Below are 1153433 nucleotides of genomic sequence, written 5' to 3' on the forward strand. Positions count from 1 at the left end.
TATCTTAATTAATTGCATGTGAACCACTTCAAAAATACAGCAGTCACCATCACTCATAGGAGAGAAAATTCAATTAATCAATCATCAAAGACATTCTTCGAACATTTGCAATGACTTATGCTCAGAAAGGAGAGGACAGAGAGAAAAGGACATCTGCAAATGCACAAAATTATATTTACCAAGAATGGTGTGAAACCAACCCCCTGGCCAACGGGCTGGTAAGGGTGCCCCGGTATAGTTCAGGAGACAAAAGATTCAGGACAGGATAGATGACCTCTCTAACACCGACGATCGCGTCGCACCCCTCTCTGACACTCTCTTCCTCCTCGAGATTCCTCCGCAATCTTCTTTCTAATTCAATTAAGTTAAGATAGTAGGTTCTGCATTCGGTTCTTCTTCAGCATCTCACAGCATCTCTCTCAGCATCAGCACCTCCCACAGCGACAGCATCCCAAATCGTGCTGCATTCAGCAAATCTTCATCTGACTAACTAACTAAAACTATCTCAGTTATATCTTTCGTTCATCATGTACCACCCACTAAAGTTTCAATATCGTAAAAATACTAAATCTGATTGGTCAGGCAAGGGGGGGGAAGATCATCACACCATGCTTACATATCACTTTTTCAGTTGGCCCATTGTTAACAAACCCATCCCCTTAATTTTTATGCATGTTTTATTTTCCCACCCGCATTCATCTGCAACAAATGTTTTAAATTGAACATGTAGACTCATTCATTTAGATTTTTCACTGCTGGTTCCCAGGCTCGAGCACTCTTCGACCTTGTCCTCTTCCTGAACCCCCATGTCATTCTTCCAGGTTGACTTTCAGTTGTCATGAGCTAATATCACGTGACTCAGCTCACTTCAGCCATAAACGAGAGGCCCAAATGCGCACTAGTGATAAAGTCAGAAAGACAGATGTTACTTTAAAAAATAAATGGTTTCACTGTATACCACCCATCTCTACTCTATTCCCTTTTATTTATTAATACTTTCCCCGCATTAGCATAAGTTAAATAGCTCGATTTCGTGTCTGTTAAGCAGGTGCCATGCATGCGAGTTTCCAAGACTCCATTTTAGTGCCTTTTGCTCATGCGCAAGAATTTCCCTCCAAGCGTTAGTACGTCATATTACGTAGATGCAGTTGATGCATGCGCATTAAAGATTTCCCTGTTAAAGTGGTTTTAGTGATTTGTTCGAGTTGGTTAACGTTAGCAAACACATATGCAAGCCTCACTAATTCATGTGTTTATGTGGTAGGCGTTAGTTTTACACAATACGTAGTTAATAACATGTTAGTGAGTCAAACGAGTGGATTGCTTCCGAACAAGTCTCTTTTCTACGAGTCCCTGCTCCATCAATCCCCTCTCTGATGGCATTTTAAGCGATCACAAAATGACCCATCCCTAATCAGATGCCAACTTTCAGTTTCTCTCACTTTCATTCTCCTCTTTTGCTTTCTCATCTTCATCTTTATTTGCGAAATCTCTCATCTTCTTATAAATTCTCCCTTTCATTTCTTCCATCTGTATTTCATCATATTCTCTTTCTTTTCTTTCCTTTCCCATTAACTTCATATTTACTTACCATTCCTTTGTTTCTGCAACACTTACACCAAATCATTATCGTTAAAACTATTATTGTTATTCCAACTACTGGAAGAATTATTTGACCTAAAACACTTTTCCCTAAATCAGTAAACCAAGTCCCTAATGAAGAAATACTTTTTGTTAGTCTTTCCCATACACTGTCAACTTCCAGTGGTTTCAACTCTTTATGAAGTTATGTAATATTTCTAATATACCCCCTGATTTCCTTACTTTTATCAGGTGTGTAAGTGCAACAATGTTGCACTTTCAGCATTTTACAGACTCTGCCCTCTTTTGACAATAAGATATCAAGCGCAAGTCGGTTTTGTAAAACCATAGACCTAATCGCAACCATCTCCGTATTAATCATTAAGAAATCCCCAGCAGTATCAGTCGAGAGACGATTAACTACTGTTGACAATTGGCAAATTCTATGTGAATTTAGAATGACTCCCACTGAAGGTATCAATGCACCAAATATGTCACCTACTATTTCTGAAAAAAACTAGCTCTCTTTCTTCGTGTTAGTTCATTAGTGTTTTCATTGCTTCCAGTGATTCTTTTTACAGTATACATTTTTGGAAATGCTATCCCAAAGTAGCAGCTTCCGTAACACCGTGCAGGTAACTTATAGTATAAACACAAGATGGGGGGACAGGGAGCGTTTAGGAAAAAACGAGCGGGTCAGTACCAGTGCTCCCAAGAGTCGCTATGTATCAACAAATTGAACAGTTCCTAGCGTTGTGAAGTCTGCAACCGTAGTTTGGTTGCGGGTCAAGGCCTGAGTAGGCGAAGAGTAAAGAGAGAAGAGGAAGAGGGAGTAGAAATGTCTCTAAGTGATCAGTTTGAGATCAGATAAAGCCGGGGGAATTTCTCCTTTAGGTATTAGTGCCCTCACACACTCTTGCGAGTGTCATGCTTCATCATTGTGCAATGCTCCTCGTGGGGGTGGCGCTGCAGTCCTCCACGGGCCCAGCGAGAGGGCTCTTTATCAGAGAACTTTTAGGAGACGCCGCAGTTGTGCATGTGGGTTTGTGGGCCTATAAAAGATGTGGAAGTGGTTTTTAAAATTACCCTACTGGTACCTAACAAACACTTTTATTCAAGGGTCCAGGAGGTAAAGATTGGTGTATGTATACCACGCTGGATGAGAAGCACCTCCAAGAAACAAATATAATGGAGGGGAGGGTATTGCTCTGCTGCTTTCATTAAAATTCCATGCGTGTGTGTGGAGGTGAAAGTGTGGTCAGTGTGGTCGACATGTTTCGAGCAGTATTGGTCCCTAGTGGATCCTGGTGCGCTTCTTCAGGACCGTGTGAAAGTGAGAGAAGACAATAAAAATAGGGTTCAGGGACGACAACACCCTGTAGCCCTACGGTACCTATAATAAGGTGGTGTTGCGTCTGAGTAACGCAGTGGAACATCAACTGTGGAAATAGAGACATTTCAATCAACAAAAAAAACAACAAAAAAACCCACAAAAAAAAAAACATCATAGACATCTGTTGCACCAGTGGGTACAACTTCATTTCTGTACCGTGTCCAATTTGAACAATAGGTTGAATAGGCAGGATGCATCAAGTAATGCCCCTACCATCTCAATCAAAGCACATGCATCCGCGTCATAATCGCTGCCGAATTGTGTGATCAATGCGTAGTATAAGAAGTGCAGTTCACATCCAATATCGTGACGCGTTCAACACACATACAGAATCAAGGCATTGCTGCCGTGGTGGAAGTGGCAGTCCATTATCCTATAAAAACACAGAAATACAATGACGTATAAGAACAGTGATGGTAACATGTGGTGTGGTCACTGACTATAGGTGCACGTAAAACCCCACTAAAACTTTTGGTGATACATGGTAGCTTATAGTAGGCATTATTCCCACACACGTAGTAAACCCCAGGAAATACTGGATCAGTTCCCCCTTTTAGTCCCCAACCTCCCAAAATCAGGAAGTTATGCTCACATTAACTGGAACCAATAAATATGTTATTATAATCTGTCTTTAATCTATGGAGGCATGTTTTCTCTTTCTTCACAAAGTCTAGGGACATCGCAGTACGAGCTTTTCCAGCTGTATAAATTCCTTCTTTCTCAGCCCATGGAGGTACATGGGTTTTCTGTTCAGCAGCGTTCTTTCTAAAATCCTGTCTCCTTTCTTTAACTAAATTCAAAAACACTTTCTCTTCTTCACATAATGTGCATGTTAAGTTATTCTGGTGTGCCTTTACTATATCTATTGGCTTCATTGTTAGGAAAAATTCACCCATAAACTGTGCATCCGGATTACTAAGCACTGGATTCATATTCTTTCGAATAGGAAGTTCTGAAAATACTACATCTAAGTTTGAATAATAATACTGAAGTTTTCCTGTTCTATAGAACAAACTTGTTAATACACTAAATGAAATACCATATGTTAAAGGTAAATGGTGATATGTAACTCCTTCTGACACTGAAGCTGGTAATTTCATACAAACATAACAATCACTAATCTCCATTATATCTACATATTGAAATAACAACTTTGTGAAGACATTTTAAGACGTGTCATTATCTGATACTGTGTGATGTAAATCTATCTCACCTGCTGCTTCTAATTCTACTCTATCTCCTTTCCTGGTAGCTGTTTTTTCATTAGTATCTCTATCATTCTTCTTGTCTATTATAATTAAATAAGGAACTGCTACTGTTAGAAATAGCCATACTGAGATCACTAATAGAATGCTACATGTGCAAGCTCTACAGCATCTTCATTTAAAACTGTTTTGGTCGCTCAGTAACTTCGTTTTTCGACATTTTAGTCTAAGAAGATTTTTCTTCTTTTCCTTTCTTTACTTGTAAGTTCAAATTTTTGTTTTTCAAGGTGGCCTCACTTTTCCTTGATCAATCTATGCAGCATCCACTTCTTCTGCCTCTTCACTTAAATCTAAATTCTCAAATTCTTCCAATATTACATAGGTCCGCTCAGGACCCTTAAAATTATTGTTCAGAATTCTCAGTCTTGGACTTCTTCGAGTGTTTTCCACAGTCGACTGTTTAGACTGAGTTTGACTAGTGACCTCATTCACATGCTCAGGTCTTTCATTTGTTTTTCTTAGATAGTATCTCAATCTTTTGACTCCACCTGGCCAGTTGACACTCTTTCTGACCCTTTTAATTTGAACTGAACTTTCACCCTCTCCGTCTTTTTCTAAAGTTCTTTTATTCTCAGGGGGTCTAGGCTACAATCCGTTCTTCTTCTTCTTCTGAATCACTCTTTACCTGTTCCTATTCAGGTATTATTATTGTTGCTTCATTTGCCTGAACTTGTTCTTCTTCCTCTATCTGTTCTTGTTCGGGTCTTATTTCAAAATGATCTTCTTCTGCCCAAACTTGTTCTTCTTCTCCTAACTGGTCCTGTTCAGGTCTTACTTCAATTTGGTCTTCTGCTGCCTGAACATGTTCTTCTATTACTGTCTGTCTCTCCTCAGGTCTTTTGGTTGGTCTGTTTGCCTGAGTATGTTCTTCTTTCCCTGTCTGGTCCTGCTCAGAGTCTCGAGTAACTTTATTCACTTCTTCCTGAGCTTGATCTTCTGCACCTATCTGATCCTCACTAATTTCCTGTCTTTCTAATCCGGTTCTTCTTCATGTTTGAATAGCAACTTCAGGTATGTCAACCGCTGGTATCCAACCTTCCTGACATCTGCTCGGATGTTCCTCGTTTATCACTTCATAATCTATCACTCTAGATTCTTTGACTTCACAACCTTCAGCTGTTTCAACTGGTTCACATGTATCCAATTTGGTAAACCTGCACACTTCACTGCTCTGGTAGTGACCAGTATGACGTGACGTGATTTATCCCATCTGGGTGGTAAGCACGACTTTCTGGCATATTTCTTCACTACCACCCAGTCTCCAGGATTCAAATCATGCGCCTGTGCTGGCTGCCTGGCAACTGCATCTTCTCCAACCTGGTGAGAGACAGAACGCACTAGGTCAGCCAATTCTTTGCAATAATCCAACACCAGATCATCAGTTATATTCATCAATTTGTGTCTAGGAATAAATGCTTGTCTCAATGCCCTTACCATGAGTATCTCATGTGGACTCAATCCTGATTTTATGTCAGGAATACTTCGGAGTCCCATTAACACAGGAGGCAATGCATCTGGCCATTTCAGTGATGTGGCTGCACACACTTTACTTAACCTTGATTTGATTGTGCCATTTAATTGCTCAACCACTCCAGAAGCCTCTGGGCAGTATGCACAGTGCAGTTTTTGTTCAATTTGGAATGCTTCACAGATTAAACAAATTATTTCATTATTAAAATGAGGTCCTCTATCTGATTCCAAAGTGACTGGAAAACCAAAACGAGGTATCAACTCCCTCAACAGTAGTTTGGCAACTGTAAGGCTATCATTTCTTCTTGTGGGGTATGCTTCCACCCATCGTGAAAACAAGCACACTATGACAAGGACATACTTCATTCCGTTGCTTGGAGGCAACTCTATGAAGTCAAGCTGCAATCTCGTGAATGGTCCTTCTGCCTTTATTTATTTATTTATTTATTTATGGGCTTGTAACGCGCCGGCATCACACCCGAAGGTGTATCTCCGCGCGGTGCTGTGAAGAACAGGTAGGGCAGCGCTCCAACTAGAACAGGGTAGTCTTTAAGTGTTTCCTGAAGGCTAGATGGCTAGGACAATCTCTGAGGGAAAGAGGAAGACTGTTCCACAGACGTGGGCCCATGATGGAGAGGGCGCGACCTCCCTGTCTGGTCTTGTTATGTCTAGGAACCTGAAGTAATAGCTGATTGCTGGACCTAAGAATGCGGGAAGGGCGGTGGTATACAAATTTCTCGGCCAGGTAGTGTGGACCGAGGTTGTGAAGACTCTTGTGCACCACACAGCAAATCTTAAATTCCACCGTTTCCGGATGGGAAGCCAATGGAGGGCCTTGAGGAGGGGCAAGGATGGGGTTCTAGGGGGGGCATTGGTCACCAGGCGGGCCGCAGTGTTTTGAACCACCTGAAGTTTATTAAGCACTCCTTCATTGGCTGCTAAGAATAGGCCATTGCAATAGTCCAGGCGGCTCAAAACGAGGGCCTGGACCAAGGTCTTTCTTGTATGGTCTGGTAGAAGGGGGAACACCTTCCGAAGGAGGCTAATAATGTGAAAGCAGGAACCCGCCGTGGTGCTGGCATGATGAGCAAGGGTGAGATCATGATCTAGACGGACCCCCAGATTTTTCACCACCTGTTTAGGGGATGGGGCCTGACCCAGACTGGAGGGCCACCAGTCAGGGGTCCACAGGGTTTTTGCCCCTCCGAATAGCATGACCTCAGACTTCCCCACATTACACTGGAGAAAGTTCTGGGCCATCCAGCTGGCGATCGCAGTCATGCCGTTGGAGAAAGCTTGTCTTATCTCCGGGGTAAAGTTTTTAAAAGTGAACGTAGCGTAGGAGATAGGCATAAACCCGAAAGACCTCACAATGTTGGCCAAAGAGGAGACATATACGTTAAACAACGTAGGGCTGAGACAAGAGCCCTGCGGGACTCCTCTGGTGATGCTGGCCGAGGGGGAGCTGAAGGAACCCATATTCACCTTCTGGGTACATTCAGAGAGAAAGCTGGTGAACCACGCCAAGGCGGATCTATCAATACCAATCTCCTTTAATCTGGTAAGGAGAATTGCGTGGGATATGGTGTCGAATGCTGCGGACAAGTCCAGCAGCACCAACACCACTGACATCCCTCTGTCCAGGGACAAGCGTATAGCATCCGTGACGGAAAGAAGAGCCGTCTCGGTGCTATACCTGGGCCTGAACCCCGACTGAGAGTGGTCCAGACAGCCGGACTGCTCAATGAAGCTGGAAAGATGGTGATTCACATGCTTCTCCATCAATTTGCTGATGAACGGCAAGAGGGAGATAGGCCTCAGATTAGTCATATCAGACCAGGGGATGGAGGTGTTTTTCCTGATAGGCTTGACCATGGCCTCCTTCCACTCCCGGGGGACCAGTCCCTCAGAGAGGGAGCGATTGATCACCGTCTGAATAGAAGGACTGAGGACACTCCCAATGAGGTGCATGACACGGGCAGGTACAGGGTCCACTGGGCTGCCTGATTTAATAGTCCCGATCAGGGAGTTGACTTGGTCCAAGCTAATCTCGGGAATAGAGGACAGCGCAGCGGAAACAGCACCGACTGTTCCGGGCTGGGGGCTAAAAGAGGGGACCATCTCCTCAATAGGTGGGCTTATTTGGGAGATGTTACGATAAATGGAATCGATTTTATTGGCAAAAAACCCAGCGGTATCCTCACACAGTTTTTGGGTCAGCGTTTCAGGACTGTCACAGGCGACGGGCTTGGTAAATGTGCAAAGAACCTGGTACAGTAGTTTAGGGTCGTTGCCAGCCTCAGACAGTTGGAAGACAATGTGGGATTTACGGGCAGCTCTGATGTTTTTATGATAGAGTCTCATGGCTGAGCCATAGCGATCTTTATCGGTCATACTGCGTGAGATTCTCCAGGCCTTCTCCAACTTCCTGCAGGCCTTTTTCTCCGCACGCAGTAGGTCCGAGTACCATGGTTCCTGCCTGCGGTCAGAGCGCCGATTACAGCGTCTTAAAGGGGCAATTAAGTTGACCGCCGTGATCAAGGCATCATTGTATTTAGACAGAGCCGAACTGGTGGAGTCAGAGGGGAGAAAAACGGGAGGTACGAAAGTAGATTTAAAAGTGTCAGCGGACACCTTATACCACTGCCTGCGCCATAACGGGAGGGGAGCAGGTTGGGAGCGTTCTGTGAAGAGGGCGGGGAGGGAAAAATTAATTACAAAGTGATCGGTCCATTCCACCTGCGTAGAAGGATAACACGTCAGGAGGTGCGAGTTGGACAGGATTAAGTCGAGGGTGTGACCGGCCCGATGGGTCGGACCTTGGTTGCACTGTTTAAGACCAAGGGCAGATAGATCAGCCAGCAGGTTGCGCGCATCTGCATTGTCAACCAATTCACTGTGGACATTGAAGTCTCCAAGGAGTACAAAATTAGTCCCTACGCTGATATGAGGAGCTAATGTCTCCAGAAGGAGGGTCGAAGCCTCCCCACAAGGGCCAGGGGGACGGTACACCAGTGCTCCCTTCCAGCAAGCTTGTGACAAGGAACCAATTCTGAAAACAAGGATTTCAATGTCCCTAGTACAGCATTGGTCGAGAAAGGTGACAGTGAGAGTGTCTTTATAGATTACTGCGACCCCGCCGCCGGTTTTGACAGGGCGGTCGAGCCTAAGAATCTTGTACCCCAAAGGGATCCCCAGGGTGATGGCCGGGACCAGATGGGGTTTGAGCCAGGTCTCCGTACAGAAGCAGAAATCAGGGCGGGTCGAGTGGATTAAGTCCCAAACCTCCGAGTGATGCTTCGGGAGGGATCTTATATTACATAATATGCTATTGCCCCTAGGAGACCTGGGACACAAGTCCTCAGGGGTCAATGTGTCTGAAAGAGGAGGGCATGGGTATGACTGGTAGCGGCAATGCCTACATGAGAAAGGGCCCTCTGGACATAAGTCAGGGTCCTGAGCGCAACCTTTCGGCGGCGGGTGCCACAAATTACGTAGGTCATTGGAAGAGTACCTGAGTCTGTCAGAACCGCCAGCGGAAGGAGCCTCGATAACAGGGGTCATGGCCCCTGGCCCCGTGCGGTCACGGACGGGCACAGACGGGCTCCTCTCTGGCTCGTCTCAGGCGCGACTAAGGCGCCCCCTGCGCGCAATCGCTGCGCGCTAGGGCGACGAGAGGGCTTAAATGCCCTGCCTGATGCAGTCAGCTAGAGCGCTAGCAGCGCGATAGTGTGGGTGGGGTCACTGGCTCTTCCTGTCCCGCCCTCCGCTCAATCGGCACTGGTTGCCGTGTCGGACCGGGGCGGGGCAGGGGAAGAATCGAGCACAAGCCCTCAAAGAGTCAGAGCGTCAGCACAATCTCACAGTAATGGCAGTAAGTATGACAAAAGGTTTTATAAAATATCGTAGTGACAAATTAAAAGCTAGACTGTGCAAACACACACAAACAGGTACCGGCTAGTGGGGAGCGCAGAGCGCTGTTGCGATCACAGCAGATAGTAAAGCGGGTCGGGGAGACTCTGCCACCGTCCTCCCTTCCGCAAGCTCCCGCTGCTCCTCGCCGCCTTAAATGCCCTGCCTGATGCAGTCAGCTAGAGCGCTAGCAGCGCGATAGTGTGGGTGGGGTCACTGGCTCTTCCTGTCCCGCCCTCCGCTCAATCGGCACTGGTTGCCGTGTCGGACCGGGGCGGGGCAGGGGAAGAATCGAGCACAAGCCCTCAAAGAGTCAGAGCGTCAGCACAATCTCACAGTAATGGCAGTAAGTATGACAAAAGGTTTTATAAAATATCGTAGTGACAAATTAAAAGCTAGACTGTGCAAACACACACAAACAGGTACCGGCTAGTGGGGAGCGCAGAGCGCTGTTGCGATCACAGCAGATAGTAAAGCGGGTCGGGGAGACTCTGCCACCGTCCTCCCTTCCGCAAGCTCCCGCTGCTCCTCGCCGCCTTAAATGCCCTGCCTGATGCAGTCAGCTAGAGCGCTAGCAGCGCGATAGTGTGGGTGGGGTCACTGGCTCTTCCTGTCCCGCCCTCCGCTCAATCAGCACTGGTTGCCGTGTCGGACCGGGGCGGGGCAGGGGAAGAATCGAGCACAAGCCCTCAAAGAGTCAGAGCGTCAGCACAATCTCACAGTAATGGCAGTAAGTATGACAAAAGGTTTTATAAAATATCGTAGTGACAAATTAAAAGCTAGACTGTGCAAACACACACAAACAGGTACCGGCTAGTGGGGAGCGCAGAGCGCTGTTGCGATCACAGCAGATAGTAAAGCGGGTCGGGGAGACTCTGCCACCGTCCTCCCTTCCGCAAGCTCCCGCTGCTCCTCGCCGCCTTAAATGCCCTGCCTGATGCAGTCAGCTAGAGCGCTAGCAGCGCGATAGTGTGGGTGGGGTCACTGGCTCTTCCTGTCCCGCCCTCCGCTCAATCGGCACTGGTTGCCGTGTCGGACCGGGGCGGGGCAGGGGAAGAATCGAGCACAAGCCCTCAAAGAGTCAGAGCGTCAGCACAATCTCACAGTAATGGCAGTAAGTATGACAAAAGGTTTTATAAAATATCGTAGTGACAAATTAAAAGCTAGACTGTGCAAACACACACAAACAGGTACCGGCTAGTGGGGAGCGCAGAGCGCTGTTGCGATCACAGCAGATAGTAAAGCGGGTCGGGGAGACTCTGCCACCGTCCTCCCTCCCTTTCCAATTTTTCCCCAATTTACCACTGTTTTCCTGCCTAGATTTTGCTGCTGACAAATTAAGCATCTTTGGCAAAGGCTCTCTGCGACTACCCTAAACTTTGGATTGACCCAATTCTGTCTGAATAGTCTGATAATGGCATCCCTACCAACATATGTGTCCCCATGATACATTCTTGCCATTTGAGAGAGTAAGCAGTCTGGAATGATTGGTCTGCCATCAATGTACACCCATACATCATCCTCTGTTCTTCTTTCACAACCTTTATCCAGTTTTCCTTTTCGCTTACCTCAACTTCATCCTGCAACTGTCTCATCTCATCCCATGTTTATAACACTGAGAAGAACATGAGTTGGCAGCTGAAGTCACTTGTTTACATTTTTCTGTTTAAGGCCATATTATTTCTCGCACAATATTGAGCAATTTGGTCAGCGTATGTGTTACCTGCCGCCACATAGTCATTTCCTGATTAGTGAGCAGCACACTTGACCACTGCTTTTTCTTTTGGCAATTGTATTGCTTCCAACAATTCTTTCACATTTTTACCATTTCTGATAGGGGATCCTGAAGAAGTCAGAAATCCCCTTTGCATCCAGAGCCGGCCAAAGTCGTGCACAACCCCGAAACCATATTGACTGTCAGTGAATATGGTTATTTTTCTGTTTTTCCCAATTCTGCATGCCTTTGTTAAGGCCACCAATTCAGCTACCTGTGCAGACTTGACTCCAGGTAATCAGGATGCTTCAACAACCCCAGACACCTTGCATACAGCATACGCTGCACTGAGTCCTCCTCCCTCTATTATCAGGCATGAGCCATCTACAAATAGTTCATGATCTGGCTCTTTCAGGGGCTCTTCTTTTATGTCATGACGGGCCTTGGTACACATCTCAGTCACATCCAAGCAATCATGATCCACTTCATCTTTCACTTCTTCACAACGTGGATCTGGCAATAATGTGGCAGGATTTATCATTGTACACCTAATCACTGTCACATTTTCTGCTCCAAGAATCACTCTTTCATACTTAGTCATCCGACTATGGGTAAGGTGCTGTGTTCAAGTTCTTGTTAAAAGAATCTTGACGGAATGTGGGACATAAACCTTGACTGGATGTCCCATTACAATTGACTCTCTTTGCTCCAGACTCATACAAGTAGCAGCTACTGCTTTTAAGCAGCCAAGTAAAGCTGAAGCCACAGGATCCAAAGTAGCAGAAAAATATGCCACTGGACGTCAGCTTAATCCATGCCTTTGCGTCAAAACTGAAAGCTCATAACTCTCTCTTTCGCAACAGAACAGTGCAAATTCTTTCGTATAATCAGGATGCCTAAAGCAGGGGCCTCACACAAACAATTACGCAATTTCACAAATGCTTCCACACATTCATCATTCCAGACAATTGGGTCCTTCTCTCTTTTTCGTGTTAATTGAATCAATGGCTTTGCCAGCAGGGAAAACCCAACAATCCACTGCCGACAGTAAACCAACCACTCAGAGAAACATTCTTATCTCCCTTTGTGTCTGTGGTAACTGCATTTGCTTTATTATCTTAATTCTCTCTGGGGTCAGTTTTCTCACTCCTCTTTCAATTCTGTGGCCTAGATATTTAACTTCTTGTCGACAAAAATGCAACTTTTCTGGAGACACTTTGTGTCCTCCATCAGCCAAATGGTTCAGTAACACAGTCTTCTCGTGATTTGGATGCTACTAGTAAGTTATCGATATATTGTACCAGAACTGAAATTCTGGGCATGACTAATTTCTCTAGACACTTTTTCAGAATTTGATTAAAAATTGAGGGACTCTCTGTATACCCTTGAGGAACTTGGCACCATGCCAAGATATGGTTTTCAAACTTAAATGCAAAAAGATACTGGCTGTCTGGGAGCAAAGGAATAGAGAAAAAGGCTTGGCATTAATCAATTACTGTAAACCAGCTTGCATTCCAGGGTATCTGATAAAGAATCACTGCTGGATTTGGCACTACGGGACAACAAGGCACTACAATTTTATTGATATTTCTCAGATCCTGCACTATCCTGTATTTTCCACTAGGCTTTTTAAGTCCCATTATAGGCGAATTACATGGACTACTCATTATTTCCTTTAAAATGCCTTGTCCAATCATTCATTCAATTTCTGAAGCAACTCCTGCTTTCGCCTCTGGACTCATTTTGTATTGTCGGGTGTTGGGATAAACTGCACCTTCTTTCACTGTCACCTTCACTGGATCTACGTTTGACATTAGCCCAATTTATTTTCCTGTGAAATCCCACACTTCTGGGTTCACTGTTGTTTTCAGTTCTTCTGGTAAATCATTTACTGTCATCAAAGAATACATTTCATCTACTTCCATGCCTTGTTTAGCAAGTATTATTTTATATACAACATCTTCATCAGGGGTTTGAAAAGCAACACCATCCGGTGTGCAGTAGAGTGTGCAATTCATTTTGCACAACAGATCCCTTCCTAACAGATTTACTGGACTAGAATCCCAAACTACGAATCTATACATGTTTTTAAAATTTCCAATGTGCACTTCCATTGGTTCTGTGATTGGGGTTCTAATCTGTTGATTTGAAACTCCTACAACTTGGATGGAATCTCCAGAGATGGGTAGGTTTGGTATGTCTGCTGTTCTCACAGTAGAACGGGTAGCACCAGTATCCAATAGTAAAGTGATATCATTACCTTCCACTTTCCCATCAATAAATGGACCTGACTGATCTAACGGCAAGGATAAGCCAAGTACGCACTCCTCTTACTCCCCCCTCAGGCACCGTCATTGCAAGTAATTAATCTCGTCATCATTATTCTGTAAAAGATATTGTGAAACCACAGAATTTTTCTTACCACTTCCTCCTTGAAATCTGGCGTCCGCACTGTACTTTTGCTGGTTCACAAAATTTGGCATAGGAGCTGGTTGCACCAGACACTGTGGATTAACTACCTGCGGCGGCTGATTCATAAGCACTTAATTCTGCGTCTGTGGATTAAAATTTGGGTGTGTCCCATTATTATTCTGAATACTCTTACACTTGTTCTTCCAATGTCCAAGCTTTCTGCACGCATGACAAGGAAACTTCTTCTTTGCTTCCTCTCTATTCATTCGTCCTCTTGATTTAACACCATTCGCCGCATGATCATTCTGATTCAGCTCTTGCACCTGATTATCAGTCTGACTATTTAATTTACTCTCCTGTTGTTCTGCCAATTTTACTTGTGCCCACATCATTTTCTCTTTTAATTTTCTACGCCTCTCCTCAATATCATCCCCACAGTATTTTGCGTATTTCAAAATGTCATCGATCGGCTTGCTCTGCCAGCACAACATGTTGTGCTGCTGAATCATCTGACTAATCTCCGGTTTCAGAACATACACAAACCGATACACAAAATGTCCCATATCCTTATCTCCAATGTTCTCAAAGCCACTATACCGATTAAAAACCTGTAGCAACCGCTCATAATATGCATGTACAGACTCATTCGGCTCTTGCGTTGTTCTATCTATCTTTACTCAATCTGTTTCTTTGGGAGGGATTTTCCCTTTCAGAAAAGTAATTACTTGATGATATTTCTTCATCACCTCATTTGAGGGTGCTCCTGTTTTCGAGTCTCTGGGATACTCCTCGCTTGGCCAATCAACTGTAATCTTACACTCCGTCCATAAATCAGTAGGTACCACTATGTCAAACAAACCATCCAGATCCTTTAACAGAACCTTCGAAACTTTCACAAATATTTCAACTTGTTTGTACCATTCAACTGGTTTCTCTCCTAATCTAGGGAAATCGTTCATAATTGACAAAATATCCTGTCGACTCCATGGAACATGAACATATCCACCACCGGGTACCCCCCTCATGGGACACAAAACGCTTCCTTCACCTGAGCTTCCTCCTTCTTTCTTGTCCACCTAGTTCTCCACTTATCAATTTCTCTCAATTTTTGCAAAATATTCATTAACTCCTTTACCTGTAGTTTCTTACCAGACACATTCATAGTCTCCAAATCCTTATCAGTAAACTCCACTCGATATGGTTTCTGTAACAATTTTGAACTCCCTATTTCTACTCCAATCTCTGAAGCAAGCTCTGTCAATCTCTCATGAAACAATCTTGCATTTCTGATTATGCTCCTACATATAAACAACAACTCTTCTTCATTGTAATGGTTAAATCTTTCTATTCCCACATTTCCAGCTATCATCTCTTCCAATTCTAGTTTCAATTTGTAAATATCTAAAATATTTGGAGGTGAGCTTTGTTTTTCTATTCCCTGTGCCCATCTTTCCAAATCTTCTGGAGTTACTGTTGTTGAGCTTCTAGTTCCTAAGGGTATCATAGACTTTCTTTCTTTTGAACTACTGGGTGTGACTCTTTTTGGGGTTTCACTTACGGGTTCTCTTATCGGAAGGTCCATTAATGATATGACTGAATCGCACTCACTGGCTTGATCATCAGATATCACTACCTCCTTTCTAGGATTACTCAAAGGAGTTGTTACAGCTTAGGGTTTTGGACAACTTAATTTATCTCCATATAATGGAATAACAGGACCTATAGACACTGATGCTGTCAATGCTTCAGGGTTTAAACTCAATTGGCCTATTTTCTGTATTAGTTCCTCTCTATTTCTACTTAATGCTTCTCTCTCTCTATCTTGAAGCACTGGGTTAACTGATGTGTCATGTAAAATTTGTGGAATTAAGGGTGTTCCCATTACTGGTGCACTTGGGGTTACTCTACTGGGTCCTTCTTGATACGGTGGAGGGTTTTTAGTTAAAATGTCCTCCAACAATTCATCACCTGACTCACCATATCCTGTCACATTCATATGTTTTGTTTTCTCTTTACACTTGCTCCCTGACTGTTCCTCAGCCATCAACACTGGGTATAAACCTTCTGATACCATTGCTCTTCTCCTTTGCTTCATCTGACCTTCACGTGACACACGCAAATTCCGGGGAAAAAAATCCTTTATATTTCCCACCTCGATTTTTCTCTCGCTCATATGACTCAGTCTCCCATTCTTACTCTTCATACTGAGTTAACCTAGGTCTTGGGTCCAAATCATTCATCCTCATCCTAAAATTCTGAAGAATTCTCCCATTAAACGTACGATTTTCAGGAAAGGGTAGAACACCATCACCTTTCGTATATTCTATCCAATTTTCAACCATACACATGTATGATATCCTCTTTCCATCATCAGAAATGAAGCAGGCGTATTTGGTGGCGGAATAGGAATTCCCTCTCTAGTCAACACAGGCTTATCTTTCTTAAAGAAATACTTAATTTTCTGATGCTCGATGTAAGAAACAATAATCCGCAACCCCTTGAGCTTTTCTATCCGGACGACTCACACCAATAGTCAAATCAGAGTTCAACATACAAAATTTTGTCAACCAATCCTAAAGCAGCTTCTATTCAATCACCCAATCAGGCTCAGGCTCACGCTCGTGGTCTGACCAATGCTAGCGTGGCCTTTTGTGACGTCAGTTTTACTCCTTACTACTGACCCCTCCTTTACAATCTGCTTCTGTCACATGCCCGCTGTTTCAACCTATCCCAGCGCGGCTCTCTGTGACATCAGTGCACTCCGGCGACTGACCCTCCCTTCACAAGGTAATACGAAAACTTGTTTCTTTACTTCTCATAAAATTCTTTGTTAATAACAACATAAAAACATTCGCTACTTTGCCTGTTCCGCTAAACAAAGGATAGATTTCCAACTTATTTTGGAGTCTCAGAATTGCTCCTCTTCTACTGCGAGTATAAACCTCTGTTTACCCTTCATTCAAGCTCAAGAGAACCTGTTACTCCTTCAGTGTTACCCTTACTAGGAGATATAAGACCAAAGTTTCACCAGCAAACCTTTTGCTACCACTCACTCTCTACTTTTATACAAAATAGTCCCTAATTTAACACTGCCAGCCCTGCGTAGCTTCTCAGTGCTATTCCAACTGACGAGTAACCTCACTGCAGAGTGGCTTCTGTCACCACCCGCTATTCATTCCCCGGGAATTTTCCAGACAACATAAAACAATAGGCAAACTCTTTTTGTTAAACATAAATCAATCCCCGTAAATACTATAAGATCTGGAGGCGCTGGGTGGATTATCGGGGTCTTGAGCTGGAGCCGCCGCAGGGGGGCCGGGGCCGAGACCCAGAGTAGCCTATTGGCCTCTCCCGTACCTTACATTATTTCCCTGTGCTGTTCGCGGTTCCTTGGTGGGAAATGGTATTGTGAACGATAAGCTCTTGTGTAGATCAATGGCATTCCAGGTCTGTGATATATTGTTCTGGAATAAGGAGACAGTCCATGGATGGACCATTAGTTGAACTAATTGATGGTGATAATTGATGGTGATAATGAACATAATTCTAAATTTCTCTATACCTTGAAGTAAATAACCACAGACTCGGGTAACTTTTAAGTCTTTATCTAAATTAATTGCATGTGAACCACTTCAAAAATACAGTACAGTCACCATCACTCATAGGAATGAAAATTCAATTAATCAATCATCAAACACATACTTCGAACTTTTGCCATAACTTATGCTCAGAAAGGAGAGGGCAGAGAGAAAAGGACATCTGCAAATGCACAAAATTATATTTAAAAAGATTGATTTGAAGACCAACCCCCTGGTCAAAGGGCTGGTAAGGGTCACCCGGGATAGTTCAGGAGACAAAGACTTCAGGACAGGGTTCAGGACAGGATAGATGACCTCTCTAACACGTCGCACCCCTCCCTGACACTCTCTTTCTCCTCGAGATTCTTCTGCAATCTTCTTTCTAATTCAATTAAGTTAAGATAGTAGGTTCTGCATTCGGTTCTTCTTCAGCCTCTCACAGCGTCTCTCTCAGCGCCAGCACCTCCCGCAGCAACAGCATCCCAAATCGCGCTGCATTCAGCAAATCTTCATCTAACTAACTAACTAAAACTATCTCAATTATACCTTTCATTCATCATGTACCACCCACTAAAGTTTCAATATCGTAAGAATACTAAATCTGATTGGTCAGGCAAGGGGGGCAAGATCATAACACCATGCTTACATATCACTTTTTCAGTTAGCCCATTGTTAACAAACCCATCCCCTTAATTTGTATTCATGTTTTATTTTCCCAACAGCATTCACATTTCATCTGCAACAAATGTTTTAAATTGAACATGTAGACTCATTCATTTAGATTTTTCACTGCCAGTTCCCAGGCTAGAGCACTCTTCGACCTTGTCCTCTTCCCGAACCCCCATGTCATTCTTCCGGGTTGACTTTCAGTTGTCATGCGCTAATATCACGTGACTCAGCACACTTGAGCCATACACGAGAGACCCAAATGCGCACTAGTGATAAAGTCAGAAAGACAAATGTTACTTTAAAAAATAAATGGTTTCACTGTATACCACCCATCTCTACTCTAATCCCTTTTATTTATTAATACTTTCCCCGCATTAGCATTGTTTAAATAGCTCAATTTCGTTTCAGCTAAGCAGGCCCCATGCATGTGAGTCTCCAAGACTCCATTTTAGTGCCTTTTGCTCATGCGCAAGAATTTCCCTCCAAGCCTTAGTACGTCATATTACGTAAATCCAGTAGACGCATGCGCAGTAAAGATTTCCCTGTTAAAGTGGTTTTAGTGATTCGTTCGAGTTGGTTAACGTTAGCAAACACATATGCAAGCTTCACTAATTCATGTTTTTAGTTACCTTACTAGTTTTATATAGCGCGAACGTGACCCAAATCGGGTATCAGAGCGCTTTACATAGCACCAGTTGCATTACATGAGGATACATTCATTTTATTTTGTTAGGCACCGGCAGATTAAGTGATTTGCCCAGAATCACAGGATGTTCATCGTCATTGCCAAGACTCAAACCCAGTTCCCCAGATTCGAGGTCGACCACCCTAGCCGTTAGGCCAACTCCTCTCCCCAATCCAATCACTCATCCAAGTGTTAATCCAAACATCCATCCTTCCAATAATCTATTTACCCAACCACTCTCATGTGTTTATGTGGTGTGCGTTCGTTTTACACAATACGTAATTAATAACATGTTAGTGAGTTAAACGAGTGGATTGCTTCCAAGCAAGTCTCTTTTCTACGAGTCCTTGCTCCATCACTTGCCCTCTGATTATGGTAAGGAATTCTTCTTTTTCTGCCATGAGAAGAGTGGGTGCTCATTACCTATACTTACCCAGAAACATGGAAAGATCAAGAGACCTGTTGTATACTTCTCATCTGTGTTAGATCTTTCTAGTTACCTGAAAGCAGTTGCATCTGTTTGCATTGCAATTTAACAAAGTGAAGACACTGTAATGGGACATATGCTATTGGAAATGGCCCATTTGCAGGGTTATCCCAATTTCTCTGACATTGTTTTTGTTGGCTTTAGGGCTCTGAGCACTTTACCAGTGCTAAAGTACATGTACTCTCTCCTCTAAACATGGTATAATTTGTTAACACCTGTTTGGCATATTAGTTTACCTTTACGTCCCTTGTACAGTGGTATAACATATACCCAGGGCCTGTAATCTAAATGCTACTAGTAGGCCCGCAGCAATGATTGTGCCACCCACACAAGTAGCCTTCCAAACCTTTCTCAGGCCTGCCATTGCAGAGCCTGTGTGTGCCGTTTACTGCCCCTTCGACTTGGCATTTAAAAATACTTGCCAAGCCATAAACTCCCCTTTTATCACACATAAGTCACACCTAAGGTTGGCACTGTGTGACCCTAAGGGCAGGGTGCTGTGTAACTAAAAGGCGGGACATGTACTTTTAAGTTTTACATGTACTGGTAGTGACAAACATCTACATTCGTTTTTCGCTGCTGTGGGGCCAACTCCATAGGCTAACACTGGGGACTCCTTAAAACATCTTTTAAGCTGTAATTCCTGATTGGAGAGGAGTAGCTACTTCATGTTTAATATCTTTGGAATGTGGTGATAAATCGTCCTGATGGTAAAGCTGGATTCAACATTACCATTTTAGAAATTCTACTTTTAGAAAGTGAACATTTCTCTGCTCTTACTGCTCTGTGTGCCTTGCAGCCTGTCTTAGAAACACGTCTGGGCTGGGTGACAGCTACACTTTGTGCATTCCCTCTAGACAGTCCCAGCACAGGAAGGACTAGGTGTGACAGGAGGTTCATCTGCATACTGATAGAACTTCCTGGGCAGGAAGGGGGAGAGGTGGCTCACACTTACATCTGAATTGGTTGTGTCTTGCCCTCACACAAAGGGATGATTTATCCTTCCTGGTAGTCTGGAGCCAGATTTGGCTGAAAGGGATCCTTGTGCACTTCAGAGATCTCCTTTGAAGTCACCTATATCAAAGGCACTTTTGGTATAAGTACTAGGGCTCTGGCCCTACCAAATCAGTACACTACTGGACCTGCGAAGAACTCTGCTGTGAATGACTGTTCTGAGAAACTGTTTCTCAGATTTGCTGAGCTGCCCTGCTGCCTGCTGATTCCTACCCTGCTGAGGACAAGGACTGAACTCAGGGTGACTCCAAGGGTTGATGGCTTGCCTCCTGTTTTCTGAAGTCTCCGGGACACAAAAGACTTTCTACAAAATTGCTAGAACTGCTGGACCCTGCCTTCTGTGAGTCCTACACTTGCCAGAAGTGGGTTATGCAGCTGCTTTCATTATCTACAGCTCCTGGGCCCTTTAAATCATGTATCTGGGCTTTTCGTGGACGGGCATGTTCTCTCCAGAACCACGTCGCTCGCAAGAAGGATGAACGTGAGAGGGTGCAAGTTCGTCTCTTCGCACAGCAGCATCGCTGCTTGCAACCGTGAGGCCCCAGCCCATCTGTCCACAACGCACAGCGCCCCTTACTGTGCCATGGACCACTGCCAGTGACGATTACTGCTATCCCAGAGAACTCTTTCCCCGCGATCCGGACTCTTGGCTCAACTTGAGATGGTAAAACTTCAGTGGGACCTGTTTGGAACTGTATCCGACCCACGCTCCATCGCGGTGAGCTTGACTTTTCAGATTTACCGTGGTCTAGCGCGACCTCAAGTAACCTTTAGCGCTATTGACTTTTAAGCACTGTTTTGCATTTATTCTTTAAAAATTTATATCTCGACTTCTACTAATTGGATTTTTGTCGTTTTGGTAAATATTCTCTTTTTATAATCCTTTTTGTGGTGTTTTCATTGAGTTACTGTATCTCAAGTGTTGCACAAATACTTTACACATTGTCTCTCAAGTAATTGAATCAGAGAATAGTAAGAGTAAATCGCCTGTTGCTTAAAGACCAACAAGAAAGAGAATCCTGAACAGAAAGTAAGCCTCACTTGAATGGGCATATCTGGCATCGTAAGCTAGGAAGTAGTGGAACCAGATACAGAAATCTACAATTCAATAAACTGTTGCCATTTAATCTTGGAACGTGTGAACTCAACAGCCAATAAAGCACTGAATTGTTTGGAAGCGCACTTGGATTGGTCAAATTACCGCCTGTGCTCCAATCGTAGATCACTTTTTACACAAGTCCCTCCGAAACAAAACACTTAAGTTATGTGTTTAACCATGGGATTGGCTGTTTGCCACCTGGAAGTACTAAAACACCACGGACAAAAACATGCCAGTTCCCAATATATGTGTAATCAACACGGGACGCAAAACTTGTTGAAGTGACTAGAGAGAAGTAGCCAGATCGAGATCTGTGCAAGTTTTATCTTCAATTCCCTCATCCCCAATAATACGGTGGCCCTAACAGGTACAAAGAAAGAATTTTATTTTTTATTGAAAGGCTCCATCCCTGTGGCCCTTGCTGTGCTGAGAGTTTATCCTCCACAAATTATGCAATTGGAACATAATCCATTTTATGAGAAGATCTGATGAAAACTTTGTTGTAGTCCTGAAGAATGTGAAAATATCAATGTGTCACTGAAACGCTGCGTCGACAGTTTTTTAAAGTTTTTATCTACATGTATAAAGAAATTAGATTGTAACCCTTTCTGGGAGGAATGTGTATAGATTCATTGAATGAGCATGTGACAAATCATTTTTAATAAAATATTTTTAAATATATTTTGTATTCCAAGTAGAGAAATGTGTGTGCGGTACTTTGGTCATATTACATTGTTTATGGGTGTAAATGCAAATGTGATTCTGAGTAAGGCACTGTCCATTATAGGAAAATAGCTTGATCTAGTTTAGAATAGATATATATCAAAATAAGACACTTGGTCTAGGAGGAGGCATTGCCCTATTGTGCATTAGAATATAGGGACTTCTGTGTCTTTGGCTTGTGTATGTACCCCATCCCTTAGCAAAGCATAGGGGTAAAGCATAGGGGTAACTCCCTCCTTTATTAAACCTTAGACTAAATTTGGCCTTACTTAGACCTCAAATCCATCTTTAAAATATGGCTGACTTTCAAAATGTTTGTTGTGTGTTCACATTTCTCGCTTGGGACCACACACCGCAAAATGTGCACTGTTAGTTTGGTAATTTATTTGCTGTTTTCAAAGAAACTACAGAGGAAGCCTATTTGTTACTTTCATGGCTCTTCCTGCTAGTTCGCTGAAGACTGTACAACTATGAGCCTTTCCATTGTTTATTTATTGTTCTTAAGCCACCTCCAATGACATTATGTTAAAAAGAGTTTAATACATTCAAATAGGGGATAGTGCTAACATGGTAAGTTTATATGGTGTTTTAAAATACTCTACAGTCATTTGTCAAAGAATAGATAGATTTGCTCATACCATGCTTACATTGCAGCAGCCATCATTTTCTATGGTGAAATTGGCTATATAAACCCCAGAATTTGGTGGTGAGCGACAGACTTTTAGGTTTCCACTAGGGATGCTTCCTGATACTCTATTGATTTGCTGAACATATGAGACATGGGGCCTGATTTAGAGTTAGGCGGACGGTTACTCCGTCACAAACATGGCGAATATCCCATCCACCGTGTTGCCAGCACATTTGATATAATGCACTTGTAATATAGCGGACGCGATAGCCATCACATTTGTGACAGAATAACCCATCTGCAGAACTCAGACCCTCGGAGTATTTTCCTGATTTTGTTTATAATTGCATTGTTCCTGCCTTATGATTGATTATTTGAACTAACTGAGCCTCATTTATCTTCAGTATTGTACTTAAAATAAACCTCCATGGCTTTTCTACATTTCTGTTCACAAAATCCCTTTCTGAGTCAGATTTTTCTTATTAACTGTAGTTTTTTTGATCGATTTTGAATCTTGTTTCTAGGGAAATATAATCTTATAGCTCTTGATGTCAACACTCTCCCCTCCAATTTGAGCACCACTATCATGCAGATTATTGAAAAGAGAGTGTAGGAAGGTGGATATCTGACTATGGTTACCCCCAACTTTTTGCCTAGTGACTAGCTGGTTTTTCGACTTAGTTGGCCTGAGATCCTGCCATTCAGGGTCTCAGGCTGTCTGCTCTCTCTTTAAAATGGACTCCATGTACCCTAGGTACATAACCAATTGGTAAGGATCACCTTATTGGACCCTGTACAGTGTACCCTAGGCACCCAGGGCATAGGTGTACCCTAGGCCTCCCAGGGGCTGCAGCATGTATTATGCCACCCCATGTCTGGCCTTCCAATCAGACACAACTGGCTGATCACTCAGCTGGGGCAAGGTTGTGTAATCACCCCTTGCTTAGATATAGTATGCCTATATCTACCCTTTTATATAGACACATGTGTACCTATCAGTCACTCCTATGGCAGGCCTTAACAATCCTGGAGGCAGAGTGCTTGGTAACATGTGAGATGGTGCTCTAGCATGAGCTGAGCCTGTCTGCAGCTTTCGGAACCATGTCCTTATAGCTGTTCTATGATATAGCCTACCATATACTCTTAAAGTGCCTTATAATCTTAAACGGTTATGGTAACTATGGTTTGGCTTTATCAAAACATGTCGTGTAAGGTGTCTAACACTTTGGAATAATACCCCCATACCATTTCTGGTGATGAGGATATTATTCCTCCCTTCTAGAGGGAGAGACATGCTAAAATCCTACTTTGCTGTTTAACTCTAACCAAAGCCTCAGCATCACAAAATGGATGCTGCTGCCACAGACACAAGTCTGACCTCCTGCTGCTGGGAGTGATCCCGGAAAGGGAGGCTTAGACAATAGGTTTCCTGCTTGGGGAGGTGCTAGCACCTCCCCAGACAGACTTTAGTGTATTGGGGCAGGGAGGGCTGAAAGGAATGAGACATGCCTGGGGTGTTCAAACCGGTGCTGGGGCACTCCAGCCCCAGTCCTGGCGCGAAACTGGACAAAGGGAAGGGGGTGTAACCACCCCCCTCCCAGGTCCCACCCATAAGGCGTGACCTAGCAGGTAACCCAGCCCCCCAGATTAGTATATGAGTGGTAGCTGGGCCCCAGGAGATTAGATTATCCTGAACCTGCAACTTGAACAGAAACTCTGGACCTTCGACATTCGACGAAAGAAGAAGACTGAAGAATCTCCCTTGTGGCCAAGGAGTGGCTACCCTGTGCAAACAGGCACCATCAAGAGACTACCCTTTGCTTTGCTGAAGTTCTACGAGGGACCGACTGCAGAGCCCGACCAGAGCCTTGACTTCCAGACTTCTCCGACCCTGATCCACATCCCCAGCCGAGCTGAGATCCGTGGAGAGACGTGGGACCGGCTACCTGGGAAAAGTGGCTAGTATCTTCCAGCGCAGCTTCTGAGGCACCCTCGAAGTTGTGCACCGGGGATTGAGAAGCCCCAACCCCAAGCACCATCTGCACCGAAGATCAGCCCCCCACACTCCACGAGTCCTGCGTGGGGCCCTTCTGCATTTTCCTGCTTGCCGCGTCTGTCTGGTTGCTTGCCCGTTGGCTAGTGGCCTTTGTGACGACGCATCCAGAAATCTGGTTTGGCTCCTCCAGACTGGCTCCCGCTTCCTTGCAAAAGAGAAGCACCCCAGACCTTCCTGGTCTGCACCAGAAGCAAGTCCTCCGCTCTTCGTGGGTTCCGCTTGCCAAGGCTTGGTGAGTCCTAGTCCAACTTCGACGCCGCCGACAGCAAGAGCCTTCGTGGGACAGCTCGCCTCCTGGTCCTGGTCATCCTCGACATTCCCTGGTCCTCGTGGCTGCAGCGACAAGCTTCACCTTCACCTGCAATCTTCACGACATCGCCTGGTTCCTTCCTGGTTCCACGTGGTCACTGGCTAGTGACCTTGACTCTGTCCCTTCTGCTTGCAGGTCTCCTCTCTTCTTGATCCCAGCCTTGGGATCCACCGGACACTCTTCACTGACTGCCTGTCAGCATCTTTCCTTCAGGCATCCATAGAAGTCCACGACGAAACCCGACGCAAGTTCACACCTATGCACCCGCAGCCTGTGGGCTAGGTAACTTGGGTACTTCGGTGCTCACAAGGGTAGTGACTATCCTAAGGTCTAGTTTCCGAGTCTCGACTCTCTAGCTGCTTTAGAAGTGTCCTTAAACTGTTAATTGCTAACAACTACTATTTCTATCGACTTTTACGCATTACGCGTGAGTGTTTCCACTCTGCACCTGAATCCCGTGGGCCTCCCACTTCCTAACTGTTGCTAGTGTAGTGTAGCCCCAGCGATTCCCTAGGCCTAGGCCTATCCTATTTCTGTGACAGTGGTCCTTATACCACTTACTTAGTATATGGTTTGCGTGGCCCCTAGGGCCTAACTGTATTACTTACCTGTGTGACTTAATGTATGCTTAAATAAGACTGTGTTGTACTTACCTCTAATCTCATAAAGAGTGCTGAGGGTCTGACTAGAATAAATACACTTTATTTTATATATATATCTGTTGTGGTGTCCTTTCATTTGGTATTCAAGGGATTATATATGGTATCACAGCTGGCTTCACATGCCATTCAGAGTTTAGCCTAAGACTGCTCTTGTCCATGCTACCACTAGGATAGCTGGTCTATAAGGTTGACTTTACAACCAATCACCATAAGGGTATTTGGACTGATATAAGGTGTACACTAGAACTAGTGACATCATACATCAGGCCAACTTCTCACATTGGTGGCAGCGGTTGGGATCTGAGCTTGCTGTTGTAATACCATTGTAATCTTGAGATACTAAATTGAAAGATCACACAGATATTGTTTAGGTACATATAACATAGATTATAATACTTAAGTCCTACTGGACTTAGTGGTTGTAGGGAGTAACACACCCTGACTACAACTACTAGAGAGGTTTAGTAGATACAACTAGTGTAGGTAGGTGCACACACCACACCCTCACTAGAATCATGTCCCTGAATGGAGATCACACTGATACTCCCTAAGAGAGGAGAATCCTAGACAGATTCCCTCTAGATATGATGCATTCACTTTCCAGGAGATGAGACAACTGTGTACCTCCAAGAGATTAAAACAGGGTTCCAACCCTACCCTTAGACAGCTAGTGGAGCTTCTGGAGGCCTATGATGCTGAAAGAGCTGCCAAGTATGGTGCCATAGCTGTAGATAAGGGTCTACCCACCACAGAGGAGTCAGATGGGGCTTCAGAGGAAGAGGTAGACGGCCAGAGCCAAGTAGGAAGACTTAGCCAGGCTAACCTAAGCTTACATGGGAGTTTGCATGGGGTCCCCCCATACAGACCCCCAAGTGGGCTTACACAGAGAAGCAGGAGGGACAGATCCCCTTCAAGGGAATCCATCCACTCCCATATCTCTAGCATCTCTAGTGCTTCCTCTCACAGGGGAATGACTTCCCCTGAGAGAAAGGAGCATGAAGCCAGAATGAGGGAAGCTAATCTAAGGATTCAGAGGGAAGAACTTGCCCTTGCCAAGGAGAAGCTTGCTCTGGCTAGAGAACAAAAATTGTGTGGGTCAGAACCCACTGGTGGCAGCAACATTCCTAGAGATAGGGATAGGTCTTGTGACCATAGAAACCTAAGCAAGATAGTCCCCCCATATCAGAAAGGGGATGACATCCACAAGTGGATGACTGCTTTGGAGAGGGCCTGCAAAGTACAGCAGGTACCCCAGAGTCAGTGGGCAGCTATCTTGTGGCTCTCCTTTTCTGACAAAGGTAGAGACAAGCTCCTCACAGTCAGTGATGAGGATGCTAACAATTACAAAGTCCTGAAGAGTGCTCTGATAGATGGGTTTGGCTTAACCACTGAACAATATAGGTTGTTGTTCAGAGACACCCAGAAGACACAGACACAGGACTGGTCTGATTTTGTGGATTGTGCCACTAAGGCTTTGAAAGGTTGGTTAACTGGCAGCAAGGTGCAGGACTATAAAGGATTGTACAACTTGATTATGAGGGAGCAGATCCTTAGTAATTGTCAGAACCAGCTTCTCCATCAACACCTGGTAGACTCAGATTTGACCTCTCCCCAAGAATTGGGAAAGAGGGCAGATAAATGGGTCAGGACCAGGATTAGGCCTAAAAATCAGGGTGGTGACCAAAAGAAAGATACCACCAAGCCTCAAGAGAAGGGTGGGGATAAAGCAAAAGAGAAATCTTCCTCAGGGCCCCAAAACTCCACACAGGGTGGTGGGTCCCAAGCTCCCTCCTCTACCACAGTTAAAAAGCCTTACTGCCATGAGTGTAAAACTCCTGGGCATTGGAAAACTGACAGCAGTTGCCCAAAGGCTAAAAACAAAACTGTTCCTCCAACTACTCCTGTCACACCACCTATTACTGTCAGCAGTAAACCCCCAGGTGGTGGGAGTGCCCCCAAAAATTTGGTTGGGTTTTCTTGGGGAACACAGGGGGACTCTGGCTTAGCCAATTCCCCTACAGCAGCTACTCTTGTCTGTGATGGTGGCATGGGGTTTGCCAACTTCACTGCCTGTCCCAACACTTTGGGTAGGTACAGACAGGAGCCCTACATCAATGGTAGAAAAGCTGAGGCCTACAGAGACACTGGAGCTAGCATCACTATGGTGGCCCATAGGCTAGTTCCCTCTGAGCAGCTTTTGCCTGGTTTCTCATACCAGGTAACTAACATTGATGGCAAACAGAACAGTCATCCCATGGCAGAGGTATGTCTCAGCTGGGGAGGTGTCACTGGCCCTAAAAGGGTGGCAGTGTCTCCAACCTTGCCTGTGGACTGCTTACTGGGGAATGACTTAGAACTCTCAGCTTGGGCTGGAGTTGAACAAGACACCCATTCGAAAATGGTAGGCCTTTCAAAAAAGGGTAGTGGGGGTGTGCCAGTCACAACCCCTGTCCAAGTAGATTTCCTCCCTGAAAAGGTTGGGAGGGCAGTGGTAGCCACAGCCCAGGCAAAGACAGACTTCCCTGTAGTGATTGGCAGAGCTGTGACAGTCACGGCTCAAACCCAAACTGAGTGCCTCCCTGAGAAGGTTGGCAAGGCTGTAATGGTCTCAGCCCATACTCAGACTGACATAGGTGTAGTGAAGCCTGAAACTATGGATCACTCCACACAAACAGAGAGTAGTGGGGAGGAAGAAAAGTCTCCCTCTCCCCAGACATTAGGAAAAGTTCAGCCTCCTCAGGGATCTGACCTCACCCCTTGTGAAGGAACTGCCCCAGAGGTAGCCAGGCCTGGCCTGGCAGAGCCTCTGATGTCAGTGGCCCCTTCCAAGGTGGGACCCAGTCTGGTGCAGGTAGCCTGCCTCTCTCTACCCTGCCTCAGCCAGCCCAGGGCGCAGAGGTCAGGGATGCCAGTGGACCCCAAGAGGGCCCCTGTCCACAAGAACCCCCCGTCAAAAGAATGAGGATTGCCTGGCTAGTAGCCCTAGCCAGGTGATGGGTAAAAACATTCCTGAGGGATCCCCTTTACAGGTAGTTAGGGACCTCCCCCAGAGGGATTCTGTTGGGCACAGGCAAACATGGGACCTTAGGGCCCCAAACCTGACCTGTCCCTCCAGTAAGCCCACAAAAGGGACCCAGCCTCCAGCTTTAGGTAGCCAGAGGCTGACCCTGAGAGCACAGTGCAACTCAGTGAAAGAAAGAAAGGCATCCATGGTGGAGGATGATTGGAGGAAGCTGAGGCCTCACTTTGAGGACACTCACTTCAGTACTCCATCTCAACCCCAGCCTTTTACTTTGCAAAGACACACCCAAGGTAGAGATTCCCTATGGTGGAGACCCTATGATACCTTTAGGATGAGGGATTGCTTAGTGGACCATGAGACAGGGGGTAACCATGCCAGTGCTGGTTCTTCCTTATATGGCCACTTAGGCAATAGAGGCTTACCTTGTCATTGTCAAGGCCAGCCTTATCTCCTTTCGTTGGGGGGGGGGGGGGGTTGTGTAGGAAGGTGGATATCTGACTATGGTTACCCCCAACTTTTTGCCTAGTGTCTAGCTGGTTTTTCGACTTAGTTGGCCTGAGATCCTGCCATTCAGGGTCTCAGGCTGTCTGCTCTCTCTTTAAAATGGACTCCATGTACCCTAGGTACATAACCAATTGGTAAGGATCACCATATTGGACCCTGTACAGTGTACCCTAGGTACCCAGGGCATAGGTGTACCCTAGGCCTCCCAGGGGCTGCAGCATGTATTATGCCACCCCTGGTCTGGCCTTCCAATCAGACACAACTGGCTGATCACTCAGCTGGGGCAAGGTCGTGTAATCACCCCTTGCTTAGATATAGTATGCCTATATCTACCCTTATATATAGACACATGTGTACCTATCAGTCACTCCTATGGCAGGCCTTAACAATCCTGGAGGCAGAGTGCTTGGTAACATGTGAGATGGTGCTCTAGCATGAGCTGAGCCTGTCTGCAGCTTTCGGAACCATGTCCTTATAGCTGTTCTATGATATAGCCTACCATATACTCTTAAAGTGCCTTATAATCTTAAACGGTTATGGTAACTATGGTTTGGCTTTATCAAAACATGTCGTGTAAGGTGCCTAACACTTTGGAATAATACCCCCATACCATTTCTGGTGATGAGGATATTATTCCTCCCTTCTAGAGGGAGAGACATGCTAAAATCCTACTTTGCTGTTTAACTCTAACCAAAGCCTCAGCATCACAAAATGGATGCTGCTGGCACAGACACAAGTCTGACCTCCTGCTGCTGGGAGTGATCCCGGCAAGGGAGGCTTGGACAATAGGTTTCCTGCTTGGGGAGGTGCTAGCACCTCCCCAGACAGACTTTAGTGTATTGGGGTAGGGAGGGCTGAAAGGAATGAGACATGCCTGGGGCACACAAGGTGTCCCATGCATAGTCCAGTTCAAACCGGTGCTGAGGCACTCCAGCCCTAGTCCTGGCGCGAAACTGGACAAAGGGAAGGGGGTGTAACCACCCCCCTCCCAGGTCCCACCCATAAGGCGTGACCTAGCAGGTAACCCAGCCCCCCAGATTAGTATAAGAGTGGTAGCTGGGCCCCAGGAGATTAGATTATCCTGAACCTGCAACTTGAACAGAAACTCTGGACCTTCGACATTCGACGAAAGAAGAAGACTGAAGAATCTCCCTTGTGGCCAAGGAGTGGCTACCCTGTGCAAACAGGCACCATCAAGAGACTACCCTTTGCTTTGCTGAAGTTCTACGAGGGACCGACTGCAGAGCCCGACCAGAGCCTTGACTTCCAGACTTCTCCGACCCTGATCCACATCCCCAGCCGAGCTGAGATCCGTGGAGGCGACGAGAGACGTGGGACCGGCTACCTGGGAAAAGTGGCTAGTATCTTCCAGCGCAGCTTCTGAGGCACCCTCGAAGTTGTGCACCGGGGATTGAGAAGCCCCAACCCCAAGCACCATCTGCACCGAAGATCAGCCCCCCACACTCCACGAGTCCTGCGTGGGGCCCTTCTGCATTTTCCTGCTTGCCGCGTCTGTCAGGGTTCCTTGCCCGTTGGCTAGTGGCCTTTGTGACGACGCATCCAGAAATCTTCACCGCTGGTTTGGCTCCTCCAGACTGGCTCCCGCTTCCTTGCAAAAGAGAAGCACCCCAGACCTTCCTGGTCTGCACCAGAAGCAAGTCCTCCGCTCTTCGTGGGTTCCGCTTGCCAAGGCTTGGTGAGTCCTAGTCCAACTTCGACGCCGCCGACAGCAAGAGCCTTCGTGGGACAGCTCGCCTCCTGGTCCTGGTCGTCCTCGACGTTCCCTGGTCCTCGTGGCTGCAGCGACAAGCTTCACCTTCACCTGCAATCTTCACGACATCGCCTGGTTCCTTCCTGGTTCCACGTGGTCACTGGCTAGTGACCTTGACTCTGTCCCTTCTGCTTGCAGGTCTCCTCTCTTCTTGATCCCAGCCTTGGGATCCACCGGACACTCTTCACTGACTGCCTGTCAGCATCTTTCCTTCAGGCATCCATAGAAGTCCACGACGAAACCAGACGCAAGTTCACACCTATGCAACCACAGCCTGTGGGCTAGGTAACTTGGGTACTTCGGTGCTCACAAGGGTAGTGACTATCCTAGGGTCTAGTTTCTGAGTCTCGACTCTCTAGCTGCTTTAGAAGTGTCCTTAAACTGTTAATTGCTAACAACTACTATTTCTATCGACTTTTACGCATTACGTGTGAGTGTTTCCACTCTGCACCTGAATCCCGTGGGCCTCCCACTTCCTAACTGTTGCTAGTGAGGTGTAGCCCCAGCGATTCCCTAGGCCTAGGCCTATCCTATTTCCGTGACAGTGGTCCTTATACCACTTACTTAGTATATGGTTTGCGTGGCCCCTAGGGCCTAACAGTATTACTTACCTGTGTGACTTAATGTATGCTTAAATAAGACTGTGTTTTACTTACCTCTAATCTCATAAAGAGTGCTGAGGGTCTGACTAGAATAAATACACTTTATTTTATATATATATCTGTTGTGGTGTCCTTTCATTTGGTATTCAAGGGATTATATATGGTATCACAGCTGGCTTCACATGCCATTCAGAGTTTAGCCTAAGACTGCTCTTGTCCATGCTACCACTAGGATAGCTGGTCTATAAGGTTGACTTTACAACCAATCACCATAAGGGTATTTGGACTGATATAAGGTGTACACTAGAACTAGTGACATCATACATCAGGCCAACTTCTCACATTGGTGGCAGCGGTTGGGATCTGAGCTTGCTGTTGTAATACCATTGTAATCTTGAGATACTAAATTGAAAGATCACACAGATATTGTTTAGGTACATATAACATAGATTATAATACTTAAGTCCTACTGGACTTAGTGGTTGTAGGGAGTAACACACCCTGACTACAACTACTAGAGAGGTTTAGTAGATACAACTAGTGTAGGTAGGTGCACACACCACACCCTCACTAGAATCATGTCCCTGAATGGAGATCACACTGATACTCCCTAAGAGAGGAGAATCCTAGACAGATTCCCTCTAGATATGATGCATTCACTTTCCAGGAGATGAGACAACTGTGTACCTCCAAGAGATTAAAACAGGGTTCCAACCCTACCCTTAGACAGCTAGTGGAGCTTCTGGAGGCCTATGATGCTGAAAGAGCTGCCAAGTATGGTGCCATAGCTGTAGATAAGGGTCTACCCACCACAGAGGAGTCAGATGGGGCTTCAGAGGAAGAGGTAGACGGCCAGAGCCAAGTAGGAAGACTTAGCCAGGCTAACCTAAGCTTACATGGGAGTTTGCATGGGGTCCCCCCATACAGACCCCCAAGTGGGCTTACACAGAGAAGCAGGAGGGACAGATCCCCTTCAAGGGAATCCATCCACTCCCATATCTCTAGCATCTCTAGTGCTTCCTCTCACAGGGGAATGACTTCCCCTGAGAGAAAGGAGCATGAAGCCAGAATGAGGGAAGCTAATCTAAGGATTCAGAGGGAAGAACTTGCCCTTGCCAAGGAGAAGCTTGCTCTGGCTAGAGAACAAGAATTGTGTGGGTCAGAACCCACTGGTGGCAGCAACATTCCTAGAGATAGGGATAGGTCTTATGACCATAGAAACCTAAGCAAGATAGTCCCCCCATATCAGAAAGGGGATGACATCCACAAGTGGATGACTGCTTTGGAGAGGGCCTGCAAAGTACAGCAGGTACCCCAGAGTCAGTGGGCAGCTATCTTGTGGCTCTCCTTTTCTGACAAAGGTAGAGACAAGCTCCTCACAGTCAGTGATGAGGATGCTAACAATTACAAAGTCCTGAAGAGTGCTCTGATAGATGGGTTTGGCTTAACCACTGAGCAATATAGGTTGTTGTTCAGAGACACCCAGAAGACACAGACACAGGACTGGTCTGATTTTGTGGATTGTGCCACTAAGGCTTTGAAAGGTTGGTTAACTGGCAGCAAGGTGCAGGACTATAAAGGATTGTACAACTTGATTATGAGGGAGCAGATCCTTAGTAATTGTCAGAACCAGCTTCTCCATCAACACCTGGTAGACTCAGATTTGACCTCTCCCCAAGAATTGGGAAAGAGGGCAGATAAATGGGTCAGGACCAGGATTAGGCCTAAAAATCAGGGTGGTGACCAAAAGAAAGATACCACCAAGCCTCAAGAGAAGGGTGGGGATAAAGCAAAAGAGAAATCTTCCTCAGGGCCCCAAAACTCCACACAGGGTGGTGGGTCCCAAGCTCCCTCCTCTACCACAGTTAAAAAGCCTTACTGCCATGAGTGTAAAACTCCTGGGCATTGGAAAACTGACAGCAGTTGCCCAAAGGCTAAAAACAAAACTGTTCCTCCAACTACTCCTGTCACACCACCTATTACTGTCAGCAGTAATCCCCCAGGTGGTGGGAGTGCCCCCAAAAATTTGGTTGGGTTTTCTTGGGGAACACAGGGGGACTCTGGCTTAGCCAATTCCCCTACAGCAGCTACTCTTGTCTGTGATGGTGGCATGGGGTTTGCCAACTTCACTGCCTGTCCCAACACTTTGGGTAGGTACAGACAGGAGCCCTACATCAATGGTAGAAAAGCTGAGGCCTACAGAGACACTGGAGCTAGCATCACTATGGTGGCCCATAGGCTAGTTCCCTCTGAGCAGCTTTTGCCTGGTTTCTCATACCAGGTAACTAACATTGATGGCAAACAGAACAGTCATCCCATGGCAGAGGTATGTCTCAGCTGGGGAGGTGTCACTGGCCCTAAAAGGGTGGCAGTGTCTCCAACCTTGCCTGTGGACTGCTTACTGGGGAATGAGTTAGAACTCTCAGCTTGGGCTGGAGTTGAACAAGACACCCATTCGAAAATGGTAGGCCTTTCAAAAAAGGGTAGTGGGGGTGTGCCAGTCACAACCCCTGTCCAAGTAGATTTCCTCCCTGAAAAGGTTGGGAGGGCAGTGGTAGCCACAGCCCAGGCAAAGACAGACTTCCCTGTAGTGATTGGCAGAGCTGTGACAGTCACGGCTCAAACCCAAACTGAGTGCCTCCCTGAGAAGGTTGGCAAGGCTGTAATGGTCTCAGCCCATACTCAGACTGACATAGGTGTAGTGAAGCCTGAAACTATGGATCACTCCACACAAACAGAGAGTAGTGGGGAGGAAGAAAAGTCTCCCTCTCCCCAGACATTAGGAAAAGTTCAGCCTCCTCAGGGATCTGACCTCACCCCTTGTGAAGGAACTGCCCCAGAGGTAGCCAGGCCTGGCCTGGCAGAGCCTCTGATGTCAGTGGCCCCTTCCAAGGTGGGACCCAGTCTGGTGCAGGTAGCCTGCCTCTCTCTACCCTGCCTCAGCCAGCCCAGGGCTGCAGAGGTCAGGGATGCCAGTGGACCCCAAGAGGGCCCCTGTCCACAAGAACCCCCCCATCAAAAGAATGAGGATTGCCTGGCTAGTAGCCCTAGCCAGGTGATGGGTAAAAACATTCCTGAGGGATCCCCTTTACAGGTAGTTAGGGACCTCCCCCAGAGGGATTCTGTTGGGCACAGGCAAACATGGGACCTTAGGGCCCCAAACCTGACCTGTCCCTCCAGTAAGCCCACAAAAGGGACCCAGCCTCCAGCTTTAGGTAGCCAGAGGCTGACCCTGAGAGCACAGTGCAACTCAGTGAAAGAAAGAAAGGCATCCATGGTGGAGGATGATTGGAGGAAGCTGAGGCCTCACTTTGAGGACACTCACTTCAGTACTCCATCTCAACCCCAGCCTTTTACTTTGCAAAGACACACCCAAGGTAGAGATTCCCTATGGTGGAGACCCTATGATACCTTTAGGATGAGGGATTGCTTAGTGGACCATGAGACAGGGGGTAACCATGCCAGTGCTGGTTCTTCCTTATATGGCCACTTAGGCAATAGAGGCTTACCTTGTCATTGTCAAGGCCAGCCTTATCTCCTTTCGTTTGGGGGGGGGGGGGGGGTTGTGTAGGAAGGTGGATATCTGACTATGGTTACCCCCAACTTTTTGCCTAGTGTCTAGCTGGTTTTTCGACTTAGTTGGCCTGAGATCCTGCCATTCAGGGTCTCAGGCTGTCTGCTCTCTCTTTAAAATGGACTCCATGTACCCTAGGTACATAACCAATTGGTAAGGATCACCATATTGGACCCTGTACAGTGTACCCTAGGTACCCAGGGCATAGGTGTACCCTAGGCCTCCCAGGGGCTGCAGCATGTATTATGCCACCCCTGGTCTGGCCTTCCAATCAGACACAACTGGCTGATCACTCAGCTGGGGCAAGGTCGTGTAATCACCCCTTGCTTAGATATAGTATGCCTATATCTACCCTTATATATAGACACATGTGTACCTATCAGTCACTCCTATGGCAGGCCTTAACAATCCTGGAGGCAGAGTGCTTGGTAACATGTGAGATGGTGCTCTAGCATGAGCTGAGCCTGTCTGCAGCTTTCGGAACCATGTCCTTATAGCTGTTCTATGATATAGCCTACCATATACTCTTAAAGTGCCTTATAATCTTAAACGGTTATGGTAACTATGGTTTGGCTTTATCAAAACATGTCGTGTAAGGTGCCTAACACTTTGGAATAATACCCCCATACCATTTCTGGTGATGAGGATATTATTCCTCCCTTCTAGAGGGAGAGACATGCTAAAATCCTACTTTGCTGTTTAACTCTAACCAAAGCCTCAGCATCACAAAATGGATGCTGCTGGCACAGACACAAGTCTGACCTCCTGCTGCTGGGAGTGATCCCGGCAAGGGAGGCTTGGACAATAGGTTTCCTGCTTGGGGAGGTGCTAGCACCTCCCCAGACAGACTTTAGTGTATTGGGGCAGGGAGGGCTGAAAGGAATGAGACATGCCTGGGGCACACAAGGTGTCCCATGCATAGTCCAGTTCAAACCGGTGCTGAGGCACTCCAGCCCTAGTCCTGGCGCGAAACTGGACAAAGGGAAGGGGGTGTAACCACCCCCCTCCCAGGTCCCACCCATAAGGCGTGACCTAGCAGGTAACCCAGCCCCCCAGATTAGTATAAGAGTGGTAGCTGGGCCCCAGGAGATTAGATTATCCTGAACCTGCAACTTGAACAGAAACTCTGGACCTTCGACATTCGACGAAAGAAGAAGACTGAAGAATCTCCCTTGTGGCCAAGGAGTGGCTACCCTGTGCAAACAGGCACCATCAAGAGACTACCCTTTGCTTTGCTGAAGTTCTACGAGGGACCGACTGCAGAGCCCGACCAGAGCCTTGACTTCCAGACTTCTCCGACCCTGATCCACATCCCCAGCCGAGCTGAGATCCGTGGAGGCGACGAGAGACGTGGGACCGGCTACCTGGGAAAAGTGGCTAGTATCTTCCAGCGCAGCTTCTGAGGCACCCTCGAAGTTGTGCACCGGGGATTGAGAAGCCCCAACCCCAAGCACCATCTGCACCGAAGATCAGCCCCCCACACTCCACGAGTCCTGCGTGGGGCCCTTCTGCATTTTCCTGCTTGCCGCGTCTGTCAGGGTTCCTTGCCCGTTGGCTAGTGGCCTTTGTGACGACGCATCCAGAAATCTTCACCGCTGGTTTGGCTCCTCCAGACTTGCTCCCGCTTCCTTGCAAAAGAGAAGCACCCCAGACCTTCCTGGTCTGCACCAGAAGCAAGTCCTCCGCTCTTCGTGGGTTCCGCTTGCCAAGGCTTGGTGAGTCCTAGTCCAACTTCGACGCCGCCGACAGCAAGAGCCTTCGTGGGACAGCTCGCCTCCTGGTCCTGGTCGTCCTCGACGTTCCCTGGTCCTCGTGGCTGCAGCGACAAGCTTCACCTTCACCTGCAATCTTCACGACATCGCCTGGTTCCTTCCTGGTTCCACGTGGTCACTGGCTAGTGACCTTGACTCTGTCCCTTCTGCTTGCAGGTCTCCTCTCTTCTTGATCCCAGCCTTGGGATCCACCGGACACTCTTCACTGACTGCCTGTCAGCATCTTTCCTTCAGGCATCCATAGAAGTCCACGACGAAACCAGACGCAAGTTCACACCTATGCAACCGCAGCCTGTGGGCTAGGTAACTTGGGTACTTCGGTGCTCACAAGGGTAGTGACTATCCTAGGGTCTAGTTTCTGAGTCTCGACTCTCTAGCTGCTTTAGAAGTGTCCTTAAACTGTTAATTGCTAACAACTACTATTTCTATCGACTTTTACGCATTACGTGTGAGTGTTTCCACTCTGCACCTGAATCCCGTGGGCCTCCCACTTCCTAACTGTTGCTAGTGAGGTGTAGCCCCAGCGATTCCCTAGGCCTAGGCCTATCCTATTTCCGTGACAGTGGTCCTTATACCACTTACTTAGTATATGGTTTGCGTGGCCCCTAGGGCCTAACAGTATTACTTACCTGTGTGACTTAATGTATGCTTAAATAAGACTGTGTTTTACTTACCTCTAATCTCATAAAGAGTGCTGAGGGTCTGACTAGAATAAATACACTTTATTTTATATATATATCTGTTGTGGTGTCCTTTCATTTGGTATTCAAGGGATTATATATGGTATCACAGCTGGCTTCACATGCCATTCAGAGTTTAGCCTAAGACTGCTCTTGTCCATGCTACCACTAGGATAGCTGGTCTATAAGGTTGACTTTACAACCAATCACCATAAGGGTATTTGGACTGATATAAGGTGTACACTAGAACTAGTGACATCATACATCAGGCCAACTTCTCACATTGGTGGCAGCGGTTGGGATCTGAGCTTGCTGTTGTAATACCATTGTAATCTTGAGATACTAAATTGAAAGATCACACAGATATTGTTTAGGTACATATAACATAGATTATAATACTTAAGTCCTACTGGACTTAGTGGTTGTAGGGAGTAACACACCCTGACTACAACTACTAGAGAGGTTTAGTAGATACAACTAGTGTAGGTAGGTGCACACACCACACCCTCACTAGAATCATGTCCCTGAATGGAGATCACACTGATACTCCCTAAGAGAGGAGAATCCTAGACAGATTCCCTCTAGATATGATGCATTCACTTTCCAGGAGATGAGACAACTGTGTACCTCCAAGAGATTAAAACAGGGTTCCAACCCTACCCTTAGACAGCTAGTGGAGCTTCTGGAGGCCTATGATGCTGAAAGAGCTGCCAAGTATGGTGCCATAGCTGTAGATAAGGGTCTACCCACCACAGAGGAGTCAGATGGGGCTTCAGAGGAAGAGGTAGACGGCCAGAGCCAAGTAGGAAGACTTAGCCAGGCTAACCTAAGCTTACATGGGAGTTTGCATGGGGTCCCCCCATACAGACCCCCAAGTGGGCTTACACAGAGAAGCAGGAGGGACAGATCCCCTTCAAGGGAATCCATCCACTCCCATATCTCTAGCATCTCTAGTGCTTCCTCTCACAGGGGAATGACTTCCCCTGAGAGAAAGGAGCATGAAGCCAGAATGAGGGAAGCTAATCTAAGGATTCAGAGGGAAGAACTTGCCCTTGCCAAGGAGAAGCTTGCTCTGGCTAGAGAACAAAAATTGTGTGGGTCAGAACCCACTGGTGGCAGCAACATTCCTAGAGATAGGGATAGGTCTTATGACCATAGAAACCTAAGCAAGATAGTCCCCCCATATCAGAAAGGGGATGACATCCACAAGTGGATGACTGCTTTGGAGAGGGCCTGCAAAGTACAGCAGGTACCCCAGAGTCAGTGGGCAGCTATCTTGTGGCTCTCCTTTTCTGACAAAGGTAGAGACAAGCTCCTCACAGTCAGTGATGAGGATGCTAACAATTACAAAGTCCTGAAGAGTGCTCTGATAGATGGGTTTGGCTTAACCACTGAGCAATATAGGTTGTTGTTCAGAGACACCCAGAAGACACAGACACAGGACTGGTCTGATTTTGTGGATTGTGCCACTAAGGCTTTGAAAGGTTGGTTAACTGGCAGCAAGGTGCAGGACTATAAAGGATTGTACAACTTGATTATGAGGGAGCAGATCCTTAGTAATTGTCAGAACCAGCTTCTCCATCAACACCTGGTAGACTCAGATTTGACCTCTCCCCAAGAATTGGGAAAGAGGGCAGATAAATGGGTCAGGACCAGGATTAGGCCTAAAAATCAGGGTGGTGACCAAAAGAAAGATACCACCAAGCCTCAAGAGAAGGGTGGGGATAAAGCAAAAGAGAAATCTTCCTCAGGGCCCCAAAACTCCACACAGGGTGGTGGGTCCCAAGCTCCCTCCTCTACCACAGTTAAAAAGTCTTACTGCCATGAGTGTAAAACTCCTGGGCATTGGAAAACTGACAGCAGTTGCCCAAAGGCTAAAAACAAAACTGTTCCTCCAACTACTCCTGTCACACCACCTATTACTGTCAGCAGTAATCCCCCAGGTGGTGGGAGTGCCCCCAAAAATTTGGTTGGGTTTTCTTGGGGAACACAGGGGGACTCTGGCTTAGCCAATTCCCCTACAGCAGCTACTCTTGTCTGTGATGGTGGCATGGGGTTTGCCAACTTCACTGCCTGTCCCAACACTTTGGGTAGGTACAGACAGGAGCCCTACATCAATGGTAGAAAAGCTGAGGCCTACAGAGACACTGGAGCTAGCATCACTATGGTGGCCCATAGGCTAGTTCCCTCTGAGCAGCTTTTGCCTGGTTTCTCATACCAGGTAACTAACATTGATGGCAAACAGAACAGTCATCCCATGGCAGAGGTATGTCTCAGCTGGGGAGGTGTCACTGGCCCTAAAAGGGTGGCAGTGTCTCCAACCTTGCCTGTGGACTGCTTACTGGGGAATGACTTAGAACTCTCAGCTTGGGCTGGAGTTGAACAAGACACCCATTCGAAAATGGTAGGCCTTTCAAAAAAGGGTAGTGGGGGTGTGCCAGTCACAACCCCTGTCCAAGTAGATTTCCTCCCTGAAAAGGTTGGGAGGGCAGTGGTAGCCACAGCCCAGGCAAAGACAGACTTCCCTGTAGTGATTGGCAGAGCTGTGACAGTCACGGCTCAAACCCAAACTGAGTGCCTCCCTGAGAAGGTTGGCAAGGCTGTAATGGTCTCAGCCCATACTCAGACTGACATAGGTGTAGTGAAGCCTGAAACTATGGATCACTCCACACAAACAGAGAGTAGTGGGGAGGAAGAAAAGTCTCCCTCTCCCCAGACATTAGGAAAAGTTCAGCCTCCTCAGGGATCTGACCTCACCCCTTGTGAAGGAACTGCCCCAGAGGTAGCCAGGCCTGGCCTGGCAGAGCCTCTGATGTCAGTGGCCCCTTCCAAGGTGGGACCCAGTCTGGTGCAGGTAGCCTGCCTCTCTCTACCCTGCCTCAGCCAGCCCAGGGCTGCAGAGGTCAGGGATGCCAGTGGACCCCAAGAGGGCCCCTGTCCACAAGAACCCCCCCATCAAAAGAATGAGGATTGCCTGGCTAGTAGCCCTAGCCAGGTGATGGGTAAAAACATTCCTGAGGGATCCCCTTTACAGGTAGTTAGGGACCTCCCCCAGAGGGATTCTGTTGGGCACAGGCAAACATGGGACCTTAGGGCCCCAAACCTGACCTGTCCCTCCAGTAAGCCCACAAAAGGGACCCAGCCTCCAGCTTTAGGTAGCCAGAGGCTGACCCTGAGAGCACAGTGCAACTCAGTGAAAGAAAGAAAGGCATCCATGGTGGAGGATGATTGGAGGAAGCTGAGGCCTCACTTTGAGGACACTCACTTCAGTACTCCATCTCAACCCCAGCCTTTTACTTTGCAAAGACACACCCAAGGTAGAGATTCCCTATGGTGGAGACCCTATGATACCTTTAGGATGAGGGATTGCTTAGTGGACCATGAGACAGGGGGTAACCATGCCAGTGCTGGTTCTTCCTTATATGGCCACTTAGGCAATAGAGGCTTACCTTGTCATTGTCAAGGCCAGCCTTATCTCCTTTCGTTTGGGGGGGGGGGGGGGTTGTGTAGGAAGGTGGATATCTGACTATGGTTACCCCCAACTTTTTGCCTAGTGTCTAGCTGGTTTTTCGACTTAGTTGGCCTGAGATCCTGCCATTCAGGGTCTCAGGCTGTCTGCTCTCTCTTTAAAATGGACTCCATGTACCCTAGGTACATAACCAATTGGTAAGGATCACCATATTGGACCCTGTACAGTGTACCCTAGGTACCCAGGGCATAGGTGTACCCTAGGCCTCCCAGGGGCTGCAGCATGTATTATGCCACCCCTGGTCTGGCCTTCCAATCAGACACAACTGGCTGATCACTCAGCTGGGGCAAGGTCGTGTAATCACCCCTTGCTTAGATATAGTATGCCTATATCTACCCTTATATATAGACACATGTGTACCTATCAGTCACTCCTATGGCAGGCCTTAACAATCCTGGAGGCAGAGTGCTTGGTAACATGTGAGATGGTGCTCTAGCATGAGCTGAGCCTGTCTGCAGCTTTCGGAACCATGTCCTTATAGCTGTTCTATGATATAGCCTACCATATACTCTTAAAGTGCCTTATAATCTTAAACGGTTATGGTAACTATGGTTTGGCTTTATCAAAACATGTCGTGTAAGGTGCCTAACACTTTGGAATAATACCCCCATACCATTTCTGGTGATGAGGATATTATTCCTCCCTTCTAGAGGGAGAGACATGCTAAAATCCTACTTTGCTGTTTAACTCTAACCAAAGCCTCAGCATCACAAAATGGATGCTGCTGGCACAGACACAAGTCTGACCTCCTGCTGCTGGGAGTGATCCCGGCAAGGGAGGCTTGGACAATAGGTTTCCTGCTTGGGGAGGTGCTAGCACCTCCCCAGACAGACTTTAGTGTATTGGGGCAGGGAGGGCTGAAAGGAATGAGACATGCCTGGGGCACACAAGGTGTCCCATGCATAGTCCAGTTCAAACCGGTGCTGAGGCACTCCAGCCCTAGTCCTGGCGCGAAACTGGACAAAGGGAAGGGGGTGTAACCACCCCCCTCCCAGGTCCCACCCATAAGGCGTGACCTAGCAGGTAACCCAGCCCCCCAGATTAGTATAAGAGTGGTAGCTGGGCCCCAGGAGATTAGATTATCCTGAACCTGCAACTTGAACAGAAACTCTGGACCTTCGACATTCGACGAAAGAAGAAGACTGAAGAATCTCCCTTGTGGCCAAGGAGTGGCTACCCTGTGCAAACAGGCACCATCAAGAGACTACCCTTTGCTTTGCTGAAGTTCTACGAGGGACCGACTGCAGAGCCCGACCAGAGCCTTGACTTCCAGACTTCTCCGACCCTGATCCACATCCCCAGCCGAGCTGAGATCCGTGGAGGCGACGAGAGACGTGGGACCGGCTACCTGGGAAAAGTGGCTAGTATCTTCCAGCGCAGCTTCTGAGGCACCCTCGAAGTTGTGCACCGGGGATTGAGAAGCCCCAACCCCAAGCACCATCTGCACCGAAGATCAGCCCCCCACACTCCACGAGTCCTGCGTGGGGCCCTTCTGCATTTTCCTGCTTGCCGCGTCTGTCAGGGTTCCTTGCCCGTTGGCTAGTGGCCTTTGTGACGACGCATCCAGAAATCTTCACCGCTGGTTTGGCTCCTCCAGACTGGCTCCCGCTTCCTTGCAAAAGAGAAGCACCCCAGACCTTCCTGGTCTGCACCAGAAGCAAGTCCTCCGCTCTTCGTGGGTTCCGCTTGCCAAGGCTTGGTGAGTCCTAGTCCAACTTCGACGCCGCCGACAGCAAGAGCCTTCGTGGGACAGCTCGCCTCCTGGTCCTGGTCGTCCTCGACGTTCCCTGGTCCTCGTGGCTGCAGCGACAAGCTTCACTTTCACCTGCAATCTTCACGACATCGCCTGGTTCCTTCCTGGTTCCACGTGGTCACTGGCTAGTGACCTTGACTCTGTCCCTTCTGCTTGCAGGTCTCCTCTCTTCTTGATCCCAGCCTTGGGATCCACCGGACACTCTTCACTGACTGCCTGTCAGCATCTTTCCTTCAGGCATCCATAGAAGTCCACGACGAAACCAGACGCAAGTTCACACCTATGCAACCGCAGCCTGTGGGCTAGGTAACTTGGGTACTTCGGTGCTCACAAGGGTAGTGACTATCCTAGGGTCTAGTTTCTGAGTCTCGACTCTCTAGCTGCTTTAGAAGTGTCCTTAAACTGTTAATTGCTAACAACTACTATTTCTATCGACTTTTACGCATTACGTGTGAGTGTTTCCACTCTGCACCTGAATCCCGTGGGCCTCCCACTTCCTAACTGTTGCTAGTGAGGTGTAGCCCCAGCGATTCCCTAGGCCTAGGCCTATCCTATTTCCGTGACAGTGGTCCTTATACCACTTACTTAGTATATGGTTTGCGTGGCCCCTAGGGCCTAAGAGTATTACTTACCTGTGTGACTTAATGTATGCTTAAATAAGACTGTGTTTTACTTACCTCTAATCTCATAAAGAGTGCTGAGGGTCTGACTAGAATAAATACACTTTATTTTATATATATATCTGTTGTGGTGTCCTTTCATTTGGTATTCAAGGGATTATATATGGTATCACAGCTGGCTTCACATGCCATTCAGAGTTTAGCCTAAGACTGCTCTTGTCCATGCTACCACTAGGATAGCTGGTCTATAAGGTTGACTTTACAACCAATCACCATAAGGGTATTTGGACTGATATAAGGTGTACACTAGAACTAGTGACATCATACATCAGGCCAACTTCTCACATTGGTGGCAGCGGTTGGGATCTGAGCTTGCTGTTGTAATACCATTGTAATCTTGAGATACTAAATTGAAAGATCACACAGATATTGTTTAGGTACATATAACATAGATTATAATACTTAAGTCCTACTGGACTTAGTGGTTGTAGGGAGTAACACACCCTGACTACAACTACTAGAGAGGTTTAGTAGATACAACTAGTGTAGGTAGGTGCACACACCACACCCTCACTAGAATCATGTCCCTGAATGGAGATCACACTGATACTCCCTAAGAGAGGAGAATCCTAGACAGATTCCCTCTAGATATGATGCATTCACTTTCCAGGAGATGAGACAACTGTGTACCTCCAGGAGATTAAAACAGGGTTCCAACCCTACCCTTAGACAGCTAGTGGAGCTTCTGGAGGCCTATGATGCTGAAAGAGCTGCCAAGTATGGTGCCATAGCTGTAGATAAGGGTCTACCCACCACAGAGGAGTCAGATGGGGCTTCAGAGGAAGAGGTAGACGGCCAGAGCCAAGTAGGAAGACTTAGCCAGGCTAACCTAAGCTTACATGGGAGTTTGCATGGGGTCCCCCCATACAGACCCCCAAGTGGGCTTACACAGAGAAGCAGGAGGGACAGATCCCCTTCAAGGGAATCCATCCACTCCCATATCTCTAGCATCTCTAGTGCTTCCTCTCACAGGGGAATGACTTCCCCTGAGAGAAAGGAGCAGGAAGCCAGAATGAGGGAAGCTAATCTAAGGATTCAGAGGGAAGAACTTGCCCTTGCCAAGGAGAAGCTTGCTCTGGCTAGAGAACAAAAATTGTGTGGGTCAGAACCCACTGGTGGCAGCAACATTCCTAGAGATAGGGATAGGTCTTATGACCATAGAAACCTAAGCAAGATAGTCCCCCCATATCAGAAAGGGGATGACATCCACAAGTGGATGACTGCTTTGGAGAGGGCCTGCAAAGTACAGCAGGTACCCCAGAGTCAGTGGGCAGCTATCTTGTGGCTCTCCTTTTCTGACAAAGGTAGAGACAAGCTCCTCACAGTCAGTGATGAGGATGCTAACAATTACAAAGTCCTGAAGAGTGCTCTGATAGATGGGTTTGGCTTAACCACTGAGCAATATAGGTTGTTGTTCAGAGACACCCAGAAGACACAGACACAGGACTGGTCTGATTTTGTGGATTGTGCCACTAAGGCTTTGAAAGGTTGGTTAACTGGCAGCAAGGTGCAGGACTATAAAGGATTGTACAACTTGATTATGAGGGAGCAGATCCTTAGTAATTGTCAGAACCAGCTTCTCCATCAACACCTGGTAGACTCAGATTTGACCTCTCCCCAAGAATTGGGAAAGAGGGCAGATAAATGGGTCAGGACCAGGATTAGGCCTAAAAATCAGGGTGGTGACCAAAAGAAAGATACCACCAAGCCTCAAGAGAAGGGTGGGGATAAAGCAAAAGAGAAATCTTCCTCAGGGCCCCAAAACTCCACACAGGGTGGTGGGTCCCAAGCTCCCTCCTCTACCACAGTTAAAAAGCCTTACTGCCATGAGTGTAAAACTCCTGGGCATTGGAAAACTGACAGCAGTTGCCCAAAGGCTAAAAACAAAACTGTTCCTCCAACTACTCCTGTCACACCACCTATTACTGTCAGCAGTAATCCCCCAGGTGGTGGGAGTGCCCCCAAAAATTTGGTTGGGTTTTCTTGGGGAACACAGGGGGACTCTGGCTTAGCCAATTCCCCTACAGCAGCTACTCTTGTCTGTGATGGTGGCATGGGGTTTGCCAACTTCACTGCCTGTCCCAACACTTTGGGTAGGTACAGACAGGAGCCCTACATCAATGGTAGAAAAGCTGAGGCCTACAGAGACACTGGAGCTAGCATCACTATGGTGGCCCATAGGCTAGTTCCCTCTGAGCAGCTTTTGCCTGGTTTCTCATACCAGGTAACTAACATTGATGGCAAACAGAACAGTCATCCCATGGCAGAGGTATGTCTCAGCTGGGGAGGTGTCACTGGCCCTAAAAGGGTGGCAGTGTCTCCAACCTTGCCTGTGGACTGCTTACTGGGGAATGACTTAGAACTCTCAGCTTGGGCTGGAGTTGAACAAGACACCCATTCGAAAATGGTAGGCCTTTCAAAAAAGGGTAGTGGGGGTGTGCCAGTCACAACCCCTGTCCAAGTAGATTTCCTCCCTGAAAAGGTTGGAAGGGCAGTGGTAGCCACAGCCCAGGCAAAGACAGACTTCCCTGTAGTGATTGGCAGAGCTGTGACAGTCACAGCTCAAACCCAAACTGAGTGCCTCCCTGAGAAGGTTGGCAAGGCTGTAATGGTCTCAGCCCATACTCAGACTGACATAGGTGTAGTGAAGCCTGAAACTATGGATCACTCCACACAAACAGAGAGGAAGAAAAGTCTCCCTCTCCCCAGACATTAGGAAAAGGTCAGCCTCCTCAGGGATCTGACCTCACCCCTTGTGAAGGAACTGCCCCAGAGGTAGCCAGGCCTGGCCTGGCAGAGCCTCTGATGTCAGTGGCCCCTTCCAAGGTGGGACCCAGTCTGGTGCAGGTAGCCTGCCTCTCTCTACCCTGCCTCAGTCAGCCCAGGGCTGCAGAGGTCAGGGAGGCCAGTGGACCCCAAGAGGGCCCCTGTCCACAAGAACCCCCCCATCAAAAGAATGAGGATTGCCTGGCTAGTAGCCCTAGCCAGGTGATGGGTAAAAACATTCCTGAGGGATCCCCTTTACAGGTAGTTAGGGACCTCCCCAGAGGGATTCTGTTGGGCACAGGCAAACATGGGACCTTAGGGCCCCAAACCTGACCTGTCCCTCCAGTAAGCCCACAAAAGGGACCCAGCCTCCAGCTTTAGGTAGCCAGAGGCTGACCCTGAGAGCACAGTGCAACTCAGTGAAAGAAAGAAAGGCATCCATGGTGGAGGATGATTGGAGGAAGCTGAGGCCTCACTTTGAGGACACTCACTTCAGTACTCCATCTCAACCCCAGCCTTTTACTTTGCAAAGACACACCCAAGGTAGAGATTCCCTATGGTGGAGACCCTATGATACCTTTAGAATGAGGGATTGCTTAGTGGACCATGAGACGGGGGTAACCATGCAAGTGCTGGTTCTTCCTTATATGGCCACTTAGGCAATAGAGGCTTACCTTGTCAAGGCCAGCCTTATCTCCTTTCGTTTGGGGGGGGGTTGTGTAGGAAGGTGGATATCTGACTATGGTTACCCCCAACTTTTTGCCTAGTGTCTAGCTGGTTTTTCGACTTAGTTGGCCTGAGATCCTGCCATTCAGGGTCTCAGGCTGTCTGCTCTCTCTTTAAAATGGACTCCATGTACCCTAGGTACATAACCAATTGGTAAGGATCACCTTATTGGACCCTGTACAGTGTACCCTAGGTACCCAGGGCATAGGTGTACCCTAGGCCTCCCAGGGGCTGCAGCATGTATTATGCCACCCCTGGTCTGGCCTTCCAATCAGACACAACTGGCTGATCACTCAGCTGGGGCAAGGTCGTGTAATCACCCCTTGCTTAGATATAGTATGCCTATATCTACCCTTATATATAGACACATGTGTACCTATCAGTCACTCCTATGGCAGGCCTTAACAATCCTGGAGGCAGAGTGCTTGGTAACATGTGAGATGGTGCTCTAGCATGAGCTGAGCCTGTCTGCAGCTTTCGGAACCATGTCCTTATAGCTGTTCTATGATATAGCCTACCATATACTCTTAAAGTGCCTTATAATCTTAAACGGTTATGGTAACTATGGTTTGGCTTTATCAAAACATGTCATGTAAGGTGCCTAACACTTTGGAATAATACCCCCATACCATTTCTGGTGATGAGGATATTATTCCTCCCTTCTAGAGGGAGAGACATGCTAAAATCCTACTTTGCTGTTTAACTCTAACCAAAGCCTCAGCATCACAAAATGGATGCTGCTGCCACAGACACAAGTCTGACCTCCTGCTGCTGGGAGTGATCCCGGCAAGGGAGGCTTGGACAATAGGTTTCCTACTTGGGGAGGTGCTAGCACCTCCCCAGACAGACTTTAGTGTATTGGGGCAGGGAGGGCTGAAAGGAATGAGACATGCCTGGGGCACACAAGGTGTCCCATGCATAGTCCAGTTCAAACCGGTGCTGGGGCCCTCCAGCCCCAGTCCTGGCGCGAAACTGGACAAAGGGAAGGGGGTGTAACCACCCCCCTCCCAGGTCCCACCCCTAAGGCGTGACCTAGCAGGTAACCCAGCCCCCCAGATTAGTATAAGAGTGGTAGCTGGGCCCCAGGAGATTAGATTATCCTGAACCTGCAACTTGAACAGAAACTCTGGACCTTCGACATTCGACGAAAGAAGAAGACTGAAGAATCTCCCTTGTGGCCAAGGAGTGGCTACCCTGTGCAAACAGGCACCATCAAGAGACTACCCTTTGCTTTGCTGAAGTTCTACGAGGGACCGACTGCAGAGCCCGACCAGAGCCTTGACTTCCAGACTTCTCCGACCCTGATCCACATCCCCAGCCGAGCTGAGATCCGTGGAGGCGACGAGAGACGTGGGACCGGCTACCTGGGAAAAGTGGCTAGTATCTTCCAGCGCAGCTTCTGAGGCTCCCTCGAAGTTGTGCACCGGGGATTGAGAAGCCCCAACCCCAAGCACCATCTGCACCGAAGATCAGCCCCCCACACTCCATGAGTCCTGCGTGGGGCCCTTCTGCATTTTCCTGCTTGCCGCGTCTGTCCGGTTGCTTGCCCGTTGGCTAGTGGCCTTTGTGACGACGCATCCAGAAATCTTCACCGCTGGTTTGGCTCCTCCAGACTGGCTCCCGCTTCCTTGCAAAAGAGAAGCACCCCAGACCTTCCTGGTCTGCACCAGAAGCAAGTCCTCCGCTCTTCGTGGGTTCCGCTTGCCAAGGCTTGGTGAGTCCTAGTCCAACTTCGACGCCGCCGACAGCAAGAGCCTTCGTGGGACAGCTCGCCTCCTGGTCCTGGTCGTCCTCGACGTTCCCTGGTCCTCGTGGCTGCAGCGACAAGCTTCACCTTCACCTGCAATCTTCACGACATCGCCTGGTTCCTTCCTGGTTCCACGTGGTCACTGGCTAGTGACCTTGACTCTGTCCCTTCTGCTTGCAGGTCTCCTCTCTTCTTGATCCCAGCCTTGGGATCCACCGGACACTCTTCACTGACTGCCTGTCAGCATCTTTCCTTCAGGCATCCATAGAAGTCCACGACGAAACCCGACGCAAGTTCACACCTATGCACCCGCAGCCTGTGGGCTAGGTAACTTGGGTACTTCGGTGCTCACAAGGGTAGTGACTATCCTAGGGTCTAGTTTCCGAGTCTCGACTCTCTAGCTGCTTTAGAAGTGTCCTTAAACTGTTAATTGCTAACAACTACTATTTCTATCGACTTTTACGCATTACGTGTGAGTGTTTCCACTCTGCACCTGAATCCCGTGGGCCTCCCACTTCCTAACTGTTGCTAGTGAGGTGTAGCCCCAGCGATTCCCTAGGCCTAGGCCTATCCTATTTCCGTGACAGTGGTCCTTATACCACTTACTTAGTATATGGTTTGCGTGGCCCCTAGGGCCTAACTGTATTACTTACCTGTGTGACTTAATGTATGCTTAAATAAGACTGTGTTGTACTTACCTCTAATCTCATAAAGAGTGCTGAGGGTTTGACTAGAATAAATACACTTTATTTTATATATATATCTGTTGTGGTGTCCTTTCATTTGGTATTCAAGGGAGTATATATGGTTTCACAGCTGGCTTCACATGCCATTCAGAGTTTAGCCTAAGACTGCTCTTGTCCATGCTACCACTAGGATAGCTGGTCTATAAGGTTGACTTTACAACCAATCACCATAAGGGTATTTGGACTGATATAAGGTGTACACTTGAACTAGTGACATCATACATCAGGCCAACTTCTCACAGAGAGCACATCAACACCTACCACTGGCATTTTCAGCACCCCCCATTCAGCACGATGCTGAAAGTGGAATGGGAACTGGAGAGCCTTGAACAGATGGGAGTAATCAAGAAAGTAACAGTGCCCACACTTAGGGTAACCCCCATTGTGATAACCAAGAATGACAACCAACTGGAAGCCATAAGACTATTCATCAACATGAGGTTACCCAACATGGATATACTCAGAGAACGACACATCATACCGACCCATGATGATATCCTGGCAGACCTAAATGGGGCAAAGTAGTTCTCCAAGCTGGACCTAAATGCCAGATACCACAAGCTCATACTGAAAAAAGGCTGTCGATACATAATGCCATTCTCCAACCACATTGGGCAGAGGTGGTATAAAAGAGTGAATTTTGGTGTCTCATCAGCCGCCGAAGTCTTCCAAAATGCATTGGAAAGACCTTGAACAGATTCATGGGCATCATAAATCTTAGTGATGACATCCTCATCTATGCTCAGCGCTGGTAAGACACCCTCCAAGAGGCAGGGTTAACTCTCCACAAAGACAAATGTGAGTTCCTAAAAAGAAGCATCAAGTTCTTCAGCTATGTATTCTCTGGAAAAGGTCTCAGCGTAGACCCTTAAAGTCAAAGACATCAGACAGGCATCAGCGGCCAAGTCAGCCACAGCCGTCAGGAGTTTCCTTGCCATGGTTAACTACTGTGGATGCATTATTTCAAACTTAGCCACCAAGTCTCAACCCCTCAGCAGCATCACCAAATCGACAACAGCATGGGCCTCACAACAAGAACATAAAACCGCATTCAAAGACATCACATATGCTAATCTAAAAAACACCATGATGCACTACTTTGACAACAAAGTAGTCATAGAAGCTAGTCCTGTCAGGCGTGGAGCTCTTCTTTTTCCGAAGCACGGGTTGGAACACTGGAAACCCGTTGCATCTTCCAGCAGGATGCTCGTTAACATAGAAATAAGATACTCCCAACTCAAATGTGAGGCTCTGGTGATCTGCTGGGGATGCACTTGTTTTCTCCTCTATATCTTCGGGAGAAATGTCACAGTCGTAATGGACCACAAGCAGCTTGTGCACCTGTTTAAGGAAACTTTGCAAGTTCCCCACCACACATCGAAAAGGGGGCCAAGCAACTCTAATGCTATCGTTTTGATCTCAAATACAGACCAGGGGCTGACAACCCTGCAGCATACCTCGCTAGACACCCCCACAGAATGCACGGCGATAGACATCTGCACAACAGCTGACACAGAACATTTAGTGCACCTCTTCTCACAAAGTGCCTGCCCCAGAGGGATCTCAGTAGAATAGATTGATTGGACCTCAAGCATGGACTTTTGCATGCAGCTGGCAAAATGGCACTGAAGAAGGACAAGTGGAGTACGCACCTCCAAAGTCATGAGGCGAGAGATGATGAGATTTGCCAGACTCTTGCGGACTTATGGAAGATCAGGAATAAACTAGGCCTGAAGGGCGATGGTACTCTTCTGAGAGGAGACAAGAGCATCAATCCCAAAAGTACCATCTCGTAGGCTGTCCAAGGGCACCAAGGCATTGCAAACACAAACGCTCGGCTGAAAGAGAAGACCTGTACTGGCGATGCTACTGTTCTGAGAGGAGACTTGATAGTCATTTGTGAAAGTACCATCTCATTGTTACTCTCAGGGCATCAAGTCATTGCAAAAACAAGTTGTGGGTCCCACTGTTTTATTAGAGAAAATAATAATCAAAAACATAATGTTAAACCTGCAGGTTCTGGAGTGTTCAGAAGGAATTCTAAAATAGGGGAAATGGGCATTAGAAGTAGTTGCTCTTCCATGGTGTAGTAATGTTAGTTGTGTTAGGTTTTTATCCAAACTATACATTTTGTGGAGTTGCTTTTAGTATGTGTTTAAAAATGAAGTGCTGAAGCAAGAAGAAGACGACGAGAAGAGTAACAAAAGAAGAAACTGAACTGGATCGGAGAAAAGCTGATGACTATGGTACACTGAAACTTTTGATTCTGAAAGAGTTTTAAAGGGTCAGATATGACGACAACGATGTTGTGATAGTGGGATCATTTTCAATTATTAGAGGGAGGAATATGAGAAATTTAATAAACAAATGAAAATGTATACATCATAGGATAGTTGCAAACACTACTGTAGGCCTTAAAACATACACAACAAATTAATATTTATGTTTGTTTCTCTGTGAAAAAGAAAAAATATTGTGAATTTGTTTGAATCTGCCTGGCTTGCTGGTCCATTGTGTCTTTCCATGAACAACAGATGTAACACTACAAGGGCATAATCAGCAATGTGTTTTGGTAGAAGTTTGAATGTTTTCATACTTTATATTTATGTAATGCTTCTTTCCAGCATTGGGTATGTGCAAGAAAATATTGTGCAAAGAAACAAATTAATGCAATATATTTCAAAGTTGTTATTTTACTTCTGGTAGAAAGATTACATGAACCTAATGAATGTGTGCACAGAAAATCATAATGTATTTCTATTTTCTTTTTTTATTAATCTTTTTATTGAACAGTTGTGATGGTACATTAATAAATCGTAGAACCATACAGCAATGACATTAGAGAGGCATGATACATTTAGCAAATCAGAGGTTAGGTCACTCGCGCATAGGACATTAGACAGGCAAAGAAACACCGTCCAAAACATTATCTTGCAGTTCATTCGAGGGAGAGATACATATATTCCTACGGGACTTATTCCAGTTAGCCCACTTGTGGTCCCATTTCGTGGAACATCCTCTGTGTTTCAATGCGTCCTTTTCGGCAACCATTGCATTATCCATATCCCTGGCCCACTTTGCATACCTAGGAAGATCCCCAGATACTCATCCCTGAGCAATGTTTCATTTAGCAAGTGCACACCCTAGCGACACCCATGAACGCTCAGTATGAGTCAGATCCGTGGCCTCCCATACATTTAACAGACACAGTCGCGGGGATTGAGCAATGGACTTCACACATATCCCGGCCATTGTTGAGACAATTTTCCCCCACAAAGGCTGTAGTTTTGGGCACTCCCAAATTACGCGAAAGAAGGTGCCTTCGGCCATACATCCTCTGAGGCAGCAGTGTATTTCTATTTTAAAAATACATGTGTCTGGATAGAAATCAAGAGAAAATGTTTCTATTTTCGTGTAACATCTTGGGTCCATTCCTGTTGCTGACGGAATGTTATGCACTAAAGTGTCACAGTTTGTTGTGTATACATGAATTGTTTGTATTATTCAAAGCACTGTTAGAAGACCCAAAATTATTGTCAAGTAGCTCATTTTAGCAGGCACAATTGACATGGGCATATTTTAGAACACAAGCTCTCTTAGCTCATTTTTAAAAAGCTAATTTTCTAGCAAGCATCCTACCATAGCAGAGCACATTTGAGCTCCTTTTGAGAACGCTTACTTTTCAGGCACCGTTTTTGATGGAAGCACAAATACTGGCACTGAGGACACTTTGGTCTTGTCGTGCAGTACACTCTGTTGTGCCGTATAATAATTTGGCTATTTAATTATGCTTTTTAATTTGGCTTGCATATTGTTCCATCAGACAGTTTATGTGACACAAAGCCGCCAACAAGACTTACCAGAAGCGGGCCAATTGACCGGGGTGCCTACGCTGTGTGTCTCCCTCGCCGCCGGATAACGCTGCCGGCCGCAGTGAGTGGAGACTACAGCTCCCGTGAGCCCCTGCGCCCCAGTCGACTTCCGCCCACCAGCGCGCCCGGAGGCGCTTTAAAAGCAGTAGCTCCCTCGGTGGAGCGGGGGACATTCTTGCCACTTAAAACCGCCAACAAGACTTACCAGAAGCGGGCCAATTGACCGGGGTGCCTACGCTGTGTGTCTCCCTCGCCGCCGGATAACGCTGCCGGCTGCAGTGAGGGGAGACTACAGCTCCCGTGAGCCCCTGCGCCCCAGTCGACTTCCGCCCACCAGCACGCCCGGAGGCGCTTTAAAAGCAGCAGCTCCATCAGCGTCGCGGGACGCGCGCGGGCGGCGCCGGGCTGAGCCCGGGCAGAGGGCGGGCCGTCTGTGGCCGTCCGGGGCTGGTAGGGGCTGTGCTGGGCCATCCCCCGTGTGTTGAGGTAAGCCGAGGTTGGCGTGCCTGGATGCTATCTTTCAAGAGTGCTATTCTGTGTGGAGCTGGACCGTTTGTCATAGATGCTGGGTCTCTGAGGCAAGACTGATTCCTACTGTGTGACGTGTGGACAGTGGCCGGTTGCTACTGGAGGAGCTGTCGCGGACAATCTTATTGCTTTCTTGCTTAAGTTCATTGTGAAGTATATATTGATAAGCTCGCAGGCTTTTACACATTTTATTGGTATACTGCTCACTCAGGCATGCTAGGTGATCCATCTGCTTTTTTTTGTTTGGGGAGCTCGACCTTTCCTTGCCTCTTTATCATATAAGTGTGTTGGCTGCGGAGCATAGATAGTTGTTGTGTATCCAGTGATTACTTCTCACTTCTACAAAGTGCTTGCAAGACTCGAGTATTTTGTGTAGTATTTGAGTTGTTTTTAGCCTACTAATGTCTAAAGGTAAATTGACTATGGATAATTATTTATTAAAGGTGGTGAGTAAGATTAATCATGAAAGAAGGAAATCACTGGGCCGGGAGTGTTTCCCGCTTCCCCTTCTCCCACTTCCAACGATATTAGTAGTGAAAATGTTGCAGCCCCCGTAAATGACATTTTGCTGGGAGAGACCCCTGTATTAACGGTTGTAGACCAGGATGTATTACAACAGAATTTACTAGATGCTTCCACGGTAGCTCCAATTACTTACTCTCCTGTTAAGAGAGTCGTAAGGAAATGCAGGAAGACGCAACTCAAGCGGGGAGCTTTACTACACAAGTCCTTACCTGCCCCGATTCAGAGTAATGGGTCCGCCCATAAGGGAACTATGACTAGTAATTATGGTACTAGCATAGACACAAATACAGACCTTCTGGCCCAAATGACAAAAATATTTGAAGCAAAACTCGAAGCGGTTGTGCAACCACTTGTAGATAAGATTGATTTATTGTCGGTTGAAGTGAATAGACTAGGTGGCCTCTTATCAAAAATATCTAATGACCATAGTACACTACTGAGGGAGTCGGGGAAACAACATGAAAAAGCTGCACAATTGACGTTGACGGAGAGAGTAAAGAGTCCTGAACCCAATAAGCCACCCAATAAGCCAAGTCAGTTGAGAGTTAATAATCCCCCAGTTGAAGTGGCTCCAACTAGTCCAGTTATCCCTTTAGGCTCATTAAGGAAAATTCACTCAATTAACTTACCGCCAGAGTGTGAGCCATATGTTGTTGTTCCTACAAATGTTCCTCCCCTGGACTCCCCACTACCCAACTCACGAAACGAGTCCCATGATTCACTAAAGCGCAAGACAGTCTCTTGGCTGAATAAAAATTGTGGGTTCCCAACAAATTTTGCGGACCAGATACTACTAACTAGACGGGTTCCTTGGATTGGTAATGCTAGAAAAACCTGCAGAGGTGACTGTATAATTATAAATTTTAGACACCCTCAACACGTTGCGACTGTACTGCTTAGAGCAGCGTCACTGGTACTGGGGGAAAACAGTGTGGGTGTGCACCCTTTGGGGTATTTTTATAGTCATCTAGCTAGGGTCCCCCATATTCCAGGCATATTCCAAAATTCTAACAGATGTCCAATCTTTCAGATCCCTACTAATAACAGATATCTGGCATTGAGCTCCCTGGACCAGAATGATTGACTCTTGTTGGGTGGCACTTCTGATTTAGAGATATCTGTTGATACACAGGCAGGGGAGTTGAGTTTGAGAGCTAGAGAGTATGAACAACTACAGTTGGAGGTGTCCCCACTACCTAATGATGTTGGATTCATACCTTTCTTGACTCCTAAATCTGTGATACCAGATGAGCCCTCAAATACTATGGAAACTAGCAATCCTAATTCGAGTGAGGGCGGACAGTGTAGTTTTGGGACCACTGAGATTGTGGTTGACAACACTACAAAAACCACAACAGATACAATAAACACTCTAGCTAGCCCTGCACCCAGTGTAGATGGGCATGGTAGATCGGTGAAGGTACACTCACCCTGCCTAGAAGGAAATTCATCTGTTAGATTAATATCATGGAATATAGCAGGTATAACTAGGAACCTACAGGATACAGCTTGGTGCTCCTATATTGAGAAGTTTGACATTATCCTACTCCAGGAGACTTGGGCTGTTGAAATTCCGCACAGACTAGGATATAAAACATTTTGTTGTGACGCGATCCCATCAGTAAGAGGGAGAGCATCAGGGGGACTGGTGATTTGGGTAAGGGTCACTTTAGAAATAGAGGTTACTCAATTATCGATTTCTTCTCCTGATTTACTGATATTAAAACTGGATACAAGGGGCAAAGGTACCATACATTTAATAAATATATATAACAGACCCCATTCATCTAACAAGGAATCCAAGGTGATAGAGGTTTTGGACTCCGTCTTGGACAAATTAAGTCCAGATGCACAGGTAGTGGTTGGAGGGGACTTTAATCGTAAATACAAACCAGTGTTGGGCTTGGACAATTTATTTAACGATCAGGATTCTGCAAATAATGTCCTGGCACTGGATTCTACTGGATCGGTCAAGAGTTCTATAGCTGCTATTCAGATCTTACAGCTGTCTGTAACTCATGATTTAAGGGCATGTAATGGCCGTTTTCAGCCCCTACATTTTGTAAAGGCAATTGTAGATCACACTTGGATTTTGTATTGGTGTCCCTCAACCTATGACATTTATTAATTGATTTTAATATTGATCACAAATCAGAGAGTGATCATTTTCCGCTACAATTATGGCTGGATCCTGAGCCCTTTATATCTAATGTAGCTGGGGAAACCATATTAAGTAGCTCAATTGGGGAACCCCAAATAACAAATAATAGGCGTGCTTTAAAATGGCCATACATTTTGGCTAAAGACGAGACGCTGCTACAAATTTATAGTGCATTCGCTGACACCATGGAAGTATGCCAGATGCCCCCAATAGGCACTCAGGGTGTTTTAGATATGCATTATAAATTAGTAGACGCTCTAACCCCTCACCTAAGTAAAATCTATAAAAAGGATGACAATTATAAAGATAATCATGTAGTATCAGTTAACCAATGGTATAATAAGGACTGTCGCACAGCTAAGTCACTTTTGATCCAGGCTGTTAAATTAATGAACCCTAAGGATATAAGAGATAAAAGACAGGCATACAATAAAACCTTGACCCAAGCAAAAAAAGATTGGGATGATGCCTTATGGGCTGATCTCTTAAACGCGGCCAAATTGAGAGATCAGAGTACCTTTTGGAATTTAATTTCAAAAGGGAATAAAAAGGGTAGATCCCCTAGGGACATTTACTTAGATGAAAAAACATGGTGCGACCACTTTTCGAAACTGTATGCTACTAATGATGAGGGGCTACCAAAGGGGGATCAAGAGATTATTTCAGTATCAAATACTGCTCCCTTGTGGTTTAGCCTAAAAGAGACTACTGAGATAATACAGGCCGTTAAAATGGGCAAAGCCCCCGGTCCTGATAAGATTCCTGGCGACTTATTTAGGCACGATGAGGAAGTTTGGGGACCCTATATAAATTTTTTATGTAATTCTATAGTGGCAGGAACACCAATTCCTGAAACCTGGAAAGGGGCTGAAATTGTAACAATTTTTAAGAAAGGGGATCGTTATGACCCCAGCAACTACCGCCCGATATGTTTAATAGATCTTTTACAAAAACTTTTTGCCAGACATATTTTAAACCGTCTTTTAGAGTGGATAGAGGAGACCTCGATATTAACTAAATACCAGGCAGGGTTTAGATCCAAGACTAGTACGGTCGATCAAGTATCCAGATTCACGTGCATCTGCTGGAAGTATATTAATATAAGGAGGGGCAGCTTGTACGTGGCATTCATTGATTTGAGGGCCGCTTTTGACCTCGTCCCACGTAAATTGCTGTGGACTAACCTTAATAACATGGCAGTCCCTGGTGAGCTACTTAAAGAACTTATTAGACTACACACAGGGAACTATGCCAAAGTTAGATGGAGGAAGGGTGGAGAAGTCTCAAAGGCTATACCTATAGGTCGGGGTGTGCGCCAAGGCTGTGTGCTGGCGCCCACACTTTTTTCACTATATGTTAACGATATACCCACCTATTTAAGTAGTTGTGATCATGACTCCCCGAAGCTAGGTGGTGAGGCGATCACATCATTACTTTTTGCCGATGACACAATTCTCATCTCACAAACACCTAAGGGTCTACAAAATTTAGTGAATTCCTTTAGTAATTATTGTGCAGGAAAGGGGCTAGAAATAAACTCATCCAAGACAAAATATATGTCCATAAACCCACATAAGTCCTTTAGGAAAAACCTGGTATTAAATGACCACAAATTGGAGTACGTGGAGAGTTTTAATTACCTAGGAATTAGATTGGATTGTACGCTCTCTTGGAAGGGCCAGCTGGAAAAAAGTAAATTATCCTTAAAACAAAACTCAATTCCTATTTTGAAAATGCATGGTAGCAGTTATTCTAAAGCTATCACTCCGGCATTGGAAGTATTTAAAGCAAAGGCCCAATCAGCTGCACTTTACGGAGCGGAACTATGGGGGCATTCCTGTAAAAACAACTTTGAGAAAGAAGAAAACTGCTTTATACGCAGGTTGCTTAAGATTCCAATGAGAACTCCACTAGTACCAGTGTTTTTGGACATTAATCTCAAAAGGACAGATTATTATGCAATATTAAGGCCATTATTGTACTGGGTTAGATTATGGACAACCCCGGAGTTGAGTGACTATAAGTGTGGACTGATAGAAGTAACCCAGAATGCTGGGTGCAAGAAAATTGCATGGCTAAAGCACATCTTTGAGTGGTTTAATAAGCTGGGACTCTCCCAGTTTTGGGAAGAACCCCAGAATATGACACCCTCTCTAAAAAAGCTTGTAAAGTCTACCTTTTGGACATATGTTAACGATGAAACAACTCATAACTCAACAATTGGCACATTGTCCCAGAAATTCTTGCTTCTAAAGGATAATCCTGAATTTGAACAATTTATGGATGAGATAGAACCACCCTTAGCAAAAACTTTATACTTGCAATTCAGATACGGGGTGTTACAAACAATTGCAAATAACCTGTAGGTGGGGGAGTAAAAACGATAGCGGCCTGTGAACTCTCTGCCTTCAAAAAGCTAAAGAAGACGATGGCCATTTATTGTTTTTCTGCCCAGTTTTAAAAAAACCAAGAGACCATTGGATCAAACCCTTATGTAAAAACATGGGGGTTAGGTCTTATAAAGAGGCAGAACACATACTCAAGTCAGATACCACTCAATTGGTGGTGTTTTGCTTGAGTAGGTTTTTATTTAAAGTGTATCTTATTAGAAAACAGAGCGGCTGTAAATTGGAAAGAATTGTCCTATTCGCCTGTCCTGATAGTTAACAAAATAAGTACTGTGTTCCTCTTTTTAATACGTTTTAGAAGAAGTTTTATATCTGGCTTTTTAATTAAATTATATGCCCTATTTATTTTTATATACGCGGTAACTGCATAATCACTGATATAGATTAATTGTTTGTTCGCCCCATTCTATGTTGTACTTGAATACTGGTCTGTGAATATGTATTTAATTGTACTAACTGTTAGAAATGTTTTTGTATATATTGCTTTTATGGCTTTTTGCCGAAATAAAGTTGATGATGATGATGATGACAAGCATACTATTTTTCTGATTATGGGTACTATTGTTGCTGGTTACATTACTACAGGAATGTTAAATATTTTTACTGAATACATATAATACAGTCAAAAGACCAAATGAGTGCCTTTGGTGGAATTCTTTGCAGCAGATTTTCTGAATCCAATGTTGCTTCCATTGATCCTGCAGACTGACCCTTCTTGGTAGAACAGAAGCATTAACACGCTTATTTATTTTGTGTGCCAGTTATATGGTCAGTAAGAAATGTAGGGTGCCACCCTGCAATAAATGAAGTGTGTATGCATAGGCATGGCTGTGTGTGTGTGTGTGTGTGTGTGTGTGTGTGTATGTTAGCAGGTTAATAATAGGATTCTCGTAGAGTGACCACCTCTCATGGAGGCAAATTCTGGGCAGTAACCGTTAAAATTCAGGACAACTGGTCAAAATGAAGGACAAAAAGGCCAATTTTACAGACACATCTGAGTAGCTTAAACAATAAAATAGAAATACATAAATAGGGGGTGTAGGAGGGTGCCCCTGTTTGATATGGTCACCCCCACTTTTTGCCTAGTAATTGATGTAACTTTGACAGGATTGTACTGGGTTCCTGCTATCTAGGTCCCCAGTGCAAGATCTCTTTCCCTGAAACTGTACAATTGTTCTCCCAATTTGCAACACCTTTAGCACCCCTGTGATTCCCTACTAAATGGTACCCCTCGTGCATAGGGCAGGGATGCTAAAGAGGGTCCCTAAGGGCTGCAGTATGTACTGTGCCACCCTAAGGGACCCCTCACCACACTCATGCCAACTGCCATTGTAGGCTGCGTTACATGGTGTAGACAAAACTGTAGACACAAAATCGCACACTTCCTGTGTGCCATGCCTGTAGACACTGAATGTAATATATGTAATTCACCCCTACAGTAGGCCTCACAGCCCTAAAGAAGGATGCATTATATTACATGTGAGGACATATCTGCATAAGCATATATGCCCTTGTGATGTCCAAGTAGATTCTTAGACACTTCCAGTGAACAGGGAAGCCTTCTTGAGTATATGTACTGGGCACTGGTGATTATGATTTCACCAGCTTCACTGAAAGAAAATCTCGTGTTAATAAACCCACACTGATTCCAGTCATGGATTTATTGATATATGCACCCAGAGGGTACCTTAGAGGTATCCCCTGAAACCTACTAGTCCACTAGTGTGCTGGCTGACTGGTCCAGATGCATTTTTGACCACCTAAAAGGTGAGTGCCCCGCTCTCAGAGGTTGGGAACAATGCCTGCTCTGGCAGGAGGTGTTTACTCCTCCTCCCAACAGGATGGCTAGCATTCAGCATATCAAGGCCGGAGGCCTCAAAGCCATGCTGCCTTTGATCTGTGACCCCGCCATTCCCCAGACCTGGTATATGCCACGCCATGCCCTGAGGCCCATTTGGCACCAAGACAGGCGGGAAATTAGTATGCGTAGTCGGTGTGGAGCACACCCAGGACAGTCACACCCCTAAGGTGAGCTGACTGATGTGCCCCACTCTAGGCAAATTCCACTATCTTGGTGTGGGCAGAGGTTAGAAAATTGGGACAGGTTTATGTCCACTTCCCACAGGAAGTGGTCATATAGGGGGCGTAGTGACCTTAAGGGTATGTAGCTTATTGACTACTACTCTCCACTCTCCCTAATACCCCTAGATTTAGTATTTAGTAGGCTCTCTAAATCCAGAACTTCAGATTCCACTGACTACAAAGAAGAGGACACTGAAGAGCCGAACCTGCAAGAACTGAAGACTACTGTGCACTTTTGGCGCCAAACCCTGCCTGCCACACAAAGACTCAACAATTGCAAAGATCCGACTCATCCTGCAGCTGTGCATCCTTCACAAGTCTCCGAGGGTTGCCAGCACTTAGCCCAGCAGCCAGCATCCCACTTTGAGTAGAGAAGCTACTCTCCTGCAGCCTATAGGCACCCACCGTGATGTCCGGTTTAAAGAAGCTGCTATCCACCAGGTCCACCAAGCAGTAGCCACCCAGGAGAAGGTTAGCGCACTCAAGGAGGTTAGATCTGTCTTCCTGCCAAGCCTGAAGACTCCAGGACCTCAACGAGCTCTCCTGCACCAATCCCCGGGGTACCGAACCCTTGCCGCGACCAATGATTGATTAAAGTTCAGCCTAGACTCCAACGATATCACAAGCCACAGAGGGACGTCAGCACCACAGAGGCCAGCATAGAGAGTGGCCCAGCTGTCCCTTTGCTGGTCCTGACCGACAACCGTGATCGCCTTGACGCATGAGAGCCAGTCGACCACAAACACTCTGCACCCGAGCCGCCTGGGCCTAAAGCAATCGACTGCTCCCCTCTGCTCCCAGGACCCTCACAACCCTAGTCACCCTTTGGGATCTCACGGATATGTCACCAAGTCCCCCCTTCCAGCCTATTTCTAGGTGTCCCCCATTTGTTCCTACTGCGTAGCGTGCAAGGCTACCAACCCGTTCAGCACCTCCACATGCGGACTCACCAGGGCAGATATGACCAATCTGCTGGTGGAACTTTGGTCCTGGTCCCCCTACCACCTGACGACTGAAACGGGTCCCACGGAAACGCACTGAAAGTATATGTATGCAGTAAATGTTCTTTCTCCCATAGGAAAGCATTACGCATAAAAACGCACTGTTAGTTAACTGTACTAAAACTGTAAAAAGTCAATTACGAAAAAAAGCACTTACCTGATAAAGTTCTTGGGTTTCAATTATATATAAAGATACCTGTTATTTTTCCAAATTGGTGTGGATATCCTTTTTGAATGTGTGTATCATTTATTGACTCTGTGTGTGCTGCAAATCTCTAACACTCCTCTCTGATAAGCCCAAGGCTGCTCCACCACACTACCCTACATAAAGCACCTTGGCATTGCTAGAGCAAGCCCCTGCCACTCATAAGGGATACCTGGACTCTTTACACAGCATACCTCTTTTTAGTATACTATATCCAGATCTAGCTCCCTACAGGTGGACAACACAAGTAAAAGTCGAAGTAGGTTTATTTTCGTTAGTTTGTATATTACATAACAGTATTGAGAAAATAATATTATCTAACTGGACTTATTTAAAGATTACAAACTAGCCAATATAAGCATACTAAGCAACATTTGACAGCCAACATAAGGGAAAGTTGTCACACGATTCTGCCTCCTTACCATGAATGATAAGACCAAAAGATCTGTTGACGAACGTAGATTTACAGCTCATAGGCTTTAGACTACTACTAGTAGACACAGAGATGGAGTGAAAATGTAGAGTAAGTGGTTAGAGAAAATATGAGAGAAATATTATAGTTAGTGTGTATGTGTGAATTTCACTGATTGTTTCTAATGCAAATAGGGAAGTTTCAGCAAATCCGGGGGCGTGGCTATGGCACTAGATGGAATGGTTGCCTGCTAAGTGAGCTCCGTAGGCCAGGCTGCACAATCCGGCAAATACCACTGTTTAAGAGCGCCTGCACCGATAAAACATTAATATACCGGCTGATGACTGCCCCAGGCACAATCGGCGGAACTCTGGAGAGATTTGGCTGGCGTGAACTCACTGGACGGAGAGGTGACGCAGCGGCCGGACCTGCCCGAAAATGGCAGCCGGGCCGTGAGTGCAGCTGGGGTGCCGGGTCTTGAGGGTCTGAACTGACGGTGCGCTGACCCTTGACACGCTGATTTGCGGCTCCCTCGGGCTGCAGGCCGGGCTGTGACTGCCGTGGCTGCCCTGGAATACATCCTTTACTGGCGGAGCTTGGGGGCATCGTGAGCCGGGGTGGCGACCGGCGAGAGGGCGCTCCGGAGACCTGAGGCTGGCGAGGTGGAGCGGTGCCCTGGAGGACACGGCGGAGCGGTGGAACTGCCTGGCACTGTACCTGCTTCGAGATCATGCAGTGTTGCGGTGAGTGGAGCGGGGGTGGCTCGCTGCACTGGGTGCGGGCAGGCTCGCGTGGACGAGTCGGGGCGCCCTCGGGCGTTGGGGCCCAGGCACACCGGGCTGGGCGGGGCATTGAGGCTGCTTCTGCTCCCATGCCGGTGGGGCGTGCGGCCTACCTGTGCTGCCGAGGGCGTGGTGGTGCTGACGGTCTGGCTCTGGGGACAGTCTGGTCTGCCTCGGTGGGCCGGAGTGCCTGGGACACTGTTGGTGCCTCTGCCCTGGGCGGAGAGTTGGTGCTGGGCCCTGTATACTGGGACTTTGCGGATCACCAAGCCTGCATACCACTGGGGCTGATCTTTGGGCCTTCGTCTTGGTGACTGACCTAGGTGCTTGGAGGGTGCATTGCGGTGAACTGAGGGCCCGAGCTGGCTGGCGAGTGGCGCTGGGTACAGGAAAGTGCAACTAACTGAAACGAGAGGGCTATCTGGGCGCCCTGTGGAGCCCATACTGGTATGACCTGAACTTGTGGCGACCTGATATGTCTTTTGGTTGTGTGGTCTCCGCAGTGACTCCCGTGGGGATCGTCAGTGCATCATTCCCCTGCGCCTTGCCCGATAGTGGACACTGTGTGCTGGTGATCGCTGTTGCTCTACCGGGGGAGTTCTGAAGCACCATTTGATCACATATAGCTGCAGTACTGTTGGCAGGGCCTAAGGCGCCCGCGGAGGACACGTAGAGTGACTGGTGCCCGGGCGAAGGTTGGACTGTGACACTATGGGAAAGCCTGACCCCAAGCAGCCGAAAATCAAAGCAAGTGTGCTACGCGCGCAGCGAAGACCATGGCGGAGCTTGCTGCGACTCAGAGTATGTTGGATGTTGCTGAGATCCCCGAGGACGATACGAGAACCATCCTGTTGGAATTGCGCTCGGGCCTGAAAACCATAGACAGCAAGATCGACGCGCTTGCCTCTAGCTTAGATGTGGTGAAAAAGAAGGTGGACACACATGAGCATCGGCTGGACGTCATGGAAAACAGGCTCTTGGATACACAGGACTCGCAGGCAGAGTCGCGCACACAGATCCTACATATGGAAAAAGTGTTGGAGATCATAAAAGCTAAGAACGAAGATTTGGAAGCGCGATCCCGCCGGAACAACCTGCGCATAATTGGCCTACCAGAGTCAACGGCAATATAAAAAATGGAGCCTTTCATTGACAATTTGTTGCGGGAACTGTTTGCCCCTGTACTATCTACAGTTATGATTGTGGAGAGGGCGCATCGGTCGCTGGGCCCACAGCCCAAGCTGGGCGCGCCGCCGCGCCCGATTATTGCACGACTTCTCAATTATGCGGACAGGGATGCTATCCTGAGGGAGGCCAGGGCCAAGAGTCCCATAAAACTCAAGGGAAACAATTTATCCTTCTTCCCGGATTACACTCCGGTGGTGCAGGCGGTCCGGAGGGAATTCGTGCCGGCAAAAAAGATTCTGCAATCTGCCTCCGTCCCGTACGCTATGTTGTACCCCGCTAAATTGAAAATAACTCATGATGGTCAGGCGCATTTTTTCACAGACACTAAGTCTGCCTTGAAATTCACAAAACACATCTGCAGCAACAGGTCTCACCAGGGGAGTTCACGAAGCCCGACCACATTGCTGGATCCTGAAGATGCGGACAACTAATTGGTGTTCTAACATATGTAGAGCTATGTTGAGCAATGTGAATGTCTCTCACGATGAGGTTGATGCGAGCTCCGCTAATGGGCCGATACTGTTGTGCTACGTGTTTCTGAATAATGTTATGCTGTTTGTGGACTGCCGGGGATCCCGGATGTGGAAGCTATTTGTGACTTGAGGTGCATTGGTGTGACGTATTGTTACAGTCTGGCCTCCTCACCGCAAAGTGGATGTGTGCCGCCGTTCCCTCTCCCCCAGCGGGTGTTCCCCCTTTTTGCATAGTTCCTCTATAGAGGATTGGGTGTTTGGTAGGGTGGGGGGGGGGGGGGGACAGACTCGACCTAATTGGGAGGTTGGAGTGGGAGGGGACGGGTAGGGGGATGGGGTGTATGTTGCTTTTTGTTTTGTTTCATGAGATCTTGATGTCTACACTGGGAGATGGAGCTGACTGTGTGTCTGGGCTGGGCGGTTTTGCTACACAGGTCCTGTATAGGCCCACTCTCACTATTGGGTCAACTGACACTGCTGGTATCGACTATAGGTGAAGGTAACAGACTTCTGACTTGGAACGTAAGGGGACTGAACTCCCCACAGAAAAATCGTCAGGTGTTTGCATGCTTGTCCCGGCATGGCACACACATTGCTTTACTTCAGGAAACGCATTTAACCAAATATACGGAGCGTGGCATTGCACTTAAATGGGCCGGATATAGGCTTGCTTCTTCATACTCCTCATATGCTCGGGGTGTGCTCATTTTGATTAGATGAGGTACTGCATTCACTCCACTGCGCACACACACACACAGACGATGAGGGGCGTTGTGCAATGGTGCAGGGTAAATTGGGTGGCTCCATTGGAACCATAGTAAACCTGTATGGCCCTATTGCAGGCGACCCAGAGTGCTTCTTTAGGATGTATTCCAAATTAAGGGAATGGCCTGATGCACCCCTGATATGGGGAGAGGATCTCAACATATACCTGGACCCTGACCTAGATAAATCTAATCCTGCCAAACTGTACCCCCAGAGTGGCTCAGTGTGTTCGTAATGCCATGTTGGAATTTGGAGTGATTGATGTATGGAGAGTGCGCAATTGCTCTCTTAGAGAGGGTACTCATGCAACACCGAAGCAGACTTTCTACACCTTGCATGGGAGTGTGAAAGGGTGGCTTGCTATTGGTCAGCTGTTGTGCGGGATATAACGGAAATGTCAGGGGTGGAAATACAATGCAACACCCTTGTATGTTTGCTGTGTTGTGTTACACATGTGACAGGGGTGATGGGCCGATTCGTACGCTTGGCTTTGCTTATGGCTAAACGGAGAGTGGCCATTACGTGGGGAGGGAAACGAACACCCAAAACTGAACATTGGATCAAGGACCTTGTGTACTGTGAAGACAATCTGGAGTTATATGCAGAGGAATTACCGACATCATCAAGGCCGAATGAAATATGGGTACCATTGAGACAATTCTTGCACCAGAGGGCAACAGCGGATGCACGGAGCGACGAAGGTTAGACAGGTCATATCTAAGGGTTAATCATACTACTATCGCAGCACATCTGTAAGTACGTTATGATGTTTCCATCTCTCAGTTGGACACCACAACACCAATTGCTCAAGATCTGAATTTCATTTCCTGATTTGTTTGTATTAGTTGATTATGTTTTCATTTGGGGGGGATTATGCTTTGGATCATCTTGTATGATGGCGTTGTGAAGTATGTCTTTGTTTTGTTCATTTTTGAAATGCAATAAAAAGAAACAAATTTTAAAAAAAAGTTTCAGCAAATCCCCCCTTAGCACTATTTGCTCTACCGCTGCTGCCCCCAACATGGGAAGGACTCAGTCTCAACTGGCAGCTTCAAGGTCTTGTACTATAAAAAAACATCCAGCTTTTTCTGGGTGTTCCTTAGTCCCTTGGACATGCTGGGATTGTCTGCCTGGACAGTCTTTTCTGCATGTCAGGTAGATTCTTTCTCTATCTCAGCAGGCAGGCAGTCTTCTAGGCATGCAAGCAGCCCCTCAGCTCCACCTTAAAGTGCAGAATTCAGATGAAGTGCCCTCACCTCTGGTAGACTGCGTGGCAAGCAAATACCAGCCCTGATCACACACACCAGTCCTTTCAGTACTCTGCAGAACACTCCTTTTCGTTGTTCATTCAGGACTAGGGATTGCAACAAATTGGGTGATTTGGGTCTCACTTTTATACACATTTTCTAGACAGGGGATGTGTATCCATTGTCTCAAACTTCAGACCTGGTTTGGGTGGTTCTCCTTTCAAATATCCTTCTCAGGCTGCTCTCCAGAAACAGCTTTGTATAGAGTAGCACTCGGACGGTCTCCTAATTAGAACATCCACAACAGAGGCACAATGAGGCGTGAGGTTTCTGCACCTTGCTGTAAGCAACTTCTCTGAAGCAGTAATACGGGATAGACATGGAAGCTTCCTCACCCATCACAAAAGAAACAGTAGCCCATATCCCTCTCTCTACAATCAACAAAATGACAACATTCAGGAAGGACTAATCAGCAGCCCCTTGCAAACAAAATTAATTGTGAAATTTCTAAGTGTATCTCTGTCTTCATCCTCCTCACTCCAGGATCTCCAGATACCAGAATGCAGACAGTACACTTTCACTCTTTGGGGAAGCTGCCTATATCCTCCATCTTGTGCCATGCCAACCCAGGGGCATCTAAAATGGGTCCCACTTGCTTTGGTTCTCAGGCTCGCTTATACACAGACCTCTACTGCTGCACATGTATTGCACATGCACTCGACATACACACAGGATTTCAGCACAAGGTTCTGAGCATACACAGAACACTGGAACTTTACACCGGAGGGTCTGGAAACCACACTCTCAGTGACACCAATAAAAAGGCTTGGTCACACGATCAGCCTCAATACCATTCATCTATCTATCCATCGACGCCCCCCTAGATCTCATCTTCCTCCCAGATCCATCCATCCATTCACCCATCGCCACCTTCTTCATTCATCCCCATACTCTCCATCCATCCATCCGTCCACCTATATTCCCCTGACAACAGTAACAGAAACATCAAAATTATTTGACAACATATTCAGAATAAAAGAAAACAGTTGGGGGAAGGGGTTTGTTTAAAAAGACCAATATGGACTCTTAAAAGAATATTTTAACATTTCTCGCCTCCCCAAGACTTAAAGAAGCCTCCATAATAAATACTTATTATAAGTCCCTTTACCGAACCTTAAACATGTTGTCTATTTCAGCAGAACGCTCCTATTCTCACTTCTATTGAATTAATACATTGTCATGAATTTTATAGCAACCTTTTCTGGACTTCTCTCCATTTTATGTTCCGATTCCTGCATCTCGCAATCTTTCTTGCAGAGTTTTTTTTAAAAGTATCTTTATTAAGCAGCTTGTAAGAGCAACTAACATGCATCGCCCCCAAATTAAGGGCTGAACAGAGTTTCTGTGCCAATATATCATATACAAGCCATTTTACATTTCAAGAGAGAAAACACCCATTGCAAACAAACCCTCACCCCCCATCCTTTCCCCCAACCCGGCACTAGTACGTACATCTGTGACATCTGGCAGAAATACAGTGTGGCACCTATTAGCATTGCAGAACAGTCTCACTCCTCCCGGCCCATAGACAGCAGACACCTGCACAGGAGATTATGCCAAATCTGGATTTGTAAGGAGATACCCAGATAGGGGAGCCCATAATTCTTTAGGTCAGGACGCTTCAGGCAGCTCCTCAGCGTATATTTCCAATTGGTCCCTACAATAGAGTAGATCATGGATCCACCTCTTAACCGTTGGCACAGTCTTCACCCCCCAGCATTGTGCTACCGCCCTCTTAGCAAACCAGGTAGATATGGCTGCTAGCCACCTATAACAGGGCTTGAGCTTCTGCACCCATCCCAACAGACCTACCTCAGGCACACACCCAAAAGTCTCCGTAGTAATATCAGTTAATACTTGTTTGACACCCAACCAAAATTTGGAAATACCAGCGCAAGACCAAGCTAAGTGCATAAAATCCGCATCAGCCTGGCCATAACGCACACAGCACGCACTTTCACGCAAGCCAAACCTACATAATTGAATCGGCGTGTAGTAAAGCTGGTGCAAGTATTTAACATGGATGATGCGGAGGTTGCAATTTGCCATCAGGCACCCAGTTAAGGCGCAGCAAAACTTCCAGGCATCCAATGTCAGCGTAGAGCTCAGGATGTTATTCCACTTATTGTAAGAGGGAGATGCACTTATTTCTTGCTCCCGAACAGACGCATTGTACAATTTGGTGATCAGGCCGTTTCGGTCCTCACCCCCCAGCACCGCCCGCAAGGCTAGTAGTGTTCGCGGTTCGTCCGGGAATGCAGGATAAATGTCCCGAATCGCCTGCCGCACACGCACATTGGTAAACCCCAGCACCAGACCAGCTTCTTGACCCGCCTGCAGGACCAACAGAGTCCGGAATCGACCCTGTTTATATAAGTCGCCAATATGAGTAATCCCCACCGCACTCAATGTCTTCAAGGCTGCCGGTTCTCGAGCGGCAGAGATACCAGGGTGCGCAGCAAGCGGCACTCTTGGTGCATACAAATAATCCAACTGTGCTCTACTAGCAAGAGTTTTCCATGCCCAGGCCGTACAGTGAACTGGACTAATTTCAGCGCATGGGCCCCCTCCACCGCCCATCAATGCCGCCGCCATCAGAGGCATCGGCAGTACGGAGTCTGCCTCAATCGCAGTGTGCGGCTGGAACCTCTGTGGGTAATACCGAAAATGCGTAAACTGCGCCTGGGCGCATAAGTAATACAAGCACATATCAGGGGCCTCAAAGCCACTGCGATCAAATGGCAGAGCCAGTACACTCCAGCTGCAACTGGGCATTCCACCCCCCCAGACGAATGTTAAGAGTCGCCTGCAGCGCAGTGAACAGTGCTTTATTCAGTCGGATAGGAATGTTTTTTGTTTGTTTTTTTTGTTTTTTTTTAAACCGTTTATTACAGAATCCAAAAGAGATACAAAGATGGGCCTACAACCTTCGGGCCGGCCGCTAGCAAACAGTAAGAGCATAGAATACAGTCAGTAAACACACGCTGCAGCGTGAGAGAAGTCACAGGAGTTGAAATAAGCGTTGGCGGCCACACCGTCCGGACCCCCCACATGGCGGTTCCATTTTTATATAAGAAACGACAAACAAATCCACAAGACAACCAAAAGTCAAAGCAGCAGTATGAGCTCCCCTGGGGAGGACCCTACCGATCCACAGGAATAGCGGGGGGGGATAGGCCGGGGCGGAGGCAAAGTGGACTCAATGCCCAGAACCAAGGCGACAAGCAGACTAAGGAGACGGGGCCAGTGCCAGATCAGGCGTCAGCGGCGGGGTACAAATTCCGCCACGGTAGGTGTTCCAGGGGCCCCACACTTTCACCCATTTCCCAGGCTTACCTCTCGCAACATACACTACCTTTTCCTGAAACATACACCAATCCATGTTGTCCTTCCACGCCGAGACCGTTGGCAACCTCTGGGAGCCCCACAATTGCGCAATGTCACGCTTGGCCACCATATATCCCAGAGTCACCCACCACGTCTGCGGCACTGAGTAGTCAGTCGGCTCCCACACATTTAGCAAACATCTCCTCGCCTCGGGAAGCAGCGTCACATACGTGACCGCCTGCAACACCGCATGCACACCACACCAGAATCGCGCCACCTCCGGGCATTCCCACAAAATATGGAGGAAGGTCCCTAAAGAACCACACCCACGCTTACACAACCCGTCCACGGCATATCCCATACGCATCAGACCCGGCCCCGTAACATAGACCCTATGGAGTATCTTGAGCTGGACGAAGCGAAGGCGAGCCGGTATGGCCACCTCTTTCGGGGAGGCCACCGCAGACACCCAGTCCTCGTCATCCAGCTCCAATCCATCGGCCACCCAAGCCTCACGAAGGCTAGTCAGCAGTCCCGAGCGATCGTTGATGAGCTTTTTGTAAATCAATGAAATCGTGACGTCCGGTACATGCCCATCTAGCACTCTATCTTCCAGAGGGGAGTACTCCGGGACGGAGGCAACATCCGGGAATACGGAGCACAGCGCGTGACGGACCTGGATATATCGAAAGTACTCCCTGTCCTGCAACTGGAATTCAGTCTGCAGCACATCGAACGTTTTGAATCCCCCCCTCGTCCAGAGATCGCCCACCTTGCTGATGCCTATCATGTCCCACTTCTCAAAGCCCTTCGAGGTCCACAGGGAGCCCAGCCGCTCAGATGCATACAGCGGCGTCGCCCGGGTCAACCGATCCTTCCACCCTATCGCCGAGTTTGCCGCGTGCCACACCCGTATCGCGACCCGCGTAGGGCCCGTCAGACGTGCGTCGAGCGATCTAGAATAAAGCGCCCGATTATAGTCGCCACCCGGCAGTAATAGTTTATCCATTTCAAAGGCCGGGTTAAGAGCGGGCCCATAAAGGCCGTGGTTTATAGCAGCCAGCTGGGAGGCCCAGTAATACCGTTTGATGTCTGGGAGGGCGACCCCCCCGTCGTACCACGGGAGCGTCAGCTTCGCAAGGGCGATACGCGGCCTACCCTCCCAGAACAGGCGCCGCTGCAGACTCTCCACCTCGCGAAAGTAGCGCGCCGGGACAACGTCCATCGTGTTCTGTAAAGCGTATAGGAAACGTGGCAGCGACATCATCTTAAACAATGCCGCACGGCCAAGCGGTGAGAGCGGCAAGCGCCTCCAACGCGCCACGTCCTCCTTCAGGCGCTGGAGGGGGGGGAGCAAGTTCTGTTTATATCGGGCCTCAGCGTCCAGGGTAATGAAGATACCCAGGTACTTAAATCCCTGCGGAGCGATCTGGATAGGACAACCCCGCGGAAGGATAGGAGCCTCCCCGGAAAGGACATATACACAGGATTTAGCCCAGTTGATGACTAAGCCGGAGTTGCGGCCAAATGAATGCAAAACATCCACTAGTACAATCAGCGATTTACGCGGGGAAGCAAGGTATAAAAGAATATCGTCAGCGTAAAGGGATACGCGATCCTCATACTCGGGGGTCCATCGGAGACCACGGATAGAAGGGTGCCACCGCAGCCACTCCGCCAGGGGCTCCAAGGCAAGCGCGAAGAGGAGCGGCGATAGCGGGCAGCCCTGCCGCATGCCCCTGCCCAGCTCAAACGGAGCCGACACTCTACCGTTCACCGCCACCTGCGCCAGCGGTCCGGAGTATAACAGTTTCACCCAACCAATGAATCCCGGGCCAAAACCAAACTTAGCCAGCGTCGCCCAAATATATGGCCACTGAAGCGTGTCGAACGCCATAGTGGCGTCCAGGGACGCCAAAATGGCCGGCTCTCGTATGAACGGGACCCGCGCGAGCACCCCATGCAAACGCCGCAGGTTGAGCGCGGTGTTGCGATGAGGGATAAAGCCGGACTGGTCCTGGTGAATCAGATCGCACACCACGCCAACCAGCCGATTAGCCAGCACCTTGGCGAGAATTTTGGGTTCCGCATTCAACAGCGAAATGGGCCTGTTAGACGTGACCCGATCCCGCGGCCTCCCCTCCTTATGAATAACCACGATAGTGGCCAGACGCTGGTCCAGCGGGAGGGAACCCGCCGAGTGGGCCGCAAGAAACATAGCACGGAGATGCGGCGCCAGAGTATCCGGTGGCAGTTTATACAATTCGATGGGAAGGCCATTAGGACCCATGGCCTTGCCGGAGGCGACCGAACGTATGGCGAGGGCAATCTCCTCAGATGTTGGGGTCGCGTCCAACAACACTTTATCCTCCTCCGAAAGGGAGGGCAGCGCAATGTCTTTAAGTAGGGCATGGGAGTCCTCTTCCGAGCGGGAAGATACCGGGGAGTACACCCCACGGAAATATTCTGCAAAGCAATCAACAATTTCTCCTGGTTCAGTGACACACACACCATCCAATTTCTCAATCGACGGGACAACTCGACTCGCTCTCTCCTTTTTATCCAGCCACGCAATCAGTTTACCAGCCTTATCACCCACATCATACAGTCTCCCCTGTTGCTCTCTACTGAGGCCCCTGGCTGCCTCCGTGACGAGGGCCTTGTAGTCCGCCTGCTTGAGTCGGAGAGCATACAATTTGTCATCCGTCACCCCACACTCCAATTCACCCTCCAACTCAGTTATCTCAGTTTCAATACGGGTCACCTCCTCCCGCTCGCGCCTCCGGGAATGGGAAATAAGGGACAGGGCCTCCCCCCGGAGTACCGTCTTAAATGCCTCCCACAGAGAAACCGCAGACGATACAGACCCCACATTGTCTTCAAAATATCGCTTACGAAATTTAACCAAATCTGCGCGAATTGTGGGGTCACGCAGGTACCAGGGATTAATCGGGACCACCCTCCCCTCCCCCCTCGGGACAATGTCGAAGTGCAACAGGAGCGGGGAGTGGTCTGAAATACCCCGCGCCAAATATCGTACCTCCCCAACCCTCCCCGCCTGTGCCGCTGGCATTAGGACATAATCAAGCCTCGAAAGACTGCCATGAGCCCCGGAATGAAAGGTGTACTGTATCTGCGTAGGGTGTTTCAACCGCCAACAATCCACCAGCCCCAAGGTGTCCAAGAGGCCGGACAACCACGCTTGGGCACGGGGGAGATCCCTAGGAGGGTGACGATCCTCAGTTCCAGAAACCACAGCGTTAAAATCCCCCCCAACCACTAGAATCCCCTCCGGAAGGCCAAGGAGGAGGCGCCCCAGATCCGCAAAAGTAGTCGTTTGCAACCCTGGCGGGACATAAACAGAGACAAAAACAATCACTCTACCCTCCAATCTACCCACCAGAACCGTGTATCGTCCCCTGTCATCATGGAGCACCTCATCAACTTCCAACGGGAGCGAGGTCTTAGCCATAATGCCCACACCCCTCGAACCAGACGTGAAGCCCGAGTGGGCCATAAGGCGATAGCCCTGTCTGTTCATGGCACGAAAGGAGTTTCCAATGAGGTGTGTTTCCTGCAGAAAGACTATATCGGGTGAAATTCGTTTTAGGAACTGCAGGACCACCCCCCGTTTTATCCTGTCCCCCAGTCCATTAACATTCCAGGACAAAAGACTCAGTCCCCTACCCCCCATCATAGCCGAAATCGATCAATCGCCCCCCAGGGAGAACTTTAGGAATAGCACAACAATACTCTTGCCTTGTGGTACAAATGAACAATACCCAACCCCCACCCAACAGCCCCAACAAAACTCCCCCCTCCCTGCACCCCTGCATGAGCCCAAACAGCCCCCCCAACTTGCAGTGTGCCTGTCGCCCCTATGTAAGTTAAACTACTAAGACCCCCTAGAGGAGGAAGGAGAACCCCCTCGAGACCCAGCACCACCTCCAATGGAGGGGAGACAAAACACAACAGACAAAAGACCCTAAGCTTGGCCAGAAGTGGCATCATCCGGAGTGAGCCCCCGTATCAGTACCTCAAACCCGGTCCGGTGGGCACTCTCCTCCCGTCGCCCCCCCCCCATCCCGACCATGACCCCCAGACAAAGTGTCCAGCCAGTCCCCGGCCGTTTCAGGACGGTCAAAAAAATGAGTGCGACCATCCGCCTCCACCCGCAGCCTGGCCGGGAAGAGCATGGCGTATTTTAAGTTCATGCCTCGAAGCCGCCGCTTGACGCCCAGGAAACTCAGTCTCTGCTTCTGGACCGCCTGCGTGAAATCAGGATAAAAGTTCACCTCCATGTTCTCCAGCTTAATCGGCCCTTGCAGTCTGGAAGCTTGCATAATCGCATCCCTGTCCCGAAAGTTGAAAATACGGGCAATAAGAGGCCGCGGAGGGGCTCCGACCTTCGGCCTGCCTCCGGGAACTCTATGGGCCCTCTCCACAGCACAGAATTTACTCAGTCCTCGAGGCTGGAGATGGGTAGTGATCAGATCCTCCACAAAGAGATCCGCCGCCGACTCCTCCCGTCCCTCGGGTACTCCGATGATACGGATATTATTCCTCCGGGCCCGGCTCTCGGAGTCCTCCAGGCGCCGATCCATGAGCGCACTTGCCTGACGGAGCCGGTGCACCTCCGTTTGAAGGGCCGCTACCTCAGTCGTGAGGCTCGTCGCGGTGTGGGCCAAGGAGTCGACCCGGTCATTCGTCTTAGAGAGATCAGCTCTCACAAGGTTGACATCAATGAGGACCGCGTCGAGTTTATGTGCCAAAGTGTCGAATTGCTGGCCCACTGAGGCCTTCATCTCAGCAATGGCGCCCATGACGTCTTGCAAAGTCAGATTCGTAGGCAAGTCCAGGGCATCCGGGGGGCACTCGGAGGACTTGTGCGATCCGCCGGGAGACCCCTTCGGGAGGGTGTAGCGGTCCATGATGTTGGCCTGATGTGCGGTGCCACGCCGGGTCGACTTGGCCTTCAACCGATCCCCATCCTGCTTCGTGGCCATCGTCGTGTGTCTCGCACCCGCACCAGCCACGCAGTGGAGAGCAGGCAATCAAGGCCGAGAGCCCCGGGGGCCACCCCAGGACGGCGGAGCGGGCCACCGCAGGCAGGCAGGCAGGGTCTCCCGGCGAGGCCACCCCAACACAAAGAAGCGCCGTGATCCCACTTGCGTTAATGGCAAGGGGATGCAAAAGCGAAAGCGAAAGTGTGGGGTACGCTGCTCGCCAGGCCCAGCCCGCCGTTGTTGTTCACTTCGCCACTGGGTCGCCCCCAAACTCGAATCCGGGGTCAGGAGAGAGGTAGGCCGCAAACTTCAGTCGGTGCTCACTCCGCCACCCGGGGTCCGATTCGAAAACGGAAAACGGGTACCACCTCGGCTCAGGCTCACCGACACAGTCCCCTCAACCGATTCAGGATAAACGTAGGAGGTTGCGGAGGTCCTCGGGAGCCTCGCACCTACGCGGTCATCTTGGTTGCGTGCTAGGCTCCTCCTCCACGGATAGGAATGTTAACAAATAAATAAAGGAGTTTGGGAAAAAAAAGTAATTTTTATGACCGCAATGCGATCCGCAAGTGAAAGAGGAAGTTTAGCACAACGCGCAGCTTGGTCTGTAATCGTGTCAACGACCCGGCCGTAATTAGCCGTGATCACCACCTCAGGGTCCCTATGGAGCCATATACCAAGATATTTCACTGGGTCAACCGACCACTGCAAAGGATAGTCTAATTCTATCTCTTTAGCACCTGCCGTTAACGGAAATACGGTGGACTTAGCCCAGTTGATGCCCAAATACGAATATCTCTCAAATTTGACATACTCACGTAATAGTGCCAATAAATTTGTGACGGGTTCGCGGACATAGAGCAGCTTGTCGTCGGCATACAACGACACCACCAAGGGTCTTTGTCGAAACCGCAACGCCGCCTGGGCATGCAGCTGATGCAGCTTACACGCCAGAGGCTCCAGCGCCAACGCAAATAATATGGGCAACAGGGGGCATACCTGCTGCGTGCCCCGTTTAATAGAAAAGGGATAGGAGACCCATCCATTCACACGAATCCGTGCTACTGGTGCAGTGTACAGGAGTTGAATCCATTTTAAAAAGAACGGTGGAAGGCCCATCCGCAAAAGGACGGTAAACATAAATTCCCACTGGAGGGAATAAAAGGCATTGGCCGCGTCCAGGAGCACGACAACTGCCTGGAAATCCTGCTCAAAATAATGTAGGGCGCATCGATATTTATGATAGAGAGGGGCCTGCAGGAGTCACATACATTCGCCTCCTTATCAGGTTTCAAAAGCATTACTAGTAGGGCCTCTTTAAGGGAGGGAGGCAGTGTTCCCGAATCATACGCCCTCAGCAAATACTTCTAGCAGGCGTGGCGCGAGAACATCCACATAGGCCTTATAAAATTCATTAGGGAGCCCATCTAGCCCTGCTGCTTTGCAAGTCGGGCGAGACATAATGGCCTGCTTCACATCCTCGACGCAAACGGTTGCGTGAGGTAGTCTCGATAGTGTGGCGGCAGCCAACCCAGCGCCACATCATCCAAGTAAGCATGAATATCCTCCGCAACTGCCCGTTTCCTTTACCCATATAGGTCCGAATAAAAGTCCAGCACCACTTTGCTAATCTCAGTAGTGCCAAAATGCGCCACTCCCTCCCTGTCCAGCAGTTCGGTGATGTGGGCCTGGCTGCGCGGGGCAGCCAACATCTGCGCCAACGAGCGGCTAGGGCGTCCCCCCTCCCCATAATAACGGGCAGTGCACAGTCGGGATCTGTGCTCCATTTCTTGATCCACTATCTCGTTATGTTGAGTTACTAGATCGCGTATTGCAGACAGAGTCTCGGGGACCGGATCGCGAGCATAGGCCCATTCCAGGGCAGCTATATCCCCAGCCAGCTTATGTATTCTGCAGTGTAGATCCCTAAGGACTCACGCCTGTGCACCAATACAGACCCCCCAAATTGTAACTTTGAATGCTTCTCAAAGAACCCCAATTGTCGACCGTCCCTTCATTTTCCCTGAAATAATTATGAATAGCTTCACCCACTGTATGCTTGAAAACCTGATCAGTCAGGGATGATGGTTGCAGTCGCCATGAGAACGGGAGGCGTTCACAACTAGGAACTCTCAGCTCAAGGAGTACAGGAGAATGATCTCGAGAGTTTTGCCCAGATGTTGAACATCCACCACCCAGGTACAAGCTGCCTCCGACAGCAACCAATAGTCCAACCGGGACCACGTACCACGTACCGTAGAAATAAACGTGCTCTCTCTGACCCCAGGGTGCCTTACACGCCAAATGTCCTGCAAGTTCCCAGCTTCTAGTATTCCCAGGAGTGCATCAGTGGATAGCCTATGTCGTGCTGTCCCTGTTCCCACCCTGTCAGCGTTAACATCCAAACATGTATTAAAATCCCCGCCACAAAGAATCTCAGCAGCGGAAAAAGCAGAGATGCGACGCCACACACCCGCGAAGAAGGGGTGATCATCCACATTCGGACCATAGACATTCACTAAAAGCACATTCGTACCCCCAAGCGTTCCATACACAATAGCCAGCCGGCCCTGATCATCTGTCTCTGTGCTGTGAACCTGAAATGGGACTCCCTTCTTAACCAGGATCATTACCCCTTGGGAGTACGAGGAATAAGATGAGGCAATCTGCACCCCAGCCCACTGCAGTCCCACAGTCCGTTGAGAGGGATTAGTGAGATGGGTCTCCTGTAACATGGCCACTTGAATATTCAGCCTGTCAAGGCTCGCTATCATGGTGCGTATCTTCTTAGGACTGTTAAGGCCACGTACATTCCAAGTTAGGAATCTAAAAGTACCACTCATAAGTCTTGATAGACCTTAGATGCATGTATGTACGAAGAACGTTATTCAGAACATTGCGCCAGAAGTCAGACATATGCCAATCAGACAGTGCCAGCTGTGCCCCACACACCACCCCCCTCTAACCCCCACCCACTTCGGCCTCCACAACTTGCCAAAGCCATCCCATTTTTGGTAAATCAAACCCCAACAAGAGTAGCCTACGCAACTCAATCCTACCCAACCCAACCAACAAAATAATGCAAACAAGCACAGATGGGGTACTCCCATGAGGGGGCATCAGAGCGCTTCTAGTCTCTCAGCTAGTAAGAGGTGGCTGAGCATTCCTGGTAGCTATGCCTATCAAACAATAGCACAGCCACCTGTCGGAGAGAGGCATGTATAGGCAGTAAGTAACAACCTGAGAAGAAAAGGAATGGTTAGAAGCAACATTGCTGCATTGTACTGAGACAGTCAACAAAGCTACAGCACAAAGGACGGGCTGTCGGGCCACTACTGTTCCTCATTGTCTGAAGGCACCTGTGACTCTCGCCGTGCCCGTTTCAAATGTTTAGCTTGTTCAAGGGCAGCCTTGGGGTTGGTAAATATTTTGGAGTCTCCCTCAGGACCAATAATCAGGCGTAGTGGACCCCTACAGAATGTAGGAACTTTTTAACGGCACCAAACTCCCTCCTTGCGGCCTGCACCGCGACTGTAAAATCGGGAAAGAATGAAAGAGAGTTGCCCTGATTCACAATGATCCCTTTGTCGCGGGCCATACGTAAAATCACATCTCGATCCCTATAATTTAACAGGCGCGCTATAATTGGGCGAGGTGGAGCGCCCGGAACAGGCTGCACCGCGAGGGATCTATGTGCCCGTTCGACGATGAACATGGGGGACAGCTGTTCGGTACCAAAGATATCCTTGATCAAGTTCTCAACAAACAGCTCCATCTTGCCAACATTCGTGGATTCTGGGAGACCCGTTATACGAATATTATTGCGCCGGGAACGGGCCTCCAAATCCTCATTCTTAGCTTGAATTAGAGATAGAACCTTCTCCATGTTCAGGGTCTTCCCGGTGACCTCACTCAGTCCATCCTCCGTCGCAGACACACGCTGTTCTACTTCCCCCATACAAGCATTGTGTTTCTCAAGTTGCGCTGAAATATGATCCAAGCGATGGTTCACGGCTGCCATCGTCCCCTCTATGGACTGCAAACTGTGCTGCATGGCCAGCAGCGTTGTCTCAAGGGTGGGAGGCCCAGCAGTCGGGGCGTCATCCTCAGAGTCCAAGGCCGCCCTCTGTGAAGTCTTAGAGGATTTGCGCGCCTCAAAGGTAAGGCGAGATTGAGTTTTATCAGTCCTTCCCGTGACACAATGTGACATGAGACCACAGGCCCAATTAGCACAACTGTAGCGATTCTTGCAGACAAAGGGCCCAGGGAGACTCCGGCCACAACAAGTAAGCCCCTTGTGTCACAAATATGTGAAGTGCAACCCACCACAGCAAGGGGGGTACACCACAATCACGCTAGGGCATGATGGCGCCAGATGCAGAGGTCCCCCCAAAGAGGAACAGTTCACCACCCAAAAGATGCCGGCACTGCACAGTCACAACAGGGGTCGAGGGGCATGGAGGAGCGCAGCCTTTCAAAAGTAAGTCTCAAGCCAAGACAATGAAGCGGAGGGAGGCCACCACCCAATGCAAATGCAAAAATTCACTACAGCGTCCAGTAATCTCTCGATGGGCCTCAGTAGAACAACATCTGCACTGTTCCCCGGACTTCAGCAGCTATCCCAGTGCAATACAATACGAGTGCCTCGCATGATCACAGTCAGCCAGTTAGCTCCATAAGCCGCCTCGTCGTCAAGCTGCCATCCAGCGCAGTCCGCCATACTCCCACGCGCTTCCACGCCCAGCTACAGCTCGCAGGCCGCGACTCGACCCCCACCGCCGCTACCTCCACAGTCACCGGCCAGGGGGTAGGCCACACCCCACTCACCGCAGCCAGCGCCGAGCACACAGGGTTCCGCACAGCTCCTCCACGCAGCTCCAGGTGGTCCAAGCAGGATTCGTGGGCCCCGAAGCAGAAGGGGCGCCCCTCCGCTAGCTCCTCCGGCGACAAGGGCACAGCTCACTGCACAGGGTGGCAGCCCGAGGGGCAGGCCGCCAGTGAGCACCGAGTGTGCGCGGCGGTCAGGGTCAGCCCCGCAGGCAGTGACAATGTCTACTGCAGGCGCAGAGAGCCTCAGCACAGTCGCGGTGCGCCGACATCAGGGCCGCGCGGAAGCCGCCATTTTATGTAGAGGCCGCTGAGATCAGGCTCCCCTCGCCAGCAAGCGCATCGGCGATTTCAAACGGCGAAAGTCGCTCCAACCCGGGCAGGACACTCCAGAGGTAAGAAGCGCTAGTTTTTCAGCGCTAAAATGTCGTGTGAAAGGCGGATATTAGGCGGATTGAAGACTCAGCCGGGCAGAGCCTCTCTAGTGAGCGGCCATCTTGCCGTGCGCTCAAACCACGCCCCCCTTTCTTGCAGAGTTAACCTTTTGAGTTGGCCAGCAATCTATATAGGTGTCAGAATTGTATTTAATTCCATTGGACTCATGAATACCAGAACTGAGTTTTAAATGTATCATGGACATGAATGTACACCAAGATCTGCACCAACTACTGTAAGCAAGGATGAAAATATCAAGGAGCATCAGAGTTTTCCCAGTGGAACACTTCATATCCTCTTCAGAGAATATAAGAAATAGTTGATTATGTAAGAACAGGCTGCTCAAAATCCCAAAACATTTTGCAGCTGTCATCTAGGCAATTAGTACCCACTCTAATGGCTTAAACCTGGGCTATCTTCTTAGGTCCTTCCATGTAGAGGCTGGTGGCACCCTACTATGTACAGTGTACAATACAGTCCTTAATTTACAAAAAAAAGTAATTTCAAGGCCCTTCTCGGAAAGTCACTGCAGCCTGCACCACCCATTGCCCTGCCAGTGCTGGCAATGATAGTACCAACACCACTACTAATCATCAAACTATTCCAGGCCACCCGCCGCTAATGGCGAGAGCGGCAGGTATTATTAATTTTTAATGTACATTAAGTTAATAAACATAGTTGTTTTGCTAATCTCAAAATTAGACAGACAGCGCTACCATGTGGTGGACTGCCACTAGAGCCGGTGCGGACAATTAAGTGCTGGTGCTGAGCACCGGAAACCACCAGTTCAAATTAAGCACTGGTACAATGAAGTAAAAGCAAGCCTGACCCTTGCTCAAAAATGAAAAAGAGTTTTCAATGCCCTCATTAACTATAAGGCCTATCTTTCGCACTTGCCAAATTAAAGTATGCGCTCTGCCACACAGAGTAATGGTGTGTGAGTTAGGGTGAGATTCTGGATTGGGGTCTAAAAGAGGAACAAATACAAACAACCATTTGCAATACAGTCGGTCTCGCTTTTGGGAACTTATATGTATTTAGCTATGCAGCACATTAGCCTGGGTGCTGAAACATCTACTGTTCTTTAACATTGAGGGAAAGTAAGCACCAAACTGCATGACATGCCAGGTATGGGAACACATGGAGAGAAATATTGCCTTTCAGCGGGAAATGGTATAGTCTAAAGCTCTGTTTTTGGTGGTCATATCACTGAAAATATAAGATTTGAAAAAAATATTATTGTCTACGGGTGCTCGGTGAAGACAATTTCTATGGACTGGAATCTAGAGAATGCTAAAGTGATTCTGATATTTTACTGACGTCTGCTGGTCGTTTTCTATCAATAAAGTTAAATGCAGGCAGTTGCCAGAAACATTTTTAAAAAAGAAAGTCATTCAGCAGGAAGCAACTCTGGTATTTTACTGACCTCTGCTGGTCGTTTTTTATCAAGACAGTTAAAGGCAGTTGAAAAGAAAAAAATGTCCCTAAGCAGAAGCAGACAAGTCCTAGGGCTGATCTCCAGAGCCTACAAAGTACATACACCTACAAGTATATACTAAGGTATATACAAGATGTCTTGAATGCTCGACCTAAAAAGCAGAGGAACCATGCCTCTTGAAAATGGCAGAGGGACCAAAAGTCCCCACTCTGTTCGACTTCTATATACACCCAATTCTCATTATATTCATGCTGTTAGGGAGCCTGCATAGAGGTGAGAGGTTCACAGCATGAGTGGGTAATTATGTGACCTCTGCAAAGGTTCAAACTGTGAGTGTAATTCAAAGGACTCATGCCAGTGTCTGTGTAATGTACTTAGCAAATGTGGCTATAGATGCAACTTCAGTGATGGGTAAGACTGGCAGTTTCCTTTTACCAGAGGTTGAAGTGGGCAGGATCTATTGGGAACAACATTCTCAAGCTTTTTGATTTTTTACAAAAATAGTTCCCATACTTTTTGTTAAAAAATAATCGTCCCTACTGACCTGGAGTTGCTTCTGGCTAAAAGAGATGGGTGGAGGTCTCCTGTATTGTGAGGCAGAGGGAGGGACACTGAGCTAAAGAAGAAGCAAGTCTTCTTGCAGGGGTACCTGAAAGAAATACATATGTGTGCAATTGGTTAATCAGTAAACTTATGGGCTACTTGCTGGGCCAGTATCAAAGGTGGGTGACCAACTTAAGGCTAAAACCAGGCTCAAGCATGATACCTCTCTCTAACTCAATTTGAGGTCCTTTTGAACCCTCAAGCCCAAAGCGAGCTGAGCTTTCATTATTTTTTTTTAATATCTTTATTGCATTTTATCTTTTTCTTGTTCCATACAAACCAAACATTGGTGCAGGTCACACTTAAAACAAGATCAGTGTTACAATGCCACCGTTTACACAGTTCAAAATATATATATATATATCTTACAATTATATTGTGGTGTACATCGGCATGGTGGTAAGAGACATGCAATTGTAAACTATATATATGCAGGTATATCATTAGAAACAGAGGTGTACAGCCCATACGTGGCTCAACTGTAAAATCACAAAACACAAAATTGCTTGAGCGGTACAAAGTGAATATCATAACCGCCTGCAAGATATACATATTTTAAACATTTTAACCACAACTAACGAAAACAAAATAAAATCAAAAGAAAGGGGAGATATCCAATACTGAGAGGAATATGTATCTAGTATATTAGGTGCCTTTCGAGTTCAATCATGTCTAGGCTTGTGTGTTGGTAGTGGATGTGAGCTGCTTTTCCTGTACTGTGTATAGTCGCATGGACACCAGGGCATCTTGTTTCTGAAGTCGTGCCTATGAAGTGCTATGATGGAATGTGGGGTCATTGCTTCTCCCGACAGCGATGGCCGAGTTGCTTTGTAAATACAGCGTGTCTGTTGCACCCAGATGACATGCTAGACTTTATCCCCTGTTTGTTGCGTGGGGGATGCATGTGATGTAGCATTTGAGTGTGTAAGGGCTTTTAGGATATCATCCCAGGCCTGTGCGATGGGATACTTATGTAACCCTGCTGTTTCTCCCCTGTGCAAAATAGTGCTCTCCGCCTGTGCCCAGATCTCTAGGTATTTTAGCCAGTGGGGTTCCTTCGGGGGGTCCTTGTGTTTCCACCTCTTGGTTATCAATCGTTTCGCAGTTATGAGGCCTAGGTCACGAAATCTAGAGCTCACTTTGTTAGCTTTCATTCATTTGTAAAACCCCAGAATGCAGACCTCCCATGTGCTGGGTGCCTCGGTGTTAGCGCGGTTTGTAAGTATCTCTGTTACCGCGCGCCAGTAGGATAAAAGCGAGGGGCAAAACCACAGCATGTGTAGGAGGTCAGCGCCTAATAGACGGCATCTCGGACAATCGGAGGTATTGATGTTAAAGTATTTATTAATCTTATCTGGTGAGAGGTACGCTATATGTAATTTATATGTTTGTATAAGTGTAAATCGTGAATTGCGTGGTATATGTGTGGCACTGGCTAAGACACATTCCCATTCCTTATCAGTCCAGGGTCGTCCTCTGTCTTCAGTCCAACGTGCACGGAGTCTCTGTGTTGGTTTCAATACTTGAGTAAGTAAGGCCTGCACTAGCCAGTGGATCACGTGTGACCCCTCCCCCATCACATGCAGATACTGCAATAGCTGATGTGTCAGTGGCTCATCTGTCAAGTCTCCCCATGCCGAAGTCAACGTCCGTATGATGGCTGTATGTACGAGGAACTGGCCTACCGGTAAACCGCTGTCTGCCGTCAAGGTTACAAAAGACATAAGGGCACCATCCGCATAGAGGACTCCTAGCGTCTCCACTCCTGCTGCAGTCCAGGGTGTCATCGCTACGTCTGTCACAGAATCTCTGCCTCTGGGTGTCCCGATAAGCGGCAGTATTGGGGCATAACGGATCATATCTTTTATGAGCTGAAGACTCCTTCAGTAGCATCTATGGGCTAATTCTATATGTATCTGTGTCGGGCGGGGAAGTTTTGCCAGTGGGTGAAACAGACTATAGATTTGAGTCTGCGTCCATGATGATGACTCGGTCACTGTGTCCGCCAGGTTCTTGCCACTCAGCCACTTTGCGACCCATTGTAGCTGCGCAGCTAAGTAATATAGTTCCAAATGTCGGACTGCCTAGCCTCTGCTCTCCGGTGGTGCATACAATTCCTGTAGTACTATCCTGGGTCGCCCCGCACTCCAGATTAAACCTCTGATTAATCCCTCCAGCTCCCGAAACAGTCGTACCGGAACATATACCGGAAGGTTTGCAAAATAATACAACAGTCTCTGCAGTACTATCATCTTCGCTAAGGTGATACGGCTCATCACATTGAGCGGTAGAGTCTTCCAGAATTTTTTCTGCGCCCTTACGGAGGAAATGGCACGTACTAGGTTACCCTCCAAGATATCTGCTGGGGATCCATAGATATAGATGCCTAAGTATCTGAATTTGGGCGGATACCAAGCAAGCGCAGTCCCGTTAATAATTATATCAGTTGCGGCCACGTCTTCATGGAAAGAATAAACGCCCGATTTAGCCCAATTTACCTTAAGGCCCGACACTTCCTCGAAGCCACTAAATAGCGCGGATATGGCCAGCGACACGGCATGAAGGTCTCTTATGTACAACAGTAGGTCATCTGCATATAGGGACACTGTGTGGAGACCATCATCCAAGGGAATACCCCAGTCCATGCCGCTCTCACGGAGCAGAGCCGCTAGAGGTTCCATGGCAAGGGAGAAGAGCAATGGGGACAAAGGGCATCCCTGCCTGGTTCCACGTCTGACTCTAATCGTGTCAGAGATGAGCCTGCCCGTACTGTGGGGTGTTGGTACAATAATTGCACCAGCTGTAAGTACCCGTCTCCCAGCTCGTACTTGCGTAGGACCGCTGTGAGATAGGGCCACTCCAACGAATCAAAGGCCTTCTCTAGGTCCAACACCAAACATCCAGATCGTGGCCAGCCCTTTGTTGCGTACTTCTGGACCCTAAATAGTCGACGTATATTAAGGGAGGTACTCCTGGCTGGGACAAATCCATTTTGATCTGTATGTACCAGAGCCAGCACAAACGGGGCTAATCGTTTAGCTAGAGCAGAGGCGAGTAGTTTATAGTCCGTGTTCAACAAAGCCAGTGGACGATAGGAACCAAGGAGTTCGGGGTCTCTGCCCGGCTTTAAGAGGGAGATCATCGTCGCCTCATTTTGCATGGGTGTGAGGGCTGAGTCATCCAGAGCTGCTGTATAGACCCGCAACAGCTCCGGTATCAATATGTCCGAGTAGGCTTTGTAAAATTCAACGGACAGTCCATCCGGACCCGGAGATTTACCATTCGAGAGGGAGAAAATACTATCCCTTATTTTCTCTGGCAGCAGAGGAGCACCCAGCTCATCTTGCTGGTGCTCTGTCAGTTGTGGCAGCGTCAGGGCAGAAATAAACTCCTGCATGACCGTGTCTGTTGCTAGTAGGCAGGACCTGCACAATGTAGAATAGTGTTCTACAAAGGCTTAGTGTATAGCACTCTGGGTATGCACCGCGTCGCCTTGTGCGTTCCGTATGGACGTCACCGGCATGGTGACTGCATCCTGCCGTATCAGCCACGTCTGCAACTTGCCAGGCTTGTTTCCAATATGGTGGGTGCGCGCCGAGTGTGCTGCATAGTTCAAGTTGTAGAGCCAGTCTAGCAATCTGGAATGTTCTTCTCTGTCTCGTGCCAAGGACCCATCATTGTTACCCTCTAGTGCTTCACCCTCCCTGCGGAGCAGGTCATTTTCAAGGTGTGTAAGTTCAGCCTCTAGCTGCCTCCGCATACCCGCTTGCGCACAGAGGCAATCGCCTCTGACCACAACTTTAAACGCGTCCCATTCTACTTCAGGCATCAAAGCGGTGTCAGTATTTTCTTCAAAGTATTGTGAGATATTAGTGGCTAACAGGCTTCGGAAGGGTGCATCGAGGAGCATATCCGGTTGCAACCGCCAGGTTGGGATTGGCGGCCGGGTGTGCTCCCACAACAGCTCCAATATATGTGGATTGTGATCTGAGTATCGAGCTGAGCTTTCATGTGGCTTCTGCCTGCCACCAAGCTAGACAGATAGCCTCATGCACCAAGAATTAAAGACAAAGCATTAACCTTTGATGTAAAATAGGACAGAGAAAGAGATACCGATTTAATGGCTGAATTGCACAATTGCACAAAACAGAAAGCCTAAGATCAATTCCTGCTTGACCAAACTGTTTGATTTTAGGTGAATATATTTCACCAAGCCTCCTTTTTCTTCATCATGACGTATGAGAGCACCTTCAAATATACACAGAAAAGGTGATGGGAGGCTGCTTGCAATACGTCTAACCACTGGCACTAACTAGGGTGAATCCAGTCCTGTATTGCTTGTTTCTGGTTCAGGGAGAATCTGGGCTGGACTGTTTCCATGAGGAGCAGGTTCAAGACAGATTTGCACATGACTGGGTTCAAACTGAGTTGGAATAGTGAACAAAAGAACGATGGGTTGGAATGCTACCCCGAGCGATTGCCGGCGGTTTGACAAATTGCAAGCATTCCTCCCATCACCTTTTGTGTGTTTCATAGTAAGAATCTAGGTCGCATATAGGGTGCATGACAACTGAATTGCCTTTTAGTTCACTAATCGAATTGCTGTCATATGAATGTTTCAAAATTAATGTTTAAAACAAAGAACATTGACTTTTAATAAATGCCTCTCAATGCAGTGATATAATCTGATCTTCTAAGGTGAAAAGCATGCATGCATTAAAGACATACACTTTTTTGAATTTTGAAAAAGACTTTATCATACTTTTACTTGATGTTTATTTCACAATACACAGGCTAAATATTTCCATTGCTTGGTTCATGCATGGGCTCTTAGAGGGAAGCCAGAGACGTGGCTCAGCTCTCCTTGTTAATTTGTAGGCTCACCCACCTCTAACCAGTATGGTCTTATGGAGTCATTTCAAGCATTGTGGTGACAGAGATTTATAAAAAAAAATTAAAGTACTGTAAGAGTGTCACCAGTTTTGTACTGGGTAAAGTTTGAGTGCAAATTACTAAACATATATATTTGAAAGCACTAGTTTTTCTTAAACACTAAGGCCTGGATCTGGTGACTCAGTGGACTAATACATCCACTGAAGGAGCCTGTGTTCGACCTCATGGTCACAGGTTCAAATCCCAGCGGGTCCACTCAGCCTTTCATCCATCTGTGGTCGATAAAATGAGTACCATTGAGTTGGGTAACAATAAACATCTGTTATTCAGTGCCAAGATGCCTCCGGGTGCATGTGTGCTTTACAAATACTTATGATCTTGGCAGATGGGATACTCTGTCACAAACAAGACGGATATTCCGTCAGCCGTATAACAAGTTCCATAGGATATAATGGAATTGTAATTTGGCAAATGGGATATCCGTCACGTTTGTGACGGAGTAACCCGGTTCGCCAAGATCGTAATAAGGCCCTAAATCTGTTTGCATGTTTTGAGGAAGATATCTTATACTATGTGTAACTGTAATGTGCCCAGAATTTTCCTGAAATATGCCTCTTTCAGAAAAGACTGGGCTCAAATAGTTTATACAGCACCAGAAACTGGTTAATTCTTATTATAAAGACAGTCAAATGCTTATCGAAGGCAATGCTGGTAGAGATCTAAATCTCAGAAATACATTTCAAAACCACGATAACATAGAAGAAAGAATTGGAGAAAATAAACAAACAGATAACAGAATATAAAGATTTGACGCAGACCAAAATGCTATTTTTTTTTTTTTAAACTGAAACGGTTCCCATTCCTAAAAACCTATTCATACTCAGCATCTGACTACTGATGCTGTACTGAGAAAAACTATGAATCTACTGACACTAACTCTTCTGTGGGTAGATAATCTGACTCAGACAGTTGGAAAAGCGAGGAAGAGAATAGAGGCAAACAAAGAGAGAAAACATGAATAGATCATGGGCACATACATGGTAGATCTTTACCCCTTTTCAGATCCCAGTGGGATTAACCCCATCACTTCTACCTCCCTCCACAAACCCTGTCATTTTACGGGTGGGAAAATCTGTTCCAACTAGGACCACCACCACGATCCAACCCGATCCAAAGATTTCCTTTTTTAAGAAGAGGAGGAAGGGGAATGAAAAGGAAAGACACACAGGTACACTGGAAAGACCACCCAACAAGGGTACACACAAGAAGCATGTTGACAGACCCACAACTAAACACCAGCAGGAACATAACATAGTAACAAACTTGTCCTCAGTGGTACTCATGGACACACAACTCAAGGTCCTAAATAAAGGGCTAGAGATTGTACCCACAGCCTATTTTGACAACTTTTGCCTACATTGCGAACAAGTGGAGTTCTTCAGAAAACTTATGCTCAAAGTATTTTTTGAGAAAACTGATGCTCCCAATGACACAGAGTATAGGGGGGACACTGGGTTAAAAAATAAATCCACTTTCTGTCCCCATGCAACAGCTATTCCTAATAAAGTGCTTACATGTAAACAAGCTGTTTTCAATGAAGTAGAGGCACTACATGAGGGAGACAAGAGAATCTTCCATAATATGACCAAGGAAGAGACAAAAGCACTAAAAGATCTTAAAGCAGAGAATAAAATCATTATAAAACTTAAAGATAAAGGGGAAGGAATTGTAATTCAAAGACATGAAGAACTACAAGATTTAATGTAATTGTCTTCTAGAAGACCGAAAGAATTACAAAATCCTTCCCTCAGCCCCAACACCCCAGCTAAAATCTGAGATCAAAGAACTGATAGAGGAAGCAGAATCTAACAAGGCGACATTAAAAAAGAGGCAGAATGTCTATTTACTAACAACTGATATCGCCCTACTTCTACGCTCTCCTAAAGATACATAAGAATAGGACTTCCCCTCCAGGATTCCCTATTGTATCTGGTATAAGCTTACTGCAGGAGCCCTTGTCTCGCTTCTGCGATTTCTTCGTCAAACCATGCATACAAAGCACCACTACATACCTCAAAGACAATAAGGATCTTCTGATTTGATTGAATGAAATACAATACGACCCAGACAGAAACATACCAATAAGTCTGGATATCGAGAGCCTGTATACCAGTCTTCAACAGAAAGAGACTCTCACAGTCATCTGAGAAACCTTAGAACAAGTTGAATTGGAACATACTACCCTGATATCCTTTGTTCTCGACTGTGCCTGCCTTGCACTTACTAGGAACTGCTTTAAATTTGAAGGCTCGTTTGGACTTCATGGCTTGATGTTCCCTGCTGTATTGAAGCCTGCTGCATTTTCCCAGCGCCTTACCCGCCTTTGCTGATCCATTTTGGCACTCTGTCTACGGGCCTGCGCAATGAGTTATCAGAATGTGGGTGTTGCTCCGCTACGGCTGGTGGTCGGGACTGCCTCCTCTATGTGTCTTGCTTGTTACACACCCCGTAGGAGGAGCCCTGCAATCTCTTCTTCATGGAACAAGTACCGGCATTTCAAGCCTCGTTTTAGTTTGAGCAGCATTTATGACCGCCTATTAAATCCTATGGGCACCTGCGTTCCAACTCCATTGGCATCCATTTTACACTGTTCGAGGACAAATATTTTACCTCAGTGAATGGTGATTCACACTGTTCTTCCTTGTGATATTGTGGGATATTTTTTTTATTCTCTAGGGCTGAGGTTAATTTTTTTTTTTTAACTTAAGGCTGGTTAAGTGCAAACATGCAGTTGGATCCTCCATTAAAATGTTTACAAATAAAAGGTGAACCATCTATACCCTGGAAGTGATGGAAGGAGGAGTTTTTTACTTATTTGATGGCAATTGATGGAGGTAGTATGTCAGCGGGAAGAAAAAAAAGCATCCTATTACATTCACTAGGTTCAGAAGGTTTTCAGGTCTTTGCCCAAAATTGAAAATGTAAGCGAGATTGAGGCACTGAGTGAATTTGAGAAAGCACTTTTGAGACTTGATGCTCGTTTTAAACCCACTGTCAGTACCACACTTGAGAAATATCACTTCTAAACTAGGAGACAAAAGGAAGGGGAATCTACAGATGAATTTTAAACTGCGCTGAGAAGTTTATCTAACACATGTAATTTTGGTAACACCACCAATGAAATGATCCATGATCAGTTCATGGTGAATACTAACAACAAACGCATCCAGGAACGTTTATGGATCATGGGTGATCCCACATGGATGAAATGGTGACTGCGGCCAAAGCCATAGAACAGTCCATGAACCGGGTCAAGGAAGTGAATGAAACACAACTTGGCAAGAAGGAAAAGTAGGTTTGTGCAGTTTTAGGAAAATTCATAAGAAATTAGTCATAAAGGTGTATGCAAGGACAGTAAGACATACTGTTATCAGGTGTAGTGATCCTAATAATTTTGCGTCTTCCAGAAATTGTCTAGAACTTAGTAGAGTGTGCAAAAATTGTAATAGAAAAGGTAATTTTTCTAAGATATGCAGGGACATTAAAAGACAACCCAAGCCTCGGGTTACGCAGGTATTTGAAGGAGCAACATTAAAAAATCTGGAATTGGACAATGATGATGTGGTGGAGAAAAGCATAGTACTAATGGTGTATGGGGAAAGCAAGGTAGATGATGAAGAGCCCATTAGTGCTCCTATGTACAATTTGCAAGTGTTGGGTATGGAACTGTCACTCACTGCAGACTCTGGTTCGCAATTTACCATAATATTACAAACATATTTTGAACATAAGTTTGAAAACAGGAAGCCATTTTTGTTAAAACCTGACATTATAGCTGTCACATTTGATGGTCGACGCATTGATTTTTCAGGTTATTTTGAAGTCATGATAATGTTTAAAAGAAGGAAAGCCCAGTTGAAACTGTATGTGGCAAAGAACGGTGCAAATGTACTTGGTTGGTGGGATAAAAGTTGACTGGGCATTAAACTAGATCCTAACGTGGCAGCTCCTGTACTGGTGGTACAGGATTTGCAGGCTAGAGAAAAGATTATTTCCTCTTTCCCTAAAGTATTTAATGAAAAATTGGGGAAACTGCAGGGGTACGAACATAACACTAAATTGAAGAAGTGAGAATTGTGTCATTTAGCGTGAGAAAGGAATTGCAAGTGCTGTTGGATCAATGTAGGAAGATGTCATCGAGGAGATTGAAACGTCAGACTGGATTTCTCCCGAAGTTTTGGCCAAGAAAAGCAATGGTAAACTCCGACTATGCATAGACTTGAGGATGCTTAATGAGAATGTCATTGTGGACAAGCACCCCCTGCCTAAGATAATGATCTGCTAACCATGTTTGATGGTGCCACAGTATTTTCCACATTAGATTTACGTAGTGTTTACCATCAAATAAATTTGGTGGAGAAATCAAGACATTTGACCAACTTTATCACACCTTGTGGGGAATATCAGTTTAAAAGAATGCCTTTTTGGCTGGCTTAGCGTCTTCTGTCTTTCAGAGAGCCATGCAGCACATGTTCAAAGACAAAGACAGGGACAGTCAAGTTAGATGTTTCCAGAATAATATTTTGGTGTTTGCCAAATCAGAGGAGGAACACTTTGGTGTGTTGCAAGAGGTTTGCAGAAGACTGTCCGAGAGGACTTGTATTATGCATTGAAAAATGTAAATTATTTGAGTCCCCGGTGGATTACTTGGGACATACTATATCTGCCATTGGTGGGGTACCTAAGGAGAGTCTTGTGGATGCCGTCAAACATGCACCTGCACCAGATGACAAACAAAAATGTATGTTTTTTTGGGGGGGCTGTGTGAATATTATAGTTGGTTTGTAAAAGATTTTGCCACTGTGATGGAACCACTTAGGAAACTATTACGCAAGAATTGTGAGTATGTGTGGGACAAGGATCAGCAGAATGCTTTTGAGTATATCAAACGAGAACTAATTAATGCCCCTGCACTGCAGTCTTTCATGGAAGGAAAGAAGTGTGTGATAACAGTTGATGCTAGTGCTTTTGGGCTTGGTGCAGTGTTGTCGCAAAGAGCAGGTGGGTCGGAATTGGCGGTAGCGTATACTTCCAAGACCTTAAATGAAGCGGAACGAAAATAATCCGTTATTGAGCGCAAGTTGTTAGCTTGTGTATGGGCTACCAACCATTTTAGACATTTTGTGTGGGGAAACCGTTTCGCCATTGTGTCAGAACACAAGCCCCTTATACCTATTCTGTCTCCCGGTGGAGGAAGAAATGCTACTGCCCTCATTGCCAGGTTGTCCTCCAAACTCCAAAAGTACAGTTTTGATATTAGTTACCTGGCCGTTTAAACCAAGCGGCAGATTTTCTCTCCAGGTTAGCCCGGGATGATGAAAAGAAGGAAATGTATCTAGAAGACAATTTGGATGTGGTGGCCAGTGTGACTGATGTGACTGGAGGTAAATCCAGAAGTTGACGACGATACCCTGTGGATCACTGAATTCTCTAAGGTTGTAATACTCAATCAGGTCAAAAATTATATTGTTGAAGGGTGGCCTAGTATTAAAAGCCTTGTGGGTCCCCTGCATTCCTTTGTCCAGGTGGCCCCTAAATTATCTGTGAACGGGGAATTTGTATTTTGGAATGACAAATGTATTCCCTCTGTGAATATACAACATTGACTTCTTGAATGGAGTCACTGAGGCACATGTTTATGATTGCATTAAAAAATCTAATGCAGGAACATTACTGGTGGCCTGGAATGAATACGGATGCTGATCGATTTGTAAGAAAGTGTGAGGTGTGTAAAGTGACAGACAAAAATTGCAAGACTCAAGTTCCTCCCATGCAAGCGACTCCATGGCCAAAACATGCTTGGCAAAAAGTGTGATTAAATCTTGTGGGATCATTAGTGAATTTACATATTGGAATGAGGTTTGCCATTGTCGTTATAGACTGTCATTCCAAGTGGCCAGAGGTTACGTTTGTGGAAAGCATAAGCACCAGTTGCGTTATTGAATTTCTCATGGAGGTGTTTGGTAGGGGAGGATATCCTGAAAAACTGGTCACGGACAATGGTGTGCAATTTGTTTCAAATGAAATGATGCAGTTTCGCTATACCCATAAGATAAAACATATACGCACATCTTTATATGAGCCACAATGCAACGGTTCAGTTGAACGATTTCATTGTTATCTAAAAGAAAGTATACACTTTGCTGTGTTAGGAAAGATTCCTTTTATGATATATGTTTGTGAAAGATCGTGGTTGTATAGAATCATGCCCCATGCTGTCACAGGAGGGTCACCTTTTGTGCTTCTGAGAGGAAGACAACGCACTTCGTTAATCTGTCCTTGGTGGTTCAAACATACATTTTCAAAGCATAAGATCATGAATAAACACAACATGTTTGTTGTCAAGAAGAAGGTCAGTGACATGCAGGATAAATCTAAAAGACAATATGACATGGCACATAGGGTTGCACCTTGTAAAATCGCTGTAGGTGATTTCGTGAGAATTAAGTGGGGCAGAAGGATGAGTAAAGGCTTGAGCAAGTTCTCTGAACCCATCCGAGTAATCAAAACTAATACGAGAAGTGTTATAACGCAAGATGGCAAATGTTGGAGCATGCAGACATTGTCCAAGTGTATAATTGATGAAAGTGAGAGGATGTCTGGGGAATACAAAGGTGGTAAGGTACATGATTTTGTGGATGTTCCCAGTGACATGGGCAATGGTGTGTTGCTTGAAGAGAATCCTCAAGTACATGACAAATGTTCTGAACTGAATAAAACTACTACTGAGGAACCTTTGGCAGTAGATGATTCAGTTTTCTCTGACAGTCCAGTAGTAAGTAATGAGGACACTATAGCCCGTCGTGTGAGATTTGCCCCAGGTCAAGAATTCCATCAAGGAAAATATTGTTTGAGGATTAAGTCTCCCTTATTCATTGTTTTTCGAAGTGAGATGTGTTATGTTTGTATGCTTACTATATTATGTATTTACCCATGTTTTCTTTCCTGCACCTTCCCCACTCCCTGTCCTTCCTCCCCCACTTACCTATTGGTCACAGGGCTCGCGCCTAGAATATTGGTGCTGAGGGTTCGGGTGGGTGACGGTTGGGAATGGGACAGAGTGCCAATATTGTAGGAGTTGGCACAGCGTGAGTTGATAAATAAATATGCTGCTGAAACTTATCTGCAGCCTCCTCGTTCTTCTTCCGTGCTTTACCACATGTAGCTCTGCGCATTGAGAGCAATTTTTATAATAAAGGTCAAAATGCGCCTGTAAGGGATAATATAGCTATTAAGATGGATCCTTGTTTCTAGAACCTTCCCTACCCTGCCGGCACCCATACCCTCTTGTGCACTCACCTTCAATATGATGTATCAGATGACGTTCTAGAACGTCAGCTGAGCAGTTGCCATTTCTGAAGAAGTCGTTGGGGAGTTGACTCGTCTGTGGCCACTGCGGTGTCCTCCCCTTGGTGTGCTGAAGTACTTCAATAAATTCTACTTCAAATTATTCTGACTCTAGTCTTAATAATTTGGCAACGAGAAATAGAGATACTCCGCAAGGCGGACTCAGGTAACATCATTAGGTTCCTTGACCAAGTTTTCACAAGAGAAGGGTTACCCAAGTACATAGTAAGCGATAATGGTCCACAGTTCACCTATGACATCTTTGAAAAGTACCTTGCTAGGAACGGTATCACACACAAAACCACCGCTGTGTACCATCCTGCAGGTAATGGAGCTGTGGAACGTTTTAATCGCGTCATCAATGGTATCATACAACTGGCCAACAACAACGGGTTGCATTTGATTAACGAATTGTCCAAAATGATATGGGCATACAAAATACCCCTGGTGAGTGGACTACATCCAGTCCATTCGAACTCATGAGCGGGAGAACCCCCATATCCAAAGACAATATTGAGTGGATGGTTTCAGCCAAACGTGTTGATTGATCTCCATAAATGGTAAAGGAGAAGTTGTCACAAGCACAGACTAGGTGCAAAGATCAATAAGACCTGAAGCACAAATCTAAGCCGGTCACCCTTAAAGCGGGTGATTCTGTAAGAGTCATACGCAGTGGTTTCATTGAAAAGGGGCAAAGCCGCTACACTCAGCCTTGATTGTTAAGAGAATGTTTTGCAATTCGTCCCTCCTCAGCAATGGCAAAGTAAGGCATGCGTCTGCCCTTTAAGTGTGTAAGAAAAGGGATGGTGAATTCATTGATGAGGATGAAACAGATAAATTGCAGGAACAAAGTCGTGCTCCCACAGAGAATGTTGTATATGGTAGAATATGTACAGAAGGGTGGTACGATGAATCTGATTCCGATGAAGACTATGGGAGTAGCCAACCTCAGGATCTCAACATAACTTTTCCCCCCAGTCTCGAGGAGGAATCAACCAACCAGTCTAATGTACAGGTAACAACACCTGTTGAAGGGTCTCTAAATAAGACAGTCTGACAAGAAGGTCCATCTCGAGGTTGTGAAATAGAGGAACCCAGTACTAGCAGTAGAGGTAGAGTTATTGGTAAACCATGTTGGTATAAGGATTTTGAATGCTACTAATGTGTTATCATGCACTTCCTTATGTTTGCCTACTCTCTTTCCTCCTCCCTTGTTTGCCCTGCCCTTCCACTCCTCCCCCCCCCCCCTCCATTCCTGTCCTCCTATTGGGAGGAGATGTGTTAAGATGGATCCTTGTTTCTAGAACCTTCCCTACCCTGCGGGCACCCGTACCCTCTTGTGCACTCACCTTCAACGTCAGCTGAGAAGTTGCCATTTCTGAAGAAGTCGTTGGGGAGTTGACTCGTCTGTGGTCACTGCGGTGTCCTCCCTTTGGTGTGCTGAAATACTTCAATATATTCGACTTCAAATTATTGACTCTCGTCTTAATGATAGCGACCTTAACTATGAAATACCGGACGGGTGGCCACCCTATATCCGAGACCACTCATATTGTTCCCGATCCTGGGTGGATAGATTGAAAACACCTGTGTTGCGCTACTTGTTAACCCCTGCATGTTCTTCCCTTCCTTTCCCCCTCCTCCGCGCGCCATCCTTCCCTTGCGCGAGACTGCTTACGCCAGCTGGAATGTTGTCAGCTGGACGTTCCATGATTACAGTTATATGACAGTTGCCTATGACAGTTGGTTACCATTGTGTTGTTCGCACTGAGCACTCCGGTTATGGTGTGCCGTCTTTGCAATTAATAAATACTTTACTTATTGAAGATGTTCCCTGGCGTTATATCTTTACATTTATGGCGACGAGGATGGGATAAAAAGGTAAAAATTTGTGGAAGATGAGGAGGAGGTTGAGCAAAACTCCTCGGATGACTCGGACTACAACTTATGTGTACTAAACATGACGGAAGTAACAGAAAGTGAGGAAAATGAAAAATGCAAAAAGAAGAAACCCATGTGCTTAGTGGACATAGGAGGTGTAAATATTGAGATTGTTGCAGACTCTGGTTCACCCTGCACGATAATAAATTGTGATGTGTGGAGAGAAAAATGTAAAGCAAAGTTAGGGAAGCATTTGGAAAAACCAGATATCACACTTAAAACGTTCACAGGCGAACCTGTAGAGCTAATGGGTTTCAAGGAACTTATGTTTACATTTAAGGAGAGAAAAACTAGCAGCAAGTTGTATGTCGCTGCCACTGGCCCTTCGGTGCTTGGATGGAAGGACCAGGGTGAACTAGGGATCACACTTAACCCGAACAGCGCTGAACCTGTGCTAGTCACGCAACAAGAAGTGTTAAATGGTAGTAATTTAGTTAACAGGTTCCCAAAAAATGTTAGCGGGAAAATTGGTAAACTAAAGGGGTTCCGACACAAGATAAAACTTAAAGAGGATGCTGTGCCATGCTTGCACAAGGTTAGACACATTCCTATGACATTAAGGGCCTCATGTAGGTAGCCCAATACCGGTCGGTAACGGCCGATTTTCGGTAAATATACCGTTACCGGCCGGTATTTAGGCTTTTGCTATGTAGGGGGATAATTTCTGTATTCGGTAATTTACCGAATCGGTAAAATTACCGAATCGGTAATTTTACCGATTCGGTAAATACCGAATACAGAAATGAGATGTAGGGGGACTGTGTGGTGGGTGTGGGGATTCGTTATTTACCACCAACTAATAGTTGGTGGTAAATGAAGAATAGGTGTGAAAATGCATTTTTGTGCACTGTGAAGTGTGCAATGTGGCAGACATACATGCCCTTAGGGCATGCATGTGCGCCACATGTGCACACATGGACGAATCAGGGGTGCAACAGGGTGTCAATGTGACACCCTGCCACCCTTGAATGTGCTCCCCCCATTACCGAATCGGTATTTACCGATTCGGTAATGAGGCATACCTTCCCATTGATTCAATCAATGGGAAGGTATGCCTCATTACCGAATCGGTAAATACCGATTCGGTAATTACCGACTTACTCCGATTCGGTAACATTTACCGAATTTTTACCTACATACACTTTACCGATTCTTAAATACCGAATCGGTAAAATTCGGTATTTAAGAATCGGTAAAGTGTATGCCACCTACATATGGCCTTAAGGGAGGAGGTGAGAAGTGAAATTGATAAGCTACTGGAAGCGGACATAATCGAACCTACAGAGTCTTCTGAATGGGTCGCACCCCTGGTGGTCGCAAGGAGATCCAATGGAAAATTGAGGTTGTGCATAGATTTGCGTGACCTCAATAAAAACATACTTATAGACCAGAATTAATTAGATGTTATCGCTCACAAAGAATATGACAGTATTTTCGACTATCGACCTAGCTGCTGCTTACCACCAGGTAGCTTTGCATCCTGAAAGCAGACACCTCACCACCTTTGTTTCGCCGTTCGGTTGTTTCAGGTCCAAAAGAGAACCTTTCGGATTGGCGTCGGCAGCAGCGTTATTCCAGAGGCTCATGCATGAAATGTTCAAAGGGGTCAAAAAGTTGCTCATCTTCCAGGATGACATTCTTATTATGGGTAAAGATCAGTTTTACTACGACAACAGGTTGGTGCAGGTACTTAAAATCTTGGAAAAAAATGGCATGACAGCTGAATATAAGAAATGCAAGTTCAGTAATAAAACTGTCACCTACTTAGGTCATGAAATTATACAAGAAGGAATAAAACCTAAGAAAGAATTACTCAAAGCGATCAAGGATGCTCCAGTTCCACAAAATAAGGAAGAACTCAGAGCATTTTTGGGACTGGTGGAGTACTACTCCAAATTTGTAAGGAACTTTTCAACATAAACGTATAGCATAAGGACACTTTTGAAAAACAAAAACAAATTTGAATGGTCTCAGGACTGCGAAGACAGTTTTAAATGCCTTAAAAAAGAGATTTGTGACGCACCACCCCTTAAAGGGTTTGACACTAATCTTGAATGTGTAGTCACTACAGATGCAAGCGGAAAGGGATTTGGTGCGGTCCTCACACAAATTGAAAGCAATGGTAAGGAAGTCACCATCGCTTTTGCATCCCGCTCTTTAACTTCCACAGAGGAGAGATACTCAGTTATCGAGCGGGAAGCCTTGGCTTGTGTGTGGGGGCTGGAACATTTTCGGCAGTACATTTGGGGTAAAAGGATTATTTTGCGATGTGACCACAAGCCATTGATGAAAGTGCTTACAGTGAAAGGGTTGTATAATGCCTCACCTAGGTTAGCACGATTATCTATAAGACTATTAGATTATAATTATGAGGTACAGTATTTGCCGGGAACCAAGAATGTAGTCGCGGATATCCTGAGCAGGTTACCCTTGCATAATGAGGAGAAAGGGGTGAAGGAAGAACTCTGCGTAGCTAGTATCAACGAAGAATTCCCTAGCATATTAGAAGAGGAATGGAAAAAAGAGTATTCTAAGGATGTAACACTAAATGAGGTTACTAAACTCATTGTGGTTGGATGGCCTAAGAAGAAATATCTGGAAAATGAGTTAAGGCCTTTCTGGGAATTGAGAAGTGAGTTATCTGTAGAGAACAACCTTGTTTTAAGACAGGGTAAAGTGATACCTCCCGTCACATTAATAGAAAGAATTGTCAACATTTGCCATGAGGGTCACCTAGGCGTAAACAAAACTAAACAGAGAATTAAGAATTGGTATTGGTGGCCTGGGTGCGATATCGAAATAGAGAGAGCAGTCAGGAACTGTATATACTGTGAGAATTCTGATAAGACTCAAACTACTCTCAGACCTCCTCTGCAACCGTTGAAGTGCCCGAACATGCCTTGGGAGCGAGTAGGAATTGATATAATGGGTCCTGTAAAATGGCAAGAAGAGCAAGTGCACATACTGGTCTTAGTAGATCACTTTTCAAAGTGGCCAGAAATAAAAGTCTGCAGGAGGGTGGACGCTTTTGACATTATCACATTCATGGACGGTATATTCACGAGAGAGAGTATACCGAAAACTATTGTAAGTGACAACGGAAGTCAGTTCACTTCAGAGGTTTTAAAAAAAATTGTTGTGAGGAATGGTATTACCCACAAAACTACTTCTGTTTACCACCCTGCCGGCAATGGGACCGTGGAAAGATTTAATAGGATTATAAAAGGCATTATCCAATTAGTAAACAACAATCGCAAATGTTGGAGAAAGGAAGTTAACAAAATGATTTGGGGGTACAGGATCACTCCAAGTGAAAAAAAACTATGATAAGCCTGTTTGAGATTATGAGAGGCAGGACACCCATCTCAAAAGACAATATTGGATGGCTCAAGGAAGCGAGGAAATCTGAGTGGTCAGTGGAAACCGTCAGGAAAAGAATCCAAGAGGCAAAAGATCTGAGTAAAGAGAAGTATGACATCAAGCATAACTGCAAACAAATAAAGCTCAAAGAGGGTGATAGAGTGAGAGTAAAAAGAGGTGGACACATTGTCAAAGGACAGAATAGGTTTTCAGCGCCGTTAATTGTAGAAAAAGTGTTCTGTAACTCTGCGCTCCTCAGCGATGGCAAGGTGTGGCATGCCTCTGCGTTGTCCGTTTGTTCTAGAATTGAGGTTGTCCAAACGGAAAACAATGTACAGAAGATCAAGGATGCAGAGGATGAGATGGGTGTACTGGACAAGTACGGATGGTTGCGCCAAGAAACATCCGAATCGGATGGAGAAGGAGATAGCACAGCGTCACCATCTTTTGAGCATAGTACCAGGGATGTTCAGGAACGTGATCATTGAATCCATTGGTGTATTCAGAGACCTCAATACTAGTGCCTCAGTGGTATCCCTTTGTGCTAGTAGCATTACCACACCTGTGGAAGATCAGGATGCTTTGGAGCTTAGCGATGAGAAGAGTGATCTCGCCACAGGTGATACGAGTAGCTCTTTAGGTTCAAGAGGCAGCCCTGCATCTGGACAAGAAATTGTGTTGGAAAGAGACGCTTTGGAAGAGGTGGCCAGCACCAGTAGATGTGGTCGTGTTTTGGTGAAACCCAGCAAATACAAAGACTTTGTATGCGAATAGTTACATGTCTTGCTTTTATTCCATCTGTCTTTTCTCCCCCCCCTCTTATCCTAAAATCTATAAGGAAAGGAGATGTGTTGCGCTACTTGTTAACCCCATGCATGTTCTTCCCTTCCTTTCCCCCTTCTCTGCGCGCCATCCTTCCCTTGCGCAAGACTGCTTACGCCAGCTGGAATGTTGTCAGCTGGACGTTCCATGATTACAGTTATATGACAGTTGCCTATGACAGTTGGTTACCATTGTGTTGTTCGCACTGAGCACTCCGGTTATGGTGTGCCGTCTTTGCAATTAATAAATACTTTACTTCCTGAAGATGTTCCCTGGCGTTATATCTTTACAACCTGTTGTCTTGTTTTCTTTTTTTAAACTTCTTAAATTGCAATCTGGGATGCAATTGCTGCAGGTGTGCCGAGAACTAGGAGAGATGGTGAGCTTGTCAGCAAAAAAAGCGGTGATATTAGTATGTACAGAGACATCATATAAACACTGACTCAACATTCTAAACATGACATAACAGAATTACCAAGATAAATATAGTGGACACAATTATCGACCAAAGAGTTTATAATACAATGAATATATGTACAAATACAGCTCCCCGAAGTACTGCCTACCAAAGGCGGTGAGTCACCAGCCCGCATCGTTTTCCTCTCTCAAACATACAAATACTACCGACTGAAGTAGGGTAGTTGAGTAACTTGACAATATCTGCCGTCCCATAACCTACACAGAAGTAAGCGATCATACAATACAACAGCTGCCATTTTCAAAATTGGCATGTTTGTTTCGATATGAAGAGCGAACCTAAATCGCCTTTCCAAAATGACCACTACATGTAAAGCTACGGGGAAAGCATCACAACACCCATCGTTATTTAACGCATACGTCGCGCTATTCCTTTCTCTGAAACATTATTTTCATCCTAGCTGGCGAACAGTCCAAAAGAACAATCCGAATGTGTGATTACATTCATTTACAAAAGCAACTTGTTGTAATGCTATAGAATGTTTTTAATTTAAAATATTAAAGTGTTATCAGTTACCAAACTACGATCGATATACTTTTGAAACTAGGAACTAACCGAATGGTTTCTGTTTATTTTCTTTAAGTACTCTATAACCACGTGATTGTTACTTCCCCACCTTTGGGAACATATATTTATGTATTTAAAGATGGAGGCCATATCTGACTCTTGTGGTAACGAATACGTATGTCCCTCGTTAATGCTTATGATTATCTTCGCCGGCCTCTAATTCGCCTTTTTTAAGTCTTTTAACAAAATAAAATAATAATTAAAACCTTCTTTCTCGGTCTTATCGGATCAACCGCAACGTCTCATTGGATGTCTTGAAAATGAATTGGCTAGACTTGAAAGTTCGGCCATGTTAGGTGAGGAAGCACTCCTTCGCGTGGATTTACAACAACCATCATGGCTCCCCCGATAATCATTCGCGGTCTAGTGCCTAATCACCCATGAACCGCTCTGTGTTTCCCCCAGTGCACGGCCCCGCCAGTCGCATCTCCCCATACGTCACTTCCCGGTCTTTCCCCCAACCCCCTCTGTCGCTGAGTACCCTGGTCTCCAGGAGCTCGCGCTATCAGTTTAATGTCTTGATTAATAAGGGACGCGCAGACGCCGTTTTTATTTTTATATATATTTTTTAAAAATCTCCTGGCGGCCTGTCTTTGAAGCCCCGGGGGGGGGGGCTCCTCGTACCAGGGAGGGAACTGCAGAAGACTTTTACCTCCACCTTGTTCCCTACCCCAGGGCTGCGCGCCCCCCAACGCACAGTTCAGCAGACATGTATTCTGGAGCCAGCCCGGGTGAGTCCTCACTTTACTCTTATGTCCGCGCGCCCGTGTGGGAGGCTCGTGCCGCTCCCTCGGACTGCAGCTTAGAACACTGGGTTCGAGGACGGCCTCGCGCCGCCCGCGATGTGTGTATGTTGTTTGTGGCAGGGACTGGCCGCCGGCTGCCTGCAGTGCTAGGTGTGGAAGAGAGGCTGTGGGTGGTTTATCAGAGACCGGCACAAGTGGGGGGCCTGTGAGTCATGGCTTCCAGTGGCCGTCTCCACGGGTTTGCGAGTGTGTCACCGACAAGGTGCACTTGAGACTGGCCCTTGTACTCAAAGAAAGATCAATGCCTGCTGCTTTTCTGAATCACAACAGTCTATCTTGTGGAGCAGTGATCTGTGTTGTTGTGTTTGTGGCTGGCTGTGCTCGCTGTTAGGCGTACAATCCCACCCTGTATATAGATGGTGTTGCCACCGTGGTTACGTTCTATATGTTTATGGTGGTCGAATCCTACTGTGGCTATATAATGTCTGGGAGCACCTCACAGTATGTGCTGAAGTGACGGGCACCCCAGTCTGGCATGACGTTGCAGGGTTGTGTCGTTAGGAACGATCTGTAGTGTGCAGACCACTCCTACCGTGTTATTTTGCCCCACAACCTAGGAGGGACAAGGGCGCAGCTTATTGTACTCCTGCCAGTAAATCTTACTTTTGTGCGATGCAGCTCTGTGCCTTCCTCCCGTATTGTGTCTACACCTATGTTTTTTATAAGCTTTCCTTCCCTGGCTACAAGATGTCAATTTTCATGTTGATCCACCATGTGCCTGCAAAATGTCGATTACTAGGGATCGAGCATCCTCTTCTAGAGTTGGAGAACGGTCTTGGAAATTATACAGCTTCAATAGGGGCCATAGTGTTTAAACAGAGATGCACAAATTGTGTTTCTGAAGTGGTTTGCAATTATACTGCTTTAAAAGGGTTCCATTGAGACCATGGGTGCTTAAGATAATGTACACTGTTACCCTGATTAGAGCAACAGTACTAGGAGTATCAGGTCTGTGCCGTATTACAGCGTGAAGTATGCGTACAGCCTGCATCATAAACAGAACGAAAATATTGTTTTCGTCGAAGTTAGCATTTTATCTTTTCATTCTTAATTTACGCATCGAACATCTTTTTTGCGGTTGCGTTGTTCACCCTATCTTTTACCCAAGGCATAATTAGATAATTATGCGTTGTTGATGTTTAGTTGCCGTCTTAAGCTACATTGTGGCCTGCTACTTCTCTTAAAGGAAACCACAATTTAAATAGTTTGAGGTTCGTACAGTTGTATCAAAAGATCTACATTCCTTCATATTTGCTCAATCGAAGCAGTGATTAAGCATTCGAGTCAAGATATACACACTATTATGTTTTATTCAATCAATTCTTTTTTACTGCTGTCTTAGCAACTAGGCAACTGATCATTTCATATGACACTTGCTGACAAAGTGAGAGTTCTGTTGATTTTTAAATGATACTCTGAAATGTAAGCTTCATTGACAGTAGCGCCTATCTAAAAGTAGTGATGTCAGGTCATATTGTGACTGTCTTCCATGTGTCCCCGAGTGATAGGAGTGTGATTGACAATTTGTGTAGCTGCAAAAACATTGCCAGCTACAGACTTGATATCCAGGCATTTGCCAAACTCCAAGTCAAAATATTTTGATTCTGACCCAGCCATGGTACTTTTCAATACCCGTTAAGCCCAGTGTCGTCATCTAAGCTGTTAAATGAAGAGTGATTGAGCATTATGCAGCGTATGTGGAGCAGTGGGTTTAAACATAATATACGGTTGGTCAACAAATTATCCACTTTATGTATCCCTGTATCTATTTTGAAACAGATCTACATGAATAAAGGGACCAATTAATAAATGACTTGGCGTAGACGTGTGATAGAGTTAAGGACCCCAGGTAGTAGTATAATGCTTATATGACTAGCAGAAGCAATGGAAAGTTCTTGGTTAATATGCGCGTGGCAGGAGTATGGGGATAGGAGACATTTGGGGATGGTGAAAGGACACAGTATGGCATATCAAGTGGAGTGTAGAAAGGTCTCTGTATACCTTGCATACTTCAGAGATACCTTGGATTTGCAAATCAACATCTGTTATCTCTTTCCTACTTAAAGAAAACTAGATTGCATGGGCGGAAGTGGGGGAGATAATGTTCCCCAATAACTCGGAGCCAAAAAAGAAATCACAATTCTTAGAAAATAAGGGAGTCTACATCATCAATGAAATCATTGGTTGTGGATACACATACTTTCAGCAGTTTCTCTGGAATAAGAACCTCCAATATTAGTAAAATCTGTGCTACACTATCTAACAGTGCGGAGAAAAGGAAAGGGAGTCCAGGGTTTGAATGATGCATGACGACCAAAACTGAGCTTGATCGAAGTGTGGGTTAAAGTACCAGGGTCTTCACTTCTTGCTAGCTACAAATCAGTGTTTAAGTGGGACACTGTCATTATAGTTGTGTCAGTCGTATGCAAATCAAGAAAAACGATTCTGTTGATGCTAATGTTTTTCACTGAATGTAATTGAACATCAGTTATATCAACACAACATTTTAAAGTAGAACGTGCGTGGTTGGAGATTGGTCTGAGAGTGGCAGGACCTGAGGGATCATTTTTTTTTTTTTTATAATGAAAATTGACAAGTAGTCTTAATGCAAGATAAACATTGTCCTGCAGTCACACCTAATGTGGGTTCTACTACCTTGACCAGTTTGGCACGGGTGCACGTTGTAAGATACTAGAGCTTCTTTTCGTGTAATGGAATTGAATTTGAGTTTAGCGGACTGGTGAGTAGCTGCTCGTTAAACAAAATATATGCACTGCTTTCGCCCATCAAAAACTTGTTGTACCTGAAATTATTGGCCCAATGACTGCATACACAACTCTTGACACTTTTTGGGCTTATTGAGGTTAACATAACAATTTGTAAACTGTTGATGTTCCAATTTGAGTGTTGGATGCAGTAGAGACCATTTTGTTCCATCTGGTAACAGTGGTGATGGGTACCTTTGTAAATTAGTGATAGTAGAGACTGCATTGCTACTTTCTTTGCACAAGCCCTTTCCAGTTTGCTGTTGAAAAAACACTGTATTTGTGGTGCAGACCTCTGTATCTTGTATTTAATGTTAAGAATTACTAGTAGATCTGACAATAATGAGCTAAGATTTAAAGATTGAGTATCAAGTTGTGGGTCAAAGATTGATTGTGAGCAGAACGGAGGTGGACCAAAAGATGATACATTGATTTGCCAAGGGCTTTTTGTAAATTCTACTAAGTATCTTGGGTTGTAGAAGTTGTCATAGCAGTCTGCTGTTTGGTAATGAAAGGTACAGCAACGTTATCGGTTCATTTTGGCGATGACGTGGACCCATAGTGGATAATGCTCTCTTGTTTGGAATTAATATTCAAGCATTTTGCCCATGAGCTTAGAGTAGCTCACTTGTTGAGGAAAATCCCCATGTGTTCTAACTTGCATGCATGCTTTGAAAATTGACTTTAGATTAAGAAAGTTGACCATGAAATGTTGTATTTGACTGGTGCTCCGTGGAATATCAGTGAAAAGAATGGCTGAGCAGACGGAGAGCACTTAAAATCGGAGATAATAAGGAGACCGCGAGTTGTTGTATTTTCCTTCTGTGTACTTAAAAGCATGTCTGCTTTGTCTTCATGTTCAAATGTAATAAACAAGTTGTAGCTTTATCAGTTCACACATTTGTGTTTACTGTATGCTCTGTTGTGGCCTGGTGTAAACGTAAGCCTGTGTAGGGGAACTTGCGTTATCAGCAACACCTTACTGTATATCTTCTTGTCTGTATCGCATGCTCTCTGTGCTTGACATTTTTATACAACTGCTAGGTGTGAGTGGTGTATGCAAGGCTGTCTGAAGTAATGTTTGGAAACGTTCTAGGCATTACAGAGAGGCCTACGAGAGCTTCTCACTTGAAACTCTTCTTAATTGCTAGAGTAGAAATCTAAACTGGCATTTGTTGTGGACGCAAAATGATTATAAAAGTTAACCTGGCTTGTGTACAGGTGAACAAAACTAACAAAAGGCAACAGCAATGGTGGATTTGAACCTAAACTTGATCACACCTGAGGTGCAGATTATAAGAAAATTATGCACATACAATTTTAGTAGAAAACCTCTTATCAAGACATAATGATGTTTTGAGGGTTGTCTCAGTCATAGTTGTTGCTTTCTTACCATGTTGCCTGAAATTGGCAACTTGCAGATGCTAGTGCCATCTACCAGAGACAATGCTACGCAACATAGTTCTCCAGCACTTGAAATCTGGGGGCTTCAGACTTGGTTCTGAAACATAACTTTGTGCATTTGTGAGATATTGGTGCAGCTTGGGTGAGTACAAAGGTCTGTTTATGGTTTTTCAGCAGCAGTTGAATGCACAATTCCACTAGCCTTGACTGTAGCAGACAGCAGGATGCTTTTAGAATATGTAGGCCTCAAAGGTAAAACTGTTGTCAGAATCCTCAAATGATAGTGACTGGTTTGGTAAATTGTTTCTAATTAGTGAGAAAATAATGGATTGTCATTGATTAGTACACCCACTTTTCTACTGACTGGCAAAGACCTACGTCTTAGACTTTTTGGCCTGTTAACTTTATAATCAATAGTTTTACCTAGCGCAAGGACTTCCACTTTGTCCCATCCAGGTGAATAAAACCATGTGTTTTTTGTTGCTTAGCTCCTTGAAGGCAGGACACATGGACAGGCAATGTTAAAGAATTTGTAACTTTACTCAGGAAGAGGATTTGTGTCCTCGGAGTATGTAGTAGCCTAAAAGAAAAACCCGTAATAGTGGCATTTTAGGTCACTTTGTGTGATTCTGAGGAGAAACTAGGCAATGATTTATTTGAATCCATACCCAGTGGTTAACAAGAGACCATGGTTTACACTTTACAGTATCAAACACTGCTGATAGATATACCAGGAAAATTGTTAAAACGCAGAGACTCGAGAACCCTGTTCCTTCTGTACCTCTTCACTTTCCATCAACTAGGGCCAATTTTCACAGTTGAAGTAAAAAGTCATGGTTGGAACCAACCCTTTCTTCAGAAGACATCCTAATTCATATCCTGGACATAACTGCCAAATAAAAGACTGGGTTGAAACATGCTTTGACTGCCCGTTAAGCAACAAGGGCCTCTGAATACATTAAACAGCTTGAATCTTACCATGAAGAAGACAACAGTGTGTTAATTAACAAGAAAACTGGAACCATGTATTGATTTATATGAAATGTGTGCTGTGTACATGTATGTAATTTGGTCCTAGACCAGATTTAACATAATAGATAGCTTTTGATGAAAGCACTATTATAAAGTAAACTCCACCAAATAAGGTCCAATATGAGCATTAATGGTAACTGGAACAACAGGGTAAAGGTACAGAAGAACAGCTTCAACCTCCTCTGCGAGCTCCTCCAGTAACTGCTCTATGCAAAACTAGCCTTGAATTCCCCAGTTACTGAGGAGCTAGGCACGAGCATTGCAAAGTTAAAACATAACAATCACAGGTTGCAGAATGAATTAAATAACATATCATGACACCTTTCTCCTTCACAAGTAATTAAACAATAATAAAACAAATACAATCTTAAAATAACTGATACAAAATGAAATTTATACCTTAAATCACTTACTATGTCCCGCACAAAATCTGATAACCATGTTGGTCTACTTCTCACACGTTTTTGCTTTTCCTACACAAAATCACCATTCACACTTCCACCAACAACAACCAACTTTCTCTCATTTTCCTCATCTTGTCTATCCTGCGTCTCTGTGGTAATACCTCCCAACTCCTCTGGGTCTTCCACACACATCTCCTTTTTCTGCCGCAGTTTCTCCTGCTTCCATCTGACTCATGTTCCTCCCTTTTTCTCCCAACATCTGCTGCTAATCCACCATCTTCCCATTCTAGGCTTACACTCTTATCAGTAGCACCTTCATTCCATAATTTCTCCCTGTTGAGTACAGCAGTTCTTTTCAAATTCCAAATCTTGCCATCACTCAACATGTGAGCACTATGCAATACTTAAATATCCTTCAAAGGTTCAGTGCACTGACCAGCATTACACTACCAACCCTCTCACTGTCACCCACAATCATTACTGGTTCTGAACTATTTGGCTTCAATATCATGTTATATTTACCCTGGTCGTGCCACCCCCAACACAGATGGCCTCTTTCTTGCAATATACAATTTTCCTGGGCTCTTTTCTGTTCTTGAATTTGAAAAATAATGGTCTGAAACCCAGGATTTAAATTTTCTCGCCAGAGAATCCTTCTGGCCTAACGTTTGTGGAATGGAACCTCTCTCAATTGTTATTAACACATTTTTCTTTCCATACATTCTCATTTATGATAGGGTAATCCCGAATCTGCATACATTTGAATATTCACCCCACCAACCCTCATTAGGCGAATAGGTTTCTTCCTTAATTTGTCATTATCACTATTAACATTCAACTTAAATTAACCCCTTGTGCTAAAAATTCAGTTGACTTTCTCCTACTCATCAGAATCTCCTTCCTCCTCAACACTCTTTACCTTAAAATGTTAAATTTTTTTACGAACTTTAGCAAAATGCCCAATCTTACCACAAATGGAACATTTTACTTTGGATTCACGGCATGACTTTATCTACGCAATATGGAAATCACTGTCTGACTATACTTGATGGTCTATTACGATGGTGGGCGGACAAAGTCTGCCCGCCACCGTAACGGTATGCGGGACCGTCCACCAGAGGTGCTGCGGTCCCGCTGTGGCCATTAGGATGCCACTGCGGCATCCCCATCTACAACATTGTGGCGGGCAGTGCTCACAGCACCGCCCGCCACAATGCTTTGGATGCACGTTGTGCATTGGTATGCACAAGGTGACAGGCACCTTCTGCCACCTTTTGTCCATGGCAATGTTACCCCCCATGGGCACCACCCCAACACCCTGGGGGCCTGCTAAGGGCCCCCAACAGCAAAGACCACAAGCCTTCACCGCCGCCATGGAAAGGCGAGTCACCGCCTGCATGTTAATATGGATGGCGGTGTCTTGCAGACACCCCCACCATATTATGGCCTTTTTCCGCCCGGTCGACTATAAGCGGCGGACGGTGTTCCCGTCCGCCGCGGACCACCCCAGCCATACTAATATGGCGGTGGGTCAATCATGCAAGGATGGCGGACGGATCGCCGCCAGCAGTGGCTACTGCCGGCCCGGCGGGGCGATCTGCCAGCCATCCTAATTAGACCCCTTAGTGTTGATCTCTGCATAACCGTTTATCTTTACCTTTAATTATACTTATCACTTCATCTTGAGTTTTGTCAAACTCACCCGTAACAGCTTTTACACAATGGCTAGACATTTTAGCCTTTCTTATAATTGCTAACATTTCTTGTAATTCTGGATCTCCATTAACCCATAATCTTTCCTGGTTCGTAGGGTCTTTAATATGCATAACTACTTGATCACGTATAAGCTGTTCTTGTAATCAAATATGCAATCAAGAGATAATTTGCAAAAAGCAGCCATACTCATCCACACTCTCATTCCCTTCTTGCTTGCTATTAAATAACTTACATAAAACAATGCCTATGCATAGATTATGTGCAAAATACTCATCAAGCACTGCAATATATTTTTCAAAAACGTTACCACCCCCAGAAGCCTGCGGCAATTGTTCAAACACTTTTAACCCTATGGGTCCCACAGAATTCAGGAATATGTCTTTTGTTGTTGTTCAGGTTCCATTTTACTGTCAATGTAAATAGTGTTTAAATGATTCTAAAAGTAGGATTTGCAATCAGGAAATGTAATGCATGGTTCGCCCCCAGCTGTCCAAAACGCTTGCAGAGAAGTTGGAGGAATTCTGAGTTCTCATTGCTGGTGCTGCACTTAACCTTCAGACACGTCACAGCCTAAATGAGGAAAGTGATAAGTGTCCCTTCACCCCAGGAGGGACTATTTCACTGTATACCTGGAACGTACTGTACTCAAAGGATTAATAAAAGAGAAAAAAACAGGTATCCAGGGTGACAGAGCTCTTCAAACATCTGCCCAGATAACAATTGTGAGTAACAGTACGCCAACGATGTGGACCAAAACGCGTCAATTTCCAAGAGCGCGCATAGCATGCAAAACGGCCTCGGGCAATTGAAAGCTGCGCGGTGGGGAGCTTGCCTAACAAAAGAAAAACGAGACAGCTGCTGGCAATGCAACATTGGTCCTTCTTTACTGTTTCCTCACAACGTACAATACAACGAATAAAGTCCTGCATGCCAAGATACATTGGGTTACCAAGATATACCGGGTTAACCAGAGACACTCAGCACAGGCACGCACCCTTGCACATACACGTGGTGTTTCAAACAGTGCAGTACAGCCCAGCAGGTAGAAAAGCGGTAAGAGGCATTTTGAAACCCCTCACCAGTACAACAAGAGTCAGCTGCAGCAGGAGGTTCAACGACACCTTAAATCGTCATTATTTGCTGTTCCTTAGAAAGTTCTTCAAAAGGATCCTCCAGGAATCTAACATAATTCTTACACGTAGTTCTGCGATGTTCCAGGTGCTCGTGCCACTTTGGCAAGTAAGCTCCACCAAATAAGGTCCAATATGAGCTTTAGTGGTAAGTGGTACACCAGAGTAAAGATACAGGAGAATACCTGCACCCTCCTCCTTGCTCTGCCAGCTCCTCCAGCAAATACCTATACAAAATCTAGAATTCCCCAGTTTCTCAGGAGCTAGACACGAGCATTACAAAGTTAAAACATAACCATCACAGGTTTCAGAATGCATTACATAACATACCCTGACATAACCGCTATCTACTAAGGAAACTTGTTAATGACGTGGACATTGACTGCCTAGTGCAGTTGCACATGATGCTAAAACCCTGACACGCCGCACTCGGTTTGCGTATCACCACTAAGTTCCTGCGCAATCCTGGTCTTGGTATGTAACACACTTCAACAGGTGTGCGTATCACAGGTAACTGACAGCATGCAACACTACCTGTTGATACACGTGGTGTGCGAATTACTATTAATTTACTGAGGCACGTTGTACAGTGAAATAAAAGTTGGCAGTGGAGTGAAATTTGGCGACGCTGCAAGAGTTGTGTGTTGTCACCACTGACTACACCGCTAACCGGAGTGAAGCAACTGTCGACCCGCTGCTAACTGTCTTGGGCTTCAAAGATGGCTACCTCACGCAGTGTACGGGCTTGTGTATAGCTTGTAGAACTTCACACACATTGGTGGCCGCTGTGTCGCGAAGCACCCAGTCATTCATTGCGCGATGCATTCTTGCAGTGACGAATGGAAATGCTCACCCTGAGCTCCCGTCTTGCAATGGCTTGTTAGACCCAAAACTGGCAATCACTCCGATTGCTCTCCCCCATCACCTTAAAGCCATAGGAGGTCGCCTGGTAGGCACAGGCAGTCCAAAGTAGAACGCTGTCTCAATGACCAGAAGACCCTGCTCAAAAGATGGGACAGCCGCCGAGAATCTTCGTTAGCTGCAACAAATCTTCAATACAAGACTGCAGGTAGAGACTGCGTGGTCCTCAACATGTCACCAATTTGTAGTGACAATGCCACACAAATTGTAGAGTTTAAAGCTGGTTTATTGGGAATGCAAAGGGATTGCAGGCATACACGTCTTCCGTGACCGAAGTCCGAAGCAATTGTCACCACCCTCATGGTTCCTTGGTCCGAACCGTAACCATATTATTAGCTGTGACATCCACCCCAAAATCTGGAAACATCATATCCTAGCAACACCACAGTAGGTCAGTCTGAGAGTAAAGTAGTAACAACGTAAATTTTGATCAGACTGTTAATAGACGTGCACGTGCACCCACTCCAAAATACTGCTGTTGTTTTTATGAAATTGTTCATCCATTTGTGTCGCCTTCGATTTAAGTACCAACAACAAACTGATTAGTAAAATGTAACCGAATAGAGCTGATAAAGCGGGGAGCTCTAGGTCTTCCTGCACGTGCTGCCTTCAGTGTACAGCTTCCCTTGTTAAAGATCACCCTTTATGCCAGAAAAGCTGTTCACAGTCTAGCCATTTTAGGGCCGTTGTTGTTTGAGAGAAGTTGCAAATATATGTAGGGTTTAGATGGGTATTATCTGTGCTCCTTAGGACCGTTTCAGCTAGTCCAGCCTATATTGTGTTCTAGCCTAGCTGGGAGCTAAAGACCATAGTGATTGGAACATTGACAGCCTTGCGCTAAAGGAAGAAAGGTTAAATAATTGCATGTTAAGCTTACTGTATCAATATTTACTTTATTTCCTTATTCAGTTTTTCCTCGCCAAAATAAAATGAAGAGTACTACCCTCCTTCTCCCATCGCATTGGCTTCCAAGAGTGCAAATTGCGTAGTGGTGACAGAATGTTAAGCTGCAAGGGTTGCACTTGAAACATGTCATCATCATTGCAGCAGCAACCGTAGACGAAGTGAATGGGGCCTGCAGTGCGTAAATGATCACTTGATGAGCGTTCAGTGTGAAGGAGAGCCAGCAAGCCATAAAAAAAAACCATACGAAGGCACAAATTTAAAGTGTTGATATTTATTTTTTGAATTACATTTTTGAAAATACATGCACCATGGTGCAACTGTGGTAGTATGTGGCAGAATTTAAAGCAACAATTGCAAATTGAAGATGCAAGAGGGCAGAACTCTTGGATAGGGACAATATTTGAATGTAAACACGCAGTCCATTGTGTATAGAACCTGCATGGACCTTTGGGAAGGGTTTACAAGATGATGCAAAAAAGCCGTATGCTGGAAGTCTCCTTGCTTTTTGAAAATGATTGGTGCTGCACGTGCTTCTGCACCTTCCTGACATATGAATTGATATTTCTACGTCATTCAGGTGGAGTTTGAATGGCTGATAGAACTTCTATTTGAATATATGTGTTGATTAAAGTGTCCAGGTGGTGTGTATAGCTTTATTTTGTTACTGTAATATATAGAGGATTACGCAGGCGTAGATAATAAACGTACCTAGCCAAACCACCTTCAGACAATATCCGCTGTAGTAAAATAGGCTCATATCTTCCTGCCCTGTAGGAGAAAAGCCCTGTTACCCTTTTGCCCTGTGTTTGAGTTCCTTTACGTATCCTGCCCTGTTGTTCCTGGCACTATCTTTTTTCAGGATACTCTTTTTGCCCTCCCTTCGTTTGCTTACTCCTCCTTAAAATCTTTTAGTGTACCCACTAAATTCTTTTTGGCTCACGCTCCCCATTTATCTTTTCTCAGACCACACTGGCGTCATATATTTTTTTTAGGTCTGGCTTGACATAGCAGTTGTTTCTTGACCTTTTGTAGTCAACCTAAAAAAGAGCATTCAGGAATACTACAGGGAATGGCTGTGGCTCAACCCACATGTTGGTTGCCAGTAGTACAGAATTTAATTGGCCAATAGTTGTAGTCTTCTCAAAAATAGTTTTATTGCAGTTTGTTCAGTACAGTGTTCATGAAATGCTTTGGAGGTGCATTATTATCCCCCATTGCCCTGCACCATGGCTGTAACCTGGCACCTCAAACTATAATCACCATAGTCGACGTGGAAAAAAAACCCAATAGCCCAGCATGCTATTTGTGCCAGCAGTGACAGATCCGGTACAACATGGCCGGAAAGCTCAACAATTTCCTACTCCTAAGATGGACGTCGCCTCGAAACGTAATCACTCAGTGGCGTTGGAGTGGACTGGTTTCCATCTGTTGGAAATTCATTATTCAATGTATTCGCTGTCTGTGCATGCCACTCTTGTTCCTGGTTTATCTGTAAACAGAGGAGCACCTGAGGTGGGTGTCCCCAGGCACAAGTCTGCAGAGAGGCGTACCGGAGCCGCCTTCCAGGGATGGGTCTCCTGGTCCATGGAGCTGCCATCCTCAGACTCCCAGGCACACACAGGATGATGCAATGTGAAACCTGCACATAAAGTCCACAGCTCAGGAGGGACTGGAAACCTCTTATGGAGCTGCTATAGGAATACGTGTGATTCCTAACACTGCACGGTGGTGAGTGGACACCATGGTGGGATAAATACTCTCTGGAGTCTTGAGGAGATTATACGTCTGGCAGTCTTTCCTAGCACCCCATCAGGTTGCTCGGGTGTGTGACTCTGAGCATTTGAGACCCCAGCAATGATAACATAAAATCTGAAATCAGATGCTGTTATTTCCTGCAGTGGCTGAGGTCCACATGCATTGGCTAGACGTTTTAAAAGATGAAGTTGAGGACTGGCATGTGCTACCAAACAAATCAACAACCTGGAATTTTATGAGGGGGTCAATGGTGTGTTTTGGAAGTGGTGTTGAAACATTCATGTTTTGAACCAGCAGTATTTAAACCAATTGTAGCAAAATGTAAGCCATCTGTAGCACCCTTGAAGTACCGAAATATGAGACTGTTGTTAGAGTTTCAGCACCCTTGAAAATAATAACGGAAATGTACAGCTAGAACAGTATGGCTCCTGGAGATGGCCGCCAATGTTCTTTTCAACAAGTAGCCACCCGATTGTATACAGTCTCTTCGTACTCTTTAAAAAAAAAAAAAAAAAAAAAAAAAAAAAAGTCTTGGGAAATCTGCTTAATGGCATTAGGCACAACAGTGAAAGTGCACTTTATTCTTGATATGTGTTTGTCCATGCTTCTATCCTTTGTATCCAGAGTGTGCTTGTATAATTCTGAACCACCATGTTTCTCCCATCCATTTAATGTTCGCATTTAAGAAGAAATGGTGTAGTTTGGGATGAATGGGTGAGTGGTTGGGTAAATAGATTATTGGAAGGATGGATGTTTGGATTAACACTTGGATGAGTGATTGGATTGGGGAGAGGAGTTGGCCTAATGTCTAGGGTGGTTGACCTCGAATCTCGGGAACTGGGTTCGAGTCTGCAATGACGCTGAACATCCTGTGATTCTGGGCAAATCACTTAATCTGCCCGTGCCTAACAAAGAAAAATGAATGTGTCCTCATGTAACGCAACTGGTGCTATGTAAAGCGCTCTGATACCCGATTCGGGTCAAGTTCGCGCTATATAAAACTCTGTGTAAAATAAAAAATAAATAAAAAAATACCTGGATGAGTACATGGATGTCTAGACGAGTGCTTGTATGGAAGAGTATTTCGATGATTGGGTAGGTGCTGCATGTATAGGTTAATGCTTGGGTGGTGTGTGATACAAAGGGGAAATATATACATAAACAACATTTTAGTGCCTTCATGGATGTTAGGTTAGAACTGGATGAATTTTTTGTGGTACAAATGTGAAGACCAAACTGCATATTTAACCTTATCAATAATTTTGCTATTGAAACTGTGTGTAGTGCTTTTGGTAAAACAGCAGACAGACTCAGTAATGAAAGATAGCAATGGACATGATGGTCGGTGGTATTCACACAGTTGGGTATGAGGACACAAGCAGTCTGAGCCAGTAAAAAACAGAGCTGGGGCAGTAATGCAGTGCTCACATTTTTGGATAGTTGAGGTGAGGGGCTAGCAAGTCCCATCCATAACCCCTATATGGGAACCAAGATATCAAAAATGCTCTTCTCTGTCTTTTATAGAATAGGAGGCAGCCATTTGCAACTGTAATTGAAGCGAATGTGGTGCTCCTAGCCTGTACACCAATAATACTGTGTTTTTTCTTTTAGAGAGTTTCCAGTTTTGCAGACAGGACGAAAGTGGGTTCTGGAAAAGAGGAGGGTGGGGTTGTCTTCATTATCACTCAGTGTGGAAGGAGGGCAGTCAGAATAGAACTAGGAGCAGAGACTGCTGAGATCGGTGCACTCCTGACCAAATGCTGATCGTGCAATAGCGACATGTACTACACACCACATCTACAGAAACTATGCCTACAAAGTACATGGATTACACTTATTCACGTTTATAATATACACTCAACTGAGCACCACACACTTGTATACATTTATGAAATATAAAATATATACCTATTCTTCAATCTGTTCATCTAACTCTTGGATCTGTTGAGTTTCTGTTAATCTGTCCCTCTGTCTATATATGTATGGCTCTCATGTATTTGTATGTATGTTATGTCTGTCCTTGCATACCAGTCTGTATTTGTATGTCTTTGTCTGCTTCTCTGTAAATGTCTGTCTCTCAATGTACCTGTTTCTTTATGTATCACTTGTCAGTCTGTGTGAACGTATGTCCGTTTCAATGTTGCACGTGTATCTGTCAATCTGTGTATGTATGTGTCAGTTTGTGTGTATATGTATATATTTATATATCTTGGTATGTATGTGTCTGCCTCTGCTTGCCTACCTAAGTAATGTACTTCTCTGCATAGTTCTGTGTATCCGCATCTTTTGAATCTGCAATAAATCCTATCTTCTGCTGAATAATCTATTCTCCTGCCTGTTATGCATGGGTATCCATCATGATTCTGTTGTATTAATCTAAGGAATTGTCATCTGCTGTTGTTGTATTGCACCCCTCCAATCATCTAGGTGCGGTAAGGCCAGTCTGTATTCTTGCCCCTCTTTTTCAATGCCAAGTAACTTTTTAGGTTTGAAGTAGAAGGCCCGCCTGTCAAGTCTGGTTTTGTGTATACGTGGGATATGTGCGAGTAGGGGTCCAGCAGAGCGGAGTTGTCTAATTAGTTTGTGAAAGGAGATGCGGTTATTTGGGTAGGCTGGGCCAGTGTTGTGTAGTGATTTGAAGGTGTGAATGAGGCGTTTGGACTGAGCATGCTTGTGTATCGGAAACCACTAGAGCTCCTTGACTTTCGGTGTACTGTGTGGGAGGTTAAGAGTGATATTATACTGGATGTCAAGTTTTGAATGGTTTGCAGTCGTCTGGTGATTTGTTTGGGGTTTGAATCTTGGCGTAGAGGGGGTACCTGTAGTCCAGTTTGCCTGTGATGATGGCGTGTGTGGCTGTTTTGTGGGTGCTGCTTGGGAGCCATTTGAAGAATTTCCTCAGAATCTTGAGGGCATGGAAGCAGGACCCTGTAACTGTGTTGATTAGGGTGGTCGTGTTGATTTTGCTGTTGATGACTATCTCGAGGTTCTTGGTGTGGGTGCTGGAGGTGGGCGTGGGTCCTAGTTAATAGTCCCATGGTTAGGTGTTCTTCCGAGAAATCAAGACTTCAGTCTTGTAGTTGAGTTTGAGACAGTTGGTCTTCATCCAATCAACAGCTTTGGTCATGCAGGTGGTGAACTTGTTCCAGGTTTTGGGAGTCTTGTGCGAGGGGCACAGCCTGAGTTGCAGGTCATCAGCGTAGACGAGGACGTTCATATCGTGGTTGAGAGTGATTCTATCAAGAGGGATTATGTTCGCGTTGGAGAGGGTCGGGCAGAGTGAAGATCCTTTCGTCACTCCAAAGATGAGTTTGTGGGCGACTGAAGAGTAGGGGGCATATCTGAATGCGTCAGTCAAGAAGAAGCAAATCCAGCAGAGAACGAGTCCTTGGATTTACGTTTTGTTTAGGCATCGGATGAGGATACAGTGAGAAACAGTGTTTGGGCTGCCATGTCTCCTCTGTCCATGATCATGTAAATGTCCCCTAAGGCTGTGATGAGAGCTGTTTCTATGCTGTTATTGGGTCTGAAGCTGAACTGTGTGGATTCAATTAGTTAGTGGTCGCTGAGATGGTTGGTGACTTGCTTGCTGATGAGTTTATGGTGGCTTAGTGCACCATTCCGCCTCCTATGGAGTGCTGAGCAAAACCAAAGGGGATGATGGACGGAGTGTTGAACATTGCAAGCACTCACCCCCAGGCAACTGATCTGGGTTTAATCCGTCATCATTCTTTAGCTCACTCCGCCACCCCAATTCAGACATGGCCATATGCAAATCAGTCTGACCCTGCGCCTCATGGGAACTGTCCATCCCAAACTGCCAAGCCATGTCTTCCCTGGACCGGAAACAAGCATCCTGGGACCGGTTTCTGGCTAATCAGCCGTCATCAGCCAGGCTAGCTTGAATCCAGTGGCAAATCCCCTTTGGTATCTTATGGAGTGCTTGCATTACAGTTCACGAAGGACTATTTTACATCTCAACAATACACTGAATCCTCACACATTACATGTTTTATCTCGTGCATGCATTGTATACAGAAACAAATAGATTTAGTTTTTCACTGCTTCAGGCCTTTTTGGAAATATTTTATTCAGCAAGTAAAGTGCAAACCAGACCTATTTGACTTTGCCAGTGCTTGGCACACCACCAGAATCTCCCCCACTACTGTTTGTATTTTTGGAACCTCATATTTTTTGTCTTGTCAGTCTCCTCTTTTGTTTATTGTACTTCCTTATTTTTCTTTTAGCACCCTATTTTTTTCTCTTCTTTTTGCACCCTTTTTAGGTCTCGTCTGGCGTTGGAGCGCAGATGCGCTACTCGCCTGCGAGAGCTATAGTAAATAAGTCAGTTTCCAGAAGGGGACATGAGCCCCGCCCCTTTTTTGTTGCCTCCCTTTGGCTTTTTGCCGGACTGGCTCGCCTGATTCATGGCTATCGTGAAGACTTTTCTTATCTGCTGGTTTATTTAACAAGCAGATAAGAAAAGTCTTCACGACGGCCGTGAAGCCGACGAGACCCCGTGTCAAGCAGACAAGACCGCACGCATGCTGTGATGACGTTACCCCCCCTCCCCCCCCCGTGGTCTCAATGATGCTCCTCGCAACGTCTGGTGACTAGGGCCGAGCCTCGCAACCTCCTGGCCAAGACCCTGTTGAGACACTCCCACTCTCCTTAATTAATAAATACAACGTGACTTGGTGACATTCCCGATTTTGGGCACACGCCCTTCTCGTGTTTTGCAGTGGGAATGTATAATACGGGACACTGCCCTTAAAATCCCCATCGGCAAGCAGCCGCAGATGGTCCGCGGGGTCTTGACCAGTCGGCCTCTGCTTTCTGGGAAGGGAGGGTTCGACATAGGGTTCGAAGTCGGGACACCCCTAAGGGTGACATTCTAGCATATGGTACCTCTCCACATCCCTCCTCTTACCACGCACACCCCTACTTTCTCTCCCTCCTTCCTCCCATCTTCTACCCCCTCCCATTTTCCTCATCTCTTCCTTCCCCTCCTCCTCCTATCCCCCTCATCCCTTTCCGCTGTGTGGGATCCGGTGCTTCTGCTCTGGGTCTCACTGCCTGTCCCAGGCGGAGGATGGCGGGTCCCGGCAGGCGAAGGTTGCAGAGTCCCGGCACTGCTGCAGTTGCCTTGTGCCTCCTGCTGCTGATCGCATTGGTGCTCCCGAGTTGCGGCCAGAGCGTGGAGGATCCCGGGGGGAGACCAGAGCAGGAGGGTGGGGAGCCTGAGACATTATGTATGGGGGCCTTCGACCTCTACTTTGTCCTGGACAAGTGAGTGCGTGTGAGACTGTGTGAGGAAACTACGCGAGGAGAGCCTAGGAGAAGGAGATGGGTCAGAGGGGAAGCCGGGACTGGGCTGGGAGGCGAGACAAGAGTGTTATGCACGGTAGCTGTGTCAGGGAGACCTAAGTGAGTCAATAATGGGAAAAGTAACCGGGCAAAACATGGTTGATAAAGGACTAGCAGATCTGACAGTGCCAGGCCCAACTCTACCACTCATCTTCCCCCAGCTCTTCCTTTGACTATGTGCTTCCCCCTACCATTCCACTAAGGCTCCATTGCACCTGGGAGTCCCTCCTCCTACCAGTTCCAAGGTCTGGCCAGTGACCACCCTCCCAGCTCCAGGTCTGCCCCTCTGCCTCATCACATTGCTTCCGGTAACCCAACCTGTCCCCGCTCTGACCTCTTGGGCACTACTCTTAGCTAGTCCCGCCCATTCCCCTCTTCTTCCGGTGTCCCTGCGCCCCAGCCCCTCCACACCCGGTGTCTGAAGGCAGATAGTGTCGGAGTGGGCGAGCTGCTGCTGAGATCTTGTCTGTGATTAAGTGCAGTATGGCTGGTGGTGACAATCAATCATTACACTTATAAAGCGCGCTACTTACCCGTGAGGGTCTCAAGGTGCTGTGGGGAGGGGGTGCTGCTCCTGCTCGAAGAGCCAGCTCTTGAGGAGTCTTCTGAAGGTGAGCAGGTCCTGGGTCTGCCGTAGGTGGGTAGGGAGGGTGTTCCAGGTCTTGGCGGCGAGGAAGGAGAAGGATCTGCCGCTGGAGGTCGTTCGTTGGATGCGGGGAACAGCGGCGAGTGCGAGTCTGGCGTAGCGGAGCCATTTAAGGGCAGGGCCATTTAAGCTCCTGCAGGAGGCTGCAGCGGGTGGCAGGGCAAGCAAAAACATCCTTGAAGATGCAAAACCCCAGGCAAATGCCCTGTTTTGCATTTCTAACCTGTGTGAATGAAGGGGGCAAGTGTGCGCTGCTTCCTGTTATACAAGCAAGCCCCCTTCTCCCACCTCCCAGCCGCTGTGCAGGGCTCACCCCCCACACTTTGATGGAGCGGTCCTTTCACACTGCCACAATCAAGAGATCATCGATTGGTGGCGCCTGGTGAGCTCGGGCACATTGGCGTGCCCTCTGCAGGCCTTAAAGTACAGGGCCAGTTCATCTCTCTGCTGAATCCACCCTTTGAACCTCCCCGTCCCCTCCATCTGCGCCTTATTAGCATGCCAGTTTGCATAGAAGAGAAGTACTGTTGTTAGCCGAGTGTGTTAATGCTGCTGCTGTGTAGAACCTTCTGTAACCTGCAGGTCACCTGTTACTTGTAGCCTGCTTTCCGTAACAATGCAGATGGCCAGTCTTGCATTGGTCCTTGTGGCGTACAGAAGGCCGCGTGCTTTCCCACGCTGGGATCTGCTGGGAGACCATTCGAGTCTTGGCATCCTCCTGCCAAGGCTTATTGTTTCTTGTGTGGAAAGTATTTTACATGGTGTTGATGTCATAAGCTTTCGCCTTTGGGTGTAGGTTTGGTCTTTGTTTTATTTTTAAGAGGTAGGTTGGTTGATGTCCATACTGTTTTTTCGTCTGCATATTCATCTTTAAGGCCTTCTAGGCGCTGCTCCTCTTCTACATGTATCTGATCCTCTTTGCTTCCGTGGATCCACTTTTCCTTGACTTCTCCCAAGAGGCCGCCTCAAGTGGTGAACGATTGATCGTCCAATGCAGCCAGTCCCGGTGCCCATTAAAGTCTCCGCATTTCCCAAGTGTTGCACTATCTTTAGGATATCTGTTTTCTTTCTGCTGCAACACTGAGATATTGACCTAGGTGCTACATCTGCCTTATTCTTTCTCTTCTAGGAAATGTCATTCACTTCTTTATTTCCCTTGTGCTTCAGCCCGTCTCTCTCTTTCCCTTGTGCTTCAGCCCGTCTCTCTTTCCCTTGTGCTTCAGCCCGTCTCTCTCTTTACCTTGTGCTTCAGCCCGTCTCTCTCTTTACCTTGTGCTTCAGCCCGTCTCTCTCTTTTCCTTGTGCTTCAGCCCGTCTCTCTCTTTTCCTTGTGCTTCAGCCCGTCTCTCTCTTTTCCTTGTGCTTCAGCCCGTGTCTCTCTTTTCCTTGTGCTTCAGCCTGTGTCTCTCTTTTCCTTGTGCTTCAGCCTGTGTCTCTCTTTGCCTTGTGCTTCAGCCTGTGTTTTTTTTTTTACTTTATTAAGCCTAGCGCCGTCTTCACGGACACCGCGCTATGCAAAGTTAAGTTAAAGCCATTTGCTTTGCTAATGGTATTGTATAGCAAAGCAAATGGCTTTAACTTAATAAAAGGCGAGACCTATTGCATTTGTAATGCTTGTTCTTTGTGTCACCTCCTATTCTTTTTATATATATTATTTGTCCTTTGTTAATTTTTGTACCCCCGCTGTGCTTTTTTCTTTTTTGATTTGGATTGCGCTCACCTTTTCCTTTCAGATAATTTTTCATTCTGGTCTCCCTTTTGGCCCATGTGAGGACCTGTACTTTTTAGGTCTTGCCTACGCAGCGCGCATGCGTTGCATAGGAGGGGACCTTTTGGAATCAATCAGCATTTTGGCAAAAAGCGTGCACGTTTTGCAGTGCTTTCTATTGCAACGCGTGCACGTTTGGCGCTTCCCTTGCGGGAGCGAGCTTTGGCACCATCTGTTTGTAATTATCTTGAAAACAGATGGGGCTCCTGCTCGCTCCCGCAAGGGAAACACTGTGCGAGTCTCGCTCGTTTAACTTTGAAACTGAGAGTGGCGCCGCATCACGGACACCACGCCCTGTTTATTTATATATTTCTTAACTTTAGCACTGAGCGCAGCACCCGCTTCAAGAACACCACGCTCAGTGTTGAAGTTAAGAAATATATAAAGAACCGGAGCGTGGTGTCCGTGAAGCGGCGCCACGCTCAGTTTTAAACTTAAGCATTTGCAATGCAATCGGACCGATTACATTGCAAATGTTGTTTTTAATACCAGAGATTTCTCAAGGACATCACAAGTGCTGTGCAGGCAAACCCTATGCCATAGAGCGCTCAAAACGGAGTGGTGCACCCTTCTAGGCCGCTCAGTTGTTCTAGACGAGCCCTTCGTATGTTTGTCCTAATTATAGCAAAGTGTCTGATTTTTGGAGTTACCCACCTGTGCTAGATGGATCTGAGTAAAGACCGGCTCTGCTCTACAAATCTCCGAAATACATTACTGCGATGTTCTAAAAGGCAGAGCCAGGGCTGCTTTCAGCATGTAAGAGGTTTGAACTGGTTCACCAGTGGGACGGCAGCGCCACCTGGTGGAACTTCATCAGTTCTATGTATAAATACGGGAGCGTTCTGGGTGCGAGTTCTGCTGACACTGGAAAGCAGGAGCTATTAATGAGCCGACCCATAAGCCGATGGCTGCCTTACATGTGGCTTTGTAGTGAATATCACTTCTCTTTTTGTGAAGTTTGATTTTGGCGTGCTACCTAGCGGACAACAGTTTAACCGCCAGCTGCTAGCACAGGTGAATGCATGCAAAAGTAATTATTTTGAAAGCTGACTTTAGAGACTTTCCATTAAATTGCTTGTCAAAAGTCAAAATTCCTCGAATCCATACACAAAACATGTTTTTAGGTCTCGCCTGAGCCAGCGCTTTAGTGCTGCTCTGGCGAGAGCTATAGAAAGCGGGATTTGGAAGTGCAAACGAGTGCTTTTCAGGCCACCAACTACAGTGCATGTGCGCCGGGCGCGCGCACCATTTGGCAGCCTGCTGATCACTTTCACGGCCGCTTTGATGTTCTCAGTGAACCGCGCGGCCACTGAGAACATCAAAGCGGCCGCGAAAGTGCTCACCATATGCCAGCCTTCCCTGTGTTGCTTTAGCACTCACCGCCCCCCACCCTCCCTTCCATTTCTTCGTTGTAAGCATTGGTTGTAGTATTTACACTGAACCAACCAGCGTCTAGGAAACGGTGATGACAGCGTTTCAAGCACTTCGGCAGTTTCATCTGCACCGCTGAGGTATGGTGGCCATGCATGCTAAATTATTTCCATTTGTGCACATCTGCCCCAGCAATGACTGAGAGCAAATACCCAGACAGTAAGAATCTGTTAGATTCTAATATTTTCCCCCTGAGCAAGAATGCAGTGTTAGCGCGTTTGCCTTCCTTTGTAATTTCCAGGAAAGAAGCTTCGCTCCTTTCTCAGGGGGACCCCTCCTTCCAGTTGTCTTCCTCTTAAGATTAATCCCGACCCCAACCCGGTGCTCAGAGCAAAAACAAACACGGCTATATGTAAATGTATCCAGCGTTGCCCGGCCAACACCGCCACTCTGTTCTACGCCATACATTTTTGTTGCGGGCCCATTCCTTTCCTAGTCTTGTAAGTTAATAACAGTGACCTCGGCAGTGGCGTTGTTCTCATTGCTATGCCGCTTGTTCGCGTCTAAAGTACCCACTTAGGAACTTCATTCACACTAATGGAAGCCTTTTCTCAATGCCTACTTAACAGTTTGCATACTTACCATTATTTACAGCCGCGCACTCTGGCAGCACGAGATGGGGGTGACTTGAGCGGTGTGAGGTTCACTCTGTCACAGCATCATACGTCTAAGTGCCCTTATGTGCTGAACATGTTTGAAGGATGATGAAGACAAGCTCATGAAAACAATGTTGAAGACAGCCCACAGGCTGAGCAAACAGTGGATGGTCTAATTATGATATGCAAATCACAAATGACGACACAGGAAGTGAGGTCACAAGAAGTGACGCCTTGCCTTTTTAATAATCCTTACTTACTAGGTCAAGGGCCCATTTTCCAGAAACCGCAAACTAACAAGCAAAAAGAAATATGAAAATAGCACTTTTTTGATTTTCCTTTTTTTAAGTTACATTTATTTTCCATATATCAAAGGTGTTACTGAGCTCTGATTTGACTAAAAGGAAAATATATTTAAAGCAGCCATTTGAAGCATGTGCACTTCATTCTTAAACTGCTTCTAGGGAGTAATCAAAACGTGCTAGGTATATTTTTAACATTAAACTTGCTGTTAAAGTATGTCTGTTTCTTGCTGGTGTTCTTTATCTACCTCAAAAAGCACTTAACTTCACATTTGCAGTTCCTTAAACAATAGAAGCGTTAATGGTAGCAAGTTCTTTGTTCTTGAAATAAGGGATTAAAACATAACTCCTTATTGAGCCATTCCCTCAAATAAAAGGTATTTGTTGCGTGCTTGCAATGAGATGTCGTACAAAATTTGTTGCATCCCCTTGCCAGTCCCTGGGGTAAGAGCTTGAGGGGTAGGCATAGCATTTTTACAGCTAGTGGAAACACTTGGCAGAAATTTGTGGCCTGGTAAGACAAGCATAGCCAATAGGTCTCGCCTTTGGGACATTATAAGTGTTTAGCCATGAAACAGTTGATGTTACACCAAGGATATTGTGCTGCATAATTAAATACTTGTACGGTCCCAAAGGCGAGACCTATTGGCTATGTCAATGCTTGTTTAAACATTTTATTTGTAGGGGAGTTAATGTAATTATGGCCAGACCCAATACAGAACTGAAAGAGCTTTAAAATAAGCATTCATGAGAAGGGGGGGATTGCAAGCTTTTAATCTGACAAAGTGTGTGCTTCCTTTTAAAGGTGCGCGTATAGCACCTTTTTTGCCCTATGGGAAACGCTTAATATGATAGGCCCAAGATAGGGAGGGTGACAAGCAAATGGCCAAGACTACAGTCCTGTTTCGTTCCTTGAGAAAAGTTACACCTCAGGCTTTGGGTCCAAATTGTTTATTATCGAAAGTTACTATAATGGAAGGAGGCCAGACTTAATGTGACAACTATTTGTTAAAGCCAAAAAGGTCTCAGTGTGGATTCGCCATCATAGATTTTTTTGTTACATGGAATCCTACAGATCACCGTAGTAAGCAGAGGTTTTCATTTTGGTTCCTATCTCTGACATACCCTGAGTGTGGAATATTGTGCATACGGCAATGGGACAGACCCACTTCCACCATGTAGATGGCAGCATTTTGCTGAATGTCCTACATGCGGAAGTCAGTAGCACTCAGTGTAAACTATACAGCTCTGTAAACTGTTTTACAACAAACATTTTAGAAAACGCCTGGGTGCAAAGGTTTAGTGCCCTAGCACTCAGCAATTTATAGATCAAATTTTGTGGCCAACTGACCCCAGAAAACATCCTGCACTCAATGAACAGCATGAATTTCAAGACTGCTTAAGGGTACTGTATGTCTCTCATAAATACTCCACAAGCACTTTCTGCACTTTAGGTTTGGTGATCACATTTGTAGATCCTTTAGATTATACTAAAATATATTGAACCTTTCAGACATTCATTCATTGTTCTAGTGCATAATTCACCTTTTCTTCCGCCTACTACAATATATACTAATCAATCAATCAATCAAAATAGCTTTAATTCGACACAAATCCATAAAAACAGAATAAAACAATTGATAAAATACATAAAACATCTTCAGCGAGGCATACAATAAAAGAGGCAGTCCATTAGCCTAAATACTACTTCCACTAAATCCTGAATTAAAATAGTCTCTCTCTCTCTCTCGCATAGAAACACTTTTCTTAAATAAATAGTACAAAATGATGAATACACATCACCACTTGAAGTGACTAGTGAAAAGTCAACTATTACTACCCATCTCTAGCGTATATAATTGTATATAGTTTATCAAGGATACGTTACTAAATATAATTATGGTAAATTTCCCCCTAAATCACCCATCACTTGTACATATACAGTGATAAAAATATAAAACAATACACTAGATGATTTACATGCCCCATTCTACCAAACCGGAACGCATCTTTTGTCTTAGTCTCCACATTCCCAACAGGAACCTACTAAAACAAAATAAATGACTCCTCATATTTGATCATCCGAATGGCCTCTGTGTATTTTATTATATATTACTCCCAGTCTTTGACACAGTCGAATAAACCATCTTTTCCTGAAGGTGCTGTAGAGGGGACAAAAAAACAAAACATGTTCAACGGTTTCTGTGGGAACATCACACATTGAGTACTGGGCAACATCAGTCTCTTGAGTCCCAATTAGCTATGATGAGCCAATAGGCAAAGGCCCATGCCGAAGCTGCAGATATAAACGCCTAGCTTGTGGCAGATGCATGTCATCCAGAAAGTTCTCCTTCCTGAAGATGTTTTTAACAGAGAGGAAAGTTTCTGTCAAAGCTCCTTGGTTCTGCCTAGAGAGCTGCGCAAAATCTTTGGCTTGCCAATACACTGATTTAAGCAATTCCTTAGGAGTAGCCCTAACTCATGGGGACTCCCAAAAACTCTCAAGACCCATTTCCATCAAGAAAGTCTTAATATACCTTATCTGTGGAATATTAAAGAAACCAGGATTTCTTCCAGGCCTTTGCGATAGAGGAGTAGTGGTGTAAACCAGATTCTCCATCAATAGAGCAGTGGGTGTAAGCCTATTTTATGAGAGATTGTTCTCAACCTCAGGTCTCGCTTAAGTGACAGCAGAGGTGTACTAACAGGTAATCCTATAAGCTGCCTCATAAATCCGTTTTCCACAGCTTGAAAAAGGTGCACTTTAAGATAACCCCATAATTCGGCTGCATAACACGCAGACCCCAGTGCTTGAGAATTATATATTTCTAGGGCAGAGCTGATTGGTTGAAACTGAGACCTAAATATCATCCTAATTATTCCCTCCGCTACCTGTTCCAACATAAGTCTACGGCACATGAGGTGAGTGTGCCACCCCATCCGCTCTGTCAGGGTTGCACCCAGATAATCGAATGTTCTCACCCGCTGAAAGGAGATGCCTGCTAAATTATCTTGCATACGTTGATCTCAAAGCCCCTCTTATTACAGAGCTGGTGAAAGGATCTATAGGTGTCTTTTTTTTTTTTTTAAACAAGTGTTATTGTCAAATTGCACAGAAGACGCAGGGCTCTGTACCCCAGAGGCCACTGCCGTATCAATTTATACATTTGCAAGACAGCAACTGACCATTTTGTAAAACAAAGCATCCAAAATATTTGACATTGAGCATCTGTTAAGATATCGGACCGTCCATCCCCAACTTACCCCCCCCCCCCCCCCCCGCACCCTCCCCCGAGTTGCGCAACAACCCCTGAGACCAGTCCACCAGTTGATAACATAGGACTAAAGGAAATAATAGACGAGAAACCAGAACAGAAGTTGAAAAGTGCCAGTCTTAGCACACATACACCCCAGGCTACCCCCCACCCGTGCTGGGCCCAACCTCCCCATCCCTACCCTCATCTGCTGCGATCAGGCCCCTATAGTCCGCCCACCGCTTCCATATTTTGTAATGCTTACGTGAACATCCCCAGGCCACAAAAATTGGCTGTTCCAGCCCCATGCAAGAGTCAAGGCCATTTTTCCAGGCAGCCACAGAGGGGGCCTATGTACCCTTCCACCTCCTGGCTATATCACGTTTCGCCAATATGAGGCCCAGCTGCATTAGATGCTGTTTATAAACATTGCCCCCAATCCCTTCCATCACATGCAGCAGGGCGAACTGTGGTGTGCATGGGAGTGTCCACCCTAAAACCTCCGATAGGCAGGAGAATACCCCCTCCAGAAATGATCCAGTGATGAACAGTGCCAAACCGTGTGCAGGAATGTGCCCTCCACTCCGCCACACCAGAGGCACTCCAGAGAGGCAATGAAACTAGCCCGCCACAGTCGAACCCTAGTAAAATATACCCGGTGGAGGTACTTAAATTGAATGAGGCGGAGACGCATCGCTATGGCTGCTCCCCGAGGGGCGGCTAGGGCCTCCCTCCAGTCTTCTTCCTCCAGCGTACCCACATCCTCCTCCCACACCCCCCGTAACTTCTCAAGCGTAAGAGCACTGTGAGTGACCAGGGACTGGTATATCCGCGAGATCTTCTTGGTCTCCAGATCCCCCATGAAAACCTTCGCCTCCAACTGGCTAAACTCGGGGCTGGGGGAAAGCACATGGCGGAGCTGGAGGTACCGATAGAACTGAGACCTGGGCATGCAAAATTCTACCTGTAGATCCCAGAAGGACTTAAGGGACCCATCCCGCACGACATCCCCCAGGGTGGAGATACCTATGGCATCCCATCCCCGGAAGCCCTGCAAGGCCGCCAGATCAGGCAGGCTTCCATTGTGCCACAGAGGAGTTTCTCTAGTAAGGGTATTCCACTACCCCATTCGTCGTAGTGACTGCCGCCAAATTTGGAATACTACCTTTGTCACCAGTGGAAGCGAACCACGCAGTGGAGCAGCGTAGAGAATCGTGTGAAGAGTGTTAGGCCCCATAAGGTGTCGCTCCAATGCATAGGCCGGTTCCCCCCTGTCCCCATACCACCACTCATTAAGAACTAACAGATGCGAGGCCTAGTAGTACGATAGAATATCGGAGGTCACCAGATCTCCACAGTAAGTGGAGAGAAAGCACGTACGCAATGCCACAAGCACCCTCCCCCAGGAACTGCCCTAGCACCGAGTTCACCTGCCGGAACTATCTAGGTGCGATCGGGTATGGGTGATTCTGTAACTGGTATAACAGGCGGGGGAGCGCAACCATTTTGAAGATTGCCGACCTGCCATAAATTGTTAAGGGCATGCGTGACCAGGTCTTAATGTCTGTACGGACGCGCTCCCAGAACGGTGCCTAAGTTCCGCTCCCAAGATGTGGCCAGCACATCCGACAGGCAGACTCCCAGGTATTTGAGGCCTCCCACTGCCACCTGTAGCACAGACACCCATGTACACACTCTCACCCGAGCTCCCAAGACCCACAACGTGGACTTACGGGGGTTCATATACAGCCCGGTCGTGTCCCCGAAAATTTGCATGATCTCCAGGATTCGGGGCCCGACCTATCCAACGCAGTTGTAAAAAAGAGGACATCATCCGCAAACAATGCGATCCTGTCTGAGAGGCCCGGAGCCCACTCAAATCCCGTAAGCTGGGCGTCGATACGCACCCAGGCCGCCAATGGCTCCATGGCTAGGGTGAATAAATATGGTGACAAGGGGCACCCCTGTCTGGTGCCACGCCGGATAGGGAAGCTGGACAAGACCGCTCCTGCCACACGCACCGACGCTGTCAGATCGGTATACAGGAGCATAAGATATGATAAACTGGGGACAAAATTAAGTCTACGTAGAAGGGCGAACAGGTATACCCAGCTCAGGGAATCAAATGCCCTGTCCATGTCCGCCAGTAGGAGTGCAGCCGGCTCCCCAGTCCGTCGGACCGCTGCCAGCGCTACATGTGCCCGCCTTATGTTATGCCGCATCGCCCTCTGAGGTATGAACCCGGCTTGGTCTGGGTGTACCAAGGCCGAAATGTGGGGCAAGAGGCGGTTAGCCAGTGCTTTAGCCAGGACTTTGGCCTCCACATTTAAGAAGAGAGATGGGGCGGTAAGAGGTGTGCTGCTCTGGGGGCCGACCAGGCTTATGAAACACCACCACCTCTGCATGCATCCAGTCCGGGGGGAGCCGACCGGCCTCCCTAGCCTCCCTAGCCTCCTCCATCGCCACCCAGTAATAAGAGGCCAACTGTAAATTGTACCGGCGAAAGAACTCGCTGGGGAACCCATTGGGTCCAGGTGCCTTCCCCGAATTGAGCTCTCCCAGGGCCTTACCCAGCTTCTCCTCTGACAGGAAGAGTTCCAGTTGTTGACGCGTTTCATCGGACACCGCATTGGGCGGGAGGTCCGCAATTAACTTGTCGACAGTAGCCTCCGGCAAGCACTCCCGAGGGGCGTACAGATCTGCATAATAGGTGGCGAAGCGCTCCGCTATAGCCTTAGGGTCTATTATTGGCGCCCCACCCTCATCCAGCACACCCGGAAGGGCCTGGGGATAGAAACATCTTACTCGACTTGTCACCCCATTGACAGATTCTGCTACGCGTTGCCAGCCAGACTTGACGAGCCTCGTCCATTAGGAGAGAGGCATAGGACTGCTGTACCAGGAGTAGCTGTCGCACCACCGGCCCATCACCAGCCTCCCAGCTCAGACGCTCAAACGCTTCTGCCTCAGCCCGGACCAACTCCTCCCGCCGCTTCCTATGGGCCGCCACGCACCATGCTATGTCCACCCCACGTAGAGTGGGTTTCAGTGCTTCCCAGAGTGTCACGGCACAGGAGACCGACCCCACATTCGCGATAAAGTAGTTTGTGATTGCCTCCCTCATGTGCCTCTCGTATTCAGCATTCTGCAAGTTCCATACTGAAAGGCGCCAACGGAAGGGTTGCCTACCCCATACCAGCTGCAGCTCAATGAACACCGGAGAGTGGTCCGATAACCCAGAGAAAGGATCCCAGCGGCCACTACACTCGTTGCCGTCGCCCGGGGGACAAAAACATAGTCTATCCTAGAGAATGACTTGTGGACCCCGGGGAGGTACGTAAACTCCCTCCTGTCACCATGAGTGTGTCGCCAGGTGTCTACCCAATCAAGGCTTGTAACCAGAGAGTGCAATTTCGTGGGATGATTGCCACCCAGGCTCCCACCAGCCCTGCTTCTGTCCCTGCCCATATCCACCACATCATTCCAATCTCCACCCACCACCGAAGCTACGTCTGGCATGTCAGCCCACAGGGAGAGTAGCTGCTCCACCAAAGACCACTGCAAGGGGGGGGGGGGGGCGTACACACAGCCCAACACAATAGGGTCCTCCCCAATCGTGCCCCGGAGAAATGGGTACCGCCCCTGCGTATCCAACCATTGTTGCGCATGCAAGTATGGGACCCTGCGGTGTATTAGAATCGCCACTCCCCTGAACCCTGCATGCACCCAGCATGAAAAACCTGTTGGAAGCCATAGCGCTGCAGGCACAGGACCTTGAAGCCCAGCAAATGGGTTTCCTGCAAAAAGAGAATGTCAGCTCCGGCCCTCTTAGCCTGACGCAGGACAGCCCCTCGCTTAATTTTATCCAGGACCCCACGCACATTCCAGCTAACAATGCGGATGGTGCCCGGGGACACCCGAGCATCTACTACCCCACTAGCCATTGGGTAACAAGCAGTGGTGTAACACTGATAGGAGGTCCCGACGATGTGTGTGCGTGTCGTGGTGAACCCAGTGCGAAAGCGCAACTCGTACCCCTAACCAAACCCCTTCCCCTTAACAAACCCACCACCCCATACCTCAAAAACGCTGAAGTACCTGTCGCGACGGGGTTGGTGCCAAACCCCCAACAGGGGGGCACTGGCCACCCCCGCCAATGGATCCCCAACTTACCACCCATGCTGCACAGGCCCACCCCCCACAAGCACTAGACAGGTGGGGATTCAGCCCTCCTAAGGGTTCCCTCGATACAGCTTAAATCAAACAGTCACTTAGTCCAATTAGAGGAACATCTCGGCACAATCCGAAGAGTAGGGATCAAGTGGCCGATGTTGGGAAGGAGGGTCTCCCCGGGAGGAAGCTCCACAAGACAGAGCGCCTCTGGGACCGAGATCTTCTGTTCCCCCTCCGGCGCTGTCCTCTGGAATTTTTGGATGGCCCCTCACTCAAAGATGAATCGGATTGGATCCATAGGTGTTTTAAAGAAGAGCAGCGTATCATCCGCAAACATAAGTCCAGGGATCCTCAACTTGTCCAACCTGGGTGTATCATTATCACACAGCTCAAGGTAATCTATAAGGCCATTGATGTACAAAGAAAACTGTCTGGGAGCAAGGACACACACTTACCTTACTCCCCTGATCACTGGGAATGATCCTATCAATTCTCCAGCGCACCCACATCTCACTTGTGCGTAGGTATCGGTGTGTAACCTCACCAGGATGTTGAGCAAATAGGCCGGAATACTCATCTCATCAAGGACTTTCCACAAGACCCTCCTGTTATTTATGGCTCCCCCCGATAACAAAAAAACCCAAAAAACAATAACAAGCAACCATTGGGACATGCAGATAGAAGTTGCCAGCATTGAAAGGACAAAAACAAAAACTCAAGACATTATGTATTGTTAATACTTTTTTAATATGGTCGATCAGTTGTACATAATGCTTTCTTAGTCATATATAAGGTAACAAAAATGCTTCTGACACTTCTTTATTCTATCTTTTCAGCATGCTGCAGACTTCTGTCCAGCACAACTTAAAGACATAGGCAAAGTCAATATCTCTGGCTAAACACTCATAAGGTCCCAAAGGCGAGACCTATTGGCTATGCCAGTGCTTGTTGTATTTACTTTTGTTTGCTTTCATAGCAATATGCTTATTTTTGCTTTCTCTCTTATGATTTTGCAGTTTGTTTCAAGGCTTTCTATGGGATCCTCTTCCATGCAGTGCTTTTATTCTGGTCCTCCATGTTTGGGCAGTACATTTTGTGGGGCAAGAGCTGTAGGACAAGCCTGCTTTCTGCTGTGCTCTGGTTACTGTTCCTGAGGAGCTGGGTATACGTTTATGTAGCAGTTTTTTCCGTTAGTTGTCTAATTTCCATGCTTAACATTTTGTAATTCCTACCTTCTTGTTATTAATAGCTGCATTTTCTGTGAAAATTGAGCTGGTGGTCCAGAAGCACTGAACCTACTTTTTTGTTGTTATTGAATTTTCTGAATGCATACAGCAAAACAAGAAACAATACAGCGAGCAAGAGCATGGCCAGATCTATCAGCATACCTATAACATGATATCAAGTCAGACAGAACATGGAGGTGTTCATAGCTGAGCAAAGTAGCACATTTGCCTTCAGAGATCAGAAGCACATAGGGTTTCGCCAAATAAGTTTGCAGTACAAGTAGCCCAGCCATTACATCTTTACTTTGTGAACAGTAACATTTGTAGATAAAATAATCGCAAGATAAAAGAAAAAGCTTATTGTCTCTTCGCCCTTAAGGGCCACAGCCCCATCAACCCCCCCCCCCCCCCCCCCCAGCAAGCATCAGTCCGAATGCTCTCTTAAATATTCCATCAGGGGTTCCCAAATGTCTCTAGGACGAGATGCAGCAGGCAGTAGGGGTTCTGCGTAAACCGACAATTGTTTCTTACAATAGATAAAATCTGCCAGCCAGTCCTTAAATTTGGGGGCTCGTCCACTGCCCCATCTGCATGCCACTTTACGTTTGGCTAACAATAGGCCCGTCACAACTAGCTTTCTATGTGCGGATTGTAGTTCAGCCGTGTAGCCAAGGAATGCGAGCACGGGGGAAGTAGGAAGAGACGCACCACTCATGGTAGAGAGGGCGGCAATCACCCCCCGCCAGTAGCTATGGATCTCACTCCATTGCCATACAAGGTGCAAAAAACTGCCCCCTCCTGTTGACACCTCCCACAATGGTCATCATCACACAGGTTATAGTTATTTAGCCTCTTGGGTGTATAATAAACTCTCTGTAAGAATTTAAAGTGTATGATCCGCAAGCGTCTGCTTGTCGTGATGGCTTCTGTTTGTGAGCAGCAGTATACCCATTGCTTATCAGTCAGGGGCGAGTCAAGGTCCTGGTCTCATGCCTCCCTTGCCCCGTTGTTTGATTGCGGTTTTTCCAGCAATGCAGTGCGATAGATTCTGGACACTGCATGTGCCGGTCCTGCAATTTTCATCATAGTGAGCAAGGCATCTAGCATAGGGGGCGCCTGCGGGAAGTCAGGGATATTGGGTCTAATTTCATGCTTTAGTCTAAGAATACTTCCAGCGGAGTGACGTTCTCTCCCGCCAGATGCTCCTGTCTATCCTTAAAAGTGCCTTTCTGGTACAGATCTCCCCATGTATGGATATTTCTTTTACGAAACATTTCTCTGCATATAGCCTCATGGTTGACCGGAGCATGGGGAGGTACGGGACAGGACAGGCAGTAAAGGGGAGTATAGCACAGTCTTGAGGAAGGAGGCTGTGGGCGCCATGTATCCCTGTTCAACCGCCAGATCCGGCATGAATGCCGGTGGGTGGTGCCAGTATATGGCAATGTGAGCTTGGGCGCTAAGGAAATAAAGCTCCATATCTGCGGCCTCGAATCCTCCATTGGAGAATGGTTAAGTCATGGTCTGCCATTTAAACAGGGATTGTTTACCATTCCCATGCTAGTTTAATAAGCAACGATCTAAGGGTGTGAAAGAAGGGGCGTCCCGGATTATAGGGTATGTTAATAATTAGATATAATAGGTTTGGCAGGATAATCATCTTCATCAGTGTGACTGCCTACTAGTGAAAGTGGTAACATGATCCAGCGGGTCACCCAGTAGCTATCTTTTCGATGGCCGTGCCATAGTTGGTTCAAACAGTTTCTTCCCTAGCTAGCGTTATTACCACCCCTAAGTACTTTATTTCCGTCTCGCACCATCTTAAGGCAAAGTCTAGGGAGAATTTAGCAGTGTTAGGGGTAAGAGGAAAAATTTGCAATTTATCCCAGTTGATGTTTATTCCAGATAGGGCCCCAAACCAAATTAACTCTCGAAGGATAGGGTGAAGACTGATGTGTGGCTCCCGAAGGTATGGGGTGATATAGTCCGCGTATTGTATTGTAATTGCATTTATATAGCGCTTACTACCCCTGACGATGCATCAAAGCGCTTTTTCGGTGAGTAGCACGCTTCTCCTGAACCCATAAAGGATTAGTGTTGAATTAGTATAGTGAAATTTGAAAGTATTTTGAGTGGTGGATAGGTTAGTCAGTTATTTGGCTTCAGAAGGATAGCGGAGGGATAAAAGAGGGGAAAAATGTTTGCATTTATATAGCGCTAGTTATCTCCGATGGGTATAGTGACTCTAATATCTGTCTCGAAGGATATTGTTTAGCATACTCTATGGTGCTGCCGGATCTTGGCCGCGAGGGGCTCGATAGCCAAAGCAAAGAGTAACGGTGAAAAAGGGCACCCTTGTCGGGTGCCTCTCAAGACAGCGATCTGGGTAGAATATAGCCCATTAATCTGTATAGTGGCTTCCGGCTGAAAGTAGAGTAGCCTTATCCATGCTATGAAAGGGTGGGATAGACCCATTCTGTGTAGTATTGTGAACATGTAGTCCCACTCCAAAGAATCAAAAGCTTTTGTGGCATCCAAAAATATCCCGGCCGCAGAGCTGTCCGGATCAATATCTTGCAGTAGCGTGAATGTGGTCCGTAGATTGTGGGGTGTGGACCTGCCGGGTATGAAGCCTGCCTGGTCCGGCAGCACCAATCCCTCCATCAGTAAGGTCAGTCTATTTGGAAAGACTAGCTAATATCTTGGGGTCACAGTTAATGGGGAACAGGGGTCTATAGGACTCACGTGGTGGTGTCCATGCCCGGCTTGAGTAATGAGATAACCAAAACTTGCCGCATGGTCATGGGAAGGACCTGTGCTTCTCTAGCTTTTTCAAGCACTTGTTTGAGGATAGGGACCAGCATGTCATAACATTTATAGAAGTCCGCAGGCAGCCGTCTGGGCCCGGGGCCTTTCCAGAGGGTAGGCTCATTATTGCGGCTCGGATCTCGTCCTCCTCAATGTCGGCAGCGAGGAATTCCCTGTTGGAGTCACTAATCCTTCCGAGGGTGGTGTCTTCCAGGTAGGAAGCAATAATAGGTAAAGTCCTCCTGCGCGTGCTGTAGAGTTGCGTGTAGTATTTATTAAAGGTATTGAGGACTTCACATGAATCTGTATGCCTATTTCCATTTTCGCCGACTTTGTCTAATATTTGATTAGCAAAATGGGGAGTCTGAGTATTTCTGTTAAGCCTCTACATGGGCGTTTACCCACTCCATGTGTCCTAGCTGTGTGATATTTGGAACCAAACCGCGATTCTCTCTCTGCCTCAGCAGCATATTCGATAAGCTTCTCTTTGAGGTGTACCCTTTGTTGTGGGGTGAGGGCAGTGGTCAGACGCTCTTCTGCTTGTTTAAAGTCACCCTCCAGTCAATTTAGGGTCCCTCTAATGGCGCGCAGACTCACTTTGCCTTTGTGCTATAGAGACCCCGCATGGTAACGATAAACGGGGCCCAGAGCGAGGGTAGGACACCGGCGAAGTTGCTTGTCTACCGCTACTCCGGAGCAACTGTAGTGCTCTGTACCTCCCCGTCAGCCCGAATTAGGCCATTGGGGGTTTTGGTACATCCCAAGTACCAGTTCTCCATCAAACTCCTCCTGCCGTAATCAGCGACTCTTGCGATACGGCGGTGCACTCATTTCTCATTCAATCGGTCCTGACGAAGTGCCATTGACCCCTTCTGGGGCAGATGGGGCACGAAACATGTTGACCACACTCACTCAAGTTTAGCCCTTAGGGAACATTATTTCCTATACAGGGCTTCTTCACATTTTTAATAAGGTTGGAGCTACCTCATGAATTAAAACTGTAATTGGCAGGATTGCTCTTATAACCTTTTTTATCCACCTCACTCCTAGTGCACCAATCCGCCCTCACACCCACACGCACCCATACGGCTTCTTCAAAAGATCCCCGATAAAGAGCCCCGGTTTCGGGAGCCCGTCAGGCATTGCAGCGCCGGCCAGACGAGGGGCAAATGCCCATATGATGAAGCATGACATCCCTTGGGGTGTGTGAGGGCATTTCGAAGAAACACCTGTGCTTCCCCTTCCCCCCTTTCCCCTGTCCTAGACAGTACCCCTAGGAACTGCTCATTCCTTATCAACGATAAACCTTTCCCATACATAAGCCAGTGATGAGACGCTGTCTCTATTACGAGGGGCAAATTCCAGTATTTCCTGGCGAATTTCTTCGCAAAAGGTACTGTCTAGTAAAGTTGTGGGTTGGAGCCTCCAAGAGCGATACAGGGACTCACTGTCTGGTGGGGCCAGTTTAATCCGCACTGGGGAGTGGTTCGAGAGGGTGCGCGCCAAGTGCATCAGCTCACGAAGCCAGGTGCCCAGTCCCTTAGATAGCAGCCAAAATTATATACGGGACCAGCTGGCATGCACACTAGAGTAAAAGGTGCCTTCCCTGGGTGTGGGATGAAGGGTTCTCCGTGCATCAAAGAGCTGGTGATCTGTCATGATGCCTGAGACGTGTTTATTCGCTTGCGAATGTGAGGAGGGAGTGCGTGTTAACGATCAGTCAATGGGTCCAGAGCTAGATTAAAGTTGCCTCCCCGTATAATGAAGGTGGAACCTAGCTCTAGAAAATGGCCCCAGAGTCTTTCAAAGTAAGTGGCATTGTCGTTGTTGGGGGCATAACAGCTAACCAATGTTACTGAATGATCTGCTAGTCTGCCCCACATCACAGTAAACCTACCCTGTGGGTCCGGGAAGGTCCCCACCGGACGGTATTCAGGTTGCTTCATAAATCCACTTGTCCTGTAACAAAATCCACTTGTTCCTTTGATGCCATGTAGTGCGGTGACAAATTATGGCAGCATACTCATTATATAAGAGCTCTGATATAGTCTCTCTGATTATGCCAGGGCTCGTACCTTAGTAGTGTTTGAATACTTGCAATCCCCTTATGTTGCCACGTTTCCGCAGAGCTACATACTGGGGGTGAAGGTAGTGGTAAGCAATAGTTCCAGGGTTAAAATGGCCGTTTAAGTCTGTGCAAACCTACTGACTTGCATGTTTTAAGGGTTTTCAACAACTCTTCTCTAATCTTTTCTCATGCTGAGAAATGCTGGAAATTTACTCCTGACGAGGTCAGATGTAAACCTTTTTCCAGAGTTGGGGGAAAAAAGTGGTTGGAGGGAAAGTGTACTTGCAAACACTCAGATTTTCGCATGAGCAAATATACACATACATATTTGCTCATGCTAAAATGCAGTTCACAAATATTTTCTCGGAGTACTATTTCTTGTCCTACTTCTGTAAATTCTTGGGATTTCCCGAAAGCTATATAGCTGCACTCAATACAAGGACAGATACCATAAGTGCACTTTTGAGACTTTCTTTAATAACTGGGCCCCTAATTTGGTCTGGTGTTGACCATGACCTTTTCTGCAGCCCCACGTATGTTTAGTGAACACGAGGTGGGGGGGCCCAACATAACAGCTGCATTGTCCACCAAAGTCAGGCCGCTCGTTACCTCGTCAGCAGCCAGCCTCCCGCGGGGGATCCGTCACAGGGAGCCCCCCACTGAGCACCGGCATCCGTCCAGTGCTTTTCTAGGACGGGCCCGTCTTCCAACCGCAGCTCCAGGCTGTCCCCTCCAGGCGAGCGCTGCACAAGACTACCCCCACCCCTCAGCAGCATTGGCAGCTGGTGTTACCTCTCGTCGTCACAGCCGATTGGTGCTATCTGGTGCCTTGATGGCGCCTAGGCTGCCATTTGTCCTCCAGCACAGGCCTCATTCAGTTTCGAGCAACGGTGGGCAGCGTATCGGAGCCTCCGCCAAATTTCTTACACTTTAGCGACTTCCCGATGTCTCGACTAAACTGGGATTGTACTTTGGCATGATGTTTCCACCTTGTGACAGAGGATTCTGACAATGTTGTTCCCAGGCTGCTAGAGCCTCACAAGAGAACGACCATCGTGCTCGCCGAGTCTCTAGCACCCCCAAGCACTGAACCTACTTGCTTATAACTACACTCTATCCGGTTGCATCTCTTATACTTTATCTATAACGCACAATACCATAAACACTGCGTTGGTTGTTTGTAAACATCAATTGAATTACCACAAGATTATGTTTTGACATTGAGGTTATGTTGAGAACTTAAAATTCCCTGATATTTAAATGAATGGGTTTTTGAGGTGGCATGCTTATTGTTTAGCAGTTGTGTTGTGGTGGAGTCACGTGCATGAGGAAGAGCAGTGAAGAAATGCAGCGTAAAGCGGGAGAACTGATATTAAATAGAAAAGGAAATAGGGAATGATATACCATAATTTGACCTTCTGGTGCACAGACTCAGTACTGTCTATGCAGAAGATGCTTCAGAACAGGACAGCCGCTCGTGACTTTAGAGTTTTTCTTTTTTAATCAAAGTAAAGGTTATCCCTTCTAGCACAACAATGCTTAATATCTTGCGCAAAACGTAGTGGCTAATTTACTTGAGGGAGGTGGTTGCCACTGGTTCTGCAACCTTATCTTTGGAAACCAGAATTTTCGAAAGACTGACTTGTTGAATTAGCGGCTGCTCCCTGTTCTGCTGTCATGGAAGAGATAAGGGTAAGTCTTGCATGCCTTGATAGAGAAATAGCACTGGACACTTATTCCCTTTGGGACCGTATGCTACGTCCCTTCTATGTTTATTTATTGTTTTTATACAAGTTTGCTTAACCCCTTCGCTGCTAGCTTCCCTCACCCCCCCCCCCCTCCCCCCCCTCCCCCTCACCCCCCCCCCCTAAGCCTTTTATGGGCTATTTAGGGTAGTTTGCGCTTAGGCCCCTGTAACTTTTTGACCACATAGGTATCCACACCAAATTTGCGTCCTTGTCTTCCAACATCATGGAGATTCTAAAGGTACCCAGGGTGTGTGGATTTCTCTGGAGGGGACCCAGAAATTAGCCATAATACGGCTAAATTCATTTCTTTTGGGGGGGAGGGGGAGAATGTGGAAAAAAGTGATGCAAATGAAAGCGTCTGGTTTTTTCCCTGCAAATGGTATCAACAAAGGGTTTGTTGGGCGAAATCACCATTTTCCCAGTTTTTATGGAATGACAGACTTTTGTCAGAAAAACAACATTTTTTACCCAGTTTGGGCATTTTACTGGGACATAGCCTATTTTTGCTTTTTTGTGCTTTCAATCTTCTTCCAGTTAATGGTAGAAATTGGTATGAAAGCAATAATGGATCCTGGAAAACTATACATTTTAGAAAAGTAGACAAAATTCATTTTTCTAAGTGACTTCTTTTTTACACATTGTCTTTCATTTGGAAGGCAGAAATTCATTTAAAGTCAATAGGTAATAACAGTTACTCTACAATTCTGTGTTACCCTAAGTCTCCCGATAAAAATGGTACCTCACTTGTGTGGGTAGGCCTAGTGCCCGCAGCAGGAAACGGCTCAAAACGCAACGTGGACACACTTTATTTTTACAGTAAAACCTACCCTTTTTTTGCAAAGTGCCTAGCTGTAGATTTTGAACCCTGGCTCTGCTGGCACCTAGGGAAACGTAGCAAACCTATACATTTTTGAAAACTAGACACCCAGGAAGGTATGGCTTGCGTAGGTTCCCTATCATTTCCCTACCCAGAATCCCCTGCTAACCTCAAATTTTGTTGACAATATCATTTCTTTCTCGCTTTTCTGTGTGGGAACGTTGTAGGATCACCGGCCTGACACAAATTTCCTACCACCCAGCGTTTCCCCCCCCCAGGTCTTCCGATTAAAAATGGTACCTCACTTGTGTGGGTAGACATAGTGGCTGCAACAGGAAATGGCCCAAATCATACTGTGGAGACTTCAAAATTACCTATAACAAAACTACCTGGTTTTGGGGGGTGGGGGGCACCTGTTATTTTGTCCCAGGGCTCGCTGCCATCTAGGGAAACCTACCAAACACACACATTTCTGAAAAATAGACACCCTGGGGAGTTCAATGAGGTATGGCTTGCCTGGATTCCCCAACGTTTCCCAACCCAGAATCCCCTGCAAACCTCAAATGTAGCTGAAAAAACACATTTTCCACATATTTTTGTTCGGAATCACTGTGCCGGCACAGATGTCCTACCTCAGTGTTCTCCTTAGTGTCCCGAGTAAAATGGTACCTCACTTGTGTGGGTGTACAATGCAGAATTGGCTAAAAACGTATTTGTAAAAAAATGTAGCGCTTAGAATTCTCGGTGCTACACCCTTAATCCCTATGTTTTGGGCTCTTCCTAGTCACAGGCCCTAGCCCCACCCACACAAGTGAGGTTTCATTTTACTCGGGAGACTGAGGGGAACACTCTGTGCTGGATTCTAGGTAGGAAAACGTTGGGGGACCCACGAAACCCATACCTCCCTGGGCTCCCCTGGGTCTGTCTCTAGTTTTCAGAAATGTGTGGGTTTGATATTTGTCCCGAGATGACTGCCGACCCCTGGACCAAAAACGCAGATGCCACCTATGTATCCGAAAATGACCTGGTTTTGCAAGGGGGCTCACATGAGATTTTGGTCCCGGGCTTGGCGGCCATCTAGGGAAAAAAAAACACACATTTCTGAAAACTAGAGACCTGGGGTAGTGCTGGAAAGTGCGTGGATCCCCAACGTTTCTCTACCCAGAATCCCCAGCAAACCTCAAATTTCTGTGAGGGATAGTTCTGGAATCTACGTGGATACACAAATGTCCTACCACCCAGCATTCCCCTAGGTCTCCCGATAAAAATGGTACCTCGCTCGCGTGGGTGGGTCAAGTACCTGTGACAGGCAAGGGCCCAAAATGTATTGAGGAGACATCAAAATTACCAATCACAAAATAACCTGGTTTTGCAAGGGAGGTCACCTGGGTTTTTGGACATCCGACGCACAGAAGGGGTTAACAAACATGGTGTCTTACGAACTGAATACAAAAATAGAGATCAAGACAAAAAGTCATAACATTGCACATATTATGCACGTATTACAATCACATTTAATTGATATAAAACAAATATATAAATATCTATTAGAGAGTCCTATCCAATTTTCGAGTCAGGCCCTCCTTTTTGATAGTGGCAATTCAATAAAAAACTTTCTTGTGGGGTTTTAAAATGATCTAAAACTTGCAAGGACATAGCTTCCCTTCATTGTGATACTGCTTGCCCAAGTTTGCTGTAACTCTACTCCACTTTAACTGGCTAACCGTAAAGCAGTAAGTGACCATAATAGTCATATTTTTTTCAGAAAGCAGATACTTCTAGTTGGTGTCCCGGCAAGCCAGTAAATAATTGTAAGTGCCTAGCTTACTAATGCTTCAACTTTTTGAACAGAGATCTTTTTCAACTTTGATTTTACTCATATATTTTTTTTCAGCAGAGGTATTCAGGATCCCTTGGTCGATTGTGTTTATCCCATCAAGTTTGCTGGGAACACTGACTTTGTACCTTAGTACTCTACTTATCCCTGAATATTTTACCTTAATACAAAGTATTCCAGAAATGCCTTGTAAAAGGGCAATCTCGATTTAAGAATCATATTTTTACCACTATTGTTGCTGTTAATTTTACAGTCCTGTTTTTGAGAGACAAAAGTCCAAGCTTGCAATGAATTGCCCAGGCCTTTTTAATATTTACTGTTTTAGCAATATGTGTATCTAAGAACACACATCTTGATATCCCCTTTCCAGCATGTTTTTGTACCTGTGACACTCTGCACATACTTATGCTGATGTACCCATCTTTTATTGGGCAGAAACAAAGATGCAAACAGGTAGCGCTTATTGCATTAGATGCGGAGAAAGCATTTGACCGGGTTCACTTGGAATCCCTTTGTCAAGAACTGCTGAAACTCGAAGTACCCGAACAATTTGTGGACTGAATTAAAATGTTACAAAAACAGCCAAATGCTTGCCTCATGGTTAACAGCCAGATAAGTTCCATTACTCGCTGGGCAAGACCGTAATACTCATCTGTTTCTTGTTTCTGCAATTGTACTTAGTTACAATATACCACAATACAACGATTCCACAGAGGTGTGGGAACCTACTGCCTGAATTTCTAGCATATGCTGATGGCGTGCTGACTATTGCAACTAATCACACAGTGCTAATTAAACAATTAGAAAAATTAGCAAAGGATTTTGCTGAAGAATTAGATAAAGGGATGTACACTGTGTAAATGCAGTTGCTAAACTAGAATATCTTGAACATGTTTTGAGCCTATTTTGAGTGAAATCATAACATTTATTAAGAAATAGGAACATTTTCGTCTGACCTTGATAGGCCATATCAACTTAATCAAGGAGGTAATAATTTAAAAGCTAATCTACATAGTGCCTTTCCGGTTTTGCTTCATTAATAAACTGTTGTAGAAAGCTATCTCTCATATACTATACAAAGTAAGGTAAAGTATGCACAGAGTCCAGGGAGTCCCAAGAGGTACAGCAGAGGCTAAATTAGGTACATATTAACAGCTCTCTTTGTGGTAGTGTGGGCGAGCAGTTAGGCTTAGCCATAGGGTGTGTTAAGCATTTATTGTATTCACTCAATCAAGGACTGATACACAGACTCGGACAGAATTCAGACCAATGAGGCAAGTATAACAGATATATACTTATGTTTTATTTTAGAACCAAAGAGAGCTAATCAGGATTTGTCGAGCAAGGAGATCCATGAACTTCTCCCCTCTTATCAGTCCAAAGAGATTACTAACAGTTCCGATAAAAATCAAATACAAACCATCAAACTAATCCTTACAGAGAACCGAGCCTCAACCACAGCGGAATAAACCAGAATAACCTCAAGAGCGTCTCTTCATCACAGATGTTATGTTATGTTACTGGAATTTATAACGAGCTCAGCTACTCCTAGGAGTGTCCCGGCGCGAGCTATGAGAGCAGCAAACAAAACACAGATTTAAAACAGATGGGTTTTGAGGTGTTTCCTGAACAAGCGATCATCCTGAATAGCACGCAAAGATAGTGGCAATGCATTCCACATCCTGGAGGCCTTAAGCGTAAGCGATCTACCCCCCATGCGTTGAAGACTGAAAATGGGGATAGAGGCAAGCAGCTGCGAAGAAGATCTCAGAACCCTAGGAGGTTGATAGAAGGAAAAACGCTTCTTGAGGTATGAAGGGCCACCATCATAGAGGGCCCGATGAGCAAGGACCAACGCTTTAAATTCAAGGCGTTTCCTAACAGGGAGCCAGTGGAGTAAACGAAGCGAGGACGAAATAGAATCTCTGATGGGGAGGTTAACCACCAGCCGGGCTGCGGCATTCTGAATCACCTGCAGTTTACTCAGCAGGTAGTCTGGCAGACCAACGTAAAGACCATTGGCATAATCGAGGCGGGAAAGGATAAGAGCCCGAACCACTGTCTCCTTTGCTGATCTGGGTAACAGAGGAAGAAATTTTTTCAGAGATCTAAGAATACCAAAGCAGCAGCCTGTAAGCTTTTTTATTTGAGTCGTAAAAGACAGCTGCTCGTCAAACCAGATACCCAAGTTTTTAACAGGGATACCTGTACAGGAGGGAGAGGGGAAAGCTGAGGGCCAGAGAGAGGCCCTAAAATGAGGAGGAAATGTACCAAAAAGTAGAATTTCCGTCTTTTCCTCATTACATTTCAGTTGGGCGGCAGATAGCCAATGAAAGACGGCAGCTAGGCAGCTCTGTACTCTGGAGGTAGAAAAGTCAGTTCTATCCCAAGTAAACAGGAGCTGAGTGTCGTCAGCATATGCAACCACCTTGGCCCCACCTTCCTCTGCCAATTGAACTAGAGGCGTGACGTAAATATTAAAAAGCAGGGGGCTTAACGAAGAGCCTTGAGGAACTCCAGTGGAAACAGGCTGGGGAGGAGAAGAAAAAGGAGGAAGCCAGACCTGTTGAGACCGGAAGGTAAGAAAAGATTCCAGCCACTTCCAGGCCGAACCGGTAATGCCAATAGCAGCTAGCCGAGACAGAAGCAAAGCGTGGGGGACGGTGTCAAATGCCGCCGACAGATCTAAAAGGATAAGGGCTGCACTTCCCCCTGAATCCAAACAATCACGGATCGCCTCCGACACTTCGACTAAGGCAGACTCTGTACTATGAGAAGCTCTAAAGCCTGATTGAGCCGGATGAAGAAGCCTCTCATTCTCAACAAAAGCAGACAGTTGTTTATTAGCTACCTTTTCACATATTTTGGCCAAGCAGGGCAGTAGAGAGATCGGTCTATAATTGGCAGGATTACTGGCATCAAGAGTTGGTTTTTTTAGAAGCGGAATAACTTTAGCTTGTTTCCATTCCTGTGGAACAACAGCCTCAGTGAGGGACAAATTAACAAGAGTATTCACCTCAAGATTAACTGTCTCGGCAATAGAAGCCAAGAGCCTGGCCGGGCAGGGGTCAGACGGAGACCCTGACTTTAAGGACTGTAGTATTTTGAGGGAATCAAGAGGTGTCACAGGGGAAAACGCAGAAAATGATGCCTCCGGGGCGGAGCAGCCCACCGAAGGTCTCTCATTCGAAGTGAATGTCGCCTGAATAGTCCGAATTTTAGACATAAAGAAATCCGAGAGCTTATCGCACCAAGATGCAGAAACTGGAAGTTTCGTGGCCATTGCTTTGGGAGCCATAAAACTCTGAACAATGGAAAAGATTTCTTTAGAATTATTACTGGCGGACTCGATCCGCATAGAATAGTAACGGCTTTTTGCTTCACGAATAGCCTGGTAATAGATTTTCTGGGCATCTCTCAGCATCTTCTTGGCTATTGGGCAAAAGGCCGAACGCCAGATCCGTTCAAGCTTTTTACAATGCCGTTTGAGCAGCTTCAAATTGGGAGTAAACCAAGGATGTGAAGGAGACTCCCTATGGCGACGGCGGCAAGACAGGGGAGACAAACTGTCTACAGCTCGTCCAATCCAGCTCAGGAAGCATGCAAGGGCCCCTCTCAGGTCAGCCGGAAGAGTGACCCTAGAGTTGTCGAGACAGAGCCGAAAGGCTATGGGATCGATTTTAGCTGAGGGAGGGCAGGAATTGCCCTGTAGGTCAGAGGATCCAATGTTTACAGACCAAGTAAAACATGAGAGAAAATGGTCAGACCACGAAACAGGCTTAGGGTCGTCCAGAGAAATAGGAAAGTTAGAGCAAATTGGGTCCAGGATATGGCCACCACCATGGGTAGGAGAGTTAACCCATTGGGTAAGCTGCGCAAGATCAACCGCCTCAAGAAATGCTTTGGAGTTGCTAAGATCCTGTTGATCAAGGTGAATATTACAGTCACCAAGAAAGAGGTATTGTGAAAAGTGTAATGCATGAGAGACAAGCAGCTCTCCAAGACCATTGAGAAAAGGGCCAGCGTAGCCAGGCGGACTGTTAACTAAAGTGCCGGCTAGTGTGGAGTGCGACGAGAAAATGATGGTAAAGTCGAGGAGTTCGCACTGATCAAGCGAGTTATTATTGCTCCGTGTCACCTGCCAGACATTTCTATAGATAATAGCAACACCACCACCCCTGCCACACCGGCGGTCAGCACGGCAGATCGAATAGCCCGCTGGAATGGCCATTTGAACTATAGGGTTCGATGAGTCGTTCATCCAGGTCTCAGTGACGAACAGTAAATCAAGCTGGAAGTCCAAGATCAGGTCAAAAATATCCTGATGATGTTTGACTAAAGAGCGACTGTTAATCAGACCCGCTTTAATACTAGGGCGGGTAATCGGGCTAACCGTCCTTCTGATAGGAGGGTGTATACCTCTATAAACCTGGCTCAACTGAAAATGACATTTGGAGCATAAAAGAGGACGATTACCACTTACATCCCAAGTCATGCAAGGCGTGCAGATAGCGGGTCTGAGTGCAAAAAGATCGAAACGGCTATATATCGGCGGGGTTTCCACAGGCCAAGGGGGACGGACAGCATTGCTTGCGCTGGACGCTCCAGGGACGCGAACGGGCGCAGACGGGCTTGCCTTGTGCGCGCCTTCGGCGCGCCCGCGGCGCGCCCGCTGCGCGCGTCCGACTGGCGTTTATTAAATGGACGCCCCGTGTGCGCGAGGCTAGAACGCCTGAGACCCAAGATGGCGGCACTCGGCGGCACAGCGAGGGACCAGGAAGTAGGTAAACACACACAACAACTATTACACAGATTACAAAATACAGCTTGGGGGATAGCGTGTGATAAAACAGATTTGTTTTTTAAGATGCGGGTATGAGGGCAAAGTGCAAATCAGCAGTGCAAATAAGCAAAATTCAAGATTAAAATCTGCTATGAGCAGTTCACACAAAAAACGCCAGACCAACTGAAGCGTAATGCCATCTGAACTCGGAGCGCCCCGCGACCATCCGGTGCGCATTAAATGGACGCCCCGTGTGCGCGAGGCTAGAACGCCTGAGACCCAAGATGGCGGCACTCGGCGGCACAGCGAGGGACCAGGAAGTAGGTAAACACACACAACAACTATTACACAGATTACAAAATACAGCTTGGGGGATAGCGTGTGATAAAACAGATTTGTTTTTTAAGATGCGGGTATGAGGGCAAAGTGCAAATCAGCAGTGCAAATAAGCAAAATTCAAGATTAAAATCTGCTATGAGCAGTTCACACAAAAAACGCCAGACCAACTGAAGCGTAATGCCATCTGAACTCGGAGCCAGATGGTCTCGCCTCATAATAATAAGCAGCTGAAGTGCATGCTCCTCAATTGCAGATCAGCAAATAAGCACGCAGCAGATATCTACGACCTTATTCTCTCACACAAATTCGACATAGTTATCCTCACGGAAACATGATTAAACAACTCATCTCATCATATATCTACTAGTCCCACCTAGTCATGAGATCATTCGACTAGATGGACCTGAGAAAATAGGGGGTGGTATCGCATGCATCTACCACAATACACTATCAGTACGCCAATTGGAAACAATAGTGGTCACGACATGCGAATATCTTAGCATCAACATTTCATGGAACAGTAAACCCATTAGTAATATACATGCCATATATCACCCTCCTGGGTGATAACTCTTTTTTTCCTAGAACAAGTCATGGAAATCATGACAATGAATGACAATACTCAAGGACCCCAGATCTTCCTGGGCAACTGTACTCTTTCCTGGAATGACCTCAACGACCACTCATTGTAAAACCTAAAATCTTTTCTATTAAACCATGAGTTATCCCAAATTTGTGACGGGTCAACACACAACAATGCGGAGACCCTGGACCATATTAACTCAAAAACCAACACTATTTCCCTAGAATCTATTAGCCCCTGTGACTGGACAGACTGTTATCGCATCACCTTCCTCATCAATCGAAAGGCGATCCCTAAGCATGTACAACCAAAGAAAATAAAACAATGGAAAAGGGATCTTCATAATAAAGACCCCAATGATCTAGCTACCCTATGCAATAATACCTTGATCCCACAGACCAACATGGAGGATGTCAATGAGCTCACTGACTCTTCCATATTGAAAGTCATGGACTCCATCGCGCCTCTTCAACAGAAAAATATATCCAATAAAAACTCAAAGCCCTGGTTCAGCGACAACCTGAACACAGAAATAATCTATCTTAGAACAGCAGAAAGAGCTTGGAGATCCTCTCCATTCCTAGAATTGCTAAAACGCCTAAGAACAACAAGGAATACTTACAATAGAAGAATAAGACAAGAGAAAGCTAATTTCTTTAGAATACAGCTTGACCAAGCCAGAATTAGGCCCAAAAATGATCTGAAATAGTCAAACTGCAATCAAGTAATACATATAACTCTGTAGTCTCTGGAACCAGCCCCCTACCAAATTGCGAAGAAATGGCCACCTATTTCAAGGTAAAAACCTCAAAGATAGAGAAGGAACTTCAATTAGAAAAGGAACTACTACCCCATTCAATTTCTCATATACCTCCCTGATCACTGAAGAGGATGAAACACCCTGCCCCCTCCAAAAACAATGCCTCTTGGAACTCTTTCTCCCCAATCAACGAACATGACCTGTACAACATTCTCTCCTCCCTAAACCCATCGAACCGCTTCACGGACCCGCTACCTCCTCGCATATTAAAGGAAATTAAATCCTGTGTTCTCCCTCCATGGACCAAGATTGTAAATGGCTAACTAGGTCAAGGCATTATCCCGGACTGCCTAAACGTAGGAAAAATAACACCCATTTAAAAAAAAACCAAAAAAACGATGGCAGACTGCTCTGATCCTAACAACTACCGGTCCATCTCCAACATATCTACCCTGGCAAAGCTCTTAGAAAAATGTGCTTAGAGTCAACTATGCAACCACATAGTCACATATCAACTCCTCGACCAACACCAGTCCGGATTCCATCAAGATCACAGCGCCGAATCTGCACTTACTCATATAGTGGATGACATACTAAAAATGCTGGATCAGAATGAATCATGTCTTCTGATATTGCTTGATTAGTCGGCTGCCTTTGATACCGTCAAACATGAAAATCTATTGAACTTACTGGAACAGAGGATGGGCCTATCAGGGGTCGTACTACAATGATTCGCTTCCTTCCTCCAAAACAGATCCCTAAGAGTCAAAATGAATCAATCTCGAAGTCCCATGTGATTACGCTTGGCGTTCCTCAAGGTTCTCCTCCGTCTCCCATTCTATTTAACCTATTCCTTAAGCCACTGGCTTACCTCCTAAAATCATCTAATATCCAATACCACATGCACGCTGATGATACGCAGCTGTATCTCAAAATCGCCTCCCCAGAGGACATCATATCCCTCAATTCCATCTTACAGAGCACACACCTATGGCTCATGGTAACGATCTCAAACTCAACACTGCCAAAACCTAATTTCTTCTCATCTCCCCACCGAAACACAGCCCAAAAATTGATCTTTGGTTGAAATGTCATACAGCCCTCAATTGCTCTCCCCACATCATAGGCTCCGCTGGATCACTAGGCACCACATTAGACAAACGCCTACATTTGCAGGATCACATCAGCGCAGCCACTATAGGAGCGAATTACCAACTAAGCATTCTATGGAAACTTAAACCCTATCTACTACAAGAAGACCTAAAACAAACGGTCCAAGCACTAGTGTTACCCAGACTGGATTATGGTAGTGCCACACCACGTGGCTTACCTCGATACAAACTGGCCCATTGAAAAGCTTCCCTCAACCCAGCAGCCAGACTTGTCCTTGGAACAAAAAGAAACACACACATCTCACCAGATATAAAATCTTTAAACTGGCTACCGTACAAGGCAAGAATCCAGCTGAAAATTGCCTGCAAGACGCGTAAGGTGTTACACTTCAATACCCCCAGCTACCTGACTTAAAAGCTAGAACCCCAACGTACTCACAAAAAGAAAACGGGTGCCAGAGCATTCTTGGCTATTGCACCCAAGATATGAAACTCTTTACCAGCGGATGTCCGCCTCACCTCCTCTACTACCTCCTTCAAAAAAGAAGCTGAATCTTTTCTACTGACAAAGTTTTTTCCTTAAGACAATATATCGGTCATATTGAAAATGTATAGTCCGCAAACTACTATGGGGATTATCCCCTCCTATTATTACCATATACTCTATATGGCATTACTACACTTACAATGTCTAATAATGGACTTGGACATAGTAGGGGTACAAGGCTCATACCTCTGTCCCCTCACCTCAGGGCTTGTGCACCTTGCTAGAGTGGTGTCTTACCTAGTCCTCAGGCAGTAGATTGCAGACATGGCACACAGGGATGTGTGCCATGTCAACTCTTAACTTTTCCCTGCACCAAAACACGCAGCCTGTAGTGGCTGTGTGTGTGTTAAGGTGCAGGGTCTCTAAGGGTGGCACAATAGGTGCTTCAGCTCTTAAAGTCCTTCCCTGGTCACAGTGCCCTTGGTACCCATGTTACCTTTTACAGGGGGCTTACCTATTGCCATGGATGTGCCAATTGTGGATGCAAAAGTACAGTCTTGGGAAAGAATGCAGGCCCTGGGAACCTGATTGGCAGGGACCCAGGGCACACCACATCAGCTTGCATCAGATGTCAGGCAAAAAGTGTGGAGGGGGGGGGTTACACCATGCAAAAAGGGGCACTTTCTACAACTGTTTTCTGAAGTCAGTAAAGACCTAGGTGGATCTGAAACATTGCTTATTGTCATTTGTAGATTTAAAGATGAAGCTGCATCAGTCTTGGGTAAGGAAAAGGAGTTTTCAGTACTCCTTTTTACCTGGCCTGGGTGTCTGGGAGAGTGACTTGTATCTATTTTGGACATATTTTGAATAATTCAAGAGTTGGGATTTAAGTCTGGTGTTATTTGAGACACTTGAAGTCAGATCTTCAGACGAGACCTACGGTTGTTTGAGAGGGAAGGCTAATTATTTGGTTTCCTTTTTAGGTCGAGCCTAGAGCTAGCGCGCATGCGATGCTCTGCAAGGCTTATTGTAGAGGAGTTGGTGAATAGAAGCTCCGGCCACTGTCCGCCCATATTTGCGATTGGCTTGTTTCATTGTGTGTCTTAAATGCTGGCTTCTGATTCATCGATAGGCTTGTTAATCCCTCCTTAGTACCGCCTCCTCTTCATTTGTCACCTCCCGTGGCGACTGGCTCCTTTACTTCAAGTGTTACACAGTACGTGTTATTTAGACTGAGCACTATTTTCGTTAATGAGGTTCTTCTACTGCAGGCACTACATGCTATGGTGCCTTCTTCACCCCCCCCCCCCCTCGTCCTTGCCTCCCCCCCGCCCTCCCGTTGTCCGTGCCTTCAAAATATCCTCCTACCCTCCCCGTTGTCCGTGCCATCTCCCCTTCCTGCCTCCCGTTGTCCATGCCTTCTCCCACCCGCCCTCCCTCCCGTTGTGATGCCAATCTTTTTCAATGCAATAGGTCTCGCGTAAATGCAAGACCTATTGCATTGCAAATGCTTGTTATCGCCAATGGCGCCAATAAACGCTGATGCGACGTGTGAGCGTCAGCACCAGACTTTGTGTACCTGGTTGCCAAGAGATCAAAAATAAACGTGGTAAATTCGGCAACGCAGCTACTTCGCCTCCCGGAAGGCCCCCTGCCCCCATAGCTTAAGAAAAACTGAGGTTTAAGTGGAATTATCCACTCACTGCATGCTGTCAGGGCCCTGGGGGTTTTCAGTTACAAATCTGGCTATCAGTTGAGTAACTTAGAATTGGATTGAAGCAGGACTACAGCTCCCAGAATGCATTATTAGAGGATGAATTCACAGCGCAGGACTGGAAGTCGCTTTGTAGACCCCTCTGCCCGTTGCTCAATATGCCATATTTTCTACATGTGTACCTTCTTGTGCAGCGACCCGTGAAGTAACAGGGAGCCCGGGTGGGAAGGGATCACGCTCAAGAAAACATCTGTAAATAGTGAAATGACTTCAGTGACTAAAGCCACTGAGCAATGCATTTAGTGGGCATACGCTGCATTCACTTAGTCGTTTAAGATTGCGATGAGCACTGCACACACACCGACTCAGCGACCTATTGACAGGTTTACTTTTCACTGTTAATTAATCCACTCGTTCACTGATTCGTTTATCCGCGGATTCACTCACTCATTGAAGTTTTAACTGTGTGAAACATTCAACTATTTACTGAATCTCACTATTTCACACGTGCACGCGCCTCTCGTTTACTGCAGGGGCGGCCTTAGGCATGTGCAAGCTGTGCACCTGCACAGGGCCGCCAAACCCCAGGGGCCGCCACGAGGAATCGGATACAATACATATTCGTGGCGGCCCCTGGAAGGGATTTGGCGGCCTCCTGTTAAACCCGAGCGGCCTGTTTCTCGACGCTCCCTTGCCTCTGGGCTCTCTGCGGGTCTAACGGGGGTCTTTGGAGACGGTGCCCGAGGTTTCTGCTGAGGCTCGTAAATTGTGCGAGGGTGGGCCTGGCGCGCGCCGTGTGTGTGCGCGGGCGGGGGAGCAGGCGGAGGAGGCGCGCAATGGTATCAAGCATACTGAGTGATCGAGGCTATCCGGCGGGTACAGTGGCTTGTCCTGGGTCGGACTGGGATAGACAATAGGCCCAGGCACCAAAATTAAAGTGTCCCCCAATAGTGAACTAGACAGCTATAAAAGTGGCCCACATTCTGAGATTAGGGGCAGTTTCGAACTTGTAAAGACATGCTATAGAGGTGTTCTACGCGGTATGGGGACTGCATGGATCTGTGCTTGCTGCAGACGGGGTGCGTGGTAAGTCCGACACTGGACATGTTTCTCAACCCTAATGTCTGTAGGTAGAGTCGCATTGACGGGTTCTACGGTAGAGCAAGAAACATGTATCCGACTCGATTCACTTTATTGTGAAGCTGTCTCTATGATGTCAGTGATGTGTGCATTTGTTTATTTATTATAAAACGATAAATATGATTTTAAAAATAGAACATCTGCAAATACTCGAACGAACCGAAGCAGATTCACTGCTTGTTGGAAATCACCATTATTTCCAGCTGTGGAACAGCTGCAGGCCACCAGCTGAACTACGGGGCGTATTACGCGATTCTTATTTTACTAATGGGTAACTTTACATAGCTAGTCTTTAGCACTGCGGAAATTTGACCCAATGTAAAAAATCCACGTGTGTTTTTTCTTCATCTGAAAACATTTTACCCTGGTGGAAAGTGTTTTAAAGCAGAGTGAGTTAATGTCGTGTGGTGCAGGATAGCAGAAAACTGGACCTTTTATTTGAAGGGAAATGAAAGAGCTTTGTAGAATTGTGGCTTGTTTGGGAAATTAACGTGTGACAATCTTGTGCTGATTTTTTAATACATTAACTCATTTTATTGGGACATTCTTATATCGGGCCCAATGCTCTCTTTAGTTAATGACCTTTGTGCTAGAAGCAGTGACGGGACTTTGCAATTGAGATTTTGGGGTCAGGCTCTCCTGGTCTGTGACATTCATGTGTTTAATCTGCTACATAAATGTATGAAAGCAATCAGCTTCCTTAGTATAACTGAAATATAAAATGAATTGGGTCAGAAAATCAGACCCTGTTAATAGACCAAGGATAAAATATTAAAAAATTCTGGCTCAACATAAACGATTTGTCCAGTATCCCAGAACATTTTCCAGAATCCATGTATCCCTGTATATGTAGAACACCCTTTCACTGGTATACACAACGCCCAATATCCCAATTTTAATATATAAATGTACGTATATTTTTTGCCCCAAACAATATGTACAATTATGTATTTCCCCCCAATACAGTACTTTTCTCAACAGAGGCTTCATACCTCTGAATATAGAATTTTTATCTGTGGTCACTGAGAAGCCAAGGCAAAAAAAGTAGACAGATCATAGCACCAGGTGTACTCCTGTCCCAAGCTATTGTCTAGGCAATATCAATAAAGCACCAAGGAGAATGTCAGAGAAGTGAAAGTATCTGAGACTTTCTCAAGCTCCCATAGCTCTCGAAGGATAACATTGTCTATATCAATGTTCTTGTACTTTAGCGTGATACCACTAAAGGGAAGGGATTGTAGATGGGTCGGACCCTGGGCCCAGAATTGTTGTTGTTTTGTGTCTAGTTTCTGCAGCCCTACAGATGTATAGCTCGGTCAAGAGGCTCAGTTTGTGTGTCATTACATGTGTCATTACATGTGTCCTAGTGTACCACATACATGCAGGAGTTGGCCTTGGCTGCTCATGAAGTAGCTTAACGAAACTTGAGGGGGCCCCCTGCAAGGGACGTGGAGGGGCCTCCTCCAGGCTCAATCAGGAGATCTCTCTACCAGAGTACTATGCTTAGGGGGCCCCCGCAACGGGGGGACGGGGGCTTCAGAGGCCTGTGTGACACCCCTGTGGTCATGGTCTTTGGACAGCCATATGTATGAAGGGAGCAACTTCCTAATCCAACTGAGGTGGATTCATACCTGAGGCCCTGGAATGTCAGTGGAACAAAGAGATGATGGACGGAGCGCTGAAACTTTTCAGACACTCACTCCTAGTCACAGATCTGGGTTGAATCCATCATTGTTCTTTAGCTCACTTCACCACCCCAGTTCAGACCCAACCATATGCAAATCAGTCTTGACCCTGTTCTTCATGGTAACAGTCCAGCCCGAACCGCCATGCCAGGTCTTCCCTGGACCAGAAACAAGCATCCTGGGACTGGTTTAGGGCTAACACCCCTCATCAGCCAGGCTAGCTTGAATCCAGTGACAAAGTGAGCATAGGACCCATGTCTGGGCATACCATGCCAATGTAGGGCGAACACAAGGAGATGATGGGCGGAACGCTGAATCTTTTCAGACACTCAACCCTAGTCACAGATCTGGGTTGAATCCATCATCGTTCTTTAGCTCACTTCGCCACCCCAGTTCAGACACAGCCATATGCAAATTAGTCATGACCCTGTTCCTTATGGGAACAGTCCAGCCTGAACTGCCAAGCCAGGTCTTCCCTGGACGTTTTATTGAAACACCTTCCTGAGCTCCGCCCCACCCGGACCCCCTCTTCCGGGGCCCCCTACCTACGCTCCCTGCACAGGGCCACCATGAGCCTAGAGCCGCCCCTGCTTGTAGGTGCTGTAATAGAAACCCATTCCTTCTTGAAGCTTTGCAAAGTCAACAATGTTACAATCTCTTCTCCGCCCACCTGTCCTACGGTATCATTTATAAACATAGTTTATTTACAGTTTGTTACTGGCATTACCCGAACCACATTGTTATTTTCACAACACAGCCGCTATACATTTGCTTCAATTTCACAGATTTTAATAGCACATAATAACTTCACAAAGCTGCTTCCTTAAATTATCAGCAATAGATTATTGTTCAGGTTGCGCTGGTCGACAGAGAGGGTCCCAAAAGGTGCTCCACAATTTTATCAGTAGAACTAAGTTTTCTAAATAAGCACAGATTTTGGTGTGATTGAAAATTAATTTTGTATTTAATTTGTGTGTAACATTTTTACTTTCCCCCAAACTTTATCTTAGGGAGATCCCAACGATCTCCCCATGGTAAATGCAGATACAGTTTTAAAAAGTTGAATAAACTTTATAATAAATTAGTAAAAATATTTTTGTTAATTAAGAATGTAATTTAATTGTATGTATTTGTTTTAAATAAAGAACACAACAAAAACACTACAGCACTTATAACTTAATTTTAAAACACATCTTTAAATAATTTAACTATACTAATTTAGTAATTATTTTTCGGAAGTTTATGTAAAAAATACTTTTCCACCTTAACAAAAAAAAGATATATTGTTTATTATACATTAATAGTGATTAAGAAGGATGTATAAAATTAATTAAAAGTAGTAAATTACACTAGGAATTTTGGCTTCACCGTTATTGCAGGGGGTGGACACATGTATGTCTTCACTTTTGAGTAAGTTTACACTCTGATTTTGTGAATAGCCAAAGAAGTAAAGTTAATGAAAAGAGTAAATTAAACATATAAATGACTCAAAGTTTGTTATGTTTGCAAATAGCCTCCTTGGTGAATAAATATCTAAAGTGGAAGACATGACATTGAGGACTAGCAGCTACCCTAGCCGGAGAAGCTATTGCTGAATGAAAGTTCCACACTCCTTTAAAACGAATTATGGTCACACTTGAAAGGCAGAATCTGCCTTGGAGTTAACCAGAACAGCTAAATTTCAGCAAATGATGTTGCGCGGTTCTATATTTTGTATCTGCAGGAAATGAGTACATTTTGTAAACTCTCTGTTGCAAAGGAATGACTACAGCAGATTCTCGTTTCACATAATTTTGTAACGTTTAATGGGGGCGTCACGTTTGCAAATAATCATTTGAGGTAGCGCTGCTCCCCCATTTCGCGGGGGCTGCGGTGGCTGATGTTACTCCACTGTGTGGGAAGACACATGGTACCAGAGGTACAACACTAAGCCTGCTCTGAGTATTCTGAGTTTTACTCAGCAGAAATCTACGAAGTGCCGGAAAAACTCTGCCGTGCTCCGCTGAGTTCCGCCAGCAGCGCAGTCTGTTCAGTCATGATGCTGGTACTGTTTTTTTTGGCACCGGGAGTTTGTCCTGCGCTGTAAAATCAGCACAAACGGCAGTGGGCGCTGCTGCTTTCTGCTGCTCATGTAGACTTTCTACTCAAGCGGTAGCTTCCACAACACGAGCGACCGATTACTCAACCTGCCGCGGTCAAAAATCTCGCCGGGAGTAGTCTAGCGTTCTATTTTTTTCTCACGAGCACTCGCCAACTTAAAGTCGCCGAGCCTCTCGAGAGAAAAAGTTCCTCGTTACTTCAGAGTTTTTCTGAATTAGCATTGGAAGATGGTATCTACATCTTCCATCAGCAGAGATGTCTTCTCGAACGTTCTAATGAAGGTCGGATCTGGCTCGCCCGACGGACTGCTGCCCCCGCACATCTTAAGAGAAGCTTTCCTTACATGTCCTGACCCTCCTCTCTCGCGATTGAACAACTCCCTTATTCAGGGGGCAGTTCCCAAAGCATTTAGAGAAGCAGAAATTGTTCCCATCTTGAAGAAAGGAGAGGCAGATTCTCTAGCCCTTACAAACTATCGCCTCATTTCCTTACTTCTCTTCTTGGCCAAGGTCATGGAAGCTCACATTGCAAACTGCCTCTGCTATTTTATTGAACAGTCCCACTTTTTTGACCCTCACCAGACGGGCTTCCGACCTTCACATTCTACAGAGGCTTTTAATTTGAGGGTTCTAGATGAACTAATGAAAGGGGCAGACAAGGGCACCACGCAGGCCCTGGTACTTCTCGATCTCTCTGCAGCATTCGACACGGTCGATAATTAACTTTTGGTGGACTGTGTCAGTAACGCAGGGTTACAGGGCCTGGCCCTTAAGTGGCTTGCGTCTTTTCTAGAGCCTCGCTCCCAAGCTGTACCTCGCCCAATTCTCTACCCCCAAAGTCAAATTGACATGTGGGGTGCCACAGGGCTCCTCCATGTCGTTGCACCTTTTTAATTTGTACTCTTATCCTCTTATTCAATCCTTAGGCGAAAGGTAGGTATGCACTTTCAATTATAGTGACTATCTTCAATTGATCTTTGACATTGACAAGTCGGCTGCCTCCGTCACTAACTTTCAATCTACTGTGTGACATATAAGTAGCTGGATGAACAGTAACCACCTGAAATTAAATCCAGACAAAACAGAATTTGTCCTAATTGGTGGGCCCTCGAGCCCCTTTAATTCTAACTTCTGGCCGAATGAGTTGGGAAATCCCCCCCCCCCTCCCCCCCCTTTCCAGCTAGATCACCTAAAAGCCTTGGAATTACAATTGACCGTGATCTGTCTATGAAATCCCAGATTGGGAGGGTGGCCTCTACCTGCTTCTTTCTGCTCCGGAAGATCAGATTCCTCACTACAGAAGCCTTGACCCAAGTAGTTTTTACCTTAGTCATTTCTCATACTGACTACACTAATTCACTCTACTTTAGTACACCAGCATATCAATCTAAAAGACTGCAACTAGTGCAAAATCAGGCTGCTAGATTAATCTTGGTATACCGGCATATCGATATTAAAAGACTGCAACTGGTGCAAAATCAGGCTGCTAGAATAATCTGTCGCCAGCCTAGATGGAAGGAAGGAATGCGGTCCAATGCCTTTCGCATTCTGGAATGCATTGTGTGCAACTGGTGGCTCCGTGAGTACTCAGGATAGTGTGTGTCCATATAGTGTTGTGGATAAGGCACAGTAAATGGCAAATAGCCTTGTGGTAAAGGGTGAAGAAGAAGCGTTGAAAAAAATCACACCTCCTTTTTAGGTCGAGCCTAGAGCAGAGCGCATGTGTTGCACTGCAAGACTTTTTATAAGGGGCTTCAGAAAGCTCACCACACGCTTGTGTGTGTGTGTTTTTGTTTTTCTCACAGGCTATTGGGCTTTGCGTGCGTCTTTCTAAGAAAGACATCACACAATTGGGCAAAGGTGGGTGCATGTCCCGCCTTTGCTCTGCCCACGGCCTATTGCTTGTGGTTACCTGCACGGGCCATGTCTGTTTTCAATTATCGTGCACAGATGCGTGCGCGATAATGCAAAACAGATGTCTCGCTGTGGCGTGCTTGTTATTGAATGTTCTTGCGCTGCTGGTTTAGAGCTCTTCCCGTGTGTGCCTGACCTCATTTATATTTTCAGACGCTTCTGTTCCCATTGCTGTATCTTTGCGTGGTCTCTAAATAAAAGCTGAGACTGGCAGCTGTGAGGTACATTTTACACTGCACAAAACGCCAAAACAATCTGCGACGCAGTTTTTTTTTTGTTAAAATTTTTATTTGAAACCGTTGGTACACAATAAAATACAGACAAGGGCCTACAACCACCAGGGCCGGCCGCTATGGAGCCCGAGGGTCCGAAGTGCAACAACACACCTTCAACTGAACCAGAGGCAAAGCTCCCGGCAGTTCGTAAGCACATGTAACAGGCCGCGGCCATAGGCCAATAGCAATCGGAATAAACAGTTTCATTTTTTACTAAATATAAAACACACTCAAGGCAATGAGAGTCCGAAACAGTAGCGTGCTTTTCCCAGGACGGGGAACAATGTACAGTGTCCAAAGCAGTTCTTGTCTGGAAGCGGTAGAGGGGGGCAACGGGAGAGCAAAGCATGGAACACACCTCACACCATCCCGCAGAATGCGTGGCTAGGGGGACAAAGCAATATCGATCTCTAATGGCAGAGGCGGGGTGCAGATACGTCCTCGATATAAATTCCATGGACCCCATACCTTAGTCCACTTCCCTGGTTTGCCTCTCGCCACATACACCGTGTTTTCCCTGAACATACACCAGTCCATATTCTCCTTCCATACCTCGATCGTGGGCGGCCTCGGGAAGCCCCACAGCTGTGCAATGTTACGCTTAGCCACCATGTACCCCAAGGTCACCCACTGCGTCTGTGCCGCATTACAATCATTTGGTTCCCAGACATTCAACAAACACCTCCTAGCCTCTGGCAACAGAGCAACGTGCGTGACCTCCTCCATTATGGTGTGGATACCGTTCCAAAATCGTACAACCTCCGAACATTCCCATAAGATATGGAGAAAGGTACCCGACAGGCCACATCCCCGCTTACACAGTCCATCCATCGAGTAACCCATGCGCAGCAAACCAGGCCCAGTGACATACACTCTATGAAGGATCTTTAGCTGTACGAATCGTAAGCGGGCCGGGATCGCCACCTCTTTCGGGGAGGCCACCGCTGAGACCCAGTCCTCATCGTCCAGTTCCAAGCCATCGCCCGTCCATGCCTCCCGCAGACGGAGCAGCAAGTCCGCGCGGTCGTTAATGAGTTTCTTATAAATCAGAGAGATGGTGCTGTCGGGCACGTGGCCATCCAACACACTATCCTCCAGTGGGGAGTACTCAGGGATAGCAGCAACGTCTGGAAAAGCCGAACATAGCGCATGGTAGACTTGAGCATACCGGAAGTACTCTCTATCATTTAATTTATATTCAGTTTTAAGCATTTCAAACGTTTTGAATGACCCCTTCGCCCAAAGATCACCCACCTTACATATACCAATCATATCCCATTTCTCAAAGCCTTTCGATCTCCACAAACAGCCCAACCGCGCAGAGGCATACAACGGCGTCGCCCGAGTCAAACGATCCCTCCACCCCATCGCAGCATTCGCCGCGTGCCACACACGTACCGCAACCTGCGTGGGTCCTGTCAACCGCGTGTCCGGGGTCACCGAGTACAGCGCTCTATTATAGTCTCCGCCCAGGAGCAGAAATTTATCCATCTCGAAGGCCGGATTCAAGGCAGGACCGTATATCCCGTGATTCACCGACGCCAACTGAGACGCCCAATAGTATCGTTTAATATCGGGGAGGGCGACCCCCCCCCCATCGTACCAAGGGAGCGTCAACCTGGCGAGAGCAATCCACGGCCGCCCGTCCCAAAACAGTTGGCGCTGAAGACCCTCCACCTCCCGGAAATAACGGGCTGGCACAACATCTAGAGTATTTTGCAAAGCGTATAAAAAGCGAGGTAGCGACATCATTTTAAACAATGCCGCCCGTCCGAGTGGCGAGAGCGGAAGTCGGCGCCACCTCGCGACGTCGGCCTTCAATCGCTGGATTGGAGGGAGAAGGTTTCGCTCGTAGCGGACCGCGGGATCAAGGGAGATAAAGATTCCCAAATATTTGAACCCCAGGGTAGCAATCTGGATAGGGCAATCCCGTGGCAGGAGGGGGGCCTCACCCGAGAGGGCGTAAACACACGACTTGGCCCAGTTGATGACCAGGCCGGAGTTGCGACCAAAAGAATTCAGTACGTCCACCAATACAATTAGCGATTGTCGAGGAGAGGTGAGATACAGAAGGATGTCGTCCGCGTAGAGGGAGACACGGTCTTCAAACTCCGGCGTCCATCTAATGCCTCGCAACGACGGCTCCCAACGCAACCAGGCGGCGAGGCTCCAAAGAAAGCGCAAAGAGAAGGGGTGATAACGGACATCCCTGCCGCGTACCTCTCCCCAGTGCGAAGGGAGCCGATACCCTACCATTCACCACCACCTGAGCCAGAGGGTCAGCGTATAGTAATTTCACCCAACCAATGAACTCAGGGCCGAACCCAAATTTCGCCAACACGGCCCAAATATATGGCCACTCCAAAGTGTCGAACGCCATAGTAGCATCTAAAGATGCCAAGATGGCCGGCTCACGTATAAATTCCGCTCTCGCAAGCACGCCGTGCAACCGTCTCAAATTGAGAGCGGTATTCCGATGAGGTATGAAACCGGACTGATCCTGATGAATCAAGTCGCCCACGACCCGACCCAGCCGATTAGCCAATACCTTGGCCAGAATTTTGGGTTCCGCATTCAACAGCGAAATGGGCCTATAGGAGGCGCAGCGATCTCGCGGCTTACCCTCCTTGTGTATCACAACTATGTTGGCGAGGCGTTGGTCTGGGGGGAGGAAGCCCGCCGCACGTGCCGCGAGAAACATGTCCCGAAGATGCGGCGCTATCTTATCGGGACGCAACTTATATAGTTCGATGGGAAGACCATTAGGACCCACAGCTTTACCCGATGCGATCGAGCGGGTGGCCAGAGCGATCTCATCTGACGACAAATTCGCCTCCATCAATACTGCATCAGCCTCCGATAGGGTTGGCAATGTAATGTCTCTAAGCAAAAGATGAGAATCCTCCTCCGAACGCACAGAGACCGGAGAGTATACCCCGCGGAAATGGGCCGCAAAGCAGTCAACGATCTCCACCGGGTCAGTCACACGCACTCCATCCATTCTCTCCACAACGGGCACCACCCTGCTCGCTCTCTCCTTCTTATCCAACCAAGCAATCAACTTTCCGGCCTTATCCCCCACATCATACAGTCGTCCTTGCTGCTCTCTACTCATCCCTTTAGCGGCTTCCGTAACCAGCGCTCTATAATCTGATTGTTTGAGGCTGAGAACATGCACTTTCTCATCAGTAACTCCCCGCTCCAAGTCCTCCTCCATTTCAGCTATTTCAGTTTCCAGGCGAACCACCTCCGCTCTCTCGCACCTCTTAGCATGGGAGATAAGGGACTAGGCCTGCCCCCTGACCACCACCTTATAAGCCTCCCATAGGGAGACGGCCGACGGCACCGACCCCACATTATCATTAAAGTAGTGATCCGTGGACTTGACCAGTTCCGCGCGGATCTTAGGGTTACGTAGATACCAGGGGCTAATAGGCGCAACTCTCCCCTCCGCCCCAGGGACAACCCTCAGTTGCAACCATATAGGGGAATGATCAGAAATACCTCGGGCTAAATGACGCATCTCCCCAATCATCCCAGCCTGGATCGCCGGCATAAGCATGTAATCAAGTCTCGAGAGACTCCCATGGGCCCCCGAGTGAAAGGTGTATTGCGCCTGACCCGGGTGCATCAATCTCCAGCAATCTACAAGTCCCAACGTGTCCAAAAAGCCACTCAACCAGGCCTGAGCCCTAGGGAGATCCCTGGGGGGGTGACGGTCCTCCAACCCGGAGACAACGGCATTAAAGTCACCCCCCAACACCAGAACTTCCCCAGGGAGTCCCAGGACCAAACGCCCCAAATCAGCAAATGTAGCCGTCTGTAACCCCGGGGGTACATACACAGCAACAAGCGAGATAATCCTGCCCTCCCATCTCCCCACCAGTGCCACATAGCGCCCCCTATCATCGTGAAGCACCTCATCAACTTCCAATGGGGGAGAGGCCCTAACCAAAATGCCCACTCCCCTAGAGCCAGAAGTGAAACCAGAGTGAGCGGCAAGGCGATAACCCCTCCTATTTAGGGCATGGAAGGAGTTCCCGATCACGTGTGTCTCCTGCAGGAAAACAATGTCGGGCGAAATCCGTTTCAAAAACTGCAGCACCACCCCGCGCTTGATCCTGTCCCCAAGTCCATTCACATTCCACGAAAGGATTCTCAATCCCCTACCCCCCATCCCACTCCCGTGCATGATACCCACATCCCGGAAAGCACAACCCGACAGAGAACTTCACATTGCCTTGCGAAACAAACAAACAATCCCCAACAACCCCCCTCCCCCACAATCCCCAAACCATAACTCCCCCCTCCCTGCACCCCTGCTTGAGCCCGAACAGCCCCCCCAACTCGCAGTGTGCCTGTCGCCCTAACATATACCACAAAAAGAACCCCAGAAGGAGGAAAAGGCCCCAATAAGCTCCCTACAACCCCCAAACATTTGAAGGGCAGAATGTGTCAATCTAGGGTCCAGTTGAGCCAAGGTACAAAACATCACCAGTTCAGTCCATCACCAGGAACCAATTTCTTGTCCTGCGTCACCAAATCCCGTCCGCTCTCCGCTGTCCGACTGTCTCGATCCTGTCCCTGTGGCAGGGCATCCAACCAGTCTCCAGCCGCCTCCGGCCGGTCGAAAAAGTGGGAACGACCCTGAAACTCATCCCGCAGCCTCGCCGGGAATAGCATCGCATATTTCAGCTCCATGTCCCTCAAGCGCCGTTTGACACCCGAAAATCCCAGCCGTTGTTTCTGGACCGCTTGCGTGAAGTCCGGGTAAAAGCTGACATTGGAGTTCTCAAACTTCAGCGGCCCGGCAACCCTCGACGCCTGAAGGATAGCATCCCTATCCCGAAAGTTAAAGAGCCGGGCGATTATAGGCCGCGGGGGAGCACCCACCTTGGGCGCACCACCCGGAATCCTGTGGGCCCGCTCCACTGCAAAGAACTTACTCAGTCCCTTGGGCGTGAGATGATTGGTCACCAGATCCTCGACAAAAAGATCCGCAGCAGATTCCTCCGATCTTTCCGGCACTCCAATGATACGGACATTGTTCCGTCTAGCCCTGCTTTCGGAGTCCTCAAGTCGACGGTCCGTCAAATCACTGGCTAGCCGCAACCTACGGACCTCCGTCTGCAGGGCGGCCACGTCCACAGTTAGACTCGACGCCGCTTGACTCAAGGAGTCGACCCGCTCGTTAGTTTTGGACCGGTCTGCCCTGACCAAATTCACATCGATCAGGACCGCGTCCAGTTTATGAGCCAGGGTATCAAACTGCTGACCCACAGCGGTCTTCCTGGCGCCCATGACGTCCAGCAGGGTCAATTCCGACGATGGGCCGGAGACCTCCTTAGACCTCTCAGGCGATTTATGCGAGCCACCAGGGGATCCCTTTGCCAGCGCATAACGATCCATGTTATTGACCTGGGTATAGGCACCCCTTCGGGTTGACTTGGGTTTCGACTTGTCTCCGTCTAGTCTCGCCGCCATCATCCGGAGGCTACCAAGGCCGGCACCCGCCCGCACCAGGAAAAAGGGGACCAGGTAGCTAAGTCAGTTGAGCACAGCCGTCGCCGACAGTCAACCCATGTATAATCCGAGAGTCAGGCCAGACACTTCGCCATCCGCGCCCCTCGGAAACACCAGAGTTGCGCGGCCGATATCAAAGAGCAAGCTTGAAAACGAAAGCGAAAGTGCGGGGTCCGTGACAGGTCAAGCCCAGCCAGCCGCTGTTGTTCACTTCGTGCCCGGGCACATCACCAGCTCGAGATCGGGACCAAGGCAAGAGCAGGCCGCAAACTTCGGAGTCCAACCATTCCGGGTCCCGGCGTCCGATCTGAATTTAGAAAACGGGTGGCACCTCAGCGCAAGTTCATCTGCAAAAGCCCGTCAAGTAAACCAGGATTAAGTCAGGATAGACGTGGGAGGTTGCGGAGGCCCTCGAGAGCCGTAAGCCTACGCGGCCATCTTGGTTGCGCGCTAGGCTCCTCCCTCTGCGACGCGTTTTTGAAGTGACTTGGAGTTAAGGGTGGAGGTTTGCTCCCATGGCAGCGAGGGTTAGCGCGCTGTCAGGCCGTGTGCCGTTGAAGCACGTGCAGGAGATGTGCTCAGAGTCTGGGGTGCACGTGGTGAACATGGCCCGGTAGAATTTCACACTTTGGCTCCAGCACACCTACCACACAGCTATGGAGGTGGGTAAAGTCTTTAAACGCCGACCTGCTTAGGAAACGGGATGCCTTCAGTGGTTCTGTCCGAAACCTGCAATCGCCATAAAAATGCAAACTCTCTCCTCTGACTGCTCATGCTTCCATTACGTGGGTATAAAACAAATCTCTATCCCTTAAACTTCCAAACTTCTTGTCTGAATGTATCTTGTAACGTGAAGCCTGTCTGACAAAGTAATCTGGTGGCAGATTGAAGCCATGTGCGACTGGCCTGGTGCAGTCTCTGTACTTGTCTGGGAAGTCCCCTTGAATGATCTCCAAGCACTGACACTGTACAGTATTACTTTTTAAGATGGCAGTTCTAGTTTTTACTGTAATTAGGAGTATTACTGTCCGCACCTTGTACAGTGAGTTAATATCCCCAGGCCCATTAATATTTATGCTGGAGTAATTCTAGCTTTCTGGTGCTTCCGATGAAGTGTAGATTGGATGCCTGTGCCCCTCACCTGTTTGCCTGCGTCTTTGTGTCTTTATTCGTGTGTGACTGTGTGTGCCTTTAGTGCCTCTCTGACTGTGCGGTTGCCTATGTCTTTGCCGTAGTTATGCCTTGTATGTATATCTATGTGGGCCCTGTACTTCAATATATTTAGGTATACGACTTTCTAGTAGAACGTACGTGTGTGTGTTTGCGTGCACCCGTGTGCGGTAATGTCTTTGTGAGCGGTTTGGTTATTGTTGTCTGTTTCCGCTTTCTATACCAAGAAGTGAAATCAGTAGTGAACTCTGCGCTATTATTCTTTTTAGTAGGTGGGCAGAGGGTGTACCTTTTTTCAATTTCCAACTAATGCAGCTCCTCCCAATGACGAATATCAGCTCGAAGCACTTGCGGATAGTTTCCCGCACTAGTTTCTAGTGTCGGCAGAGCCTATTAATGGAGGTGTAACGGCTAGAGCGGCCGACTGTGAAGCTGAGAAACCGGTTCCGGTCTCAGCGGGAGGCTCAACATCCTGTAAATCTCGACAAATCTCTCTGTGCCTAAAATGAATGTGTCTGTCTGCAACGCAACTGGTGATCGCATAGAGCGCCCCGATATCTTCGGGTTGAGTTTGCGCTATATAAAAAAAACTGCAAAAAAAACAAAGTATTGTATTTATCAACCAGTATTGCAAATAAAGTTTGAGAGTTCTATAGAGGAAGGATGCTTTCCATGTTTGCAGAGTATTTTCATGTTTTTTAAACTGTGGTGTTCTGTAAGTTTCCCAGAAGGGTTCGAATTCCGGAAGGTTTGCGCAGCTACGCCAGGCTGTAAGTCACTGCGCACACGGGGTTCCCTGATAGCGCATACTTCTCACATCACTGTCCATTTCTCCTTGAAAAGCTCAAATGGTCTCCAAGTGCACTATCGCATCGCCCTATAATCCCCCCATTCCCCCCCGGCGCCTAACAAGGCTTCTGCCCGTTTTATTCATTTATTGGATACAGTTTTATATAGCGCAAACTTTACCCAAAGGTGTCAGAGCGTTTTACAATAGAACCAGGTAAGTTACAAAAGATACACATGATATAATTTTCATCCAGTAATGGGTTCCGATGCTTTGCAGAGCACTTCACAGACAACCTTTATTGCAGCGGGAGCTTCTAAAAGAAGAGGCGCTATAAATGGAGTAGTACATAGTATGCAGGTCAGTCCTTGGATGGATGTTCTGCTCTGCAGAATCACTGGCTGCGAAGTAGAAATAATTTTCTCCCATCACAGAAATTTCTTCAAAAAACATCATGGCGCTGCAGAAATAGTGCTCTGCAATAATGTGCGAAGATATACATTTTATTTTACTCCCCATGTCCCACAAAGTGCTGCCAGATATGCTTAAACAATGCACCCTTGTCCCAAAATATCCAATATACTCTGTCCAAGAAATAATGGTAAAGTATAATGTGCTAGCCACTAGTTATCCCAAAGTATTGTTTCTCGTAGATGAGATACAAAGCGTTCTCTTTCTGAAGAATTAGTCCCCCACAATTTCTGTGCCTTAAATGTTGTAAAAATACAGCTGCTGTGGAATAAAGCCTGCAATACAACGTAGCTAAGCCCAAATAAAACAAACATTGGCATACCCAATAGGTCTGGCCTTTGGGACCTTATGTGTTTAGTTATGCAGCACAATATCCTTGGTGCAAAAACATCAGCTGTTGCATTGCTAAACACTTATAAGGCCCCAAAGGCGAGACCTATTGGCTATGCCAATGCTTGTTATCTTAGAAACTAGCAAACACGTTGTGGTAATTTTGAAAAAATGAGGGGGGGGGGGGGGGGGGACCATTTTAACAGTAGATCAGAACCAGTTTTGTTTGGATGCACAAACGCACATTTAGTTTTCTGGGGCTGGACAGGTTGACATACATTGATTATTTAACACGATATAATCTGACACTTCTTGTTTTTTGTTTTTTTTGTAGGTGCGATAATTTTTGCTCATTACAGGTTTTGGCCTAGAAAATTGGGCATAACACACTGATTTTGGTGTTTTCCACATTACAATCCGTATGTCCCAGTAATTTCTAGAAGCCCCCCCCTTTTTAGGTCGCGCCTGACCCAGTGCATGCGCTGGTCTGGTGAGACTTATTGAGAGGGCTCCATAAAGTGCTACCAGGCCAGCCTAGAGCTAAAGTGCATGTGCGCGCGCGCGCAGTGCTTTACCGCGATTACTTTCACTTTCGCGGGCGCTTTAATGTTTGATCACGATCACTTTCGCGGCGGCTACACGGCCGCTTAGCATAGCCAATAGGTCTCGCTTTTGGGACCTTATAAGTATTTAGTTATGCAACTGTTGCATGGATAAACACTTATAAGTTCCCAAAGGCGAGACCTATTGGCTATGCCAATGCTTGTTTTAAATTCCTGCAGGTTTGACGTAGTTACTGGTTGTGATGAAGTGCACATAATGTATAATTCTGACTCCTGCGCGTAACGGGGCTTTGTGCATGGTTCGAAATCTTCCATTGGTAATGAAGGCAATAGTGGTAATTGTCACAAGTGAACCCCGTGGCAGTAAGTGCTATATTAAATCCATCGTGCTCTGCAGATCCAGTGCCACACAGTCTTAAAGGACAAGCATTAACCTTCCATGTAGGGAATGAATGGCATTTGCATCCTTCCAGGATTTCCACCGCTACTGGTGCCATGAAAATGTACCAGTGTCTTCTAGTCAAACAATGCACCTTTCTTGTTGACTCTTATTTCAGCTAAAAATGATATGTCAAGACAGAACGTTTCTTGGTCTTGAAATATAATTTTTAGCTGAAATAAGTGTCGATATTTCAGGATTAAATGAGGAGCTATACTCCAGAATGCCATAACAAGGTGTGTCAGCTGTGACAATTGGGCACCAGGCATTTTGGAGGACGTCCATGTGGCTCTGTGCAGTAACGAAAAGGAAGACTGAGCGAGGACGAAACGGAGAATTCGAGAACTCCCGCTGCAAGTGAAGCCAGCAAAAATCAGGTTCCCAGACCTTCTCTTCACTTGCTGTTATATTGTTGGGTGCAAGTGGTCAAAAACATATTATAACGGGTAAATGCCGTCATCTGGTACTTTGCTGTGACTGGAACATAGCAAAAGGAGTTGCACAAATCAAGTATCGTGATGCAAAAATACACCTTATTCATCCCGGTTTCATACCAGTGTAGACCACTCAGCACTTGAAAGATTACAAGTGAACCTTTGTAAAGGACATTGTGACTTTTTTTTGTAACATTTGCTCAGTTTGAGCTAGAATCAAATTTAATAGGCCTGGATCATGCCTACATGCTTATAGGGACTTTCATTCAGCCTTCTTCCTCAACTAGTCTGTTTTGCGTCATTCATATTTTACTTCCGCCCACCATAGCAAACAGCATGGGGCAATAGGTCAGCCACTTTATCTGTTGACTGTCTTGCACTATGATTGATGACACTTTGCCAGGTCACATGTACATACCCCCTGAAAGTGGGGAATTTTAGTAGTGGGCTGGTGTGCCTGGGCTGCTGGGCCTCTTCTTTATATTTTTGTCAAATCCTTTGCATATACTAGATAGGTTTGCAAATACAAATTTGCCACTCGCCAAGGTCTGGCCTATGGGCTTTGTCAAAGTTTGATTCTGTTGAAACCTGTAAATTATCCAGCATGTGTGATTATGTGGCAAACAGAGTAAATCCATAGGTATGCCAAGTACATAACCTGCAACATATAGCACAGGGTACATATTCAGTGAAACGTGTGCAGCACAGAACACTCACACTCAGTTTATTTACAGGTTTCAGTTCCAGCGGAGGTGGTCTGACTAATTTGTCATAATGAGTGCCACAGAATTGGATAATACAAACACCTCTTATATTATATACATAGGCCTTCCCAAAGGAAAGAATTAAAATCGTTCTCCCAAAAATGTATACAAATCTATAAGTAATGACGGCACAGTGCTCAAGTAATGTGAACCTAAATACTGCATGATACACAGAGTAGATAAACCTGGCAGCATAAATACTGTACACAGTGCTTTGGTGGAAACTTTCATGTTGTAAAATGCCTCATAAAAATAAGATCTCTGCGTTTGGTGTCGAAAAATTGTAAAATACAGTGCTGCAAAAATGCCGCAAAATTCCCACATTTGTGCCGCTACTTTTCCATATTTGTGCCGTAAAATTTGCTAATCCATGCCCCAATTTTCTGGGGGTGTCTGATTTTTAAAGCGCTTCATGGCAACTCCCCAGTGTTCGTATCTACTCGGGTCCAGAGATACACTCCCACTCTGGATGTTAGGTCTTTGCATCCTAATTTCCTAGCTACTCCGTCCTTTAAACGCAAGAAACTGGGGGGACTAAGATTTGCGGTCCTGGACCCTCAATTTTGGAATTCTCCTCCTCTGGATATCAGATCGATGACATCATATCCTCAATTTAGGAAACTTTTAAAGACCTGGCTCTTTCGCCAGGTATATGAATGAATCACTTAGAGGCAGAACTCCCTAGACCCCAGCTCCATGAAACCGTATGGTGTACACGCGCTTTAGAAGTATTTTTAACATAACATGTAAGGTATTGCATGTTTCAGGTACGCTGACTATTGATTAATTTGAACTTCAGCATTAAGAAGGAGCAACTCCTGGAATCATACTCTGGAGGACCACTGTCCTGTCATCCACATCAAAGAGAGAGAGATACTTATGCAATGAAGTTATCAGTCTAAAAGATTACAATATGAATGGAAACTCAGATTTTTCAGGCAAGGTGACCAAGGTTTTCTGCACGATGGAAATAACAAGCACTCTTGTGGTTCTGAGCTTTTATATCTTCAGGCCCTAGTGTATTTAAGCACAATAACGAATATTCACTGCCAGTGTACATAACCAAATTAATGAATAGTCACTGCCAAGCCAACTTAAGTCCATAAAAATTATTACAGTTTGACAAAGTACCAACTGTTCTTATAAGCACCCAGAGATCATTGGATTTGAGGTATCCATTGTCGAATAAAACAATAATTCAATTCCATATCTTTTTCTTAAAATTGAGACACATATTTAGGATGATGCAAGTCAAATTATATTTTAAACGAAAAACAGTCAACCCATTTTAAAGCAGCGGTACCAAAATCGCCAAAACTAAAGGGACAGATGTCACGTGTAAGTAATATAAAGAAAAAGTAGCCTTTGCAGAGACTTGAATTCTTAATGCTAATAATGTTCGCTGTCCTTCACTAACTAAAAAGAAAAAATGTGTTTTATAGCGGTACAGTGATTCACTGCAGTAGGTGGACAGTATAATTACAAATGCAGTGTGTGACAGGTAGTTGAACTGAGGCACAAGGAGACTAGAAACAACTGATCTCAGAAGGTAATTTGTTGATGTAAAGCATAAATGCAAATGTGGAATTTAAACCCAAAGGACTGTAAGAGAACCATGTTAACCAAACTTGTGATCTGTTCGCTCCGCTGAGATGTCCTTCACAGAAATTTACAAGTCATCAAGGGCTTGTGATGGGATTCTACTCCTGATAACTTGTTCAGGCTAGTACGCCAAGTTACCATTCCCCCCTACAAACTACTGGTGGACCTGAGAGTGCAGGCTCATTCATATCTTAAAAGAGCAAAGGGGAATAGATTTGGAACACGTGAACTATTACAAGTAGGAAGAACTCCTCTGTTAAAACACACACAGTACTGGGTGCATCAGAATCACAAAATCAGTATAAGTTTAGGCACTGATCATATATAGTAGAGTTCAACCAAAACGTTCAGAAGAAACTCTGCTTGACCATATGAGGCAATAGAGCATTATACATGTCGACCCTAGAAGAAGGACCGCAGAACACCTCTGGTTCAACTGGTCCCCTGTGTTTTTAATCTTACCACAGTTCCTATAAATAAAGGTCTAAATTCCTGTGTGGCTATATAGACCATTCTAATTCTCCGATCCATCAGACACTATACCCATTATTATCGCGGACACACAATCACTTAACACAGACCGTGAAAAGATCCTGCCAATAGAGCCCCCTTTGAGGTTCTCACTAGGCATTGCACCGCCCGCCTAGCATGGGACAAGAATCCTATGATGAGGCATGTCACCTTGGTGGGTGAGGTTTCTTACCCCTGAAAGAACGTATTTGTTGCTTTCTAGTAGGGCTTATCACACCGTAAATCACACTATATAAATTAGGAGTATCAAACTAAGTTAATCTCTGGAACGTCACATGTTAGGATTTCACATTCAGGTAGGGACTGTATCTGATGGACCATTAACACCTCCCAGGCCTTCACATTTTGCATATTATTGGAGTTAAGGTAACCATAAATGTTGAATGCTATAAATGACATACAGTACATTGATAGCTTAATAGAACAACCTTTCAAAACATTTGTTAATCTTACAATAATGTGGTCTGTAAAATATTCTGCGTGGAATTGAATACCTTTCACAATTGGATACTTTGCATGAGCTAGAGAGTAGATGGGAGACGGGGAATGGAATAAGGCAAAAGCGACAGAGGAAGTATTTGGAGGAAATGGAGAAAGTGCCCGAACAGGCAGGAAGAGTAAAACTGTCTAATTGGGCAGTAGGAGAGAGATACAACAATGAATGAGCTTGATTCAGAACTTTCTGTGAGACGGTGACAGGAAGGGTAAGTGACAGGGTACACAGGAAAAGGTTGGAGTATACTGTGGCAGAAACCATGAGTGAGAAGCAACATTGAGAAAGCAGGAAGGGGCACCAGAGAAAGTAAGTAGATATGAGAAGGGGAGACATGGACAGACGGCAATGGTACAAGTGTGCAGATGGGAGAAAGGAGCAGATTTGGCTGCCGATTCCTGATCCTAATTTGATTCCGCACTATTGCTCTTCAAAATTGAGCATCACGCTTAGAAATTTTAAAATAGAACTGCTCAACTGTTTTATTGAATTTGAATCTGAAGTTTTACTGAATTGTACTAAATCCGTATTTCTAAAAGTTAGCAAAACTAGAAAAGCTTGCTACACTTACTTGCACTGGAGGGAAATCGAAAAGGTGGGAAGCTGCCATACTGCAAATGAGGTATTGCGCAACAGGAAGTCACGGGAACCCGCGCAGTAGGAGGGGCAGCGCTCTAGCTTCTTGGTAATGGGTGACTACATAAATGGGGCCACGGCGCATAGAAAGTAAGTCTGACAATTCCTGATCCTAATTTGATTCCGCACTATTGCACTTTAAAATTGAGCATCCCGCTTAGAAATTTTTGAATAAACTGTTTTCTTGAATTTGAATCTGAAGGTTTTTTTGGGGGGGGGGAGGGGAAGAGCGCCAGGGTGAGAATGTGAAGTTTTTACTGAATTGTTCTGAATCCGTATTTTTAAAAGTTAGCAAAACTTGAAAGTTTTCTGCACTTACTTGCACTGGAGAGAAATTGGGAGGGTGGGAAGCCGCCATACCGGAAGCAGCGCAGTAGGAAGGGCAGCGCTCTAGCTTCTTGGTAATGGGTGACTACATAAACGGGGCTGCTGGTGTGCCAAAGGCAAGCCCGAATGGTACCAGGGGCCAGGAACCCTGCCCCTTTTACACCAGCTCCCAGTAACCGCCACCAATACTCTAGGGAGATGCTCCTTAAGCTGGCCAAACCCCGGCAGTATAACGATGTACCATGCGTGAAAACCTCACCAGAGAATACGGAGGGCCCTTTTTCATGCTTTCATTGTAAATGGGTTAGTCAAGCATTACTACATCAGCAAACTAGGAATATTTTCTAACTGGCTGCATCTATTTTAATTCTAGGTCTATGCCCAAACACTGCCTTGAGATCTGGGCCATTTTAAATGACTCAAAACCTGATCTAGCCTTCATTACTGAAACTGAAACGTGGATGGATGATAACTCCCCAGACATTGCTACCGCCCTACCAGCAGGCTGTAAACTCTTATAAAACGGGGTGGAAGGGGACGGAAGGGAGGGGGAATAGCTATTTTGTTCAAAGACTGCTTCACTTGTCTTCCTGAGTCAGTGGCTTCCATAGGCAAACATGAGCTACTTGCATTTCAAATGTCCATTCACAACCACAGACTTCTAGGAGGAGCAGCTATTTACAACCTCCCGGGATATAAAACCTGATTTAATTACTAAACTACTGTCTCAACTATTCCCATCTTGCTTAAAACAGTAATTTTCTAGTTATAGGCGACTTCAATGTTCATTTTTAAAACTCTGGTGACTCTGCGGCTAAGCATTTGGAAAATGACATGCAGATACTGCATTTAAAACAATTGATTAAAGGACCAACTCACATTGCAAGGCACACACTTGACCTGCTGTTCTCCAGTATTGAATCCATCAATGTCTCCAAGATTACACCCCTGCCCTGGGCTGACACCTCTCTGATCGCCTTTTCTTGCAACCTGCCACTCAAGCTAACTGGCTTGCTTACAGCCCCATTTGCAAAAAAAAGGGTATGGAATCATATTACCCCTGACTCGTTCGCCTCCCACTTCTTCCCAAATAACCTAAATACTGCTAGGACACTGTCTGCCCAGGCAGAGGTTGAATTACTACACTCTGAAATCACTCTTGCACTGGATCAGTGCGCTCCCAAGATAGGAAGTAAAACAACAGAAAAACACCATCGGAGAAATGGTATTCGCCTGAATTGAGACAAATGAAAAGGAAATACAAAGTATTAGAACATAAATGGAGACTGACTAAAGAAGCAAACGATAGACTGCTCTTCAAAGGGGAGCAGAAGATCCATCATAATGCTCTTGAAAGCGTTAAAAAACAATACTATGCAAAATGAATAAATGACAATCATAACTCACCTAAGGAGTTGTATAAAATTGTGTAAGAACAATGCAAACCTACCTGTGTGTCCCACACTATGACCCCATCAAGTGACAACTGCGAGACAATTAACAATTTCTTCATTAATAAAATCTCTAAAGTCGACTGCTCTTTCAAAAACCCAGGCCATCTCCGGCAAACTAGATTGGGAAACTTTAGCTCCACACACTGATGCACAGGTTCACTTAAGCACCTTAGCCCCTTTCACCGAAGAGCAGGTTGCAAAAGCCATGACCGAGGTAAAAGCAGGGTCCCCTGCTTGACCCATGTCCCCACTTCATATTTTCTCAACTTGCATCAGTCCTAAGCCCATTTGTCACACAGATTTTTGATAAATCTCTTGATACTGCAGTATTCCCAGACTTATGGGCGGAAACTATTATATTTCCACTACTAAAAAAAGCTGGTACGGCTATCCATAGCCCAGTAACGCACCGACCATTTTCCCAGCTGCCATACTTGTCAAAAGTATTGGAGAAACTGGTCAACAAACAATTGGTTAACTTTCTTGAAACCAATGATCTTTTGGATCCATCCCAGACTGGCTTGGGAGCCTCGAACATTACAGAAGCCACCCTACTTGCAGTATCCTTGGTGGATCAGGGCAAAGCTACCGCTCTGATCCTTTTGGACTTGTCGGCAGCTTTAGATACTATATCACATGATCTTCTGCTGAAAATCCTGCACGAAAAGGGTCTACACTCGAAAGCTCTTCAATGGTTAAACTCCTTCCTCCTCAATAGATCACAAAAAATTCAAATAGACCTTTTTTATTCCAGCTCTAAAAACACTGATTATGGTGTCCCGCAGGGAGCGTTTCTAAGCCAAACTCTCTAAAATGTCTAGGTCTCCTCATTCGCTAAGATCTGCAGGAAATGGGGCTTCAGCATCTGCTCCTATGCAGACGATACACAGCTACTAGTTGCCTTTGAAGGAAAACATGAGGACACCAGAGATAACCTAGTCAACTGCTTCGCAGAAATAGCAACCTGGATAACCGAGCACTGTCTGTAGCTGAATGCTGAGAAATCAAACATACAACACAAAAAGGGCTAGTTTGAAAGTGATATACGCATTTGTCTTTGAATCTGAAGTTTATATGCAGTCTGCCTATTTTGAGAAAATATTTGTTTCCTTGAGTTATATCTCCACAATTTATCTCCTAATATGCTGCACAGTTAAAGAAAATAAAAATAAACTTGCCTATTGTCAAAGCAGGAATGTTGGGAGGGAGTTGGGAATAACACCTTTGCTGTACATTCTGTGGCAGTGAGAGTTGAAAGCTACGGAGGGAAGGGTTGGAAAGGATGCGAAAGCAACACTGGTTTGGGGGAAAGCAATATGGAGGGCGCAGGTGGTGAAAGCATTGGGGAGAAGTACACAGGCACGCTCGAGGGAGGAGGGCAGGGAGGAGCAGTCAGGCAAGAGAGAGAAACACGGAGTGCAGCGGTAGAGATAATCACGAGGGAGATGAGACAAAAACAAATATACTCCTAATGGAGTGCTTCACACAAAATAAAAAAAAGTAGTCCTTAAATAGCAAGCGGTGTAAGCATCGATGCCAACCAGTCGAACCGAATGTAAAGAGGCAATGCTCTAGGGGAGGGACAAACACAAGATTGGATATGAATAAGGAGTAGTCAAATAAATAACAAGGAAAGGCAACCAACGATGAGCAGTGGGCGGGCCCTAAACTCCTCTTTGTTCTCGGTAAGCCACAATATGCCCGCAACAGACAGCGCTTGCTATGCCTTTTATTGTCTGTGCGCATATCTTTGATTTCAGTTTCTTCAAAATGTGCAGAGTCAAAAGACAAGTTTTTTTTAATAAACAAGAAAAGAAAACAAACACCATGGGCAGACAGTTTCTCAGATTGTGGTTGATTAAGTTGAGATTGTGGACTTTGTGGGCCTTTGATAATTTCATGTCTAATTAGCAATTTGTGATTGATAAAAGCGTGAGGATCAGATTTTAGGCAAAACTAATGGAAAAGGCAATTGCAGAGTCAAAAGGAATAATAGAAATCTTAGATATAAAGGGGCACAGGTAGAGTAGAGTGTGAACGGTCTTTGAATTTCTGCAGCTACTGATACTAGCGTCAATGCTCTTAGAAAGGATAACATTTTCCTAATAGGTAGATGCTGACTGAACCTTTATTGCTCTCCTAAACTGTAGTTTTCCCACAGACTAAAATCTTTTCTTTTTCTTACAGGGCTTGCCCCACCCGCACCTCCCCCACCACCACAGGGATATACTTTCAAACCTCCTCCTCGACCAGACTTTGGTACTTCAGGGAGGACAATCAAGCTTCAGGCAAACTTCTTTGAAATGGAAATCCCTAAAATTGATATCTACCATTATGAAATAGATATCAAGCCAGAAAAATGCCCTAGAAGAGTTAACAGGTAAGGCCATGATGTGATGCTCACAGCCATCTTATTGTAATCGCATATTTATTTTCATTTACCAAAACAGTGCACTTGTCCTTGTACTGTTGCTCCGAGTCTCCCAGAACATTTTTCACACAGTCCAAAGTTAACAAATCCTGACTACATCTATGAACGACGGTTTCCTTTTCTTTTAGATGGAAAGTGAAACTTTAATTTTGGAAGGTTTAAAAAACATAAAAAGGAAAAAAGCCAGTGTTGGTCAGTCATTTCTCTGCTCTTACCCTTTTGATCCAAGTTAATTAGATAAGAGCGTGGCCTTACAGTCATCCAGACCTCAAGTAGGCATGCAGAACTCTGCTTCTCAAACAGAATGACTTCTCTGGTCTTATTAGCATGGCTAGATTTGACATCTTGATCCCGATCTTCGTTTGTCTTTTTTTAAAATGTAGAAATGCTGGTTGCCACCTAGTTCATGTTTACTCCTGATGGTAGGTGTTTAGTGAAAAACATCAGATTTCATTTTAAGGGGTACGCTACTTAGTCATTCTCCCTCAAATTGCATAAAAAGGTTATTATATCACATGCAGGTATGTCACATTTTTCATGGGTCTATTTCTTTGGGTTTACCAAAGAAGTGTTTGAGCCATTTAGAACTGATTACCGGCGAGGCTGATTTGCACGCTAAGGCTGCCTGGCTAGTGCAAGTAGAAGAAATCTAGAAGAAATGCCCATCAACTGCTCTTCTTTCCATTTTTATGGTACCTAAATGGTGTAATACAGTGATTATTAACCTGTGGTCCGGGGAGCCATAGGTGTCCACAAAGCCTACTCGGCTTAACATATTAAAGAAGGCGGAGGAGGGTGGGATTGCTAGTGAATCCAGAAAGATTCACGCTGCAAAATGCATAGTTTCTTACCTGTCAGTGTAGATTTGCAGCTTGAAGACTTTCTGGATTCACTAGCAATCCCACCCTCCTCCGCCAGTAAGATGAGACCAGAGGAAGACTATTAAAACAGGAGGAAGACTATTAAAGGAGAAGAAGTAAAAAAAGAAAAAAAAAAGAACCCGAAGATGACGACCAAAGGCGGGAGCTTCCGTAGGAAGCGCGTCGACGTCCCGAAAGGGCACCAAATGGTGGTATGTCGACGCCCACATCGGCCGCGAAGAAAGAGAGAAGAAATACAACAATTCCGGACCCAACCACTAGATGGCGGAGGAATGCAGAGCATGGTGAATCCAGAAAGTCTTCAAGCTGCAAAACTACACCGACAGGTAAACTATACGTTATTTCTGGCAATACATCAGGAACATGAACTCCAGGGCCTGAGATTGGAACTACCATCTAGTCCCTGATCACTCCCAGACTGGTCTGTATGAAACTTTTCTTGTCAACCACAAATTGCACCCTTCTCCAGAAATCTCAAGGTCTCATAAGGATTGGCTAGAATGCCTGCAAATTCATATGAACCTGAACACTTTCTGCAGTTCCTCCACTGGTTCCTCCTCAAAGAAAAATGTGCTCTTTCTGGTTTGTGAAGCCATTGACAACAATCGCCAAACACATCAAAAATATGCACTCCTCCATCATTAACCATTCATTTGTCTTCTAAGTCTCCTAGGAACCAGATTTGCCGGTCATTAGTGCATTGTTCCGAATTAATTGCCCTAGCATCTTTAACGTAAAGCCATTCAAACATATGGTAGAAATATAACTGTTTGAGAGGTGTTGCGTAACTCCCGCCTTCCTTTTTCCATTTAGTCTTTTTTGCAGCTGGCTTGGTCTGTGTAGTCACACTTGGATTAAGGCTGCAGTACAATTGTCCAAAGGAAAGGAATTTTCTATGAAGGAAGCTTCCTTTTCAGGTTGTTTTCTTCAAGATGCATGTTCATAACTAGCCATAGAATTAAGAAGGAGGTTTTCCCTAAGCAATAAGAAATGCTTCAGCGTGGTAGCTTATTTTTTTTTTATTACTGTCAGTTATTTTATGGGCATTTATAAAGCACACATTTCTTAGTTGTGTTGGTTTGTAACATGGACTTCCTGGGATGTGGGTTTCCATGCTGTTCTAGATTTCCTCTCATACCTAGTGACAACCGTTGTGTGCTGTGTTTTGCCCATTGTGTGACGTGAAGTTATATAATTGTATTCAGGTGCAAGAAAGACTATGGGATTAAGTTGTGTAAGTATTCATGTCTTAGTCATAGAGCGGGAATGTCTGATTTAAGTGTGGGTTAGATGTGTTGTTAGAGCTTTGATTGTGGCTAACAAATGTCTTTTGCCCTGCTGTTCTCTGTGAGGTATTGAAGACTGTCGCTCGTTTCATTTTTTCGGCATGTGTGCCATTTTTGGACTGATGAGTACTGCTTACTTTTTTACGTAGATGTTTCCTTAGTTATGGCTTTGGAAGTAAGCAGATGACCTGCCAGCTAGCTTTACATATGCTGCATATGCTGATATAATAGGGCATGCCTCACAGAACACTTAGTTATGTTATGATTTTTGTTTTGTATGCCTGGGGATGTTCATGTCAGCAACCTGATAGACTAGCTTGCCTATCTGAGCTGTGTTGGATATGTGAGGATGTTTTGTCTGTACTCAGTAGGGTCTAGGTGGCAAGTGTTACTCCAGTATTGGAACTTTCATAGATTCCCATAGCTTGTATCATTCCCTGTCATCGGAATGGGAGCTTAGGTAAATAAAAAATACCATAGCAGTAGGTACAAAAGAGAAAGAAAGGCTTAGGCCTCATCTCATTTTGTAGCATATCCACCTCCTTTTGTAAAAGAGAACAAAATAGTACAACAACCAATCAGATTAGCCTCACCCCATAGAACCCTCCTGAGAGAACCTCAGAGCCTCTGATTTTCTACCGCACGTTGTGCAAGGGAGTCTCCACTGAGCTCTGCTCAGATTTCTCTTCAACTTCTGTATTTTCAACTGTTTCTCTTCAGCGTTCTTCAGGATGTCTGACAAGGAGAAAAACAGAAGCCATGTTGCTAGCATCTCAGGCTGTCCTACCTATCATCAAAAATCTCCTGAACGCTTCCATCGCTTCTGGCATCGTCCCTCCTGCCTGGAAACGGGCGATGGTCCGAGCGCTGATAAAGAAGCCAAACCTGGACCCATTGGACTTTGGCAATTATCGTCCTATTTCCCTGCTCCCCTGGGTGAGTAAAATCGTGGAGAAGTATGTCAATCTCCAGCTGGTTAGCTTTCTTGAAGATAACCAGCTGTTAGATACCACTCAGACAGGGTTCAGACCTAAGCACGGAACAGAGTCCGCCCTCCTAATGGTCATCGAGGAGTCCAGGAAAATTCTTGACCAGGGGGGATCAGTGGCAGTGATCCTCCTTGATCTCAGCGCGGCGTTCGACACGGTCAGTCATAACACTCTACTGAACCGTCTTTCGAATGTCGGCATTGTGGACAAGGCCTGGCTCTGGTTAAAATCTTTTCTGAGTAACAGGTCGTTCCAAGTGTTTGACGGACAGACAGTGTCTTCCAGCATGCCCCTGAAGTGTGGAGTCCCCCAGGGCTCCTCTTTAAGCCCCGCGCTTTTTAATATCTACTTGAGGCCACTGGCTGAGGTAGTTCGTCCGTATGGAGTCAAGATCTTATCCTATGCAGACGACACCCTCAACAGCCACTTTCAGGTGGACTAACAAAATGCTTGGAGGAGGTGAAGGCCTGGATGACTCTGTCATCGTTAAAGCTCAATGGTGACAAAACGGAGCTTATACTCCTGGGCCCGGCTGATCCCACCTTCTTCAACTCACTATGGCCCACCTGTCTAGGCCCCCCCCCCCCGGCTCCGAAGGATAACATCAAAAGCCTAGGGGTATGGCTGGACAGGAGTCTTTCACTTAACACCCAGGCCACAAAGCTCTCAGCCATCTGCTTTGGATTGCTCAGGACACTGAAGAAAGTTCTTCCTTTGCTCCCAATGGAGGCAAAGCAGATGGCCGTACAGGGCCTGATACAGTCACGATTAGACTCCAACAACGCCCTCTATTTGGGTGCACCAGAGTACACACTAAAGAGACTACAGCTGGTACAAAACTGCGCTGCCCGCACTCTGCTACAGATCCCAAGCAGACTGCCAGTTAGAGCGGCACTGATCAGCCTGCATTGGCTCCCAGTGCGTAAGAGAGTCACCTTTAAGGCAATGTGTATTGCTCACCAGGCCTTTTGGGACTCGGGACCCCTAATTACTCGTAGTCTAGTAAGCCAGTATCGTCCAGGCAGAGACCTGCGATCTAGCCAGGCTTTTATGGCAACAGTCCCTAGAATCAAAAGGACAAGATCGGGTGGAAGGATGTTTGCCTTCAACGCCGCCAAGATCTGGAACTCCCTCCCTTCTCATTTGAGATCCAACCCTGACCTCGCCTCTTTCCGCAAACAACTAAAAACACACCTGTTCAATTCTCCTCAATAAACTCAGTTCTCCTTCCCTACCGGTCTGCAACCGCACCCACCCTACCAACTGGTTCCTCTAGCGCTTGGACGCCTCAGGGCAGCAATTCGCGCTGTTATAAATTCACTTTCATTCACTTTCTTTCATTCAAAGCCAGTGCTACATGTTCAAAAAAGAGGCTTTATGTGGAGGACAAACATAAGGACTGTATTTATTGTTTGTACCCTGATCACCTTCTCTTCAAAGACCTTGAGAGACCGTGAGGGACGTTTGCTCACCTGGTTGCAAAAGTTAAAGTCACAGAAAGACCCGGTATCGAGTGACAGTGATGATGTCTCCTCTGCAACATCTTCGAGGAGATCTCAAAAAAGGGATAGGTCTTCAACTTCTTCTGACCCCCCCCCTGCCAAAGCCTTACAAAAGACCTCTGATAGGTCTGACAGGCGCAGTCCCATCAAATCTCCTCACCGAGGTGTAAAGGAGAGGGAAGGACTGGTTTCGGAGGCACATTTTATTAAAAAGGCCTTAGGTTTCACCTCCACCTTCTGAGAAGCCAAAACTGTTCAAAAAACCAGCTTCTGTCCTGCCTGAGGGGGAAGCAGACAAGAAAATCCGCCCGTTGACGTCAACAGCATCAGGTACGTCGACGATAAAGAATCAATCCACGTCGATTTCAGCTCCGTCGACGGGCTCGTCGACGAGAGCTTCGTCGTCTCCAGTACCTTCGTCGACGACTACTTCGTCGACGCTGCAACCTAAGATTCCAGTTTCCATGTAGTTGACGGTGATGACTACCTCGACGTCGATGAGTACGAGGATGGTGTCGACGACGTCATCTACAGCTTCAGCATAATACTGACGACGATTCTGTCCACGATCACTCCGTCGTCGACGGTTCCACCGTTGACGATTCAAAGTGTGGCAATTTCAGTAAAAAGATGCCAGATTACACCGAAGATGACTTCTCCTCGTAGAGTGACACCACTACCTCCGGCACTCCTTTTGAAGGAGGAGTTTTCAGATGAAGATGAGGGTCCTTAAGGGAATGCATATAGTCCATCCCAATTACATGTCAAATATCAGGACTCAGACTCTGAGGACTACTATATAGACCAAGGACAATATCGGTCGCAAACTAGGGAGGAACAGTCGCAGCAGAGCATGGTGGCTATGCCGTCTTCAATGATTGCGGATCTGCAATTCATGTTGCTGGATTATAGGAAAAGATTTCCATCTCAATCCTCTGGTCAACAGTCGGTGCAAGTACCTCCACCTCAATCTTCTGCTCCTGTTGCTCCTCTGCTTCCACAAGCTCCGGTTCCGGATCCAGTGGAACCTCAACAAAATGTAGTCACAGTTCATGATGACTCATCGGATGATGACCAGGGCACAATCTCAGTCCCAGATCCAGATAGGGAATGGGAGGACTATATAATTCTGGATCCCGCTTCTCCATCTCCGAATCCTGCGGATTCTCCTCCAGCAGATATAGGGGGCTTTCACAATTTAATGGAAAGAGCATCCAAACGTTTTGATCTTCCCATACCATCAGTACAGTCGGAATGTTTTCTTTACGATTTTAAAGAGCCTTATAAAAGTCTGTCTGTTCTAGCCAAATTGTAGACCATGTCTGGGATGAGGGAATAAAGGTAATGAAATCTCCAGCTACCGTCATGCCTGTTCTTCCTCGACTGGAGAAAATGTACAAAACCCTGAAGGATAGTCCTGCTTGTCTGGTTAGCCAACCGAACTCTGTAATTTCTCAAGCGGCCCAAAGGAAGTCAAAGAATCAGTTGGCGCCCCTTACCACAGCACCGGATAAGGAGGGTAGGCGTCTTGATAATGTGGGTAAGAGGTTCTCTTCTATGTCCAGCCTCCTGGTCAGGGCTGCTAATGCCTTGGCGATTCTGGGACGATATGATTGCCAGATGTGGTGCGACTTATCTCCGTATTTGGACCAGCTACCAGAGGGATCGAAGGCTGATGCAAAGAAAATCCTGGAGGAAGGAGCGCATTCTTCTTCGGAAATTGATTGCGCAATGGACATTGCTACCACTGCTTTTTCGCTCTTTGGCAGGTGCGGCAGTCCTTAGATGGCAAGGCTGGCTTCGGGCCTCCTGGTTTCGCCCGGAAGTCCAAAATAAAATCCTAGATCTGCCGTTCGATGGTGAGATGCTTTTTGGAAAGCATGTGGATGATGCGCTGCAGGAGATAAAAAAGGACACTGAAACAGCGAAGTCCCTTGGGACTTTGCAATACCGCAAAGTACCTTTCCGTGGTGCGAGAGGAAGAGGTTTTTCTTCATACAGAGGTGGATACCAGCAGCAGTGCTATTCCTCCTATTCGCAACAATCTCAGTCTTACAGGCCCCAGTATTCCCAAAAACAGGGCCAATCGTCGTCTTTCTCTCCCCAACCCTCTAGAGGACGACAAGGGCGCCAGGGGAGAGATTCCTCTAAGCACCAATAGCGGCTTCCCAGCTCTGTCTACTGTTCCTTCGCCCCCTGTGACACCAGTGGGGGGGCAGGATATCACAATACCTCCACAACTGGCATCTCATAACATCAGATCGGTGGGTCCTCAATATCATCCGATTAGGCCATACACAGAAGTTTCAACACCAGCCACCATCCAGAGCCCCTCGCACCACCAAATCCAAACATCTGCACCTTCTACGGCAAGAAGCTCACCAACTACTTCTCAAAGGAGCGATAGAGCCGGTACCTCTGTCCCAACGAGGCAAAGGATTCTATTCCGGTTCTTCCTTGTTCGCAAGACCGTAGACAAATGGCACCCAATTTTAGACCTGAGGTAACAACACCTCTCAAACTCTAGTTTCGGATGGTATCCCTACAGGACATTTTGCGGCTTCTCAATCCAGGGGATTACATGGCCACTCTGGATCTTGAGGACGCATACTTCCATGTTCCCATCCACCCGGCCCACAGGAGGTTTTTGCGCTTTACAGTACCCAAGAGCCACTTTTAATTCAAGGTCCTGGCTTTCGGACTCAGATCTGCGCTGCGGATATTTACAAAGGTCTTGGCCCCAGTCGCAGCGTCTCTCAGAAAACAATCGCTAGAGGTTTTTCCTTATCTAGACGACTGGTTTGTGAAAGCTCCTTCTTCTCAGGCAGCTTCAAAAGCAGTCGAAAGCTGTACTCAACTTTTCAGTCATCTGAGACTTCAACTCAACAAGGACAAGTCAGTTCTCTGTCCTTTCAGGTCGGCCAAGTTTCTGGGGGCTATTCTGGACACTGCTTGTTGCAAAGCTTTTCCATCAGAAGAAAGACAGCAAAGACTGATCACCTCTGCCCGTCATTTGCAACCAAGACGGTCTCTGTCTGTTCGCCTATACAAATCTCTTCTAGGATCAATCTCATCTTGCATTCCCTTAATTCTGCATTGCAGACTTCGTATGCTCCCGCTCCAAGAGCAATTGGATTTACAGTGGTGCCAAGCAGAAGGCTCTTTCAACGACAAAGTAATCATCACTCCTCTTATGAAACAGGCAGCCAGATGGTGGATGGTCAAAGACAATATCTCAAAGGGTCTCACCTTCACAGTCACTCCAGCTCCGTTCATACTTACCACAGACGCCTCTCTGGAAGGCTGGGGGGCGGTCTTGCAAGACCTTCAAGTGATCGTCTGCTGGCGGCCCAAACAACGTCTTCTCCCCATCAACCTACTGGAGCTAAAAGCGATTCGGCTAGCTTTACAGGCTTTCCTTCCGAGGATTCGGAAATCCACCATCCTGGTCCGTACAGACAACACGACGGCCATGCATTACGTGAACAAGCAGGGTGGAACAAGGTCTCCTCTGCTGTCCAAAGAAGCACAAGAGATTTGGGAGTGGATTATCCGTCACCAAATTTCACTTTCGGCGGAACATCTTCCGGGTGCCCTCAACAAAACAGCGGAAACGCTAAGTTGTCTCAAATCTGAGCCACGAGTGGGAATTGGATCAGCGCACTCTGGGGAGAGTTTTCAATCTTTGGGGCAGACCCTCCATAGACCTGTTTGCCACTCCAGAGAACAGGAAATGCCAGTTCTACACAAGCAGGGAACCCCATCAGGGATCATTGGATAATGCTCTTTCGATGGCCTGGTCAGGCGCCTTTGTTTATGCCTTTCCTCCAGTTCCGCTAATCCCACGACTACTCAGGAAGCTCAAAGCAGAACCCTGCAGAATGATTCTAGTGGCACCGGCGTGGCCCCGCCAGTTTTGGTTTACAGAGCTTCTCCTGCTCTCCCAGGATCATCCAATTCACCTGCGTCCAATTCCTTCTCTATTGACGATGTCCCAGGGCCAAGTGGTACATCCGGAGCCGAGCTCTCTGCAGTTGACTGCGTGGCTTCTGAGCACAGAGAATTTCAGGGCTTGAATATCGCTCAAGAACGTAGAGCGGTGCTAGCTCAGGCCCGCGCACCAAGTACGAATAAGACCTATCGTTCAAAATGGAAACGTTTCTGCCTATGGTGCTGCCAACAGAACATTCATCCTTTTTCTTCTGCTCCTCATCAGATTTTGCTATACATTTTGTCTCTGGCCAAGTCAGGTCTCGCGCATTCTTCTATCAAGGTTCACCTGGCTGCGATCTCTAGGTTCAGACGAACATCTTCAGGCCCTTCTCTTTGGTCTGCGAGAATCGTGAAACAATTTTTAAAAGGACTTTTTAGGGTTTTCCCTCCAGTTAGACCTCCCCCACCCATGTGGCAGCTCAACTTGGTCCTTGCTCAACTCATGAGGCCTCCGTTTGAGCCAATTCATAGGGCGGATCTTAAATTTCTCTCATGGAAGGTGGCTCTCCTCCTCGCTTTAACATCAGCCAGGAGGGTTGGTGAACTTCAGGCTCTCACTATTAAGGATCCGTTCTTGCAGTTCAAAAAAGACACTCCTGAGGACAAATCCAAAATTCATCCCGAAGGTTCCTTCGGATTTTCATTTGAATGAACCAGTCATTTTGAAGTCTTTTTTTCCCTAGACCGACAACTCCAGCGGAGAGGTCTCTTCATTCTCTGGATGTTCAAAGGTGTTTAAAATTTTATATCCAACGCACCAAGCACTTAAGGAAATCTACTCTTTGTCGCCTTCAGTGCGCCACGCAAAGGTTTTCCCCTTTCAAAACAAGGGGTTGCACGATGGATTGCCAGCGCGATCCACTACTGTCACCAAGCGGCTGGTAAGCCCCTAGAAGGGCGGGTCCGGGCGCACTTGACAAGATCACTTTCATCTTCAGCTGCTCTGTTCGCTGGAGTGTCAATCAAAGACATTTGCAGGGCAGCTACATGGAGCAGTGCCCATACCTTCACGACACATTACTGCTTGGAATCTTCCACGCGGAGGGATGCTGCTGTGGGACAGGCTGTTCTAAGGAATCTTTCAGTGAGCGGTGAGCTTTCCCTTCAAACCCTCCTTCCTGTTATTGATTCGCACATTTTGTATCTGATGATGTTTACTGACTGGTGCTTGGTAATGTTTATTTCTCATGCTGATATACATGCAAGGTGAAACAATGTATTATTACACAAAATGTGCCTCCTTATTTCCTAACTGCTAGCTATTCTGATACAAGCTATGGGAATCTATGAAAGTTCCAATACTGGAGTAAGAAAACAAGTTACTTACCTGTAACTTGGGTTCTCCAGTATTGGTAACTTTCATAGATTCCCATGCGCCCACCCTCCTCCCCTGGGAAAGCTCAGCCTAGCATATTCTGTTATATTGTTCCACAACGGCTACAAAAATCTGAGGCTCTGAGGTACTCTCAGGAGGGTTCTATGGGGTGAGGCTAATCTGATAGGTTGTTGTACTATTTTGGTCTATTTTACCAAAAGAGGTGGATATGCTACAAAATGAGATGAGGCCTAAGCCTTTCTTTCTCTTTTGTACCTACTGCTATGGTATTTTTTATTTACCCAGGCTCCCAAACCGACGACGGCGAATGATACAAGCTATGGGAATCTGTGAAAGTTACCAATACTGGAGAACCAAAGTTACAGGTAAGTAACTTGTTTTCTTCTTGGAAGTAATGCATAAGTCACTTATATGTGCTATTATGATGCGATTATGTTTTCGATAGTCTGCATCTGGCAAACAAGGGGGCTTCTTTCAGAATGGGTTGTTTTACCAACTCCGTGATCCTAATAGCTCAGATTGGGGAGCTCCAGCGGAAAAGGGCAAATTTACATATTCTCCCTATGTCACAGACTCGTCATCACAACCATCCATCCATACACTCATTCATTGGTGGGGCCCATAATATCAACACGCACTGGTCTCACTCGAATCTGTACACAGGAGGAAAAGCGCTGGACATGTGGGTACCTTATTACCTTGCAGGAGTACATTTCTTTACATTATATACATCTGCACCTATAGAATCCTGACCTTAACATCAAGGCACTCCACCACTTGGTCGATGGACCAATTAGTTGAACTGGTTGATGGTGATTTAGAACCAGCTAAAACACAATGAAAGCCTAGGAAAACATTTGATTTTAGGCACTACAGAATATAACATAATTAGGCTTAGTTCAAGAATAAAATTGAACCTTTGGAAAATAAGCATAGCCTTAGAAATACATTTTATAGTTGCCAAATATCAAACGTTGGCGACCCTCTGATCACACAGAGGATTATTCAAAGTCTCTGCTACAATCTCCGGGATAAAACTGTCCAACCCACAGCAATAATCAAACCATCAGATGAAATAACTTCCCAAAAATCAAAGAAACCAAAGGTAAACCATGGAAATCTTCATCAGCTCTACGTAGACCCAACACCTTGGAAGATCAGCCCAGTGAACCCCCCCCCCTCTTACTTCAGATCAACATGCAACAATTTAGGGGTAGAAACTGTTCCGATTGGCCAGTCCGGGTCAACTTGCAATTTCTCAAAAGTTTCCCATGATCAACTGGTTTTCCATGAGACTTGGCATAGCAAAGCGCAAAATGTATTTTATCCCTTCGGTTCACAGGTGAAAGTTCCGAAGTAATAACAAGCAAGCATCCTTGTACAGGTCTTCCATTGACCCCTTTGTGGTTCACACCGTTCATCACTTGGCAACCCTCCATGCTCCTATCCTTGACAAGGAACACGATGGTACAGGGGCTGAGGTCACTTGGAGATCTCTAGAGCCATCCAATTCTGCGCAGAAGTCACCACTCTCAGATGGCGGCTTCACAGGAGTTCCATCTTAAGTACTGCGGCCTTGCAGGCCCGAATGCCAACTTAAACAAAAACAGACATAACAGTAATTAAAAAATAGAAATGAAGATTCTAATGTTTAATCCCACTCTAATCCCAATGTATATTACTATTTTCCTAGCTTGTAGCAACATTTAAAGCAATAATACTCCCCATTCTGCACTACAGAACGCACAAACCATCACAAAGGCAACATAAATCATGCAATTCTCTATTTCACCACAATCTAAAGTTAGTTTGCGTACCACAGTTAATGATTTCTGCCATGCAATTAGCATTTTAGTCCCATGTGTTTCTTGTGTTTATCAAGGTGTAAGGGTTGGTTAATAATATCTCACTTCAAACTAATTAGTACGAGTTCATTTTTAGAATGATTACGTAATTAATTTCATGCAAAATAGAGGAGGTTTACAAAATGTTGTTTTACCTGCTCCATCAGGGGCTACGCCTCGGTTTTACCGGTGACCTTTAACCCATCTTGGACCTGATGTAAAGAAACCTATTAATGACGTACAGATGTGTACTATGTTCCTTAATTGTGCCTTGTGAAAATTATGTAATTGGAACCGTTAATTAGGCTCCTCCTATTTTGAAGGTCAGTCATAGCAACAATCTCGGATCCACTTCCCGGACAGAAATCTGAAGAACTGCTGAAAATTTGAAAGTGCGTGCGGTCCTTCGCTATGACCTACTCTAGTAGGACACCTGCTTCTCACCCTGAGCATCTTCTGATGAGTTTTTCTACACAATATATACATTCTCGATTGTGGTGTCTCTTTTTCCGAGCTCAAATGTAGAGAGGGCCACTCACTGCAGAAGGTAAAGTTACTTGCCTGTTAAAACGGGACTTCAGTGTAGACTGCGTCTTAAGACTAAGTCCGCATATTGTAGATACTGCCCCTGCTCGAGGTCGAACCCCACACGCGCCTGTTCAAATGTGATGAAGATGGTGTTCGTGTACAAATCTGCCAGGACGAGGCATCCGCCCTCCCTCCAAGCCTGGAAGGACAAATTCTCAACCATTTTACGCACTAGGGCCAATTGCCAGATGTCTGTTTGGATTGAAAGAATCACCTAGTATCAAGTGCCATTGATGCTCTGTCTAAATCAAGAATTCCGTCTAACCGCGCCTCATATAGGCTGTGGTGTAATGATCTGCTATTCATCTATGCCAATGAAAGTGTTCTGAGTCTCTGCATGTAGGCTGCAATATTCTGAGATTTATGACTTTAATGAAGGTGCCTTTAAAGCTTGTGTGTGGGCAGTGAAGTGTTAGTTCACAATGGCGTAGGGTATTGGGGTGAATGGGGAAGATTACTAACTTAGTCGCCTGTTCCAAGAAGAAATTGACAACGAAAATATGGATCTAGCTGAGGCAGGTGAGGATGAATAGGAGCTAGCTACAAGCGCACCATAAAATAATTGAGGCCAAAGTGAATATTGGTTAAGAGGCATAAACATTTTTAGGGCAAAGTTGCGTGGAGAAGGCAACTTATGTTAGTGTCTTCTTATAAGTTCAAATATTTTAGAAAAGAGATAACTAGAAACCAGGAAGGCCAGTACACACCCAATGCCAAATATATTAGAAACTACAGTGCAATAAATAAAGGTTCATTTTGGACAAGGCTGTAGATATAGTTTGGAGAATAGAAACCTGTCGATATATGTGAGGGTTAAATGTGAATAAAAAGAATCCAAAATGTTCCTAATATGCTGAAGTGAACTCGATTAATATTGGGGCCACGAAATAACGAGCACTGGCAAAGCTAATTGCGCTCACTTGTGTGAGAGCTATTGGTTTTATCAATGTCTCTAAAAGGTAGTTAAAAAAAAAGTCCTTTGCATTTTGGTTTATTAAAAAGGTGCTATAAAAGCTATTTTTAAAGATAGCATTATGACGCTGGAAGGTAATCACTGAGCCCCAATACCGTGATTCTGAGAAACCGTAAGAAACAAAGGAATACCAAGTTGATGTGACGGGGCTTTTGAGAGCAGAGAACACAGCCTTAGTAGAGGGAGGATGGCACAGAGGGTGATGAAATTGCTTTGCCAAAGAAAATGCGTGTTTTTTTAAAATTTAGAACTGCGAGGAGAGGCCATGTTATGTACAACTTACCCATTAGTACTCTGCCGTGACACACCAGTTAAAAGCACCCACAGATAATTATCAAGGTCATGCATAACATTATAGATGGAAAAGAAAGTGAATTACAGATGTTTTTCACCACTGGGTTCTGAGTAACATAATAGACCCCTCGAACTTTTGCTCTTGTCTATTCGGTGTCACCCAATAAATAATTGTGATACTTTTCGCCCTGGGGTTCTGTTTTCAGTCTAGATTTCTATTAGTTAATCCCAAGATGCCTGCAGGTACCGGGCAGAACTAACAATCTTCGACTGGTTCATGATACTTGATTAAATCAATGATTGCTATAGTGTTTTTTTTTTCTTTTCTCCATTTCAGTATGTTAGAATACATTGGGCTCTGTCAAATCGTAATAAAAAAAAAGTTGCAATAGTTGTCTGTCTGACATTCAATCATGCAAGACCAATATTATTTCAATCTATATGATTGTGTTGCATGGTAAATGGTCAGCCTGCCTATTTAGTCTGTTATGTATTAAGGAAATGCTTAAATGTTAATACTCTTGGTTCTGCATATAGCCTAAATCTATTATGTGTTTTTCAATACTTTAATTCTTTTTCTTTAGAGAGATAGTTGAGCACATGGTCCAGCACTTTAAGACTCAGATCTTTGGGGATCGTAAACCAGTATTTGATGGTCGGAAAAACCTGTATACAGCCATGCCGCTTCCAATTGGAAGGGACAAAGTAAGTTTTTAATAACGTTGTTTCTCTAATGGGCGTTATTGTCGTTTGCTATTATATTGTGCATTAATATTACATTGCATTATTTTATCCTAGGAGACCATGTATTATCACATATATTTTTGCTCTGTCATAAGAAAAATCAGTTGTATACTTGATGGGGCTAAAAGTAGAGGGATAGAACTGCCACACAAGCCAGCAGCTAAAAAGAGGGATGAGTGTGTTGAGAGAGTCCTTTTAGTGAGGTTTCTGAGCAGCATTATGTGCAGGTATTGCCTCCTAGACCTGGTGTCAAAGGGCCCCAGTACCGTAGCTTTTCCTTTGGTAATGCAAGTTCCTCCCTTTCGGCACCTCATTTCATAGGGTACTGAGGTCGTCCGGTAGAGGGATTTGAAAACACCAGTTAAGAATGACACAGTAACTAACACTCAGTAACTATAATTACTTTACTTTAGGGAAAGGGATGAACTTTGTTTAACACAATGAATGTTCAGTTAAAATGTAAGGCCAACACAATCTAGAAGGTGCTAGCACCTTTTGGCACTGACATATGATCAAACAAAATCGTACCCTCCCATGCAACTGGCCTAGGATGCTTTTTTGGTTCCTGGGCAGTTGCAGTTCTCAGAGTTGTCCTCCAGTCTTCATAGTTACCAGTTCACTTCTCTTGGCAGGCACATTCAAGCTGCTCGATAGACAGGTACATTTTACTTCTTTATCAGGTCACAAAAGGATGGAGACTATAGGTTGGCGAGAGGTTAACAGACCAGCAAAGACACTCCACCCCTGGTCCTGTTGTATTTTTCTCCTACACTTGTGTAGTTTCACAGGGGCCCACTGATAGTTATATTTTGGTGTCTAAGGCAAAGTGCCAGATCCAGTTTGGTCTAGCACATCCAATCCTAGCATTGTATGCTGGCCTTGTTGCTGACTTCTGAGCCCAGCCCTGTAGTCGAACCAATTGTAACTGGTCAAGGTGTTCCCGAGGATGGTTTGGGGGAGGCGGTGGAGCTGCAGGGCTATATGTGCAGACTGGGATGCCAGAGATTGTCCCTACCAGCTCTCCACATATGGTAGGAAACTGCCATTTGTTCTCTACTCACACACCCCAAACACACCCACTGCACTTAGAATATACACAGTACAAATAGTCACTTGAAATACACCTGCACAACATACACTCTGCATCCAGAGCTTTAAGGAGGAGGGGGCCTGCTATGTCTTCGACCTGGCAGACATTAAAAATTGACTTTGAAACAGTTTCTGAAGAGTGCCTAGATCCATGTCCATATCTTTACAGTCAAAACACTGATTGGATGACTGCAAAACCATATGGTAATCCATGTCCGCCATTCAGTCCCTATTTACATTTCACATTTTTTCTTTATTTGCTTTTTGCAGATGGTATATCTATAGTTTCCTAAATGCAATAGAAGACTTGTATTGTGTATACTGAGCCCTGAGTCATCTCAAGGTGTGTTTGTGAGTTCAGCTTGAGGCTGAGTGTTTATAATCGGGCACGATTGAGAGCTCTTGAGCTGAGAATAAAGTCAGTGCGAGTTTCTCACAGCGATGGTTATAAAGGTGTTGATGCTACATGCTCATCGAATCCTTCGCTCTGCACAGCGCACAGAGTGATAGACGTGTTGTTTATAATTGGCATTTTGTAGGAAAGCATGTTAAGAAGGTAAGCAGAGTTTAGATTGTGACACCATCAAAGAAAATGAGTGCTGTACTTTGAGAAGATAGAGAAAGTGTGTGTGAGAGAGGGGACATGGTCAAGTCGAAGTATCCCTAAAAAGTACCTGCAGACAGAGTACGTGTGAGATGTGCAGATGGAGGATTCCAGAAAGATAAGGAGAACAAGCATTGGCATAGCCAATAGGTCTCGCCTTTGGGACCTTATAAGTGTTTAGCCATGCAACAGTTGCATAACTAAATACTTATAAGGTCCCAAAAGCGAGACCTATTGGCTATGTAAAGCGGCCGTGCGGCCGCGAAAGTGATCGCGTTCGCGATCACACATCAAAGTGGCCGCGAAAGTGAAAGTAATTGCGGTAAAGCGCGGCGCGCGCGCACATGCACTGTAGCACTAGGCTGGCCTGGTAGCACTTTTTGGAGCCCTCTCAATAAGTCTCGCCAGACCAGCGCATGCGCTGGGTCAGGCGAGACCTAAAAAGGGCATAAGGGTCTAACTATGATAATACACAAGAATGTGGTATGACACTGAAAATGTGATTCTCTGAAGGCCACTCTACCCATATTTTAAAATAGTTTTTTCATTTTCACATCATATTGTTACTCGTGTCTCTAATAGTGCTTACAAGAATTGGCAAAGCAAATGTGTCTGGTTTTAGGCCACATGTTCATTGTTGTGAGATAGATTGGCTACAGAAACTGATCTCTCACAAAAAGGCACCCAAATACTGGTCATGGAGCACCCTGTTTGACGCAAGTGATTTTAGTTAATATATGTTAAGCCAATCTCTTCGTTACATTGACCAAAACTTTTGAAAATAAATCTTAGTTATGCTTTTGTAAACTTCCCGGTCCCTAAATTTTGTTTTCCCACTTTAAGTACTGTCTGTATTCATATCTGAATGATGGTGAAATTTGTGCTCCACAATTGGGTAAGGGAAGAAATGAACCAAAGTTTACGGGCGAGTGCTTTATAATCTCCTCAGGGGCTAATGGCAAAAAACAAATCTTCTACCCAAGGGTATGATTATGCTTTGAACATGGGTTCTGCATATCCTAAGTGAAGACCGCTGTAGCCATTCTCACGCAGAATGGAAGTATGTTTTTTTATGTCCCCACACTTCAGAGCACAGCTCTGGCGTTGACAAAAAAAAAAAAAGAAAAATATCATGTAATTTTGCTTTCATGATTGTCCAGTTCACTGGAGGAAAATAAATGGATTGGTCAGAAAAATATACATAAACAAGACAGCACAGCTTTCCGAATCAAGACCGAGAACATTTACCTTGACCAGGGAACAAAATTGAACCAGAATGCAGTAAAATAAAAATTACACGGCAAAATGTGTACCTAAACATAGAGAGCAAATTGGAGACTTGGAGTGATGGATAGACTGGCACAGTAGATGCCAGGTCTGCGCACGAAGTGGTGTGAGCGGGAGATTGTAAAAGTACTTCATACGAAGACCTTTGTATGTGTGAAAACCGAGTCGGATTTAGGCCAAAACGGGTCCAGGCACCCAAAAAAAAGTAGGTCTAAAGTTGCACATAGTTATGTTTTCTGATGGGTTGGTTGTTGTTATTAACGTTTTGGGACACGTTTGTGGTTAGTAAAGCAGTTTAAAGTTTATGTGGCTAATAATGTTCATCAAACTGAAAAGGTCATTATTTTACTTCAACTCTGTCAGGAGGTGTCCTGATGCTCATCTCCAGGTCTAAGAATCTCTTCACCCTAAAGTCGCCTGATTTCTTTAGTCTCTCTTAGATCTTGCTCATTTTCAGATCCCTCATTTGCATGCCTGCCATTAGGTGCTAAAGCTCCAGTGCACCCCAGGTGATCCCCGCGTCTCCCTCTTAGGATCTTTGCTGATATTCACAAACGCTTAAATATCTTTGCCGCTCTGTTAGATCCCAAAACACTTTTTAAAGAGAAAATAAGGTCTTTGGGAAAAACACTACTTAAACTAGCAAGCATGTGTAATTGAAAGTACTTTTTTTTATTTAGACAATATTTTTTATTAGAATCAGCAAATGGGAAAGCAGCCGGGTTATAGGAAACAGCACTACCTAGGTCAGTCACATGATATGTGGATACTGCCCACCTCAAATGATCAGCTGCTCTTTAATCATAAATAGAAACATGCACAGAAGGTAGATGGGAGGCAATATAAATTGAGTACAAGTAAAACAAAACAACGTATACAGATTGCAAAATAAAAGATAGTCGTAGGTTGATTTCTTTGTGTATCTTTATTTCAAATATGCTTGGTTTGCGTTTTTGGAAACAGCCAACACGTTTCGCCCAGACAAGGGCTTCTTAAGGGCAATTAATGATGTTGTATGTGTCTTGCCAGGGTAATGGGCATCGATAGAGTGCAGTCAGCGTGGTAGGTCCGTTGAGGGACGTAGGTAGAAAGTGAAGAGGCCTCCGGCCCAAGGGACTGCCTGTGTGTCCTAGTTTGTAAGGTCCCAGGCCGGTTAGCGGAGTCAAACGGCCAATATTTCTTCAGTTGATGCGTTAATTTGTGTAGAGATCACAGTGTAGTGTGATGCAACCCGTGTCTGGCTACTGTCCTATGCTCAACGCAATGAGAAACGCTACGACTATCTATTTGTTTTTCAACATGTATTTCAACATGTATACGCTGTTTCGTTTTACTTGTTATCAATTTATATTGCCTCTCATCTACCTTCTGTGCATACTTTTTTTATTAATCAGATTTGCTGACAACCTTCCAATAGAGGATAGGGGTGACTTAATTGATTGTGAATGAAAGGATGGTGGCTTGCAACCAGATATAAAGTGGGGCACTATATGTTTCTGATGTTGTAGCATTTAGGAACTGTGAGAAGTTGGCCTGGTATATGATGTTCACTAGTTAAAGTGACCACCTTGTACCATGCCAAGCAACCCTTATGGTGTGGTTGTAAGTCAACCTTTTCGGACTAGCTGCCCTAGCAGTCTTTGAGGCTAAACTCGTTAAAGCGTGTTAAGCAGGCTGTTTTACCAAATGTAACCCCCCTTTATACCAATGAAAGGGCACCACACAGATATATATTGAAAATATATATGTATTTATTTCTCAAAGTATCCCCTAGACTCTTTATGAGCACGGGAGCACAAATCGTTAAACAAGACAATGTTATAATATACAGAAGTTGCACTTTATATGGATGGGCCCTGGTGGCCACTCAAACCATATACTAAAATAGTGGTATAAGTACCACGAACAGGAAAGTGAAAAGGCCTAGGGCCTCTAGAATCGCTGGGCCTACAAGGAGCTAACTTCAGTTAGTGACCAGGAGGTCCACGGGTCGCGTGTGCAGTGAGGAAAGTTACACGCGGGCTCCCATAGGTTTTCAATGGGTGCGTAAAAGTTACAAAGTTACTGCAGAAAGGGTCTTCTGGATGGACTACGATCTTAAGATTCAAAACACAGACACTAGAGATGATTCTCTACACTTGGGCACCGGAGTGCCAGCTTTACCTCACCCACAGGAAGCGGGTGCATAGGTCTCGAAGTGCGTCTGGTTTCTTCTATCGATACAATGGAGCCTGATGACCAAGATGCTGCAGGCGGTTGGTCCAGAAGAGATGCGTTGGATCCCAGGGTGGATCGGAGTTGTAGAAGAGCTGAAAGCAGAGGGGACAGTGTTCACAGTCACTAGCCAGTGACCGGCGTGGCACCAGGTAGGTACCAGGCGATGTCGGGTGCAAACAGGCAAAGAGGTGTAGCTTGTCTCCGCAGCCACGTGGTCCCTGAAGGTCGACAACGTCCAGGAGTCGGTTCACGAGCTGTCCCACGCAGGCTCTCGCTGTCGGCGGTGTCGGCGACTCAAAAGAAGCAAACAAGCCTTGGCAAAGGCAGGAGTCGTGGAAAGAGAGGAAAGCTGATTGTTCTGACCAGCAAGGTCAGAGGGGCTGCTCTTTTGGAGAGCAGCTAGGGCCAGTCTGGAGCAACCAGACCAGCGTCGTTAGTTTCAAGTTTCGTCGCCAAAATGGCCACTAGCCAACGGGCCAGGGACCGGGCAGGCGCGTCGAGATGCAAAGTGCAGAGGGGCCCCACGCAGATCATGGAGATGCTGGAGGGCTCACCTTTGGTGCAGATGCTGCTCGGGTGTTGGGCTTCTCAGGACCCAAAGCACAACTCGGAAGGAGCCTCTGTTGTCGCGCTTGCAGCTTGTTGTCGGTCTTTCAAGATGGCTGGCTCCACGTGTCTCGGTGCCTCCACGGGTTCCTTCTTTTCAGGGACTGTGGATCGAACGGTGAGAGGTCTAGAGATCCAGGTCTTGTCGGGCTCTGGGCTCGGGCTCCGGCAGGAGGCGGCGGCAAAGCAGACGTTGGATAGCTGGTTGGTGCTTGCGTTAGCAAGATGTGTATATATAAGAAAAAAAGTATCACGGAAGAAATATATCTACAATCGTTCATGGAAAGAGCACATTTAATTACCCCTTCAAGAATATCAAATAATCAAATAGAATACATCTGGCATCATTTACAGTATATCACAAGAAAACAGGCGTTTATACAATGAAAGATACAAACACATATATCACATACCATCAATTAAATGTATAACACACAACAATTAACCCAAACGCAAACAATTTTCATCAGTGTCCCCTTCAAAGTATCAGGCGGACCACTTAGAGGTAGTCAAACTAAAAAGTGGGGGACACAAGCAATGAGGGCAACTATGACCCAAACGTTATTTCAGGTGTCCCAGCGACAGTCTGTGAATCACTGAAACTCAGGTGACTCCTCCATCCAATATCTGTCGACGTGACCACGTTTCAGCCAAAGAAAACTTGAGGCCTCTTCAGGACAGGGGTTAAATGACAACTATAACAATAAAGGGGAGGGGGGAAAACCATTAATCAAATCTACATGGACCCATGACTAGGGGTGATGATGACCAAGCCGTGCACACAAATCCACGTGCCCACAAAGGGACCAGATACACCTTACATCCCAAAGTGATTTATAAAGGAAGAAAGGAGATAGATATGTGCCATACAACGCAGGGTGCCTGGGGGTATCTAATATCATCCCTCACCCTAGTGTACAAAATAACTAATTAAAAGAAAGTGGCACCATCTAAAGATGTCTCTCACTGGACCACCGTCCTACTGTGCTATATACATGTCCCAAATAACGAGACCAGGAATAAAAACCTTATATCCCTACCAAAATGGCCACTAGCCAACGGGCCAGGGACCGGGCAGGCGCGTCGAGATGCAAAGTGCAGAGGGGCCCCACGCAGATCATGGAGATGCTGGAGGGCTCACCTTTGGTGCAGATGCTGCTCGGGTGTTGGGCTTCTCAGGACCCAAAGCACAACTCGGAAGGAGCCTCTGTTGTCGCGCTTGCAGCTTGTTGTCGGTCTTTCAAGGTGGCTGGCTCCACGTGTCTCGGTGCCTCCACGGGTTCCTTCTTTTCAGGGACTGTGGATCGAACGGTGAGAGGTCTAGAGATCCAGGTCTTGTCGGGCTCTGGGGTCGGGCTCCGGCAGGAGGCGGCGGCAAAGCAGACGTTGGATAGCTGGTTGGTGCTTGCGTTAGCAAGATGGTCACTCCCTGACCATAGGGGAGATTTCCTTCAGTCCTCTGTGCAGCAGAGCGTCGAAGTTCACGTCTTCTTCTTGTTGTTAAGTTGATTCCAGGATGTCTGAAGTCTTAGGACACAGCTCCTACCTTTAAGCGGATTCTAGGGGCCGGACTACCTGCTAGGTCCCTCCCTAAGGTTGGGACCAGGAAGGGGGGTGGTTACACCCCCAATCCTTTGTCCAGCTCGCCCCAGGTCCGGGGCTGGTGTGCCCCAGGACCGGTTTGAACTGGCATATGCACCGAGGCTCCTTGTGAGCCTCAGGCATGTCTGGTTTCTTTCAAGCCCTACCTGACCAATACACAAAATCCTGTCTGGGGTGGTGCACGCACCTCCCCTGGCAGGAAACCCTTTGTCCACACCTCCCAAGCTGGAAGGACTCCCAGCAGCAGGAGGGCAGACTTGTGTCTGTGGTGGCAGCATCCATTTTGTGGAGCTGAGGCTATGTCTGATTTTACCCGGGTTTCAGGTACTGTACATGTTGTGTCCCTCTAGAAGGGTGGAATGCTAACCCCGTCGCCAGAATTGTCGAGGGGTTAGTATTCCAATTCGTATGACACCTTACTCGACATGTTTTGATAAAGCCAAACCAAAGATAGCATTTAACCGCGAGGTTCATAATGCACTTAAGAGTATATGGTATGACGATATCTGGAAACAGTAGAAGGAAGTTGTTCTGACCACTGCAGACAGGCTCAGCTCATGCCAGAGCACCATCTCACATGGAACCAAGCACTCTGCCTTCAGGATTGTCAAGGCCTGCCATAGGAGTGACTTATAGGTTAACATGTGTCCCATGCGACCCCCTGTGCCTGCACAGACGGACGCTCCCTCCCACTGCTGCTACCTACCTGCCTCCGCTGCCTGACGCCTGTTTGCCGCTCCTCACCACCTACCTGACGCCGCTGCCTGCATCTCGCCTCCGCCGCCTCCCAGGTACCGCCTGCTGCTTCCTGGTCGCCACCCACGCCGCTACCTTCACTCCCCACGCCCACTGACCACCGCCACTTACCTGGTCACTCCTTGGGCTCCGTCGCTTCCCGCCGATTTTCACGCCGTTTTCTCGGCGCCGCTGCCCCAGGCGCACACTCCCACTCCCGCCTCCTCCTTCAGTCCCGCCCCCCCTCCCTGCCCATTGGCCACCCCGCTCCCGCCTCCCGCTGACCCTCCCTCCCGGCTCCTTATTTAAGGGGACCCCGCGGGCTGGTCAGTGCGACCCCCTGTGCCTGCACAGACGGACGCTCCCTCCCACTGCTGCTACCTACCTGCCTCCGCTGCCTGACGCCTGTTTGCCGCTCCTCACCACCTACCTGACGCCGCTGCCTGCATCCCGCCTCCGCCGCCTCCCAGGTACCGCCTGCTGCTTCCTGGTCGCCACCCACGCCGCTACCTTCACTCCCCACGCCCGCTGACCACCGCCACTTACCTGGTCACTCCTTGGGCTCCGTCGCTTCCCGCCGATTTTCCCGCCGTTTTCTCGGCGCCGCTGCCCCAGGCGCACACTCCCACTCCCGCCTCCTCCTTCAGTCCCGCCCCCCCTCCCTGCCCATTGGCCACCCCGCTCCCGCCTCCCGCTGACCCTCCCTCCCGGCTCCTTATTTAAGGGGACCCCGCGGGCTGGTCAGTGCGACCCCCTGTGCCTGCACAGACGGACGCTCCCTCCCACTGCTGCTACCTACCTGCCTCCGCTGCCTGACGCCTGTTTGCCGCTCCTCACCACCTACCTGACGCCGCTGCCTGCATCTCGCCTCCGCCGCCTCCCAGGTACCGCCTGCTGCTTCCTGGTCGCCACCCACGCCGCTACCTTCACTCCCCACGCCCGCTGACCACCGCCACTTACCTGGTCACTCCTTGGGCTCCGTCGCTTCCCGCCGATTTTCCCGCCGTTTTCTCGGCGCCGCTGCCCCAGGCGCACACTCCCACTCCCGCCTCCTCCTTCAGTCCCGCCCCCCCTCCCTGCCCATTGGCCACCCCGCTCCCGCCTCCCGCTGATCCTCCCTCCCGGCTCCTTATTTATGACGCCCCCTCAGCGACCGCGCAGCGGACGCGCGCAGCGGGAGCGCCGACTGAGCGCCGAAGGTGCGCCAAAGGTAAGCCCGTCTGCGCCCGTCCGCGCCTGGACCGCGCCCAGCGCCAGACCCCCTGGTCCCCGCGCCCGCCAGCCCCCCCGCAGGACCTACGACTTCGCTACGCTCATCGCACTCAAAACCGCCCGAGCCCCCGGTTGCTACCGAGCGTCCCCGCGACGCACCCATGGACCCTTCGCCTGCCGATCCTGCAACTTCTCTTGCCTCCAAACAAGCACCACGCCCACCAAGACGGACAACAGCAACCACCTCAAGTGCATCCTGCTCAACACCCGCTCCGTCCACAGACACGCCGTGGAACTCTGGAACCTCCTCGACACTGCATCTCCAGACGTCGCCTTCCTCACGGAAACCTGGATGAACGACTCTTCAGCCCCCGACATCGCCATTGCCATCCCGGACGGCTACAAGATCATCAGGAAGGATCGCGTCAACCAGACCGGAGGAGGCATCGCCATCGTACACAAGAGCACCATTCGCATCTCGACTGACTCCATCGACGTATTCAACGCCGCCGAATACCTGCACTTCCAGATCCACACCGACCCCAAGACTACCCTCAGAGGCACCCTCATCTACAGACCCCCGGGACCACGCGCACAGTTCTGCGAAGACATCGCCGACTTCATCAGCCCTCACGCCCTCCCCTCCGCCGACTACATCCTCCTCGGGGACCTCAACTTCCACCTGGAGAGCAACAATGACCGCAACACCACCGCCCTGCTGGATAACCTCGCCAACCTCGGACTTCAGCAACTGGTCAACACCCCCACCCACTTCGCCGGCCACACGCTCGACCCACTCTTCTCGTCCAGCAAGCACGTCACCTTCAGCCACTCCACCGGACTTCACTGGACCGACCACAGCTGCGTCCATTTCAGCTTCAGAAAGAACACGGTCCACCATCACCCGAAGCAGGCTCCCCACAGAAACTGGAGCAAGATCACCGCCGACCAGCTCGCCACCTCCCTCAGCCAGAGCCCACCTGTCAGGACCACGGACCCTAACACAGCTGCCCTCGACCTCACGCAGTGGCTGACCTCCTGTGCCGACGACCTCGCGCCACTGAAGAACCCCCTCACCAGGCCCAGAAGCAAGAAGGCACCCTGGTTCACCGACGAACTTAAGGACTCCAAGAAGGCCTGCCGCACCCTCGAGAAAGCCTGGCTCCTCAACAAGACCGCCGACAACAGAACAGCACTGAAACTCGCCACTCGCAGACATCACCAGCTCATCCGCACCACCAAGAAGAAATCTCTGCGGGAACGACTGGACAAGAACGCCCATGACAGCAAGGAGCTCTTCAACATCGTCAAGGAGTTCTCCAACCCCAGCACCGGCAACAACGACATCACTCCCTCACAGGACCTCTGCGACTCCCTCGCCTCGTACTTCCACCGCAAGATCGCCAACATCCACAACAGCTTCGACATTTCACCCCCGCACCCATCGGTCGTACCTTCGCACCCCGCCGCCACCCTCCAGACATGGACCGAGGTGACCCCCGAAGACACGTCACGCATGATGAACACCATCCACTCCGGATCTCCGACCGACCCGTGCCCCCATCATGTTTTCAACAAGGCAGCCTCTACCATCGCACCCCACCTCCGAGACATCATCAACACCTCCTTCAACACAGCAACTTTCCCGGAGAGCTGGAAGCACGCCGAACTCAGCGCTCTGCTGAAGAAACCAACAGCGGACCCGACCGACCTCCAGAACTTCCGCCCCATCTCGCTCCTTCCTTTCCCCGCCAAAGTCATCGAGAAGGTCGTCAACAAGCAACTGGCAGCCTTCCTCGAGACGAACGGATCCCTCGACCCATTACAGTCCTGATTCAGAGCCCACCACAGCACCGAGACCGCCCTCATCGCAGCCACCGACGACATCCGAGCCCTGCTCGACAACGGCGAAACAGCGGCACTCATCCTCCTAGACCTCTCCGCAGCATTTGACACTGTCTGCCACCGCACACTAGTCCAACGCCTCAACGACACCGGCATCCAAGGGAAGGCTCTGGAATGGATCATCTCATACCTCTCCGGCAGAACACAGAGAGTACGCCTCCCTCCGTTCCGCTCCGAGGCCACCGAAGTCATCTGCGGCGTCCCGCAAGGATCGTCGCTCAGCCCCACTCTCTTCAACATCTACATGAAACCCCTCGCTGCCATCGCACGCCAACACAACCTCAACATCATTTCCTACGCCGATGACACCCAGCTAATTCTCTCCCTCACCAGAGACCCCGACACCGCCAAAGCCAGCCTGCACAAAGGGATGACAGACGTCGCTGAATGGATGAACATCAGCCGCCTGAAACTGAACACGGACAAGACAGAAGTCCTCATCCTGGGACCATCACCCTCCGCATGGGACGACTCCTGGTGGCCCCCGGCACTAGGCACCGCACCTGAACCGACGGACCACGCACGCAACTTGGGCGTCATGCTGGACTCCTCCCTATCGATGACCAGACAAGTCAACGCCGTCTCCTCAGCTTGCTTCCACAACCTCCGCATGCTCCGAAAGATCTTCAGATGGATCCCAACCGAGACCAGGAAGACGGTCACCCACGCTCTCGTCACCAGCAGACTAGACTACGGAAACACCCTCTACGCCGGTACTACGGCCAAGCTTCAGAAAAGACTTCAGCGTATTCAGAACGCCTCCGCCCGACTCATCCTGGACGTCCCCCGACGCAGCCACATCTCGTGCCACCTGAGAGACCTGCACTGGCTCCCGGTCAACAAGAGGATCACGTTCAGACTCCTCACCCACGCACACAAGTCCCTCCACGACCTAGGCCCAGGGTACCTCAACAGCCGCCTCACCTTCTACACGCCCACCCGCCGGCTACGTTCCGCTAACCTCGCCCTCGCCGTCGTCCCTCGCATCCAGAGAGCCACCGCTGGAGGAAGGTCATTCTCCTACCTGGCAGCTAAGACTTGGAACTCCCTACCCGTCCACCTGCGGATGACCCAGGACCACCTGGCCTTCAGGAAACAGCTCAAGACCTGGCTGTTCGAGCAGTAGCAGACCCCCTTCCCCAAGCGCCTTGAGACCCTTACGGGTGAGTAGTGCGCGATATAAGTTCCATGATTGATTGATTGATTGATTGATTTAAGGTTAGGTATAGGTATACTACACCTAAGTAAGAGGTGGTTACATCAACTTACCCCAGCTGAGTGATCAGCCAGTTGTGTCAAATTTGTTAGGCCAGGCCAGGGGTGGCACAATACATGCTTCAGCCCCTGGTAGGCCTTAGATACACCAATGCCCTGAGTACCTAGTGTACACTGGTACAGGGGCTCACAGGGTGATCCACTTCCAATTGGTTATGCACCTAGGGTGCACAGTGTCAATTTAGTAGAGAGAACAGCAGGCTGGGGGTCTGATTAGCAGGCCCACAGCCTCAATATGTCAAAAACCAGTGAAGCAAAAAGCTAAAATTTGGGGTGACCATAGGATAGCAGACCCTACTCTCCTACAGGTACCTTCACAGGTTGTTATTGGGCATGCCTTTTGGGAAAATGTGTGGCATAAAACTAGACGCTCATCAGAAAGAAGTCTTCTATTCTCTTGATCAACTCTCTTTGGAAACCACTCCGATGCTGAGGTGCAGACAAGGGAAGAAGAGGCAGATACCTTGAAGGCAGAGAGGCTAGAGAGAGTTTTTTTTTATTGTCCTTATTACCTACATACAAACAGTAAGTACTCTAGTGGGTTCAGTATTGTGGCTGGCACTCCTAAAAGTCAGTGATTGCATCCATGCTCCCAGGATAGGCAGAGATGGTTGAGCATTAAAAATATTCAGCTTTTACCCTCAATCGTAAAGCTCCATCAAATACAAGTCCTTGACTTATCTTCTGCACTCTCGCTTCTAGCTAGTCAGGTGGGGCAAATGTAATCCTGCCACTTGGCAGAGTGACAAAGCATCACAAAAGACCCATGGGTGTTCTTTGTGGTGAAGAATGATTGCCCTATGAGACTCCGCATCTGTTTCCACCTTAATTTCTATGGTCTAGCTAGTTATGTTATTTTCACATTGTTCTATTCCTTAGTTGATCTTCTTAAAATCTGTCTTCAATAAGTTAAGATCAACTTTGACTGTCAAATTTTTGCTCTGAAAAGTTTTTGTGCACAAATTGCCAGTAGTATCTCTTTTTAATATAGGTTACGATGACGATGGTGTTTGGTCAGCCATTGTTTTTTGTTGTGACGGTCACTTGTATGTTCCTGAGGCTTGTTGTGGAAGAACATATATATTCATTTGAAGTTGTAGTGCCAACCTTGTGTTTTTTTCATGGGTCCTGGTGCTCCTGTCAGAGGGCCTGACAGGTGTGTTTTTTTTCTCCTAAGCACTTCCCCGATGGTCTGGAACACTTTGAGAGGGTAGAAGGGTTTGAAAGCTCCTGGTCCCTCTGTCACTTTCCCCATCTCCACGCAGTTAATTGTAGCAGGCACGGGGAGCCTTCGAAAGAGTGAGAGAACAAGGAGGAGGGAGGCGGAACGTAGAAAGCAATCAATCAGATAGTAAGAAGAGAGAGGGCAGAGAAGGACAGAGGATGGATGAGAGAAGGGCAGAGAATGGATGGATGGAAAGTGAGAACTAGTTCAAAGAGATAAAGGGAGTGGGCTGTTTTTTGTTTTTGCCAGTTGTCCCTCCAGTTGTTGCTGGGTCCTGCTTTATATTCCGTTGACTGCTCTATTTGTGGTAGCCTCGCAGTTGAGGTTGTCAGTATGGCGATCATCGCCACCTACCTGCAGAAACCTGGTGCCTGAAGTAGTAGCTAAAGTGTTCCATCAGACTGTACTGCGGTCTGCCCATTTCCCATCGCTGCCATCCATAATGAACAGTGTGTAGAGTACTCAGGACGTTTGACTCCTGATCTTCTACAAGTGGCTTCCCACTTTATATATCACTCCTCAGCACGCCAAGAGTTTTTATTCCTCACCCCTGTGAGGCCAGGATCCGACATCTCAGCAGCTCTATGGGCTTGCATTCCACTCTTCAGCTGCATGTGTCTGTTACTCTGCTCATTTGCATTGGGTACTACAGTCTCAATTCTTTTGCCAGTCACAAAGCAAGGGTCTAGTGGGCTGCACACCAAGGTGGGTGTAGGCAAGTGCCCCACCATCCTATTACTACTATTCTCGGGGATTCACCTTTTCAGTTCTCACCACAAATTCGCCCTAATAATTTGGTCCTGCCCAGGTCTTTTGTTGATTGATCCTGGCAGATCATAAAATCTCCCCACCAATTAAAAGCCTGTATGCTCACTCGATAAAACATGCTCCAACATGAGAGCCTCCTTCAAAACTAAAGCAAGTAAATCAAGTGGGTGCAGAAACCCTTTAAGTTGGGAAGAGAGGTTTTTGTTATCTAGTTCATCATAGATAGAAATAAAGAGTTTTGTAATATGCCTTTTAGGTTTTCCATTTGCTTAACATTTCAGATGCTGCTTATCTTTTTCTGTTCCCTAAATTGTTCACCATAGATTAGGGTTATGTCTTAATTTATTTTGTCATGGACATTCCTTTTCTTCATGCTTGAAGCGATACGGAAAGTTTCATTCCATAAAACGTTTAACATGTTATCTATCCTTTTGTTTGTTTCAAAGCAGAAAGAATCATCTTGTCTTGATTTCGCATTGTTGCAGGTGGAGTTGGAGGTCACATTGCCAGGAGAAGGGAAAGACAGGATTTTTAAGGTTGCTATAAAGTGGATGGCCTGTGTGAGTCTGCAGGCTTTACACGATGCTCTCTCTGGGCGGTTGCCTAGTGTCCCTTTTGAAACAATCCAGGCATTAGATGTAGTGATGAGACATTTACCCTCTATGAGGTAAGAAACCAACGAGCAAAGCAATTAAAGCAAAGGTAAAATGTTATGTTATATTTGGGAAAATGGGTGCAGATCCGTATTCATTGTCATTATTATTTCATTGAGGTGAACTGGTTTGTATAGATTTCTTAACTTTCCAGCTCGTAAAATAGCTTCAGACTAGTCCAGGATTGATGACTTGATCAGTGGATCTCCAATAATAGTGATTAGGTCTTTGATTGTATGACTCTATACAAAGAAAAAACCTGGCCTTACCACTGCTAGCAGTGGCACAAATTGGCAGGCTTTTTCTGAAAACAAGCGTTTTAAGTAGAACCAAAATAGCATTAAAATCAAGACACCTATCCGTAAAATATCCCAGTCTAATTCAGTAAATCTAAGCATGTAATTTTGTGCAATTCCTACTAATTCAGTAAGAAACTGGAAACCAAGGAGTGTATGAAAGATGGAAGCACTCCATTGACAGTCTGGATAGTACTAACAGACCCAGACCCAATTGTTAATGCTTTTTACTACTCCAGCAGTATTTAAAGCATTACATATGCAGTGCACAAGTTCTAACAGGACCTAAAGTGGAATGCTAAAATGGGCAGAGAAATAAATACAAGAATTATCTAATCGGCTGTTTACGTTTCTGCCACAGCAAATGGTAATTTCTCTAGATGTTCTATGTTTATTATTGTTTATGTTGTGCCTTTTTTTGTCATTATGTTCTGCTCTTGTGTTAAATTGTGTTGCAGAAATAATCACGTTCAAATGCTTCCAGGGCGCACGAGCATTCCTCAGAGTTTGTAAAGTCAAGCATAATAGCATGATAGAACTAAGCTGAGTTTGTCCGTATTGTAAGAGGAACATGTCACTCTGTATGATGTCAATAGCTGATGCCACAGTGTTACTCGGAGAATAAATTCTAGGGGATAATGTAGTCATACCAATGTCATCTACTGCCAGAGCCTGTTCTAAATTCACTCTGTCAACCGCACGTAGCAGCTCTGCAGCATCCTGCTGTGACACTTTCCACGACTAGTTGTATATGGCTTTCTAGGTCCTAACAAAAAATCATGTAAAACCATGTCATCTGAAAGGAGTGACAAGTGTTTTTTACCTCGTATAACGTGGAATGTCATAACCATTGAAGGCATAACTTTCCTATGCTGTACGTTGTTACCACCCCCAAGTGTTGTGTCTGCATGTAATGTGGGTCTGGCCTGTTTATTTTTAAACCCTTCATGTTGTTAAAATAAGTGCATGTCATCCATTAGTATCTAATGACCGCATAGTCGCCCCGCTGGACTGGAATGCGAAGTATGTACCATTCCTTAGCATACTGTTACGCTTTTCCTTTGTGAATTGTTGCCAATTTTGAAAACAAATGTGGAACTGTTTGGTGTATTCAAATGCTTTATCTTGGGCAAGCCGAGGCAGGATGTTTGTTGTACAATTTTGTTCAAGAAAATCATCTGTTTTGGTATTAGACATGGTCTAAACAAAGCTTCATTGCCTTGAAATTGCCAGTCTTTTGTTCCCAAAACAGATCAATATTGTCTTTCTGAAAGCTAAAACCTTGTATTGACAACTAGGAAATAAATGGGGCAGAATAAATTAATTTTGTCTCGATCAGCATATTCTTCTTGGCCGGGCAAGAGAGAAGTTTATAATAATAAGACTCTGGGTCCATGGAGTATTTGCTAGAAAAATGTGATGACTCTCTGTTTTCAAGTTACCCTAAGGTGTGGTGTAGGACAGTGTTCCCATTGTGTATAGTTAAATACTGCACGTTTAAGTACTAAGTCTGTATAAGTAATTGTGCGCATAGTGATGGTAACAAAACATTTCCTCATAATTAGATGTACCACTATACATATCCTCACTCTCAAATACAGTGTAATGTTCTAGCTCAGAGAGCATAGATCTTACAGTGATAATATCCCAATCATCAGAGTTGCTGTGAGGAGTGATAACGTCATTTTGTGATATTTTGAATACATGTAATGTTTGTAAAGTTTCTGTTGAACCAAAAATGTCAAATGGTACCTTATCCCAAACCATTCCATCAATTGCTGGAACCGCTGAAATGTTGACCAGGGACAGATCTCTCGCACTTTGTGTGATGAAGAATGAGGCTTCAAAACCTCAGCTACTAGTTCAACTGCAGAGCGTTCTAAATGAATAAATGAAAGAAGGGATCCTGGGTCGGTTACTGCAACAGAAGACCTTCGTCCCCGAGCGTGTTGTGTGTTTGCAAACCGGAAACTCCCCATTGAAAGTAACAGGGCATCCGATGGCAAACCTGCACCCGGCCGCCCTAGTGCCGCTGAGGGTGTACCTTTGGTGCTACCTTGATCGCCCATTTGCCCTGAGCTGAAGTCCAGGAGCTTTGCTCCCACAACCTTGTGGCCTGTTCGTGAGCAGCCACCAACCGGAGGTCCCCTATTCCCCATTGGATAACATTGGGCCTCAGCAAGAGTGCATCCTTGACCCGAGGGGACCCCTGAGTCTAACCCCAGAAACCCAACTCCCACAACAAAGTAGTTGCCTCTGAACCGATAATACTATTTTCTCCCATAGGATAACATTGACTGTTTTTCCATGAAAAGTGTGGAGTTGGAAAATCTATAAAAGTATCTAAAACTGTAACCAAATAACCAAAACGATTTTACTTACCTGTTTACAGGAAATGTCCCTGTATAGTATCCAGGTATACTACACTGTGTAAGAAAAGTAATCTGTAAAGTAATTTACTTGACAATCTGTTGAAAAGCAAATATAAGGTATATGTATATATACAATTGCAATTCAAACTGTATTATTAATGCAAATTATACAATTGCAATTCAAACTGTATTATTACTGCAAAGTATAAATAAATAAAATCCGTATTTGTAAATCGCGATCTACTCACCCTTACGGGTCTCAAGACGCTGGGGGACGACGTGGAAATTAAGTGAGCTATTGCCCAGAGTCACATGCTGCTGAGCTGCCACCGGAGCCGGGGATCGAACCGTGAACCCTGTGCTCCAAAGTCAGCTGCCCTGGCCGCTGCACAACACCTCTCCACTGTAAATCACTTACCTGTGCCAGGCTTGCTTGGTTCTAGGAAGTAAAATAACTAAAATAATATTTTTATACAAACAAAATTGGTCTGAGTTCAGTCTTTGAGTGTGTGACATTTATTTGCTGAGTGTGTACAACAAATGCTTAACACTACCCTCTGATAAAGCCTTACTGCTCGCCCACACTACCACAAATAGACAGTAAGCAGGAAAACAGTGATTTCTTCCTTGATTCTTGCAAAACTTGACATGCCTGAGAAGCAACTCAAGTTGCAAATGATTGAAAATGCGGCTGCTAGGCTTCTGTTGGGAATCCCTAGGCATCTTTCAGTTCGAAAACATTTGACTAAGCTGCATTGGCTCCCAGTTAAGAACCATATACTCTTTAAGGCCCTCTGAATTACTTGCAGAGCACTTCAGGATTTCGGCCCCAAGTCCCTGAGACGTCTACTATATTGGTATGTCCCAAAAAGGCATCTGCGCTCAGAAGGAGCTAAACTGCTAGCAATTCCGAGAGTTTTTAAATCCAACTGGGGTGGTAGAAGCTTTAGGGCGGCTGCCCCCAAGCTCTGGAATGCACTCCCTTTCTCCATTAGAACACTTCCAACTCTATTTGCGTTTAGGAAGGCCTTGAAAACTTGGCTGGTTGAGAAATAGAGACCCGTGCCTTACAGGAACCTGCTTACTTCAACCTTCAGCACCTAGACACCTTCGGGTATTTGTGCACCTAATAAATGTATTAACATAACATAACTCTCATTGAGAAGGCATTCAACTCCATAGAATGGCCTTTCATGATGAAGGCATTGTTGAAAAGGGGTATTGCTGCCTTTGACATAACTTTTCATAACAGATCAAACCTGTGGCAAATCATTTGGGTCTGTATCCTTTAAAATTAGCTTGTCGCCATATCCAACTCTATACATCTATATTGAGAATAAACATTCCCACATAGCAGCAATCATCCAACTGTGTAATACAATTATAAATATGTACATATGACAAAACATAATTTAACCATCTTGTAGTGGTCGACATGTGTTCTAACAGTGCAAGGAATTTATCCCCATGGCTTATCAAAGGGGGCAACCAACACTTTTAAGTAACAAGGCGATCTGTAACCTTCCATATAACAAATTACCAGACCATGACCTTTAACACAGTGTGATAACAATCCACCTTTAAAGGCCTGTTGGCTTTCAGAAATGCTGTTCACAGTAAATAAGTTGGGCCTAACATAACTTAACCCACTGAACCAGGTCAGGCCAATTGCGCTAATCTTTGGCTGGTCACCATCACCAGCTCAGGCCTATTGTATAGAGCATAGACTTTACCACAAGGCAGCCATTAGGCATACAATCATAAATTTCAAATATATGCAAAATTACTGTTGGTGTAGCAAAATACAACCCAGGTCAGAGGGTTTAATGAGAATTATCACAGTGCAAATCTTCTTAACCCCCAGGGTTTGTGAAACGGTTAACAAAAACCTTGCTTATTACAGCAATCAGTTAGATTCCATATAGCAACATCGCTCTACACGCTTTAACAAGTCACTTTAAATGCATACTGTCCTTAAAATTTGTTTTCACTATAAATACACCAGGCCTGCTGCCTTTATCAACAATTTAAAGAGTAAATGGCTCAAGGCTATACCCTTGATCATTGAATTAGCACCATAACAAACCTGTTCTGCTGTATTGAGCATAAGATTTCCCACTAGGCAAAAAGTGCAACACAGGCATTCTTTTTCAGTAGAAGGACATGTGCCCAATCACATGCTGCACTCAATGCGAATTAACATGTGGGTGGAGCTGAATCCCCTCTCTCCGAAGCGCTTCCAAATGCTCTTTTCCATTTATCACATTGAGTCTAGTGAAGTCAAGCCAGACATCAAAACAGGACCAGCCGTGTTCCCTGTAAAATATGAACTATTTAATAAAAGGACTTCCTAGTTGAGGTCCAAGCCGTGGTATTATCAGGTACTTGGCTACGGACACTCTTCAGTCACTGGGCTCCTGTGTATAAAACTTTGAGTAAGCAGTCAAAATCTCAGCTAGTAAAACAGACTTTGTTTTGGCAGCTTTGAAAAACATGTCCCATTTTTAATCATGTCGGTATTCTTATTAAATGTTCAGTTTATGCATTGTTGGGGATCCTTGTTCATTGATCAAATCCACTTATAAGATAATTTACATGCAGGACCCTGTTAAGAATATATTTTTAAGTCTGCTCACTAAGAGTGCTGTATTTTAATTGCTAATAATTACAAAACCATAATCTAATAATTACTCAACAATAACTGCAAAAAACATGTTAATATTAGGTTAAAAACCTTCAGTTCTGAGTAATGTGTGGATGTGATAATATCTTTAAACTGAGAATTATGTTGATCTGGGTTTTTTTGCAGGGTGACAAATTTTATGCAGGAACGTTTTTATTCTTATATTCGACTATTCCTGAAACTCGATGGCACCATTCAATATAAAAGGAGTCTGAATGGATATGGCATGAAAATATTGACCTTTGTCAATGAGGTGATTGACTATGGACGTGTCAAATATTGGCTGTTGTCTTCATTTAGTTGAAGCGGCTGTCCTCTGAAGGCTGGTACAGTTTAAAAAAAACAGCCTTATTTGGGCCCGGAGTTCAAAACAGAATTGTTGGCATGCATTTTGATGGAGAACTGCTTTTTCGAAAACACATATGACACACTCAAAAACAGCAAAACAAATACTGAACCTGCCAGATCACTGTGGACATTACATTGGTGTAGGAAGCTGGCTTTTTTTAAATTATTTTTTTATTTTGCTAAAAGAGAGAAAACATACATAACATCAATACACATGACCGGATAATGCATACAATGGCAGGGCACAGAAAAGAAAGAAAAAAATGAAAGAAAAAGGTGAGGAGGAATACGGGGATTTGGAAAGGAAAAGAGAGAGAGAGGAGAAAAAAAAAATATATTTTTTTCAATAACACTTAATCCCAGTGTAAACAAACCCAAGTTCGTTCTATTCTGATTCGAGAGGAGAGGCCCCTGACCTTAGCAACGGCCATCTCCATCTCATACACCGCTCTCAATAACTGCCAAAACTCCGCAAGCGTTGGAGGTTTTGGCTCAATCCAAACCCTAGCAATACATAAACGACAGCAAGCCATGATACTAGAAAATAAAGCAGCTGAAATTAAGCCGGGGTCCTCTATTAATCCCAACACTATCTCTTTCTCAGAAATAATAATGATGCTGCCTGACAAGTTACACAACTCCTTTGTGATCAGCGTCCAGAAAACAGAAAGTTCCGGACAGGTTACAAACATATGTCTGATATCAGCAGCAAAAAATAAACATTTAGGGCAGCGGGTTTTTAGTGTCACATTAGGCGTAGCCCACTTAGAGATAATTTCAGGCGTGTAATATAAAATAAATAACATACGATGTTGTTGAAGTTTTAAATTGATAGAAGCAACAGACGTATTACTAGTTAATAGTGACCTATGTAAATCTGCTGTATTAACACAAATTCCAAAATAACGATTTAGTTTTTCTACAGCCTGAACATCATCATCAACTGCACCTGTAAGTAAATGTTCATAAATTTTGCCTATACAACCCCTGCCTCTAAACTGTAGAAACGAGCTTGCAGGTTCCCCCAGTATGTTAGCAGTCATGAGACCTTCCCCATTGATGAAAAAGTCTCTGATTTGCAAACATTTAAAGAAAGAATGGTTCGGGACCCCAATTTTGTCTCTAAGGGAGGAAAATGATCTAAAACCGTCCTGATCATACAGTTGCCCTAACTGTAGTACACGGCACCGTTGCCAGATCTTCCAAGCAAAATCCCCAAATAAGACCCCCAAACGGGGATTCCCCCTTAGATAAGTATTTGCATGTAATTCAGAAATATTATACGACTTTACAATGTCCCGCCAAATCCAGGTAGCGTGTCTCAATATCTTAAAGCGGACACGTTTAAAGTAGTTCGGATCCGACATCCTAGAGAGTACGAACCTATACTCCGACCTGCATAGTAAGTGATATGCTAGCCACATTTGCGACATACCAAAACCTTCCAACAAGCTCTGTAAACGCGTAGCAAAAGAGGCCCAAAAGTATAACTTAAAATCCGGCAGTCCAAAACCCCCCCCTTTCATATGGCAGTTTAAGAAATTTAATAGCCCGCCTGGTCCTTTTATACCCCCAAATAAAACTGCCTATAATGCCATCCAGTCTTTTAAAAAATGAAAATGGAACCCGCAAAGGAATGCTCCTGAAAAGATACAAGAACTTTGGAAGGACATTCATCTTAATAATATTACAACGCCCCCAGATGGTTAAAGGCAATTGATGCCACTTGCGCAAGTCCATAGCAACTTTCTTTAATAATGGCTCATAATTAAGTTTCACTATTTCTTCCGTGTGACTGTTAAGACTCATCCCTAAATAAGTAACTTTTTGAATAACCCCCAAAATGGGTAGGTAGGGGATAGTTCCAATATTAGTTATTGTTTGGGAGGAAGCTGGCTTTTTATGTGGTGTACCAAAATGAGGTACACTTTGTACAAAGTCCAGACGACCCTTATTGGCTTACAGGGCTTAAATAAGTAAACCCAAATGCGCTTTCTTGTGGTAGTGTGGGTGAGCAGTTTATGCTTATCAGAGGATAGTGTTAAGCATTTGTTGTACACACAGTCAGTAAATGAGAGACACACTCAAGAAGAAACTAAAGACAAATTAAGGAAAAATAATTTTTTTATAGAACTTGAGACACCAAGAACTTCATAATCGGGTAAGTAGATGTGTTCAAATTTTACAGTAGAAGCAGTAGAAAATGACAGCTGTCAGATTTGAGGCATGAGCCTCGAACTCAGTAATGTTATCCATGGTAGAAACATTCACTGCATAGGGTCACTTGCAACCCACTTACAGGACTGTTATTTTGGACTTGCGGTGAGTAGGGGCCTAAGTCCTAGAAAGCACCAAGAGTTCAGTTTTACCTGCCCTGGGGTGTCCAGGTGCAGAGGTGCCTTCGGCGATGGTAGCCTTGGGCGCTACATTTTATCACCAATGAGAGAAGTATCTGTAGGAAAAAGACTGCAAGTGGGGACTGGGGGGCCACTCCTGTAGAACCCACAAGGGGCTCTAATCTTTAGGGGGTCTCAAGCCCACATAGACACAGTCTGTTTCAATGGACTTGGGCTGGGGGGCTCGAGTGCATAGCTGTTTTGTCCGGCGGGTCGTCGAGTTTGAAGCTCCATCGGTTCTCGTTGCACCTGTAGAAGAGGAGGAAAAACCCAGCAATACGACTTCCTGTGTGGAGCTGGCCTCTGGTGAAATCCCTCGATGTGCAGGTTGGGTTTGGCGGCGGTGGTGTTGAGATTGCAACAGGGTCCAGTACTGCAGGTATTGGTGCTGAGTGGCTCCTGGGCACTCTTGCGTCTCCAAACCTGGTGGGGAGACGGATCTGACCTCCTGGAGCACTGTGACCTCTTTCTGGGTGGCTGCTGCGCGGTGGACCTTGTGGTCAGCAGACCGTTTTTTCGGACATCGCTATCCGTGTCTGCAGGCTGCAGGGAAGTGGCTCCTCCACTTCAAGGAAGATGCTGGCTGGTTGACAAAGTGCTGGCAGCCTTCTGAGGCTTTTGGAAGATGCACAGCTGCAGAACAAGTCTGGTCTGGGCAATTGTGACAGGAGCAGGCAGGGTTTGGTGCCAAAGTCCACAGCTAGTGCTCTGTTCTTGCATTCTTTGGCTATTCTTTGCCCTTCTTTTGGAGTCAGTCGAATCTGAGTTCCTGGTGTCAGGGGGCCACCTAATTACTGCATTTATGGGTGTTAAGGAAAGTGAAGGGTAGTAGCCAATGGGCTACTTCCCTTGGGGACACTACACCCTTTTTTTTAACCTCATCCTGTGAGGATTGGGCCGAAATTTGTCCCAGAGTTCTTAATTCAACCAAAATCAAGATGGTGGAACCCTTCTTTCATGGAGCACATCACGCAGCCTACCTTAGGTGTGTGACTAGCCTGGTGGTGCAACACGCCTACACACTTTGCTGATTCCCCGCCTGTCCTGATGCCAAATGGGCCTCCGGGCATGGGGTGGCATCTCTCGGGTCTGGGGGAAGCTGGGGTCGCGTATCAAAGGCGGCAGGGGCTTTGAAGCCCCTGGCCTTTCTTTGCTAAATCACTAGCCGTCCTGCTGGAGGAGGTGTGAACACCTTCCTCTGGAGCAGGCATTGTTTCTGGCCTCAGAGAGCGTAGGGTCTCACCTGCAGGAGGTCAGACACATGTCTGTGGTGGCACGCTGGACGATACTGCTCAGCTAGTACACTAGATGGTGGTAGGAGTGTCAGGAGGCACCTCAAATGTGCCCTCTAGGTGCATGCTTTGGGTATCAAACATCATAGGTTTGAGTAAAGCCATCATGTAGCTTTGAGACTCGTAATAACCTGTGCCCATTACTTTTGTACTATCTTGTAATTGAACTAGACGGCACAGGAGCATCTCTACTCATGTAGATATGTTCTAATGTGATAAAATGCACCCTGCCTTAGGGCTATTAGGCCTGCTGTAGTGGAGACTTACATATATTCTATGCAGTGCCTGTGGCCATGGCACACAGAGCGTGTGCCATGTCGTGTTTTTACACTTGTTTTCATCATTTCACGCAGCCTGCAATGGCAGTCTGAATGAGTTTGGTGGTGGGTTCTTTAGAGTGGCACAATACATGTTGCAGTCGTTTAGGGGCCCTCTTTCGTACCTATGCCCTATATTACAGGGCTACGATTTACTAGGGACTTAAAGAGGTGCTAAAGGTCTTATCACTTGGGGTGCATTTGAATAGTTACCTTGTTTTAGGGAAAGAGCACTGGCATTGGGGACCTGGTTAGCAGGACCCAGTACACTATAGTCAAAATTGCATCAAATCCTAGGCAAAAAGTGGGGAGGACCATGTCAAAAAGGGTCACTTTCCTACAGTCGGCTGCATTCCTTTTGCAGCAGAGAAAGACAGTACTCCTACCGTGTGTCATACCCACCCATCTTACCAACCTATCATCTACATGATCCTTGACACCGAAGACTTGGCTGCCTTCATTCTCCTGGACCTCTTTGCAGCATTTGACACAGTCTCATTCCCCATCCTCCTCAGGTGCCTGCTTGAGATTGGCATCCAATTTCCAGCTCTTCTCTGGAATTGCTCCTCCTTAATGGATAGAACACAAATTGTCAGCCTGGCACCTTGCTTCCTGAAAGCCTGCAAACTCGTCTGCTGAGAGCCTCAAAGTTCATTACTCAGCCCCACCCTATTCAACCCTCTGGCCAATGTCATCTACGCACAAAACATCAACATCCTCTCCTATGTCGGCGACTCACAACTCATACTTTTCCTCTTGGGACCAGAACCTCCAATACAGGAAACACGTTTGCTGGGTGCTTGACCGAAATTAATGAGTCACCTGCCTGAAGGGTAGTACAGACAAGACAGAAGTAATGATCTTCGGCAAGAAAACCTAACCATGGGCCTCCCAACTGATGGCTGGCCAAAGTCGAACCCACACCCAGAACTCACACCAGGAACGTTGGAATAATCATCATGAGCAAACTGTACATGGCGCTCAATTCAACGCTGTCACTGTATCTTGCTACCACACCCTGAAGATGCTGAGGAATATCTTGAGATGGCTCGCAAGCGACACTAGAACACTGTCACTCAAGCCCTAGTAAACAACAAATTTTACTCTGAGACACACTACACACCGGGATCACCAAGCAACTCCCTAGAAGGCCATAAACCACCCAGAGTTCTGCATCTAGACTCATCCTCAACCTTCCACACAGAAGTCGCATCACACCACACCTCCAGGAACTCCACTGGTTCCCGATATATAAACTTGCTCAATTCATGCTCCTCACATACACATTCAATGCACTATGCAACTCAGGACCCACCTACCTGAACACTTGCATCTCCTTCCACCAACCAGTAAGACAGCTCCGCAGGACTTTCTCGCACACATCCCACACATACACAAACATATCAGGAGGACAGACATTCTGTTACATCACTCCTAAAGCGTGGAACATCCTCCCACTCCACATCAGAGCGTCTTCCCCTCTTCTTGAATTCTGAAGGAGCTGAATATCTGCCTTTTTATTAACCAATGTACCATAGGCAGGGCTGGGCACACATCTACTTAGCGTAATGACCAGTGATGGTGTGCATTGCAAATACACATAACATAACCGTATCAGCCGTACTATACCCTCTCAACAATAACCACCACCGTACAGTCTATCCCATACCCACGCCTGCAGTAGAACCTCATCCAGGCGTAGAGGCGAAAAACAAAATGGACAGGATACTAGAAGTCATTCACAACTTCAAGACACTGGCTTCTGTCTTCCAACCACCCAGGGTTTCAGGCCCTGTACGGGGCGCAATATCAGCATTCTATAAGTGGTGAAAAATCACCCTGGACAGATGAGGCCTAGATGTCACCCATAATTTTGACCATACGCTAGAATCCAACAAGCAGCACCTTCGCCAAAAGTCACATGGCTTTGTTGAAACAGATTTGCAACATGCCACAGAAGGAAGACATAGAACCGGTCCTAAAACACCAAAAAGTTGGGTCCTAGGCCAAGGACCTCAAAAGAAAGAGACCATTCTAGTTCTAAGACCGCTCAACCCATTTTGAAGGAAGGAATTGTTCAGAATGGTAATACATTTGGTCATGAAGAATCAATATATGGCATTGCTGGACCTCCATATACATGTTGACTGAAAACACTGCAAATTCCCGACAATTGAGGTAGCCAGTCACTATTACCAATTTTGCGCTGTACCTTTTGGCCTTTGCTCAGCATCCAGAAAATGTACAGAACACATGATCCCATGGCTGCTCATCATAGATGTCTAGGGCACTTCACCTATCCATACATAGACACCTGGATCATCAAAAGCTCGTCCATACCATCTACAAAATAATCCGTAACAGCCAATTTAGGAAAGAGTTGAAGGTACACCTCTTTAAAGATCACTATATACCAATGCTTTAACAGTCCACAAATCAGGTACCTCTCCTGTTACTTGTTGACTTTGTTCTTCTCTTTTACCCCGTGCAGTGCTCAGCTGCGTATTTGCTAGGATCGTGCTAAAGAAAAACCACATACATCATCTATGGATCTATGGATCTTTAAAAAAAAAAAGTGGCAAGTACAAAACTGAACCAAGTGATATAAATTGACTAATTGTCTCTGATTTAGTATATTGGAGTTAAATGCATGACAATTCATATTCCACAAATATCAATAGTCACATACAGAACCAATCACTAATAATGAAAATACAATAGAGTAATTTGGAATAGATAGAAGAATATCTCCATAAAGAAAACCAGCGACAGCCAGACAGATAATGCAACTCTGGTAACATTTTCAGATTAATATAATGGGTCTTATTCGACTAAAATTAAATGTCTTAACAACGGACTTTAGTACCATTGGTGTTTGTGTTTGAAATACATTCATACATTCCAACTAGGTATCTGTGTTCAGCCAGTGCACACATTACTCCAGAAAGTCAAATGCAATGAATGTAAGACAGAGCTGAATCCAACTGCATGTGGTTTAGGAAACACAAGTAAACCTAACTTTTTAAAGCCTTAAATAATAAAATCTCATGCGCTAAGTAGGTGCTGTTGCTGAATAACAGAGGACATGGATCCCAAACAGATTGATCAGACTTCAATATTCCCTCGCTTTGCTGCAAGGAGACATTTGTGCAATGGCTTGAAGTACTCTGAAGGAACATGTGCTTGTGAAGTGCTTAATAGATCTTCTGGATAAAAAACAATTGTTGCATAACTCCACGTACATGGTCCTCTGTTTTATTTGCTTTTAAAGAAAAATACTTTTGCTGGTGCCAATCCACTGGCAACATTTTCAGTACTGTCAGTAAACCTGCTCACCAACCGGGGACAGTACCAGACTAGCACATGGCTCATCGAGGTTTTGAATAATTATTTTAACACTACAATACAACTGCCTGCCTGTACTAAACGAAGTGTATATGGTATGGCAACAGCAAACATACCCAAAGCTTTACTAGACTATGCAAGTGACATACATGCTCATATATGCTCTTTACAAGAACCATTTATTGTAAGGCATCCAAGTTATTCCAGTGTCTCTTTCAGCAGTTCACTGTTGACAACTATGTACTCCATCCATTCATTTAAAAAAAAAAAATATTTTTTTATTTTGTTTAAAGTTGCATGAGAAACATATAACCTACAAAACAATAACAAAGGTCGCACATAGTTCAATCGTGAGAAATCTAGTCATCATAGCCTCAATGGTTACACACAGCGTCAGTGAACAGAAAAATATTACAGTAATAGTTAGCCCCCCCCCCCCCCCCCCCCCCCCCATGTATAAACGGTAACTCAGTTCCAATGTGGCACCATCATGGCAGTTCCCCATGGGTTGCAGGTTCTTCTGTTCTTTGTCATCTGAAATCTGTGAAGCCTCATTCTGTTGAACCAAACCGTAATGGTTTATCCAGCTACCCCATACCTTACTGAATTTTCTTGTGTACCCTCTTCTCTTTAATCTTTTTTTAGGTTTTGGGCTGCAAAGTTTGCTTTTTTTTTGGCTGCAAAGTTTGCCACTCAAAGCCGCAAAATCCTGGGGGGTCTGTTAAATGTGACTCTTTTAGCTGCCATGTATAAGTCCATCCCCTTTTTCCATTCCTGGAGTGTCAGAGTTTTTTGTGTTCTCCATTGTCTTGCCTCCTACTGCTTCGCTACCAATAGACCCAGGGCGCTAAAGAGCAGTTCAGGTCTGGCCACATCAACATCACCTGGGATGCCCAGAAGGATGAACTTTGGGTCCTCTGGGATAGATATCTTCAATACTACTTTTAGTTCTCTAATTATTGCATCTAAGTATGACTGTATGATGGGGCAGCCCCATAGTGTGTGAAAGAACTCTCCCACTGCGGCCTGGCAGCGCTGGCAGCTTAGGGTTTCAGTGCGACCCATTTTATGTAGACTGGCTCTATTGTAGTATAACCTGTGAAGGATTTTATACTGAATGATGCGCAGCCTAGCTTTGATTACGACCTCTCTAGGGTTCATCAGGGCCCCTCCCAAATTTACGTCCTCCATAGTACCTAACTCACCCTGCCATGTCGCCCTGAGTTCGCTAAGGTTATTGGGCATGTTGCTTGTTAAATGTCTTTTATGTAAGTGACACTGCTTTAGTCGTGAGCTCTTCTTGTAGTAATCGCCCTTCGAGTGGTGCGTATTCTGGTATGTCTGCCCCCACCAATCCTTCCGCCAGACATGCATGGTGCAGCTGGGCATATTTGAAGAATTGGTATCTATGAAGCTTGAATTCGGTCCAGAAGGTGGAGAAAGATTTGAATATGCCCTTGTCAATAATGTCCCCAGCATTAGTGATCCCCAGCATATCCGAAGTTCCAAAGCCCCGTAGCTTACCCAGTTCCTTGAGCCAGTTCCCTTTCCCCAGTTGCATTTCTCTGGTAGTCTTATAGACCCACTCCAGTGTTGTAGTTACTCTTTCCCACCTTTCTAGTATGACTTCTGTCGCTGGGAGCAACCCATGTGTTCCTGTCCCCCGTATAAAGTGAAATAACGTGTGGGGTGTTAGTGTCTCCTGTTCTAGTCTGTATGTGGGCTAAGTGCATCCAGTCATTGATGGGGTGGTCAGGTGCACTGCCGAGTAATAGGCCTCAATATCCGGCGTCCATTGAATGGATTATGTTGTAATGTCCCTAGGGCGATCCTTGGGTGCCTCCCTAGCCATAACAGTGATCGTAGTTCGGAGTCTATTTCCCTAAATATCGTTTTGGGGAGAGGATGGTAAGTATTCTGGAGGGCATAACGAAACTGAGGCAGAGTAGTCATTTTAAACATGGCCACCCGGCCCATTATGGTGAGGGGCAAGTCTCTTCATCTGTCTGCATCCTCCTTAAATCGCTGGATGTTGTGGCTACGGCAGACCTCGATAGGGGGTGTAAGAAATATACCAAGGTATTGAGAAAACCCCTGCTGCCACTTGTAGATCCCCTGGTAGGGAAGGCCACTCGACTATTAGTTCACGGCTATACGCTATTTATTTGTTCCAGTTCATTTTATAGCCTGAATACCGTGCACAGTCGTTCGATATTTTGAACAGGTTGGGAATCGTGCTGGGTTCTGTTACAAATAAGAGAATGTCGTCCGCATACAGGGATATCTTCTCCTCATGGTCGTCGAGAGTAGCCCTAAAGCCCTGCACCTCTGGGTGCTGTCTAATCTTGCATGCTAAGGATTCCATGTAAGAAAGTGGCCCTGTATATACTGCACTAAGGTATGGTACAGTGTGTACAGAGTCCAACAGTCCCCAAAGGTTTGGCAGAGGTTAAAGTTAGATATAACCTTACTCTCTAAAGTGGTATCTTGGTCGAGCAGTAAGGCAATATCAGAGGACAGTGTAAAGCATTTGTTGTACACACTCAGTCAGCAAATGGTCTCTCGCACTCAAGAACTGAACTCTAGGCCAATTGGTTTGTATATAAAAATATATAATTGTTTTATTTTAGAACCACAAGTAGGTATCAAAATACTTTCTCAGAATAAGATGCTCTAGTTGAATACTTTCAAATAGCAATAGACTTTTAAATGCAATAGTGATAGTTGTTGCAATAGGCAACACAAGTTAAACACGATTATAACATTGAGCTTAATGGGAATCTTTAAGTAAAGGCAATATCAATTACTTTGCATAGGTTTTTCTTACTCAGGGCTGGATCCTGGATTCAGCCCTGGTGCATCTCCTGTAAACAGTTGAAAGAAATCGTTCTCGTTACACAGGCGATTTTTAAGGAATATTTGAATGTTTCAAAAATCGACACTTAGAAGAATTTCTGGCAAAAACCAGGCAATGTTATCCTTATGGAGGAAAGTTTGGTTATCGGAAAATCGCAGTTATAATTACTTCTCAGGGTCAGTGCTGGGCACCAAGAACCAGCACTGGGATCTCTCTTGGTAACAGGTGAGTAATTTCATTTTTCGTTGATATGGTGATTTTTTTAGTGAATATTTTAAAGTTTCAAAACTCGACAGAAGAATTTCCAAGTGAAAACTAGTCAATGTTACCCTATGGAGAAAATGTAGGTTATCGCCTTTCCGGTAAGTACTTGACTGGCAGAGTTAAGGTTCTGGGCATAGACTCGGGGGGGGGGGGGGGGGTCTCCCAGGGTCGGGTAGGTACAGTTGTTACACCCTCAGCGGCACAGGGGCAGCTGGGTGCAGAGAGAGTATGCCCAATGTTAGCCTATGGCGGGCAGGGGGCCTTTGGTTGGTGGCTGCTAGCAGTCAGGCCATGTGGCTGTGGGAGCTGGTCTCCTGGTCACTTACACAGGGCAAGTGGGGAAGCAAAATAGAACAGAGGCTGCACTTCCAGGGGCACTCAGGTGGCTGGGTGCAGGGTGCTTTTGAGCCATCGGGCGCTCAATGTATTTCAATGGAGAAGCTCAAGATGAACAAAGGCTGCAAGCTCGGGGACGGAGATTCTTCAGGTGCGACCACCACTTCGAGAGGCAAGTTGGGAATCTGTAGATTAGGTAGGCACCCAGGAGCTGGGAACAGGGGGCCGTAGGGCGCCAGGTGCAGGGGTGTCTTTTGGCATCGGGAAATCTTACACTCAGCTGGGCGCGGTTGGGGGGGGTCCCTGGTATTGAGGCTGCAGGCGTCGTCAGGAGGGTCGAGGAGGGTCCTTGGAGGCTGGATTCTTGGTCAAAGTCGCCGGGGGACGTCCTTGTGGTCTTTTTTCACTCAGGCCGGGCTCGGTGGGTGCAGAGTGTGCTGGATTCGCGGTTCCTGGCTGGCACCAGGGGTTGTTGCTGTTTGAGCAGAACCACTGCTCGTGAGAGTCCCAGTCTTTAGATGAGCAAGGCAGTCCTGTCCTCCGGGGGTTTCGAGGTTGCTGAATACAGGAGATGCCGGGATTTAGCAGGAGCAGGTTCGAGAGTCGAGAGGCCTGTAGGGCTGGGGCAAAGTCAGTTGGTGTTGTCCTCTTGTTAGCACCTGCACAGTAGGTCTTCTTTCTTCTTGTTCTTCTTGTTTCGGAATCGGGATCTGAGGAAGGTTGGTTCAGGGTGCCCCTAAATACTAAATTTAGGGGCGTTGGAGGTAGGGAAAGGTCAGTGACCAATGGGTTCCTTCATTGGGGTGGGTACACCCCCTATCCTGCCACTCTCCAGTGGGAGGGGGCAGGAGCCTAGTCTTGATTGGGTAGGGCTCCCCATCCTCAAGATGTCGTGAGCCCGGATATGTGCTTCACCTCGCCTCCCCCACCTGAGGGGTGGGGTTGGCAGGGGCTGGCACACCCCCTTTACTCACTTGGTTTTTCCCGCCAATCTTCCCGCCAGAGTGGGGGTCAGAACCGGTGGGGACCAGTTGCTGAGTACAGCAAGTGGTCTGGGGAGGCTCACAAAGGCGGCATGCCTTTGAAGCTTCCCCTGCCCATCATGGGGGAGGAGGCTTGGCACCTCGCCCCAGGATGTGCATTGTCGCAGGCCCACGAGAGCGGATGGCTCTCTACCCAGGGGACCAGCAACTTGTCTGCTGGATGGCAGCCTAGGCAGCCTCTCAGTCAGGACACGGGTTGTGGGTCAGTTTCAGGGGGCAACTCTAAAGTTGCCCTCTGTCGTGCATTTTACATTAAATCCCACACTGGCATCAGTGTGGGTTTAATGTGCTGAGAAGTTGGATACCAAACTTCTCAGTCTTCAGTGTAGCCATCATGGTGCTGTGGAGTTCGCGATGATGACCTCCCAGAACCATATACTCTTAATGGCAGCACTGCACTTACAGTGCCCAGGAATGGACCTGGGTACTGTAGGGGTACAGGGCTCATGCACCTATACCCACACCACTGGCATAGTGCACCCAGCTAGAGGGGTGACTGAGGTATGACAGGGCAGTGTGTTTGTGGACATGGCACACAGGGATGTGTGCCATGTCGACTCTGATTTGTTCTGCACCAAGACACTCAGCCTGCAAAAGCTGTGTGTGTGTGTGTGTGTGTGTGTGTGTGTGTGTGGGTACAGGGCCTCTAAGGGTGGCACAATAAGTGCTGCAGCCCTTAGGGGCCTTCTCTGGTCACAGTGCCCTGGGTACCATTTACCATGGACTGACATGTGGCCAGAGATGTCAATTGGGTTTTGGTGTCAATACAGTTTTAGGGAAGGAACACAGGCCCTGGGTACCTGATTGGCAGGAGCCCAGGGCACACTCAGTCAAAGTACATCAGCAATTCAGCAAAAAGTGGGGGCATACCATGCAAGAAAGATGGCACTTTCGCACATTCCACTATCAAGACGAACTGGAGTGGGGATTGGGTGCACCACTGTCCAAGACCAGTGGAAACCCTGGGAGAGTCTGCCATTCCCCCGTACAGCCGATTGGGGGAATTGTATAATAATGTTACTCCATCCATTCTTGAGCAGATCTGCTTTTCCTCATATCTTATGATTAATTTTCACTTTAAAAGTATGCATTTCTATATCCACTCAGTTCTGTTGTTTGCTAATGATACCTTTCGTCCGATTTGAAGCATAACTAAAAATCACAGAGCAACGTTTGTTTTCTCTAATTGTAGGTATACTCCTGTTGGGCGGTCGTTCTTCACTGCCTCAGAAGGATGCGCCAACCCCCTGGGCGGTGGCAGGGAAGTTTGGTTTGGCTTTCATCAGTCAGTTAGACCCTCACTTTGGAAAATGATGCTTAATATAGATGGTAAGTAATTTGCTTCTTGGGCACCATTGAGTTAAGACACCACTCTCAAAAAGTGTTGCAACATTCAGAAAAGCAAGAAATGTTAAAACAAACATCTCATTTGTCTTTATATTTCTACATTTAATTATACCTTTGTGTTAAAAGGTGTGTTTTCTTTTTACAGTCTCAGCAACAGCATTTTATAAAGCACAACCAGTAATAGAATTCATGTGTGAAGTTCTAGACTTCAAAAGTATTGAAGAGCAACAGAAACCTCTGACAGATTCCCAAAGGGTTAAGTTTACCAAAGAAATAAAAGGTACAGTCATGCTTCTTACTTTTATCGTTTTAGGTATCTTGATGTTGTCTTTAAGTGAATCCTCTGATTGTCAAGCAAGGTGCCTAATCTTTTCTTTGTTGCTGTTGTATGCCACACTACAAGTTGACTGTAGCTTCTGACCGTTTTTGAGGCTCTTGATCTAATGTGTCTAGTGGAGGGGAAACTATCTTAAAGGGTCATGCAAATTGTAAGGAAAAGCTGATTTGAGCTAACTTATTGGCGTTAAATACTTGCTGAATAGATCTTCCTGCCAGATTCTGATTAGATTTAAATCCAAATGGATTGACTCTGGCTTTTATCATCAGGTTAATAAAACACGTGGTTTTGTTTTTATTTTGCTTATCTCTTTTTCACATGGTTTAGTCCTGTTTCCTAAGTCTGATGGTAGAATTAAGTTTATCACAAAGTTCTCCTCTTTGGCAAAGCCAGAAGCCTCTAAACTAACCTCAGCTGTGGGATATTCTATCCCCCCTTCCACTCCCACACCAATGACGGTAGCAAAGAATCTGGAAGTAAAAATAGGACTCCCAGTTTGGGTCAGTAGCTGTAACCTGCTTTGGTCTGTTACAATGTATAAAGACATTTTTGAATATCTTACCTGCTAAGGTCCGCAGACCAGCAGTCCATTCCTTAATAACATCTAGGCTGGACTACTCAAATGGCCTCTATTGTAGTAGCCGATTATAAGATCGGAAAACTGCAGGTAGTCAAACGCAGCTGTTCAGCTTATCTTGGGTGTTTCTAGGAGAGACTCTGTTTCGTCTTGGGTGAGGGAACTGCATTATCTACCCATCAAGAAGAAAATTCAGTTTAAAGCATTTCTTTGTCTATCGTGGCATTTACTACCATGGTCCTATATACTTGAATAAGCGAATCCTCCATTATAATCCTCCGACTTCTCTTTGCCCCAGCTTTGTGGGTAAACAGCCCTAGGTTGTGCATGGTGAGGGCTGGAAGGCGCTCTTTTTCAGTTTTGGCAGGCATAGCTTGGAACAAACTCCTGATTTCTTTTCGTTCAGTCCAGGATGAGGCTCGTTTTAGGAAAGTATTGAAAACACCCTTATTCTCTCTGTGTTGATTGTGAGCCGTGTACGGACTGAGGTAGAGTAGCGCTGGGGACACACTGTAGTAGTAACCGCGGGTTTTACAAATCTGGCTTAATTTGTTTAAGGCTGTGTACCTAGGTATACAGTTGGAATTAGTGAATTGGGGTGAAGTAGCAATACTCTGTTCTCTCATTTAGTATGGCCCAGGTCAGGTAATCCTTACTATCTAATGTCTCTATATTGATTTTGACACACTATTGGTGGATGGAATGCAGAACAAATCAAAACATTCACCCCCTGTCAAGAGATCTGGGTTAAATCCATCATTCTTTTGCTCACCATGCAACCTCAGTTTAGACCTGGCCATATGCGAATTAGTCTTGACCCTGTGCTTCATGGGAACAGTCCAGCCCGAACTGCCAAGCCATGTCCTCCCTGGACCGGAAACGAGCATCCTAGGACCTGTTTCAGGGTTTCACCCCATATCAGCCAGGATAGCTTGAATCCAGTGGCATATTGATTTTGGGCGCTTTTAATCTCGTTAGCATGAGTCTAGAATCCTACCTGCCAGATATTTTACCAAGATGTAACTTAAATTGTTACCTTGATATGTATGCAGGAGTCAGAAAAGATGCCAGGCCTGTTGGACCTGTGCCTAGGCCTTTTTTCCAATTCTGTTCCGATCACATAGACCTGGTCTCAATTAAGCATCAAGTCAGGATTGCTTCCAGTTATGTAATCTAATGTAACACACAGTGGCATTGACCACACAAAAACTCCAGGGTGTGGGCATCTGCCCTTCCTCCGTAAATTAGTATGATATAATGCAAGTTATGAAACTCATTGAATATTAGCATGAAAAGAAAATGTATAATTGACATTTTATACAGCATGTGGTTGCCCATTCGCACATTCTAATACCTTTTTTTTATTCTCTTCTTTAACCACTAGGTCTAAAAGTAGAGATAACACACTGTGGGCAAATGAAAAGAAAATATAGAGTGTGCAATGTCACGAGACGACCAGCAAGCCACCAAACGTAAGAGACTTTCTCAGTTTTCAAATGTAATGTTTTGGACTTAAATGTCTGCAGCTGATGTGTTTGATATAGTGCTTCTTTCAAAAGTGCCTATATACTGGTGCTTTCGCCTTTTGATATCTAGGTTTCTCCAGCTTTGGATTTTTCATAATTTCACATGCTTTAAATCATTCACTGCCATCGACCTGGGAATGGCACAGTAATTATGAGTAAAACAGTGATATAGAAATAAACATAAACAGTTTTGCTTCAGAAGCCCAAACAACTAATTTGAAAAGACACAGAGCCTATTCATTGAGCTGAGACAGTCTTGAACTTCACTATTGCTAGAGGCCGCCATAACTCAGACATTCTACCACATGTTGTGCAGAACGTCCCTCTCGTGGCACTGCTCATTAATGAATTAGACTAGATGAAGAAAGATTAGTTGCTCTTTCCACTTTCAGCAGAACCATCAAGACTTGCAGTGCCACTGCCTCAAGCCCCTTTTGCTAATCTGGCACTAGTTTCTTTGATTCTTCAATTTCTTACACACCAGTTCTTGGATGCTTCACTCTGTGCTGCCTACTCATTTTTTACTGGCACACATATTAGCCACTTATTAAACTGAGGACCAGGAGGAATGAGTGGAATGACTCTGTATCTCATTCAACCGCAGAACATCCACCCCCTCATGTGGATTCATTTGTGATATTGCGTGACAGGCAAGTAAAGTCAATCTTGGGTTTATCAATCTGTGGTTTCAAATTATCTGATATCATTGTTATTGTACTTAAAGGTGTATATCTAAATAATAGAAATATGATGAAAGGAATTTGGCTACTAAGGTGCAGCATATTCCAAATGGAAATGTCAGTGTGAAATTATCCTTTGATTTGTAAAGGCTTCCAGGATATGTAAGTTCTTGTCTTTGTTTTTGCTTCAGATTCCCACTTCAGCAAGAGAGTGGACAGACAGTAGAATGCACTGTAGCTCAGTACTTTAAGGACCGGCACAAGCTTGTCCTGCGTTACCCTCATCTTCCATGTTTACAAGTCGGACAGGAGCAGAAGCATACATACCTTCCTCTTGAGGCAAGTAGTGTTTATCGCTAATTTTCTATTTCTTTGTGTCACCTCAGTTGGCTAATTATTTATGTAGCTTGGCCAGTTTTTGAGAACTCATGCAGTCTTGAAAATGTTTGACTTTTCTTGTGTTGTAATATTTGTGCAGAGCTTCTTCTGTTCTGATGTAGGTATTGAGTTGCAGTGCTAATTCGATTTTGAGGCTTCAATCACTAGCACATTGCTGTGTTTTACCTGTGAAATTCTCATCAGTGATGTATGTGATTTGTTTTTTACACTTAGCTTGTCTTAATTAGTGATAAGTCAATCAGTTACAGTTTTTGATGGGTGTTTCCAAGGGTCTTACCAAATGGATTTGTTGTCATTTGGATTGGCATGTGAATTGCCAAGCATTTAGTAGGTGATTGAAGTGTTTTGTTGTTCTAGTCCAGTAGCTAGGCTGCTGACTTTAGACTATGGGGTGCTGAGTTTGAGACCCACCATGCAAACAAGTCACTTAATCTCTCCGTGAGCATTAAAAAAACCTCATAATATTGTAAATGTAATTGTGAAAAGGAGTAAATCGCCTTGTGGTGTAAATGATCGTGCTCCATCTCCCAACATAACCAAATAATGTACATTGTCCTTTGCTACCCAACTTGTTTGCTTGCTTACACATATAAATAGTTATCTTGTGGATGCTGTTGGAAACCATGGTAGCTTTCTATCTGCCTATCATGATGGTGTTGCATTGGTGTTAGGAGTTCTCTCATTTCTCTGTTTTAAATTTGAGTAAGGAGTTTAAAGGTGGACTGTTTTGAGCACAGTGATACCCAACTATATGGTTTACGTGCCCTGTTTTGGATGTTAGTGTATTGTCCTATTAACATTTTTGTGTTGAAAGTTGTGTATATTGTGTGCATATTGTATTTTAATAGTTAATGCTTTTGTGAGTTGTGTTGAAAGTATGTGGCCTGTTATTTGGCTGTTGAGTGTATTTGCTTTAGTGTGTACTGTTGTGAGAACTCTTTGCTTAACTGTATGAAGCATTTGTGGCGTATTGGATGAATTTGTAGTGCTCTGCCTAGTATGTTTTTTTGGGATTCTAGACATTTTTGTGGAAGCTTTGTTGGCAGTGTTGGCACATAAAGTAATTTACCAGACTGCAATAAGTATTGAACCTTAATTTAAAACTGGGCTCCCTCTACTCCATAAATCCTCCAATTATTAAAACAACCATCCAGTCGAGTTGAGCAGAGGCCCGTATTCTGACATATTTTATTCCGACCTTCCCAAATCATTCATTTCCAGACTACAGAAGCTACAAAAGTGAGCCACCAGAATGTGTGGTGGTCTTAATTAATACCTTGCCATACCTGTTCTGAATTGGCTACCAATCTAAGGCAGAATTCAATTCAAGCATCCACAAAGCCGCCTTTGGGGAAAAAGCAGAAAATAACTGTGAGAAACTGTAGGAAGCTGGCTCTGTAGCTACTATACCAAAGTGAGGTATAGTGTGTAAAGAGGCCAGTTGAACCCCAAAGGGTAAGCAGAGGTAAAGTTAGATAGCACCTCACTCTCTATTTGTGGTAGTGTGGTCGAGCAGTAAGGCAGAATCAGAGGACAGTGTTAATCATTTGTTGTACACGCTCAGTCTGCAAATGAATTCACACACTCAAAGATTGAACTTCAGACCAATTGATTTTTGTATGAAAATATTCTTTTAGTTATTTTATTTTCTAGAACCAAGCAAGCCTGGCACAGGTAAGCAATAAATACTTTACAGTAGTAATGCAGTTTGTAAACAGTTTGAATTGTAATTGTATATGCACTTTGGTTTGACTTGCAGTATGGTTTTCAGAGAAATGCAATACCTTGTAAATTCAGTACATAGACTTGAATGGGCTTTTCAGTAAAATTACAGATGTTACTTTTGAGATAACTTGTCTTACTCAGAGTAGTATACCTGGATACTACTCTGGGACGTTTCATTTAAACAGGTAAGTAAAATCGTATTTGTTAGTGCAATTTTAAAGAATTTCTTTAGGTTTTCAAACTCTACACTTTCCAAGGAAAACAGTCAGTGTTATCCTATGGAGGAAAATAGTATTATTAGTTTTGAGGTAAGTATTTGGTAGTGGGAGTTGAGGTTCTGGGGGTAGACTCTGGGTCTCCCAGTGTCAAGGATGCACTCTAGTTACACCATTGGCAGCATTAGGGCGGCTGGGTGCAGAGTGCTGAGGCCAAATGTTATCCAATGGGAGTAGGGGGCCTCCGGTTGGTGGCTGCTGACGAGCAGGCCACTTGGTTGTAGGAGCAAAGCTACTGTACTTTAGCTCAGGGCAAATGGGGAAACAAAGTAGCACCACATGGTGCACCCTCAGCGGCACTAGGACGGATGGGTGCAGGGTACTCTTTCGATGTCGGGCGCCCTCTTGTTTGCAATGAGTAACTTCCGGTTTGCAAAGGCACTGCAGGCTTGGGGACGAAGGTATTCTGGGTGCGATCACCACTCCGAGAGGTAAGTTGGGAAGTTAGGGGTTGGTTAGGCACCGTCAGTTTGGCCACCCAAGGCCGTGGGGCATTGGGTGCAGGGATGTCTTTTGGGTTTGGAACTTCTTACCAGCTCCTGTTCGCGGTTGGGTGGACCTTCTGGATTTAGGCTGCAGGCATCGGCTGGAGGCAGGTCAGGGGTCGCCCAATCTCTGGTCAGGAACGCCGGTTGACCTCCTCGTGGTGTTTGCGCGCTTGGGCCGGGGACGCCGGGTGCAGAGTGGGGCGGATCCGCAGTGTCCGACCAGAACCAGAGGTTCCAGATGAACAGATCTGGTGTTCACGGGACACGCAGTCTTTTGGGGTTGAAGGCAGGCAGGTCCTCCAGGGTTTTCGAGAGTGCTGGCTGCAGGATACACAGGGATTTCGCAGGTTCGAGGCGGGGACAGTCCGGTAGGGCTGGGGCCATGTCAGTGGGCGTCTTCCTCTTGTTAGTTACTGCACGGCTGTTCGGTCCTTCTTCTTCTTCTTGTAGTTTCTTCTTGTCTGAGGAAGCAAGGTTCGGGGGTGCCCCTAAACACTAGATTTAGGGGTGTTTCAGGAATGTTTAAGGCAGGGACCAATGGGTCCCTTGTTGGCTGAGTCCCCTCCACCTGCAAGATGGCGGGATTGAGAGTTGTGCTTCACCTCGCCTCCCCCACCTGAGGGGTGGAGTAGGCAGAGGTGAGCACACCTCTCTTTCTTACTTGTTTTTCCTGCCGGTTCTCCCGTCCAAGGTGTGGGTCAGAACCAGTGGGGACCAGTTGCTAAAAGAAGCAAGTGGCCTAGGGAAGCTCACAAAGGCGGCAAGCCTTTGAAGCTTCCCCGTCGTGAACCCTGCCCATCTTGGGGGAGGAGGCTTGGCACCTCGTCCCAGGATGTACATTGTTTCAGGCCCCAGAGAGCAGCAGGCTCTCGACCTAGGGGTCCAGAAATATGTCTGATGGTGGCAGCTGAAAGCAGCCACTCAGCCTAGACACTAGTGATAGGTTAGTTTTCAGGGGGCATCTTTAAGATGCCCTCTGTGTGTATTTTTTATTAAGTCCCACACTGGTATCAGTGTGGGTTTAATGTGCTGAGAAGTGCGATACCAAACTTCTCAGTTTTCAGTGTAGCCATTATGGTGCTGACCTGTGGCTAGAGATGCCACTTGGGTTTAGGCTTCAAAGCAGTTTTAGGGAGTGTGCCCTGGGTACCTGATTAGCAGGAGCCCAGGGAACACTCAGTCAAAGCACTTCTCACAGAAACTGCTACTCGTCCGCTTCAATGCGGATTCAACAAACATTACGCAACAGATGAAACCGGTGACAGATCCCTGTGGATACAAGGTCTAGAGCTGTAAAAATGCCACCAACTTCTCTTCGAGACCTTAACCGAGTGACTTTTTTTTACAAACATGCTGTGCAACAGTACTTATCAAGGCATGTTATCTTAGGATATTAGTTGAGGCACTCTTCCCTACATGACCTGATGCTTTCTCTTCTTCCTTTGCTGTTACTGAGAGGATTGCGTTCAGAACCTTGAAGCAGTAGTCCGTTTGAGGCCACAGAATCACATAAAAACCAAATTTCTCTTAAACGGAGATTCTCACCAGTCGGCCTTGGGACATTGGGCCAAGTAGGTTAAAAAAGACTACAGTTATGCAAAATCTTGCTATGAGGATGTGCGAACGTTCCAATGTGGGACCTAAACCAATACACTTTATACACAAGTGTTAGTCCCAATGTCAGAATTAAATTTTTTAAAACTGATTTTCCCCTGAAATTAACATATGTACCTTTTTAGGTCTCGCCTGACCCAGCGCATGCGCTGGTCTGGCAAGACATTTAGTAGGTGGGTTTAGAAAATGCTACCCACATTTTTGTGCTGGCGACAAGCTACAGTGCACGATTGCGTGCACGCGCACAGCTGCTCCCCGCATTCCCCCCTCCCTTCTCGCCAGCCATCTGCCTTTCCTGCGACAGCCTTCAGTCCCATCTCCTCCCCCCGCTGCTGCGCGCATCGCAATCACTTTCGTTTTGAGAGTGATCGCTATGACTACCTGTACATACATTCTGACCTAACTGCACATCACCTACGCGCCCGTCGGACCGGCCTCCTATGCTCCTTTCGCCCTCAGTCCTAAGCCAGCACGGTGTTCTGCTGTCGCCCGCCCTTCAAACGTACAGCTCGCCTCTGACACTCCTTACCTGTCTATTTTAGAAACGGACCTCCTGCGCCACTTTGAACCTCCAGCAGCCCTGGCCCCAGTACCCACCGGCCTTCTCCGTTTCGCTCCTCACACAGCCACCATTTTGTTCCTGTAATTTCACCCCCAGTGTTGCCAGGTCTGGATGCAAAAACAAGGGCAAACTGCGAGAGGGAAAAGGCCCGAAAGAAGCCCGCCCACGTGAAAGCAAGCCCATCCCTACATATCGACAGTAACTGTATACAAAAGACAACATGTGACTCATCGCTCCTATTGTTAGTGAACCAATGTGAATGTTCGTCCGCTCTAATCGATGCCTGTACTTTTCTACCTCATACAGCCTGTGATTTTTTTTCTTTGTTTCAGTGTCTTTCCATTCCCCGCCTGCATTCGACGTGCTCTTTCGGCTGTATTTGGCCTCCCGCTTCATTGCCACTTTCTGTATCAGTGTTCTACGACCTTTGGCCCGTTTTCGCTCTACGGTTGATATGTCATAAATGCCCATACTTGACCTCTTTGTTCTATCACCCCTGTGCGTTTTTCGAGCCCTCTATTTTTTGCTACCCCTGTTGGCCTGTGCGTTTTTCGAGCCCTCTATTTTTTGCTACCCCTGTTGGTTCTTTTCTGCTCTTCAATTTTTTTTACCTTGTTTTACAGTGCATACACAATCACATAGGATACATGGGTGACATGCAAGTTCGCAGAGACTGTGGACATTCATACCCAAGTGGCAGAGGTAGATAGCAAAAGTCCTAGCTAGTTGATGCAGATTGGTTAAGAATTGCTGGTATTTGAGGCCCTGAGTGAATTATTAGAGAGAAAGCAACAGTCATAGAACCCTAGAGAGCGTGTTCCAGAGTCTGTGTGCATATAGAAAGGATGCTTGCTTCCTGTTCTTACTTTGATTTCTATATTTCTGATTATGCCAGTGCGTGGCTCAGTATTCTGATCTAGAGACCATAGATGGTGTGATGGTAATATAGCTCACTTTCTGAGATTTCATCACCTTGACCATGATACATTATATTTTGAGAAGGCTATATGCTGCCAAACAATATAGCTCTCCTTGTGAGAGAAATAAGGTGCATTTCTTTTGAAACGTGATCGGATGAGACGAATGACTTCATGGCATAAGGTACTTAACTGCGCCAGGATGGCATCTGGTAGGCCGGTAAGTAGTAAGACAAGCATTGCCATAGCCAATATGTCTCGCTTTTGGAACCTTATAAGTGTTTAGCCACGCAACAGTTGATGTTGTTGCACCAAGGATATTGTGCTGCAGAACTAAATACTTATAAGGTCCCAAAAGCAAAACCTATTGGCTATGCCAATGCTTGTTTCTTCAGTTGCTACTGTTCCATGTTGTTTTGAAAGTGTGGTGTCTATTTTTCTTGTTGCTGGCAGTCCACATCCCAGATGTGAAAACTGGCTCCGTTTTTTATGTGATATTTAGGTGATGTGCATCGAACCCTCTTGCCCCCGAATTTCATTTTTTTAAATTCTGAAACATGGCTGCCCTTGTTACACTGCTGCTTCACTTCATGCCCTTACATTTTGAGACCTGCAACTGCCGCTTTGGTTATGTATATGATGCACTGCAAGTGGCGAATTAAATTACCCCTTTATAAGGCCGCATCCCTGCTGTGAGGGAAGATGTGAAGCAAAGCAGGTACAGGGGTTCTAGCCCAAAGCCCTTTGGGTCTAATAATGGGACTCATAATGGGAATTCAGATACTTCAGGTGCCCTTCATCTAAGGAAGCAAGGAAAATGGAATTCCCATTGGGACTGGAAGGAGGTGAAGTACACCTTTCAGTCCCCACTATCTTGAATATCAGGGCTAGGACTGTGCCCCCTCCCACACGAGGGTGGCATAATTGTGGGTGTAGACACCCCAGGAAAGGTGGCCATTGGTCCTACCTGTTACTCCCTGAAAACACCCCTAAATGGAGTTGATGTCCATGCACACTATCACCGAAAAGAGGAGTCACCTACCTTGTGACTGGAAAAGGCTTCTTCGAACAAAAACAAAGTGCAATTATCCGGACCCAACACTAGATGGCGGGCTATGCACAGCATGTGAATCTACAGCTCTACATGCCAAGAACAGATGCATACTGGGTAAGTAGCATTTTCCATTTATGTGGCTCCACCAGACCCTGAAACTAGTTCCTGTAGACCTAAGAAGAAAAAGGATGAAGGTGCAGAAGAAGACTTAAAGCACCTACTGACTTGGCCCCAGCCCTACCAGCCTGGTTGCAGCCCTCGAAGATCCTGCTAAGAAACAAATCCTGTCCAGCTGACAGCAACCTCCACAACTGCTGCCTTTGAAGAAGAAGCCCAGAACTCCCGAGGACAGCGGCTCTGTCCACACAAAAACAACACCAAGGACTCTGGTGCCCTTTGGATCTGCGATCCATGACCACTCAGCGCCTGTGTCCAGGTGGCCCACTAATCCAGAAAAGGTTCCTTGCGATCCTGAGTCCAAGTCCAGTGTTGGCTGACCCCTCCTGGACTCCACACTGCTGCAGTGTGTATACAAAGCCTCTCACCTACTGCGACCGCTTCTGGTAAGAAAACCCAACGTCAAAGGACACACCTGCACCTGAATCCCCTGGGCCTTGGGGAGCTCGACTGATGGTGTCCCTATGACCTACAGCATCTTCCCATACCTTTTGCCGTCTCTGCTCTCCTGCGTGTAGCCTTCAGCTCGTCACCTGCAGCCTGTATTCAAATCCAACTTCCTCCATTGGTTTGCATTGCGTGTGCAATGCTGTGTTTAAACCCTGCATCTGGCCGCCCCTGTGCCGCTGGTGGTGTATATTTGGGGTGCCTTGTGGCCCCCGTGCTTGTCTAAAACCCCAAAGCTTGAGGCCTGCAACCGTTTTACTTTCTTGCCAGCAGTGTTACTTCAAGCACCCCCAGTCTCCATTGGGTAACATTGGGCATGATCCTCAACTTTTACCTCTGCACCCGGCCACCCGTGTGCCGCTGGTGGTGCAGTGTTTGTGCTTACCTGAACCTGGTCCTAGGCTAACGCTGCAACCTGGATTTGTAAGTTGTTCACTTACCTCTAAAACTGCATTATTGTTTTCCTCTATAGGTTAACATTGCCAAGACTCAAAATTACTGTGTCCACTTTTGAACTAGTAAAGAATTCCTATTTAAAAGCGTACTTACCTTTTTGCACAGATCTTGTTCTGAAAATAAATCTTGAGCAAAGCTTATTTTCATAAAAGTGGCGTTGATCTCCTTTTTGAGTTGTGTGTCATTTATTGGTTATTGTGTGCACAACAAATGTCTTGCACTCCTCTGTGTTCGGCATGAGGCTGCTTGCCCACACTACCACAAATATAGTACTTTGGGTTTGCATTGAGCCCTGTAAACTATTGGAGGAATCTCTGCATGGTATAACCACCTAGTGGTATACCATATACAGAGCTAGCTTCCTACACAAAGGTTGCCAAATTATCTTGTTCAACAAGATCTGTACATTCTTTGCGTGGAAAAATAATTTCGAATCTCTGCTTGAATAAGACTAAGAATAGTAGACAAACTAGCCCTCTTTTTTGTCAATTATGAGCATATATCTGTAAGGGTTTGGTAACTTCAAAGTCTCTCTTGATGGATTTTTTGTTGTATTCTTCTATATCATTGCTAATAAAGCTTTCTGTTCTCCTGTTTTGCTCGGGGTAAAGCCGCTACTGAGGTATTACTAAGGACTACATCCTTTTTTAAAATGTGTGACAGCCACTTGTGTGTGCATGCATATTTGTATGCGACATTGTCTTCTTTCCGATTCCTAAGCTGATGCCCAAGTGTGCCACACTCTTTTGGGTTAGAGAATTCTTCTTTCTCCTTGTCTTTTATTTAAGAGATAGGCTTGCAACTCTACTCTGTGATTAAGACTATAGATGATCCCCTGGAGGAAAAGGTATGGTTTTGCAGCGTGAATCTTTTCGGATTCACTATGCTGTGCATTATTCTGCCACCTTGTGGTTGGGTCCGGAATCGTAGTATTTTCTCTTTTTTTTTTTTTTTTTTTTTCGTGGCCCAGGTGGGCTGCGACGTCCCACCATTTGGTGTCCTTCGTGACTTTGGCGCGCTTCCTGCGGAAGCTCCCACCTTTGGTTGCCAACTTCAGATTCTTTTTTCTGCCGTTGGGTCTGGATCATTCCTGAAGAGTTCCAGAGTTTTGGAAGAGGAATCAAGCAAATCGAAGAAAATCGGGGCAGAAACAAGTTTTCATCTATACCGGACTACAGGTCAGGTACCCGAAGCGACGAGGGATAAGTTTAACGAACAAAACCCCGATGTTCGGAGAATGCGCTCACAGGGGGGGCTCCCTGAGCGCGGGGATGGACGAAACACCATTCAAGTTTTGCACCAATTGCCACCACAAATACGCCCAGACGGATTAGCATCCAGTCTGCAACCTCTGCCTGCCGCTCGACCACAGAAGCGAAGACTGCAACACCTGCTCGGCATTCACACCCAAGACCCTTAAAGTAAGGGAGAGGCAGAGAAGGGCAAACCACAACATGCAGGGGCCACCTCCAACACTACGAGACTTGGGCCTCTCCAGTGGAGAAGAGGACATAATCGCCGAAGGACCGGAGGATTGCACGGTCGTCTAGGTCCATAAGAAGACGTTGAAGGATGTAAGAGAGTCGTCTACCCCTAAATACCCAAGCCATACTCGAAAGAGTGAAGCAAAAGCCCCGAGCGACACTCGTAGTGGTGAAGCTAAGTCCTCGAAAGGAGCTCTGCCGCCGAAACACTCGACGAAAGCAACAGCCTCCAGGGACAGTCAACCGAGCGGATCCTTCGGAAAGGTCTCCCAATCGGCGAAAAACCTCAAAGATGTCGAAGGCTGCCCTCGAGAAGGACACCTCGGTGCCAAAGAAAGAAGGACCGACATCGTCGTCGACTGCCTCGAAGAGAAGCGCTCCAACCTTTTACGCCGAGCTTGCTACTGAGATGGAGAGGAAGAAGAGAAGGCTCGAGGCTGGAATGGTGATCATCCTACAGCGGAAAAAGGACTTCGACGAGAAGATGAGTCAATACACCATCCCGCCGAAACCCGTGGTCGAAGTCGAAAGGGAGGACGCGGAACCGCCGAAAACGCCCGAACCAGTCGAGAAACAGGGGGAAGACAACTACTATTTCGAGGGAGAAGGCGACGAAGATATGCAATCCTACCGGGACTTGACGTCCTCGGAGGCACAAGACGTGGAATGGCAAGATCTCGACACCGAATCTCCAGAAGAAGGCGTAGACACTTACCCTTCGAGGCCCTCGCCGCCAGATGACATAGGGATCTAGAACATGGTCGTCCTGAAGGCTGCACAGACTTATGGAGTGAAAATGGAGGAGGAGAAGCACAAGGCATGTTTCCTCCTGGAAACTCTACTGCCTCTACAGACTAGGAGCCAATTCCTGCCCATGCTCCCTAGTGTGCTGGACCAGGGAATAGAGGCCTTTAAGGAGCCAGCAGTATGCAAAGCTGTGACACCTAGGACGGAGAAGAAGTACAAACATTCTTCAAAGGACCCAGCATACGTCCAAGGGTCTCACAGGGACAAAGGTGGAGAGGAATACGGCAATACATTGGCGCATCGTAAACGCCAGCGCCCTGATCAACAGGCATGCATACCAGCACTTGGATGAAGTGGGGCAGCTCCTAAAGCATCTACAAGACCAGTACCAACAAAGGGCTGCTCACCTGGTAGAAGAAGGAAAGAACATGGCGAACACATGCCTGAAATCGGCATTGGATGCTGCAGAAACATCGTGCAGGCTAATAATGATAGGAGTGACTGAGAGAAGACACGCATGGCTCAGAATTTCGGGATTCAAGCCAGAGGTACAAAGTAACATCTTAAATACACACTTTAATGGAGAGCAACTGTTCGGCACACCAGTGGACGACAAGTTGACGCAGCTCAAGAAGGACAACGAAACAGCAAGGTCCATGGGAGCATTGCAGTTCAGAGGACTGAGAAGAGACACACCCACGAGAAAGCCGGGTGGTAGAGGGGGCAACGTGCCTAGCACATCACACCAAACGTCCCAGCAGCAACCAAGGCCAGCAGCAGCAGGGTCAAAAGCAGCAGAGCTGGCAGTACCAGCAGCGGGGACAGACCTTTCGAGGGTGCGGCAACGGAATGAGGACAAACACGAAGAGGAGGCCAGCAGCCCTCCACCAAGTGACTCCACCATGGAACAGGCCCCCACCCTAGAAACACCTCGGGGTGGGCGGGAAGACATAAGAACTGCAGCCAAAGGTTCCATGACAAACAGTAGCTCAAACACTCAACAACGGTAGGGGGAAGAATAAGAGACTTCATCCAGGAATGGAGGAAGGTCACATCGGACAATTGGTTACTTAATATCATACAATACGGATACTGTATAAAGTTAGAAAGAAAGCCTCCGAACAGAAAACCAAGAAGCGAGACACACTCAGCAAAGGAGCTCTTGCAGCTAGAGGCGCAGGAACTGTTCAGCAAGGAGGCAATAGAGGTGGTACCAAAAAAACAAAGGGGTTTACTCAACTTTCTTCCTTGTGCCAAAGGTGGACGAAACACTAAGACCTACCCTAGATCTACGGTTCCTGAACAAATTCATAAGAACTCAAAGGTTCAAGATGACTAACCTACAAGAGGTAATACCACAAATACAAGAAGGGGATTTCATGGCTACTATAGATTCAAAGGACGCATACTTGCACATCCCCATCAACCACAAACACAAGCGCCTGCTAAGGTTTGTGATCAACCAAAGACTCTACCAGTTCACAGTACTGGCATTTGGCCTGAAATCCGCACCAAGGGTGTTAACAAAATGCCTAGCAGCGGTCGCAGCACACCTACGAAGGCAAGGAATACATGTATAACCCTATCTCGACGACTGGCTCATAAAGGCAAGTTCGTACAGCCAATGCAAACTCCACATCCAACAGGTCATACTAACACTGACTGACAAGACTGGGTTTCTCGATCCTTTGGGAGAAATCATTAACAGAACCAGAACAAATCAAGATATTCTTAGGGGCAGAGAAAGATACCATACAGGCCAAAGTGTTCCCCAGCAGGAAAAGAACGTTGGCGATACTGAAGGAAACACGTCGTTACCGCAAGGGGCACGTTCTGACAGTGAGGACGGCGAGCAAACTGATGGGAATGATGGCGTCATGCATCCACCTAGTCCTAAATATCCGACTACACATGAGACCATTACAGGAATGGATCCAGCAGCAATGGTCACAGGCCTCAGGGAGTTGGGAAGATATTGTGGTTGTCACGCACGCAGTGCACCAGGAAATAACGTGGTGGAAAAAGGAAAACATATCACAGGGGAAGCCATTCACACAACAAACTCCTACAGTGACCATCAAAACGGACGCCTCCCAGCTGGGGTGGGGCGCACACATGAAGAAGTTCAAGGTTAGGGGTCTGTGATCGCAGCAAGATGCGGTCAGACACATCAACTAACTAGAGCTAAAAACCATATTCCTAGCCTTGAAAGCCTTTCAGAAAGAGCTCTACGGGAACAGGGTGTTGGTTCAAACAGACAACACAACCACCATGTTCTAAATCAACAAAGAATGAGGAACACAATCAGTACCATTTATCGGGGCTAGCACAGGAAATTTGGAGATGGGCCATCCCACTGAAAATAGACCTACTAGCAATACATCTCCCAAGGAAGGACAATGTGGAAGCAGACTGGCTCAGTAGACAGACGTTGGCATCTCACGAATGGGAGCTCAACCAGCAGGAAATGGAGAAGCTTTTCCAGAAATGGGGGACTCCACAAATAAACCTATTTGCAACACACCAGAATGCAACATGCCAACACTTCGCATCCAGACAACCGGACCACCGGTCCCAAGGGAATGCACTATGGATACGTTGGTCAGAGCTTTGCATACGCTTTTCCCCCGATATCACTGATACACAGGGTACTCAGCAAATGCAGAATCCGCAACATGACGCTAATACTGATAGCACCTCAGTGGGCCAGGCAGTCCTGGTTCTCGCAGACAGTGGAAATGGCACAAGAACCAGCACACAGGTTCCCAAGAAGAAGGGACCTGTTAACAATGCAGAACGGAAGGGTGCTTCACCCAGAACCAGAGGGGTTCAGCCTAGCAGCATGGCTCCTGAAGAGCTAGAATTTGCACACCTAAAACTATCACCAAGTACTATGGCAGAACTCCGGGAAGCAAGGAGGCCTACCACAAGAAAGTGCTACATAGCAAAATGGAAGAGGTACTCCCTATGGTGCATCAAGGAGAAGCTGCAACGGAAGGTCACAATGGAATCAACAGTACTAAAGTACTTAACGCACCTGCTACAAAGCGGATTAAGCTACACATCCCTGAGGGTGCACTTGACTGCGGTGATGGCCTACACAAGAGGAGAAACAGGGAAATGTGTCTTCAAATCTCAAGTGGTGAAGAGATTCTTGGAAGGGGCCAAGAGAATGGCCCCCCCAAAGAGGATGCCAGCACCAGCATGGAACCTCAACGTAGTGCTAACTCAATTGATGAAGCCACCCTTTGAACCTATTCACAAGGCTACACTGCACATGCTCACACTAAAGAAGGCCTTCTTAGTGGCGATCACGTCACTACGAAGAGTAAGTGAGTTGCAAGAGCTCACACTCCAAGAGCCCTACTTACAAATACACGAGGACCCTACTTACAAATACTCAAGGACAGGATTGTAATGAGGACGGACCCACACTTCATGCCAAAGGTGGTGTCTCGGTTCCATATTAACCAAACAATGCAAATACCAAGTTTTTTCCAAAAACCGACCACAAAAACAGAAGGAGCTCTACACACACTAGACTCCAGAAGGGCTGTGTTGCTCTATATAGAAAGGACATAGGAGTGCATGAAAACAAAACAGTTTTGTCTCCTTCGCAAGCAGTTTTCTGGGACGACCAGTCACCAAGAATACCATTGCACGATGGATTGCGCAGACAATTCAACTCTGCCACAAGCAGGCAGGACAACAGTTACAAGGAGCAGCTCAGGCTCAATCAACAAGGAAGAAAGGAGCAACAATATCTAGCTAGCGAAAACACCTATCCGAGACATTTGCCAAGCAGCAACATGATCTTCAGTGCATACGTTCACTAAGCACTACTGTGTGGATATTCAAATGAACAAAGAAGCGCTAGTGGGACAGAAGGTCTTACAACACATTTTCAGGAACCAGTGCTCCTCTTTCATCCAACCACCACAGTAAGGACAAACAGCTACAAAGTCAATAATCAGCATAGTGAATCCAGAAAGATTCACGCTGCAAAACGTATAGTTTCTTACCTGTCGGTGTAGTTTTGCAGCATGAAGACTTTCTGGATTCACTAGCGAACCCACCCTCCTCCGCCAGAAAGATGAGGGGAGGTAAAGGGTTAATGATAAACCAGACTTACAAAATAACAGAGAAGACTGGTTTAACACAAGACAAGAAAAAAGAATCAGAAGATGGCGACCAAAGGTGGGAGCTTCCGCAGGAAGCGCGCCGACGTCACGAAGGACACCAAATGGTGGGACGTCGCCGCCCACCGGGCCCCAAAAAAATGAAAGAGAAAATACTACGATTCTGGACCCAACCACAAGATGGTGGAATAATGCACAGGCGAGGTGAAGCACAACTCCGGGCTCTCGCCATCTTGAGGATGGGGAGCCCTACGCAATCAGGACTAGACGCCTGCCCCCCTCTCACTGGAGAGTTGCAGGCTAGAGGGTGTACCCACCCCAGGGAAGGGACCCATTGGTCCCTGAACTCTACCTACCTGTAACGCCCCTAAATTTAGTTGTTAGGGGCACCCTGAACCTTCCTTCTACAGATCTCAAATCCGAAACAAGAAGGAAGAACAAGAAGAAAGAAGACCTGCGGTGCAGCTGCTAACAAGAGGGAGACACCAACTGACTTGGCCCCAGCCCGGTTGACCCTCGAACCTGCTCCTGCTAAATCTCAGCATCTCCAGTGGTCAGCAACCTCGAAAACCCCGGAGGACATGACTGCCTTGCTCATCTACCAAGAATGGGACTCCCACAAGCAGTGATCCTCCTCAAACACAAGCAACACCCCTGGTGCCAGCCAGGGACCGCGAATCCAGCACACTCTGCACCCGCTGAGCCCGGTCTGTGCCTGAGTGGACAAAGACCACGAGGACGTCCCCCCCCCCGGCAACTGTGACAAAGAATCCAGCACCCAAGGACCCTCCTCGACGCTCCCGACGACGCCTGCAGCCTCAATACCATGGACCCCCAACCGCGACTAGCTGAGGGTAAGATTTCCCGATGTCAAAAGACACCCCTGCACCCGGCGGCCCCCTGTGCCCAGCTCCTGGGTGCCTACCTAACCTACAGCTTCCCAACTTAACTCTCGAAGTGGTGGTCGCACCTGAAGAAGCTCCGTCCCCGAGCTTGCAGCCTTTGTTCATCTTGAAGCTTCTCTATTGAAATACATTGAGCGCCCGACTGCTCAAAAGCACCCTGCACCCAGCCACCCGAGTGCCCCTGGAAGTGCAGCATCTGTTCTATTATACTTCCCCACTTGCCCTGTGTAAGTGACCAGGATCCCATCTCCCACAGCCACGTGGCCTGCCTGCTAGCAGCCACCAACCAAAGGCCCCCTGCACGCCATAGGCTAACATTGGGCCTACTCTCTCTGCACCCGGCTGCCCCTGTGCCGCTGAGGGTGTAACAACTGTACCTACCTGATCCTGGGAGAGCCCTGAGTCTATGCCCAGAACCTTAACTCCACCAATCGAGTACTTACCTGAAAGCCGATAACCTACATTTTCTCCATAGGTTAACATTGACTGGTTTCACTTGGAAATTCTTCAAAGTGTTGAGTTTTGAAACGTTAAAATATTCACTAAAAATCGCCCGATCAATGAGAACAAAATTACTCAACTCTTATCAGGAGAGATCCAAGTGCTGGATCTTGGTGCCCAGCACTTACCCTGAAAAGTAATTACAACTGTACTTACCGATAACTTGATGTTCGAGGCATATGAGCTGCAGATCTACACACTTGTGCATAGATCGCCATCTGGTGTTGGGCCCAGATGTTTGCAGTTGTTTTTCCTCTTGGAAAGTCTTTGGAAGTCACGAGGTCGGTGACTCCTCCTTTGGATTGTATTGCGCATGGACTTCGGCTCCATCCTCAGATTGTTTTTTTCCGCCATTGGGCTCAGATGTGATCTTCGCGCTCCGGTTCCGAACAGTTCCAGTTTTTCTATCGACGCGCAATCCTCACCCTAATTCGCGGTATTGTTTCGATCGCGAGCCCCACACTCGACGCGGCGCTCATCGATCAAGAACCTTTGATTCCAGTCGTCGACGACGGCCTTCGGGCCTTCTCAAGCTCCGGTCCTGGCTAATGGAAAGGACTCCCTTCAAGAAGTGCCCTCGATGTGGGTCCAAATTCCCCCACAGCGATCTCCACAAAGTATTTAACCTCTGCCTCTCCCCTGAACACGAGGCTCGAGACTGTCAGGCATGCAAGTCCTTCCCTTCCAAGAAAACCATTCGGGACCGAAGGGCACCGAGAACTATGGCATACTCGCCGACGGCGATTCCAGATGACATCTTCAGGGAGGGCGTTATCGCTCCAGAAGAACACCACACCGACTAGAGCCTAGTCAGCGCCTCCGAAGCCAACAATTCAGATGTGGAGGACATCACTCCGGCACAGAGGGTCGTGAGTACCGAACTACTCCCACCCCACCCCCCCACCCCCCTCACAGGCACCGAAAAAGGCTTCAGTCACGCCTTCGCCTCCGGGCCTAGGTAAGACCAAAGACATTGCTTCCCACACCGCACCTTCGGGACCGGTAAAGAAGCCGATTAAGCCTTCCAGCGGCTCGGGCTCGAGCCAGCCCACCGTCGGTGCTGGGAAACACTACTCCGCACCGACGCCGAAAAAGAAAATGGCCTCCTCCTCGGCACCGCGCTCCATACCGAAACACTCTGCGCCGAAAACCAGCTCCACCTCCTCGGTACCGACACCATCCCCGGAACTGAGCAAAAAACACAAGGCCACCGACACCGATATCTCGAAGCAGAAAACCATCTCGGCACCGAATAAACAGACAGCCCTTTCCAGGCCGCATAGTTCCAAACAGCGGACTAGCACAGACTCTAAAACCAAACCACCGGCCCGATGCCTTCGGCGCTGACGAACAAACCACCCTCCGAAGAACTCTTTACACCTGATCCATTGCAAAAGACATTGATCAAAGACCCCAAAAACGTACATTTAATGCTGAGCATCAAAAAGAGACAGCTGGAAAAACCTGCCCCAGCTCCACCTCCATAGAGGAAGGACTCTGCTACCTCCCCTTTCAGAATGCCTTCACCACCTCCTCCACCCCGCCTCATCATTCCCCAACACCCTCTCCGGATGATGATGATAATGATAATGTCTATGATGACACAGGGGACGTGCCCCATGACCTACCTACAGGGGACCCCACTCCCACAGACTCCCCAGACCCATGGGACGCCTACAACATCCCTGACATTCCTAACGTCCCACAAGATGATCTCTACCCTTCGAGACTGTCCCCACCTGAAGACTCCTTAGGGTTCAACCACTTACTACAGAGGGCTGCACACTATCACAGAGTGGATCTCCATACCGACCCCGTGGAGGAGGAGTTCCTTCTCGATAGGTTTGACACTACGCATAGGGCCACCTCTATACTGCCCATGCTCAAAGGAGTTATTAAACACGCGCCAGAAATCTTTAAAGACCCAGTGAGAGCCAGGGTCATTAACCCGCGAATTGACAAAAAATATAAAGCCGCCCCTACAGATCCCTCCTACATCAGAGGGCCGGCACCACTAGATTCACTGGTAGTGTCTACAGCACGTAAGAGAGCCAATTCCCAAGCGTCAGGCGAAGCACCACCACCTGACAAAGAGTCAAAACTATTAGACGCATCCGGCAAGCGCAATGCATCACAAGCTGCCAACATATGGCGTATCGCTAATACACAAGCGCTACTAGCAAGATACGACAGGGCCCATTATGACTAACTAGAAGCCATAATGCAACACCTCCCTGACAAATATAAGAATAGGGCAAACGAGTTAATTCAGGATGGCAAAACTATCAACAATACCTCCATCCGTTGTGCCCTAGATGCAGCTGACACCGCCTCCAGAGCCATTGATACCAGCATCCTCCTCCTACTCAGTCGCCATGCCTGGCTAAGGATCTCAGGTTTTAAACCAGAAGTACAAGCTTCCATCCTGAACCACCCCTTTGACCAGGAACATCTGTTCGGCCCAAAAGTGGATGAGGCCCTAGAAAAGATGAAAAAAGACACCGACACTGCAAAGTCCATGGGAGCCTTACAATCACACCCTCCCAGGTGCTCCTTTTGCCGCTCTGCCTTTCGGAGCATATCCAGGGGCTACTCCTCTGACACTGCTTCCACTACATATAAGGCCCCTACCCAATCCACCTTTACCAGGGGTTACCAAAGAGGCGGATACAGAGGCAACAATAATAAAGGCAGAGGCAAGACAAACACCGCCCGCTCTGCCTCCGCACCTGCCCAATGACTCCCCTCCACTCCCCCCAGACCATCCCACTCCGGTCGGGGGCAGACTCCAAAATGTCTTTTCTGTCTGGACTACCATCACCTCAGACAAATGGATAACACAAATAATTTGGTCAGGCTACTGCCTAGAACTAATATCTAACCCCCCAAACATTCCGCCCAGACAACACCCAATGTCACAGGAACATCTAACACTACTATAGCAGGAGGTAATCTCCCTCCTACATAAAGGGGCGATAGAACAGGTTCCTACCAACCAACAAAATATGGGGGTCTACTCCCTATATTTCTCATACCAAAAAGGGATGAGACTCTACGGCCCATCCTAGACCTCAGGCCCCTAAACAAATACATACATTCAGACCATTTTCACATGGTAACACTTCAGCAGGTACTCCCACTGCTTTCCCACAACGATTTCCTGACCACTTTAGACCTAAAAGACGCCTATTTCCACTTTCCTGTACACAACGCTCACAGGAAGTTCCTCAGATTTGTAGTGGACGGCCAATTCAAAGTACTCCCATTTGGAGTCACAACAGCACCACGAGTATTCACCAAGTGCCTAGCAGTAGTGGCCGCACACCTGCAGAGACAACACATCCATGTCTTCCCATACCTAGACGACTGGCTGATAAAAGCCAGCTCATACAACCAGTGTGTACAACACATGCACGCCACTATCCAGCTCCTTCAAGAACTGGGCTTCACAATAAACCACTCGAAGTCCCACGTAAAACAATACCTCGGTGCCACCATTGACTCCTCAAGAGCGCTAGCCTACCCCAGTCAAGCCAGGATCACGAGCATACAGGCTCTACGCGCAAAATTTACGGCACAACACTCCCTTCCAGCTCGAGTGTTTATGCAACTAATCGGGATGATGGCCTCTTGCATATTCATAGTACCTCACGCAAGACTCCAGATGCGTCCTCTCCAAGAGTGCTTAGCTCGCCAATGGAACCAGGCCCAGGGTCAATTAACAGATCTGGTGTTGGTAGACGGTCGTACCCATCGCTCTCTGCAGTGGTGGACCACCAAAAACCTTTCCAAAGTGCGACCGTTCCTGGACCCGGTTCCTCAGATAGTACTGACGACGGAAGCATCGCTCTCCGGCTGGGGAGCTCACCTATTGCATCACACCATGCAGGGCAGGTGAACACCTCAACAAAAGTTACTCCACATCAACCATCTGGAGTTACTAACCATCTTCTTAGCCCTAAAATCTTTTCAAACACAGATTTCAGGCAAGGCAGTCCTAGTCCGCACAGACAACATCACAGCTATGTACTGTATACAAAAACAAGGCTGCACACACTCTCCACACCTCTCAGCTAGCACAGAGCATATGGAGATGGGCCATACCCCAGAAAATCTTTCTTCTAGCCCAACATGTCGCAGGAATCCTGAACACTGTGGCAGATCTGCTCAGCAGACGGACACAACAACTCCACGAGTGGGAACTCCACCCACAAGTTCTTCAACCGTACTTTTAAATGTGGGGGCATCCACAGATAGACCTCTTCACCACCCACGAAAACACCAAATGCCCAAGCTTCGCCGCCAGATATCCACACCCACTGTCCAAAGGCAATGCGATATGGATGAACTGGTCGGGCAGATGTGCATACGCTTTTCCGCCTCTCCCACTCATTCCATTAGTGGTGCGCAAACTACAACAACACTCCCTCACACTAATCCTAGTAGCTCCAACTTGGGCCAGACAACTGTGGTACACCACACTGCTAGAACTCTCTGTAGTACCACACCAAAAGTTACACCTCTCTCCACACCTCTTAACCCAGAACCATGGAGAGATCAGGCACCCGGACCCAGCTCAGCTCAACCTTGCGATCTGGCTCCTGAAATCCTAGAATTCGGTTACCTAAATCTTCCCCCTGACTGCATGAATGTCATCAAAGAAGCTAGGCGACCCACCACTAGAGCGTGCTACGTCGCCAAGTGGAAACGTTTTGTTGTCTATTGTCACAACAATACCATCAATCCCCTAGATGTGTCCATTCAACACATCATAGGCAATTTACTGCACCTACAAAGATGCAATCTAGCCTACACGTCCATTAGACTGCACCTTGCAGCCATAGCAGCTTATCTACAAAACAGGCAACATCTATCACTCTAAAAAGTACCTGCCATTAAAGCCTTCATGGAAGGCCTTAAAAGAATTGTTCCCCCCCAGAGTGCCACCCTCACCTGTGTGGAACCTAAATATTGTTCTCACCAGACTAATGGGGCCGCCCTCCGAACCACTACACAAGTGTGAATTTCAATTCCTACCATGGAAAACCGTTTTTCTTGTAGCCATCACTTCCCTCAGAAGGGTCAGTGAGATTCAAGCACTTACCATTCAAGAACCTTATCTACAAATGCACCATAACAAGGTTGTTCTACGTACCAACCCAAAATTCCTCCCTAAAGTCATTGCTCCCTTTCACCTAAACCAATCTGTAGAACTACCAGTATTCTTCTCGCAACCACAGACCGTTGCAGAAAGAGCTCTTCACACATTAGATGTCAAACGAGCCTTGCTCTACTACATAGTGAGAACACAACCCTTCCGTAAGACCAAACAACTGTTCGTGTCTTTCTCACCACCACACAAAGGCAACCGCATCTCCAAGTTGGGGATAGCCAGGTGGATTGTCAAATGCGTTCAGATTTGCTACCACAAAGCAAAACGAACGCTATCCGTTCCCCATAAAGCCAACTCTACACGTAAAATAGGGGCCTCAATGGCATTTTTAGGGAACATCCCATTAGATGATATCTGCAGAGCAGCTACATGGTCATCACCGCACACTTTCACCAAACACTATTGTGTAGATGTGCAAACTAAGCAACAGGCTAGTGTGGGCCAGGCTGTACTCAAAACATTATTTCAAACCACTGCAACAGATACGGGTGGTCGCCGCAAAGGATGGGTACTGCTATATAATCGATGCACAAGTGTGTAATCTGCAGCTCATATGCCTCGAACAGAATATGCTACTTACCAGTATGCATCTGTTCTTGGCATGTAGAGCTGCAGATCTACACACGTCCACCCGCCTCCCCGGCTACCTTTATCTGTTCCAGTTTATCTTATTTAGATACAACACACATGGGCATCTTCACTGTTATTACTAAGCTCCATCTTTCCCTGCTGGCAAAAAACAATCTGAGGATGGCGCCGAAGCCCATGCGCAATACGATCCAAAGGAGGAGTCACCGACCTCGTGACTTCCAAAGACTTTCCAAGAGGAAAAACAACTGCAAACATCCGGGCCCAACACCAGATGGCGATCTATGCACAAGTGTGTAGATCTACAGCTCTCCATGCCAAGAACAGATGCATACTGGTAAGTAGCATATTCCTTTCCTCCATTGGATAACATTGCCTGGTCTATTTTTGAAACATATAAATATTCTTTAAAAATCGCCTGTGTAACAACGATTTCTTTCAACTGTTTACAGGACATGCGCCAGGGCTGAATCCAGGATCCAGCCCTGAGTAAGAAAAACCTACGCAAAGTAATTGATATTGCCTTAACTTAGAAATTCCCAATGAGCTCAATGTTATAATTGTGTTTAACTTGTGTTGCCTATTGCAACAACTGTAACTATTGCATTTAAAAGTCTATTGCTATTTGAAAGTATTCAACTAGAGCATCTTATTCTAAGAAAGAATTTTGATACCTACTTGTGATTCTAAAAAAATATATATATATATTTTTATATACAAAACAATTGGCCTAGAGTTTGGTTCTTGAGTGTGCGAGACCATTTGCTGACTGAGTGTGTACAACAAATGCTTTACACTGTCCTCTGACACTACCTTACTGCTCGACCAAGGTACCACTTTAAAGAGTAAGGTTATATCTAACTTTAACCTCTGCCAAACCTCTGGGGACTGTGGACTCTGTACACACTGAACCTTACTTTGGTGCAGTATATACAGAGCCATTTTCTTACACTGTCACTTTTACACAAACTAATAAAGACATTCTTTAAAAGGGTGAAAATCTATTCAGCATAGGATAACATTCTTGATCAAAGCTGCAGTACATTCTACAGATTTGCTAAAGAATGTACTGATGGTAGAGATTTGTAAAGCAGTAATCGACCTGTATGTTTATACATTTGTAAAATATTATTGTTTAAACTCTAGCTCCAGGATGTGTGCCCAAGTAACCCAAGTCCCTTATTGTAACCTGTCTGCTTACACACAGGTCAATTCCTTTGCTATATGATCCTGTTGAATCTAACAGTATCACTTAAATAGAGACAGCTTGATATTCTTTTAAGTGTTTATGAATATCAACAAAGATCCTATGAAACGGATATAAAAGTTCATACCCTGAATTACCTGCTCTCCATCATAGCAATTGGTACTAAATTCACACAAAAAATGTTGTCTTCTCCTGTGCTGGAGAGCTTAGTTTATTTGTTAACAGCTGAAGAACTGTGAACATCAAGATGACTGAAATTCAACTGACTTGATTTGTGACTTATGCAATACAAACGCAGCCTTACTGATACAATGCAGGTTTTGCTCTGTATGTTCATCCTGGAGTTATGTATGTATTTGCAGGCATTTTGTAAAAAATAAAAATCTTTTACGTTTAAAAAGCGGATAGATTGAAAACGTGTTCTCATAAGTACAGAACATCTTAGTTTATATACATTTTTTCAAAATAGTTACAAAAAAGAAAGTCATATTTTGAAGCCAGTTTGGGTGTTTTTTTCGAAAGAATATTATTTTTCTCTATTAACGAGTTCCTAGCATAAAGCTAGAGTAAATTGCTAGCCTAGGTTTCGAAGATTCTTATGCTGGACAAGCCGTAACTTTTTTTGTCTTAATTAGTCGCAGTGATAGATCATTTGCTTTTCCTTAATAAATTCTATTAACCTGATGTTTGCATGGAGTTAAACGAAATTAGTTAAAATGTCTCTTTATGAAGCTTTCAATGTGAAAGTCAATATTTTTAAACATGTTCACCTATGTCCTCTGTCCCTCTCCAGCACCTTAGGCAGGAAAACATCTTGCCGCACGCTGTATGGTTTCCTCATCCTAGTTTTGTGATTGGACATTTTTATTAAGCACATACCGTTCACTGTAGATGATATACCGAATAACAAATTGTTTTTTCCTCCTAGGTATGTAATATAGTGGCAGGACAGAGATGTATAAAGAAACTTACTGACAATCAAACCTCCACTATGATACGGGCAACTGCCAGGTCAGCACCTGATCGTCAAGAAGAGATCAGTAAATTAGTGAGTATTTTTCACAGGATTCATTATGAACACCGTTTACAATAATATGCAGGTCTTGTGCAACAATGAGCATAGCTGCAGGTGTCTCTTTACTATTTTCTTTAAATTCTTTCACCAGCACATTTAGTTTTCTTTACATTCAGGTGTTAAGGTTCCACTATATTTGCTCTCTTTAAGTATCTTCCTTTGGAGAAATGATATAGCTGGCTGAACCGTCATCACTTCTTTATGGTTTCTGTTGTAAAGAACTTTAGGTAATTTTTTTATTACTTTCCTGAAAATATGGACATGCATCTTAATCTCTATGCTAAAGGTGAATTAACTATTGAAAGTGACTCTTTGAACTTGTGTGAATTTGTATCACTATAAAGATCACAAGATGGGATGCACATAAAACTGTTAGCTGGCATTGCAGATTGGAATATGCAATTCGGAGAGCCTTTTTATGGAGGGAGGAGTTGCACCTAATAAGACTCTTGACCCACATAATGTACACTTCATTAATGAATTTAGTACAAAGGCCAAACAGGGGAAGGTATCTAAGCTCTAAATGTTATACTTTTGTTTGCCACAGTTATATGTAGCACAGTTATACCAATTACTTTATCACTTATTTATTTTTGTAATTGTTTTCATAGTTTTGGTGTCATAAATATAACAATTTAACAGCACATTACATAGTCCATCTTTACAGGTGCCCTGTGTTGTACATTAATATTGCAAGAAACCTTACGTTGTATACCATAGTGTGATATGGTTAACATCTTGTGGTACTGGCAAATAGTTGTCCACTAATGGATTTTACAGACATCTTCATGGCCCTGTGTGGAAAGGTTTTATCCTCACTTTCCTCTCTTTTGCCTTACTGTGTCGTGTTATGATGAGGAAATTGGCCGTATTAACCTTGCAGTTTAATAGGAATGTTCAGAGTGGTCAGGGTCTCTTAACTCTGTATTTGGATTATTGTACATTTAAGGCGGCATGGCCCAGTGTTTATTGTGGAATACTTTGGCACTTTGTTTTAGAAGCCAACTTTAGTCTGTAGTTAAGGCGTTTCTCCAGTGGAAGGTCTCTGGGAGGGAGATTGTCTGACTGTCTTTTTGCCCAGGCGAATGTGACCAACGTGGCTTGAATAACAAGGGATATTTCCACAGTGGTGATCTATTTTTGGAGTACGGTGGGGTTCAGTAGGAAGGGACTTCTGACCTTTCACAGTAACCTCTGTATGTGTGACTTGGTTTGCAAGGGGGTTGGGTCTTCATGTCCTTAACCTAACCATACTAAAGTTTACAAAAAAGCGATGGAAGGAATGCTTGAATTAATCTCAGCCACTGGTAATTACTCGGGCACATCGTAATCCATTGTTATTTTGCACACCATGTCACCTCAGTTTGGACCCAGATATATGCAAATCAGTCTTGACCCTGCTACAGTCGGAACTGTCCAGCCCGAACTGCCAAGCCAAGTCCTCCCTGAACCGGAACACGAGCAACCCAGAACCGGGTTAATTATGGGCTCTTCAGCCAGGTACAGCTTGGTTCCAGTGACCGTATGCATGGGACGCCTGTCTGGGCATACCCATCCCACCTAGGGCAACACACTGAAGTATACAAAAAAGTGATGGGTGGAATGTTTCAATTGACCTCAGCCACTAGTAATTACTCTGGCCCACATCCCAATCAATTGTTATTTTACCAGTCCTATGTTGCTTGTGTTCCGGTACAGGGAGGACCTAGCCTGGAAGTTTGGGCTGGACTGTTGACATGAGGAGCAGGGTCAACACTGATTTGCATATGGCTGGGTTCAATCTGAGGTGGCATGGTGGGCGAAAAACGATGGATTGGGATGCCGCCCGAGTGATTAACGGTGACTGAGATTCATTCAAGCATTCCATCCATCACCTTGTTGTTTTTGCATCTGAACCAAAGTAGAATTGGTAGAGATGAAATTCTTTCTATTTTTCTGTACAACATATATGGTGCCCTTCTGTATACATTTGAAGTTGGTGAGTGAATGTATAGTGGTTTGAAGCTACAATTTCAAGTATGAAGTGTTTATTTGTGACCTAGAATTATTGGCAGTGTCTCTATTCAGGGGTGACCTCACCTTCAGTTTTTTTTGGTCAAGGTGTACATTGTTCCAGTGAGACTTGGGCACTCATTGAGGAAAGATTTTCCTCATTCCCATATTTTCTCATTGCATTTTTCATCCAATTGTACCCCAAAGTTCATCGTTGTTTGCCCTCTTTTCCCTTGATATTCTCTACTCCTAAAATATGTTTTCATTTTGTCATTTCTGTCCAAATTCCTAGTCTCAGAGACGTACTGAAATTCTTAGAAAAACAACCTTCATTAAATCTGCAGTTGCTCTGTTGTACAGTGTGTTGTGATCTCGTTCAATACGTCCTGATAAGATGTATCTACCAAGGGTTACACAGCATTCATATGTTGGTGAAACCCATATTTTATCGTTTAGCGCTTAAGAGCTGTGCAGAGTCTATCCCAATATGTGTGAATAGTGCAAATCCACAGATATTGGTACTTGAGAAGTTGTATTTTTTCTTTATAGTATTTTGAGATTATTTTATGGATTGTTTCATTTCTATAATAGTTTTAATTGACACAATAAATATCGGTATCGGTTGTACAGTACAGTGTCATCGGAGTTTAATTTTGGATGGTCTGAGATAGTGTGTGTGAAAACACAGATCCAACAGCAGATGAATAACACACCTGCACTCCACGTAGAATCCTTCAATGGTCATCCTTTAAATCCCTATCATTCTCGGATCCCGCAGACATCCTTAACTGTCTCAAACTTAGTTCCCATGAAGGTGTCTTACACCCTCGTCTCCTTCAACAGAGCGCTCTATGTAAGTTTTCTCACCCCTACACTGTATTATCAATGCCTCCCTAACTCAAGGCAGCCTCCCACTCCTGAAGAAATCTACACCTCACCCTGATAGCCTCCAACTATTGTCCCATCACTCACCTACCATCCATTGGTAAGATCATTGAATAAGAAACCTACGCTCAACTACAAGAGCACATCACAGCTAACCATGTCCTGTAAATTACCAATCTGAATTCAGACCATACTCCACGCCCTGACTACAGATAATGACCTCTGCATCTGATATTGCTGGACCTCTTACCTGCCTTTGACACAGTTACCATCCCACTGTCGACCTCACCTGTAGTCTCAAATGAGATTCACTGGCATTGTCCTTCACTGGTTCTCTTCCACTCCAACCAACATCCGGTTGTTCATTTGACCACCTCCAGGTCCCTAGATGTCTTTAACTCCTGGTACTTCGCCTAGAATACCATTCAGTCCCCTGTCATCTTTAGCCTTACATGGAGTCCCTTAATGCTCTATTGTCAGATAGCAATATCAGGATTCTCCAATATTCTGATAATCCCCGACTCTACTTCAAAGTGCCTTCTAATTCAGATATCTAGTGCCTCAAACACTGATTGCACCTTATCCAAACCTGTATGTGTAGCGCCTAGCTTTAGCTCAACTCCACCAAGACAGAATTCCCGTTATTTGCCAAGAACAACAAGCAACAAAGTACAAACTTGGCTCAGCGACATGACCCTTGATGGCTACGAATCCCAACTCTAAGCAAAAGGCAAGTCACTTGGATTCATTCTGGGCTCCACCTCACCTACAAACACTTGCCAAAAAACAACAGAGATGTAGCCTTAAGGCTAGAGCGATCGACCTCTATGCTGGGGAACCGGGTTCGAATCTCGGGAACAACTCTCAACATCCTGTGATTCTGGGCAAGCTACTTTATCTCCCCGTGCTTAACAAAAGTGAATGTGTCCTTGTGTAACGAAACTGGTGCTCGTGTAAAGCGCTTTGATACCCGATATCTTCGGGTCTAGTTCGCGCTATATAAAACTCTACCAAAAAAAAAAAAATAGACTGATAGAAATTGAAACAGTTTATTCCAAAAAGCGTCTTTAAAATTGATGTTCAAGCTCTTGCACTATTGCATATAGATGACGGTAACGACATGTCCCATGGCGTCTCATACATCACACGGGCACTCCTTAGGTGCATTCTATTTTTTTTTTTTTTTTTTTTTAAATCTTTATTCTATTTTTTTTAACAACAACCTTAATTTCCCCCAGCTCCCTCCCTTCCCGGACAGACAGGAGTACATACATATATACATTTATATATCGTACATTTTAATTGAGAAAGACGGAAAAGAAGAAAAAGATCTAAATATTAAGGTATCCAAAGCTGATTACCTTTTAAACCACCAATTCAGTCCAAAGAGCCGGAAGTCTGTTGCCATAAAATTAGAGGGGACCACATTTTTAACCCTTTTTTACGTCGCCTAACGCCTTTACGTTTATAAATTGCAATTTCGGTATTAGCGACAGCCAGAAAACGGGCCAACCATTGTTGGAAAGTGGGAGCAGAATTATCACGCCATGCTGAGGCAATACATAGCCCGAAAACAGCCATGGCGATAAAGATAAGTTCGTGACCAACCCTGGAATTTCCAGGGTCTATTGCCCCTAATAGAATAGTTTTGCAGCGTGAATCTTTCTGGATTCACTATGCTGTGCATTATTCCGCGATCTTGTGGTTGGGTCCGGATTCGTAGTCTTTTCTTTGTTTTTGTTTTTTTGTAGCCCAGGTGGGCGGCGACGACCTACCATTTGGTGCACCTCCCGTGACGTCGTCGTGCTTCCTGCGGAAGTCCCACCTTTGGGGCGCCATCTTCAGATTCTTTTTTCCGCCGTTGGGTCTGGATCGTCATCGGGAACCTCCAGAATTACAATCGAAGGAAGAAGAAAGAAAAGCGAGTTTCGTCGATAAATTCTACGAAGATATCACAGGAAAAGAAGAGATTTCATCAGGAGCGCGAAGAAAGGAGGTTCTGCGCCTTTTTCTTCGACCTTGGAGAATGCGCACTCAGAGGCCCTGAGCGCAATGGACAAGACGCCATTCAAGTTCTTCCCAAACTGCCACCACAAGTTCGCGCAGAAGGACCAGCATCCGGTCTGCAACCTCTGCCTACCGGTCGAACACCAGAGTAAGGACTGCAACGCCTGCTCAGCCTTCGCGCCGAAGACGCTCCGGGTGAGAGATCGGCAGAGAAGAGCCAACGCCAGCATGGATGGCAAGGGTAAGGCCCCGTCGCTCTACGATCTGGGCCTCTCCACGGACGATGAGGACAACGTCGCCGAGGCAGCCGAAAACTTAATGGTCGTAGAGACCGACAAGAAAAAAGAAGACGAGGTAAGAGAATCGTCGAGGGCAAAACAGAAAATACCTTAAACACGAGGGTGACTCGAGAAAATCAGAGTCAAAGTCCACGAAGGGAGCCCCGGCGCCGAAAACTTCGACGACCAAAGGGGGAACCATGGACAAGAGGCCGAGCGGATCCTTAGAAAAGGACTCCCTGGTGCCGAAAGACGCCGAAAAGCAAGGGTCGTCGAAGACAACCCAGGAAACGGGACGATCAACGCAGAAAGAACGGTCGACGTCGATGCAAGTTTCGTCAAAGACCCGCGGTCGACGCCGAAAGCATCTCCGAGATAGAGAAAAAGAAGAGGCGGCTCGAGGCCGAAATGGAGAACATCCTTCAAAGGAAGAAGGAGTTCGACGCCAAGATGAAGGAATTCAAGATTCCAACGGTTCCACCGACGGACGTCGTCGAGGTCGAGGACGAATTCGACACCGAGGGCCTGACGAGGGATCTCGAAGAGGAAGACGAGACCTATTATGACGGCGAAGCCGAGGAAGAAGACCAGCAGTCGTTCTACGGCTCGGCGCCATCTACCAGCCACGACATCGAATGGCAGGATCTCGACACCGAAAACCCGGAGGAGCCCGTGGACACGTACCCTTCGAGGCCTTCGCCACCCGACGACATCGGGGTGTACAATATGGTGGTCAGGAGCGCAGCGACAGCCTTCGGCGTCAAACTCGACGAAGAGAAGCCGAAAGCAGATTTTCTCCTCGAGACCCTGCTCCCCATCCAGACGAGGAGCCAATTCCTCCCCATGCTACAAAGTGTGATGAATCAGGGGAGAGAAGCCTTCAAGGAACCAGCGACCTGCCGTTCGATCACGCCCAGGACTGAGAAGAAGTATAAGCACTCTTCCCTGGACCCCCCTTACATCAAAGGTAGCGTCACCGCCGACTCCATCATAGCTTCCACGGCCAGGAGAAGGGCCAACGTACCAGCAACTTCGGGCCCACCACCTGATAAAGAGAGCAGGAGGATAGACCTCACAGGAAGAAAAGTCGAGAGGAACGCCGCAATGCACTGGCGCATGGCGAATTCCAATGCACTCCTCAATAGACACCAGCACTGGGACGAGATGGGGGAGCTAGTAAAGCACCTCCCCGAAGAATACCGCCAGAGAGCCTCGCACCTGGTAGACGAAGGCAAAAACATCGCCAACTCCTGTATAAAGACGGCGTTGGACGGGGCAGAGACTTCAGCAAGACTCACGGCCATAGGGGTCACCGAGAGACGGCATGCATGGCTAAGAATCTCGGGATTCAAACCGGAGGTGCAGAACAACATCCTTAGCACCCCCTTCAACGGAGAGACACTGTTAGGAGCAAGAGTAGACGAGAAACTCACCCAGCTGAAAAAAGAAAACGAAACGGCGAGGTCCATGGGGGCCCTACAGCTGAGGGGGAATGAGGAGAGGCAATCCCTCAAGGAGACCCTACGGTAGGGGAGGAAGCCAGCAGGGGGCGTCACACCAGACGTTCCAGCAGGGTCAGCAGGGTGAAAGTCACGGACAAGGTCAACAGAAGCAAAACTGGCAGTACCAACCTCGGGGCCAGTCCTTTAGCGGGAGAGGGAACGGACGTGGCCAGAGGAGGAGAGGGGGTGACCAGCCCTCATCAAAGTGACTCAGCACGCAAGAGGACGCCTACCCTCGACATGCCCCCAAGGGTGAGGCGCAAAACAGTAACATCGGGCGGGAGAGAAGAATCAAAAGCCTACGAGCATACAACACCAGTAGGCGGAAGACTGAGGTACTACCTTCAGGAGTGGCGGCGTATAACCACAGACAAGTGGATACTGAACGTCATGCAGTACGGATACTGCGTAGATTTGGAGAAAAAACCTCCAAACAGGAAACCAAAGGGAAGGCAGAGATCGGCTCAAGAACTGGCCCTACTCAGAGAAGAAACACGGAAACTTCTAGAAAAGAGAGCCATAGAGGCAGTGCCGTTCAGAGAACGCAACAAGGGGGTCTACTCAAACTACTTCGTGGTCCCGAAAGTAGACGGAAACCTCAGACTCAGCCTGGACCTGCGGTACCTAAACAAGTTCATCAGAACGCAAAGGTTGAAAATGACTTCGCTGCAGGAGGTACTGCCCCAAATAAGAGACGGGGACTTCATGGTCACCGTGGACCTCAAGGATGCCTACCTGCACATCCCAATAAACAGAAGACACAAGGGCCTTCTAAGGTTCAACATCGACCAGGAACACTACCAGTTCACAACCCTGGCCTTCGGATTAAAATCGGCGCCAAGGGTTTTTACAAAATGCCTGTCGGCGGTCGCGGCCCACCTACGAAGGCAGGGAATACACGTCTACCCCTACTTAGACGACTAGCTGGTCAAGGCAAACTCACGCGAGAAGTGCGAGAGGAACGCAAAACGCGTAACAGACACTCTCACGAATCTGGGGTTCTCGATTCACTGGGGGAAGTCATCGCTGGAACCGGAGCAGGTGGAGATTTTCCTGGGGGCAAAAATCAACTCCCTGAACAGTACAGTGGTGCCCATCGACAGGAGGACAGATGCCCTGCTGAAGGAGACGCGGCTCTACCAGAAGGGGCGAGCTCTGACAGTGAGGTCAGTGAGCAAGATGATGGGGATGATGGCGTCGTGTATCCAGCTGGTGCCGAATGTACGCCTGCACATGAGACCATTCCAGGAATGGCTACAACAGCAATGGTCACAAGCAAACGGAAGTTGGGAGGATCTAGTGGTTGTTACGCACGCAGTGCAGGAGGAGATAACTTGGTGGAACAGAGACAACATGACAGCAGGGAGAAGCCTGACACCACCAAACCCAACAATGACCATTACCACGGACGCATCGCAAAAGGGATGGGGAGCGCACATGGACAACCTCAGAGTGAGGGGTCTGTGGGCTCCAGCAGATGCGGTTCGCCATATCAATTACCTCGAGTTGAAAACAATCCTGCTAGCCCTGAAGGCATTCCAGAGGCACCTGTACAACCAGAGGGTGTTGGTTCAAACAGACAACACCACGGCAATGTTCTACATCAACAAACAGGGGGGGACACAGTCGTTCCCTCTCTCCTCTCTGGCTCAGGAGATTTGGAGATGGGCCATACCTCTCAGGATAGATCTACTGGCAATTCACCTACCGGGGAAGGACAATGTGGAGGCAGACTGGCTAAGCAGGCAGACCTCGGCATCGCACGAGTGGGAGCTCAATGGCCAGGAAACGGAGAAGCTTTTCCGGAGATGGGGAACTCCCACAATAGACCTATTTGCAACACGCCAAAATGCAAAATGCCAAAGCTTCGCGTCCAGGCAACCAGATCAGCAATCCCCGGGAAATGCCCTATGGATAAGCTGGTTGAGGACATTTGCCTACGCCTTTCCACCGATACCCCTGTTGCACAGAGTGCTCGACAAGTGCAGAACCAGCAACATGACTCTGATCCTAGTGGCTCCGCAGTGGGCAAGGCAGACATGGTTCTCACAAATTTAAGAAATGGCACAAGGCAACCCATACAGGTTCGAGAGGAGAAAGGACCTGCTCTCAATGCAAAACGGAGAGGAAGTTTCTTCACTTCGCAGGTGGTGAAGAGATTCATGGAAGGAGCCAAAAGAATGGCCCCTCCGAAAAGGTTGCCGCCGCCGGCATGGAATCTAAACGTGGTTCTGACGGAGCTCATGAAGGCACCGTTTGAACCCATTCACAAGGCCACACTGCAAATGTTGACGATGAAAACGGCCTTTCTAGTGGCCATCACCTCACTACGCAGAGTGAGCGAGCTTAAAGCACTAACACTACAGGAACCCTACATTCAGATTCACAAGGACAGGGTAGTCCTGAGGACGGACCCACACTTCATGCCCAAGGTGGTGTCGGCGTTCCACATGAATCCGAGTATTCAGATACCAAGTTTTTCCAAAACCCGACTTCAAACGCAGAAAAGGCCCTGCACACCCTCGACGCAAGAAGAGCGGTGATGCACTACATTGAGAGAACCAAGGATCTCAGGAAGTCGAAGCAGCTGTTTGTGTCCTTTGCTACTAGCTTCATGGGTAGGCCAGTGACTAAGGGCACCATCGCTAGATGGATTGCCCTCACTATTCAATTCTGCCACAAACAGGCTGGACAGGAGCTAGCGGAGGGGCCTCAGGCTCACTCCACAAGGAAGAAGGGGGCCACCGTTTCCTTCCTGGCGAACACACCCATCCAGGACATATGTCTCGCGGCAACTTGGGCATCTGTGCACACGTTCACGAAACACTACTGCGTGGACATTCAGATGAACAAGGAAGCACAGGTTGGACAGAAGGTGCTTCAGCACATTTTCAACGACCAACGCTCATCTACCACCCAGCCGCCACAAAATTAGGAAAACCGCTACAAAGTCTATGCACAGCATAGTGAATCCAGAAAGATTCACGCTGCAAAACGAATAGTTTCTTACCTGTCCGTGTAGTTTTGCAGCTTGAAGATCTTTCTGGATTCACTAGCAAACCCACCCACCTCCGCCAGGAAGATGAGGCTGGAGGAAGAGGGGGTAAAATGGAAAAGATCAAAAGGAATGAAAACGTACAGAAAAATGGACAAGAAGGATTAATCAATCGCCTAGGGTTAAAAAAAAAAAAAAGGAAAGGAAAAAAGAACCCGAAGATGGCGCCCCAAAGGTGGGACTTCCGCACGACGACGTCACGGGAGGTGCACCAAACAAAAAAAAAAAAAAAAGACTACGAATCCGGACCCAACCACAAGATCGCGGAATAATGCACAGCATAGTGAATCAATCAATCAAAGACATTTCTAGAGCGCACTACATACCCGTAGGGTCTCAAGGCGCTGGGGGTAGGGGGGGGGTGCCGCTACTGCTCGAACAGCCAGGTCTTCAGCTTCTTCCTGAAGGAGAGGTGGTCTTGGGTCAGGCGCAGGTCGGTCGGGAGGGAGTTCCAGGTCTTGGCGGCCAGGTAGGAGAAGGACCTTCCTCCTGTAGTCGCTCTTCGGATGCGGGGGACCGCGGCGAGGGCGTGGTTGGCTGAACGGAGGTGGCGTTTGGGAGCGTAGAAGTTGATTCGGCTGTTGAGGTAGCTCGGGCCTTGGTCGTGTAGGGCTTTGTGTGCGTGGGTGAGGAGGCGGAAGGTGATTCTTTTGTTGACGGGGAGCCAGTATAGGTCTCTCAGATGTCCGGAGATGTGGCTGGTTCGTGGGATGTCGAGGATGAGTCTGGCTGAGGCGTTCTGGATCCGCTGGAGTCTCTTCTGGAGCTTGGCGGTGGTACCGGCGTAGAGGGCGTTGCCGTAGTCCAGTCGGCTAGTGACGAGGGCCTGGGTGACGGTCTTCCTGGTCTCGGTGGGGATCCACCAGAAGATCTTCCGTAGCATGCGTAGGATGTTGAAGCACGTCGAAGAGACGTTGTTGACTTGTCTGGTCATGGAGAGGGAGGAGTCCAGGATGAAGCCCAGGTTGCGTGCATGGTCTGTCGGTTTGGGTGCGGTGCCCAGGGCGGGAGGCCACCAGGAGTCGTCCCAGGCGGGGGGTGAAGAGCCCAGGATGAGGACCTCCGTCTTGTCTGAGTTCAGTTTCAGGCGGCTGGTCGTCATCCACTCGGCTACCTCTTTCATCCCTTCGTGCAGGTTGGCTCTTGCGGCGGCGGGGTCGTTGGTCAGGGAGAGGATCAGCTGGGTGTCGTCGGCGTAGGAGATTATGCTGAGGTTGTGTTGGCGTGCGATGGCCGCGAGGGGGCTCATGTAGACGTTGAAGAGGGTGGGGCTCAGCGAGGATCCTTGGGGGACGCCGCAGATGACTTCGGTGGCCTCTGACTTGTACGGTGGTAGGCGGACTCTCTGTGTTCTTCCGTCGAGGAAGGAGATGATCCATTCCAGAGCCTTGTCCTGGATTCCGACGTTGCTGAGGCGCTGTACTAGGGTGCGGTGGCAGACAGTGTCGAATGCCGCGGAGAGGTCTAGGAGGATGAGGGCCGCTGTTTCTCCGTTGTCCATCAGGGCTCGGATGTCATCGGTGGCGGCGATGAGGGCGGTCTCGGTGCTGTGGTTGGCTCGGAAGCCAGACTGTGAGGGGTCGAGGGATCCATTCGTCTCGAGGAAGGCGGCCAGCTGCTTGTTGATGGTCTTCTCGATGACTTTGGCTGGAAACGGGAGGAGCGAGATGGGGCGGTAGTTCTTGAGTTCGGTGGGGTCCGCTGTGGGTTTCTTGAGTAGAGCGCTGAGTTCGGCGTGCTTCCAGCTCTCGGGGAAGGTGGCGGTGTCGAAGGATGTGTTGATGATGTCTCGCAGGTGGGGTGTGATGACAGCGTCGGCCTTGTTGAAGACGTGGTGAGGGCAGGGGTCGGTCGGTGATCCGGAGTGGATGGAGTTCATCGTGCGGATGGTGTCTTCGGTGCTGATCGGGGTCCAGGCGTGGAGGGTGGTGGTGGGGGGTGGTTGTTCTGTCGTGGTGTGCGTTGGTTGGTTGTTGAAGCTGTTGTGTATGTCCGCGATCTTGTTGTGGAAGTATGAGGCGAGGGAGTTGCAGAGGTCTTGCGATGGGGTGATGTTGTTGTTTCCTGCGCTGGGGTTGGATAGCTCTTTCACGATGTTGAAGAGTTCCTTGCAGTTGTGTGCGTTGTTGTCCAGCCGGTCCTTGAATGCTGTTTTCTTGGCGGCGCGGATCAGCTGGTGGTGCTTCCGGGTGGCAAGCTTGAAGGAGGTTCTGTTGTCCGGTGTAGGTTCCCTTCTCCAGAAAGATCTTCAAGCTGCAAAACTACACCGACAGGTAAGAAACTATTCGTTCCGTTGGATAGAGTAGTAGTGTTATGCAAAATGGTAGACAGAAATTTCCCTATCTCTTGTTTGACCAATTTTAGTCCTGCACAAGTAGAAAAAATATGTATACAGTCGGCCTTATAAAGCATACATCTAGGGCAGCAAGAACTCGGGCCATTGGCCCATTTTGCGATTCTATCCGGTGTGTAGTATAGAAAGAAGCAGGTTTTAAAAAATTGTGCTTGAAGTTTGGTTGACATAAAAATTATTTGAGACATTTCGTAAGCATAATTAAACTCTTCATTGGCGATTTCAGCCTTCTCTAACCATTTCTGTGCAATTTTCTCCATATCATCAGGAAATAAAGTATTAATGTGAGAATAAATGCCCCCAATTGTGTTATTTATATCAGATAGCAGTATGTCTACTAGCTTAATTTTATACTTAACCATCCCCACCGTCTGTCTTTAAGTATTTAAAAAAATCCCGCCAATCTAAGTTAAATTTGTTTTTTAATTCTTCAAACGAATATACCCCGGTAGAGGAGAAAAAGCAGCCTAAATGGGTAAATCCTTTATTATGCCATTTATGGATATATTTGTCATTAAAAATTTCTGGCAGATCTGGGTTGTTTTTCATAGGTGTATAGAATGACAGTCTTCCAATCCCGAGCAGTTTTCTAACGATTTTCCAGACCTTAAATCCACTAAGTAATGTTTTATGTTTAACTTTTTTGTGGTAACTGTCGTGAAGATGTTTCCACCAGTACCCTCTGCTCTCGCTACCTAGGAGTAGTTGGAAAGTAGAAGGCGTATAGGGTGTCTGATCCTCCCCCTCCTGACCTTCCGAATCACTATGCAACAGTTCCTTACTGTATAATAGCACGGTTGCCCAATAATACGCCTGTAAATTTGGCAAAGCTAGCCCACCCCGATCCTTCTGGAGAGTAAGGAATTTATAAGCCCGCCGTGGTTGTGAATAAGCCCATGAAAAGCTAGAAAATATCCCTTCCATCGATTTAAGCCAGGGTAAGGAAAATTCTAAACAAATCGCTCTGAACAGATAAAGAATTTTAGGGAAGAACACCATTTTAATCACATTAACTCTGCCAATGATAGAGAGATGTAGGTTATCCAAACGTTGTAGATCTTTCTTAATTACCGTTGTAAATGGTTTCAAATTTGTATTAACCAGGTTATCTAGATCAGATGTAATGCAAACTCCTAGATAAGTGGCTTCTTCCACCACCCGCGAGTCCCTCATCACACATTTCTTATTTAGCACGATCTGGGTTTTCCCTTGATTCAGTGTGTATCCCGATACATCTCCAAATTGTTTTGCCTCCTTTTCTATTGCGGAGATGGACGAATTTGGATCGGTGGTCACAATGGCAATGTCATCCGCATAGGCCAGAGTTTTAGTAGAATAGCCTTTTGAGATTATAGGAATGATCGCTCTATCCTCCTCTAATCATCTAATAAAAGAATCTATATAAATTGCAAAGAGCAACGGCGAGCAGGGGCAACCCTGCCGTGTTCCACGCCCAATTGTCAGCTCTTCTGATAAACTACCGTTTACCATCACCACAGCCTTAGGATTAACATATAATTTTTTAACTGCTTGAATGTAGCCTCCCTGAATCCCTATTTTGGACATAGCTGCCCATAGGAAGTGCCAGGAGACCCTATCAAAGGCTTTTTCTGCGTCTAGTAAAATAAGAGCCATAGGGTCGCCTGCCACTTCCATACCATCAAACAAGGTGATTACTCGATGGATGTGGTTGGTGGTAGACCTACCGGGGATAAAGCCATGTTGACTCTGGGCGATCACCTTGTGAATTAAGGGGGCTAGTCTGTTTGCTAGCACTTACGCATACATTTTGGAGTCAGTATTGATAAGAGTGATGGGGCCGATAAGACCCGAGCTGATCCGGCGTTTTTTTTTTTTTTTTAAGGAAAAATGATTATTTTAGCCCGAGACCAAGACTCTGGGGGATGCCCTCCGTTAAAAATATGAATAATCAGATTGACCAAGGTATTTTTAATTTGATTAAAAAAGAGTGCATAGAATTCCGATGGAATACAGTCTAACCCGGTAGCTTTCCCTCTTGGTAGATCTTTAATTATGCCGATAATTTCATCTTCTGTAGGGGGGACTTCTAATATATTTGCGTCTTCAGCTTCAAATTTAACTAGACTAGATTTATCTAGGTAATCCTCAATACTAGCCTGATCAGTTCCCCCCATTTCGGAGTATAAATCTCGATAATATTGCCAAAACGCCTTTCTTATAAGTTTAGGGTCCTCTAGTAGGGTTCCAAAGGAATCCTGAATTTCCCGAATTATGTTTATGGTAGCCTGTTGCCTCACAAGAACGGCTAATTGATGTCCAATTTGTTCGTTGACTTCATACACCCTCTCTTTTTGGGCAAGTGCCTTTTTTATTGCTTTTTCTGTAAAAATATTTCTAATTTGAGCTTTAGCGATTGCCACCTGATATTGCGCTTGTTCAATTGCTTCACTCCTAGCTAACCTATTGCCCAAGGTGATAGTTAATAAGCCTTCTTCAGTCTTCCTCAATTCATTTTGAAGACGCTGCATGGCTTCTTTAGATTGTTTATTAATCTGTAAAGAGTATTGCATAGTCTCCCCACGAATCCCGGCCTTTAGCGTATCACATATAGTACTAATTGAAGCACTCCCCTCATTATCGGATAACAAGTTAGGAATCCACTCCCTTATATGCTTACAATAATTTTCATCTAAGAGGAGAGATTTCTCAAAGGTCCATGAGTTAGGTGTGCGATTATGATTACTAATTTCTAGGGAGCAGATAAGGGGGTTATGATCCGATAGGATCCGGGGAAGTTTCATAGTCTGGCACTTGGATTTAATTGAATTAGAAATAAAAAAAATAGTCCAATCTAGCATGGGAGAGATGAGGATTGGAAAAATATGTGAACCCAGGGTCAGCAGGGTTTGAGGTCTGCCAGCCATCCACTAAGCCATGAATACTACACATTTGACTTAATGCTTTAAAAACTTTCGGTTTACGACCAGTATAATGCCAGTGTTCTTTTAGGGACCAGTTATTGGGGAGATTTATATTAAAATCCCCTCAAAGTATTAGAGGCAGGGGCCAGTGCATTAATTCATTTGAAATCTCTTCAAAAACTGAAGGCTCATCATAATTGCTACCATATATGGCACATAGCGAGAACTTTTGCCCGTCCCCATATTGGCATTCTGTGACCGCCCAACGACCAAATTTATCAGCTTTAGAATGGTTAAATGTAAACCCACTTCCTTTAGCTAAAATGGCAACCCCTCTTACCCTGGCCCCTTGTGATGTAGCGCATATCAATCGGTATCCTAGTGTGTTTAAGATATGCAACTGTGACCCTTCAATGTGCGTCTCTTGTAGACAGACAATGTTCGTACCCCAAGTTTGAAGACTCACCGCCACCAGGCCGGAGACATTCATCGATAGAATTCTTAGCAAACCCATCTTGTTATATTAAGGTAATCCAAATCCGCCTCTTTTTTCTTTCCGTTTGCTTTTTTTTTTTTTTTTGATTTTCGTATATTTGTCCTGTCTGTCCCACCCCCCCGCCACCTATTGAGGTTACCAGGAGGGTGGCATCCGACATGCAGAGCCCCGCGAGCCGCCAAGCCCTCCCCCAACACCGCTTGAACCATAATTTACAACAAGAATGAATATGAGATTTGGAGAAAAAGCCTTAACTCCAAGGAGCAGTAACCCTACGCCAAAAACAAGAGAAAAAGAAATAGAACCCCAAGAGGGTATATCGTTATTAAACATCAGCAGTGCACATCATATCAGAAGGGGAGTCAGCTGAGCCGTTGAGCCCAGCAAACCCAATGACAAGAAAAGCAGTGAATTAATATAACTATAATTAACACATGGTTGAAGAGCGTCCTCCTTGTAAAGAAAGGAGTTTTCATCAGTCACAACTCAAATTAGTTTTGTTTCGAAATCTGTTCAAGATATTTCTGCACCTGGATTTCAGATATAAAGCTGCGTACGACTCCCTTGAAAATTATTTTCAGCCTGGCAGGGTTCTGCAGGTATACTTCAGCCCCTAATTTTTGAAATGGGTCAAAGAGCTGTCGAAGCCTCCACCTGCACTCCACTGTGGCGTGAGCAAAATCTGGTCTAGTAAAGAATGTTATTCCCTCGAATGTTCGTTTCTTTGTTGGTCGAGCCAGATCAAAGAAAATTTGACGAAGGACGAAGTTCCCAAAGAACAAGAGCATGGCGTGAGGGTGTTGTATGTTTGCCAGGAAAGAGGAGGGAATCTATGAGCTCTTTGAATTTCCCTATCCAGATCCCAAGATTGTAGCTCTGGAAATGCCCCTCTCAATAAGCTGATCATAAACTTCCTGGGATCATCCTTCTCGGCCCCTTCAGGAATTCCCAAGAAGCGGAGATTGTTGCGTCTGTCGATTTTCTTGCTCCTCCATTTTCCACATCAGATCCTTTACCACTACCTCATGTTCCTCTTGATGCTTCTGGAGTGTAGACACCTCCTTTTCAAGCTGTTCCGTCCTTCCTTCCACCATAGCCATTCGATCCGCTATATCGGCACAGGTTTTACCAACCTTTCTAACCGCCCCTTGTAATTTTTTGGCTGCCATACGGGATCTTCCATTATCTGACTTAACTTCATCCTGGAAGCTTCTGATGGATTGTAGGATAACTGCTAGGGCAGGCTCGCCTTTTGGATCACCATTATCTCCCACTTGCTTGGTATCTTGGGGAATATTACTTGGCGGAGTTCCCTCCACCACAATGACAGCTGGGGTTAGGGTGAGAGGAGTGTTTTATAGTCCCATTTCAGTTCCCTAGCACTCTCGTTTCCATATATATCAACGCCTCTTAGCGCCTGGTCTCTACTTCTCCTTTTAAGTAGTTTCTTGATGCCTGTTTTTGTTCTCTGGGTATCCGTATTAGGACTGCTATACCACTTCTTGTCCTCCTCCCCACTTGATGAAGAAATACTAATATCAGACATATTATGGAGTCCTCTGTTAATGAGTAGAATTTATCCTGATTATCGGGGGTTTTTTGATTCCAACCTGTAAGTGTCTGATTGCCGTAAGATACGGGTGGGGGAAAAATGGCACAGGTAGTATCTTTAATATCACTAGGGGTGGGCATAGTAATTGTGCTATTGATGTCAATTGCTGCCGGAGCCACTGGTACTTTAGTAAGGGCTATAGCTGCTTGATTAATGCCATCAGAGATAGGAGTAGTAGGATTAATGGAGCCGGTTAAGGTGGTATGATCCTGCTTGTCGGTTAATACAGTGTTTGTAGGACCACTTGCCACCGCAAAGCTATTGGAGATCAGAGGTTGTGAACCCGTAACTTCCTTCAGTATTCTGCTTTTTTTCCCCCACAGAGCTAGAGGTTAGGTTTTTCTCTTGATGGTTCTTGCACCCAACATCAACATCACCATCACCGTCACCCTTCTCACCCTGATTTTTGGGTTTAGTACAGACATCATCAGTCCTCTTCCCTAGCCGAGTAGGTGCTAGTGAGGAGTTTGTCTGTGTTGATTGAGTAGGTACCAGGGCGGGCTTTCCTTTGCCTATTCTCCCCCCCTTGCCTGTCATCCTTACTTGTACAATTCGTCGAGAGGTGCGTTGGATGATCTGGATGTGTTGCCTGGACCCGATACACACCGTGCTGCTCCTGCGCCTCATTCCTGCTCTGTTCCCAGGATTAGTGTCACGCAGCTCCTGGGCAAGACTTCTCTGCTCCAAACCGCAATCGAACCGCCGGTGAAGCCGCCTTCCGCTCTCGCGCTGAACCAGGGTATCGCGCATGTCGTCTCTCATCCGTGATGCTCGAGCCGCTGCGTCCTCACGGTAGGGATAGACTACAACAATGAAGCGGAGCGCGGTTAGGTTCGAAGTAAGCCCGCTTGCTTGTCGCATTTTCTTTTTCTTATTCAAGACTTTTCTGTTTTGATCTGTAATATGTAGTTGCTGCTGCTACAGTTGCTGCTGCCTGATACGATCACTACGAGCGCCTCCGCATCTCAAAGAGCCGTCTCGTCAGGGGAGACTCGGCGGAGCCTCCTCGTGGCGATGTCAGTCAGTCGCCATCTTCCCTCCCATCTCCACTACCTGCCCCTTAGGTTCATTCTAAACTCCATAGCACGTTTCACACAGTGCCTGAAGAAATATGATCACATCACCTACAATCTGATGGAACCCCATTGGCTCCTCTGGCTAGCCGCACCATCTTCGAAACTAGGTGCATCATTTACAATGCCATCATGACCAGCAACACCGCTTATCTCGCAGACCAGCTTGCCATCTTTGGTGGCTATCTGCACAATAGCAGCCAGGACCCTATCAGGATGCCATCAGACTTTAGACTAAAAAGTGTTTAAAAGGAAAAACAAGGCAGTAAGCTTGTCCCATCTATGCAGCCAGGATGTTAAACTACAACCCAGTTTCCACCAGGAACATGGCAGCACTGCTCCAGTTTAGAAAAAGTTACACATCTCTTCAATGAGCAAAACCTCACAGTGCAGTAACTGTACAATTATACTCCCAGAAGCCAGCTGCCTTTCCTATCTGATACAGACATCTAGCTGCAGATTCTTTATTTAGAATATTCCCCAGGCATCAGACTGGATATGGAAAATCTTGAGCAGTACCTCTAGTTGCAGGTAGGTTGCGTCGTCCACGCTGGAAGTGACATTCTTGATGCCAATATAGGCATTAGCTCTGCATGCTGACACTACTTTTCTTTTTCTTTTTTTTCCGAAAGAAGCTACATCAGTCTGTTTTTGGACTGTGTTTTTCAACTTTTTGTCTATTCGTTTTGAGCTATGCTGACAGTGTGCAAAGGGATGGCCCTGAAAAATCTTGTGGGGTTAAAACCCTGTGGTTCCTGTCGCAGGCAAAAGTTTGTGACAGATCACCACCTGGTTTGCTTATGGTGCTTGGAGCCAGGCCACAACTTCAAAGCTTTCTCAGACCGTTGAGCGATGAATTCTAAGGTGGTATGGTAACGTGCTCTGAAGCTCCTGGTTGCCTGACACTGGATGACTCTGCACCGCTCCAGGTCCCGGTTGTTAGGTAGGTTCCCGGGCCTGCTCTCGGAGTTGTGCCTACCAATCTGTCACGCTAGTCAAAGAAATCCGAAGGGTCCACGCCACAAATCTTGGCCCCACTCCCACAGTCCGCTTTGGAGCTAGAGTCTTGGTCCACTCCATACCTCCCAGAGTTTCTTTGATTCGGAGTGACCCCTGCCCAGCTCATAAAATTTTACGAGGCCATGCACCTCCTTTTTGTGTGGGCCTACCCCTCGAGTGCCTTTGGGCCCCATGGGTTAAGCAGGTGCCACGTCTGTATTCCCGCCTGCGGCTTCACCTTCGATAATAGTTGGGCCCTATGGATCTGTTCCTCGCTCTGGTCGCAAGCTGGCGACCATCCCACGAGTCCTTTCCAATGGTACTGGTTCGGGTGCCACCGCTCTCGTCATATCTGACTCTGATATGAAGCTGAAACTCCGGGGCCAACTGGACCAAGACCATCCAGATTGGAGATCGCACCCCCTTTTTCTTACCGGCCTTGTGAGGAATAAGATTGGTGTGGATCTGAAGATCCTTATGGGTATCCCGACCCCGTGGAAGAGCCCTTGACTGAGGATAACTGGTATGAGGAACTGGTGGATGCTAGTGGTCCTGACACTGGCCTAGTCTCTCCTCCGAGTGGGACCACAGAGGAAGAGGATTTCTTTGCCTTGGTGATGAGGAAGGCAGCTGAGGACCTTATGCTGCCCTCTGTGGCAGTCAGACTGTCTTGACAGAGGTACTTCAACCCTCAGTAGACCCCACAGAACCTCTTTTACCCATTAATGAAGCCCTCTTTGATGTCTTGCTTGTGGCCTGGGCCAAGCCCTGCACAGGCGCGTCTGTGCACCGGACGATTGCCCGCTGCTATCTCCCTGCTCTCAGGGAATCCAGCTTTTCTCACCCAGCACCCCAACCTGTTGAGCGTATGGTCGTACAGGCCTCCACGTCCAAGGTTAACCCTGCAGGGGAAACAGCCACACACCGCGGCTGTTTCCACGAATACTCTTAACCACGCATGCATTACAACCCATGAGTGGTTACCACACATACCTTTACAGCGAATTGAGATGTAAAGGTATATATGGTAAAGGTTTGTGTGTGACGGCTAAACACCGTTACCTGCCACTAGCTACACTGGTGCCGACTTGGTGCTGCACTGGTGGTGCACTCATGAGGTGGTGCTGTGCTGATGCTGTGTTCTGGTTGTTCCCAGGTGGGGCTGTGCCAATGCTGAGGTGTTGGAGTCATGCTGAGGTGGTGGTGCTGCGCTGGTGCTGAAGTGGGGCTGCGCTGGTGCTGAAGTGGGGCTGCGCTGGTGCTGAAGTGGGGCTGCGCTGGTGCGGAGGTGGGCGCTGCACAGGTGGTGGTGCACTCAAGAGGTGGTGCTGGGATGGTGCTGAGGAGATGCTGCACTGGTGCCGAGATAGTGCTGTGGTGGCGCTGCACTGATGCTGTGATGGCGCTTTTAAGAAACTGGCACTGTATATACTATACCAAAATGAGGTATAGTGTGCACAGTTCAGTGGAACCCCAAAGGTAGGCAGATGTAAAAGTAGATGCTACCAACTCTCCATTTGTGGCGAGCAGTAAGGCTTTATTATTATATTTGGGTTTGTAAAGCGCACAGATACCCAGGGGTTTCCCGGCGCTGACAGAGGAAAAGAAGCAGGGAGACAAAGATGGAAGAAGGATTAAGCAGAGAAAAGCCAGGTTTTTAGGCTCTTCCTGAATTTCATGTAGCAAGTTTCAAAGCGCAAAGAAATGGGGAGTGTGTTCCAGAGTGATGGCGCCAGATAGGAAAAGGAGCGACCACCAACTCTGGTGCGTTTGAAACGAGGCACGGAGAAGGTGCCAAGAGAGGAGGATCTGAGGGTACGCACAGGACCAAAACGGAAAGGTAGGGGGGGGGGGGGGGGGGGAGTTGCCTGTTTTAATCCGGTGCATATAGCAGAGAGCTTTGAATTTTGCTCTTGATTCAATGCGCAGCCAGTGAAGGCTGCGCAGGGAAACGGTAGTAGAGGCAGTTCTGGGCAAATTGCAGAGCAGGCGAGCTGCCATGTTTTGCACCACCTGTAATTTACGTGTTACTTCCTTGTTAGCCCCAAGGAGGAGCACGTTACCGTAGTCTAACCTGGAGGTTACTAAAGCCTGGACCACAGTTCTTAGGGTATCTGGCGGCAGCATCCATGCTATTTTTCTCAGCCATCGCATGATATTAGTACAGGTGGCTGAGACTTTCACAACATGCTGCTTCATGGACAATTAGTTGTCAAATGTAACTCCCAGGTTACGAGCCTTGGTGGATGGAACCGGCAGGGGACCCATTTGCTGAGGCCAATACTTAGGGCCCCAGAGAGAGGTGTCAGGACCGAATAGAAGAAGTTCGGTTTTGTCGCCGTTTAGTTTTAGTTTATTGGTCTGCATCCAGTTGGCAATATTAATGAGCCCAGATCGGAGAGATGAAGTAGGGGCGTGTTTATTAGAAGAGAGAGAAAAAATGATTTGGGTGTCGTCCGCATATGAAAATATAGAGAGACCAGATTGTTCTGCCAGAGAGGCGAGAGGACTGACATAAATATTGAAAAAAAGGGGGCTCAAGATAGAGCCCTGGGGTACACCGTGTGGGGACGGGAGAACGGTGGAGGCAGAAGTGGGGAAAAAGACCTGAAAAGTGCGTGCGGACAGAAAACTGGCGATCCAGGCTAGAGCAATGCCATGGATACCAGCGGCCTTTAGGGTGGAGAGGAGGATGTCATGGGAGACGGTGTCGAACGCAGCGCTTAAGTCCAACAGGATAAGCGCCACCGTCTCTCCTCTGTCCACCTGTTGTCTGATAGCCTCTGTGACACCTAAGAGGGTGGATTCGGTGGAGAATCCAGCCCTAAAACCAGACTGGCATGGGTGTAGGAATTTGGTGACCTCAATGTGAGAGGAGAGGCAGAGGTTAATGTGTTTTTCTAATACCTTGGACAGACAAGGGAGTAGAGATATGGGTCGGAAATTGTAAGGGTTATTGGGATCGGCGTTGGTTTTTTTGAGAAGGGGGACCACCATGGCGTGTTTCCAAACTGCAGGAACGGTGGCTTCCGACAAAGATGCGTTCAGGAGGGCTAAGATGGGTAAAAGAGCGGGAATGTCAAGGGTGCTTAAAATTTGAGGAGGCATGGCATCAAGTGGGGAGCCAGATTTGATTTTAGCCATGAGTTTAAAAAAGAGTTCCAGAGAGATCGAATCCCATTTGTCAATAGAAGTGTGAGGTACAAGGGTAGTAGTATCCTGAGAGAAGGTGGTTTCAGGATCTGTACTGGGAGGGTTGTCTAATGCTCGTGGGGAGGTATCAAAACCGGCATAGATGCGGTCTATTTTCTCCATGAAAAATTCAGCAAGTGTATTGCATTGGACTGTGTCCAAACAGGGGGCTTTTGGCAAGTTTGATTGTCCAGAAAGTTCTTGGACTGCTCTAAAAAGAGCCTTTGGGCGGTTTTGGGCTGATAGAATAGAGGTGTTTACATAGTTTGCCCTGGCAGATTTGCACACGGCAGACGGTAGTGTTAAGCATTTGTTGTACACAATCAGCAAATGATGTCACACACTCAAAGACTGAACTCAGACCAATTGGATTTGTATAAAACTATTATTTAGTTGTATTTATTTCCTAGAACCAAGCAACCCTGGTACAATTAAGTTTATATGATACTTTTCGAGGCAGGTTGAATAATACAAGCAAGCTGAATGAAAATTAGTTTGTTACAGGATTTGTAAATGATTTCAATACAGTGGAAATTACTATTAGATTACTTTGAATTACTTTGCAGATTACTTTCTGGATTACTTTTTCTACTCCGTGTGATACACCTAGAAATGACACTGGGGCATGTCCTAGAGAAAAGGTAAGTAAGCAATTTTTAGTTCTTTGCAGTTTTTCAAAGTTCCTTACAAAACCAACTCCGCACTTAAAACATTTTTCAAGGAAAAACTGTCCATGTATTCCTATTGAGAGAAATGAAGTTATTGGTTAACAGGTAAGTACTTTGTTGTGGGAGTTGGTATTCTGGGGTTAGAATCAGGATACCCCTAGGGTCAAAGATGCACTTTCAAAACACCCTCATCGGCACTAGTGCGGCCGGGTGCAGAGTCCTGAGGCCCAATGTTATCCAATGGAGGATAGGGGGCCTCTGGGTGGTGGCTGCTCATAAGCAGGCCACATGGTTGTCGGAGCAAAGCTCATGGGGTTTAACTCTGGGCAAAGGGGGATCCGAAGTAGCACCCAAAGTACACCCGCAGGGGCGGGTGGGTGCAAGGTGCTGTTTGGCATCGGGTGCCCGGTTGTTTTCAATGGGGATTTGCCGGTTTGGGTTTTGAGCTCCAGGCTCTGTCCAGGAAGACTTCCGGCAGGAACCAACAGCTGGGCAAGTAAGTTGGAGGGCTCAGGGACGTAGGTGCACCTCAGGTTCTTTTCTCCAGGACGCAGGGCAGCTGGATGCTGGGGTGTCTTTTGAGGTCTGATTTCACCTTACCGGGCCACTCGCGGTTGGGGGGTGGGGGGTGGGGGGGGGGAGGGGGTCTCCGTGCAGTGGCTGCAGGCGATATCGGGGAGTCCTGGAGGAGTCAACCCACGATGGACTTGGACTCTGGAGCGCTGGGGGACCTCACTGGGACTGGTGGGCCACTCAGACTCGGCCCGTAGGCGTCGGGTGCAGTGGTGGTTCAAGGCGTCTGGTTTGTTTGTCCTCAGCAGACTGAGTCTTCCTTGGCTATTTCTTTTGAACAGAGCCGCTGTTTACAGGAGATCCAGTATTTGTTGAAGGCAGTCAGTCCTGCCAGGGGTTCTGGAGGTTGCTGGCTGCAGGACAAGGCGACATTTGGCGCAGGATCTCTGGAGACTACAAACGGGCCGTTAGGGCTGGGGCCACATCAGTTCTTCTCTGCAGACTCCTCTGCTGGGTGTCTTCTTTCGTCCTTCTTCTTAGGTTGCGGGAATCTGTCTACTTGGCTCAGGGCTGCCCTCTAAATACTGTATTTAGGGGCCTCGAGGTCAGTAGCCAATAGGCTACTGACCAGAGGGCTTTAATCTGTGGGGCGCGACCCCCAGTGGGGCCGTGGAGTCATGGAAGGGGGAGCGCATTCCCCAGCTTTGTCTGCACACACGGATATCCTGGCGTATGTGTCCTCTGTGACCATCAGCAGTGTCTTTGAATCTTGTCGTGTCAGCACGCATACGGGACAGGGAATCCGTTCTAACATTCTTTTACTGGACCTTTCTTATCCCTTCCTTAAAAATTATTTTTCTTCACGTCTTTCCTTCCTACAGCTGCCTGGGTCAGTGTGAAATATCTGTACACTGTCCATGCCTTGAGTACTAGGTTCCCCGGCCCTTGAGACGGAAGTGTAGATGTCCAACCAAGCGAGGGGGCGCTTTCAATGGTGTAGTGCCTGCAAGCTTGTTTATGAACGTGGGGGTTCACCCCTGACCCTCATGTTTACATGCATAAATTACTCACAGGTGACACCTCCACATCTGTAACTTAGGCATTTTGGCTTTGTGGACTCATATTTCGACGTGTGACCCGAGGCTTTTTTTTCACACTTATGGTACCTTGGGAGTCGAAACAACGTGGTGGTGTTGTCAGACTCCGGTATCCTCTGGCCTGGCAATGTCAAGTGTGGACTAATTTTGCAAGTGGTGTGGGTTGGGCAAGCTTGATGTCATGTTTATTTTTCGTTTATGAATATAGAGGACTGAACCTCACTACATCTTGGCTGTGGAATACAACAGCTGTGAAACAGGGCAAAGATGCCCTCTGAGTGCATTTTACATTAAATCCCACACTGCATCAATGTGAGTTTAATGTGCTGAGAAGTTTGATACCAAAATTCTCAGTTTTAAGTGTAGCCATTATGGTACTGTGGAGTTCGTAATGACAAACTCCCAGCTCCATATACTCCTAATGGCAGCACTGCACTTAAAATGTCTAAGAATGGACTTAGAATCTGTAGGGGTACAGGGTTCATGTTCCTGTACCCTCACCACTGGTATAGTGCACCCAGCTAGAGCGGTGACTGACCTATGCCAGGGCAATGGTTTGTAGGCATGGCACACAGAGATGTGTACCATGTCGACTTTTCACTTTGTTATGCACGAAAACACGCAGCCTGCAAAGGCAGTGTATAAGGACCTCTAAGGGTGGAACAATAAGTGCTGCAGACCTTAGAGGCCTTCTCTGGTCACGGTACCTGGGGTACCATATACCAGGGGCTGACCTGTGGCCAGAGATGCAAATTGGGTTTAGGCTTCAATGCAGTTTTAGGGAAAGCACACAGGCCCCGGGTATCTGATTAGCAGGAGCCCAGGTCGCACTCAGTCAAAGCACATCAGCAATTCAGCGAAATGTTGGGGCAACCATGCAGAAAGAGGGAACTTTTTTCACTCAAGCCAATTAATCATACACCATTTTAAGGGTCAGAGCACATGCGCTGGGTCCTGTTTAGCAGGTCTCAGGGTATTTGAGTCGTTGCACCAGCTCCTAGTAGTAAAAATGGGGGCAAAAAGTCATGGTAAACAGTTAAAAAGCCTGTTTCCTTACGGATATGTTTATCATTCGCGACCATGCGTAGGTGCCCTCTGCGTCTCCTGATGATCAAAGCAGTCGACGTGATGGCCATTGTATCAGCAGGGAGGGTTAGTGAACTACAGGCGCTTTCTGTACACCCTCCATACGCCAACTTCTTTCCAGATAAACTAGTTCTCTGCACCCGTGCCTCTTTTCTCCTGAAAGTGGTGACACCCTTCCATGTCAACCAAGGCATCACGCTGCCGACATTCTTCGCTCTGCCCCACCCTTCTAAAGAGGAGAGATTACATTGCCTGGACCCAAAAAGAGCGTTGGATTTCTACATTCACCAGAGAACACTGGGTGGCTGACCAACTTTGTTTGATTCGCCGGGGCAAAGAATGGAAAGCAGTCCCGAAACAGACCACCTCCAGATGGATTGTGCTCTTCATTAAGATCTGCCACGCTTTGCCAAGAAGCAGCTCCCTGAGGGTTTAGGAGCTCACTCCACTAGAGCCAAAGTGGAGAACCTGCACTGGACAACTGTCAGGCTGCTAAATGGGCATCTCTGCACATTTTTACCAACATTACTGTTTGGACAGTCCAGTCAATTGTCCTCCAAGACATTTTGGTCTAAACCTGTTTGCAGACCCTCCTCCTGGGAGGTATTTCTGGAGTATCTATTCTAAGGTAAGGAATCTGCTGTGCGAAGTCTCTATCAGATGAACAAGTTACTTGCTTTTGGTAGCGCCATATCTGGTAGAGACTCTATCTAGCTGCATGTTCCTTACCTATTCTCCCAACTTCCCAGCTTCTGCTGTGGCTCTGTGCCTCTAGCACAGAAATGTCAGGAAAAGAAACTGTCAGTGCGCTGGGATTGTGTCTATATCTGTACCATGTATGTCATATATAGCACAGTTGCAACCGCTGACGCAGAGCCGATTGACGTCTCTTACCTGCATTCAGACGTACTGCTCAAGATTTTCCGTATCCAGTCTGATACCTAGGGAATATTCTATGGTAAGGAATCTGTGGCTTAACAGTCTCTACCAGATTAGGCATGATCGAAGGAAAGTAACTTGTTCATCACTCATTAAATGTATACTTGCCTTTGACCCTGTACAGCAATCTGCTGCCTTTCGGCTAGGTTTGCACTGTACAACTACCACATGTATATATGCAGGTTAACAAACTGGTACAACAGTGGCCACTTGTTCAGGATTTTTATGCAGATGTGTTTCTGGTGCCCATTTGCCCCCCACAAGCTAGATCTTAAATGGAGTGTCCCTAGCTTCCTTTTAGTGTTGTATCTAGGTGAATGGTTAGAGGAGATAAGTAGGATAGGTGCCTTGTGTGATGGATGGTTAATGTAAGCTCTGGTGGCTCAATAAACTATCTGCAGCAGTGATCTATGTTTGCATCCTTGGCCCCATGTTTGAATTCTGGCTGGTCTGTCAGCCTTTCATCCTTCTGAGGTTGATATGAATATATTTGTTGGGTAACAGTAAACATCTGTTTCGAGGCATATGAGCTGTAGATCACACACTTGTGCATAGATCGCCATCTGGTGTTGGGCCCGGATGTTTGCACTTTGTTGTTGTCCTGGAAAGTCTTTGGACGTCACGGGATAGGTGGCTCCTCCTTTGGACAATAGTGCGCCTGGGAACCGACTCGATCGTCAGATTCTTTTTTTCCGCCATCGGGCTCGGATGCGTTTATTGTGCTCCAGTTCGGTGCGGTTACCGATCCAACTTTCGACGCGCAATGCTTCGCCCTTTTCTCTTATATTGTCTTGATCGCGTTTCCTACTTGACGCGCATCTCTACAATTTCGACGTCTTCCATTCCGGTCGTCGAAGAAGGCCTTCGGGTCTACCTACGCCATTAGACCTGGCTCATGGAAAGGACTCCTTTTAAAAAGTGTTCTCAATGTGGATACAAGTTTCCACACACAGATCTGCATGAGGTGTGTAACCTCTGCCTTTCACTGGAACACGAGGCCAGAGACTGCCCAGCTTGTGCCTCTTTCCACTCCAAGAAAACTTTCCAGGATCGCCGAGCTCGAAGAAGCATGGCTCGATCGTCGGCATCCATTCCCGACGACATCTTTCAGGAGGGCGTCTATGTACCAGAGCGGGAAGGCAAAAGCAAACCACCTCATACAAGAGGGTAAACTTATAACAAACACCTCCATTCGTTGCGCTCTAGATGTGGCAGACACCGCCTCCCGAGCCATCAACACAAGTGTCCTTTTACGTAGACATGCATGGCTACACATTTCAGGGGTTCAAAATACCATACTTAACCAACCATTTGATCAAGAACATCTAATTGTCCCCGCTGTGCATTCATCATTAGAAAAGATGAAAAAAGACACCGACACGGCTAAATCAATAGGAGCCTTGCAGTCTCAAGCTCCCAGACGTTCATCTCGTCGCTCCTCTTATAAGGGCACCTCCAGAGGATATTCCTCTGACAACTCCTCCACGTCCTACAAAAGTCCCACCCAAATAACCTTTACCAGAGGTTATCATAGAGGACGCTACAGAGGCAATAATAATAGACAGAGGCAAAACTAACAATACTCTCTCTGCCTCCACCCCCACCCCCACCCAGTGACTTCCCTCCACTTCCCCCGGTCCATTCCACTCCGGTCGGGGGAAGACTGCTACAATTCCTACCTGTCCGGAACAACATCACTTCCGACAGGTGGATGAGACAAATAATTCAAACCAGTTACTGTCTAGAACTCACCTCTACCTCCCAAACATACCTTCCAGACACCGCCCTATGTCAACAGAATATTTATCGCTTCTAAAACAAGAGGTGCTTTCCCTCCTACAAAAACATGCAATAGAACCAGTTCCCCTGCATCAGCAAAACACGGGCGTTTACTCCCTGTACTTCCTCATTCCAGAGAAGGACGGAACCCCGAGACCCATCCTGGACCTCAGACCCCTAAACCTTTACATACAATCAGACCATTTTCACATGGTCACACTTCAACAAGTCCTTCCTCTGTTCACACAAGGCGATTTCCTTCCCACCCTAGATCTCAAGGACGCCTACTTCCATATTCCCATTAACCCCGCTCACAAGAAATATCTCCGATTTGTAGTGGACGGCCAGCATTACCAATTTAATGATCTCCCATTCGGAGTCACCACAGCACCCAGAGTCTTCACAAAATGTCTAGCAGTAGTTGCAGCTCACCTAAGACAACAAATTCATGTCTTCCCATACTTAGACCACTGGCTCATAAATGCCATGTCATAGAGCCAGTGTGTAAATCACACACACTCCACAATCCAACTACTTCACGACTTAGGATTCACCATAAACCTCACAAAGTCTCACCTACAACCGTCCCACATCCAACAGTATCGCGGTGCCACAATAAACACCTCAAAAGGCCTTGCATATCCCAGTCCACCCAGGATAGCAAGCATATAGTCTTGTTACAAAATTCCAACCACAACACTCGCTTCCAGCTAGAGTGTTCATGCAGCTCATAGGGATGATGGCCTCTTGCATATTCATAGTACCTCATGCCAGACTCCACATGCGTCCCCTACAGGAATGCTTAGCACGTCAGTGGAACCAGACTCAAGGTCAGCTGACAGATCTGGTGTTGGTGGACGGCCGCACGCATTGCTCTCTGCAGTGGTGGAACACACACACACCTTTCCGAAGGGCGACCGTTGATCATGCCGGTTCCACAGATTGTACTAACAGCAGACGCATCGCTCACCGGCTGGGGAGCTCATCTATTACATCATACTATGCAAGGCAAATGGACACGTCAGCAAAAATTACTCCACATCAATCACCTGGAGTTACTAGCAATATTTCTGGCATTAAAATCATTCCAGAAACAAATATCAGACAAAGCTGTCCTTGTCCGCACCGACAATATAACCGCAATGTACAATATACAAAAACAAGGCGGGACACAGTCCCTACAGCTCTCTCAATTAGCGCAGAGCATATGGAGGTGGGGTATTCCTCAAAACATTTATCTCCAAGCCCAACACGTTCCAGGAGTCCAAAACAGCATAGCGGATCTGTTAAGTCGTCAGACACAACAGATTCACGAGTGGGAACTTCATCCACAAGTTCTTCAACCGTTTTTCCAAATGTGGGGGCAGGCAGAGAAAGATCTCTTTGCCACACATTACAACACAAAATGCCCAAGGTTTGCCGCCAGATATCCACACCGATTGTCCAAAGGCAATGCGATATGGATGAATTGGTCAGGCAGATTTGCCTACGCTTTTCCGCCTCTCCCACTCATTCCATTGGTGGTGCGCAAACTGCAGCAACACTCCCTGACACTTATTCTAGTTGCTCCAACATGGGTCCCACACCAAAAACTACACCTCTCCCCCACGCCTCTTAACACAGAACCGTGGAGAGATCAGACACCCGGACCAAGCACAGCTCAACCTAGCAATCTGGCTCCTGAAGTCTTAGAATTTGGTTACCGTAACCTACCCCCTGACTGTATGAATGTTATCAAAGAGGCTAGACCCCCCCTGCCCCCCCACCACTAGAGCCTGCTATGCAGCCAAGTCGAAAATATTTGTAATATACTGCAATAACAGCATCAATCCTTTAGATGTGTCTATTCAACACATCATATGTTACCCACTACATCTTCAAAGGTGTAATCTAGCATACACATCTAATAGGTTACACCTCGCTACCAAAGCAGCTTACTTACAAAATAGACAACACTTGTCATTATTCAGGGTACCTGCCATTAAAGCATTTATGGTAGGCCTTAATAGAATCATTCCTCCTAGGGTACCACCCTCACCAGTGTGGAATTTAAACATTGTCCTCAAGACTAATGGGCCCTCCATTAGAACCTCTGCATAAATGCGAGGTACAATTTCTTACATGGAAAGTCGCTTTCCTTGTGGCCATTACTTCTCTTAGAAGAGTCAGCGAGCTACAAGCACTAACTATTCAAGAACCATTTTTAAAACTCCATCATAACAAAGTGGTTCTCAGGACAAATCCCAAATTCCTTCCTAAAGTTCTCTCCTTTTCATCTTAATCAGTATGTTGAGTTGCCAATATTCTTCTCGCAACCACAAACAGTCGCAGAAAGAGCTCTTGAAAAGAGCACTCCTTTATTATATTGACTGAACAAAACCTTTTCGCAAAACAAAACAACTTTTTGTATCCTTCTCAAGTTCAAGTTCAAGTTCAAAAATGCTTTATTTGGCATGTTTAAACAGCCACATAGCAAACATGAAATAACATACAACATCATACAATAAAACTTTAAAATAACAAGATATAGGCCAGTTACATAGATAGGTACAAAATAGAAATAATTGATATATTGACCCCAAAAGTTGTTTAGGTTACCATCCACCGTATAAAGTGCCAGTGCATGATGGGATGAACAATATAAAACAGATAAAATTATTCCAGTAGACTTTAAATTTATATGACCAAAGAACAAACATGGCAGTAAGGGTACAGAAAAGAAATACCAAGTGAAGTGCAAATCACGATTCTGGACATGTGCAAAAAGTCGCTTGTATTGCTCACTCGCTAAAGTGACAATGCAACTTATGGAAGGCCAAGAGAATTACATGATAATAGATTTCCTGGCACACATACATTTCAAAATATAAGTAGCTGTATAAAAACATATATCTGCACTCTCCAGATTAAACAGTAACTGCATTGCACTCTTTGTAGTCCGGACATTGTATTTTAAAAAGATAGGTTTTAAAAAGTGACGTCTTAAAAATACATAAAATTTACAAAAAAGCATAAAATGGCAACAACTCTGTTTGGATGAATCATCACATGGGCATAAAATATTACTATGCTGCCTGGTGATAGGAAAGGACACAAGATGGTGTACTATTCCAAGCCTTAAGCGGGTAAGAACAAAGCGATGAGATCTTCTTGTGACTTCGGTCAGATATGGCTGAAAACCTTCGTTTAAATTATTTTCACCATAGAAGACATAAGTACACTGGTTAAGACGGACAGAATCTCTAGATTGTCTTGTATAACGTAAAAAAGACACTTTGAGATCTAATTTAGATATACTGGCAGCTTCCTCGGGAATTAAAAAGGGATCTTGATTAAAAAGGAGCTTAAACCAGTAATAGATATGTCTGAGCCAAGGTATATACAGACAATAGTCCAGCCTTAGACAATCTCTGATTACTCTTTGTGTTAATATGGTTTCGGTTTTAGACCAGATGGAACGCCATAAAGTCAGGGGGCGAAGGGCTGCAAGATCTTCGATATAGTCTAGCCCCACCTCTCTGTGAATTAATTCCGTGGAAGCTGATGCGGGGGTACACAGTAGACGTCTCAAAAATGAGTTCTCATCGAGTTGGATATGATTACCACAAAGGGTACGGTGCCCCCATACTCCAGCACCATATAAAGCGGAAGAAATACATCTGGCTTTATAAATCGAAATCATATCGTTAATTCTACTATTCCCAAGCTTGGAGGCAAATCTAACCACTCCATTAATGTTCTTTACCATTTTAAGGCGCACATTATCACATTCGTTATCCCATTTCCCATCACCAGAAAATGTGACACCGAGGTAGCAAAAACTGGTCACGGATTGAATTTTATTCTCGTCCAGGAAAAACGTCTTTTTAGCACCTTTCTTGCTCCCACAAGTCATTACATAAGTTTTTTCTTTGTTAATTAACAATTTCCTATCATCAATAAACCTACAGAAGCAGTTAATTAAACGTTGAAGGCCTATTTGAGTACGTGACAAGAGGACGGCGTCGTCCGCATATAACAATATTGGAATGGGGTCGCCATCTACTCGGGGGGCATCGGCAGGGACTTGCCTAAGAATTGAATCAATTTGATTGACAAATAAAGAAAAAAGCAATGGGGCCAGAACACAGCCCTGCCTGATGCCTCGAGTCACTCTAAAAAAGGGAGTAGATTCCCCGTCAGGTCCAAAACGAACTTTGCACGAGAGCCTTTCGTATAATCTGGCCAGAAAGTGCACAATATCTGCTGGGGCGCCCATTTCCAATAGTATTGGCCACAGAATAGAGTGTTCGACCAGATCGAAGGCACTACTGAGATCGGCAAAACATAAAAACAAATTCCCTTTTTTGACCGTGACATGTTTATTTATTATGAGGTCGAGGTTCAGACACTGCTCCATTGTACCCATTCCCCTCCTGAAGCCATACTGGACTGGTGATAAAATGGTATTTTCTTCTGCCCATATCTCCAGTCTATTAAGGAGTATCCTACTCAAAATTTTAATCGATGAGTCCAGGAGGGAGATAGGGCGATAATTTCGTGCCTCGGACCTAGAACCCTTCTTAAATAGGGGGACAATAATAGATTGTCCCCAGGTCAAAGGAAGTTTACCTTCAATAGCAGCATTAAAAATGCGAGTTAAAATGGGTGCCCAAAGATCCATCTCCTGTTTATATAGATCCACGGGGACAGCATCTGGACCCGGGGCTTTGCCCCCTTTACTTTTTGTCAGCCCCAGATAGACCTCGTCCAGACTAATGGATAAAGGTGACGATGGCCATACAGAGTTGTGATTATCTAACAAATCTAAAACCAACCTATCGGGATTAAAAATATTAGTAAAATGATCAATCCAATCATTGCAATTTACATGAGATGTTATTTCGGGAATGGTATCATTCTTAAGGAAAGGGCAATTGATTGTCTCCCAAAATAGAGCATTATTATTTGAGTTAGCAGCTAAATTTAATTTATCCCATAGCTCTTCCTGTATTTCTTTTTTACGGACTTTCAGGGAGGTCTTATAATTGAGTTGTTCAGCTTTAATAAGGGTATTATCCCTAGGTTTAATATCCAGAGCAGCTTTTAAACTCGACAAAGCCTGTATACAGTTATTGTCGAACCAGCCAACAGACCTGTTTTTTGGTGGCCTACTCCTCCCTGTCAATAGGCCAGCAATAACAGTATTAATTTGATGAAATTTGGAGAGCAATATGGCAGGTACTGTCTCATTACTTAGGCAGTAGTCAATTTCTGTTGCACATTTAATAATAACTTCTCCCAGAAGTTTAACAGGATTAATATTAGCCCACTTAATTCTTGGCCCATTTGGTCTCACTGCAACAATATCTCCAATAGAAGTGGTGGTATCTGGATGTACATTTCCCCACGTCAGTAAAGTTACAGAGATACTGTTATGGTCGCTTACTGCTTGCTCTGTTATCCATAAATCGGTATAAGCAGTATTGCAGGAGAGAAGTATGTGGTCAATGTTAGAGTGGGCGCCCCTGCCTGTAAAGGTTGGGCATTTAATATTGCCCTTTTTCAGGGAACAGTCAAGTAACTCTAGATCCAGTTTAGCTATCAAATTATTAAGGGAGTTTCCATAATCGTCATGAGGGAAATGGATATGTGGGGAGTCAGCATTATCACCTATTTCCCCCAGGAAGCCACAAATCCTTTGATCTACATATGGACAGGCCTGTATATTAAAATCTCCTGCCCACAGTAAAATCGATTGGTTCCTAGAACCGGCCAACAACTTATCTATTTCACAACCTATTTCATAGACAATGGGACCCCTACGTGCGTCGAAGGTGTTATTATAATAGTTAATAATAATTAGATCCTTGCCTACAACATGCTCCAGTCGTAAATACTGGGCATAAGAGGACACCTCGTGATAAGTATTAGGTTTGAACTGGGTTAATTTAGTTGAAACCATAATTAAGAGTCCAGCTTTAGCCCTTCCTGCTGTCGAGTTCACAGCTGATGCCCAATATGAAGTATAGCCTTCCACATGAATTGCCTCTTTATACCAAGTCTCTTGAAGGCATAGTATCCTTCTCACCGCCACATAAAGGCAATCCCATGTCAAAATCTGGCATTGCAAGGCGGATTGTAAAATGTATACAAATTTGCTATCACAAAGCAAAACGTACATTATCTATTCCCCCTAAAGCCCACTCTACCCGAAAGATAGGGGCTTCAATGGCTTTTTTAGGGAATATTCCCTTAGATGACATCCGCAGAGCAGCTACATGGTCTACACCGCACTCATTCACAAAACACTATTGTTTAGATGTGCAGGCAAAACACAAGCTAGTGTGGGCCAAGCTGTACTTAAAACACTATTTCAAACTACTGCAATAGACACTGATAATCGCCGCTAAGGAGGAGTACTGCTATGCAATCTATGCATAAGTGTGTGATCTACAGCTCATATGCCTCGAATGGAAAATGCTACTTACCAGTATGCAGCTGTTCTTGCCATGTAGAGCTGTAGATTCACACACGCCCACCCACCTCCCCGGCTACCTTTATCTGTTCCAGTATTATCTTATTTAGATACAACATACATGGGCATTTTTTCTGTTTCTTCCAAACTCCATCATTTCCCTTCTTGGCGAAAAAACTATCCGACGATGGAGTCGATGCCCATGCGCACTATTGTCCAAAGTAGGAGCCACCTATCCAGTGTCTTCCAGAGACTTTCCAGGACAACAACAAAGTGCAAACATCCGGGCCGAACACCAGATGGCGATCTACGCATAAGTGTGTGGATCTACAGCTCTACATGCCAAGAACAGATGCATACTGGTAAGTAGCATTTTCCTTCTCTGTCACTGGTGCCAAGAGACCACCTCTGGGTGAATGTGTGCTCTACAAGTACACATGTTAGTTATATTAGGGTATTTTAATCTAGTTTGGTCGGTAAAAGAGATGGGACATCAATATGAGGTACTCCCTTTTTTTTCACTACATCAGTCATTAGTGCTGTGGTAGAAGAGTGAAGAATGTTTTTTCTGATAAGGATTGCATTGCCATTCTCTAGCTAGGCTGCATAATAGTTGTGCAGTCTACTGTGAAGTAAGGCCGTAAATAATAAAACATTTAATGTTAATCCACCATAGCTGAACAAGCCACGTTTATAGTATCACTAAATAGAACGTGAATCTGAGCATTTTCTATCCTAGAGGTAAATTCTTGTGAATATGAGGGGGAATGTCTGAGTGAGACACTTAAAATAATCCAAGCCTGCAGTTGAGATATCAAGATGACATCTAATGATGAGCTTTTTGTGATGTTGAAGTAATTTCACACTTTGCCTTCCACTGTAGCTGAACGCATTGAACAATTTAGAATGCATATTGTCAGACTTCGTTCGAGGGTTGCCAGGGCACCCATGCTCCTGGTCAACAGCTGTGTTGATTGAGGTTGTTTGCCACTGGCTTCCTCTTGTCTATTCTAGTATGGTTCTGCAAAGTTCATCTTTTCTGCACTTCACTGTCAGGGTCGCATGAGCAAGCAGTCAGGGTCTTCTTACTATGGTAGTGTGGGGGACATAAGCTCAGAACTCTACAATCCATGAACAGACCCAATAACTTCACTGTCCTGTCAAGTGCTTGTTTTATTTTTTTTATTTATTTAAAGAAAACAAAGTATTTTACAAACTCAATACTAAACAGTTGTCAAGTAATTTTTCTTGAGCTCCTATTTTAATTGGTATGATGTTTGGTAATTTGAGTTCCAAGGGAGTTGCCTTGAAGTATTTACAAAACAATCTGTTTTAATAGATACCAGTGGAACCGCGATCAAAAGGTCTGCCAGCGAATAAAAAAGGATTCAACGTTAGGCAGTCTGTACACTCTCAAAAGCAAATGTTATATTTCTGTGCATGTGTAATTTGTTAGTGTTGTTTCTTGATAATTAACCCTTATCACAATGTTTTCACCTTTTTATTTCCATGTCTTTTGTTTTCTTTTCTTAGATGCGGAGTGCAAGTTTCAATACTGATCCTTATGTCAGAGAATTTGGAATATTGGTCAAAGATGATATGACTGATGTTACTGGTCGTGTCCTTCAACCTCCTTCAATCCTTTACGGAGGCAGGGTATGGGAAGAGCCAAATGCTCTATTGGTAGTGATCTTCAAGTTATTGCTTTCTACATGGTGTCTTGATATGCTTGCTGTGTGTGATTCATAGTTTTTGTATGTGGTAAATACTTCACAACTAATGGCACGTCTCCCCTACAGTACTAAACAGTGAGAGTAAAACATAGTTTGTTGGTAAAATTGTATAACTTGGTTCGATTTTATTAATGGGAAATTACAGATCTGTAGCATGTGTTGGCTGCAGTTACACATGATATGCAGTTACACATGAGTCCTGTCATCTAGTGTTGTGGCTGGACTTTACAATTTGTTTTTCTCAGAGAAGTCTTTTATGGTCTACATCGTATGTCCTCAAGGCAATAAGCATGTTCAACAGCTCCTTTGTTAGATAATTTTTTTCTGCCGTAGGGCTTGAACTGACTTAGTCGGAGCTCTGTGAAGTTTTGATGCCTGTGTGGCCCATGGATGTCTAATAGCTACAACATATCGTAAATCGACAATGGAAACATACACAAGGCTCCTGCGACCTTTGGAAGCATGTTGGTTTCGATCGGAAGGACAGATTAAGCTGACTTCGACACGATCACCTTCCACAATCCCATTGAGAATTTTTTTCTCTGGTTAATGGAAGCTAGAAGGGCAGTCTTTTTAGAAAGTGCCCTTGGTGCGGGGCGAAATACCGCTGGGCGGTTCCCAGAGAGGCTGGAAGGGTAGGGGCCGGTTTTTCAGGGATAGGAGCTTGTTTTGTTACTGGGGCTGGTTTTGCAGTGGTGCTGCAATATCGGCTTCTGGTAAACAAAGCAGCAGTGGTTCACACTTGAAATCCCATTCCCCTCCCAACCCCAGGGCTGGTCCGACAAACTTGCCAGGGCTGCTTCGAGTTCCCAGTCTGACCCTGGGTGGGGTATGTCAGCACCAGCCCTCACTACATCGCTTCCGACGAGTCCAACGAAGTAGAGGAATCGGATGTGCAGGTTAAGGACATTACGCACCAAACTCCGCTGCCAGTGTCCGGCCCAGGACACCACAGGCCATGCGTCCAATTGATCCATCCTATTTGAAAAGTCTACTACATAAACCTCCCCCTCAACACCAGGGTGCACTACAGTCCTTAGGCTCTGGTTAACACTGAGAGCGAACCTTGGAGCCGATACAGAATGAGATCATTCTCGATCGGGCAGCAAGGCCTAAAGAGAGGCTTGGAGCCGGCACAAGCTGACATCAATGCTAAAACACCCATCGACCTTGGCACACAAATCAGCCCGAGCAAAACCTCCACTTCATGCTTCAGCGCCGCACAAGAGATCAGTGTCTAGCCATATAGAATTGAAACACTTGTAGACTCTGACAAAGGTAAAAGACCATGGTCACTTTATAACGCCGAAGAAAACCTTGGCTCCTACGATGCCAAAGACAGACGCCTTCCTCGGCAGCCACAACCATTTATTTATTTAAAAGGTTTTATATAGCACTGGCTCAACCCGGGGGCATCAGAGCGCTTTACAGGAGTATGGATATAGTACAGGAGTGAACAATTGTTCAAAAAGGTACACTTCAAAACAGAATGGAAAACAAAGAACAAATAGTTTAGTACCATTTACAAATGTCAAAAGGGTGAACAATCTAAATAAATAATAAGGGTACAGGTAATCACTTATTAAAACAGTAGCAGGAGATGGAGCAAGGCTAGAAGGGAGAGAGAATGGAAGGAGGAGGGAAAGAAAAAGGCGAGGGACAGGGAGGGGAAAGAGGGGGAAGGAAGAGAGTGCAAAAGAAGAAATGAGAAGGGTTATGGACCCCAATATTTGTTGAGCAGGTGCAGTTTGAGGTCTTTTTTAAAGCTGATGTAAGAAGGGTTACAACGCAAGTCTTTAGGGATGGCATTCCAGATGTTCGGTGCGTTTCCGGGGAAAGAGTGAGAGTGTGTTTTTCTTTTTTAACAGAGGTGGAACAAGGAGGAGAGCGTTGGTGCTTCTCAGCGGTCGGGAGCAGCTCGCTTTGTTGAGTTAGTGAGATACAGCGGGGCTTTTTGATGAAGGGCTTTGTGCGTAATGCATGCAATCTTGTAGGAGGCTCTGCCTTCGATGGGTAACCATTTAAGGGCTTTGAGGGCTGGGGTGATGTGGTCAAAGCGTTTGCAGTCCGTGAGTAGTCTGGCAGCGAGGTGGGGCACAGATGTGAGTGGGGCAAGGTGAACTTTAGGAGTTCCAGCGAGGATAGCGTTGCCATAGTCAATTCTTGAGAGGACAAGAGATTGGACAACCGATTTAAAGTTGTTAGCTCGAATGAACGATTTAATTTTCTTTAGGTGACGGAGAGAGAAGAGAGCTCCTTTAGCCAAGATTTTTGTGGTTTTGAAGAGTTAGGTTATTGTCAATGGTGATGCCAAGTGATTTGACTGAGTTGGAAAGGGAGAGTTGACAGTTGAGGGCATTAAGGTCAGAGATCCATGTTTGGATAGGGAGAGGGTAGAAGGATTTCAGCTTTTTTAGGGTTGAGTTTGAGATGATTGGAGTGGAACCAGGTTTGGATATTAGTTAAGGTGTTGTTAAGGTGCAGAACATCAGAGTAGGATCTAATCTTGTAGTAAAGTTGGGCGTCGTCAGCGTAGAGGTGGTAGTTGCGTCCACATTGTTTTAGAATGAGGGTAAGGGGTTCCATAAAGAGGTTAAAGAGAGAGGGAGAGAGAATAGATCCTTGGGGGACACCAAGGGAGACAGATGTGGGGTTTGAGAGGCAGTTGTCAATTTTAATTTTTTGTGTTAGATGTTGGAGGAAGGAGGAGAACCATTTGAGGACAGGACCATTGAGGCCAAACCGACCTTTGGGTGTGCTAAGTAAGGCAGGGTGATTAACAGTATCAAATGCTGCAGAGAGGTCGAGGAGAAGAAGTAGGCAGGTCTCACCATTATCTAGAGATAGGTGGATGTCGTCAACAATATTAAGCATGGCCGTTTCAGTGCTGCAGCCTTTTCGGAAGCCGGATTGTAATGAGTCCAATAGGTTAAAAGTGTCAGTGTTTGTCCAATTGAAGCAGGGCACATTTTTCAAGGGCTTTGGAGAGCAGGGGAAGGTTGGAGATCGGGCGGCGATTATTTAGGTCGTTGGGGTTGGCATTGGGATTTTTAAAAATAGGAGTGATTTGTCTGAGTTGGAGGGAGGCAGGGACACATCCTGTGGTAAGGGAGGAGTTGATGATAGTGGTCCAGTAAGGGGAAAGATGTCCTTAAGCTCCTGGACAAGGTTGGAAGGGATAGGGTCTTTGGTGTGTGAGGGCGGTTTGAGTTTAGAGATGATGTTCGAGACTTCAAGCTCGGATACAGGGTGGAAGTTGTGCCAAGAGACATTGCTTTTAAGCTGTGGGTTAGAAAGATTGTTATCTGGGGGGGAAGTGGCAAGAAGGTTGGCGGAGGAATACGGGGGGGGAGAGTAACTAGGGGATAGAGGTTTAGTAGTAGGGTCGGCGGTAAATAGGGGAATAGGAGGGATCGGAGATACAAGGAAGGATTGGTCTATTTAGGCAATTATTTCAGCAAAGAAGTTGGCAATTTCTTTGCATCTATCAGTTGTGGCCATCAGTTTTAGAGGGGCAGTGGATGTTTTGGTTCGAACTATGTTGAACAGCTCTCTGGGTCTGTTTTTGGCACGATCAAGCTGTGTGTGGAAAAAGAAACCTTTTCAGAGAAAATGTGTTTCTTGTACGTAGTTCTGGCTGATCTGAGAAGGGCAAAATGGGCGGGAGAAGGATGTTGTCTCCATGTTCTTTCAGTTAGTCTAAGAGAACGTCTTTCGACGTTAAGATTAGAAGTGGACAAAGATTTGGATGGAATGTTTCTTTGGATTTTAGGTTTGGATGGGGCAATTTGGTCTAGGACATTGAACAGTTTTGTTCAAATGCTCGGTGAGAACATTGGCATTAAGGGAGAGTGGGGTAAGACGTAGATGTGCTTGAAGTTTAGACTCCAGTTCACCAGGGGGGATACGATTCAGATTTGTAGTCCATTTCATGGATTTGACGTTATGCCAGAGAAACAGGCAGACACCATGAAAACCTCTAATGCAAGAGGAAGAAGGCAATGTTTTTGGAAAACGTGGAGAATTTATGCAGAAACGGTGTCATTAAGAACCTTCCAAGGAACAGAGTCAAGACTTGGATGTTCTACAGCCACTGCCAAAAAGGGTGGCAACAGAGCATAGAGCCACAAGCCCCATGCCACATAGTTGCCCAATATCACCAGGCACAAGGTCACCTTAGCCCACTCAAAAAGTGGAGTGTGGAAACAGCCCTGCACATAAGGGATTTATACTTTAACTCACATGGAGACATGCAAAGCCCTGACCCATGGAATTAAGATGATGATGTCCATCCAGATATGGATACAGAACCAGCCAATTCAGCCAAGGCATCTCTACCAAATGATACCCCTGCGTATCATAGTGTAATACAAAGGGCAGCAGAGTATCACAAATTGTTAATGCAAAGTACAGAGTAGGAGACAGATTTCCTGGCAGACACACTTTCCAGAACAAAACGCACAGTTCAGTCCCTACCAATGATCCCTACCAATGATAAGCTGTATGATTAAAGTATCTAAGGAGATGTTTAAAGAACCAGTTAATTTAAGGGTACTTACAGCCAGAATTAAGAGAAAGTAAAGGCCTTAATCTTCAGACACTCTACATCAGAGGTCACTCTACTGCAGAGAACTTAGACATGACTACAGCACAAAACCGAGTAGCATCACAAAGCACTGGGGATTCTCCACCTCCCGAGAAGAAAAATAAGCGTGTTGACGCTGCAGGGAATATGGTTGCAAGAGGACATGTCAATCATTGGCAAAGTGATAGTTCTGTGGACCTCCTATAAGGCTACAATAGAGCTACATGGGATGAAATGGAAGAACTATTACAGCATCTCCCTGGGCAATACAAAAAGAAAGAGGAAGATTTGGTTGCAGAGGGAAGACCAATATATAATTCAACATTCTGGTGTGCTCTATATAGTGTAGTCACGGCTGCAAGAGGGATTCATTTCTCGTTGATGCTCCGTCGACATGCATGGCCTCGTATATATCAGGGTTTAAACCAGAAGTGTAACAGCACATTTTGAACATCCCATTTGACGGCAACCTCTTTGGTCTAGAAGTTCACAAGCAACTTGAAAAAATCAATGAGGACACTGAGCGCAAAATCAATGGGAGCCCTGCAGTCTGCTATGCAAACACCAGCCTTTTCAGAAATACCAAGGAAAAGGGGCATCAAAGAATAACACCACAGAGACCTGAAGTTACCATTGACAGCAGCAACAATACCTTCAGCAATTATGGGAAGAATATTACAGAGGTGGTTTTAAATCAAGAGTTAAAGGTAGAGGAACAACAGCAAAGGGAGCCTCTACCTCAAAATAGTGACTTACCAATCATTCTCCCCGATCGCACGTCACCTTTTGGGGGAAGGCTTCAACAATTCTATCAGTTGTGGCCAGAAGTAACATCAGACTAGTGGGTGTTGGATATCATCAGTCAGGAATATTGCCTAGAGCTGAAAACTCAACCACCAAATATCCCACCAAGAAAGCACCCCCTCAATCCTCCTCATCTGCACCTGCTAAAAGAATAGTTAAAAGCTCTACTAAAAAAAGTTGTCATAGAACCATTCCCATTCAAGCATCAAGGAAAGGGATTTTACTCCCTATACTTCTTTATACCCAAAAAGGATGGAACGCACTGTCCCATACTGGACCTATGGCCACACTCCCACTTGGTGACACTACAGGATGTGACATCACTACTTAAAGAAGATAACTTCCTGACAGAATTAGATCTGAACATGTGCCTTGCCTCGAGAAGGAGGCGACGTGACGAACGCCGCCGCCCATAAATTACTTCCTCAAGAAAAACAAATAGTAAAGTCCGAGCCCAACACTAGATGGCAGGAGTGTGCATAGCATTGGAATTATCAGCACTACACGCTACAAAATAGAGGCCTAAGTAAGTGCAAGTAACAGACTCCTTCCTAGTCCTATGAGTTCTTTTGGATTAATTCCATCAATATTTAACACAGAACTAAATTGTATGACAAATTATAGGATGGAAAAAAATAAACCAGTTCAGTTGTGAATCTGTTCACCCAAACGTTCATAATCTGGGAACAGAGCAGATTGGGTGTGGATATGCAGCACAAGGATAATTCATCATGAAATCTTATTTGATATTTTTGAAATGTTAGAATCGATCCAGACATTCAATAGGGTAATGGAAGATTTTTTAAAAACTTTTTTGTTTTGTGAACTACTAACACCTGACCAGTCATACATGCATAAACAGTACAACAAAGTATTAAAAAAGTGCAGGCTAGTCAGATTAGTTCACGTTTCTTCCCACAATTCTCTTTACATTACCACAGTACATTTAGTGGTTTTTTTAATGTTGGATATACATACTGAAAGTGATTCTACCAATTTTTTCAAATTATTTTCTGTTTTCTCAGGCATCCCCTACTTTTGAACACCGATTCTTCCACCAAGGCACAATAGTCCATTTACCATAACCATTCTCTCATTTTCGGCGCAGAGGTTGTGCTGCTATGTCTGACACTGCCTCTGTTTGCCACCAGTTACCCACTCTACAGTAGATTCTCATCTCCTCTGATGCAATCCCACTCTGGTGATATTCCCAATAAACGTTTTCTAAGATCCCATATGAAGGGAACTGCAATCACCGTCTGCTAGCTAGCATTATTCTGAAACCAGTGCTTCTGAATTATAGGACATTCCCAGATTATGCGATCATCCCAGACCTATGGAAATATTTCAATGGAATAAATCGGACTTAATCTAGCTGAAATTGCAGAGACTCTCAGCCATGTTTGCCTCCTGCCAATCAGCGTCTTCAAGGGGTGTCTAAATCTGCATCCCACCTCTCTCAGCTGCAAAATTTGGTCAGGTGTGTTAAGCAGCACCACCCGATATTTTCAGGAGACACCCATATTTTCATTTTTTTTAAAAATCCGCTTTGATTCCATCGTGCTGAAAAAGGGTAAAGAAATGGGTTTTTTTTTTAAATCAGTTTTCCAGAGCATGCCTTATCTGCATGAATTGTAAGAAAGGCGACCTATGAAAATCATGCTCTTTGCTAAAGTGTGTGAATGATTTGAGGTGCGTGGACATCTGTAAATCCCCCAGATGAGATTTGACTATTTTATCCTTAGAACCAAATCTCTCCAGTTTTGTCACTTTGGTAATCCAATCTCCTGTCCACAATGTTGTACCTATTTTAACTTCCTTTGTCAAATAATCTACTTTAGAACTTTTATACCATACTGAGTATCCTTGATACTGGTAGTATGGACTTGGAGAATCTCCTGCCATAAATCAAAGTCAATATATTTGTTAATTCTAGGCATTTGAGTTTGTCTGATCTTTGGGTCACATCTCTCCCCAAACAACCAGTCATTAATGGGAGCATCAGGGCTTCCCAGTAGTACTTTTGGACATCTGTGACACCCAAGCTTCCATCGTATGAGGACTGAACACATTTTGCAAAAGCCACTCTGTTGTCCATTTCCCCACAAGTTAGAATTGGCCTAGATTGTAGTGATTTGAAAAATGTTGGAGGAGAGGAATAGAAGTAATTTTGAAGGATATATAATATTTCTGATAGTGAAATTAGTTTGACAATCCCCTCTGCCCATGGTAGAGATCGAAAACCGCCATCTGTGTGATCATTTTATGCAGCAGCAGAGCTATGTCCTACTTCCAACTTTCCTCTTGGTGACGTGATTTATGAATTCCTAGGTATTTAAAGGGCTTCTTGTGACCTGCAGCTCCTGGATAGTGAGTGCAGATACCACCCTGTTAGGAACATCAACATTTATTTGTGTCAATTAACACTAAATTCTGAAGCGTCCCCATATATTTTGAGGAATTGCATACATCTGTGTATTCAAACCTGTGGATCCTGTAAGTAGAGCAAAATGTTGTCTGTGTGCAACACTGTGTGCCCTATCCCCCAACAAGGCCATTAGTCTGAGAATCTTGACGTATCCAGATAGCCAAAGGCTTTATTACAACATTGACGAGTAGAGGCAAAAGCAGGCATCCCTCTCTAGTGCTTCGCTGCATTGGGAAGGGTCTAAATAGTGCACCATTGACTCAAACCCTGTCCCACTGTGATGGGTAGAGAAGGCGTACATAAGAGATGAGTCTTGGATAAAGTTCAATCTTTTCCAAAACCTGGTAAAGAAAGGATCAATAAATCAGATCAAATAGAACACCGCTGACCAATTTATTTTATGGCGGTTCGCTAAAGCCAAATGTAGTCACCTGAGGCAGTGTATAGTCTTTCAGGAGCTAATAAATCCATTCCGATCAAGCCCTATATTGCTGTCCTTAATATATTCATGGGTCTGGTGGCCAGTTCTTAGGCCATAATTTGGGACTTTGTATTAATCAGAGGCACTTTCCATGATCTGTGACTATGGTGGCCCCACAAAGATCATAAGGCCAATTCTCAGTAGGTAGGGCCTCTTGGAACATGGCTTCTAGTAGACCCACCAGTCTGCTACCAAACCTTTTAAAGAATTCAGGCGGAAACCGTTGGGACCAGGTGTTTTCCCGGATAACGCCGATCTAATCACCTCTATTATTTCTGGGTCTGAAATTGGCATATCCTATGTTTCTCTGTCAATTCTCTGTAGGGCAAGGATTGGAATTTCTTGCTTAATTTGGTTATCTATTTCAGCTTGGGGCATGGGAACCTTATGGTATAACTGCTGTTAGTAGACTGGACAGGCCTCTGTAATGAGTACTGCGGACGTCACTAGTCTCTTGATAGGGTCTTGTATCTTTGGTATGACACGGAGCGCCATTTCCCGATTTACCAACCAGCAAAGCAGTCAGGCCATATGGTCCCCCAGTTCAGGGTAAGTCTTCAAAGAAATTAGAAACATTGAGATCCGGCGAGAATAGCCAATACATGCTTAAGTTAGATAAGATAATGAAGATTAGCTTGATGGGCTAGTAGTGTCCTACTCCTAGGACCAAGTGCGTCCCATTAGAGAGGACACTGAACCAATGGACATGGCGGGGAGGCGGAGGGAAGGGGGCAGAAGGTGGCAAAAGAGAGCAGAAGGAATTGGAAAAGGAAGGTTAATGGTGAGTAGGAGGGGGAAGGGAAAGGGGAGGGAAAAAGACTAAAGCAGGATGTACTGAGGTGCCTTATCACAAAAAAACATTAATTACAATCACCTGCAGATTGAAAACGGAGTACTGCATGGGAGGTAGGAAGGCTTTTGGCTTCCAAAAGAATCTTTTGTCCCAAGGCGGTGATTCAAAAGGGATACATACACTTGCTACCAGAATTAAGCTGGCAGCTGAAACAATTCATTGACAGGGGAATTAGTACTGCATAGAAATGCCAGTGGTGCAATATAAGCATATTAAAAGAATATGGTACTTACTCCAGACCCGTATGTTGCTGTCTGCTGGGATCTTCTTTAAATAAATTGTACACATAGGCAAGCGTGCATATCAAGGAGCGCTGTCATCAGGGATAGTGGAAGACTATGTAGGGAGAAAAGTGAGAAGGGGGCTACTGAACAGTTGTACACGCAAGTGGATAATGTGAGATTAGCCTAATGACGGTCCGACTTGGCCACAGCACTTTCATACACTTACTTGCTACCCAGTGACAGATTGCCTACTGGAAGACACCCGTTTGTGATGTTGACTAGAGTCTGCACACTTGTCGTCCGCTACAATGGCGAGGGCACGGCAGATGCCAAACTTCCAGTTGTCTAAAGGCATTTGTGTCTTAACTTTGAAGAGGCTGTCTTTCTGGTTTAGTTATTGAGGATTTGGAATCTGTTTCCTCTCTGCTCCTCTCTTTGTTAACCCACTATATATGAGGTCATATTTTGCCCCATATTGTAGCTTTTAGAACCTTCCACAAAGTAATGTGAGATGTAACTGAAGCTTTAATTCAGTTCAAAGTATTCATCCATTCTTTTCCTAATCCATTCTGTGAAGCGGACAGCTAGTTATGTCCATTAATTCAGACTAAACTATCTGCACCCCACCCTTGGTAATCGACTAGCCCCACTGCTGGTATGAAGAAGTAATCTAATCTCTAATATGAAAGGAGCACCCCACAGTAGAAGTTAGTCATGTTCATTGGGGTGTGTTTTTCGCCCACTAAAAGAGTGAAGTTCTTTGCCCTGTCTTTCCATAGTCAATGCCTGTAAAGTGCTTTCTACCATAGTCGGAGGGACATGTACACTAATTAATGTCCAGAGAGAACACTTCATGAGGCCAAAGATCAGGACATGTCCTAAAGGATCATGTTGCACATGGGTTAGAGACAAATTAAAGGTTCTGGGTACGAGAATGGTGGCTTTCCTGGAGCCCATAGTGAATCCAAAGTGATGCATTGTGGAGTCCCCATTACGGCCCAACAATCTGTACTCTGTGCCCAAAAATTAGGTCTCCTGGAAAAAGAGACCCTTTTTCAATACCTCCATTAAAACAGAGAAGTAACAATATTTGTACAATATATTTCAATTCCTCCAGATGATTTCATGCTGTGAATATTTGAATTGATGGTTAGCCTTGAACACATGATGTATTATCAGGGACACCTGATCCCAGAACATATTTTTAAAGTAAATTCTTGCTCATATTCACAGAAGCCTTATCGGAACCAGTTGTGTAATTTGCAATTTATAACTCTGCTTTGAGAAGAGTAATGTAGTTATTACATGGGGTATGCAACATTAAGTATGGATTGTGGCCCTGATGAACCGACTTTGTGTAGTGAAACACGTGTTGGCCTATGATGTTCACCGGATATGTGGGCATAGAAAATAAAATCTTTATTTGAATGTATTGATTACCCCATTGTGGAGGATTTTTGTTTAATACTAAATACCTCAGAACTCTGTCTCCTGTAGCTTCTTCCAAGCTGCTGTATAATTTTTTTTTTTTTTTTTTTTTTTTTGAACCAACTTTTATTGATTTTAACGGTCGTGCAAAAGTCCATACACAGCTTGTTCGCCTACAACCACAGTGGCCGGCAGCAAGTGACTAGACATTGGCAGGAATAAAGGCATATGCATTAGCACCAGTAACATTATCTATAGCCCAGAAACCGGCCCCACAGGGACATTTACTCTCAGAGGTTTTTTTGCCTTAGTGGCGTTAAGCCCTCAGTAAACCTCCCGCCCAGCAACCCTGCAGAGACAGTTCTTAAAGGCCAGAAACCATGGCTAACGAAACGTCACACTCATCCCTGGCCAGCCGGGCAGGTAGCGTTAGGGTAAGACAGTAGGGATGCCCCAGTTGTGCAATGTTAGAGTCACAGCATATGCTAGCCAATATCACCTAGAGGAGGCGCTGTACCAGTCAAGTAACTTTCATCAATGATGCACAGGGCAGTGAATATCGCCCCACTCCCCACATCAAAGATTGCCAATGTGACGACCAAACAACCATGGGGATAGAACAAGGGAAGAGGGAGGTGGTGTGGACCATCGCAAAGGGCGACAGTCATGGCGAGGGGGAAAAAGATGTGCGCTCAGTTATCACCAGCAGATGGGGGCCTTCCAGGGTGTAGTCCGCTAACAGCAGGGCCTCCTCCCCTCCTTCCGGGTCGGTTTTCACTAGTGGGTTGTTATATACCCCCTGCGGGGTTCCAGAACCCCCCCGGGTCCGTGGGATCTAGCACGTCATCGAAGAGCTTCAGGGCTCGAAGTCGTGGCGGCTGCAAGCGAGCATGCTCTAGCCGCCCCAGGTAGTCCACCAAGGGCTTCCAGAGTTTCTTATAGTTGGCGTCTCGAAGCTGTAGCCGCGCCGTGAGAGACTCCATCGCCACCACCTGCCACAGACGGGTAAACCACACATTTACGGAGGGCGACTCCGGCTTCTTCCAGTAAAGGGCTACTGTTTGTTTTGCAGCGCCCAGCATGTGGAGGCTAAGGTGCCGATCACGACCCGTCATGGCTCTCAGGGTTGTTGGTCTAATTCCCAGAAGGACCACCAGCGGATCCTCCGGAAGGGGGAACCCGAGTACCCTTTTTACATGGCTGAGGACCTCTTTCCAGAAGACTTTCAGAAGTGGGCATGTCCACCAAATATGTATGAAGTCTCCCTGCGCCTGAGTACATCGCCAGCACAGGGGAGAGGGATTGGGGAACATTTTGTGGAGTCTGGCGGGGGTGTAGTACCATTGGGTCATTACCTTGTACGCCGATTCTTGTTGAGGGATGCTACGTAGTATTTTAGGGATGTCGCCCCAAAGCCGGGCCCATTGGGCCGGGGTGACGCCCGAGCTATTAGAGGAATGCCATCTCGTCTGATATGGGTGGGGGTCTAGCCGGTGCGAGCGCTGCAGCACCTTATAGATGCGGGATATGAGCCCCTTATAGTTGCCGAAATCCCGCGCTAGCTGTTCGAACTGCGTGTAGGGTCGCGTGGCCGCCGGCGTCAGGGACGAGCCCTGTATCCAGTGCCGCAGTTGTAGATATTGGTATTTGTCACCGTCCAGGAGCCCAAATTCCTGCTCGCACTGTGCAAAAGTTTTGAGAGTGTCGCCGCAAAACAGGTCTCGTATCGTCCTGCAGCCCGACTCTGTCCAGTTCGCGAAGTAAGGTGTCCGACATGCCGGCGGGAACTGCGGATTTCGCGCAATCGGGGTGTGCGGGGATGGAAAGGTGGTCAAGCCCCTACTCACCGCCACTTTATCCCAGATCTCCAGGACCGTTTTGGTAGGGACGGCCATGTAGGCGCTGCGATGTCGGGCCGCCCGGGGAAGCCAGGCATGGTCCCATAGCGGGCGGCAGGTGACTGCCCTGTCCATGTGGAACCACACCTTTTCACTCTCCCACGCCCCCCACTCCAGGATACAGCGAAGGTGCGACGCCCAGTAGTATTCGAGGAGGTTAGGGCAGGCCAGGCCACCCCTGTCTCGGGGGAGACTCAAGATTTTATTCGAGAACCGTGGCTTTTTCCCCCCCCATACAAACGCGTTGAGCTCGCGTTGGAGCCCCTGGATTTGATGTTCCGGAATCGGAGTTGGCAGTGTTTGAAATAGATAGAGGACCTTTGGCAGTATCGACATCTTCACTGTGTTAAGGCGGCCCAACCAGGAGAGCGGCAAGGCCTTCCACGCCCGCAGGTCAGCCAGGGCAGAGGTTTTGTAGTCTTGCCAGTTGGCCTGCGTCCAAGTGGCCAGGTCTGGAGTCAAGTTAAGGCCCAAGTATCGCACTGACGCGTCCGCCCACTGATACGGGGCCGAAACTTGAATCGCTGGGAGCTCCTCGGCCGGGATCGAGATATTAAGGGCCCAGGACTTGGCATGGTTAATTTTGAGCCCAGAGGCGCGTTCGTAGGTGCGGAGTAGCGAGTGTACCGCCGGCAATGAGCGCAGGGGCTCGGAGAGGGTGAGAAGGAGGTCGTCTGCGAAGAGAGCAATCTTGTGCTGCACTCCGCGAAGGGTTATACCACAGTTATCAGGGGACCGCCGAATCATAATGGCCAGAGGCTCCACCACCAGGGCAAACAACAGGGGCGATAGGGGACAGCCCTGCCGAGTGCCTCTGCAGATGGGAAAAGGTTGCGTGAGCTGTCCGTTAACCCGCACCCTGGCAACCGGCGAGATATATGGGGCCATAATGCGCGCCACCATCTTAGGACCCAGGCCTATTTTCCGCAGCACTGCTCGGAGAAAGGTCCAGTCCACCCTGTCGAACGCTTTTTCCGCGTCGAGCGACAACAGGCAGGCCGGGATCCTCCAGTGCTTGGCCTTCCCGACGATATGCGCAATACGCCGTACATTATCCGCGCCCTGGCGTTGATGGATAAACCCCACCTGGTCGGGCTCAATGAGATTAGGGAGGTGAGGGCTAAGCCGCTTGGCTAGAATTTTAGTGTAGAGTTTTAAATCGGTGTTCAGCAGGGCAATGGGCCGGTAGGAGGAGCACAGCGTATGGTCCTTCCCGGGTTTCGGGATGAGCGTTATGTCGGCCATTGCCATATCTGCTGAAGGCCCTACCGACTCCTCAAAGGAGTTAAAGAGGCGCAAGAGGTACGGCTGCAATTGCGGTAAGAAGGCGCGGAAGAACGACACCGGGAGCCCGTCCGGGCCGGGCGCCTTGCCAAGCGGGAGGTCGCGTAGAGCGCCGACCAGCTCTGCCGGGGTGATAGAGTCCTCCAGAAGCCCGGAGTGATGCCCACTCAACGGGTCCCAGTGACAAGCGTCTAAGGCCTCCGCGACCAGCTCCGCCGCAGGGGGGTCGCCAGTATAAAGGGCTGAATAGTAGTCGTGAAACGTTTGGAGCTTCGCCGATTCCGCAACGGCCCAGGACCCGTCCGCCTTCTGTAGTTTCGCGACATGCGCCGTAGCTGCCCGCGTCCGCAAACGTCGCGCCAGAACAGCGCCCACCTTGTCGCCCCCCGCATAGTAGCGCTGCTTGAGTGCCAGCAGAGCGCGCTCAGCCTTGTTGACCCTATGTGCGCGGAGCTGCCCCGTAGGACGGCCAAACGGCGCTTGTGCGTCGCCAGCGGGCGCTCTTTGTCCATCTGCTCGAGCACCTGCAGCTCCCTCGTAATTTTTGTCTCATAGAGCTGGGCCTCACGCGCTCGAGCAGCCGCCAAGGCTGTGAGAGTGCCCCGTATAGTGGCCTTGAAGGCGTCCCAAAGGAGAGGGATAGGGGTCCCCGGCAGGTCGTTATCCTCGAAATATGCCAGGATAGCTGTTTGGAGCTCCTCTCTATCCACTGGGTCCCGGAGAACGTGGTCTGGGAAACGCCAGCGGCGCGGTCGCAGCGGGTGGGGAGGACCCTCCCGTAGAAGCAGCTCGACATGGGCGTGGTCCGAGACCGAGATGGTGGAGTGGGACACCGAGATGGAGTCCTTGAGTAGTGAGTGCGATACGAGGAGGAGGTCAATGCGGGAGTAAGTGCGGTGAACATGGGAGTAAAAGGTGTAGTCGCGCAACCCCGGGGAGCGGTACCTCCAAACATCCACTAAGGTTAAGGCGGTTAAGGAGCGTTTCACCGCCACAGACATGGCCCCCACCCCGTGAAAAGCGCCCCCACAACGGTCAAGCTCCGCGTCCCACACCCAGTTGAAGTCCCCCCCGACTATGAGGTCTGTGGTTACCGGCTCCAGGTGTTCCCTGAATATCCTACGCAAGAAGAGATCCTGACCCTGGTTGGGGACATATAAGTTACACAGTGTCAGAGCGCGGGAGCCCCGCCTGATCTCCACCCGCAGAAACCGCCCCTCCGCATCCCTATGTACCCTGGTATCACCCCGGGATATCCCTGCCCTGCACAAGATCGCGACCCCCGCCGTCTTCGAGGGAGCCGAGGACCAGAACTGAAGGGGGAAGCGCGGATGCGCCATCCGGCCCACGTCGGACTTGAGGAGGTGAGTCTCTTGAAGAAGAATGATGTCAGGGTTCTGCAGGAGCAGGTAGCGCCAGATGAGGCGTCGCTTGTTAGGAGAGTTGAGCCCTTTCACATTGAGAGAGAGAATCTTCCAGGGAGAGGTGGTAGTCATTGTCGTAGAATCCCCAGTAGGGCACTACCCGCTTGAGCATCCCACCCATACACAAGTCCCCCCCGCCAAGGGGAATGAAGGAAAGAGGTTACGGAGGGGAACAAATAAGAACAAATACAACCATGTAAACCTGTAGTCGGCCAACAGGGCCGGGAGAGCCTATTCCAGTCCAGAGAGTAGCCAGGCACCATGGCACAGGCTGTCTCGGAGATGTCACTCTCCCAGAAATAGGGTGGGGGGTTCGCCATCGTTGAACCGCAAAGTTATGGTGTCGAAGGTCTAGCCCGGGCCGCCGCCCAAGCCTGGGAGACAGTGCCCCGTAGAGGAGACGACGGTGCGCCTCCGAGTGAGGCGTCCAGGGCACTAGCAATGGGGGAGAGATGCAGTCCACAGCCGGCCACGCCTCCAGTCGTCTTAGCCATCTCAGTAATGTGAATGCAGTCAGGTGAGAAGATCCGCAGTGGGCGTCGGTCATTTAATGGCAGAGGCCTGGGAGCCCAGCGGCGAGGAGGAGCCCTCCAAGGATTTGATATGTTCGATAATGTCCTGCTTGTCCCGGGAGGCCCTGCTGCCCTCCGGCGACGGTGGGTGTCTAGGGTGTCGCACCGTGGACCATTGCGGCTTCACCGGGACTCTGAGTTTGGATGGGCGCCGCGCGGGGCTGGCCGGCGGTGAATCAGGAACCTGTAGGAGTTGGGCCGCTTCCCGGTATGAGCGCAGCACCCGCCGCTTGGACTCCCACTGAAACATGAGGGCGAAGGGATGGGCCCATTGGTAGCGGATGTTGAGCTCCCTCAATTTGTCAGTGATGGGCTTGAAGTCCCGACGTCGCCGGAGAGTGGTGGAGGCCAAGTCCTGAAACAGTTGAATGGGCTTCCCTCCGCAGAGGATTTCGGATTTGCCTCTAGCCGCCTTTAGAATGGCTTCCTTTTCAACAAAGAAATGAACCCGTGTCAAGATGTCAGGGACAAGGCCCGGCCTCCCCATCGGCCCTGAAACCCTATGAGCGCGGTCCAGGGTGGGCGGTGAAGTGTCGTCATCCCCTCGGATGTCATGGAGTAAGTCCGCCACGAAGGACATAATATCTGCCCCTTCTGCCCCAGGCGGCACCCCCCGGATGCGTATGTTGTTCCGGCGCCCCCTATTTTCCAAATCCTCCTGTTTGATCTGGAGCTCAACATGTTGTTCTTCCAAGGTCGCCAGCCTTTGCCATAGGTGTTCTTGGTCCTCCGTGCGTGCATCCAGGGTCTTTTCTAGGTCGTCCACTCGGCCACCCAGCTCTCCCACGTCCTTCCGAAGATCCTTCACGCATGCCTGGACTTCAGAGCGAAGGGACCCAATCTCCGATTTAAGTTCTTGCATGAATGCCGTCATGAAGGATTGCGTGACTGGGGCTGCCGAGGCCCCGGCCCCCGATGGCTCCACGCTCTGTGATGATGTAGCAGGCTTAGTCCACAAGTCCTTGACAGAGGCGTCTTTGGGGGTTGCCGGCGGCTCCTTCCCCTGTTTCGTACGGGTCATGGCGTGGCCGCGTTCAGGATCGGCCTCACAGTGAGTGGGGGTAGCAGCCCCCAGCAGCTCAGGGGCCCGCAGTCGTGTGGCGAGTGGTCAGCCCCACCTTTCCCGGCTCAGAACCACAGGGGCGCAGGGGTGAGCGCAGACGACAATGGCGTGGCGTAGAGCGCCGCAACGCAGGAGGTCCTCGAGGCCCAGCTCCACGTAGCGATGCGGCCGCTAAACTGTCCCAGGGTTGAGCTCCCACGCCGTCCAAGAGAGGCCCACCAGCGCTAGGAATGGCCGTCACGCCTGCAGCGAGCGCCACCAGCTCCCAGGTCAAGGCGCGTTAGCGGGCCTCACCCAGCCCAACGGTAGTCTATCGTCCGGTTTGCGGGCGCAGGCAGTAGGCCACAGACATCAGGGCGCCGGTCGTCCTCTGGGCGCGTTTCCTTCTAGAGCACCCCCCCGATCCAGGCCCAGGCCCCAGTCCAGTCGCCGTGTGGGCTAGGCCTCTCCCGCGAGGCGAGTCGAGGTGGCAGCCAGCTTCTCACAGCCCCCGGGGCCCGCTAGGACACAGCCACACGCACACCCTGCGTCGTTTCACCTTCACCTTCGGGCCCCCGCCTCCGCTCTGGCCCCCAGCCACTACCCAGGTCGTCCGGGAGGTCCCGGCCTACCAGCTCTGGTCGTTGTAGGTGTCGTCTGCCGTTCTGCTCGGTGGCTCTTCGCTGCTTCGCTCCACTGGTGGCCGGCGCCTCCAGGCTCAATGTCGTCACAGGCCGGCAGGACGACGCTGCGGTCAGGGCCCGGCCGGGCCAGTCCAGGGGCCCCAGCAACAGGGCCCGCAGCGCCGCCACGCGGCAGCAGCTCCGCACGTGCAGCGAGGCGTAGGCTATGGCCAGATGCCCCCCGGGCAGCCCCAGCAGACCGCTCCGCGTACCAATTTCTAGGCCGAGGCCTCAGCACAGTCCGCCTCTTCTTTGGCGCCACGAGGCAGGCAGCCTGCAGCTACGGGCCAGGGCCAGCCGCAGAACACAAGATGGCGGCCGCGCCCGTCCCCGAGCCCGATCTTCCTCGAATCGCCTCGCCGTCGGCCCCAGCCGCCTCAATGTCGCCGTCGCTCTGTCCCACGGCCGCACGGCTCTTCCAGCGGCACTCCTCCCGGTCAGCCAGGCACAGTCACCCCGCCTCGCGGCGAGCCCGGGCAGCCAAGATGGCGGTCGCAGTCTCTCTCGCCGGCTCCTCGCCTCGTATGTCGCCCCTGCTCGCCACAGCCTGTGCTAGGAGTTCCCAAGGCGCCTGGCAGCTGCCCGCTTTCAATATCCAGCCGGTCCCCCCCAGCTGACTCGTCTCCGCATCCACTGCCCAGCTTTAAAGGCTGTTTTCCACGGCGGCGGCCCGGAGCCTCAGCGATGTGCGACTCACATCGTCCGCGGCGAGACCACGCCCGCTGTATAATTTTTATGGGATTGGGGGTTGTTATTTCATAAACATCCCTGAGATCAGTGTGTCGGACCTTTTGAAAAGCCTGTGTTTTCCACCATCTCTCTTTTTGCAAATACATCTTACTGTATACACCTTGATCAACACTGGTCCCATTCCACACCTATCTTCATGCACCTGTCCCTGTCTACATCTCTGTCAGCCTACATGCATGCCACAGCTATATTTGGTGTCACCTCTTCCTGGTTGCACTTTTTTCTTCCTACTCCTCCCATAGCTTGGTCGTCTGCCATCCTGCACCACTCATTTCCCATAACTTTTCCTGTCTGTACTTCTTTCTGCTCACACTTCCCTCTGGGACTAGGGACTACATCTCTCTTGCCTCCCAGACCTCTGCCAGCCCTCTCCTCTCCATTGCACTGCCCTACTTGTACATTGCTATGCTTCCTTAAGCTTGTACCTCTTCCTGTCTTTACATCTACCTGCCTGAAACTCTCATTGCCTGTACCTTTGCTTGCATATACTTTTGTCTTCCAGCACATCTCACAGCCCTCAGCCAGTTTGTATCTATCTTTCTGCTCAGTACTTCAAACCACAGATTCCTCACCTTTAGACTAATCTCAATGGCCCGAGTGAATCTCGATTTTAAACAGGAATTGCTCCTCTATGTGAATCCTTGGGACCCCACTATAACCTCACATCGCAGAACCATATATAGACACCAACCATATCCTGATGTCTGTTTCTTTCTTACCGTGCCCTTTGACATGGAGCTGGAGCTCCGCTCTTAACTTTTCAGTTTTACCAATGGGTTAATTCCACATAAGACAGTATGCCAGGTAAAATGTCTACCACAGGTTTTAAACAGAAAGCCAGTGACTGACCTGCACAATGTTTGTTTGTGGTGCCTAGGATCTGGTCATGACTCGAAGCTGGGCGACAGTTGCTCCCTGATGCACTCAAAGGCTATCAGGGAGCGGGAAGTGAACAGACGATGAGGTTACGCTCGATAAACAATCCCGCTCTAGATTGTGCTGCCGTTACATGAAATCTTGGTCTCGGTCAAAGTCTTCAGGAAATTCCAAGTTGTGCCACAAGGATAAGACGCAGGTTCATTCCCCCTCTTGCTACTCCACAACAGGTAAAACATGATGTGCTGCCTTATAGGGTATTAAAGCACATCAAACCCTTTGTCGTTAGGATATTTTACTCCTCGAATTTGGGTCTGCATTGTGGGCTGTCTTCTAGGCTATTATGCACGTGGTCCCTGAGACATGACCAGCGAGAGCTATCTGCTGTGCCTGACAAAATCAGAACAGACTCTGCCCAAACACTCCAGGACGGACAAGACACAGCCAAATATGTGTTATGGAACTGTCTCCACAATGGATTGTGTGGGCCATGCCATGGTACCCAGTGTCATGATCGGGCGTCCCTATGTCCTTCGATGGATTGAGTTTTTGGAGAAAAGACAAACTCTGTGCTAAAACGCTTCAGATTACTTCTTCCTAGGCTTGCTCTCAATAGCCTGCCAGTTTCGTCACTAGTACAGAAAATTCCGAAGTTACTTGTGTAGTCTAGCCTGTCGCAGTGCTTACAACTAGTTTCGCAGCCGTTCCAGGTTTTTCCTGGAGTCAGAGGCTGTGGTGGTGCCAGAGGCCTCGAAAGCCACCAATGGCAGCTATCTTACTCCACCTCTTTTCCCGTAGCTTCTTCCAAACTGCTTCGATTTCACTTTGCAAAACCATTCACAGCCGGTAGGGTACAGAATTTGATTTTGCCTACCTTGTTGCAAATCTATCACTTCAGATCAGTGGGTGCTAGATCTTCGCTGCTTGAATATATTTTTATAGAAGGACAAATTCAAAATGTTCCTGCTGGCCCAAATTCTTTATGCGATGGACTAAAAGCATTAGATGGTATCTTTGGTGTTGCAGGAAACATGCATTCATGTGCCTGTCCTTCAGTCCCACAGTTGCAGCCTGGTACATGGTGGGGGCCCTTGATTTGCCAATTTTGCTGTTCTACCTTTCGGCTTCACCTCCTCTACTCAGGTGTTTACAAAGGTGAAGGCGGTTGGTGGGGCAAACTTTTGCAGTTAGAGGATAAATCTGTTTCTGTACCTTGATGACTGCTGGTCCAGGCTGGCTCGACGTAGTTAGTTGCCCTTCTCTCATCTCAGAGGTTTCATACCAGAATTCCCATCTGATGCCTACCCTTTGAAAGGGGTGATCCTGTGCATAATGGCATTCAAAGCAGCAAGCCTGGTACATTCAAAATATGATCCTGATGTTTCGTGCTCAGTCCTGAGGAGGTTTATTTTGAGGCTTCTTGTATAGCTGACTTCTCGTATTGTCCTGGTTCCCTGTGTTTACTGGCATGTGCAGGCCTCGTAGTGGAGCTGTTTCCAGTGGGCGCCCCACCGTAGCTTTCTATCAGACAATACCTACATCTTGGAAAAGGCAGTCCGAGATCTTTGGTGGTGGTTGGACACCAACTTGTATTACAGCAGGCCAATTTCCCTATCCCATCCAGACTGTATAGAAGTAACTGATGCATTATCTCTGGGTTTGGGCAGACACCTGGGAGAGGTGGAAATCGGAGGTCTGTGTTTCCCATTGAAATGATAGCTCCCCATCAATCTCCAGGAGCTTTGTGCCATTCAGCTGGCACTGGAAACCATTTTCATGTGAATTAAAGTGACAGCAAAGCAGGGCCTGAAAGACAACTTGACTGCCATGTGGTATTGCAACAAACATGGCACCGTGGAGTCTTGGACCTTGTGCCAGGAGACACTGCACCTTTGGAGGTGGCTGGACCAACAAGAGATTTTCCTGGTGGCTAATTACCTCACGATGTCGGTAAACACCAGAGCAGGCAAACTCACTAGATGTCCGTTGCAGACCACTAATGGTATCTTCATCCTGGGATGTCTCAGGACATCTTTGGCCAATGGGCATCCCTTCAGTTGATCTTTTCATCTATGCAGAAATAGCACAGTGAGGAGTGTGCTGCAGCTCTTTTCAAGAGGGTCATTTGGGGATGCATTCATCTTACAGTGCATCACTGGCTTTCTATCCATGTTTCCACCTCTCTTTCCTCGTGAGTGAGGTCAGCATGGAAAAACTGCCAAACCATCTTAATAGTTCTGGCCTGGGCCAGAAAGGTGTGATAGCTAGACCTGGGAAGTCTGAAAAATTGACCGCCAATCAGTTTTCCTCTGTTAGAGGACCTCTGTCTCGGCAACAAGGAAAGGTCCTGCATCCGAACCGCCACAATACACACCTCCTTGTTTGGTGGTAACTGAACACTTTTGCCTGCTGATTATAGCAGCAAGGTGTCCCTGAACTAAAACTTCCTATTCAGGCATTGTGAGAATTTTGTTAGCTGATGTAAGGACCAGTTTCATCCTCCTACAGGCCAAGTAGTCAGATGTTCTGTTTGTCTTATCTTTGGCCTGGTGAGTCTCTGCAGTAGGCACTGTTAAAGGTTAAATGTTGGCCTGCTCGGTCTTTTTAGGTTTGCCTGACCCATCTTCTTTATCCAAGTCACCTTTTGTGATGAGGTTCCTACAAGGTTTTGATACAGGCTTCTGCCAGAGCCCCTCATTATGTATTAATGGGACTTTAACTTGGTCCTCAGATTTTTTATGTGCATGCTGTTCAATGCAATGCGCAGTTATTCCCTACAGCTCCATAATATCAACACTTTTTTTTCCCCATCACAATCACCTTTGTGTGCCACATAAATGAGCTGTAGGTGTTGCAGTGCAATATCTATGCTCATTTTCTTGCCTGATAAATTGGTGCTAGTTTGCTTTCTGCCCCTAGGTGCCCTTAGTTTGTTTTGTGCCGAAAGCTGCATCATCCTTCCATGTAGGTCAGCCCATAATACTTTGTTTTGTTTCCTCTCTGCCAAATCCCCCGAAAGAGGAGAAGAGGTTCTTTTGACTTGATTCAAGGAGAGCCCTCAGTTTTTATTTTAAGTACCTGAGGGAATAATGTGTAGATAATCAGCTCTACAGGGTCTTTACTATGCCAAGAAGGAGAAGACTGCACATAAACTGACTTTATACAGTTAGATTTTCCTGTGCCTAAAGGCGTGCTTCGCCCATGCCAAGAACAGTTCCCCATGAGGGCCAACAAGCTCACTCTACCCAAGCGATGGCTGCCTCTACCGTGTTTGGTGTTCTGTCCTAGACATTTGTCAGGCTGCTTCAAGGATACAATGCATAAGTACGCGAAGCACTATTGCCTCAACATTCAAGTCAGCACAGGGAGCCATTTTGCTGCCTTGATTTGCCAGGACTTTCTGGTATGAGTCCACTTCTTAGACCCTCCATCTTTTGGAAGACACTACCTTGTATCTATTTTAAAGGTGGGAAATCTGCAGTTAGTGGCGCACATCAGAAGAACAAGTTACTTACTTTGGTAACAGTCTGTCTTTCCGCAGAATCCTCCCTACCCTCCCTTATCATCCTCCCTTGAAGTGTACTCCTGTATCTGTTGAAAAGTTCCAAAGTTAAGTTTGGCACACTATCTCCTCCAATTTGTCATGATTGATTCACATCTGAGGGCATGAAAACTTTTAAGACAAAGCTGAAAGTGCACAGGGGCAGTGCCTATCACCAGCTCCTTGTCGTTAGTATCAGAGCTCTGCCTAGTCCGTTATTGGGTGGCAAGGGGCCAGCGCAGAGTCCAGTGGCACCACCTGCCAGGACCGTCTTTTGAGAATGCAGAACCAGTCTTGCGCTTAGGATTATTCTAAAAGTGTGGAATCTGCAACCAGAATATCTACCAGATAAAAACATTCTAAATGTTAAGTAACTTGTTAGTCTGTACTTCTCAGCACACTCTTTTCTGAACTCGCACCTCTTACCCGTATAATTTTCCTGGACTGCATGTTTCACTTTACCTCTATCTGTATACTTGTTTCTCTGTCTGGATCTTGTTCTTGCTAGTTCCTCTCCCCATCCATAGCCTGCCTGCACATCTTCAAGTTTCCCCCATTCCTGTTGCCATACTAATCAAATTCCGCTGACCTTACTGTGCTTGCATCTCACCAAGCCTGAACACAGCGTCTCCATTTTCCTGGCTGTCATTTTTCCTGTACCTTTTGCAGCCCAGAGCTTTTCATCTCCTCGCTCTATCTCGCTACTCTCCATGACTGCACCAGGACCACACTTAACAGGCATCACTCTCAGTTCATACCTTCCCCAGTCGCAGATCTCCCTGCAAGTTATTGCACCTGGCTTTGCCTCTGCTAGGCTGTAACTCTCATTTGCACTAGTTCCTGCCTGCACCTCTTTCTCTTTGCACCTTTGTACTGAAAGTGTGGGCTTGGCAGTGGAATATAGGAACTTATGTGCGGTTTTGTGAGATGGGCTCAATAAGACTGGGGTGGCCTGGTTGAAGAACTCTCTTGGACACCTGGATAGTCTTCCAGTTTCTGAGAGAAGTGAGATTGCTGATGGCAAAATGAAAGAATTACTGGAAGGATCACAGGGAATAGTAATGAGCTAAATAAATGAGGAGACAATTGAAAAATTGTAATTTTCGTAGGACCGATTGTAGGAAGCTGGCTTTTTGTGTAGTGTACCAATGTAGGGGTACACCATGCAAAATGTTAAGACGACCCTTATTGGTTTACAGGGGCTTTCTTTAACAATCCCAAGTGCTCTAGTTGTGGTAGTGTGGACGAGCAGCTTAGGCTTGTCAGAGGGAAGTGTTGAGCATTGGTTGTACACACTCTCAAATGGAAATCTGAGACCAATTTAGAAAACAAACAGATTTTTATATAATTTTAGACACCAAGATCGGAGTTTTACAGTAAAACTGAAAATGCTCAAATAACTTTTTTTGAGGCATGAGCCTCAAACGCGGTAATGTTATCCTTGAGAGAAATATAAACATCATACATATGCTAATTCACAAGCCATCCTGCTGTAGGAGGTGTGATCACCTTCTGCAGTAGCAGTCATTGTTTCAAACTTCTGAGAGCATGGGCTTTCACCTGCAGGTGGTCAGAAACTAGTCTGTGGATGGCAGGCTACCAGGCAGCCAGCACACTTGAGGAATAGTAGCTTTTCAGGGGGCACTTTTCAGGGGGTACTTCTCAGGTGCCCTCTGGGTGCATGTCATAATAAATCTTGTACTGGCATTAGGACCGATTTATTAAGACGAGGTGCTAAATACCAAACACCATTGGTTTCAGTGTAGCAATCATGTATCCGGTTAACTCTTAATGACCAGTGCCCAGTCCATGTCCTTAAGATGGCTGCCTGATCATTGGCAATATCTTGCAATGGAACTAGACAACACAGTGGTCTATCTGCTCATGCATATGTGCCCTCGCATATAATGTAATGCACCCAGCCTTAGGGCTTTAAGGCCTGCTGTAGGGATGACTTACATTTAGTATATGCAGTATACCTTGGCATGGCACAAAGGGAGTGTGCCATGTTGTGTTTTCAAAATGGTTTGCACCATTTTACGCATCATGCAATTGCGGTCTGCATGCAATTTTTCTTTGGGTGGCACAATACATGCTGCAGCCCATAGGGACCCTCTTTAGTACCCATGCCCTCGGTACCAGGGCTACCATTTACTAGGGACTTATAGGAGTGCTAAAGTCCTTGCCAATTGTGCTACAATTAGACATTTACTTCCTTTTTTACGGGAAATAGCACTGGGGCCTGGTTAACTGGGACCCAGTGCACTTCCAGTCAATAATCATCAGTAATAGGTCAATAAGTGGCAGTGAACATGTCTAAAAGGGCACTTTCCTACACTGGCATGTTGTAGGCTTGGTTGAGTGACCGGATTGCCTTGTGCCATTGTTTTTAAAGACATAATACCACGTGCCAGATCTGTTATCTTGTCAGTATGCGGGGCGAAGAATGTAAGTGTGAATATTGATGGTGAAGATGGGTACACTAACCTAAATGAGATGTTTTCAAAAGTGAAAGTGCACTCTGAAGATGAGGAAAACAAAAGGGGCTCTCAGTGACATAGCATGTGAATGGATGTTGTGAAGACTGTGAATGACCAGGTTAACGGTCAACTTGTAGCATTATTTTGATGTGTGTGAGATATGAGCATGTGCTGTGCTCATGATGTTGAGGAGAGAAATTGTAGATAAGACTTTGGATTGATCAGCTGCAACAAAGGATGCAGGGAGGTTGAGTAGGATATGAATGGAGATCACGTAGATGCCGTATACATGGGTTAGGGATACTGTTGTAGAGTTTAGACAGCTGATTTTACTTTAGATGTGACTTAGGCTGTCACATATAGGCCAAGTTGAAGAACTGTATGGCAGGATACTTAGTCCGTCGTGGAAGTTTTGGACAAAGCAGTTTCGGATCAAGCATGCTGCTTGCTATGGCTGTGGGTGGTCTGTATATATTTTTTAGCAAAATCTTTAATATTGTTGGGTAGAATCTTAATGGTGAGACAATTTAATGTCATAATGCAAGGCGAGAGATTATGGATTCAGTCAGGGAGGTAAGAAGAATATCTTTGTCTGTATGGTTGATGTATGTAGCTTATCAGTTCCAGAGGAAATTTGCTCCAACTAGAGACGATAGCCAGATGCTCGGATTAGCTTGAAAGTTGCGTCTCTTAGAAGTACTGTTGTTATTTGGAATTCTGGAACAGTTATGTGGTCGATGTTTCAGATGCCTAGCAGTTTGTGTAAGCAGGGCATTAGAAGTGAAGATGTTGGGATAGTAGCATATTATATTTTTTGTGTTAAAACCTTTCTGGTCATATCTGGTGAAAATGAACACGTTTAGCTGAAGCGTATCATGGCCTGCTGCAATTTGCCCAGTAGCCAAATTCTTATCCGTAGATTGTTTGTCTTCTTACAGAAGTGTCTATTTTCAGTGTGCATCTAAAATTTATGACAGGATAACATTGGTTGCTACGCTTATTTGGGAATTTTGTCAGAGCTATGCTTGTAGTGTTGTTTAGTTAAATGTTGTCTTTATTTGCCCAACCCACGCAGGTACTTCTAAAGATGAGATTGTGTGCAGAGTTGATTACATGAAATTGGAGATCTAAATTTAAAACTGGCATATGATAACCTGCAGCATTTCTCCTTTGTTATAGCAGCTTGTAAAGCGCACTGGTTACTCCATTACGGAGTGTCCCTGCGCTGAATTCCAATGAAGGCTTAAAACATACCTATGGGGAAAGTGGGCGGTGAAAACTAGGGAAGAGGATTTCTCCTACACAGCCACGTTTTAAGCTGTTTCCTAAAGGTAGATTCTGATGTCTCCAGTCTTGGGTACAGAGGTAGAGAATTCCACCGCTTGGCTGCCAGGTATCTAAAGGAGATACCCCCAAAGCTTTTGGAATGCAGACCAAGCCAGTTCCGTCCGATCTCAGACAGCGTGTAGGGTCCTAGGAGTGGATCATGAGGCAAAGACATTTCGGGTCCTTGCCCTGCAATATTCTGTGGACATAGCACTAGACTTTCAAGGAGATCCTCTCCTCAATGGGGGGCCTGTGGAGAGTCTCCAGAGCGTTACCAGTTGGTGAAAATCTAGGGATATTTAACAGCATCTGAGCTGCCGCTTTTTGCACCCATTGAAGCATATATATGCTCCTCTTCGGTGCCCCCAGATATAGCAAGTGTTTCTCAGTATGCCTGTCGTAGTGACCTTGCTAGGTGCCATCGTTGGGAAATAAAGCAATGTTTTAATTTTTTGTGTTCATCTCAGTGTTCGAGGCATGTGGGCTGCTGAATTCATATCTGTAGATAGATCGCCGCCTAGTGTTGGGTCCGGATGTTTGCACGTTGTTGTCCTGGAAGAGTCTTCGAAGTATCCTGAGATAGGTGACTCCTCCCCTGGACCATAGTGCGCATGGGCATCCTCTCCATCCTCAGATTGTTTTTTTCCGCCATTGGGTTCGGATGTGCTTATCTTGACTCAAGTTAGGAAAAACTTTTTTCAGGCCAAAAGGCCTTTAGTTCGCGTCGGTACTGTTCCCGATCGGTATCGACAGTTACTTGTTAGTTTATTAACTTCTAAAACAACTTTTTCGCATCGACCATCGACACCATCGACGATGGAATCGAGGACACCATTCAAGCGGTGTCCTGTTTGCAATGCGAAATATCCCCATATCGACGTCCACCCGGTGTGCAACAAATGCCTTTCACCGGATCACGACGAATCCACATGTATGGCCTGTGCCCGATTCCGATCCAAGAAGACCCTTCGGAATCGACGAGCGGTGAGACTTGAAGCGCAGCAAGCGGCACCGGCCCCGACCAACATCTTCAGCGCCGAGGACGAAGATGTGGAAGGCGTGGAGAACCTACCCTCCAGCCCCGCTTCCGAACACGATTCCGGATCGGAAGACATCGAAGAACAACTCTTTCACAGAGATGAAGACGACACCGAGGTAGGAGACTACGATGAGGCCTTAGGGGCCGAAGAAAGTGGCTCCGGTGACGAGCAAGGCCTACCCGTACAGACGGAGGATATCCCAGTGCGTCAGTCTATGGCTCCGGTCGAGGGATCGCCTTCGGGCCTTACCCAAGACCTATCTCGCAGTTCTTCGGCCCCGCCCTCGGGCCCGGCCTCGGACATTCAGCGACAGCCATTAGGACCCAAACCAGCTGGTTTCCCTTCCTCGAAACCAAAAGTCGTGTCGGTTCCACAGAAACCGAAACTGAAAGTGGTACTGGTCGAATCGAAGCCCACTACACCTTCGACGCCAGCAAAACCCGTCGGCACCGACCGCACCAAACGGGACTTCGGTGCCGAACTCGCAGCAGCAGACGTCGGCGCCGACACACGGAAAAAGGCCATCGGCACCGACAAACCGCCTCGGCACCAGGCACCGAAACAATCGGCTCCGGCCACGAAGGTCAAAATGGCCGCTGCGTCGCACACCACTTTGAAAGCAGCACCTAAGGCCCAATCATCGACGCCGTCCGCGGCTACCGCCTCTCCTCGACTCGATGACCCCGTGGCCCCGAAGAAGCCCACGCCTGCCTCTACTGAACCGCTTGGCGCCAAACAACCGTCGGCGCTCCAGGTGCGACAAGTTGCAGAGTCCTTGCAACGCATCAAAGAAAAGGCAGCCCTCCAGGACACGTCGGGCCCCGAGCCGAAAAAAGCTCAAAAAGCTTCTCCAGCAACACCTCATATCACTTTTGGCCTGCCGCCATCCACGGCGCCAAAAATGTTTGAAATAAGAACTCGTGTCACCCAAACTAGGATCACACCTGCCGAACGCTCTCCTACGGAGACGTCACCATCTCACATCATCGATGCCGACACCGGCAGAATTATGCTCCACAAGCGGAGAATATCTTCCGAACGCGCTTTGGACTCCTACCGGATCCCGCTGAAGAAAAAGCTGCCAGCAGATTCGGAGCCAGTTCTTTACGAACGTCTCCATGCCTCCTACCCAGATCCACAGTCCTTCTCCCCGACACACTCCGAAACCGACGTTTTGGAGGACTATATGGGTGACGACGTCCCCTTCCCAAGAGAGATGGACCCTGAGGGCCAACAGGACCCTGACCAGGCTTGGGATGACCCTGTAGACACAGGTGCACCTATGGATACACAGGACACGCAGCTCTATGGCGCAAAAACGTCTCTCACAGAGGACACTGCCGCATTCAACGCCCTAATTGAACGTGCTGCGGAAAATCATGGTGTGCAACTCCACTCTGACACAATCGAGGACGATTTTCTAATGGATACTTTCGCATCCTCAGAAAGGAATATCAAAACTCTACCCATGTTGAAAGGTGTCCTCAAACCAGCAAAGGACATTTTCAAAGAACCCACCAGGGCAAGAGTGATAAACCCCAGGATCGACAAAAAATATAGGTCGGCGCCTGGGGACCCTATGTACATTAGAGGCCAGTTGCCTCTAGATTCCATCGTAGTCGCTAATGCTCGCAAGCGGGCGCACTCGCAAACAACTGGGGATGCTCCTCCCCCGGACAAAGAGTCCAAGGTGCTAGAGACCTCCGGCAAACGGGTTGCAAGCCCAGGCAGCTAACATATGGCGTATTGCCAATACACAGGCGCTCCTACCTCGCTACGATCGCGCACACTATGACACATTAGAAACCCTACTCCAACATCTCCCTGACCAATACAAAGAGGGAGCAGAGATCCTCATCAGGGAGGGACAACTCCTCACAAACGCATCCATTAAGTGTGCACTGGATGCCGCAGATACAGCTGCCAGAGCAATAAACACCAGCGTCCTGCTACGACGACACGCCTGGTTACGAATCTCCGGATTCAAACCTGAGGTTCAAAATAACATTCTCAATCAGCCGGTCAACCCCGACTACTTATTCGGGCCGGAAGTTGACGCCACCCTAGAGAAAATAAAAAAGGACACAGACACTGCAAAGTCCATGGGGGCTCTCCAAACACAGACCTTTCGGAGTGGCTCCTTTCGTCGCCCCGGGAATAGAGGAGCAGGCAGAGGACAGGGGTCACAGCAAACCTACAACAAGGGCAACACACAAAGTACCTATGATAAAAACACCCGGGGTGAGTATCGTGGTTCCAGCACAAAGGGCAGAGGACGCGGATACGGCAATACCAGGTCCTCCCCCAAGAACAAACAGTGACGCCCTCTCCCTTCCTCCCGACCACATAACACCTGTCGGGGGAAGGCTACAAAGGTTCCTGTCCACGTGGAACTCCATCACCACGGACAGGTGGGTCAAAGATATTATCAAACACGGTTACTGCCTAGAATTAACCTCCACTCCACCCACAATACCGCCAAAACACCGTCCTATGTCCTCAGAGCACTTAGCGCTCTTACAGCAGGAAGTGCTAAGTATGCTGGAAAAAGGCGCAATAGAGGTCGTACCCGTCCACGAGCAAGGCATGGGGATATACTCCCTGTACTTCTTAATACCAAAAAAGGACGAGTCACTCAGACCTATACTAGACCTGAGACCCCTCAACCGCTACATTCTGTCAGAGCATTTCCACATGCTCACCCTACAACAAGTCCTCCCGCTGCTCAAACAGGGAGACTTCCTAGCCACGCTAGATCTCAAAGACGCATATTTCCACATACCCATTCACCCCTCACACAGAAAATATCTCAGGTTCACTATTCAAGGGCAGCACTACCAATTCAAGGTTCTCCCCTTCGGCGTGACAACAGCACCCAGAGTTTTCACAAAGTGCCTAGCTACGGTGGCTGCACATCTACGGAGGCAACACATTCACGTCTACCCTTACCTGGACGACTGGCTTGTACAGGCAAAGTCAGCCCAGCAATGTGCCAGCCACATGTCCCACACCATTCACCTTCTTCACAGTCTGGGGTTCTCACTAAATTACCCAAAATCACATCTCCAACCCGCACACGTACAACAGTACCTAGGTGCGACCATAGACACTCTGGCAGCCACAGCTCAGCCAAATTTAGTGAGGATCAACAGCATACAAATGCTGATTTCCAAGTTCAAACCACAACACTCCCTTCCTGCGCGAGTGTTCATGCAGTTGATAGGCATGATGGCCCCCTGCATCTTCATAGTCCCTCACGCGAGACTACATATGCGCCCGCTTCAGGAGTGCTTAGCACGTCAATGGAATCAGGCTCACGGGCCACTGAAAGACCTAGTGTTAGTGAGCGGTCGGGCATACAACTCTCTGCATTGGTGGAACCCACAAAACCTTTGGAAGGGCCGACCGTTCCAAGAGCCTGTTCCACAAATAATACTGACAGCGGACGCGTCTCTCCAGGGATGGGGAGCTCATGTACTCAATTACACAGTGCAGGGACTATAGACAATACAACAGAAAAAGATGCACATCAACCTTCTGGAACTGATGGCGATCTTCCTAGCAATGAAAGCATTCAAAGTACACTTGTGCAACAAAGTCGTGTTGATCCGGACGGACAACATGACCGCCATGTACTACATACAAAAGCAGGGAGGAACACACTCTCCACAGTTCTCATCTGGCTCAGAGCATGTGGAAGTGGGCCATTCAAAGGAACATGTTCCTCATGGCGGAACACCTCCCCGGCAAGGTCAACCAGATGGCGGATCTGCTCAGCAGACACAGCCACCAGATGCACGAGTGGGAGTTACACCCATCAGTACTCCAACCGTACTTCCAGCAGTGGGGTCATCCAGACATAGACCTATTCGCCACAAGCGAAAACGCAAAATGCCAAAGCTTTGCCGCCAGGTTCCCACATCCGCAGTCGCAGGGCAATGCGATATGGATGAACTGGTCCGGCAGATTTGCGTACGCTTTTCCCCCAGCACCATTGATTCCGCTGGTGGCGTGCAAACTCAGACAACACTCACTGGCACTCGTCCTGGTTGCTCCAACGTGGGCACGCCAACCATGGTACACCACCTTTCTCGAACTTTCCGTGGTGCCGCATCAAAGGCTGCGGATCAAACCCGCGCATTTGACGCAGAACCATGGAGAGAATCAGCACCCAGATCCGCAACAGCTGAACCTGGCAATCTGGCTCCTGAAGTCCTAGAGTTTGGCTACCTGAATCTGCCACCTGACTGTATGGACATCATTAAGGAAGCTAGAAGACCCACTACCAGAGCTTGCTATGCAGCCAAATGGAAAAGGTTCGTCATTTATTGCAATAACAATGACATTAACCCGCTAGATGCATCCATCCAAAACATAATTTGTTACCTATTACACCTATACCGATGCAATCTGGCATACACCTCAATACGTGTCCATTTGACCGCAATATCAGCCTATCTCCAGAACAGGCAGCACCTCTCTCTATTCAGAGTGCCTGCCATCAAAGCATTCTTGGAAGGACTCAAACGAGTAATTCCTCCAAGCCACCCACCAGCTCCAATGTGGAACCTCAACTTGGTCCTCACACGCCTGATGGGTCCACCCTTCGAACCTCTACACTCATGCGAGATTCAGTTCCTCACCTGGAAAGTAGCTTTCCTAGTAGCGATCACTTCTTTGAGGAGAGTTAGTGAACTCCAGCCACTAACCATTCAAGAGCCATTCATACAGGTTCACGCAAACTGGGTCGTACTACGTACCAACCCAACATTCATGCCCAAAGTGATCTCGCAGTTCCACATGACTCAAACTATTGAACTGCCTGTTTTCTTTCAAAACCCACAAACTGTCGCAGAAACAGCACTCCATACACTGGATGTAAAGAGAGCCCTCATGTACTATATAGACAGGACTAAAGTCTTCAGGAAAACAAAACAACTTTTCGTTGCCTTTGCCCCACACCACAAAGGTAACGCCATCTCCAAAGCAGGTATAGCCAGATGGATCGTTAAATGTATTCAAATTTGCTATCAAAAGGCTAAACGCACATTAACGATTCCCCCACGAGCCCACTCAACACGTAAGTTAGGGGCCTCCATGGCTTTCCTGGGAAACATTCCTTTGCATGATATATGTAGAGCAGCCCCCTGGTCCACTATACATACATTTACCAAACACTATTGTGTAGATGTACACTCAAAACAGCAGGCAGCTGTAGGACAGGCTGTTCTCAAAACTCTTTTTCAGACCGCTGCAGCTGGCACTGGTGGCCGCCGCTAATAGAGGGTACTGCTATGTATTCTATGCACAGATATGAATTCAGCAGCCCACATGCCTCGAACTGAATATGCTACTTACCAGTATGCATCTGTTCTTGGCATGTAGGGCTGCTGACATTCATATCGCCCACCCTCCTCCCCAGCGCCTGTAGCAGCTGCAGCTCTCAGAATTACTGTAAGCATGGTCATCACTTTCTGTATCTACTCCATCACTGCCACAATGGCGAAAAACAATCTGAGGATGGAGAGGATGCCCATGCGCACTATGGTCCATTGGAGGAGTCACCTATCTCAGGATACTTCGAAGACTCTTCCAGGACAACAACGTGCAAACATCCGGACCCAACACTAGGCGGCGATCTATGCACAGATATGAATGTCAGCAGCCCTACATGCCAAGAACAGATGCATACTGGTAAGTAGCATATTCAATTCTCTTGATGGTGGTTGTAACCGGGCCATATAACGTCAATAAACTATTGTGCAGATAGCCGTTTCTCATGCATTGGGGTTTCCCCTTTTGCCTTCAAAAGTTGGAATTTCTCGGAATACCTGGTCAGCTCTACAGAAGGTCCCAACAGTGTTTTTTACAGAAATATTTTAAAATTATAAGCTTTGTGTTCGAGGCATATGAGCTGCGGAATTCATACTGTAGCATAGATAGCCATCTCGTGTTGGGCTTGGATGCTTGCACCTTGTTGTTGTCTTGGAAGAAGTCTTTTGCAGTCACAAAATAGGGGACGCCTCCCTTGGGCGATAGTGCGCATGGGCATCGACTCCATCCTCAGACTGGTTTTTTTCCGCCATTGGGTTCAAACGTAACTTCTGCGCTCTGGTTCGGCACCATATTCTCCAAACCTTTTCGATGTGCAAACCAACATAAACTCAACTGCATTGTTCTCGATCGCGTGATCTTCGACGCGCACCTCAAATATTCGATTCCGGTCATCGACGCGGGCTGCTGGGCCTATCGACACCGTTCGGGCCTACGGCTCATGGAAAGGACTCCATTTAAAAAATTCCCCCAGTGTGGAACTAAATTCCCACACAGTGACCACCACAAAGTCTGTAACCTGTGACTCTCGCCAGAGCACGACTAGAATAATTGCCAGGCCTGCGCCTCCTTTCGATCCAAAAAGACCATCCGTGATCGCCGGGCCCGACGACGCATCATGGCGCTGCGAGCAGCTCCGGCACCGGTAGACATCTTTGATGAAGGCCGCGATGTCCCGGAAGAGGATTCTGAGGATCTCAATCGTGTCTGAAGCAGACGACTCTGACTCAGACGACCACATCACTCCAGGTCAACGAGTGAGTACAACTGCCCCAACCCCAATCCCACCTCAAAAAAAGAAGGCCCTGGTCAAGACTTCGCCTGCTGGCCCCTGTTGCGACCCAAAGAAGCTTCAGAAGCCCCGCCCCAGGGCCGGGCTCCGAAGATAAAGGACAAGCCTTCCGGCAGCTTGAGACCAAGCAAGCCGCATATCCGTGTCCCGCAGGCGCCATCGGCACCGAAGACTGGAGCGCAGCCTACTCCCAAAAAGACGTCAACACCGACCCTCTCTGCGCCGAAGGAAAAGGCATCAGGTCTGAAACCGAGACATTCGGAACTTCAAAAGATTTCCGCCTCCACATCGAAGCCGAAGGACCCAAAACCATCTCCCAAGGCTTTGGAGCAAAAATCCAAACCTCGCTCGGACCTGAAAAAATCGGCGCTGAAAGAGACTATAGAAGAGGAAGAACTTTTTTGACCGGATCCTATCGATCGGAAACAAGACTCTCCACATAGACCCCAAAACAGGACATGTGGCTGCTGTTCCACACAAGAAGAGGAAATTGGACACCCCAGACATTCCTGCAGTGCCTGTAAAAAGGAAAGACTGTGCTACTTCACCGTTGCGACCCTCTTCTCCTGTTCTTCCTACTAAGCCTGTCTCTCCTCCACATTCTCCTATACTTCCACCAAACTCACCACCACCACAGGATGATGATGATTTAGGGGATGGGGAGGCAACAATGACCCTTTTACTGACCCTGATGACGACACAGACGTACCACAGGACGATTGGGACGATTATGATGACCCAGTAGATCCTCAAGATCTCCCTGATCCCCATGCATACCCAACAAAGCCATCTCCCCCAGATGACAATATTGGTTTTAGTCAGCTTGTACATAGGGCTGCTCAGTACCATGGGGTTCCAATGCATTCAAACCCCGCAGAGGAGGACGTTCTAATAGACACCTTTGAACAGTCACTAAAGACTCTACAAACTCTGCTGATGTTAAAAGATGTCATTAAACATGCCCCTGACATTTTCAAGGACCTTGTTAGGGCTAGAATTCTCAATCCCAGGATTGAAAAGAAATATAAACCTGCCCCTAATGATCCCACCTACATCAAGGGTCAACTCCTTTTAAACTCCCTAGTGGTAACTAACGCTAGAAAACGTGCCAATTCTCAGACCTCTGGTGATGCGCCACCTCCGGACAAGGAGTCTAAATTATTAGATGCTTCTGGCAAACGAGTTGCTGCCCAAGCAGCTAATCACTGGCGGATAGCCATTACTTGCTAGATACGATGGGGCTCACTATGACCAACTGGAAACCCTATTGCAACATTTACCTGATAAATATAAGACCAAGGCCAATGATTTAATTCAAGGGGGGAAATTAGTTACTAATGCATCAATTAAGTGTGCCCTTGATGCAGCAGACACCGCCTCTAGGTCCATTAACACTAGCGTGTTACTCAGACGACATGCCTGGTTGCGCATCTCTGGCTTCAAACAAGAGGTACAAACGACTATCCTCAATCAGCCGTTCATTCAGGAACAACTTTTTGGACCGGCTGTAGACACCACTCTAGAAAAAATGAAAAAGGACTATGACTGCTAAATCCATGGGAGCATTACAGTCTGCATCCACATGTGGCTCCTTTTGACGCTCCTTCTGTAGAGGAGCATCCAAGAACATCAGTGCAGACACTGCTTCTTCCTACAAAAACACCGCACAAACATCCTCCAACAAGGGATATTTTAGAGGAGAATACAGGAGAAATAACAATAAGGGAAGAGGCGGAGGTAACAACAACACTCGCACCTCCCCCACTAACAAGCAGTGACTTCCCTCCAGACCATTCCACTCCGGTCGGACGGAGACCATCACAGTTCCTACCTGTCTGAAATTCCATCACTACAGACAAGTGGGTAAGACAAATTATCCAGTATGGTTACTGCCTTGAACTTACAGCCACCCCACCCACCATACTACCCAAACAGCATCCAATGTCTACAGAACATCTCACGCTCTTAAATCAGGAAGTACTCTCACTGCTTCAAAAGCATGCAATAGCACTAGTTCCCTTAGAGCATCAGGGAACTGGGGTTTACTCGCTGTATGTCCTAATCCCCAAAAAGGACGCCACCCTAAGGCCAATCCTCGACCTCAGATCCTCAATCTCTACATACAGTCAGATCATTTCCGCATGATCACTCACACTCTTCAGCAGGTCCTCCCACTACTTCAACAAGGAGACTTCCTTGCCACACTAGATCTCAAGGACGCCTACTTCCATAGTCCCATACACCCTGCTCACAGGTAATACCTTAGATTCATGTTGGACGGACAAAACTATCAGTTCAAAGTCCTTCCATTCGGGGTGCCCCAGCACCCAGAGTGTTCACAAAGTGCCTTGCAGTAGTAGCAGCACACTTGAGGAGACAACAAATCCATGCCTTTCCATACCTCGACGACTGGCTGATAAAAGCCAAATCACACAACCAGTGTATCCATCACACTTACCAAACCATCCAGCAACTACACAACTTGGGGTTCACAGTAAACTACACCAAGTCACATCTTCAGCCCTCCCACATACATGAGTATTTAGGGGCCACAATAGATACCTCCAAAGCTCTGGCATATCCCAATCCAACCAGGATACAAACACTCATCACCAAATTTCAGCCACAGCACTCCATTCCAGCGAGGGTGTTCATGCAACTCACAGGAATGATGGCCTCTTGCATTTTCATTGTACCTCACGCAAGACTTCAAATGCGACCTTTACAGGAATGCTTAGCACGTCAGTGGAACCAGGCTCAAGGTCAACTTACAGATCTGGTGTTGGTAGACAGCCACACACATCGCTCTCTTCAGTGGTGGAACACACAAAACCTTTCCAGAGGGAGGCCGTTCCCACAGATAGTGCAAACAGCAGACTCATCACTCTCCGGCTGGGGAGCCCATCTCCTACACCACACAATTCAGGGCAAGTGGACCACCCAACAAAAATTGCTCCACATCAACCACCTAGAATTACTAGCAATATTTCTAGCGTTAAAATCATTCCAAACACATTTTCTCAACAAAACTGTCCTAGTCCGCACTGACAATGACAGCGATGTATTCTATACAAAAACAAGGAGGAACACATTCTCTGCAACTGCCTCATCTAGCGCAAAGCATATGGAGATGGGCCATTCCACAAAACATATATCTGTTAGCAGAACATCTTCCAGGGGTGAAGAATCAGATAGTGGATCTGTTAAGTCTGCAGACTCCACTGATACACGATGGGAACTTCATCCGCAAGTTCTTCAACCTTTCTTCCAAATGTGGGGACAACCAGACATAGATCTGTTCGCCACACACGCAGATGCAAATGCCCAACCTTTGCCGCCAGGTTCCCACACACGTTGACCAAGGGCAATGCGATATGGATGAACTGGTCAGGCAGATTTGCGCACTCTTTTTCGCCACTCCCACTCATTACGTTAGTAGGACGCAAACTCAAGCAACAGTCTCTCAAAATGATCCTAGTTGCTCCCACATGGGCCCGGCAACCGTGGTTCTCAACACTCCTCGAACTCTCAGTAGTTACACACCAGAAGCTACCTCTCTTCCCAAGAGTGCTCACACAGAACCATGGAGAGATAAGGCACCCAGATCCAGCGCAGCTGAACCTAGCAATCTGTCTCCTGAAGTCCTAGAGTTTGGTTACTTTAACCTCCCACCTGAATGTATGAATATTATTAAAGAAGCCAGACGCCCCACTACTAGAGCTTGCTATGCAGCTAAATGGAAAAGATTCATAATTTACTGCAATAACAACAATATAGATCCATTAGATGCTTCAATTCAGAACTTTATCTGCTATTTGCTACATCTACAAAGATGCAATCTGACATACTCATCAATCAAATTACAACTAGCTGCCCTTACAGCCTACCTGCAAAACAGACAACACTTGTCATTGTTTAGGGTACCCGCTATCAAAGCCTTTATAGAAGGCCTTAAAATAATAATTCCACCCAGACTACCACCCTCTCCAGTGTGGAACCTTAACATTGTTCTTACTAGACTTATGGGTCCCCCATTTGAGCCTTTACATAAATGTGAATTACAATTCCTTACATGGAAGGTAGCCTTCCTTATCGCAATCGCCTCTCTCAGAAGAGGGAGTGAGATCCAGGCTTACAAATACATCGTAACAAAGTGGTTCTCAGGACAAATCCAAAGTTCCTTCCAAAAGTCATTTCTGCTTTCCATCTTAACCAATCAGTAAAGTTACCAGTATTTTTCCAAAACCCTGATTCGGTAGCAGAAAGAGCTCTTCACACACTAGACGTCAAATGAGCTTTACTTTATTACATAGACAGGACTAAAGCCTTTAGAAAGTCAAAACAACCTTTTGTAGCTTTCTCATCCCCTCATAAAGGCAATCGCATCTCCCAAGCTGGAATTGCAAGGTGGATAGTAAAATGCATTCAAATATGTTACCAGAAAGCAAAACGTACGCTAAAAATTCCCCCAAGAGCGCATTTAACTCGCAAACTGGGGCTTCCATGGCATTCTCAGGGAATATTCCCCTAGAAGACTTTTGTAAGGCAGCAACATGGTCTACAACACAAACCTTCACTATACACTATTGTGTAGATGTGCAGGTGAAGTAACAGGCTTCTGTAGGCAAGGCTGTTCTTAAGACACTTTTTCAAACCACTGCAACTGATACAGGCGACCACCGCTAGGGGAGACACTGCTATACAGTCAATGCTACAGTATGAATTACGCAGCTCATATGTCTCGAAAGGAAAATGCTACTTACAAGTACACATCTGTTCTTGGCATGTAGAGCTGCGGAGATTCATATGCCCACCCGCCTTCCCGGAGCCTGTATCTGTTCCAGTGTTATCTTGATTATAGATACATTCACATGGACATCTCTTCTACTTCTTACTGACTCCATCATTTCCCATCATGGCGCAAAGAATCTGAGGATGGAGTCGATGCCCATGCGCACTATCGTCCAAGGGAGTAGTCACCTATCTCGTGACTGCAAAAGACTTCTTCCAAGACAACAAGGTGCAAGCATCTGAGCCCAACACCAGATGGCAATCTATGCTACAGTATGAATCTTTGCAGCTCTACATGCCAAGAACAGATGCATACTAGTAAGTAGCATTTTCCTTTCCCCCCTCATGGTTTGAATGATAATGCTAATACACTAGTCAACGGAACATAAGAAACGCAACGTATTCTGCTTTCAATGGTTTATATCATAATAAGATTTGCCTAAAACTCGCTAGATGGGGTATTACGGCTACCAAATCTTTGTATTGTAATTCGTGGATAAAGGTTAAATTGGCTCATAGGTGACCATGTCACAAAGAAGCTAATGATAAAAGCTTAAAACACTACTGGCTCCTCTACAACATACAGGTTAAAAAGCAAATTTACCAGATGCCATTAGGGTTGACTCGGTGTTCGAAGTCTGAAACATGAACCCCTCATCTAAGACTAACTTATAGTCTGGTTCAAATAATCCTTTCAGTTTTGTTTACTTTCTGCAATTGGTTGCAAAATGTATGTGTGAAAAGGGCAAAGGAAATGCAGGTTAAAAAGGCACTGTGGGAGACTATTGATTGAACATGTTTTTACTTTACAGATTGTAAATATTAATGTTAAACATTTCTTTTGTATAATTGTAATCCAGAGACTGCTGAGAGTAGTCAGTGTGAAGCTACCCTAGATTTAGAGCTTAGTTGGCTTAAAAAAACTACTCCAGTTCAGCACATATGCACCCACAAACGTGTACATGGTTGATAAGTGTTGTGTGTCTTTGTAGAAACATTTCACTTGTGGAGTTCATCACAAATGTGTTTTGTCATTGTCCCACAAATTTCACTAAATATTTCCCACTCATGTATAATAATGTTATCGGTTGAATGCCGAAGTTGAGTCACTCATTTTTTAATTGTCCGCTTTATTATTGATGGGGCCCCAGCTTCATGTTTGAAGTTATTTTTAAAACCGTCCTGATAACCCATTGAACTAATTTATTATACATGAAGTGGGATCCATCTGATTTGTTGTGATTGATGTGCATCATGGAAGAGTATTATCGCACCATAGGGTTGTAACCTTGTTTTTATTTCCAGAATAAAGCAATTGCTACTCCTGTACAAGGGGTGTGGGACATGAGAAATAAACAGTTTCACACAGGAATTGAGATAAAGGTCTGGGCAATTGCTTGTTTTGCACCACAGCGACAGTGCACTGAAGTTCATCTGAAGTAAGTGCATTTTTTTTTTCTTTCCTTTTGTATATCTTTGCTTATTGTTCTACTGTTCATTTCAAATCAAACAGTTGGGAAGTACAAGGTGCAGGCTACCTTAAAGTCACTAGGCTTCTCTAATTTTGCTTTCACTAAAGAATGGGGAAAGAGGAATGTTTAAAGAGGAAAATATCTCCTTCCTTGCAGACTTGTAAATGTACAAAATTGAACTACTTGTGACTTGAAAATTTTCTCAGGTGGATAACCATGAATGCAGGTGAAAAACAGAGCCCAAGCAGAGGATTCTACTCATTAACCGGGAAGAAGGCCGGTACCTAGCCTCATTCGGGGTGTAAAAAAACCACAGGAGCAACCCATAGACAGTTTAATGTCAGAATTTAGTAACAAGAATAATCTCTACATACAAGTTAAAGTTTATTTTTGTAGGAAAAATAGTGCTCAACAGTGTAGGTACAAAAAGAACAATTGATGGACGGAATGCTGAACAATGTCAAACATTCACCCCAATACAGAGATCTGGGCTAAATCCATTTTTTTCTCTCCTTACCATTCTAGTTTGAACCCAGCCATAAGCAAATCAGTCTTTACACTGCTTCCCATGGGAGCAATCGAGCCTGAACTGCCAGGCCAGGCCTTCCCTTGACCGGAAATAAGCATCCTGGGACCGATTTCGGAGTATCACCCCTTCGTCTGCCAGGATAGCCTGAATCTAGTGGCATGATGAGGGGTGGATCACTAAGTTGAGAGAAATGCTTGTTAAAATGATCTTCCATTTAAAGATCACCTTGCTCCAATTGGCATAGTTCACTTTTACGTAAGGTCACCGTTATGAGGAACAGGGTCAAGACTGATTTGCATATGAATGGCTCCAAACTAGCATGACGAGCATAAAAATAATGATGGATTTAGGTCTAGATCTCTGTACTGGTGTGATTGTTCACATTGTTTATTATTCCGTCCATCAATTGTTCTTTTTGCATTTGTGTAGCAAGCTGGGTTTATGTTGCAGTCCTCCCCACCCCCCCATTTGTTGCCAGACTACTCATGCACCTTGACTTGATGTGCCCTGGGTCCCATGCAATCCGGTTCCCAGGGCTTGTGTTCTTTCCGAAACCTATAACTTGTACTCCCAATTGGCACCTCGCTTGTAAAAGTTACTCTGGGTACCAAGGGCACTGTGGCCAGTGAAGGCCTCTAAGGGCTGCAGCACTTATTCTGCCACCACACACTCACTCAAGGCTGTGTGTTTTGGTGCAGAACAAAGTGAAGAGTCGACTTGGCACTTACAACCCACTGCCCTGACATAGGTCAGCCACGCCTCTAGCTGGGTGCACTATACAGGGGCATGAGCCCTGTACCCCTACAGTGTCTAGACCAATTCTTAGACATTGTAAGTGCAGTGCTGCCATTAAGAGTTTATGGTGCTGGGAGTTTGTCATTACGAACGCCACAGTTCCATAATGGCTTTACTGAAATCCGAGAAGTTTGGTATCAAACTTCTCAGCACCTTAAACCCACACTGATGCCAGTGTGGGATTTAATTAAAAAAATGCACTCAGCGGGCAACTTAGAGATGCCCCCTGAAAAACGACCAGTCTCTGGTGGGTTCCCTGAATGGGACACACCAGCCTGCCACCATGAGACATGTTTCTGGACCCCTGGGATGGGAGCCTTCGCTCCCTGAGCCCAAAAATGAATCCTTTCCTGGGCAGAGGTATTCACACCTCCCCCAGGTCAGGAAGAGCCATCTGTGGCAGGGAAGCTTCAAAGGTCTTGCCGCTTTTATATAATGCGACGCCCAGCACAATAAGGGTGTAGTCACCTTAAGGTCAGTAGCCCATTGGCTACTTACCTTCAGACCCCTAAAACACCCCCTAAATACAGTATTTATAAGGCAGCCCTGAACCAGGAAGACAGAGTCCCGCAACCTAAGAAGGACGCCCACAGAGGAGACTGCATAGAAACACTGACTTGACCTCAGACCTACTGGCCGTCTGCAGATTCCAGAGATAAAATGCCGCCTTGTCCTTCAGCCAGTGACCTCCAGAACCCTGGGAGGACTGATTGCCTTCAGCAAAGACCAGATCCCCTGTGAACAGCAGCTCTGTTAAAAAAAACTCCCAAGACAGACTCTGAGCCTGCTGAGGACAAAGAAACCTGACGCCTGGAACCACCACTGCACCTGACGCCTACGGTCTGAATCCAGGTGACCCAACGGTCCCAGCGGGGTCCCCCAGCGCTCCAGAGGCGTAGTCCACCGTGGGTTAACCCCTCTAGGACTCCCCGACTGCGAGTGGCCCGTTAAGGTGAAATCTGACCTCAAAAGACACCCCTGCATCCAGCCGTCCTGCGCCCTGGAGAAGAGAATCTGAGGTGTACCTATGTCCCCAAGCCCTCCAAATTACCTGCCCATCTGTTGGTTCCTCCAGGAAGTCTTCCTGGACTGAGCCTGCAGTCAAAATCTCCCATTGAAAACAACAGGGCACTCGATGCCAAAACAGCACCCTGCACCCAGTTGCCCCTGTGGGTGTATCTTGGATGCTAACTCTGATTCCACTTTGCCCTGAGCCTAACCCACATTGGATAACATTGGGCCTCAACACTCTGCACCCGGCCGCCCTGGTGCTGCTGAGGGTGTTCTGTGAGTGCATCCTCGACCCAAAATTCCAACCCCCACAAATAAGTACTTACCTGCAAACTGTTAATTTAATTGCCTTCCATAGGATTAGATTGACTGTTTTTCCTTGCAAATTCTAAGTGTGGAGTTGGTTTGTATGAAACACTGAAAAACTGCAACTGTACTTAAAGTGAACTACTTACCTTTTGTCTAGGAAATGTCTCGGTGTGATATTTAGGCATATCGCATTGATTAGCAAAAGTAAAAAGTGTTGTAAAAAGTATCGTGTACAGTAATCTGTAAAGTAATTTCGAACTATTGACTTGCCTGTAATTCAACCAACTGCATTTAAAACTGCATTCAACTGTAAGTCACTGTATAAGATTTTGCAAAGTATTATTTCACTTACCTGCACCAGGATTTGATTGGTTCTAGAAATAAAATAACTAAATAATATGATTGGTTCTAAAAATAAAATAACTAAATAATATTTTTTATACAAATTAGTCTGGGTTCAGTCTTTGAGTATGTGACATCATTAGCTGCCTGTGTGTGTACAACAAATGCTTAACACTACCCTCTGCCAAAGCCTTACTGCTCGCCCACACTACCACAAATGGAGAGTAAAGTGCTATCTACTTTTACCTCTGCCTACCTTTGGGGTTCTACGAAACTCTGTGCACACTATACCTCATTTTGGTATGGTATATGCAAAGCCAGCTTCCTACAATGCCTAGACTTGGGTCCTGTGTTCACCATGCTACTTGATTCAGACTATCCTGGCAGATATGTGGTGATAACCCGAAACCGGTCCTCGGATGCTTGTTTCCGGTCCAGGGAGGACCTGGCCTGGCAGTATGGGCTCTACTGTATCCATGGGGAGCAGGGTCAAGACTGATTTGCATATGTCTGCGTCCAAAATGGGGTGGCGTGATGAGCAAAAAAGCAATGGATTTAGGCCCAGAATTTTGTACTGTGGTTGAGGGTTTGGCATTTTTCAGCATTCCGTCCATCAATTGTTCTTTTTGCGACAGTGTAAGTAGTCACACGGTGGCAGAGTTAGGCAAATAACTGAAGAAAGCAAGAAAAAAGTGATGACATTTAAAATGTGGTGATAGAAATAAGGCAATAAGCTGTTTGCAGAGCATATTTCATTATTACACACAAATTAAAGTTCATTGCTCCTTAGTGTCTTTGTTTTAATAATAGTCGTTACACCTCATAATGTCAATGGCGTTTTGACCCTACAGTAGATTTAGTCATCAGGACAGAAAGGATTGTGGCGAGCACAAAATTGTTAAGACAAAATTCAGTGACAGATATTCTGAGTGAGGAACCTTGCCCATTGGGCATATGGTCTCGGTTTATAGTCTGCTACAGCGATAACAAGTAATGTTAACGGAAATGTCTATCCCTTCAAGTGCACGGGCGAAGTAGAGAACCACCAGCAAGGTTATTGTGGTATGTTCAATCTGTAGTAGACCTACAGCTGCATTCCGAGGAGGAAGCGTTCATGACAGATAAAGGGCAGTATGGCCCGATCGAGTCCTGTTGGAATCTTCTGCTCACGTGGTCAGGAGTAGATTGATGCCACGTTGATGGGCCAGGAAAACGGAATTAAAGAACTGTAGTGCTCTTGAAAATGTTTTTGTAAAATGGGCTGCATAATGGAGAAAAAAAAGACAAAACCCACGAGTGCTCGCAGAAAGCAGGTTGAAGCCAAATTGCAAGCCTAAGGTAGATTGAACAACCATCTACAGCTAGAATCCACATGTAATTGGGAGGTGAATTTGAAAAGATATCCGTTTCAGCTGTGGGCTGCAAAAAAATTAGAGGGTGTGTTAACAGGTGGGGAAAAAGCCATTCTCTGTTGGCTGGCCATGAAGAAATTAATTACGGCTATGTAGAGGCTGGTAACGCATAACTGGTCCTATCGGGAGGGAAAAATATGCGCTACTGTCATCCTGAGTCTGACTTTGAAAACTTCCTCCATACGGCCTTTGATTTAAAAAAAAAAACAAAAAGTAAATTATGGCCTGCCACCAGGGAGGTTTAATCACCAGTGAACATCTGACCAGAAGAGATGAGGTGAAGAGTGCTATATTCAGTGACTAGTCCGTAAAATTATGTTCTGCTATTTGCGCTCTTTGGAATGAGTAGTTCTTTGAATTTATCAATGTGCATTTCACCCCCTTCTCCAAACAGTTTTATCAGCGAGGCATGCTGTATTCAGCACTACTGGCTGTTTGGCATGGGGCTTTAATCGCCCGTCCACACCACATGCTTCCAGGAACCGTTGCCGCATGCACTCCCCGATTTGTTGTCCACGATATCCCATTGGACCGCTGGCCTCGCCTGTGAGAATGTGCTATCTTTCTTGCATGGTATGCCCCCACTTTTTGCTGAATGTACTTTGACTGAGTGTGCCCTGGACTCCTGCCAATCAGGTGCCCAGGGCCTATGTTCCTTCCCTAAACAAAAACCTCAAAGCCAAATTGGCAAACCCTGGCCACATGTCAGCCCCTTGTAAATGGTACCCTAGGTACCCAGGTCCTTGTGACCAGGGAAGGCCTCTAAGGGCTGCAGCACTCATTGAGCCACCCCTAGAGGCAATGTACCCTAACACACACACACACACACACACACACACACACACACACACACACACACACACACACACACACACACACACACACACACACACACACACACACACACACACACACACACACACACACACACACACACACACACACACACACACACACACACACACACACACACACACACACACACACACACACACACACACACACACACACACACACACACACACACACACACACACACACACACACACACACACAGACACACAGACACACAGACACACAGACACACACAGACACACACAGACAGACACAGACAGACACACAGACAGACACACAGACAGACACACAGACAGACACACAGACAGACACACAGACAGACACACAGACAGACACACAGACAGACACACAGACAGACACACACACAGACACACACAGACACACACAGACACACACAGACACACACACAGACACACACACAGACACACACACACACAGACACAGACACAGAGACACACAGAGACAGAGACACACAGAGACACACAGAGACACACAGAGACACACAGAGACACACAGAGACACACAGAGACACACAGAGACACACAGAGACACACAGAGACACACAGAGACACACAGAGACACACAGAGACACACAGAGACACCCCCCCCCCCCCCCCCCCCCCCCCCCCCCCCCCCCGGGCTGGCTGAGTGTCTCGGTACAAGACAAAACAGAGAGACGACATGGCACACATCCCTGTGTGCCATGCCCACAACCTACACTGCCCTGGCATACATCAGCCACCCCTCTAGCTGGCTGCCATATGCCAGTGGTGTGGGCACAGAGGCAGGAGCCCTGTGCCCCTACAGTACCCAGGTCCATTCATGGGCCTTTAAGAGCAGTGCTGCCATTTAAGAGTACATGGTTCTGAGAGCTCGTCAAACACGGTATCAAACTGCTCAGCACATTAAATCCACACTGATGCCAGTGTGGGATTTAATGTACCAAGCACCACAGAGGGCATCTTAGAGGGGCCCCCTGAAACCTAACCTTCAATCCACGTCTGTTCTGAGGCTGCCTAGGCTGCCACACAGCAGACATGTTGCTGGACCCCTGGGTAGGAGTGCCCCTGCTCTCCTGGGTCTGCAACAATGCACATCCTGGGCGAGGTGCTAAATCTCCTCCCCCAGGATGGGCAGGTGGAAGCTTCAAAGGCATGCCGCCTCTGTGAGCTTCCCCAGGCCAATACAACCCCCCACCCTGGCGGGAAGCTTGGCCGGAAACCCCAAATAAGGACATGGGATGTGCCAGCCTGCCAACCCCACCCCTCAGGTGGGGGAGGCGAGGTGAAGCACATCCCGGGCTCTCGCCATCTTGAAGATGGGGAGCCCTGCCCAATCAGGATTAGGCTACTGCCCCCCTCCCACAGGAGAGAGGCAGGATAGGGGATGTAGCCACCCCAGGACAGGGACCCATTGGTCCCTGCCCTTCACCTACCTGTAACGCCCCTAAATCTAGTATTTAGGGGCACCCTGAACCAACCTACCCCAGATTCCAGATTCCGAAATCCAAAGAAGAGCTAGAAGAAAGAAGACCTGCCTGTGAAAAGTTGGCCTGGTATATGATGCTCACTAGTTAAAGTGATCACCTTGTACCATGCCAAGCAACCCTTATGGTGTGGTTGTAAGTCAACCTTTTCGGACTAGCTGCCCTAGTGGTAGCGTAGGCTAAGCAGTCTTTGAGGCTAAACTCGTGAAGCGTGTTAAGCCAGCTGTTTTACCAAATGCAACCCCCTTTTATACCAATGAAAGGACACCACACAGATATATATTCAAAATATATATGTATTTATTTCTCAAAGTAACCCCTAGTCTCTTTATGAGCACAGGAGCACAAATCGTCAAACAAGATTATCACAGAATACACAGAAGTTGCACTTTATATGGATAGGCCCTGGTGGCCACTCGAACCATATACTAAAATAGTGGTATAAGTACCACGAACAGGAAAGGGAAAAGGCCTAGGGCCTCTAGAATCGCTGGGCCTACAAGGAGCTAACGTCAGTTAGTGACCAGGAGGTCCACGGGTGGCGTGTGCAGAGCAAATAGTCACACGCGTGCTCCCATAGGTTTCAATGGGTGCGTAAAAAGTACAAAGTTACTGCAAAAGGAATCTTCCGGATGACCTAGGAACTTAAGATTTGGAACACAGGCACTAGAGATGTAATACCACACTTGGGCACCTGAGTGCCAGCTTTACCTCACCCACAGGAAGCGGGTGCATAGGCCTCGAAGTGCGTCGGGTTTCTTCTATCTGTTCCGTGGGGCCTGTAGACAAAAGTGCTGCAGGCGGTCGGTCGGGAAGAGATGCAGTGGATCCAAGAGTGGATCGGAGATGTTGAAGACCTGTAAGCAGAGGGGACAGTGTTCACAGTCACTAGCCAGTGACCAGCGTGGCACCAGGTGGGTACCAGGCGATGTCGGGTGCAAACAGGAAGGAAGGTGTAGCTTGACTCTGCAGCCACGTGGTCCCTGAAGGTCGACGACGTCCAGGAGTCGAGTCACGAGCTGTCCCACGCAGGCTCTCGCTGTCGGCGGTGTCGGCGACTTGATCGAAGCAAACAAGCCTTGGCAAAAGCAATTGTTGTGGGCAAGGAGATAAGCTGATGGTTCTGACCAGCAAGGTCAGAGGAACGGCTCCTTTGGAGGGGAGCAAGGGCCAGTCTGGAGCAACCAGACCAGCGGTGTTTGTCGTAGATTTCGTCGCCAAGATGGCCACTAGCCAGCGGGCCAGCAACCGGTTAGGCGCGTCGAGTGGCAAAATGCAGAAGGGCCCCACGCAGATCGTGGAGATGCTGGAGGGCTCACCTTTGGTGCAGAGGCTGCTCGAGGGTTGGGCTTCTCAGGACCCAAAGCACAACTTGGAGGGAGCCTCGGTTGTTGCACTGGTCAGCTTGTCGTAGTCGTTCCAAGATGGCTGGCTCCACGTGTCTCGGTGCCTCCACGGGTCTCCTCTTTGCAGGGACTGTGGATCGGGCGGTGAGAGGTCTGGAGGTCCAGGTCTTGTCAGTCTCTGGGCTCGGGCTCCGGCGGGAGGCGGCGGCAAAGCAGACGTTGATTCGCTGGATGGTGCTTGCGTTAGCAAGGTGGTCACTCCCTGACCACAGGGGAGATTTTCTTCAGTCTTCTGTGCAGCAGAATGTCGAAGTTCCCGTCTTCTTCTTAGTTTCAAGTTGATTCCAGGATGTCTAAAGTCTTAGGACACAGCTCCTACCTTTATTCGGATTCTAGGGGCCGGACTACCTGCTAGGTCCCTCCCTATGGGTGGGACCAGGAAGGGGGGTGGTTACACCCCCAATCCTTTGTCCAGCTCGCCCCAGGCCCGGGACTGGTGTGCCCCAGGACCGGTTTGAACTGGCATATGCCCCGAGGCTCCTTGTGAGCCACAGGCATGTCTGGTTTCTTTCAAGCCCTACCTGACCAATACACAAAATCCTGTCTGGGGTGGTGCATGCACCTCCCCTGGCAGGAAACCCTTTGTCCACACCTCCCAAGCTGGAAGGACTCCCAGCAGCAGGAGGGCAGACTTGTGTCTGTGGTGGCAGCATCCATTTTGTGGAGCTGAGGCTATGTCTGATTTTACCCGGGTTTCAGGCACTGTACATGTCGTGTCCCTCTAGAAGGGTGGAATGCTAACCCCGTCGCCAGAATTGGCGAGGGGTTAGTATTCCAATTCGTATGACACCTTACTCGACATGTTTTGATAAAGCCAAACCAAAGATAGCATTTAACCGCGAGGTTCATAATGCACTTAAGAGTATATGGTATGACGATATCTGGAAACAGTAGAAGGAAGTTGTTCCGACCACTGCAGACAGGCTCAGCTCATGCCAGAGCACCATCTCACATGGAACCAAGCACTCTGCCTTCAGGATTGTTAAGGCCTGCCATAGGAGTGACTTATAGGTTACCAGGTGTCCCATTTAAGTTTAGGTATAGGTATACTACACCTAAGTAAGAGGTGATTACACCAACTTACCCCAGCTGAGTGATCAGCCAGTTGTGTCAGATTGTTAGGCCAAGCCTGGGGTGGCATAATACATGCTTCAGCCCCTGGCAGGCCTTGGATACACCAATGCCCTGGGTACCTAGTGTACACTGGTACAGGGGCTGACAGGGTGATCCAACCAATTGGGTATGTACCTAGGGTACATGGAGTCCATTTTACAGAGAGAGCAGATAGCCTGAGAGCCTGAATGGCAGGATCTCAGGCCAACTAAGTCGAAAAACCAGCTAGACACTAGGCAAAAATTTGGGGGTAACCATAGTCAGATATCCACCTTCCTACACAACCCCCCCCCAAACGAAGGGAGATAAGGCTGACCTTGACCAGGTAAGCCTATATTGCCCAAGTGGCCATATAAGGAGGAACCAGCACTGGCATGGTTACCCCCTGTCTCATGGTCCACTAAGCAATCCCTCACCCTAAGGGTATCAGAGGGTCTCCACCATAGGGAATCTCTACCTGTGGTGTGTCTTGGCAAAGTAAAAGGCTGGTGTTGAGATGGAGTACTGAAGTGAGTGTCCTCAAAGTGAGGCCTCAGCTTCCTCCAATCATCCTCCACCATGGATGCCTTTCTTTCTTTAACTGAGTTGCACTGTGCTCTCAGGGTCAGCCTCTGGCTACCTAAAGCTGGAGGCTGGGTCCCTTTTGTGGGCTTACTGGAGGGACAGGTCAGGTTTGGGGCCCTAAGGTCCCATGTTTGCCTGTGCCCAACAGAATCCCCCTGGGGGAGGTCCCTAACTACCTGTAAAGGAGATCCCTCAGGAATGTTTTTACCCATCACCTGACTAGGGCTACTAGCCAGGCAATCCTCATTCTTTTGATGGGGGGGTTCTTGTGGACAGGGGCCCTCTGGGGGTCCACTGGCCTCCCTGACCTCTGCAGCCCTGGGCTGACTGAGGCAGGGTAGAGAGAGGCAGGCTACCTGCACCAGACTGGATCCCACCTTGGAAGGGGCCACTGACATCAGAGGCTCTGCCAGGCCAGGCCTGGCTACCTCTGGGGCAGTTCCTTCACAAGGGGTGAGGTCAGATCCCTGAGGAGGCTGACCTTTTCCTAATGTCTGGGGAGAGGGAGACTTTTCTTCCTCCCCACTACTCTCAGTTTGTGTGGAGTGATCCATTGTTTCAGGCTTCACTACACCTATGTCAGTCTGAGTATAGGCTGAGACCATTACAGCCTTGCCAACCTTTTCAGGGGGGCACTCAGTTTGTGTTTGAGCTGTGACTGTCACAGCTCTGCCAGTCCCTACAGGGAAGTCTGTCTGTGCCTGGGCTGTGGCTACCACTGCCCTTCCAACCTTTTCAGGGAGGAAATCTATTTGGACAGGGGTTGTGAATGGCACAACCCCCCTACCCTTTTGTGAAAGGCCTACCATTTTAGAATGGGTGTCTTGTTCAACTCCAGCCCAAGCTGAGAGTTCTAAGTCATTCCCCAGTAAGCAGTCTACAGGCAAGGTTGGGGACACTGCTACCCTTTTAGGGCCAGTGACCCCTCCCCAGCTGAGACATACCTCTGCCATGGGATGACTGTTCTGTTTGCCATCAATGTTAGTCACCTGGTAGGAGAAACCGGGCAAAAGCTGCTCAGAGGGAACTAGCCAATGGGCCACCATTGTGATGCTAGCCCCAGTGTCTCTGTAGGCCTCAGCTTTTGTACCATTGATGTAGGGCTCCTGTCTGTACCTACCCAAAGTGTTGGGACAGGCAGTGAAGTTGGCAAACCCCATGCCACCATCACAGACAAGAGTGGTTGCTGTAGGGGAATTGGCTAAGCCAGGGTCCCCCTGTGTTCCCCAAGTAAACCCACCCAGATTTCTGGGGGCACTCCCACCACCTGGGGGATTACTGCTGACAGTAATAGGTGGTGTGACAGGAGTAATTGGAGGAACAGTTTTGTTTTTAGCCCTTGGGCAACCGCTGTCAGTTTTCCAATGCCCAGGAGTTTTACACTCATGGCAGTAGGGCTTTTTAGCTGTGGTAGAGGAGGGAGCTTGGGACCCACCACCCTGTGTGGAGTTTTGGGGCCCTGAGGAAGGTTTCTCTTTTTCTTTATCCCCACCCTTCTCTTGAGGCTTGGTGGTATCTTTCTTTTGGTCACCACCCTGGTTTTTAGGCCTGATCCTGGTCCTGACCCATTTATCTGCCCTCTTTCCCAATTCTTGGGGAGAGGTCAAATCTGAGTCTACCAGGTGTTGATGGAGAAGCTGGTTTTGACAATTACTTAAAATCTGCTCTCTCATCATCAAATTGTACAATCCTGTATAATCAGACACCTTACTTCCCAGCAACCAACCCTCCAAAGCCTTAGTGGCACATTCCACATATTCAGACCAGTCCTGAGTCTGTGTCTTCTGGGTGTCTCTGAACATTAACCTGTACTGTTCAGTGGTTAAGCCTAACCCATCAACTAGGACACTCTTCAGGACTCTGTAATTTCTGACATCCTCTTCTCTAACAGTGAGGAGTCTATCTCTGCCTCTCCCCTCAAAGGAGAGCCATAAGATTGCTGCCCACTGGTCTTCAGGAACCTGCTGCACTTTGCAGGCTCTCTCAAGAGCAGTCATCCATTTGTGGATGTCATCCCCACTTTTGTAGGGGGGCACAATCTTGGACAGGTTCCTATTGTCAAAGACCCTATCTTTGTCCCTAGGGACATTGCTGCCACCAGTGGGTATAGACCCACTCTCTCTATGCTGCCTAGCCTTGCTCAGTTTTTCTTCCATCAGGGCTACTTCTAGCTCCTGCTTCCTGATCCTCAGCTGGGCTTCCTGCATTCTGGCCTCATGTTCCCTCCTCTGAGGGGTGGTCAGTCTCCTTCTGGAGTGACCTTGAGAGCCTCTAGAGCCATGGGAAGCATTGGAGTCACCTGAGCGATTCCTTTGCCTTCCAAGCCCTGTGTTAAGTCCACTGGGGAGATCCAATGGGGTGAACCCACTGTCAGTCCCCAATAGCCTTAGTTTAGCTGGGCCAAGTATAACACTTGGCACTGGGCTAGTTCTCCCTTCATCCCCACTCACATCTGTATCCCCATCACTTTCTTCCTCTGTGGTAGGCATCCCATCTAAGGGGTGACTATTGGGAAGGGGTACTTCAGTGGCATCTTCAGAAGGGGGGCCTCCTGTTCCTGTCCCTAAGGGGGCTAACTGGGAAGCTTTCTTGAGTGCTCTCTGATTCTCATCATTCTGTAAGAGCTCTCTGAGCTCAGCAGAGTTTGGGTTCTTGGGCTGTTTAAGGCCTCTAAGAGTTGCCAAATGCCTGAGCTCATTCTGATTAAGGGTAGCAAAGCTGGTTGGTGCCCTCTGGGGGTCACTCTCGACAGAGATGGGTACAGTGGACCCCTCTGCCCCGGCCATTGCTCTTAAGTGTGGGTGGATGTGTTGCAATCTACCTACACTTGGGTTTACCTACTAAACCTATCTAGTAGTTGTAGTCAGGGTGTGCTACTCCCTTTGCTCTACAACAACTAAGTTCAGTAGAACTTAAGTATATCTAATCTTGTTTTATATGTACCTACAGGTACCTATGTGATCTTTCAATTGGTAACCAAGAGATTACAATGGTAAAACACAGCAAGCTCAAATCCAACCGCTGCTCACCAATGTGAAAAGTTGGCCTGGTATATGATGCTCACTAGTTAAAGTGATCACCTTGTACCATGCCAAGCAACCCTTATGGTGTGGTTGTAAGTCAACCTTTTCGGACTAGCTGCCCTAGTGGTAGCGTAGGCTAAGCAGTCTTTGAGGCTAAACTCGTGAAGCGTGTTAAGCCAGCTGTTTTACCAAATGCAACCCCCTTTTATACCAATGAAAGGACACCACACAGATATATATTCAAAATATATATGTATTTATTTCTCAAAGTAACCCCTAGTCTCTTTATGAGCACAGGAGCACAAATCGTCAAACAAGATTATCACAGAATACACAGAAGTTGCACTTTATATGGATAGGCCCTGGTGGCCACTCGAACCATATACTAAAATAGTGGTATAAGTACCACGAACAGGAAAGGGAAAAGGCCTAGGGCCTCTAGAATCGCTGGGCCTACAAGGAGCTAACGTCAGTTAGTGACCAGGAGGTCCACGGGTGGCGTGTGCAGAGCAAATAGTCACACGCGTGCTCCCATAGGTTTCAATGGGTGCGTAAAAAGTACAAAGTTACTGCAAAAGGAATCTTCCGGATGACCTAGGAACTTAAGATTTGGAACACAGGCACTAGAGATGTAATACCACACTTGGGCACCGGAGTGCCAGCTTTACCTCACCCACAGGAAGCGGGTGCATAGGCCTCGAAGTGCGTCGGGTTTCTTCTATCTGTTCCGTGGGGCCTGTAGACAAAAGTGCTGCAGGCGGTCGGTCGGGAAGAGATGCAGTGGATCCAAGAGTGGATCGGAGATGTTGAAGACCTGTAAGCAGAGGGGACAGTGTTCACAGTCACTAGCCAGTGACCAGCGTGGCACCAGGTGGGTACCAGGCGATGTCGGGTGCAAACAGGAAGGAAGGTGTAGCTTGACTCTGCAGCCACGTGGTCCCTGAAGGTCGACGACGTCCAGGAGTCGAGTCACGAGCTGTCCCACGCAGGCTCTCGCTGTCGGCGGTGTCGGCGACTTGATCGAAGCAAACAAGCCTTGGCAAAAGCAATTGTTGTGGGCAAGGAGATAAGCTGATGGTTCTGACCAGCAAGGTCAGAGGAACGGCTCCTTTGGAGGGGAGCAAGGGCCAGTCTGGAGCAACCAGACCAGCGGTGTTTGTCGTAGATTTCGTCGCCAAGATGGCCACTAGCCAGCGGGCCAGCAACCGGTTAGGCGCGTCGAGTGGCAAAATGCAGAAGGGCCCCACGCAGATCGTGGAGATGCTGGAGGGCTCACCTTTGGTGCAGAGGCTGCTCGAGGGTTGGGCTTCTCAGGACCCAAAGCACAACTTGGAGGGAGCCTCGGTTGTTGCACTGGTCAGCTTGTCGTAGTCGTTCCAAGATGGCTGGCTCCACGTGTCTCGGTGCCTCCACGGGTCTCCTCTTTGCAGGGACTGTGGATCGGGCGGTGAGAGGTCTGGAGGTCCAGGTCTTGTCAGTCTCTGGGCTCGGGCTCCGGCGGGAGGCGGCGGCAAAGCAGACGTTGATTCGCTGGATGGTGCTTGCGTTAGCAAGGTGGTCACTCCCTGACCACAGGGGAGATTTTCTTCAGTCTTCTGTGCAGCAGAATGTCGAAGTTCCCGTCTTCTTCTTAGTTTCAAGTTGATTCCAGGATGTCTAAAGTCTTAGGACACAGCTCCTACCTTTATTCGGATTCTAGGGGCCGGACTACCTGCTAGGTCCCTCCCTATGGGTGGGACCAGGAAGGGGGGTGGTTACACCCCCAATCCTTTGTCCAGCTCGCCCCAGGCCCGGGACTGGTGTGCCCCAGGACCGGTTTGAACTGGCATATGCCCCGAGGCTCCTTGTGAGCCACAGGCATGTCTGGTTTCTTTCAAGCCCTACCTGACCAATACACAAAATCCTGTCTGGGGTGGTGCATGCACCTCCCCTGGCAGGAAACCCTTTGTCCACACCTCCCAAGCTGGAAGGACTCCCAGCAGCAGGAGGGCAGACTTGTGTCTGTGGTGGCAGCATCCATTTTGTGGAGCTGAGGCTATGTCTGATTTTACCCGGGTTTCAGGCACTGTACATGTCGTGTCCCTCTAGAAGGGTGGAATGCTAACCCCGTCGCCAGAATTGGCGAGGGGTTAGTATTCCAATTCGTATGACACCTTACTCGACATGTTTTGATAAAGCCAAACCAAAGATAGCATTTAACCGCGAGGTTCATAATGCACTTAAGAGTATATGGTATGACGATATCTGGAAACAGTAGAAGGAAGTTGTTCCGACCACTGCAGACAGGCTCAGCTCATGCCAGAGCACCATCTCACATGGAACCAAGCACTCTGCCTTCAGGATTGTTAAGGCCTGCCATAGGAGTGACTTATAGGTTACCAGGTGTCCCATTTAAGTTTAGGTATAGGTATACTACACCTAAGTAAGAGGTGATTACACCAACTTACCCCAGCTGAGTGATCAGCCAGTTGTGTCAGATTGTTAGGCCAAGCCTGGGGTGGCATAATACATGCTTCAGCCCCTGGCAGGCCTTGGATACACCAATGCCCTGGGTACCTAGTGTACACTGGTACAGGGGCTGACAGGGTGATCCAACCAATTGGGTATGTACCTAGGGTACATGGAGTCCATTTTACAGAGAGAGCAGATAGCCTGAGAGCCTGAATGGCAGGATCTCAGGCCAACTAAGTCGAAAAACCAGCTAGACACTAGGCAAAAATTTGGGGGTAACCATAGTCAGATATCCACCTTCCTACACTGCCCTGCAGCTGCTAAGAAGAGGAAGACACCAACTGCTTTGGCCCCAGCCCTACCGGCCTGTCGACCCTCGAACCTGCTCCATAAAGATGCACTGTTGCATCTTTATGGGGCCTAACACATGGCCCCATAAAGATAAGAAACCAGTCATGCGAGCCAGTCCAATTGGGACGCTCTAAAAGAGAGTTGTTGCTGGCGCTATATATAAAAGAGACAAATACGCAGTGCGTCAAAAGATATAAAGATATCAGTTGGTGCTGCGAGTGTGTCTGAACCCTTGTTTGGCTGGGAATCGTAAGAATGTGCGCCCCCCTGGACGGGGAGCGGCGGTGGAGGGCTCTCTCCCTGCAGCTCGCAGAGCAGCCCGCCAGTTGCGCCCTCCCTGCCCGTCCTCCTCCCGTCCCAACCCCCATTTCCTCTCCCAGCAAGCTCGTTTTGCCAATGTTGCCATCAGCGAAACAGATTACATTTACCAATGCTTGTTTTTAATGTTGTGTTTCTATCAAAGCTTCATTTCATCTTTTGGACTCCGTTACCGAAGCCGATGCCCCCCTCTTGGTACTTGTATTGTGTGCCCAGTTGTTCCCAGTGGCCCTTCTGGAAGGATCTAATGTGACGTTCATTGCAAGTGCCTTCACCCTACAATAGCAAACCCTCCGATTAACAACGCCCTCGGTGTGTCCTGTGGAGAGATCTCCTGCCCGCCCCACTCTCATACCCAGGATCCCCATGCAGGCTTTGCAGAAAGACCCTCGGGTCCGACCACTGGTGCTCTATACACACTGCCACATCCGCCTCGCGAGGTGGAGGCTGCCCGGACTGGACCGGTCCAGAGCCCCACTGTGTGGGATGCTTCATGCCCCAGCCTCAGTTTGAGTCTACTCAAAGCCTGGGTTGTTCTGTCACCTGTGAGGGAAAAAAATCGAATTTCGTTAAGGTCATTGACGACCAACAGGATCATTGCACCCCAAGATAGCGACTAGCGCTTCCGAAGCCGGAGCCCCCCAGGCTTGCTTCTTGGAAGGGCGTTGCGTCTCTCATCCCGCCTATCAGCTGACAGTATTTGAGCAGGCTCCGTGTGAGCCCTGTCTTGCAAGGGGGGGATGGGTGAGCGGCTTCACTGTTGTCCTAGTGTCACACTGCTCTTTATTACAGACTCCTCCACGGTGTCTGGATGCCTTCTCTCCTCCCTCGCAGCAGTAATAGCCCTGTAGCTGCTACTCACCTTAGCCTGCCAAGCACGGTCTGCCTATGTAGTGTACTCACTACTACTGCCCCTTGACTGCTCTGTGTGTTTGTGTTCGCGTCTGTCTGAGGCTGTTTGTTGTCATTTGCCTGGCTGTTGGTGGTTTACACCGGGATAGGATGATGCTTTTAGTAATGGCTTGCTGCAGACCTCTCTCTTTACCCTGCTCCTGATGGGCTGAAATTCCAGCAGGGCTGAGTCAGCCTTTCATTTTTCAGAAGTTGGTAAAACTAGTCCCCTGGGGTAACAGGAGCACTTGTCATTAACCCTCAGAGCACGGTGTTCCCTGGGCAGATGTTTGCTGTTGTATAATATTTCACCCCTTAAATATTTATAGAGCGGGGTCACGTTACCTCCCTATGAAGCCTAGGTATTAATCTCTCGTTATCTCACAATGCCCGGCCTTTGAGTTGCCCCACCCCCCTCACCCTCTTTCTGGTTTGTCAGGGTCTACAAATGTACAAATGGGTCTTTACCTGTAGATCTAGCCTTTAAAAACCCTTTAATTGAAGAGGTGTTAGAGTGATGGCTTAACCTCAGATAAAAGGCCCCCGCAACTCCCCCCCGGCAACCATGGCTGATGAACCCCCCCCGCCCCTTGCCAGTGTCCGGTGTGTGCAGCTTGCGCACATATATCTCCTGTAGGGAGGGTGGCCTTAGCTGTGTGTCAAAGCGCACAAGTGGGGCTCCCTTGGAGCCAGCCTCTAACGTTGGCACTGGAAGCCCCTGGGTGCTCGTGCACCCGAGATGTGGGCCCTGCACAGCCTTTTGACTCCTTGGGAGTGTGTGTGTGTGGGGGGGGGCTACCCTGACGTCTCATGTGCTCTCATACTTATGTGAGGATTGAAAATGGAGCTTGGACTTTTGAAAAACAACCTTCAAAAAATGTTTTCGAAAGTCGCAATTTTAATCTTCTGCAATCTTTATATTCGATAGCTTTGTTCAGTCTGTACACTAGCCTGTCCCATTTTGTCAGTTTTATTCAAAATATCTACTGCGAAAGGCACAGGCCGGCATGTGATCTGAGCCCTTCCCCAAACAGTGTGGACTTTCGTTCATTATTTTTTTAACATTTTCTGCAGACTGAATGTACTCATGGGGGAACACGCTGGTTTCAGACTCGGCGGCAGAACTGCCCACTTCCTGGCCTGCTAATCTGCCCTCAGTTTGGCAAAACGATTTAATTGGAAAAATGTCGTTTAACAGGTTTGGTGCCCGTTGGTCATTGGGATGAGCAAATGTGGCATGACTCCCCCACCCACTATGCAATAAAAGAAGAAAAACCAGCATTGGCATAGCCAATAGGTCTCGCCTTTGGGACCTTATAAGTGTTTAGTTATCCAGCACAATATTCTTGGTGCAGCAACATCAACTGTTGCATGGCTAAACACTTATAAGTTCACAAAGGCGAGACCTCTTGGCTATGCCAATACTTGTTATAACATTGCATCTACCCAAGATGCTAAGTGGAAGCTTGTGCCACACCTTCAGTTGTTTAGCAACTGTAGTTAGTAAAGAGACATAATTTAGAGAATGTATAAGCTCAATTGTAGACTAAATCTGTACCCCTAGATATGTAACCCTCGGACAAACCACTTCAATCGGAACTTCTGACTGGAAATTAAGCAGAACTTGAGTTTTATTGCTATTTAGCTTGTAGCATCCAAACCGCTTAGCCTCTGTTGATATTTTCTATAGCCTCCTTTGGCTTCTCTGTAAAAATAGTTATATCATCTGCATATGCTGTAAATTTGAGGGGGCGCTGTGCGATATTCAACGGGCAAATCAGATTGTTAGCCAAGTGCTCGAATGAATGGCTCTATATAAAGAGCAAATAAAAGAGGAGAGAGGGGGCAACCCTGCCGTGTACCGCACCGAATAGAAAAGAGGGTAGTTTGAACATTTGAGTACTGTAGCTTAGCCATCGGATTATGATACATAGCCTCAACCAATTTCCGGAAGTTTGCCTTAACCCAAATGCAGTGAGTGTTGCCCAGAGATACTCCCAGGCCACCCGGTCGAATGCCTTTTCTGCATCCAATAAGACCATACCTAGTGCCGTTTTTAACTTCCCCCGCTGCATCAAAAGCTGCTATTGCCGTGTTAACATGGGCAGTAGTATCTCTCCCATGAATAAACCCATGCTGCTGGGAGGAAACCGGGCTGGCCATCATTGGAGCTAACCGTGTGGCCAATATCTTAGCAAACACCTTTGCATCTGCATTAAAGAAATTGGGCGGTACGAAACCCGTTCCTCTAGATCTTTAAAAAAAAAAAAAGAGAGATTGTTAACCATATTCCATGAATCTGGAACTCGTCCCGTGATCCCTACTTGAGAAATTACATCCCACAGCATAGGGGCCAGGAGACTTTTGCAACACTTCTGGCGGGAGGGAGTCCTCACTTGTCGCCTTCCCTGATGATAGCCCCCCTATCGCCTCCAGAACTTCCTCCTCTGTAATCTCCTGCTCTAATAGCAGAGAATCTTCTTCTGTCAGAGCCGGCAAATTACTCCCTTGTAAGTAGCACTGCATATCGGTTACGTCTTGTGCTGGATTTGGGGAATACAATTGCTGATAGAAAATAGAAAACTGATTAGCTATCTTCTGGGGACATCGAAAAGAAACGCCACCCTCACCCTTTATAGCCTTAATCTTGGTTTTAAGGCGGGTATCCACAAGTTGATGAGCTAAAACTTTCCCAATCCTATCCCCATATTCATATTGTAGTGTCTTATGTTTGATAAAAACAAGCTGCGACTTTTTACTTTAAAACCCTGTTAATCACTGCCTTCTGCTCCAGAAGAGAAACATACAGAAGATCCTGGTCTGGCTTTTGCAGACGAATGGCTTTGGCATGTTGAAGTTTGCAACTGATAAGCTTTTGATAAACATCTTTAAGTTGTCTCTCCTGTTCCCTATTCTGTTGGTGGACGAACTGCTGAGTGACTCCCCTAATAAATGCTTTCATAGCATCCCATACAACCCAGAGCGTGGCAGACCCTATATTATCTATAAGATATTCTGAAATTTTTTTCGAGATAAAATCCCAAAACTGCGAATCTATAACCAAGTACAGTGGAAAAGTGAATAAGCGAGCAACTTTAGGAGTGGAGTTAGCCCTAAAATTAAAAATTATGGGATTGTGGTCAGACATAATCCTAGGACATATCTCCATGTCTGCCCCTGTCAAAATAGCATCTGAAACAAACGGCCAGGTCAATCCTTGAATACTGCCCCTGTGGCGCAGAGAAATACGTGTATCCCGGCTTATTTGGATACAAAAAGCGCAATGCATCCTGCAGTGAATGTAGTCGCCCTAGTTCTAAAATAGAAGCTCTCACCTTCATCATTCTTAGGGCAAGTGGCTGGCTGGTAGAATCCATACCATAGTTAATAACACAATTAAAATCTCCCATCAAAACCACAACCCCCTGCCATCCCACTAATTCTAAACCGATATCATCAAATATAGTCGCATCATCGACATTGGGACCATATAAAACACACAAAACATATCTCACAGTATTAATTTCAATTTGAGCAATAGCCCATCTCCCTCTTTGATCTGCTAGGACTTTGTGAACTTGACAGTCTAATGTTTTAGACACTAAAATAGCCATCCCTCTAATTGACACATTTTGAGAGGTGCAGACTATATTCTGAAACCCCAATTGTTCAAGGAAACCCCGGTCCTTATATGCTAAGTGTGTTTCTGTTAAAAGTACTAAATGAGGTTTACATGCCCTAAGCTCTTCCTGCACTGTCTTTTAGGCCCCCTATTCAGTCCAGACACATTCCAAGATAAGCACCTGATCAATGCCATACCATTTTTAATTAAATTACAAAACCTAAAAGCAAAAATATTATTACCCACTGAGCTCCCAGCACCTAAAAAACTACAAACCTTCTTGACTATTTCCCTTTTTTTCCCCGCTCCCTCCCTAAAATTCCCCTCTGCCCATCCCCCCGTTTCCTAAAGAAGGAATCACCCGCCCCCAATAGCTGCCGCTGAAAATGGCAGCTTACGACGCAGCAGCCCACAAAGCCCAGCCCACAAAGCCCAACCCCAGCTGGCCCTTCTTAAGTTTAAGAAAAGAAAAAGGGATATGAGCCGGCTTACCCCATTGCTACCCCCTAAGCCATCTAGGCCCAGTCTACATATAATTCTAATTCTAGTCCGCTCTTCCCCAAACCCCCAACCCCCTTTCACCTTTCAGCAGACCCACAGCAGCAAAATAAGAAAAAGAAAAGGCATACAAGAGGCAAAAAAAAATGTATAAGATTCAGCATAATTCAAGCTGTCCATCAAGTGTTCATGTCATATATTCAAGTGTTCTGCCATTTTGTTAGTACCAGCTTGGCCTCCAAGTCCAAACCAAAGAATAATGGCTTTCCATCTTTAATAACTTTAAATCTTGCAGGTTCCTACAGAAACACTTGAACCCCTGTCGCTTTAAGTGGATCAATAAGTTGTCTCATTTTCCATCTTTTTTCCATAGTAGCACGGCTTAAGTCAGATATTGATAAAGAATCCACTGCTACTGGTGAATTGGGACTAGCCTTAAAGGACAATGCCTGTCTCAACAAAAAATTCCCCCAAAATATCAAAATGGGGCGGGGGTATCGGGCATTAGGCCTCTGTGTTGTTAGGGGGAGCCTATGTGTTCTTTGAACTTGGCAATCCCAGTCTGATAGATCCGAAATGCATTTTGAAGAAGTCGAACCACGAAGGCTCTGGTATCAGCTTCCTCCTTACCCTCAGGCACCCCAAACAATCTTAGGTTATTCCGCCTTTGCCTATTTTCCAGATCCTCAATTTTAGCTTGACAAGACTGGAGCTGTTGATCATGTGACTGGATAGTCTGCGCGATAGAAGTAACTGACTCCTTTGTCTCTGCTACCCTTCTCTGTAGCTCAGTCACATCCTTCGTAATGTTAGCCACCGTCCCCGTTACTTCATCCAGTGACTGCTTAATGCTGAGATAGTCTGCCCTAACCTGCGCATGGTGGTCCTGAGCTTCACGCCGTTATTCTTGCAGGGCCTGCAGTATTACTGCTAGTGAAGGCTCCTTCGCTATAAGCTGTTCCTCCTCAATCTCACACTCAGCCCTGAGGGAGGCGGTCTGTATTTTGCTAGCCAATCCCACGCTGGGTCAGGCACACTATCTGGACTGCTCTGAATAGGGTATCCTGCCAAATTAGTTGGGGGATTGGTCGGGGTTGTCTCTTGCTCCGCACCACCCTCATTATTGTCATACTGGCTGTACTCCCCGTACCTTGGCCCCTTGCTAAGCCAGAGCGGCGAGAGATCAATGCCCTGACCTCACCTTTTGTCCGTACCCACTTCCTGAGTGGACTATTCTCTAATCCACCACCTCGGCGGGCTCCAGAGCTATTGTACAGGCTAGCCCCTTGTGGGTCAAAAGATCTCCTATGGGGTTTAGTAATTTTAAGAGTTTTTCCCCTATTATCTTTTTTCCTTAAAGTGGCAGTCTCTGCCGCTGCTACGCCGAGCATATTTAAGCTTTTATTCTTTGATTTAGCAGTCGCCTCAGATTGACCGCTGGCATTAGCCTTGCTCATTTGGCCGATTTGAGTATCCTCTTTGGGCCCGTCGACCGCAGGACTAAACACTTCACAATTTTGGGAGGCGCTGCAGGGGCTTTCTCCATTTATCTCCCCAGTAATCTCCTAGTAATGTGCTGGCCATCCCTCTCAATGCCACAGCACCTCGTAGCAGGCATTTCTGAGATATCATCCTCTTGAATGGCTGATAACTCCCCCAAGTCTCCCTGGTCCGCACTCGCCCCCTGTTCCAACCTTACTGACAACTCGTCCCCAGCTTCAGGCTCCTCTTCTAAACTCCACGGAGTTCGACGATAGTTTACTCTCAGCATAATCAGTCTCTGGTATTTTTAGGAGTCGCACTAGAAAGTAGCGATGCAAATACAATAGCATCCGCTGTTTGAATGCGGAGCTCGCCCTCTGAAATCAGCTCAGTTGCCTTACCTGCTTCTAAGAGCCGTAATGCAGGTCTGCCCGTTCTTACTGGAGCACCTTTAGCTCCGCTCTTCGAGCTGTCCTCTCCCTGCAGGAGGGCTTGTAATTGTGTAGTACGGGCAGTTTTCGCCGCGTTCTTTGGCGTCGCCATACTGCACCTTAGCGTTTTCTTGTTCAGCAAGACTTGGCCAGTAGGCTCCTGATTCAAAGGAGCAGCGGGAGCTAGCTGACCAGCAGACTCGCCAGCATACCCTCTTCGATGTCTGCCAGTGCCGCCAGAGACTGCAGCCGGATCCAAGCATCTGCAGTATCAAAAGTAAAATCTGGGGAAGTCTGGCGAAGCTTAGCAGAACCTGCACCCCCGTCGGTAAATGATTCTTATGGGTAAGCCTATCCCTCACATCGACCACGCCATGTCAGGATAGCCAGCTGGGAGCTTTTGCGGAGCTGCTAGACACAGGCGGCTCTAGTCCGTCATCTTCCTTCTCTCACTGCTCTAATCTGTCGCACAGCGTTACTTTCTAGTGCCTCAGATTCTCAAATCAGCCTACGTTCCTCTTTGGAGGTTCGCAAATCTGTAATGTTTCCACCCAATGAAATGTTTTTAGTAATCTATAATTTCTTTAGATACTTTTTAAACATTTACTAGCGATCCAGGTTGAATTTCTGGTGGATCTGCGTTGTTGCTTCCCTCTCTTGTCATAACTGTTTTTTGGGCTAAAGCCCTGAAAAAGAGAATGTGGCATCTTTTTTTTTTTTTTTACATATTCAAGATACTAATTATGTAAGCTGTGTTTGTTAAGCATTTACAGAATGCATGTAGTCACTTTTTAACGCTTTGGTTTCCAAATATAACCTATGTATGCTTTGGAGACTCTTAAATCTGTAATGCAATCTTTCCGCTCAATGAAGTAAATTGTAGTAATGACTGATATTTTTATTTTTTTTGTTTCTAACATTTATTAGTCATTTCGTCCTGACTATGCACAGTGTCATTTTTTAAGGTTTGAAAATTAATGCATTGAATGAAGATTGGCTGAGTTTATGCATTATTTGTACATCTTATATTGCATTATGCACAAAGTCACTTTTTTAAAGTTCGTTAATGAATGAAGTTGGTAGGTTGAGCTTATAAAGTGCTATTTATTTATTGGCTTGGAGGAACTATATCTTGCACTGTTTTTATAATGTATTACTCCGTTGGAATTCCTTATCATAATAATAAAAATTGTAAGCTGTATTAGCCTGTGATGTAACTGACCTGCACTCTTCGCCTGTGGGTAACTGCTTTTATTTTTGGGTGGAAGAGTGGCCTCTGGCTGCTTTTGAGTAATTCGTAAAATGTACTTTGATGCTTAGCAGTGTTTGTGCCTCTTGGTTTAATAATTGATCTTTTCATTTCAGTTGATTGAACTTTAAGCATTTTTGTGTTTTACTAAATTTGCTTGGGGCGTTTACTTTGTATCCTTATTTTAATTATGCTTTGGTTCTGTTTAAATACTTATTCTGCATTTTCTGTGAAAAATTCGCCATATATGTTCCATAGTTTATGAAACCAGGATTTGTATTTCAATCAAGCATTTGTAGAGCGCACTAATCACCTGTGAGGGTCTAAAGGCGCTGAAGGGGGGAGGGTGTGTGTGCAGCTATTGCTTAAACAGCCAGGTCTTGAGACGTCTCCTGAAGGTCAGCAGGTCCTGAGTCTGTCGTAGGTGGGTGGGGAGGGTGTTCCATGTCTTGATGGCGAGGTAGGAGAACGATCTTCTGCTGGTGGTCGTCCTGTGGATTCGTGGAATGTGGGCGAGGTCAGCGGAGCGAAGCTGGCGGTTCGGGGTGTAAAAGGTGAGTCATTTGTTGAGGTATGCTGGTTCGGTGTTGTGGAGTGCTTTGTGAGCGTAGGTGAGGAGCTTGAAGGTGATCCTTTTGTTGACTGGGAGCCAGTATAGGTCTCTCAGGTGGGCTGTGATGTGGATGCGGCGGGGGATGTCTAGGATGATGCGTGCAGAGGGGTTCTGTATGCGTTGTAGTCTTTTCTGGAGTTTGGCCGTGGTTCCTGCGTAGAGGGTGTTGCCGTAGTCCAGTCTGCTGCTGACGAGGTCCTGGGTGACTGTCCTGTTTGCCGTGGGGATCCATCTGTAAATCTTGCGAAGCATGCGGGGGGTGTTGAAGCAGGAGGAGGAGGAGACAGCGTTGACTTGTTGGGTCATTGAGAGCGATGAGTCCAGGATGACCCCCAGGTTGCGTGCGTGATCGGTGGGTGTCGGTGCGGCTCCCAGTGCAGTCGGCCACCAGGAGTCGTCCCAGGTGGAGGGGGTGGAGCCGAGGATGAGGACCTCTGTCTTGTTCGAGTTCAGTTTCAGACGACTGTTCTTCATCCATTCGGCGACGGCCTTCATTCCTTCGTGGAGGTTTGTTTTGGCGGTGTCAGAGGCCTTGGTGAGGGAGAGGATCAGCTGGGTGTTTGTCGGCGTAAGAGACGATGTTGAGGTTGTATGATCAGACGATGGTGGCGAGCGGTGCCATGTAGACGTTGAAAAGGGTTGGGCTGAGGGATGATTGTTTGGGTACGCCGCAGGTGATCTTGGTGGCTTCAGATCGGAATGGAGGGAGGCGGACCCTGTGGGTTCTGTCTGTGAGGAAGGAGGTGATCCAGTCTAGGGCTTTGTCGCGGATCCATGCGTCGTGGAGTCGTGTACGTAGGGTGTGATGGCAGACCGTGTCAAAGGCGGCAGAGAGGTGCAGGAGGATGAGGGCTGCGGTTTCGCCACTATCCAGCAGGGTCCTGATGTCGTCGGTGGCAGCGATTAGGGCGGTTTCGGTGCTGTGGTTGCTGCGGAAACTGGATTTTGACAGGTCCAGGGTGGTGTTCTCTTCGAGGAAGTGGGTCAGTTGCCTGTTGATGATCTTCTCAATTACTTTCTCCGGGAACTGGAGCAGGGAGATGGCCCGGAAGTTCTTGAGGTCCTTTGGGTCCGCTTTCGGTTTCTTGAGTAGGGCGTTGATCTCGGCGTGCTTCCAGCTTTCCGGGAAGGTGGTGGTCTCGAAGGAGCTGTTGATGGTCTTCCGGAGTTGGGGTGCGATGATGGACCTCGCTTTGTTGAAGATATGATGAGGGCAGGGGTCGGATGGTGAGCCAGAGTGGATGCTGTTCATGATTTTGACGGTGTTGTTGTTGTTGACGTGGGTCCAGGAGAGCAGGAGGTTGGTGTGGCTGGGGGGCGGTGAGTCTGCGGTGTCAGTGGCTGTCGGGAGGGTCTGGGTGTTGAAGCTTTCGTGGATGTCTGCGATCTTGCCGGATGTCGTCGGAGCTGGGGTTGGAGAGTTCCTTCACGGTGTGGAAGAGCTTTTTGCTGTTGTGCGTGTTGTTGTCGATGCGTTCCTTGAAGGAGGTCTTTTTGGTGGCTCGAATGAGTTGGTGGTGCTTGTGGCTGGCGGTCTTGTAGGCTTCGTTGTTGTCCTGTCTCTGATCGTGGTGCCACTTTTTCTCGAGTCTGGCAAGTCCGCTTGAATTCCTGGAGGTTGGTGGTGAACCAGTTGGCCTTTCTGTCGGTGTGTCTGTTTGAGGGTTTCTTGATCGGGGCGAGAGTGTTGGCGCAGTCCTCGATCCATTGCCTGAGGTTGTGGGAGGCTGTGTCGGTTGGTGGGTCTTGGGCGAGGGTTGTGATCAACTGGTCTTCAGTGACCCTGTTCCAGCTGCGGTGTGGGATCCATTGCGGGTGGTGGTGTGTGGTGGGTTTCTTGAAGCTGAAGTGGATGCAACGGTGGTCGGTCCAGTGGAGTTCGGTGGTGTGGCTGAAGGTGACGTGGTTGCTGTCGGAAAAGATGGGGCCCAGGGTGTGTCCGGCGGAGTGGGTGGGAGTCGTGATGAGCTGTTTGAGTCAGAGGTTGGCGAGGTTTTCGAGCAGGGTGATGGAGTTGCTGTCGTTGGTGTTCTCCAGGTGGAAGTTCAGGTCTCCGAGGAGGATGTAGTCTGTGGAAGCAAGGGCGTGCGTGCTGACTATGTTGGAGATTGAGTCGCAGAGTTGTGGTTTGGCTCCGGGGCGGTCTGTAGACGAGGGTTCCTCAGGTGGTGGTGTTGGGGTCGGTGTGGATCTGGAAGTGCAGGTGTTTGGCGGCGCTGGAGGTGTCTTCGGAGCTGGTGGAGATTCTGAGGGTATACCTGTAGACGATGGCGATTCCTCCTCCTGGTCTGTTGGTGCGGTCCCTTCGGGTGATCTTGTAGATTCATCTGTGTATTTCCTAACAAGGCCCTGGGTATTTATTGATTGAATATAATTTAGACAAATGTATGAGAGATTAATGTTTTGGCCAGATGGAGAGGTCTGTGCTGAAGTAGCTGGCTAGTAATAAATAATTTCATGTAAACCATGGCTACTAATGGTTGAGTCGTTCTGGGAATGTCACATTGTGTGCTGTTACCTTGGTGTAATCTGATTGCCTAAGGCAGCCCTGCCAAGTTTTACAACATCAGGCGTAAGAGTAACGCATTTCAGTCTGGTGGTCTGCATCATTGTTCTGAAATAAAAAATCACGCATTATAGCGACTCTTAGCTATCAAGCCGGAAAGCTGCTATAATTAACTTAATACTGAAAACTGCAGTGACAGTGCACGCTGCTCCCGGCAGGCTTGGAGGTTGTTACTGTACTGTGCTACAAAGTAACACAACACCCGACACCACACAGCATAAGTCTGATGTCACTGGGAGTCGCTAACTCTCAGTGCCCAATGGCTACTATTGACAGTTTGTGAGTCTCAGTGAGTTTGTCAGACTCACTTTAATAGGCTATTGTCGGTTCGTTTTGACATGGCGCCTATTTCAATTAGTAATTGGCAGTATGGATCCAGTGGCTTGGCAGGATGTGATCCAACACCCGCCAGCGCCATTGTGAACCTGCTCAGCTGGCTACGGAATTCCTCCTGGCCAGTTTGTCCCACATTTCTGCAGCCCAAACAAAGATGACCGAAAGGAAGTATTGCCCTCACGGTCATGATCATTTTGGATTAGGTTGCGTGACCGATAGGCAAACAGTTGTGGGAACACAACCTTTTTCAGAGATGATGGAGGCGTGGCACATACAGCCCTTATCGTGATTGTCCATGGCGGCTCAGGAGAACGACACCCTGAGCCGGTCCCAGTCTCTGATAGTGTCCCGCTAACCGAGCCAGGACATGGCCTTCAGTTTCAGTGAGAGGCGAAAACACAGCACATGGCTCGTACTCTGGGCACAGCTGATGCGGGCGCAAGGGTAAATACCCAAATTAAAGGACTTGTTTGTGGGATCGGAAACATTGGCTGTGTGCTGTATCTAGGTGTTCATTAGTAAATCTGTTCAGTGCCCCCTGTTGCACCCGCTTACTTTGTAGCCAGCGGCATTTGGTAACTAATAGTTTCAGTCCCCAATGTCAACCATGGCGGCCTGGTCCACCAGAATGGTTCGGCATCCCAGAGCACCAGTGTCGCCAGAAGCAGTTGTGTGTTAGAATATGCGGCGGTGGCGTTATTTGCCCGGGGGCTGCCTCCATTCATAGCAGACCAGCGGGCCCGTCTGGCTCCATGGCGCTAGCTTTCCACGTAAAAGTGTAAGACATGATCTCCTACTGTTGCACTGACTTGCTATGATAATATGCTTTTGCTGGCGGTCACGTTGCTAAAATAGGTGTTATTTCTGATATTTCCCTCGCCTTCTTTATTTGATTTTTGCTCGTGAGAAAGTGTCATTCATAGTTGTAGAAATGTCACTCATAATTGCACTGACATGAAAATGTGGTAAATAGGAATCTGAAACCTTGGCAACTATGATAAGGAGGTTGGTTGGCAGAAGAAAGCTTTAGCTTTTAGAACTTTTGGAAATCAAAGGGCTGTATATTGGTTCGTTACTGGCACAATTTATGCTAATATTTGGATGTCTGGTTTCTTTCCCTGAGGCGTAAGTATTTAGTGTAAGAAATTTGGGGTGGTGGAGGGTATGAGACCCTAGCCGGGTCTGGTGGCTCAGTGGACTAATGCAGCCACTGCATGGGCCTGTGTTCAACCTCATGGTCACAGGTTCAAATCCCGGCGGGTCCACTCAGCCTTTTATCCATCTGAGGTCGATAAAATGAGTACCATTGAGTTGGGTAACAATAAACATCTGTTATTCAGCGCCAGGACACCTATGGGTAATCGTGCGCATTACAAATACACCTGTTATGTTATATGGTTGCATTCATTGGCGGTAGTAGCAGCTTTCAGGGCCTTGAGAGTATCAAAGAATATGGTAACGAAATGTGTATTGATGTCCAATTAATTCATCAGGACCTGTTCACTTTAAAAGTACTACAGACTGAAATTAAAGGGATTGACGTTTTGCCCCCCTCTGCCCCCCATGAGGTTGTTTACTGAGTGATCAGAATATATGCTATGCAGTTAAGTTGCTCTGTATCTGCTATTTGTATGTGGAGAAGTGTGGCTCAATGGTTATAGCGGCAGACCCTGATGCAGAGGTCTGGCCCGGGACCAAGGTTCAATTCCCGCCTCGGCGGGTCTTGGGCTCATAATTCCTCGGACTTGATTTCTCGCCTCAGTGCCTATTCTAATCATAGGTCCCACGCTGCAAATCAGGGCAATAGCTTGCTTAATCTCAACAATGGCCCCAACAGCGCTGGGATGCCTGGCTTCACCCTTGGGATGCCTGGCTTCACCCTGGGGATGCCCTGTGAAATGTCCACTCCTAGCGGTATGAGTACAGCGCCGAGAAACCCCGAAATGGGGTAGCTGTGCGCTATATAAGTACAAACACATTTACATTTTATGTCCTCTCTTATGGAAAGTAGTCTTACTGTTGTGGTTGTTTCTAGTGATGGGTTGCGGGTGAGGTGTATTTGGTAGTGTCCAGAAAATCCAGCCCAGCTGTCATCGGAGTTGAGAGTGGCTTAAGTTGTTAACATGAACGCTTCGTCCAGCATTTCCTTGTAAAATAAGTTTTTCTGTAAACATTTTTTGAATAATGGAATGAAGTGATGTCAGAGACAGACAGCTCAAACTGTCTGTGATGAGACTGTGAAAATGAAATTCACAGTCCCTCCCTAATCAATTTTTGATGATTGCAGAACGATCATATATATCTGTATATGATTAAGATAAACAGCTACCTAGACAAGGTCGGGCTCTGTTCAATACTGAGCATTAAAAAGTTGATACTGATGCTAAAGACGTCTGCAGCCTTAAGACGACTCTCCAGCTGAGGTTTAACTGCCACCTACTGCTAATTATGACTTGCATGCCTTAGGTTTTGCAATACATTTTTCTTTTGATAACCTTAAGCAACATTTCCATGAGGGATACGTTCACTCAAAACTGTCTCAGTACAGCTGGTTTGGCTCTTCCTTGTGGCACTTGAAACCAAAACCATTGTTTGCCCTTTCAATAGGGACTTTTGGCCTGCACTTAGTTTACTTGATCATTGCTATGAACATTGCAACTGTTAATGTTATTCAAGAGCCGAAGATATGGAATATAGTTCATTAGGCACACCTTGATAGTGTCATAGGGTTCGTTTGTCGTTAACACTGTGTTTCCATTTGCATTTTTAGGGTTAAGGCAGTTCCTGGTGTGCATAGAATTCTGATCTTTGCTAGCAGTGCTCCCTTTCATTTCAATCTTTTTTTTTTATTGAATCCCACAAGTTACAACAGAGTCCAATGTACGAGACTAAGAACAGCATTTTTCTCTTCTATACAAATACAGGCAAGGATAATCTAGGTTGGTGGGACTCTCTTTACCGAATATTAGAACAAATAAAAGAAACAAGAAAGAAAATCTACAGCACCCACTCTGTGCTAAGCAAGAGTACATCAAATTCTTACCGGTTAGGTTTATACCGATGGCCCGAACAGCTTACTTTGCAAAAATAATCCATTTAGATAAATAATAGCAGGAACATTTCATTCAATAGCACTAATGTATATAAGCCCCTAAGATGTCCTCAAATATTTGCAGCCAAGTATTAAGTTTGTTGTAGGATGTTCAGACCTTTTCCAATGCATTAGCCTGCTGGAGATGTGTCTAGCCGTTTATTTGTGATTAGTTATACCGGCAATGTGGCATTCATTAGGACAAGCTTGTGGGTGGGTTGTATTTGTAGTTCTATGGCGTCTTGAAGTGATTCCCAGATTGATACCCAATATGGCTGAATTGGTGGGCAGGCCTATAAAATATGTATGTTTCCTCTATGATGCTCACACCTCCAACACTTCTGGGATTAGTGGTGCTATAGACAGGGTGCAGGGTTTTGAAATAGCTAAATTGGAACTGCACTTCCCTGAGACTTTTGTTATGTGTAGATATGAAATAGTTCTAGTCACTTTAATCTGTTAAGCCCCTACAGATATATATGGCTTCCATTTCCTAAAGAGATTCATTGAGGTGGTTTTGGAGTATAGAATATCATCTCTGGTTTCATAAATGCTTGAGAGCAGTTTTTGGTAGGCCACTCACTTAGCCATGTATACGTGTTGTGTGGAATGTTTCAAGTCAGCAAGACAGCTTTTTAATTTCCACAGTCGAATATGTTTGAAATTCTGATAGCTCAGGAATTATGCAGGCTCCAGATGAGTCTTCCTGCAAACCTTGAAACGATTTAAATGTGCCATCTTGAGGAATCTGGTTAACGTAGAGGATACCCATCTGCGACCACCTGGGCCAATTAAGTGTTTCATTATTTAATTTAATTACTGTAATATTCTAAATGGGTGTGGCAATATATAGATCTCCGTTCTGCTGCAGTAGTTTATGGCTGTATTCCCACACTGTGCTGCTTTCTAAAATGATGGAGTTGTGTCTTGTAAGTTATGTTGCATATTTCCTGTATAGAAGCAAAGTGCCTCCGATGCCTCCTTAAGGATGATTCTCCAGTAGTACCCAGTCTAGGGCCTCCAGTTTGGTATGGAAATTGGAAGAAAGTTTTGTCAAATATACAGCCATATGATACAGTTCTAGACGTGGGAGACGTGGGCCTCCCACTGTTGTAGTTGTATACAGTTTAGCCTTTAATAGCTACAGTCGCTCCTTGGCAAATATATTTTTTTATATGTTACACAGAGGATATTGGCAATGATAGCAGTGTGAAAAACATAATTGAAGTTAGGATCCACTTCCATTTTGATTGTTTGCACCCATCCCCAAAGGGAATTATGTAGATGTTTACATTTGGCAAAGTTCTTCAGTATCTGTTCCTTGAGGATGTCTGTCCTTTATCATCATTGTAAGTTCCTGCTCATGAAAATATCCTGGTATTTAATTTTTGCCAGTTTCTAGGAGACCGGAAAGTGTTGGTATTTAATTTTTGCCAGTTTCTAGGAGACCGGCAAGTGTTTGCATTGTGGTGACTGGGGATATGGGCAATGCCTCACTCTGTGTCAAGTTAATCTTGTATCATTTGAAAGCAGAAAGCAGGGAAATTGTTTACATAAACCTCAGGCTTAGATATGCCAGGGGTGGACAGTGTCATCAAAATGTAATTGGCATATAACATCATTTTCAAATTGCCTGCCGACGTGCTAATGCCAGCTATTTCAGGTTTTCTGCTGATAGCAGTCACTAGCAGTTTTAAGGTGATTAAAAAGAGCAAGGCGGACAAAAGGCATCCTTGATTAGTTCCTAACTCATTTTGAGTGTTTTCGACAGGAATCCATTGCATTTAATTATGGATCTTTTGTATTAAAAACGGTCCATATCCCATTCATACCAGAGTGGAAACAGGTAGCTTCATTGTACACAATTGCAGGCTTTTGCCGCCTCTAGCGAAAGGGCTGCCTGCTCATTCGCATGCCCCAGTAGATGTGAAAGTGCTTGTATATGGTTACGAGAGGATCTTCTGGGAAGAGTCACACCTGATGTTTGTGGACCAGTGAGGGTATGAACCTTTTCAGGCGTGTGTACAGGATTTTGAACAATATCTTCATATTGAAGTTAATTAAAGAGATTGGTCTGTAAATTTCACATCTCAGTTGGTCTCATTCCGTATTAGAGATCAGTGATATGTATCCCTGATTAAATTCCGGTGGGAGGCCATCCTTGGATAGGGTGTCCTGAAACATTTTCCTTAGTAGTGGAATAGAGTATTTCTCAGTCAGGCTATAAAATCCTAGTTGGAAGCCATCCACCACTGGTTCCTTGCCTGCCGGCATTTCATGCCACTTCATCTGTGATCATACTGTCCAACTCTTATTTCCAGTATTAAACATAAAATAGGTACTTTGCTCGAGCAGGGTTCGAGTCAACTGTGGCCCCTCCTGGGCCTAGTCCGTTGGGCTTTCTCTTGGACTCAAGGTGCCGAATAGGGACAGACGCAACACCCTAAACCTAAACCTCTTCGGTATCGAGGATGTTGAGATGGAGCAACACACATAACCATTGGCTGTGGATGAATAGACTTTCTCCCCTGGAGAAAGTTCTGGCCTCGACCTTGAGATCAAGGACCTTCCACCAGCTCAGCAGTCTGCGAGTACAGCATCCTTTCCCACTCAACACTGCACTCATCCCAAGCAGCCTTCAGTCAAAGGGCACTCTGCCATTCTGGAACTCCAGAGACAGGCTTTTGCATCGCCACTGCCTAAGGGCCATGGGCGACACTGACAAACTGCTTCGGACGCCCCACCCAGCTTCGGCTCGGTGCCAAATAAGACTTCGAGACAGACTGCTTGGGCACCGGCCACACTGGCACTGAGCCAAGCTTCAGCACCGACTGGAATCTTGGTGCCGAAAGCACACTCTAGGTCGAACTCTTTGGCGTTGACCAGCAAATTCTACTCTGGTGCAGTCGAGTCGATTCTCCATAAGATGCAAGAGCATTGTGACTGAAATCAGAAATACCTGGTCATCCACCCCCACACAGGCCGCATCCTTGGCCGCCGTTGGGTGCATGCTGCTCCACCCTCAAAACATCAGCTGTCGTTCGAGTGGGCCTAGGACTTTCAAATTCCAGAAAATGTTTGCAAAAAAACAGAAAACGCTACCCGCCCCTTAGCCATGCACCACCTTGCCCTCTTTCTTAGCCTCAGCCTTCGCGCTCTCCGTCTTCTCCTCAAGGGACTTCCTTGACAAATATACCTCGGGGGGAGGGGTGTCTCCACACTGTGACCCAGGCGTTTTCCCGCCCCTCCCCTCCGGTTTATTCCACATCCTTTCAGGAACGCCTCCTTTCATAAGGTGGAACTCGTGCCCAGAGAAATCTTCTCGCCCACTTGCTATGGTAAGTCAGATTTTATCAGGGCGAGCTATTTTTAGGGCCTGCTCGACCGTCCCGGAAAGCAGTCAAATAACAGCCGTTCTGTTCGCTCACAAAGTGAATGAGCAATAAAGATGAATTTAAATCTTGTTTTTATCTTGTCACATTTGCTCTGCATTCAGAGACAGAGGGCAAAAGTCTTCCTACAAGTACCTTCTTTATCTCTGACTGTGAAGTTGGAAGATTTTGTAAAGTGAACTGTATGACAGTCTTGCTGTACAAAGAATGTGAAATGAAAGCCTGTAAGATATTTCAAAATATATTTCTGTAATTATCAAGGCACATTTTTGTATTTCTGTGTGGTGAAAAAAAGATTTTATAGGATAAAAACAAATCGGAACGCTTTACTTGGTGATGTGCAAATCATACATATTTTGCTGAAAACAAATTTCCAAACCGTGTTTGTATGCTATATAGATTTATCATTAATACAGCATCTTAGTGGGAACGTTTGTGGCCATTCCAATGGTGAATGTTCTGTCTATAGTAATCTATTTATTAAAAGTGAGTTTTTAAGCATGAACTGAGAAATATTCCTGCCCCGTCCTGATGACAATGCTATTAGTGAATTAAGAGGGAAGTCAGGGGTTATATGAACCCTGTAGGAAGCTGAATTTATATGCAGATGCCCCCCACGTTTTGCTCCCATTTGAACTGCTAGATGCTGTTTTTTCAACTCTTGTCAGTGCACTGAAGCCTGCTAAACAGTTTCCAGTGCCACTGTTCTTTCCCTCAACCAAACTACATGTAGTAGGACTTTATCAACCCTGTAAGTCCCTGGTAAATGGTACCCACGATACCTATGGCATTGGTACCAAAGAGGGTCTCCAAGGGCTGCAGCATGTACTGTGCCACCTAAGGGTCCCCTCACCACATTCATGCACACTGCCATCATATGCTGACAAAAATGATGACATGACCTGACTCACCACCTGTGTGCCATGCCTACAGACACTGCATGCATTAATTGTAAGTCACCACCACAGCAAGCTTTACAGCCCTAAGGCATGGTGCATTGTTACATGTGAGGACATATCTTCATAAGCAAATATGCCCCTGTGATGTGTAAGTCGATTCTTGAAGATTACCGGTGTACAGAGAAGCCATCTTAAGTATATGTACTGGGAACTGGTGATTTAGAGTTCCCCAGCTACATGATGGTCTCACTGAAACCAAAGATGTTTGGTATCAAGCATCTCGTATTAATAAACCCACATTGATTCCAGTGATGCATTTATTAGTACAACCTCCAGTGTACTGGCTGACTGGTGTAAACCAGCTGGCCACTACAGACAGGTTTCTGACCCTCTGCAGATGAGAGCCCATGCTCTCTGAGGGCAGAAACTGTGCCTGCTCCGGCCGGAGGTGTTGTTGCCTCCAAGCAGGATGGCTAAATTATCAGCATATCAAGGCAGGAGGCATTAAAGGCCTCTGCTGCCTTTGATATGCGACCCAGGCATTTCCACATACAGGGGAAATGCCACCCCCTGCCCGAGCCTGTTTGGACCAGAACAGGTGAGAAAATTAGCTCGTCAGGAGTAGTGTTTACTATCAGCCCAGTTCTACCCCTAAGGTGGGCTACCTAATGTGAACATGAAAACTCTTACCTGTCACTCCCCTTCGACGGATCCAGAAGAAGAGGACAAAGAATAGCTGTGAAAACGAGACCTGAAGACTTCCTGTGAACTTTTTGGCGCCAACCCCTACCTGCACCAGTCTTGACAGTCGTGAAGTAACAGACTCGTCCTCGAGCTGAGCCTCTACCAAGAACCCCGGTAGATTGCCAGCCCTTCGCAAATTGCCAGCAATCTCCCTTGAAGTAGAGGAGCTAGTCCCCTGCAGTCCGCATGCACCAAAGCAGCACAGTTTGGTTTACTGTGCTGCTGCTCCACGGTCATACCGAAGCAGCAGACGCCCAGGAAGAGGTCACCATGCCCCAGAAGTTCAGATCCGTCTCCCCAAGTGAGATAATGCCAGGACTGACGAGCCGCAGAGCACTAATACATGGGGCAACGGATCCCTTGCAGCAACCAAAGCATGTTTGATTCCAGTCAGGACTCCAACGACTCTGAGCAGCCGTCGAGGGACATCAGCACCGCTGAGACCCACTTCCATAGTGGCCCAGGTGTCCTGATTTTTGCACCCTTGTAAGAAACTAGTGTGAGAGTGTGGCTCTGTATATACTGTTCCCAAATAGGTACAGAGTCCACAGTCCCCAGAGGTTTGGCAGAGGCTAAAGTTAGATATAACCTTACTCTCTAAAGTGGTAGCTTGGTTGAGCAGTAAGGCAGTATCAGAGGACAGTGTAAAGCATTTGTTGTACACACTCAGTCAGCAAATGGTCTCACACACAAAATAACTGAACTCTAGGCCAATGGTTTATATAAAAATATGTCTGTTTTAGGTAAATACTTTTGCAATATTGCAATTGACTTTTGTAAATACTGGTTACAGGTTGTTGCAATAGGCAACACAATTTCAAACACAATAATGCATTGAGCTCAATGGAAGTTTTAAGTTATTTGCAATAGATTACTTTCAGGATTACTTTTGTAACTCCAGGACTGGATCCTAGATTCAGTCCTGGGACAGTTCTTAGAAACAAGTGATAAAAGTAGACTTAGTTACTGTTGTGATTTTTAGGAAATATTTCGCTATTTTAAAAGTTGACACTTAAAAGAAATTTCATAGAAAGACAGTCAATGATTCCCTATGGAAGAAAATTCTTGTTGCAGGTAAAGTAGGTTCTCGTTACTTTTGTAATACATTACTGGGCTCCTAGACGCAGTACTGGGATCTCTATCTAAAACAGGTAAATAATTGCGTTTTCACAGTTAGCACGATTTTTAATGAGTATTTAAAGTTTGCAAAAATCGTCACTTCACAGAAAAACAGTCAATGGTTTCCTATGGAAGAAAATTGGGTTACTGGTAAGTACGGTTGTGAATATTTTTCAGGGTCAGTGCTGGGCACCAAGATCCAGCACTGGAATCTCTCCTAAAAGCGGGTGAGTATTTTCGGTTTCGTTACTCGGCTGATTTTTGTGAATATTTTAAGTTTTAGAAACTCCACACTTAAAAGAAATTTCAGGAGAAACCAGTCAATGTTACCCTATGGAGAAAATTGAGTTATCTGCTGTTCGGTAAGTACTCGACTGGCAAAGTTAAGGTTCTGGGCACAGACTCAGGGGTCTCCCACGGTCAGGTAGGTACAGTTGTTACACCCTCAGCGGCGCAGGGGCAGCCGGGTGCATAGTGAGTTAGGCCCAATGTTATCCTATGGGAGGCAGGGGGGCCTTGGTTGGTGACTGGTGACTAGCAGGCCACGCGGCTGTGGGAACTGTGCTCCTGGTCACTTGCTCAGGGCAAATGGGGAAGTAGATAGGTGTAGAGGTTACACTGCCAGGGCCACTTGGGCGGCTGGGTGCAAGTTGCTTTTGAGCCTTTGGGTGCTCAGTTGATTTCAATGGCAAAGCTCCTGGTTGGAAAAAGGCTGCAAGCTCGGGGACGAAGATTCTTCAGGTGCCACCTCCACATCGAGAGGTAAATTGGGTAGTTGAAGTATAGGTAGGTACCCAGGAGTTGGGCACAGGGGGCCGCAGGGGTGCCTTTTGGTGTCGGGAAATCTTACCCTCTGTTGATCGCGGTTGGGGGGGTACCTGGTTCTGAGGCTGCAGGTGTCGTCAGGAGCGTCCTTGGGTGCTGGACTCGGGGGTCACAGTTGCCGGGGGGTCGTCCTCGTGGTCTTTGTTCACTCCGGCACAGGCCAGGCTTGGCGGGTGCAGAGTGTGCAGGGTTCGCAGTTCCAGGCTGATGCCAGGGATTAGAAGCTGATTATGAGCTGAGCCTCTGCTCATGGGAGTCCCAGGGGCTTAGAGCCAAAAGGTAGTCGGGTCCTCCGGGGTTTGTGAGGTTGCTAGCCACAAGAGGTGCCGGGATGGTGCAGGAGCAGGTTCGAGGGTCGACAGGCCGGTAGGGCTGGGGCCAAAGCAGTTGGTGTCTTCCTCTTCTTAGCAGCTGCATGGCAGGTCTTCTTTCTTCTTGCTCTTCTTAGCAGCTGCACGGCAGGTCTTCTTTCTTCTTGCTCTTCTTTGTATTTTGGAATCTGGAACCTGGGGAAGGAAGGTTCAGGGTGCCCCTAAATACTACATTTAGGGGTGTTACAGTTAGGTAAAGGGCAGGGACCAATGGGTCCCTGTCCTGGGGTGGGTACACACCCTATTCTGCCACTCTCCTGTGGGAGGGGGGCAGTAGCCTAATCCTGATTGGGTAGGGCCTCCCATCTTCAAGATGGTGAGCGCCTGGAGATGTGCTTCACCTCGCCTCCCCCACCTGCGGATTTAATGTGCTGAGATGTTTGATACCAAACTTCTCAGTCTTCTGTGTTGCCATTATGGTGCTGTGGAGTTTGTTTGACGAGCTCTCAGCACCATGTACTCTTAAATGGCAGCACTGCATTTCCAGGGCCCAGGAATGGACCTGGGTACTGTAGGGGCACTGGGCTCATGCTCCTGTGCCCACACCACTGGCATAGAGCACACAGCTAGAGGGGTGGCTGATTTATGCCAGGACAGTGTAGGTGGTGGGCATGGCACACAGTGATGTGTGCCATGTCGATTCTTTGTTTTGTCTTGTACCCAGACACTCAGCCTGCAAGGGCAGTGTGTGTGTTAGGGTACAGGGCCTCCAAGGGTGGCACAATGAGTGCTGCAGCCCTTAGAGGCCTTCACTGGTCACAAGGCCCTGGGTACCTAGGGTACCATTTACCAGGGGCTGACATGTGGCCAGGGTTTGCCAATTTGGGTTTGAGGTTTTTGTAGGGAAGGAACATAGGTTCTGGGCACCTGATTGGCAGGAGTCCAGGGCACACTCAGTCAAAATACATTCAGCAAAAAGTGGGGGCATACCATGCAAGAAAGATGGCACTTTCTCACAACTAGTTCTATATGTACTGGACCAAAGTGAGGTACAGTGTGTATAGAGTCCAAGAGTCCCCAAAAGTAGGCAGAGGTTAAAGTTAGATAGAAACTTACACTCTTGGTCGAGCATTAAGGCAGTATCAGAGGACAGTGTTAAGCATTTGGTGTCCCAGTAAGTCAGCAAATTAATTCACACACTCAAGAACTGAACTCTAGGCCAAATGTGTTTGTATAAAAATGTACTGTTTATTTTTAGAACCAAGCAAGCCTGGTACAGGTAAGCATTAAATACTTTTCAGTAATAAGTTACTGGATGTAGAACAGTTTGAAAATGCAATAGAAATTGTACTTTGTTTGATTTACAGGGGAGCAGTAGTATGCAACACTTCGTAAATGAAGTACATTGGAATGAATAGGCTTTTTCAGTAAATTTTTCTTACTCCGTGCTGGATACCTAGATTCAGCACTGGGACATTTCCTAGAAAGAGGTAAGTAATTCCGTTTTGGTTATTCGCATGATTTTTAAAGAATATTTTCAGTTTTCAAAACTCCACACTTAGAAACTTTTTGGAGCAGTTCATTGAAATGAATGGGCTTCTATAATAAATTGCAGGTAAGTTACTTTTTACGTTACTTTTCTATCTCAGTGCTGGATACCTAGATTCAGCACTGCGACATTTCCTGGAAACAGGTGAGTAAACACGATTTGGTTATTTGTGCGATTTTTAAGGAATATTTTTAGATTTCAAAACTCCACACTGGCGAAATGTTATCCTATGGAGGGAAAACAGGTTAACGGTTCTCAGGTAAGTAATCGGCTGTGGCAGTTAAGGTTCTGGGGTTGGACTCAGGGGTCTCCCAGGATCAGTGATGCACTGTTGTTGCACCCTCAGTGGCACTAGGGCTGCCAGGTGCAGAGTTTTGAGGCCCAATGTTATCCAATAGTGGGCCTCTGGTTAGTGGCTGCTGGCAAGCAGGCCACTGGATTGTGGGAGCAGAGCTCCTAGGGTTAAGCTCAGGGCAAGTTGGGGACCAAAGTAGCACTAGGGCGGCCGGGTGCAGTGTACTGTTTTGAGGTAGGGTGCCCTGTTTCTAATGGAGAACCTCTGGGACAAAGAAACACTGCAGGCTCCGGGACAAGGATCTTCTGGGTGTGACTACCACATCGAGGGATAAGTTGGGATGCTGTGGGTTTGTTAGGCACCGTTCGTTTGGGCACACAACGCCGTGGGGCGTCAGGTGCAGGGGTGCCTTGTGACGTCGGATTTTCTTACCCGCTCTGGTCGCGGTAGGGGGGGGTCCTCTGGATTGAGGCTGCAGACATGGTCTGGAGGCTTGAGGCAGGTCAGGGGTCGCTGGATCTCGGGTCAGGATCGCCGGGGGGACCTCCTCGTGGTGTTTTTCCGCTCGGGCCGGGCTCGGCGAGTGCAGAGTGGGCTGGATTTGCGGTCTCTGGCTTGCATCAGAAGCTGCAATTTAAACACGTCCGGTGTTCATGGGAGAAACAGTCTGGGAAGTGAAGGCAGGCAGGTCCTCCGGGGTTTGTGAGGTTGCTAGATGCTGGACACGCCGGGATTTCGCAGGAGCAGGTTCGAGGGGTGACGGGGCTGGATCCAAGTCAGTGGGCATAGTCCTCTTGTTAGCTCTGCACTGCTCTTAGTCCTGCTTCTTTTCATCTTGTAGATAGGCTGGATCTGACTTCTTGGTTCAGGGCTGCCCCGTAAATACTGTATTTAGGGGGCGTTTTAGGGGTCTTGAGGTCAGTAGCCAATGGGCTACTGTCCTTAGGGTGACTACACCCTTGGTGTGCTCACCCCACGTGGGGGAGTGAGCTCATTTCCTAGTCCTGATTGGGGAGTGCCTGCCATCTGCAAGATGGCGAGCACTGGAGAGTGGGCTTCACTTCGCCTCCCCCACCTGAGGGGTGGAGTTGGCAGAGGTGGGCACACCTCCTGTGCTGGCTAGTTTTTCCCACCCGTCTTCCCGCCGAAAGGGAGGGGAGACAGAAAGGGGGTCTGCTCCTGATAGCAGGAGAGGCTGTGGGGTCACATTACAAAGGCTGCCAGGCCTTTGAAGCTTCCCTGCCACATATGGCTCTTCTTGGAGGGAGGAGGTGGGGGGCTGGGGGGGGGGGGGGGTGGGAGTGTGAACACCTCAGCCCAGGAAAAGGTTTGTTTCTGGGCTCATGGAGCCTAGGCTCCCACCCTAGGGGTCCAGAAACATGTCTCGTGGTGGCAGGCTGGTATGTACCGGTCAAGGAACCCACCAGAGGCTGGTCGTTTTTCAGGGGGCATCTGTGAGATGCCCTCTGTGTGCATTTTTCATTAAATCCCACACTGGCATCAGTGTGGGTTTAATGGGCTGAGAAGTTTGATGCCAAACTTCTCCGTTTTCAGTGTAGCCATTATGGTGCTGTGGAGTTCGTATGACAAGCTCCCAGCACCATATATTCTTAATGGCAGCACTGCATTTACAATGCCTAAGAATGGACTTGGACACTGTTGGGGCACAGAGCTCATGCACCTGTATCCTCACCACTGGCATAGGGCACCCAGCTAGAAGGGTGACTGATCTATGCCAGGGCAGTGGGTTGTAGACATGGCACACAGGGATGTGTGCCATGTTGACTCTTTAGTTTGTTCTGCATCAAAACTCACAGCCTGCGAAGGCAGTGTGTGTGTGTAAAGGTACAGGGCCTCTAAGGGTGGCACAAAAAGTGCTGCAGCCCTTAGAGGTCTTCCCTGGTCACAGCGCCCTGGGTACCTGTGGTACCATTTACCAGGGGCTGACCTGTGGCCAGAGATGCCAATTGGGTTAGTTTGAGGGAAAGAACACTGGCCCTGGGAACTTGATTGGCAGGGACCCAGGGCACACCAAGAAAAAGTGCATCAGTAGTCTGGCAAAAAGTGTGGGGGGGTTCTGCAACAGAACCCCACTTTCCTACAACCCTCAACCAGCGAGACCGACAACTGCAAGGACCTGCGACACTCCAGCCCAGCTGACCAAACCCATCTGCACCCTAGTGCCCTGGCCTAGGTTTCCAAGAACCGACTGTGCTGCCTTGCTCCCAGGACCCTTGTGAACCGAGCCTCTCGTTGCGAGCTACTGGACTTGTCCCCAGTCCCCCTCTACAACCTGTTTTTAGGTGCCCCAATATCCCCCGGTGTAGCATATAAAGCTACCAACCCTACCAGCACCTTTGCACCAAGAGGCCCCATGGCAGGTAAACTCTAACTTCTGGTAGTACTGTGGATCTTACCCATCTACCACATTGTCCTGAAGGTGACCCCCAGAAACCTACTGCAAGTACCTGTATGCTGTATGGCTTTTTCTCCCATAGAAAAGCATTATGCGTAAAGGCACATTTATGTGAACATTTTACTTGCCTGTCAGATTTGATATTTAAAAAAGTACTTACTTGCTTACGAAGGTCTTGGTATCGAAATGTATATAATAATTATTTTTCTAAATTGGTCTCAGATTTATTCTCATAGTGTCTCATATATTGCCTCTGTGAGTACAACAAATGCTCAGCACTACCCTCTGATAAGCCTAAACTGCTCGCCCACACTACCACAAGAGAGAGCATTTAGTTGCATCATTTTTGCCTCTGTAAAGCAATAAATGTTTCCTGGACTCTGCACAGTGTACCTCATTTTGATGCTCTTTATAGCGCGCCGAATCAGAAGGCGAGTCACACTTACAGGCTGGTTACACCCCTAAGATGGGCCACCTGAAGTGGACATTCGAAGAAGGGTTTCTACATCTTGTACCCGACTCGTCCAGCAGCTGTGCATCCTCCTAAAGCTTCGGAGGGTTGCCAGGACTTCGCCAACCAGTCCTCATCTCCCTTGAAGTGGAGGAGCCACTTCAGGGGTGTATTGCAGGCACCGCCTGCATGTGCCTGGTACACTGTTTTGCTGACCCCTAGGACCACCGCAGAAACAGCATCCCAGGAGAAGGAATTTGTGGCTCCCAGAGGTCAGCCACGTTTCCCCAGCGAGTTTCCAGCTGCTAGACCCTCCAGGAGCCCTTGCAGCAGCTGGACACGAACCCAGCCAAGACCGACCTACCGATAAGGGTCATCTGCAGCTCCGAGAGTGGCCCTGCTGTTATGTTTGCCCCATCACCAGGTAGAGCCAAGTAAGTGAGATCCTCCAACGCAAGTGAGCCACCAGACAAAGCACCTCTGCTCCAGAGACCCTCAAAAGCCAACCCCCATTTGATTTCTAGAAGACAGTTTACGAACGGTCGTCTCATCCTTTGTTTTATCACGGCTGGATTATTGTAATGGGCTCTACTTGAATATCCAAGAGAGGCACTTATGTTAAATGGTAGCGGCAGTTTCAGTCGGTATCCTTTCAAGTATTTGCCCGGCGGTAATCGCCTCTCATACCACTCGATAATTTACCAATAAAAGAGGCAGGCGCCGGAGACTGGAAGGCAGGAAACAAGGTTTTATTCCGTCGGAGCAGAACACATCAGATCAGACAGCAAGGTATCGTCACGAGGTGCTCTAACTGCATCTCTGAGACCTGGTCTCTTATACACTGGTTTATTGCTTTATTATACATAGTACATTCTTGAGATTCCCTTGATGTGCGGGGAAATATCCCCTGAAGCCCCGGCTCAGATCCGATCCCACACATGGTTACAGTAGAGGTTCCCACCCTACCCGCAGTGGGAGATGGCTATCGCGCAGCAGGGAATTCCGCTAATTCCCGGGGGTGTGTGCAACCGGCCGGGTCTCAGGGGGTAGGGGCTTTGATTCTACTGTAATCCCTTTGATGTGGGGTGTTTCCCTTACAGTAGGGGCAATAAACTGCATCCGCAGGGCTAGGTGATGGCCTGGGACCAGTTCAGACAATGGGGCGCAGAGGAAGGGGGTTATCAAAGGAGAGGCATGACCATGTATGGGTTGTCGGTCGGAAGTGGTTCCGTAGCAGGGTCGCGCAGAAGGAGAGGGTTTATGGCCTGTATGAGAGAGCGGGGGTGGCCGGCGCGCGGGGGATGCTCGCAGCGCCGGGGGAAAGCGCTGGCGATCGAGAGTGAGCGGGGAGAGAGAGTGGGGTGCCTAAAACGGCGGCCGTGCATTTGCTATGCGTGGCGCTGGGGAGAGGCAAGATGGCGCAGATAATGTTCAGTTTGCACGCTAAATTTCCACAGTCCTCCCTTTTAACATGTCTCGCCAGCTTGCCTAGTTTGGATCTATCCCCATAATACCCCGTACCTCCACCTCATTCAGAGCTTTCATCCGCTCAGTTTCAAAGTCCAAAGTCTTAGGGCAGATGCAGTTCATAAAAAGCGAACATAAAGGTGGCAGACACTGAATCCCCAAGCAACATCCACATAGTATCATGATTGGTATGAGGATAAATGAAAACAGCCTCCATCCCCAACCTTTAATAGCGTCCCAAAACCAACTCCCCAGTGACCATTCTTCTTGTTCTTGATGGACCTCTGTGGACAGTCTGTGGAGGTGTTCAATTGCTTTGTAGACTGAGGGTGAGTTATCCGGTACGTAGGTACAACAGCTGGACCCAATGATGCGGCATGCTCCTCCGCGGTCAGCCAGAACCACATCTAGAACAAGGCGGTTCTGGAGAGCCACCAGGCGGACGGCCTGAAGCTCAGCGGTGTTGTTGGCGAGGGCGCCAGCTGTAATGTTCATTGCTGTTTCGACTGCCTGGGTTATGTGGCGGATGGCACGGCTGTTTGCCATCGGACCCCAGAGCGGAACAAGACCCTTTACTGCGTCCATGAACTGTGCTCTGGTGGAGTCGGTTTGTACAATGTCTTTGGCACGTTTCTGTCGGTGATGGTTTGCTGGAGCCACATACGTCGGAGGAAGGACAAAGGCGATGTAGCAGGTGCCTCCCCAACCTTTCGGGAGCCAGGTGTAGGCCTTAGTACCACACACGAAGTACATATTCGGGGAGGCAACAAAGGAAGGTGGGTCAACTGAGTCCAATGTTCGGGTGATGAGGCAGGAGCTGTGGCCCACCAGCTGTGCCCCCAGGCCTTCGAGGCATACAGATCCAGTGATGTTGATGACGGACAGGGCCACTGTTAGGGTGGCGGCTGTCCGTTTTCGGAGGTAAGAGAAGGTGGGTCTGGCTGGATTGTTGAACACTTGCATTTCAATTCGTTCTTTGGCGGGGATGTCCATGTGAAAGGAAGTGTTCGATCTCAGAGGGCAGAAGAGGGCGGAGGTTCTACCAGTTTTGTTCAGCCAGAACCCATGGTAGAAGTGTGACATGGTTCTGCCGGAAGTGGCATTGTCCTTGTAGCTCTCCTGCAGGAGGATCAGCCAAGTGAGGCAGGAACCATGGACGGAAAAAGGTGAAGGGATGAAGGGGATTGAGTGCCCAGTGGCATGGGGCAGCAATCCACAGATCCAGCAGTTAGTGGCGTTGGTGGCAAGATTGTGTTGGTGGAGTAACTGCACAAAAGAGTTATTCCAGAACTCCTTACGCCTTTCTCGGAGTTGGGGTGAAAGTGAGATCAGATGGTGTTCTTTCGTGGTGGTAGGTTGAACGGTAGTCAGCAATGTCTTATGAGCGGGTGTGCTCTCCTCCATGATCCAGAAGGTAACCACGAGGAGAAGGCAAAAGAGAAGGGAAATGAAAAGTGCTATTGTCTTAAAGCTGTGCATTCGGTCAGTCTTTGGGTTTTTTAAGTGGATCTTCGGACGTCCGGTTGCTTCCATCATCTTCATGTCGGGCGCTTCCATCACCTTCAAGAGACTCGGTAGCGGGCAGAACCACAGACTTTGTTTTAGTTTCTCTCCTGGTGGCCTTTGAGGTGACTAGGCTACCGTTCTGAGATTTCCACTTAGCCTGTGGTCTGCTTAGCCGAAGTTCTCTCCTTTCGTCGCAAGTTATACCCTTCTTTGGATGGCACAGTGGGATCGGGATATTCAATCAACTCAAGTGTCTCTGTATCCGGGCAGCGGCTCAGGGATGGTCGGTCTTTGTCCAGAAGTTCCTCTTGGGCGGTGATGTTGTCCGTGGTTGTCAGGGTCGGTGATACCTTCTTGCAGTGGTGTGCATGCAGCCAATTGCGTTTCCCCTCCACTCGAAGAGCTGTTCGGGTGGTGATCAGGACTTGCAGGGGGCCCGTGCACCGGGGCTCCAGACTCTTGGTGCGCTGGAAGTTACGCACTAAGACGAAGTCACCGGGTTGGATGTCGTGTCCCGGGCCCCTGGAAACATCGGGAATGGCGTGCAGCACCTGCTGATGGATAACAGACAACGTCTTAGTTAGGTTATACAAATAGACATGAGGACGTCCGGGACGTCGTGGATGGATGATGGTTTTGGTGCAGTCCAAAGGTTCATGGGCCGCCCAAAGACGACCTCGTAGGGGGTTAAGTGGTGTTTGGTGGGGGTGGAACGCATTGATAGCAATGCTAGTGGGAGAGCGTCTGGCCATCTTAGTCCTGTGGTGGCGACTATTTTTGCTATCTTAAGCTTCAATGTGGCATTGTGTCGCTCAACCAGGCCTGCAGATTGGGGATGGAAGACCGCATGGAACTTCTGTTTTACACCCAACCCTTTTAAGATGAGTTGGATAACTTCGGCTACGAAGTGGGGGCCATTGTCGCTCCACAAAATTCGACAAAGGCCGTATCGGGGGAAGAATTCCTTCAGCAGTACTTTTGCAGTAGTCATAGCGGTGTTGTCATGGGTCGGGTAGGCTTCCACCCACTTGCTGAAGGCACACACAACGACAAGCACATACTTTAAACCTTGGCACCTTTCTAGCTGGACATAGTCCATTTGTAGGACTTCAAAGGGGTGATTTGGGACCCCAAACCCTCCCCGGGGTACAGCAGTTCCTTTCCCAGGGTTGTGTTGGAGGCATACTAGGCATTGTTGGACCAGACGTTTGGCTGAGTCTGGTATTCTGTCGTTGTGCCAGACTTTGGAGATGAGTTCGATCATGGGGGCAGACCCTATGTGTGCGGGGGAGTGTGCCATGGTCAGCATGGGGATCAAGTATGAGTCGGGTAGCAACCATTTGTTCGAGTCTTTAGTTCGCCAACAACCGTCATCGTCCTTCAATCCCACCCGGGCCCATTCAGTTAATTCGTGTGGTGTGCTGGCTAGTTGGATATCCCTAATCGTTTCCCTAGCATCCTTCCATTTCTCAGTTTGTGACCTGGTCACGTACATGCGGGTCGTGGACCTATTCTCGGCTGTGGTTCGGGCAGTAATGTCAGCTAGTGCATTTCCCTGACCTATAATGTCTGTCACCTTCTTGTGTGCCTGGCATTTGATCACAGCTATCCGTGTGGGGAGGAGGACTGCTTCGGTCAGGGCAGAGACTAGATCTCCATGCAGGATGGGTGTGCCATGAGAAGTCAAGAATCCCCTCTCTTTCCATAAGAGCCCGAAGTGGTGAACTACCCCAAAGGCATACTGACTGTCTGTGTAAATGTTTGCGGTTGTCCCTGCTGCCAGGATGCAGGCTCGTGTGAGGGCAATTAGTTCAGCCGCCTGTGCGGATCGCTGTGTGATGCGGGCTGTCTCAACAACTGTTCGAGCTGTGGTGACTGCATAGGCAGCTGAGGTGGTGCCATCAGGGAGCTTGATGCATGAGCCATCCACCCACAGTTCTCCGTCAGGGTCCGGGAAGGCAGTATCCCGGAGGTCAACCCTACTCTTGGTTTGTTCGTCGGTGAGGGTCACGCAATCATGTATAGGGGATGCATTGGGGTCAGCGTCAGGGAGAGGTAGTAGAGTAGCTGGATTCAGAGTGGTGCATCGTTTCAATGTGATATGGGGTGCAAGCAGAGTCAGTTCATACCCAGTCAGTCGTGCGCTAGTCAGGTGTTGAGTCTTGGTTTGGTTCAGGAGGGTATCAACAGCATGGGGTACCAATACTGTGAGGGGGTTCGAGAGCACGATCCCCTCACTTTGCCGGATAGAGACAGCAGCGGCGGCTACTGCTCGAAGGCAGGCGGGCAAAGCTCTGGCTACGGGGTCAAGAGTGGCAGAGAAGTAGGCACAAGGGCGTTGCTTAGGGCCTATGGACTGGGTTAGGACAGACAACGCACATCCCTCCCTTTCGTGGGTGTAGAGGGAGAAAGGTTTAGTGTAGTCTGGGGTTCCTAGGACTGGGGCCGAGCAGAGGGCGTCTCGTAATTCTTTGAAGGAGGATTGGCATTCGGGTGTCCAGGGGAGGGGGAAGGGGACATCCTTAGCCAGCAGGGAAAGCAGAGGCTTTATGGTAAGACTGAAGTTTGGCAACCACTGTCGACAAAAGGAGGTGAGGCCCACTAGGGATCGTACTTGCTTCTGAGTTTTGGGAACAGGGGTTTCTAGGATGGTTTGAATTCGGTCAGGGGTAAGTTTCCTCCCGTCTTTGGATAGTAGGTGGCCTAGATAAGTTACCTGGGGCTGGCAGAATTGCAATTTCTTTCTGGAGACCTTGTGACCGTTCTCCGCAAGGAAGCGGAGGAGGTGAATGGTGGCTGTGACGGCGAGAGGAGTGGTGTCGGCCGCCAAAAGAATGTCATCAACGTACTGTATCAACACCACTCCATCGGGTAGTTGGACTGCATCCAGTTGCCTCTTGAGGGCTTGGCTGTAAATACTGGGACTCTCAGTGTAGCCTTGGGGTGCCCTGCAGAATCTGTACGAACGGGCTTTTAAAGTGAAGCCGAACAGGTAGCGGCTGTCTGGGTGGATGGGGATGGAAAAGAATGCGTTCTTGAGGTCAATAACAGTAAAGATGGTGGCAGTGGGTGGAATCAGGGTGAGGATGGTGGTGATGTCTGAGACTACGGGGTACTGGGGTATGACTACTTTGTTAACCTCTCGCAAGTCAACAATGAAATGGTAGGCTTTCTCATCCCCCTCGCCTTGCTTCTTTACAATGGGTAGGATAGGGCTGTTGCAAACATTACTGACTACTTCTTCCACCACTCCTGCCTCGACCAGGGACTCGATGATTTCCACCAATGCCTTCTCGCCTTCGGGTGATATCCGATACTGTGGAAGCTTCGGGAGCACTGCGTCCGGTCGGACGGTTATGTGTACCGGGTCGATCACCATGCGCCCTACATCTGAGTCGGTTTTAGCCCATAGATGTGAAGGTAATGTGTCGAGTAGGGACATATCAGCATCGGTTATAGAGAGCATACGCCGTGTGTGACAGGGTCTGGACAGATCTGGGTTATCGTGTAGGATGACTCGAACTCCGTCTGGGGAGCATCTGATAGTGGCTCGAAAATGCTTTAGCAAATCAAGTCCCATAATAGCATCGGGGGTGTTGGAGGAGAGCAGAAAGGTCGTGTCAGTGGTGTTATCTTCTAAGTCAAAGGAGATTGGTGTTGATAAGGGGTTAGTGGAGGGCGTTCCGTCAAAGCCTATTGAGGTTACGTGTGAGCCAGACAAGGGTGCCCTAGGAATCAGTCGTTTAGATAACGCACTACGTGTCGCCCCAGTATCTACCAGGAATGGAGATTTTGTGCCCAAGACCTTAGCGGTAACGTAAGGACCTTGCTGGTCAACACGGAGTTCGACTGGATCCCTCCCTTGTCCCTGGCGGTCCTATGCGAAGTCATGGGTGCTTTCGTAGTCGGACTGCTGATACTGGTTTTGTCGGGGGCGATCAAAGGTGTTTGGTCTGCCTGGCCTGTCGTTGATGGTGTTGTTCGTGTGCCCTCGTCCCTGTCCTCTGTTTCTGGGGTCATATGTTGTGTCTCTGGGGTCCCTATTCTTGTTCATTTCCAGAAGGACCGGGCACTGGGATTTCCAGTGTCCGAACCCTCTACAGAACGCGCATTGATTCCCATCCAAGTCTCTCCGTCCGTTGTAGGGTGCAGGTGTATGGTCTCTAGGGGGTAGCTTTCTAGGGGCGGTTGGTTGGTAATTCTCTTTCGGGGGTTCCCTTCCTATGGTCACCCCTTGCAACTGTGCTATCATTACTCTCTCCTTCAGTTCCTTTTTCTTCTTCTCTGATGCCCTATCGTTCTCGTTTTTCTGATTTTCGTAGTATTGGGCCATCTGGAGAATCGCTGCGGGTTTGGAGGCTGCCCAACTACTCTCGCTGGTCTGTAGCTTCTGGGAAACTTCCTGTGACCGACCCTTTACATAATTCTGGACAAAGAGGTGGTGTCCGGTTGCGGTGGTCATGTCTTGGCCACTGTAATCGGAAAACACAGTCTCGAATCGGGAGAAGTATTCAGACACATCTTCCTGGGGTTTCTGACGGCAAGCCGTCACTATCGACCAGTCTACCTTTCTTTCTGGGATTAGAGTCTTCAGCTTTTGTACAATCTTGTCTGGGAGCTCTAAGATGGCTTTCGGGGGTTTCTGTCCTGGCTCTCGCTGTTTATCTATGGTATCGAGTTGTACCCAGGTATATCCGAACGGCTCAGCGTGGTCAACTTTCCGGATTTGTTTCCACACATCAGCCGGCAGACATAGCCCAAAGAACAAGTCGATATCTGCTAACGTCATTATCGTTGAGCCTAAGGCTGTACCCAATTCCGTGTAGAAGGCAGTCGGGTTCTTTCTTAAGTCGGGTAGAGTCTTTCTAAAAGTCAAAATATCTTGCCGGTCCCACGGCTGATAGACCCAGTTATATACAACCCTTCCCTTCGCATCTGGGTTGTTGATGTCGTCGTGTGTTCCCTGACCCCGTGGGGGGACCCAGTAGGGGGCAGCTTCTTTAATGGGCATCATGGCATCGGCCCTTCCTTCCTGGGGATTAATTGCTATGGGGGTTTCTGTTTTGGTGGTCTGTCCATGTTCTTTAAGGTGTCGGTAGACCTCGAGTGTACGAGTGAAGAGGTTCGTTACATCGCCCTCTCTTTCTTCCCCAATGTCTACCTTCCTATATAGGGCCGCTAAGCCTTCGGGACCTTTATCGTGGTACCTATCCTCATATGCATTCAGGGCGTGATAACAGAGCCGTACGACGAAGTGTCGTCTGCGGCTGTCGGCATACGAGTTATACACGTCTGTTATATACTCCTCACTTTCTTTTCGTTCCACCAGCGTCCCTACTATCTTGTCAATTCCTGCTCGTTCATCCTTAGTTAGTCGATTCATTCTGGTGGACTCTTTCTTTCCTATCTCATGGTCGACTGGCGTTGTGGTTGACGTTGGGTTCGGCACAAGAGGCTCAGCCGGCGCGGAGGCCGTGAGAGCCGAGGCCCTTGTACTGCTTTCGCTCGTGTTCGGGGGTTGTGGGTGTTGTACTATTGATTGGGAGGGTGCATACGGAGGGGGCATGTAAATGATCGGAGGACCTAACAGTAACTCGTCATTCGTTCGCTGCTTGGAGGACAACTCAGGGTAGAGCAAAGAAGGGGTCCTAACAGCGTACTGGCCTGAGGTTTCGGGTTCCTATCTTAGTTTAGTTTCCCTTCTCTCCTTTATGTCCTCTTCTAACTTTCTAGCGGCAAGGTGAGCTGCCTTTCGTAATTCCTTTTCTGCTTTTACTTCTTCCCTCTTTTTCCGTTGCGTTGCTTCTTTGCGCCACATGCCGATACTGTCAAGCATAGTAGGCGTCGTCTTATTGCTACGCAGAGCTATTTCTAGCGCTTCTATCTTATGGTCGTCGAAGGATCCCATCAGTGGCCACTGACTTTCGGGGTCCTTCTTGGTATATTTATGCCACAGCTTGCTATAGGCTACGGCGACTAGTCCATATTTAGTGAACATGTCCTTATTAGGGGTGCCTTCCAGTGGAGCCGGATGGTTCACCTCTAATAAGCGGTCCGGGCAGAACCAACTACCAATCAGTGGGGAGAAGATAGGCATGACGGGTTTCAACGGGGACAAAAGTCAGCACTACCTATCTTTTCACTGCTTGCAAAGACTAGACAGAATATCTCTATTCTTCGTTATTTGTAAGCAGAGAATACCTCCAAAGAACCAATATCGAACAACTAGTGTTCGGACAATCAATCAATCAATCAATGGGGAGATAAAGATAGGCACGACGGGTTTCAACGGGGACAAAAGTCTGCGTTACCTACCCTTCACTATTTGCAAAGACTAGACAGAATATTCCTATTCTACGTTATTTGCAAACAGAGAATATCTCAAAAAGCACTATTCTTCAAAACAATCAATGTTCGGACAATCAATCAATGGGGAGATAAAGATAGGCACGACGGGTTTCAACGGGGACAAAAGTCTGCGTTACCTACCCTTCACTATCTGCAAAGGGAGAGAGAGAGAGTATTTCTACTCCTCCCCGTTTGTAGACAGCGAATATCTCAAAAAAGAACAATCAATGAGCAATACTAGAATTTCCAAAGCTTCAAACAATCAATCAATTATTTCTCAATTTGTCGTGTATCACGACCTTACCCGGACCGCGTGGACAGTTTCTCGTCTTCCGCCTCCAGCGCCCGATCGTCCTCTACTCTCCGTATTTGCCGCGGCACTCCTGATGGTTCCCAGTCAGGACCGTAGATCACTCGAGAGAGAGGTCTGCTCGGAACCAGTGAAGTTCGGATGATCGGCTGCCAGACGAGGGTCTATTGGGCAGGAGCTTTCCCGATCGTTGCAGTCGTTCACTCTGTCGTCGGGACCTCTCCCACTGGATCCACGTGTCGCTGATGGGCCCCACGTTTGGGACGCCAATTGTTAAATGGTAGCGGCAGTTTCAGTCGGTATCCTTTCAAGTATTTGCCCGGCGGTAATCGCCTCTCATACCACTCGATAATTTACCAATAAAAGAGGCAGGCGCCGGAGACTGGAAGGCAGGAAACAAGGTTTTATTCCGTCGGAGCAGAACACATCAGATCAGACAGCAAGGTATCGTCACGAGGTGCTCTAACTGCATCTCTGAGACCTGGTCTCTTATACACTGGTTTATTGCTTTATTATACATAGTACATTCTTGAGATTCCCTTGATGTGCGGGGAAATATCCCCTGAAGCCCCGGCTCAGATCCGATCCCACACATGGTTACAGTAGAGGTTCCCACCCTACCCGCAGTGGGAGATGGCTATCGCGCAGCAGGGAATTCCGCTAATTCCCGGGGGTGTGTGCAACCGGCCGGGTCTCAGGGGGTAGGGGCTTTGATTCTACTGTAATCCCTTTGATGTGGGGTGTTTCCCTTACAGTAGGGGCAATAAACTGCATCCGCAGGGCTAGGTGATGGCCTGGGACCAGTTCAGACAATGGGGCGCAGAGGAAGGGGGTTATCAAAGGAGAGGCATGACCATGTATGGGTTGTCAGTCGGAAGTGGTTCCGTAGCAGGGTCGCGCAGAAGGAGAGGGTTTATGGCCTGTATGAGAGAGCGGGGGTGGCCGGCGCGCGGGGGATGCTCGCAGCGCCGGGGGAAAGCGCTGGCGATCGAGAGTGAGCGGGGAGAGAGAGTGGGGTGCCTAAAACGGCGGCCGTGCATTTGCTATGCGTGGCGCTGGGGAGAGGCAAGATGGCGCAGATAATGTTCAGTTTGCACGCTAAATTTCCACACTTAAATAAATAGCAGATCCTGCAAAATGCGGCAGCAAGACTTGACAGGCACCCCCAAGTTTCATTACAGGTGCAGCCAAAGCATGGATTGCCCTCCCCTGGAGTTTGAGGCACTCCACTGACCACCTCGCATTCAGGAAGGAACTTAAAACTTGGCTTTTTAACTTATAGCTTCCTCCAGCTACATTTCCTGTGCTACCCTTTCTCGGTAGAGTTGAGCTATCAGCGCCAGGACGCCCCCGGGTAACTGCGCGCTCTATAAATATAATTAACATAACATTTCTGCCAGACTTGTCCCCACTTGCAGCCTTTTTCTTGTTACAGGTTTCTCCATTGACTTTACCATGTAGCGCTCGAGGCTACCATCTCGACTAAAACCTCTGCACCCGGACACACCAGGGCAGGGAAAACTCAACTGCTGGTGGTTCTATGAACCTTTGCCCCTATCCACCTTAAGTCTAAGAGATCAACCCGAACAACAGTTGGCAAGCATACCTATCCAGTGTATGTTTCTCCTGTAGGATAATATGACGGCGTTCAAGGCTCATGCCTCAAATCTGTCACCTTTTTCTATTGTACTGTTTTGCAGTAAAAACGATAACTCCAGAAGTACTTACCTGATTTCAATGATCTTGGTGTCTACTTCAATATAAAAATCCATTATTTTTCTAAATTGGTCTTTAATTTTATTTTGAATGTCTCATTTTCTAACTGTGTGGACAACAAATGCTCAACACTCCCGTCTGATGAGCCTCAAGCTGCTCGACCACACTACCACAAAATAGAGCACTTTGGGATTGTTAAAACAAGCCCCTGTAAACCAGTAAGGGTCGCCTTGACTTTCTGCACAGTGTACCTAATTTTGGTACACTACATAATAAAGCCGGCTTCCTACATACCATATATGTTGGCTCGATTCTGATTATACTTGGATCAAACGTTTAGTCTATTAAATAAAAAATGGGTTTTTGTATAGCAGAAATGTTGAACTCTGATATTTGAAGGTGCTCTTATACGTGGCAGCTGGTTTCCTTGTCCTTAGTGCCAGCCTGTCTGCTTAGACAATTGAGTAGCTCCTTTCCCAAATGTTGCCTTTTTGTCCTTTCATAGGCGGCTTCTCCTTTAAAGCTCACTGTTGGAAGCTGGCTCTTGATAATCATCACTAGTTGGTTATACCGTTAACAGAATCCAGGGATTCCTGAAAAGTGTACGGGGCTCAATGTAAAATCCAAAGTGCTCTTAGCGGTAGTGTGGGCAAGCAGCCATAGGCCTAACACAGAGGAGTGTAAGGCATTTAGTGCACAACAGTGATCAATAATGGGCACGCGACTCAAGAAGAAGATCCAGACCAATTTTAGAAAATTGTTTGTACTTTATTTTAAGTTAAAGATCTTCGAAATAAGGTAAGTCTGTTTTTTTTTTTTTTTGTTTGTTTTTTTAGTAAGACTTTTTAATTAAAAATACTTTTCACTTTGAAAAATCGACACTTATAAACTTTTCACCACAGTTCAATGTTATCTTATGGGGTAAACAATATTGTGGTTAAACAGGTAAGTAAGGCACTTACAATCCCAGTCTTCGGAACCAAATTCAGCAAGGGCCAAGGGTCAGGTGAGTACCAAAACTGCACCAGCAAAGGCACGGGCAGCCAGGTGCAGAGGTCAAAATCAGAGTTCGGCCTAATGCTTTTCAATAGAAATGTTGGCAGGGGGGTGGCTGGAGCCTCTCTGCTTGAGTTGAGTGAATCGGTTGCAGGGACCAGGCTTTGGGGGAGAGCACCAGCACGGGCGGTGGGAGAGCAGCACCAAACATATACCACTAGCGGCACAGAGGCGGGCGTGTGCAATTTCGACGTTGGGTGCCCAATGCTTTTAATGCGGATTCTTCTATCGGCAAAGAGGCTGAGGGTGTGGCACTGTATGGTTGCAATAAGAAGACCAACAACAGCAGAGGTACGTAGTTGTAGAAGGTCGAAGATGCACCTTTGGTTCAGTTCACCAAGGCCCAGGGGCTTCTGGTGCAGGGGTGCCTTTGGAGGTAGTAGTCTTCTTAACTGAGCCTGTCGCGGTCTGAGGAAACCACCTAAATGCTAGATTTAGGGGTGTTTTAGGGGAGTAGCAGGTAGGGTCATTGGGCACCTTACCTTGGATGACTACACCGTCTATTATGCCACTCTCCTGTGGGAAGGGGGGTGGGCATAGACCTAGCCCTAATTGTAGGAGTCTCCCTATCTTCAAGATGGTGGGGACTGAATGATGTGTTCATCTCGCCTCCAATTCTTCTAAGTTTTTCCGCTGGTTTTTCCGCCCAAAGTAGGGGTTTGAACCAGGGGCTGCCATCTGCTGCTAGCAGCATAGGCTGGAGGTCGCATTACAAAGGTGGCAGGCCTTTGAAGCCTCCCTCCTTTAGCCCATCTTGGGGGAGGAGGCATGACACCTCTGCCCAGGATGTCCATTTTTTCTGATCCTAGAGAGCAGGGGCTCTTTACCCTGGGGATCCAGAAACATGTCTGGTGGTGGTTGGCTGCCTACAGCCGGTCAGAGACCGCACTAGGGTTGGTAGTTTTAAGGGGGCACCTTTGAGGTGCCCTCTGGGCACATGGTACAATAAATCTCACACTGGCATCAGTGTGGATTTATTGAAAGGAATAGTTTGGTAACAAGCACTCCTGTGTTCAGTGAAGCCATAATGGTACTGTGAAACTCGAAAAGTTTCCAGCCCATGTACTCTTAATGGCTTCCCTGGCACTTACAATATTAAGGAATGGACCCTAATATTTTAGGAGCATATCTGCTCCTGCAGATATGCCTTCGCCTGTGGTATAGTGCTCCCTGCTTTGGGGCTGTGAGGCCTGCTAGAGGGGTGACTTACCCATGCCTTCAGGCAGTGCTGGTTGGCGTGACACCCATGCATTTGTCGTTTTCTCTCTCACAGAGAAACGCAAGCTGCAAGGGCAGTGGTATGGACCCAGTGAGGAGGGTCCCAGGGGACCCTCTTTAGCTCCCAGGCCCTAGGTACCCAGGGCACCATTTACTAGGGGCTTACAGGGAGTAGAAGTACCAATTGGGGATTTGTTGTTAGGGAAGAAGCACTTGTGGCACTACAATTGAAAGCACATCAAAACCAGGCAAAAGGTTGGGGCTAACCATGCAAATAGAGGCACTTTCTCACACTCACCTTTTGGATCAACGCTCAAGTGGCTTCATGCAGGAGGGAGATAACCTCTTTCCTGTGCAGGCTTTTATTGTCTCTTCCTGGAAGTCGTTAGCCTGTGTCCCCAGGAAAGAAGAAAGCTGTCTGGGGGCAGGCTCCTTGTGTAACCGTTAAGGACACAAGCCTAAAGCTAACAAAATGGAAACTTTGTTAAAGTTGCACACCACAATGTATTACACTACTTTCAACTAGACTATCTAGTTGGCCTCAGTGTAACAAGTTGTTTGATACCTTGGAGTATCAACTTTGTTTGCACTGATAAGGAGTTAGCGCAGCTGAGGAGTCAGCGTGTAACCCAATTCTCAATAATAGGGCGATCAAGTCTTCCCACAGTAAAAACAACAGTTTTGTGTTTTTACTGCCAGGACATGTAAAATGTATGTTCTGCCCATGAAATATGCTGCACTCTGCCTTAGAGCTCATTAGACCTATCTTAGGGGTGACTTAAACATATTGCCCGGGGAGGCTTGTCTTTGCCGTTTCTTTAAATGGCAAAGTCGAAATAGCAGTTCAAAATTGCTCTTGTAGTCTGTGGTGACGGACTGGGAGATAGGTTTTACCTTGGTCACATTCCTTGGTCACATTCAGGGTGGCACAATCTGTGCTGCAGTCCCTGGGGCGACTCTAACCTACATGCCCTTGGCACCCTAGTTACCATATAATAGGGGCTTACAAGTAGGTTAGCCTATTCTAATTTAGAATGAGCCAATTGACATGCACGTTTTGGGGTCAGGTCACTCGCACTTGAGTCAAAACCAGCAGCTTTAATCCAAAAACGTGGGGGTGACCATACAAAAAGAGGCATTTCCTTACAAACATGACCTTTGGGCCAGAGTAGGTGGCACTGCTCTGTGCTATTAGCAGTTCTACACACATTCAGCACTATCGACCCATCTCAGTTTTCCTTATATATGGTATTGCTTTTGATTAATAAGCAAAACATAAACAAAAATAGAAAGGAAGACACAACCCATCAGTATCAATACACACCAATACCAGACACCCAGCCCTCCCTACTTATCCAGATCCAAAGACATTTAGAGTATCCCCTTTGCATTTATCTATGTCTGTCAAAACCACCACCTCCCTTATCCTTCATCTCTTCCCTAGTGCAATGCATTTTGTCATATAAGTCCTTCTATATGTGTTCTATTTCAAGATTCAAGGCGATGTATTGTTTGGTGGATCTGTCAGTTTCATTAACATTTCAGCCCAATCCACTAGGTCCTCTGTCAGTTTATCATCTCCTCTAGTATTCTTGAAATGCGGTTCATCAGCTACATCCCATCCAAGTAGACCTTTCCTCCAGGTTTCCTAACTGCCTATCTCTTTAATTCATATTAACTTTGTTGTGTTTTGAAACCAACAAGAACATTGTACCAAGACCTATACGAGATGAAATACAAAATTATCCAATCAGGATGTCATATACATAAGTATGTAACTTGAAAATGATCCTGCATTCACTTATATTATCCCTATGCCCACAATTAAGGGGACAAGCCATGTTGCCTAAAACATCACTCTGAAGATGAATCTTGTAAGTTAAAAAATAATAAGCTGGTGTCTTTAATCATATTAGCTCAAGTCTGGTTGAACCAGCAATTTGATAATTTATACAATCTTGTAAACCAAGGTTTATTGAACACTTGGTATAATGCTTCGGAGGGGATCAAGTGAATGGAATATTGGATTTCAACACAGTCAAGTTCTGTGTATTGAGGTTCCGGGAGTTATGATGTGGTAACATCACCCGCATGGTTTGTGTGAAGGCCAATTTGAACCATTCATTTTCAATGCATTGAGATTGCGGTTAAATTTAGGATGCCACTGCTGAACTTAAGAAGGGGATATTCCAGGGAATCTGTATTAAACCTCAGATCATACAGCAACCACGCACTTCATGCAGTTGCCGAATGACACGCATCATGCTCAGTGAAGACAAAAAAGTTTCTTATTCAGATAGGGGACTCATTGGGTGGTTTTAAAAATGGTAATTTAGAGACTAGATTCAGTATTCACACAGTAGAGGTGAATACAAGGAAAGCAAGCTGATTTGGTAATATGCAGAGCCACTATCCCTCTTTGGGGATAGTTAAATGCCTCTAATGAGGTGATGGGACTGCAGAGTTGTTTAATTTTGTACTCAGTGGGTTTGAGATAATTAACTATTAAAGTGTCTTCTTTGTTTTTAATGTAACTTTATTACTGATTATATATTTCTAACATGTACATGATTGTCACTTGTCTTACAGTTTTGAGGCCCAGTTAACAGCTTAACAGTAGCACGCTTAGAGAGTATAATAACTGGTATGTGTTGGAATAATCTTAAAGATTAGAGCTGCAGATGAACAGCTCCGCCACACATGGTAGTCGAGTTCCTCAATTTAACCTATAGCCTCCTAAAGTTATGTAAAAAAAAATCCTGCTAGGTGTATACTGTACGTTACCAAAGCTGTGAAGAAGGTTGGGAAGTAACATTTTTACCATGGATATCCTGCTCTCCATAGAAAGTGGGAACCTTATTCACCTGTCTACCTTAACATTAAATGCTGCTTATACTCTAGGCAAATTATTTCTCAGATTAGCAGCTTCCGAATGAACCTTTTAAGTGCTGCTTAAGAATAGTCATGATTCTGAGTGAAAGCCTTCTCAGCATCAGTGGTTAACCCAACTGTTTAGGAGCCCCAGATATCTGAAGTTATAAAGTCATACTTTCTTCTCAAATTACCATGCATCTTTGTACCAAAAATAAACTGTGCCCCTCTGTTGCCCTTGTGAGCTTGGGAGTAAGTGTCTCTGCTTAGTACCTGCAAAACCCGGTGCCCTGACTATCCAGACACAGAACTCAAATCCACTGTAGCCACCTTGGTGGTCTCTATTAAAGAGGTGTGTATCCTTGTATTATCGACCCCAGTGTGGTGAAATTCACCATTTGTTTCAATATACATCGCGTTAGAATTGTCCTTATAAATGCTAAATTGATTTTCCAATTACCATCATTCAATAGGTTTTGTTACTTCTGTGTACCCAGGCTCTCTTCATTCCTTATAAATAATGCCAGACCCTTCCTCATCTGATTTCCTACTGCCTGCTTTCTGGCCATTGGGTTCTGCACTATCGCTATCATCTCAATTGTCCTCTGATTTACGCTATTGTTTGAAATAATGAGTCACTCACAGGACTCCTTATGATTACAAGTTCTTCTCAGGCATGAGATAGCTGCTTTCATGCACACAGTGATGCACATTTGCATCAGATATGCCTTAAATGTTTTCCTAATAATAATGTGCCGTGTTTCTAGTGAAACCGTTTTCCAAAGCAACACAATTTTGTTCCCATCATTCAGTTTGTGAAAACACGATGTTGAGATAGTGTTTCCAGTCTTATCCTACCTATGTGGAAGTACCTCTCTGCTAGACCATGATGCAGGAAGGAGTGCGGATGTTTAACTTCACTGTAGCTTAAACAAATCTTGCTACCAAAAAATGAGCTGTTCTTGTCAAGTCATGGACTCGAGTGTAAGATGCAGTTCATTTCTCATCAGGTTGACCCTGACTCCCTGCATCACGCCCCTTATAACGTTTCATACTTGCACAACCTGAGTCACCCCTTTGAATAGTTGTGTTCTCAAGGTGTCGTATGATATTATGATCACTCCAAATTGTTCACATGTTCTATTGAATCATGACCATACAGAAATACTAACTTGTAAATTTAAAAGTAATAGTTTGTATAAACTAGGGTAATCAAAGTTAGCTCTAAGTATTAATCAGAAATTGTATTATTGATTTGCCCTTTGACAGTACTGCATCCGCCCCCTGCTTCATTCATTGCACTTCAGCACCTTGAAGCACTGGGTTTCTATGTCATTGTCCTCACTGCTCTGGAGCCTGAGGTGGAAGCTGAAGCACATGGCCAAAATCCCTCATCTTATGATAGCAAAGGTTTTCTTTAATCCTGTTGACATATAGTTATCTTTTTGTGCTTCACAATATATACAGCCCATGTACTTTCAAGATGAAGCATCTAATCTGTTTTCATCCTTTAAAAGGGCTTATGTGTTGGTTTATTGATGGTGGAAAACCTGACACTCAAGTCCCCAAAGCTTCAGTGCTCTAGAATGTATGTAGTGTTAAGCAAAAATGTTGGTTGTGTCCTTTATGCTGACCCTTTCCAATTAATGCACATCTTTCAGGTCTTTTACAGAACAATTGAGAAAGATTTCGCGAGATGCTGGAATGCCCATCCAGGGCCAACCTTGTTTCTGTAAATATGCACAGGGAGCAGATAGCGTGGAACCCATGTTCAGACATCTAAAGAATACATATTCTGGTCTACAGCTGGTGGTTGTGATTCTTCCTGGGAAAACGCCTGTTTATGGTCAGTTTACATTGAAAATCTCTTGGTGTTACATGAGTGATATTTGTGTAGGAAGTGTTGTCAAATTATTGATTGCATCAATTTGAACCGTGATTGTTTAAGAAGATTTTATCAAACATCACACAATAGTTTGTGTAATCTCCAACGGGGCCAATGATCTAGAAACATGCTAATTTTTAAGCCAATTCGTTCCACTTGCATTCAGTCATTGTATCTTACACTATCTAATAAGATTTGTAATCCTCCTCTCCTAGAAGTAATCTGTTTCTCTTTCTTTTCTGAAGCCTTTAATTGAATGGTAAAGCTACTCATTCTAATTTTAAAAAGGTATGTCCGTTACATTGTGCACTGTATTTTTACTAGCTCTACTACAAGTACAGCTATTAACTTTTTGTTCCAATTCCTCTCTTCCTAAATGAACTATTTGAGATGCACTTATGTTCGAAAAACTTCCGAGTTTGTAGTGTGCCTATCCAATGTAACCTGCGTACACAGTCTTCACAGATGAGAAAGCCATCAGTCCGCTAGAGAGAAAGACACACTGCCATCTCTCAGTGTACACAATGGGCAGAAAGATTGCTGCTTGTAGGAGTCGGGCAACTGGAGCAAGTTGCCGCTACCGGTGATGGGATGCTTTAGTCATTTGATGAAATATTTTGTTTCACAAGACATACAGTCATCTCATGCAGTCCGATAGGCTGGAGGTAAAAAAGGTTTTTATGTTAGTTCCCCCACCTGCAACCCACGCCAGTCAGCGTGAAGTCTTGTAATGGCTTTAAAAGCCTTTCAATGGTAGTTTTGTAAGCCCAGTAGCATGCATGCAAGCACACATCCTGTTATTACGTCCTTAAGTATTCTTTCGTCTTTAATTTTTGTATATATACTTGGCAGTGGGGACTGACCTATTTTTCCTGAAAATCTTTTGCTCTTTTAGCACTTATTTCTCTTCTTTTTTGGGTAACTAATTCTTCAATGCTCCTGTTTTAAGCCATGTTATTGTGCCGCTAGCTCCAGCAGCTACCCCTCGCAAGCTCATAATTTCTGATTAATACTTCTACTTGCAGATTCCTCACCTGTTGAATATCCCTGGGCTGGATCCAGTCTGGTGCCTGGGGATATTCATTAGGTGAGGGATCTGCAGGTACATAGAGAACTGCATGTCCTTTAGTTAAGAGGTGAGTGCAATGGCTCAAACAGGACATTGTCCTGAGCAACCTTACTGTCCATTGAGGTCGTGAGGCACCCTGTTCCGCTCCTGTACTACCACGTGCATAACACTCATAGGCTGTATGGTAGGTGTGCAAATAACCTCAGGATGGTGAAGGTAACCCAGTTAAGCAGGCAGTTTTTAGGTCTCGCGCCTAGCGATGCAGTGCGCAGCAAGAGTCCTTTTGTCTGGGGTTCCGAAACGGTCCCTGGAATTGTACACGCTCGTGCATGTGTTTTTACTTTGGTGGCCTGCTATTGGCCTTTGCCTGCATGTTTGTTTTTAAGATAGCACACAATAGGCCAAAGGCGAGCGCATTGCTCCGCCCATGGCCTATTGGTGTCTATTACGCGCATTCCTGCCATATGGTTTCAATTATCGTGCCCAGACACGGGCGCGATAATTGAAACCATATGGCGTGCTGTGACGCGCGCACCATTCGCGGGCTTCTTTGTTTTTGAAGCGATAGTGAAAGCGATCGCTTTCCCTGCCGCTTGCTTCTGCCTTCTCGTTTGGTGTTAGTTATTAAACCCTACTGCTCCCCGATACCAGCTCAAGGTTTTAGTCTGTTACAAGATCCATAGACCCTGGTCGTATTTAGAGCTCCCGAGTTTCCCAGGTTCACGCAGTGAATGGCTCATTGTGTTTTTCTTTGCGTTCTGGAGCTTGTAGTCCAGTTTACGCAATTATTAAATCAGACCTACAAGTCCTGGAATGCAAAGCAAAAACATGACGAGTATGAACTAGGCACGTATTGCCCTGGAAACCTTGAGCGCGGTGGTAGCTGCATCCCTTTCATGGACCACCCAGGTGCAATTTGTCACTTTGGAGGAGGATTGTAAACCTTTGTCTGTTCAGAGGTCAGAGGTAGGTTACACTGTACACACTACTTCGAGTGCAACTCAAGTCAGACAAGGCTCTCGCTTTTGTGAAACTAGCTCACTCAGGATTTGGTTTTAATTTGTTATTTGCAGGCATGCGTTCAAATGGGGATAAACAGGAATGCGAGACCCAGAATGCAACGGAAAACATGGACTAACGGGCAACCTAAAAGAAAAATGGCGAACACATTTCGGGTTTTGTTTGTTTCAAGTGAGACTAAGTAACCCACCTCCTTCCATTCTGGTACTTGTAGTACGGGATTTGTAAAAGGAAATGCAGGCTATGTGACCAAAAAGCTGAGGTCACCAAGCACTAGTCTATTTTATCCCTTCTTCCAATTGAGTTCGATATGTCCCTTAATAGACATGGCACGATGTATTTTACATTGCAGTTTCTCTGGTCTAATTGGTCTGAGTTAAACACGATTAAAGATCACCATTTGACCACTCTGCAAAACCGGTTTCTAATTATTTTCTTTACGGGCTTATTTTTGCTTCATCTCGAGTACACAGACAGAGCACAACCCCCAGCAACAACATGCTGCTAAACGCTACAAACAGACACAACATTGTTTATCTCGAAGGCTTTTCAGAAGACAATTTTATGCAAACGTTTTATTTTTTCCCCTTATCCTGCATCTCACACACAAAAGCATCCATCCTTAACCTTAACAAATTCTTCTTAATGATTATATAAATCTGAAGGGAAAGCGCTATTGCTAATTCTCAAGGAAGACGGCGCTCTTGATAAGTTTCTTGGGCTATTGCTCTTCCCGTAGCTACTTCCACATTAGCAGAGAGTTGCAGCTGCAGAGTTTGGGCAGCTAATGTGTTCGTTTGGTCTGCTGAGGTGTTGGTTTCGGGGATTGGGAGCTCACATCAAAGCGGCAAGTTACAGGAGTGACGCCAACCCTCACCCCTCGGGGAGGGACGGACAATGCTGCCACCCGCCTTCAGCCGCCAGGTTCGACAATGGCCGATGGGCTGTCCGCATTTACATGTTAATCCAGACAAGTATCTGGCGGGCCGCTTTGAAATGCCCAATTTGTCTAGGACTGCCTGTGAAGTATGCCTCTTTTATCAGACGCAGGAGATTCATGGCTCTGTTTTTTCACGGCTATTAGCTGCGAGTTAGCTTTAATGCGGATACATTTTAATTGTATTAAGCTATTGGCATTGCTAAATAATGCAACACCAATAGCTCAAACTTTAATAATGCATTGTAAATGCTTGTTCTTCTGGTACCCAACACAGTGGCCTGTGGGAAGTAGCCCTTCAACTGTTTCAGTGTTGCTTTGTACTATATGATTGAGTCTCACTACACGTCTAGTTACTGATGGCCTGAGGTGGTATAGCACAATGGGAAAAAGCTAAGCGCTTTCTCTGTGTGATGCTACAGACTCCTTCCATTAAAATGGCTCTTTTCTGTCACCTTTAACACATCTAGTCGGTCTGCTCTGATTTGATCAAAGGGTTGCACCAGAGAGTAGAGGTTAACTTTTATTTTGACTCATTGCTTTCATGCATTCAATTCTAGCTGCTCTCTCGGATAAGCTTTGTGAAATTGAGGAGCAAAGAATTGGGTAATAGTACAACAATTGCAGTCTTAAGCTCAGGCAAGACTTTGCATGCGGAAAAAGATACATTTTATAGTATGTTTTTGTAAACGATTTAAGTATTTTTTCCAGGACGGAGGGGTTTGCTTTTTATCAGTACTTCCTTAGTTTCCAGTAATGTGAAAACTGCCTCTTGCAGTGTGCTACAAATCGGATTGATAACCCTGGAAACGAGTGGTAGCCTCATCTTCTGCCCACTTTGAAATAGCCCAGGACCACTAGTTCATCCTGTATAGAGTGACACAGTGAACCATAATTTTGTTAAGCCAATTAAAAAAAAACAAAAAAATAATAAATCGAACTGCATTTTTTGGGGTAGTGAAGGACAAAACCTAACATACGTTTTTTCAAATGGTGAAGTGAAAAAAAACAAAGGTATCAACTCTTTCGAAATTTCTGCATGTTGAGTTTTTATTGGTTAATCCTCCTTGTAGATCAGCATAACGACGCCACCCGTTTTTTCTCTTAAGTACCGTATAATAGCTTGGTCCCCGATATACTAATCCCATTTGCCAATACTGCTTCTTGTTGTCGAAAGAGTATATTGATATGGGGTCATGTTAACCTTATCTTTTTCCTATTAGCACCTAAATTCTCAGAAAACTCAGGCATTAAGTGACAGAAACTGATCCCTCATTCTTTCATCCCAGAATGACCCCAATACTCCGTTAGTTTTTTATATTATGGTGGTGGAGAAAAGGCTAGTTCTCATCCCTGTGCGTATTCTCAGAGGCTGTTCCTTAAGGGAAATCAGTTAATGCACTTATATACATCTTGTGCAAGAAAATAATATCTCCTAGCTTTCGTGACTGAAAGGTTTCGGTTTTATTAAGGGCACAGGGGCAAGCATTCTGCTTTTATTTTCTTTATTGAACTCATTTAAGCCTTCATTGTGAAACCCATACATTACAACAATACTTTTCAAAACCCATGAGGCTTCATGAAATATTACTGCAAGTCAGATGCCCTAACTGTCAGATACGAAATAGGCACTATCCTCGCCCTTGTGCTCCAAACCCAGTCACATTCCTGAAGTATTGTAATCTCTGCTCTTCCTTTGTAAATCATATTTCACATCAGCAATCTGACAATTTTCCATAACAGGCATATCTCAACAAGGAATGGGAATGAGAGCGAAATGTATTTCAACACCGCAAACAGAGCAGTGTACTTTAATGATAATTCCTCTTAACTTTTGAGTGGATAATCTTTACCAATATGTTATTAATGGAACATTCAGTTGTGAAATTGTACACTTACACAACTTGCTGTGAGTATTCTGATTGTTTGTAGTGTGTTCACACTCATCATAGCAGTAGCTCAAATTGGTTTATAATAAAATCTTTTGAAAACAAATTCACGTGGCCTTTATGCTGACTTAATGTCTATTCTAACTCGTGTAAAAATAGCCTGTGTTTAGCACCAAACCTCTCAGTATGTCTACCAGCTTCCTTCATAATCTTTCTGATCCAGTAGCCTAGAGTTGGAGCAAACACTGGAGCAAAAGGCTTCTTACAGAACCTTGGTAGACTGATTAGAGAAGTTGTAGCTGGTTCTAATAACACTGGAAACTATACTTAGGAATTTGAGTGGCATCACTGGGCTCAACTCCACATGCAGTCTGCGGATCTCTGCTGCCACCCTCCAAATTATAATGAATAGGGAGAATTGTGTGGTGGAGATTGCCTGTTGAAGTTCAAAGGGTTTCTGGATCTGGTTTCAAACTGAAAACCAGCATTGGCAAAGCAAATATGTCATGACTATGCAAGAGATATTGGCTTTGTGTGAGAAAGTGGCTCTGTATATACTGTTCCTTAATAGGTACCGGGTGTACAGAGTCCACAGTCCCCCAGGGTTTGACAGAGGTTAAAGTTAGATATATCTTTACTCTCTAAAGTGGTAGCTTGGTCGAGCAGTAAGGCAGTATCAGAGGACAGTGTTTATAATGCATTTGTTGTACACACTCAGTCAGCAAATGGGCTCACACACTCAATAACTGAACTCCAGGCCAATGGTTTATATATAAAAAATATATGCTTGTTTTATTTTAGAACCAACACTTTGATTTAAAATATACTTTCTCAGGATGAGATGTTTCATATAAATGCTTTTGCAATATGCAATAGACTTTTGTAAACAGTTACAAGTGGTTGCAGTAGGCAACTCTATTTTTAAACACAACAATGCATTGAGCTCAATGGTAAATTCAAGTTATTTGCAACAGATTACTTTTTAGATTACTTTTGGAATTCCAGGACTGGATCCTAGATTCAGTCCTGGGTCAGTACTCCGAATCAAGTGATGAAAGTCGACTTAATTACTGTAATGATTTTTAAACAATATTTAGCTATTTCAAAAGTTGACAGAAAATATTTCAAGGAAAACAGTCATGATTCCCTATGGAAGAAAATTCAGGTTACAGGTACAGTAGTATAAGTTTTATTCGATATAAAAATATCATAAAAGCAATACATTTCCAAATATACACATTATTTACATAAATAAAAATAATTAAAAAGTCATTAAATCGTCATCTGGCACAGCTTATATAATACATTATCCACAACAAGTTAAAATTCATAATTCGATTGTTGTTTTTAAAAGAACCTTAAAAAAAGAAACTAAATCTAGAATGTATAAACTAGAACCCTGTAAAAGGAAGGGACCCCAGCCTCAGGCCTTAGCTAAGTGGGTGCTGGTCGCCATCGGTGTCTGCACTAGTTAGGCAAAGAGGCTTCCTGGCCAGTAACTTGCTTCTAATTAGCCAGGCTGCTCCCAAAAATTTGGCCACCCCACATATCAGGGTAAGGGAAGAGGTATCAGTGCAAAGGATACGGAGAGCATTACGATGGCACATTGGGCCCAATAGTTTGCAGACCGGTTTAAGCCACCTCTTTCTAGGGAGCCTATATGCCGGGCAAGCAAACAAGAGGTGTGCCGTCGACTCATTGTGATAGGCACAGCCCGGGCAGGGTAAAGGTGTCATAGTTGGCCCTTTCCAACGTGTAACAAAGCTGTTAGTCGGCAGCATCCCGAATCTCAGCTTCATATATAATGCCCTGTGACTAGGGATCTGGATGAAGTCCAAATAGGGTTCCAATGAGCAAGTGTGTTTATGTTGGAAGAAGTCCTCCGCCAGTTTCCCCAGTCTAGGATTTTGAATGACCTGTGACTGAACCCATTCCCAATACAATTTTTTTATAACCTGTTTTGTAGGTGGGGTCTGGGAGCGCCAGGCCTCGTTTAGACCGATGGCGGTTAGAAGTTTTCGGAGGTCTGTTAGCCATTTTATCTTACTCCCCGAGTCCGCTGCAACAAGTTCGTCAAAAGCTGCAGCATAATGGGAGAGTTCGGCAGTCCTTTTTATACGGGCCCAAAACAAAAGGGGACGCAGCCGTACTATGTCTTGGAATGAGTGTCTCCCTAAGTCAAAAAATAGGGGCTTCAGGGGCGTCGAGGAAGGTAAGGAAAGCATATCTCTCATAAACTTGTTTTCCGCCAAAACAAGATCGCTCACGTTCTGAAAACCCCAGAGCTCAGACCCATACAGGGCTGAAGAGAGTGCTTTGCCGGCATAGACCGCAAGAACAGGGGCCACAGGCCTACACCCAGCAAGGCGCTGCTCTCTCAGGATAGCGCCGGATGACCTCTTGTGATTTAAGAGCATCTTGGCGAGGTGGGGGCCCCAATTCATGTCTTTAGCAAGAGAAATTCCCAAATAGTCAAAACCCTCCACATTGTCCAACGGGACAGCATCTAGGGTGAAATGGTTTCTGAAGCGTTTGGACGGATTAATGCACATGGTCTTGGTTTTGGAGGTATTAACTGTCAGGCCATGTGAATCACAAAAAGTGGCAAAGTTGTTCAGGAGTTTCTGTAGCCCCCCCTGGGGATTTTGAGATCAAGAGAGTATCGTCTGCGAACAGGAGAGTCGGGATCTTCTCCCCGGCCAGTGATGGCGCATCAGCCGGGTCCTGGCGTAAAAAATCAACCACCCCGTTGATGTAAAAAGAGAACAGGGTGGGTGCCAGAACGTATCCCTGTCGGACCCCCCTGTTAACAGGGATTCTCTCAGTCAGGTACAGTATGTTCTCGTTACTTTTGTAATTCAGTACTGGGACCTTTATCCAAAACAGGTAAGTAATTACGTTTTCAGATATTATACGATTTTTGAAGAATATTTAAAGATTGCAGAAATCGACACTTAGAAGAAATTTCACAGGAAAACAGTCAATGGTTTCCTATGGAAGAAAATTGAGTTAAGGGTAAGTACAGTTGTAAGTATTTTTCAGAGTCAGTGCTGGGCACCAAGATCCAGCACTGGGAGCTCACCTAAGAGCAGGTGAGTAATTTCGTTTTCGTTACTTGGCTGATTTTTGGTGAATATTTTAAGATTTGAAAAGTCCACACTTAGAAGAAATTTCAGGAAAAGCCAGTCAATGTTACCCTATGAGGAAAATAGAGTTTGCGGTTTAAGGGTAAGTACTCGACTGGCAGCGTTGAGGTTCTGGGCATAGACTCAGGGGTCCCCCAGGGTCAGGTAGGTACAGTTGGGCGGCTGGGTGCAGAGTGCTTTTGAGCCTTCGGGCGCTCAATTGATTTTAATGGGAAATCTTCGGTTTAGAAAAAGACTGCAAGCTCGGGGAAGAGGACTCTTCAGGTGCCACCACCACTTCGAGAGGTAAGTTTGAGGATATGTAGGTACCCTGGGTTTGCGGGTCGGGGGCCGTGGGGCGCCGCGTGCCGGGGTGCCTTTTGGTGTCGGGAAATCTTACCCTCTGTTGATCGCGGTTGGGGGGGCACCTTGTTCTGAGGCTGCAGGCTTCTTCAGGAGTGTCGAGGGAGGTCCTTGGGTGCCGGACTCGGGGTCACAGTCGCCGTGGGGTCGTCCTCAGGGTCTTTGTTCACTCCGGCACTGGCCAGGCTTGGCTGGTGCAGAGTGTGCTGGGTTCGCGGTTCCGGGCTGCTGCCAGGGATTAGAGATAGGTTGTGAGTAGAGCCTCTACTCATGGGAGTCCCAGGGGCTTAGAGCTAAAAGGTAGCCAGGTCCTCCGGGGTTAGTGGGGTTGCTGGCCACAAGAGATGCCGGGTAGGAGCAGGTTCGAGGGTCGACAGGCCGGTAGGGCTGGGGCCAAAGCAGTTGGTGTCTTCCTCTTTTCAGCAGCTGCAGAGCAGGTCTTCTTTCTTCTTTTTCTTTGTAGTTTTGAATCTGGAATCTGTGGAAGGAAGGTTCAGGGTGCCCCTAAATACTAGATTTAGGGGCGTTACAGGTAGGTGAAGGGCAGGGACCAATGGGTCCCTGTCCTGGGGTGGGTACACCCCCTATCCTGCCTCTCTCCTGTGGGAGGGGGACAGTAGCCTAGTCCTGATAGGGTAGGGCTCCCCAGCTTCAAGATGGCGAGAGCCCGGAGATGTGCTTCACCTCGCCTCCCCCACCTGAGGGGTGGGGTTGGCAGGCTGGCACATCCCCTGTCCTTATTTGGGGTTTCCGGCCAAAGCTTCCTGCCAGAGTGGGGGGTTGCAGGGGCCTGGGGAAACTCACAGAGGCGGCATGCCTTTGAAGCTTCCCCCTGCCCATCCTGGGGGAGGAGATTTAGCACCTCACCCAGGATGTGCATTGTTGCAGGCCCAGGAGAGCAGGGGCTCTCCTACCCAGGGGTCCAGCAACATGTCTGCTGGGTGGCAGCCTCAGAGCAGACGTGGATTGTAGGTTAGGTTTAAGGGGGCACCTCTAAGATGCCCTCTGGGGTGCTGGGTACATTAAATCCCACACTGGCATCAGTGTGGGTTTAATGTGCTGAGAAGTTTGATACCAAACTTCTCAGTCTTTAGTGTTGCCATTATGGTACTGTGGAGCTCGTGTTTGACGAGCTCTCAGCACCATGTACTCTTAAATGGCAGCACTGCACTTACAGTGCTCAGGAATGGACCTGGGCACTGTAGGGGCACAGGGCTCCTGCTCCTGTGCCCACACCATTGGCATAAGGCACCCAGCTAGAGAGGTGACTGATGTATGCCATGGCAGTGTAGGTGATGGGCATGGCACACAGGGAACCCTGCCCAATCAGGACTAGGCGAGTGGCAGGATAGGGGGTGTTCCTCATATCCCGAATCCGAAACAAGCAAGAAGATCAAGAAACAAGAAGACCTGCAGTGCAGCTGCTAACAAGAGGAAGACACCAACTGATTTGGCCCCAGCTCTCCTGGCCTGTCGACCCTCGAACCTGCTCCTGCTAAACCCCGGCATCTCCAGTGGTCAGCAACCTCAAAAACCCCGGAGGACCTGACTGCCTTGTAACTCTAAAAAGACTGGGACTCCCACGAGCAGTGGTCCTGCTCAACAACAAGCAACAACCCCTGGCACCAGCCAGGAACCGTGAACCCTGCACACTCTGCACCCGCCAAGCCTGGCCTGTGCCGGAGTGGACAAAGACCACGAGGACGTCCCCCCGGCGACTGTGACCCAGAATCCAGCACCCAAGGATCCTACTCGACGCTCCTAACGACGCTTGCAGCCTCAGAACCAGGGACTCCTCCAACCGCAACCAGCAGAGGGTAAGATTTCCCAATACCAAAAGGCACCCCAGCGCCCTGCAGCCCCCTGTGCCCAACTCCTGGGTGCCTACCTATCCTACAGCTTCCCATCTTACCTCTCGAAGTGGTGGTCGCACCTGAAGGATCTTCGTCCCCAAGCTTGCAGCCTTTGATTGTCTTGTAGCTTCTCCATGGAAATCCATTGAGCGCCCGACGGCTCAAAAGCACCCTGCACCCAGCCGCCCGAGTGGCCCTGGCAGTGAAACCTCTACACCTACCTACTTCCCCACTTGCCCCGAGTAAGTGACCAGGAGCCCAGCTCCCACAGCGGCGTGACCTGCCTGCTAGCAGCCACCAACCAAGGGCCCCCTGCCCACCATAGGCTGACATTGGGCCTAACTCTCTCTGCACCCGGCTGCCCCTGCGCCGCTGAGGGTGTAACAACTGTTCTTGCCTGACCCTGGGAGACCCCTGAGTCTATGTCCAGAACCTTAACTCTACCAGTCGAGTACTTACCCAAAAGCTGAAAATTCACTTTTCTTCCATAGGGTAACATTGACTGGTTTCACTTGGAAATTCTTCTAAGTTTAGAGTTTTTAAACTTTAAAATATTCACCTAAAATCAAACGAATAACGAAAACGAACTTACTCACCTGTTATCAGGAGAGATCCCAGTGCTGGATCTTGGTGCCCAGCACTAACCCTGAAAAGTAATTACAACTGTACTTACCGCTAACTTGATTTTCCTCCGTAGGATAACATTGCCTGGTTTTCACCAGAAATTCTTCTGTCGATTTTTGAAACTTGCAAATATTCCTTAAAAATCCCCTGTATAACAAAAACGATTTCTTTTAACTGTTTACAGGAGATGCCTCAGTGCTGGATCCAAGATCCAACACGGAGTAAGAAAAAGTAACGCTAACCCTACTTACCTGCTAAGTGAATTTCCTCCCATAGGATAACATTTGCGATTCTATGTGAAAGAGTGTCTGTCAACTTTTAAAATACAATAATATTCCTTAAAAATTATACCTGTAACCAAAACGTTTTTACTCAGCTGTTTACATGAGATGTCCCAGGACTGAATCTAGGATCCAGTCCTGTGGTAAGAAAAGTAATCCAAATAGTAATTAATTGCATTTGCTTAGAAATTCCCATTGAGCTCAATGTTATAATTGTGTTTGAAATTGTGTTGCCTATTGCAACAACTGTATCTATTGCATTCAAAAGTCTATTGCCTATTGAAAGTATTTAACTACAGCCTCTCATTCTGAGAAAGTATATTTTGATACCTATTATTGGTTCTAAAATAAAACAACCATATATTTTTATATACAAACCATTGGCCAAGAGTTCAGTTCTTGAGTGTGTGAGACCATTTGCTGACTGAGTGTGTACAACAAATGCTTTACACGGTCCTCTGATACTGCCTTACTGCTCGACCAAGCTACCACTTTAGAGATTAAGGTTATATCTATCTTTAGCCTCTGCCAAACCTCTGGGGACTGTGGACTCTGTGCACGCTGTACCTATTTGGGAACAGTATGTTCGAGGCATATGAGCTGCAGATTACACACTGTGCATAGATCGCCATCTGGTGTTGGGCCCGGATATTTGCACTTGTTTTTGTCCTGGAAAGTCTTTGGAAGTCACGAGGTATGTGACTCCGCCTTTGGATCATAGTGCGCATGGGCATCGGCTCCATCCTCAGATTGTTGCTTTTCCGCCATCGCGCTCGGATGTGTTCTCGCGTTCCAGTTCAGAACCGTTTCGGACACTGCTTCCCATGCCCCGCCTTCGGGCCCGGTAAAGAAGCCTAGTAAGCCTTTAAGCGACTCTGGCTCGAGTCAGCCTACCATCAGTACCGAAAAGCAACATCCGGCACCGAAGAAAAAGGCGTCATCGACCTCATTCACGCCGACCGCTGCTCCCACATTGAAGCACTCGGCGTCGAAGGCTAGCACCAGTTCCTCGGCACCGACAACACCCTCGGAGCGGACTAAAAAACGCCAGCCGAAAGGCCCCGATACTTCCAAGCCGAAGACCTCGGAACCGAAAAAACAGCAACCGGTTCCAACTGAAAAAGACACTTCAAAACTACACGGTTCCAAGCCTAGAACCACTACCGAGTCAATGCCCAAAAGACTTACTGCACCAAAGCCCTCGGCTCCGAAGGATCTCTCTCCCACAGATGAACCGTTTCGACCAGATCCTACCCAAAAGACTCTAATGAAGGATCCTAAGTCTGGTCATTTAATGCTCCGCATCAAAAAAAGACCACTGGACATGCCTGTGCCTGCACCGCCACCAAAGAAGAGGGACTTTGCGACCTCTCCATTAAGGATTCCTTCTCCTCTTCCTCCTCCTCCTCTTCCTCCTCCCCCACCCCGCCACACCATCACCTACCCCAATAGATGATGATGATGATGATACCTCAAATGATGCAGGGGGAGGTGCGGACGATCAACCCCTTGGGGACCCTACTCCCACTGGCTCCCCTGACCCCTGGGATGATTACAGTGTCCCAGATGTTCCTTACACCCCACAAGGAACATCCCCACAAGGAACAAGGGGCCTCCCCCCCCCCCCCCCACCTCCTCCCCAAGGACAATATCGGATTCAACCAGCTCCTTCAAAGAGCTGCCCAATACCACGGGGTGGCCCTGCATACAGACCCAGTAGAGGAGTTTCTTATGGATACATTTGATACCACACAAAGGTCCCCCTCAACACTACCCATGCTTAAAGGGGTCATTAAGCACGCACCAGAGATCTTTAAAGACCCCGTCAGGGCTCGGGTCATCAACCCAAGATTAGAAAAGAAATATAAAGCTGCCCCTACTGACCCAGTATACATTAAGGGCCCCGCACCACTAGACTCCCTAGTAGTCTCTAATGCCAGGAAGAGGGCAAATTCCCAGACGTCAGGTGACGCACCACCACCTGACAAGGAATCAAAACTCCTAGACGCCTCTGGCAAACACACAGCGTCACAGGCAGCAAGTATTTGGCGCATTGCTAACACCCAAGCGCTCCTCGCCAGGTATGACGGGGCTCATTATGACGAACTTGAGTCCATAATGCAGCATCTCCCTGACAAATTAGAAAACAGGGCCAGTGAACTAATCCAACAGGGTAAGACCATCACTAACACCTCCATTCACTGTGCCCTAGATACAGCAGATGCCGCCTCAAGGGCCATCAACACGAGTGTCCTTTTGCGCAGGCATACCTGGTTACGTATATCAGGTTTTAAACCCGAAGTACAGAGTTCTATACTCAATTAGCCTTTTGATGAGCAACACCTATTTGGACCCAATGTAGACGTATCCCTCGAAAAAATGAAGAAGGAAACAGACACTGCCAAATCTATGGGAGCCTTGCAATCGCAAGCTCCCAGACGGTCCTTTCGTCGCTCATCCTTTAGAAGCACCCATCGAGGCTACTCCTCTGATAGCCCCTCCACCTCGTACAAAGCTCCTGCACAATCCACCTTTACTAGAGGTTACCAAAGGGGTAGATACAGGGGGAATAACAGCAAAGGCAGAGGCATTAACAACTCCTCCCGCTCTGCCTCCACACCTACCCCATGACTTCCCTCCACTTTCCCCTGACTATTCCACTGCAGTCGGGGGAAGACTCCACCAATTTCTCCCTGGCTGGATAAACATCACTTCAGACAGGTGGGTCCACGAAATCATTCAATCAGGTTACTGTCTTGAACTAACATCTACCCCCTCCAAACATACCACCCAAACACCGTCCAATGTCACAAGAACATCTGGTTCGAGGCATGTGGGCTGCTGAATTCATATCTGTGCATAGATCGCCGCCTAGTGTTGGGTCCGGATGTTTGCACGTTGTTGTCCTGGAAGAGTCTTCGAAGTATCCTGAGATAGGTGACTCCTCCCCTGGACCACAGTGCGCATGGGCATCCTCTCCATCCTCAGATTGTTTTTTTCCGCCATTGGGTTCGGATGTGCTTATCTTGACTCAAGTTAGGAAAAACTTTTTTCAGGCCAAAAGGCCTTTAGTTCGCGTCGGTACTGTTCCCGATCGGTATCGACAGTTACTTGTTAGTTTACTGACTTCAAGAACAACTTTTTCGCATCATATCCGACCATCGACCCCAACATCGACGATGGAATCGAGGACACCATTCAAGCGGTGTCCTGTTTGCAATGCGAAATATCCCCATGTCGACGTCCACCGGATCATGACGAATCCACATGTATGGCCTGTGCCCGATTCCGATCCAAAAAGACTCTCCGGAATCGACGAGCAGCGAGACTCGAAGCGCAGCAAGCTGCACCGGCCCCGACCAACATCTTCAGCGCCGAGGACGAAGATGTGGAAGGCATGGAGAACCTACCCTCCAGCCCCGCTTCCGAACACGCTTCCGGATCGGAAGACATCAAAGACCAACTCTTTCACAGGGAAGAAGCCGACACCGAGGTAGGAGACTACGATGAGGCCTTAGGGGCCGAAGAAAGTGGCTCCGGTGACGAGCAAGGCCTACCCGTACAGGCTCCGGTCGAGGGATCGCCTTCGGGCCTTACCCAAGACCTATCCCGCAGTTCTTCGGCCCCGCCCTCTGGCCCGGCCTCGGACATTCAGCGAAAGCCATTAGTGCCCAAAACGACTGGTTTTCCTTCCTCGAAACCGAAACCAATAGTCGTATCGGTTCAGCAGAAACCGAAACTGAAATTGACACTGGTCGGATCGAAGCCCACTACACCTTCGACGCCAGCCAAACCCGTCGGCACCGACCGCACCAAACGGGACTTCGGTGCCGAACTCGCAGCAGCCGACGTCGGCGCCGACACACGGAAAAAGGCCATCGGAACCGCCAAACCGCCTCGGCACCCGGCACCGAAACAATCGGCTCCGGACACGAAGGTCAAAATGGCCGCTGCGTCGCACACCACTTCGAAAGCAGCACCTAAGGCCCAATCATCGATGCCGTCGACAGCTACTACCTCTCCTCGACTCGATGACCCCGTGGCCCCGAAGAAGTCCACGCCTGCCTCTACAGAACCGCTCGGCGCCAAAGAACCGTCGGCATTCCAGGTGCGTCAAGTTGCAGCGTCCTTGCAACGCATCAAAGAAAAGGCAGCCCTCCAGGACACGTTGGGCTCCGAGCCGAAAAAAGCTCAAAAAGCTTCTCCAGCATCACCCGACATCACTTTTGGCCTGCCGCCATCCACGGCGCCCAAAATGTTTGAAATCAGAACACGTGTCACCCAAACTAGGATCACACCTGCCGAACGCTCTCCCACGGAGATGTCACCATCCCACATCATCGATGCCGACACCGGCAGAATTATGCTCCACAAGCGGAGAATATCTTCCGAGCGAGCTTTGGACTCCTACCGGATTCCGCTAAAGAAAAAGCTGCCAGCGTATTCGGAACCAGTTCTTTACGAACGTCTCCATACCTCTTACCTAGATCCACAGCCCTTCTCTCCGACACCCTCCGAAACCGATGTTTTGGAGGACTACATGGGTGACGACGTCCCCTACCCTAGGGAGATGGACCCTGAAGGCCAACAGGACCCTGACCAGGCTTGGGATGACCCTGTAGACCCGGGTGCACCTATGGATACACAGGACACGCAGCTATATGTCGCGAAAACGTCTCCCACAGAGGACACTGCCGCATTCAACGCCCTCATTGAACGTAGAGGCCAGTTGCCTCTGGATTCCATCATAGTCGCTAATGCTCGCAAACGGGCGCACTCGCAGACAACTAGGGATGCTCCTCCCCCGGACAAAGAGTCCAAGGTGCTAGAGACCTCCGGCAAACGGGTTGCAGCCCAGGCAGCTAACATATGGCGTATTGCCAATACCCAGGCGCTCCTAGCTCGCTACGATCGCGCACACTATGACACATTAGAAACCCTACTCCAACATCTCCCTGACAAATACAAAGAGGGAGCAGAGATCCTCATCAGGGAGGGACAACTCCTCACGAACGCATCCATTAAGTGTGCACTGGATGCCGCAGATACAGCTGCCAGAGCAATAAACACCAGCGTCATGCTACGACGACACGCCTGGTTACGAATCTCCGGATTCAAACCTGAGGTTCAAAATAACATCCTCAATCAGCCGGTCAACCCCGACTACTTATTCGGACCAGAGGTTGACACCACCCTAGAAAAAATAAAAAAGGACACAGACACTGCAAATCCATGGGGGCTCTCCAAACGCAGACCTTTCGGAGTGGCTCCTTTCGTCGCCCCGGAAATAGAGGAGCAGGTAGAGGACAGGGGTCACAGCAAACCAACAACAAGGGCAACACACAAAGTACCTACGATAAAAACACCCGGGGTGGTTATCGTGGCTCCAGCACAAAGGGCAGAGGACGCGGATACGGCAGTACCAGGTCCTCCCCCAAGAACAAACAGTGACGCCCTCTCCCTTCCTCCCGACCACATAACACCTGTCGGGGGGAGGCTACAAAGGTTCCTGTCCACGTGGAACACCATCACCACAGACAGGTGGGTCAAAGATATTATCAAACACGGTTACTGCCTAGAATTAACCTCCACTCCACCCACAATACCGCCAAAACACCGTCCTATGTCCTCAGAGCACTTAGCGCTATTACAGCAGGAAGTGCTAAGTATGCTGGAAAAAGGCGCAATAGAGGTCGTACCCGCACACGAGCAAGGTACGGGGGTGTACTCCCTGTACTTCTTAATACCAAAAAAGGACGGGTCACTCAGACCTATACTAGACCTGAGACCCCTCAACCGCTACATTCTCTCAGAGCATTTCCACATGCTCACCCTACAACAAGTCCTCCCGCTGCTCAAACAGGGAGACTTCCTGGCCACGCTAGACCTCAAAGATGCGTATTTCCACATACCCATTCACCCCTCACACAGAAAAAATCTCAGGTTCACTATTCAAGGGCAGCACTACCAATTCAAGGTTCTTCCCTTCGGCGTGACAACAGCACCCAGAGTTTTCACAAAGTGCCTAGCTACTGTGGGTGCACATCTACGGAGGCAACACATTCACGTCTACCCTTACCTGGACAACTGGCTTGTTCAGGCAAAGTCAGCCCAGCAATGTGCCAGCCACATGTCCCGCACCATTCACCTTCTTCACAGTCTGGGGTTCTCACTAAATTACCCAAAATCACATCTCCAATCCGCACACGTACAACAGTACCTGGGTGCGACCATAGACACACTGGCAGCCACAGCTCAGCCAAATTTAGTGAGGATCAACAGCATGCAAATGCTGATTTCCAAGTTCAAACCCCAACACTCCCTTCCTGCGCGAGTGTTCATGCAGTTGATAGGCATGATGGCCTCCTGCATTTTCATAGTCCCACACGCGAGACTACATATGCGCCCGCTTCAGGAGTGCTTAGCACGTCAATGGAATCAGGCTCACGGGCAACTAAAAGACCTAGTGTTGGTGAGCGGTCGGGCATACAACTCTCTGCATTGGTGGAATCCACAAAACCTTTGCAAGGGCCGACCGTTCCAAGAGCCTGTTCCACAAATAATACTGACAGCGGACGAGTCTCTCCAGGGATGGGGAGCTCATGTACTCAACTACACAGTGCAGGGACTATGGACAATACAACAAAAGAAGATGCACATCAACCTTCTAGAACTGATGGCAATCTTCCTGGCAATGAAAGCATTCAAAGTACACTTGTGCAACAAAGTCGTGTTGATCCGGACGGACAACATGACCGCCATGTACTACATACAGAAGCAGGGAGGAACACACTCTCCACAGTTGTCTCATCTGGCTCAGAGCATGTGGAAGTGGGCCATTCAGAGGAACATGTTCCTCATGGCGGAACACCTCCCCGGCAAGGACAACCAGATGGCGGATCTGCTCAGCAGACACAGCCACCAGATGCACGAGTGGGAGTTACACCCATCAGTACTCCAACCGTACTTCCAGCAGTGGGGTCATCCAGAGATAGACCTATTCGCCACAAGCGAAAACGCAAAATGCCAAAGCTTTGCCGCCAGGTTCCCACATCCGCAGTCGCAGGGCAATGCGATATGGATGAACTGGTCCGGCAGATTTGCGTACTCTTTTCCCCCAGCACCATTGATACCGCTGGTGGCACGCAAACTCAGACAACACTCACTGACACTCGTCCTGGTTGCTCCAACATGGGCACGCCAACCATGGTACACCACCTTTCTCCAACTTTCCGTGGTGCCGCATCAAAGGCTGCGGATCAAACCCGCGCATTTGACGCAGAACCATGGAGAGATTCAGCACCCAGATCCGCAACAGCTGAACCTGGCAATCTGGCTCCTGAAGTCCTAGAGTTTGGCTACCTAAACCTGCCACCTGACTGTATGGACATCATTAAGGAAGCTAGAAGACCCACTACCAGAGCTTGCTATGCAGCCAAATGGAAAAGGTTCGTAATTTATTGCAATAACAATGACATTAACCCGCTAGACGCATCCATCCAAAACATAATTTGTTACCTCTTACACCTATACCGATGCAATCTGGCATACACCTCAATACGTGTCCATTTGACCGCAATATCAGCCTATCTCCAGAACAGGCAGCACCTCTCTTTATTCAGAGTGCCTGCCATCAAAGCATTCTTGGAAGGACTCAAACGAGTAATTCCTCCAAGCCACCCACCAGCTCCAATGTGGAACCTCAACTTGGTCCTCACACGCCTGATGGGTCCACCCTTCGAACCTCTACACTCATGCGAAATTCAATTCCTAACCTGGAAAGTAGCTTTCCTAATAGCGATCACTTCTTTGAGGAGAGTTAGTGAACTCCAGGCACTAACCGTTCAAGAGCCATTCATACAGGTTAACGCCAACAGGGTCGTACTACGTACCAACCCCAAATTCATGCCCAAGGTGATATCGCAGTTCCACATGAATGAAAATATTGAACTGCCTGTTTTCTTTCAAAACCCACAAACTGTCGCAGAAAGAGCACTCCATACACTGGATGTAAAGAGAGCCCTCATGTACTATATAGACAGGACTAAAGTCTTTAGGAAAACAAAACAACTTTTCGTTGCCTTTGCCCCACACCACAAAGGTAACGCCATCTCCAAAGCAGGTATAGCCAGATGGATCGTTAAATGTATTCAAATTTGCTATCAAAAAGCTAAACGCACATTAACGATTCCCCCCGAGCCCACTCAACACGTAAGTTAGGGGCCTCCATGGCTTTCCTGGGAAACATTCCTTTGCATGATATATGTAGAGCAGCCACCTGGTCCACTACACACACATTTACCAAACACTATTGTGTAGATGTGCAATCGAAACAGCAGGCAGCTGTAGGACAGGCTGTTCTCAAAACTCTTTTTCAGACCGCTGCAGCTGGCACTGGTAGCCGCCGCTAATAGAGGGTACTGCTATATATTCTATGCACAGATATGAATTCAGCAGCCCACATGCCTCGAACTGAATATGCTACTTACCAGTATGCATCTGTTCTTGGCATGTAGGGCTGCTGACATTCATATCGCCCACCCTCCTCCCCGGCGCCTGTAGCAGCTGCAGCTCTCAGAATTACTGTATAGCATGGTCATCACTTTCTGTATCTACTCCATCACTGCCACAATGGCGAAAAACAATCTGAGGATGGAGAGGATGCCCATGCGCACTGTAGTCCAGGGGAGGAGTCACCTATCTCAGGATACTTCGAAGACTCTTCCAGGACAACAACGTGCAAACATCCGGACCCAACACTAGGCGGCGATCTATGCACAGATATGAATGTCAGCAGTCCTACATGCCAAGAACAGATGCATACTGGTAAGTAGCATATTCATTACTGTTAAAGCAGGAGGCAATCTCCCTCCTACAAAAAAGTGCAATAGAACCAGTTCCCCTGCACCAACAAAACAAGGGAGTCTACTATCTCTATTTCCTCATACCAAAAAAGGAAGGATCTCTAAGGCCTATTTTAGACCTCAGACCCCTAAACCTATACATACATTCAGACCACTTCCACATGGTCACACTTCAGCAGGTCCTCCCTCTGCTTTCCCAGGGCGACTTCCTTGCTACTCTAGACCTCATGGACGCCTATTTCCACATTCCCATTCACAGCGCTCACAGAAAATATCTCAGATTCGTAGTGGACGGTCAGCACTATCAATTCAAAGTACTCCCATTCGGAGTCACCGCAGCACCAAGAGTGTTCACCAAGTGCCTAGCAGTAGTGGCAGCACATCTAAGAAGACAACACATACATGTCTTCCCATATCTAGACGACTGGTTTATAAAAGCCAAATCGTACTATCAGTGTGTACAACACACTCACGCCACTATTCAACAACTTAACAACCTGGGGTTCACAATAAATCACGCCAAGTCCCAGCTGCAACCGTCCTACACGCAGCAATACCTCGGTGCCACAATAGACACCTCAAAAGCGCTCGCCTATCCCAGTCGCGCCAAGATAGGGAGCATCCAAGCTCTTCTCACCAGTTTCCAACCGCAACACTCTTCCAGCTCGAGTGTTCATGCAACTCATAGGGATGATGGCCTCTTGCGTATTCATAGTGCCTCATGCAAGACTCCAGATGCGTCCACTCCAAGAGTGCTTAGCACGCCAATGGAACCAGGCTCAAGGTCAGCTAACAGATCTGGTGTTGGTAGACGGTCGTACCCATCGCTCTCTGCAGTGGTGGAACACCAAGAACCTTTCCAAAGGGCGACCGTTCCTCGAGCCAGTTCCTCAAATAGTCATGACAGCGGACGCATTGCTCTCCGGCTGGGGAGCTCACCTACTACATTACACTATGGAGGGCAGGTGAACGCCTCAACAAAAGTTACTCCACATCAACCACTTGGAGTTACTAGCCATATTCTTAGCCTTAAAAGCATTTCAAAAACAAATATCAGGCAAGACTGTCTTAGTCCGCACCGACAACATGACAGCCATGTATTATATCCAAAAACAAGGCGGGACACTCTCTGCAGCTCTCTCAACTTGCATGGAGGTGGGCTATACCTCAAAACATTTTTCTCCTAGCACAACATGTCCCAGGAGTCCAAAACACAATAGCCGATCTCTTGAGCCGTCTAACAGAACAAATCCACGACTGGGAACTTCATTCACATGTTCTTCAACCGTTTTTTAAAATTTGGGGGCAACCACAGATTGAAATCTTCGCCACCCAAGAAAACGCCAAATGCCCAAACTTCGCCGCCAGGTATCCTCACCCATTGTCCAAAGGCAATGCGATATGGATGAACTAGTCAGGCAGATTTGCGTACGCTTTTCCGCCTCTCCCACTCATTCCGCTAGTGGTGTGCAAACTACAGCAACACTCATTAACGCTTATCCTAGTTGCTCCAACTTGGGCCAGACAGCCATGGTACACCACACTGCTGGAACTCTCAGTAGTTCCGCACCAAAAACTACCTCTCTCTCCACGCCTCTTAACCCAGAACCATGGAGAGATCCAACACCCAGACCCGGCTCAGCTCAACCTAGCGATCTGTCTCCTGAAATCCTAGGATTTGGTTACCTTAACCTTCCTCCTGACTGTATGAACGTCATCAAAGAAGCTAGACAGCCTACCACTAGAGCATGCTATGCAGCCAAGTAGAAAAGATTCGTAGTATACTGCCATAACAAAGACACTTATCCCCTAGATGTGTCTATCCAACACATCATAGGCTACGTACTACACCTCCAAAGATGCAACCTAGCCTATACCTCTATCAGATTGCATCTTGCTGCCATAGCAGCATATCTACAAAATAGACCGCATCTCTCACTTTTCAGAGTACCTGCCATAAAGGCCTTTATGGAGGGACTCGAGAATAATCCCCCCCCCAGAGTACCACCTTCCCCTGTGTGGAATTTAAACATCGTTCTCACAAGACTAATGGGGCCTCCATTTGAACCTCTACATAAATGTGAGCTACAACTCTTAACATGGAAAACTGCTTTCCTCGTAGCCATGACTTCTCTACGAAGAGTTAGTGAACTACACGCACTAACCATTCAAGAACCCTTTCTCCAAATGCATCTTAATAAAGTTGTTCTCCGAACTAATCCTAAATTCCTCCCTAAAGTCATTTCTCCCTTCCACCTCAATCAATCTGTAGAGCTGCCTGTATTCTTCTCGCAGCCACAAACAGTCACCGAAAGAGCTCTTCACACCTTAGATGTCAAAAGAGCACTACTAGACTACATCGAGAGAACAAAACCCTTTCGTAAGACCAAACAACTATTCGTGTGTTTCTCACCACCACACAAAGGCAACACCATATCAAAATCTGGGATAGCTAGGTGGATTGTCAAATGCATACAGATTTGTTACCATAAAGCAAAACATACATTCTGTTCCTCCTAAAGCCCAGTCTACCCGAAAGATAGGGGCTTCAATGGCTTTTTTAGGGAACATTCCCTTAGATGACATCTGCAGAGCAGCTACATGGTCTACACCACACACATTCAGAAAACACTATTGTGTTGATGTGCAAACTAAACAGGCTAGTGTGGCCAAGGCTGTACTCAAAACACTATTTCAAACTACTGCAACAGATACTGGTGGTCACCGCTAGGAGTGGATACTGCTTTACAATCTATGCACAGTGTGTAATCTGCAGCTCATATGCCTCGAACGGAATATGCTACTTACCAATATGCATCTGTTCTTGGCATGTAGAGCTGCAGATCTACACACGCCCACCCGCCTCCCCGGCTACCTTTATCTGTTCCAGTATTATCTTACTTAGATACACCACACATGGGCATCTTTCCTGTTTCTTACTAAGCTCCATCATTTTCCTGCTGGCGAAAAACAATCTGAGGATGGAGCCGATGCCCATGCGCACTATGATCCAAAGGAGGAGTCACATACCTCGTGACTTCCAAAGACTTTCCAGGACAAAAACAAGTGCAAACATCCGGGCACAACACTAGATGGCGATCTATGCACAGTGTGTAATCTGCAGCTCTACATGCCAAGAACAGATGCATACTGGTAAGTAGCATATTCCATACAGAGCCACTTTCTTACAGGTGTTGGTTTCAATACAGTTTTAGGGAAGGAAAACAGGCCCTGGGCACCTGGTTGGCAGGAGCCCAAGGCACACTCAGTCAAAGTACATCAGCAATTCAGCAAAAAGTGGGGGCATACCATGCCAGAATGATGTCACTTTCTCACACTAAGGTGTTGATTGTAACGCCACCATGTCCCAGTATAGCCACTATCTTCAAATTCTGTTTTCTTCCGATTGGTTAAGATTGTAGGCTGCCTACCAAGTTGTAATTTTATGAATGTTGAAAACAAAAAAATTGTGTTAACACTGCGGTCCTTACTCTAGAATATTCCCCAGCCGTCAGACTGGATCTGGAAAATCTTGGTCAGTGCGTCTGTGTGAGAAAGTGCCATCTTTCTTTCATGGTATGCCCCCACTTTTTGCTGAATTGCTGATGTACTATGTGTGCGCCCTGGGCTCCTGCCAATCATGTGCCCAGGGCCTGTGTTCCTTCCCTAAAACTGCATTGAAGCCTAAAACCAATTGGCATCTCTGGCCACACGTCAGCCCCTGGTGAATGGTACCATAGGTACCCAGGGCACTGCGACCAGAGAAGGCACCTAAGGGCTGCAGCACTTATTGTGCCACGCTTAGAGGCCCTGTACATACATATATATATATATATTGGTATCAAACTTCTCAGCACATTAAACCCATACTGATGCCAGTGTGGGACTTAATGTAAGATGCACGACAGAAGGCATCTTAGAGATGCCCCCTGAACCTAACCAACAATCAGCGTCCTGACTGAGAGGTTGCCTAGGCTCCCACCCAGCAGACATGTTGTTGGACCCCTGGGTAGAGAGCCATCCGCTCTTGTGGGTCTGCAACAATGCACATCCTGGGCGAGGTGCTAGGTCTCCTCCCCCAGGATAGGCAGGGGAAGCTTCAAAGGGATGCTGCCTTTGTGAGCTTCTCCAGGCCACTTGCTGTACTCAGCAACTGGCCCTCACCGTATCTGACCCCCACTCTGGTGGGAAGACTGGCGGGAAAGCCCAAGTGAGGAAAGGGGGTGTGCCAGCCTCTGCCAACCCCACCAGTCAGGTGGGAGAGGCGAGGTGAAGCACAACTCCGGGCTCTCGCCATTTTGTGGATGGGGAGTCCTATCTAATCAGGACTAGACTCCTGCCCCCTCCCACTAGAGAGTGGCAGGCTAGGGGGTTTACCCACCCCAGGGAAGGGACCCATTGGTCCCTGACCTCTACCAACCTGTAACGCCCCTAAATTTAGTATTTAGGGGCACCCTGAACCTTCCTTCCTCAGATCCCGAATCCGAAGCAAGAAAGAACAAGAAGAAGAAAGACCTGCCGTGCAGCTGCTAACAAGAGGACGACACCAACTGACTTGGCCCCAGCCCTACAGGCCTGTCGACCCTAGAACCTGCTCCTGCTAAATCCCGGCATCTCCAGTGGACAGCAACCTCGAAAACCCCGAAGGACCTGACTGCCTTGCTCATCTACCAAGACTGGGACTCCCACGAGCAGTGGTTGAGAAAGTGCCATCTTTTTTTCATGGTATGCCCCCACTTTTTGCTGAATGTACTTTGACTGAGTGTGCCCTGGGCTCCTGCCAATCAGGTGCCCAGGGCCTATGTTCCTTCCCTAAACCAAAACCTCCAACCCAAATTGACAAACCCTGGCCACATGTCAGTCCCTGGTAAATGGTACCCTAGGTACCCAGGGCCTTGTCACCAGGGAAGGCCTCTAAGGGCTGCAGCACTCATTGTGCCACCCTTAGAGACCCTGTACCCTAACACACACACACTGCCCTTGCAGGCTGAGTGTCTGGATACAGGACAAAATAGAGTCGACATGGCACACATCCCTGTGTGCCATACCTACAACCTACACTGCCCTGGCATACATCAGCCACCCCTCTAGCTGGGTGCCATATGCCAGTGGTGTGGGCACAGGAGCAGGAGCTCTGTGCCCCTACAGTACCCAGGTCCATTCCTGGGCCCTGTAAGTGCAGTGCTGCCATGTAAGAGTACATGGTGCTGGGAGCTTGTCAAACACGAACTCCACAGCACCATTATGGCAACACTGAAGACTGAGAAGTTTGGTATCAAACTGCTCAGCACATTAAACCCACACTGATGCCAGTGTGGGATTTAATGTACCAAGCACCACAGAGGGCTTCTTAGAGAGGCCCCCTGAAACCTAACCTACAAACCACGTCTGGTCTGAGAGGCTGCCACACAGCAGACATGTTGCTGGACCCCTGGGTAGGAGAGCCCCTGCTCTCCTGGGCCTGCAACAATGCACATCCTGGGCGAGGTGCTAGATCCCCCCCCCCCAGGATGGGCAGGGGTTAGCTTCAAAGCCATGCCGCCTCTGTGAGCTTCGCCAGGCCACTTACAACCCCCACTCTGGCGGGAAGCTTGGCCGGAAACCCCAAATAAGGACAGGGGATGTGCCATCCTGCCAACCCCACCCCTCAGGTGGGGGAGGCGAGGTGAAGCACATCTCCCGGCGCTCACCATCTTGACGATGGGAGTCCCTACCCAATCAGGACTAGGCTACTGCCCCCTCCCACAGGAGAGGGGCAGAATAGGGGATGTCCCCACCCCAGGACAGGGACCCATTGGTCCCTGCCCTTTACCTACCTGTAACGCCCCTAAATATAGCATTTAGGGCCACCCTGAACCTTCCTTCCCCAGATTCCAGATTCCGTAATACAAAGAAGAAAGAAGACCTGCCCTGCAGCTGCTAAGAAGAGGAAGACACCAACTGCTTTGGCCCCAGCCATACCGGCCTGTCGACCCTCGAACCTGCTCCTGCTACAACCCGACACCTCTTGTGGCCAGCAACCTCACAAACCCCGGAGGACCTGGCTGCCTTTTGGCTCTAAGCACCTGGGACTCCCATGAGTAGAGGCTCTACTCAAAATCTGCTTCTAATCCCTGGCATCAGCCCTGAACCGCGATCCCTGCACACTCTGCACCCACCAAGCCTGGCCTGTGCCTGAGTGAACAAAGACCCCGAGGACGTCCCCCTGGTGACTGTGACCAAGAATCCAGCACCCAAGGACCCTCCTCGACGCTCCCGACGACGCCTGCCACCTCAGAACCAGGGACCCCTCCAACCTGAAGGGAAAAGACACCCCAGCGCCCTGTGGCCCCCTGTGCCCAGCTTCCCAACTTACCTCTCGAAGTGGTAGTCACACCTGAAGAATCTCCGTCCCCGAGCTTGCAGCCTTTGTTCATCTTGCAGCTTCTCCATTGAAATACATTGAGCGCCCGACGGCTCAAAAGCACCCTGCACCCAGCCGCCCGAGTGCCCCTGGAAGTGCAGCATCTATCCTATCTTACTTCCCCACTTGCCCTGTGTAAGTGACCAGGAGCCCAGCTCCCACAGCAGTGTGGCCTGCCTGCTAGCAGCCACCAGCCAAGGGCCTCCTGCCCGCCATAGGCTAACATTGGGCCTAACTCTCTCTGCACCCGGCTGCCCCTGTGCCGCTGAGCGTGTACCAACTGTACCTACCTGACCCTGGGAAACCTCTGAGTCTATGTCCAGAGCCTTAACTCTGCCAGTCGAGCACTTACCTGAAAGCCGATGACCTATATTTTCTCAATAGGGTAACTTTGACTGGTTTCACTTGGAAATTTTTCTGTGTCGAGTTTTGAAACTTTAAAATATTCACTAAAAATCGCCCGATCAACGAAAACGAAATTACTCATCTGTTATCAGGAGAAATCCCAGTGCTGGATCTTGGTGCCCAGCACTGACCCTGAAAAGTAATTACAACTGTCTTTACCGATAACTTTATTTTCCTCCATAGTATAACTTTGCTTGGTTTTTGCCAGAAATTCTTCTAAGTGTCGATTTTTGAAACATTCAAATATTCTTTAAAAATCGCCTGTGTAACAAAAACGATTTCTTTCAGTTATTTACAGGAAATGCACCAGGGCTCAATCCAGGATCCTACCCTGAGTAAGAATTGTGTTGCCCCTTGCAACAAATGTAACTATTGCATTTAAAAGACTATTGCTTATTGAAAGTAGTCAACTAGAGCATTTCATTCTGAGAAAGTATTTTGATACCTATTTGTGGTTCTAAAATAAAACAACTATGTATTTTAATATACAAAACAATTGGCCTAGAGTTCAGTTCTTGAGTGTGTGAGACCATTTGCTGACTGGGTGCGTACAACAAATGCTTTACACTGTCCTCTGATACTGCCTTACTGCTCGACCAAGCTACCACTTTAGAGAGTAAGGTTATATCTAACTTTAGCCTCTGCCAAACCTCTGGGGTCTGTGGACTCGGTGCACACTGAACCTTACTTTGGTTCAGTATATACAGAGCCACTTTCTTACAGTCTGCATGCCCGTTGATTGTACCGACTGCTCCAAGTCGACCATGCCTGATGTGACGTACACGGTGGCTCTCAGACTTCTTGCTTGGCTGTGATACACTGTTTTACAGGGGATGTCATATCGTACCTTACCCTTCGATGGCTTGCATCTGGCATTGGAGCTCTTTTTGACAGTGGGGTCACAACTCGCTCCTTAGGATTGGCTGCTCCCCCTTGCCAGCAGGATTCCCCCTTAAGTCCCTCCTGTGGCTACGGTTTAGGATTTCAGTCTTGCTAATACCATCCAAAATACCAGCAGGCTCCTCCACCTTTTTGTGGACAAGATTAATGGTTCCACAAGCCACATGGACAGCAAAGGCCCCACTCCCAGTACGGCCCCTGCCAAACCTCTTTAGTTCACCCTTCTTGGTGCACAGCCGGCATGATACAGCACTTCCTACCTGCATGACAAGCAGTCACCTCGGACAAGTGGGTGTTAAAGATTGTGCGGAGGGGTTACAGATGCCATTCCTCGAGACCCCACCCACCCAATGCTACCATCTGTACAGCTGTTGTCAGACGATCAGCTATCCTTGTAACACCAGGAGGTGTTATTTTATTTTGTACAAAGGAGCCATTTGGAGGGTTCGGACACCAGAAGTAGGTGGTGCTTATTATTGCTGAAAAAGGATGGAGGTCTCTGTTCTATTCTAGATCTCCACCCTCCCGCAAAAGGGACAGGTTCAAGATGCTCACCCTTGCCCAGGTTGTCTGCCCTGTAGACAGGATGGTTGCATTGGACCTGTAGGATGCTGATTTATATATATTAATACTACAGGCCCACAGGCGTTACCTGCGGTTAACGGTGAGCTCCGAGCACTTTGTTTGCCATGCTTCCTTTTGGCCTCACTAGTGTGCCTCGGGTGTTCATAAAAGTGATGGTTGTTGCGCACCCACATAAGTTGGGGATCCCAGTCTTTACCCACCTCGAAGTGTCAGCTAGAGGTGGGTTCGCCTCAGTCGTTACCCACCTCCAGACTATAGCAAACCTTCATTCGTTGGGGTTCACTATCAACATGCTGAAGTCACACCTGATTCCTTCCCAAACAATCCCTTTCATTGGAGCCCTCCTGGACATGGTGCAGTTTTGTGCCTACCCTTCAGTGTGGAGAGTCCAGAACTGTTGGGCTATGATCCTGATGTTTCAGCCTCAAGTCTGGATTTCGGTGAGACTGACTCTGAGGCTTCTGGGTCCGTTAGCCTCCATGTAAGAAAGTGCCTCATTTTGTATGATCAGCCTCCAGTTTGTGGATTGATGCTGCTGGTTCTTCGACTTAGAGTGCACTGAGGCCTGCTAACCCGATCACAGTGTCCTGACTCAAAAATGTTTGTTTTAATTTGATTTGATTTGATTTGTCTATTTCTAAAGCGCACGAATGCCCGGAGGTGTCTTGGCGCTATGAATTGTCCAGTTTCCGGTGCAGGTCTGAAGATAGTGTAGTTTATGCAGTGAAAAGCCAAGCCTTGATTTTCTTTCTAAATATCTCCAGAGTTGGGCTGTTTTTTACATCAAATGGTAGTAAGTTCCATGTCCGTGCTGCGTGAACGAGGAAACTTCTTCCTCCCCAGTTTGTTCGTTTAAACTTGGGTATTGCTATCAGTTTTGTTTTACCAGATCTGAGAAGTCTTGAAGGTTCGTAATGTTTCAGGTGTGTTTTCAGGAAGTGAGGGCCTTTGCCCTGCAGGGCCTTGTAGGTTAAATACAGTGATTTGAACTTGACTCTTTTGGCCACAGGTAGCCAATGGAGTGTCTCAAGTTTATGACTGATAGGCTGAAACTTTGGAATTTCCAGTATCAGTCGTGCCGCTGCATTCTGGAGTCGCTGCATTTTTTCCATGATTTTTACTCTGGCTCCAGCATATAATGCGTTACCGTAGTCCAATCGAGACAGTGCAAGGGCTGTCACTACCGTTCTGCGTGTGTCTTGAGGCAGATATGGGAGTATTTTTCTTATCATTTTTAATATCAGCCAGAAAGACGAGGCTAGTTTGTTTACTTGGGCTTCATATGTTAATTTGGTGTCAATCATGAATCCCAAGTTTTTAGCTTTCTCTGAGGGTTCTGGTCTGGTTCCCAGGTCAGGAGACCACCACTCTGAGGACCAGATATCAGCATTACCTCCCAGAATCATTACCTCACTCTTTTCTCCGTTGAGTTTGAGGCAATTTTGTTGCATCCATTGACTAACTTTTAGCATGCATAGTTGGAATTTCTTGGCTGTTACACAAATTGTCATTTCCATAGGCAAAGACAATAAAGTATCGTCGGCGTAGGATATTGGTGTAAAGCCATTTTCTCTTATTACTTCGGCAAGGGGGGCCACATATAAATTAAAAAGTGTTGGGCTCAATGAAGAGCCCTGTGGAACACCGCATGGTACTTTAAAGGAGTCTGACTTTGCTTCTCCTAATTCGACTGTGAATTTTCTGTCCTTGAGGTAGGATACGATGAGACTGCACGCGTGGTCGCTGGCTCCGGCTTCTCTAATGCGTTTTATTAGTATCTCATGGCTGACCGTGTCGAAGGCCGCCGAGAGATCCAATAGCACCAATGCGGCCTTTTCCCCCTTGTCTAGTATACTTCTAAGTTCCTCGGTGGCCGTGAGGAGGGCTGTTTCTGTTCCGTGCCCTTCCCGGAATCCGAATTGAGAGTGGTCAAGCCAGTTGTTGTCCAGTAGGTACCTTGAGAACTGTTTATTCAGCAGTTTCTCCAGCACTTTTGCGGCGAAAGGAATCCTAGCTATGGGTCTGTAATTGCTGTGGACTTCACTGTCCAGATGAGGTTTTTTCAGTAATGGCCTGATTGAAATGGTTTTCCAGTCATTTGGAAATATACTGGTGTTCAGAATTACTTCAAACAATTTTTGAAGTGCTGGTCCTATTTGTTCTGAACATATTTGCATTATCTTCGGTGGACATGGGTCTAAGGGACTGCCTGAGTTGGTTGTCGTTATTTCCTTAATTATTTGTTCCACTGTAGGTAAGGACCAGTAAAATGATGGGGTGCCGCTAGGTTGGTTGTCTAGTTTTGTGTTATTTGTGGGGTTTTGGGTTATATGGTCTATCTGATTGTTTTTAAATAGTTCATATACTGAAGACACTTTATTTACGAAGAAATGGCCTAAAGTATTGCAGAAGTCAGATGATATATCCTCTGGATTATTATTTTCAATTTTGGCAAGTTTTTTGACTACTGCGAACAGATCTTTACTCGAGTTCTTGGATTCATTTATTTTGTATACAAAGAATTTCCTTTTTTCTGCGATTATCATATTTTTATAGGTGGCCAGTTCATTTTTATAGTCTACCTTTAATTTGGGGTCATATTGCGATCTCCACTTTTTCTCTGCCCTTCTGCAGGTCTGTTTTTGTGTTTTTAAAGCTTCCGAGTACCAGGGTTGTGAAGGTGACTTCCTTTTGAAGGTCGCTCTTTTCTGTGGTACGGAACTCTGGGTGGCTGTTTTTACCCAATCATTGAATTGCTTGCAGGCTCTATTGCTGTCACTTTCTAGTGTTGGAAATGAGGAGTTCATTACCTCTATTAATATTTGAGGGTCTACTTTTGACCAATCAGGATAAGTGACTTTCTTGGGAATTTCAGTTGGTTTTCCCAGGTCCTCTATAGTCTCTAGCTGAAAGGATACTAATTTATGATCTGTCCATGCGATCGGGTGAACTTCTACCTTTGTTAATTTTTGGCAGGATGTAAAGATACCATCAAGTGTATGTCCTGCTACATGTGTATCTAAATGGACTTTTTGGTCTAGATCAAAATTAGCCATTGCTTATTTAAAGGTGTTGATTCTGGGGTCTGTGGTTTTCTCCAAATGTAAATTGAAGTCTCCCAATATTGTATAGTCCTGGTTCATTACACAAGATTCAAGGAAGGGACTTAATAATTCAATGAGCGGTTTTTTTGCATTTGGTGGTCTATAAATTAGTAGCCCATTGAAAGTATACTTGTTTGTAGCCAGAATTTGAAATGTCATGGTTTCACAGTCAGGGTGGCTACCTTTTTCAGAGCTCTTAATCCTGAGGCTTTCTTTAGCTATAATCGCTAACCCTCCTCCCCGTTTCATTTTTCTATCTACTCTATATAATGAGTATTTTTCGGGTATTGCTAATGAGAGGTCGGCGTCGGATGCTTCATCCGCCCATGTTTCCGTTACAAACAATACATCGACTTCTTGGTTTTCGATCAAATAGGCAATGTGGGTGTTGTGTTTTACCATTGATCTGGCGTTTATCAGCCCTGCCTTGATAGTATACTTTTTAGTATTCTCTATATTGTTATTTATAGAAATCTTATTTGTGTTATTTATTGTGGCGAAATCGAATTTAAGAGGGCAGCAAGGACATTGCTTACCTTCTTTCTGCAGATCTATTGGTGAGCATGTTGCGGAGCATCTTAACGACAAGATTTCTTGTGAGGTGAAGGGCACATTAATAAAGGGCGGAGAGGCGTGGCCTCACGAGTGGGCGTGTCTGCGGTATCGGGCGCGCGAAGGCGTCAGCGCGTTTCCTCCCTGCAGCAGCGCTTGGAACAGCTGAACTGAGCTTCCCGCCTTCCCAGCGGCTACCAGGTCAGTGGGTGCTCAGGGTGCGAGTGCTCGTTTAAAAAACACAACAATTGGCTTATACCTAATTAGCATGAGCTAACTCACCTATACGTCCCTAGGAAGAGGAGCTGTTCTATTGTCTAGGTAGACAGGCTGGCAGTAGGGAGAGGGAAACCAGTTGCCGGCCCTGATTTCCAGGGGCCTGTAGCCCCCTTGGTAGCTACACTTCTGGGTTGGGCTAGGGAGGTCCAGACACCAAGGGAAGGTTTCTGCCATGTTGGAAGTGGGTAGAATGGTTTATCTTGGAATAGCCAGATGCCACACTTCCCACAGGGGTGTGGAATTTAATAAAATATCTACTTGTCCATGGTGCAGGTTGCTTCATAAAGCTACTTGTCCTGTAACAAAATCCACATGTCCCTTTCGTGCCATGTAACGCGGTGACACATTATGGCAGCAATTTCATTATATAAGGGCTCTAATATAGCCTCTCTAATTATGCCAGGGCTCATACCATTGTAGGAATTGAAATTTAGCAATTTCCTTATTTTGCCATGTTTCCGCAGATCTACAATACTGGGGCTGACGGTAGTGGTAAGCAGTTATTCCAGGGTTGGAATTCCCTTTTGAGTCTATGCAACCTACTAACTTGCATGTTTTAAGGGTTTTCACCAACTCTTCTCTAATCTTTCCCCATACTGAGAAAGGTTGGAAATGTACTCCTGAAAATGGCAGACGTAAAACTTCTATCTGAAAGAGACAATTAGTTATAGATTCCTTACCTTAGAATTACCACCAGGCGTCACACTGGATCCGGAGAATTGTTTCGTCAGCAGTACCCCTGCGTGTCGATAGGTGGCGTCGGTCGACTCCGCGTTTGGTGTTGTGGTTGCCGCAATGACTTTGCGGTATCTACTTACACGCCGCCCTCGCGCGCTGAGGTCAGTTTTTTTTTCCCCGGCCACCCAGCGCAGATCCGGAGAGAGCGGTACCTCCGGTCACTTTTTGACTGACTTTTTTGCGACTTTTGACAACACCGTTTTTTGAGTCTTCGACTGCTGGTGCACGCAGGGATGTCCAGTCGTCCTCGGCTCGGCTTCAAGGCTTCCGACACCTTTCGCAAGCCAATGTCAGTTACAGACCCGCACTGCGTGTGCCTTGAGACCAACCATGATCCGAAGTCGTGTTCCGACTGCCGGGCCATGAATCCGAAGTCTTTGCGGGAGCGGTCCCGACAGCTTCTCGAGGCTCGGCAGTGTAAGAGGTTGAGGAGTCACCACCACTCATCATCGAAGTCTTCGCACTCCTCAGGTAAGTCGAAGCACAAGAAGTCTAAGAAGCATCGACGTTCATCGACTTGTCCCTGTCCATCGGATGACACGACGAGGGATACGGTCAGTGCCCATCCCGTGGCTCCGTGTGCGGAGCCTGAAGTTGTAGACTGTTTCCCTCCCTTTCCGGGAACCGGAGCGACCCCATCCCAGCTTCGGAGTTTCTACGAAGCGATGCATGCCATCTTTGGGCAGCCCGACTCTGCCAGTGCGCCTTCGGGCCCCACGGACTCGGCTGGGGGCCCTGTGCCTTTGGTGCCGGCGGCTCTGGCCCCGGCACCGCAGGGTCCCATTGGATCCAGGCCTGGATCCGGATCGGCGCCGGTCGACCTTATAACACCTCCCCCGGCACCAATTCCACCGGCACCACGTCCACACCAGACGCCAGTTGTGTCTCCAGCCAGCGTTGACCGGGGTCTCCACCCTGACTTGGAAACGGAGCTGGACTGACGTCAACCGATGCAGGATCCAGCGCCCAGCGGTACTTTGGTACCTCAGTTCTACCCTGGTGTTTCCTACAGGCCAGATTGGCAACCAGAGGAGGGTGAGGAGGACTGGGAGGGGTCTGTAGACCCGTTAGCTGACCAGTTGGATGAACCGTACTGGGGAGAGGAGACCTTTGCACACTGTCTCCTCCTACCGTGGCTACGGAGGAGGGTGCTTCATGCGCAGTGGTGTTGCATAGGGTGGCCGAGGCCCTCAACTTTGAGCGACCTACAGTGGTGGTCAGGACGAATCTCCTGACGGAGGTGCTTCAACCAGCTACGGCCTCTTCGGAGCCCCTGCTGCCTTTCAATGCAGCCATTACAAACATCATTTTGGGCACCTGGTCCAAGCCCAACACGGGCTCCGGTGGCTAGGATGATTGCCTGACGCCACCGCCCGGCTCCGGGCGACCCCTCTTTCCTCCCCCAACACCCCACCATTGAGAGCTTGGTGGTCCAAGCCTCTACGTCCAAAGGCGCATTCCCTAACGCACCACCTGAGAGGGAATCCAAGAAGCTGGACCGTTTTCGGAAGATGTTTTCTTCCTCCAGATTGGGATTGCGGTCGGTTAACACTGCATGTCTGTTGGGCTGTGCAGTCACCGAGGAGAGAGATGCAGCCAAGTTTACCATAAGATGTGGACTGGACACAGCCAACTCGTTAGGCAGGACGATTTCAACGTTGGTAGCCCTTCGACGCTATGCCTGGCTGAGGTAGACTGGTTTTTCCGGGGATGTCCAGGCTACCTTGCTGGACATGCCTTTTGATGGCTGTCGCGACTAAACAGATAACGCGCTAGAGCACTTCAAGGACTCCCGGGCTATGGCCAAGTCTTTGGACCTCTCTACCACCCATCCTGCTCAGTCTGTTTTTCGCATCTTTCGTGGCTACGGAAGGGGTGCCCTGCCATGTTCTACCCAGAGCCACAGGCCGGTGCAAGCTGTCCAGCCCCTGCACGGCCGGAGACGTGGGACCCACTATTTTTGTTTTTGTTTTTAAAACATTTAAAGAAACAGCAATGTTATTTACAATGTCAATAGCTTAATCACTCTCAAATGCGAGACATATTGCATTTGCACCCACACACAGAGCCACACACACAAAGCCACCCACACACACAGAGCTACTCACATAGCCACCTACACACACACACACAGTTACCCACACACAGACAGAGCCACCACGAATAGAGCCACCTACAAAAAAGCCACGCACACACAGCCACACACACACAGAGCCACCCACACACAGAGCCACCCACACACAGAGCCACCCACACACACACAGAGCCACCCACACACACACAGAGCCACCCACACACACACAGAGCCACCCACACACACAGAGCCACCCACACACACACACACAGAGCCACCCACACACAGCTTGCGGAAATGCTGTGTCCCAGCATGCTGGGAAAAGTTAAAAGTTGCTAGTAGTTGTATAAAAAAGTGGTGAATCCCTGCTTGTGTGAAGGTTATAACCAGTGCTACTGCTGCTTTCATCTCTACCATCTTTTCAACTTTGAATCCTTTTAGGTCATATAATTTAGAACATTGTATAGGTCACCTGCAGCTTGGAATACTGTGCATGATCTGTTCTACAGTTTAGAAATGAATTAGCGTCAGTTGATGCCAGGATGCCTTTGATGTTATTTGGTGATCTATAGTTTCTGAATACAATAAATACATACATTGTACTTGGAGCGCTCCTGTGTACCGAATAACTGAACACTGGTGAAAAGCCACTAAAGAGGAGGACAGGCGAAATTTCAGAGAATCAACAACGCTAAAGTCATATTTGTTGAAATAAACTACATAACGCTTTTATCTTATTCTCTGCCTTGACGTTCACTTTTTTTAAAAATGCGTGCTTTCTTCCCCCATCTTTTCCCGGCTGCTAACCTGCAGCAGGCGAAGCTTTAAATGTGAGAATGGGGCGGGTTCAAGCCCCATACTAAAAAACATTAAATCTCGCGAGCTTGTGGGTGGCTCTGTGTGTGTGTGTGTGTGTGTGTGTGTGTGTGTGTGTGTGTGTGTGTGTGTGTGTGTGTGTGTGTGTGTGTGGTAGGCTGTGTGTGTGTGTGGGTGGCTTTTTTTGTAGGTGGCTCTATGCGTGGTGGCTCTGTCTGTGTGTGGGTAACTCTGTGTGTGTGTGTAGGTGGCTATGTGAGTGGCTCTGTGTGTGTGGGTGGCTTTGTGTGTGTGGCTCTGTGTGTGGGTGCAAATGCAATATGTCTCGCATTTGAGAGTGATTAAGCTATTGACATTGTAAATAACAATGCAGTTTCTTTAACCCCTTCAGTGCCCATGACGAGATGGTCTCGTCATGGGCCGCGGTTGCGCTGTGCTCATGACGAGACCATCTCGTCATGAAATCCGCCCGCTAATAGAAAGCCCGGCACAGGGCGGGGAAAGGGCGGGGCACGCAAGAGGTTAAATGTTTTTTTAAAAAAACACAAACAAAAATGTCATGAGCAATGCCAATAGCTCCAACTTTAACAATGCCGAGACCACTACATAGTAAATGCTTGTTCCATCTGGAGACTGAGCTGCCTCATTGACTGCTGGGTTTATCGCATCTGCGCTCCCTCAGCTGGTTTGAGACCAAGCTCCCTCTATCTGCTGGCGCCCTTCGCTGTTGCACTGATGGAGGCCTCAGATGCTGCGTTAGCCTCGAGTCGGCACAATGTTGTCCCTGGACGACTGCGAGGGGAAACCCTAGACGCTACAATGTGCTGCCGGGGAATTAAATCTTTTCACTCTGCGCGAAATAAAGGTCTCATGTGGAAAGACTTTACACCAAGGGTGACTATGCCAACAAAGGCCCACTGTCCGTGGACTCTGTGCCTCCCATTCCCAACTTACAAACATATCACTGCACCAGCAGGAGCACAATTAAACAGAATAAACCAGCCCAAAGTAGCGATTGCACACCATGGCATTTTGGGTATGCAAATCAGCCCAGGACCGGCTGTTTCGTTCTCCACATTGCAGTATGCGACCTGTAAGAAGCGAAGCCAACATTACAAGTGTAGTGGGGAAAAAAGGACAATTTTGCAGTGAATCTCGCGTTTATTCAGACCGTTAAATAAGTCTCGGCACACTTTCTTTGAGATTTTCAGGGCAGGCGCAAAGTACAATTTAGTGTCAAAATTACATTCTGTTCGTTTTTCACAAGTAGACGTCCTCCACTGGTATTCATTCACCTTGACCCATCCCCGAGATGACTGAGCTGCCTTCAGTGACTGCTGGGTTCCAGCAGCTGCCAGGATTGCTGTGGGAATTTAACCCTGTTACCCGCCAGTAACTGGAAACCCTAGATTGAAATGCTTCTACTGACTTCTGGGTTCTAGCGGCTACTAGCAGCGATGGAAATGTCACCCAGTTTCCCCGGGTAACTCGAGAATCAGCTGCCTCCACCCACTGGAGGATTTTAGCAGCTACCAGCAGCTGTGGAGGTATCACTCAGTTACACGTGGGTATCCGGTAATGAGCTGTCTCCACCGAATGCAGAGTTCCAGCAGCTGTGGAAATATCACCCAGTTACCCCAATTTGCTGCTCCTCAGACTTCACTCACCCCGAGACTAGCGGCTACTGTGGCTGAATGGCTTCAATGCACTGCAGGCAGAATGGAAACAACAGGAGATCAAAGCACCGCCGTGCATAAACGCCTCATCTGGAAAGCCGCGGTAAATGAACCCCTCATCTAGAAAGACCTGAAAGTCAGAGTGACCTTAAGAATAAAGGCCCACTGCCCACCACTCTCTACTTGTCGACTCCCAGCACACAAACATATCACTGCTGCAGCAAACAGACGCTTAAAAAGAAGAAAGCAAACCAAAGCGGTAATTGTTGCCCATGGCATTATGGCTATGCAAATGAGGCCAGGATCAGGCTGCGTTCTCCACACGGCAGTCACCCACCAGCAAGAAATGAAGCCGATTATAAGACGGCAGTCAAACTATTTAGAAATATTGCAATCATTCCAGCTTTTATTCAATATCAGCGAATGAAGTATTTTTCACTCTTGCAGTCAGCACTTTCAGGACCGCATTACATTTCACAATTGAAAATAAAGTGCAGTTTTTTGAGAGAATGTACAAGTGCTCTTTGAGCGTTAAGGTCGATCCATCTGGGTGACAGAAGTTCTCCTGAAGGTGCTCGCCCGTCACCAAAGAGTTCGGCGTGATCTGTTCTGTGTTGCCGAGCAGCAGACCCCTCTGAAGCTCATTGTCACCCCCATCTGTAGATTTCAAAGAGTTGCCTGCCAACAGAGTCTGTGACAGAGCACAAGGTCTGCAGGGCTTGCGCCACATCTCTTATGACTTTAATCCTAGAACACAACATCTCCAGTTCCTGCAAGATGGTCTCCAGTGCACTCTGGGGGGCGCTGGGCATTATTTGGGTGTGGGGTTCATTTTCCCTCCTGAAGGGGAGGGGCTCTTTGTGAGGGCGGCTGCGCACCCTCCTGCCCGGTCTCTTCCGCATGGTTAGAAGTGTAGCTCCTCACAGGTTACACCGTACAACGCAGCTCTAGGCGGTACTTGGGCGGGGGGAGTTCTCTGCAGACTGCTGTTCCGATGACAGCCAGTTGAGGCCAGTGATTCACTCGGAGGCAGTTCTCGGTACTTCCCACAGCTACAACAGTAGTTGTGTGATTGTGTTAATGGCTGTTCTTTTCCTTAAGCAGGTCTAAGTGAAGTGCTTGGGACTCACTGGGTGCCTTCCTCAGTCATATGAGGTGCGGCCATTTTAAAGTCAGGTGTGGTGAGATTAATATCATAGGGGGTCAATCCTGTGTAGGTTTGCGCTTGGGTGGCAAGGGAAGTGTCCTTGCAGCTCTCTGGGGAGCTGTGAGGTAGCTTTCCCCGGTGTGCCCTCACCGTTCAAAAGCTGCTCGGATTCGGGGGCGTGTTTTTCTTTCTCTCCTCTTGCCATTGTCTGGAATGTTTACATTCCAGAGGAGAGAAAGAAAGTAAAAAACACGCCCCCGAATCCGAAAAAGACTGGGCTTAAATGGACAGACGCCCCTCTCCTCCAATGGCTGGCCTTCGTTTAGGAAGCCAGTCAATGGAGATGAGGGGCGGGTTCAAGCCCCATACCTAAAAACATTAAATCTCGCGAGCGAGACTGCGCAAGCGCAGCCTTCGCTAGCCGAGACCTAAAAAGCATTCCCCATTGTTCCGGGCTGCTTGTAAAGTGAAAGCGCGCATGGCGTGCTGAATGTTGCAGGAAATCATGTCGTGCCTGCTGTAGGAGAAACTTGTTAAAGAAAATAGTACTTACAGACTAAATAAGACATAACATGTAACAACTGTAGTAAAGGGGCCAGTCCCCATGGGAGGTTACAAATGAAGGCAAGGCGGTAGTAAGGAGGGACTAACAAGCCTATTAACGAATCGGAAGCCAGTTTTTACAATGGACAATGACGCAAGCCAATGAAAATGTCCCACACACTGATCTGTCAGACCAGCCCATCAGGCACTGCCTGATTGCACTATATACCCCAAGTCCAACCCTGATTGCAGCCCATTATCTTTTCAGCCTAAAGTATTTAGACTTCCAAGAAAAAAATAAAATGAGCTCCAGATTTTTAAGGCGCAGAATGTAAAACATCCTGTGGAAAATGTAAATGGAAACCCTGGAGCAGAAAAGCCGTCTGCAGATATTTTATTTTCCACCTGCCAATGTGTAAGTTGCTTGTTTCTGTACTTGGGTTATCATGGCAGGTAACGAACTGAGTTTAGTTGTCTCGCTTTTGCACCACAGGCCCACTCCTCTGTCCTCGGATTGTCTCAAATGTGTGTAAAAGCATCATGGTCACATAGGTTTCCCTCACAAGTCGTGCATTAGCTGCGAAACACAAGCGTAGGATCTGTAGTTCACTGTGAAGGGCACTTCTAAGTGATTATAAGGACTTTGGTAATTATGGTTTGTTTAAGAGTGTAATTGTTTTTTGTGGCACTCGCGGGGATAAGCAAAGCACACATTCCATAAAAAATGCTCATAAGTTACTAGCGTGACCCAGTTTCTGAAAAAACTGTGGCAAAAACCTAATAGTAATCACGCAATGCACGTGGAAATACCATGATTGGGAGTTACCATAGTGACAAGGTTTCAAACTACTGCAAGAAAAAAAAGGGAATGCACTTGCACACAAAATCTTAAACCACTGCCGTGAACGTACGCACGTGACCAAACTATGGAAGTTTGTTGGCACTGGAAAAGCAGGACACTGCAGCCTAAGGGACGCCAATAATTAGCAGTGGATACAGAGAGACTTGGCTTTCAACTATGTGGTTGATGTTTTGGTATCGGTGAAAAGAAACAGGACATATAACCGAGTGAAAGGAAATCACAATGGATTCAATTCCATGTCATTAAGGTTACAATGCTTCAGTTCTGGGATTTCCTCCAGCAAACCATGTTATCTGGTTTGTTGTGTCCAGTTGCTTTCATTAGGAGTGGTTAAAATTACAGCTACCAGAATGCATTAGGCTGTTAAATAAAAGATTTTGACTACAGGCATTGATATAGCGTAATATGGTAGCTGTAGTAAACATGGTTGCTCTCTAAGCTATCAGCGTTGCCTCGAATAGAAAACCCTTCTCCCTAGTGCATGTCAATAGGGACTGGAAATCCTATTTGTGTCAGGTGCTCGAGAACCCGTCTCATAGTGACAGGAACAGACCTATCCCCTCACGTGATCTCCCAAGTCACCAACCTCACCCTTTACACACTGGTCGTAACGTGAATATTAGGCTCTGGTATAGTTAATTTAAATGAGGAAGGGAGCGCCGTGGTCCGCCACACACTGCTTCCCTTATGAGCTAACTTGAGGATGTCTTAGGAGCCTAGTACCAAGAAGTATTCATTAACTCCCTTTGCTCAAAATAGTCACAGTTTGGCTAATGCATGTGGATGTTTTGCAGCGTTGGTGTACCCACTTTTGAAGCTGTCCCCCTTGTCCTGGGCTGCTTGAAAAGAGAAAGCGCCATGGCGCGCTGAATGTAAGCAAAGCACGTCCTACCCGCTAGTAAGAGAACCTCAGTAAAAAAAAATAGGGCTTACAAGACTAGATAACGCGTATCGTGTAAGAACCGAAGTAAAAGGTCCAGTCGCCATGGGAGGTTACAAATGTACTAAGGAGGGACTAACAAGCCTATTTACAAATTAGAAACCAGCATTTACGAAGGACAATGACACAAGCCAATGAAAAATATGGGCGGAGAGTGGACGGGGCTTCTATTCCATACTCCAGTGCAGCAAGTCTTGCAGAGCAGCACATAGCGCTGACTCTAGGCTCAACCTAAAAACCACGCAAAAACAAGACCCATTGGCATAACCAAAAGTCTAACCACCAATTTCAGACCCACTGGCTTTGCCAGTGCTTGTTTTTTTTTTGTTTCCCATAATCTTATTGAAACTGGAACTACTAGCATACATCAACACATTTTACTTAATGATGCTGCAAAGAAATGGTACCTAAATTTGACAGTAGTTTAGCTAAATGATTCTTTCCTATTTGCAATCTTTTGTGAACATTTTAATTTGTGCGCAAAGAATCATCAATTCTTGCTTCCAAGCCTCTGCAAATATTTACATCTAATCATAGAGCATTCTGGGAGCATTATACGTAGTCTCATATTTCAAAACTTTGAAAACATGTACACATTCCTATACTTGAACCACTGTCAGTAGTGGAGTCCGAGCTTACACTATTTACTTAGAGCACTCACCCTATTATAAAGGCTTTCTATTAATAAACCATAAATACAAGCTTGAACAGCATAATTGCATGAACTCAAATATTACCTTAAGTGCAGACAATGACCTTCCCTGATCCATAATGTGGTACTGTAAACTCGCAGCCAAAAGGTTTGTGCTGTAAGGGGGTTGGGCCTACTTGTCCCAAGGACAAAATACACATGAAAACTTGTTGCCATTGACTCCAAACAATATGTCCTGGCCGTCAGGCTATAGGAATTCCATGTCCCTGCTTCCCAGGAAGAGGTCATCCGGAGAGAGTGAGGGAAGCTGGTAGCCCATTGACTACTACCCGTATTCAACCCTGAGGGCATTTTGTGAACATTAAAGGGCATTCCTCGCACCCTGAACTCAGATCTTGACTGGATTGGAAGAACCAAAGGAGCACTGTCCTGCTGCCACGAGGAGCCTGCACCTGCTGATCCCAGTGGCTAGCAAAAGAGAAGGGTTTTCACCTGCTGTGTTCTGCTAGTGGAGATGTTACTCCGGAGCTCAGCCGAAGCAAGAGACTCCAAGGGTCAGTTGGCTGACCTTCTCGCAGCACATGGCCACAACAGCTGAAGAAGTCTGCTAGGTCGAGTTGGTAGCCCAAATCTTCAGACTTCCACCTCTCGTCGCCATGCAGCACCGCTCAAAGTTGCAGCTGAGTCTGCTGGACCCAAGAGAGACGTTCGAGTGTAGCTTGGTCGTCCAGAAGGCAAGTTATTTTCCATGTAATGATTTGACTGGGACCGCAATACCGGGCAACTGATAGCCTAGTGGCAACTGAAATTCTAACTGGAACGAGTGGATTTCGAGGGACGTTGACTCCTATGGCCAGGATCACCTCACTAATTTTGTGGGTCGTGGAGTAGCCACAGGAAGACCCTTCGACCGCATCAAAGAATCATGGAGCATCTTCAACATCCTATATCCATTGCATCAGGGCCACTTCCATATGAACTTATTATAAGGGAATAAAAGTGCCTGGAACTTCAAGCTGGATCCCATGACTGCCTCCCTGCCGGAGTTAGTCACTCAAAGTAACCGCATTGATACCTGCCCAAGTTTTCTTGAAAATAGTTTGGAAGTGTCAGATTTGTTGAAACTGCCAATGCTTGTTCAAGGTTAAGTTAAAAAGTGCATATGTACTATACCTTTTAATTGTTATATCTTCAGAATCTCATTTGGATCTTTTTCTTTGTGGTGTCTAAAAATACATAAAAATACAGTCTATATTTATAAATTGGTGTCGGATTTCTTAAGTTTCTCGTTGATGTCTTCAAATGTTTTTCTCCTGTTTAAATGCTTTACACTTGTTCCTTTGCTGCTCAGAGCCACAGCTACACAGGGTTGAGCTAGAGGACTTAGCAAACTGAATGCTTCTAAAGGGGTTGGTGAATGTATTACATGGAGGTCTCACCCCATTTCCCCAAATTCCTGCATCCTGGTGGTAAAACACTTCAGATGGTGTATGTGGGCTCGGCTGTGGGATCTGAAGTCCCAGTGGACGCAACATCAGGGGAATCTCTACGGCTGGGTCCAGTTTTCGGAAGATACTGTAAGAGATTGCAGTGGTTGCTATTGAACCACAATCTGGTAATTGGCAGACCTATCTCCCCTCTCCTCCCAGAGTTGGTAGAGGTGATCGATACATCACTTCTGAGGTGGGGTGGCCACCTGGCAGAGGTGTAGATCAGAAGACTTGTCGCCAGCTGAAATCTACCTCCACATCAACTTGCTGGAGTTGTAGGCCATCCACTTGGTGTTTAAAGTCTTCCTGCCATCCATCAAGGGAGGCTGGCTCAGGTGTTCACAAAGGTGAGGTTTTGAACCCTCTACCAGGAAGTTTTGTGCCTCTGGAAATGGCTGGAACATCTTCCTGGTCGTACAGCACCTGGTTGGATATTGAACGCCAGTCCCGACTAACTCCACCGTTGACACCTTGCGAACCACGAATGGCGTTAAACAACTGGCGGTCCAAGAACTCTTGGCTCTATCAGTACTTTTGTATGTTGGAGTTTGCAAAGAGTCTCTCACTAGGAGATGCGCTCCTCATGGTCTCCTAAATGCCATTCCTCTGATGCCACTCCTGCCCCAGGTCCTCTAGAAGATCCGGACCAACTAGGCCCAAGTCATCTTAGTGGCTCTGGTCTGGGCATGGAGACATTGGTTTTTAGAGCTCCTGGGCTTGAGCATGTCTCAGCCGTCAGGCTGCCCCTTTGGGAGGATCTCTTGTTACAGCAGCATAGTTGGGACCTATCCCCCAACCTGCACACACTCCCTCTTCATACGTGGAGATTGAGTGGTGACCGCTTTTGAGCACTTTTGACCTTGTTCCTGAGGTTTTAAATGTTATTCTGGCAGCCAGGCGTCCCTCAACAAAGTCTGTGTATGCCTGATGTTGTGACAGATTTGTGGCTTGGTGTTCAGAGCAGCACATTGACCCACTTCATGACCTTCTGTCTTGGGTGTTGCTCTTTGTGAACTTGGCCTGGCAGGTCCTCGTGCTGGGCACTGTTAATGGTTATTTGGCGGAGCTACCTGATTTTCTGAAGTTGTCAGATTAGTCTCCTTTGTTTAATTCACCTGTTCTGACTGTTTCTGAAAGATTTGCAGCGCATGTTTACGACTTTGCCTTTCATTATACCCAGTGGGACTTGAATCTGGGCCCCACCTTTCTGATGGGTTCCCCTTTTGAGTCCATGCATAACTGTCCCCTCAGGCTTCTTACTATCAAAACAAGTCATCTTGGTGGCCATCACATTGGCCCGAAGGGTGAGCAAGCTTCAGGCTCTCTGTCCACCCACAGGATACTACTACATTTCCATGGCAAACTGGTTTTCTGAACGCGTGCCTCTTTCCTACCGAAGGCAGTGGTTCCCTTCCGTGTTGATCAGGTGACCACCCTTACGGCGTTCTTTTCTCCACCTCACCTCTCTATGGAGGAGGAGAGGCTTCATCTTTTGGGCCCTAAGAGGGCCCTTAGTTTTTATATCGTTTATACCAAGGATCACCGACTGGATCATCAGCTTTTCGTTGGATTCTTCAGAGCAAAGAAGGGTAAAGCCGTGCATAAGAAGACCATCTCTCCATGGATTATATTCTTCATGAAAATCTGCTGCGCTGTGGCGGAGATGCTGCCTTCAGAAGGCTTGAGGGATTACTCTACCAGGGCCAAGGCTGCGATTACTGCGTTAGCATGCAGAGTCCCTTTCGTCGACATTTGACAGGCATCTATGTGTGCATCACTTCATATGTTGACAAAGCACTACTGCCTGGATGATCACGTCCTTCTAGATGGGCACTTTTCCTGCGCGGTCCTGCATGACTTGTTGGTTTAAGTTCGTTCACACCCCCTACGCTGGGGAGGTTGTTGCTGTGGTACATATTTTAATGTAAGGAATCTGCAGGTAGGAGTCTCTTCCAGAAGATCAAGTTACTTACCTTTTGTAATGCCTTTTCTGGTAGAGACACTATCAAACCGAAGATTCCGTACCAACCCTCCTTTCCTCCCTGCGCTGAGAACTGTGCTTCCTCATATGAAAGGTCCTCTTAGATCCAGGACACTGGAGATATCTATTCTGACGTGGCTCCTCTTCTGTAATTGTGGAATGTGTCCCGAAAGAAACTGATGTCAGCGCGCCAGGGTGGTGCTTATATATGCACCCTGCATGTCACATCTGCGGCTGATGATGTTGATGCGGAGCTGTCTGTGCCATCTACTGGCACAGAGGTGTACTGCTGAAGATTTTCCGGAACCAATGACACCTGGGGAGTGTCCTAAGCTAAGGAATATGCATTTAGACAGTCTGTACCAGAAAAGTAGTTACCAAAGGTAAGTAACCTGTTCTTCTTGATACTTGTCAGGCGCTACGTGGGTGTCGGCGCCATCTACTGGCGCGCAGAGGTGTACTGCTGAAGATTTTCTGGAACCAGTGATGCCTGGGGAATGTTTTAAGCTAAGGAATCTGCATCTAGATAGTCTCTACCAGAAAAGTTGTTATCAAAGGTAAGTAACTTGTTCTTGATACTTGTCAGGCGGCTACATGGGTGTCGGTGCAAACGTTTATGAAGCACTGCTGCCTCAACAGTCAGGTCTGTTAAGATGAGCATTTTGCATGCTCAGTCCTGCAGGACATTTTGGTATACGCCAGTTCACATACCCACCACCTGGGAAGGTACTGCTATGGCATCTATTAACAAGCTAAGGGTTCTGTGGTTAAAAGTATCCAGAAGAACAAGTTACTTACCTTCCGTAATGCTCTTTCTGGTCTAACTGCAGATTCCTCTTCCACTACTCCATTCTGTGAAATGTTGGACTCTGTGTCTGAGGGCACAGGCAACCTAAGAAAGCAACTCATCTCAGCGCGTTTGTATGCAGGTCCTCTCTTCACTTCTGGAGTGAAATGACGTCGGTACAGAGCCTCACTATGCCACCTACAGGTACTCAGAAGTATTGCTTTGAAGTTTCCGGATCCAGTCTGAAAGAAAGCCTGGGGAATATTCAAGATGTGAGTAATCTGCGGTTAGAATAGGAGTGTTAGCGAAGGTAAGTAACTTATTCTTCTGGGTCCTTGCTAGTCGCATGAAATTTGCTAAGCAACTGAATTTGAAATGAAATGGGATTGCTAGTAAACGTGTGTTCCTTTATAGTGCTGGGAGTTTCCTGAGAGTTTCTAAAAGTTGTAATCGAACCCTAAAATCTAGCACATGAACAATGGCAAAGAGTGAGAGTCTGAAAAACAAAAAGGGCCACGGAGTGTGTATGGAGAGAAGCATACTCAATTTAACAAGAACGCCATTGAATTAAGGAGAGGAAAGATAGTAGAAACATGTCAAATCCCAGTATAAGAAGAGTTGTATTGCAAGTCGAGGAGTGCGAGAGAAAGAGCAGGCTAAATGAAGACCGCCAAGGGCCTGTTATAGGCAGTTCTGTCATAGAGAGTGAAGAACCATGAATCATATAAGTGGGAAGGTAACGCGAAATACAATGTGGAAAACCAAACTGACTCAAAAATAAATTGTATAATAAAGTTTTACCCCTGAAGAAGTGTAGGTACCTAATACTGTATCTATTCTAAAACAGAGCTTTTTGACAAGTGTTAAGGTGTGAATAATGGAAGGAAATTTCACCTTGTTCATTTTTCTTTCTCCACAACAGCTGAAGTCAAGCGTGTGGGGGACACTGTGCTTGGCATGGCTACGCAGTGTGTGCAGATGAAAAACGTGCAACGAACAACACCTCAGACGCTATCCAACCTTTGCTTGAAGATCAATGTAAAACTGGGAGGAGTAAATAACATCTTATTGCCACAGGGCAGGTAAGCTATACATCAGCTGTATTGTGTAAAAAAGAAAAAGGTCTTTATAGCAGTTGATCTCAACTGCTTAATATCAGAAAGACAGGGGTGCGCCATCCCAGATCTCATCAGTGAGCGCCAGATTCAAATATGTTCTGCTGTAGTCCATCTACATCCCATCTTTTGTGCAGTGTGAATCCATACAAATATTTTTTTATGAGGAAGGTTCTACCGTTGCCAGCCTAATCTGTATAATTAATTATTGGTTTTATGCTTAAATATTACAAGCAAATGTTATCTCTTTCCTTCCTTCACTTTCCTGCCCTAAACTCTTTGCAAAGACTGCACTATCAGTAACATCACTTTTAAACTTTTGAGCACCATTGTCTATTCACCTGCTCTGGCTTTTTAGGTCTCGCCTGGCGAACGTAGCGCGAAGCGCTGCTGTCGCCAGCGAGATCTATTGTTGCTGACTTGCCTCGGAAGTTGGACAGGAGATGGGCACGCGCAGGCTTTTGGCGGATTGGAGCCTGTGTACGCGCTTACAGCCATGCGGCGTGCACATCTCCTGTGCCCCTTCCCTCGCAAGCCAGCATGCAGTTTCACTTTCGCTTGTTTTTTTTAACTCTCCTCTTGACACTGTGCCTTCATCGACACAACCACTGGACAAATAGAGAATCCCCCACTCACCCGGTGTGCGGGGGGAATCCTCCTGAACGGCGGCTGGCTGCGGTGCTTCCAGAGCACTCCAGCTCCACAACTGCCAGCACGACGCGGGGCTCTCTCCGTAGGCATAGGAGCCCCGCACTGCTATCTGCCGCTCTTCACCCGGGCCCCCTCCTGGGACCCGGGACTTCAGCTCCTGCACTTCATCTGTGGCGCCGGGGCTCCCTCTTCACCACGGGAGCCCCTGAAGGGGACAGGCGCTGTCTGCACTGGCTGCACGCGCTGCCACTGGGCACGCAAAAGTGACGGGTATCGTGCATGCGCGGGCAGCCCTCGCCCTCCCAGGTCTCCCCCACCCCCGGCGTGGAACTGCTTTCTGTTTTGCTTGCTATAACATATGTCTCTGACTTTGCACTCTTTACCAGTAAACAATGGCGTCCGCGCGTCTTGTTTTTTGTTCCTGCGTCTCATTCCACTTCCTGGCATGCCCATCCCTCCCCCCACCTCACTCCCCCCACCTCACTCCCCCCTGTACTCCCCCTCCCCGTTCTATTGTTAACAATCATTTGTTCCTTTGTCTTTCGTCGGACCTCTTTCTTCCTGTTCCCTCTCCCTGTCGCTCCAGTCCTCTTTCATGTCTCTCTGTTTCCCCCTCATTATTTGCATATGTTTACACATTTTTACGTGAATTTTATTTTACGGCCGGGGGGCAATGAGCGCCTTGAAGAGGGGGAGAGACGCCGAGTGAAGCGCGGGGAAGGCTGCTGGGAGACATCACCGTTTCCTCCCGGCTCTTCTGCGTTAATGTTTTGTGCATTTAGCTGTTTAATGTGTACCTAGAAAATCCACAAGAATTTTACCGTCGCATTCGTGTTCCCCTCTTCTGACTGACGAAGCAAAATTGATCTCTACCGATTTTCCAGCAAAAGCGCCGGATCACAGGCGCGTGCGTCTCGCTGCTCTGAAACCACTTGACGCTGAGCGAGCTCCCGGCCACTGAATTGCATTGTGATAATTGCAGTTTGTAGGAGTTTCAATAAGTTGCAAGCAAGGAATCGTCCCACCGGCTTGCTCGGCTGTGTACATTTTTGGACGTGTGCATCACGGTGACAAGAAGGACCAAGTATGAGCACGCCCATTCCAGCGCTTGGAGGAGTCGGCACTCCCGGAGGAGCTTTAACGAGGCATGGAGAATTCCAGTGAAAGGTACCATTCCAACCCGGTGAATGAAGTTCAAGATGGTTTCAGTAACTCATAATCAGGGCTTTAAGTGGGCCGGGTCCTGCCGGTGCACAGCACCAGCAATTCTAACAAGCATTTGCAATGCAATAGGTCTCGCATTATTAAAGTTTGAGCTATTGGTGTTGCATTATTTAGCAATGCCAATAGCTCAAACTTTAATAATGCGAGACCTATTGCATTGCAAATGCTTGTTGGTTTATCTTCTGCCCACCTCCTTATCCTTCACTTTGTGCAACTCATTTCATCAGTGATGATCTGCAACATTCTCAAATGTCAAGGCCAAGGGAGTTCTCCTAACCATCAGGAAAGCATTTCACTCTTCGTAATGCAGTCCCTTTTTCACCTTCTATTATCCAATCTATCTTTTCCATGGAAAAGAAGTGTCCTATGTGGTGTATTCAAGTATTTGTCTCTGGGAGCACCTCCCCCCAGAATAGACCAGTTGCCTTTTCCCTGCTAGAAGCATTGGCACTTTAAGATTTTCTTTCCAGGATTGTAGGATGATATTGGCCAAATTCCAGTGGCCCTACCAGAATGACATCTATCAATTTCAAAATGTTGTATACAGAGGTCAGCATTGTGAGAAAGTGGCTCTGTATATTCTGTTCCTTAATAGGTACAGGGTGTACAGAGTCCACAGTCCCCAGAGGTTTGGCAGAGGCTAAAGTTAGATATAACCTTACTCTCTAAAGTGGTAGCTTGGTCGAGCAGTAAGGCAGTATCAGAGGACAGTGTGAAGCATTTGTTGCACACACTCAGTCTGCAAATGGTCTCACACACTCAATAATGGTTTATATGTAAAAAAAATAAATATATATGCTCGTTTTATTTTAGAACCAACAATAGGTATTAAAATATACTTTCTCAGAATTAGATGCTTTATATAAACACTTTTGCAATATGCAATTGATTTTTGTAGAAAGTTACAAGTGGTTGCAATAGACAACACAATTTTAAACACAATCATGCATTGAGTTCAATGGAAGTTTCAAGTTATTTGCAATAGATTACTCTCAGGATTACTTTTGAGGTTCCAGGACTGGATCCTAGATTCAGTCCTGGGACAGTACTTAGAAACAAGTGATAATTCGACTTAGTTACTACTAGGATTTTTAGGTAATATTTTGCTATTTTAAAAGTTGACAGAAAAAATTTCATAGAAAACAGACAATGATTCCCTATGGAAGAAAATTCAAGTTGCAAGTATAGTATTTTCTCGTTACTTTTGTAATCCAGTACTGGGTGCCTAGACTCGGTACTGGGACCTTTATCCAAAACAGGTAAGTAATTCCGTTTTCAGAAATTATACGATTTTTAAAGAATATTTAAAGTTTGCAGAAATTGACACTTAGAAGAAATTTCACAGAAAAACAGTCAATGATTTCCTATGGGAGAACTCGGCTGATTTTTGGTGAATATTTTAAGTTTTGAAAACTCCACACTTAGAAGAAATTTCAGAAGAAATCAGTCAATGTTATCCTATGGGAGAAAATTGAGTTATCGGTTTAATGGTAAGTACTTGACTGGTAGAGTTAAGGTTCTGGGCATAGACTCAGGGGTCTCCCAGCGTCAGGTAGGTACAGTTGTTTCACCCTCAGCTGCACAGGGGCAGCCGGGTGCAGAGAGAGTTAGGCCCAATGTTATCCTATGAGAGGTAGGGGGACCTTGGTTGGTGGCTGCTGACTAGCAGGCCACGCGGCTGTGGGAGCTGGGCTCCTGGTCACTTGCTCAGGGCAAATGGGGAAGTAGATAGGTGTAGAGGTTACACTGCCAGGGCCACTCGGGCGGCTGGGTGCAGGGTGCTTTTGAGCCTTCGGCGCTCAATTGATTTCAATGGGAAAGCTCCGGTTTAGAAAAATACTGCAAGCTCGGGGACGAAGATTCTTCAGGTGCCACCACCACTTCGAGAGGTAAGTTGGGTAGTTGGAGGATAGGTAGGTACCCCGGAGCTGGGCACAGGGGGCCGCGGGGCGCCGGGTGCAGGGGTGCCTTTTGGTGTCGGGAAATCTTACCCTCTGTTGATCGCGGTTGGGGGGGGGGGGGGCACCTGGTTCTGAGGCTGCAGGCGTCGTCCGGATCTTCGAGGGAAGTCCTTGGGTGCCGGACTCGGGTCACAGTCGCCGTGGGGTCGTCCTCGTGGTCTTTGTTTACTCCAGCTCATGCCAGGCTTGGCGGGTGCAGAGTGTGAAAGGTTCGCGGTTCCGGGCTGATGCCAGGGATTAGAAGCAGATTTTGAGTAGAGCCTCTACTCATGGGAGTCCCAGGGGCTTAGAGCCAAAAGGTAGCCAGGTTCTCCGGGGTTTGTGATGTTGCTGGCCACAAGAGATGTCCCAGGGGTCCAGCAACATCTCTGCTGTGTGGCAGCCTAGGCAGCCTCTCAGACCAGACGTGGATTGCAGGTTAGTTGTAAGGGGGCATCTCTAAGATGCCCTCTGGGGTGCTTGGTACATTAAATCCCACACTGGCATGAGTGCGGGTTTAATGTGCTGAGAAGTTTAATACCAAACATCTCAGTCTTCAGTGCTGCCATTATGGTGCTGTGGAGTTCGTGTTTGACAAGCTCTCAGCACCATGTACTCTTAAATGGCAGCACTGCAATTACAGTGCCCAGGAATGGACCTGGGAACTGTAAGGGCACAGGGCTCCTGCTCCTGTGCCCACACCACTGGCATAGGGTACCCAGCTAGAGGGGTGGCTGATGTATGCCAGGGCAGTGTAGGGGATGGGCATGGCACTCAGGGATGGGTGCCATGTCGACTCTTTGTTTTGTCCTGTACCCAGACACTCAGCCTGCAAAGGGGGTGGGTGGGTGGGTGGGTGTGTGTGTGTGTGTGTGTGTGTGTACACAGGGCCTCTAAGGGTGGCACAATGAGTGCTGCAGCCCTTAGAGGCCTTCCCTGGTCACAAGGCCCTGGGTCCGTAGGATACCATTTACCAGGGGCTGACATGTGGCCAGGGTTTGCCAATTTGGGTGTTCGGTTTTTAGGGAAAGAACATAGGCCCTGGGCACCTGATTGGCAGGAGTCCAGGGCACACTCAGTCAAAGTACATTCAGCAAAAAGTGGGGGCATACCATGCAAGAAAGATGGCACTTTCTCACAGTTATTTTATTTTTATTTTTTTAGTATTAGGCTTAAGGATTCGGTCTTCTGCATAGATTGGAATCTGTGCTTTACTGGCCAGTTTTTTTCTAGTATGTACTCTCTTTTCTTCCTGTGAATTTGGCAGTCTGCAAGACCACTACAAGTGTTCTACACATTTACTGTTCTATTGGCCAGGAGAGATATGCTCTTCCACCCAAAGGAGAACACAAAACTGACTGAACATGGCTCCCACTACCTTATCCTAGGCTTGAGGACCAAAATGAAACCTTGGTGACAACAGTTCAATCAAAAGGGTATAGTTTTGTTTGCAGCATGTGCTGAGGTGGAGATAATTCTCTGCACAACCCTGCCATCTGGTGTTGGATGTGGCAGGTAGATTTGCTTTGAAGTAAAGTATCTGATAGAGACATATAGTTGTAGATTCCTTACCATTTAGAATTTCCCCCAGGAGTCAGTCTGGATCCAGAGATTTTTCATCGGAAGTACCCCTGCATGTCATTAGGCAGCGTCGGTCGGCTCCGTGTCCGTCGTCGTGCGTGCTGGAAATGACATCGCGAGACCTATATAGACGCTGTCCAGGCGTGCTTAAATCTGTTCTTAACACAACTTTCCACGCCAGAAGCGCAGAGCCATGAAAGACACTGACCACTGGTGTGTTCAAAACTAGGGCCCTTTAGGATATATCTACTAAATAAATCGTTACCGAAGATAAGTAACTTGATCATCTGATAGACTTCTACTTGTAGATTACTCACCTTTATTATAGATACCCCAGGAATACCAACCCCGAAGGAGGGTCTGCGAACCAAGATCACACAAGGAAGTCCTGGTTTCTCCAGTATTTAGGGTGTCTTTCATAGATTCACATGCCTGAATCGTTCCCCGTCGTCAGAGTGGGAGTCCCACGGGGCATAAAAAAGCAATAATTATGCATATAATAACTAACAAACCTTGGTAACCTAAAACCAGGAAGTAAAGTAGCCTAAGCTACAGGGAAAAAACTTCCACACCTATGACTATCAGTCATTATGTACCGTCCAAACTGTAGCCAATCAGGCGACAGCACCCACCAGAATGTTCTCCTCAGAGGCTCAGGCTCTCAGATTTTCTACCGCACGTCGTGTGAAGGGAGTCTCCCTGAGCTCTGCTCAGTACTTCAGTTTTTTCTGGTTTTTGCCTACTTCAGGATGTCAACTTCTAAGAGGTCTCTCTTTAGGCCTTGTGAATCTTGTGGAAATCTCCGGCTATTCTCTGAAGATCCTCACAAGAAGTGTATCTACTATCTCTATCCGGAACATGAGGTGAGGGTTTGTAAGATCTGCAGGACCTTCCCTCAGAAAACCCTCAGGGATAGGGAAGGACGCCTGCTTATGTGGCTACAGAAGATTAAGGACAAGGATATCCCTTTATCTGAGGTGGAAAGTGCAGCCTCTGGGTCGTCTGTATCCTCCAGAAAGAGGATGGCTGAGGAAGACTTATCTCCTGGGGCAAAGGTGTTGAGAAAGGTTCAGCCTGCTAAAGGCTCTGGCTTGCCGCCGCCTTCTTCTTCTTCAAAGAAGGCTTCTCCACCTTCCAATTCTAAGCATGAGGAGGATGAATCTGGAGAGGATGACACTGCAAGGAGTCCATCAGAACTATTTATTACATACCAGGATGACGACCAGGAGGAAGAACCAGATACTGAGCCTCAAGCGCAACCTCCTGTCACAGTTCCCTCAGCACAAATGCCTTTGGAATTACTGAACAATTTACAATATATGTTGCAGAACTATTACCGACACTTTCCTCCATCGGAATCGGCGGAGTCTCTTCCATCCACGCCCATGCCAAGGGTTCCCATAACCTCTTTCCAACCTCTCAGACCACCTTCTCCACTGCCATCTCGTTATTCCCATGATGCAAATAAAACAGATGACAGGGAAGAGGGAGAGGTGGATGACCAGTCAGTGCTGTCGGAGTGGGACGAATACCAAACCCAAACTCCGTCACCGTCCGCTCCGGCCCCTGTGGACTCTTCTCCGGTGGATATCGGAAGTTTTCATCTCCTTATGGAGAGTGCAACAAAGAGATTTCTCATCCCTATGGAGGCAAAGATGACTGATTTCTTTTCGATTTTAAGGACCAACCGCAAAAGCAGATCAGAACAATTCCAATAATAGATTTTATCTGGAAGGAAGGCTTAAAAATCATGGTGACACCAAATTCTCTTCCAGCAGTCTTGCCTCGGTTGGACAAAAAATATAAGGCGCCAAGCGATTCACCGGCATGCCTCATCGGCCAGCCCAAAGCTGACTGTCATCGCCTGAGCGGCGCTGAGACGGGCCAGGAACCCCTCTTCACCTATATCCGCTCCGCCTGACATGGATGGCAGACTGTTGGCAAAAAGGTCTCCACGATGGCTGCGACGATGGTTCGGGCTACAAATTCCCTAGCTGTATTAGGGAGATACGATCGGCAAATGTGGTCCGACATCTCCCCCTACATTAACATGCTGTCGGAGCCTTCCATGACCGAGGCTTTGAAGATTTTACAGGAGGGAGAATATACCTCAGCTGAAATAATCGACGCGGCCGTGGATGTGGCATCCACTGGATTTAGACAATTGACGGGTGCAGCAGTATTGAGGAGACAAGGTTGGCTGAAGTCAACATCTTTCCGTCAAGAGGTCCAGACAAAAATTATCGATATGCCGTTCGATGTAGAGTCTCTGTTCGGGCAACATGTTGATGAGGCCCTTAAGGCTATTAAAAAAGATACAGAGATGGCGAGGTCTCTTGGTAGCCTGCAGTTTCGTAAGTCGTCTTTTCGTGGTACCAAAAGACGTGGCTCCGTCTCCAACAGGGGAGGGTATAATCAACAACGTTCTTATCGAACATCCCAAACTAATCAAAGATTCCAAAACTACAGACAGCAATCTTATGGACAGCGAGGTAACTCTTATTTGCAGTCAAGAAGGAAGCGATGCTTTCGTGGACAGGAGTCCAATAAAAAAACAATGAGGTCAGCCAACTGCCACCATCTCTGCCGTCGCCCCATTCAAGAATTGGAGGAAGAATATCCCACTTTTACTCGAACTGGTCCAGAATTACTACAGACAAGTGGGTTTTGGATATAGTAGCCAGAGGCCATGCTCTGGAGTTCACAAAGATTCCCCCAAACTCTCCTTCCAGAGGACCACCTCCTGCTCATCTCAAGGAGCTTTTTTCCCCAAATAAATTTGATGATTCAGAAGGGAGCAATCGAAAAAGTCCCTCTGTTACAAAGAGGAACAGGATTTTATTCGTGATTTTTCAACATTCGAAAAAAGTCAGGAGAATGGCGCCCTATTCTCGACCTTCGCGCCCTCAACAAATACTTAAAGAAGCTTTCCTTCCGAATGCTAACACTTCAAGAAATTCTGCAATTGCTTTCGGCGGGAGATCACATGGCCACCCTCGAGCTTCAAGACGCTCATTTTCATGTGCCGATCCTACCAAGACACACAAAATTTCTACGGTTCAGAGTGGCTGGCAGAGACTTCCAATTCAGAGTCCTTCCATTTGGGCTCCTTTCAGCACTTTCAGTATTTACAAAGGTCATAGCGCCAGTGACAGCACACCTTCGCCTGCAGGGCATTCAAATTTTCCCGTACTTAAACGACTACCTTATCAAGGCGAATTCTTTCCAAATAACATCCGAACATGTTCAGAAGTGTCTGCTACTTTTCCTGTTTCTGGGTCTTTCCATAAATTTTGAAAAGTCTCATCTGACTCCATCACAGAGAAAGACCTTTCTAGGAGCAACACTGGACACAAAACTGACCCACGCCTTTGTCTCAAAAGAAAGACAAATCAAAATCTGCAATCTCGCGCGCTCTTTGCTGTCAAGAGTGCATTTCAGTCCGTTTGTACAAGTCCTTCCTAGGAATGATTTGTTCTTGCATTCCTCTGATTCCCAACTGCCGTTACAGAATGAGGCCACTGCAGGGGGAACTCAACCTTCAATGGCTCCAGATTTCGGGATCGTTCGAGGACATCGTTCGCATCACTCTTCGGATGCGGGAAACCTTTCATTGGTGGAGCAAGATGGAGAACTTAAGAGAAGGATGTAAATGCCGGATTTCACCATAACCACAGACGCTTCCCTCGAGGGATGGGGGCGCACCTTCAAGGGATGACAGTCAACGGCAGGTGGACTTTAGAACAAAAGAGGTGGCATATCAACCTTCTAGAGTTACGAGCCATTTTCTTGGCTCTAAAATCATTTCGAACCATCATCAAAGGAACCTCCGTACTAATGCGAACTGACAATACGACAAGTATGCATTACTTGAACAAACAAGGCAGGACAAAGTCAGCCCTATTATCTCAGCAAGCACAAGAGATTTGGGACTGGGCGATTCGTCACAAAATCAGCCTCACAGCCATTCATGTCCCAGGAGTCACCAATGTTCTGGCGGATTCCCTCAGCAGGTCCACAACATCAAACCACGAGTGGGAACTACATCAACCATCCCTGAACAGCGTGTTTCGAGAATGGGGGCACCCCGATCTAGACCTGTTTGCAACCAGCCAGAACCGCAAATGTCCATCCTTTGCAAGTTGGGTTCCCCACAAAGACTCACTCGGAAATGCGTTTTCGATTAATTGGTCTCAGATGTATGCCTATGCTTTTCCACCGATTCAGTTGGTTCCACGAGTTCTGCGCAAGATCAAGAAACAACCTTGCCGCATGATACTCATTGCTCCCAGGTGGCCTCGCCAGTACTGGTTTACGGAATTTCTCCTCTCGGAGTGCGAGCCCATCCAGTTTCGGCCAATTCCGAACCTTATCCAGAACGGACAAATCTGTCACCCGGACCCAACATCGCTGAGATTAGCGGCATGGCTCCTCAACACCTTGAATTCGCACACCTAACTATCCCTCCAGACTGTCAGGAGGTTTTGGCTAATGCTCGAGCACCTGCTACGATTAAAACTTACAAACTAAAATGGAAGAAGTTTTGCATGTTGTGTCAATCTGCCAATATCCACCCTATTCATGCAAAACCAGAACAAATTCTACCATTCTTTCTTCAATTAGCAAGATCTGGCCTCTCCCATTCTACTATAAAGGTGTTCTTGGCGGCAATTTCAAGATTTCGGCAGGATGGTGTTAACTTTCTTTATTCAAATAGTCATTCAACAATTCTTCAAGGGGTTGTTCCGGATGTTCCCCCCCCTATTCGACGTCCACCTCCTTCTTGGCACCTTTAATATAGTGCTTACACAACTAATGCGACACCCATTTGAACCTATTCACAAGGTGGACTTAAAGTTCCTTTCTTGGAAAGTTTCCTTGTTATTGGCTCTAACATCAACAAGGAGAGTTAGTGACCTCCAAGCGTTCACTATTGATCCACCTTTCCTGCAATTTACATAGAAATCTGTAGTGCTGCGCACTAACCCAAAGTTCATGCCAAAAGTCCCTGCGGATTTCCACCTTAATGAACCTATAATAAAAAAATAAAAAAAATCCCAAATCCGCTCACAGCTGTAGAAAGGACTTTGCATTCCCTTGACATCAAAATATGTCTCAAGTTCTACTTACAACGGACAGCAACAATATGCAAATCAGACCAACTGTTTGTGGCATATGGCAAACCGCACCAAGGACATTCGGTCCCAAAACCAACCATTGGTCGTTGGATCTCTGCTGCAATTTGCTTATGCCATGATCAAGCGGCAAGACCATTGCAGGCAACCCCACAAGCGCACACTACAAGAGCAATTTCTTTATCCACAGCTCTTTTTGCCGGTGTGCCTCTTCACCAGATCTGTAGAGCGGCAACATGGTCCAACAGACACACTTTTACCAGGCACTACTGTTTGGAAGCCCCAAGCTGTTTTCCGCAATCTTTTCAAATAAGGTGAGCCTCTGTTCTCCCTCCTCCCCTATGCTTTTCTCTAAGACGCTTATTTCATACTGTTTCTATATCTTGAAACTGTTTTGCATATGTTGAAAGACACACGTATTTATCTGTAATTATACCTTTTGATAATGTGTATTGACTATGATACAAAAACAACGTCTTATGAGCATTATGTTACGTACTGCTATCTACTTTGATTCAGGCATGTTAATCTATGAAAGACACCCTAAATACTGGAGAAGAACAATAGTTACCTGTAATCTGTGGTTCTCCAGTATTGGTGTCTTTCATAGATTCACATGCAACCTGCCCACCTCCACTCAGAGGCTTTTAGGCTATTATGTATTGGTTCACTCCTGTGCAAGAAAATCTGAGAGCCTGAGCCTCTGAGGAGAACATTCTGGTGGGTGCTGTCGCCTGATTGGCTAGAGTTTGGACTGTACATAATGACTGTGATAGTCATAGGTGTGGAAATTTTTTCCTTGTAGCCTAGGCTACTTTACTTCCTGGTTTTAGGTTACCAAGGTTTTTTAGTTATTATATGCATAATTATTGCTTTATGTAGCGTGGGACTCCCACTACGACAACGGGGAATGATTCAGGCATGTGAATCTATGAAAGACACCAATACTGGAGAACCACAGATTACAGGTAAGTAACTATTGTTCGTACCGAATGGGCATAATACCCATCACGCCGGACTTGGCTGTCCACGCAGTAGTGTCTGGTAAGCGTGTGCAGGGATGCCCACGTTGCTGCCTGACAGATACCCATGAGTGGGACTCCGCGTGCTAACGCAGTGGTTGCCGTTGTTGCTTTAGTAGAGTAAGCACGTAACCACACAGGAGGTTCCTTCTTTGACAATGCGTAGTTCAATTTAATGCAGAGGGCAACTCATCGGGAGATGGACCTTTTCTGTACTGCCCAACCTTTCTTGGCACCCACATAGCCAATGAGGAGTTGATCGTTCTCCCGTAAGTTTTTGGTACAATCAAGATAGAAAAACAACAAACGTTTTGGTTCCAGGCGGTGGAGTCTTTCCTCTTCCTTGGAGGGATGTGTGGGCGGGTAAATGGTGGGCAAATTATTGGATTGTCCCACATGAAAGGGAGAGACCACTTTAGAGAGGAGCAAAGCTTTTGTTCAAACCACCACTTTATCTGGATGGACAGAGATAGGGAAGCTTGGATGATAGAGCCTCAAGCTTGCTAACTCTGCAAGCAGAGGTGAAGGAAATGAGGATAGCAGTCTTAAGGATTAGAAGTTTGAGAAGGCAATTATGAAGAGGCTTGAAGGGAGCACACGTAAGAAAAGTCAAACCCAAATTTAAATCTCATTGTGGCATTATGAAAGGAAACGGAGAAAATAAGTAAGGTCCTTAACAGTGGGCGATTTGAACAAAGAGGGCTGATCTGGAAGTCTCAAAAGCATAGATAGCTGAAAGATTAACCTTAAGAGTGCCCAAAGACCACGTTGGCCGACGCAGTTCACTCTGCTGCTGACACGTTTGGGCTTAGCTTTTTAATAATCATATTGAGCTGCATGAATTCCACACTTGTTCAGTTGGAAAAATATATGTTCGAGGCATGTGTGCTGTAGATACACATGCTTTGCATACTCTTGCCATCTAGTGTTTGGTCCGGATGTTTGCAAGTTGTTTTTCTCCGAAGAAGTCTTTCCTAGTTACGAGGTAAGGTGACTTCTCCTTTCGGTTATAGTGCGCATGGGCATTGACTCCATTGTCAGATTGTTTTTTTTACGCTTTAGGGTTCGGACAGGTATTGCTGCGCTCCGTATTGAAACCGTTCTTCAGGATCCCCTCAGTGCGCAATCCTCTCTACCCTCGACGTTATTGTTTCGGACGCGTTTCCCAACTCTTCACGTATCGTTTCAGTCAATGGAATCTACTTTTCCATTGAAAAGCTTCATGGACGGCCTTCAGTCTTAACCGCGTCGGTCAGCTCTCCATTAATGGAATGGACGCCGTTCAAATTCTGTCCTCTGTGCCACGCAAAGTATCCACGTACTGACTCACACCAGGTGTGCAACTTGTGCTAGTCTCCGGAGCACAAAGAAGAAGTCTGCGACGCTTGTAGATTGTTTCGGTCGAAGAAAACCCTTCGTGATCGTCAGGCATGACGTGAAGAGATGCAGCATCGAAACAGTGAAGACGCGCCGAATATCTTCGGTGAAGAGTCTGGTCAAGAAGATATTGGGGTATCAGCGACGGAGGAGGAAGAGGCCTTCTCCATGCCGGAGTCAGATTCGTAGCTCAAGATAGATGTTGAAGAAATTCCACAGGGACAGGGTGACATAAGTACAGAAGAACCCTTGCCCCAACAACCCACTCACAAAAAATCTAAGGCTTCTTCACCACATTTGCCTTCTGGCCAAGGTCGGCACAGAGACAACATTTCAAATGCCCCACCTTCGAGCTCTGATCTGTAACACCCAGTCAAGCCTTCCAGCGCGGGTTTGAGTCGACACAAGCCCTCTTCGTAACCGAAGCCCTCTGGTTCCAAGTCAAAATCCAGTTCGAAGCCGAAAAATAAACCACCTTTGGAGCCGAAATCTTCCGCACCCAAAGGCCAGTCCATATCGGCACCGGAAATGCCGGCACCGAAACCGAAAGATGTCCCTTCGGATCCAGACATTGTTCTACCGAAAATGGCTCCCAAACAGAAGAGACTTTATATTAATCTAGAAACTGGTCATATTCATACCAAGCTGCCTCAGGAAACGCAAGCTTCCTGCTGAGGAGTCATTACAAAATCCCTTTAAAAAAGAAGACTGTTGGTACCAGCCCCTTTCATCCTCCACCAGCATCCCCTCATTCACCGTCTTCTCCGACTTTAAATCCTTTGCACATCACAGCTCAGGATTCTCCACAATCTCACCATGACGATATTGATGAGGAAGGCACGCATTCACCAGTTGAGCCATTGAATGATTATACAATTGACCCTCCATTAGACAATGATCCGGACCTTTACCCTGCCAAGCCATCTCCACCTAATGACAATGTATCTTATCAGGAACTCCTTGCCAGGGCTGCAGAATACCATGGGGTGGTACGACACAAAGAATCCTTAGAAGAGGATTTTTTTGTTTGAAACATTAGGATCCACACACAGGTCGACACAAAAACTCCCTATGCTTAAAGGTATGATGAGGCCCGCTGACTAGCTTTTTAAAGACCCCGTGCCAGTTGCCACTAGACTCACTGGTATTATCCAATGCACGCAAACAAGCTAATTCCCAATCATCAGGAGACACTCTCCCCTCTTCCACCCCACCCCCCCTCCCAGCCCACCCCCAACAAAGAATCTAAGCTAACAGATACTTCTGGCAAACGCATAGCTGATAAAGCTGCCAATCACTGGTGCATCGCAAACACGCAAGGCCTTTTAGCCAGATATGACAGGGCACATTGGGGTGTAATGGAGAAATTGCTCCAACATCTCCCAGAGGAGCATAAAGCGCAAGATTTGGTAAATGAAGGAAAACTAATTTCCAGTTCTTCAATATAGATGTGCTCTAGATGCTGCTGATACCGCAGCTAGGGACGTCAACAGTAGCATCTTACTCAGGAGACATGCTTGGTTAAGGATTTCCGGGTTAAAGCTCGAAGTCCAACAATTTATTTCAAATACACCATTTGACAAAAAACATCTCTTTGGTCCTGAGGTCCATCAGGCGCTTGAGAAAATGAAAAAGGACACTGAAATGGCTGAGTCTATGGGAGCGCTCCATTCTCCTTCGGGCGGATACTTCTTTTACCGAGCAGGGTCCAAAACCACACCCTCCGACTAGAATACCTCCTCTTATAAAGGTAATAACCAGTACTCTTCCTCAGAGGATTTTTTAGAGGCAGATATAGAGGAAATAACTCTAAAGGTAAGGGGTAGAGGCGCCACACCCCGTAACTCCCCATCCCCTTATGAGCAGTGACTTCCCCATGCTTCCCTCTTACCATACCACACCTGTTGGGGGAAGCTTTCAACAGTTTCTCCCCATTTGGCAATCTAGAACAACCGACAAATTGGTGATCGGAATTATCCAACATGGTTATTGCCTGGAGCTTACCACCAATCCTCCAAACATTCTGCCTCGCTCACAAATTGTCTCCAGACCACTTGCAGTTGCTCGAACAGGAAGTGCAATCTCACTTATTAAAAGGAGCCGTAGAACCACTTCCAGTACAATACCAAGGTTCAGGGGTTTACTCTCTCTATTTTCTGATCTCAAAAAAGGACAGATCCGCAAGACCTATTCTGGATCTCAGAGAGTTAAACCAATATATACTGTCAGAGCACTTTCACATGGTAACACTTCAACAGGTACTTCCACTTTTACAGAAGTGGGATTTTATGTCTACTCTAGACTTAAAAGGTGCATATTTTCATGTTCCAATTTATCCAGCTCATCACTAATACCTCAGATTTGTGATAGCAGGCAAACATTACCAATTCAAAGTACTCCTGTTTGGAGTGACTACTGCTCTGAGTATTTACCAAATGCCTGGCGGTAGTCGCAGCTCATCTCAGAAGACAACATATTCACGTTTTCCCCTACCTAGACGACTGGCTTATCAAAGCCAGCACTTAGCAAAACTGTTTACAACACAATTAGACCGCAATACACCTCCTTCATCAACTGGGCTTTACGGTCAATACACAGAAATATCACCTGCATCCTTCATAATGCAATCTTACCTAGGGGCCAGTCTAGACACTATCAAAGCTCTAGCCTCTCCCAATGTAGCAAGAATTCACAACATTCCGTCTATGATACTATAATTTCATTCCAACCAATTATTACCAGTCAGAGTGTTCATGCAACTGCTGGGAATGATGGCGTCTTGCATCGCAATTATACCCCATGCAAGACTCCACATGCGTCCCTCACAAGAGTGCTTAGCACGTCAGTGGAATCAATCGAAGGGTTAATTAACTGATCTAGTGTTGGTAGACAGCCGCACCCATCGCAGTTGTGGAACCCACAAAATTTATCAAAAGGACGGCCTTTTCTCGATCCATTCCACAGATTGTGCTTACAGCAGACGCATTACTGACCGGATGGGGTGCCTATCTCCAAGGTTACACAATACAAGGCTTGTGGAGCAACAAGCGCAAAAACCTCCACATCAACTATCTAGAGCTTCCAGCAGTCTTTCTAGCGCTCAAAGCTTTTCAGACTCACCAAATAGGCAAAGCTGTTCTAGTCCGGACAAAGAACATGACAGCAATGTACTATGTACAAAAACAGGGACACACACACACACTCCAGCTGTCACGCCTCTCTCAGGCCATGTGGAAGTGGGCAATCCATCACAGAATTTATCTTCTGGCTGAACACCTTTCAGGGGTAAACAATCAAATTGCTGAACTCCTCAGCAGAAAGAGCCAGCAAATTCACGAGTGGGAACTTCATCCCCAAGTTCTCCTTCCATGTTTCCAACAATGGGGATTCCCACAAATAGACCTGTTCGCCACAGTTGGCAACGTGAAATGACCAAACTTTGCCTCCAGGTTCGCACACCCACACTCCAAAGGCAATGCCCTTTGGATGAACTGATCAGAGATATTTGCCTATGCTTTTCCGCCTCTCCCACTCATTCCATTTCTGGTTCGGAGGCTCAGGCAAACATCCCTCACACTGATTCTAGTAGCTCCCACATGGGCCCGTCAACCATGGTGTACACCACCCTGTTGGAGCGGTCATTATTTCCACATCAAAAGCTGCATCTCACCTCCAGGCTCCTCACTCGGAACCATGGAGAAATAAGGCATCCAAATCCCAAAGAACTAAACCTAGTGATCTGGCTCCTGAAGTCATAGAGTTTGGTTATTTAAATCTACCACCTGTTTTTATGACTATTCTGAAAGAAGCAAGAAAGCCTACTACCAGAGCATGTTATGCAGCAAAGTGGAAAAGATATGTTGTCTATTGCAATAACAATAAAATCAAGTTCGAGGCATATGAGCTGCAGATTACACACTGTTCATAGATCGCCATCTGGTGTTTGCAGTTGTTTTTCCTCTTGGAAAGTCTTTGGAAGTCACGAGGTATGAGACTCCTCCTTTGGATCGTATTGCGCATGGGCTTCGGCTCCATCCTCAGATTGTTTTTTTCCGCCATCGGGCTTGGATGTGATCTTCGCGCTCCGGTTCCGAACTGTTTTCAGTTCTTCTGATGGGCGCGCAATCCTTACCTTTCCACGGTATTGTTTCGATCGTTATCTCCACACTCGACACAACTCATCGTGCGAAGTCTTCGTTTCCGGTCGTCGACGAAGGCCTTCAGGCCTACCTGAGCTCCGGTCCTGGCTTATGGAAAGGACTCCATTTAAGAAGTGTCCTCGATGTGGGTCAAAGTTTCCCCACACCGATCTCCATGAGGTGTGCAACCTATGCCTCACCCCAGAACACGAGACACGAGACTGTCCTGCTTGCAAATCCTTCTGGTCGAAAAAGACGATTCGGGCCAGAAGGGCGAGGAGAACCATCGCACACTCGTCGACTGCAATCCCCGACGACCTCTTTGGAGAAGGTGTCGATGTTCCCGAAGACCAGCACACCGAAGAGGGCCTCGTCAGTGCCTCCGAAGCCGATGACTAAGATGTAGAGGACATCAATCCGGCACAGGGGTGTGGGTACTAACATCGATCACCACCCTCGGCGCCATCGAAAAAGGCTTCGGTCACGCCTTCGCCCTCGGGCCTAGGCACGACCAAAGACACTGCTTCACATACCTCGCTTTCGGGCCCGGTTAAGAAGCTCATCAAGCCTTCTGGCAGCTCGGGCTCAAGCCAGCCTGCCGTCTGTGCCGAGATACACTCCTCCGCACCGGCACCGAAAAAGAAAATGGGCTCCTCTTCCTCCTCCGCACCGAGCTCCACACCAAAGCACTCTACGCCGAAGACAAGCACTAGCTCCTCGGTACCGACACCATCCCCGGAACCGAGCAAGAAATCCAAAGCCCTCGACTCCCACACCTCGAAGCTGAAAGTCATCTCGGAACCGAGGAAACAACCGGACATTTTCTAAGCCACACAGTTCAAAACTAACCGATGCCGACTCCAAGACTAAAAAACCTACGGCTCCGACACCTTCGGCGCTGACGGATCGGACCCTCCCAGAGGAAATATTTCGGCCCGATCCACTACAAAAAACACTTATCAAAGACCCTAAAACTGGACATTTGATGCTCAGCATCAAAAAGAGACCGCTGGACAAGCCTGCCCCACCTCCAAAGAGAAGAGACTTTGCTACCTCCCCTTTGAGACTAACCTCCCCCCCCCTCCTCCTCCGCCTCCCCCACCTCATCATTCGCCCACACCCTCTCCGGATGAGGATGATGACGATGTCTACGTCGACACAGGAGGCGGACCCCATGACCAACCCACAGGGGACCCCACTTCTACAGGCTTCCCAGACCCATGGGGCGACTACAACATCCCAGACATCCCTAACATCCCGCAGGACGACCTTTACCCTTTAAGGCCGTCCCCACCCAGAAGACACTATGGGGTTTAACCAACTGCTCCATAGGGCTGCACACTACCACGGAGTTGATCTCCATACAGACCCAGTGGAGGAGGACTTCCTCCTATATACCTTTGACACTACACACAGGGCCACTTCCATTCTGCCCATGCTTAAAGGGGTCATTAAACACACGCCAGAGGTCTTTAAAGACCCGGCCAGGGTCATCAACCCTCGCATCGAGAAGAAGTATAAGGCTGCCCCTACAGCCCCCACCTACATCAGAGGGCCCGCACCACTAGACTCCCTAGTAGTCTCCACTGCAAGGAAACGTGCAAACTCCCAGGCATCAGGCAAGGCACCACCACCTGATAAGGAGTCCAAACTCCTAGATGCCTCTGGCAAGCTAACTGCATCCCAGGCTGCCAACATATGGCGCATTGCAAACACCCAAGCGCTTTTGGCATGATATGACAGGGCACATTATGATGAACTAGAAGCCATAATGCAACACCTCCCTGACAAATACAAGAATAGAGCCAACGAGCTAATCCAGGAGGGTAAAACCATCACCAACACCTCCATTCGCTGCGCCCTCGATGTCGCTGACACCGCCTCTAAGGCAATTAACACCAGCGTCCTCCTCAGTAGGCATGCCTGGCTACGAATTTCAGGTTTCAAACCAGAGGTGCAGGCTTCCATCCTCAACCACCCCTTTGACCAGGAACATCTGTTTGGCCCAAACGTTGACGTTGCCCTTGAAAAAATGAAAATGGACACCAATATGGCAAAGTCTATGGGAGCCTTACAGTCACACCCTCCCAGGCGCTCCTTTCGCCGCTCTTCTTTTCGAAGCACCTCCAGAGGCTACTCCTCAGACAGTGCCTCCACTTCCTATTAAGCCCCAACATAATCCACCTTCACTAGGGGTTACCAGAGAGGCGGCTACAGGGGTAACAACAATAAAGGCAGAGACAAAACTAACACCTCCCGCTCTGCCTCCACCCTTGCCCAATGACTTCCCTTCACTCCCCCCAAAGACCATCCCACTCCAGTCGGGGGCAGACTCCACAATTTCCTTCCTGTCTGGACTACTATCACCTCAGACAAATGGGTAACACAAATAATTCGATCAGGCTACTGCCTCGAACTAACATCTACCCCCCCCCCAAACATTCCACCCAAACAATGCCCAATGTCACAGGAACATTTGTCACTTCTAAAGCAGGAGGTAATCTCCCTCCTACAAAAGAGTGCGATAGAACTAGTCCCTGCCCACCAACAAAATATGGGAGTTTACTCCCTATATTTTCTCATACCAAAAAGGGACGACACCCTAAGACCCATCCTGGACCGCAGACCCCTAAATCACTATATACACTCGTACCATTTCCACATGGTCACACTCCAGCAGGTACTTCCCCTGCTCTCCCAAAACGACTTCCTTGCCACCCTAGACCTCAAGGACGCATATTTCCACATTCCCGTTCACAAAGCTCACAGAAGGTTTCTCCAGCTTGTAGTGGACGGTCAACACTATCAATACAAAGTGCTCCCATTCGGAGTCACCACAGCACCGCGAGTGTTTACCAAGTGCCTAGCGGTAGTGGCAGCACACCTGCGAAGACAACACATCCACGTCTTCCCATACCTAGACGACTGGCTAATAAAAGCCAGCTCATACAACCAGTGTGTACAACACACTCACGCCACTATCCAGCTACTTCACAAATTGGGCTTCACAGTAAACAGTAAACCACACAAAGTCCCAACTGCAACCGTCCCACGTAAAACAATACCTCGGTGCCACCATAGACACCTCAAAAGTGCTAGCCTACTCCAGTCCTGCCAGGATAGCAAGCATTCAGGCTCTACGTGCCAAATTTCAACCGGAACACTCTCTTCCAGCTCGAGTGTTCATGCAACTAATAGGAATGATGGCCTCTTGCATATTCATAGTACCTCACGCAAGACTCCAGATGCGTCCTCTCCAAGAGTGCTTAGCGCGCCAATGGAACCAGGCCCAGGGTCAATTGACAGATCTGGTGTTGGTAGACGGTTGTGCCCATCGCTCTCTGCAGTGGTGGACCACCAAAAACCTGTTCCTCAGATAGTACTGACAGCGGACGCATCGCTCTCCGGCTGGGGAGCTCGCCTACTACATCACAACATGCAGGGCAGGTGGACACCTCAACAAAAGTTACTCCACATCAACCATCTGGATTTACTAGCCATATTCTTAGCCCTAAAGGCCTTTCAAACACAGATATCAGGCAAGGCCGTTTTAGTCCGCACGGACAACATGACAGCCATGTACTATATACAAAAACAAGGGGGCACACACTCTCCACAGCTCTCTCAGCTAGCACAGAGCATATGGAGATGGGCCATACCCCAAAAAATCTTTCTCCTAGCCCAACATGTCCCAGGAGTCCAAAATACTATGGCCAAACAGATCCACGAGTGGGAACTCCATCCACAAATTATTCACCCGTACTTTCAAATGTGGGGTCATCCACAGATAGACCTCTTCGCCACCCATGAAAACGCCAAATGCCCAAGCTCCGCCGCCAGGTATCCACACCCATTGTCCAAAGGCAATGCGATATGGATGAACTGGTCAGGCAATTTTGCGTACGCTTTTCCGCCTCTCCCACTCATTCCATTAGTGGTGCGCAAACTACAACAACACTCCCTCACTCTCATCCTAGTAGCTCCAACTTGGGCCAGACAACCGTGGTACACCACACTACTGGAACTATCTGTAGTACCGCACCAAAAGTTACACCTCTCTCCATGCCTCTTAACCCAGAACCATGGAGAGATCAGGCACCCGGAACCAGCTCAGCTCAACCTTGCGATCTGGCTCCTGAAATCCTAGAATTTGGTTATCTAAATCTTCCCCCAGACTGTATGAACGTCATTAGAAAAGCTAGACGACCTACCACTAGAGCTTGCTACGCAGCCAAGTGGAAACGTTTTGTGGTCTATTGTCACAACAATAACTTAAATCCCCTAGATGTGTCCATTCAACACATCATAGGCTATTTACTACACCTACAAAGATGCAATCTAGCCTACACGTCCATTAGACTGCATCTTGCAGCCATAGCAGCTTATCTACAAAACAGGCAACATCTATCACTCTTTAGAGTACCTGCCATTAAAGCCTTCATGGAAGGCCTCAAAAGAATAATTCCCCCCAGAGTGCCACCCTCACCTGTGTGGAACCTAAACATCGTTCTCACAAGACTAATGGGGCCTCCCTTCGAACCTCTGCACAAATGTGAACTTCAATTCCTAACATGGAAAACTGCTTTTCTTGTAGCCATCACTTCCCTCAGAAGAGTCAGTGAGATACAAGCACTCACCATTCAAGAACCCTTTCTGCAAATGCACCATAACAAGGTTGTTCTCCGCACTAATCCAAAATTCCTCCCTAAAGTCATTTTTCCCTTTCACCTAAACCAATCTGTGGAACTACCCGTATTCTTCTCGCAGCCACAGACCATTGCAGAAAGAGCTCTCCACACATTAGATGTCAAACGAGCTTTACTCTACTACATCGAGAGAACACAACCCTTTCGTAAGACCAAACACCTGTTCGTGGCTTTCTCACCATCACACAAAGGCAACCCCATCTCCAAATCTGAGCTAGCTAGGTGGATTGTTAAATGCATACAGATTCTATTTAAAATTCCAGTAATCAAAGCTTTCATGCAAGACTTGAAAAGGGTAATGGCACCAAGAATTCCCCCTGCACCAGTGATGAATCTTAACATTGTCCTTACAAGGCTTATGGGTCCAGCTTTTGAACCTTTGCATAATTGTCCTTTGCAGTTTCTTTCATGGAAAGTTGCTTTCTTCATTGCAGTCACTTCATTGAGGAGAGTTGGTGAGCTACAGACATTAACCTTAGAGGAACCCTTCTTTCAACTCCATAAAGACAGGGTAGTACTTCGCACCAATCCCAAATTCCTTTCCAAAGTAGTTTCTGCTTTTCATATTAACCAATCAGTTAAGTTACCTGTGGGTTTTTCCTCAACCTAATTCAGTAGCAAAACGAGCTCTTCATATGTTTGATGTTAAAAGCACCTTATTTTCTTTTCTTCGAACGGAATGCGGCGCAGGCTGGACAGCTGGATTCGTTGTGGTCTGGTGAGAGGCACAAATTACAGACCTCAATTTAAGGCGGCGTGGCAATGCACTGTGAAAAAAGACAACTCTATTAACATGGTGCGTGAACCAATGTAAAAAGCCGTAACGAGGGGGAGTTAGTGCTTACCAGTGATCCGCCAGGTCCTGGAGTTAGCAGTGACTCGAGTGACAGGGTGCAGCGCGGGAAGTGTCCGTAAATACTGAAAAGGAGTATGGGAAGGCTAGAGCGGTGAAGAGCGGCGCCATCTTAGGTAGAGGCTTTTTGTGAAAAGAGAGAAGACAGACTAGAACGGGTTTCTAGCGGGAATACGGACCAGTGCAAATAATTCCGACAATTTTAAAAAGCCAAAAATACATTTACATTTCAATCAGATGAAACCTGTAATGGGTACAAAAAACATCAGATCGGTGTAGGGACAGCGAAGGAATAAAATTACGGAGGTGCCCGAAGGCTCAAAAGCACCCTGCACCCAGCCGCCCAAGTGGCCCTGGCAGTGCAACCTCTACACCTACCTACTTCCCCACTTGCCCTGAGTAAGTGACCAGGAGCCCAGCTCCCACAGCTAGTCAGCAGTCACCAACCAAGGCCCCCCTATCCCTCATAGGATAACATTGGGCCTAACTCTCTCTGCACCCGGCCGCCCAGAGTCGCTGAGGGTGAACCAACTCTACCTACCTGACCCTGGGGGACCCCTGAGTCTATGCCCAGAACCTCAACTCTGCCAGTCGAGTACTTACCTTTAAACCGATAACTCTATTTTCTTCATAGGGTAACATTGACTGGCTTTTTCCTGAAATTTCTTCTAAGTGTGGACTTTTCAAATCTTAAAATATTCACCAAAAATCAGCCGAGTAACAAAAACGAAAATACTCACCTGCCCTTAGGTGAGCTCCCAGTGCTGGATCTTGGTGCCCAGCACTGACTCTGAAAAATACTTACAACTGTACTTACCAATAACCCAATTTTCTCCCATAGGAAATCATTGACTGTTTTTCGGTAAAATTTCTTCTAAGTGTCAATTTCTGCAATCTTTAAATATTCTTTGAAAATCGTATAATATCTGAAAACGTAATTACTTACCTGTTTTGGATAAAGGTCCCAGTACTGAGTCTAGGCACCCAGTACTGGATTACAAAAGTAACGAGAACATACTGTACCTGCAACTTGAATTTTCTTCCATAGGGAATCATTGACTGTTTTCTTTGAAATATTTTCCAAGTGTCAATTTTTAAAATAGCTAAATATTGTTTAAAAATCACAGTAATTAAGTCGACTTTCATCACTTTATTCTAAGTACTGACCCAGGACTGAATCTAGGATCCAGTCCTGGAATTCCAAAAGTAATCCTAAAAGTAATCTGTTACAAATAACTTGAAATTTCCATTGAGCTCAATGCATTGTTGTGTTTAAAATGGAGTTGCCTATTGCAACCACTTGTAACTGTTTACAAAAGTCAATTGCTTATTGCAAAAGTATTTATATAACGCATCTCATTCTGAGAAAGTATATTTTAAATCCAATTGTTGGTTCTAAAATAAAACAAGCATATATTTTCTTTATATATACAGACCTCGTGGTGATCACTGTGGGGGAACTTTGCTCCACATTGGGGGCATTTTTAAAGGGTGTCCTTTCCATCAGCCGCGTCCGGAGTCGGTCCGATGGTATTTCGACGTCGAGTTGTAAATTTTAAAGAGTTGTTGTGATTGCTAGAAGTTTTCTGCTGGAGCGGAAAAAAGTTCATCCGAACCCAATGGCGGAAAAAAACAATCTGAGGATGGAGTGGATGCCCATGCACACTGTTGTCCAGAGGAGGAGTCACCTATCTCGTGACCAAAGACTTCTTACGAAGACAACAACAACCTGCAATCATCCGAGCCCAACACCAGATGGCGATCTTATCCTTAGTGTGTGGCTCTGCAGCTCTACATGCCAAGAACAGATGTATACTGGTAAGTAGCATATTCCTTCAAACAACTGCAACATCTACAGGTGAGCCACCGCTTTGGGAATATATTGCTTTGTAGTATATGCAAAGCATGTATTTCTACAGCACTCATGCCTCGAATGTATTATGTTACTTACCCAGTAAGCATCTGTTCTTGGCATGTAGAGCTGTAGATTCACATGCGCCCACCCACCTCCCTGGGCACCTATAGTTGTTGCAGTTCTTAAATATACATTCATACGCATGGGCATCTCTATACTACACTTACTCCATTCTCACCCTCTTGCGGGAAAACAATCTAACAATGGAGTCGATGCCCATGCGCACTATCACCGAAAGGAGTCGCCTTACCATGTGACTAGGAAAGACTTCTTCGAAGAAAAGCAACTTGCAAACATCCGGACCCAACACTACATGGCAGGAGTATGCAAAGTATGTGAATCTACAGCTCTACATGCCAAGAACAGATGCTTCCTGGGTAAGTAACATAATCCTTTTCAATGTGCAAACAGCCTTCAAATTCTGTACACTGTCTACTGTGAATCCTGACACAAGGTATATCTGGCCAAACACCTTTTATTTCAGTCTTTGTTTGGCGCCGTTGTACCGATTCTTTGTTTTATTCAACAACAAAAAAACAAACTGCTCATCATACATTTAGGGGCTACCATACTGGCCCTCCGCACTCGTGGGCCTCTCAGTGGCTACGAACACCCGCTTGCTTTCCTGCTCTGTTTTCCTTAATAGTCATTGTTGAAAGTGCCCCCTTTTGACATAGTCACCCCCACTTTTTGCCTGGTGTTGGAAGCTGGCTCCATTTATGGCATGCCACTGGGTAGTTATACCGTGCACAGAGTCTAGGGGTTTCCTAATAGTGTACTGTGCTCATTGTAAGACCCAAGGTGCTCTATTAGTTGTAGTATGGGCGAGCAGCCTTAGGTATAACACAGAGGAGTGTAAGACATTTATTGCACACAAATGACCAATAACTGACACACAACTCAAAAAGGGAATCTATATACGTTTTTATAAAAATCTGTGTACTTGATTTTAAGACCAAGATCTTAGCCATAAGTTAAGTATGTTTTAGCTAAAAATACTTTATACTTTAAAAAGAGTTAAATTTTATCTTATGGAGGAAAACAATAATGTGGTTTAACAGGTAATTATAACACATAAAATTCCAGTCTTTGGGACCAAAGGTCAGCAAGGGTCAGGTGACGGTGGAAGGTCAAAATCGAAGTTCGCCCAATGCGTTTCAATGGAGACTGGGGGTTGCTTGAAGCCACACTACTTGCAGGAAGTAGATCAGTTGCAGGGGCCAAGCTTTGGGTGTTAGGATCAGCACAGGGAGGGGGGGGGGGCGCACAAAGCATCACCAAACATACACCGCCAACGGCACAAGGGGTGGCCGGGTGCAGGGTGTAATTTCAATGTTGGGCGCCAAGTGCTTTTCAATGGAGATTCTTCTTTTGGGAAAGAGGCTGCAGGCGTTGAACCGGAGGGTGCAGGCAAAAAACCAGCGACGGCACAGGTAAGTTGGGGTCACGGGCACCACTGGTCAAGCTCACCAATGACAAGGGGCTACGCGTGAAGGGGTGCCTTTAGACGTCCTGTTCCTTCTTACAGGGCTTGTAAGGGTTCGGGGAGCCTCCAGATTCATACTGCAGGTGCTGTCGTGGAGGTCAGGAGAGGTCAGCCAACGCGGGATTCGAGGTCAGGATCTCTGGAGAGACTTCACTGGACAGGTGAGCCACTCTGGCCGTGGGCGTCAGGTGCAAAGTAAGCAGGACTCGCAGTTCCAGATGGTGCAGGAGTCCTTGGAGTTGATTTCTTCTGAGCAGATACGCTGTCCACTGGAGATTGGAGTCGTCTTCGAAGGCAGCAGCCCGCACATGTTTTTCAGAGGTCGCTGGCTGCAAGACAGGTCGCCTTATTGGTTGCAGGCTCGTCTAAGCTGGAAAAAGGCGGGTAGGGCTGGGGCCAAGGCAGTCGTCTTCAGGCTTCTCTGCAGGGTCTGCTTTCGGGATGTCTTCGTAGGTCGTTGCAGATCTAGTTTCAAGGTCTGAGGGAGGCCTCCTAGAACTAGATTTACAGGTTTTTTGGGGGAGTAGCCGGTAGGGCCAATGGGCATTTAAACTGGGATTACTGCACCCTCAACTATGCCACCCTCCTGTGGGAGGGGGCATACTCCTAGTCCCCACATCTTCAAGATGGAGGGCACTAAAAAGTGTGCTTAACTTAATCTCTTCCACTTGAGAGGTGGGGTTGGTTAAGGTGGGCACACCTCCTAGTGTCTTAAGTTTTCCTGCCGGTTTTCCCTCCCAAAGTGGGGGTTTAAACCAGGGGCTGCCATCTGCTGATAGCAGCAGAGGCCTTTGACGCTTCCCCTTCGAGCACTGGGCCCATCCTGGGTGACACCTCTGCCTTGGATGTGCATTGTTTCTGGTCCCACAGAGCCAAGACTCTCCACCCAGGAGTTAAGAAACGTGTGTTTGTGGCAGGCTGCCTAATGCCAGTCAGTGCCCACACCAGGGTCAGTAGGTTTTCAGGGGACACCTCTGAAGTACCCTCTGAGTACATGGTGTAATAAATCTCACTCTGGCATCAGTGTGGTTTTATTACAAGAAGTTGTTTGGTACCAAATACTCCTGGCTTCAGGGAAGCCATCATGGTGTTTGGGAACTTAATTTGTCGAGTCCCCCAGCCCATGTACTCCTCATGGCTTCCATGGCACTTAAAATATTTAAGAATTGACTTAAATATTGCAGGGGCATATCTACTCCTGCAGATATGCCTTCACCTGTGGTATAGTGCACCCAGCTTTAGGGCTGTGAGGCCTGTTAGAGGGGTGACTTACCTATACCTTCAAATGGTGCTGACTGGAATGGCACCCATGCAGGTTGCCTTGTCAACTTTGTTGTTTTTCCCCTCACAAGGGCATGCAAGCTGTAAGGGCAGTGGCATGGTCCTAGTGAGGGGGGGTCTGAGGGCAATCTCTTCAGCTCCCAGGCTCTAGGTACCCAGTATACCACTAACTAGGGACTTACAGGGTGGCAGAAGTACCAATTGTGGATATGTTTTAGGTAAAAAGCACTGGCACAGGGGACCTGGTTGGCAGGGTATCCTGTTCACTACAATCAAAAACAGTCAAAGTGTGGGATAACCATGTCAATAGAGGCACTTTCTCCCACCTGATAATTAGTGCAATGTTGACAGGAAGTGCACTGGGTTCCTTCTAACCAGATTCCCAGTGCCAGATCTCTTCCCCTAAACTGTACAATTGTTTCACCAATTGGCAATACAGTTAGCACTCCCTGTCCCTAGTAAATGTTACCCGTGGTACCTAGGGCAAGGAGACTAAAGAGGATCCCTAAGGGCTGCCTTATGTGCCACCCTAGGGGACCCCTCACCAACCTCATGCAGACTGCCACTGCAGGTTGGATGTCTAGGTGCAGACAAAAGTGAAAACATGACCTGGCACACAGCCCTGTGTGCCATGCCTACAGACACTGCATACCGGATAGGTAAGCCAGCCCTACAATAGGGCTTACAGCCTTAAGGCAGGGTGCACTATGCTACGTGTGGACATAACTGTATGAGCAAATATGCCCTTGTGCTGTCCAGTCCAATTACTGCCAGTAAAAGTAACCAGGGAAGCCATTTTAAGTACATGTGCTGGGTAAAGGTAATAAAAACGAGTTCCACAGCTACACGATGACTTCACTGAAACTAAAGATGTTTGGTATATATTCCAGTGATGTATTTATTAATTCATGGACCCAGAAGGTGCCTTAGAGGTGCCCCCTGTAAACCTACCAACTTCTAGTGTGATGGCTGACAGGTGTAGACCAGCTTGCCACCACAGATGTGTTCATCCTCAGGCTAGTTCCACCCCTAAAGTGAGCTACCTGATGCAGTTGCGAAATTTGGGAACTCTGGAACAGGGTTATGCCCACTTTCCGTAGAAAGTGGTCATACAGGGGGCGTAATTACCCCAGGGGTGAGTAGCCCATTGGCTACTACCCTACATGCCCCTAACACCCCTAATTCTAGTATTTAGGTGAGCCCCTGGCACCACAAAATCAGATCCTGCTGACCTGAAAGTAAAGACTTAACTTGAGGAGCCGCAAGAGCAGAGGAGCAGCTACTGACTTGGCCCCAAACCTGCCGGTCTGCCTGCTGTCCTCGACTATTGGGCCAAAGTTGACTCTTCCTGAAGCTGCTGTACCTCAACAAGCCTGGGAGAACTGGCAGCCTTCCTCCAATGACCCAGGAACTCCTGAGGAATAGTAGAGTTGCATCCTTGCACCCTGCAGGCGACCCTAAGAGACCTATAAGGACTCAAGGCGCTAAAACCAGACACCACTGCACCCGAGCCGCCTTGCTCGAGTCGAAGTGGGTCAATGGTGCCAGTGTGGTGCCTGGACCCTCCATAGAGGAAATCCACCTTGGGGTTAGAAACTGTTGACTTCCTGACGCCGCCTGCAGCCTCTTTGTGCAGGCCCCCTCTACAGCAAGTGTCTGGTGACAAAAACCTGACGCCTCAGAACACCTCTGTACCCAGCAGACCTGGCCCGTGGAGAAGAGAACCCAAGGTGTCCCCATGTCCCCGAGCATCATGAGACCTGAGCCCACTTGGTGATTCAGCCCGACTGGCCTCTGTGCCTGCAGTGGCGTTGTGACCGCACCGATCCCCATTGATTTACGCGGGCCACCTGACGCTGTTTTTCACCTCTGCATCCGGCCGTCCCTGTGCTGCCTGAGGTAACCTGTGGGTGCTGCTTTGGACCTTGCCCCCTAGTCACCCTAAGCACTAAAGATTGGTCCCATAAGTCGTTGTGAAGTAAGTAACTGTATGCAGTATACGTCTTTCCTCCATTGGATAACATTACCGCTTTGCAGTAACTGTCGCTTTTTTGAAAACTAAACATTTCTAAACCAAAATTTACATCTCTAATTGTGGTGATCTTGGTGCCAAATATTATATAAGGATAGGCATTATTTCATAAATTGGTGTGCATCTTTGATAAGCTTAAGGCTGTTCGACCACACTACCCTCTAAGAGATCACCTTGGGTTTGCTAAAGCAAGCCCTGTCCACTTGTAAGGGATGCCTAGACTCTTTGCACTGTATACCTCTATTTGGTATAGTTTATAAGGAACCAGCTTCCTACAGGCTTTTAATGGTATTAGCCGTGACGTTTCTCAAGTTCTCCATGGTAGCAGCTGTCCCAGATGTGCCAACATGTATTTATCACAACTGTTTTAGGTCTCCCCTAGATAGTGCATGCACCGTCTCTTGAAGACCTTTTGTTTTATAACCGTGTGGTTCATAGCCACTCATTTCGTGCTATTGGTTGGCTTCATTGAAATTCTCATTTGCTTGCTTCTTATTGGTCAACTGCTTTAGGCTTACTTCCTCTTCATGTGTTTGTCCCTCCCCTTTGCATTACTCATGTCTTTCGACTGCTCATTTATTGGGTGCTACTTTTTTGTGCTTAAGCCCTCTACCAGAGTGCATCTTTTTCAGCTGCTGCCCATGTGTACTACTCCCCTTCCACCCCCCCCCGTGCCTCCTGCCCTCCTTCGTTCATCTTGCTTGAACCTCATCCTCCCTTGTTCGTGTTGCTGCTTGCTCACTTCCTCGTCCGCTTCCTTAGCTGTCCCTCAGCATTGTATTTAGGGCACTGAGAGCCATGCTTTTCTTCTTGGTCCACCAAAAAGAAACTAAGATAACCCTCTAAGGCCTACTACTTGCCATTTGATTCTGTATGTGATAATTTGTATTAATGAAATTAAGTGTTTGTTTAAAAAGTGGGGGGGGTGGTTCTGGTATGCTCCTGCTCACATCTGGAGGACAGTTACACGATACAGATCTGTACATTGCATCCATACTGCAAAACCATGGATGTAAGCTTTATTACCAGAAGTGTGATGCACAATTAACAGAAGAGCAGTGTCAGATAAATTAATGGAATATCATCTGTCTGCAGACCTTTTACTTTTGTCACCATGTTTTTTGTATTAAGTGTAAACACTGTTTTTATTAACAAACGTATTAGTAATGCTAACTGTCTATCTCTCCTTCGAGCCAATACAGGACATTTTTGTCCTATACATTTTGACAAGCTTACTAGGGTACTGGTCTGTCGCTCTACATTTGTGCAATATCAGTGATGTTGTCACTCCAAATGCTTTGTCTCAGCTGTAAATGTTGTAGAAATTATACCAGTGTGTTTTTCCCCATTAGACCACCAGTGTTTCAGCAACCAGTTATATTTCTTGGGGCAGACGTAACACATCCACCAGCAGGAGATGGGAAAAAACCGTCAATTGCTGCAGTAAGTACATAAATAGTTTTTTTTATTCCCACCCACTTAGACATGTTTCATAGTAATTTAAATATTTTAAAGTATGGGTGTTCAGTTAATAATGCATCTGGATTCTCGTTTTACTTTTAGACTTAACAGCATACAGTTCTAATTATTCATTTTATGAAGTAATTAAGATGACCGAGTGGGCCAGGATATAATTTTTTTAAATTACACCTACTCATGAGTACATACCGAAACAACATTTGTTAGAGATCAGCGTGGCCAGGTCTTCCAGGAGATCTTTGTTTTTTTCTATTGCAGCTGGGGAGCGGGTAAAGAGATGGGCCCTCTGATAAAGGTTCTTCAGTAAAGCATACTCGTAGGTAGAAATGTGTTCTTTCTTGTAGTAGAATTAGATATTCTTAGATAAGAAAGTGGGCTTGGTTGTACACATGCTGTGAATAACATCCAGGTGAATCCGATGTGTAGTATAAAAATAGAGGAATATTTTTGGAGACTTGTAGCAGCTCGCTGAGCTTGTATCACTCTCCCATATTCTAAGTGAGCGATCCTTAGTACATAAAATAGACACAAATATGTAGGATCCAACATAAGAATAGTTTAATAATATTTAAAAGTAGATTGGCTTAAGACATAGCAAACACATGTTTTGCTCGGTTTATGCATTCAGGTTTTTGAAGAATTGTATTTCAGGCAGTTCCAGCCAGGATGTGAACTACAGTTTCTGGGAGAATGTTTGAGTGAAAAATGGTTCAAATCAAAGTATGTTTTTATGTGCATTATATAGGCCCAGATTGATTTCAGAGTGGCTACCTAAATTTAACATTTTACTATCCACCGTAGTCATGCCAGTCCTTTTTGAGACATGACTATTGTCTGATAAATGGTGCCAAGCAGGCACTCTGGTAGCTTGTTGTCCTGAAAAAGAATTGTGAAGCATGTGAATCTGCAAACCACTCGCTTCTGAAGATAATTTTTCCCTCCAGTTATATATTCCCCACAATGGTATGCTTTAGGTTCACTTGTGATCCACCCTGTAGCCAAAATGAAATTGATCTTAAGTGTTTAATATATTTCATCTAAACCAGCATTTTCTATATTCCTAGACTCAGCCCAAGCCTTTTGTTTCTCACATTTGCTGTAAGTTTCCTTGTTCATTACAGTTGTAACAATTGTTTTAGTATTGATTTTACAGTCTCCAATATTTTCATTTTTTCTGAAATAGGTTGTGGGCAGTATGGATGCACATCCGAATCGATACTGTGCTACAGTCAGAGTCCAGCAGCATCGCCAGGAAATTATACAAGATCTAGCTGCCATGGTCCGGGAGCTGCTGATTCAGTTCTACAAATCAACACGGTTCAAACCCACCCGGATCATTTTTTACCGAGATGGTGTATCAGAGGGACAGTTTCAACAGGTCAGACATACATGTGTTAAGCAATCACCTAAACTTGACTTAAAACAGTTTTATTAGCGCAGCTTGGGCTTGGACATCAGACACCATCCCCAATATATTTTTCTAAACTTGTAGCTCATTTATCCTAAGTAATTAAAAACACTGGTATTGATCTCCTGGCTGGTATATTGTTAGGACGTGTGTATCTGATAGCTGCCTGCAAAAGACATAAATGGTAAAACAGGTGGGATTAAAGCCTTTCTGAACTCTACTTTCAGAGATTTGCTGAAAGATTAGACAGCCCACGCTAGGAGATGATGATAGACTGCCATCTACTGTTCTTGGTTTTAATTATGCTCAAGAACAGGGGCTGTATCGTGAACAATGTGCAGAATTGGTCGTGCACCCTCGGTTACACAGATGGAGCCTTTTTTTTTTTAAACAAGCCTTTATTGACATCATAAAGATCTGACACAGCTGGGTGCCTACATCCCCAACGGACCGGCACTGCGGCGCATAACATTCTTTGCCGAGGACAGTGGGGAAGCAAACACAGCAAGCTGCCTACAACCCCAAAGGGCCGGCCGCGTCAGGTGGGCAAGCATAACGGGTGATAATCAACTCGGGTTCTTAAACAAGTACCCCCCAAAACATCAAGTTCAATAAGTCACAGTAGTAACACCGTCTTTCGCCTGTTATGCCAACGCATTATCGATTTAGTCTCCACTCATCATTCAGCCCCATAGTTCCGTTACCCCGCAATTCCTTCCCCGGCCCTGCGCCACAATAAAGTGATCACTGCACCTCCATGTCTGGGAGATTCACATCGCCACCCCGTCGCTCCCCACCGCTTCCCTCGATCTCCCCTCGGCCAGGGTCAGGGTCCCCAGTGTCAGTGTGTGCCAAGAGATAAGTTAGAAGAGGGGCCCAGATATCTCTTGGGCGTGAAGAGGGTGGCATAAGTTCAGCATGTGTGTGTAACTGGTCCTGGCAATGTGTGAGATCGTTTATCCAGTCCTTGAATTTGGGAACACGACCACGCCCCCATTGACAGGCTATTTGTCGCTTCGCCAGCAGGAGGGCAATGGAGACATATCTCCGTATCGTGATTGGGACTCGTTCCGTGTACCCCAAGAGCACAGTAAGAGGATCGTCAGGCACATGCGCCCCAGATATTTCGTCAAGCGCCTGCAGTACCTCCCTCCAATATTCCCGAAGCCGCAGGCAGCCCCAAGCCAGTGTCCGAAGTCAGCCTCCCCCGCCCCGCATCTATCACAGCAGTCAGTGTCACGCAATTGCAAACGGTGTAGCCTAGCCGGCGTGTAGTTTAGGCGATGAACATATTTATAATGTATAAGGCGTAATCTGCTATTGGCAGATATGGCGCCCGTTTGGCGACAGCAATAGGACCATTGGTCCTTCGTGATGGAAATTCCCAATTCCGCTTCCCATGTACCCTTGGTTAGGGCCGGATCTCTCTCCCACTCTTCTTGAGTTGAGCAATACAGACGCAACACTACATTTTCCCCGGAGGAGTGTGCTGTAGGAGGGTGTGTAAAAGAAGCATAATGCGGGGGTTCCAACGGGAAACACTGAGTAAGCGAACGCATGTCTTGCCTAAGCCTCACATAATAGAACCGCTCCAACGGAGTGGGGGCCAGGGTACCAAAGAAGTCCTCACTATTTTTAAACTTTCCATTTACATACAATTGGCCCCAAGTAAGACAGGACAGTTTCCGCAACATACAGCGGCATCCCCCTTCTGTCGTGACTGGTAGGTCATGCCTCCCCTGTAATGGCGCTAATGGCGAGTAAAGAATAGGGCATTTAAGTCTGTGCGCCAGTTCGTGCCAGGCACTGGTAGTGCATTGTACCTTTGTAGATGCTAGGTGTCTAGGGACTGCGGTAGTGCTTAGATATGCTGTACATGGCGTAGGGGCCTTGTAGCCATCTTCTATTGCTAGATGAGGCATGTATGGGGGAGGGTGCATCCAGTAAGCCGCAAAGTGCGCTTGGGCGCATATGAAATATAATTCCATATCCGGGACTTATAGTCCTCCAGACTCAAACGGCCGAGTGAGAACGTCCCATGCCAGTCTGGGCTGCCTTCCACCCCACGTCAATCGGATCAGCTGATCTTTGATACTTTTTTAAAAAATATGCCGGCTAGGAGCATGAGGGATGTTGGTAAAAAGGTAGAGTAGTTTGGACAACAGTACCATCTTGATCAACGATACTCTAGCTGCCATGGAAGGAGGCATCGCAATCCATCTGTAGATCTTATCCGTAATAAGATCGAGTGCGCGCCCGTAGTTGGAGCGCATCAGTTCGTCCCGGCATCGAGAGATCCGAATGCCAAGATAAGTGACAGTATCGGAACACCATGTAAGAGGGAAATCCGGAGCGAACTCCAATGTGGCATCTGTAAGTGGGAATATTTGAGATTTCCCCCAATTCACAGTTATCCCAGATAGTTGGCCGAAAAGGATGAGCAAGCGGAGAATGGGATTAAGACTGACCGCCGGGTCCCGCAGGTATAATGTCAGATAATCAGCATAGAGGGAAATCAGAATCTACCTCTCTGGGTATATCATCGCAAACTCCCGGGACTGTTGCCGGACTTTAGCCGCCAAAGGCTCGATGGCAATGGCAAAAAGCAGGGGCGACAGGGGACATCTCTGCCGGGTGCCCCGTGTGATCGCAAAAGGGGCCGATTGAACTCCATTAACTATCACTCTAGCTCGGACTCCGGAATATAATAAATTGATCCATGCCAGGAAGGGGGCGGGAAATCCTATACGTTGTAAAACAAAGGCGTGGTAGTCCCATTCCAGGGAGTCAAACGCCTTGGTGGCGTCGAGAAATATTGCCGCCACGGTTAGATCAGGGTCTATATCGTGTAGTATCGCGAATAATATGCGCAAGTTATGGGACGTGCCTCTAGTGGGCATAAAGCCCGATTGATCAGGGAGCCCCAAAGCTGTCATAAGAGGACTGATCCGATTAGCGATCAATTTGGCCAAAATTTTAGCGTCCACATTTATTAAGGATAGAGGCCTGTACGAATCACAGTAGGTAGAGGGCTTCCCCGGTTTAGGTAGGGATATGATACGCGCCTCTCTCATTAAAGGAGGAAGGATACCAGTCTCCCGAGCCTCCTCGTATATGTGGCGCTGCACCGGAATGAGTAGGTGATGTAAAGTTTTATAAAATTCGGCCGGTAGGCCATCCGGACCCGGAGCTTTTCCGGATTGTAATTGCATTATAGCCGATATAATTTCTTCATCCTCGTGATGTCTCAACAGAAATTCCCTCTGCCCATCCCCCAACCAGGCGATCGCTGTATCCTCAAAAAAGGGGGAGAAGTCGATTGGCTGATCTCTATGCGTCCTATAAAGACCTCTATAGAACCTACGGAACGTCTCCACTATCTCAGTCGTATTACTATGCCTTTGACCATCCTCGTCCTCCACTCTAAGAATAATGTTTGCAAATTGCAGAGGTCTGATCAAGGACGCCAGTGTTTTCCCAGGTCTATCCCCCTCCCCGTATTGTCGCGCCCTAAAGTATTTCCCATTGTATTTGCATTCGCGTTCCGCTGTTTCGTGGTAGTCATTAAGCACACCGCGCAATCTAGCTTGCAATTCTGGTGTGGGGCTACTTTGCAATTCCTCCTCAATGTTTTTAAGTTCCGTCTCCAATCTACGCAGAGTAGATCGGATGTCACTCAATACCCCCCCACTCTTTGCAATACACAAGCCACGTATGGTCACTTTGAAAGCTTTCCACACAGTGGAGTATTGCACCACCGACTCCTCAATACGAGGGAAAAAATCCGTGATCTCCTGCTCTAGTTCCTGCTTGAAGACTAGATCTAATAACGAGAGGAGATTAAAGCGCCAACATAGAAACGGAGAGTCCACGTGCGGGGGGGGGGGGGGGGGGGCTATAGCAACCAGTACTGGAGAATGGTCCGAGTATGCCCGAGGAAGATGGGAGGTGTGTGTCACCCAGTGGGCTAAACCCTTGGTAATGAGCCAAGCATCAATTCTGGACCAGGAAGCCCGGGCCGTAGTGTAACAAGTGCCCTCCCGTCGCGATGTGTTTTTATGACGCCATGCATCAACCAGCTCATAGTCTGTCATTATCATCTTTAGGGTGGCCTGTGACTGGGAGTAGTGATGTGGTTGCGGGTGTGACCGGTCTTGTGTGAGATTAACTGTGACATTGAAGTCTGCCCCCCCTTATGTGTGTAGAACCGATCTCTAGGATTTTTCCCCAGAGCATGCGGAAAAATTCTGGGTCGTCCGAGTTCGGCCCATAGCAAGAAACAAATGTAAAGGAGTAGGTGGCCATTCTCCCCCAGAGAATGGAGTATCGGCCCTGCTAGTCCGTGGCGGACCCTATTGGGGTATAAGGAAGGGATTTCCTCACTAGGATACATGTGCCTCGAGCATAAGATGAATATGAGGAAAATCATGTATATCTGGCCCATCGAGCGGCAAATGTGGAAGGGGTGGCGGGGTTAAAGTGCGTTTCCTGCAGCATCGCACAATGTACGTCATGGCGGTCTAGGTAAGATAATGTGTCTGCGCTTGCGAGGTTCCCCCAGTCCTCGTACATTCCATATGAGGAAGCGAAATGCGGTGTGTCTTGAATGTTCAGCCATGGCAGCGGCTGGGATAACACTTATTTAAGCGGCGAACTGACGCAAACTGGTAGAAATAGCTAGGCATTAAAATGGCAATCAAGGCAAAGACATGTAAAATATCACACATTTGTTTGTTTTTCACATGTTTAAACACAACATTCCCACCCCCCTCCCACATCAGCAGCCCAATCCTGCTGTGGTAGTATACCCCCCCCCCCCCGCCATTTCCCTCATGCCATGGTCCCAACAGGGGAGAATGACTCAGCCTGAAACAAAACTTGCAATGAAGCAACAAAACCATTCTGATAAGGGTTCACCTGTGAGGTGGAGTCCAGAGGGCGTCCATGAGTCTTCCTCGCCATAGCGAGGGTGTTCGGGCGATCAAATGTAAGGTCATCTCGTTGCGATTCCCAGTGCATCCTGCAAGCTCGCAGACAGCACCCAACACAGCATCATAAGGACAGGGTGTAGTAGTCGGCTCTGCTTCCGACAGTCAGGGGGCAAGGGGGCAACCCTCCCACCTCCAAAGCGCACCAGAAGCACCAGGGTCTCTGTAGGAGTGTCTAATCTCTCGTGCACTGAGGTCGGTGGACCGGTCTCCCGGGGGGGAAATTGTCCTTCCTCACTCCGGTCCCCGCCACACAACGGAGTCCAGACACCCCTATTCGAGCAAATCCTCTGTTCGAGGCATGTGGGCTGCTGAATTCATATCTGTGCATAGATCGCCGCCTAGTGTTGGGTCCGGATGTTTGCACGTTGTTGTCCTGGAAGAGTCTTCGAAGTATCCTGGGATAGGTGACTCCTCCCCTGGACTACAGTGCGCATGGGCATCCTCTCCATCCTCAGATTGTTTTTTTCCGCCATTGGGTTCGGATGTGCTTATCTTGACTCAAGTTAGGAAAAACTTTTTACAGGCCAAAAGGCCTTTAGTTCGCGTCGGTACTGTTCCCGATCGGTATCGATAGTTATTTGTTAGTTTACTAACTTCAAAAACAACTTTTTCGCATCTTACCCGACCATCGACCCGACATAGACGATGGAATCGAGGACACCATTCAAGCGGTGTCCTGTATGCAATGCGAAATATCCCCATGTCGACGTCCACCCGGTGTGCAACAAATGCCTTTCACCGGATCACGACGAGTCCACATGTATGGCCTGTGCCCGATTCCGATCCAAGAAGACTCTCCGGAATCGACGAGCAGCGAGACTTAAAGCGCAGCACGCGGCACCGGCCCCGACCAACATCTTCAGCGCCGAGGACGAAGAGGTCGAAGAAGTGGAGAACCTACCCTCCAGCCCCGCTTCCGAACACGACTCCGGATCGGAAGACATCGAAGAACGACTCTTTCACAGAGACGAAGCCGACACCGAGGTAGGAGACTACAATGAGGCCTTAGGGGCCGAAGAGAGTAGCTCCGGTGACGAGCAAGGCCTACCCGTACAGACTGAGGATATCCCAGTGCATCAGTCTATGGCTCCGGTCGAGGGATCGCCTTCGGGCCTTACCCAAGACCTATCCCGCAGTTCTTCGGCCCCGCCCTCTGGCCCGGCCTCGGACATTCAGCGGCAGCCATTACTACCCAAAACGACTGGTTTCCCTTCATCGAAACCGAAAGCCGTATTGGTCCATCAGAAACCGAAACTGAAAGTGACACTGGTCGGATCGAAGCCCACCACACCTTCGACGCCAGCCAAACCCGTCGGCACCGACCGCACCAAACGGGACTTCGGTGCCGAGCTTGCAGCAGCCGACGTCGGCGCCGACACACGGAAAAAGACCATCGGTACCGCCAAACCGCCTCGGCTCCCGGCACCGACACAATCGGCTCCGGCCACAAAGGTCAAAATGGCTGCTGCGTCTCACACCGCTTCGAAAGCAGCACCAAAGGCACAATCATCGACGCCGTCGACAGCTACTACCTCTCCTCGACTCGATGACCCGGTGGCGCCGAAGAAGTCCACGCCCGCCTCTACAGAACCGGTCGGCGCCAAAGAACCGTCGGCGCTCCAGGTGCAGCAAGTTGCAGCGTCCTTGCAACGCATCAAAGACAAGGCAGCCCTCCAGGACACGTCAGGCTCCGAGCCGAAAAAAGCTCAAAAAGCTTCTCCGGCACCGGGCAACATCACTTTTGGCCTACCACCATCCACGGCCCCAAAACGGTTCGAAATCAGAACACGTGTCACCCACACCAGGATCACACCTGCCGAACGCTCTCCTGTGGAGACGTCACCATCGCACATCATCGATGCCGACACCGGCAGAATGATGCTCCACAAGAGGAGAATAACTTCCGAGCCAGCTTTGGACTCCTACCGGATCCCGCTAAAGAAAAAGCTGCCAGTGGATTCGGAACCAGTTCTTTACGAACCTCTCCATACCTCTTACCAACATCCACTGTCCTTCTCTCCAACACACTCCGAAACCAACGTTTTGGAGGACTACATGGGTGACCACGTCCCCTACCCCGGGGAGATGGACCCTCCAGGCCAACAGGACCCTGACCAGGCTTGGGATGACCCTGTAGACCCGGGTGCACCTATGGATACACAGGACACGCAGCTATATGGCGCAAAAACGTCTCCCACAGAGGACACTGCCGCATTCAACGCCCTCATTGAACGCGCTGCGGCCAATCATGGTGTGCAACTCCACTCTGACACCATCGAGGACGATTTTCTCATGGATACTTTCGCATCCTCAGAAAGGAATATCAAAACTCTACCCATGTTGAAAGGTGTCCTCAAACCAGCAAAGGACATTTTCAAAGAACCCACCAGGGCAAGAGTAATAAACCCCAGGATCGACAAGAAATACAGGTCGGCGCCTGGGGACCCTACCTACATTAGAGGCCAGTTGCCTCTGGATTCCATAGTAGTCGCGAACGCTCGCAAACGGGCGCACTCGCAGACAACAGGGGATGCTCCTCCCCCGGACAAAGAGTCCAAGGTGCTAGAGACCTCCGGCAAACGGGTTGCAGCCCAAGCAGCTAACATATGGCGTATTGCCAATACTCAGGCGCTCCTAGCTCGCTACGATCGCGCACATTATGACACATTAGAAACATTACTCCAACATCTCCCTGACCAATACAAAGAGGGAGCAGAGATCCTCATCAGGGAGGGACAACTCCTCACGAACGCATCCATTAAGTGTGCACTGGATGCCGCAGATACAGCTGCCAGAGCCATAAACACTAGCGTCATGTTACGACGACACGCCTGGTTACGAATCTCCGGATTCAAACCTGAGGTACAAAATAACATCCTCAACCAGCCGGTCAACCCCGACTACTTATTCGGGCCAGAGGTTGACACCACCCTAGAAAAAATAAAAAAGGACACAGACACTGCAAAGTCCATGGGGGCTCTCCAAACGCAGACCTTTCGGAGCGGCTCCTTTCGTCGCCCCGGAAATAGAGGAGCAGGTAGAGGACAGGGGTCACAGCAAACCTACAACAAAGGAAACACACAAAGTTCCTACGATAAAAACACCCGGGGTGGATATCGTGGCTCAAGCACAAAGGGCAGAGGACGCGGATATGGCAACACCAGGTCCTCCCCCAAGAACAAACAGTGACGCCCTCTCCCTTCCTCCCGACCACATAACACCTGTCGGGGGAAGGCTACAAAGGTTCCTGTCCACGTGGAACTCCATCACCACGGACAGGTGGGTCAAAGATATTATCAAACACGGTTACTGCCTAGAATTAACCTCCACTCCACCCACAATACCGCCAAAACACCGTCCTATGTCCTCAGAGCACTTAACGCTATTACAGCAGGAAGTGCTAAGTATGCTACAAAAAGGCGCAATAGAGGTCGTACCCGTCCACGAGCAAGGTACGGGGGTGTACTCCCTGTATTTTTTAATACCGAAAAAGGATGGGTCACTCAGATCTATACTAGACCTGAGACCCCTCAACCGCTACATTCTCTCGGAGCATTTCCACATGCTCACCCTGCAACAAGTCCTACCACTGCTCAAACAGGGAGACTTCCTAGCCACGCTAGACCTCAAAGATGCGTATTTCCACATACCCATTCACCCATCACACAGGAAATATCTCAGGTTCACTATTCAAGGGCAGCACTACCAATTCAAGGTTCTTCCCTTCGGCGTGACAACAGCGCCCAGAGTTTTCACAAAGTGCCTGGCTACTGTGGCCGCACATCTACGAAGGCAACACATTCATGTCTACCCCTACCTGGACGACTGGCTTGTTCAAGCAAAGTCAGCCCAGCAATGTGCCAGCCACATGACCCGCACCATTCACCTTCTTCACAGTCTGGGGTTCTCACTAAATTACCCAAAATCCCATCTCCAACCCGCACACGTACAACAGTACCTAGGTGCGACCATAGACACTCTGGCGGCCACAGCTCAGCCAAATTTAGTGAGAATCAACAGCATGCAAATGCTGATTTCCAAGTTCAAACCCCAACACTCCCTTCCCGCGCGAGTTTTCATGCAGTTGATAGGCATGATGGCCTCCTGCATTTTCATAGTCCCACACGCGAGACTACATATGCGCCCACTTCAGGAGTGCTTAGCACGTCAATTGAATCAGGCTCAAGGGCAACTAAAAGACCTAGTGTTGGTGAGCGGTCGGGCATATAACTCTCTGCATTGGTGGAATCCACAAAACCTTTGCAAGGGCCGACCGTTCCAAGAGCCTGTTCCACAAATAATACTGACAGCGGACGCGTCTCTCCAGGGATGGGGAGCTCATGTACTCAATTACACAGTGCAGGGACTATGGACAACACAACAAAAGAAGATGCACATCAACCTTCTAGAACTGATGGCAATCTTCCTGGCTATGAAAGCATTCAAAGTACACTTGTGCAACAAAGTCGTGTTGATCCGGACGGACAACATGACCGCCATGTACTACATACAGAAGCAGGGAGGAACACACTCTCCACAGTTGTCTCATCTGGCTCAGAGCATGTGGAAGTGGGCCATTCAGAGGAACATGTTCCTCATGGCGGAACACCTCCCCGGCAAGGACAACCAGATGGCGGATCTGCTCAGCAGACACAGCCACCAGATGCACGAGTGGGAGTTACACCCATCAGTACTCCAGCCGTACTTCCAGTAGTGGGGTCATCCAGACATAGATCTATTAGCCACAAGCGAAAACGCAAAATGCCAAAGCTTTGCCGCCAGGTTCCCACATCCGCAGTCGCAGGGCAATGCGATATGGATGAACTGGTCCGGCAGATTTGCGTACGCTTTTCCCCCAGCACCACTGATACCGCTGGTGGCACGCAAACTCAGACAACACTCACTGACACTCGTCCTGGTTGCTCCAACGTGGGCACGCCAGCCATGGTACACCACCTTTCTCGAACTTTCCGTGGTGCCGCATCAAAGACTGCGGATCAAACCCGCGCATTTGACGCAGAACCATGGAGAGATTCAGCACCCAGATCCGCAACAGCTGAACCTGGCAATCTGGCTCCTGAAGTCCTAGAGTTTGGCTACCTAAACCTGCCACCTGACTGTATGGACATCATTAAGGAGGCCAGGAGACCCACTACCAGGGCTTGCTATGCAGCCAAATGGAAAAGATTCGTCATTTATTGCAATAATAATGACATTAACCCGCTAGACGCATCCATCCAAAACATAATTTGTTACCTCTTACACCTATACCGATGCAATCTGGCATACACCTCAATACGTGTCCATTTGACCACAATATCAGCCTATCTCCAGAACAGGCAGCACCTCTCTTTATTCAGAGTGCCAGCCATCAAAGCATTCTTGGAAGGACTCAAACGAGTAATTCCTCCAAGCCACCCACCAGCTCCAATGTGGAACCTCAACTTGGTCCTCACACGCCTGATGGGTCCACCCTTCGAACCTCTACACTCATGCGAGATTCAATTCCTCACCTGGAAAGTAGCTTTCCTCGTAGCAATCACTTCTTTGAGGAGAGTTAGTGAACTCCAGGCACTAACCGTTCAAGAGCCATTTATACAGGTTCACGCCAACAGGGGTCGTACTACGTACCAACTCCAAATTCATGCCCAAGGTGATATCGCAGTTCCACATGAATCAAACTATTGAACTGCCTGTTTTCTTTCAAAACCCACAAACTGTCGCAGAAAGAGCACTCCATACACTAGATGTAAAGAGAGCCCTCATGTACTATATCGACAGGACTAAGGTCTTTAGGAAGACTAAACAACTTTTCGTTGCCTTTGCCCCACACCACAAAGGTAACGCTATCTCCAAAGCAGGTATAGCCAGATGGATCGTTAAATGTATTCAAATTTGCTACCAAAAGGCTAAACGCACATTAATGATTCCCCCACGAGCCCACTCAACACGTAAGTTAGGGGCCTCCATGGCTTTCCTGGGAAACATTCCTTTGCATGATATATGTAGAGCAGCCACCTGGTCCACTACACACACATTTACCAAACACTATTGTGTTGATGTGCAATCAAAACAGCAGGCAGCTGTAGGACAGGCTGTTCTCAAAACTCTTTTTCAGACCGCTGCAGCTGGCACTGGTAGCCGCCGCTAATAGGAGGTACTGCTATGTATTCTATGCACAGATATGAATTCAGCAGCCCACATGCCTCGAACTGAATATGCTACTTACCAGTATGCATCTGTTCTTGGCATGTAGGGCTGCTGACATTCATATCGCCCTCCCTCCTCCCAGGCGCCTGTAGCAGCTGCAGCTCTCAGAATTACTGTAAGCATGGTCATCACTTTCTGTATCTACTCCATCACTGCCACAATGGCGAAAAACAATCTGAGGATGGAGAGGATGCCCATGCGCACTGTAGTCCAGGGGAGGAGTCACCTATCCCAGGATACTTCGAAGACTCTTCCAGGACAACAACGTGCAAACATCCGGACCCAACACTAGGCGGCGATGTATGCACAGATATGAATGTCAGCAGCCCTACATGCCAAGAACAGATGCATACTGGTAAGTAGCATATTCAATTTCAGTGGCCGCTTGAAGGGTTCACCGTGTGAAGAACACTGTGAAGCAGCATCTGATTATTCGACATCTGAGATGCCTCTTCTTCCCCCCCCCCCCCCCCCCGACGCCAGCCCCCCAAGCTCTCCAAGGAGGGGGCGGGCCAGGAATCGCAGCATATGGACCTTTGCAGCAGGGGCCCGTTGGGTCGCTCGATGGTCTCCGCAGCGCTGAGATTTGTTTGTGTCCACTACTTGGTAGCCTTCCCCGGCTTCCGGAATCGCACAGAATTAGTGTCCTTAAAGGACTCCAGTAGGACAGTCCTCTGCCCAGAGCTCAGCTTGTCCCAGCCTCCCTCCCCCTCACATGCTTCCTGCCCTGGTCTCAATGCTGTTGCCAATGGGGGGGTTGGGAGGGATGCTCAATTAGGATCAGAAAGACCGTCCTCTGCTTGGGCCCCTGCTCAGGCCTACGCTCTCGTTATGGCCTCACTGTCCGCTGCAGGGTGGGGGAGAGGGGAGTCCCGCCACCCCGCGCTCCTCACCTCCGCTCCAAAGCAGGCGCAGCCTTGACCGGCGGTTCGATCCCCGCCGCCCTCAGCACCGGAGGCCACCCATGACACAGGGCGCTCTTGCGCTCTAGGATCCTGCGGCCCGAGCCGCGCTCAGGCAGGTTACTTCGTCCGGTTTCCAGCGCCTGGCAAGCCAGACGCTCAGGTCCGACCGCGTCTCGCAGAGACCGCTCACCGCAAGTAGGTCTTCTCACCGGGTAGTCCCTCGGGACCGCAGCCCCCGCTTTCTCCAGCGGCCCAGCAGGTCGCAGCTGAGCTCCGAATCCTAGCGACCAGGGGGCAGGCAGCCCAAGTACCTCTCCGCACCCAGCAGTATTTAGGTAGAGACTTTTCCCTGGCGTAAGTGAGCGACGATCTCACCCGGGAATCTCCATACCTGCAAATACGGACGGGTCAACTCCGCCGATATAGTGTGCACGGCACTCCCCCAGGCTCAAGCTGCCACTGCCTCCATGTTGTGCACGCCAGGCGCCAGGGATGTCCCGCAGTTTCCAAAGAGCATTAGGCCTGTGGTACTGCTTTTTCAGGGAGTTTTTTCTTCTTTCACAGTCCGATGCACAATACTAATCATTACCCGTTACGGCATGTCCAGATGTCCAGGATATTGGACGGATCCGGGCCCGAACCGAGTGCGGCCATCTAGCTTGGCGCCCCCCGCAGATGTAGCCTTTTTTCTGTGATATATGCACCTGCTTATTAGCTTTCCTTCATAACTTCTACTGCGATTAGCAGACATACTTGTTTAACATTTATCGTTCATGACTGCAGAGTTCATGAACTGAGAATGAGACAAAAACATTTCTTGCTTTTCTTTTATCTTTATTTCATGTGGCCTACCTGATGAAAAATGTAATTGTGGATTTGTGCTGATCACAAGATAGGGTTGCTGATGAGATGTATAAATCTCCGCGTTAGAGCACATGTCCAAACAAAAGATGCACAGACCTGTTTTTGCACCAACTCTCATTGTTCATTATACAGTCCTAGAGCTTCTGATTAGCTGAGCACAGAAAAAATTGATGTCTTATGCTGCACTATCAGGTTATGGATGTAATGCCAGAGTGTGTGGGCCAGATTCAAAGATGAGGATGAAACCTAGTAAATGTTACTCTAGAGGACATTGGAAGCTTGCAAAATTTAAATTGTGGAGCGCAGTAATGGGGTTTCCTTCCCACAGGCCAAAGAGGATTGTTCATTCTGTTTGTCGATTGCCTAAGATAAAGTTAATTGGCATAATTTAGGCCAGAAATGATTGTGTTATTGTAGTGCCTCGTAGCTACTTCAGAGAACTTACCAGTCGGCGAGGGTAGTGCATTGGAGAGGATGATCCTTCAAGTAAAAGCATTAGATGAGGTGGACAGTTGCAGACTTTTGTGATAAATAGTTTGTGTTCCAATGATTTGTTTGAGAAGTTGTCCACGTTTTGTGAATAGAGTGCACAGGGGACAAGCTTGTGCATTGGATTCTACCTCAAATCATTAGTACCTCATCAGGTGCATTATGTTTGTCTTGGATGGTAATCACTGCTATCTCGTCAGTCACTATGACTGAATTACTTTAGTGAGCTAAAGCAGTATCAGATCATCGGAAGTCTTTTGAATTTAACCAAGTTTGTTCTATTGTGCCATGACGATATTCATGTACTTCTCTCAATTGATATTCTGAAATTATTCCACACTTGAGTCACTCGCTCGTGTTTCTTCTTCTTTCTCTCCTCTCTTGTTTTAGCTTCCCCCTTTTTTTCTCCAGCTTTCTCTGTATCCTTTCATGTTCTCCCATCCATTTATAAGTCTTGCTAATTCCTTTACAATCAGTCTAAAGCTCCCACGTCCCGTTTCTTGTATTTCTTTATCACTCTTTCATTTTACAATTTCTGCACAATCTCTTGTGCAAATCCACACCAAACTCATCCGCTGATACAAGATTCCCAAAGGTGTTAAGTGCACACTTTGCTCCTTCTTTACTCAAATATCTAATTTCTTTAATATAGTATTTTATCTTCATGAACAGTACCATTCACAATTTTTCCCTTATTGATTTAAGTCTGACAGTTTATTTTGGCCTTGTCGTTGCTGGTACTTAGGTTTAGCAAAATGGGACTCTGTTTTCTTGCTCCCCTCTCCTGTCAGGGCGGACTTTCCCCATCACTACACAGAGGTGGACCAAAATTCAGCAAGTCACTTAAAAATCCACCCTCCTCATCTGAACTACTAGAAAGCAATTTTTTTACTTTTTTTTTTTAATTCTTAGATTTTTTCATTAATTTTATTTTTATCCATTTCCATAACAATCACAATAAATTCTTGCACACCCTCTATCGTGCTCGTTTGCATTTGCCTTCTATCATCTGTCTAATGACTCACTGCTTTTCTAACCTGACCGGTCAACATTTTGTTACGTTCCTTCTCATTTGCCGCAAAAGCCCATTCAGTCAGTGCCTCGAAATGTGCATGTCTAGGGTGTGTTATTGCCTCGTACATAGTATGCCTAGATAGTCAATCTTATTTACTTTAAAAGTACCATTCAGAGGAACTTAAATAAGTTTATCATCAGTAGTAATCTTATCCCATTTACGGAGTCATAGACTGCTATGAAGACCTGAATTTATCAACATGTAATGAGCAGGTAATCAAACAGTTGTGACCTGTTTCCAAATGGTAACCTTTTTCAGTAAAATTAAGCTGAGAAACACAAGCAGCTAACCAATCGGAATTCGGTTTAAAAAATGAAACTTGAAGCGCAAAGTTACAGCATTTCAATAAGCACACTTCAAAACTATTTCAACAGTTTATGGAAAACATTACAGTGCAATGTAAATTTAAAATTCAACATGATTGTTGCACATTGACGACTAAGCAGCATTAAGACAGAAGCCACCACGCCGCTAAACAGTTATTCACTCAATCACATAACTCATGCCGCATAACAACCCACATTACAAACACCTTGCGCACAAGTCAAGCCGTAGTTATAGTCGCATAAGGGAACCTCGGCAACTGCTCCAACTAAACCGGTTCATCCGAGCGACTCTGGGATCTGAGAACCTATTTTGAAAACATCTTGTTTGTTCTATCTATCCTCTTCTAAGGAAACTATGTGTTCGAGGCATATGAGCTGCAGAATTCATACTGTTGCATAGATCGCCATCTGGTGTTGGGCTCAGATGCTTGCACCTTGTAGTCTTGGAAGAAGTCTTTTGTCGTCACGAGATAGGTGACTCCTCCCTTGGACGATAGTGCGCATGGTCATCGACTCCATCCTTAGATTGTTTTTTTCCGCCATCGGGTTTGGATGTAACTTCAGCGCTTCGTTTCAGTGACGTGTTTTCCTAACCTTTGCAACGCGCTGTGAGAAAGTGGCTCTGTATATACTGTCCCAAATAAGTACAGGGTGTACAGAGTCCACAGTCCCCAGAGGTTTGGCAGAGGCTAAAGTTAGATATAACCTTACTCTCTAAAGTGGTAGCTTGGTCGATCAGTAAGGCGGTATCAGAGGACAGTGTAAAGCATTTGTTGCACACACTCAGCCAGCAAATGGTCTCACACACTCAATAACTGAACTCTAGGCCAATGGTTTATATATAAAAATATATGCTTGTTTTATTTTAGAATCAACAATAGGTATTAAAATATACTTTCTCAGAATGAGATGCTTTATATAAATACTTTTGCAATATGCAATTGACTTTTGTAGAAAGTTACACGTGGTTGCAATAGGCAACACAATTTAAAACACAATAATGCATTCAGTTCAATGGAAGTTTCAAGTTATTTGCCACAGATTACTTTTAGGATTACTTTTGGAATTCCAGGACTGGATCCTAGATTCAGTCCTGGGTCAGTACTTGGAATCAAGTGATAAAAGTCGACTTAATTACTGTGATGATTTTGAGACAATATTTTGCTATTTTAAAAGTTGACACTTAGAAAATATTTCATAGAAAACAGTCAATGATTCCCTATGGCAGAAAATTCAAGTTGCAGGTATAGTATGTTCTTGTTACTTTTGTAATCCATTACAGAAAATTGGGTTACTGGTAAGTAAGTACAGTTGTAAGTATTTTTCAGAGTCAGTGCTGGGCACCAAGATCCAGCACTGGGAGCTCACCTAAGAGCAGGTGAGTATTTTCGTTTTCGTTGCTCGGCTGATTTTTGGTGAATATTTTAAGTTTTGAAAAGTCCACACTGAGAAGAAATTTCAGGAAAAGCCAGTCAATGTTACCCTATGGAGAAAATTGAGTTATCGGTTTAAAGGTAAGTACTCGACTGGCAGAGTTAAGGTTCTGGGCATAGACTCGGGGGTCTCCCAGGGTCGGGTAGGTACAGTTGGTTCACCCTCAGCGGCACAAGGGCGGCTGGGTGCAGAGAGAGTTAGGCCCAATGTTATCCTATGAGAGGTAGGGGGGCCTTGGTTGGTGGCTTCTGACTAGCAGGCCACGCGGCTATGGGAGCTGGGCTCCTGGTCACTTACTCAGGACAAGTGGGGAAGTAGATAGGTGTAGAGGTTGCACTGCCATGGCCACTCGGGCGGCTGGGTACAGGGTGCTTTTGAGCCTTCGGGCGCTCAATTGGTTTAAATGGAAATCTCCGGTTTAGAAAAAGACTGCAAGCTCGGGGACGAAGATTCTTCAGGTGCCACCACCACTTCGAGAGGTAAGTTGGGTAGTTGGAGGATAGGTAGATACCCCGGGATTGGGCACAGGGGGCCGCGGGGTGCAGGGGTGCCTTTTGGTGTCGGGAAATCTTACCCTCTGTTGATCGCGGTTGGGGGGGCACCTGGTTCTGAGGCTGCAGGCTTCTTCAGGAGTGTCGTGGGAGGTCCTTGGGTGCCGGACTCTGGGTCACAGTCGCCGTGGTGTCGTCCTCGTGGTCTTTGTTCACTCCGGCACAGGCCAGGCTTGGCGGGTGCAGTGTGTGAAGGGTTCGCGGTTCCGGGCTGCTGCCAGGGATTAGAAATAGATTTTGAGTAGAGCCTCTACTCATGGGAGTCAAGGGGTTTAGAATCAAAAGGTAGCCAGGTCCTCCGGGGGTTGTGAGGTTGCTGGCCACAAGTGATGCCAGGTTGGAGCAGGAGCAGGTTCGAGGGTCGACAGGCCGGTAGGGCTGGGGCCAAAGCAGTTGGTGTCTTCCTCTTCTTAGCAGCTGCTGGGAAGGTCTTCTTTCTTCTTGCTCTTCTTTGTATTTCGGAATCTGGAATCTGGGGAAGGAAGGTTCAGGGTTCCCCTAAATACTAGATTTAGAGGCATTAAAGGTAGGTGAAGGGCAGGGACCAATGGGTCCCTGTCCTGGGGTGGGTACACCCCCTATCCTGCCTCTCTCCTGTGGGAGGATGGCAGTAGCCTAGTCCTGATTGGGTAGGGCCTTCCATCTTCAAGATGGCGAGTGCCCAGAGATGTGCTTCACCTCGCCTCCCCCACCTGAGGGGTGGGGTTGGCAGGCTGGCACATCCCCTGTCCTTATTTGGGGTCTACGGCCAGCTTCCCGCCAGAGTGGGGGCTGCCAGTGGCCTGGGGAAGCTCACAGAGGCGGCATGCCTTTGAAGCTTCCCTCTGCCCATCCTGTGGGAGAAGATCTAGCACCTCGCCCAGGATGTGCATTGTTGCAGGCCCAGGAGAGCAGGGGCTTTCCTACCCAGGGGTCCAGCAACATGTCTGCTGTGTGGCAGCCTAGGCAGCCTCTCAGACTAGACGTGGATTGTAGGTTAGGTTTCAGGGGGCATCTCGAAGACTTCTCAGTCTTCAGTGTTGCCATTATGGTGCTGTGGAGTTCGTATTTGACGAACTCTCAGCACCATGTACTCTTAAATGTCAGCACTGCACTTACAGTGCCCAGGAATGGACCTGGGTACTGTAGGGGCACAGGGCGCATGCACCTGTGCCCACACCACTGGCATAGGGCACCCAGCTAGAGGGGTGGCTGTATGCCAGGGCAGTGTAGGTGGTGGGCATGGCACACAGCGTGCCATGTCGACTCTGTTTTGTCTGGTACCCAGACACTCGGCCTGCAAGGGCAGTGTGTGTGTTAGGGTACAGGGCCTCTAAGGGTGGCACAAGGAGTGCTGCAGCCCTTGGAGGCCTTCCCTGGTCACAAGGCCCTGGGTACCTAGGGTACCATTTACCAGGGGCTGACATGTGGCAAGGGTTTGCCAATTTGGGTTTTAGGGAATGAACATAGGCCCTGGGCACCTGATTGGCAGGAGTCCAGGGCACACTCAGTCAAAGTACATTCAGCAATTCTGCAAAAATTGGGGGCATACCATGCAAGAAAGATGGCACTTTCTCACAAATGCCACAGTGGGACTTGAACCTACTTCTCACATAGTTAATGTGCGGGCCCTTTGAGCCTCTTCACAACTGTCCTCTTCGTCTCTTAATTTTGAAGACTGCTTTCTTGGTTGCCATCACCTCTGCTAGGAGAGTGAGTGAGCTCCACAACAGTTCCGGGTGGATGACCAGCACTTTGTTGGCTACATAGGCGCCAAAAAAGGTCGGGCCGTACGCAAGCGGACTATCTCCCGATGGGTCTTCTTGTGTATTAAAGCCTGTTATTCTCTTCCAAAAAAGCAGCCTCCGGTGGTGCTGCGCGCCCATTCCACCAGGGTGACGGGTGCCACTACGGCATTGGGACGTGGTGTCCACTTACAAGACATCTGTCAGGCGGCTACGTGGGCCTCGTTGCACAATTTTACTAAGCACTATTGCCTGGACAGCCAAGTCCGGATGAGACGGCTTCTTTGGCCGTTCTGTTCTCCGGGACTTCCTGGTGTAATCTTGGTTTGCAGACCCACCACCGGGGTTGGTATTGCTGGGGTATCTATTCTAAGGTAAGGAATCCATCACTAATGTGTTTCGTTCAGATGAACAAGTTACTTAACCTTCGGTAACGATATATCTGTAAGAAACATTAGTTAGTGATAGGTTCGAGGCATGTGGGCTGCTGAATTCATATCTGTGCATAGATCGCCGCCTAGTGTTGGGTCCGGATGATTGCACATTGTTGTCCTGGAAGAGTCTTCGAAGTATCACGAGATAGGTGGCTCCTCCCCTGGACTACAGTGCGCATGGGCATCCTCTCCATCCTTAGATTGTTTTTTTCCGCCATTGGGTTCGGATGTGCTTATCTTAGCTCAAGTTAGGAAAATTCAGTTTAAGGCCAAAAGGCCTTTAGTTATCGTCTGTACTGTTCCCGTTCGGTATCGACCAGTTTCTTTAGTGCTTTAGCACCTTCTTCAAGCTTTTCGGATCCACTTGGTCCGAACATCGAACTTCGATCGACGATGGAATCGAGGACTCCCTTCAAAAGATGTCCTTTATGCGACGCGAAATACCCACACATCGACGTCCACCTGGTATGCAACAAATGTCTCTCACCGGATCACGATGAGTCGAAATGTATGGCCTGTGCCCGGTTCCGCTCGAAGAAGACTCTCCGGAATCGACGGGCAGCGAGATTGGAGGCGCAGCAATCGGCGCCTGCCCCGGCCAACATCTTTAGCACCGAAGACGAGGACGCCGAGAGCGTAGAAGACGTAGACTCCAGCCCCGCTTCCGAACACGACTCACGATCGGAAGACGACGATGAGGTGATCTTTCAGGGAGAAGAAGTCGTCGAAGAGGTAGGAGACTACGATGAGTCCCTTGGGGCCGAGGAAGATAGCTCCAGCGAAGAGCTAGGCCAACCCGTTGATACAGAGGCCGAAAAAATAAGTCGTCATAAGGCTCAGGTCGAGGGATCGCCTACGGGCCTTACCCAAGATCAATCTCACGGTTCTTTGGCCCCGCCTCCAGGCCCGGCCACGAACATTTCACAAGAGCCATTATTATCGAAGACGACTGGATTCCCTTCAGCGAAACCGAAACCGTCCATCGCACTGGTTCCATCGAAACCGAAAGTGAAACTGGTTGCAATCGGCTCGAAGGCCTCGAAACCTTCCACTCCGGCAAAGGTCATCGGCTCCGAACACACAAAAAGGGATTTCGGTGCCGAGCTCACCGCAGCGGATACGGGTGCTGAGCCGAAGAAGAAGGCCCTCTGTCCCCACAAGGCGCCTTGGCCTCTGGCACCGAAGATTACGGCCCAAACCACCAAAGTCAAGGTGGCCAACCCGTCTGCGTCGACGTCGAAGACGGCGGCGCCTGCCAAGTCATCGACTCCAACGAGCGTCGATACCTCCCTTCGGATCGACGACCCAATGACTGCAAAGAAGTCGGATGCCGCTTCGACGCCTACCTCCAAGGTGCCGATCGGTTCCAAGGCGCCGTCTGCGTTCACCGTGCAGCAGGTCTCAGCATCGTTGCAACGCATCAGAGAACGGGCAACCCTCCACTCTACGTCGGGTCCCGACACGCACAAGGCTGCGAAATCACACTCGGCGCCGGCGAACATCACGTTTGGGTTGCCGCCACCCACGGCGCAGAAACTGTTCGAGATTCGGACACGTGTCCGCCAAACACAGTCCCCATCCACTGGACAAACGGATATCGAGCCTTCACAGGCACAATTTATCGACCCCCAACACTGGTCGGTTGATGCTCCGCAAGCGGAAAATCACGCCAGAGAGAGGATTGGACTCCTACAAAATTCCTCTCAAACACACATTGCCGGCAGAATCAGAGCCAGTGCTTCATGAACACTTTCAACCCTTCCATCAGGATCCACCGTCCTTTTCTCCTACGCATTCAGAGGCAGACGCAGGAGAGGACTATGTAGGGGATGATACCACCTACCCTGGGGATATCGATCCTGATGATCACCTGCAAGACCCAGATCAGGCATGGGATGACCCCACCGACCAGGGTACCGCACCAGATACCCATGACACGCAGCTTTATAACATAAAGACATCTCCCACAGAGGACACTGCTGCCTTTAATGCCCTCATAGAACGGGCTGCTGCCAATCATGGAGTAGAACTCCATTCTGACACTGTCGAAGAAGACTTCTTGGTGGACACTTTCGCCTCTTCTGAAAAAACTGTCAAAACTCTGCCCATGTTAAAAGGAGTTCTAAAGCCTGCAAAAGACATTTTTAAAGAAACAACCAGGGCCCGGGTGCTGAACCCCAGAATCGAAAAGAAATACAAGCCTGCACCCGGAGACCCTATGTACATTAGGGGTCAGTTACCTTTAGACTCCATGGTTGTTGCTAATGCTCGCAAAAGAGCCCACTCACAAACAACGGGTGATGCTCCTCCCCCAGACAAGGAGTCCAAAGTGCTGGAGACATCAGGCAAACGGATTGCAGCGCAAGCAGCAAACATCTGGCGCATTGCCAACACACAGGCACTCCTGGCCCGTTATGATAGGTCCCACTACGACACACTAGAATCACTGCTACAACATTTGCCAGATGAATATAAAGAGGCAGCGGAGCTCCTTATCAGAGAGGGACAACTCCTTACCAATGCATCCATCAAGTGCGCACTGGATGCAGCCGACACTGCGGCGAGGGCAATCAACACAAGCGTCATGTTGAGGAGGCACGCATGGTTGAGAATCTCAGGCTTCAAGCCTGAGATTCAGAACAATATCTTAAATCAACCGGTCAACCCAGACTATTTATTTGGCCCTGAAGTTGACACTACCCTCGAAAAAATTAAGAAAGACACTGATACTGCGAAATCAATGGGGGCTCTGCAGACGCAGCAGTTTCGTAGTGGCTCCTTTCGTCGCCCCGGGAATAGAGGAGCAGCTAGAGGTCAGGGGTCACAGCAGCAGTACACTAAAGGGGGCACACAAAGTAACTATGATAAAACCACCAGAGGTGGATATCGTGGATCCAGCACCAAAGGCAGAGGACGTGGGTACGGCAACACCAGGTCCTCCCCCAAAAACAAACAGTGACGCCCTCTCCCTGCCCCCGACCACATAACACCTGTCGGGGGGAGACTCCAACAGTTCCTGTCAGTCTGGAAAACCATCACCACAGACAGGTGGGTCAGGGACATTATCCAGCACGGTTACTGTCTCGAATTAACGTCCACTCCACCCAACATACCGCCAAAGCACCGTCCTATGTCCGTAGAGCACTTGGCATTATTGCAGCAGGAAGTGCTAAGTATGCTGCAAAAAGGTGCAATAGAGGTCGTGCCTGTCAACCGACAGGGGTGTACTCTCTGTACTTCTTAATCCCAAAAAAGGACGGTTCGCTCAGACCTATACTAGACCTGAAACCCCTCAACCACTACATTCTTTCAGAGCATTTCCATATGCTCACCCTACAGCAAGTTCTACCGCTCCTCAGTCAGGGAGATTTCCTAGCCACACTGGACTTGAAAGATGCGTATTTCCACATACCCATACACCCATCACACAGGAAATATCTCAGGTTCACTATTCAGGGGCATCACTATCAGTTCAAAGTTCTCCCCTTCGGAGTAACAACAGCACCCAGGGTCTTTACCAAGTGCCTAGCAACAGTGGCTGCACATCTACGGAGACAACACATTCACGTCTTCCCTTACCTGGACGACTGGCTTGTTCAGGCAAAGTCAGCCCAGCAATGTGCCAGCCACATGTCCCTCACCATTCACCTTCTTCACAGTCTGGGATTCTCACTAAATTACCCAAAATCACATCTCCAACCCGCACACACACGTACGACAGTACCTGGGCGCGACCATAAACACTCTGGCAGCCACAGCTCAGCCAAATTTATTGAGGATCAACAGCATGCAACTGCTGATCTCAAAGTTCAAATCTCAACACTCCCTTCTTGCGCGAGTGTTCATGCAGTTGATAGGCATGATGGCCTCCTGTTTTTTCATAGTCCCGCACGCGAGACTACATATGCGCCCGCTTCAGGAGTTCTTAGCACATCAATGGAATCAGGCTCACGGACAATTAAAAGACCTAGTGTTGGTGAGCGGTCGGGCATACAACTCTCTGCATTGGTGGAATCCACAAAACCTTTGCAAGGGCCGACCGTTCCAAGAGCCTGTTCCACAAATAATACTGACAGCGGACGCCTCTCTCCAGGGATGGGGAGCTCATGTACTCAATTACACAGTGCAGGGACTATGGGCGACGCAACAAAAGAAGATGCACATCAACGTTCTGGAACTGATGGCAATCTTCCTAGCCATGAAGGCATTCAAAGTACACTTGTGCAACAAAGTCGTGTTGATCCGGACGGACAACATGACTGCCATGTACTACATACAGAAGCAGGGAGGAACACACTCTCCACAGTTGTCTCATCTGGCTCAGAGCATGTGGAAGTGGGCCATTCAGAGGAACATATTCCTCATGGCGGAACACCTCCCCGGCAAGGACAACCAGATGGCGGATCTGCTCAGCAGACACAGCCACCAGATGCACGAGTGGGAGCTACACCCGTCAGTACTCCAACCGTACTTCCAACAGTGGGGTCATCCAGAGATAGACCTATTCGCCACAAACGAAAACACAAAATGCCAAAGCTTTGCCTCCAGGTTCCCACATCCGCAGTCACAGGGCAATGCGATATGGATGAACTGGTCCGGCAGAGTTGCGTACGCTTTTCCCCCAGCGCCATTGATACCGCTAGTGGCACGCAATCTGCGACAACACTCACTGACACTCATCCTAGTTGCTCCCACATGGGCGCGCCAACCATGGTACACCACCTTTCTAGAACTTTCCGTGGTGCCGCATCAAAGGCTGCGGATCAAACCCGCACTTTTAACGCAGAACCATGGCGAAATTCAGCACCCATATCCGCAACAGCTGAACCTGGCAATCTGGCTCCTGAGGTCTTAGAGTTTGGCTACCTAAACCTGCCACCTGACTGTATGGATATCATCAAAGAGGCCAGGAGACCCACGACCAGAGCTTGCTATGCGGCTAAATGGAAGAGGTTTGTCATTTACTGCAACAACAATGACATTAACCCGCTGGACGCATCCATTCAAAACATCATCTGTTACCTCTTACACCTATACCGATGCAATCTGGCATACAACTCAATACGTATCCATTTAACCGCGATAGCAGCCTATCTTCAAAACAGGCAGCACCTCTCTTTATTCAGAGTGCCTGCCATCAAAGCCTTCTTGGAGGGACTCAAACGAGTAATTCCCCAAAGACACCCACCGGCACCGGTGTGGGACCTCAATTTGGTCCTCACCAGATTAATGGGTCCACCCTTTGAACCTCTCCATTCATGTGAGATTCAATTCCTCACCTGGAAAGTAGCTTTCTTAGTGGCAATCACTTCGTTAAGAAGAGTTAGTTAACTCCAGGCACTAACCATTCAAGAGCCATTCATACAGGTTCACGCAAACAGGGTTGTACTACGTACCAACCCCAAATTCATGCCCAAAGTGATATTGCAGTTCCACATGAATCAAACTATTGAACTGCCTGTTTTCTTTCAAAATCCACAGAATGTCGCAGAGAGAATGCTCCATACACTAGATGTAAAGAGGGCCCTCATGTACTATATAGACAGAACTAAGGACTTTAGGAAAACAAAACAACTTTTCGTTGCCTTTTCTCCACAACACAAGGGCAACGCCATTTCCAAAGCAGGGATAGCCAGATGGATCGTTAAATGTATTCAAATTTGCTATCAAAAAGCTAAACGCACATTAACGATTCCCCCACGAGCCCACTCAACACAAAAGTTAGGGGCGTCCATGGCTTTCCTAGGAAACATTCCTTTACAGGAAATATGTAGAGCAGCCACATGGTCCACTATACATACATGTTCGAGGCATGTGGGCTGCTGAATTCATATCTGTGCATAGATCGCCGCCTAGTGTTGGGTCCGGATGTTTGCACGTTGTTGTCCTGGAAGAGTCTTCGAAGTATCCTTGGATAGGTGACTCCTCCCCTGGACTACAGTGCGCATGGGCATCCTCTCCATCCTCAGATTGTTTTTTTCCGCCATTGGGTTCGGATGTGCTATCTTAGCTCAAGTTAGGAAAATATTTTTTCGAGGCCAAAAGGCCTTTAGTTCGCGTCGGTACTGTTTATCGATCGGGTTTCGATAGAATTTGTTAGTTTACTAACTTTCAGCACCGACTGCTTTCGCATTTACCTGTCCATCGACGACTTCGACGATGGAATCCAGGACGCCGTTCAAAAGGTGTCCGGTATGCAATGCGAAGTACCCACACATCGACGTCCATCCGGTGTGCAACAAATGCCTTTCGCCGGACCACGACGAATCAACATGCATGGCCTGTGCCCGGTTCCGCTCGAAGAAGACTCTGCGGAATCGACGAGCGGCGAGACTCGAGGCGCAGCACGCGGCACCGGCCCCGACAGACATCTTCGGCGAGGCCGAGGACGTCGAGGAATTGGTAGTCTTGCCCTCCAGTCCCGTTTCCGAACACGAACCCGGATCGGACGAGGAAGACGAGTCACTCTTCCACAGAGGTGAAGACGACACCGAGGTAGGAGACGACGAGGAGGCCTTCGGGGCCGAAGAAAGTAGCTCCAATGATGAACAAGGCCTACCTGTTCAAACCGTTCAAACACCAGTGCCACAGCCTATGGCTCCGGTCGAGGGATCGCCTTCGGGCCTTACCCGAGACCCATCCCGCAGTTCTTCGGCCCCGCCCTCGGGCCCGGCCTCGGACGTTCAGCGGCAGCCATTACTACATAAACAGGCTGGTTTCCCTATCACAAAACCGAAACCGAAAGCTGCTCAGGTTCCACCGAAACCGAAACTGAAAGTAGCGCTGGTCGGATCGAGGCCTTCGACGCCAGCGCACCGCGTCGGCACCGACCGCACCAAGAGGGACTTCGGTGCCGAACTTGAGGCGGGCGACGTTGGAGTCGACAAACGGAAAAAAGCCATCGGCACCGACAAACCTGCTCGGCTACCGGCACCGACGACACCAAGGGCCGTACCGCCTGCTGTGTCTCACATCGCTCCCTCGACGACACCTAAGCCTCAGGTATCGAAGACTTCGACGGTGATCTCTTCACCCCGACTCGATGACCCTCCGGCACCGAAAAAATCTACGGCCGCCTCTACGAGCCTGGCCGGTGCCAAAGCCTCGAAGGCGCCCCAAGTACGACCTGGTGTGACGCAAGGCAGCAAAACCACACCTGTCCTCCAGGACACGTCGGGCTCCGGTTCGGTCGGAGCTCCCGCAGCCTCTTCGGTGCCGACCAACATTACCTTCGGCTTGCCTCCGTCAACAATCCCAAAAATGTTCCAACTCAGGACACGGGTCACCCAACCTACGGTCACACCTGCTGAGACGTCTCCAGCACGTATCATCGACGCCGGCACTGGCAGAATGATTCTCCAGGACCGAAGGATAACTTCGGAGCCGCCATTGGACCCTTTCAGGATCCCACTAAAAAGGAAGTTGCCGGCAGAATCGGAACCTCTCCTTTATGAACCCTTCCATTCATCCTACCAGGATCCACACCGGTTCTCCCCCACACGCTCCGATACAGACGCATTGGAGGACTACATGGCTGACCAAGTCCCCTACCATGTAGACACGGACCCTGATGACCAGCAGGACCCTGATCAAACTTGGGGCGACCCTGCAGACCCCAGTGCACCTCTCGATGCACAGGATCCACAACTCTATGGGGCAAAGACATCTCCTACGGAGGATACTGCAGCGTTCAATGCTCTTATCGAACGTGCTGCCAATAACCATGGGGTGCAGCTTCACTCTGATACCATCGAAGATGACTTTCTAATGGACACCTTTGCATCCTCAGAAAGACATGTAAAGACTCTGCCAATGTTGAAGGGGGTCCTCAAACCAGCCAAGGACATTTTCAAAGAACCCACCAGGGCACGAGTGATAAACCCCAGGATTGATAAAAAATACAGATCAGCACCTGGGGATCCTACTTACATCAGAGGACAATTACCACTCGACTCCATCGTCGTAGCGAATGCACGCAAGAGGGCACACTCGCAAACAACAGGTGACGCTCCTCCCCCGGACAAAGAGTCCAAGGTGTTAGAAACCTCTGGCAAGCGAGTTGCCGCCCAAGCTGCCAACATATGGCGCATAGCCAACACTCAGGCGCTCCTTGCTCGCTATGATAGAGCGCACTATGACACACTTGAGCAAATATTCCAACATCTCCCTGACCGGTTCAAGGAAGGCGCAGAAATGCTCATCAGAGAAGGACAGCTACTAACGAACGCTTCCATCAAATGCGCACTAGATGTTGCAGACACGGCTGCCAGAGCCATAAACACAAGCGTCATGTTGCGACGACATGCCTGGCTACGGATCTCAGGATTCAAGCCTGAGGTACAAAACAATATACTGAACCAGCCCGTCAACCCCGACTATTTATTCGGGCCAGAGGTTGACACCACCCTCGAAAAGATAAAAAAGGATACGGACACTGCGAAGTCCATGGGCGCACTACAAACTCAGTCCTTTCGGAGCGGCTCCTTTCGTCGCCCCGGAAACAAGGGAGCAGGTAGAGGACAGGGGTCACAACAAACATATAACAAAGGCAATACGCAGACCACCTATGATAAAAACACCCGAGGTGGATATCGTGGCTCCAGCACAAAGGGCAGAGGACGCGGCTACGGCAACACCAGGTCCTCCCCCAAGAACAAGCAGTGACGCCCTCTCCCTTCCTCCCGACCACATAACACCTGTCGGGGGAAGGCTACAAAGGTTCCTGTCCACGTGGAATTCCATCACCACGGACAGGTGGGTCAAAGATATTATAAAATACGGTTACTGTCTGGAGTTAACCTCCACTCCACCCACAATACCACCAAGAAGCCGTCCTATGTCCTCAGAGCACTTAACGCTCTTACAGCAAGAAGTGCAAAGTATGCTTCTGAAAGGCGCTATAGAGGTCGTACCCATCCACGAGCAGGGCGCGGGAGTGTACTCCCTCTACTTCTTAATTCCAAAAAAGGACGGGTCGCTCAGACCTATATTGGACCTGAGACCCCTGAACCAGTACATTCTTTCAGAGCACTTTCATATGCTCACTCTACAGCAAGTCCTTCCGCTTCTCAAGCAGGGAGACTTCCTAGCCACACTGGACCTCAAGGATGCGTACTTTCACATACCCATCCACCCCTCACACAAAAAATACCTCAGGTTCACTGTTCAGGGGCAGCACTATCAGTTCAAAGTCCTTCCCTTCGGCGTGACAACAGCGCCCAGGGTTTTCACGAAGTGCCTCGCTACGGTGGCAGCACATCTACGGAGGCAGCATATACACGTCTACCCCTACCTAGACGACTGGCTCGTTCAAGCGAAGTCAGCCCAGCAATGTGCAAGCCACATGTCCCGCACCATTCACCTTCTTCACAGTCTGGGATTCTCACTGAATTATCCAAAGTCCCATCTCCAGCCCGCACACGTACAACAGTACCTAGGTGCGACTATAGACACTCTGGCGGCCACAGCTCAGCCAAATTTAGTGAGGATCGACAGCATACAACTGCTGATCTCCAAATTCAAACCCAATCACTCACTTCCAGCGCGAGTGTTCATGCAGTTGATAGGCATGATGGCCTCCTGCATCTTCATAGTCCCGCACGCGAGATTACATATGCGCCCACTTCAGGAGTGCCTAGCACGTCAGTGGAATCAGGCTCAAGGACAGTTAAAGGACCTAGTGTTGGTGAGCGGTCGGGCATACAACTCTCTGCATTGGTGGAATCCACAAAACCTTTGCAAGGGCCGACCGTTCCAAGAGCCTGTCCCACAAATAGTACTGACAGCGGACGCGTCTCTCCAGGGATGGGGAGCTCATGTACTCCACTACACAGTGCAAGGACTATGGACAACACAACAAAAGAAGTTGCACATCAACCTTCTGGAATTGATGGCAATCTTCCTAGCCATGAAGGCGTTCAAAGTACATCTATGCAACAAGGTCGTGTTGATCCGGACGGACAACATGACCGCAATGTACTACATACAGAAACAGGGAGGCACACACTCTCCACAGTTGTCTCATCTGGCTCAGGGCATGTGGAAGTGGGCCATTCAAAGGAACATGTTCCTCATGGCGGAACACCTCCCTGGCAAGGACAACCAGATGGCGGATCTGCTCAGCAGACACAGCCACCAAATGCACGAGTGGGAGTTACACCCATCAGTACTCCAACCGTACTTTCAGCAGTGGGGTCATCCAGAGATAGACCTATTCGCGACAAGCGAAAACGCAAAATGCCCAAGCTTCGCCGCCAGATTCCCACATCCGCAGTCGCAGGGCAATGCGATATGGATGAACTGGTCCGGCAGATTTGCGTACGCTTTTCCCCCAGCGCCATTGATACCGCTAGTGGCCCGCAAACTCCGACAACACTCCCTGACACTCGTCCTAGTTGCTCCCACGTGGGCACGCCAGCCGTGGTACACCACCTTCCTCGAACTTTCCGTGGTGCCGCATCAAAGGCTGCGGATCAAACCCGCGCATTTGACGCAGAACCATGGAGAGGTTCAGCACCCAGATCCGCAACAGCTGAATCTGGCGATCTGGCTCCTGAAGTCCTAGAGTTTGGCTATCTCAACCTGCCACCTGACTGTATGGACATCATCAAGGAGGCCAGGAGACCCACTACCAGAGCTTGCTATGCAGCCAAATGGAAAAGGTTCGTCATTTATTGCGGAAATAATGACATCAACCCGCTGGACGCATCCATCCAAAACATCATCTGTTATCTCTTACACCTATATCGATGCAATCTGGCGTACACCTCTATACGTGTCCATTTGACCGCAATATCAGCCTATCTGCAAACCAGGCAGCACCTCTCTCTATTCAGAGTGCCTGCCATCAAAGCATTCTTGGAAGGGCTCAAACGAGTCATTCCACCTAGTCACCCACCGGCTCCAATGTGGAACCTCAACTTGGTCCTCACACGCCTGATGGGTCCACCCTTTGAACCTCTACACTCATGCGAGATTCAATTCCTTACCTGGAAAGTGGCCTTCCTAGTAGCGATCACTTCCCTCAGAAGAGTTAGTGAACTCCAGGCACTAACCGTTCAAGAGCCATTTATTCAGGTTCACGCTAACAGGGTCGTACTACGTACCAACCCCAAGTTCATGCCCAAGGTAATATCACAGTTCCACATGAACCAGACTATTGAACTGCCCGTTTTCTTCCAAAACCCACAAACTGTTGCAGAAAGGGCACTACATACACTAGATGTACGGAGGGCCCTCATGTACTACATCGACAGGACTAAACCATTCAGGAAGACAAAACAACTGTTCGTTGCCTTTGCCCCACACCACAAAGGTAACGCCATCTCCAAAGCAGGGATAGCCAGATGGATAGTTAAGTGTATTCAAATCTGTTATCAAAAGGCAAAACGCACATTAACTATTCCACCACGAGCCCACTCAACACGTAAGTTGGGGGCTTCCATGGCCTTCCTAGGAAATATTCCCCTGCATGATATATGCAGAGCAGCCACATGGTCCACTACACACACATTTACAAAACACTATTGCGTAGATGTGCAGTCAAAACAGCAGGCAGCTGTAGGACAGGCTGTTCTCAAAACACTTTTTCAGACCGCTGCAGCTGGCACGGGTAGCCGCCGCTAATAGAGGGCACTGCTATGTATTCTATGCACAGATATGAATTCAGCAGCCCACATGCCTCGAACTGAATATGCTACTTACCAGTATGCATCTGTTCTTGGCATGTAGGGCTGCTGACATTCATATCGCCCTCCCTCCTCCCCGGCGCCTGTCGCAGCTGCAGCTCTCAGAATTACTGCAAGCATGGTCATCACTTTCTGTATCTACTCCATCACTGCCACAATGGCGAAAAACAATCTGAGGATGGAGAGGATGCCCATGCGCACTGTAGTCCAGGGGAGGAGTCACCTATCCAAGGATACTTCGAAGACTCTTCCAGGACAACAACGTGCAAACATCCGGACCCAACACTAGGCGGCGATCTATGCACAGATATGAATGTCAGCAGCCCTACATGCCAAGAACAGATGCATACTGGTAAGTAGCATATTCATTACCAAACACTACTGTGTAGATGTACACTCAAAACAGCAGGCAGCTGTAGGACAGGCTGTTCTCAAAACTCTTTTTCAGACTGCTGCAGCTGGCACGGGCAGCCGCCACTAATGGAGGGACTGCTATGTTCGAGGCATGTGGGCTGCTGAATTCATATCTGTGCATAGATCGCCGCCTAGTGTTGGGTCCGGATGTTTGCACGTTGTTGTCCTGGAAGAGTCTTCGAAGTATCCTTGGATAGGTGACTCCTCCCCTGGACTACAGTGCGCATGGGCATCCTCTCCATCCTCAGATTGTTTTTTTCCGCCATTGGGTTCGGATGTGCTATCTTAGCTCAAGTTAGGAAAATATTTGGTCGAGGCCAAAAGGCCTTTAGTTCGCGTCGGTACTGTTTATCGATCGGGTTTCGATAGAATTTTGTTAGTTTACTAACTTTCAGCACCGACTTCTTTCGCATTTACCTGTCCATCGACTACTTCGACGATGGAATCCAGGACGCCATTCAAAAGGTGTCCGGTATGCAATGCGAAGTACCCACACATCGACGTCCATCCGGTGTGCAACAAATGCCTTTCGCCGGACCACGACGAATCGACATGCCCATCAGGATTCGCTCAGAGCCCAAGATCCTACCATTTAGGAAACTTCTTAAGACCTACCTGTTTCCACAGTAGTGACTAGCTGAGTCTCCCCTTCTGGTCTGTTGCGCCGGGACGCCCCTGGGTAAGCTGAGCGCATTACAAATTTCATATTATTATTATTATTATGGCCTGTGCCCGGTTCCGTTCCAAGAAGACTCTAAGGAACCGAAGAGCGGCGAGACTCGAGGCGCAGCACGCGGCACCGGCCCCAACAGACATCTTCGACGAGGCCGACGTCGAGGAATTAGAAGTCATACCCCCCAGTCCCGTTTCCGAACACGACCCCGGATCGGACGAGGGCGACGAGTCATTCTTCCACAGAGGTGAAGACGACACCGAGGTAGGAGACGACGAGGAGGCCTTAGGGGCCGAAGAGAGTAGCTCCAATGATGAACAAGGCCTACCTGTTCAAACCGAGGAAACACCAGTGCCACAGCCTTTGGCTCCGGTCGAGGGATCGCCTTCGGGCCTTACCCGAGACCCATCCCGTAGTTCTTCGGCCCCGCCCTCGGGCCCGGCCTCGGACGTTCAGCGGCAGCCATTGCTGCATAAGCCAGCTGGTTTCCCTACCACGAAACCGAAAGCTGCTCCGGTTCATACGAAACCGAAACTGAAAGTGGCGCTGGTCGGATCGAGGCCTTCCACGCCTTCGACGCCAGCGCAACGCGTCGGCACCGACCGCACCAAGAGGGACTTCGGTGCCGAACTGGAATCGGGCGACATCGGAGTCGACAAACGGAAAAAGGCCATCGGCACCGAGAAACCTACTCGGCTACCGACGCCAACTACACCGAGGGCAATACCGCCTGCTTCGCCTCGCGTCGCTCCCTCGACGACGCCGAAGCCTCACGTATCGAGGACGTCGACGGTGATCTCCACACCTCGACTCGAGGACCCGCCGGCACCGAAAAAATCCACGCCCGGCTCTACTAATCTGCCCGGGGCCAAAGCCTCAAAGACGCCCCAAGTGCGGCCTGCTGCGACGCAAAGCAACAAAACCACGGCGGCCCTCAAAGACCCGTCGGGTTCCGGCCCGATCGGAGCTCCAGCAACCTCTACGGGGCCAGACAACATTACCTTCGGCTTGCCTCCGTCAACAATCCCGAAGATGTTCCAACTCAGGACACGGGTTACCCAGACTCCGGTTCCACCGGACGAGACGTCTCCGTCACGTGTCATCGACGCCGACACTGGCAGGATGATTCTCCACGACCGAAGAATAACTTCGGAACCGCCATTGGACCCTTTCAGGATCCCACTAAAAAGGAAGCTGCCTGTGGAATCAGAACCTCTCCTTTATGAACCGTTCCATTCCTCCTACCAGGATCCACACCGGTTCTCCCCCACACGCTCCGACACGGATGCATTGGAGGACTACATGGATGACCAAGCACCCTACCATGTAGACACAGACCCTGATGACCAGCAGGACCCTGATCAAACTTGGGGCGACCCTGCAGACCCCAGTGCACCTCTCGATACACAGGACCCACAACTCTATGGGGCAAAAACATCTCCCACGGAGGATACTGCGGCGTTCAACGCTCTTATTGAACGTGCTGCAAATAACCATGGGGTACAGCTTCACTCAGATACCATCGAGGATGACTTTCTAATGGACACTTTTGCATCCTCAGAAAGACATGTAAAAACTCTGCCAATGCTGAAGGGGGTCCTCAAGCCAGCTAAGGACATTTTCAAGGAACCCACCAGGGCACGAGTGATAAACCCCAGGATTGATAAAAAATACAGATCAGCACCTGGGGATCCTACTTACATCAAAGGACAATTGCCACTCGACTCCATCGTCGTAGCGAATGCTCGCAAGAGGGCACACTCGCAAACGACAGGTGACGCTCCTCCCCCGGACAAAGAGTCCAAGGTGCTAGAGACCTCCGGCAAGCGGGTTGCCGCCCAGGCTGCCAACATATGGCGCATAGCCAACACTCAAGCGCTCCTCGCTCGCTACGATAGAGCGCACTATGACACCTTGGAGCAACTACTCCAACATCTCCCTGACCAGTTCAAAGAAGGTGCAGAAATTCTTATCAGAGAGGGCCAGCTACTCACAAATGCTTCCATCAAATGTGCACTAGATGCTGCAGACACGGCTGCCAGGGCCATAAACACAAGCGTCCTGCTGCGACGACATGCCTGGCTACGAATCTCAGGATTCAAGCCTGAGGTACAAAACAACATACTGAACCAGCCCGTCAACCCCGACTATTTATTCGGCCCAGAGGTTGACACCACCCTCGAAAAGATAAAAAAGGACACGGACACTGCAAAGTCCATGGGCGCCCTCCAAACTCAGTCCTTTCGGAGCGGCTCCTTTCGTCGCCCCGGAAACAAGGGGGCAGGTAGAGGACAGGGGTCACAACAGACGTATAACAAAGGCAATACACAGACCACCTACGATAAAAACACCCGAGGTGGATATCGTGGCTCCAGTACAAAGGGCAGAGGACGTGGCTACGGCAACACCAGGTCCTCCCCCAAGAACAAGCAGTGACGCCCTCTCCCTTCCTCCCGACCACACAACACCTGTCGGGGGAAGACTACAAAGGTTCCTGTCCACGTGGAACTCCATCACCACGGACAGGTGGGTCAAAAATATTGTAAAATACGGTTACTGTCTGGAGTTAACCTCCACTCCACCCACAATACCACCAAGAAACCGTCCTATGTCCTCAGAGCACTTAACGCTCTTACAGCAAGAGGTGCAAAGTATGCTTCTAAAAGGCGCCATAGAGGTCGTACCCGTCCACGAGCAGGGTACGGGGGTTTACTCCCTCTACTTTTTAATTCCAAAGAAGGACGGGTCGCTCAGGCCTATATTAGACCTGAGACCCCTGAACCAGTACATTCTTTCAGAGCACTTTCACATGCTCACCCTACAGCAAGTCCTTCCGCTTCTCAAGCAGGGAGACTTCCTAGCCTCACTGGACCTCAAGGATGCGTACTTTCACATACCCATCCACCCCTCACACAAAAAATACCTCAGGTTCACTGTTCAGGGGCAGCACTATCAGTTCAAAGTCCTTCCCTTCGGCGTGACAACAGCGCCCAGGGTTTTCACGAAGTGCCTAGCTACTGTGGCGGCACATCTACGGAGGCAGCACATACACGTCTACCCCTACCTGGACGACTGGCTCGTTCAAGCGAAGTCAGCCCAGCAATGTGCAAGCCACATGTCCCGCACCATTCACCTTCTTCACAGTCTGGGATTCTCACTAAATTACCCAAAGTCCCATCTCCAGCCCGCACACGTACAACAGTACCTAGGTGCGACTATAGACACTCTGGCGGCCACAGCTCAGCCAAATTTAGTGAGGATCAACAGCATACAACTGCTGATCTCCAAGTTCAAACCCAATCACTCGCTTCCAGCGCGAGTGTTTATGCAGTTGATAGGCATGATGGCCTCCTGCATCTTCATAGTCCCGCACGCGAGGTTACATATGCGCCCACTTCAGGAGTGCCTAGCACGTCAGTGGAATCAGGCTCAAGGACAGTTGAAAGACCTAGTGTTGGTGAGCGGTCGGGCATACAACTCTCTGCATTGGTGGAATCCACAAAACCTTTGCAAGGGCCGACCGTTCCAAGAGCCTGTTCCACAAATAGTACTGACAGCGGACGCGTCTCTCCAGGGATGGGGAGCTCATGTACTCCACTACACAGTGCAGGGACTATGGACTACACAACAAAAGAAGATGCACATCAACCTTCTGGAACTGATGGCAATCTTCCTGGCCATGAAGGCATTCAAAGTACACATGTGCAACAAAGTCGTATTGATCCGGACGGACAACATGACTGCCATGTACTACATACAGAAGCAGGGAGGAACACACTCTCCACAGTTGTCTCATCTGGCTCAGAGCATGTGGAAGTGGGCCATTCAAAGGAACATGTTCCTCATGGCGGAACACCTCCCTGGCAAGGACAACCAGATGGCGGATCTGCTCAGCAGACACAGCCAACAGATGCACGAGTGGGAGTTACACCCATCAGTACTCCAACCGTACTTCCAGCAGTGGGGTCATCCAGAGATAGACCTGTTCGCGACAAGCGAAAACGCAAAATGCCAAAGCTTCGCCGCCAGATTCCCACATCCGCAGTCGCAGGGCAATGCGATATGGATGAACTGGTCCGGCAGATTTGCGTACGCTTTTCCCCCAGCGCCGTTGATACCGCTGGTAGCTCGCAAACTACGACAACACTCCCTGACACTCGTCCTAGTTGCTCCCACGTGGGCACGCCAGCCGTGGTACACCACCTTCCTCGAACTTTCCGTGGTGCCGCATCAAAGGCTGCAGATCAAACCCGCGCATTTGACGCAGAACCATGGAGAGGTTCAGCACCCAGATCCGCAACAGCTGAACCTGGCGATCTGGCTCCTGAAGTCCTAGAGTTTGGCTATCTCAACCTGCCACCTGACTGTATGGACATCAAGGAGGCCAGGAGACCCACTACCAGGGCTTGCTATGCAGCCAAATGGAAAAGGTTCGTCATTTATTGCGGTAATAATGACATCAACCCGCTGGACGCATCCCTCCACAACATCATCTGTTACCTCTTACACCTATACCGATGCAATCTGGCGTACACCTCTATACGTGTCCATTTGACCGCAATATCAGCCTATCTGCAAACCAGGCAGCACCTCTCTCTATTCAGAGTGCCTGCCATCAAAGCATTCTTGGAAGGGCTCAAACGAGTCATTCCACCTAGTCACCCACCGGCCCCAATGTGGAACCTCAACTTGGTCCTCACACGCCTGATGGGTCCACCCTTTGAACCTCTACACTCTTGCGAGATTCAATTCCTTACCTGGAAAGTGGCCTTCCTAGTAGCGATCACTTCCCTCAGAAGAGTTAGTGAACTCCAGGCACTAACCGTTCAAGAGCCATTTATTCAGGTTCACGCCAACAGGGTCGTACTACGTACCAACCCCAAATTCATGCCCAAGGTAATATCGCAGTTCCACATGAATCAGACTATTGAACTGCCCGTTTTCTTCCAAAACCCACAAACTGTTGCAGAAAGGGCACTACATACACTAGATGTACGGAGGGCCCTCATGTACTACATCGACAGGACTAAACCATTCAGGAAGACAAAACAACTGTTCGTTGCCTTTGCCCCACACCACAAAGGTAACGCCATCTCCAAAGCAGGGATAGCCAGATGGATAGTTAAGTGTATTCAAATCTGTTATCAAAAGGCAAAACGCACATTAACTATTCCACCACGAGCCCACTCAACACGTAAGTTGGGGGCTTCAATGGCCTTCCTAGGAAATATTCCCCTGCATGATATATGCAGAGCAGCCACATGGTCCACTACACACACATTTACAAAACACTATTGTGTAGATGTGCAATCAAAACAGCAGGCAGCTGTAGGACAGGCTGTTCTCAAGACGCTTTTTCAGACCGCTGCAGCTGGCACGGGTAGCCGCCGCTAATAGAGGGCACTGCTATGTATTCTATGCACAGATATGAATTCAGCAGCCCACATGCCTCGAACTGAATATGCTACTTACCAGTATGCATCTGTTCTTGGCATGTAGGGCTGCTGACATTCATATCGCCCTCCCTCCTCCCCGGCGCCTGTCGCAGCTGCAGCTCTCAGAATTACTGCAAGCATGGTCATCACTTTCTGTATCTACTCCATCACTGCCACAATGGCGAAAAACAATCTGAGGATGGAGAGGATGCCCATGCGCACTGTAGTCCAGGGGAGGAGTCACCTATCCAAGGATACTTCGAAGACTCTTCCAGGACAACAACGTGCAAACATCCGGACCCAACACTAGGCGGCGATCTATGCACAGATATGAATGTCAGCAGCCCTACATGCCAAGAACAGATGCATACTGGTAAGTAGCATATTCAATATTCTATGCACAGATATGAATTCAGCAGCCCACATGCCTCGAACTGAATATGCTACTTACCAGTATGCATCTGTTCTTGGCATGTAGGGCTGCTGACATTCATATCGCCCACCCTCCTCCCCGCCGCCTGTAGCGGCTGCAGCACTCAGAATTACTGTATAGCATGGTCATCACTTACTGTATCTACTCCATCACTGCCACAATGGCGAAAAACAATCCAAGGATGGAGAGGATGCCCATGCGCACTGTAGTCCAGGGGAGGAGCCACCTATCTCGTGATACTTCGAAGACTCTTCCAGGACAACAATGTGCAATCATCCGGACCCAACACTAGGCGGCGATCTATGCACAGATATGAATGTCAGCAGCCCTACATGCCAAGAACAGATGCATACTGGTAAGTAGCATATTCAATTCCTTACCGCCTCACCCATCCTTCCCGTTCTGTGAACTGGTTTCTAGGGTTAAGGTCATCCCTTTCAGGGCCCTAGTTTCAATGCACCGGTGGTCAGTATCTTGCATGGCTCTGTGTTCCTGGCGCAAAAAGTCATGTACAGAACTGACGTCAGCACGCGAGGGCAGCGTCTAGCTGCCGCAACGTCATCTCGGCGATCACGACGCCAACGGCGGACGCGGAGCTGCACGACGCCACCTTCCGACGTGCTGGGTACTGCTGATGAAAACTTTCCGGATCCAGTCTGACGCCTCGAGGTAATTCTAAGGTAAGGAATCCATCACTAACTAATGTTTCTTACAGATATATCATTACCAAAGGTAAGTAACTTGTTCATAGTAGACCAAAATGAGGTTCACTGTGTAAATAGTCCAAGCAAACCCCAATTGGTTTACAGAGGCACAAATGATAACCCAGATGCTCTCTTTTGTGGTAGTGTGGGCAAGCAGTTGGGCTAAGAGGCTACTGCTTAGCATTTATTGCCTGTACAAAGGCAGTAAGTGAGACATTCGGGCAATAAAGAAATCAGACACAAATTTATAAAAATAATACTTATTTTTAGATTGATTTAGATACCAAGATCATCTGAATCGTGTCCCTATATGCTAAAGCATCTCAAGGACCAACTGGTCCTCTTCTCATCAGGCTGTGGGCTCGGGTGCAGTGGTGAATTTAGGCGTTGGGTCCATGCTGCAGAGACACTCGCGGTTGAGGGGCCCTGCACAAAGGATGCAGGTGACTGGGCAAACCCAAAGGTGTGCTCAGCCTTTGAGGGTCTCCCGGCCCCGTTGGCATGGTCATCTCCTTCGGACTCAGACTGTGGGGCGCTTGTGCAGATGTGCTTTGAGGTGTTAGGTGGCGGTAGTCGGAGCCACACTCTGTCTTTAGTTGTGCAGAAAGGGGCAAACAGGACAGCTGGGCCACTCTCAATGGGGGTTGTCACTGTCCCTGAATCCCTCGATGTGCAGGCCGGTTTTCGTCGGAGTTAATGTCCGGGCTGGACACTAAACGATTGGTTGCTGCATGGGGTCTGGTATGCCAGGTATTGGTGTTGTGCGGCTCCGGTTGGCCATGGCATTCCCACATTTGGAAGGACGGACCCGACCTGTGGGAGCACGGTGACGTCTTTCTGGGTGGCTGCACTGTCGGTAGTCCCGGTAAGTGGAAGGACGGTGAACCATACTTTGCTTCTTTGGTGCCTGTGGCTGCAGGGAAGTAGCTTCTCTACTCCAAGGGAGTTATCTGTTGATTTGCGAAGTACTGGCAGTCCTCTGGGTTTCTTGGAGTCTGCACAGTGGCAGGACGAGTCCGTGTCTCCACAAGGGTCAGGTGCAGCAGACAGCCTGGGCTCCAAGTCAGTCCCGACACCCTGCCCCCCGAAGTCCAGCGGCCTTGGGTGGCCCAATCGACATTGTCCCAGCATCCGTAGGAATCGCAACTTACCTCTCAAACTGGTGGTCACCTCCAGAAGATCTTCGTCCTCAAGCCTGCCGTCTTTGTTGCAACTGGAGATTCCCCATTGAAAACAGGGGAACTGATGCCAAAACAGCACCCTGCACCCAGCCGCCGCTGCGGGTGTACTTTGGGTGCTAAGTTGGATCCCTCTTTGCCCTGAGCCTAACACCAGGAGCTTTGCTCCCACAACCTTGTGGCCTGCTCATGAGCGCCCACCAACCAGAGGCCGCTTATCCCCCATTGGATAACATTGGGCCTCAGCACTCTGCACCTGGCCGCCCTAGTGCCGCTGAGGGTGTTTCAAGGGTACTCTCTTAACCCTGGGAGAACCCTGTTTCTAACCCCAGAATACCAACTCCCACAAACTTGTTCTTACCTGTAAACCGATAATGCAATCTTATGGAAGGAAATTGAGTTGACTGTTTTTTTAAAATTTTGTGGAGTTGGTTTGTATGGAACATTGACACAACTGCAAATGTACTAAAAGTGATTTACTTACCTTTTGTCTAGGAAATGTCTCAGTCTGATATCTAGACCTATCACACTGATTGACAAAAGTAATCTGAAAAGTAATCCAATAAGTACAAAGTAATCTGAAAAGTAACTGAACAGTAATTTCAAAACATTGACTTGCCTGTAATTCAATCAACTGCATTTGAACCTGCATTCAATTGTAAAACATTGCATAAGATTTTGCTAAATATTTATTTCACTTACCTGTTCCAGGCTTGGCTTGGTTCGGGGAATATAATAACTAAATAATATGTTTATACAATTCAAATTTGTCTGAGTTCAGTCTTTGAGTGTGTGACACCATTTGCTGATTGAGTGTGTACAACAAATGCTTAAGACTGTCCTCTGATAAAGCCTTACTGTTCGCCAACACTACCACAAATAGAGATTAAGGTGTTAGCTACTTTTACCTCTGCCTACCTTTGGGGTTCCACTGGACTCTGTACACACTATACCTCATTTTGGTATAGTATATACTACATACAGAGCCAGCTTCCTACATATTGCAATTGCACTAAGGAATCCACAATTGACTTCAGTCGACAAAAATATTTTTCTATTTAATTGTTTTTCGATTTTTGCCAATTTGTGATTTGAACTGTTAGGACTGGGGAACTTAACCAAGGCCCTGTTGTATTAGATGTTTAAAAAGTATATTAGGTAGGCTTTAAAAGTGTTTACACATTTTTTGAATTTTAAAAAAAGGTCCAAAACTGCTTTAGAAATCATGTCTGAGACAGAAGGTAATAGCCAGGTGCTCAACTTGGCTCCTTACAGGAAACTTAAGTTCGCCCAACTTGAGACCTCTGCAAAGCATGGAACTTTGCCATGGTGTCTAAACCTAACAAGGCTCATTTACAAATGCTCCTTGCTAACCATCATAGAGCCATGGCAATGTAACAAACCCCAGATGACACAAGGGATGTCAGTGAAGGATGAGAATTCCTTAGCTACCCCTTCTGACAATACCCCTACTGGGAGTATGTTTGATAGTACCCCCAGAAGTAACAGAAGAGGAAGATCCTGATCTTCAAAAATTAGCTGGTATCTTTATATATGTTTTAGGCATCGGAAAAAAATCATTCAGGTAAGAAAGTTTTTAAATGTAATTTCTTTTCACTTTTTGGTACACTACATAAAAAGCCACCTTCCTAATATATATATATATAAGCGCACTCCAAACAAAGTTGAAGTTATTTTTTTAGCACAGCAAAAACACTTGTTACCGCGTCAGATGCGTTTTAGCTTCAAAAGCCTTTTTTCCCGTGAAAAAGGCTTTTGAAGCCGAAATGCGTTGAAGCTGTAACAAATGTTTTTTCAGTGCTAAATAAATAACTTTAACTTTGCTTGGAGTGCCGTTCTGTACCTAAGTCGTTACTGAAACTGCTTTATATTTAGACGCGTGGGCGTCCGACGAACACCCCTGGTGTTTTGGCTGCACGTCTTCTACACGCAGCAACTACCAGAGAGACAGCGAGATAAATGTGTATATATATATTTTTTTTTTTGTTGCAAAGTTTGGTAGTCCCGTTGAGCAGCACTCGATGAACAACCAAGGTTACCAGCCTTCCTCATAGGTATGGACACTCCTCGTACGGCTGGTACATTGCGCAGCCTGTCATCCGCCTGACGCGTTTCAATGAATATCTTTCTCAAAGGCATTGACAAACAGGAACGTGCTGCACTCACCCCCATGCCATATTTATACTATAGACACGCCCTTGATGGGGCTGCTTGAATAATATATATATATATATATATGTATATATATCGAGCGAGTGAGAGAGATAGACAGATATACACACACACACACACGTATAAATGTATAGATGGTTGTCATATGTTATAGTTTATAGGTGAAAGTGTGCAACAGCCCTTGCCTATTTAAATATTCATTCTAAAGAAACATCTGGTTTGAATGGATTATTCACTTCACATTTAATTGAGTTATAAGTGTGCAGTCAAACTTGGTCTTTCAGATGTTATTGTGAGAAAGTGCCATCTTTCTTGCATGGTATGCCCCCCACTTTTTGCTGAATTGCTGATGTACTTTGACTGAGTGTGCCCTGGGCTCCTGCCAACCAGGTGCCCAGGGCCTGTGTTTCTTCCCTAAAACTGCATGACAGCCTAAGCCCAATTGGCATCTCTGGCCACAGGTCAGCCCCTGGTAAATGGTACCATAGGTACCCAGGGCACTGTGACCAGAGAAGACCCTACGGGCTGCAGCACTTATTGTGCCACCCTTAGAGGCCCTGTACCCTTACACACACACACACACACACACACACACACACACACACACTGCCTTTGCAGGCTGAGTGTCTGGGTGCAGAACTAAACAGTCGACAAGGCACACATCCCTGTGTGCCATGCCCACAACACACACTGCCCTGGCATATATCAACCACCCCTATAGCTGGGTGACCTATGCCAGTGGTGTGGGCACAGGTGCATGAGCCCTGTGCCCCTACGGTCCCCAGGTCCATTCCTAGGCACTGTAAGTGCAGTGCTGCCATTTAAAGAGTATATGGTGCTGGGAGCTCGTCAACATGAACTCCACAGCACTATGATGGCTGCACTGAAGACTGAGAAGTTTGATATCAAACTTGGGGGCGCTAGGTGGCGCCGAAGCGGAATGGCCGCCACTGTGCGGCTCCCGCAGTCTGGCGCTGGCATCCTTTCATGATCCTGTCCCGGGGAGCAGATCCGACCACCCGCGCTCGGCTTTCACCCCACAAGCACTGGGGTAACTGTGTCTCGAGCCGCGGACGTGAGAATCGGCAAAAACGGCCTGAGGATGGCGTGACCGCGATGACCCCTGGTGCAGCGTGGAGCTCCGCCGCGGTGGCGGCTGGTACGCAAGCACCGCGGCTCCCACGATGCGTTTAGGCCGCGGTGCGGACATGGCGGCTGCCGGGAGGCGGTGAGTGCCGGTTACTTCTCTCGCGGGTCTGCTGAGCGTGGACCTACCTCGCTGACTGCCACTGAGCCACTGGAGCAAGAAGGGAGCGGATGATTAAGCATATTAACACCGGTTAGTGCCTCCAGCTTATCTTAAACGCCCGTTGGGCGCGGAGCTATATTACCGATCCCATCCATCGGGCGGACGGCGGATCGGCCGTCAGCGGCAGAGGGGCACTGAATATCGCTCGGGGTGGCTGGAGCATTACAGCGCTAAGATAGTGACGGTAACTCTGCCAAGCTGGGAGAGGCAGTCGTCTGACACCACAGAGCAGTCCCCCACTGGGAGGCAGGAGGGTAGGAGAGACGGGTGACTGGCGACACATTGAAGAGAGGTGGGGACTTGGTGGCTGGAGGGTGCCACAGAGGAGCATCGCACATAGCCAGTGTGGAAAGGTCTGTGAGGAGCGCATGTCCCCTGGCGTCATCTTGGTTGCGCTGGAGCTGCCTGCTGTGGAGCACTAGTAGCGCAGAGCTGCCTGGTGGCGCACCATACCGGCGCTAATAGCGGAATACCGCATTGGAGGCGAGACGGTCTGCTGAGATAACCACCCACTGCTCCTACCATCCCTGATGGGGCATCACAGCGTAGTCTATACAGTCAAGTGTGAAGATGGGGAAAACAGACGCGAAGCAATCACGGCTCACCTTTGAGGCGAAGAAGGGGACTCGCCAGCCGACGGCGATGGATGATGAAGGAGCAGACGGCATATCACACGCCCCACAACCCGCGCAGGGCGCAGACATGATGGTAATCCTACAGGAAATGCGACAGGGCTTCGCCAGTATCGCGGAAAAAGTGGACACACTGAGCACATGCATGGACACGATAGCCCATAAGATTGATGGGCATGAGATGCGTATAAAGGGCGTTGAAACGCGCATCTCGGAGGCTGAGGATAATATTGCCCACATCCAAGGCACAGTGACGCAAATGGAGAAGTTGCTGAAAATTATCGCTGCCAAGAATGAGGATATTGAAGCAAGGAGTAGAAGGAACAATATTCGCGTATTGGGGATACCGGAAAGCACCAACACGGGCAGGATGGAGGACTATATCGAAAAGTTGCTGAAGGCCGTGGTGGGGCCGGAGGCCCCCTCCCCTTATCTCGTCGTCGAACGGGCACACAGTGCCCGAGGCCGCCTCACGGAGGAGCGTCAAGGCCCATCATAGCGCGCCTGCTGAACTATAGGGATAGGGACGCTGCCCTGAAGGTGGCGAGAGACAAGAAACAGCTAAATTTTGAGGGGGTGCCATTCACTATATATCCGGATTTTACCCTACAAGTGCAGGAAGAACGGCGCAAATTCCTTCCGGTTAAGCAAAAACTGCGGCAGGCACAAATTGATTATGCTCTTCTCTACCCGGCGCGGCTCCGCATCACTCACCAGGGCAAACAAGTGTTTTATACAAAGCCCCAGCAGGTTGAGGATTTTCTGAAGCAACTTCAGAGGCGACGGGCAGCTGGCACTTCGCCGGACGCTACACCTTGATAATAACTGAGGAATGTGGATGGTTGCTCACTCAGCTGTGGGAAGGCCGGCGGAAGCTGCGAATTGAGAACCAAGCACGACATACCGAGCATTTGTGGTGAGGTGGATACCTGGTTGCACCAGGATTATATGCTGATGGAGGTAACACATAAGGACTGCTGGGACACGAACTTTTGAAGCAGCCAGACACCCTCGGTGTCTGTTTAGGGGCATGCCTGTTGGTATTGGTGCCCTGAATGACGGGAAGTACCCATGGGCCACCTAGTAAGACTTCCTCTTACGGGAGATCCCCATTGATGGTTAACTCTGGTCCTTGGCTAGAGCTGTTCAAAGGGAAGTTATGTTTGGGTGGGGAGGGGGGAGGGATTCACAAACCTGGCATGATTGGGATGCTTTAGTGGGTGGGGTAGGGAGGGATTGCGACCAGTACACGGTTAATTGGCTCGTAGGCACCACAACTCGCTGTTTACACACGGTTTTAGAATGATTGGAATTGCAACACGGGATCCATGCACTGGCAGGTGATACAGGGGGCATGGTAGATGGGACACAATTGAAGGTAATATCCTGGAATGTGAGGGGTCTGGGAGATGAGTGAAAACGCAGACAAATATTAGCATATCTGGATCGCCAACAGGTTAGCATAGCCCTACTTCAAGAAACACACATTAACCCACACTCCGCTAATACATTTGCTAGCAAATGGGCTGGCAGTAGAATATTCTCCTCTTATTCAGCTTATGCCCGTGGCACAGCGATCATAGTTAAAAAACAGACACCCTTTGTATTGGCAGGGGCGATTGCAGACCCACAGGGGAGATATGCTATAGCGTGGGGACATTTGGGCAGGGAATCGATCTCAATAGGTATGGTGGAAAATTGTGACTGTGGGGTCCACACACATAATCTGGGGAGGAGATTTTAACGTGGCCTTCAACCTGGTTTTAGATAGATCAAACACTGCAGCACATCACTACAATAACTCCCAGGCGGTGCTACAGGGGATTAAGGATGAGGGTAAACTGATTGATAGCTGGAGGCACCTGCATCCACAGGTCAGGGAGGATACACACTTTACAGCATATGCCGGGACATGGGCTCGCATAGACTATTGTTTGCTGTCTAGGGGTCTAGTGACGGCTTTGCGCAGCGCCTAGCACCCTGCACGCACGTTTTCAGATCACTGCCCAGTGCGGCTCACACTCACACCTCAGGGATATGACGCGCCCAGGCGGCGGTTACAACCTGCTGCCCTGACGGATGCAGTGTTTCAAAATGAACTAGGGGAAGAGATATTGACATTGGAGACGCGTATGGGGGAGGGTGAGACAGGCTAGGTGCAAAAAGAGTTTCGAGAGACTCTGTCTGAGTACGAGGTCACTGCGGCGCGGGAGGTGAAATACAGGGGATGACAGTGGGTGGCCCGCCGGTATGGGGAGGGAGAGCGCCCGGGACAGGCACTGGCTGAAACCACTAAGCAGCCCCGCTTCTCAACGCATATACTGGGGATTGAGATACCTGGGGAGCTGCCCCTACGGGACACTCCGGATATACTAGACGCATTCACCTCGTATTATACAGAACTGTACACTACGAAGCGTGCGGGGGGGCCCAAGATCTGGATGATTTCTAGAGGATGTGGCACTAGGGTGGCTGGGTGATACACAACGCGGATTTCTTAGCCTTCCTTTTGAGATTGATGAACTCAGGGAGGCGATAATGCAACTAAAGAGCGGAAAGGCGCCAGGACTTGATGGTATTCCTGTTGAGTTTTATAAATGCTACATCGATATCATGGCGCCGGTCCTTAAGGAAATATTCGAGGAATCACGAAGTGGGCACACTACCCCCATCGATGAGGGAGGCGCTGGTCATATCCCTTCTAAAGCCAGGTAAAGCACCGGAATCCTGCGACTCCTATAGACCGCTGTCACTTATAAACTGTGACACGAAAATATTGGCTAAGGTGTTGGCAAACCGATTGACTCTCCTGATGGATAAGCTTATTTTGCCGTATCAGGCGGGGTTCGTCCCTGGCCGCGCCACCACTCATAACTTACGCATCCTGTTCTCTCTGCTGCAGAACGTGGAGCCGGAATTCCCGTTAGCTGCAGTGTTGTTAGATGCCTCGAAGGCATTTGACTGTGGAGTGGGACTACCTATTCGGGGTGCTTCAACGCATGGGATTCCCACTCCAGTTCATATCATGGATCAGATTGTTATATGGGCAGCCCACTGCTAGAATACTGAATAACGGACACCTCTCTTCTCCATTTTCCATCACAAGAGGCACACGGCAGGGGTGTCCGCTGTCACCACTCTTATTCGCCATAGCTGTCGAACCATTAGCCTCTAAGCTCCGCCAACACCATCAAGATAAAGCATTTCGGTGTTGCTTGCGCCAAATTCTGATTTCATTATACGCAGATGATGTGACTCTCTATATTAGACACCCACAGCAGAATGTCAACCCATTGCTGAGGGAGTTTATTGTATTTGGCAGACTGTCTGGGATTGGCATTAATTGGGGGAAATCTCAGTTTTATCCATTGACGGCGGCGGTTCCTCGGTTTGATATTCATTTCCCGCTGGAGTGGTGCGATACTGATCTTCGGTACTTGGGTATACAGCTGGCTGGGGACAGGGACAGTGTACTGCGCCTCAATTACGGCACGGCTATCACACAATTATCTGATACTATTACGCGATGGATCGCTTTGCCTCTTTCTCTTGCGGGAAGAGCTTCTTTGATTAAGATGATGGTCCTCCCGCTGTTCTTATATCTTTTTATGAATATACCCTACCACCCGGGATCTTATGTTTTTTAAGACGCTTCGCACTGAGCTGATTAGGTTAATGTGGGGAGGCAAGCAACCGAGGCTCCAGTGGTCTATGCTCACTAGGCCATATGCTCAGGGTGGATTTGATGTTCCTGACATTGAGGTATACTTTCTGTGTGCACAAGCACATTATGCCTACTATTGGATAAACCCCCCCGCTACATGCCACAGGTGGCGGCGGAGGACTGGCTCGCCAAACCCATTCCTCTGAACGGGGTCATATACGCACCCGCTCGTACACGGACAGAGCCGCCCACAACAGTTACAGGAACGGTCGTTCTGTAGTAGGGGATCTCTGTGTATAGTCATAATCTATGAATAATCCCCGCCCATGTGCGGGGACCCCGGAGCAATCAAAAATATCTCTTAAGCTGTCCCGCATTTGCAAACCTGCAAAGACACTTAAGAGACAGACAAAATAATACAGCCTAGTCACAACAAGGCTGCACTGGCCAGCACTTCCTCTGAAGTGAACACAAAAGCCAAAATAAAGTTGAAATGTCATTTTTATTCACATCTGACATGTTCCTTTATTATCACACACTCCCTTCACCAAAATCCCTTTAAACAATAGAGAGGAAGGGGTGGACAGACAAGCCCTATAGGCTGTCATTATGTGTCTGCTAAAGGCATACCGTGCCTTTAAGAAACTCTCCAGAGACCCCCGGTATCCCAGGATGCACAGCCAACACAAGTTACTTTCAGTTCTTTTTTCCGGCTCCTGCTAGCAGGACCCTGGAGCTTGAGCTCTACCCTTTTGGGTGGTTTACTTGATTAAAATTGGATTTTTTGGATAAATAGTGTTTTCATTCGACGTCTAGAGCCTTTGTCTACTACTGCCTGCAATCTGGAGCAGTTTTGGCCCACTCTTAGCATGGCTTTGTTCGATAACTGCCCTGAGTGTGGGAGGAAAAAGGCCAAGACGGACCCACATGATGTGTGTATCCTCTGCTTGTCGCCCTCACATGTCCCAGGAAGATTCGCCTTCAGGGACAGGAGCAGCAGAGGACCGGTGGGACTTCGGGGCATGGAGGATCTCATTCTCCCTCCTCCGCCCATGCTTCAGCCCCTGGAGGGACCTCAGGGCAGAGCAGGGAGCAGAAACGGCACCTACCGGCTGGTAGGTCGCGTTCGACGTCGACGGCGAGAGAGAAGGCACCGGTATGTTCGCCGTCGATCCAGGGCTCTGGGTCGCGGCAGCCTCGGCGTTCGACATCGAGGGAGGGGCCGGCGAGACCCGGGACCGGGTCGCCGTCGCAGGTGTCACGGTCGACGTCGACAACCCATCGACGTCGTAGAGAGCCCCATGGAAGACTTCACTCGCCACCTTCGCCGTCGACCCACGGCTCGACGCTGACGGAGTCGACGCCGAGATCCCGACGATCGCCGTCGAGGCACAGATCGCCGTCGAGGCACAGGTCGCCGTCGAGGCACAGGTCGCCGTCGAGGCACAGGTCGCCGTCGAGGCACAGGACGTCGACGTCGAGACACCAGCGTTCGACGTCGAGGCAGAAGTTGACACCGCGGCGACGGAGGTCGAGGCGTGGTTCGACGTCACGGAGGCATGGTTCGACGTCGAGGAGGCATGGTTCGACGTCGAGAGGACGCTCGACTGCGAGACGGCGTTCGACGTCGAGGGCTAAGAGACGCCGGACGAGATCGACTTACAGTTCGACGTCACGGACATCGGGGAACACGTCCTCAGTGATTACGATCTCCAGTCGGGGATCGGGGAGACGCGGACGTTCCCCGTCGGTGGCCTCCACGCGGGACAGGCCCGCCAAGAAGAGGAGAGTGGCCGCGAGCCCGGACAGTTCTGGTGGGGGCTCGCCTGCTAGGAGTGATGGGGCTTCGGAACATCTGTCCCCGCTGCGTACCCAGCAGCCGCCTCTGCCTCCTGTGCCCGATCTTCCACCGGCTCCACCACCGGTGCCTGACCTTCCTCCTCCTCCTCCTCTTCCTCCGCCCCCTCCTCCGCTGCCTCTGCCCGTGCCTCAGCTGCCTACATCTCCACCGCAGCCACCGCCTCCGCCCCCGAGGGTTCCTAACAGGCAGAGATCTCGCTCTCGCCCTCGCAGGCGATCACGGAGTAGGCGCAGATCGTCCACTCGCTCTGGACATGGACGACGGAGGTATCGGTCTCGTTCCAGAGGCTCGAGGGGCACGAACTCTTCTGGGACTGGACGGTTTTCGCCCTCGCTGTCGGAGACGCCTCCTACCCGCGTCTCGCCGGTGGATGACATTGCCACGTTCCAGGATGTGCTGATGAGAGGGGCGGCGAAGTTGGGGATATCAGTCACTACCCCTATTCCCACTACTTCTGTGATCTTTGAAACTTTGCATAAGGCTCATCTGTCGCGCCCCCTCCTCCCGTTGGTTCCGGGGTTGGAGGAACCTGCAATTGAGGTGTTCTTGACGCCGGCCGTGGTGAAACCGGCGCCCTCGAGACTGCTAAAAAAGTACAGGGCTCCTGACTCGGACCCGGCGTTCCTCAGAGTGGATCCTCCACCGGATTCTGATATTGTGGCGGCGGCTCGTAAACAACACTCTACGACGCCTTCATCCACGGCTCCTCCGGATAAGGAGAGTCGCAAAATGGACTCCTTGGGGAGGAGGATGTGCTCCACGTCGGCCACTACGATGAAGGCCGCTAGCGCCTCCGCTCTGTTGGGGCGCTATGACAGGTCTCTTTGGGACTCCCTGCAACAGTTCGCTGCCTCCCTGCCTAGAGACAAGAGGGAGGACTTTCAGGAGGTGCTGAACGAGGGCATGATGGTCTCTAATCAGATCATCAGTGCGGCGGGGGATGTGTCGCTGCTGGCGGCCCATGGGTACTGCCACGGCATCCACATGAGGAGGCATTCCTGGCTGCGGCTGACCCCGCTCAAGCCTGAAGCACAGCAGAAGATCGCCAAATTACCATTCTCTGGCACGACGCTGTTCGGGTCGCATGCGGATGACGAGATGGCCCGCATGAAGGCTGAGGCGGAAACTCTGAAGGCGGTGGGGCTGGAGAGGCCCAAGGAGCAGAGGAGGTCCTTCCGATCCTCGGGCAGGCGCTACGCCAAGCAGAGAGGTCAAGGGCGTCAGTCGGGCCACCAACAACAGCCCCAGCAACAACAGCAGTTCCCGAGGCAGTCCTTTCAGAAGCGCCAGAGGGGCAGAGGACAGCATCAGTCCTCGTCGGGGAACAAAGGCCCGGCCGGGTCGAAGCCCTGAAAAGTTACTTCCCCCCTCATCCGTTACCCGCTCCGGTGGGGGGGAAGTATTCAACACTACCTGGCAGAGTGGAGGACAATAACGCAGGACAAGTGGGTGCTGAATATTGTTTGCAATGGGTACTGTCTTCGTTTCACCAGCCCGCCTCCACAGATTCCACCAGTGCGCTCCTCCTACATGGTAAGGGAGCTCCAGCGGGAGGCAGACGTTCTGTTAAAAAAGAGGGCGATAGAAGCGGTTCCTTTGCAGCAAAAAGGAAGAGGTCTCTACTCACGGTTCTTTCTCGTAAGAAAAAAGGACAAGAACGAGTTCAGGCCTATTCTAGATCTGCGTCAAGCCAACAAGTGGATCCGCAGAGAAAAGTTCCGTATGTTGTCCCTGCATCAGATTTACCCTCAGTTGCATCGAGGAGACTGGCTGTGCGCCATAGATCTGCAGGACGCTTACTTTCATGTGCCGATCGCACCAAAGCATCGCAAGTTCCTGAGGTTTCTGGTAGGCAACAACCATTACCAGTATTCAGTACTCCCGTTTGGCCTGAAGTCTGCACCACGGACGTTCTCCAAGTGCATGGCGGTGGTCGCGGCACACCTGCGGAAGACCAAGGTGTTTGTGTATCCTTACCTGGACGATTGGTTGATCAAAGCGTCCACTTACCAGGAATCCCAGTGCCATTTCAACAGGACAGCTGCCTTGCTGCATCGCCTGGGCCTGCACATCAACATGTCGAAGTCAGTGCCGATCCCTGTGCAGTGTCTCCAGTACTTGGGGGCCTCAGTCAATACCTTGACCGCAAGCGTGTGTCCTTCGGAGGAGAGACGCTTATCGATCCGTGGGAAGGCACGGCATCTCATCTCAGCCCGCTCTCCTACGGTGAGGACGGTGTCTTCCTTACTGGGGTCGATGGCTTCTTGCATCTTTCTCACCCCCAATGCACGTCTGCATATGAGGCCCCTACAGGAATGTCTGGAGGATCAATGGGACCAGAGGCGGGGGCGTTGGGAGGACAAGATCCAGCTGTCTCAACACGCTCGGCAGTCTCTGAAATGGTGGTGTGCCCCAGAGAATGTCTGCAAGGGGACTCCTTTTCACAAGGATATTCCGGTCCAGACCATAGTGACCGATGCGTCTCTCCAGGGCTGGGGAGCGCATTCGGGCCCTCTTCAGATTCAGGGGATATGGTCGCAGATGGAAACGACTTACCATATCAACTTTTTGGAACTCAGAGCGGTACACTTGGCCTTGAAGGCGTTCCATCCCTCCTTCAGGACGAACTCCCTGCTGGTTCAGACGGACAATACTACGACCATGTATTACCTCAACAAGCAGGGGGGCTCGCGTTCGCGCACCCTGTCTCGGGAGGCACAGGCGATCTGGAACTGGCTGGTGGCCAGGAACCTGACGATCACGGCGACCCATCTGCCGGGGGTGCAGAATGCCCAAGCAGACGCGCTCAGCAGGCTCGTTCAAGAGAACCACGAGTGGGTGCTAAACGACGACGTGCTAAGAGACGTCTTCGCAGAGTGGGGCACTCCGGATATAGATCTGTTCGCTACGGCAGAAAACAGCAAATGCCGCGACTTCGCGTCCAGGTACTACCAACCAGGGACGCTGGGGAATGCCCTATGGATCAGCTGGTCCAACAGCTTTCTCTACGCCTTTCCACCCATTCCCCTGATCCCGGCGGTGCTGATCAAGCTGTCGCAATCCAGAGCCAGAATGATCCTGATTGCTCCGGAGTGGCCGAGGCAATGGTGGTTCACCGACCTTCTTCACCGGTCTGTTCTGCCACACAGACGCCTGCCGTGTCGGCCGGACCTTCTCACGAAGTTCGGAGGACAGATGGTTCACCCCAATCTCTCGTCCTTGAGTTTGGCAGCATGGCTCCTGAGCTAGTACAGTATGGACACTTGAACCTACCTCAGGACTGTATGGAGATCTTGAAAGAGGCGAAGAGACCGTCTACGAGGACTTCTTACGCATATAAGTGGAAGAGATTCTGCTTATGGTGCAAGGCAAAGGACTTTGACCCTACAACCTGTAAAGATGTTATTTTGCCTTATCTGCTGCAGTTAGCTCAATCTGGGCTTAATTTTCAGTCTATTAAGGTTCATCTCGCAGCTCTGACTGCGTATAGGAAGGGCCCTTCTCAAACCTCATTTTTTCAAATCCCTGTGATTAAGGATTTTTTGGAGGGTTTGCGTAAGGTGTTTCCCCCTGTTAGAAGACCTTCTCCACCATGGGAATTGAATGTGGTGTTATCTAGATTGATGAGGGAGCCTTTTGAGCCTATCCATAAGGCTTCGTTGCAGCATTTGTCTTGGAAGGCTGCCTTCCTTGTGGCCATTACATCGGCCAGGAGGGTGAGTGAGATTCAGGCTCTGTGTTGTCAAGAGCCGTATACTGTTTTCCATGCTTCTAAAGTAGTGATGCGTACCCATCCTAAATTTTTGCCTAAGGTGATATCAGATTTCCATGTAAATCAAATGATAACTTTGCCTACGTTTTTTCAGCATCCTTCCTCTCCGGCGGAGAGGTCTCTGCATTCACTTGATGTACGTAGGGTGTTGAAATTCTACCTGGATAAGACAAAAGATATCCGCAGGTCGGATCAACTGTTTGTTAATTATGGTTCGGTAAGAACTGGTTTAGCTACCTCAAAGCAGTCCATTTCTAGATGGATTGTTTCCTGTATTCAGCTTTGTTACCAAAAAGCTAATAAAACATTGGGGGGTAAGCCTACGGCACATTCGACTAGAGGCAAGGCTGCTACTACCGCTTTGCTTAGGAATGTTCCCATTGCGGACATTTGTAAGGCTGCCACCTGGAAGTCAGTCCATACGTTTACAAAGCATTACTGCCTGGATTCTGATGCTAGGGCAGATGCGCAGGTTGGACAGGCTTCGCTGAGGAATTTGTTTGCACAGTGATTTGTTGGTGGTTGGACTTACTCCACCGCTGCTTGTTGGTTGGGATGGGCTTGCCATTCTATTCATAGATTATGACTATACACAGAGATCCCCTACTACAGAAGGAGTAGTTTCTTACCTGTAACTCCAGCTCTGTAGTAGGGGTATCTCTGTTATAGTCATAAGCGACCCTCCCTCCTCCCCGGTGGAGTAACCTGACAGTATCAGGCCTGTTGTTATACACCTTCAAAAAGAACTGAAAGTAACTTGTGTTGGCTGTGCATCCTGGGATACCGGGGGTCTCTGGAGAGTTTCTTAAAGGCACGGTATCCCTTTAGCAGACACATAATGACAGCCTATAGGGCTTGTCTGTCCACCCCATCCTCTCTATTGTTTAAAGGGATTTTGGTGAAGGGAGTGTGTGATAATAAAGGAACATGTCAGATGTGAATAAAAATTACATTTCAACTTTATTTTGGCTTTTGTGTTCACTTCAGAGGAAGTGCTGGCCAGTGCAGCCTTGTTGTGATTAGGCTGTATTATTTTGTCTGTCTCTTAAGTGTCTTTGCAGGTTTGCAAATGCGGGACAGCTCAAGAGATATTTTTGATTGCTCCGGGGTCCCCGCACATGGGCGGGGATTATCCATAGATTATGACTATAACAGAGATACCCCTACTACAGAACTGGAGTTACAGGTAAGAAACTACTCCATGCCTGGCATCGACTTACCGAACTTCTTGACTCCCCCTTTCTCTACTCGTCGCGGCTTCCGCTGTTATATCACCCCAGCATGCCGTTGCTACATGAAAAGGAATTTCATAAACTATGCGAGCGGACTAAGATAGCAAAATGGGGCGACCTCTTTCACAATGGTATATTTCGCTCCTCGGACCAGCTATTTCAGGGGACCCAGCCTTCATCGCTAGATCTTTTCCTTTATATACGGCTTAGACAGGGCATCAGAACTATTATACCAGACTTTCCACGGGAGCCAGCTAATTTTCTTCAGTTACACCAAATGCTGGGATCCACGGATGGGAAACACCTGGTCTCCAGGCTCTATAAAAGCGTCCGCGCGCAGCAACAGAGGGCAGGAACTCCAGCTAGAGCACACTGGACTGCAGAGTTAGGGAGGGAGGTGACTGATGATCACTGGGACTACTGCTGTCTCCAAACTTCACGCATTTCTGCTAGCTGTAGATTTCACGTAATACATTATAAATACCTACATCGCATGTATTACACACCTGCTAAAAAAAACTGGCATAAATTGGCAGATAATGATAACTGCGGGCGGTGTCGACGTCCGGAGGCTGGCTTCATACACCTAGCATGGGAGTGTCCCGGGGTGCAGGAGTTCTGGGGACAGGTCTTCGAGGCGCTTGAGAAGATGACGAATGTTACATTGGGGAGGGATCCATTGATAGCCCTGTTGGGGTATACTGCACAAATACCAAGGGCATATCTTAAATTTCTGGATGTGGCGTTACTGCTGGCCAAGCGTAGGGTGGCATGCAGGTGGGGGCGGGTACGTTCCCTGAAATTCAAGGATTGGCTGACAGACTTGCTGCACTGCCAGGAGCAATTAACTGCCTATGCTGAACTACTACCGAGCGCCTCTAGATCTAAGGATATATGGGGCCCGCTGCAAGGTTATCTACTCCTGCGAGCTTCAGAGGGGTTGGAACCAGTGCCACAGGGAACTACTTCAGATCTGCTCACCACGAATATTTAGGAAATGCGTGGGAGGTGGGTGAGTGGGACGGAGCTCAGATTTGTGAAGTGGTGAGGTTGATAATTTGTCAATGTGTTTTCTTGTACTACTCCAAATGTGATGGCCTCTCATGTACACACACAATCCTATGATGGATAAATACGGACTGGGCTGGATCATCTAGTGTACCCGCCGAGGTTGCAAAATGACAAGAGAGTATAGAGCGATCGATGGACTCAAGCTATAGGTGCTGTCCGAGTGTGCTGGTATTGTTATGAATATTTGAAAGTGTTTATGCGAAAAATCATAAATAAAGTAAAAAAAAAAGTTTGATATCAAACTTCTCAGCACATTAAACCCGCACTGATGCCAGTGTGGGATTTAATGTACAATGCTTGACAGAGGGCATCCTAGAGATGCCCCCTGAAACCTAACCTACAATCCACGGCTGGTCTGAGGGTTGCCTAGGCTGCCACACAGCAGACATGTTGCTGGACCCCTGGGTAGAGAGCCATCCGCTCTCCTGGGCCTGCAACAGTGCACATCCTGGGCGAGGTACTAGGTCTCCTCCCCCAGGATGGACAGGGGAAGCTTCAAAGGCATACCGCCTTTGTGAACTTCACCAGGCCACTTACTGTACTCCGCAACTGGCCCCTACCGGTTCTGCCCCCCACTCTGGCAGGAAGACTGGCCGGAAACCCCAAGGAATGAAATTGGGTGTGCCAGCCTCTGACAACCCAACCCCTCAGGTGGGGGAGGCGAGGTGAAGCACATCTCCGGGCTCTCGCTATCTTGAAGGGAAGCCCTGCCCAATCAGGACTAGGCTACTGTCCCCCTCCCACTGGATAGTGGCAGGATAGGGGGTGTACCCACCCCAGGGATGGGACGCATTGGTCCCTGCCCTTTAACTACCTGTAACGCCCCTAAATCTAGTATTTAGGAACACCCTGAACCTTCCTTCCTTAGATCCAGATTCCGAAACAGCAAAGAAGATCAAGAAGAAAGAAGACCTGCCGTGCAGCTGCTAACAAGAGGAAGACACCAACTGCTTTGGCCCCAGCCCTACCGGCCTGTCGACCCTCGAACCTGCTCTTGCTAAATCCCGGCATCTCCTGTGGCTAGCAACCTCACAAACCCCAGAGGACCTGGCTACCTTGTGACTCTGAGCATCTGGGACTCCCACAAGTAGTGGCACTGCTCAAAGCAAGTAACTGACCCCTGGCATCAGCCAGGAACCACCCGATCACCAGAGGGTAAGATTTCCCGACACCAAAAGGCACCCCGGCGCCCTGCGGGCCTTCGTGCCCAACTCCTGGGTACCTACCTATCCTCCAACTACCAAACTTACCTCTCAAAGTGGTGGTCGCACCTGAAGAATCTTCGTCCCCGAGCTTGCAGCCTTTGTTCGTTCTTAGCTTCTCCATTGGAATCCATTGAGCGCCCGACTCCTCAAAAGCACCCTGCACCCAGCCGCCCGAGTGGCCCTAGCAGTGCAACTTCTACTCCAACCTACTTCCCCATTTGCCTGAGCAAGTGACCAGGAGCCCAGCTCCCATAGCCGCGTGGCCTACTAGCCAGCAGCCACCAACCACGGGCCCCTTGCCTCCCATAGGATAACATTGGGCCAACCGCACTCTGCACCCGGCTGCCCCTGTGCCGCTGAGGGTGTAACAACTGTACTTACCTGACCCTGGGAGACCCCTGAGTCTATGCCCAGCACCTTAACTCTGCCAGTCGAGTACTTACCCAAAAGCCGATAACTCACTGTTCGAGGCATATGAGCTGCAGATTACACACTTTTGCATAGATCGCCATCTGGTGTTGGACTCGAATGTTTGCAGTTTGTTTTTCCTCTTGGAAAGCCTTTGGAAGTCACGAGGTCGGTGACTCCTCCTTTGGATGATATTGCGCATGGGCTTCGGCTCCATCCTCAGATTGTTTTTTTCCGCCATCGGGCTCGGATGTAATCTTCTCGCTCCGGTTCCGAACAGCTTCCAGTTCGACGATCGACGCGCAATCCTCACCCCAATTCGCTGTATTGTTCAATCACGATCTCTTCAATCAACGCGCCTTCTCATCGGCACAAACCTTCGGTTCCAGTCGTCGACGGCGGCCTTCGGGCCTACCCAAGCTCCGGTCCCGGCTCATGGAAAGAACTCCATTTAAAAAGTGCCCTCGATGAGGGTCCAACATTTCCCCACACCGATCTTCATGAGATATGCAACCTATGCAGCCTCTGCCTCTCCCCTGAACACGAGGCTCGAGACTGTCCGGCCTGTAAGTCTTTCCGATCCAAAAAGACTATTTGGGACCGAAGAGCCAGAAGGAACATGGCACACTCCTCGACGTCCATTCCAGTTGACATTTTCGGAGACGACATCGACGATCCGGGACTGCATCACACCGAAGAGGACCTCGTCAGCGCTATCGAGGCCGACGAGTCAGATGTGGAAGACATCACTCCGGCGCAGAGGGTCGTGAGTACCAATCTACCCCCCGACACCCAAAAAGGCTTCGGTCACGCCTTCGCCTCCAGAGACACTGCTTCACACACCCCACCTTCGGGCCCGGTGAAGAAGCCAAGTAAGCCTTCCGGCGGCTCGGGCTCGAGCCAGCCTACCAGCGGTGCCGAGAAACACACTTCGGCACCGAAAAAGAAACCTGTCGACACCGAGCTCCGCACCGAAGCCCTCGGGGTCTAAACCCAGCTCTTCGGTACCGACGCCATCTTCGGTACCGACCAAACCACACAAGGCCACCGGCACCGACACTTACAAGCCGAAGACCATCTCGGCGCCGACCAAGAGACCGGAGGGTCCCAAGCCAGGTTCTAAGCAACAAACCGGCACAGACAAACCTAAAAAGACATCGGCCCCGACGCCTTTGGCGCCGACTGACCAAATAACCTCACCAGAGCTTTTACACCGGATCCCTTGCAAAAAAACTCTCACCAAGGATCCAAAAACTGGACATTTGATACTCTCCACCCAAAAGAGACATTTGGAGAAGCCTGCTCCCCCTCCACCTCCAAAGAGGAAGGACTCTGCTACCTCTCAGTTCAGAATACCTTCCCCTCCACCTCCTTCCCCACCTCCACCCTCTCCACCTCCTTCCCCACCTCCACCCTCTCCACCTCCACCTCATCGTTCTCCGACCCCGTCTCCAGACGATGATGATCAGTGGGACCCATATCATGATATAGGGGATGTGCCACAGGACCCCACCGCTACCGGATCCCCAGATCTATGGGACGATTACAATATTCCAGATATCCCCAACGTCCCACAAGACGATCTTTACCCTTCTAGACCATCTCCACCAGAAGATTCATTAGGGTTCAACCATCTTCTGCAAAGGGCGGCACATTATCACGGGGTGGTCTTGCATACCGACCCTGTAGAGGAAGATTTCCTCCTAGACACATTTTGATACCTCACATAGGTCCACCTCCATACTGCCCATGCTCAAAGGGGTGGTAAAGCATGCGGCAGAAGTTTTTAAGGACCCAGTTAGAGCCAAGGTCATTAACCCACGTATTAAAAAAAATACAAACCTGCTCCCTCAGAACCCTCCTACATCGGAGGACCAGTGCCACTAGATTCTTTAGTAGTATCTACGGCACGTAAAAGGGCAAATTCACAAGCGTCGGGTGATGCACCACCACCTGACAAGGAATCAAAACTACTAGATGCATCAGGCAAACGCACAGCATCCCAGGCAGCCAACATATGGCGTATAGCAAACACTCAGGCACTACTGGCCAGATATGACAGGGCTCATTATGACGAGTTAGAAAGCATAATGCACCATCTCCCTGAAAAATATAAAGCTAGGGCCAACGAGTTGATTCAAGAGGGTAAAACAATCACAAATACCTCCATACGTTGTGCCCTAGATGCAGCAGAGACAGCCACCAGGGCCATCAACACCAGCGTCCTTCTCCGTCGCCATGCTTGGCTAAGGGTATCTGGTTTTAAACCAGAAGTACAAGCCTCCATCCTTAACCATCCCTTTGACCAGGAACATCTATTTGGGCCGAAGGTGGATGAGGCCTTAGAAAAGATGAAAAAAGACACGGACACCACAAAATCCATGGGGGTCTTACAGTCTCACCCGCCCAGACGCTCCTTTCGCCGCTCCTCCTTTCGGAGTACATCCAGAGGCTACTCCTCAGACACAGCGTCCACATCATACAAATCCCCTACTCAGACCACCTTTACAAAAGGTTACCAAAGAGGCGGCTACAGGGGTAACAACAACAAGGGTAGAGGCAAAACAAACAACGCCCGTTCTGCCACACCTCCTACCCAATGACTTCCCCCCGCTCCCCCCAGACCATTCCACTCCGTTCGGGGGCAGACTCCAAAATTTCCTTCATGTCTGGGAGACCATCACCTCAGACAAATGGGTGATCCAAATAATTCGGTCAGGCTACTGCCTAGAACTAACATCTACCCCCCTCCCCCCCCCCCCAAACATTCCACCCAGGCAACGCCCAAGGTCACAAGAACATTCAAAATTACTAAAGCAGGAGGTAATCTCCCTCCTACAAAAACAGGCAATAGAACACGTTCCTGTCAATCAACAAAATATGAGGGTCTACTCCCTATATTTTCTCATACCAAAAAGGGACGAGACTCTACGACCTATTCTAGATCTCCGGCCCCTAAACACATAGGTTCGAGGCATATGAGCTGCAGATCACACACTTAGGATAAGATCGCCATCTGGTGTTGGGCTCGGATGATTGCAGGTTGTTGTTGTCTTCGGAAGAAGCCTTTTGGTCACGAGATAGGTGACTCCTCCTCTGGACAACAGTGCGCATGGGCATCCACTCCATCCTCAGATTGTTTTTTTCCGCCATTGGGTTCGGATGAACTTTTCCACTCCGGCTGAAAACTTCAGAAAATCCAGTTTTCGAAGCGAAAAACCTTTACAACACGACGTCGAAATTCAATCTGACCGGTTCCGGACACGGCTCATGGAAAGGACACCTTTTAAAAAATGCCCCCAATGTGGAGCAAAGTTCCCCCACAGTGACCACCACGAGGTCTGCAACCTGTGCCTCTCGCCGTAACATAACGAATCCAGCTGTCCAGCCTGCGCCGCATTCTGATCCTAGAAAACCATCCGGGACCGAAGAGCTCAACGCTATATCATGGCCAGACCAGCTCCAGAACCAGAGGACATCTTTGCCCAGGATGTCCCGGAAGAAGATTCCGAAGACCTCCAAATCACATCCGAAGTGGACGATTCCGATGACCTCATCACTCCGGGGCAAGAGTGAGTACCAGTGCCCCTACCTCAACCCCCCCAAAAAAGGCATTGGTCAAGTCTCCGCCAGCTGGCCCCAGTCGCGACCGAAAACTGTCTTCAGAAGCCCCGCCCTTGGGCTCGGCTCCGAAGAAATATAAGCCTACAGGTGGCTCGGGCTCGAGCAAATCACGTTATAGTACCCACAGTACCTTCGGCACCGAAGACTCAAGACCTCTCGGCACCGAAGCAGGCTCCGAAACCATCGAGACCTATTGATAAACCGGCATCTAAAGCTATCAAGCTCAAAGATTCCCTCTCGGCACCGAAACGTTCTTCGGCACCTAAATCTCCGCCGGCACCGAAAAGTTCTGAGGCACCGAAATCATCATCGGCACCGAAACCATCATCGGTACCGAAACAACTGTCTAAAGTCCAAAAAGACTCTACCGATCACCCAAAACATCCGAAAAAATCGGCACCAAAGCCACTTTCGGACAATGAAGAACTTTTTCGCCCTGATCCCACGCAAAAAAGGATTTATATCAATCCAAAAACTGGACATGTCAACGCTGTGCCATACAAGAAAAGGAAGCTGGACACAACACCTTCTCCAGCTCCCATAAAGAAGGAGGACTCCGCCACCTCACCCATTCGTCCTTCCTCTCCTATATCACCTCTCACCCCACCCCCCCTGCCCCCACCTCCTTCTCCTCTACCATCTCCTTCACATACACCACCTCCAAAAGATGATGATGATGGCTTAGGGGGAGGGGGTGATCCGGATGACCTTAATGATCCTAATGATCCTTTCACACTCCCGGATACGGCACCCTTAGATGACTGGGCTTACCCTTTACCTGATATTCCTGATCCCACCACATACCCCTCCAAACCCTCCCCTCCAGATGACCACCTAGGGTTTGGGCAGCTGATAAACAGGGCGGCACTTTTCCATGACGTCACCATGCATTCAGATACACCCGAAGAAGACTTTCTTCTAGACACATTCGAACAGTCTCAAAAATCAGTTCAAATCTTGCCCATGATTAAGGGAGTCATAAAACACGCCACAGAGGTTTTTAAAGACCCTGTCAGAGCTGGGGTTCTTAACCCCCGAATTGAAAAAAAAATATATACACCTGCCCCACAAGATCCCGCTTACATTAAAGCACAGCTCCCTCTTGACTCTTTAGTAGTTTCAAACGCAAGAAAGCGGGCTAACTCCCAAACAACAGGAGACACGCCGCCCCCAGACAAAGAGTCCAAGCTATTAGAGGCCTCGGGCAAAAAAGTTGCAGCACAAGCTGCTAACCATTGGCGTATTACCAACACACAAGCCCTATTAGCCCGATATGATAGGGCTCATTATGATCAGTTAGAAGATCTTTTAAAACACCTACCAGATCAGTACAAATCCCAGGCCAATGACCTCATCCAAGAGGGGAAACTCATATCTAACGCATCAATCAAATGTGCACTAGACGCCGCGGACACTGCTTCTAGGGCGGTCAACACAAGCATACTTCTTAGACGCCCTGCATGGCTACGTATTTCAGGCTTTAAGCCGGAAGTACAAACCACAATACTTGGTCAACCATTCAACCAAGAGCAACTATTTGGGCCCGCAGTAGATACTGCACTTGAGAAGATGAAAAAAGATAACGAGACTGCTAAATCAATGGGAGCATTACAGTCTCCACAACCACGAGGCTCCTTTCGACGCTCCTTCTATAGGGGAGCCTCCAAAAATGTTGGGACAGACACCTCTTCCACTTTCAAAACCTCCGTGCAAACATCCCCCAACAGATGATATTTTAGAGGAGGATATAGGGGAAACAACACCAAGGGCCGAGGTCAGGGCAATACCAACACCCGCACCTCTCCAGCCGCTAAACAGTGACTTGCCTCCACTCCCCCCCCCAGACCATTCGACTCCGGTCGGGGGAAGACTCCAACAGTTCCTACCTGTCTGGAATTCCATTACAACAGACAAGTGGGTAAGACAAATTATCCAGTTTGGTTACTGCCTCGAACTCACAAACACCCCCCCCCACACATACCACCCAAACACCGTCCAATGTCACCACACCATCTTACACTCCTCAAACAGGAAATTCGGTCCTTGCTTCAAAAACACGCAATAGAACCAGTTCCACTCCAACATCAGGGTACAGGAGTATATTCTCTATACTTCCTAATCCCCAAAAAGGACGAGACGTTAAGACCCATACTCTACCTCAGACTCCTAAATCAGTACATACTCAGATCACTTCCATATGATCACTCTTCAACAAGTGCTCCCACTACTTCAACAAGACTACTTCCTTGCCACATTAGACCTCAAGGACGCATACTTTCACATCTCCATGCATCCTGCTCACAGGAAGTACCCAAGATTTGTGGTATACGGACAGCACTATCAGTTTACGGTCCTCCCATTCGGAGTAACAACTGCACCCAGGGTATTCACCAAATGCCTAGCAGTAGTGGCAGCGCACCTCAGGAGACAACAAATCCATGTCTCCCCGTATCTCGACGATTGGCTCATAAAAGCCAATACTTTCGACAAATGCGTTCTCCACACTCACCGCACTATTCAAACCTTACACAACTTGGGATTTACCATCAACTATCCCAAATCTCAACTGCAACCTTCCCACATACATCAATATCTGGGAGCCACCATAAATACTTCCAAGGCCATAGCTTATACCAGCACAGCCAGGATAGCCAACATACAAAACCTCATCTTAAAATTTCAAACTCAACACTCTCTTCCAGCAAGAGTGTTTATGCAACTATTAGGCATGATGGCGTCATGTATCTCCATTGTGCCTCACGCACGACTTCAAATGCGTCCCTTGCAAGAATGTCTAGCACAACAGTGGAACCAGGCTCACGGACAACTTACCGATCTGGTGTTGGTGGACAGTCGCTCACTTCGCTCACTGAAATGGTGGAACACCATCAACCTGTCCAAAGGGCGACCGTTCTTAGAGCCTCTTCCACAAATAGTGCTGACAACCGACGCATCTCTCACAGGGTGGGGAGCCCATCTCCTACAACACACCACTCAGGGCAAATGGACCACTCAACAAAAACTGCTCCATATCAATCACCTAGAACTTCTAGCGGTGTTCCTAGCACTGAAATCTTTTCAAGTACATCTAAGGAACAAAACTGTCCTCATCCGCACAGACAACATGACGACCATGTATTACATACAAAAACAGGGTGGGGGGGACATTCTCTCCAACTGTCCCAACTCGCACAGAACATTTGGAGATGGGCAATTCCCCAAAACATCTACCTGCTAGCGGAACACCTTCCAGGGGTTCACAACCAGATTGCCGATCTCCTAAGTCGACAGACACAACAAATCCACGAATTGGAATTACACCCCAAAGTCCTACTCCCATTCTTCCAAAAATGGGGCCAACCAGACATAGACCTGTTCGCCTCACACGAAAACGCAAAATGCCCAACCTTCGCGCCAGGTTTCCACACCCACAGTCGAAGGGCAATGCAATATGGATGAACTGGTCAGGCAGATTTGCGTACGCTTTTCCGCCTCTCCCACTCATTCCTTTTGTGGTACGCAAGCTCAAACTACAGTCTCTAAAACTTATTCTAGTAGCTCCCACTTGGGCACGTCAACCCTGGTTCACGACACTTCTGGAACTCTCGCTAGTTCCACATCAAAAACTGCGCCTTTCCCCGGCCTTATTAACCCAGAACCATGGAGAAATCAGACACCCAGATCCACAGCAACTGAACTTGGCGATCTGGCTCCTGAAGTCTTAGAGTTCGGTTACCTCAATCTCCCACCAGACTGTATGAATATCATAAAAGAAGCTAGAAGACCTACTACTAGGGCATGTTATGCTGCAAAATGGAAAAGATTTGCCATTTACTGCACTAACGATAATATACGCCCACTGGATGCTTCCATCCAAAACATTATTTGCTATTTACTACACTTGCAAAGATGCAATTTAGCGTATTCCTCCATACGTCTACACCTAGCAGCGTTAGCAGCCTACTTACAAAATCGACAACACTTGTCACTATTTAAGGTACCAGCCATCAAAGCCTTCATGGAAGGTCTTAAAAGAATTATACCTCCCAGATTACCACCTTCTCCAATGGGGAATCTAAATATTGTTCTAACAAGGCTCATGGGCCCTCCATTTGAACCTATGCATAAATGCGAACTGCAATTCCTTACATGGAAAGTGGCTTTTTTTATTGCAATCACATCCCTGCGAAGGGTAAGTGAGATACAGGCCTTAACTATTGAAGAACCATTCCTACAACTACATCGTGACAAAGTGGTTCTTAGGACAAACCCAAAATTCCTACCAAAAGTCATTTCCCCTTTCCATCTTAACCAATCAGTCGAGCTGCCAGTTTTCTTCCCTAATCCAGACTCAGTAGCTGAGAGAGCCCTTCATACCTTAGATGTTAAAAGAGCCTTGCTTTATTACATCGACAGAACCAAACCTTTTCGCAAAACCAAACAACTGTTTGTTGCTTTCTCTCCACCACATAAAGGCAACCCCATTTCAAAATCGGGTATAGCCAGGTGGATAGTTAAATGTATCCAAATATGTTACCAAAAACTAAACGCACTCTTACAGTTCCCCCTAGAGCGCACTCCACACGTAAAATAGGGGCTACCATGGCATTCTTAGGGAACATTCCCTTAGAAGATATTTGCAAAGCAGCCACATGATCTACCACACACACCTTCACTAAACATTACTGTGTTGATGTGGAATCCAAACAACAAGCTTCCGTAGGCCAAGCGGTCCTAAAAACTCTATTCCAAACTGCTGCAACAGATACAGGTGACCACCGCTAGGGGAGACACTGCTATATAGTCTATCCTAAGTGTGTGATCTGCAGCTCATATGCCTCGAACGGAATATGCTACTTACCAGTATGCATCTTTTCTTGGCATGTAGAGCTGCAGAGCCACACACGCCCACCCACCTCCCCGGGACCTGTATCTGTTCCAGCATTGTCTTAATTAGACATTACACATGGACATCCTTTCTCTTTATTCTTATACACTCCATCGTTTCCCATCATGGCGAAAAACAATCTGAGGATGGAGTGAATGCCCATGTGCACTGTTGTCCAGAGGAGGAGTCACCTATCTCGTGACCAAAAGTCTTCTTCCGAAGACAACAACAACCTGCAATCATCCGAGCCCAACACCAGATGGTGATCTTATCCTAAGTGTGTGGCTCTGCAGCTCTACATGCCAAGAACAGATGCATACTGGTAAGTAGCATATTCCATACACTCAGACCATTTTCATATGGCAACGCTTCAGCAGATATTTCCGCTCCTCTCCCAAAACGACTTCCTCACCACTCCGGACTTGAGAGACGCATACTTCCACATTCCAGTGCACCATGCTCACAGAAAGTACCTTAGATTTGTAGTGGACGGACAACACTACCAATTCAAAGTGCTCCCGTTCGGAGTCACAACAGCACCACGGGTATTCACCAAGTGCCTAGCAGTGGTGGCGGCACACTTGAGAAGACAGCACATTCACTTCTTCCCATACCTAGACGATTGGCTGATAAAAGCCACTTCATACAATCAGTGTGTACAACACACCTCCACCACAATCGAACTACTTCACCAACTAGGCTTCACAGTGAACCACCAAAAGTCACAGCTACAACCATCCCACATAAAACAATACCTCGGTGCCACCATAGACACCTCAAAAGCGATAGCCTACCCCAATCCGGCCAGGATTGCAAGCATGCAGGCTTTGCGACAAAAATTCATACCTCAACACTCCCTTCCAGCATGAGTGTTCATGCAACTAATAGGGATGATGGCCTCTTGCATTTTCATAGTGCCCCACGCAAGACTCCAGATGCGTCCCCTCCAAGAGTGCTTAGCGCACCAGTGGAACCAGGCCCCAGGTCAACTGACAGATCTGGTGTTGGTAGACGGTCGCACCCATCGCTCTCTGCAGTGGTGGAACACCACAAACCTTTCCAAAGGTCGACCGTTCCTGGACCCGGTGCCCCAGATAATACTAACAACGGACGAATCGCTCTCCGGCTGGGGAGCTCACCTATTACACCTCACCGTGCAGGGCACATGGACGCCTCAACAAAGGTTACTCCAAATCAACCATCTGGAGTTACTAGCAATCTTTTTAGCCCTCAAATCTTTTCAAATACAGATTCCAGGCAAGGCAGTCCTCATTCGCACAGACAACATGACGGCCATGTATTATATACAAAAACAAGGCGGCACACACTCTCCACAGCTCTCTCAATTAGCACAGAGCATATGGAGATGGGCAATTCCCCACAAAATCTTTCTCCTAGCTCAACATGTCCCAGGAGTCCAAAACACCGTGGCAGATCTGCTCAGCAGACAGACACAACAAATCCACGAGTGGGAACTTCACCCACAGGTTCTTCATCCCTTCTTTCAAATGTGGGGGCATCCACAGATAGACCTCTTTGCCACCCACGAAAACACAAAATACCCAAGCTTTGCCGCCAGATGCCCACACCCATTGTCCAAAGGAAATGCGATATGGATGAACTGGTCAGGCAAATTTGCGTACGCTTTTCCACCTCTCCCACTCATTCCATTAGTGGTGCGCAAACTTCAACACTCTCTCACACTAATTCTAGTAGCTCCAACGTGGGCCAGACAACCGTGGTACACCACGCTGCTGGAACTCTCTGTAGTACCACACATAAAACTACACCTCTCACCATGCCTCCTAACCCAGAACCATGGAGAGATCAGACACCCGGACCCAGCTCAGCTCAACCTTGCGATCTGGCTCCTGAAATCCTAGAATTTGGGTACCTGAATCTTCCCCCTGACTGTATGAACGTCATCAGAGAAGCTAGACGACCTACCACTAGAGCGTGCTACGCTGCCAAGTGGAAACGATTTGTTGTTTATTGCCATAACAACACCATCAATCCCCTGGACGTGTCCATTCAACACATCATAGGCTACTTACTCCACCTACAAAGGTGTAATCTAGCTTATACGTCCATTCAACTACACCTTGCAGCAATTGCAGCTTACTTACAAAACAGGCAACATCTTTCACTCTTTAGAGTGCCTGCCATTAAAGCCTTCATGGAAGGCCTAAAAAGAATAATTCCCCCCAGAGTACCACCCTCACCTGTGTGGAACTTAAATATTGTTCTCACAAGGCTAATGGGGCCTCCCTTCGACCCTTTGCACAAATGCGAACTACAATTCCTAACATGGAAAACAGCTTTCCTTGTAGCCATCACTTCCCTTAGAAGGGTCAGTGAGATACAAGCACTTACCATACAAGAACCTTTTCTTCAAATGCACCATAACAAGGTTGTTCTCCGTACCAACCCAAAATTCCTACCTAAAGTCATTTCCCCTTTTCACCTAAACCAATCGGTAGAACTACCAGTATTTTTCTCGCAACCACAGACCGTTGCAGAAAGGGCTCTGCACACACTAGATGTCAAACGAGCCTTACTCTACTACATCGAGAGAACACAACCTTTCCACAAGACCAAACAACGGTTTGTCTCTTTCTCTCTTTCTCTCCACCACACAAGGGCAACCCATCTCAAAATCAGGGATAGCTAGGTGGATTGTAAATTCAGATTTGCTACCACAAAGCAAAACGAACGCTATCCGTTCCCCCTGAAGCCCATTCTACACGAAAGATAGGGGCTTCTATGGCATTTTTAGGGAACATCACATTAGATGATATCTGCAAAGCAGCTACATGGTCAACACCGCACACTTTCACTAAACACTATTGTATAGATGTGCAAACTAAGCAACAAGCTAGTGTGGGCCAGGCTGTACTCAAAACATTATTTCAAACCACTGCAACAGATACTGGTGGTCGCCGCTAAGGTTGGGAACTGCTATATAGTCTATGCAAAAGTGTGTAATCTGCAGCTCATATGCCTCGAACGGAATATGCTACTTACCAGTATGCATCTGTTCTTGGCATGTAGAGCTGCAGATCTACACACGCCCACCCGCCTCCCCGGCTACCTGTATCTGTTCCAGTTTATCTTATTTAGATACACACATGGGTTTCTTCACTGTTATTACTACGCTCCATCTTTCTCTGCTGGCGAAAAACAATCTGAGGATGGAGCCGAAGCCCATGCGCAATACCATTCAAAGGAGGAGTCACCGACCTCGTGACTTCCAAAGACTTTCCAAGAGGAAAAACAAACTTCAAACATCCGGGCCCAACACCAGATGGCGATCTATGCAAGAGTGTGTAGATCTGCAGCTCTACATGCCAAGAACAGATGCATACTGGTAAGTAGCATATTCCTTTCTTCCATAGGGTAACATTGGCTGGTTTCACTTGAAAATTCTTCGAAGTGTGGAGTTTCTAAACTTTAAAATATTCACCTAAAATCAACCGAGTAACGAAAACGGAAATACTCACCTGCCATTAGGAGAAATCCCAGTTCTGGATCTTGATGCCCAGCACTGACCCTGAAAAGTAATTACAAATCATACTTACCGCTAACTCAATTTTCTTCCATAGGAAACCATTGACTGTTTTTCTGTGAATTTTTTTCAGTGTCGATTTTTGAAAACTACAAATATTCTTTAAAAAAAAGTACCAACTGTGAAAATGTAATTACTTACCTGTTTTAGATAGATGTCCCAGTACTGAGCCTAGGAGCCCAGCACTGGATTACAAAAGTAACGAGAACATACTTTCTGTAGTAGGGGATCTCTGTGTATAGTCATAATCTAGTGAATAGTCCCGCCCATGTGCGTGGACCCCGGAGCAATAAAAAATAATCTCTAAAGGTGACAAATCATGCAGACCTGCATACACCTTTAAGAGAGAATTTAATTTAAAGACAGATAATGCAGCCTATACCCACAGGCTACACTGTCCAGTACTTCAACTAGAATTCCACCAACATCCACAAACAGCACTGCCTGCCCAGCTTTAATCCACATAGGAAAAAACCCTGCCTCTACCAACAAAAGCCTCTGGAATGATAGAGAGGAAGGAGTGGACAGACAAGCGCCATAGGCTGCCATTATGTGGCTTAGAACAGGATACTGTGCCTTTAAGAAAACTTTCCAGATTTCCAGAACTTTCCCCAGTATCCCAGAATGCCCAGCAGGTCCCTTTTACTTCCAGTTCTTTTTTCCGGCTCCTGCCAGCAGGACCCTGGAGCATTGAGCTCTCCCCTTTCCAAGGGTTTATTGTAGTTTTTGTCACTTTTTCAAGTGCTTAGTGGCTGGTACTGTCAACATGCCTGGCTTGTTCGACAAGTGCCCGGAGTGTGGTAGAAAAAAGGCTAAAACAGATCCACACGAGGTGTGTATAGGTTGCCTTCCCCAGTCCCACGTGCCTGAAGACTGTGAAATCTGCCACTCGTTCTCAGCCAGGACCCTGAGGGACAGAATGAAGATCAGGCTTCAAGTCCTGGAGGAGAGAAGGCTGAAGGCACCAGGTGGGTCTGGAGGGGCTGATTTGGCCCATACTGAGGCCTCTGGGGGGCTCCCCAGGGGCAGGAAGACCAGTAAGCGTCCCCACTCCCCGTCGACGGCGGCGTTGAGGGGGATGACTACCATCTGTTTGCCGTCTCCCCAGGGCTCTGGGGAGAAGCGGGGTCGACGTCGAAGGACCTGAACAGGCCGCCGTCGACGACATCGGCATCTTCTGCAACGACGCCGTCGCCGTCCAGCAGTCGGCGTCGAGATCGGACCCGGCGTCGGCGCTCGCCGTCGAGGGGAGATCGCCGTTCGCCGTCGGTGAAGAGGAGACGGTCGACGTCGAAGAGAGGTTCGACGTCGAGACGATCGCCGTCGAGGCGCAGATAGCCGTCGAGGCGCAGATAGCCGTCGAGGCGCAGGTCGCCGTCGAGGCGAAGGTCGCCGTCGAGGCGAAGGTCGCCGTCGAGGAAGAGAGAGTCATCGGGATCGGTGTACTCTGTGGTGTATACGCCTCGGATGCCTACGCCACCGCCTCCTCCTCCACCACCTCCGACTCCGCCTCCACCGCCACCACCGCATCCGCAGCCAGCGCCACTGCCTCCGCCGCCCCCACCTCGTTCGCTACCACGCACTCCGTTGGGGCCGCCGGCAGTTCCTCTGCGGTCGGTTTCCCTTCCGAGGTACCCGACTCTGCCGCAGGGGACTCCGAGGCCGCGACATCCACGGTCGCCGGGACCGGCTAGACCAGCGGGCAGACCGAAGCCGAAGAGGTCGCGCTCCCGCTCTCTCAGGAGGAGAAGATCACGGAGCCATGGACGGTCATCGTCGGACTCAGGGCGACGCCGTAGTAGGCACAGGTCCAGGACGCGGTCCTCGACCAGAGATTTTTCACCGACGCTGTCGGACTCGCCGGTGACTAGGGTGTCTCCGGTGGACGATTTGGTCTCTTTCCAAGAGGTGCTGTTGAGAGGGGCAGCAAAGTTGGGTATCACGGTGACGGTTCCAACACCCACGACGTCCGTGATATTCGAGACACTTCATAAGAAACATCTGTCTCGCCCTCTACTGCCTCTTGTACCAGGACTGGTGGAGCCCGCGTTGGAGCTGTTCCTCACTCCCGCGGTGACAAAAGCCGCCCCCTCCAGGCTCATGAAAAAGTATAGGGCCCCGGAGTCGGACCCTACCTTTTTGAGGGTGGACCCGAAGCCGGATTCGGTCATCGTGACGGCGGCGAGGAAACAACATGCGACCGCTCCTTCATCGACGGTCCCGCCTGACAAAGAAAGCCGCTGGCTGGATTCTGCGGGCAGGAAGGTGTGTGGGACCGCCGCCACCACCATGAAGGCGGCGAGTGCAGGGGCTTTGTTGGGGCGTTACGACCGGGCCCTGTGGGAGTCCCTGCAGCAGTATGCGGACCTGCTGCCCCGGGACAGGAAGGAGGACTTCTTGGAAACAGTGTGTGAGGGCATGCTGGTTTCGAATCAGGTGATCGGCGCGGCGGCGGATGTCTCCTTGTTGGCCGCCCACGCCTACTGTCATGGCGTCCACCAGAGGCGGCATTCGTGGCTGCGCCTGACGTCCCTCAAACCAGAGGCGCAGCACAGAGTGGCCAACCTGCCCTTCTCGGGGGAAACCCTGTTTGGAAAACATGCGGATGATGAGATGGCCCGCATGAAGGTGGAGGCGGAAACCCTGACGGCCGTCGGGTTGGAGAAGGCCGAGAAGAAGCAGCGCCCGTTCCAGAGGCGGTTCGGGTCTACGGGCAGAGGGCGTGGGCAGGGTTCGGGACAGCAGCAGCACCAACAGCAGCAGTTCCGGAAGCCCTTCCAGAAACGCCAGAGGGGTAGAGGAGGCCAGCAGGCGGCTACCACTACCAAGGGCCCGGCCGGGTCTCGGCCCTGAGCGACTACTTCCCCCTCAAACGTTACCCACTCCAGTGGGGGGAAGCATTCAACTTTTTCCGGCAGAGTGGAGAAAAATTACTCAGGACAAGTGGGTGCTGAATATTGTTTGCAATGGATACAGTCTTCGGTTTATCAGCCCACCTCCAGCGATTCTGCCGGTAAGCTCTCAGTTCCAGCTGGGAGAGCTCCAGGCGGAGGCAGACATCTTGTTGAGAAAAAAGGCGGTAGAAGAGGTACCTCTGTCTCAAAGGGGAAGAGGTCTGTACTCTCGGTTCTTCCTCGTTCGCAAGAAGGACAAGAACGAGTTCAGGCCCATTCTGGATTTGCGAAAGGCAAACAAATGGATTCGCAGAGAGAAGTTTCGCATGCTATCGTTGCATCAGATTTACCCTCAGCTGCAACGGGGAGACAGGCTCTATGCCATAGATCTACAGGATGCGTACTTCCATGTGCCCATAGCACGGAAGCACAGGAAAGTCCTGTGATTCCAAGTCGGCGCCAATCACTATCAATACACAGTACTGCCATTCGGGCTAAAGTCTGCGCCCAGGACCTTCTCGAAGTGCATGGCGGTGGTGGCGGCACATCTGCGAAGGAACAAGGTGTTTGTCTACCCGTATCTGGACGATTGGCTGATCAAGGCATCATCCTACTCGGAAGCGCAAGAACACTTCCGGTGGACGTGCGCTCTCTTGCACAAGCTGGGGTTACACGTCAACAGGTCCAAATCGGTCCCGACTCCGGTCCAGTGCATACAGTACCTGGGAGCCTCCATCGATACGCGGTCAGCAAGCGTGTCTCCTTCGGAGGAGAGACGGTTATCACTCCTTCGGAAGGCTCAGGACCTCAGGACTGCTCCATCGACGACAGTGAGGAAGGTGTCTTCGCTACTGGGATCGATGGCCTCCTGTATCTTCCTCACGCCTCACGCACGGCTTCACATGAGAGCACTGCAGGAGTGCTTGGAGGATCAGTGGGATCAGAGGACAGGTTCTTGGGACGACAAGATACGACTGTCTCTACATGCTCTTCAGTCTCTGAAGTGGTGGTGTTCGGCGGAAAACCTCCTCAAGGGGGTTCCCTTCCACAAGGACATTCCCACGAAGAGTGTCGTGACGGATGCGTCTCTCCAAGGCTGGGGAGCGCATTCCGGGGACTTGCAGATTCAAGGAAAGTGGTCTCCTTTGGAATCGACGTACCACATCAATTTCCTGGAACTCAGATCTGTCTTCCTGGCACTGAAGGCCTTCCTTACGTCCTTCCAGACCAACTCGCTGCTGATACAGACGGACAATACAACCACGATGTATTACCTCAACAAGCAGGGGGGGGTCGAGGTCACGCACTCTGTCGCAGGAGGCGCAGGCGATCTGGCACTGGCTTCTGGCCCGAGGACTGACGATTACGGCCACGCATCTGCCAGGGGTGCAGAATGCTCAGGCGGACGCCTTGAGCAGGCTGATTCAGGAAAACCACGAATGGGTCATAAACGACGAAGTACTAGGAGAAGTCTTCGCAAGGTGGGGGACTCCAGACGTAGATCTGTTCGCCACCGCCGAAAACAGCAAATGCCGAGACTTCGCATCCAGGTACTACCAGCGAGGGACGCTGGGGAATGCGTTATGGATCGATTGGTCGAACAGCTTTCTGTACGCTTTTCCACCCATTCCCCTGATTCCGGCAGTGCTCATCAAGCTGTCCCAGTCCAGGGCACGGATGATCCTGATCGCCCCGGAATGGCCCAGGCAGTGGTGGTTCACGGACCTACTTCACCGGTCTCTCCTTCCTCACATACGGTTGCCGTGCAGGCCGGACCTTCTCACGAAGTTTGGCGGCATGGCTCCTGAAATAGTGCAATATGGCCATCTGAATCTACCAGACGATTGTATGGACATACTGAAGGAGTCTAAACGACCTTACACTAGGACATCCTATGCCTACAAGTGGAAGAGGTTCTGTATCTGGTGTAAGTCCAAGAACTTTGATCCGACGACATGTAAGGAAGATGTCATCCTTCCGTACCTTTTACATCTGGCGCAGTCTGGCCTTAATTTCCATTCCATTAAGGTTCATCTGGCTGCTTTGACTGCTTACAGGAAATGCCCTTCACAGACTTCCTTCTTTCAGATCCCTGTGGTCAAGGATTTTTTGGAAGGCTTGAAGAAAGTGTTTCCTCCTGTCAGACTTCCCTCGCCTTCCTGGGACTTGAATGTGGTGCTGTCCAGACTGATGAAGGAGCCTTTTGAACCCATTCACAAGGCTTCATTGCAGCACCTATCCTGGAAGGCGGCGTTCCTAGTGGCCATTACATCGGCCCGCAGGGTGAGTGAACTTCAGGCATTATGTTGTCAAGAACCTTATACTGTATTTCATGCTGCTACGGTTGTGATGCGTACTGTAGGAAGGTGGATATCTGACTATGGTTACCCCCAACTTTTTGCCTAGTGTCTAGCTGGTTTTTCGACTTAGTTGGCCTGAGATCCTGCCATTCAGGGTCTCAGGCTGTCTGCTCTCTCTTTAAAATGGACTCCATGTACCCTAGGTACATTCCCAATTGGTAAGGATCACCTTATTGGACCCTGTACAGTGTACCCTAGGTACCCAGGGCATAGGTGTACCCTAGGCCTCCCAGGGGCTGCAGCATGTATTATGCCACCCCTGGTCTGGCCTTCCAATCAGACACAACTGGCTGATCACTCAGCTGGGGCAAGGTTGTGTAATCACCCCTTGCTTAGATATAGTATGCCTATATCTACCCTTATATATAGACACATGTGTACCTATCAGTCACTCCTATGGCAGGCCTTAACAATCCTGGAGGCAGAGTGCTTGGTAACATGTGAGATGGTGCTCTAGCATGAGCTGAGCCTGTCTGCAGCTTTCGGAACCAAGTCCTTATAGCTGTTCTATGATATAGCCTACCATATACTCTTAAAGTGCCTTATAATCTTAAACGGTTATGGTAACTCTGGTTTGGCTTTATCAAAACATGTCGTGTAAGGTGTCTAACACTTTGGAATAATACCCCCATACCATTTCTGGTGATGAGGATATTATTCCTCCCTTCTAGAGGGAGAGACATGTTAAAATCCTACTTTGCTGTTTAACTCTAACCAAAGCCTCAGCATCACAAATGGATGCTGCTGCCACAGACACGAGTCTGACCCCCTGCTGCTGGGAGTGATCCTGGCAAGGGAGGCTTGGACAATAGGTTTCCTGCTTGGGGAGGTGCTAGCACCTCCCCAGACAGCCTTTAGTGTATTGGGGCAGGGTGGGCTGAAAGGAATGAGACATGCCTGGGGCACACAAGGTGTTCCTTGCATAGTCCAGTTCAAACCGGCGCTGGGGCACTCCAGCCCCAGCTCTGGCGCGAAACTGGACAAAGGGAAGTGGGTGTAACCACCCCCTCCCAGGTCCCACCCATAAGGCGTGACCTAGCAGGTATCCCAGTCCCCCAGATTAGTATAAGAGTGGGAGTTGGGCCTCAAGACTTTAGATTATCCTGAACCTGCAAAACTGAACAGAAACTCTGGACCTTCGACATTCGACGAAAGAAGAAGACTGAAGAATCTCCCTTGTAGCCAAGGAGTGGCTACCCTGTGCAAACAGGCACCATCAAGAGACTACCCTTTGCTTTGCCCACGTTCTACGAGGAACCGACTGCAGAGCCTGACCAGAGCCTTGACTCCCAGACTTCTCCGACCCTGATCCACATCTGCAGCAGAGCTGAGACCCGTGGAGGCGACGAGCGACGTGGGACCGGCTACCTGGAAAAAGTGGCTAGTAACTTAAAGCGCAGCTTCTGAGGTACCCTCGAAGTTGTGCACCGGGGATTGAGAAGCCCCAACCCCAAGCACCATCTGCACCGAAGATCAGCCCCCCACACTCCACGAGTCCTGCGTGGGGCCCTTCAGCATTTTCCTGCTTGCCGCGTCTGTCCGGTTGCTTGCCCGCTGGCTAGTGGCCTTTGTGACGACGCACCCTGAAATCTTCTGCGCTGGTTTGGCTCCTCCAGACTGGCTCCCGCTTCTCTGCAAAGAAGAAGCACCCCAGACCTTCCTGGTCTGCACCAGAAGCAAGTCCTTCGTGGGTTCAGCTTGCCAAGGCTTGGTGAGTCCTAGTCCAACTTCGACGCCGCCGACAGCAAGAGCCTTCGAGGGACAGCTCGCCTCCTGGTCCTGGTCGTCCTCGACGCTTCCTGGTCCTCCTGGCTGCAGCGACAAGCTTCACCTTCACCTGCAATCTTCACGACATCGCCTGGTTCCTTCCTGGTTCCACGTGGTCACTGGCTAGTGACCTTGACTCTGTCCCTTCTGCTTGCAGGTTTCTTCTCTTCTTGATCCCAGCCTTGGGATCCACCGGACACTCTTCACTGACTGCCTGTCAGCATCTTTCTTCAGGCATCCATAGGAGTCGACGACGAAAACGACGCATCTTCAGCCCTATGCACCCGCAGCCTGTGGGCTAGGTAACTTGGGTACTCCGGTGCTCATCAGGATAGTGACTATCCTAGTGTCTAGTTTTCAAGTCTCAACGTCCTAGGTACTCCGGAAGTGTCCTAAATCTACCGTTTTCTAAACTGTACTATCGCTATTGACTTTTACGCATTACGCGTGAGTGTTTCCACTCTGCACACGAATCCCGTGGGCCTCCCACTTCCTAACTAACGCTAGTGTAGTGTAGCCCCAGCGATTCCCTAGGCCTAGGCCTATTCTATTTCCGTGACAGTGGTTCTTATACCACTTACTTAGTATATGGTTGGCGTGGCCCCTAGGGCCTAACTGTATTACTTACCTGTGTGACTTAATGTATGCATAAATAAGACTGTGTTGTACTTACCTCTAATCTCATAAAGAGTGCTGAGGGTTTGCTTAGAATAAATACACTTTATTTTATATATATATCTGTTGTGGTGTCCTTTCATTTGGTATTCAAGGGATTATATATGGTATCACAGCTGGCTTCACATGCCATTCAGAGTTTAGCCTAAGACTGCTCTTGTCCATGCTACCACTAGGATAGCTGGTCTATAGGGTTGACTTTACAACCAATCACCATAAGGGTATTTGGACTGATATAAGGTGTACACTATAACTAGTGACATCATACATCAGGCCAACTTCTCACACGTACTCACCCTAAATTTCTTCCTAAGGTTATCTCTGATTTTCATGTCAACCAGACCATAACTTTACCTACGTTCTTTCAGAATCCCTCATCGCCAGCGGAAAGGTCTCTCCATTCCCTGGATGTTCGGAGGGTGTTGAAATTTTATCTGGATAAGACCAAGGATATTCGTAGGTCTGACCAATTGTTTGTTAATTATGGATCAGTCAGGACCGGTCTCGCGACCTCTAAGCAGTCCATTTCTCGGTGGATTGTGTCCTGCATACAATTGTGTTATCAAAAGGCTAATAAGACCTTAGGGGGTAAACCTAAGGCTCATTCCACCAGGGGCAAAGCTGCCACGACGGCTTTGCTGCGTAATGTTCCTATTGCGGAAATCTGCAAGGCGACCACTTGGAAGTCGGTCCATACCTTTGCTGCGCATTACTGTCTGGACTCGGATGCCAGGGCAGATGCTCAGGTTGGGCAGGCTTCGCTGCGACATTTGTTCGCACAGTAGTGGTTTTGTCTTGTTTGTTCTCCACCGCTGTTGTTGTGTGGGGATGGGCTTGCCATTCTATTCACTAGATTATGACTATACACAGATCCCCTACTACAGAAGGAGTAGTTTCTTTTCTGTAACTCCAGTTCTGTAGTAGGGGTATCTCTGTTATAGTCATAAGCGCCCGCCCTCCTCCCCGGTGGAGAGATAATTATTCATATGAAGAATGCTACAGGTCTGGCGTGCTACGCCTTCAAAAAGAACTGAAAGTAAAAGGGACCTGCTGGGCATTCTGGGATACTGGGGAAAGTTCTGGAAATCTGGAAAGTTTTCTTAAAGGCACAGTATCCTGTTCTAAGCTACATAATGGCAGCCTATGGGGCTTGTCTGTCCACTCCTTCCTCTCTATCATTCCAGAGGCTTTTACTGGTAGAGGCAGGGTTTTTTCCTATGTGGAGAAAAGCTGGACAGGCAGTGCTGTTTGTGGATGTTGGTGGAATTCTAGTTGAAGTACTGGACAGTGTAGCCTGAGGGTATAGGCTGCATTATCTGTCTTTAAATTAAATTCTCTCTTAAAGGTGTATGCAGGTCTGCATGATTTGTCACCTTTAGAGATTATTTTTTATTGCTTCGGGGTCCACGCACATGGGCGGGACTATTCACTAGATTATGACTATAACAGAGATACCCCTACTACAGAACTGGAGTTACAGAAAAGAAACTACTCCTTACCGGTAACTTGAACTTTCTCCCATAGGAAACCATTGACTGTTTTTCTGTGAAATTTCTTCTGGGTCGATTTTCCAACTTACAAATATTTGTTAAAAATCGCCTGTATAACCTAAACACATACTATCAACTGCTTACAGGTGGTATACTAGTGCTGGATCCAGGATCCAACACTGAACCCGAAAAAGTAACAATAACCCCACTTACCTGCTAAGTGAATTTCCCCCCCCATAGGATAACATTGGTGACTTGACTAGAAAAAGTTTCTAAGTGCCAACTTTTAAAATACCCAAATATTGCTTAAAAATCACAACATTAACTAAAACGCTTTTACTCACTTGTTTCCAAGAACTGTCCCAGGACTGACTCTAGGATCCAGTCCTGGAGTTAGAAAAGTAATCCTAAAAGTAATCAATTGCATTTAACTTAAAATTCCCATTGAGCTCAATGTAGTATTGTGTTTGAAATTGTGTTGCCTATTGCAACAAAACTAACTATTACATTCAAAAGTCAATTGCCTATTGCAAAGTATTTAACTAAAGCATCTCATTCTGAGAAAGTATATTTTGATACCTATTGTTGGTTCTAAAATAAAACCACATATTTTTACATACAAACCATTGGCCTAGAGTTCAGTTCTTGAGTGTGTGAGACCATTTACTTACTGAGTGTGTACAACAAATGATTTACACTGTCCTCTGATACTGCCTTACTGCTCGACCAAGCTACCACTTTAGAGAGTAGGGTTATATCCAACTTTAGCCTCTTCCAAACCTCTGGGGACTGTGGACTCTGTGCACACTGTACCTATTTGGGAGCAGTAAATACAGAGCCACTTTCCTACAGTTCTACGTATATGAATGCAGATTTATTCTTTCAGAGATCGCTTTCCTAATGTGCATTTGTAATGTTTCTTTATATTCTCCCTCAGGTACTGCATCATGAATTGTTGGCCATCAGGGAGGCTTGCATTAAACTAGAAAAGGACTATCAGCCAGGAATCACATTTATTGTTGTGCAGAAAAGGCATCACACCAGACTCTTCTGTACTGACAGAAATGAACGGGTATGTACCCTCTTTGATTGTATCTTTTTGAGACTTGGTTGCCCATCATGGCCTGGTCCTCAAGTGCCATGCGTAGAATGCTGAACCTCATTTTTCAATTGAGACAAACCTATTCTTAGAATTGTTAAAATCAGGTGGTCTATAAAAAAACATCAAAATGTTGGCAAGAGTTGGAGTTAAAAATATTTTCCCACTTGCTCTTTGTGTGAGATGTGTATGTATGTGTAACGGTGCCAAAGATATAGGCAAGTTAAAAAAATGTTTTTACTATGGTATATGTGTGTATAGCTTTGGCACCATTTGACGAATCTGTTAATTATTTAATTATTTTTACATTTATTGCAGGTACCATTGTACCCCCATGATATCACTCCAGATTCACCCTCATAGTACTACAGTACCGTAAAGTGGAGAAGGGGCTTTCAGTCATGTTTCTGTATTAGAGAGCAAAGTTTCCTGTGGGAAGTCGCACTTTTGGGGGCCATAGAACCCGTGCCGCCACAACACCTTCCTGATCCCACAAAAAAGACCGGTCCCTCAGGTCCTCAACAAGTACTTTCTGTCCGAATACTTCTGCATGGTGACGCTCTAGGATATAATTCCCCTACTACAGCAAGGCAACTTCATGACTGCCCTCTACCTGAAGGGTGCCTACTTTCACATACCCATTCTCCTGCATATCAAAGGTTCCCTCCGGTTTGTGGTAAGTGTTCAGCATTATGAATTCAAAGTGCTTCCCTTTGAAGTAACCACAGCTCCCAGGGTATTTACAGAGTGTTTTGCTGAGGTTGCTGCTCACCTTGGAAGGAGCGGCGTCCTAGTCTTTACTTACCTGGGGCTAAGGTGAGCCCCTCTCTTGAAAATTCTCCATCTTGAATTGGAGAATTAGGCCCAGTAGTAACAGGTGTGTGCCCCTCTTGCCAAAGAGAGGGGCACCTGTAGGGTGTAGTCACCCTAAGGAACAGTAGCCATTGGCTACTGCCCTCCAACCTCAGTAACGCCCTTAAATTTAGTATTTAAGGTCTCCCCTGAACCTTGTTCCTCAAATTCAACGACTTGTGAAGAAGGACCAAAAAGCCGTGCAGCAGTGGAGAAGAAGGCACTGACTGACTTGTTCCCAGCCCTACCGGCCTGTCCCCTCCTCCAGCAATCCTGCTCCAAGAAACCGACGTAGCCCGCAGCCAGCAACCTCCAAGAACCCAGGAGACTTGTGCGGTCTTCAACAATGACTCTTTTCTCCTGTGGACACCAGATTTGTCCAGCAAGAACCTAAACCCAGGACTCTGGACCCAGGTGGATCCGTGACCCCTGCACCACTCTGCACTGGTCGCCCACCACCCGAGTCCAGGTGGCCCACCGACCTACTGATGTCTTCCGGGTGATCCTGACCTAAAATCTAGCGTTGGACAACCTCTCCTGAGCTTCCCCATAATGCCTGCAGCCTCAACTTGAAGGGTCCCCCGACTGGTGAGAGAAATCAGATGCCTAAAGACACCCCTGCACCTGCAGCCCCCAGGTCTAGGTGTGCCCAACCGGCCGTGTCCCAGCATCCCCCCCACTATCCAACTTACTTCTCCATATATATTTATTTTTAATGAGACTTCTAGCTGCAGATTCCTTACCTCAAAATTTCCCAGGCGTCCGGCTGGAACCTGGAAACGTTTGCGTGAGCAGTACCCCTTGCGCACTCTGTCGCTGGTTCAATTAGGCTCTGTGTGACGTCGTTAACGTTGGTTATAACATATCGGTCACCTATATAGGCGCCACCCATGCGTCAGTTCTTTTCTTCCTGAGCCAGTTAAACGCTGATCTGGAACAGCTACCCCTGCTTTTTGAAAGGTTTTTAAAACTTTTTGTTGACTTCAATATTTTTTCCATTGTGTGTCGAGGGATTTCGTTGAGGAACACGGGGTTTAAACCTTGTGGCGCAGTCACGGTGCCATGTGGTTACCGCTTCCCACCTCGTCTGCCTTTGGTGTCTCGAGGGCGACCACTACTCAGTCATTCTTGGACTGTCAGGCCATGGCTCCAAAGGCCTTGCGGGAGCCGGCTATGAAGCTCATTGCGGCCCGGCAGTCGACACCATCCAGCGAGATTCCGCTGAGATCCCGGTCCCGATCAAAGGTGAGCAAGACGCAGAACCGCTCCCGGAGCCCCAAGTCCCCTTCCTCGCACTCAAGGTCCTCAGGACACTCTGGTAAGAGGCACCAGAAGAAGATGTCTAAGCAGACTTCATCTTCACCTCGACTGTCGCCTGTTGACAAACAAGGTAAGGAGCGCAGACGCTCTACGCATGGTTCTCTGGAGCCAGGGTCGACTTCGTACCTCTCTCCTTTTCCGGGAACCAGGGTGACCCCCGCTCAAATTAAAGAATATTACGAGGCCATGCGCTGCGTTTTTTAGCGGGCCCACCCCTCTGTTGAGTGTTCAGGCCCAGTGGGGTCGAGAGGGAGACAATTGGATTCGCCGACTGGTATTTGCCTGCCGGTGGACCAAGTTTGTATTATATTGTACAGAAAAAGTCAATTTACCCTCTTTCTGCTTCCCTTTCTGATGTTCTTCTTTTTATTCTTACTCTTGCCCAGCAGGGCTCTTCTCTGGGCACTTGAAATGGTTACCTTTCTGCTCTGTCTGCCTTTTTGTGGCTGCCTGACCAACCCTCTTTATTTAAGTCCCCTAATATGTTGCTTAAAGGTCTTGTAAATATGTTTTTCCCTCTCTGCTTTCATTATTCCTAAGTGGGACCTTAATTTGGTTCTCACTTAATGTGTGCTCCTTTCGAGCCTCTTCAAAATTGTCCCTTCCTGCTGCTTATAATCAAGATAGCTTTCCTAGTGGCAATAACATCTGCCGGAGGGTGAGTGAGCTGCAGGCTTTATCATCCAAACCTCCATTCCTCTATGTTTTTCCAGACAAATTGTTGCTTTACACTAGGGTCTCTTTCCTGCCAAAGGTGGTAGCACCATTCCATGTGGCCCAGTCAGTCACCTTGACCTCGTTTTACGCTCCTCCACATCCCACTAAAGAAGAGGAGAGACTCCACCACTTGGATCCTAAAAGAGCGTTATTGTTCTACCTTGATCGCACATGAGAGTTCCGGGTGGATGACCAACTCTTCGTGGGGTATGTTGGAGCGAAGAAGGGTCAAGCGGTACAGAAATACACTGTTTTGTGCTGGGTCATTATCTGTATTAAAATTAAAATCTGCTATGCACTGGCCAAGAAGCAGCTCCCTGGGGGCTCATTCTACCAGGGCTAAAGCTGCTACCACTGCATTAGCACGTGGAGTCCCAGTCCTGTACATCTGCCAGGCAGCAACGTGGGCATCCCCGCACACTTTTACCAAACGCTTCTACCTGGACAGTCCGGTTCGCAGGGATGGGCACTTCGCCTGTTCGGTCCTGCAGGAATTTTTAGTTTAGAATTTGTCCACAGCCCACAACCGAGGTTGGTACTTTTTTGGTATCTATTGAGAGGTAAGGAATGTGCGGCTAAATGTCTCTCTCAGATCAACAAGTTTATTAGCTTCGGTAAGACATTATCTGATAGTCAGGATCTAGCCGCAGATTTCTTACCAACCCACCCATCCTCTCCGCTGACATGTTTCTAGGGTCAGGGCTGATCCCTTTCAGAGCCCTAGTTTGGACACACCTGTCAGTGCACATCATGGCTCCGCGCTCCTGGCGTGGAAATTCATGAAATGTAACTGATGTCAGCGCATCGAGGCGGCGCTTATATAGGTGATACGGATGTCACTTCCAGTGCAGTCGATGCGGCATGGAGCTGATCTACGCCACTGTAAGAAACTGGCTCTATATATACACTACACCAAAATGAGGTTTAGTGTATATAGAGTCCAAGTGTCCCCAGAGGTAGGCAGAGGTTAAAGTTAGATAGAACCTTACTCTCTTTTTGTTGTATAGTGGTCGAGCAGTAAGGCAGTATCAGAGGACAGTATTAAGCATTTGATGTACACACTCAGTCAGCAAATTAATTCACACACTCAAGAACTGAACTCTAGGCCAATTGTTTTTGTATACAAATATACTGTTTATTTTTAGAACGAAGCAAGCCTGGCACAGGTAAGCATTAAATACTTTTCAGTAATAAGTTACTGGATATAGAACAGTTTGAAAATGCAATAGAAATTGTTCTTAGTTTGATTTACAGGGGAGAAGTAGTATGCAACACTTGGCAAACGCAGTACATTGAAATGATTAGGCTTTTTCAGTAAATTACAGGTACTTTACTTTTTACGTTACTTTTCTAACTCCATGCTGGATACCTAGATTCAGCACTGGGACATTTCCTGCAAACAGGTAAGTAAATACGTTTTGGTTATTCGTGCGATTTTGAAAGAATATTTTCATTATTCAAAACTCCACACTTAGAAACTTTTTGGAGCCGTTCATTGAAATGAACGAATAGTTTCTTACCTGTCGGTGTAGTTTTGCAGCTTGAAGATCTTTCTGGATTCACTATGCTGTGCATTATTCCGCGATCTTGTGGTTGGGTCCGGATTCGTAGTCTTTTCTTTGTTTTTTTTTTTTTGTTTTTTTGTAGCCCAGGTGGGCGGCGACGACCACCATTTGGTGCACCTTCCGTGACGTCGTCGTGCTTCCTGCAGAAGTCCCACCTTTGGGGCGCCATCTTCGGGTTCTTTTTTCCCTTTCTCCTTTTTTTTTTTTTCTTTTTTTTTTTTTAAACCCTAGGCGATTGCTTAATCCTTCTTGCCCATTTTTCTGTACGTTTTCATTTCTTTGATCTTTTCCATTTCACCCCCTCTTCCTCCAGCCTCATCTTCCTGGCGGAGGTGGGTGGGTTCGCTAGTGAATCCAGAAAGATCTTCAAGCTGCAAAACTACACCGACAGGTAAGAAACTATTCGTTTTGCAGCGTGAATCTTTCTGGATTCACTATGCTGTGCATAGACTTTGTAGCGGTTTCCTAATTTTTTGGTGGCTGGGTGGAAGATGAGCGTTGGTCGTTAAAAATGTGTTGAAGCACCTTCTGTCCGACCTGTGCTTTCTTATTCATCTGAATGTCCACGCAGTAGTGTTTCGTGAACGTGTGCACAGATGCCCAAGTTGCCGCGAGACAAATGTCCTGGATGGGCGTGTTCGCCAGGAAGGCAACGGTGGCCCCCTTCTTCCTTGTGGAGTGAGCCTGGGGCCCCTCCGCTAGCTCCTGTCCAGCCTGTTTGTGGCAGAATTGTATAGTGAGGGCAATCCACCTAGCGATAGTGCCCTTACTCACTGGCCTACCCATGAAGCTAGTAGCAAAGGACACAAACAGCTGCTTCGACTTCCTGAGTTCCTTGGTTCTCTCAATTTAGTGCAACACCGCTCTTCTGGCATCGAGGGTGTGCAAGGCCTTTTCTGCGTTTGTAGTCGGGTTTTGGAAGAAACTTGGTATCTGAATACTCTGATTCATGTGGAACGCCGACACCACCTTGGGCATGAAGTGTGGGTCCGTCCTCAGGACTACCCTGTCTTTGTGAATCTGAATGTAGGGTTCCTGTAGCGTTAGCGCTTGAAGCCCGCTCACCCTGCGTAGTGAGGTTATGGCCACTAGAAAGGCCGTTTTCATCGTCCACATTTGCAGAGTGGCCTTGTGAATGGGTTCAAACGGCGCCTTCATGAGCTCCGTCAGAACCACGTTTAGATTCCATGCCGGCGGCGGCAACCTTTTCGGAGGGGCCATTCTTTTGGCTCCCTCCATGAATCTCTTCTCCACCTGCGAGGTGAAGAAACTTCCACCTTTTTCACCTCTGGTGTATGCAACGATCGCCGCTAGGTGTACCCTTAGGGAGCTCGAGCAGAGGTTACTCTTTAGAAGGTGTGTGAGGTACCTCAGCACTGTTGAGTCTCTTGTCATTCTGTTTTGCAGGCCTTTTTTCCTGCACCACACCGTGAATCTCTTCCATTTTGCGCTGTAGCATTTTCGTGTAGTTGGTTTCCTTGCCTCCCGTAGCACTCGCATAGTGCTTGAGGCAATCTTAGGTGTGCGAACTCTAGGTCTTCAGGAGCCATGCCGCCAGGTTGAGGGTCTCTGGCTCTGGGTGCAGGACCTCTCCGTTTTGCATTGAGAGCAGGTCTTTTCTCCTCTCGAACCTGTACGGATTGCCTTGTGCCATTTCTTGAATTTGTGAGAACCATGTCTGCCTCGCCCACTGCGGAGCCACTAGGATCAGAGTCATGTTGCTGGTTCTGCACTTGTCGAGCACTCTGTGCAACAGGGGTATCGGTGGAAAGGCGTAGGCAAATGTCCTCGACCAGCTTATCCATAGGGCATTTCCTTGGGATTGCTGATCTGGTTGCCTGGACGCGAAGCTTTGGCATTTTGCATTTTGGCGTGTTGCAAATAGGTCTATTGTGGGAGTTCCCCATCTCCGGAAAAGCTTCTCCGTTTCCTTGCCATTGAGCTCCCACTCGTGCGATGCCGAGGTCTGCCTGCTTAGCCAGTCTGCCTCCACATTGTCCTTCCCCGGTAGGTGAATTGCTAGTAGATCTATCCTGAGAGGTATGGCCCATCTCCAAATCTCCTGAGCCAGAGAGGAGAGAGGGAACAACTGTGTCCCCCCCTGTTTGTTGATGTAGAACATTGCCGTGGTGTTGTCTGTTTGAACCAACACCCTCTGGTTGTACAGGTGCCTCTGGAATGCCTTCAGGGCTAGCAGGATTGTCTTCAACTCGAGGTAATTGATATGGCGAACCGCATCTGCTGGAGCCCACAGACCCCTCACTCTGAGGTTGTCCATGTGCGCTCCCCATCCCTTTTGCGATGCGTCCGTGGTAATGGTCATTGTTGGGTTTGGTGGTGTCAGGCTTCTCCCTGCTGTCATGTTGTCCCTGTTCCACCAAGTTATCTCCTCCTGCACTGCGTGCGTAACAACCACTAGATCCTCCCAGCTTCCGTTTGCTTGTGACCATTGCTGTTGTAGCCTTTCCTGGAATGGTCTCATGTGCAGGCGTACATTCGGCACCAGCTGGATACACGACGCCATCATCCCCATCATCTTGCTCACTGACCTCACTGTCAGAGCTCGCCCCTTCTGGTAGAGCCGCGTCTCCTTCAGTAGGGCATCTGTCCTCCTGTCGCTGGGCACCACTGTACTGTTCAGGGAGTTGATTTTTGCCCCTAGGAAAATCTTCACCTGCTCTGGTTCCATCGACGACTTCCCCCAGTGAATCGACAACCCCAGGTTCGTGAGAGTGTCTGTTACGCGTTTTGCGTGCCTCTCGCACTTTTCGCGTGAGTTTGCCTTGACCAGCCAGTCGTCTAAGTAGGGGTAGACGTGTATCCCCTGCTTTCGTAGGTGGGCCGCGACCGCCGACAGGCATTTTGTAAAAACCCTTGGCGCCGATTTTAATCCGAATGCCAGGGTTGTGAACTGGTAGTGTTCCTGGTCGATGTTGAGCCTTAGAAGTCCCTTGTGTCTTCTGTTTATTGGGATGTGCAGGTAGGCATCCTTGAGGTCCACGGTGACCATGAAGTCTCCGTGTCTTATTTGGGGCAGAACCCCCTGCAGCGAAGTCATCTTGAACCTTTGCGTTCTGATGAACTTGTTAAGGTATCGCAGGTCCAGGATGGGTCTGAGGCTCCCGTCTACCTTCGGGACCACGAAGTAGTTTGAGTAGACCCCCTTGTTGCGTTCTCTGAACGGCACTGGCTCTATGGCTCTCTTTTCTAGAAGCTTCCGTGTTTCTTCTCTGTGTAGGGTCAGTTCTTGAGCCGATCTTTGCCTTCCCTTTGGCTTCCTGTTTGGCGGTTTCTTTTCCAAATCTACGCAGTATCCGTACTGCATGATGTTCAGTATCCACTTGTCTGTGGTTATACGCCGCCACTCGTGAAGGTGGAACCTCAGCCTTCCGCCTACTGGTGTTGTATGCTCGTAGGCTTTTGATCCTTCTCTCCCCCTCGATGTTACTGTTTCGCGCCTCACCCCTGGGGGCATGTCGAGGGTAGGCGTCCTCCTGCGTGCTGAGTCACTTTGATGAGGGCTGGTCCCCCCCTCTCCTTCTCTGGCCAAGTCCGTTCCCTCTCCCGCGAAAGGACTGGCCCCGAGGCTGGTACTGCCAGTTTTGCTTCTGTTGACCCTGTCCGTGACCTTCACCCTGCTGACCCTGCTGGAACGTCTGGTGCGACGGCCCCTGCTGGTTTCCTCCCCTACCGTAGGGTCTCCTTGAGGGGTTGCCTCGTCTCATTCCCCTCAGCTGAAGGGCCCCCATGGACCTCGCCGTTTCGTTTTCTTTTTTCAGCTGGGTGAGCTTCTCGTCAACTGTTGCTCCGAACAGTGTTTCTCCGTTGAAGGGGGTGCTAAGGATGTTGTTCTGCACCTCCGGTTTGAATCCCGAGATTTTTAACCATGCATGCCTTCTCTAGGTGACCCCTATGGCCATGAGTCTTGCTGAAGTCTCTGCCCCGTCCAACGCCGTCTTTATGCAGGAGTTGGCGATGTTTTTGCCTTCATCTACTAGGTGTGAGGCTCTCTGGCGGTATTCTTCGGGGAGGTGCTTTACTAGCTCCCCCATCTCGTCCCAGTGCTGGTACTGGTGTCTATTGAGGAGAGCATTGGAATTCGCCATGCGCCAGTGCATAGCGGCGTTCCTCTCGACCTTTCTTCCTGTGAGGTCTATCCTCCTGCTCTCTTTATCAGGTGGTGGGCCCGAGGTTGCTGGTACGTTGGCCCTTCTCCTGGCCGTGGAAGCTATGATGGAGTTGGCGGTCACGCTACCTTTGATGTAAGGGGGGTCCAGGGAAGAGTGCTTATACTTCTTCTCAGTCCTGGGCGTGATCGACCGGCAGGTCGCTGGTTCCTTGAAGGCTTCTCTCCCCTGATTCATCACGCTTTGTAGCATGGGAAGGAACTGGCTCCTCGTCTGGATGGGGAGCAGGGTCTCGAGGAGTATATCGGCTTTCGGCTTCTCTTCGTCGAGTTTGACGCCGAAGGCTGTCGCTGCGCTCCTGACCACCATATTGTACACCCCGATGTCGTCGGGTGGCGAAGGCCTCGAAGGGTACGTGTCCACGGTCTCCTCCGGGTTTTCGGTGTCGAGATCCTGCCATTCGATCTCGTGGCTGGTAGATGGTGCCGAGCCGTAGACCGACTGTTGGTCTTCTTCCTCGGCTTCCTCGTCATAATAGGTCTCGTCTTCCTCTTCGAGATCCCTCATCAGTCCCTCGGTGTCGAATTCGTCCTCGACCTCGACGACGTCCGCCGATGAAACCGTTGGAATCTTGAATTCCTTCATCTTGGCGTCGAACTCCTTCTTCCTTTGAAGGATGTTCTCCATTTCGGCCTCGAGCCGCCTCTTCTTTTTCTCCATCTCGGAGATGCTTTCGGCGTCGACCGCGGGTCTTTTCGTCGAAACTTACGTCGACCGTTCTTTCAGCGTCAATCGGCCCGTTTCCTGGGTTGTCTTCGACGACCCTTGCTTTTCGGCGTCTTTCGGCACCAGGGAGTCCTTCTCTAAGGATCCGCTCGGCCTCTTGTCCATGGTTCCCCCTTTGGTCGTCGAAGTTTTTGGCGCCGGGGCTCCCTTCGTGGACTTTGACTCAGATTTTCTCGAGTCAACCTCGTGTTTTCGAGGTACTTTCTGTTTTGCGCTCGACGATTCTCTTACCTCGTCTTCTTTTTTCTTGTCGGTCTCTACGACCGTGAAGTTTTCGGCTGTCTCGGCGACATTGTCCTCGTCGTTCGTGGAGAGGCCCAGATCGTGGAGCGATGGGGCCTTACCCTTGCCATCCATGCTGGCGTTGGCTCTTCTCTGCCGATCTCTCACCCTGAGCGTCTTCGGCGCGAAGGCTGAGCAGGCGTTGCAGTCCTTACTCTGGTGTTCGACCGGTAGGCAGAGGTTGCAGACCGGATGCTGGTCCTTCTGCGCGAACTTGTGGTGGCAGTTTGGGCAGAACTTGAATGGCGTCTTGTTCATTGCGCTCAGGGCCTCTGAGTGCGCATTCTCCAAGGTCGTCGAAGAAAAGGGCGCTGAACTTCCTTTCTTCGCGCTCCTGATGAAATATCTTCCTTTCCTGTGATATCTCCGATGTATTTGTCGACGAAACTCGCTTTTCTTTCTTCTTCCTTCGGTTGTAACTCTGGAGCTTCTCGATGACGATCCAGACCCAACGGCGGAAAAAATAATCTGAAGATGGCGCCCCAAAGGTGGGACTTCCGCAGGAAGCACGACGACATCACGGAAGGTGCACCAAATGGTGGTCGTCGCCGCCCACCTGGGCTACAAAAAAAAAAACAAAGAAAAGACTACGAATCCGGACCCAACCACAAGATTGCGGAATAATGCACAGCATAGTGAATCCAGAAAGATTCACGCTGCAAAATGGGCTTTTCCAGTAAATTGCAGGTAAGTTACTTTTCACATTACTTTTCTAACTCAGTGCTGGATACCTAGATTCAGCACTGGGACATTTCCTGCAAACAGGTAAGTAAACACGATTTGGTTATTTGTGCGATTTTTAAAGAATATTTTTAGATTTCAAAACTCCACACTTGGAAACTTTTTAGAGAAAAAGTGTCAATGTTATCCTATGGAGGGAAAACAGGTTAATGGTTCTCAGGTAAGTAATCGACTGTGGGATTTGAGGTTCTGGGGTTAGACTCGGGGTACCCCAGGGTCAGTGATGCACTGTTGTTGCACCCTCAGCGGCACTAGGTTGGCCGGGTGCAGAGTCTTGAGGCCCAATGTTATCCGATGGAGGATAGGGGGGCTCCGGTTGGTGGCTGCTGGCATGCAGGCCACTGGGTTGTGGGATGAAAGCTCCTAGGGTTAAGGTCAGGGCAATTGGGGAAACAAAGTAACACAAAAGGTGCACCCTCAGCGGCACTGGGGCGGCCCGGTGCAAAGTGCTGTTTTGACGTCAGGCGCCCTGTTTTCTATGGAGAACGTCCGGTTTGCAAAAGCACTGCAGGCAGGGAGACGACGGACTTCTGGGTGCGACCACCACTTGGAGAGGTAAGTTGGGAAGTTAAGGGTTGGTTAGGCACCGTCGGTTTGGGCACACAAGGCCATGGGGTGTCGGGTGCAGGGGTGCCTTTTGGGGTCGGATCTTCTTACCAGCTCCTGGTCGCGGTTAGGGGGGCCTTCTGGATTTAGGCTGCAGGTGTCGGCTGGAGGCTTGAGGCAGGTCAGGGGTCACCGGATCTCCGGCCAGGATCGCCGGGGTGACCTCCTCGTGGTGTTTTTCCACTCGGGCTAGGTTCGGCGGGTGCAGAGTGGGCTGGATTTGCAGTGTCCTGCCGGATCCAGAAGCTGCAGTCTGAACAAGTCCGTGTTCACGGGAGATTCAGTCTTTGAACTGAAGGCAGGCAGGTCCTCCGGGGTTTTTGAGGTTGCTGGCTGCAGGAAACACAGGGATTTCACCAGAGCAGGTTCGAGGGGAGACAGGCCTGTAGGGCTGAGGTCAAGTCAGTGGGCGTCGTCCTCTTGTTAGCTCTGCACAGCTCTTCAGTCCTTCTTCTTATCTTCTTTTCTTGTGGTTTCTGGATCTGAGGAAGCAAGGTTCAGGGTGCCCCCTAAATACTAAATTTAGGGGTGTTACAATTAGGTAAAGGACAGGGACCATTGGGTCCCTTCCCTGGGGTGGGTACACCCCCTATTCTGCCACTCTCCAGTGGGAGTGGGGCAGGAGCCTGTTCCTGGTTGGCTGGGATCCCCCATCCTCAGGATGGTTGGGACTCGAGCTTGTGCTTCACCTCGCCTCCCCCACCTGAGGGGTGGAGTTGGCAGAGGTGGGCACACCTCTCTTCCTCACTTGTTTTTTCCGCCAGTTCTCCCGCCCAAAGTGGGGAGTAGAACCTGTGGGGACCAGTTGCTGAAAGCAGCAAATGGCCTGGAGAGGCTCACAATGACGGCATGCCTTTGAAGCTTTTCCTTTGTGAACCCTGCCCATCCTGGGGGAGGAGGCTTGGCACCTCGTCCCAGGATGTGCAATGTTTCAGGCCCCCGAGAGCAGCAGCTCTCGACCCAGGGGTCCAGAAACATGTCTGGTGGTGGCAACCTAGGCAACCACTCAGTCAGGTCACTAGAAGTTGGTCGAGTTGCAGGGGGCATCTCTAAGATGCCCTCTGTTGTGCAATTTACATTAAATCCCATACGGCATCAGTGTGGGTTTAATGTGCTGAGAAGTTTGATACCAAACTTCCCAGTCTTCAGTGTAGCCATTATGGTGTTGTGGAGTTCGTAATGAAAAACTCCCAGCACCATATACTCTTAATGGCAGCACTGCACTTACAGTGCCCAGGAATGGACTTGGGCACTGTAGGGGTACAGGGCTCATACACCTGTACCCTCACCACTGGCATAGGGCACCCAGCTAGAGGGGTGACTGATGTATGCCAGGGCAGTGGTTTGTGGGCATGGCACACAGGGATGTGTGCCATGTCGACTATTTACCATGTTCTGCACCAAGACACGCAGCCTGAGAGCAGTCCTTAGAGGCCTTCTCTGGTCACAGTGCCCTGGGTACCTGTGGTACCATTTACCGGGAGCTGACATGTGGGCAGAGATGCCAATCGGGTTTAGGCTTCAATGCAGTTTTAGGGAAGGAACATAGGTCCTGGGTACCTGATTAGCAGGAGCCCAGGGCACACTTAGTCAAAGAACATCAGCAATTCAGCAAAAAGTGGGGGCATACCATGCAAAACAAGCATTGGCATAGCCAATAGGTCTCGCCTTTGGGACCTTATAAATGTTTAGCCATGCAACAGTTGCATAATTAAATACTTATTAGGTCCCGAAAGCGAGACCTATTTGCTATGCAAAGCGGCCGCGAAAGTGATCGCGATCACGATCAAACATCAAAGCGGCGCGCGCGTGCCCGCGTACATGCACTGTTGCTCTAGGCTGGCCTGGTAGCACTTTTTGGAGCCCTCTAAGTCTCGCCAGACCAGCGCATGCGCTGGGTCAGGCAAGACCTAAAAAAGAGGGCACTTTCTCACAGCCACCATCTGGCGCCCAGGGGTGCAGCATGCGCAAAAATCTTACAGATCCAGTCTGGGAAATTTAAAGGTAAGGAATCTATACCGAAAGTAATTAACTTGTTCAATTGCTCCATTGGTGTGGGTATGCCTTTGTTCCCTCTGCTGGGGAGAAAGATAATTAACTTGGCCCAGCAGCATAAGAAAGGGCCTGGGCTCTGATCCTAAATTGAACCAAAGAATCATGGCACTTCTGGATGACCCATAAGGTGTATATATATCTGCTTCAGCGCACACTTTTCACCCCAATTTGATATCTCGCAGGACTTCGTAGGCCAAAGGGAAGTAAAACTTCACTCTAAGGCATATTTCCCCCTATGGGTATAATAAAGTGTCACTGCAGACAGAACAGTCAACCATACTGACTTTCCCGATGAGTGAACACTAATATAGAGCCTGCCCCAGGTCATTATCTAACCCTGCAGAGTCCCCTCTGTGCCAGGCTACCTATGCGCTGTGTAATCGGTCAAGTGCCCCTTACCCTTTCTGCATCACAGCAGCCTTATCTTAAAAGGCTCAACACTAGCGCTAAACGTGCACACTCGGTTTACAGTGTGATTATCATGGGTGAGACGCAACTTGTGAGGCTCATTCACAGTAAAAGTCCAAAACCGGTTGATGTAAAAGTAAAAATTCCAGGTGCCTTAAATAGGCAGAACCCATTTTGCTACACACTGGTTATCCTTGAACAAGCAAATGGGATTTGACAACAAAATGCTAGCAGTAAGAGATGTACTGCTCTGGATTGACTTCACCGCATGTGTCAATGCTGTGCAGAGACTGCTAATAGGATCTTAAAAAATAAATCTTTTTGTTCCTGTTGATTTTGTACTGCTTTTCACCTTCCCTCTTAACAGCATTGTTTTAGATACGTTTACTTATCATTTTGTTTTTGAGGCTCCCAAAGCTGCTCTTAGTGCAGTGTATTAATAAATACTTGACTATTCATCTTCTACAATCTCATTTGTGTCTTCCTAGGCACCTCATAGCCATCATTATTTTTTGGTGCTTTTAGGCCTCCCCAAACCCCAGTGTTCCTTAGAGTCCTCTGAGGCCCTTTACAGGTGTTCAGCAGGAACCTTCACAACCTGTGAGGTAACTTTTTCCCCAGGCCCAAACTTATAGTTAAACAGTTGCAAATGAGGTGCCAGTTTTCAGGGGCACTTTCAACTTCTCATATGGCACCTAAGAGTGCGTACATCCCCATCACCTTCTTAGTTGACATCCTGTTTGGATATTATATAGATCTGCAAGAAGCAATGGGCAACAGCTCTGGTTTTGCACATGCAGAAGAGGTGATTGTAGTTTACGCTGATAGTGTACGTGAGGGGAAGGAAATGTTCACGAGAGAGATGTATTGCTTTGGTTACTTAGAGGCCTGTGGCCATTGTACCTCAACTCAGTTTTGTCTCTCAGTTGAAACTAAGCTGAGTGTTTAATCTGAAAGAAACACGTAGTGATAGATTCCTTACTTTGAATTACCCCCAGGCATAAGGCTGGATCCGGAAAGTTTTCGTAAGCTGTTTCCCTGCTCGTCGGTAGGCGTTGTCATGCGGCTCCACGTGCGTCGTTGGTGCCGAGAGGACGTCGCTGGAGCTACTTAGACGTGCCCACACGCGCTGACGTCAGTTATTTTTTTTTTCCGCGCCAGCAAGCGCAGATCCGTGACGAACAAGTGTCTCTACTGCCTGGGGCGCGACTACAACTCCAAGTCGTGCCCTGACTGCCGGGCAACGGCGCCGAAGACTTTGCATAAGTGGTCTCGAAAGTTGCTGGAAGTCTGGCAGTTGGCTCCACGCCGCTCAAGGTCCCGGTCCCGTGGGAAGTCAAGTGACCGGTCGCGGAGCCGTCACCATCGTTTCTCTAGATCTAAGTCTTCGCACTCGGGGTCAGGTAAGTCGAAGCATTCCAAAAAGAAGTCGAAGAAGCGCCGCCGCTCCTCGACTTCCCCTCGTGCGACGCGGCTGACGGTGCGGGTGGTGCCACCCCGCGGCTCCGGCTGAGCCTGCCATGTCGCCACCGGCCTACCCGCCTTTTCCGGGTCTGTCGGCAACACCTGCTCAGGTGCAAGAGTTTCTTGCTGCCATGGCCCGACTCTTTGGCCCGTATGGCCCCGCCGGTGCGCCTCCGGGCCCCTCTGGCCCGACTGGGGGTCCTGTCCTTCCATTGCCGGCGTCCCCGGCGCCGCAGGACCCCTGGGATCGGAACCTGCTCGACGCCGATTGACCTTGTAACACCTCCACCGACATCGACCCCACAGGCGCCACCTCAGACGTTGTCCATTCCTCGGGACAACGTTGTCCCCAGTTTCAGCCCTGTGCCGGATCAGCGCCAATCCCGACACCGATGTGGCCATTTTTCCCCTATGTCCATCCTCCTTATTTTCAGCCTGTTTCGCAGCCTTCGGAGGAAGGGGAGGACTGGGAGGGGTCTGAGTACCCTCTCACACAGCAGTGTGGTTATGATCCGGACTGGACAGAGGATTTGGGGGATGCCAGTGTCTTGACAACTCACCTGACCTTGGAATGCGGTCTCCTCTCACTGTGGCTACAGAGGAGGGCGCCAGTTACGCAGTGGTAGTACGTAGGGCAGCTGAGGCCCTCCACCTCGAACTCCCTACGGTGGCCATCAGGACTAACCTCCTGACAGAAGTGCTTCAGCTGGCGGCAACCTCTTCGGAGCCCTTGCTTCCTTTTAATGACGCACTTTTTGACGTCCTTTTGGGCACTTGGTCCAGGCCCAACACAGGGGCTCCTGTGGACAGGAACCGGGCGACCCCCTCTTTCTCTCTCAACACCCCACTCCCGAGAGCTTGGTTGTCCAAGCCTCTGCTTCCCAGAGTGCGTTCCCTTCCACACCTCCAGATAGGGAATCCAAGAAGCTGGAACAGCTTGGCAAGAAGCTGTTTTCTTCTGCCAACTTAGGGCTGTGTTCGTGAACATTGCATGTCTCTTGGGCCGTTATTCCCAATTCCCAATTATTCTGTGGGATACAGTTGCGCAGGTGCTGCCCAACTGTCCTGAGGAGGCACGGACAGTACTCTCCCAAGCTATAGCAGCTGGCAGAGACGCAGCAAAGTTCACCATTCGTTGTGGGCTTGATACCGCCGACTCGCTGGGCAGGGAGATTTCCACGACGGTGGTGCTTCGGCACCACGTCTGGCTGAGAACTGGCTTCTCAGGGGATGTCCAGAACACATTGATGGACATGCCCTTTGATGGCACGCGCCTTTTTGGCAATAAGGCGGATAGTATGTTGGAGCGGTTTAAGGACCCACGGAAGTGGTGCCCCAACACGTTCGTTTCAGAGCCACAGGCATGCGCAGCAGCATTCTCAGCGCGGACGTGGGAACCGTCGAGACGGGTCTGGGGGCCAGCGGGCGGGTCAGTCCACCTCCACCTCTGCAGCATCCACTGCAAAGCCTTCCTAGTCCGACCTTTCAGGTCCATCAATCGCCAGTGAGCGGCAGAATTCGCCATCTCGCCCACTGGCACAACATCCCATCGGACAAGTGGGTACTGCAAATTGTCTGAAGGGGCTACTCCCTCCCCTTCGAGACTCCCCCTCCAGCCATGCCACCTCAATACCACCGCATGTCGGGGGACCATCTTGCGCTTCTTCAGCAGGAAGTCACGGAACTCTTGCCCAAGGGGGCCATCGAGTGTGTTCCTGGGCCAGAAGTAGGTTGTGGTTGTTATTCCCACTACTTTCTGGTCCCCAAGAAGGACAAGGGTCTGCGTCCTATCTTAAACCTTCAGAACGTCAATCGCTTCCTCCGGAAGGAGAAGTTCAAGATGCTCACACTTGCTCAGGTCTTGTCTGCCCTAGACCCGCAAGATTGGATGGTAGCGTTGGACTTGCAGGACGCTTACTTTCATATTCCCGTCCTGCCGGCCCACCGACGTCATCTGCGGTTCACGGTAGGCCACGTGCTGCTTTTTGGCCTTACCAGCACCCCTCTGGTGTTCACGAAAGTGATGGCGGTGGTCGTAGCTCATCTGCGCAGATCAGGGGTCCCAGTCTTTCCCTATCTCGACGACGGATTGTTGAAGGCGGGTTGCCCCAGGCAGTTGTCTCCCACCTCCAGACTACGGCCGACCTCCTGCATTTGCTGGGGTTCTCCATCAATGTGCCGAAGTCGCACCTGATTCCCTCTCAGAAGCTCCTCTTCATCGGAGCGGTTTTGGATTCAGCGCAGTTTTGGGTTTATCCTCCCGAGCAGCGAGTCTGGAATATTCAGGATGTGATTCCGATCTTTCAGCCTTTATCCCGGGTTTCGGTCAGGGTGACCCTCCGGCTACTGGGTCTGATGGCCTCCTGCATCCTGTTGGTGGATCATGCCAGATGGCATATGCGGGCTCTGCAGTGGGACCTGAAGTTCCAGGGGGCACAGCATCCGGGCAACCTGTCCGATCATTTCCAGATCTTGGAGGGCACTGCACAACAATTGCAGTGGTGGCTCACGAATCCCGATTGGGTCAATGCAAGATCCCACTCCCTTCCCCAACCAGAACATACAGTGGTGACGGACACTTCCCTTCTGGGATGGGGCAGCCACATGGGAGTAGCGGAGATCAGAGGACTCTGGTCTCCGGAGGAGTCCCGGCTCCATATCAACCTTCTGGAGCTTCGGGCGATCCGACTTGCACTGAAAGCATTCCTTCCCTCTGTCAAGGGGAGAGTAGTGCAGGTGTTGATGGACAACACCACCGCCATGTGGTACTGCAACAAAGAGGGCGGGGTGGGGTCGTGGACCCTATGTCAGGAGGCTCTGTGTCTCTGGACATGGCTGCAACATCAGGGCATTTTCCTGGTGGTTCAACACCTGGCAGGTTCTCTGAACGCCAGGGCGGACAAACTCAGCCGCTGGTGTATGATGGATCACGAATGGCGTCTGCACTCGGACGGTGGCGCAAGGTCTCTTTCAGCTGTGGGGAGAGCCTTGGTTAGATCTATTCGCCACCGAAGAGAATGCGCAATGTCATCAGTTCTGCGCATTGGAATTTCCAAGGCGGCACTCGCTAGGTGACGCTTTTCGTCGCGAGTGGAGTTGCGGTCTACTATACGCCTTTCCGCCTGTACCACTTGTACCCAGAGTGCTGAAGAAGATCAAGCGCGACTGGGCCCAAGTCATTCTTGTGGCTCCGGACTGGGCTCGAAGAGTATGGTATCCCGAGCTACTCAGCATGGCTATCGATCCCCTGATCCGACTGCCTCTTCGGACGGATCTTCTGTCGCAGCAACAGGGGGACGGTCTTCCACCCGAACCTGTCCAGCCTCCACCTCCTTGCATGGAGATTGAGCGGCGGCAGTTGACGTCTTTTGACCTGCCTCCTGAAGTTTGTGATGTAATCTTGGCAGCCAGGCGTCCCTCCACTAAGACGGTGTACGCCTGTAGGTGGAATACGTTTGTGGCATGGTGCACAGCAAAGGCTGTGGATCCCCTTTCTGACACACTTTCAGAGGTCCTTCTATTCCTTCATTCTTTGGCCCAGCAGGGCTTTGCTCTGGACACTATCAAGGGCAATCTCTCGGCCATTTCAGCCTTTTTGCGGCTTCCAGATCAGCCTTCCCTTTTCAAGTCCTCTGTTGTAAATAGATACTTAAAAGGCATTACTCATCTTTTCCCTCCTGTTCCTTTCATAATGCCTCAGTGGGACTTGAACCTGGTTCTGACATATCTGATGTGTGCTCCCTTTGAGCCACTTCACAACTGTCCTCTTCATCTTCTCACTTTAACAGCTTTCCTGGTGGCCATCAACTCTGCCAGAAGAGTGAGTGAGCTCCAGGCTCTTTCTTCTAAACTCCTTTTCTCTCTGTCCCTCCGGACAAAGTGGTTCTAAGGACTCGTCCATCTTTTCTGCCCACCTTCTTTCCGCCTCCTCATCCCTCAAAAGAGGAAGAGATGCTTCACCGTCTGGACCCAAAACGTGCGCTCTCATTCTACCTAAACCGCACACAACAGTCCCGGGTGGATAACCAGCTCTTTGTTGGCTACATGGGCGCCAAGAAAGGTCGGGCCGTGCACAAGCGAACCATCTCTGTGGGTCGTTCTGTGCATAAAGGCTTGTTATTCTTTGGCTACAAAGGAACCTCCGGTGGGGCTGCACGCCCATTCTACCAGGGCGACGACAGCCACTACTGCTTTGGGACAGGGAGTTCCCTTGCATGACATCGGTCAGGCAGCTACGTGGGCCTTGCTACACACGTTTACCAAGCACTACTGCCTGGACAGCCAAGTCCAGAGAGAGAGCTTCTTTGGCCGTTCTGCTCTCCAGGACTTTCTGGTGTGATCTTGGTTCGCAGGCCCACCACCGGGGTTGGTATTGCTGGGATATCTATTCTAAGGTAAGGAATCTATCACTACGTGTTTCTTTCAGATGCACAAGTTACATACCTTCGGTAACGATATATCTGTGAGAAACATTAGTAGTGATAGATTCCTTACCGCCCCACTCATCCTCCCCGTTCTGCGAACTGATTTCTAGGGTTAAGGTCATCCCTTTTAGGGCCCTAGTTTCATGGCACCAGTGATCAGTTTCTTGCATGGCTCTGCGTTCTTGGCGCGGAAAGTCGTGTGCAGAACTGACGGCGCGTCTAAGTAGCTCCAGCGACGTCATCTCGATGCCGACGCACGCGGAGCCACATGGCGACGCCTACCGACGCGCAGGGGTACTGCTGACGAAAACTTTCCGGATCCAGTCTGACGCCTGGAGATAATTCTAAGGTAAGGAATCTATCACTACTACTGTTTCTTACAGATATATCGTTACCGAAGGTAAGTAACTTGTGCTATTGGACTCGACATGTGCTATTACTGGGAATAGGAGTCAGTGACTTGAGTGGTTGATTTTGCAAAGCGAAATTTACTTTCTTGTAAAGTATTTAGGATTGCATATAGTTCTCAGTTAATGCCTAGAAGAATTAATTGTAATGTTTGCTACTTGAATGCTTATTTAACCACATCCTGTAACACATATTATAAATAAGGTATTTTTTTGTTTGAAGCCAGGCTGTGCAAAAAAATGTAATTGCCAGTTTTGTTGGTTGTGTCCCTATATTACCTGCCCACCTATCTAGGTATCTGTGGAAATGTAATAATATTCAAAGGTATTAAGGTCACTAGTACCCAAAATGCAATATGTGTGGATACCTGTTAACCAGAGCTACCCAGCCAGTCTCTACTACATGCTTAAAGTCGTTAATTATTGTAAGTTAAAATGAGTATTCCTACTAAATTGCTTGATGTCTGTTTTTAGGTTGGAAAGAGTGGGAACATTCCGGCCGGCACTACAGTGGATACCAAAATCACTCATCCGTCAGAGTTTGACTTCTACCTGTGCAGTCATGCTGGTATTCAGGTATTTCCTTTCGTTATGTTGCCCTATTTACACAGCAATCCAGTGAGTTAATGCAAGTGCTTTATGTGAATTGCAAGAACAGCTGTTCCATCACTTTGATAATTGAGCCCTCCATTTATATATGGCCATGCTTTCTTCTTTGTTTGCACTACAGTTGTCCCCTTTCAAAGACTGGCCTGAACATAAGCTGAAATTTACTGCATTTTCAACTCCACTGCTTCTGTGAGCCTTCACTCTCAGCCTCTCACTTCACCTCTTCCCTCACTGTTTCTTTACAGTAGTCCTGTTTATTGATGTTATTATTTGAAACAATTTTACCTTGCAGCAAACATTACCCTCGACTCTTAAGCTACCAGTTCACTTGCACCGATGTTAGTGTCCTGGTAGAGACACAGGAGGAAAGGGGGTGGGGGTGCGTAGTTGCCAATTATTCATTCTTGCCAATTTTAAGTATTTTTTGTGTATATGAAAATTATGTTTAATCATTGTGGGTGATGTTGAGAGCTTGTTCTGAGAAGGAAGTCCTCTGCATGACTTTGAAAACCTGTGAAATTCTGCCCTTATATGTTAACTGGGCATCCTGGTTTTCTTTTCCAGTGTGCTTAATAGTCATGCAATCCCACTTAAGAAACTCCATGTTGGTTTTCATGTTTGTCCACATCAAAGCTGTACGCTGATCTCAGGAAAACAATATACTCCTTTTTCAGTGAGGGTGGATACTGTCCCATCAACTTATTCTGTGTAGTGACAGAAGTTGGTGGAGGCAACATTGTAGTCCACAGGCTCAGGCCTGTTTACCTTTACCCATATGGGTAAAAATCCTCAAAATTGTATATGTGACAAGTAGGAAGTATGGAATTTGTGTGTGTGTATACACCTGCATGCTAATCAGGGCTCGAAACATTTGATCAGGACAAGCTATTTTTAGGCCCTACTCTCCCTTTCTGGCGAGTAGGAAGCCAGACTGACTTTTGACCTTTGTCTCTGAAAGCGGAGCAAATGTGGCAAGATAAGATGTATCTTTATTGCTCACAAAGTGAATGAGCAATAAATGCCTTTAAATCTTATCTTGTCATATTTTCTCAGTTTTCAGAGACGGAGGTCAAGTACATTACAGTTTGGTCGAGGAGATTTTTCAAGTTACTAGACCTGCACGTCTAGTAAAACTTTTATGATTTTTGAGCCCTGCTTATGTATATTTGTGATAGTTGTGCATTCATGGTGAACGATGAGGTCTGTTTTGGCTGTGTAAATTGTGTTGGATAAAACAGTGATCTCCTTTCAGTTGAGCGGACGGTGCCCATCTCAGACATGCCAGCCTGTATCTACACAGCTTCTGTCCTAGGGCAGGAAAGAGGAGGCTATGTAGTCTATTCTCTTTATCCAATATATATGTTCCCTGTGCTGCAAAGTGATCCCTTTTTGGGTGGCTAGGCCCCATGGAAGGGACTTCCCCTGTGTCCAGAAAAAAAGAAAATCGCAAAAAAATGCTGTAATCCCGCGCGACTCGTGGGATCAGGGGAAAAAATGGTGGCCAGGTCACATTCAATGATTATAAGCCCGGGAAAGCCCTCTGCATGGGCTGTATTCATGAAAGGGAGGGGGCTGCGTAACCTCTTCCCCGAGCCTCCAGGCACCCCAGGAAGCCCACCCCCATGGTCAATATTTATTTATAGAGAGAGAGAGGGGACATTCAGCCCATCTCACCCTCCCCGCCTCCACTCCATCTATAAGTTTGAGGTCCCCAGGGCCGAATGCAGCCCGGAAGGGGGGGGGCCAGGTGCCATCCTTCCCCAGCAGAATGTTGCAGGGCCCTGTTTGCTGGGGTCCCTGTGGCCGAAATCAGCTTGGGGAGGGGGTAGGCAGCCTGTCTCCCTCCCCCTTCAAATTTCACTGGGCCCTGGGGCCATTTTCGCCCCTGGGAGTGGGGAGGCACGTGCCTTCTTCCCCTAATAACGCCAGGCCCTGGGGAAGGGGTCCCTGAGTCTGGAATCTGGCCAGGGAGGAGGGCTGCGTGCTCCATTCCCCCCTAATACTCATGCCCGGGAATGGGGTCCCTAGGGCCTAAAACAGCCCAGGGAGGTGGGGCGCGTGCCCCTTGCCCTTAATAATCAGACTCAGCCCTGGGAGATGGGGTTCCCGGAGCTGAATAAGGCCCAAGGAGGGGAGCCTCACCTTTACAAAAGAGTGGACCTAGGGGAATGGGTCCAGAGCGCCTAAAAAAAGCTCGTGATGGAGGTCCCCGGGACCAATTACAGCTCAGGAAGGGGTCAGGCCGCGCAGCCCCCAGGCCCAACCCCACCACCCCTCCCACCAATTTGTTTTTTAGAAATGGCCCTGGGGGATGGGGTCCCCAGGGCATAACCAGGCTTGGGGAGGCAGGGGCCACACGGTCCTCCTCCCCAAAGGGCTGTGGAATACCATAAACTACCCATGCAGACCACAGAAGAGGAAACTGATTTCTTGGTGGAAACACTTTCGAAAACTGAACGTACAGTACGATATCTACTGATGATAGGTTCTATTTTAAATATATCCAAGGACATTTTTAAAGATCCTGTCAAGTCCAGAATGCTTACACGAAGGATAGAACGCAAATACAGGCCTTATCCATCAGACCCTGTATATATCAGGGGACACCCTACTGCAGCCTCCACAGTTGTCACTACAGCTCGTAAAAGACTGCATCGCAAGACACTGGGGAATCTCCACCTCCTGACAAAGAGTACGCATATTGATTCAGTGGGGAAAAGGGTGGCTACAGGGCATGCTAATAACTGGTGGATTGCAAATTATGTTGGCCTATTGTCACACTATAACAGGCCAACATGGGATGAGACGGAGGCCTTACTACAACATCTCCCAGAACAATACAGGAACAAGCATTGTCATAGCCAATAGGTCTCGCCTTTGGGACCTTATAAGTGTTTAGCCATGCAACAGTTGATGTTGTTGCACCAAGGATATTGTGGTGCATAACTAAATACTTATAAGGTCCCAAAAGTGAGACCGAATGGCAATGCCAATGCTTGTTCATACTAGTATTTAGGCTTTAATTTTGATTGCTGGTCTAGTGCAGTGGAGTTCAGTACTCAGAGCATATGTGCCGTCTTCTGCAAGATGTGGTGACACTGCACAGAGTGTCCAAGTGCACAGAGCGGTTCTAAATATGCCATTTACCTATGAGCCCTCTTGTGGGAAATTAGATGTGTGCAGTGTGTTTAATGTGCTGCGTCAGAATGTGCGTGAATTGTGGGATCCAGCGAGCATAATCAGCACAGGTGTTTGTGCCCAGATTCACATCGGACGTTAGGTGGAAATTAATGTAGTACCCTATCCTCTGGCCTACTTCTTTCCTAATCCTCCCACATACTCTACTCTGTTTTTTCTCTATGCTTTAATTGTGAACCTGAACATGAAGGCTGCATCTTGGTTTACTCTGTGCAACATATTGTGTTGGACTCCCGAAAGTGGCTTAGGACAATGCATGAGGTAAATGTGTTAAGGTCACTGGCCTGGACTGTGTTGGAAAAACACCTTCCACATTTAGGTTGCTCCTGTAAAGTAGACACTGGGATATTAATTCAAGTAAAGTTACCACAGCTGCCTGTTCATATATAATTAAGGTCAGCCATTGTGAGTGACTTCTATGAGCATTGCTTGGGAGTGTGCTCTGATGTGAATAATTCACTTCCTGTTCTTTCTAGAAGATACCATTAGTAATTAATTACATAGGCATAAGTCCTTTGTGGATTGTTTGGGTACAAAAATCGACCATTTTGCTTGCAAAAATCGCTCACAACCAAGAAAACTGAAAAACACACTTGCACACAGGAACCACAATATGATGAGATTGTATCTGTGAGCCGCGCACACGCAGTTCGCTACCTTTTAAGGGTTAAGGCAGGCTCACTGCAGACAATCTCATGCGATTATTTCAAGGAGAGTAATGAAATTTCATTTCATTTGTCAGGAAGAAAGTGCTAATGTTAAACGCCATTTAATAAAAAAAAGGGGCGACGCATTGAAAGGAAGCCTTTAAGTAAGTTTAAAGCTGGCTGTGTGAAGAAGGGAGGGAAACATTCAAGAGTGTTCCTAGTTAGCGACCAACCACGAGCACAGCTGTGGAATCACGTCACCGGTTGAAGCAGGCACGTGTGGTGAATGCCTCTTCAAGCCGTGTGAAGGTGACCTTGTAAAACCTTGTGGAAATGCCTCGTCCTTTGATGCTTTTCATTCCTGCTGGGCCATCTCGGCTGCGAACACGGTGGAAAGCGGCTCCCTGTGCCAAGGACCAGGGCAAGCCTCCGCCGGAGCGGGGCGGTGACTCAGAGGCGCTGGCTCCGGCCCAACTCGCTGCTCGCAAGTGGTTACCAGATTTGAAAATGGATTCTAAGCTCGGCCATGCCTCAGAGTGCGACCTGCAGGAGATCCCCGCACTTCACGGTGCTGCGGAGGCTGTGGCAGTGCTTCCTTAGGCCCAGGAGGCTTCTTGGCGCTGGACGCTGCCGAGGATGGTAAGCGGAGGGAAATGGCGGGAATCCTAGAAGTTACGGTGGGGCTATAATTGTGGGGCATATAGAGTGGGCAAATGAAATGATGCTCGCAGGAAGGTATAACGTAGGAACGAGTTTGGAAAAAGTTGTGGAAAGATGTTTACGAAAAACGTGTGTATTCAGGGTCCACCTGATTGCACGCGCTCAGGGACAGAAGGAGGGTTGAAGTGTTGCCCCCACATGGACGCGCTTATTAAAAGGGGTTCCCTGTTGGCGCATGGTGCTTTCAGATTACAACTCTAGCAATAAACAGCTTAACTTTGAAAGAAGCACATGTAGCACCTGGTGCAGGCGCCTTGCGTTTGGTGGCGTCATTAATTTAGACGTAGTCAAACTGAAGTCACAGCCATTTAGAACTGGGGTGCCCCGAGCAAACATGTTTTCCGAATTTCAGTGACACTTTAATAAGTTAGTAGCCGCCAGTATTCGCAGACTGTCAGATTGTTCTGGGGTTTGCATATATTTTCAAATCGACTGCGTTGTTGGTCACACCTCAGATGGGTGCGCTGTCTGGGCATGAGAGCAGGGGTGCACTAGGCACCTCCCTAGCAGCAGAGATTTTAGAAAGGTTTCTTTATGGCATTCCATCTCTGCTTGCAAGTTATCTTCGGAAGCGTTCTTTCTCCGTTCATGAAAATCGTCCAGGCAGGAGATACTTGCAGAACGCTGTCAATTGCTGTGCGCACGTGACAGTCCTGGAGTAATTTATACGCTTTACTAAGAATTATCTGAGCATCAGGGCACATGTGGAGCCCACATCGATCAAGGTTCCCTGCCTGTAATCCACGTGTCGAAGGGGAAAAAAAGCTCAATTTAAGCACGCACACGGTTTGGTTTACAATATGTACACAAGCGTTAGTGACACGGCCGCCTGTGAAAGTGAAACTGATCGCGATCAAGTGAACATCAACAAAGGGGGGGTGGGAAGAAGGGGAACACGAAAATGAAGCTGACGAGGAGGGAGGGGGAGAAGTGAGGTGGGAGGGGAGGGGATTCACACGCTGTAAGGCTTAATGAGCCATTACAGAAAGCCAGATGGCCTGTGCTCGTTCACGCACGCGGACACGCATGCTTGAGGCCAGCAAAAGCCAGTGGGTAGCACTTTGAAAACCCACATACTAAATGTCTCGCAGAGCAGCACATGCGCTGGCTCAGGCGAGACCTAAAAAAGGGTAAGATCTAGTTGCGGAAGGGAGACCTATATCAAATGCAACCGTCCGATGTGCGTTAGCTAAAGCAGACACCGCAGCACAAGGCATTCATTTATCAGTAATGCTCCGTAGACATGAATGGCTTTGTATATCTAGGTTCAACCCAGAAGTACAACAGCACATTTTGAAAATTTATTTTGATGGTGAACATCTTTTTGGCCCAGAATTTGACACACAACTTAAAAAGATAAAAAAAAGATACAGAAACAGCCAAGTCAATGGGAGTCTTGCAGTCTACAACCCAAAAACAGCTCTTTGGGTGCTACCGATGGCGAGAGGCCAAGAGTACCACACCACAGACCCCAAGCTACCAAAGGCAGCAGTAGCAATACCACCAATAGTCGGGAAAAGGCTGTTACTTAGGTGGCTATAATCACGAGGTAGAAGAGCACCTACCATCAAACAGTGACTACCCAACCATTCCCACCGGCCACACAACACCTGTAGGGGGAAGGCTACAACACTTCCATCAGTTGTTGCCAGAAGTGATATCAGACCAGTGGGTGTTAGACATCATCACTCACAGATATTTTCCTGAGCTCAAACAACTGCCAAATATCCCACCAAAAAAACACATCCCAAATCCACAGCATCTACACCTTCTGAAAGAAGCAGGAATAGCATTATTACAAAAAGGGGCCATTGAACCTGTCCCATTCAAACATCAAGGACAAGGAGTATACTCCCTATAATTCTGAAACTCAAAAAGGATGGAACGCTCCGTCCCGGACTTGTAAACACGCAAACAATACAAAATATCCAAACACTTTCACAAGGTAACACTTCAGAATTTGATACCACTACTACAAGAAGGCAACTTCCTGGCTGCATTAGATCTGAAGGACAAACTTTAATATCCCTATCCATCCAGCACTTCGCCAATACCTCCGATTTGTGGTAAGTGGACGTCCCTATCAGTTCAAAGTCCTACCATTCTGGGTAACAACGGCCCCATACGTACTCACAAAACGCTTAGCTGTAGTAGCTGCAAATCTAAGAAGATCAAACATGCATGTCTTTCGTTATCTGAACAATTTGCAGATCAAGAGTTCCAGCTCACTGAAATATCTACAGGGCACTCAAACTACAAACAACCTCTTAAACTGAAAGAGACTGTAGTTACCTCAGAATTACCCCCAGGCATGAGATGGGATCCGGAGATTTTTCTTTAGCAGTACCCCTGCGTGTCGGTAGGTGACGTTGGTCGGCTCCGCGTCCGTCGTTGGCGTCATGGTCGCTGGAATGACGTTTCGGTGTCTACTTGGACACCGCCCCTGCGCACTGATGTCAGTTCTTTCTTTTTCCGCGCCAGCCTTTTGCAGATCCGGAGAGAGCTACCCCATTAGTAATTTTTTTACTATGTTTTTTCTCGACTTTTATCGAATTATTTTGAGTCTTTCAACTCCTGGTGTACATAGGTTGTCCCATCGACTGACTGAGTTCAAGCCGTGCGAGGCCTGTACCCGCCTGATGTCAGTTACGGACCCCCACCTCGTGTGCCTCTATTGCATGGAGCACGACCATGACCTGAAGTTGTGCTCTGACTGTCTGGCCATGAATCCTAAGTCTTTTCGGGAGCAGACCTGAAAGCTCTTGGTGGCCTGGCAGTTGGCTCCACGTCGTTCGAGGTCCTGGTCGAGAGTAAGGTGTCGGGACCGGTCGCGGAGCCATCATTCGTCTTCGAGATCTTCAGGTAAGTCGAAGCACAAGAAGAGGCAGCGTCGCTCTTCACCTTCTCCCCTTCCGTCGGCCGATGCGACGCAGGACCCAGAGTGTCGTCGCTCTCCGGCTCCATCTTTGGAGCCTGCTCCTGGGGCGACCCCCGTGTTTCCCTCCTTTTCCCGGTGCCGGAGCGTCCTCAGCCAAGCTTCAAGCTTTCGACAAAGCACTTCACAGCATCTTTGGCCAGCCCGACTGCACCCGCGCGCTTTCGGGCCCCGCAGGTTCGTTTGAGGGCCCTGGGATTTTGATGCAGGCGGCTCCAGCCGTAGCACCGGAGGGCCCTCGAGGATCCAGGCCTGGATCTGGATCGACGCCGGTCAACCTCATGGTACCTTCTCCGGCGCCGATCCCGACGACGACGCCCCTGGAGCGGGGGAAGGTACTGTGCCTCACCCCCGACTTGGACACGGCACCGGACCGATATTGACTGACATCTGCACTGGCGCTAGGGGGCACTTTAGTGCACTGTTCATCCCTAGTGTTCCTTTTCCACCTGACTGGCAACCAGAGGAGGGTGAGCAGGACTGGGAGGGGTCTGTGGACCCTTTTAGCTGATCAACTTGATGAGCCGTACTGGCGAGAGGACCTTGGTAACGCCAGTGGTCTGGATACCTTCCCTGACCGTGGCATGCTTTCTACCCCTACCGTAGCTATGGAGGAGGGAGTGTCATATGCAGTGGTGTTGTGTAGGGCGGCTGAGGCCTTGGGCCTGGAGCTTCCTACAGTGGCAGTTAGGACTAACCTCTTGACAGAGGTACTTCAACCTGCGGCAGCTTCTTCAGAACCCCTTCTGTCCTTTAATGAAGCCCTCACGGACGTCCTTCTGGGCACTTGGTCCAAGCCCAGCACAGCGGCTTCTGTGGACAGGATGATTGCCCTACGCCACCGCATGGCCCCGGGAGACCCAATTTTCCTCTCCCAACACTTGAACCCAGAGAGCTTGGCGGTCCAAGCCCCGCATTCCCTACTGCTCCCCAAGATAGGGAGTCCAAGAAGCTGGACCACCTTGGGAAGATGTTTTCTTCCGCCAACTTAGCACTGCGGTCTGTGAAACCGCATGGTTCTTGGGCCGTTATACCCAGAGAGTGTGGGATATGTTTGCGCAGGTGCTGCCACAGTGCCCGGAGGAGGTCCGAGCCGTTCTCACCCGTGCAGTGGCAAAGGGTAAAGACGCAGCCTAATTCACAATCAGATGTGTGCTGGATACTTCCGACTCACATGGGAAGACCGGTTTCCATGTTAGTAGCCCTGAGGCGCTACGCCTGGTTGAGAAAGTCTGTTTTTTCTGGGGATGTCTAATCCACCTTACTGGACATGCCCTTTGTTGTTGTCACCTTTTCGATGATAAGGCAGACTCAATTCCTTGTATTATTTTTGCCTTCATTAAAATAACTAAACCTTCACAAGTGGTTGCGTTCTCATTATCGTGTCTGTTAAACGATCCTGAGACGTTCAGGGCGTTACAAAATATCCGACCTTAATAACACTAACTGTCTCCCGGTCGATAACAGACATGACAACACTTGATGATGTGCTGGCTGCTTTAGCGACCGTGCAAATTGAATTGGCTGCCTCCAGGCAAGAAACAGCCGATGTAAAAGCCAGACTGGATGCTATCCAATTGGACCCGCTCACGCCCAGCACCTCCCTCACGAACCAGACCCCTGCGGTAGTAGTGGAAATGCCGGTAGCCGTCCCCTTGGCAACACCAGAGAGGTACAGTGGGGATCCTAACACAGTGCAGGTATTCCTCACACAAGTGGCGCTACATTTATCGTGCAAACCAAGGGCGTTCCCCACGAGTCAGGCTCGTGTGGCTTTCCTTATATCCTATTTGGCTGGAAACGCGGCACAATGGGCCGTACCTCTGGTGAGCAGGGACGACCCCATCTTATGTGATTGGGGTGCTTTTCGCAAGGAATTCCTGAAAGTCTTCGACAGAAGGGCTGACTCGTACACGGCGGACCGTGAAATGCTTGAGTTGAGACAGGGATCCAAAGACCTGGTGCAGTATCTCAACGCGTTCCGAAGGCTGGTTGCGGAAACCAAGTGGCCTGTTGCTAAACAGACGGCGCTCTTCCATCACGGGCTGTGCGATGAGCTCAAGGACGCCGTGGCTCATATTGACCCACAACCCAAGACATGTGAGGGCCTTATCAACCTGGTATTACGGCTGGAACATAGGCTAAGTGAAAGAAAGGGGGATCATGGGAGAAAAGGAAACTCCCTTCCATCCTATGTGACAGTGGGAAGTCCTGAAACTTCCACCGCATCCAAGGGAGAACCCATGGACATCGGCGCAATACGAGCAAGCCTCACAGCCACGGAGAAAGAGTCACGCCGTAAACAAGGATTGTGCCTATATTGTGGCAAAAAAGGCCACTACGTACGTGAATGCCCTGCCAAACCGAAGACGTCACGTTATCGGGCCAACCGGTCGGTAACAGCCGTGGTGGACGTACCGGCGGAAAACTAGAGGACTCCCAGACCAAAGAAGGGGCATCTCTGAGTCACTCATCCATCCCTTCACTTTCCAACTCGGTCACTAAGGGACAACGACACCTGTTTCTCACGGTGCACGTGGGAGTGCATGACCAGTGGATACCCGTTGTGGCCATGGTGGATTCAGGGGCCACTGGCATGTTTATGGACCACAACGAGGCATGCAGGCTAGGGCTAGTGCTTCTTCCCAAAGCTGTACCCGAAGACGTCTATGCTGTAGACGGAAGGCGATTGGTGACGGGGCCCATCGGGCAGCACACGGGGGTCCTTCCGATGAGATGTGGGAGGAACCATTTGGAACAAATCGATTTTAACATCATCCGAGCGCCCCAATATGGCGTCATATTGGGATTGCCGTGGCTACAGAAACACAACCCCTCTGTGGATTGGCCAACACATCGCATCGAACTGACGTCACCGTATTGCATCCTGCATTGTGGAATAAGAACGGAATCCCTTGACGCAGATGAGAGCGGGAGTCAGACGGTGGCTACAGCGGCAGAAAAAGATGTGGCTCTCCCCCAGGCTTATCACAGTTTTGAGGATGTATTTGATGAGGTGAAGGCGGAAGTGCTACCACCACATAGACAGTTTGACTGCCCGATCGACCTGGTGCCAGGGGCCAGCGTTCCCAGCGGCAGGCTGTATGCCCTGACGGAGCCTGAAAACGTGCATCTCCGGGGGTACCTGGATAAACTCCTCAAGCTAGGATTCATCCGCCCGTCCAAGTCTCCGGCCGCCTCGCCACTCTTCTTCATCCCGAAGACTAATGGGGAGCTGAGAGCCTGTGTGGACTTTAGGGCATTGAATGCGATAACCGTAAAGAATCGGTACCCCTTGCCTCTCATCAGTGTACTTCTGGAACAGGTCAAGAAAGCTCGTATCTACACCAAGTTGGATTTGAAAGGGGCATACCATCTGGTGCGCATGAGGGACGGAGACGAGTGGAAGACCGCCTTTAACACCAGGTTCGGCCTTTTTGAGTACCTCGTCATGCCGTTCGGTCTGTGCAACGCCCCGGCAGCCTTTCAGTACTTTTTGAATGAGGTATTCAGAGAGGAGTTGGATATCTACGTGGTCGTATATATCGACGACATCCTCATCTATTCGTCCAGTGTGGAGGAGCACGTACACCACGTCAAAGCTGTGCTCCACAAGCTGAGGGAAAACATGCTGTTTTGTAAACTCAGCAAGTGTGACTTCCACGTCACATCCGTGGAATTCCTCGGAGTGATGCTGAGTCCAGAGGGACAGGAGATGGCAGAACGAAAGATCAAGGCGGTGAAAGAATGGCCGGTGCCCCAAAGCGTGAAGGACGTCCAAAGTTTCATTGGCTTCGCCAACTTTTACAGGCGGTTTATAGATGGATTTTCAGGATTGGTGGCCCCAATCACACAGCTACTGAGGAAGTCCAAGGAGTTTGTCTGGTCCCCTGAAGCGAACAAAGCCTTTGAGGCCCTGAAAAGCGCCTTTGGTAAGGCGCCGGTGTTGGCTCACCCCGATCCGGATCTCCCCTACGTGGTGGAAGCGGACGCATCGGATGTGGCGCTGGGGGCTATCTTGTCCCAACGCAACCACGACACAGGGGTGCTTCATCCCGTTGCGTACATGTCCCGCAAACTCAGCGACGCCGAACGCAACTACCATATTGCGGAGAAGGAGCTTCTCGCAATCAAGGACGCCTTCACCGAATGGAGGCATTGGTTGATGGGGGCAAGACATGTGGTATCGGTGTACACGGACCATCGGAACCTACAGTTCATGACGGCCACAAGACACCTTTCTCCCAGACAGCTGCGGTGGATGATCTTCTTTGCGGGGTTCAACTTACGCATCACATATCGGCCGGGGACGGAAAACCGGAAGGCGGACGCCCTGTCCCGTCAATCTGCAGTTAAGGAACCATTGCCTGCGACCGAGCATTCCATCATTTCCCCGAGGATGGTATTGGGGGTTATCCAACCGGATACTTTCCTGAGGGGAATAAAGAGAAGGATCAGGTCATTCGCATGGCGGAGGTGGCTCCTCAGTCACAGAGAATGGCAGCTGAAGGACGGGATACCCCTGAAGGGCAGGTGCCTATTGATACCCACGCCTAGGCTAAGGAAACAAGCATTCATCTGGTGCCATGACTCTCCATGCGCAGGTCATTTGGGCTTTGAAAAAACGGTGGCTAGCATGGGACGGCATTTCTGGTGGCCAACCATGAGAGTGGATGTCAGGAGGTGGGGACAGGAGTGTCCTACGTGTGCTACCATGAAGGCCGACCATGGCCGAACCCAAGGGCTCTTACATCCACTTCCGACCCCGGATAGACCATGGGATAGCATATCACTGGACTTCGTGGTGGGCCTACCGGTAGACCAGGGGATGACGGCAATACTGGTGGTGGTGGATTACTTGACGAAAATGGGGCACTTCATCCCCTGCAAGAGAGTCCCTACGGCCGGGGAATTGGCGTCACTACTCCTAAAGAATGTGGTACGACTGCATGGATTACCTGGGGTGATCGTGTCGGACCGGGGGTCGCAGTTTACTGCGCAATTCTGGAAGACTTGGTGCACTGCGCTGCATGTTAAGACCGCCCTGTCCACCAGCTACCACCCTCAAACGGACGGCCAAACCGAGCGCCTGAACCAAACGCTCAAACAGTATCTGCGATGTTTTGTGGACCAGGGCAGGGAAGAATGGGTCGACTTGCTATGGGTTGCAGAGATAGCCTATAACAACGCCACTCACAGCTCCACACAGTCATCTCCGGTCTATAGCAACTATGGCCAACATCCCAGGTTCTTGCCATTTCTACATCCGTTCAGAGAGGACAGGATTCCCGCCACAGCGGACAGGGTGGCACACATAAAAGACACGTTGATGCGCTCAAGGGCTGTCCTAATAGAGGCCAAGAGAAGATACAAGGCTGCGGCAGACAGGAAGAGAAGGCCCGGGCCACTGTACCGCACTGGAGACTACGTCTGGATATCCACAAGAAACATGAGGTTTCGAAAGAACAGTGTGTTCCATCCCAAGTACATGGGCCCCTATCGAATTACCAAGTGTATGGGTCCCGTGAACGTGAAGGTGTGCTTGCCCCAGTCATTGCGGATACACCCTGTCTTTCATGTATCATTGCTCAAACCAGCACCCTCCAAGCCGTCTGGGACACCTAGGCCGGTATGCGTGGAGTCGGAGGTGGAGTATGAAGTGTCGGGCATACGGGCGTCCAAATGGCGCAGGGGGAAGCTGTGGTACCTGGTTGCGTGGAAAGGCTATGGCCCGGAGGAGCAGTCATGGGAACCGGCTGAAGGGGTTCATGCTCCGCGCTTGGTCTCCTTGTTCCATCGGCGTTTTCCTGCCAGCGCTGGACCCGTGGGGAGCCGCTGAGAGGGAGGATGTACTGTCAAGAATTCCTGTCATGCGAGGGGAGGAAAACGGTAACCAGTGAAAACGGACTACATCTCCCAGGATGCTTAGCGGTTGATAGGTTATGTAAACAGGAGAGCTGTTACATAACTCAAGGAAAACACGCCCTTATGTAAACAGGAGAGCTGTTACATAACTCAAGGAAAACACGCCCTTATGTAAACAGGAGAGCTGTTACATAACTCAAGGAAAACACGCCCTATAAAGGGAGGAACCGGGAGGTACAACGCTGTCGGATATTGTGTTTACACCGACGTACCTGCTTAGTGAAGAGCAGTGTTCCGGAGTGGTGCTCCAGTAAGGCAAGAACGGAGGTAGGTCGAGTCGTTACTCCCTGGGCCGTGTCTTGCCCCATCGTCACCTGTGAAGGACCCGGAAGCTCTACCGGATAACCATTGAGCTTCACTTTTTGACTCGGCTGAGTCAAAGCGCAGTGGCGCTTTTGCTGGTTGGAGTCGTAACTCCCAGCCCGACCAGAGATACAGGGACTGCCAGCTGTAACGCACACCAGGAGGTGTTTGCCGCGTTACAGACTCGGAAGTACACAGGATCGATCGAGCGGCTGCTCTCGGTTCAGTCTTCTTTGCTTGTGATTGGGGTATCGGTGACGCATCACCAGGAGGTGACTCCGCGTCCCGGTGCAGTCTGAGGAAGAGGTTGAGCGGCTGCTCCCTTCAGGTAGAGACCCCGGCTGGGTGTTTCCCTGACTCCTCGATTCTCCCCAACACTCTTCGTGCCCCTCACAGCCTACCGATTGGCATTGTCGGCCATTTCATTTCTGCCCTCTGTTGGCATACGCCGGGATCGGCGTATATGCAGAGGACGGTTAGGACCATCCGTGCTGTGGGCTGGTAACGTACTTAGCCTGGAGGATTCCAGTGACTATAACCTTTGTTTATTCCTTGTATTATTTTTGCCTTCATTAAAATAACTAAACCTTCACAAGTGGTTGCGTTCTCATTATCGTGTCTGTTAAACGACCCTGAGACGTTCAGGGCGTTACACAGGCGTTCCTTAATATATGCTGGGGCCTGACCATGGATGGCTTTGTGGGCTATGCATAGCCCCTTGAATATGGTTCTCTGCTTGACCGGGAGCCAGCGTAGCTGCTGCAATAGGGGGGTGGCGTGAGCCTGCCTTGGGAGCCTGAAAATCAGTCTAGCAGTGTCGTTCATGACTACCTGGCGTTTTGTTAGCAGCTTTCCTGGGAGGCCAAAATAGAGAATTTCCATAATCTAAGCGAGAGATAATCAATGCTGACACTGCCATACAGAGTTCCGTGAATGAGAGAAGGGGGGCTAGTTTCCGTAACAATCTTAGCAGGCCCACGCATGTTCCCACCACAGTAGAAACCCGGTGGTACATGGAGAGTTTGGCATCTATTTTTATACCCAGACTCTTTACAACTGGGGCTGGCTCGGGTGTGGGGCCAAGCTCTTGTGGCCAGAAAAGGTTACTCCGAGGGTTAATATTCGTGGTAATGGGCAGTACCTCGGTTTTAGCGTGGTTAATTTTGAGGGAGTTGGCTGTCATCCAGTTGACTGTGAACTTCAGGATATTCTGCAACCGTACATGGGCCGTGGGAGAGTTGTCAATCTAGATGATTTGGGTGTGGTCCGCATAGTTAAAGATTTGGCACGCCATACCAGACAATGCGGTCACCTGGGGCTGGAGATATGCATTGAAGAAAAGGGGGGAAAGTGCCGATCCCTGAGGGACACCACACGTTAGCTCACCCGCATCAGACACCTACCTGGTCAGCAAGTTGGATCCTTTGAGATCGGTCTGGCAGGAATGACACAAGCCATTGACATGCTACCCCCTGGACTCCTAGCTCCCTAATCCGCGACAAAAGTAGGCCATGGTTGATCAAATCGAATGCCGCGGACAAGTCTAGATGGATCAGGGCGCAAGGCTTCTTGTTATCGGCAATCAGTCTGAGATTGTCCAGCACTGCCAGCATTACCAGTTCTGTGCTGTGGTAAGCCCTGAAACAGGCCTGTGGTTATCAGCACATGTTGTTCCAGCACCGTTGCCAGAAAAGGGAGCTGGGAAATTGGCCTAAAGTTTTTGAGATTTGTTGCATCTGCCCCTGTTTTTTTCAGCAGTGGTATGACTCTCGCCTCTTTAAAGTTGGTCGGAACCTGGCCGGTGTCGAGAGACCGATTTAGTAAGTTGAGGACCTCATTCTCCACCCAGGGGGAGTGCCATGCGAAACACCCTAGGTGAGCCGGGTCCGCTGGCTACCCCGATTTGGTGCGGGCCAGTAGGAGGCTCAGAGATTCATGATTTAACTTTGGAAAGAAGGAGAGGGGTTTATCATAGACGGGCAGTGTGGGATCAGCCACCGGAGGAATATGGACAATGGGAGTGTGGTGAATGACCGACAGGAGGTCAGTGACTTTGTGCAGAAAGTAGGACTGAAACTTATTGCAGTCTTCGGGACGGGCCGTTAGGATCCGAAAAGTCTCCTTCTGTTTATTGTCGGCGGCCAGAATCCTAGTTTCGTAGTATTCCGCCTTCCTGGCTATGATGGCTTTTTTGTAGGTTGCAAACATGGCTTTGTATTCAGAGAGGGCACCTGGATCGTGTGCTTTACGCCAGCCTCTCTCGAATTGGCGTAGTGTTTGTTTCTTCCCTCTCAAAGCCTCATTAAACCAGGGGGCCCCTTTGCCTTTCTTGCTCACTCTTTCCCTACGTGCGGGAGCGACTTTATCAATGGCATTCCTCAGACTGAGCGAGAGGGACTCTTTCCTGGTCAAGGTTTCCCAGTACTGGCCTTTTTGGGGCTGAGTAACGCAGGGTCCCCACAAGGTCACATTCTTCTATTTTCTTCCACCCAAGCAGGATTTTCCATTCTGGGGGAGGGGGGGGGCCACCCGGCCCTCGAGCGGAATCAAGCATCTGATCAGGAAGTGATCAGACCAGGCACAAGGACTAATATCCGCCAGGCTAGCAGAGGGATGGGTGGTCCATACTAAATCAAGGGTGTGACCCTGGTCATGGGTGGGTGCATTAACAAGTTGGTTAAGTTCCAAGGTGGTTAATGCCTCTTCCAGTTGTTTCCAAGTTAATAACAAGTATGGGAGCTTGTATTTGCTGCGCACAATTTACATGGTGTATACACACCGCTATGTAAACATAATGTTCGAGGCATATGAGCTGCAGATTGTACACTTTTGCATAGATCGCCATCTGGTGTTGGGCCCGGATGTTTGCAGTTTGTTTTTCTTCTTGGACAGTCTTTGGAAGTCACGAGTTCGGTGACTCCTCCTTCGGTCCGTACTGCGCATGGGCTTCGGCTCCATCCTCAGATTGTTTTTTTCCGCCATCGGGCTCGGATGTGATACTTCGTGCTCCGGCTTTGAACCTTTCCAGTTCGACCTTCGACGGAAAATCCTCGTCCATCGAGATTCTTAAGAGAAATCATCTTCTTCATCTCTCTCGGCGGCACTTTTCGACTCCAGACATCGGCACCGGCCTACGGGCCTCCCTCGACTCCGGTCTCGGCCGATGGAAAGGACTCCCTTCAAAAAGTGCCCAAAATGTGGGTCTAAATTTCCCCACACCGACCTCCATCAGGTGTGTAACCTCTGCCTCTCTCCAGAACACGAGGCTCGAGACTGCCCCGCCTGCAAGTCTTTTCGATCGAAAAAGACCATCCGGGATCGAAGAGCTCGACGCACCATGGCGCACTCATCGACTTCGGCTCCACCCGACATCTTCGGAGACGACACCGGAGCTTCGGGGCAGCAGCACACAGAGCAGGAGGAAGAACTCGTCAGCGCTTCCGAGGCCGACGACTCTGACCTGGAGGAGATAACACCGGCGCAGAGGGTCGTGAGTACCTTACCCCCTCCAACTCCCCTACCCACACCGAAAGAGACACAGGTTACACCTTCGCCTCCGGGCCTAGACAAAAACAAACCTACAGCTTCCATCACCCCACCTTCGGGCCCGGTGTCGAAGCATCATAAGTCTCCCGGCGGCTCGGGCTCGAGCCGGCCTACTCCTGGTGCCGAAAAACACCATTCGGCACCGAAGAAAACCACGCCCAGTTCGGCTCCGAAGTCATCGGGCTCGAAACCTGCACTCTCGGTGCCGATAAAGCCTAAGCATAAGTCCCTCGGCACCGACGCTCCGGCGCCGAAGACCGCCTCGGCACCGAAGAAATCGGAGACCCCGAAAAAGCATGGCATGGAGAAACCATCGAAGCCCTCGGCTCCGAAAACATCGGCACCGACAGATGATTCGGTGCCACAAGAACTATTTACGCCTGATCCTTATCAAAAAACTTTAACAAAGGATCCAAAGACTGGTCATTTAACTTTGTCTTCCAAATAAAGACATTTACACAAGCCAGATCCTCCTCCACCGCCAAAACGGAAGGACTCTGCCACATCCCCCTTCAGAGTACCCTCTCCACCACCTCCTCCACTTTCTCCACCTCCTCCACCTCCCATATCTCCACCACCTTTGCCTCACCGCTCTCCGACCCCATCTCCAGACCCTGATTACGGAGATCCAGATTATGACCCGGCAGACGCCCCAATAGACCCCACCCCTCCAGGGATACCAGACCCATGGGAGGATTACCACAACCCCGATATACCAGATGTGCCTCAAGATGACATTTATCCATCCAGGCCGTCTCCTCCAGAGGACTCCCTGGGGTTCCACCACTTAATACAGCGGGCGGCACACTACCATGGGGTAGAATTACATAGCGAGCCAGTTGAGGACGATTTCCTGCTGGACACTTTTGATATACAAGATAAGGCCTCAGCAATATTGCCCATGCTAAAAGGGGTAACCAAACATGCTGCAGAGGTGTTCAAGGACCCAGTCAGAGCTAGGGTACTAAACCCCAGGATAGAGAAAAAATATAAAGCAGCCCCCACAGATCCTGCATATATTAAAGGACCTGCTCCCTTGGACTCTTTGGTGGTATCCACAGCTAGGAAGCGGTCTAACTCTCAATCCTCGGGGGAGGCTCCCCCACCAGATAAGGAGTCAAAGCTCTTAGATGCGTCTGGTAAACGCACTGCCTCGCAGGCCGCAAATATGTGGCGCATTGCCAACACACAAGCTCTGCTTGCACGTTATGATAGAGCACATTACGATGAACTGGAGGCTATCATGCAACACCTCCCAGACAAACATAAACACAGGGCTCAGGAGCTAATACAGGAGGGAAAGCTCATCACCAATACCTCAATTAAATGTGCCCTCAACGCAGCAGACACAGCTTCGAGAGCTATAAACACCAGTGTTTTGCTTCGTCGTCATGCCTGGCTCAGAATCTCAGGGTTTAAGCCAGAAGTCCAGGCATCTATATTAAATCAACCCTTTGACCAACAACACCTATTTGGTCCAAAGGTGGACGAAGCATTGGAGAAAATGAAAAAGGACACGGATACGGCAAAGTCTATGGGGGCATTACAATCCCATACACCTAGACGTTCATTTTGTCGTTCCTCCTTTCGGGGCACAGTCAGAGGTTACTCTGCCGATAACGCCTCTACTTCCTACAAGTCCCCTCCTCAGAATACCTTCTCAAAGGGCTATCAGAGAGGTGGTTATAGGGGAAACAATAATAAAGGCAGGGGCCAAACCAACAACACCAGTTCTGCCACACCACCCGCCCAATGACTTTCCCCCGCTTCCCCCAGACCATTCCACTCCAGTCGGGGGTAGGCTACAACATTTTCTTCAGACCTGGGAGACCATAACATCAGACAAATGGGTGACACAAATTGTTCAGTCAGGCTACTGTCTCGAACTAACATCTACCTCACCCAATATTCCACCCAGGCACCGTACAATGTCACAAGAACACACCATACTGCTCAAACAGGAGGTGATCTCCCTCCTCCAAAAACAAGCTATAGAGCAGGTCCCCGTCAACCAGCAAAATCTAGGGGTCTACTCTCTGTATTTTCTAATCCCAAAGAGAGACGAGACCCTACGGCCCATTCTAGACCTCCGGCCTCTAAATGCATACATACATTCGGACCATTTCCATATGGTCACCCTCCAACAAGTTCTCCCTCTCCTGTGTCAGGGAGACTTTCTCACTACACTGGACTTGAAAGACGCATACTTTCATATTCCAATACACCCTTTTCACAGGAAGTACCTCAGGTTTGTGGTGGACGGTCAGCATTACCAATTCAAGGTTCTCCCCTTCGGGGTCACAACCGCACCACGGGTGTTTACCAAATGCCTAGCAGTAGTAGCAGCTCACCTCAGAAGGCAACACATTCACGTCTTCCCTTACTTGGACGACTGGCTCATAAAAGCCGCGTCCTACGGCCAATGTGTGCAACATACAAACAGCACCATCCAACTGCTCCACCGGCTAGGCTTCACGGTGAACCATCAAAAGTCCCACCTCATACCATCTCACACAAAGCAATATCTCGGGGCCACTATAGACACCTCCAAGGCTATAGCCTATCCCAATTCAGCCAGAATCGCAAGCATACAAGCCTTGCGCCAAACATTCACTCTTCAACACTCTCTCCCAGCACGAGTGTTTATGAAGCTAATAGGGATGATGGCATCTTGCATCTTCATAGTGCCCCATGCAAGACTCCACATGCGTCCACTCCAAGAGTGCCTAGCACGGCAGTGGAACCAGGCCCAGGGACAGCTGACGAATCTGGTGTTGGTGGACGGCCGCACCCATCACTCTCTGCAGTGGTGGAACACCACAAACCTTTCCAAAGGGCGGCCGTTCCTGGACCCGGTTCCTCAGGTGATTCTAACGACGGACGCATCGCTCTCCGGCTGGGGAGCGCACCTTCTACACCTCACAGTGCAAGGTCTATGGACGCCACAGCAAAAAGTACTCCACATCAACCATCTGGAGTTATTGGCGATCTTTCTAGCCCTGAAATCCTTTCAGAAACAAATTTCAGCCAAAGCAGTCCTCATTCGCACAGACAATATGACTGCGATGTATTATATTCAAAAACAGGGGGGGACACACTGTCCCCAGCTCTCCCGCTTAGCACAGAGCATATGGAGATGGGCAATTCCACCAAAAATCTTTCTCCTGGCACAGCACGTCCCAGGCATACAAAACACCATGGCAGATCTGCTCAGCAGACAAACGCAGCAAATGCACGAATGGGAACTGCATCCACAAGTTCTTCGCCCATTCTTCCACAAGTGGGGGCATCCTCAGATAGACCTCTTCGCCACCCACGAAAACAAAAAATGCCCAAGCTTCGCCGCCAGATACCCACACCCATTGTCCAAGGGCAATGCGATATGGATGAACTGGTCAGGCAAATTTGCATACGCCTTTCCACCTCTCCCGCTAATTCCGTTAGTGGTAAGGAAGCTACAGCAGCACTCCCTCACACTCATTCTGGTAGCTCCAACATGGGCCAGGCAGCCGTGGTACACCACACTGCTACAGCTATCGGTAGTACCACATCAAAAACTGCACCTGTCCCCATGCCTCCTAACACAGAACCATGGAGAAATCAGGCACCCGGACCCAGCTCAGCTCAACCTTGCGATCTGGCTCCCGAAATCTTAGAATTTGGATACCTTAACCTTCCCCCTGATTGCATGAACATTATCAAGGAAGCCAGACGTCCTACCACTCGAGCATGCTATGCCGCAAAGTGGAAGAGGTTTGTTGTTTACTGCCGTAACAATACAATCAACCCTTTAGATGCATCCATACAGCACATCATATGCTATTTGCTCCATCTTCAAAGGTGTAACCTGGCATATTCATCCATACGTCTACACCTCGCAGCAATTGCTGCTTACCTACAAAACAGACAGCATTTATCACTGTTCAGAGTGCCCGCTATTAAAGCCTTTATGGAAGGCCTAAAACGAGTAATTCCACCCAGGGCACCACCTTCCCCTGTATGGAATCTAAACGTAGTTCTTACACGGCTAATGGGTCCGCCTTTCGAACCAATGCATAAATGTGAGCTACAGTTCCTCACCTGGAAAACAGCTTTCCTCATTGCTATCACTTCCCTTAGAAGGGTTAGTGAAATACAAGCGTTCACTATACAAGAACCCTTTTTGCAGATACGTCACAGCAAGGTGATACTTCGTACAAACCCAAAATTTCTGCCCAAGGTCATTTCCCCCTTCCATCTTAATCAATCGGTGGAATTACCGTTTTTTTTCTCGCAACCTCAATCTGTTGCGGAAAGGGCTCTACATACACTTGATGTTAAAAGGGCTTTGTTGTACTACATACAAAGAACGCAACCTTTCAGGAAGACCAAACAATTGTTTGTCTCCTTCTCTCCACCCCATAAAGGTAACCCCATCTCTAAATCAGGGATAGCTAGGTGGATTGTTAAGTGCATACAAATTTGCTATCACAAAGCAAAAAGAACATTATCTGTTCCACCTAAAGCCCACTCTACAAGAAGGATAGGGGCTTCTATGGCTTTTCTAGGGAACATACCCTTAGATGACATCTGCAAGGCAGCCACATGGTCAACTCCGCACACCTTCACAAAAAATTACTGTGTAGACGTGCATTCCAAGCAACAAGCTAGTGTGGGCCAGGCTGTACTAAAGACACTATTTCAAACCGCTGCAACGGATGCCGGTGGTCGCCGCTAGGGCTGGGTACTGCTATATAATCTATGCAAAAGTGTACAATCTGCAGCTCATATGCCTCGAACGGAATATGCTACTTACCAGTATGCATCTGTTCTTGGCATGTAGAGCTGCAGATCTGTACACGCCCACCCGCCTCCCCGGCTACCTGTATCCGTTCCAGTCTATCTTATTTAGATACAACACACATGGGTTTCTTACTGTTATCACCACGCTCCATCATTTCCCTGCTGGCGAAAAACAATCTGAGGATGGAGCCGAAGCCCATGCGCAGTACGGACTGAAGGAGGAGTCACCGAACTCGTGACTTCCAAAGACTGTCCAAGAAGAAAAACAAACTGCAAACATCCGGGCCCAACACCAGATGGCGATCTATGCAAAAGTGTACAGATCTGCAGCTCTACATGCCAAGAACAGATGCATACTGGTAAGTAGCATATTCCTTCACAAATGTTTGTTTTATTTACTCTTTACACATAACATTGTTCAAACAAAATTTTCACATTGTACATCTGTTTCTCATAAATGTAAGTTTCAGCAAAACTTTTACATATACAAAAATATACATTGAGTGCTCATGCCCAATGCATTTCGGAACCTGGTGGTTCCTTCCTCAGGGGAAATTCTGAAATAAAAATGAAATAATATATTGTAAATGTCTGTCCATATGGAGGCTCAAAACACACAAATTATGATAATTTTAAATTAAGTCTTCATAATTAATTTGGTTAATGCAATGAGTATTAAGATGATGTTGCCCAAATATGATAGTGTAGATGTCTGTGTAGGAGAAATTCGTACCTTCAGTTGGCAGTCCTAACTGTCAAAGCCCAGCTTTCCTAATAAAATAAACTGAAAAAAGCCAAATATCAGTATTGATGCGACAACCGCCTGCTTGTGCTCATACTTGAATAAACAAACCGATGATATGTTAAAATGCACTGTGGTTGCTTGCTCTTACCTCTCAATGGTTTATCATACATGCGGTCTGAAACATAAATCACCAAAAACGAGACGTCAATCTATACCAGAAGTTAGGCGTTTGAATCTACCAATCATACAAATGGGCCATCCGCCCACAAACGTATTTGGAAAGCGTCCTTACCTCTAAAGCACCCATTCTAACGTATATCTATTAAAAAAGGAACGAGAAAAATACAGATTAGATTACCCCCCTTGGCGCTATAAGTAACCGGCTGTGTTCCGTACTTGAAATTATGCTGATAACATTCAAAGAATAATCTCAGTGTGGTTTGTGAGAATCTCCCCAAGTGCTCGCGTATTTGACCACGTGAACTCGACAATATTCATAGACAGTAACGACGGACTAAATCAAAACGAACAGTTCTTAAAAGCTTATCCTTGGTCGCCATGATAGCGAGAGCCCTTCATACAAAAATGCTTGCAAATACTTACGAAAAATTCAAGTTGTGAACGAAAACTAACAGTGATAGTGAAAGATAATGAAAAAATAAAATAGGAGCTCTGAAACTGGGCGACTTGCAAGCGCTTTCTAATTATGCCTGAAAGTAAGCACAGTGACATGCCGCTGCCAAAACCAATTATGTGGTGTTGGCATAAGAGGAACGCCTTTTGTGATGCGGTGATATGAACCGAGACGACTTATTGTCGTACTAGATGAAATATTCCCAAAGGTATTTTCTCTATACCATGAATCTCAACGTGGCACAGTCTAATCACTGCTCTAATTAGGTCTGACAAATATAAGTACCCGTCAAAGCAAAGAGTGAAACTCCTATGTTCGAGGCATATGAGCTGCAGATTATACACTTTGCATAGATCGCCATCTGGTGTTGGGCCCGGATGTTTGCAGTTTGTTTTTCCTCTTGGAAAGCCTTTGGAAGTCACGAGGTCGGTGACTCCTCCTTTGGTTCGTATTGCGCATGGGCTTCGGCTCCATCCTCAGATTGTTTTTTTCCGCCATCGGGCTCGGATGTAATACTTCGCGCTCCGGTTCCGAACTTTTCCAGTTCAACGATCGACGCAAAATCCTTGCTCATCGAGATTCTTCAGACATCTTAATCACCTTCTCTAAGACACTTCTTCGATTCCAGTCGTCGACGGCGGCCTTCGGGCCTATCCCGGCTCCGGTCTCGGCTGATGGAAAGAACTCCCTTCAAGAAGTGCCCTCGATGTGGGTCCAAATTCCCCCACACCGATCTTCATGAGGTGTGCAACCTCTGCCTCTCCCCTGAACACGAGGCTCGAGACTGTCCCGGCTGCAAGTCTTTTAGATCGAAAAAGACTATTCGAGATCGAAGGGCCAGACGCAACATGGTGCACTCCTCGACCTCCGCTCCAGTCGACATCTTTGGGGACGACGTCGAAGCTCCGGGACAGCAGCACACCGAAGAAGATGACGACGACCTAGTCAGTGCTTCCGAGGCCGACGACTCGGATGTGGAGGACATCATCCCGGCGCAGAGGGTCGTGAGTACTATACCCCCTCCCACACCCGCGCCAATACCCAAAAAGGCTTCGGTCACGCCTTCGCCTTCAAGCCTAGGCAAGACCAAGGACACTGCTTCTAACACCCCACCTTCGGGCCCGGTAAAGAAGCCTATGAAGCCTTCCGGCAGCTCGGGCTCGAGCCAGCCTTCCAGCGGCGCCGAAAAACACCCTTCGGCGCCGAAGAAAAAATCGGCCTCCACCTCCACACCGAGCTCAGCACCAAAGCCCTCTGTGTCGAAACCCGCCCTCTCGGTGCCGACCAAACATCATAAGGCCCTCGGTGCCGACACTCCCGTGCCGAGGCCTGTCTCGGCACTGAGCAAGAAATCGGAGGTCCCAAAAAAGCACGGCACAGACAAGCCTAAAAAGCCGTCGGCTCCGAAAACCTCGGCGCCGACCGAACAACCAGGGTCGCAAGAACTATTCACGCCGGATCTTCTGCAAAAGACCCTTACCAAGGATCCAAAAACTGGACACTTGACACTGTCTTCAAAAAAGAGACAGTTGGACAAACCAGCTCCACCTCCAAAGAGGAAGGACTGTGCTACCTCCCCTTTCAGAGTGCCTTCCCCACCTCCTCCACCCCCTCCCCCCTCCCCACCTCCACCTCCACCTTCTCCACCCCTGCCTCATCGCTCTCCGACCCTGTCTCCAGACCATGAGGATCAAGGGGACCCTTACTACGATCCAGCAGATGTGCCACAAGACCCCACCCCTACTGGATCCCCAGACCCATGGGATGACTATAACAATCCGGACATCCCAGATGTCCCACAGGATGACCTTTATCCATCCAGGCCATCCCCACCAGAAGATTTGTTAGGTTTTCACCACCTACTACAGAGGGCGGCACATTATCACCGGGTAGAGCTACATACTGACCCAGTGGAGGAAGATTTTCTCCTAGTCACCTTTGATACTGCACATAGGTCTACTGCTATACTACCTATGCTAAAAGGAGTAATCAAACATGCACCAGAGGTTTTTAAAGACCCAGTCAGGGCTAGGGTCCTAAACCCACGTATAGAGAAAAAATATAAAGCTGCCCCCACAGATCCTGCATACATTAAAGGCCCTGCACCACTGGGATCCTTAGTGGTATCTACAGCTAGGAAGAGATCAAATTCTCAGGCGCCAGGCGAAGCACCACCACCTGACAAAGAGTCCAAGCTCCTAGACGCGTCAGGAAAGCGCACTGCGTCACAAGCCGCCAATATATGGCGTATCGCTAACACTCAAGCGCTATTGGCCAGATACGACAGAGCGCATTATGATGAGCTAGAAACCATCATGCGCCATCTCCCTGAAAAATACAGAAATGGGGCTAATGAATTGATTCAAGAGGGTAAAACCATAACCAATACCTCTATACGCCAAGAAAACCGCATTCAAGGAACGACTGGACAACAACGCACACAGCAGCAAGGAACTCTTCAACATCGTAAAAGAGCTCTCCAACCCCAACGCCGGAAACAACGACATCACCCCATCACAAGACCTCTGCAACTCCCTCGTCTCCTACTTCCACAACAAGATCGCAGACATACACAACAGCTTCAGCACACAGCCAACGCACCCCACGACCGCACCTGCACCCCCCACCACCACCCTCCGCGCCTGGACCCCGATCAACACCGAAGAAACCCGACGCACAATGAACTCCATCCACTCCGGATCTCCAACTGACCCCTGCCCTCACCACGTCTTCAACAAGGCCGACGCTGTCATTGCACCCCACCTGCGGGACATCATCAACACCTCCTTCGACACCGCTACCTTCCCGGATAGCTGGAAGCACGCCGAACTCAGCGCTCTACTGAAGAAACCATCAGCGGACCCCACCGAACTCAAAAACTACCGCCCCATCTCGCTCCTCCCGTTTCCGGCCAAAGTCATTGAGAAGACCGTCAACAAGCAGCTGGCCGCCTTCCTCGAGACGAACGGATCCCTCGACCTCTCGCAGTCTGGCTTCCGGGCCAACCACAGCACCGAGACCGCCTTCATCGCAGCCACTGATGACATCCGAGCCCTGCTCGACAACGGCCCTCATCCTCCTGGACCTCTCCGCGGCATTCGACACTGTCTGCCACCGCACCCTAGTGCAGCGCCTCAGCAACGTCGGAATCCAAGAGAAGGCACTAGAATGGATCATCTCCGTCCTCGCCGGAAGGACACAGAGTCCACCTCCCCCCGTTCAGATCGGAAGCCACAAAGTCATCTGCAGCGTTCCTCAAGGCTCCTCGATCAGCCCCACCCTCTTCAATGTCTACATGAGCCCCCTTGCGGCCATCGCACGCCAACACAACCTCAACATCATCTCTTACGCCGACGACACCCAGCTGATCCTCTCCCTCACCAACGACCCCGCCACCGCCAGAGCCAACCTACACGAAGGGATGACAGACGTAGCCGAGTGGATGATGAACAGCCGCCTGAAACTGAACTCAGACAAGACGGAAGTCCTGGGCTCGTCGCCCTCCGCCTGGGACGACTCCTGGTGCCCCCCTGCCCAGGGCAGCGCACCCAAACCAACAGACCACGCACGCAACCTGGGCTTCATCCGGGACTCCTCCCTCTCCATGACCAGACAAGTCAACGCTGTCTCCTCATCGTGCTTCAACATCCTGCGCATGCTACGTAAGATCTTCCGGTGGATCCCCACCAAGACCAGGAAGACGGTCACCCAGGCCCTCGTCACCAGCCGACTGGACTACGGCAACTCCCTCTACGCCGGAACCACTGCCAAACTCCAGAAGAGACTCCAGCGGATCCAGAACGCCTCAGCAAGACTCATCCTCAACATCCCCCGACACAGCCACATCTCCGGACACCTGAGAGACCTGCACTGGCTCCCAGTCAACAAGAGAATCACGTTCCGACTCCTCACCCACGCACACAAAGCCCTACACAACCAAGGCCCAAGATACCTCAACAACCGCCTCAACTTCTACACTCCCACACGCCAGCTTCGATCGACCAACCACGCCCTCGCCGCCGTCCCCCGCATCCGAAGAGCCACCACGGGAGGAAGGTCCTTCTCCTACCTGGCTGCCAAGACGTGGAACTCCCTCCCTCCCCACCTCCGCCTGACTCAAGACCACCTCGCCTTCAGGAAGCAGCTCAAGACCTGGCTGTTCGAGCAGTAGTGGACCCCCTCCCCCCCCCCCCCCCCCCCAAGCGCCTTGAGACCCTCCGGGTGAGTAGCGCGCTATATAAATGCATTGATTGATTGATTGCCCTAGATGCGGCAGACACAGCCTCCAGGGCCATAAACACCAGTGTCCTCCTCCGTCGCCACGCCTGGCTAAGAGTTTCAGGTTTTAAACCTGAGGTGCAAGCCTCCATATTGAACCACCCATTTGATCAACAACATTTATTTGGTCAAAAAGTTGATGAAGCCCTCGAAAATGAAGAAAGACACCGATACGGCGAAATCCATGGGAGCCCTACAGTCACACACTCCTAGGCGCTCCTTTCGCCGTTCTTCCTTTCAAGGCACGGGTAGAGGCTACTCCTCAGCGCATCCACGTCCTACAAATCCCCTCCTCAGTCCACCTTCACAAGGGGTTATCAAAGAGGCGGATATAGGGGCAATAACAATAAAGGCAGAGGCAAAACAAATACAGCCCGCTCTGCCACACCGCCTACCCAATGACTTTCCCCCGCTCCCTCCAGACCATCCCAATCCGGTCGGGGGCAGAATACCAAATTTCCTTCGTGTCTGGGAGACCATCACCTCAGACAGATGGGTGACCCAAATTATTCATTCAGGGTACTGCCTAGAATTAACATCTACCCCCCAAACATTCCACCCAGGCAACGCCCAATGTCACAAGAACATGCCACGTTACTAAAACAGGAAGTAATCTCCCTCCTGCAAAAACAAGCCATAGAGCAAGTCCCCATCAATCAGCAAAATTTAGGGGTCTACTCCCTGTACTTTCTGATTCCAAAAAGAGACGAGACTCTACGACCCATTCTAGATCTCAGGCCTCTAAACACTTGCGTACATTCAGACCATTTTCATATGGTAACCCTTCAACAGGTTCTTCCACTCCTCTCCCAGAACGACTTTCTCACCACACTGGACTTGAAAGACGCATACTTTCACATTCCAGTACATCATGCTCACAGAAAGTACCTCAGATTTGTGGTGGACGGACAACACTACCAGTTCAAGGTGCTCCCGTTCGGGGTCACAACAGCATAAAGGGCATTCACCAAGTGCCTAGCAGTAGTGGCGGCACACCTCAGAAGACAGCACATTCACGTCTTTCCATATTTGGACGACTGGCTAAGAAAAGCCACGTCCTACAACCAATGTGTGCACAACACCGCCGCTACAATCCAACTGCTTCACCAGCTAGGTTTCACGGTGAACCACCAAAAGTCCCACTTGATACCATCACACACAAAGCAATACCTCGGTGCCACCATAGACACCTCAAAAGCCATAGCCTATCCCAATCCTGCCAGGATTGCAAACATACAGGCTCTGCGTCAAAGATTCATACTTCAACACTCTCTTCCAGCAAGAGTGTTTATGCAACTGATAGGGATGATGGCCTCTTGCATTTTCATAGTCCCTCATGCAAGACTCCAGATGCGTCCACTCCAAGAGTGCTTAGCGCGCCAGTGGAACCAGGCCCAGGGGCAACTGACAGATCTGGTGTTGGTGTATGGTCGCACCCATCGCTCTCTGCAGTGGTGGAACACCACAAACCTTTCCAAAGGTCGACCGTTCCTGGACCCAGTTCCACAAATAATCCTAACAGACGCATCGCTCTCCGGCTGGGGAGCTCATCTGTCCATGTGCCCTGCACTGTGAGATGCACTCACAGTGCAGGGCACATGGACGCCGCAACAGAAGTTACTCCACATCAACCATTTGGAGTTACTGGCAATCCTTCTAGCCCTAAAATCCTTCCAGGCGCAGATTTCAGGCAAGGCAGTCCTCATTCGCACAGACAACATGACTGCCATGTACTACATTCAAAAACAGGGGGGCACACACTCTCCACAGCTCTCTCAACTAGCACAGAGCATATGGAGATGGGCGATTCCGCAGTAAATCTTTCTCCTGGACCAACACGTCCCAGGAGTCCAAAACACCATGGCAGATCTGCTCAGCAGACAAACGCAGCAGATCCACGAATGGGAAATTCACCCAGATGTTCTTCACCCGTTCTTTCAGAAGTGGGGGCATCCTCAGATAGACCTCTTCACCACCCACGAAAACAAAAAATGCCCAAGCTTCGCTGCCAGATATCCACACCCATTGTCCAAAGGCAATGCGATATGGATGAAATGGTCAGGCAAATTTGCGTACGCTTTTCCACCTCTCCCACTAATTCCATTAGTGGTGCGAAAGCTACAACAGCATTCTCTCACGCTCATCCTGGTAGCTCCAACATGGGCCAGACAACCGTGGTACACCACACTGCTGGAACTCTCGGTAGTACCACACCAAAAGTTACACCTCTCACCATACCTCCTAACCCAGAACCATGGAGAGATCTGGCTCCTGAGGTCCTAGAATTCGGATACCTTAACCTTCCCCCTGATTGCATGAATATCATCAGAGAAGCTAGACGCCCTACTACTAGGGCATGCTATGCTGCAAAGTGGAAAAGATTTGTTGTTTACTGCCATAACAACACAATCAACCCTCTAAATGTATCCATACAGCACATCATATGTTACTTGCTCCATTTACAAAGGTGTAACCTAGCATATACATCCATTCGGTTACACCTCGCAGCAATTGCTGCTTACTTACAGAACAGGCAGCACCTATCACTTTTCAGGGTACCTGCCATCAAAGCCTTTATGGAAGGCCTCAAAAGAGTAATTCCACCCAGAGTACCACCCTCACCTATCTGGAACTTAAATATAGTTCTCACAAGGCTAATGGGACCGCCTTTCGAACCATTGCATAAATGTGAGCTGCAATTTCTCACATGGAAAACAGCTTTTCTAGTGGCCATCACTTCCCTTAGAAGGGTTAGTAAAATACAAGCACTCACTATACAGGAACCTTTTCTCCAAATGCATCAGAACAAGGTTGTACTCCGCATCAACCCAAAATTCCTACCCAAAGTCATTTCTCCCTTTCATCTGAACCAATCGGTAGAATTACCAGTTTTTTTCTCACAACCTCAAACTGTTGCGGAAAGGGCTCTACACACACTGGATGTTAAAAGGGCCTTACTTTACTATATCCAAAGAACACAACCTTTCAGAAAAACCAAACAGCTATTTGTCTCTTTCTCTCCACCAAATAAAGGCAACTCTATCTCTAAATCAGGAATAGCTAGGTGGATTGTATAATGCATACAGATTTGCTATCACAAAGCAAAACGAACGCTATCTGTTCCCCCTAAAGCCCACTCTACAAGGAAGATAGGGGCTTCTATGGCTTTTCTAGGGAACATACCATTAGATGACATCTGCAAAGCAGCGACATGGTCAACACCGCACACTTTCACAAAACATTACTGTGTAGATGTGCAAACCAAGCAGCAAGCTAGTGTGGGCCAGGCTGTACTAAAAACACTGTTCCAAACCACTGCAACGGATGCCGGTGGTCGCCGCTAGGGTTGGGTACTGCTATATAGTCTATGCAAAGTGTATAATCTGCAGCTCATATGCCTCGAACGGAATATGCTACTTACCAGTATGCATCTGTTCTTAAATGGAGAGCTGCAGGTCTATACACGCCCACCCGCCTCCCCGGCTACCGGTATCCATTCCAGTCTATCTTATTTAGATACAACACACATGGGTTTCTTTACTATTATTACTACGCTCCATCTTTCCCTGCTGGCGAAAAACAATCTGAGGATGGAGCCGAAGCCCATGCGCAATACGAACCAAAGGAGGAGTCACCGACCTCGTGACTTCCAAAGACTTTCCAAGAGGAAAAACAAACTGCAAACATCCAGGCCCAACACCAGATGGCGATCTATGCAAAGTGTATAGATCTGCAGCTCTACATGCCAAGAACAGATGCATACTGGTAAGTAGCATATTCCTTCTTTGTGTATATTGTTTCCTGGGATATTTATTTTTGTAAGTGAAAATGATAATGTGAAAAATGGTTGCTACAAAAGGTAATTACACTGCAAACGTAAACAAAATCATTGGTGGTGTACAATTCCATTAAGAACAATCCCTAAAGAACAGCTCTAGGGTGATGTGGCGAGTGGTCATTAAGTGCCCTTTATGTACTATTAACTATGTGTGCGTGCCCCCCCTATTTTTAGATTATTCAGCTGATTGATTATACGTGGACCGTCTATATTTGAGTCTTATATGAAACATGACATGTCTAATCTGTCATTCATTCCTTTTCGGGATCATGGTGTCCAAGGTTTTGATCCAATACACCTCTCGTTGAAGCAGTTTAATGTTATTGTCTATTCCTTTTTGAATAGATATACGTTAGAATGGGTGCTTTAGAGATAAGGACGCTTTCCAAATACGTTTGTGGGCGGATGGCCCATTTGTATGATTGGTAGAGTCAAACGCCTAACTTCTGGTATAGATTGACGTCTCGTTTTTGGTGATTTATGTTTCAGACCGCACGTATGATAAACCCTTGAGAGGTAAAAGAAAGCAACCACAGTGCATTTTAACATATCATCGGTTTGTTTATTCAAGTATGAGCACAAGCAGGCGGTTGTCGCATCAATAGTGATATTTGGCTTTTTTCAGTTTGTTTTATTAGGAAAGCTGGGCTTTGACAGTTAGGACTGCCAACAGAAGGTACGAATTTCTCCTACACATAGACATTCTAAACAATCACATTTGGGCAACATCATCTTAATACTCATTGCATTAACCAAATTAATTATGAAGACTTAATCATTTAAAATTATCATAATTTATGTGTTTTGAGCCTCCATATGGACAGACATTTACAGTATATTATTCCATTTTTATTTCAGAATTGCCCCTGAGAAAGGAACTACTAGGTTCCGAAATGCATTGGGCATGAGCACTCATTAATGTATATTTTTGTATATGTAAAAGTTTTGCTGAAACTTACATTTATGAGAAACAGATGTACAATGTGAAAAATTTGTTTGAACAACGTTACGTGTAAACGCATAGAAGTATATGCATTTTTTTTATTGAAATTGAATTTCTAAGAGTAAATAAAACAAAAATTTGTGAAATTATGTTTACATAGCGGTGTGTATACACCATGTGAATTGTGCGCAGCAAATACAAGCTCCCATACTTGTTATTAACTTGGTTTCCTACAGCATCAGCTGACAACTCTACTTGCTGCAGCACCACGTTAAAACAAGGATAATTTGATAAACTCTAGGAGTGCACCCCCTACTCTATAACCATTATTCTTCCAGTTATTTGGCATAAATGTCCCTGGGTACCTGGTCTCAGTGTAGGTTAAAGTCCCCTATCACCATGAAGCACTGATACCGGGAACAAAGGTCACTCACTAATTGGGTGAAGCGCTCAATGAATTTGGGGGATGTACGAGGGAGGCGGTAGACCACCAATAGGGCTGGACAAGATGCCTTGAAAAAAATCTTGGCTCCCAGGATATCTGCACCTTTGATGATTTCAGCAGCTATCGTCTCTATCCCCAGTTGTCGGTTGTATAAAATTGCTACCCCCCCACACACCTCTCATTTCATGATCTGTTATGCCATAAGGCCGCATAGTCCGGGGGCAGGGATGCTACTATGACCGGGGTTGAGGAATCCTCAAGCAAGGTTTCCATAACCCTCAGGATGTCTAGGAAGTTATCCTGGAGGAGCGAGAAGACCTCCAGGTTGTGCTTCTGCAGGGAGCGGGTATTCAGGACTGCTACCCGTAGTTCCTGTGGGCGAGCAAACCTAGCCTGTCTAGGGAGGTGAGGTGGAGTACCTGCATTTCCTGCTGCAGTTGAGATCCTTAGTAAGCCTTCCGATCTGAGGATGTCTGCTACATTGTTGTTTAGGGGGGCAGAACCAGGGACTAAGGCCAGGAGTTCTTCTGCAAGGTACAGGATTTAAGGACCAGGGGTTCTGGCCCTGGGCCGGACGTGTGCAGACTGGCTTGCCTTCGGCGTGTGCGCGCGCTGCGTGCATGCTCCAGCTAGGCGGATATCAGGTTGGCTCCTCCCTCCACCAATCAGCCCTGATGTGCAGCAGATGAACGTCCCGAAGCGCTAGACCGCTTAATGTTAGTCTCATCCTTCTGACTTGAAGGCACATAAAAAATGAATGTAACTGATGTCAGCACGGTGACGTCACAGGGATGCCATATGATGTAAAAATAGAGCCTGCACCCCCTATCGGCATGCAAAAGCATTTGAAGTGTTTCTGGATCCAGACTGGCACCAGGGATATTCAGAAAGTGAGGAATCTGCAGGTAGAGTATTCACCAGAAAAAGAGTTACCAGAGGTAAGTAACTTTTTCCTTTAGTTACTTTCTGACTTGTTTTGATTCTACCATAGATTTCGGTTGGCAAATATAAATTATTCTATTAAATTGAACACTTGGTTTTGCTTGTTTTTCTGTTGTCTACTTAAACTGTGGCAGTCACGTTTTGTTATTTTCCTGAGCATGTGTTTTTGTTTTTTTAATATAGGGTACAAGCAGACCTTCTCACTACCATGTTCTCTGGGATGACAATCGATTTTCTTCAGATGAGTTGCAGATACTCACCTACCAGCTATGTCATACATATGTACGCTGTACTCGTTCCGTTTCAATCCCAGCACCAGCATACTATGCACATTTGGTTGCCTTTCGTGCAAGGTATCATTTAGTGGACAAGGAGCATGACAGGTGAAAATGTTGTTTCAATTTGTTTTCGGTTATGAAACTCTCATTGGCTATTCAGTTTTATTGCAATGTAAATCTTGTCTACATTTTGAAGCAATGCATAATTCTGATTGTTGGACTCATGATACAGTTTTTCAACTTTAATGTTGAGTTTATTAATTTCTCAAAAGACTGCCCATGATGTTGCCTCGACACCTACTATATACCACATCATGGAAGCCGTACAGGTTTCTGTTTTCTCCAGTGTTATTTTTAGAAGCACAAGCAGCACTGGGGGAATAAACATTAGATGAAAAAAAGATATAATTCAGGGACTGTATGATTTTGGAGGCAGTTAGACCTCCGGAATTAACCATGCAGGTAATATGGAATAAATGTATTTAATTTGTCGTTTCTTTGTCTTGAGTGGACAAAACGCGATTCCTGTTTTGCCCAAGTGTCCTCAGTTGTGGATAGACAGAGCATTTAGTCTTTATTGTCCACTATATCATGGCAAGTCATGCTTTTTCTCTTCTCATACCAAAGACATTAAAAACAGAGAGAGGGAAATGCTGGGAATTCTGTGCAGTAGTATCTGAAAGAGACCATTAGTTATAGGTTCCTTACCTTAGAATTACCCCAGGCGTCAGACTGGGTACGGAGAATATTTCTGTAGCAGTACCCTTGCGCGTCGGTAGGTGGCGTCGGTCGACTCCGCGTCAGTCGTCGCTGGGATGACGTTGGGGTGTCTACTTAAACGCTGCCCTTGCGTGCTGACGTCAGTTCTTTCTTTTTCCACACCAGCCAGCAGAGATCCAGAGAGACCTTGCCCCGTAGTCCTTTTTTGACTACCTTATGTTTACGTCTTTTTTGACTCTTCGACTCCTGGTAGCACTAGGGATGTCCCATCGTCTGATGGGCTTCAAGCCTTGTGACTCCTATCACAAATTGATGTCTGTCACAGATCTGCACCTCGAGAGGAAGGTCTCTGGAGTGGTCACGAAGTCTTCGCACTCCTCGGGTAAGTGGAAGCGCAAGAAAAAGGCAAAGAAGCATTGTCGCTCTTCGCCTTCTCCCTGTCCGTCGGCCGACGTAACGCGGAACCCGGAGCGTCGTAGCTCTCCAGCTCCATCTTGGGAGCCCGCTTCTGGAACGGCTCCGCGCTTCCCTCGCTTTCCCGGAGCGTCCCCTGCCCAGTTTTGAGCTTTATACGAAGCGCTTCATAGCATCTTTGGGTAGCCCGACTCTGCCTGCGTGCCCCTTTGAATCCAAGAAGCTGGGCCACCTTGGGAAGATGTTTTCTTCCGCCAGCTTAGCGCTGCGGTCGGTGTACACTGCATGCCTCTGTTATACCCATACAGTGTGGGATACGGTTGCGCAAGTGCTGGCACAGTGCCTGGGCTGTTTTCACCCACGCAATTGCCTAGGGTCGAGACGCAGCTAAGTTCACCATTCGGTGTGGGCTGGATACCGCCAACTCTCTGTGCAGAACGGTTTCCATGTCAGTAGGCTTGTGGCGCTACGCCTGGTTGAGGACGTCTGGTTTCTCTGGGGATGTCCAGTCCACCCTTCTGGACGTTCCCTTTGATGGCCGTTGCCTGTTGGGTGACAAGGTGGACTCAGTGCTCGTGCGCTTCAAGGTTTCTAAGGCTATGGCCAGATCTTTGGGTCTCGCGGCAACCTCTTGTCCCATGTAGTCCGCCTTTCGCAGCTACGGAAGAGGTGCCCCACCACGTTCCACCCAATCTGGCCACAGGGCTGCGCACAGAGCTGCGCAAGCAACCCAGCCTCTGCATTGCTGCGGACGTGGAACCCAGCGATGCGTGTCCGGGCTAGTCCACCCATACCACCACTGCAGCAGCCTCCAAAGCCTCCTAGTCTGACCTTTCAGGGCCACCAGAGGCCCGTGGGCGGCAGGATTCGCCATCACCTCCCACACTGGAAAACATCATATCGGACGGGTAGGTTTTGCAGATAGTCCGAAGGGGCTACTCCTTCCCCTTCAAGACTACCCCTCCCTCCATACCACCAGCACTCCATTGCATGTCGGAGGATCATTTGGCCCTTCTCCGCCAGGAAATTGCAGCTCCCTTGGCCAAGGAATCTATCAAAAGGGTCCCTATGCCAGAAGTAGGTCGTGATTGTTACTTCCACTACTTTCTGGTACCCAAGAAGGACAAAGGACTGCGTCCTATCTTAGATCTCAGACCCTCAACTGCTTCCTCCGGAAGGAGAAGTTTGAAATGCTCCCGTTTGCTCAGGTCCAGTCTGCCCTCGATCCCCGAGACTGGATGGTAGCGTTGGACTTGCAGTACGCCAATTTCCACATCCCCGTCTTGCCGGCCACAGGCGTTACCAACGATTCACTGTAGGCCATGAGCATTTTCTGTTTACTCTGCTCCCTTTTGGCCTTACCTTCGCCCCTCCGGTGTTCACGAAAGTGATGGCAGTGGTCGCAGCTCACCTGCGCTGATTAGGGGTTCCAGTCTTCCCCTATCTTGATGACTGGCTGGCGAGCTTGCCCCAGGCTGTCGTCTCCCACCTCTAGACTACTGCAAATCTCCTGCCCTCGGTGGGGTTTACTATCAACGTGCCGAAGTCACACCTGATTCCCTCTCAGAAGCTCCTTTTCATCGGAGCAGCTCTAGATACAGCGCAGTTTCAGGCATATCCTCCCGAGCAGTGAGTCTGAGATATTCAGGCTGTGATACTGCTGTTTCAACCTCTACCCCGGATTTCAGTGAGAATGACCCTGAGGCTACTGGGCTTCATGAACTAATGTATGTAAGTTAGCGCACACCAGCTTTGTAATAGCGAATAACAATTAATACAATTAGAAACATGAAGCGTGCAACTCAGAAACGAGGAAGCCCACCTCGCAAAATAACATGTGAACTGCTGGTGAACTGGCACCAGTATACTGGGTGCACAGCTGAAAAATTGCAGGGAACAAATGTATCACAATCACAATCTCAATATGAATAGAAACAACGTAAGCTTAAACTCTTTAGAGCCACAATCTAATAGACAGTCAACCAAAAGTTTTTGGAAGAAACTACATTTATAAATCAATCAAAAAGCAATTACATCAATGTTGCAATAACATAAAAAACAAGAATACATTCAAGTATGAAAACTGCATAATGGCAGTAAAGTTGAACGTCAATTCATGAGGAAGTGCCCAATGCATTTCGGGATGAAAAGCATCCCTTCTTCAGGGGCGGCTACGGAAGAAAGAAATTTTATTGAAACAAATATCGCTGAGAAAAATCTTTGACACAATAAATGACACCGGTACAAGATGCATCGTGGGTAGGACCACAAAATTCAAACTACTGGTCTGAGTCAAACCAAGACAATTCAACTGTAAGAGTACATTGTAATGAAAGAGAATGGAAGCCCACATTAGGCGTGTGTGTGGAAAGCAAGCAAACACACATTATTGAAAAGTGCATGATAGGTGAAAATAGTGCCCAAAGTGACAGCAATAGCTGAAAAAAGTGTTCAAATAAACGTGAGAAATAAATGCTGCGCGTTAATAGTAAACCAACATGCATGAAATCCGTGAAACACAGAATAAACGCTCCCAGAAAGCTAAAACAGACTCTTACTTGATATGAAAAGATGAAGAAAACTAATCCTTAGAACAAAAAGTTCGCAGTATCAATCAGATGAATGGGAAGCTTCAAGATCAGGACGCTAAAACACAAAAAAAGCGTACAATTAAAGCCCAGAAAACAGGGAAAACTGGAGGGTTGCAAAAGGAAAGGAGTAATAAGGAAAACTTACTGAAAAGAATCCAAAGATAGCTGGTCAAAATGGTTATTGAGCACTGAAAACCAGCGTGGCACAATTGCCACTACTCTGAAAGCAAATAGCAAAGATGTGAGGAAAGATTGAAGAAAAAAAAAATGTGTTAGCCAAAGACTACATGCTTAGAGAACATGAAAAAAGTACCTGGACCGGAGTCAACCGCGTCCTATAAATGTTGAAGAAGCTGAAGCAAAGAAAAGAAACCGAGACTGATGCCAGCGAATTCAAGATGCAACACGAGCGAAAATATTAGAAGAAACAGATAGAATCTTACCAGCAGGGCGTTGCCATCGACAGGATAAGTGAAACTACTGCGAACCAGACCGGAGACAAGATCAACCCAAGTGTGTGTGTCCAGTGAATAAGAACGACCGCGAAGGCATTCGCGACGCTTTCTTTCTCTCACGCAAGCATATCATAATTGGTACTCCTTGGGTCGAATTGCCACTATTTTACACCATTCCTTCTGTTTCTTTTGTTTTATCAGTTTCTTTCAAATCACGACGTGAGCACTTCTCTGGGTCTATACTTCCTGGTTACGCAGTCCTCTTTTGATTTTCACAAATTTTTCCTCCGGAATCACGTGACAAGGTAGCGGTCGTTCTTATTCACTGGACACACACACGTGGGTTGCTCTTGTCTCCGGTCTGGTTCGCACTAGTTTCACTTATCCTGTCGATGGCAACGCCCTGCTGGTAAGATTCTATCTGTTTCTTCTAATATTTTCGCTCGTGTTGCATCTTGAATTCGCTGGCATCAGTCTCTGTTTCTTTTCTTTGCTTCAGCTTCTTCAACATTTATAGGACGCGGTTGACTCCGGTCCAGGTACTTTTTTCGTGTTCTCTAAGCATGCAGTCTTTGGTTAACACATTTTTTATTTTTTCAATCTTTCCTCACATCTTTGCTATTTGCTTTCAGAGTAGTGGCAATTGTGCCACGCTGGTTTTCAGTGCTCAATAACCATTTTGACCAGCTATCTTTGGATTCTTTTCAGTAAGTTTTCCTTATTACTCCTTTCCTTTTGCAACCCTCCAGTTTTCCCTGTTTTCTGGGCTTTAATTGTACGCTTTTTTTGTGTTTTAGCGTCCTTATCTTGAAGCTTCCCATTCATCTGATTGATACTGCAAACTTTTTGTTATAAGGATTAGTTTTCTTCGTCTTTTCATATCCAGTAAGAGTCTGTTTTAGCTTTCTGGGAGCGTTTATTCTGTGTTTCACGGATTTCATGCATGTTGGTTTACTATTAACGCGCAGCATTTATTTCTCACGTTTATTTGAACACTTTTTTCAGCTATTGCTGTCACTTTGGGCACTATTTTCACCTATCATGCACTTTTCAATAATGTGTGTTTGCTTGCTTTCCACACACACGCCTAATGTGGGCTTCCATTCTCTTTCATTACAATGTACTCTTACAGTTGAATTGTCTTGGTTTGACTCAGACCAGTAGTTTGAATTTTGTGGTCCTACCCACGATGCATCTTGTACCGGTGTCATTTATTGTGTCAAAGATTTTTCTCAGCGATATTTGTTTCAATAAAATTTCTTTCTTCCGCAGCCTCCCCTGAAGAAGGGATGCTTTTCATCCCGAAATGCATTGGGCACTTCCTCATGAATTGACGTTCAACTTTACTGCCATTATGCAGTTTTCATACTTGAATGTATTCTTGTTTTTTATGTTATTGCAACATTGATGTAATTGCTTTTTGATTGATTTATAAAAGTAGTTTCTTCCAAAAACTTTTGGTTGACTGTCTATTAGATTGTGACTCTAAAGAGTTTAAGCTTACGTTGTTTCTATTCATATTGAGATTGTGATTGTGATACATTTGTTCTCTGCAATTTTTCAGCTGTGCACCCAGTATACTGGTGCCAGTTCACCAGCAGTTCACATACTGGGCTTCATGGCCTCCTGCATCCTGCTGATGGATCTCCACGTCAATTACAGTGGTGGCTCACAAACCATGATTGGGTCAGCGGCAGATCCCTCTCCCTTCCCCAACTAGAATTCACAGTAGTGACAAAAGCGTCACTCCTGGGATGGGGCAGACACCTGGGAGAGGCGGAGATCAGGGGTCTCTGGCAAAGTCCAGTCTCCACATCAACCTTTTGGAGCTCCAGGTGAACCATCTTGCACTGAAGGCATTCCTTCCTTCTGTCAAAGGGAGAGTAGTGCAGGTTTTCACAGACAACACCACTGCCATGTGGTACTGCAACAAACGGGGCGTGGTGGGGTCGTGGACCCTATGTCAAGAGGCTCTTCGTCTTTGGACATGGCTGGAACATCAGGGCATATCCCTGGTGGTTTAACACCTGGCAGGTTCCCTGAACCCCAGGGCGGACGAACTCAGCCTCCGGTGCATGATTGATCACAAATGGCGTCTTTACTCGGAAGTGGTGCAAGGTCTCTTTCGGCAGTGGGGAGAGCCTTGGTTAGATATGTTCGCAACCAAAGAGAACGCTCTATGTCCGCAGTTCTTTGCGTTGGAGTTTCCAAGGCGGCACTCGCTCTGCAACGCTTTTCATTGCGAGTGGAATTGCAGCCTCCTGTATGCCTTTCTGCCTGTACCACTTCTTCCCAGAGTGCTGAAGAAGATCAAGCGCGACAGGGCCCAAGTCATTCTTGTGGCTCCGGACTGGGCACGAAGAGTCTGGTCCCCCGAGCTCTTGAGCATGGCCATAGATTCTCCGATCAGACTGCCTCTTCACGAGGATCTTCTGTCGCAGCAGCAGGGGACGGTCCTCCACCCAAACCTGTCCAGCCTCCACCTCCTTGCATGGAGATTGACCGGCAACAGTGAAAGCTTTCGACCTTCCTCCCGTAGTCTGTATTGTCATCTTGGCAGCCAGGCATCCCTCCACTAAAATGGTATACGCCTGTAGATGGAACACATTTGTGGCAAGGTGCACAGAGAAGGCTGTGGATCCCCTTTCTGCCCCGCTTTCAGAGGTCCCCTGTATTCCTCCTTTCTTTGGCCCAGCAGGGCTCTGCTCTTTACAGTTTCAAGGGCTATCTTTCGGCCATTTCAGCCTTTTTATGGCTTCCAGATCAACCTTTCCATTTCAAGTCCCCGGTTGTAAATAGTCTTGAAAGGCATTACTCATCTTTTCCCTCCTGTTCCATTCATATTGCCTCAGTGGGACTTGAACCTGGTTCTGACATATCTGATGTGTGCTCACTTTGAGCCACTTCACAACTGTCTTCTTCGTCTTCTCACTTTAAAGACCGCTTTCTTGGTGGCCATCACCTCTGCCAGAAGAGTGAGTGAGCTCCAGGCTCTTTCTTCTAAAGCTACTTTTCTCACTGTCCATCCGGACAAAGTGGTTCTAAGAACTCGTCCATCTTTTCTGCCAAAGGTTGTCACTGCCTTTCATATCGGGCAGACCATCACTTTGCCCACCTTCTTTCCGCATCCCTCAAAAGAGGAAGAGAGGCTCCACCGTCTGGACCCAAAACGTGCGCTCTCATTCTACCTGAACCGCACACGAGTTCCAGGTGGATGACCAGCTCTTTGTTGGTTACGTGGGCACCAAAAAAGGTCGGGCCTTGCACGAGCAGACCATCTCTCGGTGGGTCGTTCTGTGCAAAAAGGCTTGTTATCATTTGGCTAAAGAGGAGCCTCCAGTGGGGCTGCGCGCCCATTCTACCAGGGCAACGGCAGCCACTACTGCTTTGGGACGGGGAGTTCCCTTGCATGGCATCTGTCAGGCAGCTAAGTGGGCCTCGCTGCACACGTTTACCAAGCATTACTGCCTGGACAGCCAAGTCTGGAGAGAGAGCTTCTTTGGCCGTTCTGTTCTCCAGGACTTTCTGGTGTGATCTTGGTTTGCAGACCCACCACCGGGGTTGGTATTGCTGGGGTATCTATTCTAAGGTAAGGAATCTATCACTACGTGTTTATTTCAGGTGCACAAGTTACTTACCCTCGGTAACGATATCTGTAAGAAACATTAGTAGCGATTGATTCCTTACCGACCCACCCATCCTCCCCGTTCTGCAAACTGATTTCTAGGGTTAAGGTCCTCCCTTTCAGGGCCCTAGTTTCATGGCACCAGTGGTCAGTTTCTTGCATGGCTCTGCGTTCCTGGCGCGGATAGTCATGTACAGAGACTGACGTCTGTGCGCAAGGGCGGCTTCTAAGTAGCTGCTGGGATGTCATCCCGGCGACCACGACGCCAACGACGGACGCGGAGCCACACGGAACTGCTGACAAAACCTTTCCGGATCCAGTCTGACGCCTGAGGGTAATTCTAAGGTAAGGAATCTATCACTACTAATGTTTCTTACAGATATATCGTTACTGAAGGTAAGTAACTTGTGCGTCAATAAATCAATCAAGACATTTGTAGAGCGCTCTACTCGCCCGTGAGGGTCTCAAGGCGCTAAGGGGGTGGGGGGAGGAGCTACTGGTCGAACAGCCAGGTCTTGAGTCCCCTGAAGGTCAGCAGGTCTTGGGTCTGCCGTAGGTGGGAGGGGAGGGTGTTCCACGTCTTGGCGGCAAGGTGGGAGAATTACCTGCCCCGCCGGTGGTCTTCGGCGGATGCGTAGGACGGTGGCGAGGGTGAGGTCGGTGGAGCGAAGCTGGTGGTTCAGGGTGTAGAATGATAGTCGTTCGTTAAGATATGCTGGTCTGGCATTTTGGAGTGCTTTGTGGGCGTGGGTGAGGAGCTTGAAGGTGATCCTCTTGTTGACCGGGAGCCAGTGCAGGTTTCTCAGGTGGGTGGTGGTGTGGCTGTGGCGAGGGAGTCCGAGGATGAGGCGTGCGGAGGCATTTTGTATGCGTTGGAGTCTCTTCTGGAGTGTGGCCATTGTTCCTGCATAGAGGGCGTTGCCGTAATCCAGCCTGCTGCTGACGAGTGCTTGGGTGACCGTCCTTCTGGTTTCGGTGGGGATCCATCTGTAGATCTTTCGGAGCATGTGGAGGGTTTGAAGCAGGAGGAGGAGATGGCATTAACTTGCCGGGTCATAGCGAGCGTGGAGTCCAGGATGAAGCCCAGGTTGCATGCGTGGTTGGTGGGATTCGGGGCAGTTCCCAGTGTGGCCGGCTACCAGGAGTCCCATGCGGAGGGCGTGGATCCGTCATGTCGTCGTACGTCGTGTCCAAACTGATGTCAGCACTCAGGGGTGGTGTCTAAGTAGACACTGTGACTTCATTCCGGCGACGACGGGCGCAGGGTCAACTGACACGCAGTGGTACTGCTGCAGAAAAATTCTCCGGATCCAGTCTGACGCCTGGGGGTAATTCTAAGGTAAGGAATCTAAAACGAATGTATGTCTCTTACAGATACCTCGTTACTGATGGTAAGTAACTTTTTCGCCAGGTACTGGTTTGAGGTTCAGCTGGTTGAAGTCCCCTAGGCCATTTGGGAAGGATCCCTAAACTCTCCGCTATCTCTGAAATGCTACATGAGCATGTGGAAATGGAAAAGGCAATTGTAAAGAGATGGAAAACAAAGGATGAAGGCTGCATCTAGGTTATCGGGCTCCAGGTAGAAAACCTTAAGATGAAACTGCCTCAGAAATTATTTTGTCTGGGGCTGCACAACCTCGAGTTTAGTGAGATACACATCACAAAAAAATAAACATCCTGCATTAATTTCCCAATAAAAAAAAAATCCTGAGTTCGCAGGTAACAAGACTGAAACACTCAGTTGGCATGTTGAAGGACACTTGAGGATCCTGGCAATGCTACACTGGTGACTTGAACCATACCAGAAAAAACAGTGTTAGGCTCTAGAGTGAACCACCGCGCTATGACTATACCATCCAAGCCACGATGACTATATAACCGGTTTCAATAGGACCCATATGATTTATGTAGATCATATTACCAACAGACGACCCTCATTGGCTTACGCATGAAGAGTGGTGTGAACTCTAAAATGACCAAGTTCTTCAAACCGTTTCTCCTTTTGAGGACATTAGAACCTACCCAGTTATATCTGCGCCTACAGACAAGATCATGCTACACAAGATGCAAAATGACAGCTGATGAGTAAGAACACTGAACAATCATTGTAACGTTTTCATCGGTGGGTGACCATTCCTTGAATTCTTGCTGAGCCACATTAAGGCAGCAATGCATGGCATGTAGGATATAGTGCACATTCTATGTAGTCAGGTGACCTCCCATAGGCATTATCCCCCTGAATGGGTATTTCCCCTCATAAGCTTCCCTTTCAAACCAGTCATGCTTTTGCTTGCTTTCCAAGTCTTAACGAATGCCACTGTGTTAATTTGAGAAGAATCTTGAAATAGAGGCATCTCTTGATTTTTCTAATCATACCCCAATATGGTGTGTACTCGCGTGAGACAATTTATCTTTTTAGTATTGGAGTGAATTAAAAAAATGTCTTTTTACATGCCTCTTCTAGACTCCACAGGTCTCCCTTTAGGTCCATTGAGATATACCGAGCAGGCAACAAACATCCAACCATAAGTAAGAGCAGGCCAGCATATGGCTGTTTTTAACTTCCAGTGCAGGGGCCCAACATTTGGAACTGTTTGCACCCTGCCATAACAGCTTCTACTCATCTGTAGCTGTAAGTATGAAGGGTCTCTGTGGGATGCCTTTTCTACAAACTAGTATGGCAAGTTCCCCTATACATTTGTTTTGTTTTCAATAATACCCAGGATTTGATGTATGATGAAGGGTGGACATTGCACAATGATTATTAGAACACTAGCATGGCCCTGGAGGCATTGGCTCTCAGAGCTGTGGCAGATGTTTGTGGAACCTCAGATTTAGTCGATGAGAATGGCTTTGAGTCTTCTTGGCCTTGTGCATTTTCCTCGTCCACAACACCAGGTGGTACATCCAAGCCCTGCAATTAAACCTCAGATCACTGTGGGCTCAGCATAGGGCTGCATCTTTGACCCAGTTCAGGTCTCAAGGGGGAAACTAAGGTTTTGCAGCGTGAATCTTTCTGGGTTCACTATGCTGTGCATTATTCCGCGATCTTGTGGTTGGGTCCGGATTCGTAGTCTTTTCTTTGTTTTTTTTTTTTTTGTAGCCCAGGTGGGCGGCGGCGACGACCCGCCATTTGGTGCACCTCCCGTGACGTCGTCGTGCTTCCTGCGGAAGTCCCACCTTTGGGGCGCCATCTTCAGATTCTTTTTTTCCGCCGTTGCGTCTGGATCGTCATCGGGAAGCTCCAGAATTACAATCGAAGGAAGAAGAAAGAAAAGCGAGTTTCGTCGATAAATACTACGAAGATATCACAGGAAAGGAAGAGATTTCATCAGGAGCGCGAAGAAAGGAGGTTCTTCGCCTTTTTCTTCGACCTTGGAGAATGCGCACTCAGAGGCCCTGAGCGCACTTGACAAAACGCCATTCAAGTTCTGCCCAAACTGCCACCACAAGTTCGCGCAGAAGGACCAGCATCCGGTCTGCAACCTCCGCCTACCGGTCGAACACCAGAGTAAGGACTGCAACGCCTGCTCAGCCTTCGCGCCGAAGACGCTCCGGGTGAGAGATCGGCAGAAAAGAGCCAACGCCAGCATGGATGGCAAGGGTAAGGCCCCTGTCGCTCTACGATCTGGGCCTCTCCACGGACGATGAGGACAACGTCGCCGAGGCAGCCGAAAACTTAATGGTCGTTGAGACCGACAAGAAAAAAGAAGACGAGGTAAGAGAATCGTCGAGCGCAAAACAGAAAATACCTCAAACACGAGGGTGACTCGAGAAGATCAGAGAAAGTCCACGAAGGCAACCCCGGCGCCGAAAACTTCGACGACCAAAGGGGGAAGCATGGACAAGAGGCCGAGCGGATCCTTCGAAAAGGACTCCATGGTGCCGAAAGACGCCGAAAAGCAAGGGTCGTCGAAGACAACCCAGGAAACAGGACGATCGAAGCAGAAAGAACGGTCGACCCGCGGTCGACGCCGAAAGCATCTCCGAGATGGAGAAAAAGAAGAGGTGGCTCGAGGCCGAAATGGAGAACATCCTTCAGAGGAAGAAGGAGTTCGACGCCAAGATGAAGGAATTCAAGATTCCAGCGGTTCCACCGACGGAAGTCGTCGAGGTCGAGGACGAATTCGACACCGAGGGGCTGACGAGGGATCTCGAAGAGGAAGACGAGACCTATTATGACGGCGAAGCCGAGGAAGAAGACCAGCAGTCGTTCTACGGCTCGGCGCCATCTACCAGCCACGACATCGAATGGCAGGATCTCGACACCGAAAACCCGGAGGAGCCCGTGGACACGTACCCTTCGAGGCCTTCGCCACCCGACGACATCAGGGTGTACAATATGGTGGTCAGGAGCGCAGCGACAGCCTTCGGCGTCAAACTCGACGAAGAGAAGCCGAAAGCCGATTTTCTCCTCGAGACCCTGCTCCCCATCCTCAATAGGCACCAGTACTAGCACTGGGACGAGATGGGGGAGATAGTAAAACACCTCCCCGAAGAATACCGCCAGAGAGCCTCGCACCTGGTAGACGAAGGCAAAAACATCGCCAACTCCTGCATAAAGACTGCGTTGGACGGGGCAGAGACTTCAGCAAGACTAATGGCCATAGGGGTCACCGAGAGAAGGCATGCATGGCTCAGAATCTCGGGATTCAAACCGGAGGTGCAGAACAACATCCTTAGCACCCCCTTCAATGGAGAGACACTGTTCGGAGCAACAGTAGACGAGAAACTCACCCAGCTGAAAAAAGAAAACAAAACGGCGAGGTCCATGGGGGCCCTACAGCTGAGGGGAATGAGGCGAGGCAATCCCTCGAGGAGACCCTGCGGTAGGGGAGGAAGCCAACCGGGGGCGTCGCACCAGACGTTCCAGCAGGGTCAGCAGGGTGAAAGCCACGGACAACAAGGTAAACAAAAGCAAAACTGGCAGTACCAACCTCGGGGACAGTCCTTTCGGGGGAGAGGGAACGGACGTGGCCAAAGGAGGAGAGGGGGTGACCAGCCCTCATCAAAGTGACTCAGCACGCAAGAGGACGCCTACCCTCGACATGCCCCCATGGGTGAGGCGCAAAAAAGTAACATCAGGGGGGAGAGAAGATTCAAGAGCCTACGAGCATACAACACCAGTAGGCGGAAGACTGAGGTTCTTCCTTCAGGAGTGGCGGCGTATAACCACAGACAAGTGGATACTGAACATCATGCAGTACGGATACTGCGTAGATTTGGAGAAAAGACCTCCAAACAGGAAACCAAAGGGAAGACAGAGATCGGCTCAAGAACTGGCCCTACTCAGAGAAGAAACACGGAAACTTCTAGAAAAGAGAGCCATAGAGGCAGTGCCGTTCAGAGAACGCAACAAGGGGGTCTACTCAAACTACTTCGTGGTCCCCAAAGTAGACGGAAACCTCAGACCCATCCTGGACCTGCGTTACCTAAACAAGTTCATCAAAACGCAGAAGTTCAAAATGACTTCGCTGCAGGAGGTGCTGCCCCAAATAAGAGACGGGGACTTCATGGTCACCGTGGACCTCAAGGATGCCTACCTGCACATCCCAATAAACAGAAGACACAAGGGCCTTCTAAGGTTCAACATCGACCAGGAACACTACCAGTTCACAACCCTGGCCTTCGGATTAAAATCGGCGCCAAGGGTCTTTACAAAATGCCTGTCGGCGGTCGCGGCCCACCTACGAAGGCAGGGAATCCATGTCTACCCCTACTTAGACGAATGGCTGGTCAAGGCAAACTCACGCGAGAAGTGCGAGAGGCACGCAAAACGCGTAACAGAGACTCTCACAAATCTGGGGTTCTCGATTCACTGGGGGAAGTCATCGCTGGAACCGGAGCAGGTGAAGATTTTCCTGGGGGCAAAAATCAACTCCCTGAACAGTACGGTAGTGCCCAGCGACAGGAGGACAGATGCCCTACTGAAGGAGACGCGGCTCTACCAGAAGGGGCGAGCTCTGACAGTGAGGTCAGTGAGCAAGATGATGGGGATGATGGCGTCGTGTATCCAGCTGGTGCCGAATGTACGCCTACACATGAGACCATTCCAGGAATGGCTACAACAGCAATGGTCACAAGCAAACGGAAGTTGGGAGGATCTAGTGGTTGTTACGCACGCAGTGCAGGAGGAGATAACTTGGTGGAACAGAGACAACATGACAGCAGGGAGAAGCCTGACACCACCAATCCCAACAATGACCATTACCACGGACGCATCGCAAAAGGGATGGGGAGCGCACATGGACAACCTCAGAGTGAGGGGTCTGTGGGCTCCAGCAGATGCGGTTCGCCATATCAATTACCTCGTGTTGAAAACAGTCCTGCTAGCCCTGAAGGCATTCCAGAGGCACCTGTACAACCAGAGGGTGTTGGTTCAAACAGACAACACCACGGCAATGTTCTACATCAACAAACAAGGGGGGACACAGTCGTTCCCTCTCTCCTCTCTGGCGCAGGAGATTTGGAGATGGGCCATACCTCTCAGGATAGATCTACTGGCAATTCACCTACCGGGGAAGGACAATGTGGAGGCAGACTGGCTAAGCAGGCAGACCTCGGCATCGCACGAGTGGGAGCTCAATGGCCAGGAAACGGAGAAGCTTTTCCGGAGATGGGGAACTCCCACAATAGACCTATTTGCAACACGCCAAAATGCAAAATGCCAAAGCTTCGCGTCCAGGCAACCAGATCAGCAATCCGAGGGAAATGCCCTATGGATAAGCTGGTCGAGGACATTTGCCTACGCCTTTCCACCGATACCCCTGTTGCACAGAGTGCTCGACAAGTGCAGAACCAGCAACATGACTCTGATCCTAGTTGCTCCGCAGTGGGCAAGGCAGACATGGTTCTCACAAATTCAAGAAATGGCACAAGGCAATCCATACAGGTTCGAGAGGAGGAAGGACCTGCTCTCAATGCAAAACGGAGAGGTCCTGCATCCAGAGCCAGAGACCCTCAACCTGGCGGCATGGCTCCTGAAGACCTAGAGTTCGCACACCTAAGATTGCCTCCGAGCACTATGCGAGTGCTACGGGAGGCAAGGAAACCAACTACACGTAAATGCTACAGCGCAAAATGGAAGAGATTCACTGTGTGGTGCTGGAAAAAGGGCCTGCAAAACAGAATGACAAGAGACTCAACAGTACTGAGGTACCTCACACACCTTCTGAAGAGTAACCTCTGCACGAGCTCCCTAAGGGTACACCTAGCGGCGTTCGTTGCCTACACCAGAGGTGAAAAGGGTGGAAGTTTCTTCACCTCGCAGGTGGTGAAGAGATTCATGGAAGGAGCCAAAAGAATGGCCCCCCCGAAAAGGTTGCCGCCGCCGGCATGGAATCTAAACATGGTTCTGACGGAGCTCATGAAGGCACCGTTTAAACCCATTCACAAAGCCACAATGCAAATGTTGACGATGAAAACGGCCTTTCTAGTGGCCATAACCTCACTACGCAGGGTGAGCGAGCTTCAAGCACTAACGCTACAGGAACCCTACATTCAGATTCACAAGGACAGAGTAGTCCTGAGGACGGACCCACACTTCATGCCCAAGGTGGTGTCGGCGTTCCACATGAATCAGAGTATTCAGATACCAAGTTTCTTCCAAAACCCGACTTCAAACGCAGAAAAGGCCCTGCACACCCTCGACGCAAGAAGAGCGGTGATGCACTACATTGAGAGAACCAAGGAACTCAGGAAGTCGAAGCAGCTGTTTGTGTCCTTTGCTACTAGCTTCATGGGTAGGCCAGTGACTAAGGGCACCATCGCTAGGTGGATTGCCCTCACTATTCAATTCTGCCACAAACAGGCTGGACAGGAGCTAGCGGAGGGGCCTCAGGCTCACTCCACAAGAAAGAAGGGGGCCACCGTTGCCTTCCTGGCGAACACGCCCATCCAGGACATGTGTCTCGCGGCAACTTGGGCATCTGTGCACACGGTCACGAAACACTACTGCGTGGACATTCAGATGAACAAGGAAGCACAGGTTGGACAGAAGGTGCTTCAGCACATTTTCAACGACCAACGCTCATCTACCACCCAGCCGCCACAAAATTAGGAAAACCGCTACAAAGTCTATGCACAGCATAGTGAATCCAGAAAGATTCACGCTGCAAAACGAATAGTTTCTTACCTGTCGGTGTAGTTTTGCAGCTTGAAGATCTTTCTGGATTCACTAGCGAACCCACCCACCTCCGCCAGGAAGATGAGGCTGGAGGAAGAGGGGGTAAAGTGGAAAAGATCAAAAGAAATGAAAACGTACAGAAAAATGGACAAGAAGGATTAATCAATCGCCTAGGGTTAAAAAGAAAAAGGGAAAGGAAAAAAGAACCCGAAGATGGCGCCCCAAAGGTGGGACTTCCGCAGGAAGCACGACGACGTCACGGGAGGTGCACCAAATGGTGGGTCGTCTCCGCCCACCTGGGCAACAAAAAAAAAAAAACAAAGAAAAGACTACGAATCCGGACCCAACCACAAGATCGCGGAATAATGCACAGCATAGTGAATCCAGAAAGATCTTCAAGCTGCAAAACTACACCAACAGGTAAGAAACTATTCGATCTGCAGTGTTGGCTGTGAGATACTGATCCAAACTGTGTTAGGCCATTCTCCCCTTCCCAACCAGAGCTCACAGTTGTGACAGACGCGTCGCTGTTTGGTTGTGGTAGGGGAGTCACCTAGCCAAGATAGGAGGCATTTTGTGTCTGGCAGAGATCTGGCTCCACATACGCTTGCTGCAGCACTCTACATTTCGCTTAGCCCTCAAAGCTTTCTTGGTAGCCTTCAAAGGAAAACTGGTGCAGGTTCCCACAGACGCTACTATTGTATTGTGCTGCTAGAAGCATGGCGGAGTGGGGACGTGTGCCCAGTTCCCGGAGGTTCAGTCTCTCTAGAGGTAGCTAGAACAACAGAACATCTTTCTGGTTGCCACCTTCTTGGACCCTCAGTGCCATTGCAAATGGACTGAGTTGGAGTCAGTTGTCCCAAGATGGTGCATCACATCTTTGAACACTTGGGAGAGCCTTGGCTCGATCTATTCACCACTTTCTGGAACATGCAGTGACAGAAAATGTTCTCCAATGTGCTTTGTTTGAATATGTATTCCTGCTTGAATGGTGCTAGGACGTTTGAACTCCTTCAGACAGATGCGTCTCCTGCCTCGGGCTCTGAAGATAATCAGGAAAGACTGGGGCCAAGTCATCATGATTGCCACACACTCGGCCAGGAGAGAGTGGTCCCCAGAACTTCAGTCCCTGAGCTTTCTGTACTCCAGTCTGGCTTCCGTTTTGGTAGGGCCTCTTATCTTAGCTGCATGGCAAGGTCCTGCCTTAAATTCTCCACAACTTACACCACCTCGCATGGAGATTGCATGACAGCAGTTAAATGTGTTTGAAGTGTGCAACGAGGTGGTGGGAAGTATCATTGCTGCCAGACGCCCTTCCCTGAAGTCCATCTACACTGAGTGCTGGGAAACCTGTATTACCTGGTGTGGTGCCAGAGACAGTGACCCCTTACAAGCCAAACCTTCTGATGTTCCTTTTGTGGGTCAGGAATGCCTTGCAGTGGGCACAGTGACCTATAGGCGCTTTTCTCTGGTGAATGGACCAACCAGCCATGTTTAAGTCATCAATTGTGATACGTTTCATTAAAGAAATGTAACATATGTTTCCTCCTAAACCATTTGTGATGTCCCGGTAGGACCTTAATCTTGTCTTGACATTACCCGCCCTTCAAGCCTATGCACAGCTGCTCCTTAAAGCTCTTGATTCTGAAAATAATCTTCCTTATTAACATCGCATCAACACAGCATGAGTGAGCTGCATATGCTGTCAGTACAATCAACCTACTCTACCTTCTTTCTGGACAAGTTGGGGTTGATGACCAGGTCAATTTCCGTCCTAAGGTTGTGTCACCCTTACATGTTGGGTCAGTCCATCACCTTGCATGGATTTTTCTCTCTGCCTCATCCCTCCATAGAGGAGAAGATGCTCCATTATCTTGATCCAAAGAGGAGTCGAGCTTTTACAATGCCCGAAAAAAAGGTTTTCACCTAGACTATTCTCTTTGTTGGCTTCCTTGGTGCAAAAAATCTATGGGTGGTGCAAAAGAGGACTCTGTCAAGTTGGATAGTTATCTGCATTAAGATCTGCTGCACACTTTGCTAAAAGCAGCCACCGAGGACTTAAGAGCCCATTCCACCAGGGCCGAGGCCACTACAATGGCATTGGCACGAGGGTATATTCTTGATATCTGTCAGGCTGCATTATGTGTGTCTGTACGTATGTTTAGGAAGCAGTATTGCCTTGACTACCAGGTCTGATGAAAAGGTCACTTCGCTCACTGGGTCCTGCAGGACATTTTGTTCTGAGACCAATCCCCAGACCCTACAGCTTTAGAAGGTGCTGGTTTGGTATCTGTTCTAAAGGTAAGGAATCCGCTGTTAGAAGTATGTGTCAGAAGAACAAGTTGCCTTTAATAACATTCATTCTGGTCGATACTTCAGATCCTTCACTGCCCTACCACCTCCCTGTTCTAGGAGTGGCTCTTTAACATCTGAAAAGGTCCTAAGTTAAGAGATCGGCACACGGTCACCAACAGTTCTACATTCGGCATCTGAAGGAGCAGAAAGATAAGGTGGCAAGAAACTGTCAGAGCGCAGGTGAGGTGCTTATGTGAAACTCTGCTCCATCACTTCCGGAGTGCTTTGAAGCTAATGAAGAGCTGCGTGATGCCACTAGCTGTTGAAGTTTTCCGAATCCAGTCTGGCTGTATTCTAAATATGAGGAATCTGAGGTTAAAGTATCCAGCAAAAACAGTGTAATAGAAGGTAAGTATATTATTCTTTATTTCTAATCTGCAGTGCCAGTAAGCATTACCTAATAAACTGTTAATGTTTATAATGCTTGATTTTATAGCACTCTAATTTATGAAGCTACCGGATTCGATTTCAAAATCTCTTAAACATTTTCTCTTCTTTTATCAGTGCTGAAGGCAGCCACACATCTGGCCAGAGTAATGGCAGAGATCACCAAGCACTTGCAAAAGCAGTTCAAGTTCACCAGGACACACTGCGCACCATGTACTTTGCTTGACATGTTTTAATGTTCAGCAGTTCCTGTAGTACAGGAGGTGGATTCACGCCAGACCAGCTGCACTTAGACCAACAGTTGTTCAAACGCCAGTGACAGCCAGCAAAAGTGTCATTCATCCATCTGCTCAGTTCCTGCTCATTCTGAAGAAAAGCCTTCCGTCCAGAATTTCAGACTTATTTGAGCTGCAGTCCTGCGTTTGTGAGAACGTTTACACGCACACACACACATGTATACACACAAAGAACCTTCAAGAGTTTTATTTTTGTCTGTTTATTAAAGAGGTTTGCCAAACTCAAAGCTGCTCCTACGAAATGTTAAAAAGAAAGATTTCGGACGTTGTAATTGAATGCTGTGGCTCTCAGGGTAAAAAGCAAAAATATCGATCTATTTGTGTATCGCTGATCAAATAATTGTTTTCCATTAGTACAAATTGGACACATACTAATAACAAGTTGGCGAAAATGAAGCTAATCATTTTTTCAGAGTGAGCGTTTTACTAAATCAAAACACTAGCTTGGATGTTAAAGCCTTGAAAGTCTGGAACTTGTCTTGAAAAATTTGTTAGGGCAATGCGAATTTCTTCTAAAATGTTTGTCTTGTGTTTTATGGACTTTGTGTGTCAAAGGGCAGGTTTGCTTCTTAATCTATGTTGTTTTTCATTTTGCTGCTTTCAGTGCAGTAGTTCATAGAACAATCTATGATATAACTGCAGAGAAAACCAATACTTGTTTTTAAACCTAAGTGTAGTGTAAGTTGGCAAAAATGTAACTAATTTTGTGCCATTTTTAAAAGATTGTTGTGAAATGAAAGATTGGGGGAAACCTGAAAACTAAATATAAAAATAGTCTTCTTGGACTATTAATTTCTTTCCAAAGTTTTTAAACAATACGGGTCTATGGTAATAAATACAGTACAATCTTTTTTTCACTGTTTAAAATAATGTAGCCATTGTTTCACAGTATTAATGTGAGATTAGATTATATTTATTATATTTACTAAAGGAGTATGCATCATAATTCTAATAACATATCAAGCATATATTTGACTTCTTACAGCAAAAATGCGTCAAGCGGACCCTAATGTTTAAATTCTGAAATATGCAAGTGGCTTTGATCAGATAGTTAAGCGATATCTGTGTAGCATCATTACCGTGTTGCGCTCCTGTAATGACTTTCAGTTCGCTTGCATTATGGCACCAATTGTTAGTTCTGACTGTTGAGACCAGGTACTATTTGGAAGACGTTCACACGCAAATTTCTAAGGTAAACCATGATTCCTCTTTCCAAATGAAGGAACAAGTATAATATCGCAGTACAAACCAGAGCAGCTCAAGTTTTTTTTGCAGACTTGCTGTCAGTTGTTCCATAAATGGAATAGGAATGTGTTCTCCTTTATGCTTTCATTAGGTTATTCTTGGTATGGAGTATATTTTAAATTTTCTGGAGTGCACAAGTTAAGTTGAGTATGTAGGCCAGAAATACACTCCTTTGTCGATATATTGTAAGATCTATGATCTTTTTTTGCTGACACCCAATAACTTGTCACCCTAAAAGTGTTCATTTTGACAGCTGGGTTTATGCATTGTTGGATCTTAGATGTCTTATGTAAAATGTATGTTCCAGCAGGCAATGCATTGTGGCATTTATTTCACTTCTTAAGCAATCGTGCATAGTGGCATAAAATATTGTTACACGGTCTCCTAGTGCATATTGTTCCAAATTGTACAAAATAATGTAGTGGTCAGATTTAGCTCACAATTATTTTTTTCTCGTCAATATGGCAGAAGTACATATAGAGATAAAGCGTTTTGTGTAGGTATGTGTGTGTGTGTGAAATCAATATATGTTTATGCAACTAAATATTTACACACATTCATGGATAGAGGATTTCTTGGCATTACATTATCCCTTGTTAGGGTTTGCTAAATCTTGAGTTATTATGCTAGTAGGCACCCTAGCATTCATAAGTGTAATTAAACAATGCAACTCCATGAAATAGATATTCTATTCATTTAGTGTAGGATGAATCTGGTGATTTGAGACATAATCTTGTAGTTGGCCAGATACTGCTTCAATTAATTAATGGCAGTTTTACTAAAAACTGTTTACTTACACAGGCCTCGTGACATGAAAAAAGTGGACATATTTGTGTTAGTGACTTCAGATATATTTATTTTAGATGCATATACGTCCTTTCCAAGTCTAAACAAACTATTTTATTTACATAATGGCATTTACGTTCCACCTGTGTGAAAGCTATAACCATATACCCATTGCACTAATAGTGGCATCATTAATAATAATAATATGAAAAGATTAGGGTGGAACTTTATATTTTATTGAAACGTTTGTGTTTCTCTCAGTTTATTTATCACATCTGTTAGTCTAAATTTGTTGCAGGACTTTGTAGTTTGCAGGTCACACTGCTTTTTCATTTATATTTAAGACTGTACAGCACATACCCTGCCTTCACTGCTTCAGTGCAACAATAGTTGTTGCTCTGTAGTGGGACTCTCGCTTGTTATTCCACATCAGGATTTACTTTATTCATATTCTTTTTATATGCTTTTGCTCATGTCAAGTAATGTATCTGCTTAATAATTCAAGTCATAAAGCAAGGGATACATTATTCTGAGCTGTTTTTCGTGTATGGAGAAGTAACAATTGACATTCAAAGGGAAACTTCTTTCACCCATTGAAAACCAAAGTTATACATGTGCATTGCATGAGTTCATCCAATAACAAGACCCTACTTTACTACTGATCACACAGAACTATTGTACCATAAGAAGGAAAATTTCTGAATTACAAAAAATAGGTCAAATATGGTTCCAAGCAATGATTAAACATTGATTGGAATGTTTCAATAAAGCTCCATGATTATACCAATTTGAGAACTGGATATCTAGACTTTTTGGTTGAATGTCTGTCTAATTTCAATAATAGCTTTTTAAATGTTGTAAATCAAACAGGTTGCTATTGCTGCTGGCACTCTTATTGTGAATGCTAGAACGGATGTGTTTATTATCACACAAAATAACAAAACTATTTTGTAATAACAGTAGCAGGCTCTGCTTGTACTTTACGTGTTTAAAAACCCAGGACTTTTAAGGCTTTGCTGGATTGTTGAATTGTTAGAAAAAACAAAATCTACAATGGAATATTCAAACAAATGTGTGCTTGGAGAAAGTAAAAAAAAAAAAAGAAATCTCTCTTCAGATAAGTTTTTTCTGTTATGCTGCGTATTTCAGTGTAGAGTATCGATATTGTTTGAGTGATGATAGATGACATTTGGGTTCTTCCCAGTGTCTGCAGAAATGTTCGGAAAAGATAGCGCTCTTTTGTGAAAGTTGACATTATATACACTGTAGTTTGCAAACTGCAGTTTCAATTACAATATGTAAATTCTTCATTGTAAGAATTCAGTTACTTGTTTAGTTTCACGGCCCTAAAAGCTTTTGAAGCAGCAGAAGAACGCCATCATCTGTTGTGCATAACAAAGTATCTCCTCCTTACACTAGACAAAGAATTGTACATTAATATTCATGTATGCTCTCTACATAAACCATCTATCACTATAAGCAATGACATGCTTTCGTTTATATACATATATATACATGCATACATATATTTATAATCTCTTCCCCCTGTAATATAAATGTCATACTAGCTATTGCAGCTGTATGACTTTTCCTGATTTATACACAGTACTTTTCTGACCTTTTATATGGTGTTATCTTGCTCCTTGACACATGCATACAATCTTTTTGTAAGAGCTGCAATTCATACCCAACAATAATTGCACTGAGTTTTGAAGACTTCCTTTTTACTGTGTGAACATATTTTGCATCTGCTGTATCTTTTAAAATACTGTAAATATGTTAATGTAGAGTTTAAATAGAAGTTTAGACATACATGTTTTTTGTTTTAGAGGAAACTGCCATATTTTGCAGTTCAGTATTAAGCTTTGTTTTGATGATGGACGTGTGTGATATTGTTTTTTTTAATCATTTTGGTAACCCACCTGTAGATAAATCATGAAGGAGAGTCTCATATTTATTTTCAACTAGATTGTGAGGGACAGGCTGCCTTTTCTATTTTCCCAAAAATATTCTCTTGGTCAACCAGAGGTTTAAAATGGAGCAGAACTCTTCAATACTGGCTTTTCTCTCTGGTGTCTGTTACGTTTCTTAAGGCATACATCTGTAAGGTATGTGCAACCAAGGAGTTGTGCATAAACTTTACGTGAATGTCTTTGCTTGTTGCACTTCACATTTGTCCGTAGACTAATACTGTCCTTGCAGCTTTCATTACTTGAGCTTAGCATCGGAAAGCTTAAGAACAAGTTTGATAATGTTTGAAAGATTGCTCTAATTTACCAAATTGCCTTTTTTTTGGTCCTCACAATGGGAAACGTCATTGGAGCCATCAATATTGGTGCTAATTAATATCATAATGCATACAAGTGCCAATCCAAAACCAAACTGTTTTTTTTCTGTGGGAGTTGGCATTCTTGAGTGTGATTTATTAATTTCTTTGGGTCCCAAAGTTATCGTCAATGTTTGTCGTATATTGCTCACCAGGTCATCTTTGAACTTCTTTCCATATCTTTTCCACTGCTTACTTTCACCCAGCCTGACTGTTCTTCTGACGTGAATGTACTAGGTATCCCGAATTACTGTAAATGTAAACTTAATACTACCTTTGGGATGACGAGTAGGTGCAGTTAACGGCTACCTCTAAGTTAATGAACTGATAGGAAGTTGTATTTATGTGCTTGAAAAGCAGCCCTTCAAGACAACAGCCAAAATGTCATTGAAAGTTACAGGTTTCTAGACATTGAGTCTATTTTCTTTCAAGAGCTTGTGTGCCATATTTCACTCTTGTAAACGTCTTGCACTGTAATAGACTTTTACTGAAAGCTGTGAGGGCTGTTTATGTTCAGAATTCAGGGGTGATAGGATTATGATTGCCATTGACTTTCCCCTTGTGCTGCCTGGTTTTAAAAGAGCATAATAAGTGCTGATGGAGGTTCTGATCTATGTATAAATTAGGTAGATTTCCTGTTTTGAGCAACAGTTTCTATTTGCAGATGCAGATTACCAATATATTTCCATTCATAAACAGATAACACTGTACAGGTGCTAAAATATTGGAAATAATCGACTATCTGTTCATGCATAGAAATCACATTAATACTGCACTGAAGAGTATTGCATGCTGAGTGCATTGGCTTTTACTTACCTCACAGTGCTCAAGTACAGAATGGAATGTGTGTGTTAATTTGCCAGTCTAAACACCATAATACAAATGCAAATCATGGAACCCATTTTACACTTAAATAGCCTTTTTGCGTGTTATCCTTGCAAAAGAAAAGCAGAAAAGGTAGTCTATATATCTGCAGAGAAAATATGAATCGGTGGCTGTTGCGCCTCTAAACCAGTCTTTGTTCGACCAATGTTAGCCAGAATGGATTTTCAGTTTGCATTGAAGCACCATTGCTTTTATTGTTTTGGTCTTGATGCAAATTTGCTTGCAGGTGGGGTTTTGAGTGAACCTAGCCTTAAAGTGGTTATATATATGAACATAATTTAGTATTTACTTGATAACCTACAAAGAAAAGTATACTTAAAATGTAAATGTGTACCTTTATGTAAAAAGGAACATTACCATATTTAAAAGTAGTGGTAACTTAACCTTTTATTCCTGGCAGTTCCAAGTTTCATTCTGGGCTGTTTAATAAATTTAAGTTGTGACAAATTAGGCTGCTTAGTGGTGAGTTAATCTCATACAACATTCCCTTCATATGTATTTATCAGTCTAAGAGCAGCAGCTACCGTACGAAAAGTATGCACCTGAACCATTCTAGTGACTTAAGGGGCAGTTTATCAAATTACTTAAATTTAACCCAAGTAATTTTGTTTGGCATTTGTTTTGAGATTATCTTTTCTTATTATTGACCGGCAAATTATATGAGAATATAATCTAAATTGAGAACAAAACTACTTAAATTAATGGTGCTCATAATCAAATTCCTTTTTGTTACATTGTAAAATATCATTTTGTTAGCTTTCATATCCATGATGCAGATAGTTGTTCCTTTTTTGTGTACTATAAATGAAATGGAACAGACTGTGACACATGCATTTATTAATCACAGGTGATTAACGATCCTTAGCTTGGGAAGCCATGTGACAATTTACAAGAAAGGCGAGTTTATCAGCAATAAAATGAAACTGAGAGCTAAGAGGTTATATGTTTAAACATGAAAGATTGTACTTTACACATCCAGGTGTATCTTTTTGGCAAGACTTCAGTTGGCTTATGAAAAAGTACTTGTGGTTTACCACTTAATGTTAAATACTTTATATACAAATGAGAGAGGAAAAAAACTATTCCTTTAAAATTACACATGGATTTCATTTTCTTTTAACAATACATTTTAAATGACATTTTGAATAAAGAAAACTGACTGTTCAAAGTTTACATTTTTTAAGGAAGTAAAGACCTAATTTCAAGCGGTACTGAATACATGGAAAATTGGTTTTGTGTCTTTGCTATGCACTCATAGTGGTATTTTTGAAATAACTGTGCGACACTCTTAAAATCCCCTTTTTGTATTGGTTAATAAATGTCCATATAACTATGCATTTATCTATAGTTACAACTTTCTATTTGTTTAATAGTCCATTAACAGTTCCTGAAACTATGTGGTTGGTTTTAGAACTTGACCAGTTTAATTTTCAAATTAGTTTTTATTTTATCTGAATAGACGTTTAGATACCCGTAACTCAAATTGGTGTGGTCTGCTGCCACTTTAAGCCTTAATAAGTCATTGTTTTGCTTAGCATTTCGCTTATTACGAATTTGCATATGTATTAAAAACAAAAAAGGCAAAACTGTTGAAACACAACGTAGGTCATTTAAAACAAATGGTTTCCTCTGTAATGCAATTACTTTATTTATGGGGCACTAGAAAAAAGCAAAACAAAGTTAGTCCTGACATGAGAAATAAAGGGAATGTGTAGCTCAAACTGTGATTGCTATTCTGTCCTGTGGCTGCCACTTGTTGCTCATAGGCCAACTATTAAAATCTATTGCAGATTAGAATAGTCGCCTGTTTTGGAGATGTGGAGATTTGGTTTTGAAGTCTTCAAATATTTTTTTATTTGCAAATGGCTAGGATTGTAGTTTGCCACCTTTCTGCTGTCCCATGATTTATTTGGTTTGTGCCATCATTTCCACTTATAACTATTTATGCAGTGTTTTATTCAGTATTTTAATTTGGCATCAGACGAAGCGTAGGGGACCCAGCTCTTTACAGTTTGTAACTACCTCATTTAAACAGTTGGGTGCTATTTTGAAATAAACAATATGTGAACGTTTTCAGAGAAAGTGACCAAATGGCTTGTTTCTGTAACTGCTGTGCTAGACAATATCATAGCAACCATAGTTCTGTTTATTTTCAAATTATGTGGTGTGGAAAGTGTTGGCGGGAATTATGCATAAGGCAGTGCACCCTCTGGAGTCTCGGTAGATGCAGACCAGAGGCCCAAATACAGGAGGCAGGATCAAAGCAGGTTAATGCTGCCATATGCCTTCCAGACTTTGTGCTGGATATACTCTGTGCCTTTTAAGTAGTCCCATCATGTACAAGACATAACTATTCACAAAATAATAAATATTAGTTTAGCAGCAATATATATGTACTATGTATACATATATGAACTTGTGCGTGGCACAAGTTGATCATGATACTAAAATAAAATGTTTTAAAAATAGACTGGAAAATATTTTCTTAAAAAAACAAAACACATGCAAATATTAAAATACTACTAAATCGTGCTTTTATGTACTTAACGTATTTGTTCATATACGTGCTTAGAGAGAAATGTAAGTGGGGTCAAAGAAAAACATTGAAAATGACAGTTCTGTAAGCCATTTTTGAGCATTTCCCTACACTGTATGCTGTTTGTACTTGAACTCTGTGTCTAAGTTTAGGATGGTCACTTCATATGCGCGGACTGCATATTCCGTTTTTCAATTGAACTTTCTTTGTTTCTGATCCTATTAACTGAGGTATCAGCACTTTATATTTTCGTTTTATAGCCTGGCGCTATATTTTCCTTGGTGTTTAGAAAGACAAGAAACTTACTTATATTCTTCCTTGCAGTAGTTTTCTACATTAAAAAGATCAAATGAGGACAGTAAAAGCAGACCAGTAGATTCAAATTGTGCGGACAGAAGTTAAATAACAAGTGTACCATTGCAGTTGGTATTTAATGGATAATACTTGTTAAAAATGATTTACATCCATAATATATTAGGTAGTAGGAGTCTATTTTTTATTTAAATAAGAACTATGATTGCCTGTTTAGAGTATATTACTGACATTCCTTGGTGGCAGGACTTTTAATGTTCGAAGAAAGGGGGGTAAATGTGTGGCATTTTGCTGTTGGCACCCAGCGAGCAAAATTGCCTCTGTTAAACTTTTTTATAAAACTGCACCATCAGGTCGATATGTAAGCTATATTTTTTAAAGACTAATCATCCTTTAATATGCTGCATAAAACTTATCAGCATTATTGCACTTTCTCAATAACAAATGCCCTGCGATTAGCTCATCATATGGACAAACCTTAGAGTTTTTAGCGAACAATAGTACTTTGGGCAAAAGGTAAAATTTCTCTAGGTACCTCAAGAAAATAAAAATGCCTGAACATGCTGCATTGACTTTTATTTTATTTTATTTTTACTTATTACCCAGTGTTTTGTGTTTTCTGCTTGTAATTTTTGTTATATATAATTACATTCTCTGTTTTGTTTTCTGGACCCAAGTGAACTGTTATTGTTGTAAGGTAGTATCCTTTTTGTGTTTGCGTTGTCATATTTGGAATACAATTTACTTCAGTACGGTAGTGTTAAAAAGGATACTGCATTTGATAAATGAACAGTATGCAATGTGCTTCCCATGCCTTCTTGCCTGTTGCTTCTTTTAGCACATTCTTAAGCTGGCATATGCAGCTTTTGATTGCCCACAAAAGTTATTTTGATGGTTTAGTATTTTGCAATTTATAGCAGTTCAGTTGCTGCTTTTTCTAAAAATGTGAAACATGTACAGAAAAAATGACCAGTCATAACATTATTGAATGTGATTATCACCACTTACTAGTTACGTCTGTAGCAATAAAGCAGCCAGGCAATTTAAACAGCAAATAAAATGTGCACTAACGTGTTCAGTATCAATGTTGCTTCCAAAACACGCACATTGGGGCACACTGTGCTGTCGAAGGAGATGCAGGCAATGAAATGGAGCCTTTGTTGTTTTTGATTACACTTAACCGGGTCCTTTTTCAAGTTTGTTTTACAGCTTGCTAGATGAAATAGTTTGCACTACTTTTTTGCAATAAAATCATGAAAAATAACAGTTTATTTCTGTTTTGTTTCATGCTGTATATAAATTATTACTAAAGCTTTAGACTAGTATTTTGTTCACCTCCATACATAAAACTTGTAAGAAGCTCAAAATGCTGTAAAATCCTGACAGTCTGATGTGAATGATATTTTATGAAGTTATTTTGTATGGTGTATATTTTGTTTTGCCTCAAAAGTATGTAAAATAAAATTCTTCTTCACATTTTAGTTTCCAGATCTGTTTCTTTCAATAGGTTTTGAAATTATGTCCATGATCTTAAGAAGATAATGTGTTTTGAAGTTGTTTGTTAATCGAATTAATTTGAATAACTCAAATGGAATTTGCAAGATGCCATCCAGAAGATCACTCTTGTGACAGATCCTGAGACCATTGTGAAGAAAGGCGCAGTCACTCAAAGAAGTGAAACAAGGCAGAAACTGTAGCGAGTAATAATATAAAATATGAGCAGTATTAAACCTCTGTATGGTTTGTATCATGTAGTCATTGATCTCCTTTCAGTGGCATGATGGGCACATTTCACTACATTGATTACTACTAACAGCTATGCCAAGCCACTTGGAAATTGAAGTTTCAAACATTGTGAACGATACTCAGCGAGGCACCAAAATGTGTACACAGAAAAATTAAAGTTGCAACAAAATGCATAACAGATTGAAAGTTTTACTCGGAGACATTAAATATCTTGGTAGCACCACCGGTTTCCTTCACAAACTATAACTTGTGCTCCTACTCAGTAAACAGCTTGTTCAAATTGGATTTGCAAAATAACTGTGGATTTTACTCAAAGCTAGTAAGCAAAACATGGGATCCACTGTAATTTTCCCATCCTCAAAATAATGATTTTAAATCAAATGATTTTATTGGTTATCTCTCTAAAAACAAACCTAACATTAAAAAACACAGTACAACAGTGCAGTATTCATAATATGAATGTGAAATTTAAATAATTAGACTTTAAATACAGCAGAATTTTCCCCAAAATAATAGATAACCAAAATAATCCTTCTGACCCAACAACACAGTTGCTATGTGTTAGTATCTCACCTGATATTTTATGATCTTGTTTACAGATACCTTGGCTGGTAAACAGCTGTTTGAAGGTTTATTACCACTATAGATCAGGTGTTAAATCAGTCAAATGTAAGTGTCAGAAGTGGAACCACAAAAATATAAAACTGTACAGTTGGATCCTCCTTACTTGGATCTCACCCCACTGCTGAGTCAGTTTGTTCAATTCCTTCTATCCTACCTGATTGAGAGTCCAAAAGATTCAATATTTTGGGTCAAAGGGTATTTTTTTTTTCTTTTGTGTGTGTATTTGTGTAGCTCACGACTCACCTGAAGGGTATCCTGGCTTCAAAGCAGGAGCTGTTTGGGCTGAGCCAAGGCAGAAGCTATTGGCAGCCGCTTCTTCAGTTTGTTACAGAATTTAAGGACTGAGGAATTGGCTCTGATATGCACTGGCAGGTCGTACCTAACTTTAGGAACAAGGAAGGAGATGGTAATGTTTTGGGGGAGGGCAATTGGGGGCAACAGGAGCCTGCTGAGCAGAGGTGTCTGGTAGGTTTATGGACGTTTATTCAGTTGTTAAGGTACATGGGGCCAGTGTTGTGTAAGGTTTTGTATGTGTGGATTTGGAGTTTGAAGAGTGCTTGTTTGTGGATTGGAAGACAGCAGAGCTCTTTGAGTGAAGTGTGGGTTCCTGTCCACTGAGTTTTGTATGTTTATTTTATTTGAGGTTTTTTTTGTTGAATATTTTTTATTATTTTTGTTTTTCAATCATCATCATCAGAACATCCTCATATTTTGCATAGAGTACATGGTTATTAACTGTCCTCTGCCCATTATTGTTCAGTTGTTATCCTTTCCAAACATAGGATTACATATTATCATCTAAGCAACTATTTACGGTGTCTCATGGTAAATCAACAATTATTGCATACTAGTATCAGTATCGCTCAACCCTCCCCAACAACATAACTACTACCCCTTCCCACCCCTAGCCCTACCTCCCCCTCCAGTGTGCTCCACCGCTGCGTACAATTCCCAATGTGAACTGGTCTATAGGTGTTTGCCTAAAATGTGCCTTCTCTGTGGTATAGCCTCCCTCCCCATGTAATCTGGTACTTTCCCTGTCTACAGCACTTCCAATCCCCGCTTTCCCCCCACTGCTCCCAATGGTCCGCAGTCTAGTGGAGGGTCAGGTTCATCTTCCAGGTCCCTGTCGGACCTGCGCAGAGCCTCAACTAGCGCCTCCCAGGCATGCGCCACTTCCAACATCGTCTTTCTGCGACCTATGCGCCAGCCGTAGCTTAATCACACTTTCACTCGCTGCCCACTTAAGAAATTCGTGTTTCCATCTCTGCACCCTAGGTCCCTGGCTGTGCTTCCAATGGCTGGTTATCTCCCTTTTAGCTAATATCAGTCCCAAATCTATAAATTTGCTGGTCACTTTGTTGTGTTTTGTATGCGGAAACCAATGCAATAAACTCACCCCCATGTCCTTGTTAAGTGTTCGCTCCGTTGTCAACTCCAGTGCCGTTATTACTTCTCCCCAATATACTGTCAGATTCGGGCAGGACCACAGCATATGCCGAAAGTCCGCATCTTCTGTCCCACATCTAGGGCAGCCAGCCTTTTCCACCCTAAAGAACTGCTTAATATGTATTCGAGGTCATATATGCCCTATGTAACACGTAAAATTGTATTAGCTGGAACCTAGTGTTCCGTGTACTCTTCCATGCCCTTTCCACTAGTTTAGGCCAAGTAGCTTCCGGGATGTCCCTCTCTAGGTCCTGCTCCCACTTCTCCTTTAGTCGATCCATCGGTTGCCTCCCCTCCTCACGTGACGGCCTTGAACGTGCCAGCCGCCATAGCTACATATTGGCAGATTAACGACGTCTCTGGTTCTGTCAGCCCCGTCTTCCACCTGCGTTGGATCGCTGCTACCAGCGCCGCGTGCATTAAGTAGTGTCCCCGCGGCAGGTCCATATCTATCTCGTAAACTCGAACAGCAGTAAGGCACCGTCTTCATAGAGGTCGCCCACCATAAATACTCCCTTATCCTCCCAATCCCCCAGAGCAGACCAATCTCCTCCGTGGGGTAACGCTGTACACGCCCCTAACAGGAGCTTGGGCGCGTAGGGGCGCTCCACTCCATGCTTTTTATTACTCCTGACCCAGCAACGCTGCAGTGTTCTCTCCTCATTCGTAATAGTATCTCTACGCAGTCTCTGCCCCAGCAAGATATAGGAGAGCACATGCCGCGGTATCCAGCAGTTATTGCCTGAGTAGGGCCCTCGAAACGTCGCTGCCACTGCCTGTGTGTGAACCACTGGAGTTGGGCTGCCAGATAGTACCTTTCAAAGTCAGGCACTGCCCAACCCCCTGCCGCCCTGGGGCGCATCATTGTATCCAGAGCAACCCGTCTCCTACCAGTCCCCCATAAGAAATCTCCCACCATCGCTTTTAACTGCCTGAATATCGCCCCAGGTATCCATATTGGGAGGGTCCTAAAATAATATAACAGTCTCGGTAACACTACCATTTTTAACAAGGCCACCCTCCCTGCCACCGACATCTTCAAGGTAGTCCAGAACTCCATACTCCCCTTGACTCCTCGGATTGCCCGACTAATGTTGCCTTCCAGGAGCCCGTCCTGTGTATGATAAATGAGGACTCCCAAATAGGGCAGGCACTGTGCCTCCCAGCGGACCCCTTGCACCTGGGCCAGCGCCAGCAGGTTTGGTTTCACCGGCAATAGACAAGTCTTCAACCATTTGACCCGCAGCCCCGATCTATTCCCATATCCGGTCAGCAAGTGCTTTGCCGCTGTTAGAGCCTCTCCGGTGTCCTCCAAAAACATTAAGAGGCCATCTGCATACAGCAAAATGTATTGCACATCCTCCTGCAGTGCTAGGCCCTGGTACTGCTCTCCCGTGCGCACTAGCATGGCTAATGGTTCTATCGCTATGGCAAATAGCAGCGGGGAGAGAGAGCAGCCCTGTCTCGTCCCTCGCTCTACTTTATACGCCCGAGAAATTGTCGTGCACGTTCTCACTCTAGCCGTGGCCCCATTATAGAGAATCCGGGTCCATCTCGCATAGTCGTCCCCTATTCTCATTTTCCCCATCACATAATGTAAATAAGACCATTCTAGGCTGTCAAAGGCCTTTTCAATATCTACAGCCAGTACGCTGCTCCCGGTGTAGTGTCTCGTTGTTCCTCTAAGACACGCAGGAGACGTCTAATATTGCCGGCCGTATTCCGTTTGGGGATAAACCCCCCCTGATCACTGTGGACTAGGGAGGCCATATAAGGGAGCAGTTGCGTCGCCAGTATCCTGCTTAATATTTTATAATCCACCATTAACATTGACAGTGGCCTGGACGCTGCTAGCTCAGCAGGGTCTTTGCCTGGTTTAAGAATGGGAATTATAATGGCCTCCCGAGTAGTGGTTGGCAGCGCTCCCGCTATCCAGGCCTGCTTATACAGCGCTTGCAGTCGGGGCACCAGTATGTCCACAAATGTGGCGTAGAACTCGATTGGTAGCCCATCAACTCCCGGTGTCTTATTTCGGGCCATGTGCTTAATTGCTGACCGGATTTCCCCTAACGATATCTCTTGCCCCAATGCTAGTGAATGTTCCTCCTCCAACTGGGGCCAAACCAACCCAGCAAAATAACTCCATTTCTGCATCATCTGCTGCCCCCAGGCTACTATACAGCGTTGCATAATAGCTCGCAAACATATCGTTTATTCCCCGTTGGGTATATTCCATCGTAGCTGCCGTAGTTCGGAGCCCCAAGATTTGCACTCCTCTATTATCAGTAGCAACAAGCCGCGCTAAGAGCTTACCCGTTTTGTCCCCCTCGTCATGCATTCGCGCATTATATGCTTTATAATCAAACGCCCTGAGCCTTTCAACTTGCCGCGCTACCTCTTCCCTCGCTCCCGACACCTCTTTGTGATCCCTCTCCACTGTATGACTACGCTTCTCTGCTTCTCGCAACCGCTCGTCCGCCCTCTGGATATCATTGAGCAAGGTTTTCCGTACCCCCACCTTCTTAGAAATACATATCCCTCGGACTACTGACTTGAATGCCTCCCATTCTGTCGCTATTGTTGTCGCTGTATTTTCATTTTCATTAAAATAATGGGTGATCCCCTGCTGGAGGTCGTACCGGAATACCGGGTCTTCTAGTGTTTCAGGGCACAATCGCCAAGTTGGAATCAACGCCCGTTCTTTGTGCCATCCCAAGTGGATCAGCAGGGGGTTATGATCTGATAATGTTTTGGCCAAGTATTCACTGTGTTGCACTTTAATACAGACATCAGACGTTCCCAGCATCGCATCTAGCCTAACATGCAAATCATGCAGACCCGAATAATATGAATAATCTCGCTCTTGCTGGTGCTGTTCCCGCCATATATATACTAAGTTCCAAGTTGACTGCCATCTCCGCCTCTTATCCACAAGTCTCGCACTCGCCGACTCAAGCAGCGGCGGATGAGACCTGTCTATGGTTACATCCAACACTGAGTTGAAATCACCCCCTAGAAGCAACGAGCCCGGCGCGTGCGTAGCCATGGCTCCAGACAGGCGGTCAAAGAAACTTCCTTGTTCAAAATTTGGGGCGTACGTACTCCCAATCATGACATCTACCCCGTTCAGGCACCCCGCCAGCAGAACATAGCGCCCCTCCGGATCAATCATCTTGTGCAGCAGTTGGAATGGTACTCCTGCCCTGATCCACACCAGCGTACCTCTTGCATATGCCGAATAGGTAGTGTAATATACCTGTCCTCGCCATCTGCGCTGGAGCGCCTTTCATTCTGCTATTGTGAGGTGCGTCTCTTGTAAGAGAGCAACATGTGCTCCCCTGCGCACCAAAGAGGCCCAGTTCGCCCCGCACCCAGCCTTTAGTAAGCTATGTCCTCCCATCCAGCAATAGACAGACCAGTTCAGCAGGAGTCAGCCTCAAATGTTCAGGAGTAGCTAATCATAAGTCCACCAGCTCATCAGCCGTCCTCGCCGTCACATGTGGCAGCCGCACACTGTCCGCCCTTGAAGCATCCGAGTCCGATCCATCTGTGCCCAGCTCCGAGTCCCCTTTGTCGCTCTGCGAATCCATCCCTGTCTTGGATAGCGCCTCTACCGCTGCCGATCTCTCCTTTTCCGCTTGTCTCAACGTCGGACGTGGGGATCCTGTTCGTCGTTTCCAATACTTTGGAGTTCGTCTGCGTTTAGGCTGTGTTGGGACCACCCTTCCTTCGTGAGTCCGTTGCTCAACTCCTGCTTTATAACTCTCTAGCCAGTCCCATGCATCCTCCGGGCTGCTGTGAAAGTAGGACTTGTTGTCGACCAGGATTTTTAAGTTCGCCGGATACATTGGTTCATACTGCAGTCCCTCTTCACGCATCGCCTTTTTGACCGCCAGGTATGATGCCCGTTTACGCTGTATTTCCCATGTATAATCCGGGAATATTGTTACAGAAGCATTGTCCACTTTGTACGGCCCCTTCCTGCGCGCCTGGGCCAATAGCCAGTGTCTGTCTTTATAATGCAGCAACTTAGCGATCACCGGTCTGGGTGGGCGCCCCGGCGCTAGCGGTCTCGCCGGTACTCTATGCGCTCTTTCCAGCGTGTAGAAGGGGGTCAGGCCTTCCGGTGCTACTTCAGTTTTCAGCCAGGTTTCCAAGTATTCCAGCATGCTCTTTCCCTCGACTCCTTCCGGCAAACCCACCACGCGAATGTTACTTCGCCGATTTCTCCCTTCTGCATCTTCCGCTCTCTGTTCCAGTGTATGTATCCAATTCTGCACTTCTTTCATTTGGGCCGTTAATGCCTTAGTAGTCGGTTCCATACCTTCCAGGGCTGTTTCAGCCGTTTTCACTCTGTCCACCAGCCTGCTGTGATCCGCTCTTAGTAATCCCAAACTCTGTTTTACGTGTGCTATATCCGCCTGCAGCGTTTCTCGCGTGGTTGTTATGGCTTGCAAGATCTGGTCGACTTGCTGTTGCGGGAGGCAATCAGTTGGTGTCGGCTGTATTACCTGCTCTGCCGACGAGCTCGCTTCTTTGTCCCGGGCCGACTGCCCCCCGCCCTGTCTGTCGGGTTTTCCCCATCATTATCTTAGGACCCCCGTCTCGTTACTCCGTCTCCGCAGTTAGCGTGGTCCTGCAGATATCAGGTCTAATCGTGATGGTCTATCCCACCCACTCCTGGTGCTAGTCGTGGTCTCCAGCGATACAGTACGTTCCACCGTAGCAATCCTTCCAGAGGCCCCCTTCTCATTACCGGTACAATCCCTGCACGTGCAGCTCGTTTCCCCTCCTAGCGCCGTCCAGCCCCACTCATCGCCGTCCAGTCCGTAGAGAAACTGCGCTCAGGCCCATTCACTCTGCAGGACTCAATGTTCCAGATCCAGCCCCTCTCTCTGCGCTGTTCGCAATAAATTTGCTACCCTGGGCCGCCGGGCTGTCGAGGCTCTAGTAGCAGCTTGTCACCGCACCCTGGCGAGCGTCTGTGAGTCCCTCAGCGTGTCGCCACACTGCCAGCGCTAGTTTCTTGCGCACTGGGCCGGGCGCCGATCAGGGCCCCCGGCGCAGCAGAGGGTCCTCCTCGCTCCTCAGTGCGATGCGATCCGAGCCGGGACTCGCTCTCTATAGCTGCGGTCTCCTCCCGCTGCTGCCACTCTCCAGTCAGCTACCACACCGGCTCCCCCCTGTCAACTTTCGCACCTTCCTCCAGGGCCAGGGGGGATAGAAAGTGTTCCGCAGTGGGCCGTCGTAAGCCTCAGCTCCGTCTCCAGGATATGCCGAGCTGACACCTCTCAGAGCCAGCTCCCCGCACACATCACTGACCTCCTCGAGCAACTCTTTCGTCCAGCGCCGGTGCCCAAGCCGCCACCGCAACCAGCCTCTCAGTCGCCGCCGCTGGTTCGCGCCCCTCGCCCGGGCTCCTCTCGGCTCTTGTTATCGCCCAGATGCCTCCTCTCTATGTCGCCGCAGTGCCCCTCGGCTCCGGAACAGCTCGCGCCAACCACCGTCCTCAGCCCTCTTCTCCCGCAGATGCGCGGAACAGCGACCGCCCGATCGGGCTCAGAGAGGCTCCGCAGCCGCCGTCTTGTCTCCCTTCCGTGACGCGCCGCAGCCCTCGGCCGACTCCCGCTCCGCCGCCTTCAGCAACCCTTCATCGCACATCGAAGTGCTCCTCTTTGCATGCCAGGCCAGCGGTCCGACGCACACTTCTCTGGGGTGCTGTTTTTGGCACTTATTTCAGGATTTTCGGCTGGGCTCCGGCGGAGCAGCAGGCTCACACGTCCACCTGCATTCGAGCCCTGGCCACGCCCCCTTATTTGAGGTTTTATATAGCGCAAACATGACCCATTAGGGTATCAGAGTGCTTTACAGGGATAAACATATTGCGTACAGTATAGGCATATACAAGGATGGGGTTAGGGAATTGACTGACTACAGTAGGACAAAAGTCAGCTATATACAATAAACATTACAGTACCAAAATCAGCGAGCGACATGTCAGCAGTAAAACAAGGGGAACAATTGATACATGGAGAGGGCCAAGCAAAACTGGAGATTGTGCACAGAAACATAGGTCATGAAAATGCGGAATGCGCAATAAAGAAGTTATTGAAGGAATTTGCTCATTAGGAAGGTTTTCGCTTCCTTTTTGGAGCGTGACAAAGTAGGAATTCTTCTGATGGTCATTTATGAATAGGAAGGGTTGGGGGCATGGCTGGCGGCCATGCAAGATATCCGTCCTCTAAAGAAGCTCCTCGCTGGCCACTCCGACACCACCAGTACCGAGAGCAACGGAGGGTGCAAAGGTGACCCTTGCTGCAGGCGGTGGATCCCCCTAGCAGACACGGGGCTCCTGCTGAATCAGAGGTATTTGACACAGCGATTAGCGGGCTCAAGATGGCGGCCGCGAAATGTGTTGGGCCTGGCTGAAGCCTGAGCCTCGTGGTGAGGCCCAATGAAGCTGCAGGCAACACAGTAGAGTCTTTAATTGCCATTTGACATTAGCGGAGCCTCACAGATGAACTGGGGGCTCCAATTGTGGTCTGGGAAGTTTCACATGTGATGGCTTGCTGGTCCTGCCGGTCCGGAGGCCCTTGCCAGAAATAAGCTGCGGGCCCTGATTGCCAGTGGCGGCCTCCCTGCAACGGGCCAGGCTGGCTACCGGGTCCCACGGTGAATCCCAGCGGATGCACAAGCAGCCTGTTGGGGGCCCTGCTCCAGTTGTGACAGCAGCGGAGCCCCCCTGGAGGAGCAGGGAACTCTGATTCATGCTTGAAGACCTTTGTGTGAGATGGACCCCTGGTGGAGGAGGGGGGCCCTGATAACCCCTGAGTGAGGTGCTGGCATAAAGGACTCATGGTGGGCTAGTAGTAGGAAGCTGTGGTACGACCTGGACATACATAGATCATAGGGTTCACCACTAATGATGTAAGTGGGATATAATTGAACAACAATTTAATCATCGCATTTTAAGAGGCATATCCCTCCTCTCCCTTCAAATTCAGGAATAGGTAAAAACGATTAGGACTTTTCAGTCATTCATGTGACCTTTCCATATTTTTTTCTGAATTGAATATTATTTTGGCTAGAAATGTCTGGAGAACCCGAAGAGGTTGACCGAATAATTAAAGATTAATATATATAATTAGGTATGTTCTTTGTTTCCACCTTTTTTTTAACTTGGGGATATTGGGTAACACATGGGAATTAGTTATTAATGTGACTCCTTTTTGTATAATATATTCTTTTAGAATTGTTCATCATTTAGACTTAATTGAAAGGAGTACAAGAAGAAATCAACTGAATGATTATTAAGACTGAAATCTATCAATAGGCGAAGGCGCGCCTAAGGCAAGCCCGTCTGCGCCCGTCCGCGCCCGACCGAGACCAGAGGCCATTTCCCCTGCCCCTGCAACCATAAGTCTGCACTCATATTCAGCTGACCAACTGAAGAAACTCCGGGGCATGGACAAGTGTCATCACTGCTTGGGCCCCCCCTTTGAACAGAGTAAATGTACAAATTGTAAGTTTGCCCTGAAATTTGAAGATCAGACAGATAAGACCTGCCCCCTAAAAACCAACTTCAATATGAAGTTGTTAAACTGTCGTTCTCTACCTAAGCATTCGCTAGAAATTAGACTACTTCTAGAGGAGACCAGACCAGACGTAATATTTCTTACTGAGACCTGGCTTACGGATTGGTCTAATCCTTCGGTTGTCCAGGCGCTCCCCCAAGGCTACTCCTTCCAGAGGCAAGATCGATGCAGTGGCCGAGGAGGTGGACTTGCCATTATTCACAAGGAGTTCTTAGGCTGCCGAATCTCGGATGGACTTATCCGGGATTGCGAAAGCTGCTCCTTTTCTATCAAGTTATCTCCCACATGTACTTTTTCAGGCATGCTAATATACCGACCCCCAGGAGCTATAGGATCCTTTATTGGGGACTTCGTGGAGAATATTTCCACATCGGTCAGTTCCTTGCCTAATTACACTGTGTTGGGAAACCTTAACCTACATCTCGAAACCCGCTCGGCCACCTATGTGGAGGAAGTAACTGACGCATTAGAGGTCTTACTGCTGTCCCAGAAAGTGATGGGCCCTACCCATGTCAAGGGACACCTGTTGGATCCAATCTTTTCCAACATCCACCTCCAAATGGAGGATCCCCTGCTGCTCCCTTGGACGGACCACCATTTAATTTCGTTCTCTTGGCTGACCTCCGTGAGCAGGAAGGTCGAAAGCCACACCAAAATCCCGAACCGGAGATGGTCAAGTATCTCCAGAGAGGAATGGGTTGCCATTCTTAAAGAAACACGCCCCAGTCTTGAATCTGACCCCGAAATTGCTAACCTACAATTTAATCAATGGATTAAAAATTCATTGGATGTACTTGCCCCGATAAAACTTAAATACATCAAAAAAGGCACAAAAAAAGTGGCATGGTATACCATGGAGCTAAGAGACCTAAAACGGAACTGCAAGGTGCTCGAGAGGCACTGGAGGAAAGATTTTTCACCTCAGAAAAAGAAAATTTATCGTGATGCATTAAAACTGTATAAAACAAAGATCTCCAAAGCCCAATCTACGTTTTATGAGGCAAAAATTCTATCTGCGCCCAATGCACCCAGAGAAATCTTTAAAATATTTAAAGCCCTGACCTCCCCTCCCGTAATATCAATGACACCGACTGATTTACAAGGGCGATGTAACAATCTAGCAGAATTCTTTCACGATAAGGTTCAGGCGATCTACTCAGCCTTCTCGACCGTCGATAACTTTAATCGTGACCTCTCAACGGTGGAAAATAGAGGCCGTCGAGATCAAAGTTTGGAATTCTTCCCGCCCTTAAACGCAGACATAGTGGTGTCTATACTCAATAAACTAAAATCAGGTTCCCCAAATGACCAGGCGCCTCCCACTGTGCTACAGAAGGTTGCCCTAGAAATAGCTCCTGTCATCGCTACACTGATCAACTCCTCTTTGGCAGCAGGCACAGTCCCCGCACTATGGAAGGAAGCCATGGTGAAAGCCCTGTTAAAAAAACCAGGATCGGATCCGGAATTAATGGCTAACTATCGCCCTATTTCTCTGCTCCCGGGAATAGCTAAAATTGCAGAGAAGCATGTTAACACTACCCTCTCCTCCTATCTGGAGGAATATAACTGCCTGCACCGTACTCAGACCGGCTTTAGAGCTCACCAAGGTACGGAAACTGCCCTGGTCGCAGTACTGGAGGAGACAAGGAAAATTATGGACTCAGGAGGATCAGCTGCACTGATCCTCCTTGACCTCAGTGCAGCATTCGATACCGTCAATCATCAAACCTGGATTTCAAGGTGCTTCGAGATGGGGGTGACTGGTTTAGCACTGAGTTGGCTAGCCTCCTTTCTAGAAGGTCGCACTTTCCAGGTTTTCGAGGAGAACGTGTCCTCTGGGAAGATACCCCTGAAGAGTGGAGTGCCCCAGGGCTCCTCTCTTAGCCCTACTCTTTTTAATATTTATATGAGTCCTCTAGCCAAAATTGTGGAGGCATTCGGCATACAAATAGTGATGTATGCCGATGACACTCAGCTGATTGTTTCTCTCAAAAATCTTGGACAGCCACAATGCAATCTCTCGAGATGCCTTGAGGAAATATCAGCCTGGATGAAACAGTCCTGCCTCCAACTGAATGGAGCAAAAACAGAACTTATGCTGCTGGGAAAGCCCTTGCCCCCAGAACTGTTCCTGGCCTGGCCCAGCTGCATGGGATCCCCACCCACTCCTAAAAACCACATTAAGAGTCTAGGAGTGTGGTTGGACGAAAAATTGGATATGAAGACACAGGCCAACAAGGTTGCTGGGTGCTGTTTCGGGATCATGAAAACCGCTAGAAAGATCCTTCCTCTTCTCCCATTCCACGCAAAAAAACTGCTCCTTCAAGCATTGGTTCTGTCACGCCTGGACTACGCTAATGCCTTGTATCTAGGAGCTCCCCTATCTACAATAAGCATTTTGCAGAAGGTCCAAAACTGTGCAGCAAGAATCCTCCTACAAATCCCACGGAGAGAATCAGCTAAAGGAGCAATCAGACAATTGCACTGGCTTCCGATCTCTGAAAGAATCAAATTCAAGGCCCTATGTATTACGCATAAGGTCCTGACCAAGAATGGCCCTCCAATCCTTCAAAAGATAGTTTCCCCATACCATCCCAATAGACACCTTCGCTCTGGTAGTAAACACCTGGCTATGGTCCCGAGAATCCTTAGATCCAGATGCGGAGGTCGCTCTTTTTCCTACGTTGCATCAAAGACTTGGAATATCCTCCCACACTCCATTCGTATGGAGGAAGAATACCTACCCTTCCGGAGACTACTGAAGACGCATCTTTTCCCCATCGCATAAGCAGTCAGCGTTCTGTTCACCTGGTTCTCAGCGCTGGGAGGCCCTAGGGTAGCCATGCGCTTTACAAATGCCTCTCATTTCATTTTAATATTTGAATAAAGAGGTATGGGTCAGATGATTCAATTGGATATGAAGTCATGATATAAATTACTGGTCACTAGGGGGTGGAATGGTCTGTAGGATGGGTAATACAGGGTCAACAAACAGTTGTTGCAATGGGTCTCGTGGGGTTTTAAGAGTGATATAATGAACTATGTCTTTTAAGATAATTAGCAATTATTGTATAGAATATTAAATCTTGGTGTTCATCCTGGGTTCTGGTTAATATTCGAATGGAAAACCGGCAGGCTTTATAAGGTTGGAGTGAGTGCAGGTTCAGAAGATACCTTGAATTGTCATGTACAGGTTACACGGTGAATGTTTTTGTTAAATTTGTTTTCAATTTATTGATTGGTGTATATATATTTTCTTTCAGCCCCGATGACATCCCGTATAGGACTAAACGCGTAGGCTGAAAAGACTTCATGAATATGTAACATATTGATTCATCTGCAACAATTTTGGAATAAAAATGTGAATATTTTATTGGAACTTGGCCTGTTGACTGTTTGCTGTAGAAATACAATAATAAATTGTTGATATGGACATTACTATAAGACGTTCCTTTCCATTTTTGTGATTTCATCTTTCGCAAATGGGGAACTCCAGCTGACCTCTTTGCAACACCCCACAATGACAAATGCCAACGCTTCACGTCCAGGCAACTTTGCCAACAGTCCCTAGGAATGCGCTATGAATAGACAGGTCAGGGAAATTTGCTTTCGCTTTTTCCCCGATACCACTACTCCACAGGGTGACCCACAAGTGCAAGATCAGCCACATGAAAATGATTTTCATTGCTCCCTAATGGGCGAGACAAACCTGGTTCTGGTAGATAATGGAGATATATCAAGGATCAATTCACAAACTACCAGGGAGACGAGACTGGTTGACAATGCAAGAGGGAAGGGTGATCCACCCAGAACCAGAGACTTTAAGCCTCGCAGCATGGCTCCGGAGGACTTAGTCTGGGCATCTAAAGCTACCAGAAAGCACAATGGCAATCCTAAGAGAGGCAAGAAAGCCGGCCACTAGGAAATGTTATACAGCAAAATTGAAAAGATACTCTCTATGGTGCCTCAAAGAAGGACTTCTCAAAAAGAACACAAAGGTTCACCTAGGAGCAATTGTAGCATATACAAAATGCCACATAGGAAAGAGCTTCTTCACTTCACAAGTGGTCAAAAGGTTCCTAGAAGGAGCCAAAATAATCGCCTCCCCAAAGAGGGTGCCGGCACCCACATGGAATATAAATATGGTACTCGCTCAGCTAATGAAAGCACCTTTTGAGCTGCTACACAGGCCCGCGCCACAAATGCTCACACGAAAGACTGCCTTTTTAATGGCAATAACATCACTGCGTACAGTAAATGAGTTGTAGGCACTAAAGTTACAGGACCCCTACCTCCAGATACATAATGACAGGATAGCCATGAGAACAGATCCACACCTCATGCCAAAGATGGTCTCACAGTTCCACATACATCAAACCATACAGAAACCAAGCTTCTTCCAAAACCCAAAGACGCAGGCAGAAAGAGCATTACATACTCTAGACGCTAGAAGAGCAGTGATGCATTACATTTTAAAAACAAAAGAATACAGAAATACAAAACAACGCTTAGTATCGTTTGCAAACAGTTACCTTGGAAAACCAGTAACCAAGAATACAATTGCAAGGTTGATAGCACAAACCATATAATTGTGCCACAAACAAGCAGGAGAAGTATTACACAAGGCACCACAGGCTCATTCAGCAAGAAAGAAAGGAGCAACTATATCCTTTCTAGCCAATACACCGCTTCAAGACATTTGCTTGGCAGCAACATAGTCTTTAGTACACACGTTCACAAAGCACTACTGTGTGAACATCCAAAAGAATTAGGAAGCACAAGTAGGACAAAAGGTCTCGCAACATCTATTCACAAATCAAAGCTCATCTTCGACCCAGCTACCACAGTGCTAACAAAGTGATAAACTGATAAAAAAAATCTATGCACAACATGTGAATCCAGAAAAGATTCACACTGCAAAACATATAGTTTCTTACCTGTTGGTGTAGTTTAGCAGCTTGGAAAATTTTCTGGATTCACTAGCGAACCCACACTCCTCCACCATGGAAGATGAGGGGAAAGAAGATAAAAATAAACAATCCAAAGATGGTGACCAAAGGTGGGAGTTTCCGGAGGAAGCACGACGACGTCACAAGGGACACCAAATGGTGGAACGTCGACGCCCACCAACAGAAAAAAGAAAGGGAAAAAAAAAAGAGAATGCAACAATTCCGGACCCAACCACTAGATGGCAGAATAATGCACAGCATATGAATCCAGAAAATTCTTCAAGCTGCAAAAATTACTCCAACAGGTAAACTATGCTTTCTCCCATATCTCGATGTACTGGAGGTGCAGGTGAAAGACCTTAAAAGGAGGGGCGGAAACTCAAGAGACGAGCGGTGGACTCTAAGGGTCGCAGCCGTCACAATAACGTGAGGGGAGTTGGGTTCATGGAAAAGGTGGCTGGGCAGGACATGATCCACTATCTGGAAACCTGGATTGTGTCAACGGTGGCTCCACAGGGGGCCCACCGCACCAGGTTGTGCTGCACCCGCTACAATATCAAGAACTTGGACCACTTTCTAGAACAAGTCGGCAGTTTTATATGCCAGCAGCTACTTATCTAGATTGCACCATGGAGGGGCACAGGGCCTCTTTCACCAAAATTAAATGAGCAGTGAGAGGGCAGTCATGGGAGGGGGGGGCGCTAAAAAGCCCGGCAGCAAGGTGGCTGCCTTATAATGAGGCTCTGCTGACTGACAAACTAATCTGACAGTCATCCACTGTGCCTGGGCAATCATCAATGCACTTTGAGCATGATGCTTTGCCCCATCCTATGGAGACACTAATAAGTCAATTCTTTTTTTTGGTTTAGGGCCCCAGTGGTGCCGGACTGCTGCCTGACTCGCTACGGCCTGGACCACAGTCTGAGGTGGCCTCATAGCCTTTTACCCAAATGCAGAGGCACCTTGGCGGCTGTGCCTGTGGATCTCCCAGCTCCCTTGGGCAGGAAGGAGTCTGGTTCAGGGGCCAATGTGGCACCCTACGGCTCATGATCCTGGTGGGTGGTCTGGTCTGCGGCTGCCTGCCGGGGTAATTGTGAGCGAGACGCAGCCTATCTGCGTCTTGCCTGGCCAATTGATTTGTGGGGGCCTCTTTGCGCTTGTTCTGCTGCGGACAGGGTTGCTCCCGGAGGCTACCTCACAACAATCCACTAACAAAAGTGGGTGCTGGGCTCTTGCCTCATAAGGACATTTGGGCAAGTGCAACCCAGGACCTAGCTGGGGGCCTGATTTATGTTGTCTTGGGCAGTTTGGAGAGAAGAGTACCGGGAATGCGAGTTGCCCGCACTCGCCGCATCTGACAGGGCTGGTATTGATGGCACTTTGTTGGCCCACTGCGCATTGAGACCCCCCACAGAGCTTTGGGAGACACTTTGCTGATGTCTCCCCCTTGATGTCCTCACCAGAGATTGGGGATCTTCTGTGCCTTCTCTCCCTGGGACCTGCTCGTGCTCTTCAGTCCCCTTGGGTCGAGGCAGGGCTCTGGGGCCTCCATAGATCCAGGGGATGTGGTGTGGCCTTCCCCCCACCCCCATGGACTAACAGACTTGGATGCTGCAACACGCATGGGGGCTGCGTTGGACCTCAAGCTTTGGTGATCCCTAGATTGGACCCCTGCAGCTGAGACTGCTCGTGCCCCTTGGGCCCCTGGTGCACTGGGAGCAAGGTATGCAGGGGCCCAGCATGCTCCCCCTTCTTACTGTCATACAACATGGGGAAACGATGCTCGGTAGTCTAAGTTGATGATTGAAGGGAAGCGCCAAACGTGACATGCGGATCATGAAATGGGCACCGAGCCAGGCCAGAACGCCAATACACAAGACTTCAACATAAGGAAATGCTGGTGGATGTCAAGAACAGCCTCCATATTATCAACGCCAAAATTGACCGAACTAGCTGCATTGACCGCATAAAAGGAAGGGTGTATAAACATGATGGCTGGCTGGATCACCTGCAAAGTCGCACCTCCAACATAGAAGATGCGCAGATGACTGCGGGGAGCATCTTCTCCACATGGATAAGATTTTGGAAGCTATTAAGCTTAAAAACGAGGACTTAGAAGCACACTCTGCATCTTTGTTCTATACAAATCTACTGCCATCGAGAAAATGGAAGATTAAGTAGAGCGGATGGTTGTTTGTGGACATTGTCTCAGCAGTCTTCCCTGTGGAACGAGCTCACCGCGTGCTTGGCTTCGACGTCTTCCAGTCCATAATTTCTCAGCTCCTCCATTTTTTTTTTCTTAGTCCTCATTTGCCTTGTTTTCACCCTTCGTCTTTCTAATGATGCCAACCTTGGGTTTATCACACCTCATGCGCTGTAGCAGGGGTAATGAGGGGAAGGCTCCCAAGGCAACATCCCTGCCATCTTTCAAAGAGGCCTCCTCCTTCAATCGACCGCAGACCCTTCCCCATATCCTTCTGCTCACGCAGAAAATACTATAACCAGCAGAGGCAGGAGAAGGCTTAATCATTGGTCCGATTATTTTTTCAAGTTCCTCCACTCATAAAGTTCCCCTAGACAGAAAGGGAGTCAAAAATTCATATTTCCTTTTCCCCTGATCCGAAATATCCAAATTAGCAATATAACGCTTAGATTTCAACCCATCATCCATTGTTGGAGGTGTCGGAGATACCCACAATTTACATATCTCCCTATGCGCTAAAAGCATAAAATACCAATTTTGCACAATCTTTAGTAACAATACATTGGCATTCCAATCTTCCAAAAATAACCAAAACAGCGCTTACCTTAATCTGCAGGTTTGAAGCGCTAGCCAGGCATTTACTTACGGCCTCCCAGAAGAGCTGTAACTTCGGACAGTATACAAACATGTGTAGGTCATCTGCACTCTGACTGCCACACTTGGGACACACCACCACTCTTCCTGACCCAAATTTAGAAAGCCTTCATGGAGTCTAGTACGCCCTATGCACAGTAAAAAGATGGTTCCTCCTCAGATATGCAGGTTTAACTATTTTGTAAAGCATAGCCATAGATACTTGCGATTGATCTTCCAGCTTGGTCTCTGGCAAGCATCCTCCCCACAGATCCACTGGAAAGGTAAACGCGCCATCTTTCATCTCCAGGATCATCCAGTACCATAGTGCGATTTCTGTTTTTTAACACACCAGTAGACAGAAGTTTTTCCTCAAATTCATTAGGATCTCCTAACGTTACACCCATTGCCAAGAACCAACTTTGAACCTGGAGGAATTTAAACCTTGAAAGCGCTGAGCCTACTACCTGCTCACACCAGCCCCACGAAACCATCTGACCATCCGGCAACAAGTGCTTCCACCTAAAAATGCCCGCTTCTCTTAAGGTTACAGCCAGTGAGTCTTTTCTCCATTCAGGAGAGCCTGGTGCATCCCAAATCGGGGCCCAATAGCTGAAATATGGTATATTCAAGACCTTTCTGATTTTCAACCACATTTCCGCCATGCCCTTTAGGATCTTAAGACTGACCTTCTTAAAGTATTTCGGATCAGCATATTTGTACATAAAATCCACGTCAGCTCCCTTTTCCTTTGTCAGCATCACTCTAAATATCCTGCCTATCTCTGAATCTATGGGGATGTCCAGTAGCATTCTACCATTTTTTAGTAAAAAGGCCCAGGACTAAAACAATAGATCTGGTAGCGCTAAACACCCCTTCACCAACCTCCTCCTAAGTTTGCGCCAAGATATTCGTGGCCCTTTTGATGCCCATATAAATGAACTTGTATCACTCTGTAATTTTACGAACCACTCTTTTCTAAAAGATAAGGGGATTGATTCAAACAGGAAGGTTAGTTTCGGAAGCACCATCATCTTTACTAAGTTCACTCTGCCAAATAAAGTTAAAGTAAGATGCATCCAAACCCGTAAACTAGCAGAAATCTCCTTTCTGACCCGGTCAAAATTTACCTTAGTGAGGTCCGCAATATTCTGGGTGATCTTAACTCTTAGATATCTCATTTCACTCTTAGTATCAATCCCAACCGCCCCCATATTCCAACTCATCACTTCCGTCTTTTCTTTATTAATATCATACCCTGAGATTTTGCCTAACTCAGTTATTTCCATCACCACTCTCAAGGTTTGCGGAAGGTTCATTGTAATAATTAGAATATCGTCTGCGTATAGCCCAACCTTCTTTGTCCAACCATAAAACTCAAACAGCAAGATACCACTACTACTCCTAATTTTTCTGGCCAGTGGCTCAATATAAAGATCAAACAAAAGAGGAGAAAGGGGACAACCCTGCCTAGTACCTCGCATGATCTTCACTGGCGGAGTCAAAGCCCCATTAACTAACACTCTGGCTTCCGGGCCAGAGTAAATACCTCTCAATACTCTACAGAAATTTGAACCTAAGTTAAAATGTTTAACCATGTTCTGCAAATAGGCCCAGTTAACACAGTCAAACGCTTTGGCTGCGTCTAATGCTATAACTGCCAGGGGAAGACCGTAGACAGTTGCCATATCTATAGAGCCAATCAGTGAGTACGTCATTTCAGAGCCCTTCCTCTTAAAAACCCCTTTTGGTCTTCACCCACCATCTGAGACATAAAACCATTTATCCTCCCAGCCATAACCTTTGCAAAAAGCTTATAGTCGGCGTTTAAAAGGGAAATGGGCCTATACGAATCAACTTTTTGGGGGGATTTCCTGGGCTTTGGAATTAAAGTTATAATTGCCTCCTTCCAAGATCCATGCAGAGCTGTACCTGTAAAAAATATTGTATTAAAAAGTTGCCTTAAAATAGGAATTATAGTACTGGCCAAGGCTTTATATACCTCAAGCGGAAGTCCATCTGGCCCTGGAGCCTTCCCCCGCTTGCAACCCCTTATCGCCTCTTCAAGCTCCTCCGCCCTGATCTCCTCATTTAATTGCTCCACTGCCTCTTTGGGTAAAGGTTCTATGTAATCCAGCCAAGACGACACACCATCCTCGTTTGTAACCAAACCTTCTTTATAAACTTTACCAAAGTGCCTGTAATAAGCCAAACTGATCCCTTGACTTTCACTCAGCACTACCCCTGACTCTTCACAGCTGATCTCTTATATAAAATTTCTAACTTGAGCACTCTTCGCATTCCACGCTAGTAATTTACTACAACCTTCGCCGTACTCAAAATGTGGCGACTGGCTGGACTCCCACCTCTTTCTAACTCTATCACTTATAACTCTGGATAAACCAACTTTTAACTTACTAATTTCAGCCAGCTCCCTCTCGCCTCCCTCTGATCTGCCTAAATTACTCAAAACCCCTTCCTGCTTCCGGATCTGCTCTTCTAATACCAAAACTTTTCCATAGTAAGCTCGCCTTTTCCCTGCTGCTAGAGTTCCTAGTCTTCCACTTAAATAGGCTTTATAAGCATCCCAGACAGTCCCAATCGTGTCTGAGCCCTGATTACTCTAAAAAAAGTCTTTGGTCTCTTTCCTTAAAATCTCCACAGTCTCATCCTCCAATAAAATTGTACGGTCTAACGTCCACCTAGAACTTACACTCCCTTCTCCTAACCTCAAATGAAGGAGGATAGCTGAATGGTCTGACAGGTGTACACCAGTATGTTTAACTTCCACTACAGAGTCCTTTAAAACCCTGTAGATCAAAAAGTAATCAATCCGAGATTTGTGTTTATACTTTTTGTTGTAATAGGTAAAACCTAATTGCGACCCAGCCATACACCTCCATGTGTCACAGAGACCCCACTGGGCCATCAACAATCAATACATCAATCATTTGTAGAGCGCACTACATACCAGCGAGGGTCTCAAGGCACTGGGAGGGGGGGAGGCGCTACTGGTTGAACAGCCAGGTCTGGAGTAGCCGCCTGAAGGTCAGCAGGTCTTGGGTCTGTCGTAGACTCAGTGGGAGGGTGTTCCAGGTCTTGGCGGCGAGGTGGGAGAAGGATCTTCTGTCGGTGATGGTTCTACGGATGCGAGGGACGGTGGCAATTGCGAGGTCGGCAGAGCGGAGCTGGCGGATGGGGATGTAGAAGGAGAGTCGTCCGTTGAGGTGGGCTGGGCCGGTCTTGTGGAGTGCCTTGTGTGCATGGATGAGGAGCTTGAAGGATATCCTCTAGTTGACGGGGAGCCAGTGCAGGTTTCTCAGGTGGGGGGTGCTGTGGCGTGGTACGTCGAGGATCAGTCGTGCAGAGGCGTTTTGGATGCGTTGCAGGCGTTTGAGCTTGGTCGGAGCTCCCACGTAGAGGGCGTTTCTGTAGTTGAGTCTGCTGCTGACGAGGGCCTGGGTAACTGTTCTTCTTGTGTCTGTCGGGATCCACCTGTAGATCTTGCGGAGCATGCGAAAGGTGTTGAAGCAGCAGGAGGAGGAGACTGCGTTGACTTGCTTGGTCATGGAGAGCGTTGAGTCGAGGATGATTCCCAGGTTGCGTGCGTGGTCGGTGGGTGTCGGGGGTGCCCCCAGTGCCATCGGCCACCAAGAGTCGTCCCAGGCTGAAGGGTTGGACCCAAGGATGAGGACCTCCATCTTGTCCGTAGTCCGCATCAGTCGGCTGATCCTCATCCAGTCCGCGACGGCCTTCATTCCTTTGTGAAGGTTGGATTTGGCAGTGATGGGGTCCTTGGTGAGGGAGAGGATCAGTTGTGTTGTCGGCGTAGGAGATTATGTTGAGGTCATGCTGTCTGGCGACGTGTACGAGCGGGGCCATGTAGATGTTCGGACCATATCTAACATTTTAGGATTAAACACCGCTCTGCTGTTCTGGGGTCTGTATAATTTATGATCCAAGACGGTATTAAAATCTCCTGCCATAATGATCTGAAACCGGGAAACCTAAAAGCTCATTAACTAACTCATCCAGTGGACCTGTTTCGTCCTGATTTGGTCGTTAATACCCCACCAAAGTATAGTTCTGACCAGAAATTTTTAGCTTTGCTAAAAGGCATCTTCCTGCAATATTTGAGACACTTCTTTCTACTGAAATACTTTGTACCTTGCTTAACCCGTAGTGCTACCCCCTTCGTAACCATTGTCTGCTTTGTGCAAACTGCATGTGCAACCCACCTCTGTGATTTAAAAAACGTCCTACTTTCCTCTTCCGTGAGATGAGTCTCTAACAAGATAATAACTTGTGCTGGGCAATCTTTCACATATTGCATAATCCTATCTCTCCTGCCCTTTACCCGGAGCCCATTTACATTCCACGCAATTTTTTTAAATCTCATTTGCCCTATTCCCGGACATCCCCTAAAAAGTTGGCTTTGCTGACTAATTTGGTGAAAAAGACATTTGAGGTATTTTTTTTTCCCCTTAAGCTCCCCACCTTGTGATCCCCCCCACCCCACCCTTGGAAAACACTAACCAACTTACCATGGCAAAAGCCTTATAGGGGAACCTCAAGGCGTGCAAACGGAAGTTAGACCTCCTAAACAAACGAAAAGAATGCATTTTATTATTTAACATCACTTTAAGTTCGGCTGGGAATTTCACCTGAACCGAAGCGCCTAACTTTCTTAAAGGCTCCATTCTTTTCCCCAGCATCCATTGCCTATTGGAATTTACTACTGAGAGATCCAATCTTATTTCAATTTTTGCTCCATCCAGATCTAACGATTTATTCTTCAAGGCCTTAGCCAGGATCTTTTCCTTCAATGAATACAAGAGGAAATTAACAAGGATTCTCCTAGGTTTAGATTTGTTTGCATTTAATCTGAACGGGTCTCTGTGAATCCTTTGAATGTCTCTAGCAATTTCATCTTCCGTTTCCTCCAACTGAAGCTCCTTTTTAAGCATTTGAACCACAAAACTCTAAATATCACTGCCTTGCTTACCCTCAGGGAGTCTTAACAGTTTCACATTTTTTCTCCTCTGGAAATTCTCCAGCCCCTCCACTCTTTCATCCTGATCTCTCTCCCTTGCCCTAAGACCTTCTATCTTTTTTCTGTTGACTGGCACCACTTCTTTAATGTCTCTTACTTCTGCTTCTAAAGCTAGAGCCCTTCCACTTAAATCATCTAACTTCTTCTCCAAAACATCGCATGCAGACCTTATTTCTCTCTGATTTAGCTCTGAGGTTTCAAATCTGTTACGTATCTCAAGTGTGAGAGTGGCAAGCAGACTACTGATAGAGGGATCCTCATTCTCTGGGTTTTGTACCAACATTGCCCATCTCTTTCTGTGCAGCACTAGGATGGTCCCCAGACATTAGCTCAATCTGGCTCACTTTGTTGTTTCAGGATCTCCCCTGTGAGTCAGGGGGGGACTGGTCTAAGAGTCCCGTACTGACATTTGGAGAAACCTCCCCCTCCGAAGACTCCACTACTCCCCCCATCTCCGAGGCCAACACCTGAAAACGATTTGGGCTCAAATGCGCTGTCTATTACCCCAGATTTGGAGCTCCACTTATATTCCCTTCTCCAACTGATTGATGTTGATTGAAATGGGACTCACTTGCCGCCATTGCAGGATTACCCCTTAACACTAGGGTTTTTGGTATTACTTTAAAGTAGGACCTAAGAGAGGGAGTCACTTTGATCTTATGCTCGGCACTACCTCTCTTTAGATTTTTTTCCCAAACTTTGCTTTCCTTACTCAGTAATCCTCCCCTGGGTTTTACTCCCTTTACTTCTTTCCTGCTCACACCACACTCTTTAACACCTTTAGGAGTATCCTCCTGCAGCTTGGGGACTTCCACCCTGCTCCCTTTACCCACACTCCGCAACGCTTATCTGGAGATTCCCTTTGCACTACTATTCACATCAGTACCATTACCCCTTGCCCCACTTTCTGTACTTGCTTTGTTATTTATTGCTTGTTTTTCCTTACCAATTATCTTCAATTCTGGGGGCCCTGCAGATAGAGGCAGTGCAAGTGCCTGTGCTTGCACCTCTGTTGTACAAGAGACAGAGTGGTCCTTGCTGTTATCGATACCCCCTCTAACCGCCACACTTCTGCTGGCTCCTCCAATGTTCCCCCGTAAGAGAATCCTTGCAGCTACCCAACGCCCCTGGCGCAGCTCCAGAGCCGCTCTCAGCCACGGCTGCTCTGCCGTGGTTGCTCTCTCCTCAGGACGCCTCCCACCTCCAACTGAAGGGACTCAATAGAGCCGCGATTGCTCTCTACCGCCTTGCCGCCTGGGTGCTTTACAGTTCCGAGCAGAACCGTAGAATATACCAGTAAGCTTCGTTAGTCTCCAGTCGTAACTGTTTTTACTGCTACTGCTTCTGTTTTCCGGTCCCGTTACTCGCTGCAATCAATCGCGGCTCCTGCTCTCCATCACCAAAACGCTGAAACTCCGTTGCACACCTCCCAGTTCACCCGCGACCTGCCTCTAGCCGGCCGCCATGTTTTCCACCAGTATTCTCCGTTGTAACCAGTACAGAGACTGTTGAACATTCCTACGACTTGCCAGAGAGCGCTGTACTGTCCAGTAGCAAGGAAATAACATCTCCTACCCAGACTTCACACTTGTGAGACAGGCTGCCTGCCACAAATTTTTGCCTGCCAAGCACCTGCTTAAGACAATGGAAGATTACCTACTCCTTACTCGACCCAACAAAGCTGCACATCCTGCATGACGGCAAACCGCACTACTTCACATATCGTAAAGCTGCAATGAAAATTACCTGTGCTTCTGGAGAGGCCCCACGATAAAACCCCGCATTCAATGAAGACAATGCCTAATTGAGAATGACTAATGTTCCGCCAGGCCACCTGAGAGGAGATAATCCAACAGCGTTGAACATGGCTACAACCGCTATGCTTTTACTCTGCAACCCTACAACTTGCAGATTGGAAAAGCCCAAAACACAACCCCCAGGGTACAACCTCTGCAGGCCGTGCCTCCTATATCCTTACATTGTGCCCACACTGACCTCTGTTGGCGTTCTCCCCAGATTTTTGGTCGCCCAGTCATACCATGACTGGCTAGTACGACTGATTGTCACCTCACGGAATGGTTCCTAAAGTGATCTGCTTTTGTTGAGACAGCATTTTGGGTGTGGGATGGGATGGAGATTTTTAACCAAGTTAGGAGGTTGAAGTGGATGGGGTGGGAGGTTTTGTTGTCCTGTGTCCCCTTGACTGTCCCTTACATGCCCTACACTTGGTGCAACACCATATTCCCTCCCACAATCCCGGACGTGCATCTTGCGCCATACTCAACATCGGCCTGACTCTTACTCTTCCACTAGACGACTGCCATACGTTTCTTGACCTGGAATAGTTGAGGGCTCTATTATAGGCAGAAATCCCGCCTTCTGCAGGTCTGCATTACCAGACATTAACACACATTGACATCTGCTTCTTACAGGAGCTCCATATGACTCCAGCAACTGCACCCTGCCTTTGGAGTGGGCAGATCGCGGAGACTCATGTGTCAATCTACTCTAATTATGCTTGTGGTACTGCCATACTCATCCGAAAAGGTCTGCCTTGGCATACACACAGTGCACGCTATGCAATACAGAGAGAAGATATTTGATAATTACCGGCTCCCTGCACACACACTCAAACATATTAGCCTCCTTCTACAGCTCCAGCACAGACAGCCAGGAGTTCTTAACAGAAGTCTGGCATATAATCGCTACCATGGGCCTCGGGCGCATCCTCTGGGGAGGGGGCTTCAATGTCATTATTGAACACACCGCGGCCCGCTCCAGCGCCTCCAGTCAGCCCCCCCCCAATGCTGCTCCACTCACTCATGCACGACAATTGGTTATCAGACATCTGCGCCTAAAACACTAGCAGCGTGGAGGGGACCTGCATCACATCTTCTCATGGCACATAGTCCAGAATAGACTACTGGCTGCATACATGCGACACCCTTACCTGGACTGGAAACGTTGCTCATCTACCCCATGCTTTATCTGATCATACCCCCGTTCTGCTGTAGATACTCCCCCCGCTGGCTTCCTCTCAGGACTTCACTTGTTGGCCATCTCCTAATGCCCTCTGTGATTCTGTCATTCGGAACGAAATCAGGACTGCTATACTTAATTTCCTTGTCCATAACAAAGGCTTGTCACTTCCCCCTCTGCTATAAGAAGTCTTCAAGATGATTTGCACTCAACTTACCACACTAGAAAGGGATATCCGTGAACTAAAGCTTGAGTTCTTCACGACCCGTAATATGCAAACTCTTGCTGCCATTGAGGAGAAAATATCGGCATACGATGAGGAAGCTCACCGGGAATCCTGCTACCTACACAGGTTGGCGATTGCTCAGCGCTGTGGCAGGGGGGGGGGGGACCGATTGTGGCAAGACGCTGGCGAACATAAATTGTAAGCCATGGGCCAGCACCAAAGTTGTGGAGCTCGTGGATGGCCAACAGGTGACACACACACAACCTGATGACCTACTTCAGACCATGACCGCGTTCTATTCCCAGTTGTATCATACATCTGTCACCCCCGATGCGATGGTTCTAGATGTTTATCTTGACACGGTCCAGCTACTCAGTCTTGACAGTGCACACCATTTATGTGTTGAAGCCCTCTTCATGGTGGAGGAGATAGCCCAGGTGATACAACCTCCCTGGAGACAAGGCACAGAAGCTAGATGGACTCACCACATCCTTTTATAAAGAATACGCTCCACTTCTGATCCTAAACCTCCTGGCAATGTAGGAGGACTACCATGTACAGCCGTCCCTACGGGAAGCGGTCATTACCATACTGAAACCCGACAAGCCCACCAATAGATGTGATTCATATCGCCCGCTTTCTATGATAAATTTCAACAACAAAATATTTGCTAAGCTACTCGCTAACCGCCTCCTCCCCCTACTGCCTGACATGGTTTGACCAGAACAGTCTGGATCCGTGCTGGGCCTTTCGACCGCCCACAACCTCGAAACAATGTTTGCCCTCATGCACATCATCGACCCCCAATTAGCAGCAGCTACAGCACTGCTTGACACCACTAAGGTATTCCATTCCCTAGAGTGGCGTATCTGTTCTGCCTACTTCCACGGTTTGGTATTAGCCGTAGAGTTCTGTGCCTGATCAGCCTCCTATATGCCTCCCCAACAGCGCGACTTTGCCTTAATGGCATAACCTCTGACCCCTTTCTCAGCTACATGTAGGACCAAACAAGGATGCCCACTATCTCACGTTCTATTTGCCATAGCCAAGGAGTCTCTTACTGCTCGACTATGACAACACCATGCCCACAGAGGTCTCCGCTTCACAGCTAGAGGGATCTTGCTTTCAATGTATGCAGACGATATTACGCTTTATGTACACGAACCAGACACGCATCTGTCCCCTATCCTACAGGGAATAGTTTGGTTTGGGGGATATTCTGGCATAAATATTAATTGTGCAAAATCCTCCTCTCACCTCCAACACACAGCCATTTGAGTCAGAATATCCACTGCAGTGGGCCACTGAGCTGATTCGATACCTGGGGATATGGCTTAGCAGAAATAGAGACGAAACATGGAGGGAAAACTATGGCAACACTATGGCCTGGCTGGAGGAGCTCGCCCCGGCATGGACTAGGCTGCCTCTGTCCATGGCTTGGAGGATTGCCATCACAAAAATGGTTGTCCTACCCCAACTACTTTATTTATCAATATACCAATCCACTCACTGCCTAATTACTGCAACAGCTTTGTTCAAAAACTAATCTCTCTGGTCTGGGTGGGTAAACAGCCGAGAGTCAATTGGGAAATGCTTACACTGCCTTTCCAACATGGATGCCTAAACCCACCTGACTTCCACCTATACGCTTATTGTGCACAAGCCTAATACAAGAATTACTGGATATATCCCACACTGTTGCAGCCCCATACAGTGGTAGAGGTGGAGCAGGTAGCTCCTTGCCCCTAGCCACAGAACTATACCAGGCCTTAGATGTTACAATAGACGATGCCATGTGGGCATACTGCTGCACGGGGATCCGCCGCATCTCCCTGCATGGCAGACACCGGCTGGTCCATTTCAAGTATCTAAACAGGTTTTATTACACTCCGGAGCGATTACACAGATATGGTTTACGAGAGGACCCTGCTTGTGAGAGATGCAGGCACCCGATGGCAGACTTCATGCATCTAGCGTGGCGATGCCCGGGAATATACAGCTACTGGGAGGCGGTATATCAACAGATCGTAGAGGTGACGGGGGTGGAGTTGTCCCCGGATCCGGCTGTGGCACTGTTGGGACACTCCAGGGTGTTACCAAGGGCGGCTCGACGCTTGGTAGATATGGGGATGCTTGTAGCGAAACGGCGAGTGGCGATGTGCTGGATGCGGGGTCCATTGCCCACAGTGGCGCAGTGGAAGCGCGATGTACTATACTGCTGCACCCAAACGGAGAGGTTCAGTGAAATACTGCCGCCGCGCAGCCGGCCCAAGAATTTTTGGGGACTGTATGCAGAATATCTGGGCAGACGGGAGAAGGAGGCGGGAAGCCCCGCGGGGGGCTCCGGCTCGGAGGTGGCTGAGAGAGAGGCTCCCGGGGAGGGTGATCATGAGGGGGAAGCATACTGACTACAATGCAGCGTTCAGACTAGAGGCGATGGAAAGTGTTAGGAATGATACACTGGGCCGGGGGGAGGGGACAAACTGAGTGCAGGCTACAGATGCGGTGGCGACCGACAGGGGACCTCAATTGTTTAGTTCGGACAGGTGGGTAGGGGAGGCTGGGCGGGATCCCTGGGAGGGATGAGGGGGTTTAGAGTTTATTGCCACAAAATAAGACTGTGAACAACATAGTGCGGGTGGACCAAGCTAGGACCTTACTACGGACAGGGGGTCGCCCCAAAGACAAGGCTCATGAGAAAGGGGCAATTGTACTTCAGTGGGATCTGAGACAGTGATGCACGGCGATGCCCGGCCTCCGGGATGTGGGATAGCCGAGGCTGTTGGAATGACAATTGCGACATGGTAGCCGGCCCCTGGGTAGCAGGCGCAACGCTCTGTATGTGATTATGCCTTGTTTACAGTCAATAAAAAAAAAACTAAAAAAAAAAAAACTATACCAGGCCTTTAGACCCCCGCATGTGGAGATTGACACAGTAGCCAGTGTCCGTTTGGCATGGAATGGCCTGCGACAGCACTCTCGGTTCTCCTGTCTATATGCCGGTTGCCAGGGCCTGTGCTCTTTACCAAAACTGTACCTTTGTACTCACCGTTGGCACATCCCTGGCCACAGGTAAGCCCCTTTTAAAAGGTACCATGGGTACATAAGGTACTGGGACTAAGGAAGGCTTCTAAGGGCTGCAGCACCTATTGTGCCACCTTAGAGGCCCTGTACCTTAACACCCACACACTGCCATTGCAGGCTGCATGTTTTGGTGCAGAGAAAAGTGAGGAGTCAACATGGCATACATCCCTGTGTGCCATGCCGCCAGCCCACTGCATGAGGTCTATATGTCACCCCTCTAGCAGGGTGCACTAACTCCCAGGTGAGGGCACAGTGGCACGGGCCCTGTGACCCTACAGTATCTTGCACAGTAAGTGTAGTAGATGCATAAAGAGCATATGGTCTGGGAGTTGGAAATTACGAACTCCACAGCTCCATAATGGCTTTACTAAAAACTGGGAAGTTTGGTAGCAAACTTCTCAGCACATTAAACTCACACTGATGCAAGTGTGGGATTTAATGTAAAATGCACTCATAGGGCATCTTAGAGATGCCCCCTGAAAATCGACCAGCCCTGGTGTGGTTCCTGAATGGCTGCCCGCTTTTTGCCACTACCAGACAGGTTTATGGACCCCTGGGTAGAGATCCTCTGCTCTCTGGGTCCAGAGACAAAGCAAATCCTGAGCAGAGGTGTCGTGCCTCCTCCCCTAGGATGGGCTGGGTCCTCGAAGGGGAGACTTCAAAGGCCTGCTGCCTTTGGAAGCTGTCCCTACCTTTTGCTGCCCCCAGCAACTGGCACCCACTGGTTCTGGCACCCACTTTGGGCGGGAGAATCAACGGGAAACCAAGCTAGGAAGAGAGGTGTGCCCACCTTTGCCAACCCCACCCCTCAAGTGGGGTAGGCGAGGTAAAGCACACATCTCAATCCCCTCCATCTTGAAGATGAGGGGACTCAACCAATTAGGGAGAGGCTCATGCCTCCCTCCCACTGGAGGGTGGCATAATAGAAGGTGTACCCACCCCAAGGAAGGACCCATTGGTCCCAACCTGTACCTACCTGAAATGCCCCTAAATCTAGTATTTAGGGGAAACCCTGAATCTTGCCTCTGCAGATTTGAGGAAGAAAGAAGGCCTGAAGAGCCGTGCTGAGCCCAGGAAGAAGAGGACACCTACTACTTTGGGCCCAGGCCTACCGGCCTGTCCCAACTCCGACCTGCCTACAGCGAAGAAACCGGCGTAGCCAGCAGCCCTGATCACCTGCCCTGCACTCACCTTCCAGACTGTCTCCCGTGATCACCAGATTTGCTCAAGAAAGACTCCAATACCAGAATCCGGATTCAGGCGATTCCATGATTCTGCACCACACCACACTGCACCTGGCGCCCACGGCCCGAGTTCGAGTGGCCCTTCACCACGAGGAGGTCTCCCCAGCGATCTTGAATTGGGATCTGGTGATCCCTGACCTCCCTGAAGCTTCAAGACTACGTCTGCAGCCTCAACCTGAAGGGTCCTCCCCCACCGTGACCGAAACTGGTAAGAAAACGGATGCCAGAAGATACACCTGCACCCGACACCCCAAGGCCTTGGGTGGCTCAACCAACACCGTCCAGGCATCCCCCAAGATCCCAACTCACCTATCCAGGTGGTGGTCACCTTCAGGAAGTCTCCTTGCCCGAGCCTGCAGCAATTTTACCAAACCGAAGGTCTCCATTGAAAAGCACCGGGTCCCCGGTGTCTTTTTGGCACCCTGCACCCAGCCGCCCCAGTGCCGCTGGTGGTGCAGCTCCTGTGCTGGTCGTTGACCCCTGTAGTGCTGACCTTAACCCCAGGAGCTTTTTCCCCACACCCGAGTGGCCTGCCCATCAGCAGTCCCTAACTAAAGGCTCCCTTAGCCCCACTGGCTAACATTGGCCCCTGCACTCTGCACCCGGCCGACCCAGTGCTGCTGGTGGTTCAACTCAAGTGCCCCTGTAGACCTTGGAGGATCCTTGGACCTAACCCCCAAAACTCCCACTCGTAAGTCGTGTACTTAATTGAGAAACCGCTAACACTTTTTCTCCCATAGGAGCCCATGTTATGAGATTTTGGGCCTAAAATGTTTTAAGTGTTGGACTAATGTTTGTATGATGAAAAAATAAGTAAACTGCAAAGTATAAAACGTCTTACTTACCTTGTATTGTGAGATCCTTAGGTGTGGTATCTAGGCATACTACTCCCAGTACGCAAAGTAATCTAAAAGTAACTAAAAAGTATTCTAAAAGTAATTATTGTATAATGCAAACTGCTTTCTGAATCCATACCAATCTGTAACTATTGCAACAGTCAGTCATAACTTCATTTTATTGTGAAATCTTGCATTCCAATTATATATTTTACCTACCTGTCCTGCTTGTTACTAGACATTCATTTCAAGTATACCTTTTTTATACTTACACAATTGGTCTGGATTCATTCTCTGAGTGTGCGCAATTAGTCCCTGAGTGAGTGAATACAATAATGAATACAGGTAATTATCCAGGCCACTATACTCTCTAGGCTGGATTATGCCAGTGCTCTGTACTTAGGGGTTAACAGAGCAGAGACACAGCGCCTCCAAAGAATTCAGAATGCTGCCGTTCGACTACTGTTTAGGCTCCCCAGGACCTGTCACACTTCGGAGTTCATTAACAGACTCCATTGGCTCCCGGTGGAGAAGCGTGCTTTTTCAAAACACTCTGCATTACCCACCGTATTCTTAACACCCAATCTCCTGATATCCTTGCTAACCTTCTTTTACCCTATATGCCCTCTCGTTTTATGTGCTCTGCGGGTCAGCATGTCAAGAGAGCCAGAGTTGGAGGATGCTCTTTTTGAGTTTTGGCCCCTACACTCTGGAACTCCCTTCCAGCGAACATCAGAAGCATTCACAATCATGCTGCTTTTTGCAAAGCCATAAAGACTCATCTGTTCCCTGATAATCAGTTGTGGTGTTTTTCTGCCCAGTCTCCTATCTTCTGAGTTTAGCGCTGGGAGGCCCCTTGGCTGGGGCAGCCATGCGCTCTATAAATATTATAACATAACATAATGCTTAACACACCCTCTGGATAAGCCTAACTGCTTGCCCACACTAACACAGAGAATTGTTAGTACTTACCTAATTTAGCCTCTGCTATACCTCTGGGGACTTCCTGGACTCTATGAACACTATACCTTACTTTGGTATAGTATATACAGAGCCAGCTTCTTACAATATCCCTCCCAGAGTTCCACGCCTCACTACAATGTTATTGCTTCTGGCCAAACGACGGGTGGCCATTCAATCAATCAGGGGTTGATAAAGCACGCTACTCAAGGTGAAGGTCTCAAGGCGCTGGGGGGCTGAGGGGGTGGGGGGTGCAGCTCCGGTTCAGTCGAAGAGTCAGGTCTTGAGGTTCTTCCTGAAGGTGTGCAGGGTCGGGGAGCGTCTGATGTTAACTGGGAGCTGGTTCCAGGTCTTGGCAGCGATGTAGGAGAAAGCTCTTCCGCCTGTTCTGCAGATGCGGGGGGTCTCTGCCAGGGCAAAGTCGGCGGAGCGGGGGTTCCTTTTGGGTACGTGGAAGGAGACTCTCTCGTGGAGATATTTGGGTCCGATGTTGTGCAGGGATATGTTAGCGTGGATGAGAAGTTTGAAGGTTACTCTCTTCTCAACGGGGAGCCAGTGGAGGTTTCGTAGGTGTTGGGTCATGTGTTCATACCAAGGGGTCGCGAGGGCTAGTCTGGCTGCAGCGTTCTGAATGGTTTGGAGCTTGTGTAGAAGAATTCTGTTGATTCCAGCATAGAGGGCATTGCTGTAGTCCAGTCTACTGGTAAGGAGTGCGTGGGTGATGGTCTTTCTGCATTCGGGGGGTATCTATTTGAAGGTCTTTCGGAGGATGCGAAGGCAGTTGAAACTGGTGGAGGCGACGGAGTTGATCTGGCGGGTCATGGTGAGGGCGGAGTCGAGGATGATGCCGTGGTCTGTGGGGGTGGGTGGGCTCCTGAGGGCGGAGGGCCACCAGGTGTTGTCCCAGGTGGAGTTGGAGTGTCCTAGGATGAGGACCTCATTCTTCTCTGAGTTGAGCTTCAGGCAGCTGTCTTTCATCCAGGCCGGGACGTCCTTCATTCCTTCCTGGAAGCAGAGTCTGGTTTCTTCCGGGTTCTTTGTGAGGGATAGGATGAGCTGGGTGTCGTCGGCGTATGATACTATGCTGAGCCAATGGTGTCTGACGATGGCGGCGAGAGGAGCCATGTAGATGTTGAAAAGCGTGGGGCTGAGTGATGATCCTTGGGGTACTCCGCAATTGATCTCTGTGGGTTCGGAGAGGAAGGGAGGGAGTCTGATCCTCTGGGTTCTGCCGGTGAGAAAATATCGGATCCAGTTGAGGGCAGTTCCTCGTATCCCAGTGTCGTGAAGTCTGGCTGCGAGCATGCAATGTGAGAAGGTGTCGTGTGTCCCTGGTCGAGTAGCATGCGGATGTCATCAGTGGTGGCGTGGAGGGCGGTCTCTGTGCTGTGGTTGCTGCGGAATCCGGACTGGGAGGAGTCAAGGATAGAGTTCTCCTCGATGAAGATGGTCAGCTGAGCGTTTACGAGTCTCTCGTGACTTTAACAGCGAAGGGGAGCAGAGAGATGGGCCAGTAGTTTTTCAGGTTTGTTGGGTCGGCCGTGGGCTGCTTGAGGAGGGGCTTGACTTCCGCCCGTTTCCGGTCGTCAGGGAAGATACCGGATTTGAAGGAGGCGTCGATGGTCAGTCCTAGTTTGGGTGTGGTGGCGGCGGTGGCCCTATGGTAGATGTGCGGTGGGAAGGGGTCCGTGGGGGCTCCTGAGTGGGTGTTCTTCATGGTCGCGGTGATTTGTTCAACGGTGGCGGGATTCTAGATGGTGACGGTCGGCTCGTCGTTGGTGATGGGGAGGGGGTGATGTCTGTCGTCTGATCGCTGAAATTGTCATAGAGGGCCTTGATTTTCAGATGAAAGTAGGAGCTGAGCTTGTTGCAGAGCTCCTGGGATGGTGTGACGTCCATGGTTTCACTGGGGGGTTTAGTGAATTGCTGTATGACGTTGAAGAGTTCTTTGGCATTGGTTGCGTTGGTGCAGACGACCCACACCCAAATTTGCGGACTGGCTACGAGATACTGCATTCTGCCTAGAGCAATTCCCCACCTATTGGGAGCTCACGCTGATATGAACCCACCCAAAGGACATGTGGGAGTCCCATTTGGGACAGAGAGATACAAATAGAACTTTTCCCACAGTTGCATCCTTTCAAGTCACAGAAATTACTCCCCCCACCCAATGACAGGCTCGTAGTAATTACTCTTCTCACCTTTAAGGTTGGACCCGTGTGCTGAACGCTCCAGGTCCCTTGCAGTAATGTTAAATCTGGATATCCCATCATTCATGGGATATCATTGCCCTTTTTTTTTTCCTCCATGAAATTTGAACTTGTATGTTAAGCATGTAACCATTTTCCCTGTATCCCCTTCCCGCTCCATTCCCATGATTTTCACTTTGATGTTATTTCTTTTTGAAATGCCAATTAATTAAATATATATATATTTTTTAAAAGCACTCTGAGGCAAATGTTCGATATATGGCTTTAGACACGTAGGGCAGGCACTGATGACGCCTCCTGAACTAGACCCCCGCGGCCCCAAAGAGATGCAGATTACGCAGCGGACAACAAGTGCATGGGCCCATAGAAGCACAGGTGCCGCTGGCCGCCTGTGGCCTTTTAGGCCGTCACTGCCGCCTTGAGATACTGGGACACTGACGAGCCCCTCTGCCTCGTACCTTAACAGTACAGACTCGGGAGGGGGGCAAGAGACTGGGCTCACTTTGCTGGTGGTTACACTGTGCTCGGTTGATTTTTTACATTTTATTTATTTATTTAATGCATTTTTATATAGCGCGGACTTTACCCAAAGGTGTCAGAGCGCTTCACAATAGAACCAAGTACGTTACATGAGGAGAATTTTACATATTTACACATTACAGATACAAACGAGAAAGAAGAAATAGTTAAATAAAACAATAGATGACAGTCACACAAAATCACATTAGGATCAAGATCGTACAGGCATAGATTACACATTTACAATATTGAAAGAACTTCCTTGAGGGACATGAAAAGGGGTGTATTAGTTCTGGAAGTGTCTTTGGAAAAGAAGAGATTTGAGGTCAGTTTTGAAGGTCCGGGTAGAGATGGTGGAACGGAGTAGTAGAGGAAGCGAGTTCCAGATTCTAACCGCATCGCCTGAGAAGGATTGAGCCATCGATCTTTCCCCTTTGAAGGTGGGGGGCTCAAGCAGTAAATGTTTCGCATTTCGAGAAGGTCTAGAGCCTCCAGCGATTTTAAGTTTATTCGCCAGATATTGAGTGGAGGACGTGTGCATGGCTTTGTGGGAGAGACAGGCAGTCTTGTAGATTGATCTTGCCTCGATGGGAAGCCATCGAAGAGAAGACAAAATGGGTGTGATGTGGTCACTTCTTTTGGCCCCAAACACAAAACGAGCCGCTGAATCAAGAATGGATTTAAGAGGGGAAAGGTGGTAACTTGCATTCTTTGCAATGGAAAGGGGGGCTGGGGGTTGCATTCAAAGAATGTCCTCCTCCGGGCTGATTCGGGCCGGTGGAATGGCCCAGAGCGAGCGTGTGCAGGCAGGCTTATGCTTTAGAACGCGGCGTCTTCAAATGCCGCGTTCTAATTACTGTCAGTTGGGGGTCCTGTGAGGCAGGTAGGAAGCTGTGTTTTCCTTTCGTGCCTTCTCGCGCTGTTTTATGGCCTTTTGAGATTAGCGCTTGGTTTATTTGTTATTTAAATGATGACTGAGTCTGCTGCTGAGGTCAGGGAAGCCTTGAGAGTGCTTTGTCAGGCAGGGAGGGAGGATTTATTGGCCCCAGGATGCTAGGTCAAGCATGGACTGGTTTGGCAAATAAAAGAAGGGCTTCTTCAGACTGGGTTTCTGCTGCTTTTTTTTTGCCTGTTCTTTTTTTTTTTGCCTGTTCTTTATCTGACAGCTCCCCTGAGACTGGTGAGGTTAAGTTACGCAGTGGTAATGTTAAACTTTTAAAAGGGGGTTTTTCTCTTGCCTCATGTCAGCAGCCTGCTTCCTCAGGTTTGGTGAGAGGGAGGGGCAGGTCTCGCACACGCTCAGTCAGAGGCAGACTTCTTCAGAAAGCAGCCTCTCTTAAAGGGGACTGTGGCAGCACAGATAATGTGCTTTTGGTTGGCAGTGAGGCGGTGGCGCCACCTAGTGGAGACCTACATATGGCCAATTTTGATGTTAATCAGAATACTACTTGCCTAGATACAACTGCTAATAGGGATATTCCTATATGTGGTACCAAATTTCATTTGTCAAAAAGCGTTTGCTCTGCGTCTGGTGATAGGTCTCTTTCGCCAGTTTTTTCTTGTGAGAGTGGTTAGTCAGCCTCAAGCAGTGTGGTTTTATCCACTGGGGCATTTCCAAGGTTGGTGTGAAAAGCTATTCTGGTGTAAAGTCCGCTATAAGCAGCCAGGTTTTGCCCTCTAATCAGAGATCAGGGGTTCTCCCTTCACACCTTGATTTTGGCAGTGTCAGAGATTCGTCAGTTAAGGATAGGAGTGTGCCAAGAGAGCAGGGCCAATGGGTGTGGGTTAGTGATGAGGGTAAAAGAATTTCCTCTTCATCAGACATGCCTTCGGAACCTCCTATGCCTGCGAGTTCCAACGGCTTGCAGGCCACAATGGGACAATATTGCAAAAGGGCATTAGGTGAAGTGATACATCGTTGAACAGGTCTAAAGCGTCCTGTTCTCTTCCCCAACAACAAACGGAAAATGCGGTTGCGGTTTTCCCTGCACCTATGGCTAATCACAAAATTGCGTAGTTCAAAAAAGCGGTGAACTGGAGACATTTTGATGGTGGAATAGGAGATGGGGCTCAGTCATCCTGCAGTGGGGCCTTTCAGGGGGTTATGATGATGGGGCTGATGAATTTTCTGATCTGGAAGAGGGTGAAATTGGGGCTGGGGAGGAGAATGACTTTACAACTTTTTCCCAAGCCAGCAGGGGGGGGATCACTAATAAGATGTCCAAAGCTCATATTTTGCAGATGAAAGAATCAGAACAATCGTCATCTGCCAGTACTGGTAAGGACAAGGGTGAATTACAGGGGTTGACAAACTGGTTTTGAATGAGGCAGCGTCTAAAGTACATGAAGCTAAAGAGAAGGTAACAGGTTTAAAAAGGCTTCCCTACATGGGTCTATCTATGCCCCTTGGTTCTCATTTAAGCGAGAATATCAAAGAAAAGATTTGGAGAGGTGAGTTTGTTGATGTCTTTAAATTGCTTCACAGGGAAATCCAGTCTAAAGAAGGTCCCAGAGAAGAGGCTTGGGAATTAGTGAAGAGAACTAAAGTTCCTACCAACATAGATTCTTGGACATCAGCAAGTGTTTATTGTGAGAAATTCCCAGATCGAGCAGTATCTATTTTTAAGTACTTGGATACAATCAGAAAGGCTCAGTCCAAATTTGCAGGTTTTGCTTGGCTTCACTATGATGGGGAATTTAGAGCCCGGCTAGTCCTCATTCCTGATAAACCCTGGGGGGAGGTTGGCAACGAATTATGGGTTCAATGGATGTATCCACAGAGGCCTCCTCCTACCATGCATACTGCCAGCGGGCTTGCTATTACGCACCGGCCTTTTCTTAACAGACCCACCCCGGGAGGGGTGGGTACTTGGTCCAGACCCCAATCACTCATCCCGGGAGCATGCTGGAATTTTAATTGGGGTTTCTGCCAGAAGTATCCCTGCAAATACAGACATGAGTGTTCAAAATGCGGCGGTAAGCATGCCATTTTGCAGTGTTTCAGAGAACAAACCGAAGGGTATACTGTCGGTCATGGTAGAGGGCGCGGGGTGCTCCATTCCAGCCTAACCACAAGGGCGGTTACCCCTATTGATATTCCCAAGCTATGTTATTGGCTTCAGTTCTGTCCTCTGCGGGACAAAGCTTTAAAATTGGAATTGGGTTTCAAAGAAGGCTTCTGGCTTGGTTACCAAGGTCCTAGATGCAGCAGGTTTGCTCTTAATTTGAAATCTGCTAATCAATTCCCACACATTATTACTAAAAAGTTGCACTAAGAAATTACTGAAGGCAGAATGGCCGGCCATTTTTCTACCTGGCCTCTTCCTGACCTTATCTCTCCCTAGGGTATTGTTCCAAAATTCGCATGATACATTTATCTTGGCCACAAGGTTCATCAGTGAATGATTTCATAGCTAAAGAAGATACTATGGTACAGTTTGCTTCAGTAGACGTGGCTGCAGAACTGGTGAGGAAAGCCAGCTCACATGCAGAGTTGGCAAAATGTGACATTAAATCTGCTTTTAGATTACTACCTGTACACACACGGGACTTTGCAGTGCTTGGTATCCATTTTGAAGGGCAATATTTTGTTGATAAAGTTTTGCCTATGGGTTGTGCAGTTTCTTGTCCACTTTTTGAGGATTTTAGTTAATTTTTGCAATGGCTTTTCTCCTTTAGATCAAGTCATGTTCCAGTGTCTCACTATCTGGATGACTTTATTTTTGTTGGTGTAACTAAGACTCAGCAGTGTAGCAAGGCGTTTCAGTCTTTTCAGGCTATAACCAAGGAATTAGGTGTGCCTCTGGCTGAGGAGAAAACGTAGGGCTCTGCAACATGTTTGGTTTTTCTAGGCATTAAAATTGACACAAAAAAATGGAGGCCAGATTGCCATTAGTAAAAGTAAAAGAGGTTTGGGATTTCTTGGAACATGCTAGGTTATTCCATAAACTCACCTTGTTCGATGTGCAACGATTATTGGGTCATTTGAATTTTGTGTGCAAAGTGGTGAAAGCTGGCAGGTCCTTCTGTCGAAAGTTAGTTTTTGCTATGTCAGGTATTTCCTTACCTCATCACAGAGTTCGAGTGTCTCTTTCTATGAGAGCTGACTTTGAAGTATGGATTATGTTTCTAAAGGTCTTCAATGGAGTCACCATTTGGTCTTTAGACAAAAGGTTTTTATGGTCAATTCAAATTTTCTCTGATGCATCTGGGGATGGCAAGTGGTACGCTGAAACCTGGCCAGAGAAGTGGAATACAGAAAAGCGTAGTATAGCATTTTTTGAATTCTTTCCTCTGATTGTAGCATTGGCCGTTTGGGGCACATGGTTGGCAAACAAAACCATTCTTTTCCATGTGGACAACAAAACTGTGGTTGACCTGGTAAATGGACAAAAGGCCAAAGCTAGACATCTGCTAAAGTTATTACAGAGATTCATGCTTGGCTGCTTTATGTTTGTTTAAGGTAAAACATGTCCGAGGTGTGGATAATAATATAGCAGATGCGTTATCTCGTTACCAGTGGCAGAGATTCCTTGGTTTGGCACGCGGAGCAGACCCAGTGAAAACTCAGATTCCTCAAGAGGTATGGGAGCTAGCAGATTAAACATACGGTGTTTAGTTGAACACTCTCTTGCTGACAGTACACATCTGAAAGAAACACGTTAGATTCCTCACCTTAGAATATCCCCAGGCGTCAGACTGGATCCGGAAGATTTTTCGTCAGCAATACCCCTTGCGCGTCGCTAGGCGTCGTCTGCGGCTCCGCGTCCGTCGTCGGCGTCGTGCGCCGGAATGACGTCGTCGGAGTACTTAGACGCCGCCCTCGCGCGCTGATGTCAGTTCTTCTTTTTTCCGCGCCAGTAAGCGCAGATCTGGGAGAGCTACCCCTTTAGTCAATTTTTGACTAACTTTTTTGACTCTTTTTGGTCAATTCTCGACTCTGGTGCCGGTAGGATGCCTGGTTTCAAGGCCTGCGACGACTGTCACCGACTGATGTCGGTGACCGATCATCACCGCCGGTGACTGTACTGCTTGGGCCTCGACCACGACGCGGCGTCGTGCTCCGACTGTATGGCCCTCACCTCGAAAGCTAGGCGGGAGCGGTCCCTCAAGCTTCTCGAGCTTCGCCACTCGGCTCCGCGTCGCTTCCGATCCCGGTCCAGGAGGAGGTCCAAGGATCGGTCGCGGAGCCGCACTCGACACCGTCACTCGTCTGGCTCGAAGTCTTCGCGTAAGTCGAGGCACTCCAAGAAGTCCAAGAAGCGACACCGCTCTTCGGACTCCCCTCGCCGGTCGCGCGACTCGGCCGAGGGTCCGGGTGGTTCCACCCCCGCGGCTCCGCAGGAGCCGCGCAAGTCCCCATACCCGACGGTCCCTGGGACTGACGCGACGCCGGCGGAGGTCAGTGCCTTCCTCTCGGTCATGAGGAGCCTGGCCCCGCCGTCGACGCCCGCTGGTGCGCCTTCGGGCCCCGCGGACTCGACTGGGCGACCTCGCATGCCGGCGGCTCCGGTGCCGTTGGAGGCTCCGGCCCCGATGCCGCAGGTCCCCGAGGGGCCCGAGCCTGGGCCCCCGTCGACGCCGGTCGACCTCATTACGCCTCCTCTGCCGACACCGATACCACCCCCGACGCCGGCTCCGGTCGACGTCGATCCCCGGTTCAGCCCCTGTCCGGTCCCGACGCCGATGCGGCGCTGCCCGACGCCGCATCTGATGGCGCTAGAGACACATATTGTCTATCGACCGGCTCCGATCATTCCTCCTGTTTACCAGGAATCGGATGACGGGGGCGACTGGGAGGGGTCTGAGGACCCTATGGCCCTTCAGAGCCAACTTGCTCAGGACTGGGCAGATGAACTGGGGGAGGCCAGTGGGTTGGATACCTCACCAGACACTGGATTCATCTCTCCTCCGACTGTGGCTTCGGAGGAGGGTGCAGCCTTTTCTGTGGTGCTGCGCAAGGCGGCCGAAGCACTTGGGCTAGAGCTGCCTGCCGTGGCTGTGAGGACTAACATCCTCACTGAGGTGCTTCAGTCTGCCGCATGCTCCACTGAGCCTCTGCTGCCATTCAATGAGGCCCTCACTGACTTTCTGCAGGGCACCTGGTCCAAGCCCTCCACAGTCCCTCCTGTGGACAGGAACGTTGCCAGGCGCCACCGCCCTGCTCCGGGCGACCCCAGTTTTCTGTCCCAACACCCCACCCCCAAGAGTCTGGTTATCCAGGCCCAATCCTCCTTCCCGTCCGCTCCTCCGGACCGGGATTCCAAGAGACTGGAACAGTTTGGTAAGAAGCTGTTCTCTTCGCTCAGTTTGGGCCTGCGGTCTTTGAACACCGCCTGTCTCTTGGACCGTTATTCCCACTCTCTGTGGGATGCGGTGGAGGACGTGCTGCCACTGTGCCCGGAGGAGGTCCGGGCGCGGCTTTCCTCAGCCCTGGCCGATGGGAGAGTTGCAGCGCGCCATGCAATCCGATGTGGGCTTGACAGAGTCCAGATCAGAGGCCTCTGGTCTCCGGCGGAGTCTCGCATCCACATCAACTTGTTGGAGCTGAGAGCGATCCGACTTGCACTGAAAGCCTTCCTTCCCTCTGTCCGGGGAAGTGTCGTGCAGGTGTTCACGGACAACACCACCGCCATGTGGTATTACAACTAACAGAGCGGGGTGGGGTCGTGGACCCTTTGTCAGGAGGCTCTGCGCCTCAGGACATGGCTGGAACACCAGGGCGTCACTCTGGTGGTTCAACATCTGGCGGGCTCTCTGAACGCCAGAGCAGACAAACTCAGCCGCCGGTGCATGATGGATCACGAATGGCGTCTGAACTCCGAGGTGGCGCAAGGTCTCTTTCAGCAGTGGGGAGAGCCTTGGTTACATCTATTCGCCACCGAAGAGAACGCGCAATGTCAGCAGATCTGCGCGTTGGAGTTTCCAATGCGGCACTCGCTCGGCGACGCTTTTCATCGCGAGTGGAGTTGCGGTCTGTTGTACGCCTTTCCGCCTATACCACTTCTGCCCAGAGTGCTGAAGAAGATCAAGCGCGACCGGGCCCAAGTCATCTTGGTGGCTCCGGATTGGGCACGAAGGTACTGGTATCCCGAGCTACTCAGTATGTTGCCCGATCCTCCGATACGTCTGCGCCTTCGGGAGGATCTTCTGTCGCAGCAGCAGGGGACGGTCCTACACCCGAACCTGTCCAGCCTTCACCTCCATGCGTGGAGATTGAGCGGCGGCAGTTGATGCCATTTGACTTGCCTCCTGAAGTCTGTGATATCATTCTGGCAGCCAGGCGTCCCTCCACAAAGACGGTATACGCCTGCCGGTGGAACAAATTTGTGGCATGGTGCACAGCAAAGGCTGTGGATCCCCTTTCCACCCCCCATTCTGAGGTTCTCCTCTTTCTTCTTTCTTTGGCCCGGCAGGGCTCTGCCCTGGGCACCTTGAAAGGTTATCTTGCTGCTCTCTCTGCCTTCTTACGGCTTCCAGATCAGCCCTCTCTTTTCAAGTCCCCTGTAGTGTCACGCTTTCTTAAAGGCATTACTCACACGTTCCCTCCTGTCCCTTTCGTAATGCCTCAGTGGGACTTGAATCTTGTCTTGACATTCCTGATGTGCGCTCCCTTTGAGCCTCTTCACAATTGTCCTCTTAGTCTTCTAACTCTTAAGACTGCTTTCCTGGTAGCCATTGTGAGAAGTTGGCCTGATGTATGATGTCACTAGTTCTAGTGTACACCTTATATCAGTCCAAACAACCCTTATGGTGATCGGTTGTAAAGTCAACCTTATAGACCAGCTATCCTAGTGGTAGCATGGACCAGAGCAGTCTTAGGCTAAACTCTGAATGGCATGTGAAGCCAGCTGTGATACCATATATAATCCCTTGAATACCAAATGAAAGGACACCACAACAGATATATATATCAAATAACGTGTATTTATTCTAGACAATCCCTCAGCACTCTTTATGAGATTAGAGGTAAGTACAACACAGTCTTATTTAAGCATACATTAAGTCACACAGGTAAGTAATACAGTTAGGCCCTAGGGGCCACGCAAACCATATACTAAAGAAGTGGTATAAGGACCACTGTCACGGAAATAGGATAGGCCTAGGCCTAGGGAATCGCTGGGGCTACAATACACTAGCAACAGGTAGGAAGTGGGAGGCCCACGGGATTCAGGTGCAGAGTGGAAACACTCACGCGTAATGCGTAAAAGTCGATAGAATTACTAGCAGTTAGAAATTAACAGTTTAAGGACACTTCTGAAGCAGCTAGAGAGTCGAGACTCGGAAACTAGACCCTAGGATAGTCACTACCCTTGTGAGCACCGAAGTACCCAAGTTACCTATCCCACGGGCTGCGGGTGCATAGGTGTGAACTTGTGTCGGGTTTCGTCGTGGACTTCTATGGACGCCTGAAGGAAAGTTGCTGACAGGCAGTCAGTGAAGAGTGTCCGATGGATCCCAAGGCTGGGATCAAGAAGAGAGGATACCTGCAAGCAGAAGGGACAGAGTCAAGGTCACTAGCCAGTGACCACGTGGAACCAGGAAAGGAACCAGGCGATGTCGTGAAGATTGCAGGTGAAAGGTGAAGCTTGTCACTGCAGCCACGGGTACCAGGAGACGTCGAGGACGACCAGGACCAGGAGGCGAGCTGTCCCATGAAGGCTCTTGCTGTCGGTGGCGTCTAAGTCGAACTAGGACTCACCAAGCCTTGGCAAGCGGAACCCACGAAGAACGGAGGACTTGCTTCTGGTGCAGACCAGGAAGGTCTGGGGTGCTTCTCTTTTGCAAAGAAGCGGGAGCCAGTCTGGAGGAGCCAAACCAGCAGTGAAGATTTCAAGGTGTGTCGTCACAAAGGCCGCTAGCCAACGGGCAAGCAACCGGACAGACACGGCAAGCAGGAAAATGCAGAAGGGCCCCACGCAGGACTCATGGAGGGTGGGGGGCTGATCTTCGGTGCAGATGGTGCTTGGGGTTGGGGCTTCTCAATCCCCGGTGCACAACTTCGAGGGTGCCTCAGAAGCTGCGCTGGAAGATACTCGCCACTTTTCCCAGGTAGCCGGTCCCACGTCTCTCGTCACCTCCACGGATCTCAGCTCGGCTGTGGATGTGGATCAGGGTCGGAGAAGTCTGGAAGTCAAGGCTCTGGTCGGGCTCTGCAGTTGGTCCCTCGTAGAACTTCAGCAAAGCAAAGGGTAGTCTCTTGATGGTGCCTGTTTGCACAGGGTAGCCACTCCTTGGCCACAAGGGAGATTCTTCAGTCTTCGTCTTTCGTCGAATGTCGAAGGTCCAGAGTTTCTGTTCAAGTTGCAGGTTCAGGATAATCTAATCTCCTGGGGCCCAGCTACCACTCTTATACTAATCTGGGGGGCTGGGTTGCCTGCTAGGTCACGCCTTATGGGTGGGACCTGGGAGGGGGGTGTTTACACCCCCTTTCCTTTGTCCAGTTTTGCGCCAGGACTGGGGCTGGAGTGCCCCAGCACCGGTTTGAACCGGACTATGCACGGGACACCTTGTGTGCCCCAGGCATGTCTCATTCCTTTCATCCCTCCCTGCCCCAATACACTAAGGCCTGTCTGGGGTGGTGCTCGCACCTCCCAAGGCAGGAAACCTATTGTCCAAGCCTCCCTTGCTGGGATCACTCCCAGCAGCAGGAGGTCAGACTCGTGTCTGTGGCAACAGCATCCATTTTGTGATGCTGGGGCTCTGGTTAACTTTAACCGGGTAAGTAGGTTACAACATGTCTTCTCCCTCTAGAAGGGAGGGATAATATCCTCATCCCCAGAAATGGGATGGGGGTATTATTCCAAAGTGTTAGACACCTTACACGACATGTTTTGATAAAGCCAAACCATAGTTACCATAACCGTTTAAGATTATAAGGCACTTTAAGAGTATATGGTAGGCTATATCATAGAACAGCTATAAGGACATGGTTCCGAAAGCTGCAGAAAGGCTCAGCTCATGCTAGAGCACCATCTCACATGTTACCAAGCACTCTGCCTCCAGGATTGTTAAGGCCTGCCATAGGAGTGGCTGATAGGTACACATGTGTCTATATGTAAGTTAGGTAGAGGAATACTACACCTAAGCAAGGAGTGATTACATGACCTTGCCCCAGCTGAGTGATCAGCCAGTTGTGTCATAATGGAAGGCCAGGCCAGGGGTGGCATAATACATGCTGCAGCCCCTGGTAGGCCTAGGGTACACCTATGCCCTGGGTACCTAAGCTACACTGTACAGGGGCCAATAAGGTGATCCTATCCAAATGGGTTATGCACCTAAAGTACATAGTATCAATTTAGAGAGAGAACAGTAGGGCTGTGGGTCTGATTAGCAGGCCCACAGCCACATCTAGGTCGAAAACCAGTAAAGCAAAAGCAAAAAGTGGGGGTGAACATAGAAAGCAGACCCTACTCTCCTACAGCCATCACCTCGGCTAGACGGGTGAGTGAGCTCCAGGCTCTATCGTCCAAGCCTCCTTTTCTATCTGTTCATCCGGACAAGGTTGTCCTTCGGCCTCGTCCTTCCTTTCTACCGAAAGTGGTGACCCCCTTTCATCTTGGGCAATCTGTCACTTTGCCCACCTTCTTTCCGCCTCCGCATCCTTCCAAAGAGGAAGAGCGGCTCCACCGTCTGGACCCAAAACGTGTGCTCTCCTTTTATTTGGACCGCACTAAACAGTTCCGGGTGGACGACCAGCTTTTCGTTGGCTACGTGGGTGCAAAGAAGGGAAAAGCTGTACACAAACGGACCATCTCCCGGTGGGTCGTTTTGTGTATAAAAATCTGTTAATCCTTGGCAAAAAAGGAACCGCCTGTTGGGCTGCGTGCCCATTCTACTCGGGCCACAGCGGCTACTACTGCCTTGGAACGGGGAGTCCCTTTGCAGGACATCTGTCAGGCGGCAACGTGGGCTTCGCTGCACACGTTTGCCAGGCATTATTGCCTAGACAGCCAAGTCCGGAGGGATGGCTTCTTTGGCCGTTCTGTCCTCCAGGACTTTCTGGTGTGATCTTGGTTCGCAGACCCACCACCGGGGTTGGTATTGCTTGGGTATCTATTCTAAGGTGAGGAATCTAACTAAGGTGTTTCTTTCAGATGAACAAGTTACTTACCTTCCGTAACGATGTATCTGTAAGAAACATTAGTTAGTTAGATTCCTCACCGACCCACCCATCCTCCCCGTTCTGCGAACTGACATCTAGGGTTAAGGCTATCCCTTTCAGGGCCCTAGAATTTTTTGGCACCAGTGTCGGTATTTTGCATGGCTCTGCGTTCCTGGCGCGGAAGGCTATGTACAAGAACTGACGTCAGTGCGCGACGGCGGCGTCTAAGTACTCCGACGTCATTCCGGCGCACGACGCCGACGATGGACGCGGAGCCGCAGACGACGCCTAGCGACGCGCAAGGGGTATTGCTGACGAAAAATCTTCCGGATCCAGTCTGACGCCTGGGGATATTCTAAGGTGAGGAATCTAACTAACTGATGTTTCTTACAGATACATCGTTACCGAAGGTAAGTAACTTGTTCGTTTAGCTTACAGAAGAGCTTGGGCTGAATTCCTACATCTGGGTGCGGCTTGTCACAGCAATGATGAAATATGTTGTATAAATTGTAACAATGATATCTTACGGTTCGTTTTTGACAATATTGAAAGGAATATATGAGCCACTACAATTGCTGGGAAACTGTCCGGCGTCTCTTTCTATGGTGAGTGTTTTTGGGGTATGAGCCATCTTTAGGAAAACTGGGTAGGAGAATTCTAAAAGGTTGGTCTAAAATAAAGAAGCGCTCTACTGTATTAAGAAAGCCTATATCTCTTTCCTTACTGGGCAACATAATAACAATTTTACAAAGAATTTACTATTCCCATTTTGAATTTTTGTTGTTCAAACTTTGCATGTTATGGTTATTTTTTGGGGCCTTGAGGGTCTCCGAATTATTGGGTAAGTAAACCTCTCAGGGGTTAAAAGCCTCAAATGGTTCAACCACGAAGCAGTCTCTACGTATTTTACTGGAATCCTCAAAAACGGATCAAAAAGGTAAAGGGGCTACTGTGGTATTGCGGAAGCTTAGTGGCCCGCTTTGCCCAATTTCAGCCTGGTTCCATTTTAGGTCAAGGAACACCTATTCACGACAATTTGTTTTTCAGCACCAGGACGGTTCTTTTTTAACAGCTTCCTAAACGTTAGCAGTTTTACGGAAAGCTTTACGTATCTTGGGTCTCAACCCCATGGAATTTGGTACACATTCTTTTAGAATAGGCGCAGCTTCAGAAGCTGTTAGAGGGTGTTTTTCGGTACAACAGCTGAAATGTCTAGGTTGCTGGTCATCTAATTGCAGTTTAAAGTACGTTAAAGATTTAGATGGTTTATAGATTTGTTTTGGCCTTCCTAACATCTTTTTCATTTTAGGTGCTCTGTTGAACCATCCAGCATCCATGGCTACCGTCTGGATCGTCGGACACTCCTTTATTAAATGGGCAGCCAGACAGGCTGAACGAAACCATTATGGACTTAACCTAAGTTTCAGCTTTGAGGACATCAAGATTGATTGGTGGGGAAAGAGTGGCATGCGTTGGGGTCAATTGTTGATGTTGTTAAACAAGTTAATTTCTTCTAAACCATGCCATAATGTACTTCTTATTCATTTGGGGGAAAACGACTTGGTGCAACTTTCGGGCCTCGTCTCCTTATTGAGATAAAAGATGCATTAGAACGAATCATTGTGTCTTGGACGGGATTTAGGCAGATAGGCAGGGAGGGTTGGGGCAGGCAAAATAGCTTGAGGACAGAGGGAAAACAGATTACAGAGGAATGAGGTAAGAGGTAGGAAGGGGGACAAACTAAGGGGTTGGGGACGAGTTTCAATTTGGGGGAAAACTCATGGGGGATCAATATGGCATGGGGGATCAATATAGAGGAAGTTTCATGGGGGATCAATTTGGGGAAAATTTATGTGGGATCAAGGAGGGGTGGCGGGGGGGTTACATTTGAGTTGTGTTAATCTTACTTGCATTATTGTAATTGAATTGATTGTTGCTAATAAAGCGACCTTTTACCCCCATTCGGTCTGTGATGTAATTCATTGCCCGATTGATGTGGGAGAGTAGATTGAGCCTTTTGTCAAGTATGACACCTAGGGATATTGACCTTTAGGGCGCCATGCTGTGGTGTGGACTCTGGTGGGTGCCTTATACACTAGACATGCTGACTCAGGGAGGGATGTCCTTGACAGACAGCTGCAGAGACTGACTGGCGAAGGACAGTGATGGGCTCTACAGAGTACCTATGGACTACCTGTTGCTGTACCCTGTCGAAGACTCCGCAAGTGATTGAAAATTTTACAAAATGCTGGGGGTGGGGCGGCAGGAGGTAGAGCCGGTGGCAATGCTTCCCACATGTCACCCCCTTACTCTTTCCACAGGGGGGAGCTCACGGTGCATAGTTGGCGTTTGTTTTAGTTTCAAAGTTTGGTTCCTGGACAGGTGGTGGTTGCCACACTGTCCTGGGGAGCGTGAGTTGGGGCTGTTCGACTCCGGTGGCAGGGGACCCTCCATGCAACACAGGCTTTATATGTTGTTTGTTGAAATGTATGGGACACTGAGGAGGGGCTGGAGTGGCACCAAGTGAGGGTCCAATGCAAACTCATGACACAAAGCACACTTTATACTTTCATTAGTTGGAAACCAAGGGGCGTGGGCTCAGCTGCAAACAGGCACAACATTCTATCCTACACATGGAGCAGGGGGGTGGATCTGGCTCTCCCACAGGAGACGCACCAAACAATTGTAGAAGCTGACGCGTCCTATGCTTGGGGTGCACTGGTGTAGATCAGGCTGGGGACACCCCCAGAAATCATGTTTGAGCACATGGACAAGGAGGGGAGGTAGGTCTTCTTTAGGGGATGGGTCAGTGGTGTTGGGCAGCATATACGCCCCGAATACTAATCAAATGCAGTTTATTTTCTGAATGCCTGGCTCTTCTGTTGGCGCTGACCCTGCATGTACCTTTGCTTCTGGGGGTTTGGGGTCTTTTGCACTTTAGCAGACCGGCCCTGGAGCATTCTCTCCTGGATTCCCCGACTATTAGGGTTGCCACTGAGTTCTGCTGCTGGAGATCCCAGTGGGGATTTCTGGATGCATGGCACATGCGCAATAAGCACTTGTGGCTATACAGCTGCTTCTTGGTATGACCTGCATGTTCGCTTGGATGGCTGGTTGTGCAGCCAGGCTGTAACCAGAGCTATCCCCAGGGTAGAGTGTCTGCCTATTGTACAGACTCTCTGACCATAACCCGGTGCTACTGGGCCCTTTCATGGGGAGGCGAATCTCAGCGATTCCTACCTGAAGATTGGCAGCATCGTCTTTATCAGAGCCCACCTTTAAGGAGCCCCTGGCAACCCTTGTGAGCAACTATTTTGCGGACAACGCAGGTACAGCAGAGAGCATGGTGACTGAATAGGAAGCGTTCAAGGTTGTAGTTCGGAAATTCTGCATAGGACAGTCTATAGGATTGCATAGGTGGCTGTCAGACAAGCTGACATCCCTTGAAAAGCTGGCAGACATGGAGCACTCCCTCGGGCGGCGCATCCCAAGCTGCTAGAGTAGTGAGAAGAGATTGCGGTGGTCACTGAACAGCTGTGTTCTCTCGCCTGGAGGGACTACATGGACGACTCGCATGCGGGGGGAGGGGGACAGGCTGGAAGACTGCTGGCCTGGTCAATCAGGGAGGACCCGCGCGGCCATGCCATCACCTGTACCAGGTTCAGCCAGGTCCAGCTAGTGCATTCCCAGGACGGGATAATGGATATTTTCCCTTCCTATTACTGAACCTGTACAATGCACACCCGGAACCCATAGCAGAGGTCTTGGACCGGGTCCTGCATAGGGCACAGCTCCCATGCTTCAATGTGGGGGAGCATGAAGCTCTGGGTGGCCCCATATTGGAGGAAGATATTAGGGCTGCCATAAGGGATTTGAGGGATTTGGGTTCCAGGCATGGATGTTTTGCCAGTTAAATTTTACTGCACCTGCGTGGGGAATCTGGCCCCCCAAGATTACTACACTCTATGATCACGCGCGGGAGGAGGGACACCAGTCAGCCACGTGTCAGGAGGCTTTGATTGTATCGGTGTCCAAACCGGTGGTGGGGGCTGAGGAAGTAGGGGCGTATAGGCCATTATCGATGCTAAACATTGATTATAAGATTTTGAGTAAAATACTAGCGGGCCAGTTGCACGATCATCTGCCCGCACTTGTGCATTACAATCGGAACGGTTTCGTGATGAGGAGGATAGAGAGAGGCCAACTGTGAAAATCTGCTGGCCCCTAGAACTCCCCATTATGGTGAGAGTAGTTCTTAATAAGAGGGTGATCCTTCCAAGGGTCTTAGATTATTTTGCCAGCCTCCCAATTATGATACGTCAGAGTTGTTTACCATGATCCAGGAATTAATCTGGGATGGAGGGAGTGAATCAAGTGCCCCTTGCCACTCTACGTCGGCCCACTAGAAGCGGAAGTCTAGGTGTTCCTGACATCAAATTGTTCTTCCTCACGGCACAGCTACAGTCAGGGCCGGCTTTAGAGATTGTGGCGCCCAATGCGACAATCTTTGTTGCCCTGCCTCCCCAAGCAAACATTATATTTTTTGTTGCGTTGTATGGTTTCTCAACTGCATATTAAATATATACAGGATACATTTTAGAGTATATAAAATGTATGCTCAAATATCATGTACATTAAATAGGGCTTAGATGGGGAACAGATATCGCGACAGGCTCTCAGGCTCCATGGCTGGATTTACAGGTCTTCTCGGGTTCCCGGCAGTATGGTATGGCTGGTCCGCCCAGGCACTTCAAGAGTTGTCTGTCTGAGGACTTCATAGGTTTGTGTAAGGACAGACCAGGACAGTGAGGAGGGGACAGTAAAGAGGAGAGACTGTATGCTCTCTTCTCTGCATACAGTGCGTGTTGCTGATGGGTCAGGTGTGCCTTCTCCTCTACCGCTGCTCGCTTGACTCAAGGGCAGGGCCACAGGAGTTATGCGACAGGGGAAAGTCACTTTAAGCATCAGGGTTGACTAAATTATGCGGAAAGAAAAGGCAAATTGTGCGGCTTAGCGCAGTGTATATTTTGTGATCATATAACTTCATTACTTTCTAGTTTTACACTTAACACTGTCTTGGCATAGGTTGCAGCTCATTAGTGCTAGTTTAACCTCCAAATATAGCAACAAGCAACAGAAAGGTGAACTGCCAACCTTTGCCAAGGCCCTTTCACAGCGCAGTAACAGGTCTCACTGTGTTTTTAGTAACTTTTGAACTGTTTGAGCAAGAAACACATTTTTTGTTGTTGAAATCCGCAGATGATGCAGCACATGAAGGATTATGTGGCAAATGCAGCAAACCCATAATTATGCAGAAAATGCCTCGGCCGCACAATTACATAATTCCAGTGGCCCTCCCCAAAGGTATGCTGGGATGTGACATGGCCGATCTGGGCTAAGCCATGTTGAGAAGTCAGAACCCATTCTGTCGTATACCCCCAAACATTTCGAGGTTACACCCACGAGGTTTCCTGAACCCTAAAAATGAATTGTGACCTTTTCAGAAGAAAGAGATACAGATAGGGGACAAGCCGGAAATCGAGAGGAAGGCGGGGGGAAACTACAGAAACCTACCGGAGTGTGCTTCGGTTCTTGGTGTAGCCAGGTCCTTTGTGCCCGCAGCGTCTCCCTCCCGCCGTCGCTTGCTGTAGTGGCCGCTGTGTGGGGGGAGCGCACGCCTGAACTTCATCTCCCAGGATCCCCTGGGGCCGGAAAACACGCTGCCAGCGCGCCCGGAGGCGCTACTTAACGGTCCCTGACCCCGGCAGAGCGGGGGACAAGCCGGAAATCGAGAGGAAGGCGGGGAGAAACTACAGAAACCTACCGGAGTGTGCTTCGGTTCTTGGTGTAGCCAGGTCCTTTGTGCCCGCAGCGTCTCCCTCCCGCCGTCGCTTGCTGTAGTGGCCGCTGTGTGGGGGGAGCGCACGCCTGAACTTCATCTCCCAGGATCCCCTGGGGCCGGAAAACACGCTGCCAGCGCGCCCGGAGGCGCTACTTATCGGTCCCTGACCCCGGCAGAGCGGGGGACAAGCCGGAAATCGAGAGGAAGGCGGGGAGAAACTACAGAAACCTACCGGAGTGTGCTTCGGTTCTTGGTGTAGCCAGGTCCTTTGTGCCTGCAGCGTCTCCCTCCTGCCGTCGCTTGCTGTAGTGGCCGCTGTGTGGGGGGAGCGCACGCCTGAACTTCATCTCCCAGGATCCCCTGGGGCCGGAAAACACGCTGCCAGCACGCCCGGAGGCGCTACTTAACGGTCCCTGACCCCGGCAGAGCGGGGGACAAGCCGGAAATCGAGAGGAAGGCGGGGAGAAACTACAGAAACCTACCGGAGTGTGCTTCGGTTCTTGGTGTAACCAGGTCCTTTGTGCCAGCAGCGTCTCCCTCCCGCCGTCGCTTGCTGTAGTGGCCACTGTGTGGGGGGAGCGCACGCCTGAACTTCATCTCCCAGGATCCCCTGGGGCCGGAAAACACGCTGCCAGCGCGCCCGGAGGCGCTACTTAACGTCCCTGACCCCCGCGTCGCGGGTAGCGCACGGGTGGCGCCGGGAGAAGCCCGGGACAAGGGCGGGACCATCTGTGGCCGTCAGGGGCAGACAGAGGCAGGGCTGGGCCACCCCCCTTAACTTCGCTGGCCCGGGGGCATCTGGCTGAGAAACTACCACTGGCTACCCGCATTGACATCCATTATGGGGAAAAAGACTTCAGCAGCATCCAGAAGACCGGGTAAGCCCAAACAACATGCAGCACCTACTACCCCATTGCCAAGCCTAACGGCCATAGATAAGATGTTGCAACAAACAATAGGGGTCGTTGCCACGGCTATTCAGAACACTGAAAGACGCCTCTCGCTCCCACCAAGCCTGCCCTTGTTTATACACCATGATAACTCCTTTGAAAAATCCCTCGATTCTTTACTTGCCACATCCTATGCGGGGCTTCCGGGCACAGCCACTAAAGAGAACTACACAAATGAAAATATAGTATCTCACGACCACCTGCCCACGGACACTAGGCTATCGTCAACTCCCACTATGTTAGAGCCAAGCCCAAATAGGGACCTGGATTTTCTGCCATCTCCAGTTGACAATTTGATTCACACAGAAGGGATTGACCTACGCCATGACTCTGATGCTTTGGACTCAGGTGGGGATAAAAGCACTAGCGGACTAATGCAAACAAGGGGCCAGAAAGCAAAGAGGCAAAAAGCTAAGAATAAACGGAAAAATATTGAGCCTGTACAAAATAAACAGAAGGGTGGGAATAGCCAACCACGGAGGTCTGTTGCCCCCGTAGCACTAGACAAGGCTAAAGAGGTCGGCCTACCTAGCAGGATGGATTCCTCTATTATAGAAATCAACACAGTGTCAGGAGCTCAGGGATTTTGGGGGAGACTGGAGACACTGATATCTACTCTCTTGGGTCCTCTGAATTCACATGTATCAAACATAGAAAAAAGGATGAGAGTGCTGACCGATCATGTTTCTAAACTAAGTTTAGGGCGCAATCAAGAAATTTTGCCCTCTTTAGGGGCAATTACGACCACTGATGATGTCCAAATAAATCAGCCCAAAATGTCTAATAAAATTAATAATAGTGTCCCCTTGTTGCCCCCAATACCAGGCACAAGTAACAGTCTACCATCTGTGGAGCATCGTGCCAAACGGGCACCCAAACCAACACTCCCCAAGGTTGCCACCACCATAGCGATGGCTCAAACTGTCTCTAAAAGTAATACGGCATATTTTGGTCAAATCAATACTGATGTCCTACCTGATTCATCCCCTCCCTCACCTAAGCCGGACCAATATATTTTAACAACTGCTAAGCAAATTCCGGCCCGTATCAGTTTACCCCCAGAGTGCGGACCTTACGTCCTGGTCTTAGCTAATGTCCCTAAGCTAAGGAAAGACCAAGAGGAAAATTATGTTAGCCTAAAAAACAGAACTCTCCATTGGCTATCTAGACATTGTCAATTCCCGATGGATGGCGCTGGAGAGATTATTCATACCCAAAGAGTGGGGTGGGTGGGCCCCTTAAGGAAAAAGTTTGAAGGGGACTGTATAATTATAAACTTTAAGTCCCCTCTATGGGCTCAATGCACGCTAGCAAAAGCCCCACAGCCCTCCCATTGGGAATACAACACTACACTTCTCCCTCTTGGGTATTTTTATAGGCACTTAATAGATCCTAATCCCAGTCTTGGGACTCATTTCTTGGGATACCGCCAGGACATTAACACTGATTTTAGAATTAATAATCGACGTTACCACCAGGGCCACCATCCTGATACTAGAAATGGCCTTTCACTGGGTAACGTGACTGCACTACCTGCACACCAAATGTCATATCCCCCTTTTTTAGTCGCACCCCAGCACATCCCTAGGGAGAGGCCCTATGCAGTGACCAATCAAAATACTTACCCGGATGAGCATGAGAGGAGGTACCTGTATAATGTTCCAACATATAATCGATTCGAACATGTCTTTTCAAACGTAGAGGAACTGGACTGACTGGGGGATAGTGATAGGAACATTGAATGTGTAGAGGCAGCCGATGTAACTGAGGAACTTTTAGATTCTACTAAAACTGTTATACCTCAACCCATGGCCGTACAGCCTGCCACGGTTGAATCCCCAGTTGCATGTGAGGACGTAACAACAATCCTACAAATCAACCCCAGGCAGATTACCAGGGACAATCATTTAAGTAGCCCAAGTGGCTGTGACTTGTCAATCCTTAGCTGGAACGTTGCAGGCATAGAATCTAGACTGTCCGACCCTCAGTGGGTCCAGCTATTGGATGGCAAAGATATCATCATGTTCCAAGAGACCTGGGCCGTAGGGAACATGCACCTAGAGGGTTATCATTGTTTTAGCGTGTTTGCCTCTAAGCCTGCCTTTGGTCGTGCAATGGGAGAACTTTTTATTGGGATCAGGATATTGGCGGGTGGTACTTTTAAAGATTTATCATTTGGGAACCCAAACATTCAGGTTCTCGAATACAAGCGAAAGACCAAGATTTATTTAATTAATTTTTACAATAATGATTTTAACTCAATACCAAATAGGAACTATACAGCACTTTCTAATTTATTGGTACACCTTGAAACAAACATGAATATAGGTATAGACGAGAAGTCAGGGATTCTCATTGGGGGTGACTTCAATGCGAAGATCCCAGGAAAGCATCGATTGGAGGATAAAAGCTGCCCAGATTCAGCAGACCGTAGAGGTACTGAGCTTGTTAAGATATTGAATGAACACCTCCTTAGTAATGTAATGGAAGCAAGCCAATCCCCAAGGATGATTTGTGCCCCCACGCATAGAGGGAGAGATTCACATTCGACGATTGATTTTATTTTCACATCCCCCTACCTAATAGATCATGTCACCGACTCAAATGTGGTTGAGACATTATATGGAGACCATAACCCCCCTTATAGTTACTTTGCACTTGGGCCCTAGCCCAGTATATGCTAAATTTAATGGCGCAAGAGATATCACGCCATCAGGTGATGGTCTCCGTCTAAAATGGAGGGGAATTAACTGTGAAGCCCTACTTGATCGTGTAAAAAATGAAAAAAAAAATGATCACCTAGTATTAATAAATTCTTGCTCATCACCCGACGGGGACTGCCACAGAATAGTCACCGATTTTGGTAAACTATGTGTGGCAATCAAAAATTATCTGTTAGTCCCATTACCCACAAAGGTGAAAGACCCAAGATGGTTTGACTCTGCCTGTTCTATGGCAAATAGGGAACTACGCAGGGTATTAACCATTAAGCCAAGGAATATAGTGGAGGTACAATCAGCTAGGAAATTTTATAAACAAAAAATAGCTGAAAGAAAGGCGGCACTCCTGATGGAAAAGTGGGAGTCCCTGGTCGTCAGCGCCAATATGAAGAGCAGTGGCCCATTTTGGACCGCAGTTAGGAAAATGCGCGACATGGGTAAACATTTATCCCCAATTGGTTGCAATATAACCAGTAGCACCTGGGAAGCCCACTTTTCCAATATATATGCTGCTCCCTCTGAAGAAATACTCACCCCAGATTTGGGACAGCTGCGAGACCTGCGGATTGATCATTCCGAGGTGGTGACAGCCGTCAGAGAGAGCCTTGGCAACAAGGCCCTTGGACCAGACGGCCTTCCCATAGACATCATAAAGCATAGTCTAGACCTATGGGCACCAATTTTACACAATGTTTTTAACAGTCTGTCAAGAGTGCCCATCCCTAAGACGTGGTCTTCTAGCATTATTGTCCCAATTTATAAAAAGGGCGATAGGTCAGATCCAGCTAACTACCGCCCAATCTCGCTTTTGGACAACACTTTAAAAATACTTGGGCGAGTTATTTACAACAGGGTGGTAGAGTGGGCGGAAGATTCTGATCTACTGGATCCATGTCAGATGGGATTCAGGAGTGGGGTGGGCACGGTCGAGCAATGTTCGAATTTAAAATTAATAATTGATAAGTATACCGTCGCTCGATCGTCCCCTATATACCTCGCCTTCATGGATCTTTCATCTGCGTTTGACCTGGTAAACAGATCAAAACTGTGGTCCATGCTTCTCAATTATGGACTGGATGAGCCTTTAGTGCACTTTCTGGCGTATCTCCACACTGACCTCAGGGCTCAAGTTAGAATTGGGACGGGGGGCGAAGTTTCCGGAGCCATAAAAATTGGCAGGGGGGTTAGACAGGGGTGCGTTTTAGCACCCCTGCTGTTTATTATTTACATCAATGGCATAGCAAAGGTTTTAAAACAAGTAACTAGAGATGTCCCAATTGTCCAGGGGCATCCCTTGCCAGTTCTACTATACGCAGACGATGCGGTCCTTATGGCCCGCACCCCTAATGCCCTCCGTTTGCTTGTGGAAAATTTTGTACATCATATGGAGGGACTAGAGCTCCGTGTGAATTTTAAAAAATCTTTTGTTATGTCATGCGGACCTGGTAAACGGAAACTTAACACCATCCATATCAGGTCTGATAAACTTGATTATGTAAATTCTTTTATATACCTTGGGGTGGCTTTCGCTGCGAACAACTCTTGGAGCGGGCACTTCGCCCACGCCACGAGTAAGTTCTCGAAGGCCATAAACTCAATATTGAGTCTCCCACGCCCTAAAAAATTAGGTGCAACCAGTGCTATTTTAAAAATTTTTAGATTGCAGTGTATTCCTGTTGCCACTTACGGGGCTGAAGTTTGGGCCCCTGCTAAAAACCCCGGTATCCAACGAGAAGAGACACGTTTCTGTAGGAAAGTACTGGGTGCCCCAATTTCGTCCTCTGAACTTATTTGTCACAAAGAGCTGAACGTCCCTTATATCAGCGACTTTATTAGAAGTAGACCAGTCCTATTCTGGTTGAGAATCTGGAGGAACAACGCAGCCTCCTTAACACAAGACAGAATTAAAGATTGTCTCAAATGTGACCACGGTCTCTCAATCCCATGGCTTGCTGGAGTCTCAAAATTACTAAGTGCCGTGAACAAAGGAGATCTCTTCTCAGATCCCTCCAGAATCGGATGTCAAGATAAGGTAGAGGTTAAACAAGCACTATATGCACTCTTTGAAACTGAAAGGATGGAAAGGGAAATATCCAAATCAACTGTTGTCAGATACATGGAGAACGACCTGCCCAGGCAACCCCTCCCACTCTATCTTACTCTTCCTATGTCCAGTTGGGAGAGGTCTCTGTTATTTCGATTAAGGGCAGGCTCTATAAAATTTCTGTTGGGCTTCCCCTTGGGTTATAACTACATCACAGAATGTAACCCCTGCCCCTGTGATGGTACCAGTAAACAGAATGATCTGCATTTTTATTTTTTTGTAAATTTTATCTAAAATACATTAACTGGTTTTTAACACCTTATTTTAGAAAACAAAGACCCCTCTCCCTGGAGGAGTCCCGCCTGATGTTACTCTCCCTGGATACAGAGGAACTGACTTTTCGTACTAGTACCTTTTTAAGACTAATAATCCTTGTACGTAATATGATGGAAAACCCCTGAAAGATTGCTGTTTTAGTTCCCTTTTTAATTTTTAAAGATATTGTATTTTGTATATTGTATTAATGAACTGTTTTTATGTCTGTACTTTTATGAATTCAAGTAATTCGAATAAAGGTCTTTTGATTTGATTGATTGATTGAGATACAGATAGGTGTCCCTCACCCCTCCTACTGTGTTATGCACATGTGAAGGAAGGATAGTAGGAGTTAAAGGTACATGTAACTGATATTGCAGAGCCCAACCCTGAACCCTGGAATCGGTAATCACACAAATGGTGGTATTTTAGAATACATAAGATTGTATTATATGCATTGTGTGTATAAATCACATGAACAAGAATTATCCTCAGAATTTGACACATATCAGCAATCAAAAATAAAACATCGGTAAAAACTCGGTACACCCCAAACTTTGTTCATGTCATGATTCGTCCCTAGCTTATTAGTATAATTCCGTATTTTTTATTTAGCAGGCATACATCATATTGTACTATGTACTGCATAATGCTTACTGAATCATGTAATATGTAATCTCCCCACCCATCCCAAATTCCTGCATGCTCGAATTGCAATCCCGATTCATTTGTCAGCATCTCTCTAAGCAGCCAGTTGCTCTGCTGGCCCCACCTCACTTACTAGCGCCTTTAACATCCTTTTTCTGTGTTAAGGCTCATAGAGCAAGGAAGGCGTCCTTGCCACTTGGATATTTCATTTGTTGCACAGGACAGAAGCCAAAGTCTTAGTTTTTAGGAAGCAAACAAAAGTCGCTGTATTGTAGCAGTTAGTCCCTCCAGCCTTGAACTCGCACAGCACCTGCTCAAAGATAATGACCCTCTGTGAAATGATGCAGAGAACGGAAACCTCATTATCGAACTTGGCAATGTAAAGCAGAAGTGAGGAAGTGAACAGCGAGTGTTGACTGCTGTGCATCAGACATGATTTCATGAAATACGGACACTTTCGTAGTGTCGATTAATATCAATCGTTACAGCTGAGAAACGACAGTAACTGGACGATTGCAACTCACAAATGTGTTTATTCCCTAGCTTTATTCGACCACACCGTGCTGACCTACCTTTATGCCGCAGAGAGCGGAGCTGGGCCTCTGCTCTCTGTGCCAAAAATCCCGTAGAGAGCACGCGCCAGTAATTTTAGCCACTGGAAGTACATCTGTTGACTTTTCCAGGGCCCGCCCCGTGATGTAGTACAGGTCAGCTAATCAAAACACTTACAGCAACGCATGGGCGGGCAAAAGCATGCCTCCTGATTTGTTAAACACGGGTTTCTCTCTTCCATTTCTACGAAGATAAACATCGTAGAAAAGAAAGAGGGACAACCGTTTAACAGTGCAGGCTTTTGGACGATGTGACTGCCACTGCTGGCGCCGATTTAAGACACAGGTATGGCGCCCCCATGATCTTGGCACCCGGTGCGTGGCACCACTCGCACCGCCTGGGGAGAGAGCCTTCGCTCTCGGAGGACAGGAACAAAGCCTGCTCTGTGAGGAGGTTTTCACACCTCCTCCAAGCAGGATGGTCATTCCAGGGTGGGAAGCTTCAAAGGCCCTGCCACCTTTATGTGACCTCGGGCCTCTCCAGATAGTGGAGGTGCCCACCCTCCCTGTCCTGACCTCAGTTTTTGGTGGCAAGACAAGTGTGAAAATTAGTTTGATTAGGAGGAGTGACCACATTTAGCCAGCACCACCCGTAGGGTGAGCTGGCTGATGTGGACCCCACTTTTCAGATTCCTCCATGTTGTTTTGGCAGGAATTAACCTTCTAGGGTTAGGTTTATGCCCACTTCCCACAGGAAGTGGTCATATAGAAGGTAGGTAGCCCATTGGGTACTACCTGTCACTTCCCATAACACCCCTGAACCCAAGAACTCAGATTCGACAAATCAACAGAAGGACGAAGATGAGTCACTGCCTGGCGAGAACTGCAGCAGAACTTTGGCACGAAACCCTGTCTTCTCTCGACAATCGCAACAGAGTGACTCATCCTGCGAGCTAGAGCACTATTAAAGCCTTGTGTAGCCTGCAGCACTTCAACAAACACTGAAAGTCTCCCTTGGAGTAGAGGAGCTACTCCCCTGCAGTCCGTAGGCACCGACATGCAGAGTCTGGTCCACCGCCTTGTAGCTCCCCTGCAAGACTGACGCCACAGAAGACCAGGAGAAGTTGCTCCTCCTCTGGAAGGTTAGATCTGTCTCCCCACCGAGTTTTAAGACACCAGGACCAACTGGAGCGTGCAGCACCAACCCCTGGGGTACTGGACGTCCTGCACCAAAGACAAGGCAGCCATTGAGGGACGTCAGCATCACTGAGACCGACTTCGAGAGAGGCCCAGCTTCCTTGATTTCTCCTCTTCCAGCTGTTCGTCCCTGACCATGAGGTGCATTTTTTGTGCACCGTCCAGCCGACCAAACCATTCTGCTCCCAAGCCCTCCCAGGTCCAGCTCCAGATGAACCGGCTGTGCCCCTGTGCGTCAAGACTCCTTGTGATCTGAGCCCCCATTTGGAATCCCTTGGACTTGCCTGCAAGTCCCCCTGTGCAGCTTCTTTTCCTGTGGCCCCCCTTGTCCAAAGGGCACCAGCTGCCAGCCTCACCAGCACCCTACTACTGGTAGAACCCGGGTGGTTCCCAAAGAACTGCTGCTAGTACTTTGAACCTTGCCTACTCCTATTACAATTCCACAAGGTGAACCCCTGAAACCAACGGTTCCTACCTTATACGCATCTTTCACATTTCCTCCCCTAGGATTGCATTGCGCTTAAAATCGCACAGGTTTAAACACTTAACTTACCTGTTCATATTTTGGTAGAAAACTGTACTTACCTTGAAACTAAGTTCTTGAGTTTGAAATATATATAAAAATAAGTGTTATTTTTCTAACGGTGGACTCCCCGGTGAAAGAGGAGGGCCTACCTGAGACCCAGTTCCTCACATATGGGGCAATAGAGGCAGCCATGAGGGGTCTCTGGGCTGGGGTCTCTCAGAGCCCTGGACCCATGAGTTCCTGCAGGTCCTCCTGACCTTTGGTCATGGGCACAAGCTGATCTCATGGGTCTGCCAATCAATGGAAGAAATGGCTGCAGATGAACTGCTTAATTGGTGTGAGGGGTGGGAGGCGGCACTGGGCAGGAGACTTCAAGACCGGGAATGATGATGGCCTTGGAGCAGGTGCACAAGGTTTCGCGAAACACTTGTTTCAAACAAACACAATTCAATTACATACACACCACATACCTGACTCCCCACCGAATACATTTTATGAGGCTGACCTAACACAGGCTGTGCCCGAGATGTACTCTCGGGGACGCTGGTTTCTTACACGTGGTTTGGGACTTGTCATGCGTTTCTGCCACTCAGTGGCTACTGACATGGAACGCACGCTGAGCAGGAGGGATGTTGGTACCCCGGAGGTCTGCCTTATGGGCGTTTACCCATGGAATAAGCTTCGCAAGGTTGGGGGATCAGGTTCTAGATCTAACAATGGTCCTGGCAAAGTGGGAAATTTCACTCCATTGCAGGTCACGGAAAGGCCCTCCGCGATCTCGCTAATGTTCTTCCCTGGAGCCGTGGGCCAGGACGGAGTCTGTGCATTGAGGGACGAAGAGAGGCGCGGAGTGAGGAGACTACCTCTGGCAGGCCTATGGTTAGGGTTCTAGAGGCCTTTATGACTAGGAAAAGATTCCGGTCCATAGCCCAGCATGGGGAAGGAGGGTCGTAGGAGGTTGGGCTCCTTCAGTCAGGGCCGCGCTGTCACCATCCCTGGCCGGTATGCCACATCCTCTGGTTGCATTATGAAGGGAGATTGCCCCTAAGTGATTGCACGATTTGAACCTTGCCTGGGAGTCGGGGATGACCTATGATTATCCTGTAACTGTTGATGTGATGCATATTTCCGACATGGTATGCCTGTCCTGTCTCTTTTATTTATTTATTTCTTTGTGGAAAAATCACAATTAAAAAAAAAATATGCATGGGAAATTCTTTGTGTTTTGCCTTTGTTGTTTCATACCTTGGGGTTCCCAGTTGAACCTATTGTTACTTCTCGAACAGGAAATGATTCCTGTTTTGATCCAGACTTCACTCCACAAGGTCGTAGTCAGATGCTTTTCCTACTACATGATGCCACCCCTAGTCTAGACTTCTGACTTTTGCAATGAGATGCTGGAGAGCTTTGGCAACGGCATACCTGCCAACTCACACGGTTCCACCGTGTGACACACGATATCTGCTCCCATCACACGTCACTCGGTGAGGAGCCGATATCTCACTGTGGCAGAGAAAGCGAGCTGAAATGAATTGTAAATAGTGGTTTTCCAGGTCGTTTTCAAGAGGTTATGAACTACTGACGTTCATTAAGGGTTGTAAAAAACACCCCAGGACATCAGCAGCCTCAGCAAGCCTTTTTTTGGGGGGAGGAGGGTGCTTGGAGGCGGGGTGGGGTTCAAAAGTGCTTCCTAGGTACTTCTCGGCACTAGGCCCTGCTCCCTTCACGGCCTCCTCACACTGAGATTGTTCTTCAAGTTGGCAGGTATGCAACAAGACTGCACCACCCTGGGGCTTTGTGAGCCGGCGATTCCACTGGTGGAAGGCCCTACGTGTCCTGTGGGATAGATCACGGAGCGTAGACTGGAACAGTGGCTAGAGGCGGGCATGTAAACTGTGGGTGACTAATGCAGATGCCATACTACGCACAATGGACTCCTTGGTGGAGGAGGGCCTACCTGGGACCCAATTCCTCACATACGGGGCAATGAAGGCATCCATGAGTAGTCTCTGGGCTGGGGGTCAGTCTGAGCCCAGACCCATGAGTTTCTGCAGGTCCTCCTGACCTTTGATGATGGGCACAAGCATCGGGGGTGGCTACTAGCAGTATTCCTCATAAGGCCAGGGGTTGGAGCATTACTTCCTGGTGGCATTATGAGGGCAGGTTATTCCACAATGTGTACCCTGGTTGGAAGCTGACGGTGCCCTACGATTATCCTGTAACTGTTGATGTGATGCATATTTCTGACAGGGCATGCCTGCCCTGGCCTGTCTCTTTTATTTTTTCCTTTGTTTTCAGAAAAGCCAATAAAATACATTTGGTGTTTCAGACCTTGAGTTTCCCAGTGATTAACCTATTGTTACTATTCCTGTTTTGATCCAGACTTTCCTCCACAAGGTCGTATTCAGATGCTTTCCCTACTACATGATGCCTTTCCTCCAATACAAGTTCTGCTGGAGGTGGTGTGAAAATGTGGTTTAATCAGGCTCCAAGTATTCTTGGGGGCCTGCAATTGGGCCACGAGTCCGTGGTACTCGGATCGTCTTAACTCAATCTTTGTCCTCCAATTCAGCTTCCTTTTCAGGACTTCTTGCTTCAGGGAGTGGCAATTCTTCATCCCAATCTCGTGAATTTAACCATTCATTTTTCTAACTTTAGAGTTTTTTAACTTTATGAATTTTTAATTATGAAATGGAATATAAAAATACATGCCTATTCATTCTTGGATACATTTAGCAAAGATATTCTATTTATAATTAGCCACATTACATATTAATATATCCTACACACTATAAATGAGCAATTAATTGTTTAAATGGTCCCCACAAATGTTGTCCTTTTTTAGGTCGAAGTTTGCTAGCGACGTCTTGTGGGCCTACTGAAAGCTTCTCTGTGAATCAATTTCGTCCATTGCTTACAATTGGCGTTGTGGTTTGTGACTCACAGTTGATTGTCTTCTATTAGGTGGCTTTATTTGCTTTAGCCTGTCTGTCTTGAGTTTGTCCCTCCCATTGAGCACACCTTGTTTACTGTATCCTTCCGAGTACTCTCTTCCCAGGCCTTTAAATCTTGTCCTTATCTTGCAACATTTGCTGGGCATTCAAAAACAGAGGTCAACTGTCTCGATTTGCCTTTTGAGGGAGCTTGTGTTTACTTTTCTTTCTCTGACTTCAAAGTGAGAGAGTTTATGTGACAATCCTGCCCGGTACTAATGTGAGTGGAGGCTGTAGGATGTTATTTTTAGGGCTCAGGGCTCAGTGCTCGTGCAGGCGAGAGCCCTTTTGTCTGGGGTTTGAAAACTGACCCTGGAATCGCACACGCTCGTGTGTGTTCTTTTCCTGTTGGGTTCCGCTATTGGGCTTTGCGTGCATGTTTTTTGTAACCAAGCACGCAATAGGCCAAAGGCGGGCACATTGCTCCGCCCATGGCCTCTTGGTGTCTGTTACGCGCACCAAAGCCCATATCTTTTCAATTATCGTGCCCAGACATGGGCGCGATAATTGAAAATATATGCCTCGCAGTGGCACGTGCGCACCACTCGCGGGCGTGTTTTAACTGCGGATTTATTGCACAGCTTCTAACTCCTCTAGTCAGAAACACGAAAATGAAGTAACGGGTAAGGAGAGGTCATGTAGGATGTTTATGGATCGAAGACAGCCAAGAAACGTTAAGCGCTCACTCTAATAATTAACAAATGAAAGCAGCCCAACGCTTCCAGGCTATCTCCGGAAGGGGGCAAGAGGGATGGGGAGGGCTGCGCATGCAGACATTTGAAGATAGGAGGCACTCTCTGCAGCAGTGGCTTACAAGGAGAGGCTTCTGTGTCCCTAGACCAACATGTGTCCCATGACTCGCTAATTCCCCACCCCCAGCGTAATCCAGGCATAACCATGGGGTGGGGGGTTTATGAGCAGGCCAGACAGCTCCCAGGCCCACGGGGTGCGGACGGTAAAGTGGGGGGGGGGGGAGGGTGATAGTTGGACGGCTAATGATGAGGATAGTAGGCCTTCGCCGCTCCCCACGCCTGAAGATCACGGCATTATGTTAGTTCCGCCCTCAGCGGCGGGGGCCAGCCTTCTCCCAGCCCCCTTCCTTGGAGAGTCTGATGTTCTTCTTTATGTCTTAATGGGTAAGGGCGGCGGGCAGCAGGAGCCAGCATGTGGTGTGAGAAGTGCCGCTCCCGCTACTACACCTGTAGATCGGGGCTAATGTGGGCTGTCTGTGTAAGGGTAGTTACTGGCAGGATCAGTACGGACGATGGCAGATCATGGGTCGTGGTGTAGAGCAGCTCTAAAACACATCCGACATCTTTCCATAGCTGGCCACGCCCCCACTGCAGACTCATTTGAGTTGACTGCGCAAGTGTGATTAAGTGGTCACACACACACACACACACACACACACACACACAACCACCACACACACACACAACCACACACACACAACCAACCACACACACACACAACTACACACACACAACCACACATACAACCACACACAAGCACACACAACCACACACACACAACCACACCCAACCACACACACAAAACCACACACAACCACACACACACAACCACACACACAACCACAACACACACAACCACACACACACAGCCACACACACAACCACACATACAAACACACATACAAACACAACCACACAGACAACAACACAGACAACCACCCAGTCAGTGCGCACTTTCACCAGGCACAGACACCATCAGTCTTCAGTGCACGCTTTCACTGGGCACAAACACCATCAGCCGTCAGTGCACGCGTTCACCGGGCACAAACACCACCAGCCGTCAGTGCACGCTACCACCAGGCACACACCACCAGACGTCAGTGCATGCTTTCACTAGGCACACACACACACCACCAGCCGTCAGTGCATGCTTTCACCAGGCACACACACACCACCAGCTGTCAGTGCACGCTTTCACCAGGCACACACACCACCAGCCGGCAGTGCACACTTCCACCAGGCACACACACCACCAGCCATCAGTGCACAATTTCTACAGGCACACACACCACCAGTCATCAGTGCACAGATCAATTGTTAACACATCCACAATTAACTATTGTAGCAATCGCAGTATGGCGCACTTTACTTTTAAACATATTAATCTAAAGCACAGCATGCCACCATTGTTACAAAAATAAATACACATTTTTTAGGCCTACAATTTATAGACTTTTGTTGCAATATTTAGCAATGCCAATAGCTCAAACTTAATTAATGCGAGATCTATTGCATTGCAAATGCTTGTTTTTACTAGCACACAACAAAAATGAATGGTGCTGGTATTTAAGAATGTGTCAGAAATGGGAAGAAAGAAATGAAGAATGTTTGTTTTGTAATTCTTAAGTGTGGTGTAAACAGAGGGGCATGGCCTAGCAACATGGCCGACAGGATTTGAGCTCCCGGCCGGCCCACCGTAAAATCCTTCAATAATCCTGGGGCCTGAGGTTGACTGGAGCCCACTACGGCCCGAGAATCCTGGGGTGTACGATCGACGGGTTGTCCTTGCGGGCCTCTCACCCCCTCGCCCCCCATTGGCTTGGAACGTGCCGGTGGCCTTGAGGAGGAGTCCTGGTGGAGGGGGTTGATTTACGGACTAGGTAGAGAATGATTTGCGCTCCATGAGCTGCGGAGACCTGAGAGGCACTGGTGAACATATAGTTGTCCCCGACAGTTGGTGCCCTGCAGCCGTGTGAGAGAATGGGACTGATGCAGTGCGGTGCACTCCCCATGCGAGCGACAGGGAGATTTGTCCACACCAGGGCTGGGGTTTTGGAGGTGTTCCAGCAGCAATTTCAGCGGGTCTATACTACAGACCCTGGAGTAACAGCGGAAAGGTATGTCCCAATCGTTGAGGGCTTGGCAGTTCCGCAACTCTCCCCTGATGGCGCAGAGGAGCTCGATGCCTAAATCACTATTGAAGAAGTTCAGGAGGCGCTTCAAGCCATGCGGGGATCCAAGGCCCCTGGGGCGGATGAGTTTTCCATGGCTTTTTTGTATGCCTTTTCAGATCAGCTTGTGCAACCCCTTCTGCAGGTGTATGAGGAGGCCTTCGAGGCAGGGGCGCTATGCCCTTTAATGCACGAAGGAGAAATCGTTATGCTCATTAAGCCAGGGGGGAACAATCAGGATCCCTCAGCATACCGACCCCCTACGATGATTAACTCGGATGTTAAAATATTATGCAAAGTCCTGGCTGTTAGACTGGCCCCCTCATATGACTTACTTGGTACATGAGGATCAATGTGGGTTCATACCAACCCGTAATACGGGCATGAATATCAGGAGGTTATCCCACATCCTGCACGAAGTACGAAAAAGAGACGAGGACCTAGCCCTAGTTTCTACAGATTTGGAAAAGGCCTTCGACTCTGTGGATTGGGGGAATTTGTTGGAGGTGCTTTGGGTGGCTGGATTTGGTCCGCGTTTTAGACGATGGGTGCAGATCCTATACACAGCACCCAGCGCTAGAGTCCAGGTGGGACACAGCAGGTCAGGCGAGTGGAGGTTGGAGAGGGGGATGTGACAGAGCTGCCCGCTTTCCCCACTAATGTTCACCCTGGCAATAGAGCCCCTGCCCAACTGGGTGTGCAGGGACCTGGCCTGTTGAGGTTTCAATGTTGGCAGGACATCCCAGGTAGTATCACTGTATGCAGATGACGCTTTATTCTGTGTCTCCTCGCCTCCGGAAGCGGTTCCGAAACTGCTTCAGGTGCTGGAGGAGTTTGGGGGATTCTCCAGGCTGCACCTAAATAGGTTTAATTTCTTTGTTATTTCCCCTGGCTCGTTTGGCTAGCCACTGCATGGAATCTCTCCCCCAACTTGGCCTGAGATGGGAGTCTGGGCACTTTAGGTACCTGGGCATACAGGTGGAAGGTGTGGATTCACAAGTATTGCAGCTCAATATTTTTAAAATGATGGATGCATTAAGGGGCTCAGTCGGCTTTTGGACCACTCTTCCACTCTCCTTAAGGGGCAGGTTAGCGATAGCTAAAATGGTGATACTGCCTCGTTGCCTCTCTATGCTACAGAACGTGTTTTGCCCCATACCTAGACGAATATTTGGGGCCCTGAACACCATATTGATAGACCTCTACTGGGTGGGACGGCACAGCAGAGTGGCGCTTGCTACACTAAATCATACATATGAGGGGGTGGACTTGAGGCTCCCAGAATGGAGCTCTACTATTACGCCGCTCAACTGCAGCACGGCGCTAGGTGGTTTGCCGAGGGGGACAACTGTGAGAAACGGCTCCTTCAGGATAGAGTACCTGCCACTGACCTGCCGGCTTTATTCATGGAGGGCATGGGTGCCGCCGATGCAGCACAGTATGTGGCTAGGCAGACAGCATGCGTGTGGCAGTCATTTGTGGAGCGAATCCTGAGACATTCCCCGTTCCATCGGGAATTGTCGCTATGGGATTTGGCACCTTTCCGGGGAGTGATGGCTAACATGTCATTTCGGACATGGCAGCAGGGGGTGTGTGAATCGCTCCCGGATCTGTACCCGGGCAAGAGCTCTGTGACATTCAAACAGGCCTGTAGCGATTTTGGACTGAGGCAAAGACAATACCTACAGTACGCGGCCTTAGCTAACATACTTAAATAAATATGGCCCACGTATCCTTTGATACCTCAGCTTACACAGACGCTAGATATTATTCTTATGTGTGGGTCAGGCAGGCGTATCATATCATTGTTGTATAGGGCAATGAGGCAGATTCCAGTGCTCCCCTCCCCCGTCGAATTTGCGGCTTGGAATGTGGACCTGGAGGAGCCACTGGAAGATAAGGACTGGAAGGTGGTAGGTGTGCCCACACACAATCTCCTGTAATGCTCGCTTCCTACACTATAACTACGCACATCATACGTACAGGACCCTGGAAAGGATATATCGCATGACCCCTAACAGACCCAATTCGCCTCAGGTGCCACAAAGAAGGGGCCAATTTCTTGCATTTGTCATGGGAATGTCCTGCGGTCAGTAACTTCTGGTCGGAGGTAGTGGAGCTGATAAGGGGCCATGTGAATAGTAGAGTCCAATTAACACCAAAACACTGCCTCCTAGGATTGATATGTAAAGCAAAAAACAAAGCAAGATGGTGTATAGGCTACAGCAACTATTGCTGGTGCTGGCAAGGCACAGAGTTGTAATTGTATATAACGGGGCGTGGGTGCCGGAGATCTAGGCATGGATTCGGGATGTGCATGAATGGACATTAGCTGAGGAGGTGCACATGAAGAGGTGTCGCAGAGATGAGAAACTAGAGGATGACTTATGGCTTTGGAGGGAGCTCTGTCATGACTTGTTGGCCGATGGTCCCCAGATAGGCTCACAAAGCTCCACCGCAGGGGGAAATTTTGCGAATCCTGATGGGGAGGGGTAGTAAATGTTTTAAATGTTTAACACCTACTTACAGAGTTTGGAGTGGGGGATACTGCGGATGGGCCGATGACTTCAACCGCTACCACTTTACTACATTTATATGTAATTCCTTTGCTGGCTACTGACTGCACACTCATGGTTGTGTTCATGTAAAACTTTAAATAAACTATATATTTTTTTAATGTGGTGGATACAAATATTTGAATTCCATCAAAACACATCAATACACTAGATGATGACATTTCCACACATTATTGTCTGTACGCAGTAAAACTGTATGTCTGTGAAAACGTAAATGCCATTTTAATTGAAAATGTGTTGTCTGTAATGGCAGTGCAATACCACACAGTGCATAATCCACACTATGCCACTCCACTTTACACCATACCAGTCTATGACACTCTCTGCCATGGCACTCCACTCTACGACATGCCACGCCACTTGTGACACATCACTCCACTCTACACCCCTCCTCTCCACACCACTTACCCCACTGCACTACAATGTACCTTACTCCAATCCAATATACCCCAAACCACTCTACCCCACTTCTCTACAACCTACCCCACTTCACTTCAACCTAACGTGTATTTGTAAAGTGCATGTTCACACAAAAGGGTATCTTGAACTGAATAATAGATGTTTATTGTTATCTAACTCAATAGTACTCATTTTATCGACCTCAGAAGGATGAAAGGCTGGGTGTATCCGCCAGGATTTGAACCTGTGACCATGTGGTCAAACACAGGCCCCTACAGTGGACGCATTAGTCTACTAAGCCACCAGACCCGGCTATTACACTATCCCACTCCATTCCAGTACAGTCTACTCCACTACACTCCCAATCTACTCCATTCAGCCTACCGCAATATACCCCACTCCACCCCAATTTAAACCACTCAAACCCAATAAAACCCACTCCACTCCAATCTACCCAACTCCACCCCAATCTACCCCACTCCAATCTATCCCTCTTCACCCCAATCTACCACTCCTGTCTACCACAATCCACTTCAATATAGCCCACTCCAATCTACCACAACCCACTCCAGCCTACCACCATCTACCCCACTCCAATATACTCCACTGTACCCAAATCTACCCCACTCCAGTCCACTCACTCTACCCCAATCTAACCCACTCCAATCTAGCCCACTACACTTGAATTTACCGCACTCCACTCTAACCCAATATAACTCAATTCACAACAATCTACAATCCAATCTACCCGACTCCACTCCACTCCAATCTACCCCTCTCCACTACATTCCAGTCTACCCCACTCCAATCTACTCCACTACATGCCAATCTACTCCGCTCAGTCTACCACAATCTGGTAGAGACTCTATTTAGCCTCATATTCCTTACCTTATAATTATCCCCAGGTGTCAGACTGGATCCGGAATTTTTATGAGCGGTACCCCTGCACGCTGGTAGGTGGCGTAGTTGTGCTCCACAGGGCGTCATCTGCACCGAATGTGACATGCGCGGTGCTTATATAGGTGCCACCCCAGCGCACTGAAGTCAGTTATTTTCTTTCTGCGCCGTTCAGGGCAGATGCGGGGAGAGCTACCACCAGTCACTTTTTGACTGACCTTTTTTAGAGTTTTGTCGAGACTTGTCTCCTGGTGTGGCAGGGATGTCCATCAAGAAGGCTGGATTCAAGGCCTGTGGCACCTTTCACCAGCAAATGTCGGTGACGGACCTGTACCTCCTCTACCGCCTTGAGCACAGCCCAAGACCTGCATCAATTGTCGCGCCATGCACCCCATGGCCTGAGGGAGGGAGCGACCCTTCAGGCTCCTTGCCACTTGACGTGCAACGCCACAACAGTATCGATCCCGGTCTAGAGGAAGGTCCCGGGCCAGTCACAGAGTCTCAGAACTTCATCACAGTCATAATCGTCCCAATCCGGTAAGGCCCACAAAAAGAAAAAGAGCAAGAACTCAAAGAGCTCTTTGACTTTACCCCGTCAAGTCATCACTCAAGGCCTGGCTCCAGAACTGAGCCTGTGGCTTGGTGGTCGCCGACCCTTCCCGACTTTCCCAGACCCAGAGTGACCCCCACCCAACTCTGAGAATATTATGAGGCATCGCGGTTTCAGAAGGGACACCTACTGCTTTACCACTGGTGGGCCACCCTCAGTGCTAGTTGGACTCCTTGGATTCACAGATAAATTTGAACCGGCACCAGTCGTACCACCTTGACCTTCCCCAATGCAGGTCCCATTGTCGACTCTCCTGGCACCGCCCCCATTCTTATCCCTGACTCCGACAAGGAGCTGGAGGAGCGTTGTCCAACACTGACTCTGGGGCAATCTGGAGTAATTTCCTCCAGGGCAGAGCCTGAGCCCTATTCCTATGGACTACGACTTGAGGAAGATTGGGAGGGGCCACTGGATCCTAAAGAATACCAGCGCATAGATGCGAATATGAACTGAGGTATTGCTGGATGCCAGTGGACTGGACACCGTCCCCCAGGATATTGGCTTGGTCTCTCCTCCTACTGTGGCTATGGAGAAGGGTGCCACATTTGTTATGGTGTTGAGGAGGACGGCTGAGGTCCTTGACCCTCAGTTGCCCTTCATGACTGTCAAGACTAACGTCTTGATGAAGGTGCTTCAATCGGGAGTCACCGCTTCAGAACCACTTCTCTCATTTATTGAAGCCCTTATGATGAGCCATATTGTCCCAAGCGATTGCTGATGGGAGAGACACAGCTAAGTTCACATTTGGATGTGGGCTGGACACGGCCAACTTGCTTGCCAGAGCGTTTTCTTCATCAAAGGCCTTATGGCGCCATACCTAGCTGAGGATATCTGACTTTTTGGGGGATGTCCAGGCTTTGCTTATGAACATGCCCTTTTGCGGCTGCCGTTTCTTTGAAGGCAAGGCGGACTCAGCGTTGGAGCGCTTCAAGGACAGCTGAGCTACTGGCAGATCCATGGGCCTTTCCATGCCCCCCCCCCCCCCATCAACCCCAGTACGCATTCGCTGCTTTCGTGGCCACGGAAGGGGCCTCCAGCTGTGTCTCTACCTGGCCAGTCAACATGACCCGCAAGCTACCCAGCCCCTGCATGGCCGAGGACATGGCACCCAGAGACCCCCCTGGCTGAAACAGCCACCAAGCTTCATTAGTTTGCCATCTAACCATCATACACCAAAACCTGCTCCACAGGAGGTCAATAACATCAGACCACTGGGTTCTTCAGATTGTCTGAAAGGGCTGCTCCTACTCCTCCATCCATGCCCCTCTGTCTATGCCACCCACTTACAACATGCTGACGGAGACCCATCTATCTTTGGTCCACCAGGAAGTAGCTGCTCTCTTGGCCAAGGGAGCCATAGAGAGGGGGTCATTATTAGAAGTAGATTGTGGTTGCTATACGGGCTACTTTCTGGTGCTCAAGAATGACGGAGGCCTTCGTCCTATCCTATACTGTAGTGTAGTTCCTATATCCTTGATAGGCTTAGCGCATTAGAATAACATACACAATAGATTTGACATAGAACTAAGGTCAGTATGTCTCTATCGCGTATATTAAACTTAATTACTTGTTTGTTCCAGCTAACTCAGAGGTCACTAGAAACTACTCGAATATACAAGAAGGGATTAGTCTCAGACAACCGCATAAACATGACAACTTTGTTTCCTTTTAGAATCGGAACAGTCTCAGAATCATGGAAACAATAGATAACAGTTTCACTCAGTCAATCGTGCATGCTTCGTTTCTACAGAGTTGCACAGAAATAGAGAGACGGGCGTTTCAATAAAAGGGTTTATTGAACAGTCTTATTTCTCATGCAAGAGATATGAATTGCTACAATCGTAAGAGATGGCGAAGTACAATATGTACGAGGTTAGCAGTAAGATAAAATAATACTGCAATAGCATGGTTTGTAGCTATGACATATATTAATCAAAATACATACTTAAATAGCATAAGCTAAAATGTGATACTCATCTGATGCTTCTAAATTGTTCTACCCCAGTGTACCTTACCTAAGTGCAGTACGAGGTTTGAAGTAGGTGTCATTTCTAAAGTATAGCTATATTTTAGTTTAGCCAAGAGTTGCCAAAGGTTTCTCTAAGTTCGAGTCAGCTCCATACCTTAGAATGAGAGAGGTTGAAATCTCTTTTCTTGGACTCGATAGTCTAACCCCCCACAAGGGAAGTCAGAGAGCACTAGAGCTGAATTCTCTGCGAGGAGGATGGCAGCATCAGGTCAGTGCATCAGGCTGGAACTCGATCTCCTTTCGAACTTGCCGTGGCGAACCGCGTAGTCTGGGTTGGATCGAATCCTTCAGGAACTGCAATTGATGTAAAAGTCGGGCAGAAGAATGTCCTGAACGAACCCCTAAGGAATAGATGTTCATGCATACCTAATGAGTTCTTGGAGAAATCAATATTCAAGCTGAGGGAAATTCCTAAAGGCTTATGGGTCTGGTTTTCCAAGAATTCGTTGTGACGTGGATGGACGGATGTAGGTGGCCATGCCTGTATTTGGTTTGTACAGACAATGTCTAAATAAGGGCCGGATTTCTATGTCCAAATAAGGGCAATGTGAATTGTACCTATATAAGGGCATAAATCGGGAAACCTATATACGGAATCTAAATCTGCACACAACACCACTCCAGTTTCGTATGAACGACGAAACTAAATCCTAAACGTTCTAAACATATCTTAAAACAGAGTATCGCATGGGTTTGCTAAAATAAGCTAAAAACATATCTAAAACATATGTCCTAAAAATACATTACAAAACCATTGCAATGCATAAAGTGTTGTACATATTAAAGGCAATGTTCCATTCTAAGCATAGGGTCACATTGGAATGCTTATGAAATGAACCAAAATATATACATGTGATGAAATGGCTCGTAAATACAGAAGAAAAAGAGGCCGAAACCATTTCATATCAGGTTACACAAGTCAAATTGTTATTCATGACAAGGTGGCATACTGTCCCTGGAAGTGTTAGTAAAGATTTCTGTTCTCTATGAATAGTTCTACTATAAGCAGATCACTGTGCCAAAAAAATGAAAAATACAATTTTGGGACGGAGAGAGAGAAAAAATATATATATAATCATAGAAAAAGTTCCAAAGTCAGTATCACGTTTGAAAAAGAATGAAGGCCAAATTCAGTCTCTCTCCGGAACACTGTGTGTTTGAATCAAACGTCAGTGTGTGGGAATGGAGAAAACATAACCTTTTCTAATCCTGTAGACAACAAGTCATCTACCGTTGTGGGTGACAGTTGGAATACCTCGTGTAGAAGATCAACAGCACATAGATGCGACCCCGTTGGGCACCTAATCTCAACAAGAGGATGCAGGAGCCGCAGGAGAGCAGCCAGGTGCCGTCGTGGTGACTCTGGTTCGCCGTTAGGTAAGTCGGATCACTGCCGGTAGCCGGAGCGAAGGAACTCACGTCCTACTCGGCCATGTTGCTAGCCACGCCCCCCGACGCACCCCATTTTCAACCTCTCTCAACATGACCTTACCTCCTACGAGATTAGTCTTCTCAGCAAGGGACTATCTTTTGTCCCCACAGATAAAAGCGATTTCTTTGAGATTCAGGAGAACCTATTACAATTCTTTCGAAGAATTAGACTCAAACAATTCTTCTCTGAGAGACCCTTACGTGGACAGAACACCCACTGTCCTTTCCAATTACCCTCTACTTTCAATCCTCCATCAGTACTTATGCCCTCCGAAGTACTCACCTTCGAGAGAAGAGTCCTACTTGAAATGAAAGACATTCAACAACAACATGAATGTGTCCCTTACAATCTATCCTTATCTGAAAAACAGTCTCTTCAACACATGAGCAAGAACAAGGACATAATCATCAAGCCAGCCGACAAAGGTGGGAAAATTGTCATACTTGATCAAACAAAATACGATATGGAAATTCTCCGACAACTCAATAATGCAGAACACTACCGCGCCCTTTTATCTGACCCACTGCCTGGAATAAGATCAAAAATACGACACCTCACCAACCAGGCCATACTGGACAATATCATATCTGAAAAAGAGGCTATATTTCTCAACAACAGTAATCCTCTTACTCCTGTACTCTACATCTTACCCAAGATACATAAAAACCAACAGAACCCTCCTGGTAGGCCCATTGTGTCTGGGTGTGGTTCCATATTGGAGCCCATCGGTAAATACATTGATAGTATCATTAAAGAGTTTGTTCCTCTGACTGACACTTTTGTCCGCGATAGTATGGATCTGATTAACCTCATCGAAAGATACCCCCTTCACACCAGGCATGGATTTGATGGTCGGTATGGACATTGAGTCGCTTTGCCCCAATATACCCCACAAAGAAGGCCTTGAAGTCATAAGATCCATTCTCAATACTCGACCACTCCCTACCAGAATACCCACTGACTTTGTGATGTCCCTCCTACAAATGGCCCTAGAGAACAATTACTTCCTATACAAAGACACTTACTACTTACAGATTAAAGGAGTTTCTATGGGCGCTTGCTTTGCCCCCAATTTTGCGATTCTCTATGTTCACCGCTTGGAAAACACGTTATTCCTTACCAACCTCAATCCCTTAGGAATAACATCACATTTTGGCGTCGATATATAGACGACATCTTGCTCATCTGGACAGGCGACAAGGCTACTCTGTCACGTTTTGTTGATTGGTTACACAGCTGCCAACAACATTTGAAATTTACCATTGATCCTAAAGAAGAGGACCTCCCTTTCTTAGACCTCACATTACGGGTAGAAGACCAAAAAATTGGAACAACACTCTACAGAAAACCAACGGAACGGAACACCCTGCTCCTCTATTCTAGCTACCATCCATGAGGCCTTCGAGATGGCCTTCCGTTTGGACAATTCCTCCGGATTCGACGTAACTGTAAATGGCGCAGGGACTTCTTCAGGGAGGCTGCCATACTCAGCTCTAAACTTATCGCCCGTGGATATCCCAAGAAATTGGTCACCAGGGCGCGTAAACGAGCTTGGTACAACCATCGTGAGACCTTACTCCAAAGGAAAGAAGGTCCAATACCCGCATCCCTTTCGTCTCCACTTTCTCTCCCTCCAGCAATAAGCTATCCAAGATTATCAAATCACACTGGAATATCCTGGCTCCTCTAGCCATCTTCAAGGAACCTCCTCTATTCTCTTATCGTAGAGGAAAAAACATATCTGACCACCTGGTGCACTCCATCACTTGGCATCAAACCACCACCAGGGACGAAACCATCCGGGGGTCTTGGAGCCTCCCACCGTTGTTGGGACATTACAAATGCCTCAGATGCTCAGCATGTTCTTCCACTAACAATACCAAAACCCTTGAACACAACGGATTAAAATTTGATCTACATTCTTTCACTAACTGCAGATCTCAGAATATTATTTACTCTATAAAATGTCCCTGCAAAATGCTGTACATGGGACAAACCACCCAAATGGTCAAGGACCACATCCTGCAACACCGAAGCCGCATCAGATGTGGGGTTCTTACAGCACCCTTAGTCTCACATTTCAAAGAATCACAATGAATCTGACTTCACCTGGATGGTGATCGACCAACCATCAAAACCCATAAGAGGTGGCAATATCCAAAAACTACTTAACAGATGTGAATGCCGCTGGATAGCCCGTTGTAATACCATTGAACAGGTCTTGAACACTCATGATGATTTGAATTCCACACTAACGTAATTGCGTCCCTAGCCTTTACTGTTGTCCCTGCATATCCAAGAATGTAACTTACTATTGATGCTTCCCTCTGTTTAGCATCACCCACTTACAACCCCCTTTGCAATTGGGTTGTCTCTCCTTTTTTTCTCCTCCTTCACTTTCTCCTTCCCTTTCCTTGAACCACCCTTCCTGCCCTGCATCCACCCCCCCTTTTCTCCTCCCCCCCCACCACCCCCCCTCTTTTTTACCCGTCCCCCTTTTGATTTATGTACCTCCCACCACCTTTCCTCGCTTTCGCTCCTTATGTCGGGAATGGTCTCATCCAAATTGTTGCAACATTTTCCCCTTTATCTATTGTAACTTTTTTTCCCATTGTAATTGTATTTTCATTGCTCTCTCATATTTATGTTTTGATGTCATTTTAAGTTATGATGCCAATTGAATTGTCCATATATTCAATCTTCAATTTGTAAATACATTTTCTCTTTTGGATCCATTCGCTGTCCATGGATTTTGTATGACCACTTTAGTCTTTTCTCGCTCTTCACCTTCTTCCTATCGCTACTCTCTTGATGCTCTCCTGCACGCTGTAGTTGCCAGGCCCTCCCCCACATGACCTCCCCCTTACTTGTATACGCCCCCTTACCTCGCGTCTACAGTTCCCACCGGAATCTCACGCCGGCCTGGTACACATCCCCCTCCCTCCTTCGCGTGATTTACTCCGTCTCCTGAATTGTAAGTATCTCGCCAATTGCGCTCCTTTCTACGAGCTATTCTTGCCACTGCCTCATGCGGACCCCTGTCCTTACCTCTCCCCTTTAATTTTTTTCCCTTCAGGTCACCCATACATTGGGTTCTGGATCGCCGCCCAGCGTAAGTTACTTTCCGACCACTTTGTCCTTTTGCCTAACCCCCCCCCCCATCCTTTCTCACCTCCCTCCCCTTCTTTTCAGCCATCTCACAGCCAGAACAAGGGACCCGCACTTCCATTGCCGGGCACACCGGGCCGCCCGCGGTTTCAATTTTTCTACCGCTTTCTACAGCAGTAAGTCCACCTTTTCAGTGCATTCATCTGGGCAGCCCAGCCATCAGTCCTATGACCCTGCCCTCTGTTTAGGCCTTGCTGGTTTTGCCCATACAACTACATACCAACACAACACCCCCCCTCCTTCCCCCCCCACACAAACCCCCCCCCCCCTTTTCTGTGGCCAGCGCTGGCAACCCTTTTCCGTTTCCATGCGCTTCACACTCACCGCTTTTGACTTGCATCCACTCTGCTCCCACTCTTCTAACTGGTCGTTCCTTTCCCTTCACCCCGCCCTGTACTTCTGACTTTCCCCAGCCTAGCCGTACAACACAGATGACCGTGGAGTCTTCCACGTTCCTCATCTTCTTCGTATCCTTGCATCCATCCTACACCCCTGCGCGTGCTCTGAACCTTAAGCGTTGTTTCCTTTCACTTGACCTCTCCTCTGTCTTTCCGTGGTCCACTCCATTTTTTGTGATTCGTTTCCCTTCCATCCCTAGCACTGCCCTAAATTGTATGTAACCAGTCCTGATGATGGCCTAGATTTCCACAGGCCGAAACGCCGTTGACTCCAACAGCGTAAATCCTGGCGCCCCCTTATTACGGACATCCTACTCATTGTTCATTATAATTTACCTACCATTGACTGTTGGTTGTCCCGAATTTGTGAAAATTATTGTACTATTTCATTCCTTGTTGCGCCCTTCACTACCGCTGTATATACCACTTCACGTGTCACTTGCGCCGTCACAATTCTCACGAGCACTTGTGCACAGTATCCTGTCGGTTACATTTCCAGTAATGTAACGCAGTGCTTGTTCTCCTTTTGATTGTACATATGATGTGGAATATGTGCAACATGTTTTAAATGATTTCTAAATACAGAAAATCCCATATATACTTGTCTCCCTGTGTTTTCCCTAGACTGATTGAATCTTTAGCAACACAACTTTGCCTATCGCAATTGTTCCCCAAATGAAATCCACTCTGAGACATTGTTGTTTGATATAAGATATATATCATCGACATATGACAATGTCTCGTCATCATAAGTTTGTAGCAACTCTGTTACCCTTGCTGAGAATAACCCCGGGCTGTTTTTGAGTCCCTGGGGCAGTCGACAAAATTGACGCTGGGTCGCCATTATTGAGAAAGCGGTCAAATATCTGCTTTCTGGTGCAATATTTTGACAAAAGAAACCATTTGAAATGTCTAATGTGGTTTTATATTTTTTACGCACAATGTTATTCACTAATGCTGTACCATGTGCGTTTTGCACTGCAAATGTTTTGCAACAAGAATTTAAGTGTCTGTAATCCAAAACTAGACAATATGTATTGTCTGGTTTGGAGACAGGAAATAAAGGATTGTTCATTGATGAGGTGCATGTTTCAATCACCCCCTGATATTCAAGTTGTTCTAAAATCTCCTTGACCTGTTTTTTAGCTTCTTGCTTAACTGGGTACTGCCTTTGTGCAGTCGGTTGATTTTTTAACTGGTTTTTATGGTGAGGTGAGTCCTCATCCCATCCTATATGATTTTTATACAGTGCTGGGGCTTGGGCTACTGCCCATTTCCTGGCTAATGTATATTTTAAATGAACTGGAACATGGTTGAAGAAGGCAGGCATAATGATGTCCACGCCATGTGGGCACTCCCTTACAAACTCTGGTGGCCAGTCCTGTTCTGCTAGAAGTATATCATAACCCTTTGAAAGATGCTCCCAAAAGAGTGCTTTCCCTTTTCTTGGTATGTCTCCCTCCATCCGGAGTGTTATTTTTATATAACTTATGTGGAGAACTAACCCTGGTGTCTACAGTCTCAACTTGTATGTCTTCATTCAAGTCCACTCTCTCCAGAAGTCCCTTCAGGTTCTGGCGAGCTATTGTAACATCTGCTGCACTGTCCAGCATGGTCTGGGCCCATTCTCCGTTCCTGGGTTGGGTTCTCAGTATTCTCGGCATGTCTGATCTTCAGACCTGCTACCTTTTTCTTGAGGTTTTGCTTTATTTTTCTGAACGTGTTGATCGTCTTTGGACTTCACGCGTTCTTCCTTGTTTTCTGACCGTCCTCTTCTTTCGGATGTCTGTGATGATATCTGAAGGGTACGAGAGGGACGTTTATCATTATCTTGATATCTGTCAGGTTTTCTCAAATTATCCCTATTCCTGAGGTTGTACCTCCTTTCAGAGAGCACCTTCTGTGGAGGAGACCTGCCTCGGGAATGAGAACGCTTCTCTTTGGAATTCTGTTTGCTATTTTCCCACTTCTTTTTAGAAGCGGTAGGAGTGTTTTTAGGAATGACCTTATCAGGACTTTCAGACAGTTGTGATTTAGCTGGTTTCCCCCCCAAACTGTCTCTGCCTAATTCTTCATAGGATTTTTCAATTATTCTGGCTAGTTCTTGTGGTTGTTCTGGTACATCAAATTTCCTTTGTTTCTGGCGGATTGCCACTGATGCTGCTTCTCCTTTAATATTAGATAATATTATTGCTGAGACCTGGTCGAAATTTTTAACCCCTTCGCTGCCAGGCCTTTTCCCCCTCCTGTGCCACGCCCTTTTTTGGCAATTTGGGGTAGTGCACGCTGAGGCCCCTGTAATGTTTTGACCACATAAGGTATCCATGCCAAATTTGCGTCCTTTTCTTCCAACATCACGGGGATTCTGAGGGTACGCAGGGTTTGTGGATTCCCCTGAAGGGGTCACTGAAATGAGCCAAAATACAGCAAAATGTATTTATTTTTTTGGAAAATGGGAAAAACGGGCTGCAAATGAAAGCATCTGGGTTTTTCCCTGCAAGTGTTATCAAAAAAGGGTTTGTGGGGCTGAAATCACCATTTTCCCAGCTTTTAGGGGATATCAGACTTTTGTCAGAAACCCAACATTTTTTACACAGTTTTGGCATTTTTCTGGGACATAGCCTATTTTTGCTATTTTTTGTGCTTTCAACCTCCTTCCAGTTAATGGTAGAAATGGGTACAAAAGCAATAATGGATCCTGGAAAGCTATCCATTTTGGAGAAGTAGACAAAATTCTGAATTCAGCAAGGGGTCATTTGTGTAGATCCATCAAGGTTTCTTTATAGAAACTAACAGTTAAATATAGGATAAATTGAATTTTTTTTGAAAAAAAGTACCTTTTGTGTCAACGTTTTCACCTGTAACTTCTTCTAATTTTGACAGCTCTTTGAAAGCAATATACCGTTACATCCGCTGGACATTTCTGGTTGTGAGGATGTATAGGACTTGTAGGTTCACCAAGAACCCGACGAACCCAGATCTGAGCAGCAACTTGCAATGGTTTTTTATTATGTACCGGGTATATAGTAATTATTCTGTAAAAATGTGTACATGGAAAAAGTGGTATGAAAGACACCTATGTATTTCTGAAATGGGAACAAAATATAGAGTTTAGAAACAGTAGATATTTGCACATTTCCGAAATTGGGAATACTCATACTAGCATGAGAATTATCAGTCATTTTTTAGAATGACTTCTTTTTTACACAATGTCTTTCATTTGGAAGGCAGAAATGCATCGAAAGTCAATAGGTAATAACAGTTCCTTTACAAATCTGAATTACCCTAAGTCTCCCGATTAAAATGGTACCTCACTTGTAGGGGTAGGCATAGTGCCCACGACAGGAAATGGCTCAAAACCCAACGTGAACACACCACATTTTCACAATGCAAAATTACCCTTTTTTAGCAAAGTGCCTAGCTGTAGTTTTTTAACCCTAGCTCTGCCGGCACCTAGGGAAACCTAGCAAACCTATACATTTGTGAAAACTAGACACCCAGGGGAATCCAGGATGGGGTGACTTGACTGCCTCCCACCATGTTCTGTTACCCAGAATCCCTTGCAAACCTAAAAAATTGCCCCAAAAAACACCTTTTCCCCACATTTCTCTGGTGGAAAGTTCTGGAATCTGCGTGGATCCACAAATTTCCACCCACCCCGCATTCCCCAAAGTCTTCCGAGAAAAATGGTACCTCACTTGTGTGGGTCGGCCAAGTGCCCGCGACAGGAAACGGCGCAAAACATAACGTGGACACACCTCAATTTCACGGCGAAAAATGACCCTTTTTTGGCAAAGTGCCTAGCTATAGTTTTTTAACCATAGCTCTGCCGTCACCTAGGGAAACATAGCAAACCTATACATTTTTGAAAACTACACACCCAGGGTAATCCAGGATGGGGTGACTTGACTGCCTCCCACCAGGTTCTGTTACCCAAAATCCCTTGTAAACCTAAATAATTGCCAAAAAAAACACATTTTCTCCACATTTCTCTGGTGGAAAGTTCTGGAATCTGCGTGGATCCACAAATTTCCACCCACCCCGCGTTCCCCAAAGTCTTCCGAGAAAAATGGTACCTCACTTGTGTGGGTCGGCCTAGTGCCGGCGACAGGAAACGGCGCAAAACGCAACGTGGAGACACCTCAATTTCGCTGTGAAAAATGACCCTTTTTTGGCAAAGTGCCTAGCTGTAGTTTTTTAACCATAGCTCTGCCGGCACCTAGGGAAACCTAGCAAACCTATACATTTTTTAAAACTAGACACCCAGGGGAATCCAGGATGGGGTGACTTGACTGTCACCCACCAGGTTCTGCTACCCAAAATCCCTTGCAAACCTAAAAAATTGCCAAAATAAACACATTTTCCCCACATTTCTGTGGTGGAAAGTTCTGGAATCTGCGTGGATCCACAAATTTCCACCCACCCCGTGTTCCCCAAAGTCTTCCGATAAAAATGGTACCTCACTTGTGTGGGTCGGCCTAGTGCCCGCGACAGGAAACGGCGCAAAACGCATCGTGGACACACCTCAATTTTGCAGTAAAAAATGAACCTTTTTTGGCAAAGTGCCTAGCTGTAGTTTTTGAACCCTAGCTCTGCCGGCACCTAGGGAAACCTACCAAACCCACACATTTCTGAAATCTAGACACCTGGGGGATTCCATGGAGGTATGGCTTGCGTGGATCCCCCAACGTTTCTTTACCCAGAATGCCCTGCAAACCTCAAATTTAGCTGAAAAAATCACCGTTTTCACACATTTTTGTGTGGGAAAGTTGTGGCATCACCGGGCTGACACAAATTTCCTACCACCCAGCGTTCCCCCGGGTCTCCCGATAAAAACGGTGCCTCACTCGTGTGGGAGGCACAAGTACCCGCGACAGGCAAGGGCCCAAAACGTATTGAGGCGACAAGAAAATTGCCTACATCAAAACGACCTGGTTTTGCAAGGGGGGTCACCTGGGTTTTTGGCCCGGTGCTCGGCGGCCACCTAGGGGAACCTACCAAACCCACACATTTCTTAAAACTAGACACCCAGGGGATTCCAGGGAGGTATGGCTTGCGTGGATCCCCCAACGTTTCCTTACCCAGAATGCCCTGCAAACCTCAAATGTAGGCAAAAAATACACCTTTTTCACACATTTTTGTGTGGGAAAGTTGTGGCATCAGCGGGCTGACACAAATTTCCTACCACCCAGCGTTCCCCCGGGTCTCCTGATAAAAACAGTGCCTCACTCGTGTGGGAGGCCCAGGTAACCGCGACAGGCAAGGGCCCAAAACGTATTGAGGCAACATGAAAATTGCCTACCTCAAAACTACCTGGTTTTGCACGGGGGTCACCTGGGTTTTTGGCCCGGTGCTCGGCGGCCACCTAAGGAAACCTACCAAACCCACACATTTCTGAAAACTAGACACCCGGGGGATTCCAGGGAGGTATGGTTTGCATGGATCCCCCAAAGTGTCCTTACCCAGAATGCCCTGCAAACCTCAAATTTAGCTGAAAAATCACCTTTTTCAGAAATTTTTTGGTGGGAAAGTTGTGGCATCACCGGGCTGACACAAATTTCCTACCACCCAGCGTTCCCCCGGGTCTCCCGATAAAAACGGTGCCTCACTCGTGTGGGAGGCCCAAGTACCCACGACAGGCAAGGGCCCAAAACGTATTGAGGCGACATGAAAATTGCCTACCTCAAAACGACCTGGTTTTGCAAGGGGGGTCACCTGGGTTTTTGGCCCGGTGCTCGGCGGCCACCTAGGGGAACCTACCAAACCCACACATTTCTGAAAACTAGACACCCGGGGGATTCCAGGGAGGTATGGATTGCGTGGATCCCCCAACGTTTCCTTACCCAGAATGCCCTGCAAACCTCAAATTTAGCTGAAAAAAATCACCTTTTTCACACATTTTTGTGTGGGAAAGTTGTGGCATCACCGGGCTGACACAAATTTCCTACCACCCAGCGTTCCCCTGGGTCTCCCGATAAAAACGGTGCCTCACTCGTGTGGGAGGCCCAAGTACCCGCGACAGGCAGGAGGGTGGGGGCATTGGCGTGCACGTTTCGGGCAGCCCACACCCTAAAAACAATTGCGCAAAAAAATCCCTGGTGTTTAGTGGGCTTTCTGCCCCCCCCCCGAGGGGCAGATTAGGGGCCAATCCCCCATCTGCCCCCCGGGGGGGGGGGCAGAAAGACTGTAATAATTGGGGGGTGGGCCAGATTGGGGGCAGAAAGGCTGTAATGGTGGCGGGTGGGTGGGGGCAGCCCCCACCCTAAAAAAAAAAACTGAAAACAAATCCCTGGTGTATAGTGGGCTTTCTGCCCCCCCCCGAAGGGGCAGATTAGGGGCCAATGCCCCATCTGCCCCCCGGGGGGCAGAAAGACTGTGATAATTGGGGGATGGGGTGGGGGCATGGGCCTGCCCGTTTTGGTCAGCCCCACCCCTATTTTTTTTTGTTTACATTTCCCTGGTGTCTAGTGGTCTTTTTGCCCCCCCCGGGGGGCAGATGGGGGGCCAATGTCCCATCTTCCCCCCAGGGGGGGTAGAAAGGCTGTAATGGTGGTGGGTGGGTGGGTGGGGGCATTGGCGTGCCCATTTCGGGCAACCCCCACCCTAAAAAAAACTGAAAATAAATCCCTGGTGTATAGTGTGCTTTCTGCCCCCCCGAAGGGGCAGATTAGGGGCCAATGCCCCATCTGCCCCCCGGGGGGGGGGCAAAAAGACTGTGATAATTGGGGGTGGGGTGGGGGCATGGGCCTGCCCGTTTTGTGCGGCCTCCACCCCTATTTTTGTCAAAAAAATTCCCTGGTGTCTAGTGGGCTTTATGCCCCCCAGGGGGGGGCAAAAAGACTAAATGTGGCCAAAATTATTTGGGGGAGCAAAGGCCCTTGCCCAAGGGGCCGCTCCCCCTCCCTGGTGTCTAGTGGGTGGATCCCTGCTTGGGGATCGCCCTCCTGTGGCGATCCCCAAGCAGGGATCCACTGGGGAGGGGTACTATTGGAAAGGGGAGATTCTCCCCTTTCCAACGATACCTCTCCCATCTTTCTACGTGCTCATGGGGCTGATATAGCCCCCTGAGCACGTACAAAGTGAAACCTGAAATGAGCCTCTTGGCTCATTTCAGTTTCACTTTCACTGTAATGACGTCGGCGCGACGTGCGCGCCGATCGTCATTACAGTGAAGGGGGGGGGGGGCTCGGGAGCTGGGGAAGCTCTTCCCCAGCTCCCAAGGCTATTTTGGTTTTAAGGGAATCCCTCTGGTGCCCGCACCAGAGGGATTCCCTAGGGAATGCCTCATGACGAGCTGGACTCGTCATGGGCACAGCGCGACTGTGCTCCATGACGAGTCCAGCTCGTCATGGGCCTACAAGGGGTAAAGTAACTTCATACCTAAATTTAGAGCAGGCTCTGCACCGTATTCGTTTTGAATCTGTTTCAGGACATCAGGTTTTACCACCATAGACGGAACACCATGTGTTTTTGTGCAGATAGCAGCAAAGACTATGCCCCAAGTGGTGCAGTCTTCCAGATGTGGTGTGATCCCCATTGGTAAACAGATTGTTAGAATTCTGTGTTTCTCATAAGGGCTAGTATTAGGAAATACTGCTTCGATTTGAATAATTTTTCGAGCTATCCAGAATGGAATTTTTTCAAGTTTTGTGGGCATTTTACCCATGACTGCGTGTAAAGTTTGTAGAGTGATTTTTAGTGTATTCCCCTGATGAGGGGCCGGATTTTGAATGGTTAATGGTGGTTGGACTGTGAAAGTCCTCATGACATATTGAACCAATTGTCTATAAATTTTAATTATCTCCTTTAGTTGAGCTAGTAATTCTACATCTGACATTTCTTCAATGTCAGGATGAGGTGTGTAGCCGGCTAAAATCGGCCATGTTGCTCCTGGTCTATCTAGTGGACCGAGCCAGGTAATGTGATTGTAATGTTTTAGGGCGCCTTTAAACCAGAGATCATGCTCCGGGTATGTGAGTGGAATTTCAATATCCTCGAAAGGAATATATTCCTCAGGTGGTTCATCTTCTGTGTAGAAGTAAAACACATCTGTTACTGGATTTGATTCTGGGAATACTATCCATGAATAGAATACCTCTTTCTGGTGAGATTCATGTGCCTCTATCACAAAAACTGCTCTACCACCTCTTGGTGTTAGGCCATGTTTTATAAGTTTTAGAGTGATGGCTCTCCTTAAATTTGGATGGATGATTATAGCATAATCGTCAGTTTCTTGAAAACCAGTACGATTAAAAGCTGCTGTGACTTGGTCAGACGCAGCTCCACCAGTATCGGTGTTTGTGCCGTTTTCGGTCATTGTTTAATGAAAGTTTTAGAGCAAGTCTCAAGGGAACAAAGATGAGGTGCACAATATTTTGGAACACTGTATCCTTCAACGTTGAACAAAGTCAAACAGCTAATACATAGGATTTTCGTCCTACTCAGCTATGACGGATATTATCCCTACCCACTCCCGACGTCTTATGGAGTTTTATGAGTAGAGGGTCTCTGAGAAAAGCACAACTGAGTTACTTCAGTATCTAGCGTTAAATTAGTGCCTTATCAAACCGTTGGGCGCTATGTAGTGTAGTTCCTATATCCCTGATAGGCTCTGCGCATTGGAATAAAATACACTATAGATTTGACATAGGACTATGGTCATTATGTCTCTATCGGGTATATTAAACTTAATTACTTGTGTGTGCCAGCTAACTCAGAGGTCACTAGAAATCTCTCGAATATACAACAAGGGATTAGTCTCGGACAACCGCATAAACATGACAACTTTGTTTCCTTTTAGAATCGGAACAGTCTCAGAATCGTGGAAACAATAGATAACAGTTTCAGTCAGTCAATCGTGCATGCATCGTTTCTACAGAGTTGCACAGAAATAGAGAGAGGGGCGTTTCGAATAAAAGGGTTTATTGAACGGTCTCATTTCTCATGCAAGATAAATGAATTGCTACAATCGTAAGACAGACTGCCAAGTACAATATGTACGAGGTTAGCATTAAGATAAAATAATACTGCAATAGCATGGTTTGTAGCTATGACATATATTAATCAAAATACATAGATAAATAACATAAGCTAAAATGTGATACTCATCTGATGCTTCTAAATTGTTCTACCCCAGTGTACCTAACCTAAGTGCAGTACGAGGTTTGAAGTAGGTGCTATTTCTAAAGTATAGCTAGCTATATTTTAGTTTAGCCAAGAGTTGCCAAAAGTTTCTCTAAGTTCTAGTCAGCTCCATACCTTAGAATGAGAGAGTTTGGAATATCTTTTCTTGGACTCGATAGTCTAACCCCCTGCAAGGGAAGTCAGAGTGCACTGGAGCTGGATTCTCTGCGAGAAGGATGGCAGCATCAGGTCAGTGCATCAGGCTGGAACTCGATCTCCTTCCGAACTTGCCGTGGCGAACCGCGTAGTCTGGGTTGGATGGAATCCTCCGGGAACCACAATTTGCCTGGGCAAGTGCTGGTATATTTATACCTTGAAGGTGTCTAGGGATGCCAGTATTGACGTAAAAGTCGGGCAGAGGAGCGTCATGAATGAACCCCTAAGGAATAGATGTTCATGCATACTTAATGAGTTCTTGGAGAAATCAATATTCAAGCTGAGGGAAATTCCTAAAGGCTTAAGGGTCTGGTTTTCCAAGAATTTGTTGTGACGTGGATGGACGGATGTAGGTGGCCATGCCTGTATTTGGTTTGTACGGACAATGTCTTAATAAGGGCCGGATTTCTATGCCCAAATAAGGGCAATGTGAATTGTACCTATATAAGGGCAGAAATCGGGAAACCTATATACAGAATCTAAATCTGCACACAACAAGACTTGCGCCCTATCAATTCATTTTTGAAAATGGAGAAATTCAAAATGCTTACTCTCACACAAGTCTTGTCTGCCCTGGACCCGGGAGACTGGATTCTAGTGTTGGAGTTGCAGGAGGCTTATTTCCACATTTCTATCCTACCTGTACATTCACAGTAGGCCATGAGCACTTTGTTTGCTGTGCTACCCTCTGGCCTTACCAGCGCCCCTCAGGTGTTCACCAATGTAATGGGGGTGGTTGCAGCTCACCTGCGGAGATCAGGGGTGCCAATCTTCCCCTATCATGATGACTAACAGTTGAAGGCAGGCACATCCTAGGCAGTTGTCTCTCACATCCAGACTACAATGGATCTTCTAAACTCGCCAGGGTTCATTATCAACATGCCAAAGTCACACCTGACACCTCAGACACACCCTTTGATCTGAGCTGTTCTGTACACAGTGCAGTTTCAGGCTTACCATCCCGAATGACGAGCCCAGTACATTTAGACTATGATACCGATGTTTCAGCCTCTATCCTGCATGTGACACATGCCTTTGGCATATGCAGGTTTTGCAGTGGGACCTGGAGTTCCAGTGGGCGCAGCATCAGGGGAATCTTTCTGACATGGTCCAGATCTTAGAGAACACTGCAAAAGATCTGCAGGGTTGGCTAATGAACCATGATTGAGTCAGTAGTAGACCCCGATTTTTTCCCTAACCAGATCCAACGGTAGTGAATTATGTGTCCCTCCTGGGAGGGGGCACCCATCTGGGAGAGGTGGTAATCAGAAGCCTCTGATCTCCTGCTGATTCCAGGCTCCTCATCAACCTATTGGAGCTCCGAGGGATCCAGCTGACATTGCAAGCCTATCTACCCTCCATCAAGTAAAGGCTAGTGCAGGTGTTCACAGACAGCACCACTGCCCTGTAGTTCTGCAGCAAATAAGGCAGGGTGCGGTCGTGGACCCTCTGTCAAGAGGCATTGTGCCTCTGGCCATGGCTGGAATGTCAGGGCATAAACCTGATGGTTCAACACCTGGCGGGCTCTTTGAATGCCAGGGTGGACAGACTTAGCCCTAGATGCCTAGTGGATCACAAATGGTGCCTCCATTCAGAGGTGGTGCAAGGTTTCTTTCAGCAATGGCGAGGGTCTTTGTTTGATCTGTTCACTACCGCCAAGAACAAGCAATGTCAGCAGTTTTGCACACTCTCGCCTTAGAGACGCTTTTCGTCTCAATTGGAGCTCAAGACTCCTGTACGCCTTTCGGCCCATACCACTCCTGCCCAGAGTTCTCAAGAGGATCTAGAACAAGTGGCCTCAAGTCATCCTTGTGGTTCCAGATTTAGCTAAGAGAGCTTGCTATCTCGAGCTATTGAGCATGGCTGTTGGTCCTCAGACCAGACTGCCCTTTCTGGACTATCTTCTGTCGCAGCGTTAGGGGAGGGTTTGGTGACAGTTGATAGCTTACGACCTTCTGCCCGAAGTCTGCAATGTTATTTTGGCAGCCAATGTCCCTCCACCAAGACAGTGCATGACGGCTGTTGAAAAAAGTTTTTGGAGTGGTGTGCTGAGAAACAGATTGATCCCTTACCTGCCCAACTTTCTCAGGTTCTCTTTTTTATCCTTACCCTAGCACAGCAGGACTCTGGATTGGACACCTTGAAGGGTTATTTATCTGCTAATTCCACCTTTCTGCGGATGCCAGATCGGCCTATCCCTTTAAGTCCCTTATTGTAAATAGGTTCTTTGAAGGTCTTCAACATGTTTCCACCAGCTCCCTTTCTTATGCCTCAATGAAATCTTAACTTGGTTCTTACTTTCTTGATGTGCACTCCCTTAAAGCCGCTTCATCATTGTTCTCTTAGGCTTCTCACTTCTTAGAGACTGTCTAACAGCAGATTCATTAAAGACCTACCCATCCATCCCATTCTGCGAACAGAGCAAGATGGTTGCGTGAACCGTCGACTCCGCTCCTAGTTTGCAGTGATAAAGGTGCAGAAACGCTACAGAATGTAGTGGCAGCTCGTCCATAGGACAGTAGAGATGAGGTTTACCAACAATAGCGCCTGAGATCTTGTGTGCCGACCTGATCATCCAGGATTTCAGGGATATGCACGGACAAGGGCGGGCTGACAAAATGGCAGCGCACTACCACGAGGATCTGAAGCGCCTGGACTGTGTGTCCGATTATCCACATGGCTTTCAAGTAAGAAGGAATAGGTTCTTACTGTAGGAGGCTGGCTTAGTATATGGTGCACGAGTTAGTGGGACTTACAAATAAAGTGGCAAGTCCATGCCACTGTCACAGACAAGGACAGCCTGCGTGGGAGTTCTGACTAGGCCAGAACCCATTTCAGAACCTAAGGTTAACCCCACTAATCGCTTGGGGTCAATACTACTACTTGTATTGGCGCTAGAGGCACTAGTTGCCCTAGGGGCAGTAATAGTAGGTTCTTTGGTGTTAGCTTTAGAGCAATTAGCGCCTCTTGCTCTGTGGCCTTTTGCCCTTACACAGGTAACACCAAGGTATCTTGCCAGTGTAAGAGGAGTTTTGGGACCCACCTCCAGAGGAAGTTTATTGGCGACCCTGTGAAGATGCCTTTTTGTCTTTACCTTTCTCCCAAACCTTCTCTTGGGCCTTAGAATAATCTTGCTTCTTCTGGTCACCTTCACCACCATTGTTTTTCTGCGTCATCATGATACGGAGAATTTGTCTGCCTTCTTTCCCAATTCTTGGGCAGAGGTCAGATCAGAGTCCACCAGATACTGGTGCAGCTGCTGATTTGGACACTTATTAGGGATGTGCACCCTCATCAATAAATTGTACAATCCCTCATAGTCATGCACATTACTTCCATGAAGCCAGCCTCCCAGAGCCTTAATAGCACTGTCTATAATGTCAACCCAGTCTTGGGTGTGTGACCTCTGTGTGTCCCTAAATTTAACCCTGTATTGCTCAGTGATTAAACCAAACCCATCTATGTGGGCACTCTTCAAGACTGTATAGTATAGTTGTTAGCATCTTCCTCCTTGACAGTGAGAAGTTTGTCTCTGCCTTTGGAGAACCACAGGAAAAGTGCCCACTGCCCTTGAGGGACCTTCTGTACTTTACAGTCCCTCTCCAAGACAGTGATCCATTTATGGATATCATCCCCCTCGTGGTAAGGAGGGACAGTCCTGCTCAGGTTCCTAGCATCAAAGGATTGCTCGCTGACCCTAGGGACACTAGTGCTACCACCATGGGACTCTAGTCCCAAATTCTTCCTAGCTCCCTGTGCTTCCAATGTTTCCTTATCAAGGGTCGGCTGTTCTTGCTTGATTCTAAGTTCGGCTCCCTCAAGCTTAAGCAGGAGGTATTCCCTCTCTAAGGAATCCTCCCTCTGACTAGTGATAGAGGTCCCTATGGAATTATTAGAGGCATTGGAACAAACAGAGGAGGAGCTAGACCTCCCGTGAATTCTCTGCACCCTCCCAGGAGGAATAAATGGAGACCTACCTCTAGGGACACCCTCTGTACTATTGGTATTATTCCCTGGGGGTTCAGAGTTCACCAGGGTGGAGTTATCAGACTCCTCCTGGTCATGCTCAGATTTAGTGTAACTGTGGTGAACCACCCCTGATCCATATACTGGAGCTACCCCACCCACACTGTTCTGCCCTTCTGGCCTCCCAGTTTTCTGTAGGTCATCCTGCAGCAGTAGCTCTAAGAGTTGTTGAGTATTAGGGTTACTACCGGTCTTTAACTTCCTTGATGCAGCCAGGGTCCTTAGTTCCTGGAACTTAAGACCACTGTTTCTAGAAGATTGGGACCCACTGGCTTCCCCAACTAAAGACATGGCAAACTAGGTGTAGTGTGGTGTTGCACCTACCCGCCCTAGTGGAAATTAAACTTCTAAAGGATTGTAGAAAGGATTGTGCTTGACCCTTAACCAACAATCCAAAAAGTTCAGTAGAACTTACTACTTTGCAAAAAGTATTCTTATACCTATTGCTAGTGATGGTTTTTCGTCTAACCACACCTGGATTAGCTGGTAAAACAGTATAGGTTTAAATCCCAACTGCTGCACACCAATGTAGGAGGCTGGCTTAGTATATAGTGCACACCTATTTAAATGAAGCACCTTGCACTAATCCAGACAACCCTTATGGTGGTTTTAGTGGTCTTAGGCAACCTTAGAAAGCTCTCTAAGTGGTAGCTGTGGAGAGCAGCCTCCAGGCTTAGTCCAAAAGGTGTGTTAAGCAGCTTGTTTTACCAAGTCTAATCATGTACTGTAGGTTGAACGAAAAAGAACCACACAGTTTATATATACAAATATGTCTATTTATTTACACAACACTCACTAACATATTGGTATATCTCCTACCCGGGGATCTCAACACAAATACACAAGAATTCTTCAATTGCAAGAGGTAAGTAAGCACAATACACAGTGGTCTTCTAGGGAAGACCAAACCATATACTAAGAAAGTGGAATGCTAACTGTGGCCGAAGTCGGGACTTGGACCAAGAGACTCAGAAGAGCTGGGGACACCAGGTACCACCCAAGGTAAGTGCCCAGGAACCCCACAGAGGCTGTGTGCAGAGTGGAAACACAGCCGCGTACTCAATAGAAGTCACAAGAAAGATGCGGTTGCAGTTTTGAAGAAGGATGACCCTTCACAGTGGACCCTGAAGAAATCCCATGGTAGACAGAAGGTTGGAGAGTCTCCCATCCGTGGATACCACAGGAACCAGGATACCTACATCAGGGAAGCTGGGTGCATAGGTGTGAAGTGACATTGGAAACCGCCATAGGCCACAATGGAGAACTTCAGCAAAGATGCCGCTGGCGAAGACTGTGCAAGACTTCGGTGGAATTCAAGGATGGATTCATGAAGAGAAGAACCTGCAAGCAGAGGGGACAGAGTCTATGCCACTTGGAGGTGACCAAGAGGCACGGAAGAGCAATGCCCACCGATATCATATGATACAAAATAAATCTGGTATTTGTAAAGCGCAAACAGCTACCCGAAGGCATCCCGGTGCTGGGGGCCATCGGGAAGATTAAGCAAGCTATTGCCCACAGTCACATGGTGCTGAGCTGACCTGCCGCCGGTGCAGCGGATTGAACCGTGAGCCCCAGATTCCAGCATCGGTCGCCCTGGCCGCGGCGCCACACCTCTTCCCTATGATGATGCAGGAGTGACGACGGTGACCTTGTTGTTGCAGCCATGGGAGCCATGCGACACTGAGGAAGACCAGGAGCCATGCATTAGGTGATCCATGTCAGAGGTCGAAAACCAGGGGGTTGGTGTCCGGCAGGAGCACCAGCAAGCCCTGGCAGCTGCAACAGGCGTGGAAAGCAAAGCAGGAGGAATTTTGGGACCAGAAGGGTCCAAGGGACTCACCACATGCAGAGCAGGCCCTAAGCAAGCAGAGGAGCCCACTGAAGTAGGAGAAGACCCTCGAGAGGACCCACAGGCCAAAGGCACAGGTGTTGCAAGAGGACCTCAAGCAGCTCACCAACGATGAAGGTCCATAGAGCAGAGGATATGGTGAGGGTGCTGATCTTGGCAGGAAGAGATGCTGGAGGCTGGAGCTTCTTGTAGCCCGAAGATCTCTGGAGTGCACAGCCAACAAGTCTTGGCAGCGGCAAGTCAACACGGTGCACAGGGGTTCGGTTCCAGCAGTTCTGACGAGGGATACTAGCCTCAAATCAGCAGGGAGGACAGGTCTGGACTCAATGGAGTTGCAGAACTACCACCTGTGTTGTTGAGCCTTTTAAAGTCCATGGGACATCTGGACAGCAGACCGATCAGCTTTGTTGCGGTGCCTGCAGATGCAGGGAAGTGACTCCTTCACCCCAAGGTAGAATACTTTGGGTGTCCTTAATGCCCACAGGTCTGTTAAAGATCCTGGAAGAAGAACAGATACAACAGACGGGGAAAAAGATTTGCAGAACAGCGAGACCAGGAGCAGCAGGAGTCTTCCACGATGCAGTCTCGGTTGCATGCATAGTCCAGCAAAGTTCATGTGTCCTGATTGTCGAAGAGTGACGTGGTTTCAGACTTGAGTCTTGTCCCACGATCAATCTGAGGACCCACCCACAGGTAAGCTCTTTTATACCCTAAGAAAGGGGTTAGGACAACTCAGGGTCCCTCCCAGAGGAGGAGCTGGACAGAGGGGAGAATACTCCCATGTCCTTTGTACAGTTTTGCAACAGAGCGGGAGCCAGGGGCTCCCAGAACTCATTCCAACTAGAGTATGCAAAGAGGACACCAAATGTGTCCTTCAAAGCAGTCTTGTGGCACTGGCAAGTTTCCCCACACTAGCACAATACACTAAGTCCTGTCTGGGAGGTTGTCACACCTCCCTGTAAAAGGAAGCCTATTGTTCTACTATTCCCTGCTCGAGCTCAGCAGCAGGAGGCCAGAATCATGCCTGGGGTCAGCAACAGCACTAGCTTGCAGGCAGACCCTGGAAGGCTGTTACTGGGAATACTGGGGGCTTCCTGTAGGAGCCCCCCAGTGCATGGAATCATACCTTCAACACCGTTAACGGTGTTGGGGTATGATTCCAGCATGTTTGATACCAAAAATGTCCAGGGTCGGCACAGCCATTATATAGTTAGCCATCTAGTAATGACGGATGGCCACTATATGTATCAAAATGGCTGACCGCACTTATAAAGCCTGGAGAATCGACTTCTGGGTTTGTAGGGGGAGTCCTGCTCATGCAGGGCACCTTCACACTTAGAACCAAGCACCCTGCCTTCAGGATTGGAAGGGCTGCCTTAGGGGTGACATAGGTTTTAACTGCAGTGACCTCAGATATAAGGAGACTTATATCTGTGGTGAGTGGTGCTAGCACCAGCCCACACAGGCTGCAATGGCAAACCTGTTGTCACAGTTTGAGTGGTTTCTCATGGGTGGCATAATACATGCTGCAGCCCACAAGAAGAGACCCCTGGTGTACCTATGCCCTGGGTAACTTAGTACCATATACTAGGGACTTATAGGGGTACACCAGTAGCCAATTCGGAAGGTACCAAAGTACTTACCATTGTCAAATTTAGGGAGAAAGCACGGTGACTGATTAGCAGGATTTCAGTCAGACTAGTCCAAAACACACTGACACCAGGCAAAAAGTCGGGGTAACCATGCCAGAAGGATCCTACCTTCTTACAGCTCATTTCCAAATTTGCAATAGAAGTTTGCAGGGGTTGTTCTGTGTTGCATTAGTTTAAATTCTGCTTTCAGACGGGTGGGATGGTCTGGGTGGTTTATGTCCTGGAAACCGGTACACATTGTCCTATGTTAAATGTGATGTCACTGAGCTGTATATCATCTGAATGTGAACAAAGCCTGTTCTGTGCTGTTGCTCTTGCAAATCAATTTTTAGGTTTTGCCCATGACAGCGAAATGCACGGTCAGCTAAATCTTTTGTCAACAAAAAACAGCTTAGAGTTCTCCCATTACTTACCATTGGTTGGCTTTGGCGTCACTCTTGTTTCCTTGCTTTCTATTGTTCATCAAATCCTGCTCATCTCCTACTTCCTGCTGGGTCTTCAAGTGTTTGACCCAGCCATGGAGCAGTTTCCTGTCTATGGCGAGTGTCCTTCCACTGGCTGCACACTTCTGTAGGTACTTTTACTTTTTTTGTCTCTTTTGTTTATGCACTCTATACAAGTGTATGTGTCTACAGTCCCTCCCTCCTCCCACCGTCTTTGCTCATGCTGTACCCCCACCCTCATTTCTGTTCCTATTCCCTCCCTCCTTCCCCACACCTCCATTGTGTTGCTTGACCCCCCCCCAGTGGTGTTGCTGCTCCCCCATGCCTCTCCCACACCACCCTTGTGTTGCTTGACTCTCGCCCTCCTCCCCATGTCTGTTGTGTTGCTAACTGCCACCCCGCCATGGTTCTCCCTGCCCCCTACAATCCACCCAAACCCACAAAAAGCAGTAAAGAAAGCCAAATAGCTCTTGTGGATTCCAGCTTCTGGGCAAAAGAGGTTGAGAGTCTACTGTGAAGCTAAAGTCAAGTCTTTAACATTCAGCAGTTGTAGTTAAAACTCATATATTTGGCTTTGTTTAATGTTTTTTAGACACATTGTACAGCAACGTGGGCTGCTGTGCAACACGGCTTAGAGAAAAAAGCGCTGTGACGTGGCCAACACTGGCCGCGTCATACCATTTGTTTAGTTTTTTTACTTTTAGCCATATTGTACAGCAGTCTGCGCTGGGTGACACCTACTGGCTTTGCCAATCCTTGTTATCTCTGCCAGGTATTTACTCTGCTCTCCTTTGTATCTATTAACCCTAAAATGTTAAATTTTGCAATAGCCCCATCCCAGTGAAATAAATAAATAAATATATATATATATATACATATATATATATATATACATATATATATATATATATATATTTCTACCTAACTTTGCCCAGAGATGAAGCCGCACTCCGCATCAGGTAAGTGACACACTTTATTGATTCAAGGCATACAGCTTCTCATCCCGTTTATCATCTTTGGCCCTACGCGTTTCAAAGCCTCTTAGCTTCTTCGTCAGGGGCCGTGTCAAAGGTCCATTATCACTGCATTTTTCCACGTGTGCCTTTCGAATTTATGGCTTCCGGTGCGCCTTTGAGAAAGTCTCCATTTTCTGTTGCACCTTGGGAAATGCAGTCCATTGCATGCTCATACCCTCGTATGTATAAATCGTCAGTATTTCAACTCACAGCCAGATGGTTGAATTAAAAGGCGACACAAACAATGGAACTGCACCAAAACGTTTAGGGACGACGCGATTGGCGTTTTGCCTTTGTCAAGTCAATTTCCATACTCCCACCATCCATAGAAATAGACCAAATCGTTCATAGACACAGAAGAAAGCATACCACCATTGTCAATACATTACAGTGTGTACTCAATCAGTTCATCATTGCAGTAAAACTAAAAAACATGATGATTATATTTTCAATGAACTCAATTGAAATCATATCTTACTGAATACAATAATTCATTATATGCCTTTCAGTAAAACCATGGTTTATAACTCCTAGTTCTGGTCGACTACCATTTACTCTCGAGGCAAATCCGTGCATGCGCAGTTCACTCCTTACTTCCAATTTTTTTACTTCTAATTTTTTTACACTTCAATCTTACAGTGCTTTATTCTGCTGTTGCGCACAAATGCACAGCAGGACATAGCGGACAGCGTATTATATTACCGTCCCTATAGTGAACCTATTGTCACATTGTATTTGCGTCAGATGGTCATGCGCCGCGGTTGTATCATCTGAAGCTCCAGTTGACGCATTAAGCAACTGAGAGCGGAGATTTTCACAATGGTATTCCTTCACAGTGTGCCATTGAGAAGTCTTCTAGTCTATTATTGGTTAAAGGAAGTGTGGGGTAAAGGTGCAAAGTGTGCTGTATGTGAATGGAACTTATCGTGTAAGTGCATAAGTGTATACTCAATTACCAGTGTTGTTGTGATAAGTGGGATGAGCGGGCTAGGAATTTCCCTGCAATACAACTCAACTGAGTTGTTGAGTCCGGCTCTACAATTGTGGTTGATGCCAGCTCCGATTCCTACATTAGAATCCTATTGCCTGGTCCTATTCCCCTGCCTACCCATTACCCTAATTAAAAACGTGATTACCCTTATTACCACACAACTTATTACACTACCTAAGTTAAAAGAATAGATACATTTAGAGGATCAGTTTTTTAATTATTATTTTCGGCTAATTTTGACCTATACGTGTGGCAAGCTCCTCCCCGCCATTCAGCCCATTTGGGACTTTACAGTCCAGCTCAATGATATACCTAGACTCCAGAATTCTGAGGCGTTTCTCTCGATCACCTCCCCCCGAATGTGTTTGGGGATTTTGTCAATACCAAAAAATCTTAGGCCGCTGTTGTTGCTCTTAGGCTTTTCAGCATAGTGTCGTGCCATAGGATAATTGTGATCCTTATTATTAATGGCACGTAAATGCTGCAGTATTCTCAGTTTCAGGGAAAGTTTTGTGCTGCCTACGTATCGGAGGCCACATGGGCACTCCAACACGTAGACAGCAAAGTCACTATTGCAGTTGATCGTTTGTCCAATCGTCTTAACTGCATTGGTACCTGTTCTATAGTCTTTGCAATTCTTGCCATTACGGCAAGCTTTACATGTACCACATGTGGTAAAGCCATTCGGTACTTTGAGCCATTGAGTTCCTCTCTCCTCTAATGGATAGCTGTGCACTAAACGATCCCGCAGTGACCTAACTCTTTTGTATGTAACTTGCGGCCCAACTCCCATTCGCTTACCTATTATGGGATCAGCCACTAGGAGATTCCAGTGTCTTTTCATTATGTTACGCAGTGCCCATGCACCTCTGCTGAAATGCGTTATCATCCTTGGTGCCCCAGGATTACCTGACTTGTTCCCTGTAGTTTAACTGTTCGTGCTATTCGATGTTTTGAACACAAGCTCATGCTGGGTTAGATCCTTCACTTTCTCTTTGGCTTGTGTAAGTGTGTTTTCCTTATAGCCTCTCTCTCTGAAGCGCGCAACTGTATCACATTGCTCTTTGTGAAAATTCTCGTTGGTACTACAGTTGCGGCGGGCCCTTAAGAGTTCTCAATAGGGTATGCTTTTTGTTAGGGGAATGGGGTGATGACTGGCTGCATGCAGCACGGTGTTCCCTGCAGTTGCTTTACGAAATAAGCGAGTAGTCATTTGTCCCTGCACCACCTCTAGTGCTATCTCCAAGAACTCACAATAATTGGGGCTTATAACGTGGGTAAATTTTAGATTTAGGTAATTGGCTCCTAATTTAGTAATAAATTCTCTGGCTAGAATTTCTGGGCCATTCCAAATGAGGAATAGGTCATCGATATACCTCACCCATACTAGTATGTGATCAGTGTTCATCTCAAACCTTTCCGTCCAAATAATCTGTTCTTCCCACCAGCCTCGGAATAAATTTGCTAGGCTGGGGGCAAAACAAGTAGCCATCGCCGTGCCCGACCGTTGTCGGTACACGGATTTTTCAAAGAGGAAGATGTTTTGTTGTAGGCAAGAAAGCATCATGGATTCTAGCATTTCATTATGTTCCCAGTTGTCAATATGTCTGCTTCTCAGGAAATACATGCAGGCAGCCTCTCCCTTTACTTGATCAATGCAGGTATAGAGTGAGCACACATCTAACTCAATTTGAGAGGGATGGGCGAAAGAAAAACCTAGGAGGCCGAATTCGGGGATCAATGGTGATGGGATTTATTGAAGCAAAACAGAAAACACGGGTATAGGTGATCGGTCTGTTGGTTAGCAGGATATCCTCGGAGACTTCCTTTCCTCTGTGGAGTTATTCGCAGGGCTGGCGATCCAACTTGTTGTGGATACACACCCCAGCATCCTCGGGAAAGGCAAAGAAAGAAGGGCGGTAAGTTATTAGGTCTCGTTTCTCTGTGGAGTGTGAACCCTTCACCACAATAGGAGGCACCCGTTGTGTTCGTTCGGGAGACCGGCTTGTAACGGTCAGATCGTGTCAGGACCACGGGGGCCGGAAGAGGATACGAAAGCGGTAGAAGTAAGAAACTTAGAGAGACAACGAGCAAAGACTCTAAAACAGTGCAGGTTGATGAAGGTTGTTTGGGCTTGGTGGGGGTTCCCTAGAAAGGTTGACCCGTGCTCAAGAGAAGGGAAGATACAGAATAGTGCTTGGTGTTCAGAGATACAGGAACTTTAGCCGTGGAGTGTAAAGAAGAGACGTTGTGCGTGAAGTACTATATACAGTGCCCCGGTTACCCTGCCCTCCTGTAACCCACCCTGTTCTTCCTCCCCCCCTTCCCATGTCACGTACCGCGGGAGCCACAACCCTCCAGAGTTGCGGCGGCTCGTCAGCGTCTACCGGGGTGTCCACCACTCTTCGGACCAGAGCTCTGCTTCTTCCTCCGGTCCGTGAGAAGCGCCGGGGCTGGTTTCCTCGCTCGTCTCTTCTGGCTGACTTCCGCAGTCCTCGATACTCTTGTTCTCCGTCTGTCTCCTCTCCTCGCTAGTCCACTCTTCTCCTCCTTCTGGTGCAGGCACACCAGGCTGTTCTTCCGGGGTGCTTTCATACTCCACTAGTCCCGCCTTCCTGTTGTCCCATTGGTTCCCGCATCCGTCTGACGGGACTCCTCCCTGTGAGCAAGAGGCAGTAGCAGGGATTAACTCTTTCTCTCCCTGCCTGCGAAAGACGGGTTGGTGCGGAGCCAGGTGTAACGGTAGGAGGGGAAGGGGGTCTACGGAGGTCACCGCCTCACATTCCCCTACCCTAACTTTCTTGCCAGCAAGAAAAGGTTCGAGGGGATAACGGGATAGAAAGTCAACATTGGATTGTTCCTTCCCTTTGCGATGGAGAGTGGTAAATCGGAAAGGCTGTCAGGCTAGGAACCATCTCATGATTCTATCGTTGTGGCCTTTATTACGCGAAAGCCATTCTAGGGGAGCATGGTCAGTATATAAAGTGAACTCCCTCCCTTCTAGATAATACCGAAGGGTGTCTATGGCCCATTTGATCGCTAACGCTTCCTTCTCTATTACTGCGTATTTGGTTTCTCTGGGAATGAGCTTTCTGCTAATGTACAATATGGGTTTCTCCTGACCCAGATGGTCTATCTGAGATAATACAGCACCTAGTCCCTGATTTGACGCGTCGGTTTGTAAGATGAAGGGTTTACTGTAATCAGGACTCAAAAAAACCGGTTTAGAAGTGATAGCTGTTTTTAGACTTTGAAAAGCAGATACCTGGTGGCTCGAGGGATGGCGTAACACCTTCTCTGTGTTAACATTTTTTTGTAAAAGATCTGTCAAGGGAGCTGCTTTATGGGAGAAGTCAGGGATAAACCGTCTATAGTAACCCAATATACCCAGGAACGCTCGGAGATCTTTTTTTGTCTTGGGGAACGGAATATTGGCAATGGCAAGTACCTTTTCATTCTGGGGTTTAATGAGGCCTTCCCCAAGAAGATATCCCAAATACTTCACTGACCTAGCTGCTAGTTTGCTCTTGGCAGGGTTAATGGTTAGACCACTGTCTTTCAAAGTTTGGATCACAGTAGCGAGATGGTGAAGATGATGTTCTCACGTTGAGCTATATATGACGATATCGACAATATATGCTGCTGCAAAGTCAGCATGCGGTCTCAGTACCATGTTCATTAATCGTTGAAATGTGGCAGGGGCCCCGTGTAACCCAAAGGGTAGGACAGTGAAGTGGTATAAACCTCCAGGAGTGGAGAAAGCTGTCTTCTCCCTGTCTTGTTTTTTTAGAGGCACCTGCCAGTACCCTTTACTGAGATCTAACGTACTTATGTACCGAGCCTTGCCTAACTTCTCTATCATTTCGTCCACCCGTGGTAAGGGGTAGGCATCGAACTGTGATATTTTGTTCACTTCCCTAAAATCGATGCAAAAGCGGATGGATCCATCCGGCTTTGGCACTAGGACGATGGGAGAATTCCATTCACTGGTTGATGGTTCTATGACTCCCATCTGTAACATCTGCTGCACCTCTCTCTCAACAGCCTGCCTGCGGGACTCTGGAAGTCGATATGGGTGTAATTTCACTCTTTTCCCGGGTATGGTGTTAATGGAATGTTCAATCAGGGAGGTGTGTCCGGGAACAGTGGAAAAGACATCTTGTACCAGTCCCAACATGGCATGGAGTGCGCTTATCTGGGCCTCTGTTAAATCGAGATCCAGACTTACTGAATAAGAGGGGGGGCGTTTCTGATCAGGCCTACCGGGTGAGGTATCTCTCCTTCCCATTTCTTTAGCAAGTTCATGTGAAAGACCTGAGTATTGGTTTTTCTGGTGGGGTCCATCTCAAGTCGATAAGTTACAGGGGTCACCTTCTCAACCACTTGAAAAGGTCCTTGCCACTGCCCCAAAAGTTTGTGGTCTGAGGAAGGGATCATAAGCAGAGCGTACTCGCCAACCTTCAGGGATCTTTCTCGGGTGTTTCTGTCATAATGTTGTTTCTTGGGCATGTTCCATATGAGTTTTACATATAGAACGGATCTCCTGTAAGTGGGTTTTCAGATTCAGGACATACTCATGGAGGGGTTTAGTCCCTTCTGGGACCTCCTCCCATTCCTCTCTTGCCATATCTAATAGGGTACGAGGTGGACGGCCATATAGTAACTCAAATGGGGAATACCCAGTACTTCTCTGTGGTTTACACCGGATGGCAAAGAGGGCTATGGGCAACATGTCCTCCCACCAACGAGCCTCTAAGTCCAATAACTTTTTCAGGGTGTTCTTAAGAGTGGCATTATACCTTTCTACTAGCCCATCGGTTTGCGGATTATAGGCCGCTGTGCGTATTTGTTTAATGTTTAACTGAAGACAGACCTGTTTCATCAGATTGGATATAAAAGGGGTTCCCTGATCCGTTATAATTTCTCGGGGAAAACCGACTCTAGAAAAAATATTGATCATAGCTTTAGCGATATGTATGGCATTGGGATGACGTAGGGCGACTGCTTCAGGGAAGCGAGTGGCATAATCCACCAATACTAACAAAAATCTACAGCCGCTTTTAGAGGGGAGTAGGGGCCCTATAATGTCCATACCCACACGAGAAAAGGGTTTGCTAATAATGGGTAAGGGCCGTAAAGGTACTCTGGGGGATGCATGTCTGCTGTGTTTCTGACAAATTGGGCACTCCTTACAATACCTCCGGACTTGTTGGTAGATACCAGGCCAGAAGAAGTAGTCCAAGATTGCTTTTTCGGTCTTCTCCTCTCCAAAATGACCACCCAGGAGATGACTATGGGCCAGAAACATTACTTTTTCCCTATAGGATAGCAGGACTAGCAGCTGTAGGGGTTGGTTCTTTCCTCCCTTCCTGTACAGTAACCCCTTTTTTATGATGAACTGAGGACCTACGCGATCAGGGTCTTCTTCGTCCGTGGCCTTATTCCAAGCCTCCCTCAAGGTTGGGTCATCTCTTTGTGCCGAGAAGAATCCTCGGTCATATTGCCACATGGCATCTTCTTTGGTCCGGGTGAGTGCGACACGATTCCAGTCTCTTTTCTCTCTTTTCTTTAGTTTCCCACTCTTCTTGGGCTTCTCTTGAGTTGGTACCAAGCTGTCTACTGTAGAGAAAGGAGCTCTTTGGTACCATTCTTCCTGTTCCGACGACATGTCTGGTACAGCTTTGGATAGATAGGGGTAGTCGAAGCCTAACACCAATGACTCGGGTAGATTGGGTATTAATCCTACTTTTATAGGTACTGGGTTATATTCAGGACCGTGTTGGATCTGTACCTCTGTGGTAGGATAACGCTTTTTATCCCCATGCACACACTGTATATTTACCATTCCAGTGGTATGTCTTACTCCTCCCGGAACAGCGGAGGGTTGTATCACGCTCTGTAAGCAGCCAGTGTCCATCAGGGCTTGTCGTTGTTTCCCGTTGACTCTTACAGTACGGTAGTAAGACGATCTCTTTTCCGTCGGACTACAGTAGTATGAACGGGTGAGACCAATGTCCATGGGCTCTTCTCTTTGGGGGCACATCCTGGCTATGTGTCCAAACCCTCCACAGGAGAAACATTGGGGTCCTGATTGGGGTTGGGGTTTCAGAGGAGCAGGTGCTGGACCAGGTAAGAGGGTAAAGGTCTCCTGTCTTCAGGCCCCTACTGGCTTAGCGGGTTTAGAGGGGCCCCCAGTAGCATGTTTCCCAGAATGCTCCTCTCTTCCTCGTTGAAGGTCTTGTGCCCTACTGTATGCTCCTGCTATCTCTACCGCTCGGTCAAACATCAGGTTGGTATGTTGTCGTACCCACTTCTGTACGGGCGGATGTAGTGAGGACAAAAGTTGTTCTAGATAAATCTTCTCCATGATTTCCTCTTTAGTAGCCGTCAAGGGTTCTAACCATCGATCAGCAAGGTCCCGTATTCGATAGGACAGGGTTCTAGGGGTCTCTTGGGGGCCTTCTCTCACGTGCCGGAGCCGTATACGATAGGTCTCATCGTCTATCCCGAGTCTCTCCAACATGCTTTTCTTTACCTCCTCATATGGTGTAAGACCTAGGGGATTGGCTGCTTGATACGCAGCTTGTAGGTCTCCTGTTAACAACGGTCCCAAGTACTGGCCCCATTTATCGACAGCCCATCCCGCTGCCCTAGCCATTCTCTCGAAATTGGCCAAGAAGAAATCAGGGTCCTCTCCGCTGACGTATTTTTGGAGGACCACCGAGGTCAAAGTGGCGTGACTTCTTGTTTGACCCATCGTGTTGGTTAACCTATTCAGGACGGCCTCTTGGGACTGATTTTGTTCTGTTATGGACTTATGGAGTTTCTCTCTATCTTCCTCGACCACAGCCAGGAACTTCTCCATCACACGGCCCAACTTTTCTTGTCCTTCTGCCATTTTCTGTATTGCGGCCTCCATTCTTTCAGATCCCACTTCTGACACCAAATGTGAGAGGGATGGGCGAAAGAAAAACCTAGGAGGCCGAATTCGGGGATCAATAGTGATAGGATTTTTTGAAGCAAAATAGAAAACACAGGTATAGGTGATCGGTCTGTTGGTTAGCAGGATATCCTCGGAGACTTCCTTTCCTCTGTGGAGTTGTTCGCAGGGTTGGTTCTTACTGGCGATCCAACTTGTCGTGGATACACACCCCAGCAGCCTCGGGAAAGACAAAGACAGAAGAGCGGTAAGTTATTAGGTCTCGTTTCTCTGTGGAGTGTGAACCCTTCACCGCAATAGGAGGCACCCGTTGTGTTCGTTCGGGAGACCGGCTTGTAACGGTCAGATCGTGTCAGGACCACAGGGGCCGGAAGAGGATACGAAAGTGGTAGAAGTAAGAAACTTAGAGAGACAACGAGCAAAGACTCTAAAACAGTGCAGGTTGATGAAGGTTGTTTGGGCTTGGTGGGGGTTCCATAGAAAGGTTGACCCGTGCTCAAGAGAAGGGAAGATACAGAATAGTGCTTGGTGTTCAGAGATACGGGAACTTTAGCCGTGGTGTGTAAAGAAGAGACGTTGTGCGTGAAGTACTATATACAGTGCCCCGGTTACCCTGCCCTCCTGTAACCCACCCCGTTCTTCCTCCCCCTTCCCGTGTCACGTACCGCGGGAGCCGCAACCCTCCAGAGTTGCGGCGGCTCGTCAGCGTCTACCGGGGTGTCCACCACTCTTCGGACCAGAGCTCTGCTTCTTCCTCCGGTCCGTGAGAAGCTCCGGGGCTAGTTTCCTCGCTCATCTCTTCTGGCTGTCTTCCGCAGTCCTCGATACTCTTGTTCTCCGTCTGTCTCCTCTCCTCGCTAGTCCACTCTTCTCCTCCTTCTGGTGCAGGCACACCAGGCTGTTCTTCCGGGGTGCTTTCGTACTCCACTAGTCCCGCCTTCCTGTTGTCCCATTGGTTCCCGCATCCGTCTGACGGGACTCCTCCCTGTGAGCAAGAGGCAGTAGCAGGGATTAACTCTTTCTCTCCCTGCCTGCGAAAGACGGGTTGGTGCGGAGCCAGGTGTAACGGTAGGAGGGGAAGGGGGTCTACGGAGGTCACCGCCTCACACCCAATCATTAGATAACCCTCTTCCCACTGTATGTCATGTATCCTACGAAGGAAATCCGAACTGTCTTGACAATAAGATCTTAAGTTTGACACATACTTGGATAAATACAAGTCTAAAAATATAGATGTGTTTTCAAACAGTTCACCATTTGAGGAGACGGTCGGACGCCCTGGTGGTGTAGTGGCGTTCTTGTGCACTTTTGGGAGAAAGTAGATGCATGGTATTAGTGGTTTCTCAGTTCTCAGAAAACTGTACTCGTCCGTATCTAACAGACCTTGATGATACCAGTTACCCAAGTGTCCATGATAGTCTTGAATGGTCCGTTTATAGATCTCCCAGTTGATTAATTTGTAGCATGTCTCGTCCGACAGCTGCCTCATTGCTTCAGCTTTGTAATCCTTGGCATTCATAATGACAACATTGCCCCCCTTATCGGTGGGCTTGATGACATTGCTGGGATCCTTTTCTAAAGCATATTCTCTCTGCTTTCTAGTTAAATTGTCCCAATTAGAATTACATGATTTCTCTCATATCTTCTTCAGATCCATGATGACAGCTGAACTATATGTATCTATGTTGTTGTAAGGTACATTCGGGTTGTACTTCGATTTCAATTTGAGGCCACTATGTTCTATTTGTTTGTTTGTCCCTGTACACACTTGTGATACTGACAAATTGCTGACATCATGGGTTTCACCAATTTCAAGTTTGTGCATGATTCTTAAAAGATCAACATCCTGTATTTGTAACTCTGGGATATTGGCCTCTCTGGTTGTCATTCTGGTTGCTTGTTCAGATTTAATGCGTGTTTCGTAAAGCTTCATCAGTTTTAATTTCCGGATGTAAAGGAATAAATCAATTCTTGTGTCTGTATAATTGATATTATTGCTAGGGCAAAAGGATAAGCCTAATTGTAGGACTGAAATTTCAACTTCAGTGAGGTCCCTTGAGGATAAATAGATTACTGATTTATTGGTGCTGGGGTTCTGACCTTCACTGATCATGCTGCCCAGTCCTCTATGTTTTCTCTTTCTTAGTCGTCGTCGTTTCTTATCCCCCGTCCTTTTCCTCTTTTTGGCCCTTTTCCCTTTGTTTGTCCCCTCGTTTGCGGTTTGGTTTTGATTTGTTACTTCTTCTGTTTTAAGATTTGAAATTCGTGCAAGAAGGTTAGTGGGCGTACCCCTAAAGGGGTCCCTGCACTGCGATCGTCTCAATCCGTGCTAATATCTGAGCTGGATCCTGTTGATACAGTGTCTCCTTTTTGCCTAATGTATGTTGATCTGATGTTCCTTTGTACCCAGTCGCATCTCTTGGCATTTGTTAGGATGCAACCTTCTGCATAATCTCGTTTGTCCCTTAGAAACTTTCTCTGTTTTTTCAATTTGATGGTTTCCTCGTACTCTTTCAGTTTCTTAGGGAGCGTTTTCATAAATTCTTCCACCGCTTTGTCACTTTAGATTTTTTCAAGTTCCGCTCGTAGTGTAGCCAACTCCTTTCTTGTGGTTTCAAGATCAATTTGTGCGTATTTCACAAGCATTTCTATCATGCCTTTACATCTTTTTGCCAAAAATTGTGCCCATTCTGCCAGTAAACCCTGGTTGGGGTTATCATCGGTGGGTACAATCGCTATTCTCAGGCCTCTTGGTACCCATCCAACTTCCACATAATTGGTCAGGGAGGCTACCTCAGACCACTTATTTATTTCCCGTTTGCTCAGTTTTTCCAGCAACAACAGCTTTTGCTTTATCTATGTTTCAATATTAGTGCTTGCCTCACTTCCCGATGGTCTGCTGATATTTGAATCTTGCTCTTCATCAAACAAGGAAATAGCCACCGCTTTCCTTTCATTTTCCCATTCGAGCATACTTCACTTGTCCCCTGACGCTCATGGTTTGTATAGTTACCGCGGCAGTCACGTCTGCTCCCTCTGCGAGAAATCGGCTTTTCAGGAGTATTTGGGCGAAAGCATGGCAGTATAACGTTACGGGCAAGCGCGGGAAACTGACGACCCCCGTTCTTAAACACGGACCCCCAGCTCCCAACACTCCCCCTGCCCGTCACCACACCGTCTTACCCGCGATGTCTTCTCCACAGAATTTGTATCAGGAACGGCGGGAACCGCTGCACTTTACGAATCTTCAACAAATCGCTGCTAGAGCGGTTTCCCCTCCTTGCGACGTTGGTGCCAGCCAGTGGCAGCAGCAGCCACTTTTCTTATTGTTAGAATTTTAATTCACAGCCAGATAGTTGAATTAAAAGGCGAAACACCAGGGAACTGCACAACAAGTTTATTGTGCACCAAAACTTTTAGGGACGGCGCGTTTCGGCGTTTTGCCTTTGTCAAGTCAATTTCCATACTCCCACCATCCATAGAAATAGACCCAATCGTTCATAGACATAGAAGAAAGCATACCACCATTGTCAATACATTACAGTGTTTACTCAATCAGTTCATCATTGCAGTAAAACTAAAAAACATGATGATTATATTTTCAATGAATTCAATTGAAATCATATCTTACTGAATACAATAGTTTATTATATGCCTTTCAGTAAAACCATGGTTTATAACTCATAGTCCTGGTCGACTACCATTTACTCTCGAGGCAAATCCGTGCATGCGCAGTTCACTCCTTACTTCCGATTTTTTTACTTCAAATGTTTTTACACTTCAGTCTTACAGTGCTTTATTCTGCTGTTGCGCACAAATGCACAGCAGGACATAGCGGACAGCGTATTATATTACCGTCCCTATAGTGAACCTATTGTCACATTGTATTTGCGTCCGATGGTCATATACCTACACCACCGTGGCAAATCATGCGCCGTAGTTGTATCATCTGGAGCTCCAGTTGACGCATTAAGCAACTGAGAGTGGAGATTTTCACAATGGTATTCCTTCGCAGTGTGCCACTGAAAAGTCTTCTAGTCTATTATTGGTTAAAGGAAGTGTGGGGTAAAGGTGCAAAGTGTGCTGTATGTGAATGGAACTTATCGTGTAAGTGCATAAGTGTATACTCAATCACCAGTGTTGTTGTGATAAGTGGGATGAGCGGGCTAGGAATTCACCTGCAATACAACTCAACTGAGTTGTTGAGACCGGCTCCACAATTTTGGTTGATGCCAGCTCCGATTCCTACATTAGAATCCTATCGCCTGGTCCTATTCCCCTGCCTACCCATTACCCTAATTAAAAACGTGATCACCCTTATTACCAAACAACTTATTACACTACCTAAGTTAAAAGAATAGATACATTTAGAGGATCAGTTTTTTAATTATTATTTTCGGCTAATTTTGACCTATATGTGTGGCAAGCTCCTGCCTGCCATTCAGCCCATTTGGCACTTTGCAGCCCAGCTCAATAATATACCTGGACTCCAGAATTCTGAGACGTTTCTCTCGATCACCCCCCAAATCTGTTTGGGGATTTTGTCAATACCCAAAAATCTTAGGCTGCTGTTGCTGCTCTTATGCTTTTCAACGATTTGTTGAAGATTCGTAAAGTGCAGCGGTTCCTGCCATTCCCGATACAAATTCTGTGGAGAAGACATCGCGGGTAAGCTGGTGTGGTGACGGGCAGGGGGAGTGTTGGGAGCTGGAGGTCCATGTTGAAGAAAGGGGGTTGTCAGTTTCCCGCGCTTGCCCATAATGTTATACTGCCGTGCTTTCCCCCAAATACTCACGATAAGCCGATTTATGGCAGAGGGAGCAGACATGACTGCCGTGGTAACTATACAAACCGTGAGCGTCAGGGGACAAGTGAAGTATGCTCGAATGGGAAAATTAGAGGAAAGCGGTGGCTATTTCCTTGTTTGATGAAGAGCAAGATTCAAATATCAGTAGACCATCGGGAAGTGCGGCCAGCACTAATATTGAAACATCGATAAAGCAAAAGCTGTTGTTGCTAGAAAAACTGAGCAAACGGGAAATAAATAAGTGGTGGGAGGTAGCCTCCCTGACCAATTATGTGGAAGTTGGACGGGTACCAAGAGGCCTGAGAATAGTGATTGTACCCACTTTTGATAACTCCAACCAGGATTTACTGGCAGAATGGGCACAATTTATTGCAAAAAACATGTAAAGGCATGATAGAAATGCTTGTGAAATACGCACAAATTGATCTTGAAACCACAAGACAGGAGTTGGCTACATTACAAGTGGAGCTTGAAAAAATCAAAAGTGACAAAGCGATGGAAGAATTTATGAAAACGCTCCCTAAGAAACTGAAAGAGTACGAGGAAACCATCAAATTGAAAAAACAGAGAAAGTTTCTAAGGGACAAACGAGATTATGCAGAAGGTTGCATCCTAATATATGCCAAGAGATACGACTGGGCACAAAGGAACATCAGAACAACATACATTGAGCAAAAAGGAGACACTGTATCAACAGGATCCAGCTCAGATATTAGCACAGATTCAGAGGATCGCAGTTCAGGGACCCCGTTAGGGGTACGCCCACTAACCTTCTTGCACGAATTTCAAATCTTAAAACAGAAGAAGGAACAAATCAAAATCAAACCAAACCACAAAAGAGGGCACAAACAAAGGGGAAAGGGCCAAAAAGAGGAAAAGGACGAGGGATAAGAAACGACGACGACTAAGAAAGAGAAAACATAGAGGACTGGGCAGCATGATCAGTGAAGGTCAGAACCCCAGCACCAATAAATCAGTAATCTATTTATCCTCAAGGGACCTCACTGAAGTTAAAATTTCGGTCCTACAATTAGGCTTATCCTTTTGCCCTAGCAAAATGATCAATTATATGGACACAAGAATTGATTTATTCCTTTACATCCGGAAATTAAAACTGATGAAGCTTTACGAAACACGCATTAGTTCTGAACAAGCAACCAGAATGACAACCAGAGAGGCCAATATCCCAGAGTTACAAATACAGGATTTTGATCTTTTAAGAATCATGCACAAACTTGAAATTGGTGAAATCCATGATGTCAGCAATTTGTCAGTATCACAATTGTGTACAGGGATAAACAAACAAATGGAACATAGTGGCCTCAAATTGAAATCGAAGTACAATGCGAATGTACCTTACGACAACATAGAAGCATATAGTTCAGCTGTCATCATGGATCTGAAGAAGATACGAGAGAAATCATGTAATTCTAATTGGGACAATTTAACGAGAAAGCAGAGAGAATCTATCAAAGCATTAGAAAAGGATCCCAGCAAGGTCATCAAACCCTCCAATAAGGGGGGCAATGTTGTCATTATGAATGCCAAGGATTACAAAGCTGAAGCAATGAGGCAGCTGTCGGACGAAACATGCTACAAATTAATCAACTGGGAGATCTATAAATGGACCATTCAAGACTATCATGGACACTTGGTTAACTGGTATCATCAAGGTCTGTTAGATACGGACGAGTACAGATTTCTAAGAACTGAGAAACCACGAATACCATGCATCTACTTTCTCCCAAAAGTGCACAAGAACGCCACTACACGACCAGGGTGTCCGATCGGCTCCTCAAATGGCGGACTGTTTGAAAACACATCTATATTTTTAGACTTGTATTTATCCAAGTATGTGTCAATCTTAAGATCTTATTGTCAAGACAGTTCGGATTTCCTTCGTAGGATACATGACATACAGTGGGAAGAGGGTTATCTAATGATTGGGTTAGATGTGGGCTCACTCTATACCTGCATTGATCAAGTAAAGGGAGTGGCTGCCTGCATGTCCTGAGAAGCAGACATTTTGACAACTGGGAACATAATGAAATGCTAGAATCCATGATGCTTTCTTGCCTACAACAAAACATCTTCCTCTTTGAAAAATCCGTGTACCGACAACGGTCTGGCACGTCGATGGGTACTTGTTTTGCCCCCAGCCTAGCGAATTTATTCCTAGGCGCGTGGGAGGAACAGATTGTTTGGACGAAAAGGTTTGAGATGTACACTGATCACATACTAGTATGCATCAGGTATATCGATGACCTATTCCTCATTTGGAATGGCCCAGAAATTCTAGCCAGAGTATTTATTACTGAATTAGGAGCCAATTACCTAAATCTAAAATTTACCCACGTTATAATCCCTAATTATTGTGAGTTCCTGGACATAGCATTAGAGGTGGTGCAGGGGGAAATGACTACTCGCTTATTTCGTAAAGCAACTGCAGGGAACACCGTGCTGCATGCAGCCAGTCATCACCCCATTCCCCTAACAAAAAGCATACCCTATGGAGAACTCTTAAGGGCCCGCCGCAACTGTAGTACCAACGAGAATTTTCACAAAGAGCAATGTGATACAGTTGTGCGCCTCAGAGAGAGAGAGGCTATAAGGAAAACACACTTACACAAGCCAAAGAGAAAGTGAAGGATCTAACCCAGCATCAGCTTCTGTTCAAAACATCGAATAGCACGAACAGGTAGACTACAGGGAACAAGTCAGGTAATGCTGGGGCACCAAGGAGGATAAGGCAGTTCAGCAGAGGTGCATGGGCACTGCGTAACATAATTAAAAGACAATGGAATCTCCTAGTGACTAAGCCCATAATAGGTAAGCGAATGGGAGTTGGGCCGTAAGTCATATACAAAAGAGCTAGGTCACTACGGGATCGTTTAGTGCACAGCTATCCATTAGAGGAGAGAGGAACTCAATGGCTCAAAGTCCCTAATGGCTTTACCACATGTGGTACATGTAAAGCCTGCCGTAATGGGAAGAATTGCAAAGACTATAGAACAGGTACCAATGCAGTTCAGACGATTGGACAAACGATCAACTGCAATAGTGACTTTGCTGTCTACGTGTTGGAGTGCCCATGTGGCCTCCGATACGTAGGCAGCACAAAACTTTCCCTGAAACTGAGAATACTGCAGCATTTACGTGCCATTAATATTAAGGATCACAATTATCCTATGGCACGATACTACGCTGAAAAGCATAAGAGCAACAACAGCAGCCTAAGATTTTTTGGAATTGACAAAATCCCCAAACACATTCGGGGGGGGTGATCGAGAGAAACGCCTCAGAATTCTGGAGTCCAGGTATATTATTTAGCTGGACTGCAAAGTCCCAAATGGGCTGAATGGCGGGGAGGAGCTTGCCACACATATAGGTCAAAATTAGCCAAAAATAATAATAAAAAAATGATCCTCTAAATGTATCTATTCTTTTAACTTAGGTAGTGTAATGTTATGTTATGTTATAAAATTTGTATAGCGCAGCTGTTACCCGTGGGTGTCCTGGCGCTGTTTTGGAAGTCCTCCTTCAGATGAGTGAGCTAGCCTAATTGCCTGTTAGTACACAAAAAGCCAGGTTTTTAATGCCTTCCTGAAGCTGAGGTGATCCAGGATGCCTCTAAGGTGTGGTGGTAGCGTATTCCAAGCCGTAGTAGCTCCAACCAAGAAGCTCCGACCACCCCAGTTGGTTTTTTTCGCTGGTGCAGTTTTGGTCAGTTTGGCCTCTGAAGAGCGTAATGCTCTCCTGGGTTTATACCAGTGGATGTGCTTGGTAAGGTATGAGGGCCCCTTACCCTGAAGTGACCTATGCACTATGCACATGGCTTTAAACAAGATGCGTTTTTTTACTGGAAGCCAGTGTAATTTTTTAATTTCGGGTGAAATGGCAGCATACTTGGGAATTCCTGTGATAAGTCGAGCTGCTGCGTTTTGAAGCAATTGAAGTTTATTCAAAAGCCCTTCCCGCATATTTAAATACAGGCTATTACAATAGTCCAGTTTTGAAAGCGCAAGTGCTGATACCACTGTTCTTAAACTCTCTTTGGGAAGAAGGGGCAACATTTTTTTGCAGGATTTTAAAGTAAATGAGGTGGCCGAGACAACCGCATTGACTTGATCTTTGTGGGATAGCTGATTATCTATCATTATCCCTAGATTTTTAACTTTCCTGCTAGGTGTCGGAAGTGGCCCCATTGAGTCTGGCCACCATTCTGGAGTCCAAAAATGTAAGTCATTCCCAAAGAGGACCACCTCAGTTTTACTAGAGTTCAACTTGAGGCAGTTTTGAGCCATCCATTTGCCAATCTCTGTCATGCAGCCCTTGAACCCAGAGGTAGTGTTCTGCTGACCTCCCGGTTGCAGGGACACCACAATCTGGGTATCATCGGCATAGGAGGTAAGAGAGAATCCGAAGGATTCTACCAAAGGGGCTAGCTGTTTTACGTATACATTAAAGAGAGTTGGGCTGATGGACAAGCCCTGCGGGACTCCACAGGGGAAGGAGAAAGGTTTGGCTGAGAAATCTCCCAGAGTGACCGTTTGCACTCTATTTTCCAGAAAGGAATTAATCAAATTCCAAGCCATACCACGGACACCGATCTCCACTGGTCGGTCCATCAGCAGCCCATGATGGACCGTATCAAAGGCTGATGATAGATCCAACATGATCAGTGCCGCTTTTCCTCCTTTATAGAGGGTGGCCCTGATCTCTTCCGTCGATTTAAGGAGTGCGGTTTCTGTGCTGTGACCCGCTCGAAAGCCATATTGAGTAGGATCCAGCAGCTGACCTGTCTCCAAAAAGTTGCTGAGTTGGGTATTCATAATTTTTTCAATGATTTTAGCCGGAAACGGAAGCCTGGATATGGGCCTAAAGTTATTAGGATCATTATTATCCAGTTGAGGTTTTTTTAGGAGCGGGAGGATGGATGCTGTTTTCCAAGCTGAAGGAAAGTGACCTTTTGTAAACATAGCGTTAATTATGGATGCTAGAAATGTTGTCACTGGTTCGGGGGCAAGTTTGAGTACAGATGCGGGACATGGGTCCAGTGGAGATCCTGATTTTATTTTAGTCAATAACTTCCCTAGTTCTGGTACTGTAATGGGGGCAAACTGGAGTAACTGGTTTGGTGGGGGATTAAGGTTATTCTGATTAGACGTACTTGGTTGGGGTTTTTGAGGTAGTTGTGAGAATGTTGAAAATATCGCATTTACCTTATCAAACAAGTGATTGGCTATCCTGTCGCAGAGTTCTTGAGAAGAGATTAGAGGAGGGGGAACAGGGTGAACCAACATCATGACTGTTTTAAATAGTAATAAGTTGTTTGGTAATAAGGGTAATGACATTTTTAATTAGGGTTATGGGTAGGCAGGGGAATAGGACCAGGCAATAGGATTCGAATGTAGGAATCGGAGCTGGCATCAACCACAATTGTGGAGCCGAACTCAACAACTCAGTTGAGTTGTATTGCAGGGGAATTCCTAGCCCGCTCATCCCACTTATCACAACAACACTGGTAATTGAGTATACACTTATGCACTTAAACGATAAGTTCCATTCACATACAGCACACTTTGCACCTTTACCCCACACTTCCTTTAACCAATAATAGACTAGAAGGCTTCTCAGTGGCACACTGCAATGGAATACCATTGTGAAAATCTCCGCTCTCAGTTGCAAAATGCGTCAACTGGAGCTCCAGATGATACAACCGTGGCGCATGATTTGCCACGGTGGTGTAGGTATATGACCATCGGACGCAAATACAATGTGACAATAGGATCACTATAGGGAGCAGAATAAAGCACTGTAAGATTGAAGTGTAAAAAAATTTGAAGTAAAAAAATCGGAAGTAAGGAGTGACCTGCATATGCGCGGATTTGCCTCGAGAGTAAATGGCAGTCGACCAGAACTAGGAGTTATAAACCATGGTTTTACTGAAAGGCATATAATGAATTATTGTATTCAGTAAGATATGATTTCAATTGAATTCATTAAAAATATAATCATTATGTTTTTTAGTTTTACTGCAATGATGAACTGAATGAGTACACACTGTAATGTATTGACAATGGTGGTATGCTTTCTTCTATGTCTATAAATGATTGGATCTATTTCTATGGATGGGGGGAGTATGCAAATTGACTTGACAAAGGCAAAACGCCGAAACGCGTTGTCCCTAAAAGTTTTGGTGCACAATAAACTTGTTGTGCAGTTCCCTGGTGTGCCGCCTTTTAATTCAACCATCTGGCTGTGAATTGAAATACTGACAATAAGAAAAGTGGCTGCTGCTGCCACTGGCTCGCACCAACGTCGCAAGGAGGGGAAACCGCTCTAGCAGCGATTTGTTGAAGATATATATATATATATATATATATATATATCTTCAACAAATTGCTGCTAGAGCGGTTTCCTCTCCTTGCGATGTTGGTGCCAGCCAGTGGCAGCAGCAGCCACTTTTCTTATTGTCAGTATTTCAATATATATATATGCCCTACTGGCGGTCGCTAGTAGGTAGCTATAGTTAGGACCACATTTCTATTCAAAAAGCATTTTTTCTTTTCCCAATATCTATGGCGCCGGTTGCCGAATCTTCGCAATATTTTCAAAACTAGTGGGGCGCTCCGGTCAGCTCCTGTCTTGAAAGTTTCAGGGTGATCCGTCATGCGGGGGCCGAGAAAAAAGCGGGTCCCAAAACGCGTTTTCCCCATGTTAATTTCCATAAGAAACTTTAGACAAAGCTACAGCCCGAACTGCTGAACGGAATTACACCAAATTTGGCAAAAAGGTAGCCCTTCATTCAGAAAGAGACCTTTTTTTAAATGGTGTAAATCAGTTCAGTAGTTCCTGAGAAATTAGAAAAAGAAAAAGTTTTGATATCTGTGGCCACGAATGGTTGGCGAACCCGCCCGGGCACAAGCTTCACTCTGATTAGCTGCCAACACTCGAAACCAGGAACTGTTGGCAGCCATCTTGTGACTTGGTAGAACCGAGTCACAAGAAAACAGTAAGATAAAAAAGCAAGAAAAGGGAGCAGGGTAGAAACACCCTGACCCCCTAAGCCTGCTCAGAGGGTCCCACAAGGAGCCCCAGTGCCAAAAAAAGCATTTTAATGAGGCTCCTGGGTGGGCCAGGTCCCGGGGGCAATGTGGTTTTAATTTGCAGGGGTCCACGTGGGCCCCTGCAGCCCTGGGGACCGCCATCTCCCTGGGGCTTTGAAAACAAAGGTGTGGGGGGGGGTCCCAACCCCCCTACGCTGCCCCGGGGACTGCCACCTCCCCGGGGCTTTGAAAACAAAGGTGTGGGGGGTCCTAACCCCCCCATGCTTAATTTAACCACCTCCCCGGGGCTAAAGGCGGGCCCCCAACCCCCAGGGACCGCAAGCTCCCTGGGGCTGATATCAATAATAAGTGTGGGGGCTTCAGCTCCCCCACATTGCCCCGGGGACCACCACCTCCCCGGGGCTTACAACGTTGGGAGGGGGGCCACGTGGCCCCCCTCAAGGAGCCCTCAATGGCCCTGGGGACCACCACCCCCCAGGGCCGGCTCCTGTAGTGTCCCTGGGTGCCCACCCCCGGGACACTGCTGTTTGCTATGGAAGGGCGGGAGCCGTGGGGCTCCCGCCCTGTCATAGCAAACGCTGCTTTGCTTCCTTGAAGAGAGAGCAGGGACACCTGCTCTCGCTTCAATGAAGCGAAGCAGAATTGCTTTTGAGCAAAGCAATGCCGGCTCCCACAGGAGGCAGGTAGCCGGTGGGACCGTGGGGACATTGGGGCTCCCCCCACGGTCTCCAACGTAGCGGCCAGGTCCCGGGGGATGGGGTCCCTGGGGCCAGCAGTGGCCCGGAAGAGGGGCCACGTGGCCCCCTTCCCTGTGGAAAAAAAAGAAAAAAGGAAAGGCCGGCCCCGGGGGATGGGGTCCCCGGGGCCATAATTGGCCTGAGGAAGAGGGCCACGCGGTCCCCCTCCAAAGAAATAAAGTTAAAAAAAACAAAAAACGACTGGCTATGCCCTGGGGGATGGGGTCCCCGGGGTGAAACTGGCATTGGGAGGGGGACCACGCGGCCCCCTTCTTGATTTTTTTTTAAAGAAAAAAAAGGGGACAGGCCCTGGGGGATGGGGTCCCCAGGGCCCAAGAAATGTAAAAGAAGGGGGGCCACACAGCCCCCCTTGTAAAAAATTATATTAAAAGAAAAGCCGGCATCTAGCCGGAGGCCACGCCCCCTTTTTCCACCACAGTGTAAATGCGTCCCTGGCGCGTTGTTAGTTGGGGAATTAATTCCCCTTGAATACTGAGGGTCCCTGGGGGGCAACTAGACCACCAGGTACCTTCAGTTTGCTCCTCAGAGCTGCGTTGCAGAGAAGTGGACTGAGGCCACACCCCTCTTTACACCACTCTGCAATCGCGGCTTGTGGTGCACTGGTGGTGGGGCGATGAGGTCCTCTTGTGTCCTGAGGACCTCAACCAAGTCAGTCATGCAAAGAATCAATCACACCCATTTACTCACCTATGCAGTTATACACAGACCACCTCACTTATTTATACAAATACTAACACATACTTACTCTTTATACAATCACTGATACAAGCACACACTCATCCATACAGCCACTCTCATAATCACTCACCTCTCACGTATAGTCATGTATATACTCCAACACTCACATATACTGCCTTTCACATATGTAGTTACTCACATATATACCACTGAGACATCCATTCACTCACCGACACATTCATACACACACTCACCCACACATGCAGCCCTTCGCAGATACACTCTTCAACCCATACACCAAGTGAATCACCCACTCACACATCTATGCACAGTCAACCACCCCATCTACTCACACAGACACTCACGCACCCATACAGATACTCAGACAACCAATCAGTTACACATATAGACAGTCATGTAGCTACTCACCAACCCATGCAGCCACTAATACACCAACTGACAGACTGATACAGACATTAACACAGTTCACTCACTAACCCATGCATTCAGTAAGATACGCTTAATCAGTCACTTATACAATCAGTCACGCACCTACTAAATCATCCATTCAGATACTTATACACCCACTCATTCGTCAATACACCATGGCATATATATATATATATCAGTGATGTCACTGACCATCTCATGAATGATGTAATATGTGACGTCATCAGCAGTGTATTGCGGGGGCGCGTGTTATAGTTAGCTCAACTAACTATAACAGGGGAATTTCTATGGTTTTCTATGAGTGAAATGTCCAACTAACTATAACATCCCTGAAACCTATGGTTTTTCAGTGAATTTCAAAGGTTTTTTAAATGCTAATTTCTAACTGTAACGTGCCTGAAACCTATGTTTTTTTCTGTGAATTTCTAAGGTTTTTTAAATGCTAATTTCTAACTATAACGTGCCTGAAACCTATGTTTTTTCCTGTGAATTTCTAAGGTTTTTTAAATACTAATTTCTAACTATAACGTGCCTGAAACCTATGTTTTTTTTCTGTGAATTTCTAAGGTTTTTTAAATGCTAATTTCTAACTATAATGTGCCTGAAACCTATGTTTTTTTCCAGTGAATTTCAAAGGTTTTTAAAATGTAATTTCTAATTATAATGTTCATTAAACCTATCTTTTTTTCTGTGTTTTTTAATTATCAACCCATTCTCAACTTGGTGAAAACTGCAAATCTCACCACTCTTTCATCGATACTTTATGCCAACAAAATCGCAACAAACGAGAGCCACAAATAACGCTAATGAAATGCAAAGTAGGCGTTCCCTTGCATAAAAAACACGAAAACACCACTTCCCCATATTTTCAACGACCAGCCAAATCTGCAATGCGATCCAAAAAGCAGGCGATAAGCCGAGTTAGCAGTAACAAATTAACATCAACCTTTAACTGGTGTAAGGAGGTCGACTATCTACTCCGTGAATTGGACCCAACTCACAGCCACATCTAAAGACAAACACGTGATAGAGCTACTGATCATGCAGGTCCAACACGCAACAAGACCACAACACCCAGCGCCACCACCACCAGAACCTTCCCCCTCGCACCATCCCCCCTACTACCACCAAGGCAGCGCAAAACAGGACAACGGACCTTCCCAAAACACCATGCCCCTCAGCCACACAATAGCTGAATGTTGGGAGATGTGGCAACCAACTATATATGAAGGAGGCAAGTCACCCTTCAACAATAAAGCACGCAATGCCAAGTGTAACGCTGATGTGCTGCACAGACCTCACTATGCAAAGCACAAACCTCTCCATGTGGAGATATACTGTTGATACTTGTAGTGTAGTGCACAGTGGACGCAACCATGTTACCCCAGGTAGTGGGGAAGATCTCGGTCATGTAGCTGTGTTGTCCTCCCCTGGAAGCGGAAACGGAGTGGGCTGCTCCAACGTACGCCACTCCAGTGTAGCAGTATGAATAAATAGGCAAGGCCCTAGGCGTAGTTCACTTGAGGGAAGACCAACAAGTCTGTCACAGAGGCAGCCCTCACCCTGGCACATGGCTGCCGCCATAACCATGGGCCTCCTCGACACAGGCCCCCTGTGAACCCAGTGGCACAGCACCGTAGACTTATGTCTGTACCGACTACTGCCTTCGATCTACACTGCGGACAGCAGCTCTCACAATTCAGATGCAGTGGCGATTGCAGATGTCGCAGTCCAGGTCGCAAGACACTTTGCTTCCAGTGTGGCCCGCCCAGACCACGCATCATCGCACGGTGCACACACGCTGTGTGCTTTAGGTGCTACTAACTCACTGCACCATAAATCATCGCCAAGTAGCTGTGCACCCATCCTGACCGCTGCCTCCGCCTTACACTGGGGTTACACGGTTCACAATTCAAGATTAGTAGCGACGCAAATTGTGTAAGACACTATAATGGGTTAAGAAGACCACATGCTCCCAATCTGTGCAGCTCAAGTCAACCTCACCTGCCTGTGAGCCTTTGCTGACCGCTGCCTCCGGCCTACACTGTGGAAGACAGACAACACGTGGTGCCAACTAACCCTGTTCAACACAAGCCGATCCCACATGTGTAAGTGTGTCCTGAGTCCTGAATTGCAGCGACCACAGCACCAGACTCCCTTCGATCAGTGAGGGGTATTGCCATATGGAAGGCTGGCGACACGTGGTGCCACTGAACCTGCACTATGCAGGCCGGTGGGGCCACCAACGTATGCACGTGGCTGTGGGACCTTGCTCACCGCTACCTCTGGCCTACACTGTGGAAGACCGGCGACAAATGGTGCCACTAACCGTCTTCAACACAAGGCGATCCCACATGTGGAACTGTGTCCTAAGCCCAGAATGGTAGTGACCCTAACTCCGTGAGACAACCACAGCACCAGACTCCCTTCGATCAGTGGGGCATATTTCCATATGGAACGACGGCGACACGTGGTGCCAATAACTCTGTTCAACACAAACCGAACAATCCCACATGTGGAACTGTGTCCTGAGTCCTAAATGGCAGTGACCCCAAGTCCATGGCAGCGACCACAGCAGCATACTCCCTCTGATTAGTTAGGCATATTTCCATATGCAATGGCGGCGACATGTGGTGCCAATAACTCTGTTCAACACAAGCCGAACAATCCAACATGTGGAACTGTATCCCGAGTCCTGAATGGCAGTGACCCCAAGTCCATGGCAGCGACCACAGCAGCATACTCCCTCTGATTAGTTAGGCATATTTCCAAACGCAACAGCGGCGACACGTGATTCCAATAACTCTGTTCAACACAAGCCGATCCCACATGTGTAACTGTGTCCTGAGACCTGAATGGCAGTGACCCCAAGTCGGTGGCACCGACCACAGCACCACACTCCCTTTGATCAGTGAGGCATATTTCAATATGCAAGGCCGGCAACACGTAGTCCCTATTTAACACAAGACGAGCACACATGTGTAACTGTGTCCTGAGTCCTGAATGGCAGTGACCCCAACTTCGTAGCAGCGACCACAGCACCAGGCTCCCTTCAGTCTTATTTGTTGTTCTTTTCTTTAAATAATTTTTTTTATATGTAAATCTATACATGACTAAAATTCTTCTTTGTCCAACCGCACAGGGACACTTCCAGGCCCAAGAAGGTTGTTGGGGGTATGATGGTAATGTGGGAACAGGGTGCGTTACCTGCTGATGTGGGGAGTGGCAGCATCAAGGGGTATCCGTCACAGAAAGAACTCCGATATGTTTTCACAAATGCCTCGGACAAATGCCAGCTGACGGACTGAATCACAAAATGGTTTTTCAATGCTTATGTAGTGTGAGTTATAAACAGTTCGCACCCAGGCTCGCAGAGGGCCAGCTGCGGCCCGTCCGCTCGACTCACAGACGCAGTACTACGAGCCGTCCACGTTATTATAGCTTTCCCTGCCCTGTTCCGTTGTACGCCACGCCACGCCACTGCGATTACGTTCTGACGTTGACCCCACATAGCTACCTGTCGCAGGCGTACTCGCTGTTGGTGTGCAGGTCAGTGGTTTAGTTCTCAACATCTCACGGCCACTCCCTCAGGGCAGGTTTGCACACACACCACACCCATCCGGCACATATGTCACAGGCCATGTGACCACACACATATAATAGATCGACAAGGCCACATTCTTTGAAAAGTTGCACAGAAGGTTAGTCGCACCCTGATCTGTATAGCCATCAGGGGCCTACCACCCCCTTGGCGTGGACTTCAGATGCACAGGGTTAGTACCACCCAAACCTCATGTGGCCATCAGGGACCTACCACCACATGCACACACTTGAGTTCCACAGGCTTAGCACCCCCAAAAGCTGATGTGGTCTCCGCCATCGATGACTCAGGACTCAGCGACATGTGTGAGATCTGTTGGGCCGCGGAGAAGCTGATGTGGTCTCCGCCATTCATGACTCAGGACTCAGTGACATGTGTGAGATCTGCCGGGACGTGGAGAAGATGATGTGGTCTCCGCCATTCATGACTCAGGACTCAGTGACATCTGTGAGATCTGCCGGGACGTGGAGAAGATGATGTGGTCTCCGCCATTAATGACTCAGGACTCAGCGACATCTGTGAGATCCGTGGAGAAGCTGATGTCTCCATCATTCATGACTCAGCGACATATCTGGGATGTGCGGAGTTTTGACGGGCACCTGGAGTGCCCACTGCTACACACTCCGGTGGCACCAGGTAATTATTTGCTCATGGATGCGCAGAGGCGGCAGTCTCTCTCTTTCTCTCTCTCTCTCTCTCTTTCTTTCTTCTTTTCCTTCTATCTCTCTAACTCTCTCTCTTCCTTCTCCCTTTCTCACTCCCTTTGTTTCTTTCCCTCTCTGGCTTTTTTTCCCTTCTCTGTTTCTCTGTGCCTCTCTCCTTTGATATGCCCATTACACACGTCCTTATTTTGTACTTCATTTTCCAGGCTCTGTCGTCGACATCCATGGTCCCCACAACAGTGTTCCGCCTTCTTGTTTTCTATTATTTTTGTTACATTTTGTTTATTAGTTTATCATTTATATATATGTTAATAAAAAAAAGAATTGCAAATAGTTTTTCGTTTATTGTTTACATATATATTTATTTAAAAAAATAAAGTAAAAAAACAATTAATAACGCTTTTGGTAGTTTTCTTCACTGCTGTGTGACTCTTTCTTGTTCTTATTACTGTTATTTGATGAAGTCCACCATGGTGTTAAATTTTGGGGCACTTATCGTGGGAATACTGGTGATGTCTGCAGTTTACACCAACTTCTGAATAGTGTGATAGATTTATCTCAACTTTACTTCCATTAAAGTGCTGATAATGAAATGCAGACTAGCCGTTCCCATACAAAAAGACATGAGGTGTACCTTTGCGATTTATTTTAAATACTAAAATCCTGTATTGAATTGCACTGAGGTAGTGGCTGCACTTACAGTGTACACACAAAATCAATTAAGAACTCTCATTGTATTTATATTGATTGGGAATAGTGCGTCAAGTGCTGGATCTTGACAAGATACACTGCTCAGTTCGTATATTGTTCTGCACATGAAAAAAATCACATCACAACTTTCACACCAACTTCAATGCGAAACAAATTCCGGCGATAAGCCACGTTAGCACCAGGTATTTTACACCTGCTTTTTGCTGGTGTTAAGCAGGACTACTACCTGCAACATGAAACGGAACACAGCCAAGAGCCACACCAGAACACCCACAGGTGCCATAGAATCAATGAGCATGATGCAGGGATACCCATGAGGGCCACAAGACTCATCGCAACAACTCCAGGACTGCCAACGCCCCCCCAAACCCTCATCTGAGCAAGTGTGTCCGTGTGGTCATTGTCTTAGCATGATAGACGCGAGCCCTGCAACATCACAGTGTGCTGTCACCTCAGCGTTGGCAGTGAGACTGGACATGTAGCTACACACGCATCCTCCTGCATGCACAACTGGCATGTGCTGGTCGGAGTACACAGGTCAGCGCAGGGGTGTGCCTATCCGGCAAGGGGAACAGGGTGTCTCGGACATGTCCGTGTACAGGAAGTGCGGTAAGTGTGTCTCTGTGTTCTGGTGTTGCCTGCCACAAAGGCCGCAGCACTCGATGTTGTAAAGTGCCATGCACCACCTCCAAACGGCACTGTGAAGGTGTAGTTTGAATGTACTATTCTTCATCAAACCATGTCTCTCTCTGCTTTGGGTTCTGTTTCTCCTACCATTACCGGGTTTCCTTGGTTTAATTTTAGCCCTTAGGCATTCCACCAGTTTTGCGATTGTATTTTCAAACCAAGCCTTTTCATTCGTATTAGGAATATTTTCTAATGAATAGGTCTGCTGTACAACAGCATATTTTTCAATATACTCCTCCGATATACGGGTTGTGAGCCGCCTTGGATAGTCAACATGGACCTAAAGAGCTTTATCTCTTTGTTTTTTCCTTACTCCATATATTTCAGTCCTCAGGGGGTAATGGTCACTTCCTTCCAATCTTTCCGCCTCAAAGTGCGTAATTAATTCAAAATTCCAAGCATGTATAAACACATAGGGGCAGATTTATGTTCCCTGGCGCATCCCTGCAAATCAGCATGGATGCGCCAGGGAAGATGCGTCACGCAAGTTTGCCCTTGCGCCACCGCAGATGCGCCGCATTTACAATGCGGTGCATCGTGGCGCAAGGACAAGCAGATGCGTGACTTATCTGCCGGCGTAAGGTTGGCGCAGTGCTGAAGTTGTGTCGCAAGCGCGACGCAACTTCAGCACTGTTCCAACCTAGCCCATACCTAACATGGTGCGTCAAGCCTTACGCCTGCTTCAAGCAGGCGCAGGGTTTTGACGCATCAGCGTTGGGAAAGTGACTCAGTGAAATCTTATAGATTTCACTGAGTCACTTTTCAGGGGCATTCCTGCGACGGAACGCCCCGCCTGCGTGGAAACGCCCACATGAAACCTGACGCAGGTTTCATGTGGCGCAGGGCTTTACACCGTGACGCATCTCCATAGATGCGTCACGATGTAAATGGGGCGCAACATGGCGCAGGGTTTACGCAGCCTCTGCGTCACAAAAGTGACGCAACGGCGGCGTAAAAGTGGCGCAAGTCTGATATAAATCTGCCCCATAATCGATTGGGCAAGATTGTTGGCCTATCTTAAAAGTACGCTTTGCTGGACGATCTGCGTCCATTCTGCCATTCACGCAGACTAAGCCCATTGAGCCCAAAACTTGTCCTAGAGCCATGTCTTGTGTCGACATATCCCCCCTCGGAAATATAGCATCCTTTATCTTATAAGAGATCAACAATTCCTTACACCATGGATCAATCCTACAAGGATCTAATTTGTGGTTGAAGTCACCCACCACCAATAGTACATCTGTTGGACAAACCCTTCGATTGCTAGGGTTTTTTCACACAGCCAGCTCACCTGCAAACACACAATCTTGTTGCTGTCAATAGCATCTTTAAAGCTTTCCCGATTCAATATTCTATTGTATCCATTTATTTTCTAGGATAATGTGGCCAGGCTGTGCGACGACCCTAACTCCCAATCAATCTCACTTAAGCACCCATCTCCCTTATATGCTGGGGATGCTAGTGCTCTATATCTATTTCCAGCTAGTATAACTTCTCCAACTCTCTCTGTTTCCCTGCAACTTAAGGTAATTTCGAGATCTTCCTTATTATCCCAGCAGGTATCGATCATTCTTACCTGCCGTAGACCCACCCTGCGTGATTCATAAGGAATGGCCTCTCATGCTTGTTATACTCTAGCATTTCTACCCTTTTTACTAGTCTAATACCTTCCTCTGTAGCTCGTGTTCTGCATTTACTAATACTGACTTTACTAGCCCTGAGTAAAGGAGAACTTTGGTTACTTCGTTCCCTTTACTGTTTAACATAAAACCTACTTCTCTGAGATCATCTGTGCCAATATTCCATAGGCTTGCACACATAGGGGCATATCAACAAGCAGGCGCAAAAAAATTATCGCCGCTTTTGCGGCCGTTTTCAGCCCAAAAGCGGCGATAATTTTATCGCCTAATCAGCAAGGTCACGCTAACGCGTGAAACCTTGCTTTAGTGTCATGATTCCTAACGCCCAGCTTTGCATCTCTAATGAGATGCAAAGTGGGCGTTCCTGACAAGACTCCCTTGGGAAAATATCGCGAAGGCAGCTTCGCGATATTAACAAGGGAGGGTAGCGATTTTTAAAATCGCGTTAAGTATGCCTTAACGCAGGAATTTAACGTCTGTTAAGTTCCTGACTAAGGCATACTTAACATGGGGGGTGGATTTTGTGGCTAAGACCACAGGCCCTATCATCTAGGATATCGCCGATTTCCACCATGGAAAACGGCGATATCCCAACTATCTCTGGAATTTTTATCGCCTCGGCGATGCGCGTTGTTAATAACGCGCAAACCGGGCGATAAATTCCAGAGATAGCCGGCGATAAATATGCAAGCGCTAAGCACGCTTTGCGATATTTATCGCCGGCCCTTGTTAATATGCCCCTTAGATAGGGAGAAGAGGAGTTGTGATCAGTTTAATGGATTTAATTTCCTTACTTTTTTCCCCGCCTTTTCCCTGACCTATCGGCTCCAGGAATACCCACAGGTCTGGACTATCTTTTGATGCTAACTCTTGTGGACCCCCCTTTGGATCGTCCTCCCTTCTTTCTAGATGTTCTAATTCATTGCCTTTCTCCATTTGGGCTCTATAAGGCGGCCCATTCGAGAGAGTCTCCCTGGACCCGGATGTGGTAGAGCCTGTTGATCAGGATGTATGGGAGATGTTGTCAAATGACGTAGAAAGGTGCAGGAGGATGAGGGATGCAGTTTCTCAGCAGTACAGGAGGGAGCTGAAGTCATGGGTGGCTGTAATCAGGACTGTAGCTGTGCTGTGGTTAGCACGTAATCCAGATTTGGAGGGGCCAAGGAGGTTGTCGTATTCTAGGTGTTGGGTGAGTTGCTGGTTGATCGCTTTCTTGAGGACCTTTGCTTGACAGGGGAGTAGAGAGATGGGCCAGTAGTTCTTTGGTTCGGTTCAGCTGGTGATGGTTTTTTTCAGGAGGGGCCTCACTTCTGCATGTTTCCAGTCATAAGGGAAGGAGGCCGAGGTGATGGAGGTGTTCAGGACTTTCCTGAACTCATCACAGATTGTCTTTGTAGGAAAGTGCCTCTTTTGGACATGGTTAACCCCACTTTTTGCCTGAAAACATTATGTAATTTTGACTGGAAGTGCAAACCATGTCCCCTGTGCCAAATCTTCCTTCCTAAACTGTACCTTTTGTTTCCACGACTGGCATATCTTTAGCGCACATTTAAGTCCCTAGTAAAAGGTACCCCGGTATAAAGGGCCTAGTGGTTAAAGAGGTCCCTAATTGCTTCAGCACAAATTGTGCCACCCTAAGAACACCTCACCAAGCACATGTAAACTGCCACTGCAGGCTGCATGTTTTGGTGCAAACAAAACGGCAGAGTCCACATGGCACACATTCCTGTGTGCCATACCCACATACAATACATGAGCTATAGGTAAGATACTCCTCTGGCAGGCCTTAGCCCTAATGCATGGTGCACTATATCTCCTGTGAGGGCATATCTGCATGAGCAGATATGACCCTGCAATATTCCTGTATATTCTAAGTGATCAGAAAAGCCATTGTAAGTACATGGGCTGGACACTCGTCATTATGAGTTCCCCAGCTCCATGATGGCTGCACTGAAATACTGGATGTTTGGTACCACACATCTCAGCATAATAAACCTGCACTGATTCCAATGTCAGATTTATTAAAAACGGCACACAGAGGACTCCTTAGAGGGATCCCTTGAAACCTACCAATCCTTAGTGTGGGCACCAACTGGCTTGAGCCAGCTTGCTACCACCAGACAGTGTTTTAACCTGATGGGGAGAGTGCCTGCACACTCTGAGGCCGAGAACAATGACTTTCCTGAGTGGAGATGTTCACACCTTCCCCTGGTAAGGAAGAGCCATCCGTGGCGGGTAGCTTCAAAGACCTTGACGCCTTTGCAATGCGACCCCAGCTTCTCCTATTAAAGGGAGCAGGCCCTCATCCCGTCCTCACCCCTTCTTTTGGCGGTAGGACAGGTGGGAAAATTTAGAAAGATAGGAGGTGTACCCCCCTCTGCCAACTCGACCTCTCTGGTGCTGGAGGTGAGGTGAAGTACACTTTTCAGTGCCCACCATATTGAAAATGGTGGGACTCCCCCAATCACGGATATGACCACCCCCCACGTGGGGTGAGCATTTACAGGGTGTAGTCACCCTTAAGGTAAGTAGCCCATTGGCTATTACCTGGCACTCCTTTAAACGCCCCTAAATGTAATATTTAGATGGACTCCCTGAGCCCTGAACTTGAGGTCTTGATGACCTAAGAAGAGCTGGACACTACAGAGTCGCACCAGCAGAGAGGACTGCAGAAATCAACTGACTTGGCCCCAGCCCTCCCGGCCTGACTGCAGCCCTCCATGATCCTGCACCAAAAGATGACTCGTCCTGCAGCCCAGCGACCTCCATAACCCTGGGAGGACTGAACTGCTTTCTACAAAGATTAAGACGCACAAGAAAAGTGGGCCTATTCAACTAGCAACCACCCTCCACGTAAAGACTCTATGACCAGAAGAACTGCAAAGCCTACCCCTGGTTCCACCTCTTCACCCGATGCCTCTGGCCCGAGTCCAAATGGCACACCAGTTCCAGAAAGGTTCCCTAGTGCTCCAGAGCCTGAGTTCACCATCGGCTGACCTCTCCTGGACTCCTGGAAGTCGCCTGCAGCCTCTGCACGGAGACCCCCCCAACCGCGACCAGCCTTGCTAAGCTGTTTCCGATGCCAAAAGATACCCCTGCACCTGTCCGCCCTGAGTCTTGGTGAAGAAGACCAAAGGTGTCTCTATGCCCGAGCATCACAACTTACCTCTGCAGCTGTTGGTTTCCTTTGACTGGCCTCCTGGCCTGAGCCTGTAGCCCCTTTTCAATTTGGCCATTCTCCATTGCCTTGTATTGGGCACCCAATGCTGTGTTGGCACCCTGCACCCGGCTGCCCCAGTGCCACTGGTGGTGTAGTGTTGGTGCTGCTTTGGGCCCCATCCAGTGCTGCCCCCCCTCAAACCACTGCTACTTGCCTGTAAGCAGCCTCCTACCGATTGTCCCCAATCCTCATTGATTTGTATTGGGTGCCCGACCTCGTATTTGCACCCAGCACCTGTGCCGCTGGTGGTGCACTGTTGGTGCTGAACTGAACCTTGCCCAATACTAACCTTAACTCCTGAAGAATGGTCTTGTAAATTGATATTATCCCTATGTATGCTGAATAATTTCTTCTTCCCATAGGTTAACATTGTAAAGTCTGAAAATTGCACTGTGTTCATTTTTGAAACTGAAAAGTATTTCTATTGAAAAAAATATTTACCCCTGATGAAGTTCTGTAGTTATGCAAAATAAACATAACCCAACACTATTTTTATAAATTGTTCCCGAATTTATTCATTGAGTGTGTGTCTCATTTATTGCCACCGTGTGTTCAACAAATGCCTAACACTGCCCTCTGATTAGCCTAACTGCCCGCCCGCCCATATTACCACAAAATAGAGCATTAGCATTATCTACTTTAGCCTCTGTAAAACATCTGAGGATCCTCTAGATTCTATGTACACTATACTTCACTTTGATATAGTATATAGAGAGCCAGCTTCCTACATTGGTGGCCCAGAGGTGGGGTACATAACTTTGCATTTATTGACCACTCTGACAACAAGTGACCACAGGATTAAATTCAAATTGCCTGTAGTTAAATTGCACTTTTTGCAAATTTACTATTTTTCCAAAATGCTTAAATAATTTTCAGGGCCCTGGTTCGGTCCCTTTTAGCATAACTATTTTTAAAGTCCAAACCTTACTGTAGTTGGGAAACCAGTGTGGTTTGAGAGGGTAGAGATTTACATTGTTGGTCCCCTGGACCTTCCTACAGCATCAGGAAAAAGATATATTCTGGTGGTAGTGGATCATGACACTTGGTATCCTGAAGCTATTCCCCTTAGGATTACCACTGCCCCTGCAGTGGCTAGGGTCTTCATTGGTATCTTTACCAGGGTGGGCTTCCCTAAGGAGGTAGTGTCAGACAGAGATCCAAACTTCATGTCTGGCTGCCTGAAACACACGTGGAAGGAGTGTGGAGTAACCTACCGGTTCACTACCCACTACCACCCACAGTGTAATTGCATCGTTAAAAGATTTAACAAGACTATGAAAGGCATGATTGGTGGACTCCCTGAAAAACTCATAAGGAGATGGGATGTCTTACTTCCATGCCTGCCTTTTGCCTACAGGGAAGTGCCAAAAAAAAGGGAGTGGGGTTCTCCCCCATTTGAATTTCCGTTTGGTCATCCTGTCAGGGGACCACTGTGCCTTATGAAGGAGGGATGGGAGAAACCTCTTGTTGAACTTAAGCAAGATATAGTGGACTGTGTGCTTGGCCTCCGCTCCAGGATAGCTGAATACATTGAAAAAGCAAGTAAAAACCTTGAGGTCAGCCAGGAGCTCCAGAAACAATGGTATGACCAAACGGCTGCTATGGTTGAATTCCAACCAGAGCAGAAGGTGTGGGTTTTGGAGCCAATGGCTCCTAGGGCTCCAAGACAAGTGGAGTGGGCCCTATCCTATCCTGGAAAGAAAAGGGGAGGCCACCTATCTGGTTGACCTTGGATGACATTCTCGAGGCTCTTGTTAGAGCCATGTTATCCGCCTTAAACCCTACTATGACAGGGTAGATGTGACCATGCTCCTGGTTACAGATGAGGATCAGGAAGCAGAGAGTGAGCCTCTCCCTAATCACCAGTCTCACAATCCAAAAAATGGGTCAGTGGAAGGAGTGGTCTTGTCAGACACCCTCACTGCTCATGAGCAGACTGATTGCAGGCAAGTCCTAAATCAGTTTGCTGACCTCCTCTCTTTAACCCCTGGTCAGACTAACTGGTGTACCCATGATGTGAATGCTGGTGAAAGCCTACCTGTCGAGAATAAAATATGCAGGCAGTCTGATCATGTGAAAGAGAGCATCAAAGCTGAAATAAGCAAGATGCTGGAATTGGGAGTCATAGAGCCATCTGAGAGCCCCTGGGCAAGCCCAGTTGTCTTAGTCCCCAAGCCTCATGCCCATGGTGATAAGAAAGAAATTAGGTTTTGTGTGGATTATAGGGGCCTCAATGCTGTGACCAAAACTGATGCATGCCAAATTCCAAGGGCAGATGAATTAATTGACAGGTTGGGAGCTGCCATGTATCTGAGTACCTTTGCTCTCACACCAGGGTACTGGCAGATAGCCCTGACTCCAGGAGCATGAGAAAGATCTGCATTTTCAACCCCAGATGGGCATTATCAGTTCACTGTAATGCATTTTGGTTTGAAGAATGCACCTGCCACTTTTCAAAGGCTGGTGAACAAAGTCCTTGCTAGATTGGAATTCTTCAGTGCAGCATATCTAGATGATATTGCTGTCTTTATCTCCACCTGGCAGAATCACATGATCCACCTTGGGAAAGTACTAGAGGCTCTGAGAAGCGCAGGCCTCACTATTAAGGCAAGCAAGTGGCAGATAGGACAGGAAAAGGTTGTGTACTTGGGCCACCTTGTGGGTGGAGGCCAGGTTTAACCATTACAATCCAAGATCCAGACCATTCTGGACTGGGTGACTCCAACTACTCAGACACATGTCAGGGCACCATTATGGCACCCTTCAAAAAACAGACCTCCAAAAGAATGCTCAAAAAGGTGAACTGGACAGTGAGCTGTCAAAAGACTTTTGACACTCTGAAGGGAGCCATGTGCTCTGCACATGTTCTGAAAGCTCTGGATATTACCAGGGAATTCATTGTGCAGACTGATGCCTCTGAACATGGGATAGGAGCAGTTCTATCCCAAATAAATGACCAAGGTCAAGACCAGCCAGTGGCTTTCATTAGTAAAAGGCTACTCCCCAGGGAACAGCGTTAGAGTGCCATTGAGAGGGAAGCCTTTAGTGGGGTTTGGTCCTTGAAGAAGTTGAGGCCATTCCTGTTTGGCTCACACTTCCTTGTTCAAACCGACCACAGGCCTCTCAGATGGCTAATGCAAATGAAAGGTGAAAGTCCCAAACTGCTAAGGTGGTCCATATCCCTACAGGGAATGGACTTTGAAGTGGAACAAAGACCTTGGACTGCCCATGCCAATGCAAATAGCCTTTCCAGGTTCTTGCACTTAGATGATGAAGACTCTCTAAGGGAAGGTTAGTCTCATTGTCTTTTGCTTGAGGGGGAGGGGCGGTAATGTAGGAAAATGCCTCTTTTGGACATGGTTAGCCCTCATGTTTTATTGGAAAATTATGTAATTTCGACTGGAAGCGCACCGGACCCCTGCCAACCAGGTCCCCTGTGCCACGTCTCCTTTCCTAAACTGTATCTTTTGTTTCCACAATTGGCACCCCTTTAGCTCACATATGAGTCTCTAATAAAATGTATCCCTGGTACCAAGGGCCTTGTGGTTAAAGAGGGTCCCTAAGGGCTGCAGCACAAATTGTGCCACCCTAAGGGAGCCCTCACCAAGCACAAGCACACTGCCACTGCAGCCTGTGTGCCATCCCCGCAGACACTCCATCAGATATACATCCCTCTGGCAGTCCTTAACCCTAAGGCAGACTGCACTATATCTCCTGTGCTGATGCAAATATGCCCCTGCTATATCCTTGTCGATTCCTGGATATTGTATGTGACCAGGAAAGCCATAGTAAGTACAAAGGCTGGAAACTCATCATTTAAGTTCCCTAGCTCCATGATGGCTTCACTGAAATGGGATGTTTGGTACCAAACATCTCAGCATAATAAACCTGCACTTATTTTCAATGTTTTTGGAGATCTATTGGTGTGTATGGCAGGGCTTTTCTGGTAATGCAAACATGTTACAAACCAGTCCTAATTGTATGCCAACATGAAGGCCACTAACTCTTTAAAGTACGTAGTTATGAAGCTTAGGGCCTAGAGAACTAATACTGTGAATAGTGATGTTGTCCAACAAGTGTGTATGAGTGTGCCAAACCACAATATTTTAGTAGCAGAACAATATCCCCGCTACCAAAAATAACGAACACAGTAGAGAGTAATCTTCAAGTCTGCTGTCTGGAGAACTATGTGTTGTGATTAATACTGAAACGGGTGCGGTGTATCACCCAGTCTGAAAGAGGAGATGAAGTCTAGAGTAGAGGAGATGTAGAGAAAGGGGGTGAAAAAGAGAGAGAGGCAGAGGTTCATCCCCAGTATCAAGGGTAATCCACCTTTACAGTGGCAGTCTCTTAGCGCAATCTGCTTTATTTAATTATTTTTGGTGCTACCATAACAGATCTTAACTATCCATTAATTAGGTCCCATGAGAATAGAGAAAACTCCACACAAAGGCTATATTGACCGCCTTGCCCGGGGCGACTACTGTGTCAATACTCCCTACAGTGGCTGGCTCCGGGCGCATGTGCACAGCTAAACACAGACACTTTTCGTTGCACATGCGCAGATAATTCTCATTAGTAACTCGGCATAACACGTACTACGGGAAGGAAGCAGGAAACGCCTTCCAATCCGGTACCGGCCTCCTATGATTAGACGAAGGCCTCCAGTCCCCTCACTTTCAGGCAGCCACTGGTAGAGGGTAGGTGCACAGGAACCGGCACCCGACTTAACCGTGAGTAACAACCACCTTGACGGTGGGGATAGGCGCGTAACTTGTTATACGCTTAACCCTGATGACATCGGCCCGCTTACACGGAGCCGGCTTTCATTATAATTTTGCCCGTCTTTTCATGCTTCCTTTTTACCCCCATATACAGTCAATAGGGTACGGGCTAAACCAGCGGTGATCAGCCGAGGGACACCTCTCCCGTGTAGTGGGAGGGTAAGCAGTACCACGACCTTACCCACGATCATAGCATTTTTACTTGATGTGTGCACTCACAATGTGTTGCCAACACCACCCGAGCAGTTCGGGCTGTACATTGGAATTGGTGACGCTGCCGCGGGGCCGGTGCAACCTGCATCGCAATGTGGCATAAACATCAGCCGACTGTTGAGGCGGGGCGCACCAGGCGGCAGGCGCCATTGATCTCTCTGTGCCCTGTATTGCTAGGGGGGTTAACGCAGGAAGCGACAACCACCGGTGTAAATGCGGTAGATCAGGGGTGCCACGGTCACACTCCACAACCCCTGTACATGACACGGCGCTACCTGGTCTCCCTGCCATTAACCACTTGTTTTTGGCTGTAACTCTGAACTAACTTATATGTATGTGTCTATGTTCTTGAACGTTTTGGTCTGGTTACGCTGTCAGGAATGCAATCTAGTTACCTATACTTATGCACTTTTTGGCCAAGAGGCACCCGACGCTTGAGTTTCTTGCTTTTTCCTTCCTTGGTTTCATCCCATATAGGTACCGCTTGGACACATCTTATTGAGATTGCGGGCCACTCTAGGTATAGCTTTCCTATGGTCCACCCCAAGCTACCTTACACAGATGTAGGGTTACCATTCTGGAACCCCTCTGCTTTCTGTAGTGCACATTCACCTCTCTTATCTAGGTCCAGAAGAAACGCTACTGATCACTTTGACAAACATAGCGTGAAACATGTCGACCTTGTGTTTAGTTACACTGGCACATTAGGCCTCATTGTAACTCACTAACCTTCTGGTTTTTTAACCTACCAGGGGTACCACACGATTAAAGAGCCCATCAGTGGAAACCCCTAGGTAATTTTATTCACCTCTGCACGCACCTCACCATTATTTTCACTGGATCCACCCCACACACCCACACTCACCTAACGGCTTTTCTCTTAAAAAGATCTCCATCAAAGAGACCCTTCGGGGGCCCGTCGGGCATTGCAGCGCCGGCCCGACGAGGAGCAAAAAAAGCCAGATGATGAAGCATGACATCCTTCGGGGTGTGTGAGGGCCACTAAGAGGCAAGATCTGGCCCTCCCCTTCGGGATTGGATCTTTGATACTGGGGATGAACCTCTGCCTCTCTCTCTTTTTCACCCTCTTTCTCTACATCTCCTCTACTCTAGACTTCATCTCCTCTTTCAGACTGGGTGACACACCGCACCCCTCACTAGGAACAGTGTCCCTTATGATTTAGCTATCATTTGAGGAGTGAAGAACCAGAACCTATTGGGCCTGGCGGCGCAGGGTACACCCTAGTCTCCTGGGTTCTCCTGCTCAGCTACACAGAGACACGGGACACTCTGTCGGCGTTAGAAGATCGGATTTATTAGCTGCAGCTAGTACAGTTATCCCAGAAGTACACAAGGTAGGTTCTCAGGAGACTGCCACTTCACTCTGTGGCGCACAAACTTATATTCTATATAGGTAACATATACATTAACCAAACACACTCCCAGAACATACAAGAAAGAGCCAATAAGGAAAGTTGGAAAACAGGACAGAACCAATAGGAGAGATTGGAAAACAAAAGTGTCAGATGACTCAAAGGAACCTCTCCTCCAACTATGTTTGTCACCCCTCCCTCAAGCGAATTCATTAACGGATTCGTAACTAACTTGCAGGTGGCGAGATACGTTTGTGTTTGTTGGAGGATAGTTGTGAAACGAGAGAATGCTAGCAGAAGACAGTGAAGGCCAGATGATAAGATAAAGTCAGAAAAGAATAGTGTGAACCAACAGATAGTTGAGACGGGGATTAGAAAAGCCAGACAGGGATTAGTGTACTCGGCCAGTCCTAACATTAGCTTTGCAAACAGAGGCAGAAAGCGTATTTCGACACCAGGCTGCAGAAAAAGCAGAATAGACTTTGTTCGCCGTGCTGCCTGAGTGATGGCAACACAAAATGGCGGTGGAGCACAAAATGGCGGGTCGATTCGATCGCGATCAGAAATCGAAGTTCCTCAGACCCTCCTTTTGCCAGAACTCAGGCAAGATAGACTCATGCTAATCTGAGTCAATGTCGATAGCCACGGGTCATCGAGTTGTTGCTGTAACATCATCCTTATGTTTTCTGTTACTTGTGGTTTGGGTTTCGGGATGCACATAGTAGCACAAAGGTCACAGATAGCGGGACCACAGTGCATACAAAGGCAACAGGAGAAAATAATGGTCAGAATTATTCCAAGAAATGTCAATGCTTTCCAACCCCATTTGGACAGTAGACCCCAGAACCACTCCGTAAAAGACCAATCTCCTTCGTCCAGGTGAATAGACTCAGAGATTATGTGCAACTTGGAGATAGCTTGGTATACTGTCGGAGCGTCATTATGTATGAAAATACAGCAACTTGACCCGATCAGTTTGCACACTCCACCACGATCTGCAAGAACAAAATCTAAGGCAACTCAATTTTGTAATGTCATAAGACGATCTACCTGTAGTTCTGCCGTGATGTTACTTAAGGCTCCTACAGTGATGTCTATTGTGGTCTCTACGACACGGACCAGTTGCCTTATATTTCTGGAGTTGGCCATTGGACGCCAAAAAGTAAGAAATCCTTTTAGGAAATCTCCTCCCTCTTGTCCTGCTGTATCTTTCGAGTTAATAATCCCTCTGCCGTATATGTTTCGATGATGATTTGCGGAAACGGTGTAAGTAGGGGGAAGAAGAAAAGCTATATAACAAGTACCGGAGAAACCCGTTGGTAACCATGTATAAGCTCTATTATAACAGATGAAATATGTGCCTTGAGACGGCACTAGAGGTGGTGAGTTCTGAGAGGAATAAACGTACGTATGGGAGCAGTTATTCCTTTGTATGGTGTCAGAAGAGCGATCATTTATCTGTAAGCAGAAATTGCCCTGATGTGGTATAGTCCAAATTGGTGAAGACTTTCCTTTCTTAACTTTATCACTAAGACTAGACATATATTGGGTGACGTTCCAGTTAGTGTACGCTTTTCTTTCGTCAATGGAGATTTTACTATTTTCCATGATTTTAGCCATAGCCACCATTCCCTTAATCAAAGAACTATGACTAAAATCCGTATCACTAACATGTGAACTAACGGATCGTCTGAATTTGCTTTGATAAGCATTGGAGAAGATGACGAAATAAGCCCAAGCAGAACCCTCATAGGAAAACGGGAGAACTAAATATGGCATTCCATTCTCTGTGGTATGTGGCATAAGCCCACACACCCAACAGTCAGTTGTATTGACCACTAACTGATGTTGATGTAATAACTGAATAAAGGAGTTGTTATAATATTCAGTTCATCTAATGAGTTCATGTTGAGGAAGAGTATGAAAGAGATGTGGAGAGACAGTTGAAGAAGACGGAGAGGAAGAAGGAGAGACAACCTTTTGCTGCAGAGCATAAACAATCCAACCTATAAACGCCAAAGCAATACACAATGATATAATAATACATAACGTTCTACTGAAACGACTGTACATTATTTTACAGGATTCTTTCTTTATTTTATCCTTTCTCTCTCTTTTCCCAAGTGTAGTTTCCATCTTTCTAATGGATGCTCACGGCAATCTTCCTTGATCACTCAATTATGATTGTCTGCCGTCCTATGACACTGCAAGTCCTGCAGGCCTATTGCCACTACTCAGGTCACAATCAAGACTCCTACCGTGATCCTGCACCCGGGACAGAATACTACACAAGAGAGAAATTTTAAGAGTTCTTTGTTCTAGGTCTTAGATTGTAGTGTTCCTTGTTCTGTACAGTCTGGTCGTGGAACAATGTTCTCGGATTTGTCGTATCCAAGCGACGATGTGATGGTATTGCTTCCTGCAGAATGTCGTCGTCCTCTTTCTCAGACAGTGTCCCATTTAGGTGTGCATTACTAAAGGGCACGACTCGTGGAACCTTCTCACTTTCAGAGTCACCAATACCCCTGCGCACCCATTGATCGTAAGGTAAAGGCAAAGGCACTTTCTTACAATGCACACCGTGAATCCAATTTTTCTTTCCTTCGACCTTAACTGCTGTTCTCGTAGTGAGCAAAACCATCCGGGGCTCTCTCCACCTGGGTTCCAAATTTCTCGTCCTTTGGAAATTCTTGGTGCAGACCCAGTCACCTGGTCGGATGGAATGACCTGGGTCTGTGGAGGCCTCCGGCAGAGCACTCTGAACCTGTTGATGGAGAACACGCAATTTAGTCGTAAGATCATGCAGGTAGTCAATCAACATTGGATATGGCAAGTCTGAGTATTTCTTAGGGTGAGGGACTCCCCATACGTTAGCCGGGCATCCAAAAACCACTTCGTAAGGGCTAAGTCCCAAACGAGAGTGTACTGCAGTTCTGGTGGATAGCAAGGCTAATGGCAAAGCATCGGGCCAATTGAGTCCTGTACTTGCTTGAACCTTTGCTAGTTTTAATTTTAAGGTTCCGTTGTAACATTCTACTAAACCCGCTGACTGTGGATGATTTGCCGCATGGAACTTTTGCTTGATACCAAGACTTGCACAAACTTTTTGCATGACTTGGCCAACAAATTCGCTCTCATTGTCACTCCAGACAATGCGCGGCAAACCAAACCTGGGGAAGAACTCTTTTAGTAGAACTTTAGCTGTGGATAAGGCTGTGTTATCCTTTAGAGGGTATGCTTCTATCCATCTTGAAAAGGCGCATACTACCACCAGAACGTATTTGAGGTTGTTGCATCGCTCCATATGAATATAATCGATTTGCAACACCTCAAATGGATATGTGACCTGCTGGAGTTGGGGTTCCCTTTCCCGGGTTGTACATTAAACAAATAATACAATGTTTCACTACATTGTCTGCGCATTTTGGGATTTGCTCATTCTGCCATACTGGAGCCAGAAGTTTACATATACCTTTTGCACTTAAGTGGGCTGGACCATGTGTCATAGTAACCACTGGGAGTACATAGGCATCCGGTAACAGCCAACGTTGATGTTCAGATAATTTTACCCAACAACCCATCTCAACCAACATTCCTGTACTTTCTTTCCACTTGCTTAACTCCCTCTCTGAAGCCTCTTTCTGAATCGCTTTTACACTTTCCACCGTATCCTCCTCTCTCTCTGACCCAATTCGCAGGACCCGCCACATACATTCGACTTGTAACATCTCTCGCTGTCTTTTTCGCTATTTCATCTGCAAATGCATTTCCTCGACCAACATCATCTGTAATCTTTTTGTGTGCACTACACTTCACGATTGCTATTTGGGTGGGTAAGGCAAGTGATTCGAGAAGATCAGTCACTAACTGACCATGTTGTATTTTGGTGCCATGTGAAGTGAGAAATCCCCTTTCCTTCCAAAGACGCTCAAAGTTGAACGCTACACCAAAGGCATATTGGCTGTCGGTGTACACGTTCACTCTCTTCCCCTTTGACAATACACATGCTCTTGTTAATGCTATCAATTCTGCTGCTTGCGCTGAATTGTGTCTAATGCGTGCTGTTTCCACAACTGTATGTAAAGTAGTTACAGCATAGGCTGAAACTGTATCTCCATTAGGCATTTTAAAACAAGAACTGTCTACCCATAGAGTTCCATCCGGAATCTCTAGCGGTGTGTCTTTCAAGTCAATTCTTCCTTTTATCTCTTCCTCAGTACGGAAGAAACAATCATGTTGCTACTCAATACTTTTCTCATCTGGAAGGGGCAACAGAGTAGCTGGATTTAGGGTATTACAACGTTTAATGTGTACGTGACAAGCCAAAAGCGTCAGCTCATATCCAGTTAGACGAGCACTCGTAAGATGCTGTGTTTTCGTTCTGTTTAGTAAGGTATCCACTGCATGTGGTACCATGACAATGAGAGTGTTATCCAACACCGCTCCAGCAGACTGTCGAATAGAAATTGCTGCTGTCGCTTTGAGACAACTGGGCAATGCTTTAGCTACAGGATCTAACGTAGCCGAAAAATAGGCACATGGCCGCTGTTTGTCTCCGAATTGCTGTGTTAAAACTGACAATGCACAACCTTCTCTCTCGTGAACATAGAGCGTAAAAGACTTAGTGTAATCAGGGGTGCCTAGTACAGGAGCAGAACACAGAGCAGTGCGTAAGTCAGTGAAACTCTTTTGGCACTCATCAGTCCAAGGAAGGGGCTGAGGCGTATCTTTTAAAGTGAGTGCCAACAAAGGTTTGGCTATTAGAGAGAAGTTAGGAATCCACTGCCTACAATAAGAGGTGATACCCAGAAAGGCCCGTACCTCCCTTTGTGTGGATGGCACAGACATTTGCGTAATCGCCTGAATTCGTTCTGGTGTCAATCGTCGTCCCTCCTTTGATAGGAGATGACCCAAGTAGGTAACCTCTCGACAAACCTTATTGTAATTTGGAAGGTGAAACATTATGATTCATATTAAACAAATGGCGTAATAATGCAACAGTGACATCTTTGCAAATATCTTCTGAATCAGCAGCGACTAACAAGTCGTCCATATATTGGATAAGAGCAGCACCAGACGGCAGATGAAAAGTATCAAGATGACATTTTAAAGCTTGGCTGTAAATGGAGGGACTTTCACAATAGCCCTGAGGTGCGCGCTTAAACCGGATGCTTCGGCCTCCAAGAGAGAAGCCAAAAATGTCCCTACTCTCTTCTGCAATGGGAATACTAAAGAAGGCATTCTTTAGATCAATAACAGAGAACCAAGTCGCTGTGGAAGGTATCATTGTCAACAGAGCAGTGATATCTGGAACAACAGGGAATTGTGGTACAACAATTTTGTTTACCTCCCGCAGATCAATTACGAAACGATATACAGGTGGCTGAGAAGGATCAGTACGTTTAAGAACAGGAAGGATAGGACTATTGCATGTGTTACCTCTTGTTTCTTCAACTACACCTTTCTGAATTAAGTCATGAATGATTTCCAAAAGCGCTTTTTCACCTTCAATAGAAATTCTATACTGCGGGATGCGCGGTAATTCAACATTGGGCTTGAGAGTGACAACATATGGTGAAATCTCAAGACAACCCACGTCGTTCGGACCCGTGGCCCAAAGCGCTGCTGGAAGAGAAAGCAATTCAGGTGGAAACTGATCTTTGGACAAATACATTGGGGAGATCAATTTCTGTCCTAAAGTAAGATGTACACCAGAAGGAGAACAATATATTGTAGCATGCATTCTTTTCAGTAGGTCTAGACCCAACAGATTTTCACCGCAACCATTCGTCAAAAAAAGTGGAGCTTCCAAATCATAAGGACCAACTGAAATAGGCAAAGGGCAAGAAACTGGATTACGAACAGGGGCGCCAGAAAATCCTACAGAAACATTTGTTAAGCCAGACAAAGGTGCCCCAGGGCGTTTAGAATGAATGATAGAACTTCTCATTGCCCCAGTATCTAGAAGAAATGGCTCTGAAACACCCATTGTAGTGACGTTAACATAAGGTCCATTCTGATCTACTGGGATCGACACAACTCCCTTACTTTGTCCATGGCTGTCCTAGTTAGCATGAAGACTTTCATTCTCGCCTTCAATATAATGGTCTTCATTGTAATACTGTGTAGACCTAACATTTTGCTGATCAAAGTAGTTCACGGAATTGGGAGAAGGAAGGGCACGCTGTTCTTGAGTCAACACACCCCGACCTCTACCTCTGTTTGCTGACTGGAGGCCAGCATGACCTCGTGGAGCAGATAATGCTCCGTTGCGTTGCAATAAAACCGGACAACTATTCTTAGAATGACCTTCCTCTCTACAATAGGCACATTGATTAGGTCCTAACAAAGGTCGCGGAATGTATGGCTCAGGTTTTTGATACAACCTCTGAAACTGCCGAGGCTGTTGAAATTGGGGATGAACATAACGTGGAGGATAGGCTTGTTGCAAGAGAACCTTCGTTTTTAATTCTTTCGTCTTTTTCTCTTGCTTTTCTTTTTCTTCTTTATCCCTGTTTTCATAATATTGTGCAGTAGCCAATATCTGGGCAGAAGAAGAAACAGCCCATGAACTTTCTGAATCTTTTAATTTGTGTGACAGCTCGGGAAGCAAATTAAATACGAATTTGTCCACAAATAATCGCTGTCCACCTTCTGTAGCCATGTCTTGACCACTGTGATCAATAAAGGTCTCCTCAAAACGAGTAAAGAAATCAGAGACAATCTCATCTTTCTTTTGTTTGCATGCTGCTAGTTTATCCCAATTTACTCTCAATGCAGGCATCATAGTTTTCATCAATGTAATAATTCTACCAGGGAGTTCCGAAATTAAAGCGTCAGGCTTTGCACCACCCACTTGATCCCTATCTGTGGTAGTTATAACATCCCAAGTAGCACCTAATTCCTGCGCGTGATCCTCTCTACGAATCTTAGCCCATATTGTCTGTGGGACTACATTTCCCATCAACATGTCGATATCTGCTAGGTTCATAATACAAGCATCAACTGTCTGTGATAATTCTTTATAATAACCTGCAGGGTATTTACGAGGATCCGGTAGAGTCTGCTTAAGGGCCAAAACTTACGCTCTCTTCCAAGGGACATGTACCCATTGTTAAATGGTAGCGGCAGTTTCAGTCGGTATCCTTTCAAGTATTTGCCCGGCGGTAATCGCCTCTCATACCACTCGATAATTTACCAATAAAAGAGGCAGGCGCTGGAGACTGGAAGGCAGGAAACAAGGTTTTATTCCGTCGGAGCAGAACACATCAGATCAGACAGCAAGGTATCGTCACGAGGTGCTCTAACTGCATCTCTGAGACCTGGTCTCTTATACACTGGTTTATTGCTTTATTATACATAGTACATTCTTGAGATTCCCTTGATGTGCGGGGAAATATCCCCTGAAGCCCCGGCTCAGATCCGATCCCACACATGGTTACAGTAGAGGTTCCCACCCTACCCGCAGTGGGAGATGGCTATCGCGCAGCAGGGAATTCCGCTAATTCCCGGGGGTGTGTGCAACCGGCCGGGTCTCAGGGGGTAGGGGCTTTGATTCTACTGTAATCCCTTTGATGTGGGGTGTTTCCCTTACAGTAGGGGCAATAAACTGCATCCGCAGGGCTAGGTGATGGCCTGGGACCAGTTCAGACAATGGGGCGCAGAGGAAGGGGGGTTATCAAAGGAGAGGCATGACCATGTATGGGTTGTCGGTCGGAAGTGGTTCCGTAGCAGGGTCGCGCAGAAGGAGAGGGTTTATGGCCTGTATGAGAGAGCGGGGGTGGCCGGCGCGCGGGGGATGCTCGCAGCGCCGGGGGAAAGCGCTGGCGATCGAGAGTGAGTGGGGAGAGAGAGTGGGGTGCCTAAAATGGCGGCCGTGCATTTGCTATGCGTGGCGCTGGGGAGAGGCAAGATGGCGCAGATAATGTTCAGTTTGCACGCTAAATTTCCACACCCATATGCGTTGAAAATGTGCAGGAATAGCTGGATTAGCACCTACTCCCGCAACCTCTTCCTTCCATACTGGAGGAACCTCTCTCATAGGATAATTTTTCAATTTCAATGTCAGTTTAACCGACGGATCAGAATCAAGGGAAGCCTGAGAGGACAATAAGGATCTATAAGAAATAAGTGTCCTTACAGCTTTCTCAACCTTAGAACCCACAACAAGTCCTTTATCAAAATCAGTCTGAACCTCTAATAGATCTTGTGGGATCGGACTCAAATTCACATCTTCCCATTCTTTAATGAGTGTATCGCACATTGTATTAAAAACATATCTTTGCGTAGGCGCATTCCATTGTAAAAAGGTAGGCATAATATCGGGCACACTGTATTGAGGACCTTTCTTGATCCATTTACGTGCAAGAGAATCCAACCTTTCTCGTTCTTCAAAATCTGGGAACTGACTACAAGACTGTCTTCAAGCAAAAGCCGGAGACACATTTAAAGCTTCAAAGAAAGGAGATAGAATACCAGTGACTGTGTCTGTGAGACGCTTGCGCACAGACGGAAAATTAGACATAAGAATTGGAGACAAAGTATTAGAAGGACTGGCAGAAGGAGAATCGATAACTGCAGGGGGAGCAGAAGGCAAAAGAAATCTAAGATCAGGAGATGAGGGCAAAGAAGTTGAAGTTAACGGTAAAACCGGCAGAGGCGGTAATACTGGAGGAGGCAAATGCGGAAGAGCCGGAACAGGCGGAGGTACCGTTGGTGGCTGGACAGGCTGCAACGGCTGAAGTGCATTGGCACTTTGTGCATAAGGCGGAGGCAACCTTAATAAGTGGGACATTAGGGGATCTTCTTCTGTATCTTTCTTATTATCAGAAGGGGAAACAGGCAACACCGGATAGCATTTATCTATCGCCATACGATGCTGTCTTTCTGCGATTTCAGTCGCATTATCAATTTCATCGTCTTTAAACTGTTGGGCAGCCTGTATAATTGTCATACCCTGTGCTTTTCTATCTCGTTTTGCTTGTTTAATTTCTTTCTGTTTGGCTTCCTTACGCCAAAGGCGGAAAGAGTCAAACATTGACGGCCGGGCTTTTCTTTTGAATAAAACTGCTTCTAAATTGTCTAGCACATCAGGATCTAAACTACCATTTTCTGGCCATTTTAGAACACCATCTTTCTTCGTGTATCGGGTCCATGCCTCGCTAAAGGCAATGGGGCCAATACCATGTTTTGAACAGAGCTCATATGTGGGAGTTCCAACCGAAGGAATCGGACAAGAGTCCTCAAGTCGGGAATCCCCATTACAAGAAAAGCAACAAATTCTTCCAAACTTAGTCAGACCAGGCATCTCGTGATATCACCGGACTGTTCACAAACTTCAAGGGGGTAAAACTCAGTTTACGCAGCACAAATGCACTTACCCTCGGCTTCGGCTATTGCAATAGTCGAATCTAAGGACTACAAATACCAAGAAAACCAAGAACAAAAATTGTGGGCACGACCCACGAAAATTACTTAACTAAGGACGTCTTCTCCCGTCAACAGAGGCCCGTCTATCGTCTCGCCTTACCATACATCACCAAAGGAAGGGCCAAGGCAGGGCGGCAGTCAGGGCAGCGGTCGTCAGTAGCCGTCAGGAAGGAGTAACCGCGCTGCAAAAGACCTTCGGACCACTTTCGACATACAGGGGTCGCTTAATGTGGCTCGCGAACCCTCCGGAATTTTCTTGCGGGGTTCCTCACGACCTTCGGGCAGAACCGGTACCACTGAAGCCGCCCCACGTTGGGTGCCAGTTGAAGAACCAGAACCTTTTGGGCCTAGCGGCGCAGGGTACGCCCTAGTCTCCGGGGTTCTCCTGCTCAGCTACACAGAGACACTGGACACTCTGTCAGCGTTAGAAGATCGGATTTATTAGCTGCAGCTAGTACAGTTATCCCAGAAGTACACAAGGTAGGTTCTCAGGAGACTGCCACTTCACTCTGTGGCGCACAAACTTATATACTATATAGGTAACATATACATTAACCAAACACACTCCCAGAACATACAAGAAAGAGCCAATAAGGAAAGTTGGAAAACAGTACAGAACCAATAGGAGAGATTGGAAAACAAAAGTGTCAGATGACTCGAAGGAACCTCTCCTCCAACTAGGTTTGTCACCCCTCCCTCAAGCTAATTCATTAACGGATTTGTAACCAACTTGCAGGTGGCGAGATACGTTTGTGTGAGTTGGAGGACAGTTGTGAAACGAGAGAATGCTAGCAGAAGACAGTGAAGGCCAGATGATAAGATAAAGTCAGGAAAGAATAGTGTGAACCAACAGATAGTTGAGACGGGGATTAGAAAAGCCAGACAGGGATTAGTGTACTCGGCCAGTCCGAACATTAGCTTTGCAAACAGAGGCAGAAAGCGTATTTCGACACCAGGCTGCAGAAAAAGCAGAATAGACTTTGTTCGCCGTGCTGCCTGAGTGATGGCAACACAAAATGGCGGTGGAGCACAAAATGGCGGGTCGATTCGATCGCGATCGGAAATCGAAGTTCCTCAGGAGCACGGACACTGGACCACAACTAGCTCCTGGTCCCCCCCCTCCTTTTGTTGACTCATTAATACTGCAACACCACTCGACCTCAGACGGGGCAAGATAGGAAGGAAGGTTGAAGCAGAGTCAACTCCAGCTGATTGCCTTTCAAATGCATCCATCACAGAAATATTGTTTGTGCTCTAGAGTGCAGATACGAGAGGCTGCACAGGAACTCTCCCTCCCCTCTCCATAAAGAATCATGGGGAAGAAAAGTATAAAGAGACAGGAATTTGGAAAAAGCAGACAGGGAGACTGTGTAAAGCTGGCTTAGTATATGATGCACACTTATGTAACTGTGGTTGTGGAAGTGACCCCGACGATTGCCTAATATTTCAAGTGGCTTCTGAAATTGTGGCCGCTGAAGTAAACTGACAGTGGTATCTAATCTGTTTAAGACAGAAGTAAGTCACCTTTGAAGTCCTGAAGTTAACGGGTGGCAGGAACTGATTGCACATTGGTTTTTAGTCGGTTATTATATATTTTTTGTACGGCTAGTATAATCATTTTTAGTGCACTGGTGGTTCTTCACTAATAATTCTTAATTTGGTTTGGTTGAAGGTTTCTTTTCTTAAAAATCTTTCAAATTCTTGTCCTTTTCTCTCCCCTGTTTTCCTTTTTCCTCTTTTGTAAAATAATACTATTTCTTTGGCCCTTTCTTAAATGTTTATGATGTAATGCAATTTTTGTAATTTTAGATTACTTGTTTAGGATGCTCAGTATATTTTTCGTCCTAAAGATGACCATGGATTAACACCAAAGGTCGAAACGCCGTCGACGCTATTGTGGCCGCCACTATTGGAGGACACACTTCTTTGTCTACTGGAGTTTAATGAAACATTTTGTAAACTCCCTTGTTATGTACTAATCTCCTTGTCTGCCACTTGTCTGGTCATGTATATGTTCTTATGTTATATGTACCAGCTTAACACACTGAGCTATTTTATTGAATACATTTTGTATGTTTTTCTATTAGGGTCTCTTTCTTTTTTCTTCTTTTTCTTTCTCCTGTTTTGCTTACATAAATTCATGTTTTTATTGCTTTTGGATATTTGTTTTTGAATTGTACACTCAGAACCTTTTGTTTGGAATAATTATTGAATGCCCCTGGTTCAGGTGGTTTGGGCTGCCCCTGTGGTGGTTAATGATCACTTATGTAAGTGGGCAGCCTGCACTAATCCAGACAACCCTTATGGTGATTTTAGAGGTCTTAGACAACCTTAGAAAGCTCTCTAAGTGGTAGCTGTGGAGAGCAGCCGTCAGGCTTAACCCAGAAGGAGTGTAAAGCAGCTTGTTTAACTAGAACATAATCTTATTTATACAGATTAAGTGAAAAAGAACCACACATTGTATTTATAAAAATATGTATTTATTATAAGACACTCACTAACACAAACAGATATCTCCTAGCTGGAGATATACACAATGCACACAATACTTATTTATTTTTTATTTTTATTTTGCCAAAAGAGAAAAACAATGAAACAAATTACAAAACATAGCATAGAATCAGAAAATCAAGACTGGATAAGCAGATATGAAATATAAAAACCAAATCATCGATAACTCTTTAGTCCCATTGAAGGCAGTGCCAAATTCGTTCTATTCTGATCTGAGAGGGAAGGCCCCTGGCCTTAGCTAGGGCAATCTCCAATTCATATACCCCTCTTGCTAACTGCCAGAACTCCGCAAGCGTTGGGGGTTTAGGCTCAATCCAGACCCTGGCAATACATAAGCGACAACAAGCCATAATAATAGAGAATAAAGCTGTTGATATTAAACCTAAGTCCCCTGTAAGCCCCAAAAGTATCTCTTTCTCAGAAATAACAATATTAGTTCCTGAAAGATTGCATAGCTCCTTAGCAATCCGTGACCAAAAGACAGAGAGTGCTGGACAGGTAATGAACATGTGTCTAATATCAGCAGCGTAAAGAGAACATTTAGGGCAAAGGGTTTTAGGTGTCATATTAAGCGTAGCCCATTTAGAAATAATTTCAGGCGTGTAGTACAAAAGGAATAACATACGGTGTTGCTGAAGTTTTAAATTAATAGACGTAACACAATACTTTTCAATAGAAACACGAATACACAGTGGTAGCCAGGGGGAGACCAAAATAGTGGTATGCGAACCACGACTCAAGTCAAGACCATACCCAGGAGACGTAGAAGTGCCGGGGACCCAAGGAACCACCCAAAGTAAGTAACCAGGAACCTCACGAAGGCTGTGTCCAGTGTGAGATCATGACTGCGGGCTCACTACACATCAATGGGTAAGTCGCGTTGCAATTTTAAAGAAGAAGGACCCTTCCCAGTGGACCCTGAAGAAATCCTGTAGATGACAGGAGGTTGGAGAGCCACCCCACCCGTGGATACCCTAGGAACCAGGATAACTACACCAGGGAAGCCGGGTACATAGGTGTGAAGTGACGTCAGAAACCGCAGTCAAACTCATTGGAGGACTTCAGGAAGATGCAGCTGCAGGGGAAGGAGAAAGTGTCCGATGGAACCCAAAGATGGATTCAAGTTTAGAAGCACCTGCAAGCAGAGTCTATGTCACTCAGGAGTGAACAGGAGGCACAGAAGACGAATGCCCACCGATGTAGAGTGCTGCAAGGGAGCGGACAGTGACCTTGAAACTGAAGCTGTGGGGACCAGGCGATGCTGTGAAAGGAGCCGTTCATGAGCTGTCCCACATCGGATGTCAAAAGTTGAGGGGTTGGTGTCCAACAGGAGCACCAACAAGCCTTTGCAACTGCAACCAACGTGGAAAGTGAAGAAGGTTCAGTGTTGGGACCAGCAAGGTCCAGGTGACTCACCACACGCAGGGGAGAGAGGGCAGGCCCCAAGCAAGCAGGGGAGCCTGCTGAATTCAAAGATAACCCTCAAGAGGACCCACAGGCCGGAGGCACCGGAGTAGAGCGAGGACCTCGAGCAGCTCACCAAAGATACAAGCCCACGATACAAGAGTTGCGGTGAAGACGAAGCTCTTGGTCACTGGAGATGCTGGAGGTTGGGGCTGCTTGTTGCCTGAAGATCTTGGAGGAAGGAAGACAACACGCCTTTGCAACAGCAAGTTGATGCAGGGGTGCGGTTCCTGCGGCTCCGACGAGGGATACTGGCCTCAAACTTGGTTAGAGGACAGGACAGACCTCGAGGGATGTGAAGAACCACCACCAGTGTTGATGAGCCTTTCGGAGTCCGTGGGAGCTCGGGATCAGCAGACCGGTCAGCTTCATTGCGGTGCTTGTAGGTGAAGGGAAGTGACTCCTTCACTTCAAGGGAGATTCCTTCAGGTTTCCTGGATGTCCACAGGCCTTGGCAGGTTCCTGTATGGAGCACAGGCACGGAAGTTGCACAGACAAGCAGGGCGCCAAGACCAGGAGCTGCAGGAGTCTTCCTAGTTGCAGTCTTGATGCCCAGAGCAAAAACCAGACTGCCCAGACGGTCGAAGAAGTGGTATTTTGAAATGAATCTTGTCTCACAACGAATCTAGGGACCCACCTACAGGTAAGCCCTTAAGTACCCTAGGGAAAGGGTTGGGACGATTCAGAGTACCCTCCCAGGGGAGGGGTCGAATAGTGGGGAGGATACTCCCATGTCCTTTGTCCAGTTTTGCGCCAGAGCGGGAGCCAATGCCTCCCTGAGCTAGTTTGAACTGGACTATGCAAGGAAGGCACCAAATGTGCCCTTCAAGCAGACTGAGTGGTGCTGGCAAGCACTCCTACCCGGCTCCAATACACTAAACCTGTCTGGCAGGTGGTAACACCTCCCTGTGGCACGATACTTATTGTTCTGCCTTCCCCTGTTCGAGGTTGGCTCAGCAGCAGGAGGGCAGAACCGTGTCTCTGGTTGGCAGCAGCTATGTTGTGCTGTTAGGGTCTAAAAGACTGATACCGGGAGCACGGAGGGCCTCCGGGAAGAGCTTTACAGTGTGGGGAATCATACCTCCCACACCGTTTACGGTGTGGGGGGTATAATTCCAAGATGTTTGATACCAAACATGACCGGGTTCATGCAGTCAGTTTAGAGATAGTCATCACGTAATGACGCATGGTCACTCTATGTATCGTAATGGCTGATGCACTCACAACCCGGGAGAATGGACTTCGAAGGTTGTAGGGGTGTCTTGCTCATGTACGGGCACCCTTGCACTTAGAACTGAGCTCCCTGTCTTCAGGATTGAAAGGCCTGCTTTAAGGGTGACTCATAAGTTTTAAGTGCAGTGACCTTAGATATAGGGAAACCTATATCTTTAGTAAGTGGTGCTAGCTCCAGCTTACACAGGCTGCAATAGCAGGCCTGTAGTTACAGTTTTAGTGGTCTCCCACGGGTGGGATAATGCATGCTTCAGCCCATGGGGACCCCTGGTGTACCTATGCCCTGGGTACCTCAGTACCATATACTAGGGACTGATAAGGGTACCCAGTGTTCAATCTGGGATGTACCAAAGTACTTACCATACCAATTTAGGGGAGAAAACACAGAGACTGGGGTCCTGATTAGCAGGATTCCAGTCAGACTAGTCAGAAACAGCATAGCACCAGGCAAAAAGTGGGGCTAACCATAAAAGCAGATCCTACTTTCCTACAGAAACTACTAACTGCTAGATGGGACATGCCAGAGCACCATTATCCGACTGCATGCCAAACATCTTTCTGAGGTAAGCAGTGATAGATACTTAGCTTTGCATAAAGTAGTCGGGCGGCTACTAACAATTCACATATTGTGATAATTTGAAGCTAGTAACATACACAGATGCTAGGTAGGGATTAGACTAATCTCTTAGGGGGAAGTAGGGATGTGTGATGTAAAATACTTTGGGTTTTAATAATGATCATTTTGTTTTGTTCGATGACTTCCGAAACTGCTATGAAGATTCTTTCAATGCATGTAAAGACATTGGTCCGAGTGCGCCACCCCGGACCACGCATCATCGCAGGGTACGTACACACTGAGCGCCAAAGGTACTACTAACTCAGTGCACCATAAGTCATCACCACGTGGCCTTATTGAGGCAGAATTCAATAGGCAAAAGACATTGGTCCGAGTGCAGCCCTCCCGGACCACGCATCATCGCAGGGTACGTACACACTGAGCACCACAAGTCATCGCAAGGAAGAGTGAACAGTTCAGCGGTGAGGCATACTATCACTCGAAAATCACCCAAAAATACTTAGAATATAAAAAGAACAGAAGAATCGAAGTACATTAATGATTACAATCCAGTAATTTTGAAGATGTGGAATGCAAATATGGACATACAATATGTTGCAGATAACTCAATTGCTGTTCCACGCATACTATCCAAATAGAAGTCCATACCTGGAAAACATGTTTATATGAAATACTGCAACATTATAGTTTTAGAAAAAATGTTACAGAAAAAATAAATGATAGGAAATATGCTGTAATTGGATCTGATAGATTTTTCATAAGAATGCCAAAGGAAATTTGATTAATCACAGGAAATTAAGTTGTGATACTCCAGATAAGAGAGTTTTTCTATTTAGCTCTTCTGCAACTCTTCAAACCTTGGCGGACTGAAATGGAATTACGATCATTCCGATAAATACGGTTTATACACTGATTGTGCATAATATATAACCTCTTATTGTAAAATAGCACCAGCTGTGTTTGTCAATTGTTTGTAGGAGCTGGGGTGAGGGTTTACACATATGTAGATATCCCCTGCAGATATCAGTTTCTCTGGAAGGATTGGCAGACTGATAACACTGAATCTGGATGAGCCCAATTCATCATAGAAAAGAGTGAAACACACCTGTCTGCGTTCCTTTTCTCCAAATGGGGTACACCATGCATTGTTGCTTTGCTAAGGTGATTTAACTTGGTGTGCGTGGTAAATTGGGAGACTCCCAACACTAGTGTGGATAATGTCAATACTTACAGTGGGTGCTAGGTAAGCCTTCTACCTACCATTGGTTGGCTTTCTTGACAATATAATTTGCTCGCAACTTAATCTGTGGCTTTTCTTCATGTTCTTTTGTTTGTTCCTCCCCTGCAGCACAGCTTCTTTATGATTCTATCAAGTGGATGAATTGTATCCATCCACAGCTCCACACCAAAAAAGTACTCGTTTCTTCAGTTTCCTGCACTCCATGGGAGTGCAAGTGTTTTTTTACTGTCTAATGTGTGTGCAGCTTTTCCTTCTCATCCCCATCCCTACACTCCCAATATTGCTCTGCCCTCCCCCTAGTTCCCCTGTTGCTCCCTCATCCGCATGCACTCACAATGGTGTTGACTTGCACATTCCACCAGCTTCTCTGTTGCTCTCACCCCTCCCCACTGCGTTTTTCACGTTTTGGGGAAACTTAGTAGCTGCAATTTGGTACCATGCCCCTCTTATCTGTAATACACACATTAAAAACAATCTATCTCCAAGATTGGCATCCATCATCTGGTACAATAAATAATTTATTTTTTTTTAAAAAGTTTTTAAAAGCCACAGCATCATGATGCATATGCCCTTACTGAGTTGACACTTTCTACTTTGTTTGGTGAATCATTTTCATTTATTCTGCTCAACAGTTATATTTGTGATGAATCTCATAGGTTCTGAAAATACTACTTCTGGCTTTTCATTATTTCTTCAGATAGACTCTGAAGAGACTTTTCATGAATGTTATTCATGTAATAGTTTACCTTTTCTCACTACCCCTTATGTTAGCTTCCATCACAGACTCTAGTTAGCCTCTTAACTTTAAACATTACTTAGAGTTCCAGTAGCAAATCTACATCATGGTAGTAACATCTTGTACTTCGGTATGTTCCATCAGAATACTCCACCTTTCGGTGTTTTTGATGTGTGGTGCTTGCGTGCAGTAAGCTATTTGGGAAGCTTAGGACACTTCTGTGGGCTTTTAGTTGAGGTAAATATCCAGGCATTACATTTTATGTGCATGTACGTTATGGAACAGTAGATTGTCAACATCATTCTGATTTAACTTCTGTACAAATGATTGGGGTATTTTTTCATTCTCCATCTCAGATAAAAAAAAAAGATAATCTATGAGGCAGATTTATTAAGCTGTCATGCAATAGAGTGCAGCACCTAAAGTTGCTGCACAGGGCAAGAGAAGGACAGAACCAGATCTACTCAGATATGGCACACCTGATCTCTTTCCTAGGGCTTGTGCACAATCAAGATGACTAGAGCCACAAGCTCTGCATAGGTGTCTGTGTGAAGTCTAGCATAGGTGGTTTGCACTGGGAGGGTACACTCTACAAACATAAAACTTTTCCCGCTTTGGAGGTGTGCTGTACAGTTCCTTTTAACACCTAGCTCAAAGAGGGCTTACTTTTTGGCACAAAGCCATGCATCAAAAACCATAGGTGGTTGCATGGCAATGCCCATGTACCACCCATGAAACACCATCTTGATGGAAAAAAATGTAAATCAGCTCAGTGCTGCCTGGAGTTACTGTTAGGCAACTGTTTTGTGCTGGAAATTAAATTTCAAATAAACATTTTGCAAACATTTAATAAATATGCCCCCAAGATACCTAACCAATTTGATGCTTGCAAGGCTATCATTCGATCCCACAAGCGGATAAACAAACTGGCATAGTTTGGAGCAAACAATTTGCCCATGGATATATCTTGATGCTGCAGATACATTTTCCCATTAAATGGGTGTATATAATGCTTCAGAAAACATTTCAGGATTTCAACTTCTGGGCATGGTGTAGTACATTCAAGGTTTGTGATGTTAAAAATATTTTGCGTTTTTATATCTAATTCATGCTGGATAAGTGTATGGAAAGACATACAATGGCAATCCACCCATGAAGCGATGGTATTCCTTGTAGTCTCTAATTTTTTAAAGAAAATCAGTGATGACCTAAACATATAACCCAAATTTGCCAATTTGGGGTGTTCTTCCTTCAAATATGTAACTTATTCATCCTCTAATATATCCACTCCAATGGTGTTGGTTTCGAATTCTGGGTATCATGTTATGCCCAAAAGTTGTTTTATTACTGCGTGGAGACATTATGGATTGTTCAGGACTAGAAGTCCCCTACCTTTTTTTGTAGGGGGCTTTATAAGGATACCATCTTTTAGAACCATCGTTGACTGGATGGAGGATTTGAAAATGTAGATGGGCTTCAAAATGGCAGGAAAACGAAACGATGTCACCTGGAAAACAGGATGGTATTAATGTGGTAAAAAGCCTTTTGCGCCAGCATTAGCAATCTTATGGACACCAAATGACCCACTTACTTTTAACGTGTAGTGGGGAAATCCTGTTCTCCAGGTGACATCGTTTCGTTTTCCTGCCATTTTGGAGCATTGGAAGCCCATCTACATTTAAATCCTCCATCCAGTCAAGGGTGGTTTCTGGTAAATTTAATTTATTTTGTTTTTAACTTTTTAACCTTTCACCATTGCACTGGACACTAAGGACCTTTCTTGTTAATTTCTCAGGCGCCCCATTTTAGGCCTGAGGAAGACCCCGACGTAAGGACCCAAACAGCCTACTTACCTTTTGGGGTCGAAACGTCGACTACATCACTGCCCTATGCCAGTTTGATCAAACAGTGCTTGTTTCACTGTGCTAGTGTATTGCAAACAATGGCCTGTTTCATGTTTTCATGATTATTTTGAAGCTGAGTGAAGCCGGCTCTAATTGTAATGTATTTGATGTCACTACCTTTCTCTCTCACTCCCCCCAATCCTCACAAAGCGCACCGTACCATTTCCCCTTTCCTTTCCCCACCTCGTGGGGCACTTGATATAATACACTATCCCAGATTTATTCTGATGCTCAATATGATGAAATAATATTGAACAGTTTATTGAGTTGTGTAATTTGAATTAATGCCAACTGGCATTTAATTACGTGTTTTCTGAATTGTAAGACTGGGACCACCCCCTTTCTGTACTGTATTCTACCCAGGTCCCAGGACTGGTCTGGGTTTACCCATTTTTTGTAAATAATGTTGACTGTCATTCTAAGTCTATAATAATGTTTTCTTGCCAGATGTAAAAGTGCACTGGAATTAGGAGTTTGTTTTACTCCACTTTCCTGTCTGCTATCCATTCTGACATGACCTATTGTGTTCAATGTTGAAGCTGGCGATCCAGCTGATCAACATATACTTCTTTTTTTTGCTTTGCCTAGGCAGCACTTGCGCAGTCTCTTCAAAACATGCTATATTCAGGATACGGGCATAAAGCTCCGTCCACTTTTCACCCATCTTTTTTAATTGCCTCCTGTATTATGTAAATGGTGGCTTTTCATTGGTCAATAGGCTTAGTAGTCCCTCCTTAGTACTGCATTGTCTCTTCTTGCAACCTCGCATGAGGACAAGGACACCCCCTGTTACATGTGTTGTTACTCTCTAGCTTTAATTACAGCCTCACAGCAGTATTTGTTTTTTAATAGGGCTTCAAGCAGCACTATTTTCTTATAGGGCTTCAAGCAGGACACACCTTGATCCTAAGCAAGGCTGGCAGTGGTTACTTTACTTACCAGTACATCTCACATTTATATGAGACCTTCTATAAATTTACCTTTATCAGCTCCATAAAGTACAACGTAATCCCGAATTAATATAATAATTATTTTGTCCCATTTCAAAGCTACTTATTGTATATATGGACATAGCTATTTCAATGTACTCGTGGTACTGTCTTGCATGCAATGCATTATGGGTAGGGTGGATTTACCATATCTTCTGCAGGGTGCAGTACCATGTTTGGCCAAAACAGGTCCGGTCCCCTGGGACCTGTTTTGGCCACACATGGTACTGCACCCTGCAACATGGCTAGGTCAAAAACAAAACATTGATTCAAAATAAAGGTAGGTGTCATGCTTAATCATATGGGCCTGCTCTTCGTCGGCGCTGCAATACCAGACGGGCTCCTGTAAAGGAGACTCATTGTAGCTTGCCAGTCGCCTACTTCTGCTTTTCTTTTAATCAGACTGGGGTCCTACCAGAATAAAATTTCTTCCCGGTATTCCCTCATCTGTTTTAACAATTTCACATACATCTACACTCACTAGGCCCCTTCCCCCACTGCACCATTACGGCTGGAACAAAAGATCTCCGATAAAGAGCCCCTTTACAGGAGCCCGTCTGGTATTGCAGCGCCGACCCGACGAGGAGCAGGCCCATATGATGAAGCAGGACACCTAGCTTGCTGGGTGTGTGAGGGCCCTTGTTCCACAAGGGGGAATTCCCCTCCTCCTTAAGCACTACCTGCCTCTTTATCTCCACTTAGAAAACCAAATTGACTCAAATATCTCTTTTGGGTGATCCATTGAGGAATTTCGTATTTTCTTTTGTTTATCTAATTAGGTAAAAAAAAAACATTGCCATTTATTATGACAATAACTCCAACAAATGCAATACCAACTGCATTTCCGATGCAATAGGTCTCGCATTTGTTAAAATTAGAGCGGTTAACCCAGACTGGTGGGAGGCGCTGGCCTCGCCACGTGAGGCGGGTATACCCTCGAGGCTGCGGCTGGTGCAACTTCGTATTTTGCACCGCTCATATTTCACCAGGTGCTTGCTACATAAACTGGGTAGAGCGCCGCACCCCTTCTGCCTGCGGGGTTGCGGGGAGGAGGGCACCTTTTATCACCTGATCTGGGACTGTCCCGTTCTCCAGCTATTCTGGAGGCGAGTGCTGCGCACGATGTCACAGGTGTGCGGGGTGTCGCTGCTGCCAGAGCCCAGGCGTTGTCTCTTGAATGTGTGGGAGCCCACAGATCTCAATCGTCAGGCGCAGGGCTGGGTGACGCTTGGGAACATGACGGCCAAACGGAACATAGCCCAAAAATGGGGAGCAGTGGAGACGCCGTTGCTATCAACATGGAAGAGCGAGATGGATAGGGCTATGTTTGCTGAGCGCTCCGTTTTTGTCAGGCGGGGTTGTCCTCGTAAGTGGGTCAGAGTGTGGGGAGCATGGAACAAGTATAGGGGTAACATATGTGATCCACCACCTCTTTCTGATGAGGAATCCTCTGATTCGGATGGCTAGGGAGGCTAAAGGGGTGGAGGGGAGGGTGGGCGGTGCTGGTGATTGTCAGGTATCTAACCTGGGCCTATCTGAAATAATTTTGACTGTGCACAGTGATTTTTCTAATGTACTATATATACGGTCTGATTCTATATCTGTTGGTTGTCTTTGTTGCAAAAACAATAAAAACTTTATAAAAAAAAAAATTAGAGCGGTTAGTGTTGAAAATGACAGGTTTTTTTTTACTTTTGCTTTTTTATACCGTTGGTAATAGTGCTATACAAATATATACTCCAATACAAATAAAAAAATAAAAGTAAAAAACATTCTGTTCAACACCAACAGCTAACTGTAACAAATGAGAGGCCTATTGCTTTGCAAATGCTTGATTTTTTTGCATTGTCACCTGATGATTATTCATTTCAAGTTGCACTAAATCTTACAATTACTTTTGTTTTATTACCGTAGGGCTTATAAATATATCGAAATGATATTTTATCGGATTTGACATAACTTTCAAATCCTAGGGTATCTCTCAAGGCACTCTTCTCAGACTAGTTAATTACAGAGTTGACTGATCACTATCTTTCCAACATTTTTACCCGAGTTATTTAAAAATGTTTTTACACTTTAATTTTTTCTATATTTGTGCAAATCAACTCTATATTCATATATTAAAATGTTACAATTATTTTACCCTAACTATCACTAACCATGTACTTGTCTGACTATATAAAAGATAAAGTTGGGCCCGATAGAAGGGTATGTCAATGTATTGAATCGGATACATTGTGTACACATCACTGATGCAAGATTTAATTGATGCTACCTTTTCACACCGATGAACGTTCTCATAGCAGTATATATTGCTCCAACTTTGACCGGTCTTATGCGATCAACATCATGAATTAAAGCTCTCTTTGGCCAGACCTACAAATTATTGCCAGAAGAATGACATTCTGGAGGGAAACAAAACGGGAAATCATATGAAAAGAACAGCACAATTACTCTGAACTGCCACATGAAAAAAATGAAAAAAACATAGGCGATCACCCAGAGATCCTTCACACCAGAAAATACAAAATCAAGATGCATTTCTCGAAAGAGTCGCATAGGCTTAGACAAAATATTACAAGAAGTATAAATGTCAGCTATCGGGTCTTCCACAGGGCCATGGTAGTTATCATTTATAGCCTTAATTTGACGTATCTGCTTACATGTTTAGATACTCTAATATTTTCTTATGCAGCTCAACCACAGATATAGTACATTCTTAGTTCTTAAGTTCACTTTATTCCAGTATTGCAAGTTTCACAATGAACTACAAAACATATAGCTATATATTTACAAAACAACAAAAAAATGCAATACAGCAACAAAAATGTGATGTATATTTCCGGCAAATTAATATAGTTCACATAGTGAAATCGAATTTTCTTCTTATACAAAAATGTATATTTAATTCACCATATCACACTCGATAACAGTATCTAAACACCCAAACATTAAGAGATGAAAGCACTTGAAATGCACTTCTAAAATATTAAATATAATTTAATGAGCACACAATTAGTATATTCCCTAAAGTTCATCTAGCAAAATAAGCACACTAGAGAGCTAAAAGAAACGTATCACACCAAAATGCATTTTTGATATGATACCTGAACACAAACAAATACATTCCAGAAATATACAAACCCCCCCATCTGCCATAATTCTACTAGAAAAAGTAGGCTATCAACCATATTTACTTACCACAGGGGTTCAACCCTTCTTCTCAACTACTGAACAGAAAATAGGGCTGTTTGCTAGCATGTTCATTTTTCAATGACTAACAATGTGTATACAGCATACCATTCCAGAATACACACGTTCAGAGGATGGTCCCATTTTGGTCAAACTGCACTTCAGAAATCTCCACAGGTTTTAAGAAACGTAGTAACCAGTTTTCATGTTTGGAATTATAAAATGTTTACATCAAGGCTACTTTGAGCTGCTCAGGGCAACAACTGCTTCAAACATCACCACACAACACCATCCTAAGTATCTGTATCTTCTCCATCTTCATCTTCATCGTCATCGTCGACGTCTTCATCCTCTTCCTCCTCTCCCTCCCCCTCACCATCATCTTCCTCATCCTCATCTTCGTCGTCGTCGTTCTCTTGGTCCACATCAATTTCCACTTCTGTCACCGCTTCCTCGTCGTCTATACCTTCTTGCTCTTTCTTAAGTAACTGGAGATACTCGGCAATTGAAATTTTCTTTGGGAGTATATCTTGAAGACACAAAGAGACAGACATCAGGTGTACCCACTGCAAACCATCATGAAAGGTTGTGCAGAAACTCAATTTCTATGCTCTGACGGTCAGTGGCACGAGCCATGAGGGACCAAGATAGATTATTATTTTCCATGAGAGAATAAACCATTAACGTGTACTGTACACTTCACTATTTACGCAGCACCATACTAATTGTATAGAAGTGGAGTAGATACGCTTAATTAGAAATACATTGTAATTAAACAGCAGATTAATACTTTTAAAGGCATTTCGAAATAACAAACATGAAATTAGCAGAGCTTTGAAGAAGGAGGGTTTAAACACTCATCCCACACTGCTCTGCACTAAATTCAAGGCTCTCTGCATCGCACATAAGGCACTTTACAGAGAAGGTCCACAATTTCTTTGGGACTCTTTCAGCTGGTATTCTCCAAATAGACCGCTACGCTCGGCCAATGCCTTCCTGATGCCCACCTCCAGAGTTAAAAGTACGAACGGGGGGAAGGGGGGGGGGGGGGAAGAGGAGGAGGGGAGTAGAGGGGGAGGAGTTTTAGGTATAGTACTATCAAGGTATGGAACTCCCTTCCACTTTCTCTTAGGAAGATCTCCTCCCTGCTTGAGTTTAGGAAACTTCTCAAGACATGGCTTTTTAGAAACTATTTTTTTCTGACAGCATGCGAACCGGAAGCGCCTAGACACCCATGAGTATTAGTGTGCTATATAAATTATTATAACATAACATAACTCACCATAGTGAACTTAACATGTATTCCCGTTTTTTTACTGTGAATTCTCTAGTTAATTGTTGGAATTTACAAGTTTGGCATAAGGTGTCCAGATGACAACTCATTTGTGTGACCCAGAATTATTAGCTCCACCATTCCCCAAAGGTCAAGCACAACAATGTTTCACTTATGCTGTGAAGCATCATAAAGGGGGATATTTGAAAGTATCTTTCGTGAAGCATAGATCTGTAAAGATGTGTCCAGTGTTCTGATAGCGAAGGCATGCATTAATGTTCTCAAAATCGAACTGTATATTAATCTTGATATTATGCAGAGGGACAGCATAAAACATGTTGAAATTATTCAATTAAATTCTTGCTTTCCAGAGGCAAAATGTGAACCAGAGGGGTAATGATGCTGGGCTGTGTGATAAACCAAAACCTTCATGAAGCCAGAGAGATGATTGGAATTCCTTGCTTATTATGCAGATGGTCAATACAATTAAAAATGTGATTATCCCCAACAATAAACACAAAAATATATTATCCCTAATATTCGAACCAATAGCATCTGGGACATTAATTTCAATGGGTTTGTTGCCACACTATTCGAGCGGCTGTGCTGCATAGTGGTTAGCTTCCCAGAAGAGATAAGTACATATGTCATGCATTGATATTTTTATACTATACAACATTGCCAGGAAAGGCATGCTGGTACATCTGTACCACTAAAGTTTGAATATAGCACTGATAAAGAAGAGGCAGAAGATGGGAACTGCGCATGAAACGTGTATTGGGGTTAAAAACACGAATTGTTGAATCATTAGCCATTACTGTGAAGTAAGTTATCCTTTGATTAATCTACTAGGAAAAGAGCAACTAGAATGAAAAGAGCCAAAAGTTCTATTGTGCTTTGGGGACACTGCATGCCACCACTGTTGTATGGAAACTACCAGAGCATGTTCTCCCAATTCATCATTATGGGCGCTGCTTCGAGTACTCAACTGGGGCCCCACTTTTACCTAAATCCCACGGCTCACCCGAGACTCGTCTTAGAAGTCTACTTCTCTTGAAAACGTAGCAGAAAAGGAGGCAGTTTGCTAAGAGATACTGGAGGCCCCATCTTTAGGGAGCCATTGACGTTCCACTGTGAAAATGACAATCGAAATCTAGGGTTCCGCAAAAGAGAGTCATAAATTAAATAAACTTTGCCTACACATTTCTCCTTTATTTTTATTGTTCTTAACATGGTCTATCCTGGTTTTTTAAATGCTAAAGCCAACATGCTGTAATTCTAAGATGAGTAACGGGGAAATGTTGATCCTCCAAATAAAATGCCAACTTTGTTATAATGATAGCACAGTATTTTAAGAGGCAGTCATTTAGAAAGTTAGTTACGTGAAAAGACTTCGAAGTAAAATTCCCAGCATACATTTGTCCTACTTCAGGTTACTGAAGTATAGAAATATAATTGTATCTACACAGCACTTGCTACATCTGAAGAGGTAGGTAGCATGCTACTCCGGAACCCAGGGCTATGATGAGTTTGTTTGTAATGGAGCTGAAATACGTGTCAATAATGCTTCTACGGCCAGTCGTTCTGAAAGACTTCACCTAATCTAAAGATATGTTTGGGTGGCAATGCTCAGGAAAAGCATTAGATTACCTCATGCGTAATGAATGCATACGAGTAAAAACCATGGGCTATTACATTTCTGATATATTCTATCTGGTCCAGTAACAAAAATACACACAGGATTTCATAACAGACTTACCCTCTACTCCAAGTATCTCCTGTAGAAAGGTAAATGCCTTGGTGATCAACTCCACCTACTCTGGTGAAGATACCCAGTTTATTTTAGTTTAAGGTCTCCTGGATTGGACATCGGCTGTGGTTCCAGGACTGCTAGACATACTCAGCCACTTTGCCTCCATATTATGTCATGCCCTTCACTCACAATGCAAGCCCTGCTGTGGCAGATATGGTCTGACTAGAAGTTACAGCCTCTGAAAGGTGTTAGACTCTGATTAAGAACAGATATAATTCAAGTAAAATGTCACAAATGCACAATGCCTGCCTTGGGACATGGAACTATGAAACAGAATTGTTATTCACATATCTCCGTATCGGGCTCTGTGGTTTATAACATCACAAAGTAAAATGCGAGCATATTTTGTGATGTTTAAGATCTGAAAGAGGTCATTACATTATTTTTAAAAATATTTTAATACTGATAGCTAGTTAGTAATTTAAAATTCAAAACCGAAGGTCAGTCTCTTATTTTTTGTTTAAATCTGTTTTTTAATTGAAATTTTTTAAAGTTACAGATACATGAAAGGCATCATAAGCTGTGTACACTCCATGCATGGTGGCACTTAATAGCGATAGATAAACGTTTTCATTGCACACAGGTTGAGCCTCGTAACTACCCATGGCTCGTCTGCCGCAGCAGATTAGATGCAAGAATAACATTCAGTTCATTTAGTGTATGGGATGCATCCCTATTCAGCGACTACATAGTTTCGAGAGTCCAATGTATAAAGTCCTTCTGTTATTTCCTCATGGACTGCCAAAGAGACATAGTAGAATAAAAACAGTTAACACCCAACAATCCCAACTCAGACCAGCGCTAGTAGCGAAATCCCCCATTCCACCACCCATCTTGGCTTTCCCAGTAACATCGCCCAGCATTACAGATTGGCTGTCATCCCCCTACAACGGCATTTATCACTCTCTCCACTGATGATGCTGCTAAATAACACATACATGAAAGATCACGGTCACACCAGGTTATAGACTCCAGTATCTACCCTGGACCTACGTCTCTCCCCTCAGGTTGTCCCCTCATGTGCTCCTCCTCAACCCTCTGGAGTGCCTGGAGTAGACCTTCCCATTGAGCAGCTATTGGCTCCTTCCTTAATCCCAACGTTTCCTCCCTTCTGATGATGGTCCCCTCTGCCCTAGCCCATGCATAGAGTGAGTGTCTCCATGCTTGCATGTGGGGTGGGTCCCGTGCCTTCCATCTTCTGGTGAGCAGTCGTTTGGCAACCACTATTCCCAGATCCAGAAACCGGGCTGTTACTTTCGTGGCTGGGGTTCTGCGAACTGGTGCAGCAGATATACCTCCCATTCAAAGGGCAAGCTATGACCGGTACTGATATGTAGCAGTTCGCTGATCGTACGCCAGTACGCGTGTAGTCTGTGGCAGCTCCATAGCATGTGGACAAGACCCACCCCAGGCTCGGTGCATCTGGGGCACACTGCACCCGCACGGTGGAAATACCTATTGATAGCCTCCGGAGTAAGGTATGCCCTATGTACTATGAACAACTGAATCTGTTGGAGCCTCATATTCCTGGGGATGCGCACTGGTCCCTTCAATACCTGTTCCCATTCCCTGCCTTCTAATGGCCTCCCCAGATCAATTTTTCACTTGTGCCGGAGAGATTCCAGTGTGATCGCTGCATGTGTGCGTAAGGACACCGCGAACCAGCGGACCAAGTGTCTACCTCGCCCCATAACGTGGAGATATTGTATGGTAAGGTGCTGATTGGGTTCTGTGGACATGTCCCCCCATTTAGCAGTCAGGGTTGCAATGAATGAACAGTGCATGAGGAATTGCCCTGGCGGTAGTCCCTAGTCTTCCACTAGCGAGTCGTACGGTGCCAGCGAGCCATCTCGGTACAGGTCTCCTAAGGTCAGTCTCTTATTGCAACATAAATGTTAATGCCGATTTAGGACACCTCTTACAATCGGCTCAATGAGAACAATTGTTTAATTTATACATTTTTCAATTACCTTGCCTGGGTTAATGCGATAAACAAAACGTTCATGCTAATACCCAGCCAGAATCTGCAGACACCCAATGTATAAAGGCTTCTCTGAACAAAATGAATGAACTGGGATTTGTAGAAGTCATCAAAAGGTTGCACTCTTGTTGAAAGCCGTCCTGGGTTACTTGTGTTCCAGTTCATGGAAGTGCTGGCCTGGCAGTTCGGACAGGGCTGTTCCCCTGAGGAGCAGGGCCATGGCTGATTTGCATATGGCTGGGTCCAAACTGAGGTGGCATGGTGGGCAAAAGAATGATGGGCTGGGATGCTACCCCGAGCGATTGCAAGTGGTTAGACAAATTGCAAGCATTCCTCCGTCACCTTTTGTGTGTTTCATGAACATTGTTAACTGCCTTGCTGTGACAGGCCATAAGAGCAGGTGATATGTGTTTGAGCTTTTTCATTTTAGGACTCCCTCCACAATAATTGATTCTACCCAGATATCTTTGTGGCATTGTTAGACCTGTCAGCCCTTTGGGTGGTCCCTCCTCATCATTATTTATTTTGTCCCACTTTTGCCTCAAACCCTGTTAGTATTTTTCCTTTTTGGGAACCACCAGACTTTTTAGTATTGATGCAGATTCAGGGAGCCATTTTATCTACCCCTGGAACTTCTGTCTGAGGGCCTGGAGCACAAAATGGTGGCCACCTGTGACATCATCAGAACCCACCAGAACCTTCTGCAACATTTTGGAACCCTGTGACAGTTGGAGGCGGTTTAGAATGTTGGGAAGCTAAGCCAGAGTTGACAGTTGGAGCTGGCAGTTGGCACCTGACTGGTGAAGAGAGAGGAGCAGAAACCTGAAGGAGGAAGGAGTGAGGCAGCAGGGGTGGAATCTTGTGCCTGGAGTGGGGTCCATAAACCCACCCTTGATACTAGTCCCTACTGACTGAGCCCAGCCTAGAGCCCTGTGTGGGAAAAAGCAAGAAAAACCATCTTAAGGACCTGGACAGCAGGAACAGGCCTTAAAAGCAAAGAACAGCAAGTTCCTGACCTGGTAACTGGTAACTACCTAAAGTCCGACGTCGAGAAGCCTGGAGACCTGGAGCCCGAGGTGGAGAAGCGGCGCTGACTGGAAAACAGACGTCGTACCCGGAGCCGCCAGAGGTCGAGAGAGGGCGCCAACGGAGGTCGTGGAGAGTACCAGAGGTCGAGGAGGAAGTCACCCGAGGTCGAGTGTGCGGCGTCGACGGGGGAGTGAAGTCCGCCCTCCGGAGTCGCCGCACCTGAAGAGAATCGTGCCGGAGGTCGGGAGTGGAGGTCGCACTCCGGAGTCGCCGGAACCCGAGGAGAGGAGCACCGGAGGTCGGGAGTGGAGATCGCACTCCGGAGCCGACGGAAGTCGACATCGAGCCAAGGCCGCCCGGCGTCATCGAACCGGAGCCGCCCGAAGTCGACATCGAGCCAAGGCTGCCCGACGTCATCGAACCGGAGGTCGACATCGAGCCGAGGCCGCCGACATCGAACCGGAACCGCCTACCGGCGTCGTCAAGAACTGTCATTGCGCCGAGGCCGCCGACATCGAACCGGAACCGCCTCACGGCGTCGACACGACTCCAGCGGCGTCGGAGCTTCATAAAAAGGGCAGTAAGTGGAATAGAGGGCGCCTAAGGCCCTGTGGAGCTCTAAGAGACCATCCTAGGGGATAAAGAGGTGTTAGGACCAGCCTGGGAGTGCCAGGGGTGGACTGAGACTGATACAGTGACCTGTGTGAGGGGTTGTGTAGTTTGGGAGAGCCAGATTCCTAGATTACCCTTGATCTACCTCAGTTTTAGCCTCAGCCTTACCCAAGCTAGGTGAGACACCCTCAGGCCATCCACCTAACCACAAGCTGTGACTGGGCCAAATCAGCCCATAGTATTTTAAATGTGATCTGATTTTACAAATGTCATTGTTGGCTGATATTATTTATTGAGGGTACTGTATTTATTGTATTTATCTAAGTTATTCCTGTAATGTATTTATTGTCCTGAGCTAACTTATTCCTGCACAGTATTTATTCCCTCACAGTATTTATTTGACCTGATCCTATTTATTGCACCTGTAAAGTGTTATTATTTATTTGACCTGCACTTTTTAAGGAGAAGCCTTGTGTACTGTGATTGTATTATTATTTATTTAATCAGCAACTAAGAGAAAAGAAGATAAACACAGAGATATTTTCATAATTTTTAAGGTGTAGTGTCGTTTTTGGAACGGATGCACGCATGGTTATTGTGTGGGTATGTCGTATGCTTAACACGGTGCCTTCCTTACCGCTCGAGCCAAGCTACCACAGCGTGTCTGGGAGAACACCACCACCACCCTTCCGGTGTGGGAGTGGGTTTTTCTAACATGATTGGTGTTCAGCGGCGGGATTGAGCTGTGCCTACGTATACTCGACAATAACTGTGGGTAGTCCATAGGCCTACACCTGGAGTTTTCTCAAAGCGGCCTTCCTAATTGTGAGTTTTTGTTTTTTTCCAAATTTACTCTGGTGGTGGGAGGAGGTATTATCAAAGGTACCCCCCTGCATAGCTTCTGCAAATAACTGTCCTCTGACCTGAGTGGGCAAGATGGAGTTTGTATTGGAGAATTTAGAGATGTACACCGTGGCCCAACTCAGGGAGTTTTGTCAGCGGGAGGGGGTGTATTGTCCCCCAGGAGCAAAGAAGGGTGCACTCCAAACCAGCTTGAGGGCTTGGGGGGAGGCACGACGAGAAAGCAAGGCTGAGGAGGAGGACAGGGATAGAGAGCCCGACAGTGAGGGAGCTGGTTTGTACCAACCTGAGGTGGGGAACCTGCCAGAGGGGCCCAGGACACTTTCCAGGAAGGGCAGCAGTGCCTCTACCGGTGGCTTGTCTGAAGTGGAATTAACGGACCGGAGGGAGAAAAGACAGCTCACATGGGACTTAGCAAGGCTGGAGAAAGAGAAGAAGGAGGAACTGAGGATGGCTCATGAGTTGAGGTTAAGGGAGATAGATCTCCAGATCCTACGAGTCGGGGTACACCCTGTTCCTAATGGTGGCAGCGAAGAAAGAGAGTTCACCAGGGAACCCAAACCCTACTTGCCAAAGGACATAGTAGCTAGCTATGGGGCGGGTGACGATATCGCCAAGTGGCTAGCGGCCTATGAGGTCTCGTTAAGGGCCCATGGGGTTCCAGAGAAGTACTGGGGAGGGGGATTGTACAAGTACATGCCTCCAGCTGGTAGGGATGCATTATTGGCCCTAGAGGAGGATGAGCAGACCCACTACCCCACCATGAAACTGGCGCTCATAAGAAAGTGTGGACTAACACCCGAAAAGTACAGACAGAAGTTCCGGGGTAGTCACAAACTGGGCACACAGAATTGGGTGGACTTCCTGGACTATGCAAAGAAGGCATTAGAGGGTTGGATTCAGGGCAGTGAAGTGAGGAACTACGAGGGGTTGTTTGATTTAGTACTGAAGGAACATCTGCTCGAAAAATGTTTCCCTGAACTGCGTCAACACCTGGTGGATAGCAAGCTGACCAATCCCCGGAAGCTTGCTGAGGAGGCGGACATTTGGGCTAGTACCCGGGTGTCCACAAGGGGGACTGGAGGGGATACTCAAAAGGCCGGACAGGGCGCCCCCCAGAAGAAAGAGGGAGGGGAAAAGAAAAAGGAGTTCTCCAAAGGCCCCCAAAATAATTTCCAAGGAAAGGGAACAGGATTCACCCCTAGGGCTAACCCACCCAGAAACCCTAATCCTGGCCAGAGTCAGCAGCCAAGGGTTGTCCATTGCTTCGAGTGCGGTGGCGTTGGACACTATAAGGGAGATGCGAAGTGCCCAAAACTACCACCCCCTCCCATTGGAGGAAAGACCCCCGGAGTAGCTAGTGTAGTGCTCGGGGAGGAGATGCCCTTAACTAAGGGAAGGGAGTGGGCGGGTGTCACTTTAGTGTCCCTGGGAGAACGGGAGATGGTTCCTAAGATCCAGGAGCCCGCAAATACCGTAAAGTATGGGCAGTGGGTCACCATCAACGGCCAAAGAGGGGAGGCTCTGAGAGACACAGGAGCCAGTATGACTATGGTACGTAGCCAACTGGTGTCTCCAGAGCAGGTACTTCCCGATGTACTCCACCCAGCCGCGATGGCTGACGGCAGAACAGGCCACTATCCAGTGGCCGAGGTTCCCTTTGAATGGGAGGGGGTTGCAGGTTCACTTCGAGTTGCCGTAAGCCCTGCCGTGCCAGTTGATTGTCTGCTGGGGAATGGCATGGAGCACAATGCTTGGAAGGAGGTGGAATACCGGACTCATACTGAGATGCTGGGTACACCTGACTGGGCCTGTGTGAGCACAAGGTCCGCGACTACCCGGAGAGGGAGTTCGTTCAGGCTGGAGCCTGGAACAAAGGCCCAGCCAGCTGCCAGTCAAGGGAAGAACCGAGGACAGGAGGAGCCTGCCTCGGCGTCCACACCCCGTAGGACGGATAGGCCACCGGAGGTGGTGGACCAGGAGTCTGCGGTGGGGGATGTTACCAAACTGGAGGACCTACCCATCCCGGCCGAGTGGCACGTGGAGGGAGGCCCGTCCAGGGAGGAATTCTGCCAGGGCCAGAGGGAGTGCCCTACCCTTGAGGGGCTAAGGCGTCAGGCCCAAGCCCAGGCAGCAGGGAACGTTGAAGGGAACTACAGTGTTTACTGGGAGGATGGCCTCCTCTACAGTGAACCCAAGGCACCCCTACATGGATCGTCACGAGCCTTGGTAGTCCCTCAACGTTATCGAGCCTTCCTTCTGGAGTTGGCTCACGAGATCCCATTGGCAGGACACCTGGGGCAAGACAAGACCTTCGCCCGTCTTGTCCCACACTTTTATTGGCCTCAAATGAAAGTGTCGTCCGAAACCTACTGCCGGACATGTGTGTCTTGCCAAGCCAGTGGGAAAACAGGGGTGAAGCTGAAAGCTCCCCTGGAACCACTTCCTGTCGTTAGCACCCCCTTTGAAAGGGTGGGCATCGACATTGTGGGTCCGTTAGATCCGCCAACGTCAGCTGGTCACAGGTTTATCCTGGTCCTGGTGGATCATGCCACACGGTACCCAGAGGCAATACCTCTGAGGACCATAACAGCACCTGTTGTGGCTAGGGCCCTGATGGGAATCTTTACCCGAGTGGGTTTTCCCAAGGAAGTTGTGTCCGACAGGGGGACCAACTTCATGTCAGCGTACATGCGGGCGATGTGGAAGGAGTGTGGAGTGACCTACCGGTTCACAACTCCTTACCACCCCCAGACCAATGGTCTGGTGGAGAGGTTTAACAAAACCTTGAAAGGCATGATCAGAAGTCTGCCTGAAAGCCTGCGTAGGAAATGGGACGTCCTCCTACCCTGTCTACTCTTTTCTTACAGGGAAGTGCCACAGAAGGGAGTGGGCTTCAGCCCCTTCGAGCTTCTGTATGGGCACCCTGTACATGGACCTCTCAACCTGGTGAGAGACCGATGGGAAAGAACTCCCAGAAATCTTCCCCAGGATGTGGTGAGCTACATGCTGGCCTTCCGGAGTCAAATGGCTAAGTTGTGGAAGCAAGCTTCTGACAACTTGGAAGCCAGCCAAGCAGTAATGAAGGCGTGGTATGACCACAACGCTCACCCGGTGGAGTTGGAGCCTGGCCAGAAGGTGTGGGTGATCGAACCAGGAGAGCTTAGCGCCCTCCAGGATCGCTGGTCAGGACCCTTTGAGGTGTTGGAGAAGAAGGGTAAGGCTACCTACTTGGTGGATCTTAAAACCCCTCGTCAGCCCCTACGGGTGCTGCACGCCAACCGCCTCAAACCCCACCACGAGAGGCCCGAAGTCATCTTGATGGTGACTGACGGAGCAGAGGACGTGGAAAGCGAGCCTCTCCCCGATTTGTTTGCGTCTCAAGAGAAGGATGGGTCGGTGGAGGGAGTGATTCTCTCCCCATCTCTAACTCCTGAACAGCAGGAGGACTGCCGCCAGGTCCTGGGACAGTACTCTTCGTTGTTCTCCCTTGTCCCGGGTAGGACTCACCTGTGCGTCCATGACGTGGACACAGGAGACAGCCCACCTGTGAAGTCCAAGATCTACCGGATGTCAGACAAGGTGAAGGCCAGCATTCACAGTGAAGTCACTAAGATGCTGGAGCTAGGAGTGATCGAACCTTCTAGCAGCCCCTGGTCCAGTCCGGTGGTGTTAGTACCAAAAGCTGCACCACCGGGTGCCCAACCGGAACTGAGGTTCTGTGTGGACTACCGGGGACTGAATTCAGTAACCAAAACTGATGCTCATCCGATCCCTCGGGCGGATGAATTGATTGACCGGCTGGGAGCTGCCCAATATCTAAGTACCTTTGACCTTACTTCTGGGTACTGGCAGATCTCTTTGACTGATGGAGCAAGGGAAAGGTCAGCCTTCTCCACGCCCAATGGCCACTACCAGTTCTGTGTGATGCCCTTTGGGCTCAAGAACGCACCTGCCACGTTTCAGCGCCTGGTAAACCAGATCCTCACCGGAATGGAGAGCTTCTCTGCTGCTTATCTGGATGACATAGCCGTCTTCAGTAACAGCTGGGAGGATCACTTGCGTCACCTGCAAGCTGTTCTCCAGGCCCTGAGACAAGCTGGATTGACGATCAAGGCCAGCAAGTGCCAGATCGGGCAGGGGTCGGTAGTGTACCTTGGACACTTGGTGGGTAGGGGAGCGGTGCAACCCCTCCAGGCGAAGATCGAGGCCATCATGGCCTGGGAACCCCCCCAAGACCCAGACTGAGGTCCGAGCTTTTCTGGGCCTCACGGGATATTATCGTCGCTTCGTGAAGGGGTACGGTACCATTGTAGCCCCCCCTCACGGAGCTCACGTCCAAGAAACAACCTCGACGGGTAGTCTGGACGGAGGCTTGTCAGCAGGCCTTTGTGAGACTGAAGAAAGCCATGTGCGAGGCCCCGGTCTTAAGGGCCCCAGACTTTTCCAAGGAGTTCATTGTCCAGACGGATGCATCAGAACATGGCATTGGGGCAGTGTTATCGCAACTCAATGAAGAGGGTCTGGATCAACCCGTGGTCTTCCTATCCCGGAGACTACTTCCCAGAGAACAGAAGTGGAGTGCAATAGAGCGTGAAGCCTTTGCAGTGGTATGGGCTCTGAAGAAGTTGCGGCCATACCTGTTTGGCTCGCACTTCCTGGTTCAGACCGACCACAGACCCCTTCGTTGGCTGATGCAGATGAAGGGGGAGAATCCCAAGTTGTTGAGGTGGTCTATTTCCCTACAGGGAATGGACTTTCAGGTGGAACATCGGCCTGGAGTGGACCACGCCAATGCAGACGGTCTCTCAAGGTATTTCCGCCTTAGTGATGAGAACTCCCAAGGGGTTGGGTAGCTCTCCCCACTTTCAGCTGGGGGGGGACGCGTGTTAGACCTGTCAGCCCTTTGGGTGGTCCCTCCTCATCATTATTTATTTTGTCCCACTTTTGCCTCAAACCCTGTTAGTATTTTTCCTTTTTGGGAACCACCAGACTTTTTAGTATTGATGCAGATTCAGGGAGCCATTTTATCTACCCCTGGAACTTCTGTCTGAGGGCCTGGAGCACAAAATGGTGGCCACCTGTGACATCATCAGAACCCACCAGAACCTTCTGCAACATTCTGGAACGCTGTGACAGTTGGAGGCGGTTTAGAATGTTGGGAAGCTAAGCCAGAGTTGACAGTTGGAGCTGGCAGTTGGCACCTGACTGGTGAAGAGAGAGGAGCAGAAACCTGAAGGAGGAAGGAGTGAGGCAGCAGGGGTGGAAACTTGTGCCTGGAGTGGGGTCCATAAACCCACCCTTGATACTAGTCCCTGCTGACTGAGCCCAGCCTAGAGCCCTGTGTGGGAGAAAGCAAGAAAAACCATCTTAAGGACCTGGACAGCAGGAACAGGCCTTAAAAGCAAAGAACAGCAAGTTCCTGACCTGGTAACTGGTAACTACCTGAAGTCCGACGTCAAGAAGCCTGGAGACCTGGAGCCCGAGGTGGAGAAGCGGCGCTGACTGGAAAACAGATGTCGTACCCGGAGCCGCCAGAGGTCGAGAGAGGGCGCCGACGGAGGTCGTGGAGAGTACTAGAGGTCGAGGAGGAAGTCACCCGAGGTCGAGTGTGCGGCGTCGACGGGGGAGTGAAGTCCGCCCTCCGGAGTCGCCGGAGACCGAGGTGAAGCGTGCCGGAGGTCGGGAGTGGAGATCGCACTCCGGAGCCGACGGAAGTCGACATCGAGCCAAGACTGCCCGACGTCATCGAACCGGAGGTCGACATCGAGCCGAGGCCGCCGACATCGAACCGGAACCGCCTACCGGCGTCGTCCAGAACTGTCATTGCGCCGAGGCCGCCGACATCGAACCGGAACCGCCTCACGGCGTCGACACGACTCCAGCGGCGTCGGAGCTTCATAAAAAGGGCAGTAAGTGGAATAGAGGGCGCCTAAGGCCCTGTGGAGCTCTAAGAGACCATCCTAGGGGATAAAGAGGTGTTAGGACCAGCCTGGGAGTGCCAGGGGTGGACTGAGACTGATACAGTGACCTGTGTGAGGGGTTGTGTAGTTTGGGAGAGCCAGATTCCTAGATTACCCTTGATCTACCTCAGTTTTAGCCTCAGCCTTACCCAAGCTAGGTGAGACACCCTCAGGCCATCCACCTAACCACAAGCTGTGACTGGGCCAAATCAGCCCATAGTATTTTAAATGTGATCTGATTTTACAAATGTCTTTGTTGGCTGATATTATTTATTGAGGGTACTGTATTTATTGTATTTATCTAAGTTATTCCTGTAATGTATTTATTGTCCTGAGCTAACTTATTCCTGCACAGTATTTATTCCCTCACAGTATTTATTTGACCTGATCCTATTTATTGCACCTGTAAAGTGTTATTATTTATTTGACCTGCACTTTTTAAGGAGAAGCCTTGTGTACTGTGATTGTATTATTATTTATTTAATCAGCAACTAAGAGAAAAGAAGATAAACACAGAGATATTTTCATAATTTTTAAGGTGTAGTGTCGTTTTTGGAACGGATGCACGCATGGTTATTGTGTGGGTATGTCGTATGCTTAACACGGTGCCTTCCTTACCGCTCGAGCCAAGCTACCACAGCGTGTCTGGGAGAACACCACCACCACCCTTCCGGTGTGGGAGTGGGTTTTTCTAACAGGCATGTAGACAGCTGGGAAGTAAATCAGACAGGACTTCAATTACAGCAAAAAGTGTGAAAAAGGAGTGCCAGACACGGGAATTATTTTAGCATTGGACAGTTTTCCGCAATTTTGTTGCCTATTTCAAAGCTGCAACTGGTTTGTCTACAGAACACTGCTGACCCGTGAGGATCCTCACTTAACACACACTTGAGATGTAGAGCACAAGGCATAGTACAAGCCTCATCACTTACAAAATAGGTATAGCAATGACCGTAGCAATGAAGCTATCTTACAAGCAAGACAGAAGCAGAAAAGTGTCAGTAGCAACGCAAACTATACATGTGACTTACAAAAATGTTTCGCCGGGCAATAAGAACAAGATTCCCTTGCACGCAAAAACAGGGCAAGAGTCGCAGCAGCATTAATGCTTCCCTGCTCACCAAGAAAAAGACTCTTACCACCCCCCTCACAGAGAGCATTGGTTGCAGCTGGGCAAGGCTTGTAGCTCTGTAACAGGTATTGGATTATGTAGTTATCTCATCTGGATCACCTTTAGTCAGATCAACAGGTTAAAAACTGCTCGACAGCGACAGAAGCAGCTCCAGGAAACCAGAGGTTTGCATTTGTTAGAGCAGATCAATGCAATAACTTTGCTAAAGAAAGACAGCATCAACATTCTTGCTTCCTGAAGGCTCTGTAATGTAGTTCTGAACGAAGCACACAAGTCAAGCACAAGTACATTTGTGGGAAAGACCTACTGAAGCTCGACTATTAAAGAGCTTTCTTAAAAACTGTAGAACGAACATGAAGATCATTTTTAAAAGGTTTAAAAACAAAATTAGTAAGACTGCAAGTCTAAACCAGTGACAAAACTTGCAGTGTGGTCACAGAACACATACTAGAATCAGAAAGAAAAAAAAAGTCACCTAAACAAAAGTCACGCACCTGGTTCATCATGATGACCGGAAGTTTAGGTGCTGTTAATGTTGGCATAGGCCCAATCACCCACAGATGAGTAGGAGGTGCCATCTATCGACCATACGGTACAAGAGAATCACTGCACAGGAGCCAGAAGCTTGACAGCGATCACAGTTCCACAGGCAGGAACCAGCCTTGCACCAACAAGCGACCCTCCCAGAGTGTGGCTCTGCAACAATGACCCCCCTACAGTTCTCATACCATGGGACCAGTCTAATACTTCGGGCACAACACTTCTATGTTGAGGGCCATCACTTATGCAGGCAGAACTATGAAGGAAATAACTTATTTTTTATGTGCAAAAGAAATAACAGTGCAAAGCATGAAGGAAATGTGTTATTTGCAAGCAATGCAGAAACAGTTACAGCACTGAATGGGGAAACAGATGCAAACAATATAATGAACACAATTATAATTGGGGCAGCCGGATAATGAGAAAGCTAGAAAATCGCCACCCCTCATTTTTTTTTGTAAAATCTATTTACTGGTTTTCGGTTAAGGAACAGAAGTTAGTGACATTCACAAAGCAGCAACATGGTTGGCCCCAATAATATGGGATGCATGAGTCTGCACAAGATTGGAAAACAGTTGTACAGTAACATCTAAAGAAGTAATGCATAATAATCAAAGTAGTATTATGACTGCAATGCAAAGGACCATAAAGATCATGAGGATGCAGGCATTACACAACTGTGCATAAACAGGTTCTAAACAAGTCAAATGGGGTATAACAAAATGAGGACAAATGGAACAAATATAAAATGTAGGACTGACTAATAATGAATGCCACTGCTGTGCCCGCCTGCCTCAAACCGCCCCCCCCCCCTCCCCCATGTGGGTGCCGCTCACTTTAGTGATTAAACGATGTGTGTTATATATGAATGAATAACTGCTGACTGATTGTGTGAGAAACCAATGGCGATGGTGTGCCCCGGTTCTGCGGGGATGGATGGTTACCCTAAGCGCTTGACACGTCAGCGGTCAGTTTCCGATCCAGAGAGGAACCCCCCGAATCCGCGCTTCTGTCGCCAGTCAGGGACTCCAACATTGCGTCCAGACTGGCCGCCAGCGGGAGTCCGTGGAGACCTAGTAAGTCTTCCCTATACAGGGTGATACTCTCTGCCTTGGCCCATGTTAATAAAGAGCGCCGCCACGACTGAGCGAGTGGGGACTCGTGGAATTCTGATCTCCTGGTGATCTATCGTTTGGCAGTTTCCAGATCCAGGAAGCAGGATGTGACCTAGTGTTTTTTTACTTCTGACAAAGATGTAGGATTCCTGCAGAAGGGGAAGACTTGCTCGGTACAGCGGGCAAGGGCGCTGGCCACCGCTCTCCAGTATTTGCCAAGGGCAGGACAGTGCCATACATATGTAGAAGGTCAGCGTCGACCATCTGGCTACGGGGCAGGCAGTGTCTGTGCAATGGAAATATCTATTAATCTTAGCTGGTGTGAGATACGCTCTGTGCAAAACAAAAAATTGGATATGGTGGAAGCGTTGGTTGCAGGGTATATGGGTGGGACTTTCCAAGGCCTTCGCCTATTCAGAGTCAGTGAAAGGGCATTCCAGGTCTGCCTCCCAAAGCAGATTTAGAGGATCTAATGAGACTGCAGAATGTTGTCTAATGGAGGCGGCTAACCATCGAGTGAGATGCCCACCAGTACCCATCACATGTTAGTACTGAATCTTGAGATGCATGGAGGGCTCAGTGGTCAAGTCTCCCCAGTGAACCGCAAGGGCCGTTCTAAGGAAACGGTGAAGCAGGAAGCTGCCCGGGCATAGGCCCTCCTCTGAGACAAGCGTGGTGTACAGTATAAGGGCCCCCTCCCAGAAGAGATCCCCAGTGTCATGGATATCAGGCACCTCCCAGTTGTGGTGTTCGGCCGTCGTGGTGACCCGTGACCCTCTGGGCGTTCCCTGAAGTGGTATAGTGGGGGCATATGGTATTGTGGAGCGGGTGACAAAGAGGCTTCTGCAGTAGCATTTTATGCAACTCTAAGCAGCAGGGAGTCTATGGCTCCGGGCTTCGAACAAGGGTGGAACAGGTGAAGTAGGGAAGAGTGTAGTAGGGGTGGCCTTAGTGTAGGTGTGTCGGCGAGGTGAAGAGAGGCCAGGCGTCTGGCAATCCATTGTAATTGTGCAGCAAGATAGTAATGCTCCAAGTTAGGAGCTGCGAAGCCGCCCCGATCCGTGGGTAAGTAAAGCTTCTTAATGGAGACACAATGGCGGGAGGTGCACCAGATAAAATCTCCGATTGTTTTCTCCAATCTAGTAAAGAAAAGAGGGGGAACATAGAGAGCCAGATTAGTAAAGTAATAGGGGAGCCGAGGATGGATCACAATCTTGGTGAGGGCAATCCTACCCGTGACAGATAGTGGGAGAGTGTCCCAAAAAGTGAGCTTAGCATGAATAACCAACGTCACTCTACCCAGGTTTCCGCCGAAAAAAAGGTCTTGCATCTGTAAATGCGGACGCCCATCAGTGCACCATGTTACTTGGATCCCATTGAGCGTGTAGAGAGGGTCCAAGGTGGATTCCGCAAAGGGGTATAAGGAGGACTTTGCCACATTGACACGCAGCCCTGATACATCGGCAAATGACTTCAGGGTGTGAGCTAGCGACGGCGAAATAGCGTGTACATCCCTCACAAACATCAGGATATCATCTGCATACAGCGATAATGTGTGGGTTCAATTGCCTAGAAGTATGCCCACACCCACCCGAGTATGGATGTATTCTGCCAGGGGCTCCATTGCTATGGAGAAAGGAAGGGGACAGCCCTGCCTAGTCCCACAGCAATGTAAGGCGCAAATGTAGGGACCTGTTTTCACACGAACAGTCGGATGTTTATAGAATAGCCGGACCATGTCAATGAAAGAGGGCCCAAACCCGAACTTGGCCAGAACAGAAAAGCGGTAATCCCAGTCAAAGGCCTTCTCAAGGTCTAAAACCAGGCACCCCTCGCGGAGGAGCCAAGATGGCGACCGGAGCAGACGCTTGAGCGCCCGGCTCCGTCGGTCCGTGGCCTCGGACTACTATCCTGATGCCCATCCTCGCCGATTTTCGAGGTGAAACGTGTGCGAAGACGCGCTGACCGTGCTGCCGCTTTCCCGGAGTCTCAGCCCGCCCGGATGCCCGAGTTCTGGGTGCTTTTGTCTTCGGCACTGAAATCCTGCGCCATTACGGCCTTTGCTGGCCCCCTGGAAGCTCCGCAGTTACCGGACCAGCGAGCGCTAACCTGAGCCCCGCGGTCCCGATCTCCCCTCGCACCACGGATCGCTGCCGGATGAGCCCGGAGAGGGACGGCCGGACACCTTCTGCACCCTGTGCCGGCCGGGCTGGAGCTGTGGGGTGGGCCCCGGTGCGGCGTGACTCCGGCCCCGCTCTGATGACCGCGCTGTGGGATGCTGCTGCCCCCTTCGCCTATTGCCTAGCCAGCGGCGAGGGGAACCTGCGAGAAGAGAAGCGATTGTCGGCCGTTCCCGTTGCGGCGTAGACCTGAGGGGAATTGACTCCTTGCCACGACTCCCCCCCCCCCCTCGGCCATTGTAACGTATAGCGGCAAAACATGGCGCTGAGTGCCTGCTCGAGGCTGGGGGGTGCTACTCTGGTCTCGCCCGCTGCCCACTTCGCCCTCCCTCTTACGGACACCAGCCCCACGGTGCCGTCCCGGATTGCTGCCGCTGTGGGGGCCCAGCCTCTGCCGACATGCGGCTCCGTTCTGGCTGCCCTGCGGGACTTCCAACTACAGATGTGCGCTGGCCTGCAAGCGCTGAGTGAGCGGCTTGACCCCATACTGTCGGCTGCGGGTCGTGAGCGCACTGTTTGTCATCTACAGGGCGTGGATCTCCCGGTGCTTTTGTCCACTTGCGGGGACGCAACGGCGGTGTATGACTGTGCTACACTGATGCCTTCACCTGGCGCTCCCGGCGCTCAGGGTACACCGCTCTACACCTCAACTGCGGACACTTTGTCCCCCTGGTCATGGCTGCCTGCCTCATTGTTGCCTGCCTCGCCGCGTCCGCTGGACTATCCTGTTGAGCGATACCTAACGGCGTCGAGGAACCGTCCGCGGTGGTCCACGGCTTACTTTTTGTGGAACTCCTGTACCTTAATTGCCAGGTTTGGATTTTATGTGGTGCAAAGAGGGACCTCAACCGATGGTTGGCGGCCATTTCGTGATCCTACTTCACCATCCTTTCACGAGCGGCCATCTTGTCTTTGTCTGCTCGGGACACGGGGCCTTCATGCAGGGGCTGGTTTAATCCCACGCCCGCGATCGGGCCAGGGCTAGACTGACTTCTATTGCCAGGGTTTATGGACGGGCTGGCCTGGGACTGGAACTGTATGTCTGTTTTGCGCGCACTCATCGCGACTTGTGTCCATTCGCTTACACTGTGGTGCCATGGTGTCTTCGCATGCCGTTTTTTGGAGTAGTGGGCTCTCAGTGTGTGGGGGCCAGGACTGGCTGATGGTTCGGGGCGCTCTGGTGTCCCGTGGGCTCCTCCCCACCTTCTTTTCTGTTTTCTTATTTTCTTTACTCTATTCCCACTTTCTCTCTTCTCTATATTTCGGGTTCATTGGGCGACAGGCACTATGTCGGGGGGGGGGGTAGGCCGTAGCCTCCGCATTGGTGTAGGGTGGGGGGATAATACTCTGTTCTTAATTAGTTCTATGGGCCTTTTTTCTTCTATGTCTCTGCGCTCTACTTTCTTCGATTCGGGGTCCGGGTGTGGGGTGGATCAAGTGGGGGCGGCTCCGGAGGGGTGCGTACTTGTTCATGTGACTATCCTGTTATATTTCTGCACCGCCTCACTGTCTGAGTTTTTTACTTCCATTGTTGTTCTTACTGATGTTGCTGCTCTCCCGTGTGGTGAGGCTATCTTGCGGACTCGAATCTCCTTTGTTCTTATCCTTCATTGACTTTTTTCTTTGATAAAATAATCTAAAAACTTAAAATTAACCTTCACTTCTCCTTCCCCGGGTGTCAGAGATATCTCCAGTATGTGACTCATAACTCGTTGTTAATCCTGACCATTGACGCACGGGGGGTGTAATGTGGGTATCAGTGCTTCATTGTATCGTGGCCGGCCTGACGGTTGTAGGCCCGTATTTGTTCTTTTAAGATGCACAAATAAAGGTTTTTTAAAAAAAAAAAAATAAAAAAAAAAAATAAAACCAGGCACCCTGAGCGTGGCCAGCGGTGCGGCGCGGCTCATATGTTGCAACTCTAAAAAAGCGACGAAGATTGAGGAAGGTGCTACGAGCGGGGATAAACCCAATCTGGTCCGGTTGAACCAAGGCAGAGGTGAGGCGCGCGAGTCGGTTTGCAAGTATTTTCGTCAAGATTTTGTAATCTGCGTTTAGAATAGCTAACGGTCTGTAGGAGCACATTGCTGAGGGGTCTCTGCCTGGCTTCAACAAGGACACTAAACTGGCTGAGCGCAGTGATGCCGGTTGCAAGGAGCTTTCTAGAGCAGAAGTATAGGGGGCTTGGAGATAGGGAACCAGTGCTTCAGCATACAGCTTGTAAAATTCCGTAGAGAGCCCGCCAGTACCCAGCGCTTTCCCCATTGCTAGTGTTGTGAAAGCGTTGCGCACCTCGTCAATAGTGATGGGAGACTCAAGCGCCATGTATTGGTTGAGGGAAATTATGGGCAGTTCAATCGGACCCAAGAAGGCACTGATCTGCAAGTGGTCCCCTTGGGTGGTAGACTTATAGAGTGCTGCGTAGTGTCTGGTCACGGCTGTGTGCATATCGAGCTGCATATGGTATATACTGCCTTGGTTGTAGCGTATGGGGTGTATTGGTTTGTAGGGGTGCTCCTGACATAATAAATACGCTAACAGCCTACCCGCTCTGTCTGATGTGAAGTGCAAGTGCGCTGAGTGAGCTAGGTAGTTGTGGCAGCGCAGTCTTTCTAGAAGCTCATCGTGTTTGCTGTGTAGCTCGTCCAAGCCAGTGTCAGCCTCGGGTTGTGTAACTGAGGAGGTTTCATAACCGAGAAGTTTGCTCTCGATGGCACAGAGGGAAGCATTCAGCTGTTTGTGGATATTCCAAGTGAGGCCTAGACAGAGTCCCCTGATTGTGACCTTGAAGGCCTCCCACTCGACCATTGGGAAACCAGTGGAACTTCCATTGAGTGCAAAATAGCCTGAGATCGCCAAGCATAGGGAACCACAAAAAGCTTGATCCTCTAGCGCCACTGGTTGTAGACGCCAGGTTGGTATCAAGGGGAGGCCCTCTGTCCCAGCTAAGACTCAGGAGCTGGGGGTTATGATCGGAATGTGTGTGGCCTAGGTATTCAGAGTCTTGAATTAATAGAAGTAGGGAAGGAGAGCAGAGTATTTGGTCCAAACGAGCATGAAACTGGTGAGTAGTAGGAGTAGAGACAGGCATCAGGGTGGCGGTATCGCCACAGATCTATTTAGGACCAGTGATTGAGCCGTGCGTGCAGAGCTTGAGCGTTGGAGGTCACAGAGGTGCATGTCAGGGGCAGGAAGGAGCGGTCCAGAGAGACGTCAAGAACAGAATTGAAGTCACCCCCCTATAATCTAGGGCAGGCCGCTCCAGCAGGTTAATAATCTAGAAAGTCTGCCTAGAAAGGAGTTTTGGTCTACGCTGGGAGCTTAGATCGCACCAATAAGGAGGGGCTGGCCGTTTAGTGGACCTTTGATGAATACATATCTGCCTTCTGTGTCAACCTCGACCTCCTCCAGTTCGCAGGAAACCCCCGCCCTCACTCAAATGAGAGCACTTCTCGCTAGGGAGGAAAACTTTGTGCTATAAACATGACCCCGCCAGCGGCGGCGCAGCCGCTCTGCTTCAAGGGAAGTTAAATGTGTCTCCTGGAGCAGTGTAATGCCAGTGGACCTATGCTGTAGCTATGCGTAGATGGAGTACCTGTGCGATGCGGAGTGAATGCCTCTCACGTTCCAGGTTAACGTTGGCCATAAAGGATGGTAGTAGTGTCTGGGTTCAGTCAGCGGTGTGGTACTGTGAGGGAAGAGCGGACAGACACCGGGAATCTCAGTGAATGCAACAGCAAGTATTCGGGAATGACATCATCTGGCATTATAAGTGTAACTTTGCAAGAGCGAACTTGCAAGGGGAGTTGACCCAAACAGGGGAGCCTAACCATGGCAACAAACGCACAAGGTGACTACGGCTGAGGGGTGCGTGTGTTGTCAAAGTCAAACGCCTATCCCCTAATGATGGATCGAGCAAATGGGAGAGATATCTTATACTGTTAACATGGTGAGACCCTGTACAATGCCAGGACAGGCCATAATACAGAGCTCGGGCGGCCCCAGTACAACATACGCAAAAACAACAGTTGATGGACCGAATGCAGAACAATGTCATACATTCACCCCAGTACAGAGATCTGGGCCTAAATCCATTGTTTTTTTGCTCACTATGCCGTTCCAGTTTGAACCAAGCCATATGCAAATCAGTCTTGACACTGCCTCATGGGAACAGTCCAGCCTGAACTGCCAAGCCAGGTCCTCCCTGGACTTGAAACAAGCATCCTAGGACCGGTTTCAGGGTTTCACCCCTCTTCAGCCAGGATAGCTTGATTCCAGTGGTATGGAGAGCACGGGACCCACGTCTGGGCATACCCGTCTGCTTTGTTCGCTCTAAGTTGGCAGGGTATGCCCAGACGTTGGTCCCTTGCTCACTTTGCCACTGGATTTCAGATAGCCTGGCTGATGAGGGTTATAAACCCAAAACCGGTCCCAGGATGCTGGTTTCCGGTCCAGGGAAGACATGGCTTGGAAGTTCGGGCTGGACTGTTCCCATGAGGCATAGGGTCAGACTGATTTGCATATGGCCATATCTAAATTGTGGTGGTGGAGTGAGCTAAAGAATGATGATGGATTAAGCCCAGATCAGTTGACTGGGGGTCAGTGTTTGATTTGCTTAAAAGCTCCGTCCATTATCCCCTTTGGTATCCCCCAGTACAACATACAGCATGACCCCTCAGCCTCCCCAACATGTAATCCCGATGACCAACTGTGTGCCAGGGTATTATACAGGAGGAGGAAAGGGGGGGGGTGGGGGGGGTTCAACCCACCCACTGGGAAACAGTACGGACACAGCAATCAAATTATATTGTCCGAGGACTGGGGTGACAACAGGGGGAAGGGGGAAATCCGGGCTCCCGGACCATACCTGCAGCGAGCCCTCCTCGCTGAGTGATTTAGGTGGTGACAGTCTTGGTTCAGGAGTGGGCTTCGTGCTGTGGAGTGTTGCCACCGCACACAGCGTCTCCTGGTGCTCGGATAGAATGTGCTCACGGTCCGGGGCACAATCCGAAGGGATACAACGGAGTAGGCCGCCCCTTCCGCAGCCACGCCTGGAGCGTCTGGGTGCTGGGGGGGCCTCAGCAGGTGTGGTCGCCACAGCCAGGCCTGCCTCCTCCAGCCAATCCCAAACGTCAGAGGGAGCGTCAAAAAAGCGGGTGGTACCATCTTTCACTACCGCAATGAAGGCGGCACTGCGCCTTTGAACCTGAGCGGTGTAGTCCGGGAAAAACATGATAGAAGCATTCTGGATAGTAACTCCTGACAGCTTCCTGACTTCTCTGAGGACTGTCTCTTTCTCTGAAATTTAATAGCCGAAACAGGAAGGGCCTCAGACCGGCTCCAGGCAGAGCCAGGATCTTATGTGCACACTCCACCACAAATTGCGAAGACAGGACTCCCAGAGGAAGTAGCCCCGCCAGCCAGCGCTCGGTGTAAGTGATCGGGTCACGGCCCTCTGCGCCCTCTGGCAGACCCACCACTCGTACATTGTTGTGACGCGAGTAATCCTCAGCGTCGTCCAGCTTGTCCTCCAAGGTGCACACCTGCCCCAGCAGGTCCTGTAGCGTGGCGGTGTGGTTGCGAGACTAGGGGCGCAAGTTGGTAAGAGTAAGTTCAGTCTCGCACACCCTTTCAGCGAGTTTTTGATGGTCTCTTTCAACAGCGTAAAGTCTGACACTACTTTGTCCATTTTTTCACCCGGCGCAGACCCCAGCAAAATGTCTGTACGGCACCGCTGATGTGAGGGCGCCTCATGGCCGCAGAGCCCAAAGAGACGGTGCACCCAGCTCCGCTCGCAGCCGTCCAACTCACAAGGGCTGGGGCAGAGAGCAAAAGGAGAGGCGAGTTTCTGTGTCAGTGCCCGACGGGGCTGCAGCCCCAGCAAGTACACCTCGAGGGAGCCGGGCCGGCGGTCATCCGGGCAGAAGAGTCAGCAGACGTAGGGTTACATCTGCAGCGATGGATGGGTTGTCAGACGCCCGAGTTGTGTAGATAAATCAGAATATTTAGGGGAAGGGATGCGGAGCGGGCTTAGAAAGCATCCGCCATTTTAGGGAGTCAGCCACATCCCTCATTAGCAACAGCTTCCTCATGAATGAAAAGGCTGCCACTCCAAAATGGTGATGTAAAAGTTCACATTACAGATGAAAATCCTTCCACTGAGTTTGCACCAGTGTGAAGTCTCCACTAACTTGCTGTCCCTCAAACGAGTTCAATAGTACCACTGAAAGGTATCATGCTGGTGGCATTAAAGCACCACAACATCAAAATGCTACCCTGAACATGTGGTAACTCCTACATAGTGAATTAAAAAGTTTTACTAAGCTCCGTAACTTTGTAGTGGTCCCCTGTGGTCGTTCTACATTAGAACTTACAATTTCAACATACCGAGCAAGATGGCTAAGCGGACGTGAGCCGCTTCAGCTCCGTACCCCCGTGGCTGCCCTAAGTGGTTTACCGGACCGGTAGAGAGTCGAAAACGGACTGCCGCTGCGGGGCATGCTGCAGAACCGATCGGGAATGTGGCGGATGGCTTTGCCGGCAGTTCCGTGACAGGAGAACGGATCCTCAGCAGACGCAGGGCTGGACCGGCCTCCATTTTGGTGCGGAGAGAGACGCTGGCCGGTACGGGCGCAATCCATTGCCAGCTCTGAGGCTCCAGTTCTGATGTGAGGCTGACACGGATGCAGACGACCATCCCCGGGGCTGTGACTCCGCAGAGGCTGCCTAGATGTGCTCCTGTTCGCCCGATATTTCGCCACATCTCCTGAGGGGTTGATGCGGGATGCGCGCCATCGTGGGACGGCAAGGGTGACCTGGAGGCACGCCCAGAGGTATGCTCGCCGCCTGAGGGGAATTAAGGAAGTGCGGGGATTGGACTTCACTGGAGGATAACATTGCTGGCAGCTTAGGACTTTTGTGGCATTTTCGCGGTTTTAGTCTTTGTTGGCGGAGTGAGGATTACTCGTGGCGCCGTGCCGGACCTCAAAATGGCGCCCGCGCTCTGAACGGCCCTCGGGGTGAGCCTGGTTCTCACTCAAACTCAAACGGATCTTCCCTGACACCTCAGATCTCTGCTGGTGGGGCTGCGGGTTGCAGGGGGATTTTTGCCACATCTGGTGGGATTGCCCGGGTATCCGGCCTTTTTGGGAAGATATCCTCTCATATTAAATACATCCTGGGGTACCCCGTCCCGACTTCTATAGAGGAGGTTTTACTTGGTATTCGGGATCCCAACTTGGAGCATCAAACAAAAGCCAATAAGGCTATCCTGTGGGCATGTCTGGGACGGCGAAACTTACGATAGCTTTTGCCTGGAAGGAGAAAGCCACGCCGGAGATCTCATTATGGCATGCCTGGTTGTGGAGAATTCTCTCTATGGAGCACCTTGCGGAGTTCTCCTGGGATGATTTTAAGACCTTTGAAACTAAATGGGGCCCATTAAGACATTACTTGTCTAGGGGCCTACCCTCGGCGGTTTGCCCTCCCTCATTAAGGTCCATGCATCTATTCCAATTCTAACCTCCCAGTCACGAACTGGCTACAGCACCAGCCACTTCTCTCACGGCTCAGGCCCCGCTCTGGTAGTCACACTCTTTTGATACATCCGTGTGACTTGCTTTGCTCCTGTAGGGGCTCCACCACCACCAGGGTATGGCTTGTGGGAGGGTTGGGGCAAGCTTTTAGATTTTTATTAGTTTATCTGTTGTTTATGAGGTTCTTAGCTAGGGCTGTAAGCCCGACACAAAATGGCTCTCAGCTTTGATGATAACAGGGCGATTGTACCAGACCTAGTGAGGTTCTTAGCTAGGGTTGTAAGCCCGACACAAAATGGCTCTCAGCTTTGATGATAACCGGGGGATTGTACCAGACCTAGTGTTATGTGCAACTGGACTTCCATTAGCTGAAGGATTTGACTCTGGGATCTGTGCACCCTACTGTACTCTGAATGTTGTATTGCATATGATGCTGAATAAAAAAAAGATTTTTGACAACAAAAAATATTTCAACATACCGGCAAGAAACTGAAACACATCTGATTCTTCTGCTGTGCTGGAAAGGTCATCGTATGTTAGCTCTTTTTTCTGTTTCCCGGTGCCATTCTTATAGGAGTAAGCAGCCAAATACCGAACGAAAAGTTCCTAAAAATGAGAAAATGTTTAGACTAGGAATATTTAAAAGCAGGTCAATGTAACAATTTTTTACACCATGAGAAAAGAAAAGAATAGTAACAATTAACATTTATGTCCTGTAACAGTGGCAGTCCTTACAGAAGTCAACAACATGTTTAGTCATGGAAGGTATAAATGCAGGAGACATGAGCTGCTAACTGGAATGCTGTATGTGATAGGACGTCTTTATGGCACCCTCAATGTGTGCGTAACTTCTAATGAAAGAGGATAGAGCAGGTATTAGGCTGAAAATGCTGGAGTAAACACATGGTCAAAAGGCTAAGTGAACACTGTCAAAGATTATGTTGAGGCGCAACCAACACCACATATCTTTGAATTAATAAATTAGTTCTTCAATATCTGATATCTTCTTTTTTAAAGGTCTATTTATCAGTTATCAAATTGCACACATTTCCAAACGGTACATGGTTATGTTCATACCACAATAATAGCTTTGTGTTGTTCATATTAACAATAATTAACTAGGCTGGTAGTTGGAGTTCTCAAAACAAATCTTGTACGGTTGAGAGTCCGAACTTGTGCTTTTGTATTGCTTTCAGTCCCTGAGGTTGTCTACTTCTCATCCTTCCTGACCAATTTTACATATATTTCCTCATCTCTAGCCCACCCGTGGCCACTCCTTTTGGTGGGTCTGGACTCATATGGTAATCGTTCTCCTGGCTATGGTTCGTACCAATATTTTCACTCTTTTTCAGGGACTGTTGCTAATACGTCAATGACAATATCCCAAAATCCACAAATTAAAGCACATTCCCAAACCATATGTATGAATGTGGCCAGTAGGTGTCTGCATTTCAGACCCTCCATTGTGTGTCCTCTTCCTATTTTATACACTGTGCTAGGGGTAGTGTACACTTGATGCAAAAACTTTACACAGTATCAACTTAAATTATGCATTACTAGATGCCCTTGAAATAAGCTAACAAGCTTTTACCCACTCTAATTTCATTTACTCCACCTCACAATCTCTTTTCTGTTGGTCTCCAATCTTCAACTCGCTCGCCTGATTGTTGCACAGGCTAGAAGATCTGTGAAATTGCCCCTTTATCACGATCTACTGTGAATCTCCCTTCTGACCACATCCTCCATCCACCTGTTTTACCATACTGTCAATTAGTGCTTTTTTCAAGTTAGGGAGGTCCCACGGTAGTAGCAATTTCAGCAAAAAGGTTGGCGATTAATTTTTTTGTAAATGTAATACGTTTAGATGCCAAGTCATTTTAAAATGGGATTCCACGCTGGAGTTGGTGGTGGGGGGGGGGGGGGGGTGGGTAGTGGAGTGTTACCCAAATCTGGTATGGTAATCAATCTAGCTAGTAAATCCGAATCCTTGCTGAATTCCGCAGTTGGGATCGTTGGACATTCCTCTTCATCTCCAAGTTTCAGTGTGTAAAGTTTCACTCCGCTCCTTTTTCCTCCCTATGAGATGTGTGTTAGCATATCATTAGCCACCATCCATTAGCACAGGGGTCTTTACACGGGGGGGGGGGGGGGGGGGGGGGGGAAGGCCCACCTAGGGGGATGTCAAGTGATCCCAGGGAGGGATGGCACAAGGCTCTGGCCAAAAGAAGCACTATGCAGATAACAGTACTTTGTTTTCAAAGGGGGTGTAGGTTTGGGGGTGGGAGAGGGGGGCGAGATAACGGGTCAAAAGAGAAGGGACTCCGAATATACTTCAAATCCCCCACTTCCATTTCTAATAATCACACTATGGATACTCAGAATAGTATGTTTGGCAATCATGTATTTTAACTTAACTGCACTATTTAAATAAGTCTAGACACATTTAAACATTGTCAGTTTAATAGAATAATTGTGAAACGTTTTGAGGGGGACCCCAACGATTTTTTTTCCACACGGAGAGGGATGTGGCATTAAAAAGTTTGGAGACCACTGCACTGGCGGGTAGCCTGCACAGAGTTGTACATTTGAGAAGGCAAACTTTACTCTCAATTGTTTATCGCTGGCATAGGTCAATGCAGATAACCCAAAGGTTTCAGCTAGCGAAAGCCGTAATAAAGCAGTGAGCACGAGACAGATCAAGCCACATGCGTAAACGAATATGTAAATTGGACTTAAATTAGAAAACCAATACTGCTGGTGATAGGTTTGTGTTGGAATGCAGTCCACCAGAAGTAATAAAGTCACCAACATGTCAAACCAGAGCTCAACCCCTGTTAGTTATAGCACAGATTAGAGAGGCTTAACTTTGAAAAAATGTGTACAGCATTTACTAGTACCAAAAGAGTTAAAATGCAAACACACAAAAAAAACTTTTCCAATTTATTCAAAATAGAGTAAAATAAAATCACACCAAAACAGCAAAAATTCAATAAGAACAGAAGCTATGATTTTTTTTTATTTTTAAGAGGAAAAGTGTTAAGAAAAAGTAACGCAATAATCAGTAACAACTCTTTGCGGGTGACTTATCTAGATGCAATTTCAGGTAGACTGTGGTACAGCAAAGGTCCGATACACTGTGCTGATCTAAAGTCAAAATCTATCAGTGAAGAATGGTTGCAAGATGTATCTGAAGAAGTCCTTTTGAAACTAATCAGCTGTCGGATGGGTTCTTGCTAAAGCAGTTAGTTTGGAGGGAAAACCTCCGAGTGGAAAAAGTTCACATTTTGCATCCAGGAAGTCCGCTTGTTGGTTGGATACTTTTGGAGCCTTCACCCTGTATTGATTTTTAAGTTCTGACTTGGTCTCCTTTTTGGTGTTCAGAATCATCCAGCGGAGCAAGTCTGCAGGCTGTATCAGATGATGAGTGCCAAGAGGCCAGATACCGTCTTGCCACGAGCCGGCTGAAATGAGAGAAACAGGTTTCTTCGGCCCAGCAAAGCTGCACCTTGGCCAGATTGATTTCAGTGGTTGGTCCTGGTCCTCTAGCAGAATGAACTCAGAATTCTCACACTTTTTCAGATTAATGGAGAAGTCCAGTTAGACACAGCCAATGGTCCCAGAACCTCAGGGACAGTACTTAGGGGCTAGTTCTCTCGCCACCACAGGCCACCAGCAATGTCCAATCCAGGTCCCGTTCCAATTGGCCAAGTAGCAACTTCACTTCATTTTTTTGAGAAAGGGCAATCCCTTTACAAGTAAATGAAGTTCCTGATGCCACCTTTACTGGTCTTCCTGCAAAGGGAAGAAAATCACCTCCCAACACACAAGCCATGGTCTTTCCTCTTGGAGCACTTTCACACTTCATAAATGTCAAGCACTGGCTGAGCTGTTGCTGACGAGCGAATGCAAATTAGCCTACCGGAGATTCAGGCAGGGAAAAGATAACTTTCTAGAAGTTACTTTCCTAATTATTACTTTTAAAAAGCTAACTTTACCACTAGATTTCATTTTTAATGACTGTTAAAAAGAATGGTCGAACTATTTTTCCTCCTGGTCCCAAACCAGAGATAGCACGATTAATATTTTAGTCGGATTGATGCAGATCTGCTCATGAGTGGCTAACAAGTAGTAATTGCTAATTTTAATATTCCCAGGTCTTTTATTGATATATTTACACATGTATTAAATATTTGTATGTTGCACTGCACTTTGCCTACCTTTTAAACAGATTATTGTAGAGGCAAAGGCCTGTTGCTTTTCCACTTCCTGGCTGAATTGCAGGGGGCCATTTTCGGATAGTTAACACTCTAGCCGTTCTGTTACTTAAGGGCTATTAGAGTGCGGATGCACCATTAGTCGGATTGATACTGACCTGCTCATGATCGGCTAACACGCAATAATTAATAATTTTAATGTTCCTGGTCTTTTATTGATGTTTTTAAATATTTACGGAATATTTGTATGTTACACTGCACTTTGCCTACATTTTCCCTGGTCCACTGAGGTTTGGGTGATCCGATTGTGGTGGAGCAAAAGGCCTGTTGCTGCCCACTTCCTGGTTGCATGTCAGGAGGACATTTTCAGATAGTTATCAGTCAAAATGTTCTGACAGAGATGCTAATTAAGAGATCACAGACAGGTTGAAGACACTCCAAAGGCAAGCCCGTCTGCGTCCAGACCTCTGGTCCGGTCGGCCCTCGCACATCTTCTCCCATAGAATACTCTAGAATGCAGCTTCTGAGTCCAGGTGGAGTGGGTAAGCCTAACCTATGTACTGCATTTAGCTTTGTTGAAATGTATGAGCATATGCACAGTGTTTATAATACATGGGGTTTTATGACATTCCATTTGCCAACTGGTTCATTGGGTAATTTTCATAGTGTTACTAAACCAGCTGGGCTATGTGAAGATACAGGGAGGTTGGAACCCTCGCTTAAAGAGTTCCTAATCAATGCTTCATCTATGATAAAACACAAGGTAGAACTAGGAGATTTTTTTGTGGGTGTACAACCCTGACTGAGTTTTTACAATGAAGCATTGGGCCCCGATCTAGTGGATGACATTCCATCCAAATTCTTAATCCTTAAGACTGGATAGAGCAGGCATGCCTGGAGGAGACTTGGTGGTAATCTATAAGGCACAATATCAATGTCACCTAGATACCAACATCTCTAGCAACTCCTGTGAATCACTCTATTTTAAGATTAACACCTATCTTACCAGCTCTTTCTCCAGCATGTTAATTTACAGACAGGTGGTTGAAATGAGGTGAAAGGCAGAGGTGTTCCCCATCTCCTATCTGCACTAGCTACAGACTAGTAGCCGAACATTTCAGGTGATAAGGGGCAGTTAATGGCATGGAAGTAGCTGGTTCTTGTCACGAGATATATATGCTTATGATGGCCAATATTTGAGCAGTCAACCTTACAGTTTGCTATCATGTAAGCGACGAAACGTATAAAATTACAAGCATGGGAAATCACACTGGAGACAGTCACTAAGAAATCAGATGAAACCTTCCATTAATGTTCTTATTTTTCACTACTGTACGTCACTTTTATAAATGTAAATAATGGAAATTAAGGAAATAAAGTATTACTGTGCTGGTTGTGAAATACAAAACAATGCCATTGTAGGAGCACACCACAAATGGTTATGTGTATAATGAAGTGTAGAGACATGTATGCCGAGATGATACAAACCAGTGTGTAGTATTCAAATGTATGCGTCTTTTTAAATTAATCTTCAGCGTGGGTGACGAGGCGGACAATGAGTGGGGATGGGTTGCTTTATTAGTGTCTTTTTTTAATAAAATGTAAAATAATATATACATGTTTGAGTAAAAATAAAACAATTACGACTATGCAGCTGGAAGGCTCTTATTAAGTCTATGATATGCCTTAAATTAGATGCAATGACGAGAGTAATCAACCATGAACAATAAACTGATGTCTAGCTATCCGACATGCACCCCGAGGGTTTCACGCCCATAAAATGTGACGCCCCACTTAATCTCCACTATTACCTTTCATTCAAAAACCAGCATGACAAAAAAAAAAAATTGTATGAGCAACCTGAACCCATTGTTGCATCCCACTGAACAATAAAACATTTTCCCAAATCAGCATTCACATTACTGTTCAAGCTTTGTGCGCTCTCATATTACTTCCTTGTTAGTCTTCCTCGCCACATGACTAAACGAAGTGAGTTTCAGCTCCACATCAGAACCCTCCAAAGCAAAAGGTTTGCCTCCCATGCCTCCCTACCCTTCCCTTCCCAATATGGCCGACCCATTTCACCCTTGACCTCTATAAGAGGCGGGCCGGCCAAACCCATCAGCCTGTTTTTTTGGTTCTGCGCACGATTACTCTCCAGATGCGCCATCAGGTAAGTGGTTCCTGCTTTACCAGGTACGTGGGTCTGTGATTGGCGGTCCTGCTCTAGGACCTCACACCCCCCCCCTTCCTTACCCCGGTTTCTTACGGGACCGGTTAGGCTCTGCCTTAGCGAGCCTCGAGTCTACAGGGGGGGCGGCCGGTGCTCGTTGTCGGGCCCCCTTTTTAGTTTCGTGTCGGCTTGGTCTCCACGCTGGGTCTGGGGGAGGCTTCTCCCAGAGTCTCCAGTTTACACTGGGTGGAGGCCTCCAGGAAACAGACTGAATTTGGTCTGGCATGGTGGGGGCCGGTGATCTGTGCATCGTGGCCGCACCCCCACTCGTTTGCTTGGCACACAGGGGCTTCGCATTGTTTCGCGCCAATCACCAGCCCCTCGAGGGAAGATTGGCGGACGGCTGTGGTGTTTCACGTCTGTTTCTCCTGACGCTTACCGGCTTGGACGGAGTCAGTCCTTGGTCACGGCTGGTGCCCGCCATGGACTGCACTCCTCTGGCCTCTCTGGCGGGAATCCTCGCAATTCTGGAGGACATAGGACGACTGGCCTCAGAGTATCTGACCAGTCCTCCGGGGGCTGGGTCGGGCACGTCTTCCCACGCGACCAGGTGCTGCCAGTCCAAACTATTTATTCCGACGCCGACTCGGTGGGGGCATTCAGTCTTGGCTGTTCCCACAGTTGTACTGCTTTTGTTCCTGTGATTCCACTATTGGTGACCATGGAGCAGGGGGGATTCCCCGGTGGGGGCTGGTTCAGGCTCCCAGGCTCCTGCTGAGGCTCTGTCCTTCCAGTCCATCCAGGTCATGATCCAAGCTGCGGTGTCAGCTGCCTTTGCTCAGCGCGAGGGGGGGGGGGGGGGGGGGGGGGGCAGGGTCCTTCTTCCCCAAAACGTCCTCGCGTGGACCCTCCCCAGTGTCTGATGCGGAGGGGAAGAGGAGGACGACCTCCGAGGGCGCTATGTCCAGGATCAGGAACTGCGTGATGTACTCCAGCACATCAAGGAGAACTGGCTTTTCCGGCTCAAGCGGCGGCAGAGCTCTTGGAGGACTTTTTTCTTGCAGTACCAGCGCAAGGAGCCAGAGTCACTTCCTCTGCATTCCTCCATTAGGAAGGTGATTGAGGGTGAACGCTGGAGGGGATAAACAAGCCTTCCCAAGGTACCTGGACAAATGCTACACCATACAGGACTTTGCCAAGGACTTCCCTCCATCAGTGAAGGTGGACTCTCTTATGGCGGGGCTGGCCTCGCAGGTCTCCATAATTTCTGAGGAGGCCTCGCCTTCGGACCAGGTTGACAAGCGGGTGGAGGCCGCGGCCAAGTGTGCCTACTCGGCGGCCAATTTTCCATCCGGGCGTCAGCCTACTTGTCATACCCGGTACATTCCTTGTTAAAGGATTTTCAGTCCTTGGCGGAGCAGCTGGACCAGGGGGCTGATGTGGTTCCAACCCTGACTCTGATGGAGCAACAGACTCGACTGCTTTCAGACATTTAGTTCAAAACTTTGGGTGCCGTTGCCACGGCTGGTGGTGTCGCTTTTTAGGCCCGGCGTCAAATCTGGTTACACCACTGGAAGGCAGAGGCTGCCCAAAAGGCGTTGCTGATGAAGATCCCTTTCTCGGGGATGAAGCTGTTAGGCCATCTTTGAAGGACATGGTTAAGAAGTCAGCTGAGGACCGGAAGCTGCTGGCTCCCATCAAGTCTTTCAAGGGCCGCTTCTCTGGCCCCAAGAGGGCGTTTTCTACCTCGTCTACGGCTAGGGGCAGTGGGCCCTTTCGAGGTAGGGGTCACGGCCGGGGCACCCCATTCTTCTCCAAATCCCGGTCTCAGCCGGCTGCTTCGGCCTCCACTCCCAAATCCTGACTATCTTCTGGCATCACCCGGTGGTGTTCCGGTGGGCGGACGCCATCGCCACTTCCATCTCGGTGTGGGAATCCTCTGTCTCGGATCTTTGGGCTCTAAGGATCGTGAGAGAAGGTCTGTCCATCACCTTCAGCTCCCTCCTCCAGACGCTTTCCATGCTACCCCGCTGTCTTCCTCTCCGGTCAAACGGGTGGCCTTACTGGCTGGCATCCAGGATCTGCTCGGCAAGGGGGCCATCTGACTTGACCTGTGCCACCGTCGCAGAGAGGATACGGAGTCTATTCCATCCTGTTCCTGGTAAGGAAGGTGTCTGGGGATTTTCAGCCTGTCTTGGACTTCATGCCGGTGAATTATTTCAATCCCCACACTAAGTTCAAGATTATTTCCCTGCAGAAGATTCTGCTGCTTCTGGTCCAGGGGGAGGTGATCGCTTTTCTGGACCTGCTGGATGCATACCTCCATGTGCCCGTCCATACGGCCTCTCAGCGTTTCCGCCGGTTCTGCGTGGGAGACAGCCACTACCAGTTCCAGGTATTTACTTTTGGTTTATCATCTGCCCCGAGGGTGTTCACCAAGATCCTGGCCCCCCCCCCCTTGGTGGGTATTCTTCACCGGGAAGGGATCAGGGTGTTTCCATACCTGATTGACTGGCTAATTTCTGCCTCTTCTTTTTCCAAGGGGACGCTGCAGGTCAGGTGGGTCTGCGGGGTTCTCTCTGCCCACGGCTTCCTGATCAACCTGAGGAAGTCCCACCTGTCACCCACCCAGGACTTGGTCTTTATTGGGGGTCGGTTGGACATGCTCTAGGGGAGGGCGTTCTTAACACTGGAACGCTGGCACATCTTCTGGCGGGATCTGGGGGCTCTTCTGGGTCAGGATTTTGCTCCTGTGCGTCTGTGGTTGAGGGTTCAGGAGTAAATGTCAGCCACCATTAATGTTCTCCCCTGGGCTCGCCTCCACCTGTACCCGTTGGTCAAACACCTTCTGTCTCTCTGGGATCCCTGCTCGGGGGACTACGAGGTCCCGGTCCTGGTGTCCCCACAAATTCGGTCCGACCTGGGCTGATGGTTGGTGGAGTCCCACCTCTCCGAGGGTCTTCCATTCCTGGTCTCCCCATCCTGGGTGGTCACGGCCGATGTCAGTCATCTCAGGTGGGAGGCGACCTTGGGGTCTTGGTCGGTTCAGGGTCGTTGGGACCATCTTTAGTCATGGTGCTCCTCCAACTTCTTCGAGTTGAGGGCCGTCCTGCCGGGAGTTTGCTCCCTCTCTCCAGGGTCAGCATGTCTTGGTTCAGACGGACAACCAGGTGGTGAGGGGTTACATCAACCATCAGGACGGTTGCCGAGTGCACTCCCTCTGGTTGCTGACCCTGGAGCTGATGTCCTGGGCGGAGGCGACAGTCCTGTCTCTCAAGGCGATGTATCTCCCAGGGCCGGAGAATGTGGTAGCAGTCCACCTGAGTCGGGTATTCCCTCCAATGTCTGCCCTCTCCTGGACGCTGTTGGTTTTTCCGCGCCTGGTGGACCGATTTGGCCTTCCCTATTTAGACCCATTTGCGGACGAGGGCAATACTCTCCTTCCCTGCTTCTGCGCTCTCCATCCGTGTCCGGGGTTTTGGAGGGTAGATGCTCTATCATTCCCTTGACCTTGGGGTCTCCTGTATGCCTTTCCCCCTTTTCCCCTCGATCCCTCGGGTCCTCTGCAAGATCCGTCTGGACAAGGCCTTGGTGATCTTGGTGGTTCCCGGTTGGGTTCGCCGCCCCTGGTATCCATTCGTGTGCGAGCTGGCGGTTTGGGACTGTTTACCATTTCCGGATCACCCGTTCCCGTTGCGGGGTCCTCCGCTCCCCAGGACAATGTTGCGCCGGCTCCATCTTCAGGGTTGGCTCTTGAGCGGGTGACCTTGTTGGCTCAGGGGTGCTCTTCGGGGGTGGTTGACTTGCAACAGGGTTCTCTGAGGTCTTCCACCTTGCTGTCCTATTCCCGCCACTGGTCCTCTTTTTCCCCGTTGGTGCAGGTTGCAGGGATCCGACCCTGTATCGGTGGACCCCATGAGGGTCCTGGATTTCCTGGCTGAAAGTTTTTCCCTGGGTTAGGCACCCTCCACTCTGAGGGCGCAGTGGGCTGCCCTGCTGGTTTTCCCCCCTTTGAGCCGCTGCACTCAGTGGATCTTAAATTCCTCACCTTCAAGGTGGTTATCTTGGTGGCCATTGTCTCTGCTGGCAGGATGAGCGAGCTGGAGTCTTTTCTTTGGTCTCCTCCTTTCTTGCGGGTTCTGCCGGACCGTCTGGTCCTGCGACATGACACTCGTTTTCTGCCTAAGATCCCCTCTTGTGAACTGCTCTCATGAGGTGTCCTTACCGTCTTTTCTGCCTGGGTTGGATGCCTCTCTGTCCTTGCTGGATTTCCGACGTGCGGTGGAGGTTTACCTGAGCCGCACGTCTGCTTTTTGTCAGTGTGACAGTTTGTTCGGGACCGTTGGTCCGGTTCGTTCTGGTCACAAGCCCTCTGTCTCCACCTTGAGTTAGTGGCTAAAGCAGGCTATCCTGCTAGCCTACGAGTCCCAGGGTTCTGAGCTCCCGGGGGATGTACAGGGTCAGTCCACTCGGAGTGTTTCGGTGTCGTGGGCCTCTTTTAAAGGTGTGTCCACTGAAAAGATCTGCAGGGCGGCGACTTGGTCGTCTCCACACATGTTCATGGAGCACTACCGGGTGGTCCTGGGTGGCTCTCCTCCTGGAGGTTTGCGGGGGCTGTTCTGGGTGCTGGGTCTGCTGTCCCTTGATTGGCCCCATTGTTGGGCTATGTTTTATCCTGTTTTTTTTGTACACTGAATAAAGGCTGTGTTTTGTTAACAGATCCTCCTTGATGATGGTTTCTTGTGTACAATGAAGCCTCTTGGCTTGGGTATATGCTCACTTCGTTAGTCATGTGGAAAGGAAGACTTACGAGGAGGTAATGCCCCGGTTACTTACCGGTAATCTTCATTACTCAGAGTATAGTCTTCCTCGCCACATAAGTTCCCATCCCTCCCTCCCTGTCTGGCTATCGGCTTCATGTTTATGCTGGGTAGTTTCAGGCTGAGGGATTGGGCCGGCCCGCCTCTTATAGAGGTCTAGGGTGAAATGGGTCGGCCATATTGGGAAGGGATGGGAGGCTAACTTTTTGCTTTGGAGGGTTCTGGTGTGGAGATGAAGCTCACTTCGTTAGTCATGTGGAGAGGAAGACTATACTCTGAGTAATGAGCTTACCGGTAAGTAACCGGGGCATTAACAGCGAGGTTGGATTGCTGAACAGGTGCAAAAACAGTGTTAAGTGAAAAGCAGTAAAACAGATGCTTGAAGAAAGCCCAATACTGCCACCTAAAGGTGAAAACGAAATGAACAGCTTATGAAGATTTAAATTAATTTATACATACGCACTGGCAAAGCCATTAAGTCTCAGCTCAATAAGGCAGGGCAGTTGACTATGCCAATGCTTTTTTAAAAATTGGAAAAACATGTGAACGTATGCTTCATGACGGGCATGCATGCATAACAGTCAATATTGCAATGGGTTTCCTAATAAAGAATCTCGATTGCAAGGTGGCTACCATCATTTTAATATGGCAGATGGCCCAGCCAATAAATAAAGCTGAGGATATAGAAGTACAAGGGGAACAGAAGAGTGGACTCCAAAGACGGCCTATAGCATAGGTCCTAGCTGCTTTTATCGAACAAAGTGGCTAGAGAGAAAGGGCAATGTGTCCCTAAGCCTGCAACTGGTAAATACAGGCCAACACATGAGCCATACAACAAAGGAACAGCCAAGAGCCACTGGATAAATGTAGAGGGGGAAAATATATACCCACATTGGCAAGACTTTTGTAAGATACTGGAGCTGGACACACTCCATGGCCCTAAGCTATGGGGTGTAGTGGAAAAATAAGTGTAAAGGGATGGATCCTGATTCCTGCAGGGAAACACACCAATAATCGCTTTGTTTTAGTTGACACTGGTTACTGTGAATCTGTTCAGAGGTAAGTTATTCACACTTGACAAGAAGTATAGGGCCATGGACAAGGGAAGTGTCCACCATATTAAGCTTTGATCGGACATGTAATGGAACAGATGAAAAATTATAACTAAGAAACTACAATGAATATTTTTCTGTAAGTGAATAACAGAGGGGAAAAAATAATAGCAGACCAACGATCTGTATCTGAGATCATTCAACCCACACACCACAATTACCACCGTCCAGCATGCATTCCCAGTTGTCCAATTAAGGGTGTACCCCATTCCTGAATAATGTACTGGGCCCAGCTATATAAAATCAGACTTTCTGGTACTGAGGCACAGATACCTCTTGTCCTAATCTGGAAGCATGTGAGAATTTAAATCGCTCATATCACTCTAACACCACCTGAGTCGACATGCACTTTGATGTGGTTTTCGTAGTCAGAGAACCAGGGGAAAGGCCACTGTTATGTCATTATTATAATACTCTATTAGGATAGAATGTTGGAAGAATGGTACCGGGTCGGCTGAGACGGAGCGAAAGGACCTCTGTGGGGTTGTATCTGTTTATAGCTGCTGTTCCTAATGAGACTAAATCTGCGACTTGAACTACTGTGGTCAGATCTTTCATAAAGTTGGCGACGAGCTGGGATTAGATCGCAGAAGAAGAGAGCAAGCAGCGAAATCTTGCAGCAACATTGAGCTAGGGAGTCCCAAGTTGCAAACAGATATGTACTCTACGTGTTTTAAGGTGCCGCCGGCAGAATAGTGAGTGTACTTACTATACATACATTAATGGACTGGCGAACAAGCTGAAGGATCCTGAAACACTAAAATTATTTAAGGTCATTTGACCTGATATTAAAGAAATCTGGGAAGAGCATGAGATAGCGCTACCAGGATATACGTCACAAATTGTTCCAGCTATCAAAGGGTCAACCTTTGGCCACCGTTCAGGTGGCCTGGTGACATATGCCTCAATACTTACAATAGGAACAATAGAGGCGATCAAGACTAACTACAGCCCCAAGTGCCATACAGGCAATAGCTATAACAATCAAAATCAATAAGGAAGATCGGACACTTATTGTAATTAATTCGTACATACATCCAAAGCACAGGCTCTAAGGGGCTAAAGAATTGGTCACCGAACTGGCAAGAATTATAGAAGAGAGGGATGCGGAGAACATAATCCTGGCAGGCGACTTCAATCTCTACCCCTTCGGAGATGACCTAGTACAGGAACTCAACATAGCATGGGGAATACCAAACCAAGCCGCTACACACTCAAGATGTTCAATTCAATTACTTATAGAAATGGAACAATTAAATCGGAGGGCGCTGAATGGTCGATTCAAAGAGGACGACCCGCCAGCACCAACTTACCACTCCGAAACCATTTCCTCTAACTTAGACTTCACCTTAGTAACTCTTCCCTTGTTCGACACCATAGAATCCTGTAGACTGGCTGAAAATGGGCAAAGTGACCATGTTCCGCAAGAAGTGACACTAAGAGCAATTAGAGGGATTAATATGGAAGTAAGGATAAGCGCTGGCACCGAATACACCTCGGATTTCAGGCGAATAAAGTGTAAGCCTGAAAAGATCAAAGAGCTATCCTTCAAGGTGAAGACACTTATCCACCAAGAAAACAACCTGAAAGCGACCTCAATAAAGACTTGGGAGGCCTTCATAAAAGATTTTGGGACAAATTTTGCCACGAAGTCAAGGACCTTGACAGGGAAGCAACCGGGTCGCTTACCAGGAAAGGCCACCTCACCCGAGACAAATCTTAAACGGAAAATAAATCAAGCTTTAAGACAACTTCGCAAACAACCACAAATCCTAGCCCTGCAAACCGAGCTACGGGACCTAAAGGCAAAGTTTAACAAGCATTGGCATAGCCTATAGGTCTCACCTTATAAGTGTTTAGCTATGCAGCAGTTGATGTTGTTGCACCAAGGATATTGTGCTGCATAACTAAATACTTATAAAGGTCCCAAAAGCGAGACCTATTGGCTATGCCAATGCTTGTTATTATAGCTACCACACCCGCACTCGCTCGCTTTCACTCCTCCTTTGCTCTTCAAGCCCTCGCGGACATTTTCTTTTATTCTCTTGTTTTTTGGAGGGCCCGGCAACTGAGGCTTGTTTAATCATTGTTACCACAAGCTGCCTCGAATGCAACCAGTGGATTAACTTTGACCTCCATAGAGCTGATGAATGGAAGGCCGTCTTGGTCAAATAAACAAAAGTTCTGCTGATGTGACTGAGATGCTTTTTCGCTTCAGTGAACGGCATACTGCTCCATCCGGTCAGTGTACACTTACTTGTACGCGCTTCATAAGGGGGACGGTATTCATTGCTCGCCATGGGGCTGCCTGGCCTGCCACAGAGGGCCGTATAAAATACAGCCGTGCTTCTGTGATTTGTGCCCGTTTCGATCCCAGGTGTGAGGTGATGCGCATCTCTGGCGCTTATAAATCAGGCGCGCGCGGTGCAGGAGGCCTTAATAGTTAATAGTCGCACCTGCTGGTGCCCTAAGTAAGATGTATTGCAAGGCCAGCTACCGAAGAAGCGCCCCTATGCTAAGCAGTCGGAGTTAGCAAACGATTATTTAACCCCAGCCAAAGGTGTGCAACTGCGGATACGTATGCTTATTTTTACAAAAAGCAGCAGATCTTTTTTGTTGCTTATGTTGAAGGGACGTTAGATTCTGCTGTCTCCACATAAAAAAAATATTTCCTGTTTTTATGTGGTAGAATGCTTCCATTGCTTATGATTATCAGTCGAGGACTATACTCTGGATGCACTGGCACAGCGTGAACTTTCAGGGCTGTTGACGCTGGCAGGGTCTCCGTGGCCCATGACAGAAATAGTAATTTTACCATCCATGACCCGTACTTGGGATGACGGGGGGGGGGGGGGGGGGGGGAAGGCGGGTGGCTGTGTGGGGCGATGGGAATGCGAGGATATTACAATTCCAGAACTGTAAGAATTAATGCTCACAAAAACTGCTTTATAACAATACTGTCTCCCCACAAGGGTGACCACAGCAAACAGTCATTCGCCCTACACCAAAATTGACAGCATAGCGTCTATGAAATCGTCCGTGATCTGGCAAACGATGAACGTATCGCTATTAAACAACGAGTGGTGCGCGCGCGCGACGGCAAAAGTAGGCTGGCGAGTGGTGTGCGATGCGGTGCGTGCGGCAATGGAAAGCCATGGGGCTGAAAGCTGGCGGGTGCACGCTCGCGTGCACGCAAGTGCTAGGCCAGCCAGCAGCACTTTGAAATCTCACCCACAAAATGTCTCCGAGCAGCGCATGCGCGCTGACTCAGCGAGATCTAAAAAGATGGTCTGGGAAAAGAAAAGGCAAGAGAATGAAGATCTTTGGGTAAAGATACTGCATGCCTCGAAGCTTAAAAACAGGGCCAGGTTCTGGTGGACAATCAACAGCCTTCAGCGGGCAGCCCATCTCGGAATAAACTCACAAATAACAGAAGCTGTTTGGGCACACCACCTGCACAACCACTTTAATCACAAGAACCAAGAGGGGAGTTCAGCTGAGGAAATAACGTGCACCACCGAAAGGAAAATGAGTGATAACATAAAAAGTACTAAAAAAAGGATAAGTAAAGGCGTCCCACATGATGTGACCCCAAGAAATCAAAAAGACCTCGGGAGAGAAGGCACATCGGGATCCGAACGGTCATCAAACAGCAAAGAATTTAGTAAAGAAATAACAGCAGCCCGGATCAAGATACAAATATCAAAATGGAAGGAGGAAGGAGCCCCAGGCCCAAATGGAATACCTCCAATAATGTATAGGCAGAAGGCAGAATTCTGGAGCGAAATACTAGAACCAGTCTTCAAGGGCATACAGGAAAGAGAAAAAAGCCCAGCATCCTGGAAAGGATCAGTCATCAACCCAATTTACAAACAGGGTGACAAGAGCAACCCAAACAACTACCGACTCGCCGCTCTAATAGATATAGAGGCAAAGTATTACGCAGGACTAGTTCTGGAGGAATTGACAACCTGGGCATCAGAAAAAGGGATCATTCCCGTAAACCAAACAGGGATTTGTAGAGGAAAGGGTATTAAACCTAACATTATGGCGCTAACCTTGCTGATAGACGCGGCCAAAGCAGCAAAGAGCTCGCTATTCCTATGTTTCATAGACTTCAACGCAGCATTTGACCACGTACTTCACACTAAACTGTGGCAGAAGTTGCAAAAGTGGGGCATACCTGAACCCCTCCTAAAACAGCTAATCCTATTACACACTGATACCTGGGTCAAGATCAAGCTGGGAGCCGGGACGCACCTCTCAAGGCAAATTAACACCACCAAAGGCCTGAAACAAGGGTGCATTCTAGCCCCCATGCTGTTCAATCTCTTTCTAGCAGACCTTTCAGGGGAACTGGATATCAGTACATCGCATTCCCCACGTTTGGGAAACATCTCGTTGTCCAACCTCCTATACCTGGATGACTTGGTTTTGATAAGCCGGACCCCAATCGGCCTGCAACACCTGCTGGACATTACTAATAAATTCTCGAAACGCAACGTATTATGCATCAACTTAAAACAAAAATCACGCCAGTGAATTATAAAAAGATTAAGAACATTACGTGGTGCCTGGATGGGCGGAGCCTAGACCGGGTAACCAATTATAAGTACCTCAGAGTTTTACTTGACAGCAGAGGCTAGTACAAATCCCAGTTGGAGGCCCTGCGATGGATGGGCATGACGAGCTACCATGCAATGAGGCCCCTGAAGAAAGTTCTACCAGACCAAACACTAGATCCCCTATTACAGGTGATTTGAGCACGATTGCAGCCAATGCTTACATATGGAAGTGAACCAATGCACGGGAAAGATGCAATAGTTTTAGATAAAATAGTAAGTAGCACATACAGAGGAACTTTTCAACTACCGAACTATGTGTCTCCTGCCCAAGTTCGTCTGGAATTCGGTCTTCAAAAGCAAACAGTAGAAAGAAGGGGTGCGTATATAAAATGCTGGCATAAGATCAGAGGCCCCAAGCAAGGATCCCTAAATGCCTATCTTTGGGCAGAGCTGTCATATCGAGAGAAATCTCCTGCCAGAGAGTACTTGGTTGAATCACTAGAAAGCCTCGAACTGACCAACCTCCGGGAATCCTCCACAGATCACAAGAGCTTTAAAAGGGCTGTAACCAAAGTGACAAATTTGATCTCCATAACACTTTGGCCAAGAGAGCTCATGGATGGATAGTACTTAATGATTATAAAGCTCTTACGCCACAATCCTATTTGGAAATGGGAGTTAAACAGAAGATAAAAGAATTTTTTTTGAAGCTGCGCTTTGGAATTTTACCAATTCTCCCTCATCTGCCACCTTGGAAAAGGAGACCAGAAGATCAGACCCGTCGCCTTTGTGGAAAAGGAAATGCGGAGTACCTAGTACACATTATTTGCATCTGCCCAAATTCAATTGACATAAGGCGCACCTTACTCCGAGCGACACTGAATTAGAAGGGCATTAGGACCTGTAGGCAGGCTGTAAAATTGTGTTTTAACCCAGAAGAGATTCAGCTAAACTGCAGACTTGCATAATATTTTGATAGAGACTGAAAGACTCAAGATTCACTGAGCACTTTAACAGTCAACCTTCACGTGGACCCACCCCGACAAACCCACGTCACACTTTGAAGCATAAGCACTTTTTTCGAGTTTTTACCTGCCATATAGGAACGAACATACATTGTATAATATCAATAAGCTAATTAAGCACTCTGTATTTAAAAATGTTAATGTACAAACAAGGATTGTTACGCATTTTAATGTTGATGATTTTAAAATTGTGAGTTTCAATTAACTGTACAATAAAGAATTACCCACTTACTATACAGGGTATCTTGAGCGTTGTGTTGGACAGGTCAAGGCTTATGCCCACGAAGCGAGCAAGGATCGTCCGTTGCTGCTTCACGCGCTGAGCAAGACTGAAGCAGTGAGACACGGCTGGACATGTAATCACACCCAGCACGCAGGGGCCATTTTGAATTGGGCAGCAAACAGCGTTAGCTCTAGTGTCGTGGCACGGCCAGAGACCATTTTTGGGTGACAAATTTTTGCACATTTTTCGTCCTTTCCAATGAAGTTAGCAGTTCATGCGTTTCATTTCTATATGAAGATCGGTTTGAAGCGGCGCAAAATTTTGGAAATGTTCTGGGCAAATTGGCTGACACTAGTTACGCACACTATGGATAATTGAACATAATTTTCATCTCAGCAAGTTGTTTTTTAGGAAGGGTTTAAATGTATTATTCCTGCTTGGATGATTACACATGGTTCTGTAGCAGGAAGGTACATAATTAAGTTGTGGTGAAGAAAGGACAGTGTGTTTCTGTATATTGCTGCACACTGAACAATTCCACATTCACTACATTAATTTTACTGTGTGAACTGGATTGTTACTACGAGTCAGCAAACATTTTCGCTAAGTCCTCCACAGGCGTTTTGGGCTGCATGATCGGTACCTGGGTTGAGATGGAGCGAATGAAAAGAGTATTTCTTGAACTACCCCTTCAATGTACATTTGGATGGTAAAATGTCTCCAGAACACAAAAAACTGATTTTGTTACAATCTTTAGCCCTGCAGAGGCTTAAAACTAAATTAACAAAACGGTTGCGGATGGAGTGATGGGGTAAAAATGCTTACATTGGTGCCTTGTGTAATTTGGATAAGCATTTTTCACCAAAAGTTTGCATAGGGGTAACAAGGTTCACATTTTTCCACAGGAAACAACTGAAGACAGAGTCCTTTGACGACCATGTGAGCGAATTAAGGAAGTTGGAGACAGACCGTGCGTTTAGTGAATTGCTAGAGGATTTGATCCGTGAACAGGTGGTTATGCATGCGTCAAATCCTGCAATTCAAGAAAGATTATGGATGAATGAAGATGCATGTTTGGAGGATATACTTGCAATTGTACGCAAGGCTGAACCTCCTAGTAGATGTGCGAGTGCATTGAGGAAGGAAGTAAAATATCAATCAGAAGTTGTAGCAAAGATTAAAGCAAACATGAAGCAGAAAAATCCAGGGAGTACTGATAGACGTGTTAAAACATAAGGAACAGTCCAAGCGTTATAGGTGTGGGAATGCTGAACATTTGGCGTCTGCGAAATCGTGCCCTGCTAGAAATGTAAAATGTAGCACGTGGTGCGTTAGGACACTATGTAAAGGTTTGCAGGAGGAGGAATAAATCTGTGAAATGTTTAGAGGAATATGAAGAATCAGATGGGGATACTACTAGTAATGATGAAGGCTTTTCGGTATGTAGTTTGGAATTCAGAAGTAAACTAGTTTTGAATATCTCTGATGGATGTTTGGACATGTAGAACAAACCAGAGTTTTTGATGAAGATTGGGGGGGGGGGGGGGGGAGAAACAGTGGTCGTAATCAAAAAGTATGTGGATTCTGGCACGCCTTATACTATAATAAACGAGGATAAATGTAATATGTACTTTGTGGATAAGGTGGGTACAAAGCTTTTTTCTCCAGATATTGAACCTGAAGATTATGAAGGAGAAAAAATTGGAATGACAGGATGCCGTTGGTTACATTTGAGTTTAAAAACTATTGTGCTTATGGAAAACTGTATATGGTGAAGAAGGAACCATTGGTACTTGGGTGGGACGATCAGAAAGAATTGCACATTGTTCTAGAGGTAAATGTAAAAGAACAAGTTTTGATCATGGATGAAGGTATAAAAGTTGGTGAGAAAATGTTAAGGAAATTTTCCCCTGCGTTTGAAAAAAAGAATGAAAAACTGGGAGGTTTTGAACATAACATCAGACTCAATGGGGGGCTGTATCAAAAATACACAAAGTCAGGAATATTCGTATATCACTGAAAGAGGACGTGGCGAAAGAATTTGTTAATGCAGGGATGATAGAACCTATTGAGGTATTCCCTTGGGTTTCGCATTTAGTAGTGGCAAGCAAGAGTAATGGGAAATTTAGATTATGCATCATCATCTCCTTGTATTTGCTAGGCATCCCTTGCCAATGATCAACAAAAGGTAGTCATTGCTAAAAGGAACCAAATGGTTTTCGACAATGTATCTGCGGCGCATCACAAGATACCATTGTCAAGTGATAGCACACAATACACTGCATTCATCACGCCGCAAGGCTGTTACCAATATAGGAGGATGCCATTTGGTTTGGCTTCGGATGCGGACATGTTTCAATGGTTGATGCACCAGTTATTTGGCAAGATCAAGGTTGCAAAGATTTTTGAAGATGACATACTAGTGTACGGGAAGAACAGATTAGACAGAATTGTGGAGGAAGTGGTGAATATCCCAAATTGACGAATATGACAACTGAATATGCAAAATGTTAATTTGCAGAGAACAGTGTTGCCTATCTGGGTCATGCATTTGACTGTGATGGAATTAAATCTAAGCCAACTTTGACGGAATTCAGAAAGCACCTGCTTCTAGCTGCAAAGATGAAGTCAGATCATTTGTAAGATTAGCGGAATTCTACTCAAAGTATATTCCCACTTTTGCAACAAGTATATACAATATAAGACAACTGTTGAAGAAGTGCACGTTTGAGTGGTCTCCTGAGTGCGAGCCAGATTTTTGTAATGTAAAAGATTGCAATAAGAATGTGGCTTCTTTCACCACAGTGTAATTATTACAGACGCAACAAGTAAGGGATGGGGGGCTGTCCTGTCCCAGGGAGGGGATGATGGAAAGGAAAATGCGATTGCTCATGCCTCCAGATAATTTTTATTAACTAAGGAAAAGTATTCCGTAATAGAAAAGGAAACTTTGGCTTGTGTTTTAGTGACCAAACATTTTAGGGCATTTGTGTGGGGAAAATGTTTCACATTGAGATGTGACCACAAACCATCGATAAAAATCCTTACAACCAAGGGCACAATCAATACGTCTGCTAGGGTGACGAGAGTGTTGATTAAACTACAGGACTACAATTACACATTTGAATTTGTTCCAGGAGAGGAAAATGTGTTCGCTGATTTCATGTCGAGGATGCCTAAGCAACTGGATGTTTGTGAGGATGAGTTGTGGAATTCAGACCAAATATCGTATGTACATGACCTAGGAGATAGGGGTATAAGAAAAGAAATATGGGATACTAAGTACATTAAGGACGAACTCTTAACCAAAGTTAGGGAAAATCTTGGAAAAGGATGGCCAGGTAAAGTCAGATTGGAAAATGTGATATAACAGTTTTGGGAAGTGAGATATGACCTAGGTGTGCAGGGAGAATATGTATTGAGAGTTCTACCAACAGGTTTGGGAGGATCAATAGTAAACCTATATCATGAAGCACATTTTGGCATGGTTATAACTAAACAAATTGTAAAAGCATCATTTTGGTGGCCTCATATGGACATGGAAACTGAAAGATATGTTCGGGATTGTGAAGTATGTACAACAGCTGATAAATCCTTAGTCACTTTGAGGCCTCCAATGGGGGCAAGTCATGTACCTAACGTTCCATGAGACTGTGTTACAATTTATGTTATGGGACCGATTGGTACAGATCACAAGTACATCATCGTACTATTTGACATGTATTCTAGATGGCCTATCTTTATGATTGAAGAGAAAGTGGATACCACTGAAGTGTTGAAATTTTTTGATCATGTATTTTTGGTAGAAGGCATTACAGCAAATCTTCTCAGTGATAATGGGGGTTCAATTGACATTGGTCATGTGCAGAGAATATTTTGAAAGAATAGGAATTAAACACAGGACAACAACTTTGTACAATCCCAGTAGTAATGGCATGGTTGCACGCTTTAATCGTGTCAATAAAAAACACCATTCAGTATGCTGTAAAAAACAATAGAGATTGTGAAGCGCAGCTCGAGAAAATGGTTTGGGCTTACAGGGTATCAGTATGAAAAGTTACAGATATTCTCCTTTTGCTTTAATGAGAGGGAGATACCCAAGGACAAAGTATACACCAGGATGGTTATTCAAATCCTGTATTGTACAATGGCCAAAGGATTAAGTAAAAGAGAGGTTGGAATCAATGCAATCTAAAATAAAGGAGTAGTATGATAATAAGCAATTAACTAAACAATGCAATATTGCCGTTGGACAATGGGTGAGAGAAAAAACATTGAAAGGTCCCAAAAGAGGAAAGTAGGTTTTAGGAGCCTATGGAGGTTGCAGAATAATTGAATAATGCAGTGCAACTAAGTGATGGAAAGGTATGAATTTGAAGAGGATTGCTAAAACCTCTAATCCGTCATCCACGAGAAATTTTATGGTGTGTAATGGATTGTGTATTTGATGAGAACGGAGTTGACAAAAATGCCGACAGACATGCTCCTGAAGCTACTATGCCTGTACAGGATGATGTTAATGGATTGGATGTGTCCATTACCGCAAATAGGTTACTGTCAGTGAATTTTCTTCCCACGAGGGTAGAAACAAAGAACATTTGTCTCAAGCATGCACTTTATTTGAGGGAAAAAATAAAAATGTAAAAAGCGACCACTAGTATGGTTGGAAGATTAGATCTCTTATAATTTTCCTTTGTAGCGTGTAATTTATTGGAATAAGTTCTTGTGGGAAGAAATGATGTATTATTTTGTAGCATTACAAGTGTTCATTTTATGTTTTTATTGGGGTACGGCATACGTTTCAAAAGCATTAAAAAAAACAAAAGAAAGGGGGGGGGTGTTATGTCATTCTTAGAATACTCAGAGATAGAATAGAATGTGGGATGACTGGGGGAATGGTACGGGGACGGTTGAGACAGACAGCGACAGGACCTACCTTGCTCCTAATGAAAATAAACCTATGACTTCAACCAATGTGGTTGGATCTTTCACGAAAGCCACGTTTAACTATTGTCGTAAACTGCTGCCTTAGGTCGATTAGTCACTTGATATATTTTTTCAAGATGACAAGCTCTGAAGGGGGTAGTGTGGTAGGCCTGGGACATGTTTTGGAATTTGTGTTGTTGCTGAGATCACAGGGCAAAAAAGATAGATATTTCTAATAAAAAAATAAAATAAAAAAAAATGTTAAACTCTTTTATTAACAAAGCTCAAGAGACCATAAATTACAAGAACATTTCCATTCGTACATCGTGGAGATATTGCTAATCTTGATGACATCAATGAACAGAGTAATCTTGGTTACAGATGCTAGAATCTGGTTTGCAGTGCAGGCGACCTTGGAGAGTGTGATGCGATGTAGACATTATACCTCTGCCAAGGGTGACCAACCATCCGTAAATTTCACGGACCGTCCGTAAATTGGACCTCACATCCGTTGTCCATGGGGATCCCTTTTACGGACGCCTTTTGTGCGTAATTTTGGGCCTGGCAGGGAGCAGAGCTGTTCCCCTGCGAGAGGCCTCAGCTCCCTGCTGGGGCCGCCTCGCATTCCTCCTCTTAGCATAACAGCAGCCCCACACGCCCTTAGGGCACTAGGTAATAAAAGGGCGAGGCGGGGATGCACATAGGAACACACAAACCACTCCAGCCTGGCGCCACCAGCATCACTCCAGTGTCAGCCACACTACTTTTCTAAGAGCATGGGACAATGTCAGCTTTGTAATCAGGTGAGTGAGAGGCACAAGTTGAACACCTACTTAAAATGAATATATCCTGTTTCCATTCGAGGGAGTAAAGCATACAGATCTGTTGTTTATTTTGTGTTTTTTAGATAATGAAATTTCGTCTTCACTATACTTCAAAGCACTGGAAGGGCATTTTAATACTTGTTTTCGTTATCACCATTGGAAAACTCATGATCCCGAGCACTACCATGCAAATGCATAAAACAAAATACAAATAAGACCATTAACAGAAAACTGAAAGAAGTATGAAAAGGTGGGACAAAAAGCCACGCAGATAACATACTATTTTTTTTATGTTTGATGGTTTTATATAGCGTGTGTTCGACCCAAGGATATTGGAGCGATTAACATGTGCACCACATTGCACAAGATCAGTTCATGTTTTTTTTTTTTTTTTTTAGTCATGGCGATTCCGTGTCTGAACCCCAATACAATTGCATAGCAAAATACTGATGAATTGTTGAATGTTTGTGTCCATTCAGCAATTCATCAGTAACCATATAAATATATTATTAGCATGTGAAATACCACAAAAAGACCTGCACAGTTGCTTAAAGCTGCACGCATATTGAAAACCCATGAAGTGCACGAATGTCTCAACCTAATATAAACTTATGTTGACTTGCACTTACGTGGTTGTCTAATTACTTACTTACATGATATCACGCCTCCTCCTTTGATAGGTCTGTAAAACTTACCTTTTGTCCCAAAGTTTTGACCTTCTGTCCTGAATTTTGACCCTTTGTCCTGAATTTTTACACTCACCATCCTGAATTTGCACACATGCCAGTTGGTCACCCTACCTCTGCCAGAGTGGCATTCGCCACTGTGCAATTAAGATTTGGACTGTGTTTTCATTGAAAAGTCGGTGTGATATCAATCGTGCTCAATCCTCCGCTCCTTCTCTCCAGGGAGATCCAGGCGCTAATAATGCTAACTTATCATTACTGGAGACGATCCATCAAGAAATTATCGCACACAGAGAAGAGACACGCCAGGACAATCGAAAGGTCCAGGCGGCGATGAGGAAGATGCAGGGTGTAGTGAGGAAACTTTCCAAGGCCTGTGCTAACACCGGGGATAGAGTCTCAAACTTAGAAGAGAGGGTAGTAACAGCAGAGGTAGCTGAAGCTACCCTTAAGGTTGATGCTCACTGTGCCCAGGTGGCGGATCTCCAGTGGAAGACGGAGGAGTTGGAAAACAGGCTCCGTCGAAATAATTTGAGGGTTCTGGGAGTTCCGGAGGGGGCCGAGGGCCCTGATATAAAGGCTTATATCATTAAACTCTTTGAGCAGGGGTTTCCAGAGCTCTCTAGTTGGAATTGGGCTACTGAGATTCAGCGCGTTCACCGTACCCCCTTCAAAATCCGAAAAAATGTGAGAGGAGGAGATAAACCCAGAGCGGTATTGGTGTTTTTTGGAAACTTTATCCTGAGACAGTCTATTGCCGAAAAAGCGAGACCAGATGCTAGGAGAGCTGGTGAAGGAATCTCGTTTTTTGTCCGTCCAGATTATTGCCATTCAACTGTTGAGCGAAGATGGAGACTGAGGGAGACGATCAAGCCCTTTCGGGAAAAAAAAAATACAAGCCTTCCTGATAAACCCGGCACAGTTAAAAGTAATTAACGATGGCAAAACTCTATTCTTTAGCTCAGAAATTAAAGCAAAGGAGTATTTGAACTCTATTGACTCTCTCGGCAATTAGATTCTGAGCCACTCTTCGGGTTGGGGAGCTTAAAAAAAAATCTGAATCTCATGTAGATATATATGTATGTTATGTGATTTATTTTTCGGTGCATGTGGTATATGTTTGTTATAGGTCTAAGGGTTTATTTAGGTAATGGTTTATTTTTGCTGCCTTTTACCGCAAGCACCGCTGACCATCACGTGCACAGACAAGGTCTGAGCGCTTCACAGTCAGGGGTAGGTCAGGGTTGGGGAGGGGGTTTGAAATTAGGAAAAAGTTGCAGTTTGGAATGTTATCAGTCTAATCGTCAGTGTAAAGATTTTGTAATTAATTATCAGTTAAGGCCTCAGGTAGTGTTAGTTTTTCAGGTAGATCCTCAGGATGGCGAACATTAGGATATGTTCAGTCAATATCGGAGGGCTGAATGATCATAGGAAGCGTCAAAATTTAGTCCATTTTCTAAAATATAATAGATTGGATGTGTTATGCCTTCAAGAAACACAACTCCCATGGGCTAAAAGGAACCTCATATGTATGTGAGTGGCTATGAGTTAGTGGTCTGTTCAACACAATCCTCGATAAATAGGGGAGTAGCAGTTTTGGTTAGATCATCATTGGGAGGAGTTAGAAGGACCAAAGCGGATAGTAACAGGAGATGGGTTTTAGCGGAGTTGGAAAAGGGCTTTACATTATGTTTAGTGTATGGATCTAATAATGACGATCCCGAGATTTATGATTTTTTGGAAATAGAGTTAGCCACTTGGTTAACTCCTATAATTCTTTGTGGTGACCTAAATATCTCAGCAGATTGGGATCCGAATGCAGTTTATTCTGGACGAAAGCCCAGAGTTTATAGGGCTGTCTCATCTCTTATAAGGTCACATGGGCTATTAGATGTATGGCGGATGAAGGAGCCTAAAGATCCAGGATACACATATTTTTCAAATCCACATCAGAGATATACTAAGTTGGATTACTTTTTTGTATCAGATTCAGAAAGAAGTAGAGTAGCAATATCTAAATTTCCAAAGTTATTATCGGATCACAATCCTTTGGTCTTAATATATGAATTAGAGAGATTAGAAAGGGCATACACTAGGTGGACGTTTGAAAGGAGGTTATTGCTAGATAAAAGATTTGTAGATCATATTAAGAAATGGGTTGGGGAGTTCTTCTCTGCTAATAGATACAGCGCCTCACGAAATGCTGTTTGGGAGACGTTCAAGGCAACCTTAAGAGGTGAACTAATAAATTGTGCCGCAAGATTGAGAAGAGAAGACAGGAGTGAGGTGGAGAGATTAATGAGGGAATTATCAGGGGCGGAGGAACAACATACCTCTGATATAGTGCAAGGCAGAGAGAGTATGGAGAGCCAAAGGAAATTGTTAGTAGTCAAAGCTGATTTACAGAAGCTAGTTACGCTTAGGGCAGTAAGCGAATATCAAACCTCAAGGCTTCAACGCTATGAAACCGGCGAACAAGCTGGTAGAATTTTGGCACTACAAATTAAGCAGGAAAGAGTTAAAAATAATATCACTGAGATAGAAGATAATGGGATAGAGTATACAGAAGCTAAAGATATCCTCCAGGTGTTTAAGAATTTCTATCAAGGCCTTTATACTGAAGAAAATATAGGAGGTTATCGAGCGCAAGAGTATGTTGATAATGGTCCTCGGCTTGGTAATACAGCCAGGGAAGAGTTAGAATGGGATATTAGCGAGACTGAGATTGTAACAGCTTTGCAGGAACTACCCATGGGCAAGGCTTCGGGTCCTGACGGGATCCCGTTGGAGATATATAAATCTATCGCGTCTGAGATTATTCCGCTCTTGATTGATTTATTTAATGGTATAGTGTGTACAGGGGTGGTCCCAGATTCATGGAGGGAAACAAATATAGTGGTCTTTCACAAGAAGGGCAAACCCAGGGAGAAACCGGGTTCTTATCGCCCTATATCACTAATTAATGTGGACACTAAACTCTATTCAAAAATTTTGGCTAAAAGGTTGGGCAGGGTCATTGGTTGCCTGGTCTTCCCGTGGCAACATGGGTTTGTACCAGGACGTGGCACCACGGATCATATCAGGAGGGCAATAACACTGTTTGATGCCCAGTCCACTGTGGGAGACGAGATGGCCATGATCCTGCTCGACGCAGAGAAGGCCTTCGATCGAGTGGTCTGGAATTTTCTCTGGGGGATTTTAGTAGGAAGAGGATTCGGAGAGAAATTTATAAGAGCACTCACGGCAATGTATGTTAATCCAGTTGCCCGAGTTGTGGTTATGGGTCAGATCTCTGATATTATAACAATAAATCGCGGTACGCGTCAAGGATGTCCCTGTTCCCCAATTCTCTTTGCTCTATATATTGACCCGTTTATTCGAAAGATATTAGGCTGTCCAAGAATTAGTCCTGTGATACGCGAGGGGCATGAAACTAAGATTTTGGCATACGCGGATGATCTGGCTGTGATCACGACTGATCCGCACCAGGCATTTCCTGAGTTGGGTCAAATGGCAAAGGACTTTGGTGAATATTCAGGTTATTTATTAAATGAATCCAAAACACAAATAATATGTACCAAAAACATCATTAAAACAGATGAAAGATTTGTTGAATCGGTGATCTATTTAGGGGTCAGAATTAATGCTTCAACAGCCAAAATTATAGTTGAGAACTTTGGCCTACTGAGTAAATCTATAGAAATAGATCTAAAAAGAATTGATGCTTTACACCTTTCATTGATAGGAAGGGTTAATGTGTTAAAAATGACAATGTTTCCCAAGGTTCTCTATCTTTTTCGAGCCATACCTCTCTTAATAGAGGAAAAAATAATTAAAAATCTGGAATCCATTTTTATAAAATTTGTATGGCAGTATGGGAGAGTTAGGCGCTCTACCAATCTTTTGTCTCTCCCTAGGGATAGGGGCGGCTTGGCATTACCAAATTTGAGGCTGTATCATTGGTCATGTTTACTGTTACATATGTCCATCCTTTTCGGTCAGAGCCACAACCTACCCAGGGAATTTATGGCAGTCAGACACTTCCCTCAATTTACGAGCTTTTAGTCGGGAGAAAAGCAGTTGGTCTTTTAATGCGGGAAGTCGACCGAAGATATTACAGGAAGGCTCGCTTTAAGATATTGGGAGGTGTATGGGGGGTCTGGAGGGCCATTTCAAAGTTTTGTGGAATCCCTAAGGTAAAGCGATATCTTCACCAATATAATTCTAGACTATTCCCTCAGATGGTAGCAGGTAGGAATTTGCAGGTATGGGAAGAGCTAGGAATTAAGACACTAGGAGATATAATGAGGGCAGGTCAGATTTTGGGATTTGAGGCCCTACAGCTCAGAGTTGGTATCTCCCTAAAACACTGGTTATTGTATATTAAATTGACCAGTTGGTTGAAGGCTGTAAGACCAAGGATCTTATTGGCAGATGAATTTCCTATTATTGACCAGTTGGTTAAAGGGAGCGAGAAGATCAAGGTTTTTTATACCCTATTATGTGGAGAAATACAAGATGATCTGGAAAAAACAGAATCTGCTCTGGCTATAAAACTGGGAAATCCTGATATAGACTTAAATCTTGCCCTTCTTTTAAATAAGAAAATATTTCGCTCTACTAATTTGAGGGCACAGCATTACAAAACGTTGTTTAATTTAGATCATACGCCCGCAAAGTTATATGCCTGGGGTATAAGGGAAGACGATACGTGTCCTAGATGTAAGGTAGGCCAGGCAGATCTGTTTCATATGTTTTTTGAATGTGTGTCCTTGGTTGGAATTCAGAGGGAGATAGAAAAATTCTGGGAGGGGCTGTTAGGAAAAAAAATCCTTTTGTCATCCACCCTAATGATTTTAGGTATCGACAATAGATTAAAATTAGGAAAAACGGAGGAGGCTTTCGTGTTTATGTCTGTTGCTGTACTTCGGATATTAATTTCCGCGGGCTGGAAAGATACCGTAGCCCCCTCTTTTCAAATGTGGCTTTCTAGACTACTAGGTATGCATAATATAGAGATCTCTCTGTATGCACAGAAAGTGAAGAAAGTAGGGGACTTTGGGGAAAGTATTTGGGCTCCCATCACAAAGTGGAGGGAGGACGGAAATGCAGAGGAGGAGTGAAGGTAGAGGGTTTTTTTTTGTGTGTTGTTATTGTGTTAATGGGACCTCTGCTCCTTCTCTCGATATAGTGTTCCTGAATAGATAAAGGACTTGTGTTATTTATTCATGTTTAATTGGAAGTTCGAATCTTTACGCTGACATTTTGATTCAATGTGATATTATTATGTACATACTGCAAATAAAAAAAAATTAAAAAAAAAAAAAAAAAAGAAAAGGCATTTTTTTTATCGATCTATAACTTTTGACCCCGTAAGAATATTTTTTTTTTATTTCAAAGTATTTTATTAATTGTATAAGCAGATACATTAGCATTTCTGTTACGAGGTTAACCAAACGTAGTTTGTAGTGCAGTGATTTCATGTACTTTGAAATATATGTTTAGCTAATCCCCTCTACCTTGACTGGCTGGAAAATTAGGCAAAAGATAGAAAGAAAGAAGCAGGAAAGAAAGGGGCGAAAAGAGGATAGAAGAGAGGTTCTATAGCAATGAGCCTAATTGGACTTGTAGCCATGTGACAAGGCCGGCCTCCCCACTGGTTAGCTTGTGGCAAGATTGGTAGCCATGTAAGGCCCCCCCCACGCCTCTTCGGCCATGGTAGTAGTGTTACAACTCGCTCGCTCCACCGCCCACGAGGGGCGAGGGAATCGGAATGGTTTCAAGGGGGTTCGTAAGAGTCTAGGTACGTGTCGAGTGACTGCCACATCCCCCTGGTTGCTGGCCTCCAGGGTGAGTTCTGTAGAGCAATGTTATCTGCTCCACCCAGTTGACCCAGCCTTTGTATGTGGTCTTAGTTGTGTCTTTCCAGTTGGACAGGACCATTTTTACTGCCGCGGTCAGAAGCAGGTCTAGTAGGTCTATGTAATGCTCTGATCTTAATCCTGTGCTCATGAATGTGGTGGCGAGGGAGGAAAATTCAGCTGTTAGTGTGCAGCCCAGTGCTTTATTTATGAAACCAAAGATTTTCTCCCAGAACATTTTGAGTGTTGGGCAATAGTAGATAAGGTGTGCCAGGTCCCACTTTTCCTTGCTACAGTTCCAGCACAGATTGTCTTCATTGAGGCCTAGTGAGAATAATCGAGCAGGGATCCAGAAAGCCTTGTGGAGTAGCCAGAATTTTGTTTGTGATAGTACCGGGGAGATTTTTTTACGTGAGGCAGAGGTCCATAATATAGCCAGTTCTTGCTCATTAAGTGAGTTATTGCTTTGTTTTACCCAATAGTTAGTTGTCTTATCGTTAAGTTTGGTGGAGTTTGGGCGTAGAAGTTTGTAGAGGTGTGATACCTGGTGACCTAGTCTGTTGATTTTTGCCATGTACTGTGGGATTGACGGTTTGGCGGGTGATAGTTTGGCTTTGGATAGGGCTGTTTTGATTTTCAGGAAGTTGTAGAACTCAATGTCTGTTAGGTTATGTCTAGATTTCAGTACGGCAAACGTGGTGGGGTATCCCCCTTCTTCTAGTTGGACTCAGTGGGAGATGCATCTCTCTATCCTTGTGTTGAGGGCTTGGCATTTTCCCTTGTATCCGATCTTGCTATTGGCCCAGTGTAACTCCAGCTTCGATCCCTTTATGCTGTGCTCCATTCTCTTATCTATTCTTAGTAGAGCAATTTTTGTGTTTTTAAAAATGGAGCTGGAGGCGTGAAGATGCTTATTAGCTGTTAACAGCGCCATTGGGTTTAAATTGTTCAGTATGGCTCTCTCAACTTGTAGCCATACCGGTGTGTATCCGTGAGGATGTGATATCCAGTAAGCCCCTTGTTTTGCCAGAAATGCTGTTTGGAAGTTTCTAAAGTCTGCTAGATTTACCCCTCCCAGTTTTTTCTCCAGTCTTAGTTTTTTTATGCTTATCCGTGCTTTCTTCCCTCGCCATAGGAATGTAGTAATCAGATTATCTATTTTACGGTGGAAGTCATCTGTGAGTAGGAGTGGGAGCATGCTGATCAGGTAGTTGATCATTGGGGGTGGTGATCATTTTTATCGTTTCGATTCTGCCCCACCAAGTTATACATTTTGGGGACCAGGCCTCCAAGAGTTTTTCTAGCAATAGTTTCTCATTGTGGCCTAGTGTGCTCATGAGGTCGTTGCCAAAGTGTATACCTAGATATTTGATAAACCCAGTTTGCCAGGCCAGGCCCGATCCCCCTAGGATGTCCCTAGTGCAGTGGATGTTCGGGGGTTTGCATTCTGATTTATCCCTGTTGAGCTTATATCCTGAGTATATCTCTATGGTGTCTATCAGGGCCTCAATTGAGGTATTTGGTTGCTCCGTTACAATTAGAATGTAATCCGCGTATGCTAGCAGAAAAAGTGAGGGGGACAGTGGGCAGCCCTGTCTAGTGCCGCGTTGTAGCGCAAGTGGTTCGGAGAGTAATGATAATACGGGCTCTTGGGTACCCATACAGAGACATCACCTTCCGTATATACCCTTCACCTAAGTTGAAGGATTGCATGCACTGCTCCAGGAAGGTTCATGATACTCTGTCGAATGCCTTCTCAGCATCAAGGGTAATAGCTACAGCTGGCTCTGTTTTTTTGGCTGTATGTTCTAGTATGTGGCAGAGAAATCTGGTATAGTCGTTAGACATTCGGTCCTTTGGAAACCTACTTGGGAGTTGCTTATTAGGTTGGGTAGGACCACAAAGACATCCTCAAGGCCTTTCAAGAGTTATCAGGAACTGTATAAAAACAACCAGATCTTGGATCTGGAGGCGTGCACAAAATATCTCAACAGACTTGGTCTTCCACAGTTAACCAGTGTAGACGCACAGAGACTAGGGCACGAAATTAGCATTGCAGCGATTGAAATGGCGGTCAAATCTATGAAGGATAACAAAGCCCCAAGGCCGGATGGGTACACAGCCACCTTCTACAAGTCTTTTCTAGAGCAGCTGAAACCTACCATGAAGAGGGCGTTCAATCACTGTGCGGAGAATGGGTTCAGAGCACAAGTCCTTAAAAAAGAAGTGGGGGGGGACGCTGACATCACGACAGGAAGTGATGTCACGAAAGGTGGCTTGCACCATCAGACTCATTGCCTCCCCTCGCTCACCCCTTAGATGCGATTGCATCAGAGAAGCCAGCACGTGAGCAGCGTTCTGAATGAGCTCCGATCTCGCCCCAGAGAGGTCAAAGAGTGAATGTGTGGCTCCATTTGCTCCAGTTATCGAGCTCCAGGTAAAATAAGTGGGGGGGGGGAGGAGTGGGGGGAGCCGTCCACCCGCGTAGGACCCCGACTCAAGACCTGAATGGGTTGGTATCACAATCCATGTCGGAAGCCAACATAATAGTCACCCCAAGGAGGGCAAGGATCAGTTGTTACCGAAGAACTACAGACCCATATCCCTAATTAATGTGGACTGCAAAATATATGCAAAAATCCTAGCAACCAGACAAAATTCCATCCTACCCAACCTAATAAGCAACTCCCGTAAGAATATTTTGAATGAAAAAAAACTTGGCAATCAGCTTACTTAATGTTGTAACTTACATTTACCTGCTGCTCAGACAGAATGAGTGTGGCGTGGAATGTTGGATGGATGGAATGTTGGATGTCTGCGAGTGTCAGTTGGGTATGGGCTGAGAATCAGGACTGCTGCTCCTGGTGAGGTTTTCCTTGTTTTCCTATTAACTTAAATAAAAGAACCTAACTAATCTACGCTAGAAGTCCAGACCTCCTTTATGATTACAACATTTGGTTATGTGATATTTTGGTCAGAATGTAATGTGGTGTGAAATCTTTAGTATAGTTTCCGTGTGAGTTGTGATGTAGTATGGTGTGAAAGAATGTTCTTTTAATTATTCATTGTGTGCGAGATGAGATGTAGTATGCTGTGATAGGATGTTTCTTTTAGGCGAGTTTGGTGAGATGTAGTATGCTGTGACATGATGTAGTATGGTGTGATAGGATATTTATTTTATGTGAGTTTGATGAGATGTAGTATGCTGTGATAGGATGTTTCTTTTATGTGAGTTTGATGAGATGTGGTATGGTGTGACAGGTTGTGATGTGAGATGTTTATATTGTACTGCATTATTTGTTATTATTAGTGCATTGTATTCAATTTCTTGACTATATGTTATTTGCCATATTGTCATTATTTTAATTGTTTCATCTAATCTATTTCACAATGCATTTGTTCCCCGTAAAGAAGGGAGATATGTTGTAACTTACAATTACCTGCTGCTCAGCCAGAATGAGTGTGGCGTGGAATGTTGGATGGATGGAATGTTGGATGTCTGTGAGTGTCAGTTGGGTATGGGCGGAGCAGCAGGACAGCTGCTCCTGGTGGGGTTTCCCTTGTTTTCCTATTAACTTAAATAAAAGAACCTAACTAATCTACGCTAGAAGTCCGGACCTCCTTTATGATTACAACACTCAACTAATTTACGGAATACCAGGTTTTGCGACGATCAGTCCTACAGAAAAAAAGAGGTAAATGGAAGAACAAGAGATTTCTCATTTTAGCTCCCATGGTAAATTGCCCTCATATCTGCGTCCAATCCCCATTGAAGAATTGCACAGAGAGTATTGGAGTGAGTGATCTTTACCTCCCGAGGACAGTTTATCACTGTTTAGCCCATAATTAAAGTGGTTGACAAACGGTCAGATGCCCACCCTGACGCAGTCCAGAGTTTACGGTACACCCTCCTATTGTCTCCCACACACTTTCTCCAGCGCCTTGGACGCATCGTTTCTGGCCATCCCGTTACGAATCATATCTATAAACTTCAGGGGCCGTTCTACCTAACGTCCCGCCCCTCCCTCACCTGCCACTCTCACCGTGGCTTTTGTGGTGAGTAGCAACGCGTCCTGGTTGATGTTGGACACATCTGGGGAACTTTTCATGATGACACGAATGCGGGACATGGGGAGTGACATCAGCCGGTTCTCGCCACCGGTACCCGCCATCTTCTTCCTTTGACCAGTAAAGCGAGCAGGCGCAGTGCAGCGGTCGAAACATCACAGCTTAGCCAATCAGCAGAATACCGTGAGCATTGTGAGCTCATCAACACAATAGAACAAACTCTATGGGCTACAAGCTCGAGAGTTAAAACCCGTCACGTTATAAACTAGAGCGCTAACCGTTATCCGCGGCCATCTTTGGTTTGCTGAAACGTATGAATGGCCAACAGATAGGTTACACATGCAATATGGCGTCACAGAATTCGGGACTTGCGGCCTAGATTTCTGGAAGGGCTGGTGTTTTCAACCCGTAAACGAGGAAGAGTTGGTTTGTTTTGGTCTCTACAAATCCGGAAGTAAGAAATTGCGTACAGTTCTTTCAATGATGATAAAAGAGGAACATTGAAACTAAAAGGGGACTGAACGGACAACTATTGTGTAGGTTGCGTAAATCCTTGAGGCCGAATTTCACTGAAAGGAGCAAGTTTGCTCTGAAGTTTGGCATGCTGCGCGATAGAATGGACACACTGCTTAGTTGACGGCGAAGGAAAACATCAACGTTTTTGTGGATATTCTGATTGAATTCTGTACTTAGGATGTAATCAAATTGTGTACGTGCATTTTTATACATAGATTTAAAAGTACTTTGCAAACCTATTAAAATTAACTTTTGAGCAGTTCTTGCTCTAAATCCTATTTTTATGAACATTGTATCACACAGATTGAAATATATGTACCATTCAAAGATGGCTTCCTTTTTATCAGGTGATTGGTGCGAGAGACCTGTGCTGTCTGTTTAGGTCCGACGCGGGAGCAGCTGGTTTCTGCAGCCGGTGCTAGTGGATCGGAAGGGACAAGAACTGAGGTTGGTGAGATGCACACGCTAGACTCTCATGGACAGTTGCCCTTTACAAACATGGTGCTGTTTGGAGCTTTTGACAGTTGTTCTTTGATTGATTATTGAACTTCAACCTCAGCTGGCTCTGTATAGGATATAGCATTCCCTGCAGAATATTTGTAATGTTGAGGAGAACTTTGGCTTGGGGTTTGCATTATGCAGCAGCTTAATCTAGTTTGCACGTTTGGTTATTGGGGAGAACTTTGGCTTGGGGTTTGCCTTATACAGCAGCGTAATTTTGTTTGCACGTTTGTTTATTAAGCGCTTGAAATATGATTGATTTTGCTCTTTTTAATTGTTTTACATGCCGTTTCACCTTTATGTATTAAAATTATGTTTGTTGCATTATATTGGTGAGTACGATTCTTTTAAATCGAAGGCCTTTTTTTCTTTGGTATGCCTCATATAGTAAGGATGTGGACACAAGGTAGTGATTGGGACGAGTGGAATTAGGACTAGAAGTAATGAAGATTAACGGTACATAATCACGACGTTCTTCCTCAGTCACATACTTTTTTTTGTTAACATCTCTTTATTCATTTTTGTACGTTTATAGCACACATAGCAAGGTCTATTGTCTGGCTCATATGTGACTCCACTTGTTACATGTTCGAGAGCCATACATCACCGTGTTCAACAAACCCTTTTCTATAACACCAAACACTCGGTCCCAGGTATACGGCTATGATCTACATATAATTTACAATGCATATGCTTAGCAATGTTTACATTATTTTATTCCAAGATTATCATATGTGAGCAAGAGGAAAAAATAAAATAATCTTTTAGGGGCCTGGGAGTTGGGGGGAGTTGGGGGGGGGGGGAGAAAAAAGGAAAGCAATTTATATACGCCTACTCATTCTTCCTCATGACAGGAATAATGAATGTATCAATGATCCAAATTTACTTACACGCTCATTGAGGGCGTTCAACTGACTTTACTTCTAATTTAATCATGAGCACATCCACATGTGTGCCTTCTCGATTTTGGATACGCTTTAGCATGTCTGTTTTCACCTCTAGCCCATTTTTTAACATCCTTCTTCTATAAGTTATTTAGCAAGTCATTACTATTCTTTTTACAATAATAAGGTAAACACATTGTTGTAGTTCAATAATCCAGTTACCAAACATAGATGTTGTAGATGTTTTATTAAGAGCATAGGAATAGCGTTGGTATCCCCTCAGCAGCCAGCATACATCTGCCAGGCAAGGAACACCACAATGATGCTCCCCATAGCAACAATAGAACACACAATAGAATCCCCCCTTTTAAAGTGCCATACCATACCTAAATTGTAGCATGTAGTAATAACCAAACATAACATATCCTCTTCCCTTAACCTATTTATATTTAGAACAATAAAGTGCATCAGCACTTCAACCAAACATAACATATATCCTCTTCCCTTAACATATTTATATTAATAACCATAAAGTGCATTAGCACTTCAACAAAACAAACACGTGTCTATTTATTTTCACATACATAATCTACAACCCATGCCTATTTATCCCCACATACATAATCTTGTAAGTACCTAGGTGGACACCTGGATCTCTGTAAAGCAGCTCTATTATTGATATTATCACCATGATCTCCTGTGACCATGGGTGATTGTCTATTACACATTTCACCATCACTGATAAGAAGATATGGATTAAGATCACTATCTTGTCCACACTCCACCTCTCTGTCCAAACCTGATTTTTTTTTGTATAAAGCCACCCTTCTCAAATTCCAATTCTCCCCATTGTATAATGTGACATGTCTACTATGCACAATTCTCACCTTATACGGGCCGTGAAATTTTGTAAAACCAGCCCCTAAGCGTCCTGGTTTAACTTTAACCCAATCATTGGGTTTAATAGATGTTCCAAGTGGAAGTGACTTATCATCTTTTAATTTATCATAATCCAAATTGGCCAAACCCATACACTCCTTCATCCATGCTGGAATTAATTTGGTACTAGCAGTATGTCCTCTCATAACAGCCATTTGGATGACCCCCTTCACCATGCGATTGGCCCTTTCCACCACACCATTCCCCTGTGGATTGTAGAAAGATGTTCTTGTGTGCACAATCCCACACAATTTCAAATAAGATGTCATTTCTGCAGAAGTCAGCTGTGTACCATTGTCAGTGATTAACTTTACCGGGTATCCTTCCTCCCTAAAAATATTAGCCAAAACCTTGATAGTACTACCTGTGGTAATTTCTTTTACAAACTCTACACTCAACCACTTTGACATCACATCAATTACAACCACTCCAAACCTCAATTCTGGACCTAACCCAACAAATGGACCAATAAAGTCTAAGCAAATAGTATGCCAAGGTAGATCAGGAACCCCAATTTTGCCAAAATCACATTGGTTACCGACTCTCAACCTTTTCTCACTCTCCATGCACTCACCACACCTCTCAACCCAATCAGACACTTGTTGGTCCATTGCCGGCCACCAAAAGTGCTCCCTTAACCTTTTCTTTGTGAGTGTCTGACCCATATGACACTCATGAGCCAACTTAAACAAAGCAAACCAATTCTTGTGGAGGAATACATTTATCATCTTTCATGATAATGTTCCCCTCCTTATCAAATATGGACAATTCCTCCAAAACCTTCAAGAAAGGTCTCACACCCATCGGAAGGGTACTCTCCCTTCTGCTCCCTTTGACGATTAGCTCCTTAACCGCCTGAAGTACCTCATCCTTTAACATACTTGCATTCCATCGGTCCTTATCAATCGCTCTGCCACACATTTCTACCAACTCATCCACTGCTGCAACCGCATCTTCGCATTGAAATGCCTCCACCTTTGCTTTGTCTATCTCATCCCACGGTAGTGGAAGTCTAGATAACCCATCAGCTTGACTATTCCTCCAACCCGCAATATATTCAACCTTGTACACATACTCTTGTAAACGTGCAGCCATTCTGGCCAACCTTGCTGACCCTTTCCCTGCCCCACCAGGGGACAAGATCTTCACTAAAGGTTTGTGATCAGTTTGTAAGGTAAAATGAAAACCCCACAAATACGTGCGAAAATATTCTGCTCCCCATTCTGCCGCCAGAGCCTCTCTTTCAATTACAGAGTAATTCCTTTCAGAGTTAGTAAGCGTCCTTGAAGCAAATGCTACAGTCTTGGGACCAGACGTATGGACTTGTGCCAACACAGCACCTATACCTACTGCACTAGCATCTACAGTAAGGATCGACCTCAACCTGGTGTCAAATGGGGTCAAAATTCCAGCCTCACAAATTTCCTTCTTGATCTTCTCAAAAGTCTCTTGTTGTTCCAAGTCCAACACAAATTTTACCCCGTTCCTAAGGAGTATTTTAATTCTTTCTGTTTTTTCCGCAAAATTGTGCACAAATTTTGCATAGTACTCTATAAGCCCTAAAAATGATCTAAGCTTATCTTTGTCTATGGGTGATGGAGCCTTTCTTATCGCCTCCAATAAGTCTCGTTTTGGTTTCACCCCTTCACTGGATAAAGTATACCCTAGATACTCTACCTCTTCTACCGCAAATTTACATTTCTCTTTTTTAAGTGTCAAACCAGCATTATCCATTTTTGATAACACTTCTTTTAAAACCAGATCATGACGTTCCTTCGTATCCCCAAATACCAAAACATCATCTTGGAAATAAACCACGTTCCTTATATCTTTCAAAACCGACCCCATCATGCGTTGGAACACCCCGGCCGCAGACGCCAAACCGAAAGGCATTCTTGTAAATTGAAATATGCCCTCCGTAGTAATGAATGCTGTTAGTGGCTTTGACTCTGTATGCAGTTTAATCTGATGATACGCACTACGTAGGTCAAGTTTTGAGAAATATTTTCCCCCTTTTAACATTAGAATGAGTTCATTTATGTTTGCTAATGGATAGTTATCAACTACAATGTTTTGATTGAGTGTGCGCAAGTCCACACAGAACCTGTAACTACCATCAGGTTTGCCCGTGATTACAACAGGCGAAATCCAACTTGACGTCTCAGTTTGTTCTATTATACCTTGTTCCACCATTTCACACAACATTCGCTTGACCTCTTCCCTAGCAATGATCGGAACTTTTCTGACTTTGTGTTGCATTGGTATTGCATCAGGTTTAAGTATAATCTTATGAACATAACCCTTGAGTTCGCCTATATCATCTGAAAACACATTACTCATTCCCTCTATGATTGTATCTGTTGTAATCTCATCAACCACCATCACCTGGTTTACAGCCCTTGGGTTGATAATTATGTGTAGATCGTATTGGTGTACCCATCCCAATATTGGTGGTCCACTGTGTGCTACATACACCTTCCCTTTTATGCATCTATCCTGAAAATTGATGTCCACAAACATATATCCTATGATATCTATTTTCTCCCCTTGATATCCTCCTGGATTGATATCCTTAGGAAGTAACTCTTGATTCGGCCAATGCTGTTCAAACAAAATACGAGGAATGATTGTCCAGAATGATCCTGAATCAACCATTAATTCCACCTCTTTCCCATATATAACAAACGTGGCCTTGGGTCTTACCCTCCTTCCAACTGGATCTGCTATATTCTCATCTTCTACACACAAAATTTTATTGACACCTTCCACCTCACATAATGCTGTTATATTTCCCACCTCACTTTGTACTACCGATATTTTGGGTTTGTATGTTTTACACATCTTGTAAAAATGACCTTTTCGACCACATTTTTTGCACTCCTTGTCAATGGCATAACACCTCTTATAGTCACTTGTGTGGTATGTACTACCACACCTGGTACACATCTTCTCATGTGTCTTATTATTATCCACATTAGTGCCAGTGTTATTGCTATACCTCTTCCCAGATACTCCCTTCTTTTCATTGCTTTCACTATTTTTGCTAGTACTCAGCGCTGCTACATCATCTTTACTTATGCACGTTACAGCTGTGGTACTCTCTTTTTTCTTCTCTAATTCTTTCATACAAGATTCCGATTGCTCCACTACCTTAGCAATATCGATAGCATTCATGAGTGTGGGGTTCTTTGCAGCCCATAATCTTTCCTGCATTTTTTTGTTGCAGCATTGTACGATAAATTGATCTCTAATCATCTCTTCTCTCATATTTCCAAATTGACAATCTAGAGCTAATTCACGCAAACGTGTTACAAATTGATCAATGGTTTCATCCTGTCTCTGTGGTTGTGTGTAGAATTTATGCCTACACATCACTATGTTTCTTTCTTTGGCATATTGTTTCCTTAACCTCTCTTTTGCCTCTAAATAAACATTTGCTATAGCCCTTCCTTCCACGTCCACTCCAGCTGGTAAACATTTAAATGCATGTTGCCCCTCCTTTCCTAGTGTACTTAGTAATAACGCTTTTTTCCTTGAGGCACTGAATTCTTTACCATCTAAAGCCTCAATATAGTTTTCAAATATCTCAATCCATTCTTCCCACTCTATGGGAGGATCACCTGGTTGTTGGAGAAATAAAGGTGGAGCTATCACATTAATGCTTTCCATACTTCAATAGCTGCTTTCCCCCTTTTTTTTAAATAAAAAACAAACAAACCCCCAGATGAACTTTAGAACAATCAACAGCACACTATCTTATTAAATAGTCTTTACAGTTAATTCTATGCGTTATAGCAACAGGCATACAGTCACTAATCTCAAAGTGTGAAACAATTCATGTATTTCACTATAGGAATTCTACCGCTCGAAACAGTAGTCCGCCTCAATCCACCGCGTTGAACGTAGGTGTCTGCTTCAATTGAAACCGCAACGATCTGTCTATTTCCTTGCGCTTGCGTTGGTTACCACGGCAACCTCATGCCTTAATCAACATGGCTGCCGTTTACATCACCACGCATGCGTCAATCACGTCGATCGTCAACACGCTACACGTTCATCCGCTCTCACTGTAGATACGCTCGATCTTCGAAGGTTGGTCGGCTTCGTTCGTGAAGATCGTGGAGGTATCACGCGATGAAAGTTCAACAATGGCAAACGTCACGAAGTGATCGCGTGGAGTTGTTATTGTACGAAAAAGGTAACAGTTGCCTTCACCGTTCAATACTGTCGCCGATTTCACAAATTTGCCATATCACTGTAATGATGAAGATAAAGACGCAATCTCCAGATATATGAATAAGGCTTTATTCATTTAACTCCACCCAACACACACGGAGCGTCCTCCCAGGCAGGCGATGAACGGCAACTGTCCTACCGACATCGAATCCCCGCCCGCGGACACTCCATGCATCCAACTACATTCGAACAAATACAAACTACATCGCGCGCTAACCGCGCGATGCTACACAAGTCCACCACTACACCACCTTCCCCCTTTTAAAAACACAAAACAAAATGTATTTAACATTTACAGTAAAATCCTAATATCTAATAAAACCCTCAAATTTCTTGGGTAATTTCAGCGTCCGACCCCTAGAGGTACAGGCACTAGAATTATGACATGATGTGGAAGAAACAGATTGGGTGTTAATGACTGACCCATGCTCAACACTTTGTGTTAAAACAGGTGGAACCGAACCCGCGGCTTCCTTCCCTGAATCTAACCACTGTTCCCACTCTGAATCATCTTCCACTTTCTTGTGATTATCGTGTATGATTTCCGCTTGACGCGGGGAAACTTTAACTAGATGCCTTTTATTCCACCAAACTTTGTTACCTACAAAAGCAGCCCCCTTACTGACTTTAAGCACCTGTTCAGGAGTAAGAAATTTCGATTCCCCTTTCCTTACAAAGTTTGGGTTCTTGATCAACACCCAATCTCCAACCAGCACATCCATGCAATGCAAGTTACATTTTTTATCAAACACATTTTTCATCACGACCTGTTTTGACTTTACCCTCTCCGCAATTTCATTAAAGTTGACCTTATTTTCACCAGAAATCTTCTGTAGCCAAGAAGGAAAAAGAACTGTGTGGGCTTCTCTACCCCTTAATAAAGTGAAAGGAGCTACGCCAGTAGTACAATGTGGGGAAGTATTGTAATTCCAAATCTTTTGTTCAACAAAGGATGTCACATCTATCCCAGAAGCAAGTGCTGATTGAATGCCCTCTTTCAGAACCTTATTACCACGCTCAACCAACCCGTTGGATGTAGGGGAATATAATGCAACCTTCAAATGTTTGACATCGGAATCCTTTAAAAATGAACACATTCTCTCTGAAACGAAGTGTGTGCCATTATCGGTAACTATCGTTTCCGGAAAACCCTCCAAATGAAAAATTTTCCTCAAAAAATTGATAGTTGCATCAGTGTCCGGAGATGCCACAAAACTATGATACATCCATTTCGAAAAATAGTCTACCGCTAAAATCACATACCTTTCGTCTCGATTAAGAATAGAATAAGGACCTGAAAAATCAAGACCAATTTTTTCCCACGGACTACCTGGAAACTCTGTGGGGTGTAGAGGAGATTTGATGGTGCGCCAATGCTTGTCTGATAGCAAACAGACGGAACAGCAATCAATCATCTTTTTGACTTGGGTATCTAATGATGGCCACCAGTAATGCTGCTTGATTTTCATTATGGTTTTAGTCACCCCTAAATGTCCCAGATGCGCCTCGTTGATAATTGAGGGCCGAAGGGAGGTCGGAGGAACAAATTTGTCACTGCGCCGAACAATCTTATTTTCCACCGAAAGTTCAGCAGCAACCTGAGCAAACACACGCAGTTCCCCAGACAAGCACCTAGCATCAGGCCAAAAATGAGAGGAATACTCTACCACTTTCTGTAAAACCAAATCTTTTTCGCTCGGATTCAGATAGAGCAGACTTATATTCTTGAATTGCGTCCACAATAGCTACGCATTCAATCTCTTCAGGGACCGAATCTTCGTCATCATCTTTGTGCATTAATAATCTAGACAAACAGTCAGCACGAAAATTCTTACCGCCCTGTATGTACTTGATCTCAAAACAAAACTCTTGTAGTTTGGACACCAATCTCATTAATCTCGCGGACATGCTAGGTGAATTTACTTTACTAAAAATGTAAACGAGCGGTTTATGGTCCGTAACCAACTCAAACTTACGTCCCCAAATATACATTCTGAACTTGTGAACAGCCCATACGCATGCCAGTGCCTCCCTCTCGATGGTACTGTACTGTTGCTCAAACGATTTCAAGGAACGCGAGGCAAACGCTACAGTCTGTTCTTGACCCTCTACTTTCTGACTGAGAATTGCCCCGAGCCCATGGATACTAGCATCTACTGTTATACAAGAGAGACAGTCATCTCTGAAAGCGTGTAACGCCTGAGCTGCCACCACCATTTTTTTTACATCTTCAAAACACTTGTCTAACTCAGTAGACCAATTGAAACTCTGTCCCTTCCTAAGCAGTGTGCGCAAAGGTTCTACAGCTTGGGCATAGCAAGGTACGAACCTAGCATAATATTCAGCTAGCCCAAGAAAGGAACGTAAGGCATCCTTGTTTAAAGGAGGCTTAGCGTCCTCAATAGCTCTGATTACAGAGAACTTGGGTTTAATTCCAAAACTTGATATGGAGTGACCCAAATAATCCAGTTCCTGTACGGCGAATTTGCACTTGTCCGCACGGACGGTCATGTTTCTAGACTTCAGGATAGAAAGTACTCTCCCCAAAATGACATTATGGTCATTCACAGATTTTGCGAAAATTAAAATGTCGTCCAAGTAAGCTTGAACTCCCTCAACGTTACGAAAAAGGGTATCCATAAGCTTCTGGAAAACGCTGCCAGCGGAGACAAGACCGAACGGTAAACGTAAGAACTTGAATGCCCCGAATGGGGTGACGAAAGTTGTTAGCTCTTGCGAGTCTTTCGTCAACGCTACCTGATGGTACGCCGATCTTAAATCTATCAATGAAAACCATCTGGCCCCCCCGAGATTCGCTAACAACTCGTGAATCTTCGGCAGCGGGTGGCAATCCACAATAACATTTTTATTTAGCGCGCGCAAGTCGGCACAGAGTCTAATCGCCGGATTTCTTGCGTGCTACCACAATGGGAGCCACCCACTGTGAAGAGTCGGTAGCCTCAATAATCCCTTGATCACATAGATTTTGTAAAGTATGCTTCAATTCGTCCTTGACACTCAAAGGAACAGAGCGTACTTTATGCGTGACTGGCTGGGCACCGGGAACTAATCTGATGTGATGTTCAAATCCTTTGACCAAACCCACTTTTTCGTTAAAAACCTCTTTAAACTCAGAAATTATTTTTTCTACTTGTACGTTCTCATGTATAGTGACAGGACACTCTAAACTACATACTGGAAGATCACCCACCTTAATTGGATTCTCATCCCCTGGGACTAAATATAGTCCTATCCGTGCTAAGTCTTTCCACCCAATGATGTTCTTCCCTTTCTCAGCAACATAGATTTTAGTCTCGGTTTCTCTCCCGAGACATTGTACAGTGCCCGTAAAATACCCAATCATATTAATATCTTTTTCCCCAAATGCCTTGGGATTTACGTCGGACTGTAGTAATTTAACCTGTCTTGTCCACAATTCGTAGAAAGTTGTGTCCCTTAAAATCGTAATGGGTGATCCTGAATCGGCCATTACCTGCAATGGGACACTATCAATAATAGCAGAACATAAAGGACCTTTTATACTGTTAGGTCCATTATCACAATCAAGTGTAACAATTACATTACTTAGCGAATTGCTGCATGTATCTATCTCATTGTCGATACTGTTCACATTGAGTGACCTTCGGGCATTCCTGCACACACCCTGGAAATGACCAACTTTTTTACAAATAACACAGCGTTTACCTATGGCAGGGCAACTTGGAGAATTACCTATGTGGAACTTGGACCCACATCTGTAACAGAACAATTGTTTCTTTTGAATGAATTTTACATTTCTATTTTTGACATTTATGGTACAAATAGGATTGTCTTGTTCTGCCTCAGCGGATGACACAACATTAATGCCGGTTTTAGCTGTTTCTAGCATGACTTTACTTGAGATCACGGAACGCTCGATACTCAGAGCTAATTCAGTAACCTCAGATAAAGAAGGATTTTTACAACCCAGAATTCTTTCCCTGATCTTTCGTGAAACACAATTAAAAACAAATTGGTCCCTGATGTAATTGTCAGTGAGTGATCCAAAACCACAAGTAGTAGCCAAAACCCTTAGTGCTGAAATGTATTCTTCGACCTTCTCTTCCTCTCCCTGTTTCCTTTTGTAGAATTTATGACGCTCCAACATAATATTTGGCTCATCAGAAAACTGTTTTTTTAGCCGAGCGACGGCTTCTACATATACGTTCCATTCGTTGTCCCCAGAACTGGATGCCGGAGCAGGAACAGGGTCATTACTATCGAAAATCCTTTGCATCGCTGGCAATTGAGCAGGTGCACGGCAATTTGAAAACAAATAAATAAATAAAGCGTGCGCGTCGCTGAATAAAATGAGTGGGCTTCAGACGCGCTGTGCTTGTTGCCGGTAATCCCAATTCCAATGCTCCCAATACAAGATGGCGTCACGTCGCGTGATGACGTTGATCCGCCGAGTGACGTCTGGAGGCTGAGCGCGCACCGGCTGGGTGCTCCGCACAAATTACAAGGCAAAGACCACGTACCTCCTTGTACCCTCACCACACAGGCGGCGCAGGTCAGCGTTTCTTGACTTGTCACGCGATTCTGCAGCTCCTGCTTCGAAGACGGCGAAAGGATACAGGTACGATAGTTTATTCGTAAAATTCGGAAATCCTCCTTTGCGTGGGTATGTGGGTGGAGTCACTCGTCGCCAAATGTAATGATGAAGATAAAGACGCAATCTCCAGATATATGAATAAGGCTTTATTCATTTAACTCCACCCAACACACACGGAGCGTCCTCCCAGGCAGGCGATGAACGGCAACTGTCCTACCGACATCGAATCCCCGCCCGCGGACACTCCATGCATCCAACTACATTCGAACAAATACAAACTACATCGCGCGCTAACCGCGCGATGCTACACAAGTCCACCACTACAATCACCCTTCTTTTCCTTCGTTACTCTTCCTAATTCCAGTGTCAATAACGATTCTGACGATTTTTCCACACGGTGCAGTCTTTTCCTTCAGTTTAACGATCTTTCAACAAAGTGCTCCTTCGGGTTACAGGCAATTGAACTATTATTTCATCAACAGCCACTGTTTCCTTCCTTTAAAGACAATCTTCACTGTCCTTTCGCTCGCTTTTTTGTGTTAGGTCGATTCCTAAACACCTTTGTGAGTCCTTTTCACCAAGCTGCTACTTCCTCTCTGCTCCTACATCTACTTCTTCTACTTCCTACTTGCTGGCTCCTTCAATAATCGTCGCCATTTGTTGTAATTCAATAATCCAGTCACCAAACATAGATGTTGTTCCAAGTTGTAGATGTTTTATTAAGAGCATAGGAATAGTGTTGGTATCCCCTCAGCAGCCAGCATACATCTGCCAGGCAAGGAACACCACAATGATGCTCCCCATAGCAACGTTAGAACACACAATAGAATCCCCCCATTTAAAGTGCCATACCATACCTAAATTGTAGCATGTAGTAATAACCAAACATAACACACATTTATATATATTTAGTTTTTTCAATTACAAGATGTAGTACTAGGAGGTTGAATATTATCTTCTTGTCTGTTATTTCCAACACTACTTAAGTATTTCCTCCCAATATTTTATAATAGCAGGGCATGCCCATACTGTATGGTAGAAGTCTGCATCTGCTGCTCTATACTTAGGACCTTCCTAGTTCGCTCCCTAAATGACTAATGCATTTGTGTGAAAAGTATATATGATGGAGGTAGTTTAACTGAGTGTACTTCAACCATGGGTTTGTGGAAACGGTTATGGTGTAATCTAGACATTTTATCGATTGGCTTTCCAAAATGATGCAGCCAGCCTGCGTTTCCCATTTCAATTTCAGACTTCACTTTTCATGCAGGTTTTGTGATAGTACTGTGGTGTATAGTGTAATAATGATCTTTTTACTCAGTCCATGTGTGAGCAGATAATGCGTGCACGTAGAATAGTTCCAGTGGGTGTTCTGTCAAAAAGTGTCTGTCTTGAAATTGGTAAATCACTAGCACATTATCAAATATTCTTAGAGATCTCTGCTCATTGTTCAATTTGAGACGGTGTTTTCTGGTGCTTGGCACCAGCACTTAATTCTCAGCACCAGCTTTTATGACAGTCTGCCACATGGTGGCGCCATTGTCTTATTTTCAGATGTGCACAACAACTTTTGCTTAATCAGTCACTATACATTAAAAATGACTTTTACTTGCACCCACACCATTCTCATACCTTTGGGTGGCTGGAAAAGTCTGAACAGTCACACTTGTATGAGTGTGGGGGTTTGTAGTTGTGTTGGGTCTGTCATTGGCAGCACTGGCAGAGGCAATGGGTGGTCCAAGATGCAGTGGCCTCCAGAAAAGGGCCATGGCACTTACCCTTTTACAAATTAAGCACTATCGCTGGTCGAATACGTCCCCCCATTATCTTAGGGCCTGCTTCTAGACCAGTTTGTTATACTGTGCTTGTGATCTTGCGAAGCATGGGCAGACACTATAGAGGGATGTCCACCCGAGTTCAGCACAGTTTTACCCACCCACTATAGAAAACGTTTCCAACAGGTTCTAGCTATTCGGAACAAGATCTGGAAAGAGGGTGAAAGTCTTGTAGCACTCAGTAGTCAGCACTGTTTCGTGCCCCTAGGTGGTGCCGCTTGTATCTTGTCTGTCTGTTAGTTACTGTGATCTACCACCTATCTCATCATCTATTGCAAATGGCCTGCCAAGAAGTAAACTTCATAATTAGGGCCCCCCAGTCCTCCTCCTTGAATAGTCCGCTCTGTCTTGTTAAACGTGTTGTGAGGTCTATCTGTGTGCCAGTCAAGTCCAACAGCATCCCTTATAATTCCAGAAAGAAGACTGCATTTAACATCATCGGCAATGCTGAAGAAAGAAACGGTAATCTGGGCAGCACTAACATTTTGGCTCTTGCTACCCTACCCATTGAGCACAATGGATGTTTAGTTCAAAGTGGAATCAGTTGTTTAGTTATGCTTAAGACCTTTCCAAATTTACCTTTAATAAAGTGATCTAAAGAGTAGTAAATCCAGACACCTAGATGCTTAAAGGTATCAAACCGTAACTCCAGGCGGTTAGGCGATTGGCGCATATCCTGATAGCAACGTGCTGAGTTGTAAGTGTGCGGATGCCCCTGCATGAGCAGGTTACCCCTCCAAACTCAGTCGATTCTCCAGGATTTGTAACTGCAGTCACCATTTTTGATACATATTGTGGCCATCTGTCAATACACAATGGCTAACTATGAAGTGGCTGTGCCGACCCTGGACATGTTGGGTATCAAACAAGTTGGGAGTCATACCCCAGCACCTTTACCGGTGTTGGAGGTATGATTCCATGCTCTGGGGGGTTACTCCGGGAAGCCCCCAGCACTCCCGGTAACAGCCTTCCAGGGTGTGCCAGCAAGCTAATGATGCTGCCGACCTCAGACATGATTATGCCCTCCTGCTGCTGAGCTGAGCTTGAGCAGGGGAAGGTAGAACAATAGGTTTCCTGTCACAGGGAGGTGTGTCCAGCTCCCAGATGGGACTTAGTGTATTGGGCTGGAGTGGGGGTGCTTGCCCGTGCCACCAGACTGCTTTGAGGGGCACATTTGGTGCTCTCCTTGCATACTCCGGCTTGAGCAAGTTCAGGGAGCCCTTGGCTCCCGCTCTGGTGTGAAACTGTACAAAGGACATGGGAGTATTCTCCCCTCTGTCCAGCCCCTCCTCTGAGAGGGACCCCTGAGTCGTCCTTACCAATTTCTTAGAGTGTAAAATGGCTTTCCTGTGGGTGGGTCCTCAGATTCGTGGTGGGACGAGACTCAAGCATGAAACCACATCACTCTTCGACCGTCAGGACACTTGGACTTTGCTGGACTTCGCCTGGAACCGAAACTGCATCAAGAAAGACATCTGCTGCTCCTGGTCTCCCTGTTCTGCAATCTTCTTTGTTGTCTGGCTTCTTCCAGGATCTTCAAAAGAGCTGTGGGCATCAAGGACACCCAAAGTAATCTCCCTTGGATTGAAGGAGTCACTACCCTGCATCTGCAGGCACCGCAACAAAGCTGACCGTTCTGCTTCTCCTGACGTCCCACGGACCTCGACATGCTGAGCAACACAGGTGGTGGTTCTGCAACTCCCTCAAGGCCTGACCTGTCCTCTCTGCAATTTTGAGGCCAGTATTCCTTGTCAGAACCGCTGGGGTCGAACCCCTGTGCACCGCTTCGACTTGATGTTGCCAAAGCTTGTTGATTCTGCACTCCAGAGCTCTTCGGGCTACAAGAAGCTTCAGTCTCCAGCATCTCTTACTGCCAAGATCAGTGTCCTCATCTCATCCTCTGCACTGTGGGCCTCCATCTTTGGTGAGCTGCTCGAGGTCCTCTTGACACTCCTGTGCCTTTAGCTTATGGGTCCTCCTGAGGGTCTTCTCCTTCTTCTGCGGGCTCCCCTGCTTGCTTGGGGCTTGCTGATTCCCCTGCTTGTGGTTAGTCCCTTGGACCTTGCTGGTTCCAACGTTGCTCCTTCTTTGCTTTCCATGCCTGTTACAGCTGCCAAGGCTTGTTGGTGCTCCCGCTGGACACCGACCACCTGGTTCCCAACTTCCGACGTGGGACAGCTCCTGCACGGCTCCTGGTCTTCCTCAACAATGTCTGGTCCTCACAGCTGCAGCAACAAGGTCACCATCATTACTCCTGCATCTTCCGACATTGGTGGGCATTGCTCTTCCGTGCCTCTTGGTACCCTCCTAGTGGCATGGACTCTGTCTCCTCTGTTTGCAGGTTCTTCATTTCACGAATCCACCCTTGGATTCAACCGGACTCTTACACAGTCTTCACCAGCGACATCTTTACTGAAGTGCTCCATTGTGGTCTACGGCGGTTCCCAACGTCACTTCGCACCTATGCACACGGCTTCCCTGGTGTAGGTTTCCTGGTTCCTGGGGTTACCACGGGTGGGGTGACTCTCCAACTTACTGTTTTCCACTGGGTTTCATCGAGGTCCACTTGGAAGGGTCCTTCTTCTTCAAAACGGCAACCACGACTTTCCAGTTGACTTCTATTGAGTACCCTGCTCTGTTTCCACTCTGCACACAGCCTCTGTGGGGTTCCTGGGTACTTACCTTGGGCAGTTCCTTGTGCCCCCAGCTCTTCTGAGTCTCCTATTGTCATGTAGTTCCTACAAATCTATATAGGATCTGCACGTTTAGACCACATAAACTACAGTATTGGTGTCCAGTCTGATTCCCAACACCCCCAAAGGATATGTTCGCATGTAGACTAGCTAGCTCACAGTGTGACTATAAGCCCCACAACCTTACAGAGGAGCAAATCGTTTCTGGCAACTATCGAAGATGACAACCCTGACCCCTCGAGGATCGTAGAAACAGTACAGTACTTTTCGCTCAGTCACTCACGCTCACTTTTTCTCAGAGAGATACACAGAATAAACGACAGAAACAGATACATACGAGTATAAGCACCAACAGAGTAAATAAAAGGTAGAATTCTACCATAGTACTAAAACAGTGAATATATGCAGGCATATAGATATATGGCAGTAATCATGAGTACTCCTATGATGCTAAACCTAACTAGGTGTACCTAAGTGTACCTAGCATGTATGTAGGTGTATAGCCAAGAATCCCCCTAGGAAAGAGCCAACCCTATTACTTGATGTGAGAGAACGAAGGACCCCGTCCTGGTCTCGAGTTGGACACCCCGCAAGGGATGTCAGACCACTGCTTGCTGGAGCGTCTGCCTGCAGAGACTTCAGCGTCTCATGTCAGCGTTTCAACATGGAAGCTTCTCCTCTGGTTTGCCCAGCGAAGATGTGGTACTATATACCCGAAAGGTACCCTCAGGGGTTCTACCTAGTTGTGTCATAGTACTGTGGACATGTCGGCCAAGGGTGACGATAGCAGTGACTTTTGTACAGAGTTATCATGCAGAAGATGGTAATCTTGCTGTGATACTAAGAATCCTCATGCATAATAAATGAGGCTAGTTCTCGAAGAAAACCCCATAACATTTATTTGGCACCTAACTAGGTAAAAGGTCAGCTCCAGAGCCATTATGTAGAGCAAGGTAGGACAAATGTAGGTAAATGGTCGTGCAACTACCTTGGCCTATATTGGGGTACCTTGGGGCTCATAACACTGGTCCAAGTCCCGACTTCGGTCGCAGTTCGCATTTAATTTTTTTTACTATATGGTTTGGTCACCCCATGGAGACCACTGTGTATTGTGCTTACTTGCCAATTGAAGTATTGTTGTGCATTTGTGTTGATATCTGCGGATAGGAGAATTACCAATGTGTAAGTGAATGTTGTGTAACAAATAGACATCTTTTTATATATGCCCTGTGTGGTTCTTTTTTGTTGACCCTACACTACATGATTAGAATTGGTAAAACAAGCTGTTTAACACTCCTTCTGGATAAGCCTGAATGCTGCTCTTACAGCTACCACTTAGAGAGCTCCCCAAGGTTGTCTAAGACCACTAAAATCACCATAAGGGTTGACTGGATTAGTGCAAGGTGCTTCACTTAAATATGTATGCACCATATACTAAGCCAGCCTTCTACAGGTCCTATGTATAATAACGTTACAGCTTCAGGAAGGTGGGAACCACATCCATTTTCTTAAAGTACTGCCAGTAGGTAAGGCCAATGTAGTGTATCAAAGGCCTTCTCTATATCTAGGGAGGACACTCAGTTAGAGCATCCTCCCATTGAGAACCTGTCCATGAAATGAATGTTTCCCAGTTCATGTTTAAAAGCTCTGCATATGTAGCAAGAACTGTAAAGATCCGTCCCCTGTGGTAGTTTCAATACCAGCATTGCTATATAACACATTAATGCAACTTTCCATTTCTCCAGCAGAGCATGTTGTATTAGCTCCATGAAACAATTGCAACTGCCCTGCCCAATAGGTGACTAAAGCAGTCTCCTCCTTGTAAACATAAGTAATGAACATTGAACTAAAATGTGTCTGTTCAGATCATTCAAACCATATTACTGGTACTGCTCCATGTCGGACAACATCTGTTCTCCCCCGTGAGCCAGTCTGCCCGCCCTTCCGCCCCAAAGATCCACAAAGCATCATGTGTCACTGTCTGATCACAACAAGGTACTAATATGATTCATCAAATAATATCATCTGAGCTCATAGGTGTGATCACTGGGGCAGGTTTTTTCGTGTGCCTTAGACCTAAATACTTTTGATTCAATAGCTCCAGTTCATTGTTGGGAGCTGTCCATCTCAAACCTCCATTTGGGTCACTCTGCTGTTGTTGCTCAACCACCATATGCACTGACTCTTTCTACAGGGTTAGCAGGCTCCTACCCTCTCCCAGCATGCAAGCAGGCATGCTTTTAGGCTCTTAGGGAATTGGTATATAGCCCATCCAGCAAGAGATCCAAATCGGGTCATGTTTCCACCCCTATGGGAAACTGACTAGCCTTCACACACTAGCTCTGTCTGCACACCTGTCCTCTGAGTACTTTTTGAATCACACCCTTGCTTGGCCATAGAGGAATTGGAACTAAAACAAGTGAGGTAGTGGGGTCCCACTTTTTTTATTTTATTTTAAAAGTTGTTTTTATTTTATGAAGTAACAGCAATACAACACAGCAGTCAAACAGGCAGTTGTTCATAAGGCTGAGCAGTACAATAGCCACCAACAGAGACAAATTTGCAGGTAACAGTTTCGCCACAATACCCATCTTCAATACCCACCACCTCGCACCTATACCTCTAGGTCCTCCCGCGTCAGTCTGAGTCTGAGGCATCATCTTCTGAATCTGAGGGTGGGTCACAGATGCCACCTCTGTAGGCATTCCAAGCCCCCCATACTTTACTCCATTTGCGCGGGAGGGGTCCCACTTTTAATTAGACTGGAAAGGTGTGTCCACTGTCTGCAACTGTAGAACCACTTTGAGGTCTTTCTCCTTTAAGTGTTCTTTCCAAGCTGCTCTCCAGACACAGCTTTTGTGTAGAGTGATGTTTCGCAGAGCAGGGTAGTCTCCATCCTAGAGCACCCCATCAGAGACACAAATAGGTGTGAGCTTCCTGCACCTGGCTCACATGCCCCAACTGAAGAGTAATCAGCAGAGACAAAAGGCCCGGGCCTCACCTAAAGGTTTCCTCACTTTGGCATAACAGAGTCTACAGTCCCACTCCTCTCTCCTACCATCCAGCAAATGGTAGTATTCAACAAGACTAATCAGTTCTTTTCTAGTAAAAAGCGTAATCAAAGTAGCCCTGACTCCACTTCCCTCACCTCAGTCTTTAGGTTTCCCTCCGCTTCAGAAATGTAAGCACTGCATTTCGCCTGTCTGGGAAACAGCATCATCTCCATCTGGTGCAAAGGCCAGGCCTGGGATGTCCAGAAAGGGGCCCACCGGCCTCCATTACTCTGGCTCACTCACCATGCATGTATCATGCAAGCTACCCAAACATAAGCACACACGACATACACTAGGGATGTCATTGGTAGGCACTGGCTAAGCACACACAAGTGGAACTTTACATGAGTGAGGCAGTAGGCTTCCTTCCTGTGATGTAAATAAATAGGTCAGGTGACATTATGGAATCTCAATAGACTGTTATGCTGCCAGCACTGCTGTATGTTAAACCAGTGACAGGGACAGTTGTCGACTTTCTGTTATTGGGGGGCGTACTTGGTGCGCACCTTCAGAACAGATCCCCGACCTACTCATGTCAGAGGTCATTCCTAGGCCTCTGTGTACATTAGATTAGCGTCATGGCAAGGTCAACATCAAAAATCAGCATACTAGGTACACGCAGTCAGGCATTCATGGCAGGGGAACCCGACTATATATCATGCAGGGGGTATTCCATTGCATCAACAAGACCTAAACACTCTATTCAATCCCCGATTGCAATTTCTCCAATATTGCAGAGTGTGTACATCTGCTAGGAATAATTGTGTCACATTCCCTCAGGCCTCTCAAACACCTGAGACTTTTTCACAATGTTACGCCTAGTGCCAGGAGTGGGGCATTACTACAGTTGTATAAGGCACTTGGAAAAAAGAAAATAGACTTACTTCCTGTGAAATCTAAATGGGGGCGGCTCTGTTTGAAGGCGTTTAATGCTAAAGCATCAGATGAGGCATGTACATCACAAAAAATATGTCTTTAGATGCCAGAATGAAGCGTAAACTATTTCACTTACTACATCATACATACCTTACTCTTTCCAAGCACCCCAAAAGTGATGCTTGCCGTAAATGCAGGGTGCGAAATGCTGGGTTCTTTCACTCGCTCTGGGTATTTCCAAGATTCTGCAATTTTGCAATGATGTCTCTTCATGATCATCAAGGCATACTGAACTGCATCTTAATAAGACACCTGAAGCTTGTTTGCTGGAAGATTGCCCCAGTGAGCACAAAATGTAAAATTGAAGAAAAAAAAACCTTGCTGTTGGCACTGACTCCATCAGATATTGATCAAATGCACAAAAAGGGTACTCTGAAAGAGAAAGATTGGTGGCTCTTTTGCTATGAAACTGCAAGATGGTTTAGTGGATTGGAGAGTATTTCTAAAATCATTATTATAGCCATTCAACACACCCCTGCCATGGTGATTAATAATATTATTTATGAAAAATTCAGGATTATATTCGGTGTTTCTGCAGCTGCTAGGGCTGCTTTATCATCTATATACAGACAGTGCTAAACTCCCTGTGTTGGTGGGTAATACTGTTATTATTAATGGTATATTTTTGTATTTTCTTGAAGGGAGTCCACAGGTTTCCTAGCACTGATGGTTGTTCTTTTATTTATTATCTTTACATTGACTTGCACATGCTCATATATAATGTTTGTGTTTAACAACTGCGCCATATTCAGGGTAAAAGGAGTAATGCAATTTTGCAGCTGTGGCGATTTCAGCATAATTTATGGATTTGCCATGTGTGTCACATTCTCTATTATTTACTTCTTAATCTGCAGGTTCACTTGCATCAAAAGTTATTAAAAATACAGTAACAGATGTTGCCACGCAGAGAAATGCCCTTCGCCAAGACTGGTCACCTTTCTGTTTCTTATTGGTATATTTGGATATTAAAGTAGTACTAGTGAGTTGAAACCTAAGTCCAGACAGTGTTAAAAGTAAAAATTATACAAAAAATAAAGTAATACAATCACAAAATGTGCCGCATTATGCCGGGGTGAGTTCATCCTGCACAGATGTTCCTCAGAACTTATATCTGCAATTCTTGTGTCAGTGGCATGGCAGCTTCCAGCTACATATTCTGAGCTATTTTAAAGTAAAAGCGTTGCAGTGCCCTAGAAACCCTCAGACAGATTTTCTGACAGGGGTGGAATACCACCATGACACTCTTTGTCCAATTGAAGTTCCTTTTAAACTTCTATTGGTTGTACACCCTGAGATCAGCCTTTCGGAAAGAGCAGGCAATATAGGTCAAGTATGTAATACATTGATTCATAAGTATGTTGAATGAGTCTTGCAGTCCTTTGCATTGAATGTTGGTTGAGTCTAGTATCAAAATGTCATTTAACATCCTGTTTTTGTCCCCCTTTTTTTCAGCTTTCACTGGTTTGACCATGAGTGTGCCAGATTATCTACAGTGTGCTGAAGACCACCAAACACTCTTAGTGGCAGTTCAGCCTGTTGGGGTTATCCCAGAGGAGAGCTTCTTTAAGATATTTAAGAGAATTTCCACAGTTTCCCAGGTCAGTGTCCGTGACTCTCAACGTGTCCTCTACATCCGCTACCGCCACCATTATCCTCCAGAAAACAATGACTGGGGGGATTTTCAAGCTCACCGTAAAGTTGTGGGACTCATCACTATCACAGACTGCAGCCACACCAAAGACTGGCCTCAAACCTTTGAGAAGTTCCACCTGCAGAAGGAGATATATGGCTCCACGCTGTATGACTCGCGGCTCTTCGTCTTTGGGCTACAGGGGGAGATCGCAGACCAGCCCCGCACTGACGTAGCTTTCTACCCGAGCTATGAGGAATGCGATTCCATAGAGAAGCGAGTGGAAGATTTCATCGAATCGCTTTTTATCGTGCTGGAATCCAAGCGTCTCGACCGGGCAACCGACAAGTCTGGAGATAAGATTCTGCTTTGTGTTCCTTTTGAAAAGAAAGACTTTGTAGGTCTTGACACTGATAATCGGTGAGTAGTTCTATAAATGTTGTTCTTTTTGTTTCTGATGATACGTGGGACTTGTTTGTAGCATTTTAAGTATATTTGTTTTTTGTGTTGATATTTATTCTGGTTTGTACATATGTTGATTAGTATAAAAACATGAAAAGGAAATTCCATGCAGTTACTAACTATCTGTAATAGACTCTGCCTGCCGATCTATGTGGTTTATGGCATGATTTTTGTGAATCTGCGGTATCGCCAGCGAGGCAGAGGAGTCGGTTTACCAAAGGTAGGTAGTGTTGTAAACCCCTATGTGGCTATGGTTCTGTAGAGTTAAAAGGGGGCAGACATAACCCATACTTTTATTCACGTTGTGTAATCCGGTGAGGGGCTGTGAAGCTAGATGTTGATCAGTAGGAGTCGCACAGGGCTTAGTGTGATGTATCCGATGTGATCCTCCCTGGTTTATAGAACATGGGCTTGTACAATCCTTTTTGTTGAGATTGTGTACTTACTTGAATGACCTGTGAGTAATTAGCACCTTTTTCGGCTGATGGACAATAAATGATGAAAAGAACAATATATGCTCAAGAGTTCAGAGAATTCTTATCATATTTTTCCAGGCTCAAAAGTGGATCTCCCTCCTTTTAGGTTGTTGCTTAGAGACTGCCTCAAGACAGTCTAGAGAATCTCTTGAAAGGCTGACGCTCAGATAATGGTCTGTATGTGTCACGGGTTTTTGGACAAATGAGACATGTTGTCCTGTTTCCTAGATGGTTATTCTGTGCCTAAATGAAACCATACACTGTATGTAGGTTAATGCTGTTTGACTGCCTGACATTTGAAAGATGGTGGGCTTTCTCAATACCGGATCAAAGGGGTTTACTTTCTCCTCTTTAAAATGCACTGATCCATAGTATTCACTCATTAACATTTTGGTCAAATACTTGCTAACATTTTGTTTTTTAGGTCTCGCCTGACCCAGCGCATGCGCTGGTCTGGCGAGACATTTTGTGAGGGCTCCAAAAAGTGCTACCAGGCCAGCCTAGAGCTACAGTGCATGTGCGCGGGCGCGCGCACCGCGCTTTATCGTGATTACTTTCACTTTTGCGGCCGCTTTGATGTTTGATCGCGATTGCGATCACTTTCACGGCCGCTTTGATGTTCTCCGTGAGGCTTCAATAGATTGCAGCAGTTAAAACAAGCACTGGCATAGCCAATAGGTCTCGCTTTTGGGACCTTATAAGTGTTTAGTTATGCAACTGTTGCATGGCTAAACACTTATAAGGTCCCAAAGGCAATGCTTGTTTATATTCTTTTCTCTCCTTTATGCCCTTGCTTTGTCTACACCCAGTCTGCATCCATTTGTATATGTTTACCTCTTGTGGTACCATCCATTCCAATGTTAACCCTGTTTCTAAGTCGATGGCAGTCGCTGCCAGTGAGCACCCTTCTTTTTTCTGACACTAGGTCTGCTCACTTCTAGCTTACACTGCATTTTGTGATCCCTTCTCAACAACTGGCTTCTTTAGATTCGAGGCCTTTTATGCTTCTGGCCTGTCTGTCTCTTAATTCTGGCCAGTTCAGTTACCTAGTTCAATAAGGTAATTTTTTTGTTTTTTTCTGAGTTTTTTTTCCTGGCATTAATAGAGAAAATCAAGAACATTTGCTTCGCTTTTTAAGGAGGAGCATGACTAAAGCAGATCATAACAAACATCTTTAATTCAGGAATATGGTCCAACTATCAGTCACAAATCTTAATTTAAACCTTTCTAAAATCAACATTGTTAATCTAAAATTACTCTGAAGTCTTTACTTAAAGAGTCCATCCTGGCTAAAGGTTCCAGGGATAAGTATTATACTGCCAAAATTATCTTAACTTGGTTTGGGTTTGTAAACTCAAAGGATATAAGGGCAGGTGAGAAGCCACTGATGTCCACGCAGTTTAGCAATTCCTGGATCTGCGGTTCAAGTGTGCTGACTTTGATCAAGACACATTTGGACCTGGTTGGACTGAGTTTAAAGAAGATGGTGGTCATCTAGGCTTGCATGTGTTAGCTGGCTCCGAGGTGTTGAAGCTAGTTGGCTAATGGTACCTTAATGTGTAAGAGAAAGCCAGGATCGGTCTACTAATGGGCTCTCTGTCCACTGCCTAACTGGACAGACTCCCGTCTACTCTACCACTGTACTACAGAAAGGACTCTTTCTGAGTTCATGTGAAGAAGGACAAAAACAACATCAACTCTGATGTACAGCTGAACTTCAACATGGTTTCCTCATTGGTACGTGTGGTGCCGTTGTCCTAGTATACTAAAACATTATAATTTAGCCATATACCTTACAGATTATTCCTAATCCACATTTGTAGTCTTTCCTTCTCCCTTCATGTACCTTACTTTGTTACCTTAAAGTAAGAATGCTCTTTTGTATTCTCCTTTTTTGATAGTCAGAACCTGCTGAGAGTGACCGCTTCTGTACCCCTGGCCTTCATGGTGACATTTCACCAGTAAAACAATTGCTATTTTTTAGGTATCGCCTGCTACAGCACATGCGCTCTAGCTTGCAAGAGATATTGTATACAACAAGGTGCTTGATTGTCACTCTTAGATGCTGCCCTCTAACTGGCCAGCACATGCTTTCTTCACTTTCTCTTTTTTGGGCTGGAGCATGGACCAAGTACTGATTGCTTCAGCTTGATTGCTATACTTCTTCTACGATTGAGGTAATTATTTAATTTTTTCTTCTTCCCTGTCATCCTTGTTGAACCTTTTGCCATTTGTAGCTATATTTTACTAGGCCACATGCACTTCTCCTTTGAAATAAATGGATGTGCATTTTGACTACAAATGTTATCTGCTTTTATTGTGACAACAGATGTTATCCGCTTCCAAATCTGTTTTTGGTCAGACATGGACATGGGCAATAGGATTTTTTTGTCAAATTTCCTATTTGTTTTTTCTTTTTCATGCATGGTGGATTAACTGATGTGCTCAAATCACTGGGGTGCCGTGCAGAGACCTAAAAACTTACTTGCGGAGCTGATAGGCCTCACCTTTTAGACTATTGGCTCTACTATTGCCTTTTGTTCATGCTGTATAGCATGCACACTGCAGTCTCAGACAATGATTTTTAGCTGTGCTCTATAGCAACATGGATAAAAATAAACAAAGGACTATGATGCTTCCAGCGCGAATGCACTTTAATAAATAAATAAAAAAACGAATTAGCCATGACTCTGCAATAGCTCCTTTTAAAAATAGTTTTCGTCACAATGCAAAGCATCCGTGTTGCTGTACAGCATTTCTCAAAACATTGCTAAAGCCAGTCGCTCTCAGAGGCAAGACCTATTGGCTTTGCCAATGCTTGTTTCCCCATTTTAATTCATTTTATGCTCAAAACGAAGCTACCCACCTCTTCCTCCAGTGACTACGAAGGGGTTGTTTTTTTGACAGCCCAATTTTTGTTGAGGCGTGATCCGGAAAGAAGGCTGCATACGTCTTGGCCACAGAAGTCATGGCTCAGTTTACACTGCTGAGGTAGAGATAACACAAATGTGCGTAAAAACATTCATTTGGCAAAGTTCCTTGTAGAGAGGCCTGTGCAGTGACCAGGGCCGGCTCTAGGGCGGTGCAATCAGTGTCACCGCACCGCTATATTCTCGTTTTAAAAGCACCTGTTGCCGCATTCCATGCCTCCAGCAATTTTCAGGCATCAATTAAAATGTCAAGATAACTCCGGTGATTAATCGTCTTTCCTGGAGAGAGACCAGAGTTTTGTTTAGAGGAAGTTTGACTGATTCTAAGGTAGGGCAGAGGGTTAATGTGCATGCTGCAAAGAATGTTTACCATGCAGATCACAAAGTGCATATAATGTAAAAAAGGACAGTGTGGTACTGTTTCTGTCAGAGACATCCTTTTGTTACTTGCAGTTTGTAAGTTAAAATCCTTGTATAGAACACTGAGCTATCAACTGTCATCAAAGAGCTGTTTGTTTTGCCCAGTCTTTCATTATTCTAATCTTGCAAAAAGTGTTCATTTGGGTAGAAATCAATTCTTATTGAAGAGAACCCCTAACAATGGTGTTACGTTTTAAATTCTGAATTGGTGCTTTTCCAGACTTAGGACTCTTAAACTTTACTACCAGTATCGATGACAAGTGACTCCAACACCTTGTAGTCCTGTCTGATGTAACATTTGCTGTACACTGTTTTACACACATATGATTGTGCAATGTGTGTGTAATGTAAAGTGCAGCTCTGCCAAGTATCACGCATCATGCGTTAGACTAACACATTACAGTGCGGTGGTCCGCATTACCGCACTGAAATGCGAAGTCACGCATAACAGGCACAGCGCCTGACTTGCTGTCAAGCTGCAGTAGTGCTGGTAAAACTCACTAAAATATAAGCATGGCAGCGTGCTGCTCCAGACAGGCTTGGAGGCTGGGTAGTTGCTGCTAATTCACTGGTTGCCACATTGTAATAATAAAAGGAGAAGATTTCCGGAGCGCGGCGAAGCGTTCATTCTGACGTCAGAAGGCAGTGTCCAATAGGCGCGTGCTGCAGGACGTCACTTTTGTGGGAAGCCTGATTGGCTAAGAAGTGCGGCAAATCATGGCAGCGCTGCACGCGGTAAATTAATAATGACCCCACGAAAGCCGGTCTCAGCCCGACGGGCCCCGGCGGCTGATGGAGCCCACACTGTGCAGCTTAGCTGTTCCTGCTGCTGAGGCGCCTAAGTGAGGGAGTCTTAGCCCGAGCGGCACACGCAGGTTTGCCGAAGGAGTGACAGGCCAGGACCTTATGGATGCAGGCGGCTGGCCTGTAAACTCAAATTGCTATGGCTCACAAGTAAGTGTCAGTTAGTGTGTGCCAGAGTTTGTAAATGATGATCTGCAAAAAAATTACTTTTAATTTAAGCGCGTAGGCTAGCACGAGATCATCAGTGCCTGCCAGTCGTGTAGTTCTGCCCTGGTCACTGAGGCTTTCAGCAGGCGGCCGGGCAGGGACTTTTAAGTGTGTGCCTCAGCTGTCTGTCAGGTTGTCTTGGCCAAATTCAGTGCTGGGTACGTGCTGTCTGCAGCCTTTATGTTACATCATGGACGATCGGGCGTTTGCCCTGAGTGTATTGCTGCCCTTTCACCTCCAGGTAAACTCATGTCCACCTATAATGTTTTGCATTGTATTTCTTCTAGCGGGATGTAAATATTCGTTGTTTTCGAAATTGCGACCTAAAATGACCTTTTTACAAAAAAAAGTACAAAATATCGAATAATGAAAGATCTAACGCAGATCTATCCTGTCACTGGAAACGGCCACAAATCCTCTGTAGTTTGCCAGCCAGCCCCCTTTTTAGGTCTCGCCTACGCAGCACGCATGCGCTTCATAGGAGGTGACCTCTTGTATTCGATTCAGTTTTTAGGCCAAAAACGTGCACGCATTGCATTGCTTTCAATGGCAACGCGTGCACATTTGGCGATTTTCCTTGCGGGAGCGAGCTTTAAAACCATCTGTTTGTAATTAACTTTCAAACAGATGGTGCCCTTGCTTGCTCCCGCTAGGGAAACGCTGCGTGCGCTCTGGGCCGCGCTCCCCCACCCCTCCCACTTGGTTTATTGCCTCCTGCCACACGTCCGTCCTCATCTTAACCTGCCTTCCTTCTCCCACGCTTTCCTTCCCCCTTCTTTTCGTCTCTTCTGCTCTTTCCCCTAGCTGCCTCTTCCCTTCTCTCCCACGCCTTTACTGAGCGTTTTTCTCTTTTCCTTTACTTTTGCTTCCCTTTTCTTTTTCGCTGCCTCTCTCCAGTTCCCTTTCTTGTTCTGTTTTCGCCTATTGCGTTTCTTATCCTTTCTCTCGTGTTACCTTCTTTTCCCTCTCTCTCTCTCTTCCTCCACCCTCTCTCTCTTCCTCCACCCTCTCTCTCTTCCTCCACCCTCTCTCTCTTCCTCCACCCTCTCTCTCTTCCTCCACCCTCTATCTCTCTCTCTCCCTCTCTCTCTCTCTCTCTCTCTCTCTCTCTCTCTCTCTCTCTCTCTCTCTCTCTCTCTCTCTCTACATCTCTACCTCTCTCTACATCTCTACCTCTCTACCTCTCTTCCTCCACCCTCTCTCTCTACCTCTCTACCACCCTCTCTCTCTACCTCTATCTCTCTACCTCTAACTCTCTCTATCTCTTTACCTCTCTCTCTCTACCTCTCCCTCTACCGCTCTACCTCCCTCTCTCGACCTCTCTCTCTACCTCTCTCTACCTCTCTTGCTACCTCTCTCTCTCTACCTCTCTCTCTCTACCTCTCTCTTTCTACCTCTCACTCTCTACCTCTCACTCTCTACCTCTACCTCTCTCTTGCTACCTCTCTCTACCTCTCTCTCTCTCTACCTCTCTCTACCTCTCTCTCTCTCTACCTCTCTACCTCTCACTACCTCTCTCTCTAACGCTACCTCTCTACCTCTCTACCTCTCTACCACACTCTACACACCTCTCTCCCTCTACCTCTCTATCTCTCTCTCTACCTCTCTATCTCTCTCTCTCTCTCTCTCTCTCTCTCTCTCTCTACCTCTCTACTCCTCTCTACACCTCTCTACCTCTGTACCTTTCTTCCTCTCTCTCTACCCCTCTCTCTACACTGCTCTACACCCCTCTCTCTACCCCACTCTCTACCCACCTCTCTCCCTCTCTCTCTAACTCTAACTCTAACTCTAACTCTAACTCTAACTCTAACTCTAACTCTAACTCTAACTCTCACTCTCACTCTCACTCTCACTCTCACTCTCACTCTCACTCTCACTCTCACTCTCACTCTCACTCTCACTCTCACTCTCTCACTCTCACTCTCTCACTCTCACTCTCTCACTCTCACTCTCACTCTCACTCTCACTCTCACTCTCACTCTCACTCTCACTCTCACTCTCACTCTCACTCTCACTCTCACTCTCACTCTCACTCTCACTCTCGCTACACATCTCTCTCACTACACACCTTTCTCTCTCTCTCTACACCTATCTCTCTCTCTCTACACCTATCTCTCTCTCTCTCTCTCTCTACACCTATCTCTCTACACCTGTAAGTGGCAGCCGGAGACTGATAGCACTGCTTGTCCTTTAAAAAAAAAAAAAGCATTGGCATAGCCAATAGGTCTCGCCTTTGGGACCTTATAAGTGTTTAGTTATCCAGTACAATCCTTGGTGCAACAACATCAAGTGTTGCATGGCTAAACACTTATAAGGTCCCAAAGGCGAGACCTATAGGCTATGCCAATGCTCGTTCTTATTCCCACCACCCCATGCTATCTGGGGTTACAACTTGTTATTTACAAGAATCCAAGCTTTCCCACCACACCCACACTCTTTACTTCCCTCTCCACGCCATGGATGTTCTGCAGTGTGCTCGGGGTTCTGCTACCTCAGACTGATGACAGCACTCTCATAATTGCCATACCTCTGCTCTCCCCTTCTTAGACTCTGGTCTTTCTTTTAGGTCTGGTGTTTAGTTTCTCGTTGGGTGTCATTTCTTATCCGTATGTTTCGCCTTATTCATTGCATGATTTTGCTGACGAGAAAGTGTCACTCATAGTCATTCAAATGTCACTCATAATTAAACTAATGATATGAAAATGTCACTCATCGCAATTTGAAACCTTGGCAGCTATTAAAGTGCTCCGACCCCTTACACTGGTATGAGTGGCGCTATAAAACTAAATGAATCTAAGAGACGGTGGCTATAGAGACTTGAAGGGCACTGTTAAAGGGTGCTAGTGAAGGAATCCGTGGCAGGGGTGGTCATTGGGGGGCGCCAACAAACGTTGTCGCACAGGGCGCCACCAGTGTTAAAGCCGGCCCTGGCTGTGACTTTTTGCTCTTTCTAGCCGAAGAGGCACTTTCCTGACACACACTCACACACACTGAATTTGCTATCGTGTCGCTCTGCCAAGCGGTGCTCATATCAGTTTCATGTATTTTCCTCGCCCGACCCCCGCCGCCATCCAGGAGTCTTGTAAATGTGTCCATGGATATTTTGCCTCATCTCGGCTTGCCGAATTTTTCGGCCTAATCACACTGATACATTGATTTCTGCCGTCACTTGTTCCAGACGCTCGGGGAGACGAAGAGAAATACAATGCATTCAACTCCCATTCGGTGTAAGAGAATTAAGGACATACTTGATCGACATTAATATTTGGAATGATAGCGACCTCCCGTGGTCATGGAGTAGATTATCTGTGTGAAATTGTGTTTTTACAACCAGATGCAGATCTGATGTGTGTGGCTGTGATACAGATCTGTAGCTCAGCTGTATTAACTAAATGGGACTTGCGCCATCGATGGTAAATTATTACATACGTCACACAAGAATAGATTGGGGATTGGCACGTAGAATTGCTTTGTGATTGTGTAAGGGAGAGTGGCTTTGTGATTGTTTAACGTTTTTACGTCTAAATGCAGGTGTTGTTTTTATTGGTGACCCACTGACACTATTAGAAATCAAGCGCCGTTTGAACATAGAACGCATTGAAGCCAGTGCTTTAAATGGAAAAAAATAAGTGCAGATACTCACCAAAAGGAGCGGTGGACTGGGGGGTGGAGTGTGGGGCGGGACTAGGGGCGGATCCTGGGGCGGGGCTATATTTTCAACCTTTTGAAACTTAATATACAAGAGATCCAAGTGCAAAGTAAAAAAAAAACGAAAGTATCTGTCCTGTGGTTCTGTCCCTAATGAAAATAAGGGTATGTTCAAAACCGTCTCTGAATTTTGCCATCAAAGCTTTGCATGCTGGAATTTTTAGAAACCCTTACTTATAATGAGAAGGAGAAAATCGAGTCCCAGCATGCAAAAGCATTACCAGCTAAAATCTAGAACTGTCTGAAAGTCTAAAGCATTCGATGGAGCTTCCGCTCACATTTGGGTTAAACATGGTTTCCCATACGATACAAGCGGTTTAAATGCACCAAACCAAAACAAATTGTGTTGTCTTTAAAGTGTTTTTTTATTTGAGGGTAATCCTAAAATTGGCGGCAAGGGCAGTGATTTACATTCAAGTAAAAATATTTAATTTAAATTGCTGATGAATTAACATTTAAAGTCATTTAAAGCAATGGCATGCTAAAAAGCTGTACTGCCCTGAAGAATGCGCCCCACACCCTCGTCCATTAGTTTTATGGTGGACTCTCAACTCCTACTGTGCAGGATCAAAGGGTAAGCAAAACACCCTGCCTCCCCACACTGCTGAAAGAGTTGCAGAGAAGGACGACAAGATTGCTGTGTACTGGTGACAAGAGCTGCTGTTCTGGCGCTCCTGTGCAACTTAGATGAAGATTGCAGAATCAGAGCGGGTCGTGTGAAAAGTGCTGCAGAGGCACGAGAAAATGAGGAGCACCACCTGTGTTTAGGCAAGTCCCCCATGAGTACTGCTACTCTCCTTGTCCTAGGAGAAGTTCCGGTACTCAAGGGGCGAAAATTAAAAAGTGCGGGTACTCCGTACCGGTGAGTACCGGCCCATTTAAAGTACTGATTGAAGCAGAAAGGAATTGTGATAGCTGAGTATGTCTTACCAATGTCCTCTGATAGCAGGGTGAGCCGCGTCACTGCTCACTCGCCGATGGCAGCGTCCTCGGCATTGAAGAAGGAATCTATGTGTTACATCATCCTCGCATTACAGTGACTTGTTGCAAGGAAGCAATTGTTATGTCATGTGTATTTGCAAAGTGCACTGTCACCCGCAAGGGTATCCTGCCGCTGAGCGTGTATATTCCTAGCCTCAGCTGCCCTAAAATCATTACACTGGCTGTCTATCCGCAAAAGTGTCCTGTTCAAGATCCTGGTAATTACCTACAGAGCTTTCTGTTGTAACCACAATTACTGCTGCGTGTCGCTTGCAACCACAGTTACTGCCACGTGCCATGCACATGGCACGCGACAATAGCTGACTGCAGCTCACCTGCACACGACATGTCTTACGCTGCCTTATCTCCTATCACCATTGGTTCCCCCCAACATTCCACATTCTTAGGTACACCGTTTTTACCGTTATGCTAACGTTATCTTGAGACATTTGAACTGCTCAGCGCTACTGCTCAGACGTGTATGGGGTTTTCGCATTAAACTTAACTTGAACCCTGCCGTTCCTGCTTCGTTATTACAAGTGGCAATGAGCGGACAGCCCCTCACGTCTACCACCTTCAATCAAGATTTTCAGCTCATCAGAGACTCGCTCAGTCTTCGGAGGTTGGACTTCGCCTTCTGATTCAAGCGCTGTGTTCTGTGCCTGTCTGTAGCAGCCTGAGGTGACCAGAGGACTTCCATTCACGAACTTCGAGCCATCCTGGGCCCCTAAGGTGAGGTTGATAATTGCCGACTGCATGAAGGACACTTGTGAAGCCTTTGCTTGCGCAGCTTCAAATGATGACGTATAACTACATACGTCATCAGTGACGCGCACAGTTTGGCTCTCCACAACGCGCCCTATTTACCTTCGAAAAGACGATGTAAAAAAAAGTGAGGCGGACATTTTATCTTCACGGCTTGCAATCAACCGATGCCGTTTGTGTACCGTTCGGTTTCACATTCATTACGTCGCTTAGCAACCGATGCCATTGGTATACCGATTGGTCACACGTTCTTCTTCCAGCTTGTTCTGCAACTAAGTATGCTCAATAGAAGCTGCAACCATTCACTTCAAATTACTTGCTGCGTGCACTACCCGGTGATACGCACGCCGCTTACAAAGCTCAAAGCTAATTGCCCTCATTGCACCTGTACGCCACAAAATCTTTTCAGAGTGCACTAACGGTGATACGCACACTAACATCATGCGTGGGATCTTAGTTTACAGTGAGGTGCACACTAGAGTTACACCTTCATTTGGTATCTCTTTCTGTTCAGCGATACAATGTGTGCATCTCTTGCAACCACAACCCTTTCTTCCGCTCAAAGGTGAACCTTGCATGCCGTAGAAGGAGTGGAAAGAATATTTCTGCAACTATATTGAAACCGTGGAAGATGAAGATTTCACTCCAGAAAAGAAAAAGAAAGTCCTACTCTATTGTCTGGGTCCTGGTGGTCTCAAAACCTATAACCAAATTGAAAAGAAAGTCAGAGAAGGTGACAATGTTTTCAAACACGCTTTGGATGATCTTGATGCTCATTTTCCCCCTATAGTGTGTGTAGCTGTTGATCGCTATAAATTTTCACGTAGGAAAAAACAAAAGCATTGACGAGTATGTCTCAGCGTTAAATATCTAGCTTTAACTTGTAGATTTGGTCAATTGCAAGAAGAGTTCATTCGTGATCAGATCATTATGCACGCCAGTAATCCTAACATTCAAGACAAACTCTGGGTCAATGGTGAATCCCCATCCGCCAGGCACATTTGTTAAAAAAAATGGTACGAGCACAAAGTATGCCTTTGTGCCTGATATGCTTTCCTACCAAATGCAGACGGTCCTCCCAGCAGCTGGGCAAGAGCAGCACGCGCCCTTCAGGATGTTTATACATATGTGAGCCGGTTTGGGTCCCGTTAGCAACCGCGTTCTTTATCCACACACCTAGCAACTGACGTGAATCCTAATTCCAGTTTCCACCCAATCACAGTGCCCCAAGAAGAAACAGCATAACGTCAGAAGCCCTGGACCTTTAGCTCTGCATATTTTGCCAAATCACAATGATACTGTTGTAAGAACTTTAAATTTGGACTACTGAGGGAACACCACTTGCATGATGTTTCTGAGCTACCTGGATTTTAGTGAAGGTATCAATGCTCCACCGAGTATAAGACTTATTAACAAGTTGCACAACCTCCGGATGAGGTCTAATGTGCTTAAACAGGTCATGGATTGGAGAGGTGACATGAAGCAGAATATAAGTGAATGGTGCACCTTCTATAGGAAGGACGCAGAGAGTGGGATGCCACCAGCATCAATTCTCAGCTCTTCAAAACACTCCCACGCTACTCTGAAAAGAGGAGAGAAGAGGTGGTTCAGCCATCTGTAGTTCACACAAAGTTAAGCTTTCGTCTTGGAAGAAATCTAAACCAGGGGGCACAGCTGGGAGAATGGTCTCAGAGCTGGCAAAGGAAGCTCAGTGTAGCCATGAGCAAAGTCAAGCATTTGGGGCACAGATACCCAGGTTAAGTGATGATGTTGAAAGGGCTCCGGGCATTAGATGGATGTTTGGTTTATAATATTAGAACACTTAAAAGAGGGTAAATAATATGCAAAGGCTGTGAGGAGAGTGTGAGGAAGTTTGGACTTCATACACCGTAGCAAACGTAGTAAGTGAAAGGAAACTCTGTGACTACTGCGTGTGCTATTGAGTGAGGCATCATCTGAAACACTGTGCCCAGTTCCACAAAAGACATCTCTTAACAGACATACTCAGATGAGCAGCAATCCATGGCTACACTACTAACAAGCAGCAGAACCCATAGGTTTCACAACAATGACCGAAGAATCTCCTGAAGACCTGAGGCTTTAAGCACTACCAAAATATGAGAAGTACAAATAAAGTTCAGGCAGGTGTGCACTGCAGAGAAGGCAGGGGGTATGTGCTAGAGTGGTGTCACCCAAATTTCAACCAAGACAGACAATATACAAGGAAGCATTTTGACTGACTTGGCGAGTCATGGAGGATATTTTCGTGTCATGTTTTTCGCAGCAAGGCCACTAGATTTAATGAATCGCATTCCATCAGCAGTGTGGAGTTAAAGAGAGACAAATAACTTGAACTAGTCGGATACAGACACAGGGCAACCTGTAGTGGTGACGAGATGAAAGACAAAACTAGAGCCCAGAGAAAGGAGATGCCCTAGCTGCTCCTTAGCTGCTGTGGGATAGTGTCCTGTTCCCCCATGCCTAGGATGACCAGATGGCTCCAAGTCACCACTTATCAATTTCTGGACTACACTTTAACATGTTAGTGCATTCTGGGAGGTGTAACCTTGTGTTATTTTAATTGCGCTGATTGGCTCAACATACTTGCTAACAACCTTGCAAAAGGGACCATGAAAAAAGTACCTCTACGAGATTAAAAGTGAAAGTGGACACTTACTGCCAATAGCAAAGTCTTGCACGAGGACCTTGCCGCTTTCTCTCCCACAAATCCACGGAGGGACCTCTGTTTACAAACGGGAAGCAGACTGGCACGGTGCTAGAAGCACAGAGACTGCTGCCAGACTTTTCCTCTATAACCCTGGGCCCTGAGCGAAGGATGGCCAGACAGATAGGCACGCGTCTGAAGCGCGCAGGCAAATCACTTGCTGTGTAATCCGAACAACACTAAAATGTATCCAAACAAACGCAACATTCCCTGCGCTCTACCTCTACAATACCAGCACAGATGCAGACATCATCCGTGTTTTACTTGCCAGAGGCAAGCAATTTCACGATGGGAACTTACACAGTTCTGAACAGGGCGACCAGTGTGCAAAGAAGGCAGAAAACAAATATTCCAGTCGCCCATCCCTACTTCCCAGATAGTAGCAAAAACACTGCCGCAAAAGATGCCAAAGAGACTCGAACAAAGGAACTCTTCGTGCTGACTTAGTTCTCAAAGGGATCTCTCGTCTTACTCGCTGCTTTGTTTTTAAGTTGGAACGCCTGCAGGATCAAATTCAAAGTGTAGAAACCGGTTTCTTGCTAGGTTTCCCCGTCCTTACCTTCTGCACGAAGGGGCAGCTCCAACCCGCGGGATCCGGGGGTGCAGTCTGGTGCTCGGGGCTCCAGGGTGCAGACTGGTGCTCGGGGCTCCGGGGGTGCAGCCTCCTACTGCTCGGGGCTCCGAGGGTGCAGCCTGCTGCTCCGGGGCTGATTCCTGCACTGCCCAGGACCCGGCAGCCAGGGAGTTCCACACAAGCCCGGGGAGGCGGAGGAGGGCGCACGTAGCACCGTTTCTTCCCCCCTCCGCCGTCTTTCCTTCCAAGTCCGGAAACTCTGGCTAACGCTCCGAAAGGCTCGGCCGTTGGGAGCTTAAAACAGATCGTCGTGTTTTAGTCATTCGGCTACACCCTGCGTGTGCTCCTTTCTTTCCACTGCCGCGGCGGAGAGCGGGTGTCTGCGGGGCACTGGCAGTGATTAGCCGGCGTGGCTTGGCACATGGCGCGCGGCCACCGGGGAATACACGCTGCCGGGCCGTCCTTGCGCGCATTCCGCCGCGCTGTGGTACTTGTGCGCTGCCAAAGTTTTGCTTGTGTTGTAGTTAAAAAAAAAAAATAGTGCTCTGCGTGGCTCCTATTTAAATTTGGAATGACCATGTCTCAGTGCGTGTAATGCTACAACGTTTTTCTCACAAACGTAATTATGATGTCGATGAAGACTACTACCCGGAGGTCGCAAAGGTCTGCCGTTCTCTACAAGACTTTTCCTGTAAACATTTGTACTTCAGCAGCCCTTTAAAAACAAACACACCACTGCCTTTCTCCGAGGGAGAGCAGAAATGCCTCGGAGAAAGGCAGCGGCATTTTCGGATTCGGGGGCGTGTTTGTCTTTTCTCTCCTCCAGCCACTGGCTGGAGGAGATAATTAGACTTCTTGCAAAAAACACGCCCCCCGATCCGAAAAGGACGGGGCCTAATCGGAATGACTGACCTCTTCTCCATTGGCTGGCCAGCATTCAAGAGGCCAGCCAATGGAGAACAGGGGAGAAGAGGGGCGGGTTCAAGCCCCTCTTCTCCAAGTCATTAAATCTCCGACTTCCGGTTCTGCCTTCGGCAGACCGGCGGTCCTCGACCTAAAAAAAAAACCCATATGTGAAATTAAAATGGGGTGGGGTGTCAATGAACATAGTTGCTGACTCAGGATCCCCATTTACAATTGTTAATGAGCATATTTGGAAACAACATTTTGCCAACAAAATTGGTGCTTCTCTTGAAAAGTCTAAAGTGATAGCCAAAAGCTATACGTTATGTTATGTTATGTTCTATACAGTTGTACAGCGCACGGATACTCCGAGGAGTGTCCCGGCGCGACAATATTGAATTCATAGGTACTCGTGAACTAGAATTGTTAATTTAAAAGTAGAAAAGCTGTTTGTAAACTCTTTGTGGCAAAAAGTGGACCCTCTGTACTTGGATGGAATGATGAAGCTGATTTAGGGATCATCCTCAATCCCAACACTCTGAGCCTGTCATGTCTATTGAGGATAACAATGTATATAATGATAATCTTCTCAAGGCATACCCTGAAGTTTTCTCTGGGAAAGTGGGTCTACTCCACTGTTTCCAACATAAAATCGAATTAAAAGATAATGCTTCACCCTGTGTTCATAAAGTTAGACACTTGCCGCTATCGGTCAGAGATGATGTACAGACTGAACTCAACAGGTTGGTTATTGATGGGATAATTGAGAAAGTTGAATCTGCTGAGTGGATTTCTCCCATGGTTGTTCCGAAATGTCCCAATAGCAAAATCAGACTTTGCATTGATTTGAGAGATCTCAATAAGAATATATTAGCTAACCAGTTTCCACTGCACGTACTAATGAAATATTTAATGCAACCAAGGATATGAAACTATTTTCCATCATAGATCTTAAATCTGCTTACCACCAGGTGCCCTTACATGTCGATAGTAAAAAATATACAACCTTCATTACACCCTTTGGTTGCCAACGCTTCACGAGGACACCTTTTGGTTTAGCTTCGGCCGCAGCCCTTTTTCAGAGAGTCATGTCAACCATCTTTGAGGGTGCTGTGGGCATTGAGTTCTTCCAAGATATCCTTGTCATGGGGAGCAACCAAACGGAGCATGATGCACGTTTAAGGCATGTGTTTGAAATCTTAAAACAGAATGGGTTAACCATTGAATTTGAGAAATGTAAGTTTTCACAAACCAATGTTGTGTATCTGGGTCATTGCATTAGCTACGATGGTAAAAAAAAAAAAAAGAGGCCTTGTTGAAGCCATACTCCTAGCGCCTAGTCCCACCAGCAAAGACGAAATAAGAGCTTACCTCTGCGTAACAGAATACTATTCTAAATTTATAGAAAACGTTTCAGAACAGACGTACCACATTCAGCAACTACTCAAAAACAAAGTCAAATTCTTATGGTCTTCTGCTTGCCAAAACGCCTTCGACATCATTAAAAAAGAAATAAGTGGTGCACCTTTTCTTAAAGGTTTTGATCCCAATGCTCAGATTTATGTCACTACTGATGCCAGCAACAAGGGGCTGGGTGCTGTCCTGTCACAAAAAGATTCTGATAATAATGAATGGGTTGTAACCTTTGCGTCTCGTTCACTGACCACTGCTGAGGAGAGGTATTCAGTGATCGAACGTGAAATGCTCGATTGCTCTTGGGCCCTTAACTACTTCAGAGTGTGTGTTTGGGGATACAATGTTCATTTAAGGACTGATCATAAACACCTTATCAAAATTCTTTCAGCAGCTGGTTTGCAAAGAGCTTCTCCCAGGCTAAGTAAAATGTCTGTCAAGCTGCTAGATTACAACTACATGGTTGAATACTGGCCGGGTGTCAAGAACAAAGTTGCAGACTTTTTAAGTAGACTACCCCTGCCCAATGTGGAGAACAGTGAAGATCGAGATGACATTGGGAATATAGCATTTCTAGGTGAAGATAACTTTGATGGCATTACCAAAACTGAATGAGAAAGAACACATGTTAAAAGACATTACCTTGCAAAATGTCTGCCAATACATCAACAGCCAGTGGCCTGACAAAAGACATCTTGACAAAGTCTTCAGAATCTATTGGGAACTGAGAAATGATTTAAGTTTTGAAAATGGTATTCTATTCAGAATGGGAAAAGCTGTTCCTCCCGATTCGTTAAAAAAGAAAATTCTAAAACTTTGCCATGTTGCTCACTTGGGCACATCCAAGACCAAGCCAAGAGTGAAAAACAACTATTGGTGGCCTGGAGTCGACAAACAAGTTGAGATCCTTATCAGAAACTGTGTAAGCTGCAATGACTCTGACAGAAGTCTGAAGGGTTCCAGAGTACCCCTAAATCCAATTGTATCCCCGAGCATGCCATGGGAAAGAGTTGGCTTGGACATCGCTGGGCCCATTGAAGGCCATGATCGTGAAATCGAATCCATTCTTGTAGCCATGAATCATTTCTCCAAATGGCCTGAAATCAAAATTGTTCCTCATGCTGACAGTCAGTACCTGTATAATTTCATTCCTGAACAACATTTTCTTGAGTGAAGGGCTACCAAAGTGCATTCTAACTGACAATGGACCCCAATTCTCATCTGAAGCCTTTGAATCATTCCTCAAGAGGAATTGCATAACTCACAATACCACCTCACTCTATCATCCTGAAGGGAATGGCCTTGTTGAATGATTCAACGGGGTCAAAAAAGGCAACATACAATTGTCCAGAAACAGCAATCTTAACTGGGAAAAAGAAATTTTTAAGTTCATATGGGCTTACAGAATAACACCCTGTACTAGTACCAAAGAATCACCTTTTGTTCTCATGAAAAGTAGTCAACCCATCAGCATGGACTTAGGGTGGATGTCAGATTGAGTGGTCACCCAACACCATTAGAAGTAACATCGAAAAAGCACAGATGTGCTATAAAGAGTGGTATGACAATAAGCATGGTATCAAGATTCACATATTTAATGTTGGTGAGCTGGTCAAAGTTTGCCTTGGAAAAAAAAGTAAAGAAGGGTGAAAGTAGATTCACTAATCCCCTTCGCGTATGCAAATTGTACAATAATGCTGCCAAACTCAGTGATGGCAAAGTATGGCATTTGAACAGATTAGCTAAATGCCGCACTGAGGGCAAACAGTTTGGCAACCCTGGTGGGAGCAATCACAACAATGATTTATGGGTTGATTATGATGAACCAGTCAATGTGCATGGCAGTAATGAAATGCATGTTCGAAACAGTGACTTCTGTGTTGTTGACGTGCCGTCTTCTCCTGTACCAACTGATCACCACACACCAGATCCCAGTTTTGAAGATGAATCTCACTCTGACTCTGATGCTGTAGGTGACAGTCATGGATCCACTGGAAGATTTGGTAGACACATCAACAAATAAAAAAAATATGACGACTTTGTATGTGACTAACCTGCCTTGTTCAGCAATCTTCAGAGAGGAAGATGTGTTGTAACCACAATTACTGCTGCGTGCTGCTTGCAACCGCAGTTACTGCCGCGTGCCATGCACATGGCACGCGACACTAGCTGACTGCAGCTCACCTGCACGCGACATGATTTACGCTGCCTTATCTCCTATCCCTATTGGTTCCCCCCAACATTCCACATTCTAAGGTACACTGTTTTTACCGTTATGCTAAGTTTATCTTGAGACAGTTGAACTGATCAGCGCTGCTGCTCAGACGTGTAGGTTTTTTTTGCATTAAACTTAACTTGAACCCTACCGTTCCTGCTTCATTATTACACTTTCAGATCTTAAGGACCTAAATACCTAAGGTTCACTGCCTATGTGAAGCAGCGCCCCCTCAGATCCTCGTCAGCCAACCTCCTTAAGCCCCTAGCTTTAGGTGTATCACCAAGGGTGACATATCAGTTGCCGTCTTAGGAACCAAAGCCTGGAACCTTCTTCCTAGTCATCTTCGTTTCATTCAAACAGCGACTAACTTCAGGAAAGCCCTGTAAACCTAGATTTTTGGTGCTCCCAATGCTTTATGCCTCTCACTTATCTGAGTTCTTAGTTATGTCTGTACTTTATGTAGGGACCCTCATAGGTGCCATGATGCTCCTCTGAGTGAAAGCTGTGCTTTTTAAATTCTATATAACATAACATTAATTGAAAAGCCAGGTCTTGCAGAATTTAAGAAGCGAGGAGTAGGCTCTGATGTGGAGTGGGAGGGCATTTCACGTTTAGAAGCGCTGTAAGAGAACGCCCATTCTCCTGACCTGATTCTGTTTATGCATGGGATGTGTGTGAGTACGAGTCTTGCTGTGTCGAGGAGTCTGGGTGCGTAGAGATGAAGGTGCAACTGTTCAGGCAGATGGGGTTTAAGTTTTGTAGTGGCTTGAATATGTATGTGAAGAGTTTGAAATGAGCATGTTTGTGTACCCGGAGCCAGTGGAGATTCCTGGGGTGTTTTGTGATGTGAGTTCTGTGTGGGAGGTTGAGAATGAGTCTGGTTGCAGAGTTCTGGATGGTTGGTGAACCTGGCGTAGAGGGTTCTACAGTTGGCTTTCATCCAGCAACTGTTAGTAAGAAAAATAAACATTTGTTCTTAGAAAAGCAGCATAAAAAAAATACAAAAAAACTTTTTTAGTGGTTGCTGTTTTTCTCTCGCCATCAAGTGGATAAAGCAGTTAGTTCATATAAAAGGCGGAAAACTAAAATAAGGTATCAAACATCAAATATATGTTTAATACAGTAAAAGAACATACATGTCTGTCTATGGTGGTTTTAATTTTTTCTTCTACAGGCCTAAAAAAATCAGAAAAATGTTACCAGACCTGTATGTCTAGTGAATTGAATAATCTACTCGACCTAACTGTAATGCGCATGACCCATAAACTCGTCTCAAATTGTGTGATCCTAGGCAAATATTTTATTTCACTGCGTCACTTTTTTTTATTACCACATACAAGACCACCTTCAAATATGTGAGTTCAGCATGTCTGCTGTACAAAACAACTCTCTTTGTTTGATGTAATAGGCAAACCTTAGCTGTATGTATAATAAAAATCAGGCCCACATATACTGTGAACATGGCCCCTGACTTGCCTCTTCGTTCAGTAATAGATTTGTCATCAGGGCGGAGGGCAGGAGTGTTTCTATGTTTATATTTAAAAACTCTCACATTTAACAAATATATCACTAAAGTGTGATGTAGTAGCAAACTGTCATGTACAGACAAAAAAAAATTCCATTGAAATGACCACAAACGTTCCCAGTGACATGCAGTTTTGCTAATGGAAGCATATAGGTCCATTTAATAATGTGGGGCAATCGGGTTTCTGCAAATATTTATCATTTTCATATCACCAAATAATGTATTCTAATATTAAAATCTTTGTTTCCATCGCACATCAGAATTACAAAATAGTGCTTTCCTAAGAACTGAAATATATTCTGAAACATTTGTACTGTTCATTTACAATCTATTTAAATGTTGTGAGCCCAGCATGATTGTCGAACAGTTCACATTGCAAAATCCTCTAACTTTGTACTCCAACAAAGAAAAGTAACTCCAGTCTCCAGGGTAAAATGAACAGAGATTTTTCATAAGACATAGCCTGACATTGTCCTCCATCTTTAAATCCGGAGCAAATGTGACAACATAAGAAAAAGCTTTAAAGGCATCTTTATTGCTCGTTCACTTTCTCAATGAGTAGCACACCTGTACTTTGTCATCTTGCTAGATGGGGCCAGTGGGCCCTAACAATAGCTTGCAGTGTATATTGTAGTCTAAATCAAAATATTATTTTATGACATACTGAACGTACAAGGATTTGCAAGTAAGTTTGAGCAGCAGGACAATTGTAGCTAATTGCTACTGCTGCTTTAAAAGTTTGCGTGATCATCCATATGTAAAACTGTGTTAAAACTTGATAATGTAGGAGTGCTCCTGTGTTATAAAAGAATTCCTAAGTGATGATGATGCTTCTAGCTCATATCTTTTTTTAAAAGGAAATCTAGTTATTAGGAAATCCCTCACTTGTATGTACAGAAATTATCATTAAAGATACATTTTATATCATGTGACCCATGTCATTTAAGAAGCAGAGGTAGCATAGAATTATTTGAGAGACATTTCAACACCTTATTTCTTATAGTTGTATGGGCCAACTTCAGACGACTTGCCTCCTGAGGAGACCTTTTCCTGAATTTCATTACTTGATGAAAGCACTTTTACTGAAGTTGATCTAAATGTTTTCCTCCAAAGCCCACTGTATAGCACTGCACCCACCATAGGACGGGATTGATAGTTCCATAGCTAAAAATTCACACAAGGCAGTAGTCGGGTACACTGCCATTGGATGGACTGTAATTTACAGATCGCAGATCTCCAGAACATTTATTTGCAGATAATTTGAGTTTTGGGGCCCTGGGACAATGCTGAATTAAACCTAATTCCCGAATAGTCTTATTCAGAGGCCATTTTGATCTGAATTCCATCCACTACTCAAGAACAAGCTGTATTACACTTTGAGGCTACAGCACCGATCTTTCTATTTTAACAAGTTCATCACCAAATAGTTATTTTTTAATATAGTTGTGTAGAGAAAGCAGTTATCAATTTCTGACGGCTGATAAGGTATGATCTATTAATAATAGGGCATACATCTACAATAAGAAGGAAACCAATTTCTTACTTAATTTTGGGGAGGCAACTGAAAGTCTTCCAATTTTGGAGGGAATTCCTAAATACAAATAGAATCCACCGGATGAATTTCCTCTGCAATACCATCCCAAATGGTGGAAGAAATTTAGCCGATTGATTCTGCTCAATCCAGAAATTGTAGGATTTGTAGTTTACTCAAAATGAGGTCCTTTGTTTTTCTGAGGCAAATCATATAAAAATAAGGCGAACAGGCAAGGAGCCATTATGGTGGCTAATTATCTCGGTACAATGACCATTTGTTCCTAACCTGTTCCATTACACAGGTCTGTGCATTGAGACTCCTAATCATCCACAACGTAGTCAATGCCAAAAGTATACAACTTGTTTTGAACGTTCAAGATGATGATGATATTACCAAGGACATAAACCTATAAATGGTGCTCATGCCAAGTCTAAAGTCTACTGGGGAGCAAAGTAGCCAGTTTTCCGCAAGTTTATTTATACTATAGCGAAAGAGTCTTGCAAAGTATCCAAAAAAGCAATTAGCTTGAAGTTTTTTTGGGCTTGTGCATAACCTTTATGAGGTGTGGTTCATACCATGTTTGATCATGTTGTTGAGTTTTTCTGGTATTGTAGTCTTTGCTGATAGAGTTAGTGTACTATTTAGTCTTGGCGGTGTTGATGAGCTGTCTGCAGGTAATGCAAAGGCTTTTCAGCATTAGGATACTGTGACAAAATGCTCCTTTTTTGTGTAGACATCACCATTTGTGGCTGAATTGTTTTGATGGTTTTAGACTCTGCACACTGGACCCTGCTGTCCAGTGCTCAGTGTATGTGCTCTAACCCCCAAAACTCATTAACATTGGCTAATCCCTGATTAACATATTTAACTTTCCCACAAGGCCTTAGTTCATGCTGCCCAAGTACACACATGGTATGGAAAGTTAAATGTCACGTATGAAATACCATTTAGTGTGACATGACACCAGGCCTACCACTGTAGCCTGGCAGCTGAGGTATTAAAACTGCAACCCAGCCTGTTTAAGTCAACCCTTTTGACAGGAGAAAACCACCCTTTTATATATTGATAGGTCACGCCTATGTATGCCTTGTAAGCCCACAAGGCAGGGTGTCTGTTTCTTTTGTTTTTTTTAATCTTTATTTTCAAATTTCCTCACAGCAATAACGTACAATGAGTGGTACACTGCCTGAGAACATATCATGTAGTAATTATCACATGTATACAATATAGCATGTGGAACTTAGCACAACTATAGGCATGAAAACAATAATATCTGCACAGTCTGTCACATTTCCCTTGGTTCGTCTCTATATGCTCTTCAAACTACAACAGTCAATCGCTTCATCTTCCGCTCCTATGCTATTCAACACATTTAGAACACTCAATGTAATTTTGCCAATATTGTTGATGTATGTCTAATAAGGAGGTAGTTTCTTATCTGTGGGATATGTCCCATCACCCACACCCTCCAGGACGGACTATGCCGCTTTCTAGTTGTGAGGTGGTGGACTGTCGCATGGTTGCAATATACGTCCTATATGGGCCCCATATGTCCTTAGGGCGTGACGACCTAGGCATAAGGTTAGCGTAGTTCTCGCTGTTCATATTGCAGTACGCCAAACTACGTAGCCATCCCTGTAGGGTAGGGGAAGCTCGTCGGCCCCATAGTAGTGCTATTTCCCGCTTGGCCAGCAGTAACCCAGGGGCCACAAATCTCCTGATTTCCTCTTAGGGAAATTAACTGTGTAACCTAAGAGCGCTATCTCTGGTGTGGGAACAAGCGTTATGGCAGTCATGGCACCTAGCACATTATGTATTTGCCCCTAATTCGTCTGTAACTTGGGACAAGTCCTTGTGAGATGTGCGAAGTCTGAATAGGGCGCTGAGCATTTCAGGCAGTTGTCTGGTCTGGACGGGTCTATTTTGTATGCTTAGCGGGGGTGTGGTGAATTCGGCGGAGGAATTTAAAATATATGAGCTTATGTCTACTATTAAGGGAGATTTCCCTTGTCCCCGCGCAGCACTTTGCCCATTGTTCGTCCGTGATTGGGTGACCTAGGTCTCGTTCCCATGCGTTACGAACCTCCTCGTCCTTCACCGGTCTCAGACTAGCGCATGATTTGTATAATTTGGAAATGAGGTGTGTACCGGCCTCGCTCTCAATTATCAATGTGAGTGGAGCAAAGGGTTCGGGTGCAATTGGGTAAGTTGTCAAAGTGGCACGTAGAGCCGAACCGATCTGCCTCAGCACAAAATTATCCATAAACGAGATGTCGTGGAACCGGGTGTCTTCAGTCACCGAGAAGATATGCTCTTCCGGAAACAAATCCCCAATTTTTGTAATGTTGAATTTGGCTAATGTGCACTGCACAAGCTTTTCCCCAGTGATTGGCAGCCGGGGGGAGGGGGGGGTTGGGGAGGGGTAGGGCTGGGGAATATAATGTGGTGGCGCCGACTAATCTCCGCAGTTTGTCCCATGCCCAACTGGTAGTGGAGACAGTTTGTATGTCTTGAGGGGCTCTAGGAACGCTCCTTGGTAGTACAGTGACAGTTCTCCGGGCAGCACAAGATCCACCTCCGGTCCCAGAAATGGAATTCTCGCATCCGGATGAAACCAAGCATATGCATAGCAACTCTGGGCCACTAAATAATATACCCGGAGATCAGGAACTCCATAACCCCCCCCCCCATCATACGGAAGAGTAAGCACCTGCCAGCGGACGCGTGCTCTCTCTTCCCCCCCATACCAATCTGATGAGGTGCGTGCGTAGCGTTAAAAAGAAACCCTTGCTGAGGGGTATAGGGATATTATTAAAAAGATACAAAAATTTGGGGAGTACTACCATTATAAGTATCGCGACCCTGCCCGCCATAGATAACGGTAGACGTAGCCAGTGTTCCACTTGGGCTTCTAAGGCGCTAACAGCACTTCCATAATTTAAGCTGATAATGTGTGCAGTGTCTAGGTGAATGTGGATACCTAAATATTTAACCGAATCGTTACACCATTCAATGGGGAATCCGCAATCCCATGGGGTCGTGCTAGTTGTTAACGGAAAGATCACTGATTTGTGCCAATTAATACCCAGTCCAGAAAAGCGGCCAAACCGAAGTATTTCTCTGATGATTAGTTCAAGGTTTTCTTGCGGGTGCCGTACATAAAGAATGGTGTTGTCTGCATAGAGTGAGACCAATAGGGGCCAGTGTTAAATTGTAAGCCTCTGTGTAAATGTCGTTCCTGAAAATGATGGATCAGAGCATCCATAGCCAATATAAATAAAAGGGGGGAAAGCGGGCATCCCTGTTGTGTGCCACGTGTCAACGAAAAGGGTTGGGATAGTGTGCCGTTCAGTCGGAGTCTCGCTGTGGGTCGACTGTATAATAGAGCCGTGGTGGCAATCAAGCCCACTGGCATGCCCATACAGCACATAACCGAGAGGAAGAAAGGCCATTCCAAGGAATCAAAGGCCTTTTCGGCATCCAGCAGAATAGCCGCGGCCGATACTTTCGGTTCTATTCTATGTATGACAGCGAATAGCGTTCTAAGATTCAGTGAAGTGGAACGATGTGGAATGAAGCCAGATTGTGCCAGGGAAATGATAAATTCCATTAATTGAGATAGCCGGTTGGCAACAATCTTAGCCAATATTTTATAGTCTAGGTTTAATAGCGAGAGGGGTCTGTAGGAGCTACATAGGGACGGATCCTTGCCAGGTTTGGGAAGAAGAATAATGACTGCTTCTCGGAGTGTGGGGGGCAATATCTGCCTCTTGAGTGCCTCTGCATAAACCTCTATCAATTGCAGCACCAGGATATCTTTGTAAGCCTAATAGAAGTCCCCGGTAAAGCCATCCAGTAGGCTGTATGTTATTTAAAAGTAAGACATGTAGAAATTTAAAGGTGACATCCTTACAGTGACTAGCAGCCAAACATTTGTTTTACTGTAGGAAGGCTGGCAGGTTCATAGACACTGGGAAGCAATATTACATTTGAATTCTGCTATCTCCGGCTAGGGGTCAACTAGAAAAATCATGAACCAACTATTTTTAATATTGATGAAAAGCCCAACTTAATGATGAAGTCGGCTATTTAATAAATATTAAGGAAATCGTCTTTTAGAAAGTTAACCTTTTCTTACTGAAGCTCCAGGAGGCTAATATGTATGAACTTCCCACTGTCGCCCAACTGGTGACTAGCCTTGATGAGGTGTAAAAACAGCTCCCAGAGCAGAGACAATGGCCATGGTGTGAGGAGGACTTTTTGTTCTTTCGGCAGGAAGAACAGTTGGGCTGTGCCTAGGAATGAATTTACTTCAAAGGTGGCATCCCCTTTCAGAATCAGTTGCCAAATGACACCTGCAAAGGTCCCTTGCGTTGTCCTCCCAATCAGACAGGCTCCAAACCCAGTGGGGTAAAGCTGTCCCCCCTAATTGAACTTGTGTGACAACAGAGATAGGGCAGCTCATTACCCTGGCCACAGCTTTGGGTGGATGTACAGGAGCTGTACAAGGGTAGAAGGGTTTCCCCGTCTTGGATTTAGTGAATGAGGGGCACTGTGGGATTGTTTCCAGTAGGGAACGCAGTAATGCCAAAATTATCTTGAAAGTCACTCTCCCAGCACACATAAAGGGAGACATACTGGAATTCATCTGTTTCAATACACCAAACCTTCCAAGGTCAGAGGGTGTGGACTGACTACTCAAATACTGCTTTTGATTTTTTTCTATTGCATGCCAGCCCACTGTAGGCAACAGAACCCAGCCATCCACCTGGCCAGATCCCTTAAGCAGCTCCCCAACGTTCAGTTCCTGAAAACCTCTAATCGATAAAACTGTAACTCTGCACTCAACCATGCACAGTATTCTCACGATATATGTCATTAGACATGTCATTTGTCTTGTTATGAATGCTATCATTTAACATGGTATAAGTGATGTAATATCAAAAGCTATAAGCAGTGCAGGGAGAAGGTACGAGTTATAGTTAACGTAGCGTGGCTAGTAAGTTTACAACACTGTGTGTGGAGGTGCATGAGGACATTTCGGACAGGGCACAAGTTATAACTGTAAGTATAACTTTAACTTTAGAATTTTAAGGTTTGTGTTGTTTAAGTTGGCTTTGTATAGAAAGAATAAATAATGTTTACCTAATTAACTAAGCTTTAACCTTTGTTTTTTCATTGAATTTCTGTGTTTTTTAAACATTGGTTTCTAATTACATAATGTTTTTTAATTTGGTATTCTTTCATATATACATGTTTTGGTACATTTCAATAGAATTGCAGTACTTTCTTGATAATTTATTGTGGAGTGGCGTACTGTGGAGTGATGCAGAGTAGAGTAGACCGGACTAGAGTGGCGTAAAGTGCAGTGGAGTAGAGTGGTGGACAGAGAAAAGTAGTGTTCAGTGCAGTGGCGTACACTGAAGTGCTGTGAAGTGAGTTGCAGTGCAGTGCCATAGAGTGACACTGAGTGGATTGGAGTAGAGTGATGCGGCATAGAGTAGAGTGAACTGGCATACAGTGAAGCGGAGTGGATTGGCGTATAGTACAGTGCCTTAGTGTGCTTTGGCGTAGAGTAGAGCAGAGTGGATTGCAGTGGCGTGGATTGCAGTGGCGTGGATTGCAGTGGCGTGGATTGCAGTGGCGTGGATTGCAGTGGCGTGGATTGCAGTGGCGTGGATTGCAGTGACGTGGAGTAAAGTGGCAGAGTGCAGTGGCATAGAGGGCATATATGTGCACTTGGGGAGAGTGCAGTGGAGTACAGTGATGAAGAGTACAGTAGAGAGCTGTACAGGGCAGTGGTGCAGACTCTAGTGACATAGAGCGCAGTGTCATAGAGTACAGAGATGTAGAGTGGCTTAGGGTGCAGAAGCGTAGAGTAGAGTGGCATACAGTGCAGTTGTGCATAGTACAGTCCACTGGCATGGACTACAGTGGCATAGAGTGCATTGGCGTAAAGTACAGTGGTGTAGAGTACAATAGCGTAGAGTGCAGTGGTGTACATTAGAGTGGTGCAGAGTAAAGTGCTCTGGCTTGCGGTGGCATACAGTGCAGTGATGTAGAGTGATGCACAGTAGAGTGGCGCACAGTGCAGTGGCGCAAAGTAGAGTGTAGGGGCGTACAGTAGAGTGGTGCATAGTAGAGTGCAGTGGTGTAGATTGGCGCACAGTATAGTACTGTTTTGTAGAAAGCAGTGGCATAGAATGTAGTGGCATAGAGTACAGTGGTGCAAAATGTGGTAGAGTGACATAGAGTGCATTGGTACTGAATTGTGTAGAGTGCAAAAAGAACATTTAATGGACAGAATGCAGGACAAGGTCATACATTCACCCCAGTACCAAGATCTGGGCCTAAATCCATCGTTTGTTTGCTCCCCATTCCATACCAGTTTGGACCCAGCCATATGCAAATCAGTCTTGACCCTGCTCCAAATAGGAACAGTCCAGCCCGAACTGCCAGGCCAGGTCCTCCCTAGACTGGAAACTAGCATCCTAGGACCCGTTTCAGGGTTTCACCCCTCATCAGCCAGGCTAGCTTGACTCCAGTGGCATGGAGAGCACGGGACCCACGTCTCTGCATACCTGTCCCACGTGGGGTGACAAATGCAAAAAGAACAATTAATGGACAGAATGCAGAACAATGTCATACATTCACCCCAATTGTGTAGAGTGGCATAGAGTGTAGTGGTTTATAGTAGAGTGGTGCAAAGAAAAGCACAGTGGTGTAGAGTGCACTGGTGTTCACTGTAGTGGCATACAGTAGTGTTGTGCACAGTACAGTGCTGCACTGTGTATAGTGGTGCAGACTATAGTGGCGTCGAGTGGACTGACATTGAGTCCAGTGGCGTAGAATCCAGTAGAGTGGGTTAGAGTACAGTAGACTGGTGTACAGTGCAGTGGTGTACAGTGAGATGGGGCAGGCAGAGTAGAGTGGCAATGTGTGGAGTGGGGTAGTGTGGCATAGAGTGCGTACAGTAGAGTGCCATAAATTAGCGCGTCATAGAGTAGAGTGGCTTGGAGTGGCAGAGAGTGGTACAGAGAACAGTGCAGTAGTGTAGAGTGCAGTGGTGTAGAGTGCAGTGGTGTACTGTAGAGTGGTGCTGAGAGGAGTACAGTGGCGTAAAGTACAGGTGTGCAGAGTAGAGTGTAGTGATGCACAGTGGTGTCGAGTAGAGTGCAGTGGTATAGAGTACAGTAGTGCAGAGTATGGCAATGGTTTACAGTGCAGTGGTTTGCAGTGCAATGGTGCAGAGTGGAGTTGCGTACAGTAGAGTGGTGTAGAGTGCAGTGGCGTAGAGTGCAGTAGTGGACAGTAGAATGGTGCTGAGTAGAGTGCAGTGCCATAATGTATAGGTGTGCAGAGTACATGCAGTGTCGTAGAGCACAGTGCAATGGTTCAGAGTAGAGTGCAGTGTTGCTAAGTGTAGTATTGTTAGTTATTGGGATTAGTCTTGTCCTCTCAGCAACCATTCCATGCATTTATTCCAGTCTCTTAGTGATAGATTACATTAACTATAGTTAGAAGGGATCCTTAGGTTTTTGGGAGTATGTGAGTTCATGTAGATGGTCGGTGGGGTCAGTAGATGAGCTTGAAGATTTAAGGTATTGTTAGGTTGCATGGGTATGACTTTGAAAGAATGGGAGGTTGTGATCTTTGATATGAGTTGTGGGCAGTTTTCAGAGATGTAATCATGGAGATTAAGGCAAAAATGCATGTGACTAGGAGCAGATTGTGCTCAGAGGAAGGAGGCATGCAGAGGCTGGGGTGTAAGAAGAGGAACATTTGAAAGAACAAGCATTTGCAATGCAATTGGTCTCACCTTTGTGACCTTATGTATTTAGCATTGCAGCACATTAGCCTTGGTGCTGAAACATCTACTGTTCTTTAACATGGAGGGAACTTAAGCACCAAACTGCAGAACATGCCAGATATGGGAACACATGGAGAGAAATACTGCCTATCAGTGGGAAATTGTATTGTCCAAAGCTCCGTTTTTAATATAAAATCAGCCCCTTCAGTGGTCATATCACTGAAAATACAAGATAAAAAAAATATTATCTACAGGTGTTCATTGAATACAAGTTTCTATGGCCTGGAATCTAGGGAATGCTAAAGTGATTCTGGTATTTTCCTGACCTTTTCGGGTCGTTTTCTATCAAGAAAGTAAAATCGAGGCAGTTGCCAGAAAAATAAAAAAAGAAAGTCCCTAAGTAGAAAGCAATTCTGGTATTTTACTGACCTCTACTGGTCGTTTCCTATCAAGACAGTTAAATAGAGGTAGTTGAACAGAAAAAAGTCCCTAAGCGGAAGTCCTAGGCTGATCCCCAGATCCCACAAAGTACATACAACAGATCTTCCAGACTGCGCAAGCACTGTCCAGGCTCAACCTAAAAAGAAGGTGAGGCAACAGTCAGAAGCTGGGTTAGTTTGTATTCTGGATTTAGAAATATAGATGTTGCTTTTTGAGATTGCACGCAATTTGAGGATGCAAGACTGTAGAAAGAAAGAGCATAATTTGTGAATGACGATAGTGACTTATCAGATTCTATTGATGGGCAATAGAATCAGAAGAACAGTTTGTCCACTGCTGAGCTATGACTAGGTCAGGAAAACCTAAAGTAATGTTTGTACGCATTTACCAGGAAATATCAAGAGCTTCAGGCTATGCTTGACGGAAGCAGTTACCTCATGAACATCGCAATGTGATTAGATTTATGGGTAAATCGTGCTAACATTGAAAAGGAGATTCTGCAATGCTGGAGTGGATGTTGGTGATGTTTATCCTCAAGTGTGGCTCACTATATTAATTATATGATTCAAAGCAGGATCCCTTTGGAGAGTAGAGTAGCATTGTTTGGAGTGGTGCGGCATAGGGTGGAGAGCATGGCGTAGAGTGGAGAGTTAGAGAGTGGCGTGGAGTGGTATACAGTAGAGTTCTGTGGCATACAGTGGAGTGGTCCAGAGTACAGTGCAGTGGCATGGAATAAATTGGTGTAGAGTTCGGAAAGGGACCATCAATTTAGAATCGGTTATGGTGGCAGGCGAACGCAGGCCGGTGTCCTGAACCGATTGGCAAGGTTAGAAACCTAGAAGTCCTGTTCGATGATCAACTGAACTTTGCAGGCCAGTGCAATCGCCTGACATCCTCATGTTTCTTCCTTCTAAAGGTTCGGCGTAAAATTCTACCATTCATTCCCTAAGAGCTCAGCAAAACTGTGGTAGTCGCATTGATTCTTTGAAGAATCGATTACTGCAATGCGCTCTTTCTTGTGTTTGAAAAACGCAATTAATAAAACTTCAGTCATTGCAGAATGCCACAGCACGGGTGTTACTTAACATCCCGAAATACCACTCTATTTCCAACTATATCAAGGAGCTCCACTGGCTCTCAGTTCGGCAGCGTATAGAATTCAAGGATCTGTGATTGGTACACAAAGCACTATACGAAGGGGGCTCACTGGACTTACAGAAACTCTTTTCATGGCACCATCCGCGTAGAGACCTTAGATCAGCCAACAAAGGATTAGTGCAGGTCCCAAATATTAAAAGAGCCAGATGGGGAGGAAGAAGCCTCTCATACCGGGCGGCTAGGCTTTGGAACCTGCTGCCAATCATAGTCAGGCTACAATTGAACAGATTTCTGTTTAGTAAGATGCTCAAGACCTGGCTATTTCCATCCAAGCCAATCTAAGTGGCCTATTTCTGCAACAGTTTATGTGACTTGTTACACATAATGCCAAGGCTCCTCAGCATTCATACGCTATATAAATACTTTTTACCTTTACCTAGAGTAGATTGGCGTGGAATGGCGTAGAATAGAGTGCAGTGCTGTAGAGTGGTGCAGAGTACAGTGGCGTAGAGTGCTGTAGTGTACAGTAGAGTCCAGTGGCGTAGAGTTCAGTGATGTACAGTGGTGCCGAGTAGAGTGTAGTGGCGTTGAATACAGCGGTGCAGAGTATAGTAGAGTGCACTTGTTTACAGCGCTGTAGAGTGCAGTAGTGTACAGTAGAGTGGTGCAGAGTACAGTGGCGTAGAGTGTACTGGTGTAGAGTGCAGTAGTGTAAAGTAGAGTGGTGCCGAGAAGAGTGCAGTGGTATAGAGTACAGTGGTCCAAGTATAGTAGAGTGCAGTGGTTAACAGTGTAGTATAGTAGAGTACAGTAGAGTGCAGTGATGCAGAATGTAGTATAGTGGCGTAGAGTGTAGTGTTGTAGATCATGTGCAATGGGGTACAGTAGAGTGGTGCCAAGTAGAGTGCACTGGCATAGAGTCCAGTGCTGTAGAGTGGCGTAGAGTAGATTGGCATACAGTGCAGTGATGTACTGTGCAGTGGCTTAGAGTAGAGTGGCATTCTGTGGAGTGGGGTAAGTGATACTGTGTGGAGTAGCGTGGAGTGACATAGAGTAGAGTGGTGCAGTCTACAGTGGGGTAGAGTGGCATAGATTGCAGTAGCATACATTAGAGCGCCGTGGTATAGAGTAGAGAGGTGCGGAGTACATTGCAGTGGCATATAGTGCAGCGGCTTAGAGTGCTGTAGTGTACAGTAGAGTCCAGTGGCGTAGAGTACAGTGGTGCTGAGTAGAGTGCAGTGGCGTAGAGTACAGTGGTGCAGAGTATAGTAGAGTGCCGTTGTTTACAGTGCAGTAGAGTTTCATGGAGTGCAGTAGCGTACAGTAGAGTGGTGCAGACTAGAGTGCAGTAGTGTTGAGCAGAGTTGCATAGAGTGCAATGGGGTACAGTGCAGTGGTGTACCGTAGAGTGGTGCTGATAAGATCAGAGTAGCCTAGAGTGCAGTGGTGTGGCGTGTCAATAGACCTGTTAAACACATGTAGTGGCAAAATGGTGGAATGGATTTTCATGAAACTTTGCAGGAATATGGATTATGGTGTGGAAAGGGTCGCTTTTGTTATTTAATCCACATTAGTTCTGTAGGTTTTAATTCATAAGGGCCAAAATGTTTGTTATATATTGGGCCGCTGTATACTGCACAAATTTTGCAGTATATTGTGATACATAGCACTGACAAAACACAATATTATTAGTTAATGAAAGCCCTTGAAAATAAAAAGCCAACCATAATGTTCAGACCACACTTTGTGTTTGTTCTGTGTTTGAATGTGATATATAGCTTATTACCAGGACCCATACTGGACCCTATATTCACGTCCAGCAACAAAGTCAAATATAGCCACACAACAGCACTCACCTTGACCGACCACTTCATCGTCCACTTCATCATCACAGGACCATCTCGCACCACCCCCAACCCTCTAAGCATCTTCTACCCAGTGGTGTACGAAGGGGGGTGAGGTGGGTGCGGGCCACCCCGGGTGTCATCACTGTGTGGGGTGACAAAATGGTAAAAATATGTGTTTTAAACACATATTTTTGCCATTTTCTCAAGCCGGGTGTGACAAGAAATTTTCTGCACCGGGTACCACTTGACCTTGCTACGCCACTGCTCCTACTACAGCTGGAGCAAAGTGGCACAGAACCAATGGACGGACGCCCTGAACACCACCAGGCCGATGACTCAACCAACCTGAAACAGGCAGTCGAAAACGTCAACACCTGGATCACCAATGCTGCTGACCAAGTTGCCCCCATCAAACCAGCCAAAACCTGCTGATCCACCAAACAAGCTAGATGGTACACACCGGAAACTCAGCACAATGAAATGCTGCTGCAAACAACTGGAGAGTAGATGGCGCACTATCAGAGACGATACAGACCAAGCCACCTTCCAGTTAGCCTTCACCAAATACAACCAACACCTCAAAGACATGAAAAAGGACCGCATCAAGGCTAGCACCAACCACTACAAGGAACTCTTGACCATCGTCGGAGAGTTCTCCTGCCCAACAGCAGCCGAGAACACGATCCTTCCCTCACAGAACCTCTGCGACGCTCTAGCAAACCACTTCCACAACAAGAAATCCACCATCTACATAAACTTCAGCCACAACCCACTGACCTCCTCAGCTTCCTCACTTTCAGTGGAAGCCTCCCCTAACCAACATCTCACTGCATGGGAACAATTCACCACACCGTATACCACAGCCATCATGAACTCTATCCACACGGTAGCACTCACCAACCCCTGCCCCCACCGCCTCTTCAACCTAGGAAGTAACGAGATCAGCCACCAACTCACTGCCATTCTCAACGCATCCATCGCCACAGCCACCTCTCCTGATGCATGGAAACATGCAGAAGTCAGACCTCTCCTCAAGAAACCCTCCACAGACCCCACCTTGCTGCTCCCGTTTCCCAAGAAAGTCCTGGCGAAGGCCATCAAATGTCAGCTCACCAAATACCTAGAGAGAAACAACCTGCTAGATGCCTCCCAATTCAGCTTCCAAGCCAACTACAGCACCGAGTCCACCTTGATCTCCGCCTTGGCCGACATCCTCACCTTACTCGACATAGGAGAATCGGCTGCCTTGATTCCTCTCGACCTCTCCGCAGCCTTTGAGGCCATTTCCCAAAACACACACTCCTCAAAAGACTACACCAGATTGGAATCAAGGTAGACACACTCAGATGTATTGCATCATTCCTCATGGGACACGTGCAGAGACTCCGCCTCTCTCTTCACCTCCGAACCCACGAGCACCCTCTGCAGCGTCTCTCAAGGCTCATCCCTTAGCCCCACCCTCTTCAGCTCCTACATGACGCATCTGGCTGACATCATCCGAACCCACAATATCAGCAACATATCCTATGCCAGTGATACCCAGCTCATCCTCTCGCTCTCAGCAGACCACACCACCACCAAGACAAGTTTTCACAACTGCAAAAAGAACGTCACTGCCTGGATGAAGGACAACTGTCTGAAGCTCAACACGGAGGCAAGACCGAAGTCCTAATTTGTGGCAACCATACCTCCCTCTGTAACGACACCGTGTAGCTCACTGAACTCGGACCCGCCACCACACCAAAAGACCATGCCCACAACCTCGGCATCATCCTGGACAGCAAACTCACCATGAAACAACAGATAAACACAGTCTCCTCTGCCTGTTTCCACACCCTTCACATGCTCCGAAGAATCTTCAAATGGCTCCCCATAAGCACGAGAAAAGCAGTCACCCGAACCCGAATCTCAAACCTTCTGGACTATGGCAATGCACTGTACACAGGAACCACCACCTAACTCATGAGAAGGCTCCAGACAATACAGAATTCAGCGGCCAGACTGATCCTCAACCTTCTCAAACAGACCCACATCACCCAGCATCTGAGGAACCGCCACTCGCTCCCCGTCCAGAAAAGATTGCAATTGAAACTCCTATCACAAAGCCCTCCATGATCAAGGACCAGCATACATGAACCACTGCCTGAACCTCCACCAACCATTCAGAAACCTTCGCTCTGCCTACCTCACCCTTGCACAGTCACCACGCATCGACCATAGCCACAGCGGAGACGGCTCCTTCTCCCACCTCTCCGCCAAGTTTTGGAATGCCCTCCCTTTCCACCTTTGAACATCACCCTCGCTGATGGATTTCAATAAGATACTCAAGACCTGACTTTTTTACTAAATCCAGCGCCTAGATAACCTGCGCTTTACAAGTACTGATTGATTGATTGATTACTGTTGTTCTAAGCTAGAGGAAGGAATGAGGCACTTTAGCAAAGTCTATTAAGGCGGTAAAAGTATTTATATTGTAAATATTTAAAAAAAATATTTAAATGTAGAGTTTCGCGGAGGGGCTTGTCGTAGAATGGATGGCATGTCATAGGCATGTCGTGGAGTGACGTGTAGTAGATGGGAGTAGTGTGTCGTGGAGTGGTGTGTCGTAGAATGAAATGACTTGTAGAGTAGAGTGGTGTGGCATGTCGTACAGTGAAGTAGAGTGGTATGTCATAGAGTAGAGTGTAGTGATGTAGAGTGGAGTAGTTTGTCGAAGAGTGGAATGGCGTGTTGTACGGTGGAGTGGCCGATCGTAAAGTGAAGTGGTGTGTCGTACAGCAGAGTGGACTGTCATACAATGGAGTAGAATACACACTTGCAACATCCATGTACCGTGTGACAGGCCCCATGCGGTGCATGCCACACGATGCATGGATATTTAGGGGGCACCACAGGTGCAACCCAGGGCCCATAGCAGAGGGCCACAGGGGACAGGGGCCCTGCTAGAGCCCCAAAAGAACTTTTCCGCCAGTCTTTTCATGGTGGTAGAACCAGCATGAAAAGGTTGTCGAAAGGTGTATCGTAATCCCCACGGCAGTGCCTGAGCTGGCACCGCCTCCATTTTGGAGATTATAATCCACCCGTTGCTCTGACGGGCTCCTGGAGCCTGTCGGAGGCAGAGTGGATTTCCTCCTGCAGGCATTGGTTGGACCGCCTGTATCGTAATATGGCGGTCGGACCGATGCCTCAGATGTCAGGCAGACCGCCACCAACGAGCTGTCGGATGGCCTTCTGCCCGACATAATAATGAGTCCCTTAGTTTTTGTGACATGGGTACCCAATTAATAAAAAAAGTGAAATCTTGGTTTACCCATAGTCATTTGTGTACAATTGGAACCATGCACATGCCCAGGAAAATATCTTATATTGGGCTCCCATCTTTGGTTGAGCCCATTCAAGTGTTATTCACCTAACTGAATGAGGAGAGGCAGCTATGACGAAGCATGCTGCCATTTGACGGATGAGGTGTCTCCTCTAATGTGAAAGGCAGTGTTTCCCAAACTGTGGGTCGCAACTCACTGGTGGGTTGCTAGACGATTTCTGATTGGATGCCAAAGAGAATAAATAAAGAGGCTTTTAAATGTTGTCACATATGATGTGCTTCAAAGACAGACTGTGGTCAAATGACAGGGAAATTGCTGCTTACACTTTTAACATGGAGATGTTTACTTTTTGGCTCTGACTGCATAGTGAGAGGAGTATGTTATTAGAACTATGTGACAATCTTCCTGGGAGACAAGGAGTGTCAAAGGGAAGACTGTAGGTTGTCAATGTTTGTAACAGATAAAATTTAAATACCTGTTTATGGAAAGCAAAAATTAAACATGTTTTTTGCGTTCTGAATTGTGATGGAATTAATAGGATGTTAATAGGATCAGAAACAAATCAAGACACTTGGTGATGTACAAATAATAAATATTCACTGAAACCCGATTTCCACATATATTTGTGTGCTATATAGTTTTATCAATAAAACTGAATGATTGTGCAAAATCAGAGGCCATTTTAATGGAAAATGTGCTGTATGTAAATGACAGTGCGCTACCACACCATGCTTTAGTAATATAAATCAATCAATCGTCATTTGTAAAGTGCGCAGCTACCTCCATCAGAGGTGTCACTGCGCTACGCAGACTACAGTGAGAGAATAGCCAGTAATACTACCCTTGCCTAAAGAGCCAGGTTTTTTAGGGCACTCCTAAAGTCATGTTCTGTTTCTATCTGGTGTAACTGGGTTGGCAAAGAGTTCCACAAATTTGCAGACCTAACCGAAAAGGACCTGCCACCTTGTCGGGTCTTGGAGTATCGTGGAACAGAAATCAGTCGCTGGTGGTTGGATCTCACGGTCCTTTCCTGTCGATATGGTCTGAGCCTTAGCTTAAGATAGCCTGGGCCCATGCCACACATGGCTTGAAAAGCAAGGGTCAGCGCCTTTAATTCTATCCTCCTAGCCACCAGGAGCCAATGCAACTGTCTCAGTGGGGAGGAGATATGATGACAAAAGGGGACCCGGCGAATTAGCCTAACAGCCGCGTTCTGGACCATCTGAAGTCTATGAATCAGGCATGGACCATGATCCTCCGGTAGCATATGTAAGAATTTCCTAATGATTCTCAGCTTTCCAAAATATGCTGAAGAAACCTGTCAAACTTATGCTGTGAAAGATAGATCCGTCTCCTACCTGATGGCAAGTTTTCTTGCTGAGTTCGTATGAACAGGCGGGGGGCACACCTCTATGGGCCACCAGAGGCCCGAAGGGGAGAGGGGACGGTGCCTGACTACAAAACAAGACCTCAGTCTTATCTTTATTTAATTTCAGCCAATTACTATTCGTCCATAGAGAGATGTCTTTCAGGCACTCCTTGAATTTGTGGATTGTTCTGCAAAAGAGAACACCAACTGAGTGTCATCCGCATAGGAAACCACCTTCACCTCTCATAATGCAAAGAGCAGAGTGTGCTCCAGAATGCACCAGAAGCTGGATACTACACCCTCAACACTCTCCTGCTGAATACATTTGCTACACTTTGTGTGAAGCTAGGATAAATCGCAATCCCCATGACTTCAGTAATGTAATATTGATTTTGGTACCCCCTATCTGAAAATTGATCCAGCACCACTGGTGCAAAGGTGCTGAACTATGTCCCCAAGTCTAGTTTTAAAACACACCCTTGCAAGTATTCCCAAGAAAGACTTTGTTGAAATGGTAAACAACAGCAGCAGAAAATGCTGGAAGATTCACCCAGAGAATGTGCTTACTGTATGTAATCATACACAATCATCCCGCTTGTGTATGACTTTCACACATGATTGAGAAATATGGATGTGGCCTAACAAACTGAGCTGTCAAATTCGGATCTCGGGACCCAGGTTCGAGTCCCGGTGTTGGCTGTGTGCAAATCACTTAATCTCTTGTGCTTAAAATAAAATGAGTCTGACCTTACTTAATCTGATGCACATGTATATCGCTCCAGTGCCCTTGGGTTGTGTTTGCGATATCTAAAAATTCTAAATATGCAGAATGGGTTTTTCAAATTTGCTAAAGTTTCAGGTATCAAAAACAAGATTTTTCAGGAGCCTTGTGATTTTAGTGAACAAATGCCACAGGCCAGCAGCCTACTCTGAAAAGTTTTGCATCTCCAATGCAGTTCACAATTTGCAGATCAATATCTTGGCCACAGTCCGATAAAGGCATATCGAAGGGCATGGCCGAGGTCATGACATTTACAAACAATTGCTGTTGGTGAGGAACACACAAAATCGTAGCAAGTTTTTTGTTTTGATAATTTACAGCATTATAAAAAACATGTCTACTATTGCATTAAAAAATCACCCCGCCTTATGTCTGTTAAAGATAGGTGGTTCCCGAAAGTTTATTATTCTAAAAAGTGGATCATGGTTCTAAAAAGTTAAGTAACCACTGATTTAAGGTATTCCTGTGGGATATTTATTAGTCCTTAAATCAAAGACAGACTGAATTTCAGCCATCACACTCACTGAGTTTTGAATTATATATTGTTTTGACAACTTTAATGACTTTATGCCTATTGGCTGCCTTGTGGGAAAGTGTATGCTCAATACAGTGTGCCTCAATTTTTTATGTAGACATGCCAAAAATAAAGGTTCTAGTTCTTATGGGGTCATTGATAAAACCTTTGTCAGGTGCAATAGGTCTGATCTCTCTATTATGAAAACTGATGATAACGGCAGTTTACCTGACTTATTATTAAAAAAATATGTTGAAGGCAATAGATGGTTTTTTTTTGTTGTTTTTTTTTTGTTTTTAAAAGACCTTTATTTCAGAGTTACACAGTACACAGCTTAGAGCCTACAACCCTACGGGCCGGCCGCAAAGGTTATACTCTTACAGGTAGTCTGATCACACAGCCCTGTGCCGTCAACCCGGGGGTACGGCGGCGTTAAAGGATGTGAATGTATCCTGTTGAGGAGGAGGAAGTTGAAGGTCTCATTTTCTTTTTTCAACACCACTATACATCATGAGCATAGTGCCCCAACAGGCGTAAAGATGCCTAACAGTCAAACTTCCCCCCCCAAACTACGGTCAACACTCAGGGCCCCGTCTGTATTGCACGTCCCGGTGGTGTATCTCCACGTCTTTCTATGAGCACTTGGAGCAACAAGAGCAGCAGGATTTAACACATCCCCGGGGTCCTCCTGTGCGACGGAAGGAGGCTCACAAATGCCCCCCCTGTAATCATTCCACTTGGACCACACCTCGACCCACTTACGTGGGCACCCTCGCGCCACGTAAACAGTCTTTTCCTGCAGCATGCACCAGTCCATATCAGTGTTCCAATCTGACAGCTTAGGTGGAGTAGGACTTCCCCAGAGCCTGGCTATGTTTCTCTTCGTTACCACTTGCCCGAGCGTCACCCCGAGTCTCCCTTTCGGTGGCAGGTCCGTTGGCTCCCATATATTGAGGAGGCACCTCTTAGCCTCCGGGCGGATTTCCACCTCCCACACCTCCTCCATACACCGCACCACCCTTCGCCAGTACCTCTGAATCCTGGGGCAGCCCCACAATACATGGAAAAAGGTACCCGTGCCACCACATCCCCTCCTACAGAGTGCCGTGTCTGCCCTCCCCATCGAGTGGAGTCTCGTGCAGGAGATGTAGACTCTGTGTTAGATCTTCAGTTGGATAAGTCGCAGTCGGGCTGATATCGCGACCTCGCGCGGGGAAGCCAGGGCGTATAGCCACTCCTCGTCATCTATCTCCAGCCCTTCGGCAACCCATTTTTCTCTAAGGGGAATGAGCGTATCGGGGGGGTTATTGATAAGTTTTTTGTAAGTGAGGGATATGGCGTGTTCCGCGAGGTGACCATCTAGCAATCTATCTTCAAGCGGGGAGGCTTGTGGCAGTTTGGTCTCAGGTGGGATATTGGCCTGTAAGGAGTGACGCACCTGCAGATATCTAAAGTATTCGGTTTGCGCCAGCTCATATGCGTCTCGCATTTAGGCAAACGTGCGGATCCCCGTAGGGCCCCGGATATCCTTAATTTGGGAGATGCCGATCAAGTCCCAGTTGCGGAACCACTTGGTGCGCCCCAGGTTGCCCAATTTTTCAGAGGCCCAGAGTGGCGTGGCCAGCGTGAGGACTCCCGACCAACCGAGCTTCTTCTGAGCGATGCGCCAGATCTGTACCGAGTGGAGTGTAGGTCCAGTGAGTCGACGCATACCTCTTCTTGAGTAAAGAGCTATTTCATAGTTCCCCCCTGGGAGCAACCATCTGTCCATACCGTAGGCTGGATCGTTACCGTCTCCATACGTCCCTTGGTTGATCGCGGATAGGTGGGCTGCCCAGTAATACTTACGGATGTCGGGGAGGGCTATTCCGCCGTCGTACCAGCCCAATGTGAGCTTGGCGAGCGAGATCCGGGGTACCCCGGCCCAGAGGAGGTCGCGCAGTGCGGCCTCGATAGCTAGGAAGTAGCCGTTCGGAACCAGGTCCGGATAGTTTTGTAGCGCATAGAGAAACCGTGGGAGCGCTAGCATCTTAAATAAGGCCGCCTGGCCCAACAAGGACAGCGGTAGGTGCTGCCAGGACTTGGCTTCCCTTTGGAGCCGAAGTAGCGGCGGCTTAAGGTTATGCTCGTACAACAGAGCCTTATTAGCGGTGATGTACACTCCCAGGTACTTAAACCCGTCCTCTGCCACCTTAATAGGACAAGTGTCCGGTAGCCTCGGGGGGTCCCCTCGCAAGACGTACAGATGTGATTTGGCCCAATTGACCCGGAATCCAGAATTGAGCCCGAAACTAGCCAGTATGTCGAGCGCCACAATTATCGATCCTCGCGGCTTACAGAGATAAAGGAGTATGTCGTCGGCGTAGAGGGATATTCTGTCCTCCCACCCCTCCGCCCATGCTATGCCCCTCAAGGCGGGATCCTGCCGTATCCAGACCGCGAGTGGTTCCAGGGAGAGGGCGAAAAGAAGGGGAGAAAGGGGGCAGCCCTGCCGCGTCCCTCTTTCCAGCGTGAAAACCTCTGACAGCCTATTGTTCACCAGCACCTGCGCCAGGGGTTCAGCATATAGTAGGCGCACCCAAGCTGTGAAGTGAGGTCCGAAGCCCAGTTTTCGCAGGACTGCGAACATATACTGCCATTCCAGGGTATCGAAGGCCATGGTGGCGTCCAGGGAGACCACCACCGCGTCCTCCTGCAGTCTGTGGCACTGTCCCAGTACACCGTTCAGTCTCCTGATGTTAAAGGCCGTGTTGCGGTGGGGCATGAACCCCGACTGGTCGGGGTGGACTAATGAAGGAAGCACCGACTGAAGCCTATTGGCCAGCGTCTTCGCCAGTATTTTGGGCTCTGCGTTTAGAAGCGAGATCGGTCTGTATGAGGAACAGGAGTCAGTGGGTTTCCCTTCCTTCGGTATTGCCACTATGGTCGCTATACGCTGATCCCGGGGTAGCATCCCCACTTCCCTGCTGTGGTCGAACATGAGTTTCAGGTGCTTACTAGTGACGTCCGGCCGGAGCTTGTAAATCTCTATTGGGATGCCATTTGGGCCGAGCGCCTTACCAGGGCGGAGGTCCCCTATCGCACGTTGCAGCTCGGTCTCGGTGATCGGGCTGTCCAGAGCCTCCCGGTCTGCAGCCGATAGGATGGGCATGCGTATGTCGGTGAGGAGGTTCACGGAATCCTCCTCCGGCCGGTCCGACCCACGCCTGTAGACCTGCTGGTAGTGCCTAGCAAACTGATTGACTATTTCCCGGGGCTCAGTAATTACTCTCCCGGACTCGGTGCGCAACTCCGGAACCACCCTGCTAGCCTGTTGTTTCCCCTCGAGCCAGGCAATAAGTTTCCCGGCTTTATCGCCCTGATCGTATATTCTACCCAACTTGTGCCGAGCCATCGTCTGAGCTTCTTGGGTCACTAGTGCTTTGTACTCTGCCGCCTTTAACTGCAGCGCGTGCCTGGCCTCCTGGTCCCCACTGGTCGGCGCCTCCCTCTCCAACACCTCCAAATCTGCCTCCAATGTCGCGACCTGTCGCCATCTCTCCCGCCGTCTCGCCGCTATAGCCGAAAGCGCCTCACCCCTTACCACGGGTTTAAATGCCTCCCACAGGGTGACAGGGGACTCTACCGACCCCACATTCTCCTCGAAGTAGTGCGAGATGGAATTGGAGACATGCTTCCTAGTGTCTTCCTGTTTTAGGTGCCAAGGGTTAATTGGCGCCATGCAGCCCTCACGGTTAGTCCCAAATGTAATGTGTGTACGAACTGGCGAGTGGTCAGAAATGCCTCTGGGCAGGAGCTCTGCCTCCAGCACGAGCATGTCTTGTTGCAGCAGGGTGAGGATGTAGTCCAGTCGTGAAAAGGAATGATGCGCCCCCGAAAAGAAAGTAAATTGGCTGTCGGTGGGATGGAGCAGGTGCCAGACGTCCGTGAGCCCGAAGGCCTCAAGAAAGTCCGCCAACCACCCCTGTGCCTGGGGCAGGTCTCTGGGGGGCTGCCTATCTCGGGTTCCCGATGCCACTGCGTTAAAGTCCCCTCCCAGCACTAGCTGACCCTCGGGAAGGGAGAGGAGAAACGTGCCCAGGTCTGTAAAGGCCCGGGCCTGGAGGCCTGGCGGGACATAGACCGAGAGTAGGTTAAGCGTGCGGCCCTCCCAACGTCCAGACACAGCCGTGAAGCGACCCTGTGGGTCCGTCTTGGTGAGGTCTACATGGAGGGGCAGCGAGCGACGTAGGAGTATCCCCACCCCCCTCGACCCGGAGGTGAAACCTGAGTGTGCTGCTAGTGTGTAGCCATATCTATTCAGTGCCTTACAGACATTCCCCATCAAGTGTGTCTCTTGCATGAGCACCACGTCTGGCTGGCGCCGTTTGAGGAATTGTAGAACAATAGTACGCTTGAGTTTGTCCCCCAGTCCATTAACATTCCAACTGAGGACCTTCAAGCTTTTTTCCCATCTCCTAGCCATAGCTGTCGCTTGTCAGGGTGCCTCGTCCCACCACCCCAGCTGCATTCGTGCCACCATAGTTTGTGTGACCGTAAAAGATCCCCAACTCCCACCTCTCCCTGGTTCCCACCCCGCAATTGCATAGAATGTACAAGACAAAAGAAATGGCATACCGACCAGGCCATTTCCCCCCCTGCGGGTCCGACCCCAACATCCCTACCCCCCCTGCAAAAACAGACCCCCCCCTCCCTGCCCCCTGCTCCGTGGGCTCTGAACTACCCACCACCCCAATTAGCAGAGCGCCTGTCGCCCAACCCCACCCCGGAGGAGCCTCCGAGTAACTCTACTTGGGTAGTCCGTGGGCCAGCCCCCTCCTGACCGCCCGTCCGTGGTGCCCCAATTCGGTCAGTCCCTCAGACCCATGGTGCCACAGCTAAACAGGGAGCCAGTCCCGTGCGTGGGCAGGCAGTCCCACCGCCCCAAGGGCCCTCAAGTCTCACAGTCAAACCATGCGTTATACTTTACTGTCCGACGTCTTCTTATCAGCGCTTTCGCGGGCTCATCTCGCTGCACCGTTTCTGGGTGAGTCTCAACGGGAACTGTTCGACCTGGAACGCCAGGACCGCTGAGTCAGCACACCCCCATCCGCTCGTCCTGCCGCTGAGCCCGGGGAGGGCGGTCCCGTGCCCCTCCATTGGGCGTCGTCCCGCCGGGGAGCCTCCGCCGTCTCACCCGAGTCCAGCCACTCCTGCACCGCCGCCGGCGAGGTGAAGAAGAGGGACCTACCGCCGGTTATAATCTTCAGTTTGGCTGGAAAGAACATCATGTACTTGATCCCACGCTCACGCAACGCCGCCTTGACCCCTTGAAATGAGCGTCTTTCCTGCTGGACCTGGAGCGTGAAATCGGGGAAAAACCGGATCGTGGCCCCCTCATACTGTAGCTCACCGTGTTGTCTCGCCGCCTGGAGGATAGCGTCGCGGTCCCGGTAGTTCAGTATTTTTGCTATAATTGTCCGTGGCGGGGCCCCCGGCTTGGGCCTTGGGATCGCGGCCCTATGTGCCCGCTCGATTGTGAAGAGCTTAGATAGGCGCTTGGGTTTCAGGTGGGTGAGAATCAAGTCCTCCAGAAAGAGCTCTACACAGTCCCCTTCAAGTCCTTCCGCCACCCCTACAACGCGGATGTTGCTTCTCCGGGCCCTACCTTCCTGGTCGTCGAGCCGTAGGGCCATCAGCCGGTGCTGGTGTAAAAGCTCATTCACCCTGCCCTCGAGCCGCTTCTCCGAGTCCTGCAGGGCCTTTATGTCCACTTCATTGGTCTTGGACCTGTCTGTGGTCTTCCCCAGGTCGGCTCGGAGCAGGTTCACCTCAATCGTTATCTTGTCCACTTTGGTCTCCAAGTTTGTACCCAGGGTTTGGATTGCGGCCATTATGGACGTCCGGGTAGGCTCCACCGGACCTGCAGCCTCCTTCGCGGCCCCTCCCGGCTGCAGCATCGCCTTGGCTACGGTATACTGGTCCAGCTTGTTGGCCTGGGTCGCGGTGCCACCTTTAGGCCGCATGGCGTTCCGGATGCGTCTGGGGCCGATTGTGCCTCCGCCCGTAGCACCGCCCGGGCGCCCCCGGGTCCGAGCCAGCTCCAATCCCGCTCGTATGGCACGTCCTGGCCCCTCGGCGCTGTCCAGGGATCAGCTCGGGGGGGCCCTTTGCCAGCACACGAGCAGCCTATTCTCAGGGTGCGAGTTGCGCCGCCCCACGCCGCCGGCTCTCAACTGTCGGCTCGCCCCCAGCCACGATCGCGGGCCCCCACCTGGCGGGTGATGCAGGGCCCTTCACAGCAGTAGCCCCATCCGGTCCTTTCTCCTCGCTCCGGCAGCCGCTAGGCACAAGATGGCCGCCCGTCTCACGACCAGGTATGTCCGATGGCTGCCTCCGCCGTCCTGACAGCTCGCCTGCCCTCTGGGCGTCTGGGTCCTGCCGCTAGTGTAGACGGGCCGCGCGAGTCCAGCGGCGGCCCGGCGCTGCAGGCGAAACCGCGCCCCTCCTCGCTGGCGCCCCTCCTCGCTGGCGCCCCTCAGGGCGCGACGATTTGCAGGCCTGTAGCCGGGGCCTCTGGTGAAGCCGGGAGCAGCCACGGAGCTCCAGGGGCAAAGCGCCGGGCCGCCGTCACCCGCCGCGGCCGCCGTCCCGAGCCGTCCGCAGGTCGCAGGATCGCACTGAGCCCCAATTTCAGGGCGCTGGGCCAGAGGGAGCCGGGGGTGCTTTCACAGGCGACCCCCTCAGCTCGGATGTGGGACGGATTTAAGGGGAACACCAACGGTCCCGGCGGAGCTCCGGGATCAGGTGGCCATTTCTTACGGCGCCTGGCCACGCCCCCCCGGCAATAGATGTTTAAGCCTGAATTCTATTACATTTTTTATATGCTGGTCATAATGACGTTCCAAAATGGCTGCCTGCTGAAATGTTTAACTTTTTACCTTTCTGTTTTTTAGCAAATGCCTGACCGGTTTAGACAGTGCCATTTTTTCTACTTTTATTTTTTTAATTTATCTTTAATATTTTTGTTGAGGTTGTGTGTGTGTTTTATCGTGGATGAATACAAGAATGAGTCAGTGGTTGGATGGCTCGATTCAGAAGTGCAAGGATGGGTGGCAGAGTGCCGAGACCAGGCATCTCCATCAGTAGCTTTTGAACTACCATTGGCTCTTCAGTAGCTGTCTTTTATGTATCCCAGCCCACTAAATTAGAACCTTTCATTTGGCTGAATTAATATATTTATGCCAAAATTGTGTATTCAAGATATAAATATGCGTATTTTCCATACTTGTAAACTGATTTGTGGAAAAAAATGAAATTTCCAAAGAAAATTTGAAGCAGATGTTTCAGCGATAAAGCATGTTGAGAGACCTACTATTATAATATTGTTCATGCCAGGGGCATTGTAGCCGTGTCTTTTATGTATTATCCATGTTAAGGCATTATAAATTGACAAAATGTTTTTAAGCTTACTGCTTGCAACCTTGTCTGATGCACTGAGGTGATCACTGCTAATAATCCTCATCTTTTTTTTTATTAAATACATTTTATTGTGTTTTTTATCTTTCCATAACATAACAACAAACCCAGTATTTCTTTCAGGACCATCCTCCTGTCCCACATAGCACAAACACAGTTGAGCAGACCCCTTACATTGTCAACCAGCGAGTGCTGTATGTCATCCATTATGTTTTCCTCTGTCTGTGGTAGTGACTTAGATGGTATAGACTGGGGATGGGAGGGATGAGTGCAGGAAGCGCTAGCTGCAAACTGTGGTTCTGTAGTGCTGTGAAGCCCACTGCCACCCCACCCTGCCACTCCCCTCCCCATATCTTGTCAGATTTCTTGGGGCAGCCCCGATATCTGTATATTGCTTTCTCCGGATCATGCATGAGTCCAAGCCCCTCTCCCAGTCTCCTCGTGGGTGGTATCGGTTCCTCTCATTTGTGGTCATTGTCCCATTTAGCCACCATATACCCCAGATTTATAAGCCGTTTCTTATATCTGGTGGCTTCCATGTCTGTCCATATCCCAGGAAGTGCCAATTGGGTGCTTGGCTCAATGGTGTCGTCTGTGGCTTCCTCCAACCGTCAAGTGACCAATTGCCAGTAACATTGGATTTTAGGGGATTCCCATAAAACATGGAAGAACGTACCTCGCTGCCAACAGTTCTGTTAGCATCCTTCTGTCTCGGCTATTCCTATTCTATGCAATAATATCCTACTGTAGTATACCCTATGAAGGATTTTCAGTTGTATTAGTCTGTATCTGGCTCTTATGGCCACTCCTCAAGATGATCCCTCTGCATCCCCTCACTCGTCTTCTACTGTCGCTACATCAATTTGCTATTTCCCCCTTTGTACGTTTTTTTTGTTTTATTGATCATAATTGTGCTGTATGTAAGAGATTGGCCTTAGCGGTGATTTGCCCATCTAGCAGTCTCCTCTCTAGCTAGAAGACCTCTTACATCTCTTCGTATAGTGTGTCATACCTGTAAGTATTTGAATGTTTTGGATGAGGCCATTTCATACTCTGCTGAAGATGTTCAAAAGGGGCAATCCCACTCGAATCCCACACACGTTCCTGTGTCGCTATGCCTATTAGATCCCACTTTTTGAACCCTGGTAGTTTAGTCACCTCCTTCAGTTTTGCTCCAGTCTATAGAGGAGCTTTGGGGGTTAATCGTTTTTCCAATTCCCTTCTCTCTAGCCAGCCTACCACATGTCCGGACCACAGTATCTATTGCGGGAGGTAGCAGACCCTCTGTCTTTCCCCCTATATTGAATATATCCAGTCGCAGTGCAGTTTCCTCCACCAGGGAATAAGCCCAGCCATTGATTGTGTGGACTTGTGTTGCTTCATAATACTTATGGAAAGTCAGCAGGGCTATACCTTCTTTGTACATGGAGTGCTGAAGGGTGCGCAAGACAATCGGGGTTAGGTCTCCCTCACAGAGTAAAGTCCAGAGCAGATGCACTATTTTTATTTTAAAATGGATGGGTATCCCTTAGGGAGTATTTTGTAATATGTAGGTGAACCTAGGTAGCGCTATCAGTGGAGGATTTTGCCAGTGTGTTATGTGCATTTCTAGAGTGGTTAGGAGGGGGCGTAGGTTTGTCCTCTTAATGTGTCATTCCTGGAGATCCACAATACCAGGTTTTTTTAATGTTGTGTGTCCACCCTTAGGAATAGAGGCAGTAGTGCCCTGGGTATCCATCCTCCCATTGGGAACAACAGTGATGTTTCCCTGTCAATGCTAAGCCTGAGGAATCTCTGGTACATATCAAATATCTGTTTCAGCCAGTCAGGGACTCCTCGGGATCAGCTAGATAGAGGAGTATGTTGTCGGCATATAATGAGATGCATTCCTCCCATCCCCCCTCCCATGCGGATATCCTAAATTGCGCATTGACCCATATCCACCCTGTCAGTGGTTCGATGGCTAGGGCGAACAGCTTGGGTGATAGAGGACATCCCTGTCTCGTTTTTCTCCCAGTATGGAACGCCTGTGACTTAGTGCTATTTAACGTCCTTGTCGCCAGAGGTGCTGTATACATGCGTTGTACCCATCCAATGTATATGGGGCCCCAATCCCATTTTTTTTTAAATAGCATAAAGGTAGGGCCACTCTATTGAATCGAATGCCTAATTTGCGTCAAGAAACACCACTACTGTTGGTTTGTGTACTGCCGTGGCCAGTGAAATATTATATAGGCGTCTGAGATTCAGCTTGGTGGATCTCAGTGGGATAAAGCTAGACGGAGCCATTCGATAATCAATGCCTGCAACCTATTGGCCAATTCCTTTGCAAGGATCTTGACTTCTGTGTTAAGGAGGGATATTGGTTGATAGGAATTGCACGGGTAAGAAATTGGGTTGTTGGTTGACTGGGGTGTGAGCCCTGGTCAATCAGCAACCACAATCCTTGTCAGGGTGAGGCACACGGCAAACCTAGCTTAACCTGAGCTCCACCCTTTGGTATCTTGGCACAAAGCAGTCAGGCTTAACTTGGAGGCAATATGTAAAGTATCTGTGTAACACTTCAAACAGTAATAAAGGAAAAATACTACACAAAAAGGATCCCACAGCAAGTTAAAAAAAAATAGAACTTTCTTTCATAACTAAAACAAGACCAAAGCGACAAAAAAACAATCAGTAGAACCGGAGATATTGAGTTTTAAAGATTTGAGTGAAAATAGTGCCAAAAAGCAAATTTCTAACCGTCGATATCTGGTTTTGCTGGACTAGGACAAAGTAACAAGTTCAGGCCGACTGCAATGGATCTAGGGTCAGATACAAGGACCTAGCTCTGCCCGCTGAACTGAGTACCTTAAATCCTCGATCCGCGTCGAAGATGCGTCACACAGTCTAAATGATTAGTCGGTTCCCGATATATAGCGAGGCCGCAAACGAGAGCCTGCGTCATCGTTGAGAATCCCATCAGGGTTTGCAATGCAAACTCCAGTGTTGTGAATGCGGTGCACAGTCAGGGCGATGCGTCTGTTCCGAAAAACTAAGATGCGGATTCCGTCGTTGTCGAGGCGGCCGTCGACAAGGGATGCCAGGTCCTAGGCCGTATCACGCAGCGGTGGTTTCTAAGGTGCAGGCTGTGGCAGCGATGTGGGTCTTTGCAACGGTTCCAATCTACTCAGCAGCTGAGATGCGTTGGTTCTTCTCGGTTTGCGCTGCGCAGCTGAGGAGATGTGTCAGTTATGCTGGATCCACAGAGACTGGCAGAGCACCTCAAGCCCACTTCCAGGGGTCCAGGATTGAGATGGCACCATTCGGCAGAATAGCGTCACAAATGGCAGAGTCCAGGTGCAGATGCAAGGTTGTTGGAAGCCTGTTGTGTCCCTGAGGCTTCAGATCAGGAGGCCAGCCAACTAGCCCTTACAGTTACTCTGGGTCCAAAAGATACAGGTCTAGTCCTTCTCACCCAGGAAAGAGGGCAGCAGGCTATCACAACAGGGCAACAGTCCTTCAGATCAGCAGTCCAGTAGAGTGGCAGTCCTTTCAGCAGCACAACAATCCTTCTTCTTTGCAGAGTAACCAAAGGTCTAGACATGTACTGAAGCGTTGGTGTCTGAGGTCCAGTATTTATACCCAGTTATGCCTTTGAAATGAGGTGAAACTTCAAGAAATATGCCTTTGAAGTGCAGAGGTGTTCTGCCTTGCTGGCCCCGGCTCCGGACCAACTACAGGGGGTATGCGGCCCTTTGCGTGGAGACAGGACACAGCCTATTCAAGTGTAAGTGGGGTTGGATCAGACTCCTCCCTCCCATCCTGCCAGTGATGGCCCATCCAGTCACACCTAAGCTCCCCATTGTGTCTGGCTGTCTAGGAGGAATACACAAAGCCCAACTGTCAACCACACCCAGTCATGTGACCCAGAGACAGACTGCAGGAACCAAATGCCTAAGGCTGGTAAAAAGGCCAAATTCAAAATTGTAATTTAAAATCCGACTTTTTCATTACAAGTCCAGAGACACCAAACATGGACCGGTCACCTGTTCCCATTTGGAAATTAGTCTTTATTAAATGTAATAAGTTAACCCCAATAGTATCCTATGGGAGAGGAAGGCCTTGCAGTAGTGAAGCGCGAATTAAAGATGTTTCAGTGGCAGGACATGTGAAACTTAAAAGTATATGCTTATGCAAAGAAGGGGGACCCCCCCTCTAAAATAAATAATTTGAGGTCAGGGAGAAGAGGGGAAAACAATAACAAAATATCAAAAGCTCCCTTATGACCTATATTTCTTTCACAAATCTAAAATTGAATTCAGCATGGGCTAACCAGCAATGTCATAACAGTAACAAAGTTCAACAGGAAATATTATTTGATTTTATCATTGTTTATTAGCCTTCTTATTTATCTATATCAAAAATTTCTTTATTTTTCTTTTTCTCCTTTTTTTTTTAGGATAAAAATATTTTATATATATGTGCATACAAGTAAACAAGACTATTACAAAAAAAATCTAAACTAAATGCAATGCATTCTTAAATAGATAACCCCTGAATGAAGAGTCAGAAGAATTCATACATACTACAACACAAACATCCAACCTCATACAAACTCATACAGCATTCACAAATACATATATCTGTAAAGAGGGAGACCGAGATTGCACAGTTTCAACGACCATATAAAATGGATGTGCTCAGCAAGATTTGAACAGTATTGGTCGATGCTCGTTTCATTGGCATAAAGGGAATGGTAGCGCCACGTTCTTCAGGACCATGACCAGATACCAGAAAGGCACTATAACATCCAGGGGATACTAGTAATATCAATATCCAGATTGTATCACCCGATGTAGCCACTAAATTTAAGTATCAGCGGTGGCCATGTCTTTTATTGGTAGTATACGTTCTAGAATCCTCGTGTGTTTTATGCACTAAACTAAATTTGCATATATGGTGCGTAACACCAGAAATGAATCTCCTAATATCGTGGATCCAAGCACTATTCAAATATATTGATCTTATTAAGACGTGCTATACTGGACGGCTTTTTAAGTGTTCCATTATTTAATGTCAACTCGTCCGCATCGATGACGAGTGGGCTCGGAGTTTGTAAACACGAAGTCGTCAGTCAGTACGTTACGCATGAGCCATCGGAAAACCCAGTGGGGTAGATTGCGGCACACGTTGAATAAAAATGTATCAGTTTATCTTTTATGATTTAAAAGTTTATGTCCAACTTTTTAAATACAATGCACCCTGCCCTGGCGACTGTCACGGGCTTGCACGAAGGGTGAATTTTATGTTTTAAGAAGGAAGGTTTGGGCTGGCAAATGGTTTATTTTGCCAGGTCGACACAGCAGTTTAAAACTGCACACACAATCTGCAATGGCAGACCTGAGACATTTTTAAAGTGCTACGTAAGTGGGTGGCACAATCAGTGCTGCAGGCCCATTTGTAGCATTTAATTTACAATCCCTGGGTACATGTACTACCACTTTACTAGGGGCTTATAAGTAAATTAAATATGCCAATTGGGTGTAAGCCAATGTTACCATGTTTAAAGAAGAGAGCACAGGCACTTTAGCAGTGGTAAAGTGCACAGTCCTAAGGCCAACAAAACAAATTCAGCAAAAAATAGGAGGAGGAAGGCAAAAAGTCTGGGGATGACCCAATGAATTGGAAGCTATAAAAAGAAATTGCAAAGTCCTTGAACGCAGGTGGAGACATACTAGGAGAATAGAGGATCAAGTGGACTATGAAAATGCTTTGAAAGATTACTATAAACAATTGAGACTAGCCAAGAGACAATATTTTGTAAAATGACTTAAAGAAAACAGTAACTCATCCAGAGAACTGTTCAAAATAGTGAGAGTGCTAGCATATCTATTGGCCTTGGACCAATCAACTAAAGCCTCAGCTTCCTTTAGTGAGGAACTGGTTACATTCTTTGATGACGAAATTATGAACATCTATACGACATTTGGGGATCAACCCCCCAATGGAGGAGGAATAGTTTGAAAATATCAGACCACACCTGGAAGCCGCCTCCAACTGGAGTATGTTTGCCGATTGTGGAGGTGACGGCAGGATCCACATTGGATCCTTGTCCACACTTCATTTATTCTCTCTTAACCCCAATACTTGCCCCACATGTAACAGCTCTTTTGAAGCAATACCTGCAGGGGGCGGAGTGTCCAGCAGCCTGGAAACAAGCTTTAGTGGTACCACTGGCAAGGAAAGCTCAGGTGGATGCCTGTACTCTATCAAATTATCGTCCTATCTCCATGTTGCCTTATTTGGCTAAAGTATTGGAAAGTTTAATCAATCGTCAATTGACCCAATATCTGGATAGCAATAATTAGTTAGATCCCTCTCAAACAGTATTCTGGGCTAGAAATAGTACAGAGTCCACCTTAATGGCGGTGATAGGCAGTGTTAGATCCCTAGTAGACCAAGGCAAAGCTGCTACATTAATTCTTTTAAATTTGTTGGCAGCTCTCAACACAGTGTCTCACCAACATTTGCTTTTAAGGATGCATGAGGTGGTTTTAACTCTTCCACTTTTTAGTGGTTTAGTTAATTCCTACGCAATAGATCCTTAACGGTGCAGCTACCCCCTTTTTGATCAAGCCCTCGTAATCTGCATTGCGGGGTGCCTTATGGATCTTCATTAAGCCCAACTTATTTTGATATCTATTTGGTACCCTTGGCAAGCATTGTGAGGGCATGGGGCTTCGAGATTATTATGTACGCCAATGATACCCAGCTGATTATCTCCATTGATGACAACCAAGCTGAGACTCAGGCAAATCTGATTGATTGCCTCTCATAAGTGGCCGACTGGCTACAGACGCATTGCCTAAACGTTAATGCAGATAACACAAAAATACTACTCTTGGAGGAGCTGACAAAGTCTGGAAGAACTTGTGGTGGCCAGCTTTGCTAGACTCCAGCTCCAGCACCAAAAAGGTGTCAAAGAATCTGGGATGGTTGATTGTTGAATTGCTATCCATACAAGAACAAGTAACAAGGGTATGTGGGACCAGTTTTGGTCTTTAACATACGCTTTGGAAATTATTTCAGTGGATTTCAGTGGCATAGAGTAGGAATATCGTCCAAACCTTATTTGAGTAGCCTGGACTACGAAAACGCGCTGTATGTTGGCATGACAGAGTACCTGTTCACGCTGCTCCATTATTCAGAATGTGGCAGCAAAATTGATTTTCAACCGATTAAACAGGACCTCAGTCGATCGCAAATGGTTGCACTGGCTACCAGTTCGAAAAAGAGCTGTATTTAAGCTAATGTGCCAAAGCTCTCCATAATAAGAGCCCAGCAATTTTACTGAAAGTCACTTTTACAAGCCTGCCCAAAACCTTCAATCTTCCAATCACGCTTTAATAGCTTGCAAAATATTTAAGAAATCCGAGATGGGTGGCCTCACTTTTAATTTTCTGGTAGCAACACACTGGAATAATCTTCCCCAGAATTTACGTACAATGCCAGATTTACTAGCGTTTCAGAGACAATGGAAGACCTGGTTGTACTCACTTTAAAGTCTTGATTGGAACCTGCAAAGTATTATCTAACGCCAGGATATTCCCTTTGGGATGAGGGTGTGCTTTATAAATTCCAATAAAATACATACATACCCTGTAGAAAGGGCCAAGTCCAACAGCAAGCGTTCCTGTGTGTCCCCACTTAGTGGATCAGCGCAATTTTTGCTGTTCATAAGTCCGTTGTGAAAGTCTGTTACTGAAACACGTTCTTATGCATGTTGTGTAGTGGCTTAATCACCTTAGTTGCCATGTAAAAAAAAAAAAAAGAATTCTATGAATAGACCATCCGGTCCAGGCATTTTCCCAGTTTTCAATTGTGCGATTGACTTTCCTATCTCCTTTTCGGTGAGTTTGTCTTCCAGGAGGCCCTACTTTGTCTCCATCAAGCACTCTGTGGGCTGGTCTTTAGCAAAGTTTTCAAGGTCTGGTGGTATAGGGCTTGAAAGTAATCAGGTGGGTAGTCCAGGGGTTTTTAGGTCGAGCCTAGCATAAGACTGCGCACATGTGCAGTCTCGCTGGCGAGATTTAATGATTTAGGGTCAGTGTCAGTATCGGGCTTTAAGCCCCGCCCCTCTTTCCCATTGGCTGGCGTCTCCGTTTATGCTAAACGGCGGCCAGCCATTGGGAAAGAGCACTTGCTGACGTACAGTTTTCTCTATTTGAGCCGTCCCACTTGGACTGGCTCACTTGACTTACTGTCGTCGCAAAAGCTTTGTTATCTTTATGGGGCCATGTGTTTGAAACACATGGCCCCATAAAGATAACAAACCTTTCACAAAGGAGGAAAGTGAAAGCAGAACGTGCTCGGATAAGCTCGTGCCGTGGCTGTGAGTGAAAAGTCAATCCAATGGCTGCGCTCCGAGTCGCGGACGGGTTCCACCAGAGGAAATACCTTCCTTACTCATTGATTTTCCTATACGTGTCCTCATGTCCGTGCGCTCTGCTGCGCGTTTCTCAATTGCTGACGGTATCGGTTTGTGTGCGTCTATTTTAATGTACCATATAAATAGCTAAACATGCCCGCGACGCTGCATAGTGCCGACCGAGCTGATGTGGAGAGGGGAGAATGCATGCCTGGGCTGTCTTTGAAAGGGGGCTGAGTCAGTCGGAACTCAACATGACAGTGACTCTGCCCCGGGCCAAGCGGCCCTCAGAGACACCGCCCATAGGTGGGTGGCTCCACCGACCCTACTAACGATCTGTCGGAGTAAATAGTCTGTATATACTACTCGAGTTATCACAAAGGCTGTGATGTCATGTGGGCACACTGCTTTATTGCATCCATTAATTCATTCAGTCATTCATTCATTCACACACTCACTCTGGCATGTAGTCAACACAGGGTCTAAGGGGGCCTGTCACCTTACCTTTCATTCACTCAGGTGCTGCGTCTTGTAACACTGACAAATGACGGTTCAACAACCGAAGGGTCTGAGGGAAAATTGTAAAGACCACACAGGGTTTGTTCCCCCCAAAAAACAGAGTAAGAAACAATATGAAACCCTGGGGTCTGTAACGTGTATGAAAAAGTGTAAAGAGCCACTATATCAACATACAATCCAAATATCAAGAAAATCTAAGAATGAAACAGCACCTAAATAGCTAAATGGGCATATCCCTTTATAGGACGAAATCCCTTGCTCACCAAAGGTGACATGCTTCATCATTTGGGATTCTCCATCCCAGAGGAAACACCTAGTTCCTCTGGGGGCTACATCTTCCTCACTGTGAGGGAGGAGCTCAGGGATGTTTTGATGAGTAAGATATTGGGATATCCTAAATCCACAAATGGAGAGCTAATGGTGTAAGTGAGAGCGCAGTGCAAAGAAAATGGTGAGTGCAAGTGAGATTAAAACTAGCTCAAGAACGTGAGACACAACTTTATTCGTAATACGTGCTTGGCTAGCGTTAAAATGATAGTGCACCAACAGTCAATAAATCTTTAAGACCGTGGTGATAATATAACTTGTCAACATGTTTCAGCCATAAAGCCTCTAAGAAGGCACGGCTTTCATCAGGACATAGACAGCTGCTGCGTGCAAATAAACCCAAGTAAAGGATACTATCGGTATACGTTCTTCCGATACGTTCATAAATGGTGTGAAATACCTAGAAAGAAACCCAAATAACAAGGTATCAAAATAGGTGGCGTTTCAAACAAACATTCTAAAGAAAAATAATAGTGGAGATCAACTCACCCGTGGATACTGGGTAAGTCACCACACCTCTACCTGGCAGCCGCTCAGGAAAGGAGCACCGCTCTGTAAAAAGATGGGGTGATCAATAATTGATGGGAATAATCTCAATCTTGAAGCGGAGGTTAATGCCATTAATTTCTAACCCTTAAAAAGAGCCTCCCAAAGATATAGGACAGCCAAAAATAGATATCGGAAACCGGGTCAATAAAAAAACTCCTTTAGAAACCCCTTTGAAAAGGGAAACTCTCAGACTTGGAGGTGGTACAGCCAAGGTTAATATCAATGAACAAAGTGCCATAAATACAGGGCATGGTGCTGGGGAACCCAGCCCCTAAACGATGAGGCCATGCTCTCTGAAACAGTGTAGTCAAGGCAAAGGATCAAAAGACCAATAGGACACATACTGTGTCATAATACATCATGGTATGTAAAGTATATAACGTAGGGCCAAACCAAGTGACTTAAAAACACAGACAGCATGGTCTGCAAGACCATGAACCAGGCTCTAGCAAAGTAACAGTCCAAAAAACTGGAACAAGCTTACCTGTCCGTCGGTACGCCGAAGCTTCAGAGCGCCTGAAGCCGGAGGTGTCGGGACCCGGAAGTTCTTTCATTTAAAAAGGCAGCCCCGAGTCATTCCTGCCCAATCACATACTCGGGCTGAATGCAAGGTACACGCGCGAAAGAAAAACAAATGAGAGCATGCGCGTAAAAGGCCACTGTATGTGAGACATGCGTATATGCAAGAACGGCGAAAATACTCAAATGCGCATGTGCAGCCGACGATATAAACGGCACCCGGTTATGAGGGCTGCAGGGAGCCAGTAAGAATATATTACACAAAATTAACTTAGGAAGGATTCCTAGTTAGGTTGGGGGCCGAGAGGAACACAATGAGGGAGTACACCCTCCCGTGAATAAACACTAAATCACTATAAGTACTCCCGCAATGGACCAGTTAGCAGTAGAAGCCTCTACTACCAGATCAGGTGTTGGTATGCCCTATTCGAAGTAAATAACACCACCCAGGCTTGGGGAAGGAGGCAAGTCCTTTTGTTAATATTTTCCCTCACACACCCTAGTGGTGTCATGCTTCATCATTGGGACACCCTGACGCCTAGAGGTCAGGGTGGACTCAACCAATATTCCGGGGAGCTCTTGATGAAATGATTTTTTGGCCAGGGGGTATAAAGATTAAAAATCGGTGTCGGACCCCAGTATCCCTTTATTCTTGGGTACGGCACTGATATTAAAATATAACAAGAAGGGTTACTAGGGGTATTATGGTCCTAGGACCCTATTGCCAACATGTTTCTGTCCTTAATGCCCCATAACGGGTGCACGGACATTCATCAGGGCTAGTGCCCCCTGCGTGTAGGGAAAGAAGTAAGAGAAGTTCCCTATACTATTGTGCAGTAAGGGCAGGTAGCTGCTCCTTATTAAAATATAGTTCCATATTTGAAATCACTCCATCTGAAAAATAAAAATTGACAAACAACATATATAGTGCGTCAGTTCTTTTTGGCAACGAGACATATCAACAAGGACATTGTGGGTGTCTCTGCTCATTCCACATCATCATACGTGAAATCCAAAAAGAAAAATAGAATGTGCGCGTGATTTTAGGCATAACCATTCACTTTTCGTGACACACAACATTTTGGTGTGTGTCTATTTTATTGTGGCGGAATTTTTCCGCATTCTATATGCACTCATAATTATGGTGTCAAAATCGTGCGGTGGCGGTTCTGTACCGCATACTATCATTACACATCCAATTGCGTGTGTATCTGAAACCACATCTTGTGCCAAGCCTACCAAATTGTCAACATGAGTTTAAAACGCATCACTCCTATCTCATGCATACATCCCAAATATACATTCACTCTAGTCTCTAGGTACTCTCTAGATACATAGTACGCTTACCCCAATTTAGGAGAGGAAACACATCTAGTGGGACCGCTACACATAGGGTAGCCCTGTAGTCACACACTATATGTTTCCGTATCAGACGTTTAGTTAATTTGATGAGTTCACGGTCAAATGCCAGGAAGGTTGGGAAAACGCCATGAAGATGAGAGTCAAGACCCACAATCAATGCCCGCAATATGTAAGGGAATCAAAGGAGAAAACGAGAATGAGGTGTGGAAAACACACACACCTGCGCCAACATGCTGTCTCACAACTCGTTCTCACAGAATCATCCACCTCACATTTAAGGTTTACTCACGCCACCAAGGGTCCTGCCCCGTGTCAGCACCTATTCGGTATGGGTTCCCACTGCTCGGAATCATTCTTGTGACTGCTGCCCTCGTTTTTAAGCTTGTCTTGATTGTTGATTCCGTTGCTTTCCGGGATCTCGTGGCCACGCCTAATGCGGAAGTAACTTCTGCGCATGCGACTATGTTTGCCGCATGGGAATTGTAGTTTTAAACTTGATTGTAGCTCGTATCTAGTAGTTCATGATATGTTGAATCTGGTCAGCGTTACCCAGTGAATTCTACACATGTCCCGATGTGTCCCGCATGGGAATTGTAAATTTAAACCCAACTGTAATACGTTTCTGTAAGCTCGTAATTAGAAAATACATAGTTGGTTCTAATCAGCGTTAAGCAGAAATTCTGCGCATGCCCCGATGTGTCCCGCTTGGGAATGTAGGTTTTTAACCTGTCTGTGATTCGTATCTGTAAGCTCTTAATTTAAAAAATTACAAAATTACACATTACAAGGTGGGTTCTTATCAGCGTCATCTAATTGATCACCAGGATGATATTTTGCCTAAAAAGTGAAGCGAGTTTGGGTTGTTAAAAAATCACTCGCTCAAACCTACTAACGGTTCTCATTCGTAAGAGTTGAGAAGTAGTTTAGGGCTTTGCGTGAACCAGGTGAATTACAGATATCTGGAAAGTGAATTCACTGAGTATCCTGCAGCGATACATACTTGCTTGTTGGTGGAAAGAAACCATGTGCCCAGAGGTGCATATATACTCGATTATATATCCATATCTTTTACAACCAATATATACCCAAGCAAGTTCTGCTGAAGGCACCGTGGGAGGTTGGTTGATTGGGGGCTGCAGGCACATTAATCTGCTGGATTCTAATGGTACCCATGCCAAGATATTAACAGGCACAATGTGGACGAGGCCTTTAGATTGCCCTTCAACTCTGCCTGCAATGCAGAACAAGAGAATATAAAACTTCACAACACTTGCATTACTATCATCACTATCACTATCAAAAAACTTTATTTCGGTTTAAAACCATAAAAGCACATATATGCAATACTTATTGATCATTAGTAAGAGTTCATAAATCGTACTACTCCACAAAATATTTTCTAAAATAGGAATGCAGTACTATAAAAGTTAAATACAAGATGGAATCAGTTAAAATGCTTAGAAATGATAATAAAAAAATAAGACATTAAAACAAATCAAGGGCCAATTTGAGGACAATAAAGATCGGGGGTAGCGTCGTAAGGCTAGGCGCCTTTTGCTTGATTATTGCACTTCTTGCGTACCACATAGAAAGAAGGAATCTCGAAGTTACGAACACAAATACGGGGGTCGTATCATATTTTAATAATCTGTAGACCTCCCTATAGTCCCTAAGGCCCCTCGATTTGCAAAGGGGGACAATCCATTTGGTTCGTGCCCCGATGTAAGAGGGACAAAAAAGAAAAACATGCAGATCAGTCTCTTCTGCAGAGTCACAACCAGGGCAAGGGCTCCATGTGGAGGCAATACCCGACCATTTATTTGACAGAGCCCGCAACGGGAGAGATCCGTGTCTGAACTGAACATATAATTTTTTTGCTAGCGAGGGCTGGATGTCATCCAGAATTTTTTCAAAAAAATAATGATCTTTCACCTCCAAAAATCGGAGGGACAACCTGCCCAAGCTAGAATTCAGATCACGGAGATTCAGATGGTGCTGTTTAAGAATAACCCCCAGCACCCTCTTACTAATCAAAGGACAAGATGTTTCGGGCAAAATCCGCAGATCCTCCCTATGCAAATCGTAGCAGAGTTGTTTTACATGTTTAAGCCATAGAATGTTCCCCGATCCCCTTATAGACAGTAAATCGATTAACTCCTCCTTATAGCTTAGCAGTTCTAAAGTGGACCAAAGTCTCCTCCAATATAGCAGGGGTCGGTGTAGGATGGTCTCCTGAATAGGAGCCAGTCCCAGATCCAATCTTAGAGGGGTCAAGGGAGTGCTCTTGGGGAGATTTAAAAGACGCCTGATAAAGTTTTTCTCAGTAGTGGACATAGAGCTGGCGTTCACATGGCCCCAAAGCTCTACGCCATATAGAGCCGCTCCCCTAGCCTGTGCCCTGTAGATTTCAACTGGGGGACCTAGAGGTTTGTGGGAACATTCATTAAAAACCTTCAGAATGCCACTTGTTGATTGGATCAGCCTAAGGTTAGCCTTAACCATATGAGAATCCCACTCCATCCTATCATTCAGGGTGATTCCCAGGTAATCTAAAGTTGAGACTCTCTCCAAAATGCATCCCTCTAGGTGTGGGTGGGGGTAAGTTGATGGTTTAGAATTGAAAACCATAAATTTGGTTTTTGAAAGGTTTATCTCCAGATTTCTAGAGCGGCAGAAAGAGCAAAAGGCCTCCAAAGTTCGCTGGACACCCATTGGAGATTTTGAGAGTAAAAGGGTGTCGTCAGCGAACATTAGGGCAGGTATTCTGCGTGCTGCTAGAATCGGAGAGTCTAAATCTTTCGCCCCCAATAGATGTAGAATCAGACCATTGATAAACAAGGAAAAAAGAGTGGGAGCCAACATACACCCCTGCCTTACATCCCTGTCTACCGGGAAGGGAGCAGAAAGCTCACCATTCCTACCATACCGGACCCTCGAATACGTTCCAGAATGGAGACGCTTGAAGAGGTTACAAAGGTATGGGGGAACACCCATCTCAAACAAGATTGACCAAAGCTTATCCCTCTGAACCAAATCAAATACGGATCTAAGATCCACAAAGATCAGGTAGAGGGAACCCTTCCCCAAAAGCACCGTCTTCCAGTATACCAACTGTAACCTGAACAGTTGGTCAGTTGTTGAGACCCTAAAGCGAAAGCCCGCTTGAAGGGAGGATAGGATATGATGTTCATCCATCCAACTTTCAACCCTAGTTAATAAGAGACGGGCAAACACTTTCTGTAAGACGTCGATAAGGCTAATGGGCCGATAATTTGCTGGATCTAATGGAGAGGCCTTCTTGTGGATGGGAATGATTTCTGTGCCCTTCCAAGTATAGGGGATGTCCATACCCAAGAGGATTGCATTAAAATATAACAATAAGTATGGTACCCAAACCAACGGTTCGCTTATGAATAAGTCCCCAGGGATCCTATCTAAACCGGAAGCTTTACCAGGAGAGAGGCTCTTTAGGGCAGCCTGAATTTCACAAGAGGTACAGAGTGGAAGGTCAGACGGCCATACTTCATTAGACACTTGGGGAGATAGACCAGTTAAAAATGGTGCTGACTCAACTAAAATGTCCCTCGTCGGGAGACAAAAAAGGGGCTTGAAGTGCGCCAGCCAAACCTCTTCACTCAAGCCGGGAGTTATAGCAGAAGATCCCTCTTGTCTACCACACCTAACTAAGTTCCAGAAGGTCCTGGAATCATGATTATCCAAGGCGTCTTTTATACTAGCCCACCTGGCAGCCTCCCACTCCCTTTTAGATTCCGATATTATGGACTTATACAAGTGTCTGGCTCCTCTAATACTATGCGGGGTACCACTTTTCACCTCCCGCATAAGTGCCCGTTTTGCATCCCTGCAACTAGAGTTGAACCAGTTAACTTGTTTCCTCACCCCATTCAACTCAGAGTTGGCCATAACATAAAAAAACTAGCAGCCATGGTAATGAGTTTAGAGTGAATAATCTCTAGTTCTTGAAAATATGATGGATCCTGTCTACCCTCCATAAGAACAAAATTTTCAGCTAGAAGGATGGCCACATGGGAATAGAGTACAGCAATTTTATCTGGAGTTGTCAAAAACTTTGACCACCTGATACGACGACCACCTGCCATCACTGTTAAATTAGATACTATAGACTGGTCCGGGGTCCCTGTAGCTCGTTTGGGACCCAAGTAATGCAGTAATTCCAATCTGAGAAGATTGTGATCACTATCAGCCCTATCCACTATGGTAAAAGATTTAAGATGGGACCAAAACTCCACATTTACCAAAATGTAATCAATAGTTGAGCTTTTGCCCAATCTATTATAAGTATACTTCCTCGGGGCATCAGGTACAAGTCTGCCATTACAAGCTCGAAGAGAGTGGATAACTAAGAGCTTGTTGATCTCAATAGCCAATGGTGTTAAACGTTTAGCAGGATACATAAGGCAGTCCTGAATATCCCAGGTTGAATCCTCCTCAGAGGTACTGGAGGGGATACCGTCCAGGGGTTCGAAGTGGCAGTTGAAATCACCCCCAATGACTTTGTGGACCGATGCAGGAAACAAGGTCAACAGGTCATCGAGGGCGTTAAGAATGGTAAATCCCAACCGTAGTGGAGTGGGCCGTAGATAGATGTTGATTACCAGTACCGAAGTACCGTCCCCAAATTTCAGGATGATACAAAGAATATCTAATGAGTGGGAGTCAATCACTCTCACTGTACACCCCAAGTGGGTAGCCACCCAGATGCATAAACCCCCGAGGGTCGCCCCCTAGGGCCCTGCACAGCCGGAATACTATAGGAGGCAAAACCAACCCTAACCGGAGGAGTCACCATCCAAGTCTCTTGAAAGAGGCATAGGTCATAATCTTCCACCAAAGCTTCCCAGTCAGGATTAGAGAGTTTGGTACCCAACCCTGCTACATTCCATGACCCAATTTGAGAACCAGAGTTGACATCCCCAAGTGAGCCACGGGGTACAATTTCAGAACCTATGAGTGAAGGGGGACCTCGGTGGGTCACCAAGGCCTAACCTGCGCCATCAGAAAGATTACCAGTGCTTGAGCCAAAGGAAGTCATCGATGTATTTAGATAACAAGCAGTGGGTAGACCAGCCTCTACACCCTCCCCCACCATCTTGATGGCAGCGACTCCATCATGTATTAAACCTGTAACCCCCAGACAGGGGACTAGTCAAACCTCGCTGGCCAGAATACCAAAAGAGTTGGCAACTGGAACGTTATAAACAGCCGTCTGCAAACCACAATAAGAATTCCTTAAGGCAGGCCTGCCCAAACCAGCCGACCGTTGATAAAAATAAACCAGAGGAAGAGGTAAAATCGGGCTCTGGGAAGGCGACCCTTGCCATTCAAGAATGTAATTTACCACTCTAGGATCCCTAAAGTTGATTATGACACAGTCACCTCCCTTTTCTTTTTGATTCACCCCCAACCAACTCACCCTTCTCACAAACAAAATTTACCCCTGACCCCCTCTTGGCAAAGGTCTAGAGATGTTCAACCAGTGAGTAACCTTATTCTTCAGCTCGAGAAAAGATTCCTGGCGTGCACCAGACAATGGGGGACGCCTGTTAAAACCACCACATATGGCGAGGCCTCCGGAGGCAACTGGGGAAGGAGTGATGATGGTAATTGCCCAGTGCTATGGTCGTTCCTGCCTAAAGAGTGAGGTATGAAGTCACAGTCAACTCTCCTCTTACCAGATGTAGAAATAGAAAAAGAAGAAAGGGGAGGTGGCAAGTTGGATACAGGCACAGATGGCCTGGTAGGTGGAAGAAGACCAGGTGCATTAGAACTTAAAGTGGGAGAATGTCTATTCGTAATAGCTAATACCCGCGCCCCCATATCATTAGAACTAAGTACAGTAGGACAAGTGGCTTGAAGAATAGGCATGGAAGTCACAGGGACCGTATGAGTAGTCTCACTTCCGGAAGGGGCAGGTGTGTGCCCAGCATTTATATTATTATTAATTAAAGAGACAACTCTATCAATTTTGCTCATCAAGCTTTTTAAATTGAGAAGTGATGAGTTGTTCCAGATGGGTTTGCAAATCAATTAATAGGTGAGTAGCCCATACCGGAGGTGCTAAAGAAACAAACGGTTGAGTTGGTCTTAGATTTAGAGGTACTCTGGGTACAGAGCTATTTTTAGAAGGTTAGTTAGGTGGCTTTACTTTCTTATTTCTACCGCGGGGCTTTTGAGTCCTGAGAGTTTCTTGAGAAACATGGGATGGTGATATATTATTAGGCGAACTAACCACTGGGCTGGCCGCTGGATTTGCTTGAGTACAAGGAAGCTCAGCAAATGAGGGCGCAAGCAGTGAGTCCTGATAGTTATCCGTAAAAATGGACACATTCCCAGGTAGTGGGGGGGGGGAATAAACTTGGGGTAAGAGAGAGACGTCTCTCAGTATTCTCCATTGCAGTTGCCACCACCCCTATAGTTTTTTGCAGCATTTTGTCGATGGCTGTGAGGCTTGGGACAGGAGTGTTAGAGACTACATTTTGTCTAGTGCAAGGACGGCTAGTCGCTGACTTAGTTTTACCCATAATCTTTGACCTGGCAAAGATGAAGTAGAAACTAATAAAGAACCCCCAGATCAAGAGCAGCAGAGCGCTATAACATCCCTCGATTACAATACCGGCTTAACCAACAGAATTTATTGCCCAGAGAAAGATGAAACAAATTGTACAAGCACCCTACTTACAACAAGGAAGAACCACAATACTGATATTAAACAACCTGGACCAATCCTTGATCGGCCAGCCAAGAAAGGTTGCTCAGCCCGGCCTCCCTCGGCCTCTGATGGCCTAGGACAGCCCGCCCTTGTCCCGGGCTTCTCCCGGCGCGTCCCGCGGGACGAGGTTCCAAACAGGCCCTTATGCGCCTCCTGGCGCCTGGAGATAGCGTCAGCGGCGTCCTCGCCGCAAGCCGGATTGCTGGGGGATGTAGTCCCGACCACAGCGTACAGCGGAGCCAAGCCCGGCTGGAAAAAGAGTCACAAGGAAATAATCCCCCGCAGCAGCATAAGTCAGTAGGTAGCGGAGCCAAGCCCGGCCAGGGATGTTTACTCAGGATAGGCTGCTTTGTAACACAAAATGAGGGGGGGGGGGTCACGTTTTGGTAAGAGACTGCGCTGAATCATTTTATCCTAGGGTGGAGCCCATCGATCTAGACTGGGATACGTATAGTGTGTAAGTGACACACCAAGGAGGTTCCTCCAACCCAAGCAAGTTCTGCTCAAGGCACCGTGGGAGGCTGGTTGATTGGGGGCTGCAGGCACATTAACCAGTGAGCACGATTCTAATGGTACCCATGCCAAGATATTAACAGGCACAATGTGGACGAGGCCTTTAGATCGCCCTTCAACTCCGCCTGCAATGCAGAACAAGAGAATATAAAACTTCACAACACTTGCATTACATAAGTAATCTCAAACATGTTAATAAGGGTAAATAGTAGGGTGGGTTTTGTTGTACCGAGTAGGACAACCCCAGCGACTGAGCTGCATATAAAGGGGAACCCCAATCCCAGAAGTGACATCACTGAAGGGGTTTTGGCCTTTTTCTCCCAATCTAACAACTGCCCCCAGCAGCCCGACCACCCAACGATAAGGGTAAAGAGGATGGAAGGGTGTACAGCCTGGCAGGGGAATGCTGCACTTACACTAAGATGCTACCTGCCCAAATTGGTGCCCTGCGTAGGACGCAGGCAGCCACATAGCACAGATGTTCCATAGCTAGGCGCGCGCACAGACAATAAATGCATGCAAAGGAAAAGTCTGCAGGTGAATTACTGAGACCACAGCAGTTTTGTTTGGAGAAAGATATGTTGCAGGTTTGCTTGATAAGGTAATGGTTTACGATCCAAGGGCAGCCAACGACTAGATGATCTAAGCTGGTTGCATGCCTGATTAGCCAACGAGGACCAGGAATACACAAAATCTGGTGCTGAACCTTTGCGGGCTCATCCCACATTTTAATCCCATAGTCCAAGAAAATAACTCGCATAGAGGCAAAGCGTTACTACTGAGTACCATTAAATTAGATAGTAGCACGTCCTGTTAGTTACATTTCTTAGTAAAGGGTTAACCATTGCGTACTACATAAAACACACTGTGAGAGACTTACACTGACCCACAACCCTTCATTCATCAGAGTGCTTATTCCATCAAAGGTTGGAAAATGAAATACTTCGATTCCCTCTTGAGAACATGTATTTATCTGATGGCACTGTTGTATAATCCCTTTGTAGAATCGTGTTTTGTAACTCATGCACTTGCTTACTTCCTCCATCTCGAATCTCTTTTACTCTTTCTTTCACTTCCTATAACTCTTGCGCTCTCACTCTACTCTACTTTTAGTCGTGCTCGAAGACTGCTTTCGTAACATTTTTTATTATAACTTTTCAACATGGTGTGCAGAAGTCACAATGCTCTACAACATAGCTTAAAGATATTGGCAAAACCAATAGCTCTGGCTTAACACTTACAAAGTCCCAAAGGCGAGACCTATTGGCCATACCAATGCTTGTTTCTGTTTGCAATTATGCGACTGCCTTTCCTATATCCTCCTCAGTGAGTTTCCCTTTCAGGAGGTTCTGCAGTGCCCCCATCAAGCACTTTGTGGGACAGTCTTTCGCAAAGTTGTCCAGGTCCGGAAGAGGAAGTGTGTATCGTGAGCAGTAAAAGGCTTGAAAGTAATCCGCGAATGTTTCCACCATTTCCTTAGACCCCTGTCGCCTCTCCTCCCTTCCCCCCCCATTAGGTGTCTGATTTCCATCTGGCCAACCACACTAGCAGTTCCCCAGCCTTGTCCACTATTTCATATAGCCGTTTTTGTTTAAGTAGGTAGGTCGTTTTTAAGTCGTGGAGTAGGGTAGTTCTGTATTCGTCTCCTTTGGAAGCTAGTGTACTTGTGTCTGCTGTTGCAGGTCATGGCACGTGTTCCTCTTCAAATTTCTTATGGGTCCAGTTCTAGCACCCATTTCTCCTTCTCATACTTCTGTCCTACTTCTTCAAAGATGATTACCCCTCTAATGGTGGCCTGGTATTCCTCCCAGAGCATGTCCACTCCCATCAATGATCCGGTGTTTCTATGAAATAACATTCCGTGGCCTCCGCCAGTTTGTCAACCACTGCAGGGTTACTCAAGCACCATATCGCTCCTGTTTCTTCAGTAGTGCACCTCTGGTACGCGCACAGTGTCACCCTGAGCAGTGAGTGATCTTATACACCCTGCACCAGATATTCTGCCTCCGTAAATGGATCTAAGGATACGCAGGAGGTAAAGAAGCAGTCGATTCTCGAGTGGGAGTTATGCACAGCTGAGTAAAAGGAATCTCATTGTTCCTGTGGGTGTTGTGTTCTGCATATGTCGGCCTTACCCATTGCCTGTAGGAAAACCTTCCAGTTTTCCTGGTGTATTTCGGGTTGGATGACTGGACCCTGTCCTATCTAGCTGTGGGTGGACTACCATGTTGAAATCCCCTCCCAGCACTGTCAGTGCGTGCGTTAAGGTAACCATGAGCCATGTCAGTGTCTGCAGTGTGTCTGTCTGCAGGCCTGGGTGCACATAAACGCACATTAGCAATAGGCGAGACTCCTTCCAGTCCCCCATTACAGCTGTGGTCTATCTATACTTGTGGGGGGTAAAAATTTACTTATTTCCTGATTAGTATTGCCTCCCCCGAAGACTGATGTGAACCCGCAGTGGCATAGCACCCTAGATGCCCTCTCCGGTAATTAGTGCGCTATAGAAATCAATAGAACATAACCTGTATATTCCCACTCCCAATAAATTGTCAATTTGTTCCAATGAGGCGTGTTTCCTGCAGGAAGACCACATCCGATTTGGATTGTGTTGGCATCCTAGAGACACATCCCCTCTTAATTTTGTTCACCAGCCCATTGATGTTCCACATCATCAAAGTTACTGCTTGAGTCATGCTAACTTACACTTGATTTCATGCCTGTCCCTACACAGTGGGCTTGTGGGGTGGTCAGATGTGTACCAGTGCGTTGTCTTCTCTTTGACAGTTGTTGCCAACTGCCCCCTGTGCTCCTGTTCTCCAGGGGCTCAAGAGAATCAGACCTGGCCAGTTTGCACATCGGTCCTTCCTCCAGCCAGATTCACAGAGGGGCTGTCTGGCTCATGTGCCCGTCAGACAGTGCCTGTTGCATGCAGCTGGGCTTCCCAGGCTGGGCCAGAGGGGGAAGGAGAAAGGCGCATGTTTCCACACCATGTTTCCACTGAACTCCGCAGCCGGACAGGTATTGCCCGCTGCGCCTCTCCTCTGCCTCATAGCTTTGGGTGGTTTAGCACTCCACCCCGCTGGGACCCCATTCAGTGCCTGCCTACCATAGCATATCGAACTGTGCGCTGCACCTCCTGACTCTCCCGTACTTTGCGGCTCCCTGTAGTCTGTGTGGGTAGGGTGCTTCCCTGGGTCTTTGCTGGATGTTTCTGTTGTTCCCGAATGGGGACCCGCTCACCAGTGCGTCTTTCTCCTCCGGGTAGTCTGTCCCCTTCCTCGTTCTGAGCCTGGTGCAGACCGCACCTTCGGGGTCATGGACACGCTCACTGCAGCTCTCCCCACTGGGGCGGCTGTCGACTAGGAATACGTCATCCGCGTTGGAGGCTCTGTTCCTCATGACTGGGTGGCAAACGAAGCATAGGATATTGACTGATTGCGCAGGTCAGTCGCGGAGGTCAGCGAGGCACCACTGCCATCTTATCCTGCTTAACTTCTCCCCCACTGTTAGTAATCTTGCATATGTTGTCTGATGTGGTCACTATTGCAACACTAATAATATTAGTAGCTCGCGATGATTTTCACTGAACATAAGTCGCTCTAATTACACAAAAGGTTGGAGACCCCTGGCCTAGACTTAAGTGACTGAAGAGGCACTTTCAGTTATAAGCCAGACATAATGGCACTGACCGCGCCTGCGGTTTCGCTTATCAACAGCATGGAAACACTGGCCAGCATTGATTTGTTTTGCTGTCCGACCTCTATTCAACCTCTTGTTTATTAGATTAGCGCGTATATGAAATGTAAATTTGGCCCACATATTATCTGTCAAAGAATATTGATATTGATCGAACGGAATGAAGGTGATCTTAAAGCAAGTGAATTCTACATTTATCAGGATTAACGAATACCTGGAACACTGAGGTGAATTTTTTGTCCAACGTCTGTAGATTGTCAGTCTCTAAAACGGCAAGGTTAGAAATGTCAATGGTTGCTTGGACAGACACATGGATCCAAATGTAGATACACCACCACCACCACGCAGCGTATGCTCATTATCATTATACCATGAGCAATTTTTACCTCGACCTAGTTGGCAATTAGCCTGAAGGGTGATGGTGGAACTGTCACCATCGCCTTCTCTTGCAGTTTGGCTACAATTGGGTGATTTGAGATTATCAGAAATGTTTAAAATTTGAGAGCTGGATTTTTTAGCAGAGGAGAAATAGCCACTTTCAGCCTCAACAAAGGGAATTGTTGATAACCAGTGGCAGCCCTTGTACACTTTCTGGATTTTATCTGGAGAAGCGTCCCGGGGGAAGACTCAATTTTCACTTCAACTCAATGAAGCATCCAGTTGATCTTGACCTGATAAAATAAGGAAGAAATACATCGGTTCTGTAAAAACAGTTTAAGGGTAGAGGGAAGTGTACTTGTGTTGTGCTGCTCTGTTGCTTGTCTGATGTACTCTGAGATTGGATGAGAATTTCAGCCTGGCTTCTTGGCCCATTGACCCCCATGTTAATGCTTGAGAGGAAGGTTTGTTTCCAAGCTGTACCTTTTATTGACAAATGGAAGTACATGAATATGTGGCCAAATATGTAGCCAATTTGTTCACAAACTGCCCTCATCTTTTGAAAATATTGTAGATTTTCTAGTATGTGAAATCATGCTGTTTTCCTGCAGCCAGGATGATTCATACCATGTTTTTTTTACTTTTCAGACATTATAAAAAGCGTTGCCAAGGTCGCATGCGAAAACATGTTGGTGACCTGTGTCTCCAGGCTGGGATGCTGCAGGATGCGCTGGTACATTATCACATGGCTGTTGAGCTTCTGCGGGCTGTCAATGACTTTTTATGGCTTGGAGGTAATTTGGGGTGAAAGAAACTTTTTCCACAGGCACCAACTCTTTACATTTCTATCTGACCAGTGCAGTACCCTTCCACAATTCACCCATCCCAGTTTTTCATTTAAAATATTGCGCTTTTTCAAGCAGTAGATGCTAACTTCCGCACCCAGCCTTCTTGCGTACATTAAGCCACTTAGTTCCCTCGCATACTCCAAGTCTTTACTACTAAGTTAGTGCCTTTATTCTGAGCAGAGATTGGTCACCAAAGGCAGAAGGTGCCATTGCTTGTTCTAAAAGTGTTAGATGACCTCCTCTTCTTGAGCAGCACTAAAATAATTTGGGACTTCCTGGCTCTTAGAAATGCTGTTTGGTCAATGCTTCCATGAGGCTAGATTTCTTCGTCTGCCCTTTTCTTCAATGGTATTAATTGATAAAATGTACTTTAGTAATATGTGATAGTATTCCCTTTGGAATGGGTGTCTATTTTTAGCGGGAATTAATGTGGTATCACAATTCTTTTGACCTGGAATTCTGATTTCTTTCCCTACTTCATCATCATTCTCAGCTGCCCTGGAAGGATTATGCTCTGTTTCGGTTATTTCACTCTACCCTGGTGGTACAGGCGGCAAAGCTGGAGCTAGGAATGTGTCAGGAGCTCCGGTCCCTGCAGAAGCTGAAAAGAGGCACAGGCCAGGTACGTGCAGTATATCATATTGATAATGAAGTATGTGCGCTTAGGCCAAACCAATTTGAGTATTGTTTTTAGTCCCATGTCGAGTACTAAACATCTGCAAAATCTGTACTCTCCTTGGAGGCAGTTGAAATCTGTGTCAATACATGGATTTGCATTAAACACATACTATATCAGTTTCATTCCTCATACCCAACTGTACTCTTTAAGTCCATCCACAAAGTCCTAAAGTTTGTAAATTGAGCCCAATAGACTAGTTGATCCATTTTTTTTTACCTTAGTCTTAATGTCAATCAACGGTCTTTCCCATGCCTAACCCCCCCCACCCCAACAACACCATTTACTCTCTTTGGTCACAACCACCCAGTGCCTCCCTGTCCTTGAACATCTTCAGTGCCTCTTCTCGATTCATGTATTTCTGTCTTCGTGCTCTCCACTATTGGAACAGCCTCCCCTAACATCATATTGACTACATCTTCCAATCCCATCAAAAAATGTCCATGACGTGAGCATTCAACTACCACTTTTTAAAATGAACCAGTCATGAACTTGGCCCATGTCCTGCAACAAATAAATACTATTGGACTATGTTTTCAGGAAGTTGTTTGATGCCACCATCGGTACGGGCCTCTGCACCGTTAATCTATGTGTTGATGAAAACTCGGGTTGATCATCGTCGTTTCTTTCATGCATGTGCAGGATACTAGATTCAGGCCAGGTAATGTATGAATTCGTGCACAGATACTAGGAATGACCACAGAATAGAAAATCATTGTCCGCTCTATAGTGAAAGATCTGCACATTCTTATGAACTGTCCCAAATTTTCTTCAGCCAAACATGCATACAAGGTAGCTTGCAAGGACACATCGTTTGTCATAAAGCTAATATATGATAAAACAATTGGGTAATCGCTGAAAGCCTATCAAGTAAAAATCATAGTCAAAGACAAATTATTTAGATATTGCTAAAAGAAAGACTTTAGCAAACACGCCTTGTGCATCTTGCAGGTAAGGTATCTGCGGTGACTTCTGCCGCATGCAGAGAAATATAGAACACTGTAGACCAATGTAATACAGAATTTGGAAGTCAGGTCGTTTTTATATGTGACTGTAACCTTGTGTAACATCGATTATCTGTTTGTTTTTTTGTTCTAGGTGCTCAGGAAGTTCTCATAGATCCAGGTAATCATCAGTACAACAATATAATTTATTTGAAATGTTCCAAAATATTGTTTTTCTCAAAATTGGGATACTCTATGCTTGTGTCTCTATGGCAAGCAGCTTAGTCCAGGTGTGTTAAGTTGTTTAGTGCTTCCACATGTTGCTGATTGTCTCTGATCTAAAGTGTTAGCCTTCGTCACGGTGTAGTAGCACCAGTGATTGGACTACATTTGTTCTTGATCAGTTTCAAAGAAGCTAGCGTAGACAGGGATATTTTCCTAATTTTGTCCATTTAAAATTGCAGACAGAGGTGGGTATGCAGATTATAAGTTCCTAAGGGGGACGAATTGTTGAGCTAGATCTTGATATTTGACGAGTAAACAACTAGAGGGAAGATATATCTGGTTTTCCTATTGTTCGAGCTAAAACGTGTGAAAAAAGTCATCTGTAGTAGAAAGGGGTCCAGGTGAGATGTTAAGAGAGAATGCAGCCTTCAGAAAAAGCTGAGCATTGTCTGCATGTTGTCCACCAAAGATGTTGTCATTGGATACATGTGAATTAAGTGAGAGGTTGAGCAGAGCTCTTAACATAATAGAACCTCGAGGGACATTATAAAAAAAAAAGGGGCTCTAGACAAATTGACTTTTACAAATTGTGAACTTTCTAAGAAGAAAGAGGAGATGTTTAGTGCTTCCCAACTAAAACCTATCTTAAGAACCAAGATGAATAAGAGCACACCATGTTCTACGGTGTCAAATGCTGCAGAATCCCCCAGGTTTAGATAATCATCTCCAATGTTCAATAAATCATCATCTACTATCTGGAGAGTGGCATGCGCTGCTCTGCATCATATCCTGGAACTTGTTTGAGAATATGTGGTAATGCTAATTTGGCAAGCTAGCTGAAAAGCATCATTTTCTATGAGTTTTTCTGGAAAGGGTCATTTGAAAGCTGGTCTCCACTTGGAAAACTCTGAGGTATCCAGACTAGTTTGTTTTCAGGAGAGCTTCCATTTGGTAATGTTGATGATCTTGTGATCAAAGAACTAAATTACCACAGCACCTTTTGCACAACTGAGGACCATGAGATCTATGACTATGGAAGGCTGAGATATTTTTCATCCTGTTGTGGGGGCCCAAGAGGTGGATACATTTTACGAGGAGGGGATGGCAGGCTTTAAGCACTTGGGGGTGTTTGGGTATGAATTCAGAGAGGATTCTTTTACTTTTCTCTTAGAAGAAGGCAATATTAGTGGATGTTTCATGTGAGTCGAAGTAGGACGATAATAGAAGTCTGGCGTTGCCAGAGGCAAAATTGCTTGGGTTTCGAAATAAAGTGGCTTGAATATATGATCAGAGGCTTGTGTCATTGACAGTGCTACAACTTAGCTACTATCATTGACATGGTGTTGTCTAGACTGCCAATTCTGCGGCGGTTCTACTCCAAGTTAACTATTGATCTTGCTAAGCCCTAAACTGACTGTGTTGGATCTAAACCTATGCTATTCACATCACTGGGCCCGGTCACAGAGAGTTCTGGACCAATACATTGATATCTCCAGGCTTCTTTCCAGGGCGTCCAATATCATCTCTGCCCAATTATATTCCTCATTCAGAATTTTAAGTCACAATTTAACCAGCCTTATAGAAGGCCATCAGCAGTAGTAGAAAACGACTTCTAAAGATCCTTTGGTCTGAGAAATATCTTGTGAATTTTCTGATCATGCTAATGTCTGGAAACCAATTCCCTAGTCTGTGTGCCAGCTACAGTTCAGATACCCTTGAGCAGACTTTGCACAACATGCGAGTATGATAACATTTGAATATCCATAGCTTACCGTTGCCCTAATCACAGGACTGAGCCTCAATGAAAGAAATGGCAGGTATTGAACATAAATATAAAGCATATTCCTGTGTATATAAGCATTTATTTGGACTATATATGTGTACATACATAGGTTGTAATTTCTTTGTATAAACATGTATAATAATTATGTTTAAGAATATATATATATATTTGTTAGTTCTGCCTAATAATTGTACATATTACCTATGGTTATACAATTCTATGTTTAACATGTATATAGGTCACTGCATAAATAAGTAAATGTTTATCATAACTATTTATCTACAATTGCTTCACTATTGAATTACAAAAAAAGTTTTATAAAAACAAATATGTTTGTGTAAAGTACAGCGACACTTGAAAGTCTATGTTTATTAAATACAACTTTAATCTACATATATTAGCTTCCTTATACATATATCCTTTTAGTGTACTTTTGTCTTTATCTTTATTATTTTACTTCTAATTCAGCATCTCCAATGCACTATCCTAAAGCTCTTTCAATATATTTTCTACCTCCACTGTCTGACTCATGCCAGACCACATTCTACTGCTGTGATCCCCAAAATAACTAAGGGTGGGTGGAGTTTGCTTAGTTGCACTCTGCAGAATTCCACGGAGTTGCCTAAAAACTCTGTAATTCTGCAGAGTTCCGCTCCACCTACGTGTAACACTGAGATTCCTCCCTGCTCTCGCCTCTCTGCTCTTAAAAGCTGCGCCTTGCTGCCCAAAAAGATGTATGCGGAGGTGGCTCTACTGCGGACTCTTGCAGCCATGGAGAGCCATCTCTGCTGCCCCCCGATGCCGTGGATGCGGTGCTAGAAAGACTTGGTCCAAGCGCCAACGGCGGAGCAGCAGCCGTACACACTTTATCTCAAAAATACAAGTTAGGGCACGGCACACACAAAACACTTGACGTCAGTCGTCCGGCAACCACCACATTGCTGGTGCGGGACAGTGAGGTGTGCGGGAAGAAAAGAGAGCAGCCAGGGAGGCAGGTACGGGATCTGTTGGGGACGGGGGTTGGCACATTTAAGTTTGGAGTGAGTGCCCGTAGCTGGGCTCCCAGGTCTAACCTCTGTGCGCGACCTTTCAGCGTGCATGCAAGACCTGGCTGTCACCTAATCTGGTCATTATGTCTACTTTCTCAAAATGCAGAACTTTTGCACCATGGTTTAACAGACAGCATTACTTCCCCCCCCCTAAACATGGTGTTTTGTCTGATAAGCTTTGCATTACAAGAACTGTGACAAAGAAGATGGAAGATGAGGTAATGTGTGCTATAAGGACCAATGCCTCTCGGTCGAACATTTCAAGGAAAGGTGGTGAAGGAACAGCAGCAACCAGAAATACGCAAGAGAGAAAGACTGATATAGAGAGAGTAAGAGAGCAGGATAGAAGGGACCGATGGGAGTGAAAAAAAGAGGAAGAGATACAAAGGAGAGAAACGTGTGACATGACTTAATGGCAAAGAAAATATGTGCGAGGAAGACAGAATGTGACGTACAGAGAGGAGCTCAGTGAGTTGGAGAAAAGTGGAAAAGAGTGAGTCGTGCCATAACTCCTGAAGGAAGCCAAAAGGCCGTTATTTGAGCTTTCTCTCACTTAAAACGTCCTTCAACTTCAAACCAATGTATTGTGGCAGTTAAATATCCTGATCTGTTTTCAAATGTTGCCATATAGAACATGAGCACTCTTTGTATCTCTTTGGTTTGAAATCCCAGAGCTAACAAAAAGGTGCTCTTCTGCAAGGCTCCTCCAGTGCCCACAGTTAAAATGAATTTGTTGTTCGGGTCTAGCTGACAGTGACACAAAAGGTGTGAACCCCACTTGGGTCTGACGTGAAAGACGTCGGGGTAGAGGGTTCTGGGAGCTTCATGTTGCGCCAATTATTACAAACAGTGGTTTTGGTCTACTGCGCATGCAGCAGCAGCAAACTGATATGCAAAGCGATTTTGCATATATTAGCATAGATCACAAATCCCGGGAAATATTCAGGGTGGGCGGCAGGTCAAACTCCACCACTTGGCGGAATTGGAGTGTTTGCTGAATGCCGTACTCGCAGCGCAGTGGGCAAAACCCCGCAAACTCCACTGCCGAAACAGAGTTCACCGCAAACTCTTAAAAATAACCCTTTCTAGACTCTTCCCTCCTCTACTCCTCCTTGCATCACCTCAAACCTCCTTTACTATTCAGAGCTCTTAAACAAGCCTTTCTAAACCCTTCCCTGTGACTCTTCCCCCCCCCCCTCCACTGCCCCTTTACTCACCCCAAACCTCCTTCTACTGCTATGATCTTCAAAAGAACACTCTCTAGACCAGGGGTACTCACAAACATTTCCTCCGGGGCCTAAATGTATGGTCTAGGTTATCACTGGGGCTGCACCGATGACTGGGGGGGGGGGGGGGGGGGGGGGGGGGGCGTGTGCAGGAGGGGTGATTCGGACGGGGCTGAGTTAGGCAGGACATGGCATGGTGGGGACTTTGGTGGCCAAATTGTATCACATGGAAAGAAACCATGCAGAGAGTCCTGCACTCTGGTAGTGGTTGGGACAGAGAGGCTCCTGTGCCTCAACCTGGATTGGAGGAGTCTTCCTTGTGTGTGCCAAGACCCCAGGCATTGGAGGAGTGGGATGACTTCTGTCACTCCCACCCTACAGCTTGAAGTAGGGTAGAAGTAGTTTACTCCACTGCAGAATGGGGGCAGTGAGGCTGCTGCTCATTAAATACTATGGGTTGGAGGGGCCTTGAGTGTGCTAAGCTCTTGGGTTTTAAAGGCGTGAGTGTGGCGTATGTTTAGGGTGACCAGGTGTCCCGGATTTGCCAGGACGGTCCCCGTTTTTCACCAGCTGTCCGGGCAGATTTCAGGAAATTTAGCTCATGTCTCGGTGTTTGGAGAGGGTCAGCTAAAAACGGGGGAGGTGTTTTTTATGTTTTACAAAGCAGGGATAGTTAGCAGTTGTTCCAAGAAAGCAATTTAATTCACAGGCAAGCTACTGGGTTTAAAAATTGCATCTTATGTATGTTCTTACTGCCTGTTTTGTAATTCTCTGCTGAGGAGCGCTGTCATTCTGTGCGCGCGCTTGAAGTAAAATTATAGTCCTTCTTCTATTTTTTGTGAAATGTCCCGGTTTTTTGCTTTAAAATTCTGGTCACCCTACGGTATGTTACACCTTCCAGCCTGAAGCTTATTGGTGGTATTTGCTCCCCTCGTACTAGTAGGACAGTGCAGGGTGCCGCACGTAGTTTGCTGCGGGTCTGTGGTCGTGGGCCTTGCTGGTGTTCATGTACTTGTATAAGCAATGTGTCCTAGAGCCCACGGGGCATCCATCTGTTGGACTGAAATTTTGCATTCATATTTTATAGTCAAAAAGACTTCTCGGTACCAGCCCAGTATCCCTGCCCTGCTCCACGTCACGTGTTCAAAGTCGTAGAAATGTTTGTAGCTTCTGGAACCAGAGTTTGGAATCCCCGGTAACAGTGCAGTCGCCAGGCAGGGGTACTTCCCCTTTTGTTTAAAAGCTTGTTTTCCTTTGTCCTCTACACACCGTGCTCACCCTCTCAGGCCTCTCTTGTAACACAGACAATAGAAACTGCACCTCGGGACATTTTCGTGTAACTCCAAAATCTTTTAAACTTTGTAAAACCATCTCGTTTGTTCCGTCGATAGTCTTAATTTCTGTGACCTTTTTGGAGACTGTTACAATAGAAGCTCCAGAGATCTGCCTCTCTCCTTTTACAGATCTCCAGATGCATTCTGCACCACAGATAAAATCCTCTCCTTCTGCTGTGACACAAGCAAATTGTCACAGAGGCAGATGAGGGCGAGGGGCGCAGGTAAGCATGCAAGACACTCCTGGTCTGTGCATGCCCCTTTGATGCTTTTCCTGGTGAATGCGGCCCCCGAAGAATCACAACAGCAGGAATGCAGAAATTGCACCGGCTTCCTCACTGCTGTTTTCCATGGGGCCGCAAATGGCCCGCAGGCCGTACTTTGAGGGCCGCCGCTCTAGACCCTTCCCTCTTCTATCCCTCCACTATTCTTTTCAATCCAACTCACAGACTCACATGTCCACCGCTCAAATTCATTTCATATCTCCTTATACTAATTCACAACTAATCCTCTTTGGGTTCTGGAGTAGCGTGCTACTCGCCGAAAAGCGATTTGACGCCTCGTTAGGGGTAGTACAATTACAAATTTGAAAACTGGTTTGCAAAAGTTGAAAATAACACTATTAAATAGTCTGTGGTGCTTAAGTGCTAACTCACATCATCGTGGTAGCCTGCCTTAACCAGTATGGAGTAAATGATGGATTTCTGCCTCAGTGTTTGGAGCCCTTGTTTGAAAGCTAACCCTAATCGACACATCACTGATAGAATCTAGGGATTATCAGGTTAAAAGTCACCTTCAGGCTTCTACCTCCATAAGTGTTATGTTATATGAATTTTTTACGCGCACGTCTACTCGTGAGTGTCCCGGCGCGAGACCATCGTGGTGCGGCAGAGGACTTCAAGTGAATAGATGTGCTTTTAATTTTTTTTTTTAATGCAACTGGAACCTGGATGGAGCGTAGGACCGGAGGAAGAGCATTCTATGCAACCGTTGCTTTAACTGAGAAGGAGCTGCCCCCCATCCTCTGACGCTTGAAACGTGCGACTTGGGCAAGGAATAGGGACGAAGATCGCAAAGAGCGCGCAGGAGCATAGAAGGAAACGCGCCTCTGCAAGTAAAGAGGGTCACACCCATGGAGCGCGCGGTGGGCCATAATCAGTCATTTGAATTTCACTCTGGCTGCTGAGGACAGCCAGTGGTATAAGCACAACTGGTTATGGACACTCTCCCTGGCTGACAGACCTGATAACAGTCTGGCTGCAGTGTTCTGGACCACCTGTAACTTCTTTAACAGGTAGCCCGGAATGCCAGTATTGAGAGCATTGGCATAATCTAGCCGAGACAGGATCAACGCGCATGTGATGGTTTGTCTTGCTGCAGCAGGCAGGAGGGGAAAAAATCTTCTAAAGGATTTAAGCAAGCCGAAGCAGCCGCCAGCCAGCTTCTTGATCTGTGATGCAAAGGGCAGTTCTTTGTCAAACCAAACCCCAAGATTGTTTGCAGGCTTCCCAGTAGATGTCAGACGAGAGTACTTGGGAGGCCAGAGCTGCTCTCTGAAGTTCGAAGGAAATGTGCCAAACAGCAGAATCTCCGATTTCCCTTTGTTGCACCTAAGCTGTGCATCCGCCAGCCATTTAAAGATTGATGAAAGGCAGTGTTGGACCTGAGATACAGAGTCCGCACCTTTGGCCCAGGTGAAGAGCAGCTGGGTGTCATCCGCATAGGCCATCACCTTAGTCCCCAGCTCCTCTGCTAGATATATCAGAGGAGTCACATAGATGTTAAATAGGAGGGAACTAAGGGAAGAACACTGCGGGACACCCGTTGTGACCAGCTGAGGGGAGGAGGAGGAAGGTGGAATCCAAATCTGCTCGGACCACCCTTCCAGAAAGGAGCGGATCCAGCCCCACACAGTGCCCGACAGACCAATCCTGGCCAGCCGAGATAGAAGCAATGGGTGCGGGACCGTGTCAAACGCGGTTGAGAGGTCGAGCAAAATTAGCGCTGCCCTCCCGCCTGCGTCCAGACAGTCCCGTATAGCCTCTGCCACCTCAACCAGCACTGTTTCAGTGCTGTGTGACGAGCGAAACCCAGATTGCGCTGGATGTAAAAGCGCCTCCCTTGCCCACAAAATCGGTACGCTGATTGTTTATCACCTTCTCACATACCTTAGCCAATGCAGTGAGAAGGGAGATAGGCCGATAATTCCCTGGGCAAAGCGGGTCGAATTACTGCTTTTTCAGGAGGGGCCAGATCTTAGCCTCCTTCCAAGCCAAAGGGACCACCGCTTTCTGGAGGGAAAGATTGATGATGGCGTTAACTTCTGCATTAACAACCTCAGCTGCCGTTGCCAATGTCCTAGCCGGACAAGGATCTGAAGGTGAGCCTGATTTTAAACCTTTAAGAATTTTTAGACATTCCAGCGGAACAACTTGCCTAAATTCATACAATGATCATCCAGTGACTCCCGGGGGACACACCAGAGTAGCGTCTAAGTGGGTACTGCGTGGAGTGAAAGTTGATTGAATAACTAAAATCTTATCTCTAAAAGAGCGAGAAAGAGTGTTGCACCATGAAGATGAGGATGGCTTCACACTAGCTTGGGCCACAGGGGATATGAAAGTCTGGACAATCGCATACATTTCCCTGGAGTTGTTATTGGCAGCTTTAATACGGGATGAATAGAATTGCCTTTTGGCCAACTTAATCGATCCATAGTACGACTTCTGCTTATCTCTAAGCTTGCTCTTGTCTACTGGGCAATAGCCACCCCTCCTCCACGCCCGTTCAAGAATTTTACATTCGTGCTTTAAGTCTTTAAGCAAGGAATTAAACCAGGGTTTAGATGGTGATTCTCTAGCCAGCCTGATGGAGCGAGGGGGGGGCCACGGTCCAACTGCAGGCGAGACCCAGCTGGAAAATTCCGCAACCTGGTCCTCAAGCTCGCCTGCCAATATAGGTTTAGAAGCTGCCAAGGCCATATTAAGTGCGGAAGGATCAATTTTACCAAAGACTGATTTGTAGCTCGGATGTGCCAGAGGCTCAGCCTTGGACATTTCCCAAGAAAAATAGGTTATAAGATGGTCCGACCAGGTAACGGGACTAGGGTCCTTTACTTGAACCGGAAAGTTAGTGCAGATAGGATCAAGAACATGTCCAGCTTGATGAGTAAAGAGGCTGACATGTTGATTTAGCTGGGCCAGATGCAGCCCATCAAGCAGGTCTTGAGTGTCCTTGCTATCTGTCTGGTGCAGATGTATATTCAGGTCACCCAGGACCATGAAGTGGGCAAATCTGACCCAGATCTAAGTCAAGCTCACTGAGTGTGGGCTTCCCGTTTCCTAAGAGATTTCAGAATGTGTGCCACAGCTTTGCAAAATAGGATCTGTATGGGTTATAAAATATAATTCATTTGGGCCACTAGTGGGGTTTTAAAAATGTTTTTTCTTTTCCTAGGTGCTCTGACGTCTAATGGAATAAATGCAGACACTAGCACCGAAATAGGGCGTGCAAAGAACTGCCTGAGCCCTGAAGATATCATTGATAAATACAAAGAGGCAATCTCCTACTACGGGAAGGTAAGACCAAGGAGTGGCGAATGAAAGGGCAAATCCCTGCTTGCTTTCTCATTCATCCATGCTGTGATGTAGTGAATACAACACTTAAATTACTTGGGCCCGATTCACAGAACAAACTTAAGACAAAATCCTAAACTTAGTACCATTTTGGTATTCACAGAATGCACTTACTACTTCTGGTATTCACAGAATGAACTTACTACTTTTGCGATTCACAGAATAAACTTACTACTTTTGCTATTCACAGAATGGATTTACGACTACTAACTTTACGTCCGCACTCGGGCCGGAAATTCTGGCCCAGAGGCGGAGCTTCCGGCCCGGAGGCGGAGCTTCCGGCCCGGAGGCGGGGCTTCCGGGCCGGAGGCGGAGCTTCCGGCCCAGAGGTGGAGATTTTGGCCATGGCTAAATCTCCGCCACTGGCCGGAATCCCCACCTCCGGGCCGGAAGCTCCGCCTCCGGGCCGGAATTTCCGGCCCGAGTGCGGACGTAAAGTTAGTAGTCGTAAATCCATTCTGTGAATAGCAAAAGTAGTAAGTTTATTCTGTGAATCGCAAAAGTAGTAAGTTCATTCTGTGAATACCAGAAGTAGTAAGTGCATTCTGTGAATATCAAAATGGTACTAAGTTTAGGATTTTGTCTTAAGTTTGTTCTGTGAATCGGGCCCCCTGACATTTTGTCAAGAAAATAGAGAAAACACGTGCTTTCTTTTATTTTCTACCTTTGCTGGTCTTTAATGCTTTTCAACAGCCTTGTTTCTATGAATATTGCTGCTCTCTTGCCCTAACACTCTTACCCGGAAGGAGCTGCTCTTCTTGTAGTATTTTAGTACAGATATTCACCGTCTTCCTAAGCGGTACACTTCATGTACTGACAAATAATACAGACATTGGAACTTTTCGGCTTTGAGATGTGCAGCATCCATTTTATTTTTAGTTCTACTTCGGTTGCTTTCCTTTTTGCAGCTGATTAAAGACTTACCCATTGGTGCTCCGAGAGTATTGGGAGAATCCCTTTCCAGGCAGTAAGCATCACAAGCGAAACACACCAGATTATCTGAGACTCTCTGTTTTGCCTACGTAAATTACTGACCTAGTGCTGTGTCTTGAAACATGCAGATTCATAAATTCCTTCCCATATCAAGCAAGAGCATGACTTAAACATTCATCATTCCATGCAAAGCATAGACCTTTAATGAAATGGAATCCAGGCTACCCTGGAAATCGAAAAATCAACTTATCACACGTTTTAGCCTCTGTTCAGATCAGAAATGTGTCAAGGCATGAATAGGTACCCAGTACCGTTGAGATTAAAATGCATTGGGTATGAAGAACGTGCATCTCTTAGAAGGATATATGAATGATGTTCGAATCCGAATGTCTTTATGGAAACCGCTTCCCACTAAGTCTTTAAGAAAAACCATATGATATAATATATTTTTTCATGGTGTCAATGCACCTTTGGATGCTATTTTTACACTGTTGTCACACATCACAAATGCACAACAGGAGATTGAACATATTTCATGTAGAGCTCTCCCTAGGAAATGAACTCTGAGTTAAACCAAATGCACGCGGTAAAACTGGCCGGGTGCTGTGAACTGAAGAGAAGTTCTGCTTAAGCTTGACCTCTTGGGAATCCTTCCCCATGCTCCCCTGCTCATGGAACATGGAGACCTCTAGGGTAATTATTGTATTATGGAGTTCCCTGTGGTGCATCAACCTGCAGGTGGTAACCTGGCATGCAGTTCAGTCGTGGTAAACCTGTGCGGTTTACGAAAGGTGCACTATGCAATCATCCGAGCTTACCATAACTCCGAGATTTAAACAGTTGCAATCCTCAGATTTCACTGACAGCTAATGGATTATGTCTATTACATATAGGCCTTGATGTACAAATGTCCATTCACAAACCACGCTGTGCATTTTGCTCACCAACTGGTTTGTCAATGGGAATGCAGTTTACGATGTGACTTGTATATTTGTAGGTCATGTCACAAATTGTACATACGGGGGGTGGGGGATGCAAATCAACCTGCCAAACAAATATTATTAGGCAGGTCGCCATTAGCGAACACCTGTGAATGGCTTCGGAAGCATGGTTGCCAGCCTGCAAGAGACCGCAGACCATCATCCTTGTATTGGCTTTTCCACACAGCAGCCTTTTTCTTTTGAAGCAACCAATGTTCATTGAATGGATCAGTGCTGCTTTTACAAAAGAAATGTTATTCGTTTGGGGATACACCAGAGAAACATGCCGTGGTTTGCTGGGGCACTGCCTGCTCCCCCAGAGGCTTCCGTACACAACTCAGATTTCCAAATCAGATAACCATCCCCTTTGAGGTGTTGGTATTTAATTATTGGTCATTGATACATTGCATTGCATCTCCCAAATAGGACGGGGTGTCCCTTTCATTCTCAAAGCCCCTCTACAAGTCAGAAAGACTTTTCTGGCTCATAAATTGGGGTTTGTACATAATAAAACACACTGATGTGGTCACAGAGCCTGTTTTTTTGTGATTCGCAAGCGTTGTGATTGCAAAGAGTTATCTACATGAGGCTATTAGTTCAGTCCTTCATGTGAGATCTAATCAACAAAGGAACAGTGCCACTCTCTATGACATGCAGGCATTGGCCAGCTCCTTGTTTGATACAGTTATTGTGACAAAGGCTGCCACTGGTCAGTTCTTGGGTGATGGCTGCATATTATTGTTTAGACATTTTTAGAAAAACTCCTTTCTGAACCTCATTGGCTGAGGAAATAGTTTGCTTCAACCTCCTACTTATAATCAACCAACTATTTATAAACAATAAGTTTCTGTTGTGAATGTTGGAAAAAAATGCAACCATGTCAGTATTACATGTCTGGACTCTGAAAAGACCTTCACATTTAGAACAATGCCACCCACTGCGGGTGATGAGAATGACATGCTAGATTTCTCAAGAAGACATGAGGGCCAGTGACGTCAGTTGAATATATTCAGTTTGAGATAACTATTGTTTCTGAAGGGTTTGATCTGTCCAGGACATCCAGAGATGACCACCAGATGCCCATCAAACATCATCATTGCTTGCTGAATTAGGGAAAAGGGGGATTGAAGTCAAAATGTCTACGCTTTGTTTGCTATCAGAGTTGTTACTTCTTCAGCAGCGAATCAGTCAATTTGCTGCATCTGTTACACTAACTTTTTTTATTCAACAGTACAAGAATGCTGGAGTGATCGAGCTGGAAGCTTGTGTTAAAGCCGTGAGGGTTCTAGCGATACAAAAGAGAAGCATGGAGGCTTCGGAGTTCCTGCAGAACGCAGTTTACATCAACCTCCGGCAGGTAAGTGGGCAACAAATACCAGCCTTTCTCAAGCAGTGGAAGATGAACAACTCTCTTGGTTCAAGCATGTGTCTCTTCAGTATGGTTCTTCTACTACTCAGGCCTTTTCTGTGTTATTGTAGTATTCCCTCTGTGTCACTCCTGCTCAGCAGGGATCCCATGCTTGAATACTGGATGCAAACATAAGGTAAATGGCAATTAGAACCTTTCCACACTCGTTTTTCATCTTCACAAAGTTTGATTTTGCAGAGCTTGAAACAAAAAGATGCAAAAAGAATGTCTGAATGAATTTCCTTTTGCACATATAAACCTTGATTGTAGATACATGTTCGAGGCATATGAGCTGCTGCAGTCACATTATTGCATTAGATCGCCGCCTAGTGTTGGGTCCGGATGTTGCACGTTGTTGTCTTGGAAGAGTCTTCGAGATCTCACGAGATAGGTGACTCCTCCCCTGGACTACAGTGCGCATGGACAGCTCCTCCATCATCAGATTGTTTTTTTCCGCCATCGGGTTCGGATGTACTTCTGCGACGCCAACTTCGACTCCGAAGTTTTCAACTTTCTTCACGGCAAATCCAAGTATCTCGACGGGATTGCTCTCCGGTCGATACCCTAGAACTTTACGAGACTTTATTTCTCATATTTACATCGACGCAGGCCTCCGGGCCTATCGACGCCACTCGGGCCTCGGGCCCATGGAAAGGACCCCCTTCAAAAAATGTCCCCAGTGTGGTGCTAAATACCCACACACGGATCATCACCCGGTGTGCAACAGATGCCTATCTCCGGAGCATAGAGAAGAAGACTGCTCAGCCTGCGCACTCTTCCGTTCCAAAAAGACAATCAGGAACCGAAGGGCCCATTGACAAGCGATGCATCGGCAAGCAGCGGCACCGGCACCGGAACCGGACGATATCTTCGACGACCCCTCGGATGCCGAGGACTCGGACGATCTACAGCTCGTCACAGTCGAAGAATCGGACTCAGATGACCCAATCCCATTGGGGCAGCACGTGAGTACCGATGCCCCTGTCCCAATCACCCCACACAAGGCTCCGGTCAAGACATCGCCAAAAGGCCTTCGTCACGATCGAAATATCCCTTCGGAAGCCCCACCCTCGGGCCCGGCTCCGAAGATAACCGAAAAGCCTTCCGGAAGCTCGGGACCGAGCAAACCGTATCTCCCTACACCCAAAATGCCTTCGGCGCCGAGAAAAACACATCCGGCTCCGGCGCCGAAAGACTCGACCGTTCCCAAAAACGTCGAGCCGAAGCTTCTCGAGTCGAAAAAGGTCGATCCCAAGAAAAATATCGACCCGAAAAAGCTAATCGACCCGAAAAAGACTAACGACTCCAAAAAGGTCACCGAGCCTAAAAAACAGATAGAACCCAAGAAAACGGTCGATCCGAAAAGGACGTCGAAGTCAAGAAAGCTCCCGAACCGACCAAAAAGAAGGTTCCCGAGCCAGATAGGTCGAAGCCGAAGCCTACAAACCCTTCGACTCCCAGCAAAAAACACCACAAATCTTCGGTGCCGAAACCACCAAATACAGAGGAGGAGCTGTTTTTTCCGGATCCTGTCGATGGATGATCTTGAAGTGCATTTGCAAGAGTCGAGTAATTAACCGATGAGCAGAGGGGCTTGTGGGAAAGGCTGTCTTTCCTGGGTTTAAGTTTGTAAATTGGTAATGTTCTCCAACATTGTTTTTTTATAGGATCACAAGTCTTAATTGGTTATCCGTGTCGGGTGGGGTCCCTGGTAACATAAATTGCACAGCTGTTCCAGTTTGCCCCTTTCATGACTCCACACTCTGGCCTGCTCACATGCGGTGCAATGGAAGTAAGGCGGTCCCAATTGGGGCGTATGTGTGTGTCTGCTCTCAGCTGTACTCTGCAGGATAGAGCCGGGCCTGCGGAAGCTGATCCACCAAACGCCTCTTTGCCTATCTTACTTGACCACGACCATGCCAGTTATAAGCAGACTCTGTTGAACTTTTCCAGTCTTTAGCAGCAACTTTCCACATTTTCTGCTAGAAATCAAAACCGTCACTGGCTGGCACTCAATGCAGATAACATAGAAATCCTGCTGGCTGGTACCCACCCCATTCTTTGGATACCCTCTCTATGGCATCTGAATTTGGCTCATGTCGCAGTCCCTCTTCATCAGTGAAAAGTCATGGGCCAAACTGTCTGACAGGATCCAGCGGTTTCCTCAGTAGTGTCCCCTGCACTTTTCATAGCCATAGATTATGGAAAATCATCCCCTTGTCTCTGATTACAGAGGAGCAGCAGAGCCCGCTTTAAGAGGCTTGCGCCTCCGTTACTGCAGCATTTCCTATCTGGGAATCAATGCTGCCTTGCTTCATCAGTTACAAACCATTCAAAACCAAGCAGCCCGTCTGATGACCTCTGTCCCCAGATACCTTAGAGCATCTCCCGTTCTTCTTCATTGCCATCACTGACTTCCCATTCGCACCAGAGCTGCCTTCAAACCACTATGCATTACACATGGTGCTCCAGCCACTGTTCCTCTCCAGCTCGCGCTCTCTGTTCTAGTCCCAAGCTCCTCTGCGTCCCAGGGTTCAGTTGGAAAAGACGCAGAGGCTGTGCTCCCTTCTCCTGCACTGTATCTTCTACGTGAGCTCCACTGCATCTCATCGCACGTCACACCTGGACAACACCTGGAGACACAACTCTTTTCTAGATCCTTCCTCAGTACCCTCTGCCCCCACCTCCATCTTATAATGTAGTCAGAAGCGCCAGGAGACTTCAGCCTTCATAGCGCGCTCTGACACAATAACAAGATTGAGGCAAAGTCTTTTCAAATAATTATTCAATTATAGTGATGGACTGCCTAGAACAGTTACTGTTAAGTCAATTACTAACCAGAAAGAATAGTCACATTTGAAATAAAAGAGTATATTTTAACGTAGGCACCGCTCTGTCATAAAATGGTGGACATCAATGGATGATTTTTGATTAATAAGTTGCATTTATCAAGAAAGATAATACAAACAGAAAATGAATGGAAATGAAGTGTTAGACATAAGTCAGTACAGAGGGGATATCCAGATCAGCCAGGGAGCATGGATGCTGAGAGGAGAGGGGCTGAGTCCATATGTAGTCGCCCCTGTAGTCAAAGGAAGAGCACAGAGGGGGCGCAGCGAGCAGGCATTTGTATGATGTGTGCATTAGTGGAAATGATACAGCCCTGCCAAGTCTTACTCATTGAGGGTTAGAGGAACTCATTCTGGGCACTTGCCTGCATTGCCGCAACGTTCCAGATTGCTCATACAAATCAGGGATGTGTTCTTTAAAAATACAGTTTTTTGGTGCTTTAACTAGGCCTGGGCTAAATTTCCGTTCCGCTCGCGGAAATTGCGATAATTTGACATTTTCGCGTTCCGCGGAGAGCGAGAAAATGTCAAAATTTCCGCATTCCGCAGCTTAGCGATAATTTGTTTCTTGCTCGCGTTGTAAAATAATACATTCTTGCGCGTGCGCGATCGCCTTACCTGAATCCCCGCGTTCGCCGACAAGTTTTCCCGATCCGGTCGAGTTCTCCACGAGATGTTGGATTGTTGGTAGCCATTTGTGCTGTCTCGCGACAGTTCGCGCCCTCAGTAATGTCATTGGTCGCGCGATCAAGTCTTTCTTCTCGCGATCATGCACCGCGAGAAGAGTGAAAACAAGATGGTCGCACCCGCGAGCAACCACATGGGTAAGTTGGCGAGCCGCGACCACGCAGAAAATACCGCAAACGTGCGGGAAAAAAACTTCCGCATCTTCGCGTTATTTCTGCGTGTTTGCGGAGATTTTTAACATTTTAGCGATAATTTGCTAAAGTCACTTTCGCAAATTCCGCCCACCCCTAGCTTTAACGTTTTCTTCCAGCAAATGGCACAGATTGCCAAACCGCAGAAAGTTTACTTTCGTGTTTCCGATACATCATCCCCGCTGAGAGATTTGTATCCTGCTCACGGCGTAGAGTTTGATTGGTGGAGTGTGGCTGGGTCTGCCTTAACCATGAGCACTAAGCTGCTGTGGCTGCGCTTGTGTGGTGAATGTGGCCTCAGGGAGTTCAAACCTCTGTGAGGACCGAAGGCAGACGGAGTGACTACAGCGCCACTTTTCACAGCTACCCAGGGATTTAAGTGGTATTAAAAAACTGGGGAGGGGGGGGTCTCTCAAAGGGGTGTGGTCGATGTAATTAAGGGCGTGGCTTAAAAACTGCTAAGCTAAGTATCTGTGCTTAGCATAGTGTGCCACCGACTGGTATTTTACTGCTTCTGTCACTGCATCCAGATATATAATCCAGCTGGTAACATTACATCTACAACAAGCTAGGGCTATTGGCTTTGTCAATGGCTGTTAGTTGCATAAGATACATACGCAACAACTACGGCTTTGCTCCATATAATATTGAAAATACTTCAGTTCTGACATGATGAGACTGTGAAAGAACTATGACGAGTTTCTTTGAAGTTACATCAAAGGCAGTGAACGGTGGCACTGCTGCAGAGTTAAGATTTGTTTTCCACCCTGAGAGTGTGGGCAAAAATAGAGAGCCCGGTAGGGACCCGTCTCAGCTCATACTTTTTCGAACTGCCTTTGCTGAGCAACAGCAGGACCCGGACCACTTAAGCCCTGCAGCTGTCACCACTGGCGGGCCCTGTGCGTCATACACACTTACATGTCTTCCACCCTGTGCACTAGAGTCTGAGCCCGCCGCTGTTGGCCAAACGAGATGGCCAGAAAGAGAAAACAGTAAAACTTTGGGAGGGCCGCCTATGGCACACCCATGACCAGGTGGTCAGTCGGATGACGATGCTCAGATCAAAAGAAGACTGAAGTCATGAAACGACACAGAAACTAGTAGGAAAACCCACACAAACACAACACAGCGGGTACGCTGAGGAGACTGGGGAAGATATTCACGTTGCAACCTGCCTAAAAGAGGTCTGCATTCCTCACCTGCACCAACGGCCTGATTTAGAAGTCGGCGGAGGGGGACACTGTACTACGATCAAATTCTGTCCTATGGGAATCGTAATATGACGGAGGGGGTATCCGTCACGTTTGTGACGGAGTATTCCCTCCTCCGACTTTTAAATCAGGCCCTAAGTTACTATCTGGTGAAGTCAGAAACAAGGGGTTAGTGTAGCAACAATGACCAAAACGTTCGAACTTCCAATCGGACCTAATTTTAGGATTGCCATACGTCCTCCAAACTAGCGTCATCTTGCAAAAAGTCACCAAGGGAAGTAACACCGGTACAAAGGGTAAATGTAATTTGTGAGGTATTGAGTAAAAGGTTGTAGAAACATCCGTTTCAGTTTATGTATCATCACCCTTCCCTAATTACCAATAATACATTACAAAAGGTTGAGAAGCATTATCTAGGTACTTTGTAACGCTGCAGAAAAGGCCATCCTTCCATGCCTTTTCATTTCATCCTCCTCCTCCTCCTCCTCCTCCTCCTCCTCCTCCTCCTCCTCCTCCTCCTCTTCCTCCTCCTCCTCTTCCTCCTCTCCCTCCTCCTCCTTCTCCTCCTTCTCCTCCTCCTCCTCCTCCTCCTCCTACTCCTACTCCTCCTCCTCCACCTCCTCCTCCACCTCCTCCTCCACCTCCTCCTCCTCCTCATCCTCCTCATCATCCTCCTCCTCATCCTCCTCCTCTTTATAGTCTGTATTTAGCATTGAAAGAGGGCGATACGAGTCAAGGGCAAATGGATCCTTATCCTTCTTAGGTTGGGACACAATTGCAGCCTTGTGCCGAGACGGTGGGAGTGTTCCCCGCTTCCAGAAGTTATTAAACAGGGTCACCAGCTTAGGGATATGGTCTGTAGTATAAATAGCAGAGAATTCTACGGGCAGGTGATCCAACACCAGGGACCTTCTCCTTCGCCATCCCTTTGATCATACCCCTCACCTCCTGCTCGGTAATATCCACACCTAATTGATACCTCACTGCAGCATCTAAGACCACTTAAGAGGAGTCCGCAATATAGTTCACATCAACTTCATTGACCCCAGTCCCCCCAGAGTATAGGTCTTGGTAATAATGGAGGAATGCAGTATTAATCTCTTCCTGAGTGAAGACGTCCCGCCAGATGTGGCACAGACTTGGAGAATAGTACGCCCTCTCGCCTCATCCTGCTAGAGCTAAGCAAGCATTCTCCCAGATTTGTCTCGCTCAGCATGTGTCCTGGTAACATATATTCTATAGTCTTATTGCTGCAGGCATTCCTCCACAGTGAATAATTTCTCCTGTTCATCTAGAATGCGATCCCTCCCTCCGGGGTCCCCTCTAGGTCACAGGGAAGCTCATCAAGAACCGCTTCCTGACATTTAATATCGGAGTGTAACTAGGCTCATACCCCAATTAAAGATGCAGTAACCCTGTATCACCACTTGCAAAGCCCCCCATTTCATCCCCACTGACGAGCTGAACCTGTGTTATCAATCCAACATTGGGCAATTTGATCACCCAGAGAATCCCGAAACGCCTGATCGTCAAGCAGGGCGGGGGTCCAGGCACCAAGTAGGGACACCTGGCCTATGTGAGGACCATCTAAAGGAACACAGCGGGGGAAATAGTAGAAATACGTTCTTGCCAAATACTCTGCGTCTAACACTATATACACATCGCTTTGCAGCTTAAGACCTCATCTAGTCTACCTTCCAAGTCATGTAATCCAGAGCAGTAGGAATACACACGTGCTTCTGGGTTCCACACCCTCCAGCAGTCAGTGAGGGCCCACTGCGCAGCCCTAGTACGGAAAGCCTCTGCCAGGCTATGCTTCGGCGCAGTGGGGGATGCAAAGTAGCCAAGTCAAGGTCTGCTACACAATTAAAGTCACCTCCCACTATCCTCAAATTAGGAAGCATCAGTGGGGGGTCAGGGGTCAAGCTGAACAGGAAAGCCGACTGTTACACATTCGGGGCACATACATTCAACAGAGCAACATCCCTAACATCCAGTCAGCCCAGAACCAACACACAACCACCATCAGGGTCAATAACTGCCCTATGCAATTGAAAGGGCACTCAGGTGTCATCCATATGAAGTCTCCCCATGCAAAAGCAGAATGAGTAGTGTTATATAGCTGCCCCCTCCACCACTTACGAAGGGCTCGACCCTTGTGTTCAATCAGATGGGTTTCCTGTAAAAGTGCAACCTGCGCCCCTCAATGCCTTAAGTACACCAAGACAATATAATGTTTGGACGGAGTGGAAAGACCCGCACATTCCACGTAATCAATCTAATCTGGTCCTCCATTCAGCCAGTAGCGTTCACAGACCTGTGGGTCACTCCACGCTGCGCCCACCAATTGATCTGAGCCACATTCATCTGTCACACAGCTCAAATCCCTCCACCATGCACACCCCACTAAAACAGAACAAAACATAAAACAGATAAGCAAACTCAGACAACAAAACCCCAAACACACCCAAGGATTGTGATATAGAGACGCCCTGTCCAAAAAATGGGTGGTAAAAAGCTCACCAACAAGCTAACCAAGGCCCAACAAAGGGGCTAACTAGTCCCGTAATGGAATGGTGTAGTGGAGGGAAGGGGACAGCTAGCCAAGTCAGGAAAAAAAGAGTGCAGCAAACCAGTATAACAGGACACTCAGTACAAGCCCCCCACCACTGTCCAGTTCCCCGCTGCCCATCAAGATTACAAAACAAGAAAAATCGATATTACTATAAGAATTTTAGCCACCACAACACAGTACCACAGTATGGGTAGTTGGCTCATTATCAGCTATGGCTACCAAGGCAAGTGTCAAACGAGTGCCCGGGGTAACCCCTTCTAAATCCTCAGCCGTGCTGGACAGAGTAGAACAATCTCAGTTCACGCACCTTTTTTTTTTTAACTGCAGGGAACGAGGCCCTCTGGGTCTGGACCTGGAAAGTGAAGTCTGGGTACGGGGAACCGTTTGCATTTTCCACCACAAATGGGCCATGATTAAAAGCCTGCTGCAACAAATGGTCTCTGTCACAAACGTGTAGAAGGCGGTCCATTATCCGGGAGAGGCAGGGCCCCAGAGTGAGATGGATTTGCAGGCACCCTATGAGCCTGTTCCAGGGCATGAAACTTAGAACAGCCCTCTGGAACCACTAATTCCTGGAGCCAACCTTCGAATAAGCCCATCATAGAGCCACCCTCAATCCTCTCTGGTAGCCCCACAACCCGGATGTATTTCTGGTGGGCTTTCCCCTCCTGATCATCCAGTCTAGCAGCCAACCTTTGTGTATGGGCCTCCAGTGCTGTGAGACGACGTTCCGTAGTTTGGGATGCAAATGCTAGTGTCTGCATAGAGACCTTGAAAGTGGCGACTCTCTCAGATAATTTTCTGGAGTCCTCTCGGATTTGACCCAGTTCCACTGCAATGGAATCCATCTTACCCCCAAGCACCCACCTACAGGCATCAATCACGGACAGGAATTTATTGAACTTACTGTCAATGTGTGAGGCATCACAGTCACTCGTGCTTGATCGCCTCTTGGAAAGCGCCTGCTGACATATCCTCCTTGGCTCTCTGCGGACGACCCATGGCAGCTCTGGACACAGGGGCCAGCGGCAAGAGTCAGAGTCTACAGTATCAGGTCCCAGAGATACCGGCCAACCAGTCACAATCATCCAACAGAGACTCTATGATGGCAGAGGTAGTGATGGAAGCCCCAGCAGCATCCAGTAGAGGCAGCGGACAGCTAAGCAGTAGTCTACAATCCAAAATCCCAAGACCTCAGGCGACCGGTTTAGCCTCTCCACCCCAGGGACTAGTAGCGAAGTGCGAGAGAGCGGTTATGAGCCGAAGTAGAAAGAACCCTCCGAGGCCTGAGGGGTGACCCCACCCAACACGCTTGGCCTTCGCGTGTCGAGAGAGGGATCCCAGTTCCTTCCAGGAGCGCTCATGTCCACTTTGCGCTTAAGGCCCACCGTCTGAAACGAGTCCTGCCTGGTGACCACGCCCATTGTCCTCAGGGCCCTTGCTAGCTGTGCAGGACTGCCATCTTGCCTGTGTCTGGCACCACAACTGATCGGGCTCTGTCGCCACCTGCTGTGGTAGGTCAGCCCCCCAATCATCTGCAGTCCCCCACTGGGGTCTTAGTCCAGGGGCACTCTGCTGGGCTCAGAGGGGCATGAGTAAGGGCCGTAAGAGGGATGTGCCCGTCATCTTCGCAGCCCTCGCTAGTGTCAAGGGGCCACCATCTTGAGTGTCCGGCACCGCACCAGAGCAGGTTCCGTTGCCTCCTGCAGCAGCAGGCCAGTCCTCTTTATCACCTGCGGGCCCTGTCATGTTCATAGTAGACTTGGGTCATGCCGCTGGGTCTAGCGGGGCGTGTGCTGTGGCTCCAAGAGGCTGGGGGTTTGCAGTCAGCAAGGAACTTGCACTGTCCGCGTCCTCGCTGCATGGCAGCTAGCGCCACCCCCACAACCTAAAACACAATTTTAGGGGAAAGGTAGCTACATATGTTGCACATGAGTTTCAAAGGGGCAGCTTAATTCGCTGCTTCGGAGGTGTGGGGAAGGACGAGATGCAGGGAAGGACCAGTCATGGGAGCAGTGGGCACACACTTCATATTGTATTGTATTGTAATTGCATTTGTATAGCGCTTACTACCCCTGACGAGGCGTTGAAGCGCTTTTCGGCGAGTAGCACGCTACTCCGGGAGCCTTAGAGGTTTAGTGTTGAATTAGTATAGCGAAACATGCAAGTAAATTTTAAGCTGTGGATAGGTTAGTCAGTTGTTTGGATTCGGAAGGATAGCAGAAGGATAGAAGAGGAAAAAAGGTTTGTATTTATATAGCGCTTGTTACCTCTGATGGGGTGTTGAAGCACGCTACTCCGGAAACCCATGAAGGATTAGTGGTGAATTAGTATGGTGAAATATGAAAGTAATTTGAGTGGTGGATATTAGTCAGTTATTTGGAGTGAGAAGGATAGCGGAGGGATAGAAGGGGAAGAAATGTTTGCATTCATATAGCACCTGTAACCTCTGATGGGTGTTGAAGCGCTTTTCTGGCGAGTAGCACGCTACACCGGAACCAATAAAGGTGGACCTGGGGAAACCTAATCTCAGTGCCCTATAGCTGTGACGGAGTTTCCTTGCTCTGCCAGCACTGTTACTTAAATTGCCTGGAAGCACACAGAGCGTCAGGGCATCATGATGTATGGCACATCATGAACAGAATTGTAAGGTCAGAAACATTCTTATTCAATAGCACTATCTGCAAGTTTTATTTCCTGGCTCACGTTACTTTTCTCTTTGCCTTTTTTGTGGTGTCTGTGGCTATGTTAGTGATGTGAAGGTTAAATAAGAAAGGAATGGGGTTAATTTTATTTTAAAATCCACTTAGGGCTTAAACTGAGGGCAGGTCATTCTGATATGTAACTCAAATCCGGTGTCAATTAAATGTGTAATCGAGCTCACACAGAAGAAAAAAAACAGATCTGTTAATTATGTAAACAAGGTAGTACATTGCTCCTAATGATTTTCCCCATGTTTTAAACCACATCAAATTCTAAATGTTACATCATTAGTGCTCAATTTGAGCCGGTGGTTTCTGGTGCTCGGTGCCTGCACTTAATTCTTAACCCTGGTGCTTGTGACAGTCTGCCACATGGTGGCGCTGTCTGGCCAAACTTGGGTATGAGCACAACAACAACTGTTCATTAATTTAATACACATAAAAAATCCCTAATACCTGCCACCCAAGCCATTCTTATAGCTTTGGGGGCCCTGAATTGTATGAAATGTCACACTTGTAAGAGTGTGATGGTTAGTAGTTGTGTTGGTACTGCCATTGGCATTGCTTGCAGGGCAATGGATGGTGCAACCAGCCGTGTCCTCCTAACAAGGTCCCTGGCATTTATAGTTTTACAAAAATTATCACTTTACATAATCTGAATGGGGCCGGAAATTTCGTTAGCAAATTTGAGGGGAAAAAGTAACATATCAATTATTCGTATTTAGTAATACAAAGGTAATAATCCCGCTCAGATATGGCACGGTTATTTGTCAACAGACGCTGCACCCTCCTAGAATTCCTGCCCTACTCTTCCTTGGCCTCAAAGTTTAAGAACTTTGCTGTTTTGTGCGGGCTGAGATTTGTACCTGTGTTCAGTAAAGGCTATTCGTGATAAAGTGTCACTCGTAAGGGATGAAGTGTCACACCTACCCCGGGCCGCAGAAAACATGAAAATGTCACACACAAGGAGTCCAGAAATATGCCAGCTACAGTAATAGCGGGATCAGGATCGGGCCAGTTAGGACAACATTTGTTTTGTCGGAAGAGATGGAACAAGAGACAGCTAAATGTTAATAAGACTGAATGGCGGCAGTGAGCAGCAGGCTGAAGGAAAATTACAGCTTCTCTGAAATCCTCCTCCTCGCGGTTTCCTCGCTTCCGTGTGTCGCTATTCCTAGCTGTATATATAATTCGTAGCTGCTAAAGAAGAATGTGTAGTGTCAATAAGAAAATGCTCACTGGGTGGCGCTCTAGAACTGCGTATTTCCATGATACAGTTACTTGGTCAAATGAGACTTGCAAGTTAGGATAGGATGAAATTGAATAAGGGGGCAGGGGCGATGCGCTTAAAGTAATACTTAAATATTACAATCTGGTGAAGTATATATATGTAATATACTGTATTATCGTAACATAAAAGTTTATTTTTAATCTGTCGGTGAATTTGAATGTAATACATTCATTATTGTTGAAAAGGCCTAATGACGTCAGTATTCATAACAAGCATTTGCAATGCAATAGGTCTCGCATTTACGCGAGTTTAAGCTATTGGCATTGTAAATGACAATGCCTATTATTTTTTTTTTTTAAACATAAATAATGGGCATTGTCATTTACAATGCCAATAACTTAAACTCGCGTAAATGCGAGACCTATTGCATTGCAAATGCTTGTTTTACAGTAGGGAATGAGACCGCACATCTGGCAGTATGTATTAGTAGTTGATGAGCCCAAACCCACCAGTGTCGTATGCGAACAATACACACAAAAACGCCAGAACGTACAAAAAGACATAGCATAATCCCACAGAAAAATACATTACTGGTTTTCACGGCACTCATCACAGTATTTAGCTCAACTTCATTAATCACAAATGCCTGTTCACTCACATTTTGCCCTAGTGCAAAAACAGACACAAAAGTCATTGATCCTGTCTTTGCACTAATGTTGACATTGGATGTACTTGAAGGTACGCAGCGGTGGGTAGCCATATTATCACCAAAAGGAACCGACATACATAGCTATATGGCTGCATGTGCACGGACACATGAAGGGACAAGAACCAGTTACACAGCCCCGTTTAAACCGATGTTTTAAGTCGGGGCACCTTACCGGTTATACGAGCAGAATACCCTGCCTGTGTGCCCAAAAACTTTTTAGACGTGCCCACTCTTTTCTCCTACGTCAATCGGCTGTGCTCACAGGGCATCAGTTCACCCCCCTTCCTGCAAAATATGTGCAACCTCTCACACAGACGCCCAGTTCAGCTCCAAAGCAGACTGCCTTTCCTTGCACAATAGGCTTCGCATGAAAAAAGATGAGAATGATGCACCAGTCACAGGAAATAGGCAAGATTTTTTTTCTGTCTGCCGTAGTGCACAGCGGCCCTTCTGTCACGGTTGGGTTATGGCAGCCCATCCTATACTGAAAGCAGACCCACAGTCTGCAGTCCACAATAACCCGCATTTGCAATGCAGTATGTCCAATTGCATTGCAAATGGTTAAGTTTAAAACTGAGCGCGGCGCCGCTTCAAGGAAACAGAGCACGGTGTCCCTAAAGTGGATGCCGCGCTCAACATAAATGCTATATATAAATAAATAAAGTGAGCGCGGTGTCCTTAGCGGACGCCGCGCTCATTAAAGTAATAAAAAGCATACAATTTTCTGCGCAAAGTGCTGCAGCCGCCATTGTCCCCATCAGTTTCCATTTTACAAATAGTGCTCACCCACCAGATAAAGCCCACCGTTTAACGCCGCAAGTAAATGATCCAGTCCCGATGGGAGGTCCCAAAAGGAGACAGGGTGGTAACAAAGAAGCCTCATTTTCAATCAGAATCCAGCGTTTACCATAAACGATGACGACAGCCAATATAAAAGATGGGCGGAGATTCTAATCCACTTCTAAAACCTACCCTACTACAATATGCTCCACAGAGCTAGCAGCGCATGCACGCTGCAACGCTAGGAGCGAGACCTAAAAAGTCATGCATAAAATGTCATGCAGATTGCCACGGAAAAAACCTCCACGCGTGGCAGAATGCATGGGCGGAATTTCTTTTTAACTGTTTTTTGCATGCAAGACATATAGAAAAATAAATAGTGTTTATGTTTGACTTTTGAAGCGTGCAGGATTCCCCTTTTGGCTTTGTGTCACATTTTTCTAATCACTAGGGTAATAAATGCATGTCAGTGTGTTGTAATTCTCAACATCAAAAATCGTAAACTTCTATAAAGTACCATATAAAATCTACAAGTGCATTACATTTTCAAAAGACAAAACATTTGTGGAATTTTCAATCAAACTGTGACAAAATTAACTACTTTCCTGAAATCAAATATAATTTCATTCATAGTTCCATGTTTCTAGACAAATTGTTTCACTAGAATACAGTAGGTGTTTAAATAATGAGCACTTCCTTCACTACCTATCCTGACAGGCACGCTCAAAATGACCAGTGCAGCGCACAACCATGGGCTTGCAAAGTCCCCCAGCCGCGTCACAGTAATGGTCTGCCCCAACATGACATTGAGCCGGTGAGGCTCAGCCACCCAGCTATTGCTGTCAACTTGCCGCAACAAGGTACTGACCAGTAATTCGCTCCTCAAGGCACCTTTGTGACCACAGGAGACTCTGGTGTTGCCTGTGGCAGCCTTAAAGTGAAGTGTAAATGACGTCACCACGCTCCTACATTCGCAACAACTCCTGCCGACTCTCTGCCATGGTGCCGTGTGGGTGAGACACCAGCATCGTTAGGACGCCACGTCTCCATCGCTTGTAGCTTGCTTCATGGAAGACTTCAGCACACCGCGGCCTCTCTCGTTGGCCCACCCAGGACCAAAGTCTGTCCTTTCTTGGAGTGCACTCTCCTGTCCAGCTGCTCCACCAGAGCTCATCCCTCTTCTTCAGCAGCCTCACTTGCAGGACTGACTATTGAAAGCTGCCTCAGTTCCCTTCTGGAGCAGCATCAACCCCTCGTGGGAGTAGCTTGCAAAGCCTTTCTCGAAGGTTTGCGCTTCTGCAGCTCTCTGCCCCTCTCCTGGCCTGGAGCTTCTCTCACTCAACAAGCGGCTGCCTTTGTCCCTCTTCTGGGCTGGCTGGCATCGGAAAGGCAGGGGTGAGGTGTGCTGCTTTTTATGAATCTCAATTTTTGGTGCCTGCATCTCGTTTTGTGCCCTGATTATGGAAAATTATCCGAGTACAAGTTGCATCTTCGCAAGTTTCCAATGAACACCCCATCAGCAGCAAGCGGGAATTCACTGATCAGTCCATCTCCATTCTCACTCTTCAGCTCAATCATTGGCGCTCTACCAGCCACAGAATGCTCCCCCCACTTGCTCTCTACCATTCACCCTGAGCACGGAAGCGCATGTGTAATAACATAACGTGTGCACTTCCACCTAGAAGGGCATCTAGATGCTGAATAACAGATGTTTATTGTTACCCAACTCAATGGTACTCATTTTATCGACCTCAGACAGATGAAAGGCTGAGTGGACCCACCGGGATTTGAACCTGTGACCATGAGGTCAAACACAGGTGCCTGCAGTGGATGCATTAGTCTACTAAGCCACCAGACCCAGCGATTCAGTCTCACAAAACTGGTTACAATTGGACTTTTCGTGGAACTGTTGCATATTTACTCCAGACCCATGTCCACATTCTTCTAACCTTGTATTCCAGCAGGTCACGCCTACAGAGGTCTCCAGGGCAGTTCTTCTCAGACATCCTCCAGACAGACTGACAACTAAAGCGCTCACACACTGTAGGGTCTGATCGAAACTGGCAATTTTTTTTTTTTATGTCGGAACCATAATGTCCCTTAACTTATTTTATTTTTGGGGAGCGTGGCTAGCAGCCGAAGATGGCGGACGTCTGTTAGACGAGCTCCAGGCCGGGGGCACCATTATCCTGCAATCTGCCGATTTTCCATGGGCTGGGGCGGTGTCTACATCCCGGGCGCTTCTTCTGGAGGCCTGTGGGTTGGTCCGGTGTTCCCGCAACTGCTGCACGGGTCGCCGGCTGCGGCTCTGTAACCAGCTTCGCACCAATACGGGCCTGGCAAAGGGGTGGCGAGCTGCAGCCGCGGACCTGGAGTGCGGCGGAGGCCCCCCGACGTGAGGCGGCGTGCGGCGGCGGCTCGTACTTGACCTCCCGGACTGCGGCCTGGTGAGTGACGGCCTCCTCTGCGCCCACCTGCCGATCCACTGCTGATCCTCAGGGGGGGTTCCCTGGGTGCCGGCTGGAGTGTCCGGTGTGCCTGCGCCCGCTCTGGGGCCTCAGCCTGCGAGGGCGCACCGTTCAGCCTGTCCTAACCGCCTGGACCGATATGCCCACAAGCGCGCTGAGTGCCCTGACAGCATGCCGAACCGGGATCCTGCGACGGTCCTGGTGGAGTTCTGGTCCTGGGGGCCTCTTCGCGCCACAGTTCGGTGGCGGTGGGCCGGAGGCCCTGTGGGGACCCGTGGTGGCTGGGGGCTGCCTCCGGAGGACTGCTGTGTCTGGGTGGGCTCCGCTGCTCGCCCGCAGGCGGGTGCGGCTGCTGTGTGCCTGTTGGCGGTGGGGAATCCCCCCCCCCCCCCGGGTGGTAATGGAGGTATCCGGGGCGAGACACCTGCCGGGTGGTGACTGGCTGCGGTGGGGGCTTCCGTAGTGGCCCTTGGGACCCGTGGGTGGACACCCACTTGGAGGACTATGCTGGTCTGAGTGGTGCTGCTGAGAGTGAAGACGACACCGGCGGCGGCATGCCTCGGACCAACGGCTTTCTTCGTGCCACGTACCGGTGGTGGGCCGGCAGCCCTGTATTGGTGAGCTATTTGCTGGGGCGGTCATCTGTGGTTGGCGCCTGGAACCCTGCCTGCAGGAGGGCAGTGACTGTGGTACCCTAGTGGAGCCCTAATACCTGTAAGACTTTGATGACCCTTGATGGACTGGCTTTATGCTGAGCGGCTCTTTCCTTACATTTCCCCAAGTGCCAGAATACCGTATCTATTTGTTAGCCTGCTCGCCTTGCGGGGTCTTGTGCCTGATCCGGGGGCGGATACGGAGGTACGCATCGGAGCCCAGAGTGTTGTTCTTCCCTCTGCCTATCGCGGGGAATAGTTCCTGGGGCAGAAATCCTCAAGAATACGCCCGGCCTTTCCAGATTGTTGCTTCCCTCTTCACCTTGGCGACGAAATGGGAAGGGTCAGGCCCAGGGTACCTGTGCGGCCGACTGGCGAGTGCTCTGTGTCACACCCCCCGGACCGCGCTGACGGACGCCCGGGCCCATCAGCAAGTGTGGGGTCTCCTACTCCGTCCCCGGACAAACTGGATGTGATCCTCAAAGAGATCAGAGACACTCGTTCGGCGTTGGAAGGCCAGCTGGGAGTGATCTCCGTAGACCTGAACCTCCTGAAAGATGACCACAGGAAGCTGGCAGACAAGGTGTGGCACACGAGCCAGACGGTGGAGCCTTTGATATCCCAGGTGGCGACTCATACCGAACAGCTTACCCTCATGCGCCAGCAGATCGATGCCCTACAGGCGTGGGCTGACAATGCGGAAGGGCGCACTCTCCGCAACAATCTCTGGATAGTGGGATACCCGGAGGGCGTGGAGGGCCCGAACCCCACGACTCACATTGAAAACTGGCTGTGAATGGTGGTGGCCCCTACTGGTCTCTCCCCCCACTTTACTGTGGAAAGGGTGCATCACGTCCCTGCGGGACGACCTCCGCCGGGAGCCAACACCCGCCCTATTCTAGCACGTATCCTCAATTACAGGGATCGTGATCACCTACTACAGGCTGCCCGAGACAGTGGTCCACTACTTGTGGACAACGCCACCGTCCTCATCTTCCCGGACTATACGCAGGCAGTCCAGCGAAAGCGCTTCTCCTTCATGGAGGTGAAGGCACGGATCCGAGCTGCGGGCCTCCCTTTTGCGCTACTCTTCCCGGCCAAATTGAAGGTGGTCCATCAACAGCGGGCTATCTTTTTCGACACGCCAGACAGTGCATGGGACTGGCTGGACAGAAACTTCCCGGAGGTTCTCCCGGCTAGGCGGCTGGATTCTTCACTGCCGCAATCGCAGAGACCCCCACGAAGGCGGACAAAGACTATGCTAACACAGAGCACGACCTCCAGCGTTCCGCCGCAGCAACAAATCCGAGAGGGCCAACGCGAAGCTCTGTGCTCGGCCTCATCCTTGCGCTCCACCCGGCCACCAATCAGCACTAGTCCGTCCTTAGGAAATTCATTAGACTCTGACACGGATGGGAGCGTGGCACTATTTCCGTCAGATTCCACTCACCTACGCAAAGACCCCCTAGAGTGCCTCCCGGACTGACATTCGGACTTCCTCTCTTTATTGCGGGGTTTGTTCTCCGGAGGCGCGCTTTGGGAGTGAACACCCCCTCACTGCTTGTCTGAGGAATCTCCTATGCATTTTGCTCACCTCAGTGGGCCATTGGACCATATTGTACAATCCGGTCATGTATGGGTAGTTCCCCGGCCTGCCCTGTCTTGGGCACTTCCATGAGTTGTACACGCTACTGATAACTCAGTGTGAAGTTAACCTTTTCCCCCACTAGGCGTTCGCACTAGTTCTGGTTCTGTAGTTATGATTCGTTTACAGTTTGGTCGACGCTGTTGGGGCGTTGGACCCAGTATTGGGTAACAAGGTTTTCGTTTATAGGTTTGCCGCACGGTCTGAGAGGAGGGGGGATGGAGGTGGGGCGGAGGAGTGGGAGGGGCTGGGGGGGAGGGGTGATTTTCTCCTGATACGATGACAGTCCCAAGGTCGTATGTCCTCATCTCCTGGAATGTGAGGGGCATGGGGTCCATTCTGAAACGCCACCGTGTAGTGGCCCAGTTGCACCGCCGTAAGGCTCAAATAGTATGTTTTCAAGAAACTCAGCTGATCCATGCCGAGTCCCTGAAATTGCAAAAACGTTGGAGGGGTCAATTCTATGCCACTGCATACTCCGCCTTTTCTAGAGGGGCTGCAATATGGCTCCGGGCAGGAGTACCCTTTTCTTTGTTAGAGAGCCGGATTGATGATCTGGGTAGGTATGTGTTGTTGAGCGGCCTATTAGATGGCTCGCCCGTAGTGCTGGGCTCTTTGTACGCCCCTAATGTAGATCATGTACAATTCCTCTCCCGGGTTTCCGTAGCCTTGTCCGATTGGAGTGATTGTCCATGGTTGCTTGGTGGAGATTTGAATGCTGTTTTTGATGTTGAGCTAGATCGATCTCACCCTCCATTGGCTGGTACTGCTGCGCGGAACCGTGCCGCGGCCTTGGGTCAGTGGGCACGGGGTTGGAATTTGCTAGATCTTTGGAGATCGCAACACCCGACTGCTAGGAAGTACTCCTTTTATTCTTACCCTCATCACTTGCATACACGCCTGGATTACTTCTTGGGCTCGCCGACTTTGTCCTCTGCTGTCTCCCACTGCACTTATTTGGGCAAAACCCTATCCGATCACAACCCTATCGAATTGTGCTTCAGTGGGGCCGGTCCCCAGCGCCGATACCGACTTGGAGGATGCAACCCCTTCAATTAGAAGACCAGGTCTTCCGTGATGCATTACAAAAGGCGATCACTACATACTTTACTGTTAACGAAGGCACTGCCTCGGCACGTTCCCTAGAATGGGAAGCTTTCAAGGTCTCTATATGGGGGGTGTCCCTGAGCTCTTTGGTGGGGGCCCGTAGGGAAGTGATCCGGGACCCAACGGACCTGGAGGCAGCGCTGCAGGAACATGAAGTAGCGGCCCAGCTGAACGAGCAGGCCGAGGAATCCTTGCAGACGGCCAGAAATAAGTTAAAGCCAGATGAGGATCCCTTAGATATGTCATCCTACCGGCCTCTATCGATCCTTAATACAGAATATAAAATTCTTAGTAAACTCCTTGCTAACCGCGTTCTCCCACTTCTTTTGCGGTTGATCCATACAGACCAATGCGGCTTTGCCCCACGGCGGAGTACATCGCTGAATCTTCGGCGCTTTCACGCCCTCTTGCATGCCTCCGGGCTCCGACCACCGAGGGCAGGGTGTCTATCCTTGGACATATCGCAGGCCTTCGACACTCTAAGTTGGTCTTATATGCTGGAAGTGTTGGCTAAAATGGGCGTTCCCCCAGAACTATGTGCCTGGATTCAGCTACTCTACACCGCCCCCACGGCCAGGGCGAAGACAGGTTCGATTATCTCCTCGGCCTACCCTATCTTTCGGGGTACGCGCCAGGGTTGCCCATTATCGCCTATATTGTTTGTTTTGGCGCTTGAGCCTTTGGCCCAGAACCTTAGGCGGGCCATGGTCCCCCATGGCATTCAGATGGAGGGTGTCCTGCATTCAATCTCGCTTTACGCAGACGACATGCTGCTGTACTTTTGTGATCTCCAGGCCGACATGAGGGAAGTGGCGGATCTTTTTCTTCTCTTCTGGGAGGTTTCCGGGTTACACCTCAATGCTTCTAAGTCCGTAGCCTATTCCTTCAGTGGCACGCTCACGACTCCGGAGCTACGTTTTGGGCCTTTGTCCATCAGGGTGGCACCAGTCACTTTTAAGTACTTGGGGATTAATGTCTTTCGGTCCATGCCAGGTGTCATAGCAGGCAACCTGGTACGCACAATCTCTTCCATACGTTCCCAAATTACATTTTGGAATACATTGCCTCTTACCATCACGGGATGGGTAGCGATATCTAAGATGGTGATGCTGCCTCGCCTGCTTTCCCATTTCGTCAACATCCCGGTGGTATACCCCGCTTGGATCTTTCGAGAGTTGGATACCCTGCTGGTCTCGCTGATCTGAGGTCCAGGGAGGCACAGGGTGGCATTAGCTAAGCTGCGGCTCCTGAGTGGCGCCGGCGGTATGGGAGTACCGGACTTTATGGCATATTGCATTGCTGGTCAGCTGCAGTGGTTGGTCTACTGGCTGGCCGGAAAAAACCTGTTTGAAATCGGCTACACCCCGACCCAACTAGCGCGTGGTACCTTGCAGTCGTTGTTGTGCCCCGGTGCCCCTAGTCCATCGGATCCCCCGGCCCTACTGAAGATAGCGCTTCATTATTGGACAAGGGCATGTAAGTATGCTAAAATCCAAAATCCATATTCTACCAATATACCGCTGTGTGGCCTCCCCACGAGGCAGGGAATTCTGAGTCCCGGGCGATTACGGAATTGAACGCAACAGGGGGTGGAGACAATAGGAGCCTTTTTTCAGGAAGGCAGTTTGATGCCCCACGTGGACTTTGTGAGGGTGAACGCGGTACCCGATACCCAGTTTCTGCTCCATGCGGCGATCTCCCGGTATATTCGGGCACAGTGGCAGGTGACACCTGTAGAACCCTCAACATTTCACCTCCTGCGCTCCCTCCGCATAATGGGCCATGGACGTTTCCTGGTTTGTTGGCTTTACTGGGGCCTCCGGGAACACACACAGATCTCCTTGGCTCCTCTCAGGTTGCGGTGGGAATCAGATTTGTCCCGGGCATTTAGTGATAGAGAGTGGACGTATATACTGGAATACCCTAAGAAAGTGTCCCGTAATTGCAGGTTGAAAACTATTCAATTGTTTGTCCTCCACAGGGCTTACCTTACACCCCATACACTAAGTAAGATGTACAATACAGCGGTTGCGGCCTGTCCTCGTTGCCCGGCACCGGATGCCGACCTGATGCATATGCTGTGGCTCTGTCCGGCGCTGGGGGGATACTGGGGTAGGATAACGCAAGTCTTAATTACAATCACCGAGCGCCCCTCCTGGGACGCAGCAGAGGCTTGTTTATTGGGCCTTTTACCGCTCCCCCTTAAAGCGAAACTGTTGCGTCGTTTTGCCAATCTGACTTTAATACTAGCAAAGCGCCTGATAACACAGCGTTGGAAGTCTCGTACCCCACCGCGTGTAGAGGCCTGGGGGGAGGAGGTGCTGCACTGGTCGGTGGCGGAACGAGAAGCCCTGCACCATGAGAGGAGTCGGGGGCTGCGCAAGCGTCCTATATCCCTTGAATGGGCACACTTGACTGAGCTGTTTAAAAGTGAAATGGGGGAGGGGGCTGCAGGGACCAATCCCCAGAGTTCCCCTGTATGAGCCGTGGTACATGTCAGCGGTTAAGATTGGTGATTGATGGAACCTGTCCCCTGGCACTGGGTGATGAAGTATCCCGAATGATTGAAGCCACTTCCCGGTGAGTGGTGGTTTACGCCTCCCCTCCTTACTCCACTTATTTCATTCATCTAGTTCTCCCCTCTTACTGCACTGTTCTGCCTCCTCCCTTCCCCTGCCGCACGCTTAGGGTGTGGTCTCCTTCCCCTCTTCCACCCCCCCCCCCCCCGGGGAATGCTCTATGGCCCTCAGACTGAATTTTTTGTGGCATGGTTTGGTTATGGTGGGTGGGTTCTGGGTTGGATTGGGAGTTGGGGGGATGTTGGGTGGGCACCGCTCCCCGTGGGTAAAGTATCTTGAAGGACGGTTACGTAGTACATAGCAATGTGCATGGTTGGTGGCCTTTCAGGCCGACCGGATACATTTTATGAATGTATTGATAAATATACTACACTATTTACAGGTTGGCGCAAGACGCCTGCGATGTCTCCTCTGCCCTATATGGACTTAATGTGATTAATGCAGTTTGTAACTCATTGCTCCTTCTAATGAAAAATCTTAATAAAGTTTGTTTAAAAAAAAACACAAAAAAACTTATTTTCTTTTTTTCAAAAACTTATGTTTATTAGAATTTTGGTATATACTGCGATACAATATGACAAAAGAGACATCAAAATAGACTTACAAAGTATAGCAGTAATAAGTCCAGGGTTGATTTGTTATGCAAGGCACATGTCCAGGCCCTCCCTTGTAGAAACCTAGAATAACAAGTACAGTGTCCGGTATTGTGAAGGCACTGCATGTGTCTACCTTAATAAGTATACGTTCAGCTCGTCTTTCTTTTGTGACCGGTTTTAACTCTAAACCTTCCAACTGGGAAGGTGCCCCCTAAAAGAAGAAAACACAAGGAACAAGAACCCAAGAAAAATAAGTTCCCACCCCCCCTCCCTATTAACATAATAATGGTGGCGGCAACACAATATTGGATTGTTTCAAGGTCTAGTCATGTACTTTCAGATTAAAATTGAAAAAGGTGCATATCTCTGACGGAGGGAGGACAGACTGCCAGCGGTAATCCCTGTGTAAGAAAGGCAACCAACGGACCCCATTAGTATTCAAAACTTTTATAATCGTCTCGAAAGATATCCGACATCCTTTCGAGACATAACAATTTCCAGAGCCTTGAATGCCACAGTGAGATAGTGGGAGCTCAGGCTGCTGCTATCGCTACTTTCGCAGCCCCTATGCTTGTCCACATAATGGCCTTGTCTGCCTTGGTTTGGTGTTAGAGAGATGATGGGTCACGAAGGCCTAGTAGAATCTCTGCCATAGTAATTGGGATGGGGTAACCCAGCATGCTTTTAATTTGTGCGAGAATTCCATCCCAAAATGGTCGTATTGTGTGTCAGTCCCACCAAATGTGCTGGAAATCTCCCAAAAGCCCACAGCCCCTCCAGCATTTATCAGATGTGTTCGGGAATATTCTTTTAAACTTAACGGGATATAGATACCAATCCATCATTGTTTTAAGATGGGCTTCCCGAAGTTCTAAAGAGTGGTTGAATTTCGTGATGTCTGACCACAACCCAGTCCACTCCCTATCTGATATATTGCGTTGTTTTACCCCCTCCCACATATTCATGTATCGGGGTCTTGGAGAGTGTATACAGGCAAGCAGGTAGTTGTATAGGAATGAAATCACCCCTTTCATAGGACCTACATTCTGTACAAAAGTTTCGAACTTCGTGAGCTCACGTGTAGCTAATTCGCGAATGTGGGGAGGTGAGGACCCAGTGCTTTAGTTGGATATAATGAAAATGTTCAGCGGGCTCCAAGCCCAGAGTCCCTTCTGCAATTATCGAAGGTAAGAATATCAGAGTTATGAAATAAATGTGTCAGTGCAAGACAGTCACCCTCTTTCCAGGGATTGAAAGGTCCCTCCTGAAGGGCCAAAAGAAAGGCCGGATTGAAGTGGAGGGGTGTATTGGGTGAGGGGAATGTGGTCCATTTGTCATTTCCAGATATGGAGTCCCATACTTTCAAGGTGGTTCGAGAGGAAGTGCTAATGTAAGCATTCTCGGGTCTCTCCCTCTTGGGTCTCCCTATGAGGTCCCAGATTGTCCTCCCTGCAATAGCTCTGTCCATATGGAGCCAGTATTTTTCCGACTCCCTTTTAGATCATTCTGTCACTACCCTCAGTTGAGCAGCTTTAAAATATAGGCCGAAATCTGGGCGGCCCACTCCTCCCTCTGTCCTTGGTCACCTCAATATTGCAAAGGAAAAGCGTGCCCGCCCTCCTTGCCATATAAACCATAAAATCATGGACCAAACTTTAGGAAGGGATTCCCTGTTGAGTTCGAGGGATAATGCCTGAAAAAAGTACAGGAGTTTAGGGAGTACTGTCATTTTGACCGCATGTATACGGCCAAGCCAGGATATAAAAAGAGGCTTCCAGCGTGTAAGATCAGTTTGGAGCTGGCAGAGAGAAGACGGGAAATTAACCTTATAGAGCCCTTCCACGCGTGGTATCAATTGGACTCCCAGATACTGGAGAGTCCATTGGAGTAGAGTGTGCATCCGTAATGCATCGACCTCTTCTTCTGGAACTGTGAGATTAAGTATATATGATTTATCTAGATTAACCTTAAATTCCGCTACAGCTTCGAACCGTGCAGGTTCAGTATGCAGTGTGGGGAAAGAGTGGGACGGGTCCATAAGAGATAAGAGCACATCATTTGCAAGAAGCGATATTTTGTGGGTATCACCACCAAAAGGGATTCCCTTAATCTCCGGTGCTGCCAGAATGTACATCGCCAACGGCTCAATGGTGAGGGCGAATAGTAGGGGTGACAACGGGCACCCCTGACGGGTTCCCCTGGTAAAGGAGAAGGGAGCGGACAGCCCGTTCACTTGTACTCTGGTGCGGGGTTGTGAATAGTTGTCCCTAATCATAGTAATAAATGTATCCGCGTAGCCAAAATGTGTGAGCGTGTTAAAGAAGAATGACCAATCCACCCTGTCAAAGCCGGGTCTGGTGGCTCAGTGACTGCAGAGGCCTGTGTTCGACCTCATGGTCACAGGTTCAAATCCCGGCGGGTCCACTCAGCCTTTCGTCCATCTGATGTCGATAAAATGAGTACCATTGAGTTGGGTAACAATAAACATCTGTTATTCAGCGCCAGGACACCTACGGGTAATCGTGCGCTTTACAAATACACCTGTTATGTTATGTTAAAGGTCTTCTTGGCGTCTAACCCGACAAGCACTGCTGGAATCTTCTGTTTGGTAGTGTTTTCAATGAGGTGTACTATACGTCGGGTGTTATCGTGGGTCTGACGGCTTTTAATGAATCCGGATTGATCAGGGTGGATTAGTTCTGGCATAAGGTCATTCAGCCGGGCAGCTAAGATAGCCGAGTAGAGCTTTGCGTCTAAATTTAGAAGGGCGATGAGGCAGTATGAGGCGCACAATTGTGTGTTCTTCCCCGGTTTGAGAATAACCGCGACCAACGCCTCAGCCATCGAGTGAGGCACCTCTCCCTCCTCCGCCATTTTGTTAGAGACGTGTGAGGTGGGGTATGAGGTCTGGCGTGAATGTTTTATAGAATTGGGCTGTCAGTCCATCCGGGCCTGGTGCTTTATGGAAATTAAAGGAGTTAATGACTGTGCCCACCTCTTCTGGGGTGATGGGAGACAAAAGTTATCGTTCCACTCCTGCAAGACTCGTGGGAACTGCAGTGCCTGGAGGTAGTTATGTTTTATATCTATATCCCGTGGATCCCTGTTGTATAGTGCCTTGTAGAAGGATCCAAAAATATCGGCCTTTTCTGTATCTTTGTGGACCAATCCGCCCTCCCCGTCCTGTATGCTTCCTATGTATTCCTGTTCACGCTTCACTTTCAGCTGTCTTGCTAAGTGTTTGCCTATTTTGTTTCCCTGGGAGTATGAGAGATGACGCAGTTTCAATAATGTGAGCTCTGCCCTGTTGTTATAAATGGCCCTGAGCTTCCCCCGTAGTGCTGTGAGGGTGCGTAGAGAACCTCTAGTGGGGTTGTTTTTATGATTAGTTTCGGCCAGTTCCAATTCTGCCTCTAGATCGACCCTCTCTTTAGTCCTCTGCGTATTCAGGGTGGAGTTAAGCACTATGCATTTTCCCCGGAAAACCGCTTTGAAAGCATCTCCATTATTGAACACCGATGTATCTTCGGGGGCATTTAGGGTACAAAAGTTCATGATTGCTTCCCTTAGTTCGGTACGGAGCACCCTATCTCTCGTGAGAGAAGTTGGGAAATACCATTTGGGTGTTGTAGACCCAATCCGACTTCACTTCAGACAGATCGAGACAAAACAGTGGTCCGATATGGAGAGAAGGAAAATCTTGGCCTCCCGAGGGTTCCTAATAGATTCTGACTAATAACAATATAATCGAGTCTGGATTATGTATGGTGTACGTGAGAATAAAAGGTGTAGTCCTTGTCTGAGGATATAGGGTACGCCAGTCATCTCGAAACCACAAGTTGTGGATTTGTTGCTTAACATCTGTGGAGAATGAACTAGTTCCTAGTCTGAAGGTGGCTGCTATCAAGATCAGCTTGCCAAGTCAGGTTGAAGTCACCCAGTAAGATTGTTGGCCCTTCTGCAAAGTCCTGTATTTTACCCATGAGCATATTTAAAAAGGCTGCCTGCCCCACATTAGGCGTGTACACTACAATGAATGTGCATAGTTTACCCTTCAGGGTGCCCTTGACAAACCTTTTTTTAAATTTTTTTTTTAACTCTTTATTTTTTAACATTGTTAGATACAGCCGGGAGAAAACCAGAAAGCATTACGCTTATTCATATGAGGAGATACAGCAATAACACCATTTCACAGATTGCATTACATTACATTGGAGGTATTCATTAGGTTGTGGCAGTTCCGCCCTCCATAGAGAGACACAAAAACATCCAGACTCCGTCAGTGCAGTAAACCCTCCCGATGAAGACGTCAGTCCTCCCTCCATGCCTCCCCTAAACTATCTGACACTATCCCTCAGCGCCACTATTAGTTACACCCTGGTCCTCATGCGCAGAGAGGTATCTCGTCAGGGGGCCCCAGATGTCAGGGGGCCGAGACACAGGCGGCAGCAATTCAGCATACAGCAGAACATTCTCCTGACAGGTAATCATATCCCGCAGCCATTCCTTAAACTTAGGGCTTCTCCCCCGCCCCCATCGGCATGCCACTCGTCTCTTGGCTAGCAACAGCGCACAGGTAACAAATCGTCGGTCCGTCTTGGGTATATCTCGGGTGTACCCCAGCAGGGCCTGAAGAGGGGAGGGATGTATCGGGCCCCCCAGCATCTCGCCCATGGCAGCATAGACTCGGTTCCAATAATCGTCTATACTCGGGCAAGTCCAGGCCAGGTGTAGAAAATCTGACCCCGGGGAGTGACATCGATCGCATCGATCGTTGTCTCGGAGATGAAACCTGTGCATCTGGACGAGAGTGCAATAGAGGCGGTGTAGGAATTTGTAATGGATCACACGGAACCTACTACTCGAGGAAATCATTTCGGTTTGCAGACAGCAGTACTCCCACTGCTTATCAGTGAACACTGTACCGATCTCAGTCTCCCAGCCGGCCCGAGACCTCAAAGCGTCCCTCCGTTCACGAGTATAGAGGCGCCTGTAAAGCGAGGAGACCATGTGCGACGGGGAGGTGGAATCGAGAAGGTAATGGAACGGCTCTAGAACTGCAGGCTCTGCCGGATATGCCGGCAGTATTTTTTGCAGGCCACTGCGCAGTCGAATGAACGCAAAGACGTCCAGGGGGGTTGGAACCGCAGCTCCAAAAAGGAGCAGGAGGTCACGAAACCTGCCCTCATGGAACAAGTCCCCCCAGCACGCGATTCCCGTTTTTTGTTTGATTCGCTGAAACAGACCTTCCTCAAGAAGTGGAAGAGCCGGGTGGTACACCAGGGGCATCAGTGTGGAATAAAGAAGGGGCGCGCCCATATGGCCAGCCAAAACACGCCAAGCATGCGCTGTGGCCTGAACGGGGTTACGGTCAGCCCGTGACGAGGGGACCTCCGCGAGGGCCACGCCCTCCAGCGAGATCGGATCCACCAGCCAGTGCTCCACCGCTAACTGTGGCATATAAGGGGTGGGGCGATACCAGTAATACGCGTAGTGCGCCTGAGCGCAGTTGTAATAGAGTTCAAAATCAGGGATATCAAGGCCCCCCTGTGCGTACGGGCGCGTGAGCACAGCCCATCTAAGCCGCGGCCTCCTTCCCCCCCCCCAAACCAAGCGGATAAGTTCCGACCGCAAAGCCCTAAAGAAATAACCCCCCGGATGAAACGGTATGTTGAGGAAGAGATAGAGTAGCTTGGGAAGAATAACCATTTTGATAAGTGAGACACGGCCAGCCATGGTCAGCAGCAAGGTCAGCCACCTAACAACACTTGTGCGTATATCCTCCAGCGTCTTCCCATAGTTCATACGCAGCAACTCATGTCGATCCCTGGAAACCCGCACCCCCAAGTACTTCACGTCAGTGTCACACCACTCCAACGGGAAATCGAGTGGGAATCTGTCGATCCCCTCAGTAAGGGGAAAGACCGCAGATTTGCCCCAGTTGATGTGTATTCCCGAGTACAGCGAGAACCGGACAAACTCCCTAAGTATGGGGTTCAAGTGTTCACGGGGGTGTTTGATGTACAGCGTGAGGTCGTCCGCGTAAAGCGACACTAAGATTTGCCGCTGTTGACAGCGCAAGGAAGCCGCGAGGTAGTTTTGCCTAAGACGGGACGCCAGGGGTTCTATTGCCAAGGCAAAGAGGAGCGGTGATAGCGGGCACCCCTGTCGGGTGCCCCTAGTAACCAGGAACGGTTCAGAGACCCGCCCGTTTATAAGAACTCGTGCCATGGGGCGGTGATACAGGATTTGGATCCATCTGGAGAAAGCTATTGGCATGCCCATATTACGCAGAATCAAATGAAGGTAGTACCACTCGACCGAGTCGAACGCTTTGGTGGCGTCCAGGAACACCGCCACCATCTCAAGAGAGGGATCCGCATTATTCAGGACCGAGAACAGGGTCCGCAGATTGTGGGAGGTGGACCTGCCAGGGACGAACCCGGATTGATCCGGCAGGATCAAGTCTCCTATCAGAAGGTTAAGGCGGTTCGCTAGGACCTTGGCTAAGATCTTCACGTCGCTGTTGAGGAGAGAAAGGGGTCTATAGGAGTCACAGGAATCAGGGGGTTTCCCCGGTTTAAGGAGCGAGACTATCAGGGTCTCCGACATACTGGGTGGCAGCGAGCCGGTCTCATTCGCCTCCTCAAACACCTCGCGCAGAACCGCCGCAAGCGGGTCTATAAAAGTTTTGTAGTAGTCGACAGGGAAGCTGTCTAGACCCGGCGCCCTCCCCGATGACGTCTGCATGATGGCTTCCTTGATTTCAGCTGTGCCTATAGGGGTCGCCAGGAACTCCCGCTGAGCGTTTGAGAGCCATCCAAGAGTGAGCTCCGAGAGATACTCAGACATTTCTAACGGTGACTCCCGTCTGGATGTGTACAAGCCCGAATAGCCCCTGACCTCCAATATATGATTAGAGCCCCGCGGGGGCGAATTGCCCCCGCTAGGAACCTGCCGGGTCGCTCTCCTTCCCCATACGCCCGCGCCATGAAGTGCTTCCCCCTAAAGTGAACTTCTCTCTCCGCAGTGCGCTTGTACTCAGAGAGCTTAGTACGATATTCCAGCTGCGCTCCAGGATCTTCCAGGAAGTCTGCGGCATTTTCCAACGCCCCCAGATCCCGCTCCAGGGAAGTTAGAGTAGCGCGAAGAGAGCGCAACACCCCAGAGCCCTTCGAGATGCACACCCCTCGCATAGTGACCTTGAGGGCCTCCCACACCGTCGCAACGCTATCCACCGACCGTCTGTTGCGGTCTATGAAGTCCATAATCTCCTGGGACATTTCATGCTGGAAGAGCTCGTCCCGGAGGATGTTAGGCTGCATGCGCCAGGGGAGCGGTGCACCAACCAGCCCATTCCGGGCCAGAGTGATCAGTACCGGTGCGTGGTCCGAAAAGGTACGCGGTAAGTGGCGCGCCGCCCTCAGCGAGGTCCCCAAGCCCCTAGAAAGCAATATGTAATCCAACCGAGCCCATGTGGCATGTGGTGCCGACCAGTGCGTACCCTCCCGCGCGTCCGGGTGTAGCCGGCGCCAAGCATCTATCAGTGAATGGTGGGTCAGCAGGTCAGAGATATATGCCTGAGAGCGGGGATGGTGTGGAGTGTCTACATTGGAGCGGTCCAGAGAAGGATTCAAAGTAACATTAAAATCTCCCCCCCAAAGCAAATGAGTGGATCCCACCCCAATATGACTTCCCATAGGGAGATAAAGTGTGTGGGCTCGTCCAGATTGGGCCCGTAAGAAGACACGATGGTAATTGTGGCGTTGCCCATGCGACCCCACGCCACGCAGAAACGGCCCTCCGCATCCGATTTTTCCCCCAGAGGCACAAAGGGGGTGTGCTTCTTAACCAGAATGGCCGTTCCTCTAGAGTATGTGGAGTACGAGGAAAATAGGCCATAAGACGCCCAGCGGGACGCGAAGTTAGGTGTGCCCCGGGGATCTGTATGCGTTTCCTGTAGCAACGCAATATGTATTTGGTGGCGATCTAGATACCCCAGGACTTGGCGGCGCTTGCGTGGGTCACCCAACCCCCGTATATTCCAGGCCAGGACATTCACTCTGCTATGCGGGTCTCGCAGCGCAACGTCCCCCTCCTGTGCCATCACATAGGCTGACGTCGAATGCCCACTTGCGGATTGTCTCTCAGCCATGCCCGACCACCCGGACGCCCTCCCACCTCTAGACCAGCCAGGCAGCCCGCCACCGACTCCAGGCACCACCGTATGCAGCGCCCAACCAGCCACTCCAATGTGTATATGTGATCAGTCCAATAGTTCAGTGTAATGCTGTATTCACATTTCCTCCCCTCCCCCATTCCGTCCGACTCAACCAACTCGTCAGAGGAAAACTTACCTATCAACCATCCCCCCAACAACCCTTCCCCCCCCTTTCCCTCCCCTCCCACCCCGACAGCCCAATCCTGCCGGGAGCCATACCCCCCCCAACCCTCCCATCGAGCAAAGCCAGTCTTGTGGGGTACTCCCTCTGCGGGTAACGCCAGTGGGCTGGACCTACCCTCCCCAATCCCGATATTTCACCCACCATATCGCCGCCTCCGAAGGCTGGAAGCGAAAGTGGGGTGGGAGGGGGAGTGCCACGGCAAATAGCAGCCACAACAACCCTGCCAGCACCTCTTGAGTAACAAATGGCAATATGAGTGGGGCACTCGATCTCCCTGCTCCCCCCCCCCAACCTCCCCGGGCTCGGACTGAAGTCCACGGTTTGAAAAAGTTCTCCCAAATAGTCAGGTAGCTCAGCTGATGGAGTCCTCCAGTCCTCTTCTACAGCCAGAAGGAGGCGTGAGCAAAATTGGGAAAGGAAGAGACAAGGAGAAACAGCAAAGAGTAAGGAAGGAGGAGAGAGAGGGATGCAGTGGAGATAAGACAGAAGTGAACATTATGGCATCATGAAGTAATACTCATCAGTCCGGAGCCGACGTCCGGGACCGGGACCCAGATCTCGCCCTGGGGCTGCGCCACGGAGACGCGGAGGGCCGCCGGTCTCTGAGGAAGACTTCCACCTGTTGCGGGTTACCAAAGAAGTGGACTTTGCCCTGGTGAGTGATCTTGAGCTTAGCAGGGTAGAGCATGGAGTATGGGATGTCCCGTTGCTGCAGCTTTTTCTTCACTCCCACAAACTTGCGACGGGCCTCCTGCACCATCTGGGTGAAATCCGGATAGAACGAGAGCGTAGTATTTTCGTGCTGGATCGGTTGTTGCTCTCGGGCCAAGCGCAGCAGGGTGTCCCGGTCTCTGTAGTTGAGGAACTTGATTATCACTGGGCGCGGTGGAGCCCCCGGAACCGGCCAGGGACCCAAGGATCTGTGGGCCCGCTCCACCATCAGCTGAGGCGAGAAAGCATCCCGTCCAAATTTATCCGTCAGTAGGCGCTCTATGAATTCCTCCATACGGCCACCGCCACTGGATTCCGCCAGACCCACCAGGCGGACGTTATTCCTCTGGGATCGCGCCTCCAAATCCTCGTTTTTCTCCGCTATGACTTTGAGTAGGCGGTCCATCTGCGATAGTTTAGTTGCGCTAGTCCCAGCCCCATCTTCCAACTCCGAGATCCGACCCTCCGCCTCCTTGAGCCGCTCTCCGTGCTGGTCCAGCCGTTGCACCACCGCATCCAGCCGAGTGTTCATACTGTCAATCTTTGCGTCAATGGAAGTCAAGCTCCGCTGCATGCCCACGAGCAAGGACTTCCAGTCCAGATCTTCCTCCTCTCCGGGCCCCGTCTCGCCCCCATCGGCGTTCTGGGCGCGCGTTTTTTTCCCCTTCGCGGGGTGGAATTGCAGCGTGGATTGCTTCGTGTCCGTCTTGCCCATAGTGACTGCAGTAGTGGGTTCAATTCACGCGGGAGGTAGGCAGGTCAATGCGCGTGATTGGCGCCAATATCTGGGTAGGATGGCAGGTCACACGCTCTTCACTCCGTGTCACTCTCCCACGCCAGCTCCCCGAGACCCCTTCGCTGGAGCCCGTCAGGAGTTAGCCACCGAATAATCCGATCCGACCCACAACTGGCAGGGGGTCGCAGCGTCATCCGCTCCCCCCAGCTCCCTCACAGCCAACCACGCCTCAGTCAGACCGGCCGCAGGAGCGGGGATGAGCCCTCTCCGAGCAGGGTCGCGGCGTCTCACCCCGACCAGGAGATCCTCTTCAAGTACTCCCCACGCGGGGCCTCACTCCAAGGCCCTGTGCACACACGGCTCCGCACCAGCAGACGTAGGGAGTGTCACCGTCCTCCCCCCGCAGTCACCAGCAGGATAGGCGAAGGGCCGCACGAGAGGCCGCAGGGACGCCACGCGGACAGCAGTTCACCAGCAGCACCAAAGCTCCGCAGATCCGGCGCGGCCGCGCCACCAATAGCCGTTCCAGCCCGCTCACCAGACTCGCTCCCAGCAGCTCACGGAGGACAGTCACACTGCTCTCTAAGCTCCGCTCCTCCCAGCACCCGCGCCGGGCCCTCCGGAAATGCTGACCAGCTCACCAGCGTGTTCACAGCCGCCACGGCATCGGCGCGCGGCCCCAGCCCAGCGGTCCAGCAGGCCCCGGGGATCCCCGGTCTCCAGTGACGCCAGCGGCCGCCTCGGCGCTCCGCCCCTCTCCGCAGATTGTTCGCCGCAGACCTGCAAAGGCCGATGTCTCCTGCCACCGGCCGCCGTTCCGTCCCAAACTGGCACAGGGTGAGCTTAAGGTGCCCCACTCCTCACCGACGTGGTCAACGCCGCATTTGCTGGCCTGGAGGATGGCGTTGTCGGATCTTGATTTGCCTGGCCAGCTGGAGCCTCACAGAGGTGCGGCCATGTCGGTCCAGCGCCACCTAGCGCCCCCCGACCATGACAAACCTTCCATCCGTGTGTCAACGGGTTGGAATTTGTTGGAGCTATGAAAAAGGAGTGCAACCCCTCAGTGGTAAGTAAGCGCGGAGGACCTATAAATCAGTGGATATTGTTTATGTTGAAGTCGGGATTCTTCTGCCCTTGAAAGGTGCGTCTCCTGGAGAGCCACTATATCAAAGTGATGGTCTGTAGGGTATTTTCAAACTTTTTGTCGTTTTTGGGATGAATTGAGTCCCTTCACATTCCAGGAGCCTATAGAGAGTACCATCTGTCCAATGTTATACCCCCCTCCCATCTGTGTGGCAGACCCGTGTTTCCAGCGTTAGTAGCCGTGGTTAGTGGGCTCCCTAGTCGTGCCCGCCATAAGAGAGGCATCCTGACCAAAACCATCTTCGAGAAGTACACAAAAAATGCTGCCACCTTTCCCAAAACCCCCCCCCCCCCCAACAAACTAAACAAAATGAAACCCAACTTTATCAACAGCAACATGTGTTGGATCGATGACAGTTCTCCGACAGTGAGGTGTGTTACCCCGTTGAACCTGTTGGAGGACGGCGTGACGGAAGTCCCTGTCCGTGCCCATCCAGAGTGTTCAGAAAAGCTTTGACCGCCTGTATAGTGTAGCCATTCTTGCGAAGCCGGCCCTGTTTGACCAAGTCCCTGGGTCAGGCAATAGCTGTCAATTTACTGATGGCCCTACTTCAGGGCTGTCTGCCCTTTTGTAGTAGACATTGTAACCCAGTGGGTTTGTGATCTATATCAAGTCTTTTTCCTGATTGTAGTCCGCATTTGTGGCCCCTCCTTGGGCTAGTGATCTAGCGCGTTGCAGTCATGTTGCTTTAATCTTCTCCATGTGTAGCAGCTCGATTCGGTCCCCAGTCCTGGAGCTGACGATCGGACTCCAGCTGCAGGTGTCCCTCGATTGAACATAACAGTCCTTCTTGAGAAAGTACGCAGCTCCTGTAACTTCGTGGGAGTGTGCCATATTCGTGCATCACTTTTGGGTAACCCTTGAGCTTGTGGACCATTGTGACGTAGGTGAGCCATTCCGTGTCGATCCTTGTGCTTTGCTTGGTGAAGGCTCAGGATCGCCCGCAGGAAGACGCAGCAGTTCCAGCCCCTCCCTCAGGTCTGTAATATGTTGCTGCTTGTTTTTATACTTGAAACTCAGACCAAACGGGTATGTCCAACGGTATCCGACTTTCTCGTCGTGCAGTTTTGACGTGATGGGTCGAAACTGCTGCCTCCTTGCCAAGTTTGGCGGTGCCAGGTCTTTGTAGATGCTACAGGTGTGTCCCTGGAAGGATACAGCACCTTTTTTCTGGGCTGCCAGTAGGACCGCTTCCTTCACCTTGTAGGAGTGGAATTTACTAAGTACCCCTCATGTCCGTTTCCGTTCTCCAGCCATTGGGCCTCCTACTCGGTGCAGCCTCTCACACTTGATCTTGAGTGTTTGCGGGCTCATGATCTCTGCAAACAAGCCCTCCAGGAAAGCTTCAAGATCGGGCCCTTCCGCTCCTTCCTCCAGGTCGTGGATTCGTAGGTTGTCCCTCCGTGCCCTGTTTTCTAGATCTTCAGCTTTTAATTGGGTTTGGCGTAGTTGGTCTTGGAGAGCATGCATTTCATCCTGCATTTCTGAGGTGCGTTTGTCGGCTCCCTGAGTTTGTGCTTCCAGATCTACCACTCTGGTGCCCACAGAGTCCACATCTTGTTGGAGGGTGGCTATTTGGTCGTTTAGATCAGTATTCAGTTGATCAATGGAGGCCTTAATGTCCTGACTCAGTTCCTTCCGAAGTTCCATTTTAAAATCGCGTAGGGAAGCCATAAGGTCATCTTTTGTGAGGGCCCTGGCTTTCGCACCGTCGTCGTGGTCCGACGGCAGGCGTTTGTCCGCTGGTGAAAAGAAGTTAGAGACTTTATTCGAGGCCTTGGTCAGCGCCTTCTTCGGTGGCATAGAGGCGGGCCCGGCGACCCCCCCCCCCCCCTGCTATGGCAAGGGTATCCCTTTGTTGTAACGTCTGTTGCTGCTGAATGCCTCACTGGCGAGTTGTAGTGAGCTATCATTGGGAGTCAGCATTTTCCCCTTCTCTTAGGCCTCTGGTCTTTTGGGGCGCTGTCACCAGTCCTATGGACAATATGCCGCGCTGTAGATGTTTGCTTGTCAGTCGCTTTCAGTGGCCTAGAAACGCTGGGAATATTCTTGCCCAGTAGTCCGGTCTGAATCAGTCTCTTCCAGTAGCTCTCCTAGTGATAGGGGAGGGTCTCCACTGTGCTAGGCCGAGCCCCGCTTCTGTCACTAACTTAGCGGCCTGCCCAGATCCTGGGGAGGGACAAGTTATTTCAAAGCGAACCGTATCATAGAGTACTTTTTAGAGGAATGAATCCATACAGGGAAGACACGGGGAGACCAAGGATGAAGGGAAAAATATATTTTAAGAATGTTCAACACATGATGGACATATTACGTCATATGTACATATCATATCAGTAAGAAGCACTGCGTGACAATTAGTGGCAATGTAACCAAGAGAATACTGTGCACAAGTGCTCGTGGAGTTTGTGACGGCGCAAGTGACACATAAAGTGGTATGTACAGCGGTGAAGAAGGCGCAACAGAAAAAACAATGGTACATTAAATATGCCGGAGTTAGGGCATTTACACAATTAATGTTGGAACTTTCAAGGAACAATAGAGCAAATGCCCATGGTAAAAAAGGCGCCACAAGTAACGTTGTTGAAGTCGACGGCGTTTCGGCCTGTAATACTCTAGGCCATCATCAGGACTGGTTACACATACTTGGGGCAGTGCTAAGGTGAAAGGAGAAACATATCTCAGGAAAGAACTCAATTTAAATTGGACCAAAGAGGAAGAAAGGGAAAGCCGTGCAGCGGAGTGGTGACCACGGGCGGCGGAAGACGACCAAGCGTGAAGGACTCCTAAGAGGCCAAGGGTGAGGGGGTAGCATAAGGGAGAGACAGTGAGATAACTTAAGAAGTGCCAGAAGGAGTGGCCTCTGTGCATGGATTAAGCGACGAAACCAAGTGATTTAAGCACGCACAAAGGACGATAGACGAATAAAATCGTGAAGTGCCCTAGGGATTGACATCTGTGCATGGTCGTAATGATACACGATTCCATATGAGAGTGTGACTCGTGATGTGCCCTAAGGATAGGCATCCGTGCATGGTCGTAACGACGAATCCGAGTGACTCGGGTAAGCGACTGAACACAACCCCTAACGATCCGGTGAGGTGAAGGGCGCAGAAGGAGGACGAGGGAAACTGAGTGGAAAAAGTGACCCGGGCCGGCTGGGAGCCCAACCGCAGGCAAAGTACACGTGAGCCCCGTGATGAAACGGTAGAAAAACGGGCTTACTTGCAAGAAACTGGGGGACAATATCATCCAGCGGGGCACGGCCTCGAGAGACTTGGGGAGGTCCGTGAAAGCCTAGATTGGGTGGGGGAGAGGAGAGAATGAGAAAAAGCCAGGTCCGGGAGGGGACTGGAGAAGGGGTAGGGGCAGCACTTACTTGTTGGAGGGCGGGAGACACAGTCAATAGGAATGCTGGAAAAGGAAAGAGGGGGTTACAATCGTGGCATGAGGGAAACAACAAGGGAGGAGGGCCAAAGTGGGGAGAGTACTTACATTTGAAGGGCGAGTGAATCACCGGACGGGAGTCCGTGGCGTGTTGGTGGCCGGCGTGAGTCAGGCGGTGAATGATATGCGAGGAGCCCGGAGGGGAGGTATAGAAGCGAGGCTTCCGGGTCACGTGAGAGGTGGACGAATCACAGGGGGGGTGAGAACGACTAGAGGGTGTGCATTTGAAAGCGGAAACATAATTAGTGAGGTGAAAGCGCGGAGTAGGTAGCTATGGCAACTAATGCATCAACTGAAAGTAAACAGTGAATCACGGAAGCGGTACGGCGCGTGCATCGCACGAACAAAGGAGAAATGGAGAGAAGGAAGGGGTGGGGGGAGAGAAGGAGACGGAAACGCCAAATGGTCAGCACCATAAGGAGAAATGAATGGTACAGCAGTAGGAGATAAAGGTGCATCATATGTCCAATGTCATGAATACAATGTCATAATACGGTAAATAAAAACGTGTCATTTGTACAATAGAAAGTAAAAAACGCTACATTTCAAATTACAGATCGTAGGGAAAATCACTAGTAGCAGGACAGGGGATGAAAACGGAGGGGTGAGGGAAAGGGAAGAAAAGGGGGGGGAAAGGGGAAGGAGAGATGGGGGGGATAGTTAGAGAGGGATAGAGCCAGCGGGGGTGGTAAACAATGGCAACAGTAGATAAACATATTTCATGTAACTGTAGAGAAAGACATGTTATATGTGCAAACAGAATGGAGCCAAAATCGACAAGGGTACATTTGTAAATTGTGATACAGAGGCAGAATTGATGTAGCAAGACGGGGGATGGGAAGGGAAGGGAGAGAAGGGGGGGAGGGGGGAAAAAGGGGGATGAAAGGAAGGGGAAGAGCAATAGGTGGTCGACAATAAATGGCAAAGCTGGATAAACGGATCAGCTAGACAGAGTAGGCAATAGGCAGCAGAAAGACACAATTATGCAAGGGTGGAATTCCATTCGTCAAGAGAATTCAAGCCCTGTTCAATGGTGTTAAAGCGAGCAATCCAACGGCATTCACACCTATTCCGAAGTCTTTGAATGTCTCCGCCTCTTATTGGAATGGACGGTTTGTCAATTACTAGCCAGGTAAACTCGGCTTCGTTGTGATTATTTTCTTTGAAATGGGAAACCAAAGGGGCTGTAAGGATCCCACATCTAATGCGGCTACGATGCTGCAGGATGCGGTCCTTGACCATCTGGGTAGTTTGTCCGATGTAGAGTTTATTACAGGGACACTTTATCAGGTAGATCACGTTTTGAGACCTGCAGTTGGTAAAGGAGTTCAGGTCAAATTTCATCCCGTTATGCTCAAAAGTTTTTGTGTTAGTTGTAGAGGAGCATGCTGCGCATCTTTGGTATCTGTAGTGGCCCCGAACCGGTGGCAGTTTCCATGAGTTTTGAATTGACTCTGATATGGCTGGTGTTGGTGGCCAGGTGATTGCATGTACCAGGTGGTCAGCTATGTTTTTACCTCTGCGGTAAGAGAATAGAGGGGGTTCATTGAAGATGGTGAGTGGAGCTAGAATGTTCCAGTTTGATTTGATGCTGGAGGGTGAGAAGGTAGACACAACAGCATTTGTGGAGGTGCACCATAGCAGTTATGCACCAAAGACCCGAGCGCGGACCGAGAGCCGAGACAGATTACGTCTGCTCGGCCATCTTGCCCGGTTACGCCCCTTAACCTATTTTTTCATCATTTTTTCAGTTTTGTTTGTAAAATCTGTTTTCCATGTTTTGTCAATGTTTAGAAGTTTCTGGAGCGGGGTGAGTGGTTTGTGAGCTGTGCTCGTTTAAGGAGTTTGGCTTTGTGAATGGGTTTTGTGGTTGATGAAACGCGCTTGATCATGGTCAGTGAAACAAACGTGATTTGACAACCATGGTTGGTTCAGGGCTATGTTTGTAAACGTTTTTGATTTTCTAATCGCCATTGACACAGTTTCACAAATCTCGCACCCATGTTCTAGAACTTTGAGGCATTTTCTGATTTTTGGTAATAATGGCATTATACCCCCCCTCAGACTGTTCTTTCATCCCCATTGGCATAAATGTCGAGACCTGCTCGTCCTAACACAGAATGTCCCAAAGGTTTTGTCGTGTGTGGTCTGTAAACTTTGGGTCATGGTACATGAATCGCATTATGGCAAATGGAGTGTAATATCTAATTTGTCTTGGTCATGTCAGATGGTTCAATATGAAACAACAAAATTAATAATTGCAATATAGTGGGATTGCTTAAAACCAGATCTTTAAGAGCTCCCTGGAAGACGGTTGAGCCCACCCTGACCTTTGAGCCATGGTGAACCCAATGATGAAGCATGACACTACTAGAGTTTGTGAGGGTTATATATATAAAAAAATGATTTTTTTCCTTCCCCGCACTGAATAGCACGGAGCCACGGTGGATACGTTATTTCCCCCCCCCCCCCTTTCTCTTTCCCCATCTAGAAGTGATAACACCCGATATATACTAGGTGGGATACTTGTAAGTTTGATGTGATGGGGAGAAGATCCAGACTTCTGTTTTTGAGGATCTACAGCCCTCAAGGGGGAGCCTTTCTTGCTGATAAAGAAACAGGGAGGAGGAAGCTGTTATGACCATTTGTGAATCTCAGTGCTGGAGAAGGCTGGTGAGAGTGGGTCACGTCTATGACTTAGGTGTGGCCCACTGGTGAACACCCTACCTAGAGGAGAACATGCCGTGCTCCAACCGTGCGGGTGGGTTTCCGCAAATTAAACCAAGTGAGTGGAATCAAATTGGTGGCATCTGGCTTGAGTTAACCAGTTAGACTCTAGAGGATTACTCGAGGCCCATGAGGGCGCCTAGTAATGTTTATGAACAAACACCTCCAACTTCTGAAGTAACCTGAAGAGCTGGTGTGTTGTTGGACGCATGTGCCCAACAGTGTATTCTTTTATATCACACTAGAATGCGTGCTTTTGATGAAGGAGGGTGTTTCGCACCAGAACTGCAATAAAGGTCTTGCTATACATGAGTTGTCATCCTTCCAGTGTTGGTGACGAGTTATAGCCTTGGTTAACAAACAAAACCACTGTAAAGGAGCCAGCCCTCTTCCTTCAAATTCCTGGATGGCCGGATGGCCCAGAGGGTAAATTGTTGGTTGGCAGCCTGTAGATGAGGCACTGCTTCGTGTGCACTGGGATGTCTGGATGTATGTGTTGGGGGTGATGGTTTTCCAGCACTGTTGGTGAAGTGTGCACCTCTGATAGCAAGGCCATTTCCAAGCACCGCCTTGAGCAAGCGGTATGATCCGAGGTGTTTCATGTGTGGAAACAGGTCAAGCCTGTATTTGTACCTTAAGTAAGGATGCTAGATACAAACCAGTTTGTGATGTGGTGTTGGTTGGAGGGAGGATGCAGCTAGTAGCAGGCTTGGGTTCGCCTAACACGTCGACACTCAAATTTGGAAAGAAAAATGTAAGGATGTGTTAGGAGAGAAGCTGTTTTCCCTAGATATTAAGTCAAAAAAGGTTTTGGGGCGAACCGATATTATGATAGATTATAGAACTGTCTGTCTTTTTAATTAAAAAATAGAAGGGCCATGTGCAAATTGTACAAAACTGAATTAGGACCCTCTGTCCTTGGTTGGATGGCCCGACACATGTTGGACATCATTATAGACCCCAGTATTCCAGAACACATTTTGATAGTTGGAGAAAGCACTGTTGTGGGAAATAAAAAAAAAGGAGTTCTTTACTCTCTTATCTGGAATAATTGGAAGACTAAAGGGGTATTGTCACTACATTGTTCTGAGGAAGGGTGCCTCCCTCAAACCCACACGATAAGAAATATGTCCATGGAAGAACTTATTGTACTAAGTAAGCTGCAGAGTAAATTGCACCTTTGGTTGGTGCCAGATGAAAGAATGGAAAGATTTGAGTTTTGACCTTTGGATCACAATAACAACATAGTGGTGGTGATGTTCCTGTTACCACATATTAATTAAATGCTGGCCATGACCAAAGGTATGCAGTGGTTTTCCTCAATAGACTTACCCCTTGTCTACTATTGGGTGTTTCTGGAACCAGACATCAGATAACCTATGGCGTTCCTCGCTCCCATGGAATGCTCCCAATTCGTTTGTATATGCCTTTTAACTTCGAATCACCTGCTGCCATGCTTCGGCAGCTATTCTGGGGCAAAAGAAGGTGTTTTTTGTTTTGACAGAACGAGATCCCAATTGTGGGGGTGTCTAAAGAAAAGCATGATCTTTTAAGAATTGTTTTGAACATACTGGAGAAGCACAAATTAACTGTTGAATGCTATTAATGTGAGATAGCTTTACAGACCATGTATGTTTAGGCCATGAGATTAGCCTAAGCAAGGTCTTGTGCATGTGATCAAGGACACTCCATCCCTACTAATAAAGAAGAATGTAGATCCTTTCTAGAGCTGTTCAAGTTCTACACAAAGTTTGTGTGTACCTTTTTGTGGTCAAGGCTTAACCAAGAGGATTTTGAAGCCATCAAAAAGACACTGCTAAGGCTGGTCATGGATCTGATCCCGCATCTGGAGACATCGTGACCACTGATGCTAGTTTTAAGGGTATAGGTGATGTACTTTCTCAGAAAGGAGGATAGTGACTATTGCCTTTGCATCGAGAGCTCTTGTAGCATTCGAAGAAAAATGTTCTGTAATTGAAAAGGACAACCTGGTGATGGTATGGGCTTTGGAACATTTCTGCCAGTTCATAAAGGGCTCAGAAGTGTTGGTTACATGTGACCACAAACCGCTAAACAAAGTATTGACCACAGAGGGATTACTCTGCCTGTATGTCCACTAGACTGTTTGATTTCAGTAACAAGATCCATTACGTACCAGGTGTAAAGAATAGAGTTGCAGCCTGCCTGAGTCGCTTGCCTTTGCCCTTGGTGGAAGTTTCCAAAGATTGCCAGTAAGATTTATTGTGTAGCATGATTGTGTGATGTTGGTGGAGTGGCCATCACGCAGGACGAAGTGGAGTAAGCATGGAGGCAGATAAACCAATGGATTTTGTAGTGCATGGGTGGCCTACTAAGAGAGTGCGAATTATGGAGGTTTGCAGATTTTGCAAAGTAAGGAGTGAGCCCTCTGAAGATAATAGGTCTGCCCATTGAGCCATTTAGCACCGCGAAGACTGCACCAGATTGATTCTGGATCCCCTGCTTTGTGCACCGCTCACGTTTCCAGATTGAAGAAATCCGAGCAGCTTCTAATTAATGCCCTTGAAGCTACTGTGCACATTTGCCTGCTTCATTAGAGGCTCCCCCCCCCCCATCCAGATTCACCCAAGGCCCGCCACGGCCCCCGCGCCATCCTTGCCAAATGACCTAGGAACCCAGGAACATCTTCCGCCTTACTTAGAAATCTACCACTGAACCATACTTCTTGGCCACACACGGAGGCCATTGCGCTCTCCGTCTCCTTATTCACCCAGTGCAAGCATTGTAATCCTACCACGACCCCAGTGGTTATATATATCTTTCAGGCAACTATTCTATTCTGTCCTGTAGATGATCCCATTATTCTTTTAAAAGGGATAGAAACGTCGTCGACTCGCTTGACACCGTGCACACATTTATTTCTATGTAACGTGTAACGGCTGTGTTCTTTATCGCGCTTGTTTAACTCTTCACATTTGCAAAACAAACCTGTTCTCTTGCCTGATTGTTTTTTTTTCGTTATTATTATTTTTGTTCACTTTCAATTTGTGTTCACGTTGATGTTTTGGATGCAGGACTGTGACCCACTTTATTTTTGTCTTGCTTGATCCTAAAAATTGAGAATGATTAATTCTGACTGTCCGGCTGAACTGTAGCAATATAGTATTGATTCTAGTCGATCTTCATTGCCCTCTTACCATATCCTCTATCAAGGACCATTTTTCTCTAAATTATTGCTACACAAGGTCCTTGGATACCATATTGGGTTCCCTTGTTTTGTTTAAATAGGATCATTGATGAGAGGCACATGTTTTGTGCTCCCAGCTGGATCTAAAGAGAAGATTGAAGAAAACCTTGGTATCGTGAAGTGTAAAAAAATATAAGTGTGTGTATTTTTGGTGGCTTTATATTGATGGGGAGGTGTATGAAGGGGCTTACAAGTCCGCCTTTATGGCCTGTATGACATTTGGGAAACAAGCCTGTGTGTCTGAACTTTACCACCGCCAGCCACAACCGCAGAGAGGGGACTCCATTCCCCAGAAAGGCAAGCGCCAGGGAAGGCGCCAACTTCCTGTTCCTGCTCCGGAAGGCGCACAAAAGTGGTCAGGGCTTCCAGCAGCACGGGACGCGTCTGGGCGTGCCCGGGACAAGGGCAGGCCCGTCTGAGCCCGTCCGAGGCCGGGCTGGGCCAGGGCAATAACATCCATAGGATTGGTGGCAGCCAAAGGACACTTGCCGTATTCGTCCCGGACTGAGCCTCTAAGGTATTGGGCCTGAACTTTGACTGTTATCTTCTCACTTTGTTCCCGATTACTCTGAAGACCGTATTAGATTGTATTGCACTGTATTGTACTGATCATTTGGTGGGGGAGAAAATCATGAGTAAGCGTATAGGGCAGGGCGTGGTGGGGACACTAGACGCATTCGTATTAAGAGCAGAGTCCGCTCTAATCCATGAAATTGCCCTTACGGAGCGAAGACTCTCTTTAGAACCTAGCTGTCCCCCTTGTCATGTGAGTGTAAATGCTCCCTCTGAAAACATCAATTCCACGCATAATTCTCCCTTATTGAGAGGCCAGCACATGTCGGCATCTGATTCCGAGATTGCTGAATGCATTGAAATAACTGATAGTGCCACAAGATCGAATGTAGTCACAAGGGGTCAAAAAGTTAAAATCAGCCATGGGGAAAACTCAGCACCGCCATCTAAGAAAAGAAAGGCACAGTCCTCTATTAAGAAAAACCTTCCCCCTTCAAAGGCTACGGGACACAAACATAAGGCTATGGAGAGGGAGGCTTATGCAGGACTTCCTATGGCACGTAATGACATTGTTCAAACAGCCCCCATTTTATGCCAGGAAAATGATAATATGGAGATCTGGAAAAAGTTGGAAACAGTAGTATCGGCCCTCTTGAATCCACTAATGCTTAAGGTATCCACTCTGGAGGAGAGTTTAGTAAAAGTGGAAAATTGGGTGGGTAGTCTTACCCAAGCCCCCCAAGCGACCTGTCAATGCAATACAATGGAAGCTTCAACAAGTAAATCCATGGGCCTAAACCACGAGGAGAGAAGAAACCCAGGGAACGGGGTTGTGTTTCAGCAGCATCAACAAGCTTCTTCCCATAAAACCAACGCCCCGGCTGGGTCTGGACTACTCCCCCCAAGAGAATCACTCCCCATTAATAACCAACCACAGCCTGTACAGGGTTTGAACAGAGGCAACAAGCGATAGCCTAATATACAAGGGATCCTCCCTGACCGGGGTAATTATAAACAGGGTATCCAGTTTGTAAGTGATTCAAGACAACAGAATCCAACTAGGAGTAATCTAGCAGGCTGTGGTAATTTACACCTCCCTCCGGAAGTTACACCATTCACGGTTATATTGGCCAATGTTCTCCCCCCCCCCATCCCCCCGCCCCCCTGTTATCGGGGGAGTTTGAGCATTGGTCAACACATAGAAATAGATATTTGCACCTATTAAGTGTTAGAACAGGTATTACAAACCCGCTATTCGCAGAGTTCATGATGGCTCGGCGGATTGGCTGGGTAGGTAATTCAAAAAAGTCACTAGACGGAGATTGTGTAGTCTTAACCTTTAAGACTCCAGCACTGGTTCGAACCATACTAGGTAAGGGGGGTGACTGGTCAGTGAGCACAACGAGGATAAACATTCAACCCCTGGGCTTCTTTTACCAGCCAGATAGATCCTCACAGTTTATGCCAGAGGAAGTCAGATCACTTGGGTTGAGGCAACTTAGGTACGCTGTCCCAGTCACCAATTGCTATGATATCTTTAACACACTAGTGGGTATCTACTGACTGGCCCCACAAAGTTGTGACCCAATACAGGACGAAGGCCCTTCTAGATCCAGTGGCGATGTAATTCCCTTTAAAGGTAGCATCCTAGATTCGGAGAAATTAGTGCCTTATCCATCGCCCACTACATTAGAGCTGGAACTGTCTGAGGGAGTGTATAGTACCAGCAGAATAGTCCCAAAAACTCGATGGTGCGTCCCCCAAACGAGAGTAATGCCCCCATGGGGAAACTCAAGATCAACCCCAAAAACCCTAGAACGAAGGGGATCCGCGTCAAATTATGACGGCACTTTGTGCAAGATTATATCCTGAAATATCGCAGGGTTGTGCAACAAGGTGAATAATCAAATGTGGTGTGATTTGATTTTAGATTATGATATACTTTGTTTGCAGGAGACGTGGACGGTGGATTCAATACATATTAATAGATTTAAAACACTGCATATGCCTGTAGTAAAGGAACCACGGGGTAGAGCAATGGGAGGGCTTTGTATATATCTATCGAATAAAATACCAATAGTCAAAATGGAATCAAGGTGGGGGATATATATTACCAACATTCCACCAGTTGAGCTTGGAAACCTAGTAAAAAATATTGCTAGTGACCTTATTGTGACCAGCATTGATACTCCTGATGGGGGATTTTAACTGCCCGCCATGCTCTCATCAGGACAACAGAATCTGTGGTTTTAGTGACGAAGAAGGGTTATGTTATACTCACTTCTGCCACACAATGACGGGGGAACTGCGTAATAACCTGATGGTCAGTAATGAGTTGGGATTTGTGAACGACCTATTGCCTAACCCAATTTCCATGCCCCCTACATTTAACGGGAGAGGTTTATCATCGGCTATAGATTTTATCCTCGCATCATGTAACTATGCATCGAGGATACACTCCTTCAAAGTAGGGGATAATCCCATGAGTGATCATTTTCCCCTTTGTCTAACGATTAGTTTGCCAACATATAGGTCACAAAGAGCAGTCATTCCCACAGAAGATCCAGGAACAGTAAAATTGGATAAATTGAATGGTTACTCATTACGGTGGTCCAAGGTAGAACCTGAAGCAGTTACGAAACAACTAGTAACTAAGTTTAAAACCTCCATTGACACTTGCTTGAGTGAGTCAGCGCCACCAAATATCATTTTAGCCTAGTTTCAGACATTATCAGCTGGGGTAAGGGAGTTACTACTCGTCCAACATCGGAATAAAGCTAAGAGCCAGGGGTGGTTTGATAATCAATGCACGCGAGCTTATACCAACCTTAAAAATGAGTTGCACAGGCAGCCTGGAATTCCCAATAATATTAAGAGTGCCCTGAGAAAGGAAGCATGGGAATCCCTCCACGGTGCAGCATTAGAGAATGATAGTGCTGCCTTTTGACGAGCAGTGAAAACTCAATTCTTACAACCAGTGGGGGGCCCCTCCATAGAATCTGCCATTCCTGACGATTCCTGGGTTAGTCATTATTCAAAGATTTACGCCGAACAGGAGCTCACTACCGTAACTCACACATGTACCCCGAGAGAGAAGCGGGATAAAGTGGACCTGAAATTCACACTGGAGGAGGTGGGGAGAGCAATTGCAGCGAGCAAGGGAGGTAAAGCTCCGGGCCCTGATGGAGTACCTGTGGACTTGTTTAAGTCAAATATTGATTTTTGGGGGCCAATAGTAACCCAGGTGTTTAATGCCAGCTGCATGGAAGCAATCCCAAAGACCTAGGGGGGAATCTTTAATAGTTCCAATATTTTAAAAAGGGTACCGTAATGACCCCGGATGCTACCGGCAAATATCGCTGCTGGACTCCTTGGTAAAAGTAGCCGGCCGAGTTATTCTCGAGCGCCTCCAATCGTGGGCTGAAGATAGACAGGTGCTATCAGATGTACAGTACGGCTTTCGTGAGGGATTGGGAACAATTGAGCAGAGTACACACCTTGCTCTACTTGTGGGGAAATATGTTAGAGTAAAGAAGGGCTCCCTGTTTTTGGCATTCGTGGATCTCACGGCGGCCTTCGACTCAGTGAGACACAATAGATTATGGGAGATAATTGAGGCTGTAGGGGTGGATCCCCATATTATCCTTTTTCTACGGTATTTGTATAGTGGTGCGTCAGCTAAAGTTCGCTTTGGCATAGGGGATTAGCGCACAGCCTCCTTCCCCATTAGAAAGGGGGTCAGGCAAGGTTGTGTCCTGGCCCCCTTTCATTTTAATCTGAACACTGATAGGCTGGAAAAAGCACTCCTTGACAATAATCAGGATTTCCCCTTAGTAGGTGGCCGACCCATACCTGCTCTCCTTTATGCGGACGATGCAGTACTGATGTTCAGAACTCAAATCAGCCAGCAAAGGGCCTTAGACAGTTTTACAAACTTTATGAAGAATCTAGGTCTCTCAATAAGTCAAAGACATACATTATGAATTGTGTTTGGAGAAGATATAGGTCAAGGGGTATGTACGTGGACAGGCAGAAGCTAGCTATAACCAAGAGCTTTTCTTAGTTTGGTATCTTGTTTAATCAAAGCGATTCATGGGCTCAAGCAATATCAACAAAAAAGTTGGCCTTTGCAAAGACAACAGGCGCCCTTACCTCCTTCTCCAAGATGCTAGGCAGGAAACCCCCAGCAGAGCTTATTCAGCTCTATAAAGCCAAATGTATATCATCGGCAATGTACGGGGCGGGAGTGTGGGGTTCTGTTGATGTCCAGCCAAGCCAAGTAGTGGAAAATTCGTTTTTAAGATATCTTTTATCAGTCCCAGCTAGCACCTCTTCCTTTGTCTGCCATGACGAGCTGGGTCTTCCGTATATTTCTGATCTCATAAAACTCGAACCCATCCTGTTATGGTCTAGAATACAGTTAAAGGAGCAAACCAAGTTAAACAGACCGATACTCCAAGATTGCCTAAAACTAGAGGGGTTTTTAAAAATTCCCTGGGTTAGATATGTGCGAAATTCTATGAGCGACCTAGGGCACGCAGAATATTTTACCGACCCAAACACAATGCAAGAAATCCCCATGAAGAAACTATCAGCCTCATGCATCAACCCAAAATCCAGTCGGTAAAATACCGATTCGGTAATAGCTCCCGGTATTAAGGAAAAAATACCCAATCCCAATGCATCAACCCAAAAGCAGAAATCGCTATTTAAGGAATCCTTAAATAGCGATTCTTTAAATAGGGATTCCTTAAATACCGATTCCTTAAATAGCGATTGCATTTAAGGAATCCCAAAGTGAGATTCCTTAAATGCAATGCATCAAAGTTAAAAAATTAGCGATTTCGCTAATGGGGGAGCAAATTACCATGAAGATGAACTGCATGGTAATTTGCAAAAACCTTGAAAAATGCACTTTTGTGCATTTTTCAAAGTTTCATGTTGCGCACACACATGCCCTTAGAGCATGTGTGTGTGCAACATATGTGCACATATCATTTTCAGGGGTGCAACAGGGTGTCCTTTTGACACCCTGGCACCCTTGAAAGTGCTCCCGCTATTAGCGATTCGGTAATACCGAATCGCTAATACAGACTGGCTTTACATTCATTCCTATGGGCCTCCAAGCCCATAGGAATGAATGGGTAGGTATTCCTTATTACCGAATCGGTATTACCGATTCGGTAATAAGGAATATTAAGGAATCGCTATTTAAATAGCGATTCCTACATGCATAGCCTTTTGCTATTCCTTATTAGCGATTCCTTATTTTTCGCTAATAAGGAATCGCAAATGGCATTGTTGATGCATAGGCCCCTAAGAAAGGAGGGTCTCCAGCACCTGGGTATAATAAGAATGTCAGAAGAGTTTTTAAAGTCTACTGTGAAACAACATCCCTTAATTTTAACCTCTTTTGACATTGAACCGTATTTAACATTTGTACCAGGTAGTTTTGACAGGCGGCTTTTAACTTGGTTTAGGCTGGGTACTGTTCATAGATTAGTGACTTTTCCAAAAATGAATGATTCTCTCATGGACAGGGTTGCAATGTCCATGACCAATCAGGCTGAGCAGTCCACAATACACTTAGTTTTATTTTGTAAATTTTATACTGCGTTAAGGAAAGTGTGGATACTTCCACTTTTAAAACAACAGGAGCTAAGGCAATGTCTTCCGGCTTTGGTCAAACTACAGTTTTTGGAGAACGAACACGTAGCTTGGCGCATAGCAAGGTTCATGAAGAAAGCCCTGCACTTTAGAAAAAGTATGATATGTGATGATTTATAATTGCGATGAATTACAACGGATTGGGCATTTGCCCTTTTTTATAGATTAATTCTTACCATTGTTGTTTTTAACTCTTTTACTGAATTTTATACGTAGGTATTTGTATATGTGTAATATTAGGTATTTGTATTTTCATGTCACATGCTTTTATGATGGTTAAAAAATACAGTCGAATAAAGCTTTCCTTGACATTTGGGAAACGATTAGTTTTGACATCAATGTGCCAGCTGTGGAGGAAAAAGGGAGTTTAATTTTAATTTTTTTATTTTGTTCAACTACTTTTCTAAATGGCATGGAGTGGAATGTGTCACTCAGGCTGATGCTGGGGCAGTGTTAAAATGTCTAGACTGAGTTTTCCTAGGAGAGCGCTTGCCTGGAGGATGATCATAGATAATGGGCTCACTTTAAAGGGATTTGTTTACAAGACATTCTGAAGAGGAAAGGGGTGGTGAATTTATTCACAACTGTGTATTATCCTGGCGGTAATGGTGTAGTTGAGAAATACAACAGTGAGTAAGGGTGCTGTGCAATGGGTGAGAAGCAAGAGAAGAGACTGGGTTTTAGGCATGAGAAATATGGGTTTTGTGCAGTATACTTAACCCATGGTAGAGATTTGATACTTGACCTTAACGTCCTAGTCGGCTTGTACCAGCGGAGTTTTTTTGCAAAATATCTAGGCCCGCTTCCGTGCATGTTCTTATGCACTAGACAAAGCCCAATTACCTGGTTTACCTGATTTTTTATTGATAGCTGGCTGTCAATCCTTACTCAAAACTGGACTTTTCACATAGTGCCTTCTTGGTTCATGCCGATAGTGGTGGAATGCTTGTCTATCTACCTACCTACCGAGTAGAGTAACAAGTGTGCCTTGACTGACATTAAGGACTCGCAGACTGATGAACGAACTAGAGGTCACGTTTTCCACCCGCACACCTTACCTGTCGCCTAGCTGCTCCACTCCACTATCGTCCACTTCTCCCCTCCCCCGCCTTGCCTCCATCTTACTGCCTCTCCTCTTCACAGGTTCAGCCATGCTCACCGTCAGTAGGGCGAGCCAGCTCGGAGGCCCTCTCCTACTCTCTTTAGCCTCTTCTTTGAGCCCCTATTCTCCACTGTACCCACCTCTGCCCCAACCAGACTCTTCAAGTTGACTCCTTCTTGTAGTCTGACTCCTGCTGTGGAACCAGCAGGGGTGTTCCAGGAGCTCTCCCTTCCCCGAAGCGGCAGAGACTGACCCTGACCATGCAGAGTATGCGCCCCTCTCCACAACAGACATTGGTGAATGCAATTCGAGGGCTACCAGTTTTTTATTTTTTTTGCAGATTTATATAGCGCGAACTCGACCCAAAGGTATTGCAGCGCTTTACATGAGCACCAGTTAAGTTACACAAGGACACATTCATTTTTAGTAGGCACGGAAAGATTAAGGGCCATATGTATCAAAAAAGAGTTTTGCGATTCTCAAATTGCGATTTTTAGCGAATCGCAACTAGAGAATCGCAAAATGCAATGTATGTAGGATTTGCTAAAACTTTTGCGAATCCTACATATTCCTTATTAGCGAATCGCAAATTGAGATTGGCAAATAAGGAATACCTTCCCATTCATTCCTATGGGCTAGGAGGCCCATAGGAATGAATGGGAAGACATTCTCAATTTGCGATTACCAATTTGAGAATCGCAAATTGAGAATGCAGTTTCAAGGTTGCAAGGGTGCCAAAAGGACACCCTGTTGCACCCCTGAAATATGCATGTGTGCACATTTTGCGTATGTGCGGCATATGGCACTTTAAAAAAAATCAAAAAAAGTGCTTCTTTAAAGAAAATCGGAAATTACCACCAACTTGAAGTTGGTGGTAGTTTGCAATTCCTTAAGGCCAGATAGCAAATTTCTGGTGCTTCCAGAATTGCATTTAGGGAATCGCAATTTGCAAGTCCTTAATTGCATTCGCAAAATAGAGAATTGCAAATTTTGCAATTCTCTATTTTGCGATGGCCTTTTGGGATGATACATCCCAAAAGGCTTTTCCAATTCGCAAATGGGCCTATTCTGAGAATCTGCCCGTTTGCAAACGGGAAAAAGGCTTGATACATATGGCTCGAAGTGATTTGCCCAGAATCACAGAATGTGGAGACGACCCCGAGGCTCGACCCTTGGTTTCCCCAGCTCCAAAGTCGGCAGTCTAGCTGTGAGACAACATAGTTCAGCTTCAAATAGCTCACGCAAGAACCATGCACATTTTTTTTAAGCGGTATCTTGTTTGTAATCGACGGCATGTTTGAGTAAAATTAAAATGGAAACAATATACTTCACAAAAAGTAGGTAGAAGATTATTTTTTGTGGCTTCTTTGGCGCAGAAATATCGCACCTGGGAAATACTTAAACTGTGGGGGTGATATTTGCACATGTTTTCTACTGGAATGGGGAATAACTCAGTAATGTGTATTTTTCCTGTCGAGGAGAGGATCACAGAATTTTGAAAACACACACTCGCACAAACTCTCTCTTCACTCTCACTGTCTCTCACTGTCTCTCTCTTACTCCCTCCTAAACCTTTTTTACAGGGCAACACTTAGGTAGGGAAACCCTGCGTGACGCAGTAATCCACGTCTTGGAATCCCGATTAAAGTGCGAACCCCGTTTTCACCCCAGTCCTGCTTCCCGTTACTTCTAACACGGTCTTTCGTCGTCCCATTCTTCACAATGTGAGGACGAGCGGGGAATTAAAAGGGGCGACGCCTCGAAGTATCTACGAGGCACTTTTGAACACCACCCCAGAAAAAAAGCTTGCTGAGGTATTTGTACTGGCAGTTCAAAGCCTCGGAAAACGAGCTGGAAAACCACTATTTGCAGTGGTTTTCGGTTCGTTTTCCCTGTTCACGTGTGATATCGACTCCACACCGGGAGACCGTGTGATGGGAGCCGATCTCGTGTGTCACACGGCGCCACCGTGTGAGTTGGTAGTTCTGAACATGTAAGCTCGCTGAAAACCGTCTGGACGTATTTTCCAACATAGCTGAGTGGCTTCGTCTATCCTGAAAAGGACCTCGCTGTGCAGTGACAAGAGTCCCTCAGTAGTGTACAGAGGAAAACTTCGCAAAGACCAAGATAAACTTGGAAACGTTTGAAGCTTTGCGACAGGCAAACAAAAACACCCTTTCCACTGCCCTGAACGTAGTATACTAGGTTAGGAAGTTTGCCTCAAGTTCGGTTCTTTTCCCTCCGCTGAGATGGCTTGTGCCTCGTTTCACGTTAACAAGCGCACATCTCTGCCTTTTTGTTGTTTTCTCCTTTCCCTGCTAATGCAACTCCCACGCGGCAGGCCGGCTGCCCATTCGAGGCTGGCACAAATGCAGTAAACAATTTGATCGGCTATATTTGCGCTATTAATTCCTTTAATGAAATAAAAGTAGCACAGGAGAAACCGGGCCGCCAGAGCACTTATGAATGGGGAGTTCCGGCTGCACAGGGAAAGCCAAGGGCCCTGGGATATGTCGCTAACAGGTCGTGAGCTAAATAAACATCGTCTGGCAAAAATATTGTGTCCTCAGTATCTTTTACAAAAATTATTTATCCATTTAAGGTAAAAACTGAAATTTAACTCCATACGGGATATTTTGTAAACAATATTTAAGTAAATATTTATGCCTGCGGATACTTTTATCAATCATATTCAGACACACAATAATCCTGGCTATTTTTTAAGAAGTAGTCGTTCTTTACAGATTTCTGTGTGGATGTGAGAATGGATGAGAGGATGGATTGATGAATGGGTGATTGACTGAAGTGGATGCATGCATGGATATGTGGCTGGATGAATGGGTGAGTGCATGCATGAATAGATGCCTATAGGCTAAGTCCTCAGACACCAGTATGATAATATTGTAGAGATGCTGCGAGTTGCCAATGTTATGCCAGTGCAAGCATCACATCTCGGCTGGGCATCATTACTCTAGACTTCCAACAATTTATAGAATAGGCCGCATTTAGGCCAGTGAGTAGGGCCAACTATCCAGCCAGAGCCGCCCATGACGTGGACCATTGATGTACATTCGGCAGCCTTGAGCATGTGAGCGAAGTATACTGGGAGTTCAGTAACGACTGCTGGTACTTAAGACCAGCCATACTCTGAGTGCCATCCACAGAACCCGAGGGATCACACCTGGCGTTTCAAGGTAGCGTGCCTGGCAGCGGAGTCCCAGTCTGCAGTACTTCAGCTCTGGCCTCCAGCAGTCCCCAGTTTCCTAGTTCCAGATAAAATTGGCGTACTCGTCGCATCTTTTTGTAGGCTTTTCTACTGCTGGGAGTGGGATTCAGGAGGAAGTAAATTTATAAAAAATGTGTTCAAGTGGTGAGATATTTTAATATTCAGCCACAGATAGTAGAAAAGGACAGTCCGCCCACATATTCTGAATTACTTTCTGTCCTGTTTAACTTTGCTCAGAGCTATGGCTAGCATCCTGCAGCTGGCCGCCTGACAGCCGAAGACATGGGCCTGCTGGTTGGCCACTCCACTGCACTATGGGGGAAGGAGAAGGCCCTGGCATACAGAGCATGGCTCACTTGAATGTGGGAGCTGCTGGGAATGGAAAAAATCTCAGCTGGCTTGGAGCGGAGAGAGGTTCAATTTGAGAAAGTTTGGAACCAGTGCGTAGCCTTCTTGGCTCATGACTTTAGGGAGCCTACCCTTATCACACAATCATACGGTGCGTAGTGTGAACGATCCACCGCCCGGAGCTACCAGGGAGAGGGTTCTCCTTGAGATGGACCCCACTGATGGTCTTCACTATTTCCCATTGCTGACTGGTCTATTTTGTTTATTGTCATATCTCTTCTTAGCAGTGGGCGCTGGAGTACAGGTTATGGAGGGGGGCGAGTTGTGGTTTTTGGTTCTGGTTTTATATGTGTCTTACTGTTGCAGCACTGATGTACCCCACCAGCCTCTGGCTGTAGGTGGGTGTACATGTAGCTATATAGCTTAAATAAAACCGAGTTAAACCATAAACCAAGCTACTCCATCCGAGGCCCATAGTCTGATTCTACCTAAGACTTTTACATCTTCGTCTCAGATTATTTGTCATTATTGCTGTCTTTGCCAAACATACAATTATCTAGGGCATGATTTAGATCTTGGAGGACAGGTTGTTACTCCATTACAACGGTGACCCGATATCCCATCTGCCGACATATAAATCACATAGGATATAATGGGATTTATATTTGGGCAGACGGGATATCCTTCACCGTTGTGACGGAGTAACCCGTCTGCCAAGATCTAAATCAAGCCCTGAATCCCTCTACCAATATTTCTCATAAATAGCACTCTGAGGCTAACCCAAGGAGATTATATATATTCTACTATCTTTGTCTCTCTATCGCTGCACATGACCTTCATGACTGTTTACTTTTTGCTGGTAGGGTACTCCATGTATTTGCTACCCTATCCTTGGAATAAAATAATCCAGTTCCGGGTTAGCCAGTCGTCTCCAAAACAATAAAATAAGATAAGAGATCCTGTTTGAACAGCGCATCATCCGAACTCGGAAAGCAGGAGGACATATGTATCTTCCCCAGTTTTGCTATAACTTAGTGTGGCTCCTAAGTAAGTAACACTCATTATTATGAATAACTTGAAGGAGAGTACATTATTTAAGGTATGAATGGTGATGCTTCACACCCAAAGTTGCACATTCAAGTGATCGCTCGAAAACGCTGAATAAAAGAGATACTATAAAGAAAAAGCTTTAGCAGGCAGACCATTGACGGACCATAAAGAGCGTACCTACAAAAAAAGGGCTTGACAGTGGGCCTAATACTAATCGAGCACTGGCAGAGCCAGAGCCAGTTGGTCTGGTCTTTGCAAGTGGACATTAAAAAAATAGATATATATATTTAATATGCTAAAACGTTGATAAACACAGATAAATGCAGGACTTGCCTGACCTTAACATGGCGCCCGCCGCATAGGGAGGCAGCATGCAGGATTAAGACTGACTGCCACACTGGGAATCTTCAAACAGGACTGCTCAGAGTTGTTGACCAGTGGCGAGCTAGAGCTTTGAGATCTTCAACCCCAATGGTGGGAATGGGTGCCGGCTTTGGATTTTGCAGGTGCTGAACCTGGTCCCCAGTGTTGGGGAGGGACACAGGATTGTTTCTTTTGAAGAAGTAGGAACACCCCCCGGGAAGTGATGGAGCGGCATCACTATGGAGGTGCCTGGGGTCCCCCTACACTCTTTATTCTAAGCTGAAATATTCCTTACAGAGCCCTCTCAGACAGTGCCTGACCTCAAGATGGTGTCTGGATTTTGTTCGGACTGTGGTATCTCATCTCTCCAACTCCCCCGCTTTATTATGACATTCTCTGATTGCACCTGATCATTATCCTGATAGCGGAGTCCGAGCACTATGTCCAAAGCCCGGTGGAGCTGCTCGGTTCAGCTATAGAGGAGATCGGCCCTGGTTCATCCCCTCGGCTGTCACCTACCCATTGGGTACAGTGCCTCCCTGTTTTTCTCTCACCTCTCCCCCTCCCCTGACGAATTTCCGTGACTTTGCTTTCTTTTTTTCTATGTTTGATTTTGCTCTTGGAACAAATGTAACTTGTAACCTGTAACTCTGATCCTCATGTAAAGCGCTCTGATACCTCCGGGTCTAGCCAGCGCTATATAAAACTCAAATAAATAAATAAAATAAAAAATAAAAATAAAGGAGTGAGCTGGAGCCCGGGCACACCAGCCCTGAGACCGATGTAACTCATTTTCAAACTGCTGTGCGCATCTGAACAGTAAAAATACTGTCACTCACTGTCTGACAGTCAGTGGATGAACTGGACTCACCCATTGCTCTATGCCGTGGTGGGTGGAAGCAAAATGTGAATGACACCTGGACATACCAATGGATGAAGATTGCTAACTGAAAGCCACGGCATGCAAATGTGTATATTTTTGCACAATGCACTGCTGCTGGGTCAGGCTTTCCAGCACCCTTCACTTGTAATCCATCAGGATAGAATAACAAGTATTGGCAAAGCCAATAGGTCTCGCCTTTTGGACCTTATAAATGTTTAGCCATGCAACAGCTGATGTTGTTGCACCAAGGATATTGTGCTGCATAACTAAATACTTGTATGTTCTGAAAGGTGAGACGTATTGGCTATGGCAATGTTTTTATAGCAGAACTATGTTTTTAAACACTACTACAAAGTAATGAATTGTGTGCTACTGAAAAATCTTGTTCTAGCTTTTTTTGCCTAAAAAGCACATGTGGAACAGCTTTACAATTAGTTTTAATGCTAAAGTAGCCTGAAGGCTAAAAATACAAAATGTACCTTCTGAGCAATGTGCAGTAATATTTTTTTAGCATTCATAAAACACCCAATTTAAGCTTGGTGGTTTGGATTTTATTTTTGAGCTATTGGCATTGCTAATATGTGTTGGTTATTTGGCCCCTTATAAGTGTGTAAACAAAGATATTGGCAATGGTTTGTCTAGGAATAACTGACAAATGTTTGTTAGTTTACATTTTATTGCAAACATTTTTAGTTAACATTTTTAGTACTTTAAAGTAAGCTGAGTGGAAAAAAATATATTTGTGATGTACATTTATACAGGTTTTATAAATATATGAATTCTGTTGCAATAGCTTTTAATATTTTTGTAATAATGCCATTGCAAAATATTACTTCACATGTCTGCGTTAAATATGGCATAAGTTCATCGGATAAGTCTTCCACATCTGTATTGATCATAAATCAGTCCATTAGAAGTTCATTGCTAATATCCATAGATTGCTATGTTTCAGTATTGTGCACTTGTGTTGTTATTGTAGATGGCCCCAGAAATCTGTGCACACGCAGCATCCACAGGTTCAAATGAAAGCAGGGCTGACTCTAAGTTTCATCCTTCCTATAACTTGATAAGAGAGGCAGCATGTGCTAGGAGAGAGCGCTTGTTTGTATGGTGTGTGTAGAGAGCAGTCCCTGTTTTAATGTTTTATACAAAAATACCTGCTAGCAGATACTATTGACAAAATACAATTATTTTTAGTGCAGCTGCTAGATATGTAGCACAGTTATTGGCAGAGATCAACAAGCCACAAAAATAGATGGCCCCAGAAATCTGTGCACACACAGCAGCCACAGGTTCAAATTAAAGCAGGGCTGACTCTAAGTTTCATCCTTCCTATAACTTGAGAAGAGAGGCAGCATGTGCTAGGAGAGAGCGATTGTTTATATAGTGTGTGTAGAGAGCAGCCCCTGTTTTAATGTAATATACAAAAATATATGCTAGCAGATACTTTTAACAAAGTACGATTTTTTTTAAAGTACAGCTGCTAGATATGTAGCATAGTAATTGGCAGAGATCAAAAAGCCACAAAGTTGTTTAAAAGGAACCGGTTGACAAGGGAGGGCGAGGTGAGGCAGGCAGTGGAAGGGAAAGTAAAGAAATATAAACAAGCGCGCACGGCCACGTTAATTACAAACAGATGGCCCCTGAGCACCGCTGCTCGCTCATGCAAGGTGGATGCCACCAGAAGCACGAGTGCTTGAAAAGTGCAGACCGATTTCTAAAAGTCATCTCCTAGAGCAACGCATGCGCGCTGCACTAGGCTCGACCTAAAAAGGCATTAATAATTTACTAATTCCTAAACCACCAAGTTTGCAAACCCCAAAACAACAAAAGTAAACTGGCATAATAAGGAGTCCCATTAAAGGGCCACTCATGCACCCTTCAGCACTTCATTCATGGTTGCAAGAAAAGCTACTTAAAAAAAAGCTTCTCTCCTCTACGCCTGCTGACATTGTAAGAGTGCAACTTGCGCGCCATAACATATGATCATTAGCGGCCTAAAAATGATCAAATTCTGGAAGGCAATCTGGACCGCAATCCAGAAAATCAGACCTTCTTAAAGTTAGCAATCCTGAAATCTTCTGACTTGTCATCCCAAGTGACTAATGAAGCCAGTTTCCTGTTCAGTATCCTGGTTGTAAGATGAAGATTAGTGTGTTCCTGTATCCACTAAATGCATGGGTTGCCCCTACATGCCAGCAAACTGGCATCAACGTCTTTCAGGTGCGTGCCAGGGCATTACTAATCCTTCCTCTCTAATTAGTTTTGCATTGCATTATGGATCTTGTAATTGTATATTTCACATTTCAGGTTTTAGTATTGATTTCACCATGTTTTAAATTTATCTGAGGGGTGTTGCAGTGCCAGTTGGCTTGCAGTTAAATATTTTTACATTATAAAGCTTCAGTGTCTGTTTAAATCCCTGCCTTTGCTGCAATGCATGACCACTGTCATCCCTAATGGGTCTGGACCAGTTTTGTCAGAAAATCTGTAAGGGAAAAGATTGTTTTGTGAGAACCAGTCACACTACAGTCATTAATGGTACATTCAGTCTGAAGATTATAGCAGAATTTAGAGCAAATTTCTGTAAGTGGCTTAATATGAGATTCCAATTTTTCAGTTGTTTGTGAACTTATTAAGGATCTGTTTTAACGCCGGTAGTTATTTATTTACAGAATAAGACGTCTTGAATTAACTTCTTTTGTTTAAAGAATTTTTATTGATTTTTCCCCAACTATTGCAGCATGAAATCAATGTTACATACAGTAGTCTTGTGCAAGAGAGCTAGGTAACTTAGGACAGTGCAGGAGAAGGTAGTTCCACAGCATTTTCTTCCCTAACACCCCCACCCCGCTCCCTCTCTACCACCACCCCCCCTTGTCAGTGTGCCCGCGGCGGACCCTTCCCGGTGAGACATATAGTGCCCCACGCAGCCAGGGAGCCGAACTCAAAATTATGGGATAAGCTCCATCAGTGTTCTCAAAAGGACCAAAGGCTGCATGCTGCCACCCACATGCATACTACTCCTGCAGCTCGACCACTCTGCACGTCTTAAGAAATTGTACGAATACCGATTTCTCTTGGAAAGTATTCAAGCGGCCTCCTCCTGAGCAGACTCCCCGGCGGTCCCAGTGGGCCCCTCCTCACTCCCCATATTCCGGGCCATGCGCGCCTGATCCCCACCCTCCTCATCCTGCTCCCCCGGGCAACGTAGCTCCTCCACTCTTGAATTAACTTCTTGGCAAATTCTGTTTGCAGGTGTTTGGTTTGATCCAGTGAAGGACACAAGACTGCATCTTAGTTTGGGAAGCCCCAAAATCTGCTACCTTTTGAGTTTTCAGTTGGAGCTAATTGCAGAATATCCATTTCCCCATCTCCCCAAGACAGTTGGTCTGTCTGCTATCGCTGTCAATGTAACCGAGGGGGCCATTAAACACATTATTGCCTTTTGGTGAGTTTTTCTTTCTTTAATCATGGAGTGTAAAAATGTAGTACGTTAGTATCATATGACTATGTAGAACTTCACACATTTCTACTCCATAAGTCGTTCACATGTGGTACGACTGGCCACACTTTACGTTTAAGAAACTTAATTTTGTGTTATCGCGCTCGCATACTAAAAGAAAGCACATTTACTTCACAGCGCTACAATAGGCAGCAGTTATAACCCACACCCTACCAACCATGTGAAACAATAAATGAATATTAATCTTGTGTGTTCTTTACCTCAGTCGTCACTCCAGTACACGCTGAAGTGCAGCAAGCAATGTCACCTTACTCTAGTCATCACGTAGGGCACCGAAACACTTTCCGCATAGGCCGCACTACAAACCAACAGTCGAACAACCAAGCACACCCTATTGAGTAGCGTGCTGCCTGTCCGTTTATGCGCTTCAGGGCAACTGCTGTACAATACAATAAATTAGAATCTTAATTAAAGAAGGTGACTTCAGTACTACAGTTTGGTGTGCCGCGTTGTGATTGTGAGCAATGCACAGATGTGTAGTTAATATGGTCTTCTATTGAAGAAATTATTTGGGGTTTTTCTCATGACTTTCTATAAAATGAGCAACATTTGATGTAGTATATATTGCCCCATACCTTGTATGTGTAAAAGAGTGAGTACAAAAGTGTCACTGGAGAGTGACCATCCAACCTAGGTTTCATTTTGTGAAGGTGAACTGCACAATGGATGTAGCACTGACCAATGCAAGGGATGGTGGATTTTGCATGATCAGGGTGGGACTTCTGTTGTGGGCTATTTCTTATTCATGCAACACAAATCAAACTTTCTTTTGAGAAGTGTTGCATTCTGGAGTTTTGTAGGTCTACAGCGGTACTGATAAATGTAGTGTCTTATACCATTTCCAACTAATGGTCTAACCTCCTTCAAAGAATTGTTATGAGATGTGTAGATTCAATGAGAAGGGTTAACTTTGTTCCTGTTTATTTTTCTGTGCTGAAGCTTTCAGAGGAGGAGAAGATCCAGCGCTACAGCATCCTGTCTGAGCTCTATGAGCTCATTGGCTTCCACAGAAAGTCCGCCTTCTTCAAACGCGTGGCAGCGATGCAGTGCGTGGCGCCAAGCATATCCGACCCAGGCTGGAGGGCCTGCTATAAACTTCTCCTGGAGACACTTCCTGGTTACAGCCTCTCCCTCGATCCCAAAGATTTCAGTAAGGGTGAGTGTGAGGGAATTGGTGTGCTATAAACCAAAACAAGTAACACAGGTATCTATTTAATTTTAGTGACATCCTGAGCTATGGAACAGTTGTGTCAGATTGGTTGACTTTGTCTCTTTTAACATTGATCAGTGTGGGAACCCTTATATCTTTGTATTTAGTTATACATAGGACGACAATGAAGTTGTGCATTGATATAGATTATACACCAAGTGCGTTTTGAGAGAATCTGTAATATCTCTACTTTATGCTGTGTCTTGAGAGATGGAAACATTATTTTGATATATTGGATGGGTAGTTACATGCCTGAGTTTCTTCTTTGAATGTGATGATGTCACCTGTTACTATTCACTTTATGTTGTGTTGAAATATGAAAATGCATAAATAAAGGTTTAAAAATATATATATATATATTATATAGATTGCTAATTGATTTCCAGACATGCACTGTCAAGACCATATATAACAAGTAATTAAAGAACCAGAATTTTGATTACATAATTGAAGGATGAATGTGCCAAGCGTTTTTCCCCTTCTTTTTATTACATTTTTGTTTGAGATTCAAATTATAATAAACACTTCAAAGTGAGCAACCGTCCGACATGAGGTTTTACATAACACAAAGACTTTAGAGGAGAGTTAGACAGAAAAAGGGAAATCTTTCCATTTGAACAGAATACTGGACAGAACACATCCAGCCCTCCCCCCATCAGAATGCCCACCTTTGCAATCCATGGTCACAAAGCATCCATTTCCATGTCATCCATCCAGCGAATTAGGTTAGTCTGTATCCTGTAAATTTCCGTCAGGGGTCCACACCTTAGCAAACATTCTGGGGCAGCTACATACCCTATATATGAATTTCTCCACCAGCATACACCAGTCCCTATATCTAGTCCACTGTTCCACTCCCGGAATCTCCAGGTTGCCCCACAGTCTAACAAGGCCTCTCCTGGCCATCACAAGGGCCACATTGCACCATAGTAAATTACATTTTGACATGGTCTGCTCCCCTCCAAATACCAAATGTAGCTTTGGGGGCTCAGTGACCGGTCTTTCTCTTATTGATGAGGAAATTCTACAGCTCACCATTGACCAATATGGGTCTATGTATGGACATTCCCAAAGTCTATAGAGAAGTGTGCCCAACTTACCACAGCCTCTAAGGCAATGGTCTGTGTTTGTTCTCCCCATGCGATGCAACCTGGTGCTTGTGTAATATGAATGATGTACCTTAATCACTCTTCCACATGTTCTTGAATGCCATGAGTGCAGGCTGAGTATTTCTCACAAGTGTTTGGTAAATCTGGGAAATGACGTTTTTGTGGAGCAGTGTTGCCAATATCCTAAATTTCAATGGCGTTTCCTATCCAGGAACCAGACCCCGTATTCCCTCGGGACATGTTTCCCCTGGGTGTATCAGTAATGCTGTGTTTTCAACTATTCATACTGTTCTTTCAGTTCTTTGAAAGGGAGAGCTCCCTGGGAGTCTTATATGCCCCCAGCTTCGAATTGCACAGTATGTCCAGTGCCTTCTGCCATCGGTGCCCTGTAGATGAGCCAAAACGGGCGATCCCCATAAGGTGGTTTTCAGTGTCACCATTCCCTTCCATCCCACTGCTCACATGGGTTTCCTCCATATTTTAATCACTGCCTTCGTCAGGGTTAGATCTCCCCTGAATCTGCCCCTACCTTAGAGCTGCTGGCATGGGTAGCCCCTCACCACCATACTGTGCCCATCTGCCCATTACCTCGGATCCTGTTGGGAGACGAAAGCCCAGTGTTGAGGGAAAACTGGAATTAAAAAAAAAGGCAAGACTTGTCTTGGCAAGGCAAAAGTAGGTTTACTTATTACGGCCAGGAGATCAGTCACCTCCTTGGAGGTTTAAAAGCTGATCTCAAATTGCTGTTTGCAGGTAGCTGTTTATATAGCTGAAAAAGTAATGACCTATGCACAGTTGTCTAAAAAAGTTAATTAACAGGTCAAGGCAGGTTCAAAAGTTAATAATATACTTTTACAAAAACCTCACGTCACCTGTGTCCTTTAAACTCATAACCTTTGCTCTACATTCTCTTTATTATAGTTCTAAGAAAGTTTTAATAAAACATAAACCTTCTTTCCTCAAGTGTTTTTTTTTTTTCTCTGTTCCCAAGACTTCTTATCTGACTCTGTATGCTTTAGACTAAAGTCATGTTTGATCAACATTTTTTGAACCATGTTTCAATTAACAATGAGAATGGACTCTGCTTGTGTGCTGGGATTATAATCTCTTCAAGGCTGGTAAACCTGTTTTTCTATTTAACTGGGACTTTGAAAGCAGATGTGAGAGGAGGCAGAGGAGAAAGTACATACCTTGGGACCCGCTAGCAGCGCTCTTCTACACCCACGCTGTCAGCCTTGCTGCCACCGTCCTGCCATTCACGGCATCGCAGGACTACATTCCCCAGCCTCCCAAGCGCCACTGGGGCACTTCCGCCCGCCGTCGCTCCAGGAGGCGCTGAAAAGCGCGAGCCTCCCTCGGTGGAGCGGGGGACTTTGAAAGCAGATGTGAGAGGAGGCAGAGGAGAAAGTACATACCTTGGGACCCGCTAGCAGCGCTCTTCTACACCCACGCTGTCAGCCTTGCTGCCACGGTCCTGCCATTCACGGCATTGCAGGACTACATTCCCCAGCCTCCCAAGCGCCACTGGGGCACTTCCGCCCGCCGTCGCGCCAGGAGGCGCTGAAAAGCGCGAGCCTCCCTCCGCGTAACGGGACGCGCGCGGGCGGCGCCGGGAGAAGCCCGGGACAAGGGCGGGACCGTCTGTGGCCGAAAGAGGCCGGGCAGGGCCCCATCTCTTGGTACAAGTCACCCCAAATTTATTATTTATTATTACATTGCCTATGTATTGGATTGTGTGCATTGTACATATTATCCGTGGAGACGTAGCATTATTGTCATATATTGTACAAGGTGTCAACTAAGTTTGCTACTGTTGCACCGTGTTTGATTTTGGTTATGGGGAAGCGCAAGGACCCACATGCCCATATTGACACGAGGCATAACAATACATCATTGCCAACCTTGACTGCTATTGATCTTATGCTCCAAAAGACAATTGGGGCGGTCGCATCGGCTATTAAAAGCACTGAAAGGCGTCTTTCGCTTCCCGCTGGCCTGCCCCCTCCTCTATCTGTAATTAATGCATCGATCTATACTACTATGTCACAGGACTCTCTAATAGTACCATCATTTATCGACCTTCCATTATCGAGAGCACGACAAGAATCAGGGAACTTAGCAACCCCTCAACAGCAGTCAACCGAAGACTTGTTGCCTACTCATTCTAGGCTCTCCTTGTCCCCGGCCATTTTTTCCATTCATGAATCACCTGAGATTTTATCTATGCACGACGGCCCTTCAGTACAGACGGGTCTAGAACCATCCTTAAGCCCAACCTCTACTATCGGCTCAGTGCAAAGTACTTCTATTGATATGCCGCAAATGACAACCAGAGGCCAGAAGGCGAGGAATAAGCTAAAACATTGCAACAAGGAAGGGCCGCAGTCAATAAATGCTAAACAAAAGAGAACTAATAAACCCTGTAAATCTGTTATTAAAACCAATGTGGAACAAGGACAAAAGGAAAAGAACATACCCTCAGTTGCCCTTCCTAACAACTGTATGAGTGATCTGTCTACAGGAGAGAACTTTTGGAAAAAAATGGAGGACATGTTGACTATTTTGATTGCACCCATTTTGACAAAACTAGTAAATATCGAAGATAGGGTCAGTAACATGGAAACTCATGTGGTGGGGGTTTCAAAAGTCTCAAAGGTAAACGCACCTCACAGCCGGTTGCACCCCAAATATCCTTATCTGATGCACATAGTAATCTTGCGAAAACTTCAGAGATGTCTGGTGGTTGTCAGCAGAAGGAGTCTATTGGTATTAGTGTTATTAGTTCAGATGGAATTAATAGCAAAGGACCCTCTAATCCAGTTTCTAATATAGCTTCATCTATTGTTAGATCTGTTGCAGATACTAGGGAAAAAATTACTACATCCACCTTACCTACGTTGAATTTACCTCCCGAGGCTCGACCCTATACTGTGGTGCTAGCAAATGTCCCACCTCTTGCCCCAGACACTCTTGAACATTGGTCAACTCTGAGGAACAAGCCCTCCACTATTTGTCCATTAAATTTGGGTCGAATACTGCTCTCTTTTCAAACTTCAAGATGGTCAGAAGAGTTTGTTGGCTTGGTTCGTCAACAAAATCGCTGATAGGGGACTGTGTGATCGTATCGTTCCGGTCCCCTTTGTTGGTTAACCATATTCTAGAAAAATGTTATACTGGCCATTTAGCCGCTGACTATGTTAATATCGTTCCCCTTGATTTCTTTTATCCCTTTGTACGTCAAGAAAGGCTGTGGGGCCGTGGCTCTCAACTTTATTATCAGGGATTTTCTGAAGGAGAAAGATATAACATACCAACATTTAATCACTTTGACATTCTAAGTGGCTTAGATAATAGTGACTGACAGCAAACTTAACCTTCTCAAAATACCTCTACTACTACCATAGAGCCTAGGTGTGATCCCAAGAATAATATTTTGTTTGAATTGGAGGTAGTCCATTGCCTACCAGAGTCTGATGATAATGTAAGATGCTCAGTTGCTCTGGAAATGGGATTAGTGGAAAGGTATGAGAGTGGACTTATATCCCCTGTGGTAGATTCCACCATGGCTCCGACTGTTTGTCCCCCACCTGGATCTCTACCCTGTAGCATTTGTTCCTGGAACATTGCTGGTATTAGATCTAAAATTGGTAATCCACTTTGGCAAGACTTTATTAAATCACAAGATCTTATTTGTCTGCAAGAAACATGGAGCAAAGACCCGGTACATCTAAATGGGTTCAAAACGTTCCATACTTCAGCTGTAGATACCCTTCATGGTAGAGCCAAGGGGGGTCTGACGATTTATATATCAAATAAATTGTATCTAATTAAGATAACGGAGCCAGTTAAAGATCCCCACTTCCAGTCTTTAACAATGATCCTGGACTCCTCCACTCCCATTGTCTTAATTAACTTTTATAATAATATTATTCCTGGGGAAGTTTCTAATGTCTGTAAGAAAATGGCTAAAGTAATTCTCTCACAGGAAAAAATCCTTGGATTTAATATGCTTATACTCCTTGTGGGAGACTTTAATTGTTCTTTATGTAATATGATGGTAGATAATAGATGTAGTATTGGTAGAGATGACGGTTCGATTTTGTCTCATTTTAACCATTCTATTCTGGGTGAACAATTGAATGAACTTATTGGTCAATTTGATTTGGGCTTTATAAATGAGGTTTGCCCAATACCATTTCATCTTCCCCCAACTTATAATGGGCGAGGCTGTACCTCTACGATTGACTTTGCACTTATTACAAATAGGCATGCTTGTGGCATTGCTACTTTTAACGTATCTGATATTGCACTAAGCGATCACTTTCCACTTTGTATTTCCATCTTGATTCCAAAAAGGTCTGCCCCAAAAAAAGGTTCAGACAAAGACATACTCTGGAAAAATCTTGCCATTGGTTCTAGCAATGGCAAAAAACAACAGGGTTATACCCAATTGACCCTAAATATACCTGGGTATGGAACGTAATTTTATACAGAAAGCAATGGTATACAGGAATTGATACACAATTTATTTTTGAAAAGAGCACATTTTAATTATCCTCTCTCTAGTAAATCAATCGAACAGAAATATATCAAAACATTTTTCGCCATCTACATAAAACGTGACGTCTAATCAGGCGAGAAATAACAAAACATCTATACAAACTTATGTACTAATTTACAAAAAGGAAACATAACACACAACACCTATACACATACGTTAACCCCACAAGTATATTCCACTAGTGTCCTCCCACTTAATCAGGGCGAACCACTCGGAGGTAGTCAAGGTAGTATACTGGAAATCTATCCAACAATGTAGACCCTCTCAGAATACTGTTGCGTTGTATGCAATCAAAACTTCATGTTTACGACTCCTCCTTCAAGAAAATGTGTCTACGCACATGCGTTTCGGCCTTAATCTTTCCTTGGCCTCCTCAGGACAGGGTTACTGCAAAACTGTGCCCACACTACAAAAAATATATATACACAATATTTACAATAAAAAACACATTAATGGTATTGCCAAGACACTGCATGTCTCCCGAGCATGTGAGGGTGAAGGTAGAAGCCCGCACGCCATAGAGAGTCAGAATCCTCACCAAAGAATCACCGAAAGTGCAGCAAAAAGTGACCACAAGTGCCCAAAGTTAAAAAACAAACTCGCAAACTACTCCCTACTAAGGAGACACCCGTGGGCTGTACAAGGATCTAACTCCCAGGTGTCAACCGAAATACGCCGGCTTACAAACTAGGGTGCACAACAGCTGCCACTGCTCATATTAATCAGTCTACGTGAGGAAACAGAGAACCGTGCACACCTCTACTATACTTTTGTATTACTCTCACTGGTAGAGAAAGCCCATATACTTACACGTCCGTGTAAGCTCCTCCTGCCACTCAGAAATTAAAGGTGGCTCAATTCCAAAATGCCTTCGCGGCAAGATCAGGACACCTAAGGGGGAAAGGGGATACACACCTTTACACGATAAACCCTCACTGAAGACAACATTACGGCCAGAGAACTTCCAAACCCTCCAGCTAAAATGAGCGCCAGCGCTGTACCTTGGGCCCAGATCACAGGCTCCTGTGTCGCCAATGCTCTCCCTCGTCTGTCTTGGTCCCGAATCTACAAAGAGAACACTATGTGAACCACACGTTCTCACTTCAACAAAATTCTCCCTGCAAGAAGTCTACCGGCACTAGATTCTCGCCTCCAAAGGGATGACGGGACTATGACATTAACGCGCGTATCACTGTCATCCAAGCACTTACTTATAAATCGTTACTGGTCCTGCACTAAGCTGGAACCCACCGCCAACGCCCTCGTCACGCGTAGTGTCTCGCAGAGCACTGCTATCTATACAACCCACGCTCAACGGGTCGCGTAAAGATAGAAGGAGGACTACTCTAGTGAGGGGTTAAAACATCAGAGGCAAAACGGTGGCCATCTTAACCCAGTAAAATGCAATAATATAAGCTGGGTCAACCCTGCTGGTTTTCCCGAACTCATGCAGATGCGGTGAAGGCAACCGGGGAGGAGAGAAAGGGGATATACATATTCATAGTGTCAACGGGGTGACCTTAATCAAACGGGCTTCGACAAGTCTCCAATCACCCCCAAGTGGAGCAGCAGTGTCCGAGCAATACCATTCCTAATTAAAAGAACACACTATACATATTTACACACATGGTCTACAACATTGCAGTCACGAGAAACATAGATTCCTAACATGGTTGATCGACCCTCAAGCAGCCCTCAACAGACAGCTATATTCTCTACTCTCAACATCCTCAAATTAAAGCCCAGATCTCATCTCGGTCATTTAACCCCTGAGTTGCTGTGTGGTATCGTTCTATCATCCGTGCCTCGAGGCGGTTCAAGTTCTTTAGCATAATCGTTTTGTTGGCTCCTTTTGCCACTACTAATACTGTCCAGTACAATTCGTCTTCTCTGTGGTTCATATCGATAAAATGTTGAACCATAGGCGCCCCTACGATCCCGCAGCGTATATGCGATTTATGCTGCAAAATCCTCATCTTAATTGCTTGGGTTGTCTGCCCAATATATGTCTTCCCACATGGGCACGTAGCTGAGTACACAACATTTTTTGTGTTGCAGTTCGAGAAGCTTAACTGAGAATGTACCATATTGTTTATCTCAACAGATTTAGAGTCTTTAGTTTGCGGGCACACCCCGCACCCATTGCATCGGTAATGTCCAACGAGTGATGGCAACCCTAGCATGCTACGTACATCGCTTTGACTTGCTGCCAGGTGGGTTGTTTTCACCAGACAATTTCTCAGATTTTTTCCTCTACGAAACGCAAATAATGGTTTCGGAATATTAAGATGTTCCACTAATCTAAGATTTCTCAAAATGATCTGTTTGACCTTATTCGCCTTAGGGTTAAATGTCAAGACACAGACCAATTGTTCTGTTTCTAGTCTATTTTTAGGGGTAAGTAGCGACTCTCTTGGGGTGTACCAAGCCCTCTTAAGGGCTACCCTAACAAGTTTCCTAGGGTATCCTCTAGAAGAGAGTTTTTTCTGGAGGATTTTGGCATTCCTAAAGTAGTCAGTTTTATCAGTACAATTACGCCTTACCCTCAAAAACTGCCCGTAGGGCAAGTTATCCTTGAGGTTGCGCGGGTGTCCTGAAGAATATTCCAATAGCGTATTTCTGTCAGTGGGCTTGGTATACAGGTCCACCTCCAGCTTGCCATCCTTATCTATGATCCACACATCTAGAAAATTGATCCGTTCGTTGCTTGACACCATAGTGAATTTTAAATCAGTAGTACGGGCATTAAGCCACGTATGAAATTGTGACAACTGTTCCTGCGTCCCCTTCCATATCATAAACACGTCATCAATGAAGCGGACCCACTCAAGGATATGCTCCCTGAAGGGGGCCGCAACATGGAAGACGTGTCCATTTTCAAATTGGTCCATTACCAGATTGGCGATTTCTGGTGCAAAACAACAACCCATCCCTACACCTTTAATCTGTAGAAAAAGTTCTCTTTTAAAAGAAAAGAAATTATTTTTCAGACAAATTTGTGCTAGGGAAAGTAAAAACTCTGTGGGCACAGAATGAGGTCTGGGTCTTTGGTCACATATCAGTCGCATGACCATAAAGGCTTCGTCCTGGGGTATATTAGTATATAGGCTCTCAATGTCGAAGGAGACCAGCAATTGCTGGGCTCCATCGAACATTGAGTGCTCTATCTTGGAAATGAAATCCATGGTGTCCCTAATATAAGCTTTCGTCATAGGGACAAAGGGTTTTAGGAAAACATCGATATATTTAGCCAATGGCTCCAGAATAGATCCGCATGATGCGATTATGGGTCTCCCCGGGGGTTGGGTGCTGTTCTTGCGTATTTTAGGTAATACATATATGTTTGGTACCTTTTGTTCCGTGAAATTCAAGTATTCGTATTCCTTTTTACAAAGATATCCGGCTTCCATCGCCTCAGTAGTTAGGTGTAATACTTGGGCTTTCAGCCGGGCTGTGGGATTCTCTGTAATAAGTCGATAGTGATCCTTATTCCCCAGTTGTCGCATAATTTCTGCATCATATTGATCAGTATCCCATAGCACTATCCCCCCTCCCTTATCGGCTGGTTTTATAACCGTAAGGGGATTCTGGGACAGGTCTTTGAGTGCCAACTGTTCCTGTTTGGAAAAAATTGATTTGAAAGTGATCTTTTTAGTGTTAAGTAGATCTACTTCCCGCAGGATTTGGTCTTCAAATACCAAAACTTCCTCCGGCATAGCCATACGTTGGGGGCAAAAGCTGGATTTTTTCTTAAGTCCACTGATATTAGTCTCATTGGTCTCATTGTACTCAGAAAAGAAAACTTTAAGTCTAATCTTCCTCAAAAAATTTAGCACTTCCGTTTTGGTATCTACTGGATCCTGCAATACTGTGGGAACAAATGATAAACCTTTTTGAAGTACTTTAGTTTCTGTGTCAGTTAATAGGTGTTTGGACAAGTTGTAAATTGGCATGGTAACTGTCTCACTCTGATTGTCATTCATACTTCTTAGTTCTACCTCCTGTAGGTTCTGTGTCGTGTTCTGAAAAAACCTTGTTCTTGGTTTTGTTGCATCGGCGTTTGCCATCCTCTTCTGAAGCCCCGGCAGAAGAGGATGGCAACAAAACCAAGAACAAGGTTTTTTCAGAACACGACACAGAACCTACAGGAGGTAGAACTAAGAAGTATGAATGACAATCAGAGTGAGACAGTTACCATGCCAATTTACAACTTGTCCAAACACCTATTAACTGACACAGAAACTAAAGTACTTCAAAAAGGTTTATCATTTGTTCCCACAGTATTGCAGGATCCAGTAGATACCAAAACGGAAGTGCTAAATTTTTTGAGGAAGATTAGACTTAAAGTTTTCTTTTCTGAGTACAATGAGACCAATGAGACTAATATCAGTGGACTTAAGAAAAAATCCAGCTTTTGCCCCCAACGTATGGCTATGCCGGAGGAAGTTTTGGTATTTGAAGACCAAATCCTGCGGGAAGTAGATCTACTTAACACTAAAAAGATCACTTTCAAATCAAATTTTTCCAAACAGGAACAGTTGGCACTCAAAGACCTGTCCCAGAATCCCCTTACGGTTATAAAACCAGCCGATAAGGGAGGGGGGATAGTGCTATGGGATACTGATCAATATGATGCAGAAATTATGCGACAACTGGGGAATAAGGATCACTATCGACTTATTACAGAGAATCCCACAGCCCGGCTGAAAGCCCAAGTATTACACCTAACTACTGAGGCGATGGAAGCTGGATATCTTTGTAAAAAGGAATACGAATACTTGAATTTCACGGAACAAAAGGTACCAAATATATATGTATTACCTAAAATACACAAGAACAGCACCCAACCCCCGGGGAGACCCATAATCGCATCATGCGGATCTATTCTGGAGCCATTGGCTAAATATATCGATGTTTTCCTAAAACCCTTTGTCCCTATGACGAAAGCTTATATTAGGGACACCATGGATTTCATTTCCAAGATAGAGCACTCAATGTTCGATGGAGCCCAGCAATTGCTGGTCTCCTTCGACATTGAGAGCCTATATACTAATATACCCCAGGACGAAGCCCTTATGGTCATGCGACTGATATTTGACCAAAGACCCAGACCTCATTCTGTGCCCACAGAGTTTTTACTTTCCCTAGCACAAATTTGTCTGAAAAATAATTTCTTTTCTTTTAAAAGAGAACTTTTTCTACAGATTAAAGGTGTAGGGATGGGTTGTTGTTTTGCACCAGAAATCGCCAATCTGGTAATGGACCAATTTGAAAATGGACACGTCTTCCATGTTGCGGCCCCCTTCAGGGAGCATATCCTTGAGTGGGTCCGCTTCATTGATGACGTGTTTATGATATGGAAGGGGGCGCAGGAACAGTTGTCACAATTTCATACGTGGCTTAATGCCCGTACTACTGATTTAAAATTCACTATGGTGTCAAGCAACGAACGGATCAATTTTCTAGATGTGTGGATCATGGATAAGGATGGCAAGCTGGAGGTGGACCTGTATACCAAGCCCACTGACAGAAATACGCTATTGGAATATTCTTCAGGACACCCGCGCAACCTCAAGGATAACTTGCCCTACGAGCAGTTTTTGAGGGTAAGGCGTAATTGTACTGATAAAACTGACTACTTTAGGAATGCCAAAATCCTCCAGAAAAAACTCTCTTCTAGAGGATACCCTAGGAAACTTGTTAGGGTAGCCCTTAAGAGGGCTTGGTACACCCCAAGAGAGTCGCTACTTATCCCTAAAAATAGACTAGAAACAGAACAATTGGTCTGTGTCTTGACATTTAACCCTAAGGCGAATAAGGTCAAACAGATCATTTTGAGAAATCTTAGATTAGTGGAACATCTTAATATTCCGAAACCATTATTTGCGTTTCGTAGAGGAAAAAATCTGAGAAATTTTCTGGTGAAAACAACCCGCCTGGCAGCAAGTCAAAGCGATGTACGTAGCATGCTAGGGTTGCCATCACTCGTTGGACATTACCGATGCAATGGGTGCGGGGTGTGCCCGCAAACTAAAGACTCTAAATCTGTCGAGATAAACAATATGGTACATTCTCAGTTAAGCTTCTCGAACTGCAACACAAAAAATGTTGTGTACTCAGCTACGTGCCCATGTGGGAAGACATATATTGGGAAGACAACCCAAGCAATTAAGATGAGGATTTTGCAGCATAAATCGCGTATACGCTGCGGGATCGTAGGGGCGCCTATGGTTCAACATTTTATCGATATGAACCACAGAGAAGACGAATTGTACTGGACAGTATTAGTAGTGGCAAAAGGAGCCAACAAAACGATTATGCTAAAGAACTTGAACCGCCTCGAGGCACGGATGATAGAACGATACCACACAGCAACTCAGGGGTTAAATGACCGAGATGAGATCTGGGCTTTAATTTGAGGATGTTGAGAGTAGAGAACATAGCTGTCTGTTGAGGGCTGCTTGAGGGTCGATCAACCATGTTAGGAATCTATGTTTCTCGTGACTGCAATGTTGTAGACCATGTGTGTAAATATGTATAGTGTGTTCTTTTAATTAGGAATGGTATTGCTCGGACACTGCTGCTCCACTTGGGGGAGATTGGAGACTTGTCGAAGCCCGTTTGATTAAGGTCACCCCGTTGACACTATGAATATGTATATCCCCTTTCTCTCCTCCCCGGTTGCCTTCACCGCATCTACATGAGTTCGTGAAAACCAGCAGGGTTGACCCAGCTTATATTATTGCATTTTACTGGGTTAAGATGGCCACCGTTTTGCCTCTGATGTTTTAACCCCTCACTAGAGTAGTCCTCCTTCTATCTTTACGCGACCCGTTGAGCGTGGGGTGTATAGATAGCAGTGCTCTGCGAGACACTACGTGTGACGGACGGCGTTGGCGGTGGGTTCTAGCTTAGTGCAGGACCAGTAACGATTTATAAGTAAGTGCTTGGATGACAGTGATACGCGCGTTAATGTCATAGTCCCGTCATCCCTTTGGAGGCGAGAATCTAGTGCCGGTAGACTTCGTGCAGGGAGAATTTTGTTGAAGTGAGAACGTGTGGTTCACATAGTGTTCTCTTTGTAGATTCGGGACCAAGACAGACGAGGGAGAGCATTGGCGACACAGGAGCCTGTGATCTGGGCCCAAGGTACAGCGCTGGCGCTCATTTTAGCTGGAGGGTTTGGAAGTTCTCTGGCCGTAATGTTGTCTTCAGTGAGGGTTTATCGTGTAAAGGTGTGTATCCCCTTTCCCCCTTAGGTGCCCTGATCTTGCCGCGAAGGCATTTTGGAATTGAGCCACCTTTAATTTCTGAGTGGCAGGAGGAGCTTACACGGACGTGTAAGTATATGGGCTTTCTCTACCAGTGAGAGTAATACAAAAGTATAGTAGAGGTGTGCACGGTTCTCTGTTTCCTCACGTAGACTGATTAATATGAGCAGTGGCAGCTGTTGTGCACCCTAGTTTGTAAGCCGGCGTATTTCGGTTGACACCTGGGAGTTAGATCCTTGTACAGCCCACGGGTGTCTCCTTAGTAGGGAGTAGTTTGCGAGTTTGTTTTTTAACTTTGGGCACTTGTGGTCACTTTTTGCTGCACTTTCGGTGATTCTTTGGTGAGGATTCTGACTCTCTATGGCGTGCGGGCTTCTACCTTCACCCTCACATGCTCGGGAGACATGCAGTGTCTTGGCAATACCATTAATGTGTTTTTTATTGTAAATATTGTGTATATATATTTTTTGTAGTGTGGTCACAGTTTTGCAGTAACCCTGTCCTGAGGAGGCCAAGGAAAGATTAAGGCCGAAACGCATGTGCGTAGACACATTTTCTTGAAGGAGGAGTCGTAAACATGAAGTTTTGATTGCATACAACGCAACAGTATTCTGAGAGGGTCTACATTGTTGGATAGATTTCCAGTATACTACCTTGACTACCTCCGAGTGGTTCGCCCTGATTAAGTGGGAGGACACTAGTGGAATATACTTGTGGGGTTAACGTATGTGTATAGGTGTTGTGTGTTGTGTTTCCTTTTTGTAAATTAGTACATAAGTTTGTATAGATGTTTTGTTATTTCTCGCCTGATTAGACGTCACGTTTTATGTAGATGGCTAAAAATGTTTTGATATATTTCTGTTAGATTGATTTACTAGAGAGAGGATAATTAAAATGTGCTCTTTTCAAAAATAAATTGTGTATCAATTCCTGTATACCATTGCTTTCTGTATAAAATTGGTTCTAGCAATGGCTTTACGCTTAAATGGGACAAGGTGGATCAAACTAATACGCTTAAAAGGGTATTTACTAACTGCGCCCCTGATTTTTTAGCATGCTTAACTGTGGATGCTACTCCAGATAATATATTAGCATCCTTTTTGTCAATTTGTAAAGAGATCAGATCCTCATTAACAAGACAATGTAGACACAACAAAGTTCAGAAGGATGGTTGGTTTAATTCTAGATGCACCAAGGCGTACTCTCTCTTAAAGAAGGCATTACATAATCAACCTAGGTGTCCAGAAGATGTACGCAAACTTAGGATACAGTACAAACTTGCTATCAAAGATAGGAAAGAGGAGATAAGGAAGGAATCTTGGGAGGCATTGCATGAGGCCTCGGCATGCAATGATAGTGCTAGTTTTTGGAAGATCATCAGGACTCCCTTATTCACTGAAGAGTCCTGCCCCACCCTTGAAATGGCAATCTCTGAGGACGAGTGGATTGATCACTTCTCAAAAGTTTATGAGGGGGATAGAACGTTTTCTACCTCCTGTAATTCTTCTGACTATCCATCCCTGAGAAGTATGCAGTTCACCCTACCTGAGGTTGAAAAAGCGATTTATGCAAGTAAGGGTGGGAAGGCCCCTGGTCCTGACGGTGTACCCATAGATATATTTAAGGCAGATATGCCTCTGTGGGCTCCCCTTCTGGTGCAGGTGTTAAATGCCTGTTGTGCGTCAAAATTCTTGCCCACTTGGGTGGAGTCCATAATTGTCCCTATTTTTAAAAAAGGGGATCGACATGATCCGGCCTCTTACAGACCGATTTCCCTTTTAGATTCTTTCACAAAAGTAGCTGGACGAATAATTCTGGACCGTCTACTTCTATGGGCTGAGGATAGCTCAATTTTATCTGACCTACAATACGGTTTTCGTACTGGCCTAGGAACAGTGGAACAGGGCTTAAATTTTCTGATGCTGACCGGGAAATACACTAGGGCAAGGAGGGAGAACTTGTTTGTGGCTTTTGTTGATCTCTCAGCCGCTTTTGATTGTGTGATTCATTCCAAACTGTGGATATTACTGGAACAAATTGGGGTTGAAGATAATATTATTTATTTTCTTAAATGTTTTTATAGTGAAGCTTCAGCGTCTGTACGCTATGGTCAAAATGGGGAATGCACAGGTAAAATACCAATTAGGAGCGGGGTAAGGCAAGGATGTGTCCTGGCCCCCTTCCTTTTTAATTTATATATAAATGGCTTGGAGAAAGCTTTGTGCAAAAATAATTTTGATCCCCCGCGCATCGCTGGCCGTCCGATTCCGCTACTAATGTATGCGGACGACGCTGTACTGATGTCCCGTACTCAATTGGGACTACAGCGCGTGGTTGCTAGTTTTGCCCTTTTTATGACAGAATTGGGCCTTAAAGTAAATATTGCAAAAACATTTATCATGCACTGTGGTAGAAATGTAAAATCAAAGAAGCCTATATTTATTGAAGGTCAACGGTTGGTTTTTACACAACAATTCTCTTACCTTGGTATTTTATTTACTCAAAAGGACTCTTGGGGCGAGGCATTGGCTGCAAAAAAACAAGCGATTATTTGCTCGACTGCTGCCCTTAGGTCCTTTGCAAGGAAATTAGGTACCCGACCCCCCGCAGAGTTACTTAAAATTTATAAAGCTAAATGCGTATCCGGCGCTATGTATGGGAGTGGGATATGGGGTTTTGTGGATCCTATTCAGCTCCAGGTAGTTGAGAATACTTTCCTGAGGTTTATCCTTGCGGTCCCTAAGAGTTCCTCTAATTTTAACTGTCACACAGAATTGGGGCTCTCTTTTATATCAGATCTCATTAAGCTAGAACCCATATTACTGTGGCACAGGATATGGTCAAAAGAAGAACCTAAGCTTAATCGAGATATTCTCTTAGATGTTTTAAAGTTAGATGGCCATATGAGGATACCATGGCTGAGTTATGTTCGAAAATTTCTATCTGATATAGGTAAATTGGACTATTTCGTAAATCCTCTTACTATCTCCGCAATCTCACGGAAGGACCTCAAAAAAGAGGGTTTGTCATTTCTAGAATCAATAAGATGCGCTGTGGAGGTCTTAAAACCCACTGTTTCTCAACATGAATTAATTTTAACTTCTTTTAATATTCAACCCTACTTGACTTATGTTCCGGGTAATTATGATAGATTTTTACTGTGTCGTTTTAGATTCGGTGTTTTCCACAGATTGGTTAGTTTCCCCACGATCAATGATTGGTCCCATGATCTGTCTCCCTGCCCTTGTGATGAACTTTCCCCCCCAAAGCACTATACACGTTATATTATTTTGTAAATTTTATAATCATGACAGGCGTATTATATTACTGCCGCTCTTAAAGTTGATCGGCCATCGCCAATGCCGCCGTGCATTTTACGAGATTCAACGCCTGGATAATCACCTTTGTGTTGCCACGCTTAATTTGTATTTGAAAAAAGTGATTTCTATTAGGAAAAGGATGATATTATAATGTATTTTTCTGTAAATCTTTGGGAATCATGTATTCCTAAGCATAGTTTTATGTAATAATGTATGTATTATTTATTTTTATGTACACTTTTATGATTGTTTGTCTTCAATCGAATAAAGTTTTTCTGATCTATTTAACTGAATACCTGCTGAACTTCTGCGTCTGCTTTCTGGTGAACTTTAACCTACATTGCATCTTTACGATACCAAGGCACATATTGCTCTTTATCCACATATTGCCCTGCTTTGCTCTCCACTAATGTCTGCGGTAGCACGATATCTTTGCATTTCATTTTCTCCTTAACACCAGTTGTTCACTACTTGAAACTGGGCTGCCCAATAATACAATTTCAGATCTGGGAGTGCTGTGCCCCCATCATAGGAGTTCCTGGTCCGGGTCGACAAAGCTATTTTAGGAGACCCTCCCGTCCTTAGTAGCTGTCTTGTCACCGCGTCCATTGCCCTGAATAGGTCTCTTATATTTCGTATAGGTATTTTGCTATTTTGGAACATATATAGGCATTTGAGGAGGGTAATCATTTCATAAAGTGATGCTCTCCCCAATAATGAAAATGGATTCTTCAGTATGTAGAGGTCTTGCTTAGTATCCTGATTGATCAGAGCACAGGTAATTAGTTAAGTCGCTGTAATCATTGTGTGTTGTTTTAGTTTTGTGCAACTAGGTAAGTGCTTTCACTGTCACAAATCTTTAACACACATTTAATTTGGGTTGTGGATTTAAAATTTTACACCTTAAAATAGCAACATTTTGTGAGCCCCCGGATGGATTTCCAGGAACTCAAGGATCGTTCCAGCCTTAGTGTGAAGAAGAGAGAGAGAAACCAGTTACAAGGTCATTTCACTTATATGAAGGGGGAAAAGTATTGATTTCTCGAGGTTAAGATACACCTTCACTTGCCTTTTCTCTGCTCACCAATAGCTTTTATTGACGATCTCTCACAGATCACATTGTCACCATCAAGTGCATTGCAAGAGTGTAGGGTGCAGTAACTCATAGTGTTTGTGTCAGAGATGTAACTGTTTGGAGGGTGCAATACAGTGCCACAAGATAGTCACCCCAAGAGGTAAACCCTAGTTTACCCCTCGTCCTTTTACTGAACGCCCCCTCAAATATCCCCAACAAAACTATATAACCCACAAGAACATCTGCTGTGCTCAATTGCTTTGTGAGGTGCGTAAATAGCGGGGTATGTGAAATTATCTCCTCCTCTTTACTACAATTCCTGGCATTGTACTTGGGTCTGACTATTATGTCAAATTACATTTGGCCTAAAAAACATAAATAGGAGGGTGCTTTCAATGCTGGAGCATAAACCTACAGTGCGACCTGTTAAAAATAACCCTTTTTAACAGGTAAAAGACTCCCTTTTAAATATTTTTAAGCCACCCCTGTAGAAGCTTTGTGGCCCACAAGGTAGGGCGCATGGTATTTAAAAGGAGATGTAGAAAATTAAAGTTATGTCCCTACTTTGACTGGGCCCTAAATGCTATTTTCCCTGTGACATGCCTAGTAGAGTGCAGATTAAAATAGTAATACTGTATTTTTGGAAGAGGACCAGCTAGAAAAAAATTCAACCACTATGTTTAATAGTTATTAAAAATACAAATCGTTGGTGAAGTTATATTTATGACGAATATAATAAATATTAAGGAAAATCAACTTTTAAAAAGCTTTCCTTTACCTGCCTGAACTATCAGATGGCTAATACACATTAACCTCTGCCAACTCCCAACCTGTGTTCAGCCTAGAGGGAAGTGTGAAATTCCTCCAAAGAGCACAGAATGTGCAGAGATGACTCCACTGAGCTGAATAGAATATGCAGGAGGAGGTCTATGCCCCACTGAGTGAAACCGCACTGTTAGATCTGCATGGCAGGTGTGTCTGAAGCACATGTACAACTGTTGTGCCCATCAAAGGGATCAAACAGTAAGTCAGGACAATTCTTGTGTATCATCAGAATTTTTGCTGAAAAGACCCTGCTTCGGACTTACCAGAATCTGTCTCTGCATTTGTTGTGGGTACAGTGCCTGCTTCAAACTGGATTTTAGTGTTAGGGGTGGGAAGGCACTAGGATTACCATAGTACCCTCCTCAGTAACACCCCTAGCCCCTGAGCCGAAGTTTAGTGTGGTTGAAGACAATGGCCATCTTGGATTTGTCCTGACACAATGCATTTTGGGACTGTTAGCAATAGAGCATACAGGAAATACTGCATATGTAGGTAGGTCGAGCATGGGAACATTTACTGAATTACTCAGAGTGGGACAATGAGTGTCTTAGGGTGTCACTTGCTCAGAGGCTGATGAGCTCTATAAAGCTGGACCCTCACCCAGCTTTCCTGAGAACACTGCTTAACTTGCTGGATACCACGTGGACTGAACATGCTGCACTTGACAGCTGTGACCTGGGCAAAGGACCTGTGGAGTGCCCTTCCACTTGGAATCCAAGGACAGAAAGATCTCCAGGGATCATAAAGCTGATCCCTACGGTGGCTCCATGAAGATGAAAAAGCTGAAGAGGGCATTCTTGTGAAAAATCCCAGCTAATCAGTGGCAACGGGGCCTGGACTGTATTTTGCTGTTGCCCTCTGTCTGACACCCTGAGAGTCTCAAAGGGCTCCCCCTGTGGTCCTGGAGTCTTTGGAAGTATACTTCTGTATTAGTTTTGGTACCAACAGAAGTTTGGTGAACATTTCAAAACTTTTGCTCCAGAGTTTCAGGAGACCGGCTGTGACACGTATCCGACTGGCAGTTCCATTTCTTGGGACTGAATTTCTGGTTTGTCCCCATGTGGAGAAGAGTTTTTCTTCAGAGAAACAACAAAGTCTCTTTTCAGATTAGGACTTTCAACTTCGCCACTTCAGGCCCTAGCGGGCTAATCTGCTTGGCATATCCAACCCCCAGCTATATTGTGGTCAGCTTCAAATTGTGCCTAGGCCCTGATCTACCACAACCACTGACTACACCTGGTGATTTGCACTTCTTGGCGCTATTTTCTCTTAAATCTTTAAATAATTTATATCCCCAATTTCCCTTATTGGATTTTTGTTATTTTGGCGCCATTTTGTTCATTGAATTTTACTATAATATTATAAATTGAAGTTAGATTTTAATTGTGTGTGTTTTTGACTTTTTAACTGTTTTGGAGCTTCTAAATGCTTTTCTCACATTTACATTAAGTTAAGCCTGTCTACTCTGTGCCATAGCTACCAGGGATTGGGCTCAAGTTTAAATTAGTGAACACTTTGACCATAGTGACTTTATCACCTGTGATGGACACCAATCCACCCCAACTAATAAATAACTTTCTCACACAAAGCAAGTGTTCTCTGCATTGACCAGGCAAGTTGTTCTATAAGTTATGTACAAAATGAATTGTCTTCTGTCTCATCTCCCCACATAATGTGTTTGCGGCTTCTAGAAATTTGCCAAAGAGTGCCATGGACCTGACAGGCACTCTTGGTGAGACAGAAAAGTAGACACTGAAATGTTCAGGTGGATTTTAATAGCTTTGGCGACCAAAGTTGGAAGGGTGGTGCCACTGTAGGATTCCCTGAGGCCTAGTTACCCAAGTGGTGATTTTTCAACTCAACCAAAAAAAAGTTTACCTTGTGAGAAGTTGGCCTGGTAGATGCTGACCACTAATTAAAGTGGACACCTTGTACCAGTCCAAACAACCCTTATTGCTGATTAGGTTAAAGACAACCTTTATTGAAGGCTATCCTAGTGGTAGCTATGGAGAGCAGCCTTCAGGCTAAGTCTCAAATGAATGTAAAGCAGCTTGTTTTACCAGATCAGAACCTCCTGAATGACCAAATGAAAGAAGAACCACACAAGAAATATATAAAATATATGTATTTATTACTAAACACTCTCTACTAACCTCTTTATGAGATTAGAGCACAAAGCACACAATATTAAATCACTAGAACGAGTAAATAGCACAATACACAGCGGGCTCCAGGGGAGACCGAACCATATACTAAGAAAGTGGTATAACAACCACGACTTAACTAGACACAGTGCCTAGAGCACATAGAATCGCTGGAACCCCAAGGAACCACCCAAAGTAGTGACACAGGGGACCCACGGAGGACGGGTGCAGTGTGTGAACACAGGCGCGAGCTCCGTACAATCCTATGGGAAAGTCGCTGTTGGATTTTTAAAGATTATGGAGAGGACTGTAAGCAAACCCTTTCATACATAGAAGGTTATAAGGCCAGCACCCTTGAGAGTACCGAGGTACCCGTGTTACCTATCTCAAAGGAGCCAGGTGCATAGGGGTCAAGTGATGTTGGGAACCTTTGTCGTTTTCAATGGCGTGATGCGGAAAAGCGCTGCTGCCAGGAAGATGAAGTGTCCGGTGGAATCCAAGCCTGGATTCGAGGTGAGAAGAACCTGAAAGCAGAGGGTACGGAGCCTGGGTCACTACACAGTGACCAGGGGCACGATAGACGAATGCCCACCGATGTCGGGTGCTTCAGGTGAGAAGATGCGATGCTTGACTCTGCAGCCACGGGGACCAGGAGACGTCGACGACAACCATAGTCCGGTAGTGAGCTGTCCCACGAAGTTTGTTGAGTGCTGGGAGGTCAGTGTCCGTATTGAACACCAACAAGCCGTGGCAACTGCAACCCACGCGGGCAGAGGAAAGAAGCTTTGGTGAGTACCAACAAGGTCCTGAGGACTCTCCAAGCTATGGAGAGTTAGGGCACATATGGAGCAACCTGGAAAGCCAGCGGAAAGTCAAAGTTACCTTCACAGGGACCCACAGGCCAACAGACCAGGGATCGCGATGGGACCTCGATCTGAATCACAAAATACTTTACTTTCGTTACTTAGAATCAGCCATACTGTACTTTTCTTTGCTTAGAATCAGCCATACTGTACTTCTTTTGCTTAGAGTTGGCCATACTGTACTTTCATTACTTGGAATAAGCCATACTGCACTTCCTTTGGTTAGAATCAGCCATATTGTTCTTCCTTTGCTTAGAATGAGCCACTCTGTAGTTTCATTACTTATAATCAGCCATATTCGACTTCCTTTGCTTAGAATCAGCCATACTGTTCTTCCTTTGCTTAGAATCTGCCAGACTGTACTTCCTTTGCTTAGAGTTGGCCATACTGTACTTTCATTACTTGGAATCAGACATACTGCACTTTCTTTAGTTAGATGCAGCCATATTGTACTTTGTTTTGCTTAGAATCAGTCATTCTGTACTTTCATTACATAGAATCAGCCATACTCGACTTTATTTGCTTAGAATCAGCCATATTGTACTGTTTTTGCTTAGTATCAGCCATATTGTGCTTTCATTACTTAAAATAAGCCATACTGTACTTCCTTTGCTTAGAATCTTCCATACTTTACTGTCGTTGCTTAGAATCAGCCATACTGTACTTTCATTACTTAGAATCAGCCCTATTCTACTTCCTTTTCTTAGAATCGGCCATACTGTTCTTCCTTTGCTTAGAATCAGCCATACTGTACTTTCATTACTTATAATCAGCTGTATTGTACTTCCTTTGCTTAGAATCAGCCACTCTGTACTTTCATTACATAGAATCAGCCATATTGTACTTTTTTTGCTTAGTCTCAGCCATACTGTGCTTTCATTACTTAGAATAAGCCATACTGTACTTACTTTGCTTAGAATCAGCCATATTGTACGTTCTTTGCTTAGAATCAGCCATACTGCACTCCCTTTGCTTAGAATCAGCCATATTCTGCTTTATTTGCTTAGAATCAGCCATACTGCACTTTCTTTGCTTAGAATCAGCCATACTGTACTTGCCCTGACTCCTGAAGCTTGAGCCGGGAGACAGTTCGTAGCTGTGCGTTGCGTAGTTTATCGCTGCTGCTAATTCTGCCGCACTGCTGAGTGCTTTGGTAATCGTTTTTAATCGACCTTGTTTTGTAAAGTTTTTTATTAAATCGCCTTTTTTTAATCAATCTTTGTTCTTACCTTATTGTCTCTGTTTCGTCTGGCATTAGAGGCGGGCAGTGAGGCGAGTGTCACTGATAGTGGAGGAGGGGTGTGGAGGATCTTAGGCGCCATCTTGGGTGGGTGTGTGTCGGTGCACTAGACTTTTTGTTTTGCGCCCTTGATATGCCGGCACTACGGCAGCCGCGCAGCGGGCGCGCGGCAGGCGCGCCAAAGGCAAGCCCGTCTGCGCCCGTCCGCGCACGTCCGTCGCTAGTCGCCAGGCACCCTGCTCAAATTTCCATCGAGCATATTAGGTATTCGCGTGCAGAGCTGTTGGGGATGGAGGTACAGTGCTCTACGCTCCGTTGGATGCCCCAGGCTGCTCCTTTTAAGTGTAATGCCTGTATGTTCCAGTTAGTTGGTCTGGACAGAGTTCCTTCTGTACCTGAGGATACTGAGTTTAAATTTTTTAGCCTAAATTGCAGGTCCCTTATGAAACACCATGCGGAGGTGTTTGACTTACTTTATGAGGAGGCCCCGGACGCCGTATTCCTAACTGAGACCTGGCTTTCACAGGACTCAGTGGCTGTACCTTGGCTTGCCCTTTCCCAGGGTTATGTGCTGAAGACAGTTAACAGAGAGGGGGGGCGTGGTGGCGGCATCGCTATAATTATTAAAGATGGCTATAGTTACAGCTTTATAAGAGATTCAATTATGGACTGTGAAAGTGCTGTGTTTAAAATTATGTTGACCCCCAATTTCACCTTGTCAGGTCTTTTAGTTTACCGCCCTCCGGGTCCCGTGACTTGCTTTAGGGAGGATTTCTTTAATAAAATTGCTCTCTACGCTGGTAGGGCAGCGAACTTTACCATTGTAGGGGATCTCAATTTCTACCTTGAGTTGCATGAGAAAGTGGGGATATCCAACTTTTTGGCTGACATGGAGGCATTCCAGCTGGTTCAATGCGTCGCTGAGAGCACTCATGAGGCAGGGCATCTGTTAGACCCTATTTTCTCGAATCTACAGTCTATACAAGTTGCTTCTCCAGTTCCATTGATATGGTCGGATCATTATCTGGTCTCTTTTACCTTGCAATTGCAGGGAAAAGTAGCTCCCCCTCGCCCAGCACCTATACTGAAGCGTCCTTGGCACAAACTAGATCTTGGCCAACTTTCGGCCTGTCTGGCGGACAGTAGGCCCCCTATGCCCAGTGACGTGGAGGCTTCTATTTCTTGCTTCCACGAATGGGTTATCCATAATTTGGACACCTGTATCCCAGCCCGTCTGGGAGTAAAAAGCAGAGGGTTTTCGAACTCCTGGTTTGACGCTTCTCTTGTCTCAGCTAAAAAGGGCTGTAAGCATCTGGAGCGTGTCTGGAGGCGTTCCTATAACGACTCGGCTAAGTGGGAATATCAGGCTGCCATAAAACAATATCATCGTCTTATTAGGAAGGCTCGGACTGAGTATGTGGCAAGGGAAATCTTGGCCAGTACTAATCCCTCCAAGTCGGTATTTACCGTACTTAAGAGTATGAAGAATGCTGGTTCTGTGGTCTCGTCCCCGATTATTTCCAACCTGCAGTGTAGTGAGTTGGCTGGACACTTCCTGGCTAAGGTTGAGCAGATTTACTCCAACCTGCCTCTGGTTGATCAGTGCGTGGGGAGTGAGGTTGCCATTACCTCTGGCCCCTTGGTGGGTCGCAGCTTGGCATCTTTTCCATCTCTATCTCCCGACGAGTTTGCTGTTCTCTGTCAGAAGATTAAGTCCGGATCCCCAGTCGATCCCCTTACCCCTGCGTTATTCTGTCAACTCCACTCTGTGATTTCCCCGTGGTCTCGGGGGTTAGTGAACTTATGTCTTTCTTCTGCAGTGGTTCCTAGAGCGTGGAAACACGCTAAAGTCATGCCACTGCTTAAGAAGCCTTCCCTGGACCCCGGGGATCCGGCTAATTACTGACCCATCTCCCTGCTTCCCTTTCTGGCCAAGGTGACAGAGTCCCACGTCAATGCTATTCTTTCGGAGTATATAGATCACAATGCCATCCTTGACCCTTCGCAACATGGCTTCCGTGAGCGTCATGGGACTGAGTCTGCGCTGTTGGCAGTGTCGGAAGTCATTAGGGACAGTCTGGATAGGGGTGACTCCGTGGCTCTGGTCCTATTGGACCTTAGTGCCGCCTTCGACACCATTTCACATGCAATCTTACTAACTCGTTTGCAGGAAATTGGTGTTGAAGGTGTGGCCTTGGGTTGGTTTCGCCCCTTCCTGATTGACAGGTCTTTTCAAGTCTCTATGCCTCCGTTCCACTCCCAGGAGCATGCCCTGCTTCAAGGCGTACCGCAGGGTTCAGTTCTTAGCCCGCTTTTGTTCAATCTCTATGTACGCCCCCTGGCTGCGGTAGCTAAGAGTAAAGGTCTTGCTTTGGTGTCATATGCTGATGACACCCAGTTGCTGATCTCCTTCTCCAAGAACTGCAATGACAACTTGAAGAAATTTAAGGAGGATCTCTTGGCAGTAGCAGACTGGATGGCGGGTAACTTTTTGCAGCTTAACGCCAGCAAATCCGAGATTCTAGTACTCGGGAAGGACCAAGATATGTGGTCCGAACAATGCTGGCCGGAGCGTCTCAAACCTGCACCTTCCCCTAAGAAAGTCGTACAAAACCTTGGGATATGGTTCGACCAAGGTCTGACGTTTGATGCACAGTCCAAGACTGTGGCTGGGGTGTGTTTTGGGCTTCTTCGTGGCCTAAGACCCGTGATTGGCTTTTTTTCCCCCCAAAGTACGTCAAACCATAGTCCAGGCCCTAATTTTGTCTAGGCTGGACTATGGGAACGTACTCTATCTGGGCGCTAATAGAACCAGCATTAAACGTCTGCAGCGGGTCCCTAGGTCACGCTCAGTGACTGCTTTGCTTCCTAAATTGCACTGGCTCCCTGTGGAAAAACGTGTCCAGTTCAAGGCTCTCTGAATGGCTCACAAAATTTTGTCGGGTCAGGCCCCCACTGGGCCTGGCTAATCTACTTATGCCCTACACTCCTAGCCGCCCTCTAAGATCGGCGGGCTGCGTCTTGGTTTGTGTCCCCCGTGTTCAAAGGACTAGAGCTGGCGGCCGCTCCTTTCGGAACTTAGACGCCAAACTCTGGAACTCTCTACCGATTTCTATCAGATCTATTCAACAGCTTTTGCCTTTTCGTAAAGCCATAAAGACTTGGTTGTTCTCTGGTCTTGCTAAGTCTCTATAGACTGAGCGACCTGCTGTGTCTGTCGCTGGGTGATTGGTCTCGGTCAGGGTCGCGCTGGGACGCCCCGTTGCTGGGGCACCCATGCGCGTTATAAATTGAACTAATAATAATAATAATTTGCTTAGAATCTGCCATACTGTATTCCCTTTGCTTAGAATCATCCATATTGTGCTTTCTTTGCTTAGAATCAGCCGTAGTGTACTTTATTTGCTTAGAATCATCCATATTAGATGAAGTGGTAGAATGGGGTCCAAAAGTGTGTGTGCTGGGGGTTGGTGCTAAGGTAAAACCATCCAACAAAAAATGTGTCTCCATAGCGTTGCTATTGGCTAAGCGTAGGATCTCCCTGTGCTGGGGAAGTAGGGCAGTACCCACCACTAAGCTATGGTTGCAGGATCTGACCTACTGCCGGGATCAGTTCACACGTTATGCAGAGGAGCTGCCCGCCAAGTCCAAGCCGCGGGATATATGGGGACCGCTCACGTCTTATTTGTTGACAATTGCTGATATCTGAGGCCCAAAAGCTGGTCGATTGTTCTCTCACATATGTTCGCCCTGCACTGTATTTTCTGAGATTGTTGTATTTGTGATCCCGCATGCCCTGGATATTGTACCATGACGCAGTATGAGTTACGTAATGTATGTGAATGTCATGTGCATACTATGCCAATGCCGCATTTTGAGCGGTTGTATATAGTTTGCTGATGTTTTTGTATGAAAACAGAAAAGCATAAATAAACAAAAAAAACAAAAGAATCATCCATATTATACTTTCCTTGCTTAGAATCAACCAGGCTGTACTTCCTTTGCTTAGAACCAACCATATTGTACTTTTTCTTAGAATCAGCCATACAGTACTTTCTTTGCTTAGAATCAGCCATACTGTGCTTCCTTTGCTTAGAATCATCCATTTTGGATTTTCTTTGCTTAGAATCATCCATACTGTACTTCCTTTGCTTAGAGTTGGCCATACTGTACTTTCATTACTTGGAATTGGCCATACTGCACTCCCTTTGTTTAGAATCAGCCATATTGTACTTTTTTTTCTTAGAATCAGCCACTCTGTACTTTCATTACATAGAATCAGCCATACTCTACTTTATTTGCGTAGAATCAGCCATAGTGTACTTTCTTTTCTTAGAATCAGACATATTGTACTTTCTGTACTTAGAATTAGCCATACTGTACATTATTTGCTTAGCATCAGCCAGGCTGCACTTCCTTTGCTTAGAATCAGCCATACTTTGCTTTCGTTGCTTAGAATAAGCCATACTGTATGTACCTAGTTTGCTTAGAATCAGCCAGGCTGTTCTTCCTTTGCTTAGAATCAGCCATACTGTACTTTCATTACTTAGAATCAGCCATACTCGACTTCCTTTGCTTAGGATCAGCCATACTGTTCTTCCTTTGCTTAGAATCAGCCATACTGTACTTTCATTACTTAGAATCAGCCACACTGTACTCCCTTTGCTTAGAATCATCCATTTTGTACTTTTTTTGCTTAGAATCAGCCATACTGTACTTTCTTTACTTAGATGCCTAGACTCCGCTATAATGCACCTTCTTCCTTTCAGCCAACAATTAGCCACTGGTTCCCCTTTAATGGCATTTTTGTTTTGAGGAATGATTGTCTTAGAAGCTGCTGTTATCAACACTGTCATTTTTTTTTTAAATACCTGGTACCTCACAAAATGCTTCCAGACCTTATGTAAATCTGCTATTCCACGGTTTTGCCTGTGGGTCTGTGAGAAGTATGTACTCTGTATGTACCTTGTTAGTGGCTTATGTTGAAACCTCATTACTTGACACCTTAGGAAACAATCCAGTGTTCGGAGACAGGCCAAGACAAGGTGCTGCATGCAGTAAAATAATGATGTGATGTCTCTACTTCTAATGATCTCACAGGCTCTGTAACATTTCTACTTAAGAAATGAAGGGCCTTCTGTAGTTGCCGCATTGTTCGTGATCACGTATCCCTTTTTAAAAAAAATTGAGAAACGCCTACTTACGAAAAAACTTTTCTTTATTTTTCAACCTTAGTTGACATGTGGCACCTATGCATTGCAGCCCTGACTGAAAATTGACCCTGCAAACAAAAGCTTTACTATATAATGATATATGCTTTTTCTCTAAGAGTAAAATCGAACTTCTTGGGATTAGGTTTTATGCTGAAAATGTCAGTTATCCGTGTTGTTTTTTTGTATCAATTTACAAGGACATACCTGTGGTTGGCGTCCCTATGATGCACTCTATGCCGTTATCCTTAAGCCGCCAGTCGCGTGTATTATAAACTAGCATACTAGCACTATTTTGTTATGGAGCTCCTGTCTTCTCGAAGGGGGGTTGAGTAAAGAGCTGTATGGAGCTGCAGATTACTAAGGTAACAAATAAGCAAGTTTGAGAGAGCTGTGTTTGTACCTCTCTGCAGCACGCTGAGTGGATACACATTTCACAGGATCTGGTTGTGAGAAACGACCTGGCGTAGCAAGGACTTTGAAACACTGTAGCTGAATTCCCGCACCACCCCCATCCGGTAGTTTCGACCTTTCAGGTGTATCCGTTGGCTCACCCTTGGGTGTGCAGCTCAGAAGGCTTCCTCTTTTAGAGGCGCATGGATGTAGAAATCAAGAAGAAAAATCAGTTTAGTTCGAAGACCAGGCTCGTGTAATAGTATTTATTAAAAGATGATTGTATTTCTTTAAACGGTGAGTGAAGAGAGATGGAGGGCGATGTTAAAAATGTAGTGTTTACTGATTCCTCCTAAAGTTGCTTTACTGTTTCAAGTCCAAGAAGATAGATAGGGACTGAAAACATCTAATGGGCTTACAGATGGGCCAGTGGCTACACAGTATGGCTTTGCGGGCACCGGGTTGGCCTAAAGCAGGGTTCTGGTAACTGTTAAGGAACCTTTCTCTTTCTCCTCTGAAGCAGAAATATCTTCAGCTGCAGTAGGTGCTAGAGATTTGCCAAAGAGTGCCATGGACCTGACGGGCACTCTCGGTGAGACAGAAAAGTAGACAGTGAAATTTTCAGGTGGGTTTTTAATAGGCGACCAAAGTTCGAGGGGTGGTGCCACCGTAGGATTCCCTGAGGCCTAGTTACCCAAGTGTTGATTCATCAACTCAAAAAAAGAAAAGTTTGCCTGACGTCAAACATTGCACGGCACTATTCAAGATAACCTTAGGAACTGTTCACCAAATGACCAGGCCATTCCTAGCACAGTGCCGCATGTTTGACAATAATGTGCTAGGATTAGCTGATCTCTTTAGTGCCTGAAAAATGGAATCCAGGCACTTTTGAACTCTGTAGAAGAAAGCATGGGTTTCTTAAGTAGCAACAAGATGAAAGGAAACTTCTCTTTCTCAGCCCCGGTACAGAGTCTTTTGATCAGAAAGCAGGTCCTGTGGTGCCCAGCTGTTACATTTCTCGTAAGGTACCATTTGGCCTTGTATTTTATACCTGAAGTCCTGCTTTGATTTTCCTGATCTTTCTTTGGAGATTGCTTAGAGTGCCTACAAGTTGCATTCCATTTGTCTCCTTTTTGTAATCAGAGGTTTTATGCTGGGTTTAAATGACCAGCAGGAGGATCTGTCAGCTTCTAAGAAGACTCCAGAAAGTTTGGCTAACATTCCCAGAAGCCCAGTCATTGTAACTTCATAGAGAGTGTAATTTGGAAAACCTCTGATTCCGGTTCTTCCATTGATAGCTTGGGCATTCTAATCCCTTCCACCATTTTAGTGCGGATACTGTCCTGGCTTTGTGCCTGCATTTTAACATAAGGAAATGAATCCGGTGCTATGCTTTGCTAGGTTGTATTGCAGCTCTGTAGTATATACATACTGTGTACTGCTCTAGGACAAGGATCCATGCAATGCATAGAATATTCCAGTACCAAATTGCTGACCTCATGTACTTTGTCATGTGTTCTGTTTGACGCATCATCATGAAATCATCATCATCTTTTCATTCTCCCTCTCCAGAGTTTCAAGAGGCTGTCTCCCTGGTCCTGCCTGCAGTTTAGAATAACTGGTTATTCTCTACAGAGCATCATTTTATGTGCCCGCTATTAAAATCACATGATGTTGAGTCCGCTCAGAATGGAGGCCCAGTGTTACGATTACAGAACTTTGCCTTATGGCCTGAGCCCTGCCTCACACATATTTACTAACATTATAGAGACTACAAACTGCCATTGTATCTCCTTTCTGGAACAGCCAATAATGTACCTTTGTGGCTGCATGCACTCTTCAGTTCTCTTAAACCTCTTCGATTGTGGGTTCACTGTGAACATACAAAAATGTATTCTGGTGCCACCAAGAGAATTCAGTTCATCTGGGTCATTCTGGCCCTATGTATTGTGAGAGCCTTCCCTGCCCTAGAAAGTGTGACCTTCCTCAAAAGACTGTGGATCCCTCCCTAGAACACACCCGCACAGTGTGGAATTCTGGTGGTTCCAGCTCCTCAGCTGTTGGTTGGGTTTCTTTTCTGTCTACAGCGCCTGGTAAAGAAATCTCATCCCACATTGTATGGAGGCCCAACACTGAGGCCTGTTCGTTAACATTTTACTTCCAATATGCAAACTTGTTAAATTTAGTGTTTCTGGCCTTTAAGGCATTCCTCCTATGGGTCAGTTTTACCATTGTTGTGATACACACAACAAGATCACAGTCATCTTTTATGTGTTAAAAGAAGGATTTATGCAACTGGCCTCCCACATAGCAGGGATTATCAAGCAGAGGTCAGACAGCCTCAAGAGGTGTGTACATGCACCCTATAACTGGGAGCTGAACTGGGGAGACCATGACTCCATCTTCGAGGATTTGGAGCAGTGAGACATAAACATGTTTGTTGCTCATCTGAACACAAAATGCAACAGCATCATCTCCATGACAGTCTGCCCATGGAGGTTTGTCTATGCCTTTCCCCCCACAAATCTGATTTCAAGAGTCCTTAAGAACAAAAAGATAGGCATGGTCATTGGCACTCTTGGTGGCCACAGCCTTGCACCTCAAATAGAATTCTTGTATTTTCTGCACCTCTTCCTGAATGAGTCATCCGGCTTATTCTTGTGCAAGACTTTTTGTCCATGAATGAGTAAGGGTTCTTTACGAACTAGCAGATTGACTGCCTGTTTCTTAACAAACTAGTCTTTTCCCATCTATGCTTCAATAATTGCCTTGACTCTGCCAAGAAATCCACCACTGTATTTCAACGCCCAAACAGTGGTTGGAATTATTGCCACTGGATTAACTTGTTTGACTGATGACGTAATATCATTCTTCTTAAACGTGGTGGAGTCAAGTATGCAAGTAGGTGCTTGTAAAATATCCATTGTATCGGAGAAGAAGAATTAGGCCCAAGAATTATTTACTACCTCCAGCAATGCTATCGGACATCATCTAACTGATCTCTTGCATTTACTCCCTCCGTTGAGAAAATCCACGACCAGGTAGGACCTCAACCTTGTCCTGTGGTGCCAAACGCAGAAGCCCTTTGAAGAGATGGCTTTTTGTGACAGTTGTTCTCATGGAAGAAATGTCCTCGATTGACCATTATATTGGCAAAGCAAAAAATGCTAACTGCAATCCATATGTGAATCTCAACTGTAAATGGTTTTACAGAGTGACAAGTTAGTATTCTGGACAAAACCCTCCTTCATCTCAACAGTGTTTACTCAATAGCAGGGCAGTGTCAATATTAGTATCCCTTGACTTTCCGCTGCGATGGCCGTTGAGTGATAAGCCTGTGCTGCGGCTCTGCTGTGAATCCGAGGCCTACCATCACTGTTCCTTTGTAAGGGCGCCCACGCGTGTGTTGCTCCAAAGTGGGGAATGCCATGGCACCGATGTCGTCATAGAAGCTATGGAGGATCTGTACAGGAGAGTGAGCCCCTGAATAGTCACTGTAGTATCCAACCTGACTTGAGACCCTTTCGCCAGTAACTACAGTCAGGAAATCTGCCTATAGTACATGTTATGTTATGTTATGTTATATTAATTTATTATGCGCACAGCTACTCCAGCCAAGGAGCGTCCCGGCGCAGAGACAAGGAGAAACATAACACAACAGGAAAGAAAGACCTAAAATGGACAACTAAAACAAGAATGTTTTAATAGCTCTCCGGAAAGACAGCAGATCATCTAACTGACGGACTTCAACTGGGAGGGTGTTCCAAATTAGTGCAGCTTTCACGCTGAAGGAACGACCCCCCATCCGGCTGAGTCTAAATCTGGGGACCACAGCAAGGGCCTGGCCCTGAGATCGGAGACTGCGGGTGGGGACATAGAAAGAGATACAGTTGGACAAGATCTCAGGGCCTATACCTCTTAAGATTTTAAAGGCCAAACAAAGGACCTTAAAAAGAATACGCTTCCTTACAGGGAGCGAATGCAGGGAGCGGAGGACATTCGCCACCGGGCAAAATCTGGGTAGGCCAACAATGGCTCTAGCCGCAGCGTTTTGAACCCGCTGTAGGCGAGTTAACTCAGCCTGGTTGGCCCCAGCCAGGAGAGAGCTAGCGTAGTCCAGACGAGAGATGATAGTTGCCTGGACTACAAGCTGTCTGGTTGGGGCATCGAAACATTTAAGAACTGGTCTAAGTCCTCTTAACAGACCGAAACAACCGGCTGCAGTTTTTTTGGTATGCCCTACAAAGGTAAGGCCAGCGTCCAACCAGACCCCCAGATTTTTCACCTCCGACACCGAGGTCGGAGTGGGGCCCAGCTCAGAAGGCCACCACTGATCGCCCCATAGCTCTACTCCCTTCCCGACAACCATTACCTCCGTTTTTGTGGCATTAAGCTGGAGACAGTTTCCTGTCAACCAGCTAGCCACCGCCTTCAGTCCAGACTGAAACCTGGGGGCATCTTGTTGTACATCCCCGCTGAGAGTAACCGCCAGCTGAATGTCATCGGCATATGAGACCAAAGTTAGACCCCACTGCCTCGCGACATCAGCCAGCGGTCTCACGTAAAGGTTGAACAACGTGGGGCTCAGCGAGGACCCTTGCGGAACCCCCATGGCCAGAGGCTGGAAACTGGACGTGAAGGGAGGGATGGCCACACAGAAGGAGCGGTTGTCCAGGAAGGAGCGGAGCCATTGCAGCGCCAAACCACTGATACCAATCTCCTCGAGCCGATGCAAGAGGATGCTGTGAGATACCGTATCGAAGGCGGCACTGAGATCTAACAATATCAGCGCCGCCGTCTGACCAGCATCCAACCTTGCACGCAGATGTTCCACCATCACAAGAAGAGCGGTCTCCGTGCTGTGACCAGCACGGAAGCCATTCTGTGTGGGGTCGAGGGCGTTGGTCCGGGCTAGATGTTCTGACAGGGCCAGATTAACATGGGCCTCTGTCAACTTTGCCAGCCAGGGTAGCAGCGAGATGGGACGAAAACTTTCAGGCTTAGACGGGTCCAAGGAGGGTTTTTTAATAATCGGGGACACCACCGCCTGCTTCCATTTAGTTGGAACTACCCCCGACTCCAAGGAGAGGTTGACAAGGGAACGCACAACAGGGCGTCCCATAAAGGTCTGGTCTCGAAAGAGAGCAGGCCTCACTGGGTCGGATGGAGATCCAGATTTAACTTGCAAAGCAAGTTTATCAAACCCATCCGAGGGATTGCACACAGTGTTATGCCAATGACCAGATGCATGTTTGAGGTATTGAGCAGGCCAGGGAACCTTCCCGCATAGGTGGTGAAAATGTTCACGCATACAGATCTACTGGAAAGAAATTCATATTAAAGGGATACTGAGCTAGCCAGGATGTAGGCCTGTAATTGGGGGTGAGGCATCGCCAAATGGAGTCTACGTTCGAGCACATTGGACACTTTTGTTACAAATGCTGATAGTGGCTAAAGTTTTTGATTGCATTGCCCTGGAAAGCAGAGGAGCTGCCACTGGATAGGGTGCAGTGGGTCTGCAAGCTACATGCAACTCATGGCCATGGACAAAGTGACACACGGCCTGGCCTGTCTGGAGATGAAGTTCTGGAGTGTGGGGACATCACGCCTGCTGTAAGTGCCTGGAACATTAATGCTTTTACCCATTAAGGCTGTGAGTGCAGACACTGGGCTTGGCATTATGCACCTCTTTTTAGAACAATCTCAGATTCCAAGGACCAGAGGAAAGGGAAGGGTGCAGGACACTCCAGAGTGGATGAAGCCGAAGGAAGCGTCCTCTCGGATCTTATGTTGTTTTGTTGGTGTGTGTGTGGGTAGGGGGGGAGTGAGGGAGGCATGAGGAAGAGCGGGGGATAGGGGTTTCCGTGCTTCTTTTTGTTACCTGTTTTATTGTTGTTGCTTTCGGTTTATGCAACACCTTCACTGTAGGTATCTGAAGATGCAATTTTATAATTGATCATCAATAAAATGCTATGATCGACACAACTTTGTACCCTGTTCTTTTCCTCTCGCTCTTCCTCCACCCAGGTGGTGTTATACAACGTCCATGTCAGGCACATACCACTTCTGTCTGGTCAGAACCAAGGATCTGGATGTTTTCTGTTCACCTTTTTCTTACTTGCTCCAGCACAGACCATGGAAAAGCTGCATTAGGAGCCACCATCGCCGTGTGGATAACCTCCTGCATGTCCCACTGCTGCTCCCTTGCTTCAAATGTGCTTACTCGCTCTGCAGGCGCATGTTTACGCCAGGGAAGTCTGGCGATGGTGCACACACTTGCAAAAATGGATCAATTCAATCTTTTTAAAAGTTGGTGTAAGCTTTTGTAGCTTGTATATTGCATGCAGGCTCTTGAAGTAAAAGGTATTAATTTCAAAAAATTGCCTCACTTTGCCACATTCGACTTAATACATGCCAAACGCATTGCATGCGGCATATGTGAATGATTTGCCGGATTATATGACTGTACTAGACATGGTCCACGTGGGAATGGAGGTAGTAGCACATATTGGCTGTTATGGGGCAGAGTGCCCAGGAAGTAGCGGGGTGCGACAGACAAAAGAGCGCTAAACTTGCTCTTTCTTTGCCTCCAACCGATACTCTCGCTACTACAAACTCTAAAGCCACTCCATTGGCTAACTAGCAAACAAAGGAGCTCCTTCACATTGGTACATGGTACATCGAATGGTACAGCAACGGACTACCTCTCCAAACCATTAACTCCACATCGCCCGACCAGGCGCCTAAGATCGCCCCCTCATACTTAGTGTACTGTTGTTCTGTAAGCTAAAACACTAGTGGGGGATTCTTTACCATCAAGGCTTATCCCTGTGAACCTCACTTCTACAGCATCTCTGCAACAAATTCAACATCACAATATTTCAGAACAGCTACAGATCACCTCTTGGGGATTACCCGAGGTTGACTTTACGTCTCCAGCTTTCCTCCTCTCCCCTTCCTCCTTGATGCTCCTGGTGTTCTGCAGTGTCTCCTGGTTGCACAAGCGCGTTACAAACACATTTCTTTGCTGTCAGATATCTTGCTGAATAAGTGTTGGGTGTAGCTGAGGCAGACTTGCCTGTATTGCAATGGGAGCTGTGCACAGGGTCTTCAGCAGACGTGAGGAACCCTCACACGTGTTGTGATGCTGCAAAAATGTCAGCAGTGCACTGAATTTATTCTTGCGAAATGATACGAAGAATTTGAGACTCACTGGTCGTTTAATCTACGGTATTTAAACGCTGAGGCCCGAATGGAATAAATGAATAAATATAAATACAGAAGGTTACTTCTGATTTATGTTCGGAGAGCAAATTTCTTCATAGCTATCCTTGATTCCTCCAGTGCGTACATGTGCTTGTGCAGAAGTCCATCAGGTGGAGAATACTTTGTGTGATGCCAGGTCTGGTGGACTAATGCATCCACCGTTCGACCTCATGGTCACTGGTTCAAATCCTGGCAGGTCCACTCAGCCTTTCATTGTTCTGAGGTCGAAAAAATGAGTACCATTGAGTTGGGTAACAATAAACATCTGTTATTCAGTGCCAAGATACCCTTCTGGGTGAACGTGCGCTACAAATACACGTTATGTTATGTGTCCATGTGATGGAGGTTGAATTTTTTTCCCCTCATCTGGTGGCTAATGCCTTTTAGGTCTCGCCTGAGTCAGCGCATGCGCTGGTCTGGCGAGACATTTAGTGAGTGGGCTTTAGAAATCCGACCACAAGCTTTTGCTGGCCTAGAGCGTGCGCTTACTCGCACAGTAACGCGCATTCCTCGCATCGCTCGATCAGGCGCCATCTGGCTTTCCTCTCACTTGCTCTCCCAAGCGCGCGCTTCAACGCTCCTTCCCCACCACAGAGCGCGTCCCGCTCCTCCCGCTGGCTGCTGCTGCTCCCGGCGCCATCTGGTGATCGCGATCACTTTCACGGCCACGCAGCCGCGTCACTTTCACGGCCGCGCGGCCAATGCTTGTGATATATTTCATGCGCTGCAGCGTACCATCACCGTCTGCCATATCGCGTGCTGCATAGACTTTTATCTAGGTATGGAACGTCTAGTTTATACGGCAGCCCATTCCTCCTATGCTTGTGATAAATTTCATGCGCTGCAGCGTACCATCACCGTCTGCCTTATCGCGTGCTGCATAGACTTTTATCTATGTATAGAACGTCTAGTTTATAAGGCAGCCCATTCCTCCTTATCAGGTTTCATCTAAACATGGCAAACTAATTTTGCGTTTTATAATGACACGACATGCGGGCTGTAGCGCGCCCTTCATTGTTTGCCATAAATGCGTGCTGCATATATTACTTTCTATGGACAGAACGTTCAATATTCACGGCGGCCCATTTCTCCTTATTAGGCTGTCACTTAAACACGGATAACTACTTATGGACTTAATAATGATGTGACATGTGCGTCAAGATAACTATTTGGCTTCTTCCTACGGACAGCATAACAAGGGGGAACTGGTAGCGGTTAGTTTCCATCTCATTAAGAGTGTCTTGAGACAGAGAGTTGAAATGCCTTGGTGACTTCTGGGGAATAACATAATGTCTGGTATGCGCCTTATCCATAACAGCTATAGTGAGACTACATGCTCACAATGTATTGTCAAAACCAATTTTTTCTTACTTTCAGAACGCAATTTCGGGACCTACCTCTCCTCTATCTCTGTACCTCTCTCTCTCTACCTCTCTGTACCTCTCTCTCTACCTCTCTCTCTCTACCTCTCTCTCCCGCTCTACCTCTCTCTCTACCTCTCAACCTCTCTCTCGACCTCTCTCTACCTCTCTACCACTCTCTCTACCTCTCTCTACCTCACTACACCTCTCTCTCTACATCCTCTCTCTACACCCCTCTCTCTACCCCTCTCTCTCAAACCCTCTCTCTCTACCCCTCTCTACCCACCTCTCTCTACCCATCTCTCTCTACACACCTCTCTCTCGCCTTTGGGGCCTTATAAGTGTTTAACCATGCAACAGTTAATTTTGTTGCACCAAGGATATTGTGCTGCATAACTAAATACATATAAGGTCCCAAAAGTGAGACCTATTGGCTATACTAATGCTTGTTTTCTATGAAACTCCGCTTTTACCCTCATTAAATATTATATGAGTTTGTTTCCCACTCGCCTATGCCCGCTTTATAGACATTTAGACCTGACTTCGATAGGAATTATTAATGCATTTCCAGGGAGGGAAACCTTCACTGATATGTCAACCTAGAAATGAAAGAGCTTCTGGGTGGTCACCATGTCCTGTCTCTAATCTTAACCTGCCCTACGTGTGGAATTACTACATTCCTAAATCCTTTAAAAAAATGTTTTTTAAAAATGCTACTCAAATTGGGAATCTATGTAGGTAAGGTGCCTTTTTCAGGCACCCATATCCAATTTACCAATGCGCCAAGTTCTGAATCGGACCCGGTTCTGGTGCTACTTAGGTAAGAATACCTCATCGGGGTAGTAAGAGGGTACTAAAACCTGCATTAAAACCTTATCAGAAGAGCAGCGGTTAAACATGCATTAGAACTTTAACACTAATGTCGCGTGACTTGCTTGGTGTACATTGGTAAACGCCGTGACAAACTGCCGCAGTCCCAACTAGTTGGGCAGACACCATGACAGCGATGCGCATCTTTTGGGGACGCCGGTCAAGGACACATTAGTCCTCAATTCTTTGCATGTACAGAAAATGTCACTATCTGACCAGGAAAAATGTCCAGCTTCATTTTCCTTTATTTGGGGTGTGCACCAGCTTTCTAGGATGCTGGTCAACCTTAACTCTAGTTTCCGGCTTATTTAATGCACGCGAGTGTCATTCCATGTATCGAGTTATACCGCCAATGCAGAAGCAGGCATTTCTCAGGCTGATTCCATTTCTATTGAATTTGGGGGGGGGGGGGGGGGGGGGAGAGGGGGGGCGGTAGTTGTGACAGTGCTCTCTCTACATGAGGGGCAGCACCTCCTGCACAATCTTATGTTGAATATTTGAGGCAGGGATAGCTAGAAGAAATGAACTGCCACAGGAACTAGGGAGCTACGGAATATATTGTTGTTTAGATACAACTTGGAATAAAGCCCCTCCTTCCTTCTCTTAGGGCTGTCTCACTGTGTAACCCCCGGCATCCTTGCTTATAACTGATGTCAGTGTGTGCGCACCAGTTATTGAAAGATCATGCTCTAGGAATGAAGTTAATTCTGTTTGCTCTAATTTGCAAGTTTGTCACTGACTAATGATGTGGTAAGAGCCACAAACGGCGCGGAAGCATGCGAGCAACATTACCGTCTGTGCGCGCATGTTTAGGCGCATTAAAAAGCACTTATGATTCGGAGCAGAGTGGACATTATTGCAAATGGCGGCTCGTTAAGCGTGCGTTGTCATTATTCCTTCATTTCAGTGTGTAACGCGCGCATCTGCAGTCCGAAATCCACGGAGCAGCGCCGTGGTTTATGGGCCGTCGACACAGTTCAAACTTCGGTGTACAGGTCTTAGTTTGGAAAAAAAAAAGTGCCGGGGCTCTCGTCAGGCGACAGCTTGCACCAGCCCATTTCTCCTGTTAGCGCCGCCTAAAACAGAGCCAACTACCAATCATGAAAGAGCGGAGAGGAAGTTGCCGACTTTGGAACTGGGGAAACCGATTCGATTCTCAGCGTCGCTCAACATCCTGCCATTCCTGGCAAATCACTTAATCTCTCTGTGCCTACCATAAATTAATGTGAATGTGTCTTTAACTGGTGCACATGAAAAGCGGCGGTGTTGAGCACCGGAAACCACCAGCTCAAATTAAGCACTATTCAGAATCCAAAGTTAGTGGTTAATTCAGTGGTTATTGTTTGTTATTGATATTAGTATTGTGTTCTAAAGTAGACCGGTCCATACTTTTTTTTTTTCCTATAACAACACTTAATTAGTTTTATTGTAGGCACATAGTATTCACACCCAGCACAAAACCCAGCAGAGACTCTGCAATACATTGCAGGATAATGACCCTCACTCAACCTACGTCACCAAAATCAGTCTCCAGTCTGTAATGCTCCCATCATATCCAACATATCTTTTGCTGCTTCCTGGGGCGACCGCAAGCTAGATAAATTGGTTCCCCCAATTTTGCAGAGCGGTCCATGCCTGCCCTCCACTCCTTCACTGTAGGGGCTTCTGGTGACTTCCAGTGTTAAGCCAGGTCTCTCTTCGCAATCAGTGTACCCAGCCCCACTAGGGTCCTGTCCCCCCTGGGGCCTCCCAAGTCATCCACCAGACTCAACAGTGTAACCCTTAAGAATGCCTCAAGGCTTGGGCATAAAACGGCTGACGGTGCCGCGAAGATAGAGACCCAGTACTGCTGGATGACGGGACACGTCCAAACTATGTGATAACAAGCATTGGCATAGCCAATAGGTCTCGCCTTTGGGACCTTATAAGTGTTTAGCCATGCAACAGTTGCATAACTAAATACTTATAAGGGCCCAAAAGCGAGACCTATTGGCTATGCCAATGCTTGTTTCTGTTTATTACTGCTCTGTAGTAATGGCGACACCCATGCTTTAGCTTAAACATCTTAAGCTAAAGTCGGGTGCCAAGATTGCTTCAAAAGTAAAGAATTGTCTATTTCTTTACTTTTGAAGCAATCTCAGCACCCGACTTTAGCCTAAGATGTTTAAGCTAAAGCACGGGTGCCGCCATTACTAAATAGAAGTAATAAACAGAAAAAAATAGCAAGCGTTACCGCCGGCCACAGCTTGCAGTGCATGTGCGCGAGTGGTGCGCGCGCAGCAGTAATCACGCCATATGGCGCCTCTACTCAAGTGCACGCCCGCGCACATGCACTGCAAGCTGTGGCCGGCGGTAGCATTTTTTGAAGCCCTTACTTTAAGTCTCGCCAGACCAGCGCAACCGCTGGGTCAGGCGAGACCTAAAAATCACCTGTGTCCCTCCCACATCTACTACTGACAGGATTGAGAATTTTGTGGGCTCTCCACACGCGCCTGAATAAGATGCAGCGGGGCTGAAAGGTTCAGGTCACCATGCACGCCTCCCTCCATTCCGCTTCATCCAGTGGATGCATCCATCCCTCCCAACACTCCCTTAATTGCGTCAGCATACACAGGGAGTGATTTATCAGGGTTTTGTAGATCTGGGAGATGTCTTCCTTTACTTATAGGCCTAAAAGTATTCGAGCATCCAGGGGGTTATAATCGATAGGTACGACAAGATCCTCCCTATAGCCTGAGAGCGCATGACGGAGCTGAATGTATTGAAAGAATTTTGATTTATGGAGGGCGAATTCTGTGTGAAGGTCTTGAAAGGATTTCATGTGGCCAGCCACCCAAAGGTCACCCAGCTTGGAGATGCCTATTTTGTCCCAGCTCCAGAACCCTTCAAAGCGGTACAAAAGGGGGTGGTGATGGACGGAGCATCAGAACCAATCAAACACTCAAACACCCAGTCAACAGATCTGAGTTTGATCCATCACCGTTCTTTAGCCCACTCTGCCACCCCAGTTCAGACATGGCCATATGCAAATCAGTCTGACCCTGTGCCTCATGGGAACAGTCCAGCCCGAACTGCCAAGCCATGCCTTCCCTAGACCGGAAACAAGCATCCTAGGACCGGTTTCTGGCATTTCAGCCGTCTTCAGCCAGGCTTGCTTGAATCCAGTGGCAAAGTGAGCAAGGGACTCAACGTCTGAGCATACCCTGCCAACTTATGGCGAACAAAGCGGTACAAAAGGGGGTGGTGATGGACGGAGCATCAGAACCAATCAAACACTCACACCTAGTCAACAGATCTGGGTTTGATCAATCACCGTTCTTTAGCCCACTCTGCCACCCCGGTTCAGACATGGCCATATGCAAATCACTCTGACCCTGTGCCTCATGGGAACAGTCCAGCCCGAACTGCCAAGCCGTGTCTTCCCTGGACCGGAAACAAGCTTCCTAGGACCGGTTTCTGGCATTTCAGCCGTCTTCAGCCAGGCTTGCTTGAGTCCAGTGGCAAAGAGAGCAAGGGACTCACGTCTGAGCATACCCTGCCAACTTATGGCGAACAAAGCAAAAACCAAAGGAAATGATGGACGGTGTGTTGAACATTGCAAGCACTCACCCCCAGTCAACTGATCTGGGTTTAATCCATCACCGTTCTTTAGCCCACTTTGCCACCCCAGTTCAGACATGGCCATATGCAAATCAGTCTGACACTGTGCCTGTATTCAAGCAAGCCTGGCTGAAGACGGCTGAAATGCCAGAAACCGGTCCCAGGATGCTTGTTTCTGGTCCAGGGAAGGCATGGCTTGGCAGTTCGGGCTGGACTGTTCCCATGAGGCACAGGGTCAGACTGATTTGCATATGGCCATGTCTGAACTGGGGTGGCAGAGTGGGCTAAAGAACGGTGATGGATCAAACCCAGATCTCTTGACTGGGTGTGAGTGTTTGTTTGGTTCTGATGCTCCGTCCATCACCACCCCCTTTTGTTCCGCCTGAACCCTTCAAGGCATGTCACCTGTCCAGCCATCTACCAGCCTAAAGGGGGAGGGGGGTCTCCAGCGTCACTTATGGGTCCCAACCTCTTCATGACAAGAAAACTACTCTGGTGTTCTTGGGGAACGAATGAGGGATCGGTGCACCATAAAGGGTACCCACAAGGTCATCAAAACCTAGCAGGGAAATGTCTGCCCTTAACACAGGATCTGTCCACCCCCACACAGCCAGTCAATCACCACTACAATGTACGCTGCCCAGTAGTAGAGGCGGATATTAGCTATTACTCAACCCCGTCATAGGTGGAGCAAATGTGCTTATCAAAGGAGATCCTGGTAGGTTTATTGGGCCATAGGAATTTCTGAGCCAGACAGATCATAGTAACAAACCAGAAATTGGGAATGGGAAATTCTGGAGGACATAGAGGAGTCGAGGAAGACCATCATTTTATAAAGCCCCCCCCAACACATTGAGTGACAATTTAGCCCATCTATCTAAATCGGTCTGGATCCTGTGAGTGAGGGGGCATAGGTTGAGACTCTATGCTAAGTGTGGTACCCATGTCATTTGAATTCCCAAGTAACGGCAGCTTTGTCCAGATTGGTAGGGCCAGGTGATAGTATTCATGATCTCTATCACTTTGAAGATGCATTGGTAGGGATTTAGGCCAGTTCACTATCAGTTCCAATGCCTTCCCGAACGTATCAAGAATGGATATGAGGCTGGGTCCACTGTTGGCAGGGTGAGCCATTAACAAATGGACATCGTTGGTGTAAAGGTCTATTCTATCCTCCAAAGCCACACCCCATTCATACCCCCACACCTGGGCATCATAGTGTATCCACAAAGCTTCGGGTTCTATTGCCAGGACAAAGAGAACGGGGGACAGGGGACACCTCTGTCTAGTTCCCCAACAATTTGAGAATCTGTGGAAGGCCGCACTGTTCACCCGCACATGTGCTTGTGGCCCTACATACAAAGCATGGACATAGGCTTGGAATCTGGGACCCATTCCCATCGTAACCAACACCTCTTGAAGAAAGGCTGAACCCAAAGGATCAAAGGCCTTTTCGAAGTCGGGAAGCATCAGTACTATGGCACAGTTTAGCTCCTTGAATTTTGCCATTTGCCAGGGCGAGGAGGCCCTGCAAATGCAGTGTCTGTTGCCATGCCAGTTTGATAAAGCCGCTTTGGTCCGGGTGAACTAGGCAGTCAAGCACATGGGTGAGACGTTGTGCCAGAAGTTTAGAATACAGTTGAACCTCAATGTTGATGAGAGAGATGGGCCGGTAAAAGGCACACTGTCCAGGGGCTTGCCAGGCTTCAACAGGACTACGATAGTGGCTAGGTACAATTGAGGCAAAAATCAACCACTGCCAATCATCTCAAGAAGCATGCTGGGGAGAGTGGGTAGGATAAGTTCACATAGTCGATGGTAGTATTCGATAGGGAACTCATCGGGGCCTGAGATTCTGCCTGGGTTAAGTTCCCCATAGAGCGTCATTGAGCTCCTCAAGTGTCAAGGGCTGCTCAATCAATCAATCAATCAAGGAATTTGTATCGCGCACTACTCACCCGGAAGGGTCTCAAGGCGCTTGGGGGAGGGGGTCTGCTACGGCTCGAACAGCCAGGTCTTGAGCTGTTTCCTGAAGGCGAGGTGGTCCTGGGTCAGCCGCAGGTGGACGGGCAGGGAGTTCCATGTCTTAGCCGCCAGGTAGGAGAAGGATCTTCCTCCGGCGGTGGCTCTCTGGATGCGAGGGACGACGGCGAGGGCGAGGTTCGCGGATCGTAGCTGTCGGGTGGGCGTGTAGAAGGTCAGGCGGTCGTTGAGGTACCTTGGGCCCAGGTCGTGGAGGGATTTGTGTGCGTGGGTGAGGAGTCTGAACGTGATCCTCTTGTTGACAGGGAGCCAGTGCAGGTCTCTCAGGTGGCTCGAGATGTGGCTGCGTCGGGGGGCGTCCAGGATGAGACGGGCGGAGGCGTTCTGGATACGCTGAAGTCTTTTCTGAAGCTTGGCTGTTGTACCGGCGTAGAGGGTGTTTCCGTAGTCTAGTCTGCTGGTGACGAGGGCCTGGGTGACAGTCTTCCTGGTCTCGGTCGGGATCCATCCGAAGATCTTGCGGAGCATGCGGAGGTTGTGGAAGCAAGATGAGGAGACGGCGTTGACTTGTCTGGTCATCGATAGGGAGGAGTCCAGGATGACGCCCAAGTTGCGTGCGTGGTCCGTTGGCTTGGGTGCGGTGCCCAGGGCCGGGGGCCACCAGGAGTCGTCCCATGCGGAGGGCGACGGTCCCAGGATGAGGACTTCTGTCTTGTCTGTGTTCAACTTCAGGCGGCTGATGTTCATCCATTCGGCGACATCTTTCATCCCTTCGTGTAGGTCGGCTTTGGCGGTGTCGGGGTCTCTGGTGAGGGAGAGAATCAGCTGGGTGTCATCGGCGTAGGAAATGATGTTGAGGTTGTGTTGGCGTGCGATGGCAGCGAGGGGTTTCATGTAGATGTTGAAGAGAGTGGGGCTGAGCGATGATCCTTGCGGGACGCCGCAGATGACTTCGGTGGCCTCAGAGCGGAACGGAGGGAGGCGTACTCTCTGTGTTCTGCCGGAGAGGTATGAGATGATCCATTCCAGAGCAATCTCCTGGATGCCGGTGTCGTTGAGGCGTTGGACTAGGGTGCGGTGGCAGACAGTGTCAAATGCTGCGGAGAGGTCAAGGAGGATGAGTGCCGCTGTTTCACCTTTGTCGAGCAGGGCTCGGATGTCGTCGGTGGCTGCGATGAGGGCGGTCTCGGTGCTGTGGTTGGCTCTGAATCCGGATTGCGATGGGTCGAGGGATCCGTTCGTCTCGAGGAAGGCGGCCAGCTGCTTGTTGACGACCTTCTCGATGACTTTGGCAGGGAATGGAAGGAGCGAGATAGGGCGGAAGTTCTTGAGGTCGGTCGGGTCCGCAGTTGGTTTCTTCAGTAGTGCGCTGAGCTCGGCGTGCTTCCAGCTCTCCGGGAAGGTGGCCTCCCTCTCCACTGGGGTCAGAGTAGCCAGAAGAATATCTGCAATGAGTGGGCTCCCCAGTTCACAGGAAGAGTGGGGCCTCGACGAGTACAGAGACTCGTAATAGTTTGCAAACCTGGTGGCCATGGCCAGGCCCGTGCTGGCTCGTGTGCCATCCGTGCCAGTGGTACTAGGTATTACCCTTGCTGCCAACTCCTTAGTGGCCACCCAGTACAGCAACCTACCTGACTTGTCTTCCCATTCATTAACTCTGCTGGCAGAGGCCTCCCAACATCTATGGGCTTCATCTAGACACAGTTGCCATAGGTCAGCTCTCTCCACTGCCAAGTGGCGACTTAGGAGTTCTGGTAGATTACTGCCGCTCTAGGTCTCAAGCTTTAAGATCGTGAGCTCCAGTTGTGCTATGTGAGTCTGTCTCACGGGTCCCGCCCCCTGATCCAGGAGCAGGCGTTCCCATCCATTGTTGCCTTACAAGCCTCCCAAAGAGTCCCAGGGAATTCAACTGAGCCACAGTAAGTGTCAGGGAAAACCTCAAGGTCCATCTCCAGGGCCTGAACAAGCTTGTCCTAAGTTAGGAACCAGGCATTGGGACCCCAAATTTTCCCTGTCCCCCCCTAGAGTTTCCCACTTGAAGGGTGACCGGTGCATGGGCTGATATTCCTCTGATGAGAATGCGAGAAGTCCTCTTCTAGAGGAGGTCGGTGGTTGGTAGTAAAAAGAGATCTATATAGGGGAGGGAGCTGTGGGCTGCTTAGGCATGTGTGTATTCCCTGACTGTGGGATTGCAAACCCACCAAGTGTCCCAAAGCACCAACCCAGAGGTCCAGCTGGCTAAGCCTCTGACGACTCTAGGTTCAGAGTCTGGGGCCCCTAGAGAATCAAAAGAACCCAGGATGTTGTTAAAATCCCCCCCCCCACCCCCCTAATGAACCTACTGGTTGGGAGAGAGAGCACAAAGAGTCTGAGTGACAACAGTGTAGAATCGGGAGAGAGTCGTGGAGGAGAATCACTACTCCCCTGGATCCAGGGCCGAACTCGCATGATAAACTCTGAAGCACCCCTACCTGTCCAGGAGGGAGCAGTTAGTCCCCATGAGTTGTTTTTCTTGTAGGATTACTACCTCAAAACTGTGTCTATGTAGGAGCTCCAGGACCGTTCCCCTCTTAATGCGATCCAGCAAGGCATTCATGTTCCATGTCATAGTCGTGAAAGCCATCATGTTGAGTCATGGGGTCTGGGTGCGGAGGGAGTGTAGCGTTGTGTAAGTGTCTTAGGGGCTTGATAATCTCCCAGTGCACCGAGCCATGTGGTTGTGAACGATAACGGATATGCAGGTTGGGAGGGTGTAGTGAATTGTGTTCTCCATGTGTAGTGCTCAATATAACAACAGTAAACCAAACGCTATAATAAAACACCGAAAACCCCATCATATAGCAACCAAAACCCCATCCCTTCACCTGCCCCTACCTATTATTTCCCCCAATAAAAGTACCTGTTGCTCGAAAACTGCCCCCTATGTGATCATTGGCGGTAGAGGAAACTGATCACACAGTTTCCGTCCTGAGGCTCCTGGGCTTTAGGCTATGCGGATAAGGTGGTGCTGGTGTGCATTAGTCTTGGAGAGCAGGAGAGGACCCCACAGTCGCCCTCAAAATCAAGTCCGATATTGCTTTCAGCCCCCCGGGGCGAGCGCTCCACGGCAACGCTGTTCCCCATTGCAGACAGGCACCCTGTTCTCTCTTTGTCAGAGTACGAGGTGGCTGAGAAAGCCCGGAGACCATGGCCGCCACTGTTGGAGCGCTTCCTTCGCCTGCGCTCAACACCCATGGTCTGTGGAGTCCACCAAACCATGCGGTCCCGCCTAGGAGACTGGGATGTTGATTGCAGAAGACACTGCTCTGCCAGCCATTTCCAGGCCTTGTCTAGGTTCTCAAAGAAATGGGACTTGCCTGCTAAGATGACCTGCAGGCGTGCTAGGAGTGAAGCATATATTGTAAGGCAATGGCCAGTGTTTGTTTAACGCGGTCATATGATTTGCATTGGGCCTAAACCTGTCTTGTATAGTCTAGGAACACCATCACTCAGCTAAATTGGTCTAAGAGGTGACCTTTGAGCCTCGCTTCCTGTAATATTATGTCTCTGTTGCAATAGTTTAGAGCCTTGTCAATTATGGGGTGGGGTGGGGCGGGGCCGGGCTGGGTCCTCTGGGCCAGGCACCTGTGGGCCAGTTCAACGATGAAGCATGATGAAAGAGGGGTGGGGTCAAGCCAAGATGTTATCCACTGCTTTAGGAATACCCTGGGTGTTGACCCCTCTGCTCCCTCAGGAAATCCAACAAAGCGGAGGTTACTTCTGGGGCTTCCATTTTCAGCATCCCCCGCCCTGATGGTAAAGATCTTGGAGGTAGCAGTCAACTGGGACACCTCCGATCTAAGTTTGTGGACCGCATTCTCTAGTTCCGAAATTCGTCACTCTGCTTTGGAGACCCTTTCTGTAGTGTTATGAAGATTCTGGCGTAAAAGCGCCACATCCACTTCGATTCGAGGGCCGCTTAGGACTCCTGGATCGCTTGGAGGATTACTGTGGTATCACCTCTGCCCTGGGCAATCTGGGCATCTCCCTCCTGACACCCTTTTATGACCTCCTGTGAGAGCTGTAAATGTATCCATTATGGACTGGGCTGCGGTTGCGGGAGGTCTGTCGTGGCCCATGGTGCTTCACCAGATCTTGATATCACTGGTTGGTCTCCCAGTAGCCCCAAGAGAATGGCAAGGTGTAGAACACTCAGACTCCAGCCCGCCAGCCTTGCCTTAGCCGAGGTGTGTGCGGCACAAGCACCGGGAGCCTGCGGATGTCGATTAATCTATGACGCAGGCTAGGGCCAACAGCCCCCTGCACTCGCCGTCCTCTCCTAGTAACTCCTCCTATCCCGGACGTTTGGGGCCTCCTTTAGGTGATCTGCACCTTTCTGCTGCTCTCCTCACAGCATGGGGCTCCAGACAGTGCAACACACACCTTTGTGCCCTCTGTTGAGTGTAGGGTGCCCCTGCTTAAGCCCAAGTTTGGGGGGGGGGGGGTTAGCGGCAGCGCTGCAGTCAAGCCAACTGGAAGAAGAACTGGCCCATATATAGTTTTTCGGGCGGGGTAGCGCACTGCCGTTCCCCTCATGGCTGCCAAGACCAGCAGGGCCTGCATCGCGGTCTCTGGGTTCAGCCCCAGGCAGCCTGTCGGCACCTCCTTCAAGCCCGCCAGTCGGCACTCCCTTTTATACTTAAGCACCCAAAAACTAAATGACAAACACTCTCAGCCATACTTTCATGCCCCTTCCCATGCATGAAGCATCCTCTATATGTTCTGCACTCCCTCACCCGCTCCATGTCCACTCTTACCCTGTACTCACCTTGCCACCCTCAGCCACATCTTGCCCAATGCAAAACACATCCTTAAGTTCTGCACCCTCTCTTCCCCCGGCTACACCCTAATCACTCCTGTTAGATCTGGCATCATTGGCTTGGGGTTCCTCTGTATTTTTTGCCTTTACCTCCTGTGTTTTTGCTGTGTGTTGGACTCCGTTTTGCTCGTCTAGATGCTTTGGGCACTTTGCCACTGCTGTTCAGTGCCAAAGTGCAAGTGCTCCCTTTGTAAATTATTGTTATGGTTTGGTGATTCCATGATTGGCATATTTGATTTACTGGTCAGTCCCTAGTACAGTGCCCTTTGTGTGCCCAAGGCCTGTAAATCAAATGCTGCTATTGGGCTGCAGCACAGATTGTGCCACCCACATAAGCAGCCTGTAAATGTAACTCAGGCCTGCCATTGCAGAGCCTGTGTGCAGTCTAGTACTGCCATGTCAACCTGGTAAGTGCAGCCACTTGCCAGGCCCTAACCTTCCCTTTTCTTACATGTTAGTCACCCCTAAGGTAGGCCCAAGGTACCCCTGTGGACAGGCTGCAGTGTATGTGAAAGGTAGGATATGCCCTGATATGTGTGGCATGTCCTGATAGTGAAATACTGCCAATTTCGTTGCAAGGCTACCTGTTCCCATAGGATAGAATGGGGAGTTTGCTTATAACATCTTATAAACATAACTACCCCTGGGAACAAGGTGTGAAAGTAAAGTTTAGTATGCCTGAACTCAGAATGTTAAAATGCATCTTTTAGTGAGGGCAATTTTTACTTTCTGTTTGAAAAATACCACTTTTAGAAAGTAGGTATTTTCTTGCTTAGCCGTCCAGTGTGCCTCTGCTAGGATGTGTATTGAATGTCTGGCTTTGGAGTGACAGGCACTGGGGAGGTGCAGTGGTTCCAAAGAGTCTGGATGGGTCAGGGCTGGGCAGAATAGAACTGGGCTGCATTTAGAGTAGGGGGAGGAGATTTCCTTTCACCTGAATGGGCCTGGTCTTCCTTCCACAATGCTGTCTCCTCCTGCCCCCTGCCAGGAAGCTGCATCAGAGAAGACCGAACTAGTTTTGACTGAGCACAAGACTTCTCTGCCACCAGAGAACAAAGGATTTTGCTGTATAAATATTGGGGCCCAGAACTTTATATCACTTCTGGGAATCAAGAGGAACCTTTGCCAAGGAGAAGAGCTGGAGAAGCTGAGGAGGAATACTGCCCCAGTGTTGTTTGCTGTCTGGGGTTGGCCTGCAGTGGCTACTTGCTGCCAAGGAAAGGAGAAAGGACTTTGCTGTTTGCTGTGTCCCCTGCTTTAGGAAGATCTCCAAGGATTTGAATTGAGCTTGCCTCCTGTTCTGAAGTCTCAGGTACACAAAGACGTCACCCCCTGTTCCCACCTGAACTCCTCTGCTGGGAGTTCTGACCTGATGAGTGGTGTGTGCCAGTGTTCTGGGCCTCTGGAGGTTGTTTTGGGACTGGAGACTGCAAGAATTGTAAAAATCGACACATCGCCTGTTTCCGACGCATCGCAGTGTTGAGAGAGAAGATTTCCGACGCAGCGCCTGCACACAGCTAAAGTGTCTGCCGTGCGACGAATCCTGTGCACCGATCTCCGATGTCTGAGATCACCTCACTGATTCTGACGCAGGCCCGGTTGAAGAAGAACCAATGCATCACACCAGATCATCGCGCATCGTATCAAAGCGCCAAGTCTGTCGCATCATTGGGGGATGCAGTAAGAAACCGACGCATCCCCTCCCCACGCAGTAAGAAACCAACCCATCACCTCCTCTCCGGTAAGGAATCGACTAATCACCTCCCCTGCGCAGCAATAAGGAACCTACACATCACCTCTCCAGGAGCAAGGAACCGCCGCATCACCTTCCCTGAGTGTAAGGAACTGACACATCACTTTCCCTGTGACCCTTTTTACTTGCATTTTGCGACGCATCCAAGGTACTTTGCGTAAAAGTGTCGCATCTCACATTTTCTTGTAACTGAACTGTTTCTACCTTTTGGAAGTCATATTTTTAGTATAGTATTGTGGATTTTTGTCATTTGGTCTTGTTTTAGTTTGGATAAAGATTACTTATTTTTCTAAACTGGTGTGGTGTCCATTTGTAGTGTTTTCACTGTGTTACTCTATGTATTCACAAATGCTTTACACACTGCCTCTGAGATAAGCCTGTCTGCTTGTGCCAAGCTACCAAGGGGGTGAGCAGGGGTTATTTTAGAAGTGTTTCCCCCCTTACCCTGACTAGAAGCAAGTGTCCCTATTTGGACAAAGGTACCAACCTCTGCCAATGAGAGACCCCCATTTCTAACAATGCGCATAAAACGATGGGTTGGGATGTTGCCCCAAGCTATTGCCAGTGGTTAAGACAAATTGCAAGCCTTCCTCTCATCATCGTTTGTGTTGGATGTACTAAGTGGTAAGGGTATGCTCAGACATGGGTCCCATGCTCACTATGGCCCTGGAACTGTCACATGGTCGCTAGGGGCATTGTTGACATCTTTAATTTAGCATGAGCCTGGTAGCCATAATGCTGCTTTTGCGCAAAATACTAAATGTCTTTGTAAAACTCCGTTTATGCCTTTCACATGAGAACTCTCTGCTGTGCTCGTTCTCTGCCTGTTCCTGGAGTTTAGTCTGAACATTGTAAGCAAGGTCGATAAACACTGCCGCTTGTTATTCTGTTCTGGTCAGACCCTAGCACTTAGACAAAACATACCAATGCAGCTGTTTTTGCTGGAGACTCATACTTTGATATTATGGGGATGCATGTTTAGGTAACACACACTTCGAGAGGGACCTTTCCAGGGAGAAGAGCAACACGCCCCTGTGATGTAGAAATAGGATCTATGGCCTGAGGTATGGGGTCTGCTGACAAAGCCCAGAGATCTTCTATTATATAATAATACTTCTGTTTACCAAGGGGAGGGAGCATCGGCACTATAGTCCTTTCTCCATAGTCTTTGTATAATGACGTCTCCCTTTATGATATATGACATTACTGCAATGCTAACGTTATTGGTGTTATGCATCTTTATGTTTGTTGTGGTACGTATACTGCATTTTATAGCACGTTAGTTAAAATAATATTTTAAACTATCTTCGTGTCTCTGTCGGAGCTTATTGTGGACAAGTACGAGTGTATAAGCGAAAAGGTGTGTCTTGTTACCGTGATTCCTGAGAGATCCAGGAGTGTTGTGTTCTGGGATGTCTAATCATTGGTTTGTCAGTTTGTGAGTAGGAGAGCGAGTGAGACACTATAGCTAGTCGGTCCTGGGCTCATGGGCACTAAGGTGGTAGGAAGGCTTAGCACCTATACACCGAGGTTCCATAATCCGGCTCATAATTCTGTGTATGTGCAGAATCCCTGCAACAGAATCAAGCTATACCTGACTGATTTGCCCTAATCAGGGTGAAACTGGTCTTGGGTTGCTTGTGTTCTGGTGCAGGGAGGACTTGGCTTTGCAGTTGAGGCTGGACTGTTCCTATTGGAGCAGGATCAAGACTGATTTGCATCAAACTGAAATGACACAGAGAGCAAAAGAACAATAGGCTGGAATGCTAAACAGAGCGATTGTCATTGGTTAGACAAATTGTAAGCATTTCCCATCAACTTTTGTGTGTTTGACTCTCTAGGCAGTCCCTTGTCAAGCACTGCACATCCTCTATGTACTCACTTTTAGCCATGCGCTGCACACCCTGCCCAATGCAGACTACAACCATAATCATACTCTGCTCCCTCTCACCCCCTCTTCACCCTCGCTACTGTCAAATCGCTAGTCAAGCACTGCAAACACTCTGAGCCATGCTCTCCACACACCATAGTCAAACATAGTAATGCTCTGCTCTCTAATGAAGGGTTTTTTCGTGGCCAGGGAGAGATAGGTGCTCTGCTAGATGACGCAGGTGTGTGTTAAGAAAAGTATAAGTATGGTGCAGCTTGGTGAGGGGATAAGCCCTATAACCCCTCAGTTTTGTGTGGGAAAATCCCTCACAATTGCAAATTAATGCTGAATCCTAGGCAAACATGAAAGTAGTCAAACGGTATGTAAGTAATTACAAGATCTCAAAACATAGTGGAAACAATGAAAACATTTTCTGATGAGTCGGATATTGCTCAGTCTTTAATTCTTTTTTTTCATAGAGCCAACGAAAAGGGGGAAACCAGCCGACACTTGTTTCGTCGCATATGGAAAATAATTCCGCGACTTCCTCAGGGCTGTATAAGGAGGATAACAATCTTTGTCTTTGCTCAGCCGGTGATAATTCCAACCTGGCTGGGCTAAACACTTTCAGCAGTTTTGGTTGACTCTATGGATGCCACTTTGCCGGTGAAAATAATCATCCAGCACGCCCTTGTGAAGTCCTGGAGTCTCGGACGAGAATGGATCGTAACCGTAGTATTGGTTACCCTCCACGTTGTAGGCGCCGTGAGGGAAACTCCATATATTCAGGAGGTCTTTGGTAAAGTAAAAGATCTGAAGCGTGTATGCTAGAGCTCCTCACGGCCGATCTCCTACTACTGTCTAAGCATACCTATTCAAACTCTCCACACGCCCTCTGCCGCAATGTGCACACGCCCTCTGCCGCGATGTGCACACGCCCTCTACCGCGATGTGCACCTGCCCTCTGCAGCGATGTGCACACGCCCTCTGCTGCGATGTGCACACGCCCTCTGCCGCGATGTGAATACGCCCTCTGCCGCGATGTGAACACGCCCTCTGCCAAGCTTTGCACAAACCCTCTGCCAAGCTTTGCACAAACCCTCTGCCAAGCTTTGCACAAACCCTCTGCCAAGCTTTGCACAAACCCTCTGCCAAGCTTTGCACAAACCCTCTGCCAAGCTTTGCACAAACCCTCTGCCAAAAACCCTCTGCCAAGCTTTGCACAAACCCTCTGCCAAGCTTTGCACAAACCCTCTGCCAAGCTTTGCACAAACCCTCTGCCAAGCTTTGCACAAACCCTCTGCCAAGCTTTGCACAAACCCTCTGCCAAGCTTTGCACAAACCCTCTGCCAAGCTTTGCACAAACCCTCTGCCAAAAACCATCTGCCAAGCTTTACACAAACCCTCTGCCAAGCTTTGCACAAACCCTCTGCCGAGCCTTGCACAATCCCTCTGCCGAGCCTTGTACAATCCCTCTGCCGAGCCTTGCACAATCCCTCTGCCGAGCCTTGCACAAACCCTCTGCCAAGCCCTGCACAAACCCTCTGCCAAGCCCTGCACAAACCCTCTGCCAAGCCCTGCACAAACCCTCTGCCAAGCCCTGCACAACCCCTCTGCCAAGCCCTGCACAACCCCTCTGCCAAGCTCTGCACAACCCCTCTGCCAAGCTCTGCACAACCCCTCTGCCAAGCTCTGCACAACCCCTCTGCCAAGCTCTGCACAACCCCTCTGCCAAGCTCTGCACAACCCCTCTGCCAAGCTCTGCACAACCCCTCTGCCAAGCTCTGCACAACCCCTCTGCCAAGCTCTGCACAACCCCTCTGCCAAGCTCTGCACAACCCCTCTGCCAAGCTCTGCACAACCCCGCTGCCAAGCTCTGCACAACCCCTCTGCCATGCTCTGCACACACCCTCTGCCATGCTCTGCACACACCCTCTGCCATGCTCTGCACACACCCTCTGCCATGCTCTGCACACACCCTCTGCCATGCTCTGCACACACCCTCTGCCATGCTCTGCACACACCCTCTGCCATGCTCTGCACACACCCTCTGCCATGCTCTGCACAGACCCTCTGCCATGCTCTGCACAGACCCTCTGCCATGCTCTGCACAGACCCTCTGCCATGCTCTGCACAGACCCTCTGCCATGCGCTGCACAGACCCTCTGCCAAGCTCTGCACACACTCATCAATGCACAGCATACACTCTCATCAATGCACAGAATACACTCTCATCAATGCACAGAATACACTCTCAGCAATTCTCTGCATCCCCTGTTGTAGAACAGAGCCTTAGTCATTCTCTGCACCCTAGCTACTCTAAGCACTGCACACCCTAAGCCATACTTTTTCTGATTTCTGCTGCTGCCAGCCAGGCAACAGTAGAAAGCAATGATGGGCTGGGCACTTTAAGTTTAAAGTGTGCGTGTCTTTTTGACCGGCCGTCTTGCGACGGCCAGCAAGACATACACATGTTAAACCTCTTTAATCCAGCTGTTTTAGACAGCTGGGTTAGAGACAGCATAGGGCTCCAGAGACCTCAGGAGCGGCGATAGAGGCCGCTTCCTCCAATCCCGGCGCTGCTCTCATTCAGCATGAGAGCAGTGCCAGGATTGGTTAATGCAGTGTCCTTCAGCCTGCCTCTCTACCTGGAGAAGACCCGAGCGAGGAGGAGGACGTTGTGCCAAGAAGGTAAGTGGGATTATTTTTTCTTTACTTATAGTTTACTTTTATTTTTGTGCTTCACCCACCATCCTTATATGCTAGCCGCCACTGAGGAGATCTGCAGGGAGATCACAAGTAAAAAAAAAAAAAAAGGCCATCCTTTTCCACTGCTACTCACTATAGGTTAAGATTTGCTTGGCTGCTTAACCCCGTACACTCCCCTTTGTATATGTGCATCAAAAAGCATACAGAGCACTGCAAGGACTGCTGAAAAACACAGACCGGTAGAGCTCTAACCAGAGTCTGCCCTTGCACTCTCAGCAGTTCTTCTTAACCCCAACAAATGTGAAATGTAATGAGCCGACACCAGTGCCTGCAGAGGCGCAGTGGAGCCCCTACAACTTGCAATTATGGATCAGTGGGCCCAAGACTACTCTTAATTCCCACCCTGCAGGAGCTTGAAACATTATTGAATAAAAGTAGCAGAGCAGTTGTTAGCGGCAGATGTGACAGTGTATCAAATGGGGGGAAATAATAGATATGCACTAACTTCTTATATCCTAAAGAGAACGAGATATAGATTCGAATTTAACCCTGCCTGAAGATTTGTTTCTTATCTATTGCGCTGTTTTAGTCCGCGTCATGACAACACATCTGTCAAAATGATCTGTTGCTATCAATATACTTAGAATGATCTCTGTGTACACCACTTTTAATTATTGTGTTTGTTCGACAAGTCTCTTTATACCATTGGCTTGAAAATGTGTCAATCACACCATAGCTCATCCCACTGCAGTATTTACTTTCACCTAATGCAATTGGTTATTTGGAAGCATTATCCCTCCTCCACTCTAGTGCCTGCATTGAACTGCATAAGGTACTGCTTTACAACTATAGCCTTTACTGTCCTCTCCTCCTGCAGGCTCCCACTTGTGTGTTCCATTCTAATGTGCTAACTCAATGTTCGGTAACACATTAATCCCAGACCTGCTGGGTTTGCCACTGCTTGTTCAATATGAAGGTAGTTGAAATCCCTTTTTGAAAGAAAAACATTTGCACGGATTGTACGTAAATAGAAACGAAATAGTTGAACACACACTAGGTTTGTGTCCTTTATTGTAGAGGACAAGAGAACATGTGTTGGTCTTGACTTCCATTGACGTGGTCATAAGGTCATTAATTGGCCTCATTGTAAAGGACTTCAACCAAAAGGTAAAGGCAGCCCTTAAATATAGTATGTGAATATGAAGCTCTTTGAACTGAAGGAATCCGTTGCAGTTAAAGCCATCTGTGGAGGATGAAAGCTGATGTTTAGAGAGCAGCCCAAAAACTGCTCTAAAGCTGCAGATGTGTCTACGGATGGCCAACGATACCGTGTTGAAATGAAACTTCTGTTGGGAGCTTTAGTTTACCTTTCAGTTTTCCGTCCTCTAATCCCAAAGTTCTATTTCAGAATTGATTCCATTAAATTTGTTGTGTTCCCTATTCAACATCAGATTTTGACATGGCTTTTTTATTTGGGCAGGGTCACACAAAGGATGGGCTGCAGTGCAGATGCGCCTGCTTCACGAGTTGGTGTATGCCTCCAGAAGGATGGGAAACCCTGCTCTCTCCGTGCGACATCTGTCCTTTCTCTTGCAGACAATGTTGGATTTCCTCTCCGATCAAGGTCTGTTGCAAATTACAGCGAAGGATTTTTGTTTTTTTAGCTCAATGTACAAGCATGTTAGATCTCCTTGTTGTTGGATTTTATACTAAGTAAAAGATAAAGTAAATGTTATGCAAGTTGTTCATATTGTATGCTTTGTATCGTACGCATGGCCTTGTATCTCTGATGGAGTCTGGGTATCTTCCATCCTTGGTTTTGAGAATTCCAGGAAAGGCCAGAGTCTGTTTGGACTTGTGAGGGTGTATAATTAGTGGCGAGTTTGTGGGTTTATTACTATTTTCAGTAGGCATGTCTTAATCATTCGTATATCTTTGAATTCCAGTGTTTGATGTGTGTGGTGTTGCAAAATCTCTCTCAGAGTACAATTTTAAGTGTTTCGAACTGAGTGTTCGCTGGAGAATACTAGAAGTATTTCTGGGGATTTGGTCATTGGCATGCTTTCTTTTTCATTTTAATATTATTTTAAATGTCCTAAAATAAAAAGGTAAGTTATCACTGCCCATCCTATTAACAAGGGTCTTTTCATTTTAAACACAGCCATATGACTGTATACAAGTATCTGTCAATCATGCCTGAGTTTTGTAAGATTGAGCTGCTCCCAGGGCACCTAGATTTAGAGGGGAACACGTGTAGCCGACCTCACGAGCCGCATTATATTTGCCCTTTGTCCCCACTTCCCCTTATTTCTCCCTCTCCCTCCATCCCATGGACTCTCAGCTCCAGTTTAGCTACTCAATGGGTGATTCAGTTAGGGAGATAAGTTTCAAATGTGTGTTTATAGGCCGGTCTTTGCTCTGAGATACTCTGCAGGGTATGACTGGTGAACACACATGGCCCTCTACTAGGATCTCCAATGGGAAGATGCAGATGGTTAAGATGTGAAGGAGGAGAGTAATGATGGGTGCCAAATTAAATTTCCCCAGTGTTGCTGTATGGGGATTGGCCAACCCTACAGGCAATACCTTAACTGTGACGCATTGCATTGATGATTCGCCCACCCATGGCTCCGCGAGGTCTCACTGGAACCCAGGTCCAGAAAAAACAAAACCGTTACAGTGAGTGTACAGATCTACCGGGATACATCTTAAGAAGTGCATTTATCCCCTTACCACCCCTCATGATGTACATTACGTGGTACAGCAATCAGTCCCCAAATCAGATCTCTGAATTGATGAAGTCATTTTCGGTGCGATTCGGAGTTCGCTTGACTCAATGATTTGGCTCGTCGGGATCGTTGTTCTCTTAAATCCATTCCTTCTTGTCCACTGTAGGATCCTGGGGAGCGCTTGCGAGTGTCTCTCCAGCTTCCAGCCCCGCGGATAGTGTCTTTCCGCGGCTGCGTCTTCTCCATCCATACTTGCACATCGGATGGATTTGTGAAAAACCAGGACCTCCCTTCAACGATGATCTTGAGCTTTGCCGGGAAGTACATCATATATTTGATGCCCCTGTCTCTTAGAGCTCGTTTCACTCCTTGAAAGTGCGCTGCTCTTGTTGCACCTTGAGATTAAAGTCCGGGAAGAACCTCACCGTCGTATTCTCTTACGGGAGGTCTCCATGTAATCGAGCTGCTTGTAGGATGGCATCCCGGTCCCTATAATTAAGGATCCTGGATATGATTGTTCTGGGAGGGTCTCAGGTTTCGGCGGGGGACCGGCGCCCTGTGCGCCCTCTCCACCGTGAAGAAGGTAGATAGTCGTTTGGGCTTTAGGCAATTCAATATTAGGTCCTCAAGAAACAGGTCCATGCTGGGGTCCTCCGCCCCTTCCTGGACCCACACCACTCGGATATTGTTCCGGCAGGCCCTCCCCTTCTGGTCCTCCAGCTTCATAGCCACCTGACGATGTTGATGGACCAAATGTTGAACTGTGTCCTCCGACTTACGAGTGGTAGATTAAAGCTCGACAATGTTCGTTCTGTCGAGGTGACTCGCTCCGAGGTTTTATTCAGATTGGCTCTGAGAAGGTTCATTTCGATTGATACTTTATCGATTTTAGTTTCCAGCGTTGTCCCCAGAGCCTGTATGGCCGTCATAATGGAGCTGAGTGACGGTTCCGAAGTGTCGATCTGGCCGCGCATAGCACCCTCTGTGGAGGATGACTGCTTAGGCACTGTATACTTGTCCAGTTTATTTGACTGTATCGGTGGGGCCCCTTTCGGTTTCATGGTACAGAAGTCTCAGGACCAAGAATAGCAACACATGACTTGTCTCCAGTGTAGTCTTTCGCAGCTTCCGCTTAGTCCTGGTCACACGCCTGGGCCATCCTTAATATGGAAGTCCCGCCAGGAGGGAACTGCCGCGGGCCTCTTACACTCTAGACCCACCAGTTGAGGGTAGAGTTCCAGACCACAGAGCTCACCGTGTCTCGTTGGTCGAGTTCACAGGTGGGCCTTCATCCGTTGCAGCAACCCATCGCTGTCCATAAAATACCACAGGACGCAGGGGACCAGCAATGTAGCGCCGCTATGCTGTCAAATCACTCAGGGCCAGCACACCATCGCAAGTACTAATCACCAGTCGATCTCTCCCATGACGCAGTGGCACAGGGAGCAAGGCACGTTATGCACAGTCTACAGGGAGGCTCTCACTCTCTTAGTAGACATTTACAGCATAACCTATAGCTGAAAATAGATCATATGAATCATATTAAAAATACATTATAAAATGTAACACCATAATCATGCACAGAGCAAGCAGTTTCACATTAAGAAAGGTAATCCCAGGTTGAAAATGATAGCAGCTAAGCACATTGTAATACACTTTAAAGCAGTGAAGTACTGACCCCTGGCTATAGGCTTTGTGTAATATTCTTTAATGTTCATGAATCTCTAATGTACACAGAACTCTGGCATCACCTAGAATGTAAGAAACACAAAACCAACACAATGTAGTACAGAGACGGAAGCATGAGGCTCCATAATGTTCATGAAGTGTTAAATAGACACTGTAGCTAAATGGAAGAACTCAAATGTTTGACCAAGATGGATAATTTTGTATATTTTCCGTATCGCTTGCACTTTGCCACACAAGCGGTTTGCAAACATTAAAAGAGCAATGAGCAAACGAAATGGCGACTAACGTTTCAGTGGTACTTGCAAGAGAAGAAGAAAGTGTCTCAAGGTTTGTGTATATAGAGTTCACAGATGCCAGAGCGATACAACAACCGCTGGATGTAAAGAGGGCCATGAGCTTGCAAGTCGAGAAGCACATGGGCTCTCAAATACCAGAGGGTTTCTATATCTGACGACCTGTCAGGCCAACCAGGTCCCACACTGCTGCCCTTAGCAGAACAAGGGAACACTGAAAACAACAACCATTTATACAGGGAAAAAGCGAATACTTGGGAATTCAAGTATTCCATGCCTTAGATGATCTTAAAGAATGTAACTTAGGGCCGGCGGTTCGTTCTAAGTTCAGCGTCCAGTTCTGGCGCTCATTGAAACTGCCGGTGATGGCTCGCCTTTTTTTATCCAATATGATTATTCTGCCTCAACTTTTATACTTCTTTGTCAACCTCCTCATCACGATAACGCGCTCATGGTTTAACCACTTGGATACTCTAATCTTAGAGTTGATATGGGATGGAGGGTGCAATAGTCTCTCTTACAATTCGGTGACCTGGGAGCCACTGATTTTGAATTATACTATTTGGCTGCCCAACTTCAGTGTTTGGCCCAGTGGTTGGATGGCGAGGGCTTTGAGACGTTGGGTTCAATTGGGTTGGTTGGCAATCAGGGGCTTCTGGTTGCCTTGATCCGAAAGTGGTAATTCCTCAACGGGGAACTTTTAAAAAAAATTATTTATTCTTTTTATTAAACATACTCAACATAGAGGTACAGTTCCAGTCAGATCAATTACAGGGAACACAGCAAAACCAAGGTGTATAGACATAGTAGGATGATGCTTGGAAGTTATGGTGAGGGGGACTGTCACATTCGGGGTCACCTGGGGGGTGCATATGTAGCCACGGTATGCGTTCCAGGGAGCCAAGATCCTAGACCACTTCGGGGACAACCCCTAGCCGCGTACACTGTCTTTTCCCGCAGCATACACCAGTCGAGATCTGTCTCCCAATCTACAACACTTGGAGCATGTGTTGCCCCCCAGAGTTGGGCAATATTTCTCTTGGCAATCATGCAGCCCAATGTGACCCATTGTATAGCGTGTGAGTTAAGGTCAGTAGGTTCCCAGATAATAAGGAGGCATCTGGGGGCCTCAGGCCTTACAGTAAGTTCCAGTGCTTGGTTCATAATGTTATGAATATCTCGCCAGTAAGTCTGTACTGGGTCGCAGTGCCATATTATGTGCATGAACGTGCCTAGCTGGGTGCATCCCCTTCTGCAATACCCATCTGTTGGACCACCCATGTGTATCAGTTGGGGGCCCGTGATGTAGACTCTATGCAATAGTTGCACAAGACGGAGGTGCACTGGGATGGCAACAGTTTTGGGGGAGGAGACTGCGGTCTGCCAATTTTCATCGTCCAACTCGATACCGTCCTCTACCCATTTCTCTCGCAGAGGCAACTATGGATCGTCCATATTGTTAATGAGCTTTCTATAGGTTAGGGAGATGGCTCTCTCGGGCAGATAACCATCTAGCAGTCTGTCCTCTAATGGTAAATAGTCAGGTGGGGAAGTGTCATGGGGCAGAGCTGTTTGCAATGCGTGGCGTACTTCTAGGTAGGGAAAACGCTCTGACTCCGCCATGGCATATTGACGTTGAAGGGAGTCAAAGGATTTAACACCATTTTTATCCCACAAGTCTCTGATGTGGAAGATGCCAATTAGGTCCCATTTATCAAAGCCCTGCGAGTTGCCCAGGTCCCCGAGTCTCTGGGAGTCCCACAGGGGCGTGGACAGGGTCAGTCTGTTGGTCCAACCCAGCGATGCAGTCGCCGCGTGCCAGATATGGACAGTATGCTTAGTGGGACCAGTGAGGGGGTATCTGTTGGGCTTAGAGTAAAGGGCCCGGGTGAAGGAACCATTTGGAAGGAGCAGTCTATCCATGCTAAACCTGGGGTCGTCGGGCCGTCCATAGTTGTTGTGGTTTATTGCCGTTTGGTGTGAAGCCCAGTAGTATTTCTTAATGTCAGGCAATCCAATCCCCCCATCGAACCAGTTGAGGGTGAGTTTTTGTAAAGCAATACGAGGCCTCCCATCCCAGAGTAGTTCTCGTTGAAGCCCCTCTATTTGTTTAAAGTAAGAGTTTGGTACTGGGTCTGTCGAATTCTGGAGGACATAGAGAAAGCGGGGTAGGGACATCATTTTGAAAAGTGCCGCCTTGCCCAGCAAGGAGAGCGGGATTGATTTCCAATGTACGATATCTTGCTTTAGTCGTTGTATCGGGGGAGCAAGGTTTCGGGTAAAACGAAGAGTTTTGTCCGGCGAAATAAAAATACCCAGGTATTTAAAGCCTTCTGAGACTATTGGTATGGGACAATTTCGGGGAATTAGGGGGGCCTTTCCACTCAGGACGTAGAGGAGAGATTTCTGCCAGTTGATGCCAAACCCAGAGTATCTACCAAAGACGGACAAGATGTCAAATACCGCGATAAGGGATCTTTGGGGGGACGCAAGGTATAGCAGTATATTGTCCGCGTACAGGGATATACGGTCTTCCCAGTCAGCCGACCACCGCAACCCACGGATCATTGCATCCCTGCGGACCCAGGCCGCAAGGGGCTCAAAAGCTAAGGCGAACAATAGAGGGGAGAGGGGGCACCCCTGACGGGTCCCTCGGCTGAGTAGAAAGGATTCAAATTTCCTGTTATTTACAGTTACCTGAGCCATTGGAGAACTGTATAGTAGTCGTACCCATTGACTAAAGCCCGGCCCAAATCCCAACTTAGTGAGTACGGTGAAAAGATAAGGCCATTCAAGTGTGTCGAAGGCCATAGTGGCATCCAGGGAGACCACAATGGCATCTTCGCGCAAAGTCGACGCCCTGCCCAAGACCCCGTGCAGTCTGCGCAGGTTAAGAGCGGTGTTTCGCCGAGGCATAAACCCCGATTGGTCAGGGTGCACCAGGCCACCTATAACCTTAACCAGTCTGTTGGCGAGTACCTTGGCTAATATTTTGGGCTCAGCATTCAACAATGAGATAGGCCTATAGGAGGCACAGTCAGTTTTAGGTTTCCCTTCTTTATGGATCGTGACAATGGTTGCGGTTCGTTGGTCAAGGGGAAGCGATCCCTGCTCTAGACTAGTCTCAAACATCGCCTGGGGGGGTGCATATGTAGCCACGGTATGCGTTCCAGGGAGCCCAGATCCTAGACCACTTTCGGGGACAACCCCTAGCCGCGTGCACTGTCTTTTCCCGCAGCATACACCAGTCGAGATCTGTCTCCCAATCTACGACACTTGGAGCATGTGTTGCCCCCCAGCGTTGGGCAATATTTTTCTTGGCAATCATGCAGCCCAATGTGACCCATTGTATAGCATGTGAGTTAAGGTCAGTAGGTTCCCAGATAATAAGGAGGCATCTGGGGGCCTCAGGCCTTACAGTAAGTTCCAGTGCTTGGCTCATAATGTTATGAATATCACGCCAGTAAGTCTGTACTGGGTCGCAGTGCCATATTATGTGCATGAACGTGCCTAGCTGGGTGCATCCCCTTCTGCAATACCCATCTGTGGGACCACCCATGTGTATCAGTTGGGGGCCCGTGATGTAGACTCTATGCAATAGTTGCACAAGACGGAGGTGCACTGGGATGGCAACAGTTTTGGGGGAGGAGACTGCGGTCTGCCAATTTTCATTGTCCAGCTCGATACCGTCCTCTACCCATTTCTCTCGCAGAGGTAACAATGGATCGTCCATATTGTTAACAATGGATCGTCCATATTGTTAATGAGCTTTCTATAGGTTAGGGAGATGGCTCTCTCGGGCACATAACCATCTAGCAGTCTGTCTTCTAATGGTGAATAGTCAGGTGGGGAAGTGTCACGGGGCAGAGCTGTTTGCAATGCATGGCGTACTTGTAGGTAGCAAAAACGCTCTGACTCCGCCATGGCATATTGACGTTGAAGGGAGTCAAAGGATTTAACACCATTTTTATCCCACAAGTCTCTGATGTGGGAGATGCCAATTAGGTCCCATTTATCAAAGCCCTCGAGTTGCCCAGGTCCCCGAGTCTCTGGGAGTCCCACAGGGGCGTAGACAGGGTCAGTCTGTTGGTCCAACCCAGCGATGCAGTCGCCGCGTGCCAGATATGGACAGTATGCTTAGTGGGACCAGTGAGGGGGTATCTGTTGGGCTTAGAGTAAAGGGCCCGGGTGTAGGAACCATTTAGAAGGAGCAGTCTATCCATGCTAAACCTGGGGTCATCGGGCCGTCCATAGTTGTTGTGGTTTATTGCCGTTAGGTGTGAAGCCCAGTAGTATTTATTAATGTCAGGCAATCCAATCCCCCCATCGAACCAGTTGAGGGTGAGTTTTTGTAAAGCAATACGAGGCCTCCCATCCCAGAGTAGTTCTCGTTGAAGCCCCTCTATTTGTTTAAAGTAAGAGTTTTGTACTGGGTCTGTCGAATTCTGGAGGACATAGAGAAAGTGGGGTAGGGACATCATTTTGAAAAGTGCCGCCTTGCCCAGCAAGGAGAGCGGGATTGATTTCCAATGTACGATATCTTGCTTTAGTCGTTGTATCGGGGGAGCAAGGTTTCGGGTAAAACGAAGAGTTTTGTCCGGCGAAATAAAAATACCCAGGTATTTAAAGCCTTCTGAGACTATTGGTATGGGACAATTTCGGGGAATTAGGGGGGCCTTTCCACTCAGGACGTAGAGGAGAGATTTCTGCCAGTTGATGCCAAACCCAGAGTATCTACCAAAGACGGACAAGATGTCAAATACCGCGATAAGGGATCTTTGGGGGGACGCAAGGTATAGCAGTATATTGTCCGCGTACAGGGATATACGGTCTTCCCAGTCAGCCGACCACCGCAACCCACGGATCATTGCATCCCTGCGGACCCAGGCCGCAAGGGGCTCAAAAGCTAAGGCGAACAATAGAGGGGAGAGGGGGCACCCCTGACGGGTCCCTCGGCTGAGTAGAAAGGATTCAAATTTCCTGTTATTTACAGTTACCTGAGCCATTGGAGAACTGTATAGTAGTCGTACCCATTGACTAAAGCCCGGCCCAAATCCCAACTTAGTGAGTACGGTGAAAAGATAAGGCCATTCAAGTGTGTCGAAGGCCATAGTGGCATCCAGGGAGACCACAATGGCATCTTCGCGCAAAGTCGACGCCCTGCCCAAGACCCCGTGCAGTCTGCGCAGGTTAAGAGCGGTGTTTTGCCGAGGCATAAACCCCGATTGGTCAGGGTGCACCAGGCCACCTATAACCTTAACCAGTCTGTTGGCGAGTACCTTGGCTAATATTTTGGGCTCAGCATTCAACAATGAGATAGGCCTATAGGAGGCACAGTCAGTTTTAGGTTTCCCTTCTTTATGGATCGTGACAATGGTTGCGGTTCGTTGGTCAAGGGGAAGCGATCCCTGCTCTAGACTAGTCTCAAACATCGCCTGGGGGGGTGCATATGTAGCCACGGTATGCGTTCCAGGGAGCCCAGATCCTAGACCACTTTCGGGGACAACCCCTAGCCGCGTGCACTGTCTTTTCCCGCAGCATACACCAGTCGAGATCTGTCTCCCAATCTACGACACTTGGAGCATGTGTTGTCCCCCAGCGTTGGGCAATATTTTTCTTGGCAATCATGCAGCCCAATGTGACCCATTGTATAGCATGTGAGTTAAGGTCAGTAGGTTCCCAGATAATAAGGAGGCATCTGGGGGCCTCAGGCCTTACAGTAAGTTCCAGTGCTTGGCTCATAATGTTATGAATATCACGCCAGTAAGTCTGTACTGGGTCGCAGTGCCATATTATGTGCATGAACGTGCCTAGCTGGGTGCATCCCCTTCTGCAATACCCATCTGTGGGACCACCCATGTGTATCAGTTGGGGGCCCGTGATGTAGACTCTATGCAATAGTTGCACAAGACGGAGGTGCACTGGGATGGCAACAGTTTTGGGGGAGGAGACTGCGGTCTGCCAATTTTCATTGTCCAGCTCGATACCGTCCTCTACCCATTTCTCTCGCAGAGGTAACAATGGATCGTCCATATTGTTAACAATGGATCGTCCATATTGTTAATGAGCTTTCTATAGGTTAGGGAGATGGCTCTCTCGGGCACATAACCATCTAGCAGTCTGTCTTCTAATGGTGAATAGTCAGGTGGGGAAGTGTCACGGGGCAGAGCGGTTTGCAATGCATGGCGTACTTGTAGGTAGCAAAAACGCTCTGACTCCGCCATGGCATATTGACGTTGAAGGGAGTCAAAGGATTTAACACCATTTTTATCCCACAAGTCTCTGATGTGGGAGATGCCAATTAGGTCCCATTTATCAAAGCCCTCGAGTTGCCCAGGTCCCCGAGTCTCTGGGAGTCCCACAGGGGCGTAGACAGGGTCAGTCTGTTGGTCCAACCCAGCGATGCAGTCGCCGCGTGCCAGATATGGACAGTATGCTTAGTGGGACCAGTGAGGGGGTATCTGTTGGGCTTAGAGTAAAGGGCCCGGGTGTAGGAACCATTTAGAAGGAGCAGTCTATCCATGCTAAACCTGGGGTCATCGGGCCGTCCATAGTTGTTGTGGTTTATTGCCGTTAGGTGTGAAGCCCAGTAGTATTTATTAATGTCAGGCAATCCAATCCCCCCATCGAACCAGTTGAGGGTGAGTTTTTGTAAAGCAATACGAGGCCTCCCATCCCAGAGTAGTTCTCGTTGAAGCCCCTCTATTTGTTTAAAGTAAGAGTTTTGTACTGGGTCTGTCGAATTCTGGAGGACATAGAGAAAGTGGGGTAGGGACATCATTTTGAAAAGTGCCGCCTTGCCCAGCAAGGAGAGAGGGAGTGACTTCCAATGTACGATATCTTGCTTTAGTCGTTGTATCGGGGGAGCAAGGTTTCGGGTAAAACGAAGAGTTTTGTCTAGCGAAATAAAAATACCCGGGTATTTAAAGCCTTCTGAGACTATTGGTATGGGACAATTTCAGGGTATTGGGGGGGGCTTTCCACTCAGGACGTAGAGGAGAGCTTTCTGCCAGTTGATGTCAAACCCAGAGTATCTATCAAAGACGGACAGGATGTCAAATACCGCGATAAGTGATCTTTTGGGGGACGCAAGGTATAGCAGTATATCGTCCGCGTACAGGGATATACGGTCTTCCCAGTCAGCCGACCACCGCAACCCACGGATCATTGCATCCCTGCAGACCTAGGCCGCAAGGGGCTCAAGAGCTAAGGCGAACAGTAGAGGGGAGAGGGGGCCCCCTGACGGTTCCCTCGGCTGAGTAGAAAGGATTCAGATTTCCTGTTATTTACAGTTACCTGAGCCATTGGAGAACTGTATAGTAGTCGTACCCATTGACTAAAGCCCGGCCCAAATCCCAACTTAGTGGTCAAGGGGAAGCGATCCCTGCTCTAGACTAGTCTCAAACATAGATTTCAAATGTGGTGCTAGCCTGTCCGGGTGGAGCTTGTAGAGTTTGATCGGGATGCCATTGGGACCCAGCGCCTTGCCAGGGCGGAGTGCTCTGATTGCGGTTGCAATCTCGTCAGCAATAAGGGCGCTATCCATGAACGCGCAGTCACTGTCGGATAGTACCGGCAGAGAAATGTCACGCAAAAGTTCAGCGGAGTCCGTTTTGGTGTATGGCGCGACGGAGCAGTAAACTGTACGGAAGTGAGCTGCGAAGTGGTCAACTATACAATGAGGATACACTATGGCGAATCCTCCAGAGCTCTTTAATTCAGGAACTAGTTGGCTAGCGTGCTCTTTTTTGTCCAGCCAGGCGATTAATTTCCCGGCTTTGTCTCCCCAGACGTAAATTCGTCCCAGTCTGCACTGTCCTAGCAGTTTAGCACGGTCGGTGACCAGGGCTCGGTATTCCTCCTGATGGAGTCGCAGGGCATGGAGAGTCTCTGGCGAGGGGTCAGGGTCAAGGTTGTTCTCAAGACGATCGATGTCTTGTTCTATGTCAGAAACCGCCGTCAGCTTGTCTTTTTTGGACCCTGCTATTAAGGAGAGGGCTTCGCCCCGTACCACTGCTTTGAAGGTTTCCCATAGTGTCTAATGGGAGTCAACCGAATGTTCATTCTCCCGAAAATAATTATCTATGGATTTAGTCAGACTGGTCCGTATTTTAGGGCTTTTAAGGTACCAGGGGTTAATTGGGGCGATATGCCTCACCAGGGTGTCGTCGAGGACAATGTGGACCCAGAGGGGAGAGTGGTCGGAGATGCCTCTAGCTAAGTTCCGTATCTCGTGTATGTCCGTCACCTGCGGGGCGGGGACAACGATATAGTCTAGCCGCGAAAGGCTATTATGGGCGCCCGAGTGGAAAGTGTGTTGGACCTTGTCAGGGTGATACGTCCTCCAACCATCCACTAGTCCCATCGCCTCCAAGTAACTAGAGAAAGAGTGAGCGGTGGGAGGTAGCGTGCATGGGGGGTATCTGTCCAGTGTACCTGATATAACGGAGTTGAAGTCTCCCCCGATCACAAGATGCCCCTCCGGCAATGCCAGCAGCACAGCGCTGAGATCGGAGAATGTGGTGGCCTGCAACCCCAGGGGTGCATAAACGGACATGAAGGTGATGATTCTCCCCTCCCATGTGCCCGTGATACCCACATATCTACCTCGGTCATCCACGTGGGTGGAAGCAGGTGAGAAAGGAAATGATTTCTTTTGCATAATGCCCACCCCTCTAGAATTAGACGCAAACCCTGCATGGGTGATCATGGAATAGCCCCATCTGTGCATAGCTTTACATGTGTGGCCAATGAGGTGGGCTTCCTGAAGTAACACAATATCCGGTGACAGCCTCCGAACCTGTTGCAATACTATACTACGTTTGATTTTGTCCCCCAACCCGTTCACATTCCTACTTAAAATTTTAACTTCCTTGTTACGCCGTACCCCCATTGATACGTGCGCGGAGTGTGGTATTGATACCCTCCAAAAATAGAAACTGTACCATCATCATAACATCGAGTTCAACAAACAAAAAACAGGCAAATAAAAAGACCCTTACCCAACAACCCCCCGCCCTGCTGCCCTGCCCTCTGGGCTCAAAACTTCCCATTAACAACTTGCAGAGTGCCTGTCGCCCTAGAAAATTCAAAGAAAGAAGGAAAAAACTATCCAAAGGGGTAAAGCAGGGAGCTCCGTGTCTATGCCCTAAGCTACATCACTGTCTCACCTTCATTACACAATTGACATATGTCCATTAATAAATCAGTAGTCCCGTTTAGGTGTGGTGCCATGGATCCCATCGCCCATCCGCCCCTGTCCCCCTCCACCCCCCCAAGTTGCAAAGAAACGTGTCCTCGTCGAGGCTCCCCTTCAGGTCGGTCCATTGTCATCAGGGCCTCCGGCTCTCCCCGCCGCAGGGCTTTTAGTGCCTCGATACTCAATCCAATCAGCTACGTCTTCAGGCCTATCAAAAAAAAAACAAGCTCTCCCCTCCGCCTCAACCCGGAGGCGGGCCGGGAACAGCATCGAGTACTTTAGGCCTTTCTCTCTCAGGACACGCTTGACAGAGAAAAATAGTCTTCGTTGTTTCTGTACCCTTTGCGTGAAGTCTGGGAAGAAAGAGATATCAGCATTTTCATATCGGAGGGGGGTGCCAGCCCTGGAATTTTGAAGGATCACATCTCGGTCTCGATAGTTTAGGACACGGGCCAGCATAGGCCGCGGGGGAGCGCCCGGCTTGGGTCGGCTGCCCGGGACCCTGTGGGCCCGTTCGATCACAAAGAATTTACTGAGTCCCTTGGGTCGCAGGTACTTGAGGATAAGGTCCTCGACAAACAGGTCAGGAGTCTGTCCCTCTGATTTCTCCGGGACTCCTATGATACGGAGGTTGTTGCGGCGAAGACTGCCCTCATAGTCATCCAACTTGAGGTCTGTGAGGGTCCGGGAGTCCTGTAGATCATGGACCTCCCTCTGCAGCAGTGCTACGTCACTCACCAGGCCGGCAGTCGTGATTTCCACCTGCTTCAGCTTTTCATTAAGTTTCCCAAGGTCGGTCCTGATAAGGTTGACGTCCATAGCCACTGAGTCCAAAGAGGTCTTGACCCCCGTTATTGCCTCCATAACATCTTTAAGGGAGAGTTCCTGCTCCTCAGGTCCAGGTCCTCCCCGCTCGCCCTCCTCCGGCTGGTGTCCCCGCTGCAGGCCCTTAGAGATCGTATACCTGTCCAGTTTATTTGTTCGGACCGACTTCGCTGCCCTGATGCCGGATCCTTTGACACGGTCCGTCATGGCACCAGATTTGAGCCGACTCCAGGTAAGAAACGGAGGGGGCGGGCAGGCGAAGCGATACACACAGCTCCCTGATCGGTGTGTCGGGATCAGTACAGGTGCCTTCACACCCGTGGCCCACACAGTCGAAGTTCCGCTCCCCAGGTGCAAGACAGCGGTTCGTGTTGTGGCTGATGGAGGGGGTGTACTCAAGAAAGCGTTGTAGTGAGACCGCTGTCTCCTCTCGGCGAGCAGTTACCGGCAGTTCCACACCAGGGCCCGCAATGCCCCTCCGTTCAGCTGCAATCTACGGTGGTAGGCCAAGGCACCTGGCGTCGCCCCCTGCTGTCCAGTGAAGTGCGCCCCGACGACTGGCAGCCCCCACGACACACAATGCTATAGGAGCGAGAAAGTCCCAAGATTAGGCCGCCAGCATCATTGGTGTGCCCCCGGTTGGTTCGCCTCAGTTCAGTTGCACTGTATCGTAATATCGCACCCGCTACGTTTCTGTAGGTCCAGGATCCCCTCCATACACCTTGCAGCGAGGTCCACGCTCAGGCAGGGTCCCGACAGCCCCACCGATCGCTCGAATCCGGATAGATCATCCGCTTGTCAAAGAGGCCGGTTCCTCCGTGGTCTGCCACCAAGTGCCACTCTAAATTCAGGTATCAAACGAGGGGTCCCACCGCTAAAGCCGCGCCGCTGCCATTTTTGAGTCCCGCGGCCGGCGCGCTCAATTTAGAACGCAGCGAGGGTTACTCACGGTTCCCGGCGATGTCCTGTGGGACCACCAGTATCGCCAGTTACTCCAGAGCGGGAAAAATCTTTAAGGTAGCGCCAGCATGGGGGGAGGGTCACAGACGCAGCGCGGGCCGCGGCGTCAGCGTTGAAAGGGGTGGAGCGGCCCGGATCTCCTCGGCGGCCGCAGCCGTCACCACAGGCCCCGGCTGCCGAGCCGTGAGTAGGCCACGAACTTGGAGAGGCGCCCGCTCCCTCGCTATCGATCGTCCACGCGCTTTGCTGAGGTGGACGGGCTCCGACAATGGTCCGACATTCGGGATCGTGTCTGGGCACTGCGGATCGATGAACAGGATAGTTAAGGGCTAAGTCGGGCGACGGAGCTCACATACTACGCGGCCATTTCCAGTCCCTGCTTGGCCACGCCCCGACGGGGAACATTGTTGAGAGGAGCACTGTGGTGCTGGCGGACATGTCTGAGGAGAATGACTTGGCCCACTTAATATGCCCCAGACTTGACCTCCCCTTTCCCTTTACGAGACAACAGCTATCGGACTGGACGGCGGTGTGCTTGATTACGGTGTGTAATTATTACCAGGTGGGAGAACTTATTCCACTAGATGACTTAATGACACAATGTGCGCTGCCCCCTAGCCAATTCCTGATCTACCATGCTTTAATACAGACGTTTGGAGACCTGTGGTCCGAGGGCAGGCGGGACCCTGAGACCCATGCTGTCCTTCAGGTGATGGTGACCTTAGGCTCTGCACGCCATCTGGTGCAGTGGTTTTATAGGGCACAGCTGGAGATGATTACGAAAACGTTGGTAAAGATCCGGGAGAAGTGGGCAGCGTTACTGCGTAGAGACCTTTCGGACTCAGATTGGGGTAAAATTATGGAAAGCCCTAAGCGTATTTCTAGAACTACTAGATTTAAGTATGCCCAATTTAATCACGTACACATGACCTATCCACGACTGGGTCTTCTCTGACCAGCAGGAGCCCTCCCTGTGAGCGGACACAAGGGCGCTGGACCCGGTGGGTTATTTGTGCCACTTATGTGGTAGAAGAGGGACGCGAGAGCTTCCACCACCAACATACTTAATGGATAATATCTGGAGCTGGGCAGAACGGACTATAGGTTTGATGGGGAGGAACACAATCATGACTCCTTTGTGGGAGTCAGAGGCCCTACGGGAGCTCAGGGAGATTGAGGCTTACAAAAGATGGGGCACACTGGATGGGGAATGCCTGAAGGTAGGGGAAAATGGTACCTTTCTCGACGTAACAGGCAGAATACAAGATGTTGAGTAGCCAATATCTTCGATACCTTCAGATGCAGCACATCCTCAAGAAACACAGAGCCCTGCTGGTAGATCTTCCGGAGGAATTGCCTCTGGAATTTAGAGTGCTGGCCTCCCCCTAGACACACACATGCCATATCCTTGGTTGTACACCAGCTTCTGGCCCATAGCATTCACCCATTAGAATCACTAAGAGAGAAGTGGGAGTGGGATCAGGTAAGACTGGAGGATTACTCCCCGGGTGATGTCTGTCTCTACCCACGGGAGTTGGCGATACAGGCTAAAACTGCTGCACCAAGCGTACTATAGAAGGGAGACGCTACACAGAATGGGACACTGTGAATCGAACCTCTGCCTGAAAGGTTGTGGCCAGAGAGGTACCCTACTACATACGATTTGGGGGTGCCCGTTGGCCCGGCGGTACTGGGAGAGAGTTGCAGCAGGACTATCCAAGTTGACGGAGGTACAGCTACGACTCACACATCAGTTGATTACTCTGGGCATATGGGAGAAGCAAACCTTAGACACACTGATTTTTTACAACGTAACCCTGGCGGTGGCAAAGTGGGACATTGTAGGCATAGGGGGCCTCCCCTAATGTTTGGCAGAGTGGGAGTGGGAACTGAATCTTAGCTGGTGCATGAGGACAAAAGAGCAGGTGTACAAAGTCCGCAGATGCCTCTGCAAGTTTGAGAAATATGGAATCCCTGGTGAACTGAGTAGGCCTGCTATTGAGGGCCTCAACAGCATGGAGGGAGACTGGAGAGGTTTACTGGTGTAGACCACATAAGCACAAGTGGGAGGGGGACGTAGGACGGGGGGAGATGCAGCCGGGTCGCATAACAAGGGCTCAAATGGATCTTGGTTGGGCAAGAATATGGACTGCTACATGTGTTTTGCACAATTGCCAGATATAGGCGGAGGGGGAATAGACCCCTGTGCCGTCTGTCTGGAAAATGTTCAAGTTTTGGCGGGGGAAGGTTTGCTGGAGTTGAGGGGGTGGGGGTTGGTTACTTGTTGGTATATATTTGGGCTATCTTCGATTGAGTATGCAAGGTACGCTGAAAATGCCAACAAAAAGATTTTTAAAAAAGTATTTAGCTCACTTCTAGCTGTTGGTTCAGTGGCACTTTGGCATTTGGGGTAAATGGCATATGGATAAGTCCCTTGGCCTGTTCCTTTTAATGCCTGCTTCGACAAACTGCAGATAGAGGTCTGGATACGGGTATACGCTTGTCGGATGGTCTGCCGTGGGCCTGATACTCAGGAGTGGGTGGAGAAAGGACTGTGCAATAATTAACCTGCATCATTTACCTATTGAGCCATTTTATTTGGGACTGGAGGGTCACACGGTGGAATTGTGGCAGGTGCTTTACAAGTGCAATTTCTGAGCCATGTTAATTTAATCCCTTAGTACACATTATTGTATTTCTGATGGATATGTCTACCTGCAGACTCCTCACCTCTTAAATCTTCTCTAGATGTCAGTCTGGAACCCAAAAAATTGAAATAGCTCTCCTGCGCCAGTAGCCGGTGCCACTACTATGACTTGACCTTGATGCCTTCACCGGCTGTGATGTCATTGAGCTTTATATGGCGCCATCTGGCACTCCGACGTCAGCTCGTTTTTTTCTACGTCCTTTGACTTGGATCCAGAGTTGCTCTGTACTGGAAATAACTATTTTATATGCAGTGCCTTTTAGGGAAAATGCCACCTCTGAAAGTGTCAGCGCCTGCCCCACTCTGGTGTCCTGTTCAGATTCTCATAACGTACGTCGCTTGGGGTCTGAGATCCAACCATGACTCCAAGTCTTGCAGTAGATGTGGCTTGGCACATTCAAAGGCGTCCAGGAGATGCAGAGTGGTGGAAGAAAGAGGTTGAAGTGGAATCAAAAGTAGGTAGCCTTGCTTTTAGGCAATCCTGGCATTCAGCAGTGCCGGCTGTCGGCTCCTAAGAAAAAAGCTGGGCTCCTTAACTTTAAAAAAATAAAATACTTGATAAGCAGTTTTTCTCCAGAGTAAGACGTTGTGGGAGCACAAGCAGCATAAGCATTGAAGCGTATCGCTACCACACTCTAACGCTGTTCTTCGACTCCGGCACTGAACCCACACCTCACAATGTACCGCACAACTCGGATTGGCCCTGATCCACCCACCTCTGTCCCTGGTCTCTCACAGGTCGTAAGATCTACTAGCTTCCGCCTCTAAATGGGATTTCTCTACTCCGGAGGGTACATTGCTGGCTGCCGGGCCAGGAGTTGTGACGGGGTAGCCCTCCACGATACGCACACATCTGCACCTCTGCCACGTGTTCCCACACTGCACCGAAAGCAAGGGACCCACGTCTGGACATACTCTGCCAACTTAAGGCGGGTCCCTTGCTCACTTTGCCACTGGATTCAAGCTAGCCTGACTAATGAGGGGTGTTACCCCGAAACCGGTCCCAGGATCCTTGTTTCAGGTCCCAGGAAGACCTAGCTCGGCAGTTTGAACTGGACTGTTCCCATGAGGAACCGGATCAAGACTGATTTGCATATGGCTTGGTCTGAACTGGGGTGGAGTAGTGAGCTAAAGAACGATGATCGATTCAACCCAGATCTGTGACTGGGGGTGAGTGTCAGAAAAGTTTCTGCGCTCCGTCCATCATCTACTTGTGTTATATTTGTGATTTCTAGACCTACCTCAAAAACACAGAGCACTTTAGATGTTATTATCCGAATTCATTTTCCACAGGTCTTCTCAGCAGTGAATTTTGGTGCAGTGGGGGGTTACTCTTACATAATTAGGTTTCTCTGCTTGCGTTGTTAAATAATATGATCTTATAAGAGAGAATTGGTTGCTAGCTAATTGGCCTGGCCCTGAGCCCAGCAAATGAACAAATAGTATACCTAACTGTGTGTTTTTCAATGTTTTTCCTGTGAGCATAGCAGTCCCTTTTGAGGTTTTTACTGAATGGTTTTAGACTTGTTTAGTAAATCTATCTAGTATTTTCTCTCTTTTATTTTTCATTTAAATCAGCTCGGCATGCCTAGGATGTTGTATGGATTCAGCAAATCGTATTACTGCATTTTGTACTTTTATGAACTGCCAATATTTTGATGTTTTTACATGGTTTTTATGTGTACTTTTATGGTTATGTTAACCGAAATAAAATGTGATGTTGAAGACAACGCGGAACCACCGTGGTGTCTTTGTGTCAAAACAAATTAAAATAACACATTTTATGCAGCACTGACGTCCGGCCATTAAATATTGCAGACTCTGTTGCAAGAAGATTGAGCAGTCAGGTATCAAAGTCGATCCACGGGGAATTAAGCAGAAACTCTCGGAGGACGGGGGTTAGTGACAGAGACGAGAGCCCCATGTGCGACAATTGGTTCATACATCTTTCGCTGGTAGAGAGCTCCAAGCAGAATGAGCGTTGATGCAGAAAACCAGACTTAAAACTGCTCCCTTTTTGGGAGTGTGTGCGCTCTAAATTAACTCGAACTTGTTTTCCGGCCTGCATTACCGAGGCTTTTTGCTTCCAAAGTTCCTCTCAAGTGGATTTGTCAAGCTCTAGTAAACACATGTATTTACAATCCTACACCTACAGCCTGGCGCATCAGCATTTGTTACCACGTTTTGCACAGGAAGGTTTTCGACAATTGATTACTCCTTTTACTTTCAAAATCTGTCTCTTTTGTATTCTGAGCATAAACTAAAGAACCATGCACTGCACCTGCCATTGACATGTGCCCTCAGTATTGCCATTACCTTGCTGGACAACTAGACCCACCCCTAGAGCTCCCTTTTTTGGTTTCGCCTCCAAAGCACTTGCGGAATTTCTTGTCAACAAAAATAAAAATCTGAAAATGGGCTTATTACTTACCATTGGTTGGCTTACACAGAACTCTTGTTTCCTTGCTTCTTATTGGTCTTCGCCTCCTGCTTCTTCCTCCTTCCTCACGAACCTTCCGCATAGTGTCTGCCATAGAGCATGGACCTTGTACACCTTCCTGTCTGCGGCCAGTGTCCGTTCACTGGCCGCAGGCTCATGCAGGTACTGGACATGAACTCTTGAACAACGCATGTCTCTGCAGTCCATGTGCCGCTCTCCTCCTGCTCCCTGGTGTTGCTTTAAACTCTCCCGCCCGACCACTGACCATTCTTAGTGCTCCCTCACTCATTATTTTCATCTCTCTGTACTTCATGAAGCGTTTAAAAATAGGCTAAAGGCCAGTCTGAAGCGCTATGTAAATAACTCGTTTTAAATATGACATCCCACTGACCATTGCTGGGGCGCCCTCCCTCTCCCCTCCCCTTTTCCCCCCACACCTCCCTCGGGTGGCTTGTTTTTGATATTGTCTTTTTGTAATTCCCCCTTTGGCCCTGCCTTCCTCCACAAAAGATAAACAGTAACATAGCTAGGCCCAAAAAAAAACAATTCTAGACCCTTCCTTCTTCTATCCCTCCACTATACTTTTCAATCCAACTAACAGACTAACATGTCACTCCTCACATTTATTACATATCTCGCTATACTAATCCCCACTAATCCCGTTTGGGCTCTGGAGTAGCGTGCTACGCGCCGAAAAGCACTTCGACACCTCACCATGGGTAGGAAGTGCTATATAAATGACAACCCTTCCCTCTTCTGTCCCTCCACTATCCTTTTTCAATCCAATTAACCAACTCACATGTCCACCACTCAAATTAATTTAATCTCTCCCTATACTGATTCACCACTAATTGTTTTTGGGTTCCAGAGTAGTGTGCTACTCGCCGAAAAAGTGCTTTGATGCCTCGTCAGGGGTAGTAAGCGCTACATAAATGCAATTGCAATACAATATAATAGCTCTCAAAGAGCTATTTGGCTTTGTTTATGTTTTTAAAGATGTTGCAAAGCAGCACTGGTTGCTATGCAATATGCCTTAAAGTAACAAAAACAGGGCTAGAACGTTGTCTGCACCATAGTGCTTTGTATTTATTTACTGTAAGCCATGTTGCACAGCAGCCCATGTCAATATAACACACAACATTTTGTTAAAGGAATTTTCTTCCTTGGTCTTTGTAGGACGATTTCTTGTGGGTTTGTGTTTGTTTACTCTGTCGTAGAGCCGAATTAAGGTGTTGTGTACTGACTTGACATAAACGGGTTCTCAGGGCCATGTCTTCGGCTTTGATCCAAGAGACACGAGTACTCATTCTCTGCTTCACCAGCTAACCACATTCTGTGATCTTGGGCGAATTAATTTAATCTTTTTATACTTCGCTAAGCATTTAGAAATTGGCTAAAGGGCAGTATGAAGCACTATGTAAATAACTGAAGTTTTAAATATGTTTTTGGTTCAAGAAAGCCTACCTCAACCCCAGGCTGAACTTCCACCAGCCCACCAGACAGCTGCTATCCGCCGCCCTCGCACACACTCCTTGGTACCGCCGCAGCAGGATAGGTGGCTGCTCCTTCTTCTACCTGGCCGCCAAAGCCTGGAACACCCTCCCCCTCAGGACCTCCCCCACACTACAAGAATTCACAAATGGCTTTAAGACCTGGCTGTTCAACTGACGATACCCAGCAGCAGGATACCCCCATCGCCTGGATACCCTCCTGCGTGATAAACAGCGCTTTAAAATTCCTGTTTGGTTGATTGAAGAAAGAGTATGCAGAAATATTGCATTACATCTGCCTTCAAAGCCATCCTGCAGGATCTTGCAAGATGTTTTAGCCCATAAACCAAAATGTTGCAGCATGGAGCGCTCTTCATACGCCATAATGGTCCATTTTAGGCTTTATGCAGTAAATTTGCGCAACCTGTTGGTAGCCTGATAATGCTGCTTCCTCGTTGTCTTTTGGCACCGCAGGGTCTGTATACAAGTCCACTTTTCATTACTACTTCGTCTTTGTTGGGCCATTAAGAGATATCACGACTTCCACAAACTCTGGCGTCTGTTAATAGCAGCCTATCTCCCATACGAGACTGTGTTGCGCCTCAGCTGTTGGCACAACTCACATTGACGTATCAGCTTGGCGGGAGTTTATGCGCTCTGTCAGAAACGATCAGAAGTGCTCCCACGGTGCCTTCAGGAATAGCTTCACGATAGAGCGCCTTGTAAGCATCTCATAAAAGGGTGACTAGTTTCTTATTGGCGCCCATAATGTTTTCTCTTGACTCATTATCACTTGTTAAGAACCATCTTCTCTGTAGCATAAATGTTCTAAGCAGTACTGGTGAGCTGGCATGCAGTGGAATCATATTTGTTGTATTTTTAAAATACGCTGTTCAAGTTTATTTAGAGACCAGACAGACTGTTCCTTTTCTTTCGGTATTGCTCACTGCTGAATCCCATTGGATAACATGATAATGTTAACAGTATCAGCCTATTTATATAGTGACAAGCACAATATAACTCCTCACATGTAAATAATTAAACATTATTGCCCTTTGTTCAGGGTGTTAACAGTTGTCAATGTCCATTTCAGAGCACAACGGTACATTCCTGGCCCGCAGACTGCACAACAACATGTGAACAACGAGCATTTGTAATGCATTAGGTCTCGCCTTTGGGATCTAATTTGTATTTAGCTATGCAGCACATTATTCTGGGTACAGCAACATTTATTTACTGTGCACAAAGCAGTGAAAAGGTGCAGTACCACAGGTTACCATTAGGTGTCCCTTTGGACACTGACACTTTTTGGCCACATAAGTTACTGCACCCTGTGAGAGATCATGCTATGCGACAAAAGAAAGTGAATAAATAAATAAAAAATGCCATTAGATAAGTTTCTGCAAAGATGCCGCCCTGCAACAAAAGAAACAAGTAGAGCGGCCAGCTGAGGTGAAAGAGATGTAATGCTGAGGTAAAAGTTTGTTTTAAGTTCTTTATTATTTAAAATGGAGGTGGGCGAGCGTGCCCAAGCTGCAACTAAAAGATAAAGTGCAGCACTTGTGAAATCGCCGCCGCGCTGACAGAGCAACATTTATTTAATGTGCACAAAACAGTAAAAGGATGCAGTGTCACAGGTTATCACTAGGTGTCCCTTGGGAACACCTTCTGGCCACATAAGGTACTGCACTCCATGAGGAATCCTGCTCAGCGACAAAAGAAAGTAAATAAATAAAAATTTTCATTGGATAGGTTTCTGCAAACATGCCACGCTGCAAAAAAACAAGCAAGCATAGCGGCTGGCTGAAGTTAAAGAGATGCAGTGCTGGAGTAAAAGTATGTTTTAAGTTCTTTATTTTAAAAATGGAGGTGGGCAAGCACACCTAAGCAGCAACTAAAAGATAAAGTGTGGCGCTCGTGAAACAGGCACCGCGCTATCAGTAAAAATATGTATTCAGTTCTTTATTTAAAAAAAGGATTTGGGTGAGCTACGCTGTGCAGAACAAGAGAAAGGCGTGGCCGCCATACTAGAAGATAAAGCATGGAATGCTGGGGCTGCAGCAAAACAAATAAAATACATAAAAAATACTACTAGGGTCAGGAAATGCGGTCAGGAAGTGGTTGCTTCGTTCCTGTAACACCAGCTTATTAAGAAAGTAGTGTCCTACAACTGTAAATTAAACTCACAGATTGAGAGCATATGTAAAAGGGCCAGTACTTATCGGAGGTTACAAGAATAGAAAAGGAGGGCAAAGGAGGGACTACTGAGCTAAGTAACCAAAGAAAAAAAAGCATTTATAAGTCAGTCACTAGAGCCAACTGAAAACATGGGCGGGCAGTGGGCGGAGTTTAAAGCACATATCCTGAACACAGCATGTCTCAAACAGACAGCGCAAGCGCTGCTTAGGCGAGACCTAAAAAAAGGCTGTTAGCACCCATCTGTCCACTCAGCTGTCTATGTCTGGTTTATGTCCTCCCTTCTTCACACTTTCTCTAAACATAGAAAGCAGACAAATTGTAGTTAATGATATTCTAAGTTTTCTGTTTCAGCCAAACTCAGCACCCCATGCAGTGTGCAGATTGGTGCTATTTTTAGTCCCCTCAGGATACTTATTTTATGAACATGTGAAACACTGAAAGCAGTATTGACCCTGCCTGGATATTCAAGCTTGTGACTTACGGCTGGACAGCGGGTTTAATAAAATGTGTTTTGTATACAGCAGTCCGATTAGAGGACTAACCACAATGCCCAAATTTAACAATACAGTTCTCACAGACACTGTTTCTGAGAAGTTAGCCAAACATCAGTAGAAAGGGTTAAATCTGTGCAGTGAGAGAATATTTCAGTGCATGCACATGCCTGGAAGTACAGTGAGAGAGGCCCTACGTACTGCTCAACTTTCAGCCCTTAGCTTAGAGGAGTGCTCGGACAGGCAAAGTACTACCAGAGGTAGCCTCTTGCAGTAGGCCTGAAGTTGCCAATTATCTATGTCCCCCATGCCCTCTACAAAGCACATTGCAAACAGAAGCTGGAGAATTTACTTCTAAATTTTAAAGTTTTGTCCTTGAGGCTGAATTTACAATAGTAGTTTATTTTTTACGGCTGAATATAGTATTAACCAGACCCACTTGGGTATCAAAGTACTTTCCGGCAATTAGTATTAACTTGCAATGGTGTTAACACTAAAGAGTTTATGGTTCTGCATGTCCTTGGCGAGGGTAGGCGAGGATGTACATCAAGTATGTGGAGAAAAGGTAGATATTTATACAGAACATATATGTTTACATACGAAGGATATATGGTGAGAGGTGACAGGAGTATATAGGAGGAAATTTGTATTTGTCTGTTGCAAAAGGGTGATGCTGATGTAGGTAGGCCAGATGCTGTTTGAAGAGCCATCTTTAATGAAGTGTGGCAGAAGCAGACTCCTAAGACACGGTATTGTATTCTCCTTGACTTCTTCTTTATCTATGGTGGATACCCAACTAAGTGTGACCAGATGACAGCATATTATGACAAAGTACTGAGCAAAGAGAACGTGTTTAAGTTATTTCTTAAATATGGCGAAAGAGGAGTTGGTTCTTATAGCTGGAGGGATAGAGTTTCAGATCTTTCATGCAATGTCTGAAAAGGATTGGATCTGTGCGTGGGATTGTTCGGAGAGAGGGTTTCCGATACAAACTGAGTCTATACTTCTGAGACTGTGATACCCCCCCCCCCCCCCCCCCCCCAAATAATAATTATATTGGCTAGATAACTTGCTGTCCCTCTATGTAGAGCCCTGTGAGTAATACAGGGTGGTTTCTATTGACTCCTGGCTTGGATTGGCAGCCAGGTTGTTGCCGCCTGTTATCAAGTTGGCTGCAGACTTAAGAGCCGCTCTTAGAGGAGCTAGGTGAATTTTGGCAATGATGGTCAAAACAGCCTTTCCGCAGTCAATTTTGTGAGGACAAGAGATTGCACTATAGTCTGGAAATTGGCAGTTGCATTGAAGGGTTTTACGCTTTGAAGTAGTCTGATTTGGTGTTGCGCCCTCCTCTCTATTGCATCAATGTTCACATACAGACTCAGTCTTGTCAAGGGTGAAGCCCAGGGATTTTGCTGTCTCAGTAGTAGCATGCTAACAGTTGAGAACGCTTGAAGCTTCTAAGCAAGTTTGTACTGGAGTTTTCCATTGAGCTGGTGAGATCTGATGGAATTCTGCCTTCTGGTAATTTAGGTTGAGGTGATTTTGGGTCACCCATGACTAACTCTTTCATCACTCTTCTCAGTGCAATTATTTCATTGTGGGGAGTGTACTTGGCATTTAAGTGAAATGTGATGTTTGATTTACTCAAGAGAGTAGTCGGGGACCCGTGTATCATTTTGAAAGGGTACAAGAGAGGATCGAGCCTTGGGGGAGTTGTTGTTCAAGGGAACAGGGGGTAGAGCTACCATTAGTCAGTCTTCTATGTTTAGGACGGGTTGAGCAATATGATTAGAACCATGATAAGACTGGGCTCACAATCCCATCAATGAATTCCGTATTTTAGTAGACCTACATGATTTACAGTTTCAAATGCTACAGACAAGTCCAGGAGAAGAAGCAGACAGGATTGACGTAATAGATTATTTGTAGCATCCACAATTCAATGGTGTAGCTAGTTTGGAACCCAGATTGGTTAAGTATTGTGCTTGTTGTTTTCTTTGATGAACATTTTCAGCTGTTTCTCCATATAGCTTTCCACAACTTAAGCAATTAATTGTTTGGGTTTTCTGGGACATCTTTTTATTTTTTATTTTTCGGGTTTGAAGGTTTGAATCACTTTTAAGACTGCTGTGAAACCACTGCTTGTGACAAAGATAGATTTATCACTCTAGTCAGGGGGAGAGTGTAGGGCGTGGTGATTTCTTGGATAATTTTTGTCAGGATGGGGGTCTGGAAAGTGTTTGGGAAGAGTTTAGATTGGTTCAGTTTTTGAGTCCAGTGAGAGCATTTTTGTTTGTGTAGAAGAATATTAAAAATGTATGTATTAGTTGGCAGGGCTCTAAGGAACATTGTAGAAAAGTTGAATTTTACACAAATCTTTGAGAAGGTCTACTACAATTACATTTATAGCTGCACACTCCGGTTTCAAGGTAGAAGAATTTGACTGATGTCAGAAGTAAAGTGCGAGAAATGTTTGCAAATGCTTGGTGGGTCTATATTATGTTTACTTTTCTGTGCCCAAAGCCTGACTAGGAATTCCCAGAATACTCCCCAACACAGATTTCATTGAAAGATCCCTAGTTCCCTCAGAGGTCTCAGAGCAGTCACTCCTCAATAACCATAAGATGCTTGGGAGGAGACAAAAAGGTATCCTAAACTACATGTCAGCCCTAGTGACACTGCACTTCGAGGAGTGTACATGAATGGGCAGTGGTCTCCTGAAAGGGAAACAGCGGTTTCAACGCGGGTGTTACCACGCAGGTAGGTAGCAACGCGGTCATTACAACGACCGCGTTGTTACCACGTTCCTATGACTTGCACTAGGTGGCTTGCAACACCAGGGAATGTGTTGCATTTTAAATCCAACACGTACCCTGCTGTTGCGCTAACTGGAGTAGGAATACTAATTTATACTATTCTTAAGTCCAACGCGCCATCTAGCGCAAGTCGTAGAAACGACTTGCGATGCAAAGACATGTGGTAACAACACGGTCGTTGTAACAACTGCGTTGTTACCTACCACGTGGTAACACCACGCGTTGTAACGTGACATATTCCTCCTGAAATCCTGCAGTCTCATAAGCCTGTGGCATGTCTTCTGTCAGGTTTACTTAAAAGCAGTACAAAAGGGGGTGGTGATGGACGGAGCATCAGAACCAATCAAACACTCACACCCAGTCAACAGATCTGGGTTTGATCCATCACCGTTCTTTAGCCCGATCTGCCACCCCAGTTCAGACATGGCCATATGCAAATCAGTCTGACCCTGTGCCTCATGGGAACAGTCCAGCCCGAACTGCCAAGCCATGCCTTCCCTGGCCCGGAAACAAGCTTCCTAGGACCGGTTTATGGCATTTCAGCCGTCTTCAGCCAGGCTTGCTTGAATCCAGTGGCAAAGTGAGCAAGGGACTCACGTCTGAGCATACCCTGCCAACTTATGGCGAACAAAGCAGTACAAAAGGGGGTGGTGATGGACGGAGCATCAGAACCAATCAAACACTCACACCCAGTCAACAGATCTGGGTTTGATCCATCACCGTTCTTTAGCCCACTCTGCCACCCCAGTTCAGACATGGCCATATGCAAATCAGTCTGACCCTGTGCCTCATGGGAACAGTCCAGCCCGAACTGCCAAGCCATGCCTTCCCTGGACCGGAAACAAGCTTCCTAGGACCGGTTTCTGGCATTTCAGCCGTCTTCAGCCAGGCTTGCTTGAATCCAGTGGCAAAGTGAGCAAGGGACTCACGTCTGAGCATACCCTGCCAACTTATGGCGAACAAAGCAGTACAAAAGGGGGTGGTGATGGACGGAGCATCAGAACCAATCAAACACTCACACCCAGTCAACAGATCTGGGTTTGATCCATCACCGTTCTTTAGCCCACTCTGCCACCCCAGTTCAGACATGGCCATATGCAAATCAGTCTGACCCTGTGCCTCATGGGAACAGTCCAGCCCGAACTGCCAAGCACAGGGTCAAGACTGATTTTCATATGGCTGGGTTCAAACTGGAATGGCATGGTGAGCATAAAAACGATGGATTTAGGCCTAGATCTCTGTACTGGGGTGAATGTATGACATTGTTTGCATTCTGTCCATCAATTGTTGTTTTTGCATTTGTCACCCTGAGTGGGACGGGTATGCTCAGACGTGAGTCGTGTGCTCTCCATGCCACTTGAATCAAGCTATCCTGGCTGAAGAGGGGGAAACCCCGAAACCGGTCCTAGGATGCTTGTTTCCAGTCCAGGGAGGACCTGGCTTGGCAGTTCGGGCTGGATTGTTCCCATGAGGCACAGGGTCAAGACTGATTTGCATATGGCTGGGTTCAAACTGGAATGGCATGGTGAGCAAAAAAACGATGGATTTAGGCCCAGATCTCTGTACTGGGGTGAATGTATGACATTGTTCTGCATTCTGTCCATCAGTGGTTGTTTTTGCAGGTTTAATTAAAACACCGCTCCATATGTTTGACTGCCAAGCGTTCTCTATTTAGACCTTGCCTACAAATAGATTTTAGTTGTATGTTGTGGGAAACCTATATATACCAGTACAAACAGTGGGCGTTGTATCATCCTCTTGCTTAGCGTTTGTTGGCTTACCTGTCAATTTCATATGCTTGCTTTTTATTCAATGACTGTACTTCCTGTTCTTGTGTTTGTTCCTCCCTGGAGCATAGCTTCCCTAACATAGTTTTGATTGGATGACTTTTAGCCTTGCACTGCACGTATTGAGGGTAGAATTATTTTCTTTTATTACCAGCATTGCATAGCAGTGCATGTGATTTTTTTGCTCTCTTCCTAGGGAGCTGCTTTCCCTCCTAGATTCTGGCCCCTTCTGCTCGCCGTGTTGTCATCTTGCTGCACGTTCATGGGTTCTCCCGCAATGTGACTTTCTCCTGCTTTTTAGGTCGAGCATTCGAGACCGCTTGTATCTACTTTAGTATATACTTATATGTTTATGTACTTTGTGGGCTCTGGAGATCAGCCCTAGGACTTGTCTGCTTCCGCTTAGGGACTTTGTTTCTGTTCAACTGCCTCTATTTAACTGTCTTGATAGAAAACGACCAGCAGAGGTCAGTAAAACACCAGAATCACTTAAGCATTCTCTAGATTCCAGGCCATAGAAATTGTCTTCCATGAGGACCCATAGGCAATATTTTTTTCAAATCTTGTATTTTCAGTGATATGACTTCCGAAGGCCCTGATTTTTTTATAAAAACAGAGCTTTGGACTATACCATTTCTAGCTGAAAGGCAATATTCCTCTCCATGTGTTCCGATACCTGACGTGTCACGCAGTTTGGTGCTTACTTTCCCTCCATGTTAAAGACCAGTAGATGTTTCAGCACCAAGGCTAATGTGCTGCATAGCTAAATACATATACGGTCCCAAAGGCGAGACCGATTGCATTGCAAATGCTTGTTATTTTTTGTTTCAAATTCCCACTCATAGGTTTATCTGTTCTTCCACCACCCCCTGTTGATCCCCCCCTTGCTTATCAGTGCTCACTTTTTCCACTACTACCCCCATCCTTCATGGCTTCCCTGCCCCTTCCTATTTAAAACAAATAATTTTCATTCTTTTTGGGACGGCAAACGATTTTGCTATTGAGCCACTGTCACTTTTATCCGCTTATGCTTGTATGTTATAAAATGTACTGCTCCAGTATTGGGATGTGCTATTTTCAAATGTAATACAAAAAAATTGCTGCTGCTTCAGTATGCATACATCCACATATAGTGATACATTGTGCGCATGCGTGGTGATGCATGCACACGTATGCATCATTGTACTGTAGCTTTTTTGTTTGATTTGCCTACGTTGTTCCGCATCAGCAAACAAGCATTTTTTTTTTTGGTTCATGTGGAACAGCATTGGCAGAAAATATTAGCAAAGCGAAAAGGTTGGGTAATGTCGTTGAAAGGTGAAACCTGTTGGCTTTGTCAAATACTTTGTCTAGCAGCCCCAAACATTTTCTCTAGCAAAGCATCTGCTTTTATGGGGCACCTCTGATAGTGTTGAGCTGTTGTAGCAATGCATCTTCAGGGTCTGTGGCCCATCGGTCTTCCAAACACCTCACCTGGTCCTCTAGGTCAGCAATCTCTCGTCCTCGCTCCCACTCCTTGGTTTAACAATAGGACATTGCCTTGCCTTTGATAACTGAATTGAAGGCTTCCCATAATGGTGTAAGTGAGGGCACTGAGGCTGTTTTACCCTCAAAATATTCCTCTTTGTCCTATGTGACGGTAAGCAATAAAGACATCCTTAAGCCAAGATGCATTCATTTGCCACATGCCACGATTGCTCCCAATCCCTCCCTGGAAACGTACTTCAACTGGGGAGTGGTGAATCTGAACCGAGATGATCTCCTGCAGGTACGAATAGGTAGTCTATATGAGAAGTGGAGTGATGGGCTGCAGAGTAGTGTGTGTATTATATAGTGGGTCTATTCCATTTCCTCCCGGTAGCAATTATCCCTAAGGATATATCCCAGTTAGACAGTATATTGCGTCTGGTAGTATTGGCACTTCAACAGATTCAACATTTGGCCAAATTACAAGGTTGAAGTCACCCCCAATTACCTTCATACCTGCAGGTGTGCTCAGTAGTATGTTCGATATCTGATGAAGAGTGTCTTCCTGCAAGCCTCGGTGGCATTCACACTTAGCAATGTCCAATAGGTCCCTCGAGGAGCTCCTGGATCAAGATAAATCTGCCTAATGGGTCTGACTGTATTGTAATAGAAGAAAGCAGAAATGATTCCCTAGGCAGAATGGGCACCCAGCTAGAGCTTTTGGAGAATCCAACATGAAAGATCCTCAAATAATTATAATGACCAAGAAAATGCCATTGTGTCCCTAGCAGGTGTGTCTATTGCAGCATGAGGACACCCTTGCCCTGGGCCTTTGCATATTTCACTACTGTACCCTTTTTTAATACTGTCATTAAAGGCCATTCACATTTCATAAGATAATGGTATACATACATCTGATATTCATGGATGGTCAGTAAGGAGCATGTATCTGGTCTCAACTCTGTGGTATGGTGTGGCACCTAGGGGGGAAGGGAGGAGGGTTTCAACATTGTTGACCGGTCAATCTTGATGTACCTAGGAGAAGAGGTCTGTGTCTGTTGCAGGGTTGAATGACTGTACCTGTGACAAACGTAGTGAAAAGAGAAGAGGAATACAAAACTACATCTCCTCTAACTACCTCAGTAAACAGCATTTCCCCAACACCCCCACCCTATACTTCTGTACCGGAAGCATTTGTTGCCCTACTGCATCTTAACAAACCATAACTTAACACTGTCAACCAATGTGCCGGTAATAGAAGAGAACAGAGAGAAGAGAGAGAAAAAGAACAAATAGAGCAGACGGAATCGCAAATCCACCGCTCATCTGGAGTCAGCTTGACGGCTGTTGATCTTATTCTGCCATTGACCTATAGCAAGATGGTACCAATGTGTGTCCACTTCAGCATGGGTTGGAACTCGTCCCTATGGAAGTCAGTCTGTCAGGGCAGCGTGGATGAGTCTTCACTATGCTTTTCTGGGCTTGACCGACAGGGATCCGCTCAATCTGCTTGCCCCTGGACCACAGAGTCACTTGTATTGTTCACCTTCACCACGTCCCCAGATACACCCTCAGTTTGACGACTCCGATGTCATTGTGTCTGTCTCTGCCTTGATTGTGACAGCCTTCGATGGTGGGCAGGTGGTCTTTCAAAGGACTTTACATTCCTCTATCCAGTCCCATGCATCTCTTGAGTTTCAACCAAAAATGATTTGTCCTTGAAGTTGACCCTCAGTTTTGCAGGAAAGATCAGGGCATAAGGTAGTTAAGTTGCCCAGAGCTTTTACTTAACTTAAACGAATGACCAGCAGCCCTGCTGCACGTCACATGTAAAGTTGGGAAAGAGCATAATATTGGTGTTTTCAAAGAGAATAGAAACTGCAGCTCAAGCAGCTTGAAGTATTGGGTAGCTGTCTTTGTAATTGAGGAGCCAGGCACTGATGGATCATGGTGTGGCCTTGTGTGCCCTTTCCAGGACAAAGCACTGCGGCAGATTGTCTTTTGGTACCCAGTTCAGCAGCCATTTGGTGAGGAAGGATTCCATCTCTTGGCCCTCTAGGCCTTTAGGCATCTCCACAATTTGTGTTCTTCGTTCCGCATCCTCCATTCGGTCCTCCAAAGTCTTAGATGTGCTCGATAGACGGTTTAGAGTCACAGTAGTGGCTCAAATGCTGTCCTCCACCACAGATATTGTGACCTCTGTTTATTTGACCTTTTCGGCTGTATTGCGAAGATCTTGCCACAGGAGTGTTAGAACCACTCGAATTTCATCCACCTTCCCCTCTGATGCTGACCTGGAATCTCAGATGGCCTGCAGTATTTTTGCAGCACATTTGTCTGGCAGGGAGCCTACGGCGTCAAAAGCTGCCTCACTTCCAGCTGCCATAGTGTAAATTTTTGTCATTTGGACATTAGATTTGTTATTCACTATCTTTTCTTTTGTCTGGTGAATTCTACCTGTCTAGCAGCGGCCATTCCTCTGTCGGAGCGGAGGAGCGTCGCCACCCCACACTGCTGGGCAGAAAACGTAAAAAATGAAATGGTAATAAAATGATTTTATCACCATTTTCTGTCAGTGAACACAGGGTGAGGGTAGGGCGGTGCCAGTGTGCCACTACTGCCAATGATTTGCAGCAGTGAGAAGTAGCCATTAGGTTTGCATTGCGCATGTTGGTTTGGCCGGCTACCTTGCTACAGCCAAACCGACATGCTCAGTTTGAACCTTTCCAACCCATCTGTCCTGGACAGCTGGGTTGGTAGCAGGCACATGCCTTCAGTGCCTTTTGGACCATGGAGCCAGCCCACTCTAGCCAATGAAGACGCTTTAGAACAGTGTCTTGATTAGATGAGAGAGTTGGGTGTGGGTTTCCAGCTCGTAGGACGTGCTGCAAAACGTGGAGCGGCAGTGTAAGGTAAGTGATTTTTTTTACTGTGTATATCATTGTGTATCTGTTATGTGTATTATGGGTATTTGTTATGTGTTTATTTTTTGCCCCCCCATGTGATTTGCCACCAACCGCCACTGCTGTCTAGCTGTGTGAACAGGCGGTAAACTATCTCAACCCAGTCAGTTCTGTGAAATGTTGCTACCTCAAGCAACACTACAAGTCACTTGCCACCAGCACATTGAAAAAAGGTCCAGTATAAGGAATGTCAAATCAGGACCACCGTCCAAACCACAAGGCCAAACCATAGGTGGGTTCACTCCACTGTTGGCCAGAAAGGAATAGAGTCACATTTGGGTATCTCAGAGACTGAACACACAAAAAAGTGCCCCTTCTTTCAGCTCTTATCTAGAGGAGTTATTCATCCTCATTCGTGGGTAATTACCGAGTTCAGGATAGTTTTTGTGTCCCAGATTCTGTAAATTGGACCGGAGGGATATTTACATAAATGAACGGGATGGCCTCACACACCCCCTGGGTGTCATGCTTCATCATCGGCCATCTTGCGCTCATCAGAGAATTCTCGTGCGGCGGGCGTGCCCTCGTCTTATGTTGAGGGGATATTCAGGGATGATCTGGGGAGTGTGGGGAAACAAAATCACACTTTTATTATGGGGGTGGTGAAGGGATGATTAAAACAAACAGTAAGACACAGGAGGCTTAAATATGCTCTGAATCTCCACCAGGCTTTCAGTATTAGTCCTCACCGTGGTCTGGAAGACAACAGGCACTCCAGTGGTTGCGGGCAGCGATGTGGTGGTCTACCCTGCTGCCTTCTGGGTTAGCGCCGCCATGACTCCCCTTGGCCTCCTCACAGCGAGAGTTATCTGCGCGGAGCCACCTCATCCTTCAGTGGTCTTCGGCAGCACTCTCTGGATCAGGACCAGTTAGCATGGGCTCCCGGGGGTGGGGGGCTTAATCAACAGAGGAGCAGGGAAGCATAGTCCACAGTGTGGATCTCCACTGCCTCAACACCTCCGGTCTTCGGCGTTCAACGTGATCTCTGCTCCCTTGTTTGCCCAACAGTGTTTCTAACCGCTCATCAGCCAGATGCCTGCGTTCCCTAAGCGGAACAGCTACTCAGCCGATAGGCATCCCGGCTGCTGTCTAAGCAACACAGATCTTTAGAGCATTGTGGACTAGTTGGATAAGGCCTGTCAGAGCTGCAGCGCCATGTTGGAAAGCTACCCTCAGCAGTTGGGTGCCTTAGTCATAGCTGCTCGATCATTCCTTATCAATTTTGGGGGTTCACCAATGTTACCACCAGTACGTGAGGGGTCAGACGTTGATTTCAGGCTGAATAGTATTGTGGTAAGATACGGATGTGGACGGATGAAGGGGTGGAAGCGCCAGAGACAATAGATTGTACCCGCCATCTTGGCTCCCTCTGCAACGCCCTCTATCATGAATATCTTCAGCACACAGGCCAAGGCCCAATAGGGGTCCGTGCACTGGTTTTGCTTAAGCTGTGCTGCCTACAGTGCATACATTAGCACTCGTTTGAGGTTTAGGGATTTACAAGACTTCAGAAGTAAAGTGCAAGACCTATATCAAAATCTTATCATAATAAAATACCACAAATACCCACCATTTACACCATAATCATTGGATTATTCTCAAGGCCTTCAGGTTGCAGGTAATGACATCCCACTATTCTACCAATCACACAGAAGACTGTTCGACACCCCCAAGCACACAGAAGCTCCAGGGTGATTACCTCCAACTCCACAAAGGCCCCAGGGCAACAGAGAAAGACTTCCAGGGCAACTCCTCCTCCAATACTGACGTCTGAGTAAGAAACCACAGACCTCCTTTGCTGTCACCTAGAAGCTTTAGTGACACACACATTGGCCCTTGCAATAGGTACAGGATAACAACCAACCCCAGAGTGATCTTACAGACCCACCAACAAGCTCCAGTGCAATCCAATCAGATCAATCCTCTAAAACCAAGCCCTATTTGGAAAGTCCACCGCGTTACCCATACTCTTAGTAAAGTAGTTCAGAGGACTCCGAATGGAAAGTCAGAATCCTCTGAACGATCCTCTCTTCCTACACTGTGCCATTTGAGATAACCATCCCCTTTAGATTCCCAGAGGGACCATTCTTGAGCCAACATCTTTGAGCATCCTGCCTTAAATTACCTCAGAACCCAGCTTGTATCTTCATCAACCTGCAGATAAAAAAGCTGTTTGTCAGCCGGGCTTTATGCAGGCACTGCGGCCGAGGGGCAGCCCATTCAGTCCAAGATGTATGATTCTGTGAAATATGGTAGTATTGGGTCTCTCATTACATTCCGCAGAAGGGCCTCATCATTTTGCGTTACGCCAATGATGTCCGCAATAAAGTGGCAGATACCACAGAGGCCACTATAGAAGCCCCATCCAGTCAGTCAGCTTTGGCCTCAATGTTGCCAACTTGTCTTACATGAGCTGGATGCAAAAGCAAAACCCCCTCTATGCACTGATCGTTCTTTATTTACCTTTATCGCAGTGCAGCTGACGCCTGACGACGTCTGTGATTTTCACAATTAATGCATGGTTATGGGTTATGCATGTCATGTTTTTGCCCTGACCTAGTGAACATACAGGTGTTGGCTTTACTGGGAGAAGGTGATGAATGATCCGTGTCCAGAATCCGAACTCGTAGCCACCCGCTCCCTAGGCATGGGCAAAGCCCGAGTTTATTCTCCAGGATTTCTGGATAAGAAGATGAGGGCAGTGCTATGCTGATTGAGTGGGCTCGTCCAATAATGATATTCTCTGCGAGGCAAAATTTATATTTTATATAAAGTGCTTTCTGTAAAATGCATATAATTTTGAAGGGTTTCTGCTCTGTACTAAATTTGAAAATACCCAACTCAGCCCGATGAGCTACTAAATAAGAAAAACACTTGGATCTAGAAAATAATTAAATAATAATAAATATACTTTCAGAGTTACCTTTCTAATGGAAACATACATATTAAAATATTTTCTAAAAAATGCAAGGCTTGCTGCCTGCTGCTTGTGCAAATGGCTCATAAAGTACTTCGATACATAACAACAATGGTCCAGTTGGAGAGACCACCAAAAAAGGAAAAAGCGAAACCATTTACCTTATCCAACTTTTCATTTATTAATCACAGCCTCCTCTGCTCTGAGGGAGGCTTCTCTGTAAAGATTATGATATATGTAAGAGATCTATTTTCGCCTTCCTTTCTCTATTACAGTTCCATACATGGGCTCTCTTCTTTAGCACAGTTTTCTCTCATTTTCTTTCTAGGTTGACCAAATTTAAATAATGTATTGATGCGGTTGGTTTTCATATACAAACTTCATGCATTTACCATTTTGTGTGTAATAAGAGTTGATATTGTTATATATGCTCTTTCATATTAATGGAAGCAATATTCTGCTCCCTTCCCCAGAGCAGAGGAGGTTGTGATTGGTAAATGAAAAGTTCGATAAGGTAATAGGTTTAGCTTTTTCCGTTTTTGGTGGTCTCTCCGATTGGGCCGTTCTTGTTACATAATGCAATTTACCCAAGTCCTTCGGGTTATTTTTGCGTCACATCATTGTTATGTAATGGCCATAAAGTACTACTGCAGGAACACATAAAGATGAACAATAGTCATCCATCCATCTACAACCAGGTATTCGAGTTATGGTAATATCAAGCATCAGCTCCCGCACCAAGATCCACAGGTGGAGAAGAGCAACTGACACATTGAACACTTGTATTAAATGCTACATAAAAGCGTGGGGAAGACACAGTACCTTCCAAGTCAAAAGTAGTGAAATTAAATTAATGTCTGGCACTGTATCCCTCACCCTATTCTATAGTTGACTGCACCTAGCATGGTTCAATGCACCGCATTTAATAAGTAATAAGAAGAGCCATGGTTGGCCATGTTGTATATCTAGTACTGTTGGAAGGTGGATTATTAACAGCGGTAAGTATGCTAGGCAGTAAGGCCACCAACGCAATATAAGGTCTAGTCAAGGTCTCAATACATTAGCCTCTGACTTTACCCTTGGTAGTTGACTGTGAGCAGGCAGGCTTAACTCAGTAGACCGGTATGTAAAGCATTTAAAAACACCAATACATTAAATAAGTAAGGCACAACACACAATAAAAATCCCACACCAATTTATAAGAATAGGAAATCTTTTTATCTTTAAAAATGACACCAAAGCGACAAACATCCAATATAGAGAACCGAGAAATGAATTTTTACAGATTAAACACTTGCTAGTGCATAAAAACGTATTGTGCCAACTTGGGACATCTGGTCACACTTGACCAGAGCAAAGTCAAGTTTGAGGCTGAGCGCGATGGAGCACTGGTCAGATACACTAAGCAGGAGGCTCCGGTCAAAATTGTACCTTCACACCCAGAAATTTTCTGGAGGATTTTCTCTCAACGACAAGCAAGGCAATTTATCAGGCCGAATTCGCAGCGGGTTTGCCGCCTTAGTACCGCTGGAGCTCCCAGTCAACTCCTGAAAGTTTAGAGCTCTGGAGCTGTCATTGGGACGAACCTGAAATCCAAGCTGGGTCGCAGTTGAAGGTAGTCTGCTTGACTCTCGACGTCTGATTGGTCCACTTACGGAGTTTTTTTCCAAAAGGTGTTCCAAATTTCTCCAAACTTCTGAAACTTCTTCCTGAAGTTCCTCTTGAGGGTTCAAAGTGTCCAAAAGACAAATGCAAGGGTCTAGAAGCTCCGAGATGGTCCTTGGAAGTATGGCACTACAATTCCCACACTGCACCTCGGCAGATCCTTAAATATCCACTGGACACACTCGAGGCTGTGGACTTCTGGAGGGAGATGGTTCAGCAAAGCTATTTTAACCTGTTGCTTTCCGGTAGTCCAATCCTTTTTTGAACAAGGAAGAGTCTCAGGGCTGTAGTTCCAATTGTGCATCAGGAGCAGTCCTACAGATTACAATCCTTTGGGGTGCAGACTAGGGTTCCAGCAGGGCAGTCCTTCTCCTTGAAGTTTCAGGCAGCAAATCTGAGTTGCTATGCATTTATCACATATTTATCTAATGATCTGGGGCGAGAAGCAGGGAGGCACCCCTGTTAAATGACGTGCAGGATGCCACCCAGAAGCATAATAGCTTCCTTCATGTGGCATATTCTCATCTCACGAAGCACTGCACTTAATTCAAGCTGGAGATATTCTCTCTTTTGGAGTAAGATCTGACTAAACCAACCCACTAGTGTGGCTGATTTCCCTTAACAAACTCCCTTCCTCCTGCAAATTCCATTCCTGGGGCTACCATCTGGCCGGGGGTACAGGAAAAAGGGGGTAGGCCTGGCTGGCATTCCCTACCGTCCTGCTCTCTTTGAAGCCCAGTTTGATTTACCCAGCCCCTGTACTGACCTGTTCTTTGCAGCTGCAGAGCTCCCCCCATCGGATAACCTCTGCTCTATGCAGGCCACTTAACACCTCATCAAAGCAACTTGGAGCTGCTAGAAGGCTGAATTTTGGCTCACAGAAAAGAAAGTGCTATAACTTCTTTTCTGTACTAGTTATGCTAAATTCAACAGTGGCACATTGTTTGATTTATCATTACCAATCTTTCAAGTCTTTGAATGACAATTCAGCTCCATCCTAGCAATGTTTATACTTAAATAAAATATTCCAATGATACCCTATGGAGCTACTAATCTACAATGGGGAAATACGAAACTGGCAGCAAAACCCTCTCCAAAGCATATAAAACATCTTTTTATAAGATTCCTGCTTATAGTTACATGGCACCCCACCCCTGGGGCACCTAAGGGAGACCTTATGGGTGACTTATATATAAATATAAGGTAGATTACCACTTGAGAAGTAATTCCAAAGTCTAATTTGCATACAATTTACTAATTACCTTTATAAATGACAGCAGGCAACACAACAGTGCACACTCCAGTTCAGGTAATCTTCTGGGCCTCTAAACCTCCTTGCCCTATCATATACTAGAGACTTACAGGTAGTTTCAATTCCCCTTGACTTATTATATACTAGGGACTTACAGGGGTTTGTCATTGCCAATTGTAATTATGCCTAATTATTATATACCTTTTTTCATCAGAGCACTGGCCCTGAGCCTGGTTAGCAGATCCCAGGGCACAGTCTAGACAGTTACCGCAAGTATCAGTCAACATATGGGGGTGAACAGGGCAAAGGGGATGGCTTTCTAACAAGAACCATCTCTGGAATCATATGTGGAAACTAGTATTGTTAGTAATGAAAAGAGGTTTAGTCACCTCCCAAGCAGCATAGATGTATGAAGAAACCTGGTTAAAAATGAGTTCAGTGTCCAAGCACTTGTAAAATGTCAGTGCATCGTATCCTTGAAATGTCTAATGTTATTGTTGTTAAAAAGAGGATGAAGATATTTTCTCTGAGCCTGCAGCGAGTTGGTGAAAAGCAACATAAAATGTGTAATGGATTTTTCCCCAACTCACAGCTGAAAGCGGCTGTACTCCTAGGTTCATCTGACCACTTGCTTGTGTTTGTCCTTACTGGCCGTGTACCTAATCTGAAACTTGCATGCAATTATCTTTTTATTTCTGGGTATACCTAGTCCAAGAAATGTACATAGACATGGAAAGGTTTAAAAACTTGGTGATTCATAGCTGGTTTGCCACTCTAGTGTGCGATATTGTAATCCCAGAACTTCTCTTCTACTAACTGCACACTCGAAGAGGACATAGTCTCAGGGTTGGACAAGAACTTGGGGCAGCCTGTAGAATTCAAAATGGCAGCAACATGATTATTCCAAGATAATTTGGTTGACTTAGCATTTGACCAAAGCAAGCACAAGATGTTCAAGTAGCTGCTCAGGTCAGGCTTTGTCCAAATTCTAATCCAATGCAAGATGCATCTAAGTATTCTACTCGGGTCAGCAGAACCTACTCCCAGCTCCGACCTGAGAGCATCTATAGGAGTCCAGGGACCAAGATTAAGGAGGCGATGTAGAAAATGGTTCTCTGATATCACCAATCCAGGAGCTTTCCTGTGCCTCCACAACTCAGCCCCATAAATTACTGCTGCTACTACCTTTGCTTGATATGCCTCGAGGGCAGCAGCAATTAATCTGGCGCCATAATTATTTGACAGTCTTAGAACAGAGTTGTCATATTGACTCAAGATGATCTCACTTTTCAATAATTGAGGGAACCAAGTAATTTTATTACATCAAATCTGACCCCCCCCCCCAAAAAAAATCATCTAATTGACACGATCCAATGGCGTTCCATACATTTTAAATGTGTTCTTTGGGTTGTGTTTGTAATGTCGGATCATATACCTTGTTTTTGAGGTGTTTATTTTGCAATAATCCTCTAAGGAGTTTCTGCATTTCAAGTTGGGTGTGAGACAGAAGAACTTCGCTATTGGCAAAAAACAAGATGATATTGTTTTGCCCACCACAAGCTGGTACATAAAGATTCAAGGCAAGCAAGAATTTGCCAACATCTTTGATGAAAATATTAAACAAAGGTGGGGGCCCAAGACACAGCCCTGTCTCATGCTCAACATTTATTGCAGAATTTGAAGTTGTCTCGCCTCTCTGTCCATATCTAACTGATGACAAATTCACCTTGTAGAGGAGTCTTTTTTGCTGACACCGGTTTCCGCACATCCAAAGCCTAGTAGATTCCACCACAGCAATTGGTGATCAACAGAATCAAAACCTGTTTTAAGGTCCATGAATGTCAAGCATATCCTTGAGTTCGTTATGCATGTGTATTTCAGATCTATATTGTACAATCTTGTTGCTTGATCAATTGTGCCTTGGCCTTTTGTAAAGGCTGCTTGTGATGATGAAATTATCTTATTGTCCCTGGTCCAATCTGTCTTCCAAACAAGTAAGTAACAGTTTGGCATAGATCTTTCTGACTCAGTCGAGCAAGTAAATCGGTGGGTAGTTGGCAGGATCATTCTGCAAGCCTTCTTTGTGAAGCAATATAATATTTGCTGCCCTCCGAGACACAGGGACCTTCTCTTGAAGCCAAATTGTGTTATAAGCAATAGATAAGATGGATAACCAGACTGATATATTAGACCAAAATGTTTCAGCCGGTACTCCATCAGGGCCAGGGGCCTTATGTAGCTTTTGGCTGAAAATGACTGCTTGTCATTCTGTCAATTCTGTGCAGTGTTTGATGGTAGCAGGTGCTTTAATGAAAAGCTGCATTGAGCTGCCACACTGATATTATTCATTGAAAACCGGGTCAGGATTTTGGCTCAGATGTACAAGTGTTTAAGCAAGCTGTACTGTACAGAGTCGAGAAATAATTATACCAGGAAACAGATGGAATAGAGGTGCTAGATTTCTCAGGCTGCCTTCGGAGCCCCATCTAACTAGTTCCCAAAATCTCTTGGTGTTCCTGGTACTTAATGAATCTCTGAGGGCCTGTCATGCATTTATGTGAAGACACCTTCTCTTGTGTTTGATGAGACGCTTGGACCCATGCCTTAATAATTTCAGTTTTAATTTCTCATCTGGCCCTATATGCCTGTGCTTCAGGGTAAGTGCTGACAATTGCTCCAGCCTACGACATTCCCCATTGAATCTGTCAATCTTCAACAAATTAGAATTATCAATGGGGCTACATGGTGAGGTGGATGGAGAGGTACCTAGCCTATGAGTTGTCTCTATTAATTCATCAAGCTTCAGAGTTATCTCTGCACCACGGATATCTCTGATCTCTAGATATTCTTTGCACTTCAGATGCCAGCGGATATGGGCTGGTTGATGATCAGTGCTCTTGATGTCAGTCCATCCCCAAGCAATGGTTTTCCTGTTTGTTGAAACATACAGTTTATGATTTATCAAGACTCTCGACTGTTCCATGTCTGGTGCTCTGTGAAGAAATCTTCTCTGGACATGAAAGTCACCAACCAACTATTGAGATTCCAGATTTATAAACATTAGTCGATGAGGTTTTTCCGATTCCCAACGCCTAAGGTGCATTGAGCAGGAGAATCAGACTGCATGCTCCCATTAAATTAAGAGGGCATAAATCATTACTTGCTTCAATTTGCCTAATGCCTGAAAGACAGGTTATGATATACCCCTCCTTTTTATTATTGAACATGTATAAATCTACCGGGTTTTGTGTTAAAGCCCCACACCCCAACATGATGTGGGCTTAAATGCCAATCAATGTAAGCTACCATTGTGGCGGTTGGTCAAAGCAAAGGAAACTAGTACTATCTTCTAACTCAGGAGTCTCCAACCTTTTCTGTAACAAGAGCTACTTAGGTGCAGTGAAAATCATCCTGAGCTACTAGTATTATTTGCATTGTGTTAGTGACCACAACCGACAAGATTCCATTAGTGGTCACCGTATGCAAGATTACAAGCTGTGATCACCTTAGTACATCAGGCAGGATTGCCAGCAGTATTGTAAACAAGGCTTTATCAATTTAAATGCCTCAACCAGAGTATGGAATAGCTGCAGTTCCCCTGGAACCAAGGTTAAGATATTAGTAATCCGTCTGACCAATGCCATGTTATTTATCACTCAAATATCAGCTTTAAATATGTTTTGAAAATGTAGCCATTTTTCTTGAAACATCAGCTAATGAATTCTGAAAATACACACATTTTTCATCTCAAATACAGTCTCAGTATACATCCGCTGCTTTTTTCTCTAAATGGGGTAAACGGGTCATCCGCTGCTTTTTTATCTAAATCGGGTGGACGAGACATCAGCTGCTTTTTTGTCTAAATAGGGTAAATGGTTTATCTGTTGCTTTTGTCCTTTAATAGGGTAAATGGGTCAACTGCTGCTTTTTTATCTAAATAGGGTGGACGAGACATCTGCTGCTTTTGTCTCTTAGTAGGGTAAATGGGTCAACCGCTGCTTTTTTATCTAAATAGGGTGGACGAGACATCTGCTGCTTTTGACTCTAAATAGGGTAAACAGGTCATCCGCTGCTTTTTTATCTAAATCGGGTCGACGAGACATCAGCTGCTTTTTTATCTAAATAGGGTAAATGGTTTATCTGCTGCTTTTATCTCTTAATAGGGTAAATGGGTCAACCGCAGTTTTTTTAAATCTAAATAGGGTGGACGAGAGATCTGCTGCTTTTGTCTCTAAATAGGGTAAACGGTTCATCTACTGCTTTTTTCTCTAAATAGAGTAAACAGGTTATCCGCTGGTTTTTTCTATAAATAGGGTAAATGGGTCAAACGCAGTTTTTTAAAATCTAAATAGGGTGGACGAGAGATCTGCTGCTTTTGTCTCTAAATAGGGTAAACGGTTCATCTACTGCTTTTTTCTCCAAATAAAGTAAACCGGTTATCCGCTGCTTTTTTCTCTAAATAGGGTAAACGGTTCATCCGCTACTTTTTTCTCTGAATAGGGTAAATGGGTCATCCACTGCTTTTTTCTCTAAATAGGGTAAACGGTTCATCCGCTACTTTTTTCTCTAAATAGGGTAAACGGTTCATCTGCTGCTTTTATCTCTAAAGAGGGTAAACGGTTCATCTGCTGCTTTTATCTCTAAAGAGGGTAAACGGTTCATCTGCTGCTTTTGTCTCTAAAGAGGGTAAACGGTTCATCCGCTACTTTTTTCTCTGAATAGGGTAAATGGGTCATCCACTGCTTTTTTCTCTAAATAGGCTAAACGGTTCATCCGCTGCTTTTATCTCTAAAGAGGGTAAACGGTTCATCTGCTGCTTTTATCTCTAAAGAGGGTAAACGGTTCATCTGCTGCTTTTATCTCTAAAGAGGGTAAACGGGTCATCTGCAGCTTTTTTAGTCCAAACAGGGTAAACGGTTCATCCGCTGCTTTTTTCTCTAAATAGGGTAAACGGTTCATCCGCTACTTTTTTCTCTGAATAGAGTGAACGACGGGACATCCACTGCTCAATGTAAATCAGGACCATAGAAAAAAACTAACTTTGTAACCTAAATAAAATACCTTGACCACAGTTTGCATAAATGTCCTCACAGATGTAAACATTTATCATCTTAGCGACCAGAATGACTCCTGGTAGGTGATAAGTGCTCATACTGTATTTGTTTACATTTGTTTTCCCTGACTCACAGTGCTGCAAATGTTCACTTTTTTCGAAAAGCAAATTGGCGAAAGCAAACTGTTTTTAAACGGTTTTTATTAGCATTTCAAATATTGCATTCAGGATCATTGTATATGGTGATAAATCGCCTCCCATCCGTCGTTGCAATGCTATGATTATGCATCACTATCAGTTGGGCACACTGCCAGTTTCTTTTTTCATCGATGGGATTGGGCCATAGAGATGTGCCAGGCAGACCAGCAGCAAGGTCCCACCTATCCTCTCAGCACATTGACATTCAAGGGAGATATCCACGGTCCCCAGAATCACTCAAGGATTGTGGTCCTGCTCCAGAAACACTATGTAGGCACTTCCATGACCAGACAGATGAGCATGCCTCCAATCTACCCGTTCATCCTTCCATTTCTGTGCAATATCTCTCTTGGCGATCAGCAGGCCCAGTTTGATAAACATATTTCCCCTTCTCTGTTCACCCAGGTGAACAAAGAAACCAGCTAGTTTACGAGTCTGGTGAGCCTCTAACCCAGCACATTGGACACAGCTTGAGAAAATGCCAGAAAACTTGGAAAACCACACAACCCTATAGAGTGTGTAGGAAATGCTCCCTCTTCAAATGACAGCACAGTTGGCGAGTAATCCCTTTTTTATATGCCACTGCCGAGCCCTAGTACAATAAACCATGCGTAGGTAGTTAAATTGTATCCGCTACAGGGCTGTGTCGCATTAGCAATTCCCGTCGGTGTCCCTGGGAAGCCAAACTATTTGATTAGATTTGGCTCAACGAGCCATTCTGGGCTAAATAATGAAGTCGATTCTGAGAAAGACTTGTAACAATTCTACGAAGCGTTAGCTGCGGACTCACCTCGTAGCATCCCACAAGACATCCTTCAGAACCCTATAACTTGCAGATATTGCTGACATGTTCAACTTTCTCAAGGCCACCTCCTGTGAAGATAATGTCTTACCAGTGCCCTTCACCCAAGCTCTCTCACCTCTACTCACCATTCTCAACCCCTCCCTCACCTAAGTACTAATAAGTCACTAAGACTCTGCTCCATCGCTTCCTCTTCATCCAGGAAACAGCTGCTGAAATATATTCATCCTGGGGATAAAGGTAAGGTGTAACAAGCCCCACCTAGAATTCCTCTCTCAATGAAAGGACTGTCAGATCCAGGCTATCAATCTGTTCCCGTCTGGGTTTGGGAGGATAAAAATGTAGAGTTCATAGAAAATGCCAGCCCACAAACACAGGGAGGAAAAGGAAGACAAGGCTTAGAGGGGGAATACGCCGATGTAAATTGGTAACAAGTGCTCCTCACTGAGCTGGGGGTATTCAGCAGTGCGTGATCCATGGCAGGTTTTAGGATGTCCAACCGAGATAAATTTACATACCCTGAATCTAAATGGAACGTTTTCACATAGTGGTTGTCTTCAAAACCTGGCATGTATCCAGCCCTCCTGGGCTTACGTTGGTCTAAGTGGACCCCCAATGGTGTCCCCTGGAGAGCAGGTCCAGAGAGACATTGCACCAGGCATCCTGTTGAATAATACACAGGATCACTAACTCTAAACCTTGCACCCAAACGTACCCACTTGTAAGACCTCCCGAAGACACGTTGTCCCCAATGAAGAGTTAATCACACTGTGTAAAATGTGCTAATAATTACTTGCTATCATATAGCTGTTTTCACTGCAGAACTGTGCTGTCGTACACGTCAATAACTCATCTATACTTTTGTTATATACTCTCTAAGACTGAAGGGCTGATTCTGCCCTGCAATTATTGGATCCTGCGATTTTCTGATTCTGAACAGGTCTTCAGTGATCGCCCAATTGAGTTAATTCCCAAACAACATTTAAAGACAATAGCTACACACAAGTGAACCTATTTGAATGTGTAGTTATATTGTGTTTATCTTACAGAAGCACATACAGGAGGAGCCACTTTGGTGTGTTTGTGATAATTAATGTAATTTGTAGGTGGTGGCATTAAAATCCTGTCATTCACAAATTTGTACCATTGTTAAACTGGTTGTAAATGGTTTATGGTTGCTGCGCTATTAAAATAGAAATAACGGAATACAAATAAATTAAAGGCCTCATCAGCAAATAAAATGTAATGCTGTCATTATGGAAGAATGGAAACCACAAGAAACAAAATATCAATAAATATCATGGTACGCATTTATTTGGTACGCATTTATCGGTGCACCAATTGAGCGATGATGATGAATTGTATTCTGTAGCAGCGTCACTGAGAAGTGGATAGCGGGTCAGGCGGGATCTTGGTTGGAATGCCCCTCCCAAAGGGCAGAACTCCTCCCCTGGTTCTGCGTTCAGCTATAAATGCAGACACAAACTCATTTTGCAATTTTCAAGTAAAACTGTTAGACTTGGCTATCTCTGCAGGATCACCCTCAAACTTTTTTGCCTTCACCCCTCCTGTTTTCTGGACCAGTGCTCAAGTGCTTGTGCTCTCTCTCTAAAACTTAGTGAAATTGGCCCACACCTGATTGGCATATTTCATTTACTTCCCAAGAATATGGTACTATATGTACCCAGGGCCTGTACATTAAATGTTAATAGTCGGTCTGCAGCACACATTGTGACACCCACTAAAGTAGCGCTTAAAAAACTGTCTGAGGCCTGCCATTGCAGCCTGTAGTGCAGTTTTAAAACTGCCAATCCAACCTGGCCAAATATACCTTTTCAAATCTCGCCTGCCATCTCATTGAGGGACGTCCATGGCTTTGTGAGCTGGGCACCATGAGATGGTCCATGAGCATGGAGAGTGTACCTGACTTATATGCACAATAGTTTCACGTTTCCCTCAGAACAGAAGAGGGACGCTGAACTTCGAGCCACACAGCTCCAGTGGTGGCCTGTATACCATGTTTTTTCACTTTTACCACCTTTTTGCAGAGTGACTGGCTATTTAGGTCCTGAGGAATGCCTGGTGGCAGAAACATGTTGACCTAAACACAGTAAAGCATATCTATTGAATCCCTATCCGTCTCTCCTTTTATCTATGTCCCTGTGACCACCAAATAAAGTTTCAATGGACCCAGACAGACATTTTTATATCACACTCTTTTGCACTCTGCCCCTCATTCACAGCGTCTCTACGATCATCTTCGGAGATAAAACACCTCCGCTCCTGCCCTAGGGGAGTCGTAGCCAACGCTTGGGTGTGATGAGGGAACCCAAATGATGATGCATGTCACCTAACAGTGAGTGAGGGTTCTTGTCCTGAGGGAATCTCTCCCCTTCTAGGTCTCCATAGGACGCCCTCTCTTTTACTCTTTCTCCTTTTTGTCTGAGCCGGTTGTACTTCTGTGTGATTGACAAATCTTTTGCCAGGCCTTAACCTCCCTTTGTCTTACATATGTCACCCTAAGTTAGGGCATGTGTTTTTAAGTTTTACATGTCCTGATAGTAAAAAAAAAAAAACTTTGTGTGTTTTTATTTTTTTTACTACTGTGAGGCCTACCTTTCCCATAGTATAACACTGGATTACCTTATTACATTTAATAAGTGCTAACATTTGACTGGAAACAGATAGAAATGTCATGTTTGGCCTCAAATGAATTGTAATTGAAAATCCTATTTTAATGATTAAGTTGGATTTGAAGTCACAATTCTTAAAATGCCACTGCACTGTTAAAAAGTTGGAATTTTCATGTCCCAACCATTTAGTCACTGCATGCAGGCTGTGTCCTGGGTCACATGACTGTGATTAGCTTGGCAGTTGGTCGTTGTGAATTCCTCCTAGACAGTGAGGCAAAAGGGGACTAGCAAGTTGGATTTGAAGTCACATTTCTTAAAATGCCACTGCACTGTTAAAAAGTTGGAATTTTCATGTCCCAACCATTTAGTCACTGCATGCAGGCTGTGTCCTGGGTCACATGACTGTGATTAGCTTGGCAGTTGGTCGTTGTGAATTCCTCCTAGACAGTGAGGCAAAAGGGGACTAGCTGCTGGCAGAATGGGTCATCCTGCCAGGATTGGTGGGGCAGACCTGTTCCCTGTCCCACTTACATTTTAAAGTGCTGCCTTTAGCATACTCGCAAATGAACATGACACCAGTCTTTTGTCACCCCAGACTACTTGGAGCCTTGGCAGGGGAAGGGACGATCTTTCCAGAAACCAGATGTGGTGAGTAACCAGGATATCACCCCAACTTCAAAGTCTAGCACCAGGTATAAATATTGGACCTGGTACACAAATCCTGGTCCCGGGCAGGTAGAGAGGTCCTCAAAACAATAGGATGGAAAGGACACCTCCTTCCTATTTTATATACTTTTTACCACTTGAATGTTCTTTCTGCAGTTTAGTTGTTGCTTTCTCTTCAGCTAGGAGAAGCAACAAAAAGAGTGACCAATATTGGATGGGGGGTTCATAGGTGTGTATTGGTGATCCTCTCCTGACCAAAGTTCATAAGAGAAACAATTGAAATATGACCAACCCGTTGTTACGGGTGGGAAGGGAAAGAAACCCTTTTCTTTTTATAGCCCTCACTCACTCTAATAATGACATGCCTCATCAGAGGGCTCACCCTGATTGCTAAACGTCGGGGTGGGTTTAACCGTGTTTCAGGGAACACTGACAGATATTGTGTATGGAGGCGTACTGTTAAAGATTAAATTCCTCACCCACTCCTAAAGAATTCTTTAATGATGGAGTGGGAAGGAAGGTTAAAATATATACAATAGGGTGTTTAAGATGTGATGGTCCTATGACCCTAACTTTAGCACCAACATGTTTCAGCCCTTCCTATCTGGCCTACATAGGTCTCGGGCTTTCGTCAGGGTGGGACGTAAAGAAGTTACTTTCCCCAAAGACGTGAGTGCATGTGAAGTAATTGTTTCAGGCACTCCTAGGTGATTAAAAAAATGGAACAAGCCCAATACTTGCCACTGGTCTCGATTAGGAATTACCCCTGTAACTCAGGGCAACGGATTTCCAGAGGGAGCCCAGGAGGGAGGCCTTGTTGTCACACTTTCATCAAAGGTCCTCCTTGCAAAGACCTGCTGATCCTTGAGCTCCCCGGCTAAATATTGGACCTCCTGAACCACCTCTTCAGTACACTGCTGCACCCATGGAAGATTCAGAATGACTGCCCGCTGCCCTGCTGCCAGACGAACTGGCCACCTGCCCTGATTCCAAAAGGATTGTCCTGCTGCTAGGAGGACTGCCATGCTGCCCTGTTGACTAAAGAAGGCATTAACCTGCTCCTTGAACCCATAACCTCCAGAGTGACTCCAAAGGCTAGTTGGTTGGCCTCCTGTGTGAGCTACAGGGACATAACAAGCTCCAGAGACCTTGAACCCTGCACTTAGCCTCTGCTGGAGTGAGTCCTGAGCCCCCTAAGTGGTGATCATCCTATCCTGGATCATTCGTTGTGGTGTTGGAAGGTGCTGCTTTGGACTAAGACACTGCGTCGGATGGGCTGGTGGAATGTTCTTACCGAACAGACCCCCCTCTGGAACAATGGGCGCCTCCCAGAATTGATGGCGCTAAGAGGTTTCCGCGGATGGGATGACATAGGCATCTCGACATTGGGAGACGTTATGAACGACACGACGCTTAAATCATTTCAGGACTTGCAGAGAGAATTCTCTATGCCCCAATCACAGTTCTACAGATATCTGCAACTGCGGCATGCACTGTCCCCCAGCCTGGAGGGTCTGACATCTCTCCCAGAGTTTAACCCGCTGGAAGCGAGACTTTTTATGGGGGATCTGGAGACCAAAAAGATCTCCAGGATCTATCAGGCCCTGGTGATTCATTGCTCTACGAAGCTCCAGAAGTTGCGGGGAGATTGGGAAACGGACGTAGGTGCCTTAGATGAGGACGACTGGAGGGAGGCCCTGGTAGCCCCGAGGGAAGCGGCTATAGCGATGCGACTGCGCCTCATACAATTTAAATATCTGCATAGAGTTTATTTTACCCGGGCCAGACTGTTCCGAGCGGGCTTGATTGCTGCTCCGGACTGCCTCAGGTGTGGTCAGGAGGAGGGGACATTTATTCACACTATTTGGCACTGCCCAGCGCTGGACCGATTCTGGAGGGGGGTAATTACCTGTCTGGCCGAGGTGCTGGGGTGGGCGATCCCGCGCACGCCACGATTTTCATTGCTACATGTCATGGAGGGCATTGGGGGCAACATATATAAGCAGCACCTGCTACGGCTGGGCCTTACACTAGCAAAGCGGGATATTGCCAGGGCATGGAGGGCGCCTAGAGCTCCATCGATCACAGCATGGAAAAACGGCCTAGACTTTTGTATGGGGCTGGAACAGCCCGTATTTGTAGCCCGAGGATGTCCACGCAAACATTATAAAATATGGAAAAGGGGGGCGGATTACCGGGGGCTGTGGCTGGAGCCACCAGCAGAAGAAGAGGATTAATTATGGGGATACCTAGGGAGACTGGTCGAGCAGGGGGGGCGCCAGGCAAGAGAGGAAGACAGGGGGTTCCATCTTATCACAATATAACGTGGCTGTGGGGCCTTAGGGCTGTGGTGGGGAATCCATGGATATGGTGCGACGCAGGGGATGTGGTGGGGGGAGTTTGGGGGGGGGGTTGTTATTGTTCGAGATATATTTCAGTGGCATTGCTGGATGGCAAGCGTACAAATAGATTGCTATAGAGATATGCTGCAATGTGATTTTGTTGACGGCTCTGATATTCAGGGTCCTGTAACATCTGTGCAATCGACCAATAAAACATGTTTTTGTTTTTTTTTTAAATGTACTCGTATCTTTTAAAATTGGTTTCGGATTTTGAGGTTTTCACTTTATTACTGTTTGAGTGCTGCATAAACACTTTACACATGGCCTCTGAGTCAAGCCTTACTTAGTGGTAAGCTACAATGAGATTTAGGCACAGGTTAATTTAATGAATTTTGTGATTCACCCTGACAGGTATTGTGGTTGTTGCTTGGTAAGGTCTTCACCTTCTAAATCAAAAACCCAATTTCCTACAAAAGTATTCTTTAAAAGACAAAAATTCAGATTTACATTCTGAGTTCTCCTTTATAAATAAAATCAAGGATGGCAGAGAAGTAAAGACGTATCCAACATGGATGTACTTCCCTGATGTAACAAACAGTACTCTTTAGTAAAATTATAATCACATGTCACAGTCCATCTACTGTGTGGTAGATGTGCAAGATTCAAATTTAGTTAGGGCATGTAATGCAAGTGGCACTGCAATCTTCCACTTTCCTGCCCATGGGTCCACCCGCTCCGTGCCGTTCAGCACTTTTAAGACTGGCTTGACAATACCTTGTGTGAGGAACAGAAAAAGAGCTTTAATAAACACTTCTGGAAAGGGGCGTTGGCTCCTCCTACATATTGATTCCCTTAACTACAGCATTTGAATACGTAGAAGTTGTGTTAATCCGCTGGAAAAAACTGCTTGTATTACTCTTGTCTTTTTGTAAAGTTTATGTTCAATCCTGTAGGCCTGAATTGGCCAGTGATGCAATTTGTTAAATTCCATAGTTCTGATCTGTTATTATATTATGAAAACTAATGGCAAAGGCAGTAATCAATATTTATTATTATTGCCATAGTAGTCAAGGATATGGGTCAGTCCTCTTCAGACATCGGTCTTTTTGAGTGTCACTCATATTTTCTTTCCACCCATAATAGTATATATACAACATGGGTCAGTGGGTCAGCCCACTTCAGCCATTGGATTTCTTGCTCTCTGAGTGGCAGCATTTTGCCTGATCACATGTGCACACCTGAAACTTAGTATGCTTCTGTGCCAGGGATTGTCCACCAGTCACTTTAGTTTTTCATGTTCTCCTTTTTATAGTAGCTCCCTGTTGGACATGGCCCTTCTTCGGGGATTTCCCTAAAACATTTTTCTTTTTCTTCTCTGGGTTTTTGCTGATTTTCTCTTATTGGGCTTAGTACTCTGAGTGCTTTTCCACTGTAATGCAATGTGAAAGCATGCGTGCCCTTCCTACCCATGCTAGGAAGTGGTGCTTACTTGATTGGTTTAGGTGTTGTATCTGTGAGTGCCCTGTAAAGAGGTACACCACATACCCAGTGCAGGTATACTGGTTATTGGTGGAACGCAGCACTGATTGTGCCACCCACCAGAATAGCATTTTAAACATTTATCAAAACTGGCATTGCAGTTGAAATGAAATGAAAAGGAAATTTGTAAGTGCGCGAAACAGTCACCCTTGGGTATCATGGCGCGAACTCCGCATAAGTCGAGAGAGGAGCAGCTAGGACACAGTTCAGAGATGAAACATCCACGTCTTCAGAGCCCTCCTAAAAGCTGGCAGTTGATTTTCTTTTTGATATGTATTGGCATTGAATTCCAAAGTCGGGCTGTACCGACTAGGAATCCCCCCCCCCCCCCCACCCCCCCGGCAGTCTTTTTGAACCTGGGTACTACCAGGTTATAAGAGTGTGCTGAGTGGAGCTGACGGGCGGGCACATATGGCTGTAATTTCTTTTTCAAGATCATTGGCCCTGCGTTGTGGGTGGCCTTGAACGCAATGCAAAGCGCCTTGAATTCAATTCTTCTGATCACCGGCAACCAGTGCAGTTTTTTGAGTGCCGAGGAGACTGAATTATATTTTAGAAGGTTTAACAAAAGCCGCGCTGCAGCATTTTGCACCAACTGCAACTTATTAAGGCAGTGTTTACAGAGATTCATGAAAAGCCTGTTGCAGTAATCCGCTCTAGATAATACCAGGGCTGAGACCACTAACTTCTTCAATTCCGTTGGGATGAAAGGCAGAATCCTTCTTTTTTAAGGTGTAGAAGGAGGCCGAGGTGACCTGGTTGAAATGCCCTTCAAAGGAGAGCCTAGAATCGAAGGTCACCCCCAAGTTCTTAACCTTATCTTTAGGGCAGGGGAGCGGACCAAACTCTGGCGGCCACAACGCAGGGGTCAAGAAATTGTTTTTGCCAAAAAGTAAGACTTCAGTTTTACTGGTATTTAACTTTAAACAATATGAGGTCATCCAAGCCCCAACCTGGCTGAGACATGTATGGAACTGGGCAGCAGTTTCATCAGGGGAGCCTGTCACTGAGACCACTATCTGGGTGTCATCCGCATAAGATATGGCAGCGAAGCCCAGAGATCTAATTAGTCTAGCCAGTGGGGCCACATAAATGTTACTGAGGGTAGGGCTCAGTGACAAGCCCTGCGGGACCCCACATGGCAGTATAAATTTCAGTGACTTATGACCTTGAAAGATTTTAGAAGCGCTAGCAGCTATGCTCAGGTTGGCATTTCTAACTCATTAACCAACATTGAGTTAGTCTTCCAGTACAACTACAGCACCCCCAGGGTAATCCCTGAGGTGTGAAGCAAGTGGTAGGCGAAAGGCAGGACAGGTACACATGGGTGTTCCCTGTCCATGTAGTGAAGAATGCCCCTTTGTGGGACAACACCAGGGTTTGCTGATTCTCTTTCAGTTGCCTTAGGGCTCTGGGCACTTTCCCACTGTAAATGCAGTGTGAAAGTGTGCACGCCCTTCCTACACATGTTAGGAAGTGATGCTTACCTGATGTTTCAAACATGTCTCAAGCCTGTCTTTGCAGGCCTGTGCATGTGCAGTTGCACTTACGCTCAGGTTGGCCTTTCTAAACCACTGGCCAAACCTGAGGGGACCTTTTACTTCCACTAGGGCACCCATGGGGTAAGTCTTAAGGGGTGCCTCATTTCTAGGGAGGTAGGAATTTGCAACTCTTCATTGTGTGTGATCGAAACTGTCTGGTGCGACTCGAATCAACGCGCACTAGACGTTGTGCCTCATTTCCAGGGAGATACAAAGGAGTGGATTTGTGTTCCATTGTGCCCGGATTGCCTTGGTGCTACTTAGATTGACGTGTGTCTGACGCGGTGCCTCCTTCTTCGAGAGACTCTCCTGCTTCATGCCCCAATAATCGATTGTTCTTTTTGTGCCCTCAATGCGGCGGAACAACTGCCATCTCCTCACCCGGCCCGACGACTACGTGTTGCCAGGTAGGTATTGCCCGGAACAGGTGTGGGTGGTGAGAGTAATTGACTGGGCTAAGGAATGCTTCCAAGAGCGATCAAAAGCGGGTCAGGAGACTGTGTGACCCCCCCCTCTCTATCCCCCATGCTTCGCAAACCTGTGCTGGTGCCAGAAGGCATAATGTGGAATCCTGTGATTGAACGACTATAGCCCTCAGCCTGTTTCTGCTCCGCATACCATGGGTGACATTCCCAAGTGGTGGCCAAACCTCCATTTGTCTGCGGCCGCCTAATTAGCCTGTTACCTACCCCCACCTTCTTCCCTGGGATCCTGACTAAATGTTACTCTGGCTGCGGTCGGCCTAGAATCAGGAGGGGAGGTTATCTTCATCTCCAGCCCTGGGGATGTAGGATAGTCTGGGTTGGCTGAATGGTGGAGGGGGGCTTGGGCCACAGGGTCTGCATGTGCATTATCAACTGACCTGCTGGATATCAGCTGCAACGCATCACTGTGCTGTGTGTGTGCGTGAGTGCGCTTCATACGGACCTGCCTGATATCCGTGGCACCGCATATTTGTGCTGAGTGAGTGTGTGGGAGTGACTGGCTGTTATTAATGAAACCGTGCGGCAGTGTTGCTTTACATGTTGATTCCTTGCCAAAAGAATGCTACGTTTGACATTGGGTTATACCTGTGTGGCCCTGACCCATGATGCCGTTTAAACCTGTTGTCATTATCTGTGTGGACTCATTTCTGATATTGTTGTGATCTGGGGTGCACCCTATAACTGTGTGGTATTGAATTATAATGCCATGGTGGGCCTAGTTTTGAAAAGTTTTGCACCGCATGAGGGTGCTGAGGGGGTAAAGTAGGATCTTTCCCAAGTGTGCATATTACGATGTCATTTTAACACGGTTAGGCCTAGTACTGCTAGTGTTATTTCCGGATGTGTTTTATGCCCAGAAATACTTGATGTTCATGTTGTGTTAATTATTGTGTATGTTCAATACAAACTTTATTTACATACACCACCTATGAAGTATCTTTTGTGACGCTCAGTGTGTTTATTGTGTGAGTGCTGTATCAATGCTTTACACATTGCCTCTGTGATAAGCCTGACTGCTCAGTGCCAAGCTACCCAAGGGCTAGCGCTGGTTATACAGTGAATGTAATATCCAGCCCCTGATGGGGGAGTGGTAAGTTCTACCTGGCCAGGGCCTTGCCTCAGCCAACCAGAACGTGCTAGTTCCAACAGTCCGCCTATATTTTCTTGCTTTCATTCTTTTTTTTGTAGCACTGTTAGACAATATAACTGGGCAGCTTGTTTACTGCTCTTTTTATATGTAGTGCACCACATCCCGTGTGGTCATTGCTTCAAAACTGAACAGCCACTTTGAAGGGTATTGTCCACTGTGCGTCCTTTTTTTACCGTTGCAAGATGACCACCACATGAGGAACTATACTGGATTGGTACGGCAGTTAATCACTGTACTCAATACAATTCCAACATAGATGCTCACTGTGTTTTCATTTTTTTATTTTCCCTAATTGCAAGTGATTGCGTACTGCTTTATGCTGTAGTTGTTTTCTACTTTTATTTTTTTACTGTATCTTGCATATGCTTATGGAGTTTCTGGGTGTGTTTATTGTGGATTTGTGAGTGGATGAATGTGAAAATGTGTCACCAGGTGGAAGATTGAATGCACGAAAACAAGGGTGAGTGACCGATTCTTTCCATGCACGCTGAGGTTTTGGGTACCTAAACTCACCATTAGCTGAAGAGGCACTTTCAATTGTAAGCCTGACCTGCTGACATTGCTAATGCTTGTTTTTAATTTTTCTGGCACTGTTATGTTCAAATTCTCTTCCTATGATTTTGATTTCATAGTTCTCTTTAATGTTTGGCTGCACGCTGCTAACTGTGTTAGAGTAGCACAGTTAAATATTCAGTGCATCTGTTTTGTTCAGGTGCAGAGACTTGGGGGTTCCAGAGTTGAGTTCCCTGAACTGGGAAAGCTCTGCTCACAATTCTTTTACGATAAAATTAAGGACATTTGATCAGGAACCTGTAAGCAGAGTGCAGAGCATGCCTCTTGGTTGTTTCCTTGAAGAAATAGTGGGCCTTGGTGTTGGGGAGCTCGATGCATTATAGATAGAGACATTTGAACTGAATACTTTCCTGGACAGGTAGTCAGTGGCGAGAGAGAGCAGGTGTTGTATAACTTGACCTTAATTGGTCAGGGCTAAAAGAGCTTTAGAGGCATGTTTTGATTACTGTGCAGTTTCTGAATGTAGTTGCCTGGAACAACTGAATGGATTCCATTCCTGAAATCTAGGCTGAGTGATACAAATGTGTTTGTAAAAGGAGGTTCTTTTCAGTACTTCAAGTTGTATAAAGCTGCTTTTCAGTATCCCCAATATTTTAGGAGCAAGTGGTATTTCTGTGTTAACAAAAAAGCAGAGTTTTCTGAACACACTGGTTGGTTTTGTCCATGTCTGGCACCTGAGAATATTCTAAAGGTGAAGAATCTGTGGTTCGACATCTATAACTCTCTTCAGCTTCTAGTTCGTTTCCAACCCTACACCTCCCTTCAAGCCACAAGTTCAAGTTCTGTCAAGAGAAAAATGACTTTGTCGCAGCTCATTTTCAGGTCTTGCATAACCGCGCTGTGCTCAGCAGATAATGTGGCCCATTATACTCACCTGTAGCCTTCATGAGTAGATATATCAGGCGAAGCATCCAGCACACAGTAACTTACTTAGTGCCCGCCCAACCGGTTCCCTGTGCTAAAACAAAGCCCTATGGTGAGATAAGCCAGTGCACATCCAAATGTCTGTCCTCGATGAATCTAGCAGCAGTGAAGCTTTTTAAACTAGCACCAAGACTAAAATTTACCCGCTACCATTTTACTTCTTCCGAACGTCCCAAGATTTATGCCTGTTAGTATTAAAAAATGATCTTGTGTATGATAATGGGTGCAGATGTTGCACTCTTCCTTCCCTAGACTGTTGTGAGATTTTAAAATTTTTGAGAAGCTTATGGACACCCTGATCACGTCAGAAGGGCAAGCCTTAGATTGTGACCGCATATCCAAAAGGCAACCCGGAAGCCTTTATATTTTTTAATTCTCAATTCATCTTAGTGAAGTTCCTCCTCTCCTATCTGATGTGGAAGTTCTGACCTTGGTAGGGTGATCACTTTCCAGGTCATTATGGACACTGCTTACAGCCATGGAATTTTAAGTGATAGCTTAATACATTCTGGGAGTTGAAGTCTGTTTTTTGCTTCCATTGAACTAATTAGATTAACTCACCTGAAATGAATGATTCGTAGTTGAAAAGTTCAGGCCTGGAGACACTATGGTTAATGACCGAGAGTGAAGCGGTCACCCTAGACCTGGTCACATAGGCCTGTGGACCCTTTTCATGAACAATCTCAAAAGATAAAAACAACTATTCCAACATTACTGCCCTCTGAAGTTTCCCAGGTCCACTCATGGGTGGAGTTAGGTGAGCCACTGAAGGCTCGGGCCAGGTTTGAGCCTCCAACCTGACTCTGGCTCAGCTCAAGGTCCTGTTGGAACCTCAAGCCCATAACGAGCATGGCTTTCATGTGGCTTTTACCTGCAACCCTCCCTGGATGTTGTGTTGGACCAAAGCTGCAGACTTTGAAACTGGCTAACCAGGCTTCATGTCTCGGCATCAGCTTGACATCCTGTGATTCTGGGCAAATCACTTAATCTCCCTTAGCCGAAAAACCACAAATGTTACCTTTGTAATGTAATTGGTACTCATGTAAAGCGCTTCAATTCCTTCAGTTCGAGTTTGCGCTATATAGAAACTGTAGAAAATTAACTAAGTGGTAAAGGCAAATCGTTAATGTAAGGAAAGACAAATAGATACCTAGTTAGTGGCTGATTTGCACAAACTGAAACCAGAACATTTCTATAGATTGTAGCTTCCCTGCTTAAATTGTGTTACCTTAGGCAAATATTTTATTTTACCCGAACTTTTTTTTCTTCGTTATCGCGTATGTGAAAGTGATGCAGCGCGGCTGTCATAAAGCCTTTCCTTACGATACCAACCCAGAAAAACCCTTACACCATTTGTTCATTGATGGGGCCCATGACACCGAAACACATATTCACTCAGTTTTTCTGGAACAGTGATAAGTAGACAAGCTGCAAGACATATGGGGTACCTTGTTAAAATCTTTTACCTAACTAATAACTATATACATTATATACATTTGATTTTGGAATTGTCAGTTCTAAACATCAAGGTACTCCACTATTTCGGTCGATGGACCAACTAGTAGGAATCAGTTGATGGCGATTAAGTCCAGCTCAATCACAATTAAAACCAATAATTGATCATAACTTTAATTCTAATAACCACAGACTCAGTTTTGAGTTAGCATGAAATTTTTTCTAGATTCATTGAATAAATTGAATTAAATAACGTTTTATTAGACACATATTCTAAACATTATTGCATAAGCATTTAAGTAAAGATTGAATAGAAACGGAAAATACTCATTACCCTTGGCCTTAGGGCAATGACGAGAATGATTCACCAGAACATGAATCGAAGATCATAGGATAGGTTCCCAATACTGACTGACTGTCCCTCTAACCTCCTCGAGCGTATTCCCTTCCAGGGTAGAATCCCGCGACGGTCTCGTTCCTTTTCCCCATCAACGTTCGAAGTCAAAAATTGACAAAGTCTTTCTCAGCATCAGAAAGAAAAAATCATCTCAACAGACAGCGTGTCGTGTTGAATAGATCAATGTAGAATAAACATGGCAAAGCCTCATTGTAAGCACAAGCTCTTTTATACCCTTTACACTAACTTGCTATACCCAAATTGAAACCTTTTAGGGGCTACATTCACTCTGATTGGTCCAATGGAGGGGTGGTGATGGTCACCTCATTGTCCTCCTTGCTCGAACCGGTTCCGCAAACAATCAATGCATACAATAGTTCTCATGATTCATCAAGTCCAAATGTACTTTAACTTTGTTAATATATTTGCAACATTATCCGACAGTCATGAATTAGTTCATCTTCTGGAGTTCAAGTCTCCCATCTGTTCCCATGCATTCATGCTGAACTCTTGGCACAACTCTTGTTTTAGGTCAGACTGGCCTTGACATCTCTCACTCCGGGCATAGGCCACACACTCGTGACTGGAACTTCCACTCTGCTCATGCGTGGGGGCCATCTTTATTCGGCGCACGCAATCACGTCTCTCTGCAGCGGCCATTTTCCAAGCGAGGCCTAGCAGGCCCGAACGGAAGTAATATGAAAACAACATAGCAGAAATTAAATATAGAAAATAAGCCCTTCTGTTTACCTCCCACCATTCTAATGACCCGTGTTAGGTGTTACCTAGCATAAGCGACATTTAAAGCCATTTTACTTACCATCTGCAGTCTTTGCCACAATATCATTTTACTACAAACGAAATAAATGCGATTTTCTTCTACTTTCTACACGAATCACAAACCTATGTTAATTTAATTTTTACATTTGTAAATAAATTAGATTTTTGCAATGCCAGTTAGTTTCCCGCGTGTAGTGTCTAATTAAAGGTGCTTTTTTTGATTAATACATGCATTCAAACAGTTAATATTTTTAAAGTTATGAGGTTATTAATTTCGAAGGGGTACAATTTTTTTTTTATATTTCCCCAACTCCATCAAAAGCACTTTCGCATTTGTGAATTCAGAATATCAGCGGTACAATAACCTATTGTGTTCATTTATTAGACTTTAATGTTGCTCTTTAATAATCTGGGCCAGTACAGGGTTTACATAATTCTTCTTCTTAGCTCATTTTTAATAAGTATTTCCCAGTGTAGTGCTATAATGTGACATATCAATGTCAACACTTTCACATGTAAAAGAAATACACTTTTTTGAATTTTGAAAAGGCTGTAAAATTTTACGTGATGTTTGTAAGTATGATTTACATATAAACCATTTTCAGGGCTCGGCTCCTGCTCTGCACAGGCTCGGCTGCTCTTCCTGGTAATTCGTTGGCTCACCCACCTTTATGCGTGAGTAGTTTATCCAGATCAGAATATTACTTTAATTTCTGGAACTTGTAGTGCTAATTTAAATAATGAGAGAAAAAATAGTACACATTCTAGAATACAAAGGAAAGAAAAAAAACTTGGACTGAGTAAGGTACTGATGCTTGGACCTGCAAACATGAGGGCTCAGCCACTGCAGTGAAACCCCAGGCAAGAGGCGAACGCTGCCAGTGCCTTACGGATACTCCGAGATGAGCGATCATAGTTTTTTCTAGAAATCCATCATTTAAAGCTGCATATTATCAGTATGCGTGAATTGGTAAGACAGGATGTGCCAGGTATGTGTGAATAAAAAGCGACCCGAGGAAAGCAAGCGACTCGCGTGACTGTAAATCCACCCTTCTGACATTTTTATTGCCAACCTTCGAGTTTATTGCCGTGTGGAAATGGCGTTTTGTGCTGCGTCACTAGTCCGAACCTGCTGATACCGAATGGAAAGGCTTTTTTCATTACCTTCAACGTTTTATTTCTGCAGTTTCAGATATTTGTAGCCGCTTCCGAACACCGCGGAAATTCGTTAGAGCCATTAGTAAGTTGGAGTGGAAGCGACCCATAACCCGGGCGGTTTTTAATGAGGTTTTTAAGAGTGACTCCGGGTTAGATAGAGCAGGGCCGCTGATAGTGCACTGAGCTGCAGGCCTGTGCTGTGATCTGGGCTTGAATTCAAGCGCGTGAAGCGCTCATTCTGTTTTTATTGAGCGTAGCTGTCGGCGGTTCAACCGGTGCAGTGGCACCGGATCCCAGAGGTGCGGGTGAGGCCATCGGCACGCTCGTTTAACGGCCCGTCACTATCTTTTTTTACTGGTATTTTATTGTGCCTGCATCAGTGTAAACTCTTCCTCGGTAATGGGTGGATATTGGGGTGGTTGGGGGTGGGGTGAATGTGCTCTCTGGGGTGGGAGATGTAGCAAAAGGAGCCAGGAAGTAAGTGGTCAAAACGATAAGATTTATTACATTTTGATTGATAGAGAAGAGATCGGAGAGGAAATGAGAAAAGGTATGAAGAACAAAAATGTGGAGAAAGGAGATATGGAGGTGGAAGGGAAGACTGTTCGTAGAGAGAGAAAGTGTGAGCAGAAATGGAGAGAGGGTGAGGTGGAAAAAAAGACGAGCTATTGAGGAAGGCACGATAAAGGAGAATTGGAGTAGGAAGGAAAAGGGGGGAAATGAGAATATCAAAGTGAACAGGAAGAGGAAAGGTAAGAGAAGAGTGCAGGAACAATAACGAGAGAAACCATCGAAGAATCGAAGGAATAGGGAGGGGAGAAAGAGGGCAGAAGTTAGGATGTCAGAGAGGACGTTATGAAGTAGACAAGTGCGATAAAAGCGAAGACAAAATGTAGATGTAAATTGTTTAGGTATAGTAAGTGTCTACCAGCCAATGTGGAGCGGAGCAGCCTGGAGGGACCTATCTTTGAAACACTTCTGACACATAAGAACTGGGAATTGCTGGATAAAGAGCCTCCGTCAGCTCTAATTCCCCATATAAGTCGGTTCTGGTGAACCCAGCTCACAAGAGGCTCAAGCACCAAGGCGAAGATCAAGGGCGAGAGGGGTACCCCTGCCGAGTGCCCTTCTGTAGGGCAAAGACCTGGGATGTTGTCCTGTTAATTCGCACCCTGGCCATGGGGGCTTGGTATAGCAATCTTACCCATTCACAAAAGTTCGGTCTAAAACCCATTCTGGTCAAGGTGGCAATGATATATGGTCATTCTATGCTATCAAATGCCATTTTGGTATTGAAGGCTATCAACGCTGACTGTTCCGCACAAGGTATTCCAGCCATGTGGCGTACGCCATAGAAACATCTCAGATTGAGGTGAGTGCTCCTGTGTGGCATGAAGCTGGGCTAATCCGAGTTTATAACGGTAGTGATGAATTTACTTAGTATGAGTTGTGTCGCCAGGGTCTTTGCCTGCACGTTTGCCTCTACATTCAGTAAGGATATGGGCCTATAAGAGTTTCATTTCGCCGGAGGCGTCTCTTGTTTATGTATGACCACTATGGTGGTTGTACGCTGGCCTTCCGGTAGGCAACCAGAAAGCCTGCGCCCCCCCTAAAGCATATGTAACATGGGTTTGGCTTTGTCAGTCATCCCCTTGAATAATTCTATGGGCAGGCCGTTGGGCCCCACAGCCTTTCCACATTGCAGGTCTTGGATGGCTATGGTAAGTTCATCCTCTGTTAGGCCTGCCTCCAAAGCCTCTTGGGTCTCCTGCAAGTGTCTGAAGGGGAAGATCCCATAGAAGTTCCTCACAATCGGCGCTAGCTCTGGCGCCTGTAGGGGTGTACAAAACCTCATATTAGGATGCAAAGGTATCAGCTATCACCATGCTTGTGGTCTGTAGAACTCCCTCCCTGTCATTGGACACCCACTATCCAAGAGCAGTCTCTATCTCTCTTCTCGAACCCGGCAAAAAGCTTTTCCGCTTTGTCCCCTACATCATACAGGTGTTGCTGCGTTGCCAATGCATGGGTACGCGCTGCATAATCTGCCAAGGCCCATAGGTCTTGTTGACGAAGGAGCAACCAATGACACAAGTCATTCCCTCTCTCCGCCACCGCTCTAGTATTGAAGGATATGATATCTTTCCTCTATGGCCTCGCATTCAAGTTTGGTTTCTTTCTTCTTTCCTCCTATTAGCTCTTGGGCTTGTCCCCAGATAACAGCCTTAAAAGCTTCCCATAAGGTACAGGTGGATGCTTCCGACCACTGTTTTTCTTAAAAATATAACTCTGCCGCCTTGTTCAGTTTTTCCTTAACGTCCCTGTCACGCAGAAACCAAGGGTCCAGTCTAGGGATCGAGGAAGTGTCATACTTCGGCCCCTTACCCGGATTCCCACCGGGGAATGATCAGAGATCCCACGTGCATTATTTATTTTATTTTTTATTTATAAAGTTTTATATAGCGCGAACATGATCCCAAGGGCTATCAGAGCGCTTCACAATTACAGATGATCAGGGATGTATGTACAAGTGTCAAATACAAATTAACTAAACAGTTACAAAGGGTGCGTCAAAGCATCACAGTGGTTAAAAATAGCAGATCTGGGAGGGGAAGAAAAGATTAAATAAAGAAATATAGCAAATCAGTACAAGACGTGAAGGTATAAGTCCAGTATCTTATAGCAGATGATCCAAAACCAATTAAGGTAAGAACTTGCTCATAAGGAATCTTTTTACTTCCAATTTGAAAGCAACCGTGGAGGTGAGTCTGCGAACTTCAGAAGTTGGAGAGTTCCAGATCCTCGTGGCAGAGCCGGAGAAAGCTCTTTGACAAGTTCTCATTTTGCGAAATATCTTTGGTTTCAGGAGGAAGGAGTTAGCACTTCTTAAGGGTCTACCACCTCCCGATAATTCTAACTTTTGGGCGAGATACTTGGGGGTTTGGAAATGGAGAGCTTTGTGAGACAGGCAGACAATGTTTAGCTGTATTCTTGCTTCAAAAGGCAGCCAAATTAGAGATTTTAAAGACTGGGGAAATGGGCGCATTTCTTTTTGTGTTCGTGGTCAGTTTGACCGCAGCGTTCAATGCAGCCCTAAGTGGGACCGAGGTATATTTAGGGAGGCCACAGAGCGTAGCACTGCCATTGTCTAACCTCGGTAAAACCAGCGCTTGGACTACCTGCTTGAAGTCAGCTTGCGAAGGAAAGGTTTGAGATTCCTGAGTAATCTCATCTGGTGATTCGCTCCCTTACACACCTTGCTAATACGATTCTTCATATTTAAATGTTTGTCCAGGGTGATTCCGAGAGATTTGAAAGAATCGATAATGAGGGGGGAGCAGTTGAATGCAGTGAGATGGTTCATCCAGAGGTCTAACTTGGGGGTATGATTCGGAGGAGAAATGAGCAGGAATTCGGTTTTGGAGGTGTTGTGTAGGAGGTGGTTCTCGGTTAGCCAGTTTTGAGTATTCATGAGGGTAGTGTTGAGTGATATAAGATTTTACGGGGAGGAGATTTTCAGGTAGAGTTGCGTGTCATCTGCGTACATATGGACGAGAATGTTAATTGAGTTTAGTGCATTAGCCAGTGGTTCCAAGAATAAGTTGAATAGTATGGGGGATAAGGCGGACCCTTGTAGAACCCCCATGGACACTGGCGTGGGCTGGGATAGAGAGTGGTTCACGTTTACACTTTGGGATCTGCGGTTGAGGAAGGACGTGAACCATTGCAACACCAGACTGGAGAGGCCCATCCTGTGCTCGAAAATAGATAAAAGGTTGTCGTGATTTACAGTGTCAAATGCAGAGGAAAGGTCAAGGAGGATTAGGAGGCAAGATTCATTGTGGGTGAACATTTTAACATGTCATCGATAACGTGAATGAGAGCCGATTCAGTGCTGTGTCCAATCCGAAAGCCAGATAGGTGTTGTTCAAGGAGTTGGAAATTCTCAATGTGAGCGCAGAGTTGAGATTTTTTTAAGGAGTTTGGCCAGAGTAGTGACATTAGAGATTGGGCGGAAGTTGTTAAGGTCGGCACCATCAGCATTAGTTTTTTTTTTTAGAATAGGTGAAACCTGAGCTGCTTTTAAGCACTCGGGGATCGTGCCTTGAGACAGTGAAGCATTGATAATCTTTGTCCAAAGGGGGGTGATGACTTCCTTGATTTCTTTGAAGATGGAGGGTGGTAACGGGTCGCTAAAATGTTTGGATGGATTGATACTCTGAAGAATCTTGTTACGGTCTATTTCGCTGAAAGAAGTATAGGTGCCCCAAGAGGCATTCTTCTTGGTGCTCAGACTGGCTGGTTCGAGCTGTTCTGAGCGGGACAGAGGGTGTGCAAACAAATAGGATGGCAAAGAAGCTGTCTTAGAATCCAGTCCGATATTGATGAGTCTTGATTTCTCGGTAAAGAAAGCAGCCAGAGCGTCACATGAGGGTGGGCTGAGTCCTGGGTCAGAGCGAATGGGTGCAACAACCGATTGTTGTTCAACAATTTCAAAAAGTTTCTTTAGGCAATTAGAGGCTTGGTTAAGTTGGGATCTGAAGTAGTCGGCCTTGGCGCTCTTGATTTGTTATTTAAAGGAGCTCCTTACCGTTCTAAGGACTTTTAGCTGATCCGAGGATGGTTTGAATTTCCAAGATCATTCAATTGCCCTTAGGTTGCGTCGTTCAGAATTTAGGTTGTCATTGAACCATGGTTTGGAGATTTTTGTTGAGGCATTTTTTTGTTGCAGTGTTGCCTTGGCATCCATGATACAAGAGATCGTATAGTTGTAAAAGTCCGTGAGTACATGAAACTCTGACTTGTCAGCTTGGGAGGAAAGGGCAGATTTACATTGGGTTGCTAGTTCAGCTGTATTAATATGTCGAAGGTCCCTTTTCCAGATCTTCAGCTTCTTCGGTTGAGCCTTCCTCAGGGACACCTCCCTGTTAATATAAAAGAGGATGATGTGGTGGTCGGACCAGTCACAAGGGATGATTTTATCCAGTGAGATGGTGTTTCCTTTAGAGATGATGAGATCCAGGATTTCTCCTTTATTATGCGTTGGCCGGTCACAATATTGAATCAGTTCATGATCCTCTAGGAAAGATTTAAGGCATGTAACAGCTTGGTCGTTGGGGTTAGACCAATGAAGGTTGAAATCACTGAAGAAGATTTGAGACATTACGGAATCGACATTACCGGAGATGATTTCCATTAATTGTTTGATGAAGGAGAGATTGTCCCACGGGGGGTGATAGAATGTATGTAGTTTACATACCAGGAGGTGGTTACTTGAGATGTTGAGGCAGCGGTATTCTCTGGAGGAAGGCATGGAGGACTCAGAGTGAGAGACCGAGAGTTTACTCCAATGTATACAAGCTAGTCCACCTCCCAACTTCTTCGCTCTGTCGAGGCGAATTATGTCATGGGAAGGAGGCACTAGGAGGTCTAGGATAGGAGTGGAAGAGGGATTCAACCAAGTTTCAGTGAGGATGATATCTATCTCATTGTATTGGATGAGGTCGAAGATATCTGAGGCGTGTTTACTGGCTGATCTGCAGTTGAGCAGTATGCATTTAAGTCGTCCCGGTGTGTGGGGGGGAGATGTCTGTATGATGTTAACTCACTTGAGGTTGTCGTTATTTATGAGTCTGAGGTTGTGTAGGGGTTCTCTGTTCGGGTTCGCATGAATGGCTTGAATTTGACCGAGACGAGTCTTGATGGTGTCTAAGTTAGGGAAATAAGAGCAGAGCAGATCATTGATATCCTTAGAAGCAAGGTCAGTCTTCATCCTTCTTGGCGGGGAGTGGGCGTTAGGTAGAGGTAAGGTATTAAATGTAGAGAGGGGAGAATGCTGGACAGATCGAGATATCATGCTAGAGGGGACTCTGGGCAGGTTTTGGAGAGAGAGGAGGGAGCTGATCAAGGGGAGATGCTCAATTGAGAGGGCTTCAAGACATGAAGTTTGGCTGTTACAAGGTACAACTGGAGAAATAAATCATCAAGGCGTGCCACCAGCTCTGAGTGCTGGGTGAGGGTTGGAGGATGTGTTGGTGGATCAGGTAGAGAGGTGGGTCCACGAAGGGAGCCAGAGAGGTCTAAGGCGGTACTGCTGTGTCATCACTCTAAAAAAAATCCATCTTGGGCATGGTGAGTGAAAATGTGATCTAGGCGGGAGAATGAACCGTACGCGGATGAATAATACGTGCATTGTTGCAGTTGAGGATTGTGTGCCCTTCATAAATCCAACAAGCCCTCTCTGACGCAAAGGTTGGTAGAATATTTACATCTGTCCGTGTGGGTGCAGTGCTCAGTCTATCCACCCCAGGGTTCATGACTGCATTCATGTCCCCTCCCAGCAGAATGATGCCTGTAGGCATTCCCAGGAGTGGGGCACTAATTTTAGGAAGGATCGAAGCGTAGAGTCTTAGTGGCACATAGAGGAAGCAGAGGTTCAAGATGTAGCCCTTTCAAGTTCCAGATAGGTCTATGTTGCAGCCCTGAACATCCAGCCACGTGCAAATTGGAGTAAATAGCAAGGTCTTCCTTGCCAGTATACCAATACCCCTCAAACCTGGGGAGTAGCTGGCATAAGTCAGTAGTTTGTAGCCAAAGTGGACTAAGGCCTTGTAATATTTACCCTGGAGATGTGTTTCTTCCAAAAGTATTAGGTCAGGGGAGTGTCGTCGTGGATATTGCAGCACTAGTGTGCATTTGATTTTGTTCCTTAATCCATTGACATTCCATTTACAGGCGTTTAGTTCTTTACTCGCATTCCCTGCCATTGGTTTAGCTGTGCAGTGCACCTGTGCTTGAGTGCATGGTGTACCGTCCCATTTTCAAATTCCTCAACCATCAGCAAGCTGTGTAGATGAGCAAAAAAGTTCAGTAAGAAAGCTAAACAAAACGAACCCTTCAGCCCCCGCCCTCTGCGTCCCTGTGTAGTGATTTATAAACCACCCACATCCCCAACTTGCAGAGTGCCTGTCTCCCCAACTTTTGCATGTAGTAGTGAGGGAGCGCTATGGCCACCAACATGAACTGATAGAGGATGAACATATTGTATATCACATTCTCCTGTATCGTGTATAGGTAAATACTCCTATGCCCAGCTGGCCTTCAACTTGTGTCTTTACGCAGCAGGCCAAGTGTCCTCCAAAAAATCACAAGGACTAGTACTGATGCAGACTATCTGGCACACATAACCCACCCCCAGCCACAAATCCGAGTAATATTACTGTTTCCATGGGTCAATAGAGGCTATTGTTCATTTGTCCGTGGGAGGATTTCGTGAGTTCGGGCATGACGGCGCGTCTCCAGATCTCTGACTCTGAGAGGGGTTCCATGAATGCTGGCCCTTCTCCGTCCCATGCCTCTCCATCCCTCTAGCTTGTACCATGCCTCCTCCGGGGTCATGAAGTGCAGTGCCTTACTGTCCGCCCCAACTCGAAGCTTGGCTAGATACATCACCATGTATTTGATGTTTTGTGCCTGGAGTGCTCTCTATACAGACTCAAAGTTCCATCGTGAGCTTTGCCCTGGAAGGTGAAATCCGTAAAGAAACGAATATTCGAGTTCTCAATATGAAGGTCCCCATGAGTCCAATAAGCCTGGAGGATTATGTCTCGATCTCTATAGTTAAATACTTTAGCTATGATTATCTGTGAGGGAGCTCCCGGATGTGGAAATGGGCCCAGTGTCCTGTGTGCCCTCTCTATTCAGACGTAGTTGGATAGTTTTTTAGGATGGAGAGTCTTTAGGATGTTGTCCTCCAAAAAGAGATCAGCACTATGTCCCTCTGCTCCCTCGGGGACCCCACCACATGGATATTATTCCGCCTGATGCGTCCCTCCTGATCCTTCAGGCGGGCCGTAATAGTAGCATTCTATTTGGTAAATATATCAACCTGTTTTAGCCATTTAGTTTTGGAAAGCAGGCCCCCTATCTGTGTTTCGGTCGTGGTAAGGAAACCTTCCTGGCGATACTTCTGACATCTGCATGCAGCAAGCTGACTTCCATCATGACAGTATCCAGTTTTGGGTTCAAGTGTGCCTCAAATATCCTGTATGGCAGCCATGATCTTTCTCAGGGAGGGCTCAGGAGAAGGGGGAGCCTCCTGTTCAGCACCCATACCTGCTGCTCCTCCCCCGGTATCTCCAGCCGTGGCTATGGTGACAGTATATTTGTCAATGTGATTGGTTTGTGCAGGCTGGGGACCTTATTTCTCACCATGTCACCAGGGACCCTAAAGGGTCACAGCACAAGGCAAGGGTCAACACAGTCCCACTTCCTCCCCCACCCCCAGGACTCCCCAAAGGGCAATACCTCAGGGGGATTTCCTGGGCCCCCCACAGCAAAGGTGACTACAGCCCCAGGGGCTGCAATCAGGTGGGCAAGGCAGATCACAGGGACCACCGGGGCACAGTACACCTCCCACTGAGTGCCCTCTAGTCGCTCCTTATAACGACTCAGGCCCCAATTAGATGCCTGTTAAGTGGGGCAACTATAAATCAGAGGCGGTCTCCCCTTTTACCGTCCTGGTTGTCCAAAAGTATTATGCACGGGCGAATCTCCTCAGGTGGCACCACCATCAGGTCCTCCTGGGTTCGTCAAAGGTCTTTCTGATGGTTAGAAGTAGGAAAGTGGGCTTGGCCATGTCCTTAATTGAAGCCCGAGGCACCACGATCTTCATAGGCCACCCCAAGTGCGAGTCTTCACTTGCGTTGCGCAGAGCTCCCAAAGGAGTTTTGTCCAGACCGGAGGCCTCAGGTGCTGCACCACCAGAGGGGGAGGGGCTGCTGCAATCATCCCACTGGACTCTGCTCCCTGCTCTTCAAAGCCCACTGCCCATCAGGAGCCAAGCGCACCAGCGTTCCGCCGGCCGTGGATCCGATAGCATCTCTAGGCAGTGTCTACGATAACCGCCTGGAATGTCAGAGCGGCAGTCCTCGTAGTCCGCCACGGCGCGACTCAACCTCGGATGCAGAACACAGCAGCCTTGAGTATCCACCATTATCACCTCGCCGCAACGTTCCAATTAGCTCCCAGGAACCTGCTGCTGCGTTTGCATCGGGGAGAGACCACCAGCACACCAGCGATTCACGGGTTTCGCTACAGGATGCCACATGTTGATTTGGCTTTGTGGCGTTTCAATCCATCGCTGATTTCTCCTCTCCACAGCGTCGCCAGCACACAGGGACTCCTCAGGCACAGGTCAGGACAGTCTGAGTAACAATGAGGCAGTTTTAGGCAGAGCACTGTTCGGATAATGTCGGATGGTAGGGAATTAATCACTGACGGCTACGAGAGCCCGTTCGGTGTTCGACCATCTTGGTTGGCGGCTAGCCGCGCCAACCTAAATTCCCCAAAATCAACCCGGCTGCCGCTATTTTGTACGAGTTGCAGTCTCCACATTAAATGCTCAGGTCGCCCAAAATATAGGCATTGCAATTATCCGATCTGCTAAGTACCAATGTTTGCACCAGCAACTTCCTGGATTCACGAGGATGAACTGAGTTATCTTCTTAAGATGCCCCAGAAGTAAAATACAAGTAGACTTCAATTTATTGATATGTAACTCAGAGGAAAGTCTGCTATTGATTATCACCCCTAAGTTTCGAGCTGATGGGGTGGTGTTAGAAATGGGGATCTCTAGTAGGCAAGGGTTTGCACCTTTGTCCAAGTAGGGACCCTTACTTCTAGTCAGGATTAGGAAGTTACACTCCTAAAATAACCCCTGCTCATCCCCTTGGTAGCTAGGCACGAGCTGTCAAGCTTATCTAAGAGGCAGTGTGTAAAGCATTTGCACATAACCAACCGTAGCACAGAGAAAGCACTACAAAAGCACACCACAACAGCTAAGAAAAATATCCAATATTTGTTTTTACTTAAAACAAGACCAAAACGATAAAATCCACAATACAGCACTTAGACATCTTCAGTAATCAAAATAGACATGTAATATAGTTCCTTGAAGTCGATAGCTCCGTCTGGGGCTATCACGGCGTTGTGAATAACAAATCCAAACAGTTCTGGCTGACCGTAGCGTCGCGGGCCAGCTACGGTGTTGCGAAGACCCGCAAAACAGTACCTTTAGAATTGTAGGACGTCTGCCACCTCTCGATGATCCCCGAAAGGCCGGCATCTGCAGGCGTCTGTTCCGGAGATCAGTGTAGGAGTCGTTGGGCCCTTGATGTCACACGCGTTGCAGATCGAACTCATCGTGGTCGAAGACGGGAGCATCGGTACTACGGTGCGAAGTGCAGCGGTGCGTGTGCAGTGCCCTCAGGTCACGGTGCAGGCAGCGGCTCGGTGACGGTCGTCTAGCGGCGGCGGTGAGACCAGGGCGGCAGTGCGAAGTGATGCAATGCTCGTTGCAGTGCTGGCAGGTCAAGCAGTGGCGGCGTCATTGCTGAAGCGCTGTCGGCTGACGAACTAGAATCGATGGTGCCGGCGTTGGTAGGCCAAGGCTGCGGTGTGGGATGAGGACGGTGCGTCATGTAACTTACGATCGGTGCCCTTGAACCACGGTGCATGCAGAGGCGTCGAGGTTGGCGTGGGGCGTTGTTGTCGGGGATACCAGGGCAACGGCGTGAAGTGAGGCGGTGCAGAGTGTGGTGCCCACAGGTCGCGGTGCAAGCAGCGGCTCAGTGGCGGCATCAGTAGGCGTCGTCTGTTAGACCAGTGTTGTGGTGCGACGGTGTCCTCTGTGGTGCCCTCAGGACCCGTATTCGGCAGCGGTGTCATAGACAGTGTTGGGTTGCTTTTCTTCTGTTGCAGCACAAAACACACTGTCTCCAGTGCTGATGGCAAAAGAACTTGAAGTCTTTGCTGTTCCTGAGACTTCTTGAACAAGGGGTAAGCTCTACCTCAAACCCTTGGAGATGCTCAAAGAAAGAAGTTGTAGAAAGTTCAGTCCAGTCCTTTCACTGCCGAAGACAGAAGCAGCCACTGCAGGCCAACACAACAAAGCATACAACAAAGTGGTAGTCTCCCCTCACAGCTTCTCCAGCTCTTCTTGGCAGTCTTCTTGGTTCCAAAAGAGTTCTAAAATTCTGGGGTCTGGGCCCATATTTATACCCCAAATGTCTTTGTCCTCTCAAGCAGAGAGTGTCTATGCTTAGTCGAAACCAGTTCTGTCCTCCCTGGCCCAGCTTCCTGGCAGGGGGTTGAGACAGCATCGTGGAAGGCAGACCAGGCCCATTCAGGTGCAAGGAAATCTCCTCCCACAACTCTAAATGCAGTCCAGGTCTATTCAGCCCCGCCCTGACCCATCAGACTCTCTGGAGCCACTGCACATCCCCAGCCCCTGTAACTCCAAAGCCAGACAGTCAGTCCACATCCTAGCAGAGGCACACAGGATGGCTAAGCAAGAAAATACATACTTTCTAAAAGCGGTATTTTCAAACACAGGATGTAAAAATCACCCTTACTAAAAGATGCATCTTTATATTCTGAGTTCAGGCATACTAAACTTTATCCATATATGTATCCATCAATGCTTTCCTATGGGCCAGATAGCCTTTCAATAGTGAAAAACAAAATTTGCAGGACATGCCAAACACATCAGAGCATGTCCTACCTTTCACATACACTGCACCCTGCCCTCATGGGTACCTTGGGCCTACCTTAGGGGTGACTAATATGTAAGAAAAGGAAAGGGTAGGGCCTGGCAAGTGGGTGTACTTGCCAAGTCGGCATGGCAGTTACAAACTGCGCGCAGACCCTGCAGTGGCAGGTCTGAGTTACCTTTAAAGGACTGCTTGTGTGGGTGGCACAAACAGTGCTACAAGCCCACTAGCAGCATTTTGATTTACCGGCTCTGGGCACACACAGTGCACTGTACTAGGGACTGACAAGTAAATCAAATGACCTGTCATGGAACAGGAGCACTTCCACTGTAACACTGAACAGTAGTGAGAAAGTCCGTAGAGGCACTAAACCAGCAAAAACAGAGTCAAAACCGGGAGGTCGTAACGCAAAAAGACAGGGGAAATACGCCAAAAGATGGCAAGTCTAACAGGTGGGTACTGGGCATTTGCCCAAGAAATCTGGCCACCACGTTTGAGACCAGCTTGAAGAAGTCCCAAAAAGAGGACTTCTTTTTTTATCTGTATTTATGCAAAGCGAGTTGCTGTTAATCCAATTAGGCATCTTAATCATACAGCTCCCAAATTGTTCCTGAAGTAATGAGAAATTGCCCTCCATCCTGATAATAATTTTTGTGTCCTCTGCAATCTGCATACCCATGAGATCGAAATCCACAAAATACAATAAGATGTGCAAGAGGCGCTGCATAAATATTGAAAAGTGCAGTACTAAGAACAGACCCCTGCGGAACACCATATGCGATATCCTAAAATTCCGAACGGAAAGAAGCCAACTGCACAGCCTAAAATGGAGGAAAGAGAGAAAGGACAATCGGAAGCCGGGGATGAAGAGAAAGAAAGAGGAAGGGATAGTTAAGAGAGTGAAAAGGAAAGAGCAGAAGCAGTGGTGGCTGGTGACATTTGAAAGTGGTGGGGCATAAAAAAAGGGTCTAAATGTGTTTTGTGTCATAGTGAGCCTGATTGACTAAAGGGGAACTGCAGGACCCTCACGCCAAGGAAATTTTGAAGAACAAAAAAAAAAGGCCCAAAGGATGCAGGTTAAACCACATTTCAGAAAGCAAGAATATTTATAAAAGTAGGTAGGATATGTAGACTTGAAATAATTAAACACATTTAAAACTGTCCCATATCGTGCTTCATTCCTGCTTGCACCCGTGCCATCCATTTAGCCTGACTGCATTATTTTAAAAGAATAGGGAACATTGGCGTTAGCCGCCTGACCTTATTGCCAAAGAAAGATGAACTATATGTCACCTCAGGTCTCCATTAGGGCCAAAGATTGGGTGGCGAAAACAGTGACCAAGTCTCCATAACCACACTCTCTCAGATGCATTGAATTAGTTATATAGCGCCACTCATACCAGTGCAGGGTGTCTGAGCACTTTGCATCACACGCATATTACACACAGACATTCAATCATACATGTGTAAATCACTGTGTAGGAAATGTTACGTAAGCCAAAGGACTAAAAGTGTAGGAGTCACATGTCATCCATACTGGTAGGCAGCATAGTTTAAGAGTGCTTGGTGTGGAGAAGCACAAACTCAGAGTCGAAAAAGAAACAGCATAGTTGGGAGTTTTCTTTAATAATAAGAATCGATTTCTAGCCAAATTAACCCTTTTTGCAACATTGATCAATGTTCTGTACTTTGCAGAGTGTATGCAGTTCTAGGATGAAAGTTAATACCTCACTATTCTATATTAGGACTTTAAATTATACATTGCAAGTAACCTGCTGATCTGTTTACATCTGTAATCTACATGGTACACGTTCTCTGCAGCAGGCATATTAACCCTCTGCACTAAGTTCACCTAAGTCAAAACCACAACTATACAAAATGCTGATCTCTCTCTCCAGGAAGATAATTAATCACACGAGTTATCTTGACATTTATGTGAGCCCTGGTAATTGCGGGGTGAAAGAAACGCTGCAGCAGGTGCTTCAAACTAGGCATAATAAACTTTCAAACACGGCGCCCCCAGGATTCCAGCAGCCGGTGCGGTGGCACCGATCGCACCGCCCTAAAGCCGGCCCTGACTGGCATTGATACGGCACCGGAGGGTCTAAAATAGTAATGAATGTGCATAACTATTTTAGGCCTAAGGAGGGCCTAAAATAGTTTTGTACATTCATAACTTCACAGTAACGGCCGGCATGATGGGGGTGGGGGTCGTCACGGGGGGTGGAGGCGGGTGGGTAAATTAAAGAATATTATAAAACTTACCATCTTCGTCCTGCAACATCTTCTGGATGCGTTTCAACTCCCGCTCCGTCCTGCAACACCGCAGCTTCTGGATGCGTCCAAACTGCCGCTCCCGCCGTCCTGAAGCTCTCGTCGTCATCAATGAAAGGCAGCCTCCCTGCCTCCGCTCTGCCAATCACAACGCTGAGGCGCAGTGGAGAGCGCCCCAGCCGGGACCATTTTCACTATGTAGAGTGGGCGCCGTGGGCGGTGCTGCTCGAGGGCATGGGGGGAGTGGCTTACCCACTGTTGTACATACGGACTGTTTGATCGGCCCCAGGGGGGACCAAACAGTCCCTATGCACAACAGTGGGCAAGCCACTCCCCCCTGCCCTCAAGCAGGACCGCCCACCCCCGATCAGGCACTTCTGCTTTCTCGCAGTGCGAGAAGGCAGAAACATAAATGGTAGTTATTACCATTTATGTTTCTGCCTTCTCGCACTGCGAGAAAGCAGGGGGGCGGCGCCCAAACGCCCCTATGGAGGAGCCGCCACTGAGCAGGAGGAGGAATGATGATAGGAGAGAGAAAAGACAGGTAGAACGACGAACTCGCCCACCTGTAAGCAGCGATGTAACTAACATTGATACCGAGATTGTAGCAGTACCAGTGTCCAGGGGCAAGAGGGACTCCCTGCATCCCTGTTATGGCTGTCTTTTAATACAGGGGAATTTGTATTTTGCTTGCATTGGGGCCCAGAACACCCTTGCCATGCTAATGACTGCTTATCATGTGAATCACTGTTTAATTACTGTGAAAAAAGTACATAATATCCTATGTAAGTTAGAGCAAGTGTACTAATAAAGTAATGTTAGCACATTACTACAGTGAAAAAGTGAAATTCCACGTTCCCACCATGCAGTGTACCTAACATGAGGAAGGCAGGGAAGAAAAGGATACTGCAGGAGTCGGGTACAGACACAGAAAGTGTAAGTAAGGTGATGGTAGAAAGAGGCTGGAGGTAAAATCAATAGTAGGCGACTTTCATACTCAGCAGCCCCAGCATTCTGCACCCCAGCTCTTGTGGGATCCTAAGAAACACTTTGGACCTATGTATTTTTTATTTGTATGTATGTATATTTGTATGTATCATTATTATTATCACAAAGTAAACATTAGTTCTAATTAGAACGATAAAGGGGGCTACAGTTCTAGTTTCCCTATCACACGCTGCGTCTTGGTTAAATACGTGCTGTTTTGAAGAAAGGTACTCAGGGAGTGTAGCAAACACAGTTTCAAAAAAGCAATTAAAGCTATAAACATATTTTAGGAAGATGTCAAGTTTCATTTTGATGTGTCGTTTCAGTTGCATTCAAAATGCTTTTTTCCCTCCACTGCCTGGTGTGAGTCTCATTATTCATGCCATATTTGTTGTTGACATTTATTTAATCATTAAATACTTTTGGCGGAGATATTCCTGCGGGAGTGCCTGGTTGATGTTTGTGATAAGAGTTGTGCCCCTAATGGGTCGAGACTGATGCTCCGAACTTTATACGGCTATTCCAAATAAAGTGGGTAGGTTATTATTCACCAGGGTGACTACAGTAATATTTGGTGCAAAATGTTCTTGACACCAGGCTCTCTGGCTGCTTTTTATGGAAATATGTTTTTATTTTTTGATTGCTATACTTATATTCTTTAATGTCAACAATAGATCATCAGCTCCCAGTAAGTGTTTTGGAACCTTGCTGCCCCCTCATTGGGGTCTGCACATCCGAAAGTAGGTCCGAAGATCCCACATAATTCCAGCATAGGTCTACAAGTCACAGGGGGCGCCAAAACCCTCCGGCAGGGTCTGTAAACCCTTAAAAAAAATTTTTAAAAAGAGGGCCTGGCCAAAGTGATGCTCTGCGGCCACCCTCCACTGCTGACGAACAGGGGCTGTTGACAGTGGGGTTTGAAATAATGGACAACATAGCACATTATTTGGTAGTTTAAAAAAATATATATATTTTGCGTTCATTTTGAGGCGGTTAATTTGAAAAAGTGCAGCTAACTATGGGGACTGATTCGAATTAGAATGTTTTGGGTTTGTTTACCTTTCACTAAATTGCAGCCAGTCACAAGGGCCAGTGGTTTTGAGAGATTTTGTGGCTTCAGCATTTACCAGATAATTTAAGGTATTTGCTACATAATTTGAGAAATCTAATGCATGGCTCAGATGGACACTGCTCGGGTCTTTTTTGCCTTGTACTCTGGAGAATGGTTGGTAGTGTTGGTGTTACAGGGTGCTTATTTTTGCATCCCTGTTCATCAAACCCGTAGGCCCTACCTGCGGTTCATAGTAGGAAACAAGCATTTACAGTTCACTGTGCTCCCCTTCGGTCTCACCAGTGCTCCTCGGTTATTTATGAAAGTGATGGCGGTGGTTGCAGCTCACCTTCAGGGGTCCCAGTCTTTCTCTACCTTGACGACCGGCTGTTGAAGGTGGGCACCATTAACTTGCTTACAGTCAACCTGACTCCATCTCAGATGCTCCCTTTCATCTGAGCTATTTTAGACACAGTGCAGTTCTGTGCCTACCCTCCAGAGCCGAGAGTCCAGGACATTTGTGCTAGGATCCCGATGTTTAACCTCTGGCCTGGATTTTGAAGAGACTGACTCTGAGGTTGGTGGGTCTCATGGCCTCCTGGATCCTGTTGAAGTACGCCAAATGGCACATTCGGGCTATGCAGTGGGACTTGAAGTCCTAATGGACACAGCGTCGGGGCAATCTCTCCAGCCTGGTCTATATATCGAAGTAGACTGCAAAAGATTTGCACTGCAGGCTAACGAACTGCGATTAGACCATCGGCAGGCCCCTCTCCGTTCTCCCCTTGGAACATTCTGTGGTGACTGATGCATTGCTTCTGGGTTGGGGCGGCCATGTGGCAGAGGTGGAGATCAGAGGACTCTGGTCTGTGGTGGAGTCCCAGCTCCACATCAGCATTCTGAAGCTCAGGGCTATTCACTTGGCATTGAAATTTTTCCTCCCATCCATCAAGGGAAGGCTGTTCATGTGTTCACAGACAACGCCGTGGGGTCGTCGACTCTGTCAGGAGGCCCTGCGTCTCTGGACCTGGCTGGAGTGACAGGACATCTTCCTGATTATGCAGCATCTGGCAGGATCTCTGAACACCGGGGTGGACAAACTCAGCCGCCGATACCTTGCAGATCCTGAATGGCTATTACACCCCTAGGTGGCTCAAGTTCTATTCTGAGTATGGGAAGAACCTTGTGTCAATCTATTTGCCACAGCTGAAAACATGCAATGGCAGCTCTTCTGCACGTTGGAGTTTCCAAAATGGTTGTTGCTCAGAGACGCATTCTATTTAGATTGGAACTTGTGACTTCTGTATACCTTCCTGCCAATGCTGCTCCGGCCCCAAGTTCTCAAGAAGATCAGGACTGACCAGTCCCAAGTCATCCTAGTGGCTCCGGACTGGGCAAGGAGAGTCTGGTATCTCTAGCTCATGACCTTTGTTCTCCAATCAGGCTACCTGTTCATGAGGACCTTCTGTCGCAAAGGTTCTGCTCCCGAACCTAGGTATACTCCTCAAACATGCATGTAAATTGAGCAGTGGCAGTTGAATGCTTTGATCTGCCTTCTGAGATCTGGGATGTCATTTTGGCAGCCAAGCATGCAGCGGCGGCTGCTCGGGATCCGAAGCGGTGGGGGTGGTATGGAAGGGGGAGGAGAGGGGGTACAACAATAGGCACATACAAAAATAAAAAAATATAGAACTTCAACTGCTGCTGCGGTTGCCTCATTGCTCCTCTTCCGAACCTGGTCCGGTCCCGGGCTGATCACACTGCACAGGCTTTCAGAGGCCAAATCCTGATGCTGCTCTCATGCTGGGAATAATATTCCTAGCATGAGAGAATCACTGGGTTGGTACCAGATGCCACCGGTAATATTGATGTCTGCATGTCGATGGGATATTGCTTTAGACATGGTGTCTGGCAAAATACCTACTGGTTCCATATGATAATTCCTATGATTGTACTCTATTTTTCATTAAAGTACAAAAATTCTAATAAACAGATCAAACAAAAAAATGAGCAAATCGCTGGGATTGGTTTGAGCGCCCTAGACTGGCTCCTAGACAGGGACTGGGAACCTGTGGCTTTTCTCCACCTGGCTGTACAATACAGCCAGGTAGAGAAATGCTAAGTACATATAACAGTTTTGACGGCCAGCCAAACCATCAGGCACACTTAGCAGTGCCCATTACCTCTCCTCCCCACTGCTGTTGCACAGAGTGCATGGCCACGCCACGCCCTATGACGCGCTCGCTGGCAGCCGCAGGTAAGAAGAAAAATAAAATTATGATAAAATTGATTTATGATCATTTTATTTTTCAAGTGTTTAACTCTTCTGTACCCTAGTAGGCCAACGCTCCTCCGCCATAACGAAGGAGCTGCCCCTGCAAACGTCCCTCAATGAATACAGTATACGCCTGCCACAGGGACAAATTAGTGGCATGGAGCTTTCCCCATCATGTTTACCCGCTTTCAGCTCACTTGTCAGAGGTTCTACTGTTTGTGCTATCTTTAGCCTGGCAAGGCCTTGCTCTGGGCACCATTAAAGGTTGCCTTTTGGCCATCTCAGCTTTTTTACGGTTGTCGTATCAGCCCTCACTGTTGAAGTCACCTGTTGTGCCACCTTTCAAAATGGCTTGTTTCCTTTGTTCCCTTCATCCCTTTCATCATACCCCAATCCGACCTTAATTTGGTCCTAACTTTCCTCATGTACTCCCATTTTAGCTCCTGCATAGTTGACTGCTAGGACTCCTAACTCTCAAGACTGCCTTCCGCGTGGATATTACATTGGCCAGGAGGGCAGCGTGCTCCAAGCTCTTTCTATTAACCC

At 47.1% G+C, this 1153433-nt stretch overlaps 3 protein-coding genes across 8 annotated transcripts in view; 2 read left to right on the forward strand and 1 right to left on the reverse strand.

Annotated features, from left to right (window-relative positions):
* The first annotated feature begins 102790 nt into the window (after positions 1-102790).
* AGO2 (argonaute RISC catalytic component 2) lies at positions 102791-627140 on the forward strand. 4 transcript variants are annotated; one of them, XM_085604853.1, is made up of 19 exons: positions 102791-103074; positions 177826-178018; positions 192340-192460; positions 207510-207691; positions 226419-226555; positions 226719-226853; positions 228872-228959; positions 229885-230032; positions 253480-253599; positions 290046-290195; positions 330686-330819; positions 391751-391935; positions 438856-439015; positions 469743-469833; positions 471053-471247; positions 550352-550486; positions 570742-570843; positions 604941-605140; positions 623825-627140. In XM_085604853.1, exons 1-19 carry the CDS (start codon positions 103053-103055, stop codon positions 623931-623933), a joined length of 2607 nt encoding a protein of 868 aa, XP_085460979.1. In that variant the 5' UTR covers positions 102791-103052; the 3' UTR covers positions 623934-627140. The 4 variants fall into 4 exon arrangements, with proteins under 4 accessions (XP_085460979.1, XP_085460981.1, XP_085460983.1 ...); XM_085604855.1 differs by having other exon boundaries at positions 102879-103074; positions 290046-290168; XM_085604857.1 differs by having other exon boundaries at positions 102883-103074; positions 207507-207691.
* A 164300-nt stretch (positions 627141-791440) lies between these two features.
* CHRAC1 (chromatin accessibility complex subunit 1) lies at positions 791441-852669 on the reverse strand. Its single transcript, XM_085604861.1, has 3 exons — positions 852420-852669; positions 818427-818553; positions 791441-792442 (listed from the first exon to the last, which is right to left on the reverse strand). Exons 1-3 carry the CDS (start codon positions 852546-852548, stop codon positions 792207-792209), a joined length of 492 nt encoding a protein of 163 aa, XP_085460987.1. The 5' UTR covers positions 852549-852669; the 3' UTR covers positions 791441-792206.
* Positions 852670-852779: 110 nt separating this feature from the next.
* Positions 852780-1153433, forward strand: part of TRAPPC9 (trafficking protein particle complex subunit 9) — a 2530995-nt gene continuing 2230341 nt past the window's right edge. The window contains exons 1-10 of one of the 3 annotated variants that reach the window (XM_085604860.1): positions 852780-852898; positions 853308-853407; positions 874084-874681; positions 944223-944368; positions 944916-945044; positions 946197-946223; positions 955116-955237; positions 958439-958564; positions 1018612-1018828; positions 1074644-1074787. In XM_085604860.1, the coding sequence (XP_085460986.1) occupies positions 874101-874681; positions 944223-944368; positions 944916-945044; positions 946197-946223; positions 955116-955237; positions 958439-958564; positions 1018612-1018828; positions 1074644-1074787 (1492 nt within the window). In that variant the 5' untranslated portion in view covers positions 852780-852898; positions 853308-853407; positions 874084-874100. The other 2 variants (XM_085604858.1, XM_085604859.1) reach the window with 2 other exon arrangements.

The sequence above is a fragment of the Triturus cristatus genome, chromosome 5_1 (assembly GCF_964204655.1).
Source record: "Triturus cristatus chromosome 5_1, aTriCri1.1, whole genome shotgun sequence".
Classification (NCBI taxonomy): domain Eukaryota; kingdom Metazoa; phylum Chordata; class Amphibia; order Caudata; family Salamandridae; genus Triturus; species Triturus cristatus.

Excerpts from the sequence above, each read along its gene's own strand:
- CHRAC1 (XM_085604861.1), bottom strand. The coding sequence starts at position 852,548 with ATGGCGGGTACCGGTGGCGAGAACCGGCTGATGTCACTCCCCATGTCC. Across the intron at positions 818,554-852,419 it reads TACTCACCACAAAAGCCACG|GAACTTTTCGTTCGGTATTT; the intron begins GTGAGAGTGGCA and ends TCTCATTTTTAG. Across the intron at positions 792,443-818,426 it reads TGTGTTTCAGTTTCTTGCCG|ATATACTCCCAAAGAAAATT; the intron begins GTATGTTGAAAT and ends TGTGTCTTCAAG.
- AGO2 (XM_085604857.1), top strand. The coding sequence starts at position 103,053 with ATGTATTCTGGAGCCAGCCCGG. Across the intron at positions 226,556-226,718 it reads AATGATGCTTAATATAGATG|TCTCAGCAACAGCATTTTAT; the intron begins GTAAGTAATTTG and ends TTCTTTTTACAG. Across the intron at positions 228,960-229,884 it reads CGACCAGCAAGCCACCAAAC|ATTCCCACTTCAGCAAGAGA; the intron begins GTAAGAGACTTT and ends TTTTTGCTTCAG.